This window comes from Chroicocephalus ridibundus, chromosome 7 (genome assembly GCF_963924245.1).
Source record: "Chroicocephalus ridibundus chromosome 7, bChrRid1.1, whole genome shotgun sequence".
Taxonomy (NCBI): Eukaryota; Metazoa; Chordata; class Aves; order Charadriiformes; family Laridae; genus Chroicocephalus; species Chroicocephalus ridibundus.
Window position 1 is genome coordinate 54,157,192 of NC_086290.1, and position 1,114,205 is coordinate 55,271,396.

The 1,114,205-nt window shown below is 49.9% G+C and overlaps 49 protein-coding genes, 1 long non-coding RNA gene and 2 other non-coding genes across 123 annotated transcripts in view; 32 read left to right on the top strand and 20 right to left on the bottom strand.

Moving 5' to 3' along the window:
* NCOR1 (nuclear receptor corepressor 1) overlaps nucleotides 1-57,631 on the top strand; it is a 72,359-nt gene extending 14,728 nt beyond the window's left edge. For 2 of the 5 annotated variants that reach the window (XM_063341400.1, XM_063341401.1), the window contains exons 3-47: nucleotides 2,308-2,447; nucleotides 4,626-4,821; nucleotides 6,593-6,775; nucleotides 8,731-8,844; nucleotides 11,260-11,316; nucleotides 11,799-11,851; nucleotides 13,708-13,774; nucleotides 14,650-14,822; nucleotides 16,653-16,743; nucleotides 17,290-17,468; nucleotides 17,941-17,995; nucleotides 18,800-18,901; nucleotides 25,242-25,372; nucleotides 25,891-26,108; nucleotides 27,761-27,823; nucleotides 28,485-28,624; nucleotides 29,359-29,485; nucleotides 30,946-31,501; nucleotides 33,489-33,618; nucleotides 33,929-34,124; nucleotides 36,422-36,595; nucleotides 37,503-37,663; nucleotides 38,059-38,179; nucleotides 38,282-38,383; nucleotides 38,888-38,985; nucleotides 39,814-39,982; nucleotides 40,551-40,691; nucleotides 42,066-42,149; nucleotides 42,679-42,935; nucleotides 43,284-43,644; nucleotides 44,170-44,394; nucleotides 45,125-45,334; nucleotides 45,835-45,984; nucleotides 46,528-46,701; nucleotides 47,145-47,310; nucleotides 47,573-48,069; nucleotides 48,524-48,652; nucleotides 49,221-49,378; nucleotides 49,629-49,852; nucleotides 50,272-50,409; nucleotides 52,378-52,520; nucleotides 53,784-53,837; nucleotides 54,932-55,153; nucleotides 55,723-55,905; nucleotides 56,133-57,631. In XM_063341400.1, coding sequence (XP_063197470.1) covers nucleotides 2,308-2,447; nucleotides 4,626-4,821; nucleotides 6,593-6,775; nucleotides 8,731-8,844; nucleotides 11,260-11,316; nucleotides 11,799-11,851; nucleotides 13,708-13,774; nucleotides 14,650-14,822; nucleotides 16,653-16,743; nucleotides 17,290-17,468; nucleotides 17,941-17,995; nucleotides 18,800-18,901; nucleotides 25,242-25,372; nucleotides 25,891-26,108; nucleotides 27,761-27,823; nucleotides 28,485-28,624; nucleotides 29,359-29,485; nucleotides 30,946-31,501; nucleotides 33,489-33,618; nucleotides 33,929-34,124; nucleotides 36,422-36,595; nucleotides 37,503-37,663; nucleotides 38,059-38,179; nucleotides 38,282-38,383; nucleotides 38,888-38,985; nucleotides 39,814-39,982; nucleotides 40,551-40,691; nucleotides 42,066-42,149; nucleotides 42,679-42,935; nucleotides 43,284-43,644; nucleotides 44,170-44,394; nucleotides 45,125-45,334; nucleotides 45,835-45,984; nucleotides 46,528-46,701; nucleotides 47,145-47,310; nucleotides 47,573-48,069; nucleotides 48,524-48,652; nucleotides 49,221-49,378; nucleotides 49,629-49,852; nucleotides 50,272-50,409; nucleotides 52,378-52,520; nucleotides 53,784-53,837; nucleotides 54,932-55,153; nucleotides 55,723-55,905; nucleotides 56,133-56,320 — 7,500 coding nt within the window. In that variant the 3' untranslated portion in view covers nucleotides 56,321-57,631. Of the gene's footprint in view, nucleotides 1-2,307; nucleotides 2,448-4,625; nucleotides 4,822-6,592; nucleotides 6,776-8,730; nucleotides 8,845-11,259; nucleotides 11,317-11,798; nucleotides 11,852-13,707; nucleotides 13,775-14,649; nucleotides 14,823-16,652; nucleotides 16,744-17,289; nucleotides 17,469-17,940; nucleotides 17,996-18,799; nucleotides 18,902-21,540; nucleotides 21,651-22,204; nucleotides 22,341-25,241; nucleotides 25,373-25,890; nucleotides 26,109-27,760; nucleotides 27,824-28,484; nucleotides 28,625-29,358; nucleotides 29,486-30,945; nucleotides 31,502-33,488; nucleotides 33,619-33,928; nucleotides 34,125-36,421; nucleotides 36,596-37,502; nucleotides 37,664-38,058; nucleotides 38,180-38,281; nucleotides 38,384-38,887; nucleotides 38,986-39,813; nucleotides 39,983-40,550; nucleotides 40,692-42,065; nucleotides 42,150-42,678; nucleotides 42,936-43,283; nucleotides 43,645-44,169; nucleotides 44,395-45,124; nucleotides 45,335-45,834; nucleotides 45,985-46,527; nucleotides 46,702-47,144; nucleotides 47,311-47,572; nucleotides 48,070-48,523; nucleotides 48,653-49,220; nucleotides 49,379-49,628; nucleotides 49,853-50,271; nucleotides 50,410-52,377; nucleotides 52,521-53,783; nucleotides 53,838-54,931; nucleotides 55,154-55,722; nucleotides 55,906-56,132 lie in introns of those variants that run through there. The other 3 variants (XR_010071981.1, XM_063341402.1, XM_063341403.1) reach the window with 3 other exon arrangements.
* Nucleotides 57,632-60,230: 2,599 nt separating this feature from the next.
* On the bottom strand, nucleotides 60,231-64,235 carry TTC19 (tetratricopeptide repeat domain 19). Of its 2 annotated transcripts, none has more exons than XM_063341410.1 (10): nucleotides 64,001-64,235; nucleotides 63,860-63,933; nucleotides 63,644-63,754; nucleotides 63,391-63,429; nucleotides 62,826-62,882; nucleotides 62,525-62,586; nucleotides 61,881-61,975; nucleotides 61,525-61,679; nucleotides 61,059-61,221; nucleotides 60,231-60,553 (listed from the first exon to the last, which is right to left on the bottom strand). In XM_063341410.1, exons 1-10 carry the CDS (start codon nucleotides 64,188-64,190, stop codon nucleotides 60,423-60,425), a joined length of 1,077 nt encoding a protein of 358 aa, XP_063197480.1. In that variant the 5' UTR covers nucleotides 64,191-64,235; the 3' UTR covers nucleotides 60,231-60,422. The 2 variants fall into 2 exon arrangements, with proteins under 2 accessions (XP_063197480.1, XP_063197478.1); XM_063341408.1 differs by having other exon boundaries at nucleotides 60,231-60,556; nucleotides 64,001-64,233.
* Nucleotides 63,436-77,060, top strand: ZSWIM7 (zinc finger SWIM-type containing 7). 3 transcript variants are annotated; one of them, XM_063341414.1, is made up of 6 exons: nucleotides 63,436-63,649; nucleotides 64,804-64,901; nucleotides 66,815-66,836; nucleotides 70,138-70,240; nucleotides 75,846-75,950; nucleotides 76,759-77,060. In XM_063341414.1, the coding sequence occupies exons 1-6, from the start codon at nucleotides 63,645-63,647 to the stop codon at nucleotides 76,873-76,875; spliced, it is 450 nt and encodes a 149-aa protein (XP_063197484.1). In that variant the 5' UTR covers nucleotides 63,436-63,644; the 3' UTR covers nucleotides 76,876-77,060. The 3 variants fall into 3 exon arrangements, with proteins under 3 accessions (XP_063197484.1, XP_063197486.1, XP_063197485.1); XM_063341416.1 differs by lacking the exon at nucleotides 63,436-63,649 and adding an exon at nucleotides 64,266-64,308; XM_063341415.1 differs by lacking the exon at nucleotides 63,436-63,649 and adding an exon at nucleotides 64,289-64,664.
* Nucleotides 77,061-77,382: 322 nt separating this feature from the next.
* ADORA2B (adenosine A2b receptor) lies at nucleotides 77,383-97,784 on the bottom strand. Its single transcript, XM_063341407.1, has 2 exons — nucleotides 97,076-97,784; nucleotides 77,383-81,559 (listed from the first exon to the last, which is right to left on the bottom strand). Exons 1-2 carry the CDS (start codon nucleotides 97,402-97,404, stop codon nucleotides 80,866-80,868), a joined length of 1,023 nt encoding a protein of 340 aa, XP_063197477.1. The 5' UTR covers nucleotides 97,405-97,784; the 3' UTR covers nucleotides 77,383-80,865.
* Nucleotides 97,785-109,095: 11,311 nt separating this feature from the next.
* Nucleotides 109,096-208,041, bottom strand: SPECC1 (sperm antigen with calponin homology and coiled-coil domains 1). Of its 5 annotated transcripts, none has more exons than XM_063340554.1 (15): nucleotides 207,974-208,041; nucleotides 185,807-185,983; nucleotides 183,452-183,587; nucleotides 151,801-153,368; nucleotides 149,724-149,931; nucleotides 148,976-149,049; nucleotides 148,264-148,442; nucleotides 139,195-139,340; nucleotides 138,881-138,981; nucleotides 137,553-137,634; nucleotides 133,851-134,001; nucleotides 132,795-132,897; nucleotides 115,873-115,989; nucleotides 114,979-115,038; nucleotides 109,096-114,206 (listed from the first exon to the last, which is right to left on the bottom strand). In XM_063340554.1, exons 2-15 carry the CDS (start codon nucleotides 185,951-185,953, stop codon nucleotides 114,117-114,119), a joined length of 3,162 nt encoding a protein of 1,053 aa, XP_063196624.1. In that variant the 5' UTR covers nucleotides 185,954-185,983; nucleotides 207,974-208,041; the 3' UTR covers nucleotides 109,096-114,116. The 5 variants fall into 5 exon arrangements, with proteins under 5 accessions (XP_063196624.1, XP_063196623.1, XP_063196625.1 ...); XM_063340553.1 differs by lacking the exon at nucleotides 207,974-208,041 and adding an exon at nucleotides 196,741-196,958; XM_063340555.1 differs by lacking the exon at nucleotides 207,974-208,041 and adding an exon at nucleotides 196,432-196,568.
* On the top strand, nucleotides 207,466-211,933 carry TIMM22 (translocase of inner mitochondrial membrane 22). The gene is made up of 5 exons (XM_063342087.1): nucleotides 207,466-207,513; nucleotides 207,916-208,531; nucleotides 208,918-209,114; nucleotides 210,150-210,222; nucleotides 211,319-211,933. The coding sequence occupies exons 1-5, from the start codon at nucleotides 207,466-207,468 to the stop codon at nucleotides 211,393-211,395; spliced, it is 1,011 nt and encodes a 336-aa protein (XP_063198157.1). The 3' UTR covers nucleotides 211,396-211,933.
* A 1,212-nt stretch (nucleotides 211,934-213,145) lies between these two features.
* Nucleotides 213,146-255,383, bottom strand: ABR (ABR activator of RhoGEF and GTPase). Of its 5 annotated transcripts, none has more exons than XM_063342583.1 (23): nucleotides 254,967-255,383; nucleotides 240,170-240,354; nucleotides 235,031-235,135; nucleotides 234,332-234,517; nucleotides 233,423-233,530; nucleotides 232,615-232,675; nucleotides 230,135-230,187; nucleotides 229,831-229,971; nucleotides 229,368-229,489; nucleotides 229,085-229,250; nucleotides 228,840-228,962; nucleotides 228,690-228,765; nucleotides 228,434-228,538; nucleotides 227,831-227,905; nucleotides 227,587-227,684; nucleotides 227,348-227,479; nucleotides 219,277-219,336; nucleotides 219,067-219,176; nucleotides 218,658-218,797; nucleotides 218,027-218,161; nucleotides 217,625-217,730; nucleotides 215,776-215,923; nucleotides 213,146-215,588 (listed from the first exon to the last, which is right to left on the bottom strand). In XM_063342583.1, the coding sequence occupies exons 1-23, from the start codon at nucleotides 255,304-255,306 to the stop codon at nucleotides 215,499-215,501; spliced, it is 2,865 nt and encodes a 954-aa protein (XP_063198653.1). In that variant the 5' UTR covers nucleotides 255,307-255,383; the 3' UTR covers nucleotides 213,146-215,498. The 5 variants fall into 5 exon arrangements, with proteins under 5 accessions (XP_063198653.1, XP_063198657.1, XP_063198654.1 ...); XM_063342587.1 differs by lacking the exon at nucleotides 254,967-255,383 and adding an exon at nucleotides 252,292-252,739; XM_063342584.1 differs by lacking the exon at nucleotides 254,967-255,383 and adding an exon at nucleotides 245,097-245,388.
* Nucleotides 255,384-259,282: 3,899 nt separating this feature from the next.
* On the top strand, nucleotides 259,283-260,035 carry BHLHA9 (basic helix-loop-helix family member a9). Its single transcript, XM_063340423.1, has one exon. It carries the CDS (start codon nucleotides 259,283-259,285, stop codon nucleotides 260,033-260,035), a length of 753 nt encoding a protein of 250 aa, XP_063196493.1.
* A 2,663-nt stretch (nucleotides 260,036-262,698) lies between these two features.
* On the top strand, nucleotides 262,699-272,944 carry TRARG1 (trafficking regulator of GLUT4 (SLC2A4) 1). The gene is made up of 3 exons (XM_063342557.1): nucleotides 262,699-263,168; nucleotides 269,997-270,129; nucleotides 270,890-272,944. Exons 1-3 carry the CDS (start codon nucleotides 262,770-262,772, stop codon nucleotides 270,895-270,897), a joined length of 540 nt encoding a protein of 179 aa, XP_063198627.1. The 5' UTR covers nucleotides 262,699-262,769; the 3' UTR covers nucleotides 270,898-272,944.
* An 11,038-nt stretch (nucleotides 272,945-283,982) lies between these two features.
* GOSR1 (golgi SNAP receptor complex member 1) lies at nucleotides 283,983-320,720 on the bottom strand. Of its 2 annotated transcripts, none has more exons than XM_063342556.1 (9): nucleotides 320,592-320,720; nucleotides 319,965-320,073; nucleotides 318,160-318,247; nucleotides 317,833-317,940; nucleotides 316,578-316,669; nucleotides 316,124-316,198; nucleotides 300,347-300,376; nucleotides 291,600-291,682; nucleotides 283,983-290,278 (listed from the first exon to the last, which is right to left on the bottom strand). In XM_063342556.1, exons 1-9 carry the CDS (start codon nucleotides 320,620-320,622, stop codon nucleotides 290,154-290,156), a joined length of 741 nt encoding a protein of 246 aa, XP_063198626.1. In that variant the 5' UTR covers nucleotides 320,623-320,720; the 3' UTR covers nucleotides 283,983-290,153. The 2 variants fall into 2 exon arrangements, with proteins under 2 accessions (XP_063198626.1, XP_063198625.1); XM_063342555.1 differs by having other exon boundaries at nucleotides 283,984-290,278; nucleotides 319,959-320,073.
* A 156-nt stretch (nucleotides 320,721-320,876) lies between these two features.
* Nucleotides 320,877-349,313, bottom strand: CPD (carboxypeptidase D). Its single transcript, XM_063340867.1, has 21 exons — nucleotides 348,587-349,313; nucleotides 345,628-345,875; nucleotides 337,317-337,459; nucleotides 336,424-336,593; nucleotides 335,436-335,803; nucleotides 334,836-335,027; nucleotides 333,764-333,931; nucleotides 332,058-332,167; nucleotides 331,534-331,636; nucleotides 330,916-331,058; nucleotides 330,135-330,304; nucleotides 329,227-329,538; nucleotides 327,819-328,014; nucleotides 327,414-327,549; nucleotides 326,485-326,634; nucleotides 325,963-326,058; nucleotides 325,804-325,868; nucleotides 325,523-325,654; nucleotides 324,978-325,163; nucleotides 324,571-324,670; nucleotides 320,877-323,901 (listed from the first exon to the last, which is right to left on the bottom strand). The coding sequence occupies exons 1-21, from the start codon at nucleotides 349,255-349,257 to the stop codon at nucleotides 323,675-323,677; spliced, it is 4,086 nt and encodes a 1,361-aa protein (XP_063196937.1). The 5' UTR covers nucleotides 349,258-349,313; the 3' UTR covers nucleotides 320,877-323,674.
* A 6,778-nt stretch (nucleotides 349,314-356,091) lies between these two features.
* Nucleotides 356,092-361,032, top strand: TMIGD1 (transmembrane and immunoglobulin domain containing 1). Of its 3 annotated transcripts, none has more exons than XM_063341383.1 (7): nucleotides 356,093-356,272; nucleotides 356,827-356,927; nucleotides 357,962-358,240; nucleotides 358,974-359,252; nucleotides 360,150-360,253; nucleotides 360,525-360,553; nucleotides 360,934-361,032. In XM_063341383.1, the coding sequence occupies exons 2-7, from the start codon at nucleotides 356,849-356,851 to the stop codon at nucleotides 360,935-360,937; spliced, it is 774 nt and encodes a 257-aa protein (XP_063197453.1). In that variant the 5' UTR covers nucleotides 356,093-356,272; nucleotides 356,827-356,848; the 3' UTR covers nucleotides 360,938-361,032. The 3 variants fall into 3 exon arrangements, with proteins under 3 accessions (XP_063197454.1, XP_063197453.1, XP_063197452.1); XM_063341382.1 differs by having other exon boundaries at nucleotides 356,094-356,554; XM_063341384.1 differs by lacking the exon at nucleotides 360,934-361,032 and having other exon boundaries at nucleotides 356,092-356,554; nucleotides 360,525-360,557.
* Nucleotides 361,033-362,307: 1,275 nt separating this feature from the next.
* BLMH (bleomycin hydrolase) lies at nucleotides 362,308-382,740 on the top strand. Its single transcript, XM_063341670.1, has 12 exons — nucleotides 362,308-362,442; nucleotides 363,032-363,229; nucleotides 363,634-363,743; nucleotides 364,383-364,524; nucleotides 365,777-365,865; nucleotides 367,189-367,281; nucleotides 370,962-371,117; nucleotides 371,630-371,788; nucleotides 371,887-371,954; nucleotides 372,376-372,493; nucleotides 374,902-374,971; nucleotides 381,718-382,740. Exons 1-12 carry the CDS (start codon nucleotides 362,430-362,432, stop codon nucleotides 381,867-381,869), a joined length of 1,368 nt encoding a protein of 455 aa, XP_063197740.1. The 5' UTR covers nucleotides 362,308-362,429; the 3' UTR covers nucleotides 381,870-382,740.
* A 6,287-nt stretch (nucleotides 382,741-389,027) lies between these two features.
* Nucleotides 389,028-413,075, top strand: SLC6A4 (solute carrier family 6 member 4). Of its 2 annotated transcripts, XM_063341870.1 has the most exons (15): nucleotides 389,028-389,331; nucleotides 394,770-394,863; nucleotides 396,910-397,516; nucleotides 398,247-398,381; nucleotides 399,222-399,441; nucleotides 399,869-400,007; nucleotides 400,384-400,518; nucleotides 402,169-402,272; nucleotides 403,053-403,180; nucleotides 403,530-403,642; nucleotides 404,433-404,564; nucleotides 405,653-405,752; nucleotides 406,123-406,223; nucleotides 408,167-408,334; nucleotides 409,065-413,075. In XM_063341870.1, the coding sequence occupies exons 3-15, from the start codon at nucleotides 397,054-397,056 to the stop codon at nucleotides 409,137-409,139; spliced, it is 2,013 nt and encodes a 670-aa protein (XP_063197940.1). In that variant the 5' UTR covers nucleotides 389,028-389,331; nucleotides 394,770-394,863; nucleotides 396,910-397,053; the 3' UTR covers nucleotides 409,140-413,075. The 2 variants fall into 2 exon arrangements, with proteins under 2 accessions (XP_063197940.1, XP_063197939.1); XM_063341869.1 differs by lacking the exon at nucleotides 394,770-394,863.
* Nucleotides 413,076-413,805: 730 nt separating this feature from the next.
* On the bottom strand, nucleotides 413,806-430,567 carry NSRP1 (nuclear speckle splicing regulatory protein 1). Its single transcript, XM_063342006.1, has 7 exons — nucleotides 430,453-430,567; nucleotides 429,182-429,269; nucleotides 419,921-419,977; nucleotides 419,668-419,799; nucleotides 418,547-418,754; nucleotides 417,853-417,961; nucleotides 413,806-415,446 (listed from the first exon to the last, which is right to left on the bottom strand). The coding sequence occupies exons 1-7, from the start codon at nucleotides 430,470-430,472 to the stop codon at nucleotides 414,408-414,410; spliced, it is 1,653 nt and encodes a 550-aa protein (XP_063198076.1). The 5' UTR covers nucleotides 430,473-430,567; the 3' UTR covers nucleotides 413,806-414,407.
* Nucleotides 430,568-430,920: 353 nt separating this feature from the next.
* EFCAB5 (EF-hand calcium binding domain 5) lies at nucleotides 430,921-474,902 on the bottom strand. The gene is made up of 23 exons (XM_063342563.1): nucleotides 474,768-474,902; nucleotides 468,027-468,112; nucleotides 467,612-467,916; nucleotides 464,152-464,727; nucleotides 459,727-459,883; nucleotides 458,997-459,060; nucleotides 457,113-457,183; nucleotides 453,333-453,488; nucleotides 448,216-448,315; nucleotides 446,608-447,495; nucleotides 445,378-445,446; nucleotides 445,103-445,195; nucleotides 444,491-444,705; nucleotides 443,118-443,274; nucleotides 439,529-439,818; nucleotides 438,466-438,638; nucleotides 437,508-437,736; nucleotides 436,631-436,783; nucleotides 435,326-435,429; nucleotides 434,271-434,524; nucleotides 433,481-433,710; nucleotides 433,185-433,281; nucleotides 430,921-431,697 (listed from the first exon to the last, which is right to left on the bottom strand). The coding sequence occupies exons 4-23, from the start codon at nucleotides 464,715-464,717 to the stop codon at nucleotides 431,489-431,491; spliced, it is 4,275 nt and encodes a 1,424-aa protein (XP_063198633.1). The 5' UTR covers nucleotides 464,718-464,727; nucleotides 467,612-467,916; nucleotides 468,027-468,112; nucleotides 474,768-474,902; the 3' UTR covers nucleotides 430,921-431,488.
* SSH2 (slingshot protein phosphatase 2) lies at nucleotides 474,580-578,180 on the top strand. Its single transcript, XM_063342562.1, is given in 17 exon segments — nucleotides 474,580-474,609; nucleotides 474,611-474,737; nucleotides 474,740-474,897; nucleotides 509,409-509,452; nucleotides 541,664-541,767; nucleotides 546,585-546,649; nucleotides 551,379-551,500; nucleotides 553,931-553,999; nucleotides 554,785-554,850; nucleotides 556,015-556,209; nucleotides 558,039-558,132; nucleotides 558,254-558,382; nucleotides 561,293-561,339; nucleotides 562,701-562,847; nucleotides 565,171-565,371; nucleotides 569,657-570,500; nucleotides 571,798-578,180. Coding segments are annotated over 17 exon segments (4,410 nt in total). The 5' UTR covers nucleotides 474,580-474,600; the 3' UTR covers nucleotides 573,787-578,180.
* A 1,838-nt stretch (nucleotides 578,181-580,018) lies between these two features.
* On the top strand, nucleotides 580,019-586,278 carry CORO6 (coronin 6). Of its 3 annotated transcripts, XM_063341489.1 has the most exons (12): nucleotides 580,019-580,167; nucleotides 582,261-582,460; nucleotides 583,084-583,206; nucleotides 583,686-583,815; nucleotides 583,918-584,099; nucleotides 584,235-584,354; nucleotides 584,570-584,689; nucleotides 585,109-585,213; nucleotides 585,319-585,464; nucleotides 585,556-585,613; nucleotides 585,715-585,939; nucleotides 586,073-586,278. In XM_063341489.1, exons 2-12 carry the CDS (start codon nucleotides 582,263-582,265, stop codon nucleotides 586,193-586,195), a joined length of 1,530 nt encoding a protein of 509 aa, XP_063197559.1. In that variant the 5' UTR covers nucleotides 580,019-580,167; nucleotides 582,261-582,262; the 3' UTR covers nucleotides 586,196-586,278. The 3 variants fall into 3 exon arrangements, with proteins under 3 accessions (XP_063197559.1, XP_063197561.1, XP_063197560.1); XM_063341491.1 differs by lacking the exon at nucleotides 584,570-584,689; XM_063341490.1 differs by lacking the exon at nucleotides 584,235-584,354.
* A 631-nt stretch (nucleotides 586,279-586,909) lies between these two features.
* Nucleotides 586,910-595,013, bottom strand: ANKRD13B (ankyrin repeat domain 13B). Of its 2 annotated transcripts, none has more exons than XM_063341487.1 (15): nucleotides 594,797-595,013; nucleotides 591,155-591,290; nucleotides 590,759-590,883; nucleotides 590,630-590,675; nucleotides 590,214-590,357; nucleotides 589,896-590,085; nucleotides 589,703-589,769; nucleotides 589,497-589,578; nucleotides 589,364-589,428; nucleotides 589,150-589,280; nucleotides 588,873-589,030; nucleotides 588,637-588,789; nucleotides 588,371-588,531; nucleotides 588,119-588,199; nucleotides 586,910-588,023 (listed from the first exon to the last, which is right to left on the bottom strand). In XM_063341487.1, the coding sequence occupies exons 1-15, from the start codon at nucleotides 594,905-594,907 to the stop codon at nucleotides 587,793-587,795; spliced, it is 1,881 nt and encodes a 626-aa protein (XP_063197557.1). In that variant the 5' UTR covers nucleotides 594,908-595,013; the 3' UTR covers nucleotides 586,910-587,792. The 2 variants fall into 2 exon arrangements, with proteins under 2 accessions (XP_063197557.1, XP_063197558.1); XM_063341488.1 differs by having other exon boundaries at nucleotides 588,123-588,199; nucleotides 594,797-595,012.
* A 2,141-nt stretch (nucleotides 595,014-597,154) lies between these two features.
* GIT1 (GIT ArfGAP 1) lies at nucleotides 597,155-605,835 on the top strand. 4 transcript variants are annotated; one of them, XM_063341831.1, is made up of 22 exons: nucleotides 597,155-597,295; nucleotides 600,495-600,628; nucleotides 600,728-600,840; nucleotides 600,937-601,042; nucleotides 601,134-601,220; nucleotides 601,341-601,471; nucleotides 601,568-601,662; nucleotides 601,743-601,785; nucleotides 601,987-602,013; nucleotides 602,324-602,372; nucleotides 602,477-602,549; nucleotides 603,228-603,325; nucleotides 603,423-603,534; nucleotides 603,618-603,745; nucleotides 603,824-603,976; nucleotides 604,066-604,293; nucleotides 604,409-604,462; nucleotides 604,743-604,829; nucleotides 604,936-605,009; nucleotides 605,118-605,300; nucleotides 605,442-605,505; nucleotides 605,603-605,835. In XM_063341831.1, the coding sequence occupies exons 1-22, from the start codon at nucleotides 597,244-597,246 to the stop codon at nucleotides 605,813-605,815; spliced, it is 2,304 nt and encodes a 767-aa protein (XP_063197901.1). In that variant the 5' UTR covers nucleotides 597,155-597,243; the 3' UTR covers nucleotides 605,816-605,835. The 4 variants fall into 4 exon arrangements, with proteins under 4 accessions (XP_063197901.1, XP_063197903.1, XP_063197902.1 ...); XM_063341833.1 differs by lacking the exon at nucleotides 604,409-604,462; XM_063341832.1 differs by lacking the exon at nucleotides 601,987-602,013.
* Nucleotides 605,836-605,982: 147 nt separating this feature from the next.
* ABHD15 (abhydrolase domain containing 15) lies at nucleotides 605,983-609,525 on the top strand. Of its 2 annotated transcripts, XM_063341837.1 has the most exons (3): nucleotides 605,983-606,845; nucleotides 607,101-607,474; nucleotides 608,661-609,525. In XM_063341837.1, exons 1-3 carry the CDS (start codon nucleotides 606,435-606,437, stop codon nucleotides 609,136-609,138), a joined length of 1,263 nt encoding a protein of 420 aa, XP_063197907.1. In that variant the 5' UTR covers nucleotides 605,983-606,434; the 3' UTR covers nucleotides 609,139-609,525. The 2 variants fall into 2 exon arrangements, with proteins under 2 accessions (XP_063197907.1, XP_063197905.1); XM_063341835.1 differs by having other exon boundaries at nucleotides 605,983-607,474.
* A 1,083-nt stretch (nucleotides 609,526-610,608) lies between these two features.
* TAOK1 (TAO kinase 1) lies at nucleotides 610,609-684,158 on the bottom strand. The gene is made up of 20 exons (XM_063341830.1): nucleotides 683,656-684,158; nucleotides 652,324-652,550; nucleotides 647,823-647,894; nucleotides 644,750-644,851; nucleotides 643,343-643,388; nucleotides 642,330-642,426; nucleotides 641,442-641,555; nucleotides 640,571-640,662; nucleotides 637,943-638,036; nucleotides 636,478-636,559; nucleotides 634,337-634,504; nucleotides 633,260-633,463; nucleotides 631,900-632,034; nucleotides 631,078-631,314; nucleotides 630,183-630,311; nucleotides 628,393-628,596; nucleotides 627,639-627,878; nucleotides 623,714-623,926; nucleotides 622,439-622,621; nucleotides 610,609-618,601 (listed from the first exon to the last, which is right to left on the bottom strand). Exons 2-20 carry the CDS (start codon nucleotides 652,453-652,455, stop codon nucleotides 618,140-618,142), a joined length of 3,006 nt encoding a protein of 1,001 aa, XP_063197900.1. The 5' UTR covers nucleotides 652,456-652,550; nucleotides 683,656-684,158; the 3' UTR covers nucleotides 610,609-618,139.
* Nucleotides 684,159-684,722: 564 nt separating this feature from the next.
* Nucleotides 684,723-703,766, top strand: LOC134518545 (uncharacterized). 5 transcript variants are annotated; one of them, XR_010071991.1, is made up of 4 exons: nucleotides 684,723-685,008; nucleotides 685,135-685,226; nucleotides 685,810-685,851; nucleotides 701,193-703,766. It is a non-coding gene; the product is annotated as an uncharacterized LOC134518545 (long non-coding RNA). The 5 variants fall into 5 exon arrangements; XR_010071989.1 differs by having other exon boundaries at nucleotides 684,726-684,830; XR_010071988.1 differs by having other exon boundaries at nucleotides 684,723-685,226.
* Nucleotides 703,767-704,468: 702 nt separating this feature from the next.
* On the top strand, nucleotides 704,469-744,145 carry NUFIP2 (nuclear FMR1 interacting protein 2). 4 transcript variants are annotated; one of them, XM_063340987.1, is made up of 5 exons: nucleotides 704,469-705,163; nucleotides 708,144-709,850; nucleotides 717,875-717,907; nucleotides 718,515-718,569; nucleotides 744,034-744,145. In XM_063340987.1, exons 1-4 carry the CDS (start codon nucleotides 704,980-704,982, stop codon nucleotides 718,565-718,567), a joined length of 1,977 nt encoding a protein of 658 aa, XP_063197057.1. In that variant the 5' UTR covers nucleotides 704,469-704,979; the 3' UTR covers nucleotides 718,568-718,569; nucleotides 744,034-744,145. The 4 variants fall into 4 exon arrangements, with proteins under 4 accessions (XP_063197057.1, XP_063197055.1, XP_063197053.1 ...); XM_063340985.1 differs by lacking the exon at nucleotides 744,034-744,145 and adding an exon at nucleotides 719,186-728,142; XM_063340983.1 differs by lacking the exon at nucleotides 744,034-744,145 and adding an exon at nucleotides 718,870-728,142 and having other exon boundaries at nucleotides 704,470-705,163.
* Nucleotides 728,622-738,868, bottom strand: CRYBA1 (crystallin beta A1). The gene is given in 8 exon segments (XM_063341585.1): nucleotides 728,622-728,913; nucleotides 729,059-729,201; nucleotides 729,748-729,889; nucleotides 731,514-731,632; nucleotides 732,583-732,647; nucleotides 733,411-733,423; nucleotides 733,425-733,601; nucleotides 738,725-738,868. Coding segments are annotated over 7 exon segments (648 nt in total). The 5' UTR covers nucleotides 733,443-733,601; nucleotides 738,725-738,868; the 3' UTR covers nucleotides 728,622-728,765.
* Nucleotides 744,113-778,075, top strand: MYO18A (myosin XVIIIA). 12 transcript variants are annotated; one of them, XM_063340976.1, is made up of 48 exons: nucleotides 745,002-745,126; nucleotides 749,883-749,948; nucleotides 750,875-750,933; nucleotides 751,614-752,261; nucleotides 752,473-752,535; nucleotides 752,791-752,868; nucleotides 753,279-753,419; nucleotides 753,924-753,980; nucleotides 754,561-754,648; nucleotides 754,791-754,900; nucleotides 754,977-755,153; nucleotides 755,273-755,483; nucleotides 755,762-755,904; nucleotides 756,462-756,562; nucleotides 756,651-756,714; nucleotides 756,833-756,977; nucleotides 759,095-759,271; nucleotides 759,350-759,440; nucleotides 759,527-759,719; nucleotides 760,245-760,331; nucleotides 761,001-761,142; nucleotides 761,218-761,377; nucleotides 761,457-761,643; nucleotides 761,733-761,970; nucleotides 762,834-762,943; nucleotides 763,042-763,107; nucleotides 763,388-763,516; nucleotides 763,969-764,112; nucleotides 765,101-765,190; nucleotides 765,286-765,405; nucleotides 765,485-765,596; nucleotides 765,729-765,856; nucleotides 766,012-766,166; nucleotides 767,358-767,481; nucleotides 767,560-767,760; nucleotides 768,054-768,164; nucleotides 768,482-768,586; nucleotides 768,698-768,844; nucleotides 768,935-769,048; nucleotides 769,228-769,344; nucleotides 769,447-769,530; nucleotides 769,774-769,911; nucleotides 770,593-770,778; nucleotides 770,861-771,000; nucleotides 771,720-771,764; nucleotides 773,350-773,472; nucleotides 774,454-775,629; nucleotides 776,763-776,898. In XM_063340976.1, exons 2-47 carry the CDS (start codon nucleotides 749,912-749,914, stop codon nucleotides 775,619-775,621), a joined length of 7,254 nt encoding a protein of 2,417 aa, XP_063197046.1. In that variant the 5' UTR covers nucleotides 745,002-745,126; nucleotides 749,883-749,911; the 3' UTR covers nucleotides 775,622-775,629; nucleotides 776,763-776,898. The 12 variants fall into 12 exon arrangements, with proteins under 12 accessions (XP_063197048.1, XP_063197047.1, XP_063197049.1 ...); XM_063340974.1 differs by lacking the exon at nucleotides 745,002-745,126 and adding an exon at nucleotides 748,734-748,986; XM_063340975.1 differs by lacking the exon at nucleotides 745,002-745,126 and adding an exon at nucleotides 748,734-748,981.
* A 63-nt stretch (nucleotides 778,076-778,138) lies between these two features.
* PIPOX (pipecolic acid and sarcosine oxidase) lies at nucleotides 778,139-782,212 on the bottom strand. Its single transcript, XM_063340988.1, has 8 exons — nucleotides 782,054-782,212; nucleotides 781,129-781,277; nucleotides 780,476-780,677; nucleotides 780,214-780,396; nucleotides 779,999-780,151; nucleotides 779,770-779,928; nucleotides 779,564-779,639; nucleotides 778,139-779,475 (listed from the first exon to the last, which is right to left on the bottom strand). The coding sequence occupies exons 1-8, from the start codon at nucleotides 782,201-782,203 to the stop codon at nucleotides 779,345-779,347; spliced, it is 1,203 nt and encodes a 400-aa protein (XP_063197058.1). The 5' UTR covers nucleotides 782,204-782,212; the 3' UTR covers nucleotides 778,139-779,344.
* Nucleotides 782,213-788,097: 5,885 nt separating this feature from the next.
* Nucleotides 788,098-803,618, top strand: SEZ6 (seizure related 6 homolog). Of its 2 annotated transcripts, none has more exons than XM_063341856.1 (17): nucleotides 788,098-788,298; nucleotides 796,193-796,768; nucleotides 796,841-796,974; nucleotides 797,646-797,838; nucleotides 798,119-798,304; nucleotides 798,379-798,547; nucleotides 798,901-799,067; nucleotides 799,149-799,343; nucleotides 799,831-799,969; nucleotides 800,047-800,243; nucleotides 800,320-800,514; nucleotides 800,598-800,789; nucleotides 800,869-801,066; nucleotides 801,152-801,190; nucleotides 801,295-801,415; nucleotides 801,498-801,600; nucleotides 802,901-803,618. In XM_063341856.1, the coding sequence occupies exons 1-17, from the start codon at nucleotides 788,232-788,234 to the stop codon at nucleotides 802,931-802,933; spliced, it is 2,904 nt and encodes a 967-aa protein (XP_063197926.1). In that variant the 5' UTR covers nucleotides 788,098-788,231; the 3' UTR covers nucleotides 802,934-803,618. The 2 variants fall into 2 exon arrangements, with proteins under 2 accessions (XP_063197926.1, XP_063197927.1); XM_063341857.1 differs by having other exon boundaries at nucleotides 802,917-803,617.
* A 678-nt stretch (nucleotides 803,619-804,296) lies between these two features.
* Nucleotides 804,297-836,804, top strand: PHF12 (PHD finger protein 12). 3 transcript variants are annotated; one of them, XM_063340870.1, is made up of 15 exons: nucleotides 804,297-804,775; nucleotides 805,106-805,287; nucleotides 819,306-819,378; nucleotides 820,950-821,337; nucleotides 821,916-822,036; nucleotides 823,177-823,309; nucleotides 824,009-824,173; nucleotides 824,807-824,968; nucleotides 826,065-826,881; nucleotides 828,759-828,881; nucleotides 830,238-830,381; nucleotides 832,392-832,490; nucleotides 833,071-833,153; nucleotides 834,869-835,007; nucleotides 835,659-836,804. In XM_063340870.1, exons 1-15 carry the CDS (start codon nucleotides 804,710-804,712, stop codon nucleotides 835,991-835,993), a joined length of 3,030 nt encoding a protein of 1,009 aa, XP_063196940.1. In that variant the 5' UTR covers nucleotides 804,297-804,709; the 3' UTR covers nucleotides 835,994-836,804. The 3 variants fall into 3 exon arrangements, with proteins under 3 accessions (XP_063196940.1, XP_063196941.1, XP_063196942.1); XM_063340871.1 differs by lacking the exon at nucleotides 804,297-804,775 and adding an exon at nucleotides 809,171-809,420 and having other exon boundaries at nucleotides 805,148-805,287; XM_063340872.1 differs by lacking the exon at nucleotides 804,297-804,775 and having other exon boundaries at nucleotides 805,226-805,287; nucleotides 821,215-821,337.
* A 1,165-nt stretch (nucleotides 836,805-837,969) lies between these two features.
* DHRS13 (dehydrogenase/reductase 13) lies at nucleotides 837,970-840,872 on the top strand. Its single transcript, XM_063341273.1, has 5 exons — nucleotides 837,970-838,157; nucleotides 838,237-838,355; nucleotides 839,186-839,309; nucleotides 839,387-839,698; nucleotides 840,535-840,872. Exons 1-5 carry the CDS (start codon nucleotides 838,028-838,030, stop codon nucleotides 840,837-840,839), a joined length of 990 nt encoding a protein of 329 aa, XP_063197343.1. The 5' UTR covers nucleotides 837,970-838,027; the 3' UTR covers nucleotides 840,840-840,872.
* Nucleotides 840,873-842,408: 1,536 nt separating this feature from the next.
* Nucleotides 842,409-863,405, top strand: FLOT2 (flotillin 2). Of its 15 annotated transcripts, XM_063340669.1 has the most exons (13): nucleotides 842,452-842,533; nucleotides 844,197-844,493; nucleotides 846,874-847,010; nucleotides 850,958-851,039; nucleotides 855,786-855,876; nucleotides 860,270-860,393; nucleotides 860,817-860,935; nucleotides 861,379-861,492; nucleotides 861,585-861,704; nucleotides 862,146-862,360; nucleotides 862,567-862,750; nucleotides 862,929-863,078; nucleotides 863,259-863,405. In XM_063340669.1, the coding sequence occupies exons 3-13, from the start codon at nucleotides 846,971-846,973 to the stop codon at nucleotides 863,295-863,297; spliced, it is 1,278 nt and encodes a 425-aa protein (XP_063196739.1). In that variant the 5' UTR covers nucleotides 842,452-842,533; nucleotides 844,197-844,493; nucleotides 846,874-846,970; the 3' UTR covers nucleotides 863,298-863,405. The 15 variants fall into 15 exon arrangements, with proteins under 15 accessions (XP_063196749.1, XP_063196737.1, XP_063196735.1 ...); XM_063340679.1 differs by lacking the exons at nucleotides 844,197-844,493; nucleotides 846,874-847,010 and adding an exon at nucleotides 853,858-853,926 and having other exon boundaries at nucleotides 842,409-842,533; XM_063340670.1 differs by lacking the exons at nucleotides 844,197-844,493; nucleotides 855,786-855,876 and adding an exon at nucleotides 853,858-853,948 and having other exon boundaries at nucleotides 842,435-842,533.
* An 8,238-nt stretch (nucleotides 863,406-871,643) lies between these two features.
* Nucleotides 871,644-876,614, top strand: ERAL1 (Era like 12S mitochondrial rRNA chaperone 1). Of its 2 annotated transcripts, none has more exons than XM_063341940.1 (11): nucleotides 871,644-871,803; nucleotides 872,118-872,270; nucleotides 872,372-872,499; nucleotides 872,584-872,661; nucleotides 872,819-872,865; nucleotides 873,220-873,281; nucleotides 873,752-873,864; nucleotides 874,370-874,762; nucleotides 875,459-875,608; nucleotides 875,888-875,968; nucleotides 876,296-876,614. In XM_063341940.1, exons 1-11 carry the CDS (start codon nucleotides 871,716-871,718, stop codon nucleotides 876,416-876,418), a joined length of 1,416 nt encoding a protein of 471 aa, XP_063198010.1. In that variant the 5' UTR covers nucleotides 871,644-871,715; the 3' UTR covers nucleotides 876,419-876,614. The 2 variants fall into 2 exon arrangements, with proteins under 2 accessions (XP_063198010.1, XP_063198011.1); XM_063341941.1 differs by lacking the exon at nucleotides 871,644-871,803 and adding an exon at nucleotides 871,908-872,026.
* Nucleotides 876,615-880,102: 3,488 nt separating this feature from the next.
* FAM222B (family with sequence similarity 222 member B) lies at nucleotides 880,103-916,763 on the top strand. 3 transcript variants are annotated; one of them, XM_063341461.1, is made up of 3 exons: nucleotides 880,104-880,249; nucleotides 906,815-906,942; nucleotides 912,502-916,763. In XM_063341461.1, exons 2-3 carry the CDS (start codon nucleotides 906,861-906,863, stop codon nucleotides 914,085-914,087), a joined length of 1,668 nt encoding a protein of 555 aa, XP_063197531.1. In that variant the 5' UTR covers nucleotides 880,104-880,249; nucleotides 906,815-906,860; the 3' UTR covers nucleotides 914,088-916,763. The 3 variants fall into 3 exon arrangements, with proteins under 3 accessions (XP_063197532.1, XP_063197531.1, XP_063197530.1); XM_063341462.1 differs by lacking the exon at nucleotides 906,815-906,942 and having other exon boundaries at nucleotides 880,103-880,249; XM_063341460.1 differs by lacking the exons at nucleotides 880,104-880,249; nucleotides 906,815-906,942 and adding an exon at nucleotides 888,964-889,318.
* LOC134518839 (uncharacterized) lies at nucleotides 916,521-919,666 on the top strand (the record flags this gene model as incomplete). Its single annotated transcript, XM_063342088.1, has 2 exons — nucleotides 916,521-916,693; nucleotides 916,834-919,666. Coding segments are annotated over 2 exons (636 nt in total), but the record flags the coding sequence as incomplete, so codon positions are not given.
* Nucleotides 919,667-923,497: 3,831 nt separating this feature from the next.
* On the bottom strand, nucleotides 923,498-934,303 carry TRAF4 (TNF receptor associated factor 4). 2 transcript variants are annotated; one of them, XM_063341458.1, is made up of 7 exons: nucleotides 934,163-934,303; nucleotides 926,879-926,930; nucleotides 926,421-926,525; nucleotides 926,167-926,328; nucleotides 925,273-925,434; nucleotides 925,044-925,199; nucleotides 923,498-924,533 (listed from the first exon to the last, which is right to left on the bottom strand). In XM_063341458.1, exons 1-7 carry the CDS (start codon nucleotides 934,219-934,221, stop codon nucleotides 923,901-923,903), a joined length of 1,329 nt encoding a protein of 442 aa, XP_063197528.1. In that variant the 5' UTR covers nucleotides 934,222-934,303; the 3' UTR covers nucleotides 923,498-923,900. The 2 variants fall into 2 exon arrangements, with proteins under 2 accessions (XP_063197528.1, XP_063197526.1); XM_063341456.1 differs by lacking the exon at nucleotides 934,163-934,303 and adding an exon at nucleotides 929,602-929,823 and having other exon boundaries at nucleotides 923,502-924,533.
* Nucleotides 934,304-935,304: 1,001 nt separating this feature from the next.
* On the bottom strand, nucleotides 935,305-948,040 carry NEK8 (NIMA related kinase 8). Of its 2 annotated transcripts, none has more exons than XM_063341455.1 (15): nucleotides 947,908-948,040; nucleotides 945,271-945,476; nucleotides 943,992-944,224; nucleotides 943,105-943,236; nucleotides 942,704-942,912; nucleotides 942,217-942,296; nucleotides 941,472-941,653; nucleotides 941,088-941,238; nucleotides 939,981-940,057; nucleotides 938,670-938,787; nucleotides 938,222-938,372; nucleotides 937,827-937,990; nucleotides 937,441-937,599; nucleotides 937,108-937,266; nucleotides 935,305-935,445 (listed from the first exon to the last, which is right to left on the bottom strand). In XM_063341455.1, the coding sequence occupies exons 2-15, from the start codon at nucleotides 945,404-945,406 to the stop codon at nucleotides 935,417-935,419; spliced, it is 1,980 nt and encodes a 659-aa protein (XP_063197525.1). In that variant the 5' UTR covers nucleotides 945,407-945,476; nucleotides 947,908-948,040; the 3' UTR covers nucleotides 935,305-935,416. The 2 variants fall into 2 exon arrangements, with proteins under 2 accessions (XP_063197525.1, XP_063197524.1); XM_063341454.1 differs by lacking the exon at nucleotides 947,908-948,040 and adding an exon at nucleotides 945,883-946,876.
* On the top strand, nucleotides 946,925-949,265 carry TLCD1 (TLC domain containing 1). The gene is made up of 4 exons (XM_063341459.1): nucleotides 946,925-947,440; nucleotides 947,582-947,664; nucleotides 947,968-948,050; nucleotides 948,516-949,265. Exons 1-4 carry the CDS (start codon nucleotides 947,244-947,246, stop codon nucleotides 948,909-948,911), a joined length of 759 nt encoding a protein of 252 aa, XP_063197529.1. The 5' UTR covers nucleotides 946,925-947,243; the 3' UTR covers nucleotides 948,912-949,265.
* A 3,402-nt stretch (nucleotides 949,266-952,667) lies between these two features.
* RPL23A (ribosomal protein L23a) lies at nucleotides 952,668-955,209 on the bottom strand. The gene is made up of 5 exons (XM_063342271.1): nucleotides 955,104-955,209; nucleotides 954,443-954,623; nucleotides 953,949-954,125; nucleotides 953,472-953,541; nucleotides 952,668-952,733 (listed from the first exon to the last, which is right to left on the bottom strand). The coding sequence occupies exons 1-5, from the start codon at nucleotides 955,126-955,128 to the stop codon at nucleotides 952,719-952,721; spliced, it is 468 nt and encodes a 155-aa protein (XP_063198341.1). The 5' UTR covers nucleotides 955,129-955,209; the 3' UTR covers nucleotides 952,668-952,718.
* LOC134519097 (small nucleolar RNA SNORD42) lies at nucleotides 953,616-953,683 on the bottom strand. Its single transcript, XR_010072147.1, has one exon. It is a non-coding gene; the product is annotated as a small nucleolar RNA SNORD42 (small nucleolar RNA).
* LOC134519079 (small nucleolar RNA Z17) lies at nucleotides 954,198-954,270 on the bottom strand. Its single transcript, XR_010072129.1, has one exon. It is a non-coding gene; the product is annotated as a small nucleolar RNA Z17 (small nucleolar RNA).
* Nucleotides 955,210-955,428: 219 nt separating the features above from the next.
* RAB34 (RAB34, member RAS oncogene family) lies at nucleotides 955,429-958,690 on the top strand. 3 transcript variants are annotated; one of them, XM_063341151.1, is made up of 11 exons: nucleotides 955,429-955,562; nucleotides 956,268-956,384; nucleotides 956,476-956,567; nucleotides 956,961-957,026; nucleotides 957,271-957,372; nucleotides 957,465-957,529; nucleotides 957,618-957,669; nucleotides 957,846-957,927; nucleotides 958,020-958,110; nucleotides 958,210-958,317; nucleotides 958,409-958,690. In XM_063341151.1, the coding sequence occupies exons 2-11, from the start codon at nucleotides 956,331-956,333 to the stop codon at nucleotides 958,474-958,476; spliced, it is 780 nt and encodes a 259-aa protein (XP_063197221.1). In that variant the 5' UTR covers nucleotides 955,429-955,562; nucleotides 956,268-956,330; the 3' UTR covers nucleotides 958,477-958,690. The 3 variants fall into 3 exon arrangements, with proteins under 3 accessions (XP_063197221.1, XP_063197220.1, XP_063197219.1); XM_063341150.1 differs by having other exon boundaries at nucleotides 955,497-955,569; XM_063341149.1 differs by lacking the exon at nucleotides 955,429-955,562 and having other exon boundaries at nucleotides 955,865-956,384.
* A 39-nt stretch (nucleotides 958,691-958,729) lies between these two features.
* On the bottom strand, nucleotides 958,730-960,585 carry LOC134518404 (adenine phosphoribosyltransferase-like). 2 transcript variants are annotated; one of them, XM_063341152.1, is made up of 6 exons: nucleotides 960,161-960,579; nucleotides 959,876-960,025; nucleotides 959,620-959,713; nucleotides 959,394-959,540; nucleotides 959,185-959,280; nucleotides 958,743-959,070 (listed from the first exon to the last, which is right to left on the bottom strand). In XM_063341152.1, exons 2-6 carry the CDS (start codon nucleotides 959,996-959,998, stop codon nucleotides 958,943-958,945), a joined length of 588 nt encoding a protein of 195 aa, XP_063197222.1. In that variant the 5' UTR covers nucleotides 959,999-960,025; nucleotides 960,161-960,579; the 3' UTR covers nucleotides 958,743-958,942. The 2 variants fall into 2 exon arrangements, with proteins under 2 accessions (XP_063197223.1, XP_063197222.1); XM_063341153.1 differs by lacking the exon at nucleotides 959,185-959,280 and having other exon boundaries at nucleotides 958,730-959,070; nucleotides 960,161-960,585.
* Nucleotides 960,586-961,847: 1,262 nt separating this feature from the next.
* PROCA1 (protein interacting with cyclin A1) lies at nucleotides 961,848-964,512 on the top strand. The gene is made up of 4 exons (XM_063341701.1): nucleotides 961,848-962,251; nucleotides 963,485-963,617; nucleotides 963,732-963,866; nucleotides 963,950-964,512. Exons 1-4 carry the CDS (start codon nucleotides 962,014-962,016, stop codon nucleotides 964,458-964,460), a joined length of 1,017 nt encoding a protein of 338 aa, XP_063197771.1. The 5' UTR covers nucleotides 961,848-962,013; the 3' UTR covers nucleotides 964,461-964,512.
* A 1,088-nt stretch (nucleotides 964,513-965,600) lies between these two features.
* On the bottom strand, nucleotides 965,601-995,927 carry SUPT6H (SPT6 homolog, histone chaperone and transcription elongation factor). 3 transcript variants are annotated; one of them, XM_063340830.1, is made up of 37 exons: nucleotides 995,846-995,927; nucleotides 989,458-989,599; nucleotides 988,818-988,976; nucleotides 988,558-988,628; nucleotides 987,705-987,900; nucleotides 986,940-987,024; nucleotides 986,272-986,545; nucleotides 984,953-985,054; nucleotides 984,334-984,450; nucleotides 983,703-983,792; nucleotides 982,959-983,101; nucleotides 982,548-982,699; nucleotides 981,936-982,034; nucleotides 981,637-981,766; nucleotides 981,380-981,530; nucleotides 980,827-980,981; nucleotides 980,031-980,226; nucleotides 979,577-979,716; nucleotides 979,381-979,498; nucleotides 978,666-978,742; nucleotides 978,354-978,489; nucleotides 977,802-977,939; nucleotides 977,307-977,474; nucleotides 976,648-976,775; nucleotides 975,345-975,552; nucleotides 974,739-974,886; nucleotides 974,339-974,481; nucleotides 973,426-973,566; nucleotides 972,164-972,359; nucleotides 971,790-972,028; nucleotides 971,389-971,502; nucleotides 970,768-970,892; nucleotides 970,163-970,275; nucleotides 969,671-969,748; nucleotides 969,416-969,582; nucleotides 967,852-968,039; nucleotides 965,601-967,670 (listed from the first exon to the last, which is right to left on the bottom strand). In XM_063340830.1, exons 2-37 carry the CDS (start codon nucleotides 989,564-989,566, stop codon nucleotides 967,484-967,486), a joined length of 5,181 nt encoding a protein of 1,726 aa, XP_063196900.1. In that variant the 5' UTR covers nucleotides 989,567-989,599; nucleotides 995,846-995,927; the 3' UTR covers nucleotides 965,601-967,483. The 3 variants fall into 3 exon arrangements, with proteins under 3 accessions (XP_063196900.1, XP_063196899.1, XP_063196902.1); XM_063340829.1 differs by lacking the exon at nucleotides 995,846-995,927 and adding an exon at nucleotides 995,777-995,799; XM_063340832.1 differs by lacking the exon at nucleotides 995,846-995,927 and adding an exon at nucleotides 995,144-995,287.
* A 34-nt stretch (nucleotides 995,928-995,961) lies between these two features.
* Nucleotides 995,962-998,323, top strand: SDF2 (stromal cell derived factor 2). The gene is made up of 3 exons (XM_063340833.1): nucleotides 995,962-996,129; nucleotides 996,211-996,407; nucleotides 997,353-998,323. The coding sequence occupies exons 1-3, from the start codon at nucleotides 995,970-995,972 to the stop codon at nucleotides 997,638-997,640; spliced, it is 645 nt and encodes a 214-aa protein (XP_063196903.1). The 5' UTR covers nucleotides 995,962-995,969; the 3' UTR covers nucleotides 997,641-998,323.
* A 230-nt stretch (nucleotides 998,324-998,553) lies between these two features.
* BLTP2 (bridge-like lipid transfer protein family member 2) lies at nucleotides 998,554-1,013,585 on the top strand. The gene is made up of 39 exons (XM_063341644.1): nucleotides 998,554-998,749; nucleotides 999,953-1,000,082; nucleotides 1,000,344-1,000,390; nucleotides 1,000,673-1,000,835; nucleotides 1,000,915-1,001,033; nucleotides 1,001,384-1,001,444; nucleotides 1,001,657-1,001,855; nucleotides 1,001,990-1,002,113; nucleotides 1,002,460-1,002,584; nucleotides 1,002,670-1,002,737; nucleotides 1,002,832-1,002,980; nucleotides 1,003,233-1,003,351; nucleotides 1,003,593-1,003,756; nucleotides 1,003,897-1,004,161; nucleotides 1,004,283-1,004,488; nucleotides 1,004,655-1,005,750; nucleotides 1,006,000-1,006,191; nucleotides 1,006,283-1,006,485; nucleotides 1,006,565-1,006,683; nucleotides 1,006,757-1,006,977; nucleotides 1,007,112-1,007,302; nucleotides 1,007,388-1,007,487; nucleotides 1,007,561-1,007,763; nucleotides 1,008,152-1,008,446; nucleotides 1,008,559-1,008,716; nucleotides 1,008,839-1,009,045; nucleotides 1,009,164-1,009,263; nucleotides 1,009,446-1,009,628; nucleotides 1,009,921-1,010,042; nucleotides 1,010,121-1,010,276; nucleotides 1,010,359-1,010,480; nucleotides 1,010,566-1,010,746; nucleotides 1,011,259-1,011,345; nucleotides 1,011,449-1,011,559; nucleotides 1,011,645-1,011,780; nucleotides 1,011,996-1,012,120; nucleotides 1,012,482-1,012,583; nucleotides 1,012,689-1,012,823; nucleotides 1,013,037-1,013,585. Exons 1-39 carry the CDS (start codon nucleotides 998,679-998,681, stop codon nucleotides 1,013,217-1,013,219), a joined length of 6,738 nt encoding a protein of 2,245 aa, XP_063197714.1. The 5' UTR covers nucleotides 998,554-998,678; the 3' UTR covers nucleotides 1,013,220-1,013,585.
* A 489-nt stretch (nucleotides 1,013,586-1,014,074) lies between these two features.
* RSKR (ribosomal protein S6 kinase related) lies at nucleotides 1,014,075-1,017,831 on the top strand. Its single transcript, XM_063342061.1, has 12 exons — nucleotides 1,014,075-1,014,237; nucleotides 1,014,328-1,014,525; nucleotides 1,015,185-1,015,268; nucleotides 1,015,355-1,015,423; nucleotides 1,015,596-1,015,665; nucleotides 1,016,408-1,016,515; nucleotides 1,016,689-1,016,729; nucleotides 1,016,829-1,016,856; nucleotides 1,016,962-1,017,051; nucleotides 1,017,123-1,017,211; nucleotides 1,017,284-1,017,394; nucleotides 1,017,488-1,017,831. Exons 1-12 carry the CDS (start codon nucleotides 1,014,169-1,014,171, stop codon nucleotides 1,017,707-1,017,709), a joined length of 1,179 nt encoding a protein of 392 aa, XP_063198131.1. The 5' UTR covers nucleotides 1,014,075-1,014,168; the 3' UTR covers nucleotides 1,017,710-1,017,831.
* A 371-nt stretch (nucleotides 1,017,832-1,018,202) lies between these two features.
* On the top strand, nucleotides 1,018,203-1,027,235 carry SPAG5 (sperm associated antigen 5). Its single transcript, XM_063342059.1, has 24 exons — nucleotides 1,018,203-1,018,361; nucleotides 1,018,687-1,018,788; nucleotides 1,019,031-1,020,691; nucleotides 1,020,780-1,020,972; nucleotides 1,021,293-1,021,412; nucleotides 1,021,544-1,021,636; nucleotides 1,021,761-1,021,895; nucleotides 1,022,191-1,022,310; nucleotides 1,022,566-1,022,658; nucleotides 1,022,864-1,022,998; nucleotides 1,023,140-1,023,233; nucleotides 1,023,311-1,023,404; nucleotides 1,023,507-1,023,588; nucleotides 1,024,035-1,024,168; nucleotides 1,024,473-1,024,638; nucleotides 1,024,806-1,024,977; nucleotides 1,025,288-1,025,359; nucleotides 1,025,513-1,025,636; nucleotides 1,025,902-1,026,013; nucleotides 1,026,243-1,026,323; nucleotides 1,026,412-1,026,555; nucleotides 1,026,703-1,026,777; nucleotides 1,026,886-1,026,966; nucleotides 1,027,044-1,027,235. Exons 1-24 carry the CDS (start codon nucleotides 1,018,338-1,018,340, stop codon nucleotides 1,027,155-1,027,157), a joined length of 4,221 nt encoding a protein of 1,406 aa, XP_063198129.1. The 5' UTR covers nucleotides 1,018,203-1,018,337; the 3' UTR covers nucleotides 1,027,158-1,027,235.
* A 1,759-nt stretch (nucleotides 1,027,236-1,028,994) lies between these two features.
* ALDOC (aldolase, fructose-bisphosphate C) lies at nucleotides 1,028,995-1,033,005 on the top strand. The gene is made up of 9 exons (XM_063341661.1): nucleotides 1,028,995-1,029,137; nucleotides 1,029,979-1,030,101; nucleotides 1,030,183-1,030,394; nucleotides 1,030,486-1,030,540; nucleotides 1,030,613-1,030,773; nucleotides 1,031,274-1,031,357; nucleotides 1,031,446-1,031,620; nucleotides 1,031,701-1,031,900; nucleotides 1,032,497-1,033,005. The coding sequence occupies exons 2-9, from the start codon at nucleotides 1,029,990-1,029,992 to the stop codon at nucleotides 1,032,590-1,032,592; spliced, it is 1,095 nt and encodes a 364-aa protein (XP_063197731.1). The 5' UTR covers nucleotides 1,028,995-1,029,137; nucleotides 1,029,979-1,029,989; the 3' UTR covers nucleotides 1,032,593-1,033,005.
* Nucleotides 1,033,006-1,033,459: 454 nt separating this feature from the next.
* Nucleotides 1,033,460-1,037,782, top strand: PIGS (phosphatidylinositol glycan anchor biosynthesis class S). Its single transcript, XM_063341660.1, has 12 exons — nucleotides 1,033,460-1,033,559; nucleotides 1,033,662-1,033,801; nucleotides 1,033,872-1,033,983; nucleotides 1,034,472-1,034,561; nucleotides 1,034,724-1,034,815; nucleotides 1,034,971-1,035,169; nucleotides 1,035,500-1,035,642; nucleotides 1,035,744-1,035,858; nucleotides 1,036,107-1,036,252; nucleotides 1,036,371-1,036,471; nucleotides 1,036,836-1,037,046; nucleotides 1,037,194-1,037,782. The coding sequence occupies exons 1-12, from the start codon at nucleotides 1,033,523-1,033,525 to the stop codon at nucleotides 1,037,467-1,037,469; spliced, it is 1,662 nt and encodes a 553-aa protein (XP_063197730.1). The 5' UTR covers nucleotides 1,033,460-1,033,522; the 3' UTR covers nucleotides 1,037,470-1,037,782.
* A 707-nt stretch (nucleotides 1,037,783-1,038,489) lies between these two features.
* On the top strand, nucleotides 1,038,490-1,055,053 carry UNC119 (unc-119 lipid binding chaperone). Its single transcript, XM_063342022.1, has 5 exons — nucleotides 1,038,490-1,038,653; nucleotides 1,049,954-1,050,067; nucleotides 1,051,233-1,051,335; nucleotides 1,053,121-1,053,293; nucleotides 1,054,310-1,055,053. The coding sequence occupies exons 1-5, from the start codon at nucleotides 1,038,503-1,038,505 to the stop codon at nucleotides 1,054,420-1,054,422; spliced, it is 654 nt and encodes a 217-aa protein (XP_063198092.1). The 5' UTR covers nucleotides 1,038,490-1,038,502; the 3' UTR covers nucleotides 1,054,423-1,055,053.
* A 15,890-nt stretch (nucleotides 1,055,054-1,070,943) lies between these two features.
* FOXN1 (forkhead box N1) lies at nucleotides 1,070,944-1,093,199 on the bottom strand. Its single transcript, XM_063342065.1, has 8 exons — nucleotides 1,093,080-1,093,199; nucleotides 1,090,792-1,091,295; nucleotides 1,088,166-1,088,276; nucleotides 1,082,263-1,082,390; nucleotides 1,081,320-1,081,416; nucleotides 1,075,015-1,075,222; nucleotides 1,073,900-1,074,415; nucleotides 1,070,944-1,071,206 (listed from the first exon to the last, which is right to left on the bottom strand). The coding sequence occupies exons 1-8, from the start codon at nucleotides 1,093,197-1,093,199 to the stop codon at nucleotides 1,070,944-1,070,946; spliced, it is 1,947 nt and encodes a 648-aa protein (XP_063198135.1).
* Nucleotides 1,093,200-1,114,205: the final 21,006 nt, after the last annotated feature.

Consider the following 1,114,205-nt stretch of genomic DNA (forward strand, 5'->3'; position numbering starts at 1 on the left):
TTTGCTGTGCCAAACGGGATTATTTGTTTTTAACCAATGTAATAGAAGTTGTTCATATTTGAAAACGGTAGAGTTGCAGGTGAATGCGCCCAGTTAAAAGTGACTGGGGAAATCTGTCTAACAATGTTTGTGCCTTTGGAGTTTGGCTCTTGCGTTATACTTACTCAAGTCTATTGTGCCTTTGAATGAGGGTCTGACTGCAGTGTAACTTCTGGGAAGTGTAATCTATAGCCATGTGCTGCTCCTTGGTTCCTTCAGAAGTGTTACCTTGAAAGGATATAATTAACTGTTGGAATTATGCCTTCCTGCAGTGCTGTAGCTGAAATTATTAAAATCCTTGACTACCATTGACTGCGGTTTTGGCTTTTTAAAGTTCTTGCCTGTGTGTTGGTGTTGTTTTTTTTTTTTCCTTTTTTGCGCCTTCTTTCTTTTTACATGACTAGCATTAAAAATATTCTATAAACTGTGAAGGTATCCTAAATAAAACCCTACAGCTTGTCAATATTTCCTGTTATTTAACATTTGTAAATCTACTCAAACTGGCAAAACGCTTTAAAAGTTTGCTTCTCTTAAAGGCTGTACAGTGAGAATGCTGCCTCCTCAGCAGGTTGAATCTTTTTGATTCTTACTTCCTCTGCTTTTTTATATTTGGTTTTTCATCATTTAATAGAAATGCTCAAAGTGGCAAAGGAAGTGTTTTGTCTGCTGAGGAGAACTGCTGCCAGTGTTGCTTAGGTAAATAGTTATGGGGTGGTTTGTTTTGCCCTCCCTTTTTTTTTTTTTTCTTTTTTTTCTTCTGAAAGCACTGCATTTTGCTTCTTCAAGATTATGTTTGTATCTGCTTTTTTACTTTTTTTTTTTTGACAGAAAAATGAGTTTTATAATTCTATATCTTTATCATTGGGAATGAATATAAACTTTCTGGTTTTATCATTGGTTTTGTGTAGTCTGAATAAATTCACTAGGGAATGTGTTCATAAACTTTTGTTGTAACTTTGCTTTAATTTGCTGATGTTTACTCATCATAATAAATTTGGCCAACTAAGTGTGTCTGAGCCCGTATGCATTGATAGCAATAATTTTCCAAGAGCATGCAAATAACCTGTCTCCAGTTAGTATGCGTCTAATATGAATGCAGTGCTCTGGGTGTAACAAATCCTTTGAGAGACTGGACTCTTGGGGCATTTATGGGTACAAATTTTCTCTTTTTTACCCCTTCTTAATTAATCTCCCATTAGGCCCAGGAGTGTAAGAAATGAACCCACAGTCATCTTTGCTCCTTCTCTGTAAGGAATAGTGGGCTCTATTCTCTACAAGCTAAATGTAGTTCTTGACAAAATCTCCATGCAAGGTGGAGAATGCGAGTCTGAAATGTGAAAACTTGTGTTACACTCTGAATTTTTTCTGAAGCAGTTGTACTGGTGCTTCCAGCTATCTGTGTCCTGAGCCAGAATTAGGGGAATGGATTTCTAAGAGTCTCCTGCTTGGTCATTTCTGTCGAGCATTTATTCTGCCATCCTGTGCTCTCTGTGGCACGGTCGGCTGCGGACGACGAGCTCTTGGCTTTAGAACAGTTCAGGTTTCCCTTGTTTTAATGAAATTCTCCTGCTGCTACAGATACTTTAGGTGTTTTGTTCTACTTACATGTTTGCAAAAGGAAATTCAAGAATTGGAGCTTTTTGGCTTGCTCTGTATTTATTTTTAGATAATTCGTAAAAGCTAAATCTTATGGGTAATGACCTATTGCGTGTCTTACGGAGCTTCTCTTTGGTTAGTGCTGCCTGCCATACCAGTGGTGGAAGACCCATGTATACAAATAAATTGTCTTGTACCTCACTTAATTATGAATTGTATCAGTCAGAAGATGCATATTGTCTGACTCTTAGTCCTAATTAATAGGGTCTGATATAAAAATGGTGAGGTGATAACAGAAGGAATTACCTCAGGGTTGCTAAAATATATTTTCAGTTCATCACTTTGTAGTTGGATGTGCAAAATTGATTTTTAAGGATTTTTTTTTTTTAAGGGATATTCTTCTGCAGCTGGCTCATTTATGTTTTATTAGAAGTTGTTGATAAGCTAGGTGGAGTTCTTAGCATAAGTATTTAGTCTCTTTAAAGTTAACTTATAACTTAGAAATGCCATTTACAAACTTTATTTTTTTTGAGTTGGAATAAAGCTTTGGTGATCTGGTCTTGGTCTGTATTTAATAACTTTGGAAACGATCATTCCGTGACACCAAAGGCTTTTTTGATCCTGTCTTTTGCACCGTTGTTCCTGTTAACATCATGAGTGTGTTTCATTTAGGAATTTGCAGTTCCCGATTACCGTTCGTCTCACCTGGAAGTCAGTCAGGCAACCCAGCTCTTGCAGCAGCAGCAGCAACAGCAGCAGCAGCTCCGGCGCAGGCCTTCCTTGCTTTCTGAATTTCACCCGGGCTCGGACAGGTGAGGATGCTCGTTTTGAAGTATGCGAACAGGAATCTTCTGTGTGTCCCCGCGCTTTCTGTAAAGTTAGTTTTGACTTTTGAATAGAGAGTTTTTTGAGTTTCACAGTTTTTTGCCTGACTACTGGACTTTATTAATTGGTGCTCTGTTGTTGTAACAGTGTCGGCCTCCTGCGTTTGAGGGTTGGAGCTGTTGTGTAATTCCTCAGTTCCTTTGGCTTAACTAATATTTCACAGACAGGAAGTGACAGTCTGCTTCGCTTTTCCCACACCTCTGCTAACAAAACCGTCAGTAAACTTTGAGAATCCAAGTGCATACTGCAAACTTTTTAATGCTGTTTAGGCTAAAAGTGTGCAAAGTTTGTAACTTTCGATAATTTAGTCCTGCCCAGTGGAAGCAACAATTGCAAGAATTGTTGCAATGTGAGTATTACCTGTCATGCTTCCTAGATTAGGTTTGCTTATTCAAGAAATGGTCTCTGTGTGGCTGGGCAAGTGAGAAACAATAGAGCTAATTGGGTATTTGGGTTGTAGGAACTGTAAAACACTGAAATGTGGCACAAAATGGACTAAATCAGAGTATGCTACTTCTGGTAAGACACTTGACAGCTTCATATCATTTGTTCTAAATACCCTTTTTGTCAGTCTCATAGGCCATTGCTGTCTCTGTGTAAATAGATGCCACTGATCTGGGATCCAGCAGGTTAACTGAGGACAAGTATAGTGGACAACTATAGTGAATTTTATGTTGTAATGTAGTTTCAGATTGGTAATATCCTACTTCTCAGTGAAATACGTTACATCACAGCGGATACTGATGAATGTTGAAATGTACATTAATACTACTGTGAGGTTAATAGGTTCAATGAAGTCTTCAGACCGTATTAAGCATTCATTTGACTATATACGTGAAGAATATTGGATGTACTTTGAAAACCAAATTTAAAAATTAAAAACCCACTACAGATCAGGCTAAGATTAACTGGATTGTAGTAAATTAGCAAGAACATGCATTGGTTTAGGGATGAGGTTACTATACACTTTATGCACCACAATTCTTTAGCATATTAGTATGCTGATATACAATTTTAAGCAAGAGTTATTGCTTGTAACAACATTTTTGTTTTGTGTTGTTTTTTTTTTCCTTGGGTTCTTAGTAAGTATATCTGCTAGGAGCAACTTTATATGCTGGGTTACTGCTAGCAGTTTATTTTGGCTATAACTGAGGTATCTGGTTCTGAACAAATACCAGTAATGAATGTTGTGTAAATACTGGTCTACCTTAAAGTCTCATTAGAATATTCCCAGAAATAACTTGATGATAGTGAAATCTGGGGCTTGCATATTGCCTTCATCTTGTGTCACCAAAACGTCAGTACGGCTCTGTTTTAGTGCTGAGAATCATAGTAGTTTTTAGAGATCTCAAAAATTCAATTTATAGCAGAAGTAAATTCCCCCTCTCCCCGCATAGTAAATTTGCAAAAACTTCTTCAGTAGTTCTGGCAAAATACAGGAAATTACTGTCATCTCTTCAGTGGCACTTCATAGGAAGATGTTGAAGCATATGAGGTTCTTTTATGGACATCCTGTGCATTGCACTGTAAAGAAGCTAGTGATACCTTCTTCTGCATTTTTCTGAGAAGGAGGAGTTTTTGAATGACTCATGGGTTGAATCAATGAATGTTTCTGTCACGTAGTAGCATTTTAATAGATATCAAGTTCCAAATAGGCTCATGGCTCATTTGAAGCATTCTGTGTATATTTGAAAATTATTTGACTGCAAAAATGAAATAACCGAGCTGTTGTGGCCATCTGTGTTCAGTGGAATATAGTACTATATTTATCTCATGGATTATTTTTTTTGTTCATAATTTGACTCAGAGCTCCAATTTCAAAAAATATTATTGTATCAGTGTTAAGTTTCTTTTTAAGGGTTTGTAACGATAGACATGCGTTTAAACAGTGTCCTTTAAGATTCAAGTTAATTTTCTCTTTTTCAATGGATTTTTAGCTGTTGTGTTTTTGAAGATCATACTTACAAGCACTTGTTTGCTTTGCTGTTTAGAAGGAACTTCACTAAATTGCATCTCCAGTATATTTGAAAAGGGTTGAGGAACGCCAAGTAGTTTTCTTGTATGGAAAATGTATATTTTAATAGTTTATCTCTTGTATATATTAGGCCTCAGGAAAGGAGAACTGGATATGAACAGCAATTTCATCCAGGTCCATCTCAGACAGATCATGATTCACTGGAATCTAAGCGACCACGTCTTGAACAAGTCTCTGATTCCCATTTTCAGCGTGTCAGTGCAGCTACTGTTTTGCCTTTAGTACATCCTCTGCAGGAAGGGTTGAGATCTGCAGATATTAAGAAGGTAAAACCATTTTCTGTTACGATGCTGAAGGTGTAACTTCCTATGTTGTGGTGATTTAATATTTTTATTTCTTTTTCTGTTAGGTAATTTTTAAAATTTCTTTAAGTTCATTCTTTTAACCCAAAAACTTAATTTTACACGTTATCGTGAACTGTGGTCTTGAGTCAGCGTTACTCTTTTATAAAAAGAACAATAAGATAAGTCTGCCTCAAACACAGTAAAAAGACTGGAGTTCTGAGTTGCCACTAAATGCTTAAGTCATTAAAAATCTCAGTTGCAAAATTATTATAGTATAGTACATGAAATATTTCTGCTTTTCAGTTGAAAGCTGCTGGCAAGTGCGTGCAAGTCCACTTTTTTTCTGTAATGAATGTTTGTACTGAATGGTCAAAGTACTCCCCTCCACCCCCTCTCCCTTTTAAGCGTTTGAAATGAGTCTGCTTATTTACGTAACAGTAATTATACTTGTCACTGTCTCATTTTGGGTAAATCTAGGGCAGTCTGGTTTGGCGTGGATATTTTCTATTGTAGATACTGAATATTGATTAGCGCAATTTGTGTAGAGCAGACAAATGTCTTTTAAATGAATATTTAATATCTTCTCTCGTGCGTGCACACAAGCACACTGACTCACACCCGAAAAGGTGGTACGTAGTGGGTGTGACTTTTGAAGGTGAGCACTCAAGTTTCTAAACTCAGAGCATTTAAAGAAAAATTTCACCATATGGATTCAAAAGGTAATAGGCACCAGATTTTTTAGAAATCGATTACTTGTCATGCCTTCTCTCTACCATTCCTTTTATGTGAATAAACTGTCTGTGAAATAAAGTAAAATTATGATGGCATGTGATTTCTTAGTAACTTGCTGTGTTGCATAGCAAAGATAAGATCAAAGGGGATTGGAGAAACCAAGCTAAGGCATGCAATGTTAACATGCTTGCATGTAACTGAATTTTTGTCCAGGCGCTACATAAAGATATCTACTGTCTCAGTGTAGAAATACAGCCTTGTATTATGTAGAGAAGAGGAATTCAGGCACATCGTCTTTCAGTCAGATTGGCTTGAATGAGGGATGTATAACTGAGCTGGCATTTGCCAGCTAGGTAGTCATGGAGCATGATGGTTTGAGGACAAAAACAAAGACAAGGTACAACAGTGCTTATGTTAGAACATCAAGCAAGTTGGAATATGTTGTTTAGAGATGGGCGAAAAAGAAAAGACAAAAAAATCAAAGCCAAGTGAATAGTGACCTATCGTCCCTTAAGTCATCACTTTTCTTAACTCATGTTAAGTTCAAGAGAACTTAACATTTATAACCACAACTAAATCCAGATGTACTTTATCAGGCTGGTCATGGTTATCTTCAAGAGTATCCTCATCAATATACGTGCAGAGTACTGAGGATTTGCTCTCAAGTAACCCTTCATTTAAATGTAAAAGATACTGTTGATGTTTATGAAGATATATTTTTAGAAGGGAGGTGTTTTGATCTTATTTTGGTTTCAAGGTGAATATTGAAGTTTGCTGTTATTTTTCAAGGTGGACTTTGAAATTATGCTATCATAAATGGGCTGTCAGTTAATTCTAAAATATTTAGAGCACTAATAAACTGAAATATTTAACTTATCTCCTCAACTGAGATACAGATAACTGGAAATTCTTTTTAATTCATGCATGCTAATTTGGTTACTGAACACACATTCACCTGTTATCAATAAGACTGATTTCTCTCAATCTCCCCCCCCCCCCCCCCATCCTGTCCCCATGAAAGGACCCAGCTTTTGGAGGAAAGCATGAGGGACCATCTTCTCCAATTTCTGGTCAGCCTTGTGGGGAGGACCAAAATGCTTCACCTTCAAAGCTGTCAAAGGAAGAATTGATACAGAGCATGGACCGTGTGGATCGCGAGATTGCGAAAGTTGAACAGCAAATCCTTAAACTGAAGAAAAAGCAAGTAAGCATAGCAGACACTACCATTGTTTTCTGCCAGTGAAAAAGGTGTGGAAATACTTCATTTGTTGGTGGTAGTGGTGAATTTTTGGTTACGTGAACCAAATGAACAAGTTAAAAAGGGAAGGTTACGTATACAATTTTGCTAGAATGTTTAAATAGATTGGATATAATGTAGTTTTAAACATTTTTGAAAATAGGAGAAAGCCACATAGAACACCAACAGTAGATGGCTTTATATTTTAAACTTTTGTTAGATGATTAGTGAAACAAGGGCACTGTGACTGTAATTTCAGCTTTAAAGATGACTGCTGGGTGAGGGGAGGCTGTCATCTTTCTTCTTTCACAGTCTGTGCAAGGGGAGAATCCTTTGCACGTGTCTCCAAAACCAGAGCTTGTACAGAAGTCCCTGGATCATCTGCTTTCACAAGGGCAAGAGATCCTATAACATCTGGAGCTCAGGTTAGCCTTGGGGGAAAGTGTAGTAGGAGGGGTGCGAGTGAACAGACAGAGAGCAGAGAAATAAAGGAGGAAATCTCTTTTAATCTTTTTTTTTTTTTTTTTTTTTTTTTTTTTTTTTTTTTTTAACTACGGTCCTTGCTATGCTTTGCATCAGAGAACTGCACTTCAGCCATTGGGAGCAAAGGAAATGTTTGCTGGCAGTAGCTGTTGCCTTCCCAGTAGCTCTTGTGGCCAACTAAACCCACCCTACAATCTAGGCATCTGTTACTCGTTGGCAAAAACAAAGTCCTTGTCTCCTTTTCCTTTATGACTTTCAAAGATCCAGATAGAAGTAGTGCCAGCTTTAAGGTTTTTTTGTTTGTTTGTTTTTTAATGGGAGCTCTGTAGGAAATGAGTTACGCTGTAGGATTTGTTAACTTGTAGGTCTGGGATAGCAATAGACAGTGATATGCTTTTATGGTCTGGAAGCATTTAATTACATCTGAATTTTAATGACCTGTAGAGTGACCTTCAGCAGAAAACCAAAAAAGGATGTCACCAAGTACCTGGCTGTGTGTTAGTGATACTTATCTTCTTGTTCGTTTGTTCACTTTTCCACAAAGTCAGCAAGTACTATGTGTATCTTCTGTGAAGGTTCATTTGTTTGTAGTATGATTTGCCCTTAAAAAAAAAATATTACAAAGTTGCTGTTGCCTGCAGTAATTGAGCCTGCTTATTATGGCATTCTGCAAAAATTTTAGATTTTGAATTCTCATGAATCAAAATAGCACATTCTAGCCGGTGTTGTAAGCAGGATGGAGCATCAGAAGTTTTTTTGTTGCGTGTTTGTGGCAGGCATGGATGAAGGATATTTACAGTTAAAAAATTAAGACGTCGCCGAATCAGATTTATTTGATGTGAAAACAAATCATAGCAGTGTGGTAGCTTGGAAAATATTACTCTCTTTTTGCTTATTTGGTATTGTAACAATCTTGGAACTTCAATACATGTGGAGTGGTTTATTTCTGCTGTGAAGTACATTTAGAATGATGTTCTCTGTGGATTGTTAGAAGGACTTTTGTACCTTTTTTTTCTTTTTTAAAAAAAGTAGTAGTAATGACACTCGAATATCTACAATGTAGAAAGGCATCTCTGTGGTTTCTTCCTCTGTGAGAACGCAGGTTTGGTGCAGCTGTTCTCCAAAGTTAATGTTTTTGTTTAAAGTTAAATAGGGATAAACTATAGTGCGACAGTGGCTTTAAATTTCAACCTGAAACAAGTCTGATTTAATGCAGGTGAGACTTGTAAACAGTTAATTTGGTTTACCAATAGTACAAAAAATAGTCTTGTTACTGTACCTGTTGGCATTAAAACTATTTCATTCATTCCTTGTCCGTTAAGAGGAGAAATGACAGGCGGTGCTAACTGTTGATCAGATGCATATTTTATCTCTGGTGACTAATTACTGGTAAGGGTAACATGGTGCGGATGGCTGATTTTCTTTCTTTCGTCTCTTAGCAACAACTTGAAGAAGAAGCTGCTAAGCCTCCAGAGCCAGAGAGGCCTGTCTCCCCTCCTCCAGTGGAACAGAAACACCGCAGTATCGTCCAAATTATTTACGATGAAAATCGGGTAAGCATGCTTTTCAGTTGACTGAGTGTAGCTGTAGGTCTGACCCAATGTGCTAAAATTCCTTGTGTCTTAATTAATTTCTGTGGGGCAATTTTTGCTTCTCCTCTATTAGTGATTTCCCTGCCCCTCTTTTTAATATTCATTTACTTCTTTAAATGAAAGACACTTGCATGACACTTCTATTCTTGATCACAGGATCCTCCTATCTTATAAGCAGTCTAGGGAAACACATCTATGGGTCTCATCCCTAGACCTCTGTGTTGAGATACATATCTATCTATGTATCTACGCACATGCATACATAATAGATAGGTATGTTTGTGTCTATATATAGGTATATATAAAAAAAGCTTCAGAAATTTATCTTGAAGTCTCTTTTCCTCACATAAATACTGGCAAGCTTGGCTGAAGACACAACATTTAAATTAGCTGAAGGGGAAAAACTGCATATGTTTTAAGATTCTGTGCCTTTTTTTTTAAACTCTGACTTCTCACGCTTAAGATTTGGGTAAATGACCAGATGTGAAGAAGTAGTATATAGGTGAATTGTGAGCTTGTGTTCCATAAGTGGTGATAAAAGCACAGGAGCTCAGTAATATCGCCACCATAGCAAAGTGCTTCCTGCTTTTTTTTCCTTGGTAGTTTGGGATTAGGGAGTTGAATATCTGCTGGTTTTGAAAGTATTATGATCTTTTGTGAGAGTGGTATATGTTTGTTTAATTTCCCAATTTTATTTTGTAGTTTAGAACAGCTAATTTCTCTTACAATAGACTGTTTTTGAAAATTTGAGATGGTAAAAATCTGCAACCCAATACTAGATTTTTTTTTGTACAGTAGAACTCTGTCCCAAGTGTTCCATGCAGCCTCTTCTCCCCCTCCCCAAGTTGTCTGTAAAATTTGATGTATTTACTTAATACAGGACGTTAGGATGATTAATATGTTACAAAAACTGATGTAACCAATTTAGAGCGATGTGTTTACTTCTGGTTACAAACCAGTTTTACTGTTTTTAAATCTCCTTCATGCTATAATGAAATTGAAAAGTATTAAAATCATTCGATCACCTTACAAGACTTCCTCAAGCTCAGTTGCATGTTGAGTAGTAGGCAAAACTGTGTGAATTTGAAGACAACATAGTTGGCTACTGTGCAACTCTGTCTGCTAACTGTGGTTATGGGTGGCTTTCACAATAGAATTTTGAAGGTGCTGTTGCATTCCCCGTGTTGTGTATGTGCAAGTAGATGGGGAAACCCGTTTTTATGTTGTCTGAGATGGAGTGACGTGCATCAGTGTATAGTCATTTATTAGCTGCTTCTGTCTGTGTAGCTCTTCATATAGTGTTATATATACAAGGGGAATTACCAAGTTTGATGCATTTGTGAATCCGTTTAGCACTTGGTTTGTGTTCTCATATCAGGAATTACATGTGATTACACGTACTGCAGAATGGCAATATTGATGGGGCTTTGTACAAGTAGCACGTGTCAGTACTCACTGCCTTATTTAAAAGATTATTAAAGATGTTATTAAGCCATTTCTGTACATAGCACTTGTTTGGTGTCTTTCCGTCTACAGTTGTACAAGAGAACAGTCCACTTGGCAACTTTCATCTTCAAACCATGCAGTTTAGGATAATTACTTTTAATATTCAACTACTGTTGGCTAAAATTTGGTTAAAGTAGTAGGGCAGGAATTCACCTTTAAATGTTTTGAGACCAGAAAAACTATTCTACCAGGGTAACACTATAATATTTCCTTGATATATAATTATTTTGTACAGCTGTGAGTTCCGAAGAATTTCTCAAGATTGCAATTACATGGAAAGAGGTTAGGACTTAGCAGAATGCTTTCTAATAATAACTGCTCTATGGATTAGTTTATCGTGTGTTTTTCTTTGCAGGTGTCTTAGCGCTAGCACATAAACTGTTGGGGAGAAAGAAGCAAATTTGAACTAGTCTGTTAGGTCATTACGGATAGTCTTGTCTGCTGACAAAGGGCTTTGGAAGATCATACAGGCTTGAAATGAATTTGTGAAAGCCAACTGTCTTATCCAGTGCTGCCTCCTTTAGGGTCAGAATTGTTTTGAGGTCTTTGCCTAGCGTGAGGGAAGGAGGACCTGTGACATACTACTCTCTGTGTGTAATATTTGCTATGTTATTTATTAAACTTATGCTCTTTTTGAACTGCTTTTATACTTTTGTCGGCTTCCAAAGATGGAGATCAGAGTAGTAACTGCGCAATTCAGGTTCAGGTTTCTTGATTTGCTGAGGCAACATTGCAGAAGTAGGTTAAGAAGGATGTAGCAGGATGACACAGGGGTTTAGCAGCTAGCTTAAGTGAAAGAGTTCAGGTGCACTTTTGATACTAACTTCAGCTGCTTTACTTAAACTATACAAAAAAATTCTTTATTTGCAGAAAAAAGCAGAAGAAGCTCACAAGATTTTTGAAGGTCTTGGTCCAAAAGTTGAACTGGTAAGTTGCATTTTTTTGGTTGGTGTTTTTCGTTTGTTGTTTTTTTTTTTTTTTTTCCTTCTATTTTCTGTGTTGCTAGTGTTGGTTTCATATCTGTAATTCTGTTGTGGTAAACAGATGTAGTTCTATGTTTGTGTATAAAAGAAGTATGTGTTTAAATACACTGGTGAATTGGGGCTTGAGTGAACTGATTTGCACGTAAGCGTAATCTTTTAAAATGGATTTGAATCTATTTGAGAGAACAGTTTTGAAATATGAAAAATTGAAATACTGTTATATACATAGGTATTTATAATGATTTAATTTTAAGTAATGAAATCTGTGCTTTGTGTTGAGCATTTTTTTTCTAGTCCCTTCAGATTACACTCAGAGATGTGGCACCATTGGCAAAATATTAAAATATTGTTTAATATATTGCATATACTTTTAGAATTACGTGCATTGAAAAGTACTAAGTGTACCTTTCTAATCCAAAATTGCAGCCTCTTTACAACCAACCATCAGACACAAAGGTCTACCATGAAAACATCAAAACGTAAGTGCTTTATTATCTTGTCATTGTGCCGTTTAAGGGGGTCTAGACTCAAACATTCACTCAGATTTTTTTTTTTATCTGCGATTTACAAATAGGATGCGTGTACTTCAACCATATTTAAAAGCTTCCAGTCTATGTAACTTTCCAATTTCTTTGTAGTAGAACAGTGCTATAAGAAATCAGTTATGTGTACTGAAGGTAAAGGGAAACAGTAACTTTTCATCATAATTTAAAGATAAAAATAAATCCTAAAATGTATTTTTTAAGTTGGTAACGCTTGCATTTTTCAAAGCCTAAATACCAGATTTGACCTAGATATGCCTGGTCAACTCTTCCTGACTGTACTGTTCAGAGAAGGGTTGCAAAAGTTCAGGCTGTCAATAAATGATTTTTTTGTTATTACCTATTTATTTATTGACTTAACCATGTACTCGTTTTCTGTCATGGGCTGCGAGCAGAGTTGTTGCATGCTACACTTCCTTGTTATTTAGGGCAAACCAAATTCAGTGATTTGAAGTAAACTGGTTGTCATCTTCTGGAAGAAACGTGGATTTTGAGAAAAACTAATTTTTTTGTTCCTTGTTAAATGTAGAACTTTTTTCTCAAATTTTTATGAGTTAACTTTTTTAGTTCTCTGAAGCAAATATCTTTTATTAATGGAAATGAAGTTTTAATAAATTAATTTTAAAATGTTTTAATTAAGCTTATTTGTACTCAAATTCAAATGTCCATTAAATTGCAACTGATTCCTTTGAGTGTCTCAGTTCTGCAGAGATAATGGTGGACTCATTTCTCTACAGAAAGCAATTCATATTGTAAAATAAGGTCTTATTTTTTAATGCGTCTGTGTCAAACCAATATTGATCTTACTCTGTAGCAGTGTGTTGAAATATCAAAATAGTGATCATTCTATGGCAGTAAAAATCAACTTATTTTCAAAATGTGCATTTCACTTTGGTGAAAATAATTGCTGAATTGTAGCTGCCGTAAAAGTGCATATTCCTTATAAATCCTCTTTGAGGAAATGCCACTCTATTGTTAACTGTGAAGACCAAGGCCTTTTCATAGCTTCTCTAGGATGGTAACTGGCAGGAAAATATTTATTTTCATGTCTCACTTTGAAACTGAAATATCAGTGTTTTTGAGGCAAACTTTACTGCTGTGGCATGATTATCCTGATTCAAGTTTGTTGAAGAACATTACTGTCTTCGTAAGGTTTTTTTTTTTATTCATTAACCAATTTCTATACTACCAGTTTTCCCAAAAGAACAAATAAATTGTCAGTTTCAGATGTGAAGAAATGCATAGTGAGTTACGTGCATATTACTAACAGCTGTAACTCTTAGTACCATTTCATAATATTTTATAAGTACAGGAAAAATCCTACAGATGGTTGTCCTTCAAAAACTTCTCTTAAAGTAAATCTTTCTCCAGTCCTTCAAATGTAGCTGTACAGCAGTTCCAAAATACTTAATTTTTTATTAATATATTGTAAAACTCTTAAGGATTGAATTGCGATGATAATAGTTTTCTAAATCATAATATCTTAAGCTAAATTTACTCATTTTGGCGTAATATCTCTCTTGTGGTGAAGGAGAGCACCTAGCTTGAAATTGGAAGCTTTTGTGTCTCAGTTGCTTGTTCCAGCCTTCTTCAGGAATCTTCTCTCTGATAGAATACAGTATTAGCTAGATGATTGTTTCATCAGGAGGAACTTTCCCTCTTTTTTTCTACTACGAAAAGTATTTCTTGTAATAATGATCTGGCATCTAGAATCCATACGGGCTTTGAGTAATTTTGAAGTGCTTGATTCTTATGTAGTTCATGTTTTATTTTTTTCCAATTTCACTTTCCAGAAACCAGGTGATGAGGAAAAAGCTAATACTATTCTTTAAAAGAAGAAATCATGCAAGAAAGCAACGGGTAATACTATCATGTTTTTGTAAAAAGGGCACATGGTTGGTTTTCTCTCTGGATCCTTGACTTGCATTCCCAAATTTGTCTTGTAAATCCCATTCATTAGAAAAATAAGATCTTAAGCTAAAATTATGTTGATTTATTGGAAAGTAAACGGCAGGTTTATAATTGTGGTTTGTTGATCATTTGACTGAAATCCATCTAAAGTACAATAAGGAAAAAGCTTTTTTTCTTTTGTTTTCTTTATGAATGGAAGAGACCCGGTGAAAATCTTTAACTGTTACACCTGGCCTCTCCCTGAACTTCTTTTCTTGTATAGCAGCTATAGTATCAAAAAGAAAATGGGGCAGATGGCCAAGTTTTTTTTTCAGTTGGACAGCATTTTTAATCAAATTTGTGTACATTGGATACCAGTATTAATTGACTTAATGCTTTCTCTTACATGCTGTGGTAGCGAGTAACATACAAAGTCAAAAGGCTGTTTTGAGTGGTGTTTGAAAGATCATTTTTATTATTAAGAATAGCGGAAGATTATACATCAGATTGGAAGATTCCCCCATGAAAATGTAATGAAGTATTTTTGTTCTTACAGTCTTAGTTTATTCATGTAGGAGCAGCCCTCTACATATTGCTGAGCTTGAGGATATACTGAAATGATTCCAGCCACATTCTGTTAATTAAAATTTTAAGATAAAATAAATGAAAACAAAAAAAAAAAACTATCCACTTCCTCACCTTCTCTCTGCTGAAAATTGGGTATATGTCATCTTCAAAATGGAAAGCCAATAGAGCAGGAAAAATACGGAGCTCAGCCACATTGTGGGTACTCATCACTAAGCGTGTTTGTGTTTAGTTCAAGGTTTACTTTTGGAATTTAACAGGAACAGAAAATCTGTCAACGCTACGATCAGCTGATGGAGGCATGGGAGAAGAAAGTTGACAGGATAGAAAATAATCCTCGCAGGAAAGCGAAGGAGAGCAAAACAAGAGAGTACTATGAAAAACAATTTCCAGAAATCCGCAAGCAAAGAGAACAGCAAGAACGATTCCAAAGGTATTACCATAGATTTGAAATATTCCTATAAAATACCTCTTAGGACTTAAGTTTTAAAACTATTTATAACAAAATTAGTTTAGCTTACTGTTAGTTTAGCTTACTGGTTAGATTTTACGTTCATCATTTTAGTCTTTAAGAAAAGACTATTAGTGTTATCATACAGTATGAAGTAAAATGTTCTTTCATTGCTTTAGGGATGTCCACATTGTTCCTTTCCTATCCCCCTCTTTTGATCTGCCATCAAACCCCATATTTTTCCAAAAGGATTGCAGAAGAAGGGCTAATTAGCAGAGGCTAGTTAGGTTGTGGTGCTTGGGGAGACTGTGTGAGTGAAGCTGTTCGGATGCACAGAGAGGTTTGTGCAGTTGGTCTTAAGATAATTGGAGCATCAGCTTCACGCAAGCCTATTCATTTTGGGCCTACGCCCTAATTTATACTTAGTATTTTTCTGTCACGGGGTGTCTGTGTTACTCCTTTGTTTGATGATCCCTATATACGTTAGCCTGCACACTCCAAAATCATTTGACTTTAATTAACAATTTGAGTGATCTTTTGTTGTACTTGAAGCATGCAAGAGCTACGACAATTAAGTCGCTATTACTTAATTTTAATCTATCAGACGTTTGCTAAATGGAAACTGTACAGAGTCTTAAAAGGCATGAAGTGCAATTCATTTGAGAGTTCACTTTATCTACGGTGCTGTTGGTAGTGCTTTAAATTAGAATTAGGTCAAGTTTGATTCAGATCTGTGTTCAAATCTGTTTATCTAATGTTTGAAATCGTTTTAATACACCTTGGAGAGTTCAAGCCCCGTAAAGATTTCATCTCATTATCTCTCCTAACCATCTGTCTAAATTCCCTTACTTCATAAAATATAGGAAAAGCAGATAGTTTGCAATATATCGTGAAGTCTGCAAGATCTGACTTTGTGGAATCAAGAAAAGAGGAAAAGAAAGTAAATTGTTAGAACAGAAACAGAACTCCTATCTGTAAGAAGGTTTTACATTCAGAATATATCACATCTTTGTAATTGCAAACTACTTGGGAAGGGGCCGTCTCTTTACGTTATATTTATGATCTCTAATGTAGTGGCATCTCTGTGGCTGTGCTTGTAATATTAATGCTGTGTAAATACTGAGGTTTTTTTGTCAGATTTTGTGCAAATTGATTAGTTCGGTAAGATCTTTGAGGAACCGAAGATGTTTTGTCTCTGTGACTGTCAGTCATGTTTATCTCTGAAATGCTTTTTGACCCACATGCCGTAATATACTATTATGGTGTTCTTAAGTGTAAAGATCACTAGCTGAAAAATTCTTTCAAATTACAGCACTCGCCATCAATTCAAAAGTTAAAAGTGTTCCTTTGTTGCAGTGAATCTCAGTGCTGTATTAGTAACTTCACCAAATTGATGAACGGCAATTTTAATGTGTTTTTTTTCTTTTTATTTTTTTTAAAAAAAGCTGTCTTTCACTAAGATGATGATTTCTGTGCCACTGGTGAATATTTCTCAGCAGAAGGCTGTTAGTGTATCTAAAGCCTCTACTTGCAATGGAATCGGTTGTAACGCTCCTTTTTTGATGTTGACTCAAGCGTGCCCTTGCTGAGCCTTGCAAATTCACCTGTAAAACCGAGCGGTTGTTTGAAATTGCAGCACATGAACAGAGTTTGTACTCTGATGCTACTTAAGAAAGAACAGCCCTAATTAATTTGGGAGACTGGTAACAGTATTTTAAAGACTTTTGAAGGTTGTCATTGTTGTGTACAAAATCTGAAAATACAGCTGCTTTCCACTTTATCCTTACTACTTCTGTTTTTCCCTAATTCTAGAGTTGGTCAGAGAGGGGCTGGACTCTCAGCCACTATTGCTAGAAGTGAACATGAGATTTCTGAAATCATTGATGGACTCTCTGAGCAGGAGGTGAGGCTCTTCTCCGTACTTTGCTGTAGCAACACGGCAAATGACTCCATATCCTTTAACTGGCAGTGAAAGGTCTCTTTCAGAGGGTTTGGGTTTTTGATAAGAGAAACCTTTTTGGGCTGGTTGGAGGAGTCTATGTGAAGTTTGGCTTGAAGCAGGTCTTACAAATACTTTTCTTTTAAGGGTTACGTTTCCTAATTGTATCTGTCCTAGATTTTTCTTATGTGTCCGTGTTCATTGCAGGCTTGCTACAAGCTAGTTTTTTACAGCTCTAACAAACACGTGAAAACTCTTCCTTTCTAAAACCCTGTGCCCCATTTTAGTTTTTCATCATTTGCGACACACTTCCCTTTAGCTGACTGTGTAAATGTTCATTGGGATAGTCACAACTTCTAGAAGAGTTAAAAAGCGGACAAAAAGAAGTTTCAAACTAACTGTGAACGTATACTGTGGTGGAGCTTTTAAAGAGTTGTGTAATTCGGTAACTGTGAACATTAGTAGCAACTTTGTGTATTCTTTACTTTTTCTTTTATTCTTTGCCTGTAGAATAATGAAAAACAAATGCGTCAGCTCTCTGTCATTCCTCCCATGATGTTTGATGCAGAACAAAGACGAGTGAAGTTTATTAATATGAATGGTCTGATGGAGGATCCCATGAAAGTTTATAAAGACAGACAGTTCATGAATGTCTGGACCGACCATGAGAAAGAGATTTTTAAGGAAAAGTAATGGGCTTTCTTATCTTTTATTTTTATTATGTTGCAAATGACAGTTAAATACCTAACCCCACAGTAAACATCAGTTCAATAGGGAATGCTGAAGCTTTTGCGCAATAATATTTGATGATGTTCTTAGTTGGATGAATGAATTGCAAAAGTTTTAGACTTCTCTACTTATTTTTCAAGTGAGTAGGCTCACATGCATTTAGTCCTTAGATAAGACATTCTCTTAAAAATACTTTAGTTCTGTGATAAGATTAAAATGAGAAAAGTAGGTATATGATCTCATTATATCAGCTAATAGCTAATTTTAGGTGCTTATTTCTAAATTTGCACAATTTGAAAACTGGGCTTTTTAGACTAATTTCAGTTGTGTAAATCAAAGGCTTGCTGATGGAAAAGATTGTTTGGAAGACTGCTTTGCGTATTTGATCGTGAATTATGGTGTTAAACTTAAATAATTTCTGATTTATAAAAGGTTTGTCCAACATCCCAAGAACTTTGGTCTAATTGCTTCCTACCTGGAACGAAAGGTAAGATCTTTTTTAATGTAAGTAGAGCCTAGGGTGGGATCCCTAACTTTCCAAATGTAAGTCATTTATCCCAGCATCGTTTTCTCTTCCTGGAAAAAATTTTAGGTCTAAAAAAAGTTACTGCTTTCACAGGATTTTGTAATAATTGATCAGTAGCATAATCAGTGCATGCAAACATCTGACAAAAAAGTTAGTGAAATGACACTATTGACAGCAATAAAAGAAAATGGCGCTGCTTTTGGGTTTGATTTATTTTCTTTTTGAAGCAGGTAAGCTTCTTTAGCTCTCTCACTGTTTAGATAAGGACATAATGGGCTCTGCTGAGCCACTCTGCTAACTCTAAGAAATCTTGCCACCCATTTTCCAGTCGGTGGGATCCTGCTGCTGGCTGAATTAGTCGTTAGAACTAATTCTAGTCGTTAGAACTGATTTGGCAGACCAGATGTAAGCAGTAATGGCGAGTTAGGATTTCTTAAGGCTTACAGCAGCATCTTGAATGTATACAGCTATTATGATAAATAAAAGCTTTCAAACTTGCAAATTGTCTAGTATAGATTAAATCATGCAGACGAGAGTAGCTGAGGGATATCATACATACATGGGACCTGTGTTTAACACTACGATTATGTGCATAGTTATATTGTTATATTTGTGTGTGAATTGGCTTCCCTGCTGAGCAAACAAATCTAATAGAGTTTTATTTCAGTCTAGGGACTGAAGTGTTGAGAGAAATTAAATACTAAAACCGTATTTTTTTTTTTTATACCAGTAAAACCTAATTATTTTTTTGCTTTTTCACTTTAGAATGTTCCCGACTGTGTATTATATTATTATTTGACCAAGAAAAATGAAAATTATAAAGCCCTTGTGCGAAGGAATTATGGTAAACGCAGAGGAAGAAACCAGGTATCTGAAATTTATTTGTCACTTGAATATTGTTATTTTATTGTTTCATATTTATAGCTGTCGTGCTATCAGATATAGCAAGTATGGGGAGGGGAAGGAAAAATAATTATTTTTATTTTACTACATTTTTGCCCTTTTTAAACTTAAGGAATTCTGACCTCAAGGGTGTTCTTGGTTAGTTTGCTTTTAATTCTGTGGAATATATTCTTCCTTTGCACGTTTGTGACTCTTTTTTCCTATACGAAAATTCATTTCATTTGAGGACCCTGCCATAGACATTGAAGTTAACATTAAATTCTATGTTGAAGCCAACAGGAATTATGTTTAGCGTGTGATTTGCAGTGGAAAATATATAATCACTTATTATGTCAATGTTTGTCAAAAAGCAGAAATTAATAGGGATCTTTATTTCGTGGTCAGGCTCAAAGTCAAACTGGAACTTAATAGCGAAAAGAAAGAGACGAATTTAATGCATGCAAATAAAAAAAATTCTGCTGATCCAGGAAGTTTTCTTCTGGAAGTTTTGGAAGTCTTTGGAGGGGAAAACAGCATATTATGTACAAAAAGCATATAAAAACAAAAATTAAGAAACAGGTATTCAGGAAGTACTGAAAATAGAATAAAAGCTATGTCAGTGACGAGGTTAGGAAAAAAGGTCATATATGAAATAAAGTACCTGAAGAGAGTATTAGATGTAACAACCAAGCCTGCAGGTATTTCGAGTTAGTATCCTTAAAATTAATCTAACAGCTGGAAACCTGTATGGATACGATGTGCTGAAGAAATACCCAGTGCTTTGTTGAAACTGAAGCTTGCTGAGGGTGGGAGGGGACAGTCTTCTCAAATTCAGGGTTTTAGAAATCTGCAGATATTAAAATCTGAAGAGCTGTGGGTTATTTGATTTAATCATATCTCAGCAGCGATACTAAAAATTGCTGAGAGTTCAAGGTATTGTGACTGCGCAAATGTGTATGGAACTGCAAAGCAGCAAATCAACTAAATATTACACTTCAGGATATGTGAACCCTGTTTTCTAATAACATAAGTTTTCTGAGAGTCCCAGCAATAGAAATATAAAAGAAACTTGCTGCAAACAGCTTCAGTTGATAAGATGATCCTGTTTGCTAGAAACAGTCGTCGTGGCGTGCTTCTGTGATGCTGTTGTACTTAAACCTTTTAAATTATAGTTTGGTGTTCTAAGAGAAGAGGTCAGGTCACAGAAGACTTACTTGTCTGTACCCCACAAATTATGGATTGCCTATGGATAAGGTCACTTTCATTCTGAACAGGATTTAGTTAGAGCTTCTGCTTTGACCAGTTGTGAACTGCTGTGATGGGTGAGAATACTGGAAGCATCCTGTATTTTGCCACAACTTCTGTTAGACTTTTTAAACCTAATAATGCTTTTTAGTAGAAGTGTATTATTGTGTGACTAGTGATCGTGAAAGATTCCAATGAAAGTATGGATGTATGGCAAATACAAAGAAGATGAGTTTTTGTCTAAAATGTAGACAATCACTGTGGACACTAAACACAGATAATGCTGCCATTTTAAGTGAATCAGTTTCATATTCCAGTATAAAATGAGATTGGTGTGGTCATAGTAAATATACATAGGTTGAGCAATATCTTTGCCATGTGCTGTTCTTCTGGAGCTCTTCTAAGAGTTGCGGAGCCAGAACTGGCTCAAGCTGTAATGCAATGTAACTGTAAGTTTTGAGATATTCCGAAGATCATAACCCTGTATTTAACTGTCTTTCAACATTGTTAAACTTGAGAGTATTGGAGGTGGTAGAATTCAAAATTTGAATGAATTTCTCAATCCATAAGTTGTTTGCTTTCCTTGGACAATGCATATAAACTTGAAAGATTTTAATTACAGCCTTGTACACAAGGGCATAGATGCATGAACTTAGCTCACTCTGGAAGGAAACCCAAGCTGCTCTGCCTGACTTTGGAGCTGCTCCTCTGAATACTGATTTATACTCAAATTACTAGCTCTTTTTGAATTTTAACAGAGTTGTAGGTCCTAGTTGCTGGTTGTTGGTCAGCATTAAGTACTACAGCAGATCACTAAACTTTGGGCAACTGCTAGAAGGTTCATGTGTTGGACTTCATAGCACTGAAGAATGCTGAGGTGTATTTGCAAGGAATACGCTAAACATTCTAAATGGGAAACTTTACCATTTATGGAAGTTTAAATTCAGAAGTATTGTGGTTAGTGTGTTTAATAAAGTAAGGAATTACATGGTACCAAAAATCTTATTTATATTTCTTAATTTTATTAATGATTAATTAGCAACATCTCTAACAGTTAGTAAAAAAGCACTTGAGAGTGTTGAAGTGCCTTGCTTGCCAGAATTTTTATCTTAGAGTTGCAGATTGCAGTTCATCCCCCCTTTCCCTCCCACACCCCAGCTTTGTGGGGAGCCGATATTTTTCATATCTCAGAGCAACAACGTGAAGCTTCTTTGCTGATGGGCAAACGCAAGTCCTGTGAGACTTGTGAAGTGCACCAAGATGTGCCTATGCCGATAACAGGTGCTTCAGCTTAAACTCTTAGTAGTTCATATATTTTTGTGAATTAGAAGGCAAGCAAATAGAATATTGTGGTGAAGAAGATACTAATGGTAATGATGGTGAAATCCTTCAGAGAATGTTGTGAGTACAACTTGACTCAAGTTTCAGCGTGGAGACTTTTACTTTAGAGAAGATGAATGCTGGATTAAAGCATGTCACGTTATGGGACGTAAGGTTTATTGAATTCTGATATGTTTTTCTCCTCAAATAGGCCTAGAAAGGCCTTATTATAAAATGCTAGCCAAACCGTTCCAGAACACTTAGAGGCAACTAAACAAGCGTGTCTTAAGCCAAATGTGACTTTTCAAACGGAGAGCAAGTTTCTAAAATAGTATTGGAAGAACGCATGGGTATGTGATGCTTTTGCATGGATTATAGAGAATTCCTTAAGTAACTGATGGAATGGAGGTTCTCTCCCAGTGAAGTTTTCCGTTGCAATCTGGTGGTGGTCGGTGAGGGGGGTGTTTCTGTGCCTGGCTGCCTGGGCAGCACAGGCAGCTGGCGGTGGCCGGAGCCGTCTCCCTTCGCAGCAGGTGGAAGGGCCCAGTGATGTGACTAGACAGAAATTCGCTGTATGTCTGTGACGGCCAATCAAGCCCGGCTCGGTGGGGATTGCCTCGGGTGACCCCGGTGAGATTAGAAGGTTGTATGTGAGATGGGCAACTCCGCCGTAGGCAGCTTAAGTGGCAGAATGACACAATTTCCTGGAATAAACACGTTGCTGGGTCAGGCGGCCTCTGCGAAAGAGCTGTGTGATGTCGGTGCTGGAGTGGGGTTTGTCCTTTTGAATTGTGCCCCGAGTTAAAGCCCGTCCCCTTGCCTGGATAGTAAAAGTTTTAATCAACAGATGAATGTGCAGGTACGTCGCTGACTGAGGCTTCAACTGTTTTAAGGTTTGTGTTTAACCTGCACTTGACCTATTGATTATGAATGTTAAGTAAATTAACTGTGAAATAGAGAACCCTGTTATTTACAAAGTGTGATGATGTTAAGTTAGCCAGGCAAAAAGAACAGGGTATTTTCAGCAACTGTTTTGTAAATAGATTATATGTAAAATACAGCTTTTTATTTTTTTAATTTTTTTTTTCTTCTGAAAATGCAATTTTAAACCCCTTGCCTTTGAGGCCAATCTATCTAGCACGATGGAAATAATTTATCTTAGCATGTCTCTGACATCTTGCTTGAAGGAAGTTTTTGCATGACCAAGTAGTGCCAGGGTCTTAAATGCTAATAATTTGCAGCAAGATGATAGTGGTTAATGTTTGGGTTTTCTGCTCCAGTTCACATTATTAAAAAGTCAAAAACAAGTCCTTTTTGTGACTGTTTCCAGCCTCAGTTTTGTTAGTGAAACAGTGACACCTGCTGCTACACTTAGAGGAGGGTTGGTTCCTCTGTGGAAGGGAAAAGCCTATTTTGAGGAATTTTTCAGTGGATTGTAAAATCTGAGTTAATGAAGTCCTAGAACCGCAGTCTTGTAGGTCTTTGTTCTTGTCTTTCCATGAATTGCCAAGTGTCCTTGGGTATTTATTTGAAAGGTAGCTTTTATATAAGTATTATATGTATTTTGCTTTTTTTAAAGTTGACTCAGAGTTTAATGCCGAGTAAGGAACAAGTGGGTTCTGCACACACGGAATTTTTGTGGAGAGCACCTGGGTATTGTGGTTCTGAATGGGTGACTGGGTTCTGAATGGGTGACTGGTCCGACAGAGGTGGTTTCTTTAACCCATTCAAGCCCCTTCAGTGTCAGCTCCAGTGTGTGGTTCCCTTGGTGTGGCCATATCTGACTTCCCACCCTCTCTTGCATTCCGTAGTTTCCTATGAAAATATATTTAAGGCAGAATTTAAACTGTGATCATGAGTTTTCAATAAACTTATATATTTTCAGAGAGGAGGAGGAGCACTCTTTCTTCCTCCTCCTTCTCCCCTCACCATTAACTGGAGTCGTGCCCGCTGTAACCTCACCTGCAGCCTTGGGCTTTCTTTTCTCTTTCTTCTTGTACAGTGCCTAGTACAGAAGGCTTGGATTTTTCTGGGGCACTCGGAAGATCACCTTGTTACAGATACTATTCTGGGTGCATGGGCAGTATGGATTAAGCTCTAGATGCTTGATGCGGGTTGCTGGCTTTTGAGGCCTGTCAGGAGAATTAATTTATTTACCACTTGCTTCGTGTAAGGGTTCTGGGAGTTTGGGGAGTGGGTTACATGGTTTATTTAGTAGCAGAAAACTACTGCTTGGTAATTTAAGCTGGAGAGGAAGGAGTTTGCAGCCGAGCTGTGGACAGAGATACTCGGCAGTGTTGGAAAGCAAGATGGTTTGACCGTTTGCAGATATATCATTGTGGGTGGCAAAAACAATGTTTAGACTCCTAAATACGTTTAGGGATGGTTACAACAGTAAAACTTAAGTAAATCTTTTCTATAGTTACATTTGACAGATCTTTCCTAATACTTGGGATTTTTTTTCTGTATGAGCAGTATCATTTTTTAATAATGCTTTCTTAAAACATCAGAGGATATTTGGCCTGTCTAATGTTAGGCCACTGCTAACAGCCAAGTCAGGCAGGGAATGCTGAGGCTATTTTATTTTTTTGTGTGATAAGGAATAGCAAAAACAATGCCACAATTTTTTCTTCTGTTTCTTAGTTTATTTTTTAATTATTTTTTTTTTTTAGCAGCTGAAAGGGGTCATGCTGGTAATTCTATGTGATCACATTCAATAACAGAAAGTTCTTCCATTAGTTCCTGTTTGAAGCAGATTGTATCTTCTGGAAAGTTTAAATCAAATTTATGTGCTTTCTGAAATGAGATACTTGCACGTGGTAGCCGTCTGGATTGCTATGAAAGATAAGAAGTGAGAGTCCCTTAATAGACAATGCGTAAATACTGTTTTGTGCAGTTTTCCTTAGTATAATTATGAGTAATGGTAATTCCTTTGTCATTTGTCAGTGCTTATGTGCTTGTAAAACTATCATTTCAATAAAGACTATAGTTCAATAAATAAATAAATAATTCTAGGCTAGAATTTTTCTTCCATAGATTCACTGGAAACATAAGTCTGAAATCCGTAATTCTGAAATTTTTTGAATTATATTTCTTAATTACTAATGACGGTTTTGAGAAGATGGCGTAGAATTGGTCATAATGTTCATGCTGCAAGATCTTCTGCTTCCAAGTTGTGAGCTCTCAGGTTTCACTATTTTAAAATGGACAACGTTAAAAATAAAATTTGAGAGGAGTGACACCATTACTACGCGAGGTGTTGGTCAGACCTCTCCAAGCACTTTTAAAACGTAGCTGTTCATTTTTAGTGACATACAACAGCACATGTATTTGTCAACACATGTACGTGTACATTATCGCCTCTGTGCTCACACTGCAGAAGAAGCCTGTGCCTCCATGGAATTTATAAGACAAAATACCGTATCTGAATGGGACAGCTGACCAGAAGAAACACAAGAGAAAACAAATGGAGAGGTTCTGAGGATATATACAGCTAATAGATAGAAACTGCACATTCTGTGGCAAAGGGGACTTCTGAAGTCTGGGAGATAATGCTTGGAGCATCACGTTCATTACGATTTCAGGGTGCAGATGGGTGTTACAGTTTTGGGCAGAGGCGTTTTACTGTTGTGTAGACCAGTGTGCAGTGACTGTAATTTAAAATATTATCCAGTGGGAGCATCAGTGTTTCTGCTGAGTACAAGTTGCTGCACTTAGTGCGATCAGGTTGTTATAATGTGTAAATCTCATTTCATTTCAGCAACAAATTGCTCGTCCTTCTCAAGAAGAAAAGGTAGAAGAAAAGGTAGAAGAGGAAAAAGCAGAAAAAGCAGAGAAAAAAGAGGAGGAAAAGAAAGATGAGGAGGAAAAGGACGAGAAGGAGGAATCTAAGTAAGTATATGTACTGAAAGTGCATTAATTCACGCTAGATTGCAGTTTTTTGCAAAGATCAGGCCAGGATTCGCATTAATCTGACAGTGAAATCTGGACTGAAAACTGTTCCTAGTTAGGGTAGGTTTTGTGTATAAAAATTTTTTTGGACATACCGATTTCTCTGCCTTGCTGAACTAATCAGACTGATGGAAGAAGCCATAGGATTACTTTTTTGCACATCTAATAATTTTCACACCTTGTTGGTTTGGGTTTTTTTCACATGTTCTATCCCAGTATTCATACTTTCTTTGAAGTTGATAATATCATGTATCTGTGTTGCTCTCTAGCAAGTCTAAATTGTGGGCAGTAAGTGAATTCTGTTTCACTTAAAGGCGTCTTTTGGGTTTGTGGAGTTTTGTTTGTGGTTTGGTTTGGGTTTGTTGTTGTTTTTTTGGGGTTTTTTACATCCATATTCAGGAATATCTGCCCATAACGGCTGTCTGACTGTGACTGAATTATATTTTAACTATTCCCAGAGAGAATACCAAAGAAAAGGACAAAACTGAAGTTGCACCAGAGGAAACAGAGGAAAGGGAGCAGGCCACTCCTAGGGGCCGAAAAACTGCCAATAGTCAAGGTCGTCGGAAGGGCAGAATCACCAGATCAATGACAAACGAAGCTGCACAAGCAAATGCTGCTGCAGCTGCAGCCACTGAAGAGCCACCACCGCCTCTTCCACCCCCACCAGAACCTTGTGAGTAGCTTTTATAAGACACTCGGGGACCCATCTGGTCGTCAGGCTCTTCACTGACATAAGGCTATTTTCTGTGCATGCAGTGCACTTTTTTTTTCTTTTAGTATTATGTCTTTATTCTTAGGCCTGCTTATAATTTTGTGTGATACAGTTAAACTTTACAAGTGTAACTTCATGAATAGCACATGTGTAATCAGATGACTCTGTTAGAACCACGTGGGGGGAAAAAAAGGCAGTTCAGCCTTTCTGTGGTAACTCCTTTTTTCCTCTTTGCAGGGTTAACGATGGATCTGTAGAGATCCAAATGCCTTTGACACAGATTGACTTACAGGCTGTAGCTCACAGAGGTTATTGTTAAATAAGTAAGCCTGATATTTGGGTACTTTAGGGAGTTTTATAATCTGAACTAGATCCTAGGTAAGAGCCTTCTTTGAAATAAAATGTCACTTTCTCGGCAGGTATGGTTGCAAAAGACTACGCTGTCTCTGGCTGCCTGTCTGAAAAGGCTGACATGATTTGTGGTGCAGAAATACTAGCAAACAGTATACCCCTTGTGCGTAGTAAATAATTATCCAGGGTGGTGGGGCAGTTTTGTTTTTTTCCTGCCGTGCTCTGCTGTGGCAGTTTGTTGCTCCCAGCTCTTCAACTGGGCAGTTACAAGCAGCTGCTATTTTAGAATTGCAAAAACTCTTCTGTTGTTTTTGCATGTTCCGCATGTCATAAAGAACAGAGTAAGTGGGCAAATTAGTTATCATTTAACTGTAAACATCAGATGGTGATAGGTATTCTTGCTCAGTTTGGTGTTTTTTTTTTTGGGTCAGCAAATAGAATAAGCAATAGTGGTCTTCGATTCTGTCTTTTTTTTTTTTAAACCATTTTTGCAGAGTTTTCTGGAAAATCCAAAATAGCTTTTCAGTGGATCAGATACCTCATAGTGTCCTACTTTTATGGTTTGTTAGTGGAAGCTGTTGAAGGGTCCGTGTTGCATGCTATGTGTAATGGCATATTGTATGAAAAGGAAATGGAGGCTGTTGCAGCTTAATGCCATTCAGAAATTTAAACAGAATGATATAAAATCCAGAGAAATTAATGAAAAGTATTTTGCATTGAATCATAGTTACTTTCCTGCTTGGTTTTACTTACTGGTTTTTTGTTTTCCTTTATTTTTCTCTGTCCGGTAGGAGACTCAGTGAATACAAGAATAGTAGATTTCTTGATACCCTCTAATCGATAAAAAACCATTTCAGTGCTTTCCTCAGCAGTCGGTGAAATAAGGTGGAACTAGCTTATATATAGCATGTTGCATTGCCGCTTTTAGTAGTTGATGGTAATCGTTGACAGTTTAAATACAATTTTAGTGGCAAATACATCTAAGTTACTTACAAGTCTTCCTTAATAATTAATAGACAGGTAATTAATCACAGTTCTGTAGGCAGAATAGTCTTGAATTGTGCTGCAGTTGTGGTGGTTCGTACTATATCTCTAACTTGGTTTAATGGAGACTGACTACTTCCCACTGAGAAGAGCAGCTTTCCCAAATGACTTGAACAAGCCTTAATGTAAATAGATTAATTGACTGTGGGATGCACGATTGGTGCCATAATAGCGAATCCTGGTCTCTTCTCTCATCAGTGTCTTTGTTTCTCTTTAAGCTTCTGCGGAGCCTGTGGAAACATCCCGCTGGACAGAAGAAGAAATGGAAGTTGCTAAGAAAGGTAAACCTTGTGAAGCTTTTGACTTACTTCTGAATACTTGTGTTTACAAAATTATCATATTTTTTTTTGCAGCACTACACTGAATGAATAATTTGAAATTTGCTGCTTTTGGTTTTTGTTTAAAAATAGCAAACGTCTTTAACAGGCAAAATCAGTTTTTTGAGACCCACATTGACTTTTCTCATATGGGCTGCTTAAAACTGTTTCCTGTTGTACTTGCTACACCGAAGTCTGCGAAACAGATGTGAAGGTGTTTGTCATATGTAAATTTTCCAAAGTAATGTGTTTATAAGTTACAAAAATTTCTTTTGTGTAAGACATTCTTTTCATGGAAAAGGTAATCCAGTTTATAACTTGTTTAGTCATTTGGCAGATACTATCACGTGCAAATCTTATGCATAAAATCAATATTTTAGCAGAGGTGTTACATACTAGCAACAGCAAAGAGTTAAATTTGAAGGCTTCATCGGCAGACATTCAGGTTGACACAGCTTTTTTTCACCTCATAAGTAATTACCAAATACATTGCCATAATGAGAGTTCTCTTAAGGACAGAAATACTTCTCTATCTTACCTTCCTGTAGACATTGTTTCATTTATTTGGGTTTGGATAGCTGAATCATTTATCATAGTAAATATTGGTTCTTATTTGTTTGAACAGGCCTAGTGGAGCATGGACGAAACTGGGCAGCAATTGCCAAAATGGTTGGGACAAAAAGTGAAGCTCAGTGTAAGAACTTCTATTTCAACTATAAACGGAGACACAATCTGGACAGCCTCCTCCAACAGCACAAGCAGAAGGTAAGTGCAGTGGACATTGCATATTTTGCAGGGCAAAACTTGGCATCTTTCTGAAGCCATTCACGGTTCACTAAGACTTTTGCAGTCACCACTTGTTTCCTTTTCCACTTGATTTTGTGTTGTGACATAAATCTAGAAAAGGCAGCTGATGCTCACTGACCTGTGATACTAATCAGTTCTTGCTTTAAAATGCAATAGAAAATTTTCTATCAGATAGAACACTCAAGCCTGAAGAATTCCTTAGTGCTCTGAAAACCACATTCCTTATCCGTAGACCAGCAACTGTAGAAGTTCAGGTCATTGCTGTAGAACAGTTACCTTGAAACACAATAAGCAGTAACCTTACGAAACAGAGCAAGAGAATTGGTAGAAGACCAAGAACTGAAAGATTTAGGGCATCTAAGGTAGAATCCTGAGTGTTAGAATCCTCTAAACTGTGGTGTTATCCTAGTCTTCTCTCAGTGAAGTGAGGACCATCAGTGTTTGTGTTTGCTGCAGTAGTTCTGTTGTTCCCCAGACATATCTTGGCACAGTGGTTTGTTCCCAAACTTATTTTTCATCAGAGCAGCAAAAGCTGGCCTGAAGTTGAAAGGGTGTGCCCGTGTGAATGATTCTGTGCTAAATAGATATTCTCTGCCTTTCATTTCAACTTCAGATTGATAAATGAGAATGCATGTAAAAGGAAGTAATACTTGCAAATTTTCGGTACAATGTAAATGCCATGTCTTTGTCAGTCTTCGCGAAGGCCCCGTGAGGAGCGAGATGTATCACAGTGTGAGAGTGTAGCTTCGACTGTGTCAGCTCAGGAGGATGAGGATATTGAAGCATCTAATGAAGAAGAGAATCCAGAAGACAGCGAAGGTAAATTTTTCTGGGAAGGAAACTTGTGCATGTACAGAAATGGACGTATGTTTTGTGCCAATTATATGCTCAGAAAGCTGTGTTCCACTCCATAATGTAGTGCTCAAATACTATGTTTCAGATGGATTTTAGCAACTGGAACTCACTTCACCGGTAGTACCTGGAGGGGGAAAAGCATTTTTAGTATAGAGCAACCTGAAGATGTTATTGCTTAGTATCTTGAGATACTGTGACTTTGCTATCTTCTAGAGGATAAACTGACAGCACCTGGTCAAAAAATTGTGTGTTGAAACAAGTTGAGTCAAAGATATGTAACCTTTCGTAGTTGATAGCAAAGCTTCAGGCAGGCAAATTTAAGCGTTGGGGTTTTTTAAATGTGTTGGTTGCAACTGCTAGTAATTATAGGCATTCAACATCAGTCAGTCTTGGCCAGCCAAGAAGCTATAAGCAATAGAATTTATGAACGATGAATCAGAGAATATGGCTGAGTCTTGAGGAGGTTTTTGGTTGCGTTTGTTTTGTTGTTTGGTTTTTTTTTAAGCTACAGTATGTGTGTGTAATCTGGCAAATTGTCCATTTCTACAATAAGTCAAAATTAATGACTTGTTTTACAGATGGGTGGGTTAAAATTGATGGATTCTTATTGCATCCGTTTGTTCAACAAACATTTTTAAAATACTGATGTAGTTCTAAGGAGCAAAGATTCTTATTGGAAGATAAGACTTGAATATAAATCTATGTTCTATATGTTGCCATAGCTTTTCATAAATGTTTTTATTTATCTAGAAGCTATTTATAATATAATGGAGTTCATGAACTAGGCTAAAAAGAGGAGGAAGGTTCTTTATGGCAAGAATCAATGCCCTTCTTTAACTGGTATTTAGCAGTTGATGCTGTTTACACCTTTCACAGAGCAAAGACAACATTTTCAAGAAAACAATGGCGATTCACAAAGGAAGTAAATTAGAACTGTTAACTTACAGCGAGAATTGCAAGTCTACCTGTGTGTCTGTGTGACAGACCAATGTGACTGATTTTGATGTAAAATCAGTGTTTTACCACTTCTGCCAGTGATGCCTCTGAAACATGTTAATTTAAATCATTAAATCTGTGCCTTAGATACTGTGAATGTTGACTCTAATCTTGTATGTATAGAAGTACCAAGTCTCTGACATACGCACAAGAGTTTACTTGGCTGGCTCTCTGTAAGATCAAAGATAGCTAAGTAGTCTTATTTCTGTAATTCCAGTCTCCCTCCTTAACCTGCATCTGTTGATTTTTGGTTACTCTCCCTTTGTGAGTCAGCTCTTCAGGGCAATTGTCTTGTTGTGTTTTGGGACAGCAGACATAAATTTGATCGAAATTCATCGAAGCCTAGTTAGATTTCATTAACGTTGAATCTTTACACCAAAACTCTTTTTTTTTTTTTTTTTTTTTTTTTTTTTTTTTTGTCCCCCCAGGTGCTGAAAATAGTTCTGATACAGAAAGTGCTCCATCTCCGACTCCGGCAGAACCTGCTAAACCAAGTGAAGAAACTCCATCCGAGAGTTCTGCTTCAAAGGTAACTACTGAGGCAACGGCAGAACAAGAATCTACTATCAAACCTGCAGCCAGCACGTCTCCCTCCTTAACAGCCCAAAGTGTATCAACAGCTGAAAGTCAGAACCCTGAACCACAGGTTAAGGAAGAAATAAATAATGAGGCAGAAGAGCCTATGGAAGTTGACAGTAGAAGCCATCCAGTTGAAGCTAAGCCTGTGATTACTCTTCCAGTGCATACCAAAGTAGAACCTGTAGAGACTGAAATGAGGCTGCCAGAGAATATTCAAGTGAAAATAGAGAGTGATACCAAAGAGAGAGATATGGAAAAACCCAAGGAAAAGTCAGAGCCAGAGGAAATGGACTATAGTTTGTCACAACAAGTTAATACAGCACGACAAGAATCCCATTCAGATAATGATTCGAGTGCCACCTGTAGTGCTGATGAGGAGGTTGATGGAGAACCTGACAGACAGGGGTGAGTTTAATTGTTTAGCGTTCAAATTTTGCCATCTTTAAGAAGTTGTTTAAAATTGTATTTTCTTAACAGTCATCCAAAAACTGTCGACGTTGTTATGAGTTTCTACTTAGGGAAAGAATTTCTAAAGAGTTTTTGCTAGAAGCGCGACAGAGGGAAATGTGGATTTAAAATGTTGATGAAAAGCCAAAAGAAGGGTCTTCTAAGGCAGGGGTAAAGCAAGATTCTATGGTGACAGGCTGACTAGGTAGGTAGCAAACTAGCACAACTACCTGGAAAGCTAGAGAATGAGGGAAATCAAGCCATCTGGGATCTGTTCAGAGGGTGGGAATTGTGTTAAACAATTACCTGGAAAGGACAGCAGCTTACTGAAACAATGAAGATTTGCCAAAGCAAGAAAAGAGATTCAGGATGCTTGTGGAGTGAGTTTCCATGATGAGTAGCTCTGTGGTACGTCTGGTGGGGAGGGGAAGATCTTGCCGCTGCAGGATTTTCTGATACACAGCTATTTAAAAATCGGTGACCAACTAAAAAATTTAAGTAGGTAATGTGGGGGATATTTGTAAATGCCCCCATCTATCCACTAAGAAGCTCAACACTGGTTGTGCAGCTGGATCGGTACTGAAGTTCTCTGGTTTGGTTTGGTTTTGTTAGTTTGTTGCTGTTACACAATACTTAAGAACAAATCTACACATTCAGATGTAGATTTGGAATAGTTTTATAGTGTGATTGGTTGGTGTGGGATAGTACGTGGGCTCTTCATTCTCTTTAATGAATATAGAGCCAAAAATCTGCAGATGGAGTTGTTTTAATTGATTCTTGCTCTCACAAACTCAGTTTAGTAGAATGCAACCAAAATGCCTTGAATTTGACAGAGGAAACAGACTGGATATATATTTTAGTAGGAGATGAAACTTGCTTTATAAAAGGGAAAATCTAGGGGCATAAAATATTGATATTTTAGTTACCTTTAAACACTTCACATCTATTTGCTCGTAAAACGTCTAGAGTCCTGTACCCATTACTGTCATTGAACCATATTATATCAATCAGTAGAACTGAAACTCCTGAAGGCTATTATTAATAAAGTAGTGGAAGTGTTTCTCACTCTTACCAGTCAGTGTCTGCAAATTAATGGGCAAGTGTCCTCAGAAATGGATGACCTCGTTCTCCAGAGCGTACGGTGTCTTCATGCAAATAATAGTTCCTGGGAACTTGGCCTTAAGCGCTGGATAACCCACGTGTCCGTTTTAAGCCCTGTATACTCAATGCTGCATGTCTTTGGAATCATTTTATTTTGGGAGGGATGGCTGGCACCACTGATGATTCATATTTGAAGTCTTTTTTACTGTTCTGCGGTGTAATTCCTATATAACCATAGCATAGCGTTGGAGACGATGCCCCCTCCCTCCCAGTGGTCTTAATATAAACGCAGTACCAAGGAGAGACGTTAAATGTCAAAAGTATCCAGTATCGTCGTTCTGCATGTGCTCTTTGGAAGAGTGCAGTTGATGGTGTTTCTTGCCTCTTCAGACACCATCTTTCCACTTCACAAATATATTAGCCCTCCATGTCAAAGCAGTCTGTTGTACACTACTGTTTGTTTATTTCTTGTGGACTAAATATATCTAATGTTTCCTATCTGTTTTTTTCAAAGCATTCTTTATAAAGAAGGTTGCGTTCTTGCAGTACTGTGCATATAGGAACAACATTATATAAACTTCTGGTTTTGGAGATTCTGAACACTTCTTTTGGAATTTCTGTATTATAAAAATACAGCAGCATCTGTTGCCTATTCTACCAGATGTGCTGTGGGGCAAAACACAACATGATTCTGATTTTTTTTTTTTCTGATATTTGTCCAGTGTGTTAAATTTGTTGGCTTTTTGAAGTGGAGACGCATACTTTTGCCTGTAAAATTTTTTGAGATGTTTAATTTCAGTCCTTTTTGGTGATATTTTTCCCTTCTTTCTATCTCTTTTTCCAGTATCTTCAGCAGGGAGTCAAAGCCTTCGCTGTTAAATCCCACTGGGTCAATACTGGTATCATCTACAATAAAGCAAGGGCAGATGGACCTGCAACAACTTCACCACCGAGCTGCTGTCATACCACCTATGGTATGGAGTGTTTTAAGTGATGTTTGAAGCAGTATCTGCTGTCCCTAAAACTAGTCGCAACACTGAAGTGGCAAAAATTGTGAAACAAATGAAGAAATGTATCATTTGCTTTGTTATCATAATATTTTTGAGGGGTTAAGTAAGTGAAGTACAAACAAATATGCAAGTAATAGCTTAAAAACAGGTGTGGACTGTTTGAAACACTCATACATAGACTACAGCCGCTGCAGTGGAGTCATTGAGCAAAATAGTTACTGTAGTAAGTACCTGTATTAATGTGCCTGATGTTAATACTTTCCCCTCCTCGTAGGTTTCCTGCAGTCCCTGTACTGTTCCTGTTGGAACACCAGTGAGTGGTTATGCGCTGTATCAACGGCACATTAAAGCAATGCATGAGTCAGCGCTGCTGGAGGAGCAACGCCAGAGGCAAGAGCAGCTGGATATGGAGTATCGAAGTGCTGTAAGCCCTTGTGGCACTTCCAAGAGCCCTAATGTTGAGTGGGAAGGTAGGCATTTTCACGTCTGTCATGGAAATAACCCTGCATTTTATGTCCGCCCGTTACATTGCTGCCTTGTTTAAGAGTGACAGTTCAGCATAACCATAATTAACCATTACTTTCTGATGGCATTTGATCGAAGGAACCTGTCTACTATACAGATCCTGCTGCAGTTAGCGTTGGGAGAGCTTGTACATTGTAGTCCACTTGGATAAGGCAGAAAAACTGGCTCCATTTATGTGAAATCCCCAAATGAATTGTTCCTACAGAGAGAGATTCAGAAAGATTAAGTGTGCAGGTGAGAGGACCCAGATCACCACGTCTTCTGGGGGAGCTCCTTTCAGGAGCTTAAGGTGAAGATGAGAGAGAATTACTAAAGGAGTACGAGCACAATTATGAGGAGAGTTTTACTGCACTGAGTTTGTACATGGACACTGAGTCCTGGAGCAGAGCACAGAAGTATGGTACAGCTGTCATGCTTTAGCCTCTCTGTTTGCAGAAGGGCTGTGTGAAAGGTTCCTTCTCTTGGGAATATGATGGTCGGTTGCTTTTGTATATACAGAGGATACTTGGAGGCAGGTTTTGGATTGAATTCTGAAATCTGGACCTGTGTTTCCTGAATGTGGCTCTTGGCGTGATTTTCATTCTTTGAACTGAAATGAATTCTATCAACAGCTTGGAAATTACAAACAGATTAGCAGAAGATTGCTTTTTTTTTTTTGTGCAAGAAAAGCATATCCCATGGGAGGCCCAGTTCTGTACTAAGCGTGTAACTTTAGCCTCAACTTTCTGTACTAGGAAAGGAATGGGTGCCCAAACTGTACATTGTAACAGGGAAATGAAATGAGTGAGATTGATGTGCTGAATGTTACAATGTTAGAGATATCATCACAGTTGCATAATTCTGAGTTTTTAGATTTTTATATTCTTGTGTGTTGTTTCTGCAGCATTAGCAACATAAAGTATCATGTTCTTGGAAACTTGAGTAGTCTGTATTTAATATGCATAATAATTTTAAATTATGTTATGAAAAATGCTTCACCTTATTTACTTTTACCTAAGTAAAATGAAAGAGACAACCTTTTTTTTTTTTTTTTTTTTTTGCCTGTTCAAATAGTGAGAAGGGAGCTTGTAGATTTGTGGAGGGAAGGGTAAGATTGTGGGTTTTGGAAGTTGCTTCTTTAGGTAGAAAGTCTGGGGTTACTTAAAAGTACTGTTTAACTGCAATACCACCTGAATAACTCTTGGCATTGGCAGTACGGTATTATGAAGTGTGGGAAAGTTCTGGGGTAAAGTCTCTGCCAGCAAAAATCAAGGTGGTTATTGAGGCAGACAGAGAGGGAGGGATAACATGGTTAATGTAAATGGATTCTACAAGCCTGGACGTCTTAATCTGAAAACTAGAAGAGGCTGAGTTGTCATCACATCATTATGGCAGCTGCTTCCTCAGACACACTGTGCAGATGAAGCTTGTCCACCCACTGCTGCGAGCAGCAGAGAGCCCACAGACTCTGCAAAAACCTTGCACTGCATAGGTCAGAACACTGCCTCTGTTGTGGCGTGTCTTGTCAGACTAAAGGGCCTGGTGTTGAATTGGCTTATGACAACCTACACAATACTTTACCATGAAATAAAATGGCAAGGATCCTTTAGAAAGCTATTATGGGATGACTAGTGCCATCTTTCTTTTGACTACAGAGGTTAAAGATGTAACTTCACTGGAATAGACTTGTTCTGGCTTGTCATTTCGAATACTTAAATTGTCCATTGCCAAGGGAGAGGAATTTGTGAAGTTCTGGTACTGGATTTTTAATTTCCTAAACTCAGTAAAAATATATTTTCCCTTTAAACACCATTGATGGGCAAGATTGGTGTTTGAAATTTGATTTGTAACTTCTCTGGGCAAGCAAACAAAGAAGGGAGGCTTTTTGTCCGGTGGGATTGGCATGTAGGTCTGGCTGAACTTTCACATAAACCTGGCCAATGCACAGGATTTGGAAAGGAACCTTCTTTAAACGAAACCTTTTTCAGTAGTAGAGCTTTCACTTAAAGGATCCAGATACTGTTTTTCACATATAGGAAGCATGAGAAAGTTTTTCAAAGCTTTGGATATAGAAGTATATACGTAAGAACATATTAAACTAAGCTGTACCTTAATACTACTTTTTAATTGAGACATTTGTACCTGATGAGTACATCTGACATTGGAGTAGACCCTTTGTTAAAATTGTGCTGTAAACTGGACCTTTTGACTTTAATTTCTAATCCCAGGGTTCTTTTCTTTCTGGTAACTTTAACCTTCACAGGAAAACCGGTGGCCTATATGCCTTATGCTGAGGTCAAGCGAGCAATAGAACAGGAAGCACAAGTGCAGAACACGGCAACAAGGTCGGCATCACCATACAGGCTGTCTCCAAGAGAAGTCAATAAAGCCTCTCCCCAGCCTGATATGAACGCAGCTCGCTATAGTGTCCCGCCAGGTAAATATTTTGTTACGTATCATAATGATATGTAGATACTGTGATATGACACAGTAGTCACAGAGTTTTGTGACTTGATGTAGTATCAAATTATTCTCTAAACACTTTGTGAATTAACAAAAGAAGAAAATAGATTATTTTTTTCTCTTTTCTCTGTGTCTGTGTAAATAGGTGCTTGGTATTTTTCTAGCTCCAGTGAGGTTGTATTTTTGGGTTTTGTTGCTGCATCAGCTGCATAACATGTATTTTATTAAGCAAATAGGATGATCTGAAAAGCGTTAGAACAGCGTAGGGACAAAGTCATCAAGAGTTTTTCAGCTTAATACAAGTACAGTCATATTCATGGGTGGCCTTTCTTATGAAGGGGGGAAGTTGAGGAAGAGAGAAAGCTGCTATCTTTGGCATTCGTTTCTGACTGTAGTTGCTTAATATTATAGTATGAATGTTTTACAAAATAGTGAAATAACAGACAGATCTTAATTGTGAAACTTGGATTATTGCTTTTTCCTCCAGAATATAATGTCATGCTAAGAAAAGACAAAATCAGGGAAGCTTAGATTATACTTGACACAGTTGCATTCTATTAAAAGAATAGGTACTTTTTTTTAAAAATAGGAAAACAGCACAAAACTTGCATCTACCCTGGGCTGTTACTTTTAAAAGCTTAGTTTTCAGAGCCTGCAATTCTACAGTGCAGCTTTTACTGTTTCTTTTTGAACTTTGCTGCAAGGTTAAATATTCGAGGTAATTAAATATGCAAGGTTGTAAATACAGCTAGATAGCTTTTGGGTATTGTGAGACAATTCCCATCAGAAATTGAGATGAAATGTGCTATTTCTGTTCCTGTCTGTAACAACTCGTAGAGCTGAAACAGACTGTAATATTTAATGTATGATTTTTCCCCAAGTTCTCCAGCCAGCACCCCATCAAGTAATAACCAATATACCTGAAGGAGTCCGCCTTCCAACAACCAGACCCACCAGACCACCACCTCCTCTCATTCCATCCTCCAAAACAAGTGTGCCATCAGAAAAACCTTCCTTCATCATGGGAGGCTCAATCTCACAAGTAAGAGAAGTATTATTGGAAAATCTGTGCTATGTCAATTTTTTGCCCTTTCACCAACCTTCAACATCTTGTATTCGTTTAGGTGTTCCACAGTATTAACACTTAAGACCTATACATGCCACCTCTAAAAGTCCAGGAATTGCAGATGCCTTAGAAAACAGAACGTATTGCAGTAATTTACATTTAGTAGCATGGTTGAGGATGTCCAGTTTAGGTGAACTGCATCTCCAAACAGTGACACTACACTCCTGATGTTCTGCACTTTGATACTTTGCAGTGAGGTACTGTAGGATTCTGAGATAGGATCATATTAGCATTTGCATTCTGCTTTAAACATAGATGTGAATCTTCCTTCCAGAAACAAGAATTAACACATAATATATTTGTTGTTTCAGGGAACACCTGGCACTTACTTAACATCCCATAGTCAAGCTTCCTACACCCAAGAAACAGCAAAGCCATCAGTGGGTTCCATCTCTCTTGGGCTGCCAAGGCAGCAGGAGTCAGCCAAATCTGGTAAGAAAAGAAAAGCTGATGTGTGGTTTATATAGACTGTTTAATGACTCATAATTAAAGAAAAAAACACAACAAACTTTTTATTTTTCTTCTTCTAAATAGCTTCCCTGCCCTATATCAAACAAGAAGAATTCTCTCCCAGAAGTCAGAATTCCCAGCCTGAGGGACTCCTGGTCAGGGCACAACATGAAAGTGTGGTTCGAGGTAAAGAAAGTCATACAGATTAAGAAAGTTTGTCAGAGCCTGAGAAAACTGAGAGAATTAACTTCTAGAGCTCAAACTGCTGAAGTGTTATTTTTAAGTATTATTTGATTAATCTGCTCCCTATTTTCCGAGGCATGTCATTTGTAGCTAGCTCCTCCTGTCTGCATGGCTCATTTAAAAACATTTGTTTCAAGGCATGCCAGTGTCAAAATGCAGTTGTTCACTAGAGCATGTGCAGAGCAACTATGTGAAATACCTAAATACATCAAAAGAAAAGAGACTAAATACCATGGGTTAGTGCTGTAAAAGACTTTTAGTCTGTAAAAGACTATGTTAAAAGAAGAGATAGTGTAACTGCCTCAGATGCATGCTGCTAAAATGAATTTTTCCCTGTATTTTAGTGTAAACTAACCGTTCTCACTAGGGTTTTTAATTATTTCAAATAGAGAAGCTACTTTTTTTTTATTCTTTTATTTATCAGAATGTCTTATTATTTCAAATCAGGTACCACAACGATACAGGAGGGAAGTATAACGCGAGGAACTCCAACCAATAAGGTTTCTGTTGAGACCATTCCTTCTTTGAGAGGCTCCATAACTCAGGTATTTTTCCCCTTACTCAGAAGGCTGTAACAAAACAGCATATTTAAACTATCACTTTGAATGTATTTGCATGTCTGAAAGAAATAAATATCACATTGTAAGAACTGCCTTGCAAAAAAGAAATTTTAATACAAGCAGATGGTCAAATCCCACTATTGCTGAAGTCAGCATTACCATGATTTTATCTTCATGTATATGAGTCTTTAAACTTTTTAAATAAAACCAGCAGAGCCTTTGGTGTACCTAACTGAAGGCTTATTAGCAACTTCCGTGAAAATAGCTTCACACCTGAGTTCAAATATTAAAATCAACTGTAACCAGTCTTGTGCGGATGCTATTTAAATCCAAAAAGGTAAATTAAGCCCTTTTGTCTCATCATTTTTGAAATGCTACTGTTTTGGTTGATTGAGATCTCCAGTTACACAGAGCAATAGTAATAATTCTCCACTGAGAAGGGGAGGTTTCATTACTTTGGATAGAAATAAAACCTAGTGGCATCATTAAGTATGTAGTATATGTTATCTTCCTCCAAAATAGTGTTATAGGACATGAAATACTTCTGTAATATTGTACTCCCTCTTCTTCTTTCTGTATTTCTTAACAAGGTAGCGAATTGCATACAAATCATCTCACTAATATTTAGGTTAAGTGCCCAATAATAGAGGCAGAAGTTTAAGCCATACTGCTTAATAAAGTAATTGGTTTTCTAGATCTAAAACGTGTCATGGGGTTTGGGTTTGTTGTTTGGGTTTTTTTCCCTTTCACTGCTCCCTATTCTCTTAAATAAATACACATGTTCTGAATTATTTTTGCTTGATTTAAATGCAGGGTACGCCAGCTCTGTCCCAGTCTGGCATAGCAGCTGATGCGTTGTTGAAGGGGACTATCACCCGGCTAGCTACAGAAGACAGCAGCCCAGAAAAGTGCCGAGAGGAAGCTTCAGCCAAAGGCCATGTTATTTATGAAGGCAAAAGTGGGCATATTTTATCTTATGATAGTGAGTATTTGTATATTCTACCTGATCAAAGTCAAGGCTGCAGCAGGTTCTGCTTTTATAATCCGTAGCTGAAGCATATCCGCTTCCGAGTGGATGGGTGTAAACCTGTCTCTGGGGTGTCGGAAGTATTGACCTGCATGTGGTTTTGAGGGCACGAGAACTAAAGCAATCCAGAAATTGTTCCTGTGTTCTGAAGAGTCTCCTGTACTATGTATTTAAAATATAGTTTAACTATTTAATTTCCGTGCTGTTTATTTCCAATTTGTCATGGAATATTTTTATTTTGGAAGGTTAAACATTAAAATGATCTGTTTTAAAATCAAAAGAAGTGTTATCATTTAACTTTGAACTTCAATTGAAATACTGATAAATGAGTAACTGTTTGAACAAATATATTTTTTACAAACGATAAAAGATCTTTTTAAGGTTGAGATTTAATGTTATGGTGTTATATTTAAGTTGTGTTGTTAAAGTATTAATGACCTGTGGTCTCATTAAACGTAGTGCTTGTGTGTCTTTTTTTTCTATTGTCCACATATCCTAACCACACTCTTGTAAATTTTTCTAGCTATTAAAAATGTTCGTGAAGGAACAAGGAGTCCAAGAACTGCTCATGAAATCAGTTTAAAGAGAAGCTATGATACAATGGAAGGAAATATAAAGCAAGGAATGTCAATGCGGGAGTCTCCAGTGTCCGCACCACTGGAAGGTAAAAACAGCTGCTTCCAAGGTGGTTTGTGTTTTATCCGAACCTTTTGCATTCATTTAAGAGTATTTAGAGTTATTTTGTGGAGCAGACTAAAAGAGAAATTGGATTTAAATCTTATACTTCTAACCAAATCTATGTAATAATCACTACAATTACAATGGGCTGGAAGTAAGACTGGGGTAGATACTAGTTTTCCTTTTTTGTTTTGCTCATGCGTTACCAAAACTGCAGGTAGTTCCGCTGGCACGTACGCCTCTCAGGAGATCTGACACACATAACTGACTCTTCCCAGTCCCAGCAGAGCTCAAACAACCCCAGGTCATACAGCGGGGACTCCATGGAGACACCCATTCATTTAAACCTTGGTCTCAGCCATGGCATAGTAACTTGGGAACGCGTTGGTGTGACCTTTTGCATTCCTGCAATAAACCTCTTAAATTCTATCAAGCAGAGGACTTGCACAGCTGCTGTATCCTGCTTCAGGGCATCTCTAGTATTATTTTGATTTAATAAACTGTAATCAAACTAAGCCTGCAAAGGTCAAGTCAGGCCATTATGTAACTGTTCTGATGGTTTTTAAAAAATACAAACAAAAGGAAATGTTTCATGCCTAAACTGTGGAGTCTCACTCCTTAAGTGCATTTTGTCCCATCTTTGGGTAGCCCTTAAAGGCTATTTTGTGTACATTTTCATCAGATGGAACAATATGAGTACGAGACTTCTGGGTGGTATGTAGAAATTCATCATTGTCTTTAAGTTGCTGATACATTTTGTTCACTGTTGGGCTCTTTCGGCATGCGAGGAGCTGCTCTGATACTTTATGCTGTATCTCATCACTCTGACACATTTTCTGTCCTCGAGGAGTGGAAAATTGAGTTCTCTGGGAGTTTGATTTAGATTCCTGCTATAGGAACAGTAAATTCAACTCTTCCCACATGATTCCATATGAACTTTGATTAATTTGGAGGTATATTTTGGGGTGTTTTTTTCTTTTTATCCCGCTTCCCATCATGAACGCCTTTCTGTACTAGGTAAGGTGACTGAAGTGGAGCGTAAAGAGAAGTAGTGACTGCTTTTGGGACAAGAGTTAAGCTTAATTATAAGAAATACCTTGTGTTTTCTAAATACGTTAAAACTTGCAACAATGTAATAGCATAAATACTTGAATCAAAGATATTTTTTTCGGGCAGGAAGGTGTTTGTAACGTGTTGATACAATGCCTGGCATAGTGAGGCTGGGCCCTCTGGGCACTACTGTGATGGAGATACTATCTGTAATGTATATAAGGAGGAGGAGGGTTTCTGTTCTTTGGGGGATTTTTTTTTTTTTTGATCACTTGTTTAATTCTCTAAATTATGTTCACTTTAATTTTAGGTTTAATATGCCGTGCACTGCCTAGGGGAAGCCCGCATGCTGAACTGAAAGAGAGAACAGTGTTGTCTGGCTCTATAATGCAAGGTAAAGTAGTGCAAGTTTTGAAGGCAAGCACTAATTACGTCTTCAAAAATCTGGATTTCTTAACCTTAAAACTGTTATTAACAATGGTAGCTGTGTTTAAGGTGGAGCTTATTTTATTAAACATTTTCAGAGCATAAATCAGCAGCTTTCTGATATGCTGCGTACAAAGCTAGTGTGTAAACATAGCATTTTATTTCTTTTTGGAAAACAGACTGTTTTTAATGTGAATACTTGGTAATTAGCACTTTTTTTTTTTTTAAATGAACACTGACAGTTCCCCCAAACCTCTGAAGCCGTATGCTATTTCCTTTATTTCAGCATCTGAAATAACATGGGATGCTTTCAGTAACAGATTGAATTTTTAAGTATTATTTTTGTGGTGATTTTTTTTTGTCTTCAGAATACGTTATCGTAGACTATAGCAAACCAAAATTCCTGTATTATGACATGTAGTTAGTTACTCTGTTTATGAAAAAAGAAACTTAGTAATTATTAATACCAGTAATGTGATTCTTTCTTTCTATAAAAGGCACGCCAAGAGCAACAGCTGAAAGTTTTGAAGAAGGCTTGAAATACCCTAAACAGATTAAGAGAGAGTCACCTCCCATAAGGACGTTTGAAGGAGCCATTACTAAGGGGAAACCATATGATGGAGTCACTACTATAAAAGAAATGGGTCGTTCCATCCATGAAATCCCAAGACAGGACCTATTAAGCCAGGAGAGTCGCAAGACTCCTGAAATGGTGCAGACGACCAGGCCAATCATAGAAGGCTCCATATCTCAGGTGAATACAAAAAGCACTACTAGATTTGTACAGTTGCTTACAGACTAAGTAGCAAATCAGTTCAGGATATTTGAGTACTGACAAGTGGGGGTGGTTGTTCTAAGAAAGCTACCAACTTACAAAGCTTAAAAATAGTTTCCGCGTATTAGAAAAATCCTGACACTTCACCTGTAGGGAAGACACTTGCAAGCAAGTATGAGAGAACTAACAAGTAACAATCCCTAAGATGCAGTTGTATTTTGTGCTGATGTGATAGAAGCAATGAACTACGGTGTCAGCAACGTGAGGTTTTTAGCACGACTGAAACATTGGCAGGATAACCTTACCTGATCTCTTCCTCCTTTTCAGGGCACACCCATAAAATATGAAAGCAACTCTGGCCAGTCTGCCATCAAACATAACGTAAAATCTTTAATCACTGGACCAAGCAAGCTACCCCGTGGAATGCCTCAGCTGGAAATGGTGCCAGAAAACGTGAAGGTGGTGGAGCGAGGAAAATATGAAGATGTGAAGACCGGGGATGCAGTACGTTCCCGTCACACATCTGTAGTCAGCTCTGGTCCCTCTGTTCTCAGGTCAACTCTTCATGAAACTCCCAAATCACAGCTGAGCCCTGGGATTTATGATGATACCAATGCTCGAAGGACACCTGTGAACTATCAGAGTCCAATGTCCAGGAGTTCACCTATGATGAATAGAGTTAGTGAGGGTATGTTTTTCTTATCCAGAGTAAACCACGAAGTTTTAATAATTTAATTTTAAACTTACTTTTAAACTGGTTTCTGTAATCCATTCTGCTTTTTTTTTTTTTTTTTAATTCTAATGGCTTCTCTCAATTTGGAGGGTGGCTGGAAGGAATTTTAGAAGGCTGTAAGCTGTTAATTGACATAAGAAAATGAGAATCTGCTGTATTGTAACACAGAGGTGGGAAGGCAATTCCATCTCAATTTGCATTTGATTATGGATCATATTGAAAGTGTTTTGAGGGCAGAAGCTATTCCTAAATTACAGAGGTATCTAGGTGAAGGAGGTAATATGGTGAAGTGCTACCAGTCTTAGTTTTAGGATTTAGATTTTTCACTAGAAAGAGTCTGATGTTAAATATTCTCTGTGATTTATTGTATCAGTTTGCAGGGTCCTCTAGAACATTCCTTGGGAGCCGGTATATACCTACAGCTGAATTTTCTGCTGGAAAATATGCATTTTATTAATTTGGGTTTTTCATTTGTTTTAGCTGGAATATCTTCTGGGAAGCCAGCAAATCATGAAAGGAAAAACACACTTACTCCAACACAGAGGGAGAGTGTGCCAGCAAAATCTCCAGTCCCAGGGGTCGATCCCGTGGTGACTCACAGTCCTTTTGACCCTCATCACCGAGGAGCAACTCCTGAAGTCTATAGGAGTCACCTCCCTCCTCATTTAGATCCTGCTATGCCATTTCACAGGGCTCTGGATCCTGGTAAATATGTTTGTCTTGTGTTTTTTAGTTTTAGAAATATTGTATGCTTTGATGCATAGAAAAGAGACTTTTAAAAAGCAATTCTCAATGGCCAGATATAATTTATAAAAGGATATATATACACACCGTTGTAGTTTGATTTCAGTTTAGCGGGGGGTTTAATATCTAACCAAGAAATTTATTAAAATATTATTGTATAGTACTGTAACTCTCTTTTAGAAGCTGCCAGATTGCTTCTGTTTTGTTAAAAAGTTCAGACAGTATTTTTAAATAATACTTGTGAAATATATTAAAAGCTTTCAGGAAAGCTATTTGAAGAAGGATATGGAAGATGCTATAAAATAAAAGTGTAATGAAGACCCCCTCTGTTCAGGACTGTGATTCATTCTTACTGAGGGATTATCGGGTTGTCCCTGGTGATATTAAATGCAGTAGACTTCCTTTTAACCTATCCATTAGTCCTCTGCTGTGAGGTATTCTAACCTTCTTTAGGTGTTTCAGCCCTTTACGTTTTGAGAATGTCTGGATTATTTATCTTTTTCTGTCCGCATACAGTGCATAATTTCAATAAAACATCAGTATTAAAATGTTATTTTAATTCATTTGGTAATGGCTAGAGAGAATTGGTAGCACTTCTCATTGAAGCTGCATAAACATCTGAAACTTTCATTATTTCGGTATCACCCATACTGCTTCCTAAACCTTCTTTTTTCTTCTCCTTCACCCTCAGCTGCTGCTGCTTACCTGTTCCAAAGGCAGCTCTCGCCCACCCCAGGCTACCCAAGTCAGTATCAGCTTTACGCAATGGAGAATACACGACAGACAATCCTAAATGACTACATTACCTCACAGCAGATGCAAGTCAATTTACGTCCTGATGTAACGAGAGGATTATCTCCTAGAGAGCAAACTTTAGCTCTCCCGTATGCAGGAGCAAGAGGTATGCCTGTGTTTTTCCTGATGTTCTTTAAAGTGTGTTTTGGGTATGCGGTGTGGTTTGTTTGGTTGGTTTGGTTGTTTTGTTGCTGCTTATAAACGTATGTGTTTGGATGGATGGGTGGGTGCATGCAGACAAGTGCATGTGTATAGATGTGCTTGCAAATGAGTTGTCATACATCTAACTGGCTTTTGTGGATATAAAGGAAAACTGTACATAATCAATATTGTTAAAGGGAAGGCTGTAAGGCTTATTAGTGTTGAAGATGTAATTAGAGGGAGTGCTAGAAATGCAAATTCTGACTTAGTTTGTTTCTAAATTGCTGATTGCCAGATTTAAGAGAGTATAACCAGCTGGAATATAGTTCTGCACTTGTCTTATTCTTATATTTTTTTTCCCACTAAACGTTCACTGCTGACTGTTATCAATGAACAGAATATATAATGAGTGGACCATCCGTCTGTCCTTGAATGGCCATTCTTATGTGTGTCATCCCTTAACAGGAATTATTGACCTGAACAATATGGCTCCCACTATCTTAGTGCCTCATCCCGGAGGAACAAGCACACCACCCATGGAGAGAATCACGTATATCCCTGGTACCCAGCTTACGTTCCCTCCCAGGCCTTACAATCCTGCTTCTCTGTCACCAGGTAAGAGCTCTTAGGATTTGGTGATGTCTCTAATCATCTGACGTGCTGAGATAATTGACCATCTTTATTTAACTTTCATTAAGGTTGAGTTCTGATATTTTCTCAGGCGAAGCTTTTTGCATGCACTTCTCACTGGGATAGCAAAGGTTTTCTTAATGATATCCTTTATAGTTACACTAGCAGCTGAAGGAGCGCTGACACTTTCAAAATTTGCCTCATTCTGTCAGGTCTTTATCTATAGTCATTTAATTATGATTTCACCAACCTCATATTACATGTGTTGAAAGGTGGAATTTGGGTCTATAAGCTGTCTAATTTCTAACTGTATAGAAACCACTTCAGTAAAAAGTTGTTGAGCCTTCCACTGTCATTGCAATGTTAAGCTTTTGTCTTCCTAAATAAGGAGATAGTCTTGAGTGGAATGAAAATGTATTTGAGAAATTTTGCTGTAAGTGGATGGCAGAATATATTGGCAAGTGTTTACGTCAAATTATGCTTGAGTATCTCTTTTCGCTACTTCATTTTATCTTGTGGACCTTCCAGGACACCCTACACACCTGGCAGCTTCTGCAGCTGCAAATGCTGAAAGGGAGCGGGAAAGGGAGAGGGAGAAGGAACGGGAAAGGGAGAGGGAACGTGAGCGAGAGCGGGAAAGAGAACGAGAACGAGAGAGGGAGAGAATAGCTTCAGTCCCCGCTGAACTTTATCTTCGGCCAGGTGAGTGCACATTACTACATTTGGATCGGTTGTCTCATAGGCTGTAACTGTTCATTTCCTATAGCTGCTGTTGGCAACACGCAGCTTAGTAATAACTTATTACACAGTTTGGTTTTAGTCTGCACTTACGGCAGGCTCCTATTACTTAGCAGTTCTGGTCGTAACTGCAACTTCAGCAAGTACCAGGCTTCTTGATCTTTCTCTCATAGCAACGCAGTACCTAGGGAATAAGGTGAACCCCAGTTATCACTAGCACAACTTGCATGTCATTTACAGTGCTGTAAACAGAATACTGCCATTTAAAGCTTTAATACATCTAAAGTGGTGAAGACAACTGGGAAAGGATGTGGAGGAGATGGCATTGATATATTTCTGCGTCGTTGTAAGAGTGATCTCTATTTTTTTTTTTTTTTATTTGTTCCCCTTTGCCCTATGTTCTGCAGGTACAGAGCAGCCTGGCAGACCTGGCAGTCATGGATATGTTCGGTCCCCATCTCCTTCAGTTAGAAGCCAGGAAAACATACTGCAGCAAAGGCCTAGTATTTTTCAAGGAACCAATGGGACAAGCGTAATCACACCTTTGGATCCTGCTGCTCAGCTACGTATCATGTATGTTTCTTAAGTTACTGTTGCAGAGATCTCTATTCTAATATTTGAGCTTATTGAAAGGTGCATTTAGCCCGAGGAAAATACTACCAAGACGAGGATAACCACTATCCTATTGCTCTTGAATTTATCAGAAATTAATTTTCACCCAGTCCAGTTTGGATAGAAATTTGTGTCACAAAAGCTTCGCTTTGTTGTATGTGTGGTATGACTCTAGTTCTTTTTTCATGTGATATAATTCAGAATATTCAATGTTTGCCAACAGGCAGCTCACCCCTGGAGCTCCCTCTATTACTCAAGGGTTGCCAGCGTCCCGTTACAATACTGCTGCTGATGCCCTTGCGGCGCTAGTAGATGCTGCAGCCTCTGCTCCTCAGATGGAAGTTGCCAAAGCAAAAGAAAATAAGCACGAAGGAACCAGGATAGAAGAGAATATGGGACGCCGGTCTGCTGTGGTTACTGAACAGCAGCAGATGGAACAGAAGACACTGGAGGTAGAAAAGAGGCCTGTCCAGTGCCCCTATACATCTCCAAATTTTTCTGGTGGCAAGTCCCAGGGACAGTCTTCATCAGTAGTCTATTCAGAGGCTGGTAAAGAGAAAGGACCTCCTCCTAAATCCAGGTACGAGGAAGAGCTGAGAACTCGAGGAAAGACTACAATTACTGCTGCTAACTTCATAGATGTGATCATCACTCGACAGATTGCTTCAGACAAGGATGCACGAGATAGGGGCTCTCAAAGTTCAGATTCTTCCAGTAGTTGTACGTATCTTAGTAACTATCTACTTCTTTGCTGTCTGTCTTAGCCTTTTAGGGAGATAATAAACTGTGACATTTTTCTAATGTTTAATGATAAAATATTCAGCTCTGCACAGTGGAGACACCTCATAAGCAAATACACTTTTTGCATATAGTGACTCGAGATTCTTGCAAACTCGGAGTTGTTTGCTTTGTTCAGATTCTGTGCTACAACATAAAATGCAGGATAATAAACTTACATTATCAGAAGTTAGGAAACAAAAATTATTTTGTTTGCATTGGAATACTGCTTTATGGAAATATTTGTTTCACCATAGTTATCATGAGAAAAAGAGAGTGTTTTGACTTTCATTTCACTGGTGTCATTTTAATGGAAGCACTACTGCTGCTATATATAGGCAACAAAAACCTTGTGTGATATTTACACCTTATTCCACAACCTTTGCTTGCTACTCAGTATCCTCCCACCGGTATGAAGCTCCTGGAGATGCCATTGAGGTGATCAGCCCTGCAAATTCCCCTGTACCTACACAAGAAAAACTACAGCCCTATCAACAGGAGACAACTAAACCAAGCCAGGCAGAGAGTAAGTTTATCTTCATGTGCCAATATTCTCACAATTATCTTGTTTATATTTACCGTGAAATCATAATAAAGCTAAAATATCTTAGGAGTCTCTAAGAGACTGCTTGCCACGCTTGTAACTTTTCAGAAACTTTTCTTGGAAGTATGTTGTTGCAGTGATCCGTGGAAAAACTAGAGGAAACATATTGGAACTGACAGTTGGCATTAAACAGAGCTCCTTTACATTAGTGTAGCTGATCTAATAAGAAATTTATTTTCAATATATTCTTTAAAATTACTGCGTGTTGGTGTTGATGCCCACAATTTTTTACCTATTAGTAAAGCTCAAACTATTACAGTACAGTTTGCAGGCGATAAATGAGCTGAAATTCACCTGCATTGTGGAATGAAGCTTTATTTATCTAAATTTTAGGGCCTATGTATGAATGGGGAAAAAGTGGTTATCACACAGGATACCTAAATTCCAATGCAGAAACACCACATCTTTCAAATTTGTAAGCACAGAACTTTCAAACCTTGAAGCTTCAGTAATGCTGTTTTAACAGACTGACCTTTTCTTCTTCAACTAGGTGACCCAAACAGGCAGTACGAGGGGCCGATTCACCGCTACAGGACACAGCAGGAACCCCCTTCACCCCAGCAACCTCCGCCTCCCTCTTCCCAAGCAGAAGGGATGGCACACGTGCCCAGGACACATCGACTTATCACCCTTGCTGATCACATCTGTGTAGGTTTATTTGCGGTCATCTTTTCAGATGTGAAAAGTTGTATTTTGATGATGAAAACATATGTTTTGGAACATAATCATTCTGTAATTATTAGTTTTACTTGTGGCTATTATACAATAATGTGTCTGAACTTATAATCATCTCATCTTTTTTGTTGCAATCTATCTCATATTCATCTAATTCATGAATATGTATGCTCTGGACAATGTCTGACCAAGATCTCTCTTCTATTTTTTTGGCCCCAATCAGCAAATTATTACACAAGACTTTGCTAGAAACCAAGCAGCTTCTCAGGCCTCTTTGCCACCTCCCACCACTACATTCCAGAATTCCACCCCTGCTCCAGCACCTGTTTCTACTCGAGCAAAGACATCGAATCGCTACAGCCCTGAGTCACAGTCGCCGTCTGTCCACCATCAACGGCCAAGTGCTAGAGTGTCACCTGAAAATCTGTCTGACAAGTCCAGGGGAAGGTAGTGCATGCATTCAGTTTAACTGCAAATCTTAATTCATGCCCAGATGTGGTATTTATGAAAAATCGCACAGTAATCTTAACGTAGCTCGGAACTAGAAGTATCTTTTGGTCTTATTTCAAGCAATGTGTCGCACTGGTTTTGACAATTGCTTAGCTCCATAACATAGCTTGTAACAGTTATCCCTTCACTTCTTATGCTTAATTTCCAGTCTTTAGAGGGGTGAAGATTTAATAACTTAAAATTTATCAGAATCATTACGGACAATTCAAAGTCATCTTTTTGAGATCACCAAGTGTAGTAAAGCATGTAACATATATAATTAGACCCAAGTAGTGATGTAACTACTGTAATTACATGTGTTAACTACTGCATTACATGATGAAGAGTACTTATCTCTCTTTGAATTATGGATGTAGACCTGGAAAATCTCCAGAGCGGAGTCATGTCTCTTCAGAGCCCTATGAGCCAATCTCGCCACCTCAGGTCCCGGTTGTACATGAGAAACAGGAAAGCGTTCTTTTGCTTTCCCAAAGAACTGAGCCTACTGAACAGAGGTATGTATAAACTTGAATTTTAAAACCATTCTTCTGGATTTTTGTGCTGCAAACAGTATCTTTATCAAAGAGCAGTTTAAGCGATCTTCCTCTGGTACCACAGGCAAGTTGTTAATCAGAGTTGATCCTTTTGTGCTGGCATTCAAAACTTGCTACTTGGGACGTGCTTTGGGAAGCCTGAGTGAAACTCATCTGGGCGTGTTCTCTCTTAAGTTTCTTGGTGCGAGCAGTGCGTTCTGTCATACCTGATAGAAAACAGTATAACAAAACTCCTCCTGGGTGCCAGTTCTATAAAACTGAAGTGATTTTCAGGAAAGGTCCATTTTCTACAAATTTTGTTAAATAATTCAGGCTTCTCCAGCCTGATCGGCTTCCTGGATATCGTCCTGGTGAAGGATGGAGGAACCCAGGTTTCCAACACGTGTGATTGTAGAGCACCTTATCCCATGAAATGTCACTAAGCTAAGGAGCTTAATTCCCAGGAGGTGCGAAGGTGGGGTGTCAGGAGGTCCATGCACCAGGCAGGATGTTTCCCAGGGCTGTTTGTCAGTCTGCCAGATCTGCAACATAAAACTGTGTGCGTTCCCTGGCAGACTGTGGCAGTGCTGGAGTCTTTGGACGTCTGGCAGGTGCACGTTGCAGTGGATGTTTCTGTCGTTTGCTTTGCTGCCTGCTGAAGGAGGAGTAGCTGCCAACGTGCTCACCGCTTATTTAAGGCTCATGCTGGTGAAATTGATTCTTTTTTTTCTTGTTATTTTCCCCCTCCGCTCTGCAGTTGCTGGCAGCGTTGTAGTCCATGATGGATGTTAGCTAGATGCAAAAGGATTTTCAGGGACACAGCAGGGAGGATCGCACTACTTAAAATTTTAAGGATCTTGGACTAGGAAACCTAGACTCTTTGGGTTTTTTGTTTTGTTTGTAGATTATTTTTAAAATTTAGGTATGGGGTGGATTTTCTTTTTAATTAAAGCTGATTTGCCAGATTGCTGCTGCGTAAACAAACTCAAATATCTTAAGCACCACAGTGAACATACAATTGATCGTTTTTATCCACTTTTGAAAACAGTGCAATTTGTTCGTGACCCTGGTATTAGCTTAGATTTTTCCCCTGAATTTCTTTGTGCTTTAGTTGTGTTGATTTTTTTCTTAAAACTCTAATTGGAACACTACTGCTTTTATCATCTTTGTAAACAGCCTAAAACTTGCATATTTTAAGATCTGAAGATAAAATGCACCTCTTGTCAGTTTGACATTTACTTCAGCAATTTTTTTTATGCTAATGTGACAAAAATTATGTACAGAAAGTGTGCCGGCTCCTGTGAATGTAAAAATCGATAAGGGGTATGAAATACAGGATGTGGATCCTGGTCTGAATTTGTGCCATAGAGCAAGGATGGCAGCTCTTGAGCCAGGCTCCAATCTGTAAGGTTATTTTACCTGGTTTCTAAGAAGGCCTGAAACAGCTTATTTGCTTGGGCCACGTGTGACAGGGTGGGTGAACAGAGTTGAAAAGAATTGCATCCTTCTTAGTGGCGTACTGGGGACAAGAGTGAGAAGACTGTAAATAGGAGGAGCAGCTAGGGATGAGTATTTGGGCTTCTACCTTAAACATTTCGTCACCTGCTCATTTGCAGTGCAAGCTGCAGCCAGCATACAGGCTGCAAGGCAGAAACGGGCATCCCTGAGATAATTTGTAAGAGTGTCATCTCTGTACCACTCTCCAGCACAGACCATGACATGGTCACTTCTGTGCGCTGTAGAATTTTAAACCCTGTTACCTGGATAAAGCAGGTGTCCTTGGAGAGTCACTGGACTTGTCAAGTCCCAAAAAAACCCCCTAAAAACAGGCTGAAGAAAGAATTCTAAAGCTCATATGAATGTTGGTGGTTTCTGCCTGACCACTTTTGGAAAGATTTGAATGTACATCTTGAAAAATGTTCTCTCTCTTTGACATGTTGATCTTGGCAGGACTGACTCTCGCTCTCCGGGTAGTATAAGCTACCTGCCTTCGTTTTTCACCAAACTTGAGAACACTTCACCAATGGTAAAATCCAAGAAACAGGAGATATTTCGAAAGCTGAACTCATCTGGTGGAGGTGACTCTGACATAGGTACGCAGGACTTGCCTTTTCACTGAATTTTTCCAGCTTAAGCTTTACATGACTGCCATCCACAGATGTTCTAGCCTAAATATGTTTCAAAAACCATATGAACGAATATGAATCTGTAAATACAAGACACATATATAATAATTTATGACCAAAGAACTGGAAGATGGTTAGGGTCTTTTATTATTATTTTTAATGCTGGTGTATGTATGTCTGTCACACTTAAGCTTTTTAACTTTTAATTTGAGAGATGGAAATGGTTTCTGTAAACTACAGAAAAAACACATAATTCATGAGTTGTTGAAACCTGACATTCTACTGAACTTTCTGTCTGTAGTTTGCTTCGTATCAACATTTAACTGTTTCGTCTTTGGAAAGATGTCTTACAAACTGAACGTTTTGTGTTTTCTTGGCCCTTATGATTATGGCTGTTAAAAAGAAATATTTAATATGGTTTCAGTAATGGATACTGACATGGTGGAATATGATACTAGAACCTATATCTTTGCTTTTCTCCTAGAAACCGTAGCAGAACTTGTATCAAAATTAGCAGTAGTAAGAGTTCAAGCTGTTTGTGAACTCAGTACCTAATAGAAAGTGTTCATTTGAAAGTGAATGCTCTTGCACTGAGCAGCAAACGAATCTCATTCTGCGAAGCAAGGCTGGGTCAGTAAGGGTTGCAGTGTTCTTTTTATTTGGTCTCCGTTGTGTGCACGGTAGATTTTGCTCTGTTGAAAATTCGGTGTGCATGCTTGGCGTACAAACACACTTTCCATTGCTGCCAATAATCTCTTCATTTATATGTTGAATTCAGCGTTGTGGTTGAAAATCTTTATTCTCAAATTGGACATAATATAGGTAATATGTGCAGGGGGACTGTTCAGCCAGCTTCGAAGTTATTGCCATTAATTTTTTTTAATACATACAAATACTCAGCCTGTTAGGTTCGTATGCTAAAATATGTATTTAGCGAATCAAATGCAGCTTTGCATTTTAAAGTACATAGATTGTGAAACTTCAAAAAGTCAGTCTGCTTCCTAAAGTAACATCTTTCAAAGAAGGCTAGCCATCACCATATAAGATACTTTTACCCTGTATAGATCATTTTCCTGAGAAGATGTAGATGCACATTCATCTGAGAAGATTGAGAAAGAAAAAGCAGAACACTGAAAATGGTTCAAAGTAATTATACATTGTGCATTGAGAGTAGTGGTGATCGCTTGTCGTGTAGTACCAGAAAACTCAAATGTTGTGCTTTAATTGCAGCAACTGCTCAGCCAGGGACTGAAATATTCAATTTGCCAGCAGTCACTACCTCAGGTAAGATTTTCAGTAAAAGAAACAATAGATGTTTCAGAAAAAGTAAACTAAGGTAATATCTTTCATTTATATGCTTTGGGGAGTCCAGTAAATGAGGAAGATAATGAAAATTTAAGAAGTAACATTGTACATGAAAATGTGTTTCCTGTATCTTTGGGAAAAGCAAAATGACCAAAGGAAGTTTCAGAAAATATTTTAAATGGGAACTTAGGCAAGAATGTTTCTTTGTGTGCTCTGCAAATCCTACACAGAGGTAGGAGTCATGAAATTGGTTAGCACCTCACTTATTTAAATACAGTGTAGTTCAACAAAACTTGAGCTTATTAGTTCATCAAATCTAGTTTACTTTATAAACTGCTGGATTTAAAATACTTATAATTTTTTTTAATATGATAAATAAATAATAACCCCCCCTAACTTTCTATGAGATGGGGAAATTAAATATTTTACTGTGCTAAAGAGGTGGGTGAGGCAGAGAATTGAACTGAAATGTGGGAGATAAGAATCGCCAAACCTGAATCTTGAGTTGCACTACTACACATTGACTTCATGTGATTTTGGCCAGTTGCTGCACCTTCTGGTACAGTGCTTCTGTCTTTTATATGGAGAAAGTGCTGATCTCCATCAATTTAGATGGAAGACAAGCTTTTGGAATAAACATTTGACACACATCACACTTCATAAGACAAATTAATATGGATAATTGAGAGAAGTATTTTTCTGGTCTCTTCTCTTACAACTGAATAATAGCTGCAGATTTTACTTAATATGCTATCACAATCAGCATGCTCAGCTTCCTTTGCTATTAAAAAATGAAAGTAAAATTTACCCTCTTGCGAACAGTTTGACATTTAGTAGCACTCATTTTGTAGCTCTTTGTTTTTTTGCTGGCACATCTAACATTGCCATTGTCAGCTGCTTTGGAGCATGTAGCTTTGCATTTTAAAAAAAATTCATTTTTTGTTCCCCCCCCGCCTCCCCCGGCCCTTCTGCCTCTCTCTAAATTTTTTTCCCATATCCCTTTATAATTTCTCTGAGATATGTTTTTTGCCTTCCCTCCCACCTTTTCCTGTGTGTTTTCTTTTATCTCCCAGGTGCAGTCAGTTCTAGGGGTCATTCCTTTGCAGATCCTGCCAGTAATCTGGGTCTGGAAGACATTATTAGGAAAGCATTGATGGGAAACTTTGATGACAAGAGTGAGGAACATGGAGTTGTAATGTCACAATCCATTGCGGTTGCACCTGGCAGTTCCAGTGCTGCAGTATCAGCAAGTAATGAGACACGTAGGGAAGAAGCTAATCCATCACCAAATTCAGGTGAGGTATTGCAGCTCCTAAATATTTCATGGTCTTAAAGAAAAAAAAAATAAATTAAGGGTTTGAATAAACTTGGTGTTACTGAAAATCACTGTCTTTCCGCTGGAAGTCATAGACGGTGTTTCCATTCCCTCTAGCAATCCTGGCTTTCAAAACGGTGCTGGTGACTTCAGGAGCATTAGCCAGTTATTTCTTGGGCAATGACAACACCGGTGAAACGGGGAAGAGATAACTAACAGAGTGTATTAGATACCGGAAGCTTCTCCGTGGTTTGAGAATGCATGTGTAGTACATCACCTGTGAAGAACACAGGACGGGTGGAACTAGCTTGAACTGAAAACTTCTCCCTTCCTAAAAATGGAAACGTAACTCCATTGTGATGTGAATAGGGATTTTCTAGCCATAATGTGTTAGACTGGCCTATACAGTCACTAATTGTAGTAACTCAGCGTGCCAGAAGGCAGCAGTGTGAAACTCCTGTTTGCTGTTAGGTGATAATTTTTATAGAAACAAATGTAGGCTAAAATGCAGTGTAACATTTTTGTAAAATCTGTCCCTACTGCTTCCAGGAGGGGGAGTCAGCAAGCAGAAGCTGATCGGCAAGTCAAATAACAGGAAGTCTAAGTCTCCGATTCCGGGACAGGGATATTTGGGAACCGAAAGACCTTCTTCTGTCTCATCTGTACATTCAGAAGGGGACTACCACAGACAGACTCCAGTGTGGGCCTGGGAAGATAGGCCTTCATCAACAGGTGAGAAATGGGTTTCTTTCAAACTTAACAAACCAGATGTGATATTTGTAGAAAGGTCAGATGTAGACATGCTGTAACACTGGTATATTGGTCAAAAGATTACAGCATGTAAGGATTTCCTGAGGCAGAATTTCTGCTAGTTGTCACGACCAAAACCAGGCTGTTTTTCAGATATGGATCTCAGAACAGCTCGTGGTTTTGACTTGGAGAACCTCTCTTTGATTCAGGTTCAACACAGTTTCCTTACAACCCGTTGACGATGAGGATGCTCAGCAGTACGCCGCCAACATCCATTGCGTGTGCCCCACCGTCCATGAGCCAAGCAACCACTCACCAACAGAACAGGATATGGGAGCGAGAGCCTGCGCCACTGCTTTCAGCACAATATGAGACTCTGTCTGACAGTGATGACTGAACTATGCAGACTTTTCTTTTTTTTAATTTGCGGGTCAAAAAAAGAAATCTATTTTTGACTTGTGCCCATAGAGACTTTCCAAGAGAGCAAGGGCCACACAATGAAGAATTGATGGAGAGTCCGTTAAATGCCTTCTGCACAGGCCGTGTGTTGGAGGATCGTGATCAAGAAGGTTGACTTACTAAAGATAAATATGTAAAGAGTTTTTAAAAATGTGGACTATTCCTGTTCTACATCTATTTGTAAAGAAAACCATAACGTCTTTAAATCATTCTTCTGTAAATAGAGAGTACTTTTTGCAGTGTTTTTTCCCTTGCTATAGTATCTGGTGTACTTATGTTCAAATCATTGCCTAAACTTTGGGGGTCATTTTGTAATTTTTTTTTTTAAGCATTTTCTCCAGTGTAGAGTACTCTTCATAACCCTAGCCTTCCTCCCAGCCTAGCCTAACCAGAACCCTGGCCTCCCAGCCGGCCTAGCATCATTGCCCATTAAATGCCGTGCCGCTTCTTGCAGGCATTGTGCTTTTATATATATTTTTTTTTTCCTCCCTAGACACACTTTCTCAGTGGTGTTCAAGCTCTTGTGAAAATGTTGATTTTTTTTTTTTAAGACTGACCCCTTAATAATTCTGTACATTAACATAGTCCAGTTCGCTGGAATAAGATGATATATTTCTTTGAATTTTAAATTCTGCCACATTGTAAATTTTTGGTGCAGTTGGTTTTATTTAGCAACACTGCAGAAATATTATTGCATGGGTATGTTATGGTTCATTTTTAAAAGGATAAAAATACGAAAAGAACAGCTTCTGGAGGCATACCTCACTGTTATGCACACTGGGAATTTTAACTGTGCCCCAAAAGCCTATCTTAATGTTTTCTGTTTCTGCATTGTATGCAGTGAAAACAGGCTACTAAACTTCACTGTCATATTTAACCACAGCAAATGGCTTATCTGAAGAGAGGCTCTGGGTGGGTTGATAAATCCTTTAAGAAGAAAAACCTCTACATCCCGAGTTTAAATAAAACAAAATGCTTTTATAGAATAATTGAGCAACACACGAGTCAACTACTTGGCTACTGTTACAACCAGTTTGAAATAGGTACTGTGATTTTTACCTTCCTCCAGTCTGATTTTAAAATCTTTATGTAATAATTATTCTAAAGTCTGCATCCCCATCCCAATCCCGAGCTCTATAAGCAAGCCTTTGGTGAGAGTCCTTACAAATGCTTGGCTTAACTCCTGAAGTGTGCAATACTTGTTAGGGTGATTTTTATTTTTATTTTTAAATTGTATATGGTACTAGGAGACTCTCCTTAATCATTCATCTATCAATGCCTGCTATGATATGGTTGTGGCTCACGTATACACACATCTGGTTAGTGGGTATCACAGGGTGTCCTGACATCCATCTTCAAAAGCATCTTATTTTTTGCTGCACTGACCTCAGGAAGTGAATTTAAATCTTCCGGGGTAGAAGGACTGATTTACAGATAGCACTGATTTTGGGGGGTGGCATGCTCTGTCAGATTCCAAACTGCTTTTGCATCTCACTGCGAAGAGTCTTTGCCTTGAAGTTATTTTCCAGTCAAGATATTTTTAATTTAACACTGTACTTGCGATACATTGTATGGAAGGTATAATGCAGCTCTGTAACCTTAAGCCATGTAAGCTCTGCATCTTACGGAAGGACAGCAACGGTCCAGTTACAAACAGGAAGAAGTATCAATAGCAAATTGATCAATTTCAATTATTATCAATAGCAAATTTGAGTACTTTAGAGGAAAGCCTTTTTGCTGTAAGAAAGAAAAAAATCCAAAGGAACTCATTTGGAAACTTGACACGGTGTTGCAAATACAGAATTATTTTGCTACTTGTTTTAAACACTGCATCAGAGTAGATGAGTTGGCGGTCTTAAATCTCCTTGCAGTCTTTCTCTAAGAAAGATTTTTCTCACTCTCCCATCCTTTACCCTTCTGGCTTAAAGTAGTGACGTTTTCATCCTGTTTGTAGACCTGCGCTCTTATTTTAACTTCTTTTTGTTCCCACAGCAACATATACTGGAAAACAAGTTGATCTGCCCTTTTTGTAGACTTAAATTTGGAGTGGAGGGTTCAGTTCCATTCTAAACTCGCTTGTTCTCACTTTTAGCGTAACAAATACAACGTGAAAGAGGCATGTACAGACAAATGTCTTTGCTAACTGTACAGTAAGTATAGCATGTTCATTGCAAAGCTTCATGTTATTGCTGCTGCAGCAGCAAGATATCCAAGGTAGGATAGTCACTTTCTCCTAAGATACAGCTTGAGTGGCATTTGCACATAAAATGTTGCTGCTTTTTTGTTTGTTATCCGAGTTCTAACTTCTCCAGTGTAAAAACCTCTCCAGAGCCTAAGTTAGGGTTTACCACAATTCCAGTAATCTTCAAGTATGGAATTACATCTGACCTGTTTCAAACAGGAAGGTGTTTGTAAATCATGTTTACAAAGTGTAGTTTACTACAGATTTTTGACTGATTTCTGATCAGCGCTTTCACAATGCTTTCATCTTGATATGTTTCGTGATTCTGATATGAAATCATTTAAGACTTGAAAAACCCATGCATCATACAACTCAACTCTTTTTTTTTTTTTTTTTCCACACAATGTCTTCAGTAGACAGTGACTTCTGGATTCAGACCAATCAATAAAGGGGATCAGTTCTCCATTTGCTTTTCCTGTGTCTCCCTCTTGTTTTGCAGCATCAAGCTATGTTCATGAGAACAGGCAAAACACTTCCCTTAGGGGGTGCTGCAGGGTTCCCGGTCAGCACTGCTGGAGTGTCTAAGGCCTGCCACTTAAAAACCAAAACGCAGAACCTTAAAGAAGAGTGGCTCTAATGTGTTAGAGCCTTTCTGTTAGTACAAGCGTGCCTGTAACAGCCATATTTTTACTTCCTAGCCTGCTGAGAACAAAGCCATATATGTGACTTAAGTTTTTTCCAGCTTCAATGAACATCTGCTCTAGAAAGCCTGCGTGCCTCTTCTTACCTCAGTTAAGCAGAGCTGAAGCTACTAATGCTACTGTAAGTAAACTAATAATGATGCCATTAACATTAAGGGTTGTATCAACCAGCTGAAGTTCTTTAAATGAGAGGTTAAAATAATGCTTGATTATTGAGGGAATTACATTTAGTTCTACTATCCTAGCTAAACAGGGATTTGATAACTTTGGGTTTAATTCTCCATTGTCTTTAGCATTAGGCTTCCCTGCAGGGCAGAACCAAAGAATTCTGTTGTATAAGCAGGCTGTTCATAGTGGATTCACATTAAGGCGTGTAGCTTACAAACATGATAGTTGAACATACCATCTTTTCCAACAGGAAGCCTCAGCATTCCAGCACTGACCTGTCCAAGAAAAGAGGACAGCTTTGGCACTTCGTGTGCTCTTGCCTGGGGTAAGGTAGCTGAGTGTTTTATTTCTGACAACAGCTCTGGTAACCGTCTGACCCCTCATCTGAGAGGGCACGTTCTATCTTTGGATGCTGAATGCTTTGAAGACAAACACTTGATCTTCAGGCAACCTGTTTGAAAAGGACACGGAGCTACAGCTCTGTCATAGTACAGGTATAGTCTGGGAAATGCTCTGTTGAAGTTAACAGATACTGAACTGTAGCACTGACACGCTGTGGTGCTAGCCAGCACGTAAAGAGTGAGACAATTCCTGCCTCTTCTCTTTTTCACGACTTAGCTTTAGTATAGCCTTGTTTTGAAAGCAAATACTTCTGTGAGCAGTCAGGAGTAGCAAATGACTACTCCTTGACTGAACTGCAAGTATTAATACTAGGCTGGACGTGCACTTTGCTGGCAGTCAAGACAAAGTTAACTCACTAGCACAGTAGGTCTCTCCAACCATAGACTACAGCACAATTTACATAGTTAAGATTCCACACCTTTATTTTGGGCGAAGTTGTTAAGCAATAGCAGCCCTTCTTGTTAAGCAGTCCTTAAAATCCTCATTGCTGTTCTCCTGGAGAATTGCACCAGACTGGTCCCAGGCTGCTTGTACTGACCAACCCTTGCTGCTGTCAGACACCTCAAGGTTGGACTCCGTGGCCAAACTTACTTGGAGCCCTTTCTCCTCTTGGCCAGCTCAGCTAGTTCTTCCTGGATATGCTGGACAGAAGCAACATCTCCCTTCTCTTGTGCCTGCTTGAGAGCTTCTTTGTACACTTGTTTTGCTTGCAGAAAGTCTTCTGTAGCAAGAGGAAAAAGTGGCATGGCTAGCAAACTACATTGCCCATTTTCAGAGTCCCCTCCTGAAGCAGGCCACATACAAGGGACAAGCAAGGACTACCTGGAACACACTAGGGAGGTTCAGAAAACATCCAGCATAGGGTGCCAACTATGAGAGCTAGGCAGCAATGATGATGGGACAAGGTGCATTAAGATCTCACAGAAACAAGTCTCAAGCCTATCTTCTGTCCTTCTGGAATGAGTTACTGTACATACAGGACAAGGGAAACAAGATTCCCTGGCAGCCTTTTGAGTCAGATGCACCAGTGCTACATTTATCTTGGACAGGATCCTTCAGCAGCTAAATTCAATTTCAACACAGGTGGCCTACACAAAGTCAGCAGACCTAGTGCTTAAGCTAAATATAGTAACACAAAAATAATGCTATAGTTGAATCCTACAATACAGGTAGTTGCAGTCACCACACGCACAGGGACAGAGGCTAGACATTTATTTCCCTACCTTTGTGCATCAGAATTGCTGCCAGGTTATTCAGCACCATGTGCTCCTCTGGGTGCTGAGTCTCCTTTGCCAGCTCAGCTGCCCTCTTCACACAGGAGTACGCCTCATCATAGTGCCCCTGCGCATCCAGTACAGTTGCCAAGTCATTCATAAGGACCACAGTCTGCACCAGGACAGAAAAGGAAGTCTCAGAGCAAGACTTGTGTAGAAGTCTGGGGCAGCAGAAGCGCCACATTCATACCCATCACACTAGTAAAAGCAGTATTTCCCAGAGAAGCTTTCAGTAAGAAAGTGTCTTATATTTATATACCAGCATGCCGCATGCTCATTCTTCCTGGCAGGAAAACAGAACCTAATTTAGTGCTGTGTATGTTTGATGCCAGCAAAGCTGCTCTTAAGGCTGCCTCATTCCCTAGGAGATTAGCCTGCCTTTCCCTAGTAGTCCAACTACCATTGTACACGTCACCTGTGGATGAGTCTCTCCCTGAACATCATTTGATATCTGCAGAGCCTTCTCGTACATTTTTTGGGCCACTGGGAGCTGGTTAATGCTTAGGAGATAGCGAGCATAGGAGTCTAGGCTCATCCCAAGCAAGAGACGGGTGTTGGCCTTTTCTTCAGCTGCAAATAGAGAGGAGTGGAAGTGATCACTTCTACAAGATCAAGCATGAGTCTCCATCCTACAAGAGCAGGAAACTCGTGCAGTGTGAAGACAATGGATTGACATGAAGATGGTGCTTAGGCAACACGGAAATCAACACTGAGGACAGGGAAATGGAGAAAAGATAATGAGAAGCCTTTAGCAGACAAGGTAAGTCTCACCCGGTAAGACATCCTCAGGCAAGTCCTTTTGCTTGGCAATCTTCTCCTCTAAGGTCAGGATGCAGAACTCGTAGCCAGCCAGGGCTAATTTGTGTCTGCAAAGTAAAACAACTCAGCAAAGCAAGGCTCCTTCCATCCCTGAATGGATAGATGTGAACACCTTCAATCCCTCATTCTAGACAGCCTGTAAGAGAACTTTTCCCCTTGGCCAGAAGGTTCTTGCCCTCAGCGCTCCCTTGATCGTGGCCTGGACCCTTCTCTTGACCCATGGGATCTAAGACGTAGAGAGGGCCCCCCTCCCCCCAGATAAGGCCAATAAGGCAACCCATGCTGATGCTCCACTGAAAAATGAAGCTACAAGTTACCAGCCACCAACAGCATTCAAAAGCCTTCTCTCCTGTGAGGTGTGGATTTAAGACTAAAGAGGGATGTCCTCTATGACTGCTTCTGCCCTAAGCTGGGCAATCTCTGAGCTACGTGACAGTGGGTAGGCAAATACCATGCCAGCTGGAACCTTTACATTGATGGTATCTTGGCACATCAAAGCTTCCTTGGGCACTCTATTCTTAGAGGAAAGAGCCTCTTTCTTCACTGCCACTGTGAAGTGAGATTAAAGCAAAAGATGCCCTTAGCAGGGAACTCACTGTTTCTGAGCAGCATAGATACTGGCCAGCTTGAGGGACATCTCAAGGATTGCATTGTCATCCTGCCAGGAGGACACACAATGCAGCTGTTATTCTTCTTGTATCTCCCCAGTAGAAACATTACTTTGCCAAAGAACAAATTTAGACCTTGAAACTGCCCATCCCCTTAAAGGAAGTTTTTGAGAAGCCGGCAACCTCATAGCTTGTATTGCCAGCTTCTAGTAGGAGGTACTACAGCACAAGAAATAGACCAAAGAATTGTTACTACTTCCCCCTGAAAGCCTTTATCAGAAGAACATACCTCCTTTGTCTCCCCTGCAAGCAAATAGCTCATACTTGCTTTGTAGAGCTTTTCTGCCTGAAAAGAGATTTTTGAAGAGAATACTGAGGAATAATGGCAGTTAAAACAAAAGATCTCTACCCTTTACAGAGGCAGACTACTGGGAGAAACCTGTCTCTCAATTTGTGGTGTTTAACATTATATGCCAAGGCCAGTCAGCAGTAAAGGGCTAACTGGAGCCCAATGGTACTGCCAACGAGCAGGTCCTTTCAGTTTCTAGAGCAGCCATGAGTTTACCACATCTTTGTGCAGTCGGGGCTTTCCCAGACTCTCCTTGGGACACTATCTAAATGCTTGACTGTGGCATTTGACAGTAAGAAGTATTCCTTCCCTTGCACCATACTGGAGCTCAATAGGTCCAATATGCAGTCCTAGGGCAAATTATTCTGTTTTTTACGTGGAGATCTCTGTCTCCCAACTCTCAATACTCAGCTTGTCACAATACGTTGCACCCTCGTGATCTCACACAAGATGTCAGCCTCGTAAAATTCAGAGGGGGGAAAAAAAAAAAAAAAAAGTTACTCACGTTGTCCAGCTCTCCCTGCATGAAGGCCACGTTTGCCATCTGGAAGAGACAGACCGTGCTGAAGCTCCACAGCGGCTGCAGGGACCAGCCTCCACGCAACAGCTTCTCCTGCTACCTCCAGCCCCAGCACAGGGGAATACACCCCCGCGAAGGGAACCGCAGCCCCACGGCGCCTTCCAGCATGGCCCAGACCCACAGGGGCCATCACGGAGCAGGAGGTACCACGCTGTGCCCACACACCACGAACACCCACCATGCTGTAAGTGTACACGATGGCCTTCCTGTTATCCGCCTGGTGCGACAGCCGCAGGGCTTGGTGCAGAAGCCGGTCGGCCTCCCCCAGCTCGCCCTTCATGACGCTGAGCTGCGGAGAGAGAGAGGGGGGAAGGCCGAGGGGCAGCTCGGCCGCCAGGCCCCGCGCTGAGGTAGCGCCAAGGCCGCCATGGCCCCGCAGGGGACGCCGCCTCACCTTGGCTCTCTTCAGCAGCTGGATAATGGCGTCCTCGCCGTCCTCCTCGGCGTCCCTGGGGAAGAGGGAGAGGGCTGCGGGGCGAGGGTGACGGCCGCCCGCGCCGCCATGCCCCGCACCCCCCGGACCGTCCCGTCTCACCTCCCAGGGAGCCCAGGGCACCCCCGACAGGCCGGGCCCACCACCGCCGCCGCCGCCCGGACCCCGCCCTGCCGCCGCCCTCCTCCCCGCGGGCCCCGCCGCGCCAAGCGATGCGGGGCGGCGGGAGCCCCGCGGGGCAGCGCCGGGCGCCCAAGCGGCACAGGGCCCGCGGCAGCCCCGCCGCCAGCATCCTCCCCCGCGGGCCCTTTAAGAGCGCGCCCTCGCCACGTGATGGGGGACTGTGCGTCACGCGGGGCAAAGGGCGCGTGTTGCTATGGAGACGCGCCCTCGCGGCAGCGCGGCCGCGGGTAGGCCCGGCCTGGGGTCGCAGTCCCGGGACCGGCGGCTTTTAGTAGCTCCGGCCCGGCTCTGCCGTGCCGGGGGAGCCCCTGGGGACCGCGGCGGGGAGCATCCGCCGGCCCTTCCCTCGGAGATCCCCCAGCGCGGGCCCCGGGGCTGCCAGGCCGCCCTGCCCCGGGGGCTCTGCGGCCTTCTCTTGTCCCGGCGCCGGGACGCTCCAGGCCGGAGCCTCCTCCTGTTGCCGGCTGTATCGCTCCCCCGTCCTTCCACGGGATCTCTTTATACGTAGGGATATCTGAAAGACACCCGCGTGTTTTTGAGAAACGCTTTGTTCCGAAAAAGTGTAAAAAACACAGTTCCAAAGGTGCTGAGGGTGCCCTTTGCTTGCCCTCCTTGCAGGGTTGAGATTGAGTTCAGCCCAGATGAACAGTCCCAATTTATAGTATCTGCAGTGACCTTAACGATTTCCCACTGTTTCCTCTTCTCTTCTGTCTTGCTTCCAGTCACGAGGCCAGTGCCAATGGGATGGACAGCACCTTGCCAGCAGTAGCAGAAGAGCTCTTGCGAGAGATCAAAAAGGCTTTTCAGGAGACCTCACAGGGTACGTAAAGAAAAACGGAACCATTCCAGCAGGCGGTGGGCCGGTAGTACAAGCGCCATCAAACCTTCAGGTAGCACTGAGGGTTGTCAGCCTCTCCTTGCTTGCGTCTTCTGCAGACTCTGTCACATAAGAGGTGGCCTTCACTTTCAGGAGTGGCAGAGTAAAATGTTGAGGCCACAGGCCTTTTTTTGCATGCTGTTAGAAATAGGATATTATAAAAGTAAGAATAATTTGGCTTCCATGCTTCTTTTCAATATGTGGTTCTGAATGTATATTTAATTCCTGTACTTGATACAACCTGTCTGGACACAAAGGGGTTTGAAACACAGGTAACGAGGAGCAGCCCCCTTCTAAAAGTCAGGCCCTCCTTTTTGAATGTGGGACCTAGGGCAATGCTGCTTGCTTAGAGCTTGTAGTGTGGGTGGTTACACTTCAGGGATGATCACTTATATACTTTTAGGTAGGCATTTTGTTGTGCCAACTGTTCTGCTGTTTTTATAGTCTTGCTAATTTCAAAACTAGAATTGAAAGGGAAGTCTTCATAAAACCAATCATGTTTCATGACTGACCAGCAGAGGGTGGGGTGTTAGTGATCCCAGGGCAAAGAACAACTTTCCTGTTGCTTGAATGAAGCAAGCATAAGCCAACAGTTAAATCTTGGCCAATTCTAACAGCTAGTTAAGAGCAATCACCTTCGTTGCACTCTGGATTACTAACGTAGTTCTGTAATCTGTGCTGAAAGAATATTACTGTTTGTGTTTACTCGATAAGTAGTGCAGAATGGTTCTTCCTAAGGAAATTGTCTATTTAAGGAATATTTTAACTACGCTAAAACCAGCTAAATAAACATTCAGAGAAGTCTGTTTGAGCACTACATTTGAGTGGGGAATGGGCAGAGACTTAATGTCTAAACTGTCAGAGTAACCACATTAACAGCTTTTTGGCATAGTTGCAGTATGGCTCCTGTCTGGTTAGAGTAGATCCAAAATCTACATGTGACCTTTTAAAAGAGCTTTATAAATCCTGTTGTAAACTAGAAAAAGAAAAAGAAAAGTCAACGTTCCTTTTAAGGTGTACTTCTCCGTAAAGCACCAAAATAGTACTAAGACATACACTGAGACATAACTGCAGAAACAAACTGGTAAATCACTTTGGATAATTAAATGAGACTAAAGTTGGAAAAGTCAAACCAACAGTGTTAAGTCATAGAAAATATTTTGAATTGTTGGAACAAAGGATTTTAAAGCCAAAAGTCCTTCTAGTGGAATACAAAGACATAGTACACTGTGTCCCATTAGTGATAACAGAAAGATCAGATTGGATGATCAGAGCGTAAGCTGTTAGCTACAATAAACAGACTAATTTTCCTAAATGTAATTTTCCGTCTTAACAAAAAATTCTAATAAGTGAAGACATCATGTTTCTTGGTGCTGTATTAAAAGCTATAAACTAGTGGCGCCCTGCAAGACCATGCTGGGAAAAGAATAACATTTTAAAAGTTTTGATGCCAGAGTTTTCAAGTCATGCCAAGACAGTTTCAGGGAAACCAATACATATATTTTTAACCAACTTCTTAAAGTGGCAGAGTAAGATGTTGAGGTTGCATGCCTTTTCTTACATGCTTTTAAAAGTAGGATATTATAAAAGTAAGTATATTTGGGCTTCCACATTTCTTTTTAAAATTAATCCCTGTGGTTCTGAATGTATATTTAATTTCTGTCCTTGATAAGTGCCTTAGCACTAACATAGCAGATCATTTTGCTGCTCCGTGTTGCTTTTTGGTGGCTAGAGAGGATGGCTAGAGCACTGCAGTCCTGTGTGGCCTCTGAGGGTACATTAGGGAGACACTAGCCTCCCCACACTCACAGTGAGGAAGTTCAGCAAAATGATGCTTTGTTTTCTTTTTGTTGCAGTCCCCGATGACCTGCTGCTGGGGTAAGTATCTTTTGCTTGAGTTCTTGTCCCAAGTGTCCTGCTAAAGGACAGCCGATAATCTGCTCTCATCATAGTACCGCTATTTTTTTCCTGTGTTTGACCAGTACATGTTTCTCATGCAGAATTGCTACGTGTTTTTGCTGGTAGTGGAAATGAAGGTCCAAAGAAACAATCTCAAGGGTTTTCCCAGGGATTCATTAAATTATCTCTGTATTGCTGAATCTCCTGTGATGACTTGCTTTAATTTGGGTGGATTAAGCATGCAGAAACCCAGAATGTTTAACCTGAACTCTGAGTCCACCCCCAGGTCTGGAATGAGTTTTCTGTGAGAGTGGACTGTGTTTCAGAGTGATTCATGCCGTTGGAGTGCTGCATCTCCACTGTGTTCGTATCATTGTGAGCACAGCAGCATCCTGTGATCCGTTCTTCCATTTGAGTCATGGGCACGTGTGATAGAAAGGAAAAAGTGAACATATCTCTCTGCATAAGGGAATTGTTAACTTGAAGATTACCCTGAGAGTTTTCTCCTGTTTAGAAGTGTCAGGTCAGCTTCATTGTCCTCGTGTTGATTGAAGCTTGTGAATATTTCAGCCATTGCCGAGCAGTCTCCTAAGAGATCCAAGTTCCACAATTTCTGCAGCCCTCGCTAATTGGTGTGGAAGGTAAAGACAGCATCACAGTGAGAAAGGCTTTTCAGATTCATCTTTAACTTTGTGTTCCTGCTGCCTGTAATTTAGCCAGGAGAGGAGATCACCAGGCACCTTCAGGCCTTAATATCTTTGGGTCTAAAGTTATCTAACCTAACGCTTGTGAAAGGCATGGATGCTGGCTCCCTTTTCTGGGACAATAATGGCCTTTGAAGGGTGGGATGATATTTGACAAGTCTCGTAACTTTTTGTTTCCTTCTTGCCAAAAAAGAAAAGAGGAGGAAAGAAATTCCCTTGTTAAGTTTAGTAACAGTTGGGTGGTAACTCTTGGCAGTCAGATTTCCATCAATTCTCTGTGACCAGCAACTCAGAAGTATTCTGATTTAATTTCTGAATCTCTTCCAGATCTCGGAAGTCCTTCAATTTCCTTTGGGCATTCCCCTTACTTATTTCCTGTTAGACTGATCGAATTATATACATGAAAAAAGAATTCCTCAAATTTGAAAGAGTTACTGAAACTCATTAAAGTCAGCCCCCTTATAGTCCCAAACCTAATCATTAAGGAATGTCTTACATTGAGTGTTCCCCCACCCACCTCCTCTCAGTCCTCAGATGAAGCCAATCCTTATTGCCTTGAGTTTGTGCAACTGAAGGTTTTGTCTTCCTGGAATAAGTCTGTCTTCTTGGCTTGTTATCAATGAGATTGACTCAGATGCATAGGTCAGCCGTGCTGCTGGGACGCCAGGGCTCTGCCTTGTCTCTTTGTGTCTTCACTGGAGCTGGAAATGTTCCTCTGCTTTCTCTTGTTCTCCCGCTCATGTTTTGTACTATCTTTTCATCACTGCTGATTTTCTTGTTGTTTACCCTTGTAAGTAACGTAGACTACACAGGTTTTTTTCAGCGCATAAAAGGTCTGTAAAGTTAATTGAGTTGCCCCTGAGCTCTTTGGAACACATTCAGAGCAGCTGGATATACAGGTCTAGAATAACTTCTAAGCCTATGAGCTGTCTGGACAATAGGCTAAAGGTACAGTTGTCCGTATTTGACATACAGCTTATCATATACCCTTGCACAGCATCACCAGAAGATAAAGTCCTCCTTGCAGGGATGTGCAGACAATGAGTATGTAGAGAGAAATTCCTGTGCCTTCAGGACTCACAGCTCTTTATTTTTCCACTTGCTGGTGTGGAATTTTACAGCACCGAGCACAGCAGCAGCCAGACACCAGCAAGTGCTTCCATGGTGCTGCCGCACTGCCTGATCCATAAATGCTGTGTAGTGGTGCATCTCTGCATGGTGATGTGTCCTGCTTGGAAGGAAAGGAAAGGGAAGGGAAAGGGAGGGTGGAGTGACATAAGGCGTGAGCTGTCCCTGGGTTTTTATCTGGAATAAATTTGCTGTGTCTGAGTGCTGCTGGTAGCTGGATTACAGATGTAAAACTACTGCTATCCACTGGCTCCATGTGTAGTGGAGTGTCTTAAGTATTTCTCTGATGGTCTTTAACTTCCTATTGATGCAGTTTGGTGGGTGGAGAAAGAATAATTTATACCTCAGTTGTGACTGCAGTAGAGGAGATGTGATCACTACAAAATGACTCATTCGTTCCCCAGGGTTTAAACCAGTTTCTCTGGGATGAGGAAAGAGCCCTTCTACTGCATTTCCTATTGCTCAAGGAGTGTGTATCATCATTGCTCTCTCATTGCTCCCAGGCATGATGTGTGGGCCATGGCTGGAGGTGGGAATCGAGACCAACTGATCAATAATCTGATCCAGGGCAACTCATCCAGGACAGCCTGTATGTACAATTAAGGTGTCCCTTAATTGCACGGTCCCTAGGCTGTGTGTATGACACTGCCTGTTGCCTGTAACCTCTGTTGGATCCCCAGCACTGTGCATCCCCCAGGATTTCCTTCCGGCATGTGCGGCATGTTCCTTTCCTTCTCTTTGCCAGCATGTCTTGCTTTAGCTGACAGAGGTGCACTTTCCCCTGAAGAAGACCTAGTATATTTAGGGTGCTGGGCAGAAGCAAAGTTTCCGGCTTTGGAGTCTAGATTCACTGTTTGATAAATTGGTTAAATGGCAGTGCTCTGGCACTAAAAAATCTCACTTCTGTGTGTCTCTGATGCAGTTTGTCTCATTTTAGTTCAGGACAGGAACCACTTCATGTCCTGTTTGTGCAGCAGGCAGCCAGAATAGTGTTTGGGTCATAGCACTGAAAAAGAAACACATAAACCGGAACGTCCTGTGCAAGGAAAATCTTTAAAATGCGTCGTAATTAAATGTGAGTGGGATTTTGCAAAGAAATGTGAGACAGCTTGGAAGTTTGGAAGTTCTCTTAAGAATATCAAAACCCAGCTCTGAATAGCTGACAGAGTAGAGACTGTCCTTAAGGATTGAGTCCTGGGATTCTCTCAGAGGGACAGGGCAGGGATTGGTGGTCACTTGGTGAAAGCCCGCAAAGCTGAGAATGACAAAGGCACTTCATTGCTTGATAGCGTAATTAATGGAGTTGTAACTGTTGGGATTTTGAGAGGCAGTGGGAGCCTTTGGCTACAGGCCTTCTGGACTCCATAGGGCTAAATCCCATGGATTAAGACTAAGCCAGGTGGTCCCCTTTTGTGGTGTGACCTAACTAGAGACATGTTCTTTTTCAGGCTGAAGTTCATATTCGGCCCATCTGCTGTCCCAGCTTTGGATTTGGTGGATCAGCGTTCTGTCACCCGAGTCACGTCCCCCAGTGGAAGGACTGCATACCAGGTACACACAGTTTTACTCCTTTCAGTCTTCCTTTCTAATGGTTTCCAGTTGACATGTGAGCCAGTATTTTCCTAACTTGCAGAATGTAGAAGGGCGCTTGGATAAACATGGAGAGAATATCAGTGTTTTACAAACTCCCAAAGTGATACTGGAGAGCAGTAGCCACGGACTAGAATTAGAACAGCATGGTTCACCACCATTTTCTTTGTGGCTTCCAGCTAGTCAGAGACAATTTCTTACAATGTTTGTGGGTATTATGGTCAGAAGGAAGTTTTCCATGGATTGCTAATTTTGCTTTGTTACTTTCATCCTATCCAGCAAAGGCAGTTCTTCCTCTTGACAAATGGTACGCAACTGAGTGTTATCTGCCATCACTGCATTTATTTCCCTGTTGCACTCCAAATCCTCTGTGTCCTGAACACTCTTGACCTCTGCTTGGCAATAGGATCCTCACTGCCTGGGAGGAAACAATGCAGGCCAAGTCTGTGCGTTTCATTCTAGTTCATTGTAGCCAAGCCTGTGAATCACAGAAACATCTTCATAAAATGACATTTTAGGGAGAAAAGCTCAACTTAGCCCTAAAGATCGAACTCCTCTTACAGCACGAGGGTCAGAGATGGAGCTGAGGCTCATTAGGTGAAGAAAGGAGCCACTGGCACTTCTTTCTGACTTTTCTGTGATATGGATAATTCCTTGCTTTACTGTGCCACAGCACCGGTGGCATCTCTGTTGGGGACAGTCTGTCTGTTCTGTGAGACGTTGACCAACTGCATCCAGCCCATGGGGTCAGAGTCAGAGAGACACTGTCTCTCTAGGGGACGTGTGCTGTCCCCTAGCTAAGGCTGTATAAGCAGTGGGACCCTATATCCGTAAGATTTTGGTGAAGAAGCACCCAATTCCTTCTACTTAGCTCTACTAACCCTCTCAGATGGTACAACCCTCTCCGTTGCTGAACCTGGTGCTGTGCTTTATCATGCACCAGCGGAGAGGGAATCTCTGGTCATTGTTGCAGCAGCCAAGAGGAACATTTCCAAATATCCTCCCTGCAAAGGCCCTTCTCTCCTTCACTGGAGGTGCTGAGATGCTTTGGGGTCATCTAGGGTAAGAGAAGAGCTGTGAAGCCAGACCTGGGTAATGACACAAACATTTTTCACTTGTTCAGAACTTACATTGCTTGATTTGCACAGAGTCTTTATCGCTTCTGGGGCCTTGGAGAGGACATCAGCCCCTCCAGAGAGGCATGATTCATAAACATACAGGACTCCAGAACACAAACTTTGATTTGAGTTGAGGGCTTGCCTGTGGATATTTGATAAAGCCTAAGAAGCTCTGCTTCCAGGACCCTTAGACAGCAGCTGCCTCAGTAATTGAACGCTTAAAGGCTTTTTCTTTTTTAATGTTGCTTGGCTGAATATGCCACTGGGCAGAGAATGGTCACATTGCCCTTGCAGAGCTTTGTTGGGCCATGCAGGCTGAGGCAGAGCTTTGCAGCCTGGGATGCACAGTCTTCACTTAGCACCCTTTTGTGTGAAGGGTGAGGGGGACTGCTTAGGGCCTCTGGTCTTCCCAGGGAGCCTAAATGTGTGCTCACACACTTAGATCTTTTCTGCAGCATGTCAGAGTTATCTGCATCTTAAGAGGCCTAATATTAATCTCTTAGATGCAGGAAACCTCATGAGACATGGAGGAGACTAGAGAAACATGGAGAGAGGGCTTTGATGTGCTGGGTGCTGCCCTGACACCCTGGTCTGGTCTGCGTTGTTGCTGAACAGTGCTGCCTCAAACTGCTGGAGCAAGGCAGGCACCCCTCCATGCTGCCCAGCCCTCTCCCCACTGAAGTGAGGGGACAAAAACGCCTGCTGGAGGCAATCCTGCAGTCACTGACTGGGAGCTGATTGATTAATAGCCACTGATGGCCACAACTGTTGACTCAACTGGTGCCTGTTGGAAAAGAGCAAGTGTCAGAACTGCTCTCCTCCTGCCGCTGCAGGTAGAGGGAGCCGCTGGTTCCCCTGTGGGGAAGGAACCCCTGGACAGGTAGGACACCCAGGGCTGGTCACCAGGAGTTAAGGTAGGACAAGCCCAACCTTCAGCATGCTTTGTAACTGATGGGTATGATGTGAGTGACCCCCCTGCATCACTCAGGGTCTGTGCCTGTGTCCTCCCGGCTGATGGGCAGCCTGCAGGAAACAGTCCCTGCCTTGCACGTGCACGTGCGCTTCTGAGAAGCATTCCTCTTCGGTGAAGCTTGATTGCTGATTAAGGCCATGCCGATGAGTTCATTAACAGAGGAATCTGAAGAGATGTTTTCTCTGGGGGCGTGAGGCTGATCCCGTTGTGAAATTCTTCCTCAGCACAGCTGTCTGAGATGCAGAAACAAAGAGCAGAGCCTCCCCTGAGGCTGCTGGCTGGAGCAGTGACAGGAACACAGAAACTGAAACACTGAGTGGGACACTGCACTTAGGAGTACCTGGGTAGCGTCGCTGGCTCTTCATTCGTGTGTGTGGTGTAGACACGTATGCCACTTATGGGCACTTCTCCCTCAGCAGAGAAGCATGCCCAGCATGGTGGGGAGAGGGGGAGCATCCGTGGCTGCCTGGACACGTGCACAGTCATCCTTTTCACTTATTCCCCAGAAAGTCAGCTCCGCTGTTTGCACCCAGATGTGGTTGAGCTGCGATGCGAGGTGGTGCTTTCACTTGCAGCTGGATCTGGAGAACTGTTCTCATTGAAGCCATGAGGCTGGTCCTGTTGTGAAACTCCAAAACTTTAGTCATCATAGCCAAATCTGAGATGTTGACACTTCACAGGCTAAAATGCTGTTTGCGTTCTATATCATCCAGCGCATCTGAGGTACTGCTTCAGGGGAAAATGGCTTTGCTCAGACAGGCCCTAGGACTGCAGACTGTAGTGTAGGCAGCTCTTGCCCTCAGGAACTGAGATGGGAGGAGTAAGAGCCCTCAAACGAGTGAAAACTATGATTTGTCTTTTAATGCCTGGGCATTAATACCCTTGCTACTTAATAGAGGAGTATCATCGATGGGGTATTCAGGGGCCGATGTTACTTCAGAGTTGTTAATCATCCCAGAAGAGCTTGTATAATACCTGCCTACGCTGCAGACTAAAGCCAACCCTTGTAACTCCAGGTCGGGGATAAGTAAGTCTTACCTGCTGCAGAGATGGTGGGTCCCGGCTGATGGCGGATTCGCTGGATTCGGTAGAAGTGTAAAATGGTGAGCAGGGGGCAGTTGTGGCACCTATTAGCTTTGCCTGAGTTGCAGAAATCCTGTGAGCTGTGGGAGTGAAGCCAGTTAGCAGGGGGAGAGGCAGTGCTTTAGCCCTCCTGCCAACTGTCACTTGCATTGCTCACATCCTGCACTTTTATTGGAGTCTTCTTTTTTATGTCTTTTAAAATTAATTTCCTAAAACTGTATGGCAGCCTGCCCCACCGTGAAGGATTTGAGCATCAAGTCCTGGCACAGACTGTGGTGCTGCCTAGCTGTGTGCTGGTGGCAGCAGTACCTGCCGTGGTGCCGCAGTTGGCCCTCCTGCATCCCCACGCACTGGCAGGGACACCACCCCCTGGTGATTCTTCCTCGCCGCATAGCCAGCAAGCACCTGGAGATGAGGGCAGCGGAAGGAAATCTCACAGCTTCTCAGGGCCAAGAGAGCACCCCAGTGCCAGGCTTGGCTGCAGCTGGCCAGAAACAGAGGCACTTTTTTCTCTTGGTCTTTGGATTTTAGATTCTGCCTTTTTAGGCAGAAGCTGCATTATTGCCATCTAGGTCAGCACGGGGGAACGCTGAACTCAGCCCAAATCTGTCAGTGTCTGTGTCTTCCCCCCCTCCTCAAAGGAAAACACTTCTGAAGGAAAGGCACCATCGGAATACTTCATCTTGGAAAAAACAATCAAAGGGGCTAGAGAAAAACAAACTTATCACAAGTGAAACAAACTCAGCCTGGAGAATAAGGAGGGCCCAGGGTAAAGGCCAGACTGAAGAAAGACTGGTTTACCCTGAAGTGGGAATTTGAGTCTTGTGTCCTGAATCGGCTGGGAGTAAGGGGGATTATGAGGCATAGGCACTTCTGTGGGACACCTTAAACTCGTGGACGTTACCTGTGAGGCAAGGGGTTGCAGAGAGAGGACCTCCAGGGAACAGGGGAAGGCTCCCCTTGCAAGTGCAGCTCCGGACCGGGAGGGATGATGCTCCTCTGGAGTGACTTAGGAGGGCCAGGGGCATCCTGGAGGGGAGCAGCACTCTGCAGAGCTCCACTGTCTTTTCACGTTTTTGGGTTTATCTTTGGATGTAGGTGGATTTGTGCCACAAACCCAACTGGAATCTAAAGCCTGGTACGGGGGAGGAATGTGGTGTGCCATCACAGCCCAGGGGCGTGTGTGCAGAGGAGGGCGCTGCTGGTGATTGCACCCGTGTAAATCCCCACTGTGCTCTGGAATACCCAGGAGGAGTTAGTGCCAGCTGTCGGGGCCACAGAGCTGACAGACAGCACTTGCTGTCACTGTGGCAGATATGAGACACATCGTAGCAAATTTTCTGTTGTAATTGTGTTTTGGCCATGGGGTGCACGCAGTTCAGGTCTCAGAGCATTAGGGAAGTCCGTGCTTTTGAGCACAGGTTTCTGCTTATGGTCTGCAAGTGTGTTCTGCTCCCACAGACTCTTCCCTTGCAATAGGAGAGGGCAGAGCAGTTGGCTCTTAAAGTAGCTTTCTAAACACTATTTCCCAGTCTTGAAGAAAGTAAAAGAGACATTTGTAGGTTGGCTTTTCTATACCATGCAGTCAGCTCCAGCAGCTCACAGTTTGCCTGTCACCTTCTCCGTGCTGGAAATGAATGCATCCCTCACCTGGCTGCCCGTGGTCCGAAGGGAATATGCTTCAGTGCCAGCCTTGCAGAGCAGCAGCATGTGGGGAAAGGAGGCAGTGCTGTTCCCAAACTAGAGATGGAGCAGGGAGGCTTCTTCTCGGGAGACTTCAGCTTTGTTTATTCAGACAAAACTGGATTCCAAGAGCTGCAGCTGGTTTTGGGAACAGAACAGCAAGGCAGCAGGCTTGCAGCCTTCAGCCACGGGAGCTGGTTAGAAGAGGCCTCACTGGGAGGGCTCACTGCTGCTCTTCTTCCATCCCCAGGTCTGTAGTGGCCCTGGATTCACAAATGGGCTTTCTGTGACAAGAGAATCTTTGTCATACTGGGGGGAGAGCTTGCCGGGGGGGCTTGGCAGCTCGCTCGGCTGCTGGCTTTGGGAGATCAGGGGAGGGGGCTTTGTGCTACTGCCATTTTCCCGATCTCTTAGCGGCAGACAAGTCGCTGGAGCTGAGGTCTGCTGCAAGCACGGGTGTACATACAGGAATGCTTCCTCGCCTGCAGGGAAAGAAGTGTGTAGAGACCGTGAGGAAGCTGAGGAGCTTCAAGCTTAGATGGGTCACTGCAGTGTTTGGAGATGCTTTTGTATTGTGACACCTGCTCGCCAGTTGCATGCAGTGAGTCATTGCGGGAAGGACATCGGGCCAGAAACAGGCTAAGAGTTAGAGAAATTAAAAGTGAATGCTGTCTCTGACTCCTGCTTCCTCCGACTGCCTTTGTTTCAGGTGCTTGGGAGCTCAGGCAAACTCTACACCTGCTACAGTTCCTGCCATTTCTGTACATGTCCCGCTTTTGGTTTTACTGTATTGCAGAAGAACGAGAGCCTTCTGGTAAGTTGTCTGCCTTACCTTGGGGCTGGGACAGGGACTGGGTGAGAAGGCTGTGCCCTGCTCCTTGGACCTGAGCAGCTTGAAGTTTCCAAGGAAGCAAGTGCATGAGTGTTGGCTTGGCCACGCAGGCTGTGCCTGACCCACTGCATAATCTGGCCTCTGGGAGTCACGGTATTAGGGTGGAGCTAGGCCTTACAAGGGCTAGGGAGGGCTTTTGTTCTTAATTGTGCGTTACTGTTCTGACTTCCAAGAGATGGTCTCTTGGAACAAGGGCTATTGCTGCTAATGGGACTGCCACATGGCGTCTGGCTGATGAAGCGGTGCAGTTCACCTGGTGCCAGTAAGGAAGGGCTCAGGGTAACTAACTGCTCTGCAAGTGTCCACCCCCCGTGCCAACCATCCCTCCCCCATGGGAAGCCCATCTGTTCCAAGAGCTCTGCAAACTGGGCCTAGTGCTCTTGGTTTTGAGAGCCGTGTGGGCTGACAGGCAGTACCAAGCCGAATCTTGTTCTTTATAGTCTGGATCTGCCTTCTCCTGCATGCCTGTGGGGAGGGCATCAGGAGCCAGTAACGCTTTGCTGTGCGCCAGATCTCTGTATCACAGTATCCTGAGGGCAGAACTGACCTGGGGCGACTGGAGCCCCAGCCTGTGCCAGGGCTTGGCATGCAAACAGGGAACCGTGTTCCCGGGAGGGGTGGGCGCTTCATTAGACCTGTTCTGGCCAGGATGGATTTTTGTGGCTTCCAGATAGAGCATGACATTCCTGCGTTGCTCCTGCTGTTAACTTGGCTGCGCTATTATTTGCAGTGCAAACATATACTTGCCGTCTACCTCAGCCAGGCCATGGGCGCTTGCCAGGAGCTAACTGTCTCTGAGGAGCAGCTCACGAGCATCTTACTGGCCGAGGAAGAGGATGAAGGATAAAGGATTCGGATCACATGTGGATGTACTTTCTGTGTAGCCTCCCAGCTGTGTAGCTGGCATTTTTTGTAGCTACAAGACTGTCAAATGTTCGTCATGGCTGATAGATGTCTTCCTGTGCTGCAGCCAAGTGTGACATTAATTAGCAGCCTTGCACTGATGGATTAATTAATAAATGTTAAAAAGCCTGTGTTGACTTAAGTTTCATTTAATTAGGCTATTCTTGGGATTGGTGAAGATGTCTGAACTAATCTGTAGTGTTGTGTGTTTGTGATGTGGGGATACAAACACTCCAGCTGGTCTCTTAGTGATCCGTTGAGCCTTGTTAACTCTGTGCTCTGACGAACCCCACCGCCCTTCCAGCACCCGCACGGCTTTGTGGAGTCGGCTTTTGACAGGGTGACGCTGCAGTGGCTCTTTGCAGCTGGCTGCTCAGAGCAGTTTCTGATTCCTCACTGGCAAACCTGTACCAGGGACTAGGGCAGGGACCCCTCAGCACCTCGAGACTGATGGCAGGTCTGCGCTTCTGCTGTGTTTACTGTAATATGGGGTCCTTGGAAGTGGAACCTGGCTGCTGTGCTTTTAAATTGACCCATTTCAAACAAGTCGACCAGCTCACGTTGGCAGGCAAGGCAAGGCAAGGCCGTCCGCATCAGACGCACACCACGCTGCAGAGCTGGGAACCGGCTCCTTCAGCTCTGTGACCCGCTGCCCCTGCTCTGCGATCGGGCTCCTCCTCCAGTACAGCGTGGCCTCGTATGACACACCGTGTGAACGCAACACCACAAGAAATAATGGGGCACAAGCTGAGCCAGGTTGTGTAGGTGGTAAATTAAGCATTCTGTATGTAAATAACAGTTACTGCAAATACAAAATCTGAGCAACGTGAGGAAAACACATCCATCCTATGTACATCAGAGCAGTAAGGAGTGGTAGCTGAATAGCTACAGCTGCACTCGCTACAGAAAGTTCCTCTGCCATTTTCACTTCACATTTTTATAGAAACCTTCAGAGCTTTTTTTTCCGGGGGGGTGAGAGAGGTGTCCTATTTTTATTTTGCCTTGAAATTACTTTGGCTCAGATCCACAAAGGCACTTAATGTGCCTAAAGACCACGGTGACCCGGGCCATAGTTAATAATGGCTAACAACCCGATGGCACAGTCATAGTAAGGAAATGCCACGTGTGTCTACAGGAATTCTGGCTCATGGGAGGGATACGAAAGGTAGCAGTAGTGGATGCCGAGCTGCAGTGCGAGCTGTCACAGGTGAGCAAGTGTTCTGGGACCGTCTCTCTCTCTGTATTGCAGCGCTGTGTGTTTCAGTCTGTCCATGCTGTCCAGAGTTTGGTTCATTTTCAGCCAGCAGGAGCCGGGAGGGGGCGGGGGGAAGCTTACATTCTTTGTTGTAGGGATAAATGTGGCTTGCAACCACTTTGCAACACTGCCAGACCTGCAGGTGAAACCCTAGACGTGATTAACAGAAGGAACACGGCCAAAGATAATACAGAAGGGAAAGAATGAAAGGAGGAGAGAGTCAAACCCTGCCCAAATGGCAGGAGGTGGCTACGTGTGCTGGCTGGACTATGACCAAGGCAGATGCAGCAGAGCTGAATGGGGCTGTTAAAGGAGAAACACGTGGGACAGGAACTTTAACTATTCAGATTCTTCAGTATCTGAGATACCGAGCTGTAGCTAAATTTGGACATTGCACAAACATGTACGAACCCGTTCAGCCTTTACTGGTGATTCACCAAGGTTCGGGGCTGGATCTTGTGGCTGAGCTGCTCCACACGTGGTCGCGAAATCCATCACTCCTAGTGAACCGCCCGCTGTCTGCGTGGTGAGCCCTAAGCCATACCTGCAGCTGCTGCCTGCAGGTCACAGCAGATGTTGCAGGAACAGGATTTCTTCAGCTTTTCAGCTGATTTTACGCGTTATTTGTCATATGCGCCAGAGAAATGAAACTTCTGGGGCCTTATAGTACCCCCCTTTTAGTGCAATGCAGTTAAAAAACCCCAGAAAGCTGATTTCTACGTGATTCAAGTACAATTTATCAGGGACAAACTGCTCCAGGCATCACAGTCTGTCCACTGGACCTGTTCTTCAGGAACTGGCTGTGTTCAAACTCCCCTCCCTGCTCCCTGGCTGGAAAAGGGCCGCTCCCTGTCTCTGCCTCCCTACGGGAGTCACTGTGGAAAACAATATTTAACACACATCCTGGCACCCCAGCCGCTCACCGATGGCGTGGTGATGCTGCTGGCCTTGGGTGCTGGGGGGAGAGCTGGTACCTCCTCCCCACGCAGGGGCCCTGGGGCGAGACTCCCGTTGGTGGGAGGGCCACGGGGCGATGGCGGGTCTGGGCTAGTCGGGACCAGCTGTGTCTGTACCACAACGGGCTTTTGGGCACCAAGCAGGGAGGCTGCCGGGCGCTGGTCTGGCTCCCCTCCTGGTTCCTCTCGGCTGTGGCACGGAGCTGCCCTGCAAAAACAAAGGACGTGCCCGAAACGCCGGGTTCGTTTGCAGCCGCGCGCGTGCCGTCACGCGAGACGTGGCGCTCGTACTTTAACGCGCCGGTCTCTCTACCTTTGTCTAGTTTTGCATATCACAGTCACTTATTAAATCAGGTGCGGTAATTACTGAGCTGTGGCTGCAGAGAGCTGTTAACTTGCAGTACCAATTAAGACGGCTCTGCTGATGAGTGGGCTTTGTCCTTACAAGGGGCCAGGCCTCCCGGCTGTCTGCAGCGGCCAGGCTGGGCCAGCCGCAGGGTGAACTTCTTCCCCAAAAACCTTGGCCAAAAATCAGGTCGCAAGTCAAGGCATTCTAGCTTCTCGAGCAAATTAGCTCCCTTCCAGTCTCTTTTGCTACTGATGCAGGTCAGGATTAAAAAAAAAAAAAAAAAAAATAATAACAATAAAAAAATAAAAATCACTATTAGAAAAAAAAGCCCTCCCAGCTTCTGGGGGTTACTGGGCTACAGAGGAACCCCAGCAAGACCAAGTTTTAGGAATCAGGCGAGCTGCAGCATCCAGCTATCAATCACAGCTAAACCCTGCACTTCTGGAAGCACTGCAAGGCTGTCAAGTTTTGACCTGGGAACAAAAACCTAATTGTAGAGCTCACGTCACCAAGGGAGCGTTCGCACAGACCGCGGCGACTCTGGCCCAGGCTAGCTGAGCCCATTAGGGCACTTCTGCCTTTTGCTTTTCGATAGCTGGAAACAGGTTTGAAATCAAACCCGAAGCATCGGTCTGCACAATCCTGTAGACCAAAGTGATTTAAAGGCAATGAAATGGCTGTTCTAAAACCTCAGTCAGCTCTTTTCTACAATTTTTCTCTTTCAGTAAGTAGCGCTTCCATATTGGGGCCAAAAATAGCCGGCCAGTTCTCATCTTGTTTTCCCATCAACACGGTCACGTCCCTCAGAGCCTGGAACGCAGATTCAGTTTCACACCAGCAACTGGGCTAAGTAAGACTTTTTCCCATCGGAGAATACGAGCTGCATCAAACAATTGATGGAATAATTAGGGTATTACCAAAGTGCTGTCAAGTATGGACTTAAAGAACAACCCCAAACTAGACACAAAATTATTACTTCTAAATGAATCAAAAGATTAAAAAATAATAATAATAATAATTAAAATAAAGATCCTAGGACTTGACATGAGCAGCACAATCGGGGAAACACCCCCAGCAGGTGGGTCTTCCACAGTCAGTGTCTGACCTGGAAAGGAAATACAATACGATCACCAGCACTCACACAACCTGGGTTTACAGTCGAGGGTGAGCCGCGCTGTCTCCCCGGTCAGGTTATTCCTCTAGGAGGCACTATGTTAATTACAAAAATAATAAAAAAAAAATATACAACTGCATAACTGCATAGTGGTCATCTCTGAGCACTCCTCCGGGAGCTGGCTGTAAGTGTTCACGTAGGCACGGGGAAGGGTAGTGTCGGGGGCAGACGGCGGAACCCTAGGAGCAGGACGTGCAAGGTCATATGGTCACGGAGGCTACCGGAGAGTTAATGTTGGAGACAGTCAGGTGCTGGTTGTTGTCAGTGGTGCACTTCGGGAAGTCGTCCGTCTTACAGAGGATCTTGGAAATGATCTTGCGGAAGGTGTAGCGGAAGTCCCTGATCCTGTAGGCATAGATGATGGGATTGATGACAGAGTTGGCGTGGGAGAGGATGATGGCCATGTACATCACCCATTCAGGCTTGGATTTGGAGAACTCCTCGTGGAAGTGAGTGATGCAGTTCAAGATATGCAGGGGCAGCCAACAGAAAGCAAAAAGTCCTACAATGATGGCCAGAGACTTGGCTGCGTGGACCTCCTTCTGCAGTGTGGTCCTGGAGTTGCCCATGAGTTCGATCTGATGCAACTGTTTGCAGGCGACCATGAATATCTTAATGTAGATTCCCAGCATGATAACGAGGGGAAGCAGCACGCAGCCAAAGAAGTTGAAGTACACCATGTAGCTCATCGTCACCACGTTCTCAAAGAGGCATGAGATGAAGCAGCCGTGGTGCTCTGTCCTGGTGTTAGCCCCCGTCTCATTGGTGGCGTTGGGACAACCGCTCATGGCTTTATTCCAGCCCATAAGTGGAGTCAGTCCAATGCCAAAGGACAGGAGCCACAGCACAGCGATGAGTCCTCTTGCCCGCTTGCCGGTCACCAGACTATTATACCTACGGCATCAAGAAAAAAACCCAAAATAGAGACATTAAGTAAATGAGCACTCGTGAGTTCCCCGCAGTTAAAGTCATCAGCGTTTTGGCCAGTGCCACAGAAGCCCCACCCACACCCACGCGGGAATCTCACCTCTGCGACCACCGGAGGGGTCAAAAATCTCACCTGTGCTCTACGCCTACGCAGAGTGATTGGGGGAGGTGAGTCACTTACTATTCCTGAGAGGTGCCAAGCGCCATCCCTGCCCACGAACATCCTTCAATAGCAGGTAAGGACTTGGAGTCTTAAAAAAGGCTTTATCATTGCAGGAGCCTAAACCACCAACTGCAAGGAGGGCAAAAGCAAGGGGAAGGCTCCTCCGTAACCACCAACTTACTCTCTTGCTCTAAGCAGCCATTATCAGGCACGCCAGGGCACGTTGCTGGGCTACATGAACTTCTGGGCTGACTTACTACCGCTGAGACAATGCTGGCTCTCGATTCTACACTGTAATGGGTAGCTAAGAAGGACTTAACCAGCATCACCACATGTGTACAGCCTTTATACCACAGCCAGCCCGCTGCAGCTTGGGCTGCTCTTACGCCCGCAGCCATGCTGGTTTTCACTGGTGTTAGCTGTCCGGTGATGTGATGTCCCTTCCCGTGGTACCTCATACGCTAAGGTGGGAAGCACACATGTGTGTGGAAACCAGGGATCCTACCAGTTTCCCAAACAGAGCAATTCCTGGCTTACACATCCCAGACTGCAGCCCACGCAAGTTTGTTGTGGCTGGATAACAAACAGCCTGGAAGGCTTTTCTGAGCCAGCATCTGAAAGCAACCGCTCGTGATGGATTGCTTAGGAGAGGTACAAGTTGGGGTTTGTGTCTCCATTCAGAGTCTCGCATCCAGGCGTGGAGCTGGCAGCCAGGGACGCCGGGCTCTTCTCCCCCCATTTCATGTCCCTGCTTTGTGCATCCTCCACCGGCGTTGGCCTCTGCTGCTCGTGTATGTGACGTGCCGAGTCTGCAGGACACGCACCATCGCGGGGCCCTGAAGCCAAACACTTGGACCTGCAGCTTCCGAAGCCGTCACTGAGATTAAACCACACGGCTGTGCGTAGCTGCTGCTGTCAAACGACGCCTGTGCTCTGCTGAGCCGCCAAAACTGCTTGTAAAGACTCAGATTTTTTAAACAAATGCTTTTCTTGGGCACCTGCTGCTCTCACAGGTTACAAAGCAGCTCCGCGGTGGCCCAGGGACGAGCTGGTCCAGTGCTGAGGGGTGCAGAGCCCCGCGCTGCCCTGCACCTTTCCTAACCCCACGTACTGGGTGCCTTCATGGCAGAGAAAAAAAAGGTGCCCCTCCAGCCCCCAGGGACACAAACAGAGCTGGAACCTAAAGCAGCAACAGTCGGGCTGGTTTGGGTGCAACCAGAGCAGATGCCAACATCAAAGCATCAGTCGGGTCGCTCTTTGGAGATACGAAGAACTCGGCGACTGCCAGAAAGACATGAAAAACCCATTACTGTCCTCTCCAGAGCCAGTTAGCGTCCCGTCCTTCCCACACCCTTCTCTCAGCGCTTGTTTACTCTGGCTTGGCTACCCCGCTCCTCCTTTCCGAAGAACGTTTGTTCCGATTTTCTTCCGGCCCGTGAGGCAGGGGAGGGTTTCATTCCCACAGACCCGCAGCTGCGCCTGTGAATCACACTGCGGGCGCCTCCCTGCGAGCCCTGCGTCCCTCTCCTCCTGCAGGCTACAAAGACGGGAGGGTAAATGGCGGGGGGGGGTCTGCCAGCACGAAGGGGCGGCACAGAGGGGCTGGGGAGGGGGGGCCCTCGGCTCCTTCTGGGCGGCCGCTGCGGCACGGGGCTTGCTTTGGGCACCGCCGGGGCTGCCCGAGGACGCGGGAGCAGCGGCCACATTCAGGCGATGCTGAACTGTGAAGACGTTCCACGGCATAGACAGCTAAAGGGCAGGCCCAGCCACCGAGGGGTTTCTCCTGCGCTTTTCTCTCGTTATTATTAACTCCCGCTGCGTCAGAAGATGAGAAGTTATCGGACAGGGCATCGTGGAGGCCAAGCCCATCGCTTGCAGCACCCCTGAAAACTTTAAGATTTGATTCCGAGCAAGTTCCCAGAAATGCGATCTCTTGGCAAAGTCTGAGTCTCCAGCTACGCCGTTGGCCAAGCTCAGTCGTTGCTGTAGGAGCGCCGGGAGCTGCTGCTGCCCTACAGCTCTGCACGTGGGAAGAGAAAAACGTGGCTCCTTGGCTTGTGCTATTCACTCTTAGTCGGTCACTTTAGTTGCTCCTCTGCTGCCTCGGTCACGTCACATCCCAAAACCTATTGTAGTAAGACTGGAAAATGCAAAAGGGACCCTTGTTCAGGAAGAGATACTGGAGGGTCAGGAGGTTTGTGTGTCTGAATCTGCGCAGGAGCACAAGGAAAAGCCATGGTGGCTCAGCTGAGCCCGGTGTCCCCCACTGGTGACATTCAGTGCTGCTTCTTGCTGAAAACACATGGCCCCAGACAAGGTTTCTTCCATCCGCTCCTCTCCTGAACTCTTCTGCAAAGATAAGGCTCGGCTTGAAGGTTTACTAGCCCAGTGAAGAAGTCACTTCGTTTTCCAGGGGCTGTGATGGTGGCACGTTTATTTTAGTGTTGCTCTTGCCCAGCGCATGCAGCAGAGCTGCAGCCAGCAGCACGGTTAAGCCGGGGACCCTTCCGCGAGGAGGAGGAGGAGATGGAAAAACGTGCTGCGCTCCGGGTCTGCGAGAGGCAGAGCTGAGCAATGGCGAGGGCTGCAGGCCCGTCCCGCAGGGACGAGATGGTGCTCGTTGGAGTGGAGATGGTTACTCACAGGGAACAACGCGCTCCTTAGATCAGCTCTTCATTTTGGCCGGGATGCGCTGCCGGTTCCTCCCAGCGTCTCTCCTTGCAGTGGGTCGATCCCAGGTAACGACGGTGGTCGCTGCTGGGACTACAGCGAAGGGTCACAGCTGGTCGCTGAGCTACCGGCCAGACGAGGCCACGGTGAAACTGGAGACAGTTCGATGCTCTAAAGTTGTTCATTAATTACCTTATTATTACCTTAATACACTTATTCGGTGGGACGCTGCCTTAAGTTAACGGAAGTTAAGCACGTCCTTAAAAATAAAGATGTGGACGACTATTACCAGGTCAAGGCACCAGCAGTCTCGTTAACGAGCCACTGCACACAACCGCACACAACCTCCTCATAAAGCAGCGGCCAGAGCAGCAGGCACGGGCTGTGAGACAGCCGAGACCCAGCTTTTTTCCTGAGCTCTATAAAACATGACCAGACAGTGAGGAACCAACAGATTTTTCACAGCTCTGAATGCTCCAGCAAACCCCTCCTTCATTCTCTTTTAGGCTTAATATTATTAGGCAAAAAAAACTATTAAAGTAAATTTACTCACCTGAGTCTGCTCAATTAATGTATAACAAATATTGAATCTCCTCTATGTTTCTGCCCAGAGGCATCAAATGTTACTTTAATGTAAACAACAGCTGAATATTTTAAAATGATTTATTGAGATTAAATAACCTGGCGATGCATTAGTCCCTTTTACACCGCCAGGCAAAGTCTCTTTACCGGTGTAATCACCAACGGGCAGCTAATTATCCCAGCTCCCACCCCGTGTCCCCGCAGTGGACACGCTGCAGACGCCCCGATGCCATCCCCGCTGTGCTGCCACCATGGAGCGACGCAGGTTTCTCTTCTTCTGCCGTACATAACTGTACGTTTGCCACCAGCGTCACACGGCCCGGGCCGCAGCAGGGCAAATACTTAAAGGACAGTTCAGCTGCTCTTATGACACGGCTCTGACCCACCGGAGTTGTCACGTACAGGTGCCAGGCTGCTGGGTCTGTGCCTGCTGTGCTGCCACCGAGAGGGACCAGCGGCAGAGCCCTCAGCCAGGGCACACCACGGCTCTGCCCAGCCACCGCTCTGCCGCTGAGGCTGGAGGAGGTGTCCCCTGCGCCGGTCCTTGGGCTAGAGATGGTGTCCTTCACCCAGCACACATCGCTCTCGCCTGTGGCCACTTCAGTGACAGGCTCAGCGAGGTCCACAGCTTTTACGGAAGAGCATCATGGCAACCACCAAAGCGACAGAGTTGTCCGTTAGCGCGGGCTGCTGGAAACCTCTCGGCACTCTCCAGGCGCCGTGCCTCCGGTTGGGAGGACAGGCAGGGTGGTTTGTTTCCTTTTTCCAAGAGATCTCATTGCATTTCTACTGCTATTTACTAGGGCTGGACATCAGCCAAGACACCCCGGCAGGTCCTGCTGAGCCCGGCGGGAGCAGAGCGGGACGCTGCCCGCCTGCAGCCAGCCCAGCCTCTCCCGGCATGGAGTTCGGCTCCCGACTGGAGGGAGCATCTCCCCACCAGCCCATCAGCGACCCCACGGAGATGACCCAAGCAGAGGCACCGCTGCCCCTGAGCTCCCATCTCACGAGGAGCCTACGGCGGCAGCCAAGGCGGAATTCAGCATTTCGGGAGATTAGACTTGGGGCAGGGACCAGCAACGGCCTGGAGGAAAGAGTCTGGAAGGGGACTATGAGTCCCACATTATGTATCCCCAAAGAGCAGGAAGTGGGGAGAATTCCCCACTGACCCCAGAAGGATCACAGAACCGTAGAATTGCCCAGGTTGGAAGGGACCTTTCAGATCATCGAGTCCAACCATCAACTGAACACTGACAAAACCCATCACTAAATCATGTCGCCAAGCACCACGTCTACCCGTCTTTTAAATCCCTCCAGGGATGGTGCCTCGACCCCTTCCCTGGGCAGCCTGTTCCCTTGCTTGGTAACCCTTTTCAGTGTAAAAATTTTTCCTAACATCTAATCTAAACCTCCCCTTGGCGCAACTTGAGGCCAGATGAATGGATCAAAATGCGGTGGTGCCACACACCTCCTCGCCTGGTGGGGGCCGGTGGGCCATGATGCTGGCCTGGGCCCTGGCTGATGAGTTACTGAGTAAATAAACCCGGGGTCAACAAAGAGCAGAGCCAACAGCAAAAAGTTTGTTTTGCCGAGCATTTGAGATGTTGTGCTGCTGAACGAAAGGGTGAGCTGCAAGCTGAGGAACTGCGCCAGCCGTTCCCACCGTGTGCTCTGTGGTGCAGGGTCCGCCCCGCGCTGGGCAGCCTTCCACCCCGCAGCCCGGGCCCTGCGCAGGGGCAGGCAGGCGGGAGGGGACCCCTTTGACCGTCGCCTGCGGGGCGGCACGACCCCTCTAACATCTCTTCCCCACGGCAGCCCTCTTCCCAAAGCCCTTCCCTACCTCCCCGCTACTGGGCCACCGCTGGAGACAGTGTCCCGTGCCCGGGGCTGCCGGGCGGCGAGCGGACGGGGAGTTCGCAGAACTCGCCCTACGCAGGTGCTCTGATACAAACAAGCAGTGATAATTTATAGGTTTCTATTTTAAGCGTGAAGGAAAATACACAGACACCTCCATTCACAAGTGGAGACAGCAGTTTGGCTGCCAGGCATTGTATCCTTCTCATCCACTCGCAGCTGTACTTTGCATATTGTGCCTCGGGTATTTTTTTTGTTTTGTTTTGTTTTTAATAGCATGAAATAAGCAGCATTGCTGCCGGTCTGTTTGCTCCACGCACAGCCATGGAATGGAGATCACATACCAGCTGAGACATCCTGGCAGGACATTCTAAATTAATCATAAATTGCACCTTGGGGAGGAGTGGGGGAGAGGGAGAAAAAAAAAAAAGAAAAAGCTGCGCTTTTTAGCCAGGAAGGAGTTGGCGATGAGAGTGAGAAATCTGATTAGCGGTTGCGGTATCAGCCGAGGAAGCGGGACATCTGCGCCTGTCCGTGTCCAGCTGCAGACAAATCGCTTCCTCCTGCATCTGTCCCTATTGTGCGCAGGGGACGGCAGCAGCGTCCCCCGCTCCCACCCCCGGCCTTCCTGCCGGGGACGCCGAGCTGGACGGGTTCCTGCGGACACGCCGGCACCCACCGCTCGCTCGGGTGGGCGCACGGGGCGGGGTTGCTTGGAGGGGGAGGAGGCGTCGCTCGGCACCCTCCGTTCCGGGAGCATCGTTCCCGCTGCCTTCATGGGAGACGCGGCAGCTCGGCCCCTGCGCCCCCACCCTCCAGGGGACAGAGATGTGGGGGGCTCTGGGCTCCCGCTGACAAAAGCACGCACCCAACGGGCAGCTCCCCCCACCCGCAGGGAGCACCCCCCCCCGCCAACGCTGGGCAAGCGTCCCTCGCTGTTGTGCAACCCTGGGTAATGACATGGAAGCGAGAAGAGCCGTCCCTCGTGCCCCGCAGAGCCCGGCCGCTGGTCAAGCCTTGCCTTCAAAAGGGTGGCCGGGCGGGGGGTGCTGCTCCGAGGCTTGCGCCTGGGCACTGGGGGACCCCACCTCGCCTTGGCTCCCACCGCACGGTGAGCGGGAACGGCCGCCCGCTCGCCTGCCGGGGCGCTTCGGTTTCCAGTCCTGCTCGAGGCAGCGAACCAGCAAGGTCACAGGTTGCAACGCTTTGTTTTTAGATTTTGGGGGCGGGGGGGGGGGTTCGCTAAAAGGCATTTAAATCACAGAATGGTTGGGGTTGGACGGGACCTGCGGAGATCAGGCAGTCCAACTCCTCTGCCGAAGCAGGGTCACCCGCAGCAGGCTGGACAGGAGCGCGTCCAGGCGGGTCTGGAGACCCTTCTCCTCCAGCGAAGGAGACTCCGCAGCCTCTCCAGTAAAGACCAGAAGGTGCCTCTCTGGTAAAGACCAGAAGGCCTTCACTTCCCCCAGGGCTTGCTTTGTTCATGCCATACGGCATTTTTCAGCCTTAGTCTGAAATAAAAGCTAAAATAGAAGATGCTTTTGAACTAGTAAGAGAAGCCGACAAGCGCAGTGTGTGATGGGAGGCTGTGAGGGGCTGGGGCTGCTCCAGCCCTGCCGTACTGCCTGCTGGCTCTCTGGGAAGCAATTCCACCCGGGAGCAGAGTCACAGAGAAGCAGACGGATGCGGGGCAGAGAAAGGCAGGACCAGCAGCACAGAGCCCAGGGCAAAGCGGTTCTGGCTGAGGATGAGCCCTCGGGCGGACGGTGGCCGTCTGCTGCCCCCAGAGGAAGGCAGGGATGGGGGGGGTGGCTGCCAGTCAGAAGCAAACCTGTTTGCAGCCCCAGGTTAACTGCTCCTCAGTTATGAAGACTCCAAATTACTCTTCCCAGGACAAAACCCACTTGTGCTTCACACTCGGCCATGGCGGTGCCTCTTGGGATGAGTTGGGCGTACGGAGGGGACCATTCCTACCCCTGGGTGCCCGCTTGTGCCGGTGTGCCCCAGCCCAGGCGACAACCACACCAGGTCCTGCAGCCTGTGAGCTCGAACTATCATAGGATCATAGAAAGTTTTGGCTTGGAAGGGACCGTAAAGCTCCTCCAGTGCCACCCCCTGCCCGGGGCAGGGACACCTCCCACCAGCCCAGGTTGCTCCAAGCCCCGTCCAACCTGGCCTTGAACCCCTCCAGGGATGGGGCAGCCACAGCTTCTCTGGGCAACCTGGGCCAGGGGCTCACCGCTCTCGGATTAAAGAGTTTATTCCTAATATCTAATCTAAATCTCTCCTCTTTCAGTTTAGAGGTATCCATAGCCATGTGCTTATCCCTCCTGTGAACTCCTCCTTCCCCGGGGTGAAGGCTCCGCTCTGCAGCCCCCAGCTCCTGCCTCACCCCGCTTTGTCCCCACACACCCTTCCACGGGTGGCACCTCACCCTGCCGCTGCCAGCGCTGGCCCAGGGCAGGGGAAGGGCGCCGCGTTTGCATGTGGGAAGGAGAAATGCGGACGAGCACAGGTTTCGGCCCAAAGCACCCTGCAAACGGCACGCATTTGGGTCGTCTGGGGGAACAAGAGAATTAGAAGGGAAATGGCATCCCGGGCTGCTGTGGGGCGGGGAGCGGTGGGAGGGGGCGGCCGCGGAGCTGTGCACGTGTTGAACACCGACGCTTGCGACGTGTGAATGTTTTTCTCACAAGTTTCTCAGCAGCCAGGCAGGACTTTTCCTTCGCCACCCTGGTTTGTGTCTGCAGGAGCCGGCCCCAGCCAGCTCTCGCCCCCGACGGGGGGTGAGAAAAGGTGACTGAAAACTGAACTGAGACGCCCGGGGCACAAGCGGGTGCAGGGCAAGCTGTGGGCTCGCTGCCTGCGCTGGGCAACCCCCGGCTGCCCACGCCTGATGCCGGGGCCGGGGGGGGGGGCACTGCCAGAGGCGCTCAGAGCCCCCGCGGCACAGGAAGGAAACGAGCCGAGCGCTCCCCACACACCACCTCTCACGGGCCAACAACCGGAGACATCAAAACACCGGCAGCCGCCTCAAAACGCCCATGTGCAGGCAGGGGTGTGCGACACCCACCCGCCCGCCGTGCCCCATGGGTGCTCCCGAGCCCTGCAGCACAAAACCCTGGTTCTCCCGACCCAAGACTGCAGGGCTGAGAATCTTACAAGCCCGCAGCCCTCCCGAGCTCTTCCTCGGCGCCACCCTCCCTCCAGGGCCCTCAAACCCCATGTTATCCCTGAGGGTGCCTGGGGCTGAGCATTTTTGTCATTCCAAAACCTCCCAGAACGGCCAGACCTCAGACGTGCAGCACTGGGGCAGCTGAGTTAAAGGTGGCTGGTGGAGGTGAGATACGATACGATTCACAGCGAGCTCTTTGGGTGCGATCCTGGCTATAGAGCCGTGGTTGGGACCGCTGCCCTCCCAGGCACCCGCTGCCCTGCGCTCACAGATGACACGCAGGGGTGGGGAGATGGCAGATCTCTGCCAGATCACTCTTTCTGCAGTGAAACGGGCGCTGAAGCCCTTCCCGAAGGCCCCAAACGGCCACTCCATCCACCAGCCCCAGGAAGCTGCAAGGTGCTCTCCCCACAGAGCCTCCAGCGACCTCCCCAAGGGCTGCTGGGTCTCGCGTGGTCAGCACCGAGCCCAGCACCGTCACCCCCCCGCGCCCCGTCCCAGTGTGCCCCATCCTGTCCTTGCTTCCCTGCCCGGGTGCAGCCGGGCTCGGACCAGCCGCCAACACCGTGTCCAGCCCCCGTGTGCCACCTGCGCCATTGCAGAACGACGGGCAAATGCCACGGAGGAGAATGACAGGCCTGAGCACGGGGGAGGGAGGATGTGGCCAACGGCCGCCCCTGCAGCACCGCAGTCCCTGGGACTGGGGAGGGAGTAGGATCCGGGATGCGGGGTGACGGGCACTGATGCACCACGACGGGGGTGCAGGCAGAACCCCAGCCGCGGTGTCACCCGTCCGTCTGCCCAGCTGCTCCTGCAGGGACCCTGCTCTGTCCCTTGTCCCCAGCGGGTCCAGCAGCTCTGGTCACGGAGCTCAGTGACGTGCCAGTGGCCCACATGGCACCGGAGGGTGAGCGAAAGGGCACGGACACACCCCCACCGATGTATGCGCAGGTTATTTGTGGCTCAAGCCCAGCCCGATGTCATCCGTCGGATTAGGAGGTAATCCGCTCTTTGGCACGTACAGATTCCCTCGGCCGCCGCCGGACTTCGCAAAGCCACCGGAGCCCACGGGGAGGGGAGAGGACCGACACATCTGTAGGCACAGCTGGCGTCACTGATTCCTGGCATCCTGGGGACCAAAGCCGTCTATAGCACAGGAGCAGCGGCCCCAACGCCCCCCGCGCAGCAACCGCCCGGCGCGGCCAAGGGCCGGGCCAGAACACGCCTCAAAGACTCAGTTTTGTGGTCTCTGCTCATTGCTACGACAAACAGCAAATTCGGAAAAACCCCAAGAACAAGCCCGTTAGTTAACAAAGCAAAAACTTTTAAATATAAAATAAAACAGCTCCCTGTCATAACATTTTGTTTTAATATATTTCTGGCAGAGAGGTCCGAAGGTCTTACTTCTGGAGCAAAATTCTGATCAATTTCAAAAGCTGGTTTTTTTCCCCCTAAAAATTAACCTGTATTTTTAACAGACTGAGATGACCAAAACTGAAAAAAAACGCTCCTAACCCCAAATCTCCAGGTCCTGGCTCAGCCCAAGGATCGGTGCCCTCAGCCGACAGCCTGGAAATGGGAATTCCAGCTGCTGCTCCTCAGCCATCCCTGCTGTCCCCCGCCTCCATGGCAGCCGTGTCGGGCCAGAGGCCTCGCAGAACTCTCAAATTCCCTTCCTGACGGGATTTTGCCTTTTGGAAGGGAAGTGACCCCTGAGGTGGGGGAAAAATTATAAAAATTAGGGACAGGCATTGTAAGGAAACCAGGCAGCGTGCAACTAAAAATAGCTGTGATTTTTCCCCCCTGGCTCCGGTTTGTGGCCGTGAGGCCACATGTGATTATTCCTGATTCTTTTTATTTGTGCTTCTATCTCTAGAGTCGGCTGCATCCGAAGCCCAGAGCGAGCGGCAGCCCTGGGGGGAACCCAGGGACAGGTAAATGGGGAATGCCGGCCCCCGACTGACTCCACAACCCCCCCCACGCTCTGCCTGAGCCGAGCTCGACTGTCCCCAACACCCTTAAAGAGGTGACAACGCCGCTGCTCCAGCCACCGCGCCAGCGCTCGGGCCAGGTTTGTTGCACATGAAGTTTATCGGCTGGTGGTAACCTTGGCCTGGCACAGCCATGGGATGGAGGTGGGAGGCGGAGCATCCACCCCCCTGGAATAGCGATGCCCTCCGTGCTGCCCCGGGTCTGAGGACGGGGCACCGCGCGTGTGAGCCACACACAAAGAGCAGAACCCGCCTGGGAGTTCAGATGAAGGGCAGCGCAAGGCTTTCCCTTTGGAAAGGAAATGAAGCAAGGGCAGAAGAAGGAAGAGCAGCTGCAATTCTGTGTCGCTGGTGGCACGCAGAAAATGGCAGGTGAAATCCAAGGCTCTGAAGAGGATTTTCTCCCCTCCCCAGGGGCTCCAGCCCTCCCGCCTGCCATAGATACCCACCAGTTTGCTTTGCTGAGGACCAGGCTGGGAGTTGAGAGGACTCCAGGAACAATTCTTTGCGGGAGAACAGGGAGCCCCCTCCTCTGCAGCAGCAGGGCCCAAGGGAGGGCAGGCAGCGGTAAAGCATCAGGCACCCCACCTCACGAAAGGGCACTGCACAGCTAAAAGGATCAGATAAGAGCAACAACAACCACCCAAACGGAATTTGTCAATTTGTCCCCATGAGGAGAGCAGAAAGGAGCTGGGCTGTTGCCTTCATCGTGTCAAAGACAAGAGGGGCAGCAGCTCCGGCGGGAGACAGGCGGCACCGGGAGCAGAGCGGTGCAGCACCATTGCCCGACGGTGATCCAAGCGTGGATCCCAGCGCGGATGCTCTGGCTGCAGCGGGGCAGCCAGGGCTCGGCGGGGTGCAGGAAGGGAGGGGACCTGGGCATGGACACCCTGCTCTGGTTCATGGCAGAGCTGCCTGGGAACACCAGTCCTGCACTTCTGCTAGGGAAAATGGGAGAGAACTAAGTCCAGGGGGGAAGAACAAGCACCAAATCAGTTCAAACTGCAGGGAGCTGGGGCTAATTCTCCCTCCGCGTCTCAGCTGGGGTCTTTGCCAGGGAGGCAGCAGCAGGACAACATCCACTGTCCTGCAGGAGATTACCAGCCGGACAAGGGCACACAGACCGTGATGTAGTACAGCGTTTCATTCTCCTTTTGCTCTCTAAATACAGATATTCTTCTCCCTCCCTAATTCCTGACACGTTTGTTCCAGGCTTCTATCCGTACCTACAATCATTAGCCACGCCAAAGGATTTTGGTTAATGCAAATAAAAGGGAAAGATTTTATTCCACCTACAAATCTTCCTTGGCTCGCAGCTATGGGGCCGTGGGGCGAACTCCAGCTCTGGAGAAAGCCAGAGAGCGAAAGCCTTAGCACCGCACTCGTGCCAAACACTCCGCGGGACGGATTTACTGCTGCTGAAAGATGCTCAATTGCCTGGCTTTGATGTTCTGCTTGGAGGAAGTGCTGCGGAGGAGCAAGATTTCGGGGCGGGGGGGGTTGGCAGATGAGAGCAGGGATGGTGCCGTGTACCCGGGGCATGGGACCGGCACAGGGACGGACGCAGGGACAGCAGCGGCTCTGCCCGGTCGGGAGCACTGGGCTGGGAGCACTGGGCTCCAGGAGGGATGCGGGCAGAAAGGCAGGGCTGGAGCGCGTTTGAAGACAAGACGCCGCGTCCAGGGGAGAAGGGACCCTGGAAAGGGCTCAGAGCCGCAGCTGCACGAACCGGGGAGCGCGGCGGGGGCTTCTCCATAAACAGTAAATTTGACAAAAACAAACAAACAAAATAAGGGTTTCAAGGGACAGAAAGAATTCGTGGCTTCAGGTCAAATTCGGCAAATATTTTTAGCCCGAAGAGGGAGGGTTCTAAAACCCCATTTTTAAATTTTGTGAGATTTTTGTTTTGCCATTGCCTAGAGGAGAATTTGTTAGTTCCTTTCCAGCGAGGGGGGGCTCCATTTCAAACAGCAGCACAGCAACGTCAAAAGGGTTAAGCAACTCAAACAAAATCCGCCAGGTTGCTCAGGATCACTTTGTTTCACTGAAGCCTCCCAGCATCTCTGGTTCAGTTTGACTGAAACAATTTTCCTCTTCCCCATGGGATTTTTTCTGTTCAGCCACAGAACTGAAAAATCCATTATTAGCCTGGCGGTAATGCAAACTTCGCACACCCCCAGCCCTCCGGCCTGCCCAGCCTCTCAGTGTGCTCAAACAGCCCTGAAATAGCAGCGAATAATGTGAAAAATGCTCAGTTCTCCATGTCCCTGCAGAGGTTTCCACGGGGAGCTGGTACACTGGATGCGACAGGGACACTCGTCTGCTCTGCAACAACTGATTATTTATTGTAATTGCTAGATAGGGCTGGGTACAAATCATTTTCTTAAACGTTTAATACTTCATGGCCTGTTACCAGCCTCTGCGCCGGTCTCCGGGATGAGAGTTTAGGTAAGAAAAACTTTTCCTAAGGTTGCCATTCCCCCAAACCCATGACCAGCTTTCCTTTTCCGCAGCACAAACCTCCTCCCAGAACCAGTGCGTGCCTCTGCCCAGAGCGGGAGGCTGGACAAGCTCCTGCCCCCTCGCCGCCGGCAGCACCATGGAGCATCCTGGGAATAACGACGCTGAGGAGGCAGCTCTAACTAAGCCTTGGTTGGAAAACCCTGCTGCAGCAGAGAAGCGTTTTGCCCGTGTCGTTTTATAACCTCCTCTACCCTCTTCTGGTCTTGGCCGTACAAATAAAACCAGCCTTTCAGTGCCGGTCCCTAAATCTCCTGTTGCCGAAGCAATGACCCGTCCATTGCCCTGCAGTCCCAGCGGTGAGAAACCGCCTCCTCCTTTTAAAGGGGTTTTACTCACTGGTCACCTCTGAGAGCAAGGAAACGGGCCACGATGCCAAGACCAAGTTTAATCCAAACTTCACACTTCAGACCAGACCAGAACGGGACCTCTGGATCTCCGCTTACAGCTGAAGGGGCTGTATGTGTCCTCCTAGGAAGCGCTTATAGGAATAAAGACATTCGTGCAAATGGAATAAAAGGTTTAGCCTAAGACGGGGTGAAAAAGCAATGCTGGGAAAGGATCCCAAAAGCAAGGCAAAACTGCCCTGGGATTTCATCCCACACAGGTGTAGGAGCTGACCTCTTGGAGAGTCGAGCGAACCTGCTAGAAACAGGGGCTGTGGGAAAAAAAAATAATAAGAGAGCGGAGGAAATAGCTGCTGTTTTATCAGTTCACGAAACCACTTCCCTTCTGCAAAGAAGTAAATGATCCCCTCAGAGCGTTTCTGACCTGCCGCTCTCGCCTCGCGTTCCAGCAGCGTCGAAAACGAGCTCGCAAGATTCAGCTTCCTCAGCCAAGTGCTGCAAAAATCACTTGTGGTCCAAAGGAAAAGGGTTACACTGAACAGCCCGGGCTCGAGCAGCCTGCTCGGCGGTGGTGCTGCGATTAAACTGAAACTTCAAAAATGGGACCTGCTTCTGTAGCTGCTGCTGTGCCACTAGCCCCCATCCCGAGAAATCCCCAAGGGAACGAATGGAAGAGGCACCAAAGCATTGTCTGGAGCTAGCACGGGTGGCTGGGAAGGCAAGGAGCCGGTTTCAGAGATGCTGGCAGCAATCGGGGCTACTCTGTGTCCGCTCCCTCCCGTACAGAGCTCGGCTCTCGCTTACGCTGCATCCCGTGGAATTTCCATGCGCCCAGCTCCGACGGCACACGCAGCCACTCAGCACACATGCATTTCCATCACCAGTTTTTATCACCTGCCCAGTGGCTAATTAATATTTGAACAATGTACGGGCATTCTCCGATGCAAGGTGCCAGAACAGGGCGAAGGGGTTTTTTTTAAGTCATTTTAGGGTGGATTCATCGCTCACGTGAGGGAGATACGAGAGACAAGCAGAACCTAGGAAAGCTACAGCTTACACAGCTCAGCTGAGGTCCCCACTCCAAATCTGTCCTGTTTCCCCACAGCCTCCACTTCTGAGAGCCCCCTGAGCAGTCCTGGACTCCCCAGCGGGGCTCCATACGAGTCTTTTTCTCGAGGAGGAACAACAGAGACATGAAGGAGACTGAGACTAAGGGATCAGGTCACTCGCAATGCAAAGCCGGGGGTTCGGTGCACTTAAGCCTACAGAAGCTGCTGCGCCAACTGCCTGGTGAAGCGCCTGTAAAACCCACTCAGTAAGATTTTGCCCCATGAATTAGAAGGGAAGCAATTTATGACCTTTATGACTTGGATGAAAGTCTAAACTATGAAATTCTGACACCTGACGTATGAATCCTTTCTGCTTCCTTCCTCCCTCTCCTTTCACAGCGTATGCACAGAGCTGACACCTTCTGACGTGTACTGATCTATACGCTCTCTTACCGTAAGCACGCAGAAGGAAAAGGTACGTACGCAAGCACCGAAATGCGGTTTCAGCATTTGTAGATGCAGTTTCAGTTCATTCACTATAGCCCTCTAAAAACTGGAAGACAGCCTGGTTAGACTCTAGTCCTAGCTGAAAATGAGAAGTATGTACAAAGTTGTATTAAGGTCTATTTAAGATGACTTTCAGCCTTTCTAAAAGTATTGTGACCTGAGCGCCTCAGGAAGAGACAGAACAGCCTACAGACCTGCTTTGCTTATAGGCTGGGAAGTAGCTGAAAGAGTGGTTGCTCCTATATTTAATTGCCTGGGAAGATGCCCAGACGCCACAATGATGGGGGCTGTATAAATACCTACATAGATTAGCTACAGCTATCCCAAGCACAAGCACACTACTACATCACTGCACAGCCCCCGCAAGAAGCCACTGACCCTCCCAAGACAAACGTCCTCAAGAAACTCAGCTCCCAGGTATATTTGGAAGCGAGAGGCAGGATACTGAAAACCTGATCCCGCTCCTGCAGCGAGTGCAGAATCTCTGTTCTTTTCATTGTCACCTGTGAGCAGCAAACCCCTTATGGTGACACTAGAGATTAGAAGTTCTGTGCTCTAAGGCAAGGGAGGTCACAGTCTGGGCTGTCACGGAATGTGGCTACTTGTGTGCACTCCAGTCTCTTACCTCAGTGGGATCTTAATAGCCAGGTACCTGTCGATGGCCACTGCCAGAAGGCTGAAAATGGAGCTTTGGGTCAGCACCAGCACGAAGCAGGCGAAGAAGAGGCAGCTGTGAAAATCCACCTGGAATCCGATGCTGATGGTGATGGCGAAAGGGATGGCTAGCAAACCCACCGCAATATCAGCCACTGCCAGGGACACCAGGAAATAGTTGGTCGCATTCTTCAAGGTACTGTTGATGGCCACGGCCCAGCAGACCAGGACGTTGCCGGCGATAGACAGCACCGCGATGATCAGTTCCAGCACGATGTAGGTGGTTTTCAGCGTGTCCATGGCGAGAGCCCAGGGCGAGGAGCTACAACCGTTCACGAGAAAAAGGTACTTTCCACCGGGCGCCCGTCCGCAGGTACCAACAGGCCACGGGGCAGCGCTTCCCGGCCAGAAACACCCATCCCCGGGCTCACCGCCGCCTCCCGCCCGGCCGCCGGGGCGTGGGGGGCCGGAGGGGCGCGGCGAGCCCCGGGCCGCAGCCCCCCGCTGCCCGCACCGCCCGGCCCCCGCCGGGCATCCGCGGCCGCGCTCCCGCGGGGCACCGCTCACCGCCCGCCCGCCGCCGCCGGGCCCGGCCGCTGCGCCCGCCGCCGGGCCATCCGCCGGCACCTCGGGGCGGGACGCGACGGGAAGGGACGGGACGGCCCCGCCGCCGCCGCTCCGCCCGGGGATGCTCCGCCGCCCGCCCGCTCCCCGCGGAAAGCGGCTGCCGGCCGCGGCGGGGCTATTTCTGCACATGGGGCGAGCGGGGCGGGGAGTGCGCGGCGCCCAGGCGATTGGCCGAGAACCGGCGGGCCCCGGGACGGCACCCCCGCACCGCCCGGACCCGACCCCCCGCACCGCATGGACTCGGGACGACACCCCCGCGCCGTCCGCCTCCGACACGGCACCCCCGCGCCGCCCGACCCCTGGCCCCCCGCACCGCCCGGACCCGGGACGGCACCCCTGCACCGCCCAGACCCGACCCCCCGCACCGCACGGACGGGGGACGGCACCCCCGCACCCCCCGACCCCGGCCCCTCGCACCGCACGGACCCGGGACGACGCCCCCGGACGCGACCCCCCACCATCACCCGGCTCCGACACGGCACCCCCGCCCCCGGGACGGCACCCCCGCACCCCACGGCCCCGACCCCCCGCACCAGACAGGCTCAGGACGGCACCCCCGCACCCAGGCCCCCGCACCACCCCATCCCCGCACCCTGCTGCTGCCCCCCCGGGCGCAGAGGCCGAGCCGGCGGGCTGGCTGCTGCTCTCCACGGGGGTTTTGGGGGCGCTGGGCTGCGGCCCTCCAAGGGTCGCTTTGCCAAACAAAAAAAGTGAAAAAGTGAAAAGTTTCCCCGCAAGGTTTCGGGCCACACTTTCCCCCCGCGCGACCGGGGCTCAGATGTTGCTACAGGCTGTTGGGACACCACCGGGGGTGTTGCCACACGGGGAAAATTCCCCACGAGCAGTGCACTGACCAAAAGTAAGCGATTTCACAAAAATCATGACAGCATCGAGTCCGTAGACAGTTATCACGCAACGTGACATTTCCTGATGTAAGAAAATGGCAAAATACCATGGATTAGCAAACGCTATTACTCACAGGGCTGAAGTAGTTAAGTTTAGACCTAAGGAGCTTGGAAAAAATTAAAATCTGATGCAATCAAGGGTTTGGTTGTCTGGTGGGTCTTAAAACCAGCAGTGTATAGGAAGATAAATATAATTTAATAACTACTTACCATTTCATTGCACCTTTCATGCTTTATGTTGTGTCCACCACCAAAACACAACCAGACCAGAGGCGGAACGTCACACCAGTTCTGTAGCATGCACCAGCACAAAATTAATCCAGGACAGAAACTAGAAAAAAACCCAAACAATTCAGAAAAATAAGCCTTCCCGTAGCAAACAGAAAGTAAAAGAAATTGCCATTGTTTTGGTTTGGGTTTTTTTTTTTTTTTTTTAAACAAATTTGGAAATGAAATCCCGTGGAAGGGAAAGCTTTGTGGGGATCCAAAGTTAAAGCAGAGCAAGAACAAATGGGGAGAAAAGGGATCAAAATGATTTCTATGGACATGGCGTAAATGGAAACACTCTGATTGACTAGCAAGGCTTTGGATCAGACAGATATGAAGCAGAACTCTTAATTTGTATTGAATGAAGCCATTTTTTTCAAGTCGGACATCTCAGGAGCAGAATGCTGAAGGATGACTCGGATGCTGGAGGGAAGCCGTGCCTGTGGTGTGTTTAATTCGATGGGGACGTACAACAGGGTCCCCTTCGCTCCGTTCAGACAAAAGGATCTGCGCTCCGGGAGCATTGCTGCCCCTTCCCTCCCGCCTGGCAGCTTTGCACTTCGCTGGCGCAAGGGAAGGACCGATTCCCACGACAGCACTGACAGGCGAGCGCGTAACTCCATCGGTTCAAACCTCGGTGTCCGCCCGGGACCGCGCTGAAAGGAAGGAGAGAGTTTTGAGAGGAACTTGGGGCTGCCGGAACGCAGCCCCCCCGTGCCAGGCTGCTCCATCTCTCTCAGCACTTGCTGGATCCTGAACTTGCCTACACTGGTTTGGTTTATTTATTATTTTGGGATGAGTGCAGCTTCCCTCGTGCAGAGCCTGTTATAATCATGTAAACGATGGTAAACTCTCATGGAAAAGCACTTTTCCCCCCAAAGCAATGGATTTACATCAGGGTTTTTACACATATTGTTTTCCTAGCGCTAAAACATGTGCCAACAGAAGCCTTCTGCTGCTTTATAGCACTTCAGTGAAATGAGCATTAACTTCTTGCAGTGGATACATTTTATTAGGAAAAGATCTGCTTTTGTGATTATGGAAGTGTTTTTTACAGGCCGATCCAAGGGAAAGTGTGGTTTATCAAGTCAGACACAGACAGAGAAACCATTATTTCAGGCTCCGATGAATAGGTTGTTCGGGACAAGGTCTCTGCGAGACAGGTAGTGAGGCGCTGCGAATGCCGTGGATTTTGCATTACGGGGAGATTCATGGCTCTCCAAAGCAGCGAAGCCTTTGCCAAGGTCCAGTGGTTTATTTTGGCGTTGCTTAACTGATGCAGCTGAACTTATTCCGAATACAACTTAGCTGCAAGCGGAGCCGAGGACAAGCGTGCTCAGCTCTTGCACCGACCACGGTTAAATCCTGCTGGCAGCAAGAGGGGCATGAGCCCATTCCCAGCCCGAGACACAGACCCTGCCCTCCAGCTGCATTCTTCAAGCCCTGCTTGAAAATATATGGCATCCTGCACCCTACCATTAAATACCAACCGAATGTGCTGGCCTTGTAAAGTAATCATCCGAGCAGGCGTTGTGAAACTCTGCAGCTCTTGGGGCTCCAAGGGTGATGAAGCCGTAGGTGATAATGTGCATTTTTATAGACTGGAGTCTGTAGAGGAGCAAGGAAGCCACACCACGAGCAAATAAATATAGCCCAAAGCTCGCAGCTCGTGGAACCCATTCAAGAACCGAAGCATAATAGTAACACGGCAACAGGTCACTGGAGCACCGTTGGATGCGAAGATGTCAGATAGAGAGACAAATGAATCATCGTTACTATTATTTTCCTGGATTCTATTTTACTCCAGGGATTTGCCTCTTCACACTCATGTAGGAAACAGCCCCAGCCCCATTCTGCTTCTTTCAAGTGTAAGAACTAATCTGGCGCTTTTGTTCCGAGGGAAACAGATTTAAACGGATCCCACGTTATGAATGGCGATGCGGTGGGAGACAGGAGCAGCACCCTGCCGTGGCCATGGCCCATGTCTCTGTGGCTTGGCAGAAGCCCACCAGCCTCGTACGTGCTGTTCCTTCTGTCGCTGCAGTCCCCGGGGGAGCAGAGCTGCCGCTTTGGAGGCAGCACGTTTCCTGCAGCCTTCTGTGATCTCTTTTGTGTGAGGCCTCTGCGCAGTCTCGGGCTTCACTGAGGACTTCCCCGGCAATCTCCGTCTTGACACCTTCAGTGCTCCTGGCCCAGCCACAAAGAACTAGCGAGGAGCCTTGCTGACACGCATCTCTCCGTACACACCGGACCGGGGACCCAGAGAGCCCTCAGGGCGATGTCCATCAACACAAAGAAAAGCCCCAAGTCAGCAAGAGCTGAGATGTTCTTGCTGGTCCTGCAGCCAGATTTGCCAGCTCAGTCGCCAAGCTCATGTTAAACAGAGGAGTAACAAGCACCGAAGTGACTCGGCTTCAAAGGGACACAGACGCATCTTCTGCATATCAAAAACAAGGGGGGAAAAAACAAACAAAAAAAAGAGATATGGATGCCAGACAAAAAGTTCAACTGTCTTTCTGCTACAGGCACATCCGTCGTATTGACTTTGGCAACCCTTCATCAACCTGCGAGAGCTGCGGTATTGAGTAGAACCGGCTCTTGGGTGGTAGAGGGCATTAGCCCTGCACCTGGTGGCTTCACAAGCAAAGCAGCTGCTAGCCGTCCCCTTCCCTGAAGAAGCAGCTCCATCCCAAAATTGCCCATGGAAGGGGGAGACTGGGAAAAGAGAGCAGCCAGAGGCAGTGCCCAGGGCTTTCAGAACGAGCCCTGTGTCAGAGCATGGGCTGTGGCACAGTCCCGTGCCGCGGCGTGTGCCCTTCTATGCCCATGGCGCCTCAGAGGTTCTCTCTTCCTCCAGACCCCACCAGTTCACCTCTGAACAAGCGTCCGCACACTTGTCCCCAGGAGACACCTGCATTTCTAAACTCTTTTCACCACTTGTCTCCTGTGCAAGGACCATCGGCGCAGGGAATGGGTAATGCCAGTAGCGATGGCAGGGATTTGCAAGGTGGACACGAGGAGCTGGACAAAGAACCAGTTTCCATCTGTCACGTGGCCGTGTCTCACCGCCAGGGCAATGGACCTCAACCATCGGAATCCCCGCTACCACTCAAGTCTTCACTAGTACTTCTGGGCTGTTTTGCAGGACAAGACACAGCTCGTCCTGACCCTGACTGCAGGAAAGGATTCCCAAGACACGATATAACCCATAAACCACGCAGCAGGTACAAAAGCCCTCTTCGAAGTGGCGCTGCCAATGACAGGCTGAGCTACACGCAGCGAGGTGAAGGCAACAGGATTTCCGAAGGCTACCTGGGTTTGCTGGCCCGTGAAACCAGTGCTCAGCTCTGCCTGAATATTTATTGCCCGCATTGCTGCGCTCAGCATTAGCATGTCAAAGATTCCGGATGAGCTCTGGAGTACACAACGATGGAGGTGAATGGCCAAAGGTGAGGTTTGCTGCTGTACCATAACGCTGTAGGCGTTTTTCTGGAAGAGACTGGGAAAGGAAAGCAGAGAGCGAAATTCCAGGGAAAACTATTTCCATACTGGAGGCTTCAGTCAGCCTGCAAAAGCCTTGGAAAACAGGACAGAAAAGTTACAGCAAGATCACAAACTGCAGATCAACAAACTTGGATTTTCCTAGTCCTCAGCGTCATTGCCAGATAATAAACGTGTATTATGCTGGAATTTAAAACTGGTGCTTAAATTATCTGCAAGAACTCATCTTGTAACAATGCAGGTGTGTGAATTCTTTATAAATTGTGGGTTATATCTTACGCCTTTCATTAGAAAACAAAAAAGTCACCACAGGACTGAAAAAAAAAAAATAAACTATAAACAACGGTGAAATTAAAAAGGAAAGATTTTGCCCGAGCAGAGGCAAGGGCAGGAGGATACCATTTTAAAGACATTTTTAATTTATCTCCGTGTTTGATTTTATTTACTAACCACCTTCTATGATGAAAAGCCAAGTACCTCTTCCAGCAGTATTCCGAAATGGAAGCTGCAGCTCCAGCCAAGGGCTAGGAAGCCCTACGGTGCCGAGCCCCGGCTGCAAGGTCTCACCTGCGCAGGGCTCCCGGCGGGTACTGGGTCCAGTCGTCTCGTGTACGTTGGTGCAGCTGGTACAGCCAATTTCCCCGGAGAAATCAATAGGGAGCGTTGTTATGTTTCCAGGCCAACGCGGGTAGTGGAAAGGCCAGGGTGAAGCTGGACAGGCAGCGATGCTGTTCGCCAGTCAAATGGCCTGCGATGGCTTCGGTGGCAGCCCGAGCTGCTTCCCGGGCACAACCTTCACCGCTTTGCGCCCCCGAGAACACGAGCTCGCTACGTGCCCGCTCCACAAGCTCAGAGCTTCGCTCCCAATCTCTTCACAGCAACGACACGGAGAAGTGATTCTGCTCCCGGCCCAACCCCGACGGCGCGGGGAAATGTGCTCTCAGCCCCAGCGGCTACAGCCACTCTGCTTTATGCAAAAATGTGACATTTGGAGCTCCAAGTGTATACAACCAGAAGACCTGAAGCGGTGCAACACAACGGCTCTGAATATAGAACTACGCTCAAATTCTAGAGAAAAGCTGGATTTAATTTAATTCAAACCCTGCAGCCTGTTTTCTCCGTGCAAGACGGAACCAAGGCTTGTAAATATCTATTATTACTATTATTACGATTATCTGCAACTGCCAGAGGCCAGCTATAGCACATGGAGAAGCCACGAACCTGTGGTGTCCTAGGTCCCAGCTAGAGCTCTGAAAAGCATCCTTAACTGCCAACAGCCACCCTCCCTTCGCAGGCAGGTCCGTGCAGGTCACTCGGGGATTAAAGGGCATCTCAGCTGTGGCAAAGGGAAAACTCCAGAACACACACACACAAAATTCAAACCAGGCAATGCAGAGGAAGGGACCAGCCTTCTGTCCCACTCCAGCTCCGCGCTCAGCTGCCAAAAAATACCGAATTTGACCTCGAACCCTGTTTGAAGCCCCATGTCATTATTACAGCCCCTATTGTATGGCTCCATCACAGAGAGATGAGATTTTCCTGTTTCGTCCAGTCTCCGTGAGTATTGGCAAAACTCCTACGCAAGCCTAGTGCTAAACGCTCTTCAAGCCCAAGAACTTGGTTAGTGCAGTTTCCACCCTTGCAAGATTTTATCAGAAACGCTCTTAGATTAGTCGCTACAGAAGCAATGTCTTAATCGCAGCTGAAGGGGAAGAACCTGGAATGTGGACCGCGCTATCCTGTGGCATGTTATTTATTATTAATCTTACTAGCCCCTTTGCAAGCTTCAGACTGAACTCTGCCTTCCCAGAATGGCTCTCCAGGGCCTCGGCAGTACAACTGCTCCCAAGGGCTGAGCTATGCATTTATTATTATTATTGCTACGCAATTCAGACACGTTGGGTTGTCTGAACTGAATACTGGTAACTGCATTACAAATAAGCAAGAGGCCACGCTCGCCGCTGTCACTGTAACCACCCTGGCTGTAGTTTTTATTTTGGCAAGGAAAATAACGGACATTTTATAACTGAGAAAGCCAAGCAGAGTCACGGCGGTGGCCTCACTTCCCAGGAGCTTGATCCTGTTGGGAGAATGCTGGGGATGTCCTGCTGAATCACTAACCTGAGGAGTTCGTTCGCTTCCTTATTAGAGGGTGGGAGTGGCTTATCGTGAGAGAGAAATGATGAGCTGCCTGAGAAGGCAAAAACTACAGCACGTCAAGGTGGAACGAGGGCTTGAACTGCTATATGCTCTGTCTTTTTTTAAGCCAAGAGAAGTGGTAAAACGGAGCTTTGCACAGAAGGTGTACAGCTGTCTGCGTGGAGCAGGTTAGAAAATGCACTTGCTCCCACGTTAATTCTCTTAATCTCGTTACTTTCTCTTTAACCAGCTTAAACTCATGATGTGTGGGTAAGGACAAAACCTCGGTCATTGCTATGTACTTAAGAAGGGACAGCAGTTCACATTCTAGATATGTGAATAATGTTTACCCACATTGGCATTTTACAGCTTGCATTTTCTTCCTGCTATGCTCAATAAAAACCACTGATTGCCCCCATAACCCGACTGCCATCTTTGCTGGGTGACGTTTACTTCAGGGTCCTGCTACCCACGGTCCGTGCCTGCACTTTTCCAGCATCGCATCCTGAAAAACTATACCTGTGAGACTTCAGCCACCTGGCTCTGACCTTTCCAGCCCATCAAGTCTCCATCTGGAAGACTTCTTATACTACTCCTACTGCTGATGCTTCTCTACCATCTATTACGGCTTATACCTTCCAAGCACACGGGTAACCAGGTCGGCTAATGCTCGTCTGCACTGATTCCTGTCCAAACTTCACTACAGGTATTGAAACCTAAAAAGAGGAGAGACAGAGTTGTTATTTTATATACACTGGCGACACAGGTAGTTGGACAGCCCGAGAAGATGGGGTAAGGTGCCTGGCTCTGGAAGCTGGTCAATATAGGGGTCAGAAAGGAACCGCTTCCTGCATACTGCAGCTCACATCCCGTTTCCTGAGCCACATGCTCTTTAAGAAGCCAAATTGAAAACACGGCACGAATTACAGCACTATGGCAACTTCTGCTCTTCCAGGAAAATTTCTGGTGGCGACAGTCTCTGGAAAGCATGATGTCTCGCAAGATTTTGAAGCCCAGTGTCTCTGGGAAGACCTGCTTGGAGCCAGAATGGCCACTCAGAGCTACCAAGAAGGGTAGTTCAGAAGTTAAAACAGAACAACGATCTGAGGTCCCACCCATTTAGGTATCAGGAGCCTGGGAATTTTGGGTAAAATAAACATTATTAATGACTAAGGAGTGACATGAAAGGATAGGCTGAGAGATGGGGGAGGGCTGACAAATATGTTAATAAGCTTTTCCTAAAAACAAGAGTTTCCTTTTCATCACTCCTCGTGGAATCACAAATGGGTTCACATCGGTTGAACCATGTTTGTGTCTGGCGCACCTGCCTCAGTTCCCATGGGAGATCTCTGACCGTTTTGGGAATGCGAGACTCCCACTGCTCGTTCTGGGCTTTAAACTTCAGACTACACTGTCTGCGCTGTCTTCAGCTTCAAACATGGGCCAGGTCACGGCACTTTGCTTTCACCTGTCTCTGCCAAGGGCTCCAATCTGAACACGAGCCTCAGAAGGCTGCAGTCCATGTTTGGAGCAGGTCTGTGTGTTCAGAGAGGTCTCAGTTAGTGATGGGGTCAGAGACACGCTGTGGTGATACAAATAAAAACCTCTCCGCCTCAAATAGAAGAATGTGCCCCAGTCAGGAAGGGAATCGTTCCTGCCACCCCAACTTGTGTTCTCTAAGCATTAGGAGACACTTGGCAACGAAAGCACACTAAGGAGCAAAGCAGTCCTGAGTCCTGTCATCTCACCCCATCTACAACCAGCCACAAATAATCCTGGGGTAATGGTGGCCTCAACTCTCACCTTCAGTCTCCTGCTGGACCACTCGCAAACACATCCACATACCTTACACACTGACAATCGCCACAGAGAATCCAGCTTTTCCCAACAAATAAATCGAAGCACCTGGAGTATATTGTGAAGCGAGTTGAGAGAGCACAGCCTGTGAGCACCTAACAGCTTACTTCGGTAATGGAAACGCCAAGTCCGGCAGTGAGAGACAGCAGGGCTTCGGAATCACTTGTTCCTAAGGAGAATCTATTTTCTGAAAGGTGACAAGGGAGTTCACAGACAATAACAGTTGCAAATGTCTGAACGCAGAAAATTCTGACAAAAATAAGAACTGTCTCATATCCTCTCCGACTGTAGGTCCTGACTGCTGGGCTGTTCATTTGTGCTGGCTCCCGGCGTTCGCTTCCCCTGGCAAAGGCACCGGCACAGCTCGGGTGACCCGCTGAAGTCAAGCAGCGGAGCAGAGCACCCATTTTAACAGACGTATTTTTTACGAGTGGCTGTTTGGCTGAAGCTTCGAGCCATAGTTTGGCATAGCATGGCTTTGGGTTTTGTAGCAATCACAGTTCACGCAAGGATTATGGGGACAGGTTTTTAAAGAGCCAACAGAGATACCTTGTTTGATCATTTGTTTAAAACCAAAACAAACATGAACTAAAGCAGCTGCAGTAACAGGTATCTTGGTACCCGCCGGGTATCTCCATAGCGCCCAAAGAACTGATTAACTCTGACAGCAAGGTCTCAGGAGATTCGTATCTCTTTATAGACAGAGGATGGGGCTGACGCTCCTCCCGTGCAATTTTTGCTCACCGGTCTGTAAGGCAGGAAGGGTCTTTGCCTTTCCACATCCCAGGATTTAAGAGTCTATATCCCCATCAAGAAATTGCTGGGTGCTACCAGATGTGAAGGGTAATGTCCCACAAGCACACCTGACATTTTGATCCACGGAAAACAAAACACCACCTAAGCCCCTCACTTACTGCAGTTACTACAACACACGGACAGAAACTACCAACTTCATTTCTCAGCCAGGATCTGGTTTGGTGACGGGAAGATGGCAATGAGGTAGTCAGTCCCACACAGCTTTGAACGCCAACCTGTAACCAGCTCCTGTTACGCGATAATTTCTATTTGTGTCACAAAGAGAGGTGGGGAGTCCGGAGAGATCACAGCTCCCCTGAGCAGGGCTAGACAACCAGGATTTCAGCCCTAGCCGGCACTACAGAACCAATCTGGTCCGATTGTTAATTAGTTCTATTATAATACTGTATATTACCTCTAGCTTGTGGTTGGAGGCTGTACAAACTCCTATCAAATACAGCTGTTGCCCCAAAGGGTTTTATAGCTAAAAAAGATGAGGCAAAAGGATAGAGAAAATAGATCAATGAAGGACTGGGAATTTGGATGGATAGACAGACATGAACTGCGTTACTCCAAGGTCACACAACCACCAAAGTTAAGTATTCAGAGTCCTGCTCTTTACACTTTAAGCGTAATGGAGCCTGCATTCCTGGTGATGGCGAGATGTCCAGAGAGCAAGACAGGGCTGGTTCCGGGAATTCCTTCGCAGAGGACAACCGAGGTGCAAATATTGAGTCTGGTGCTTTCTAAGTGAGCTACAGCAAACCCACGAAATAAAGTACAGTGGCGGCTTGAAAAAATTAGGAACTCTAGTTTGGCATTGCATGGGGTTATACTTTGTCCAGGAGCTAAAAGCTACCCAGAGCAAACAAATCATCAAACCAACATTGCCGTGCCCGTGACATTGCCACAAGGAAAGATCAGCCCAGCAGTAAATATCCAGGGCTGCAACACGATACTTAGGTGGGGAAAAGCAAAGTAGTTTGGATTACGCAAATGAGAACTTTTTCCCCATAAGGTTTCATCTACCCAGCTGGACACAAACATACCTGAGAGGCTTGAAGAGATTTAAATGGCCGTTTCTTTTATCTTCTTGTTTTCTTTGCTGACTCAGCGATTTTGATTGTTCTAGTGTTGCCACTTCCGTCCTGAGATAAAAGCAGCCTCTGTGAGAGTATTCCGGAATTTGATCTCAGCATCTTTGAAAGCTCTGTATGTAAATTGGATAGTGGCTGGAGCACAGCATCCACGGGGCTGAATCCCCCTGCAGTAAAGGCAGACCTCCACAGCCCTCTCTGGGCAGGCTAGAAAAATGAATGGTACCCAGGGATACAGTTTAGAATTTAGGAAGCCCTCCTCTACCACCGAGAGTGCTTATAATTAAATGTCACCGTGAGTGTCATTGCTTTGCATTCGGGTTTTGACAGGGAGTTACCATTTTTGCCCTCTTTTCCATAACTCAGCCCTGCCTGAAATTCCAACACAAACTTCATTTTCCCTAGCAGTGTCACTTGTCGGATGGTGACGTTGAGTCTCCTAACGAGCTCCTAATGCAGAGACATATTTGTTTCTTCTGTGTTCTTTCCTTGCCTTTGCACGGGGATGATTTCCTACTGTCTCTTCAATACTCTTTGTTTCTGGAACTGAGAGATCTCTTGCGCTCTTTTATCCCCAAGACAATCTTCTGAAAGGCATCCAAACGCATCTAAGTTACTTTAAAAAACAAAAAAGGAACTTGATGTATTTATGAAAAGAAGATTCTGACCAAATTTCCTTTGCTATCGGCGTAGGAGAATCAATGAACCATAGTATCTTTTTAAAAACCCCCCTAGGAGTCCTGCTTCCTAGCAGACTGCACAATCTGTTTAGGACGTAGATATTTGAAACATTACAACAAACATCAGAAACAGAAAAAGATTTATTAGAAATTATTACACAGATTTTTGCATCATACATTTTAATAATGTTAATCTTTAAATATTAGCATGTCCAAACCTGGCAATGCCTAGTATATACATTCTAATGTGCTCTTTGTATAAATTAGATTACGATGTAACACCTGTACCCAGTAGAGAAAGCTAAAAGTACTTCACTGTTAGAGGTGATTATTCCATATGACAAACTCCAGCCTGGACCAACAACCAATAAAAACATTGTGTCCAGCACTGCCCAGTGGAACTTGGCACACGTGTAAGTTAAAAACGTAGAGACCATCAGTTGAGAAAAATGTTAATTGCGGTTCAGTTATAAGCTTGATTCTACACCATACTGGTGAGCGAGTCTACATGGCACTGGAGTTGGTAAAAACCAATATAGCCTAGCGTAGCAGAAGTTATTGCTGGGTTTAAAAACGTCTTAATGCTCAGTGCCCTGAGTCTTTTTAGGCAAAAGCCCTCTTCTGACAGGAAAATGCATAATCTCATCCCATACAGACCCTGCCGTTCACGAGATACACCAGGCGCAGCTCCGCAAACAGCTGCCCCCCCAGACCCTTCCTGCTGGAAGAGCCGGTACCACGAGCACAGAAAGATGAGGGAGGTACCAAAAAACTAATGAGCCAACGCTCGAATTTTTGTTGCTAAGGGAGGGGGAAAGTCAGAGAAGCAAAAAGGTATATTTTGAAGAGTTCGAGGTCAGGACTCAAACAGGGAAGAACAAATCATTCTGCCAGCGTGCGCTTGGTTGGTTTGGACAGAAAACTTGCACGTAACTGGTTGTGCATACAAAGCAAGGAAAATCAGAGAGAAAACCTGTAAAAAACAACGTCAAATTACAAAAAGAAAACCTGCCAAAACTCAAAGGGAATGTGTTTCACTGAGAGGAAACTGGAGAACACGCGTAAGTCAAAAATCCCTCTGCTCAGAACAGCTGCCTTGCTGCAGCACAGGAAGAACCGGGAAATCTTTGTCCCCTTTGCGTTTCCTCGACTGTCGCAGGCACAGGAAGGGGAACCCGGCAAAGGCAGCAAGCTCTGCGCTCTCTTCCCTCCCCACATCCTGACGTCCCCCTCCAAGCTGCACTCTTAGGAGAAACGTCACTCAAGATGACAGTCAGCAAGGCCTCTCAAGCTGCCCACAAAGGCCCAGGTACGTATGTCCCATACATGCCCCTCTCCTCACACGCTGGACTTTTGCTCCATTCCGGCTCATTGCGTACCTTCAGAAACAGCTCAGCCGCCTTTCCAGAAAACCTCCTTAGAGGGCTGACTCTGGGCTGGCCTCTCAACGCCTCTGTACCTTCCACAGCCATGAAACCATTTGTACCTTCTACGACTCGCCAGAAATTCTGGGAGTCAGATTGTATACTTTTCACACTTCAATCTCCTTTCCTAACAGCCACACCATGCGATAACCCCTCCGTGGAACTTCACTGAAATCCCCATCCTAACCATTCTTCTCACGTGCTCATCCAAAATAAATCGGCTATTTGGTTTCTCGTAGCCCGACAGACTACCCGAGTACACACGCATGAGCATGTGCAGGTGTGTTTGAGAGTGACTGTATGTTCAGGGAGCAGATGGCGACACGGTGAAGAGATTGCATCTGCCCACACCAGGGAAAGATCCGTTGCTCCTAAGAGGCAAAGTCAGAAAGGGCTGAGGCAGTTCAGGCAAACTGTTATCGATACAACACATTACACCATCACGTGCTCCATCCCAGGGCATTTTCAGGGGATTCTCAGAACTCGTATGAAGACTATCCCTACACCCTCTAGCTTAGCTTAACTAACAAACTCTCTCATTTTAAAGGCAGCTAGAACTTTAATTTTGCAGTTGAAATTTGAGATGTCTTACAAGGGCCTGTAGGTTTTTCTGAAAATCAGGCTGCCCTGCAACATCTTGCGTGGGACAAGTTTGAATTAATATTCAAATTTTAAGGCAGCGTGAAAAAGCAACAGTAATTCCTAAAAATCCAGGTCTAGAAATGTAACTGTGCAAGGTTCAAAAGGAAGAAAAAATACACAATATCATAGCAGTTAAATGAACAAATAAACAATATTCTTGATCTCAGAAAATAACCTGGAAGAGCATCTCTCAATCTCAAAGTATCGTCATTTCAAAATGAGATGTTTTTTGGGTTTGAGGACTGAAAAGTAACATTGAGCAAATGGTGAAACTGAACATCATCTTCCCGACTGACAGACAGCTCCTTGTTCCAACTCCTAGATAAGTAAAAAAATTTTAAGAACATACCATTAGAATTAGGTAGAATTAGCGTTTGGTCTACGCTACTGGGGGGCATAGGAGAATACACTGCAAAGATAACGACAGAAACATTGGTTTGCAAAAATCATTTGGAAGAAAAAGCTGCTAGATTGGACAGAATGGTTTGTAAGGTTACAATAAGTCTTGGAGAAATGGATTAGAATAAACGTCAGAACAGTGCTTGAAGCAAGCGATCCTGACGCATCAGATAACATACATATGTAGCGTGCGTCTGACAGTCACACGGAACACACGCTTCCAGTGACCACAGGGTTAAGATTATCCTTCTCTTTTAGACCAAGTGGAGCCCTCTGACTTTGACATGTTTACCAGACGCTGGGAATTAAAACAGTTTTTCTCAGCCCTGCAAGTGCCCAGTCCAAAGCCCACTGAGGAATATGGAATTTTCTGTGTTGACTTCACTACGCTTTGAACTCCAGCCCGTTGGAGAGAATTGGGATCTCTGCCAACGGATACCTCAAGGGAAAAGAGCCTGCTGCATCCACAAGGCAACGGAGCTCAGCAGCGTGACTGCCTTCCGACACAAACTCTGCTAGCAGCTATTTTTCTCTTCCATCTTATCACATAACAGGAGACTGGTATCGGAGAACACTTAGAGCAACTCATCCCGCGCTCTCTAGGGACGGGCAGAGTTAATTCAATTTAGAAAGCGCTCACACTTGCAGAGAAATGACTCTGGCCAGCATCTGCAACTGCTTTCTCAGAGTATAGGATGACATAAAGAGTGCGTGGGCACTCTAAGTGCGTGCCACTGTCCTTTTTGATCACAGAGACTCTCAAAAGATTGAAATGAGACTTTCCTGGGGGTGACAGATTACAGTAAGTGTTCAGACTGAAACTAAGAGCAAGCGATGCTTTTCTCCTCCTGCAAAACAGCCATACACTGCATTCCTCCAACTTCCCTTCCGTTCAATCTACTCGCTGACCTTGGCCACCGTCATCTATCCCTTAGTCCTGTATTTTGCTGTGAGAAAACCAATGTCTGAAATAGGTTGTTTACTAATTAAATACTATTAAAAAACCCCCAAACAACAAAGCACTGTGGGGAAGCCCGAGGCTGAGGTCAGCCACCTGCAAAGCCCCAGAAAACCTGAAACCAAGTTTCTTCTGTGAAATCGCTTGTTTCTGTTTCACGAGCCTTTTTTTTCCAGGAGTGAAGAGCAGTGAGCACACACTATCATTCTTTGTAAGAGAGAAATTACCCCTAGCTCCTACGATTAACACTCACAAAGCTTCAAAGTCTGGTCACAGGGTTAAACATGCTCACTAAACAACAACTTTCTTCTACCAGCACAACCTACAGCAGCTAGGCAGCCTCCCGTGAGCTCCTGTACAAAGCATGCTCTCCAAGACCTGCTCCTAGAACAAATTAAGCAGCCTGTTTGATCCTGCTGCCCTCGGAGACAAACAGAAAATTGAACTTCGTGAAGTGAAATAAGAGAAATGGTATAATGGAAATTAAACAGTACCTTTCAGACATTTTACTAACAGTATTATTGAGCTGGAAAGTTATCCTCTGGCGCCTTAGAGATTTCCATGACACAGAGAGGAGTTCCAGTTACACTCTCTGTAACTTGTGGAGTGAAGCTGCAACTTCCACTGGTACTAATATTGCTGTGCTCCTTTACAGGGTAGCATCACTTCCAACCATCTAACAGTGCCCTGTGGACTACGTTTTATTGGAAAGGGCACAAGCTGTCTCCGGATTTGTGCCTCTGCGCAGCAACTACATATCTGTGCTGATTATACAGGATCAACACAGAAGCTGTTAACTCCACTCAATGCACAAAAATATGAATTACTGAGATGTCAGTGTATTGCTTAGAGAGTCATCACCTGATCACCGGCACCTTGCAGACTAAAGCTAGTAAATTGCATTTGCCATATTCCTATGGTAACTGTGCCTGCACAGTCAGCTGGGAAACCGGGCTCTGGCTTCCTGTAGTAATCAAGTAACGAAGTTGTAGTAATAAAGCTATTTTTTCCTCAAAGAGATTACTTCTGTTTGATCTGAAATGAAGTCCCAGCACTAAACAGGATCTTTTCGAGTTCTTTCACTAACTGGTGACGGAACAGAGTGTGGTTTCTAAGTTACAAATGATCCTGTTTATTATCCTGCTGGTTAAGCTATGACAAGCACACTAGGACAGTTACTGGGTCAGATGGTGAGGATAACTCAGGTTAAGGTTCTACACTTATGTGCATCTGTCACGATGTTTTATAAAATATGTGGAGGCAAGAAAACAACACGTATTTGGGATGAGTTAAGCACATTTTGGCAGGAAGAGCATTTTTGTGAGCTTTTGTATTAATCTCCCAGCCTCCCTTGAGTGCCAGCATAGTCCACATTGATTTAGAACTTCATTTTGTAGCAGATCTCCTGTTGGTGGAGTCTGGTTTGAGGCAAACATTGTTTAGTACAAGGGATCCTCTTCAGAAATTTCCCACACGTGTTCAAAAATGCTTTGCAATTTCCACCTGGGAATAAAATTACAGATGAACTTGGTTTGTATAGATGGACGATGGATACTTGGTTGCAGTCCCAGATGTAATTAAAAATCATGGAAGAGCTTTCTTTCAAACTAAGAGCTTAGGTTGGTTGTGGAAGAGGAGCAAGTGGATTTTTAAAGTGATCGAGTGCATCTGTAGCATTCTTTGTTCTCTTCCCCACTTCTGTCCACCTCTTGCTCTGCATCTCAGGTCTCAAAGTACTTGTAAATCTGGGCGACGTACTGCATCACGCTCTGCCAGTCTGGCCGGTCTGTGTACATCATCTCACTGAGCTCCTGCATAGGACAGACACATTGTCAAACCTCAGTCAAGCATCACCACTGGGACATCCCTGGGTCCTCTGGGCAGCTGTGGCTATTGAACACTACTGCTGCTTCCATTCCAGAGCTCCTTAAAGCCACGTACAGTATAAAAGTCCATGGGAATGATCTACTAGTCTAGCACGATTCTGAAACTCGTTAACATACTAGCTAAAGAGCCATACGCATGTTACATTCTGAAAAGATTTCTTCCACCTGCAATCAAAGATCAGTTCTCTATATGACTTCATTTAAATTGCTGCTTCTCTGCATGTCTTTGGTTCTATATTTAGCTCATGAACCCCTTAATATTTTTCCTTCATATTAAACTTATCCCTTCCTTGTCATCATATTGTTGATTTTAGAAAAGGCTTTTTAGACAGATTAACAAACAACTTATCCTTCTGTTTCTTAAAACACTAAACCAAAAGGAAAGAAAACGGTCTAACAGGGAAGTCTGTCCATGAAAACAGGAATCGTCTGGAATCAGCTTCCAAGAGGAGGACATAATCAATGCTCTCATTTCAATACTAGATGACCCTCCACAAGTTCCTTCAAATTATACTAATTCTAGGATTCTACAAATTCTTTCTGGAAGTTCTCCTAACACTGTGGACTTTCAGAGATGGTTGTGCAGCCTTCCCTATGTGAACATTTTCAGTGCAAGCGACCGACTGGCCAGATGGCAACAAAGGATTTGGAACCGTGTATGCAGCAAATCTTCCCTTGCCAAAAGAAGGTTACTCACCAGGCTGGGTTTGATGCCTACGCTTTCAGCAGCTTGAAACGCTAATAGCAGATTTCTCTTCTGTAACAAGAAAACAAAAGTTGGAAAGGATTATCATCAAAGTATGATTCCGGAACCCTACACCTTGCATCCGGTTAACCAGTAAGTTTAAATGAGCAGGTATATTTGAAAGCTGAAAAACATTAGATGCAATACTTTCACATAGACACTTTTTTGTATTAGTAAAGTATACTCACAAACAAGTTCTTTGTCTTTGAATAGCTCACCTATTTGTGCTCAAACTACAGCCCTCTGTTTTTGACAAATAAGTTATTGTGAAACTGATTGCAACTGGGCAAAAAAGCCCACTGAGGTTCTGTCTTTGTTGTGAGTGAAAGGTTTCTGAAGAGGTGTTAACTAATATAAGGCATTCCCGTACGCAGTATAATTCTTATTGTAATAGAGACTAGCTGTCTGAAGTAAATCCAGGTTCTTCCCCTTTGTGAGGGTCTTAATAACATATTTGGAATGCACTGACATGGTCTGACTTTTAGATACGTTGCTGTCCAAGTAGTTCCATGAATGATGGATCTGCCTCCTGATCCAGGGATGCTGTCTTCATGTTTACCCACAGCACTCACTGGATTCAGGCAACTTGTCACTAACTCTTCATCCGGTAGTCCCTGCATTTCTCTCTGGGAGATCACTGCTGGTTGCCTTCGCCTTTTCATCCAGCCTGTTTGCTTTGTAAATTCTCAGTGGACGCTTGTCTCTTACTGTTGCTCCCATCTACTTATTTTGTATCAATCAAAATCTTGCAACACCGTGCAAGTGTCTCCACTGCGTATCCACCAAAATGGATAACGTTCACTGTGAATTCTGCAAGCGGTGTAGGAGCAGGTCAACAAAACTTACTTTGTCCTGGCTGTTGAGCTCCTGGTAAGGAATATGTGCAGGCAAATACGTGTGCAGGAGAGCGCAGAAGGCAAGCCCATCACTCCAGCTGCTGCTGAAGTTGGTAATATCAATATTCTGTAAGAGAAAACATGAACCATCCCTGAACAAAAAAAATATCTACACAACAAAAAAAAATATCTCCAAACAATAGTTTTTTCATGCAGTCAATTAAACAAAAACCCAGAGTAGTAAAGGAACATAGGTTTACAATTTCCATTCTCCCCTTCTTTTTCATCTCAAGTAGAAAGATACCAAAGAGGATGGCAAGTTTCAAAGTCCTGGATAAGGGATCATTAAAGAGTTAAATGTTTTTCACGCCAGGCCCCAAGCAGGAAGAGTCACTCCAATGCTTTCTGGAACGTGAGAAATACAAATTGCTGCAGCTGCAATTTTCCTGGGCTGGCAAGAGGAAGGACTTTATCTGGTCCCTTTCAATTACAGAATGACAGAAATATGATTTCTCCAGCACCTACAACAGAATTCATCAATATTTCAAGACGGTGTTTTGTGATTGATTTCATGCTTCCTTGTCTCAGGATGTGCAACAGGGGGGATTTGTAGAACGATGAGGCAGTGCAATCAGTGTGTTTGACCACTGTTATCCTCCTGATATTACACAGCGGATACATGCTTTAACGAGAAGGTGTAATTAACAATTATGATTTGATTCAGCCCCTTATCCAAAGTGACATCAAACTGTTGAAATACCAACGCAGTCCTCCAGCCCTCAATAAAGAACGCGCTTACTTGAATGTGAGAGGGAGGCTCAAACTTGGCCAGAGCGACAGCCGAACGGGCAGCTTTCCAAGAGCCGGGCAGGTGTGCCCGCTTTGCAGTCATTTGCATGAACGCATGTCTGCATTCTCATATTCTTTATCAATGCAGCATCACAGAGCACTTAAAAAGGCAGATAAAGAATGGGAAGTCTGAGATACGGAATTTATCTACCCTAATTCACAAAATAAGTAGTTGAGGAGCGAACAGAGGTTTCCTGGTGCTCACTCTCCTACTACCGTAGTCACTGACAAATAAATGTGGCTGCGTCGCTGATAACAAGGACAGTACAAGATCCTTATAGGACAGAAACAAACAGAAACCTTTAAACCTTGTCTTCACGCATTTCCTAACATGACAACAAGGCTGCATTTGCTCGAGGAAGCAATGTTTAAGGGGGCACAGATATATTAATAAACACCCAACTGAAACCTAGAAAAAATCTCCGACTAGAAGAATCTCTTGACTTGTCTGTAGCAACCCCCACCACTGCCCGCTCCAGCAGGAGGGCAGTGAAAAGCAAACGTATTGAAAGAAACAGTCTAATACGGTTGCAAGTTTAAATGGTCAAAAAACATCTTCCTTCCTCTTGTTGCTAAACGGTGGGATGATTCTTTGCTAGTCACATAACTTATTACAAGAGCGCACCCAGGTGCACAGAAGCAGCCCGCTTTCCCTGGCGAAGTCCAGAACGTGCTACGTTCAACAGGTGGATTAGAGTGATTACAGAAACTGATATTTTAAAATCAGCCCGTCTGTAAAGCACTCATTTAAAATACAAAGATTACTGGGGCTACAGAGCACGCTCGGGGTTCTTCACAGGGATTCTCTCGCGAGGCACAGCTGGAGTGAAACATACGCTTGTGGCCCAGTTCCGATCCTGTGAACAAGGTGACCTTTCCAATGCTCTTGTTTGCGCGGACTGGCCATACCAGCACACGAAGGAATTCTCCTGGCTAAGTTTTGCTGCTGTAGTAGCAGCTGCAGTCCCAAATACCAGCTAAAAACAAAACAGTGAACTAAGTGACATCGCTTAGAAAAGCAACAGCTCCGGGACACGATGGTGCTGCACCATCTCTGCACCAGGGCAGGTGTGGAGCTACCCTCAAATCATCCTCCTGTGTGCTGAACTTCCACTCAGACTCTCTCCGCCACTTCATTTTCCTTATTTAGCTACTTTCCGGTTTCTTTCAAGATCCCCCAAAAGACAAAGCTTCTACTGCATCTCTCATACAAAAGCTAATGCAGACGCACTAAAACCCAGACGGGAAGTACTTTAGCATACGCTCTTCACTTACGATGCCTCACTGATTAGTTGTCCAACCTGGATTTTGTCCAGTCAGACAGGATTTCAGATTAGTAATAAACATCCATAACCAAACATGACTCAAATTGAAGCAGTACAGAATTCTTCAGGTTAAAACACTCCGGCTGTAATAAATCTACGAGTCTAATGGGCTCAGAAAGCAGGCCAGCAGCAGCAGACACTACCGCACCGCACCAGCCATCGCTGTATTGTATTTTGCTCTATTAACATCTGTCAACGGAGATAAAAGAAAAGCAACCAAGTGTCTGAATACCATCACGAGAAAAAAAAATAATATTTTGCTCTGAAAGCTGTTTGGCTTTGCCCAATGCATGAAGTTGCACCACGGATGTCTAACTTTGTGGTACGGAACAGGCTGAAGCTGGATTACTCTGCTGTCTTCACGTCTCAGATAAACAAGTTACGATTTATCAATCTGCAGTTAGAGGGAAAGGACTGACTGCCAAATTACAGAGGTATTCTTACTGAGGCCAATATATTGTATCAGCAAATAGCCTACCATCAAATGCCAATATTCTCATTTGATATGATAGAAATGGAAAATGGAGGTTGTCCCCCGTCCCCTCCCGCCCCGCTAAAGGCCATGGAAACAGGAACAAACAAGCCTTCATTAAGCAACAGGACCAGACAAAAAGGCAAGTCACGTTAGTGCATTCTATCCTAGGAACTTATATCCTATCGTCATTTTCATGATGCTATTACGAGAGACGTTGGAGATACAAAACTTCCTTTCACCAGCGCAGCATCAGTTTGATAATTTCACTTGTCTGTGTAGTTTTAACTAAACGTAAAAATCTTCTCCTCCTCCCATCTAACAATATCTAGACTTACAAGAAGTGCTAATGTCTACAACAAAATCAGCACTAGGTCCAAAAATCCTCAACTCTCCAACTGCATTGTCCAGCCAGTGATCTTCGGTAACTCTTGGATCCACGTCTTACGTACAAGCAAAAGTTCAAGGATGTGGTTCTGCTGACAATATTTAAACCACATATAAAATCTACCACAAAGTGGTATGTCATGATCAACAGAGGAAGTGAACTCAAATCCGAATTTTTGTCCTAAATGCAAACCCAAAATGAATGTTCAAAGGTTCAGCTCAACTGTTCAGTTAATAGTACAAGAACAAGCACTTAGACATACTCCAAACCACTTAGTTGCCATTTTCACATCTAACAAGCATCAGTGAATTGTGGGTTTTTTTCCCCTAAACAAATGCATTTCCATTTCATACGTGGTATAAACCTCTCTCTGGTATTTCATCTTGGATTCTGTGTTAACTACTTTTCAATTTGAGATATAAGGACATGGTAAATGAAAAGTGATCTTCTGTGTTTTGCTACACTGCAGCTTTACTTGTAACACCTCCCCCACCACACCACACCACGAGGAATTAAGTCAAAATAGAGGCACACGGATTTCTCGGAAGATCTCTGGCTCCACTGAAGCCAGGGGGAAAGAAAAGAAAAAAAAAAAAAAAGGAAAACAATTTAGGGAATGAACACCTTGGAAACTATTCACTTCTCTTGATTATTTTGGCAGTGGAACCCGTCTCAGTCTTTCTGCCACACCTCTCTGTTCCTCAACACACAGTGCATGAAGATGTGGGCGCTATTTGTGTGCGTGCTGGTTGTTACTGTGCGCTTCCAAAGCGCCGGATGGAGAGTTTGGTGATTTCTCTGTCTCCTGGTGCACCTACAGCAGAACCCCCACCCCAAGCTCTGAAAAACTGCATGTGGCTTCTCACGAGAGACCTAGAAGTTAAGCTATGCAGGATGGCACCCTTTACGAGGAAGATGCGCCATCAGAGCGCATGCAAAATGAATGGAGGGAGAAAGATGAAGACGAAATAGGGACACAGCAGATCAAACCAAGTTGTAGTGCTCATTAGGCAGGGTGAAAAAATTGCCATCTTACGGCCACAGTACGTCTCATGGTCACTAGTACCCCAATGTCTATCTTTAGCATGCCATCAGCGGATCCATGCCGCTAGAGACATCTGCACCGGAGATCAACCCCAGCCCATGGGTGAAGGTGTCCCGAGCAGCTTAGGCCTGCCGCACCCAGGGTTACCAGCTTCCTTTGGAGCAGACATGTCATATCCATATCATTCAACAACTTGACCTGGGTCTTCCATGGTGCTGCGAAGAAAATAACTGGGGAGATGGGGGTGGTGTGTTGAAAATCTCGAAAGAACATGAGAGTCAGGCCAAAAGAGGAGTGTTTTTATAGCATGATGACATAACCACCTTTACATACCCTGTGTGGAGCAGCAAAAAGCAGCATGGAAAGATGTGAGGGTACAAAGCCCGCTGGGATAGTGGTAGAGTACTGCGTAGAGCATCAAGGTGTTCAGACTAACCTTTTCCAGTGTAGTTCCCAGGCTTCTTGTCAGTGAAAATAGTTCATTCACTATACATGCACTGGGAATATTCAAGAGACTGGGATCTGGAACCACACCAGGGAGCTCAGTTATCTGAAGGTACCGTAGTACCCAGCATGGTTTGTTTCTATCAATTTTGAAGTACCTAACATTAAGTAAAAAAAAAAAAAAAAAAAAAGTATCCCGGCAATGTTATTTAGAGAGCAGATGTATTATCTATGATACTAGTGGCAGGCCAAGTCTAAAAGACAGTAAACACCTGCAAGTCATTAACCTTAGCCCCCACCCCAGGAACAGGACCTTTGCTTGCAGATAACAGAGCACTATGAGAGCCACGGTAAAGACACACAGGGAAATCTGTGTGATCTGTTCTCACTAAAAACAATTTCTTGTTTATCTGAAGAAAAAACAACCACCCCATTAGGTTTTGCTAGATCTTTGACTCCAGGTCTTCAGTAAAAAGCAACAATGACATCACACGCTCTGCATTACAGCCTGAGTACGTTAAAATACTGACACAAGATATTCCCGCTACGCAGATATTACTGTGCTCACAGCTCTCTGAGTCATAATTTTCTCTGTAAGACCCAGAATTATAAATTATAGACACGAATCAGCTTGAAGCTAGCCTGGAACTCCGTGGAAGAAAGCCTGCAATAAATATGACCTCAGCATCATTCCTCCCACCCTCCTCTCTCGGCATACAACAAACCCTCCTCTCTCGGCTTACAACAAACCCTCCTCTCTCGGCTTACAACAAACCCTCCTGCCTCTCAGAAGTCATTGGTACAGAATGGCACACCAGGAACATGCCAGAGTGGCTAATTATTGCCACATACAGAATATGTTGCCCATACAGAATACAAACTTAAATCCTGAAGTCAAAACTAGTTAAGGTAAATATACTGAATAAACCAAAGGGAACTGCCTTGTTTTTAATAGCAGCTCCCCCTTAACTGGCTCAGCTTTCTCAATCCTTCCTGCTTATCACTAACCGGAGACTCACATCTCCTCCACAGACCAAAAAGTCTTACAGCTCAGTGTTTTTACGTGGTTATATTTAAACACAGATATCTGAACAGGAACCTCCTTTTCATGAGACACATCTCCGCAAATCTGAACTCTGACCTTTCTAATTAACGTAAAAATCTGACCAAGGTACCTTGAAAGGCAACTTCCAAAGATTACCCACACCCACCCATCTTTAACAATAGCTGCATGAAACTGCAAATCTAATTTGGATTTATTACACCCTAATTGGTTGGGGACATGTTAGCGGGCTTCAGCCAAAGAGGTTCTATCAAAGGAAGCTTCAAGCTCTGGATAGGCAAGTTCTAAATACTTAAGAAGCAATAAAAGTGAAGAAAGGCTCCTTCTAGCATGACCTAACCTTCTGAGCAAACAGAACACTCCAGGCTCATCTAAAATGCTCCAGCAAAGATACGAAACATCTGGGCAATCTACTGGAAATAGGGGTGAATTGGAAGTGTGGTCAGGTCCAGTTAACACGGATGAATGGCATGAATGCCTAAAATTAAAGACTGCCTGGATTTTTCTGTAATTACAGGGTGCGCCCAGATGACTTGGACAATTGCACACAGCTATTTTCAATGGGTAGCTGCAAGTCTAAAGTGATTTGCATATTGCATTTAGTTAAGCTACTACCAGGAACCTTTCTGAATTCTCTTAGAAATCTTTTTCTCTTAAATGGAATACACAATAAAGTAACGCCTCTTGATTTAAAAAAAAAAAAATAAAATCCAGAATAACTTGTGGAACAGCAATACTGTTTATTGTATAGAGATTAAGTGGCCAGCCAAGATTGGGAAGGAAGCCAAATGACCTCCTATCCTCCAGGCTGTATTAATATCCCTAGTTCAAATGGTTCAGGCAGCTGCAGTCTCCATAAGAACTGTTTTAACCTTTCTTTGAAACTTTCTGTTTCTGTCCCCATCATTCGTATTCCTAATGCTTCTACCAGCCACGTCAGACAGGCATGCATCTTATTGCTGAGTACATCTGTATGAAACAACATAGCTCCCATAACATAAAGTGCTATGTGAAAATGCTGTTAAAGTATGTAATTACAGCACAGTGAAATGCTAAGGAAGTGGTGCCAGCTCTTTAAAGGTTATCCCATTTACTACATCCCTTTTTACAAAGGAACACCATTTCCCATCACATTGCTAGGTCCTGTTTGCTCCTTGCTCCACTGCTGCCACAGGTGTTGCCTTGGGTTTATCATTTATCATTTGCTTCCGTAAGTGTGAATTAATGAGCCTTCTTAGCATAGACAGGACATTGGAAAGAGAGTTTATGACCATATTTTTTTCGCAAAAGCATCAAACATCAGTTGACTACAGTAGTCTCACGGAGCAGGGACATTTAAAAAGAGAAAATTTAACACAAACTTATCGTCATACACCCTACACAAAGATTTTTTGGCTACCAACTGTTTTAGTCTCTCAAATGCCAGTGATCTGAGAAGATACCAAAAAGTCAGGCACGTCCAGTTTTCTTCATTACCTTTCCTAGTTGAGACTGGCAAGAATAGGTAGCATGATGCTCTCAAGCTCTGTGCTCAAAACAAGCTCATCTGACAGGAGATGTCTCAGAGACATCATTCAGAGTAAATTGTAAAGCCATTCTAAAACGGTCTGTGCACTTTTTAAGCTCAGCGCTTTCTTCATGAGGTATTGAGGAGATCAATGACCTGTAGAAGGCAGCTCAGTTCTGCTATTTTGATTACAAAGAAGACGTGGCGCTGCTATAGCTAAGGTTTTCGTAAGAATAAAAAAATGAAAGTAATACCAAAAGGGAGATATTTCAGGTAATATGTGATAAAGTAATTACTTGACCTCTCATTTCCTCTGCTTGCAAGGTGAAAACCCGTTACTACTGACACTGAAATCATCACTGTAACTAGACATATGAGTAACCTCCCTAACGAGCCAAATAGCATCCATTCGTGCCCATCAGATCTATTGCTCCCAGCGCTGTGTGGACTGGCAAACATTTCGCTATACTTTGTTCACATTTTTTAGCTTTTACTTCCATTTTAATATATAAAGACTGACTTTTAAAATGAAAACAAATGCTGGTAAACAAGGCTTGAGAGTAGTTGCTGGCACAGTGCGCCTAACACGCAGTGAATGCACTGAACCTTTCCTAGCAAATAATAGTTGTTTTGAACACAAATTACCCCACGACAACATTCTCATTCTTAAAAGTCACCTACTTCAAAGGCTCCACTAAAGGCTAGTAAAGTAACAAGGGTTTGTACATATTCCTTATTTTGGGTCTTAATTTATCACTTTGCACACCAGTTGCCACTTGAATGGGGAGGGGCGGGGGTGACATGTAATGCTGAGTTCACAGGGAGCTGATTTTTTTATTACACAAACATACAGGACCAAATGAGAGCTGGTATAAGCAGAAGCAATTTCATGGACATCTCTGGGCCATTTCAGAGATGAGATAATGGTGACAAAAGATATACATCAATTGCGACGGGTACTTCTGTAATTTACACCACTGTCCCATTCAGTGAGTGGGCAAAACAAGTATTAGTTGTACCTGGAGAGGCAGAGGCAGACTACACAGCAAGACCAGGAACTAACAAGTTCTCCTCATTGTAAGAATCCCATTAGATATTGATGAGTTCTTATTTTTGCTGTGCATCTCTTTTCTGCTCTTCAGGGTAAATGGTATTTGTTACACCCACCTGCTGACAGCCAGCTCCCCGTTTGCTACACAGCTAACACTCCCGTCCACCTCCTCACCCACTCGTATGAACGGCACCACTGCTGAATGCCACAGAGAGAAATGGCCCGGGCTGCGTTCTTTCATTCCCAAGGCTGCAGGAGCGAAGATGCAGCAGCGCAGCTCCAAGGACCACACAGATACTCTGGGGAAGGAGGGAGGGAGGCGGGGGGGGGAGGAACCAGCTCCCCTCTGTGTCCAAGGCAGCAGCACAGCTACTTCCTGCCTGGAGCCCTGCTGCAGAATTGCTAATGACCACGCTGGCTGCTCCCACAGCTATTTCTAATTATCCCTATTGAGAATTCCGAGATTAGCCATGTCCCGGAATTCCTGGGCGGTGGGGCAGGCTGCAGACTGCAGGAGGCTCACAGCAAAGGATGGAGACAAGGTGGGGAGAGGTCTCAACAGCAAAGGATGTTCATGGAACAGGCAGCAGGGCTCAGCGTTTTCCCAGTTAAACTCACAGTTTGGAGCTGCTCCAGCTGGTGGCAAATCAATTCAGTGTTTTCACTGATTGTCATTGCATCCAGGCAACACAAGGAAAGCGTCTTGGACTTTGGGATGGATAGAATGTAAATGCTATTTTTAAAATTACCCAGCAGGATAGAAAGTTACGCATGAGAGCCCTGCATGGGCGTTTATTTTATCCCTCCAATCAAGAGACTTGTATTTGTTTACAGGATAAAGCCCCCTATGTGAAAAAAGGTAGAGCTTGGCTCAAGTTATTTGGCTACACTGGAGAAGCACGTTTAAGCATTGGCATCGCTGTGAAGGGGCCTTGCACATTGGTAAATCAACCTGATTATTCCCAACACGCCATGATTTGGCTGCTGCATTTATTTTCCAGACCCGACCCTGGGTCCATAGAAACTGCATGTACACATTCAGCTATAAGTGTTTTTATTTAGAAAAAGAAAACATTTATTCTGGAAAAAAAATTGGGAATATCTTGAAGTTTTAAGCCCATATTTCACTACTTAAGAAGTCTGAACACTGCCCTTTTTATCAGAGCATCTTTCCAAATATTACTGAAATTCATCATCAGCCAATGATACGATATGATGATCTATATTTTAACAATTAAGGAAATTAAGGCAATGGTATTATGCAAGACTTGCCAAGGTCACCAAGATGGTCCAAAGCAGATTTGGGAGCACAATTCCTCACCAACTTATTGTCAATTTCCATTTAAACACAGGATAATCCCTCCTGCTTCAATAGCTATTACCAAGAATCCCCTCAACTTTTGCATAGACAGGAAAAGTCTCTCTGAAGTCAACATCCTCCTCTTTGGCAAAACTCGGAGAAAAATGAAGAGAGCCAGAAATGTCACCCGTTTCTCAGAAACTCACAGAAAATACTAATAACTTCCTGGAAAAACGCCATTGCACATAAATCTTACTTCTAAATGTCAAAATGCTACAAGTACTGTCGATGCAGAGCTCTTAGTAAGCATGTACACCCTCTTGTAACAAGGATACGCTAGCATATGGTACTTCAGGGTAAGTGTCACTGCTCGCCAGAGAAGAACTTTATTGCATCAACAGTATTGGTAAATATTAAGACAGAGAGCTTTTTCCTGCTTGCTCAGCAGGCTCTGGCCATCAGCCTCTAATCTCAGGCGCACACGTCGGTGCGGCAGAAGGGAAATCTTCCCAGTCCTCCCCAGAAGAGAGAGACTCTGCCATGAATGCTGCTCGGAATGAATGGATGGCTGCCATTTAAATCCGGAGGGGTTTTCTCCAGTGTTTTTCTTCACCCACATCACACAAACCGGGACTTAGGTTTGCTGATGATCTCCAGCACACGAGATCACAGCGCTGTGGGAATCCAGCCTTTCCTGACTCCACATAAACCATGGGTAACAGCAGATGGGATTTACCTCCTATCCTTGTTGCTTGACAGACCTCACTGGGAAAGGTGGCCGGAAAACGCGTGCATCCACTCCCCCGCATTACTGCTGAATTACAGAACACCGCCGCGTACCTAGTTCGCATGGCTAGTGAAATATTTAGATAGAAACCTGATTAATGTTGATATACCAAGAGAAAGACTGATACGATTTGGAAACATATTGAAACAGTTTTATGCTATTTGTTGACACAAACACAAGAAATATCCTAGAAAAGGCTAAAAGAATCACAGCCATACCCAGGCGCGGATCTTGCGATTAAGAAATAACTGGGTTATTTTCTGCATTTCTTTAGGACAGTGCACAGCTGTGCTGGGATTCTCGAGGCTTTAAAACTAAGCTCCATTGTATTAGTGTCAAAGGAAGCGTCTGACCCGTTGTTTCATGAGCCAAGTCCCAGGAATGGTATTCCGCCCAGGTTCAGAGGGTTGATCCCTGGTTTCTGTCCCAACCAGCTCTTTGATTCTCCACCAGCACTGCCAGCCTGAGCACCAGCCCCGAGGGCCGGGGCAGCATTCGCAGCGCAGTCTCTGCTCACGCTCTGCGGTCCAAGGCGGTGCATAACTGAAGCGTAAGTAAGGCGAAATGCTCAGTTGAGACTTAAAGATCGAGACAGTAGTCGCTTAAGCAGAAATATAATGTCAACTACCCATGCTGATGACGTACAAAGAAATAACAGACTTCTTATTTCTAAATATAACCCTTAGCTTCCAGAATAAGGAAGAAACGGTCAAACCCAGACATGCTAATGCACAACCGGCCATGAAGGAGCAGGTCCCCACAACCTGCAGCCCCAGGAATACACCACCCACTTGATGCATCGGCAGCCCAAAGCCAGTCATCCCGGCTGGCCGTGCTACAGCAGGGAGAGTCCACCTCCCTAAGGAGAATGCATTGGCCCCACGACCATTTGACCGACGGGAATACGTTATGCCCTCATCAGCCTATCTGCATTTGTACATCTTTGGGCCACGCTCAATCTGTGCTGGATCTCATCCAGCCAGAAAACGAGTAAAAAAAAAAAAAATATGAGAAAGCAGGGGATAGTGTCATGGAATAGAGCTCGAAAACAAAGAGGATATGGAGGAAATACCGTCTACTGCAAAAAGAAAAGGAATGCAAATTCCTGTGAGAAAAAGAAAGCCACAAATTCATAAACAAAAAAAGCTAGTATTAGTCTGAGTTTAAACCTAATACAAAAGGGTGAAAAGCTTTATATTGTATCCACTGCCAAACCACCAGTCGACCAGTCTCTTGCTATAATTACTTGACAAACAGCAAATACTGCAACAGCCTTTATTTTTCTCCCCAAGTTTTTGCATCTTTGCTACGTGAAGAACGCAGTACGATGCAGACACACCAGCTCTTACAGTCTGATGTACCAGTTTTATGCTTCTAGTAGTAAAAGCGTTCAGAATTACATTTAATGACTTTTAGGTTATGTTCGGAAGTAATTTGTTTCCAATTTCTGTCTCTCAAGGTTGGAATAGTCATAATAGTGGGAATACTTCAAGGTAGGCTTTTTTTTTCCTTTTTGAATAGCTGAGGCAGAATACAGGAAAGAAGCTTTTATTAATATATATTATTAGTATATACAGCAAAGTTGAAGTACTTAGACTCCTCTTAATGTCCATCTATATATCTGGAAACTATGCAGGCTGCAGTCTCCATCGGGATATTTCGTCAGAGCCCTAAATCTATTTGTGTTTTAAGAAAAGGAAGCTTCAAAAAACAATTCACAACTTTTGAGGCAAATATTCAGAGTGGTTGGGCATACAGATATTTGTATTTTGCTAATTTAGACTAAACAATACAATGTCAGGTAGTATCGCCCTAAAAATAGTTCCTACATACTCCTCAGCACGCGTTCTAAAACTGCACAGTGTTCTGGGACCTGCTGCAAAGTCAGACAACCCCAAATAAGGCATGGAAACAAATAAATCATTTTCTTCCAGCTTTGCTCACAGTTGCTAGCATGTTTTATGCAGAATAATTAAGAGGAATTCTTTTCTCCAGGAACTACTTGTACAACGTGAAAGCTACGTAAAGATTGCTGCGGTTAGTACTGTCTCCGTGCTGTTGAGATTCCTCCAGACAGTATGAAATCAGACCTGGGGCTGGTCCCGCAAATACCAGTAAGACCGATACCATTTTATCCGCCATCTCCTACTGGTGTCAGTGCTAACAGGGAGCACTGCCTCTTCTCCTGAAGACGCCCACTGCCTTTATCCATAAGCTGGCGTACTGACACTGTCATAGTCAGGGAGATGATATAAAGCAATGCTTTGAACGCACTGGTCGGGAATATATGAAATATAAAAATTTTCAGAGGTATAGCTGCCATTTTGCTTTGTCAGTTCTAGAACATTCCTCTTCTCCTCCTATTTAGCATTCCTCTACTTAAAACAACTGCACAGATAGCTTTACTGTAAAAGATGGTGGTTCTTCAACAAGTGGATCCCAAATGGGTCCTGCTAAACCAAACAGAAGTTTGATAAAAAGAATAACGGTGACTGTGCATGGGAGAAAAGAGTCTGTTCCAGATTCTCTTTTCCTCTGTGCCATAGGATGGATGTGTAGTGGTTGGAAAAATATGAAAACAGTTCTTTTAAGCGAGCCATATTCATTAACATGGTAGCAATTCCCTTCACTCTCTGGAGTGGGTATACGTGGCAGAAACAATAATCCTCAGTTCTAATGATCACGGGTTAAGTGCCTCTTGATGTTCCCTGTTTTCACAATACATCTGTGGATAGTAATAGACTTAATCTAGAGAGGTTTGGCCCCTTGACAAATGGTCTCCACAGAGAGCAAACAGAACCAGGGCACTTAAATAACACCACAGTCACTAATGATATGATTATGGAAGGTGATAATGGAACAAGAATGACTCTCAGCAGCTTCCAGGAGTTACAACTCATGGGAACAGAGCCTATTAGAAATGAGGCACCCAATTTCTACTTCACACTGGTGCTATGATGTACAATCTTTTTAAATAGATGAAAAACAACCCCACAAGACAACAGACAAAAAGCTATTTTAACATAAATAACTTACTCTCAGCAGGCTTTGTGGTTTAAAGGACTTGTGGTAATTGAGTTCCAGAGCTACAAAAGCAGTTCTCAAGTCTGGTCATCTCATCGCCCTACATTATACACCGTGATGTCAACAAATTCTGAGAGGCGGAAGGTACAGTCTGTGTATGTCTGGCGAAAGAGATCATGTGCCAGTGCACAATTCTTATAGGGAACCATATAATAGATAAGGTTGGTTTTCTTAAACTGGAGATTTTCCTCAAGGAAGTCTTGCACAAAGCCACTGAGCCCGAAGCCTTATTTCACTACAATTCTTTTTACTGCTGAGATTTTTTTTAGCACCTCCCCTGCATAGTTATTCAAAAATCGATGGCCAAAATGCCAGATTAACATTCATCCAGGCATTGAAATATGACAATTGAAATCATATGATCAATCACGCCACAGCTTATGCAATCCCTCTTGCATATTCTTTTCTCCTAGTTGTTAAACTGAACTTCCTCTTTATTTTCGTTCTAGTGATTATGTTTTCATGTTCTAAATAACTGCTCTTTCTCCTGAGCGTTCATATCTTTTTGGTATCAGATCACTGTTTAAATAGGGATCTTAGAAATGACATAGCAGACTAGAGAAACACAGATGCTTTTATGTTTCCCCTCAGTTACTGTAAACTCATGCAATTTCTTTTTTTCAAAAACAAACAAAACCCTCCAGGCCACTACTAATGGGGAGTCTCAACTCCCTCCAGTGTCCCTCTCTTGTTTTATGAGATTGCCTCCTGGGGAACACGCTGAAGTTCAAAGCCAGGGAATGTTCCCACTGTAGCCAATGCAAGGATACATCCCAGAAGCAGGATGTAAATTTCTATCTATAGTATAAGCCTTTTACGGATTAAAGCATTTAAAAGTGGAGACTTGTGTGCTGGTCCCTAGGTCTTATCCCCAGATACTCTCCTAGGTCACTAATCCAGCTTTTCCTCAGGGAATCTGGGACATGGGTAGTAGCTGCTACTGAGAGTATCAGTTATTCTAATCCATTTTGCTTGTACTGTTTAATGAAACCTGGCATCTTTATAATTTAAACAGAAAGGAATTTCCCTCTTCCTCACCAGCACAGATGAGGAACTGGTACTAGACCTTAAAGGCAGTACATTTCGACACTGAAAAGAGAAGTTAGGCAGCCAAGCAACAAGTCTTTTATTCTCTCATTCCGTTGCATCACAGAGCTGAAAACAGTTTGCATCCAAAGTTATCTGTGGTTCTGGACTTCATGTTAGAAAGAACATGACAGATTATACTGGGATTTGCACAGATGCCTCATAGACAGGGATATTATCTATGGAAAAGAAGTCATGCACGTCATCAGGGTTCTGCTCGGTGGAGTTCGTTACCTCATTCCCACCACTGCAGCGGCTAAGGCAGGAAGGAGGATGACGTTCTTTACTCCACTCCCGTTCTTTGTACTCAAGAATGATAAAAACTCCCTGTGGAGCTTAATATCAGCCTTATCGTAAGAGTGCAAGGGTCTGGGAAAAGCAAGTTCAAGAAGAGTGAGTGAACGGACCACAAAGAGCGCAACGGGAATGAGAATCTGAGGAAGAATGTCCAAGAGATAATGCCTCTAAATGAAGCAGTGAAGATAGAAAGGCCAGACTCTCACCATAAATCAATACCGTGTTTGTCCTTTGGTTCATCTGACTAATTTTTGCCCTGAGATCTGACACTCTGTGTAATAAGGTCTCCTACTGCATCACAGTCTGAGCTTCTCGGACTTTCCTGGATTGCGCAGTGTTTGACAGTGCTTTACCTGCTTGTTCTCAAAAACTGCTGAAATCTCCTTCTGCCGCTTTAGAAAGTGTAACGACAGAGGACAGCTGTGAACAGAACCAGAGCCTCACCAGAGGCAGGAACCAAAACGACAAAGCTTTTTTCTGAAACATCATGTGGACAGTCACGTAGCAACAACACTCCATCAGCCATATAGAAAGCAAAGACTTCCACTGTCCTCTGAAGCATGGACATACTTTCCTCCAGAGACTAATACTAAAAGGAAAAACAAATAGACCCGGATTGCCTTGCATACCTCCTGGGTGGCCTGCTATCCGATACGCAGTTAGCTCCACTACTTGGGTTCAGCACAGAAAAACAAAACTCCTTTTCTATTCTATCACAGAGGGAATACTCTTGGTGCCAATCTGGTACCTACAGAATCAGGACAAGCCTCTATATTTGCAAAGTCACATAATAATTTCAAAAAGCAATACGTTTAGTCCAACTTGGGTGTAAACAGAGAAAGAAAACTACAGAGGACACAAAGTGAACTCAGACTGTTTTGCTCACCGTATGTGCCTTTTGAAAGAAAAAAGGACAACACTGTCAGGAGAAAGCGTTACTCGAGAGATGGGTTTGCTGGCTTAACAGAGGTTAGACTTGCAAAAGTTGAATTCCATTAATCATTTTCTGAGGACTGGATTGCAACCTTCCCCCACACCTTCGAATTCAAGACCAGGAGAATTTTAATAGATGAGATATAAAATAAATCAAGACAGCACAGAGCATACAATTTCGGGGGACGGCACTGTAGCCTTTTAGGCAGTAGCACAGAACTGCAGGATAAACGCTAACCCCGACTTTATTCTAAGGTGTGTCTGAAGTCAAGAGCATTCTCTGATACCTGTCCTTCTGTAAAATTGGTGCAAGCCAGATGAATACACCACTGCTAAGAAATGACTCAAACTTTTATAGATCCCTTTACTTAAGGAGAAAGCTACTGTCTTTTCTTCCAAACTCCCGCACCCTGCAGCTAACGCTTCATAAAGAGCTGGTTGTGAAGAAAAAAAAATATTTTATTATTTACTTTAAAAGATGGACTCTGCTTTTATTAAAGACTTGCTCCAGGGTGCATATCATGTGGTGATAACTTCTTTTGTCTTCTGCTCTAAGTAACAAACAATATTATTCTTAAGAAAGACAAATCTCAACATTATATCAAACCAAGACCATCCTGCACACCCAGCATATATCACAGGATGAACTGTTGTCTATAATTGCCTTCTACAGCTCAGTTACGAGCAGAACCAAAGGCCTAACTCAACTGCACACAAACACTAACCAGAGCTTGATAAACACAGCAATGGCCATACGAGAACTGCACAAATCATTATATCTGTTTAACAGGTAAAATCACTCGGCGCAGTCAAACCTTGCTTTGAAAAATCCCATTAAACCACAGCAAATCAGAAAGACTGGGGTCCCAAGCCAAAAAATTCATTTAGTCAAGGCCACACAAAAAAACCCAATGATTTCTTTGATTTTACAGAAATGACCAATGGAAAAACTCTCACAACAGAACAGCACCCACAAAGGCCTACAGAAAAACTATTAATTAAAACGTAATTTCATAAATTGATGCCAAATTGGAGCTGCTGCACATACGCACTCTGTTTCTCACCATCAGCACCCTTTGATGCAGTAAATATTTTGGTGTTTGTATATGAATTACTTATGACAACGTAACATTGGGAGCTGCTGTGTTAAAGAAATCTGAAGGAAGAGGATGGAAACACCCAGTAGAAGTAAACATGCAAAAATAGACATATTTCTTTGAAGTGACATTGCTTACTGCACACCTATAGGAAAGGGATTAACTTCTCTCCGGAGAAAAGTAAAAATGTACCTATTCCCTTACCTGGTAACCTTCAGTCTTCTTTTGGCACCATTTCAGCAGAGCGTTCCTCTTCGAACCACCATACTCCCGAGCCAGCGCTGCCAGCGGGTCCTTCCTCTCCACACTAATCCAGGGACGCATAAGGGAGAAGATGATAAATATGCTGAAGTCTCTACGTTTTTACCAGTGTGTAAATACTATCTGTATGACAAAGCAGAATGGCAGCACAGAACCTACATGTAAACCAAACTGTAAGAGCTTTCAGAGCTTGCGTTCTATGTTTGCCTTGAGGTGAGACAAATTCAGTTGGTATTACCGCACACCTGAAAAAGACCTGAAAAAACAGCGGCCTATGGATAGTCGTGGGCATGTGTTAACTCAGCATTTCTGCTACTGTTTTCATCAGCTTTTCATATTAAATTTCCAAGTAACCTCTTTGCTTTACACACTGAAAGGCGGACTTAGGCGTACAATTGAAAGAAATTCTCTAAAGAATCTGTAACAGCGAATTCCCATCCAGTTGAGCTGCTGCAGAACGAATTCCTGAATAAGCTGGAAATTCTGGAAGCTGTATTGCAGTCGAGGCCTAGAAGCCAGTTAAAGGCCAACACTTGCACTGTCTCCACCCTACAGCATCTACAGTTGGACACAATGGTGGAAAATATGTATGTTTTTCTCAAGACAGAAGAAAATTAGGTATCCAACTTTCCCTTAGACCTTAAAGCTTTTAGTTTTTAACTCACCCTAACACGTGATTCCATGATTCTATGCAAAGCTAGAGTAAGACAATGAGCGTTGACCATTCGTACATCATGGAATTCTTGTATACAACTGAGTGCCTCCTGAAAACTTGCTATCCTCATTTTGTCATGATTGCTCATCTTACAGATGTTGTTGTTATAATCTGAATTTTGTTATTTAGACCTGACAAAGCCTGGTAATTCTGAATCAGACAGTTGAGCCAGCAGGGTTTCCACTGGAGATAGGGGTCCACCAGATTAAATCATTCATCTTGGTGACAGGAAATGCCGTCAATCTTTCCAGTGTGCTGTTGTTCCCACGAAACTGAGAGGGTACCTGAGCTTGCTTTGGGGTTTCAAGCTGCTGGGGGTAGAGGTAAGCATTCTGCTGCTGAAGGCCATAGGGGGTTTGCTCAGGGATTCCAGGGAGGGGCTTTTACGGAGGTAATGGTCTGGTTTCAGCTCTTCATTTCTCCCCTTCAGAAGGTCTGTGGGAATTAAAAAAAAAAAAAAAAAGCTGTCAGTTTGCAGTCTGAGGAATTTGATTAATCACTGTCCTGCCACCCAGCACACAATATGTAGTCTGTTGTTTTGATTCTAAACAAATGTACTCATTTGTTCATTAAACACACATGGGGCTAGGAAACCTTGAGCAGATTAGCGGTGATCATAACAAGGAATGGCTTTGATGATTTAAACAGTAAAGACTGCCTGGTTTCCTGTGATTGATGCTCCTGCTGGGGGGTAGGGGCCTCAGGTGAATGAGGGGAAATACCAAAATCTACAGTCTTAAAGGTTCAAAAGCTGATCGCCAGATATCTTCACCAGATGACTGACCAGCCCTAGCACAATAATTTCTTTTCTGTCACTAGCGGACTTGCAACAAGAAAGCCTCTAGTCTCCTGGATACAACCCAGCTCAAGGCAGCAGTACAAGGCACTTATTACAACACGATGCTTGGCATCCTACCTAACAGGACTTTGGGAAGCCTTAATAAATTCATAGCAGATGGATCTATATTTTTATTACACATATTACCTACTTCTATATAATATATTTTACTATACATATTTATATATGTGTACATATATATAAATCAAATAAAATCAACAAAATTAGTAGCCATAAAATCCAATGTTAATAGGTTTTTGAAGACAAGCCAAAGAGATCATAGAAATCAAATTATCTCGGTTACCTCCCTATGTTAATTCTCAATTAATGCCATATCACCTAGAGGTGTGAATTCCTTCTTATCTCACCTTCAGCAGAGGCTAGTACCACTAAATCAGTCCCAAAATTCTTTTCAGCAGTAAACCGGGTGTGCGTATCAGCAGTTGCCAGATAAACACATCCCTCCAACAAGCCTGCAGTTGCCTTTGCTTTGGCTCCTGAATTTCGTAAGACTAAATCAGCATTTGTAGCTGCCGAGAGCTATAGGCAACTCTGCACCTTCTTTCCACAGCATAAAAGGCTGCTAAGTTCCTTTCTATTAAGAACTCCAAATGGAAAAGGACAGAATCCAGTCCCAAGAGACTGTCTCCCTTCCAGCAACTTGGCTGTAGGCAGAGCTTTGTTGCATTCGATTGTATACACCTTGCTCAGTCAGGGTCATCCTTCCTTCCACTCATCTGTCCCTTCTTTGTGTGTGCCATGAATCCATAACAAACACGAAAGAGCCCACAGCACGCTTTCTAAAAGCCCTTTTGTTAGTTTTCCACCACATATTCCAAATGTGTATGCTTCTCCTAGATCCTCATTGGGTTGGATCTATGGGGAATTGCCTCAAATTTAAATAGCCACCCCAATCAGAGAGGCATCCAATGAATGATTCTTGGGACCATTGTATTATGCTTAGAGAAACGGATCTACCAAAAAAGGTATATCAATAAATAAAATCTGAACATCATGAAGAAGAATGGAGGTTTCACACTAGTTTATAAGGATAGCAAAAAACCCCACATTATTAAATCGCACTATTAAATTGTCATTAACATAATTGGACTGGCTAATGGCACGGTCCAATTAGGAAGTGCTGTGCATTCATGCACGGTACAGAAAAAAGGAAGGACAAGGAAAGATCCCAGATAGTAATAAAGGCTATTGGAAGCATTAGTTGGAAAGACAAGAGGGAGAAGATGAGGGTATATTAGGAGTAATTTGGAAAGAGAAACAGAGTCATAAATGTATGAAAAATATGCCAACATGATTAAGGAAAAATCCCATTCTGTTAGTACTATCTATTTGCACTTTTAAAAGAGACTTTGTGGTTACTGGCTTGAACTTTACAGCAGTGGCTGAAGTGGTGCACACTAACAATATCCAGTTTTGTACCCTGAGTCTCACTTGCATGAGTAATATACTTCCTTTGACTTATTTCTGGCTGCTAGAAACTCCAGGACAGAACCAGTAAACCTCTGATTCTAAATGAAAAGATCATAGCCAAAGATCAGCTCTCTCTGCGAAGTAATCCATTCTCCTCCCCAACGATGTAACATTTGGGTCACGTTAAGGACATCACAGAACCCTGCTGTGATACTGGTCAGATGGAATCAGCCAGAAGATTATTATGATGGAGACTACTTCACTCTGAATTTCCTTGGGGATATTTTTTAATTCAGTGTTGTTTGCACAGGGCTTGGATCAACTGCCTTCTAGGATTATTTAGATTGGAACCAGAGCTATTACAACTTTATAGTAAACCTTTGCTATGGATTACTGGAACTAAATTAAACCCAGGTACAAAGAGAAGCTGTAAATACAGGAACTTGTTAGATAAGCAACCATAAATTTTTACCATACAATGGCTAATAAAATATCTGTTGATATCAACAGATTTTCACAGAACAATTATCCATGTGTAATAGCAATTATCCGTGGCCCGAAGTGGGATATTTATTCTTCAGGACTATCATTATTTTACACAGTTGACACATTACTTTACTGTAAGCTGGTAAATACTAAAAAGGTCTTATTTTCCATTTAGGATCAGAGTACACTGTCATACAAGGCATTTTCTGGAAACCAACTGATACAAATAAGTAAACTCCGTCTGTTCCACTGGTAACTTCTGCTTGCTTAGCCTTTACTCCTGCAGGAGAAGCCAGTCGCACAGACAAGATGTTATTTGGTTATGCTGCCATCTACCCTATAACCTCTCTTGCTGTTCAGATCCACTATCTCTTCATCTTTGAATGACGGAAGGGGAATCTTAGCAGATTATCTGAAGAGTCTAAAAATGAAGACAGGCTCTAACTGCTCTCTCGTACTGGCAAACTGTTGCAGAAAAACCAGTCTACCAATGAACAAGTTGTGACTGATTTTTTTTGTCCCTCTCTGCAGTTTCACTGAGGTTTCACTAAAGGAATACAATATTTCATCTGTCCTTAAAAATCCAATAATCTGTTGTTACTAGCTTTGATTCCAATGCACCAACTACAGTCAGGACTAGATAATCAAAATAAAGGGCCCTAGAGAAAATGGGAAACAAACACTGGTAGAAAAGAATATTAAATGACAAGAGAACAAAAGCAAAGTGTGAAATAAAAACAAACGCATCTCTTGAGAACTCTCAAAACAAACTATTTCGAGCCCAAATATGACTGCTCCTAGAACAGTCACATCGATATCTGAAATGTTTGATGTATTTCAAATGAAGCTCAATTTAAAAACAAATAAGCCCTCAGAAGACAGTGCTTTGGACTTGTTCCAGATACATACATGTTGAACAAAATCCAATCCTCTCCAGTTCCACAGCATGGATTAGAGAGGTGCCATGGATACTTTGGAATAAAGAAGGCAAGTTTGTGTTGGCACATCATAATAAACCAGCTATTTTTTAGTTTTCTAAGGCTATGATCAAGATGTGAATGGAAACATGACAAAATTAATAAGCTCTCTCAAACAAAGACCCTGAAGACACTTTCTCATTTTTCCTTTGACCATACAAGAAGAGGAAAAATGGCTCAGGCATCGGCCAACAGTTAACGACAAGCTTTTGCTAGCAAAAAGAGGCAACGTTTGTACATTTACTGCAACTTACCTGCAAGAGGAAGGTCTGAAAGATCTGTGTGTCTGGCAACGCCTTTGCTGGCTGGCTTGGCATTATTATAAACAGAATGTCTCTGTGAAACAAATAAACATACAAAAGATAATTAAAAAAAATACTAGCCATCATGCTTAAATAGGCAAGCAGGAAGAAGAGATGTTTCTGCTATCTCAAGATCACAAATTAGGTGGAGGGATACGCAAACCTTTCAACAAGGTATCATCTGGATAAATGGTTGTGAGAAATAAAAGAACAATATTTTTAGCTGGTAATATACTGGTTCCATTTCTATTTGCACCATTTTTTCTCTTGCCAAACATAATCTAGTGTCACAAACCTGAAGTAAGAACGTCTGTTCCTAACCTTCCCTCTGTCCCCAACACCTCGAATCATAAGTCAGAAGGATTCTTGACTCTGCAGCCCCAGCACCAGTTTTTAGCATTAATATCCCCCCAGCCAGGCATTAATAAAAGGTTCCTAGACCTCTGTTTAATCCTGTTCTTTAAACTTCCTTTGCTGATTCTCTGAAGGAAATGCGCTCACACATTAGTCTTTCAAAAGCCATCCGATTCTTCAGAACACTCACCTAAACACCCCAGCCTCACAACTGTTTTTTACCCAGATCCAGAGGGGAATAACTTGTTGTAAGTCCAGTGACCACCCAAGTCAAAAAACATGCAATGACTTCTCCAGCCCAGACAGGTTAGCAGTCTGATGGTATGCCACCTTCAGCACATGTGGAAATTGGGAAGCACAGTACATTTGCTCCTCCATCGTTCACAAAAGCCGTATTGCCAATAACGTTGCACCACAGATTTGAAAATTGCTAACAGAAAGTTAAATAACTGGTGCAGTGACATACTAAGTACTTCATTCCAGAACAGTTATACTTCAGTAGGAAAAAAACCCCAAACTGTAAGAGTTCTTCATTCAGCACAGCATGAACTTAATGGATAACTGGGAGCACGCATCTTAGAAACTTATTATCCCATGTCTTTCAACTCACATGCCAGCTACCTAGTTTAGTTTGAGGTTTGCCAATAATTGAAACCTATTTTCTGGTCAACAGTGATTAAAGTTCAAAACTGTATTCCAAAGAGTTCACATCCGTCCACTGTGACCTCTAAGCTGAAGTTAAAGACAAACTCACTTTGATCCTTTTTGTTAGTACTACAGCATTTGATGTTTTGTGGCAAATAAACAGATGAGTTTCCCCTTCCCCTTGTCAACATATGCACGTTGGATGCTGAAGCTATGTCACGCTGTAGCAAACACTGCACCTACCCATTTTAAAACTACAGGATGGAAAGAGCTCCTTGTACCTGCATGGGGGAAACAGCAGCTGCTGGGGCTGTCCTCACTGGAATCCCACTCAGAGGGCTCCTGGGGACCTTGTGAACTGTGATATTTTGTCCAGTGCTACCTGTAAGGAAAAAACGTGGAAACATTTGTATTTCAAACCCAACTATCTCCATCTTGTCAGAGCAGGGAACCACTGATGTAGTGGCATTCCACAGACAGCATTTACGTACCAAGCACTGACAGAAAACATCCATTAAGAAGCAGCACAAAGTGGGAAAAACTACCTGCTTACTACTAGAATTTTTTTTTCCAACAAAATACAGTATTCAAATACCTGAGCATCCCAAGTCAAATGATTTGATCAGTGACTTCACAGTGGCTGCAGATTCTGACGGTGTGGGAGATGCTCTGCTAATGCAGACTCCCTGCCAGCGGTTGGTTGTATCTGCCTCTAGAGGTTCTACCTCTTCAGCTGTCAGCCTGCAAAGCAGAAACCCGATCAAAGTCAGGGGCAACAGGAAGTGCAAGCAGAGATTAAAGGTCTTTCTATGCCGTAAGGCAAATCCAACGATGCACATCTTTTACGGTAATGCCCAGAACACGGACCACTCATTAAAACGTTCATGTTCTTTTCTTGGAGTGCCTAGCAAACATTAAATCATTGAGTCTAACAAATTTTTCTGCATTGTTAGCCATATCATCCCCATTCCCCGTCCTCACACACGATGGAAGATTATCATAGAAAAAAGCTCTTTGATGAGACTTGTGAGTAATCATTGATAATTACCTGAAGATGGGCTTTCAATACAGCACAGGGGCCAAGGGGCTACTGTGGTCCTCAGTGTATAATGAGGAAAGTAACCAAAGAGAAAGATGTTATTTTACACTCTAAGTTTTTAATTGGTGTGACCACTGCTAGAGTCATTGTTACCAGTTAAAATGCCGTAACTGAAAATAAAATAAGTAATTGGACAGGGTTCCGATAAGAGCCATAAAAAATTAAATCAGAAAATATACTTCATAATGAAAAACTTTGGAAACTCAACTCTTACAGCTTATCAACAAGGACATCTGCTGAACAAGTAAACCCTCAATCACAATCCATAAGCAGCTATATGGGGAACAAAACTGTTAAGTGCTTCATCCTAGCAGACGCGAGAATACCAGAATTCTGGAATGAAGAAAAGCTCATATTGTAACAGGAAGGATCATTCAGTTACTCCCTTGTAAAGACATTTTGAAGTCAAGCTCAGGTGCTGCACTTACAGGAGTTAGTACAGGAAAGTCCACAGCTATGTTAAACAGCAAGTGTAACCATACAGTAGAACCGTTGCTTCTAGTCATGCATTTTACGGATCTGGCTGACGTTGCTTATCACCAACACCGTACTTACCCAGTAGCTCTCAGTTAGACTTTGAGTGTAATTACCTAGCTCTAGTTTAGGAAAGCTGGAATTAGATAACAAAGTCTAGTCACATCAAAAGAGCGTATTTGTGCATTACTTCCCTAATCTCCTAGCTGCTTAAGAAATGTGTGCTGATCTGCAGGTTCTGAGGTATCACTGTTTTTCCCTACTCCTAAGTACGGTAGGCACCAAGAGCACATGAACACAAACCCAGAAATTATTTCATAAGAAGGATGGAGGACTCCATCCAGAAAGTGCCTACAGGGTTGAATAACTTCTGTTGAGCTAAGAAGAGAAGTCAGAATCTTTTTCTTTCCCTTTTGGCATCACAGCCTACAAAATGCAAGGGGCTAAAGGGTGTCAATGAATAAAAGAATAAGAGTGACTCATGTTTCTATTTTTGTCGGACCTTAAGGAGGTGCTGTCTTTAAGCAGACATTGGCTATTTCTTTGCTAATTCATTCAAGCTCCTTGTGTGCCAGGGGAGCCGGCAGAGGCAGATGGCTAGAGAAAAAGCTATTTCAGTCCCATTCACCATTTAATCCAATAAGGAGGGAAGGCAGATTGGGTAAGATTCACTGAGCTCTGAGGGAGCCAGTGTTTTGCCAACTAACTTTAAGCTCTACCCTTCACTTTTTCCTGTGTGGCTTCATAAAGCATAAACAACAAATCAACAGCTGACGGCATCTGCACTTTAGTTATCTGAAAACACAAAAGCTAAAGGAGTCTTGCTTCTAGTAAAGTATGGAAGAAGGACAGATTTCTGCCTCAAGATACCAAACTACCCAATGTAATCCATTACACTTTCAAGAGTTGAGGTAACAAGGGTATATGCACAAGGTCTGTGGAGTGTTATCAGAGTAAGAAAGGAATAGTAAATGCCTGCAGGCCAACTGGCAAATCTTAAGAATAAAGCAAGCCGGAGGTGTGCTCTAGGCAGCCATCACTTCATTGGTTAGGATTTAACCCTGAGCACAGCTCAAACCTCACAGACTAGTCCTCCTCAGTCTAGCCTTTGATTACAAAAGGAAGCAAACATGCTAAATAAAGTTAGAGTAACTAGGTCAGCCCCTACGCCGTGCCACAGAAAAGTCAGCTGAGAAATCACGTGCCATTATTCTGTCATTATACAGAGTAATTATGAAGATTCAAGTGCTGGAGCTACTACCAGTTCCAATTTTGTTAGGATGCTTCCTGTAATCTTAAATCTGTATATTTCTAACAGGCTTCTAATGCACCCTGAACAACCTCCTAGATTAAACAATCACATCAGAAAATTGAGACCTCTCATGCTGCAAACCTTGGCATGAAAGGTAGGAAGAAGAGTACTTCAACTAAAACCACGCATGCCAGCCAACAAGCAATGGAGAGTTTAAAACTTGACAAGTACCTTCCTTTTTTAAAGAGAAAAATCTGCATGATAAGGGGATGCATGTATCTGTACATATATGGGTTTCTTAATAGAGAAGCAGAAGAGTAAGAGCTTAACTTGCAGTAGCAAGCTAATTCAGGACGACAGTGTAGGAGAACATGACTTAGAAAGATTAATGACAAGCCATAACTTCAAACCAAAAATGACTCCTTGGGCACAGAATTTATTCAGCTTGGTACAGCTTAGGCCATCCAAGCCGACTAAGCAAGCTCTGCTGCAAAAAGGATGGATTTGAACAAAGTGTCACCTACTGCTGTATGCTTTCCTTGAAACAAGAATGAATGGTTTACATAGATAGATGCTGCAAGTGCAGCTGGCTTAAGTGGAGCAGCTCCAGGAGGAAGCAGAGCACTTTAACCACAAAGGAATTAAAATGTACAGCCCTTTTCACAAAAACACTGCCTGGTTTCGTTCATTCATTGGTGAGAGAAGTAGGTGCAGTGAGCTTTTTCTCTAATGGCAAGAGTTAGTCTCCTTGTTTTCCAGGTTTGGAATACGTGGACAACAGACTGCCAAAGCGCAAGTCTTTTTGTGCTTAATGTATAGATTGTGGCAACAGCAGCCTTCATGTGGTTGTGAAATTTCAAAACTGCTCCGATGATGTCTTCGTTACAGGTGGCCTAGAACCAAAGAATCATATTTTCAGAAATAATCACTCTGCAATCTAGTCTTTGACACAGTTCCTGTCATTGTTGTGAATCCTCCTGAACTCTAAGGGACACAAAGAAGAGACACACAGCTACGGATGCACAGAACAGAAGAGAGGCCGAGGGCAGGCAGCAGACAATTCCAGACACTTAAACATTTATTTGGCTTTTCAGTATATATTTCTTAAACATAAAAACCAACATTCAACAGCTGCCAGCACAGAAAAGAAAGGCAACACAAGTGTGCATATATGCATACACTCCAGTAGCACGGCACAAAGGTGAAGGCCATGCCAAAGCCAGGACGTCCCGCAGAATTCTCAACTAGCTCAGCCTGCTCTGAGACCAGGCCCTTGCTAAGTCTTCACATCCAGGAGGAAAGGATGGGAATCCCACAGCCAAAACATGAAATTCCAGTCCTGGAATGAATCCCGATGATCTCCTGGTAGAGATGGTGACTTCTGAGTTTCTCCTTAGCATCCAAGTAAAGCTCTCTCCAGGCGTCTCCAGTTGCAAAAGCTGAACTTCAGCAAGATCTCCCTGATCATCATATACTTCACCTGAGTTAAGGGCATGAGGAAATCTCCTTTCTGAGAGGATATTTACTAGGGGCTTGATATATTCATTTCTTTTCCTTCTGATCTCTCCATCCACAACTCTGCAAGCCAGGACAAACCTCACAGGGGACACTGTCTGTGAAAGTCATAGCAGGACATGCTCCTTGGGCACCACCCCGCTTCCTAGCACACACCAAGTCAGACATGCCACCCAGTGGCGAGTGCCTTGTCAATACAACGTTAAAAATCTGAAACCATCAAAGCAGCTGATACCGAATAAATCACTTCACGTTTCTATTCAGTTTTCCTGCTGGATTTCAGTAAGCTATCCCTTGAGTTCGTGTGTGTACGCATACATACTGATCTGTACGCATACAGGTATTTAGACACACACAGAGATAGATCTACGAATATAATACTATATGGAGAACTCAAAATGTGTATGTGCATTAAGTTTTAGAAATTAAACACACACACTCACAGTTTTAATTTTTTGCTTAAGCTTAAAATGGCATGTTTGAATTTCTGTTTCAGGGCAAATTTTCCCATCCCTCCAAAAGAGCCCTCAGTTACTTCAGTTCCCCAAATCTCTGCGATTACTTCTTATGGCCTAGTTGGCTTCAGACTAATTCAGAACTTTTTCCGCCTCATGGAGTCTTCTGAAGAGAGAAGCCTTCTGAAACAAAAAAACAGGCTCTTGCCCATGGGGAGGATGTAGACCTGAGCAGCATTCACACTTTGCGATACACTTGACTTTTGCAGGGCAATAAAAAACTGGAGGTGCTTTCTTGAATTGAAACTTCCCTTTTTCAGCTGCAAGTTGAAGGTATGTCCTGAAGTGTCTCACAGGCCTGGCTATGCATCCGTTCAGGGCTGTGTTAGCTGGTAGAGATCAGGCACCTACGGAAATACAGACAACAATCGAGGAAGTTAGAAGAAGCAATACAATACCCATCCTGAGGTACAGCTTTCTAGTTGACAGTTAATCATTCCATCATCACTAAATAAAAGAGAGGGGAAAACGCTGATGGTGTTGCTTAATGCTCCACTAACTCAGCTTTGGGACATAATGAGCAAACAACAATACCAAAAATAATAAGTTGTTGCTCAGGAAGAAATTAAGTATTTAAAGCCAGGGAAAGTTTCAGAGGACGGGGACGGTGGTGTTCCTGGCTTTCCCCTCTAATCCTTCAGGACTGTTCATTCAAAATGGGAACGTGTACCCCTCCAAGCAACTAGAATTGCTCTACCTCATAAAGCTTCTGTTTCAGGGTCCTTACACCAAAGGGGATGGAATAATCTCCATCCAGTGTAAAAAAAAAAAAAAGAAAAAAAACAAACACCAAAAAACCCCCAAACCAACCCATCTCACACCCACACCCCCCAAACCAAACCAAAGCAAAGCACTACTCTGAGGAGTCACTAACTAGAGCAAACAAACAATGCTTCGAGGACCCTGCTCTAGTTTGCTTAACTGTTGGTGAGAGCAGAATGAACTACCGAACCTCTATACGACAGAACAGCTGCAAAACACAGGCACAAATGAGCAGCACATCAGCACATACAGACTGACAGCAGGGTTTAATACACACAGAGTACAAGCTTATTTCCAGGAGAAAAAGCATGTAACACTGCCATGCTGCGGCATTTGAGACTTTAGGAGGAAGAACAGAAGCAAATTAGTGGGATACATCACAATCTTCACTTTAGGCCTCCGTTTGAAGATTTGGTTAATTTTTTTTATTATTCTAAGAAGTCATTTAAATACAAATATAAATTCTGTTTTGTGAGTACTACTCCCAGCCCAACTGCCTTCCCTCCATGTTCTTGCTTCAAGGCACATAACATTACAGCGCCAAATCATTTTGAGAACTTGAAGGGAAAGAGTCAAAGCAAGACCTTGAACCTTTTACTGCTGCTAAGCAGTGGATTGCCAGAAAGGCTTGGAAATGGGTGTGTAATGAAGCCAAAAAGAGCCTTCTGTAATTTGGGTACTTTCAGCAATAACTTTCTTCCTTTGTTTTACAAACCCAATATAGCATTTTTTTTTCACCACTTAAATATTAGATCCTAAAACACTACAAAAATGATTTTTTTTTTCCATGGCGAGTGTTCTGAAAAGACAAAACTTGCTACAGGATCATAGGATAATTCGTGTTGGAAGGGACCTCAGGAATTCACCTAGTCTAACTCCCTGCTCAAAGGAGGATCAGCTGGGAGGTCTGACCAGGTTACTCAGGGTCTTATTCTGTCTGATCTTGAAAACCTCCAAGGATAGAAACTACACAATTTCAATTTCCACCACCTGTGAGGAGACAGTTTCAGAACACTGGACTGTAAGCTTTTGCTTTTTATTGTCGAGAAACAACACTAATTAGGATGTAAAATATCATAGAAGAGTGTCTGAAACATGGGCTAATCAATTCATAGGTTTCAATCAGTACTAACCTGGGACAAGTTAGCTCCTCTCTCCCTTACCCCATTTATTTGATGCTGGTCCAACCTCCCCCCAACACTTTTAGTCATCGACATTTAATCTGTGTTAAAGATGCCTTTGGGAGGCGCTTACCTTCATTCAGATGAACTCTGATGACCTCATCAGGACTTTTTCTGCAAGTTCTTTGGCTGTTCCTGAACCAAAAATGACTTTTTGTCTGATTAGAAGAATGTAACGGTGAAATCAAACTTGGAGGCAGGAACTCAGGCAGCCACAGGCAAACATTAAAATGGCAGGATGTTGTAGGAGATAAATTGGCTTCAAGATCAATTTATGAGGTGGAGTCTAATGACCCTCAAGAGATGGCTGAGATTTTGCCAAAAACCATTGAGTAGAAAGCTATTTGGAAGGTGGATTTTCCAATCAGAGCTTAAAAATCAGACAAGAAACTTTCACTAGGGACTGTCAGATATTCAGCTGAGCACACAGCTGCTCAGCATTAGCGAATGAGGAATACTTTATAGACTGTGTTAAGGTATCATGCTACAAACTGTTTTCCACCAGTGCTGGGCATGCATTAAAAGTCACCACAGGAACCAGAATCTACTGCTCATTCTGAGCAGTAGCATTTGTGAAAGCTGACTAAAAGCAACAGTATCACCAGAACCTTCTGGGTGAAAGAAGCTGAGGTGCTGGGGAAGACAGTGACCTCAGGAATGCAATGAGCTGGGAGTGTAGGACTGGCTCACAGCAGGAGCTTTGGCAACTTCAAGAATTTGTTTTATAGGTCAGTACAGTTTTAAAACTTCAGTGCTTAGCTGTTGATCGCCGGTTTGCTTAGACAATGATTTATGTAGGCTTCATTACCTTCTCCACACCACTCAGTACAGCAGTTTTGCACTCTCTGCATGGACACCGCGAGTCAAATAAGTTATACTTAAAATGACATGCAAAATTTGCTCTCAACACCTGTCTTTGAAAAAGAATAAATATTGCCCACCGCAGACAGTATATCTGACTCCACGACCAATGTAATACTCAAAGCAAGCTACACAGATCGTCAACATGACGCAAAGACGGACATATATCTATAAGTACGTGAAAAAGAGAGAGAGAGATAAACACCAAAACTGACTTAATTAAATACATGTCTGAATACCTCCTTCTGCAATCATGTATGCATGGATTCTGGGGATCTAATTTCAAAACCAGTATTTGCAGCTCAGGTTTCTTAGGCCAAAGAGCTGACAATGCAGCCATGCTCCTTATACATGGAAGATAAATATCTCAGTTTGCAAATTAGCAGGTCATCTTCTACTCAATTAAAGTATTATCAAACGCATCTTCAGATTAAAAACCAAAAGAATAAAGAGGGGAAACTGCAAATATATGATTCCTGCCCTTATATACGGACCCCGCTCTAAACAAGGGAAATTTCATTAAGAACAAATTAGGAATGGAAACAGAGCCCAGAACTTAAGTACTGTCTGGTAATCATTCTGTCTGAATACACAGTCTGTAATAGCTTTCCTTTGCCTCCACTGGGGACTCTGATAATGAAACTGCAGCTTAAACACATTCCTTTATTTTTCTGAAAAGAAGTATTTCTGTTCCGTCAACACAGGAATTCTGATCCATACACTTCTGCACAAAAGCCATCCCATCTTTTTACTTCCATCTACTGTGCAGCTGCTCTGGAAACTCCTGAATGGAAAACAGTCAGCAAATAAACATAAAGCTGGACTCCTACTCCACCTGTAAGAAATGACAGGATTTACCATGTTCCTATGGCTATTCTACCAGTGGCCATGAGTCTACTAGGAGAGAGACTAAATGGAAAAATGCAGAGGAGCAATTTAATTTGGTACACATTTTTGATAAACACTACCACTTCTTGTGTTATTTTGTCTTTCTTCATTCCCCCTGTACAAATTTTCATCATTGCAGCTCTGCTGGCTCTGCTTTCGTCAACGCAAAAGAAGAGCGGAGCACTGTCGTCTTTAGAAAGTTTGGTTCTTCCTTCTAATACATCTTTTGTTTTCCATCTCTTCTTATTTTGTACTTCAACTGCAGTATGATTTTTGGAATGAAAGGCGGTACATAAAAGGTCATGTACTGCATAAAAGCCACATTGTAAGGCATCTGTACTGGTTCCAGATTCAGTTGTAAAAGTCACTTTTGTTCTTACGTGCTGCCACAGAGGGAAGCCCCACACGTACAGCTTCCCATGCTGGGCTGTATCTCTGAATGGGTCACGATTACTGTTCCCCCTCCAACCACTGAGACTAAACCAATTGTTTTACAGGGGGGTCCACTGCGTGACAAAGTCACTTCTGGGCTAAGTGCTAACCTGGGCCACAGTCCAGCCCATTTAACACAGCTAATCACGTAATCAGTTTCAAATTAAGGACAGGAAAGGTGAGAGGAGGAATCCTAGTGCTTGCATTGATCACTCAGTCAACACGTGACTTGCAGAACAAAGAAGTCCAGCTACTCCTGGTTTCAATTTGAACATATACAGTCCTTGACTCCTCTCAGGTTAATGAGTTCTCTTCCGGATGTCCCACTGAATATATGTAGCCAACCAGTCTTTTCACAGATGGGTTAATACAGCTGCACAGAGTGTTATGAAGGCAATAAAACACAGTGAAATATCATATTGAGAACAAAGCTATAAGAGGATATTGGCAATTGTTGTTACTTAATATTTGCTGATTAAAACCTTCATGGCTTAGTTGACAGAACTAGATCGCCAAAAAGAAAAACAACAGAAACCTCTTAGAATAAAAGACAACAAAATCCGTCAGAAGAGTTAAAAACAGACAACATGCACATTCAAGCCAATGAATAGTTATTGACAAAGCACTGTTTGCACGCATGTTAGCAGTCACAGAGATCATATCTTGGCCTTTGTAGGTAACCAACCTGTTGCTGCCCTTCACTTCATCCAGCTCCTTCTGCAGTCTGGCAGTCTTCTCCTCTTCCTCCTGAAGCTTCCTCTTTACCACACGGAGCTCCTGCTGGGCTTCACACTTAATATCATTGGCTACAACCACTGCAGTCTGCAGATCAGCTTGAAAACGCCTCCACTCTTCTGTATCTTCCTAGAAAGAGCAATTAGAATCCCAAACTGTTTGATGTAAAAATGCACTTATTTGAGCTGAGCGTTTAGTTACGATCTCTCTTGCAGTCATCACAAGCGACCAGGATTTCACCGCAATTTCAAGATGATGCTGAGGTCAAACTAAACACTAGCCTCTCTACACAGTACCAACGGGATTGCCAAAGAAACTGATGCTAAGCTCTCCATTCCAATACAAAAAGTTCAGAGCTCCTCCTACAGCTATTGATCATTCAGATCTGTGATACCACTACAAGCACTGTTGCTGAAGAGCAGGAACAGCTGTTCCAAAGTAGCAGAAGTTCATAGGTAGAAAAAACAAAAGTAATTTGCAAAGGACATATTATATTTTTCCTTCACAGGCAAAGAAACAGCTAGAAATGAGTGAAGAGAATGGAGAATGAAAGGATGTAGAAAGAACTTTCTACAATGGTTCTAGGAAAACACAACGCTTCTCTCAAATCCAGAAATGCAATAAAAGCTCAGCTTAGCTTTGTCACGGAGTCTAAGCCTTACCTTCATTTGCTTAGTCAGAGCCTTCAGCTGCCTCTCTGTATCTTGTTTTTGTTCTTCCAGCTTCATTGCTTTACCTAGGAACAGTAAAAAAGGGAAAAGATTATTAAACACATAAGGGCAAGGGTGAAAAGCGAAAATGGGAGGGCAGAGCAGCCTATTTGGTTTTGCTTCTAGTAACGCCAGTAAATAGACTGAACTGGACCAAGATCCTCTCACAGTGGATAAGGAATGGAATCGAGAGTAAGATCTGTTGCTCAAACATCTCTGAAATAAATTATTATTTTGAGGCATTAAACCAGTCGTTTAAATTTACAGAATCACACAGCAGGATCACTTCGTACACACGCCCCTTGAGCACTCGAGGTAGCCCTGGTAAGGGACATGTGCCACTCATTCCACCAGGTGGCAGCTCCCCTTCCACAAGGCAACAGCAACCTCGACTTTACGCCTCTTACTACTGCTTTTGCCTAAAAACTCTTTAAAAGGCCAATAATTCCAGTTTCTAGAACAGGCAAAACATCCTTTGCTGCAAAGTAAGGTTTAGAGACTGTCTCTAATACTATTTCTACAGCACTAACTGTTAAAATAGTGACTTTTGTGCATGAACAGAAAGGATTGGCCCAAACTGGAATATTTCTAAAATGAGGCCCTTGTCACACATACGAAGACATGCTGCCTCCTCCCTGTTGTAGCCATAACTGAGCCCCCTGAATAAGTTCACTTAAATCCTTTTTTCAGCTCCACCTACTTTCTAGGTCACTGATGAGCTGGTTATTGTGAAGTTTTATAGCACGATGTTGTTCCACCTGGTCCTCCAACTCGAAAATGGTCTCTTTCAGGTTCTTTATATCCGCTTCGTTCTCTGATGTTTTTTCCTGCAGCTTCTGGCTGGTTCTGCTCAGCTGCTCAGCCTGCCGGTCACACACCTCCTTCAGCTGACCACACTCATTCTCAGCCTGGAAGGGAGGAAAGAAAGCTGTAAGTCCATATTTCTTAAGAGATACCACTCATTAGAGATTTTACTGGGCACCTCACGGACTTCAGAATTGAACCTGTCTTCTAAGTATTGTATAAACTGAGTTTCAACACGAATGAGACAGTTTCGGGAAACATAGATGAGCTATGAATGTCAGTTTTCTTTCCTGGTAATAAAGATAATAAAACAAGATGCTACAAAGGAAATTAAGTATATAATGACCATAATTCCAAACCAATCTCTGCAGGTAATGAACAGAGAAGAATTATATTCCTGGAAAGCTCCACATCTATTTATGTATTGCATTATGAGAGTGATATCACTCTCTTAAGGGGAAGACGATCAGTTCGTCCACGTTAACAATTTTGCTACTTTTACCATGAGCATTTTCAATGGATTGTGAAAACATACGTAGCAGAGCTAGTTACTGCAGATAAGTACATTTCTGGATATAGGACATCTGGAATCACTGAAGGGGAAATCTGCTGCACTTCAGTTTGTTGGCTCAGGCCCACAGATCAATGCTTCCAGGTTCGGGGGGAGATCTCCGAGTAAGAACAACCTATGGAAAAGCAAGGTGTAGGCTGCCAATTCAGCCAGCAGCACTGGCACAGCCCAACTGAAGGGCAGCCTTACAGAAGCCTGTGGTCTTGTTTGGGTGTCACAAATAGCCAATGATTCAAAACAGCTTAATTTGAGGGAAAGGAAGAGTAAAAAGGAGGAAATCTGTGGTTTCCAAACCAAGCAATAAAAGTTTGGTACAGAGTCTGAGCACTCAGCAGTTTTTCATTTATTCTTCATAAACTGCAGCCCCAGTAAGCACTTGGGAGCTTCCTCTACTAACTCCATTTGCTGTGGTCACCTATTTAAGCTGAAAGGCCATCTGGATTTTCTAAATCACTCAAATCATGGAGGTGCTTTTTGGCAACGCTCTCTTCCTCTGCAACTAGCCAATTTTACCGTTCTTCTCATGATCCCTTCCCCATACAGGAAAGGCTGCACACACTGTCGCTCTTTCTGCAGCGGTGGGACATAATCACTGGCTTGTGCTTTATTAACACTTGTTCTAGGCTGCCACACGTTGCAGCTCTCTTCTGAACGTCCGGGATCACACACAAAATACAAACAGGAACTGACTTAAGCTTGCTTGAAGCAAAGCTACAAACTACCAAATGAGGTAGAGAAAATTTGTTCTAAAACAAAGCAATTTTTTTTTCCATTACTTTACCTATCCCACAAGAGGATACCTCTCAGTTTTGTAAAAATATTTCAGTTTTATGAAAATAATCTCATCTGGAGCCTGACCACACTTCATTAGTCATGTTGCTGTAAGTGTCAGCTTCTCTGAGCATTAGCTCACATCCTTGTGTTCTCATGACCAACAACACCTATAGTTCACTACTAATTAATCATGATTAATTATTCAGAATGCAAAATTTGCTGCTAACTACTCATGTCTTTTTCTCCATATGGATTACCGAGTGATTTTCACTAATATTTGTCCACATAATATCAAAGTAATTTTTTTATTGACCTGTTCTTTGCTCCGATTTTGATAAACGCAATTCTATTTACTGAAATGGTAAATTCTGCAGAAGACATTAGGGGAAATTAGTTTTGAATTCTTGAACACGGCTATGCTAACAGTTATTCCTGGGAAAATATGCATCTAGCAGCAGAAACAGAGATAGTATGATACGATCCCAGCTTCCATTCCAAACTAATGTGTGCAACTTAAATCCCGGAAACTTAGAATCAATGGCTCAATAACAATCTAAAGACCAACAATTACCTGTTTGTGGAAGGACAGATAAACAACCATTATATTTTACAGCTGTTTCTGCTTTACCTTAGATAGCAGACCCTGAATGTGCTTCAGTTCACTGTTTGCCTTCAGCAGCTCTTGTTTAAGCTCAGTGCAAGTTGCTTCTAACTGATCCTTTTCTGCATGGGCTACTTTCAGCATCTCTTGCACCTCAGAGTTGTCAGTAGTACACCCCATCGCGTTGATTTCTGCGGCCTTTTGCTTCTCGCTCTCTAACTGAGTTTTGAGAGAGCCATTCTCAATTTTTAGACCTTCTAAGGCAATTTTACAGTCCTCCAGAGTTTTTGTCACTGTGCTGTTACTCTGCTGTTCCACTTCTAGAAGTTTAAGCAGTTTCTCATTTTCTTCTCTCAGGCTTTTAATCACCTGCTGGGCATCTTGATGCTCCCTTTCTAAGCTTCGTAGGCTGCTGGTTAACTGTTGCTGAATGTTGAGCAGTTTCTCTCTTTCAAATTGTGCTTTTTCAAGAACTTCTGCACATTTCTGTTCCAGTTCAAGGACCTTCCCCTCCTGAGCTCTGCTTTCTTCATTCTTGGATCGCTCTTGGAGGAGAGTCATTAGCTTCTCATTTTCTTGGCTCAGCTGTTCTGCTCTATCTCTATGTTGACGAAAGGAAGTCTCCAGGAGAGCTTTCTCTTCCACTAGCTTCTCATTTTCTGTTGTCAGCTCCTGCACCATTTGCTGTTGATCCGACAGCTCCTGCAAAGTGGCTTGTAACTCTTCTGCTGTGCTGTGGTGATTTTCCTCCATTTTTTGTATTCTCTCTGTAAGAGAGGCAACAGAAAGGTCACTAATATTGTTTGGGGAACTTCCTGTAGTGGAACATTTGGAACCTTTGAAGTGGTTGCTGTTGGAGGACGTTGGCCTGGAAGGTACATCTGCTATGTGCTCAAAATCAGACGCATCGGGTGACAAGGAAGCTTTAGTTACATCACTGCTGGAAGAACCCGAATTGCGCAGCGCACCCCCATTCACATGCTGCCTCTGCTCATCCATTTCAGCTCTTGACACATTTTTTGATGGGCTTCCAAAACTGGATTCTTGGGTAGTTGGGGTCGGGAGGCTGCTGTCACCTCCACTGCTTGTTGTTGTGTCTGAGAGGGGAGAGTTCTCTAGATAAAGCAATTTCTCTTTCAAAACACGATTTTCTTCTCCCAGGCTAGCAAGCTCTTTTTGAAAAGTCCTGTTTTTTTCTTGAAGGGTCCGTATTAATGGATCTATGTCAACAGGTGACACTGTTTCTGAGTTTTGGTTGGAAGCACCCATTCCTTCAGCATTAAGGGACCCTTTCTCTTTGCATTTCTTTAGTTCACAACGGAGTTTGGTAATTTCAGAATCTTTCGTTTTTGCTTCTGCCAGGAGTTCTTTAACCTGAGATTCCAGAACAGCCTTGTCACCAGTTTCATGCTCTTGCTTGGACTTGCTAGTGGGGCGCACGTGTTTGGTAGGAGTCGGTGTACCAGAAGAGGTGGGGCTGGGTTGTGTTTTCCTAGTATTGGCTTGGCCACGCAATACGGCTCGCTCTCTGGATACAGATGACGAGATCTCCCGGGGCGCAGGAATCCCTGTGCGCTTTGCAGCTGAAATTGTTCCTTGAAGAGAAAGGGGTGAGACAAATTGAGTCAGTTCAGGAAGAAAACAAGTCACACACCAACAATGCTAGAGCCCAGAGCAGTCTTGGAGAAAACACCTGAGTGCCTGAATAGGTTTAGTCATGACTGAGTGTGTGGATTCATGTTTCACAAAGGCTTGTATTATTTTGCATTTCTTCCTCTCCTACCCACCGCAAAGGAACATAGTCTCCTGAACTTTTTCACAGTGTAGTAATATAATACGTAGATGCTGCAATACGTGAACTGCAACCCCCAATACCGAGATGTTAACTATTTGGAAAAAAAAAAATATTCTTTATGCTACTTTGTGAAATGCTGAATTTAAACCTATTAATTTCCGGGGAAGAGTTCAGTTACTTAAGTAGACATTCCATCTTTGAAAAGAAACATATTTTTATCACACATGAAGCTAATGTATTTGTATTATGCTCCATTTATGCAGATCATCATAAAAAGGTCTGAAACACTTACGCTGACTGCATGTTCAGTGAAATACAAAACTCTCTCCTGACACTTCTAACACCAAGACAATTGTGTTGCTGAAGCTTCTTGCCAAGATGGACGAGAGATTTTTTTCATTTATAAATTCCCATCCTCTTACAGAAGAAGAGCAAAAGGAGGTTAGAAAGTTGATACTGTTCTGCTTAGGTTTGTGGGTTTTTTTCTCTGGGGATGGGGGGCTGTGTGTCCAACCAACTTAATGGCAAAGCATTATGTGATTAAAAGGGAAATAAAGTTTTCGAGTTGCTGATCTTCATCTTTCAAAGCTGTCCTTTGGAATAAGGGACAACAGGTACTGAAGAAACAATAAGCCATCCTAACAATAAATGTATTATTAAGCTGGTTAAAAAAAAGGCAGCTCATTCAAAGGGGAGGTATTATACGCTACTACAAGTGGCAACACTATGAATTTAAGAAATTCCTGTTTTCAGGACTTTACTCAGAAGGAAAACCCCTAAAGTACTGAGCCATAAAGTTTTGAATTATGGTAAAAAGAAGAGATATCGTCTGATGTAGCCACATAAACAGGATGCACAGGCCAGTTATGCAAACAGAAAGGGCTAGTGAGCCAGTGTTTGCAATAAAAACAAGTTCCAGGAGGACTCTGGGGGAAAATCCTAGAATCAATTACATCTCCCCACGTCTGGGAGGCTCTCTTTGCTGATACACACATGCAACATTCACAGACTATCAAAGGGCAGTTAAAACCAAAGGGGGAGCAGACTCTCTGCCTGACACAGCAACTTCATAACCCTCCCACAGCATTTGTCAGAGGAAACCCCGGTGCAGCGACGCACTGTCAGTAAAACTGGGCAGCGAAGGGTTAACATTAACACCACCCAGTTTGCTCAGCATCTCTTTTGAAGAATGCTCTAGGTTTATAAACCCCACACAAACAGGAGCCCCTCCTCCTCTCTCCCAAACAAACACACTCTGCTGCAGGCACAATAAACACCCGGGGACAAAGAGCAGCTGAAGAAAAGACCCCTGAACACAGAGGCCTGCGCTGGGAGGAGAGCACAGAAAGGGCTCTGTGATGGCAGGGGCACGATAAGGCCAGAGACAAAGGCTCCAGTGTTTATGGGAAGAGATAGCAGGGACAGTCTGGCCGGACAGCCAGCAGCCCACACAGCTTCACTTAGTCATCTACAGCTGGAGACGCCAACGTTAGCGAGGCAGCTCGGGGCTCCCCAGCGAAAAGCCCAACGCCAGCGGAGACGGGAGTCTTTCCCGCTGCAACTCAAATGGCGGCTGGTGCAACTCCTGACCCGACAACTCATTTCGCTTGTCAGAGCCGAGGGCCCCCGGCTCCCTCCTCATCCCATTTCTTAACCCAAGGGCTCCCAACTGCCCAGACCTGGCACCTGTAAGCCGCATTCACACTGGGCTCAGCAGACGAGCAAGGCTTTTGGTGGCAATGCAGCTAACACCAGGAGATGAAGGAGGAGAGGAAAACTGAATGGGCCGTGCCGTGATGCGCCGCTTCCAGCAGAGAAATACCAGCTCAGCACAGCTCCTTCTTGCTCAGAGCAAAGGTGCACGTGGGGTGAACCCCAGGTGTCCAGGTGAGAGCACAGAAAGCCTTGTTTGAATGCGTCTCTTGAACACACAGGAGGACAAGTGTCCGGGAGAGAGAAGCAGTACTCACACAAGCTGTAATCATGCTACAGATTTAAGATGTAAAATACGCATTACAAATGGCCACAGATGTCGTTTGATGGACCCACCAAGGGGTGGATTTAAAGCCTTCTGTTATGTCCTGGACTTCTATTCAATCTGAAGTGGTTTTCTACCGTTAAAATAAAATTTTATGACAAAGCAAGTGCCCTGGATACCTCATCTATTTTTATTTTTTTTTGGCAATGCCCAATGCAGTGCAATGACATGACTGTCATCTGGCCAGCACATGACTGGGTAGTGCTACGTAAGCAGTGGGTAGCGCTGACTGGACACTATTATGTACGTTACAAGAAATAATGATGCTGTTACACACTGGTACAAATTGCATGGCACTGAGAAAACCACCTTTTCCTAAGAGAAATGCAGGACTTCTGGTAGCAACGCCAGCATGCTTCTAATAGCCACCAGATGACAACTGCAACATGATCCTGAGCAATGGAAGGCGTATACACAAGGATAACAATTAAGGATATTTAACTGGGATTATCCATACTTCACCAGCTTGCCAACCAGTGCAGGCCCCGAGCTCACTCAACCTGTCCCAGGTGTTTTGTAAGACTTCATGCTCTGCTGACTTGTTCTGTCATAAATCACAAAGTATTTGCTATCCATCAATAACCATTAACCAACCTGGTTTTTTCATGGCGTAGAAGTGTTTATGTACTTTCCTCTCTCCACACTCCAAAACAGTACTATGGGATACTAAAGAGCCACACAGAGCCCAGAAAATAAACAGTTCTGAATGTATATGTATGTTGATTGCAAAGCACTAAAGCAAGTATAAACACTACTTTAAAGTCTATTTTATGAGCGACTCCCCCTCTGAATGACCTTGAAATTGAGCAATGTGGCAGTTATAAATGGAACCGCCAGCCCCACAGCCCGAGGCACCCACCATGCAGGAGCTGCACTGAGGGCTATACAAGTCACCCTGGTGACCCGATTAGCTCGGCACCCCACACTGGCTATGGGCGACTCCAGACAGACATATGCCTGCCAAGCTGCAGAACCCAATCCCGGGTTGATTTATGTTGCTGCTTAAAGTGGCTGGAATCATACAGAACTTCCCTTCCTAGAGAGTGCTGCTTGTTTTGAGCAGGGAAGAGAAAACACAATCAGCCCTGCATCTCAAAGGAGACATTCTGGGGGCGGGGGGGGGGAAAAAACCCCAAACCATTAAATACCTTTCTGTTTGCTCAAAATGGTACTATGGCACCTCATTCCTGTTCATCCACCCTGCCCAACCTGTTCGCTTACCTACTCTCTCGACAGCTTTGACACAAGCTCTTTCCCACTGTCCCACGTATCCAAGCTCCGGCTACCTCTGACCAACAGTATATTTCTCATTCCCTTTGCACCATACCCAACCTCCCAGTCTCACACCCGCTCTGCTAACAGGCTCAGCTTGCGTTCCCCCACTTCGGAGGAACTGGGAATTACTCCTGAATTACGCCACTGAGAGTTGTTGCCCGAAAACCTGTTTTGCTCAGACTGAAGTCACCTCATCATCATCATGTTCTTCACCTTGGTGCCCAGTGAGAACTAGGGAATTCTTAGATATATAATATCAACCATACTATTCAGGTGTGAGGGATTAACCTTAACATAGAGAGAGCGCGCTTATAATTTTCAAGCTGCTTCAAAATTAACAGCTATTTGACTGAAATCCTCTGAAAGACATAACTGTTAACTCTAGGATACAGGACAGGGAAGCAGAGAGAAATGAAATGCCTCAGCCAAGGTCACAGTAAGTCAGTACGGATTAGGACCCTGGCGCTCCTGGCTGGCGACCTGCTGTGCAGCTTTATTGTTTGCACCACTCTCTGCCAGGGAATACTCGCTGACTTTTCGCTGGTGTCAGAAACAAAGTGGGATGTTAATGAGATAAAAGGTGACCCCTTATGATGATCTTTAGCCATTTTAATCCCATTTTCAGCACAGCTACATGTTTTTCCACAGAAGGAAGAATCAGGATTACTCTTCGGTTTTTCCACATAATGATCTATTTTTGATCTAAGCTCTCAGCACCTGCCACATCAGCTCCCATAGGGGCGTCCACAACCAGAAGGAAATGGACTATGGAATGGAGAAAACCATTTCCCAATCCCCCAAGGCGGAACACGTAAGACTGCTGTTCCGAAGTGAAGTCCATGCAGTGCAGCTAACGTAATTACAGTGCTAGCAGGGTAAGGGTGAGTAGGTGACAAACATTTTGCCATAGTCACAGGGGACACACATGACATTTTGGGATGAAGATTCAGTAAGTTTATCTGCCTTCACACTCTGTGTGCTCTGAGACAGCACATTATCGCTGTCATCCCAGTAAAGTACTAGCCTTGAAGTTGCATTTATTTTACTTGACTCAAGCATAATTAACAGTTCAAATACCTACTCCTCCAATCCCAGAGCAGAGGAAGAAATCTCAGTAGAGACGTGACTTCATTGGACCACAGAACCACCTTTGGAAATGTTCTAATTTATGCCTTGGATCTATTTTCTGGAACTGAAGTCAATACAAGACTATTTGCCTCTGGCCTTTGTACCATTTGTGTCCTACAACCTGCCCTTTTCTTAATCCTTCCCTCCATCAACATATTAATAACCCAAAGGTTAATGCCATGGGCTTCTGCTGTTCCAGGGACTGAATTAACAGGGAATGTTCCATTTTATGCTTTCTTCCTAAATTTTAAGCCTGTCAACTCCTAAGGTAAGAACACAAAGCCACGTTTTCTTTAACATATTTAAAAATCCACATCAGCAATTCATTCTTCCATAGTTCAAGTAGGTACGAAGTCTCCTGCATGTAGAGTTCATCTATGTAATTTAAGCACGCTGATCACTGATTCATTTCAGAAAGCATTTCAGTCATGTAACACTAAAACATGAAGACAGATGCATCTTGGGTGTGATGTTTTTAAACAATGGATACCTTATTTGAATTGCAAGGGCAGGATAACAAGAAATAAAAGCAAGCTATTCATAGCACTCTGCAATGTCAAAGTCATACACTTCAGAAAGGCAAACTGTTGCCTGCAGACAAGTTTGTGCTCTCGTGATTGCCTGCTGCTCTAGGACAACTGTCACATCTCTCTCCTTCCAGCTCCTGCATTCTCAACAGACCACCTATTTCACTGTCTTGCGTCTCTTTGCCATCCCTCCCACCTCACAAAGGGATAGCGAAACAAAAGAGAGGAACAAGAAGTTACGGGCTAACTCACAGCCTTCCTGCCAACAGAAGATGGTGATTCTTCCGTTGTTCTGGAATTCTGTTCCCATGTGCTAAGATATTTTAATAGTTTTTGCCATCTGAACGGAACTCCCAAGCCTCAGGCAGAAAAGTGATTCCTGCGATACCTTGAGGGACGTGTTAGTATAAATCAAGTGGGCTGAAAGCATTTAGCAGAATGGCTAAGAAAGGAGAATACTATTAACAGGCCATACTTGTACAGCAAATGAAAAGAGTTATTAGCCTCCCATACAATCTTACTGTGCTCTATCACACGTGGGTTAGCTGAAACAGGTCCTTCTTATCAGTTTTGCGTTTTAGCTTATCCTCTGGCTGTGATTTCGGTAGATCCTGGACTCAGCATGACTGCACTTGCTCAGGCTTTGCCAAGATCTTGCTGAGGATCCACAGCAGCGTTGGTAACACACAGCAACAGACAGGTAACGCAGCCATGTACTCATGCGTGCTCAGTCTTGCCTGTGTGAGGTCCTATTGCTATTTTTAGCCAACTTGGAGTTTCTTATGCAAAACAAATCTGGGTCACAGATGTACCTTAATCCCACCTGGTTTATGACACCTAGTGTAGGAAGCCAAAATACAGATGTCTAGTGCCATTTCAGATGCCCTTTAGGCATATTCAGAATACGTTTACTGACGTGAAAAATTTGACAGTAGCTATGGGAGACGTGTCCTCTGCTTGAGAGGCAGACAGAGAGCAACTGGAATGTCTGAAGACATCTAGAGTGGCACTAGACATTGAACTGAACAGTCAGACTTTCACAACAGATTTACAAGCTGGTGTTACAAGGCAGGTAATAGCAGCTTTTATGTGCCATTTTCAAAATTACTCCAGTACCCAAGTACCACTTAGGTGATTTCCAGCCACACAATGAACAACTTAACACAACACATTAATATGAGACTTTATGACATAGTTGATCTGAATTTAGTCACAGACAAATCAGAAAAGGTGGTATTAGCTAGGAGCCGCTGCATTCTCTGTTGATTCTCTACAATAAAGAAGTATATGTTACAGGGAACCTACCCTTAATTTCCAGCTTCTTTTGTTAATCCAGAGTAAAGTTTTCAAAAACCTAGTTAACTTGGTGCTTAAAATCCATTTTCCAAAAGTGGCTAAACCACTAAGAGGTCAGAGCTTGACTGAAAGCCCAGGGGACTTGGCAGATCACTTGCACCCTGCTCCAGCATTGCTCCCGAGGCTGGTACTGAGGCGGATTGATTAAGAGTGAACTAGGAACGTCCTTTGTGAAACAATGACTATACAGCACAGATAAGGGATTGGTGTATGTTTGACTCTTTTCAAGCACTTTTTCATTAAAAGATTTCAGAGTTTTGCATGCACATCTACTTCATTGAAATGCCCTCTTTTCCCCTGCCCTTTTTTCTCTCTGCTTAAGCAAATGAAACAGTTAAAAACCAACATTCCTGCTAACCATAGATCTTATGACATCCTAATTAACAGGAAACACACTGACACTTTTCATGGTGGCATGAGAAAAAGCAAACATAACTGCTGAAAAGTAGGGCAGATTCAAGCAGTGCTGCTGTGCTCTTCCATACAGTAATCTACACACGCGCAGAATCCTTATACATATTCTGCCACATCGTTTAATGCTGCTATCCTTAAACCTCTGGCATGCTACCAGTAAGACAGCTTGATAACCAACAGTGAATGGATGCGCAGACTCAATCAACTCATGAAGAAGGTCTGAATCAGTTTTAAGTGCCTATTGGGGGTTAGACCAAGAGCAGGACTGGATGTAGACAGACAGATTCTCAGAGATGCAGGTGCCAAGAGATACATATCAGCACCTACTGTTATTTTCAGAACTACTTAAGCTGTTTAGAATTTCATATTTGAGAGCAAAATGTCTAAAACTTCGGGTCCACATCAGCTTAGGTAAAAGTCAGGATAACGAATGACACTATTATACTGTGACAAGTTAATACAGCTCAATCTGCTTGACACACAAAAGGAATGAGTCGAACAGGTTAGCTGTCAGCATTTTTCACTGACCAGTGTTGGATACTCCTTTGGACAATCCTCAACAACTCGGAAGAGCATACTTATTTTCCATTTCTTTTAGGGTTGTCCTGCAGAAAGACAATGCTACCTGGTCTTTATGCAATGGCGAACAAAGCAAACCTAGGCTTGGCCAGCAATGGTTCTCCTGAATTAGTCTGTTTGCAGAGTATTAGTCACAGAGCCAACACCTTTACAGGGCAGCAACTCTTTGGGAAGGTTCACTTGGACTCCACCTAGCTTTAAAAAAGACAAGGAGAGGGCTGAAGAACAAAGTTGGTTTTGATAATCTGACACTAATTATATAGAAGCATCTACATAGTCTCAAATAAGGCCTTCTGCTTAGCAAACGTTGAGACTAAAACGTAATTACAATGTGAACTCTTTTTTCTGAAGAATTTTAATGGCCCATTGGACTGTCTGGACTGCCTGATTACATTCCCAGCGTAACAGGCACAATATGCAAGAGGAAGAAAAAGCAAAAAGACTTAATGCAATGAGTTTGATGTATGTAATCATTGTGGACAGTCTAGGGAAGCAACTTGGGTACTGATATTTGACACAGAGGAAGAGAGTAAAAGACCAAAGAGAAATCAAAATTATATTACAAAGTGTTAGGGAGCAACACATACCTGTATTTCAAAAGTTACACTACCAGAAGTTCCAAAAAAAAAAAAAAAAAAAAAAGGCAGCAATAAGCATCTGGATCTTGCCAATTCCTAGTTCAAGACTACAGAGACCCCTGGCATGAGAGCTGAAGACTTTGTAAAGGTTGGCTTATTTTTTGTTTTAATTAGAAGATATGAGTCTGGAGATCCAGGGTGCAAGGAGCACACAAGAAAAAGCACTATTTTGCTAATTCAAAGACTACGTCATGACAAGATTACTTGTCAATTTAAATGTGTAGATGAACTATGGGTAGGACATTCTTTTGAAGCATGGCCGCTAGAAGAGACTCATGGTAGGAGACTCCCATGGTAGGAATGTAACCCAATAGGAGAGTCAACCTTATATTTGAAACATCTCCATTTGGTTCAAATTTTAGCATCTAAACCAAGCAAAATTGTACAATTGTACTGTCCAGTACTCTTAGAATCCACAAAAGGCCCTATTTACACTGTCTCCTGTCAGTTATATAGTGTTTTCAGAAAAGGTACCTAGGGAACATCTGCTGCATAATTAAGGAATTTCTTCAAGATCAGAAATATTTTATTTTCCGCTTGTTGGATTCACCTTGCTCAGTAACTCTCATTTTGTTCCTTCTTACATAGGAAGTCACATTTAACTCTTCCAAAGAAGTGTTAAAATGCAAATAGAAAACCAGCGCTTCTCAGCATCTGATGGTTCCAGGCTCTTAGCGCAGCCACCAGAACTGAAGCTCAAGCTCACATTGTCACCGCTCAGTGCCATTACAGTGGACACAAGGTTGCATTCAGAAGGTAAATGAGACAAGATCTGATCAAAATACTGTTCACAAAGTCTCATTGTGAATTTCAGCCAACTTTTTCCTCTTTATGGGCCTGTTGACGTACAATTCCTCTCTGAATAACAGGCGTAGTGAAAATCTCTTTACCCTGAGAGACATGCCAGTGTCTATACAAAAGAGTCTCTCTGAACATTTCTTACACTATTTACTTAGGCTTTCTGAAGGTTTGAAATAAAAATGGAATGAAAACTCAAGCTTGGATATGCCTGTCCTGAATATATACAGTTTTGTACCCAGTACGAAACCAGCGCCGGTTGTACTTTTGCTCAGAAGTCTAAGGACCAAAGATACATCCGTGAAGTACATTGGCAAAACCAACCAGAGGCAAGAATTGTGCTATGCATGCGTATCCTTAGGTAGCGTGCCCAGTCTTCGCTTTCACAAATACAAATTTCCCTTTCAAATCTGCTCAAGAGTCAAGAAGCATCTAAAGAGCTTCACTTGGTGCCATAAGCCTCTAGCACCAAGAGGCTCATGAGGGTACCACTGTGTTCATGTCTGAAACGAGCGATACAAAACCCCATGGAATAACCAAACAATGCACATCGTCTCTGCCAGCGCGGGGGCAGATTCCAAGTGCAATTGCAATCCACCACTGTGCTGCTTTGGATTTCTAGAGTACCCAGCAACCTGGCATAACAAACATTGAGACATCCAAAGCAAATGGTCTAACAAATGTTGAGAGAAACTCTATATCATACACTTACTGGAATGTCCCCCTGGTAAACTCAAGCCTACTTTTTTGGGAACCGTTAATACCAGTGGGCCTGCCAAAAACTTTAGTCGCCTGCTAACTATACCCCTTGCCTACCCCCCAAAAAGAATGATTAAGACTTTCTGTATGTAGCATTATCCCAAAATATCATCTGGTGGAATGTACAGAAATCCAGAATTATTTTTTTTTTTTTTAAGAATACCAGCATTGAGTGTTTTGAGAAGTAGAGGAAATTAAAAAGCAAACAAACAAAAAAATCAACCCTAAATCTAACCATGCAAATTCAGTTAACAGTGGTCCTCATGGAGCAGCAAGTAGATCCATTCCTCCACGTGCAGTGCGTATCCAACGGCTCTGTCACAACTGAACGTTACCAACTGATCTGTGGCTGCGAGTTAACGAAGAAGAGGTACCTAAAACCTCCTGATCCAGGAATCCAATAGCAAAGAAAAGCGCAAAGGACCCTGCTCCTTCCAGACAAGTCAGGTGCTGTGAATCACTCCTCTAAGCTACTAAAATCTACCTGAAATCACATCTGTAAGCACAAAGGGTAACCAAAAAGGAGTTTAAGTGGGGGAACACTTAATACCAGCATTTTCACAGTTAGAAGGCTAATTTATTCAACCTGTTTATTTAACTGTTCATGAGGCCTCCCTGTGAACTGAATCAGGGAACTGATTTGGCTATAAAAATATCTGCATGTTTTTCCCCTCCCTTTCGCTTTCTTTGTTAAAGGCAGGTCCTGATTTAATTCACTGTCCTTCCCATAAACACTTCAGCTTGTACCACTGAGGGAGCAGAGAGCCGCCACAGAGGAATGGAGCAGCAGAAAATGCCTTTACAAAGCACTCAACAGCAGTGTTGTGTATTAGGAAACCATGACCTGAACCCTCTGGTTCAGGAATGCTGCCCCACACTTGGCCAAAAGGCCAGGGCTCACGGAGCCAAGAGAACTTCTTTCCTCGTGAATTCTCAAACCCTGCTAATCCAGAAGAAGTAGGGAAAAAAAGGGATCACAAATGGAAACATGAAAGGATATTCCTCCTCCTCCCCTAAAACAGAGGGAAGAACTTAAAAGCTAGAGGCCTTTTTTTTTTTTTTAATTGTTTGCTTAATGCTTAATAACCAGTATGCATTGCATTGGTATTACAACTGCCTTTTGTTTACTCAAATGTGATGACCACATAATAAACCCAGTTTTATTGTTGTTTCCAGCCTGCTTCAGTGAGGGGGTGGGGAGAGGACTGCAATTGAGTTTCCACAGCTCACCCAGAGCTTTAACTCTGCCTAGCATAGCGATAAGGGATCCAGCTAGCGTTGTCCTGAATAGCTGACACTAGGAACTGGGCTGAAATCATTAAAACTATCACCACAGGATGAGACGCATCAAAAGAAATGAGGCAGAAGGGGAGAGAGGAAGAAGTCTCATAACATAATGAGATGTTTATCTATAAAAAGTTGCCCACTTCAAAGCAGGAAGAGCTTCAACTCCTTGGTAAAAAGAAGAGAGCTTTTAATTAAAAGATCAGTCAAAGATTTTCCACAGTCAAGCGGGCTCAAAGAAACTATGTGTGGAGGAGGCTGAGAGTAATTTCTAACATGATTAGTCCATTCTTCAAACTCAACGAGGCTTTATGAAAGCAGCATTTCTCAAGATCTAGAAGATAAGGATTGTGGAAATAGCCTCGGTCCCTCAGAGAGCACTGTCTCTTCCTTCTGATGCCTCCATCCTCACCAGCTTTTGCTCAGGAAAAGCCTGGAGAAATGCTATCAGAGCTCTGTGCCTCCCACCTCGGGGCAAGAGAGATCGCAAGCCTAGGACCAAGGGATAGTCAAATGGATATGCAGCTTCAGGTGGCACAAAGTTACTGCCATGTACTTTAGGAGGCCTGGAAACATAACATGAAATATTTCTGTACATTGCTTTAGCCAGCCGAAAAAGGCTGTCTTCTGCACACAACCTTCCATTATACAAAGGTTTAAAAACCTTTGAAGATTTAAATAAGTTGCACCACTTTTCTGGAGCTCTCTTTCCATTCAAGGAATGATATTTGCAGATGGGGATGGATATTACACCACTGCCTTATCCCTTTCCAGCATTAGAATATCAGCATTACGACTGACTTTATGTGCTCTTGGGAACAAGACTTAGACTGACTTCTGTTTGGTCAAATATTTTTTTTATGCTTTTATTATTGTTTTCTGAGGAAACAGAATTTTTACAATTCACCCTTGAACAAGTAAAATTATACTTTTTCTCTACAGGCTGCAATTTACCAACAATTTTAGCATGTCACAGATAGGCAAACACCGGGGCTGTTGCACTCGGCGAGCTGGTGCCGTGAGCTTTCTCCAAGCAAAGAATACTAATCCCTGCAATGACTGATATTCATGGAAACTCAATCTCATCCCCACTTACCATCTGTTAATTGTGACTAATGAACCTTACTGCTGAGCTGGTTCTGCTCTGCACAAGCATAGGGAAACCTCTGCTTTATTTCAGGAATCATAGGCGGTTTTGTCTGAGAGTATATATTCAGATTTACTTTTGAAGGTCCTTCTCTTCCCTGTCTTGCAGAAAACTAGGTTCCTGCCAACAAATTTATCATTATCCACACCCTTGTAGAAACAACTCCCACAAAAGTGATTATATGAGGCGTAATTATATGATATTATAAGGATTTCTACATCTTCAGTATAAATGCCACAATGTCAAAATGCAGAAGACCTTTAGGGTGTGAAAAATACAAAATAATATCCTCCAGATGCAAGGAAGAAACCACCTTTGCATTGTACTTTGTTCATGTTAATTAAAGCAGCTTCCTATCCTTAGTACAGGATTTCTCCAGTCAGTTGGACTGGTCAGAGACAGTTCAAACAGTGATGATCAGGAAGGAAATACGCTCAATTTCTTCCTTTTTCCCTATGGCATTTCAAAAGCATTACCTTGGTGTGTTCACATTTGAAACAGCCGTTAATTAAGATGCTTTTGCACAAACCTATCTAAAGGAAACCATTATGGTAAAAGGCAAAACTACCTTTACCTCTAAAAGGTAAACGGGTCAAAATTAAAAGGCCGTAAGAAAAAAAAATAATCATATGGCCTTATGGGTTTTTCTGCTGAATTCAAGAATCTTCCTGCAATGTTCTGGGGCAGAAGCTGTGTAGGAAGACAGTGTCCTCAAAGATTAAGTTTGCTCAATAACTACTTTGCCTTTTTTTGAAGTAGCCTTTATATTTTCAGATATCACCCTAGGTTAGAAATGGAACAGATCACTGAAAGCAACCACAACGTATCTAATGACCATTCATCAGATTATGCTGAATATCGGTCACCAGTTCACGGCAAAGACATGCAAAAGAAAGGTTACAATTCAGTAGGGGAAGAAAGAAGTGTCAGCCAACATAAGTACCATACGTCAAATGTCCCTAAGGCTCCTTTCCATACATCACTAAATAGGACTTCACTGAAGTAACTGGTAAAATTCTTACTGCTTCAGCAGTGTTCTACTTTCACTGATAATTTTTAACAGTTAGCACCAAGGCATCCATCAGGAACATAACTTTGCTCACAGGACATGGACATATTTACTTAGTCCCTAAAATTTTTCCCAACCAATTGAACAAATTCCAATCAAGATACAAAACCTACACAGTTCTTTCATCTTTGTAACAAACACACCCTACGCGTACTCAGAACTGGACCCTGCAAATTCAAGTTAGCCTTACATTTTCCCGAGGATATATTTTTCCAGTCATCAAAATCAAATTTGCTTTACATTTATATTTTGCTGTTGATAAAAATATAGAGCTTTTTAGTTGTGTGCTACACAGACTGATTAAAAGGGCAGAAAACTGCAGTACTGATGTAATTCTGTAGCCTGAGAGAACCGCCCGATGAGGACAGATCATACAAGGACAGAGTACTCTGCCTCAGAACATGCAATCCATATCTATTGATGCTTATGGAAAAACATTACTGCTCCATGAAGTATAATAGATGGAACATTTCAAAAGAGATCTGTGAACATGTCTACTTTAGATTATACGCAGAAAAAAGTTCATTCATGGAAATCAGAGATCAGCAGTTTTATATTATCTTAAATCGTTACGCTCAAACTGCATAGGAAAGTAGCCAAAAATAATGAAAAGTATCAAAGATTTGTCAACCTGCTAGTGGCAGTCTGTGACAATCACTGAAAAATCAAATTATGTCCTCTTGAAGCAATACAGTGTCAACTAAAATCAGGGAAGTACTTTGCTTCAGTTTTACAGTTTCGTGTTGTTCTGAAAGGTACATTCCCTGTGGAAGTCAGATTTTATGAAGAGTAAATAAGTAAAATAGAGGAGGAATTGAAAAGAGAAAAAATAAATTTTTCTGAAATACTAGTAGACGCTCCAAAATACAGGACTGCCATCTGAACAAACTCCAGAATACCTCCAGGGCTCTGGCAGGTTTCAGTGAGAAGACCAACGTGCAATCCTTACTCAAATTTCTTTGGCTAGCTTTATAACTTTAAGATCTCGAGAAGCCAAATATAACCCAAACAAAAAGAAGCAAGCTTTACTTTTTCCTCCAAGGCCAGCATTATTCCCTCCTCCTTTCACCCTTTCCCCTCCTTCGAGTCATTTAATACTGTGTCAGAACCAACACACAATCACAGCCATCCACCGGCTGTTCCCTTATCACTCTGCCACCGTCAAGTCAATTGCAGCACATTAACTAAACCAATAAAACAATCTTCAAGAAAATTAGCTTTTACATTACTATTACACTAGATCTACTGTTCATAGATCCTAAAACACCACTGGCACTAAGGCAAAAGCATAGTATGCAGAGTTCTAATCCTAGAACAAGCTCTTGCTGACCAGCTCATTCACTAAGATTCCCAGAAGCTCCCTGCCTTCATCCAAGAATGGCTTCAATTTTCATCAAGAAAACAATCTAACACAAAACAAAATGCACAAACCACATCCTGCTGCCTGCCATGCCCTAAAAGTTTTTCTTGTAAAAGTTTTGGTCCTGCCCACAGAGAAAGTATTCCCACTCAGCACATCCTCCCAGCCAATGCTGACAACTGTTGTAAAGGCCCTCTCCTACAAGTGTAGGAGAACTTACTGATCTCTTCCGTTAATTTAGCATTCGTTGGCCTCTCATCTTGAGATCAGGGGACCTCAGATTATCACTTAACTCTGTCTCAAACAGTTTCAGAGGCAGCAAGTTAGTCATGCTCGTGACTAAATTCCTCTGTGAGGCCAGTCCAAACTGTGACATCGTCTCTTGGATGTACTCATTGCACTGGCCTGCAGAGCAGAAAAGACTACTGCCATTTGACATATGTTTGTCGGTAATTCTGAAATGATTTAATAATGTCGGTCCAGTCAAGCCACATCACAAGACTAATCAACAGAGCTGGCCCTAACTGGCCTTGGAAGAGAAGTTTAAGTCAAGTAAAAATTACCCTCCAGGGGAAAATAAACTTCTTCAATACCAGTTTAACCAGCAGCACGTTACTACTCTGAAGAATGAGAGCATTTATAAAACCCCCATGCAAGAATGACTCGTGGGGGGAAGAGGTGACTAAGGAATTAAACTATCCACTGGAGAGCAAGCTGTGGTTTGTTGGCTCCACTGGGAACAAAAGTTCAACGGCTCGCTGCCCGAGCTGCAAGAGGACATGACTTGCTGTCGGTATTTCCATGAAAGCTGTTATGTGATTCATTAGCTTTGCTGGCCCCTCTCTCCTCCCTCCCTTCCCCCCACACCATCATTAAACTCATCTGTTCTCTTGAGCTCTTGCTTGGCAGAAATGGCGTGCTGACATATAACAGACTTAAAATGAATGGCTCCCACGTTTAGAAGAAAAGAGAAAGGAAGGGAAGCAGATGAGAGAAACTAAAGAGAGGACCCAGAAAAGATCTCACTACACACCCCAGAAAAAAAAAAACAGATATCACAAGAAATAATATATTTCTACAGTACCTTTTATCTTGAAAGTCTCTGTATATTTTACAAACTATATCCCCTACACTGAAGAATCCCTTCCTCAAACACAAAATGAAGCCAACCCTAGGCCAGGACAAAACAGACGTAAGAAAACAGATCAATACTGGCTTAGTGTGAGCACTGACATTGGATATTCTCATCCAAGCCATGTAAGCATGTTTCACAAATAAGCACAGTCCCAAAAAAAAGTCTAACCCTTGGATAACCCCACCCGTCACCTTGTTCCAACTAGAGAAGTTAACATTTCCCATTCAACTGCTTCTTTCAAGAAAGCTTTTGTATGTGTTGAGTCATTTTTTCCACGTCTTCCCAAAGATATTAATCATCACATCACCTGCAGATGTTTAGAGGATAAACAAAACCCCACCATCACCGTGTCAACCCATGTCAAAGAACCTTAGCACTCCTGTTCAGAAACACAGGCTGCCTCGCTGTTTCCAAGGCAAACTAATGTTTGAAAGGCTTCTTCTCTCAATAAATACCAGAGCACTGGACAACACTGTATTCTTCCACACAACTCCCATGAAATGTTCCCACTATTTCACAGGTGCTCTGGCCTGCGTTTGTATATACTGATGGTTCCTTTAGCCTGAGGCAGCCAGCCTCAGAAGCAGAAAAATAACTACTGACGAACTGCAGCAACATTCACTATTGTTTTACATCCTTTTTCTGCGCTACTCTATCAGTGTTTTCATTCTAAAACCTCCACATGCTTTATAAATATGAATATTGAGAGCACCCAGGTATAGCAGCAAAAGCCACCGCTTACCCACTTTGCAAGTAGGAGGGTTTTGGCAAACAAGTGACACAAACTTGTGTCACACACCACAAACATTCTTACAAATGATTGTAAATATGGTTTAAAACAAATTTTAAATTAGAAGTCAGGAAAAGCCTGTAGAATCTAACATTATTACAAGCAGTCTCCTCAACTGCTTTTTAGACGTTTTTACGCTCTTGGCAATATGTAGGTTAACTTAAAAAGAGATGATATTGAGCTGTTAGAGAGTCTTGTAAATCTGCTGTTCAAAACACAGCCAACTAGACACCAGCCGTGGATTACTTTGCAAGACAGACGCAATGTAGGATGTCTTCCCTTCCTGTCTTCACTTCGCAATCCCTTCCCTCAGCTAGCTACGTGTCTTTCAGATTCCCTTGTATTAACGTGTTATCTTCAAACTACTCAGTTTGGGAGCAATGATTTCCTCCCTGTTCCTTGGCAGCATTGATCAGCCCACCAAGAACTTTGGGTCATTATAGCCATACCTTTATATCCCAAAACTTGATTGTGAGCTGTAGGGTCAGGATCACTCACATGGGCACTGTCAGACTCCGGAAGCGTTGCTTCAGGGACCTATATTATTTTATTTAGTTTTGAGACTGAAATGTATCTTTGTCACAGAACTGTAGCCTCCTTAGCTTAAAGCTATGCATCCCCATTTGCACTCAACGGGAAAATCTGTTAAAGTATATCATGCCCTCTTAAGTATACGAAAATAAGTATTTTCCTCTAGGTTATGACCTTAGGAGCAGATTTTTAAAGACTTCAGTGTTTAGGTCAAGATTTGATTGTTTGTAGTTAAAGCTGGAACATAAACTAGATCAACAAAGAGGCCCATTTCTGGGTTTTGTTTTGGTTATTCCAAAAGGACCAAACATAGACTACCACAGCTATTCAAGTCACAGGTATTCCTGAATAAGAGTTGAATTAAGTTAATCCAAGCAGAAACAAAGCCCAATGCAGGCACTTCCCTATATCACATTCTAATGGGAAAAACAAGTTTTTGCATCCTAGTTGTCAAAAATCAACACAAACTCTGGTGCAGGTGTCTTTACATTATCCTCTGACTTCCAAAGCCAGAGTTCTCGCACTCAACAGGGAATATGTTGTCAGAATTTATTCTGTCAGCAGTGATGGTCCTGAAACCTTTTTCATGATTAAACAGACTTTTGAGCATGTAGTTTTCAGTCATATCCATAGCTTACGAACAGTGAGGACACATTAAAACAAGACTTAGTACAGCCTAACATTTAAAAACTGAGAAGAGTTTTAAAACTGTTCAGGTGTAACAGGAGCACAAGCAGCATAACCCTTTCCCCTCCAATAAAAAAAATAAAATAAATCACTGGACAAGAGAAAACAAAGGATGAAAGAGATTTTCAAAACCCACAGGGGGTCCGCACGCTCATTTATCATCTATGTTAATAGTAATAAGCTGTTCAAATCCCACCACTAGCCCTGCAAAAATCACAGCCAGTTTTCTCAAACCCTGATCAGAGGTTAGCAGTGTACCTCCCCGTGTCTTTATCCATCTCTCCCTTAGTTTATCATCAGTATTATCCCTCCTCAAAATGACAGTAACACGTTTAGTTCCAGCAAGACTTCTATAGCTGGCAGTGGAATGCTTCCAGGGCCTGGGGATGTAGGCAGCCATACTTTCCAGCCTAAAGTTTAACTTTCCCTTAGGGCAGCATTTCTTCTGGTGACTGGATACTGGCAGCTTTTGTGTTCTTCATTAGCCTGCTGATTAACATACTGCTAGAGAATTCTCCACTACACCTAACTGCTGTTCCAGCACTCACTGGCACATCTATTGTGAGAGATCCTAGGCAGCGTTGTCTGCCTCTTGCTTTTCTTCACAATACAAGAGATCAGGTACATATGTATTTGCTTTTAAAACAATAGCTACACATCTAACTGAAAGTTATAAAGAAACCCTGATCAAGCAATAACAACTTTAATGGAATTTTGTGAATGAAATTCCCATGGCAACAGTAAGAAACAGAGTGCCAGGAAATACAACCTACTCCAGTTTTCTGTATGGTAGAGGCTTCTAAGCTCGAACAAAAACCTAAGAAATAAATATCAGAAATCAGCAGGCCTACTGTTTTTTCCTCATTCGGCATTTGAGAAACAAGCTAAATCAATCAAAAGGCAACCAACACAGTACTATGGCATCAGGAACAATTTACTAGCCTTCCTAGTGTAGAGACGTTTGGCACAAAGGGAATTAGATCTACCTGATACTAGCTCTTGGCTTTCTCTAAAGTCTGCTACTGATTAACATGCAAAGCACTACATTTCTGAAAGGACAATGGTGGGAAGACCTTCCACAAAGCCATCATTTTAAATTCTAAGGCCTGGAAAATTTCAGGCCTCAGGCCACGAACAATGGTAAAGGCTAACAAACACAGCCAAGCTGCAAATCCTGACAAGTTGCGTGTACAGCACTAGATAAGCTTTGTAACTTTTTAGCTGCATCATGCAGACTATGTAAAATAATATGTCAGGCATTAAGGTCCCTCCCTTGTAGGCATTCTGTTCCAATCAAAGGATTTCTTTCAGAAAAGCTTCCCTAAGGACGGTGCTGCGATTTCAGGTACGGAGCAGCAGCAAATACCATTTAAAAGGCAGAAGGTAAACAGCAGCAATTCCTTTAGCAGGCTCGATGCCACCAGCATTAGCTGTGACAACAGCCTCTGCGTCCGCTCGGTGGGACACTGCGGTGAAACCCCCGGAGCACAAAACCCCATTCCCTGCAGGAACAGCCCCGAAAGCCGCAGGCAGCAGCCCCGACATTCCGCACGGTCCGTACAGACCTTGATCGTGCTCCTCCACTCGCCCGGGCTGGTTGCCCATCTTCGGTCACTCCCCCGGCTCTTCCCCGAGCTCCCCTAGAAGCCCGGCGCCCCGCTCATGCTCGGTGGCAGAGGCGGACCTGCCTCTATCTGCCTTTAACGTCTACGCTTCAGTCAACTTAAAAAGGCAAAAAAAAAAAAAAAGAAAAAAAAAGTCAGCTCCTTCCTAGTTCCTGGCACCAGGAACCGAGCCTGCTGCTCATGCTGAAGCAGCTGTGGCTCTCCCTCCTACCTCATTACAATATTATGCACTAGAAGGCCGGCCTGTGCAGTTAATTAGCTGCCTGACTGCTGGAATAAAAGGAGGGGGAGAAAGGGAGGCAGAGAAAGAGCCAGCGAGCTCTGGAGGAAGGAGGAGCGACTCCACGAGCGGTGCGGGCCACCCAGGGGCGGCCGGCGCACACTGCAGGCACCGCTTTCGCCAAGCGCCGCTGGAGCCACAACCGAGCTCCGCCACGGACAAGATCTTGGCTTGGAAACTCGAGCAGGGCTCCGGTGCCCCAACGCAGCCATGGCTGCAGAGGGGCGAGGGGGGCAGAGAGCTGTTTCTAGCCCATACACTAGGAAATTCCCAAGCGAAACACCGAAACGCAGCTGGGAGTGAAGAAGGGCAGAAGGACTCCCAGCGAAGACAAGAGCAGGCAAATGCCTCCAAAGCAAAGACAAAATTAGTTTTGCCCCCAGTTCACAACACTTGAAGCATGCTTACCGTGGAGCAAACGGACCCTGCCCGTAGGTCTAAGTACACTGCTGGGTAGAGATACACTTGGCCATCTGGTTAAGGACTTCCCTTAACTAAGCTGTCACGAGAATTAGGAGACCAAATTTCAGAAATGCTCAGCATCTTCTGAAAACTTACGATACCTAAAAGATACTGAAATGGAGACTGAACTCCTCTGAAATCCTGACCATGATTGTGAGCATAAGCCCTTTCCAAAATGTCCCATCAGATTTGTTCCGATATCCTCTGGGGATACTCCTGGCTAAGCTTGAGCATCCCCAGCTCTTCTTAGCCTCAACTGATACTAAGAATAGTCAGTACATTGCAGGTTCACGTCCATATTATAAAAATGGTGTACAGGATACACTGAATACTATTAAAACCTCATTCTCTTTGTTGAAGAAAGGACATGGTGGTTTATTATCCCTAACACACTACTACAGTGACTTCCAAAGTTCCCCTCATGGTAGTTCCTCGCAAACACTGAAAAGACCCCAAGAAAATCTGAAAGCCACTACTACATCTAGAAGCTGCAACCACAAATATGGTCTACATACCAGATCTGTATCATCAATATTTTTGACTATGACTTGTATGGCAAGAGCAGCTGCCCGAGGCAGGCCTATCCACAGAGGCTGGCCAAGAGCCAGGCTTTCAAAGCAAGAAATCAAGATACTTCTCACTAACGGACTCATGATGTACATGGGAAACAAGAATAGTGAATGGCTCCAGTGATCAGTTTCCATTACACAGGAAAGTAACAGAATCATCTTCTTATAGTCTTGGTTTCAACATAAGGGTTCAAAACAAATTCAGAAATAGTAAACTAATGTGTCCCAGGCTCAAATCAGATTGAATAGAAAACATACAGGAATTAATCTAGCTAGTTGTGAATCCGTTAGTTCAAATAAAAGAGTCTAGAGATCATTCAATATGATAGAAACAGATTTTTGCTAATATTTCAGTATAACAGGGCGAGTTAGGCATCAGTCTTAAATTTTTCATTGTTCTTGCTCTGACACTTTATGGATGAAGCTAAAAATTTTCATACAGCTCTCTGTATTTGCGTGACATTAAACAAAACTCCTGTCTACTTCTATCTTATGACATGCCAAGCATAAAATGCTTTGTTTAATGAATAAGTTCTATAAAAAAGTATCACTGAGAGCACATTTTTCTTCTAAAAGTCATCTTATGGTCTGTTAAGTCTTGTATCTTATTAGGATGGGTCCTCAGCTTGCCCTTCTCAAAGGTACAGATACAAGTGTTCTCAACTATTCAAACTGTTGAAACATGTCTCCAAGACAAAGAGATTTTTCTTCCATTATGGACTAAAGAGTGACTTCTGCTTTTCTTCATCAGGATTCACCAGAGGGATTGTATTAGCCAAGATAATCTCTTGGGTTGATAAATCCTGACACTGAGCATTTATTATTTCAACACCCGCTTTCTATTTCTGTAACACAAAAGGGAATAGTGTAACAGGGTCCCAGTACAGTATAGGGTGCAAGGGTGGAGTAATTATAAAATGTAATCACTGAGTCAGAGCAAACACAGCTGAAATCTGAGCACTGTGGAAGAGCCATGACTGGAAGAACCAATCTGTTATTTTTGACAGTGGCACGAAACATAAGTCAGACCATTCTAACACCATGATAGGGAGCATGATGTCAGGCAAAAGACTTCTAGCCCAAGTCCGCAGTGAGAAGTAAGGTATGAAATTTAAAATACAGCTATAGCCTGAGCAGAAGACATGGAGAAGGCATTACTGTTTATGGAGCTTGCAGCTCAAACTGAGGAAAAGGAAAAAGGAATAATGGCAAGCTTGATTATAGCGTGGTAACTAGGTAATAAATTATGACAGCACAGCTAAATCTTTAGGCGTGTATTTGTTATCTGAACATTTTACATTATTTTCCCTTCCTCCTCAGTAACAAAGGCACAAAAATTAATGGATGAATCTCTAAAACAGATTAGCCGATTTCTTCCTAGGCAAGAAGTTTGACTCATCCCTTTGCACTATCCACTTGTGGGACTGTCAGTAAAACCCCACAAACACCCCTTTTCTGTGTAGTTAGAATGGGAATGAATTAGTCAAGGTGCAACATATGTAATTCTTTCAACTCACTAGTCAAATGATTGGATTTACTTGCCAGGCATAACCTTTTCTCGCATGCTACTCTCACAACACAGCAAATGAATTAGCACAACTTCTGTTAAAATTATAATCCGTGCTCAAAAGTGTGAAGAAGCCACAGAATTACCTCAAATTTCCAGTGGCCAGATAGCTGACAGTTTCTTCAGAAGGCCAAGGTCTAAAGAAGTTACAGATGCTGAGCAGGACCTCCAGGCCAAGACTGAACTAAACTGAACGGGCCCTAAGGGTGGACACTGGCTATCAATACCACTGTCCACAGTATCATGCTCTACTTCCACTAATGCTAAAGATTTTGTGAGCACTAAGTACATACGTAGCAGGGAAAAGAAATCTGCAGAGCTGTGCATATCATGCACAGTAGTGGACCCCAAAGGATTAGGAATACAACATCTATGTTGAAACCCAGAAGAAAGAGCAAACGTATTTTTAACCATGCTAAAAACTGAATTTTTGTTGTGAGGATAATTGGTGAGGTCATAGTTAAGTTCATGGCACAGAACTGCAGCCTTCCAGGAACCCATCTGAGATGTAGCTGTCATTCCCTCCCTCTTACATTAGATTTTAATACTCTAAAGTAAGCCAAAAGCTGCTGGGAGAAAAAAAAAAAAAAAAACAGTGGAAAAAAATTATACAAGGAATGCCAAGCCCTTTCCTGATATGCATACTTGTCAGACCAGGCCAGCTTTGCGTTCCTTTCTTTCGCTCCCTCCCATTCTTCAAGTGCAAACACAATGGCATTCTGCCAAGGCATTTTGGCTGTGACACGTTTAGGCCTAGAGAATTTGTATTACGGATCATTTCTCTTCAAACCAGCTGAAGGAAAGCTGATAATTAACCTAGGGCAGGTAGTCAACACAAGGTTGTGTTGACTTTTCTGAACAACTTCACTAAAGAAGCCTGAAAAGAAAAGAAAACAAGCTGAGAGATCATAGATCTGTACTATTCCTGGACCATCTGCCCTTTCTGTTTATGTATCTCTAGCAAAGCTTTTGTGATCATCACAGTTTGCTTACAGCTGTAATGGATCTTCCCTATACACGTTCTCTTGAGCCAATTAACTGTCAACAATTTAATGAGTCAAGTCATTACAGTCTTTAAGATTTAGCATTTCAGTATCCCTACCACACACTGAATCCTCTTAACTGGCTCAGATCCCAGGGTGGTAAACACGTGCCAACAAAGTCATTCTCAGGGGAATATACAACAGAAAAGGGTCTCCCTTTCAGATCATTTTAGCAAGAAGTTGCGTGCAAAATCTTAGAACGTGTTAATACAGATTCAGTGCAGTAAATGTAGATTGTGCAGTAGATTAGGACAGCAAGAAAACTAAAAAAGGTACATGCTGCAGAGAGCGTTGTCAGCAGAAGTTAATTCTTACTTGTTTAATAATGCAAGATGACAGCAGACAGCCTGTGAATGCCTCTCAAAGAAGCTGCTCTCCTTAACACGATCAGGTATCGGAAATCGCAACAGACAGTCACTAAAACGCATTTCTCTCGCTTCATTCCCAGTTATGGAAGAAGGTTCATACCATACAGCCAACACCAGAACAAAAGAATAATTGTCTCTGTCAACCTTCACATGCCACCTTCAGAACAAGAAGAGAGCATCCGTCGATAGATCTCTCTAGTTCAAGGAATCATGGGACTGAGATCTCAAGTTTAATAAGGCCACTGCTATTTTTTCATTAAAGAGCTACTGAGCTCCTTCTGCCCTACTGGAATAAGCGCCTTTTCTGATTAAAATATCCTACCAGAGAAAAATATTTATTAAAGGGGAAAAAACCCCTGAAGAACAGTCCTGTGAAGCAGTGCCCATTCCAAGCCATTCTAAGATGTAGGACTATCCACAGGTTACAGAAAGAAAGAAAAAAGATTAGAGGAATGTGAGAATTTAACATGGCAAACGTTAACAAACATCATACAGGAACTTTTTCAGCAAAGGCACCAGAAGTGAACATATCCATTTAAGTGTGCAGGCTATCACACGAAAAAGTCATTCTAAGAAGAAATAAGAGAAACTTGACAAGTAGCTGCCATAAACTAAACCTGGAATGCCAAATTTCATCTACCTCAATTCTTCAGCTTTCACTTTGGAGGTTTGCGGCTGTAATCTTCTAAAATGGTGCTGAAAGTTAGTCTGATTACTCGATACCCGGGGAAATCCCAGCTAGAGGAAATATTTTGCTAAGTAATGTCAGAGAGGTTAAGGTTCAGATTCACATTTGCACTAATAGGTTCCAAACAACCATGCAGATATGTGTAAGTGTGTGTAGATCCAGCTACATGTAGAGCTATGGACGTAAATGTAGACATATATTTTCGCATTGTTTTACCTGTTAAATTCCTGCAGTACTTCTTGCCTATTTGAATGACATCTTGACAAAGCAATTTTTTTGACTCTTCCTTTCCTTTTTACATCAATTCCGGAGCTAGAACCTCTTTTTCTTGATAAGAATAATTATGCAAGAGCCGTGTCTTGTACTTGGGAAGGGGAGCAAAATGCAACTAGCTTTCCAGATGAAGCATATTTATTGTGCCTGGGAAACCCCAGATGAGATCAGTCATTTGGTTTCTCGTGAAGTCTTGTGGAACAGAACGCACCAATCTCGTTAGTGTCTCTCACACTTGTCTCTATCTTTCACAAGAAAAACGAGACAGTAACGAGTCTGAATGCAAAGTGCAGCAACCTTGCTACAAACCTATAGTAGTCCTTTGATGTGACAGATCACAAAAAGCAGGGCCTGTCAAAAACTGATGTATGGGAGAGTAAAAGGGCCCCAAGGTCAGAGAGCTGTCCTTCAAAAGAAATCACTTTCCTTTTTCCTGTTCTAATTGGGGTGCATTAGCGTCTTATGAAGAATTAAACTGTCAATTATGTTTTTTTCAAAGATTCTTTTAAAAAAAAAAAAAGCTTTTTTTAAGAAAAATACTTTTCTTGAATTTTCTGACCACATAGAGAAGGTTTCTGGTCTGGATTAGCGTCACATTAACCTAAATGGTTACACCCCATCAGAAAGCGACAAACACTCGCCAAGCAGAGACATTGTCAGAAAGAAGACAGTAAATTTGATCAATTCTGTATATTACTCTCAGATAGGAAACTTGAAGTGACAATTCTATAAACATACAGGGAGCTCTGAAATCTGTAGTCTGCCACATTTTCAATTTTGATGGGAAAGAAGCATATCTAACAAGTGTTACATGCAATAAAACCATAGACCAGTCTCCCCTCTAAAATCAACCACAGTTGAACTTGTTCAGGTTTCACAAATGACACCGATACTTCCCCGCACTAACACCAACGCTGGCAGGGGCCAGTTAGCCTCATTTAATTAAAGCCTCTCTTTTCTGAATATCATCACTATCAACATGGACAAGCTACAAGCAACTACGTTTCAGAGGGAAATCAAGGTTTTTCTTTTTACATAAACTACATGGCAAACAAACAGGCCAAATGGACTAATGGTACATGCTCTACTAGAACTAGGAAGGAACTGAAGATACGCAGGTATCATATTTTGTCATTGGGACGCTAACATTGGGGAGGAATGCAAGTGACAATTCATAGAAATCCTCATCAAAACGGAGACCCTCCTTATCGGAGCTGAACATTGTTCAATCCAAAGTGTTCCACAACAGAATATAATCTTCAGGTCCTTCTATAGCCTTCACTGATTACGCCAAATTTCTCAGTATTTTTATTTTATATTTAATTCACCAGGCTTTTTACAACAGCGTGCTTTGTACAGCTTCATTTCTAATGCTGGCAATGTTCCATTCTGGGATTAGTAGCTTTTGTCCGGGTAACCTGCAGAGTTCAGAGTCTCGACGCTAGATGCCTAGGAGATAATTGAAACTCTTAATATCTCTGAGTTTGCCTCCTCTATACTTCTGCACTGGCAATGTCTCCAACCATTGATGTTAATCAACTCAGCAGGCATGCACAGAAGGCAACGCGCTTTTATTGCTTTAGCTGAAAATGTGTGCCAATTATTGATTTTTCCCATTTTATGCATAAAAATAAATTGCGTTTTCTGATGGAGCACGGGATGACACCCTTACATTCCTGCTGGTGTCTTGGCTTTTTCTGACCTCCAGAGATATAACACATGCCATTACCATTGTGAGAAGGTACAGTACGTGTCTTCTAACATGGTTGGAGCTTTAGAAAGATCCTGAGCTTGTCAGTAAAATGTGCAGGATTTCTCCAAGTTACGTGATTATAACATTGTTATTGACAATTTCCTACTGTTTCTAAGGCAAATTCACTAGGTCTGTATAGATTTAGGCTTTACTTAGGAATAAATAAATAAGCTGATGAAGCAGCCTGAGAAAACAAGCACAGCTATCCATTACTTACGTTTCAAGGATACTTCATATAATAGCTGGCAGATCTTGATATAAAAATCAATATATTTGTGAGAAATGCCTGAAGCACGCTGAATACTTTTGAATTATGTGCTCACAGCTCAGCCCAGCCACACATCCTGGCTGTGTCTCTTTTCTAATGTCCAGCACAAGATTTTTTTCTTGTTCCTGTCAAACCTGACAGATAATAGCTTCTGGCACTGAAATAACAGCACGGAAGCACATGAACACGATTAAACCAGGCAGCCTTGAGGGAAATTTTCCGAAAGTGCTTGAGTAGGGAGTTTGCAGGGAGTGAGTGACAGGACCAAGAGCAAGGATTTCGAATTACTTCTAGGATCCACTGAGCAAGCAATCTCACCTGTCTGAACCCCAAATTTTCCATTTGCATACCAGTATACCATGCAATGGTCTTCATGAGAGGTATATGATCATATAACAGCTTTGAAATTCTCTGTGAAACAGTAGTATTTACAGTTATTTAGCTTGCAAGACTTAAAGGATTAGAATCTGAAAAATTACCTGTTTTTTTTTTTTTATAATCTTGAATCTTAAGGAGAAGAGAGTTCTAGTATTTAATGAAGATATAAATTTCTCTATTTAAACATTTTAAATTAATTCTTTTACTACAAGGCTTCACAAGTGCATGCATTAAAATAACCATTTTTCAAGATTAGTGACTTCTTCCTCCTTTTTTGCAATTTTTCCAGCTCTCTTCCATCTACTGAAACATTAAAAGCAATGCAAGAACTCTATACGTTTGGTTTTAACATAAAGCCAAATTGCTACTTCAGGACAGTACATGGAAATACATAACACTGTGGATAAGGAAGCTGAATCCAAGACATTTATTTCTCTCTGCGTGTTATTTCCCATTACTTGGGATTTCAAAACTGCCAAGCAGTTACAAAGCCAAACATCACAGCGCAGAACTTCCAGCCAGAACCTGTCTCCAGCTCCCTTTGCTCAACTCCACGTGCCAAGAATGGATACATGAGATTGGCCTCACCTCCCTTTAAGTTGCTTATGATTTACTGCATTAGCTTCCAACAAGGCAGACAGGGGTAGTTATGTCAGCAAAAGGCCAGAATGAATAACTTTTAACTCCACCAAGGGCAGCATACAAGCAAGCCTATTTAAGCAAGCAATCTTGATGTCAATTATTTATTATCTGCAGCATTTGGAACACGTGCTATTGCTCAAGGTCGACGCACAAATGTTGGACAGTTACACCCAAAGAAGAAAGAAACTTAAGCTTTGCTATTTCCATACCTTATTTCTTTCAATTTCTCTTATACAATGCTATAATACCAACTGAGTGCCACCAGAGTGTAGCTGGAACTAATATAATATCATTTCAGTGAAATAACTGAATTGCTCACTTGAATAATAGACAAAGCCTGATCTAAAAAGCACAAACAAGCCGGGGGAAAAGACATGATACCTGCAGTTAAGACATGAAAGGAAGATGCAGAACTGATTAAGGCAATCAAAGAAGCCAAAGAAAGTGGTTTCAGAACAAAATTTCAAGACTTGCACAGTTGGGGATGTACACAAACATCTGCATTCCCCAGCTACAGGACCTTTCTTATTTGGATTAGCTCCACAGTCAGTTAACATTGCAGTGTAGTCTTGATCATAAATCAGAGACTATTTGGGATGCTATTTCAATAAAGTAGCGTGTCCAAAAATGTTCTCTCCTTTTCTACTTAATGTTCCCAGGAACATGTTGTGCCCTCTGTCATAACTGATTTTTATTTTTCCTCTTAGCAACAATATACAGTATTAAAATATGCCTATTGATATTTTCTCATAGTGTGACAATCTAAAAGTAGCGTCCAGCTTTGTAACCCTGCTCACTAATATCTAGCACCTTCCAGTGGTCATGATAACAACACGTCTTCTCAGAATATAGCTAGATTTCCAAGCACCCTGTTGGACTGTAGAACCACTGTGAAAATTAAGATATGTAAGATACAGATCTTTTTGAATACATACCTACAATAGCCCCTGTAAGACCCAGGATAGTTCTTTCTAGGTTAAAGGAATTTTAGAGGGGTAGCACATATAATTCTTATTTATTTATACAATATACATAGCTCCACATTTGGTATCTTTTCTTTCCACTTAGCACTAATATTCCCATTCACATTTCTACAAATGCTGATGCAAAGCAATATATGAGATCAGATCTAATGATGTAATTTAAGTTGGCAAAACAATACCCAGGTGTAACTTGACGTCTAGAAACCATTTTACCCTTTGCATTTAAAGCAGTCATCATCATAAACCTTATCCTTCCTCCAATCCCAGTTATTATGCATGCATGCAGAAGGGGGCTCTCTATTCCAGTGCTAGTATTTTTGTATCTGACATACGTATTACATTCTGGGCTCCCTGCAGTGCTGTTTCCCTGGCTGCATTCCCAGGATGCTATGCTGCATCATCTGTACAGGTTTTCTTCTCCCCATGTTACTCCTCCCAAGCATCTTTTGCCAGCATCATGCCTCTTTATTGGCTGGTGAATCTCAAATGCCTTTGTATATGACTAGTCACTATTAAATTTGAGGATTTACACATCAATTAACTGCAGAACAGGATCTGTTTTTGGATTAGTGTGAAGCACTTGTGCTGTTACAAGATGCATCATTTTCTTTCAGGGTTGGGGGGGAAGCATACAGGGAAGAATATAAAGATTTTTTTTCTTTATTTCCCTCTCCCAGAAATCCCTTTCTGGTTAGTAATATTGTTCTGTTACACGGCCAAACCCTTCAGAGGCAAACAGGGAGGTCATGGTCAAATTTAATAAGATCTCACATTCCCTTGGAAATGCCACCAGGGAGCAGACAAAAGCAAGCGTTTGCTGAGCTCCTGGGGAAAAACAGAGCGTTTGCACAGAAGCCCTTGGTATGCAGATGGTGTCGCTGCCTTTCGAAACGGGCTTAGATTGAAACCAATAGGAACAAGCTGATGGGGGTAACGCCGAGGGGGCGAGGTGCCGCGCCGCAGCTCAGGGGCGCAGGCTGTACACGAAGATGCAAGGGCTGGCTCTTTGTTCTCGCCTCTCTGCTGTGTCCCAGGAACAGCAGGGTAAGCTCTCTGCCCATTCAGCGGAGGGAGAAGGGAGAACGCTATCGATATGCGGTGAAAATGTAAAACAAAAATCCAGCTTTCGAATGGATTTATGGTTCTGCGAGGCAGTGGGCCGTGCACCGCCGGGGCGCCGGCGCCCCCGCCTGGCCACAGCGGCCGGGCTCACCCCCCTCGACGGCTCCTGGAAACCCCCGGCTTCTCCCTTTTCTCTAGGGATGACGGACTCATGAGGCGTAGGGTGCGCTGAAAGGCCAGCCTGCAAGGCACTTTACATCTCGTCCTACACGCTGAATACTACAGCAGGTAAGTTATAGCTGTGCTACAAGGCAGGGGATGAGGCAAACTCAGCTAGCATCTCGGTAAACCAAGTGACACTCACAGCACATTCTGTACAGAGTCTTGTCCAGAATCTTTCTATCTACCTGTGCTGGGCTTCAGTCGACTCTCAGCAAGCTCAGAGATCGCTCCTGTCGTAATGGTCTTCTTCAGTCGAGAGACTCCAGAAGCTGCTGCCACCCCTGGTTTTGTCAGCATGTCATCGCTGCTTGCCCTCTTCAGCTGCAATACAGAGATTTTGTGAGCAACCAGAAGATTAAGATCTTGATTATTCCCATCAAGTAGTTCAAAAGGCAAGGTTCCTGGGAGAAAAGGAACACATGCTCTACAGAACATTTACGTCAAGTAATCCAATGGGAATATTGCTTTAATAACCATACCAAATAATTTTTTTATCAATTTTTGTATTTGTTTTGCATTTTAGATATTTGTGAAGTGGGTTAAGAGACACTGCTGTTTCAATAGCAAAGAATGAAAATGGGAGAGACCATTCAAATAAGAAAGAAATCATTGAAAGGCAGTGGGAAAGTAGTTTACAGGAGTAGACTACTGTCAACTCCGGCTTCTCAGATCTTACTCTGAACAGCATTCATTGTATTTCTTCAGTGGTTTACATTTAGTCAAGTATTTGGGCCTGTGCAGGTAAGTGCCAGTTGCAGAGCCGGACACACTGGGTAGGTGAAAGCAGCAAATAATCGGCCCTTAATCTGTCTGTCAAAAAAAGATCCTAAAGGACCTGCTGGCTCTTGTCCCTCCACTCAGGATCACGCAGTTTTGCCCCAACAGTGACCTTAGACCCTCTGAAGAGACTTCTGAGCGATCCCAATAGCAAGTAACTGCCAGTTCCTTCCTGTGTTTGTCAAACAGGAGTCACCAAACTTTGTGGCCTCATAAACTAGGTTATCTGACATGAACAAAGAACATGCTGGAGACCAAGCCAAAAATCTGGAAGTCATTTAGCTGAGAAGCTCAGGCTGCCACAATAAAACACAAGAGCAGCCAGTGCAAGATCTAAAGCAATTACCAACTGGAAATCCCTTATATTAAACATGACTTCAGTTATTTGCCCTCCTTGTTTATTGTAAAGCAGTGAGCAAAGATGGCAAGTTGTCTCATGGCAGGACCTAATACTATTTCACTGGGTAGTAGAAGCTGAAAAGCCTGTTCATAAGAAAACATTTTGTTCATGTGACCACCGAGGAAATCATTCACAGCACAAAAATGCATTGGTTTTCAGAATAGAATTCTGAAGTTTAATACGTATATGTTTCATAAGCTTGGAAGAAGCTAAACTATTTGCTTTACAGGGTATTTTATAGTATGTGGATTATTTAAACATATTAGTGGATATCACTATAATTTACTCAGCCTTATTGTACATGAGAAAGCAAGGGTAAAGCAAGCCTACTCTAAATGCGTACTCAAGAAATCCATGCAATACAAGCACAATGAACTTCAGATTCAAAGAGACACAGTGAAATTACATTGCTTCAGCAAGCAGAAGTAGAAATTTATCTCAGAACTTTTGTCAGCTGCTTTCACATTTGTGTACCTCTGTAAGGGCCCATGTACCTCTAATAACAGCCTCTAATTAATTTCAGGAAAAATGCTTTAAACATTTTAAAAGACCAAAGCTCTGGACAGTCTCCCTAGAGCAGTATTTTTTCTATCCTTTTCATTTTGTGGACACCTAAACTGTTTTCACAGATCAAAACTCACTTCCTTTGAAGTTGTCTGGTGACACTCAGGGGCTCCATGAACCACAGGCTGAAAACTACTGCTCTGGTTAAGTGAAATTAGAGCACACAACAAGCATTTCCCTATTTAGCAGTTCCTGAATGTAAAATCTTTAAACAAAATGAAGCCGCTCAGCTCCAATTCTTTCTCCCTTTCATCTCTTCCTCTGACTCAGAGTCTGTGGTTTCCTGGACCCTGCGAGCACATAAGTTTCAATAGCTGAAGTGTTGATCTGCTCCAGGATAACAAACAGCTCCAGGATACCAAACAGCTAACTTTTTGCCTTCTGGCAAGAGGTTTTGTCAGCTCACTTTTAGGAGCAGAATGGAACAATCTGCTTTCTGACCTTTAGAGACTTCTACAGTCTCTCTAAAGTAATTTCTTCAATGTGGCTTTTCTACAGCAGCAACTGTAAATTTGCTATTTATTTTTCTCCGTCTTCAAAGTTAAGGCAATTGCCTCACACAGACGGTGCAAGCAAACCCACTCATACCTTGTACAGATACAGTGTCTCCCCCCTCACACACAAAGTGCTTTCAGAAACGTGCATTAGTCTAACATACAGCACAATTATAATCTCACTAGGCTTAATACAGTGGTCAAGCCCACTCCGAGCCTCAGGGTATAGTAATGTTCCAGGACTAAACCAAAGCGTAAACCTGGAACAAGGCTGTAATGTTTGCACAGTCCCTGCTGGTTAGTACCTTGCTGAGCCGAGATTCAAAGGCAAGTGAAGTCGAGGACTTGGACGTCTTCATTCCTGTTGAGGTGGTGGAAAGCGGTTTTCCTCTGTCAACCCCATGACTCCCTTGCTTTGCCATTGCACTCCAAGGCCTGGCAGTGCTCTTCATTTTCTTCACAAACAGCTCAGTCTACAGAACCTAAAAAAAATAAATAATGTTTATATATATATATATATATATATATATACACACACACACACAGACACAATAATATAAATTGTCTATATATCATCTGGAAGAGAGCAACAGAGATATCTGGCATCAGTTTAAAGGGCTGAAAAGGCCATACTAAACTTTGTTCCCTCTCGTATACATATCAAAACTCAGCCTAGAGAAACCCTCAGAGCAGGTTGCAGCCACTTGTACTTTTCACACTGGCTGGTAACATGAAACACCACAGAAGGAACACTGACTTTTGTTGGGACTGTGTAAGTCAGAGACCTCTATCAGCCACAGGAGAACACCTGCCAATACCGAAGCACAATGAAAAGAGTAACTGAGAACACGGAAGTCCCCAGCAATTGAAGACAACCTTGGGATAAAAAGGAAACTACTTCTCTTACTGTTAGATCCAGCGTCTTCAACTGAAATAATACTCACTTTTAAAAACTCACATGAAAAGCAAGTTTCCTCAGTTGTACGGAAAATACGATATCTTAAGCTTATCAGACTCTTCTAGAGAAGCAGCAGTTGATGTTACCACAGTGATAAAAAGATATCTCACAATACCAAGATTTACAAAACATGGTAAAAAAAAAAAATCAACTTCCTGACAAACAAAAATCCAGATCCACTATTCCTCAGAGATAAGCTTATGCAAGAGACAAATCCTGCCAGGAATCAGCAAACAGACGTGAATTCCTTTTTTTGGATATAGCTGAACAAATTTAATCTGCCAGCAAGAACAACTAGTCTGTTTCTCTCAGTAGGTAGACAGCTGCCAATTAAATAGCAAGCTCAACACTTGTAGATTTAAAGCCATAAATTTTCCCCAGCTATTGCCCAATCCAAACTAGGAGCAGAATAACGGAATTAGCTGGATTTTTAAAAAAAAAAAAAAAAAAAAGTCCCACCAGTCTGAGTTGGGAGTGGGAGGGAGGGGAGATTGCCTGAGATGCCCTCCCCCACTTCGGTTTAAGCAACATTTTTCTTCTGCAGCTTCATTTTTTAAAATAGACACGGGCTGTAGCTGTGTATCAGTGTTGTGTAGGCAGAGGCTAACTTGCTTCTTGTCTGTTAAACAGGTAGCCAGGAGATGTACAAAGAAATCAGCCTAGCGTCTCAGCCAGGGGAATGTGCTCGCAGGGAGCACGTGCTGTTTACCACACCAGAGCCCAGCTGGGCCAGTGTGAACTTGGACAACGATCCTCTGACAGAGATGCCGAACCAATTTCTTCCTGACTGAGTCAGAAGGGCTTAGGGTCACATTTTATATCTCATAATTTGCTTTGTACTTTATTTCACATTCACAAAGAACACCACTCACTGAACTCATGGGAAACAAATCTGTTTGGGGCCAAGTTGTGTTTGACACTGACAGCACCTTCCAGGTGCTGCGATGGTCTATTTAAGGAGTGTTTTGCTGCACAGAGGCAGAAGGGAATGTCAAGTGCTCTCTGCTGTCTTGTGGAGAACAAAGCTAGCAAGTGACATTTCCTCTATTTATCCTTGGTGCCTCTTGCAGGGAGGGCTGTGTACTTTCTCCACAGCTCAACCTGTCAGCTCCTTAATAGAGAAATAAAAAAGTTAGTAGTTATTATTACTAAATATAGTCATTACTCTATTAAAATTCTTAACACATACAGCATGGAGCCATCAACTGATCTCATTAGGGGAGAAAGAGTAGTCTTTGTTGATGATTATGCTGATCACTTTGCTCCTTTTTTAAAGCACTGACAGACATGTAAGCTATATTACAATAGATAATAATGTTTAGCATTCCCACAGTTCATGATCTACCTTAGCAAGCTTTGGTGCTTTACATTATTCAATAAACTATTATTTTAATGGGCATACCATTCACTGTATTTATATGGATGAACAAGCAACTACACATGCAAATTACCTTCCTGATTAAGATCTTCAAATTATGCAGATTTTGGGTTTTGCAGATCCAGTGGTTGCACGTGTGTTTTCCTTTATTATACCCTCTGGATTTCTTCATAACTGTATCTCATACTTTCCTGCCTTAAGCTGTACAGATGCTTTCTTGATATCCAAAATAATTTAATTTTGAGTCATCCATAGCATTTTAAAGTTGCAGTGGAGTGATATGCTCATTAGTAAAAAGAAAAAGTACTTAAAACAGAAAAACAAAAAAGCCAAACCACAATTCAAGAAATCCAGCCAGTAGCCTGAGGCAAACCAGCTTTTTCATGTAATGATAGCTGAATTATGTGCCATGTGGATTTTATACTATTTTACTATGCCAAGCAGATGAAACTAAAATTGAGAAGAGTATATTTGGATTTATTAGTGTTTATTAGTTTTCCATGTATTTAATATGGGAATAGGATTTGTAAAAGGTGTAGGTAAAGCTTCTCATATATCTGGCTAACCTGAACCTGCCTTGTAGACAAAGATTTCAGCCTCTGAAGTGGGATCCCCATACTTTCCACAAGCCTCATTTGTACTTCAAAGTAAAAAGCCAGGTTGCGCACATCTTGAGTTGCTTTCGTTCCTAGATAGGTGACACACATTTGAGTTACTAGAAGTACTCTTCAGGAGAACTACTAATCAAAACTACTTCCAAAAAAAAAAAAATAAAAGGAACTCATGTTGGGTAGGTAGCAATGAACCGTCAACCAAAATGCTAACTTAGATATCTAAAATGGCTGCAGCCAGCTCGCATTCAGGAAACCTAACATTAGCAAAGAGGTTTCTTTAATCCTGGTGTAGAAACAGTTCATATAGGGACAACTTGTAATAGACTGTATCAAAAACATCATATACAGCTTTTATCTGCTTGTCTTAGACACACCATTTTTTTCCATAGATGAACAATTAAAAAACAATATAATTTTTAAATCTAGAAAAATAATTAAAAAAAACATTTTTGAAGATGCTTGTGTTAAAATACACCTAAAATTACTCTTCTAATCCAAATCTTACACTAGGCAGCAGCTTGTCAGAGCAGTGCAACGCCTAAATGGCAGCCTCTGCTTCCTCAATGTGCTTTTCAGGACAAGGCTGATAACAGTGGCTTGCAAAGACCGGCCTTCTGAGCCAGCAGAAATGACTTTGAAAGGAGCCAATCATTGTCATAAATTGCCCTTGAAGGAGGCACCACCACTAACTTACCACAGCTGAATGCATCTTGGAAGACTGTCCCTCTCACAAGTCAGGACAGAGGTAATACGTATGGATGTGTAGCGTAACTACTATAACAGAATGTTGTTCAACACCCATTTGCACACAACCTTCCAAGCCTTGTGTACCTGCCTTTCCGCATCTGTGAAGCTGACGCCTGGTAATGGCTCCCAGTAGCTTTAGAATATATGGATAGAAGTAAGCCTGATATACTTTAACTAAATATCAGCATTTCCTTCTGAAAGGACCCCAGAAAGATCATGACTCGATCTCTAGGCTACCCATAGAGAAATCTGAAAGAGAAGTAGCTTTCCACAAGAGATGCAACCAAGCTGCTTTTGCAAATACAACGACAAAAATCACTAGTTTTACACCCATTATGTCTCAATACGTTTCAGATGAGACATGCTTCTGCTCACTCTCCCAGAAGATGACTCACTTTGAGCAACGCCTGGAGCTCTATGATTTTATTTTTCTTTTTTTCCCCTTCACTTTTCACAGGGAGCTTTCCTTAGAAAGCAAACAGAATGCCGCCATCCTGAGATTCAAAGTCTCTCTTTCATTGGCACCAGCCACAGCAGTTCACTAGTGGGCCACAATTAAGTCCCTGTAGCATGCCCTGCTTGGAGCTGTACTCTGAAAACATGCAGAAACTGAAGATAAGAAGCAGATCCATGTTGAAGTAAATGAAGGCTCATGCCAACAATACGTTGCTTCAGAGCGGAAAAATCAGTTCTATTCTGTCCCTTCCAAACCGCAGGGATCGGGTTTTTTTTTTTTGTTTGTTCATTTTTAAAATCTTTTACACTCAGAAGTGCTGTAAGAAGCAGAGGGGTGTCTGTATACCCCTCTCCTCTGAAACAGGTGCTTCAAATGAGATAATCAGAGGGTTTACAAAAACAGAAAGCCAGTCCTGACAAAGCTTTTGCTCTCAGTAATGCTCAGAATTCCCTGCAGGCATCAGTCTTTACAAATTCAGGCCATGCTATATAGTTCATCCTTTCTCACTGGTATTTTTAAAGGGTGTTTGGAAGTTTTTGATGTAGACTATTTTGGCAGTTGGGAGAAGTTTTACTGTGGAAAGACAGTCTGTTTTACTTGAAATTTTACTGTTTTATTGAAGATTGAGAACCCAGACATTTCTTTATTAGTCAGTCCACATGCATGTATTAATAAAAGCCTTTAGAACCAGCCTAGAATTGTTCCCATTTTATGTCTAGAAAAACTGGATTAAGACTTTATCCTAACTCTCACAGGGAGTCAGCATCAGCAGAAACGACGCTAGGTCTCTTGGATCTTATGGCTTGGCTATCCATCAAAGGAGTAATTCACCAGTCCTGTAGAACAAACTTCTAGGAAACACATTCTGCTTACTATTAAAGGCTATTTCACTCTGAATAACTAAAAAGAATAGATAGGCTGATTGGAGTGGTGACAAGTAATATTATTTCGCATTCAAGAAGCTTAGCAGTTATGCAATTAAGAGAATGAAAAATAGCATATCTGCAGAAATGAAGTTACATAGGAAAACCCCTGCTGGGGGGCTAGAGATTCAAGTTATCTGTACCCCACAGACTTGACGCAACGTAGGTTTTGGTGCTCATGTCAGTGCTACTTGCTTACAGGACAGTCAAATTGAAGCAGAGTCATTCAAGTTTCTTTGGGAAAATGAATGAAATAAAGAATGATGAAAACTCATAACTAGATCTGGAGAGTAACGTACCAGATGGCAGGTTCATTGAGATTTGTGAATGCCCAGAGTTTCTGAAAAATGAGGTCAGGAGAACCAATTTTGCAGATAGGATCTCAAAGGACAGAAGTCTGAATTTGGTGGGTTAAAACCCACAGTTCCCAGTGCCATTTTGCTGTAATTCAATTACTTTTCATTACATTAAAAAGTCAGACTATTCTAGAACCTTTATTACACGTTCTCATGAAATCAAAGCACAGTTTTCTGGGGTTTTTTGTTTGTTTGTTTTTTTGGTTTGAGGGGGGTTTTTTTGCCTTTTTTTTTAGCATGTAAAATCTGCATCATGCTTATACTATTTTCCTTCCAACCTAATCAATCTCTGCTATTTTCAGACAAACTATCAACTGGAACATAGAAATATCTAACAAGTTCAGTAAACTGTAAAGCATTTTCTAGCAGCGTGTAGGAAGCTATATGGCAGGATAGCCAGCTGGGCTAAAATAGAATTCTTTTCTGCCTTTCACATCAATTCACTTTAAACAACAATTTTCAGCCTTGACAGATGCTTCCATATGACTCATCTTGATTTCTTAGCTGATATCAGGAATCAAGCCAGGGTCACAAACCTGGGAAGCTGATAGTCCAACACAGTAATGGGTAACTTGGAGATAGATAGCAAAGAAAAAAAAACAAACCTATTTGGAAATAAGACCAGGCTAACAATTAAAACCAAACTGTTTACTCTTTTGGTCATCTTTAGTAGCTTTCCTTAGGCATCTGCTCCTTTCCGCTCAGCGTGCAGTATTTCTGTACTTAACACATCCATCCTCTCCTTTCTCTGGTTTCTGTTACCTTGTTTTTAGTGTCTTTGAGGCTAACTCTGTGCAACCTTCCTCCATTACTCCTCCAAGTAGAGATACTTGCTGGATTTTTGCTGGTACAAAGCTTAGCATTCATTAGAATTGGATTAAAAAGCCCCCCCCCCCGCCAAAAAAAAAAAAATAATCACAAGCCAGACCGCTTTCTTCCCCTCAAACATAACCCAAAGGAACAGACAAGATATGCCCGTTTCCCAAACCCTCATCTCTAAGGGTCTTCTTGGTTTTGCTGGACAAAAAGAGAATTACTTATAAACCCGACCCCAAACACTAAGCATCAGTTTCCTCTGGTCTGCCTCAGTAGACTTGCTTTGTAGTCTCATTTGCAGCTGAATTTTCATGTTTTGCTAGTAAATTACCAGGAGACAAGACATCACTTGGAAGTTTTCACATCCAGACTGCATGCTACAGCAGGACAAATTCTGCTGGTTTTATGCATGCCTCAAGCAAAGGTGGTTGGTTGGGTTTTTTTTAAATGTTCAAGAGTGGAGAAAAGTATACTATAATAATAGAGCTAGGCACTTACAGAATACAGATGCTTTTGCAAGGAGTTAAAAGTGTTGGTAAATGTTAGGTTTCAAACAAATACACAGAAATTAGAGACACATACATGCCCAAAGTCACACAATTAATCATTGGGGAAATACAAAACAAAATACCATTCCCAGGATTTAACCATCAGTGGCTCTGATTAGCTTAAGAGTCATATCTTCCAAATCTTCATCGTGTTAAGGTCGCCCGAAGATTGTAGCCTCATCAAAATTACTCTTTTGGGTTTTGGTTTTCTTTGGTTTGTTTTAATTGCTTTTCTGTAGGACTCAAAAAAAAAAAAGCCTCCGAAGAGCACTTTCAATATGGCATCAGATGAGAGTTTTCTTTACAGGGCATATGGCTCCCTTCCTCTACAGCATAAGCAGCTCCTGCAGAGCCAGTTCTTTTCCCTTCATGGTATTAGACAGAACCACACAGACAACGGAAATTCCCTTGGATCTCCCAAAGACAAAGTTTCTTTACCTCTGGTTACAGTGATAAGAGGCTCATCTGACATTTTTGTGTTGTTTAAGGAGTTTCTTGCTTATTTCCTTAATGTGTTTTCCATAATTCTCTAAAATGGCTATTTATTAACTAGTATATAAACATACCAAAACGTTACAAGGATGTGTAAATTACATCAGAAGTGCCCTAGGTGAGGACAGTTCCAGCTAGCTACAAATGACAGGTTTCTGGCCATCAACTCAGCTTCTGAAACCATCCCAACAACTGCTAAACTCCATATCTCAACACAGCTCAAAAGAAAATCCTCTTCCCACAGCAACCATTAGGGTCATTGATGACTTTTCCAGGCACAGACAGAGAAGAACATTGCAAAACCTTCTGCCCACCCTCCTCCACAGAAGTTCTCCCTGGAGTTTTGGATTTGTCAATCTTTTATTCTTAGTTAGATCCCATTAAAAAAAAAAGATGAAATTAAAAAAAAAATCCTCATGTTTGCGTACGGACAAAGGATTTATTTAGCTGCATTTCTCTTGTCCTTGTTAATACAGATATCTGTGCTGCTTCTCTAGGTAAAATACCCAGAACTCTCATCCAGCACAGTGACTGATGCTGAAAAATCAAGCCAAAGCTGTACTTTGACATGTCTGGGAACATGCTCCTCCTGTAATTTAAATTACGTTGTTCGTACATGGATATTCAATCTCTTCCTCCCTCCCACTGATTGCCTAACCAGTCACCATTACACATCTCAGAAGAGAAACCATGCTACCTCCCTATGACCCCTGATCTTATAAACAAGATGGGGATAAGGAAACAAAAATTCCAACCTATCTGTAATTTTCTGCTCCTTAGCCCTCCAGAAGGACAGGGGCAGCTACCAGCTGGACAGTGTGATACTTGAAGAAACCATGAAGCACACCTGTACGCTGGCTATCAGCAAACAGCCCACCGTACTTCTCTGGTTTAAGTAGATGCGTTGTCTTGGTAAGGTTGAAAGGACAAAAGACTGCTATGATCTTTCACTAACTCCAGGACAGAGATGTAGACTTGTGGCAATTTGGAATCACGTTCATCACATTACTGGTGGATGCACACAAGGAAAAAACCAAATCAGAACGGTAGGGTGGCAACATGCATTTGCAGGAAGGCTGACAGGCAGGAGCAGCATATTCTCATACTGGGAGAGTGTACGTGAAAGCATGTAGTGGCAGAACACATACATAGAGGCTATGCAATAAATTTTATCAAGTCACATCAAAACTACATCTAGGAAGTGATTCCACACTACAGAATTTGGAGAATGCTTTTTCATAAGTTGTAGTTCCCTCATTACTTCAATGTATGGCAAGCAGGGGAAGTATATCAGTTTACTTTGTGCTAACATCTGCCATCTGCCCTGTGGAGACATAAGTCAAAGGAGAGACTCAGGAAGTGTAAAAATGATGCATTGATTCCACACTTCCTTTTTGAAGTCACAACCATGTTATAATTGCAAAGAATTAGGTCACTCTGGGCTTTCCCTGATATGAGTCCATCCTGAATAGATGGGCCTAATTTATGTTCAGTATATTGCAGGTTGAAAACAAAATGTTTTAGAACCATTTCAAGGTAGCTACTGGTCATTAATCCAGGTTCTTTGAACTACTGTCCCAGTGAATACAGCACAAAGCAAGTGACACATACTGTTAATACTTCATGTTTTGCCAACCCGCAAGAAAGAAGAAAAGAAGGTTTCGTTTTAGATAGAGCAAGAGCTATATAATTGCCAAAGAAATTAAGAATAATTACAAGTGGTTTGCCTAATAATTACCTGTCATTACATTTTTCTGTAGCATAGATGGTAGATACATCTACTAGAAAGAGAAGGAACGATCGTGTTTTTTGGAATGTCAGATAGAGATGCACAGCATGTGACTACACAGTAATCCTGACTGGTACATGCACACAGGCTGGAGGGTTCCCTGTCCCCTCAAAGCACGGAGGGACAACATCACAGTCAATGAGCTGGTTTGGGATTCCACCCAATTCTACCCTCAGCTCCAGCATAGATTTATTGCACTCCCTCAGCCACATAATCTTTCTTTGCCTTAGTTTTTCCATTTATAAAAATGGGATCATAATTGTTCAGTAAATAACATACTTATGAAGATATGCTCATTCACATGTCTTGGAGAGCAACCCCACAGAAAAAAAAAAAGTAAAGATGAGACAAATCAACATCTGTCACACAGCGTGCAAGTGAGCAACCCCACAGATTGCCACATGCTGGGATGTTTCCCTGACTCCCATTTTCCATCCATCACAATGCAGAGAAATAACTGAGATCTGGAAACTATCCCTTAAGGAGATATTTATCCTCCATTAAAGTGCAGAATAGACCACTTATTAAAGTTAATAAACTGAGAACTTCAAACATTTATAAGTGACAACATGAACTTCTAACACAAAGGGTTCTTTGCAACGATGAGGACATAACTCCAAAACTGCGGGAGAAACTAGAGGACTTCTGCATTTTAAAAATATTCATATTGAACAGGAACCAAACAGATTTAGGCAACAGTATTAACTGTTTACAACTGTTACTTAGGGGACCACTTATAGACTGAAAGACCCACCTTGGTGGGCTACGTAATGAAATTAAATTGTTTTAGAACTGAACTAGAAAGGGAAGGGTTAGTGCATACAGATGTGCACGTTAGGATGAGGTATTCTTGTGTTAGTTACCTGGCAAGTTGTGCAGACAAAGAAAACCGTATTTCAGCAAAATCAAACATCCTCTCTCCTGCTGAGGTTACAGGGGCAGAGAGCACTCTATAAGTTAGAAAGAATAGAAGAGGAATATGCAAAACAGTCCCTTTTGGAGGCGAGACAGAAGGGATTAGTAAGGGACATCTAGGAGAACTTAGACTGTGTACAAGAGGAAGGGGTAGAGAATCCCTGTTTTCAAACCAGTTCTACCAGTCATCTTTCACGCTACACATACAGGACTTAATTAACATCTCTACAACTTTGCCATATTACATGCTATATAAATGCTATTATTATTACTATTGTTATTATGATCAAGCTTCAGTCCACAGTACAATTTTAAGGACAACTGTTAAACTGCTCTAATTAAAGGGTCCTGCTGAGAATCTGAACAGCTCTTTGCTGTAGTGCTGTAAGAGGGTTCCCATCTGGCGTGCTCCCCAATGCTTTCACTGATCCCCTGCAGAGAAGCGAGCTGCCAAACCCACTTGCTTAGCAGCTTGTTCCTTTCTGCCCTTTCTTGACTGGACTACATGAACATGCAGTAGCAGAGGAAAGTCTGCTCACGCTCCTGCTTCGTTTAACTGTTGGAGCACAACCTTAAATTGCCAGAGAAGAAAGCAGAACCACGTGCAGACACAGCTTCAGCCCTTCTGTCATTAAAGCTATCTAGCTGAGCAGAAGAAAAATACAGTAGCCAGCTCACAGACTCACATGGTGTGATTTTTTGTTGTTGTTGCAATGGCTTTTAGACCACCCCCAGCCCATTTTCAGCTAATGCGTTATTGTTTGCACCGTACATTTTTTGTTTCGTGCAATTTAGTTTTAGAGTGAAATACTATGAGAAAAAGTGTTGTTGAGCAAAGCGGGTCCATTCACTCTAAGAATACATTACTGATCCTAGAACCCCTCTAGAGGTAATACGATTCCCACCTTAAAAAAATAAAAGATATTAAAATACTTACAGTAAAAACTTGTCCTCTTTTCTGCTTTAAAAAGAAAACTGTCTCCCACTAGCTTCTGTCAGCATGTGTAAGCCAGACTGAAAATTCAGGACTTGAGTGCTTCCTTGAGAGGAAAACCACATTGCAGCAAGACACAGAGAGCTGCTTGAGAAATGATTCACATACGGAAGCAAGCTGGCTTCACCAGCGCTTTGGCATTCAGCACTCACACGCACACACACATGCACACTTGCTTACTCAGGGGAATGAGAAATATTATATTTTCATCAAAGCAAGGAAGATTTATGCAAGAAAGCCATTTGTACCCACCTTCAAAACACTGCGATGCTTCAATCTGTAAAGCAGACGAAGAGTGTCTTTCAGTATTCCAACACCCCCGACAGTAGAACTGGACACCGGGCAGAGAGCATAAAACCCAGACTAGTCTGCATGATCCAATCAAGTAAAAACATGTGGTATATGCAATGTTGGAAGGGCAAGGAGGCGGCCATATAAAGAAGGCATTTTTCAGAGGAAACCGCAGAAGCAGCTTTCAGAAGTTTTTATGTTCCATGCTAATAATCTCACCCCCCGAGCGCCAACAATCACAGCCAGGACACCTTACAACATTTCCCTTGCCTCCGTCATTGCTGCAAAAAAGTGGAAGAGTGTGTGCATGCAGGGAGGGAAGATACATTAAGACAGAGGCTTTTACACAAGAAGTAACTAGAATCAGTCCTGAGTGACTTCTCTTGAGCTGCCCAAGAAATGTCAATCTGTTCTCTATTTAGAAGAGGGCAAGTAAGGGACGAGAGTGAGCAATGCTCAAGAATGTTCCCCTTTCTTAAGCTTTCTGAAGAGAATTTAGTGTCTGAAGACAGGAAGAAGAGGGCCAGAGGTCTTAACAGAGTTAAAGCAGGCAAAGATAGTATCAAGTTGGAGGAAACAAAGGGGATGCAAAGAGAAATCCAATCTGAGTTTCAAACACAGAAGCCTAGGGTGTTTAGAACTGGACTTTTAGTTCAACTCCGTCCAGAGAGGGGGCTGTTCACTCTCTGATGTCTCTGACCTAAGACATTCAGACTGTGACTACAGTCCTGAACTGCAGAGAGGGATCCTTTCCCAGCAGGGTGGACGTAGTATATATGCAATGTTAATGCTATGGTAGTAGTCTCATAATAGAGAGACAGGGAAGATTTACAAGATGAGCCTAAAAGAGTTGCTGCATCTGAATAGTTGAACCTTACTGCACCCTCTGGAACTCCGCACTCTAGATGCCAAAGAGGCTTAAAGGAAGGTACTGTTATACCAAGAGTAAATTTATGTTTTCAGTTCAGTGTTGGCACCTGTTATTGCCGAGTACTGTTATCACAGAGTAACCAAACCTTAAGACACAGGCTAAGTCCAAGCTGAATCCCTTCTGAAGGTTATGGACTTGGGATCCAAATTTCTCATGATATTCTTAACAGTGAGGAATTCTTACCTTCAGATCTTAAAACACCAGAACAAGAAAAAGACCACATTATGACTTATTTGGCAGTCTCAAGCATACATTATTAGTTGTAAGTCCCTAAACACTGAACCAATCATGCCAGGTACTATTCCAAGTTCACTGACACCCGCAGTACCAATCTTTGTAACCAGCCTACCTTGCCAGTTTCTTCAGTACCTGAGTACAGGCCGTATGATCACAGGTAGAACATGGATGTATAAAAACACATAATGGATAACATTTAGAGGTCTTGAGGTAATTCATAGCTCAGATAAGAAGGCAGTATTTTGTCACTCATACTAACAAAGTTCTTGTAGGTACTGTGATCTACATGAACTGTATTTCTCCTCCCTGAGGAAGTGACACTACACTGATACACGCATAGGCAGTGAGGTCACTTAGGTACCCAGTGGAGGGACTGCAAGTCACTCCCTCTGCTTTGACTATGGACTACCTTCAAAACTGAACATATACAGCTGAAAAATACTGACTCGGACGCAAATGACTGCAGATCCCTGGACCCAGAACTCATAAACGGGAGGGACATCAGTTGCATACACCTTGCAAAAAGCTTCTTTGTCTGAAGAAAACACACACACTTTTTGGACTGCAGCACCCTGTCTCTTTGCCGTTGCTGGTGAGTTCGTACAGGCTCAGTGAGGGAACAGCGTTGTCAGCTCCACAGGTTTTCCTATCCTTCAGCCAAGGGAAATAAAGAACTGAAGTGAGGGGAGTGGGGAGAGGAGATGAGCTACTATATTTCATTCGCAAAGATATTTTTAGCTTTGATAAATGTAACTTGACCAAAACCTAAAAATGAAAATGCTTGGATGCACAGAGACAGTCACAGCATTTACATGCTTCAGCTTTGGTAGACAGGCTGGAATAGTGGCGTATAATTTCCCCAAACCCAACAAGACCAGACAGTAGATTTGTTTATTTAGAGGTTTTCTGGTAGCACTTATTGCTATAATTATCTGATCTCTTTACTTAGACCAAAGAATTAAGCAGCACAAAACCTTCTGAATTGAAAAATCGCCTGTTTAATGAACAAAGCCCAGAAACAGACAGACAGCTAAAATGAGTTGGCCAGGCTCACAGAGAAAGCCTGTGGCCTGTCCAGGGCCTTAACCATAATTACTTTCACACAGCCAGGGTGAGAAAACAATTTCAATAAGTGATATAAACTTTTTTAAAGAATCTGCCAGGTTCTCACCCAGTTGGTAAATTCGGTTGACAGACCAAGTAACAGCATGTTGCTTGCATGCTGTTCAATCCACTAGCTCTACAACAAGGTACGTGAGAATAAGACCAAACCCCACTAACCAATACACCTTTAAAAATACTGTATTTCAGGAATTCAAACACTTTATGTTGCATCCTGCGTTGCCTGTGCCATTTTACAAGACTGAGTATAGATGAGACAAAACTTAACGAAATGGGCAAAGGGTAGAATTTCTAGTGGCATAGCTTGTTTGAGGAGCAAATGCACAGAAAGAGTGTGTCAAAAAAAAGGCTCACATGAGGAATAAGATTTAAAATATCTTTGCATTTACAGATATTTATGCTATATTTAACTGCTTTGGTGCATGCAACAATCTTAATTACAGAGAAGAGAAATTCCATAAACAAGGTTATTATGTCAATAACAATGTCTTTTTAAAGCAAGTCTCTAATTCAGTTATAAAGCTTGGAACATTACTGTCTGGAGTTATAAAACCAAAAGTAATTACAAAGGAAAGTCTGCATCAGACAGTGAGTATTAGTGGAGTCAGGCCATGGCTTTGGGACAGCATTTACTCCATGCTTTCTTCCTTTTTGTACATAACTGATACAAACTTCTTTATTTTCTCAGTTCCACTACAGATGTCAGGAAGTTCAAGCAGCTAGTGGGCATTTGCAGAATGAATCATGGGGCACCACTTTTCATTTTGACAAAAACAACTGCTGTTCAGTTAACAAGATGATGCTGATCAAATGGGTGGATAAAGAGAGTGAACTCCTACAACTGCTGCCAAAAAGGCTCTGCCAGCACGAGAAAGCTGTGTGTGCTGACTTGGGAAACTCAGATTTTATTTTTCTCCCCTGTTCTTAGGAGGCTATTATACAGCTTCATGCTCGCCCTCATACTTGAGGGTCTCAGCCTGTGGCGTGGCTACCAGCTTTGACCTGCAACTAGAGAAAATATTTGTTGCTGGAAGAGACTAGAATCGTTACATTTGGAATAAAGGCAGATATGTTTTATGGAACATGGAGTGCTACAGGAGATGAAAAACTGCTTCCTTTAGTGCTTTTTGCCAAAATTTCAGAAGACCAGACAACAACTTTAAAATTTCCAAGGGAACAGCCACTAAGTCAGTCAAAAATAGAATTAGGAAATTGCCTGTTTCAAAAGTAAGAGTCTGTAAGAGGCGCCAGCATTTTTCAGCACTTCTGTCATTTCCGAGTAGAACACTGAAGAGTTAACAAACATCTACCTACCAAAAAAAAAAAACCCAACCCACAGAAAAAGGCAAAATGAGGAAGGAAATCCATGTGGTGAAGGAATAGTCACTGTATTTCATATATTTAAAATAAAAGTCTCTGATCACTTTTGCACACATTTATCCAAAGTTTATTTTTCTCTGCAATTTTCAAATGTCTGCGCTTTCTTAGGCACCAGAGATACCACAACAAACCAAGGATAGCTTTACTGCAGTCACCCTTCTACTCAAAATGCAGATACAACTAAATATGTGAGAAAGGCAGTACTTAGTACTCTTCCCTGAAAGGGGAAAATAAGACTTTCATGGTTCTTTTGTACTTAACTGAAATTTTCTATTTCAATAACTAAATAAAAGACTTAGAAGAAAGGGAGTATCTCCATTCTTTATTATTCCTCACTGTTTTCTGATATATAGGTTATAATGTGGCATTTATTAACAATTCATAGAGAATTACCATATTCAAGTAGCACAGCAAGTTTTACTACCTATACAAGCAAAACACTGTGTAACCCCACTTGCTCCCTTTGCTTATTGTCCAAAAGGGATCACATGCTGGAAAAGCTTGCATTTTATCACCTAACGGGAAAGGAGTTACAACAGGTATCCATTAGAAACGCTAAGGGGCCTTGAACAGAAAACCGTTTCATTAAATTTTTGCTGATCACTGACAATGGAGAGCTGTGCAGGAAAATTAAGGGCTGGAGAAGATGTGTGCTGGAGGCTGCCTTAGAATTAAAAAACCCTGATGGGATGGTGGAGGAACGCCCCACTGCTTTGAACTTTTCGGTGCATTTCAGGGTGATGCAAATAAAGGACCTGAGTCGTCAGCTTTGTTTCAAAGGGACTTGCACTGGAACTGCTGACAGCCCCTGAATGGAAGCAGAACTGCGGGGTATGCCTAGATACACCGAGCACATCACAGGAAGCCCAGTAGCAACAAAAACTAGGACAAATTAACAGAGAAAAAAACTGATGAAGCACAAGGAGTTCAAGTCCCAGGAGATGAACAAAACCTCTAATGTAGATCAGGATTTCAGAAAAAAAGCCATTGGTGAGGTTTGATTCCCCATACAGCAGCGTCTTAGAGTTTCTGTCTTGTTCTTACTCTCTGCTTCTTTTACAAGTTACTTGAACAGAATCAGCTAATCACTGCAGTAGCTTAATAACTCATCTATTTTACAGGTAGAGAAACAAAGGCACCTCAATTACTGATAAAATGTCACAAGCTAGTAAGGATCGACAGTGCCCATTGATTTTAGCTGAATAAGTCAGAAGTTTTGCAAAGGACATGCATATTGTTATACATAGGCACCCACCATCAGAGTATAAAAGTTTGGCTTCGGTGACATAACCAAATCCAGAAAAAAAGGGAGAATCTAAATTAAAGATCAGCAATTCCTTGCTTCCAGGCAGCTTGTATGAACGAACATGTTTGCTGCTGCTTAAACTTTTAAATCAACTTAGCACACTTGAAAAATTTAACCATGCAGCTGAAATTTGAAGTACCCAAACACCGAGATCCTCCAAGTATAAACCGCAGTGTTACAAAATAACTATTAAGAAACATGCAATGATACAAATATCAGCACTTCATCAGCGCGAACTCATCCTCCAGACAGGCAGAACTCTTTTCGCCACAGAGGTGCACAGGACCACCCGCTCTGGCTCTGTCACCTCCGCTGTCCTCCCACACAGACATAGAAAGCGAACGCAAATTGCACCTTTCCTCAAGGTCCCTAAGCTCAGCCTCCCATTTTCTTCTACTGAAGAGCTACACCGAACAGCCTGTTACACGAAAGGAAGCCTCCCTTACCAAAAGGTAGAAGGTCCAAATGCCAAAAGCAGCAGGCACAGCTAAGGAAGTGGGAGAACAGCAGAAATAGGTGCTCAGCTTTCCAAGTTTCTATAGAAGAAAGGGATAATTTAAAGTTTCCAGCAGATACTAAAACAGGAGGGTAATGAAGCAAGAGAACAGATTGCATGAAAAGGAAGAAGTATCCTATGGAGTTTGCGACCTGTTTACCATTAAAAAAAAAGAAAGCAGAACAACCCCCTGAGGTGGCAGAGTTCGCATGAGGCACATTAGTGAAGCTGTCACATGGAGAAACCTACAGAAACAACTGTCATTACAGAGCAAAACAGGATTGATTGGCCAAGCAACAAGAACTTGGGAAAGAAAGCAGAGGTAAGACAAGGAGAGAGGAAGACTAGGAAATCTGGGACAGCAAGAAAGTCACTCTGGATACTGCCCAACTAACACTGCTAGCCTGGTACAGGGCAGCTGAAGGCCTGGAGCAAAGACCCAGCAGTTTGGGAACAAAAAGAAACAAGGAAAGAACACACAAGTCAGCTCAATTTTTTCCTACTTGACACTGAATCACTCAGCAACTCTGCCTGCTCCTGTGGCAAGTGGAATACCACGATTTTGCATCCTTCATTAGGAATAATTAGTTCACTTGTCGAGAGTATCAAAAGAAAGGCCAAGTGTTGGCTCAGCTGAGGAGAGTGACATTTTCCTCTTCCTGCAGGAGTCTGCTGGTAAAGGCATGCTCTCCACGGAAAGCTTGGTCTGTCCCTGCCCGTGTAACTGTCCTCTATTCTCTGAGCTGAGGACAGACTCCAAAAGCAATCTTATTCCTTTCCACTGTCATTAAAAATAAGAAATGCATTATTTTTATCTCTTTGCTATTGTGTGTGATCTCATTCAAACCATGAAAAAAACAGCCCTAGCATTTTGCCCTGTTGTATCTCGGGGAGCTGGAAACCTTCTACCAGCAAGAAACTCTTACAGCAGTTACCATGGTGACACTGCTAATAGATATTTAAAGACAGCTCACTCATAATCACATCTATTAGATACCAGAAGGCTTTAGTAAGAAAAACACAAAAAGCTAGAAACCAGGGAAACAACCAGGCTTAGCAATAGTGTAAGTGGACATGAAATTTTTGAAGAGAGATCTGCTTATACCACCACTTAGCTGGACACAAAGGACTCCAGCTCAAATCTGAAATGGCACTGAAGCTTGCAGAATAAACTATTTTTAGTTAGTCATTTAAAAATTGCTTCTGAAAGCCTCATTTCAATAGTGGTAGCTCTATAAATCCTTTCAGAGCAGTCATTGCCAGAAGCATAATAAAAAGCTGTGCTGCAGCTCATCCCATGTTAGAACCAGGCTGCTGGAAATTCCCTGGCCTGCCAACGTCACCTGGAGGGGGTTCCTTCCAGCAGAGGAACATCAGTAGTGGCTGCAGATAACGTTCCTCTCTGCACCAACCCCAGTGGCCTGACACCAGGGAACTGACAAGCCGTGTTCCTGCAACACGGCCACAAACTTGGCTCCAAGGGGACCTTGCCTCCCCTTCTGAAGGGTTGGGTAGCCCAAGGAATAGTGTCATACTGCTTTTTAGATGTTATTATGCAGGGAGGAAACTTGAATCTGGGTAAACATGAAGTTTACTGAGTTGAGGAGCTATCTTTGGTTATATAAGTGTTAAATAATTTATTTCTTTAGGTTCTAGTCTGTACTGTTCCAGTCCACTGGAATGTAACAAAGAGAATCTGCAGAATCAGATCTCTGGATATGATGCCACCTTACCAAGCTAGCTGAGCCTATGTAACAGTCATCAAATTGAGATTTCCTTTCTCTTTTTGCTGCATATTTCCATGACAACTTTCCCCCAGTATCAACTTCTTTATATTGGAAAGGTCTTTCAAAAGAGAATTTGGGCTTCTATAGCAACAGCTAAAATCCCTGGGAGATGACGATGTCTGAAACTTTATGCAGATCTTTTTTTAGACCATGACACACAAGTGCATTTCAAATTTCACAGGTAAAAACAAAAGTATGTGTAACATTAGGGAAATTGTGAAGAGGGGAAGGAATAACTTGCTGAAGTGGGACAAACACAAAGAAACCACCTTAATTTCAAAACGGATATGCGCTTTGAGATATAAAACGTTAAAGACAGCAGACAGGATCATATAGTCATCTTGAAAACCCACATCCTGCTCCTTCTCTCTGAGTTACAGAGCAGAGTCACAAGGAACAAGTCTGCTGATCCTAAAAGGAGATTTTATTGAAACATCTCCCTCTGCAGTCTATCTTAGATTGACCTAAAGAAAAAAAAAATAAATAGGTGAGTCAGGATGCCTTTTCAGTTTTAACTCCTATACACTTGCCATCTAGCTACAGTCCAACCTTTTTTCAGTACTTTATCTGTTTGCTGCGGTAGTGACAGTATTCTCCAACATGGAAAGCCTTGCTAGCTTAGAAGAGGAAAAAAACCAAAAAAACCAAACCGCACTCTCAAACAAATAAATTGGTTAAACTCATGTGAGCCAAGGGAAGTACAGAAGTTAAAGCAACCTTCCTTCACTGAATTTAGGTATAATACACAAAGCACTTCTCCGATGTCCTTTCAAACCTAAAATCTTTTAAACAACAAAAAGGATGCTACATTCACAACCTGGATGAGAAGTAGGAAAGCATCAGCCTTAATATACAGACGAGAAGACTACAGAATAGAAACATTAAACAGTGCTGCCAGAACCAGAGCCCAGCAGGCCGCGGCATACTTCGTTTTGTAGCCACTGGAAACCTCTTTACTGAAGAAGAGGGAAGGTTAGCAGTGTGACCAACTGCAAAGCAGCCATACTTTCTTCTACTTGTGGTGTGACGGAAAGCTTTTCCTTTTTTCATGAAAATATAAGTTAATTTATCCCCTCATCCTCTCATTCCCCTGGATCATTACAGTTCTGGTAAGCCAAAACAAAGGTGAACGCAGGTAGACGTGAGTGAAGAATGGATTTAATCTAATTATTGTTGACTTCCACCTTCAGCCACTTCCTGCACAGCTAAATAACTTCAGAAAAGATTGTAGAACTGGCAGTTTTACAAAATAAAGTTGAGGGCTATGAAAATTTATTTTTTAAAAATAGAAATGCCAAAAGTGACACACAACGCTTATTCAAAACCTGGGAACTCTACAACTACGAGCCGTATGCAAAAACAGAATTTCAGACAAACCCCCCATTATTTCCAAGGTTTATCCTGTCTGGAGAACACTGAAGCGTGGGAGAAAGACTGCGTCACTGTAAAGGTCAAGTGAAATGCAATTATTTAATATCCCCGTGTGCTGCCCTCTGCTGAAACAGACGCTGAGCACATTGGAGCATTGCGTCCATTGCAGGCTGTAGAAAAACTCATGATCATCTGCACCTAATGCTGTCATCACACAGGAAAGAGGCACTCTCGCACAAAATGAAAATGTTTCATATCTGGGACTAGGGAAGGTTAAAAATAACCAAAGCTCTTATACCGGACTTAACAGCTCCAAGATGAAAGGGTAATTTCAGGAACAGCATTCAGATAAGAGCCTGGCGAAGGAAGAGGATCAAATGCATTGGCTACACACATCTGCAATAATGAAGGTTCACAGGCTTATAAAAAAGAAACAGCTGAAAGTTTCATTTGAACAACTTATTTATCAAATATATGTTGACCTCTCAGATTCTCGCTCCGAGCCTTAATCCTCCGTCTGATTTCACTCACATGAAAAGTCTGTTCAGGCAGATGAAATTATTCAAGTACTCAAGCAGATGTATTTGCTCATATGTAGAGCACAGAACAGCATGAAAGAGAAAAGGAGAAAACTATTTAAACACCTAAGGGGGTGGAATATAACGTATATAGTTATATACACAAATATTTATAAATAAATATAATTATTTTACACAGTTATATTTACAAAACATTTATGTGTAAAAATATTATATTTACAAGCAAATAGTAACCCAGCATTTTCTCCAAAATGCGGGAATAGAGAAAAGACAGTCGAAACAATATCCCAGCTATACGTGTAAACTCTCAGTGCTCAGAGTCCAAATCTAACACACCTTTTTTCCCTTCGTAGCTTTGAAAAATAGGCTTTGCAGCGTGACCTCAAGATCAGCCCAACTAGGTTAGTTTGGATCAAGGAGAAGATTGAAATCTAAAGTTCAGAGCTCCTTAGGGAGATCATCCTGCCAGCAGCCTTCTCTACCTTGTAAAGATACTGGTTTAGTACATTTTCACAGCATGCTCTTCAAACGGTTTCTGACCTTAAAAAAAAAAAAAAGCCAACAAACAAACGAAAAAAAGGAATAAAAAAAGACTTGAAAGAGCGCTGGGCAGGTGGACGCTACTGGTCCAGCCAGTAGAGGGCAGTGGAATTTAAGAGGAAAGTTAATGAAAACGAACTTCATATCATGAAAGATTTGAAGTGATAAAACCATCAATTTAAACTGTTATTTGAACATACATATCCAGTCCTAAGCTAAGACATAAGCAAAAAAAAAAGTGCAAAGGATTAAAAAAAAAAATAAGAAAGAGAATTGATTACTTCGGGATCTCTGAAGAGTTGTATTTCAGGGTATCAGGAAGATTTCATACTTAATGCAGTGTTTAAAAATAATTATTAAATCTTTTAAATAATTTTAAGTTATTGACATACACTATTTTGACGTATCCTACTGAAAACATCACAGCTATTTCTCAGGGGTTTAAAAACTTGTGGGCAACTTTTAAAATTAAAATATTAAAAAAAAAAAGTCAAGAAAGCTATTTTTTTAAGGCATACCTGCCTTCATTTGTGCTGAGCTGAGCAGAAAACTGGTTTTTATCCACAAGAAAAAGAAACTAGAACAGGTTAAGCAAAACGCAACACAAGCAAAGCCCGCAGATTTTTAGTGTTCACGGCACCTCATTTACGAATGGTAAAAAGCACAAAAGCAACATTTCTCAAGTCATTATCAAACAGAACAAGCACCCAAGAACCAAGATTTCTATGTGATTTGACGCGAGCTAAGTTTGCGTTTTGTGACCGAAAGACAGATTTTGGTTATTCTCTAAGCCCTTTTGAGATATACAGGTCCTGCAGTAAAATTTGCCGCTTTACGCCAGAGGCGACCAGGGTTTCCCCTGAAAGGCAACAGGAGACAGCCTGAGACTCCAGCGTTTTCACCTGGCCTGTGGAAAACATGGAAGAGCAGAGATACCTTCTCTGAGCTCAGGCTAAGGGCTCGCGCGCTGAGGTGCCATGAGGGTCTTCAGCTCCCACCTCAGACAGCACCTGAAGGGTGTTGGGGTAAACCCCCGCCTGGCCCGGGCTCCAGCCTCCCCACACCTCAGGTGGGCCACAGGGACAAGGGTTGAGCCGGAGCTGGTCCCTGCACCGGCACCAGGGCTCGGCTCCTGCCCGGTCACCGCCGGGGTCCGCTGCCCTCACGCTCCCCTTTCGTCCCGGCCGCCCGAGGGGTGGCAGGGGGAGAAGCTACGCCCGCCCGTGCTGCGGGACCTGTTGCCCTCAGACCCCGGCGCAGCCACAAGTCAGTCAGGGGGGGAGGACGACCGGGGGAGGACAGGGGGACGGCGCCGACGCCGCGACACCTCAGGGCTTCCCGCCCCCTCCCCGCACCTCAGCCAGGGCAGAGAGACTCCGTCCCGCACTGCGGCACCTCAGCCCTCCCGCGACTGACCCCGGGCGAAGCCGCCGGCCTGCCCCGGCTGGAACCAGAGCCGGCTGACCGAGCCGGAGCCGCGCTCACCTGCTGCTGCCGCCGCCGCTCCGGAGGATGCTCCAGCAGCCGGAGCCCTCACCTCACCTGCAGCGGTCTTAACGGCCGCCAGGGGGCTGGCGCGCAGCACGCCGGGTAATGTAGTCCCCCTCCGCCCCCGGTGCCTGCCGGGAGTTGTAGTTCTCCGTGCCGGCGCTGCCGCGGAGCACGCTGGGATGTGTAGTCGCGGCGCGGCGCAGGGCGGCCGGCGCCTCCCCTCAGCAGAACTACAGCTCCCGCGAGCCCCCGCGGCTGCCGGGAGCCGCGTTACCGGCGCCTCGAGTGGGCCCGGACGCGGCGGCGGGCGTCCCAGGTCGGTCATGGCGGCAACGCCGCCGCCCTCCGCTCCGGGCGGTCCGGAGCCTCCCCCGACGCCGCTGCAGTACAGCCTGCTGCTGCAGCACCTGGTGGGGGAGAAGCGGCAGCCCCGCGCCTGGGACCCCGCCGCCCTCGGCGGCATCCCCAGCCCGCCGAAGAGCGAGGAGCAGAAGATGGTGGAACGGGCCATGGAGAGCTGCGCCTTCAAGGCGGCGCTGGCCTGCGTGGGAGGTGCGGCGGGGGCGGCTGGGGGAGACGGGGGAGGCTGGAGGGACGGGGTTGTGGTGGTGGTGTCCCCAGTGGCGTCGGTAAAGGGGTGGATGGGGAGGTGTCCCGTGGACACCTCCTCCAGTGTCTGTCCCGGGGAGGGATCTCTTGTCTGCCTGCCTCCCTTGCGAAGGACGAGGTGTGCACAGCCTTTCCTCAGCACAGCACGGGCTGGCAGCAAGGAGGGTGCCAGCAACAGTGTCTGTAGTATCAGGAGACAGGCCATTTGTGCTCTTGCCCTGCCCCTGTCACGCCGCAGCATTGGCAGGTCGTGGGAGCGGAGGTGCTCCGGTGCCTGCGGGGAACGTGCGGCTGGAGCCAAGGTTCATTTTATACTCTGTCTTTTACAGGATTTGTTCTAGGAGGCGCATTTGGTGTCTTCACAGCTGGCATCGACACTAACGTTGGGTTTGATCCCAAGGATCCATATCGCACGCCAACCGCAAAAGAGGTTCTCAAAGATATGGGACAGCGAGGCATATCCTACGCAAAGAACTTCGCCATTGTGGGCGCCATGTTCTCCTGCACTGAATGTGTGGTAGAATCTGTGAGTAATAACTTCTAAGCATTAAGAAATGTTTTCTTGTACACTTAATCTATTTTACTAGCTCCAAATAAGTATGTATATCCTCTTTGTAACAGGGGATTTTATTGTTCTGTTTCTTGGCCATCAAAGCTTTTCAGCTTTGAGATCTGTCTTCAGAACTGCTGTTCGCTGACAGAATGAGCAGAAAATCATGCAATAGCGAAGTCATTTTCATTTCAAGTCTTGAATGTATTGGCAAGCATAGGTGTTACTTTTTAAAACCCTAGCTACAAGTGCTTGCTGTTACTTTAAAACATCAAACTGTGAGTTGCAACATGGTAATTTGAGCCTCTAAAAATTCCATATGCAGAAAGGGATCCTTACATGAAAGTTCTTAGGTAACGGGCCTGTTTTCATCATGCCCCTACAGCAAGAAATGACCTTGTGCAGCTCAGTGGTAAATCCATCATCCGTTTTCTTAAATAGCAGAATTAGCCAGTTATGAATTTCGGTACTGCCTTTTAATTGAAAGACACAATTATTTCTTAACTCATCTAGAAGAAAAGTGTATCTGCTCGTCCAGTGGAGTGAGACAGAGAGATCTCTGCCCTGGTGAAAAACTAGTGTGCTCTGGCTGTGGAAATAGCACCTCTTTGTCAGCAGAGTGCTGTGACGCGCACCTGTGCTGAGACCCAGGCTGCACGGCCAGGCTTGGTGTTGCACCCATGTGGTTATAGTGCCTTTGAAATCTCTGAGCTGGTGCTAGTGCGGAGTGCTGTCTTCTGGGGGCCGTATCGGCTCACCTGAGAATCTTTGCCATAGCACTGCATTGCACCATACAGATTTGTCTTACCTCTCCCAGTGACCCATTCCTTCCTCTCCTGGCCCTGCAAGTCTTATGTTTGAGAGTGCAGGGGGCCATCTGCTGAGAATAGAGGGGAAAAACATCCTCGGCTGAGAAGGGGCTGGAAGGTCATTTAATCTTTCTTGGTATTAGTACAGACGCTGAGTGTTTATTCCGTATTTACTTCTTGACTCTGATTTTTAATTCCACAGTATCGTGGAAAGTCGGACTGGAAGAATAGTGTTATTAGCGGCTGCATCACAGGAGGAGCAATCGGCTTCAGAGGTTGGTAGTGCCTGCTATCAATATTTCTGTGATAAGGCTCCGATTTGGTTATGCAGCATGCAGTGTTTTTAGTGGAACACACACTACAAATCTCTTTGCACGAGGTTATGGTGATGTCAACCTGAGAGTGTACTTCAGACTGGCAGAAATGCTATCTCTATCCCTTTCCTGTCAGCTTGAAAGATACATGTGTAGGGAAGGCTTGGTTGTACAGGACAGTGAGATTGGAGGAGAATCAAGAGAAGTGACTTGAAAGAAAAAAATCAGGAAACTGTGTTAGCTATCCACACTCTTCTGTGGTGTCGCGAGGAGGGAGCCAAAAATACATACTGAGCAACTCTCGGAAGGTACAGCTCTTGTCTTAACAGAGCTCTACTTATATATACTATTTCACTGGCAGTAACTCTTAATTTGCACGGTTTGTAAAATGCTTTCCTCCTTTCTCATGTATCAATTCAATAAGACAATTCTATTTAGCTGTAAAAGAGCAGGAACACTGGGATTTTAGTCCAGCAGGCACTAGCGGGGACTTTGGGAAGCCTTGAGTGCTAGCAACATCTGGAGAAGAGCCCCAAGTAGGAAGAGAGCTGCTCTGCTCATCAGAAATATCAAACTTCTCTCACCTCTGCCTGAGAAAAAAACCTGTCCACAGAGCATAAAAGAAAAGAAAGTGCTTCTAATTGAGCTTGTTAAGTTGTGTCTATCCTGGACCTAATCCTCTTAGAGCTTTCAAAGCTGCAGCTGCTCTTCCTATCCATCCCTAGTTCAACAGCAAAGCCACTTGCAGTGCTCAGATCAGAGCACGCTGAAATCAGCAGTGACCACTGGCATTTTCTCTTCCAGCCCTTGGGGGAAGACAGCAACACAGCACCCAGCCAGCGTGCTGAGCTAGTCCAGCCGTGGTAGTTTAAGCCCCATGTGTGCCAGCTTCCCCCCCTCAGCTTGGGCAGTGGTAGTGCCAGTGTTTTCCTGGTAGAGGACCACCAAGTTCCTGCAGGTGTAAGCTCTTCAAACCAGCACAGCATAAGCTAGTTACTGGGAAGTAAAACAGCTTTCCTGTTTTGTCTCATTCTTTCCCACCCTTTTTGCATTGCAGCTGGATTGAAGGCAGGGGTTATCGGCTGTGGTGGATTTGCCGCTTTCTCCGCCGCAATTGATTACTATCTACGGTAACAGTGGGATCCCTTGGGAGCAAGTTTCCCTTTTGTTCCAGTGCTGCTGCTAAGAGCCTGCATCACGGCAGAAGAACCACCAGGCTTACCTTTCCGCTGCCTTTGGAGTCCTGATCAGTGCAAGCTGGATGGTGTTGGCTGCTTTTCCTGAATGACTAACAATACTCTGGCTCTGAGCCCTGGCGTGCTGCTTCGGGCAGACTTGCGGGAGTATGCAAGGATGGAGCCAGGCGCAGTGAGCAGTATCTCCAGGATGGATCAGCTGACTGTCAGTTTCCAGGAAACAAGCCTGGACTTTGAGCTTTTTCGATCCTTTGGGTCTGATTTTAATTAAGTCTGTTGCTAGCATCAAAAGAGGCAGGAGGACAATCTTCAAAAAAGAAATGCAGTGATTTAGGTTACCGTGTATCTGAACGTGCTGCAAGTGTTTAACAGTTACCGGTTTGCAGCTTGCTACTCTGTTGGGGAGAGGTAAGATCCTGTGGAGAAATAGTTTGTTCCAGGCTTTTCTTAAAATACCAGCTGAAGACAAACCACCATCTGTACAACTTGTCTTATTTCAAGTACAGAGATGAGAGCCAGATTTCTTTACCACGTCTTAAAGGGAAAAGCAAAAAGGAATCCTTAGCCTTAGAACCGTGTGGTTACTGGCAGATGAACAAAACCGTTTAAGGGGGGAAAAAAGAGGTTGTTGCAGAAGTATAATTCTCTGTAGCCACTTGGCTAGCCTGATTTAACCTCTCAGTGGGAGTACAAGTAATCTTGCTACTGCTTTAACTGCCTCAGGCTCACACCATTAGTTCCAGCAGTTTGCTGGTGACACCAGAAAGCAGAGTTGTGAGAATAAACCACTGTTAGACAGATAACTGGGCATTCACTTAGCACACAGTCTGTTTCCCATCACGTCCCTGTACCACCTTCGAGTGCCCCAGTGTTATGCTGGGGAAGGTGAAGTGTTATTTCTGCAGAACATTGGTACTGAAGTCAAAACATCTGTTCTTTAGCTCAAGGAGCTGCTCCCTTTTTGATTTACATTCATGTTAGCCCTCTTGTTCGTCTAACCAAGCCCAGTTCTCAGACCTCAGGGGGCAGTTTTTATACTCGGAATAGTTTAGGCTGCTTTTAATCTTTGTTGAGCTGCTCCGCAAGGACAAACACCCACCCTCATCTTTTTGAGGCAGCGGGATTTCAGATTCAGCGCGCACACCTGAAGAGGGTTCTCCCACCCCCTTCCCCTCCTTTGCATCCACAGTTTGACATCCCAGAATGGTGACAGCACTTGCGTACCTGGAAGAGCCAATACTAGCAGGGTGGTTTGGCTGATTACGGTGGTCAGTTTGGAGGCAGATCATCTCCCATTCCCACATGGGAAGAAGTGGAGAGGCAGCACCATGTGATCTATCAGATGAGGTTTCCAGATCGCCTGATGGCCCTTGCTGTGCCTGTTCAGTATCCTCAGGCCAGAAGCTGTGCAAGTCAGCTGAATTTTAAGCTTGAGTAATTAGGGGCTGATTAAACAGGCTGGCTCCAGACAGTCCAGTTTTTTTCTTCCAGAATGGACTGAAATGCAAGGATGTAGCCCAAACCATAAGATGCCTCTTAAAAGATTGCCTGGCGCAATGCCTGTGCTTATACCGCTGGCTTCAAGTGCAACTAGAAAGATTTCCACGATAGAAAAACGAAGAAGCTGTGATGCCAAGGTGAACAGTTAGTGCAAACAGCAACACCACGGGGCTCCTTTTGTGCAAATGTTGGGGCTTTGCATTTTTATTAACTTTTTTTTTCTCTCTCCTCACATGGTTTACAGCCATTTAAAGTTTATAATCTACAGAAATTGAAACAGAACACAAACAAAAATATATCCTTAACAACTTTTGAAAGTCAAATATTAATTATCAGTTCTATTCTACCTGTAGCTGCAAGAGTCCACCCCCCACCCGCCGCTCTTTTCCTTCCTGTAGGGACAAGCAAAAGCCAGTCACAGGGATGGCCGCAGCCTGTTGTGCCGGGGCTGTATGGACCAGGCCTCCAGCCACTGTCGCGGGGGTGGGGGGGAGATTTGGCTGTACAGAGTCTCCATCTGGAATGACAGTATCGCGGACAGAGACTTGGACACATGTAACATGTCAGACACACACAGGGATCCGTTGTGCAGTCAGATCTAAAACGCGGCCTCCTTTACTAGGTCCAGGGCCAAGACAGACGCCTGGTTATTTTCTGCAATGCTGTTTCCCTTCTGTTTAGCTGGTAGTCAAGAGGAGCAGGGTCTGGAGTGTGAGCCCTTTGGAGGGGGACTGAAAGACGTCCCCTCCTTTAGTCGCTTTGCTGGTGCGGGGCCGGCAGGTGCTGCCTTCCCTGGGGCAGTGGGCTTAGGACATACCTGGTGCATCGGTGGCAGGCGGCCGGGCTCTACCTGGAACAGTCTGTTAGTCGGGAGGGTAAAGGCAATGCCGCTGTCAGCGGGGATACGCTTGGTCACTTCTCATCCATCTCCATTTGGCACAGGAGAGCACGGGGCCAACGCAATTGGGGAGGGGGCTTTTCCCACGAGAACACGGACTCAGCTCACAGAGCGAAAGGTTTTGTGTCCCAACAGGTACCAGCACCTACCTGGGAGTGTGGGAGGGTGGGGGACACGCCAGGAGCCAGGCACTCGAGCAGACGGAGCACAGCCTGGCTGCGAGTGCAGGCATGCGGCTGTCCTACCTTGGGACGTGGTGTGACAACTCCAGCCACCAGCCTGGGGGTCAAGCACTGGAGCCACTAACTAAAACGGACCTGAGCTGGCCGGGCACGGCTAACCCAGCAGCAACTGCTTTGTGAGAAAGAGCAAATGAAGCACTTCTGCCTCTGTTAGCGAGGCCCACGAAGGCTTTTCTCCTCCTCCCATCCCCCTGTGCTGGTTGCCAGGCTGGGTGACCGTCCAGCTGCCGCACAGAGCACTCGCCTTGGGCAGCCTGGCTGGGCCGGGCACTGAGGCAGGGCCATGTGCTGCCATTTGCCCGGTGCCTGGAAACAAAAACTTCCCCGTTCTCGTGGCCACGGTAGGAATGCTGGTGCCCCGGCAGGCTCTGCCGCAGGGCGCAGCCAGCGTCAGCAAGCCTTGTGGCAGCGCTGTGCTGGTGCGAGGGTGCACACCTCGCCACGGCAGAGATACGGGCGTACGGAAAGGGCAGGGACCCTGCTCCCTGCCCTGACAGGGCTTGATGGGAAAATTGTGGGATCCACATGCCCTGATGGGACCCTGTCGGTGCCAGAGCACAGACCTGGGGTCAGCCTGTGGCGGAGGAAGCTGACCTGCCCGGCTGGCCGTCCCTCCAGCCTGCCGTGCACGGAGACCAGCACAGCACCTCTCGCTCCAGCCTTGTGTGATGGGTTATCCCAAAACGCTACTCGGAGGCGAGCTACAGCGAGGGAAGTAACCACCATGCTACACACACACAGGCAAAGCACAGGATTAGGGCTGTAGAGGGGACTGGCCTGAAAGCACCCAGAAGAGACGTGGCGAGGAGGAAGCAGCACCCTGCTCCTCTGCTCCCATGGTCGCAGGTTTGCTCGGGCCAGGGCAGGATCCAGGCACAGGGTCCAACGTTTGCGCAGGCAGCAAGCCAAAGCAGAGCCGGTCGTCACCGTCACCGGGGAGGGAAGCCCGTGAGCTCCCAGCCTCTGAAGCGAGCCGGTGCTGCACATGCAGGTGCGGGGCAGGGGAGCTGGGCAGCGAAACAGGCACTCGTGGGATGCTGCAGGCTTCGAGCTGGGCGAGACGAGGGGTGCCTGGTAGGGGTGAGCGGGCAGAAAGGAGTCCAGGAGAAAACTAGCCAAGGGGGATGCCTGTGTCCACAGCCCTTGTCAGTCACTACCTCTTCCGTTGAACAAATATACATAAAAACAATTCTTGAACACAAGAAGGGACATAAGACACGACTACTTTACAGAGAGGCACGGCGCCTGGGGTGGGACCGGGCCACTGGTACGCAATTGTGCAGGAGCTGCAGGCGGCACCGTCTTGGGTCCGGGCCGGTCTCCCTCGGGGGGCTGCGATCCAGTCCGTGTCCCCCAGCAGGGAGCTGGGAGTGTTTGCAGCTGGTGCCTTCTCCCTGCAGGCTACACGTCCGTGGAGAAGTAAAGCGTGTTGCGTTTCAGCTCAGTGAAGGAGATGGGAGGATGCTGCAGGTAGTAGAGAAGGACCTGGACCTGTAGCAAGCAAACGGGGGGTGTTAGACCAGAAAAGAGCAGAGCTGCCACCTCCCAGCTTGTCCCTGTGCAGCCACATCCAGCAAAGAGTGACAAATCTACACAGAGAGGCAGGTAAACCCCTCCGGTTGCCACCCCAGGGGTGCAGGTGTGGGCTGCTGCCCCACACTGCCAGCACAGCTCTTACCTGGGCCATCACATCGTGGGACCAGATGTCAGAGGCCAGGGTGAGGTGTGCCTTGCTCTCCCCCTCTGAGGGTCTCAGCAGTGTCGGCCCGAAGACCGTGGCCAGGTTGTGGAGAGACATTTTGTTGATGGGCTCCTTTTCAGCTACCCTGTGGGGTACGGAGGGAAAGGCAGCGTGAACCCCTAACGCTGTTCTCCTGGAGCGGGGGGCAGCCATGGCTGATGCGGGGCAGGGGGGTGAGTGCTGATTTCCCTTCTCCCAGCCCCAGTGGGACACCTCCTGCTTGCCATGGCCCTTCACGGCTCCCGGCAAACCCAGGTGCAGGGCAGGGAGCTCTGCCCCCTTCCCGGCCTCCGCCGGAGCCGCCGGGCCTGGCCGGGAGCCCTGGGTGTGATGTGGCAGCGACCAAGCCCTTGCTTATGTGCTGCGGAGCCTCCGCTCTCCTCGAGCCTCGGCAGGGTACGGGGAGCTCCGCACCAGTCCGTGCCTCCCCGCACCCACTCCCCCCCAAGGCTCCCTACCCCTCCGACCCCACGGGACGCCGGCCGGCCCGCACCGAGGGAACCAGGGCCACAACATTGCCATGTTAGGAGGCAGCTGTGTTCCCCGGCACAGGCTGCACGGTTGAGCCCCGGCCAGGGGAGCAGATGTGGGAACTGGCTGTGCCCGGTTCTCAGGATGGAAATGGATTTTTTCCTTCCCCACCCCCCAGCATCAATCACTTTTTCTGTTTGGTTTTAGCCAAACCAGAGGGGGAAAAAAAAAAACAAAAAACAAAAAAAACCACAACACCACTTCATGATGCAAGTAACATGAGCCGCGAGCCCTGGTCCCAAACTTGTGGCCAGCTCCGGCCGGGCTCTGCATGCTGTTCTCCCACCCTGCCCACAGCCCCGCGCCCTCCATGGGTTTCAGGTCCCCAGTGAGCCCCAGAACCATCCATCCCCAGGTTCAAATGGGCTTTATCTGGGCCAAGATAAAGCATGGCAAACCACACGTGGCTGCACTTGCCGTGGGACGAGTGACATGGGGCGTCACCTGCAGCTCTGGGACACGTCCGCAGAGCTATCTCTGGGTCTTGGCCACCCACTGCAGACAAGTTACAGGGATTATTGCACCTAGTTTTGCAGGGTCTGCTGCTGGACTGGTGGGAAGGGACGCAGCACTCAGTTTTCCCGCTCAGGGGGACACTGCACAGCTCCCAGTTGATTCCCTGTCCTGTGCCGAGGCCAGCTGCTCCCCGCGGACAGCCCGTCCAACCAGCTGCACACCAGCTGCGGCAGCCAAGAGCCGCATCTCGCCAGAGGACGTGTGCTCCCTGCAGAGCTGACCCTGCATCAGCGGCCGCGCGCTGCGCAGTCCCCGTTGGCACAGTGGCTGGTGGCCCTGGGTCGCCGGGGGCTGCTCTGTGGGGCAGAACGGCTCCAGAAGCCCTCCAGCACCCTCAGGGGCCCGCAGAGAGGAGCCATGCAAAGCCAACGCCGACATCAGCCAAAGGGACTCGGGGCATGCCGGGAACGCACCGGAGCTCAGGGACGGGGCAAGTGGGACAAACCTGGGGCTGCACCCTCTTGGAGGGGCTGGGAGGGGAAAAGGCCACTCTGCCACCTGCCCAGCACTGAGCCGCCGTTGCTGGCCCCGACTGCTGCCCGCAGCCCTGCTCTGCTCCAGCACAGCACCACCTGCCTCTGGTTTGGGATCAGCCCGCGGCCATGCAGGCACCACAGGAATCAGACGGGCTCTAACTCTGCTCATGTCCCATCCCCATGGCAAAGCGGTGAAACAGACCCGTCCTGCACCTCCCGCCCGCGCCGGGCATTCCCCCGGGAACCGCAAGCCGATCCATTACCTTTTCAAGTGCTCCAGCAGGAAGAGGAAGGTGATGAGGTTGGGGTCAGGCAGCGAGCGGAGAAGGTGCATCATGCAGTTCTCCTTGGCAGCAGGATCCGAGAGGGCTGGAGACAAGAAGGGAGAGGGCTCAGGGCAGGGGCTGGGGACACCTTGTGTGGCAGCGGGACCCACCACGGCCCCTTGCCTCCCTGCAGCCAGTGCACAAGCAGCCGGCCCCAGCCCGCGGGGCTCTGCCTGCGCCCTGGGGAGCAGCACCACAAGCCCCGGGCTGGCCCAGAGCCAGCAAGGACGGAGCGAGCTCAGCCGGGAAGGACCCTCGGGAATCTCCCATCCCACAGCAGGCAATGCCAAACAGAGCCACGCTTGGGCATCAACCCCTTCCCCATGCCCGATCCCTTACCGATCCCCTCCATGAAGGCGGGGTAGAGTCTGTCAGTGAGGAGGGGCTCAGGCAGCTCACGGAAGTACAGCTTCAGCGTGCCGGCGATGGCATTGATGTCCATGTCACTCAGCATGACCAGGATGTCCTTGTTATCTGTCCAGAGAGCACCCACATGTGACTCCTCCTTCCCCTCTGTGTCTCTATACCCCTGTGTCACCCCAGCTATCCGGGCAGGCTACCAGCCGGAGGACAGGGACAGCACTGCCGGGTCCACAATCCCGTTTAGCCAGGCTGGGGCTGGGAAGAGCCGAGCGCTTCCCGCCTGGCTGGGCAATGGGATGCGGAACAATTTACAAATCCATTTGCAACATTGCCCTGACTCAGTGTCTCCCAGGAGCCAGCCAGGCGCGGCGGCAGCTCAGAGGCACCAAGGCACAAACAAGGCTGGGACCTCTGGGCGTTTGCTTTCCCAGCTACACCCTCCTCCTCGCCCCCAGCCCCTTCCTGGGCACACCAGCACGTTTTGCCCACATGCTATGCAATAACCAGACCCTGGGCTTGCAGGGCAGGGGACCGGGGGGGTCTCAGTGCCTGTGAACCCTCCCAGGGGACCATGATGTGAAGGGTGGCCGTCCCCCAGGACACTCACTTGCATCGAAGACAGCTTTCAATGCTTGGATGTCAGTGGCGACACCAGAGATCCTGTAGATGCCGACCTCTTCGATGCCCCTCTTCTCCACCTCCTCGATGCACTGGCGCACGATGTAAGGCACCTTGGAGCGCTCGCGCCTGGCTCGGAAAGCGGAGGCGTGAGCAAAGATTCCCTGGGGACCCCGCGGTGGCCAGCCCAGCCCTGCAAACCCTGGGCCAGGGTCAGGACAGGTGGGAAGGAGGGGGCTAGTGAAGGAACGGGCAAGTACCAGGAGACAGCAAAAGCCGAGCTCTTTGGTATTGGTGGGAGCATGGGACATGGTGCAAGGATGGAGCAAGGGGACGTGGGGCAGCCCCACACCCACAGGGACCGGAGCAGATCAGCCCCCCCTCAGCCCCACACGTACTTCGTCACGACGCTGATTTTGACCCCGAAGACACCGGTCTGCTTTTTGGACGGGGTCCTCTTCAGGCTCATGTCTCTGCTCGTGAACTTCATGGAGAACTCCACCTTGATCTGCGGGAGACAGGGAGTGAGCCCCAGCAGCCTGGCCCTGGCCTGTCACCTCCGCGTCACATGAAGGCACGGCGCAGCCCCAGGGAAGGGTCCCGCTTACCCCGTTCATCTCAATCACATCCATGTGCCAGTTCTTCGTCTGCACAGCCTGTGGGTCCAGCTGTGGGGAGAGATGGTGTGTGAGCTCTCCAGGGATGCACCCCCATGCCAACCCCCTGCCAGTCCTGCTGCCGCGCCAGCCCAGTGGCCCCTAAAGCCCCCGACCCACAGACAGTGTCGGGCACAGGACACGCTCTTCCCTGGCAATGTGCTGCCCACGGCAGGAGGATGAAGAGAGGAAGGTCTGGGGTCCCTCTGGCCGTGCCCCAAAGCCGGGTGGGCTCAGCCTCCCCACCTGGTGTTCCCCTCCCCAAGCCCCTGCGAGGCAGCGCTTTAACCTACACCCGAACAGTAAGAAATTTCCAAGAAATCAGGACTATTTCTGGCAGCGGATTGATGAAACAGAACTAGGGCAGCATTTTCCATGCAGAAAAACAACGTCTCCCCATAGCCGAGGCTATTTATAACCCCTGGGAATGACGGGCTCCACTATTTCTGGCTTTGGGGCTAGCAGAGGACTCGGTGATGCTGCTCTGGCACCCGGCCGCTGCAGCGAGGTGCTGGTGTTCCCAAGGTCCCGGCACGTGCCGTGGTGGGCACCGGGCCCCAGGGCTGGGCAGAGGCGGGTGCAGTTGCCTTTTGGGGCTTTTCAGTCCCCAGCTGGTGGTATCGATCCGGCCCCATCGATCCCTGTAATGCACAGGGCAGGCAGCAGGGCAGAGCCCGGCACTAATGTCCCCTCGGGGAAGGGGATGGGATGCGGGAGCTGGCAGGGGCTGGTGGGGGCTCCCAGGGCTGCGTGCACGCAGCTGCCAGGCGAGGCTCGTGCCAAATGCGCGGGGTCACTCCTCAAGGACACAGGAGTTTCCTACAGCTGCTGGGTTGGGAGATGCTCCGGGCGAGCGCAAAGATGTCCAAAGCCGCTGCTCCGGCCACAGAGCTGCCGTTCCCCTGCCCCAGCCTCTGGCTGCCCGTGAAGCCACCGCACGTCATGATGGGGGCGACCATGGAGTCCCTCCTGTCCCTTCTTGTACACCGAGACGTCATGCTCCCAAAGACAGGCTTGAGCTGCCCTGGCTCTGGGCACAGGCCCAGTACCGTGGCTTCACCCCACGCCCAGCCTTGTGCCATGGTGAGCCCGAGCAGCTCCTCTGGTGGCCGTGGTGCCACGGAAAACACTGCGGTCTCCAGCACAGCCCAGGAATGGCTCCTTACGGGGAGCCCGCCCCAGCCCCGGCGCATGGCAGCACCACGTCACCTCCTCCCCGCCAGCCCTGCGGCTGCTGGGGAGGGCAGCAGGGGGAGCGGGAGGAAGAGGAGGAGGAGGAAGGCTGCAGCTGCCCTGGGCTCTTGTGAGGCCCTGCAGCAGGTCTGGACACCAGGATCACGAGGCTGCAGCCGAACTGTTGCCAACCCCAGCCCTGCTGCTTCAAGCCCTCATGTTCCCCCCACCCCAGTGCCGGATCTCCCGGTGGCACCCGAGACCAGACACGGCAGCACTGCCAAGCACCCACCACGGGCAAACGCCAACCCAATGCCACCCATCACAGGGCGCTTTCACCCCTTTTCCCCGCGCAGCCTGGTTCCACTCACGGCAGCATCCAACCCTGCGAGCCCCAGGCAGCGGCAGCAAAGCCCTTCGCCCCCCGGCCGCATCGAGAGCCGTGGGCCTCCCTGCTCTGCAGCGCGAGTTTAATTGCAACCACCACATATGCCTTCCCCATCCCCGTCCCCCGGGTCCCCCCGGCTCCGATGGCCCTGGCAGCTCACATCTGGAAGGGCTTTAGCAGGGTTCTGAAGAAAGGCTTAATAAAAGCCAGGTTGGCTGCCGCCATTGCCGCGGACCTTACCCCGAGCACGCCACCTCCCCACAGCCACTTGGGCAGAATCATCTCCATGGATGACATCATCCCCATGCAGCCGGCATGGCCCCGAATTTGGGCTAGTTCAGCTGGCGCCACCCACCCGGGCTCCCCTGCAGCTGGGGCAGGTCCCTGTGCACCCATGTGGCACCGGGTGTCACCTGGCCCCAGCTCTCCTCCGGCCCTGCCCGCGGGCACCCCATGCAGCAGGCAGCAGCACCACGCTGCCCGCTCCCCACGGGAAGCAAAGCTGCGGCCGATGCTTCGTCTCCAGGCGTGGGAGGACGGACGGGAGCATCCACCCACAGCGCCAGAGGCAGCTCCTGCCCACACAGCGCTGGCAAACACCCCATCTCAGCTACCACCACCATCTCCTTCTGCTCCAAAGCCTTGCTGGAGCTGCCTTGCTCCGGCACAGCGCAGGGATGTCCCGAGCTGGTGGGGAACTGCTGGACAGGGAGCCCCGGGGAACAGCCAGCACTGTGCAGGATGGCACAGGTGACATTCTGCTGTCCCAGGTGTCTCCTCTTCGGCAGCTCGGCGCTCAACCCGCTTCAAACGCCAGCCTGCACCCAGGGAAACGGCTCAGCCGGGTCACCGGTGCCTCTCCAGGCTGCTCCACACTGGGTCTCAGGGGACTCTCGGTGGCAGCATGGCATCCCTGCCCAAGCCAGCATCCGCTGCGGTGCCGCTCTCATCCACAGTGAGGTGAAACACCCCCTGGTCCTTGCTGCAGGCATGTGCCAACATCCTGATTTCCCAAATTATCCGAAGGTGCTTGCTTGCAGGACGAGGCCCCCAGCTGCAGAGGGAAAGGCAGCAGCGTGGCAGGCGACGGGCATCCCTGCAGAGCTCCGTGCATCCTGGGCAGGCTCCGATGGCAGAGTGACCCCCCCCAAGTCCTGCTGGCACTCGCCCCCTGCAGCCCCTGCCTGCTGCTTGCCCCGCACACGGGGCAACTCTGGACTGGAGGGGACGAGGCCACATCCTGGGATTTTTGTCCTCAAGGCACCTCCGGGCCATGCGCCGTGAATGCAGCTCCTGCGTGGGCAGCAGCAGCCGAGACAGACCCAGGCAGCGCCGGGTCCCCGCCGCTCTCAGGTGAGGAGCGGAGATGGCTCCAAACCCCCGTGGCAGCTCGCCAGGGCCCCGAGCAGGGCAGGGGCTGCCGGGCTGGGCACGTCCCTTCCTCGCGCCTCACACCCATGAGGTCACCCAACCTCCAGCCCCGAGTGAAGCCATCGGGAGCAAACCGGTGACTCAGCCGGTGAGGCCATCTCCGCCACAGCCCCGGGGAGCGGGATCCCAGGGGAGCTGCTACAACCGGGGTTGCTTCCCATCAGTGCGGCACCCATGGACACCCCAGCCTGGCCTCCCATGGCTGCCCCGGCTCCGGCGGGCAGATGCCCCCACCAGACTCCTGCACCGGCAGCTCCCTCCCCAGGGAACAGGGGCAGAACAGCCCCCACAGCAGCGAACGCTGTCGGTGGCAAAGCACAGCCCCCCCCAAAAAAGCGATCCGCAGCCCCGTCTGAGCGACCCGAGAAGCAGCAGACACCCACAGCGCACCGGGACCGTGCAGACCAGCGTCCTCCCCCTGCAGCCCCAGCGCTGCCAGTTGGGGAAGCCGCGGTGGGGACGCGTGGGGCTGGGAAACGCAACCCCCTCATGTTTTGACCCAGCAACAGCCGGCGGCCGCCGCCGGGCAGCTTTCTCGCGCAGCCCTCGCCACCCCTTAATCCCCGCTGTGGGAGCAGCGGCGGCGGCACAGAATCGAGGTTAATGCCGCTGCGTCACAGGCAGCCCCGCTGCCGCGCCAGCAGCCCCGACACTGAAACCTCGGCCCCGCTGCTGCCAAACCGAACCCCCACGTGCCCAGGCAGCTCCTGCCCGCGGTCGCAGCCGAGCCCCGAGCCAGCAGCTCCCCACGCAGGGAGACCCCGCGGAGGGAAACCCCCGGAGCCCCCCGGGAGATGGCGGGGGCTCTGGGACAGCCTGCGATGGCGCTATGCCCCCTCCCTTGTCACCTCTGTTGCCCACCCTTGCCCTCCATCCTCCCCCAAAGGTGGGCAGCACCAGCTGATGGGGGCTGCGACAGGGCTGCGAGCTGGGGGAAGCCTGGATGGACACGGGGTGGGTGAGTTGCAAACAAAGCAGCGCCCTAGAGAGAGGGGGTACGCAGGCACCGGGTGCTGCAGCACCCCAGGAGCCTGAGCTCGGCCAGGGCAGGGGAGCTCCCCCTACTCTGCAGGATGCCCCGAAACAAACGGTTCAGGCCCCCCAGTCCCACAGCGCACAGAGGGAGAGGGAAAGAGGGAAACGAGCACCCCGCAGGCTGCTAACTGCTTCAAAGAGCTCCCAAAGCACCCAAACGACCTCCTCGCTCCACGCACGGACCCCACAAACTTCGCTCCCCCCCCCCCCCCATATCAGAGTCCCCTGCACCCCACAAAGCCACCAGCCAAAAAGCTACAGCCACCACACACAGAAGAGCCCGGTGACATGGCGAAGCCATTGCACAGCCACCGTCCCCCCCAGCCGTCCCCCTCCCCGCACACCCTGAGAGTCACCTTCTGCCGGAGCAGCTTGCTGCGCACCCTGCCCCAGAGGCGGGCACCCGTGTTGGGGGGACGCTTCCCCTCGGGCTCCTCCACGCCGCGCTCCGGCCGCTCGCCCACGGGGCTGGGGCTGCCGTCCGGCTGCACCAGCACCTCCGTCATCGCGATGACCGCTTCGGCTCCGGGGAGGCGAGACGAGGGTGGCCGGAGGGCCCTGGGTGGAGGTGGCCGAGGGCTGATTTAGGACAGCACCAGCATCCCTTCTGCTCCGGGCGGGAGGTCAGCGGCGGTCGGGGTGGCGGGGGCCGGCGAGGGGAGCCCAGCCGGGGCGGCGGGGAGGCGAGCGGGCAGGGCTCATCTTCAGGGTGTGAGCCAGGCTGGCGAGAGGCTGCTCGGCAGCCCCAAAAGCCTCCCTCCCTCTGCGAGGAAGTGACTCAAAGGCAGCCCCCCCCTGGCGGCCCCCACGCGTTTAACTCTCGCCCTGCCACCCGCCGCCACTCGGCAAGGCTGGAGGGGCTGCCCGGCCTCCCCACCGCCCTTATCTGCCGTTATCCGTTATCCATCACTATCCATTACCCCTTCCCTGCGCCATCGGCGGCCACGGACCCAGGAGGCATCACCGCTGTCAGCCACAGCATCCCCGGCTCCGCGGAGGAGCCAGGCTGGCCCTCACGTTGTCGGCAAGGGGAACAGGGATGGGACTTCTGGGGTCTCCTGTCAGGGATAGGGACAGATGGGGAACCCCCGGGTCCCCCCCGGCCTGCCCTGGCCCTTGTCAGCCCCACTGCCAGGGGGTGGGGTGGTGGGACAGGGCTGCAGGGCAGGGGATGGGGTGCAGGCAGGGCTCTGCCCCGCACCCCAGCCCTGGAAGGGTCCCTGCCTGCCTGCCCGCCGCTTCTCCTGACAAGTGGGGACATGGTGAGGTGCATGATGTGGGGGGACTTGCACTGCCCCCGGATCAAGCCCTCAGCAGCCATCTGAGCCCACACGGGTCACCCTGTGGGTCCCTGCAGGTCCGGGGAGCCCCGACACCACAAATCTCCCCCTCCAGAGCCTCCGCCAGCCCAGCGAGGGGGACAGATGAACAGGCAGCCATTCCCTGTGGGTACGGCAGGCACGGTGCCCATGACAACACAGGCTCCACTTCAACAGCTGTACCTCCCCTGTGCACCAAATTGGGGCTGGGGTGTCTCCATCCTGCCCCATCACCCTGAGACCCCCTTCATGCACCCGCAGCCCGTCTCCTTGCCCGCCCCAGGGCACAGATCCAGCCTCTCCCCTCTTGCGATGTGGACACAAGCACTCGCAGCCTGCTCTGCCCACCCCCAGCATCTGTCTGCCACCCCGCCACAGCGCCGGGCACCCCTGCCAGCACCCACTGGACACAGCCCCGCACGAGGCAGCCCAGCTGCTGGGAGCGACTGGGACAGCTCAGAGCAGGGCTGAGCCCCGCAGCGCTGGGGACACAAGCCCCACACGGGGACACGAGCCCCTCACGGCACATTTACCCCAACCACAGCACGTCCCAGGCGTGGAAACTCCATGCAAAACGCGGTTAAAAACAACAAAACACGGTTAATGCCAACCAGGAGCTGCAGCGGAGCCATCCCAACCCAGAAGCACCTTCCCACAGAGCAGCCGGTGGTGTGGCTAGGCCCACGCGGCACAGGGTGCCCATCCTCTGCCAGCCATGGGGACGGGGCGTGGGGTAGGGGTCCAACGCTCGCCACGCCGCAGACCCCTCAGGGCTCGTTGCCAGGGTGCTTGAGAGGAGGCTGGTGCCAACCCCAGCCCCTCCATGGGCCCAGCCACGTCCTCTGTGCCGGCAGGACGCAACTCACACCGGTGGCACCTCCGCAGCCTCGGGAGCCCCACAGTGCTCCCTGCAGAGGGGCTGCGGTGTCCCCCTCGCACACTGACCCGGCTCCCGCTGGCCCAAGATGCCACTCAGCTGCTTTCATGGCCAACCCACGCGCCTGGGCTGTCAGATTGGAGCTGGGCAGCGGGCACAGCACCGGCTGCGGGCTGGGTTCAGCCATCCTGGCAGCCCCCAAACACGCACCACGGGCCTTTGCCGAGCTGCTGATGCCAGTGCTTCCAGTGTCTCCCGTTCCTGCTGCTAACTGAAATGAGCAGCAGCCCATGGTGAGCTCAGGGACCGGCTGGGCTAAGGACCATCTGGGCAGCATCTCTGCCCGAACAGCGCAGGACAGAGGGCAAGGGGGCAGCGCTGGAGCTCGGCCACGACCCACAGTCCCACGAGCAGCACTGCCCGTCCTGCCCATAGCCATGCTGCCCCATCCCTGCCCCGCCACCCTCCCCAGTCCCGGGGCCGGGGTCGAGCTGTGGCTCTGGGTGATGGCAGGACAGCCCCAACCCTGACACCGTCCAGCCAGGTCCTCCTTGGGATAAGCAGCCCCAGGGCCTCCTCTCTCTCCCTTTCTTCCCCCATCACTTTCGCACGGCGGGGACGAGCTGTGCTGTCCCCGTCCCAGCCCCTGCGTCTCCCAGCATGACTCATGTTTGTTGACCCAGGCTATTTCCGAGAGTGCAGCTGGGCTGATCCCTGCGGGGCGTCGAGCCCCTTCCCTGCCCCAGCCCTCCCACTTGGCCCAATGCCACCCCCACACCACCATTCCCAGGGGAGGGGGGCAACAGACGGCTGATTTCGGGTACAAACAAGCCACTGGCGAAGCCGAGCCCCTGTCCCCCATCCCATGCCCGCTGCGGTGCCGTCCCTGTACAGTGTCCCCTTCCCAGCAGCATTTCTGTGCTGCTCCCCGCTCCCCAGGGACCTGCCCTCAGCCGCTTTCCCACGGAGCAGGCGGCCGCACCGGGCCTTTTGAAGTGGCCTTGAATTGAGGGCTGTCCCCAAGGCGCGATGCTGTCCCCAGCACAGCGGGGCAGGCAGCCAGACTGGGGGTCCCCCCCAGGAAAACACAGGGGCGCCCCCATCCCGAACAGCCCCCGCTGCCCTGGGCCTCCCTGCAGCCCGGCCAAGGCGGGTGCTGGGGGGTGAGGGGTCTGGGGGCTGCCTGCCCCCCTCTCCATCTTCCCGGTCCTGCTCACCTGGGAACATCTCAGGGCAACCCAGGCCTCCATCCTCCCTGCCTGGCAACCACCAATCAGAGCTGGCTCCGCTGTTGCCCTGGAAACCCCCGTTGCCATAACAGCGGCTGATGGAGGCACAGGGGAGGCAGATGGTGGCAGAGGGGGACAGCCATGGCTGGCAGGGAGGGACAGGGGGCTGCACGCTCAGAGCCTTCCCTGGGGCCGGTGTTGACCCCCTCCCTGCAGCCCCCCCGGTGGAGGGCAGCCCGATGGAAACACTTCCAGCCCAGCCGGAGCTGGACGCACATCTGAGAGGTGGCCACCCGGCTTTGCCACCTCCACCTCTCACTTTGTCCCACCTTCTTCTGCAGCCACTCTGCCCCAGGACCATCACCAACATGCCTCATGCCCACCCACCTCACTGCCTTACACCCCGAGCTGCGATCCCTGTACCTGTACCCTGCTCCCAAAATCTGAGCTGCCTGCCCGTGCTGCCAGGCATCTCCCAGGCATCACCCCAAGGCAACCCCCCCAGCCCAGGCACCTGGCCCCAGGAGGTCCGACATCGGGTGAGAAGATGCCCAAAAGCTCCAGTGAGTACCTGGATCTGGCCCTTGCCCATGATCTTGTCCACGATTTCATTGTTGTCCTTGTTGAGCTTGGTCTTGTCATAGCACTTCTCGTAGCAGAGGATGCGTAGGGACTGGGAGCCCTCCAGCTCGATCTCAAACTCCTGGGGTGCAGACGGAGGGTGGCTCAGCCCCACAGCAGCGTCAAAGCTGGGGCTGGAAGGGCAAGGGGGGGGCACAGTCCCCTCCCTGCGTCCCACCCTCCTCTCACCTCATTCCACTGCGGTTCGGTGGTGTCCCGAAAAACCCTGGTCTTGGCTTTGCTGACAAAGTAGCCGAAGGAGTCCACCTCCAGCGTGCAGTAAAGGTCTGGGGGAGCAGACACCGCTCAGCGCATGAGGAACATCCCCACCGGCTCCCGGGGGACCCCTACGGGCAGAGTGGGGCCACATGCTGGACCCCAGCTCCCCCGCTGGCACCGGCCCCTCCGAGCAGGGGTGGGCACCCACACTTACTGGCAGACTGCTTGAAGCCCTTGGCGGAGTGGACGATGACGTGCAGGAACCCGTAGAGCCCGGGAGACTCGTCGTCTGTGTTGGGGAGAGCAGGGGCTGTGTCAGGGCTCAGCTGCCACCTCCCGCACCCCAGGGACAGCGAGCGGCCTGGCTGTCCCCAAGGCAGCCTTTGCCATAGTGAGTGCTATGTACTTGCGGTGACACTCCAATGTCCCCAACCTCCCCCGGAGGGCCATCCTTAAGGTCTGGAAGAGGACACATATCCCCTGCTGCCGATCATCCCTGATGGACATCCCGAGCTCTCCTGCTGCCAGACAGCCCTGGGGGAGGTTCCCAGTAGGACTGGCCGGGTCTCGCCCTGGGGACACCCTGGTCCTGCCCAGCCCATGGGGGTGCTGGAGAGACCCCAAAAAGCAGCTCCGTCTTGCAGCCGGGATTGCTCTGCCTGGGAGCCCGACTCCGCTCCGGCACTGCCACCTGGTGGGTAGCTCTCCCCCTGCACAGCCAGGGTCCCCGAGTAGGGGCCCTGCTCCAGCCGAGGGACCTCACAGCTGCTCCCTGGCATCATCCGGAGGGACGCGCCAGCCCAGCGGACACACTCACCGTCCTTATTGCTGGTGACCGGGATGTTGTGGACGGTGCGTAGCTTGAAGCAGGATCCTGTGAGTACCTGCAGCTCCACTGAGCTCAGGACGAAGGCCTGGAGGTCTGGGAGAGGACAGGAGAGGACCTTCAGAAGGACGCAGCCAGCACTGGCCATGGGGACCAGAGAGCAGCAGGCTGCAATCCTGTGGGACCTCCTTGTGGCCCCCGGCAGGGGGCAGGAGCCCCAAGATGGCCTCGTGAGCCCCAAACTTACCTTTTTTCTGCAGTTTCTGAATGGCCTCCCTCCACTCAGACCTCTCATAGTCGGACGACAGCAGGAAGAGGTAGCTCTGTAAGAGAGAGGGCGATGCGGCGGGCTGCGCGCAGGCAGGGCTGAGCTCGGTCCCCAGCCCACCCTCCTCACCTTCCCGTTGCGGTTGTGGATGCGGAAGGGGATGGCAGGCGAGTTGAGGAGCAGCCAGAATTCGTTCTCAAACATCTTCTTCTTGAGGCGCTCAATGGCTCGGCTCTGCCCCTTGTTGGCTTTCTGTAGGCGGAGAGGGGACAGGAGCTTTCAAAGGTCCCCCATGTCCCATTCCTGACTCAGAGGAAGGCACCCGCCCCTCAGCAGGTCCCACACCCTCCCAACCACCCGCACCCTCCTCTCACCTCCTTCTGCACCTCACTCTTGATGGCTGAGATCTTCATCTTCATGTCTTCCAGCTCGTGGTCGGGGATGACGTGGACCTGTGGGCAGTGCTCCGATTCCTCCGGCGAGGGGAACACCAGGTCAGCCAGGGGCACGTACCACTTGCAGTCGTACTGCTGGTGCTTCCTGTGGCCGGAGTGCGGGCGCTGAGTGACGCCTGACCCTCACCCCGGCACATCCCCCCGCCTGCTGAAGGACAGGGTGGTTGTGACGCCTTCCCCCCATGCCCAGCACCCTCCTTACCCCACCGCTGTCTTCTTCAGCTTGGCGCAGAGCAGCACGTCGGTGAAGAGGAAGACGTGCCGCAGCTTCCGTGAGCCCTCCGACAGCTCCACCAAGAAGCCATCCTTGACAAGCTGCCGGGTCTGCGGGGCAGCAGGGCTGGCGTGAGAGCGGGCAGGGAGCAAAGGCCAACAAACCGCAGGGGACAGATGCTCCTGTCCCCCTCAACGGCTCAGCCACCAGGAGCATGGGAAGGTCCATGTCCTCTGGGTGCGATTTTGAGTCCCATATGGTCAGTAGGGTGCCAGCAAGCAGGAAAGACCAGGTAGAGCCCTAACCTTGCACCCAGGACTGCGTCTAGAGGAAACCCACCATCTCCTGGCCAAGCACCATGAAGCTCCTCAGGGTGGAGACATCAGCTAGGGGCTGGCAGAGGGCTCAGCCCTCACCCTGTGCCCAGGCATTGCCCACCCCGCTGGCTCACCTCCCCCTTGGGGGTGGTGACCGCTGTCCTCCGGGGATCGATGTCCTCATTGATGCTGGAGAGGAAGTTCTGCGAGATGCGGAGGGCATCCTGGAGCAGCGGGTAGTCAGGGTGGTCGGCCGGGGTGTGCTTGAGGAGGTCCTGGAAGGGGACAGGCGCAGATGAGCAGCCCAAGGGCGCTGCCCTGCCTGCAGCACCCACCCTGGAGACCCCCCAGCAGCACGCCCCAGGGCTCTGGGTCCCCAGGAACAACAGGGGCACAGCACCCTGCCACCCCCTGCCCCGGGACTGGCGTCACACTCACGTGCAGGACGAGGGTGCTCCGCGTCACCCGGTCAATGGGTTTGTACAGGAGCGCTGCAGGGAGAAAGGGGGCATCAGCAGCCATCCACTGCTGGGGCCCTGGACCCTCTCCCACCCATGAGGAGCCAGCACCGCATCCCACAGGGACAAGGAGGGAGGACCAGATGCCCAGAGACCACCCCCAGGTCTGCGCAGAGCCCTGGGCAAGCACCCAGGGTCTGTTCCACACGGAGATGGCAATGGCTGGACCACCACGTTACTGCTCAGAGGTGCTCGAGGGGCTTCACCAGCAGCATGGGCACCCGTGGGGTCCCCACTGGGGTGACAAGCCCAGACAACTGCTGCATGGCACTTGCCACATGGCTATCCATTCCAGCCACGGCCCCATGCCAACAAGATCTGACCATGCCCCAAGACAGGGCACGATGGGGACACCAACCCAGCCACCACGTCCTCCTCCCCTCTGCTGCCACAGGTCACGGGTGGCAAAGCCAGAGGGGCCATCACAAACACCGCTCTGCCCCAGCTGCTGCCGGCTGCAGGACGTCCCCACCACGACCGTGCCAGCAAGTCCCCCTCCGAGGTGAAGGACCTCCCCGGGTGCGGTGGGGGCACCAGCACTGACAGCTTGCCGTGTGGTGGCTGTGAAGCGGAAGAGCCACTTGTCACCCCCGGCAGCCAGCAGTGTTTTCAGTTTCCCTTTTGGTTCAGCAGCGGGTCCCGTCCCTGCCCTCACCAGGCTCTGACACCTCATGGGACACCCCATATCCCCCCGCCCCGGCCAGCCCTGGGTGCAAGGGGAACCCAGGCTCCTCCAGCAGCAGGAAAACCCCCACCTACAGAGAACGCAGGGGCCAAGGCATCATCCCAACGCCGCTGCCCTGTGTTCCCTCCCCGCAGCCCCCCATGACTGCATGTGAGGCTCCGTCCAGGGCAGGGGGGCAGAGCTGCCCCACACACGGGGCACAGACGTCCCCTTTCTCCTACCGCGCACCCTCCCAGCAGGAAACCAGCCCCGGAGGCTCTTCAGAGGCACATTTCGCCCCAAGCAGCCAGACCCTCCTCCTTGGCTCTCTGGACAGGTGAAGACCCAGAGCACACCCACGGTGCTGCTCCCGGCACCTGGCTCCTCGTATGTCTCCCCGGGCTGCTTACAGCCAGGCTGATGCCTCTGGGTTTTCCCTTCGCTTTTTACCACTTCCCCAAACTGCCAGGGCCAAGTGGGGCTGGGCTTCAGGCTGGGGGGTTAGGGGGAGGGAAAGATGCTGCCCCCCCCCACCCTGCTCTATGAGCCACGAGGGGCTCCCATCCCCTTTTCCCCAGAGGGTGCTGCCTCGTGGCACCTGGTCCTGAGAGAGAGACCCCCATCCTGGCAAGCATCCTCGTCCCCATCCTCACCTCTCTGCTCGGGAGGCGAGGACACGGGGCTGGACCCTGAACCGGAGACTGCATCCCCGGTGCCAGCGGGGAAAATCAGAGCCCCGCTCCCCGCGGGAGCCAGCAACAGCCCCGCTCTGGGAAGGAGGGGGCAGGCAGGGTGTCCCCCACTTTCCCCTACCCCGGACCCACAAGGAGGACGGACCCTCATCGCTACAGGCACAGGCAAAGCACCAGAGAGCCCCCCGGAGGGGCTGTCCCGGCACAAGGGAGGAGCGCGGTGCTCCTCGCCGCGCAGTCCCGCCAGCCCGGGACCCACAGGCAGGCAGCACCGGGGCAGGCACAGCAAGCAGCGATGCCCGGTGCTTCTCCTCCCCAGCCACGGAGAGACGGGCGTTCCAGCCCCACGATGCTCACAGCCTCCGGCAAGCAAACGGGGACCCCTCCCTATCGCCATCCCCATGGCAGAGCCCAGGCAGAGGGGGTCCCGCTGCCTGTCCCGGCCCCTCACTGTCCTGCCGATGGCACGAGCCCTTGCCCGGTGGGGAACGCGAGCGCGTGGCCGCATGTACCAGAGCCAAGATGATTCAATAGAGCCTGGAACAAAGACGCTCCCAACTTCAGCCTGCAGAGCACGACGCAGCCTCCACCCCCTGGCAAGGACAGCCAGCCCCAGGCCAGCATCCCCACAGCATCGCTCCCCACCGTCACCCGAATTCGGAGCTGCACCCCCCCCCCCCACCTCACCGTAGGTGCAGTTACAGCAGAGACGGACGACGACGAGGATTTCCATGGCAGCCCCGTCTCCACGCAGCCATCTCTGCCACCCCGCGGCAGCTCAGCCCGGCTGCGGCACGGCATCGGCCCCTCAGCACGGCTCTTGGCGCAGCCGGCGGGTGGGGAGGAGGGGGTGGGCAGGGGGTGGGGGGCTGCTGCACGTCCCCAGCATCCTGAAGAGCTGCATACCCCCCCCCCTCCTTGTTGGCTCCACACATGGGAACACAAAGGGCTCCGCTCGCGGGAGACACACAGTAATTCATCCGCGCCGGTCCCGCGCGCAGACAAAAGGCTGCGTCCCCCTCCCCACGCCCGCGCCTGCCGTACCCTCCATGGTGACGGACGTGTGGCTCTCCTTCGAGTCCTTGGGGCCCTTCACCTTCAGCTCCTAGGGAGGGAAAGGCCCATCAGAACAGCCGTGGTGGGCTGGAGTTGGGGGTGAGTGGGGGGGGGGGAAGGTCATTGCTCAAGGTCATGGGGTCCCCCCCGACCCTTCCTGCACCCTGATAGGTGCACAGGAGGCCACAGACAGGTGCTGGGGTGGAGATGGGGACCGTACGGGGTGCTGCCTGGCCAGGAGCAATTCTGGCTGCACCCAGCAGCTGGGATGCGGTGGACCCGTGGTGCACCCTGTCGCAGGACACCCAGCCCCACAGCTGCCTGCGAGGGGCTGCTGGTCCCACCGGGCTGAACAGCCCTGCTCCAGAGGGGCTGGAGGGAGCGGGGAGCCGGGCTGCGGCCATGGAGGTCCCTGTTTCTATAGGGGAGCCAGGCACAGAGACGCAGCCAGCAGGACATGAGCCACAGGTGCCCAGCACCCACCCTCACTGGATGGGGCGAACGGGCACAGGCTGCCCCCGGCATCCCAGAAATGATGGCAGCGAGGGCTGAGCCCAACCTGAGCTTGCACAAAGCCAGGGGCAAACCCCCTCAAGACACAGAGACCGCGACCCTCCAGCACAGCCTCTGAGGATCCTGCTCCTGGGACAGTCCCTGAGAGACCCGGGGCAGGGAGAGCATCTCCATGGGGCACACACGGTCAGCTCGGCCACGGGGACGGCATTCTCCGTCCCGCACCGGGACAAGCCCAGCCATGGCAGCTCCGTCCCCTCGGCACAGCCCCGCTCCAGCTTACCTCTGAGATCTTCTGGAACTGGTAGTTGCTCTGGCTGCACTTCTCTGCCGTCTCCAGTGCGATTTTGTAGTTATCCACAAAGGCCTTGTAGACGCCCAGCTGGCTGGCCTGCGGGGAGCGGGGGTTAGCCGGGCACCCAGCGGAATGCTGAAGCCCCCCCACAGCTCGAGGGGCCAGGCAGCCACCAAGGGGACACTGCCCAGAGCTGTCCCCTCCCGACAGCGCACTGCCAGACCACAGCCAGCTGGGGAGCCACACGCTTGGCTCTGTAGGAACAGCCCTCGCCCAGGGCAGGATGGTGGGGCTCCAGCCCTGTGCCACCACAAACCTCCAAAATCCAGCAGAGAGGTAACGAGTGCCTGGACAGCAGAGGGTGAAGCTACAGCCGCTTCCCAGCACCCTTCAACCTGTCCTCTCCTCCTCCCCTCCCCAGCATGGCCGTGGCACCCACGGGCACAGCCACGGCTCCCATCACAAGTCCAAAGCAGCAGCAGGACCTGGAGTGTGACCCTGGGGAGCCACCGCCAGAGCACCCGCAGGTAGCGAAGAGGCAGCAACCCCCTGCCTCTCCCCAGAGGGCCACCCACACGCCTGGGCTCCTGCCAGTCCCATGGTAAAGCCACACCACGCACCCCCAGCCAAAACCCTGCCATGGTTGCACCCAGGATCTGCCAGCCTTGGGCATCCCCCCTGCGATGAGGGGCACGGAGGCTGCACTAACTCCCATCCTGGGACGGGAGGGCTCGGGCAGGCTGCAGGGAGGGATGCAACAAGTCCCATGGCCACCAGTGAGCACATGGCAAGGGGTGAGCTGACCCACGCCATGGGGCCAAACCCCATAGCATGGTGCTCCATCTCCCCATCCCTCCTCCTCTTCCAAGTGCAGCAAGCCCCAGGGAAGGTGCGTACCAGCTTCTGGAAGAGGTGGCCCATGGTGACGTTGCTGTCCCACTGCTGCACCTTCGGGCACAGGCTGTCATAGAACTCCTTGTGGATCTCATAGATGTCCTGGATCTTGTAGAAAATCGTCTCAATCTGCTGGAGGGTGAGGACAGGTTGCGACGTAGTGGCTGTGGCCTTCAGTGGCTTCATAGGCTGCCAAAGGAGGAGAAGGAAGAGCGTTTGAGACAAGGGCTGGGAGGGGAACGCTGGGGACAAGGGTGATCTGAGCTGGCGGTGAGGGCTGCCTGGGACGGGTCCTGGCCAGAGCTGGACCAAGGGACCGCTCACAGCTAGGGCATCCCCACAGACTTCCCCCTCCATGGTGGTGGTGACCCCCGTGTTGTGCAACCGCGTCTCCACCACGAGGGCCAGTGAGTCCGCAAGAGGAACTGGGGCTATAAATACCTCCCCGCCAGGCACGCTGGCAGCAGGGGGGAGGCGAGACGGGGACAGCCGGGCCAGAGCAAGGCTGGCTCCAGCACGGCTTCTGCTGCTTTGCTCCTGCCCAGGTAGCACCCGGGGAGGCTGTCCAGGAAGACACGACTTCATCCATCCATCCATCCATCCATCCATCCATCCATCCATCCATCCATCCACACAACTGTCCATCCACCTGTCCATCTACCCACCCATCCACCCCTACTGGGGGATGTCCCTGTTGCTCACCAACAAGAGGGCCTCCAGCTGGTTGATGTAGATCTCCTCGCTGGCCAGGAAACCAGAGAGCACCAGCTTCCGCATCTCCAGGCCTTTGCCAGCATCTCGCTCACCCTGTGCAACACAGCAAGGAGCCTGGCTGAGCCAGCAACCGGCATGACAGGAGACCCCTCATCCCACCAGGCCATCCCCGCGTGGGCATGTGTCCCCACCAGTGTTGGGGAAGCTCCGCAGCAAGGGCCGGGCACGTGCCCGTTGGTCGGCACAGCCAGGCTGGAACCAGCTGGGAAGCCATGGGCTGTGCTGGTTTCGCTCCCCTCCCTGCTCCCAGCTGGCCAGGAGCCCGGCGCCACTGGCAGCGCTCCATGGTGGCGTGCGGCACAGCGGGACTCTCCCAGGGCAGAGTCCAGAGACGCCCGGTGAAATCATGCCCGGCGGTGGATGGTGCTGCCACGTGATCCAGCACCACCCTTTTCCCCAGCTGAGGTTTTCCCAGGAAAGTGCCACCCCGGCGCTCACTGCCCGCTGGCACCAGGGCAGGTCCCAGGCTGCGCGGGGCCCCGCTGCCACTCGAGCCGTCGGTGGCTCTGCCCGCGCCCACGTCTGCTGCAGCATCGATGCTCCAGCGACACAGCCCTCACAGCAGGGAGGTGGGCAATGCTCAGACAGGCTGGGGGGCTCCGGAACCCCCAGCGAGGCTCTGCCAGCACCCAGGCACAGGTGCCCCAGCCCCTGGACTGCCTCAAGCGCCCCGTGTGCCCTCACCTCCCCTACAGCACTCTTTGTCCTAAAAATCACTCTCAGGAGACGGGCTTTGCCATCCAGACTGGGACCAAGCATAGCCATGGGGACATCAGCTGCTCCGAGCAATGAGCCATTCGGGACATTTTGGGGATATATTGGTCCTGTTTCGCCCCTGCCAGCCCTGGGCATTGTGCCTGGCAGCTACAAACACCCCGGGGTGCACGGCCATGGCATGGGCACAGCCACAGATCAGCGTCTCCCCATCCCACTGCAGCATCCACCATCTGGCCCTGGGGGCTGCTGCGCCAACTGAGGTGCCCACCCCGCGGCTCCCCGCTGGGCTGCGGCATCAAGGACAGGCCATGGTGACCGGTGTGGCAGGGGTGCCGGCGGGGGGGGGGGGGCAGTTTTGTGCGCTGGGAGCGCGCGGGCTCGTTGCCACCGATTAGTCACGGGCTCTTCCTGCTTCCCCCAGCCTGGGCCCTGCGCGGGAGCCGGGGAGATAAGGGGCCCGTCGGCATCCAGGGCCCGCAGTGTCCCGCAGGGATGATGCCAGCCGCCCCCCACGACCCAGAGGTGCAAGGTCCGGCAGCCGCCCTGTGCAGGAGACCCCAGAGAGAGCGGAGCCAGAGCCCTCCTCCAGCCCTGCGCTGGCACCCAGGCTCCCCCCAGCAGGGTGGGCGAGAGAAGGGTGCTGGGCTGCGCCTGCCAGCACAGGGGTCCCCCTGGGCCACCCCCCGGTACCACGGTTTGGAGCCATTTAGGGGTTGCCGCTGGCCGTGCGGTGGGGCAGTGTCACAGCGTGGTCCAGCCCCTTCCTGAGCATCCGGCGCCAGCTCTGCTGAGCCACGCAGCCCCCCCACAGTGGCACGTGTGGCCCCCGTTCCCCCATGGGAGGAAGGCCGGGTGCTCACCCCGCTCTGCGCAAGCACCCACCGAGCCCTTCGCACTCAACGCCTGGCGCAGCCATGTCCTGTGCCCCCGGCCACAGGCAGTGCCAGGGGGGCGGCGGGGCTGTGGTGATGCTCCTGTTGTCCCGCCAACTCTGCCCCCCACCAGCACCCGCCGTACCGACCCAGGAGCTGCCCCAGGACCTGGGCAGCACCAGCAAGACGCCCCTGGTCGCCCCCACCCGCCACCCAGCGCGGGAGCAGTGTACCCCCCGCCGCCCACCTTCTCGCCGGATGAGAACGGAGACCCGGGGCTCGTAGGGGTTCCTGGCTCAGAGTCATCTTCATCCTCCAGCACTTTATCCAGGTACCCTATGGCCTCCTCTTCCTCCTCCATGGCCGGCCAGGCAGCGGGGGGGGAAGGGAACCCCACAAGGCTCCAGGCGAGGGGCTCACACAGCCAAGCTGGCCCAGCCTGACTCAGCCCTGGACGTCGGCCACCGCCGTGGGATGAAAGGAGCCATTATAGGATTCCCGGTGCTCCCGCCTGCCCTCGGCCCCGGCGTCCCGGCCGCAGCGCCGAGCGCTCCCGGGTCAGCTGCACGACCACCTCCGAGCACCGGCGTCGGCGGCAACTCCAGGGTCACCAGCGTTGGGGACAAGGGGGACAGCCTGGCTCTCCCCTGGTCTCCGCTCAGCCCCGGGGGGGGCTGCAGGCGGTGGAGGGCCGCTGCCCGCCGCCCTGCGCCCCAGCCAGCCCTGCCGCTCCGCCCTGCACGCTCGCTACAGGAAATGCATCTCTTGGCTCTGGAGGTGGGGCTGCTCCACCGCCGGAGTGTGGTCAAGGCTGGGGAGCGCTGCAGACGCCTTCCCAGCACCGGCTCTCCCAATGCCGGCAGAGCTCGGCGTGCCCGGCAAGACCCACGGGGATGGGTCCCCTGACCCCTTCCAGGCCCCCCCGCTCCCTCGCCCCACAGAGCAGCCAGCAAGGGGAGAGCACCCGTCCCGCCTGCCGTGGGCCCCTGGTCCCCCCATGTCCCGCGGGCAGGCAGAGAACCGGACCGCAGGGATTGCCCCCAGCGCAAGTGACCTTGGAGGGCAGCTGCAGGACCAGGTCCTGTAAGGGGACCTGGCTCCGTGCCCCCAGAGGGGTCCCGGACCCCTCCCCGCCCCAGAGGGGTCCCACCAATTTCATGGGGCAACGCAGCCAAGACACAGCATCTGCCCCACATCCCACGAGGATCGGCAGTGACACCTCACCACTGCCCCAGCCTGACCACAACCCCGGGGCAGCCGGGGAACGGGGACACAAGCGGTGGCATGACGCCTACAAGGGACATCGTGGGCCCTGGCAAATGGGGCAATGGGCTGGAGGAGGGGACACTAACGCAAGAGCTGTTTCAGCAGTTTCCCCCCACTCCTCAGCAGCAAAAGGGGAACCAGCGGCTGCATGTGCTCTGCCCGCAGGAGCCGGCTCTTCTCCCCACGCCTGTCCAAGCCTGGAACAAACTCTGCTCTGAGAAGTGGGCAGGGACACAGACACAGGGACTTCCCAGAACCCGTGCCCAGCCCTGTGTCCACGCTGCAGCTCAGGCTTTGCCCAGCCTTTGCTAAGAGGGGTCTGTGCCAGGGCACCGGGACCCTGCCTGCTGCAGCCAGGTCCCCAGAGCGGGGAACACTCCGTGCCCAGGTGAAAGCCACCCATTGTGCCACCCCCAGCAGCACCCGAGCAGGGGCTGGGCCACCACCTCACACCATGACCGTGGCACTTGTGTTTTCCCAGGTGGGAGAGGGAGAGACAGGCTGCGCTTGCACCCAGCAGCCGGGGGCCCCAGATGCTGTCACAGCTGCCCCAGGAGCCTGCAAAAAGAGATGCCCCACCAGAAGCCTCCTCAAGCCCTCCAAAAGGCAGCAATACCAGTCCCCCCTCACCAGAGAAGAGTGATGGGGCAAGCCTGGCACCCCATGCCACTGGTCACAGCGGGACCCACACGCAAACCTGCACCCATCGCGAAGCTGGACACGCAGGATTAAACATGCCGGTATTCAGATGGTGCCCCACTTAGCCCTGTCACAAACAGCTCTAGAGACAAAGCGATGGAGGCAGAGCCCGCGCTGAGCTCCAACGCTTCCCAACCCTGTTAGTGCCAACCAAGCCGGCTTCGCTGCCTGCGTCCAGCCCCAGTATGCTCCACCAGCCCACCCAGGGCACCGCTTTGCCAGCCTCCCCCAGGGTCTCCCCCTAAACCTGCTTCCCTAGGGCCACCCTCTGCTATCCCTGCTGGCCCCCGGGGACGGAGCCCATCGCCCACAGCACATCCGTCCCCAAACCCCGGCACCGGGGTGTCAGGGCTGGCGCTCGCAGGGCGACAAAGGGCCCCGAGCGCGGGTGGTTTGGTCCCAGCCCCGGGACAGGGTCCTTTGCGCAGCAGGCTGGCAGGGGGCCGGCAGCCCCCCCCTCCGTCCCCGGGGAGCGCCGAGGGGCCGCGCTGGGTGCCGGGAGGAGGATGCTGCGCAGCAGCGGGCCCTGGGGAGGAAGCCACACCTCTCGCCTCCTCTGCCTCAGCATCCGGGTTAAGGGCTTAACTCTTTCCATGACCAAAAAAAAAAAAAAAAAAAAAAAAAAAAATACCCTTCACGTTTCCCAACCCAGTCTCCTGCCCCACGGCCAACCCCCAGCCCGCTGCGGGACCCCGGCAGCTCCCCTAGCCCGGGGCCAGGCGGGCTCTCCCCGCACTAGCCCTGTGCCCAGGGGCCGGAGGCGCCCGCCGACCTGCCAAGAGCCCACCGGGCCAGGGCACACACCGGGGACGGCAGTCCCCATGTCCCCGGGGATGGCGGCCCCACCGCCCCCGGGCTTTATGGAAACTTTTATTCTGGAAAAAAAAAAAAAAAACAACAACCAACAAACATTTTTGTCCTTTGGTTTCCCGTCCCGCAGCTCTCCAAGCATCCCTCTGTGAAACATCCTAGATAAACCCCAGGGGCTTCCCGAGGTCTCGGAAGAGCAGAGGGAGAGGAAGGGTTAAATCTAAGTTCCCCAGAAGAGGAGGGGGGGGACGCGGACAAGGTGTCCCTCCCCAGCTGGCGGCTCGTCCCCCAGTGCCGCTAGATGGAGCCGGCAGCCCGGCAGAGCGGCTGCGCCCTGTCCCCAAGGGCTCCCCGCAGCAGGGGACCCCGGGAACCCCCCGCTTCCGAGCCAGCCCGGGTGGGCTCCAGCACCCGGACCCTGCTCTCCGACCAGCCCGTGCCCTCCTGGCTCTGCCGCCGGCACGGCACGACGGGGCAGGGACGCAACGTGTCCCACAGACGTGCCCCCACCCTCACCACCAGCAGCAGAACAGGGTGCTCCTCCCTGGATCCCAGAGGGCCACAGCCAGCAGGGTTTGGGATGCCAGGGGACAGTCCCCCGGGTCGCAGAGCATCACTGACACTGCTGACACAACCAAGCCGGGCACCCGCAGCCCAGGCTTCAACCGCACCCGGTGCGGAGCTCCACGTCCTGAGCACCTACCCCTGTGCCGAGGCCATCCGTGGGTGTGGGTGAGACGCCGTCCCCGCTCTCCTGGCCGCGGGCGCTGAGCTGGGGGGACATGGTGGGCGATTCGTCGATGTAGGGCATGGTTTCCGAGCCCTCCGGCAGCGCCTTGGGCTCCTCGTTGCCCTCGGCGTCGTACTCGTCTGCACCATAGTTGAAGTCTGCCGGGGGAAGAGAGGGTGGTGGTGAGCATCCTGGCAGCGGCATGGCCGAGGGTCACCACACGGCGCACACAACCCCCACAGCCTGCAGTTACTTGCGGGCGACTGACCCCGTGTCCGATACCCGGGGCCATGCACAGACACGCGTGCCCACACCCGCAGCCCACCCTGGCCCCGCCGGCCTCGGTTGCCTGCTTTCTGCTTGCCCTGCCGAGCAGGCAGGGCATGACACAGAGCATCCTCATCCCCACAGGGGTCGAGTGTGTCCGCTCGACACACTTCCCTATATTTGCATAATTAAGAGCACCGAGAGGCCGCAGGCCTTCTCTGCGCAGAGACAGCTGCTCTGCCAGACGCCCCAGCCCCAGGCGAGTGACTCTGCCCTGCCGCCATCCCTGTGCCATCCCTGGGGAGAGATGGAGTTGGGCTGGCAGCCACGGCCACCGTCTTTCCTCGCTTCCCAGCACCCGTCTGCCTCGGAGCATGGGAACCGGTGCCAGGACGCCTGGGTCCGCAGCGGAGGACAGTGCCACCCCCTCTGGAAGAAGGGGGACGGTGGCAGCTCCATGGTGGGTGGGCAGCTCGGGCCATGCTGCGGGGGCAGAAGGGCTCTGCTTTCCCCAGCACAGGATAAGGCCACGCCAGGCAAGCACCCATTTTGGGATGCCACACAACTCCCCCATCGCCCATGGCCCAGGGGATGCTATTTTGGGGAGCCAGAGCCCCAAGTGGGGGGGGGGGGGTGTCTCCAGGGCCTGAAACGGTCCCCGGGGCACAGCGGGGGACCGGGGTACATCCTAACCTGTCACCATGGAAACGGCAGCGGCTCAGTGGCGGCGGGAAGAGGCGGCTGCAGCAGCCCCGAGATGCTGACAAAGGGGAGGGGGAAGGGAGCCCGGCTGCGGCAGGGGCGGCCGCGGGGTGCAGCCAGCACCCCCAGCCGAGGCCTGCAGCCAAGACCCCCTCGGCAGCTCCCAAAGCGGTGGTGGGCACAGGTCACCCAACCCGACCCCCTGCCAGCCCCTCGCTCCCCTCCTCACCAGCAGCCCCATGGCTGTCCCCACAGACTCCCTGGGCACAGACAGCCAGGAGACCTCGGCCAAGACCCTGGACAATACTCTGGCCAAAATGCAGCGCATGGGGGCTGGAGCACCCCTCCCTGACCAAACCCCACAGTGCTGCCACTTCATGTCCCCATGGTCCTACCACCCCAGCCGAGGACTCCCCAGACTCTCACCAACACTGCTCGGCACATTAATATTGCATTTGGCTTCATATTGAAAGTGAATAAATCTTAAAATCAAACAGCGCTGCGAAGCCCGCTCAGGCTGAGAGCCCTACCAGTGCTGGTGGGTCCCATCCTGCATCCGGGGGTGGGATGGATGAGAGCCTTGACATAACCCACATGCATCCCAGCTCCACCAGGACACCACAGTCCCTCTCAGGCTTTACTTTATTAGCAATTAGCAGCTAATAACCGTTCGTCAGAGGCTACCCTCACCTGGTCACTGCAGCCCTCATTCAACCCAGGAGCTACCTGGGAACGAACATGCTGGATGGGCAGAGATGGGGGAGCCTGTAGTTCCCTGTGGTCCTCAGCTTCCAGGGAAAGGGGATCCCCAGCTATAACCCGTCCTGCCTCCTCGTGGTGCATGTCCCTTGTCCCTCTTGCCTTTGATGGGTCCCAGCTGGGACATCTCCAGCACTGGCCAGAAGCAAGGCAGCGCAAGGTACTCCCATGATGGCCACCTCCCTGGCACATCCACCCCACACATCTCCCCTGATCCCACCCCAGCACTGTCCCTGTGCTGGGGATGCCACAGAGAAACCCAAACCGCTCGCCCAAGCGCCCATCCCCATCAGACGGGGTCTAAAGGGGAGCCAAGGCAGCAGAGAGGGGACAAAGCTGATGGTCCCCACCAGGCACACCAACCTGGAGGCTGTCAGGCTCCACCACCTCCCCTCCACCAAGGCCAAGGTCTGTAGCTCCAGGCTTAACCATGGGGCAGGCAACAGGGGCACCCAGAGCGGCACCAGCACTGTGAGAGACCTGGAAACCCAGGCTGGGGCGGCTCGGTGGCAAGGTAACGAGGAACACAGCTTTAATGAGGCAGCTGGGGACACGGGGAGGTGACACCTGCAGCAGTGCAGGGAAAAAGGCAGCATCGATGGCACAGAGAGGGAGAGACTGGCCTGCAGGGACACAGGAATGACCCATCTCTCGTGCAGCCATTGCTCCCAGTTGGAGCAGATCTGTGTCCCAGTCCCAGACCCAAGCTGGGGACAAGACCTACAGACAGTGCCCCAACAGGCACCCAGGGAGACGGACCCTGCGCTGCCCACAGGAGGGAGGACGGAGCCACGTCCCCATGGCTCCAGCTGTGCCTCCAGCTGTGCCACCCAAGGCCATGCAGTATTTACCGGGCTCTCACCTGGGGAGGCCGGGCAGAGGGACCTCCCCAGCACCCGCTACAGGGAGGGAACCAAGCACCACCAAACAGCCAGGACGGGTAAGGGGGACATTGCTGGGCGAGGGGACCACGGAGGGGCTGGCCCCTGCATCTCCCCGCCTGGTGGGCGCTCCTGCCACCCAACCAGCCCAAACCGAGCGCCTCCCTCCTTCCCCCGCAGCTGCATTGCCCCTGCAGCCTGTTCCTGTGCCTCTGCCAAAACCCAGCGCTATTTTTGCTCCCGTTTTTTAGCAGCAGCAGTGGAAATCCTCCTGCTCCACCCTAGGCATGGGGACTGAGGGGAGGGAGGCAGCCTAGCCCAGGGGAGCCACTCCGGGGGGAGAGGACACCCCGACCTGAAACAGCCTTGTAACCCTGGCTACCACACGCAGCCCTGTGGCCCGGAGCTGGATCCGGCCCAACGTCCCAAGGGCTGGTGGCCATGGGATGCTGGCACCCATCAGGGCAGGGGTCCTAGGGGCTGGCATGTGGACCCAGGAGGGTGACAGGGCCAGGAACACATCCCCGTGGATTATTTTTCCCAGGAAAAGAATGTTTCCGCTCCGCCATATCTTCCCAGGTCTGACCCAGGCTAATCCCAGCACAATGGTCCCCAAGAGGGAGCACAGCCACGGGCAGCAGCCGGCTCCTGCCCAGCCTGGGCACAGGCAGCACAGTCACTGCAGCTCAGGGTGGCATTTTCTTCGCTTTCCAGCCATGCACATGCTGTTCCCTGGCACCCCAGCAGTTCGCCGGCACACCCCAACGCTCGCCTGTCCTATCCCACTGCTGGGAGAAGCCCAACACCTGCACGGAGCCTGCGAGGTTTTGGGAAAACGCCGCGGTTTCCCTGTGCCTGGGTGAAAATTCACCATGACAACACGGATGCGTGAGCTGGCCTCGGACCTGCCTCCGCGGGCCTCCTCCAAAGGCTGGCTCAACACAAACAGCATCTCCTCCGCACCGTCACCGCCTTCCCTGGTGTGATGAAGGCCAGACGCTGCCCCGCATCCCCCAAAACATAGGCACACAGAGCAGCCTCCCCCATGCCTCTCCTCTCCACAGCGAGGGCGGCTGGAGCAGGATTTGGGATGGCAGAGCCATCGCTTTGCAGAGATGCTGTGGCTGGGAAGGAGGGCACGGAGGCTGGGGATGGATGGAGCCTCCAGGCTCCAGCCCAGCCGCCTGCACAAGCTGCACAGTTGCGCTGGACCCCGGGACTGCTGGCCTTTGGATGCAGCCTCTGGCTGCGGGTATCAGAGGCTTCGGGCTGGAAAACTTGGGGGACGGGGGCTCAGCCCTATGCAACGTGCCCCCCAGCAGGCCCTGCTCCCTCCAGGGCACAGCAGATGCCAGATCCGTGCAGGGGGCACCATGCCCCTTTCTCCGGAGCATCCCACCTTCCCGCACACCCATGCCAGACCTCACTGACACAGAAATGCCAGGCTCCAAGCTCAACACTGCACCCCGAAACCTATCCCTGGGGTGCCCACACAGCTCAACGCTCCCCCAGAATGAACAACGGGGAACCCGTGGCTGAGCCCCGCATCCCATAGACACGTCCCTGGCTCCCTTGTCTGCCACTGAGACAGCTGCCATGGGACTGGGACCAACACAGCTCTGGGGCTTGTTCCTCCCTCCTGCCCGTCTGTGGGATCGGAGGGAATTCGCACCCCCGGGCTGCTGCAGAAATGGGGGTACCCCCAGCCGACATCGCATTGCCACAGCATCCTTGGCACAGCGCCTCAGAGCTCGCTGTGAAAATCACGGCCACAGAGGGATGGGGATGGGACCAGAGGCAGAAAGCACCCACGTCCCCAAGGACCCCCGTGGGCAGCACCAGCTGTCAGGCTGCTCCAGCCCCAGTGAGCCCCTACCGCGCCGGGACCACCGTCACCCATCCTGCTCACGCAGCCCCCAGGAGCAGGCAGCGGGTCCCTGGAGCCTGGAGGATGCTGGCCCGACTCCGGCCAGCACCGCCTTGCCAGTGGGGTGTGCGGGATGCTCAGGGAGGGCAGCACAGCCCCCTGCCAGCGTTGCCTACCCCTTCCCCGGGCTCAGCTCGGCCCAGGAGACCCCTAGCACGGGGTGGCCGGCACAGCATCCCTCCCCGGCACAGCATCCTTCCCCGGCACAGCATCCTTCCCCGGCACAGCATCCCACCCTGGCTCAGCATCCCTCCCCAGCTCGACGCAGCGTTACACAACAGGTAGGAGGGGGACCCGCCACCCAAGCGCCCCCCCTCGCCGCCCTCCCGCCCCCCCCCCCCCCCCCCAATCCCAGGGCACGTACTGCTGTAGAGGGTGTCGATCCAGGAGAGCCGCGGCAGGCCGCGGTGGCTGAGCGGCTCCATGCTCGGGAGGGCTGCGCCGGCTCTCAGCCCCGCCAGCCGGCTCTCATCTCACAACAAAGGCGGCGGGCGAGGGCGGGAGGCGGGGGGCCGCGGGCCCGGGGGGGGGCTGGAGGGGAGAGCCGGGCACGGCCGGCTGCCCGGGCGCACGGCGGCTCTTCTGCCCGGGGGTGCCCGGGGAAGGAGGTGCCGCCTGGCGATGGCAGCGCGTCCCGCCTCCCGCCCCTGCCTTGCCGGGGGGAGCCGGGCTCAGCGTCCCCCCGCACGCAGCCACGCTGACCCTCCGCAGGGGTCTGGGGACCAGGGAGGAGGAGGAGGAGGAGGAGGAGGAGACGATGGTGGTGGTAGAGGGGCATGCGGCTGCCCCCCAGGCCACCCCAAGGAGAGGCGGGGGGAAAGGGGGAGCCCGGCTCCATCACCCTTTCCACCATGGTCTCCTCTCCTTCCTATGACCGAGGGATGCTGTGCCCCCTCCCCGGTAAAACCTCCCCAGCCCCTCAAACCGCTAGGGCTGAAGGAGGCAGGCTCCTCCTGGCCCTGCTCCCCCCCGGCCGGAGCCGTGGGAGGAACAAGGACCCCCAGGATCTGCCCTGCCCCACACCACCGGGGTTGGCAGAGCGGGGCACAGGCAGGCAGGGGTTAAACCGCCCTCCCCAGCTGCATGTAGCCAAAGGAAATATAAAGTGCCAGAGTCATCAACCCCAATATGTCAGGGCGCCAGCCAAGCGTTCAAGTGCAGAGGCTGCCCTCGTTCAGCCCGTGCCGGCACCGCTGCCCCGGTCCCGGCGGTGTGGGCAGCATCCCTGTGTGGGCAGCATCCCTCGCCGGTGCCCTCGGCCGCATCCTGCCCTCAGGCTTAGCCGTGCGAGGGAGGGCCTGGACCAGGCGCCGGGGCCAGATGGGTACCAGGCAGGAGGGATGACGCTCCGCCGGGCACAAGGGGAAGGTAGAGCCACCGGAGCATGAAGTGCCAGGACGCGGGTGGCATCAGCAACCACCCTGTCTGGGAAACCTGAGGGGACCCTGCCAATGCGCTGCCACCACCTGATCCCCACTCCCAGGGGTGTCCACCCCAGGCTCGGACACGGCCAATACATTTTGGGGGAGCACAGCAATGCCACGGCTGTGATTTGGCATGGCTGGGGTACATGGAGCTACCAGCACCTGGCATCCAGGGTGAGGGGCCACTGCTGCCCCTAGCACAGCCCTGCCTTCCTGGGGGGGCACATCCAGCCCCGGCATGGCAAGGACCCACAGCCCACAGCCCCCATGGGCTCTGAGTCACCGGGTGCTGAGTCAGTGGCAGCGGGTGCAGCCCCACAGCTGCCATTTCCCACCCCTCGCCTGCCCCGCTCCCGGGTATTTTGGGGAGTCGAGCGCATTCCTACCCAGCCACCCCATGGGATGCTGCTGGGCCCCAGCACCCCTGCACTGCCCAGTGCCAGCACTCCCCTTGTCCCCACGTTAGCATGGTCTGTGCCAGCCCTGCCCAAGGGTGGCCACGATGTGACAGTGTTTGCTGCTCTCTGTCCCCCACCAACTCCCCCGTTTGCTCCTGCCCAGTCTCTGGCTCGGTACCACGACCTGTCCCCACGCCATCCCTTAAAGGTTCTGATGGAGAGTCCCCTCCACCCTCCGCAGCCAAACCCCGCACCCCTGCAGCCCCCACAGCCCCCCGCAGCCCCCACAGCCCCCCGCAGCAAGATGCCCTGCCACCTGGCGCAGTGAGCTGCCAGGAAGGTGACAGTGGTTCATCTGAGCACATCGACCCCATCCACGGCAGGAAACTGCGCGCTGCTTGTGCCTGGGGAGCACCACACTGGCACCGGCACCAGCAGCACAAGATGCAGCTGCTGCACCTCCAGCACGGCGGCTGCAGAGCCATGGGGCCAGCAGGCAACCTGCAGCCCCCTGGGCCGGCCAGTTTTCCACGCACGGCTCTCTGCATGCATGCAGGGGGTTTTCAACGCGCTTCCACCATCCGGACACACTTCCTGGCCACTCCTGCCCATGCCACCAGGCTCTCCATGCCACTGTGCAAACCCCCTTAGCACTTTATCCAATACAAGGCACGAGCCGAGCACTTGGATGAGTCGCCCACAGGCCAGCAGACCCTCAGGAGCCCTCCACCAGCGGGTGTCACAGAAAGCCTCCCCATGCACCGAGATGCCCAAACCAGAGCCGCCCCTGACAGGCCTTATCTGGCTGCACACACCAAGCCAGGCAGGTGCCCTTGCACAGCCCGGACAAAACAGCCTCACCAAACCCTTGGGCTTTATTTTCACTTTGGTTTCCGTGCTCTTTTCACCTTTGCAAAAACAACAACAACAACAAAAAAACCTCAAAACCTGCAAAGCAGCTGAATCGCACTCCCTTCCCCGGAGCTGGGGGGAGCATCCACCCACGCGCAGGCACCCATCACCCTGCGGTGACACAGACCAGCCCTGGGTGAGGAGATGCTGCCAAGCACATTTTGAACCGCCCCCAGCACAGCTCCAGCTGGGAGCATCCCTGCGGCGAGAGCCGAAAGCCGAGTCCCATGGTTCCTCCCTGACAGCGGCCGGCTCCATACAGCCTGCCTGGTGTCTGTCTGTCTGCCTGGCATCTGCCCAGCCCCTGCCCACCAGCCCACGCATCGCTATTCCTGGCCTCTTGTGCAAGAGGCTCTTCCAGCCGTGGCCTCACGAGCCTCAGCGCTTGCCCAGGGCCAGGCTGGGGCTGGTGGTGGCCACCCAGGGCTGGCAGCAACCTGAGGGCAGCTCTGGAGCCACCTACACCTCCAACACTGGTGTGGGGCAAAGGGGGTGTTTTCCCGGGGTGGTTGGGCAGCACCATGCAAGTGGCAGCGTTAGACAAGGACTAAGAGAGCTGAGTCCTTTGTTTGGGAGAGGTGAAGCCTAGATGTCTTGGAGCCACGGCAGGGGCACAGCCAGGGCTACAGAGCCCAGAGCTGCGGTGGGAGACACCATCCGAGAGCCCAGCTTTCCGAGCTTCTCCAGTTCCCACCCTGCTGGGCTTTCCGGGAGCTCTGGGCTATCCCTCGCTGGTGCAGAGACCCTTACCAGAGGTTGCAGAGAGGTAAAAGGGGGATAAATTAAAATGTTCCCACCCTCTCCACCAAGGAGCAAAGCAGATCCTTCCTGCTGGGTGTCCTGAACATGCTGCTCCTTGGTCCAACTCAGCATTAAACTTCTCCCCCCGTATCACTTTCCTGCGGGACGGAAACCCCGAGGTATGCATTGCATCGGCCCCAAGCTCCGCTCACAGCCCCGGGGCATGGCTGAGAGGTGCCCGGAGCACAGAGCAGCCGCTCGGAGCCTCCTGCCCTTGGGGAGCCAAGCAGGGTGCCAGAGCTGTGCAGGTCCCCCCCAGAAGCGTGGGGAGGAGGGGAGAGACCCAGCCGCAGGAGCAGCGCCCTTGGCCTCTCAAAATACCAGACCGAAAAGGAAAGAAAGGTGGTGGCTGCTCACAGGAAAAAGACTCCAATATCAGATGAAGGCCCGGGCCAGCTATCGCATCGCATCTCTCTTCTGAGAGGGAGGAAATCGCGGCCATATCTGCCAGCGCTGCAGCCCCAGGCTGCTCCTCTCCCACCCAGCCCCGGTGCCAGCGCTGCCGGGACGGCTCGGCCAGGGCTGCTTCCCACCCCGGGACCCGCGAAGGAGAAGGAAGAGGTGTCGGTTCCAAATGAAAAGCACCCGTGGCAGAAAGCCCCGGGTCCCAGGCACAAAGGTCTCCCTATCTGCCAGATCTTCAAACAATCCCTGAACTTTGCAGCTGGGACTTATCTCGGGGCAGATCTGCAGGACGCCCTCCGCGATTCTGCTTAGGCTGGCCAGGCCCCGCTCAACTACAGCCAAGGCAGCCAAGAAACGTTGCTGCTGCTGATCTACATATGCAAATTATCCTGTTTAGCAAACACCGATAAAGTAACTGGGGGTGGGAAAGCCAAGTCTATTTGAAGATGTCTCCTGGGGATGCAGCGAGATCCGTACGCTCCCTCCAACCTCAGCAGGAGGATAAACCCAGCAATGCCATGAACCAGGGGCAGAGGTGGTGTTTTCCCGGGACAGACGCACACTTCAGTGAGCTGCCTGGGCTAAGCCAGGCTCCGCTCTCTAGCCCAAGGGAACGTTAATCCCCCACGTCTCCCTCCGTTCGCTGCTGCAGGGTTGGCTGCAGCAGACAGCATCCAGGGAAGACAGAGCAGAGCCTTCCACTGGGATCCCAACTGGCGGTATCGCTGGCCGCGCTGGGCAGGAGGGGAGGAGGAACCAGCGGAACAAAGAGCCCCGATGCACAGAAGTGTCTTTCCAGGGAAAAAAAAATCCACCCCAAACCAGATTTCAATAGACTTACAATGCAAATGTATTCAGGCCCCGCAGGGCACTTCTGGCTGTAGCCAGACACCTAATGAGGGTTTCTTGCGTGCCCGGCTGCTGCCGCTGCTCCTACCTGAGGGCCACCGCCGACCCCACAACCGGCCACCGCTGCACCAAGCCCAAGGGGACCAGGGGGCCATCTCCGAGCCCAAGCGGTCGCCCCCGCGGTGGGCAAAGCCAGTGGCACCGCTGGCACTGAAAGTGGAACAATGTCCCCTCCTTCCCTTCTGCAGGGCTCTGGGGCAGCACCGCTACCCACCATCTGAATGCTGCCGAGCTGGGGGAGCTCAGCACCACCTCTGCCCAAGTGCTGGGGGGGACAGAGAGACACCCCCCCCGCAGACGCCCAGCCATCAGGACGTGCTCAGCTGACGGCACACAGGGATGCACGGGGATGCTGCGGCCAGACCCACCTCCTGCAGGTGGGATGTCAGCATCCCTGGGCCGACGCCGTGCCGGGGGAGAGGAGGAAGCCATCCCGGGAATGCTCACACTGATTTGGAGGATCTGCTTTGGAGGAGGTGCATGTTCGTGATGCTGGGCAGCGGCCGGATTGCCACCGCTGCCATGCTCAGCTGATGGCAGAGGGGACAGCAAAGCCAGACCCAGCCACGACAGCTTGCCAGAAGCACAGACGTGCCCCCCGGGGTCCGCTCACCCACCGTCCCCCTGCCCGGTGAGAGGGACAGGGACCCCTGTCCCACCACACGTCCGTCCTGCTCAGCCTTCACAGGGTGATGGTGCCTGGAAGGGCCGTTTCTCCACGCAGCAGATCCTGGGGCCGCTGCTGGCTCTGCCCCGGCGCAGAGACCCCGGTGGTGGCCCTGGGCAGAGCCGGTCCCAGGTCTCCCCTTTGGTCTTCCAGCTCCTTTGCGAGCCTTCCACTATTTACCCATCACAGGGAAGTTATTCCGACAACCAGCACTTACTGCTCTCCTTTAAAAACCATGCTTTTAAACAGCAACTGTTCTACTCAAAGGCTTTTTAACCTCGTGAACTTTTGCATTTATCTATGATTTTTCGTTAACAGTGCAAACCTGCCCCAGCGTTAACCCCGCAGGCCCCGGCTCGGGCAGCACCGCTCTCCAGGGAGGCAGCCCCGCACCACGCAGGGGCTGTTGTCACGCTGCCATCGGGGTGGGGGGTGGGGGGGGTCGTGGAGAAATGCCACCTCCCAAAACGCCACCGGGCCCCAGAACAGATGGAGACAGTTCAAAGGTCCCCAGCAGGCGCGTGCACACACACACATGCACTGCGGTTTCGCCCTTGCCCAAGCAGTTAAAATTAAACACTGAGACTCTGCCTGGCCTCCCCCAGCCAGAAGAGGAACTCCCAGCATCTCTAGAGCCAAACTAGCACTTTCCAACGGTGGGGAGATAGGGTGAAGTAAAAATTTAAAAAAATATGTATGTGGACACAGAGGCGGTAGATGAGCTCTCAGGGAGGGACAACTCCCACCCACACACTTCCCCGCCTCGGCACCGGCTCCCAGATCCCCGCCTGGTGCTAAAGGAGGGGAAATGGATGCACAGACAAGGCGACACTTCACCTTCCTGGGCGCTGTGGGATCACCGCTCCTTCGCCTCTTGCATGCCACGACCTACCCCAGGCAGAAAGAGATGCACCGGGATCAACTCCGGACTTTGCTCACTCTTTTCCGTTCTCCTTTTGCTGGGGTTTTAGGGGATTTTCCAAGAAAGGGACAAGAAACCAGCAGGGTCCGAGGGCAGCTCAGGACAGCAGGACAGAGCCCTGCCCCATCACCTCCCTGGCTGCGGAGGAGGAGTTTCTCTGGGACAGAGAGAGATGCCACTTTTGCAGTATCGTGTATTTACCAGCAGCAGCACCAGCTGAAAGCAGGGATGGAGTCGCAAGAACAAGCCCTGCCTTTACCCAAACCGGGTGCCCCTAGCATGACACCCACGACAACCCAGTCGGGCACGCAGGGATGAGGCGGACGATGCCCCAGGGACCCCAGACGCCCCAGGGCCCCTTCCCCATCACAGCCCTTTGGTGCACGCACCGGCACCGCCGCCTTCCTGTGCTCACCCCCCCTTGCGAGGCAGGGACCCCGCTGCTGCCGGCAGCCTCCCTTCCCGTTTCCCAAGGTACTGGCGAAGGCGGTGTGGTGGGGCGAGCAGAAGAGCCCACGTGACTCCAGGATCTTTCCATGACAGAAACTGTAATTCCAGCTAAACAGAGGGCTGGGCATTTCATCTACTCGCAGCCGCAGCATCCTGCCGTAACCAGATCCGCCAGCCAACCCCATCATGGGCTATTCCAGCTATGCCAGCACTCCCCACCCCAGAGCTCACATTTATGGGGTGCAGGGCACTGCAGAGGGCAGGCCAGGGGCTCCCGAACCCAGCAGCCTTCCAGAGGAGCTTCAGGAGCTCCCGTAGCATCCCAGCTCCGTGCCAAAGCCAGTCTCTTTCTCCCCTTCCCAAGAGCAAAGTGGGAAAACCCAGCACCGAGTTTGTCCCACCTCCGTGTGCGCTACCCGGCTGCCGGGCACAAAGCATCTCCCGATGAGCATCACCGCGTTCCCTCCTCTCTCAGTCACCGGCACGGTCGCCTCCCACCCGCTCAGCTCACCCTCTCCTGGTGGGTACCGTCCCGCGGCACCGCACCCTTTGCCCCGCACTCGTGCGGTGGCAAAAGGGAGGTGATGGAGGCAGCAGCCAGCCGGAGCGCCGGCACACCCCGGCACACCCCGACCACCGCCCGGCACGGCCACGCGCGGCACCGCACATACTCAGCTGCGAGGCCAGCTGCGTGTTTAGCCACAGGGAACAGGTGATGGCCGAGATGAAGGGAATTTTAGTCCTTTCCACGCTTCGTTTTTAGCCATCTGCTCGCTGACGCTCAGATTTTGTTGGTCCCGGGTGAGCTGGCACAGGCGTTATCTCAGATGCCAGGATCGCGTATCTGGCTGTCACACGCGCTGCTCTCATGCAATAGCTGCAAACAGGGGCATCTTGCAGATTTCCTCGCTTTAAATCAGATTAAGCACAAGCTACTTAAAGGAAACCACTGTCTTTCCCTGGTAATTCCCATAAAGACGATATTCAACGCTCCTCCGCTTGCTGTCCAGATAGCGCTGCCGTAGGTTACAGTGAAACCGCCGGGGGCCAACCACATTCGGCCACAGCTGCAGCACCGTTAAGCTCCAAAATTCACATTAAAATACCGAGGGACCCAGGCAGAGCAGCGCTAACAGAGTTACACACCGCACGGACTGCTGGCAGGAGAAGCAAACAGCACCACGATCAGGCATTTTTAATTTTATCTGAAAAATAAAGAGAAGTGAGAAGAAAACGACGGGAGAACTAAGTTAACCAACTGCCCGGAGAAAGGGGGATCCGGGCAATGACCACACACTTTTTACTGTACTCTCAAATTCTGCTTTTAAATGTCAGCGCCGTCAGGGCACACAGGCGCCCTTATAACGTGTAACAAAGAAAAGTGCTGATGCCCGGAAAAGGCTCGGGACAAGGCTGGGGATTGCTCATGGCCGCCACCGTCACCCAATGCCCACACAGAGCCCGGCTGTGCCGTGGGGCAAGGAGCCGGGAGCTCGGCGGAGGGGATGCTGCCTCCTCGGACGAGTGCAGGAGCCAGGGACCATGATGGAGACCCATTTGGGGGAGGAAGGGGAGGAAGAGGAGGAAGAGGAAGAGGCCACATTTAATCACAGCAGAAGCAACCCCAGATTTCATGGTCTTGCCCAAAAGACTCACCCTGACCGGCTGCAAAGGTCTTGGCCCAGCTGCCACGAAGGGTGGTGTGGGGCTGGAGGACCCCTCTGGGTTACGAAGCCGGGACCCTCGGGGGCTCAGAGACCCGTTCCTTAGGCTGTGCTCCAGGGAAGTCCCTTTAATGACAGCCCCCAGGCCTGAGAGCAGCCTTGCACATCCCTGGGTGTTTGGGAACATTCAGGAACATTACCCAGATATAAATAAAACGCAGGATCCAAGTGTAAATCAGATGGATTTGCGCTTGGTCGCTCCGACGCACTCGAGTTCCCTCGGCCGCTGAGCAGCTCTCCAAAAGCTACAGCCACTGCCCGCTGACGGGGAGCTGGAGAAGGACTTGGGGTGGCCCATTGAAGGCGACGCATCGAATGCCCTTAGACCTTGCCATGGGGCTGGGAGCAGGCTCCCACATCCCCACTGATGGGGAGAGGCACAAACACACACGGGCCAGCCTGGCGCGGTACGGAGACAACACGGAGAGCAGCCATGTACTTTGGACATTCCACCTCCAGACAGCTCAGGAAGGTGAAGTGGAAACTGAGCTGTTCCCCAGCCCTGTAGACTAATGCAATAAATATAAATTACGCTAAATATTAAGCACAGTTCGACATCAGAGTGCTTGCGACCCAGACAATCTTAAACCAGCACAATACAGCCTTGGGGAAAAACCACCACCCCAAACAATCGAGCAAGAAGAAAATTAACTCAAGTCAGCTGGAGAATTAGCAACGTAAAGAGTGACATTCCTTAGCTGTCAGGACTGTGTTTGAACCGGGATTAAAGCTGATGCAATAACAACTTCCAGGCCGCTGGAAGTAGGACAGCGTGACGGGTGACAGCGCTGGCTGGCTGCGCCTTCAGCGCCACGAAACAGCCAGTCACTTGCAAAATAACATTGTTCTCAATCTGCCCAGCGAAACGCCCTGGGGACACCGCACCACCCCGGCATGCTTCTGCTTTAGTGGCCCCAGGGCTTCCCCACGGCAGATCACAGGGCGTCACCCAAGCAGAGGTGTCCCCGTGAGCCAGGTCACACCTGGAGGAAGTGACTCTCCCGCAGCATCCCAGCCCCAGAGGTGGCTCCTGGGCCAGTAGCACATCACCAAGAGCCAGCTGCAGGGGACTGGCCAGCCACCCTCTGTCCTTGCATGCCAAAGGATGAGGCCTTGGCATGGGATTCCCTCTGCAATGGGACAGGGACTTAGAGTGACCTTAGTGGTGGGATGGGGACAACACAAGGGCTGGGGGCGGCACAAGCTGCCTGACGGGGATGGCACAAGGGCTTGGGGCAGTCTCAGCCATGTGATGGCATGGGGTGCCCCTGGCTGCGTAGGGGGGACAGCCTGGGGAGAGCACCAGATCCTCTACCGTGCTGCAGCACAGGGTGCATCGACAGAGTGACAGGGACAGCACAAGGGCTCGAGATGGCCTTAGCAGCGGCACGGCACGGGGACATGGGGACAGAGTGGCACGGCGTGCCCTTGACTGCGCCATGGGTATGGCACAGGAGCTCAGGATGGACAGCACGAGAGCCGGGGATGCCCTTGACCACGCGACGGGGACGGCGCGGGGGCTGGGGACACCCTGCTGGGGGACGCCCTGGGACGCGGGGTTGGGGGGATGGTGCCCCCCCCTCTCGGCCGTGCCGCGGCCCGGGGCCCCCCGCGGCACCCACCTGCCGAGGAGGCGTCCTCCGCGTCCGAGCTGCCGCCGCTGCCTCCCTCCGGGGAGCTGCCCGCGGGGCCCGGCGGCGGCCGGGGGGCGGCGGGCAGCGGCGGCGGCGGCGGCGGGGGGGCTCGGGACAGCGCCGCCTCCAGGTAGCCCACCTTGAAGCGCTCCTCGGCCAGCGCCCGCTGCAGGCGGCGCAGGTGGCGGCGGCAGCGCTCCAGCTCCCGTTCCATGGCCCGTACCGAGCCCAGCTCCATGCGGGGCGCCGGTTCTCCCGGGAACTCCGCTTGCCAGTGCCGGGCGAAGTCCGCCCGGGCCGCCTCGCCCGCTTCCTCCACCGCCGCCATCCCCCCGCCCCGGCCCCAAGTTTCGGCCCCCCCCCTTTCCCCGCCGCCGCCGCCGCCTTCCGCCCCCCGCCGCCGCCGCGGGGCCTGACGTCGGTGCCCGCCCCCGGCCCGCCCCGCCTCGGCACGGCCCCGCCGGGGCGGGGAGCAGCGCTGCCACCGCCCCCCCCGGGCTCGGCTGCGGCTGCGAGCCCCGTGGAGGGAGCGGCCCGGTCACCTGCACCGGGCAGCTCCGCCTCTGCCGCCTCCTTCCACCGGGGAGCACCGCAAGCGCTCCCCGGGGTGCACCCGTGATGGAGCTGGGGAGCCCGAGTGGGATGCGGTGCTGTATTCCCGGCTGTTCCCACCTGCGGTACCTCCGTCTCCATCTCCGGGGCTCCCCCCGGGGGAGCTGCGGGACGTGGGCCGGGAGGATGCCGTGGGCCGGGAGGATGCCGTGGTCCGGCGTCGGCAGCGTCAGAGCAGTTAACGAAGCGACAGCTGATGGCACAAACAATCCCACGCGCTGCAAGAAATTGGTCCCCGAGCCAGGGACGGCTGAGCTTCAAAGGCACGGGGTGCTCCAGTGCCTCCCCTCCGCCTATGCGTGCCCCGGCCTTTGCTATGGAACTCTGCTCGCCTCCTGGCCACCCTGCGACATCCCCTCAGGATGGAGGGGCCATTCCCGCCAGACAGAGGGACAGGCACAAACTACCGTGGTGGGTGATGAAGGCCCACGTAAGGCTTTTTGCCCACTCTGTGCCATGGCGTGTGTGCCCGCTGCCTTTAAGCTGCCAGGGAAGTGCACACCCCCCGCCGCACTCCCACCCCACGGGATGGGGCTTTCCAACCCCACGGCCTGGACAGGGTGGGTGTTTCCCTTGTGTCATGCCAGGTGCTGGGACGTGGCACCTCGCGGGGTGCTGGGGGTAGAGGCAGGAGCCTCCAGGCAGCCGCGAGGACCTGCCTTCCCCTGCCTCCTCCCATGTACTGCATGATGGCTATGGATGACTCACAGGCCTGAGTCCCTTCTGCCACCTGGCTGAGCCCCAGCAGGAAAAAAGCGTCCTATTTTGTTTACCCACGGGGCCCAGGCAGTGTCGCAACAACCTCCTCCTCCTTCCCCTCCGTCACCACCTGAGAGCTGGGGGCATCTCCCTGCATGCAAGTCCCTGGCTCTTGCACCTCGGCAGCACAGCCTCCCTCCAGCACAGCCATGCCTCCCAGTGCAGCCTTCCCGAAGAGGGTGGATGGTGCTGGGATACTGCCAGGGGCCAGGCAGCCCCCCCAGCCCATGTCGGCTGCCCCCTCACCACCCCATCTGGGTTTCATCTCCGGGGAGGGCTGTGATCCCAGATGGTCCCGGCAGCTCTCATCTGGAAGCAGCAGCGGTTTTAGGGGGTGCTGGATGGATGTGGGTGAGGGCAGCCAGTCCTGGGCCCTTTACAGGAGCTGCAGCCCCTGCTCAGCATCAGTGTTAGGGGCGAAGACTCCCAAAAACATGCTTCTGGGCTGTGGGACCCACGAGAGCTGTGGCCATGCTGCCCAGGACGGGCAGGTGCCCAGCGCTCAGCAGTGCCCCAGGTTCAGTGTGGCACGTGCTGGAGAGGTGGGGTGTCCCCGGGGGTTGAACCCCTTCATGGAGGCTGGGAAGGGAGTGTGGAGGGGGGGTTGCTGTGAGTGGCCTGATTTATTCATGGCGACGGATAATTACAGCTCTTTCATCATCTGTCAGGCAGACGGGCCCGGCAGAGCCTCACAACACATTTCTGGTTCCTCATCTCAGCCCATAAATCTCTCCAGCGCACGGTGATAAATCAGCGGGGGCCGAGGGAGCAGGGCCTGGGTGGGCGTTCCTGCTGGCCTCCCACCCTGTAATGGGCACCTAGGTAGGAAGCATCCAGGACGAGGTGGGGACGGCCCAGCGGGATGCACTAATTACAGGCGGCAGGTGGCATCCGATGACCCGTGATTTACAGTCTGGCCTTGCCCGCTTCTGAGAGCTGGGGCTGGTTCCCTGCAGGTCCGGGGCTGCCCGCTGCTGAGATTTTTGGGATGGGAACCCCCGGCAGTGCTCCCCAGTGAGCTCCTGGGGGCTGCAGGCAGGACGGGGGCGGCGGGTTCTCCCCTGCCTGGTGGGCTGCTGCCTTCCCTCTGCCTCTGCCCAAGCATCGCCCCAGCTGGGCCGGGCTTTGTGCCCAGCTCAACCACCTCCCTGTCTGCTCTGTACCGCACCTCCCGACCTCCCACACCAGCAAAAGCATCCCCACGTCAGGGATCCATCCTGCTTAGCTGGGTTCTGGACAGACAGGTCTCTAAGTGCGCCCAGCATGCACATCCTGCTGGCTTTCAAGCATCCCAAAGAGTCCCTTGCTCCCAAGCTGAGCTCACCAGGTAAGTCAGTGGCTGGGGGACCATCCGCTTTTGAGGGCAGAGCAAGACTGGGAGGCCAGAAGGCCGCTGGCGAGAACGAGAGAGCCACGGCGAGCACAGGTGAGTGCTCAAAAATATTTGCAATCTTCACCTCCCTTTGAAGTCCTGCTGCCTGGTCCTCCCCTCTCCCCGAGGCCCCGGCTCCTGATTTATTGGGTTCCTGGAGCAGAGGCACTTAAATTAGCTTCAACTTCAAAGAGTCAAGAGAAGAGAAGGGCAATAGACAAATAGCCCCCTGCTAATTGTGGCTATTGATAAACGTGAGCTGGGACAATCAGATAGAAAGGGATGGATCAAGGGGGGACACGTTCTCCCGGGGCTCTGCTTTTGCGCCAGTTACCCCAACAATTTGTCAGACCCACTCCCGGGCCATTTTTCAACATGTTACCCCTCACACAGGAAGGCATTTAGCGATTGCTCGCTAATGAAATGATGGGCAAACACACGTGGCAGCCCCACGCTGCTCCGAGGATGGGGACCTGGCCCTCCCCATGGCCTCCGGACCTGCCGCACCTGGCAAGTCCCTCTGTCCTGACGGCCTGGGGATGCAGAGAACAAGGAGCTGCTTTCAGCATCGTCTTCCCCAGAGTCAGTGCCGGGGAGGCCTGGCAGCACCAGCCCAGACAGCTCTGCCCCCGGGGTCCCCGCTGCTGGGAAGGGACAGGAAGGCTCTGGAGGCAGGCAGCACTTTAGCTCTTTTATCACCTGCCCCAATTCCCCCTGCCACATTCCTGCTTCCTGCTCCGCAGGGCAGAGGCGTGCCAAGCCCCCACATTCCTCCCCTGGCTCCCCGGGGGGCTGCTCCTGTCCAGGCACCCACCCACCTCCGTGCCCACGGATGCTCCCGGCTTACCGGGGTGCCGCTGCGTGGAGCACCCCTAAGTTGCTGTCTCAAAGGCAGCTCAGTGCTCCGGCCCCGTTCCTGGGGCAGGAGTCATTTTGTCTCCTCCTGCACCCAGGCGCCAGACTCGCTGCTCTCCTCAGCAACACCATCACTCCGTGCCCCAGTTTCCCCGAGCCGTGAAATAAAAGAAATGTTGCAGCACGAGTGAGCGTGGGGGAGCAGAGCCCATCCCCGGTGCCAGGGTGGTGATGCCCCACGTCACGGTATAAAACCCAGGGATGACCTGGCCCAGGCACAGCCGCCAGCCTGCCCGGGGGAGGAGAGGGCAGAGCAGCACAGGGAACTCCTGCAGTGACCGAACTCTTAGCACAGACTAAAGCAACCACTGCGACGTGTGCTTGGTAGAGGGGTCTCACCCCCTTCCTCCCGGGGCCTGGGGGCATCCCACTGCAAACTCCGGGCACCCCGGCACCGGCGTCCCACACTCCAGCCTGGCAGGGTGCTCAGGAGCATCCCGGTGGGCAGAGGCCAGGCAGGGCTCGCCCTGTGCCTCTCCGCAAGGCAGCACACCTGCGGGCAGGTGAGGAGGGTCGGCGGGGAGCCACGTGACGAGCCCCGCCATGGGGTTTTTAGAGGCAGCTGCGTGTCCCTGGAGGAGTGTCTCCCACACCTTGCAGGAGGCAGGACCGCAGCAGCACCTCTCCCGCTCCCCCTCACTGCGGAATGTCCGGAGCAGCCATGGGGAAAAGCACAGCAGCCGAGCCCGACAGCTCGGAAGAGGAGCTGGAAGCGGGGGCTGCATCCCAGGCGTGCTACGGGCAAGGTCTGTGGGTCCCCCGGGGGAGGGAAGCAGCCGCCTGCCTGAGGGACACCGAAGGGATGAAGGTGAGGAAGAGGAGCAGGCCGGTGCGCTCCAAGGCCAGGAGGATGGCTGCCAATGTCAGAGAGCGCAAGAGGATCCTGGACTACAACCAAGCCTTCAATGCCCTGCGGCTGGCCCTCAAACATGACCTCGGTGGCAAAAGGCTTTCCAAAATCGCTACCCTCCGGCGAGCCATCAACAGGATCACAGCTCTGTCCCTGTCCCTGCACGGCGCCGGGCGCTGCTGGTCCTGCACCCACTCTGAGTGCTGTGGCCGGGCCGGGGTCCCTGCACGGGAGCCGGGGACGAAGGCCACCCACCCCCAGCTCCCCTGGGAGCCCGGTTATGGAGGCACCGCCGGCTTTCAGCGCTGCCCTCCGTCCCCTCTCTACACCATGTTTTCCCCTGAGAGGCAGCTCCAGAACTACGAGAACCCGAAGGAGGATCACGCCGTGCCCAGCCCTGCCTATTGCTCCGGCGGGACCCACCACCCGGGGCTGCGAGGCCAGCAGAGATACATGGACAGCCTGCGAGAGCCCCTGGCTGGGGCAGTCCCCTGGCAGCTGGGCTATTGCCAGAGCTGGGGACACCAGCAATGCCTCCCCATCCACTGACCTGCAGGGCTGGGGTGGCAAGACGGTGCTGGGAAGGTAACGCATCTGCGGGACAAATGGGGGGAGCAGGAAGGGACATTTGCATGAGAGAGAAGGGCTGTGGGATGGAGAGCTCGGCTGCAATGCTGGTGAGAGCTGTGAGCCACCGGAACGCCATACGGGACCCCAGTGCTGTCCGGCTGTGGGTCTCCGCTCTGCGGGAAGACTGGGGAAGGGGGAAAGTCCTCTGGAAGTGCCAGCTCTGTGTCTCTTGTGGCGAGGTGTCACTGTTGCCGATTGTCAGTGGTATTTATTGTCTCTTGCTTGCTCTGTGAGAAAACATGAATTACAAACCCAGCACCAGGGCACTGGCTGTTAATATGTGTGGGGTGGACAGATGGGCCGTGGGGATCACACTAAAGCCCTTGGCTGGCTGGTCGCTCTGGCTCCTGACGGAGAAGGAGGGGAGCAGGAGCAGGGAAAGGTTAGTGCCCTGGGACTTTGGATGCTAAGCTCATTTTTGCAGACATTCGTGCCCAGCAGATTTGAGAGGCCAGGCTGGGAGGGGAGACAGATGTCGGCTTTCAGAAAACCCACCCATCCGTTTGCGGCTTCCTCCCGATCGCAGCAAAGTGGCTCTGGTGGGACGGCCCAATAACGTGCTCCTGGCTGGTTCCAGTGGCGTGGAGGAAGGGGGAATTTAACTGGAATTTTACCCTCTGGCTCAGAGAGCTCAGACCAGCTGGGAGGGCTCCCTTCTGCCTGGGATTCAGCAAACTGGAATTACTGCAGGAATTAGGCAGGGGTTTACTGCCACACACATGACTAAACGGCAGGTTTTTGGACAGGGTAAATCGTGCTGCGTGATTCCCGCAGTGCTGAGCCCCCGCAGAACTCCTCCAGCCCTTCCACTCCCCCCGCAGTGCTCCCAGCCGAGCCCTGGCACTGGCAGTCAACACACCAAGGGCAGCCTGAGCTCTTTCCCTGCTGGAGGGACACACGCTGGAACAACCGTCTCAATCCTCTGCTGCAGTGTGCCGGTCCCTCCCCAGGGCCTCCTCCTCCCTTATTCCCCGGGTGGGACAAGGCAGCTGGGAAATGAGCAGAGGAAAGCTACCAGCAGCCAGGAGAGAGAGCTCTTCGCTCGGCAAAGGAGCCTCTTTAAAGTGCTGACGGTGTGAGGCATCTTGGCTTTAATCTCCAACAGATGTTCCCCCTGCCAGAAGAAGGCCTGCAGCAATGTCCGCTGAAGGAATCCTGCTTCTCCCAACAGCATCCCTGCGCTGAGTGGCTTCCCCTGCTCTGGCTCTCCCCGGAGCAGCGGCATGCCCCTGGTCTGCATCACAGGGGGAGTGAAAGCCAAGCGATAGCAGCATTCAAAGAAGGTTTAAGTGAAAGCCAGCCCTAACCCAGACACAAATCCCTTGCTCCACCCAAATTTGCATCTCCAGGTTTTACCCCCAGCTTGGGTGGCCAGTCAAGGCAAGACGGATGGAAGCAGATGGCCAGAGAGGCAGAAGCAGGGAGAAGGCATAATAACTCTGCAAGACCCACCCCCCCCCCGGGCAGGGTCACCCGACTGCTTTTGGGTTTACGTGTATGAAACACGGGTCCTCGTTCTGCCTGGAGGCTGTGGGATGGGACAAATCCCAGGGGGGCAGCAGCCTGGCAGGCTCTGGGTAGCGCTGGGCATCGCGGACGTAGCCCCAGGTAGCAGCAGGTTCCTTGGGCACCTCTGGGAAAGGCAGAAGGTGCTGGGTGTGCCCCATAGATGGCACTCACTGCCAGGGAAATCCCTGACAAATTTGGAACTGAAGCATAATACAGAATGGGTGGAAAACAACCATCTTTGCCAGGCCTCCAGGCTCTGGGCTTTTTTTTTCAGTCCTCCCTCCTGCCCCTTACCCCCCTGCTCCCAAGGATGCTGTTGTCTGCTGCACAGAACGTAACCCACCCCTGCACCAGCACCCGTTCTCCTTTGCAGGTCCTATGTAGGGACGCAGTATCTGTCACTCATCTGGTGTCCCTGTCCCCAGCTGCTGTGTCTCCAGGGTCACCCGTGGGCAGCGAGAGCAGGGTGAGCTCCGCACAGTGTGCCCAGGGACTCCTCTCCCCCTGTGCCTGGGGAGGATGCTTTCCCAGAGCGGCTGGAGTCAGGGCTACCGCCGGGCACCCACACCCCGCCCAGCGTCTGGTCTGTGCCGCATGTCCCCCACCTGCCTGGGGAAAGGCTTTCAGCCAGGGGGGACCCAGCGACAGCAGGGCTGTGTGTACCGGCACCCAGCACAGAGCTGCCCTCGTCATCCCCCTGCTCCTGCGGGGCCGGAGGCGGCCACCGAGCCCCGCTGGCACAAGCCGAGCCGGTTCAGGGCTGGGCTTTCACATACCGCTGCAGTGAAGCGGTGCCCGTGGGAGCCCCCGGGAAGAGCCGGGGGTCGGTGGGGCGGGACAGAGCCTCGGGCAGGGCTGGGCTGGAGGCGGCGGGGAACACCCCGGCGTTCCCACCGCTCCACCCCGCCGCACCCCCGCCAGCATCCCCGGGGGGCGGCGGCGCCGCCTGCACGGGGGGCTGAGCGCGGCCCGGGGGCGGGGGAAGGGGGGAACGGGGACATCCCGGGGGCGGTCCGCGGCCCCGATCCTGCCCCGGGGGCCGAACCGGGCTGGCCCCTCCTCCGGCACGGCCTCCCGCGGGGCGGCGAGCCCCCAGCGCAGAGCGGCGGCGGCGGGGCGCGCTCGGTGCCCGCTCCGCCGGGCCATGGCGAGCGGCGGCGGCGCCGCGCCCGGGGGCTCGGGCTCGGGCTCGGGGTCGGGCACGGCGCTGCCCACCCGCTTCCAGGAGACCGAAAAGCTGCTGGCGCCGACCGAAGGCCGGGAGGAAAAGGGCCTCCGCGGCTCCAAATCCTTCACGGCCGCGCTGCCCGGCGAGGCGGAGCGCAACGGGCACGGGCTCGCCTACAAGTCGGTGTCGGTCGGGCACCTGGAGGCGGCCCCGCTCTCGCCGTCCCGGCTCAGCCTGGGCAGAGCCTCCTCCACGGCCACCAGCACGGCGGCGCCGGAGCAGGGCCGCCCGCGGGACTACCTGGTGCTCGCCATCTTCTCCTGCTTCTGCCCCGTCTGGCCCATCAACGTCGTGGCCCTCGTCTTCTCCATCATGGTGAGTGCGGGACCCGCCGCGCCACCGGACCCGCCCGGTTCCCCCCCGGCGCTGCCGCCGCCGCCGCCGCCCCCGACGGTCGGGGCCGGAGCTGTCCGCGGTGCTGCACCGGCGGGGAGCGGGGGGCGCGGCGGGGAGCGGGGGGGGGTGAGTGGGCGCGGCGGGGAGCGGGGGGGGGAGACGCCTGCACAGCTCCCGCAGCTCCACCGGGCTGTGCCGCTGCTCGGCTCCCGCAGGACGCTGCCATCGGGGAAAGGGAGACGGGTGGAGGCGGGCAGGGGCTCTCTCCGATCCGGCGGGGACCCCCGGCAGAGCCGGCGACCGACGCCGGAACAGCTCGGGGGATGGAGAGGGGCTGCCCGGGATTCGGGGGTGGGATCCGGACGCTGCCTGGGCAGGGCTCCGGGAAGCCCGGTGGCTTCGGGAAGCTCGGTCCCTGCCGCCCCGGCAGCGGTCCAGAGCGGCTCGCCGGGTTTCCCCGGGAAGGAGCAGCGAGGCGAAGCAAGGACAAGGGATCTCCCTCCGCACCTCCTCACAGCCCAGCCCAGCCCTGCAGCACTGGGGAGACCCCGGCTGGGGGCCGGTTCCTGTCCTCAGACACTTCAAAGGGACGGGTTGCACCTGCAGCTCTTTTAGTTGCTGTGGAAAAGCAATTTTTTTCCATTAAACATCCCCCACACCTCAGCAAATACACCAACACCAGAGCAGGGGAGAAGAAAGCCAGCGGCCTCCCACCCATCTCAGGTGCAGGTGGCTCTGTCAGCACAGCCCTGCAAGCACGGCCACCCCCTTACCCATCGGGACACCCCACTGCCTTACAGCACCTCCCCAGGCACCTTTTATGCCCTCGATTTGCAACAGAGGCAAATCTTTTCTTTGAAAATCAGCTCAGGGAAAGCAATTACCTGCTTACTATGCAGAAATACACCGAGGGGCACCTGCAGCCAGCACTTCCCCCCAAAACCACCACCAACTCGAAGACAGACACCAGCAGTTGCCACAGAAAAGTCCTCTAGGGAGACCAGTTTCCATTTTGAGGAAGAATCATCATTTCTGCCAGTGCCAGCTGTCATCTGCGTAGTACGGTTGTGTGGCGGAGCCTGTTTAGGCAGCATACGGGGAAGCGGGCCAGCCTTGTTGGGCTTTGCGCTGCAACGAGAGGGTAAGCAGCTGGGTATTGCATATCCATGGTAATAAACAAGGGCTCTCACGGGGATTTTCCAACCACATTAGCCTTCATGCAAAATAGATTCTCACACTCTCCCTTGCAGGCGTTAGAGCCTCCGGCGCAGCGGGGATGTGCCTTGGGCCACATAAGCCCTGTGGAGTAGAAGAGTAAGCAGTGAAAAAAGAGCAGGAGCCAGTCAATAGTGCTAGACAGCGAGGTACCGGTGTGTGTTTATTGTCTTAAACACAAAGGGAGGAAGGACCAACAAGGCAGTAAGACTATTTGGTTGCCTTCTGCTCCCAAGGCCCTTGGCAGCGGTGCCCAGAGCCCACCCAGATCTGGCAAAGGGGATGCCCGACCCCAGCCCTCTGGGGTCGCCGAGGCAGAAGGTGCACTCGGAAGAGCTTGTTCTCCAGGATAAGCTTTTTAGTGCACACAGCTCATTAGTAGCCAGCGCACGTTCCCTGGCACCTTCACAGTCGCCCCTGCACTCCCTGTCCCCTGGGACACTTGATTTATCACGGCTCTTTCTACTCCTGGCCATGCCTAATACCATCACCCCCCCACCTGCCAGCCAGGGACCCCCGCACAGCATCAGCGGAGCAGGATGAGGAATGATCCTTGCTCTGTGCTGACCCTGGAGAGCCAGGAAACACCTGGCTGGGTCCTCCCGCCGGCAGGAACGGCTCTTGGAGCATCAGCTGATGTTTCACCTGCTTACACCAGGGAGGAATTTAGTTCCCAGTGACCCCTGAGGGTCCCACAGGCTTAGGTCTCCCCACAGAATAAAACCCAGGAGCACTTGATCATGTGCAAATCTGAGCAGGAACCAGGTTTTCGTGATTCCTGGCATCCGGAGGGGGGCAGGGGGACCTTTCCACAATTTGCTGACGTTCCTTTAGCTCTGCAATTGTATTTTTCTTTCCTAAGTCAATGCTTTTTGCACATGAAAGCTTTTTTTCTGGGTAATAAGGAGCAACCAGAGAGGAAAGCAAACGAATGCTTTTGGGTTCAGTGTCTCATAAATCATTTTTCAAAAGCTGCTCTCAGATCCCGGCAGGGCCTATGGCCAGAGGCGGCAGAAAAAAAAATACCGGCTGTAGCCCCCAGCCTGTTCCTGATAATGCTGGTCTTGTGGAAACGAGTTACCTGGAGGCTCCTCCGCTGACCCTTGGGTGCGTTTTCTTGACCAAGGGAGGCCCTGGCTGCACTAAGGGGTTTGGGTCCCTCCCCGAGCCGGAGAGCGGGGCTGATGGACACCAGGGCAGCGCAGCCCCGTGGGACCCGTCTCAGAGGAGGGCAGGGCAGGGACGGGTACCCCCCCACGCACACACTGTATTGCTGTTATCGAATCCCTTCTGCTTACCGAAGTGCAGCCACATCAGGGGAAGAAGCAGGGAGGTCACTTACCAGCGTACAAAACTCCGAACAAATGAAGAGAAGTAGAAAAAGAAAGGCAATTCCAGCCAGAACCAGCATAAAGTAACGCCAAGGGCAATTCTGCGCAGCACTTGGTGTCCAAAATAAGTACTGCCGTTCCTGAAAGATGTGGGAGAAGTCAAACTATCCTTACACATTTTAAAAGGCACAGTCATCTATCTAAGTCTGATGTTGACTTATACCTCTCTCAGAATGTTTTCTTCAACAAAACGCAAGTGTCGAGGATTAATGATTTATTCTGAGTAGCTGGTGGAAGGCAGCAGAGTGCATCCGAAGCTGGTTCATAAATTGGGAAAGAGGAGGTGACAATTCATCTTGTCCATCCCTGGGACTAGCACAGGAGAGTAATTGCCTTCATTTGCAACAAGACAACTTCGGTGATCTATTAGGGGAAAAAAACCCCAACCCTTCAGAACAGTAACTGGAACAGATAGTTTGAAAACAGGGAAGATGAATGACTCCTTTGAACCACCCAGGCTGACCTGGCTCCGGGGGTGCTGGGGTACAGCCCCGCTTCTGGGCTCCTTCAGATTTTCTCATGCTCCGCCGTAACGCGGAGTCCCTTGGCACACGCGCAGTGACTCACTCCCCCGTAGCCCTCAAGCCTTCCCCGAGATATTCTGCCTCGGCGAGTCTTGATTAATAAACAAGATGTTCGTGTTTTCATGGGGAAAGCAAAACAGAGGATTAGCGATAGTAGAGAGCTGTAATCAATCCGTGCCACGCCGATGAATAATCTGTGTACAGTAACAAACGCTTCCTAAACACCCCGTGCCAATGCTGATGTATTTTTCATAATTGTTCAGCATAAACGAGAAGCAAACACTTCTGTAGTGATAAATATACCAAATTCGTTAGCCTATATTTTTTCCCTAGGAGACAGCTAAAACTGCATATTTCACCGCAATCTAACCCACACCCTGCAAAAATATTACACTTGTTACAAAAAATCTGAGCCTAAAAAAAAAAAATAAATAAATCCCAACTGTTGGAAGCTGTCAGTGAGCAGGGCAGGGATCCTGTCAATCCCTGGGCTACTGCGTCCCCCCCAGCTCCCACCACCAGCCCATGAAGCTTCATTTTGTCACCTCCTGTTCTGTAATGAAAATAGGCTCTTGGCTGCATCCCATCAATTTTAGATATCGTCTGTCAAACGTGCTGTCGAGGCCAGAAGGAAGAAGGTCTTGAGCTCTCTTGGTGGCGGCGGTGGGGACGTTCTACACAGGGTGGCACGTGAGCGGAGTGGGACGTTTGCGGTGACGCGGTGGGAGCAGCCGCCTGTCTGAGGCCCCACTGCGTTACTGACGTGGCGATACGAACGAAAATGAGTACGTGGAAACCTTCAAAGCCGCATTTTACCTTCTGGAGCAGCAGCCAGCGCACAGCCTGGGCTGGGGGCCTTCTGGTCACGGTGCTGCCAAGGGGGGAGGTGGTATTAAAGCAGGATGAATGGGGGAAATGGGGTAGTAACGTCAAGTATTTATTCATTTAAATTCTCAGTGATATTTCATAGTTGGTGCTGGAGCTGTGCTAGGCCTCCTGACTCTTAATTTTCTTTCTTTTTTTTTTTTTTAATGACATTTGACAGGGGACCCTTTCCAGCGCAGTTGTTATTTCCGAGATACACATTTTTTGAAAGGAAAGTGGGATTGTTTTAATACACTCCCACCTTTAACTCTTTTGAACTAGCATTTTTTTTGTTTGTTTGTTTTTTTTTTTCAGTTCAAGAGTTTTCCCCCAGTTTTAGCAGCCACGCTCCAAAGGGAGGAGCCGGCAGATGGTACGGGGCTGCTGGGGGGAGCTGCCGGCCCCACAGCCTGCCCCAGATCTCCCCCTTCTCCTGAGACCCAGCGCAGCTCAGCAGCGCGGCTGGAGGTGGATGGGGCAGGGGAAGAAGCCTGTAACCCACGTAAAAACGTTAAATACTCAAAAGCATCTCTAAAGAAAGAGTAACCGCTTCAAGGCAGTTAAAGTATCTACAAAAGCCCCGTCCCCGGTGAGGTCAAGGGGAGTTTTGCCTGACGCCTCCAGCGGATCAAGGTGCTGGGCTCCTTACCTTGGTCTCTCCCCTTTCCCCCCACTCCAACCCTTCCCGACCAGGTGGATAACGTTACAGACGGACCTTAAAACTCCTTATCCAATTTCCCTCGCTCCAAAAGCCCTTCCTGATGGGTTTCACGGGAGGCAGAAGGGCTCTGCATGAATTCGGGAAGGCTTTTCGGTCCGGAGAGCCGTGCTAGTCTGCCTCTTGCCGAGCAGGGAGCTCCCGTCTTGCTGACGGAAGGGGCTCCAGCCTCTCCACCGCACACGCAGCGAATGCTGACGCACGGTGAGTAATTTCACCGTAATAACCTCGCCGGGGTACCGCGCGGCTGCCCTTCTGCTAAGTGCTAGGTCCTCCCTCGGCCGAGCGCAGGAAGCCCAGCGCCCTGGCTCCGGCAGGCTGGGGAGCGCTCTGGGCTCTTCTCTCAGCACTAATGCTTCTCCCCCACCTGGAACTCTTACTTTCGGTGTTTCTCACTTGGGAACCAAATGATTGCCAATTACAAGAGCTAGAAACAGGATCGTTTCTTATTTAATCGCTTTGGAAGTTTACCATGCATCTGCGTATTGTTATACTTTTTCTCATGAGCGGTGCTTGGTCCTCAGGGTGCGGTGTGTGGTCAGCTCAGGCGGTGGCTTCTCCCGCCCAGCAGCGCCGCTGAGCGCCGGGCAGCGAGAGAGCTGGCACTGAAGCTCAGAGGAGCCAGGCCACAGCATGGCCCTCACTGCCCCGTCAGGCACCAGGCAAGGTCTTGGTGAGCCCGTCGCCACCCATTCTCATGTCTGTCCTCGGTGGGTGTGAGCCCAAATCCTGCTCAACCCGCCCAGCCCCTTGCAGCTGCGGCCCTGGCAGCACTGCGGGGCAGACCCCGGGGGTGCTTCACTAACCCCCCCGGAGATGCCCCCAGGGGCTGGATCTCTGCCGAGCCCATCGGTGGCCGGCCCTGACTGAGCAAGGAAAAGCAAAGTGTCCAAGGGAAGCTCCAAGCCGTGCTCTCCATCCATCCTTGTTCCCAAAGACAAGGACCGCTGCAGTTTATCCCACCGAGAGCCTCCCGGTAAGACGCCAGCGCCCACCAACAGGCAAGTCTTGTTCTGGCTCCGACTCTTGGGGATCTCTCTTCATCCCTTAACGAGTCCACACACAATAATTTCCAGGCACCTACTAGCGCCTTCCCCCGCGCCGTTCCTCACCCCTGCCACAGCCAGCAAGCCCTTTCTTTTAGTGACAGGGCAGAGGAAAGCTTTCACTGAGCTGCTCGAATAAATCAATAGAGCAGCAGGGGAAATCACAACGGAACTAGAAGCAGAACGGAGAAGCTATATGGACTATGCCTTCCCTCCCTGCAGCACACACAGGAGCAGGAACTCACTGTAGGAGGACTGCGTTTAAAAACAGAGATGGCGAACACAACCCATCTACGTCGATGCAGAAATTCAGGGTAATGCAGAGGCACCAAAGCACATCCCATCGCAAGATGAAAGCCAGCAGTTACTGCCTGCTTTATCAAAGTCCTCTCGCACTCCCATTCAGCTCCAGCGGCCAGCAAAGAGGCCACCCGCCGCTTTGGAAATGTCACTGCTTTCTTTTTCCCCAGTTTGTCAGTGATAGTTAAACTGGCAATATACATAAATCTGCTTTATACACATAAATATATATATTTATGCATATAAATGGCTTTACACGTACATTTGCGGAAGACGATGGAGGCAGGATGCTTTTCCTGTATGTAAGCGGCAGAAGGGCAGGGGCATCCCTGGGGGATGCAGTCCCCGGCGCAGTCCTGGGGACTGAAGTCAGGAATTTCAGGGTTTTCCGTGAAAAGAGTCAGAGAGGGGCTGCTGCCGGCTGGGGCTGCGCTGTGCCTCCTGCCCCACGCTGGGGCTATTTCTTAGTCACGCCAATAAAACACAGACTTGAGCCAGCCCAGCCCCTACTGGGGCAAGCAGAGCAGCATCCCAGGTGGGCTGCTCCAGGCGCGTCGGTTCAGCAGGACCACAGGGTGTCAAAGCCGTGGGATCATGGAGGCACCGCGCGTGCCGTCCCGTGAGAGCCCAGGGTGGCAGGTCCAGCCCCCCGCTGAAGCAGCAGCTCTCATTTTGGGGACTACGGCCAGAGAGTCGCCCCAGAGCCGCAGCCGTTCTCAGACCCTCTTTCTGTGTTTCCCCCGCCTCAGTCGAGGAACAGCGGGCAGCAAGGGGACATGGACGGAGCCCGGCGACTCGGACGCATGGCCAGGCTGCTCAGCATCGTCTCCATCGTCCTGGGGACCATCATCATCGTGCTCTACATTTCACTCAGCTTCAGAGGTAACGTCTCCTTCTCTTTTCCCCAGCCCAGAACTTCACCTGGCTTCTGCCTCCAGTGTATAGGACACACCTGCCCACCGCCCACCACCACCCTAGGGCAGGTGGTGCTCCATTCCCACCCCAACTGTGGTGGGGCACTTAGCACCTGTACGGTCCAGGCTAGTTTGACCATCGCCAGCTGCACACACACACGTAAAACACCTTGGAGAACAGGCTCCTTGAAGGAGCGACACACACTCTTCAAATGACCAGAATGGAAAGTCCTCCCTGTGCTGTCCCATAGTGCAGAGGGGACCATACAAGGTCCCCCTGGTGAAAGGTCTTGCCCTGGCAAAGGCTGTGGTGGGTTTAGAAGATTGTAGCGTGGTAAAAACAAAGTGTTTCAGGACACAAATCAACCTGCCCAGAAATGCAATCCCAAAATGTTTGGGGAACCTCCCAAATGTCAACTCACCTGCCAAAGGTTGCCCAGAGAGGTGGCGGAGGCCCCATCCCTGGAGACATTCAAGGCCAGGCTGGATGAGGCTCTGAGCAACCTGATCTAGTTGAAGATGTCCCTGCTCACTGCGGGGGGGTTGGACTAGATGGCCTTTAGAGGTCCCTTCCCACCCAAAACATTCTGTGATTCTATGAAACCAGCATGACCAGCATGCAGCTCAGGCAAACGGGAACCTCAGAAACACACAGAGCCCCAACCGAGAGCATAAGGGAAATGTCTGTGACTACTGGAAGCTGCCCTAAGACTCTCTTTATTTTACAGTTTCCTAGAAGACATCTCAGCATGCAAATACCTCGAAGAGGAGGAAGACAACTTTCCTTTTGGGGTTTTTACTTTCAGCCTTGCAACAAAAAATTGTCACAGTGTAGGTGGGCAGCCCTAGACAGCCTGCTCTGGAGCGCCGTCGGAAGGAACGCATGCTTCTACTTCACCGCCTCTTGGAAATGAGTTTGTACAAGTGATGGGATAAAAAAAGATCGCAAGAAGGAATGGGAATGAACATCGGACACCAAGCGGAGAGGAGAAAGGGGAAATCCACTACCTCATTCCCCTCCAGCAGAACTCACGGAGTGGGGAGACCACTAAAGTACAAGCGGAGGAGAGAGTTTCAAGAACGAAGCTTATTTTAAAAGAAAAATTTAAGGCGAGAACAGGACATTTCGAAGAATCCTCCTAAGAATTTTGGCACAAGTCACTGAATTTTTGGGGGGTTGTTGGTTTTTAAATCGTCAAATTCTCTGTCTCTACAAAAAAACAAAAAACAAAAAACAAAACAACAAAACAACAAAGCTCAAACTGCCGTCAGGAGCTGAGAGCTGTTCCACGGAGGAGAAGGAGAGCAGAGCTGCAGCGGGACCACGGCTCTGCTCCGAACGAAACGCAGCCGCAAAAGCTGGAGGATGTGGTGGGTTCTTTTGTATTTTTGATGAAAAAAAAAAAAAAAAAAGAGACAATGACCATTTGCATGCCTTTGGGAATGTTCTCCATGTCTGTTCCTACGAGCTCTTTTATCACTTAGGGCAGATTCAGAGCTGGCAGAGCGGGATGTTGCTGCATGAGAACGCCAGGCTCCTCCTCGCCCGCATCCCATGGTGGGGTTTTTAATGGAAGGAAAAATAACGCTTTCTCTGTGAAACCACCCATTTCTCTCTCTGCGCACCCAAAGGGAGGTTAACACTCGTGGCGCTGAGAAAAGAGCCTGGTTAATCCGTAGCAGCAGTTCCAAGGCACGGAGAGCCCGTCCTACCCACTCACGCGTGTATGTCACGTCACGTCCATCACACAAAAGCTTCAGCATGATCCAGCCCCCGCCGCTGTCAGTCCTCCTCTCCCCGACCCTTTTGGGCATCAGCTTAGGGCTTTCCAGGAGATTTCCAGAGGCACTGAAGAGTTTAAGATCCCGGCTCCTGTCCCTGCACCCCTCACCTGCTCTTCTGCATCTCTGGAAATCTCCAGCATCCCCGGGGCTGGCTGGGGTCAGTTCCACCGGCAGTATTATTTTGTAAGGTTTTATATTTAACATAACAAGAAAATAGACTTTGCTCCTCCCGATCTGCGTATACGTACACCGCGCCTCGCCACGTCTTCCACAATACGCGGCTCCTCGTCCGTTCCCCCGCAGGATCCGATCCCAACGCGCTCCCTCCAACCCCATCGCTTCTTCTTCCCCCTCACCCTGTCCTTGCCGCGGGTTGTTACTGGGGTTGGTCCTCTCTCCGGCCACACCAGACTATGCAAAGTTTCATCGCCTGTTATTTTATTCAGGCTTCGTAGATGGCTTCTGGCCATATCCATTGGCTCCGTATTAGCTGAGCCTCCCTCTTTTATCAAAACTTTGCAGGCACAAGTGCGTGGCCAAGAGCTGCATTCCCCGGCCTTTCTGTTGTCTCCAGCTGGCAGCCTGGCACCTAGAAATACGGACCGCGCTGAGAAATAGGGTGTTTCAGGGCACTTCTGCTCCCCACCATCAATATCCTGGGGAAAAAAAAAAAAACAAACAAACCCAAACCTTAGACCAAATCTAATGCTTCCGAGGGTTTGTCTACGCGCAGAATCTATCGGGCACCGTAAAAAGCTTCACAAGGTGGTCACTGCTCGGCACTAACTTCTTCTTTGGGGCATGTGTGCGCACGTGGGGTTGGCACAGGGCAGGGGCCCACTGGAAATCCACGCGGTAGCGGATTTACTCACGGGCAAAGCTGTGAAAATTCTCTCGTCACCTGGTTGATCGCTCCCCTTTAAAAGGGTTCGCTTTTGCTAGGTGTTACTTGAATCCAGGGGGTAAGAAAGCCAAATCCCCTGGACACGCCGTTAACGTTTTTCTCTACATTAAAAGGGATTGCAGGGACTCAGAGCAATAGCGCACCGCTACAGCACTCTCTTGGGCTCCACTCCCACCCATCACCCCTTTGCCAGGGCTTTATTACAAACTATTGGCTTCTAAAATGGACCAAAATTGCAACCTTTCTTTTGCAATTCATTTTTTTTGTCGGCCTCAGCAAACGGGGGCCGCCGGGCGCTGCTGGGTTTGAGCTGCCACCTGCAGCCACTGCCAGGCTGCCCCCCGGCACCGGACCTCCTCTTCCGAGCCCCTCAGAAACCCTCCCCCCGCGATTCGAACCCTGAACTTCTGGCTGGCGAAATCCCCCCAAATCCCCCCAGATGTTTCCTTCTTTAACGCGCGAACCTGAAAGCTGCTTGCTGGGAAACACGCGGTTTTTTTGTTTGTTTTCTTTTTTTTTTTTTTCCCTGAGATCCGTAAGGGCAGTGCTGCCCGTCCGTGCATCTTCTGTCCTTCGCTCTTCGAGCTGCTGAAATTCAGCTTGTGGGAAGAGCCAAACAAGCTCCTCCTTGGGCAGGAAGAGCCGACATTCAGGGAATGCTGCCGCAGTGAGTTATAGCACTTGATAGCGCCAAGTATTTATTAAGTAAGAATTTAAATGCTCCGTTATCATTATGTAAAGCCTTTCATCTGAAGTGCTTTACCACATCTAAAGGATTAAACCTTGCCACCCCCCACGAGGTGAGTTAGCGTTCCGCTGCTCTAATTGCACGGATGGCAAAGTTGCTCAAAGCCACGTGCGTTGTACAGCTCCAAAAAGAAACCCATTTTTCTTTCTCCTCCTCCATAGAGCCCTGTGTGAATACAGATTTCCTTTGAATCGCATTTTTCCGAAGGCAAACACACACTACGCTTCAAAACAAACTGGGGTACCCGAAGTCATAGGAACGAGGGGGCTTCGCGAGGCAGCTGCGATGGTCCTTGCCAGGAGAAGGCCCAGGCTGGTGAAACACCGAGCACTAGAGGACCCGAATTCATCAGAATGCATTCATTCATCCCAAAAAAACCCCACGGGTGCATGCAGCCAAATGCGGCTTGTGCCTCCTGTCTTAGCCCGTAGCATCAGGCTGCTGAGGCGACTGCTTCTCAGCTCACTATTAAGTATAGCAAAAAAGAGAAACCAAGGCATAAATTCCTTTAATTTTTAATCTTCTTTCTGATTAGATACGATTGCATTGCTCTGCGCTCTTGAATACAGCTTTTTGGTTCTTATCCTGCGCTTAAATCCAGGTGAAAACCTCTACAGTTACTCCTGACGAAGTATCTTCTCTCCTGGTAGCCTGGCTCTCCAGTGCTGGAGAAATAAACTCCCCAGGGTGACCTGGGAAGTCCCTTCCTCCCCGCTCCCCCCGCTTTGCAAGGCCGTTGTTTCGCGAAGGTTTTGCCACGAGATCCTTGCTCCCCGCATCACGCAGGGTTTTACCCCAGCCCAGTTGCCAGTTCGGCTCTCTCGGGTGCACGAGCTCGCGTTCGCGAAGGAAGAAGGTGCTGAGCCCCCGACCCTGGACGCACACCTCACCTGCGACGGCGTCACGAGGAGCTAAATCATGGCAGGACCTCATCCCGAGGCCACCAGCAGGCACGGTTCCTCCTCTGGTCTACACCTGGGGAACGAGAGCGTCCCTCACGATTGTTTGCTGATTGAGTGTCCAGCTAAGCACAAGCACCTTGCTGTCCCCAGCCAGGCACAACCGCTCCTCTCCTTACCTCCGTTTGTAGCACACAGGAGGGCCGTCACGAAAAGCATGTCACGAGAAGACTTTTCCCTTCTCCGTCTCCACACACAAGCCCTATTACTTATGTCACGGCTCTTTGCCACCTGCTGCAGCCTCCTCTAAGCACGTCAAAACCAAGTTTTCTGTGTTTGCAACTATACCAGTCACGAAACCCTCGGGATTTGGACAAATTTTACCCCCTAGTGAAGCAGGCAATAAGGGGAGAGGCGAGAGATCCAAGCAATGCGGTGGGAAGCCAACCTTACCTGACAGAGAAGTTGAGCTGGTAGGAGGATAGCTTGCTGAAGAGATGGAGAAGGTGGGAAACGTCTCTAAATGTGAGCTGGAAGTAGGAGTTACGATCGACAAGTGTGAGGTCCTGGTGGGATATAAATACACAGTTTGCACTGCTCGGGAAGAGTCTCTGAGCAGAGTGTGTGGCTGATGGCACCTCACTGGCATCGGTGTCCCTGGGCTCTTCTCCCCAGGGTTTGGGGCACAGTCACAGAACCACAGAATGGCAGGGGCTGGAAGGGACCTCTGGAGATCACCCCGTCCAGCCCCCTGCCAGAGCAGGGTCACCCAGAGCAGGTGGCACAGGAATGTGTCCAGGTGGGTTTGGAATGTCTCCAGAGACGGAGACTCCACCACCCCTCTGGGCAGCCTGTGCCAGGGCTCTGCCACCCTCAAAGTCGAGAAGTTCCTCCTCACGTTGAGATGGAACTTCCTATGCTCCAGCTTGTGCCCGTTGCCCCCCATTTGGGCTCTGTGGGGCGGCACAGAAGAGCCCTTGCTGGGTACAGCAATGCTAGATTGAAGGTCCAAGCCGAACGAGTGGTTTGCGGAGCAGACGAGCTAGCGTGGTTTCATACCAGCTTCTCGTAGGACGCGACAACCGACGGTCAGGAAAGGTCTGGCACGAGTCAGTGGGTCACAGCAACGCGCTGGCTGGTCCTGCAGGGGAGACCAAAGGGACGTGAGCACAAAAGGGAGGAAAGCAAGCGACAAAAGATTTGATTTCAAAGCTTGCTGCGTTGAGGATGAGTTTTCTTTTTCTGGTCGGTATTTCACTCCGTTCCAGTTTACCCCTCTCTCCCCATCTTCGCGAGTTTAACGTGGTTTCCCCTCAGCACTTCTACCCCTAGAGCGATGCACGAGTCTCACGGGCTTTCCCCTCCCTCCCTCTGCCTTTCCTTTAATCCGGGACAGGTCTGGTTGGCAACGAGATGCCGTTGATGGTCTTCCCTGAGAGGCGTTACCGGCGGGTAGGGAATCCACTCCTCTCGGGCTCTGGCCTCCAGCACGTACCGCTGCCGTCGTTGCCCTGCCACACACAGACTTCTCCCTGTAGACAAGGGGAGTAGATCCCGCCTTTTAGGTAAAATTAAAATTCCGTTTCCATCGGGTTTGATTCCAGGGAGAGGCTGCAGAAACGCACCCACTGGGCTGGTCCCATGACGTTATTTCTTTTTTCCTGATACCCCCAGCCTTGCCGTATCACTGACCTGTCGGTTACCTGTCACAGAACCACAGCCAGGGCTGCACAGTCAAGCTGAAATAATTTCGGATTGAAGGTCGATTTTCTTTCAGCGTACACCCTTTAATTTTGGCAAAGACAGTTAGGTTTGGACTGAAGGCTCCCACGCTTGGGCACAAGCCAAGGGGGCGGTGGGGGGGGGTGGGGGTGGGGGAAAGCAGCCTTTTCAAAGTGGGAATATTTGTAAAGCGTTTGCTGACACCAGTAGGTAGCGGAATTCAAACCTATAAATACCCGTCCAAGATAGGAAACATCAGAAAGGGACCGTGCGCAGGATTCTCCAAGGCAACCCTGATACCCCTTGGGAGCAGGTGCCCCTGAGAGATGGTGCCCAGGAGCCCACCCTTGGCGTGGGAGCGCAGGCCCTCTCCCCCCCGACCGCCGTCACCGCCGTCCACGCACCGGCTCCTCCTGGTTTGAAGCCAAACGGGCAGAGCCGCGTCTCACACACAGCATGACCACGTCAGGAATTGCAGCCGGGCGCTTCTCTTTGCTGATAGATGTTTCTTTTTTTTTTTTTTTTTTTTTTTTTTCTGCAGGATGATATGGTATATCTTATATACTTTCTTTGTATTTCTTGGCATGAGAAAAAAAAAAAAATTAAAATGTAACATGCATGGTCAAAGCTGAACTGGTTTCTTCTGTCTAAATGAGAAAAAAAATAATCCAGACTACTCATTTAACTATTACTTCACACTCTAAGAGCAAGTAGATCAGTCGGTATTTTGGGTGCAGTGGGTTGCAAATAATATATATAAGCAAAAGGCAGAAGAAAACGGCCCAAGTCAGAGCAGAGAAAGGTCCAGATAGATGAGAGTTGTGCTGCAGAGACAGGCAGCGCTGAGCTCCTCGGGAGGTCTCCGGCCGGCCGTGCCACGGGACGCGCCAGCCCAGGGATGGGACGGGGATGGGGAGCAGCCACCGGGAACTGCTCCTCGTCGCTGGCCCGGCCGCTGCAGGTCAATAGAGTACGGTGCGCAACCAAGTACGAGAGAACACATTCCAAATCTGCTCGAAAAGCAAATTTATTGATCAAAACCATCTATTTCAAGAACGCGCAGCAATATTTGCTCTCCGCTCAAAAAGCCTAAACGCAAGGAGCTCCTAGGAAGCAAGTCCTTTTAAAGTTCCTTCAGCCAAGGCTTAAAACTTCAGCCGCTACCAAAAACATTGGCATTAGTCTTTTCCCGGGAGGAGCTTTTCCAACCAGTCCCGCTGGAAGGCTGCTGACTGTGTGTAACGCACACCTTGGGTCGCTACCCCTCCGTTTCTGCGTAGCGGCACACCAAGCGAGGCTACCGACCCCTGCTGAAGCTGCACGACGACTTCATTCACCCTCCTCTGGCTGCGCGTCTCCGGCATCCTCCGGGAACGGACGGCAACGTGGTTTCCAGTCCAGCTCAGCTTGGAGAGAAGACTTGCCAAGTCTGAGATGAATTAGTTGTCTTGCCAGCTCTCTCCTCTGTAGCAATGGGCCCCAGCTGCCCAGACTCCAGGGTAGGGCTCCCCGGAGGTAACACAGTCCTGCAGCTCCCCGAGGACGACTCCTTCCCTCTCCCAGCACCCACAGAGCACGCAGGCAGGAGGCAGGTGCCACCACCAGGGACCAAAAATAAGGCTTTATGGCCCCAGAGCAGGCATCAGACACAGCACTTCCACTTTCATCCGCGTCCACGATGGGGGAAAAAAAAAAAAAAAAAAAAAGAGATGTAAATTCTTTTGGCAGCCCGCAGCGTGACTCAGCAGCAAACGTACTTAATGGCCCTACCGGGGTGGGATTCCCTCCCAGGCAGGGGCAGGTCACCCCACCGAAGAGGCATGAAGGAGTGATGAGCTCCCAGCCCTCCCAGTCTGGGGCTCTGCTCCCCCCACTGGAGCCCACCGGGTAATAACTCAGCAGCAAACGGCGCAGTGAGAGCGATTCAGCTATTTGACTTGCCGTGGTCACCCTTAGGAAATGGTTTCGCCCGTGTTGGCGAGGCAGCGGGATGAGCAGCCTGTTCGAGACCACCTCTGTGGTCCAAACCCCAATCCCTTGGCCTCCGGTGTGACACAGTAAAGCTTCGGTCTGCCTTTCATTTTCATAGGCAATATTACGATACAGACCTCTTTTGCTTTCTTAAAGATGCAAGCTGAAGGGTTTTTTTTTCTGGAGAGGAAAAAAAATAAATAGGGAACCCGCCCAGGTACTCAAAGGCAGAGAGGATGCAGATTAAATGTTCATGAACTCATGAAAAACAGACCTGTTGTCCTCCTGTGCATCTCAGAAAGCAATAAAAGGACCAGTAATTAGTGCTTGTAGATCTGCCGCTGCCCGCAGCACAAAGCCCAGCCTCTGTAAGCCAGAGCTTGTCTCAATCATAGAATCACGGAATGGTTTGCGTTGGAAGGGACCTTAAAGCCCACCCAGTGCCCCCCCCTGCCCTGGGCAGGGACACCTCCCACCAGCCCAGGTTGCTCCAAGCCCCGTCCAACCTGGCCTTGAACCCCTCCAGGGACGGGGCTTCCGCCGCCTCTCCGGGCAACCTGTTCCAGCGTCTCACCACCTTCACGGTGAAGAACTTCAATGTTGGGTCCGTCCCCGGGGTTGGCGACGGTTGAGGCAGCACGGCCCCGGTGCATCACTGCCCAGCGAGACAGAGCCGCGCTGCAGCCCCCAACACCCCAGCAACGTGTTTATCCCTGTCCTGGTTTGAGGGCCAAAACCACGACAATCCCACAGCCCTTCCCTTACACCACCCACCCCCTGCCGGTCTCTGCAGCATGCTAATGCATTTTTAACCAATTAACCACGTTTCTTCAGTGTGTCCGTTCCCCACTGCTGTGACAACTGCCAATCTAACGCGATGCGCTGGTTCTTACTCCAAAAACACCCCCAACTCCTAACACCAGCCAAATCAGTGTTCCTGATGTTCAGCTTCCCCACGCTAGGGCGAGGGTATCAGCTGCTCGGGCCGTTCTCCAAGAGCCACCAGCCACGAACGCCGGCTCACAGCCACGCAGCTCCAAACTCACACCGCGCTCCAGCTGCTCCCATTTCGCACCGAGGTTGGCCATCGCACGGAGCCCGTGCTACTCGGCGGCGCCATCCCCTTGCTGCCTCTGCTCACCCAGAAGCGCAAAAGCCATCGCTGACCGTGCGAGGACGAGTGGGATTCCAGGGGAGGTCCAAAGAGCCGCCTTTATTCGTCCTGGTGGAGATAAAACAACGTCAACGCTAAGGAAATCCAGTGTGAATCACTTCCCACTATCCAGCAAAGGGGCTCGTGGTTGTGTTGGTGGTACCCCTGCACAACGAAAGGCTGGGACAGAGTGCTCCTGGTGGGGAGAGCTCTCCAGGAAGAGATGCAATTTGCATCCCGGCACACCGTGTCTGAGGTTGCTTTAAGCCATCTTTGGCCTTCTTTGTCTATCGCTTAAGGAATTCAGCAGGCGAGAAGGCCGGGCAGGAAAGAACAATGGTTTTGTCCGGGAGGAAGAGGATTTTACTCTCATGAAAAAAAAAAAAAAAAACAACCAAAAAAAAAAAAAAACCCCGCGCCATGGAGAGATTTCCCTTCAGTGTCGAGATTCCCCTCGGAGCATCCTGACCCTGTCACCGATGCAGCTGGGCAGATGCAAGCTCCAGGCTTCAAAGAGCGAAGCTGACGGCCTCTCCTCTGATGTTCCGCTAAAGAGATGGGAGTGCCAAGTGCTTTAGCCTCCTGTTTTATTAATATGCTGCTCTGATGGGCTCATGTATAATAGATACGCAAAGGAACAGCAAGAGGTTTACATCCAATTTCCATGTTGCATATGTTTCCTACTAAACACTATAGACGCCGTCCACCTCTTAATGTTTCTCTCCGCTAATGAATTTGCACGAGCTTTGGGGCTGAAGCAAAGGACAAAAAGTTGGGCACCGGTTCCTCAAATGGTTTCCATGACTTTGCTCCAGACCGGAGCAACGAATTAAAAGCACGGGGAAAATATTTCCATTTTCTCTCTCATTCCTGACACTGGCTGCTGTTGAAGAGCGAGAGGCTGAGGGTTTCCTCGGGCACCCTAAAGCTACACCCAGCCTCGTGGCAAGTCCTTTGTGAGGCGCCGGAGCCCCGCGCTGCCGTAGCCACGCAGGCGGCAGCATCGCGCAGCCGCGGCGGGAGAGCTGAGGGCTGCGGAACTGCGGCAGCGAGACCCGGTGAGGAGCCGCGCACCAACGCGCCCGGCTCCGGCACAGCTCGCTCCGCTCTGCGGAGGCACGAGGGGATGCGGAGCCCAACGCCGGGCCGAAAAACGAATAGATTGCACCCCGAAACTTCTCCCTGCTCGCAGAACAGTAGAGATTTGATTAAAAAAAAAAAAAAAAGAAAAAAAGGCAAAATTCAGGTGTATGGTGGATATCTCCTTCCAAATTTGAAGTTCACCAAACGCAATCTTGGTAGGCTCCAGTAAAAGAGCAGTGAAAAACTGAATTTTACTTTGTGAGGGTGATGAAAACCTCCGTCTTCCCATTTCCCCACCCAGAACCAGCCTTACCCTCTACAGACGAAGCCTTTTTTTGCAGCAGGGCTCTGCACGGTGCCTCCGGTTCGGCGCTGTCGCCGCTCCCCCGCGAACGCAGCCAGAGCGACGCAGCCACGGCTCCCGCAGCTACGGAGCGAGACGGGTCACCCCGAGGCTGGCCGATCCCACGCGGCACGAGGCAGACGCGTCTAGCGCATCTCAAACTCACTTTTTTTAAAAATCAGACAAGACATATTCGATAAACGTTATAGAAGGACCCGTAGTTCGGATTGGTAGAACTGGGAAGAGCCTGGTTTGCGCAGGGAGGGGTGAATTGCACCAGCGGATCCGGGCACTGCTCTACATGAGGACCTTTCCTTTATGGTGGTTGCTGCCGGATCCTTCAGAAGATGAAAACTCCCACCCTGCAACCTCTAGAATACCTAAAATAGAGCAAGGGGAATTTCTCCATGAGCTATGCTACCTAGCTTATGTGCAAGGAAAAAAAAAAAAAAAAAGGAAAAAAAAAAAAGGCAAGGAGACTGATGGCCCTCATTGTTTCCAGCGTAGCTGTAATGTTGGATGCTATTCTTGCCCAAGAGCCGCCCAACGCTTCTGAAGCTTGCAAAGTTGTTTGCTTTAATAGCACACAGCGTGAAACAAAGCGAAGACGGGAAGTCTTCCCAGCGAAATGCCTCCTTCTGCTGAGCTCGCTGTATCTCGCTGCCTCTTGGAAATGTTTAATTATAGGCTGCAGATTCTAAAGCATTTTCTCCCCGTTATTTGGTCTCAGGGCCAATTTCATAAACCCTGTATTTCATACCCCTTCCCAGCGAGGATCGATGCGAACGGATCACTTCTTCAATTCCAGCTGGGCGGGAAAACAAACCAGCCCCCCACCTGCCGCACCGTCATTCATCGCCAGCCTGGAACAGCTGGCCCAGGTACACCCCAAACCCTAATGAAATCAAAGGAATGTTGGTAAGACCTGGGACGTTTAACGCCCTAAAGCCATGCTCTGGTTTTCCCTTGGGTTTTACATTGCAAAGCATACGGCAGGTACAAGCTGAAGCGTCCCAAAAATCTGAGTTAACCGCTGTGGAACTGTCTTTTCTCCCCCCTGCCCAGGCGGTGGCTGGTCCCAGCCTCTCCCGGAGCTCGGCCAGGCCAGCACTCCCCTCCGAAGGGCACCGGTGGCACCACGCTTGCAGGAGGGACCCGGCTGCCGAGTTAAGGAAATCTCCTTTTGAGGAATCGCAGGAGACGTTCCTTCCCCCGGGACGCGGCTGTGCCTGTGGTCAGAGCCGAGGATGCCGCTGGCGGTGCAGAACGGCCAACGTCTGCCCGTCCGGCACCGCCAAGCGCTCAGCGATGCTCCGCCAGCGGAGACACGGCTGCTGCCAGCAGCCTCGGGGCTCCCACGGCCGAAAAGATACGTGTACCCGGACGAAGGGCTACAAAGATGCTGAGGGGACTGGAACACCTCTCTGACGGAGAAAGGCTGAGGGATTTGGGTCTCTTCAGTCTGGAAAAAAGACGGCTGAGGGGGGATCTTATCAACACTTATAAATACTGAAAGGGGGGGTGTCAGGAGGATGGGGCCAGGCTCTTTTCAGTGGTGCCCGGGGACAGGACAAGGGGTAACGGGCACAAACTTGACCATGGGAAGTTCCATCTCAACGTGAGGAGGAACTTCTTTACCCTGAGGGTGGCAGAGCCCTGGCACAGGCTGCCCAGAGAGGTGGGGGAGTCTCCGTCTCTGGAGACATTCCAAACCCGCCTGGACGCGTTCCTGTGCCGCCTGCTCTGGGTGACCCTGCTCTGGCAGGGGGTTGGATGGGATGATCTCCAGAGGGCCTTTCCAACCCTGTGGTTCTATGATTCTATGAATGAAAAAGACCCAAATTACTGAAATCCCCATGGCAGCATCCCTCACGTCCCTCCTCTTTCCCCCTTCCCAGAGGCACCGTGGCACAACTCCAGCTGAAGCGTCCCTGAAGTGTCACAGGAATTGAACATCCCCCAAATGTTTGTGGGTGGGTTTTTTTTTTTGGGTGGGGTTTTTGTTTGTTTGTTTTTAAAAAAACAAAACGAACCCTTAATCGAGGCTGGAAAATTATTTAAATTTCCTGAAACATACAGAAACACGGGAAGAGCAGGCCAGCAGATGCCTCAGTCCTGCTGTAAGGTACAGACACAGTGTGAAGGGGCATTTGCTGCCCGAATACAAAGCTCCGCTTCTTCGGAGAGGGCGGACGCGCCAGGAATGGCCTCTGCCGCAGGCTGAGCCCCCTCCCGCCTTCCGCCGCTCTCTAAGCTGCATTTCTTTACATAAGCAGTGCATGCTTTTATAGACCTGACTCACGAACCTCCCCACCTCAGTAATATTTTAAAGTAAATTTAGCGCTGGTGATACATGCCTGACCTAGAGGGAACTCCATTTATAGCACAGCAAGGAGATCTCCACGTATCCCCCCTCCTGCACCGGGCCTCTCTGCTCGGGTGTTTCTCCTGCATCAAGGAGACAAGGTGACCAAGTCCAAGTGTCGGTTCAGCCTCCCCCCAACACTGGAAGGTGGGGGACACTCCCGGGATGTCCCCACCATGACGCAGGCGCCCACCAGTCTCCAGCGGTGACAAGGTCCTTTTTCACATAATAAATGATCGTCTGTGTGTTAACAGCCGGAGCTGCCAGGGCCACCGGCTCAGCACTTTCACACGCTCACGATTTCATTTTACACCTGCAACGTTCCTGGAGCATCCTGCAGAGCCTTGAGAAAAAGTTCCCTTAAAAATTTGACGTTTCAGCAGCATTTCACCCGGAAAGAAGCCAGCTCAGCACAGGTCTGAAGTCAGAGGGATCTGCAGCAGATGACACACACGGGCGCGCGCACCAGCGAACGTCTTCGGAAAGTTTCCACGGCACAGCTAGCAGCTCGACGGGACTTCGCAACCTGCAGCGAGGAGCTTCTAGTTCTTCAGAAAGACGAAAGATGAAGAATATTGTCCCCACTTCCAAGAACCTCGCATCGGACGGATGGGCACGGGCAAGGAAGATAAGGAAAAACAAACCATGGGAAGGGACCACAGCCTCCCTGTTTACAGCGCTCGTGGAAGAGCACGCTGTGCACCAGTTAGCAGGGAATTTTCATGCTGGAGCTCTAGGTGTGGCTTTGATCGACAAGCTTGAAGCCACCCTGGGACAGCCTTTCTGGACTTCAAAGTAAGAAGAGATTTTATTTTTTTTTAAAAAAAGAAATGAAAATTATGAGATGAAAAATAAATTCACGTTTGAAATGTCTAGTTGAAGCCAAACGCCCAGGAAGCGAGGGAGGGGAATGCGACGGGCAGCGCGGCGAGCAGGCAAAGGTAAAGCAACACAAGATGCAAAACCTACGCAGACGCCATCGCACGCGTCTCAAAAACCACACCACCGACCGGCAGAGGATTCACAGGGCACGAAAGTCAAGACAGCCAGAAAATAACCCGCAATGAGAACACTGCGAACGCTGTTTCAAAGGCAGAGGGACTTTGATTATGGCCAGACTTCCCCTGCTGTCCTAGCGGTGCTCCCAAAACTGGGTTAGCAAAGCCTCGGGGTCCCATTAAGAACGAAGAGCAAGCGACAGGGGAAGATGAAGCGAGGGCTGAGCCGCGGCACACGGGCTCGTAACAGTCTCCAAGCGCCAGCAAAGAAGGGGGAAGATGAAGGCAACAGCAGGCTCTGAGTGTTTAATGAGCACAGCCCAGACGCTACGGCACAGGCACCGGCCGCACAGCTTTTAGACCCGGAGCCCCCTGCTTTGGATAAAGGGCTGGCATTCAGAAAATGTAAATACCTACTGTAAACACGGAGATTTGCTATTAAAACATTCCAAAAAAAAAAAAAAAAAAAAAAATCAAGTCCACGCAGCAGTGCATCTCCCACGCTCAGTGAAACGCATAAAACAAAGACGCTCCTGTCTCTCCCTATGAATTTCTAATGGAGCGCTCAGCTCCCCCCTTCAGCAGGAAATCTGCTCGTGGAATTGCACCAGGACTAAAGGAGCGGAGCACGGCTCATCCATAATGCAGGAACACCCACTGCACCCCGGCTCCTCAGGAAGGACAGCAGTTTGCAACAGGAACAAGAGTATTCTGGGAGGCGGATGGTTAAAAATATATATCTTACGCCTGTGCCACTATAAATTATTGACTGTACAGGGAGTTGGAAAAAAGGATTCAGCTCCATTAATAATTTAATTTCTAATCCAAAAGAAGATGGAATTTTATGCACCACTTATTACCACTGCCACAACTGGAAAAGCTAACTGCACTTCCCACCGTCTGAAACCAGAATTGCCTTTCCATTTTCGAAACAGTTTTTGAAGTTTCTTCTCCAGCTGGAAAGAGAAGAGTCAAAGCCTTCCCTTGAGAACGCATATGGTCATTCCTGAATATTCAGTAGGCACATTAAGGACACAGAAATCTCTCTTTACTATAAAGCAGCACTACAGGCACAGCACGACAGCTCTGAAATGAAGAGAACCGCCTCTCTTCACCCCGAGCCTTATGCAAGTAGACAGGTATCACACTGCCAGGCAGACCTTCTTGTTTGAGAAAACAAATATGAGCGGCGCGGAAAGGTCTAGCACCAACTGCAAAAACGCCAGGTACAGACGGGTCCTCCAGGCACGACGCTGCCCGGCTGGAACGCCGGAGGATAGAGGCGGTCCAGACCGCAGCATGGCTGGAAAACCACAGGGTACGACAGAAGCTCACAGAGTTTTTACAATTGCTTGTAACACGTTCAAAGTATCAGCTTATTTTTAGTGTTTGTGCTGCGATTGCAGAAGTGGGTGGGTGGGGGGGAAAAGGTACCAAACTACTGAGAAGTGCATTAAAAAAGGGGCGGAAGCACCTTATGCTGAGAAGGCTCTTCAAATCAACATCAATTTTGGCATGTGTTTGGGAATTAAATGTGTTACACTATGCATATACAGAATAGTCTTTAAAGCTTACCTGTAAAGAAAATCATCCTTGTTCTGTCTGTCAAAGAGCAGCAAGAAAAAAAGTCATGACTATATTCAGACCCTTCCAATGTGGACACCTGAAACAGAAGGGGAGAAGAGGAGCCCAGGTCTGCACACGCCGGCAGGAGGAACACATTCTGCCAAATGGAGCATTTTGGGTCAGAAAATGCTCCATCATATCTGATATTTGGTACCAAAATGGAGAACGCGCTAATTCGCATGTTCAGCGACGAGGCCAAACCGGAGAGATGAATCTTCTCTCAAGTTTAGGTAGGCAAAGATCATCATGGGGAAAGAACCAAGCACCCTGCTTAGAATTCTAATTTATTATTAAATTACATATCAAAGCTTTTTTAATACATACAGAGAATGCACAATAGGTGAGAACAAAAATAATTACAGTTACAATAAAATAACTTTCAAGAAGCTATATGAAAAGCAAAAAATCAGAAAGTGCAATCAGAAACTCGTTTGCAAGGGTCTGGACCGGGATATTTTCTGAGAAAGGGTTTTATTTTTTGTCTTGAGTGTTTATTTAAACTGCTTTCCTCGCTCAGGAGTAGACAGACCAACAGCCGCTCACATATTCAGAACTGAAAGCATCACCACTGGTTTCAGTATCCAGTTGACAGGACACAGGCTACAGGGCACCAAGAGGACCCGCGAATGTCACCTAGAATATGGCTCAGTTTTGTCTCGGTACGTCTTCCACTGCGGTCTCCTGCACTGCACACTGCTCAACGGGACCACTGCTCCGCAGGGTTTCATAACCCGATACTGTTCTAAGGAGTTTCGGAATTATTTCCTCCCTTCAGAAGCGATACAGCTGTTACCTCTCCTTCCTGTTTCAACTGAAAACTTTGAGGGGGTAGAAAAATAAAAAGAGAAGGTTATGCAACAAGTGATGTTGGGGAACAAGCTGCTAAGTTTAGAGAGTTAGAACAGTCCCGAACAAATGAGTTACAGGACGGAAGTGGGGGACCAGACTTGGCTCCCTGCGTGGCAGTTTTGGGGGAGCTTCAGAACACAGCTCTGGAGCACAAGCTCTCAACAGATTTATCTGAAACTTTCACATCACTTAAAAAAAAAAATTAAAAAAAAAAAATCTACTTTTGCTCTTTCGTTTTCAACATCCAGTGAGGAACTGACTCTTTCTTCTCACAGTAATCTTAAAACCGTCCAAAAGAAAGGACTTCTAAAACTACAAATGAAAAATTCTAGTTGATTATTCAGTGTAATGAATCCAGCAGGAATTTACACCACACTTCAATATCCAAAAGCTCCTGAAACCAATACTGGTTAATAATAATAAAAAAAAAGAAATAAAAAAAAACAGAAAAAAAGAAGTGTTGTGCCTTTCCAGGAAGGGCAAACTCTCACCAGAAGCACGGCACTGCTTGGTCCCGGGGACACAGAGGATGCGAAGCCCTGGCTCGGTCCCTGCTCATCAGCTACGGCCACACCGACACTCGCTACTGACTGAACACACAACACGGGGTGTTGCCCGAATGCCATTCCTCTGCTCTAGCCACCAGCGTTTGAAGATCACATAAACCCGTAAAAACAATAAGTCAAAAAAGTAAGGATAAAAACATTCATGTCTGTGTGAAGCATGGCACCAAAAGCTATCCATATCCCTTCCGTTCTGTAAGTCTATAAATTCCGTTCCAGTCTAAGGGGCTGTTGGACAGGTTCAAAGCAGGTGCTCGTGTACTGGCAAGAATAAAGCAGAAATCTGAAAAAAAATTGTGCGCGTGTGAAGTGTGCCCTGTAGAAATATTATGGATTTACTCGCTTCATTTTTATGGCTTAACAATAATTTTCTTGGCACAATTCTATTTGGTTGAGTTACGAAACGGCAGCTTTGCCAGGAATTGCAGAAACGAGACTTCTTTAACCACATTTTTTTTCCTTAGAGGAACCACACAATGAAAAACTCAGAGAACGTACGTAGCAACAGGAGACGTACCACCCTGTATTTCGGGGTTTGAGATTAAATACTGCAAAATCCACTCTTCTCATTTACAGTCCACTGCACTAACTACACGCCCATGGTATTAGAGCCGTTCAGGAGAATTAGCAAGTCTTCCCCCTCGGCCATACGCGAACACACCACTTCAGAGAGCAGAGCAGAACGCCTGCTCGCGTTGCTAGAGGACTACAAGAGGATGATGAAGGGGAAACTACAAGGTTAATTAAATGTATTCGTCAACACAAAACTCGGATTCAAAACCAATACAAATAAAACCGTGGAGGGGCTGCCAACACTGAAACCATTTCCAGTAAAGCTTTATCAGCGATAATTCAGCATATTCCTGTTTTTATACTAAAAATATATCAGTTCCTCCGCAACATTTTCGTAACATGAAAAATCAATTATGCTTACATATTTATTATAATCTACATAGTTTCCATAGCAGCTTTTTCACACAATAAGATTAAATATATGCACCAAATAATCAATTAAGTCCAGTAAAAAGACTGGTTATAAGATTAAATAAGTGAATTTATTTACGGTACTGCAGATCTCATATTGCCAACTATATAGCAACCAAATCCTACAAATCCTAAACAGAAGCACGACTGCTGATCAGGATCCCTTTGGGGGGGAGGGAATCGGAGAAAAAGCATGGAGAAGAGGTCTGATCTCCCAACACACAGATTCATTAATAAACCTCTTTTATCCATCGAGGTTTTTCATAAACCCCTTTAATAAACATTTCATTTCAAAGCAGGAACATTCCCAAATCAACCAAATAATCACCCTTTATTTAAAATACAAGCCCCGCAGTTTAACACATATTAATTCCAAATGCTTTCTAATCCCAACGACAAGACGACTGATCAGAAGTCGTCGTCGACTTTTTAGCGCAAAGTTGTCAGTCTGCAAACAAGCCTTCAAACCCATACAGACATTTTAGGCGCAACAGTGTGGTTTTGCACGCTACACAGGCACAAGTCTCTACTCCCTCCAACAGGTACTGCACAGACACTATAAAAAGCAGTAAAAAATTGCGTTTGTCCCACTAGAGTCTGTTCCAGAGGAGAACCTGGAGGCTACCTGACATTTGTGGGTAATGGCACACATGAAACCTGTTAGGAGCACTGTAAATTGATTGTGAAAAGAGTTAATCAAGTTCTTAGAAAGGTATTTCAGTGCCTCAGTTTGAATTTATTGGGTTATGATATGAGAGGTGGAAAAGAGCTGTTGAAAGAGCAGAAAAATCTGTAATTTGTCAATCTGCAATATCAAAGCCATTCCTGACGTCAGCTTTGTTTAGAGATGCAAACACAACAGGATTCATGTTGCATGTCTGGACAAAAAATATTCCCGCCCCCCCCCCCCAATGGTAAATAATACTTGTTTCACTATTCATACATTCAACTCTTTAATATGAGGAGTTATGTCCAAAACTTTTGCACGCAGATACATCTGCCTCAGGTGTAACCATCACAATTTTCATTTCCAATTGACAGTTTAGATTATATCCTACCTACAGTGTAAAAATATTAACGCTATTAGAATAACTTTATCTGAATTACAATATAGACTTTTCAAACTGCTTATCATGTCTTGATAAAGACCTTTATGATGCCAGCCAAAATCAAAGTATTTACACCCAAAAGACTTACTTTTAGGTGAACTCATGTTTGGTCACTTTTCAGATGACTGAACACTACAGTAAACAGCTGCGAGGACACTGTGCTCCCTTGTTACAAAGGGGGACTCCTTAGTCCCTTTAAAGCCACAAGAAACCTTAACAGACGTTCCTCAGAGGGAAGTTTATTCATATTCTGTGCAAAAAGTGAACTGAACAATCCTTCTTTTTGTTTTTTCTTTTTTTTTTTTCTCCTTTGAGGAATTTGTGTGAAGCACAGTTTTCACAGCACAAATTATGCAGAAATAACTAGTATCTCAACCATGAGTTAAAAAGAATTACAGAACACGTATTTAGTAGTAAAGCAACCCGACGGCTTAAAGCTGCAATATTCTTCTCACAGGGCAAAAGTGTTCAGTACTTGGCCTACAGGGGAAACTGGCTTCCTGCTGAGTTTCCACCCAAGGCCAACCTTTTTCCGCTTACCAGCCAACAACAGACCTCCCCAGCACCACTGAGCACAGAAACTCTTCTACCAGTCCTGGTAAGCATCCCATATTTACTTACCTTGCAGTGAGAAAGGGAATTAAAGACAAACAAATCCCACAAAATTTAACCAAAGGAAGATGTACGGCAGGGAAGGAGAAACACTGCAGCTTCAACCCCAAAACCAGTGTCGCAGTCTACCATGAGAAGCTCTAGACATCGTGCTGACACCCCCAGCCGTGACGAGCAGGCTGTTTGAAGTCTGGTGCTTCCCCCACTCACTTTTCCTCGACTGGGGGGAACAGGGATGGTGGTGATGAGTTTAGCAAGAGTCCAGGGGGAAACATCCATCAATGAAAAGCATACAGCAGCAGTAAGATGGTACAGACGCCAATAATGCCACCCAAGATGAGGGAATCTCGTCGTTTCCGAAGGTTGATCCTTTGGATCAGGCTGTTCACTGCTGGAAACCGATCTTTAAGGAGTCTGAGTCAAGGTCATATCAGCAAACAGTATCTTCACTAACAAGCCCCAAATTCTGTATGTGGAAATCCCAATGCTGCAAGAAACGGAGAACTGCTCCCAAGCTGGAGGAAGCAGATGCAGTAAAAAACACCTGATGGGTAGTTAGCGGGACTACAACTGTACTGCACTAATAACAGACCATCAGAGAGAAGAGAGAACAGAACAGCTTAGAGTTCACATTTACACAGAATTCATCACCTGATCACCTAAATTAACAGTGTTTGATATACTTTAACGTCCATTAAGAGAGGCTTAGTTACTTTTAATAATTGTTTTTAAGTGAGAATGAAAAAAATAAATGGGGCAGTTATATAAAACATCTGTGGAATTTATTTAATGGAATTCTGCTACTGGTGAAGGGAACAACCGAAGGCATTTGACTGAGAAAATCATACACTTTGCATGACTACACACTGTTCAAGTATAGCACATAAGGAAGAACTCCTCCTACTGTAAAATAATAAAGATGTAAATCTATCTTTTAATGTATAAAATACAATTGCCTACAAGGTAATAAGTTTCAAAGCTTCATGTCTTTGGAACCAAGAATCTTTTAAGGCCAAAGCTTATTGAATTTTTTTTGTTCTTGCCAGTTGTTAAGAACTGTAATGAAATTTATGGGTTACCCAGATACATCTCTTCAGGATGTAATCTGTCTAATCAAATGATGCTAATGTTGTTCTTTGGGCCCTTATGCCAGAAAGGAAGGAATAAGCGGGATAACGACAAACATGCATGACTTGACAATCCAGCACATTCTTCAGCCATGAGCACATAATATAAAGAGAAACCAATAAGCCAAAACCTTAACAAGACTGTGACAGACAGGAGGATACTCAGGTCATGAATACTCTTAGCTGTGAACTGTAACAAGCAGCAACGCATGCCTAGCTTCAGCTCTCGACAGTCTTGAAAGCACAAAAGCAAGAAGTAAAATGAAATTACACTGTTACAAAAACATACAGCAGGGAAGGCCATAAAATGTCATTGCAGATCTCTGCCTGAAAGATGAGGCTACATTGATTTTTATGTAGTATTCAAATTTGAGTAAAAACAACTTATTCACCACATTCATCATTCAGATGCTTCAGTGAGATTATCAAGTGAGAGTGATAAAAAAAAAATGGCCTGTTTGTCACTAATGACACCACCAGTACAGGTTATACAGCCACTGACATCGCAAAGCGTTTTGAGCCCCAAACGACAAGAGTGAAAAATTACACTATACCTCCTCTTCTGCACTGGCAGCACAAATTTTTAGGAAAGGATACTAGCCAAGGTATTCATCTTGCTTTGTATTGACTTCAACATCCCTCTCTGCGAAGTCATATTTTCTTTAGTTGCCATGGCAATGCTGTAGAAGAAAAGAAAAAAGAGTGGATCAAGTTGTTGGTGCTAAGAATAATCTACAGCTAAAACTAGAGGAAAGCAAGCAGGCAACGCTTCTTTGGAGAACAATGAATGAGGTGAAGCAATATGAATGAAACCACATTTTTTCCCCATTAATCTCTATCCTTTACACTTAAATGATTTCTCTTTTATAAAAAGCCATTAGCAATTGAAAACACTGTGATTTCTTGAAAACAGGCAGGGTTTTGGCATGTCTCCCCTAGCCTCAGCAAAAAAATGGTTCTACATTACAGGCAAACTTAAAGGCACTCTTCTGGCATAAGTTTTAAATTTAGAAGTTTGTTTAATCACAAAGCCCCATACTTACTTTCACTCTTGAGAGCATATGAAATTTCTTCCCTGCCATCGGGATATGATGGCTACAGAAGTATTAAGCAAGGAAGAGCTGACTCACAATTAAAAATCAATTTGCAAAGTGAATGTGCTGGTTGAGAGGAGACGTAAGTGCAGTTTGAGATCTGACACAGCTCACGGAGCTTCACACAGAAGGTTTCTGGATAATCAAGCCGGGACACAGAGTCACCGCGTGTTTGAAAACATTGAAACACAATGAAGCATTGGGATCTACTTGCTTTGGCTCAAGACTGACACTGTCCTCTGACTCCAGGTAAGCGGGCAAAGCCTGGATTCTCCTGCATTAAGGTCTCGTCCCAGCAAGCCCCATCTGACTGTTTTCCGTAAGCTGGAGTTGAGGGAGCTGGTGTATAATGAAATCATATCAAATGACGCTTCCATCGCAGTACAGATAAAATACATTTTTGAGCTTTGGTCCTAATTAAGGATATCATCCACGGGTATACAACTTTTCATAGTCTGTTTCTTTACTAATACGTGGTCCAGCTGTACGTACTTTATTCAAATACAAGAACACAATACAGGTGAATATAAACCAGAATCTCCTATTTCCAATTTAACACATTCTGGAAGCTGGAAAAAAGCAACTGTGCTTTTAAAAATAAGGCATTTAAATTAAGATTTTGAAGAACTACTCAGCTGACAAAAATTTTTCTCTACCTGAAGTTTCTCTTCAGCTCATAAAACAAGAGTTATAGGATGGAAAATGAAAGGGCAAGCTACTACTTGTAGCCCCAGGTAGCACTTCATGTAGCTACTTCGAATGCAATAGCTTTGTCAAGACAAACTGCACAGACTCATTTACATCTAGAGAAACAGTATATAAAAGTTTGGGCTCTGGAGATAAGGTGTCTAAGAAGGAAGAGTATGACAAATACTGCTCTCCTTGGCTGGCAAGCATTTCAAAAGCAAACAGAATAGGACATAAATACAACACGACTGGGTAACAACTCAGAAAACGCCACCTATATTGCTGTTGACTATATCTACATGAATACCAACAATTAAAACAAGTTCTTGGACAAGTTTGTGAGCCTTAAATATGGAGAGAAAGTGTTCTGGAAGAATAAAAGTTAAGTGGAACAACACAACAAAAAGACATAAATATGAGAAATGGGAACTAAAGCTGTAATTTCAGAGGAGGACAAACAGGAAAATACAAAATGCTTCTTTTACCCAATACAGACATCCAAATTTTCACGAGCATTTTGTGCTTGCTCACACTCAGTGCCTGTATACAAACACGATGCAAAAATCCCAGCTAACGTGAGCATTATTTCTAAGAAGGGGCAGGTACAAAGCTCCGAAACACACAGCGCAAGCCTAACATTATTCTCAAGTTCTGCAGTATAAACTGGACGTTACATTTTATATAAAGCCTTAAGATTTGCTAATTCACAAAGATTTGCTTAAGATTCTCGGAATGCACCTGCTTGATACATCTGGTCCTCGTGCACTGTTCTGTACTGAATTAATCTGGGTTTCAGGAGGTTATCTTTTATCTTTCTGTAATAGTTAAAATGTTGAAACATCATTTTTCCAGCTATTAGTACTAAAGTAGTTTGGTTGACCTGGCATTTGAGTACTGGAAGGCAATATAAAAAAAACCCACATTTATCCACTTTAGTGTATCTTTCCAGGTAAAGTCACACACACAAATTATATTTGTACACTTATTAAACATAGAACTCGCATTCCTGACATTTTTATAACAAAGACCATTTGATACATTTTATTTCAAGTTTCTCTCGGAACAAAACAATATTTGGAATGAGCAACAGTGGATCACCTACCAGGTCACTACAGTCAGTATCACAAGAACAGCTGGCAAAACCCAGCGGAGCCGAACCTAACAATCGTCCTTCAAGACTTACAGCGAAAGGTCAGCATCACAGTTCACAAACATCTTAAAGAAGAAAACAGCCTGGATCAATGATCCCTAAAGTATTTCTGGAGCAGTGAGTTCCTTTGGGCTCCCTTCCATTATAGCTGCCTACTCCAACTCAAGTAGCCCTTGATGCAGTATCTTCGGCCTTCCCATGATGTGCCAGGAAAACTTTAAAAAGAAGAAAAAAAGAAAGGGAAAAAAATCTGCTACCACCACTTCAGATGGAGGATGCCTTTTCCAGCTCTGGTTTTGCCCATAAAAACTAAGAGATCACCAAGCCAAAGCCCACGTGTTATAAGTGGTACGACCTGGGTTTTAGCAGTAGCAAAATGCCTTGGGAGGCAAGACGAGCTCATCACGCTGACATCGGTGAGACAGAGGTGACGGAAGGGCCAGCCTGCGCCTCTCACAGCTTTCGGGTCACGGAAGACTCTTCCAAAAGCTCTATACAGCAATTTCTTTTAAATAGAACAACATGCATTGACAGGGCAGATCAATATATTATTTTAAGGTTATATTAACATTCTGGTGAGCTTGGACATACATTTGGAAATAGGGAGTTTATCACTCATAAAGAGAATATAAACAGTTTGATAACATGTGGGCAAACCAATGACATTTTCAACCAGCAGCTCTATAGGAACAGATTTAACGTTTTAATACTAAGTTTTGAAGTATTAGACAACAAAAACCAAAAAAAAAACCAAAAAAAAAAGAGAAAAATGAAATTTCATAGCAGAACTAAGAAAAACCTTCAAGCATTTTTTCTTTTGTACTATTGAAATGCCAAATCGGCAGAAAGTGAAAATGAAACTCATAGTTAACTGGAAGCAACAGGGCTTGCAGTCGCCACCGCGGTGTCAATAAAGGGGTTGCCAGAATCCATTAACCAATGCTCTTTGGTTCTGCAAAAAGAAAAGAAAGTCCACAAAGCTTCTCTTCTTCGGCTGTGTAATACTGCCACACATCCTGTGTGCTTGTTCCTGTGGATATCCGAACTCACCTAAACCATAAATGCAACTGATTTATTGCATCACATGGGAGAGCCTTTTCAGGGTGAAAATTACAAGAAAAGAAAGTGAAAATTAGACTGGAGGATAAAGAAAGAATCGCACCATTGCCTATCCCAACAACGCATGAAAGCACCTAAGAGAAGGTGTTAACAGAAATTCTGAACACAGAATAAACAGCTGTATATCAACATAGAAAAAGCAGTTACCATCAAGGGCTGAAAAAGGGCCTATAAAATTAGAACAATAATAATAAAAAAAAAGATTCCCTAAGCTGTACACAGGAAAACTTACTCAGTAACCTGCAGCTTCTTATCTCACACCCCCACACTGACTTGATGCTTGCCCAGATGAAGTTTTAATCCAGCATTTCTCAAAGCACTCCTGAATTAAGCCACATGTTTTCATAAGATGCATCCAATGACTCATTAAGGCATCCATTAATTTACAGAAGTGAAAATACAAGACAACTGCCAGGATATAAAGTGTTCCCGAGACATCTCCAAAATGCCTTTGGAAATAATTCTTATAGATTATCATGGAACACGAGGTTCCTGCTTTAACATCTGAGGAGTGAAATTGTCCATTTCATATTAAAAAAACAGGTTACAAGATTGGAACCCTCTTCATTTCTTTTACCCGGTATTTTGAAAAATTTAGCTCAATGGGGTAGGTTCTACTGAGGAGCTCTGAAGAAAAAAAAAATAATTGTAGCGATTACCATTTTTAATATAATACAGTCTAGTAATGAAATGGAATTGTGATATCCATGAACAAGAATTTAATTGGACTGTAGCTACCATTAACAAGTCAAAATCCAAGTAAAAAGCACTGTTCTTCATATATAATTTGATGACTCAAAACACGAGCTGGTTTACCTGAGCCTTTGTATCTGTAAATGACACTATTAAATTTAAGGGCTACCAGAAAACACACAGCTCCTGGGGACTAGTCCATTGATTGGTCTTGTACAGTCTTAAGTATTGCAGCTTCCTCATATTCTTCATTAGGCAGGTTTTGGTTTCGTTCCCATCCCTAACATATGCTCATTGACTTACTGTTGCCATTTCTCCACCGACAAATGCATTTTTTAGAAAATTAATCATATTCTTCCCATTCACAATATCGGCCCCATTTAGTTACTCGTCACGATAATCTCCCCAGATCAAGAATGCCTTTTTCTTCTGTTTTGAAACTTCTACACAACATTTATGTTAAAAGATTAAATGCTTCTTACTGGAATCAAGATGACCCCGATTTAACATTTCGTTTGGAAACTAGCATGAGCTATTCTCGGGGCTGCACTGGCTTGAACTACTAGAGCTGGGTGTAAACCAAGTTTCTAAAACCAGATGGTATTCTGCTCTCTGTATTTAATATTAAAGCACTGCTGAAGCCCAACAATAAAAATTGCTGCACTACTGGAGAAATCTCTTCTAGGTAAGCCCAAGGTCACAGCCACAAAGAGCCCACCCACTTCTGCCACAAATCAGCAGGAATATCTCAAATTCCTGTGCTCGCAGACGGATTTCCTCAGCATTTCACTTACATTTCAAGCTTGAATGTTCAGTAGTGCTGTGGGTATGCAACCAAATTTCTCTTCAAAAGTAAAACTACTGATATTTGTAGAGTTGGCAGTTTTCATTGGCATGAAAAAGTACAGAGTAATAAATGCTTCCAGCCATTATCACAGTCAAACTAGTCTAAAAGCTATACTTTTAATGCTGCTTGACTTGGAAGTAAAGTGTTTTTACCCAGACAAATGTCTACGCTGTCGGGTATTTTCACCCCACCGAGCAGCCACATAGATACAGCGTATTAGCAAGTGAAATGTACCAAAAAGTCAATTCCTTGTTTCATCCACTGAGACAGCTCAGTCAAATCTACACTGATGAAGAACTAAAACAAAGCTCTAAAGGAACAAGACATGTAAAAAAAAAAAAAATATCAAATAATTCATGTATTACTGGAACTCCTGCTTCATTTTGTACTCCATGAATCATACTTGCTCATTTAAATTCATGACAATGTCTATGATTAAGGGAATGGACTCTGTGACTCTGCATAGAAATGCAAGATCTAGTTTTAAATTGGTAAAAATTCTGATTATATCACTTATTCTTTGCATATACATATGTACACATATATTCATATCTATAAATATACACGTGTGTGTGTATATATACATGCATACACACATACAATCTTTCAAATTACTTTAGAGATTATTGTGTCCTTCGATGAACATTAAGATGAAAACAAAAGGAACATTTCCCCAGAAATGCAAGTGATTTTACCTAGATACTTTGGCGAGGCTCTTCTGAAAAGAGCTGAGTCAAAATCTAATTCATGCGTTCATTACAGAATTCATTTTCCTTTCTGTAAATTCAAGATTTAATGCAAGTGAATTTTTCCCTTTTATTAAATCCTAATTATTACCTAAAGAAATACCCTAAATATATAGAGACACTTTTTTTTTTTTTTTTGATTAAATCTATGGCTTTGGTCTGTCTACAGAGTAGAAGAGTAGTCCAATCTGTTAATATAAAAATACAGACAAATCAGCCTGAATCAGGCCTCAGAAACAGTCTTACAATAAAAACCTAAGAACTTGTCACACTGTAGACGCAAAACTACCAAAAAATTCAAACCGAGCCAGCCTAAAAATACAAGTTGTTGGAAAACAAGAAATAAATCGTTTGCTATTTTGGAGAAGTGATAATGTTTGAAAATGAAAACCCGAGAACAGCAAACATATTAAGCAAAATCTATGCTTATATTTAAATCTGGCCAAGAGAAGTGAACACTGTTCCAAAAGAACTGCAGTACAAAGTATCACATCCCACTCGTTTCTGGAAAGAAATATGCTGCAGTAAGAACCCGTATCATGTAATTTGTTTTAAAATCGATAAAAAATTTAGTCCCAACAGAACATCTGGAATGACAGCCCTGCCCATGGCCTTAGTTACTGAACCATTTCAGCGTAGGTGCCCACATATTCTCTTGCAGCTATGGTTGTTCCCGTGGATGAACCACATGCAGATGAGTCGAGCTCTGCACTTCTTTGGTCTCTTCTCTACAGAAAGGCAGAGCAAGGGGTTCACAATTAGTGCCGGCTGCCAAGTCCAGGCAACGAGGTCACCAGCCTGCAGCTTCTCAACAAAAGCCTCTGCACCCACAGAAAAATGCTTTCCAGCGTTCAGAATCCCTGCCTAATAACAACCCCTCAAAAACTAAGAAGTGATGTCTTAACTTCCTGAATTACACCCAAATAATGAGTAATGAACTACAGCAGATGTAAACCTTGAAGACAGAGCAGTATTAGTAGCCAGAATAAGCTAATTACATCTCGCTTCACTCAAGGAATCTGCATTCAAGCAGCTTCCCCTGCACAGCTCCCTCTTTTACCTGGTTTACAATAAACAAAGCAATTGATAATCAGAAGTTGGGTAAATATATATCTGGTAAATTCACTCAAATGCGGCAGGGTTTACCACCACTTAATATCAAACCCGAATGCTTGCATTTACTGGGAATAACAAGAAAAAGAGTAAAACAAAAAATTCACTCTGGCTTCAACAGTGTCGAAATTGAATTAAGATGATATAAATGAAATTACATTTCCTGCTCAGTGTCATTACCAAAACAAACTCTTTTTCTACAAAAAGAAGTGTAGAACATTTTTGGCAACAACTACAAGGAGAGGTTCATTTACTACAGATAATAAATGGTGCAACGAGGAGTGCTGAAATCTAGCCTCTTAAAAAAAATAAAAATCAAAGTTCATTTATTAACAGAAGGAATGGTTTCAGTAAACAGCACCAAAGAGCTCTGAACCCGTCTGTGCGGTAGGGGTTACTGCGTGAGAAGCAGTCACTGCGGAGACAGCCGATTTGTAGTCAGCCATGGAACTGCAGCTCATCCATCCAAAGGAACCTCAAAGCAGTTTTAAACCAGCCAGGACACCTACTGATGCCACCATGGAGCTTCTGAGTAGGCTCAAAACTGAGGGAGGAACCTGGGTGAATATTCAGGTAGCTGCCCTGTCCTGAGCTCCAGTTTGCCATGGCTACGTTCCCTTGCACAGGTAAATCGACCGGGAGGTTCACTTATCACACATACACGCACTCTCAGCTTCTCTGATGACACATAATCAAGAGGCTAGGCAAAGAGCTCAGATGATAAAACACAAGTCATTTTGCAGGATATTAAGCTTAATAAATCACCATATGCTGTTTAATGCTCTAGTTACTGGAGCGGCTGGAAGTCAGAGATTCAACAAATGTTGAGCATTTTTAGGAGACGGAAAAGTAGGGCTACAAGTATGGCAATAAAGGAGAGGATTTTTAATCAGGAAAGGACTAGAACTCAAAGTAAAACAAATACTCACAGTAACTGTCCTAAACTTGGCAAATATCTTTCTGAGGCTGTGGTGAGATTATATCCACATTTTCAGACATTATTATACTGACGGATTTTGGTTCATCACTGCATATAAATGTGGTTTAACACATTCTTCCACAATGTTAATTATACTTAGCCCACTGTATGTACTTAAGCTAGCCAGCCCTTAATGGACGTAGAGCCTTGCTACCCCTCTAATTACTCTTCTTGATCACTTATGCCAGTACATGCATTATCTGAAAGTGTATCTTGATTTCTTTCTTCCCCCCCGCTTTTTTTTTTTTTTTTAAAGCAATAATCTAAAATTTAAAACCATTAAGTCAGCCACTCTGAATTATTGGTTTGCAAAATCCCAGAGTTCAATGGAAGATTGGTAAGGGCACTGATGATAAAAGTAATTTATGATGCTATGGTTCTAAGTTTCTAGACCAGTTAGAGAAGGTACCACTCAAGTATTCAAACAACATAAAAAAAACCAAGAGATAAATAACTACACAACAGCGATAACCTCTCAAGCCCTTGTGGGAAAAGCCCTTACCTGCATCAGCTGCACACTAGGGTGCTGAATACACTGAAGGATTACAGAAAATCATGCTGTAGAAGAGTGTCACTATGAGAAGCAGCAGCTTCTGGACTACTGGAATAGCCCTCAAAGGCTCACCCTGACATTCACTCTCCTCTATCATTCCCTTTGTTTTTGTAGGAGCTACTCACCTCTGAACAGAAACGCGCATTTTCTACACTAGGACGAATAAAATATTTAAGCAACACCATCATGTTGATATTGAATAGGGGAAAAAAACCAAACCCACCACCGTTTCATTGTAATACTGTCTTTGAGTTGTAAACAATGCAGTTATTGTATAAACAAAATGACTGATATCTTTGGACACAATTCAGTGTAAACACTGATTGTACAGAAAAGAATGAAAATTACTAACTTCATTCTTACCTTATTGTTTCTTCTATCAGTCGATCTGAGCTGAAAGCCAAAAGAAAAAAAATGAAATTAAAAAAGGAACAAGCATGAAGTGTTATTTTAGATTATTAAATCAAAAATCTCCATGACACAATCCTTCACAAATTTGCCTTTAGAATGTCTCGTTTTAGGATGCTAACAGTTTTTGCTACTACATAGATTTGGTATTCACAAATTTGCCCTTAGAATGTCTCATTTTAGGATGCTAACAGTTTTTGCTACTACATAGATTTGGTATATACGAGAGACTTTGGAGAAGATGCACATAGTGTCCTCTACAGCAGCATTTCCTAACTGTATGCAAGTGCAGATGCTCAGAACACATAAAATACCGAGAAGACAGAAAAAGGGGAATTAGGCTCCATGATTCACGGCTAATTAACGTTAACTGAGCCTGATATGTACCGGGAGCCCAGAAGAGTTTGGAAATGAGTATTAGAAAAGGAAGTACCTTTTTTTCTCCTCTTTGGCCCTGGTCATTCCTGCCCACCCCCTCAAAAAAAAGCAATTAACAATACAAGCTGAGGCTTGGTTCCAGGTAACAACATCTCCAAACACTGCTTCAGAGCTAGTTTTATGTGGTTAATGAGGCAAGTTCCTTCTATAGTAATACCAGTTGGATGAGAATTAAGTGATATGCTTATGGGAAACAGAATACACGCCATCCATGAGAGAAAGACCTTGGTAACAGGTGCCCCTTCCCCCTCGCTGCCACACATTAATCGAGTTTCTGTGTGGCGTCGCTGGGAAAAGGAAAGCCTAAAATACAGCACCACAGAGAGAACATTTCATTTAAAAACGGATGCGCGAGATTAAGATGCCAAACAAGCTCCTCAGAAGACTTGAGCAATTTCTCTTTTTACGTACTCAACTTGTTATAGACAGGTTTTTAATCACTGTTTTACAGGCAATTATGAAAGCCCTGGAAAACATATCTTGTTAAAGCAATCAGTATCTCAAATGTAACACGGACATAGGATAGGTGACTGCATCGCTGCTTCCCGTATTGCAGAAACAATGAAGCATCCCTACAGTTTTTCCGTCTATCCCACAGACCTGCACAAATTCTTTTATGATAACAACAAAAAAAATACGCGAGTTTGCAGTTTAAGAAGGAAATCAATCTGATGAAAAGTAGTTTGATGTTGTACTGGATATTGTTTCCAGTATTAAAGCAGACTTTACTGCTGCCAAACTAAAAGAATTAAAAGACGCTGAAAGGGCATGACCGCCTTCATCTTTCATCCTCCTTGTTCCAAGTGTTTTGCCATCTCGGGAGGGAAGGTATCAACAGCCTCCGGCACAGCACAGTTCTGCCTCTGACTCAGCCGGAGCTGCCCGATTTGGAACTTTTCTTCAGCCCACAGAAATTCTGGAGATCCCCCCACACCTCCAGCTGGAGCACGGCGAAGGAGCACGTTGCGCAGCGTGCGCGCGCGTGTGTAAACTGCTCGGGAGGGGGGAGGTGCTAACAGAACGTCCTTATTTGTCTGTGAAGAGGAGTGAAAACATGAAGGTTGCTATTTCAGTCTAGTCCACGGCTGGAAATATGGAGACAGCACACAGAGCACTAAAAATATTTTGCCCAATTTTAAGTTGAGAAGGACTCAACTGGGGCAGCAAACACCGGAACGTTTCTTTCTGCTCCCAAAACAAAGCCAGACTCCAAAGATTGGCATCAGCTGCAAGTACATCGGTTTAATCAAATAAAACCATTTTCATTCACTGTGTGGTATTTATTACCACTGGCACAGAGAAGTAAAACACCATAGTTATGCACACAAAATGATGTTAGCAGTCGCAAGTCTCACGGCATCTGATAATGTCCCCAAGGCAAGCAGAAGGGAAAAGTGATGCATTAAAGATTTCTGTAATTGCTGATTTTCAAAGATACAAAATTCAACTGAGAATGAGCCTTTCATGCACATATAGTCTCTAACAGACAAGTATATTATGTGGGCAGTGCATAATAAGATTAAACTGCAAAAACATCAGAAAACAGTCTGAAAAGCAAGAATGGTGCAAAAGAACGCACCATTTTTAAAAAGGTTGGGTTTTGTTTTGGTTTTGTGTTTTGGTTTTTTTTTTAAATTTATTAACAACAAAAAGACGTCAGGAGCCTCGCTGGAAATAAGTTACACTAATTCTGTGGAACAAAACATTGCTAGAACAGTCCTCTTTTAAAGAAACCTCTGCCCTGGAAAAATCATCACCAGCATTACCAGCTTTGTCCATTTAACTGATGAAATTATAGTATTTTCATGTTGATGAACTGAAGACGACAGGGAAGTTGAACACATTCAGAGACCTTAAGTGAACTAGGATGTTCTCCAAGGTTTTCAGAGCACAAAAAAATTAATCTTGCCCATTTGCAGCACAGACACTAACTGCTTTTTATGGTAGAGAACGGACTGCCTGTAGTTAGGCAGTTTTATTACTTAATCAGCGACATAAACACAAAAAGGATTTAAAAACTTCAGGTTCGATTATATTATACTGCGTTATTTTTTATATATGTATGTATATATACACACATATAAAAATAAACCCTGGAAACATAGCTATCTGTAATATAATGACATACAGAAGTTAATAAAAACACATAAAACCAGTCATAAAGAGTGCTCAATACCAACGCACACAGACATTAGATGTAAATGCCAACACAAGGCATTTAACAGGCATCTGAAGTCATAAGATCGATATTTTTCAATTTACGGGGAGGTCATCCCAACTATTTAAAAGGATGAGATGCATATGAATTTTCTTCAGAATGACTGATGTATAGGTAAGGGCAGACGGAACTCTTACAGTCTTAAATAAATAGCTGGGAAGCACACGGATTTACTGAACACAACTTCCAGTATGTTCTTCCCACCCGAAGAAGCAGCATCTTTTGACGGCCCTGAAAGGATTTCCAAAAACGTCTCTATTTGCAAACACTCAGCAGCTGCACAAACCCAAGCAGAAAATGGCAATGACATTCACTGAAATTTTGGTAAAGGCAGCGTGAGCAGGAACATTTTATGGTAAAAATCTGCGCATCAGAGAATTCGTCAGAGTTCTATCGACTCTAGCACTTCCTGCAAAAGTTCAGTTTAAGCAGATGCTAGAGGCTTCTCCTAAAGGCAATAACATGAACTCCTACAGCGTCTCCTAAACTCTTTCAAAGTTCTTGGCACATACAGATAGTAACATTCACTTACAATGATACCCAAACAGAAACAAGCAGTTGTTTCATCGTTTTACAGTTCATAACCATAGAAAATAAATCAGATTTAATGAAGATCAGGAACACAAAGTACAACAGGGTCCAGAGACCCAAGGGAAGTTTGCAGATCTCTGGCTATTAATAACTTGTTTTACACAAATAGAAGTTGTTCTTACAATTATGAATAATGTTCAACCGTTTGACATTGAAAGAGGTAATTTTGCTTAACTTACACATTCAAAACACTACAAAATGAGGCTCCTAAAAAAAAAAAAAATCTCTTAACTGTGTTCTTCTGCTTTCCAAGCAAGCACAACAAATCCAGTAGACATCTTATGAACATCCAAGCAAGCAAGCGATGGTTCTGGGCAATATTAATCTGATCTGCCATCTGTTTCAATAAGCTATGTATTTTCACCTGTCCAGACAGATGGCACTTTGACAAAACCATTTAAAAATACTATACAAAAGAAACGCTGAAAGATGCTGAGGCAACCACCTACCATAATAAATGGCACAAATCCAGCAGCAGCAGTCATGCATATGAAATAATCAGGCCTCTCTGCAATTGCTGTCTTCAGAAGAGATTGTGCAGTTTGTCATTTAAATATGCAGACGGGTAAATTAATCCAAAGGTAAAATTAAGTGAAATATGCCTCTAGGATAGAAAACAAGCCTGCCCATCACATCAAGCTTTTACAACTAAAGGAAGCATTTTGTGGTTTGGTTTTTTTTATGTTTTGTTTTTTAAAGCAAATCTCTACGCCAGTAGTTAAAATTCAGTAATATAGATGATTACTTAGGTGAGGACTGGGCTTCTCCCATATCCATAGACTTTGCTGCTGACTTAGAAGCTAGATACCCAATACAAGCGCTTGTGAGAGAAACAAGAGGCAGCAGTAAGAGTCACCGGCACGCAACTCATTTCAAAATGCACTTTAAACGCTTCACATGAAATTAAGGGCGGTATTATCACAAAGACTAATTTAAAAGGATTAGGGAAAACCCCTGTAAAATAAACTAATGTAGCACTTGATAACTATTTTCTTACTTTCATCAAGAATAATTACAGAAATAATAATTTTTGCTTTTTCTTTCTCTAACAATCACTAGTCGCAGCTCTCTCAAACTGCCTGCAATAAATCTTTTGTATTTTCACAGTCCTGGATCACCAGGCAACGTGGAGTTTCAGGGAACACAAATATTGCAAAACATACTTGATACTCTAATACAAACATACAATTATGATGAAGCAAATCAGACTTATACAGTCAGTATTTCCATCATAATAATCATTCCTAACTCACAAGTAAAAGAAACGCTGCGCGCACACACACAAACACGAGCTCCAACTCATTTTTTCTGCTTGCCATCAATGTAACTTATCATCTAAAAAACGCCAAAGAACATTAAGCTCTTAAAAAACTTAAGTAGAAGAATGTAAAGCAGAACACTGGGGTTTTTTTTCCTGTGATATCAAACAAGATATTCCAGATTTTATAAAACTTGTCTCAAGCTTGATTGAATTTAGTGTCAAAGAAAGAGCGAATTCCACTGGAGGTGCTTAGCTAGTCTGGACAGTCTCCTACAGTTGCTAATGAAGACAAAAATTGGTGTAGAAGCCTCCTCATTGACTGAGACTCAACACAAGCGCAGGGCGAGACAAACATACCTTGGGTATATGACACCTGAAGAGAGAAAAATTTTAACAGAGGACTGTGTAGACTGCACAAAATTCGCTCCTGTGTCTTTATCGAAGAGCAGAAGCAGCACCTGCTCGGAATGCACCGCGTGCAACAGCTCAGGCAGGAAAAGGAATATATTTGACTACGAAGCACCCATCTTACGTTTCCAGCATGAGAAGAGCCAGCTGGCCAAAAACAAAAACATGAGGTAAAACGGGCATTTTCAGGGATGAACAGTTTGCCCACAGAAACCATTCTGAAAGCAGAGAAAGGTTCAAATACTGACACAAACTGCTATGTTTTGTGGGTTCCCTTTATATGTTAATTAAAGCATAAATCTGGATGCTAAGGAGATGCAGTGTTTTCACGCTTTCTGTTGCGGTAGGCAAAATGAAATAAGAGCCTACAACAATCAAACGTAAAAACCAGCACAATCACGAGCATTAAGTCAACGCATAGATTTGCTCCAAAGGAACAGTATGTTATTAACAACATCACACCTACAAACTCTAAACACGTAAACTTATTTCTGCAGATCATTGTACTGGGGAGTCTGGCACTCACTAATCGCTTTCAATAAGAATGAGGAAGAATTGCAAAATTGGAAAAGAAAAAAAGCACAATAGCACAACATCCCATTGCTTTTAATCAATGCACGCAATTTGTTAAATCTCGAATGAAAGGCACTGGAACATAATCCACTGCTCCAGGCAGGCGTTAACCAATGTTATTTGGTATTGAATTTCTTTCCAGATGGATCACACGTACCTTGTATATGAGGAAAAACAAAACTAAAAACGCACAAAAGGGATACTTTTCACTGTAGGGAAGAATCTGCCAAGGGATTTCCAGGAACATAAACTGGTGGTTGTTGTTGGGGAAACTCATTCTCTCCAACCTGCAATCCTGTGACACAAAATTCACTGAAAATTGGACTACTAAGTCTATTTACTAAGTAAATATCTCGCCAGCTTATAAATTCCAACAATTTGGACTGAAGATAAGCTAACATAAGTACTTTCTTTGCAGCTGTCTAACATCTGTAAACACATCTACATATGCACAGCAACCAATGAAAAGATTAGTTTTTCCAACTCAGTTTAGAGAACAGTTTAATGGATGCAAGCGAATACCAAGGGATGCTCTCCCTTTGCGGGGAGATCCCTGAACACAGGGATCTACCTTCACAGGTCTGAGAACACCAACAGGCGGTTTCTCCTGGATTTCCAAAGGGTACAGTCTGCACCTCCACTGAACTCCATGGGAATTATCAACAGAGTTAAAGAAACGTTTCTGCAAAAAGCGGAGTTAGCCAAGAAAGCTCTTTGGCACATGGAAAGGCTACTGGGGAGAGTGCCTGATGTTTGAGAGTCCCAAGAGGGTGAGCAACAGCAATACTTCTTCCTTTAAAGCTCATCTATAAGGAAATAAGAGCCTTCTCAATAATCTGCAATATACGGTTTACTCAAAGAACGCAGTTAAAAACTGAAACTGAAAACAGCTCCTATCGTCTAAATGAAGCGCGGCAGCTGGTTGCCTATTAGTAAGCATAAAACCAATGCCAGGATGGCACCAACAGCCACATAATGAGGTTTCTAGAGGATCTCTGTTCATGGTTGTGAAAGTTCCTGGATAGATTGACCCTCCCATATAATTGCTCCATATTACCCATAGGAACAAAGTTAAATGAACTGAGAAGGGCAAGCCTTACTGTAAGTCATTATCAGTAACCACAACTGTCAGAACAATTCCAGTAACTTACTAATGGACTATATCGGCATTTCCTCAAATTTTACATGCTGCATGCAGAACTAGCACTCAGTAGGAGTGCTGTTTTCATTATTCTGTCTGGTTTAAAACATATAATTTAGATTATACCTTTAACTAAAAAGGAAAATAAAACAAACTCAAAACCAAGCAACACAGCCTTTGATATCCAACGCTGATCTGACAAAAAATGAACTTTATGAGGATAACCTGCCATTACTGATTTGGTGGGCACACACAGACTATACAGATGCAAAACTTACGAGAAACACAAGCTGTTTATCATCTCTACTGTAACAAAAAAGATTGTGCCAGTTTTCTAGCTCAGTGGCTTTTGATTAAAGCTAGACAAAGCTAAAAAAAATTGTTCGACTACTCACACACTCCTAAGTAACCAAAAGAGAACCAACGGGGAATGTCTTGCAGAAAAGCCCCATCATACAAACAACTTTGTAATTAATCTCTTTTTAATTTCCAGTGAAGCTAACACAGAAATGAAGTGAGAGTTATCCCTGGGACAACCACCCAATTTTAATTCAGTACAAAACCCTAAAATACACATTGATAGAAATGTATTCTGCTTCCTAACTGTATTTTCACCTGCTGTGGTTTTGAGGGTTTGGTTGGTAGATGTAGAAAGCTATATGGCTTTCATCCAGGACTTGGGCACAGTATCTAATGTTACAACTATCTACCTGCCTGTTTATTAAGTTTCCAAAAACGATTCTTAAAATTGCATAGTTAACTATATGATATAATGAACACCAGTGGTTCAAAATTTAAAGTGCACACTGCATTTAAGCCATCTACAATCCAAATTGAGGTTGCAATTCCTTAATGGATGAAAATCTCAATGTTTTTCTTCTGACCCAATTTCACTGCATTCTTAGGCTTTTCTTTTTATCTAAGACCGAACAAGCTGCATTCTTCCAGAAGTGTGACTATACTCCATATAAACAAGTCTCTCGAGCGAGAGAAAAGCACTCTGCATCTTTCACTTGACAACAAAACTAAGGTCCTTGAAAGGGTCTAAGCAAAATTGTATCACCAGGCTAAAACAGGCACGTTTTAGTGGGAATTTGGATCTAGTTCTGCTTACCAGCACGGATTTGATAGAAAGTATCCTCAGCAGATGGGAGTCAATGTCTTTTATCAAACCACTGGTAAAGTTAGTTATCTGCACAGCCTGCCACACAGCAGCCAAGAATGACGAGAACCTCATGCTGATGCATTAGTACTGAGGTTCAAATGAAATAAACTCAAGAATGACATTTACACAGTACTACGGTAACTTTCCAGAGGTGCACTCTGTATTTGAGAAAAACGGAAATAACCCCTATTTAACATACCCATGCACATCAAGTGAAATTCAACAGCTTGTTTGTACAGGAGGTTCCAATAGCAAATAATGAGCGAGCACTTCTGGCCTTAAAGAAGGGGGAAGTACACAGGCACGCTGACAAAAAAACCCGACATGTTGCATTAGAATAAGAACTGACTCTCAGATTCCAGCAGAGAAATTCTATAGAACCCCACAATTGTTGATTCTGTTCAAAAGATGCACCTACTTTTCAGAACCAACCCATGCAAGAGGGATTTCAGTACTTGTCAAAGTCCTAATTTCAATACAGACCTTGGGGGGGGGGGGGGGAAGCTGTCCTAGTTAAGAAACAGTGTTGAAAGGAAAGCTAAAAACAAATAAAACAGGCATCACTGACTTGTTTATTTCTGAAACCAGCAAGAAACTTCAGAAGCAAACACAGAGCTCTGAAGTTTGAAGTGTGGTTTTACATCTCTCCCTCTCTCCAAATCAAGGGCATAGTGCTATTTCTAGGGTAAAGCCCAGAACCAGAGCAGGTTTTTAGTCCCAACCACCTTTTTTCGGTGATATACTCAGGTGATCTTTCACACTGTTTTATGAGGGTTTGTTCTTTAGTTTCTGCACCTTCAAAAAGACCTAGGATAGTTTCTGTAGCCTCTTTCCTGGGGATACATGGAAGTTCATGCATAAACCTTCACATTTTCTACAGATGAAAAGCAAACAATGAGTTTGAGGTTCTTGATGCTAACACTTGTGTGACTGCATTCTTTGTCAACTGGATAATTCAATTTTGTACTGGAAGTTACACAGGCAGTCCCCAAAGTAGGTTATGCACGTGTGTGCGGTGGGTTCGTTGGTTTTGGTGTCCCCCCACCTCTTCAAATATCATCCATTTATAGACATATTAATAAAAAAATGATATTTTTATACCTAAATTAAATTAATTTTATTAATTATTGATTATGGTATTTAACGCAATCCAACTATAAGGAAGGCATGCAAATAAACCTTGTGGGACAAACATAATCTTTGGTTTAGTGTTTTGGCGTAGGTTTGGTTTTTTAAGTCCTAAATACAGCACAGGAAGATGAAAAGCACTAGTTGATTTTACTCTAATGAAGCCCAAGCTATTTTTAGAGGGAAAACCTCTTTTAAATCCTGAAGTGCTTGGCTGATTTTCACACTCTTTTATTAAGTTATTTATAAATAATAACGATACCCAGGAGAGCATCTTCCTTCATTGCCTGCAAGCTTTGAACCTCCCCAAATTCTCATTAAACTACTTCAATAACTTGTTCATACAGTCATATAATTACAGTCACATAATAAACAGTGAAGTTTCTCTTTTTCCAGAAGACACAAACCGTCTCCCTCATCGAGGATTATTTACGATTAAAATAAGGAAATCGGTAAATTGTGCTCAGTCTGGTGGTGTAGTTAAGTATATGATATGCCCGAGACTCGTATTCGACCTGGGACTGTTACAGGGGAAGCCAATCCAGCCACGTATGAAGTGGCCTTGTGACATTCTGCCACGAATGAAGTGGCCTTGTGACATTCTGCCACGACTCTTCAAGAGACAGAGGTTCTGCCAGTAGCCTTGGAAATAAAACCCATTCAGTTCCATGCAGATATAAGGCTAAAGAATCACTGATGCATAACTGCAATCGAGAAAACTCTGCAGTAGTAGGAAACAAAGCAGAAAGAGAAAACAATCCTATTTTGAAACAGGATTACAGTACAAGTGGTTATGCATCTTTAAGTAAGCTTTTGCAATACCAAAAATCCGCTTTTGTTCAAATCCTTCCCTTGAAAAACATTTTATTTGTGCTGCCACTCAGACAGAGCATATATCTCTACCCAAAAAGCCCGTGTCGTGGATATTCAAATGGTAAATCAGTAAGATAATTATCGTAGCCATTCGGCCTGGCTAGCTGAGGCACTAGCACACACTTTTAATGCAATAGTTTCCCAAACTTCCTTATTCCAGAAACAAAGAAAACAAGTCAATGGTACTTGAGAAAACTGTGAGACACCATTGCCAGAGATTTGCAATTAATGGCCAGCGGAGAAACATTTTAACCCAGATTCCTCAGTCTCTCCTTGCACTGTACCTTCCAGTTCAATAAACAAAGTGCTGCAGCCTTCGCTTACTACCGCACAGCAAGTCCACAGCCAAGTTACACCGTATTCAGTGCTTCTTGGCAAACGCTCCAAACCAAGGCCATACATAGCATGGACTGTCCTTTCATAGCAGATCTGCTTTGTTTTTTTCATAACTGTCATAAAGCAAGGAAAATTAATCATTACCAAGGGCTGCTTCAGTTAAAATCTGTATTAAAATTAAGAGAACCAAATGACGGGAACACCACATTCTGCTTTGACGCGAACAAGAAGTAAGTTTAATTTAGAAGCAAGTTTTGCAATTAAAAAAAACCACCTTATTGGGCCCAAGTAAAGCGGAGCTCAGCAGTTCTGAGGCTGCAGAGCAGGCAGCCAGCCGGCACCCAGGGAAGAGGCTCATCACACTCCTCCCTCCCTGCTGCTTCCCCAACTACCTTGGGAAGGAAAAAGGAATTGGTGAATTAGCTGTTTTTTCTACAGCCTCTTTCTTTCCAAGAGAAGATGAAGGAGATGCAGCGGTGAACCATGTATCAGCTGGAAAAGTAACTGCCCAGGCATCTGTGTCCCCCCCGGAATTGCAGGTAAGGGAGGGATGGAAGGGGAGACAACAGCAGTTCTCTGGTTTTAATCCAACACTGAAGGTCCACTGAAATTCACAGGAACCTGAGCAGCAACAGCACAGTGAATAGAGATCAAGGTGTGCAGAGCAGAGAACAGGGATAACAAAGAAAAGGAAATTAAATTAACATTGACAACTGGTACCTTTTTCCCAAAAGATCACCACGCCTGTAAACAAAAACCCTGTAAGGTGTGTCCGCATCTCATTAAGGTGACTTCTCTGTGCAAATCAGTACCAAAGTGAAAATTTGTAAGCAACATCAGTATTTAGAGGAAAAACGGTCAGTAAGTCACTCCCTTTAGTAAGATCCGGACTGTACTATGAACAAAGTTTGAAAGCAGTTTCCTGGTGATTATTCTCTACTGAATGTGGCTGTTTCTGCCCAAACAACAACAGGAAATTTGAAATAGTTCTGCTGAAAAATGAAATGCAATAATAATATAATAAAAATATTCAGTACTCCAGAGTACTCCACATATATGAAGTACTGCACAAACACAAATTTATCCTAATCATCTCCGTGAATCAGGTACGTGTTATTAATAGCACCATTACGCAACGGCTGCAGATTCCCGTTATTTCTTTTGCTCACTTCTCTTATTCCTCTTTTCCCTTTCACATGCAGAACTCATCTCTCCGATTTGTTTGCACTCCTCCTTTTCTCCTTCAAATTTCCTCACCCACCCGCTCTGGTACCCCTACCCTCTCTGTTCCCAGTGCCACACGCTTTAAGACTCACAGGGGTGTTTTGTGTCCTTAGCAAGCCTGAACACTTTGAGCAGGTTCATCTCATCTACCTGCATCACTTACACCTGAAACTCTTAAGCTGAATTTTATTTTTTTTTTACTGGATAAACTGATAACCTGCATAGCAACACTCACCAGAAACATGCAGTCATCTGACAACAATTAAAAACACTACTCATGATATCCGCACAGGCACCTGCTTCACCACCCGCCACTTCTTTTGGAGAAGGACCAATGTCTCATTTTCGAGTATTGGAGCTGAGTAATAAAGGAATACTCATACAGTGGCCCAGAACGCATCTACTACAGCAAATGCTGACGACCACTAAATGGTCTACTTTTCATCTAGTTTTACGAGGAATTTGTCATAGGTAATAAAATCTGTAGTTTCTATCTAAACCGTGGAAGCCTTCATCAATTTTTTACACAAATTCATCAGTATCACCTGATATGATATCATCCACATACAATGCAAGTACTAGCACAAGGGAAATTTTCACTCGCATACACATGCAATATTGCACATTCAAGCAAACACATTAGTCCCTTCTTTGCTGACTTAGGCTATAACTCATCAATAACTGCAGAATTTCTCAGGGCAAACACTTAAGTTGACAGGATTCTTTCCTCTGAGCTAGCACTTTTCAGAGCAGTTTTTAAAATGCTAAGCCAGATCTATTCATCAAAATTGTTTTCTTTAGATGGAAAACAGTATAATAAGAAAAAGGATGACTTGTTTACCTCCCCGGCCAAAAGCATACAAACAGAAAAGATGAGACAAACACCTTTAGTGAATGGCACAGACCCGAGAAAACAAGCATTCAAAAATCAACTGCAAACATGACCGTGTGAGATTGGGTATCTGCTTAAGCATCTGACATGCCAAAAGATCTGAGGTATTAGGTAAAAATATTAATAGGGCATCAATATTCGACAAGACCTGTCTTCCAGCCTCATTTCAACTAACAGGTGTTAAAACCTTTATTAAAAGATTTAGGCATTATTGTTTTTCTTTCCAGAGGTAGGTAAAACTATCCTTGAATAATCAGTATAGAAATTAAGGAGGGAACTGAGTGACTTAGAAACTTTACGCCTCCTTTCCACAGTCCGTAAAATTTCTAGACAAATCTCTTTTCCCAATAAAACTCAGGATCAGATGATTTATTAAATGAATTGAACCAGCAGCGAAGCTTTCAGTCGACGAGATGAACACGATACGCTTTCTCTAACCCTCCCAGAACTGGGGTACATCAACATGGAGACCCTCATGCCCCCAGCCCGAGGGCTGCCCCGGCACCACTGTGATCCTAACGAGAAAGTGCACAACACCCCCGTGCCAGCAGCGCTGACACAGCAGCCAGCCCCACCCAGGGAAAGTGAATCCAAACGGATCCACAATCCTCCTGGCTTAATGGATAGCAGGTTTATCTATTACAGGCATAGCAAGGGTTTGCATAGCGCTTCAGCTGGTGCAACTCCCTTGTTGCTTAATATATGGTCGATCCTTTTATTCATCAAAATTTTGTACTCGCAGATTATTTTTATTTTTTTTTAATTTCCCCTCCTTTTTTTACGATTACCTACATATGTAAAATTAACATGGACAGATTCTTCTTCATTCTTAGTTTTTCTAGAAGAGATGATGCTCAAAATGGGACAGAAAAATAAAAAGGCGGATTTAGGCAAAACGCAGGTCTCTCCAAAGTCCCTCCCAGAAAAGAGCTTTCTGGCTCTCCTCCCCTTACTCCCCAGTGAGATAGCACCACAAACAATACAGCCTGGGGCTGCCAGCATGCTTTTTAAAGAACATTCACAGAAAACACCGCCAAGAGTAAACTCAAGTTTCCGCTTCTCCTGCCTCACATGGTGGCGCATAAAGAAAAGAGGCTGACAGATGAGTCTGGTTCTCTGCAGTGGGGTGATAGCTCATTCTCCATTATCAGATCATGGAATAAATACGTAATAGGTTAAAGTACTTAATATCATAAATTAAGCAGGGTCAAGACCAAGTGAACGCTCCGGTATTTGATACAAATATATCATTCCTGTGGCATTATTTCATTACTCTGCAGCATATAATCATACACTTGCAAAGTTTATGTTCCCATCTCCATTCTTCAAGCTCTTTTCATAGGTTTCACAATTTCACTAAAAATACATTTGGATTTTTACTGTTGCGTCTTTGTGACAACGTATACGTATATTTATCATGTAGTTCTATCAATTAGTCTAGCACCACTATTTACTGCACTGCAAATATTCATCATCAAGACTCACACAAAGCTTCTCAGCTTATCCTAGGAGTATGTTTGGTCTAATCTGCCAGCTCCTGGTGATTTTTTGGGACCTTTTGCTAGCTTTTACAGCTTTTTGGCATTAATAGCTCATTAACTGCTTTCTCTGAAGACAAGTATGTTGAAACTCTCTAATAATTTCCTCTGCCAGTATCTATTTCTGAGCTTACTAATACTCAATTCAAGAGTTTTGAACATCTTGCAAGCTTTGATTTCTCGCCAAGGTTGCCTTCTGCTTCTACACCAGATTTCTTCATACACCTTACAGTTATCTCCACCTTGCAGAAGTATTCCGTGATTAGTTTTCACCCTGTTTTCCTAAAGATCCGCAAATTACACTTATTTCTTGGTTGTTTTTTTTCCTCAGCGTTGTGGGTTTTGGTTGTTTTTGTTTTGGTTTTTAAGTCTTGACATTTCCAAATAATCAACTAGAAGATGGTTCAGCTGTTTCTGAAACTGACTAATTTAATTCTATTTTTCATGCATTTTCATCCTAAAAACATACCTGAGAGTTTCATATGTTTAACAAGATCAAGGTAATTGACGCCTCAGTGAATGCTAGGCTCAAGTTCTGAAGAGATCTACAGGATAACGTTTACAAAATGTTTTAAGTTTTTCTCTCTCGTTTCAAATTTTCCAAAATAGTGAACTCAGAGGAATGTCAGTTTCTTGTAAGTGTATCTTACAACTCCAGAAATATTTTATTTGTAGCTTTCTTTAACAAAATGCCAAATGTGTAAAAGTATTTACTACCCCTCCGTTAAAAAAAACCCAAAGCAAAGCCAAAAGAATCCCCAAACACAACACCTAGAAAGAATCAGGTTTACTCAGATTAACTGACATTGACTCTTCAAAGTACCACATTTCAGCTACCATTTACCCCCAAAATATTAGGACTGTTTTTTTTTCCCTGCAATCTTTACATTTACTGATCATACATGTTTAACAATAAATTCAACCGATAAAAAAAAAAAACCTAATTCAAGTTTTAAATTAATTTCTAAGTATTAAAGAAAATTGAGGATACAGCGGTGGTAAGCCGCAATCGAAAAATTTGGGTTTAATTTCCTGTAAGAGCTTTTTGTGCAGTTCTGGCTAGAAGTTTGTTATCTTAAGAAAGCACATCTGAGAAAGCCACAGGTAATTTTTTATTTATTTATTTATTTATTTTAAATGAAAGCCTGCCCTCTGGTGTAGGATTGGAGTTTAACACAACAATCAAGAACACAGAGGCATGAAGATCAGTGCTACTTCTTGACTATCTAGAAAACATGAACCTTCCAGAGCTCTTCCTCTGGAGCATGATGCTTTTGCTGAACAGGGAACACACAGAGCAGTTACTCATAACCTAACGGCCCCCCAACAAGAACAAAAAGAAAGTGCTTCCTATTTTGCTTGTTATCTTGGCCAATAAGTTACAGTCAATTTGGAAATATTTAAGTGCACTGGTGATTTCAGAATTAGTGTCTTCCATCACTTTTTGTACATATTCAGTGGAGACAAAGGGAAAAAACGCTCTTTGCCTGACTCTGACAAATAAAGCAGAAGAAAGGGAAGAAAAGCTAAGTCACTGGGACTTTCTGTTTTGTTTTCTCACCCTTATCCCAGTTACTATACTGTAAAGGCATTTACTTTCTTAAGAGAGGAGGCCAAGCATGAACTCTGGGTCACAAGTGACTTGCGAAAGCTCACTGAAGACAATATATAAACGTCACTTAGTGCTGACAAGATCCTAAAGTCAAAATAACTGAAAACTATCGTGACTGCTACCTACCACATGCGTTTCACAGTCAGCATGAGCAATAAATGTTTATCCAGCTGCATAAGTAGCAGCGCTATCACAGAATACACCGTGCAAGACATTCATTGTGGACAATATCTATAAAAAGACAAAGCTTTCACCCGTACTTGAAATTAAGAATGTTCCATTCCCCAGAGAAGTTACACACCTCCAACACAAGGAAAAAACAAATAACACCTACTTTCGAAGGTGCTCATGTTCCTTCAGGAATAGTTCTGTTCTTCTGTTATTCACTCCAGACCCACTTTTATATGATCTAAAGTGTTAAAAGTAATAAGAGTTAAAACCCATTTTTTTCCAGAGGCTTTTCATTAGACAATATTAACTGATTTGCATACCTATCACGCTTTGTTATTCTGAGGTGACCAGACAGAAGAGTTCCAGACATTAACAATGTGATTTGGCACAGCATAATAGTTTTTACTTTAAAACATGAATTCCTTTTCAGTTAAGAAAAAACAAACCAAACCAGAATCTTAACACAACCTTAATAAAAGTCATCAATTCAAATAACTTCTTTGGCTTTGTTCAGAGCACAGATGAATAAGCTATGCCAAGTATTCTCCTACAGGAGAGCTGCCTTCTCCCTCCAAGGACAGTCCCATGCCACTGCTGTAACGCACAATATGACTTACTCGATATCTTTCCGTACTGATCCCAACAGATTCTCCCTTTCTCGTATTGCCAAGAAGTTCGCTTTGGTTTTGTGGAATTCGTGCGTATAATCCTGTAATGAAACAATTATTCCAAAATGTGGATCGTGAGATCAATTTAACAAAACAATATACTCCAGTAAGATCCAACCATCTTTTAAAGTGTTAACTGTTCTCTAATACAAAGTGCAAGACCAACTCACTAATGAAACACCAAAAAAACCTGGAAGCTCATGCAAAATATTTTTAAAATTCACTGCTCTTGCAGTATTTGCTAACTTTTTGTAGCTAGAGCTAAGACTATGGAGAGAAATCCACTGTAACTCCTTGTCCCAATTTCATATATCTTCACCTTTCTGATGAATTACCATTTTATGTTGGAATCTCCCATTACTGGTTGAATAAGAAGCCCAGTAAAATCTACTTATTTGGTGTGGTGAAGATGTTCTTCGGTTTATTTTGTTAAGTTACACCAGATGAAAAAAGAAGTCTTTTCAGAACAGTGAAGATAACTTTTTTCTTTTTTTTTTTTTTAAACGTTCAAGTTGCAATTTTACATTTGAAAACATTTCAGGCAGCTAATACTTCTTGAAAATCAATTTAACCGGCAATTGGCGTCCACCAAACCCATTGTTAACATTTGAAAGAATTTTTCACATAAATGCTATGGCTTTTACGAAACAGTATGCTTTTTACATTCTGTATTGCATATTAAAAAAAAAAAAACCAAACTGTATAAGACCAGACAATAAATAATAAACCCTGCATTTTTAATATTAATATGCCTTAAAAACGTCACCAGTTTGAAACATCGTTGATTTATAACACTAATTACTGGCTTTAGCCATCACATTTCCTTCAAGTCCCTTTAGATAGTTTTACAATCGTATTTTCTTGCCTTAAATGTGATATTCCCCCTTACATTGCTATATAACAGAACACACAGACAAGATAATTCATTACAGTGCCCTTCTCCTTTTGCTACATAAAAGACACCTACGTAAGATGGCATGTTTTACTGTTCTTAGCTAGGTGCTAGTCACCAACACGACATAAAAAACCGCCATTTTTTCAACTCAGAGTTCACTAATTGTAACACCTGGAGAGAAGTGAGATGAGATAGGCAGCACTTAAATCTTCTGACAAGACGTTCAAGCATGCTGTGATATCAGCACTACTAATAATTATTCCAAACAAAGCAAAAAAAAAAAAAGCAAGAAGGACACACGTTTGTTACCTGCAATATGTCTCTATGACGCTGTAACGTATGCATCAGTGCAGCATTCAGGGATGGGACTCCTGCGCTATTTGTGTATTCTGCCATTTTGTCATTTATTCCAGTAAGCTACAGGAAGAAAAAAAAAAACCCAACCCCAAAACATGAAATGGCTTATATTGCTAAGAAAGTTACAATGCATAAGTTGAAGGAGCTAGTTGTAACGACACATACCTTCAGAAACACTTTTTATCACTCACACTAGTATTTCCTAACATGCATCACAGAAACCTGTTCTGCAATATTTCCTAGATGCTACTGAAACAGAACCACAGTAAGTTGAGTTACCTTTCCCAGAAGCTGTTCAATCTCCACAGCCATGGTCTCAAACATTCTGTCCTGGCTTGAGCCATTTAAGAGAGGAGTTGTGTCAGAGCTAAGGAAAAAGAGGAGGAGCAGTTACTGAAAAGTAACTTCACCTTTTCACGAATGCAAGAAATAAGGAAACACTAGCGTTAGGCGTTGGCAAGCTCCACTACCCAGGTTTCCTAGAAAGATGAATTAAACTCAGAAAAAACTACATTTTCTTATCATACGCGCCATTAACTTTTATCTGAACTAATGACATAGTATCACTTGGGGAAAATATGGAAGATATGCCTGACACCAAACACTACCAGCACGTGTCTAGCACCAATGTCCTTCTCTGCTCAACTTTTAAGCTTGCTTTTTTTATTTATTGGCAGGAGGGAACACTGCACTATTAGCATGTTACACCAGCTACATAATTACACCTCAGTAACACAGTGCTAGGACAACCCACTGACCTATTAAGCAGTCAGGGTACTACACAGCAATACAAACCACACAATTAATCACAATCACAGTTTTATACACTACACCTTCCCTATGCTTTTTAAGGTAAACTAAAACCACAATGAGAAGTCATATCTAAGCGACAGAATACAAGCACAACACTTCCTATGCCAACTTGTAGAAACTGCTTTCTTTTACCTTTCAGAAACTGCTCTTTGCTTTGGTAAGCTACCATAACTAGAGTAAGAGAAGTAAGTTTTACACAGGACAGCAAAAATAACTAAAAAAATTAGATTACGTGGCAAGTAACAGCACAGAGCTAGAAATGAGAGAGACTAGGACTCTGATTCAAGAGAAACATGACCATTCTTGAGGCTCTCTCAGGCTTCCAGGATCAGACATTCATGGAAACAAACGTTCAAAATTGGTTCAATCATCAAAGAAAAATACCAACACGCATACATACAGTAGTCACATTCGCAACGCGTTTACATGATACGTAGCATTGGGGCCCACAGTTAATAAGCAAAGAATGACAGTTTATAAAGGTTGTACACAGTGACAGAGACGCTGATAATTAGTGCTGTGGAACTGTAGGGAAGACCTCAACTCTGGCCCATAAGCTAGGAAGACTTGAAAAGTTTTATCATACAAATTCTTCAGTCAAACATGAATCTGCATAAAGCAAACAGAAACTATTCATATACATACACACGTATACGTATGCATCTGGTTCATATATAAAACCATACATAGAGCTCTCACTATTATTACTCGTTTTAGGAGAAAGCCAGAAAGAAACAAACAGCTACCCCTCCTGAAGGGAGGGCTGGTCCTCTGTGCAACCTTGGACCACCCACAGCTGCTCAGCACTCCAGCTCCCTTATCATTAACACAGGGATTACAAATACCACACCACCTGAGATGCGTAAGGCTAAATTCCCCTAATACTGAAGTCCCTGAAAACCTCCTGCTAGCTTAACACAAGAAAAACTGGAAAATAAGGCAATGTAGTGAGCATTAAAAAGTCGTATCGTTAGTTCACACGCTAACGCCACAGTCACAGTCTGAAGTTTAAATTCAGCTTCCCGGAGTGACATGTAAGCTCTCACGATGCACTGCTGCAGCCCACACACCTTTCTGACTCACACGCCAGTATCGCTCAATACTGCATCAAGACCAACGCCAGCATCACAGCATGAAGAAGTGCTGAAATCAGCTGCTTAAGAAGCTAAGCATAAAAGCCACAGGTGGGACTAGCATTCAGCAAATTATAAAAATGAACCAAGTACCACAAGCAGCATTTAAAACATAAAGAAATGGGCTAGTACCTATACCTGTCGCGCCTTCCGTCTCGGGTGCTGCTGTAGCTGGTGCAGAGTTTGCTGAAGGAGACCAGCTTCAGGTCCAGCTCGTTCTCCAGCTGCCTCGCCTGCTTCCTGAGATCTGCACAGGGCGGCCGAGAGCGGCGGAAGAGTCACAAACCCGCACGGTGACACCACGAATTTTGGGGGGAGTGAGGTGGGAACGCGTTTTCACCAGGTGCTTTCAAGCAGAGCTGGCGCAGACCCCTCAGAGCCTCAGAGAGGGGAACCCCACAGAGAAAGGGGGACCAACAAAGGGGGGCCCTCGCAGATGGGGGACCTCCCCACGCTGGAAGAGGAGGGTTCCCAGCTGGACACCCACAGAACCTGTCTCCCACGACTGGGAGCGTTCGGCGCAGGGTGTTACCCCCCTCGCCGCGGCCTCCGGGGCCTCCCCGCCGGGCACCGACGCCTCATGGCTGAGGAGCCGACGGGGCCACCGCAGCCTCTGGGCTCGGGCGGCGCCAGCCCCCCTCCCAACCCCGGAGGCGGGCAGAGGGAACCGGCGGCGGTTCCACCGTGCCCGGGCCGAGCTGTGCCCCGGGAGGTCTCCGCGGACCCGCCGGCGCCCCGTCCCCACCGCCCTCAGGCCCCACTCGCCTTCCCAGTAGTTGCTGCTCCCCGCCGCCATCTTTGTTATCCAACGTCAGCCGCGGCCCGGCGAGACCGCGACGCCGACAAGGACGGGCCAGAGCGTCTTCCCGGAGGCGCGGCGCCTGACGGGACGGGCGGACCTCCCGCCGCAGCGCCCCCTAGCGGCTGGGCGGCGTCTCGCCCCGGCCCTCCCTGCGCAGCGCCGAGCACCGGGCGGGGGGCGCTGGCCCCGGTCCCCCTTCCAGCCCCGGGTCCCCCCAGCCCGTTGTAGGAAGAACGAGACAACCCAGGTGGACATCAAAATAGTTTTATACAGATTATTGGATCTCAGTATACAGGTAAAAAACAGAGGGCCCGGCTGAGGGCAGAGCCAGGCCTCGCCTCACGCCGCCCCGTCCCGCTTCCAGGAAAAGGCAATTCAAGTCCCTTTTAAAAATGTACATTTGAAGGCACAGTGCACGGACCGACACGCTCCAGGGACAGGCGCCCGCGGGGGACCGGCTCCTCGCCAGAAGCAGCACAGGCGCTCTCACAGATGGACGCACGGACGGACGGACAGCCCGAGGGTGAGGGGAGGCCGCTCCTGCCTTCCCAAAACTGGCGACAGGCCCCGCGCCCACTCGCGGCGGCTGCGATGGCGGATGGAGAGGCAGACACGTGGCCTGGTCCTGCTGCGTGAAGTCTCACACGTTTGCAAAACATCTCCAGTCCACTCCATGTGCACCTAACTCCACGCTAATTGCAAAACGCACTCTCAGAGACCTATTGCTAGTGGGATAAAGCAAGGCCAGCCCAGCCTGTTACCTGCTGCCAGGGCAAACAAAGCCCACAGAGAGCCCCATCAACTTTAATAGAAAACCCCAGCTGCGGCTCTTGTTAAAGCCCTCAGAAGCAGGAAAAGTTCAGAGAGGAGGCAGGGTTAACGCCGTTGCGTGCTGGTGTGGTGGAGCCCATTGCACATGGAAAACACCACCCTGTGCTCAGCCCGATGAGCTGGGAGCAGGCACAGGGATGCTGAGGGCTCCTGCTGAACAAAAGCAGCTCTTTCAACACCACAGCGATGCAGGACAGGAGCAGAGAACGCTCACCCTCAGCTCCCTGTTCCCCGCACACCTCCCCAGCCAGATCTTATCATGTGTTTCTTGTAATATAGTTCCCCGTGGAAGAGGGAAGAAGGTATAGTGGTGTCCCAGGGTTATCTTTGTCCCTCGAGATAGCTGCACAAAATCAGCTGAGACAATCAGCATGGCAGCGGCGTGGTTCTGGAATGGCATCTGCTGCAGGCAGAGGTGGGGAACAGCCCTGCCCCAGGCAACACGGCCCAACAGGCTCCCATGTGGAACCCCCTGTGCTGTTCCCCCAGAGAAAACCACATCAGAGCCCTGCAGCACAGACCCCGTCATACATTTGGGTGCAAACACCCCGCCATGGACACCACAGGCAGGTTTCACTAGTGGACAGCCCCAGGCTGCTGGAGAACAGATCAGCTCAGGGCACACTTGATGCCTAAGACGTTGCTGCACACCGGAGCTTGCGGCAGTGGGGCAAGAATTAAAAAAGAAAATGAGCAGCAAGAAAATAAGTGCCTATTCTAACCTCAGCCTCCTGCCCAGAAAGCACAGGGACATCAGAGATGCATAAAGGCTTTGGAAATCAAACATTTCAGTCATTCTTCCCTTCTGGGCATCCTTTCTATTCCCCACAAATGCAATGTGGCTCCTCTTTCCAGCTTCCTGCCAAGTGCTACAAAACAGAATTTGGCTGCTTTTCACCTTCTCTTTCAGCATGGCTGTTCAGCCCTTCCTCACGCCTTGCACCCCGGCCCCCGCAGCAGCAGACACAACTGCAGACACACAAGCAGGTGGAGCTCTTGCTACATACTTCAGGGACACTGTGGTAGCAGAGCAGAGCCAAGTTAGCAGGCTAATTTGATGCCTACCATCACCAGAGCTTGATGACAGGGTGTTTCCAAAGTGCTCTGATCACTAAATGGTATTAGGCGGACAACGGCAAATGGTGCGGCTTTTCTTCAAAATTTAAGACTCAAGTTGGGCCATGGATACTCCCATGACCTCTCCCTGCTGCTCCAATAATGCTCAAATACAAAGCAGTGGTCAGATTTCACCGTTTCCTCCTGAATAGTGGTGGACTTGAGCAAAACTGATCAGTGGAGTCAGTAACTGATTGCTTTTCTACAGTATCCACCACAACCAGTTTATCCATTTGCTGAGAACAACCTTCTGTTGCTCTTCCAGACACCATGCTGTTGTAACGCTAACATGAGACCCCAAAGGCCAAGTCTACTACACAAACAAGAAGCAACTGGGGGTGATGGGGAAAAAGTGTCTTTCTTCCCCAGAAGTCAGGACAGCAGTACTGCAGAGCTGGCAAGCAACTGAACTTTGTCAGAGTTCACTGAGGCTCCGACCTTTGCTCCTTTCTCCAGCTCACATCAAGAATGGATGTCATCTCCCCCAGCTTTCAGCATGCCAAGTCACTGCCTGGAACTAGAACACACTAGAGGTGCTCCACAACCACTGCAGATCATAGCAGGCCACAGCATCTCACGGTGGGGAAAAGCTCCAAGGGAGCTGCTGAGAACCAAATACAGTCTTTTTCCAAGGGCTGCTCTGCAGAATGTGGAGTCAAGTGAAGGATCTGCCTTCCCCCAAGTACAGAGTGGAAAATGTGAAATCAAAACAGGTAGAGAAACTGCTTTGGAGTGTTTTAACTACGACCCCATACAGGTCTTGGGGCACTTCCCCACCATCTGCTCACTGTGCTGAGATGCTGGGGAAGTGCTAGGAACTCTGCTGGCCACCCTGTTAAATTGCCTTTCAAACAACATCATGTGAACCTCCAGATCTTGACCCAAAAATGAAACAAACCGTGTCTTTAGCTCAAACACAGCCTCCAACACCCACTGATTTGCACACACATAGGAACAAACAGTAGAGGGAAGTTGGGAGCTGCCACCCACACCTCTGGAGGACACATCCTGCAAGCTAATGTTTCAAAACTGAACCACAGGGATCGCCCCCCACCACCAGGTCTGGTCCATGGGAACCTCCTTTCCTGCCCGGGAGGTGTCAGTGTTTGCTGGAGTACAATGTTTCTTCTTCAGTGTCTGTTTCATCCTGGAATTCATGGCTCAGGAGAGACTTCTTTGAGCCGGTGGACATCATGCGGATTTCGTCCTCGTAATCGTCGTGGTGCTGCCGGAGGCGGTGGAAGCCATCCTTGTGTCTGTTGGACTTGATAGAGCAGACACACCAGATGATACAGGCGGTGAGGACCAGAGCAGACATACTTGCACCTGCCAGACAGAAGACATTAAAATTAATGCCATGTTCCACCACTCCAGAAGCTCCTAGGCTTGCCACCCTCTCTCTTCCCTTCTACAGTCACAACCACTTTCCTCACTTCACTGGGACCCTGCTCCTTCCTCCCAGGCCACAGAAGACATGCCATGCAGGAGAGGTGCTTCCAGAGCAGCGCTGCACTAGCTTTACTTTCTGTGTTTGCAATCTAGGATAGCACCACTGAGCTGCTCCGCAGACCACTGGGTATAAACTCTAGCCTCCCCAACAGCTGCCACCTTGACCCAAAAAAAATAAAAATCTCTCTTATTGCTTACCTGGTGCCACATGACTCAAAGAAACCCTGGGGAAAAAGCAAGATCTCCTAGCTCCCAGCTCTACGCACGAACAGGCTCTCCCCATTCCAGGCATCTCAAAGTCCATTCTGGACCCTTCAGCCCCCTGCAACACTCTCTACTCCCTCCCTCCCATCTGCCAGCCCAACATCACCAGATGCAAGGGTTGTTGGACCAGTTTGCAAGGACAAGCACGTATTCAGAAGGGAAAGCAGGAGACGGCTTAAGTCTGCAGGCTGCTTTTCCAGTTCAGTGAAGAGAAGGGTCATTGTCAGCACAAACCAGCACAGAAAGCAAAGCTCAAAGCTTTGATCGAAAGTGTCACTTTACCTGCAACAGTTACAACCAGCTCCCTTGGCAGGCCAAATATCCTGTTTTCGGTGTCAAATACAATGAACACAGAGCTGGGTGCATCATGACGTACAAAGACCTGCAGGAAGATATGAGAGCTCAGACTGTCTCAAAGCTTGCACCTCCGTCAGGTGTCCAGCCACAAGAGGTACTTGCTGAACAAGGAAGGACCGGGTGGATGCCAAAGACGAGTGCAATGGAAAGAAAAGCTACTGCCCAAAACAAGCCTGCTGGGAAATTCTTCTCCATCCATTGTATCAAGGCAGAAAACAGCTACCCTGGGCACATAATCAGCAGCTAAACACAGCCAACGAGGCAGAACCCAAATAGGGGATGTCTTTATAGGAGCCGGGGCAGGAAGATCTCCGACACAGACATTCACATACCTTGACGTGTTTCTGCTGGTACCCATCGGCTATCGCATTGATGTTGTGCAAACCTGGAGCCAACAGTACATGGAAATAGCCACCTTCTTTAGTATACACCCTCAAACCTTCATTAAGAACAATGGTAGCTTTAGAAATTGCCTTGCCGCTCTTGTCTTGGACAAACCCATGGACTCCCTTATGAACCTGAAATAAAGCATTTCAAACACTTCACATTCAGATCCAAGCGTATGGCACATTTGTAACTAAAATAGGATCTAATCCTCCCCTCAAAATACAGCCCGGTCTCCATCCCTGAGCCTCATAATAAATAAAGCGCACAATTCTGCAAGGGCTGCTCAGCCCACCATGAGGCAGAACAGCACAGATGTTTAACTCTCATGTCAACACATTTCCTGGTCACTTGCTGCCTCTGTTCAACCCATTCCTCACGCAATCTAAATTGTGACCATCTGTAATCACATAGCAGCCATAAAAACACAAAGACTCTCTCTTCCCCTCCCTTCACTCCTTGACAGAATTTCCTCCCGCAGACGGGGGCTCACCTCCACCAGCATGCTAAGGAGAGATTTCTTGTGGTCTGCCCACAGGCTGGGGAGTTGTCCTGCGCTCGGGAAGTAACAGCAGCCGGTATAAACAGTGATCTCCGGGCAATGACCAAATGTAACGCTGAAATCCTGCAAAAACCAAAGCCACAGTTACAACAGAAGAGGTGGTATTCAAGAAGTGGAGCTGGAGATGGGCAAGTTTTACCCAGACATCAGAACAAATATGCTTTTGAATGCTTGTTCAGCAGAGATGGAAAGCCTCGTGCCATATGACGTACCTTCATACTTCCCAAGTGACTGTGCCATTCAGAGCCACGGATCACACCGCCAGGAATATTCTCATCTGTGAGAGCAAGATCACAGCTGTCAGGCAGATCTGCTCCAACGAGACTCTCGCACAGGCTGATGGGGGGGTTAAAGGCTTCAGCCAAACTTACCTGACTTATTTGGACAGCCTGGCTGGCCCAAATGCATCAGCGGATGGTTGTTTGCATACAGAGATGCCAAATGCTTCAGTGTTTCTTTGTTCTCCACTACAAAGAGAAAAGTGAGACTTTGAGAGTGCAACTCCAATTCATTAAGGAGGTGGGATAGATTCCCATCCTAACCCCGTGATCCTCTATTAAACAGTGACACGCTTTGTTTCAGGGGCATTCCAGATTTCCTCTAACACTGAGGGATGGTATGAAAAGCAGACTTAATACCGGCTTTGGCAGAGGAAAAGTTGAAATACAGTTGTAAGAACAGAAATGGTGAACGTTTTCACCCCTAGCTGGCTCCTGTGAGGTTTTATAGCTTTACTTCACAGACCGTCAACTCCAGATACGAAGGGCTGAACACAAACGGAGGCCACAGAGCATCAGCAGCACAAGAAGCTCTTACACCACGCGGCCACGGGAACTTCTGCAAAGACAGCCCAAGGGTAGGTGCACGCAAGGCCCTGGAGGAGTTAGTCATACCTGTCTGTGCTGGCCTGTCGTATGGGTAAGTGACAAGCAGAGATCCTCCATCCAGAGCAACAGAGAGGCTGAAATCCTGCTTCAATATCAAGTTCTCTATGATGGCTTTGGTCTCAGGCTCTCGTGTCCCTGAGTACCGGGAGTAATTGCCTGTAAATCAGAACAACAAATAGAAACGGGAATTGACAACAGTTTCCTTGCTATTTGAGAGGCCAGCAGAAGTACTTTCTTCGTTGATGTCTAAAATTCAGTCTGCTGCATGTATGAAAAGGTATTTGTTGGATCTCAGCAGATGCACCTGACTGATCAAGTCAAGCACCTAGTCCACACTACCCACGGCGGGAATTCATCTGCAAAGCTAAAACAAACGTGGCACACCACTATTTCCCCAAGCTATTTACTTTAGTCATGCACAGGGTATTTCGTATGTTTGCTCTCCTCAATGTCACTGAACTGACATTTGGGATGATCCCAGCCAAACCTTGTCAGGGAGAACACCTCGTCCCCAGGAAGGGTGGGCATAGCACTGATACACTGCTATGGATACAGCAGGCACTTACACGGAAACCAGAAAAGCATGAAAAAAAGAGACTGCTTCCAGGGAGCATGAACAGAGGTTATTTTTCAGAAATGGGGGTTTGAAAGAAATCAATTAACAGGAAAAAGACATAGGTGTTGCCCGACCTCTGGACTATTCCTAATCCTGGGAAATAAGGGACTCCAAATTACCATCTTCGGGGGATCCAAGCTTTAGAAGCTTCCCAGCAGCTGTGCTGCCTGGGCTCCATGGCAGGAGTGCTGCTCTCTTTACAGGTAGACCCTGTAACCCGATGACTACACCCAACCCTAGTGCAGCTAGCAGGAGCCTTCTACAGCTGCCTGCATTTCTAGAGGGACACTACACATCACTTTGCTTTAGTTTGCTTTACTTGTGAAGTCTGTGTCCAGATCTCTGCCATGAGCATTAGTCTGGCCTATCTTCGACGTGCAACCTTTCTCCTGCGCTATCTCACGTCCGTCTGGATTCAGGGAAGGCACAATCACAATCCGCGTTCGGTCAATCAGCTGAACAAAAGGAGGAGAAACAGTACATAAAATGCAATGAATAAGGTTAATTCTCAGTAAATCTCATTTGCCTGAATCTCATCCTAGGAACTGCTGCTTATAATGATATCAGCAGTCGGAGGTTCCCACTGTCCCCATGGATTTCACACCACCTCCCCATTATGTGTGGGATCTCTGCAACCCACAAGCCACTGTTAAAAAGACAAGTGTCTCCCAGTGAGCACTGTCCTCTCGGGATACAACTGGAGGGCTCCAAGATGGCTTCTCACCTTCGTAACAGCAGCGTTCTTCTTGTAGTTCATGCAAAGAAATTCTGCCAGTGCCAGGAGCAGCTCCGTACCAACGGGAGCGTTTCCATGAATACCAGCAACAAAGCGGATCTTTGGCTCCTCAGGCTCAGACTGGTTGGGCTTGTTGGAGATTTCGAGGGACCAAATCTGACGGAACTCAACGCTCTGACCCAAACTGCCAAGAGATGAGAAACCAGAGCATCAGCTCCGGAACAGAGCCACACCTCCACCCTGGCCTTACGGAGAAATCCTGGTGTGGAAAGGAGCTGCTGCCAACCTCCACAAGGATGACGCAAAGAGAAGTGACACACAAAACACCACCACATCATGAGAGATTTGCAGCAGCACTGAACCAAAGTCACTATGAACAGGAATTAAAAAACAAGCATCTGTGTAAGGATGTATCCAGGTCCAGATGTATGGGATGCCCACTGCTCCATGTATCCCTATATAACCTAGAACATCACCATAAACGTGGAACTGCCAAATGCCGCTGTGCTGCCAATGTTGTGGGTCGGGTTTTGTATTGTTGGGTTGTTTTTTTTCCTTCAGAGTGGGATACATCTGGACATCAAACTAATTTATAAAGCACCCGGTTTAAAAGGACAAAAGCAGGCCTATTTCCAGCACTGCAGAAGTTGTTGCTACAAGTCAAGCCATTAAGCTAGCAAAGCGAACGCAAGCAAAGCAGGGAACACAATCGGGGCTGATGCAACTGGACGGACAATAGAGGCTACAGATCAGAAAAGCAGCCTTGGCACCAGTGGGGACAGCGCATGAGCACGTTGTGCCTGGTAACAACAAGCAAACGAGGCCCTGGGACAAAGAGATTTGTGCTTTCTAAAGCTGACAGAGGGCAAGCGCTACAGGTCACAAAGGAAAGCAGAATACCGCAGCAGCTGGTCTCCCGCAGGAGGGCAGAGACCTTGGCTCAGGGCAAGTTAACTCAAACATGTCTCGCACTATTCAATTAAAACCTGAAGGCAGACAATCAAAAAAGGCCATTTGAGATTTCTAAGTCAAATTTGATGACTTTTGCTGGGGACTCTTTAGCAGGGTAGATGTCAGAAAGGATTTGGAAAAGGGAGGAAAATAGAGACCGTGGAACAGAAATACTTGCAGAAACCTGGGATATCAATGCTGGGAGTATCGCCAGTCCCTGGGAACTGAGAGCACCCCACATTTAAGTCAGTAAAATGACGTCTCAGGAAAAAGCACACAGATGCACCTGTGAGTCCCTGCAGCCAGTGCTCTGCCACCGTGCCCTTACACGTGGGGCTCCCTTGCCCCCTATCTCTGCACTGCGTTCTTGGCACAGCATTTCACTATTCCCTACCACAAGCTGCTGCTCAGGGAGGAGCTGAGCACCGCTGCTTTGAGTTTTCACCTGGTGAGATTTGTGATGTGCGGGTAGTTGAGGTAGAGCCCTCGGAGGAACTCAGAGAGGTCCTTGTAAGGGCGGTATCGGTAAGGAGAGACATCCCCTGAGGAGGTAAGCAGGAGGCGCTCCAGGCCATTCTCAGCAGACAGATCTTTAATCAGGGTCTCAAACTCCTTCTCGTTGGGGTCACTGGTGTCTGGGGTGTTCAGGACCGGCACCTTCCCCTCCTCCACTTTGATGTCTGTCCGTGAAAGAGTGAAGTTGACCTGCACGCCACCTTTGCTGCCAACTTCCACCGTCTTAGTGACTGGATCATACCTGCCCAGGGAAAAGAAGGCACAAAGAAACGTCAGGGGTTCAAGGCCACACACAACAAGCCACCCTCCCTCCTGACTAGACACTGACATGGGACTGCTACAGCTCCCCAGTCAAGAGTGAGAAGCACAACAATAAAAGCAACAACACTTCTAAAGGGACATGGGAATGGCAGGAGGACAGGGAGCAGCTCAAGGACCCACATGGCACCAAGCTGCTTTTGGCTCAGGTGTTGCAGTGTTACGTGCCAGACTGGCAGGACAACAAGTCAGGCTGCTTTAACCCAAAGGTTTTGGCAGTGGTTGAAGTGACGAAATAATTTCTGCGGGCAGCTGCCTGCAAGACAATTTCCCCTAGAGATACTAAGTTATCAACTCCTTCCCCACACCACCTCCAAACAAGGGGAGATCTGGAATGTACACGGGTGCCAGGTGAGCAGTCTTTGACATGAGGGTAGCATCACGTTGCTAACTCTGCCCAAGCCAGAGGGCAGGAGAAACACCCATGCCTACATCTGCTGCAGACAGAGGCGATGGGACTACTCTGCACTGGGAAGTCAGTCATGCGGCTGTTTGTTCCTTGTGCCATGGCTCACTCACCCTCGGGCAGATGCTGTGATTTTGTACGTCCCCTGGACCAGGAGGCGCCAGTAGTCTCCATCCTTGTAGGTGGTCACCGGGTGGTTGATGTCGGCAACGCTGATGGTGGCGTTGAGAATGCCTCTTCCATCCATGGCATCCAGCACAAATCCCCAGACACCGCGGTGAACCTGCGCACAGACCCGGAGCCCTGCTGAGTGCCAGCCCTTGCTCTGCCTCCCACCCCACACATCACCGTGGGAGCACCGACGCCCAGATCCCACCAGCTCCCAGCCCAGGAAGATCAGCATTCCCAGGGGAGTAACATGTTCCAAAAGGGTTTTGGTTAGACTCGCCAGCAGCTGGCTTGGACGAAGTTCACCTGATGAGTACAATGAGCAATTGTTTGGCTCAGGGTGCCACCAGAGCACTCTCTGCTCCACACCTTTGTTTGCACGTCCCAGGTGCACAGCGCTACCACCAGCCCCGACGCAGATCGGAACAGCGCATAAAGGCCACTCCAGCCCAGGGAAAACCAAGGTAGTGCTAAAGAAAAAGCCCATATTTGCACACATCTGCATCACCTGGCTGCTGGTTCCATACAGATTTTTGGTATGTTGAGAAGGAGGGGAGAGGAGGAGTCAAGCCATGTTCTGATGGGGATGATTTCTGCGGGGCAGGTGCCCAGTCTGGCCAGGAAGCAGCACTCGCTTCAGCCCGCAGATCACCCTGTTCATTCTGGCACATCTAACGCAAACCCCAGGGGCAGCTCACACAATCGCTTGGGGTCGAAGCGTCTCACCTGTTTCATGAACTGGAGGAGCGACCGGCGGTTCTGCTCCCAGTACTTGGGCAGCTCCTCAGCTTTTGGGTATTTCACACAGCCCAACTCAATGGTCACTTCAAAGCAGTTCGTATGCAAGTAATTCCAGTCTTGCATCCCACCTACAACAGGAATGTAAAAGAAGTTTTGATAAGGTCTGCTGAAGGCAATTGTACCACAGCTCAAAATAAAAAAATTTTTAAAAATCAGATAGTAGAGAAGACGAAGTACAAACTACAGCATGCATTTTATAGCCAAAGAGAGAAGGCTTTTACACAGGGCAAGATTCAAGCTTCAAAGGGATGCCAAAACAGCAGACAAATAACCATCCTTCTTGTAAATACCTTTCATGCTAATATACTGCTGTAAAATTTTATTAAACCGTTTTGCTAACAGCCAGAAAAACTACACTATAAATTCCTTCCCTCAGGAATAACTCTATCTGGTTACATTATTTAAAAGGTTATAAAAGAAACCTGAGTCCCAGTAATCTGGGCTGACCCATGCAGAGCTTACGACTGATCAGGCTAAATTCTTTAAGCTGCACATGCATTAACTTGGAGACAAACAGTGCAAGAGATTTAAGGTCCACTTCACCTGGAACGTTGTACCACTGAGCCCCATTAGTGATGCCGTGCGGGAAGTACTCGGTGGGGTACATATCCTTACAAGGGCTTCCCTGATACATCTTTTTATTTTCCTAAAAAACAAGACGCAACATGTGAAGCTGAGTCTCCGCGCTCTAAAGCCACCGGCACTTTTGTTCTAACGTTAGTCACACACTTGGGGTTACCAAACACAGAGGTTTGTGCAGGCATGTGTTTGTTCGGCTGCAGCACAAAGAGACTGCACCCACACCCAACCCATAGACATCCCCGCTCTCCTCCTGGCCCGCCTACAGCATCTTCTCCCACCCTTCAGCGTGTTGGCCCCCGTGCCTGCACAGAGCGCTCCTCCTGCAGACAGAACGTGCTGGACATGGAACAAGAGCCTCCCGCCGGGCCCTGCAACACCAGGCACCCACGGTACCTGCGCCCTCCTCTACCAGCCGCTCAGGAGCTTCCCGACAGCATCAGGAGTTAACCCAGCAGGATGTGCCCGTTCTCCCGTTAGAGCTTTACCTTGGAGTAGGAAAGCGCCAGCTGCTGAAACACAGCGTCGTCTGGGGATTTACTGTATATGGCTACTCCTTGTTCATCGTCATCAAAGGGGTAATTAACCACCAGAGAACCTGCAGGGGAAACAAGCTTTGACTCGTACTTGCATGCTTTCCAAGTGATCCCTCAGCCTAAGAGGGGAAGTTTTTCTTTTTCTCCAAGGAGTGCCAAGTCTTCTGTTTCTCAAGACTTGGCATTAAACAAAGCATTAAGCCCAGTTGCTAGAAGAGACAACAAGAGCACAGGAAGAGATAAGACGACACCCAGTTGGGAAGGTGAACCCAAGCCATGACACATCAAAGGTTTGGCTCCTACGTGCAGGCAGGATTGGCACAACCACGTAATAAGCACTTTCACAGAGGCGAGAAAGCAAGGGGCGGAATTTCCTAGAACATGCACGGTGCCCTTGGCCCAACTGCCGCAGTCTTTCAGCCTTCTGGAGTTTATTGCAAGCACTGACAGACTAGAACATCCTCGGCTTACTGAAGCTTCCCCTACGCAAGTTGTACTAATAGCGCCGTGGAACCCCAGGCACCACCACTGCTGGAGACCTGCCAGCTCCCCCGTACCCACACACGATACTTCTGCACCACCAAATTAAACACGCTAGCACAAAGCAACCACCTGCAAGTTACCACAGCTACAAGCCAGCAGACAAACCGTCTAGGGAATAAGCTGTAATACAGAGACTTAATTTAGATCACTCCAAAAAAAGATAATTAAATTACGGCAAATTTCATAGTTCCGCCTTGCAATTCAAGCCAGGGAACCCTCAGGATTACATCTCATTCCCTTCATTTTATAAATACTGCGAAGCCTCCAACGGCCACAGCGCTGTATCACATTCCCAGAGCCAGCTGCTGAGCAGCCGCTGACAAGAGCCCATTCCCACCTCCCGAAGGCAGTGAGCTGGCTACTCCCCAAAGGATGCGCTCCCTCCAGAGCAGCGGTTGCGATCCTCCCAGCAGCCTCTTCAACTCCCTACAAATGTGCTTGGGGACACGGTTTTCACCCTGTTTCCAGCTTCTGATCCATCTTCCAGCAGCACAAACAAAGGGTTTGTTTTACTGGAACACCTCTCTGATGGAGAAAGGCTGAGGGATTTGGGTCTTTTTAGTCTGGAAAAAAGACGGCTGAGGGGGGATCTTATCAATGCTTATAAATACTGAAAGGGTGGGCGTCAGGAGGATGGGGCCAGGATCTTTTCAGTGGTGCCCGGGGACAGGACAAGGGGTAACGGGCACAAACTTGAACATAGGAAGTTCCATCTCAACAGGAGGAGGAACTGCTTCACTGTGAGGGTGGCAGAGCCCTGGCAAAGGCTGCCCAGAGAGGTGGGGGAGTCTCCGTCTCTGGAGACATTCCAAACCCGCCTGGACGCGTTCCTGTGCCACCTGCTCTGGGTGACCCTGCTCTGGCAGGGGGTTGGATGGGATGATCTCCAGAGGGCCCTTCCAACCCCCATCATTCTGTGATTCTTTGGAAATAGCCTTACCCCTGTGGCAGGAACCTGGCTGCATTCACTCCTGCCATCTCATAGCAAAGCCAAAGGCAGGGGGCTCTCTGCCAGAGCTCCTCGGATCACACCTAGAACACTGCGGAGGTATCCCTGCAAACTCCCATCCCCCGAAGCTCAGTGCAGAGGAAGGAGCTCAGTTCAGCTGCCGTACCTCCATGCAGGTTTGCTGAGAGCACAAACGGGTATGTCTTCAACCAGGTCATGACAGCAAGAGTTTCTGGCTGCGGAGGGTCTGCCACATGGACAAACTGATCTGGGAAGTTCCGGTTCAGGTCGTAGTTGTTGCTGTTGTTTCTGCCAACAGTACCTCCTCTGTCTCCTGAAAATTAAACACAAATTCAAGCTTGTGCCCTACGCAAGTTCCCATTTCGGTGCAGAGGCTTCATCCCCTTAACTACAGCAATAACAACTATCAATTAATGGAAGACAGCAGAGAGCACAACAGCGCTGGCTTCCTACAGCCCAGAGCAAGGGGACACCCACATTCTCCTTCAGCAACAGGCCTGCTCTGTGCACAAAGGTGTCCGGGGCCCTTTCCGCGGGTGTTTGCACAGGCTCTCCGTGCCAGTCAGACCACAGCTAGCAGAAAGGCAGGGAACCATGAACAACCCCAGCAGCTGGATGTCACGACCGCAGAAACCTCAGAGCTCACCTTCGCAAACCAGCCGGACAAGTTCTTTGTTAAACCCAAGCAGAGCTCTGCTTCCAGAAAATCATTCCGGACAGACTTTGTTCTGCCAATCTGCAAGAGCCACGCAGTTTTAAGGACTTCCCTGAAGGATGTTTTTGCCAATTTCAACATCACGATAAAAGTCTATATTATCCTTGGACAAGTGCTCTGCAGACAGCCTGGCTTCAAAATCACGTCTTACTAAGAGCGTGGACCAAAGCACAGCAAGTATGAGCTGTGTCAAAGGAATGTCTTTTTTTTAAAATAAGCCTTGGGATAGCCACAAACCATAAGGGGACCCAAACAGGGGTAGCATATAGCACTGCTGAAGCAGAAGAGTTCTCTCCAACAGCTTCAAGCGTCAGTTGACCGCCCACGTCCTGCAGTGACCCACTCATCCCACAACACACTCCAAGGTCCTGCCCAGCCTCCCTGTGCAGAGAGCACTTCTGCTCCAGCAAGGCTTCCAGACTTCTCGGAGAGGTACCATGAACCCAAAGGCTCGTTCTCAGAGCTAGAAACCCCACGGATGTTTCAGCGCAGACAGCAATACCTTCCTGGGACTTCTCATAGCCATCAGGGTTCATGGATGGCATGATGTGGATCCGTGTGCTCTGGACCAGGTCAGTCACTTCGGGATCTGTGCCAAAGTTCTTGCAGAGGTACTCGATGAGGTTCAGGAGAAGCTCTCGCCCCACAACTTCATTCCCATGCATGTTACCGATGTACTTGAACTCTGGCTCACCTGCATACACATGGCCACAAGGAGACAATTATAATCACACTAAAGTTTGGAGACACATCACCACGCTGAGCATTGCTCTCTCAGGCCTTTCTGCAGGGCTTGAGTGCAATTACCTAAAACTTATCCTTCTGCTTCCACGACACCAAGAAGGACGAACATTGTTTCGGGGAAACAATGGTTTTTCTGTCCCCAGAGCTCTGTGACCAGTGTAGATGTTCCCAGCAACACTCTGTAACTCACACTAGTGCCACCCACTGCACCCGGTCTTTTTAGAAAGGACACTGCAAGAAGTAGCTCAGTCTCTCTTCAGACAGGTGCCAGCTCTACGCCCCTTTTTCCTCTGCCCACAGTCTCCCAAAGTAAAGGGTCTGTCACCAGGGCCCTGCTAAAAAGGACGTCCCACGTTACCTGCTTCATGGATGCCAGGGTTGTCAGAGATCTCCATTACATAGAGCTCCCGCAGCTCCACCGACTTGCCCACGGAGTAGAGTCGGGTTATGTTGGGGTACTCATTGGCGTACCGCCGCAGAAAGATCTCCATGTCTGGGAAGTGATGGTGGCGGAAGTCCACAGGTTGGACGGGTTGATGGAGAGAGGTTGGGCTTGGGGGCTCTGCCTGCACGGGGGTGGGGGTGACAGTAGAGACAGGAGCAGGCGTTGCTGTGAACTGCGTGACGTTAAGAACTGGTGGCATTACAGTTGGCTGCAAGGAGAAATCCACTTCTGTTGCAGCTCCCTCCTTCACCTCGATGTTCTCTCTGGTCACTGGTGCGTAACTGTGAAAAAAACCAGCTGGCTTCAGCAAGGACACTCTACAGAACAGAGGCCAAAACCCCCTGCAGGCTCCCCACCACTCCAGCCTACTCCTCCCAGCCTGAATGCGCTGGGAGATGCGAGAACAGCTACGTGAGAGATTCACCAGCGAACAAGCTGACAGGATTCATCCTGCTGCCACCAGACCCAACTACGCTGCTGTCCCTGCTGTGTCACAGAGGCACAAGTTCTTGTTTACGGACTCACTGGGGAAGAAGCCACGGGCATATCCCAGGGCTAGCCCAGGGGCAAGCTACGCATTCACACCCAGACTTGAGACAACACAAACTCGTACTGGGGTGACCCTGCTCCACTGTCTCCCTTTGCCCACAAAGTATGCTGCGGGTTGATACAAGCCATCGAGCAAAGGTGACAGAGACGCTGTGCACCCAACAGCACCCTGCCACAGCAGGGCACGGGGTGAACAAACACAGCTGCAGCTCTGAGCTGGAGTCCTTTACTGCTGCGGCTTCCAGACAAGCCCCTTAAATACACCAGATGCTTTGGGGGGGGGGGAAATAAAATCAAGTGAAGGAACACGAGCAGTTGGCAGCGTGGTCGCAGGCTGCCACAGAGACCTTACCCCATCACAACTGCGGTCACGTTGTAGGTCCCAGGCACAAGCAGTCGGTGGTAATCACCAAATTTGCCTGCTGTGATGTTATGAGCAATACCAGCAACAACAATGGTTGCGTTCTCCAGGCCAGCGCCAGTGACCGCATCCCTGACGAAGCCTTTCACACCAATGTGGACCTGAGGAAAACAATGCAAGAGCCTGGCTGAAGACAGGCAACATCAGGGGAACCATGTCTTTGCCCAGCAATACCCCCCTGCCCTTCCCCAAACGCAGCAGAGGACAGCTGCCAGGCAAAGACACACAAGGGCCCAGTGCTTGGCCAGATGGCAAGGACAGGAATTCCAGCATGCACTGGGAAGGCAGCAAGATCTCAGAACTGATCCTCCCTAACCAATTCCCTATTTTATTGACATGGGCACACAGCAGTATGAACACAGCAGGGTTACAGGCCATACCGTGGGACAAAGTGCAGCTGCCTCCCTTCCCAACCTAAACTGGGAACTAAACAACTCATACGTGGCGACAGCCTGGCAGAGGACTCTGCAAGCCAAGGTCCCAGCAGTGCTTTAGAACATCACTGGAGATTCATGGCACTGAGGTCATACGTTCTGCATTACTTGGCGAGATCTGCACTGATCAGTTCCTCTGTCTAACACTGAGCCCCATGAGGCCCCCCTGAGTGGAGCTCCGTTATCATGGAGGATGTGGGAACTGGGGCAGAACCACAGAGGTACTCAGCAGCTTTGTAGCCACCGACTTCTGCACAGCCAACTGCAGCAGTTGTGTTACCACACACAGCAAACAAAGCCACAAGGGCAACTGAACGCGGCGCTCTCAGCCCACCAGGAACACACGGGTTTCACAGCTGCTGCCCCCGTGCCCGTCCCAGCCTGCTCTACCTTCTCAATGAACACAAGGAGAGACTCCCGGTTGTTCTCCCACTCCTGCTGAAGCTCGGAGGTCGGCGGGTATTTGCAGCAGGACAGCTCCAACGTGATCTCAAAGCAGTCGGCCCACACGTAGTTGTAATCCTGCATCCCACCTGAGAAAACGAGGCAGAGATATGACCTGAGAGCAGTGTACGGACATCTCTCCACGGGATGTAGAGTTTTCCCTGTTCTTCAGCCCCCCATAGCATCTCACCATGATGCCACCCTAGCTCCAGGGCGAACAACCTAAGAAGAAAAGTCAGATGAGATCATGGTGAGCGCCTGTGCTGGTCGAGACTGAGCTCTGTTTCTCCCAGTAATCAGCACACTGGGCCATTCAAATCGGCCACAGACACCTCAAAGGTGACAGTCCCTTCGGTCTTACTGCTCTGCCAGCCGAACTCAGCAGCACAGCACTTGGACATTCGTACGGCTTCATTTCACTGTGAAGATGTTTTCCAGGCACTACAAACCCTGGCTGCCAGGGCAGGTACACCGGAGTTTGAACACTACCGCTGCTGAGTCCTTCGCTACGTGCTCCAAGCCACCTTTAGCTTTTGTGAGGTTTCTCCTGCACGAGGAGTTACTCCACCCAAAACGAGCTTCAGGCCCCGATACAAAAGAACGAACACACCAGACTGTCAGCTTGGGAGGTGGCAGCTCAAATCTGCACGGCGAAATCAGTTTCAAGGACCATGCAGCTCTTCTCCCAAAAAAAATCTTAGCAAACTCTAGACAAAACAAGAGCAGTGTTTCCCCTTCTCTGCTTCCTCAGCTGCTCTTTTCCTCAACTCCTTATCTGAAGGTCTCCATTTACTTGATACTTAGAGCAGTCCTAGCAGGAAGTCTGACAAGGTCTGACACGGTGACAGCACGCAGTGAACTGCGGCAAGTCCCCTTCAGGAAACTCTCCTCTTGATCTGGGAGGGCAGTGACACCTCCCTCTCCGCTGAGGACTCCTGTGACCCCACAACAGCCAGGTCCTGCAAGAGGAGAACAGGACACAGACTTGTCCTCCTGGGAAACTTGGCCTTTTCCCTGAACCCTGCAGCCAAGTCACCAGCCTCCTCCCACATTCCCTCTTTGAGGCAGCAGTCTCAATTAATTTAAGGATGTTGCATCACCTGGAGACAGCTTGCTAGCGTAGTGTTAAACCAGCCAAACCTCCACAAGCACCAGAAAACAGGAGCACACAGAACTGTTTCCCAGTATTAAGCTAATCTTGCTGTTCTTGCCCTTCAGAGAAACCACAAGCACTGCTACGAAACAAAAAGGTTGACCTTGTTCCAGCGAGCGTCCTGACCCCATTTGCTGAAGTTTACGTTCAACCCTCAGCAAGCAAACCTGTCTCTCAAGCAGGAATGAATCATGTACCAGCAGGACCACAGGGCTGCAGCTATTGACACGATCTGGAGCTCAGACTTCAGCATGCTGCTGAAGGCTGCAAATGTTCAGCCCTCTGAACGTTCATAGGAGTCTTCAGTAGCAAAAAAGGACATTCCAAAACCACCACAAGTCTGTGAAACAGGTTTCGGAGTCACCCAGACAAATCCCACTACATGACTGTAGCCAGATGTCATGGCCACATGAGAGGATTGTTCCCACCACCACAACAGGCAGTTATGTGTCAGGATGGAGTTTTACGCATACTGATGATATCTTCCGGGTTACACAACCTTCTACGGTTATAATCCAGAGAGACTGGCATGCCACGGCCTTGGCCACCACTGCTCAGATGGCTCCATCCCAACCCACACAGCAGCGCCTGGGACCACTCAGCCCAGAGACCTCCGGGCACCGACTGAAGAACTCCCACGGGGGCCAGCTGGACATGGGGGCCCAGGCAATGGGTCTCTTCTGGATGAATTGAGAAAGTCAAACGGGCTCTCAGAAGCCCATCTGCCATGGAACAGCTATACATTCACCCCGCAGGAGGCAGATGGAAACTCCAGGAGGAAGGAAAGCAGAAGATGGCCCGCGGCATGTGTGGTGGCACCAGCCTGCAGGACCCCAGCAGGCAAGTCTGTAAGAAACGTACACTTTGTACTCCCATCCTTTGCATTGCCCACTGAAGTGCTACATTAGCGCTACGCCAATAAACCTCACCTGCTTTGTCTGAGCAGTTTCCTAATCATTCATAAGCTCCTTTGCAAGCCAGGGACCCTCCATGGTGCCAGGCAATTAACGGGCCAGAATGGATCAACACCACGATGCAAATGCACTGCCTGGCATCTGCAGAGGCTGTGTTATTGCACGGACATGAAAAGCCATCGGCAGCGCTTTACCATGCGGAGGAGTCTTACAATAAATGCGATGGCTGTGAGCATTCGCTCTCCCAAAAGGTCAGGGACGGCTGCTCTGACTTCAACAGCCCCACCGCACTCCGGTAACCCAGAGGTGGGCTGACAGCACAAAGTCGGACTTAGAAGAACAGACCCCTGAGAAGATGCGCTGGATGGGACCAGATCAAAGATGTCCCAGTTCCTCTCGATTCTTCTGGGAGCCTGCTGCTCAGGGAACACGAAGCTTTTAATATAACAAATCAAAACGTCACTCGCCGTCAGAAAGAGAGCATTGCAGCTTCCGCACGGGCTGAGATCAAAACAGGAAAGAGACTTTTCTGTCCGGCACAAGAGGCCAAAAAAAGTTCTTGAGGACTTTGAAACTCTCGACCTCAGTTCAAGAGGATAGAGGAACAAGGCCTGCAAATCTGATACGTGCTCAGTTTTATTCGGCTCCTGTTACCAGGCTCAGAAAAGTAACCCACAGCAGGCTGCTCTCTCGCCAGTAAACACCACGCAGAGTGAAACAATTTGCCAGCCCATAACCATCTGTTCATAGCAGGACGCTAATGCATTTGAAAACATCCATACGTAAACCAGAGCCATCGTGAAGCATATTTAGTGCTTCATCTGCCATTCAAGCAAATTTAGGACAGATGCTCACCCATAATAGAGCAGCAACGGTCTAAATTAGAGCTTGCTACATCAATTTCAGTACAACTGTCTCTCTGAGAAAGTAGTCCGTTCTATGCTTGAAAATTTGGATTGTAGCCGCTGCACATATTTGCCCTCCACGGCCCCGTTGCAGAGCAGGACAGTTATTTTTACAGCATATGGAATTACGTATTTTTCCATATACCATCTGCACAGCCTCTCCCGGCCCTGCAGAAGATCTGGAGGTGTAAAGAGAGAGCTGCACGCAGCCCAGCATCAGCACAGCACTACCTTCAAAGATCAGACAGAAAAAGCACATCCAAGGCAGCGGACAGTCAGACTACAGAGCTTCTATTCTACTTACCTCTTTGGGTAATAGCTGGGATAACTTGCTGGATCAACTCCAGCATTTTTTAATCACAGGGTGCCTTTTAGCCCACACCGCGTAAAGCTTCAGCCTCCCAAGGAAGCATCGCACCTGCTTTACCAGTGAGTAAAGCAAAAGTGAGCAGCTTACAGTCACAGCAAATGACTCTCTTGCCGGCAGTAGGTCACAAAAATGCTCAGAACAAACCCCTCCCCTGCTCTGTCCCACTCCTCGAGCACCAGGGCTGCTGCACTTCAGGCAAGGATATCCCAGCCCTCTCGCAGCACAGAGTTCACTCCGGCACGCACGTCTCTGCTCCCTGCCAAGCTCCCCACCAGTCAGGCAAGCGGGAGAATGCAGCTCTCTAGAGTCAAGCCCGGGGACCCAGATACCATAAATACACCACGTGCCTGGAGAAGCCTTCCAGGCCAGCCAGGAAGGACTCTATTTTCAAACGGCGCTATGGAGAAATCGCTCTCATTTCAGCTCTCGCTAGAGCAGACGTTAGGAGATGAGAGACCCACAGCTGAGTCGAAGCAGAGAAACGGTCCTGCCTGCTCTGCACAGAGAGCAGATGGCACAGAGCAACCCAGAGACGTGATTAAATATGTGGCACCAATCGTTTACTCTGTGGACAGAACCGACTGCCTTGTAGCATGAGACCGGGCGAGCACCAGCAGCAGCACAAATGGGCAGAGGAATGTTTTGGTCCATTAATCTGAAATCATTAAAGCTCAGAGGAGGTGAGGTTTGAGCCCCCGGCTCCAGCAGCTGCATCGCACAGAGCGGCACAGCCCCGAGCCTCCCCAGGGCGCTCCCAACGAGAAGGGCAGAGTCTCCCCAGGAGCTGCACCACCAGCAGTCCACGTCACACGTGAAAAGAGGCATCAGACCCTCAAACCTTTTCAAACCTCAAACCCCCAATCCTTTTCTCAAGAAGAAAGAAAAATTTGCAATAAGTATTTTATGGAAACACGAACACATAAGGGCAGCTAATTGTGCGTATCCCAGAAAGACATGGCCGAGAACTTCTACCAGAGCTCACACTGCGCAACCGCCTTCTGCCATGCCCAGGAAACAGAGGCCACCACAGTGATGCCATGAGCACCCACTGTTCTCAGCACTCATTTTAATTTTATGAGTTTGACAGCACTAAAAGCTGTTCGGAAGCTCGGTGTGGCCAGTAACCACAGCCAAAACAACCCAGTAAGCACACACGTAACCTAAATCCACTTCCGACCAGAGAAGTCCCTTCTGATAGACACCAGAAACACCCCAAACACTTGGACATGAGACAGTCAAACCAGCAAGGAAAATAACTTCGGAAGGGACTGTAAAGGACAAGACCTTCCACAGCTGCCCACAAAATACCCTATTGAACACTACATTGAATTCAGTTTCTGAATTGGGCTCTTTACAAAATAAAGGCAAGCACCTCCTTCCCACTGATAAGACTTAAAACAGTTTCTTAACTGCTTTCCAAACATCACGCGGACCATACGCCGGCCCAGACTTGCGTGTATTTTCTTAATTTGAATCAGCCACTTGGTAGTTAAAACCCCAAGAGGTTAAAAAGGAAGGAAGAGTCAGAGCATGTACAACAGAGATAGCCTCTAAAAAGCGCCCCAGTCACAGACTTATCTATAGCAGCTGGAATGCAGAAGCCAAATTCAGCTGTCTGGCGGAAAGCCATCTTTCTCTGCGCACACTTGACCTTAACAATTACTCCGATGGTTTGTACTTGCCACCTCGGTTTGACACACAGAAGAGGCTGTTTGCAAATTCAAACGCAAGTTAATGGGGTCTGGCACCAGCATAAACCCGAACTGGTAACTCTGGGACAATGAACGCCACAGCAGTTGGCTTTCCAGCACGTTTGATTTCACATGATAAAACGTGGCAGGAAAATTTCCACCTGTTGAGACATTATGTTCTCATTTCTTTGTTTTTCCTGGCTTTAGCTCACTTGGAGCCCGCAGTCTCTCCTGGCACAACCTGATCCGAGGCCACACGCCGTGCCCCGCACCGTTCACAGAACCGTGGGCTCTGGTTATCTCTAGAGTTCAGCCCGGCTCCCGCAGGGTACTGGGATTTCCCCAGCCTCATTTTATCGCACATTTAAACTCTGCAGTCACTGGGAAAGGCCTCCTGGTCTGGGTACGCGCCTCAGCAGTCCTTGGCACAGAGGTGAGCACGGCAGATGACTCAACACAGCCACGGTGGTGGTTTTGCTGCTTCTGTCACACATGGCGTACGATTGACTCCCCTTTGCCTGCTCTTCATCTGCTACTAAAAATAAATTACAGAATCATTTTGGTTGGAAGAGACCTTTAAGACCATCAGGTCCAACCGTTACCCTAATGCTGCCAGGTTACCACTAACCCTTGTCTCTCAGCACCACGTCTACATGCCTTTTAAAGACCTCCAGGGATGGCGACTCAACCACTTCCCTGGGCTTGATAACCCTTTCAGTGAAGAAATTTCTCCTAACATCCAATCTAAGTCACAGAATGGTTTGGGTTGGAAGGGACCTTAAAGATCATCTCACTCCAACCCCCTGCCCTGGGCAGGGACACCTCCCACCAGCGCAGGTTGCTCCAAGCCCCGTCCAGCCTGGCCTTGAACCCCTCCAGGGATGGGGCAGCCACAGCTTCTCTGGGCAACCTGTTCCTAAAACCCCGAAGGGACACAGTAACTTCACACAACATCAAAATACACGTGTCCTGGCCTCTGCGGTACCGGTTAGTTTGCCCGTGCTCTTCCCTGGATCTCAGCTCCTGTGGGTTACACTTTACACGAACCACCCCCAGCCTGGGAGGTGCCCCAAGGGCGGCCATCACCCTTCGCGTGTGCATCTTCCACAGCAGCAAGACGTAAATTACCACTTCGGGGAGAAACCCCGCAGGTCTGTCAACTTCAGCAATGCCCCGTTCTGAGAGCCGGTGTCAGCGCACGCTCCCTGCAATCTCTGCCCGTGAATCGCCTACAGCCATCGGTGCTGAGCCCGAGGCTGCGCCTTGTCACAGCGAAAGGCTTTGTTTCCGCAGGGGCTGGGAGCTGGAGGATATTGGACATACTATAAACCACAGCGACGGCAGCACGGAGAAAACGGGTCTTCGGTTCACACCTTGTCATTTCCTGTGAAAGGGAAGTAGGTGAAACTGCTCGCTGCGAGGACAAAGGCACCAGTGCCACAGCCGCAAGCAAACCTTGCACGAGCCCGGCGTCTCGCGTCCTAGCAGCAGGATGAAGAAGTTAAGGCTACAGTGAAAAATGCTGCTCTCTGGGGGCAGGGGAACCCAGACCCGAAGCTCTGGAACCACCCTCCCTTCGGAGCACACCTATCCCACTTCATTACAAGGGCAGCAAGCTGCAGCTAACGAACCTCATGACGGAGATGTTTGCCAATAACAAGCGCCAGCAGAACAAGGCAGCAGAGATCATCCAGGATATCCTGTTCCCTCGTAAGCAAAATCACCAGATTACACAAACCTTCCTCCCGCTGGACTTTTCACAGCAGCGGAGCGAACCTTGAGCCAGCAAACACCAGGGCTGGTGTGCTTGGCAGGGTGGAGGGAAGGAGACACCTGCTAGAGAGGGAGGTAAAACCGCAACGTATTTGAACACGACATCCTATTTGACCAGTGAAATCCTGGGGAATGATTCAGCCACCGCTGAAATAACAGAGGTGATGTGTTCAGGCCCGATGCTGGATCCCTCTCCCTCCTTCCCAAGCAAGGTGGGTGCAGGGTTAAGACAGGACTCAGCTTTGGAAGCCCATGTTGTGGAAAGACACTGTCTTACTAGAATTTGTTAAGCTGTAAGCTCTAAGGAATAAATAATGCCCGATTTCACGGCTTGCTCAGCACTCCTGCCATCATCCCTCAGCCCTAGCAGGAGGGAAAGCAGAGCAGTCCGGGGGCAGCAAAGCAACGCAACTTCTCGGGATCATTTATGCAAGGTTTTTGTTGTGTCCTCACCACAGAGGTTCCTGCCGTGCCTGGTGGCACCACGGTTGTACAACATCCGCCGAGGAGCCACGGCAATGGCGTAACTTCTAATGACATGGCCAAGATTTCTCTTTCTGCCAGCCCACAGAGCCTTTTCCATAAGAGCATCTCATCACATAAACTGCCCTTTAAATCCCATTTTTGGCAAAACCGACGCACACAGAGCAGCTCACTGTGTGTCTGAGCCACCTCCACACAGGCAGAGTGGTGGCACCGGGAGGTAATTCGCTTATAGTCAGATCACCTCCACAGCAGCTGCCTAATGGAGGGAACAGGAGCTCTCCTGGAAGCCCCAGCAGACCGAATTTGCGATCCCTTCTAGATCCCACCGCACTGGTGGACAAGAACAGGCCGTACTGGGTATTGCCATCTGCACAGGTCTAACAGCAGAGTTCACAGAAAAGCTCCCTCCCCCACTTCCAGCGAGGGCAGCGGTTAGCTCAGACCACGCATTTAAATCATTATACATAGTTTTGCCGCAGGCTATTCTATAATCATTTACAAAATTACAAGTTGGGAGGTTAAAAAAAAACCCTCACAGAATATTAGCATTGGTTAAATACCTTTAACAATAGCTTTCTCTTTCCCGTATCAAAATTCAGCAACCATCTGGAGACCTAACGACATTCATTTGGCAAGTCAAGCCTCCGGCACGCAGGATAACTCTCCAGCATCTAACAGGGTCAGGAAGATCCCTCCCGTCTGCTGTGATCTCTTCCCTACAAACATCTCCCAAGCTGTGATTCATCAAGCCCTTACTGGTGTGCCCGTGATGCCGCTTCCCTTCAGTTCGAGCTGCCAGAACGCATTCGAAGTTAAAAATATCACTTCACCCACCGTCCTCTCGCCTGTGATCATCAGCTCTGGTTTGGATGTCAGCCCTCAATGGGAGCAAGAAACTATTTCTGGCAGACGCTGTTAGGTGAGCGAAACGAGCAGAGTTAGCGTGATGCTCCAGCACAGCTTACCTTCTACATCATACCACTGGGCGCCGTTTGTGATACCGTCTTGGAAGGTCTCCCCCTCCTCGTCGGGGCAATTGGGTTTGCCAGTTCTCATTATGGGGTGATGGGACGCATAAGCTTTTGCCAAATATTTGAACACTTCGTCATCAGCTGATTTACTGTAGACTCCTGTGGGCTTATGCGTGGGAGAGTCGTCATAGGGATAGCTTGCCACCACTGAGCCACCATGCAGATTGCCGGAGAGCAGAAACCTGGGGTTGGGAAGGAGAAGAGTCGTCATACTGGAACAACTTCAACAGGAAGCCGGCTACAGCCGCCCAACCAGTTATTCTGCTGCCTTCCCACCCAAAACGCATTCTCAGGAACCTCCAAATTCTATTTGGGATTAATGAGGCAAAATGCGCCTGCTGGACGAGCTGCCCAGCAGTAAGGCTACTTTGGAAGAGGAAGGGATCAGACCCTGCTCCGTCAGCCCTGTGCAGGGAGAACGTCCATGAAGCTGTAGCTACACCAAGGCTACGTTAACAGATATGCACTTGTCCGTCGGCTACTGTTGGACAAAAAGATATGCCGTCCTGGAAGACGTATCCCCTCGTATTAACAGCAACCTCCACCACAGCAAGTAGGACTGTCAGAGCATCTGAACAGCATCCAGGTGGGAGCACGGTGGAGAAATCAGCAGCTTTTTGCAACAAACCAACTCTCAGGACTGGTTTATTCACTCCCCAAACTGACATCTGGCATTACTGGAGATGAAACAAGTTTCTTGCTTCAGCCTAAGACAGAGCCCTCAAACCCGGTGACAGACGAGCAGCGCCCTGCGCATAAAGCGATATACACGGCTCTTCGTCAAGCTTTGAGCAAGGCCTGGTACGTACAACAGAACTGACTTGCGTAAGTAAAATCTGGACGTGTGACAGAGGCGTTAAAAACCCAAGTCAGAAAACACAGCACAGCGTGCCCTATATCACACTTCAATTTGAGCACAGGCAGCGTAAGCATTGCAATGATTCCCCAAAGGTAGTTGTCTCTGCTCCTTCTCTTTCCACCAAACAGAGCGTGGAGGGGGGAAAGAGCTCTCCTCCTCATCCGGTCAAATGGGATTTAGGTTCCGAGCAGAGGTAACGTGACCAATACCTTTGCCTTGCTTAAAATAGCGCACACGAATTGCGTTACACCCCCTCCGGTATATCTTTTTTTTTTTTTGATCAAACAGTTCTGTTTACTCCTTCATTTTTCTATCAGTGGTTATGTTAGTTTAACAACCGTACCAGCATTAACTGGTGCTGCCAGGCAGAGGGATGCACAAGGCACCCTGTTCCTCCTGCGTTTCACCTTGGCTTACCTGCAAATCCCACCTCCAACGCTTACCAAAAAATAAAAATAAGGTATTTTCAAAGTTATATTAAGAATGTGCATGAGTTTCCCTAGTAACTAATTTTGAGTTGAACCAAGTCTGGAGGGATTTTGATGCAGACCGCTGCATCAGAGCTGCCCTAAAGGATTTTTAGGACAAGCAATTACTGGTGCAGTTCACGCAATTCCTCTAGAGCAATAACCACCATCCACCAAGTTTCAACAAAGATAGTTTATCCAAGCAAATGTTGCTGCTTTATGTTGTGCGTGTTGGCTGGATCCAACCAAAGCCCTAGAGCCCACCGTGGCCATGGGCCATCCCCCCTCCATTCCTCTCTATCCCCATTTTGGGAAGAGGGCCACAGTTCATTTCAGTGCGTTGCTCGTATCCGATCAGACTTTGCATTTTGGCTTTCTCTGCACAACTTCACATGGTTGGGTGGGCTGACCTTAGTGGTCTGGACCTTCCGCAGCTCTCTAAAGAACACCCAGCAAATGAAGAGCCAGTGCCCAGCCTGGCCGCTGCACTTCCCAGGGCCCCTAACCAGAGCTGGGCTTCCCAGGCACCAGCTCCCCAGCTCCGGACACAGCAGCTTCCCACCATTCACCCCCTCAGCAGGCCAGAGCCCAATGGGCCAGCGTGGGCACTGAAGGCCCGGTCCTGCATGCTTCCACAGGAGGACAGATGGGGATGAGGGCTGCAGGAGCAGGGACTGCACTTGGAAACGCTGCTGCACAGAGCATTATTGCTAAATCCAAGGAATTTTCCATCAAACACGAAGATGGGGGAAGCCCTGCTCCACACAACTCTTCTGTTGACATATCTGTACCCCGAAGTTATGTACTTAACCCCAAATATTTTAAGCATCCCATAGCTCGTGGTGAAAGCATTATCGGCCCCAAGAGCAAGACCCACAGACAAGCTGAAGACGAAGCGGACAAGAGTTTCCAGCTGTGGGTTCCCAGAGAATGGAGACACACAGATGGCCACAGAGGCAGGGGCTGTACCCAGAGGGGCTAGGGTGGCTCCTCTGCAGGTGCATGGCAAACTGTGGCCACCGACCCGCTCAGCTGGCACCAGGGTTAGCCCAGCTGCAAAAACAGCCCAGCCCAGCACAGGAGGCAGGCTGGGGAGAAACTGGAAGGATGGGGAGAGACTCTTTGTCAGAGGGAGTGTAGCAAAAAGATGAGGGGGAATGGTTTTAAACTGGCAGAGAAGAGATTTAGATGAGATCTCAGGAAGAAATTCTTTGCTGTGAGGGTGCTGAGCCCCTGGCCCAGGTTGCCCAGAGAAGCTGTGGCTGCCCCATCCCTGGAGGGGTTCAAGGCCAGGCTGGACGGGGCTTGGAGCAACCTGGGCTGGTGGGAGGTGTCCCTGCCCAGGGCAGGGGGTGGCACTGGGTGGGCTTTAAGGTCCCTTCCAACCCAAACCGTTCTATGGTGGGAAGTGGCGTTTTTCCCCCCCAAGCCCTGCTGGGAAGGACCGGGAAGGGCCGAAAGCGAGCGGAGGCCGCCAGCAGCGGAGCCGAGGGTCCCCTCTCCCGGAGCGCGGTGCCGGCCGTGCCGGGCGCGGGGGTTGGAGGGGGCCGGTCCGGGCAGCACTCACTTGTTGCGGCGCATCCATGCGATGAGAGCTCGCACCTCGGGGACGGGCTCCAGGTCGGGCTCGGCGATGCCGAACTGGTCGGGGAAGCTGCGGTTGAGGTCGCGGCCGCGGCTGTTCTCCCGGCCGCCCTCCGCGCCGCCGCCGCCGCAATCGCCCTCCCGGGCGCGCTCGAAGCCGTCGGGGTTGAGGCTGGGCAGCAGGTAGAGGTCGGTGGTGTTGAGCAGGCGGACGATGCGCTCCTCGCCGCCGGCCCAGCCCCGCACCAGCTCCTGGGCCAGGCGGAGCAGCAGCGGCCGGGCCAGCGGCTCGTCCCCGTGCATGTTCCCCACCAGCTTCACCTGCGGCCGCCCGGGCAGGGCCGCGCCGCCGGGCTCCTCGCCGGCCCGCTCCGGCCCCAGCCCCGCCGTCAGGCGCAGCACCCACAGCGGCCTCCCCTCCACCGACTGGCCGATGCTGAAGAGCCGCGCCAGGCCCGGGGGGGCCGCGGCCGCCAGCGCCCGCAGCGCCTCGCCCAGCTCGGCCGAGTGCAGGTACCGCAGCGCCTCGCCGGGCGCCGCCGCCTCCGCCTTCTTGATGTGTGCGGCGCGGGCCGGGCCCAGCAGCAGCAGCGCGCAGAGAAGCGGGAGCAGCGGCCCCCGCCGCCGGCCGAGCCCCCGCGCCGCGCTCGCCATGGCCCCGCCGCACGCCCGGCCTCACCGCTCCGCCGAGCCGCCGGGCAGCGGGAGGAGGCGGTGAGAGCTGGCCCCGCCCAGGGGCGGGCGCTCCTTCCTCCGCCAGCCAATGAGCGACGGCCGGGAGAGGGGTGCCGCTAGGGCGAGGCGGCGAGGGACCAATGAGAGGAGGCGGGGAGCGCTGCGTCACGAGGAGGTGGGGCGTCGGGAGCGCTGCGGCGCCCCCTGCCGGCCGCGCCGCAGTGGTGGCCCGCGCTGCCCCCGGGGCGGCGGGCGCGGGGCCGGGCCGCCGGCGGCGGGGGGGGCGGCGGCGGCGACAACCGGCTGCGGTCCCCGAGGAGGTCACTGTAATTCCTCCCTCGGGACAAAGCGGCCTTCGGCGTCCCGCGCCCAGTGCCCCCCCTCCCGACAGCCCCCGCCGGGCCCCGCCACGGCGCTCACCGGTGCCGCAGACAGTAGTAATAACCCAAAACCGAGTTATTGCATACAGGGGGGCAAAGACCAGCGCACGGCGATGCTCCCCGTACCTCGGAGGGGTGTCACGGCACGCTGTTGCAGCAGAAGCCCCTCCGAAAGATAAATCATAGAATCACAGGATGGTTCGAGCTGGAAGGGACGTTAAAGCCCCCCCAGTGCCACCCCCTGCCCTGGGCGGGGACACCTCCCACCACACCAGGCTGCTCCAAGCCCCGTCCAACCTGGCCTTGAACCCCTCCAGGGATGGGGCAGCCACAGCTTCTCTGGGCAACCTGGGCCAGGGGCTCACCGCCCTCAGATTAAAGAATTTCTTCCTCAGATCTCACCTAAATCTACCCTCTGCCAGTTTGAAGCTATTACCCCTTGTCCTGTCACCACATGCCCTTGCAAACAGCCCCTCCCCAGCTTTCCTGTAGGCCCCTTCAGGTACTGGAAGGCCACTACAAGGTCTCCCCGGAGCCTTCTCCAGGATGAACAACCCCAGCTCTCTCAGTCTGTCCTCACAGGAGGGGGGCTCCAGCCCTCGGAGCATCTCTGTGGCCTCCTCTGGCTTCACTCCAACAGATCCATGTCCTTCTTGTGCTAAGAAAGCCTAAACATAATATAATATAATATAATATAATATAATATAATATAATATAATATAATATAATATAATACAACACAACACAACACAACACAACACAACACAACATAAATAACAATATAATATAATATATTAAAGCCTAAATGCAAACATGGCTGGAGCTGAAAGGAGCAGGGTGGCCTCTTGCCTTGGCACGGTGACAAGCTGCGGTTCCCGGGGGCCAAAGTGCGGCTCCCGATGCCCGTCTTCCTGGAGGGAAGCGCATGTGGCCTGTCCCGACTGCGCCACCAGCTCAGACCGGACCTCCAGGGGATTAAAGGCATTTTAACACCCTTTGATGTTTTGTGTGGCACGTTGCTGTACGGTGAGCTGCGGCAGAACGGGGTGCCTGAGAAGATATATAAATAGTACTGTGGGGCTCCCTCCATTCAGATCTTTGCTAATTCCTTTTCTGAGGCAGGCGAGATGATAAGGAATAACAGGCAGAAGTGCTGACTCTGCAAAACGCATCGCAGTCCATAAAACATTGAAAGTGGCCATCTCCGACAGCAGGTCGTGTCGATTCCTGTTTAACTTTTTGGTAGTATCTCATGTAGACATCTGCTTCCCAGCTCTGGCATTTCCTGTTGGAGACACACGCCCCGAGTCTCGCAAATAAAACTGACTTTCAGGGGAACCGTCAGTGGTATGACTCTTTCTTCTCGCTGCATTCCAGGATCCTTTGCGTGAGAGATCAGATGGTGCAAAGCTTTGTGGAAGCCAAGCGTGGTACAGCACCAAAAGGGCCCCAAGGAGAAGGAGAGTAAATTGGCTTCTCTTTCTTGGGGCTCCTCTGCGCTGCGCAGTCATTAGGAGAAGGACAAGCAGGGACCAGGGATTACCTGTCAGAAAGATGCCCCAGATCTAATTAAACTGGAAAAGCCAAAAGACCTTGGTCATCAGGACGTTCTTAAACCAAAAGGGAGAAGGAACGTCAAGAGGGAATTTGTCTGTCTCAAAAGTGATCACTGTTTCATCGGTTTAAGCCCTCAGTCTACAGATAAATTGCTCTGGATTTACACGGAGTAACTGAGCTCATTTCCCTTTTTCGCTGATAAAAGCCCAGTTGTCTGGAATTTCAACAAACCAATTGTAAAAGCAGCATGTGGCAGAAGACTGGTGACTCATCCACTCCTTTTCTCAGCGGCCAGTAACAACAAAACCTTCTCATTTCCTTGGGACAACCTAAGAGAGCTCTGTCTTCCGGATCCCTGGGTCAGCAAGACCGTAGATTAGGGACCAACCTGCAAGGAGCCGCCTCCTCCTCCTCCTCTTCCTCCTCAGCTCTTCCCTGTGCTCGTGCTTCATCCCCGCACTCCAGAAGGTGGTTCCTCAGGGGCTGTGGCTTTTCCCTTACAAAAGCCCCTGCAGTGGTTCTAGCCACAGAGGAGGAAGGAGGTTTCCTCCTGAAGGCTGGGCAGCACGTGGTTCCCCGTGAACTGGAAAGATGGAGCAGCTCGGTCTCTGCAGGTTCTTCGCACGAGGAAGGAGGGATGACGCCACAGCAGGGAAGTTAGAGCTGCTAATACAGTTTGGCAGCATTTCACTAGATCAAATCAGCACTTGGTTTTCCAGCACAGCACTTCCAAGAAATCCCACTGGTGATGAAAGTTCCTAGGTAGACAAAAATATCCGAGATCCAGGCTGGAGAGCAGCTACAGCAGAATATAGTCTTGAAAAAGCAGCAGATCTGGGAATACTGCTAGGGAATGTCCTGTGCTGGCCATCAAAGAACATCTAAAACAGGCAAGAAACAGGCACCCCGGCTTAGCATCATCCTCAGGCATTTTTGTTTCCCAGAGGAAAACAAAACCCCCCTGAAGTCCAGCCCATTGTGGCAGAGGCAGGTTTTCTGCCCAGAAAAAGAACAAAGTCATGGCAACCTGGCAGATGATCTCTGCTACGATACGGTCTTACCCTGTGCCTGAGGCGGGCGAGCGCCTTCAAATCGGTTCGATCAAGTAGAAAATGGAGTTTCACGAGTGGATGATGCAAAGCAAAGACTAATAGTATTAATCCCCCCGAGCGCTGCCAGGTGTGAACGCTGACAGCTGCTAACCAGGACTCCCTGGAGGGGAAACGACAAGGGCCAACATTTAAGTGGAATTTAATACAGATAAGTCACTTTTATCTCCTGCGGGGGACCTATATGGCTAATTTAATGCCAAGTTCTTTTCACATTTCCTTTTATTTGGGACCATATTTCTCAGAGCAGCTCGGAGAGAGGGGGACCGGTGCTGACTGCTGGGAAGGGCCAGCCGTGCCGCCTGCGCTGCAGCGATTTGCTGGGGCTTCCGTGCACAGTCCGAAGGGTTCCCACCGTCCCCGGCTGCTCTCTGCACCGCCCAGCAGACACCGGCAAGTGCCTCGATGCTCTTGATTAAAGGTTAGACTTCCCCTCCTGGAACATGGTTTTTCCATTTCTTGCACACACTTCGAAGAGGAAGAGTTTAAAAGACGTAGGAGCGATTGTTTAATGTGATGATTTTAGAGAGATGAGGTTCTCGAAGCCTAATTTACTCACGCTTCTGAAAGAGAAATACGAGTATAGCAGTATCAGTAAAAGCCCAGGATATGGTTCCTTGTTGCGTCACCAGGAGCACAGACTCCGCGGGGGACTTCCCACAACGCCGGTGGAAAAAAATAATCTCAGAAATGCATCCTCCTCCTCCTCCTCATGCTCATCTGAGCCCAAAGCTTTCGGCAGCCCTGTCCAGAAGTCCATGTCCGTGCCCATTGCTTTAGCTTCCCGCAGGATTTACTGTCTCTGAGCTTCTGCCGTGGTGATCACAGGGATCTCGTCCTGTTTCCAGGGCTGGGAGAAGGTGACTCCCCCCAGGACACTCTCCTGCAGGGCTGGCAGCGCCCAGGGGTGGGTATCCAGCAGATGGCATCCGCGTCCAACACTTGTGCTGGAGCTTCACCTTCCTGAGGGCTTCTCTTGGCTTTACTCAGAATCCGTTTCTTCATTAACGCCTACTTTTCATTTGAATGTTTAATGCCCTCTACGCAATTTGTTTTAAAATATCAAAATATTCACGGATTTGGTGCTCTTTTTGCTATTCTTGTTCCTTCCCGAGAATAAAAACCACTTATCATTCCTCTGCGTTCCATGTCACAATGTGGGACCTTTTCTAGAATGACCAGCAGAGAATAGAATTATTTACAAAATTATGAAAAAAACACTTGAGAACTGTCTATCCTTAACAGCGGGCGATATGGAGGGTATGGGCCAGGCGTCTGAGGAATCAGGGCACTTCGCATCTTCATGATCTTTATACTTGGGGGAAAAATGGGTTTTGTGGGAGGGAGCAGGAGCGTCGAGTAAGTTCAAGTCGCGTTCCCTGACAGCCGCGCTTTCCAGCCCAGCTATCTGGCAAGCAGAGGCAGTGGGTTTGGGTGTTACAGTCATTCCCCCAACAATGGAAGTGTTGCAAAATATGTAGCACCGCATATTAAAAAGGGATTAGGAGCAGGGAACCACAAGGAGCGGGGAGACAGGAGCAGCCTCTGAGCGGAGCCTCAGGCGCGGTTGCAGAAACGTGTTTTCTGGAGCGGGATTACAGCTGTGTTACAGGCGTTGTTTTGCCCGACAAAGCAACCCACAGATACGATCCCCAGCTTCCACACGTCTGTGCAGATCCTGCTATGCCCCGGGCTCCCAGAGCAACCTTCAGCCCTCACAAGGCTGCTGAATACAAAGGGAGTTCTCGCCTGCCCGGTGCAAGTGCCGGGGATTAGCGTTGTGCCCCCTGGCCCTGCAGGCGCTGGGGGTAACCGCGCGGTACCCAAACTGCCGTGAAGTTTGGAGTAGGAGACCCAGTGGAAAAGAGACTTCTTCCCAATCTCTATCATGTTCTAAATCTTCTCTTCTCGGGTTTCTAAAGCTTGGATTACACCCAGGAATAGGCTGGTGTTTATTAATGGATTCCTTTCGGGAGTGGTCAGTCTCATATTAAACATCCGTCTTATTCTGGGTTTGTCGGTCCACTGTTGCCAGCGGGATGAGAAGCAGGAACCGGGGTGGTGGATTGCTCTGGCTCCAGCCCACGGTGTGTCTAATCCAGCCCTGACGGTGCCCGATCCAAACTGCTCAAACGAGAGGGCTGGACCCTTTGCCGCGGAGAGTTCCGGAGTATCCGCCTCACCGAAGAGGTTCCTCCCAGTCTGAGTCATCTGTGGCTGCTCTACATTCTGGAACATGAGGTTTATGTCCCTCCTAAACGTAATGGAAAGGTGGATAACGCAACCCACAAAACCCTAGACCTCAGTAATTAGACACCCACGAGATAATTACGCCCCGTGTAAAAAGAAAAGTATAAAAAGCCATTGTGAAAGTAATTCTTATCAGTTTGAAAATGCTGCCTTTCGGTGCCTCTGGCCAAGTAACACCTTGCTTTTCTGGTCTCTCTTCTTCCAGCACATCTCGAAGCCCATTGCAAAACAGGATCCTGCCGTTGCCATTGTTGACAAAACGTCAACCGGGTGATCCTGAGCTCACCTTGCCGCCCGTCACACAGACCTGCCGCAAACCTGGGACACAATTCTTCCCAGGTCCCAGGCGATGCTGTGCCTCGCAACATGACAAACCCGCCACAGAACAGCTGTTCTCCGCCAGTCTTTTCCTTCACTCTCCTTTCCAGACAAAAAAAAAAGAAAAAAATACCCCAAAACTCCACGCGTCCATTCTCTACATCTTCCCTTACTCCAAACACCTCCTCCTTCTCCGGGAGCATCATCGCAGTGCCCAGGGGGAGCTCAGACCTCCCCGCACTCTCCCGCCTTTGGCTCACGCCTTGGCAGGAGCCCACGAGCCGATTCCCAGCCCGTTCCTCCCCCCGCTCCCCCCCGTCTCTATTTCACCCCAGCTTAATACCGAACCACAAAGATCACTTTACTCTTTGGAAGAGCATTTTGACTGAAGTTTGTACCGGACCGTACGCCAAGATTTAGCCGAATGCTTACAAGGACAGCATATATAACTTCCTAAAAATGGTGGAAGAAGCTAAATTTATTTCTTAGCATGTCTTAAATCAAGTTTGAAGGTAAAAAGTGAGTTAAAGGCTGGACACTAATTTCTAAACCAGCATTTTTCTAGAAGGTGAGTACTGTCTCTTTAAGGGACTTTTATACACATATATTTTTTAACAGAAAATGATTCCCTGTCAGTTTTAAAGGTAAAACAATAAACTCAGAAAAAGTTATATAAAGAAACACTCAAAGGTGACCCATGTTTGCAACAGACCCGCGAATAAATCGTGCTGCACGCTCCTGTGCTCTCCGCGCGCAGCCGGCCACGGAGCAGGAGCCCCGGCCGCCCACCGCTGCGCCCCTGAGCTGGGCCACCACGGCTGCGGGCGAAGGCAATGCCGAGGACGCGTCCCAGGCTCCTCCTGCTCGTGAAATGCACTTTATGGCTCTGCGGAGCCAGTTCTTGCTGAGCGACGTGCCCTTTGCCTGCGGGGACACTGACGGTGGGGAGGAAACGTTCCGGAGGCTGGGAGGACCCCATCCTTCCCAACCACGTCCCCGTCATCCTGCTGAACCATAAGCAGGCAATTTCAGACACCGATTTCCCCGTAGCCGAGTGCTTCAGCAGACAGGCAGCCCATCCACCCAGGCGTCCCAGCAGTGGGGGGACCCTCGCTCTTCCTCGGGGGGCACCCAGGGCTGAGCTAACCCCAGCAGCAGCCTGGGGACACACACCGGTGAGCAGCTCAATCCTCTGCCAACGCGCAGTTCAAAGTCTGAATCAGTCCGTTTTCTCATTTTTCAGTCAAAGGAGGACACAGCGACAGAGCTTTGGGCAGGAAGGGGCAAATCAGAGTCTACTCCCGCTCTAGGATAATCTAGGATAAACTTCCCACGGCTTGAAACAGTGTCGTGAACACCCAGAAAACTGAGAGGGAAAAGGTATTATTTTTGGCTGAAGGTCTTTATGGCTGATGCAGGAACTCTCTCATTAGTTACTCATTGCCTCGGCAAATCTCATAAAACGGAAAGCCCGGCAAATACTTTTCTTCAGTATTCTGGGAGCACAGAAATCCAGGGACTGAACGAGGCCTTGAACCCATTTTATGGACTCGCTTCTTACTGAGCTACCATAAAATATTAAAATTCAGACCTTATAAATAAGGAAGGGAAAGAGCTGTGCATTTCTTAGCAGAAACAGCCTCTCCAGGGACTCTCACCAAGGTAAGTTGGGTGTTACACGACCCAGAGCCGGGTTCCCCTGGCAGATGGGTGACTGGAGACAACAAACTCCTGCAACAGAGATTAGAGACGTAAACCCCCTTGATTCTGCTCCGAACTGGAAAAAGGTCCTGCGACGAATCGATTTAGTGTATTCCCTGGAGCCCCCGTCCCTGTCTGTAAGGGCTCTCCCCGGGGCGGCTGACGGCAGCGAGCGATTAACCCCCCGCGAGCCCCGAGCCCAGGCAGCAACGCCGTGACCTTGTCTCCAACAGACGCCAGCTGGGCTCCTCCGAGATGGCGCCGCGGAGCAGCCTCGCCGTCCCCTCTGAAGTGCCGGTCCTTGCCGTCTGCTTTTTGGCATGCGTAGCCACAGGTAAGCACCAGAAAAAAATCCGTGGTGGCTTTGTCCATCATGCCGACACGCGAAACTCTCCGGGGTTGGGCAGTGTCCGGGGTGACGTGCCACACCAGCATCCCCGCTTCCAGGTGTTCTGGAGGTCACCCCCGGGGGACTCTCTGAATACTGGCCTCTGATTCCGAGAGTAGCGGAGAAGGGAATGGGGAAGCTTCAGCCTTTGCCAACGTTATCGCCGCAGCTGCGCAAGGGTGAAGCTGTCGTCCCAAAGAGGGACAACAAAGAGGCCACCGTTTTCAAACCGGCTCCAAGAAGTGAAAAGCGTGATCGCTCTGGCCACCTGGGAAGAGACAGGGAGCTTCAGACTTTTTTATATTCAACGGATTATAGTGCCTTTATATTCTAAGTTATATTTTTAGTTCATTAATCTATGACAGGCTACAGGAGCGAATTTCAGCCCCTTACAAAATATTTATTTCCCACACTGGTCCTTCGTTTAATGTGTCCTGAGGTTTGTACAATGGACAAACTGCAGCTCTCCAACAGCGGGGCTCAGGCTGGCCGGCGGGCAGCTGAGGGGCTGATTAGCTGTTTTATGTTCTTTTATGTTCTTAAGCGCGTTCAGCTCCAACCCCAACACAGCGCATCAAACCACGAGCACAAAACCGGGGGCGCAGGTGCGTGCTGCAAGGGTGATCTGCAGCAAGAGGGTGAGCAAGACTGGCGGGATGGGGACGCTCTTTTGCTGCGTGTGTGTTCCACGGTCACTGCTGGTTTTCAGACGTTTTGTTATCACAGGTCAGGCCCCGGCGTTTTTGCCGTCACTTGCAAAAGCCTGACTTTGATTTTACGTAACTGTGGAGGGAGCTTTGTGATGAAGAAAACTTCTTGTCTCAAAAACTAAAGTCCCACCTACAACCAGCTGCTAGGCTGGTGCCGGGAACTCTCAGTCCCTCCTCCAAGGTGGAGAGCCTGGAGAAGCTCTCAGGGCGGCTTTTGCGGGGAGGGTACAGCCGAGGATGCTTAGTGCCCTCGTTCTCCTCCTTTTGCAGGTTTGGAACTGTCTGTAAATAACCACGTTGCTGATTTCTCCCTGTCTACAACGCTTGGCCCTCCCGTCTCCCTCTCCTGCCTCGTGCAGAACAGCAGCCAGGCCGAGGAGCTGCTCTGGTACCGAGGAGACGGGCAAGTGGATCTGAAAGATGGGAATAAAGTGAACGTCAGTAACATCTGCGTATCCCCAGTCACTGAGTCCGACAATGGAGTCACCTTCACGTGCAAGCTGGCACGGGACAAGTCTGTCCAGGTGTCTGTGCTGCTGGATGTCCAGTGTGAGTTGCGGTGGTGGATGACTGTGCAGAACGGCCGGGGCGGGAGGAAATCACGGGCTGAGCAGCTCGGTGTCCGGGCGCTAGCTGATGGCGGGCTGTTTTGCACCCTCGTACGCTGTCTTCACCAAGAAAAAATGCATTTAGGAGGAGATAACTCACCCGATAAGCCACTCCCTCTCCACAGCGGTGGTTATGGCCTGATCTAACGCCTGTTTTATGGGGAGTGGGTGGGCCCTTAAGTAAGATGTTCTGGATACGTCCCTGCCTCCACCTAGGATACAAGTCAGGGCAGAGGAGTCACGGGAGTGACTGTCTCTGCCACTGATTGCCCTGCTGATTGCCAGGGATCACGAAGGGCTGCACAACCGAACGGGCACAAACTTGAGCATAGGAAGTTCCATCTCAACAGGAGGAGGAACTGCTTCACTGTGAGGGTTCCAGAGCACTGGAACACGCTGCCCATAGAGGTGGGGGAGTCTCCGTCTCTGGAGACATTCCAACCCCGCCTGGACGCGTTCCTGTGCCACCTGCTCTGGGTGACCCTGCTCTGGCAGGGGTTGGACTGGGTGATCTCCAGAGGTCCCTTCCAGCCCCTGCCATTCTGTGGTTCTGTGAACTGTGATGTGTTACGCCACTGAACACGGTGCACAAGGGATGTGTGACGGGAACTTATTTTGTGTTAAATGGTGAGCAGCGTTATTAATGACCTATTGAACGGCATTACCGTGAACAGTTCCTCCCCAGCTCTCTGGAGAAGAGTCCCTCCGAACTGAAGAAGAGAAAGACGTCACTATGTCCTGCAACGCCAAATCCAACCCTCAGGCCCAAACAGCTTGGTATAAGAACAACAACTCCTTGACCCTAGAGCAAAACCGTTACCAGCTGTACCAGACCAGCGAGGTCTTTCAGCTCTCGATCATAAAAGTACAGAAGTCTGACAACGGCACCTACACCTGCGTGGTGAAATCTCCTCTGGGAGAGGGGAGAAAGGATTTCCACCTGATCGTTGAAGGTAACAAGGCTGCTGCCAAACCATAAGCTTTACAAATAACTCTCCATTCTCTTTTTTAATGATCGCAATCCATTTATATTAAAAAGTGTAAGTGGAATGTGGTAAATTCCCCACATTAACTTCTGAGGGCACAGCAACGGCGGGGAGCTCTCCTTGCACCCGTGCCTGGGACCACGGCACCAGGAAGGGCATTTCCAGCTCTACCTGTTATTCAAAGTCACTTGGCGAGTGTGACCTGAGGCGGGCTCATCCCACGGTCTCACTTCCCACGCTGACAGGGCACATCCAAGTGTGGTTTAAAGCACCTTAGGTCTTACTTGAAGCTTCTTAGTCCGGCCATAGTATTGTGTCATGCCGAAAGAGCCGCTTAAGGCAAGAGAGAGTAGTTGTCCTCCAGAAGTGACTACAACAGGGAGTGCCTACAAGTCACAGAGGTGACTACAAGTGGACAACAGGGAGGTGGAGACCTCGCAGGGGCGGGATGCTCAGGCCTCGGGCAGGTGACACGAAGTGAGGTGACCCACCAGGCACCCATTTCTCACGCAGCGTCCGGGCCCCTCGCATTTCTGTACTCTCAGGGAAGAAAGCATCGTTAGCCGTGTCAGTGATACGGCTGGACACCCTTACTCCCACGCATAAAAGTGCTGTGGGGATCTTCTTCTTCAGGGACTGACGTTCCAATTCTTCCTTCAATCCGCTCAAATACGGGCTCGGCACCCTCCTTTCCAGTGGACTAATCCACACAGTCAGTCTGCGGGCAGCAGGGAGAGCAACAGTTCAAATCAGCAGTGACAGCCACGGGAAAAGAAATGTGTCTTTCCGCAGTTCTGTGAAATGTTCTGTTTTATATGACTGCACCAATCTGTCGCATATTCAACCTCCTCTCCCTCTTGACAGATAAAAAACCCGTTTTTCCCATGGAGGCCGTTATTGCTGCTGTCGTGGTGGTTACGGTCACGGTACTTTTTGGAATTGTGGCTCGAAGAGATAAAATTTTTAAGGTATGGAAAGCTCTAGTTTCTTAGGAAAAAAAATGGTATTGATTTGCTGCAATGCCCTGGGTTTTTTTAATCTTTTCTATGCTACTTTGTAGTGTCGCTTTCCCCTGTTAGAGAACTGCTATGTACTACCTCCTGCTTTACAATTACCAGTAGATAAAGCAAATATGAGATATCTTACGGTGGACGGCGTTAAACACTTACAAGATATTAGTAAAAATATCCCTAGGGCCAGGAAATACAAAAGATAACCAGACTGTTTCTTTATTTTCAGTGCTTCAAAAAATCAAGTGAAACAGCGCTGTAAGTATTTGTCTGCTGATTCCTGCAGCTTCCAAACGAACCCCCTTATTTAAGCCTTGGCAGAACCTGGGGAACAAAAGAGCACTCAGTACGCCCCAGCCACCCTGAGTTTTCCTGCATCTCCTCTCCCAGCGGGGAGGCCCCAGTGGGCAGAGATGCCCGGGAATACAGCAGGACAGACGCAGATCCCGCCCCAGCCACGGCTCCTGCCCTTGCCCCGGCCATCCCAGGGTCCTGGCAGCGGGGAACAAACGTAACGGCGTATCCCCAGCCTGCTGCAAGCTTTCTGGAGCTGAATGCAGCCCAGGCGAATTCAACTCACTTGTTTTTTTTTTTCCAGAATAGGTCATTTTTAATTTCTTCTTTTCATTTTCCTGCAGGTAAAGACCACAAGGTTCCTGCGCATACCCAGAAAACGCCATTTCCACTGGTAGAACATAAGCCCTTGTGTGAGATTATGAGATAAAGCACTGAAACAAGTGTTTTGGGTCAAGTTTATACTGTCTTTTTGAAATATAAGTGGTTCTTTGCGTCTGCTTGTTCTAACCTTAGGGACCTTATACTTGTTCTAACGCTTAGAGCAGCGCCATGGAGGGTGGGCTGCCCGAGCTGCTGCCAGATCTTGCCCTCTACACTTATTCCTAAAAGGTACGCACGCGGCCAGGCATGCGGGTTGTCAATCGGTCTGTAGAGGAATCCATACCAGATCGTGACGTTGATGTACAAATAAAGTGAGGTGTTGAGCTGGCAGCCGCTTTCTTGGCCCTGTCCTACTGTGCCATTCCGTAGGGTGTTAGGGGTGGCGGCCACCCAACTGGCCACCCGCTGTTCCTGGTAATCCTATGGGCACCTTGGCTTCTGTCGGCCCCGGTGAAAGCTGCCTGGCACTTAGCACTGCCGCTGCACATCCCGTCTCCCTTGGCCGAGGGCAATGTAAATGACAGGACGAGGGGTAATGGTTCTAAACTGAAAGAGGGGCGATTTAGATGAGATATTAGGCAGAAATTCTTTGCTGTGAGGGTGGTGAGCCCCTGGCGCAGGTTGCCCAGAGAAGCTGTGGCTGCCCCATCCCTGGAGGGGTTCAAGGCCAGGTTGGACGGGGCTTGGAGCAACCTGGGCTGGTGGGAGGTGTCCCTGCCCAGGGCAGGGGGTGGCACGGGGTGGGCTTTAACGTCCCTTCCAGCTCGAACCATGCAACAAATGCTCCAGCACCACGATGGCAGGAAAACCTCTCCGTCCCTCCCCAAACATATATGCCACTCAAGCATTTTTCTCAAGGTCCTGGCAAGCTTTTAAGGCCTCATCGCGTCCCGGAATGGTACATTACTAATACTGTCAATAAACACCGCGTGCTGTAAATCAGTTCGGGCCCGCCACACGCAGAGACTCTCCCCAGCGGAGCAGGGCTGTTGCCTGACAGGAAGGCCCCGCAGCACGGCCTTGGCTGACGCTCCCCAGGGCTCGAGGAGGGCCGGCACAGGGCAATGTCGGTGCCAGCTCAGGCTCCCTGGCCCCCGGCCTCGACGCCGCCTGCAGGGGAGGCCGGTTCCGTGCCCTCCCGTTAGCGTGACATGGCGGGATGGGGATGCTCCTGCCGTGCCGCAGCGGCCCTGAGGGAAGATGTCTGCCCGGAGCGGCCGAGGAGGCCGCCGGGCGCTGCCGCCGAACGTTCTCGAACCGGAGCGTGAGGGGACGGAGCCCCCGCCCGGCCGCCACCGCCACGGCCGCAACCTTGTCCCTCGCGGCGCGCCGTCCGCCCCCCGCCCCCCCCCGCGCCGTGCGGGCCCCTCTTCCTGCTTCCGGTGCCGGGGCTATAAGAGCCGCTTCCGCCGTTAATCGGCGCTTTCCGTTCTGGGAGCTCGCGCCGCTCGGTGCCATGAACGCCCGCGGTGAGGGGCGGGGCCCCGCCGTTACCGGGGCAATGGGCCGGGGGGGCCTCGTCCATGAGGGGAGGCCTCGGCCGTGAAGGGGGGGGGAGGGGAGTTGGATTACCGGGGGGAGAAACGGTGTACCGTTAACTGAGCAATGAGCCGAGGGGGGGGGCGGCCACGTCGGTGAGGAGAGGCCGTGTCCGTGAGGGGGGCCCGGTGGGGCTACGAGGGGGCGGGTACCGTTACCTGAGCAATGGGTCGGGGGCGGGGGGGCAGGGACACGACACGACGGTTGCCGGCGTGACGGGCTGGGGGGAGGCCCTGTCCGTGAGAGGGGGCCGTGGGATTACCGGGGGGGGGCACACCGTTACCTGAACGATGGGTCGGGGGAGACCGTTACCGGGGTAACGGGCTGGGGGTGGGGGGGCGGCCCTCTCCGTGAGGAGGAGCCCTGTCCGTGAGGGGGGGCGGTGGGATTACCGGGAGAGGAGGGGACGCCGTTATCTGAGTAATGGGGGGGGGGGCGGTTACCGGGGTAACGGATGCTGAGGCAGGGGGTTACCGTTGAGGGGGGGGCTGGTGGTGATGGCTGCTCCTCGCCCCCCAGGGCTGAGCACGGAGAAGGCGGCCGCCTTCAGCCGGCGTCTGCGGGCCGAGCCCCAGTTCCTGCTGGCCCAGAATGTGGCGACCTGCAACGACCCGCTGGAGGTGTGCTTGCAGCGGCAGGTGGTGCAGGACACCGTGCAGGTCTTCCAGCATGCCGTGCCCGCCGAGGGCAAGCCCGTCACCAACCAGAAGAACTCCGGTAAGGGGCTCCGGTGAGGAGGGGTGATGGCGTTGGGGGAGCGAGTGATGTCATGCTGGCGGCGCTGCGGGAGCGATGGCCGCCTCTGGCCTCTCCTCAGGCTCTGAGCAGAACTGAATCCCTGCAGCATCCCCTTGAGTTAATAACTGCCCTTAAACTTGCAGCATTTGCCTGTTTTCCCTTCTCTATAGCATAAGATAAAATCAGTTGAGAGACCTGCATTTGCAATAAAAGACTTCTGAACTTATGAGCTTTTTGATATTTTACAATGCCAGCCAGAACCAAAGGCTTGAGGCAGAATGGTGTCATGGCTCTTGTGTTTTAAAAAAAAAAAAAAAAAGAATAAAAGTCCTTACGCAGCTCTTAAACATTCCAGTTTAATTCTTGTTCCTTTGATCTCTCAGGGAGATGTTGGATCTTTTCGTGTCTCAACGCAATGCGTCTTCCTTTCATGAAGAAATACAACATCGAAGAGTTTGAATTCAGCCAGTCGTATCTCTTTTTCTGGGATAAGGTACAGGTCGCAGGTTGTGCTAGAAAACCTCTGCAATCGAGTTTTAGTATTGGGACAGAATTTCTTTTAGGGTGGGCTATTTTAGCAATCGAGGTAGAAAACATACATGAGAAGAAACTTCAAAAGTTCTTTAAATACGTGTTTAAATGCAGGTCAAGCAAAGCGGGACTTTCAGCTTGAGAAGAAAGTTGTCAAGATGTTAATGTTTCGAAATAGTAGAAGTCTTCTTTCAAGTGTTGCGCATATTTCAGTGGAAACATGACTGTAACTTTCTGCTGGGGTTTCAGTTGTGTTTGTGATCTACTGGATCTGTGAGCTCTGTGCCTGCTTTTTTCCCCCGAGGAAAATGGAGAAAATCTAGTACTAGTTTAGGCCAGGCTTCATTGCATAACTTCAGTCTCACATTCACTGTTCCCCTACCCTCAAGCTCTGTGCAAACTCGCCCCTAAATATTTGGTCTGTGACAGAAATAAGTTTGTAGAATGAGCCCTGGAATGCTAGAGGGAAAATGAGAACCTCAGTAGATGAGCAGAAGGTAGCTTCATCTAGTTAGGACTTCAGAAGAACTTAATATTCAGGAATGAATTAATGCACAATGTCGCTCTTAAAATACCTATTTTTCCTCTCTGTCCATTCCAGGTTGAACGTTGTTACTACTTTTTAAATGCTTTTGTGGAAACAGCTCAGAAAAAGGAGCCTGTGGAAGGAAGACTGATACAGTTCCTGCTCTCCAACCCCACGAATGATGGTGGACAGTGGGATATGTTGGTTAACATTATTGGTAAGGGAACTGGTTGTTGGGAGCCCTTCGTGACATTGCGTGCTGGTTTGAGAGATGAGGAAGGAAATAGAAGAAGAAATGGAATCTGAGACCTGTTTGGTAGTTTGCTAAGAAACAGGATGCCATTAGCCACTACCTTTTTTTAATCAAAGACCTTTCTCATGCCAGTTTGTAAATACTAGGCTTAAATCTTGTCTGGGATCTTCACTCTTGCATATTGCTGATGATGGTAGAAGCTAAGATGACCAACAGAAGTAATTAGATATCCCAGACTTTCCATTTAGAAAAAAGGTTCAATATGTTTTTTATTTCAGTCATCAACTTGACATTGTTTATTTATATCCATGTATACAATTTTTGGGGCACATGGTAAGGGAAGAACCATGGCTAGACTAGGGTGTGTCTACAAGGCAGAAGCAAAACTACTTACAGAGCTGCAGCCTGGAGAAAGATGGTATAAAGATCAGCGAGAGGGAAATTACGTGGAATGTGGCCATGCTGGTCTTGCAAAGATCCAGCTTAAATGGCATCTTCCTTACGCTGATTAAGGAGATACTTCTCCGTGTCTGTATTATGCCAGCATTTGCTTTCATTAGTATTGTGAAACAATGCGACACCTTTGTAAATCAACAAGCCAATAATATAAGTTTAGAATCACAAAAGGAATTTGTTTCTTTGAAGCCTGGAGGTTACTTTTTTCCCCCATCCAGTTGTTATACATTAATCAGGGCAGAGAAGACTTTGGATGCTGCTATTACATCCAGAGCCTTGCACGGCGTGATCTTTGGTTGGTACCATAACGTAGGAAGCAATCGAGCTGTTGCTGAAGTTAGTCACTCAACCTTGTATAAAATACATGGAATAATTCAGAAGAGGCCCAGTTTCTTAGAAAATATTTCAGGAGCTTGACTTCCAAGTAATCAGTTGGTTGTTTTTTTCCCCGGTGAAAAATGATTCTTAAAAAGCACTAATTAGTTTAGAACTTGTCAAAGTGTTGAATTAAATGATACTGAGCCATTCATGGATTCCATGTTTTGGGATCCCTGTGGAATGCAGTTCAGAGGTCAAGATTCAGTCAGAAATTAAAATGTAAACTTTGCATACTTGTAACTGTTAAATAAGAGAATTTACCTTGCAGTCTCTGCACAGAACCCAACTGTATTTAGCTTTTATGTGGGTATAACGAGAACCACTGGCATCTGCTGTATCAAAAAGACAATTGTTAACCTGTAGTTTTATTACTTTATTTTAGAAAAGTATGGTGTTGTCCCCAAGAAATACTTCCCAGAGTCTCATACCACAGAGGCTACTAGAAGGATGAATGAGATCTTGAATCATAAGGTAAAATTGATTTAGATGATACAATTAAGGGAAGGGGATGGGAATGACCCTGCTCCAGGTGTTCCTACTTTCATTTCTCTTTGTTGACCAAAGTACTAAGTGCATCTCAGCAATTTAACTTGCTTTTATTCAAAAAGCAGCCTAAAATCTCAGCAATGTCTGATGTTAATCTTGAAATATGGAGCAGGAAAGCATTTATGGAAGATGGCCATTTCCAGGCTTCAGTAGCTTGAAAGTACCTGACATGGTTTTAGTAGTAACTGTTTGTAATCCTCACATTTCCAAAAATGTAATTCTTGGTGTGCAGCTGATGTCTGTTTTTGCAGAACTAGCACTTGGCATCTAGGTGACTTTTTTTCTGCCCCCTCAATATTTCATCCATCTACCAGTACGTTAAGGCTTCTAGACGTTACTACCAAATCTGATGGGAAAGATTAAAAAAAAAAGTATTTTCAAAACACTGGGTCTTAAAAATCAGCTTTTGGTATAGAAGTGTGCAGCTTTGTCTGCAGGAAGGTGTAAGCTTGCTCCCTGAAATACAGAAATGAATTCATCTGGGAAGATGCTAGTGTAGGTAGCTAGATGAAAAGGCAATTAAAGCTTTTTTGGTTTACAGTGGGCTTTGATTTTAATTTTTTTTTGCAGTTCATATGCTACGTGCTCAGGGAAAAATGCCTGCTGAAATCCACATTAAAAATGTAAAATATGTGGTGAAATGAGCTTAGACATAATGAATGGTGTTAATGTTATTCTAGTCTTGAACATTGCAAACCAGCTGGTCTTGAGGGAGCCCCACTCACCGTTCCTGGCCTTATGGATGGTGACAGTAATGGGAAGCATGTGCTCTTCTTACTGCACTTCTGCATGCAGTGGGGAAATGCTCCGTTCTTTTTATCAACCAAGAGATCAATTATGCATTAGAATTGCAAAATACATTTTACAGTATGAAGACAGCCTGTTCTCTGTGAGTCACAGGGGTGGTGATGCGTGTGGATGTTGCGGCATCCATTATGGAACCAAGGAACATCAAGCATTAAGAAGAGCTAATGGCTATAAGCTTCAAATCAATGGTTGGAAAATAGTAATTGAGTTGCAACTATTTGTTAATCTATGATTATTTTTTGTGATCTTTTTAAATCATTCAGTTATCTTGATATTTTTTTAAAGAATCAATATCCAACAAAGCCTTCTGAAAGGGATTTTCTTTTCATTTTGAAAATGTGTTATGAAGAGTAAAAATAGGTGCTTGAAACAACCAGACAGGAATTCCTGAAAGCTGGCACCTTTATACCCTTATAATAAAATGACTTTCTCTTTAAACAGATGAGAGAATACTGTTTGCGGCTAAGAAATATGGTGGAAAGTGGAACAAATAAAGGAGAACTTTGTGCTGCAATGGACATGATGATAGAAGAGGTAAATATACTTGTGTGATGTGAATCTTCTCGGAACATGAGGCTAGGATGGATGAGACTTCTTGCTTACTCTTATTAGATAGCTATTGGATCAGCCAAAACAAGTGCCTTTTGTTTGCGTATCTAGGCATGTTTTGTATGGCAGTGTGCTTGGAGGTATTCAAGTGAATTTTTTTGAAGTGGCTTGTCGCTTATCTCATTCTGAGCTTTTCTAATACTTCCAGACAAATATCTCGAATTTATAGATTCCAGAACTATGACATTTTACAGAGACATCTGCCCCTTTCTGCAGGAAAGCAGCATTTTGCATCTTAAGAGAGATCAAAATAGTGGCCTATCAGGCTTTTATAAATCATAGGAAAAAGGCAGGTTGAAAACTGCATTCTGATGGCTCTGAATGTAAAATCTACAGCACAAGCGTTGTTGCAGAAATTCCCCACAAGAGAGCAGGAAAGAACAACAAATGGGAGTTCTCTGCATTCTGGAAAAGATGTCAGTTGACCGCAGGGCTGAATCCAGCTGTGGTCTGATACCGGGGAGCAGCAGAGGAAGGAATTGCAGCATCTGCTTCTGGCTGCATCAGTTAACTCAAAATCAAATCCGTCAGCAAGTCTGTAGTACGCAGTGTGTGTGTAATGGCTTGCCCTCCATCTGTTCGCACTGACTATGACAGTGGCACATGTCACTTTTCTTATTCAGCAGTCCTCATACTTGATTCTGAACTACCCAAAAGCAATTTTAAAAGTTCAGGCTGTTGTAGTTTCACCAAGTGCATGCATTTTAAAAAAGTATATATTTCATTTGTTTCTCAAACACAATGCAAAGCAACCCAGTGGTTTTAACATCTGAATGTCTAAAAAGAAAACAGATTTGTTTTCCTTGGGTTATATCATTGAAACAAAAATGTTTATAAAGTGTATGCCTTAAGATCAACAGTGATTCTGTGCTTTGAGCCTACCCCAGTATGTTGCCAATCAGCACTTAGTTCCAAAGCGCGTTAATATAACTGAGATCCAGCGTGTGTGTCCAAAAGCCCTTGGAGGATTTTACAGCAGACATCAAGAGCTTCCTAGAGATGTTCATTTTTAGGGTAATGACACACAGTTCACTGCAAAATGTCTCTTCATTTGTTTAGAGCCTCTTGCCCTCTGACAAGGGATCCTGGAACCAGCATTGAAGGCTCATTAACTGATTGCAATTTGTTCTGTAAAAAGGTTGTGCTTAATTCTCTGAACTTAACACAGTATTTCCTCTTGCTGTGGTAATAGTGGTTTGCAACTTAAGTGGATTTACTTTCAATAAACATTGTAGTTGAAATGCGCAATTGCACCTGTCTTGTATACTTTAAAAACACTCAGCTTTAGAGGTTTGAGACCACTCTTTTATTTCATGTATTTATATGTATATAAGTGGCATTGCATCTATTTTGTACGCGGCAAAGCAGAACTTGGTTTTGTTCTGTGAGGTTTTATTTGCATAGCAAATCTTGGTTTGCTCATGCTGGGAGGCAGCGCTCTGGCTAAAATGGGGCAGTTGTACTGAACGCAAGACTAAATATTCACTCCAGTACTGTTTAAACATTCTTCTTATCAAACTGGTGCACAGCGGGTCAGAAGTTGCAATCACTGCAGTGCATATGATTTGAATTCTTCTTCCTTTACTGTTCTCCTTTGTAGACTCTTCCTTATCAGGAGTGTCCTCCTTTTCCCCTCCTTGTTCATTTTGTTTTTTAGCACAAGCCACTATATCTTTGCCTTATCTTGGTTCTAGTTGTCGCTATAGTGGTAGAAGTCGCCTTTTAGCTTAAATAGGTCTCCTTATTTTATTTATTGATAGAGGAAGCTTGTGAGATACTAAGAGATGGTTTATGATGGGCGTGGTGGCAAAACAATTGAGGGAGACCATTCCCAGGCTCCGCTGCCCCTGTTAACTTGAGAATTCTGTCTCCATCATTTTCCTTCCTCTGTCCAGAGCCCGTTTGCTCGTGGCTCCCCTTGTAGGCATTTTTCTCGCTTGTTCTGTTTTTGTAGCCTCACCTCTCACCACTTGAGGTTATTTGAGGTAATGTGGGTGTATCCACAGCAAATGATACCTTTTGTGCAGTCTGTGCAAAATTAAATATTTGTAGTAGTTTAGGGATTTACATTTGCTCTTTTACATATCTGTTGAGAAATAAATGTGTGAGTCAAAACATTAAGCCCACACCCTTGTTTCAACCCATAATTAATCTCTTCGCTTGTGTTCTTGAATTGCTTGGAGCAAGAATACCTTTATTTGTATTTTGTGCACAGACAAATAGTGTTACTTAGCATGAACACTGCACTCCTTTTGCCATCAGCACAAAGTGCACACGAGCACAAGCTAGTTCTTGTGGATCCTTAGGATCCATATCAATCAGCTCAAGTAGCTCCAGAAAGAGTAAGCAGCTTTGGGAAAGGTATTCTGTCTCCTCTCCTGTGAAAAGTCAGTGAGAGGAAAGTGTGAAGGCTGACAGCCTGGGAACGCTGGCGTAAACCACAGGCGTTGGCTCCTAGTGCAGAAAGTGCAGTTGAGATTTGACTCCCCCTTCTCTTATTTAAAATAACGTGTTGGTTCCTTGCAAGGAAAAGACTTCTCTTGTGCTCAAGACATGGACAGAGCTGAAGCAGACCATGTCAGCTGAAGTAAAACAGATTCAAATTTGTTTAAATATGATTGAATTCTCTGTCTTCATGGTACCTGTGGCAGGTCCTGCTAAATATCCCTAAAGAGAGTCATCTGGTTGCACTGCCTATGAGTTAGCACATTTTATGATAAGCCCTGTAAGAAACTACAGTAGTGATTCTTAAGTGCTATTCCATATTCTGATTTATAGGGAGGCTGATGACTTAATCTGGTCAACTATTTGTGCTAAAAACCAATAGAAAGCTGCCTGCTGCAAGGGATGTCACAGTCAGCAGGCAGGGATCTTGAATTAAATTGCATAAGCTGCCAGCTTAACCCTAAACTGAGACATTGTTAAATGTATTAAAACAGACGAGAAGATTATTCTAGGATTTTGAAAAGAAGCAAAGGCCCATCTTTGAAATCCAAATGAATATTACAGGAAAAAACGGATTAGTACAGGGGAAACACTGGGATAAAATTCTTTGTTGTATGCATGTTAGGAGGGCTGGTTTGTCTCCGTATGGGGCAGACCACCTGGTGGAACAGGTGATGCTGAATGCTTAAGCCTTTCTCGAATCAGTCTGGTAAAGTCTCTCTTACGCTGGGAAAGTGTCTTGTTGGAGGAGCTTCAGAATTGCTTATGAAATACTGGAATGAGACTGGGCAGCGTATTTGCTTTTACTTTTGGCTGCTGTATTCCTATCATAACCTGGAATTTACATGTTCAGACTTAAGCTTCTGTTTTGCCTGATGCTTTAGTTGAGAACATAGAGTGTGAGAATGGAGAGAGATTCTGTTGGCTTTCTGTGGCCTTTCAGGTTGGCTTTGAACTGTTGAAACTCCTAGGTTTCCAGAGCTGAATGCGAATAATTCATGTGTGTACATTTATTGATGTTCCTCAAAGGTGGCCGCTAAGATGCCATTTTTCCAGTTGGTTCTCATGTGGAGAAATCCATTCACCAGTGGCATTGCTGTGGTAGGAGAGGCAGACCTACATGTTTCAGCGAGTTCACAGCTGTTTGCTTCTCTGGGCAGGTATTCAGAATAGTGAGTACTTGCCTGGGCAGCCCTCCAGAGACCTTCTGCTGGGAGTTCCGGGATAAGGAGAAGAACTACCACAAATATGGCCCTGTGACACCAGTCCAGTTCTACAACGAGCATGTGAAGCCTTACTTCAACATGGAGGACAAGGTTGGAGATGCTGAAAGGCAGTGGCCTCCTCAAGGCCTTTTTTTGCTGTTAGGCCACTTACTTTCCACTGTTGCAAGCATACTGTCCGCCCCTGTAACTGCACCACATGGGATGGGAACCGCTCCCACAAGTCAGAGATGGCCCTATGTTTATTCTCTCCTGTTTGTGTTCTGCCCTTCAATTAGCTGTGATCTTGCATTGTGCTTCCATGATGATTTTGTAACGATAAGAATATGTAATGATCAGATCAGTCATAAAATGCCGTAAGATGGCCATTAGAGAGCAGGAATAACATGCAAAACTGCGATGCCACAATTATGAGGTGAACTTATGAAACAAAAACCAAATAAACAAAAAACCCTTCAACCTGGTATTTCAGCCAAGCGGCTTGTTTGCTAACGGACAGGCAGCTAGCCGGGACAAAAGCAGCTCTCTGAAATCCATCCAGACTCATTTCTCAAAGATTTCAGTTAAGTTGCACCTTAATTTATGACATCTTGGTCTTTTGGCAGATTTGTCTAGTGAACGATCCTCGACCTCAGAACCCGTACAACAGGCTGTACACGGTGGAGTACCTGGGCAACATGGTAGGAGGGAGGAAAACGCTCTATAACAACCAGCCTGTTGAAGTCTTGAAAAAATTAGCTGCAGCGTCTATTAAGGATGGCGAGGTTTGTTTGGTTTCTCTTTGTGGGTGACATGGTGCAACTCTTGTAATGTAAAACTCACTGGGATGTGGCCCGGACATGACTCTTCCTTCTATTTGTAGGCTGTGTGGTTTGGCTGCGATGTTGCAAAGCACTTCTATGGCAAGCTGGGAATCAATGACATGAATATGTAAGTAGAAAATCAAAACAGAAATCCATTTGGGATATTTGGCTAGGATGTAAACGGTGCTTTGGCTGCTTAAACTAATTTGTCTGTACTTTGGATTATGTACCTCAAAAGAGTATATTTCAGTAATTCAGCAGCAGCATAAATGTCTTTTTTTTTTTTTACTTGTTAGCTAAAATATTAATCCTTTAAAGATGCAGTACAAGTGATTGTTAAGTATTCTTACTCATTTGGATTCTCTAGTATCAGGTGAGAGAAACTCCTAAAGGCATCAAGTGTTTGCATTTATTCTGACACTAAAAATAGTTGAACTCTTACACCTGTGCAGTGGTTCCTGGGCCAGTGCAGACTGCTGATTAACTGGTTTAGCAGTGAGAATCCTCCCTGCATCCTCTCTGATATTGTTTATGTGGCTTTCTAATAGATTTAATCACGAGCTGGTGTTTGGTGTCTCAGTCAAGAACATGAACAAAGCAGAACGATTAATCTTTGGAGAGTCAATGATGACCCATGCCATGGTCCTGACGGCTGTCACCGAGAAGGTAGAGTCTCCCTCCAGAAGTTCTGATGCTGGCACAGATGTATTTGAATATTCTGCAGCTTGTTTGTGCTCTGGGCTCGCTCGCAGTGTGGCAGCTGTTGCGCTGCCGTTCAGCGTGTGTGCCACAACGCCCTGGTGCACAAGGCCTAGGTTGTCCGTTCTCCCTGTGTTGTTTGTGTCTGAGTGTTTAGAACTATAAATAGTTAACAAGGAGGGAAGAATTTTGGACAAGTCAAGGGCTTCCTTCATTCTGCCCACAAACTTCATTGGAGAAAGGGAAAAGAAAGTCAGCTTCTATTTTTAAGATACCAGAAAACCTATGTTAACTGTTTGTTTTTTTTAAATACAGATTCTGGTTTATCTTGCTGACCAAGAAATCTAGTATGACAGCAAGTATTTCCTACTCTATCCCATGGCCTGGGTTAGTCCAATGTGTTTTTCAGCAGGAAGCTCCTGTTACAATGCCCATAGGAGGCACTTTGACACAATGGTAACCTCCTGCAGCTCACTGGCATGTGACCTCTCTGACCTACTCGTAATTAGGGCAGGAAAATGGTGTCCAAAATAGCTCTGTGGCAGACAGAAGGCTGAGATGACTCCACAATTAAATCTGCTCCTGGCAGTATAACAAAGTACATATGAAGTAAAAAGAACCATGTGAAAATTTACGACTCAGGGTTATCTGCAATGTTGATGTTTTCCATTTATTTCCAGAAGTTGTCATTATTAAAGTTTCTTTGAAGTGATCTCTTCCTGTCCAGCATGACCTTGGCCTCAGAAATAACGGCTTGCTTATAACTGAAAAACTTTGCTGGAGCTCTGGAGTCTGGGGACTCCAGATGGGACTGGAAATGGGACTGCTGAGTCATAAGAATTTTTCTAAGTTATTTTTTTACAACTCAATATAATTTTTCCTGTTGTGTTCTGAGCTCTTAACACGTTGATTTTTGTGTATCAGATTGCATGAGCACATCTTTAAAAAAAAAATGTTTTTCAGTTAGATATTTAAAATTACTTTTCTAGTGTATAGTCTGTGGTCTGTATTTCTAAATTGATTCTTTTGCATGCCTAAGTGTATAGTTGTGTAAAATGTGGTCAAATGTGACACCTGATTTCTTAAAGAGAAGGATGTGTATGAGATCAGCATATGATGGACAGGCTCTCTAAAATCAAAAGGTAGTTTAAAAGAAATTATCCTAGAACAAGTTCAGCATTTAGAAGCTTTTCTGCATTCAAAGTAGACTAAGTTGTTTCTGTTCTTTCTTTGAACATGTTGTCTTATATTAAACCTTAACTTAAGCTAAAGGAGCTTTGATAAACTGAGTTGTAGAATGTAATACTTTGGATTTGCCTACTTTATAAAAAGGCTTTGAAGATTTAAAAAATCCTATTACAATTTTACAACATGAAAAATTGATGTGGATTAAATGCAGCTTTTGGTTAAAAACTTAACATACGAAACATGTTTATCCCAGTTTCTGTCTGATAGCATCAAGAGTTGACTTATCCTTAGTCTGGGAGCTCTGGAGTGTCTCACTTTAAGGACTGTCCGTATCTTAAAAGTGAGAATACAGCAATACAACAATATTCCATTGAATATTAAAAATGGATTTATGGGGTGTTTTGCAGGTTAGTTTTTTATATTAAAAATTATTTTAGTAGCAAAAAAATAACTGTTCTTTGGTTCCTCAAGGGACGTGCCATTTCCTCACGAGAGGCTGCTTGAAGGAAGCAACCCTTTGCTTTGTGGCACAGCAACCCTACGAAGCTGTTCTCAGTGTTTTTATGTACTTGGCAGATTTGAACGAGACTTCAGATGTGCACAATGCAGGCTACAGAATACTGCACGCTTCTGGACATGAAGTCAAATGTACTTCATGCTCGTTAGAAGCCTTGTATGTCTTTCAAAGCACCCGACTTGGAGCTGTATCCTTCAGCTAGATTCAAGTGTTTGCACTTGCTCTTACTAATACTGTTGGAAATTACGCCGTTGCTTCACTGCCCTTGTTCCTTTCCTCTGATCCCTCGTTCAAGCGAGTCGCGCATTCTGCATTTGAGACGGCCCCCATGCCCTGAGAGGTGATAGGGCATTAATTCTGTCTGTCAGTCAAGTCCAAACTTGAATTTAGTTCAATTTAAGGTTTCTAGTTGAAATAAATACTTATTGCAGGCCCTCTTCTTGACCACATTTCCTCATATTCTACGTAAGTGGGCAGACAGGTATTTTAGAAGACTACATTTCTCCAACCATTAGCAAGAAACCATTGCCTGAAACTTGCCAGTGCCCGTAGGCTTTTGGGAGTGGAGCTCTGTGGTTTGCTGGTGCTGGATTTAGCCTTGGAAGGGTTGGCTGCTGTGAACTCACGTGGTCCTTCGCTACTGAATAGCCATCGTCTTGTTTTGTCACAGGATGGGCAAGAAGAGGCATTTGAAAAATGGAGAGTGGAGAACTCCTGGGGCGAAGACCGTGGTAATAAAGGTAAAGTCACTTATAGTCATGGGAACAGAAAGCTGAACTTAGTCTTTGGAAATAAGGAGGTGGAAGGGCAGAAGGGGATGTGCTGTGTGTCCCGCACATGAGACGAGCCTGCAAACAGCATATGGGTCACGGAGTTATGGCACTGTAATTCTGGAAGACAAATATTCTTCACTTAAATGTGACTTACATCTAAGTAAACTGAACGTAAACATTGAATGGAGAAGCAGGAGATGTCACTGGATAAACTTGACACTGTGGTTGCAAGCTGAACTGTAGAGGCAATTGTGTTTTTTGGGAGATGGCCATAAGTGATTGTCACTGACCCTTGACAGACGGGGCATCTTGGTCCCAAGGGCAGGAGGACAGAGTTGACAGAAGCCCCTGGAGGCTGGAGCTGGAGCTCTGAATGTAGCTTAATGATACGGGGCATATATTGTCTTTACGCTACAGCCTTTCACAATCTAATAACCACACTGTTTATTTAGCACATGGAAGGTAATGGGAAGATACTGGTGGACTTCTGTCACCAGATCGGATGGATTCAGACTGCTAACCTTTATGCAATCTTGGCTAATAACGGTTACCTTCTCTCTTCCTCTGTGAGAGGTCGAGTGCCATCCTGGCAGGTCACATTATTATTAGTGTTTGCAGAGTGTACCGTGAAGGGTACAGGGCCTGTTGGGAATAGTAGTGGTTATCAAAGGAGTTCTAGAAAATGCGTCTGAAGTTCATATAATGAAGTATTTAAAGTACAAAGTTTGATAAAATCACTTTTTCAAGGTTGATTAGTTTATTGCTGTAAAGCCGCTTATTTTCCTAAGCATTGTATACCAGTTTGCTGTTGATCACAAGTAAATTGCCAGCTATTGTCCCTCTCAAAAAAAACCCAAAACCACAAACAAACAAAAAAAACCCCAAAACCCATCGGTTCTGGGAGTTAGAGAAGTGTGGCAGGGAGAGAGCAGAACCTTTGCTATTTTGTTGCTCATAATCCTTAGCTGCAGAATACAAGTCTGAAAAATCTGGTAGTATTAGTCTTAAAATATGGTAGTACTTGTGAAATACCAAGAATTGTAGTGGGCGTGTAAGCCAATCTTCTAATAACGGGACAATAGATAGGAAATGCTGTGCAGTATCAAATAAGATAGGATCGCTTCCAAGTGCACTGTATAGAAATGCTTTTTCCTTCTACTATGAAAGTAGAAATAAAGACTTCACTGTAATGTTTTTAAGTGGACTAAAGTTTTTGGTAACAGAACTAAGCTTAAATCTGTACGCTCCAGCTCTCTCATCTTTGGGACCTTGTGTTGGCTGTGGCTGATAGGACTTACGTAATCTTCCTGAGCCATGGGTGAAACCTAAGCGGTTTGTATATTGTTTTAAAGCACTGTTTACCAATCACTGCAAGCTTTTACTTGCTGATTTTTGTAAACGAGGAAACAAGGGTATGGCTGGTTCCAGCTTGTGCTGTGAACAGCTGCAATGTAAAGTGTTCTAGCTGTTCAAAAGTGTTGAAAACCTGCCTAAAAAAAAAAAAGTAATTCTGGTAGCCTTTCTGAAGCCGTGCTGAAAACATGACCTGCGGCATCCTTGTGGTGTTCCTCTTTGTCATGACAAGCATTAGTAACAACAAAATCCACAGCTGACGTGCAGTTCCGCTCATGCCAGGTTTTCTGCATGAACTTGCTTTCCCGTGGCTGACTGTCTCGGCCCGCGCTATTGTTCCTTCAGAAAGGATCTGTAAGTGCTGTGGGGCTGTAGCAGGGTGGAAGAGCCAGCCTGGCATGGCACAGGGCAGTGTGGACAGAGTGGTGAGTCACAGCCGAGCAGTTGTTTAGGAAACTACTTCTAGTTGCCTCCGTGCTCAGCCTGGGCGTGACGGGAGGATGCTTCTCTGCCTGGTCCTGGGGGATGGGGGGGCCAGCTCTGACCTCCCCTGGCCCTGGGTGGTGGGGCTGATGGTGTGAGAGCATTCCCCCTTTGCTCTGGCAAGGCCTCCTGTCAGTCAGTTTTTCCAAAATGACTGGCGTGGAGCGAGATCGCTGTGATATTTGTCACCTCCTATCTGAGACAGGCCGGATGTGGACTTGGCCATAGCACGATAAGCGGGCTCACTGCTGGGCACGCCGAGCCAGGCTTCAGTGTGTGCCGGGGCGTAACACCGTAGTCACTGCTGACCACATCTTTCTGTTGCGCATTAATCCCAAATGTTGTGCTTACAAGATTTGGTATGGCTGAAATTTCCCAGGATGTTTGGGGTTTCTTCTGGGAATAGGCTATTTCCGGAAACCTCTGTTTTAGGATGTGGTCTTTATGAATAAGCTTTTGATATCTTATACATGAACAACTAACTAAAATGCAAACATTCTTGGCACAGTGTCTTAATTTAAGTTCTGGCCCCTGGGTCTTGCAGTAGTGTCTGTTCCGAGTTAGCTGTATACATTCACAGCAAAGTATTCCAGTATAAATCTTTGGTCTTGACAAAACAATGAAACTATGTTGGTGTTCAGCCTTTGAGGCTCATCAATGTGACAGCAGTAAAATGTACTTTGGAATGTTGGATTAAGTAAAGATGCCAAATCAATACTAAAGAGGTAACATCAAAACTTTTCTTGTCTCCGAATACAAACTGATAACTATTTTTTTAAGCATCTTTGTATATAGTAGAGCGCGTAAAATATAAAAATGTCTGGTTAGTTGTGCTCTTTTTGTCAGAACAGTTTGTTTTGAGACACTCCAGATACTTGGTGTTTGATGTTAGATGCTACTACTGTTAGAGGAATGCTTCCAGGAAGGAAGTGCCTTACTCGGCTTGCTTTACGACCGCTCAGTGTGGACTTTGGTCAGTACTCCAAACGTTCTGGAGTTAATAGGCATATGTCAGCAACTTTGATTGTGCTGGCCATATACGCTCCTCGGCCAAGGTCCAGAGCTGTTCTTTATTAGAACTGGAGAAAGGCTGGGCTCAGTTTCAGGATATTGGTGGCTGTTCCCAAACCCCAGTGCGGTATGGCGAAGCCTGACACTGCTGTGAGGGTTGTACCTGTTGAGCTGTGGCCACAGCAGCAGTTCTGTGTCACTGTTGCTGGGCTGGAGCATCAGCGAACGCTCTGACGGAGCTGCGGGGGCTGTGGTTGATACGTATGGAGAGTGACTTGCGTTTTTGCTTTCTTCACTTTGAGCATGTAATCCAAAATCAAAAAAACCCCCAAACTCAACCAACTACAGCAACTAGAAACAAAGGAAGTATAGTGCCTCAGACTTTAAGTTAGAAACAACACTAAATTAACCCAGTTACCTAATATTCTCTGAGTATTACTTTGAACTTGTTTTAAGCTTACAAAGCTGGCACTTGCTACTTGGTTTGCAGTAATAGATTATCCTCCTTTAGACACTTTCTCTTTTCCAGTTATGGAACCACCTTTCAAGGGTAAGTTCTTCTAGAGGAGTTAGTTGTTCCTTTGAAATATCCTACAACCCCAGAGTGACTTGGATAGACCCTGTGCCCGTACCTTGTATGCGTGTATTGTATGCATGCCATCCATGTGACCTTTTCTGGGTGAGTCACTGTCACTTATCTGTTTTGTACTGGTAGAGACCACAGCCTCTGGAAAGTCTTGCTCACTGTCTGGATTTTGTTTTGGTTTGGGAGTTGCCTGGAAAAGCGCCTTGACAGAAAATCCCATCAGAACTAGGAAGCTTGATTCTATTTTGGTCTACTTTTTTCAGGGAGGTGAATCCCTGACTGATTTTCTTGGGTATGACCAAGCAACCCTCTGAGCTAAAGGCAGTTAGTCAAACCCTTCAGAGCTCATGCTCAAACATTACGAGAGGTGATTTGACAGGCTTTCCTGCCCCGATTTTTTCACTCTTCAACATCCAGTACGAGCTGGTGTAGGCGGGTGAGGATTTGTAGTCTGTCCTAGCTCTCTTGCTCTGCTACTGAGTCTGTCTGGCAGTGATTTTTTTTTTTTTATTTTTTATCTTATCTGCCCTGTTAAGGAATTGGGAAGCCGTGCTTGGATAAGTCCAGTGCAGAGAACCAGAATCCACATCAGTAAAGAGGCAGCCAAAAATGATGTTAAACTTGGCACAGCCCAGTTGAGGCCCAGTTGGGTGTGGGGGATACAAGTAAGCCCCAACTCCATTATTTCTTGGACAGGATGATAAAGGGTACAGCCCGCACCAAAACACCAGAGACTAGATTTTGAGTCATTAAAAACCAAACAAACAAATGACTTATAGCTGGTAGGAAATTGAAGTGTTTTTTCACGTGAGGTCCCTTTTGCTTTGCTCCGAGTTCAGTCCGAGTTGCCAGATGACACCTGTGTCCCCAGACTTGCACGGTGCAGGACTGGAAGGACCGTGACCCCTGGTTTGGGTACCATGGGATGAAGTTATTTCTAGGCTCCCTCTCCGCAGAGCGGGCAGCATGGAATTCTTGTGGTAGCGCTTCTTCTGGAGAAAGGGACGCCCTGGGAACAGCCTAGCCTCTCCTAAATATTTAGTGATTACATTTGTATCTGTTGTAAAAGTGTTTCTTAGAATCCCATCTGTTTTTCCTCAAGGAATAAATGCAGCTGCTGACAAACATTGCTTGTTTTTTGAGGTAAAAAAAGTCATTACCCAGTCAAATATTTCCTTTCTGTGTTTTACTGGCACTTTGACAGCCATACAGGCAAGTTTAATTATTGTGCTTACTCTTTTGTTCTGGAGACACAGTACATTATTACCTAACTTTGAACCCAGCTTATCCCATCGGATATCTTTTTTTAAAAGCAAGCGAGAGGGGAACACTAAATCACGTTATCACATTCATTTGATAGGAGTCCGTGTGTTTGCTTTGGCATGAGAAGAACTTTCTTGTGGTACATCTCCAGCTAGAAGTCAGCTCCCTTTTGACGCTTAATCTCTTGCACTGACTGGTGCGTACACACTCCAGTGTGTGAAGACATTTTAAGGATTTAACTGTAGACCCTTGGTGTCTGTATTGATATGTGTGTATGTATCATCCCATAAGTACACGATGACAGAAAGGCTCTGTTAACTTGCTCTCCCTGTAGAGGAGTAATGGCACAAGCCCAAAGTGGCTTGTGTTGAGGTCCCTTGGGGAATTTTGCAAGGGCTTTATTTTCAGGTGCCCAGATCCCAGCTTATGCAATAACTCACAGACCGTCTGTCCTCGCACGACCTCTCCCTGGCCAGCAGCTCCTCAGTTTTAAAGTGCTGAATGTTCAGGTTTTCCTTTGGGTCAGTTAGGGAACGTGGACCACTTCATGCGCAGAGGAGTACGCTTTCCTGGTCAGGTGCTGTGTTCTGTTACAAGAAGACGAGGTTGTTCCAAGTTCTCTTCCGTATTCTGGCCTTAACATACAAATAGTTTGAGCAGAAGCAATAAATTGCCTGCGGTAAAACTCCATGGTGTGCCCTGCCCAGAAATGCAATAAACTTTTCTGTTTCTTTTTCGCTTCTGCCTGTTACCTGGATGGGGTGCAGAGCTCAGGGTTGCCTCAGGCAGGCTCTGAAGTATATGTATTGCTGCGAATAAAGTACGTGTCTCCTTTTAATGAAGAAATTGATAATGGCTTTCATTGTGACACCAGGCGCAGGCCTTCTCAAAGAGCGACCTTACTTATTTGCATGTTCTGAAGTTCTGCTTGACGTTTCCTTCTTGTTCAGACACCGCGATCCTAATCAGCACTGTCAAGCTTTGAGATACGGGATGTCAGCAGCAGAGTTCATTATCCTCTCAGGGTGCAATTACTTGTTGGCTCTTGGGAGTGAGAGGTTTTTGTGTGTCCCAAGAACTCATATCCTGAAGAGAGAATAATCAAGGCAGCTCCCCTTGGCAGTGTTTCCAAAATGGCTTCTAGCTCGGATTACAATTGATAGGGGTTTTAATTTATGGCAATTATCTGATCTCTTGCTTTAGAAACAAGATGGTGTCGATAGATGCATTTATTGTCCATATTCTTTGGACGTTTTCTTGTTTCATTTGATTGTGCGATGATACTGTATAAGGACATGAGGAACTTTATTACATAAAGCCTTCTCATCTGTCTTATAAATGCTTTCTTTTCTCCGGCCACTCTTATTTTCAGTTCACCTTGAACAGTTTGTTTCCAATGGTAGCTTTCTGCTAAAACCTGTGATACTCTAAATGTGACTTCCCCCCCCCCCCCAGTTCAAAGGCCGTTCACTGAAATTCTCACAAAGAATTATATTAAGGGAGAAAATTAAGATTTAGTTCAGCCAAAGCGTGATTTAGATGGTTTTATGTTTGAGGAAAGCAAATGGCCCCCTCACTGCAAGAAGTAAAACAGCAAAGTTTTCTTAATCCAGAGATGGTTTGGGTATTAACCTGGAAAATTTCCCTTTTCTTAGCAAAATCCTGAAAAATTCTAAAGCCAGAATCTCAGATAATTTTATATTCTGCTTTAAATGCCTTTTTTTTCTTTTAAGGTGTCATAATTCACTTTAGTATTCTCAATGCCTATTTTAAGAATGGAAGTATAAATGATGAATATTCTGGGTCTTGTTTTTCCTAGCAGGCTTCTTGCCTGGTCTTTCAGTGCACATGAAGTACATCTGGTTAGCCTGTACATTAATTTTTTTGTGACTTTGTCTTGAGAGATACAGGGTATGCCTAAGTCCTGTTTGTAATGCATCATTCGTAGGTGAAACTTGTATATGTGACTGCTTCACTGTAATGGTTCTCCGTTGTAACAAACTGTTTTCATCTCCAGGTTACCTGATCATGACTGACGACTGGTTTTCTGAGTACGTGTACGAAGTTGTGGTGGATAAGAAGCACGTACCAGAAGACGTCTTGGCAGTGATGCAGCAGGAACCAATTGTTTTGCCAGCTTGGGACCCTATGGGGGCTCTAGCCAAGTGAACTACAGAATATTTGCCTCTTAACGGTCAACCAGAAGTAGATGCAATAGAGAATTCCAGTGGTCGGAAGCCATAGCCAAATGATAATGTGACCAAGCACTCAGCATGGTCCGTATTCTTGAGATGTAAGTTAAGGATCTTTGGGAAATAGCGCTTTACTGACTTGACTGAATAAAGCTCTCAGACAGGCTACTCCGCAAAACTAAAAAAGGAGGGGGGGGGTGGGACTCATAATGAAAACGTATTGCAAATGCTGTCAATGGCATTTTGATTTTACCTTAAATTTTTAATAAAAATCTGCATAGCAACTTAGAATTACCTTGATTAGTGTTTTCCCTAGAAAAGATGTCCATAAAAGGCCTTTAGAATTAACAGCTAGGTGATTGTTAGAACAAATACATCAAGATACTTATAAATTAACCATCCATGGTCTGACTTGTACCATAAAAGAATGCCCAAAATATTTTATATATTTACATTTTTAGTTTTGCTGAAGTCTTGGAGGGGACATAAGAATTGAAATGGCTAAAAATTACCTTTACAAAACTTTCTCTTCTGGTAGAATTTGGGGGGGGGGGGGGGGCGCGGGCGGGTGACAACTGTTTCCTTGAGGTTTCCAGTTTCACTTGGTTTTATTCTTCCATTCTTGGGCTAGGACTGGACAACCCGTGTCAAGGCCCAGTGCTATGTCTGTGTGCACAGGAGCGCTATTTTTCAGTTATATTAGCAAGAACAACCATAAGTATGTTCACAGGTGGAGTTAGTGTCATGCTCAACAGAAAAATGACATTTTAATTGCTGCATTTTATTTGGATGTTTTAAAAAAACAAGATGGTGCTATGAAGCTTTTGAATAAACACTTTCTAAAGTGACTGGTACAGTTCTGTTTTCTTTTTTTTTTTTAAATGAGCGTCATGTAACTAATGGAATGGAAAGATACTAGTGACCTACAAACAAATCTAAGTGAGCCAGAATGTGATCGTACCAGGAAAACATGCTGCTTTATGTTCTCAGTAGTTAAAGATGCTCCTCTCACTGAATACAAACATAGTATCTCATGCGCTACAGGCACTCAAATAGTTTGATGCTGAGCACAGAACTAAGCCTTCGATTTAAATCATGCCAAAATGGCAAGCTGTCTCCGTGTGTACCCTGACAGTCTGCCTGTTCTGCACTGGGACTAGTCATAGGCAAATAAGAGGGTAAGTAAGGATAAAGAACCACACTCAAACACACCTGCCAGATACCTTGGGTCGCAGATGGATGTTACTTACGGCAAGGGCAAGCGAAAAAAGGATGTTTGGTATAGTCATGGTACTCTACGATATGGTTTGACTTTTCTTCCATTTGGACAACAGAGGTAGAAAGTTATTAAATGATTATGAAAGTGTATCTTATGCTAGTTATACAAATATGTGTGTATATGTATGTACATATCTTAAAAATGCCAAGCTGAATCATGTCTGCATATTGCCTGCTAAACTAAATCCAGAGTAGGGCTTGTTTTAAGAGTCATCCAGGATGATTCAAGCTGCTGTGATGGCTGTTTCCTGAAGTGGGCTGGTTAAATAAGAGACTCGTGTGGAACAGCAGCAGGACACTGTTGTTACTGTCCTCGAATGTTGTGTTTTAAGAGTCTGTGTCTTTTGCAGTATTTTCTGCAAAGGTAACAAAGGTGTTCTGGAGCTGTATAGAATGTCTCTTGGCAGTACAGTGATACTGTAATTTGATTCCCTTCTAGCAAAATTCAGCTTGTGTTTTCCTGGGCTTGTGTCAAAAGGTTTTCTGACATCTCAAGACCTGTCGGGGTAGAGGAGGAAACGGCTATTGCTCTGTTTGCCTTTTCTAATAGTAACGGTCATGAGCAATAACATAAAGCTTTACCTTTGCAGTAGATTTTCCTAATCCAGAAGATTCCAAGCTCAATGCTCAGGTATTTTTCTGTGTCTCGGGACAGGTATCTGGCAGAAATGCACATCACATGCAGTTATCCAGGGAAGTCTGGGCATACCTTTTAATTATCAGGATATTGTTGAATAGTTCATTTGTCAAATATGTTTAATTATCAGGTTATTGTGAAGCATTTTGCCACCATTTCTGTGGCTGCCCCATCCCTGGAGGTGTTCAAGGCTGGTTTGGCCAGGGCTTTGAGCAACCTGGTCTGGTGGGAGGTGTCCCTGGGCAGGGTGGTTGGAATGAGACGATCTTTACAGTCCCTTCCAGCTCAAACCATTCTGTGATTCTATGCTTATCAAAACGTGATCTCTAACAAACCATGCAAACGTATATCGTGTAAGGAATGGCACCTAGCCGGGAGCAACTAGATATGCAAACAGAGCATGCAGAACCGGTGTGAGCTAAGGTTGAGTGGTGTGGAAAGAAAAATATAAAAATGTCATGGTTGATCATAGTCTTGGAGAAAAAAAGGAAGGTAATATTGGGGTGTATAAACAGAGAAATAGCCTCCACTATGTGTAAAGTTACCCAGCTCTGCCTAGGACTGCTGGGGAGTGAGGAGCTGGAGTGCGGGATCGAGTGCAGGGTACTGCGCCTCAGGGAAGATGCAGACCAGGATGAGCGGTATGGGTGATCAGAAGACTTGAAACAGTGACTAGTAAAAAAAGGCTGAAAGAACCATGGTGTTTAGTCAGAGAAAAGAGGAGACATAGTGTTCCTTTCACTTGTAAAAATTCAGTGCTTTAAAGGAGGGAGTTTTGTTGCCACTGCTCGTGATAAATTGATCAAAATGTCACGGGCTTTAACTGCAGCACGATTTGGCGAGATCAGGAAAAGCTTTCTGGTGATAAACATAGTGAAGAACTGGAATAGATTGTCTGAAGGTGTGTGATGCCTCCATTATTAGAGATCTTTAAGAACAGGTTACAGAAGAACGTGTCCGAAATGGCACTGGTAGGGTTGACCCTTCTTTTTGGCAAAGGGATGAACTGGATGATCTTTTGAAGTCCCCTTCTGGCTTTATGGGTCCGATGCGCGATCTCTGCCTCACGCTGTTACTCGCATCAGGGCGAGTAAACAGTCTTGTACTTGATGCTGAACCCTGGTGGCTCCGAAACAAAGCCAAATCTCTTGGGAAGCTGTATTATGCACAATATTTTGATTATGACTAATGCATGTGGTGTTTTGGGGGCTTTTTTTTACTTCCAAAAGGTCAGTATTTTAGTCTTTCAAAATCTTTCTGCTTATGACATTACACCAGTTCTTCTCTTTCCTTTGTGCTATCTATGAGAGAGGGAGAGCAGCCAGAGAGAGTTAACTTTTTCTCTGGAATTTAATTGACTAACATTTTTTTTGTTGCCCATGGCAGCACTGATGAGGATTGTTTGACAAATTAAAAAAGGCTTCCAAGCCAGTTTTTGTTAATTTGGGTATTTAAAAGTATTGTCCAGCATGTGCTTATCTCTGCAGCTCTGGCCCAGATATTTCCCTGTACAGCTTATACAATAGTATGTTTTTTTCCTTTCCTTCAAATAAGAAAATCCACATGGCTAAAACACGTTATAGGGAATGAAGCCAATCTGGCAGAAACCGTTTTGCCTTTATGCCCTGCAGTTTTATAAGTTCTTTTTAAGAAGGAACGGGGAAGAGGAGAGGAAATACATATGTCAAAGCGAGAGTTATGTTTCTTCTACTTTGAGGACTGTAAGGGCACTTGAACAAAGTGTTCCAGGGTTTGTGCTAATGGCACTCTCTAATTCAAGGCTGGTAGGATATTCTGGTTTGCTACCTTTGTGACAGTAGCCCAAAAAAACCAGTCCTGCATCTTTGGTAAGAATCAACGTGCTCTTGCTAAGTAGCCGTCTCCGTTATCTATAAATCAGACTCTCCTATCTTAGGGCAAGTGGGCTTGGTTTTAAACAGTAGTTTGCAACATGAATAAAATCAGTGTGTATAAAGTGATTTCCCCTTACAGCTCCTCCTGATGTGCCATTTACGGATCACTCCGCCCTTTTGTCCCAAAGGAAAAATCACTGATGTGATCAGCAGCCCTCAGCTGGGGGATTATAAATGGAGAGAGCTGAGCAGATGATGGAGAGGCCGCACGCTCCGCACGGAGGCTGAGGAAGTTCTGGGTTCCCGCAGAGCACCAGGCACGGCTGGATCCAGAACCTCAGCCTCTTCTCAGGTGCGTGGAAGTCAGGGTACAGCCCGGCGATGACAGAAGCAATTAGCCCAGCTCCTCTCCGGCAGGGCAGTATGGGAGCGTGTAAATGAGGAACAGGCTACGTAACTCCTGTCAGTTCAGAGATGATCAAAAATTAAACTCTTTCCAACTGATGGAATGGAAATAATGCTACAGGTTTAGTCTCTCAGCAAAGACAACTCTATGCCCTATGAACTGTAAACCCAGATTACAAAATTAAGATCCAACTGATAAAAAGATGCTTAGGCTAGAACAAAAACCCAAAACTAATGAATCCCCTCTGTGTTTCAGTGCTGTTTCTTCCCTTGGTTTGTATCCTTTGCAAATCCTTAAAAAGACTTGGATTGTTGAGGAACCGGCCCGCTAACAGATAGTTTCCTTTTCCAGTTTGCCAACAAACCCATGTAGTTTTCACGTGATCGTTCAAAGACAGTTCCTCTGACAGGTGGAAAATATTGACAGATAATGTTATAAAAGTTAAGTATTTCAGAGTCGATCAAGAGTCAGAAAATAATAACTGCCGCTAACTAAGACAAGGAAGAGCGGGGAGGAGAGGTTATGCGTAGGGGCAGTTTGTAGGTTTTCACAATCGGATTTCTCCACCCAAATTCTCTCTCAAAACAGTTGTAGTGGAAACAGCAAAACCTCTCCAAACCCATCTAACTCCCAGATGTACATCCCAGCACAGGCAGCTTGCAAAATAGCAGGGAAGGACAATCAGACTTTCTTTTATCCCAAAGCCAATCTTAATAGCTTCTAAATGTAGTCTGATTCCTAACTAAGCAAAAGACGGGAACAAATAAATATTTTAGTATTTGTTTGTTTTGTGTTATTTGGAAGATTGTCCCTGTCCTCTTACTGGCAGTGAATCAGAGACATGCTCACAGAATTATTATTAATCTCTTCTTAGTGCAGCTGGTACTACTGTTATTAGGTAATTTGACTGATGCATCCCAGTCCTGTGCTGGCATTGGTAACTGGAATCTACAGCTGCTTTGTCTGTGGAGAACGGCGGGAGCATTTAAGTTACGTCTTGTGTAAAGTCTGCTTTTTCCCCTCTTGTTTTTTCATACTTCTCTTAAATCATTAGGATTTTGCCCACTAATGCACTCAAGTTTTCCTGAAATTCTGGAACTGCCTCAGTACAGCACCTGAAAGTGTTTTCCACATCTGAAATAAGTAAGTGTCATAAAGTTGAGGGGTCTGCCTGAAATATCAAGTCTGTTATTTATATTATGCCCCAAAGGCTCCAGACTATTTGGCAAGAAATTAAAAAAAACCCCATGCTGCTGCAGAAGACATTAATGAAAAAAAAAACCAAAACAACGGAACAGAAAGGACAGGATAAGTCATGAAAGGTGGTTTTGTGTTCTTAATTTGTTGTTTTTCACATTACAGCTTTGTATGCCCCACAAAAATAACTAAATACTGACACTGGGTGCCGCTGATGTGAGCAGATGAAAGCGATTTAACTCTAAGTGCTGACCAAGATGAATGGTATGAAACAGTGTTTCAGAACTTGCTAAAAGAACCTACTCTAAGCAGAGACTAAGATGGAGAAAAACCTCAGACAAAGGTCATGATGTCTCTAAAACTTTAAAAAAATCTCATAGAATTACATGCAGAGCAGAGAGACCCAAAGTAGAGGGAATTTATTTCTTGGAAGAGGGTAGAAAAAGTGAGTTTGGAAAATCCCTTCCAGCCTCCCAGCAGCGGTGAGCTGGAAACCTGTATGAGAGTGCAGGGAGAGATTCCTCCTACCATCTGTCCTCCCCCCTCCCACAGAAGGAAAAGCCCCCTACCCAAAGGACAGGGTCCAACCCACCGATGGACGAATATGCATTCAAACACTGTACCTCCACCTTCCTAAAGGTTTAGCGAATGAGGTACGATGGTATCTGTCCTTGCAAACCCTTCGGAACAGGACAATGATTATAATATGCAAGGACACGGACTTGTGGGGGTTTTTTCCTGTCCGCAGTGAAGCGGAGATTAACATGACTACAACTGTTTATTTTGGAAAGAAGAGTACAGGAGGGGAATTCAGCACAGCGGAGAGAAATCGAATTAGAAACTGCTATTTTCACTAAAAAAACCCAATGAATGTCTAACACGACTGAAGGCAACCAACTTAATGGGACAAAACCTTTTTAATATACTGCCCCCAAGAATTAATAGGAAAGCAAAAATTACTTTAACGGATGTCTCCTTAACGTTTGCAATTGCAATACCTGAGCTGTCCTTGAGATGGTGCAAACGACACGCTGCTGGCGGAGGGCTGCTGTCATTAAGGGACCAGAAAAAGCGCTAATTATAACCCTATGCTTTTCAGTTTTCTGAGTTTATTTTCTTTTCAGTTGTTTGGAACAAGTCTCTGAAAACTGACACCCGCTTACAGCAAAACTGCTCTTGCTCTAACAATTAGCTATTCTTATTTGTCCCCATTCTGGTTTTCTACCTTCCTCCCCCTTCCGCCCCCCCCCAAATCCGACACCTAAACTATGGCACTATTTTGTTGACCTGTGATTTGTGACTTTTCATAAACCAATAGTAAAGTCTAGGAATGAAGACGTTCTGGATGAAAAAAGCTGGAGAAAAAGCATGTGTCAGAGGTTGAGTGAGATATTTTGAGGAGTAATAGGAAGAAAGGAAATTACTTGTTGAGCTTACTGAAGCAGCAAAACGCTTTTCAAAGAATTTGCGCTTAATGCTTTAAAACAAAACTAAATCTTGTTTCTTTATTAAAGTAATGTAAAAGTTCGGCGATAGAAATTATTCTTTCCAAGCCCTTTTATTGTAATAACATTCTGGTCCCTCCTATCTTTCCATAATCTACAGACCCACCTGCAAACTTGTAATTTACTGACTCCCCCAAAACTTCTGTCCCCTTTGTTGTCTGCTTCACCCTCACCATCCTGTTATTTCCAGCTGTAAGAACAGCCAGCAAAACTGTCCCTTACCAAAAAAGCTTCCCTCCTTCTCCCTCTGCCTTCATTGGATCCTGCTCTTTTGAACCGATCAGACAAATGTAGCCACCCACCTCTAGGAGGAAAACTGAGCTGCAGCCCTGGTGAAACATAAAGTTTATTTGACTAAAGTGACGCAAAAATTCTTAAAGAGCTCTTTGGCAGCAGATTATCTGGAAATCAGACCATGTGAGGGGGACCGGTGTACAAAAACCTCACCAAGATGCTGAGTTGCCCACAGGCTGAGCTCCCGAGGCTCTGAAGTAAATGTGGGTGAAGGTGACTCGAGCTTGGATAACTCCAAGGAAAGCGCTTCAAACCCAGCCCACAGACAGGTACTTTATAATTTTGTTTTTAACTGGCTGCTATAAGTACTTTACACTTTATGAAATTTAGGCAGACCCCTAGACGGCTGTCTTCAGATACGAGAGCTTCATTAACTTTTGCTCCTCATTGCCTCTCTCAGCTTGTGTTATAAAACCTGAAACGCTAATGACAGTCTGAACTGTGTATAATATATTTTGTTTCATTTTAAATTAACTTTCAAGCTCTTATAGTAATTTCTAAAGCACTGGGAAAACGTACCTCTAACGAAGCTTTGGGGGGAAAAAAGATACACTAACTTTTGCTGAAAGTTTGCTTTGATTTTTTTTAAAACTTTAAATGCTTTTTCTTGCCTTTCTGATGTTACATGCTCTCCTCTGTCTTGTTCAGGCACTTGTCCAGCAACTATGAATGTTGGGAGTCAAATGCCTGTAGCAGAATGTGTAATGACAATCTGAAATTAGAGTTTTGGCAGTCCACATAATTGCATTATGAACATTAACATTTATTTAAATTTTTAAAAAACTGTTAGGAAAAATGAAGGAAAGGAGCAGAATCTGAAGAAAAAAAAAAATCAGTGCAAACTGTTATTTATTTTAAAAAGGTAAAGTAAGCTTACTAACCATAATAAGTTATATTTTAAAAGGTAAACTGTTCCAGCACAGTAAATTATCTGGCTCAATGGGACAGATTTATTATAAGTAATAAATCTGAAGAGTATGTCGTATATATATTTATAGTCAATCATGTTTACTGCTGAAACCAACTGGCTTGCTGGCTTAGTTTGCTAAGAAATATGGAAGTTTAAGTGAGGAATGCAATATAACTGAATTGTGTAAGTAGTCGTGGAAAACATGTTTTGATGTGTTAAGAAAGCCTGGGGAGAAAAGGATCGTGCATTTAATGGGTTTGGATTCTTGGGAATGTTGTGGAATGTTTTTAATGTGTGTTGTTAGCTGTCAGGCATTTTACAGGGGAAGGTCTCACACACTTAGGCTGCATCTTCTGGGGCTTCTGATGAGTGAATTGACCATAATTTTCTTGGAGAGCAGTTTGTAAACTTGGCGTATAGCAAATGACTGTTGTGGGTCCATTTTCTAATTGGACAGGGTGTGATGCGTTTCAAATGGCTATACAAATTAAGAAAAACTGCCCCAAACCTGGAATTTAATAAAACCCCTAAACTATTCCCACACATGGAAATGTGCAGTGCATTTAAGCTCTTTCCTGTTTTCCTCCACGGAAATTAAAGCACCGAGTTTTCGTTAGGAACAGTATTGAGAGCCTAAAGAAATGCTCGTTCTGTATCCTGCTGTCCTTTGTGACGCTGATGTTTTAACTCTTTTCCAAAACTGTATATTTGCAGCTCTGTTGATCTGCCAATCCGTATCTTATAGAACTTACACAACATAATGAAGCCCGTCTGTGGGATAAGTGTTTCATAAAGAACTTAAGTAGAACTTGGAGCCTGAATAAAGGGGCTGTAATATGGAGGTAGCCGTTAACAAGTCTCCTTCAAAGAAGCATCGTCTGTAAACAACGGTGACTGTTCCTTTACTTTTTGGGGATAAAAGCATTGCAAACATAAGGATGTGCCTGCTGGCATGTATGTGCAGCCAGTCTTTGACTTGAGCCCGCACACGGGTCTTTGACTTGAAACACTGTGCCCATTAATTTGCCTGTGCAGAGTCGTATTACGGAACAGTGCTCTATTTATTTGGTGATATATGCTGTGTTATGACTCTTCCTTCAAGTTTATATAAATAATTTGAGGAAGAATACAAAAATAATGTCATTCCCTCTAAGCTTATCTGCTTCCTTGCACTGCATATGGACACTCTCAAGCCATAAAATGCATTTTCTCCCCCGCCCCTTCCCCGTTCTTTAAAATGACTGTCGTCAATTCGGCAGCATTCCCACTGCAATACAGTGTCTGTCTTCTCAACCAATTTTTAAAGGTAAAAATCTCTCTTTCCTGCTGACTTTTTAATTTTGGACTGAAACATGGACAAGATTATGACATAAAACTCAGGAGTCCAGGTTTATATTCCCCCAATACTGTTGCTTTCAGAAGCACTATTTTCACATCGTATTAGCCTTATCTGGGAGCACAGGAGTTAACTGGAGACAGCTCCCTACTTATGCCATTCTCACTTTGGTAAGTAGCCTTTTATTCTCCCAGAAGGGTCATTGTCTCAGGGGAACTACTTGTTGAGTACAGTTCTGCTCTGTTTTAGCAAGATTGTGAGCAAGCCCTTGGAGAACTGCAAATATTCATATCCAGGACCCATTTGGTCATCTACATACTGCAAGTTTCTTATAAAACACGCGCATATTACAGTGATGTGCAGAAGTACCCAATCCAGTTATGTTTAAAATCACTGGCACTGGCATCAGACCTGCTACGTATGGAAATAATTCACTGGACCCGTTAATTTCAGTGGGTTTTGATCACTCTTTATCAAAGGTCAGTTTTGATTCTCTTAAAATAGACTACAGAAGCATTGCTAAAAAAAAAAAAACCCTGAAGAAATCAATTTTCAGTTGTTGAGGGGTGGTGTAGGCAGCAGCTTCGTATCTGCTTTGCACCCAATACCTCGGATTCTGTGGTTACCAACAGCCCGACCAAAGCCGGGACTCGGTATCGTCTTACTGCGTGTTCATGAATATCAGTTTTTGAAATCTGAAATACGATCTGTCACACTTGCTATCAGCTCGCCAAATGGAAACAAGCTAATAGAAAAGGATATTCGAGGTGCTCATTTTTTAATGAAATCAGTATATGTGAACGCATTCAAAAGCGAAAGGCATTAATGTTTTGAGTTACGAACTCTAAATTTGACTCATCTATGACAAACAGCAGGTAAAATTCATCATAATGTAGTGCAATCTAGTTTCAAGATCTAACTGGAGGAAATTTCTATCAAGTCCTCGCAGTATGGGAGCATCTGAGCTACCCTGTAATAATTTTGATTAAAGGGTTGCTTGTGCAAAATCAGAGGGGAAAAATATGAAGCCTCTACTCCTTCACACCATGCATGCAGCTAAACAGGGACTCGCTAGCCCTCAAAAGCATGTCAAAGGGAAAAAACTTCATGAGGTTCTCGCTGTCACCCTCCCCTCCTGTGCAAAAAGACAGCCTGGGACTGTGTCAGGAGACGTGGGTGAAGAGCAGAAATGTTCACTGCTATATTTATCAGAGTCCAGCACCTGGAAATACCTAGGTACGTGGCTGTCGGTGTCATGGTTAATATTGCGGCTCAGAGGTGAGAACGCTACCTACAGATAAACAACACAGCCTTTTCTGGTGCGGGCTACGTGATTTCTACCTTGTCATACAAACTTCTTGCTTAATTTTCTAGATAAAAGTAATTTCCTTGGACTCTTTCCATTTACACGCAAGTGCCTGTGCGACCTATATCTTCATTGCAAGGCACAGTAACGCAGTCAAGCAGCCAGGTCATTCTAACAGTCTTAAATACTGTGTGATAGAAGTCAGATTTAGGTCAAGTTAACAGAAATCACCTTAATGTTTGATTCCGTTTGCCGACAGCATAGGTTGAGAATTTGTCTTAGAGTTAGAAGTACTTAAATTCTTTGCAAGTGCTAGCATGTAAAACGGAGAGGAGTAAGGCGGCTGGAGGAGCGGCGTGAGCGATAGCGGTAACGTGAGTTTTGCTACAGGAATGCAGCTGGAATCCAGTGAGTGGCTGGTGCTCCAGCAGGAGTTGCTTTATAAAATCAGCACATGGAAAAAGAGCGTAAGTTAGTTGTATGAAGTGAAATATATACAAATATACAGATTTTTGCAACTGTGCAAGTTAAAATGTATTTGATCATTTGGAGACGAGTAATGACTTCTGTAGTCACGTACAGGGAGGCTGAACGAGCCCCTGTGCCGAGGGATTCAGGAAATCGGTGCTGCTCCACCTCAAATAACGTATTCTCCAGGTGACTTGAGGCATTAAGATTTGCCTCACTTGAAGCATTTTGTATTTGCTGCACCTCAACCTAATTGTTTTAATCTCCTAAACACAGTAAAAATCAATTTTCTCCTTTAAAAAGTACAGAGAATGGGAAAATAATTTTGTTTTCAAGTGCTGTAAAGCTTTCTTTTACTACATGGCAGAGCATTAAAGGAAAGGGGCTCCCGCACTGCCACGAGAGGTCACTGCCTGCCTCAAGAACCAAACAGGGCGATGACACGTCGGTGGTGCAGCTCCCTGCTCGGGAAGGAACCCGACCTCAGCACGGGGATGCTCTGTGAGGGTTGCTTTGACAGAGGCAAAGGAGTTGGTTTTGTGCATCAAGGGACGTTCAGGGCTTTTGCAGTGCTGGTTCAAGTTTAGCTCTGTGTGGGAGTAACCAAAAATTATAATTTAATTAATATTTGGCCTATGTGAACTGCGTTGGTGGCTTCAGCCAAGCTCCAGAAACACATGTCTTCAATTATCCGTCCCCGTGTTTCCAACAAACAAGCAAAGCAGGGGATAGTTGTGGAGGACACGCTGCTCGTTTGCGAAAGGACGAGTGCCATTTACGGGGCTGGCGGCGTGGCACCTTCCACGTGCTCATGGACAACACAGCGCTGCCGAGATGAAAACTGCCCTTTAGAATAACCTCTGTCCAGAGCTACTGGCGAGAGAAAAGGCCCAGACGCTTAAAGCCTCTCAAAGGAGCAAAGTCACGTCTACAAAACACAGATAAAACAAAATGAAGGCACAGCTCTCTCTCGCGTGCTCTCTCTCTCTTTTTTTTCTTCTGTAGCTAATTATGTTGGTGATAAGAAACCAATGTGTATTTATGTAAAAGCAACCTTTGCAACAGTTCAAATTGAAAATAGGTAATAAACTGCCGTTTCTTCTATCATTCACTATTGTCATTCTAGCACCCCGTAACTCCTGAGAGATCGGTGCACAGAGATGAGGTGGGCAAAATCCTTCACTTTTAGGGTAATTTTCCCCTGGATACCCTCCCTAGTGATCCTAGCATCCTTCCTCAACCCCAAGAGCTCCAGTTCTGCAGCTGTTTACCCTGTGGTGGTTACAATTCCTTCAGGTATTTTTTTTTTCTTGAATTGTAACAAGGCGGGGGGGGGGAGAGTACATTCTCCCAGAGTTTTTTTTATGGCATAATGAAATCTGATTCTGTAGCTGTTATGTTTTCATGTGCCAACTCAGCCGGTGTGAACACCACTGCAGGGCTGTAGAGTCCCTTACTCCAGAGATTTCCCAGGGTAGCTGACGAGCTGGAATTCTCTTTCAGAAAGGAATAGTTCAAATTCAGTCTGAAGCCCTTGAAAGTTCACAAGTTATTTTGCATATTTGAGGCTCAAACTACTGAAAATCTAAAAAAAATATTTCAAACAATGTGATATTTCTTTCCTGTGGTCTGCAGAAGACCAGAAGGAGCTTAGATGTGCGTAAGACAACTATCTTGATTGTCACAGGTCCGGAAAATCAACAATACGTTCAACGACCTCTCCTCTGTAAGGAGAGTGCCAAGAAGTATCCATGTGCAGGAATAAAGTGTTTTACAAATACGTAAGTGTTTAAGTCTCAGGTATGGAAAATTTAGTCTCACGAGATAATGCAGTTAAATCAACATCCTTTACTGCTTTCCCATTTCTGAGTAAGAGGTGTAAAGTCCAGAAGGGCTCAGGTTACTTTTCCATGTTCCTACCTTATATTTAACATGCTCTATACGAGGCGGAGGATTGGCTGTGGCCTTTCCTAGGATTTTTATGTTGCCACCAGTGGTGGTAGGACTGTTCTCATCTACATAAGCTCTTTTGGGACATTTGGAAGGTTTCGGACTCCAAAGACCACTCAGTTTTTATAGTCTTGCAGGTAAAACAGAAACTCCTGTTCTTTGCCATAGTATATTTCTATGAAACTATGAAGAATGTTTTGGTCTTTGTGGATGATTAACTAATGGTAGCAAAGTACTGCTCTTGTAAGATTTCAGCATTAATGATGCACTGCTTGCCATGTGATGAAAAGAACATTATCTGGGTAAAGGCAGATTGTAAACCTGAGGAACTAGAGATTTCTCAAAGTTATAAACACCACCTTCAAGAGACTTTTATCTCAAGAACATCCTTCTGTTTGCTCTGCAGCTCGATAACTTTCCTTTTCTTTCTGCTTGCACTGATAAATGCTTAGGAAGAGGTTTAACAAACTGTCTTTGCGCAATGCTAGAAGATGGGAAAAACTTGAGTTTTAATAGCTCTGGCAAGGAACAAATTCTAGCAATGAGCAAATAACATCCCCTCTCTGCTTTAGTTTTTCCCACAGTTAAAAGTGAAATAATGCTTATTCTTCTGCTAGGATGTGACGATGATATTTACTGTGGTAAGACGCTTTGAAAAGGAAAAATTCGATGTAACTATAATAATGTAATCTGTGGTGACATCATGTAGGTTGTGTAACACTTTACTAGCTATAAAGCAAGGTTAATACCCCAGGGAATTTACAGCACGGAGGATCAGCTCCTATTTCAAGATTTAGTTGAGTAAAGGCAGCTGGGCATTTACATTACATGAACAAGCGAGCAGAAGACATGACCCATTGAATCACAATTCTTTTTCTATTCTTTTTCTTTTGAAGGAAAAGTTAATGGTTTTATATTTTTTCTTTACTTTGGGATGGTTTATTTCCTCTGGATTATGCTTCCAACACGTATGAAGAGGGCAGGTAAAGCCAGGGATTCTTCCAGTGCCTGTTTTTTTGCTGGCGGTGGACAGTAGCACAGGAGTTTTTCCCACTGCCCTTCCCAGGGCTGGAACCACAGCGTTGGCAGATCCAAACAGAATGCAAGATGCTTTTATTTCTCCAAGGAGTTAAATAAGACTGTGGACAAGATCCATTAGACCCACGTGTTAGTTCTTACTCAAAACAATCAAGCTGAAGTTTCCTGATCTTTTTTTTCCTTGGTATTAGTGTTGACTGAGCCTCAAAAGTTAGTTGATGAAAAAACAGTGAGACTTAAATACTTTTCTAAGCTTTCGTTTAAGGCTTCTAGGTCTGCTGCTAAACATAGCAGACGCTGCAGGATTTCTGAAGAAAGGTTGTCATGAAACGGAATTTGTATATCCCTTGTTATCTCATATTTGTTTAATTAATTTGCTTCCCTTCATACTGGCTGAATCTAGAAATTGCCAGTAAAAGTCACAGGATGAACGTATGAAAACGAAAATACAAGCCACACTAAACTCTGCCCTTGTTTTTGCAACCCGGGAGTCCCACAACCTCCCTGGGTGTGAAAACAGCGTTCAGAGGGAGACCATGGTAGGAGAAGACAGCAGGACTGTGACTGCCTGTGAGTTGTCCAACAATGCACAAAGTCCAGCAAATCTGCCTGGAAGGTTCTAAGCCAGATACACCGACTTCTGCTGTAGAAGAGGATGATTGCTTCCTTCCTTTTTACAAAATCCTGAATGGATTGTCTGCAAAATGATTCCCATTGCATGCTGTGATGGTTAATTACTTCCAAAAGTATTTTAATCATGGAATCTGTCAGTTGTGACTTGAAAGTGACCAGCATCAGTAAGCCCTGTAATGGATTTTAAACTATTTTTCATTTCTTAGATGGTGTTTGTGCCTTCAATCTGATGGATTTAAACATGGAAGAAGAATTCTAAAAGAGCTGGGAATAAAAGCAGGGGAAAACAAGCCACAAGGGGACTCTGTGCTGCTCTCCGTCTGCAAGTGATCAGAACAAATCTCGGAAAAATGGAAAAAAAGGCAACAAGCAATGAGACTGAGCCACTGACTTCCAAGAAAGATGTCTCAGACTGTAACGAAGGAGAAGATTGTAAAGAGAACGGACTTCTGGTCAGGAACCCTAAATCTGCCCTACGGCTAGTGGAAGATGGCAATAAAGTCCACCCCAGCCAGGGAGAAAAAGGGGAGGCAGCTCAGATCTCAAATGGTTATTCAGGGGTTCAGAGCTCTGTTCCCTGCAATGGAATGGGAGAGGTGGAAGATGCCCAGTGCACTGCCCCAGCAGCCACAACCACCACTACAACCACGACTTCCACCACCTGCGGGGCAGAAGGCCAGCAGCAGCTGATGGAGCTGGAAGACAGAGAGACCTGGAGTAAAAAAATTGACTTTCTACTCTCTGTCATCGGATATGCAGTGGATCTGGGAAATGTGTGGAGATTTCCTTATATATGCTATCAAAACGGAGGAGGTCAGTGACTAGTTCTGTATGCTGTTCCTTAATGCTGAACTTCCTTGCTTATAAATGGGTGATTTAGTGGCTTATATTAATATCATATATAAGAAATGACCAAGGGGTAATTACTTTTCAGGCAGACTGGAAAACCTAAATACTGGGATAGGATAACTAGACATATTACAATGGAAGAAGAACTATTTATCTAAAAAAATCAGTAGAAGTTGAGAGCCAGTTAGGTGCAGAACCACCTTCCAAGAGAAAGACTCGATCCCTGTCCCAAGGAATATTTTAAAATCAGATAAACCAACATGTCAAAACCAACTCATTGAGAATGCAAAGGCTTACGCTCACTGACTCACTCAGCAAAAATATAAATCTAATCAAGGAGATCCTGGAAAGGACTTTTGTCTCCCTGATGTAACGAAGACATTTTACTGAAGAAATTAATTATTTTATCTGTAACCCATCTCACAGTTGTATTCATTGTAGCCCGTACAGTCTTGGTGAATCCTACGTATACTTCTTACAGAAACGTGGGAAGTTCGGCCTGAGTGTTGCTTCTTATTCGCGCTGTTGAGTAGTTGCTCTTAGGAGAAATCCCATGGTAATCCAGTGTGGCACATTGACTAGGGAGGGGATATGCATTTTCCCCGTGGGATAAAAGGAACTGTTGTTCATGGAGTGCTAGTGTTGGAAGAGAAGCCCCATGAAGAGTTACAATTATCTGCTTGCTTTCTTGCAGGAGCATTCCTCATCCCTTACACAATTATGGCCATCTTTGGAGGGATTCCTCTCTTCTATATGGAACTAGCACTAGGACAGTACCACCGGAATGGCTGTATTTCAATTTGGAGAAAAATATGTCCTATATTCAAAGGTAACGAAGGGAAATGGAAAATTACTAGGAACTTTCTGAATAACTGGAAAATTTTCCTATAAAGGTGACATTTCTGAAAAAAATATTAAAATCTCATAAAACAAAGTAAGGCTTGTTCTACATAAGATTTTGGCTTTACAAAGAGAGCTTTCATAAAACTTTATGTACACCTGCAAATGTGTGTGTGTACTCTTGTACACACATGGGATATACATTTGTGAGTATGACGTGCAACTCCCAAATTGATTAGATAGAGGCCAGCCCACTTTCTCTGACCCAAGCCTGAAAATATAAAAAAAAAATTAAACAAAAAAATGTAACTAATAAAGTAAGTACAACATTACTGAATCCAAGGCAAAATTAAAACCAGGGAAGATCTACTGTTTTTATTACAAAGATATTACAAAGAAATGATTCCCCATCTTCAGCCTGGTCTGTCAACCGCTACCCTACCACAGAGTCTTCCAGAGGAGAAGGACCTGCTCTATACGCTTGTTTACTCTTGCTCCCAGTGTTATAGCTTGGCGTTGTCTTTTTTATTTACTGAGGGTGCAAGATGCCTATTTCTAAATTCCAGGAATTTAGGAACAGATAGAAAAAAAAAAAACCAAACAAAAAAAAGCGTGTTCTGTCATGATTAAAGATGCTTTTTTGGAATCAGAGCCTGAGTGTTTCCGAAGCCACAAGAAATTCCAGTGTTGTAAACACTTGAGAGAGTATGTGTGCCTCCTGCAGAGCTGCCTTAGTTACTAATTGTAGTTGACGTTATAACCAATTCCTTCCTTTTTTTTCGGCCTACAACTTATACTCCCTTCATGTAATTATTTCCTGCCTTACCAGGAATTGGCTTTGCCATCTGTATAATAGATCTTTACGTAGCCTCCTACTACAACACCATTATGGCTTGGGCCTTTTACTACCTCGTATCCTCCTTCACGGCGGAGCTGCCGTGGACCAGCTGCACAAATGCTTGGAATACAGGCAACTGCACCAACTACTTCAGCAAGGACAACGTCAGCTGGTCCCCGCACTCCATCTCTCCCGCAGAAGAATTTTATACGTAAGTGCATGTAAGTGAGGACAGTAATATTAGACAGAATGGTGGAACATGTAGCAAGCTGTTCTTTGGAGGGGGAGCAGGGCTGTTTATTAATGTTACCCTTTTCTGAACTATTCAAATAACTGAATGTTTGTAGGTGTATGTAAGCTTAGGGTGTATGGGAGGGTACTCTATATTTTAGATCAGAGGTTCCCAACCACTGTCAGCTATCGTCACTTATCTTTTATCACTACTGATGTGCCATTAATACCAAGCTTTTAATTAAAAAAAAAATAAAAATCCAAAATAACATGATTCTGAAGGCTACTTATGAAAGACTCAGGACTACCTGTAGTGCTCAGACCACAGTACGGGACTGATCAAAGCATACTTAACATAAGTATTTATTTTAAAAATATCTATACTGTGTTTTTCTTTCCTCTTTCAGCCGCCAAGTTCTACAGGTGCACAGGTCCAATGGGCTGGATGACCTGGGGGGCATTAGCTGGCAATTGACCCTCTGTTTATTGTTAATCTTCACCATTGTATACTTCAGCATCTGGAAAGGGGTCAAAACATCTGGCAAGGTGAATGCAAAAGCAAGACAAATCAACTTGGTACAGTATAGTCCAGCGGCAGTTCTAAAGGAGCCAATTAACTTGACAGAGAATTATTTCTGACTGCCTTCATGACGGGGATTATAGGCTCATGTATTTGGGAGGCACTTACTGCAGAGTGACTGCTACTGTTATCCAAGTAATATATAACAACAGTAAGTTATGCCACTGTTCTCCAGACAAGAACAACCCTGCCAAGGAAGGCATGCAAACTGCCTGTTTACAGACCTTCTGAGAAGTTCACATGAAGATGTCACAAATGCTAAGAGTTATCATTTGCTTAACTCATTGTCACTTGTTAACTTTCGACCCATGGCAAATGCTATCTTACTCTTTTCCCTCACAGGTGGTCTGGGTGACTGCCACATTCCCTTACATCATACTCTTCATCCTGCTGGTGAGAGGTGCAACTCTGCCTGGCGCCTGGAGAGGTGTCCTCTACTACTTGAAACCTGACTGGCAGAAACTCCTGGCCACCGAGGTAAAAAGAATTATAAAAGGGTAGAGCTTCACTTTTAGCCTATCAGCATGTGTATCAACATGTATATACTTCAATGTCTATTTTCAGCAGAGCATGATTAAACAGATGTCTTAGCTTGGACTTAAAAGCCTGACTTCATGCTCTTGTTTAAACAGGCATGCTATTCTTTTCATAATTACAAACTTTTTTTTTAAAGATTAAAATCCACCATCAATTTAGCTTGAACTAATAGTAGGGTTCCCATACAGTGGTTGAATAGAATCAGTGGTACTATTAGAAAGAAAACGAGTGAACAATTTTTTTGCCAGGAAAATGGTGAACAGTCTGATGTTATCACAGAACCACAGAATGTGTTGGGTTGGAAGGGACCTTTAAAGGTCACCTGAGTGAGAAGCTACGACTGCTGCTACGCCGCAACAAAATTCTTTACCTATGACAGTCACGCTGAGCAAACTAAATTTACTAAGCCTTAACAACTGGTTTAGCTGCAGGTTTTTTGGCTGCGAGGGGATCATTACACACTTGGACAGGTTTTTTCACAGCCCAATAGTGTCTACAGTTACCCATATTTAAATAGCGCAGATCACTCGAGTTGAAACTTCAGATCTCCATCCTGTGACAAGCTTTGGCACATAAGCCCAAGGAGAGTCTCTGTAGCCACCAACAAAAACATGACACAGGAATGTATGCAAGTGCATGTGGAGATGGAATAAGTCAGTTAGTTCTGCATACACCAGGAGGATTTGAAAAGAAAGGAGGAACGAGGACAAGACTGAGCTAACCAACAAACCCCAATGGTTCAGCTTTGAACCCTGTGGACGACAAGTTGTCCATCAGGCTCAAGGCTGCACCTTACTGCCTGTGAAAGTGTCTAGTGAGGAGGGTGATGGAAAAACCCCAAAGCAATAAATACTACAAATACAAAGATTAAAAATTCTAATGTTTGCAAGCCTGATGCTGCCCAGCTGATATGGAGAGTTTTGAATTAAGAGGAAATGAAAAGACACCGGTCTCTGATAAAGCAGCATCTCCAATAAGGGACCACATCTTCTGAAAAAGCAATAAAGGGCATTGATATTGTATTGGATGTATCTGAAGTGAGGACAGCAGATTGCAATCTGCGTGCTGGACGATGACAGAGCTCTGTCTGTGGATGATACAGGATGGCCTCACACGATGGAAGAGAATATTAGAAATGAGTTGCAATGAACTCCGTGTTTCAATCAAAAGAGGATAAATGAATAAGGACTTTCACCTCAGAAAGAGAACTGATACTGTACTTTAGGAATACTACTCATTAAGGCTGTGGCCACTTTTCAAGTATAACAGGCTTTTCATAACAAGATCATCACACTTGCATCTGTCATGGCTACAACAAGGCTGAATTGAGTCCTAAGGACTAGAACTGTCATGGATTTCCATTAAGTCTAGAAAAAATCTGAGCAGCGATCATCTACTACTTAGCCAGGAGGACACATAAGCAAACACAGGACTATTCTACAGCACACACAGTTTGGAGGAAGATGGGCCAAGCCCACTGCAAAATCATGGATAGAATGCTCCCTATACATAACCAAAGTTATTATGAATATGCCAAACTCATTCGATCTGTTTCATGCAATTTTTTTTGTGTTCTTCAATATTTTTCAGGTTTGGGTGGATGCAGCAGCTCAGATCTTTTTCTCCCTTGGTCCAGGTTTTGGGGTCCTATTGGCTTATGCCAGCTACAACAAATTCCACAACAACTGCTACCAGTGAGTTCTACCTTATTCTATACGTTGAGTTTAAAAAAAGTAACTGTGGGTATTTACAAAAAAGGAACACAGTGCTGGTGAAAGGCACTGAACTGTCAGACCCACGTACATGCAAGACAGAAGTGTAACAAGATAAGAACAAAAGTCCTTATCGAAAGAACCTGCAATCTAAAACATTTCTTCTCTGTTGTGCCTACCCTAAAGAGAGAGATTCTCTACCAGTTACAGCACGGAGTCTAAGATGTAGAAACCTGCCACAACAAAATGGACTAAACCCCTGCCAAACAATCACATTATAATTATTTAATCTCAGCAGTCAGTTAGGAAATGACTTTAAAGTCTTGAACTGAGAGGTGATTTATAGTTGTTTCCTTGTTATGTTAAAAAATTCTATTTATAACTTGTAAAATAACATTCTACATTATGTACTATTCGTATATTAGTTATCTTAACAAAAAAATCTATTTATAACTTGTAAAATAAAATTCTTAATTCTTTACTATTCCTATAGTAATTCCTATTTTTTTAAGAACACCGGTATACATCCAGTATTCAACCCAGTGTCAGATTAATGTTACAGCATCTGTTTGAAGTTGAAGAAAAAAAAGTAGTCGTGGGGTTTTTTTTTTCTTTCTTTCAAATCTGCTGTTTGTTCTTTTCATTGCGTTACCCTAGTTTTTGTAGGAATCTATCCAGATCAGTAACTCACTCCCTCTGGTAGTAAACTATCCTTTCTAGCAGAGGCCGATTTCCTGATGTGAGTTAGGTCTTCTGTTGCAGAGATGCTCTGGTTACCAGTACCGTGAACTGCGTCACTAGTTTCGTGTCTGGATTCGTCATTTTCACTGTGCTGGGATACATGGCTGAGATGAGGAATGAAGATGTATCAGAGGTTGCCAAAGATACTGGTAAGTTAACTTTTTGTGCACATCCCTCAAACTGCTTCTGAGATAGAATATATTTGTATATTATCTTCTGGATTGAGAACAGCCCAAATTAGGCAAAATATTTATTATACATTTCAGGATACTGACTTACTTTATGATGTACAGTACAGCTACAAAATTATTCCATAAAGACAGCATACAGAAGTCATACTGCATGCAGCTTCACATAGGGGGTGGTAACTGCACCCCGCAAAATAGCCTGGGGGGGAGTTGTTTTCCCCTGGAAGAAAACATGGAAGAAACAGCCTGTCCTCCTCCCGGCAGCAGTACTGCGCTAACAATTATCCCTAATTCTCCATTCTAATGTCAGGACCCAGCCTTCTCTTCATCACGTACGCCGAGGCCATTGCAAACATGCCTGCTTCCACTTTCTTTGCCATCATCTTTTTCCTGATGTTACTCACGCTGGGATTAGACAGCACGGTGAGTCGACAGTGTGCGAGAGGGTGGCCCTCTCAGGTATTTGGTGTGTGGCCTTACTCCCGCAAACATCAGAAGGGACAGAGCTACAAATATTGCAACATCACTAAAGGGTTTAAAGCAGGACTGGCATCTCCATGTGCCTTCTGTAAGACAGCAACTATTATTCCAATTTTGACCTAAATAGGCCTAAATAAAATTAAATGATTTGTCCGTGTCACGCTGCCACAATTAATAACAGACCTGGAAACACAACCGAAGCACTTGATTCTTTAACTCCTGGTTGAATACAGCCTTCCGGGCTCCTTCTTTCTTGCACTTGTAAACTTACAAAGCTATTATTAAATCCTGTATTTTTTTTACACTAATTGGATTTAAAAGGTGAGAACCAGAGGTGGCCTTCTCGACAGCACTGCGAAAAGGAGATGTTCTAAAAACTTGCTGTGTGAGCCTGTTTTTACAGATTGAGAGTCAGCTCCTTCCAGGAAGGCTAAACTCAGCTGACTTCACAATCTTGGTTCTACTGAGCCACCAACCACATATCGGCACCCTGCTGCCTGTCATATAGTACTTCCACGCAACAGGCACTTCCTACAGATACATGAAGACTAAATCCCCACCTTAAAAAATTTAAAAGCTCTGAAGAAAGAGTGTAAACAACAGTCACACCAACTCTACAGGCAGAATAAAGCACCAGTGTTCAATGCTCTAAAGCTCCTGTAAGCAATGAAACACAACCTCAAAGCAGGTAAAACTGCCCTCTATTTTCCAGTGATTTTTCCATCCCTTTCAGTTTGCAGGACTAGAGGGAGTGATTACTGGAGTACTGGATGAATTCCCCCATGTCTGGAGCAAACGCAGGGAATTGTTTGTCCTTGGTCTGATCATCGTTTGCTTTCTGGGGTCATTAGCAACCCTGACATTTGTAAGTATTTTACCCATTCCTCAGCTTTCCTTACTGGCAGTTTCCTGCAAATGACATCTTGGAGAGGGTAGTATTTTTCCAAAGAATTCCAAGAAATCAGATTAAATCTCCAGCCTGTTTTCTTTATGCATTAGAAATCTATATTTGGAATTGGTGGGAACAGTATCTCTCACTAGGAAACGTGTTGCAAAATGATCCTATTGCAATTCATATAAACTCTAACGTGCTACGCATCATAAATGATGGAGCCATTGCTCCAGATGCTGAATCAGTAAGCAACTTTCCACATTTTATACATGGCTTACTTGTTCTCAAAAGCTCCATGTTTAAAAATAATATGAATTTTTATTTTAATTTTCCCAATGTTTGAAGTGTATTTTGAATTTAAAAAAGAATGACCAAAAAATTATCTGCTAGAAAATGCTGTAACTGACTGTTGCTGCTCTCCAAAAATTTCTAGCAATGAATTTCCTGGATCTTCCTCATCAAATCAGGCCAGAAATCATGATCAGTCACGCCAAATAGTCCCTGTGGGGCTTGTGGGATTTCATTTTCACAACAAGCAATATTTTGAATAATGAGCGTACTGATCATAAGGGACAATTAAAAACACTTGGCTTTCCTGTCACATTTCACTCCACTTGCTCATTTATGTGCAACTTCCTCCTTATTTAAAGCATTTGCTATAAAAGGAGACTTAGTTCCTCTCCGAGATGCAACGGTCTCTTCCGTCATCTGATTCTAGATCCCAAATGGAAAGAAAGAAGAACACCCTGTTTGTTTCCTGCTCAGTAACTATGACTCGGGTTGGAGAAAGAAGATGCCACCACAGAGGGCACGCAAAAAGCCATCCCATCAAACCCCACCAGATCTCATTTGTTCGTTAAAATCCAGCCAGAATTACCAGCAGATTCAGTTTTAGCTTTTCCGCATGGCAGCCCCACTGGTGAAACGTGTTCCCAGAAGCAACAGATCGGACTGAATGACCCATCTGTGAATGGGCCAGATGAAGGCAATAACAAACAACAGTATGACAGGATTTCCGTCATTGGATCTTTGATTCGCTGATAATTTGATCTCCTTTCTAGGGAGGCGCATATGTGGTAAAGCTGTTTGAAGAATACGCCACTGGTCCAGCTGTCCTAACCGTCGTCTTCCTGGAAGCAGTTGCTGTGGCCTGGTTCTACGGTACGTCTACTGCAACGTTGACAACCAACGCTAACCCAAACTCCCGAGCTTCTGCAGCGTGGCATTTCCTCTGTTTCTGCAGACAGGATCACTGATGTCTCCAGAAAAAGTTCACAAAACCTTTTTACAGACTCACTGATTACCAAATCCGTGAGAATAACTATTAATTGTTCTCTGACCGAAGTACAGTGACCTCTGACAGTAAAAAGAGCTACAACTCAGAATAATTAATATATTTAAGAGTTATAGGAACAAAACAGTCTTTCATGATGGATTCTGAATTTATTTGCTGTGCAAACAAAATGCTGTGCACCTACTTGCAAAAAACTTGTATCTGCTGTCACCGCTGTCCTCCCACTTGTCTCCACAGGCATCACCCAGTTTTGCAATGATGTGAAAGAAATGCTTGGCTTTACCCCAGGCTGGTACTGGCGAGTTTGCTGGGTGGCAATTAGTCCCATCTTCCTTCTGGTGAGTTTTCTTTACAGCTTTCTCTTTCCAGCACAAGGAAATTACCACTGAACAATGCAGTTCCTTAGACTTCTGAAAGCTTAATTACAGAATTTTCTTGCGAAGTTCTTCTGTAACAATTCTTGTTAAACCAAAAAGGCTCAATTAGTGAAAAATCCAATACGATGCTGCAAGGTCTTGTTACTAAATCACTATTTTGAAGATCTTTGTGGATGAGCTAGATAAAGAAGACTGGGTTCTGAATAACTCCTCTCCTTCCCTCTGCTGAACAAAGTTATTTTGTTTTGTTGCTTTATATTTACCTTGGCAAAATAAAGCAATAAAAGATGATGAAACACGCTGTCAGGGGCGGAAAACCAAGTCAGTATACTGTCTCAGTGACCACTGACTGACAACTTTAGAACATTCCACTTAAAATTTACAGCAGTTAATTGCAACCTTTATAAATGTATAATTCAGAATTGGAAATACTGTCCCAATGTTTGACTTGGCAGTATTATCGATAACATTTTAACGTAAAGTGTTCATTTCCTGATACAAAATTACTTCACGCTATCTACTATTGTTAGTAGCCTCAGTGGGAGCAGGGCAGGTCAAGATGGAGTTCACGAAGCACAAAATGTAGATTTAAGACCGACAGTGTGCATTCAAAACACTTGTAATGATCAATGTGTAATTAACAGATTTTCATTTTATTACCCCAACAAAAAGAAGGGAAGAAAAGGCTATAAATAAAGGCGTGACACCAAAAATTACTTTTATACTACTGTCCTCTTTGTGATCCTAAAACGGTGAAATAAACAGCGAGGAATACAATATAGCGAGCTATTTGTATTCTCTGTGGAAACTAAACTAAAATAAGGAAATCCCAGAGGTAGTACGTTATTTCTGTGCGGAAATTTTGATGGTAATCCTGATCTTCTGACGATACCCTGGGAAAAACAGATTCAGAGATCCTTCCAAGGATAGTCACAAATATTATTCCTGTAATATTCAACTAAAATAAATTTTTCAGTCATGAAGGATATGCACAGGAAAATGGTCTAACAGCATTAATCAAGCTGATGCCAGAATACTATATCCAATCTAGTAATAACATTTGTAAAAGCTACCAAAGAACTGAAACTTCTGGAAAAGTATCACAGAAAAGATAAAATGTGTAGAAAATAAGTAACAGTGAAAAAAATAGAATCTGTATAGCTTATCCCAGAGAAAACTGAAAGCTGATGTGATTCCCGCAGGTAAGTTCTTTAGGAGTATTAAAAGGGTCTACAACCCAATAAAGACCAGCATAAAAGACGACGGCAGTGGCTGCAAGTTAAATTCAGACAAAGCAGAATTGACACTGATCATGATTAAATATGGGACAAGCAGCTAAGGGAAACTGCACTCCCCATTTCTGGTGGCTTAAGATTAAGATGATGCCTTTCTGGGAGGGATGCTTTAGCTGGAATCGAGTTACAGGGCTCAGTACAAGGGTAACTGAATGAAGTTCTGCACACTGGTATCAATCAATCTGATTTTGTCCATCTACCATCTTTTTTTTTCCTTTAAACGTACACGTGTTGTCCTGAATTTTCTCTCTAATGCTGCTTAGGCAAGAAACACCACCATGTGTATTTATGGAATAAGCAACCCATAGGAGAATTTTTACCTAGTTCCTTTCAGTTACTGGTTGGGCTATACCCTAAAGCTCTTTTGAACTTCCTAAAGGATATACAAAAGTGGGTTTGGGGGTTCTTTGGTTTTGGGGGTTTTTGTTTCTTTCTTTTTTAAATCCACACTAATTTAGGATCTTTTCAGTGTCGACATATGTTTAATCCCTCATTTTTTTTACCCTTTTTTTTTTTTTAGTTCAATGCTACGCTGGGACACAGAGTTCCCTAAAGTAAGTGTGTGCCATCAAAATCCATGTATTCATATTTTCCTCTTTTCTTTTCCAGTTCGTCACTTGCAGCTTTCTGTCCAACCCTCCTGAGCTACGGCTTTTTGAATATAATTATCCCTACTGGACCACGGTAGTGGGTTATTGCATAGGAACCTCTTCTGTCATCTGTATTCCAATCTACATGGTTTATCGGTTGATTATCACTCCAGGAACACTTAAGGAGGTATCCACGATGCTCTGTTGCTTCTGTTTGACTGTTAGGAAGGAGGTGATTCCTAGAAACATTACACATGTATTTTTCTAGGGTCTGATGACCTGGGACTTCAGGATTTTTGTTCTGTTCCTAGTCAGCTGATAGCTAATTGTCTTCTGCCCATTCTGAGTGATTCACAAATCATTATACACTGACGTATTCACATAAAATATTAAATCAAGTACATTTTTTTAAGCTCTGGTGAACTGGAGCCTTTTCCTAGAAATCACACAAGAGACGGTATCACATGAATGACGCAGTGAAAGATCGGTTCCCTTGAGTGTATCTGTAAGAACAAGTTTCTTTTTCTATCCCACCCTTAAGATTTCTCTGTCATAAATCTGTGGCAGCCTGTGGTGACACCTTGGGGATTTTTGGGATACCGCTTCAGAAAGAATATGTTCAGTTGGCTCAGGGTATCCAAGTAAACTGCAAAGTCCTAAAGCATTAATATGACATCCGTCAAACTTTGATTCAAATTCTATGTTACAATTAAAAAATAACGCTGTGCACTTCTGTAGCACCTTACATCTTCACAGTGCTGAGATAACAGAAGCCTTGAAACATCCTTGTGTTGTAGTTCAAGGTGTAACTCAAACTGAAGTTGTATTTTTGTTATAAATCTTCTTCCAAGTGGCTGTCATGTTACGTATTACCTCTTAAAATGAATCAATTCCTAATAGAGATTTCTTTCCAACAGCGTATTCTGAAAAGCATTACTCCAGAAACAGCTACAGAAATTCCTTTTGGAGACATCCGCATGAACGCAGTATAAGCTAACCTGTTTTCTGCGGGGAGAGAGGCAGAGCATAAAATGTAACTTTCCCCATACTTTCCCCCACCAAAGCATTACGTTTCCAGCTGAGACCCCAAACAGGAGTTTTCTCTGGAGGTTGCATCACTGACAACGGGCATTTGGGAACATGATGCCTCCAGCACATTTATCCAAGCAATTCAATGAAATCTACTGTGCACTTCTAACCAGACTGACCTGACTGAGAACTCATTCTGGAAACACGAGGATGTCTGTGTGCACGAGAACACCCCTACTCCACGCGTGGGCAGAAGGGCAGTCTGAAAGCGTGCGTGACTGCATAACCCACTGTAGGACGAGTATCGGCGGGTAGGATTAGGTGTAGAATCCCGAGTCTGTGGCAGTACTCCTGTATCTTCCTCAATGTGATCGTTCGTACTGGGCAATGTCGTATTCGCTTCTAAGGTTCTAATTGCTTAAACTACATTGAAAAATACAAAAATATTTCTGATAGCCATACACTACTCAAGTAACACAGGGTTTTATAAGCTAGAAAAGAAGATAGTAAATTCTTCAATCCCTAGGTCTGTAGTGGAGTAGACAGAAGAAGAGGAAACAATCCTGAGCAGCACTATATACAGCTTTGCATTCACTAGCACACACGTTTGGTAGCGTTATCGTTTTCATTTCCTGCATTTTTTAGATGGTAACAGTTTCTATTAATTGTTTCTTGCATAACAGATATTACAAAGCCATTTTTTGTAATGTTCTAGGCTTCACTTTCCTTTAGACCCAATCAAGCCACAAAAACTTATCATGGGTTACTTGACAAGTACGTAAGTTGCTAGCACTTACTATATTATTTTCATAACTAAGCTAGATATTCACAAGATCATTGTCCTGACAGACCTGTCACTTATACCCAAAGAAACTAGAGACCAAGAATGAATTTTTTTGAGTTCCGATGCCAAAAAGCGTAATCTTAAAGATCTGCTTCTCTGCTTTGTTTTGTTTGTTTATTTTTTTAGTTCAATTTCACACCTAAAATTTGCTGGAGCCTGTGGCTTTTTCTATTCTTTCCTAGAACAGAATTGAAGTTTAGAATAATCCTTTTGGCTGGCTGACAACAGTACATTTAACAAACTATACAAACCGACTTTGAAGATATATTAGCTCAAATTCTAATGTGAACACATTAGAAGACATGGAGGGGAATTTTGTTTTTAACAAGAACCTGAGCAGAGTTCAGCAGGATTGATTTTCAGCAGAACTACGTATATTAAATTTCGAGGCACTGATATACAAATTAACTTCCACGCACATACTAACCTCTTTACACTTTATGCGTACACACCCTCTCCAAATGTAACTGCCCTTTGGACTGACTGCAGTTGCCAAGTCAGTTGGAGGACAGGAGTTTTGCTGCAATTACATGGAAGTTTAGATGAACCTAAGTAGTTGTCATTTATGTAAAAACTTACATTGTATTTTTACTCTACCACATAGATTATAACAAAAGTAAAATAAAATAGAGGATAAAAGTCTCTTTTGTATCTCACGGTCTACTTAGCTAACGTACTGCTAAAATTAACAAGGTCATATATGCATTCATAGCAGCAGGCATTAAGAAGCCTATTGAAGAGTTTACATCGGTACGAAGAACTTGCCTTACTAGCGGAAAGCAGTGATGGTGTGTTTGCCTTTTGAAAACATTTTCATCACTTCTGCCCAGGTTTTTCACCCTGGGGTGTGCAGACACCTCCTGGAGGAAGGCCTCTTCCACTTCAGCTATTGGCTTGAGCTCATTTAACTTTAGGTCTCAAACCCAACTTCCAATAAGGAAATAACTTTGAGGGACAAGGATTGGTCTTTTGGAACTACAAACAGAAGACTCCTAAGCTATTTTTAAAAAGGGAATATGTTCTTTCATTGCCACCAGAAAAAACGTAATAGATCTGTCTTACTAGACAGTTACTCCTAAGAGATAGTTTTGTAGCTTAGCCCTTAAGTATATTTGAAAACTACTTCCAAAATTGGCTTAATTGTGAGGAAAAGCGGAACAGTCTGGGAATTGTGAGGAAAAGCGGAACAGTCTGGGAAAAAGCCATTGGAAAACCAATTTGGCCGTTGGAAAGCCATTTAGTTATTAAGTTACCAATCAGAAAATTACTGATTATTTAAAAAATAAAATTTTATATTATGAACTCATTAATCAAAAAAACACAAATGAAATGTCAAAGTAAGATGAATGAGGTACTCATACGTATCTAGTATAAAGTGTGGGAAATAAAGCAGAAAACCCTACCCAGCTTCTCCATTCTGCAGACTGGTGTTCAATTAACGCTGGGTATTTTTCCTCCTAAATGGGTAAGTATTTAATTAGATAAACCTTACATAGGAAATGTCTTTCCAGACTTGATAGTGTTTCATGCTAGGCTCATTGAAAAAAAAAAAACAAACCAAACCAAAAAACTGACCCTTCCCCAAAATAACCGAAAACTTACAATTCCAATTTTTGGTCATTTATGTATAACCACTTGCAAAAGTGTCTTTAACAGAAATTCTGCTGCCTTTTATTAGGAAGGATGAAGGTGGGGACAGAAACGGTTGAGTTAAATTATCAGCATTATCTGTATCAAAGCCAAAATTTCTCTTTCAGTCCTTGCAAACAAACTGAAACTGGGAACATTACTTCCAGTGGAATAATTTACAGAATAATAATTGCAGGAATCACTGCTATTTAGTGTGCAATACTACTGATGTTAATCTTTTATAACAGCGTTTGAAATAGCAAAAGATGCATCTTTTAATTTGTATTTTTTAGAACACTAATACACAACAGATATTGTCTCTCTGGATGGTTTCAGCACAGAAGGCTGAGCAACTTCCCAAGAAATGCCATTGTTTTCTAGTGGATTAAAAGTCAGCCAAGAAGTCCCGGTATGAATACAAGCCCTGCAACACTCACAGTGTAAAACGGAGCAGGTGTCCCAGCTTGAATTTCTCAGTTGAGAAATGAGAATAATGCACTCTGAGTACAGATGTACCCAGAGAGGTGGAAGTCTTTAAAATCACTTGAAGATACAAAAAGCAACGTAGACATGCAAAGTCACAGGAAAAATATTTTTAGAAATGGGCAGTCCGGAAGATCATTAGTGATGTCAGATCTTTGCTCTTTTTTCACCAGGACAATCCAGCCTGAGGTCTTTATGGGAACAGGGGGCAAAGAAGCCCTCCAGAAGTGGATTAAAAAGGCTTTTCTTTTCCTGAATAACACAAAGATAAAACACATCCATGTTTTCATTCCAGAAAAGCTGAACTTGCAAGGGAGTTTAGTTCCCATTTTATTTATTTAACTTTTTTGTTATATGGCATACTGGTTTTGAAGTTTTATAAATATTCCAATAAGGTAGTTTTCTTAGTATCTATATTTAGCTAAATATTGAAATACTAAGAAATTTATTTCATTTCTTTTTATCCTTGATTCCTTTTTCTTCTTTTTACATATCCATTTGGAAACATTTAGAGAAACCCGTATTTATTAGGTAGCTCAACAAGTAGCCACAGATTAAACATTGTTTTTGTACAAAAACTAGTTATATTGATACCAAATGGGCTGCACTGCAATTAAAAGTGTTTTCAGGCAAACAAATCCCTTCTCTTCAGCTCACCTTCCGCTTATCTATCACACGAGTATATCCTACCTTCTATTGCGAATGGTGAAAGGGAATTTATGAAACTGTAAATTAGGACCATGTTTGCCTTTTAAGCAAAGAGAAAAAACGGAGTTTTAGCTGTACAGAACTACGTATTCCCCCCAACTTGTACATGATGCACTTGTATTAATTTATGCAGCTGTTTAGTTACAAGTGTTGCAAGCTGATTGTAAGTCATCAGTATGTGCCTTGTACTGTAAACTGTTATTGTAATAAATTTAATATTCATAATCCATCTCTAGACGTCTCTTGTGCCTCTCTCTTATGGGAAGAGCAAAGATAAAACTCAGTTCCAAGAGAAAGCAGAGTATCTAGTCCAGGTTACTATACCAAGAAGACCTCTTTGACAAAAAGCAGAGGATTTCCTTTAGTGTTTGAAGCTTGGCTCGCTGCTAAATACTCTTTCATTCTATTTCAACAAAAGAGCCAACGCACATTACATTTGTTTAGACAGAACAGCAAACACAAACTGATCCACATTTGGAGTAAGTGCTCAGCTACTCAATTAGTTTACATATAAAACTCATTCAATTTCAAGTCTTTGTAAACTGGGAGGCTTAGTATTTAACTTTACTCACATTTTGTCTCATTACAAAGTCTGCTGAACAAAATATTGGAGAAACATCAACCTTAACATCTTTTTTTTTTCCCTTACATAAATTCACCTTACTGTAGCATAAAAGTGATAAATTTACTACAAAACAAAGTGAAAGAAACCATTGTGAAAAGTGTTGAAAATGTATTCTAAGAACTGACCACTGTCAGATATCCTACTCACCAAGCTATAGTTTGGAGATAAGTTTATTCTTGATTACGAACCTTTGAACAGACAGACTGACAAATCTAAAATATGACCTCCAGCAGAAAAAACAGGTATGACTGTAATACATGAAAAAAGACTCATACCTTATTTCACACAAAAAAGATGCAGAAAAACAACACAAGCATTAAAAAAACCACCACGCATCAGATCCAGTACGTATCCTACACTTTATTTGTTTCTGTACATAGGTCCCCAAAACCAAAGCCCACACATAAATACAAAATTCACACGTCAATATGCATTTAGCTTACAAAATGCCATACTAAGTACAGAAATCTCCTAGATCATTATTCAGGCTGTTTTTCTTGCCTTTTCACCACTTTTATAGATCTGCTTCTCATTTTTGAGAGCATCAGTGGGCAACAATGACTCCTGCTAAGGATGAGAACACCTTTGTTTCAGCTGGTGAAAGAAGTAGGGGCTGCCAGGGGGAAGTATTCTCACCTTCTGTTATTTAGCACTCCTACGTATGTCCCAGAATCTTTAAGTACCAAGGATGGGGTACTGAAGGCCAGGGTGGACAGAGTAAGCCAAATGTAATATTTCAACTGTATAAACAGACTAAGGGTGTGTATCAACTGATCCATTAATCCATTTCTAAAGTTATTCTTCTATTATGGCACGCACAATTTCTTGTGAAAGCCAGGAATAAATAGCTAGGATACACTCTTACTTCTGTACAAGAGTCCATGCAGCAGTAGCTCTTCCTCTTGGTTGACAGCCCAAGTGTTTTTGTCCACCACAGGGACATTAATCTTCTTCCTTCTCAATGTAAGATTTAGTACTGACACGTGCCATTTGCCTTGCCAAATAGCGGTCCCTTGCTGACATCACTGTCTCTTCATTGCTCCGTTTGGCAAATTTGCTCAAGCTCTCAGATGGCTTCTGTGCTTGTTCTTTCTCCTCTTTCTCCCCTTCTTCCCCAGCTTTACGTTTCTGCTCAGACAAAATTACAGAGCTGGATCTTCCCTTCTCATCCACCTCTCTCTCTTTTCCCTTTCTCTCTTTTTCCAGATCGTTCTCTCCATCTTTTTTTAAAGATGTAGGAGAACTCTCCCTCCTCTCTCTGTATCTCTTTTCATCACTACCATATTTCTCTTTCCTCTCCTTCACATGATCTTCCTTTTCTCTGTATTTCTCTCCTCTTTCCTTCTCCCTGTCATTATATCTATCTTTACCATTTCTTATTCTTTCTTTCTCTCGTTCCTTTTCTGAGCCCTTCTCTTCTCTCTCCTTTGCCTTCCTCCATTCTCTCCCATGTCCCTCCCTCTCTTTTCTTTCCTTCCCCCTTTGTTTATCATCTTGCTCTTCCCTCCTTCTGTAGTTATCTTTAGAACTGTGATCCCCGTATCTATGTCGCTCTTCCTTTTCCCTTTGGTGATCCTTTTCGTGAGTCCGACTTCTCTCATAATCTTTTTCCCTGTATTGTTCATCATTTCCCCTTCTGCTTGGTCTGCTCTCTCCCCTCTTTGTAAGGTGATTTGTTTGGGCTTTTGTGCGCAGTTCTTCCTCCACACTGGATGAGCTTGGTGACCTGGAATGCCTCTGGCTCTTCTGAACTTTAGCCTCCTCTTCACTGCTTACAGAGCTTGCTCGCCTTTTTTTCTTTTTCAAATTTACTTCACTACTTTTGTGTCTCTTATCATCATCACTACTATCAGTTCCTAAGTCAGTATCAGCGTCTGGATTATTCTCTTTCTTAACAGAGGGCTTCGGTTTTTGTTTTTCATATGGGCATTTGTTCCTCTGGTTGGATTCATCGTAACTGTCAGGTTTTTCTTCCTTTATCCTACAGTTTTTATGTTAAAAAAGAAAAAACAACATTACACAGCCCGAAATCTCAGAATTTTCTATAAACTGACTTCTGGTCAGGACTTAAGCAAAAGATGCTGCTGAGAAGTCTAAGAAAACAAATCTATCTGTGGCTCGGGTTCCAGGAATCCTGCGCAACGGATTTCTATCAAGTATCTGTATCTGGTTCATTGGTGAATGCGAGCTGATGAATTTATTGAAAAGAATGACTACGGTTAAGTATCTGTAGCCTCCATCTAAGGAAGAAGATGTAGATTTGTATTCTTGTGTAAGCTTTTTGGCAAGCTACACATTTTTTCCTTTGTGTTTATTCCTCTATTCACGTCAAATAATTATCCAGAGAAGAAGCACGTTGTATGTTTTGCTGACAGAGGTTAAGAACATGGCTTCCATTAGCAGTAGTAGATTTTTTTTTTAATCCAGTATTTCTGAAGATCTCACTGTTGTGGCTAGATAGAAATTAGTATCTTTTAACAGCTCAGATTCCTAAATATGAAAAGACGATCCGTGGAGGATCAATTTGGGCAGCAGAGAGGAAGTTTATGCTTTTTCATTTTTTTCTGACTGATAAAGAAATACATGTTCACTCACACAAGCCACATGTCCCTTCTTTTTAATCATACAGCTACAGTAACAGTCTGTGGTAAATTCTTATGAATCAGCACACCATCTAGTTAGACTGAATGTCTGATGCATGCTTGAAAGCACAGTTAGTCTATGAAAAATGAGTAAAAATCATGCTGAAAAGTTTGATAATTTATTTAGTAATTCCATGAATTACAATGACAAGTCAAAGGTGGGTCACTTCAGGGGAAAGTGATGCAAATTCTGACATTTAAAAATTGAGCTGTTTTCTCTGTATATCCTATTGCACCACCGTAAGAAAAATAAAATTAAAATATACATCTGAGCTTACTTGAAAGCCTTACTGGGAGCACCATCTACAGTACTTCTTGTTCTCCTCTGAACTGATTTTATATACAACTCACAAAAGAAACATTTCCTTAATTTGCAAGACTAAGAAACCATCATTTCAAATGATCTAGATACAGTACAACAGTAAATATTCCTGAAGATGCTCTGAAAGAAGAACTATTAAAGGAAATGGACAACCAAGTGGGCTGGCCAACGCTGCTACTGTTTTTACAAAGAGATGCAAGTGAATAACTTAGATTTTATCAATAAAAAGAAGAAACCACAAAATGCAGAATTCATTTCACCACCTCAGTAGCCGTCTTTGTGCATCACTGAACCCATGCAGGTATCTCTCTTTGGTGAAAGTCTGAGGCAGGATGTTTTTCCACACACATAGGTATGCTAATACTTTAGGTCTCAAATTACAAAACTGTGGTCTCAAATTTCCCATTTTCTGCTTAAATTCAGGAAGCTGTTCTGCTTTTCTTCCAGTCAGTAATTCTTATTTCCTGGGTTTTTTTTATACTACCTTTCCCTATTTATTTCTAATAAGGCGGTACATCCTTATACTAACGATATTATCGAGAATTCCCTTATTTCAGATAGCCGAATAACTTCACTGTGATCACTTTCTTCATTTAAACTAAGAATCCACTTTCTAATAATCCAGTCTCAGATCTAGAAGAGCTCTTGATGAAAGCTGCAGTTTCTTTGTGATGGCAAGCACTTAACCAGTGACATCCAGGTTTAAGACCTACCTCAAGTGAGGCTTAACCTGAATTAATTGTTTCAAAAGATCAGTTGTTGCATATAAGAAACATATGCCCTTCACTGTATTTATCCACAGGGCAGAGTTTCACCATCTCAACTACATAAATAATTCGGCCTTATCTCATTACTTTGCTTTGGAATGTGCATATATTAAGATTTTAAAATATTCCCACTGGATTTCCTACATGTTTGATTAATTTCCTTATACCACAGCATCAACACTCGATTAATTTCTTTTTTATGAACCTGTAAACGGGGAGTAAGCACAAAGTTCACGACTCACATTCTTTTACAGAAATTCATATCACATCATTTCCCATGACTTACCTCTGTGCTCATTATTTTACCTTTTGTCTCCCTCATGATTCAAAATATATAACTTAATGCCGATTGCCAAATATTATGTAAACCAAAGTAAATACAGGTTAGAATACAAAGCAGCATTACAAGTATGGCTGTCCTCTTGATACTTTTTAAACAGCATCCCTCTCTTGCTTTCTTGTCTTATAGTATATACTACTAATGATCATTAGATATTTTCCAAATAATTCAGTTCATCATCTGTATAAAGTAATCAACTTACCCTACCAGTGTTTTAGTACTCTCTGTTTAATTCTTACAGTGTTGCAGTGTGTCTGGAATCACAAACAGCCAGAAGCTGGTTTATATCTGAAAGCGTTCTGGAATCACATCCTACCTGGCTTCACGGAAGCTGCATTTGGGCATCTCTTCTTCCCCTACCCTCTGGTTTAAAAGATGTCTGTAAAATCCACTGAGATCCTTCTGTTTCGTCACATCCAGGTACGCTAAGAGAAAGAAAGTAAGGTTGGATTTACTGTGCCACAAATACTCATCAGATACAACTCACAACTGGCAGACAACACCAAGACTGTAATCTCCACCCTGGAGGTTTTCAAGCCCAGAGGGGAAAAAGCTCAGAGCAACCTGATTTGACCTCACAGCAGACCACGCTTTGAGCAGGAGACTGGAATAGATGACTTTCAGAGGTCCACTCCTACCTGATTTATCTTATGACCGTATATCCTATTCTTAACACCTATTCCTGGGTCATAGTACAGGATGTCTGACGTTAGGAGTGCAAGCACCATTGTATCCCAGGCTTATGAGTCTTCCTTCAAAAACTGGCACTTCCTCAAAAATTAAAAGTAGCAACCCAAATGGTACTGACACACAGAGGAGCTTCCTCTGTTCCTTTAGTGACATGTACAAAGGAAAATGACAGACAAGTGGGATCTGATTCAGTATCTGTTATCTGGTCTTTTTTGATTTCAATTATCCTAAGCCTTACAGAGAGACCAGATGACAACGTTGTAAATCATGTACAAGACCATATTTCTTTCTAAGGGGAATTATTTCAGTGTGAATCTCACCCTCGATAGCTGCCTCTCTTCTTTCTCTTTCCTCCTCCTCAGCCCTTTCTTGCAGCTTCTTCTTGTAGGCTGAAGTCACAAAGGCCTCTTTGTGAGCAAACTCTCCTCCTTCCATTTCACGTTCTTTCTGAATTTTTCTTTCCATTCTTTTCTCTTGCTCCTTCTTTCTTATCTCAGCTGCTTTGAGGATATTTTGGATGTATCTGGGCTAAAATAAGGGGGAAGAAAGGCGTAATGTTGAGAGATAATGAAGGTGGTTGAGAAAACACAAACTGGGATTGCTGGAGATGTTGAAGAAAGTTGGTAATGCAAGAAAATTGACCGAAGCTAGTCTAACTTGTTCTCACACTGTTTGATAGCTATCGGAAATAACTTGTCATTCCCTTTTAGATCACTACCGTGGCATGTTTCCCAATAACAAAAGAGGTTGCCGTACTCAGTCAAAACACTCAGCCCATCTCTGACTAGGATGATTTTTGCTCTCAGTGAAATTAAATGTTTTTTCATTTCTCACCCCTCTGTCTCCTGTCTCGTAACAGCCTTGCCTTTCTATTGCTGTAAAGGAGTGGGAAGCTTCCTTTTATACTCACATAACCTGACAAGAGCTGTCAAATGAAACAGAGTGACAATGAAAATATCACTTGTCAGGATAATTCAGCAATGGTTTAAAACAAGGCATTGGGCTGTGGAAATTGGCTCACATTTCACCAACGGAAGTTAATTACTTCAGTCTTCTCACAGTCCTCCGGTAAGGACACTAGTGAGTGAGGAGGGACAATTTACGTTGGCTTAATAATGAAAGAATCTTTATTATCAGAAGTAGTAATGTTGCAGGGCCCATTGCCTCTAATTCTATTATCCCATTGTAACGTTCTCCTCAGAAATACATGGAAAGATAGACTATATGTACATCATAAATTGGGTGGCAAAGTTGTGGTCTGGAGCCCACAAAACTAACAGTTTTGCCAAAATTCTTGCAAATTACTACCCTATGTGATAGGACTTAAGCACAATACCTGTATGCCCCATGAGAAAATGCATTTGGCAAAGCTTAGAAGTTAAGCAGAGTTATTCCAAGCATACAGAGATAAGACAGACAGCATACATTTTCAGGTATCGACCTTTTTGTCATCTTTTCCGGATAACATTTTGGCATTACTTTCTTTCTTCTTCTGCTGCATTTCATCATAAATACTGTCATATTCGTACACTGTAGCATCTTCTTCCAAAGCCTTCTGAATTTCCAATTTAGTCTAAAAGAAAAAAAGGGAGGAGAAGATACCAAAAAATGAAGCATGAATTATTTTACTGTTTTCAAACATTTTATTCCTGTATTGTAATTTAAACTGATCTATAGTATAAACCACATTTTACCTGTTTCATTGCTTGTTTTTTCAATGCTTCTTTCTGAAGACTTTCACCAACGGATGGCTATAAGAAGGAAACATTGCAGACATAAAATTAATTACATTGACACAGCTCATATTATTTTTCTACCATTCTAACAAACAACTATATAATAGTCCCATTACTCAAGTCAGTCTTTCATTTCAATGGTATTTTTCTGTAAGCAAGAAAAACTGTAAGTTCATTCACAAACATACAATGAATCAGCCTTTTTATTGAGCAAAGTATTGCAGTACCTCACCAAATACATGTATATTTTTTAAATGAAAATGGTGATGCGTTTAAGAACGCTACTTCAATGAGGTTAGTACCTCAAAAGCTGCATAGAATTTCATGCCATTTCACAAAACAAGTAATCTCTGTCCAAGAAATGCTCAGAGACATAGGAGGTCTGTGAAAACTGTTTAGTTGCAAATCGTTCCTCCAACCACTGCCAAAAATCTAGTAGAAAAGACAGATCCCTCCACTATGGCAAGGGTCAGTCTGTTGGTGCAAGAAGCGAGCACATCAGCAGGTAAAACACCTAGCAAAGGACAGCTAAAGTCAGTAGTAAAACACATCCCTAAGAAATGGATGCTTGTAATACATCTACTCACTCCCAAACACCGCAATTACTTCAGGTTTTGCCATTAAAAAAAGAAAAAAAGGAAAAGACACAAAACAACCCCCCCCAAATCATCAGAAATTGGAATTATATCCTCCTACCAATTTATATATCAAAAACTTTTTAATGTTCTTGGCAATTATATGTTTGTGAATAAAGAAGGATAAATGTTCTCAATGATTTTTTAAATTATACTTCTAATAGTCTGTGAAATAGGTAAGTGCTATTCAGAACATACATAGTCCTCTTCCAGATGTAAATGTCATCAGAGATGTAGCAGTTGTGAGCAGACATTCTTACTAACAATCACAATTTACTATTCATAGTAAAAAACAAGTATCCAAAAGGATTTGGTAAGTTTGATCTGTATCATTAGTTCCATATTTTTAGAAATAAGAATATTGCCGATTTGAACAGCATGTGTTTCAAACGTTAATGTTTAATTTCCCAAGATTAGTATGATAGAAAACAGCAATACTGATCTTCCCTAAGAAAAGATATATCTACTACTGAAAACATGTTTTCTAATCATGCTGTCTTCTCAAAAAAAAGCTTTGCATTTTATTGAGTTTTTTCTTTTAATTAGTGTTGAACTAAACTGCATTATCTTTTCTCAACCAATAGATAATACTGTTTATTAAACAAATTCACTATAAATGACAGGACTCGTATCCTTGTTTATGTAATTAAATATCTCTTCATCTTAAAAAGCAGAAATAGGAAGGAAAAATCCTTTTGCATTTTGGCAGCTTCCCAAGTTTTGCAACTTTGACTAATACATGCTCTATATCACATTTAAAAAAAAAACAAAGAGGTTGTGTAATCAGCTTTTAATAAAAAATGGAAACCAACTAGGAGGGAGCCTGGCAGCAGGGACTACAATCTTCTGAAATCAAACAGAATTAGCACCATGTAAATTCAAACAGTTACCCTGAACAAGGCGGCTTTTGATTTCATTTGATGTTTAAAATAAAATAATAACATGTCGTGACCCTTCTTTCTTACCCTATTAAAATTTTAACAGATGTGTCAACAAGGAAGAAAACCAAGTGCTTTTCCACAATTTTCTACATGACAGACTGTAAACAATCCAAATATTTTTTCACTGGTTAATTTCAGAAACAAGGAACAAGTCATGCCATGAGCATCAGAATTAATGGAGTTTCATTATATGTGACTTTGTGCCCTCTGTCTCTTTACTTCGCCTATCATCTCCTCAGACACCCTGCCTGCTTGAATTGGCAGCTGGGCAAGACTGTGTGTGACCAAAAGCTAGCCCTGTGCCGAGCCGTCAGTCAACGGTTCCCCCTCAACACAGAGAAAGATTAAACTCACAAATTCTCGTCCATGTCTGTCCCTTTACCCAGCTGCCAGTTTCCCTACAGACCACAGAACAGAGTACCTTTGGGACCTCTGGCACCCAGCAAGGACAGTTAAGACTGTTAGCGAGTTCTCAAGTCATACGGGACTAACTAACAGGTACACACAGTGATCACCTGTAAGGGCTTTTTATCTGCTATGCAAAGCATAAATAATAAAAAGGATTGCAGGCTTCTGTGTAGCTTTTTCATTTAAAAAAAAAAAAAAGCTAGAAAGGTAGCGTCTCAGAGGAGTACCAACTCTAAGGCAACCAACTAAGGCAACACTGTCAATATTTGGAGAATTACATACAGTATCACACAACAGCATTCAGAATTGTAGGTAGTCAGACCTTTGCTCACTCCCCAAAAACATACTAGGACTTACTTTCATAAACATATTACAATCAGAAAAATGGAGATGCAGAATATTCAAAATATTGCTTCCTAGCCCACCCCAAGTGAGGGTCCTAGAGACAAGTAAAAATGGGAATTTGAAAGGGCACACATTCCAACTTTTTCCAGTGCTTTAATTGCTACATGCAGGCTTAGACAAAATCCATCCCTGCTTTCAAAATGTTAGACCCTGTGGTTAAATTACAGTACACAGAGAGAAAGCATGACGTGCACTCTCATGGAAGAAAAACCCTGCACTGCCTCAGTTGTGCCCCCCTCTCTTACCCAGCGCAGATAACCGGGTAAGGAAGCAGACCACGCTTTAGGAAGCTGAGCCTGGCAGACATTAGCAACACACTCACAAAGAGTCCACTGTGGTACCGGGGACTACACCCTGTATACTGCAGCTTGCTGATTATTTGGACTAGAATTGGATATAGTCTCTTATTTATTTATGTAGCTGGTTGGCTGGTGGACTGGGGGAAGTGGATAGCGGATTATTTAGTTTAAAACAATCTGCAAGAATCTTGGCTTCATTCATCTAGTATTTACCTCTGGCTTACAAGACTGAAGACCTGATGTTGAGGAATATTTAAAATACTGTACTTAATTTTTATGCTGTATGATTTCTTCTAAAAAAATGCTATAAAGGAGTCCATATAAACTTCTTAATATAAACAACTATTTTAAGTTGGGAGTGGAACACACACCAGCATTACACAGAAGACCTAGACTTCTTCCTGGCTCTTGGGGAAGAAGATGGTTCTCTGCTTGTCAAATTAAGGGTCATCAGTGAAGGCTTCCTTTATCAGACACTCTTACACTGGTTTTACAGAAAGGTACCTAGAGAGTAAGGAATCTCCCCTGCATTACTCCAGAAAGCAAGAGCTCAGTAAAAGACAAAACAGATGCTGCAGGTATATTTACAGAATAAGCTTTATTCCACCCAAATATTTGAAACACTGCTTAGAATGTTTTCCTTGTCTGCCTACACGGAATAAAGGTGTTGATCTACAAAGATTACATAAACACAAAAGTAATATATAATCCTCTTTATTGTACATATAATTGTAAAGAAGTCCACCTGTGATTCGTTTGTCTATAGTGGCTGTAAGTTTACAAAAAACAAACACCTTCCCTAATGGTTTATGGTTGACAATTTCCTGTTGTGCTATGAGCTCTGATAGATGAGAACTTCCCGTTCTTTTGTATTGTTTTTACTTATCAACTGCCCATTTATTAAAGGCCCTATAAACTCAGTAATCTGTCTCATGCTTTCTCTTTCCCTGCAGTCAAGCTATTCTTCTGAAGCACAAAGCTTATAGTTTAATATTTTCTGCAAGGAGAAAATGCTTTAACCCTATCCTGGAAAACTACATAGAATTCATGCAAATCAAGGAACTCTTAGAAATGAGACTCCACAGTCTAGCAGCCCTACAAGACCATGGAATATAGCTTGTACACAATGGAAGTTTAAAAAAAAAAAAAGAAAATAGAAGGAGTAACAAAAGAAATTGCTCTAATCTACTAACATTTCTCACTGTTCTCTCCCATTTTTTATCTCCTTCAGGTATCTATAAACTTCTTTCAGGTTCTGAAGTGCTTGAGCTACCTCCTTATTTTTATCCTGCAGGTAAGCACCTCTTGTAAGTTACTTCTTAAAAGGGCATCTTTATATTGCTCCTACGCAATCAAAGAAGAACAGACATTCGAACTACTGACCAATGTTGTTGGGTTTGTCTCAGCTATGCTCAAATAATGACAGCATGGAAACAATTTACAGCTTTATACAAAAAGCTCAATTCAAAGTTCAAAAGCAAACTCCTAAAAAGGCAATTCCACAAATGAGACAACTAAAACAAGTCTTAGTCTGTGACTAGTATCATTTTCAGTGTTGAAGCTGGTTTCCTAGGAAGTTACGATCTTAAATCCGAGGCTGAGAATGTCTTGTAAAAGATGTAAAAAATCTTTACATTGTAAAAAATGTCACAACTTTTAACAGATGCTCTCAAAGTATATGTGAGATGCCTGACTTGTTTTTCCCAACATACAAGAACTATGAGACCAACAAATTCTGACAGAATAGCTATTATTAATGGAGTATCCCATATTAGCTGCATAGCCTGCCCCTGCCTCCTCAGGAAAAGCATCTGTGCTCCTAACAAAACCTCAGGCACGTCACTTACTGATAGGCCACGTAAGACATCCCTCCATTCCTTTTTTAAAACCAAAAGATGCTTCTGCTCTAATCTAACCTGTTATGAAAGACCCATGAAGGGGCTTTGCCCTTTAACACTGCCCTTTTGAATCCTCTACATGCTGCTTTGCAGTAGACACATAAAATAAATTACCTTTGTTTCAAGTGAAATACATTTTAAAGGGAAATGAAATGCTTCAATGACGTCAGGCAGATTACATGTAGTTTGATTTTAATCCCTCACTACAACCACCTATTTTTAACTGGATGTACAGAAAAAAATGGACCGAAGAGCAACAACAGGATAATTTGGACTCTATTTGATCAGCAAGTGAAAGAAGCACAGACAGTCAGGCAGTTCACAAAATGCAAAGCTTACATTTATACTGAGCTAGCCAGTCCGAGAGCACTTTATTGTGAAAGAGTGAGAAACAGACACTTTCAGAGCAAAATTCATCTCACTTTAGAACGAGACAAGTTGTGCCCCAGAGGCACCTGTATCTCTGCTGACTGCAGAGGGAGCTCAGGAAGCTCAAGTGCAGATACCTGCAAGGGTTTCTATGCATCTTGCCCAAGTTTGTGGCCCTACATGAGTAAGTCTCAGAAGGGCTGAGATGTGACTCTGCTCACTTCATTCTCCTCACATCAGATAAGAAATCTCATACTGTGAGATATTTGTATTCGTGACACTTTGGTATGAAAACATCTTAAAATGCACTACTTACACTCTCATGTATATGTATTTAGCAGTGCTTCATTAAGGCCTGCCCTCACAGAGACCTATATCATCCAACTACAGCCTGCACGTGGATGATCACTAAATGTACACGCGACTCAAGCCTTCATGGCGGGGGGGGAAGAAAAATCAAGCGAGGCAACAGATTCATCTCAATTCGTACACTATATGAGTGATGGCTACTAGCAAAAGATTAAGAACATGGAAAAACAAGTCACCTACAGAATTAGCTTTCCTTGGCATTCCCTTCTGGCTTCCAGAAATCAGGAGTTTAGGGACTTCCTGAACTGGAGGATGCACCTGGACCATTGTTTGACACCAAGAGCATCCCTTAATTTGACTAATCCATTTCTGAATTCATTTATATTTTTGGCCATGCCACAATGAGTTTCACAACTTAATTATACATTGTGTGGAGAAAAATCCCCAACTTCCTTTTGTTTAGATTTAACCAGTTCCTTGGTAATTCCACAATATGCCCTACTGCTTATATTATGAGAAATGAAAAAATCACTTTACTTTCTCTGAATTGTTCTTGATTTTACATATATCCTCTTGAGTTATTCCTCTCCACTTCCTTCTCCTCAGTGATCTGCTTTCTAAGAGCCCCTTTAGCCTACTTAGCCTTACTTTGCATGAAAACGGTTGCAGAAACTCTGGTCATCATCAATACTCATTAGTCTGCCAATCTTTTTTTTTAGTCATACTGTATCCTTTGCTAAGTTGCAAAGTGAATGGAAGGATCTATAACCAAAACCAAAAATCTGAGACTACAACAGGATATAGTTTTCTGCTTGTTTTCAGCTTCTTCCTTTGTGCCTGCTTAAACACTCCATTTATCTTTTAGATGGTCACTGAAAAAAAAAACACCGTCTCAAGCTGATACATTCACAGAACCATCCACACTGACTTCACAATTTCTCTCCTGAATTTAGCACCGATTGTGGTCTATGTACAGTTATTTTTTCAGCTACACTTTATATCCTGTAGCAAGAAATCAATTCTGAAAGGCTGGTAAGGTACAGGTATGTATGTTTGTTAATTCTGATACAATCAAGAAACAGAAATTCTATCTGCTGTACCAGAGAGATATTTTCAACTCAATTCGAAAGATAAAATGGAAGAGCGCGCTGGGAATACTGACAAGCCACCTCTGAAAACACAATGCATGAATAAGGGAAAAATGGTTTTGGAGAAAATGGATATATCACAAATAACAGTAAGCTAGAATGGGAACATATTTCTAACATATCATAGTTTGCTGCTGTAACATCTGCTCTCTACAACAGGCTTTCCTAGGTGTAACAACCTTTCCCCCAGCTTTTAAAGATAGCAACAGCTCCCCATTACGAAGGCAAATAATTCAGAACTACATTGTCTAGAAGTAACTGTAATCGCCTGGTTTACTTTTTCCCAGTCAACATTGATTTCAAGAAAATTTCCACCCCAGATGTTCTGTTTCTTATGAACTAAACCAAAGACCATCTTCATCAGCAACTAATAGCCACTAATTTACTTGGCCACCGCAAAAAAAACCTTTCAAATTCCTTCAGCAGGGTACAGGAAAAATCTTAAAAGAAATATGCATAGTAACATATAAAAAAAAAAAGGGGGGGGAGCAAAAGTTTGGTATCTAATATATAATCACGGACCAAGTCAGGTGTGCAGATTTCCCAGCACAAACTTTATTAGAGTTCAGTTAAAAATACATAATCTTCAGACATTTGAGATGTAGTTCTGACTGATAAGGTAGCAGACAGGAAATGAAACCCCTCCCAAATGCTGCTCCTTATCTTGAAAAGCTCTGAAATTATTATTGAACTAATAAAGTAATTTTGCTTTTTTTAAAAATGATCTTCTTTGATAAAAGCAGCTATGAGATTATTACTTTTTGCTGGGCATGTACCATACTGATGAGCATGACAACTTTTAAGAGTCTTTAAAGCAGACTCTGGTAGTGAATCTGTCAGCCTTTCTGAAAGGGAGGATACCTGATCTGTTAAGCTAAAAGTCAGTAGAGAGCATCATACATTATTATTATTATTAGACTTATTAACACTCATTATTTTGCTTTAATGTTTAGATATTAAAAGAAAACAAGAAGTGAAAAAATACAAGATAGCCCCATACTCACGAAGGTTCACAGTCCTACCATGTAATGTTTAATGACAGAAGATTAATTCAAGCTCATCCTTGGGATCTGGAAAATGTGGGATCAGTCCCTTCATGTAGAGAAAGACAGCAAATCCCAAACTGTCAAGGAAAGCGCTCCTGCCATTGAGGACAGTGAATCCACTGTCATCTCCGTTAGCCGTATCTAAAGGAAAACATCTCCTTAGAGATACTGTGCCAGCTATGGGCTCAAGTGGAGGGATGCACCTCCTGAGATGAGTGAGGACAGTAGCTAAGTGAGGAAAGAGATGGGATTTATAACATATTCCTGTCCTCTGTGTTTCCTGTAAGTCCTATACGCTGCAGTGAGGCAGATTCATGCTGAGGGCTGAGCGGGTATCACTAGGAAGGCCCTCAGCCCTTTCATGCCTTCTATAAAGGGAGCTCAGACACCTTCAACAGCAGCATTCTGGATTCTGTAATGGAACCAGGCACAGACACTGGGAATTGCTAGATTCAGGCTTTCTATGACATAAAAATAACAACTGCTAGTTCATTAAAAAAAAAATTTAAAAAAACCAACCAGTTTTGCTAATAGGAAACAGAAGCTGACAAAGATTATTTGATGCTTTATTAGCACTGGGTTCTTTTCAGCCACACGAAAGAAAGAGAACTGAGTGAAGCTCTAGAGAAGTCAGAACATTTTTGTAAATGTCCTGTCTGCAAATTTCAACTGATTCTAAATTTCTACTTCTTAAATGTTAAAATTCTAGAATATGGGTATATGTAGAGTTTATTTTCTGGATTTTGTGGAAAAAAGTTAAATATGCACATAATGACATCATGATGAAATTATCACAATTCCAGATCGATAAAAGTCAGTAAATTGTAACATCATGTCCAGAAAGCTCCATCCATGTGGAGAGTTCATCTCCGTAATTCTGAATTTCCATTCTTTACCTGTAAACTATCGAGCTGCTGGCTTTAAATCTTTCAAAAATCCTGGTTCTGAAGTCAGGTTTCTGTAAGGTACCCAAACCAGCCTATGTATCACACCGGTTCTTGGATGCCCCCCATACTCATAGCAGTATAGATAGAAGTGTAATTTTTATAGTGTACAGCACCCTCTACTGGGGCAGGTAGAAAGTTAATATTTTGAAGGTAATACTTAAGAAAAAAAATAAAATTAAAGGACACTGTAGAAAAGAACACCATCAACATCATGCAATGTATTTATACATCACAGAGTATCAATAAACTCTGTGATCACAGAAAACCTGTGTATTGTTCAATATAACATGACAAGTTTTGTGAGTACTTCCAGAACTACAAGCAATTCTCATTACTTGCCTTTTTTTTTTTTTTTTTTGCTTTAGAATTTCTGGTTTGTACACCTTTGCTTTTGTTTACAGTGAGTCTGAATATCATACATCAGTTATATGAAATTTGGGTTGAATGAGCTAAAGGATAAAATACACTTAGCAACTTTAAAGTCAGTACCTGAGAATACTGTCTTTCTATAAATAGAAATATTTACCAGCGGTAGCCAACAAATTTCTTTACAAGCTAGATACTGTTCGTGCTTGCAAACAGGTTTCCACACGTGATGAACTTTTGGAAGAGGTGACAGAAAGTAACTAACAATCAAGTCACCGCTTCCATGTAACTTGCACTAAAGAAAACACAGATCATACTTCACCCCCAAATCCAAAATGATGATACGTATCTTGGTGACACTATCATAAGCTGATGCAGGCATTAAGAGTGGTAAACAAATAACTTGCAGAATATGGGGCAAATTTCAGAAGAAAACTGTTAAACTGACCTCTTCATCAGAGTCATCTGCAAAAACTGAGAGCTTCTTCGAAACAAGATTTTTCTGTGGCAATTTTTTGGGCATAATGAGCCCATATCTAGAGAAAAAAAAAATTACCGTTAACATTACTTGCAAAAAAACACACAGCATTTCCAAAACAAAAATCTACCATTCACAACTTTAGAAACAAAAGATCAGCATCAACGTGATGTATCAAGTATAGCTCTGAGCAGCAGCTGCGCACTCAGCCTTGCCAGCTCCTCCCATAGCTATTGCTGTCTTTTTACATGCAAAGTTTCTGGATACATCGATCCTTCCTAAACTGTGCCATGAATTCCTCTTGTCTAGAGTTCTCAAAGTGATTTATTTTTTTTTCTCCCTCGGAGAAGTAAGAAAGTACTAATGTTTAACCTGCAGAGATTTGGTCTTAGCCTACACTAGACACTATTCTGTAACTATGTTTGCTGGGGCAATGAATTCACCTATTTTGTGTGGTAATGTAAACCACTAACTCACAGATATAGCTGCAGCAAAAGACAAGATTTAGTCAGCTTATGTCACGCAGAGACTGATTAACCACACACACAGAACCCTTCTGCTGACACCACCCATCTCTCTGCTCAGAAACACTTCCCATGGTTTTGGTAACGACCTCTAAATCAGGAATTTCTGCCCTACCTGCCCTTCTCCGAGTCCATCCCTGAGTAAATAGCTTGTCACAGCCCGCAGCGCTGAGCTGGACAACCCCACGATGCCATCGGCACTACATCCTCATTGTGACGAACTATTCGCCCCCGTCTGCTCCGAACGCGTTCCCCAACAGCTCCGGTTGCGGTGAGCCGAGAGGCCACCGCCGCCCCCCGGCCCTGCCAGGCCCCTGTTCGGAGGGGTGATGGTGGCAGGCCGTGTGGGAATCCTGAGGAGATTCTACTTCCTAAGAGTCAAAACCACCCCCACCCCCACCACCCCGCAACACCGCAGCAGCCTCCGATGCCTTCCCAATGCTTCGAGTTCTGTTTGTTTTTAATAACCTCCAGGCACACGGCTGACATACACCGGCCGGGAGGAGCGAGCCCCATCCTGCGGCCCGGCCCGGCGGGGGGTTCTGTCAGAGCTCACCCCGGCCCGAGGCAAGGCCCCGCCTGCGCCCGCCCTCAGTGGCGGCGCCAAGGCCCCCCCAGCCGCTGCCCCGCGGAGCGGGACTCGGCCCGACCCTCCGCCCCGAGGAGCCCGGCGGCGGCGCGGCAGAGCCCCGCAGCCCCAGCGCCACCGTCACTCACTGCTTGCTCAACGCCGCCATCTTGTCCCGGCCGCTGCCGTCGCCGCCGCCAGGTAGAGCCGCCTGCCGTTCCGCGGCCGCAGATTCCTCACGGCTCAGACGCCCCCCAACCCTTTCCCCGCCCACCCCGGCGGCTCCCGCCGCACCGCGCCGCGGTCCCGCTCCGGAAGGGAAGCGGAGAGCGGGCAGAGAGGGACGGAAGCGGGCGACGAGGTTTTTTAGCAGTCCATTGGCGAGTGGCGAAAGTGCCGACGGAGGAAGGGCTGCTGCGGGTGGCCCGCGACGCCCTGAGGGGAGCCGAGCCGGGCCGAAAGGAGCCGAAAGGAGCCGAAAGGAGCCGAGCCGAGCCGAAAATAGCCGAAAGGAGCCGAGGCCCCGCCTGGGCCCGGGGGCGAGCAAGGCCCGAGGCGGGCTACCACCCCGCGGCCGCTGGTTGCCCGGGGCAGGGGGGTGAGAAGCCACCCTGCCCCCGCCAGCCGTCACCTACCTGCAGTCGTCGCTTGTTGGCGACTGAAGAAAGAAAGAAAGAGGAGTTTTAATTTCCCAAAATTTTATTAAAAAAGTGATTCCGCCAAAAGAAACATTATTGGAAAGATGAAATCTTGCTGCCGACGGTGCAGTTGGCTCCAGTTTCAAGCTTTATCCCAATAAGAAAGCTTTATTTGCTATATTAAAAGTGTAGAGCTTTTCCACAACATGTTAAGAAAAACTTGACAGAACGCTGATTAACAACCTCAAGATAAAATTATTCCTAAGAAGTAATTTAAGGAGACTGAATCTTGAAAATTTTTGCTGCATCATTTGCGTTGTAGCTTGGCAGTCATAAACTCATCCCTGCCTCCCTCTCATCAGAATTAATTAAAAAATCTTTAGTTGAGCTATTAATGTTCAGTAGATATACTAGCAAAATTGTTTCCTTCAATGTTTTTACGGCATTTTCTTAATAATCCCTAGCAAACATCCTGCCATCTTAACAACCAATACTTAGTAGCTATGCATACAGAATAAAAAAACAAGAGTTAATTTAATAAAAGATGTCAAACACCAGAATCACTAAGGTTAGATGAGGAATTAAGAGATTTAACAGGAGGCACAGCAGAACTGGACGCCAAAAGGGGCTGAAGACAGAGGTTTTTACCGTGTTGGCTCCTCGTGCCCTGGGCTAGCGCCAGGCAGGTGTGGACCCAGTGGTCCAGGAGCTGGGCTGGCTCCCAGCCCCGCTGCCTCGCCGCCGCTCTGCGCGCCCCTGAAACAAAGGAGAAAAGAGGGAAGTCCCAAAGCCAAGTCAAACCTGTGAGCAGTGTTACCACCAGGCTGAACAGAGAAGATCATCCCGTCAGCGGAGCTCTCCTCGAGTCCAGTAATTCCACCCTGGAAAATGGTGATGCTTTGAAAAGCGGACAGTATTGTTGTGACAGCGAATGGTCGAGCGCAGGACTTATAATTTCTTTTGTATTGTGGTACACTGTGGTACCCTGTTGTACAAAGTGCTCTGCTACATTGTAATGCTAAACATTTGGTAATTAAAAATGTAAAGAGAAAAGTGCTTTTTTCCCAAGCTCAGATTTGATTTAAGAGTAATTATCCTTCAAAGCTCTTTTACTAAACGCTATTAAAGGTCACCACAGAATCATACAGGTTTCTCTGTCAATAGAGTGTAGGTTGTTTTGTGCTCTGTTCTATGTTACAGCACACGTATATGGAACATATGGGCATTACCTGATGTTCATTTTACGGAAATTCCTCTAATTGTGACTTATACCTGTATTCACACCACTGAGCTGACGCTACTCTCTCAGAATAAGTTCCACCCTGGAAAACCAACCTTTTGTAGCATACCATTGCCAAAGCTATATTCTTTCTAGTTACATCTGTGTCCCTAACCGGAGGAAGACTGGATGCTCTAGGCCTGCTTCGTTCTTTTTAGTGAATTAGTTTAATATATATGAGAACACACAAGAAGGAGCTATGACTGCATTAAGGGTTCAGTGTTCATCAGTAGGCAGGGCACTGTTGATAAATATCCCCAGCTAAATTAACAAGTCTTGTCCACGTTTTATTTTTAACTGGCCTCTCAGACTGGCATTAGATCACCAAGGGAGAGATCTCAACAAGAACAAGTCATTTATTTTGCGGAGATATTGCAAATAACAATAGCCTCTTGACTGCTCCGGCACCAAAAAAGCCCACATTCATTAAAGGAGAGCAAGACAGACTGAAACCCAGCTCCCGTGTATGGCCAGTGAGTATATTAAGTACCTGGCAGATGGTGTTTACAAAGAGGAGGGCTCACTCTGTCCGCCCACAATCGTGTTGCTGTTTGGAGCTGGGTCAGTCCCTCGGGGGGCAGGGCAGGGTGGTCTGAGGAAGATTTACTTGCCAAAAGGACCATCATTCTTAATATGTCTTTACAGATTACTTGCCAAAAGGACCATCATTCTTAATAAGTTTATTTGGGGGTTTAGAATGAGCTCACTTGTTCTGGTAGGTTTCAAAGCTGATCTGCTCCCCTTTCCTTGAGGCAGTGAATTTTGATTCTGAATTTAAGACATTGACTTTTATTGACCAAAACTGACTGCAGATGTTTAGGAATCCTTATCTGTTGTTTAATCTATTGTGAAATCAAAGTTAATTTCTGAAGTAAGGACCTTAAAAGCACTCAGCTAAAGGTTGCCACTGACACTGTTTGATTGCTGAGCCGTGTCTGGTAATCTCACAGTTTATGATATTTACCAGTGATGCAGTCCAGCAGGAGCTCTGCTTGAACTTGCACAGATGCAGCAGTTGGATCGAAGCAATAAATCTCCTGAATCAAATTGTCATCAAGTTTCTGCAATGCAGAGAACAAAAAGAGTCAGGTGGCAAGAACTCAAGAGAGGGGCTACAGATTTAAAGATGACCAAGTCAAGCATATAGGAAATCTGTAGGTAATGAATTATGTCACTGCCAATTCACCCTTGGCAAATTCCAGTACATCTTCTTGGGGGAGGAAGAACGGAAACCCAAGTCTCAACATTTTGAAGTCTCACCAGTTTACACTGGCTCCAGTTCTCTGTCTCCTCTGAGCCCTTCCAGTTTGGATGGAGAAGCAACAGCGCAGCCTTCACTATGTTGTGTACCGCAGCTGGAGGTTCTGCATAGCTCTTTATTTCAGCAAAGCTCTCAGCATCGAGTTTCTGGACACACTCGCGCAGGTCCTGCAGCATGAACTGGTGGAACAGAATCCCTGCATGCCTCAAATTTGCCGTATGTTCTGCCTCTGAAATCAAAAGCAAACTTTTCAAGAAGTTTCTCAGAAACATCTGCTACTCAAGACTTATGTTATCGACTGAAAAGCTCTGCCCTCTTTAGGATTAACTCTTTGGCTCCTTGACTGAGTGGTTGGTTTGTATACAGCCCAAGCATCCTATGAAACTTCTAAAAATGGGTATGTGCTTGAGAAGGAGACAAAACTTGCCCCAGGGGCAAGCAGAGGTCCATGAAGGGTTCAGGCATGCAGGTAATTCCGGAACTGTGACATTCACGTTCTTTTGATCTTAGTTGGGGCAGGTCTGAGGAAGACATTCTAGATCCCTGAAGGCAATAAAGCACCTTGCTTAACACCTTTGATTTCAATGGGACTTGGGCGCAAAAATCCTGTGAACTAGAGCCAAAATCTAGATATTCTGTTTAATTTAGGCTTGCCGAGGAGTAGTTTACGTGTACCAACAGGTCGTATTTGTCTTTCCGTATTTGTAGGAATTATATTTTAGATGTGGTTTTACTGAGATTCCTAATTTCACCCCTAGAAAATCTATTTTGGCTCTGTATGCACAATACCGAGTACGTCGGTTGGTTCTGTTTCCTCTGAAGACATCTCCAGTATCTCAGAGCAGGCAGCTTGGGCTATCTTTAGCATTTTCTGCAGGTCTTTGTGTTCATGAGGGGGTAATTTCTGGTGGCGGCCAACGCTGATATCAAATATCCCAAAAGCTTGTCCTGAGAGGTCACGGAGAGGTACTGCAATGTGATGTTCTCCACAGACAGACGTGCGAATGGCCTCTGAACTGTCTACGCACTTAAATAGGTAATCTCTGAAATGAGAAGGAAAGAGAGGAAAATGTACTAGACTCTAGCATTCCAGTTTCTTTTGGTAATTTATTTAGCATATTTTAGTAAGATGCTGTTCATCTCTTGTTGTTAAAACAAAGGTATTACATTTCTAAATCATTATTTATTTCCTTGAACTGAAATATGCACAGCTTTAAGTATCATTCAAGCCATATAAAAAAAGGAGAAAATAGCATTGTGAAACACAACATTGCTTAGCCAAGCCAATTGCTGAAAATCATGAGAGTTTAACAAACCTTGCTATAAGTTTCCTTTTTATAACCATGTTGATGTTTGTTCTATAGAGTTTTATAAAAAGTAAAAGCATCTGCTGGAACAGCAAAGGGCTGTTCAGCCAACTTTGACAGGGATGACATGCTTAAACGACAAGTCTGTGAGGATCTTGGCAGTGGAAGGAAACAGATAGTTGAAGGAAACGAGACTAATATGGCCAGGAAAAAAGACAGATTATTCTAAAGAGCAAAATGGTGCAGTGTAGGCTCTAATCCTGCAAACCTTTCAGAGCAGACGTGGAGCTTGCTTGGCAGCTCAGCTGATAAGCATTAAGTTGAAAGTTAAGTTTTTGCAGGCCTAAACTCAAAGAGAAAATACTCCTCACTCCTTCATAATTCGGTATCACATGTATATGCACCAGAAGCCTCGATAGCGAGAAAGCTACGAACACTCTTGCAGGGCTGCATTGCCGTGGGCTTTGTGTAACGCGGATCATGCCTGATGCAGACTAGAGTCTAGGCCCAGAGGTGACTAGAGGTGCTAGAGCCTACCTTGAGAGGTTTTCTTTTCTGAGGAGAAGAACGGGAGAACTATGAATTTCTTTCTGTCCTGTATTATCTGTAGTAATCATCTTTCGCAAAGCGTAGTCACATGTCTGCCAGAGAGAAATGGGAGGTTGAGCTGCATCCAAGAAAGGAATAGCTATTTTGAAGCTTGGAAAGGGAGGAAAACACTGCTTAAAGGAAAATCCCGTGTACGTTCAAGTACAATGGTATGGTTTAAAGACATCTCCCTACAATGCTTGGTTTTATTCCCAGAGTGTATTGCTCAAAGTGCATGAAGAATGTGCCCTGGACCTCCCTCAGACAGACTATTTAATCCACCCTGAGGCTCCACACTGAGGAACCCACAGGCCAAGAAGAGGTTTCCCGTCTTTTTCCCATCCCCTCACAGTCCTCTTTCTCATGCCATGTTTGTGTCAGTGTGCCTTGACATGTGAAAAGCTCAGAGGGGAGCAAATGACCTGGCTATCAGGCAGCTAACAAGGGAACAGTGCAGAGCCAGGAATGACAACAGAAAGCTGCCAACATAAACCATGCTTATCAGAGGAAGCAGCTGAATTATGGCTACAGCAGATGTCATACGGTCTTCGTGATGACACAGGATCAGTCCTAAATATTGCATACACTTTTCATCTTCTTAACTCGCTTGTCCATGAACTGACAAGCTTCCCAGGGCCCGAGTGCCTGCTGAACAACTGGAATATGATCTGCAGGGTGGGGGGCTGCCTTTACGAGCTGGCTGATTGGTAGCAGCAACTTCCTGAGTTGTATTTATGTCTTGGCTGCTGATATTAGCTCAGAATAAAGAGCTAATACATTAGCTAAGGCATTCTTTTTTTTTTCATATAAAATAGCATAATTCTGACATGCGCAGAATCTCCACAAAGCAGCAAAGCTTTAGCTGGGAATTGCAGTGCTGGCTACCCTACAGACGGATGGATGGATGGGTGGGTGAATGGATGGTTGGGCGGGCGGATGGATTGCTCTATTGGTTCTATGTAGCTGTGAGCATTGAAGTAGGATAATAGTCCCTTTTCCTGTGGCAAAGGGGCTACACTAGCAGTGCTGTTGAATTGTTGTACATGGGAGGATGAAAAGAATGAAGAGTGGGAACCTTCCCTTTCTACCTTTGTAGACCTTTCATTGCACAGGCACAAGAATCTCAGGCAGGCTTCAATTTTTATGGTAAAACCACTGGGAAATCGCAGGCAACTAGAAACGGCAGGTCCTCCCTGAAGTAGCCTTGTCAGCCCCTGACTATTACAGGCCTTTTCACTGCAGTATCCTGCGTACCTTGTCCTTGCCAGGCTCCACCAGGTACGTAACAACGGTGTGGATGCTGGGTGCCCTGGGATACAACCAGTCCAGAGCAGTAACAGTCATTTGTAGAACATTTTCCAGCATACAAATATGGTGGTAGGCTTTGCTGAAGGCATGAGAAACTCCCTGTGAAAGCAGAATGCTCCAAATGAGCCAGACAGTTCTATATGATTTGGGGAAATGTTCATGCAGCAAAATGAAGCAGAATGGTTTTAACAAGTTACTTTAATCAGAACTTGTAAAGCTGAAAAGTGACTGTGAAATGTCCCTTATCAAATAATGCTCAAAAACTCCAGAGTCCCCAGGTCACAGCCGAGTCCTAAACCAGACAACGTTGTTGTTTAGTGGAGATAGCCAAATTCACTGGTAATGTTGGCTTACTGCGCTCCCTGCTGCCCAGATGCTGCAGACACAATGAGGCCGGCTCTAAAGAGCATCCCAAAGAAATCCGGACTGCTGTTGCTTATAATTAGTCCATCATGGAAAAAGTAAGGTTTTGTGACGCTTTATGGAAACAAACACAAGTGTGAGGTTCAGAGCTTCAGGAAATTAAAGCTACTATCTTCGGGCTTTGCACAAAAGTGCAATTGATTTACTATTCAGGAGAAGCTTAAATTAATTATTGATGAAGTGATACCTGGTAATCAATTACAGATAACATTCTAATCAGTATGATACTGATAAAGTGTTCTGCTCACACCACTTTCACCATATACCGTAAAAAGGGGTACACATTTATTTTCTTAGTTGTACATCTTAGGTTTACTCAGAACGAACATGTAAAATTCAGGTGGTCCCTACACAGCTTTTTGAAGAATGATCTAACAGACTGCTTTCTGGTGGTGCCCACCTGGTAGAATCTGATCTCATGGGTCAGAAAGATGGTTTTCTCACACTGGTCCCGAAGAGTGTCAACTCCTAGAATGCCAAAGGCTCTCCAGCAAGCGTCATGCAATGGCAGTACCAGGAGTGAACCTTTTCTCTCCTCCACTGGGCGGTCATAGTTCCAGAAGTGGATATTTCCATGGAGCTGAACTCTTGGAACATGGATTGGCTTTCCCTCTTCAACAGCTGCGAAGCTGAACAACAAATTTATGACCAGGTTTGTTCAGAGTAGCAGAAAACCTTTAGCAAAGCAATAAATAATGCAGCTTTGATCTCTCCCGGCTTTTTGGCATCAGAGAAGGAAGGTGTTAGCTCCATGCTCCAACCACACCCAGAAATACCACATTTACCACTTGCATCCCAAAGACAACAGTGATAAATAAGGCTCTTTTCATCCTCAGGACATTTTAAAAACATCAACAAATGAATGTAATGATAGGGAATACAGAAGTGAGCAGCAGTTACATTTAATAGGTTAGAAGAAGCAATATTTAAAGAAAGAGACAAATATGTCTAGCTTCTGGAAACGAGAAGTAAAGAGGCATGAAAGTTGTTTATAGTGTAAACACTAGGGAAGGAAAGGCATTGTTCTCAAAAAATATCCTGTGGATGTAAACTGCTGTAAGGGAATTAATTTTTAAAGAAGAAAGGCCCAATATAATAGATTTTTCCTAAAGGGTGAGATTTATTAGACTATGAGCTAATCTCCCCAAGGAAAGGAGTGAAATCCCAAACAGAGCAGTTCTAAGTAGACCATGCAAAGTATAAGGGCACGTGTATGATAATCAATCATCCCACAACTGTCCCTGAGGAGATTTCCTCTCTGGAGTGCTCTGTTTCCAGTGCTCCCCAAACACTGGCTGGTACCCCTACATTCTAAATATTTTTAAGAAAATGAAACCGTTATTTACATCTTTTCTTACCTTACTCCTTTCATGTCTCTGTAAAGTATCTTGTTAAGAACATACGGAGCATCATCTGCAGTACATGCCACATAGCGTAGGAGAAAGTGTCCCCGCTCTGGTGAGGGCTGGTTCTCTTCCAAAAGGGCAATATATGCGCTGATCTTCTTGTTATCCCCATGGGCTTCTGCATCCTAGCAACCAAACGTTTCCCATTACATTATGTACGTTAGCCATTGGCCATTGCACTTATTTCATCTACTTAGCGCTTGTCTCATTTTTGCTGAGATGTTGTTCTGGGTCACAGATTTTGTATGTCATGCACCAACTGCATGACATGTGTGTGTCTGTGCTGTGATCGTGTCTGACCGGTACGCTCTGTCGCAAGCGAAAACACTTCGTATTTTGATTGGCAAGGAAAATGGGTTTCTTTTCTTCCTGCTGCTAATGGGGAGCAGTTCATATAAAAATAATCCCAATTATAACCTGTGTCTAAGCAAAACTCCTTCTCTGATAGGACGTTCCTTTGGAACAATCAGACAAACAAGTGCCAGGGTTGCTATCACACACCTAGGCAATATTGCAAGAGCACTTCAGCTACCATGAGAGAAGTTTTGCTTTGAGGGGGCTTTAACAATCGAAACAATCTAACAATCTAAAGTTGCAGCTGCAATTTAAAAATGAAACTATCTATCTCCAGTACAAATTAATGATCTTTGTCCCGCGCCGAGTCTGGCGTGTTTCATTTCAGAAGCTCTAAAACTAGAACTAAAACTAAATCTAAAACTAGATTTCCGGATTTGATCTGAGTCAGCCCTTCAAAAAGTGAGACATATTATCCAGGAGATGCACCCTTTATTGGCAAAGCATGGTCAAGAATTCTTGTATTGCAGATCTGACCTGTGACTTTTTCTGTGCGTAACCATGTTCTCTTCCCAGCACCAGCTAAGTGCAGAAGGCACAAGGAGACCAGCCTCAGACCAGCTTCCCATGCTACCCGCGAGTCCCACTCAAATGCATGGGGGTTTGCAGTCAGTGTCACAATCCCAACACAAACGATTCTTGTGCTCCCTGGGATGCCTACCTGGGAGAGGGCCTTAAACACCGCTTTGTAAACCACTTCCATGCTCGCTCCACTGGTCTCAGCTGCTTGCTGGATATCACGCAGCCATTTCCTCCTGGTTAAGCTTTGCAAATACTCTGTGTGACTTCGTTCCACACTTGCGGTCAGAAATTCCACCAAGTTATCAGTAGCTTCATCCCCATCGCCAGTGAACTCGGAAGCAACTAACTCAAGGAAAGTCTGGAATGCCCTTGGGGATAGCTTCCCCACTCTGCTGAGCTGTGGGTAACGGGAGCAAAGGTGTTGCTTTGCTAGTAGAAGAAAAAGCAAATAAGACAGGGACAGTCTATTTGAATAAAATGTTTTACTTTTCTTGTGCAAAGTATGAATCAAGCGCTAAACTGACTTTGGGTGGAGTGCTCCAGTCCATCATTCTGGGTTTCTTCCAGCTACCCTCTAAATGTAAGTTGTCACCCTGACAGGTAATCTGCAGCTTCAAGACTGAATGCACCTTTTCCTCGAGATGCCTACTTTCTCACCTACTCAGAAAGAAACCTGCACAGCATTGCTCCTGTGCCCCTTTCGTACCTCTGCAGCATACCTAAACAATAAAGGTCAATGGAAAATAGGAAAGCTGCTTGGAGTTATCAAAAATCAAAGGTATCTTCACGTCAGAACCAAATATTATGGACACTTGAGGGGCTGGTGGGACTGGGCTGCTGGTAGGCATTCTGCATACGGTAATAGTAGTTGGGACTTCACAGAAAAACTATTCATCAATCCCATTAAAAATGTGAAGGCCAGAGTCTACAGATAATTTCACAGATCACTCATATTCCTGGATTTGCCATTATATATATACTTGCAGACGTTATATTTTTCTCTTGAGGCCTTCCAAAGTAACTATCTTTCTTAATTACCCTTCTTTAGATGCCTTTGATGAATTATTGAAGTAACATTTGTATTGTGCTAAATCTCATAAACAAATAGCAAAGAAAACAGAAGCTCTATTTAAGTCACACAGAGGTTGGGACAGCGCTCTGGAATCACCTGTACTGCACCAAGGGATGTAGATGTGGAGCAGAAGGAGCAAGAGCACGTTTAGAAGAATAAATTAGTATGAAAAGCACCTAAAACAATTAAGTGCTGCCTGTTGGCTTCCAGGGGAGTGAAGGAATAAAGATGACCGCACAGAGGCTGCTCCTTCCCATCTTGCACAAGGCCGGGAGTGGAGTCATGCCTCGGTCCCCTTTTTCATGTCCCAGAGATTGCAGCTGGGCTGGCCCACCTACGGGCAAATAAGCTGCAGTAGAAAGGTCTGGCAGAGTTTCCGTTTGCTTGGAGGATGGAGGGATGAGGAATGCCACAAGGCTCAAATTATGATTCCCAAGAATCGCTTTCCCCTATCCACTCATTCTAGTTCACAAACTTCCAATTTGCTCAGAGGTCCTGAAGACAAACGGGATTCACCTGAGACTTGTGATCCTAACAGACTGAGCGTGAAAATGTAAATTTACCCCATCGGTTTCTGTCCAGATGTTACTGAAACCAGCAGCCAGCCTGACAGAGCAGCTCACCCCCCCCCGCGCCAGCTCTCACCGAGGTTCTGGCTCACGGGGGTGCTCTTGCACAGCCCGTGGAACCGCCGGCAGCGCCTGGCCCTGCGGAGCGGGGCTCGCCCGGGGGCCGTGCCCGAGCGCAGCCCGCCTGGCCGCGCTCCTGCCTGCGCCTCCCCGCAGCGCTCCCACGACTCACGCTTTCAGCATTTCTTTTTCTGCATCCTGATTTCAAATCCTGTTGGACTCGAAGAAGTAAAGGAAAGGAAAGAGAGCTATATGTCAAGCTGCTTCCGACTAGCAAAGATAATATAGGTAGAAGCGCAACTTCGCCGTTAAGCAGGGAGTATTTTGTGATCAATACGTACAGTGGTCTATAAGGAATAGTGTAATAGGAAATGCTTTGATTAATGATGCACCGGAACGGGCAGGGATCTGCCCTGGTTGCCTCCCAGCGCACTCAAGACACGGATGTTTATGGGAGCTGAGAGCCTTGTCCTTCTCCCCCAGAAGTGAGGGGGCATTTTATCACCGATTTTAGCTATATGAGTGGCAAGTACTAACTGGCCCCAACCACGGTGGAGCTGACTGTTAATGCTGTCTTATCCTGCCCATCATCTAAAAACATTCAGTGTTTTTTAATTTAATTTCGGATTTTCTGACAGAACTAGGATGGGGAATTTTTTTATGGTATAAAAATGTTTGGATTTTTGCCTCCACTTTCTCCTCTCTTTGAAGAAAGAGATAAAGAAAGAAATACACGTGAAGTTGAACATGGCCTGATGAATGCCTTCATTACTGAGCCACAGCATAATGAATTATTTTACCCATTATATCTGTAATGTTACGCTTTTCACTTACAAGAAAAATCAAATAATTCTACCCACTTTCCACTCTGTGTTTTCATCCAGGAGGAGCGCAATGTCTGTGAACCCTTCCCCAAACCTGCAACGTCTTTGAGAGATTAGGTTGAAGCTGCTAGAAATAGTTTTATGTTGCTGTAGGTGGTATTGATTTTGCTATGCTATCTTTCTATTTATTTGTCCTTTAGTTTATGAGCCCTTCATGGAAGGGACTATGTCCTTCTGTATTTCTGTGGTGTGTTCTGGCATGCTTTCAATACAAGAGAGCTGTAAATCGCCAGTTTCTCCTGTGGCGGTGCAGCCGGGAGACAATTAACCGTAGCATGCCGATTCGCTCCCCACCCCACCAGCTGCCTCAAGCGAGCTAAAGGATAAAGAGATTTCAGTTGTTGCCAAAATGAGCCATTCTCAGTAATATGGGGCAGAACAAGCAACATGAAGATACGTGTGGAGATGAATAAACTGGTCCTCTCCACCCAAGCACACATGCAGACATGTTCTTAATTGCTAATACAGTATTTCAAAGCACCTAATGCCCACATGTTAACATGTATGAGGCTGTCAGACAAGTCCAGGTGAACCTGCAGCACTTCTGTCTGACCCAAGTCTACTCTGTCAAGGACCAAATTTGCTAAGTTTATTCAGAGAAACGAGCCAACAAAGTGAGACTCAAAGTTGCTGCCTAGTTCATGAGAGTTGTACAACAGTGTGGATTACTAAAGGCTATTTGAGACCCATAAGGAAAGCTCCTATGAGATATGTTCCTGCAGATAGCACAGTAAAAATGTGGCTATTAAAAATAGCTGGATAACACAGACAGGCTAGACTAAAAGTGCAAAGCGTGTCCTCAGGCTTTATGTGTGTTTTTCACTGCCATATCACAGCTATATATTACATGTTACAGCTGAAACAATTTTTCAACACAGCACAAAGTCATGAAAGCATTGGGCTACCTCTGACTGGCAATCTGTCGCAGAGGAGTCTCGCGCAGGAGAGGATGGAGCTATGCATTAACAATTAGGTTTGGATAGCTGTTCCTTTTCATTTTATACATCATACCTTGTATGCTTATGACTGCTTGCAAAACCAAAAACTACCGGTGCTTGCCAACAACTTCATTAGCACTGTCGTTGAATGGTTCAAGGCCTACTGTGTTGACATTGTTCTCCCAGAGCAGAGCTGTTTCCTTACCCTTCCTCAAGGCCTCTTTGTCCATCCCTTCCTTGAATGTGCTTAGAACAGCATCCACCTCTTCCAGGTCCAGAAACCCGGATGCATTGTTATCCCACTTTTCAAAAAGTGCTTCCAGAATCAATTTCCGTTGGGCCAAGCGAGACATGTGGTGAACCTACATCAGAGAAACAGCCAGTCTTTAGTAATTCCTGGACACTGATGCTCAGCGTCTACACAAATATGGAAAATACAGTATTTCCTGTGGGTCAGGCCAAATCTGTAAATACACAGCTTAGACCTGGGGATAAATCATTAAACCTGGGAGATATTTAGAAACACTAAAAACAGCCAACAGTTGAGTTTTACCAGGTAGAATCAGCACCGCAGGGGGTTATTTCCCAGTGAACAAATGGAACCCGTGCTGGATCTAAGGTGAGATCAACTCGGGTAAGTGCAAGTTTCCCAGAATACAAATGTCTTCCCAGCAAGAACTAACCACAGCCTTGTTAGTAACACCCAAAGATGTGACAGTTTGTATTTCCATACATTATTATTTTGCTGGTGCTGCCCTGAAGTGCGTGGGCTCCAAGCAAACGCATGTACAATTTGTCCTTTAAACACAGTCTTTGCCCAGCATACAGTGATAAATGGCTGGAGTGGAATTCTCTCAAAGGACAAAATACTGGCAGTGTGTGTTGTGTTCAGCGTGAGGACAGTAGAGCCGTCAGATCCAATATCTCATCCAAATTAGGTCAGCAGCACAGAGGGAAACTAGGAAGAGGGCTAAGGAAAATGCAGCTAGAGAGGCCACTACGGATAGACCCACCACAAAATATATCTGTACTCTGAAGTGATATGGGCACCCTGGTGCTGTGAGTGAGAGTATTGCTGAAGTGGAATATGCTTTTTCAACACATGGCAAGAGCACCTTGTAACTTAAACACAAAGAAGCATGTGCACATTCACATACAGCCATGCGCATAGCAAAACCTAACACACTTGGTTTAGAATCCTCCCCAAAACATCCCCAACCTCATACGTACATGCCAGTGCAGTAGGTCAGAGATCAGGTTCTTGGCTATTATAAAGGTGAATAAGCAGAATGGAATGTTTTGAGCTCTTTCGCAATTAACTATCAACCTGCTGTCTCACTGAGTCCAGAACAGAGAGACAACAGGATGAGTCTGTCATCACTTCTAGAGCTAAGGGCTAGGGAGGGAGGATCCACATGAAAACAAAGGGCTAAAAGGTCTCTTGAAGAAACAGAGAATGCAAGGCTGCACGTGAATAGCTCTGCCAGCATGACATTAGAAGTTGACTTTGTCAGTGTCTGTAGGCATTTGCTTGGGCTTTGTTTGGACATGAGATCAGCAAAACTTATCAATATTTACTTTTTCTAGCTGTTCCATTTTTTCCTCTTCTGTCTGTTTGTATTCTTCTTTGATAAATGCAATAAGCCTCTTCACAGTAGGCAGAGAAATATCTTCACCAACAAATGTCTCCAGGAGCTGTACAAACTGTGGCAGGTTGAGGCAGTTTTTATCAAAGGCACTTCTAGGACGAGAAGCCCAACGGTTCTGAATCTCTGCCATGATGGGATGTAAGTCTGAAAGGCAGAAAGCACAGTGTGTTGCAGGAAGCCAAACGCTGCCCTAAAGCCGGCCACGTGGCAGATATCAACACAGTCCCGAATCCTGCACTTCCTATCCAGTGATAAAATGGCTGGATACGGACTCATGCCATGATGACTCCAGGCCTTAATCTGCCTATACTTTTCTAACAGTATCTCTTCAGAGTTTTGCTCCAGTCTAGCATGGATGCCATCATACAACCAGGCCAAATCACTGAACACAGGTGAGCTGAAATTCTTTTCTTGAAGTCAGCTTTGGGAAATAGTGTTTGTATTTTCACCCAAACTTTCAGCTCACAGCAGTACTGGCACGTCTGCAGACACTGCCAGACGCTATGCGCCCCAGTGAACACACAACTCGGTGACCAAATACCTGGAAATCTAGTGTTTGCAGACTTCCAGTCCTCTGGAATTCTCTCTCCATAGCTGCTATACCTGCAACTTAGGTCAGAAGTCAGAAGGTCACCTGGTGAAAGATAAAATGTACCTTGTAATGATACAAGATTTTAAAAAAGACACAAGATACAGCTTTTCTAAAAGACTTGATTTCTAAATATTCTAAATTTCTAAAGATTTCTAAAAAAATAAATACATATATCCAAGCTCTAGTTTGTGAAGCAGATGAAGAGAGCTGACACGAGCAGTCACCTGACCACGGCACTTCAAACTCCTGGCTAGCTTCAGCTGGAGAATCCTGTCTGTCTGAGTGTGCTGGACCTGCAATTTCAAAAATAAATCTTCCATGAACCAGAGCTCACTAGTCTGAGCACCCTGCTGACTAATGTGTAAAACCTACCTCTGTGTCTCTGGAGTTACTGTTGTTATCAGTAGCTATTTATTTTTACTATCTGGAAATACTGCTTCCTGAAATTCACCTGGTGAATGGTACATTTCTTAAGCCCAGCTAAAAATATCCATTTTAGCAAGAGTAAATAAGATAAATTCTTTTCTGAGATAGGTTCAAAATTATATTTAGACTTCTTGTTTCCATCCACCTTTCTCTCAAAGAGCATCGTACCATCACACCACCATTTCTGCAAGAACAGGGTGGGAATCTGCTCTGAAGATGGAAGCACTGCATGTCCCAGACAATGCACAGCCAGGGACTGTCTGAATGACAGGTGAGTGCTCTGTACTGGGAGTTAACCACAAAAAGCTGTAGGTACCAGCGGGCTGTACTACCAGCTTTACAGCCCTTTCTCTAATAAGTGTCACTAGGCTGCTCTGGCAACGTAGACCCAGCTCTTGTAGTGTTTTAAACTGTGAGACACGAGAGCGTATTCGCAGAGTGCTAGTAAGGAGGTTGGTCCTTCAATACCTCTTAGGAGATACACGGTTGCCCGACCACATCCTTCCTAAACAAGGGCCTTTTCACACAATTAAGGAGTATGGTAGTCCTTTGGAAACACAGTGAGACATTAAAATAAAAGGTTCCTGCTATATGATCTCATAATATATCTCCCTATGGGCCATCACAGTCTAAAAATTATTAAAAGTCATTTCTATATATAATGTGCTCAGTCTCCTGTCTTGCTATACTAATATTACAGAGTGAAACAGAACATGAAGTTTCTCCTTATTATAAAAATGCTGCTGCCTCAGAAAGTCCCTGCTTGAATTAAAGTGTCTGCTCAGTGCCTTGAATACCGATCAGCAGCAAAGTGACTCACCTGCCGTCCTGTGAGAGGAGCACACTCCGAAACCTTGGCAGAAAACACCATGCTGAGAAGACATCAAAGCTATCCTTGTGTGTTCAGAAATCACTCACATTTTTTCAATGGTTTTGAAATGGATTAAAAATACACCTGTAGTTAAATTGGTCCAAATGTATGTGTTGGAAAAGATTAAGGTCTGCCAGAATAAAGGAGAATGCCTTACCTTCACCCTGGTCTTCTACAAGGTCCTCATCCTTCATTCTTGTCTCTGAGCTTGTCTGTTGGTCAAACTGTCTGCCATGCTGCCTAGAAAAACTCTCTTTTCTTCCAGGAGTTTCTTTCACAACCTCTGCAACTGCAGCATCCTGTTCTGAAGCAATGATGTCCATGACTGTCACAGCTCTGTCTTCTGAGGTCACGGTTACAGCTTCAGGTGCAGGTCCTGAAAATGTGTTGGTTGCCTCTGCAATCAAATTGTCCTCCTCCTGACTAACTTGCCCTTCTGATCTAGGTTCTCTGTCCAAGATATGATAATCTTCTTCCCTATTTGTTTCTGTATCAGGCTCTCCACCCAGGCTAAATTCCTCTTCCTCCACCTGTTTTTCAGATCCAGGTTCTCCATATCTACCAAGACCATACTCAGTAGAGGCTGACCCTGGGAAATCTTCCTCCCGTCTGTCTGCGCTTGCAGATTCAGTTTGCCTCTCAGTTTTGATGTCTTCCTGGAAACTGGATTTCTCACTATGTATTGTATCTCCATCCAAATCACTAGCTTCAAAATCAGTGCTTTTCACTGCTGACGCAGCATCCTCACCTTCCTTTCTCAACTCAGCATCACTTGATTCTGCCGCTTGGTTTTCTTCCTTAGAAATTCCTCCAGTCTCAGCTTCACTCATGCCCATTTGTTCAAAAAGACCTTCTCCGACACCAGTTCTCATTCTATATGTGCCTTGTCCATTATCATCTACAGGCTGATACGCTAAAATCTCTCCCTCAGAAATTCCTGATTGAGACAGGACTAACTTTTCACCGAGTTCCTCACAAACTTCCTGGTCATCAGGGGCTCCCCATAAATCTGCAAGCTCAATCTCTTGCAGCTCAATTATTGGCCCTAAAATAAAAAAAAAAATTATTGATAAGTTGATAGTTTGCATTCATTTTATGTTCTCTATTATTGCATAAGGAAATTTTTTTTAAAAAGGAAAAAGGTATTCCCTAACAAATACAAACTATCAGAAAGTACGTTCTGCAAACGTGCATCTCAGAAACACAAACCTTCAGAATAATGTCTTTGCCTGCAGAGATCTGCACTTGTTGTGGATTACACCATATTCATTTTGAAATTTATATCATGTTTCATAGTTCTCCATACTAAGAAGGAAAGCTGTAATTTGCCTTGCATTTAATCCTAGCAATTAATTAATGGCCAATATCTCAAAAATATTTTACTTTCTTGTAGATGATTCTATGTGGTTTTCCTTTATCCTTCTATGTTCCTGGAGAAATTTTAGTGTAAACACGAAATTAACTTCTAATATTGCCCAGTAAGAAACAACGATTGTTTCAGGAAAAGTAGTCTTTCTTTAATCCTACTTCCAAAAAGTACTTCAGAATTTTGTAGGAAGGAAAAGTTTTGGATGCTGAAGCATTTCTGAACATTGCATCACAGTTTGCAAAACGTGTTTGCAAATTATGGTGTGTAGCTCACAGCATTCATTCGTCCTACGGGCTCTGTTCATTTCTGGTAACATTCATAAAATATATATTAACTATACAACCTCATGTGACCTCTAAATGTTTCAGCCCCAGTTGAAACATCCCATATACTTACACTGTCTTGGGTTACAGAATCCCCTCTTAGTAGCCACCGGGCTTCTGTCATAGAAGTCTACCAGCAGGGCAAGTATTTTTTGTCTATCTAAGAGCCCAACCTAGACAAAAAGATTACAATTATTGCTTTTTTTCCTGTGGTTCTTGGGACTTACATCAACATTTGCAGCATTACAAAGGCACCATTAGCTGAGAATTACCTGTGACTGAAAATTATCCATTACCAGAACATCAGTACCAATTTCAAAGAAGTGAATTTATTTCATAGAGGCAAAAATTTCTTCTCTGGGCTTAGCTGGAACCCCTCATGCATATTCCTTTGCAGGCACATCCTCTTGCATATTCTTGACAAATTACAGTTGGATGATTGTAGCCACTTCTGCCAAAGGAGTTCTTCATGTAAAGATCAAAGCTTCAACATTTCACACTTTCAAGACAGATATTGATTGCCTGACAGTACTGCGGAAGAATTTTCACATATTATGGGCCGTGCCGTGTGATGTTAGTGACTGCATAGCGTAGTTTGGTTTTGTGCCCCACCATTTCCTTTGAAGCATGATGTATTGGCAACTGCCTGGGAAAATAATTAGTCCAAAAATCTGAGCTACTGTGACACCCTCCCTAATTTCCTTTAAAAATTCGAACACATTTGACCACAGAGGCGAGAGAGGTATCAGTAGCTCCAGTGCAGAGGAACATGCAGAGTTTATTAAGTCCTTGTTACTTGGGGTGAGTGTATGCAGACAATAAACCCAGGAAAAGACAACGAAATGGATCATTTCCAATCAGGAAATTGTAAGTTTAAAGAGCAAAGCAAATCTAAACGATTTCAAGTTTTCCATTTTATGATGAATTCCTGTTGTCATTATTTCAGTCCTGCCACCTTTGTAATCTCCTTCTCATTAGCGAAATACAGTAGTTAATTAGAGAACGGATTTACTTAAGTTCATTATTTGTAGCAAGTCGCTTTCCAACTGAATTATTGATTTCCTTTTCACATTTTGTTTTTAGATGAAAAACTGCAAAACGTAAAATTCGCCAAGCTTTTAATTCCTTGTGAACTTTTCCTGCCCTTAGACTGAAGAAATACAGGAAGAAGTTTGCTGCTCTTTTCTGGAAATGAGCTCAAGGTGACTGCGTTATTTATAATCTAAAACCATAATTAATGGCATCAGTGTAAGGAAGAGAGGATTTGAAAACAACTGAGAGATACCCTTCTGGATCTGCTGGTGAAGTGCCTCCCGAGGAAGCTAATACTGAAAACTAAGTGAATACATCACGTTTTCTCCAACACCTTTCCTCTACAGGGAACTGAAAGCCTTTTGCAAATTCTGAGGAAAGGATCAGAACTGAAATGTAAGCAGCCATCCAGTCCAGACTTAGTGTTTCAGACTCCTGTAACTTAATTCCTGCTGGTAAAAAAATGAGGCAAATTACAGTTGAATTTCAGCCATGTGTGGGTTTGGAACAACAAATGTCACCACATAATTCTGTCCCTAAACTTACAAGATGTAGGCCCTGATTCCCGGTGTCTTCATCTTCTTGACATTAATATACAAATATCTTGCACGCTCCCACGCAAATATTTCTTGATGCTGTTTGGTTTTCAGTTGAATATATCAGATCAGATTCTGCATCCATTTAGTAGATACGCAGAACATTTCTGAAGATGTTACCAGATCACTGCGTAATATTTGGATTCTCCATTCAGTATTTCCATTACACACGCTTAAGTTTCCCTTTACGTTTCCTCAGCTGTTGCTTGTCACAATCATCTGCTGGCTGCCTTGAAGTTGGCAGCACTAATGCAAAGCTTTATGTTATTAAAAAGGTAAATTCAATGAATAAAGTATTATTAAAATAAAAATGTTGGTTTGGGATTCAGATACATTGTTGTCATTTTAAAATAAAATACTTGGAGGATTTAGAGAACTCATATTCTAGAAGATTTTTGTGATTTAGATTAAATAGTTTTATTTTTACATTAAAAATAGTAAATTCCTTGTAAGAAATTACAGAATATGAATTAGGGGTGTATTTCCCACCTTGTTTTAACATTTACAATTTGTACAGATTTGCCATTCTGCCAGAGGTCCCAGACACTTTTCCTTACAACTTATTTTGGGAGGGATACGTCACAGTAAAGTTATCTATAGAGAAGAGGAGCATTACAACAGGAACACCAGTTCCAGGGTCCTATACCCAGCTACGCTATCGTTTGGTGTTCCTACTTTTTACTAGAAAAGGTCATGCTTCTTTGTACTTCGTGTGTGACTGGGGAGGCTGGTGAAAGATTCCTGCCCATCCGCGTTTCGTTCTGAGTCTTGTCGTCGGGACAGGTACAGCAGCCACTATAAATAACAGCAGGCCATCTGTGTTTGTACAACCGCCCAAAACTTGTCTCCACTTTTAACGAGTGCCAACTTTCGTGGCTGGAGAGTTAAAACACGTTGACCCAATTTTCTTGTCACCTCGATATTGGCAGGTGATGATTCTCAGTTGTTTTCAGCAACGCTCTGTGATCTCTGAGTAATTCCTTTAGCAATGCAGACTAAACCAGACTTGCCATTTAATCAGTGATAGGTCAGTGTTTAACCTCTTGATTGTTTTTTTGGAAATGTGATGCGTGTATCCCGAACACCACAATATGCTTGTTAGCGAGCTAGATGGGAAGAACAGACACGCAGAAAAGGTCATGAGAAAGCAGACTCTCTTGTTGCTGTACTGCAAGAAAGGTAATCAGGAGTGTCTCGAACTTCATTAGTTTGAAAAATAATCTCTGACTGAATTCAGTTACATTTAAAGATCCTGGGCTTAAAACATCCCTGAAAATTAATGCAGATTCTGTTATAATGTATAAAAGAAACTAGACCTGATACATAGAATCATAGAATCATTCTGGTTGGAAAAGACCCTTGGGATCATCGAGTCCAACCATCAACCCCACTCTACAACGTTCTCCCCTACACCATATCCCCCAACACCCCATCTAAACGACTCTTAAACACATTCAGGGCTGGTGACTCCACCACCTCCCTGGGCAGCCTATTCCAGTGTCTGACCACTCTTTCTGTGAAGAATTTTTTCCTAATGTCCAGCCTAAACCTACCCTGTTGCAGCTTGAAGCCACGTGAGCACAGAGAGGGAATAAGCTTAAAATTTACCGAACTGTTGCCTTTTTGGGCATTAGCGCAGTTCTGCTGTGTTCTGGTATTGTCTTGGAAAGTTTCTGCTTCACTGTATAGTCCGGGCTGTTCTTGCTGAGCTGCCATCCTTCTGGATGCATGCATTTGAAATCATAATAATGATCATGTGGATACCTTCTAATTTGACTGTAATTTAAACTCTGCTTTCTCAGCTCCCTGGCCTTAATTGCAACTCACTGAGGCAGCCAGCCACGCTCACCATGCAGACTGGAATAACTGCCTGCTGCCAAAGAAATGTAAATGAGGAACTGAAACAACTGCTTCGCTGTGCTTTGCAGAATGACTACTACAGGTAATGGATCACATTCAAGTTGTAGAAGTCCTTGGGTTAGTTTGCATCTTTTATCTTCCCTGTGGGTACAGTATGGCAGGACTTATTAGAGCTATACAAAAGAAACCAGGTCAGGTTTAAAAGAACTGCACGGTCCACACTACAGTTTAGTGAACTCAGTTTGCAGAGCAAGGCTACCACGGAGGCTAGAAACAGCCACCATGTTTGTGCTCGAATCGTTTTTTTTCTGGGCAGTGACGGCGTCTGTGCTGATAGCTGCTCGCTCTTGTTATGTTGTGCTAGCGTTTTTGGCTCTTTGCCTCTGAGATTCCACTGGGATTAGTAGCATGGAGATGGTGATTACTGCAGCAGAAATAATAGGAAGAAAGTCACGTTAAAACATGAAAGGGAAAGAAGGGATCCTTTCAAAATGCGTGGCAAAGATAGGATTCAGCTTTGTATATTACTCTACCCAGGAGGATCCGTCATAGTCTTTCTGACAGAGCAAAAGGAAAATGAAATGTCTTCTAACTGAGAAGCAGACACATTTCTCTCCTCATCCCTGAAACAGCAACTTGCCTGCTGTTCTCTAAAACACACTATTGGTGTTGAAACATGCTGTGTAATTCTATTCTCTTAGAGGTAATGACATTATTAGCATGACATTGTAGAGCACAGCTCATTCTGGGTAGGCATGCTGTAAACATCACCAGGGGAGTGCTGGACGGAATATATAATTTATGTAGGGGAGAAAACTGTAAGATTATGGCAACCATTTGCTGTGTAGTAGCCGGCAACTGGCTAGGTTGGGCTACTCATAACAAGCACCATACTTTTTGGATGAAGCCCAAGTTTTTAAGAATAGCTTATGCCATTGATTCTTCAGCTCCTACTATTTACTGTTTCTATAAAAAAATCTAGCTTTTTTTTTTTTTTTTTTTTTTTTTTTTTTAATGGGGATGCAGGTGTATTCAGAGGATGATAGATAGAGTTTAGAGCTGCTGAAAACCAAATTATGGCTTTTGAGTTCCAGTTCCGGCTCTGTAACTGACTCATTGTATTTTAATTTCCTGCCCATAAACTGTGGCTGAAGTTCACAGTACTTTTCTCAGAGCTGTTGTAAAGATAGATTATTTTGCATTGTAAATTTAAACTATTATGAGATTTATTGATAGAAGCCCTAAAGGTGTATAAATTAATGCAACATAATTAACGCAATATATGTTACTATTGTAGTAACATGCACATTTGTTAAGGTCAATCTACATTAGGTGATCTTTTCTGAAGTACAGCTGAATAGACAAATCAGCACCCAAACATTCTGAACGCGCTGTGGGAGCAAGTAATGACCAGAAGTAGTGAAGTTTCTAGTTAATTTCTTCTCCAGAAAAATTGAACTTCAGCCCCAAGTCATCACCTTAGGGCAATCAGTTTCTAATTAGCCATCAGCTTATAGGCTATTGGCTATTTCTGTGTCTGAGACCGATGAATTTGAAGACAACGCAGCTTCTAAAATAATGCTGAGTAAGCACAAAGAGAGTATCTAGAGTCATGAAGAATAAAAAGAAGGCAGTGACACAGAGAAATACCAACCTGGTAGCATCACCATGTTAAAATTAAGTTGAGAGCTGCTTTGCCTACCTTTCCATAATCACAATCTAGGAAGAGGTCAGTAAACATCTGCCTCCACGTATCATGTCTTCTTGCTTCTTGGAAGTCATCAGCACGCTGACAGAGATGCTTCAGGATTTCTTGGAACGTGTCATTTGAAAAATGTTCAGTGTAGGAATGGACATACTATGGAGAGAAAGCAGCGGTGTAAATGGTTAGCTTTCTTCAAGTATTTTCAGCTTTATTTGAACTCTTAAATATCTATTGCATGCAATGAAATATATAGGAATTTGTTGTTCAATCTGCTAACGCAATGCAGGCTTGGTGCATGGATGCTACACTGGCCTACTTCGTTTTTTCTCTCAGAAGCAGCAATATTCTCCAAAAAAGCCTGCGACACCGCAGCGCTAGGCACTGCTCAAATGCATATTGAACAATTCCTCTCCTGGCCCAGAGGTTGCTTATCACGTTCGGTAGGTCAGGGATGCTGGATCAGAATCCTTCCTGTGAAACGCCTTTCCTTAAGCAGGGGTATCTCAGGGAGGATATAAGTTCTCCATGGTTTCCTGCAGCATTTAGTATTCTTGACTTTACACCCAAGGAGACATTTTGAGCCATTAGTTTTTGCAGACCTGACAGTCACTCAACTCTCTAATGCCACAAAATGACCATTGCCTACAACTTCAGTGTTTAGAGAACCAGTCTGGATACAATAAAAAAAGGAAAGAACCTTTTGAAAACGAGCCTGCTGTCACCTAAGTCTTCTGACACTGGGAATACTACTGACTCCAGATTTATTTTAAGTTCTAGCCTTGGAGACACTTTAACACTTTGGATTTATAGCCATGTGGTTTTTATGAGCAAAAGCAATATGGTTCTAAAAATGTGGTGTGCATGACATAAATAATAATGGCCATCAGAACAAACCACAATCCCAAAGCCTGTGCTGAGTTATTATAGCGGGTTTCTGGAGCCAGCCACGGTAACAGGGAGCCTATACAGTTAAAAAGAGGAATTTGCAAACACGGAATGTTTCCCATTATCCCATTTTTAGAGTATGGATACCTGACACAACTGCTAGAACTTCTTGGACTTGTTGAAATACTGCACAGGCATTAACAAACTGAAATATTGAAGTATTATTATTCATGTCTTTATTGCATAATTTCCAAGTATATGGGACAAGTGGAGAGGAAGAGCAGAAAAGCAGCAACCAAAGGCCTGAGGGGTGGCTGGCGGGAAAGAAGAACTCCTAACGCAATGTGTGGTTTTTCTGCATTTCAGCATAAAAAGAGCGAATGTAGGTGGGTTGGACAGAAGGCGGCAGATCTGGGGCTACATGTATCTTAGTAGCTTTTCGGAGCTATTACAACCTGGAGCCCTGCGAGAGATGAACCTTAGAGATGACAGCAGTTGGGAGGAGGCAGGTTGGACAAGCAGGTTGTTATTTTGTATGTCATCTTGATGACACATCCAAAGGCTTGTGTATTAATGCTGCTGTCTAACAGCTCCACAGAAAATATTTTAGAAGCGTATGTTCAGCTATGTGGGCAGGAGGAACTATCGTAGAGTCATAAGCTTTTCTTAGCTGATGTGTGTAAAGCACTCTTCTGTGTAAAGAACTGTACGCATAATAAGCATACATTTATTTATTACTAACCTAGAGATTTTGACAGCCACCAGAAGAAAGCTGGCACACCTCCTTCTTGCTACCCAGTGTGAGACCTGATGTGTTCGCGAGCACATTATCACCAATAACAATGGACCTTTGCCTTTTGTTCCTGCTGATCTCAAGAGAAACCGAGGAAGCCACATGCAAAGATGGAAAATAATCTCACCTTAAAGCCCAATTCTGACCCTACAAAGGCAATGGGAGTATTTCCCTCGGTGTCAATAGCTTTGCGTCAGACCGCTGGGGGTTCTGCATGTTAGAGTACAAAGCCTGCGAAATAAACTATTAAGGACTGGTTTCTGGGATTTAAACACTTTTAATATGAATGACCCCGTGAGTTTGTCACGAAGGATGTAAAAATACAACAGCCACTGTTCTGCATGTCTGAAAAAAAACCCAAAACCCAACAACAACGTGTGAGGTCTCTCTACTGAGTGTCTAACAGCCTTTAAGTAACCCAAAGTTGCAATGAATTCAAGGAAGAAGAAAAAAATTGCCATTTAATTTTAAGGTCCATTAAAAAGCAATGCTTTCCACATGTGAAAGGGCCTGGACCAGCGTGCAGAAAGATCATCTCTCTTTCTGGTTTTGGTGGATGATGCAGACTGATGAACAAAGGTAAATTGTGGCTGAGGATTAGAAGCAGCCCTGTCCTGAGAGCAAGGTCTGTGATTATGGAACAGTTCCCAAGGGAAGTGATGAAAGCCTCGTCATTTGATTCAATTAAAGCCGGACTGGAAAAAGCATCAGAGAATATATTCTGAGAAGAACGATGCGCTGACTGGTAAATCGGGCAGCTTGACAGTCCCTGTCTTTTGTACTTCTGATCTCTGTTGTCATATCTTTAATTGAGTTAAAATAAAGAGTACACAAAATATATTTTAAAACATTTTTCTAATGCTAATGGAGCATGAATTCATTCAGTGCTTATACATGTACCATAGGGGTTATAGATTGATGCTTCATTTCACTGACAAAAGCAATTCTCTGGGCTCACATTATCCACAATAGTTTTCTTAATTAAATGCAGTTATTCTGAGGTTAAATTTAAAAATACCTCATTTCAAGCTTAAAAAAGCCTTCAACAAGTTATCATAAAAATGCATCTCTCTGCAAAATACCGAACATGTGAGTCTCCTGAGGGCGAAGAAGGAACAAAAATCACACATGGTTGCTTGAAATTAGTCTCTGCACAGCTGCGTTATACTCTGTTTTTAATTATTGTAACAGCACCCATTAGCACTGCTGCAATTGAGGGTCTGTCCTTATTTCTATTCTAAACATCCTTTTTCACAGGTTTAATTACTAAGCCATAAAATTTAGCTCTGTCGTAGGTAGAAATGGCTGGCAAAGTCTTGGCCTGGAGAGTTTTTCAAGTAAATTTAGTTTGAACTGATTTGGTCATTTTCAAATTGATGAAGAGCAGAGTAAAGGGGTGAAACTTCTTACTACATTTCTTGATTTTGGTGAGTTAAAACCACACTTCTGACATCTCTCAATAACAGCGTTTGATTTTAAAACTGCATATTTTTCAGCCTGGTTTCAGCTTCACATACATTTTTGACATTTGTTGCAGTTTGGCTGTGGTTTAGGCCAGAAATAGTTCAGGGCAGAAAATGGTAGAGCTTCTCATCCCAGTTAATTACTTGTTAGGTTTTTCTATGGTTAATAGGATTTCATCAGAAATAACAATAGCTGGGGGACGGTATTAATTACCTCAGGCTAATGGTTATATGTGGCCACTGAACCTCCCTTGAACAGCCAATGCAAAATCTGAATTCCCAAGTGATTCCAGGTTTGTCTCTTTGCAACGTATTGGTGACAGAGGGCTTTGGCATTCTAGAAAGGGCCTGAGAGGGATGTCCTAAAAACCACTGCTTCCAGAGTGACTTCTCAGAGAGCGGCACAGGCTGCAGCTCCAAGGAAGGCAAAATACTTCCCCCTTGCTGGCCAGAATGGAAGCGTTGTGACAGCAGAGGACAGATATGGAGATGGAACATGAAATGTCCTGATACAACCAGTTGCCTGGGATGCTGGAGAAGTGAAGCCCTTCACTTACTCAGCTGTCCACAAGGAAATGCTACTACTTTGTGGTAAACATCATATTCTGAATCAGGTGCTCTTATTTCATCTCTCACCTCTGTGAATTCACCTATGTTGACTTTTTTTGCCAATGTGTCGACAATTTCCAGCTTCCTGTCATAGATTGCTAGTAAAAAACAAAGAGATATTGGTTTAGAAAGCAAACTGTTGTGGTTTTGGATATTGTACATATTTTTTTGCATAATGTATGTTACATTAACTTTTTCCTCATGTTGGATTACATTTATTTGAGGCTATCCTACATAGCAGCTGAAGCATCCGACTGTATAGAAGCTATCTAAATGTGATTCTTACATGTTTCTCTTGCTGCGAATCTGCACTTACCAGAACTGTATAGTCATTTTTATTCTTGACATACGTTGGTGCAAATTGCAATGATTTGAATGGTACTTACAACAACAAATGTGAGGTAAGAAACTATTTTGGATTTAACAAACATAAAACTGCCTTAAAATTCTGGGGACGTGGCTTCTGCTTTGCAAGAGTGGAACCTGAAAATCCTAGTAATTTTCCCAAGAAGCTCTTTGGGAATATTTTTACTGATGATGACACTCAAAACTATCTTTTGGTCATCTTCTGGGCTGCTGTAATGGAAGTGAGAAGGTGCGTCAAATGTTTACATAGATTTCTGCATGAGATCTTTGAGCGCAGGCACACTATTTCTGTTGGGATTATTTTTCTGTTCTTTCTTCTACAATATGTCAAGAATGATGAGAAAATCCACCATAAAATGCATTTATCTCTCATTGGTTAAGACATTCCTAAACTGTACATTATTAAACTATAAAACAAAGCTTAATGTTCTGTTAATGTATATTGGATGCTATTGAATTAAATACACTAAGAAACGGAGTTGCACTACTAGTGAAATATGACATAAAACACCTCAGGCACCTGTAGAGCAAGGATCTGGACAGAAACTTCCTTCTCAATCTCACGTCCCAGTATCTGTTCGCACTGGAGAACCACAGCCACCACAGCAGGAGCACGAGGGCTGTGTTTGGCATTTGCACAATGTACTACCAATATAGAACGATTACTCGGAGGCACAATTTTGTAATATAGAAAGGGCTGAGCAAGGGCAAGCTCTAGACAGAGGTGACTCCATCAGCCAGCAGAAATGCTCTCTGGAGGTTCCCTGCTTATCATCCCATCTTCCAGCAAAGGCAGATTTGTTATTATTGATGATCATTACAGCTATCAATGTAAAGGGCTGGCAGGAGGCTGTATGTTGCCACTTCAATGTTCCTGGCTCTATCTATTCAATTATCATTATTCAGGGAGGTCAACTGTATGCTATGTAAAATGGGCAGGAGTTATGCAAGTCTTTCTGTGCTGAGTGCTCTGATACAGAGGTCCTTGTGCCGTGTCACTGCCATGCTTGGGACTGGCAAAGGGAACAGCTAGACAAGATGTGGGATTTGGTGGAGCGTCAGGTAAGCTTCAGCATTTTCCCTGAAACCATAAAAGGTTTGACATTGTCAGACTTTAATTTTTTCGATCCTACCTTTCCTCCATACCTTCCAGTATGCCAAGCTGTCCATGGGATTTCCAAGACCACCATGTGATAGGGCAGGTGAAGTAGGAGGTTGTTACAGTGCTTCTTAAAAATAGTGATAAGCAGATGGCAATGTCTGGCTAATGTAGGATGTAAGTGGAAAAGGCCTGCATCTGATATTATTATCTCTCTGAAAGATTTTTTAAACTTACCTCTGTACTTTTTAAGATCCTATTAATGAACCACATGGTGGTTCAGTCTCTTTCCAATCTGTCTGAAGATTTGTGGTGAATATCCTAGCTGGTGTAACTATCCTTATAGATTCTTTCTCTATTATCAAATCCATTTGCTGTTTGCTCATGGTTTGCGTCAGAATTCAGACCACAGAAATAAAACTAAAGGAGACACGTCAAAAAATTACCTTGTCTCACATCTATGGGAGTAGAAGCAATGACATCCAGAAAAGACCTCAGGGCACTCTGAACCTACAAATCAAGGTAATAGTCAAAGGCCTGTTTCATGCAGACAACAGTAGGCAATTACTAAAATAAATCACCCGCAATAATTAGTTGTATGGGCCAGCCATTCTTCTTACCACACATAGGTGGGCCCTGTTAAGTGTAGACCTTGTCTTTGTTGTCCTGTGTGTAACCACAGGACAATTTCCCAGGAAAGATGCCTGTACCAAGAGATGTATTACAATTACTGCAAATCTCACATTTTATGAGCTGCAGTATCAATTTGTACGAGTTACAGGGGTAGAAAGAAGATTTAACGGAGGACAAGAGTTGCTGCCCCAGATGTTTTTAAGGGGATTCTGAGGGATAATCAGCTGCAGAGAAGGACGTCCAGGGATGAGGTATGTATCCAACAGCCTCAGGAGTGTCTGAGCACCTCACAGGCCATTTAGCTTCCCAGGACGTCTGTGGAAAACGCATTGCAATCCTTCCATGTGCTCGTGAGGAATCGGGGCTTGGGGAGGCTAAGTGGTAGACAGCGACCTGCACCCTGACCCTAAGGGATGTCAGAGCCATTACCCATCCTTGTGCTCCGTGCTGCCATGCCAGGGCAGACTGCACTATCACAATCTTCCCTTTCGTCCCGTCTGGAACAATCACAGCAGTGTCTTAATAAGGATCATCCCTAGTTACCAGTGCAACCGGTACTCTGCCACTGACATCCACTGTCCGCTCTTTGAACTGAGCTGCCAGCGCCTCCTTTCTCATCTCTTTCACCTGAAACTTCGTATTTTCCACCTGCTCCTTTTCTTTACGTTTGTTCTTTGCCTCAGACTTCATCCTGGCCAGCCTGTAGGACATGGGAATATGGTTTAGAAAGATACCGTCATAAACACATTTATGCTAGATTAAGACTACACTGAAGAACAAAAGGAAAGGAAATAACTTCTTACTGAAATTCTTGTCCTTTTAGTACAAGCAGACTTTTCTCCAAAGAAATACTTGATGTTTGGGGCATAAAATTACTAGTGTGGCTATTGGGCTAGATATTAGTAATCTGTGTTTTCAGAGGGCAGCTCCAAGGACGTGAGAGTATTTATGTTCTGACATGTATCATCTCCTGAAATCTAGTGTAACTATGAATCTGCAGAAATAACCTCTGAGTGTCAGATACATGCATGTAGAGAGAGCCTCTTGTAGAGTATACGGTAGATATTTAAGGGAAAATCATCTGTACAGCTCTCTTAGTTTGTCGAGTTTCAACAGTGATAATTTTTACCTTCACATTTATAATGGCATTAATCATTTCTTTTGTAGACATCCTTCAGTTTCCTTTCAATTTCAGCAGGAACAGACGTGCCTAATTTTGATACACTTGATTTACCAACAAAATTGCATCAGTATACATTTGTCTCAAAGCCTGAGTACCATTTCACATGAGCACTTCACTGTCAAAGAACAACATTCAATGGAATTTCTGAAGCAGTCCCACACAATGAAGTCCTTACTGCCTTAAGACAGGGATAATACACCAACCTCTCCGTCATTTTGAACACATAGAGTTTGCAAGCGTGGACTAAATGTACCTCCTTTCGTCTTCCATCTTCTTTGCTTCTCTAATCACCCAGCCATGTTTTTCCCAATCCTCCATTTCGCGCATCAAAAGAACTGAATAAAATTGATCCCACTGAACTCATCTGTTTTGGTTTTTACTTTGTTCATTCATGCAATGTTAAAAAAAAGCTTTTAGGAAGTTCAAAATGCTTAAAGCCAAGGGATCAGTTCATATGGGGAGCACAGTTCGTGCTCACGGAGGCTGCTGGACTCTCTGCATTGAGGCAGCTGCTCTCCCGTACACCCTTAGAGCTGGTCAGAGTAAGGGGAATTGCTCCTCTTTTGTACCTGAGAAAACACTAATCCAGAAACTATATTTTTACTAACGATTTCTGCTCCCTTCCCCTCCCTGTGTTTCACATATTGTGAAGATGGGCTGATCCTGTCCCTGCTCTCTTCTTTTGCTACGGGGCCATCCTAGTAATTATAAAACAATGATATTTTCATTAATGAATAGAAAGGCCTGTTTAACACGTTACAGCAATACACTTTGATCACAGTCAGTTTTATCATAGGTATTTGTTCTTCATGGACACTTATCACAGATGTTTCTTAATGAATAATTGGGTTCCTTAATCAATTGTGCGCATGGCACAAGTGCCTGCTGAGGCAGTTCAGCCTCCGGCACTTTGATCGCAGGGGAAGGGTAAAATAATTTCCTGTCTTCTGACTCCTTCAGACACGGCAAAGAGGAGATATGGAGCAGGTACCAAGCTAAACGGACTAGCAGATTTTTCTCAAACGTAAGCTACAGACAGAAAATCAGAGCATTTCTAACTGCAGCTCCTCCTGAAAGCTGAATGCAGAGCTAAGGCCATGATTAATTTGGGCAGTGCCCAGCACAAGTTCCATCGCGTGCTGCACTGTGCTGCAGTTTCGCATTTATTTCTAGGGTCCTAAACCACCAGGCAGCTGCATCCTCTGCTTGGTGTCCCTGGCTTGGGACAAAATGTTTTCCCCCGAGACGATAAAGGCACAACAGGCTCTAACAGCGCTGGGCGCCCGTTTCAAAGCGAGCTCATTTCAGTATTAGACATTTCCAGAAAAGATGAGATGGCAGCGAGGGTGACTTCTCCCTGCAGAATGAAACATGTTTCTTCAGGAAGACAGCCGCCTAACTCCCACACAAGGACGGGTGACTCAGACTGAAGGACTACCATCCCTGGACCAATACCGTCTCTGTTTCAGGTACCAATCCATTTGGATAAGGAATTTCTCCCATCTGTTCTCCTGCATGTTTTGACTCCCAGTCAGACAGCAGTTAAGGAGAGACTGGCGGAAGCCTGAGAGAGCTGACTGAGGGTGGGTAAGCTTTAGAGAAGAACCTGGGGTGAAATCCAGCCTTTCCTGAAGGTAATGTCAAGGTTTCCGGGAGCTTCATTTGGGCCAGAATTTCATTCCTCATTTTCTGGTGCTTATGTGAGACATTTTGAGCACAAACTGGCATTTCTCTTGTAAAGTTCTTTTCCTGTTTAGAAAGCTAGTGACTCAAATTACGAGTCTCAGTGCTACATGGTGTTGGTAAAATCCTGTGCTGCTGTGATTTAAGAATCCTATGCAAATCCCACAATACAGCCATCACAAATATGTAAATCCGGAGCTGCTGAGAATGCAAATCCCATGATACTACTACCAGCAGATATGCAAAACCTGCTACAGCTATGGCTGCATAAATCCCCGTGGCAGTGCTGTCTACGGAGAGATTGATTTCCACAAGTCTTGATAGTCACTTCTTTTGCATCAGCTTTGATAGTTACAAATTGAGAACCTGTCTCCAAACGTAAACATGGGCTTAACAGCCAAGGCCAAGATAACATGTCACTGGTAGCCAACACTTTGCATTCTACAGGAAAATCTGACCTCTCCAGAAATAAGCTCTGATTCACAATGAAAGCTAAGAGTGTTTTAGCAGGAAAAAAAACCCCAACAACAAAACTCCCAAAACCTAACAAAAAAAACCCAACCCAAAACCCAGGGAAATTTTATGTGCTTTAATTCAATTTCTTTTGCAAAATAAAAATAAGATATGGTTCGGAACTTTGTACATCCAGGCGTCACTCTGTGAAGCAATATGAACGGTGAAACAGTCCCCAAAACAAAGGTGTGGCAAGGCTGGCATCCTAAGCATCCCCCCAGAACAGCCTGTGCTGGAGTGAAAGCTCACTGAAAAAGATGTTTCCCTGGATCATTTGTTTCAGTGGACCAGCATTTTAAAAGAATTTTTAAAAAAATCTAAAATCTTTTAGCAGCTCTGGCTGTACTACTGTGTGTCTGCTCATGAAGAAAAGCCAAAAAACTGAGCTCTTACACATTGGCGATGATCAGTCAGTTGTTAGAATCATTCTTATCTGGGGGGAAAAAGGAGGTAAGCGACTGTATGAAATTCACTTATCACACTGCTTTAGTTGTATTCACACAAGGCATGTTCCTATGAACTGTAACAGTATGCGGACTAGAAATGTAGAGAGACAGAAATTCAGAGCGGTAGAGAGAGATTTAACATATTCTTTTATTCATTATAATACTGGGAACTTCAATTATCTTCATTTAGAGTTTATGAATAAGACATCTCAGCATTTTACTTCCCTCATTCCTGACACTGAAACCCTGAAACCAATTTTCAAGCTGTATGTACTATTTATGCAAATAGAAGAGACTGCCATTCAAATAGAAGTCATCATTCTACAAACACAGATATAGAATAAAGTGATCTAGTAGTGAATAATTTTGACATGATTCACAATCACCTCTGGGTCATCTATAAACACAAATGTTCACTTCTGTATTTTTCTGAATAAAGCAATTAAAATGAAAGCAGTATTGTTCACCTCATGCACTCACATTCTAATCTTAGCATATTGTAAGATGGCATGGAACCCCCTTCCAATATTCATTAAATATTATACTAAAGTAAGCAGCCTAGAATATACCCCAGAAATAAGCAACACAAAATACAAAACAGTTTCTACTTTAAAGGGAAAAAAGAATCTGAAAGGCTAAAGGAAAAATCCCAGGAGGAGTTTCTATGATGTGCCAGGACAATATCGTTGGTTTGGTCAAGAGAAGTAATCCTGAAGGAGGAAAAGAGGTTATCTTTTTATTAAGTTTGGAAGACTGTAGAAGAAAGGATCTGAAGAGTCCATAGTCCTTTCATACTAACACCTGTCCTTAAGAACTGCTGTCACTTACTTAGACCGGTTTGAAAGCAGTTTGCATTCCATATATTTAATTAAGATAGAGTCTAAAGAGGAATTATATACTTGTGAAGGGCAGAATATTGCCTTAAACAGGAATAACTAGTGTTTCATTTTGTGTGACATGTTCTGGCATTTATCCTGCATCTCAAGTTTTTATGAGAGACAACTACTGCCTCTGACACTGTACTCCACAAGGTTCATTTTGGTTGACACTTTGCCAGCCAGGCTGCAGTCACACCATTCCTTTTGTAAAAGAGACCAAGACACCAGCTCTGGTCTTGTGACCAACCACACTTTCAACTCTCACCTCTCTGATGTTGTACCTGGCATCTCAGTTTTTAGCTCCTCCGTGACCATCTTCATTCCTCTCACGTACGGCCCTGATCTTGTAGAAATACCATACTGAGGGTGATGTCTCATCAGATATTCTCCAAGAAAATTAATGGGGTTAAATTTGGTTGGTTCTTTGTCTGGTGCAAGCACATTCTTTCTTTCCACTTCCATTAACAGTTTTTCCACTCCTGGTATTAATGTAGGTAAGAGTTTGTCAAGCAAATAGATGCGGGTATCTAGTGACTCTTTGTCTTCACTGAACCACTCTTTGGACAGCCAGTCACAGGGTTCCCTCTTTTTTACCTTTTCTTCTTTTGCCTTTTCTGCATGAATCATCTTTGCCTTTGTCTCCTGCAGACTCAGACACCTCTGCTGGACCTTTTCATAAAAACAGTCTTTCCACGGAGCATGATTACTAAGACATGGCAGCTCATCATTCCCCGTCATTCTCTTCATTTCTGTGGCAGTCATACTCTTACCTCCAGGTTTGGGATGTTTTAGACCTGCAGTTTGTGCTGCTTCTTCTGGCTGAGCAGCCATACTTCAATCACTGTGACACAGAACAAAAGCAGCGCGTTACATAGTGACAAAAGACGCAGCAGCGTCCTAGCAGGTGACATGGGAAGAAAGTCTATTGTTAGGAATTAACTCATATTCTTTTTCTGCGTTCATTTTTTTATTGTTGCTGCTGCTTTGTACTCTTAAATAAATACAGCCCCTTTACTTCAAAGATCAGTAAATGATTTATAAAGATTAATTATGTATCACAACAGCCCTTGGAGACACAGCAACTAAATAAGTGTGTTCCTTTCTTATGAGTGAAGAAATTGAGACACAGAAGAGAAGTGATTAATTCCAGGTCACTTAGAGACTCAGAAACCAAGTGGTGAACAGTGCTCAGAAGTCTTGTCCCCCAGTTCTAACCAGCTTATTCCTCTTACCCCTACCATCATTATTTCTGTTTAGGTCCCATTCCATGCCTCCAGGAAATCCAGTGGATATGAAACAAAGGAAGCAAGTAACGGAAAAGACCAGATGCCTAGCAGCAAGATTTCTCTATCCACATGCTGCCTTCTGCTTCATCTTTTCCGTAGCTGTGAAAACCAGTGAGGAAGCTTGTCCCATAGACTATTTAATTTCAGCTTTGGCAACTGTTTTTTCCTCTGGCCATTTTATTAAGATAACAAGGACATAGGTGTAGGGGTCAGCAGAGCTTCTACAGAAAAGGAAATTCTATACCATATACTCTGTAATTAAGCTGTTCACAAGCACCTAATCTTGTAGATTATTCTGTAAAAGACAGACCTACAGAGAGTTGCAGGTATTTCCCTTTACAATTTCCCAAACTCCAGTTTTCTTCTCAAAATGTTCATTCTGTGAAATATCAGGAAGAAACTGAGTTGCTCACAAGGTACAGTTTGAAAACTATTTCTATCTCTCCACGCATAACTGTCTGCATCTGTAATGGGACTTACACATACAGAATGAAGCAGAATGTTGCCTAACTGCTTGATTCAAAGCATGAGAAACCAGCAGCGTGCTGCAAACCCCCCAGCTCAGTGTTAAACAACAGCAAGGGAAGGGTGATATTAATAGAGAGAGCCTAACGCCTTTCCAAACTAAAGATGAAACTCCACTCTGAACTTGCTGCCACACTATCCTTTTCAAGCTCTTTTTTAAAAGTGCTTTTCACTAAGGCCTTTCAGTATCCATAGCAATACCACTGCTTTTGAGATGTTTTGCTCTTCATATTTAAGCATTTGTAGCTGTTCTGAAGAGAGTTCAGCCTTCCAGGAAATGCATAAATGTGATCTACAGCCCTCCTGGCACACAAATGTAATTACTAATATGCTGACCTTCTGGTTATAACCATTGTCTGAGTCCAAATATTGCTTGGATAGGTAGGACACTTCACAGCAGTAAATTTCTATGTCTGCTTTCTCGATGGGCTTGTTGGCATCTTCCGGTAATTTGTTCTCAAAGATGATTACCTGCTGGGGAGTGAGATGGATTTATGGATCGAGCTGCCTGCCTGACCAACACAGAGGGTTTTAAGATGGTAGCTGGTTTTGCCACCGAAGGACACGAGCTGTAAAGGAGACCAGATTTATAATAGTAGAAAGGGAAACCTATCAACCCTGTCAAATTGTTCCTTGCTTAGGTGAGTTTCTTTCAATAAGCTGTAAAACCAGACTGTTTCTGGTTCAAAGCAGGGTGTTAACCAAATGTTCTGGTCACAGGCCAAATCAGCTGGTTTTGTTGTGCCAAAATAAACTGTTCTTGCAGTTTCAAATACTTACGTTATTTTTTAACATCCTTTATGAAACCACTCTGCAGTTTCTGTGCAATGTTAAAGTGACAACTGCACCCTGCGTTATGAGCTGGCCAATTCTGAATAATGATGAATATATTTTCTACACTGCTCTCAACCATGTGTTAGGATGATTTTGAGGATTGGTAAATGTTTATAAAGTACCTCTAGGTCTCTGAACAAAACAAAACAAAACAAAAAACAACTGAGTGTGACTGTTCTATTTCAATTCCATGGCATTTGCATAGCTCCAAGAATGGAAGCAAGGCATAGAGGACTATGCCCACTGCTTTAATGCGGGACAGATAAAAGGAGACTAAGAGGGTATGGAAGAACATACAAACAGCACATAATTGTTAAAATAAACAACAAAGGAGTGCTAGATTCAGGCCCTGAAACTTGGAATTTGTGGAGGATTACAGGGACACACCTCCAGTTTGTATAAGACACCATTGGCTCATGAACTTCAGTGCTGAGTTACGTTAGTTGAGAATTTGTCCCATAATATATAGAGCTCTCAAGGCCTATGACATTACCAAGTGGAGGCTTGATTGTCCAAATAATAGTAAGCACAGTGCACAGAGACAAGGTTTAGAAACACCCAGGAAATTTTAAATGTGATATAAAGTTTCCTGTAAGCCTTTGTTCAAGCTGAAGGCAAGATAAGCTTTTCATTATTTAGTAGGATGCCACTTTCCTGGCTCCTTTTCTGTGAGAGAAATGTTCTTGCTGGAATCCCTGCAGGTACAAAAAGATTATCTCTCCGTTTTCTGTGCAGAACCTGTATCTGCTCATAAATAAGATTTTTATGATTTCATTGTTATTCTGTTAGGGAATTTTGAAGGGTGGGACAGGGACAGGAAAGACTAAAGTTTGTCTAGGTAAACATTTTGGAGATGTTTGAGTTAACAAAAGTCTTTTCAAAAACAGAGTGCAATCTCGTTGACACTCTGTCACTCAGAAATAGTTCTGCCTTTCCCTAACGTGCTTCATAGAGCATGTCTATCTCCACAATCACAGAGCCCAATACCCTTTTCATACATGATCTTCTTTTCAATACAATTAAAATGTAAAAAGACTTTCTCTTTTGCTTTCTGAAGCTTTGAAGAACTGTTTTTCTTACCTTTGGAGCAGGTATCAAAATAGATCTTTCCTCCTGCTTTCAAAGCGGCTTTGCAAATGAACGGGAATTTAATATATGCCCATCTGTTCTCAACCATTAAAAATCTTGAAGTGAATTAGGGATTTCTCAGACCTGCTGTGGAGCCAGGCTGTGAGTTTTACTCCTCTGTGTGTTTGCAGTTGCTAAGCAATAATCCCAAAGGTTGCTATGTCTCTTCCACGACTCAGAATCGCTGTAGGTTCTCTTTTAGCTTTGGCAGCCCAACAGGCTCTTCTGTACTGAACTTAGATCATTGCATCACATGACTGAAAATAAAATAAAATAAATAAAAAAGACTATGAATAGCAGCAGACAACATTGAGGGCACAAACAGTCAGAGAGAGAATCCACAGGTGCCCAGTGACAGGAGGTTTACCTTCAGAGTCAAGGTTCACAAAGTCCAGAACTGTCCTGAGTCCATTACAAGCTGAACTGAGAACTGTATTAACCAGATGTGAGCACCTGAGAGATAAAAAGAAATTAATTACCAACTCAATTTATATGTTTTCAGGCTCTCTTTTTTGTAAAGAACTGTGTCGCTTTGAAGCAGTCTTGTAGGAAAGGCACACACAGCACTACTAAGGGGGGAGTTTATAGTGCCATTTTGTTAGACTGCCTTTAAACCTGAATCTAAAGGAATTTGATGACTCACCTTTAATAATTTGTCCTATATTCTTGAAGAATATGCAACACAGAGAAAGGAGAAGGGAAAAGACAAAAACATCTACGACAGCCATTCTGCATTCATTTATACTGATGTAAATCAGGAGCCTGTTCAGTGATTTCCTTGGTGTTATGCAGGACTTCCAACTGAGAAATTTATGGCAATTTCTGCCAGGAAACAAGGTTTATCTAAGGCTGTTTCTTTCTTTGTATTTTGCACTGTAAGAGGCATGATCGTTGGATTGTCTACCTGCATGAAAATTCAACTGTGACTTTATCTATGATATTTGTCATTGGAACAGCTGCATGATATCCTGCCCTCTAGCAGAGTATTAGTCTCCATTTTATGGGCCAGATGAGCTTGTGACAAAATTGAAATAGAGGAGGTTTAATACAAATAACAGAGTTTCTCCAAAATTTGGTGCAGAGATGTCAAACTCACATTTGTTCTCTAGTTTAGGAACTCTGGAGTTTTAATTGCAGACTCAAAAATGTCATTCTTTGTCGTCTTCATCAAGTCACTCGTTATTTATTACAGCAGCCGCAACACCAAGGTAAATATCAATTAATTGATAAAACTCTGGAACTGGAAATAGCTCTAAGTGACACACACCCAGAGTCCCAACATCAACCCAGTACAACATTTATGCTGCCTGTAAAAAACAGGTTTAGTTTTGTTCCTAAGACCTGTCATAGAAGTCAGAAAGTGTGCATGCTGTGTACAGGTTTTTTACAGGGAGGAAATTTGCTCAGAAATTACAATAACAATTGTACTTTAGTGGACAGTCAAAAGCCTCAATTTTTATTTTATTTTTATACTGTCATTTCTGGAAAGGAGGACATTATAGAAATTCCTGGTGCCCGTACCCGGTAACATTTATTTTCCTCTATGTACTCCTCTACGTATTTCAGAAAAATTAGATGGTTGCAATTTCTATAGATGCTTTTGGCCATCTGTGCTAAGCGTCTCTCTGAAAAAAAATCTTTCTTCTGGACACTTTGAAATACCACTGGAATGCCAAGCTTACCAGTGTAGTAATATGCCATAGACACTACAACACTGACTTCATTTTAGAAATCAGTATTTGCTTGCAGAGAAGAAAGAGCACAAAAAACCCCACAAAAACAGTCAACTTTCATGTGAAAAATATGCTGTAATAAATTGTCGCTTCTTTGCCATTTGTTTGAAAAAACATGTATCAGAAGGAAATACGCTCATTGCAGTGTATTTCCAAGATGTGTTGAAGTATAGCATCAATTATGTCAATAAAATGAAGCAGAAAATTAGCGCACAGGAATAATTTAAAATGAGGCTTTAAACTGGATTGTGTTCTTTTTTCCTCAAAGCAGTTTGCACATGATTAATTCCTGTTATCTCTTCTCCCAGGTGGGCTTGATTTTTTTCCTTTGCAATTCAGATTTGTGTTGCTATTATGATTAACTTACAAAACTTTTTCTTTTTTTCAGTATGAAACATAAATTAAAAAAAAAATACTCTCCCTTTTCTTAAAATGATTTTTTAACCCCCAAACAAGAGCAAATAGAACTTGGAAGGAGGGATCAAAACAGCTCTATTTTTATTTTTCTGGAAGTGGAATCCCGTGGGTTAAGCAAACCTTTAATCGCCCCCTATTTAACTTGGCTGTTATCCCTTAATGTTTTTGCTAAGCAAAGTGTATCCTTTTATTATGCCATCAAATACTTGCACTGTTGACAAAATAATGGGCTGAATATGTCATCACAGATGTTTTGCTGGAATTGCCTCTTCTATCTTTTTCTGGTTTTCTGTGTAAGATAGATACATTTTGGGAGCACTCAGTTGCCTTTTGCAGCTGATGCCAAGATTATGCATTAAAAGCCCTGACATGTAGTAATAATAAGTTGTGTTAGCCAGAGAAATGTTTGCAGTGTATTAAAGAAAGAAAACAGTCAGTTTTGGAAATGCATACAAAACCAGCTCATGTATAGCTTCACATCCTTTAAATGATATATTGGGCTAAAGCTGCAGGTGCTGACCACAGTGCTTTCAGCATGGGGAAGAATAAGGCCACAGGCTTCCAGTCTCTTTTTTGTATCAACCATGATGCTGTGACCACAGGCTGCCCTCTAATTGCTCTTTTCAATCAGAACACATCTGCCTTATAGCTTCCTCCTTCACATTTAAATTCTGCTGTTAAAAAACATTGCACATGTAAATTATACCTTTCTAATGGCTCAGAGAACCATTGCAATCTGTGATTATTGTAGTTAATAACTGATATGTTGGACCTTTAGCTAACTGTAGATAGCAACTCCATTATTCACTTGTGGTAAATGTTTTTTAAAAATGTTTGCCGTTCAAATAGCTGGAAGAGCTATCGGATATATGAAAATTACACAAAAGCCTATTTTGGAAGCTGGTTTGAATAATCATTTCTTCATAGTAATCCCTGCATGACTGTTGCTCAAAATCCAGAATGAAACACCAGTCCCAGGTGAGGGAACTGCTACAATACTCTGGGAACTTGTGGTCTTCCACCTCTCCTCCACATCAGCACAGACATATCTGAACAGAAGCTACATGCCTTGAAGCAGCCCTATATTTACAGGAATCCATTGGTGTGAAACAATACAATAATCCAGATATTATGCTTTAGAGAAAGGCGAAAAGCATTAAGATTCTTGTCATATGCCAGAGAAGAAAAAACTTTCCCATCCTCAAATGTGACTCCTGCTTCCACTGAAAATCATGTCAAAAACCTTAAAGCAGGATGGCCTCGTATCTGGCTACCACCTCAACACGGTGGCTGGTAGCCACAAAGAATCTCTCTGCTAAGCTTCACCATGCTTTGTATATGCCAAGCACTTGAGTCCCTGCTTCTTATGTTCCCAAAACCTTCTCCAAGAGACTACTAAGTGAGGCAGGATCATTTTTACCTGAAAGAAAGAAACGCTTTGCCAGGAGACAAAGCACTTTTTCAGTTTCACAGAAAAAAAGTAGTTAGGAGAACAAACGCCACATTTGAGTAAAATATAACGAAGACCATCTACAATGAATGTAGCAGCAAACCTACATAATCTTTAAAATTATTGAAAAGAAAAGGTTCCCATGGGCTCCATTTTGTTGTTGATCCCTGACGTTTTTAGTTAACGTTTTAATTCTGTTCTTTCCTGAGCTGGGTATGAACAAAATAAAAAGTTGAATAATATGGCCTGAAAAACATATGTTATGCAGTTTAGTTACATAGCTGGAATACACAGCAAATACCGATAGGCAAGAAGTTCTGTTGGAAGGCAGAGTTTATTTCTGTAGCCATACCTAACAGCCTTACTGGCCTAGCTATGTCATTTGAAAGTGTGAAAGGATCACACACGCATTCATCAGGTATGTGGCGACTCACAAGCACAGAGCAGACCTCCTTCTCCCAACGCTCGCAGCTTGCTATATCTATAATGGCAAAAGGATGTCTGTGTTTGGAATAGTCTTTGCCAATCTATATCTGCCATACAGATACACCAAAACCACATCTGTATTGCAGATTTGCCCACAGAAAAGATAAGGCATTTACTAAATAAATGTGAGGGAGGGACTGGACAAGAGGCTGCTCAGAAAAAGATACTGTTTTATTGGGAAGTTGTGGAATATTCAGAACTTGGGGAATACTAATTTAAAAGGGGTCTGGAAGGCATTTTCTTGACCTCTGTGCCATAAACCAGAGCGCGCTGCTAGCACACTTTCCATAAATATTGTGTTTCAAAATAACAACGTGATGGCGGTAAAGGGCAGGACAATGACTCTTTGTTTACCTATGTGTTTTGCTTATTCTCCCCATGTGCTCGGATCCCACTGGGGGCTCTTTTGGACTCGTTCATGTTCAAAATCCTGGTTTGCTGTAAGCTCAGCTTTAGCCCAGTTTAGGGAGCACGTCCTTCATCCTCTCCTGTCCGCTAGGAGGCAAAATGCCTCATTAGGGAGCCTGGCTTCTTCATTGCAGTGAAGCCCAGCTGCCAGAGCCGCCCTGCTCATTATTTTGAACTGCAGGGCAGTGGAGAATGGCCTAAAGGGCTCCCGTGTGGCTTCTCTGGTGCTTAGATTTACAGGGGCAAAAGAGTCTCGTACAGTCCTGTCAGTCTGCGGAGCAGATGAAAGCAATATGGACCAAGTGCTTAAAAGGAATCAATGGGTTAATACACGCTCTTGACAAAGAAGTTTGCTCTATTTAATATTTAGACTGGCTTCTGTTTGTCATGTGTAGCGTCGTCATTAGATGCCCAAGACAATTCTCGATCCCAGTTACCTCCTTGCCAACATTCCCACAAATTTGATAGCACCAGGCTGAAACCGCAAAACAAATGAAGCTTAATAGTATTTGTCCCTTTGTCCCAGAACCCAAACTGTCAAGCATTATTGCATTCTGGCGATGTTTGAATGCTTTAAATGCAGACTTTCAGTACTTAAAGGGGGTGTCGTGATTTCAGTTGGGATAGAGTTAACTTATTTACTAGCAGCTGGTGTAGTGCTATGGTTTTGATTTGGGATGAGAAATACTTTTGATAGCACATGGATGAGTTTAGTTGTTGCTGAGCATTCAAGGCCTTTTCTGCTTCTCGCACCACCCTGCCAACGAGGGCTGGGAGGGCACAAGAAGTTGGGAGGGGACACAGCCGGGACAGCTGACCCCAACTAACTAAAGGGATGTTCCATGTCATGGGATGTCATGCTCAGTATATAAAGCTGGGAGAAGATGAAGGAAGGGAGAATGTTCGAAGTGATGGCGTTTGTCTTCCCAAGTAACCGTTAAGCGTGATGGAGCCCTGCTTTCCTGGAGATGCTGAACACCCGCCTGCCCATGGGAAGCAGGGAATTAATTCCTTGTTTTGCTTTGCTTGCATGTGAGGCTTTTGCTCTACCTATTAAACTGTCTTTATCTCAACCCATGAGTTTTTCCTTATTTTACTCTTCTGATTCTCTTCCCCATGCCAGCCGGGGAAGTGAGTGAGCAGCTGCGTGGTCCTAGTTGCTGGATGGGGTTAAACCACAACAGGGAGCTTATAAGAAAGATGGGGACAAACTTTTTAGCAGGGACTGTTGCGGTAGGAGAAGGGGTAATGGTTTTAAACTAGAAGAGGGGAGATTCAGACTAGATATAAGAAAGAATTTTTTTACTATGTGGGTGGTGAAACACTGGCCCAGGTTGCCCAGAGAGGTGGTAGATGCCCCGACCTTGGAAACAATCCAGGTCAGCTTGTACAGGGCTCCGAGCATCTAGTTGGAGATGTCCCTGCGCATTGCAGGGGGGTTGGACTAGATAAGCTTTAAATGTCCCTTCCAAACGAAACTTTTTTATGATTCTATACTAGTTAGACTAGTTTTTTGGTGTTCGGGCTTGTGCATTGATGTATAAATAGGTGTTATATGCTGTTTTCATTACCAAAGAGTTACTTTTGCTCCCTAATCCAAGGGAAAGCTACATTATGTGAACGTTAAGGCCAATTTAGACCAAGTAGGGTGCCATACACATTGTCACAGCTCCCAGCAGGATGGGCTTCCAAAAAAAAAACCAAACCCCACCCCACATTCTGGGAGGCCGCAGGCCAAGCTGTCACCTATTCCTAAATTGAGAGGCTGGAATGGGAAGGATAAGACACCCCCCTACACACACACGTGCGCGCGCACACACACACCCAGAGGCACATACACACTCTCCCCACACACACGCTCTTCACAGACACTTTACACACACACACACACTCTCTCCACACACACACTCTCCCCACGCACACACTTCCCACACTTTCCACACACACACACTCTCCCCACACCCCCCCTCTCCCTCTCCACACACATGCACGCTCTTCACACACACACACACTTTCCACACACCGTCTCCAGGGTGCACGCACACTCTCCACACACACACGCTCTCCTTCTCTCCACACGCACGCACACTCTGCACGCACACACACACTCTCCATACACACACTTTCTCTCCACACACACACACACACACTCCACACACATGCTGCAGCCCGCACACACACACATTCCCCACACTCTCCACACACACACACTCCACACACATGCTGCAGGCCGCACACACACACACATTCCCCACACATTCCCCACACCCTCCACACACACACACACACACACTCTCCCCACACACACACTCTCCCCACACACACACTCTCCCCACACACACACTCTCCCCACACACACACTCTCCAGGCCGTGGGCCGGCGCGGCAGGGGTTAACCCGGCCGTTGGCGGGGGGGGGGGAAGGCGGTGCCGCGCTGACAGCTGGCGCATGCGCCCTGGCGCCTTATTGTGCCCGGCCGGCCCAGCCCCAGCGCGCCTCAGTCGGCGAGAGGCCGTTGGCGCGCGTGGAGCTGCTGCCCCCTGCGGCCGGCGCCGCGCCACCTCCGCTTCCCCCCCGCCCTCCCGGTGCCCGCCATGGAGTAAAGGCCCCCTCACCGGCCCGCCACGGGGGTCGGGGGGGGAAAACCCCGCTGCTGCTGCTGCTTCCACCGCCGCCTCCTCGATGGCTTTGGTCACGGTACAACGTTCGCCTACCCCCAGCGCCACCTCCAGCCCTTGCGCCTCGGTGAGTCCGCCCGCCAACCGCCGGCCCGGCGCTGAGGGGAGAGCGGCGGTTGGTGGCCGTTAGGGTCCGGCGCGCGGCGGCGCGCATGCGTGCCCCCCCGCCCCTTCTTCCCGCCGGGCCCTGACAGCTCCGTGTGGGCAGCGGCGGGCGGGCCGGGGGCGCTGAGGCGGGTGGGCGGCCGCCCGCCTCAGCGCCCCCGGCCCGCCCGCCGCTGCCCCCCGGTCCCTTCAGAGGGGGTCAGACACCCCTACGGGGGCCCTCGCGTCGCTGTGGCCTGGTGACAAGCGAAGGGAGAGGCGAGGATCCCGGCTGCCCCCTCAGCAGGCCCAGGGATGGGGTGTGTGGGGAGGGAGCCCGTGGGGGTTCCGAGCCCTCAGGCGCCGCAAGGCCGGGTGGTTCCTTCAGGGTCTGAGCCCTCCCTTGAGCCTCAGCTCCCCTGTGTGAAGGTGCCGCTGCCCCAACCGCAGCGGGGAACTAAATAAATAAAGCAGCCTCGTTTAATTTTCGTTGGGTTTTTTTTTTTTATTATTTTTTTATTGTATGTGGTGGGAGAGAGGCGGGAAGTGCGCGTGGAAGCAAACTGACATTGTTTGAGCTGCATTTCAAGATGATTTAATCTGACAGTACCCTCTGGGTATCTCCAGTACGTGGCCCTTCCTTTGCAAAGACCTAAGATTATTATTTTTTTTGAATGTTGCATATAATCTTCAAAAGACAGCCAAGCCCAAGACAGATACGGGAAGGCCAGATTTTAAATCTCTGGGCGAGATGTGCAGAAGGAGCAGATGTTCTCATCCCTACTCTGAATCAGGAAGAGCAGGCGGCTAGAAAGACTTCTTGCTTTCTGTGCTCTTTAGACTTGGGACAGGCTGTTGTTTCAGTATTTCTGTGTTGTAAAATCTTGTATGTTAACCCGTTAAGCTGCTACCTACCGATTATGTGGCTTCCTTCTACTATAACTTGAGAATGAAAACTGTGATCTGCTGCTTACTTTCTTTCTCTATGCTTAGTTCTCAGCTTTTTTTCCTTAAAAAATCTCACGCTTTATGACACTGGTGTTATGTCTGGTTTACAAGGGTTTGGGGGGGAGAAGAGTTGGAATCCCAGTTGCTTCCGTCATGGGGGGGGGATGAAAAAGCCAACTGCTCTGAAGATGTTTCTTCTTGTGTTAGGTAACCTCTTCTGAAACTAGATCAGCTACTTGACAGGTCCTGCCTGCCCCGACAGCATTTTAGCTGTCAGAACACTTCCTTTTTTTTTTTTTTCTTCCCCTCTTTCATTCCTGTGTCTCTCCTAAGTTATGTTTATTTATCAACACAGATTAATTTCACTTATATTTCTCTGCTATAAATATTCATGTGGTGCATTACTTCTGAGGTTGCTTCCCCCTTTTGACTTCTTTGCCCTTTCCGCTATTCCTTTTCCCATACACTTCTTGCACTTAAGACATCTTGTTGTGAGAATAGGTAGGTCTCTCTTGGCGTCTTCCTTCTCTCTCCCACTTGGATGCATAACCCTTTCCTTTGTTAAATATTTGATGTATACAAACAATTAGTTGCATTCTGTCAGGCTTTCCCATCTGCAACAGCCAGTCTGTTTCCCAACCAATTAAATTAAATTGAAACTGTACTGATTTTTGAGCAGTACTTGGTTTTTAAATATATAAACAACTCCCTTCAGAGCCTGATAAATCCAGAGAACTCAGCTTTTGGTGTATTTATCTATATTCTCTTTTTTCAGTCTCCTAGTACTGAGGTGTAATCTGTACCAGTGGTCTTTGTAAATCCTTGGTACCCTGTGAAAAATAAGTGCGTGACTGTTTCCTTGCCTGGTTTTGCTTCTCATAATTACTTCTACTTTCTCAGACTTTTCTTGCAATCTTAAGTGGAAACAATATTCATCGTATTCTGCCCTCAACTGCTATTGTTTGAGTACTTCTGCATTTCCTGTTAAAACTTCCTAACCACACTTTAGGGTTTTGACTGCCCTTTTAGCCTCTTGTTAGATAGCTGGGGTTGGTTGTTTTCTATCCTTCTTTCAGAATTTTCTTGAGCTTGTGTGTGTTCCTGTTCTGTTTCTTAATCAAAACTTTTGGTATCATTTCAAATGACGATCCTTCCTAGGCTGCTAAGGGCTTGTGAACTGGGCAGCCACCTTTTTAGTCCTTAGGAAGGCTTTGGTCCTGTGAGCCTGCTACACTTGCCGTTCTTACGGGTCCTAGTTGACTTCTGTAGGAGAACTTGATTCTTTCAGTTTTAAGTGAAATTGTTTTGACCAATCTATTGTAAACTGATGGTAGTTTCCTTCTACACGGACTGATAACTCTTATCTCCATGTTACCTCTTTAAAAGAAAGTTCATCTTGCTAAATAATTTTTGTGAGTAGTATAAGGGTGCAACTTGCTGCGTGAAACACTGCTGTTCCTGAGCAAAGATTGTCTGGTAACTGCTGGAACTTTGCTGTTCCAGCTTGTGGGCAAGGAAGGAGCATGTCAGGGTGCAGGCATGTGGCTATGTCTAATTCTGTTTCCAGGTCACTAAGAATTTTAAGGACAGAAATGGATTCTCTTTTAAATTGCTTGATGAAATTGCTTGATGTCTCTCTGCTTTAGAGATAAACTTCTCAGGGAAGGAGAAAGGGTGAAACTGATGTCCTCAAACTGAATTTTTGCATTAAGTATGCCCTATAAACAGTTATAATTGGCTCTTACGGATTCAGGGGAATAGCTGATCTGAATCACTCTGAAATTGGATGGCTTTTATTTATAGGTTTTTATCTTGTTCTCATTGCCATAGAGCATCTCATGAGCATTCATTTCAGGGCAGTTCATGCAAAGTGTTGATTATACATTTACAGCCCTCTGGTCACTTGATGACTTGTAAAATTCCCTTAATTGTCTGTCCAGACTTCTGCTGTTTGTTTTGGCCTTTGGTTATGCAGCCACTTTTCAGAAATAAGACTGCAATCCTTACTTCAATACAGGAGAACAGTTGTCTTCTGACGTGCCATGTTAGCAGAAAATGGTAGAAGGCAGGACTGTACTACAGTAAAACGTAAAGATACCATGAACTGGAGAGGGGCTACTTGTTGCTGATCAAGGCCTTTGTTTATCTTGTAACCCAAAATAGAATTTCCTTTTTTTTTTTTTTTTTTTTATTCCTCCTGTGTGTGTTTGGGGGGAGTTGAGGGGACTGGGTGTTCTCCCTCTCATCCCTCCAAGAAGGTTATTTTGGGAGGAGGAGGACTTGAGTCAAAGTGAGAGAAGGGCCCTGGTAGTGTGTATCTGCGTTATAGCAGGTGGGCACAGTAGTCCCATCATGAACAAAAACAATGAAATGAAAACACCATGTTCACAACTGCTACTTGGACGTGCAGTCCGATCTCTGCTAGGGCGATTTGAAAAATCTAGCGTGTTGCTTTTTCTCTCTGTACCCCAGATTCTTTGACCCTACTTCCCAATACTTGTGCCATATTTCCTGTTTTGCAGGACAGTATCTTGTCAAGTGGTAGGGCCTTCCCATCCTTCCCTTCTAGCATCTTCATTTCAGTGGAAAAAAATGAAATCATATTTTCTTTGGGTTCTTTCTTGACAACTGGAAGATAGTGAACAGAAAGAAATCTGGATGAATTTAACTTGCTATATCCTTTGCTTTTGGGGTTTATTTAAAAAAAAATAAATTGTTCACCATTGTTAACCAAAATATAACATTTTAAAATGTGTAAGTTACTTTGCTTGGGCTGTCAGTGTGTGTGCATTGTTGTTTAAGGCAGTTCTTAGTACTGTCCTTGTTTACATACCAGTTTTATGTCACTTTTGCTGTTTGTATCTTTAAGCAGTGGACCGTCCCTCAATCTCCTGTTGCTGTTAAGCCGAAGTTGTTTTACGCTGTCTGACAAACATGGAATATATCTATTGCTCGCTCTTTAGCAAAGTGTGGGTGCAGCAGCCACACTGTTAGGTCTGGGGACAATCTGCAAGAAAGAATTCTCGCTAAAGCAGAGAAGAGCTAGTAAAAGGTGCCTGCCTCAAAATCCTTTGTGAGCCTCATTATCTAAGGCACTGGAAGTTGTCGGGTAACTTCAGTCACCAGACTAGCATCAAATCTGTGTCATCGTGATGATGGGAGTAGTGGAAAATGGCTCTAATACTCTTCATAGCTTTTCAAAAGACTTTTGATAATTGGGAAATTGAAACTTGCCCTTTTAAATTATTTTTATGCACAGTTCTACCAAAAAAAAAATCTGTAATTTATTTTAAGTACTGTTTTTCCTTTTGTCTGTTACATCTCTTCCCTGAGAGGTGAAGAAGCTGGGCAGGCAATCTGGCTCTGACCGCTCTCGCAGTTCACTTGTCTTCCCTACCCTCAGGGAGACAATATGCTTTTATTGGAAGTGAAGGACTGACCCAGAAAGAGAGGGTATGATGCATATATTGTTCTAAAATGCACAGTTAAAAAAAAAAAAAAGGTTTAAAGCAGATGAAAACCTAAGGCATTTGACTTCCCCTCCTTAATCCCAGGAGAACAGCTTGAGCAGGAAGCAGAGTCCTGCAAATGTGTTGGGGAGTCTCTGTCGTGTTTTGCTTGAGAGCTCCACGCTGGTGGAGCATACAGGAAATATTTTCCCATTTATTTATGGGGCAGCTAAATATAATAGCAACTGCAGGACCAGGGGTAGAGAAATATTAAACAGTGTGGTAATTGTGAATTTACTTAATCGTTGATAAGTCCAGTCTACAGTCTATCTCACATAGAACTCTTTTCTTTTTTTTTTTTTTTTTTAATTAAGAACTTGATAGCTATAATCTCTTATTTCTTGGTTTTCCTCAACTGATGTTTTTCAGGTATAGCCATAGCTCATTTTGAAAACTGAAGTATTCATTGGCAGTGGACCAGAAGAATGAATGTGTTGATTCCTGCTTTAGGCAAACTTCTCATAGTGCCTTACAGATACCTCAATTTCCTGTGTTGCCAACTGTCACTATTTGAGAGATAAAACAGTATCAGTGAGATGATTTGTAACTTCCTCCCTATCATTGAAACTTCTGTTGAAATCTCTGCGAGGAAAATGGGAGGTGTCTACCTCTCATTGGGTGTGATGCTCTGTTGTTAAAAGATGAAGGTTTCTATCCAGCCGCACAGGACCAGGCTCTTGGGTCGCAGACAAATTCTGTATGTGTAATTGCATTCATTTGTGGTGACACTCTCCTCTTCCTAAAGCAGCTTGATGGTTAAGCTGACGCTGCTTGGTGACAAAAGACCAGTCCTTCTCTTGAGGATTTGCTGTCTATTGTCTACACGCATACCAGGCTCTTCTAGAGATCTGCATGAAATGAAATGTCCTTTTTGAGGTTGAGAACAGTATTTGGAGCTGAGGAGGAGGATAATGACAGTTGAATTGGAACCTCACTGTGCATCATATAGAAACATTCTGAAAACTTGCAGAGTACACAAAAGTATTTTTTTAATATATATTTTTTTAAGGCATCTAACTGCCCTTTTGTGGGATATCTCGATGATAGTTTAGTTTTTATTTTTTTTATTTGTTCCTGAAATAGCCAACCTTTTATTCATATTTCCAAGACATGTTTCTAGTTTTTCTGAGCATTCATACCTTACAGCCATACTGATGATGAATAGGTTTGGTTTGTGTAGTGGAGTGGTTTAATTTTTCTGGCTTTTTTTAAAATCTGATTTGTGAGATGAGTGTAAATTTGTACCTGGCTATGACCGACTTTGACTATCATTTCTAATATGCTGTTGCTATTTGTTATTGTGCTTATTGAGCTAAAGGATGTACTGAATATAGTTTTGGAGTATTTGTGTCTTGACCAGTGAAGTCCAGCCAAAAGAAGCTACGGTAGCTGGCCTAGAAGCTGCAGCTTGGGGAAAGTCAGGCTTCTTGTAGTATTTTGTGAGTGTTGACCTAAAATCGCCATTTTTAGGCTAAGAGGGAAATTCTGGTTTTGTACTTAGTTCACTTTATTTATTTATTCCACTGAATATGATGCTATTTGTGGCATTTTAGATAAAACAACTATACTGCTCAGTTGCATCTTTCAAAATACGAAGATGCATATGAATATATTGAAACAAACTGAGTGAAATACACACTGAAGTTGTCACTTCTTGAATTCTGGCGGTACATAAATTCTTGTGTTTTGAAAAGGAGCTTGTAATTTGAAACGTAAATAGCCTGTGATGCTGTAATAAGTCATTATCTGACCAATATTGATTTTTGCTGTTTAAGCAATGAAAGAAGGCTGAAAAGGGCAGGGTTCTGTAATATCTACAGTTATTCTGAGAGTCAATGACACGTTTATTTAAGTGGAGAATGCTGTTTTGAATGGAGACTGCCATTCAAAAAGCAGTCTGCTGGAAGTATTTTAGTGCGAGAGGGCTGTCTGCATGTGGGGGTAATGCCTCAGGATTTCCAGTTACTGGAAAAAAAATCCTGAAAGATCTATAGCTGCAACTATTCTGTCTTGGGAAATGGAGGGGGGCTGTGAAGAAAATAGCCTTTGGGCAGCTTAGCTCAGTGTAGCTGCTCCCTGATCACAGCCTGCAGCTCAAGGTTTCATTCTTCAGTCACAGCAAACCACATCCTCCCAGTACCACTGCACAGCTTCACTCTGCTGAAGTGAGAAGGCTGTTTTGCAGACTGGCTCTCAGGAACATCTGTATGCTGGAAACTCTTGCTGTCCTTGCAAGAATGCACTGGACGGGAAGACTTCAAAAATGCTTTTGTACTTTTAGAGTTCAACTGACTGAAGCTTTTTTTTTTTTTGAAGTATGTACTAAGCTGCTGGTCTTCTGTGACTGATACTCGCTTTATATAAACTGTCCCTGCAACATGAGAGCACTACGCTTGTCAGCTGCCTGCTACTGCTCTTTGAGTTGTTTAGTTCAGCCTGTGAATTTAAGAAGAGTCTCCTCTCTGTTCCATTGATTGCCTGATCATCCTTCTAATTTGTTTATTAGATAGTGACAGTGAAGCTCATACCTTTTGTATAAATGTTGGGGGAATCTTGGAAACGAGAGAAGACACAGGTGATACCTATTGGAAGTAGTCAGTGATTTCAACAAGGCAGACAGGGTTTCTTGCCTTTTGGCTGTAAGCTGTTCCTCCAGAGCACTCTGTTTAAAGGCATAAAAAGTTATGAAAGCTAAAAACCATTTTTGCATTTCTGAGTTGGGCTGTAAAATTGATTAGATCGCTGTGAACCATCTGCAAAATATCTTATTGTAATAGTATAATGTTGCAGTGTATGTTATATGTTTTAGCGTTTGGGCAGCCTTCTGTATCTGCAGTTTTGAATATGCCAATAGCTTTTCGTCCAAATAGAATTGCTCTGAATATGCATCTTATCAGTGTTGCTCATTGCAGGCTGATCTCCTCTCAGAAGGCATAAAACGTTGCTCTAAGATGAGTCACGCAGTTAAACAGCTTGTTGCTTCCATGGTGAGACGCACCCTTACTGTGTATGCCAGCAATCATGAAACTGGCATAATAAAAATAATAAATAATAATAAATAATAATAATAATAAAATAAATAAATAATTTATTTTAATAAATAATAATAATAAATTATAATAATTTATAATTAAATAAATTTATTTTATAATAATTTATAATTAAATAAAAAAAACATAATAATAAAACTCCTGGCAAATACCCTGTGACGTGAACTTCTCATGGCCTTGGTAAATGAAGCGCCTGTGGCACTCGCTGAAATGTGTTTTGCTTGTGGTTGCTCGCCCCTTTTGGGTTTACTAGTCCTCCTTCTCCCAAGGAACTCTTCAACTGAGGCTTCATGGAAATTATGAAGTTACTGCATCGGTGTGGACTGCTGTTTCAAGGTGAAATTGGTGGGGCACTTAAGGCCACAGTGTAGACTTCTTGTATTGAAGTAATCAAAGACATTAGAATATTTAATCTGACCTATTTTGAAATTACAGTTTTATCACAGGTCATACCGTCCCTGTGCTAGGCTCATACCAGAGCTCAGGAGGTGGCTTGGATGCTTGAGCTTTCAACTGCTCTCCAAGTAGAACAGTGCAGGAGATCTCTAGGAGTGAATTCCAGAGACGTCATCTCAGGAGTTGTGCGGGGTGAGGTGAGCCACAAACAAGTCTAAGGTGAGATAAGGCAGGATCTGAAAGGCCGTAACCTGACTCCTGTGTACTGTGAGTCCACAGAGTCATACATTTTCTTTATTTAGTAGACTTTAACACACTTGCTGTAGCAGCTGGTATATGATACTGTCTCCTTAGGAGACAATCTACAGGCTGCTTCTGTTAGTTTGCCTGTAACTGGCTTTGCTGTTGTACGAGTGGGCATGCCCCAAAGGGAATTCGGAGCAGTTTCCAAATCCAAGAGTTTGTTCTCCCTCTTAGAATGAGATGAGAAGCGATAGGAAGTGGTTGGGGAAGAATAGCACTGTCAGGCTTTTGTTGAGGGATACTGCATTCATCTGTTGAGTCTCAAGGCCTCCTTAGCAAAAAGGCAAAAGCTGCAGAGCTAAGCACGTTTGTCTTCAACTTTTAACTGGATTAAATATCTGAGAAATGGATTTTAATGTGGAAAGCTGGTCTTGTGACAGGGGACTGTGGTTGTCCTATTACTCTCACTGGCTGCTACCACGTCCCTTCTGTTTTGATGAACAGAATTATCACATTTAAAATTGCAGCAAGAACTTTTAAGACTTGTTCAACTGGCTTGGTTTAGCTTCAGCGGCTAACATCTGAGAAATGTGTATATTAAGATTCTTAAGGAAAAAAACAAAACACTTTAAGCTTTTCATCTCTCTACGTTTTAGTGTTACGATGAGAGGGAGGGCTGGGGCATATGCCTTGCATGTGTAAAATGCTTTGCTTTCTGAAGGAGAGATTTCTTGGTACTTAGAGGTAGTCTGAGTTTTCTGTGTGATACAGGACCAAGCCTTTGGCTTAATCCACCTGAAGCTGGAGTTTCCCACGAGTCTCTGAAGCTGCTGAATGCTGTTAAGAGTCCCGAGTGCCATGTTTCAGGCGTTTAAAAACAAAAGCCCCTAACTTTCACTTGCATGTGGAAAACCTGCTGTCCTTCTGTCTGGAAAAAAATTTGCAAGGTCTTGCTCAGCTAGGAAAGGGCCAGCCCTTAGCAAACTGTAATTAAAAAACCAGAACTTCTTCTGTATGTGAATGTCGATGCGTAGGAGCAGAGGGTCAGCAGTTGTCTGTAAGATGGCCCATTTCTTGTACGGTAGCGGGTATCCCTTTGAGTCGTCTGTTTCTGTGCAGTAGTCCTGAGTTCTGGAGCATCTTCTGTAGGAAACAGGATGTCATGCTGAAAATGTAGCTCATGAGTAGCTGCGGGGCAAGCAGGAAAGTGAGTCAGCTCCCTGACCTACAGACAGGAGCTAAACCTAGCTGTAAGAGGAAATGCTAGGTGCCAAGATAAAGGTGTTTCTGGGATAAGGATTTATTCTTTTTTGTTGTTGTTGCCTTTTTGTTTTTGTTTCCACAGTCGTCCTCAATGGTTTGAAATAGTTTAAGGACAAACAGCTCTGGGTGTGTTCTTCAGATGATGCTCTAACCACTGTATTTAAAAGCAGTGCTGCAAAATGTGGTATTAAACAGTTAACTAGCTGCCATATTATGTCGTCTTCCTTCGTGAAGTGTAAACCTCAAAATGACAGCTGCCTTTGCCTTTTAAAATTGCAGAATGGTTGACAAAGACGTAATTCACTTTCTGAACAAGTGTTTTTCTTATGTAATGTATAGTGAGTTTTGTTACTGGGAGTTTCCTCTGTTTTTGTTTTCGGCTGAGTTGTGTTTATGTAGGGTAGCGAGCTTGTGACTTCAAAGAGTGAAGTGAAACAGGGCAGCCTAGCGTGTTTTGTTCTTACTGGCATTTCCTCCTTCTTGGTGGTATTTTGGTTGTGTAGCAGTTAATAGAATGTGGAAGCCTGAATTTCAAGACTTAAATGAATCTCCAGACAGCTGCTGCCCTGGTAGTGTGGGTCAATTCTAATATTGCATAAACTTGCCAGTGTGGTTGCACATGGAATTCAAATATTAATATGTTATCTCTTGCTTTTTTTGTCAGTCTGGCACTGCGTCCCGCATCACTTTTGCTGTGTGGTGGCTGGGGGTGACTGCCTCAGGGATGGCCTGTGGGTGAATTGTCCTACTGTGCAGCTTCTGCTCTGCTCCCAGATCTTAAAAGAGATTATCAGGGCAAACCAATATGAACATAATGTATTTTCAAATGCCTTCCCAAAAGTTGGGCATAGTTATATAAACTCTAAGGCAAGGGAGACAAGACATTATCAGTTAACATTTATAGTATGACTGGAATAGAGTTTGCACAGTCTCAGTGGGTGAAATGAATATTTTTCACATATACTTTACAGATCCCCAAACTCAACTTGTGCTTGATACTGCAAAGATAACAACTGTGCCACAGGCTTCTGGAACCCACACTTCTGGTCTTTGAAGTGGAATTTTTCTCTTTTTACACATGTACCAGAAACTGCTCTTGTCTGGAGGAAGCTCTATTTAACTTAGATCTGTTCATGTTGACTGTAGATGGCGGAGACGGTTATTTTGGGGTAGTTTCTGTCTGGCTCTCTTATGAGTGAGGAAGTTCAAACTTGACTTTCCCTTGAGGAGAAGGGCGAAGTTTTACATCTTTTTAGTATTTGGGGAGAAGATGGCCTGAGCCAAAATAAATTTTTAAGCTTAAGTAATTGCTCACATCTTGATTTTAAACTTGATGTGCTTGATTTAAAAAACAAAACAAAACCCACCCCAAAACAAAAACAACAAACCCAAAACGAAACACAACCCCCAAAAAGCCAAAACCAACCCCAAAACAAAACCCAAACCAAAACTACTTGGCTTGTTTAAACTTGCAAGTTTAGTTTTAGGGCAGATGAGCACAGAATGCCTTGAGTGAAAGTGGGTATGTGCAAAGATAGCTTGAGGGGAGAAGCAATCTGTATTTGTCAGAAATTCTTTTGCTTGCTATGAAGTAGGACATCCTGGACATACTTCACTCTTTTTAAACTTTGCTTTGATGGTGAATGTTTCTTTGCACATGCTGTGGGAAAGACTGAAGAACCCTGAAGTGGTTGAGAGATAGCAACAGGGCATTTTCTGTGGGCACAGGGTGGGAAGTGACTTGCCAGCTGACTTCTGACAGCAGTTGGTTTTGCCGACGCGTAGCATCACTCTCCTTGGCTTGGCTTGGTTCCAGTGCCTCTGCGTGGTGTGGAAGCGCACTGTGTAAAACGTGAGAACGTCCCGCTGTGATAAGGAACCAGCAGCTCTTCCAGCAGGTGCAGCCTTTAACTGCAGACCCGAAGGTGTTACAGAAGTTGTTTGCGGCCGTGGGCCTTCAGTATTGTCAATCCCAAACTCAGTAGCTTACTCATGAAGTGGGACAGGCCTGAGCCTGGCCTGAACCAGTGAAGAAGACAGAGCTTTGTTTTCTGTGTTGGGCTGCTACGATAAGAGAATTAGGAGGGGAAGCCGTGTTCAAGAATCTAATCCATGATGGTGGCTCTGACTGAAATGGAATAATCTTATTTAATGGGTGCTCTAAAGCTTTATAAATATTAATTTTATTCTTTTGTTTCCTAATAAAAGGCTTTTATTCATGAAATCACTATTTATTTATTAAACTGACAAACTAATAGCAAGCTCTCTTCTTTCAGTGTATGCATATGCCATATCACAATTCTGCTTGTCACCGTACATAAGAACTTCATTCATCTTCTTTAAAATGTCATTGATAACAACCTGGCAGTGGCCCAGCTTGGAGCAAGTTAACTACAAAAGGCTGCATTGTAAACCTTTCTGAGAGTACATGCTACATTAAGTCTAAAATTAAAAAAAAAAAAAAGAGAGAAAATTGTGCAGGCTGGTCCGGGCTGCATACAACTGCCAAATAGTTTCAAACATCTGAAAAAATGGAACTCTGTATAGAGGAGTTCTGGCTGAAAATGGAATAGTTTGGAATTAAGGGTGCATTTTGCTCACTTTAAAAACTTTGAGGTACACTGAATTTTTACGCCTCATCTTAAAATGAGAGGGGATGTCTTACTGAACCACAAGCAGCTGAAGAAGAACTTGTACATGTAAGGATCTTGTTATTTCCTTTAGTCTCTCCTTTCTTTGACTGAATGCCCAGGCTAAAAACTAGAGTCTGAAAATAAGTCATAGGCCTCTGGGAGTTAAATACTAGTAATAGTGTGAGGTAGTTTGTCTTGTTTATAATAACCTTCCCCGACCCCAGCTGCAGTGTGTGCACCAAATGTGTTTATCCACCTGTAGGGTCACGCAGCGCAAGCAGGGGGGTCTGTCACACACACTGAAGTTCAAGTGCCTGGTCCTTCCACCAGCTCCTCTGAAGGTGCCCGAGCTGCTCACTGCTCTGGCAGCCCTGTATGTGGGGCTCCACATTCATGGCAGTTTAGTGCTGCTTGCCTTTGGCTCTCCTGTTCTTGAGACTATTACAAATGAAACTTGCAGCCTGGATGAGGTTGAACTGAATTGCCCTCGAAACACATGCAGAGCTTGTAAACTTCTTTGTGAGAAGCTCCCAGGGATCTCTAAAACGGGCCGTACCCTGTGCTACACGTGAGGGCTGTGCGTTTCCATACAGCCCCTGACTAAACTAGCTAGTCTCACTGAACAATTTAAGAGTCGAGCAGAACATGAAGCTTCAAGGCATCTTCATCCAAGGTCTTCTGGGAGCAATGTAAGCATGCAGTAAATTACCGTTGTTCTCATCCTACGCTCTAGAGATGCGAGAGGCTCAGGCAGCGTAGTGAAGGGCTTGCTCAGAACTGATGGGTGTATACTCTGATTTCTTAACTGGAATGGGGACTGCAAGAGTCTTCAAAAAAAAAAAACAAACCGCTATAATTTCCTGCTGCTTCACTTCTGTGGTTTTTTTTTGTTTTGTCTCTTTCTTAAGTATAGTGTATGGACAGCGCCACGGGTTAGGGAACACTTCAACTTCATCTTCAGAGACTTTTCATATGTAGCCTTCTACTGAAGTCAATGGGCGTGGAGGTAAGCGGTGCTGAGCGCTTTCTGACAACAACACTGCCACCCACTCTGTAGCCTGATGCACACAACACTCCTTGTATTTGAGCATTGTTTTTCTCTGAAAAAGTCGCATGCAGTTGCACAATGAAGACACTGCTTACTTGTGTAATGCAAAAATCTATTCCTGCTTGTTGGTACAAAGTGCAAGCAGTGAGCATCAACGTGTGGGGGACTTCACAGATACTGCATGAACGCTTGCCACTGGACTTCGGTGACATCTCTGTGTTATGTCAGGATAAAATGTGACTTCACAGTTGGTCTGTGAGTGAACGGGATTTGAACGTAGGGTTGAACGTTACTGCCTGAAGTGTTTGTGCTACTAATGCTCAACACCTTGTGTGTGTGTTTGTTTATTTTTATAACTGATGAGTTTAGTCTCCCAATGGTTAATCATTTTATCATGAGCCAGTCAGAGTCAGTGAGAGTTTCCTGTTTCCTTGTCTTTCTGTTGATTTCCTTTTCTGTTGAAACACAACTTTCTCTGTTGAAACAACTTAGTTGCTGCACTCTTCAGTTTCCATCTAGTGGCTTAAAGCAGAGGGAGGGGGAACTGTCTGAAATAGCCTGATATTCTCACAGAGAAATTGACAGCTGGGTCCGGTGACTAAATTGTTATGATAAAACACAAATTCATTAGTTGATGCTGTTGAAATCCGCTGACTTTTCTGCACTTCTCATAGAAGGCTTTCAAATACCCAGCTGCAGACTGATCCTCTCCAAGCATGTGACACTGACATCAGTCGTAGAAGTGAGGCATTGAACTGCCTCCAAAAATGAGCTCATTGGCTGATATTCAATGCACTGATTTAGCAAAATATTAGCTAATTCAATTACATGGTCACCTGTACATACTGTTTGAGAGATGGGAATTCATTCCAATTTTAGCTGCTGTCAAATATCAGTGTTACCATCCTATGGTCCTTTTGATAGTGTGTTGTGCTCCCACTGTCTGTTGTGAGCTGGGCTTGGCAAAGCCCATCTCTAATTGCCACTAATTTGCTCCAAGACTTGCCAGTTTCTTTGCTTTTCTTCTCCTTGTACCCCTCCCAATAAGCTATAGGGAACAAGAGTTTGGGATTCTGTTACTAAGCCATCCCTTTAAAGCTACTCGTAAAACTTGCTTAATTTTCTTATGGCGCTCTTGCCTTGTTTAAATGGCCGCATAAAAACACAGCTATGCCGTTTCCCAGGAGTCTGGGTAGTGGTTCATCTTCAGCCTGACCTGCCATCCAAAGCAGAGTGACTAGTCATGACTGAAATAAAATTAAACCCTGGCAGAACCATCCTGGAGGCCAGCAGCTGGGTGCATCCAGCTTCCTCCCTTCCTGAAGCTGGAGGTCAGCAGTAACCGCATACTTCCTCTTAAAATTCACTCAAAGAGCGTGCATTTGGGCAGCACATCAGAGAGACGGTGACCCCGAATAAACATAATTGCCCATTATTTTGTAGGCTTGAAGAAATTCTGTGTTAACCTGTAATTACAGTAGGAATATGTTCTAGATGCTAGCATCGGAGCAGCTCAACATATGCCTGATTATTTATTTATTTGAAACATGGGCATAAGAGAAACTGCATATTAGAAGGGTTCATGTGAATTTGTGCAGAAACATTGTTGTCTCCCGCCCCCCACCTAGTATTTTCTGCCTGTTATTGCACATTACAGGATTGTTTGTTTTGGATGCGGTTTCCTGCTGAATAGAAGTCTTTATTGAGCTGGCCATAATGTTGCTCTTTTCTTTCAAGAAATGCTGCTGCTAACTTAAGACTGAGGAAGATGCTGTATCTTATAGGGCTGTGACAATATTGCCTGAAATGTGATGTGTAATGCAGCTAAAGAATTATACCGTAAAAAACAGAATGGAAAAACTGCTGATGTTGTATACACAAAGCTGAGATGAGAAGCTCTTCAAAGCCCTATGTCTAGAGCAAGAAAAGAAGCTAGGTTTGAAGAGCAAGCAGTAGAAAGTTAAAAGGGAAGAACTCTGCTCCTGCAAGAGTTAAATGATCCCTTAGAGTAGCCCAGGAGGCTGGTTGGTGTTAACTCTGCGCAAAGTTCAGCGGAGAATATGCTCTGATGTCCCGCATGATACTGTCTCTTCCTACTTCTTGTTTACGAGAAGCTGGCGTGTTTTCAGAATAAGCTTCTGAAACATCCTTGGTAGGGAGGAGGATTGGGATGACAAAATACTTATTTGCATCTAGAAAGTAAGCTGCAGCAGTAACTATTCAAGTTGGCTTAGTGGCTGCTGCCTGGTTTTGGTTAACTTCAGGAATTGCGCTGGTGAGAAGCGAGGTCTCGGGGCAGGACTGCGCAGTCCCTGTTGTGCCTCAGCACATGCATTCTGCAGCAGCACTTCAGTCGCATACTTCAGATGCTGCCTCTGCAAAATGATGAAGTGAACTTCCGCTTTTCCCAGTAAAATGCCTGTGGTACGTGGGCTGCTTAGTTGTTTTAGTTCATCTTTGTTTAACAGTAGCGAGAGCTGTGCAGAATACGTGTAGGGCATGGAAATGGAGAACTGAGCCCCATCTACCCTCTGCTGTTGGAGGGCAGGAGGAGGTGGGGAGAGAGGGGAAGGAGGAAACCAGCTTCACCCATGCCTGGTTTGATGCTGAACAGCTATTTCCACTGATTTGAGAAGGGCGTGGGGAGAGAACCAGATGCTCTTAGGAAGTTCATACCATTGTTAATAATGTAATTCACAGATGGTGGTGAAGGCCTTGAAGAGGCTTTCATGCAGTACTTATGCTCTGTAATAGACAGATCATCACATAAGGGCTCACAAATAGAGATGACTTAATCCCGAGGACGAGTCTACAGTGATGTATTTGATAGTGGCCCTGCAGATCATTGTAACCTTTTTAAACAGTGAAAAGCCTTCAGGATCCCTGAATGTTGAGCACTACTCCAGGATTGGACTAATCCCTAATTAAATTGTCAGGATAAAATGTTAGTACAGCTTTGAGACTTTTCCAATAAAAAGTGGCTTTTGTGAAATAAAAACCCAAGTTCCTTTGTCCTGGTACAGAAATCAATACAGATAGCAGAAGTGTGAAAATCAGGTTGTACAGTGCCATCTTGTTAAGAGGCAGTTTAGCTTTTACTTCCATTTATCTGGTTGGTCTCAGAAGCAGACCTTGTGTATGTTTTCTTCTGAATAGCTGTTGGTACTTCTTGACAGCTAAGAAGAGCCATTGTGGGTTGCGTGTCCTCTTGCTTTTTAAAAGAGAAGTCGCTCTTACCCATAAGCTTTACAGCAAATGAACAGGCTGCTGCTTTCAAACATGCAGAATCCGAGAAGTTTTAGCTCAAGTCTGTGCAATTAAATTCAAATATTTCTATGTTTGTGAAAGACTTATTGATAAGGTCTTCACTGACTACTGGTCAACTTTTTTATTTGCTGTAAGCTATGTAACTAAAACTGTATATTAGAGACTTTAAATAATACTGGCTAGTATGGTAGCACTGGCAATCAGAAGTTTCAGATAACACGAGGGCTGATCTTTGCTTTGTTGTTTGCTGCTGTCTTTTTCAAGTGTAGCTCCTCCCTTCCGAAGAAATATTTCCATAATGATTTTCATTATTATTCTGAACTTCTTCAAGTTTAAAATGTGTTCAGTAAATTGGCTGCTTGTGATGTTTGTCATGTGATGGTTCATGAGCCCTCAAGAATGTGCTCCTGTGACTTCGGCCATGTATTTGCCCGTACCAATGCGGGCTGTATCATGTGTTCTTGTTGGTCTTGCATTTTAAGCTAAGTAGTGAAGGGGGTGGCGGGTAGTAAAAAGGAAGACTATTTCAGAACTAAGCTACCAGAAATTCTCAGACTACTTAATTTGTGACCTTGTTCACTAGTTAAATGCGATCCAGGATATTCTACCTCTTCAGTGTTTTCACAGAAATGTTTTCTGGGATAGAAGCTGGGTTTTTTTTTTCTTACTATACTCTTTAAAAAAAAAAAGCTGGGGGGGAAATATGCTTTGGTAAAAGAAGTATCTGGAAAACTTGGGAGAAGAGATTTTTTTTTTTAACTATTTTTTTTTAAATACCTCAGTGAGGGGTATGTGCTTTAACCCAGAAAGTTGGAAATTATCTACTCTGTTCCACATCTTTGCATATATCGACTGTGGCATCTGTAAAGCAATATCTTTATTACTGCAGTAAAATGAACAAAGTTGAACTGGCTGTATCTGTGCCATGAGTTTACTGTTTCTCCACAATGGCCAAAGTTTTTGAGCACTAAAAGTGCAGTTAGTGAACCTGTGTACAGCTTCTGATCCCACTGCCAATGTGTGATGTCTGTGTCCATGCCACCTCTGCACGGTGGAAGCTGGGCCCTCCGAGGGCTGAAGACTGACAAGGTCAGACTCCATATTAGGTTTGGTGGAAGCAGTGCTTTCAAGCATTTGGGCATCCTTCTATTTAGCTTTAATTTCCTTCCTTGACACCATGTAATAGTGTTTTTCAAATACATATGTGTACTGGTACTGCCGTCCAGTCCTCTGTGTTCTCCCCTCATCCCCCTTTGATACAGCAGACGCCGTTGGGTATAAATCAGTGTTCTTAACTCTTTGAGATCAAGGCTTTACAGGAGAGATGACTGTCAGCTAAAGTTGTTCAGTGCCCTGAAGTCTCTGCATGTGGATGGCCTGACAGTAAAGCTGTCCATCTTTAGTAGCTTTCATTTTTCAGCAGATGGGCTGTGCTCTAGAGTTCACATACTGTTGGACTTTTTTGTACTTTTTATGTCTGCGTGGGCTAATGCATTTCTTTAGATTTGAATCCAACATCAAAGTAATATTGGTTTAAAGCAGTGTTTTCTGTATCACCTTTTATCCTCCAAGTTGGATTTTATTTTCAGCTCTGACCCTAGTATTTGTTGTTTCATAATTTGGGGCTTTTTGCTTGCTCTTCAGATTGTTTTAAAAAAAAACAAAACAAAACCCAACCCATGCACAAAACTCTCTTTTGCTTAGCTCATACAGTATTTCCACTTGGCTCAGAAGATGTGGATTTGTGAGCTAGGGAATCCTCATTTGGCTGGTCACCCGAGCTTTCTGCAAGAGCATTAGAAGGATCTACAGCTTAAGTTCATCAGAGGGATGACCAGCTCTAGTTTTAATGAGATTTATTATATATGTACCTTTTGGATTCTATGGCTTTGGTCTTCAAAACAGTCTGTATAAACCTGTTAGTAAAAGCAAAACTGTTGACAGAAAACTGACTCTTTACACTGAATCTGCCCTGTGTTGAGATTATTGATTTTTGAAATTAAAATAATATCCCTTGTGCCATTGGTGTGCAGCTTATCTGTGTTGTTTGGCTAAGTGCTTGTATTCGTGCTTCCCTTAGCTCCTCCAAAACTCCTTCTCAGGAAACCACGTTGATCAAACCCTGATATCGCAGCTCAGGCTTGGAAGAAACAAAAGAAAAAACAAATCTTGATGTTGCATTTGATGGGTGATTGTGTGTGAATTTTATGGATACAGCTGCAATCCTAATAGGAGAGATTGGAGGGTGCAGGGGTAGGTCTTGGCCAAACGCAAGTGTGTATTTTCCCCTAAAGTTGCCTTTGGCTTTCATAAAAACTAGTCAGCATTTAATAATTTGAGCTTTGTTAACTTGAGAAACCTGGGAATTCTTGACTTGCTCCAAAACCAGTTCCTGTGAACTTTCAGCTTGTCAAATAACTGTAGGACTCCAAGGCCTTGAAGGGGATGCGGCGGTACTGGAGGGATATAGATGTGCACTGGTTATCGCTGAGTGAAGGCAGCGCTGGAGAGCATGGGCAACACGAGCAGGGAAACTGGTGTCTGGAACAAGAGTATCTGGGTCAGTCTCCTCCAGAGCTGCAGGACATGTGAGACGCTGCCGTAGTCTGGTTTACCTTCTCTCAGTTCGATGACTTCTGTGCCTGTGTTAAATCCCTGTGAAGATGCAGGTTGACAGGCCTATAGCAGAGGTGGCCGGTGAACACAGTGATTTGACTTGTTCCCTCAAGATTCGTCAAGACTAATAACTAGGTGATCGCCGGAGCTGGGAAGAAGAATGTGGCTTGTCAATGACAGAATTCATTAGCTTTCCTCTGCTTGTGCTGGGTGTTTGTACATGCAGCAGTCGGGTCCACTGAGGCAAATGCATCGCTGGGTGTAACGCCTTTCCTTTTTTTTTTTTTTTTTTTTCTTCATAAGTGTACCTATTAATGGAAGCAGAGTGCATAATGTAATCTTAAAATAGCTACTCCATGAATGCAGAAACATTCCACTTCTGACTAATCGGCCATTCAGAATGAGCATTTAAATATGCACCAGAGACTGAGCGGCGGCTTTCCATATCTGTGTGAATGGAGCTAGAAATGTATTGCAGCTCAGAGCCGTGCAGGCATCTTGCTCCTTGTTTTCTCTTCTTACACTGAGATAAGCAGGTGTGGGGTAACTGGTTCTAGCCTGGGAAGCAGAACGCGTATTCTACTGGCTCTCTCTTTGGTTAGGCAAGCAAGCTGGTGGGGTTGTTCATCCTCACCCCCCTGAGCGAGCATCTCGGAAGGACTAGGCTGATAAACAGTCCTCAAAACCAGATTTCTCTTTCTCTTGGTTGTGAATGACCAGGAACACAAAGAGCTTATGGTCCGAGTCCTGGCTCTAGTGCATTGCTTGAAGAGCTTGGCAAGCGCCAAGGCGCCCGTGTGCGGCGTTTTTTCTCTGACAGGCTGCTCTGCAGCAATGCGTGCTGCTCCAGAGCCTCTGGCCCAGCTTCACAGTGAGAATAAGACACACAGATACGTCTGGGGCTGTGGGGTCAGGAACCGTGTGGTCTGTCAGGTCTCTGACCTCAAGCCTGTCCCAGCTTAAGGATTTCTTTTGCAGCTGCTTGCTGCCTGCCCCGAGGAATCATAGAATGGTTAGAGTTGGAAGGGACTGTAAAGATCATCTCGCTCCAGGTGGGGTCTCCCCAGAGCAGCGCAGAGGGACAGAATCCCCTCCCTCGCCCTGCTGGCCACGCTGCTGGGGATGCAGCCCAGGCTGCTGGGGGTTTCTGGGCTGTGAGCACACATTGCCGGCTCGCATTGAGTTTCTCATCAACCAACACCCCCAAGTCCTTCTCCTCAGGGCTGTTCCCAATCCGTTCTCTGCCCAGCCTGTATTTGTGCTTGGGATGGTGCCAGGTTACACAGTGCTCCCTTCCAGGGGACAAGTGCTATTGGAAGTGGGTATGGCCTGACCTGTCAGAAAGGGACATGCTTTCATACAGCCACTTTTTCTCACTTTCTCTCTGCTGTAGCAGGGTATGGGGGCGAGACTCTTCGTGGGATTCCTTTGCATCTTCACTGAGTGTGTTTTGGGGTGGTTGTTTTTTGGATTAGATATGCATCTTCACTGGATTGAACTGTTGATGCTTGGTGTGTAAGGAGACAGCCCTCATGGTCTGCGTGTGCCAGGCTGTACATTGCACCGGTCTCTCCTGGCAGGCTGAGCACTGAGGATTCAGCGCCAAGGGAGCTGCCTGGGTCAGGTCAGCCAGGCAAAATCTGAAGAAGTGATTTTCTTTTGCTGACCAGTGTTGCTTTTCCAAATACTGCATGGCCTCTGGGACTATAATTTTATAGCCATCTTATTTAGAGCTGACCTCAAAGGCAAGTTCTCCTCTCCTCCCAAAACGCAGGATTTTCAGAGAAGGGCTTACACTGGTTTAAGGCTGCTTTATCTTAGTATAGCATAAACCTGTTTCTAGTTATCTTAAGGCAGAAAGTGACTGGGGGATTTGGATCGGATTGGCTGATTGATTCCTCCTGATTTAAACAATCCATAAGGAGTGCCTTTTGCCCTTACCTAGCTAATCTTGGTTTCCTTTTCTGGCATAGGCAGTAAGTACTTACTCTGCACTGTCTCTTGCAGCAGGACAAAGTTCTGGGAAGTGCCGTACTCTTAGCGTTGACTTCTGCAGCTCTGCTCTTCAGGTGGTTATTTATGCAAGGCACCAGCCAAAGGGAAGGGAGAGTTTTAACTGGATTAACCCCAAGAAGAGAGGGTGGGGATTTAGAGATTAAGGAACCAAAGGCAGCCAGCAATCACTGACTTAAAACCAGCTGTAAGAGAGCCACTCTCTACAGACTGGAAATACAGTCCTTCCTTACCTGCACAGTGTTGAGATTGGCAGTGTTTTAACCTTTCAGGTATTAGAGAAGATGGTCTTAGGGATGCAGGGTCTTAAGGATGTACGGTCTTTTCCCTTAAGACTTGTGTATTGATGGGAAACTGTTCATAACTGGCACCTCTTTAAGGAAAAAAAAACTATTGAAGCACTGAGTGCTCAGATGAGATCTTAAACCTGGCACTCAGAAGGTGTGTTGGTGGCTTGCTGCGACACAATGAGAACATCTGGTTTCAATAGACTTGTAGCTCTTCTAACTTCACACACTCCCTTTTTACACCTTCTACCCTTGCCCTAAAGTGTCTCAGTCGTCCCATATATTTTTTTCCACTGATGCTGTTATGCATCCCCTGCAGGGAAAATCCTAGTAGATTACAGGATTGATAGAAAGATTGGGAGGCATGGGAGAGATCAACAAAAACCGGTTACTAAGGAGACATGAATTTTAGCATTGTGTCTCTAATGGCCAGTCTGCCGAAGGGGAAACAGATGGTACAAAGGAGGCTGGGATTATATAGACAAGTACTGCAGGGCCACAAATCTGATACATCTATTGAACCAGGGGTCAGGCACATCCAGTCTTGTGCCAAGACTAATGGGGTTCCTTTGCCTTTGGCACAGTATTTCTGTCCTTCTGCTGTTAAAGGCTGTTTTGGACAGTGGGCTTCTGCACGAGCCATTCCTGCTCCTGGGAATAGCCAGGTTTGGCATGGAGAGAGTGAGGGCAAGTGGCTATATGGAAGCGTGTCCCCTTCTGACAGGTGAGACTGTACCCACTGCCACTTGCATCCTGAGAGGGGAAAATAACCAAACATTAACGCTGCATTCTGGTTTAGTACAGCTTTTCTCCTGTTACTGATGTACACGTGTAGGAACGTGACTTCTTTTCTACTCTGGGAGAATGGGAGGACAGGTGGTGGCCACAGTCACTCCTGGCTTTTGACACAGCCTGGCCTTTATTGCAATATAATGTTTCGCAGAGGCTTAAATTTCAGGAGTGATGCTCCTAGCTGTGTGCTGCTCGCCAGGCGCCTGCTTCCCCTGCGGCTGCCTGCTCTCCAGAGAGAGACATGAAACGACACTGCTGTTCTGGACTGAGCAGTGGGTAAATAAGCAAAGGCAGAATTCATCCTGGCCAAGGAGAAACAGCGCTGGAGTTGCTTTTTGCAAGAGGCTAATTAAAATCTCTTTTTCTTGTATTTAAACTTTCAGGCTCTAGAGAGTGTTTGCAGTAAACAGGACACTGTTTCATTAATAGATGGAGAGTGCTAGATGACTACAGTACTAGAATTAATAGCTTGACAGCATTTCCGTTTTTCCTCTTCTCTCCTCCTACAGCAATTTGGACTGATACCCAAATAAACAATAACAAATAGATTTTTGGAGGAGCTGTTTGGGAGAAATAACAAAAGTCAAGGGGCACTCGTTACGCAACTCTGTTCTCCTTGTATTTGACTCATCCAGAAAACTCTGTTCTTCTCCTCAGCTTCATTTTCCATTCTCTTTTTTTTTTTTCCTTTTTTCTTCAGCCTCTGTTGGAGGAGCTGTCATTGTATTTGCTGCCTTCTTTTGGGTCCCTCGGAAACTGCTTAGACCCTTAAATCTCCAGTTGTCTGTAGACGTGCAGTGCTGAAAGAGTGCAGGCAGAGCTCTACTGTGGAGAAACAGTCTACAAGAGCCTATAAACCATCTTGTATCAGGCAATAAAATGGCTCAGCACGCTGGCTTAAAATTCCAACAGCATGAGACTAATACCTGGGTGTATTTTTTTTAAGCAGTGAGTGATTCTGGGTGGTTTATAACCGTTACGTTCTAGTTCTAGTAGCAGTGGTCCCCTGCCAGAAGTGGGGCAGCTGGGAGGCTGTTCTGCGTCCTGGGGATGCAGGATGCGAACAAGGAGTACACTTTGTACCTTGTGATTCTCTCTGCAGTGTCTTGCCAGGGAATATCTTCAGGCGTTCCTTTCCCTCTGCTCTCCAAAGACTCAGCTTTGTGTCCTGCATGTACAGAAAGCTGTCCCAGCAATTCCTTTTGAAGTTTTGCCTGAAACACTTGGGTTTTTCTCCTTCCCCAAACGGAGACTAGAGGTGAGGAGACTTTCCTGCCAACTCCTCTTCTGATATAGTCTAAATTCCTGCTGTTAAGCCTCTACCAGCTGCTTCTGTTCTAGATGTGTCACTGCCATAGAGCAGAGACTCCCCGGCTGTGCTCTCCCTTGAATCCAGAGTTACGCAATAGCAGCCTGCGAGTGCCAACGCAGACGCGGCTGCATCCAGACACGCTGTACAGCGTAGTTGCTTGGATACCTCCTTTTCTTGTTTTTCTCACAAATGCTAGGTAACAATTTGCAACGTATAATTGTACCATTGAGCGCAGATTCAGGTTAAGCAATGTTAAGAATTTGAAATATTAATGACTTCCTCTCCATATTGCTTTTTAGAGGTTGAGTATCGTGGGATTTGAGATGATTGAGTGTTGCTCTGCTTCCTTCTCAGAGCATTTATTTAAATAATTTCCCACCTTGAGACATTTTTTTCATCCAGAAAATTATCCTTTAATTACGGATGCAGTAGGCCAAGGGCCCTAAGCAGCCTGGCTGCTGGTTCTGATAGTTCAGGTAGGTCATGAAGATTTCTGCGTTGCTCCTAATTCATCCTCTGTGTCGTACGTTCGTTACGTCAAGGAGAGATTTGACAGGAGCTTGCAGGGATTGGATCTCGGGGAAGCTGAGTGGGTGAGAGTCTCTTCTACATGCTGGCAGGGAGCAAGACGCTTGCGCATTATGGCCAGCTGCTTGGCTTTGAAGCGTACTGCCGAGCTGGTATGGGGTGAAGATACAACTTAAATGTGTCTCATCTACATGGCCACATGTGCTTTCCTCTGTGTAGTTCAAGGCAAGCTGTCAAAGTGAAAAGCCTGTGCCTGGTTTTGCTGCTGCTGACCAGGAATTAGAGTTTTAACAAGGATGATGTGCTGGCACAGCTTCGTTCAGTGGACGCAGCTGTGACATAAATAGGAATGGTATCCAGATAGCTCTATTCTTGTCCTGTTATGGGAATAATAGATTTCATATATGATGCAGGTCAGTCTGCATTGTTTTAGTGACCCTACTACATGTTCTGGGAAAAATCAAAGCTCTGGAGTTGTAATTTGAACCGTGTCTGCACAGAGCCCTACAATAACTCCATGGTTTTTAATGGAAATAACTGTAGCAGGGATACAAATGAGGCTGCTGTGAGTGTGCACCAAGGTAAACTAGATGCTAACAGGAAGATGGCTGATTGCAAGACAAAGACCCTTCCCTTTGCAGTGTACCTCCCTTCCTTCCACCCTCCTCCTCCTAAAATAGCCCTTCAGCATGAGCAGTGAAAACCAAATATTTCCCTTTTTTAAAAGCACATGTAATATTTGTTCATTTCAATGGGAAACTGACTTAGTGACTTAAACCAGAAGCTGGTGGTGTGCATCTGCTACACCTGCTCTATGTCCTTATTCCTTGTAATGTGTAATAGTATTGCTCATGAATGATAAAAGATTATCAGCTGCAGTTCCGGGTGTCCAGCTTCTCTGTGTATGGCTCTTTATTAGCCAGTTTGCTTTTCAGGCTCCTTCAACCTTGTTTAGTTCTAGCTGTCTTTTTTTTTTTTTTTTTATGAATGCAGCAGTTCAGGAGACTCTCTGTCCCCGTTGGAAACGGGCCCAGCTTCTAAGGTGAAGATGTCGGCCCTTTGGGTGAGGAGGCGCACATGGCTGTGCTGCTTCTGAAAGCTCTTGGGTGCATTGTAAGGATGAACAAGGTCTGTGTTTGTAGTGACAGGTAGTGCCTGGAGAGGGTCTAAGGTGTGAGTGTCCATCCTTCATAATTGCATAGGGACAATTTCATGCATGTAAATGTGTCACCCTGCATGAGTGGCTAATGAACGGCTGCTCGCTGTGGTAACCTGCGGAGCTGGGATTTCATTTTAATCACAGACTGTTCGCTGTGTAGAAGCCCTGCCCAGAGATTCGCCAGTGTACACATACGTATCTTTGACTTGGGGTTTGTCAAACTACACCCTTGACATCAGCAGCCGTTCCCAGTATGAAAACTGGAGTTATAGTGCCTGTGCTTATACAGCAAGTGAATTTTCTCACACTTGTCCCATCACCATTTGTTATTGTTGTGGGGAAACAAATGCTTCTAGGTTTTAAGATTTCCAGTGGACAACTTCATTAGCTTTGCCTAAAAGGAGCCTCAGCAGGTATCTTCGAGGTTCTGGGAGGCATTAAATCTAGCAAAGCATCATAATTATGTTTAATATCTGTCTTTTCTGTCGTACTTGCACAGCATTGAAAGGCTTTCTGAAAGTTAGAGGGAGGGTCTACTCCGGCAGATAATAGATTTTGCTTCTTAGTGTCTGTAAATGTCTAGAGATGGTGACAACTGATAGGCTACGACACAGTTTTAGAGAGATGTATAATACTCCTCTGGTGTAGGGATATTTAATGGGAATATGTCTCTACAATGTTTGTATTCTTTTTTTTTCCCTTGGGTGTGTCTCTGTGATTAAGGCAAAAGCTGTTGTACTCCCCATCAGGCAAGCTTATTTCACTGCAGAAATTCAATTGACGGTAATCTCCTTTTTAATCTGTTGTTGTGGTGTAGTGTAGCAGGCTGTGTCACACTGTATTTTTCATCCTGACTCTTGTTGTACCAGTTGGAGGCTTCTAATTTTTGTCTTCAAGTGTTTGAGTTTTATTTCTGCAGTTTTTAGTAAGGCCTCATCTAAACAAGGTTTGCATAAATCTCTTAGCTCCAGCAGGAAGATGAAAGCTTTGATAAGGAACTTGTTTTTTTTCTCCCTCTATAGAGCAGGAGCGCAATGTCTTTGACCTAAATATACCAATTACTGACACAGCAAAGTGATACAGAAAACAATCCGGAAGGAATGCCAACCTCTGAATGAAAACTTGGCTGCAGAAAGCTATTGCTTATGTGGAACCTCAAACGCAGAAGAAATGTGAGGAGGAAAACAGTGTTCATTCAAAACATTTCATGCAAATAGTGATGGGTGAGGGAGAAACGGCTGGAGAAAGCTGCTTGTTTACCCCTTATCCCTATAGCTTTGGAGAGGTAAAAGCATTATGCAAAACACAGCACCGTTCTCCCCCTTCCCCTTTGTGGCCTAGTTTGCTCAGTTTAGCTTTTTAAAGAACTTTTATGTCAAACTTAAAGGCTTCCTGGTAGCAGCTTCTATTTTTAAAACGAGTTTGATGGCAAATGTAAGTGTTTCAAAAGGTGGTTATGAGCTAGCTCTCTAGAACACGGTAGGTGACTTTATTAATTAGTTTCTTAATTTTTAATAATGGTTAAGGTTAACCATCCCCAGAGACCGAGGGATTCTGAAGTGAACTGGTTTTCAGTTCAGCTTTGAGACCTATTCTCTATACGTGAGTTACTTGCACATCGCTGCCAATGAGATGGTTTCCATAATATACCAAATAAATCGTTTCACACAAACTGCTGCGGATTTTTGGTTGTCTTTGTTCTCCATGTTGCAGCTGTGGAACTTGCAAACTCAGGATGCCCATTTTTTTTGTGGTCAAATCACTCTTTTTAATACCAAACTGCTACTAGAAACAGTCAGGCTGGAAATGGTACCAGGTACAGTTCAGCATCCCCCTTCCAGCCGCGAAAGCTCTAGCTGGTGAATTTGTGTGTAGTCTTGGGCTTCTTGCAAGAAAAAAGGGAACCTTTCATCAACCCAGGTTTTCAAGTCAGCCCTTGTTTCTTTTTACCAGCCGGAGTGTTGTTGCTGGCACTTCAGCTTTACTGCAAATGCAGTATGTGTGGGCTTTTTGCTAACGCGGTTTATTTAAGAGATTGATACAACTCAGACTACTGTATGAAAGTCTCTCTGCTACAGAAATGTGTAATAGATATTTGGCAGTCTGACTCATGCATTTGTCTTACTTTGTTCCAGCAGTGGATGATTTGAGATTATTGCTAGGACCAGCCTTGTGCAGGGCCTGCTGTTGAATAGGCATCTGTCAAATACTTCATCTTGGAAGGTGCTGAGCTTCGGTTCTATGTGATGTCCATGCACAGATCCTGGTCCCTTGGCCTTCAAGGGCCTTTTATTCAGTTGCTTCTTTGGGCATCTAACGCCAGTCCAGTGCAGATGTCAGATACCCCATACCCCAGGGCACGTCACCGTGTGTCTGTGTCAAGAGTTGAGTTGAGCCCTAAGGAATCTGAATGTGCAGTGGGTGCTCTTATCTCGAGGTGACTTATGTTGCGTTAGGGGAAAGGCTGTGGCTGCAGTAATGGCACCCTCTCTGCAATACTCAACCAGCCTGGGTTATCCATGTGTTGGGCAATAGTTGAGGGTGGGTGGTTTTTGTACTGACTTGCTTAATACTTGCTGACACACAAGCAGAGCTCCTGTATGGAGGAGCTTGCAACGCACTGTACAGCTGTATCCCAAACAACGATACACTGGGAAATTGGTGGATGCTATGAAGAGTAGCATTTGCATGGTTTAACAACTGGATTGATGCCTGGATGCACAGCCTCTGATTTCACTGAAGCAGCTGCCTTCTTCCCAGCAAAGGTCACAGTCGGCTCAGAGGCTCTTAGCGTGTATTTGAACAACTGGATGGGATCTAGCCAAGGAAGGGTGGGCAGAGAACTGGAAGACTGCTCATTTAATTACAAGCCTTTTCTTTGTAGTACCTCCTTTGAGACTGGGTCCAGAGTTGTTCAGATGATGGTGGCTTGACAATGTCAAGTTAAAAGCCTCGTTGATGGCGTGGCTACATCCGAATGTTGCTGCGGGTTTGGGGGGATCTATATTAACTGTGTTTCTGTTGTATAGATAAGAAGCTGCCAGTTGCACTTCTCTAGGAGAGCTGAAAAGGCTTCAAGTTCTTTGTCTCATGTAGCTTCTCACAAAATAGCTTCTGCATTCCAACTCTTGCACAAGGCCCCTCTGCCCCTCTTAATAAGGATCTTTTTAAAAAAAGAACACTATTGACTTTGAAAATTAACAGCTTCAGGAAATGAGCGTGGTTTCACATCTACCTCTTGGTTCTGCCTTCCTGTGAGGAATTCAGGATTGCTCGCTGCTGGTGTTTGTTGCTGTGCAGAGGATTCCTGTAAAAGGGGAAAGCATACCGAATAATGAAATTGCCCATCCAAAACCCAACACTTAGCCAAGATTTAGAAAATGGAGAAGGGAGAGAGAAGTTCTGTAATGTCTCAGGTGTGCGCGTCACAGCTTAGGAGCAAAATGGGGTGAAATCTGGAATCCTTGTCCTGTCTTTTAGTCAGTGCTCTCTTGATATGGGTGGCTGTGGCCACTCACACTCCTGGTAAAAACGCTCCCCAGGCATTGTCTATACAGTCAGGTACTTTGGCACAAAATCTTATGTAGCAAGCAGTTATTAAATTGGAATCTCTTTTAAGGCTTGAAAGATGTATTTTTAGGGTGTAGTCTCTGTGAAATGTTCCTTAGTTAATAGAAATACAGTGAATGTTAGATGCATGACTTATGCTAATAATCATATCTCTTAGAGTAAAAGAACTTGCTGTGATGTTCCTGATGTTAAATACAGGCAGGCAGCTCCAGTCCTTCTATGTAAGAATGCAGATTGAATCTTGTTTATCATTACATCAGTCTGCAAAAGGAGATTTATAAGAGCAGAATTGTTTGCGTGACATGGAGTGACTCCCATTGTATAGAACAGAATAGCACTCAAAAATTTCTCTCCTCTCCCTTGCCCTTTTGATGACAGATAGTTGGCAGTGGATCAAAGCACAAACAGGATTAATGTTTTGCATATTCTGTCCTACATGGCCTGAAAGGAGCAGAGATGGAATTTTTCATCTTTCACTTTAAACTGCATTTAATATCGTGGCCTAGTTTAGAGCTATGCGACTCATTCCTTCCATTTCCCCCGAGGCTTCTGTTTCTGGTCAAGGAAAGCAGGGCATGACTCCCTCTGGAGCTCATCAGTGCTGCTCAGCTTCCTCCTCGTTGCAGGCTGGTGGAAGAGGCTGGTTTGAGGCTGGAGCAATCCGGCATCGGGAATCTCCCAAGTAGCGTTTGTGGAAGCTGCTGTCTCTTGCACCCATTGCTGTGGGTACAGCAGGGGTGCTCCGGGGCACGGGGAACCCGGGGCTGGGGCAAGATCCGAGGTTCTCCGACCGCCTGTGCGAAGGCAGCTTTAAAAGCTGAAGTGGGTCACTGCCACGGGCCACAAATGGCTGGTTTCAGTGTCCCCAGATGCTGTCCAGGCATGTTCCTTCTCAAAGTGCAAACTGCCTTCTCAAAGATGTCCTCAGAAAGGAATGTTTACAGATTCTGATCCACGTTTTGGCAGATGAATTGTTGCGTTGGCAGCAGTACTTTCTCCTCTTGGGAAATAAACTGAAAATGGCAAGAAAATTTGAAGGTGCTTGTTCTAGTAGTCATGTCAGTACTGGAGTCATTTCCTTCACTGAAGCTTGCACTTGACCATGCATTGGGCACGTCTTCTCTGTCCTGCCCTCCCCTCTAGTGGGGTGACTTGTCATTGCAGCTTGGTTTTGGCTGACAGTTACTAAGGAGGTTTTGGGGCTGTTGTGCAGTTGCAGAGTTACGCAGTGACCAGAGCTGTGGGACGGGTATGGTGTACACGGGATGGTAGCACAGACTTGTGGAAGAGAAGAAATAGTAGTGGTGGGAGATGTGAAATATGGGAGCATTGGCTTTAGCTCCTTTCGTACTGAATGCCCTCAGTCCATGAGAAGGTATGGATGCATTTGCAAAGGAGATAGTTGATGGGGTGAGAATGATTCAGATATCTGAATCTGACCACTCTATAAATACCAGGGGAAGGAGCAGGCTGCAGGCTGGTCAAGAGTTGCTCGTGAGAAGAGGAGGAGGTTAGTGAAGGTTAGTTTTGTTCCAGAGAGCATCCTGGGTACTGGCGATGGATCTCTCGCTCAGATTGCACTTGTCTGCTGTTCTGTTTCTGTAGACAGTCAGCTCTATTCTGGACAGGTGTGCTTCTCACACAAAACTGCTACCTTTATGTGTAATATTAAAGAGATCTTGTAAGAGCTTCAGCAGAGACAGATGGTAAATTGATTGGGCCATGTCTAGCCTCCTCCACACAGAGCTCTTGAGGGCTGAATTTTGAGTAGAGCTAAGATAATGATCTCTGTATTTCAGGATCTGCTCCTGTCATTTGTGGGACTTTCGGCGTACCAGGCTTGCCAGTTGCTGTGATGAGGATTTTTTTGGCATGTGGAAATGGCCATTCATTATAATACTAAAAATGTTTGCATAGCTTGGGTTCCTGAACAGCGCAGTAGAGATTTCAAGTGCTCTTTCAGTTGTTTTACCTTACTGTGGGTTTGAGGAACTTGTTCTCTAGCCAAATGTATGCTTTTGAGCCGTTTTGGCTTATTCAAAAACCCCATCATGTCTTTAGCTGTCCTGCCTGTAATGAAACCTCTTCCTCTCCCCTCTGACCTCTTCCTCTTGCTCCCCCCCCAAGTCAACTTTTTTTATCAACCCACAGAACTCATGGTCTGTCAGGATCTGAGAGGTTCCAGCAATAACACCCACACCAACTAATGGTGTTTTCAACAGGACTTGAGATAAATAATACATTTGTTCGAAGGAATCTAACTGCACAGCTGATGCTGGCTTCCAGTTTCTTGTCTTGCAGATCTTGTTTAGGACATTTAGCATGTCACCAAGTCCTTAAGGTGATGCAGCATCCTGGATGAAAGGCATGGGGTTCTAGAATCTTACGCTTGAGTTTTTTCCATTCCCATCTAACACCACCATCCTAACGCTGTGAGGCCATTACATCAGGTCGTGCAACCCAAAGTAGTGGGATGGAGCTGGGGATTGGGCAAAGCCAGATTGGTGGTACCTGTAGTGCCAGTGTCTTTCTCGGTTTAATGGGGCTCTGATGATGGTGGTACTTGAGTGACTGACCCTTCAGAGAACTCAATCCTCATCCTGCACATCTTGTGTGCGTGTTATATTTGTGTTTCCTTTTTAACTTCTGCTACGAGAACTTCTAATGTGTGGCTCTGTTGAGGAGAACCCATTGAGCTGTGTAAATTCTTAGAAGATTTGTCCATTGCACATAGCAACTGGTAGTGTAAAGGGTGTGCCACATTCGTCTTTTCTGCAGGCAGATCTCTAGAAGCTAGTGCAGAGTCTGCTCAGGATAACCCAGAGGGACCCATGCTCTCAAACCCAGGGGCAATAGACAGCTGTCCATACTGGCACAGCCCGAGGAGAGTTTAACTCTGCATGCTGTACCTGTTTGCCATAGCCGGTGTGTGGCACTGAGGAGGTGGCCCGTGTGGCTTCTGTGGTGACATTGGCTGCCTGGCTAAGAGAGGCACTGTGTCATCTCAAGGATCAGAGCGATCCGTTTCACCATAGTATTTTCCACTCCAACCTACTGGGAATTGCCTGTGCTTTTCAGCACTGGGGTGAGAAATGAATAGACACTCTCCTGGGAAGTGCTAGTAATTAGGATTACAAATTTAGTGCAAGAGGAGCAAGGCAAGCAGGTCTCAGTATTTAGGACTGAAGCAGACTTTGTTGTCTTGCTCTAGAAATGCAGGTACTTAACTGCTTTCATGCACGCAAGATAGTTAAGCACTTGCCAGCTGCTTGGAAGTACTTGATGCCTTACTTTTGCAAATTTAAAATGCTGGTGTTATTGCCTGTCAAGCCAAACTGCAGAGTGGTCCATTGGATAGCCACTGCCCCTGAGGTGTTAAGCAACACAGTTGAAATGTGCGGAGACTTTGGCTGCGCGAGGAGTGTGGATGGCCAGGACAGCTGGCCAGTCTCTGGAGCTGTGGACAGCAAACAGTCTGGCTCAGATAGGTCCTGGGCCAGTGCGGTTATTGCAAAAGCTTGAATAATGGAAAGTGACTCTATGCCATTGGATTTTTCTTTAGCAAGGCCAGTCTTGGGTCTGTATCCCAGAGAGTATTCTGGAGTGTCCTGCCAGCCAGGGAATGCAGCTGAAGCTTCATCTCGGGAACAAGGGCTTGGCTCCCTGGTCTGAAAGAGGCTGCTCATGTGATGGCTTCTCTTCATCTGTGTACTTGCACCCTTTTGAATGACGCCACAGCTTGTTTTCTATCGACTGTGGAATTCATCGGTGTTTTCATTTTGAAGGGGTCAGGAATGCCAGCTTCCTTATCGAGTTGCTGAGCTAATTGGAAGGTATGATGAGTAGAAGGTATTTCTGCCAGCTCTTGCTTGTTGTAGATGCTCTGCAGGTTTTAGCTTGAATTTGTGGTCGCAGGTGGCTCTAAGTGAACTACTTCATGATGGTGTTCTAGTTCTGTTCTTAGAAATAGAAGACTAGTAGCAAGCAAGCATTTTCTAGTTTCTTATATCTCACAGGTTCGGATAATTTAAATAACAGAAACAGAATATCCAGCAGGAGTATCTGCATTTAACTCTGCATTAAAAAATCAAGTGAATATGAGCTTTGCATGCAATAACTCTCCTGTTGCTTCCCTTCCTCTCCTGCCCTGGGTGGCAGGTAGGCACGTGTACTCTTTGGTGGGGCTGAACCAGAGGCCCGAGGGCACGCAGTTCCTCGTTTCCTTTTTTCCACCGACTCCCTTTGGAATTGACATTTATCTCATTCCCCAGCCTTCCCCATGCCCATGAAATCCGCTACACACCTTCTCTTAGTTTCCATCTGTGTGCTGTGGTGTGTAAAACAGAAAGCAGAGCATGCATGATAGAACATCTTACAAATGGCTCTCCTGAAGCAAGCTGAAGAGGAAGAAAAGGGTAGTTTCCCTTCTCAGAAGAGCTGTACAGTCTCCCCTGGGATGATTCATGGGAGAACGTTATGGGAGCCTATCACAGAGGTGTTCGGGCAGGGGCAAGTGCTGGGGAGGAGAGCACGGTGATGGCACTGGTATACATCACCTCTAAGTTCATCCTTGTGTGAAACGCCATCACTTTCTGCTAGTTTGGCTTCAGAGTTTCAGCTCTTCTGCAGGTGTTTGCAGAAGAGCAACTCTGGACTTTCTTCATCCCTGCTTTCCTGTTTCAGAAGTGCAGTAGAAGTGCATCACTTTGTGTTTAGAAAGTGACCCTTGAGTCCAGGAGTAACAGAGGCTACAGAACATGACAGTTCACTCTACTATTGCTATGATATAACTCGTGCCAACGCCTTTGCTCATGAGAGGATGTGTTCATCTTAAAGGATGATGGGATGAATGATAGAAGAAGGAGAAAAATGGAATAACTGTGCTGGAGCTTGGTTAAGGTTCGATAGAAAAGAACTCTGTAACCAGTTAAAAAAACCTGAACACTTCAGAGAATTAAGTGCCTACCACATGGCATCATTAGTAAAATGTTAAACACCCCTGCTGTCTCAGTGGCAGAGGTCTCTTGCAACCACCTACTTGCTGGTTGGTGTCTTGAAAAATCACCAAAATACATGGCACCATACTGAGGTCTTGCTCTTTACTGTGGGTCAATTCTGTGACGCCCCTGCCCCGGCCAAATGCTTGGTGTGTTTTAAAACGTGTTTGCTCCTGCGACCTACATGACCGTAATAAGCTTTCACTGATCAAACAGATCTTATACCCCATCTCTAGCCAGTGCCTGGCAGTGCATATGTAAATGTACTGTGAAGCAGAATTAATTGCTGAGATCTCTCTACTGAGGTATTGCTTTGGGCTTTAGTAGGTAGGCCTAGTAAAATTCCATAGCACGTTAGAGATTGTGCATATTAATTTTGCATCTAAAGCAGCATAGTATGTCAAATTTCCACTTTTGAGTCTTATCTGCGCTCACCCAGCCCTATTTGGCAGGTTTATTACTGGCCGTTTTTTTGTATTCTTACACTTGATTGCTGACACTGGCCTATGAATTAATATGATCTACATAAAGGTAATAAAAACCCCTTAGTTTTTTTACCCAGATGTAAAATGTGTGTTTGGCTTTTGGCCTGCCTTCTTTGGTAGGGGTCATTGGGAGTCCATGCAAAGGCATGCTCAATCCTGCAGCGACAAAAATTCTTGTAACATTGAGTTTTTAAGAGGGTTTTGAGAGAACATGAAGCGACAGCTGAGCAAGAAGTGAGTTCCTTTGTAGTGACAGCTACGTGAAGCAGCAGTGAGAATTTCCTTTGCCTTCTACAATCAAACCAGTGAAATGCAAGTCTTTGGATTCTGCATATATTAAAGCATATTAACTTTTTTTCTCCTTTCCTATGTATGCAGGAGGCAGACAGTGGGGAAGAAGAATGCCGGTCCCAGCCCAGAAGGTAAGATTGTCACTTGAGGCTTGCAAGAGTCCTCGAGGTTACCTTTCTCTCTGAAATGTTCCACAGGGGTTTTGTTGTTGTTCTGGCACGTTCTGCAAACAGGCATCATTTTCTGCCTGTTGTTAATGTTGCACAGCTGTCTTAATGTGTACTTTACTGAAAAATATATTTAACTATGGCCTAAACGATGCTCCCGGTAAAGGGTTTGCTGCAGCAGGAAACAGGAAAAGTCAGATCACACTGAAAATATTTATGGGGAACAGTTCACAAAGATGTCAGTGAATATATTCTCCAAACTGCTGTTTGCATCCAGGAAGCGGTGTCTTGCCTGCAGGCACGTTCTGAATAAGGTGGTGATGCACCACTTCTCTTTGTATGTGGAGACTTTGCTCATATCTTAGAACAAATCCTGGTTGTGTTATTCCTTAGCTCCCTCCAGTTTCATGTGTTGTTTCTCAGGATTTGGTCCATCATCAGAATATTCCGAGAGGAATAACCATATTAATAAACTTGTTTGCTGGTTAAAAAGTTTCTGTTGCCATCAAGAGCTGAATTGGATTGTTCTAGTTAGCAGGAGTATCACAGGAGAGACTTCAGCAGTGAGAGTCATCCTCTCATTGTGTTTCTTCATCTCCTGATTTATGCCCTTGTGTACATCTTTGGGATTTGTGAAAAGTTCTATTTCTAGAACCTGAAGTACAGGGTGATCCTGTGCCATAAGGGCACCTGCTGCTTAAAACAAGATGTTCAATGGATGTGTAGATATTTGCTACTGATGCAGGTAGTCAAATATCTACTCCAAAGCTAGGAGAACACTGAGAATTTACAGGACTCTATTTTTTTTTTTAATTGGGATTGTTTTGGGTGGAGGTGTTCACTTTTGTAAATGCCAGTTTCCATTGCTTCAAGAAGAACCTTTTTTGATAAATGCTTATCTCTGAAAACCAAACAAACATTGAAACTTGGCTGATTGAGGGGTGACAAGTATTAATGGCTGTTTTATAATGTAGTCATAGTCTTAAGGGTAGATTTGTTGAAGTCTTGTAAGATTTATCTCCTATCCTCTAAGCCATCAAAGGAATTATTTCAGCTAAACTTAATAAAAGCAAAACCTGTATGTACTAGGTAACTTCTCCAGCAGCAGGAGCACTTTCTTGTCTTAAAATGTTGTAGTCAAATTCTATGAAAGGTGTAAGATTCCCTCCAGAGGGAGTAAAGGGGAAGTGAAGGTGAAGTAGTTCTCACTTTATGAGCTCTTTGGCTGTTACAGTTCTTTGCTTAATGTTGTTTGTGTGAGCAGGTAACAACGAAAGCCATAATTTCTAGTATTTAAAAGGCTTGAACAAGATTTGGCCTTTGGGTTTGGGGCCAACTTGGATCAATCTGCAGAAGAAAAAGCTGTCGTGATTGTGCATTCCTGTGATTTCAGTGGAGTCCTGCAGTTATGTGGCCTGGAGAAGGTGGCTGGTCTGTTTCCTTCAGTCCTCTACCCTTAAGTGACGATTTAAGAATTGCTGTTTCTTCATTTTACAACTTTCATGACTGAGAGGAAAGCTGGAAAGCACGATTCCCAAAGGCTTAAACTGAACTCAGCTAAACTCTGATTTTTAATTTCACTCTTAGCCTTCCAGCAGTCACAAGATCAACTTATGACTTGATCTCAGTATACATAATGTATTGGAGGGGGTGGGAGGTATTTAATTGTTGTGGGCACGTAGCAACAATTGTAGGTTATGTTTCAAACAAGCCTTTTTTAATGTATTTTAAATAACTTCCTGGGGTAGGAAATGACAACCTGCTGTTGATGTGGTGATCTGAACTCCGTGACTCCTGTTGCTGGGGTCAGAGAGCTAACTGAAACCAAGATGCTTCTTAGGGAAAACAAGGGGGTGGGTGTTAAATGTGTTTGATTACAGCAGGATAAAAATAATAGCCAAATGTGGATAAGTTGTCAACCTGGAGTCCTGCTGTGGGGAAGCAAAAGATGTCTATAAACAGCTTTTGAGTGTATCTAACTCCCAGTTTTCAAGGGAGCATACCAAGTAGCAGCTATTAAAAATGCAGACAGTAAAAAGGCAATGGACTGAGTTTGGCTTTGAAAGCAAAGGTGTTGGCTGCAGTGTCACCAAAGTAGTGCTCTGCAGCAGCCTGACATTCCGAACTGCCTGCCTGGGCAAGGCCGGGCTGGGGAAGTTCTCCTGAGGCGTAATTTGGATGACCTGGCTGTAGCTACCGTCAGTGTTTAGGGGATTTTTGCTGTTTGTAAAATTCTTCTGATGAGGAGTCCTTTTGTCTCCTGCACTCATGTAAAACTTGTTTAAACAACACTACCTCAGGGTAGCATGGTTGGCATCAAGCGTGCCCAAACTCATCAACTGGACATTGCATGCGAGAGCACTACTGTGGCTAAAAGCATGTTTGGGTTAATAAAGTAACGTTTCAATTTTTATTAAATAGGATGTCAGTGCATAAAGATGTTGTGGTGCTCGCAAGGGAATTAGCTTAAGACCTAAGCATAAGCACATAGACATGTCAGAAGATTTTTGCAGTGATCAGTCTTGAAGATCATTGAGCGCAGGTTTGTTTCCATCCTCCTGAGTCCCCATGTCTCTGCATAGTCTATGGATTGCTATCTCAAATGAGACAAATGTTCCACTTAAATCCAGCTCAGCAGCATTGCTAGTCCTGTGGCTAGCAATTTCTAGATGATAGCTTCTTGGTTTAGGTTTCTGCTGTTTATCCTTTCTCACTGATGATATAAGACTGGTAGTATGACAGTAGGAGTGACTACTGCTTGTTGAGCAGAGGCTATGAAGAGCAACCAGTCTAAAATGTCCTCCAGAGAAGCAGAGAAATTAGTTTCACACAGGAGCTTCAACTTGTAGGTAGGTACATCAAGATCCTCGTACCTAAACCCAGTAACCTACCTGGGTGCTGACCTGTTTGTGCTTTTTAAGATCGAACACCACAGAGGACTGGGATTGCATGGACTCGAGTCTCGCAGACAAGGGAGAAATAGTGCGTTGTTTAAACTGAAACCTGCTCTACAGAGCAGTCGAATGGGATGGCAAGCCTGCGCTTGCCTCTTTGTTGGAGTTTGCCTGCGTGAAGAGGGAGCACCGGCACAAGCTCAGTCAATCCTCTTCCCTGGTGTTGCCTGCCCTTGGCTTCTGCTCTCTCAGAAGGGCTGGCCCTTCCTATAACACTTCACGCTCTAATGCTAATGCTCTTAAGACCGTTTCTGCCAGCACCATCACAGAACGAGGAGTTTTCTGCTTTGTGAATTAGCAGAATCCACTTAGAAGCTTTTTTCCAAAAGATGGAAAGAGCTATTAGATGTGCAGAGAGTTGATGCACGCTCTGCAATTACCCTTGGAAGGTGCTTGAAACAGTATTTTCTGGCAAGCTCTTTTGTACTGATGCGGAGAGGAATGGTTTGTTTTCCTACTTGAGGAAAGTACTTGGGTATAGTGAACACGGACCTAATTTTTGTAATACTTCTATCCGTTACTAAAAACCACAGCAAATTAATACTGCAAATACCTGAAGCTGAGCAAATAGGTGAAAACCAGCTTGGTTTCTGGAATATATTTTTTCTCAGGCCCAAGGCCTGCTCTGGGGCAAGCCCAGGAGGGTCTCTGTACCCTGCCGCAGCTCTGACCCTTCTTGCAGTCTATGGGTGAGATCCCCAAACCCCTGACGGGGGTCCAAGTTCTTGCTCTGGAGTCCCCCATCGAGCCAGTCCTCGTCACCTGTCTAACTCTTGGCTAATGGGACTAAAACACAGTACTGCACAAGCAGATGTCCTGAACAATATATTTGTTACGTTTATTACCTTCATAGCTACATTCCAGACATTTTTATTAGGCTATCTGGAGGCTGTACAGCCAGCTGGCCCACGCATCTCTCCTCCTGTCCCCAGACATGCTGCTGCCACGCTGAATGCACTCTCAATGGGCATCTGTGTTAACAATCTCTGCATGGTCCTGATGTTGATAAAACTTACCTAAAATGCATGTGTATTGAGCTTGGAGTTGTGTTTACACCAACTGATACATTGACGTTCAGGTTTAGTGTGCTCCGTGCCAAGGTTGCAAGGATTCAGCATCTTTGTTTTGCTGACAAATGACATCTCCGGGGCCCGGGGCAGCAGCGGTGCCGCAGTCCGCATTGGATTTGCTGTCAGGATCTGCTGGTTGCTTTTTTGGGTTTATGTTGGAAACGGTGCCTCCGTTTCCACACTGTCTGTGAACTTACCAGCTCTGCCTGCCTCGAAACAGCTCTGTTTGCCGAAATGCAGCATTTGAGGCTGCACAGTAACTGCTGCATATAAAATTGAGTAAGCTGTATTGCTTAGCGAGGCTGCTGGGGACTTCACAGCAATTCTTTGATCTTTTATGGCCTGGCGCTTGGTCAGACTAAAGTCCGTTTGCTTAGGTCCAGCTGAGGAGCCTGCCATTCCCTTCAAGTGCCGTAGAAAGTGATTAGGCCCTACTCGAAAACTGGGGTTTGTTACCTGAAAATATCCTCAAAAAGTGCTTGTCGTCCACGCTTCAGGTGGGGGTGAGAGAGTGGTGTCAAGAAAGAAAAGAAAAAAACCCCAAACCATCACCTTTTGCAGCCAAAGTATGCTTGCCTTCTGGTTTGTTTTTTTTTTTAGTCAAAGTAGTTCCTTCCAGGAGTGAACTGGGAAGGAAAGCAAATCAGATTATTGCCATGATAACAGTTGGATGTGCCAGGATGCCTCAAGGTTTCAAGCTGTGAGTAAATACCTTTGTTTTAGGAGCGGAAGACCACAGCCTGATGCAGGAGCTTATGGTTTGTAACAGTATAAAAGTTGTTTTTCAAATAGTAAGTGGAATTGGTGCATGTGTTTCCTTGTATAGGGCAAGAGCTCAATAAATTGTAAGCCAACCTGTTTGATGGTTAAACTGAGACCCACTGTAAGCTTCTCTCTCCCTGAGGGTTATGGGAGATGTGTGCTGTTCCCCAGGGGAGAGGGGAGTGAGTCTGTGATACCGAAATGACTGCACTTCAGAAAGCTTGTTTACAGTCTGCATCAAGATGTGCAAATCTTCAGCATCCTGTGTCTGCTGTGACTTTTGGAGATGTGTATCATCTTGTCACCACTTGGAGCTCCTGTGGCAGGCTCCTGACACTTCAGGTTATCCTTAAAGCATATCTTGTGTTAGAAGAGAGACTTCCCAAACCCATGTGCTGTGAGTTCTAGCAACTAAACCTTCCTTGTGCTGCCTTTGCTTGCTGATGCATCTGCCAAACATTTATTTTGTTGTTACTTAAACAGTAGCTGGATCTTGTAATGGGCGTGTGAGGCAATTTAACTCCAGATCTTCAGTAAGAGGGGACTGTGTGTGTGGTGTACAGGAAAGCTTGTGTTTATCCATGCTGGAGATTACTAAGCTCTTGTAGTATGAACCTTATCTTCAGAATGTGTTTCCTGAATCCATCTTTCTGTCTTTCCTGTCAGTGACAGCTTAGTCTCTCTGTGGCATTTACTACAGCTGCTTGTGGAGAACAGAACCGTTCTTTATCTCGGGATGACATTCATCTGCCAGCTCTGCTGACCACCAGAGAAAGTTCTGTGGGCCACACATCCCGATTCATTAAAGTTGGTCTGTGGTCTTCGTTTTCGAATACCAGCTGTTTTAGCACCAAACTGTGAGCACATGTAGTAAAATTGGGGTTTATTAGATTAGTAACAGGTATCTGCAGGGTTAGTTCACTGCGAGGTCTATGTCTGTGGTTGCAACATGTTCAGTCCAGTCTGATTACATACCTGTGGATCGCAATAATGTCTAAGATGACTTCAGGTGTGATCTTCAGGCTGAAGGATCAAGCAGACTAATATTGTTGCATTACCAAATTACCAGGTAAATACATGGTGCCGTAGCAGGGAGCTCACTCAAAATATGAATGCTTATGAAAAGCTTGTTAATGTGTCATTCTAAGCGTGTGAACAGAGGAGAATGAGGAACAAGGCAAAGACAAACTGGGAAGTAAAAGGAATGAAGATGGGTCAGATCCTTCAGCTACCAAAAGGGTCTGCTCGGCATGGAGCAAGCCCAGAACATCTGCCCCCATCCACTTGTGCTCCTTCTGCAGAGGAGGGGCTGAGCAGGAGGTGCCGTAAAGATTCCATACGTGCTTGTGTCTCCTGCTGAGCATGAACCAGGTGCTCTACACTAGAGGAATCTAAAGTCAAGGAAAGATTCCTGTTGTAAATAGAAAGGGAAACTCCAAAATAGCTGTTCTGGTCGCTTTCCTGGTAGGGCACCTTGGCAAGGCTTCAAAGTTAAACGTGAATCCTCAGAGTTTTCAGCTCTGCGTGGATTTCAGGCACTGAAATGTATTTTGAGAATCTGGGCCAGGGTTTCTGGACTTGGTGCGATTCAGCTCTTTGATATCTTTGCATCAAAAACATTCCTTTATGAAATCAGGGGTGTGTTTTTGACTGTTCAGAGGATGTAGATATTTCTTTTCCATGGGTCACTGAAATAACACGTTACCTATTTTACGACATCAGATGTGTCATTCAGGCATTTTTCTTCCTTGATGGACTTAGAGCAGTGCCGTAACAGTTTGCAAAGGTATGGATTAACTTTTTAGTAGCAATGTAGGTGTTTACATGGAGAGCAGTTTGCTGTGCATTGTAGCTTTTGCATCTAAAGAACTGGTTTCTTTAAAGTTCCTCTTGAATTACTTGAATGCATGTGGAAGGCAGCTCTCCAGAAAGCAGCAGGAGAAAGTGGCTGTGGGAGAAGATGTTTCTGCAAAAGTTGTGTCTTGGTGTGTTATCCCTCTCCAACATGAGTGGTGCTTGTTGAGAGCAGAGTGACAGATGTTGCTGCTTGTGTCCCTTCTCCTGCCCCTGCTGCCTGGTGGCACTGCTCGGGTCCCTTCAGTCTTCTGTGCTTCTGCCTCTGTAAAACAGGTGTAATTGAGCATTGACCTCTTTGTGTCAGACCCTCTAAGATTTAATGATAAGTAAACTATACAACGATTGGGCGTGGGGTTTGTGAGGGAAGGGTTTAATGAAGTGATAATATTGCAAAATAGGTGTTGAGTTCTCAACTAAGAAGCCTAATCATCGATCATGATAGGCAACTGACCAAAGGGGCAGGCTTTAAAAGCAGGGTTTTGTTCTTTCTGTGATGTTTATCACCCTACCCCTGCGCCTGTCTGATTTCTTTGCTCAAGAACTGGAAACAGAAATAGTCTTTGACAGCTTAAATAACCAAATTTAGAATGTGGCTTCCTGTTCTGACTGGTTCTTCAGGATTCAAGTATAGTTTTGCGTGCTTTCCCTGTTCCTGCCTCCCCCCTCTTTCTTTTCTTTTTTTTTTTTTTTTAACTAGATATGGGCTTTATAATTACTTTGTTATATTTCCCTTACCGTGTGTAATAAAGCTGGTGTATGTAAGTGCTGCCTTGGTGGGTGGCATGCCTCTTACTCACAGGGAAAGCTTTGTTTCTTTACTATACTCTGTCTCATTCTGCCCTGCATGCATTGGCTTGTTTGTGATCACTGCTACTGAACTGGCTTCATGTTTTCCCAATAAATTGGACTACATAATGCAGTGGGCTTTGTCTCCCATGCTAAAAATGGCCAGAAGGCTTTTAACAGACCAGCTTCTCCCTCTGAAGTGGGGAGGCAGCAGTAAGAGACGAGTGCAGGAGGTGCTGCTCTCGAGGGATCGATCTCTACCTGTTTACAGGTTTGCCCCACTAATTAACAGATACGTCATCTGTTTGGGCTCATAATCCACGCAGACTCATCTGTAGACTCTGTTCATTGACGAAAGCCGCAGCAAGGGGATGAATTAGCTGACCTCCACCAGAAAATCAGGGGCATCGGATCCTTTGACGCTCAAACAGCTGGAGTGTGGCACCATTTTCTTCAAAGCTACTTCTTTGGACCCTTTTTCCCCATCAGACCTGGCGAGGAGACAGCTGCCTTTGTGGGGACAGATTGAGTTTGGCTGCCGGTGAGAAAAACAAAGCGCTCGGCCCCACCTCAGCACACGGAAATGAACTTGCTACCTCTGCTCTCCGCAGCGGTGCCTGTGCAAGACTCCGGTGCTCGGCTGTAGGCAGCGACATGTTGTTTTCAAAATTCTGTAACTTTTCATAAACGACTCCGGAAACAGCTGCCCAGCGGTAAAGAACAAACTTTCCATACGCGCAGTAGATGTGGCTGAGCAGGCACTGCTGTGGCTCATCGCTCTGTGGGGAGAGGATGTGATGGTGGTGAGGGGGGAGGTTTGTTTGCCTAAAACAGCAGCTTCACAAGATTTTTTTTATAATCCTCTGAAAACATGGGTCCAGGCATTGCCATATGTGTTACACTGATGCTAATAGATTGAGGACAAATTCTCTCGCCTGACAACATCCCTCTGTTCCCTTTACCCTGAAGATGACTAAGGTTACAGCTGTAGTACCTTCCACAGGTTTACCCTGCTGTGTTGAAGGAAGAGAAGAACATTCCTTGCTTGTGCAGAGAGCACCGGGACTTGAGTCTAAACGGACTTAAAATAATACCCAACCCTTCATACCCACTGGAGTAAGTTTCTAGAGAGACTATGGCAATATATCATTATTAGGGCTCTTCAAAAGGAGAGAACTGAGAGGACCAGAGAAAGTCTTGCTGGCAGACATATTCTGAAATGAAACAAGGTCACCGGGCCCCAGCGTATGCTAAGAATTTTACAAGCCTAATAAGACAATCCATGCTCCAGATTTAATCATCTTGGCATGTGAGCAGACACCCAGCAAACCCCTGTGGGATAGGAGTGGGTGGAATACGGTGACACCCACACCTTTGTGTGGTCTGACAAGAAGCAGCAATTCAGCCTTAAGCTGTTGATCTCGGATGGAGGCATTGACTTGATTAATGCCCTCTTTGCATGTGGACTATGTGCACTGACAGGACTCCACGTCCAGCTGTAAGCATGCTTTCTGCAAGTGTCAAATCTCTGTATGGTAATGCATGCTAAGACTCCCTGGCTGGAGTGCTTCATGCATTTTTACTGGTGACCTGTCTACCGAGGACTCTGTACAAGGAGAATCTCATTTGCAAGCTGCTGGCCCCGTGCAGGACACAGAATTACTCTATTACATCATTGCAAGATCAAAATGTGTTAAAAAGCACAAGGAAAGGAAGGCAGCTGAAGTTATTGGTGCAAGCTACTGTATCTGTACAGCTTTGAGATACAGACACTGGGGGAGATGATGATGGTATGAATAAATTATATATTTTTAGCCTTGTTGTCTGCCAGATAGAACACTATAAGTCAATACAAGAGATTTGTTCTTCCTCCACCCCCTTAAACTTCTCTCCAGAGGCAGCTCTGCTGGGCATTCCCTGTTCCCTCCTCCTGAAGTGCCTGTCCATGTGTCCTCAGCACTCCTCATCGTAGGTTTTTTCCGTGATTCTTCCATAGCTGGTTCTAGCTGCTGGAGTGGCTGGCATAGCTAGCTTTGCAATGGTTTTGGGATGGGTTGTTTTTTTTTCGCAGTGTGTGTCTTGCGGGATGTATGTACCTGTAGTTTATTAGTCTCTGCGGTGTTCAAAGGTTAAATGAAATCCTCTCGCCCAACAAGGGCCGTGCAGTAGTGGGTGCAGACGCGGTGGTGTTTACTGCGGCCGGTGGCATGGCCCTGCTGATCCTGTGACCTCCTGGGGAGCGTGAAATGCCGACGGAAAACTCAGACAGGCAGTGCCCTTTTCCCCACTGCAGCAAAGGGTAATTCCGTGCACTGGGCTGGGAAGCACTCGAGACCCCAGACAGACTTATTTACATCTTGTCATACCGTGATTAATGGCCGTGCTCACATGCTCTATTGCAGCACGGTGGTGATTTAGACTGTTACCTGTCATCACTGCAATTTCGTGCACTTTAAATTCTTTATGTATTTGTCCCAGCAGAGTGCACCTGCTTCCAGCAAGGAGCAGTTTCTTGGCTGTCTTGTGGCCCGCTGCTTTCAACTCCCGTCTTGTTGTGCAACCCCTCGAAGCCCCTTCTTTCCGCCTGCTCCTTGCCCCCGCGTGCAGAGAGATCAGGTTATTGGCTCAATACTTCTGCTCGGGTCTAAATGGAGGACGCAGCTTTGACAAAGAAATAGGGTTGTTCCTTAAGTCTGATTTTAAAAAGCAGAATATGAAAAATGGAGAGTGGGAACTGAAATGCTACTCTCAATAACGTGTAGCCTGAAGGCAGTGTCAGCCTCAGGCTGGTATTTCAGTCTTTATGGCAACAAAACCAGGTTCAAATACCTTTTATTAATGCAGATTTCAATATACAAACTTATTTGAAGATTTCCTATTCCTGTTTTGTAAAGGTTCAAAAGGAAAAACACTGGGAAAAACACTTTCTATCATCGTTTGCTCTCCTAGCATATGGAGATGCAGTACACAATTGTATTAATCCAGGACTAATTAATTTACAAATCTATTATCCATATGTTATGAGTAGCTGCTTTAAGAGCATTGCTGTAGTTAATCACTGCACTTGTTTTTAGCAGTTTTTAAGGGCTTGCCTTTGTCGTGTTAGTTGCATGTAAGAAATCTAACATCTGTCTAGACAGTATCTAAGTGCATTTTGTCTTCTACAATGTTTGAATAAAGCCCTTAAGTTATTAATTAGAATAGAACAGAAGTTCTGGGTTTGTTTTTCAGTCTATGAATGTGTGGTATGTGTTACTACTGAATATGAAGTTCTTGCCAGTCTCTTGACCTCTGGAAGGATTGAGTTACCCTCCATGTCTCTAATGTCCTGATTTTTCCATTGCTTCTTGCAACTGACTTCATTTCTGCCGAACAAAAATGATTTTTTTTGGCACTGCAGCAAGCTGGCACTGCGTTTTCTTCGCAGCTGTGAGGAGCCGTTACCAGAGATGTGCTCTTGGCTATACAAGATGACATTGCTTAAATTAATGCAACCAAACCATATTCTAGCAAACTTGCAGAATCACAAATTCTGCCGCTTTGTCCTTTTCTCAGTGAGCCCCCAAAGTGGGGATGGTCGAGACCTTCCAGACGAGTGTCTGTCTTGCTCCTGTGAAGTCTCAGACCTGAAGCCGTGTTATTTTTTTTTTTTTTGAACCCCTCTCTTCTTCTCCGAAAGTTTTAGCTAATAGTTGGAAATAAGCCCTAGGTGAAGCTTTCTTTTGGCTTCTGTCTGACCACAGGGGCAGTTCTGCACTGACGCCCCAGCAGTATCTTTTTCGCTATTAATTAAGTATCGTTAAGAAGTTTCTGACTTTAAACTTCCATCTTCTACTGCCAGCTCACTTCTGCCTCGTTACTGGGTCTGAGCATGTGCCACCCGCGCCAGACAACTTAAGAATAGTATCTTATTTGTGTCCATCTGTGCTGGGATGTCCATCATTCCTATGGGAAGCAGAAAATGGAGCTCGCTTCCAGGGTTTCTTGGTTGTTTTCCCACACTCCCACTTAAACCGCTTGGAGGGGTGGAGGGCTGGAGAACCCAGATCTGGGATGGGGGGTTTGTGCCGTGGGGCTGCCGTGGGTGCAGCGCTGGATTGAGCAACCTGTCCCCCCCCTCTCCCTGCTGCAAAACCAGATTAATTTTCCCTTGCGCTGTAACAGCTGAATTCCCAGCAGCCAGAGGACAAGATTTTTGTTCTTAATGAACTTCCTTTCTTCCTTTTCTCTTGAGGGGCGATGGAGCTAAAGATTAAATAGCATTGAAAGGCAGCTGCTTCTCTTCTCCTTTGGCAGAAAACGAGTCATGGAGTCTCTGCATATGAAAGTTATTGCCAAGAACTATTTCCCCCGTCTCCTGCAGGAGAGAAATTAAGGTCGTTTGCTAAGCACCCGCCTTGTCACTGCCTGCCTTTTGGAAAAAAAAAAATAAAAAAAAAATCTTTTGATGTGCTGGTTCAAGCCTAGTTTCAAAGTTTGCAGCCTTCCCCGGCTTTTTTAGCCTAGATTTAGGGGAAAAGAGGAAGTTGGGGGGGGATATACAGGCACTTCCCCTCCGGTCCCCTCCCTTGGCGCTCTCTCGCCCGCCGGGGGGAACGAGAGGTCAGATTCGGGACCCCCGAGCGAAGGGGAGCGGGATTTGTGTATTTATATATATATATATATATATTTATATTATATATGTGTGCCGTGCGCCGGGCCCGCAGCCCCGCGCCGCCACGTGCGGGAGGGGGGCGGAGCCTGCGCTGACCCCGCCCCCGGCCTGCCCCAGGCCCCGCCCCCGCCATCCCCGCCCCGCCCCGCCGCCGGGGCCGCTCCTGCGCACTCTGCGGGCGGGGGGCGGCGGGTCCCCATGCCGCGGGGCAGGGCGGCCGCCTCCGCGGGCAGCCGCGATGATCCCCTACTTCTCCGACAACGCCGTGATCTCTCAGGGCGCCATCGCCCAGCTGTGAGTACCTGGAGAAACCGGCAACCGACCGGTGCGAACCTCCCCGGGTGCCGCTCCGACCGCGCTGCCTCCCAACGGGTCCCCCCTTCCCCCTCCGGTGCTGGGCGGCCGCCCGGGCTGCGCTTTCCTCGCTCTCGGTCGTCGGTTCCGGCGTAGGTTGCCTTCGGGCAAACTTTTCCCCTGGCCGCGGAGCCGGCACCGCGCCGGGAGGCGGCCGGCGAGAGCGGGGCTGCGGAGGGGCACCGGTACCCCGGGGCTGGTTTGCCTTTATTTTTCCCTGCAAAAACTTTGGGTCCCGGATAAGGGCTTCCGTAAGTGTTAGACTGTGACTCCCCGGGGGAAGCTCTGCTCTGCGCGTTCTCTCGTCGGAGCCGCCGGCTCTCCCCGTGCGGTGCCCGGGGCGGTGCGGGGTCGGGCTGTGCCTCCATAGCGAGCTACAAGCTCCCGGTGACCGTGTACCTTGGCCCTCTCTTGGGCTCAAAGCAGAGGTTAGCCCCTCTATTTGATCTCTTGTTTGGGCTTATCGGGAGGTGGCAGAGAGGGGTTGCGGGTTTGGGGCTGGGTTTTTCTGAGGTCGGTGCAATGGGAGCAGGACTGAGACCTTACGTTCAGGACCTGCAGGTCGTGAGGCAGAGACGTGACCCCATGCCAATTTCTAAGTACTGTTAGTCTTGGGCAGCTGTAAAGTGCAGACCGAGCATCTCCCTGCCCCTTACTAAGCCGCTTGAAAAAATCAGTCTCTCCAGCTGCACACCCCCCCCTTTGAAATGCAGATACAAAATAATCATTTAACTTGTAGATAATTAACAGTGACTGGCTGGGTAGTGGGGTTTGGCTGGCAGGATTAAGGAGGGAAATGGCTGCTATGGGGCGGTAGATAAGGCTTTTAGAGAATAGTCGTCGTGGTCTAGTTGTGCTTGATATTTAAAGACGCCAACGGCTGTTTTATCTCTTGGAAACATCGCGAAAGGCTTAAAGATAGTAGGATAAAATGCTGGGTCCCACCTGGAACTGTGTTCTTCTTGTTGCAAGAAGCTCCTGCTAGAAATTAAGCTGCCTTGCACTTAACGGGGTCTTTAGTAGAGGTCCATGCATGTGCTAGATATGGAAATAACTCCCCGGACTCTGTGGCCTCTTTCTTGAGCATTAGCAATCACTGCTGTAGTTGGCAATCAGTTTAGTTAAGTCTCTCTGAGCTGTTCATACTCTACCCAAAATGCTTGTAATTAGTCATTTTTCTTTCCCACTCGCAGTGTTGCCTGTAAACAGGATGGCTTTCCCTGTGGTTGCCGATAACATAGGTTTAACGGTGATAAACTGTTCTGTATAAGCAGGGATGCAAATTGGTTATGCCCCGGGCTTTGGGAAGTAGCAATAATTCTGGAATTGTGGAAAAAAAACCCAACCTACTATAGGCTGAAGCATTTCCTTACAGCTCAAGGTGATTTACCAAGCTATGTTAGGTAGCTAGGTAACAATTTTAAGTGCTTTTAAGATGTTTGCTTTATACACTGCTCAAACACTTAACCCACAGTTTGAGACTGTACGGAAAGGGATCAAAAGAAAGAGGAAATACAGCTCGTCTCCACTCCCTCGGTTGCTGGTAGCCCTGCGGTCTTGTATCTAGTAGTAGTTTAAGTTGCCACTTAGTTGGAAGAACCACCCTTTCCTTTTCTGGAGAGAGAGATAACGGAGTTATCAGAGGAGCTTACGCTGTCCTGTGCCTCCTGGAAGGAAAGATTAATAAGCATGAGAATGACAGAGCTTTTGGCCCACGCATAAATGTTCGCACAAGGCTGAGCGCTGGATTAATATTTTGATAGCATTCCTGATCAGGACGGTGCTTTGGCTTTCAGGCTGGCATAATAAAGACCTGTTTTAAAGTTTATACTCCTAATTAAAATTTCACAAAGGCTGATTAATACTGGATGTCCTTATTTCATTGTGGGCAAGACCTAAAAAATCCAGATTTTGTTGTTTTGCTGAGCTAAAAATAAGTTCTCCGTGGAATGGGAAGGGCAGTAGTGACCCAACCATTATCAGAAACTTCTATTTCAGTGTATTCTTTAGTAGATGTATTTGGCTAATCAGCTCTGACTTTCAGAGATCAGCAGAAATTACTTTTGTGTTGACGCTTTTAGTCAGTAATGTAGTCAGCTGGTCTGGGTCTAATTCATTTCAGGTTCACAAGGATTCAAATCAGTGTCCAAGAGACTTGTGTTTATCAAAATGCTCAGGATTTATAGTTGTAACTCATTCCAGAAAGTCTTGCTACTCTCATTGAACCTAGTGGGAATTCTGCTGATTTACTAGTTTATTTGTGTGCAGGATTCGAAATTTACTTTGGTCTACTAAAACTCTAAGGCAGCTGATGAAAAGATAGAAAGAAAAAAGCAAAACTTCAGACAGTCTGCAAATACTAAAGAATTTTTTAACAGAAGAAACCTGGATAAATTGCCATAGGTCCGTTCTTCCTGCCTGCAGTCGCTTCCTCTGCCTCTGGCCAAGTTTTAGGTATCTCATTCATTGTCGTGCCCCTGAAGTGTTTTTTCCGTGTCCCTGTGATAATGCCAGATTCCTCTGTTGCTCAGTTTTCCTCTTTATCTCGGTAGCAAAGCAGGATTATCCAGTGATCCGGGTGTGCACTTGGGATTTGGGAAGACCCAGCTCTTGCTCCCTGCTGTGGCACATCCTTCCTGTGCCACCGTGGCCAAGTCCCACCAGGCTGATGTTTAGCAAGGGAGTGGGACCTGAAGATGCAGATGGATGCTTGGCCTTTCTTTTGAACCTGAGAATTAACCACCTAGCTTCGGTGCCTGCACCCTCCTGGCATTTTGATCCATTTTTGAAGTTTTTAAATGCTTTTGTTTCTGTCTTGACCTCCTTTCCGCAAAGCATCAGTGAGAGCCCTCCCTGGGCTCCCGTTGGGCACGTGCTAAAGTGCTCCCATACTGTTTACTACTTCATCCTACAACACTTTGGGTGCCAGATGGATCTAAAAACATGAATATGCTTGCTACTTTCCATGCTTCTCGTACTTGCTTCATACTAGTCTGTTTTCTATTATAAGATGGTAACTGATAGCTTTTATAAGTATTTTAAACTTTGGCGGGGGGGAAGAAGGAGCTGGAATAGATGGTTTCTTTGCAGTGTTGTGGGTATATCTTGGAGCTCTTATAAAAAGGGAAAAAAGAAAAAGACAGAAGTAAAACCTGCAAGTTAAACAGAATTATTTTCAGTTAAAGGTAGCCACAAAACGTTCCTGCAGACTTGGCTTAGCAGCCTGTTGCTCTCTCACCTTATCAGTTTTCTCGTAAGTGACAACCCTTCTTCAGCGCAGTGTGAAGAAACAACACTTTACAACGTAAGAGGAAGTTACAGGCTGTGTAGGTAATTACAAACTGTATGCTAAATTACACCACCAGGTAATTCGGGCTTATTGTATTGCCTCCTCCTTGCTGCAACCTGTCTCTGTGCCCAGCCTTGGCCCTTGTCCTCCCCCACCCCTTTCGTTTGCCTTCGTCATGCAGCCGTGGCCTTTATGGGAGGAAATTTCATGACCATCTAATTTTAAATTATGCCAAATGCCAAGTCAGGAGCTTAGGTAGGTGTGCAGCCGCTGTTGCCATTGTTTGGAGAGCTGCTTATTTATTTATTTATTGTATGGGAAGCCTTACAACCTTTTTATCTGCTCACAATGTTATTGCTGCCAAAAACCTTGACCGTCCAGCAATTAGACCTCAATCCTTCAAGCAGCGTGTTACGGGAAATCTTTAATTGCCTCTCTGCCATTGTGAGCGCTGTACCCTTGTTGAGCGTTTTGCCATTGTGCTGAGAGTCGATGGTATTTAAGAGCTGAGGAGGAGAAGCTTGGAAACAGCTGCTCAAAAGACTGGAAGATCAGCAGAGTGATTCTAGTCGTGGCTATTGGCTCGAAGTTGAAGTTGCCTCGTGAGCTGAGGGTCGCTCTGGTTGGAGGTGCTTGAAATATGGAAACAAGCTGATGAGCTCTTCATCTCCCGTAGAGGCTGGAAGGCTCAGTACGGACGGTAGCAGCCCTGCTTTCCAGTTACGTGTGTATTGTGTGCTCAGGCTTTGTGTGACTGCAGAAGACGGCCGTCGCCGCTGCCTCCTCCTCCATCTCCATCACAGTGGGGATGTGGAGGCAGGAGGACCTGACCCCGTACCCTTCCTGCCCACCCCTCCGTGCGGCGCAGCCCCCCCAGCACCGTGGATGGGCTTCCTGTTGACTGAGCAGAGTCATCGGGGATTTCTCATCTTTTTTTTTCTTTTTTTTTTTTTATTTCTTTGCTGATTGCGATAACACAAAAGCAATGCATAAAAGGCCTCTTACTACCCACCGATTATTAAAAACTGTATGCAAATAAGTTGTGGTAATTGGGTAAGAGTAGTATGCTGTGTGCTCCGAAGTTGATCATTAACTAAGCCGGGGCTGCATTGTTCATAACTACTTTTCCTGTTTGGCTTTTCCTTTTATTCCCCTGGAAGCTATGGGTATTTGTCTCACCGATCCTTCCTGGTAGGGGGTTGGAAAAGAGACAGAGATGGTTATCGGACGTAAAATCAAAACTCCAGCGGCAAACCAGTGTTTCAAGGACAACTCCCCCACACCACCACCCGTTTTTAAGCAATATGTTTTAGTTAGGAAGCCCACGCTGCTGGGCTGCCAAGTTCATGTTTTAAAAGGCTGTGAGTGGTGGACTTGCCTCTCAGATTCTGTGTTTTCTTGAAACTTCTGCAGATGTTCCTGCCTCTGGAAATGCTTGGGATTTTTCTAAAGCCTACAAAGCAGAAGGACCCAAGTGAGATTATCAGCAGAAAAGGACCTTTTGGGGCCCGTGAATAGGCTGGCTGGGATTTTTTTGCAGGACTGTGCTTCCTTGTACCTTTACCACAGAGCCCCTGGCTAAAATATTACTTCATTGTTTTTTAAACAACTTCGGGCTAGCTTTCTTGAAATGTTGCTTCTAACTAGTGTTTGTGGGGTCAGAGGAAGTTTAAAATTCTGCATCCTGCTCTGCGATAGGCTCTGAAGAGTTACTGTCTCCTCTGCATCGGTCTGACAAACAGCATTTAAATTATCAGCCCGTATGGGCTTAAAACTAGTTCAGCAAATATTTTTTCTCCAATGTAATGGATGTAATGTGTGCAGAGCAAATCTGCAACTGGAGTTTCCAGCCATGGTGTTTCACAGCAGCTGGCTGAAGACTCTTGTTTCCACAAACGCATGGAGTAAAATTCACTTCTGTCGTTAATTCTGGATGCTTGTGCTCTTCCTGAAGCATTCAGAAGACACCCCTTTGCTTTGCGTATGTCGCTGGGCCGGAGCTTTAATTCAGCAGCTTGGGAAGTAGCTGGAGGCTGACAATAGTTGTTGTGCAGCCACCTATTGCTGTGTTGTGTAGGATGAACCAAGTGTTTTGTGATGGAGAGAAGCCTTCTGGTTCAAGGACATGAGCCCACAGATGAGGGAGGCTGGGGAAAAGAAAAACATGTAGGGATGAATGATAAAATTAAGCCGTGCCCCAGCGTTGGTGAAGGCTGGGGGTAATCCAGGAATCCAGCCCGTGAGATCTCCTTGTAGGGTCGGTACTTCATGGCATTGGCAGCTTTTCAAATTTGGGCATTTCTAGGTATATTAAGGCCACGAGCTCCTCGTTCAGTGCATTTTCCTGTTTATCCAGTACTTATCTGGCCCTCATCAACATTGTATTCAGCCCTTTGGGGTCTCTGGGTTTATTTGTTATAAGCCATTTAAGAAGTATGCTTTTTCTCAAAACACCTTTGTTACAAGTAGGCTAAATCCACAGACTGCTGAACCATAAATGATTTAGTGCTTTCTTTTAAACAAATGATCTTTGTCACTTAGTAGTGAAGTCCTTAGTTTGTTCACACACTTCTCACAACGGCTTAATGAGGTCCATATTGTCCCACCAGCCCGGGCTTTCTCCTGCCTGTGATCACCTAGGGACCTCCATGGTTCTGGGTTTGGTTCACACTCTGTTAAACTTCCAGCTTCTCCAATGAAGAGCACAGATTTGTTACATCTGAATTTTGCTGTATGGCTCTTGGGGAGGCACAGAGGTGAATTGGAGTAAGTTCGTCCCTTGGTCCAGCGCCGTCTCTGTTGAGACCCCTGCAGAGGACTGTTGAGATGAGTCGAGCGTAGACTGAACTGGGTGTACACCAGTGTTACGGCGTATAACAAACCATGCTGTATTTCCTCTCCATGTGCTTTGTTCGCCAGCATGTAGAGAACAAATTTGCTCCTCTGAGGCTCTTGTTGCCCTGCAGCCTCTGTTCTTACAGCATCCCAACGGGGGCTCTGCAGTGGGCTGGTCCCTGCGGGCTCAGCCACCTCTGGCTCGTGGTGGCCGACAGAGGGACAACCACGTTCCGGGTGTATTGCTGATGTTTCGTGAGAGACTCCAAACGGCAGGTGGGACTGGAGGAGGGTCATTTTGATTAGCAAGTGATAGATTTACCTTTGTCAGGCCATAATTTAAGGGGAAACCTCATTTGCACAAAAGGTACAGATGGGAAAAGTTATCATTAGTCTTACTTTTGTCCTCTAAAACTTGGTCTGTTAGTTAGTCTTCTGCTCGCTTTCTGGAACTCAGTGGTGGATTAAAATGAATCCAGAATTGTTTTCTCCCTTTTTTTTTTTTTTTTTTTTTTTAAGGCTCATTCTATGAAGAGTTTGTCATTGGCGCTTTTGTTGTTGTTGTTATTGTTAGGGCTGGGCTTTCTTTTCCTTTATTTGCTTTGAAAAAGAGATGGAGAAATCAAAAAACAAATGCAAAGTGGAACAGCTGCATTCCTCTGCTTGCAAAGACTGAAAGCCAGTTAGTCTAAATAAAAACAAACAATTTGTCAGCACCCTTTCTAGCCCTCCTCCTGTTGGTTTGCCAGGATGAGAAAGTTGTAAGAAAGCAAATGGAGGAATATTCGTGTGCCTTATTAAGAAGCAAGGGTGAGGAGCGCAGAACAAACGCCCGTCCGAGAGTTACGTGATGATCCATTCAGCGGGTTGCGAAGCCGTCCCTCCAGGTGCTGGGGTGGGTACACCAGCGGGGAGCTCAGGTTTGGGCGCAGTGTCTGCTCGGCAGGACATCGAGGAGACGGGGCAGGACATCGCCGGGTTCCCAGCACAGTCACCAGAGCAAAACCTCAGCACTGTTGTCATGCTGCTGACTTTTTTGTCCTTCGTTCCTTCAAGTACATCATGAAATGTTTTATGAGAGGCTCTCTAGCTTGAAATTAAGCAAATAACTGTTCTAGAGCCTTTTTAAAAAGCCGCTTAAGAGCCTTTTCCCTAAAGTACACTCTGTTCTTGTTAGAGACTTCTCTGGGTCTGTGATACTCAGCAGTCTTTAGTATTCCATTGATCTTTCTGCTTTAATGTGTGGTTTTTAAAGGGGTTTACGTGCTTTTAGGAAATACGAAGACCTGAGTTAACCACTGAAAACTGGCTGCCAAACTGCCTAAAGTGCTAATTCTGATGAAATTTAGCACCTGACTTTTGCAGGGATAAACACATCTGGAATATCTACTCTTCGGAGTTCAAGCTCTTGTAAATGAAAACTTTATTTAATGTGTTTCCAGTCTGACTCTTGGTCAGCAAAACTTTGCAAGGTTTTTCTGTTGAGTTAAAAACTCCTTGAAGTGCGTTTTGAAGTTAAGCACTGACATCTCCTTTAGCTGAAAGTCACGTGAAGGTGCTAAAAGGGCAGGTTAATTTGCAGCTCTACTGGGGAATTACAAATGCAAAACTGCAGCGTGATGCTTTGCAGCGTGGTGCTTCAAAATGATGCACGTTGCTGTGTTTCCTTTTATTTACTTCTTTTGTGGGCAGATATCATGAAGAGTGGGTGGTTCAAATGGTACTGCTTCCTTGCTTTTATTTATAAAATAAATAAAAACATCGTAACTGTGTATAACTGTATAAAAACGTTGCAATACTTGGGAACAGTTTGAAGAAGTTCACTTGTCTGCTGCTTGGAAATCTCCCAGTTCCTTTCGCCTCCTGGGCTGCCCTTCGTTTGAGCCCTTATTTAAGTTGGGAGATGCTGCGGTGGGGTTACACATCTCACAGTCTGTCAGCTTCGGTTTAAAGTGGTGTACGGTGAGTGATTAATGGAAATTATTTCAGGAATAAAGGACTCCTGGTAAGCTGACCCCTATTCAGAGAGCCAAAAGAAAAAGCAGAGTCACAAGGGATGTCGTCTCCAGGAAGAACGTGCTCCATCCGCGGGGGGAAGAGTTGGACTGGAAAGCGATGCTGAGGCTGCGTTTTGAAATGCATCATAATTATATCTCATGGTCCGATTTGGAGAGCTTTTCCTGATGGCTCTGGAGACTGATTGTCACTTACACCAGCAAAATGCTGGAGTGCTTTTCATGGCTTCTTGCCGGGGTGTCTGTGCTGTACGGGGAGGGCTGTGTGCCCTGAGCACCCGGGGACGAGGCAGCGTGTCCCCTCTCTGCTGAGGAGCAGACTGTCCTTAAAGGCTGAGTTACCCCGTTCCCTGCAGCGCTGGGTCAGTTAACCCAAGGCGATGCTGTATTTCTTCTTTGGTTTGCAGCTTTAAATCGAATCTGAGGTTTGTATTAACCTTGCTTATGCTAAGGACCGTCCTTTTAAGCCTTGGATTGAAGACACAGAATCCACAAAACTATTCCAGTTATAAAATGCTTCTGATCCTTTTTCTTTGATGTTTTTCTCACTACTAACTGATTAAAATTTCAAGTCATTATGTACAGCCACAATAAAGTTTGTATTCCCTTAATTGTGGCTTTGCTATTCCATAAAACGAAGTCACTGGTGTGTTTGCAAGGGTGAGCAGATCAGTAGCCTGGTTACGGGCCGTATCAGCACAACAGGTAAAGCTCCCTGTGACTTCCAATTTCAAATCAAAACCTATTGATGGAAATCTGGCACGTGGCCATTCCCTCTGAAACAGTTCACAAACCATCTCACATTGCTGGTTACTGCTGACTGTCCGCCTTCCTAAGCTAAAGGGACAGTCAGTCCTAAACTGATTTTACTGTTCCTGATGGAAACTGTCATTTAGGGATAAAGTCGCCCTCGTGCTTGGGGAGGATGCAGTAAGAATGAGAGAAAATTGAAAGTGCTGAGTGCTGCAGAAGTTAAAATACTGAACAAATAACTTCCTTCTATTTTTTTTTACGAGTCAAATCCAACAGCCTCTTGATGATTTTTGATGCTTTTGGTAAACAAGCATCTGCTTCTTTTTAGCACAGAGGAAAAGGCTTATTATTCAGCATTGATTTCTTTGTGTGGAGACAGAGTGGTCCTTGTTTTGGTGCTCTATTTACAGGGGTCCATTAATGTATTTACTGAGGGCAGGCAAGGAGGCCGCGATGCGAGCCAGGCTGCTTTCACCAGCGTAATTCCTCCATCCCGTGCCCTGCTCCAGGCGTCGGGGCGGTTGCAGAGCCAAATCCTGGCACGGTGCCGCTTCAGAAGGCGGCAGGATCACTGCTCCCCAGCCGGCCGCGCTCGGCGCTGCCCACCTCCACCAGAACCGGCAGCAAGAGCGATGGAGCGATGTCCTCCTCCACCTGCCTGCACCCAGACTGCGGCTGCCCCGCTCTTTGCCAGTCTGCAAGGCTGGGCTTGTGCCCTGAGGGTGTCGGGGGGGGTGTGAGGCTGTGTTGGGTGCACAGGGTGCCCTGCTTTGAGCTGGTGCCAGGGCGCTTGCCAGCTCCTGCTCAGACTGTCCCCAACCCGGGGAGCCGGCCAGCACTGGCAATGATTCAGGCAAGTAAGTCAGTGGTTGTCTTCCATCTTTAAAGTGCTGGGCATACTTTGGCTAAATATAGGTGCCCCTGGACTTGGCTGCTGCGGTGGGGGGGACAGTCGGTTGACCTTAGGATGTCTCATTTGACTTGTGTTACAGTCGTATTTAAAGCAGAGGGGTCCTTCTTGCGGGGTGCCGGCAGTCAGGCCAAACATGGTCAGGCCTGTGACAGTGATGAATCATTCACCTGCACATGCAGGGAGATCGGAGTGAAAATTAGTCATAAAATATCCTGTCTTAAACATAAATGTAGCAGGGAGAGGCCTTTCAGGCTTGCTAGTTGTTAACCAACTGCTTGAGGATGTGTCAGCTACAGTTCAAGGTTTAAAAAGAAACGTGGGGTGAATGAAAGCAACACTTTCAAACTCTGGTGGCAGAGGCGATCATTGTGTGGTTTAAAGATGATCAACTTGGACTGTGTTAATTCTGAGAGAAAAAGAAGGTGAGTACGTGTCAATCAGAGGCGTGCTCTTTCTGAAGATAGCTTATCAAAAAGCTTCTTTTTTTTTTTCTTTCATCCTTGATATGATAAATTCTTCTTATGAAGTTTTCTCCTGTTGATTTAAAGTGTCTTTAAGAATATATTTCAGGCAGCATTTTGTTCATACCACAGCAGCTGGCTCATTTTGGACAGGCTGAGCTGGTAGGAGCGCGGCACGTGGTGGTAAAACATTGCGGAGCGTTCCCTTGGGTGTAACTGTCCTGCTCCATGAACCCAATGGTATGCATTAAAATCCATGGATGTTTAAACAGTATATAGCACAAGAAGAATGTCGTGTAGGGCTTTAATCTGGGAATGTCTTGACTTGGAGACCTGGAAGCCTTTGGGGACTATCATGTAAAACAAATTCCTTTCACGATCTTGTTTCCGGTCTGGGTCTCTTGCCTAAAAAAGTGCATAGAATCAAATTTCTTCTGTAAATACCAAGTGACCAGATTTCTTAATAAGCATCCTAATTGTGTTAGCTGCCTCCTTTCTAGTACGTGGACTGTATCTTGGTTCTAGAAAAAATTATTTTGTGCCTCTCCAGTCCCAAATTCCAGAGGACGTCAGGGCTTTGTTTGTACAACTTGTTTTGCTGCTGATTTTTGGAATGTTTTTCTGTAGTGGTGGATTCTCTGAAGCCGGGTTGGAGGCTGGCTATGGGCCACCCAGCATGGGGCTCGCTGGGATTCCCTTAGTGTTGTGCAGCAAGGTAGACAGTAAAGTTTTCTGCTATTTGTTGCTGCGTGGGAATGAGTACGTTTCGGTGTGTGATAGCTTGCAATCCATCCTCGCGTGTTTCCGTTCTTCATTGCTGTGGTGAATCACGCAGTCTGTGCCCAAGTTCGTATTCCTTGAAATAAATCATTACCTGGTGATATGTGCTGCAGCGGGATTTCCCGGCCCATGCTGCGTTTCGGTGGCCACAGCAGGGATGTGATTCAGCGTGTCTCGTCTCGCTCGCCCGTACGCTGCCCGCCCTCGGTACCAGGACGTTCACTCGCGTTCTCAGCCCCTGCGCTGAGAAGAGGGGGTGAGCGGCGAGGTGGCCCGGGGAGGGCTGTGTGCGCCTTAACCGTGTGAGCAGGCGTTCGGCACCAGCCCCATGAAGCGCACCGCGGAGCTGCCGGCAGCAGACACTGGGTGTGCAGCTTGGGGGGATGCAGCGCTGAGCTCGCGGCGTTCCCTCTGCCGGGCGGGATGCTGGGGAGGCGGGCGATGCCCGAGCGAGGGATCTGCCCGCTTTGCCTTTGATTTCGGGGTTTGCGTGTCATTGAGCTGGTTCGTTCATAGGCCAGGGGTACATGAGGGGAACAGGAAAACCACATGGACTTTGACTTCTATCAGAAATGATAAAATCTTCTTCTGGAGTCCAGCGTAAAACAAAACCCAGTCTGCTTTGCTGCGCCTGTAACAAATAAATCCCCACCCTGCCTACGGGGGAATACATTTGATAGGAGTCCGAAGGTCAGCTCGCCCCTGCGGAGTGGGCCTCGGGGCACCGGGAGGCAGAGGAATTGCTGCGGGAGGTTGTGGCTTGTCTCCGGCACAGCGCAGACCTGTTGCAGCTGCGTGGGCTGAAAACTTTGACTGCAAACAGCAGCTCTCATCGCTCCCCTTGCTGGCAGCGAGGCAGCTCTGGCAGGGATGAGTTTCTCAGCGCAGAGCTGTCGTCCTCTGTGCCGTCCCCAAAGGATGCCACCGCTCTCGCCAGCGTACCCAGGCTGCCCGAGCTGCTTTCACTCTGAAGTTTGCAAAACGGTTTCTGGAGCTCAAGTCAAATGATCCTGGTGGCAAAGGAGCACCGATGGCGTGTGTGTGTGATGGCTTTTTCCAGTAGTGGGCTTGACTTGTGGATCATTACCTCGGTGTGGTATTGAGTGGGCATCAACGCTCCCTATAGCCTTGTGGGATGACCTGGGGCTGGTTAGATCCCACCTCTGAAACTGTGTCTGTGTGGGGTTGTTCCATGCATCTGAAGTGGTTGCTCTTCATTTGCAGACACAACCATGCTCATCAGTGCCCCTCTGTTTTGCAAGTTGTACCCTCTCTGTATTGACCATAAACTCTTTCCTCACTCGGAGCAAACAAAGGGAATGCCTTTAGAGTTCAGATTCATACCCATCATCCTCACCTTTGGTTATCTTCTAGCCAACTGTCAGTTGTTCTTGTTGTCTTAGCACAGCTTCAGCAGATGTCCATATCAGAGACCAAAGGCAAGGGACAAGATGACTATGGTGAGACGGGATCAGCAGATAAGTTAGTGTGAATCAGTTACCGTTGGCACCGCAGATCTCTGTGATTATGTCTGTCTGTGTCGTTGCAGCTGAATTATCTCTCTAGGGAGCCCCACCTTGGAGCAGAGGAAGTGCCTGTAAGACAGTTCCTTTTAAAAAAAAAAAAAAAAGGCACAAATGCAGATGTTGCTAAAAATGCAGTTTGCGTCAAACAGCTGAGATGGAGTGGGTTCCCACGCTTTGTTTGTTTTTCTCCTTCTGCTGTTTCTTAAGTTGCAAAAGTGCTGAGTGGCAAGAGACGGCCTTCGCCGGAGAACCACTTCCCCTTTCTCTCCCTGCCCTCAGTGTTGTCACCTCTGTTGATAGTGTCACAGAGCCCTTTTCGGTAAGTCATGGCCCGTGTTTTGCTCTGCACTGGGTTCGTTCCTGTTTCGAATATCAGAGGGGCCTGGACTTGGCTGTGTGTGCTGCCAGCTGACCCCGTTAATACAGATGGTCAGTGCAGAGCAACCCTGAGTTATCCTTGCCTTTTCCATTGCCCTGCTGTTGTGGTGGGTTTTTGTTTACCGGGGTTGGGGATTTTTTTATTAGTGACTGGTACTACTTTGCTCTACACAGCCCTGAGATCTGGCCTCTGTGTGAAGAGAAACGGGTGCTTTCATCAACTTGCCTAGGAGCAAAGGTTTAAACTGGAAGCCAAATGTTGCTCTCCTCTATATAACTCATTAATAGTGTTGGCAGTTATTAAACCAGGTGCTTTAAAAAGCAAGCAAGGGAAATAGGGATGTTGTTTATTGAAAAACAAACTGCAGTGAAGGTGAAAGAGTTGGGTGCTTCTCCGGGGAGGGATGCTGGAGGTGTGTGATCCGCTCGTCCAGTGGTTTGATGGAGAAATGCCCTTGGCTGCCAGGCTGCACACACTTCAGCTGCGTGCCCAGCCACCCTTGCAGCCTTGGCTGGGGAACGATGCTTTATTAACCAGGACTTTTTCTTGTGGCCGGGTGAAGTGAGTGGGAGGCTGGCGGTGAGAGCTGGTCCCGGAGCAGGAGTGATGCTGTGCCCCCGGCCTGCCTGGAGGAAGGGAAGCAGCCAGTTTGGGAAGGGGAGCGGGAAGGAGGAGGGAAATGGCTTGAGGTGCTGAGAAAAACAGCAAGCTGCTGGGCCTGCCCTCCTGTAATTTTTTCCACACCAGGCACAGCAAGCTGCCATTGGAGTTGCTGCTCTTGCAGGGTGAGTCCTGGCGTGCTACAAGAGCTTGCTCTTGTGTCCCCGGCTGCCCTCCCTCCATGCCTGGCTCCACGGCCTCGGGAATGAGCTAAGTACTGACGCCTGCTACGCCGCTCCTGCCAGCCTCTGAATTTTGTTCTCTTTCTTGGTTTTTTTGTTTTGCAACCTATGGATTAAAGGAGGACAGTAGAGCTGAGCTGGCAGCAGATGAGATGTGCAGTGCAGAGATGTGCAGTCCCCCCCCAGCATGCTCCGGCTGCTCATGGTACAGCAAAGTATTGGGGGGCTCTTGAGGGGACAGACTGGCTTAAAAACAAGGAAAAACAGCTGTGCACGTGAGATTTTTTTTTTTTCAGTTCCTAGTGGACACCCTTCTGCAAGGGGTCTGTTCCCCATCCTACACCTGTTTAGCTGCTGGCTCTTCAGATGAGGGCTGCCTTTCGCCGCACACATGAGCAGCGTTTGGCTCCCAGCTGAAATCCCCAGCCCTTTGGTACCGATGTCTGCACTGATACTTCCCATTTTCAGGGCTTGGGCTGCCGAGCACTTCCAGTTAGTCAACACCAGGGTTAACTCATGTCATTCATACTGTCAGGCTTGCCTGCAGCTTCCAGTCAGTGTTTCTGCTTCTCTTTTGTTTGCCTTTGCTCTAAGGAGGAGAAGCGTACGTCCTGCAGATGGGCTGGAAACTCAAAGCCCTTCCTGGTGGAGCGCGGTCCTGCCAAGCAGCTTGCTGTGGTATCCCCCGGCTTCCAAAGCTTCTGCCGGCTGGTGGTTGTGTCCCAAGAGATGCCCTTTAGGAAGACCTCCTTTTGCTCAGGAGTTGGAAGCCTCCCTGGTTGCTGCACAATGCTCTTGTCATGGGGAGCTACACCTGGAGCCAGGCTTGGCTTAGAAATCCCAGCGCCCTCCTGGTGCTGAGCCGTAGCTCGCTAACGCCATTAGGATGCTGCTTCAGAGCGCTTTCCTGCAGGGTTCTGGTTAATTAAAACCTGAGGCTGTCAGAGAAATTATGTTTGTATTTCTGTAAATAATACAGGTAGCGGACTTTTATTCAAATGCCAAGTATCTTGAAATCTTCATTTCCCCTATTCCGTTGCTTTTTAATCCCTTTATTCTAAGGGCAAAGGGGGAACGGGACAGGAGGATGCGACCTCCCTGCAGTGCCTATGTTGCTGCCTGTGGGTGCCGCGGGCATGGCTGGCGCGGAGGTGACAGCGCGAGGAAGTGACCGCAGGAGGAGGTTCGCTCCTGGCCGCGTTGCCCTGTTCCTCTGCGCTGTGCAGGGGGACGTGGTGGGAGGACTTCTCCTGCTGCACCTTTCAGGGGATGGTGCCAGCTCTGTCGGCTGTGCTACTTGGCAAGCGCCCAGTTCAGGGCTGGGCTGGACAGGACAGAGCCTGCTGTGAAGGAGCTGCTCGGATGAGTAAGTAGAGCCGACTGGAAAGTCATCCTCAGGCTCGCAATAACTTAATTAAGCATTTATTAGGATAAAACATTGCCAGAAGCTGTTCAGGTGCCTCTTTGCTTTCCTTTCTGTGCTTCTAAACAGGTTTTCTCTCCTTTGTTTATGAAATAGATTCTAAGGAAAACTACAAGGTTCCTCTCTGAGTATTTTACGTTGAGGACTGAGAATTTTTCATTGAAGACTGGTGGGTGGCGCAGGTTCACCTGCCTCCTGGCTGGTGGTGCGGCTCCCCGTCCGAACAGCCCCTTAGGTGGAGGGCATCGTACGGGGGGGTCGTGGCAACGTGTCAGACGATTCATGTTACCACATTGCTTTGGCATAGTCCATAAACCAGTAACGTTTTCTCTTTTGTATCTTCAAAATAGTTTATTTGGTGTTTCCGCTTGCAATTAAGAAACAGCTGTGCAGGGGAGCAGCTGGGAAGGCATTCACTATTTGTTTGCCGTCTGTAAGTTTTACGTGGTTCCCCAATTCTGTAGCATAATGAGGGTTTGGTATGAACCGTGCAGTGTTTTCCGCGAGGAGCTGAGCCACTGGGCAGCGAGTCGGGGAGCAGGGGAAGCCTTGTACAATTTCTACGTAGTCTTTTCTGCTTGGGAGAAAAATCGGTACAAGCAGTAGTTTCTGTAGGAGTAGCTTAAGTCTTCCGCTTATGTTGGTTCTCTTCCCAGTGAGCAGTGAATCACAAATAGCACATCACTGGTGGCCTCAAGGTTGCCACTTCACTCCAGAGGCGAAGGGGCTAAATGTGGAACAGAAGCTTTCTTTCCCTACAGCTGTAGTGCGGAGGGGTTGCTCATAGCTTTAATAACTCTTCCACAGCTAAGTCCCAAGTAAGCCTTCTCCAGAAGAAAGCCACTCTGTAGTACAGGGGACCGATGATGAGCCTGGTGTGTGGGCAAAATACAACTCAGCTTTGTTACCTCTGCCAAGTTGGCTCCTTGTCTTCTGCTCTCCTGGGCTCAACTTCTCCCCAAACCACATTTAGTGTCTTTTAATACCCAGTCTGTTTCCAGGAGATCATTTCAAAGAGCATTGAAGCTCCAGTAGGCTCTGGCAAACCAGATTTTATGAAGTATTTCAAAGCCCAGGTTATGCTTGGGAGCCACTTTGCAGGGTAAAAGCAGTAGTAGATGGTGTCATGACCCCGCTGTTACGGTGAGCACCGTTGTTTTGAGCCTCTGATTGCTCTTTTCATACATGTCTTTTCTATCTTCGGTGTTTCTGAAGCATCTCAGAGTGGAGCCTTCTGTTAGCGTCTTACAGGAGGAATCCTCTCCCCTTCTTACGTTTTGGGGCAGTATCCAAAGGTGATCTTGCCCCGAAATGTGACGCTTTTGGGAAGGATGATGGCTGGGGCTATCCAGGCAGGATGGACCCAAACGGAGCAGCCAGCTGTGGGTGGTAGAGGGGACATCAGGCCAGCGATTGCTTAATTTTGTCACTATAGTGCATCACAGGCACCAAAATCAGCATCTCCAGAAAGGACGGTGTTAAGCTTCCCTGGTAGTTATTACTACAGCTATTTGGACTTTCCTGTAAACTTCTTGCCTTTACTCCCAAGATTTTCTTCGCTGCTTGAGTTTTCAGAGCAAGGGCTTGTTTGTGCGTTTGTGTATTAGGGGTTTTCTTGCGAAGGTGCTGTGTCGTGTGCCTGCTGCTAGGAACTCGTGGCAGGTGCCAAGAGTGCCAATAGCGTGCCGTGCCCTTGTCTGCACAGCGAATGTCCCCAGAGCTGTAACTGGCGGAAGGACGAGCTGCTCTTTTCCCAGGGGTGCCGATGGCCACCTCCTGTGCATGCTCCTGCCCTGCCTGCCTGACCTCCCCGCTCAACAAGAATGATCTGCTTTGCCGCATTCTTCAGCTGTTCCGACCCTTCATATGGGAAATTACGTTCCCTTTCCTTAACCTTACCTGCTTGTGGTTAATGGCCCAAAACAAGGCTCTCTGTGGCTTTAGGAGAGAAGGTGACCTCCTGGAAGGATGCGTCTGATGGGAATCTCTTTAGTTGTGCCCATGTTTCCTTTCCAGGCAGGTGGCTGACAGCGGGGCGCTGGTGATAAGGGAAAGTGATGGAAGTAAGAAGATTTTTAACCTCCCAGCCCTCTAGTTACATGCTGCTTTATCCACTAAAAATAGTCGCTAATTCAACCTTCTGGGGAAACCTCAGGCACAGGCTAAAGGATTGCTAATATTAGTCGTTGGCATTGCTGATAAAATTAACTATGTGAAAACTGGCTGTGACTGCCGAATTCTTTCTCCTCCTGTGCAGCTTGAAATTCATTTGCCTCTGTGGTGAGATTGTAAAGGGAGGAGGAGGAGGAGGAGGAGAAGAGAATGTCTTCTGGCTCCTCATCGTCTTCTGGCTCCTCATCGCCTCCTGAAGAGGCTCAGCTAAGCACGGCGTGCTCTCTTGTCCCGCTCCCATTGCGGATGCTAGTCTGAAAGCAGAAGTCTACTTCTTCAGGACATCGGGGCACTGCTGAATCAAACCATGTTCGAGCTAAGTGAGGGAGAAAGATTTATTCTTTTTTTTTTTAATTATTGTCTATTTTTTAAAAGATAGTACCTTCAGGATAACTCAGTGTTTCTCTAGTTTAGGCTTTAAGAAACCATGTAGCCTTGAGGGCTTTCAGAGGATCTATTTGTTACCAAAAGCTAAAAAGGCTCAGTCAATTTTTTTTACATGAGGAGGGTCTGAGGAAACATCTGTGCTCAGTGTGCCCAGTGAATTGAATTTTAATTTTTGTTTTGTTTTAAACTTTAGCATAGGTAAAGATCTCTGATCCATTTTAATTTGTGACAAGTGATTTTTTTTTTCTTTTTTAAAATTCTCGTTTTATTGAAACATACAGTGCAGGTTTGACATCTGGTTTAATTTTAGAAAATAGTCCTGGGAGAGCCTTTGTCGGCAAGGAGGAGTGCTGAGGTTATGACAGACAGTGCATAACAGTGGGATGTGCTACAGGCTTAAAAACAGTCTTTCTGAGTGTGTGCGTTTGCTTTGCTGGAGCTCAGAAACTTTGATTTTTTTGATATCCCCACCAGGAAAATGGAGAGGTGCCCAAAAATGTGCTTGAGGTTAGGGGGAAATCCAGCTTTAACACAAGCTCTTGTAATTCTTGCAGCTATAAAAAACGTAGTCGGTGAAGCCTGTTGTTAAAGCGGTCAACCTCAAATCATGAAACTAGAAGATCACAGGCTCATGCCATGCTGTGGCGCAGTTCTTGGTCACGTTTGACGTCTCTGTGATGCTGTTGCCTTCAGTCGTGCTTAGGTGTGCGCCTGCCTTTGAGTAGCCCCTGAAACGTGTCCCTGGAGCCGGGGTGGTGGGCAGCAGAAGGCTGCGCTTCTGCAGAGCAGAGGTGGCCCTGAAAGGGGTGACTTGGGGTGTTCTAGCGTTCACCTGCATTTTGTAACATGGCATTTCTTCGAATATATGGCGGGGTTTTTTACTCTCTTGTTATTTCCTGCTCCTCATCTCTTAAAGGAAGGGAGTAAATAATTAGGTTTGGTATTTGTTTAAGCAGAGAAAGGAACTGAGAAGTCCCTAGTCTCTTCTTCGTTTGAAGAGAACAAGCCAATGTCTTTTTCAAGGCATGGAGCTGCTGGGTTGCACGATGCCAGGGACTCTCCCATCCTGTCTTATCGTACTCATCAACCATCCTGTTGACTGTAGAATTGTTTCTGGCATTCTTCAAAGCATGTATGACTATCTTATCAATTCTGAGAAAAGCAGGAACCCTTAACTATGGAACAGGATGGCTTAATTGCAAATCCTGTAGTGAGTCTTGCTTTTTCCGTGAGCCACGATATCTCTAAGAAAACTACTGGAAGATGTGCTTAAAATACCAGCTGTTCCACAGAACTTGAGAACTCTTTATTGCCCCTTTCCAGAAACCTCTCTCTTCATGTGACTTCAGAAAGGGCAAAATCAAGGCAGTGAGTGATGTCGGAATTCCACAGAATTACAGTTTAACTTTTAATTTATAAGCCTTTGAGAGGTAATTATCATACGACTCATAGACAGTAGTTTCATGATTTCTTAATCTGTTATGTACACTAATTTTCTTTTGGCTAACTGCTGAAGGGAGACATTTGTTTCTGCAGGGCATCAGCTGTGATGAACCACAAAGCATAGGGTTAACAGAATCCGTAATTATAGAGATGCGTGGGCTTGCGGTATTAATCGGCGTTTAGAAATGTGGATCTCTCACCTTGACTTGCGCATCCAAAATATAGCCATAGGTTAATCCCCTCTGCCTGCTCAGGTCCTACCTCTGCAGGCAGAATGGCACCAGGCACATATTCTACTTTCAGTGTTTCTCTGTTTGTGTTCTCAGTTGAGCTTTGAACGTTTGCGGGACTTACCTGGGGTGGAAATTGTTTACCAACAAAACAGTTCAGTCTAAATCGCTTCCTTGCAAAAGAACAGAGCATGCATTCAGTGCCTTGAACCTCTCTTGTTCCATTGCTCTTCTCCTTTTAAAGACAATACAGAGTTTTCCTTACGCGCTGTTGGTCTCTTCCCTTGCAGCATCAGCGAAAGCTTCCTCACTGTGAAAGGTGCCGCTCTCTTCCTGCCGCGAGGAAATGGGTCGTCTACTCCCAGGATCAGTCACAGGCGCAACAAGCATGCAGGTAACGTGTTGCGTCCAACCACTGGCGCTTCTCTTGTTTCCCAGTCCACCTTTCTTGAGTTCAGTCTCACCCGATGACGCGCATTTCTGTTTACACCAGGCGTGTATTAAAGCGAGACCTGCCAGTCTCAAGACTGCCATATTTAATGCTGGTAGAAAAAAAGGTTTCAGTACTCTCTTGTTTAACCTGCAAAATCAAACAATTGAGTAACATCAGGGCAGCAATCATGACATCAGGAAGAATTGAGAACAACAGTCCCCCAAAATATCATCCTGTAATTTTTGTATCAGAGAAAAGCTGGAGGACTGCCATCAAAACCTTCATGCATTGCACCGGGAAACTGGAGGTTATGATACGGGATGAGTAATTGAACTTCCTGATCTGAAAGCAACTGGTTATGATGGAAGAAAGGGAGGAGACTTACTTTACGTGGTGGTGGAGAAACCTCTGAGCAAAGGCAGTGTGACTTTTGAGACGTGTGAGCAGAGTGAATAATATGAGTCAGTCATAATTCCGCCCCCTTTATCTGCTGAAAGTTTGATTTGTGTTTTTGCTTTGACTCTGTTTGAAAAGTCAGTCTGAATAATGAAACGCAAACATTTCAGGGTAGGTTGTTTTTCACAGTGTATATGGTGCTATTCACTGGTGGTGTTTTACAGGGATCAGATAGTGTGGGGTTTTTCCCTTCCATTAAACAATCAGCAGGAAAAAAACAACATTCAGACCTTCAGGCTTTCGTGTATGGGACAGAGACAGAATAGAGGCTGGAGGCAACTTTCTTTGCCAAAAAGTGCCCACCGAAAGGTGATTTGGTTTGGTTCCAGGTGTAGATTTCTTTGTTCTTTGATACCATCAGGCCGTCATCCAGCTCTACATCCGTCAGAGTTACCTACCTGATGACTGGTCCACCTCAAAATCTGTTTACAAACATCTTGATAGAAGGAGCTTAGGTCAAAAGGCAGTTAATTATATACTTCCACTCAGACGTGCTACAAGCAGTACCCAAATTGCTTTGAATGAGATGCATTAATTACCACTTATCAAAAGAAAATAAATTGTTCTGAAAGTTAATTTAAAGCCGGCCTTTCTGGTTGAGACTGAAGTGAAATGGTCTTCAGCATGAAAGTAGAGTCTGCACTCTTTGAAAAGTTTATCTTATCTTGACCGATCTTGGGTTTTATCCTCTCCAAAGTCCTCTGCACGACTGAAGCCCAGGTCAATTGCTGTCTTGGCTTTGCCTTGCAGAGGGACCCTCTGGATGGGGGTTTCCTTGTGAACCCGTGCAAGGCAGCGCAGACACCTCCGCGTCTCTCTTGCTGCCTCATCTGCTTGCCCACAGCTGACTTCCATGAGTTCTGGAGGCCTTGGTGGAAAACAGTGGCTTGTCTAATCAGCCCAGAGCTTTGAGAAGCCAGGTTGCCAAGAAAGAAAATCTGGTGTGTTGTAATTGCTTACAGAAAGATGTTTGTATTTAACAGGCTGGTGTGCCTAAGGGATGGCATTTTTGTCCTTAGAAGATGCTTTTTATTCCTGTCTCTTCAGCTTATGGGGTGAGATTTAATGGGGCATCAGGACTTGTCCTTTCCTCAGGTTCCCTGCTGAGGTGTGAATGGCGTAGTATATTTTTATGGTGCTTGGAGATTTCACTGAAAAGAGACCTTTGTATGAGTGTGCACCATCTTTTCTGTGAACTTTTCTAAAGTACAGTATATACCAGCGCACCGGACACCATGGGATCTATGTGTCACCTTCCTGAGCAAAACATCTGTGCCACCAAAATTAAAACAGTGATGTAGAGAGTGTGGCTCTGAGGGGTGAGCCGGTCATTGGCAGAGCGTGTGGCAAAGAAAACGGTCTCCTTTCTTGGACTGTGATAATCCGTGCTCAACTTTCATTCCCCTGTGTGTGTCGTGACTTATCTCTGGCACACAAAATTAGAAGGGGGGTGGAGAGCGGACATAACTTTCCAGTATGAAGTTGCTGCCTATGGATGCAATAGTGTTTCAAGTGGCTACGAGAGCATTTTCTAGGAAGGTTGACTAACCTTTCTGACCTGCCTTTCTAATTCACCAGAAGTGCTAGAATCCAGCATAAAGAGTAAATGCGTAACAGGAAATAATTAATGCCCACACCCGTTTCTTTAATCGTATCATCTTCAGCAATGGAAATCAACTAGCTGGCAGATCGACTAGATAAGGTACCAGCTGTCCACACTCTCTCTCTCGCTGGGCGGTCCTGCACCCTGTGCCACCTGGCAGACGGGCTTTGTTCCGTGGGCTGGTGGGCTTGCTTTTGCACTCCAACAACGCTGGAGGCCAGAAAAGGATGCAGCTTTCCTGGGGCTTTTGCCATCTCTGGAATACTGTAAATCACTTTTAAGATCCCGCCCTAGCTGATGCTTTGCACCTCCCCTGCCAGCTCCAAGGAAACAAAAGCATCTGCTGGTTGCTGGACAATGTGATAGGAAGCAGCAGTCGTGCCACGAATGCCAGCGAAGCCAACAGCTCTACATAGGACAGGATGTGATATCTTTGTGCTGATTCTGGCATGCTAAAACCTTTCCTTTGCTTTTTCTTAATCCAGGAAGCTTACAAAAATGCCTTGTGTGTTTGGGTCTGGAAATGCTGCAAGTCAATTAAAGCTGGCCAAGGAAGCAATACTTTACTTTGCAGTTCTGGAGCTCCCGAGGCTGGCAGGGCAGGCTGGGGAACAGGGAGGAGTGCAATAAACTTTCTGAGGATGAGGGATAGTGGAGCTCCTTGCCTGAGCCTTGCAGAAAGGGTTGTCTTAGAAACTTCCTCCCTTTTTTAAGTATTGAGATAACCCAGTAGTCCTGGTGGCGGGTTTTTTTTTAAACTCTGGAAGCTGCACCTCTTGAACTGGTTCCTCGTGTTGAATTACTGGCATCAATAGATGGGAACTGTTGCTCTTTGGGGAGGGAAGAACTGAGATGAAGCATCTTTCGTTTCAAGCTAAGACATATGAATGCCTCGTGAGTCAAATACTTGCCGGGCTCTTCCAGGCTGCGGGCAGGAGGTGCCACCTGAGGCAGAGGGACCTTTGCCTGTTGAGTCCAGTTCTCGGTGATTCCCACCACGCTAGCAGCTGAAACTTGCTGGAACTGAGCAGCATTGCCTGGATTTTGCACTGGCGTTGACGTGGGGAAATCCTGTCTCCCACAGCACCCCTGGGAGGACAAGCATCTGTTGGATGAGCTGACCTTTCCTGTGTTGCCTATCTCCCTGTAGGGAGGCACGTGCCAGCCACTCCAGCGCTGGGAACAATGTCCTTGGGCAGGAAGCAGCCTCAGGTGCTTGTCACCGCTGGTACTTTGTATGTGACTTCCCTAGCGCACTGCAGAATGCCTCAGTTTTTCCCACCCCCAGTTAAAAATGCAGTCCCGGAGCATTGACTCACTCTCCATATGCTGAAATGTGTTTTGAGGAGGAAGAAAGAGGAGAGCAGGGAATGCAGTGTGTCCTGCACAGCCTGCTCCACACAAGCTTGCCTCTGTCCCACCAGGAGACAGGCAGCCCTTCAGCCCTGCTCCTCACCAGCTGTAAAAATCATTTGGAAACTGGGTACCAAGCTCTCGCTGGGCAGCGTTTCCTTTCTTCGCCTTCCCTTACGTGGTACTTCTGCATGCTGCTCCAGGCCCAAGGTTCCCTTATTTTTGAAAGTCCATGAAATAGCACGGATTCTAGCACCTCCGATGAATTAGAAAGGGAGATCAGGAAGGTTAGTCCACCTTCCTAGAAAATGCTCTCGTAGCCACTTGTGCTGAATACTTGCTCCAGCATTCGTGCCCTTCCCTGCAGTGTTGCCTAAACTGAGCTTCCCGTCTGTGGGGGAGTGGGAGAGGGTGGAAGGCAAAGGCTCTTCTTCTTCCCGTTCTGTGCCACCCACCTGGCAGCCTTGCTCTCTCCTTCCTGGCAATGCAGATTAACTTTCCAGGTAGTGATTGAAAAAACAGCCCGTTGCTGGAGGTGTTTAGTGCTTGCTGACGCTCAGAAGGTAACGTGCTTGCTTAGCAGAGGAGCTCTTGGCTCTCCCTGGGCCAGGGAGTAGCGCTGAGAAGTCAATGTGGCAGTACCAGCAGGACGGCATCTCACTTGTCTTTCAAATGCTTGATGCTTTAGGAACCTGGAACGCTCAGTTCTTTTTAAGAAGACTTTAAAGTTACTGCGTGACTGTGCATTTATTTTTTTTTTTTCCTCTCCGTTTTCCTCAGCCTCGCAGTTAAAGTGTAGCAAGCGTTTTCTAGGAAAAATTGTAGGTGCTTGATTTTTTTAGGAGGCAATTCTTAGCTGCTTTTGGGTGGGGTTGGTACATCAGTGAACACAGGCATGTGCTGCTCTAACACGAGACTAAATCTCACTTTAAAGGGGATACACTTTTATCTAGGTAGTCGTTCTGCACTAAGTAATAAGTTGGTGTGAAAAAAAAAAAAAGGCAGATTCCTGATTTGAAGCACATGGTAGAATGAGATGTTGAACCATGGGGTGGGGTCCATTTCTACCTAGTTTGCCTTGTCTTTTAAAGGAACAGAGAGTACTGAAATACTTTTTATTCCTATTGAAAAGATAATAGGATTTAGCAAGAGAGAGTATGGTGAGGTGGGAACAGGTGAGCACAGGGAGCAAAGAGCAGCTGACTCCAAAGGGATGGAGTTTTGTCACCTCTGAGTGGGCGGAAGTGACAATGCTCACGGTGACGTGTCAGGTGTCTCCGTGGACGTTTGCTCTGGCTGGTCACCCTGGAACTTGCATGTGATTTAAAGCTATTTTTGTGCATTCACCTTTCCCTTTTGCCTACAGGGGATCTCCAGCAGCACCTGCAGGCCATGTTCATACTGCTCCGCCCAGAAGACAACATCAGGCTGGTAGGCTGGCTTTTTGCTTATCTGCTGTTAACGAATATAAAGGTTAAGTTCCACTTGACAAATACACCTGTGTAACTCATGAAAGCAGTGGTGTGTGTATGTTTGAGTGGTTTCATCAGCGGGTTTGGGGAGTCGTCTTTGCAACCACAAAGATAGAAAAGCAGCTAATTATGAAAGGCCTGCTTATTTGGTTGTTCAGTGAGACAATTTGTATGGCTAGAAGACTGCTTTGAACCGAGTACTGAGTACTTAGGCTCTTAAAAAGTACTGTAACTGTTGCCAGAGAGGCTGGGTAAATTAGCTTTGTGTCCTGTTTAAATCAACAGTCTGACCAGCGTGAGCACCTGCCCTTCCATGTTAGTTCATTTGCATTTCTCACTCTGCTCTCCTAACTCGTTGCATCGCAAAAGGCCATGGCTCATCAGGAAGGAGCATGTAGGATCCCCATGTAGATATGCGCCTCTATTGAACCTCGTCCTTCTGCTCTTCTGGATTGTTACCTCCTATGGTGATGTGATGAAAGTTAGGCATTGCTGTTTAAAGCATTTACATGCTGTTCTAAAGACCTCCAGAAGCCAAAGAAGAGCAGTGAGGAATTTGTCTAGGACATATTGAAGTGCTCTACAAGGTCAGGCATGACTGAGTATATCTGCATCTCTCTTCACTCAGTAGCCTGAAGTTTCTTTCCTGTTTTGTCTTGGTGCTTCTTAGCAACGTATGCCCAGCGTCAGAAGTGTTATTCTGGCACCTCTGGCTTGCTGAATCCTCCTGAGCTGTGCTGGAGCCAGGCTGATCTTATGAGTATAGCTAGGAAACAGCCAAGATTACTATGGAATGCTCTAACTTTAAAAGTGACCACCAAAAATAATTTGCCATATGCAAACTGAAGGACCTACTCCTAATCTTTGTCAGGCACACCTTGCTGTCACTGAAATTTCAGTAAAAGTGATGGGAATGGGGGTTCTCAATGCTTTTCAGAATCTGAGCCAGGGTTAGAACATTGGAAGCTATTGAACAAGTCATTGTTCAGCAATATCACTGGCTACATTGTGTGATTTGGGACAAATTAGCCTTAACAGCTGAATAAGGACTTTGTGGGCTGAGACATAAACCCTTTTGTTCTGAGCTACATTTGGAATGCTGAAATCTTGCATGAGGTTAAGTTCAATAGTCTACTTGAATTTAATTGATTCTTGACGAACGATGGGTGTGCAGAGCTGCAATAGAGTCTCTCATAAAATAGTAAATACAAATGAGATTTGAAATATAAACAGTACTGAGCGAAATGCATTCTCTTCTTGTGTTGGCTGCTGTCATTTGGAGGGCAGACTTCACAGCTCAGAGGGCAGCAGAGGAATCTAATCCTCTATAAACCTACACTTAAAATTTGGAACAACTCTTGCTTCTGTTGGAGCTATTGGCAGAGTTTTTTAGCCTTCCATGAAAGCAGGATTAGAGCAATGGTACCAGTGTAAGATCAGTAGGAAGGAGAGGAAAATGAGTTAAAAGCGTGCAAACTGATTGACCGTATTCCTGTAGCTTAACAGAGCGAGGACTTGTTCACTTACATGTGTTCAATAGAAAAGACTTCAGAAAGTTGGGCGCTTTTTTTGTCTTCAAATCAAATATCCCAATGAGAAATGTGTTCTTGTATGAGACACCTGCTGTCGTGTAGCATGAAAAAGATGAAAGGTCAGCATGAACTTACCTCTTGGAACGTGCTGTTCATAAGGGCTGGTAAGATAACCACATCACACTTCTGACGAAATGGGAATGCAGCAGAAGATAAAGTTGGCTTGTGTTTAGGTGAGCCTAAAACTAAGAAAAGTGTTGCTGGTCCTGAAAGGACTACAGAGATCTTCTTGTTCATGAACAGACTGTAAATAACCTCCACAAACTGAGGAGAAAGGTAGCTCTATGTAGATGAGCTGTTGAAAAAGAACCTTCCCTCTCATCACAGTCCCTGAAGTTAGGCCATTCTCCCTCAATTGGGTGGGATTTCAAATACCTTCATTTAAAAGGCATCAGACCACTTCTCCTGTTGGGTGAGCATATGAACTAGAGCTTAATGAAAAGGTTAGAGACCCAATTTGTGATTTGATGGGCATGTTGGAGCACTAGTAGTAACTTTGGAGGCTGGCTGGTTTAGAATGTCAAATTTGCTGTTTTATTATTCTAGTAAATTTACCAAAACACATTATCTGCTCCAGTCATGGTTCTTTGTGGTAAGCGTCTAAGTGTTGGATCTAGAGAGCCACGATAAGCCCATGCCCTGTTTCTCTTAATTGGTCTTCTGGAAATCCCACCCCGGTGACTTGAAGCTAGGTGACCTTTGCCCGCTGTTTGTCTAGCCATGTTCTAAAGGGTCTTGAATTAAGACCATGCTTTCCATTACCGCTAACCAAATTGGTTTAGCAAAGTAAGTTAGATTATCTTAATCCTCTTGCTGCTGGACTGTCCTCAAGAGAAGCAGAACAGAGCTCATGTGTGGATGTCCCAGACACAGGGCAGCTGTTGTCCGCCTGCTCCTGTTTCAGGCAAGTCTTTGTGTCTGTTTGAGGTTTGGTTCCTAAAGTAGATAATGACTTTAACCACCAAGACCTTGGTGATTGCTTGCTCTTCTAGGTTGAAGAGCACTCTTTCTGTTCTGCTACAAGTGGTTAGTTGTAGAAACAGCCGTCTTTGGCAGAATTCACACCTTGAAGGCCTGACCACTTTGATCCTCCGTGTTTCCAAAGGAATCCCAGTGACTCAAGGAGCAAGAAGGAAAATAAGGCTGGTTTTAGCATGACTTATCCTAAAGAGATGGGGTGGGGCACAGTCTCTTGCTGTATGGAGCACGTCTGTCTGCTGGCATCAGCATTCGGGTAGTTTCTGTTAGTCTTCGGTCCCATTGGACAAGTCTAGAAGACGCAGTCAACACCGTCTCCTGCCTGCACTTGCTATTCCGCCCCCATCACTAGAGCTGCTGCTCCTGCAACGCCACTGGGAAGCTTTTCCTGCCGCTCAGCATAGTTTCCTGCGATAGGGCACTCCGGTGAAATAGTGAGCTGTGTTTTAGCTGCCGTGCGCTGTTTTAACCTTTGTTGTAGACTCTGCCACATCTTGTGGCCGAGACTTACTGGCTAGTGGACAAGTGAGGTGTGAAGAGTTCAGAGGGGGCTTCCTCTGAGCAAAGAGGTGCCATTCTGGCCTCAAGACCAAGTTAGAAAGAACTAAAGGAGCATATTGGGAAAAGCAGCCTACTCCTGAGAGATCCCACACAATAGTTATTTTGTGAGGCTTTTTTAAGGATGAAATGACTGTTTAAACCGGACTCTGTGAGGCCACCAAGAAGTGTCTACCAAGCAGTGGCTCCGGAAGGCTGCTGGTGTTTGAGGAGTTCAGGTTCAGCTTCTGAAGGATGTCAAACATCACTTTGAGCCTTGCTGGGTCACAAGGAATTCTGCAACTGGGTGCTGTCGCAGCACAGGGCAAGGCTGGGCTGTGATGGCTCCTTCTTGCCCACGTTTGCTCTCTGTAGGCCCTGCTCAAAGTTCAAGTATAACAATAAGGTAAACATTGAAGCCAGACAGCATCTTGGGGTTGGATTGGGCTGTCCAAAGTTTAGATTCAGTATACATAATTAAGATTAAGACACTTCCTTTCTAGGGATGTCCTAGTTTCTCTAGTTGGGATCCTGTGACTAAAATAACTACTAATGGCCTGGAACAGAGTCCAGAAAGCGTTGCAAGTAAAGGCTGCCTACTGCGGATGTTCATAGGCAAAACCTAAAATGCTGGACTCCCTTCCCTGGGCTCCTCGCTAGCCTGTCTGTAGGGTGATTTGCTGGAGTCACTTCAGTTCTCGCTTCCTCACGGCTTCTGGAGGAGCATTACACTCCATTGTAGCCTTTCAGGAGCTTCAGTGTTGGTCTGACATTCACAACTTAGCTGCACAGCTGCTTTCTGAATGCTGTCGGTAGTATCTGATTTGGGGGAGCTTGGCGTGAAGTTCAGGCATCCTGCAGTCCTGCTAGATCTCTCTTTTGGTACTGGGATACATGTGGTTATGGTAGGAGTAATGAGGCACAGTGACTTTCACCTTTTCTGGGCAATCTGAATCCAGCCATGAGTACAGCTTATTTATAGGGAAATCTTTCCTGCCAGGTGTAAGGCATTAAGGTTGCGTCGCCACTGGGCAAGTTGCTAGAAGGATTCAAAGGACCGTCAGGAAACCACATGTGAATTAGATCCTAGTTGTCTGTCCAGCCGCCTAGGAAGGTGGTGGAGAGTCTTGTTGGAGCTGTTGTAGCACGCAGTAGTTTAAAGGAAAGCCCTAGCTTTTTGGACAAAGTCCTTTGAGAGGTGAAGAGCGTGTTCAATGCCCATCTGTCTTGCTGAACACATAATGCTCCGTGAAGCTCACCAGGCTGGGACCAGTCAGAGGACTATGGCTGCCAGCCTTGTAGGCTGCTGCTTAAACACAGCCTTGGTGGGACAGAGCAGGCCTGCAGCAAGGTGTGCAAAAGGCACCAGGAACATCCCACCTGCTGAGGAAAGCATTGTGTGAGAGTAAGTCGCTTCTCCCTCTTCTGCTGGTTACCCAGCTGAGAAGTGCGGGCCATCCGTACTATTGCGAACTGCATCACTGCTTCTGCGCCTGTCACTCAGCATGAAAAGGTGTCTTGTAAAGGTATAGTGTGTATTTTGCTGGCTGCACTGCTGATCTCTCCTCTTCCTTCCCTTAGGCTGTAAGACTGGAAAGTACCTACCAGAACCGCACTAGATACATGGTGGTAGTGTCCACCAACGGCAGACAAGACACCGAAGAGAGCATTGTCCTAGGAATGGATTTCTCCTCCAATGACAGGTACTCACAGCGTCCAGGTGGGAAAAGTCTTTGTGTTCAGCCATGTGTTGAGTAAAGTGTAGAAACTGTTCTCTAGTGTTCATGCTTTATGGGGATAGACGGCTTCAGATTTCCCATCTTTCCTTTTCCTTTCCCATCCCCTTTCTTGAGACGCAGAATTCCCCTTTTATTTCTTGAAAGGAGATGAAAAATGGAAGGCAACAGCACAGCTCCGAGCCTCAGGCTTGTGTGAGGATGTGAAGTGCCCTTAAGTGTCTCTGAATGGTGAGGTCCCTAAGCCCTGCATCTGCACAGCAGAGACAGGGACACGCAATGAAAATAAAAACTGCGATTAGAGAAGCTGGACATCAGGGTTCAGGTGAGCAGCTAATAAGAAAGCGACTGTCAGGCAGCCCCTTGCCAAGGTCATGGCACAAAGGACCTGACGGGAATGTCGGGGTTGCTGATAGCAGATCTCACACAACGTGTACTCTCCTCAGACATCAGCATGTCATCAGGGTTTAGTGTTTTTGCTTCATTCATTTAAATTGCTGCTGGCCTCTCCAAAAGGCTGCAGAATGTGGCTAGGAAGCAGCTTTTGCTGCTGCAGTGACTGTAAGCCAGGAGGCAGTAGCCCCAGCAGCTTCACGGGCAGAAGCTTCAAGTTTAGAAAAGGACACTGGGAACTTTGGAGAGGGCATGGAGGCACGTGGCTCTTTTAAAGGGTTGTAAGTAAGTCTTGGCCTCTGCAGGGAAAGAAAAACCTGGATATTCAAACCATTTTGGAAGGTTTCATGCACATGCTTAGTTCTAGCACAACTGCTACGGGAATGAGTCTTGTTACTGACCCTAGTCAGTAGAAATTACTTTCAGGTAGTTAGCGGGGTCACTAGAAAATTTTTTTGAACTGTTAGGTTAAGAAATGGCCTTCCAAACAGCCTGCTGATCACGACGACCACCATGCTTAATTTCAAGTGGCTTGATTTGGGTGCTGAAGTGATGCCTGCTAAAAAGGGAGACCAGCTTGATGCTGCCACTGGCTCCTGTCTCCCTTCCTGTGCGTGTGTGCACAGCTGTAGCTCAAAGATGCTCTTGCAGTAGGGTAAGAATAACTTGTCCTTGCACAGGTTGCTGTGAGCTCGGAGCTTGCTATTGGCTGTGATACACCAGCACAACCACCTTTGATAACTGAGAGCTCGCTGGTATTCAGTCTCTAATAACATAGCAGGGTCATTTTAGCTTTCTGCTAGGGTTACTTAGGTTCTGGATGGTCAGTCTGATACACCCTCCCCTAGCCCACTTGGTATTTATAACTCAATGTAGACTTGTTGCTATGGTCTCTGATAAGCGCTTGCTGAACAGTGTCACTAAAAATACCCCGGCCACCTTGGGAAGCCTTTTAAAAACACATCTTTCCATGAGCTCATCTCATGTTGTCAACAGAAATAGCTGCGTGCCACAGTGTCTCCTTGTGCTGGGCACCAGTCGCTCCGAGGCATGTGCATTTACAGGGCTTCGTGTCTGTTGACCTTCTGAAGCCTTCAATCTTGCCCTCTTTCCCCACTTTTCATGAGCTGCGGAGACTGACAGGGGTGTTAGTGCTTGTGGAAATTTGAGAGCAGTTAGTGCAAAGCATAAAGCAGGAGGCGATTGCATCCAATTCGTCAAGGTGCTGCTTTGATTATGGACCAGTTTTACAGCTTTATGAGATTCAGCTTTTTTGTTTGACAACCTGGTGCAGGTCGTGTTGGGGTTCCCCCGCCCCTGCTTTTTATTCCATCGCTTGACTTCTGCTTTTAACTTGGCTTTTTGCTTGGCTTACAGAAAGCAGGTGACTGTGAGGGCAAAGAGGTCAAAGCAGCTGAGAGAGGAGTGGGTTTGCCAAGAGGTGTCTGGCTCAGCTGGCTGTCGTGCTCATCCTCGAGGTGTGGGAGGGCGAAGAAGGGGCAGGAGTCAACAAAGGGGCGATAGCCTGCGATTGCAAACCTACCGTGCTGCCAGTCACCCTGCTATTACACTAGTCTGTTCCCAGTTCCCAGCAGTTGTGGCTGAGGGACAAACAAGAAAACAAAGCTGTGGATTGCAAAATCAGAGCTAGAACCAAACCACTTGAGCCTGAGAGGGACTAATCTGTAAAGAAAGCCTTGAGCTGCCTGATGACTGTGAGCCCCTTCTGACCTTCCGCAAAAAGCTTGCTGCTTCTGAATCCTGTTTGCTCTTCTCCTGGGTGTACGTTAGCCCTTTAAGCTTACTTGAAAGAGTACCCTCTATGTGGTTAATGATCCTTGCCGGACACCTGTAGAACAACACTGGCTCTGATTGTCCCTGAAGCAGCAGTGGGATCTTTTCATTTTGTTTCTAATGAGTGCAAACATCTGCAGCCATTGCTGTGAAACTAAATAATAGCGTGGTGCTGTAGGAGGTGGGCTGACCTTCTCTTTCTTACTACAGTAGCACTTGTACGATGGGCTTGGTGCTGCCTCTGTGGAGTGACACCTTGATCCACCTGGATGGGGACGGGTGAGTTGTTTTTCGTATGTTCTAGGTCAATAGCAGAGGGTCTCCGTGTGTTAGTTTACAGCACGGTGTATGGAGAAGGATTCAAGTGACTGCAGAGCCCTAATGGGTCCAGCAGACCTCCTGCTGTTCACCTGTATTGGGTTAGTCAACTCAAAGGTCCGAAATCACAGTGGTTGTGTCAGGGAACACCAGTAATTGACTTATCTGTGAATAAACACGCACTGAGACAGTGGCTCGTGTGTGTGTTTAAGCTGGAGTAAAGGAGCTTTTACTGGTGAGTGGGTGTGTAGTGAAAGCTCCTTAAAGGGATCCTATTATGTGTTCCTCCATCACGCTCGCAGCAGGCAGCGTTCGGCTGAACATAGAATAAGAATGATGTTTCTCTGCCAAATAGACACCTGACTTGCAGACTCCTGTTTGTGCCAGTTACAAAGGCTCTCCAGTACAGTGCGTGGAATGACTTTTCTTTCCTTGGTAGCTGCCCCAGGATCACTTTAGCTGGACTCTGTTGCTCCCAGCTGTGGCACTGAATTTGTGTTGCCAAGGTAAACAGCACAGCCCAGCACTGTCCCACTGTCTTAGTTTCGTTCCCAAACAGCAGCTGCTTTAAAAAGTTATCTTTAGAGCTTTTAGCGCGCTATTTTGATCTGTTTGCTAGCTGAACTCAGCAGTGTATGCATAGGGCTACTCCTTCCCTGTTCTAACGTGCTACAAACTATCAGTTATTAACTGAAAAGTTGCTTTTGGGACGCATTTTTACTGGGCTTTTTTTTTCCTCTCTCCAGAGGGTTCAGCGTATCGACAGATAACAGGGTTCATATATTCAAGCCAGTGTCCGTACAGGCGATGTGGTAAGTACTTACCATAATCTGCCCCGGTGATCCCTTTTCCAAGGTGTTTTGGCTGCTTGAGCTTTTAAAAAGCAGGTGCTTCTTTGCATTATTGGTATCTTGAGACCTGCTTGAGCAGCCAGAAGTCTCCTTCAGAGACTGGGAAGGAAGTTTGATACCCAAGAAAAAAAACATGCAAGTGCTGGTATACAGCAGTGAGTTTATAATACTGCTGCAGCCGCACCTTCGTCTCAGCGGGGGGCAGGAAGGAATAGGGTAATTTTCCTTGCAAAGGGCTGCTGCTTTGAATCTCTCCGAAGCAGAATGGCTTTGAGCCTATGTGTGAAATAAATTTATTTTTTTTATTTGTCATAAATAAGGAAATACGCGCTGTGCATATTTTAGGAGTCTCTGTCTCCAGTGAGACATGTTCATTGTGATAGCGCGAAGGAAAGAGAAGCTGCCTGCATTTTTCTTTCCTTTTAGGGTGGCTCATGTAAGAATGTAGTGGCCATGAAAGTATTTCTGGCGCAAGCTTCTTTGCATTGCAGAAATACATTGCCTGTCAGGGTGTCATGCTACTGTGTCACCCCAGTGATTTTGACCTGGATCCTTCTGATCCCAGGCAAAGATTTAAAACAAGCTAAAAATAGGAGAGGGGGATTTGTTTCCCAGCAGCAGCTGAAGAAACTTCTGACATCCCTCGTGCAGTGAGAGAGGCCAGACACCTAAACACCTCCGTAAAGTCAAGTCCTAAGCCCTTGGTTGTACAGCTCTCCATGTCTCATTCCTGGGTGTCCCTGCCCTGCACACAAGGGAGCTGATGGTGCAGTAGGAGCTGTCAGAGCACCCTGTCTTGGACACAAACTCTGTGCGTCTTATTTATGGCTTAGGTCGGAGCCATAGTTTGTTGGAGCAGTTTTTGGAGCCAGAGACACGGGTGCCTCTGATTTATGGGTACCTTCACTGCTACCCAGCCTTGTCTTGGCATACTTGAGTGAAGACATGCTTATCCTCATCCTTGCAGGACAGCCTCCTGCTCGGTGCTGGGTGCTGATGCATATAGCACTGGGGTTTGTACCAACTGATGGGACATAAGCAGCATCCTGGATTTGGCTGCTGCTTTGTGCTCGGTACCAGCCCGTTGAAGAAATTATAATCTGGAAAGTATTTTTCCCTTTCTAGGTCTGCTTTACAGAGTTTACATAAGGCTTGTGAGGTGGCACGGAGCAACAATTACTACCCAGGGAGCCTCTTCCTCACGTGGGTCAGTTACTATGAGAGCCATATCAACTCCGACCAGTCGTCAGTCAATGAGTGGAATGCCATGCAAGATGTCCAGTCCCACCGGCCCGACTCGCCCGCCCTCTTCACAGATGTGTAAGTTGGTCTGGCTCTGCTGAGCCAAGGTGTTTGACTGTCAAGCATTACAGTTTCCACAAGAGTTTACTCTTAATTAGGTATTAATGAGGAAGGGTTTCCTGTTCCAAGTAATAAGTGGACCCCTGGTTAGATAAACGTCAGCACTGGAAGCCCCCTGTGGCTCCCTTGCATCTCCTTCAGCCTCTGTTTTCAGTCTAGTTTCTTATCGTGGGCTTTAGGCTCGCAGATCTTTGCTTCTGCAAGGTAAGTCCCATGTTACTAATGAGAAAGAGATGGGGTGTATTGTAGGACCTAGGCCTTCCTCTTTGCTGGTTTTGTCTTCTGATTTCCAGGCCTAGTCTCTCCTGCAAGGAGCAGGTTTCTCTGGACTTTGCTCTTACGCTGGCGCGTGTCTGAGCACATGTTTAGAGTAACGTGGTCTTTTTTTCCTTACTCAGTTAACTTTGCTGTGAAGTGAGATGTTTATATATGGACTTCTGAGTCTGTGAGCTCACAAGCATCCTCGTAGGCATTTATCTGATAACACCTAAGAATGGGGACAAAGAGCAATGCAGTTTTCCATGATTCTGAGGAGCTCTGCAAGGGTGGAGCAGGACAGTATATAGGTCCCAAGCTGTCTCCAGCTAAATGCTTGGATGTCTGGGATATATGGTCCAGAACAGTGGCTGAGGTAGGTAGGTAGACAGTTTGGAAAGGCAAAATTTATGGGCTGCATCAACATTCAAAGTTTACAAGCCTTGTAATTAATAATTGCTGATGGTACTGATACCATACAACCTCAAAGGTAGTCCACGTCCAGATATGATGCCAAGCGTGAGGGCTTAGTTGCCCGGTTTGTAGTAGGAGAAATGACTTCTCTAGCCCCAGCTGCTTTCCCAGTATAACAGTGCCATCGGTTGATTTATGCTCTTGGATATTTCCTGTTGTTTGAGTTCAGTGAGTGAATAATAATGCTCAGCAGTTGTTCAGCTGTGAACAAGTCTTCACACTTGATCGTGTTTTAATGTACAAGGAGGGTGGCTGAAAAGTTTTGGCGGGCTGTCAGATTAATTTTCTCTTCTAGCTTTTCGTATATAAATTTTATGTAACCCACCCTTGCCCTGGTGGCAGGAGTTGAATGATTTCCTGGGGACACCTAGACAGCATTCTCTTAATTGAGTCCTGAAATAATGCATGAAGTTAAAAGGACCAGGAATTTTTGTTATTTTTTTTTTTGCCAGCCACCACTTGGACACTTGTAAAGCAGAGAAGTGTCTGTGCAGGCACCATCCTGGCCGATGTCCAGAGAAATGGAAAGGTGGTGCGAGATGTTACTGCTGGGTCCCTTCTAAAGATGATGGGGGAGACAGCTCTGTGCTGCTGCTCTGTTGCAACTTCCCCTGGTGTTAGCCAGGCTATTTTTGCAGCTGGTGATAAGGCCCCTGGCAGCAGAGGCTGGAGGAATGCACAGAGGCTTAGCTGCCCTCGTCTCTCCATGTAAGGAGCTTTGGAGCTGTTACCTTTCCAAGAAAGGTAGGGGGAGGCTGCGATATTGCTCCAGAGAGTATAATGCAGCCTTCCCAATTTAAATTTTACCAAATACCAGAGGTTCTCTGGATGACTGCAATGGATTAGGAGCATTCAGTTGGTCTCTTTCATATATGACTGGGAATCTAAGCTGGGCTTTACAGTCACCTGAATTCCCTCCGGCTGAGGACGTGCTCGGGGGAAGTAGTGTGAGCATCTAGAACTCTGCAGAGTATCCAGTCTATACAATACCTGTTTAAAAAGTGCCGTGAGTCCTGTTTGTTTCCCCTCCCAGTGACTCTGTTGCTTTCTTCTGATAGCCCAACTGAGCGAGAACGTACGGAACGGCTAATTAAGACCAAGTTAAGGGAGATCATGATGCAGAAAGATTTGGAGAACATCACGTCAAAAGAGGTACGTGGTGAGGGAGCAGCAGTGCTGTTGTGCAGACCAGAGAGCTCTGCACTTTATGCCGTGAAGAAAGGCCAGAACAAAATCTTCTCATGGCTTCCTTGTGTTCCTCCTCCCCACCCAGATACGCACAGAGCTGGAGATGCAGATGGTGTGTAACCTGCGGGAGTTCAAAGAGTTCATTGACAATGAAATGATAGTGATCCTTGGGCAGATGGACAGCCCCACGCAGATATTTGATCATGTCTTTTTGGTAAGTCTAACTGCGAATTCAAGTGGAAACATGCCTAACACTTCTCACTATGCCTTGGTTGACACAGGGGCCTCTGGACCAACTGATAGCAACTCTGAAGGAGAGATTGGTTGATCTGGGGTCACATACTCTTAAGCAAGACACAAGACACTAGTGCTATTGAATAAGAGCAGCCTGGCTTCTTGGCTGTATTAAACTTTGCCATACACCACCAACCATGCTGTAGACCTTGTCACTAGAGGATGGAAGGGAAAAAGTCTTAATTCTAACTGCTTTTCAGGGCTGTTTCCATTGATGGAAACCAGATTTGTAGCTTTAACTGTCCAGGGTACCCACACACCAAGTTCTTGGAGTATACCTGTGTTTGGGAAGGGCATAACTACAGCAAAGAGGGAAGGGAGCCCTTGGGGAGAGCTGTGCAACGTTCAGGTGGAATGACACTCTTGCAACGTGGAAAGCTCCGAGTTCATTTGATCCAGGAGGAACAGAGGAGCTTAACAAAGAATCCTGGAGATAAGTCACTTAAGGAAACATAAACATTTCACCTTTTAATGTTTTGCTTGCTTAGTTGCCTTTCGTTGCTGCTGGGGCCTGTCTTAATTACTGCAGCTCCTTCTGGTGAGTCAGCACTGCGCTGGATTTCCCAGCCCTGAAGCAACGGACGCAGGTTTGGTTGGGCTGTCTAGCCTATGAGGTTGGCTCAACTTTAAACAAAGCCATTCCTCTTGGACCAGCTGGTCTTTCCAAATGGAGAGGGCCTCTCCCAGTCTCCTGAAGCTTAGTGCTGTGGCTTGGAAAGGATGGTGTATGTTAATGTGAGCACTCCCAAGAAATTGTGATGGGATAGAGCCAGGAAACTTAAAAGTACCTACAATGTAATAGATTTTTTTTTTTTTTTTTCCAGACTGTGTGTTCTCTGGAGAGGGAGACCAGTTACAGGCTTACAGTGCTAGTCAAAAGTAGTACAGGCAGTTCAGTCTGCTGCAGGGCTTGGAGTCTTGGCTCTGAGTGCGTTTAATGGGAGCAAGACCTTTAAAACAAGGCTTGCAGGCAGCAGCAAGGAGAAGAGCTGTGGCTAATGTGTGGAATAGAAGTATTTGCAAAGCAGCTCTCTGCGGTGAGGAGCAGTGCTGCTGGGTCTGGGCACCGGCTTAATTCAGGAGCATGTATACTGCAAGGCAAAGTCGTACAGTGACGTCTCTGGAAGGCATGGAGCTGTTTCCTTCCAGGTGGAGGCAAGAGTCCTGTGGGATCCCACTTAGGGAATGCTAAAATAACTAAGCAGGAAATAAGGGACCTGATGATGTTGGTGATTGTGGATCAAAGGAGAGGAGAAACGGCTTTCACCACTGCAGCATTGTTCTCCATACCTGTGGAAACTGGTGGTTCCCAGGCCTGAATTAAATTACTCTTCCTTGGCCAGAAAGAGATGACATGAAGCTTAACTAAGTCTGGCTGGCTAGGGTAAACACGGCAGGGATCAAAATATGTTTGTTGGCATATACTGAATAGCAAGACACTCGTAGTCCTTCTTCAGATCATGCACAGCTCTGGACTTTGCTGGGCTTGACCTGATCTGTGTCTGAAGGCAATGGATTCTCTTGAAATCTGGACGGCCACGGCATGTAACATTTGCCCCTTTATTCTGCTCAAAATTCAGCGTCCCATCGTGCTGAACCCTTGAACAGTGTCCTCGTTATGATGATTTCTCTTAGGAAGTAGTTCAGTTTGGGAAGAAACAAATGCTTTTTGTTTGTTGTATTCCCGAAGTGTCAAGACGAGACAACAGACTTGTCCCCATTAGCTACCAGAATAGTAATGGGGCCCGTTCCTCTGTGTGCGCATCTAGACATGAGCTGTGAGCGCTTAGCACTTCTGCAAGTGCTGTCATGGGCGCAAGCACGTGTCTGTGAGTCAGAGCTCTTGGAGCTCCCCCATCTCAGAGACGGGGTGCCGATGCACGCTTTCTGGGGCAAGCAGCAACCCATCCTCTGGGTGGACACCGCTGCTTCTGCGAGGCTGGGAGGTTCTCGCTCTCAGGATGACGGGGGTGTTGCGGGCAGGCGGTGGGTATGCTCCAAGGGCTGGCTCGCCCTGGCTACGTGGCTCCTGGCCCTGGGGCGGTGTGGAAGCCTGTGCCGTGGGAGCAGCCATGGGCAGTGCTGTTCTGCTGGCGATGGTAGTGCTGCCTGGGTCCTTCTTGCTTACTCCTTCACCTGAACCATCTTTCTGTTTAGGAGCTATTTTGGGGCAGGGAAGCAGATTTGTGCGCCTTAAATTTAGGAGGAAGGCTTTGTCTGAGTGGTTTTGTCCTCAGTCAGGGTTTATGTGTTTGAGCAGAAAGCAAGCAGCTCGGAGGCCCTGTGTGTGCTGCAGAGAAGAGAGTTAGCTGGCTGGGGTTAAATGTGTTTATTTCTCTGCACACACAGGCTTTGAACGTGGGGAGAAGAGGTGTAACCCAACTGAGCTTATGGTGTTGCTGCCTTTGATGTGTGAGATGGGTGTTTCGTGTATAAACAGCACCTGGATGGTTTTTAAATGCAGGCAGTCTCTCTTCTGTGGGGTAGAGCTGGCAGCGGCCTCCAGGGAAAGGGTGGAGTGGTCTCGTCTTCGCTGAGGTTGATTTGTCAGCGGTTTGCAGGAAGTGCCAGCATATGGTGCTGGGCTCCTGCTTTGCAGAGCTGCTTGTTGCTTCCGAATAGATCTGGTTCATGGGGAGAGATAAGGTGCCGAACATCAGCCCTGTTGCCACTCTTGTGTACCCCTTTACTCAAAAGACCCCCCCCACTCTCCAACAGTTGGCTGGTCAGCTTCATCCTCCAGTTCACTGGTGACGGTCCCTCCCTTCATCACCAGTTTGGCCATGCCTTCCTTCTGGCTGATGTGTCCCTTTGCATGTTTTCCCTGCAGGGCTCCGAATGGAACGCCTCCAATTTGGAAGACTTGCAGAACAGAGGGTGAGTAGCTTCAGGCCGTCAGCTTAAAAGCAAGAGTCTGGCCTCAACACTTGTCTATGCAACAAACTCTGTTCTGTACCTGCTGTGTAACCTGAGTCTTATTAAAGGGTTTGCAGATCTGAACAAGCTCTTGCTTCCTCCAAACTCTGTGTCCCACAAACAGGCACCCTAAAGTAAAAGAATCTCATTCCCTGACCTCAGCTGACGTCCCCTTGGCGAATCAAGGAAGCCAGTAATCTCATAGCTACAAGTAGCAAAAAGCTGCAATTACTGAACTGGATGCTGTGTAGTTGGCTCTGTGCCCTCCGCTCCAGCCCGTTGTTCTGGACCTCCAGACTGCGGCAGAAAGGAAAACGTGTAAAAGAGCATTTGTTGCTTTGAGTGGGGCCCAGTAGGAAGTAAAGTCCTGTAGCTCTCAGACGTAGCACTTATGGGTTCCTGTCTCCTGCTCTTTCTACCTTTCAGGCTTAAGCTTAGAGTGTCCTTTCTCTAGGCCAGGTGGATCTAAGCACCAAGATTTTGCAATTAAATCATTATTTACGGGTTTGGCTTATTTATGTCAATCCAGTGTAAAAACCTAATCGCAGTGCTGAATTGAACTGATAGCATACTTCTGTACCTCAGCGAATCAGTCTGGCAAAATTGTCTCCCCTCGTTCAGCACAGGTCCTGCCTGACTGCCAGCGGTCTCGTACTCGCTAGGGAAAAGGGATGTCACTCCCTCGCGGTGCTCTTTTTCTGTCTTATATCCCACCATGAGTGCAGTTCGTAAGCATCTTAGGAGTAACCTTCAGGGCTAAAAATACAGGATGTAGTGCATATAAATACCTTATGCTTTCTCTAGCAGTTTCCTCTCCAGAAAATTTAGGGATAAGAAATAAATCCTCCCCAGTGGCTCATTGTCTACTACATCTCTCTCGAGTTATTTTATGCCTCTGTTTAACCATAGTGTTGCTCACGAGCTTATGTCTTCAGTCCTCCTGTGTTGTTGGCGCAGCAGGAGGAGAGGTTCGCAAAGGGGCAAGTGTTCCAAACACTTCGAAAGGAGATGGTGGGCAAGGAGTGTAACCTGGCATACTGTAGAGGAATGAGGAATTTTTTATCCAGTACGGATGGAAGCCCTCTGATCAGAGGCTAGGCTCCAAATTGCTCAGCAAAACCTTTTGTCTGTGTTAGCCGCTGCTTCCTTGCATTAAGTCCTGGTTTCCAAGGAGGTGTGTTACATTCAAGACTGCAACTTCAAATGCTTTGAGTTTTGCACTCGCAAGCCAAGGCAAGGCTGTTATGTAGCAGCTGTCGTATCTCCGAACTTGCTGTGTTCTGCACGCTCTGCATTTTTATCTGCTGTCTGTTTCCATGCAGGGTGCGGTATATTTTGAATGTGACTCGAGAAATAGATAACTTCTTCCCTGGGCTCTTCGAATACCATAACATTCGGGTATATGACGAAGAAGCAACAGATCTTCTGGCTTATTGGAATGACACCTACAAATTCATCTCCAAGGCAAAGTAAGTCTTTTCAGAACAAAACAAACACATTTAGAAGATGTATACTAAGCATTTTGTATTTTCCTACTGATTTTCTTAACTACTTTTCCTCCTTGCTTACCTAGGATCAAAGCGTTTTCATTTTGTAGTTTCTGTCTAAGTGTTAGAGTTGTCTTCCACAAATTTTCATTTTTGCAGGTGCTCGTACAGGGAGCAGGTAGGACTAGTGAGGGGTTTCTGCCCGGCTGCAGTCCAGGAAAGCAGTGGAGGAGATCGTTCCTGTGCTAGAGAGCCAAGAGTTTGCCTGCTGCTTAGGAAATGCAATGGGCCTGCAGAGATGCTGGTAGGAGGGAGGAAAGCAGTAACAAATCGAGCAGGGTTTAACAAAAGTAAGAAGAAAAGCCTTATAAGCCCAACGCAAACATAAGCTGTTCCCTGCATTGCGAGGTGGTACAATGAAGCCCAGGGTCTGGAAGTGATTTCTTGTAATGCTCCGGAGCAAACTCTTCCCTTTAACAGGAGTAAATGCCTGTGTAGGTCTCTGAGCGGTCAGTTACAGTGAGTAATCTGACAGCAGATGCTGAAAGTAGGGCCTTTTTACTGCAGAGAACTGCATCCCAGTTATATGAGCTGCCTCCAGTTAATTCAGCAGCCTTTTTAAGGGAAAACTGGTCAGAACGCATATTGGCATATGTTGCCTTTAAAGTATTTTTTTTCCATTATAGAAGTTTGTCGTCTCTTCTCATAGCCTTTAAAAGCTGACTTGTTTGAGTATGGCTCAAGGCTTATTTTCTTTAAGATGTTTTCTTTAAAAGACATCATTGTGTTCCCTTGAGTATTGATTTTGAAGTGTTGTCATCCTCAGATGTATTCTCCTCCCCAGAATATTTTGCATTTGGGTTTAAATGGTTGGGCCTCAGTACTGTGTACAAGGCGATATAAGTGAATAATCTTCCAAATTGGGCCAGATTTGTCCCGTCTGCTTGCTGTGTTTGGGGTCGTTTTTTTAATCATCAAAAGCATTGCAATGTTTTGACTAATTTGATTTGCAAAGTTGAGAAAGTGTTAGAGCAACCGAAAAGCTGCTGTAGCCCAGTATACCCCGAAGAGCGCAGACATCTCGGAGCGAGGAGTGTGGATGCAGGCGCAGGCTCAGACGGCTGCGAGCGGCTGAGGTCTGAGCTTGTTGAGGCACGTGACTGTGTGCGCGCTGTGGCCTCCTGGTTTGTCCTGTGGGAGCTTCACGTGGCTGGCAATCCACAAAACCTAGCGCTTAAAGGAGGAAAAGAAAGGTGCCAAACGCAAGTTCTCTCAGCCTGTTCCGTGCCAATACTGCCCAGCGCACGGAGTTCACAGCGAAGGGCCATAGCCTTCCTCCTCCTATTTCATGGCAGACAAATGTTTTTTAATTCCTTGGAGCAAAGTGCTGGCTGCCCTTTCGGGCCCTGGCTGTACCAGCCTCACCAAGCAGAGTAGCTGCTTGTTGCACTCAAAGGTACTGTTTGCATTGCCTTCAATAAGAAAAAAATGGATGACAGCCGAAGATCTTCCATCTGATTGCAGCAGGGTGCTGCACTGCAGCCGTCATTTGAGGTCTCTTGCCTCCAGCCGTGGGGACTTCCACCTTTTCCATTCACTTGCCATGCGGACAGGTAGCAAGGTGAAGGACTGTTTTTCTAGCTATAGACAGTCCTAAGAAATGGTGGGATCAAGAAATATCTGCCAGGTTGGTCCATGGGGCTTTTGGCTGGATTTGCACCTACTGATGTCTCAAGAGATGCGGATGGGAGCTAGGCAGGGTTTCAAACACCTAAAGCAAGGTTGGTCTTGTTCAGCCGATTGCCAAACCCAATAATATGCGGTCAGAAGTTTGCAGTAGAACGGCAGCTCTGTGCTAGAGGCTGCCCTGAACTGCTCGGTATCTTCCAGGGATGTGTTTCTAAACTGTGAAACCACGTTTGTGTGATAGATGCCCTTTTTATTTGGAACGGTGCTTGATGCCAGTGGGCCATTTGGGCTCAGTTCAAGGGTGCCGTATTAGTCTTTAGCAGTCTTCATGAGTCTCTAAAAATAACTGATGTTTGTCCACTTTGCAATAAAAGCTTCAAAAGAGACGTTTTAACAAAATCTGTTAAGAATATTAAGACCTTGTTCTTCGCTTTCTTTGTGTGTCTTGCTCCAGTTTGTAAATTGGATTATCAGATCACATCCCAGGCTTCAGCTGTGGCCACAGTGTTGAAAGTGTGTTCAATAATACTCTGGTAAAGAAGTTGCTATTTTCTTAAGCTTCTCAGAGGCCGTGTTTTCTATTTAATGATCCTCTTTTGTCTTTCTCCTGCTTCAGGAAAAATGGTTCTAAGTGCCTGGTGCACTGCAAGATGGGAGTGAGCCGCTCGGCATCCACGGTGATCGCCTACGCCATGAAGGAGTACGGCTGGAATCTGGACAGGGCTTACGACTACGTGAAGGAACGGCGCACCGTCACCAAGCCCAACCCCAGCTTTATGCGGCAGCTGGAGGAATACCAAGGGATCCTGCTAGCCAGGTGAGTGGAAGGAATGACCCGGATTACCCATGTTAAGGCATATAACACTTAAATGATCGACTCCATTATTTTAATTAGAACTCCCATCACTGCATTATGTAAGGTTGTGATTGTCTTGGGAAACATAGTGCTCTATTTTCATGGGTTATCTCAGCTGAGCCTGGTAAAACGGGCATAATAAAGAGCTTTTAGGAGGCTGTTTGGCTTCTAGGATGGCTGATTTTTGGAGAGTAGCATCCCGTGAACTGCCATCTGAGTGCAGCATTCAGAGCTGTGCAGACTCCAGCAGAGATAAATGATGTTCCTGTTGCTTGTAACATCACTTGGCAGGGAACTCGCTTTGTCTCCATCTCAGCCTTACAGTTCCCTGTTGAACATGCCCCTCCTCAGCAGCTGGTCTGGTTTTATTTAGATCCCTTCGGTAAGTGTTGGTGTTAGGGGAGGGGACAGGATGTTCTGTGCATTGCAACAGCGGTGTGTTTATTCCTGCGTGGAGTCCTGAAGCTGGTCTGGAGCTGGGCCTGGGCAAGTGTGTTGTAATCCCAAGCCTATCTCCTGATTAGCAAAAAGACACAAATATTGCACGTTTCTGAGAAATGCACTTGTAAGCTGTGTGAAGCAATGTCTTCACGTGATCAGCTGGAAGGAGGTAGTGGTACTCTGCATTTCGCCAGATTATGGTATTTTGTTTAGGATCCTGGTGTGCTTTGCCAGGGAGCAGATCTGAAGCAAGCAGAATTACCCAAGCTGAGCCTCCTGTCACAGGAGATGGCCTTTAGGATGTTTTGACCAAAGTAATTGTTTCATAGCTTCATGGAGCTGTTGAAAGGTGCCTGCCTTATGCTGTTCTTACGCAGCTCGGGCACTCATGTGCTCTCTGTAGGGCACAACTGCTGACCTCTGTCCTCTGCTTGGTTTTGTCCCTTTGGGTCTCTCCTATCCACTTGCCAAGACCTCCCTTCCCTTCATCTGTGCTAACGACTGACCTTCCCTTCTTTGCTCTCCACCTGCTCCCAGCAGTCTGGTTTTCTCTGCCGCTGGGCTGGGTCTGGATTCCCAATTTTGACACCAAAGCCCTGGTGTAAGCTCCTCTTGTCACTGCAGTGTGCTCCCCCTTTCCCTCCCTGCGCAGATTATCAACCTGAGGACTCCTCACAGTTTATTCCCTGATCAGGTGCACCGACAGGATCTTTGTCCTCCACCTCTTCCCACATCTGCCTTCCTCCCCACCTGCTCCCCAAACATTGCCCTCTTTCTCTCTGCAAAAAGCCAAGTAGTATCCAGTCTCAGGATAGATGACAGTGGAACAGATATTTTAAGAAATTGTGCTCTTCTGGACTGAAACCCTTTGAGATAGACACCACACCTGCCTTTGGTGCCTCGTGTGACACAAACATGCTGCTGGCAACCAGTTAGTAAAGGTCAGTGCTTAACTCTGAGCTAGAGGTGACCTGAGCAGTGTGGTGTGCTGTGTAGCATTGAGCAGACCGGGAAAATAGATCTCACTGGGGTAGACTGGATGGAGGAAAAGAAGCTTTTCAGACGTGAAAAACATGCCAGCATCCTTTGCAACAGGTTGGTGAACACCTGTGAGGAGCCCTGGGCTGGTAGCAGCTGGTATATCACATCTCCAAGCCCTCAGCTCCACAGTTAGTTCAGGTAATCTGTCAGTCTGGTAGTTGGTGGCACACCTGCAAAGCCACCCTGTACAGACATTTTGGTTAAGAATAATTTTTCTTTTTTCCCCCGTCTTCAGTAATTTATTTTTCAGGAGGTAAATCTTTCTTGCTGCCATCATTTATATGGTGTGTGGTTCCCTTACCGCTGAAGCTCACCGCTGCTGCTGGCCTACTCTGTGAGTCCCCATACAATGGCATGAACAGGATTACTCGTGAGGCTTTAAAAAATGCCACAGCAGTGCATCACATCTGTGTGTGTAGGACTAAAAAGCCTGCAGTAAATGAAGCTTCACTGAAGCAAGGAATGGCCTCTCTGTGCTGCAGAAATGGTCCCTCTTTATGTGGTTCCTTTCTCAGCTCCAAGCTGCTTTTTTTTTTTTTTCCTCTCTTTCTTCTCTGTGTTATTTAGCTTTGCCTTCTGGCCTCTAGCTGCCTTGTTTATTGCTGCAGTATTCCGGGACAGGTAAAAAAAAAAGACAAAAAACCAACAGATTCACGCTCATGTGACTGCTCCGGTTTCAGAGGGAAGGTATGCGAGGGCAGCCATGTGCTCGCACTATCTAGTTACGGTTTTGTGTTGAGGTTATAGCAACTGGGATATGTTTTCCAGCTGTAAAATGGAAAACCCCTGCCTGCTTTCAGTCACAACAACAAGCGTGTTTTGCTCTTTGGGACCGTCATTTTTCCTGGGGTTAGCTAAACTGTCCCCTCCCTCTGGTGATAGGCACAGGAAGGCTGAACCAGCCCCGTTTCTTTCATTAGTTATGGATAAGTTACAGGAAAACAGTGTTTGGGATCCCCTATGCCTTGTGTAACTTGTGAATCAACAGCAATATTTTTATACGGGAGCGTGGAGAGCTGCAGCAGCGTGGTGGGAGGTGTGGCGGGCTCCCGGTCCAAGGCCGGTGTGGACACGGGCTGGTCAGCCCTGGTGCTGCCCCCAGACCTTGTGCTGTCCCTGGCACACCGAACGCCTGGGCTGCCATGGGCTCTTCTCCCCGGCGCTGGAAACGGTGCCCAGGAGGGTCAAGAGGTGGCTGTGGGCTCTAGGAAGGGCCGTGGGCCCCTGTTCTCTGACCCTGCTTTTAGCACCTCTTGCAGGTTGTAAGACTGGAGGAAGTGTGGGATTAAAAGTTAATAGAATACACCTCTCCCAGCGGTTGTTGACATCTGTTTTGATTCTCAGATCAAGGCTGTGCTAGGCAAGTTTGGTTTGTTCATGCGCAAGGGTGATTTTGACTTCGGGAATCACATGCACAGCAGAATGCTGGATTTGAGCACTGAAGCACCAGGGCCGAAAGTGCCCTTAGAACGCAACAACTTCTCCCCAGGTTACGTGAGCAGAGACAGGGTAGATCTTTGGCATTCCATACAGAGCCTCAGCAACAACCTGCCTCATGGACAAGCCTGGGTCTGCTGCCAGTGTCAAACTTTGCTCCAAAACCCATTAGAGACAGAGCACGTGCACCCCAGAGCAATGCCTTCGGCCTCTAGTCTTGACCCTCCTCTCCTCTGAAAGGACCAGATTCTGCCCTGTGTCATACGTGAAGGTTGTAGCTGACCATGGGGTTAGAAAGCTAAATCTGTGATGGATTATTTCCCTTAGCTGTTGGGCACCCACAATTAAACTGGTACATTGTAATTAGTTCAATAGCATCCGTTAACTAACTTACAGCCAATGCATGTGTCTGGGAGCTCCTGCTCACAGTAGCGAGGGACTGGAGAGGTTTTGCAAGGTCTCCTGCGGACCTTTCTGTGGTATCTGCTCTCCTCCTAGGGGCAAATGGTGGAAGCACAGCCCTGTGGCCGTGGTCACTCAGCAAAGCCCTTGCAGACATGGCTACCTGGTGTGGTTTCACTGCGAGAAGTTGCCTCCTTTGCTCTCCATAAGCCCGGGGGCACGGGCTGGGGTTTTTATTTCAAGTAGAGATAAGGAAGGCGGTGCAATGCCGGCAGTTGCTTGGCCTTGTGACTGCTCAGACCTTCCTAAAGAGGCTTTCCAAGAGCTGGAGAACTCCTGAGCTTCCTTCCTGTGGAAGGCAGGTGGTATTTTGGGCTGCTTGTTGACTGTTGAGGATGTCGTCTGGGTTTTACCCACACCCACTCGCCCCACCCTACCCCCGTGATTACCAGAGCCCTGTTATTGATCACTGAAGCCATTCAAAGAAGGAGCCACAAGGAAAATGGGATTTTATTCAGTGTCCACCACCCAGTCACATCCAGGACTAGGGACTCTGACTCTTCTGCCCATTGCTCACTTGCTAGCAAACGGAAAAGTACTTGCTGGCTGAGAAAGGGCGAAATTCTGTAGTCAATTAAACGTTGCATTTGTTGAGTAGACTGATAAAATACTGCTGCGGAATACATGTATGTGGAGCAGGACAGTGGAGAGGGATTTAACTACTGGAAAGTGGCTTGTTATTGAATCAACTCCTCCAGCAGCAGGTTTGCCCCTACACTGTTTAGGTGAAGCTGCAGTCGTGGTCAACGACTCTAGTATTTGGCACGGTTTTTTGTGTATGTTGCATCCTCTTACAACAAGGTGGGTCTGGCTCTGGTATGTGAAAATACTACTCAGTGTTTTCAATTGCCTTTCTTCCCTGCAGCAAACAGCGGCATAATAAACTGTGGCGCTCACACTCGGACAGTGACCTCTCAGACCATCACGAGCCCATCTGCAAGTCTGGGCTGGAGCTGAACAAGAAGGAAATCACCACCTCGGCCGACCAGATCTCAGAGGCGAAGGCCAACGACAACCAGCAGCCGATGTCTCCCATCTACTCAGCTGAGCTAGACAGGGAGCAGCAGCTCCCAGAGGATGCAAACATGATCGAGGAGCTGTGTGTGAAGGAGAGAAGGATCCACCTAGAGTTTACGTGTCGAGACTTCCACGCTGAGCAGATGGAGGACAAGCTGAACCTGAACAATATCAATGGCTGTACGGCAGGATGTTGCGTAGACTCTGTCCCCCCTGATAACTGCCATGCTTCTGAGGCCTTAATGCAACTCCAGCATCCCTTGGAAATAACAGAGTTTCCTGATTTGACAGTAGACGACCTAGAAAAAGATGCCCTTAAGCCCGATATGAACGTGCACTTGGTTCCCATGGAAGAATTCACTTCGTGCTTAAAAGACTTTCCCCAATCCCCAAACCAAAATTCCCCGAGTCTCCAACAGAATCCCCAGCCCGAAGTGACAGACCTCAGTACAGACAGGATTGATTTCTTCAGCGCCTTGGAGAAATTTGTGGAGCTTTCCCAGGAGAGCCGGTCGCGCACCTGCTCCCATTCCAGGACGGAGGAGCAAGGGAGTGGAAGGAACGGTGTCTCCAGGGTGCCCGTGCTGGAAGTGCCACCTGCTGCGGACGGGGGTGCAGATGCTCGAAGGAACAGTTCTGGAAACTCTCCTCAGGCATCGGATGACTCTTCCACAGATGAAGAACAACAAAAGGTTAAAATCATTTGCTTGGGTTTTTTTAGGAACTGCTGCTTGAACCTCTCTGTGGGTAGTGAGATTGCTGCAGAGAGGGGATTTTCTAGCCCTGGCTTTCACTGGACAGGGTAGCCGTTTGGGGAGGGATTGTTAGATGCTTCCCCTCTTCTTCACTTTTAGATACTTGCCCTTTTCTGCACTTTTTCCTTAAACATCTGTTTGCCGGCAGTGGCAGGGCACTGGCTGAGTCGGCCTTGACCCGACCTGCTGTGCTGTTCTCGTGAGAAACTTATTTTTGAATTTTGCATCAGGAGAGCAGATAGGTGGGACTTGACCCGCTAATGCAGCTGAAGCCCGAACAGCGGAGGCCAGCCAGCACCCCGAACCTGCGCAAATACTTGTCTGATTGGAGAAATCCACCAAAGAAAGGATGAAACTGGCACCTTTCCCTGGTTGGGAAGCACCAGCATTGGGATAGTAAATCAAGGCAGATGTAGAGCTTCCACTGCTGGAGGAAGAGAATGAGCCTGTCCAGGCCTGGGGTGATGGGATCGGGCACGTCACGGCTCACTTCTCTCCTGGGTAGAAAGATGTTCCTGACAAAATTTAGTAACCTCTGAGTTGAGGTACCTTTCTCCTATAATTGCTTTCCACCCTCCAGGGCTCTTACAGGGATTGATGATGTCCGGGGCCATCATTTTTCTGGGAGCCTCTCTTATTTAAATTCCACGCTGCATTGCTTGAACCTTTTCCATCTCCATGTGAGGCAATAAGGCTCTTCCAAATATAATAGGCCGACGCTCTCTCCGGTGATTTGGCAGAAGGAGCGTCTGTGCGGATGGGGGAGCCTCCCTGGCCATTTTCCTCCGGGAAACCAGAGCATTTCAGCACTCGGTCATTCTTTATGTTGTACTTCTGTTTGCTCTCATACGTGAGCAGAATCTTTCACGTATTCAGTTCAAAACTGCACTTTTAGCAGCATTAGGATTTTTTTTTTTGTTAGCTGGACTTCTAATTATTAAAAAAAAAAAAAGAAAAAAGACTAAATTTCCCTTGGAATTTGTGGCAATTAAATAAAAGTTCGTAAATCTCAGTCTAGGTGAAAATCCAGCCTTGAATATGTTAAATGCGGTCCCAGAGAAAATAGTGCTTCTATGTTAGTGATCACGGCAGTTGTAATCTATCCCCAGACACTGGCACGTGCACTTTTTGTTCCTCTGGGGATGTGCACCCCCATTTCCTTTAAACTGCTGCCATTTGCTCTTGTGTCAGCACAGCTGATCCACTTTGTAATTCTCCCGTTTCTGTGTTGCAGGAGGTCCCTGAGCTGCCTAGCGCGGGCCATCTCACGAGATCCCACTCGGAAAATGCCATTTCTGTGAAGGAAATTATCACGGAGATAGAGTCAATCAACCAGGCAGCGGGACCTGCCCAGCAGAAAGAGGGTTCAGCCAACCTCACCCAGACACCAAAGAGGAACACGGTGCACGACCTGCCAGTGGAGGCAATTTGGGCATCGGAAAGGGTGGAACAGAGCGAAGGAGCCTGTGCTGGACACCAGGAAAAGGAGAAGGAACCTCTGCAGGCTGAGCAAGAAGCTGCCCCTTCCCTGCAGCCACCTTCTGGTAAATCAGACCTGGAGGAAAGCAGCCCTGGTGGGGAGCAGCAAGAGCCTCGCGGCTCCGTCAACCCTGAACCCAAGTGGTGCCCAGGCTCTGTCCGGCGAGCCACCCTGGAGTTTGAGGAGCGCTTGAGACAAGAGCAGGAGCACCAGCACACGGCTCCGGTCTGCATCTTACCGACCCGCAAGAACTCCAGGAATGACTCTCCCGCTGCCGAGCTCCTGCCGCGGGGGAAGAGCGAGGAGCCACCCCCGGAGCTGGCTCCGGAGGGTGACAAGGCACAGGGTCCAGGCGCTGAGGAGCTGCTGCTGCCTCCCGGGGCACAGCTGGCTGCAGGCAGACACGGGCCCACACCCCTGGCTTCCTCGCTGCCGGAGTCCCTGCCTGCAGAGCCCGGCATGGGGCAGGAGGGAACGGCACAGGAACGCAGGACAGTGGTCTCTTTTGATGGGTCGGAGGAGCCATCCCTGCCCTCCCTCCTCCCAAAGAGAATTGAAATCATCGAATACACTCCCACGGTCAAGTCTGCAGAGCGCCCCGACGCAAGCTGTGAGCAGGGCGGGCTGGCCACTGCCGTCCCGCCTTTAGATGAAAACTTGAACCCTTCTTTGTGCTTGGAGAAGGCACCGGCCTGTCCCAGAGCTCTGACGCTGGTGAATCTCTCGCTGCCGGAGCACGCGGTACACAAGCAGGCCACCTTCACTGTGGGCAGCCCCAGCGAGGAGGGTGGTGGGTTATCTGTTCACCTCGGTGCTGCTTCCCCCTCTGCACAGGTGGCTTCTACACCTTTGGCCAGCCTCGATCGCTCTCCTCACCCCTACGTAATTCACCTGGAAGGTGTCACTGAGCAGAGCACAGGGACAGACGATGAGCCGGTCACGCCGTGTGGCGTTGAGGGAGATGCGACTCTCCCATTCAGGGACAGACCCAAGCCTCTCTGCAGGGGGGGTGCCGGCACCTCGAGGCAGCTGAGCGGCGAGGACTTCACCAGCCAACGCGCCGAAAACATGGACCTTCTGGACATCTCTTTCCTGTGTTACAGGCTTCCCCACAGCTCCAGCAGCCACAGCGTGGAGGAGCGCAGCAACAGCCCGGGGCTGGTCAAGCAGCGAGCGAAGGAAATAGAGGCTCGGATCCGGCACGCGGGGCTCACCACACCCTCCCACATGAAACGCTCGGCATCCTTGGCCAAACTGGACTGCCTGGACCTCTCCAAGGATGACCTATCTGAGAGGGAGTCGGCCTCTTCCGATGCCAACCCGGTGCTTCTCACCTGCGTTGCCCTCAGTCAGGGCTTTCGTGGAGGGAGGTTGGAGAGGGGCTCGGAAAGTGCGTGTGGAAAGCATTGCCTTTCCTCCCCAGAGCCCGCTAGGCATTTTGTGGAACAGCTCAGAACAGCCGAGTGCATTGCCCAGAGCAAGCCGGTGGAGAGGCCGCTAGCTCAGTACGCCAAAGAGTGCGGCACCAGCCAGCAGAGTTTGTTTTCCAGCGTGGATCCAACGTGGACTAGCTCCGAGGAGGGTCCTCCGCTACTCCAGGTGCAGGTCCTGGACTCCTCGTCTGCGGCTCAAGGTCTGGCTGTCGCACCCCGGCAGCAGCACGGGAGAACTCACCCTCTGAGGAGGCTCAAAAAGACCAATGATAAAAAGCGGACAACCAATCCCCTCTACAATACTATGTGATCCTGAGCCCCGGGCTGTGATTTCTTACCGAGAACCCGTGGTATTGCGTTCACGCAAGGGGCAGGTGTAATATAAGGAACATGCACTTTATTGGTTAATTTTATATATATTGTCATTTTACTGTTCCTGGCGCATGTAGGTGTGGGTTGGTTCTTCTGTGTGTGACTTTGACTGCAGGACTGTTTGGGTTTTTTTTACGTTTTTTAACTCAGATAACCTCAAATGTTCTTTTTTGTTGTTGTTGTTAGTTTGTTTTAAAAGAACACCTTTATCACGCAAAAATGGATGTTGGCTTGCTTCGGCAAGGTGGAGGTTTGCTTAGAACCAGATCCTAGTTCCTAACTTGAACTTTCCCCACACCTTGAAATGGTGCTGGGCAGTCGTTGGGGTGAGAGTCCCCGTAAATGTGAAGGCTGTGCCAAGGTCCCTTTGTTTGGCCTTTCTTTTACTTCTGCAAACTGGAACTCCACGATGCTGGCAGATCACGCGCAAAGCTGCTTCAGGACAAACCCCCTGGGCTCGGTTCGGCTGGTGCATCCCCAAAAGGAGCACACAGGGGTAAATCCTCCCAACGGATGGGCTCAGAAAACCCCGGCCATCCTGGCACGGAGATCAGCGCTCACCTCCTGCTCTGTGGGTCATGCAGAGCCCCCCGTTTTGTGGTGAGGTGGAGCAGAGCTCCTCCACCAGCTGCCAAGCTCACCTCTCCTCGGCTGCCCCAGTGGGTGAGAGGAGGGGAGCCCCCCAAAACCAGAGTGTTCTTTTAAAACAAACGCTTCGTTAGGGTTTTAACCCTCCCATTACTTGAATACTGCTGTGGGCCTTCCAAGTTCATGGCCATATCATCTGTCCTCTGCCCTCCTGCTGCCTCCCCTCCGCCCGAGAGCTGTGGGTATCTCGTGCTGCCTCAGTTTCCCTCTCCCCGCTGCCACGCTCGCAGGCGCTTCTGGTCTCTCCCAAACCTGGAGGCTGTTCTCGTTGTTACACGACGTATTGCCCCTACTGAATGCAAAGCTTTGTCCTTTCTGCTGTCACTCCTACCACTCGACCTGGAGGGAAGATCTTTTCTGGAAGTTTTTTTCCTTTTTTGCCTAAATTGTATATATGGTATTTATAGAGATTTTTTTTTTTTTTTTGGTCATTTCTATGTTGGGGGTTATTTTCGTTGTTTTTGTTTTTTTGTTTTTTTGTTTTTTTTTAAAAAGGGCAAGACTGCATTCTGTAAACTGGAAAACAAACCCACTTTACTCAAACTCAATGCTGTTCATTGTCATCTGCACAGAAATGGGAGTGGATTTGACATGGTAAGCTGTCTTCCCTTTCCAAAAGTGAGCCTCGATGCCAGCCTTTGCCAAACGTGTCCCTTTTCCTCCAGTCCTGCGTGAACTCCCGTTACCCCACTGCGGGAGGACGACTGCATATCTACCCGTCTCCCTCCGGCTTGAAGCTGGGCTTCAGAAGTGCCAGTCAGACGTGGAAAGCCATTGGCCGCTCTGAGCCATTCTGCAGGTTCTTGCTTCCCAGGAGAACCTGCTTTTGAAGGATCTGCTCCAAATTTCAGCAAATTATTGTACGGTTGCCGAGCAGTTTGGCTAAATCAAAGCTCCTCATTTCCAGCCCTGCGTATCTGCAAATTGTATGTGTGCTGTAGGAGCAGAGAGAAAGGCTTTTGGCGGTGGCAGGAGAGCTCTGGGTCCTGTCTGCAGTCCCGTGGCAGGTCTGTGGCAGAAGAGCGTGTCTGAGCTGGTGCTTGGCTCTGGCCCAGACCTGCCCTCTGGGGAGGAGCGAAGCAGAGAGAAGATGCAGAATGGCTCCAGCTGCTGAAAGCCCAGCATGGAGAGGATGCGGTGTGGGAGGAGCGGCAAAGGCCGTGCCTAGAAAGCAGCCCTGAGGCTGCAGAGCCTTGCGCGTTCTCATGGTCCAAGCTTGTCTTGAGCTGGAGAGGAGCACCAGAGCGCTGTGGAGTATTGGGAAGCAGCGTGTGTCTGCCCTGGGGACAGGGTGTCCGTAAGCCCCCAGCTTGCCCACAGCCATCAGCAGAGGATAGCTAGCCTAGCGTTTTGCAAGGTAATTCCACTTCATTGCCCTCCTGTAGGATCCTCCTGCACTGTCTTACAGACCCTTCGTGTCCCCAGCCCGGGCACGGGGCCGTGAGCATGTCTGTCCTCCTCCAGCAGGAACGTGCACTTCATCCCTCCCCTTCTGAGGAGCTTGAGCTCTGCTGGGTGGGCTGTCACCTGTGCTAGCCACAGGCTGGAGCGCAGCCCACAGTAGCCCAACAGAGTCCTGTCTTGGGACAAATAGCATGTCATCCCAGGCCACTTCAGTCGCTAGAAGTCACCCAAGTGCCTGACCCGGGAGGCCAGATACTTCTTTGGGACGCTGAAAGACATTTGGCTTCTCCTAGCCAGCTCCAGCTGGCTTGGGAGCTGGGCTGACAGTGTGGAAAGGCCAAGTGGCTCGTGTCATCTTGTGAAGGACAATTTTAGTCCTTGCCTCCCCCGGAAACCTCACCAGACCCTGCTGCCCACCATTCCTGACCCAAGGACATGTCTACCTGGGGACAGGCTGCCATGAAGCCTGCCCTGCGTTGGAGGGAGCATGCTTGGCCGGCAGCATGTCCTGGTGACAAGGATCTGCTTGGGAGGGGAAAGCCCTGTGTGTAATTTGTTCCCTTGAGAAGGGAGGAGGAGGAGGATCGGGTTTCTTTGCCCACCTTGATCTCAGGAGAAATGCTCTGTAGGAAGGTTCTGCCACGCAGACTAGAAACGCTGCTTCTTTCCAATACTCTGCTGCTGTTGGGGTGCTTCAGCTGGGGAGGGCAGCGAAGGGGCAAAGGCCCTCGCAGGGAGGTGCTTTGCTGTCCCCTTGTCCTCGGCTCTGGCCTGGCACAGCTGTGGTTTTTTCTCTGGGAAGCCTGTGGACAGGTGGAGGGAGTCAGGGAAGGTGGTTCTCTTGCAGAGTTATGAAGGCCTTGGAGGTCTGGAGGCTCTGACCTGGGCGGCAGGAAGGGGAACGGGCTGGAGGGGCATGTCAGAGGCAGCTCTCTGGGAGCCCTGAGTCCTCCTTGGCCAGTGTCTGGGCAATGAAGGCACCAAGCCCCTGGCATCAGAGCGCTCTGCCTGGGGACGGTTGTCCCTTCTCTGTGTTGGTGGCTCACGAGTGGGTGGTGGCTCGCTCCTGGTTCTGGTGGTTGCCCCATGAGAGCTTCATGTGACCTGCTGAGCACCTCCAGGGTGCTCAGCAGCTGACAAGCCTCGCTGACAGAGGGGTTTTAGGAGAAACGTGTTGTTTTAAGGGCATTTTTGTACAAAGCAACTGTTCTTTTGGTCTCTTGCAAAGCCCTCTTGGAGGACGCTTTATTGTTTACATTGACTCCTGTACAATATCTCAGCCATCGCCTCCCCCCTCGCCCGCCCCGTCTCCGGCTGTACTGTAACGTGTGAGCCTTGCACAAACGGATAGCGTGTGCGTGAAACTGGTTTTTACACTGCGTTCTGTTGCACTCGATGGTATGTGTGTGCGTGTGTGCGTGTGTCCGGTCTGCTTGAGAAGTTGTGACATGTACAAATCTCTCCCCTTTCGGCCCTTTCCTGGGGGGCACGGTCCCAGCGGGTGGCAGGAGGGTCAGGAGGTGACGCCGCTTCAGGCTCACTCGGATGTTAGACGGGGCAGGGATTAGCTCCGTGTCCCTCTGCCAGCAAAGGCCTGGTGGAACGTATCCCACCCCAGCTCCGGCTGCTGCCGGGGGCCTCCTGGGAGGAGTGAGCTGTTGGGAATGGGAACGGGCACTGGGGCGCTGCGTCTGCCTGGGGGCTCCGAGAGCCCCACAGCTCTCCCAGCCCGGCAGCAGGAGGAAGCCATACCTGCCACAGGTCCCCTGCTCCCGTCGCAGCGTGTCCTGCCTTAATCCAGTCCGAGCTCCACGCAACCCCCCACGCTTCTCCCTTCTCCCAAGGGCCCTTGCTGGCGTGGGGCAGAGGCAGGTGCTGGAGGGGTCCGGGCTGGGCAGAGGGCTCTGGGTCGCCCTCCGGCAGCGCTAACAGCCCGCCCGCCCTGCAGACATCTCTTGGCACAGAAGAAGGTGCCAGTGCCTTTTATTTTTCTTTTATGGAGATGTGACGTCCATGCGCTGGTTTGTAGGGATCATCGCCCTGGGGCCGGGCAGCCCAAGCATGAGCCCTCGGGGACGGCTGGCGGCGGAGTGGCAAACCGGGCAGGGGAGCGCTTCTGTCTGCCCCTCCTGGATCTTCCTTGGTGGCTGGGATCGTCCCCTTTCCCCCTAAAGACTTTATGACCGATGTGCTCAGCTGTTTTTAAATGTGAACTTGTGCACTGATGTGCAGATTCAATGTTCTTGTTACCGAATGAGTAAAGTTTTATTTTGAAGATGACACGGGTGTGCTGCCTCCTGTTTGGGGTCGGGGCTGGGGGCGATGAGTGATCTGGGCAGCAGCGGGGGTCTGGGGAGCCAGAGCGGGGTTGTTCACTCGTGTCCGCTGCCGGAAGCGTAGATGGACCCCCCCTGTCCCAAGTGACCTCCTGTGCAGGGGCAGAGAGCAGATGCTCGCCCAGCTCCTGCCGCGGTTGCGGGGAAGATAACGGGGGTTGTGTACGTAAAACTGTCGGGATGCTGCGGGTGCCCTCGCTGCACGGCTGCAGGCGGAGGAGCTGTGGGAGTCCTGGGGTTTAAGCTCCAAGGAGGATCCGAGGTTTTAGCCAGACCCTGGACCAGACCCACCATGGCCCGCCCAGGAGCTGAGCCAAATCCAAGCGCCGAACAACCGCAGCGCGAGTGGATCTCTGCGCTGGGAAACGGCCCATCTCGGGTGAGTTGGTTTTGCTCCATCCTGTCCCCTGTCGTGGCAGGAAAGCGTGGCGCAAAGGTCTCTGCGGGCTCCCTCTGGCAGCGGGTCTGCGAGCAAGGGGGTACGGAGAGAGCCAAATCCCCCGGAGCTCAGCCTCACCCTCCCTGCGTGAAGCTTCCGCTCGGCCAGGGCTGAGCGGGCACCAGGGTGCGGGGCCAGGGGTGCAGGGCCATCACTGGGGGGGTGGCAGTGTCCCTGGGGTGCCCCGTCCTTCCCCACCCTCCCGCACTGGCAGGGAAAAGGCTTCCCAGGGCCTTTTCTCCATTCACTGGGGCTGTGGCTTGGAGATGGGGACAAGGGACACGGGGCTTGCTGCACCCCCGAGCTCCAAGGGCAGAGCAAGCCAGGGCCATGGTGGGATGCGGTAGGCGGGGGGGGCTCTGCAGCCCCCGCTCTCCCTCTCTGACACCCCTTTGGTGGGGTGAGCAAGGATGTCACCTTTTCCCTGCCTTTTTGCCAGCTGCCCCCTCCTGCCCGGCTCAGCCAATGCTCGTCCGGCTCCGCTCGGTGGCCTTGTAGGGTCCAGGGCTTTGCTGCCTTTCCAGGAACCGTGGCTCCCCTCCCACGGGTCCCCGAGCCCCAGAATCCCTTAATCCCCTTGGGCCAGGGCATCCCTGCGGGGCTGGGCTCTGCTAAATCCCAAATCTGGCTTCTGGATGTGCCTGTAACCACCCCGCTATGCAAGGCTGGGGCTGATGTGGGCTCACCCCCGGGGGGGTTGTAGCCCCCTTGCCCCTGTTGGGGGGGGGAGGTGGTGAGCCCACGGCGTGCGGTGGGTGTCGGGAGCCCCCGGGCCAGCCCATGGCGAGGGTCTCTGTGGGGCTGGGCTGGCCCCAGGGTGTGGGGGGACCCATCCCTGTGGGATGCCCAGCAGCCCTGTGTCCCGCTTGAGCCCTGGGCAGAGGTGACCCGGGGGGGGGCGGGGGGTGACAACAGCCTGGGGGTGTCAAGGGCTGACCCTCCCCTTGCTTTCCCCCCGTGCTTTAGGAAGACGCTGCCTGGCAGGAGGGGGCAGAGGGGCTTCCGCCCCCCCGCCCCAGCCCCCCGCAGCGCTGGGCCATGGGGCTCCCATGCACCGTGCCGGGGGGGGGGGGGGGAGCTGCGGGCACCCCTAAGCCCACCCCCTCTTTTGGGGAGGGAGCGAGTGCTGGCTGTGCCAGGGCTGCCCCCATCCCTGCGGGCAGAGCCGGGGGGGGCAGGCAGGGGGCTGGGGGCCGGGCAGGGTGCGGGGGCAGGCGGGGCCGGGCCGGGCCCCCCCCCCTTCTCCCGGTGCCCGCCGCGGGGGGGCTGTACCGGCCCCGGCGCCCGGCTGGGCTCAGCTGTTCTCTGCGGCAGCGGCACTGCGCGGTGCCGAGCCCAGCCGCGCCGGGCGGAGCGGAGCGGGGCCGGGCCGGGCTCGGCTTTGGGTGGGGGGTGGGGGGGGGAAGCGGAGAGGGACCGGGGAACCGGGGGCCGGAGCCGGGCGGAGCCGAGCGGGACGCAGCGCCGGGCGCGGAGGAGCCGCGGAGCGCAGGTGGGAGCCGGGGCGCGGGCGGGGGCCGGGACGGGCGGCGGGCGCCGGGAGGGAGGGAAGGGGCGGCGGGGCGCCGGGCTGCGGCCCCCCGGGCCCCCCGGCCCCTCGCCCGCCCGCCGCCCGGCAGGAGATGGCTATATTTGGAAAGTGACCTCTGGTCGTTCCCGAGCAGCCGCTGCGGATTCAATTGTGGCAACGTAATGGCACGGCCGGGGAGCGGGGAGCGGGGAGCGGGGCCGTCCTGCCTGCATCGTGCCTTGCACCTTGCCTGCACCCCGCCTGTGTCACACCCGTGCCCTGCCTGCACCCTGCCTGCACCCTGCCTGCTCCCTCCAAGCACCCCATCCGACCCCACCTACGCGCTGCCCGCACCCTGCTAACACCCTGCTTGCACCCCGTTCAGCCCTGCCTGCACCCTGCCTGCAGACCGCTAGCGCCCTGCCTGCACCCCACCTGCACCCCGTCCAGCTGTCATGCCTGCGCCCTGCCTGAACTCTGCCTGCACCCCATTCAGCCCGGCCTGCAGACCGCTAGCACCCTGCCTGCACCCTCTCCGTACCCTGCTGGCACCCTCCCTAAACTCTGCCTGCACCCCATTCAGCCCTGCCTGCAGACCGCTAGCACCCTGCCTGCGCCCTGCCTCTACCCTGCCTGAACTCTGCCTGCACCCCATGCAGCCCTGCCTGCGCCCTGCCCAACTCCGCTCGCACCCCGCCGGCACCCTGCCCAACCCAGCCTGCACCCCGCACCCTGCCTGCACCCTGCCTGCACCCTGCCCACCCGGCCAGGCCATCGCCCCCTCCCCTCCATGCCCACACCCCGAGCTCTGCTCCCCCCAGCAATGGATGAGGTGCTGTAAAACACCCGGAGGGCGTCCCCGCGGAGCCCACTCACTCCTCCCCAGGGCTGGGGACCGTGCCCAGGGCCATGGGGGTGACACCAGCGGTGCCAGTGTCCAGCCCCCCTCGGTAGCAGGGCTCCAGGTCCCTCAGCGCCCATCTCTGACCCGCACCCACTTTGCCAGGCCAGGGGCGATGCTGAAGGGCCATGGGGATCGCTGGGGACACCCAGGGACCGGGCAGATGTGGCTTGGCTTGGCGCTGCACGTGCCCTGGCCAAAAGCCACCGGCCGGGACGCGAAGGAGCGGATCTGCTCCTACCTCTGCCCGCCCCGGCCCCACAGGCTGTGGGCAGCGCTGCCCGGCCCTCTGGGACGTGGTTTGGTGGCTGGATGTGGCCCCTGGCAATGGCTGAGGCCCCAAAAGAGCGTAGGGGAGCCCCCGGGGTGGTCAGTGGCTTATGGGTGCTGCAGAGCACCGGGGGTTTTTGGGGTCCTGAGGGGCTCAGTGCCCCCAGGCAGGTCCCAGGAGCAGCGCAGGCTGGGGATGGAGATGGGTGGTTGCGGGCAGCATGCCCGGCTCTGGCCGAGGGCTGGAGACCCCCCTGGAGCCATGCTGAGCACGGGGGGCTCCTCCGCACCCCGGCGTGCCCGTGGGGCTGCATGGCTGTGCTGGGTCCAGCCCTCCCCCGGGCGAGTGGGTTGGGGGCGCAGAGTGGGTGTCACACGCGGGAGCGGGGGTGCCATGGGGGGAGGCGTGGGGTGGGCAACGCTGGAGGCACAGCCTCCCTCCAGGGTGCTGGGTTGAGCCAGGCGACCTCGGGCCACCAAGGCTGGATGGGACAAGAGGGGATAAGCTGTGACCTGGTGCACGGCACCTCCGTGTCCGCCCCAAACTCCCCTCAGCCCAACTTCTCCACTGCAGCTGCTCGTGTGCCAAGCCCAGTGCCAGCCATGGGGCATGGCCGTGTCCCTGCCCGGCCGTCAAGTGCCTCCGGCTGCGGGATGCCCGTCCCCAGCACTTGCAGCACCCACACCCCCCCGCTGCCCCTGGTCCCTGCCGCGGGATCGGGGCCACATCATGCACCATCCGGCATCCTCATCCCTGCCACCTCCGTGTCCCCAGGCACCCCCCCTGTGCCCAGGGTAGGGGGGGGATCTCTCGGAGCGCGAGGCCTGAGGGGGCCAAAACCCCTCCACGCTGTGCTTGGGGTGTGTGGGGGGGGGTGTCATGGCCTGACCCTGCGCCCCCCAGCCATGAGCCGCCGCGTGGTGCGCCAGAGCAAGTTCCGGCACGTCTTCGGGCAGCCGGTGAAGGCCGACCAGATGTACGAGGACATCCGCGTCTCCAAGGTGACGTGGGACAGCTCCTTCTGCGCCGTCAACCCCAAGTTTGTGGCCATCATCGTGGAGTCCGGCGGCGGGGGGGCCTTCATGGTCCTGCCCCTCGCCAAGGTGAGCGGGGAGGCCGACGGGGTCTGGTACCCCCCCGGGAGGTATTGTGGGGGGCGTGCTGATGGGCTCTGCTTTTGGGGGGCTGCTGTGGCCACGCGGCCCCCCGGGTTTGCCCCAATATCCCTGTCCTCACACGGGGGCTTGGGGCAGAGGCAGCCTGGGGTGGTCGCTGGCACCTGCGATGGGTGACGTCCCGGGGGCGACTGAGGTGATGGGGGAAACCCCTGTCTGCTTTCTCCCCAGCCCAAATTCCTCGGGGACACACGATGCCCGGGGAGCATCCCAGTGGGGAGGGGGTCTGCCCTGCCCACCCTGGCAGAGGGGCTCAGAAGGGGTCCCCAGCCCCTCCTCGCCATCACAGGGGACACAAAACAACCTCTCCCGAGGCATGTCGTTCCCCTCCACCTCCCTACGGGGCCTCATGCTCAGTGAGCCCCATTCTGTGCCTCAGTTTCCCCCTTCGAGACGGGTGCAAAGCTCTGGCCATTGCCGGGGCCCCCTGCCTGTCCCCGCTTGTGCCACGGCCCCACGTGGTGGCCGGGCTGGGGCTTGAGGGCCACCTGGCAGGAATTCCCCCCTCCCCGGCCGCTGGGGAGACTCATCCCGGCACCTCGGCCTTGCAGACGGGACGGGTGGACAAGAACCACCCGCTGGTGACGGGGCACACGGCGCCCGTGCTGGACATCGACTGGTGTCCCCACAACGACAACGTCATCGCCAGCGCCTCGGAGGACACCACCGTCATGGTGAGGGGCCGGAACCCGGGCGGTAGAGGGGGAGCAGGGGAGGGCGGCGGGTGCCGGGGAAGCGGCACGGAGCATCCCCCCCCCCCGCTTCTCCGCCGCCTGCGAAGTGTCACTGGCCTATTTTTAGCCCCGGTGCCATGCGTTCGCGCTGGCGGCGGCTGCTCTCTCCATGATGCAGCAGTTTGTGCTAAATATACCCGCCCCGGCGACTCAGCACCCAGGAATAGCTTGGGGGGGGTGCGCCCCGGCTGTGCCCCCCTCCCTGTGCCCACCAGCCCCCCGAGTGCTGGGGACGCACCCCGGCCTGCAAGCGCTGCTGCCATCCCCTCGCCACCCTCCCCGCAGCCTGAGCCGGGATTAACGATGAGGTTAATTGGCTCCGAGGCCCTCAGCCGCTTAGCGCTCGCCCGCGGGGTGATCCCTGCTGCCCCACAACCCGCTCTCCGTGTCCCGTCCCCGTCCCTCCCCGCCCCCCCCAGGTGTGGCAGATCCCCGATTACGTCCCCGTGCGCAACATCACGGAGCCGGTGGTGACGCTGGAGGGACACTCCAAGCGGGTGGGCATCATCTCGTGGCACCCCACCGCCCGCAACGTCCTGCTCAGCGCAGGTAAGGGGGTCCCGGGTCACACACACACCTCCCCCCGCCCCCCCACCGGGGTCGGTGGGGGATCGGCGGGGCGAGGGCATCCACTCCGTTGGTCCCCCGCAGGCTGTGACAACCTGGTGATCCTCTGGAACGTGGGCACGGGGGAGATGCTGCTGGTGCTGGAGGACATGCACACCGACCTCATCTACAACGTGGGCTGGAACCGCAACGGCAGCCTCCTCGTCACCACCTGCAAGGACAAGAAGGTCCGGGTCATCGACCCCCGCAAGCAGCAGGTCGTGGCGGTGAGTGCCCCCGCTGTGTCCCCCCCACCGTCCCGCCGCGGGGTGTCCCCCCCTCCCCGTGCCCGCCTGACCCTACTAACCGCCCGCACCCGCGCGTCTCTGTCTTTGGTTTTAACCCGCTAACGGCCGGCGCAGGAGAAAGCCAAACCGCACGACGGCGCCCGCCCCATCCGCGCCATCTTCATGGCCGATGGCAAGATCTTCACCACCGGCTTCAGCAAGATGAGCGAGCGGCAGCTGGGCCTCTGGGACCTGGTACGAGACGGCGGCTCCCGGCCCGGCCAGCGCCGCCCCGGGGACACACCGAGTGACGGGGGTGCTCCCCAACCGCACGTGCACCCCTGGAGCCACATGCACTCCCCAGGAGCAGGACTCAGCGGCTGTTTTTGGGGGACAGATCCGGACCCCCCACACACACCCATTTTCCCTCCTTCCCCTGCCCCCTGCTGACTCTCTCCCCCTCCCCCCAGGAGAGGTTTGCCCCCCACGAAGGGCTGAGGCCCGTGCGGGCCATCTTCACGCGGGAAGGACACATCTTTACCACGGGCTTTACCAGAATGAGCCAGCGGGAGCTGGGCTTGTGGGACCCGGTAACGAGCCCGCATGGAGTGCTGCCCTGGGAACTTGGCCCCGGCCCCCCCGCCCCGCCTCGACCCCCCTGAATCCCCGGGATGGGGTGCCTGCTGCATCCCCAGCTCCCCCAAAAGATGTCAAGTTCCCAAGTGTGCTGTGCTGTGCCGTGCGTGGGGAGGGGGCTGGCGGGGGGCAGGGAGGGCTCGGGGTGGGGGAAGGCAGGCTGGGGTGCAGCCAGTCGTGCAGGTAAGCAGGAGTGGGGCAGGGGGTGCCGGGAGGGGGGGCATGCCAAACTGCTTGCCGGAGGGCTTGCGTACCCTGGAGTCGGGGGACAAGCCCCGTCCCCACAGTGTGCCGTGGCTAATGAGTGTGACTAACCGGGATGGGGGTTTCGGGGCCACCGCTCACCCCCCCCTCCACTGCTCTGGGCCCCCAGAAAAACTTTGAGGAGCCCATCGCCCTGCAGGAGATGGACACGAGCAACGGGGTCCTGCTGCCCTTCTACGACCCCGACTCCAGCATCGTCTACCTCTGCGGGAAGGTAACCCCCCCCCGCCCCACCCCGGGGCGCACCCAGCCTGTGCCACCCCGTCCCTGGGGGTCTGGGGGTGCCGGGGCCGGCTGACACCTGTCCCCACGCCCGCAGGGTGACAGCAGCATCCGGTACTTCGAGATCACGGACGAGGCGCCCTACGTGCACTACCTGAACACCTACAGCAGCAAGGAGCCCCAGCGGGGCATGGGCTTCATGCCCAAGCGCGGGCTGGACGTCAGCAAGTGCGAGATCGCCCGGTGAGAGCCGGGGGGGGGGGGGGGGGGGACTGGGGGGAGGCGGAGGGGTCGGGGGGAGCGGCCGGACCCTGACCACCTCTGCCCCACGCAGGTTCTTCAAGCTGCACGAACGCAAGTGCGAGCCCATCGTCATGACGGTGCCGCGCAAGGTGAGCCCTGGCGGGGGGGGGGGGTCCCAGGGGACGTGGAGGGGGTCTGGGGGGGGGGGGACACACACCACGCCTCACCGCCGTCTCCCTCACCCCCGCAGTCAGACCTCTTCCAGGACGACCTGTACCCCGACACGCCGGGCCCCGAGCCGGCCCTGGAGGCGGACGAGTGGCTGTCGGGGAAGGACGCGGAGCCCATCCTCATCTCGCTGCGGGACGGCTACGTCCCCGTCAAGAACCGGGAGCTGAAAGTGGTCAAGAAGAACATCCTGGACAGCAAGCCCCCCCCGGGCCCCCGCCGCAGCCACTCCACCTGCGAACCCGACGTGAGTGTCCTGGGGACGGGGGCTTCACGGTGGGGTTGTCCCCCTGCCTGGGGTGAGGTTTTGGGGGGACAACCCCGGAGGGGGCTCCCCGGTGACCCTGCGTGTGTGTGCGTGTGTGTGTCCCCCGCAACAGCGGCCAGCCTTGGAGGAGGTGCTGGAGGAGATCCGTGCCCTGAAGGAGACGGTCCAAGCGCAGGAGAAGCGCATCTCCGACCTGGAGAACAAACTCTGCCAGTTCACCAATGGCACGGACTAGCGCGGCGGCCGCGGCCGCGGGCCAGGCGAGGACTGCCCCGGCCCCCCCCGGGGATTAAAGCCAAGTCCCCGCAGAGGGCAGGAGCCCAGAGCCGTGTTCTTTCCCCAGGAGCCAAGGCTGCAGGGAGGGGGTCAGACCCTGACAACCCCCCCCACAACAGGCATCGGCCGCATCTTGCTCCCGGGGCGCACGCCGACACCCCGCTGCAGTGCCTGGGGGGGGTCCCGTTTCGGTGCCTGCAGGCTGGGGCTGCTGAGCATCCCTCCTCGGGGACCTGCGAGCCGGGCACCGGCATCCTCCCAGGATGGGGGCTGCAGGGCCCCCCTGCCCAGGATGCACTTGGGCACGGTGCTAACCGCCCCCCCCCCCGCCATCACCCCCCTCGGCGGGTGCTCCCAACCAACCCTTTGCTCCTGGGTCCCCCTTTAATAAAGGCCTTGGCCAACCCGTGGCCGCGCGGCCAGTACCAGGCATGTGGGACCACCACGCCGGGGGGGCCCTGCCTGCACACCCCCCACACGCCCCCCCAGTGCAGGCAGAGAGAGGCCGAGAGAGACAAACATTAAAGAGCATTTATTGGTGTTGGCCGCGGTCGGAGCTGCTCGGGCTCCCCCGGCACTGGCCCAGACGTTGCTTGTGGGGTGCATGGAGGTGGTGGGGGGGGCGGCACCGGCTACGAAAAGTCCCAGGGGAGCGAGAATGGCCCCCCCCTCCCCCCTCCCCCCCCATGGCCCCCGGCCCCCCGTGTGCAAAGAGGAGCAGCCCGGGGCGGGGGGCCCGGGGTTAGCACCATTTGACGTAAGGTTTCTCTCGGGGGGGCAGTGCCCGGGACGAGGGGGTGCAGTGCTGCCAAGGGGGGGGGTGTGGGGGGGCATCCGAGCAGGGGAGGGGGTGCGAGCAAGGGACAAGATGGAGGGGGGGGGATGACACTGGGTGACCTTTCACAGGCACCCCCTCTGCTGCCCCAGCGGACCCCCACGCCGGGGCGGGGCGGGGGGGGGGTGGCTCTGCAGCCCCACGCTGGCTGTGGGGTGCAATGGGGCTGACACCCCCTCCCCACCCCACCCCCGCCCCCATTGGCAGGCAGAGCAGCTCCCGGGTAAGTGCACTTGGTAGCGCCTGGGCAGGGGGGCCGAGGGGGCTGGGAAGAGCCCCCCAGCTCTGGGGGCACCCCGGGACCGCACGCAGCTGGCAGCCCCCCAATCTGGGGTAGGATGTGCCCCCTACCGCCTTTCTAGGCTGAGGGGCCAAGCAGCACACCATAGGGTGGTTGTGGGGGGGCTAGGGCTGTCCCGGGGGCGGCATACAGTCTGTGGGTTGCCCCCCCCCGGGTCCCTGCCACCCCAGCTGCGGGCTGTCACTCCCCCCAACCCTGTGCTGCTGTGGGGTGTCCCCCGTCCCCCCCCCACCCCTGTACCACCCCAGCTATGGGGACAATCTCCCCCCAGCCAGGGCCAAATCCTGCACCCCCCCTCCCTGTTTGCCCTCCACAGTGCTTGCGCTGGCTCCCCCCACCCCGCTCCCCCTCTGTGCCCCCCCCACGGCTCCGGCCGCGTCCCCATCCCCATCAGGGTGGCTGGGGGGGGGGGGGGATGTGTCAGCGGGGGCGCGGGGTCACTTCTCCGTCAGTGAGAGCTGCAGGATCCGCTGCAGCTCTTCTTCCTCCTGGCGCGTCCGGCGCTCGGCTTCCTCCTGCTCCCGCGCCGACAGCGCCATGGCCAGCCGCAGCTGCTCCGCGTAGCTGGGGAACAGGGCGCTGGGCCCCCCGCTGCCCCCCCCCGGGGCCGGGCTGACGGGGGGACGGGGGGACGGCGTGTGCTGGGGAGTCCTGGGGTGGAGGGGTCGGGGGCAGGCTCTCAGCGGGGGTCCCTACGGGGCCAGCACCCACTCCCGCTCCCCCCGGGGGGGCTGGCCGGACCTTACCAACCTGTCTCCCCGGCGGCCCTCGTGCGACATAGGGTGGGTGCCCGGTTTGCTGTTGGTCAGTGCTTCCCAAATGGTCACCTGTGTCCGGCGGCAAAGGACCCCAAAACCCAGCCCCCCGGCGTGAGCTCTGACCCGCCGCCGTGGGATGCAGGGATGGGGAGAGCATCCCAGGGCAGCATCAGGACAGGGTGGGCAGCGGGGTCCCCCCGCCGGGGTTGGGGGCCGGGAGGGAGGGGTGGCGGTGCCCACCTGGTCGTACTCGCTGCCCGCTTCCAGCAGGCTCTGCTGGATGGCGAACTGCAGCAGGTCATCCTCGTCCTCCCGCAGGGCGTCCTGGTGGGTACCCACCACGCTGTACCCCCGCGGCACCTCAAAGAGCGCCGGGTCCATCTCGCACGCCCGGCACGAGGCTGCGGGGAGACAGGCGCTGGCATGGCTGGGCACCCCGTTATGTCTGTGTGTGTGTCCCCCTGCACCAGCCGTGTCGTCCCCCCCCCGCCCCCGGCCCCGCGTACTCAGGGAGCTGGAGCTGCTGACGGAGGAGGAGTCGCTGCTGGGCGAGGGCGCCTCGCTGCTGGGGCTGTGCCGCAGGGAGCTGACGGGCTCGTCGCACCCGTTGAGGTTCCCGAAGGTGATGCGGGCGTTGAGGATGTGGAAGATGGGGATTTCTGCGGGAAACAAAGGGGAAAAACAGCAGGGAGGGAAGCCGGCTGCGCCACCCACGCCAGCGACAAAGCTCCCCCCCCCGTACCGATCTTGACGGGGAAGCCGGGCGGGAGGCGCAGGGTGATGAAGTCCCGCAGTTTGGCGAAGAGCGCGTTGCTTATTGCCATGAGGTCGATGATGGGGGCAACCTGCTCACAGAGGGACAGCGGGTGGTCCTCGCACAGCCACAGCTTGGCCTTGAACCTGCCGGGGACAGGCGCCAGGCTGGGGACCCCTGACTGCCCACCCCCCCCACCCCGGGGGGCTCTGCAGCGGTCGGGGGGGGACCGAGGGCGTCCCCAATCCGCTCCTTCCCCCCTCACTTCTGCGTCTTGGTGGTGAGCTCCATGGGCCGCCCCATGTCCCGGTTTCCCAGCTCGAAGTTGGGGTTGAAGTACTCCTCGGGGGTGATGGCGGTGGGGTTGGCGTGGCTCAGCGTCTGCGTGATCAGCGTCTGCGGGACAGCCCAGCAGGGTAACGGGGGCTTTTGGCGGGGGGGGGCCACCCACCCATGAGGACACCCCCTGGCAGACTCACCCCGTTGTTGGGCCCCACGTGCTGCTCGGCGATGCCCAGGAAGGACTGCAGGGGGGTCTTACTGCCTGCGGGAGAGGGGGTGAGGGCCGGAGCCGGCGCAGCGCCCTGCCCGCCCAGCCCCCACCGCCTCCACCTTTGCTCTTGCCCTTGTGCTGGTCCGAGAGGTGCTCGGTCCGCGTCCGTGTGATCAGCTCCACGTTGGACGCGCCGTAGACCTGCCCGAGGAGGGGAAACACCAGAGATGGATAACCCCCACCCCCCCCCCCCGAAAAAAATTGGCGATACACCCCACCCCCCCAACCCCCACCCCCAGGAGGCTAAAATCCCCCTGCCCCTCACCTTGGCCTCGTACCCATTCACCATTTCCGTCTTCTCGCTCCTCCAGCCCAGGATGCCGGACTTGTTCCTGGGGGTGACACAGGGCACCGTGAGCGATGGATGGTCTTGCTCAGACAGCCCAGAGTGCAGACACCCCGGCGGGCTGTGCATCCCTGGGCCGGGGGGGGGGAACTCGGTGCTGCCCCCAGCCCACCTCTCGAAGGCGATGTTCTTGGTGTCGAGCTGGGTGGTGACGACGGGGGCCGTCAGCCGCCCCATCACCTGCTCCTCGGTGGGCTGCACAGCAGCCAGCAGCACCTCCTGGTCGTGGCTGGCCAGGGCCAGCGTCTCCGAGTAGACCACCCGCCGGTCGTGGTCGATCTCCATCACCACCGCGCTGGTGTCTAGGGTCGGGGAGGGCAGGGTATGTGGGGACAACCACGGTCCCCACCACGTCACCCAGCCCTGCCGCAGCACCAAGGGGCTCTGCCGGTGCTCCCCGGCGAGGGGGGACACCCCAGTGACGGCTCACCTTGTCCCCGAAAGACGAAGCTGCGGTTGCCCCGCTGCCAGGTCATATGGTCGAAGCCCAGCAGCGTGGTGTCCACCCGCAGGTTCTGGCCGCTCTTCCACACTTTGTAGGTGTCGCTGGGGCAGATCTTGGACACCAGCGGCACTGGGGAGAGACGGCGATAGCCCAGCCAGGGGTGGGGCCACCCCGCACCCCCAGGTGGGCTGCCAGCGCTAAGCTGGAGGGGAGATGTGCCCGGGAACCCAACACCTGGGTGGAATTGGGGTCTGCAAGCTTGGAGTGTAGGGGGGCAAGAGGACAGGTGTCCCCCGTCCTGGGGCTGGGGGCGGATGTTGGGGCTGGGGGCAGCGCCAGAGATGGGGGAGGCCCTGCTGGGAAACTCCTGCTCCCCCCGCCACGCTCTGCCCCGAGCTTACCCCAGCTGGTGAACTCCCACTTCATCTCCACGTAGAAGTCCTGGGCCTGCAGAGAGCACAGCGGGGTCAGGAGGAGCCCGTGGCCGGCATCCCCCTCCCCACCATGGCGCCCCCGCCGGAGGGAGGTACCTTGCGCAGCTTCTCCAGCAGGATGGGGATCCCGGCAAGACGTTTGATGGCTCTCTGGTAGTCGCGGTAGCGCAGGACCAGCTGCACCAGCTCCAGGTCACGGGTGCTCACGGCCTCCTGCAGGACTGCAGGGCAGAGAGGGGCAGTGCCCAGGCTGGGTGGCACGGCACGGCACGGCATGACACGGTGCGGCACGGCACGGCGCGGCAGAGCCGGCCACTGCACAGGAGCCACATGCACCGCGTGAGCTGCCCCTTGGGGAGCTGCAGCACCAGGCTGAGCACGCCGTGTCCGTGCCTGTGCCCATGCCCGTGTCCGCGGCCATGCCCCTATCCGTGCCCATGCCCATGCCCAGGCAGCTTGGCAGGGGACCGAGGCAGCCAGCCCCCCGCTCACCTGTCCAGCCGCTGCGGTTCTCCTTGCCCACGTCGGCGCCATGCTTCAGCAGCACCCTGGCGCACTCGAGGTGGCCCAGCGTGGTGGCCAGGTGCAGCGGGGTGCGTCCTCGGGGGTCCAGCTGCTCAATGTCAGCCTGCCGGGAGGTTGCGGGGCTCAGGGGACACCGGGACAGCCAGACCTCAGCCCCCCCCCCCAGTGCCCTCTTGCAGATGGGAGGGAGCAGCCAGGGAAAGAAGCCGACATTTGCCAGTATCTCGGCGAGCATCCCCATCCCTGAGCTCCCCCAAGAGATGCACATGCACTGCACCCCAAAAGGCTCTCCACTGCCAGCCCCATGGGGAAGGTGGGGAGAGCGCGGCGGTGGCTGCCAGCACCCAGCATGGATCCACACGGTCAAGGCTGGGCTGCACGGATGCCCCCCGGCGCGGCGGATGGAGCTCTGCACGGCTTGATGCAGCCGCAAACCTGGGAAAAGCCCCCACCACTGGGATTTGGAGTGGGAGTAGGGGGGGCTGCTGCCCAGTTGCCAGGCAGCAGCTGCCGGCAGCCCCCCTCCGCCGGGGCCGGGAGCACGGCGGGCGACGTGGGCTGCGGCGGCGGGCGCACGTGTTCCCCTGCCTGAGCCGGGGGCGGGCGGCTGCGTGAGCGGAGCGGCTGCTCGGAGGATCCCCGGGCCCTGGGGAGCTGGCGCGTTGGGGCTGCGATTGTTTGTGCCAAACCCGGAGCCTGGCGCCCAGCCAGCCCCGAGGAATCCCTCACCCGCCGGCAGCGGCGGTGGGCGCCCATCGAGCACCCACGGGCCCCTGCTCCACCCCCACCCCCCCTGCAAGGTGCAGCATCGCACCCGCGCCCGGGACTGGGGCCGCTGCTTGGGGCTTTATGGAGCAGCACTGGGGGTGGGGGTCATTCTCTGCCCCCCCAGCACCCAACTGGGGCAGAAGCCTCGTGCCCAGAAAGGGGTGGTCAGATGCTGCTGGAGCAGGAGGCAGTGGGGATGAACCCCAAAACAGGGCATGGGTTTTGGGGGGGAACACTCCTGGGAGCACCAACCTGGGGTGCAGCACCCAAAGGTGCTGGCTGGGACCAGGCACCCCAGTTTGGGGCTGGGCAGGGCTGGGGTGTGGGGTCTCCAAACCCCGTCCTTGTCCCTGTCTTGCTCTTGGGCATGTCCTGCTGTCCCTCTGCCCTGGGGATGTCCCCATCCCTGTCCAGGCTGTGGGCATCCTCCTCCCCCTCATCCCCAGGGGCTCACCGGGCAGGGGGACCCCCCCAGGCTGCCCAAACTGCCAGAGCGAAACAGCCCCCCAGTTCCCCGGGAACCAGTGCGCTGCTCGAACGGTCTCCAGGCGACTGCTGCTTCTTAATTGCGCTAATGAAATGACTCTAATTAAAGCAATCGCCCCCCAGCCGGGGGACGGGTGCTGCAGGCTCAGCAGGGCTCCCCAGCCGCAGCCCTGCCCCAGCGCCGGGTGGGACGAGGGTCCCCGCTGCGGGGACGCAGCGCTGGAGCCAACCCCGGGGGACACGGCGTGACCCAGTTTTCGCTGATGAGAGCTCGGTCCCGGGCCCTGGCGCTGGGACGACTCCGTCTCGGGGGCTGTGGCACAGACCTCCAAGTGCTGCCCATCCTGGGGCTGTGACACCCACCAGGGATGGGGACAGGGACGGGAATGGCTTCGGGATGGCAGCGGTGCGGCGCAGGACCGCAGCTCGGCTGCTCCTCCTCCTGTGCCAGCCAGGCGCATGGCACAGCGCAGCCCCTCTGCTGGGGTTGTCCCCAGGGTGGGGGACCTCAGCGTGGGCACAGAACCCGGCGCCTGCTCCCCGGTGGCACAGGGGGACACGGGCCAGTGCCGGGAGACGGTGCCAGGCGCTGCTGTCCCTGTGCAGCCTCAGGTCCCTGCCATGTGTGATGGGGCAGGCTGTGATGTGGGGTGTCCTGGCACAATGGGCTCCGTGTCACTGCCTGCCGCGTCCTCGTGCTGTCCCTGCCACGGGGACTCGCTGTCCCTCTCTCCCCAGGTGGAGGCAAGCGTGGATGGGGGCTCATGGTGACAATTCAAGGGTGACCCACACAGGGCCCTTATGGGGACACGGAGAGGAGCAACGCTGCCAGCTGCCCCAGCGCCTCCCAACCCCAAACACCTGCACATGGCAGGGAGGGGGGGGGCTGTGTGGTGTCACTGCCCTGTCTGGGTCCCCGGGGTGGCAGGAGGGCAGAGCCCCCGGGCAGGGGGACACCCAGCCCCCAGCATCACCCCCGGCACCAGCCCCGACCCACTTACGCGGGGGATGCTCCAGCAGGGACGAGGGCTGCGCCGTGTCCCCGGATGCCCTGGATGAAGGTGGGGGGCTCAGCCTGGGCTGTCCCCCACCTCCTTCCCCCAGACGCCCACCTGCTCTGGGGTCTGGCCTGATGCACCCATGGGCCCCCCCTCCGCGCACCCCTGGGGTGCACGCAGGGCTGGATTTGCTCCCGACCTACAAATGGTGGCGGGGGCAGTGGGGGCCATGGCAGAGCCCCTCCACTTGGGGGGCTGGCTTAGAAATCCTCTCTGCAGGCGAGCGGGGCCGGAGCCGCCCTCGCAGCCCCTGCACCGCCCCGCGCCCGCCGAGCTGCTGCCGCCTGCGCCCGGCTTTGATCTCCGCTGCACCGAGCTCCTGGGAAAAATGACCCCGAATTACCACGGAAATAAAAACGCCGGCGTCGGGGTGGGGGACCGGGGCGATGCCGGTGCAGCCCCCCGGCCGGCCCCACAATGGAAGCGGGTGTGGCGGGAGCCGTCGCCTGCATCCCGGCGGGAGCATCACGGCACGGTGGTCCCCCCCCCGTTTCGTGCATCTCCGGGGTCCATGCGGTGCGGCCCTCAGCACCCCGGGGTGCCGGGAGCTGGGCTGGGGGAGCAGGGATGCTCGGCACAACCTCGCCGCCGGCCTCCCTCCAGCGCCTGCGGTTTCCTGCGTCTTCGGGGCTGGGTTTTAATTACCTGAATTGCAACGCCACGGGGGAGAGGGAGGCTGGGAACCCGCCTGGGGACGCGCCCGCGGCCCCGCTGTCACCGGCCGGCTGGGGGGTTCCCGAGCTGGGGGGCATGGTGGGTCCCCCCCACCCTGAGAAGAACCCGCCTGGCCTCCGTGGGCTGGGGGGCTGAGCCCTGGCAGCATCAGGGCCTTGTGTCTCCCCCCTCAAGAAGGGCTCAGCCTGAGGGTGGGGAGCTGGGGGCTGCGCCCCCAGCGGGGCTGGCAGCACCCTGAGAAATGGGGTGCGTGTCGGGGTGCCGGGGGCCCGCAGAGGCCTAGCAGGGAGCCGGGGACACGTGGGGAGGGACAAGCGGGGCTGCGTGCGCCGGGGGATGCAGGGGACCCGCGGGTGGTACCCACCGCTCCATGCCATCCCCGGGGGGCAGCTGGCAGGGTCCCGGGCTGCAGGGGGACACACGACACCCCCAGATCTCTGCCAACCCCGGGATGGACCCCATCCCCATCATCATCATCATCTCCATCCTCATCCCAGCCCCGAGCAGGAGCCCCGGCTGCATTGCATCAGCCCGAGCCGAACCGGGCCGTTACCGGCGGCGCATCCCCCCCGTGTGTCGTGTGTCGTGTCGTCCCCCCCCGGCCCTGCGCCGCCACCCCCACCTGCTTGGCGCTGAGCTCCCGGTCCAGGTCGCGGGCTCGGTTGTGCCAGACGAGGTAGTGCAGCGGGTACCTGCCCTCCGGCCCCTTCCTGCCTGAGCAAGACGCGAGCATCCTCCGTGCATGCTGGAGCGGCGGCGGCGGGCGCGGCGCGGGGCGGAGCGGGGCGCGGGGGGGCGCGGGGCGGGGCGGCCACGGCACCTCCCGCCCGGTGCTTCCCCCGCCGTCCCGTTCCCCCCCCCACCCGCCCCCCCCGCTCCTCCTCCTCCTCCTCCCTCCAGCATCGCCCGGCCTCATGGGACTTGTAGTCGCCCTGCCCGGCATCGCCCCCTTCCTCCTCCTCGCCCCCCTCTCCCCGCCCCCCCCCCCCCCCCCCAGCACTGCTCAGCCCATCACCGCGGCCCCCGACCCCGCAAGGGTGGATGCAAAGGGTCACCCCGCTGGCACTCAGACCCCCCTCCCCAATCCCCCCCCCGCCCCCGCCGAGGCTGATTCCCCCCTCCCGGCTGACCCCTGCTCCCCCCATGGGTCAGGGCGCCCGGGCACATGGTGGGGTAGGGTGAAGGCGGGGGACAGGGGCCGTGTGGGGGCCGTGCGGGGGGGGTGGTCCAAGCCCCCCCACCTCGGGCAGCGGCAGGCGCAGGCCCCCGGCCCCGTTTCCTTTTCCGCCTGCGTTTCTCCGGGGCGGGCGTCGTGTTTTCCGGCTGCTGCCCGAGAACAATGCGAGGCTGGGCCTCCGCCGGCCGCCTCGGCCTCCCGCCGGCGCCACGCTCCCGGCCCCCCACCCCGCTGCCCCCCACCCTGCCGGGGGGCCGCTGCCGAGGGGCGAACCCCCCTCGTTACTATTCTCCGCTCGGCCATGGCGGTGGTCGCATCCCCCTGCCCCGGTTCCCGCACAGCATCCCCCAACTCCCCGCCAGCCCTGCTGCCCCATGACGTCATGCGCCATCTCCCCGGCAACCAGCGGTGAGGTCACCCGCGGCGCAGGGCGTACGGCCTGGCCTGTGGTGGGGGGGGGCAGGATCGGGCCCCGCTCCAGTGGCTGCTGCCTGGGGTGGCTGCGCCACAGGGGTCCAGCCCACACAGCTGCCCCTGGGGCCGCCATGGTGACACTGGGGTGCCCCCCCCCCCCGCTCCCATAAATGATCCCAGAGGGGGGGAACAGACCTCAAATGGACCTCAGTCCCGCCCCCCCACCAAATCCCCTGCCGAACGCCCCAGGGGGGCCATAGCCCACCCCGCGCACCCCCAGTGCAGCGTCCTGCCTGCACTGCTGGGGCAGGCGGGGGACCCCAATGTCCTGGGATCCCCAGAGGCTGCCCGAGCTGCACCCCGTGGTGCACCTGGGATGGGGCCGGGGTGGGGAGCTGGGGGGGTGCACAGGAGTGGGGTGCACAGTGCCAGAGCTGGCACTGGGAACAGGGGGCTGGAGGGTGCCCAGCGCCGGGGCTGAATCCAGGACGAGTGCCCAGAGCCGGTGCTGGGATGCCCAGAGCAGGACTGGGACAAGCCAGGACTGGGGTGTGCAGGACCCGGGATGGGATCAGGACCAGGATCAGAACCAGGACCTGGAGGGAGGGATGAACAGGACCAGGGCAGTGCCCTGGACTGAGAATGGGACCAGGAGGGCACTGAGGACTGGGACTGGGCTCAGGACTAGGAGATGCCAGGAGGAGGTCCAGAGCCAGGGAGATGCCCAGGAGCAGGATCAGGAATAGGACCAGGGGATGCCCAGGAGTGGGACCAAGAGCAGGACCTGGGCGAGGGGATACTCAGGAGCAAGAACAGGACCAGGGGACAACCAGAAGCAGGACCAGGACCAGCGTATGCCAAGGAGCAGGAGCAGGACCAGGGAGACGTCCGGGAGCAGAACCATGATCAGGACCAGGGGATACTCAGCACCAGGACCGGGACATGCCCAGGAGCAGGAGCAGGACCAGGGGGCTGCCCAGGAGCAGGCAGGCGGGGGGGTGCTCAGGACTGGAACCCGAACCGGGGCGGGGGGTGATGCCCAGAACCTGGGGTGGGATACCCAGAACCGGGACCGGGACCAGGAGCGGCACCGGGAGGCGGAGCGGGCTGTGCCGGGTGCGGGTGCGGATGCAGGTGTTGGTGCGGGAGCGGGGGCGGGGGGTGGGTGCGGTGCGGTTGCGGGTGCGGGGCGGTGCCGGTGCCGGTGCGGGGCGGTCGCGGCGGCGCTGCCGGTGGCGGGGCGGGGGCGGCGCGGCCCCTCCTCCGCCGGGGCCGGGCCTGCGCCGCTTCCTGCGGAGCCGCCGGGCGCTGGGAGCAGCCGGCAGCCCCCGGCGCGCCGCGGCCCCGGGCCCCCGCCGCCCCCGCCCCGCCCCGCCCCGCCGCCCGGCCTCCCCCCCGGCGGGCCCGGGGGGCGCCGCCGCCGCCCCCCCCCCACGCTGGCGCAGAGGCCCGGGCCCGGGCCCGCCTCGCCGCTGAGGATGTCCCGGAAGGCGCCGCGGGCGGAGGTGTGCGCCGACTGCAGCGCCCCAGGTAAGGGCCGCCCCCCCCCCCGCCCCCGGTACCGGCACCGAACCCCCCCGCTACGGCCCCGGTACGCCCCATGCCCCCGCCAGCCTCCCGCCCCCCCCCCCCCCCGCCCCCGGTGGGGCCCTTCGCACCTCGTGCTGTCCCGTCCCCCCCCCCTCCCCAACCCCGGAGCCTGGCCGGGAGCCTGCCCTGCGCCCCCCGGTACGGCCCCAGGAGCGCCCCCTGAGCCCCCGCCGCACCGCGTCATGCCCCCCCCCCGGCACATCCCCAGCACCCCTGTGAGCCCCCTCTGCACCCCGTGGTGACCCCCCCGGCACCCCCGTGAGCCATGCCCGCCCCCCTGGTGCCCCCCAGCGCATCCCCGGTGACCCCTGGTACATCCCCCGCGCCCCCGTGAGCCCCCTCTGGGCTGCATCCCCCAGTACGCTCCCAGGGAGCCCTTTTGCATTTCCTTCTACACCCCACAGCGAGGCCCCTTTGCACCCCGCTGGGTGCCCCCAGGACCCCCCCCAGTGAGTCCCCACTGCACCCCGTGGTGCGCACCCTAGGGACCCCAGCTGAGTCCCCTGCTCTGCCCCCCAGGAACCCTCTGATGTGCCCCCAGTGCAATGCGCTGGTGAGGCCCCTGGGCTCCCTCGGTGCACCCCCTTTCCCCACCTCAGGAATCTCCCAGTACAGCCCGTAACCCCCCGTGCCCTCCTCAGCGCTGCCGTGGTGCGCCCGGTGTACCCACCACCCCCGTGTACCACCCACAGCCTCCGCACCCCTCGGCGTGGGGGCTGCTGGCGCAGGCTGGGGACGTGCCGGTCGGTGCCAGCAGCACCGAGGACCCTGCAAATGGCCAGATGGGGGGTGATACCATCCTGCGCCCCCCAGCACCCCACTGCCAGCATCCATGCTGGCCAAATCTGGGCTTGGTGGTGCAGGCGGACTGAGCTGGGCCAGCAGCGGCCGCGCTGCAAGCCAGAGCCTGAGCCTGGGCAAGATGATTCGTGTCCCCGGCCGTGCCAGTGCCCGCAGCTGCCATGCTGGGCATGAGGCCGTGGGTGGCACGGCGGGACTGGGACCCCCAAATCCTGCCCATGGCCGGCACGGGTGGCCCCACGGCGATGAATGAACGGGGCCGAGCGTCGAGGCTTGCTGTGAGCCGGCCCCGGAAAGCTGCCTGCGGGCCAAGGCTGTGCCGAAATTATTTCATCCACGTGCCAATGGCCGGATCCTGCCAGGAGAGCTGGCGGCACGCGTGGGCATGGGGCTGCCCTGCCTCCAGGCGCGTCCCCATGCCAGTGGGCAAACAGGGGTGCAGGGGTGCCCGGGGCGGTGCTGAGGCTCCCTGCCGGGGCGGGGGGAAATGGAAACCAGTTTCTTCCAATCTCTTATCGCCCGGCAGCCATGTGAGGAAATGAGTTATAAAGTCCAGAGGCCGTTTCCTACTGCACCGGGAGCACCCGCCACCGCTGCCGGGGATGCGCTGCCCGGCCCTGTGTGGTGGGGTGCCCGCGGGGTGCCCTGCTCCCTCTGTCCCGGCTTCCCTGGCTGAATCCCGCTCCGCTGGCCCTGTGCGGGGATCCTGGCTAGCCCCAGCCCTCCCCTCACCACTGCCGGGCTGAGTGCTGGGGGTCCCGGCGTCCCCCCGTGTCCCGGTGCCGGGACGGAGGTGCTGGGAGCTCCCTTGGGCTCAAGGATCCTCGCGGGGTTCGGGGTGTCCTCCCCAAGCCGCCGCCATGCCCACCCGCATCCCACCGCATCCCGGCTGCCTGCTGTGGCGGGAGGGGGTGCCGTCCCAGGGGTACCCCGAATCTGCCCGGTTGCGGGGCCGCAGGCAGCCTCCCCCCGCGCGGAGCGTCCTGTTCCCAGCAGCGCCCCGTGGGCAGCGGGCGCGAAGGCACAGATGCCGCCGCGCTGGCTGCCAAGGCGCTGCCATCTGTGTGCGCGGGGCTGCCAGGCTGGGGGGGGGCCACCGCTCCCCCCCGGCCACCCCACCTCGGCCCCGGGGCACTGCAGTGCTGCAGGGATGGGTGACCCCCAAAAACGGGTCCCCAGGGCTCGGGGGGCGGGGGGGAGGGAGGGGGCTGGGGCCATGCAGGGAGGAAGGAAGCGGGGGAGGCCCGGACACCTTCCTCTGCGGGGTCGCGGGGCCACCATCACCCCCTCGGGGCTATCGGGGCTGGCCAGTGCTGCCATCCCCCGTAGAGCCTGTACCCCGCCGTGCTTGGGGGTCCCCCCTCCCGTGGGGCAGTGCTGTGTTTGTGTAGGCCCTACAGAAACAAGGGGTGGCGGGGCTGGGCAGAGGCTGGCAGGGCTCCCCCCGGCAGTGCCCGGCGGAGGGGCCACCCGGGGACAGTTCGGCATCATCGTCACCCTGTGTCATGGTGGGAGGGGGGTGGCTGTGACTCAGCGGGGGGGGGGGGATGGTCCCCAAATCCTGCTCTCGGTGCTGCTGGGGGGCAGCTACAGCCCCACAGACCACCCCCCGTGGGGCCGGACCCCACCCCGGGCCAGCCTTGGGACCCAATTTTGGGGTGCAGGCGTGGAGAGCTGCTGCCCGGCCAGCAGCGGGGCCCCCGCGGGTGCCGGGGACGGTGCCAGCGCGGCCGCTCAAACGGCCCTTTGTTCCCAGCGGGGACACAAAGGGCTCCAGTCCGGCCGGGCTGGGGCTGGGGGGGGTATGGCAGTGGAGGGGGGGGCTGTGGCACCTGCCCCGAGAGCTGGGGTGCCCTGTGGGGCTGGCTGGGGATGGGGTGCCGAGGCTGCGGAGCCGGTGACCACCGTACGTGGGAGCCCATGGGCTGGGAGTGCCCACCCATGAGGGGGCACACTGCCCCCGCGCAGGACCCCCCCAAACGTCCAGCCAGGGGCTCGGGGGGTGTGTGGCCTCGCTGGGTGCTGCGGCTGGTCAGGGTGGCCCTGCTTGGGATGCGCTGCCACGGGGCCGGCATCGTCCCTGCCATCGGATGCCCTCCCAATGGGGGAGGCCAAATCCTGTCCCCCCGCGCCCCCGCCCTTTGGCTGGTGCCTGGTTGCTACGGGAAACCCGTGGGTTTCCCCTGGTGATGGGCTGAGCCCCTCGCCGTCGCCAGGGAAACGGTCGCCGTGGCAACGCATCCCCCCACCCCCAGCGGGATGGATGGGGAAGGGACCGCATGGGGAGGGGACCACAGTGGCGGGGACACTCGGTGACACCCCCCGTGCCACCCCGCAGACCCCGGCTGGGCCTCCATCAACCGCGGGGTGCTCATCTGCGACGAGTGCTGCAGCGTGCACCGCAGCCTGGGCCGCCACATCTCCATCGTCAAGCACCTGCGCCACAGCCCCTGGCCCGCCACCCTGCTCCAGGTGGGTGCCGGCCCCGCGGGGACATGGCGGGGGGGGGGATGCACAGGGACCCCCCCCCCCCCCCCCCGGCACCCACCGGGCCCTGCCTCTCCCCCGCAGATGGTGCACACCTTGGCGAGCAACGGGGCCAACTCCATCTGGGAGCACTCGCTGCTGGATCCGGCGCAGGTGCAGAGCGGGCGCCGGAAGGCAAACCCCCAGGACAAAGTGCAGTAAGTGCCCCCCACGCCCCGGGGAGGGGGTCTGTGCTGGCCGGGCACCTGCCCCCCCGCCCCGCTTCACCCCACAACCTGCCGTCCCCCCCCCAGCCCCACCAAGTCAGAGTTCATCCGCGCCAAGTACCAGATGCTGGCCTTCGTCCACAAGCTGCCCTGCCGGGACGATGACGGCGTCACCGCCAAGGACCTCAGCAAGGTGGGTCGCAGGGTGGGAGTGCGGGGATACCCCCCCCCCCAAACTTGGCGGTGGGGACACATCCCCCTCTTACCGTGTCTCTCCTCCGCAGCAATTGCACTCGAGCGTGCGGACGGGCAACCTGGAGACCTGCCTGCGCCTGCTCTCGCTGGGCGCCCAGGCCAACTTCTTCCACCCGGTGAGCACCGGTGGGGGTCGGGGTCCCCGGGGACGGTGCTGTGCTTGAGGGGGGGGGGGTGTGGTCCCGGAGCCCCGTCCCGCGGGCAGGCTGCGGGGCTGAGGCTGCCCGTGCCCGCAGGAGAAGGGCACGACGCCATTGCACGTGGCCGCCAAGGCCGGGCAGATCCTGCAGGCAGAGCTGCTGGTGGTCTACGGCGCCGACCCCGGGGCGCCCGACGTGAACGGCCGGACCCCCATCGACTACGCCAGGTGAGAGCAGGGAAAGAGGCGGGGGGGGGGGGGGGTCACCCCTGCCTGCACCCCCTCCTCCTTAGGGTGGGCATCACCCTGCCCGTGCTCTCACAGGCAGGCAGCCCAGCACGAGCTGGCGGAGCGGCTGGTGGAGTGCCAGTACGAGCTGACCGACCGGCTGGCCTTTTACCTCTGCGGCAGGAAGCCGGGTGAGTGTGGGGGTCCCGGGGGGGGCTCAACCCCAGGGTGGGCTGCAGGGCGTCCGCTCACCACCCCTCTCTTTGCGCAGACCACAAGAACGGGCACTACATCATCCCGCAGATGGCTGACAGGTGAGTGCCCGGTGCCCGCGGCCCTGTCCCATGTCCCCCCCCCCCGTGTCCCCGCTGGGGCGAGGTGGGGGGGACCTCGGTCACCTCCTTGTGACTGGCGCTGGAGCATCCCTGGGGAGGGCGAGGGGGGGTCCGCGTGCCCGCGCGTTTAACGTCCGCCTTTATCCTGTTCTTCCCTCCGCTGCCTTCTCCGGAGCGCAGGGTGCGCCCAAAGTGCATGGCACAGAGGTATTGTCCGCTCGGCTCTTGGCTCCGGGGGGCCCCCCCCGTGCCACCGGCGCGGGCCCCCCCTGCGGCCCCAGCTGCTCAATCCAGCCTGGCACCCGGGGGGCACCCGGGGAGGGGGGTCCCATTCACCCCCTGCCACCTCGTCACCCCGTGCCTGCCTGCCAGCCCCGCTCGGCGAAGCCCCCTGTGCCCGGCGGGTGGGGGGGGGGTCCCTGTCATGGTGGGGTACAGCTGGGGACCGTTTCGGTGGGGACAGGCCTGGAATAACCCCCGCTTTGTGTCTCTCCCCTCACTCTCCGCACCCCCCTAGCCTGGACCTCTCCGAGCTGGCCAAGGCAGCCAAGAAGAAGCTGCAGGCGGTGAGTGGGGGCCGGGGCAGGGCTGGGGGCCGGGGGGGTGGGGGGGGGGGGTGTCCCATTCACTCCCCCCACCCCGCCTGACACCGTCCCCTGTCCCGCTGCAGCTCAGCAACCGCCTCTTCGAGGAGCTGGCCATGGACGTGTACGACGAGGTGGACCGCCGGGAGAACGACGCGGGTGAGCGGGGCGGGGGGTGGGGGGGGCGCAGGGTGCAGAGCGGGGGGTGCAGGGTGCAGCTCCCCCCCCTTCCCTGGGCCGGGACTGGGGCGGGCGTCCCAGCGCGGGGAGGAGCAGCCGGCAGAGCCCCGCGCTCCCCCCGATCTGGATGCGTCCGCCGGGACCGCAGCCCCTCCTTCCTCATTCCTCCGGCCGGGGAGGTTTGCTTGGATTGAGGGGCCGCCGCTGGGTGCCGGGGCTGGGGTGCTGCTGGAGGTGGGTGCCGGGACCCCCCCGGGGACGGGGGGCTCAGCCTTGGAGGGGTGCCCTTGGGCTGGGGGGATGGCATAGAAATGGGGTGCCATGGCGCGGTGGGCACCGACAGGCACTCCGAGCCCTTTCCCTGCCGGCTGGGGGGGTGCGGAGCTGGTGCCCCAAAGGGTGAGGAGTGAGGGGTCCTTGCTGGGGGGGCGCCGGGGGGGACCCCAACCCTGTGGGGTGGCTGGGGGAGGCGATTCCCGTCAGCCCGGCCGGGCTCCGCTCCCAGCCCCGGCAGGCTGGCCCCGTGCCCGCGCCTGCGTCCTGCCGGCTCCGCCGCCAGCCCCGGGCCCTGCCGCCCGCTCGCTCCCGGGGGGGTGGGTCTGGCCCCCCGCAGCTCCCCCCACCCCTGGGGTCTGACACCGGGTGCCTGCCCCGCAGTCTGGCTGACAACCCAGAACCACAGCACGCTGGTGACAGAGCGCAGCGCCGTCCCCTTCCTCCCTGTCAACCCCGAGTACTCGGCCACGCGCAACCAGGTGAGACAACCCCCCCCCCCGCCCCCATCTCCAGGCCCTGCCCCCCCTCCCTTTGCACCCAGACCCCCCCTCTCACCCCCTTTCCTACCCCCCCCAGGGTCGGCAGAAGCTGGCCAGGTTCAACGCCAGGGAGTTTGCCACCTTGCTCATCGACATCCTCGGGGAAGCCAAGCGCCGGCAGCAAGGGAAGAGTCTGCTGAGCCCCACAGGTGAGGGACGGGGGGCAGCGAGGCGGGGGGGTTGAGCATCCCCCCCCACCTCCCATGCTCAGCACCCCCCTGCCCTCCCCCAGACGCCCTCGACTACTCTCTGCGGAGCCAGAGCGACCTGGACGACCAGCACGACTACGACAGCGTCGCCTCCGACGAGGACACGGACCAGGAGCTGCTGCGCAACGCCTCCCGCAACAACCGCGCCAGGGTGAGCCCCGCACCCCCCTCCCGCACCCCCCCCCCGCCCCAGCTCCGGGATGCTGGCGCTGAGCCCCTCTCCCCGCAGAGCATGGACTCCTCCGACCTCTCGGACGGCCCCATCACGCTGCAGGAGTACCTGGAGGTGAAGAAGGCTCTGGCCGCCTCCGAGGCCAAGGTGCAGCAGCTGATGAAGGTGAACAACAGCCTGAGCGACGAGCTGCGCCGGCTGCAGCGCGAGGTGGGTGCAGGGCCCCTGGGACCCCCCCCCCCCCCGGCCTTGGCAAACCCCTCTCCTCGCTGATGCCTTTTCCCCCAACTCCGCTGCAGATCCACAAGCTGCAGGCAGAGAACACGCAGATCCGGCAGCAGACGGGCCCCGCGCACCCAACCCCGGCCCCCAGCGAGCGGCCGGAGCACGGGCACCCCCCGGGCACAGCCCCCCCCCACCGCCGGGACCGCCAGGCCTTCTCCATGTACGAGCCGGGCTCGGCGCTGAAACCCTTCGGGCAGCCGGTGGAGGAGCTGGTGACGCGGCTGCAGCCCTTCGGCGCCGGCGTGAGTGTGCTGGGGCGGGCGGGTGGGTTTTGGGGTGCAGTGGTCCCCCATTGCCCCCCCCGACAGGGCGCTGGGTCCCGTCCCCGCGGGGCTGTAACCTTTCATGTGTCGCCAGGAGGTGGAGGACGAGGCTCTGTACTCCATGCACATCCCGGCCAGCGTGTACCGGGTAAGGGGGCCGCGGCGGGGGCGGCTCCTGCATGGGACATGGTGGCTGTCGCCCTCCTGGGACGTGGCCTCTGTGCCATCTTGGGTTGTCCCATTTCCCCGCCTCCCTGCACCCCCTGGGTCAGGCCGGGGACCTCCCCGGGGGATGGTGGCCACGGGACGTTCCTGCATGCAGGGCGGCGGTGTCCCCTGTGCTCATCCTCCCCTGCACGTCACCGGGATCGGCTCCAGCCCCTTCTGCACCCCCTTCAACACCGGCTTCCCCTCTCTTCCCAATCCAGATCCGGAAAGGTCCGTCTGCCTCCTCGGTGCCCTTTCCCCCGTCCTCCCCGCTGCTCTCCTGCCCGCCCGACAGTGCCCGGCACATGGTGACGTACCTGGGGCGGGGGGGGCAGCTCCTGGGGTGGGGAGACCCCCCAGCCCTGTGTGGGGCTGGCGCTGGGCAGGGCTTGACACTGCTCCTCTCCCCTCCAGAGCAAGCTGGACCGGCACGGCAGCGGCACTGACAGCGACTACGACAACACGCAGGCGGGTGAGGTCCTGATCAGGTGAGTGCTGGGGCTGGGGGCTGCACCCGCAGCCCCCTCAGGGTCGTGGGGACAGAGGGGCATGGGGCCGGCACTGACCCCGGGGGGGGGGTCGGTCGGTCCCCGCAGCATGGAAGGGAAGCGGTTCGTGGAGCTGAGCAAGGACGAGGACTTCCCCCACGAGCTGGACCCGCTGGACGGGGAGCTGGACCCCGGGCTGCCCAGCACGGAGGACGTCATCCTCAAAACCGAGCAGGTCACCAAGAACATCCAGGAGCTGCTGCGGGCAGCGCAGGAGTCCAAGCACGACAGGTAGGGCTGGGACACGGCCACGGGGTCCCTCCGGACCCCCCTGGTCCCAGGGGCTGTATTCACATGGGACCATCCCTGCTACATCCGTGGTCGGGAGCCGTCATCCGCCTCCCCAGCGCTCACCCCTCTGCTCGCCCCCAGCTTTGTGCCCTGCTCGGAGAAGATCCACTCGGCTGTGACGGAGATGGCATCGCTCTTCCCCAAGGTAGGAGGGGCGGCGGGTCCCCGGGGTGGGGAGGACCCCTCCCAGGCACTGTGTCCCCCCCAACCCTGACGTGGGTCCTGACTCTGCCCCGCTGCAGAAGCCGGCGCTGGAGACGGTGCGGAGCTCCCTGCGGCTGCTCAATGCCAGCGCCTACCGGCTGCAGAGCGAGTGCCGCAAAACCGTGCCGCCCGAGCCGGGGGCCGCCGTGGACTACCAGCTCCTGACCCAGCAGGTCATCCAGTGTGCCTATGACATCGCCAAGGCCGCCAAGCAGCTGGTCACCATCACCACCCGCGAGAAGAAGCAGTGAGCGCCGGCCCGCACCCCCCCGGCACCCCCCCAGCCCCCCCGCGCCCTCCGTCTCTCCCTCCCCTCCGGCAGCAGCCGGCACCTGGGGCGAGCGTGGCTGCGAGTGGCCTTTAGCCCAGGGGGAGCCGTGACGTGGGGCGAGCCCCACCATCGCCCCCCCAGCCCCCCGCACTGCCGAGGAGCTGGCGCTCATCCTGCGGGGTAGGTGCCTGCGTCCCCCCTGTACAGACCCCTGCCCGCCCCCCCCGCAGCCCGCCCCGCGCCTAACTTATCCTGTACATAGCCTGCGTAGCTGTCTGTGGCGGCGGTGGCCATGTACCCCCCCCTCACCCTGCCCCCCCCCCCCCCAAAAGCCCTTCGCCGGGCGGCCGGTACCCCTGGGGCCGCCCGCAGCGTTACACTGGACCGGGGGGCCCGTGGGCCCCCCCCTCCCCGGGCATCCTGCCCCCACCGGCCCCGGGGCCCCGCTCCCTACTGTAAGATGTGTCCTTGTACATTTGTATCAATAAAGGTGTGAGCATTGCACGGGCCCCCGGCCCCCGCCTCCTGCGGCGCTGGGGGGTCCTGTCCCCCGCCCCCAAGGCGTGCGGCTGCAGGGGATTCACCCCCCCCCCGGCGCCATGCAGGGCTCGGCCACGTGTCCCTCCCGTTTCACCCAGTCCCCTTGGCCCCGGCTGGCGGCCGGTCACGCCATCCCCGGCACAGCCCCACGGCCTCGCCGCTCGCCCAGCCCCGGGGCAGGGCCTTCCCGACACGGCCCCGCCATCGCTCTGGGAATGCGCCGGGCACCGGGGCTGCCGGCCGGGGCTCCTGCCGCCCCCATGGTGTCCCCCGAGGGTTTGGTGGCCGCAGCCGCAGCGCTCGCTGGCCTGGGTCTCCTGGCCCGGCGCCTTTGGGCAGGGAGGCTGGAGGTGCCTGGAGACCGGGATGAGGAAGAGGAGGAGGAAGAGGAGGGGATCCCCTTCATGGCCGAGGACGGCTCGGGGTGCTGCCGGCTGCTGTGCAAGCCCTCGGCGCTGGCCCAGCACCTGGTGCGGAGCTTGGGGCGGTCGGCGGGGCTGTGGGGGGGACATTGGCTGTGGCCGCGTTGGCCCCGGCTCCAGATGTTGCGGCAGCTCCTGAAGCCCCCCGAGCCGGAGCCGGCGGTGGCCCGGGAGCTCCTGCAGATGCCCGACAGCGGGCTGGTGGCCCTAGACTGGTTGGTGGGGCCGTGGGGGGGGGCTGCAGGTGGCGGTGGGGGGGGCCCCAGCCCTGTGCTGCTGCTCATCCCTAATGCCGCCGGGCAGGTGACGGGGGGACTGCTGCAGCTGGGGCTGCGGGCGCTGGAGAGGGGCTTCCTCCCCGTCATCTTCAACCGCCGGGGCCACAACGGCTGCCCCCTCACCACCCCCCGGCTCCAGCCCTTCGGGGACCCCGGGGACCTGCGGGAAGCGGTGACCTACCTGCGCTGCCGGCACCCCGCCGCCCCGCTGCTGGCCGTCAGCGAGGGCTCGGGCTCGGGGCTGCTGCTGGCCTACCTGGGGGAGAGCGGCTCCTCCAGCCACCTGGCCGCCGCCGCCTGCGTCTCCCCCATCTTCCGCGGCCGGGACTGGTTCGAAGCTGGGATGCCCTGGCTCTACGAATGGCCGCTGCTCCTGCACCTCAAGAGGGGACTCAGCAGGTCAGTGGGGTCCCTCGGGGCGGGGGGGTTTGGGGAAGGGGTGCCCTGGGAGCCCCTCGGCCAGCCCCTGGAGGGGGGGTGTGTGTGTGTGCCACGGGTGCCGCTGCGGCAGCGGGAGCCCCAGCGCGGGGGCAGAGGTGCTGAGAGCAGCAAAACGCGCTGGTTAATGAACACCAGCCTGGGGCCGGCTGCTGCAGGGCCAGCTTGGCCACCACACGCTCCCCGGCCCTGCTGGGGCTGCGGCAGAATCTCGGGGGGGTGTGTGTGTGTGTGTGTGTGTGTCCCCTGGGTGACAGCGGTGGCACCCGTCGCAGCAGCACCGGGTGGGTTGGCAAACCTTCCCCAACTTGCACTGGCCCCCGGGGGCCGAGTGGGGTTGGCCACCACCCCTGCGCTGCTGCTTGCCCCCAGTGCCTGACCCCATGTGTCTGCCCTGTGGGATTCCGGGGGGGGGCACGACCACCAACCCACAGCGGGCAGGGGGCTGTGACAGCTGCCCCTCCCCAGCTTTTCCCACGACTCTGGGTCCCTGTTGCCCAACATGGCTGCAATGGGGCCGGGGTGGGGGGGCAAGTGCTGGGCTGGAAGACAAACTGTCCCATGCCAAGGCCTTGAGCAAGCGGCATCTCCCCGGGCGGTGCGGAGACCTCATGGCGGGGTGTGGGGGGGACACAAAGGGGCAAATGAGGGCCAAAAAAACCCCAACCAACAAGTAGAAGCCAAAACTTTGGGGCAAGCAGGTGCCAGGTTGGGCTTCAGCAGAGCCGGGGTGGGCGCAGCCAGGCACGGTGGCTACTGCAGTGACGGGGTGCGGGGGGGTGGGGGAGTGTGCTGGGTGGGTTTCTGTTGGCCAGAGGGTGGGGGGGTGGGCAGCAGGGTGTCTCCCCCCCCCCGTTTCCCAATACCCCTTGCAAATGCTGCTGTCACGGCAACGGAGCAGAGCGCTGGCTGCCTCCCGTTGCCATGGCGCCCGGGCTGCCGCCAGCTGTGCTGCGGGAACCCCCCCAGCATCCCCAGCCAGGGGCTGGGATGGGACCCCCAGACCAGCTCCGGGCGGTGGTGGGGGGGGGGGGGCTGGAGGTCACCCCCAGTCCCCGTGTGGGGCCATGGCTGGAGCGCAGCCCCCAGCCCCTAGGGCAGGTGTCCCGACAGCCCCCAGCCCACGGTGGCCGCCCCGTCCCCGCAGGTACGCGGGGTCCCTGGCCCAGGCGGTGGACGTGGACGGGCTGCTGGGCAGCCGCTCGCTGCGGGAGCTGGAGGAAGCCCTCTTCTGCCGGACCAAGAGCCGTCCCACCAGCTGGGAGGCCTACTGGGAACGCAACGAGCCCCTGCGGGACGCCGACGAGGCAGCCGTGCCGGTGCTGTGCCTCTGCAGCGCCGACGACCCCGTCCGCGGCCCCCCAGCCCGTAGCCTGCCCCTGGAGCTCTTCCGCAGCAGCCCCTACTTCTTCCTGCTGCTGACCCCCCGGGGGGGACACTGCGGCTTCCCCCGGCGGGGACCGGGGCACTGCTGGGGCCACGAGGCCGTGCTGGAGTTCTTCAGGGCCATGGCCGAGTTCCTGGGGGCTGAGGAGCGGAGGAAGGGGCTGCCGTGGCCCCGCAGGTGGGGGGGTCCTGCCGTCGAGCCCCCCGTCTTCACCTGGCAGAGGTCCTACACCCGATAGCCCCCGGGCAGGGTCCCATGTGCCGGCGGGGGGGGGGGGCTCAGAAAGGCAGGCAGACACTCCGTGTACTAAAATTACTTTATTACAGTTGATTTTTTTTTTTTTTAACATTTCCTTTGCTATGATACAAAGGATACTTACAAACAAAATATTACATATGACCTTATTTTTTTTTTTTTTCTCTTCTCTTATTTTCTGACAACTTGGTAACAGCTTTAAATGCACAATCTATACAATTAATACAGGTTATATATGAGCTATAATGTATGTTGAACCAGAAGAATACCAGAATACTGACAATATACTGTACATTAAGCCTTACCAGTTAGTGCTCGTGGCATTTTCTACAAGAAGGAAAACGCACACCTGTAGATTCACTCATACCAGCTGGTGCTACCAGACACGGAAGCGGGAAGGAGTTTAATTCCCCTAGTTAAATCCTTCGTGGCCCATCACCGTGGTGCTGGGCCTGGAAACCTCAGACCAGTGTTCATAGTAAAACAGCAGATATGTGTGTGGGTTTTTTTTTTGTCTAACTAAACGCTCCGCGGCACAAAACCCCACAGCCCGGGCACCTTCTCCCCGGCACCGCGGCAGCCGGGCTTCGCTATACCTGGATGACCCCCCTGGAGCAGACGGCCACGGCGCCGGGGGGGCCGAGCGCTGGGCGAGCTCTTGTTGGTGAGCTGGACCTCCTTCGGGAGGGGGAGAGGAGGAAGAGGAGGAGGAGGAGGAGAGGAAAAGCAGCAACAGCTTTGCTGTCATCAAGTAGGCAGCTCTTGGGTTCGCGCACATCAACGGGCAGGCGCCGAGGGGGTAAAAGCAAGCCCAAGGCACGTGGCCCCCCCCCCCGGGCACGGCTCGGCCAAAGCGCGGGGCTAGTGGCCGGCCGCACACGGGGCTCATGCCCGGCCGAACCTCGGCGGGGCTGGGAGCTGCTTCGCCGTCGCCTGCTCGCCAGGAAAGGTTTGCTTTTGTTTCGCAGCCAAAGCTATAGAGTTGTGCGGCTACAGGTGTGCACTTCCCCTCCTCCCGCCATGGTCTACGTCCGACTGATAAGGTTACATTTTTGTTTTATTTTAATATTATTATTTTTTGTTTTTGTAAAGCAACCAGCAAGTGAAGCGTTTTTAGTCGGCTGGCAGAAGACCTGGCATTTGCACAGAAGCTGCAAATGGAAAATGGCCATCCCCTCCTCCCACCCGCTGCATCCCAGCCCAGAAAAATCCCAATCTGTTGGCGGAAGAAAGGAAAAAAAAAAAAAACAACAACAACCCCAGGGGTGGCGGAGAGGAAGGGGAGGGGGGAACAGGTTGGAAAATACCAGGTTTGAGTTAACATTTCCTTGACTTCACACAATGCTTGTGCAAAAAGAACCAAAACAAAACCCCCAAACAAACAAAAACCAAAACCAGAAACATGCTGGAAATAATGAAAACGAATGGAAAGTAATATATAAAATTAAAAATATAAATAGGATGTCTGGCTGACTGGTAGAAGAATGGGTCATTTCGGTTACAAAAAGGAATATACATTCAAGAGGCTCTGAACCCAGTGGGGTAACTGATGTTAAACTTGTGTTAATAGTTAGGCTAGAATTCTCAAGTTTGTCTTTTAAAATCTTCACAATACAAGCAAGCTATTTTTTTTTTTTTAAAATATACACTATACACACCTCACACAGCTTCTCCTATCCGTATTACACACGTTACGCTACCCTCCCGTCCGCTAAACCCGGGGAGGGGGGGGGAAATCCCACGGCTCAGGCACGCAGGGTGGGCACGCAGGGTGTCCCCGTCCCCCGCCCCCCCCCCACCACCGCCACCCCCAATTCCCGACCCGCTGTCCCCGAGGTGTGGGTGGGACAGCGATGGCCGCAGAGCCCCAGGCAGGTCGCTTGGCCCTCCACGTCTCACCGCAAACCTTCTCGAGCATTTACAAGTCACCAAAGGGCTGTAGCCTTTTATGTTATACACACTTCACTTTCGTTAACGTTAATTATTTACATCAGGGCTGCCCCTGCCCCCCACCCCCATCCCCCCCCCCCCCATCTCCCCATCTTTTAGCTGTTTCTAGGCAGGTAAAAAAAAAAAACAACCAAACGTTCCTGTTCCAAGCAAGCAGGGGGAAGAGCTGCGGGGGGGTTAGGAGGGAAGAAAAGCTGAAGAAAGAAGGGGGTGGTTTGCTTGCCAGAAGCCAAACCCGTACGCGCGTGTATGACTCTCCTGCTCTGCTGCCACCTCAATCCTTACAAGCTCCCGTCCCCTACGACCTCCAGGACAACCAGCCCTGGAAATCACGGCCTCACCGGCGCTCAAACTCCTCTAGCGCAGCCGCCTGGGACGCTCGGCAAAGCCGTTCTCCGCTTGCGGACTCGCCTCTGCCACGAGACAGGGAGCGCGGGGTCCCCACGTCGTCCCCGGGTCGCGCGGGGGGAGCCCACCCCGCACTCGGCGGCGGGTCGCGCCGGGCAGAACCGCCGCGGTCGGGGCAGGGACACCCCGGCACACGCAAGCGACAGCATCCCACCCACAAATTCGCCCTTGGCGGCTGCCGTCGGGCTCTGCCGGAGCCGCGGAAAAGCAGCGGCAACGTACTTCAGCTCCTTAACAACCCTGTGCCGATTTCTAAACTCTGCTTGAGCTGAGTTGCCATAGAAATGCGTGATCCTGGCACTAGAAGCAGGCAACAATCTTAAATGAAAGTCTTTTTTTTTTCTTTCTTTTTTTTTTCTTTTTCTTTTTTTTTTTTTTTCTTTCCTCCAGTAGGTTTAGATGATCTCGGGTTTAAGACAAAAGCAGTCAGAAGGGGGAAAACAGATCATTTCTAGATTGAAAAAAAATACAGTAATAAGCCGGTATTAAACTGCAGCAAAGAACCTGAACTCCGGTTCCCGTCGAGTTCAGCTCCAGAGAAAGCTCGAAGCCACCGCTCCGTCCCTCGCACTGCCCCACCGTACAGCACACGACGCCGAAGGGAAGAAGGTTACACGCAGCGAACGCGGAAAAACCCGGCCGGAGGCTCGAAGGCGAAAGCGGCCGCCGGCCCCCCCGGCCCGCTGCGCCGCCCCAGCTCCCAGGAATTAAGCACGATTCCTTTACAGCATCACTTCGACAAGTCTCGGGGATTAGATGCATGCTGAACTACGACTGGCGATTACAGTAGCTTTTTGCTAGCTGGCACATACTGTATCTATAAATTTTAGTACAAAAACTTAAAAAATACAGAAACTAGGTCAATTTGTTAACTACATATTTACAGATAATTACAATTCTTTTCACTCACAATAATTAAACTAATTGCCAGTGAAAAGTCAAACTGTGCATGTTCTGAGGTACCCGTACTCAGGGGTGGGGAGCGGGGCAGGGGACCGGGGGGGGGAAGATCCTCCACCCCCCAGGTTTGTTCACATCCGCGGGGGCAACGCTCGCCCCTCCTGGTTCCTGGACTCAGTGTGTGCACTCAGAGAAAGCGAGGAGAGAGGGAACCGATGTCGGGGGTGGTTGTTTTTTCCCTAGGACATGGCTTTCAGGGGTTTTGAGGACACCAGACGGGTGCAAAGCCAACGGTCAGGTACCAAACTGCCTTCCTCCCCCCCCTGCCCAGAGGAGCCTTCAGGTGAAGTGCAAGTATCGAGACCCACAGCTCGGTGGTTAAGGTGCTTGTTTGCCGGCAAATCCGATTTACTAAGTCCCTCTTCTAGCTGACAAAGGCCTTTCCTTCCCCAGCACAGGGCAGGGATGGAGCAGGCAGCGTCACAGCCCCAGCTGGCTGAACCTCATTGTGCAACAGGAACCAGGGTTATCTCCTGCCATCGTTCCCTGGTGGGGTGACGTTTACTACGATCACTAGATCTACCAGCTTTGTTTTTTTGGCTGTAAACAGCTACCCACAACCCTCCAAAGCGCCTCACGCGTATACTTCTCAACAGACTCCGGTTCAATCGACTCATAAAAAGTGCAAACTGAAACAAACACAGCAGAGGGACACCCATCGGCGTCCCTGTCTGGGCGTCCACCACTCCTCCGTCCTTGGCACGCGGCTCCGGGCTCGCTGCCGGCCAGCGCCGCGGGTGGGAAAGTCCCACAGGCAGGAGCACAGCTAAAGACAAGACTACTCTTTGTGAAAGGGTAAGGGTGTCCCAACCACAACCAAGCCTCACCGAAAAAGCTCGCAAGAGACCTTCCAAAAGGGACAGGGAGGAAAATTGCCTCCAAATTCTCTGGTAGCACAAAGAAGAGAGCCCGTGGTTGGCATGCTGCTGAGCTGGCTGGGCTTCCCTGGGGGAGGTAAATATCGCAGCTGGACGAACAGTTGTGACTTGACACATGCGAGAACCATTTATCCCCCAAACTGCCAGATGTCTCCCTAAGATGGGGTCTGTAGAGGACAAAGGAGAAGGTTAGAAGGGTCTTCACAGCCTGAGGAGCTCGTGGTGTCCAGCATGGCACTCACCCCTCTGCTGGGAGAAAGACCAGGGCAAGGTTTACTAGAAATGCAGAGCAAGCCCCCAGGAGAACAAGGCTGTCCTCTGCTTACTGGGCTCGAGTAACAGAACACACACGGCTAAGCAGAATAAAGAATGGACCGAAAGCGTCTGTGTGTGTACGTATATGTATGCACACACCGTACACATATATATCTTTTAAATCTTCCCATTTGGCTTCTCTTTTGATCCTCCACAATAACCTGCTCTAGTCATTAGACGCACACAAAGGCGGACAGTGTTCAGAGTTAGCGGCGGCTTGAACTCAGGAATGCCAAAAGTTAGTTAGTGCCGGTGCAGCGTGCCAAGACCGTGCCGGGCTTCTGATCTTTGGTGGCAAGGCGCAGCTGGGGGCTCGGAGCTCAGCCCGCTGAGCACTTCACCGGCCCCCTCACCGCCCCCATACATTGCCTCCACTGCTCCCCTATCGCTAAACCGTCTTGTTTTCTTCTCTGCTGTCTTCTGACTTTCTGGCACCCTCTGGGAGCTCTCTCCTTCGCAGCACACCCATAGCAGCTTATCCTACCCTCCCGCGCCCCAGAAAAAGAAAGCTACAATTAGCAGGGCAGTATTTAAGGGAGGGCTTTTGATGTACTTGCCCTCGCCCTAGAGAGCCGTGCCGCAGGGGTTGCTTTTGCTCGTGAACAGGAGTGCTAAGGAACAGCAGAACTGAAGTGCCCTGACAGAAATGCACAGCATGAGGGGGGTGTGTGCACGTATACCCACACACACACGCACATACAGAGTATATAAATATATACAAAGGAGATACCATATATATATATCCAGAGAGATGTGCGTAGTCAACAGAGTAATGGTAGACAGTGGTACAATACAATTTATTGCCTCTCAAGAAATGGCACGTAAGCGGGGTCAAGGGGGCAGGGCAGCCTTTTCCCTGGGCGGGGGGAGCGGGGTGGGGGCGGTGTTAATAAACAGCATCACCCCGGGATGGAGCAGGGTGCACCCCGTGCAGGTTACAGCTAGCGTGCCACGCACCTTCGTCTGGAGTGGGAAGGGCTGGGTGGGACAAGAGAGCGATGCCAGCCTGGCCCCCAGCCAGGCGAGGAACGGCCGCAGGGAATTTTCTGTGGAAAGCTTGGTTATCGTACCACATTTCTTTCTTCAACCCCTTTGAAGCTCAGAGGGCTCGGAGCGAACACGGGTGAAACAGAGCCGTGGCCTCCATTTCAGCGCCGCATCCGAGGAAGAAAGCACGTAACGTTCAACATGGAAGGGAGAGGTGGCTGCTGACTCCCCGGGACCATGGAGAACAAGACAAACGTGGTCCCTTTCACCGATTTTTATTAAATAAAATCAAAAGAAATTCCAATCAGAAAGAGGTGAAAACGCTGGCTCCTCTGTTGGTTTTGTTTTTTTCAATCTCTGGGCTAAACTACATCAGAACTTCAGGTCTTTGCAAAAAGGGGGGAGAAAAATAACCACAGAATGAGAGATTTCAGGGGTCAAGCTGGTGATTTGACAATACTGCAATAAAGGTTGCAAAGTAGTCCACACAGAAGAGTTTCCCCAGTGTTAAATACGAACATAAAAGACGTAAGAGAACATCTTTGCTGAGGTACTGGAGTAGTTTCCACAATTTACAGATTACAGTAATTTTAAAACCAAAGTTAGGGCATGACTGCAAGGGGTGCGATAGGGAGTAACTGGTCTTTAACTTTATAAAAATAGAGTTTGCAAACTGATTCAGAGAGTGTTTGCGTCTCTCTAGTGTATAGCTGTTTGTGTATCTCGGAAATATACCCGAGATACATTAAAATTCTCAACACCGGGGGCCTCCTCATACACCTCCAAGGCAGAGCCTGACCCCGAGTCCCTCTGGCTACAGCTGCGTAACGGGGCGCTTTCTCTCGAGATCAGGCTTGTTTGGGACAGCTTTCCTTCCCCCACATACACACAGGGACACACACATTTAGACCAGTTGATCTGAATCAGTTTTTGCAAACTATTTTAATTAAAATATTAACTTGTTGGAATTGTCCAGGTCTGCACATGATATACATGTAAAAATGGTTACTACACAACTCTTTTTGAATACAAAAAAGCCAATATGGGATTAGCCATCATTTGGATTCAGCATTCAGTCATGCTTGACATTACACAAAGAGATGGGTTGAGAGAATTCTGTTGAAGTAGCTCAATTTAAGCCAGAGACTTTGACCAAATTCAAACCAGAACAGAAGCAAAAGAATGAACCCACTGAACTTGCAGGTATAGCCTGTCCCTGCGGTCGCTGCTGCTGTTTGTGATAGAGGAGCTGAACTTCAAAACGCTGTGTTAGCACCATGCTCTGGGCACACCTTCCACACAGGGAATCCCAATGCAATTTTGGCCTTTCATTTCATTTTTGTCTTTCTTCCTAACCCCAGGAAAACACAGGTACCTTTCCTAAATCAGTTTCGCTGCATTTCAACAACACTGCAATGCAAAAGAATGACCCCAAAACATCCAATTCCACATAAAAACATAGCAGAGGAAAGGACAGGACAATTCACGGTCACCACCTGCCCCAGGGGGCAACCAGAGTCGCCTCCATGAGACCCCCGCCTCATCCCAGGCTTCTGTCAACTGTTAGTACTACAGAGCTCCTTACTAAGGGGCTGCTCAAACATATTTTGGTAGAGTTTCCATCTTCGATTAGAGTGATATGCTACGTCAAGATCCTAGAAATCCCAGCTGGATTCACCAGACACTGGCAGAGAGTTAAGGATTGGGAGTGGATGTTAATTTAGCTAACGAAAGAACTTCGCCCTGTTGAGAGTACTGAACAGCAGCGAGACACTAGAGTATTTACTATATAAATATGTCACATGGACAAACACATTCGGAAAACCTTGCTTTTGAGCCCTATAAACATATTAAAGGCAAATCCTAGAGTTAGCAGCTAGTGTTTTCTTCAAGATGATTAGTGTGCAAGGAAAAACATTTACAAAGAACCCTGGCTGGTCAGTCCCCCAGACGGAAATCTTTGCCTCAAGCCAAACTTCATCTACCTGCTCTTCCCCTACCCGCCCAGCGCTGGCTGACCCAGACCGCCCTGGCACTGGCACAGGAGTACGGGGCACCTCCGGTTCCCAGCACTAAGGGACGACACGATGCCACAAAGTCATTCGGTTAACGAGACTGCCTGACCCCTTTTATCACCGTCTGGATTTCACAACCTCCTTTGCTTCCTTTCAGTAGTACACAGCTCCAACGAGCCTCTGGAAGTAGTGCCTTCTCGCATGGTGTGATACGCTGCCAAAATATCACAGCATCTCAAGGGACTGTAAAAGTTGTGAAGTATTGCAGCAACGAAAATAATAAAAAGGAGCCTCACATGCAGCAAGATCTACAGTGGTGATGTGGGTTAGTCATCAGCTGGGAGAGTCATTGGCTCAGCTCCTCCTGGTACACTGTGGCAACTAAACGTTTAAACAGTTGGCTACACTCTACATGTAAACAGGAAATTGCAACAAGCCAAAAAGGTAATAAATTGGTGGATGTAGTGTAATAATGAAAAACCCAATCAATGGCATTTTGTGACTATGGCATCCTTCAAAATACCTCTGGCATTTGAGACTGATTGGCTGAAAGTCTAAACATTTCTGAATGGAGCAAAAAGGACTACGCTGGGCTCCAAGCATTATTCTGATGCTTAGCTAAAATGAGATGTCACAGTATTAGCTGTACAAGTGCATTACTTACGCTCCTCCGCCCAACCTCGTCTGAGCTACCAGCAGCACAGTCAGGGAGTGTCAAAGCAGGAATACAATTTTGGACATTTCTAGCCTGTTCCCTCCCGACAGGTTTACCTACGTGCTTCTCGGGAAGCTGACCAGTGCCTTCTGAGAGAACGTCACTTCTTACACAACACAGAGCGGGCACTTGGGTAGAAGGGCCCTGCTGAGCCCTGGTGTCTCTTGGCCTCTCTTCTCACCCTTCTTCCTCACCTACGAGTCTTTGAAAAAGCCTCTTGGCAGAGGCAAGACCCTAGAAATGTATCCAATTTAATGACAAATAAAAACGGAACAGAAGATCCAGCTGTTCCTCCCGTGGATGTTGGGTTTAAAGGCAGCTCGCCTGGTTTTTGCAGGGTGGCAGTTCGAAATTTATGGACATGGGAGGAGGTCTCCATTCTCCCTCAAACTTCCTACGGATCGCGTGATGAGGGCAGCCTGAGGCCCTTCTGTCCTGTCAGTGTGATGACCACCAGCCAACTCTTCTGACTAATTGCATATATTTCTCAGACGCCCTCCCAAGACCCCTCCAAAAAGTAAAAAACAACAACAAAGAAACCAAAAAACCACCCCCCCCAACCCTGCAGCCAAATACTATGACATCCCAGTTAGTAAACACAAAACGTAATGCTTTACAAAATGAATACAATATTCCATGTGCACCCAGCTTCCACACGTCAGCACCGCACTGAGGAGGCTGCTGGGCTGGTGTCTGTAGGCAGTTTCTGTTGGCAGACAGCTCCAGTGGAATTGCCACCCTCAGTTATTGTTTAAGTTATGTATAAGACATGTGTGAACCATTGGATATTTGTGAAGTAACACTTGTGCTCCTGCTCATGCCCTGTTCCGTCCGTCCCCCAGAAGCTGTCCGCCTCAGAGCCTGGGGGCTGTTGCGGACCCCTATAGCACTACTTCGAGGTACCCCCTGCATGGGCCCCGAGGGGTGACCCCATGGCTGGGGTCCACCTTGCATTGGATGGCCCCAAGCTTGTGGTGGGCCACCCATGGGATGACCCCAGTGAGGTCCTGCACCCCCAGTAGGATTGTGGGACCAGCCAGAAGCTCCCGGGTAGCTGTGGCTGAACGCCTCGGGGGAGAGATTAGAAAGAACCATATTACTAAAACCTAGCCTCATGCTTTCTGAGTCAAAGGCTTCGATCTCGCGAGCTTGACGCTCCAGCAGGCTTCGTATCCGTTCGGTACGCTCGTTCTGCAACGCCAGCATCTCCTCCTCAATCTAGGAAGGAAAAAAGAAGAGACAGTCTGTAGCAGCAGGACTCCTTTACAGGCACGGCCTCAACTCTCTGACGAACTTGTAACAGCAAGCTAACGAGGAGCCTTCTCCCCACGTTTCTACATGAGACTGGATCTAGATCAGATGTCCACTGACACACAATCTGTTCTGAACGCAAAAGGGTAAGTCCCATAGACCTGCACAGGCCAAAGCACAGTGAACACCAGTTGGAGGGCCTCGGCCCCTGTTCCCAGGTGAATACATAAGTTTTAGGGGTGCAAAGCCAAAGTCTGCAGTGACACTAACAGCCTGACATAGGTTAATCTTTTAAGATGCCGCAAAGTCTACAGCTTCCATAAAAGCCTACTGGCAAAACACCTTCAGACACAGCCAAGCACGGTGCCTATACAGTCAAATACCTGCCAAGGCAGCTTAATGTGACCTTCACTGTTGGTAGCTGAATCTGATGATGACGACTGCTATTTTCTCCAGGATTCAATGTACGAGCCCACATTCAGTTTCCTTTCCTATGTTTGCTGGCCAGATTTTCTTAGCTCATGTATGTCACCTCCTATCTACCCTTTTCCTAACCCTGATACTTTCTCCAGGATGTGTGGCTGAAGATAGCAGGCAGTGATGTTTGAATAGTGTGGCAGATTATTAGCTAGATGATATGCAAGCTGGCAACTCCAATTTCTTGCCCCTAACACTGTTCCAAATCGGTTTCCAACGGTACTTTGGTAGGGGCAATGGGATCAGCTCTCTAAGCATAAAAAACACGGGGCTACGGCCTCCTGACACCCATCAGACAGGGATGAAAGCCCGTCTTATTGAAAGCTTTGCAGTCAGGTGGAGAACCAAAGAATCACTCCATTATCTTCTTGCCAGCACTGAAAAAGCTACTTTTGGCCTCGATGAAAAAGACCAAATGGATAAAAAGCAGCAGCCAAGACTTTTAGCATAGCTCACTGGCATCTCCCCTGCTGTCAGCAGTGACGCGGCCAAGAGGTGTTATCTTGGTCTGTGCTGAAGGTACTGGGCAGAGCTTGTACTTGTAAGCGCTCGCTTGCCTTAGTCAGGGAATATGCAAAATGATTTCATCTGGAATTTAGGAAACAATCTGCTCCAGCGTGAGTCATCTCCTGAGCCATTTGGGGCTTTCAGAAACTGCCTGATCCACTCGCCTGTTTCTCAGCGCTAGGTGAGTGACACCGACTCTCCATAGAGTGGCCTTGCTCCCTCCTGAAAGCCACGAAGCGGTCAGCTGCCTCGGAAAAGGCAGGAGAGGAAGAAAGTGCCTTCTCTAATGTTAGCTCTTTAAAACACTCCACTTGTTTTTTCCAGTCCTGCTATCTAAGCAGAATCCTCCTCTTCCTTTTTCAAAACTACAGTGTCTTCAGCATCTCAATTTTCAGGCCGTGTGACAGCATCACACACAGGGCTTCGTGCAACTGAACTTCACAGAAAGGCAAGCCTAACACACCGCATTAAAATGACATCACTTAGAAACAACCTCAGGATGCAGGACTCCGAAGATGAGGTGTCTGAGGCACGTGGGAAGGAAACGAGTAAATCTGAAGTCTTTTAAAGACACTCTTGGGACATGCTCATTACTGGTGCAACACAAACAACATCGCATCGGGTATAGCTCGTACAACGCCTCGGCCACTGGCACCGAAAGGCTGCGTATCGACAGGGTTGGCTACTCCCTCCTTAGCCTAAGTCAGACGTGTATGCTCTGGTGAGTTACTATGGTGATGGGCACCATCAAAAATAAAGAGCACTGTGCTGAGAAGGAAGCGGAGTCCTATGCACACCCTAACTTCTGGAAGCTGGTTTATTATTGAACATCAGGGACTGACTTTGCCACAGGCTACGTATATATTTGTGTATATAAAGTCAGGCACTCGTCTTGCGCACATACCTGCCCTTTCTCTGGCTGCCAGTTTCAGTTAGCGCAGGCAGGCAAATACTGGGTGACATCGCCGAGCGACCGCACCAGAATACTCGCAACAAAATTCTCACAAAAATAGAGCAACACTCCTTCCCTCAAAGAATAGGGGGACTCATCTAGCTTTGCACCCATATGTTTTCCCTTGAGCTGCCGCTAAGTGACTGTAACACCAGCAAGAAAGAGAGCCTCATCGTTGGTCCATGGCTTTGTGACTTGCCACGCGCTAGCACTGCATGTATCGCTAAATAAAGGCTCCCACCTACGGAAATTAAGGACCATCCAATCTAATGCAGTAGTCACACAGGGACACATAGGGCACGCAAACACACAGAGAGAAAAATCATGTTATGTCTTAATTTTATCATATTTTTTCTATGATGTACCATTGCTAAGCATCCTATCACCATTACTAATGCCAAATGCTTTGCAGGGGCTTTCGATGTGCAGAGACTTCAATCCTGGTCCACAGCGAATTACTTATACAACATTATTATTGGTTGGTGTGTGTTTCCTTAAGTCACTGGCCTCACTTCAACTTTTAAGGTAACACTACACGCAACGCAATACGTGCTGCTCCCACAGACCAGGAGCAATGCCCAGCAGCAGGCTCGCTGTGGCACACTTCTTTCCAGAGCTCTCCTCAGATCATGCCGCCAGAGGGCAACGCACGCCCAGCGTAAATATAGACTCAAAGGCAGGGCTGTGACGGGACCTGTGCTCTTCCGGACAGGAGCAAAGGAATTAGCAATGGGGTCTAAAGACAGCTATTACACATGTGAGGGCCTCACGGGAACTCTTTGCACAAATTCTATTACTTCCAGAGATTCACGTCTACTTGCAGGAGACCAAAGCACAACAGGACTGTGCTGGCTTCTCGGAGACGCTTCCTCGGCTGACCGTGAGGTGGAGCAGCTTTATTCCAACGAGGGCCCTCTATCAGCCCAGCATCCCTCCCTTAGCCTCTGGGAAAAGTTAAGCATGAAGAACCTCTAGGCCACAGAGTAATTGCCCTAATTTAATAATCGCCGATCGGCGAAGCTGGGAACTGCTGTGTGAACTGAGATGGCTGGCACCCACAAGGCAAATCTAAAGGGAAAAAAATTTGCAGGAGGAAGGCTGACTGTTTATTTCCTTTCACTGGCTGGTGCATTTCCCTTCCCCTGGTTTGCGTAGGCCACTCACACACATTTCTAGATGCACCACGTGTCTGGCACTGCATAGAAAAGCACACTTCAATGAGGAGCACCTTAATACACATAGCCCATTACAAGGTGAAATCTAGGGAGCAGCAGGTCACCCACACCTGTGGGTCTGGCTACTTCCGTTTGCTTAGGGAAATGCTGCACACAGCAGCAGTTCCATCCCAAACGTCATTTCATAGGGAAACTACAGCTTGGTCTTCACAGACTGACAAATGGAGCAGAGCTGCAGTAAAATAGCATTACCAAAAAACACAGGGTCTCAAATATATTTTACCTCCTCCCTCCCTCCCTCCCCAAAGAAACCTACTGCTGATACCACGCAAACTTCAAAAAAATCTCCTGGCTTTAGGTTGTTATTGTCTGCCCTCTAATGAGCTGGGGAAGCTAATCTGCAGCTCAGAGACAGAAAGAACAGTTTCCCTTCTGCCCAGAGAGACGTGGCTCCCTCTGGCACGCTTCAAGCAGCTCTATCCCAGCCGGAAGCTGCTCACCCGGGACAGCTGAGCTGGCAGAAAGTTTGGCCTCTGTGCCACTGAGCTATTATCCCAGCGAGGCAACTTCCCAAATGATCTGTGTTACTATATACAGCAAGGTAAAAGCAATTTCTCTCTCTATTGATAAGTGCAGTGCAATTTAACATCCGAAATATGGAGCGCGCTAGTGATGCTCGCCTGCCTGTTTTACCTTCTGCTCAAGGAGGGCCCGACGGAGGGATACCCTCTGCTCAAGATCACGCAGCTCCCGATCATGCTGGGCTTCTGCCTGCATCTTGATTTTACTCTGATATGCATTCAGCAGCTCCAATTCTTGCTGCAGCTGCATCTTCAAAACCTGGCACTCTGCTTCCTGTGCTTCATCCAAACGCAGCTGGGAAAGACAGACAATAGAGACGTTTCACTATGGGGTAACCACTCATGACACTCCAGGGGAGGACTGCGAGGAGGGGGAGAGAATGGGATGGGGCTTTGTTTTCTTAGCAATACAATTGGTCTCTATTGTACTTCGTTTCACTGAACAGAGGACCTATAGTGACAAAGACCGGTGACAGTGAGCCCACAGCGCTGAGGCGAGTGATGCTGATGAGCAGTGGCGCCTCAGGAACCACGATCCATACTGCAGCGACCAGACTGCTGGAGGTGCTAACATCCACAGCTCTCCTTTTGCTAGAGGCAAAGAGAAGATCTCTGGCTCTGTTCAGCTGGATTGACCAATTACCTGTACGCAGGAGACTTAAGTCTGTATCCCTGCCAATGTAGGACTTCGGGCAAAAGAATATAATGACATAAACCTAAAAGCAATATGATACCGAACTTTTAACCTTCCCATACATAAATTAAGCCAAATACCCTGCCTCACAGCGTCAAATTTGTACAGAGTGATGTGAGCAGGACACGATATGCAAGAAGTGCAAAGAAAACTGCACATTCAGTTGTAGCAAGGACTCAAAGCATTGCTCATATGGTCATTCCTTCGAGGAGGAATCTCTTCAAGGAGGAATCACAGAACTTTCACACTTCTGACATTATTTCAGATTTACAGCAAAACCTCTGGACTCCTCCATGACTCAATGAGCATTTTCCACCAGCGTGACATGCTTTGCTTGGTATCATTGACAAATCAAAATCTAAATGACTTAAGACAGCAAGCTGCACGTTATTTAATGATGCTCCGACAGGGACATTTATGTTGTCAGACTTCATGCAAAAGCAGTCCTCTGGCCACACAGACGCATCATTTTGCATCTCTGCAACAGCATCTTCCACTTCAACCTGCCTGAAGGGAGTAATACCTCCTTCCTCTGTGTTTGAATGCTGCTTTTTAAACACACAGAGGGATGACTGTGCTGGGTATGGCGCGTGTAGCAAGGAAGCAGATAGCCTGCTGTCAGGATACAGACTGGTTAAAATGCAAACATCCCTATTTGGCTGAGGAACCCTGGGTCCCTCGGAGGCGACTCACAGCTTGTGTAGAGAGCATTTCATTAATGCTGTGATCATACTGCTCAGCCAGGATAGCCAGCTTCCGGGTCTGCTCCTCCTTGAGCCGTTTGAGGACAGCTTTATGTTCACTCTTTGGCGTGGTCTCCAGCAGATGGTTTCTCAGTGCTTTGTACTGTCTGGTTTGGATCTTGCATGTATCCTGAAACTGCTTCTTTATCTGTAGTTCTTTTGACTGGAAAGATGGAGGGGACACAAACAAAGAAAAAAACAGCATGTTTCAAATGGGAGAAATATCCATTTGAATGGATATTTAGGATTACATTAAGGATATGAGTTCAAGAATCCACAAATGTATATTAACATCTACAGTGCAAGGAGGGAAGCAAAATGCACAAGAGGCAATGACTATTGCTGCAGCTGCTTTGACACTGCTACTGTGCGGAACAATTACAATACAGAGACTTTTAGAACAAAGCTCCAGCCTAAATACAGCTGTCTGCACAAAGAGCCTCGCATTTGTCACTGGACTGGATCCAGTCCTGGGTGTCGCTTTTCAAGAAAAGTTCTTGAGGGACAGGACTAATATTTATTAGCACCAAAAGCCATACTTACACATGACTGTGCTTGTATGGCACATATATACGAACAGCACTTAATATTACGAAAAGAAGCAGATTGGTGCATGGGAATGGACAGGGAAAAAGAGGAATACTTTTTCCATCGAGGATTTGATGAAGATAAGATGTATTCTTAACCCTTGATATTAAAAGCCTGGTTTTCATAAAGAAACTCAGAAGTGGCTGGGTGAGATCAGACACTTAAAGACGTATGCCACAAGCAACGTCAGCATTGTGCTAGTCTAGCAAACAAAACAATTCCCCGGTCCCAATGGAAGCTTGAGTGGAAGACTGAATTTTCCCTTTGCACTTTGCTAGCATCTCTGTATTGTTTAGAGACAGAACTTTTGCGACTGCACACAGGGCTGGAATCCTGGAAAAGGTATCTGGATCTAATTTAGCTGTACGACCTTGAGGAAATTAATTATTTTTTTCTTTCACCCGCCTTACCTGCCTCCAGAGCAGCTTGTGAGGGTTAACTTCTACTAAGTGTTTTAAGACCCTGAGAAGGAAGGTGTTCTGGAGTTCCCTGCATCTTTCTAGAGGAGGGCTGGCAGGGATGCTTCAAACTAAGCGAAACCCAGAAGTGATGAGTGACGGTGGTTAACTGAGAGACAAGAAAAACTAACTGCCACGGTAAGAAAAAACAAACCAACCAACCCCTCTAAACCCACGCATCAGAGCAGTCAGTATACAATCTGGGTCATTCCCACTGTCAGCCACCGTGGTCAAATCCTGAAGCACTGGCAGCAGGAACTCAGCATAGAAATAGATTCCTGTCCCTCGAATAAGTTGGAAGAGCTCTGGGATCTGAACCAGCAAAGCAGATATATGTGCATATCTCCCGTCAGCTCCTCCACTGACTGCTCCTGGCACTAGCTCAAGGCTCAGCAGGGTAGGTGATAAGCGCAGCACTTGTAGCTACCTAGAAAGATGCAGTGGGATCAGACAATATATCCAGCCCAATTTAGACATCAGCACGCTTTGCTGCATAAACCAACAATTCCACTTTGCTACTCCCATGCAAAAAACAGGACAAAGATAGGTTTCATTCAAACCAAAACACAGCACGGAGAGGAAGGAATACATCGCTTTTACTCTTTCTAAATTCATAGGAAGTTATTTCCCTCCAGGAAACCTTTAAGGTTGTTTCTCCCTGCCCTTAAGGGAAGTGACAGCAGGTTACACATTCCCGTCAGGGACCTGGTCACAGCAAAACACCAGCAATCTATTTTGTCCTCACTTTCTGTGAGGTTTCGCTTGGACGCCAGACTCTGTTTACGGGCTTCCAATCCAAAGGTTTGAACAACAGGAAACAGAAGGGAGGGGTAAGATTTCCAGTCAGACTTCTGACAAGATCATTTTGACCTAGTATTGTGAAATACCAGCAAGAGGGTATTTGCATCACAATTAACACACTGGATATAATAGCAGAGCAGTTTTCACTGAAGGGTGAATTCTAGTTATGGGGTCCTTCTGGTGCTGTAACAGCGGCAACAGACACTGACCGTTAAAAGTCTGCTTTCGGGACAAAAGGCCTCACTAAATAACAAAGGGAAAGCCTGAAACATGTGCCCTCAAGGGAAAACGCTGCTGGAGAGAGAAACTGAACAAATAGTCAAATTATCTATTCAATTAGGAATACTCGCCTGCATTAGTCAGAAACAAGAGAAGGAGTTAATAGCAGGGAACAGCCTCGATAAATAGGGGATTGTACTACAAACCGAAGGGTTGTCCAGCAGGCTGCGTTATTAGCACTGCGTGTACGCAAAGGTGCTGGATTGACAGCTCAAGCCTGAAATCCCTCACTAATCGCAGAACAGCCACGCAAAGCAAAGCGCAAGCTTTCCATGCTCCCCACAGAACGTTCCAGCCCTGTCCTCACTGGAAAAGGGACGGGGTTGAAGAGTCTGCAGAGGCGCGAGGGCAGCCGAGCCTCTGCAGGCCAGAGAGACCACCGGTCCCACCGTCCCGACTGCTGGCCAGGGAACGAGAACGGACACGCTGCCCACTCGTGTTTGCACCGCATCACCTTGGGGAGGCAGAACTCATTCATGCTAATCTCAGAAGGATCAACCTAATACAGCTGCTTCAGTTTTATTCAGCTCAGAGTGCAGCGCAGCTTCCCCGTGAAGTCATCAGCTATTTATACACTATATCCTTGGAGATTCTCAACAGCGATCAGATGGTCCCTTGTTCTCACAAGCTAGATTTTCACTATTTAATATTACTCTAATAGTAACAAATCAGGTATTTATTTTTTTTTCTTGATGAAGTTCTATTTTCAAGTTGGTTATTTTCTCTGTAAGAAGATAACTTGCAGGTGGTAAAAACTAAGTCAGATGGGAAATATCATGAAGAGGAAAGACCTAGAACAACAAAGAAAGCCCATGCTCAGTATGCCATACACTCATTTTGTTACTGGCACAGCCGAACACTGGGTGGAGAGAAGAAGTCTGCCTCCTCGAAGGAAATGTACCAGGCAGCTCTGTGAAAGGCCTTATACTCCCTTCTCAGACACTTCAGAATAAACCACTGGACTTCTTTGGATGAAGCGAAGGCTTACAATGAAAACACTAAGAGCCTCAATTACAGAGGCCCTATAGTTCTGGTCAGCCACCACAGTTACAAGGGCAGCGCGAGAAACCCATGAGAGCACAACACAGCAAAGGTCAGTGCCAGGAGCTTCCCGAGGATGCTGCAGTTGGCTGGTACCTCTCTCTCTCCCCCCCGGGTTTGCTAGCACACTAGCCTTAATATAAAAAAACAATAACAAGGTGAGCTAGCCAAGACTGATGTTTGTTCTGATGCACACAGCAACACAAAGATTTTCTTTTTTTTTAAATGACACTGCTTCATTACAGAAAAACAGGTTTTATTCTTGTACATGGGGGGAGAAGAGGATCAGAAAACAGTGTAGGAGGAAGAAGGGCGGGGGGGGGGGAGAAAGGGCACTGCAAAGATGAAATGCATTTTAAACTACCACAGAAAGGAAGGCACGTTGCCGAGAACAAGAGCTTTTCAAATGAAATGAGGGAGCAGCGCCGCTATGGCCTGCCTACAATACACTGCAACCCCCATCACCATCGCTATGGTTCATATGTATGGTGCTTGTAGGGCTGCGGTTGCTCCCTGGCAGTTACACGACTTGACAAATATGACGCTTTTTAAAAAAGGTACTCATTACAGAATGAGACACGTCTTCAAATTAACGAGCTTCAAAATACCTTGGACCTGCATACACTGCAAAGGAGAACTGAGCTGTCATGCACCACTTTTCCACCACCACCAGCAGCTCGCACCCAGTGCCCCTATACCAGTTAGTACCTTCAGGCTCTTGGGCTGCTGCCGGACCTCCATGACGTGCTTACGCCTCAGCTCCCGCTCCCGGCGCTTGTTGTATTCCAGCTGGTTGGTGAGCTCAGTCTGGTGCTGGAGTCGGATCAGCTCACAGCGCATCTTCTGGATGGTACTGAGATGGCGGAACTCCAGCTCCTGCATGGACTCGTGCTGACGCAGCAGCATGGCGTGCTCCAGGTCCTTCTGTGTCTGCCTTTTGTTTAACTCCTAACAGGAGGACAGAGGGAATTATTACATTCTTTGTGCTTACTTGGATTTCTGTTCACAATGTGACATTTCACTTTGTTCACAAGGGCATTTCTCCCTTTCCAAGACATTTGAGGACAGAGCACCGTTTCTACATCTTATCAGAAGCAGACAGCAGTGCCACCAGTAATTTTTCCTTCCTCATTTCACTTTTCTTCTTCCTGTTCTGGTTGCCCAACAGGATTCACAGTAAGCATTTTCTGGAAAGGACTGTAACTGTTGTGTCTGTTGACTTTTTGGATCTAACAATTCTCCGACAACAGGGCGCTAATCTGAACATTTGATCCCACGGGACCCCCTAAATGCCACAGGGATTACCAAATAGTGTTGCAAAACATACCGAACCATTGTTTTACCGAAAGACTACAGATGCGGTAATTAACACTTCAGTGAGACTGGAGTTGGATGGCAGGCACTCCTGTGAGATACATTTCATGCAGGTGGTTCCAGGTCTCATCTCTGCCCACGATCTTACCTCCCGAACCAGGTCCTGCTCCAGATTATGGCGGCCAAGGAGCATCCGTCTCTTAAAGCGTCGACACTCCAGCTCCAAGTACTGTCTCTGACGCCTCAGTAAGTTGGCTTCTTCCTCTGCCTGGAAATGCTGGATGTTCTCCTTCTGCTTGGAGAGCCACTCTTGCTTCTCCTTCTTTGGAGTGCTCTGGTTTTCATTCAGCTCCTGATAAAAGGGAGGCAATTAATTGTGGAATAGTCACATTAAGCTCCTCGGCCTTGAACAACTGGACGGACCTGCCTAATAAACTACATTTCAAAGCTGTTCCACCTGGTCTTCTCATGGCTGGTACCACCCCAGCCTCTGCAAAATGCGTCACATCACATATCTAAGGGAACACCAGGAGACAATTGACAGCGGAGCAAATTTAACTACAACTGGGTTTTTTTGCAGTGGCCATTTTAACTGGCAAAAATGCTGGTTCGTGTCCACAGGTTTCCAGACATATATATTAGCTCAAAACGCAAAAATGATGGTTTGCCACTGAAAACAAAAGTCACTTGGAGGTCCTGCCATACTGCCTGACAAATGTTTTTACAGGCTCTCAAAGGACTGAGAGAAAGAAAGCGTTGTCATCCTGTTGTTCAAACAAAACTCCAGCCACATGAAGCACACTAGAAATTTTTTGTCTTGCTTGATCAGAACACATACATTTTAGAAGGAACTCAAAGGCGGAGGCGCTCACTGAGATGCCGTAACTTGCAAAAACAATATGAAGACGTTCACAGGTGAAACTTAAGGCCGCAGCTTCCGCATTTGTATTAAATTCAATATATAGCTTGAAGCGTATCTTTGGCAAAAGACTCTCTGCTTGCCTCCGCTGCATACTAGAGATGCCCATACAGTAACCGGACTTGTGATACATTGCAGCTTAAGTATGAGACAGAACCCCTCTGTATTTCATCGGTGTTTCTTGTGCTCTGTGATCTACTGCCCACTTAGAAAAAGATTCTATGTTATTATAAAGAGCCCACGCTACTATATTTTTTGTTAGATCTTTCTTGGCTCTGCTGCTCTTTAGCCTTTTTTTTCTCCTGGGAAATGTCTATGTTTGGGAATATTCCCCTTTGGAGCAAGTTCCAAAGTTGCGTCACACAAGTTGATGGTTGAGAACTAAATGGTTCTTTCAAAAAAAAAATTATTTATAGTGCTTACGGTTTCAGCCACTCCACAAAAAGAATCAGGAAGCTTGATTCTACCGTTTCCCTGCATTTCACAGAGGTCATGATTTTCACTACAATACAGTGATTATTAAACTACTACACAGCTTTCTCCATTAAAATTAAATAATGTTTTACAGGTATTTTCCTATAAAAAAAGGGTTATCTTTACTGCTGCTACAGAAATATCACTTAAGTGGTAAGAAACTTCACTAACTGCTGCAGTGCATGGTCAATACCTGCAGCAACAAGGTATGAGAAAAATGCTCGTGACCTTTCTTAACTACCTTTTTTTCATTCCTTAGGACTGCCTAATTTGCATGTTTCTGGCTAAAAAGTAATATTAAACAAGGGAGCAGTTTGTACTTTCACAAGATAAACATATAGGTGCCAATATATAAATAAACCCTCTTACTTTAGGGTCAAAGATACGAAACAAATACAGTATGTACAGGACTCTGCTCATGAAACGCAGAACCTGCTGCAATCCAGTGAAAGTTCTCTTGCGCACAGTGGCGCTTTTATTTCTGAATGTTCACACTGTTATCGTACGCTGTACTATATTCACATTTCTCATTACAGATGAGTTACCTCTTTCAGCTGCTCTTTACGGAGTTTATATTCTCTCTTCTGGGACTCCAGGAAACTGTTCAATTCTTTTTTCTGTTGGGCCTGAATATGCTGTTGAAACTTCTTTTCTTCATTGGCCATCACTTTAGCCTACAGCAAATCCAGCAGCAAATCAGTTTGAGTCCCAACGGATTACAGCTCATGTTCCACTTCAGCCCCATGACCCAGAACTCATGGTACAGTCACCAACGATACTCACCATGACTCTGAACAAGCCGGAATCTCAGGAGCTTGCCCTCACCCTCTTCTCATTCCACCCCCCACCAACGCACCCAGCAGAGTCCTTTTGCAGTGCCTCATTTCCTCAGCCCTACTGTTCAGTTAGTCTTGCCTAACAAAGTCAACACCTTATGAGAAACTGTATCCTTAGCCCTCCACCGAGAGATCCAAGACGAACAAAGAATCAATAATAATCGCTGGAGGCGGCACCACTTCATTATCAATTATTTAAACGCATAAAAAACCCCACATCCATAAGCAACTAGACGGTGAACATCTAAGCGTAGCTGGCATGTCTCTCTGCAGGCTCATCAGCCTCCACAACACTTGATGGCAGTCAGTTATTGACAGCATTTACATGGCACAAGAGAGGAAAACCCTTACAGTATTTTTTCTGGGGTCAGCACACTAACATTTAGTATAACGCACTGTGATGAAGGACATACCTTTCCTCTAGTTACATAAACCCCTTAGTGTAAGGAGGTGATGTATTAGCCTTTTCTAATTAGCAATTTGCTTGGCTCCTGAAAACAGACATGTAAGAGACTACAATGTCATCTCTTCATCAGTGAGGGGAAGTGGACAATTCAATGCAATTAACAGATATAGACTGGTCTGCTAAACGGTAATCTCCTACCTCTTTTTCCATGGCCGCTTGGTGCTTTTTAATTAGCTTTTCCATTTCTGCCGCAAAATTGTTACGCTGTGTTTCGAGATCTTTGTCCAACCTGAGGCGATGCTCATCCATCTCTGCCTTCAGTTTATTCTCCAATGCCATCAGCTGCTTCTGGTGTTGCCGTCTCATACGCTTATAGCCAGACATCTGCTCTCGGAGTTCAGAGTCTTGTTCGTGTTCCTGCATTTGCCTTGTCACCTAGGAAGGTAACCACATCCGGCCAAAGTAAGTTAATGCTTCTTAATCTGCTTTTTGGCAGTCTTCAAACCACAAAAGAAAACTATTCAGTAAAGAAATATGATTTTGTTGTAAAGAAAAGCACACATCCTAACGGCAGCAGAGCAGATTAAAAATTGAATTCTGCTGTAGAAGATAAGCTTACATGGGCTCCAGCAGAAAAACTGTACAATTGTTATAAATCTGGTACTAAATAACGTCTTTTTAGCCCACTGCAATGAGTTCGCGTATCTAGACACATAACACACAGAAATATACATAATATGCATATGAAAATAAAAGCCAGCCTATTATTATAAACAGTTTCCTGCATTCTGCTAGGCACATTGGTTTTGCAAATATCTAATATACACAAATTACATTTGCCCAGGTGTCACATTTAAGCTTTTATTAACTTCCATTATGCTGTTTCAGTGATGATATCTCAGTCAACGAGGACAGCTCGTATTCTGATGAAATCCTAACAGCTCTAAGTAGTTTCATAGCCCTGTGTTCAAAGGCCTCCCCGCCCTATACAACTTCATCAAAATAAAAACCTGAACATACCAGCGATGCTGTGCGTATAGTAGCAAAGTGCTCTCGGTTGCGATAATGAGACTTGTGGCGAGATACTTGGGGAGGAGACTGGGGTTCCGACGCCCTTGTTCGAGGATCTGATTCCTCTCTGTAGTTTTCTTCCTCCTTATCAGCAAATATTAACGTGAGAAAATAACGAGAAGCTGTTACTGAAGATTTTTATTTTGGTCTGGTTCGAAAGACATTTAAAAGGAAGAAAACCCATTGTACATTCAGCAGCCCTGAAAGATGCTCCTGCCCATAAGCCGGACGAAGGAACGTACTGCAACAAGAGCTCTGATGTAGGATCCTTGCTTTTGGAAATTTCATTGCGCATTTTTATTACTAGGAGGAAAATTACTAATTAAAGCTGAAAATGAGAAAAATAAATGGAAAACTGAAAACTGAGTTAAACAGTTTACTTCAACAAAACATAAAAGCGATAAAGTAGATTATATCAAGTCAAAAAGAAAAAAAACAACGTCTTTGTAACCCTGAAAGACAGAGGAAGATTTTCATTACAGCCACTACAGAAATACCTCAAAGCAAATTTTAAAATTTGTCATGGTGTATTCCACATTCTTATTTTGAGTTTGTCATTCATCGCAGAGCGATTAGCAGTTAGATATGATATACTAATTAACTCCCCGAGGAAATACCTGTGTCTTTGTTGCATATCTGGGCAAAGAACAAAACATTCTAACCACATCTATCATTAGCTAGGGAAACGTTACTGGTTTGAGACGGGGTGTGATAACCCCTCCGCAGCACGAGCAGCACGGTTCGGAGGGCTGCTCCCCAGTTTATCCTTCCTTGCGCAAAAGTAAAGCTGGGAAAGTGGTTTCACAGCTTGCCATGGCCAGAGGGCTGCATTTCTTTTTCTGTGTATTTTCATTCATTAATCAAATATTTGAATCAATTGCTAGGACGCTGGGTGCTTCAGGAACAGATTTCAATCACTACTGAGGGTCCTATATTTAAGAATTCGCTAAGTAGGACATAAAAAAGGGGAACTCTCACATCCTTTTGTCCCATGAAGCAGTGCTCTCCCAGTTAAGGACATCCACTAAACAAACCTATTCACATACTGCCACTCTGGCTCCTCACGGTAAAGCAAATTGTTTTTGAAACAATGCAACTTGTAGAATAATTTTTAGGGTATCAACAGAAATAAATTATTTTTACAGCAACCTTCCGAAGTTTCCAGCACACATTAATGTATTGGGACACAAAATTTAAACCTGCAGATAACGATTTAGGGCAGGAAACACTCGACTTTTTGTCATTGTACCAACCAAATCCACTCCCATTTTACACCTTCAAAGTCATCCAGTAAAAACCCAATGCTTACCGGCTTTAAATGAATGACAGAGCTATTTGACATCACGGTGTGGTCCCCCTCCATCATATCCAGCTCGCTCTTATCATCCGAGGCATCTGGAAGACTGTTAACACTACTGCTTTGGCTACTGGCACTGATAGACATACTAGGAATGGACTGATTACTTCCGACACTATTCACTGTTCCTGTCCTGCCGACACCATGATCTTGCTCCTAGGAGAAAGGAATTATTATGAAAATCCAAATCCATAACAGTTGTATCTGTGGACATTACCAAGTGAAACGTTCATTCCATTCCTTTCTAAAGGCATCTACCTGCCATGTCACGGCAGTTTCCACCCTCCAGGCATTGCCACGAAACATTTCTCTTGTGGGATGCTGGGGAGAGAAAGAATCAACCTTGTCAAGATTAACTGGCTGATGTCAGATTCTTTTCAACAGCGAGCCTGTTAACAAGCTGAACTCTATCATGTATCAGCAGCAGCGTGTCACCAGAAACTGTTCTGACACCTGCATCATCTGAGCGCTCAGCTGGGACCCTGCACCTCGCACGGGTCCTTTCTGTACATGAGAGAACTGCAATTCAGCGTCTCAATTTCTGCATGGTGATTGCAGCATGCAACCCAAAAAAGACAAATTAATTTCCCTGATGACTTTTTTTTTTTAAAAAAAAAAAATCAAGTACAAATTTCTCTATCTTATACTCCGCACAACATTCTCCAGACAAAACTAGAAGACTGTCAAGCGCCTTGTACATATGGTCAGAATAGAGATTAACTGCAGTTGCTGAAAGCGTCCTCATGAAGCCTCATAAATAGGCAAAGAAAGCCAGGATTTACAGAACTGGAAGCTAACTGTTCAAGCACGAACACACGGCACAGCTTCTTGCCATGTGCCACTAGGCATCTACCCGGTTTGTCCCTGTTTGTGCCTTGAGGTAGCGTTATTCCCAGCACAGAGAGGAAGACGGTGTTTACAACCAGGTGTGTAAAGAGCCTCCATTCGTTTTAGCAATATCTGAGCTGTGGTTATTTAAATGACAACATCGTTTTCTGGTTCAGTGATGACATCCAAAGTTTCTCTCACCTCCTCCTCCTCCTGTGTTTCGACTGCAGGGCCATTGTGCGCCTCCTGGAAGAGGAGCTTCTTCATTTTACGATACTGCAGGTTGTCCAGTTCTCTCACTGCATCCTTTGTTCTCTGAATCAAGTCTATTAACACTGTTTCGGGCCGCTCCCGAAGAACAAACATGTGCTGTAGAACACACAAATAGGTGAGTGACTTCTTATGCCTCCAGTGCAGATGCTCTGAGCGTGAAATTATGAGCTCTAGTTGGGTTTGTCAGCCCTCTTCCCTGCACACAGGAGGAGAATACCATCACAGCTTACATTGGAACTATTTTTAGACTTCACGATCCAGATAGATTTCAGAATGATTGCTTTCTGATGGGAGACACCCACCAAAAAGTAACGATGTAAAAAACCCATAAATGGTATTTCGTGTACCATGAAAACAGGCTCAGTTTAAACCTAGACTTCTTTGGAAGTTGGGGTATTTAGAGACATTATCTACTTGTGGTTTAGAGAGGGAAGAGCAACAAATACCATATAAATAATAAAGGTGCTATACTGGTTAAGTATCTCTAACCAAATGTTAATTAACTCATGAGCTAACTCTCACTATAAAACCCTTTTCCATGTTTAGAAAAGCTCGAGAATCAAATATTCGGCATACAGCTCTGAGCCATAAAATAGGCTGTGAACCTTCAAGCCTGGTCCCAGAGCAGTTAGCCATGTTATGCTCTTTTTTTTTTTCTTTCTTTTTTTTTTTTTTTTTTTTTTTTTTGGAGATATTCGCTGCATTCCACTGCAAAAGTGAAATCTTGCCTATGGATGTCAGAAGCAGCTTTTGCAGTCTCCAGATGCAATGTGCTGTGCAAGCATGAGTCATTATTAACACCACCGCTAGTTTCATTTTGTTCCTTAGGAGAACTGCACTGCCATTTCCAACGTGTCACATTCTCTACCTGTCCCTGTAAAGTGGCATGCAGCTGTTTCAGACTATAGATATGGAAGGAATACATTCACAAACGTTTAATTTCCATCAATGTTCTCTTTAATTGCAGCGCATTGCTCAAAATAAAACCAATCTGCAGAATTCTGAAATGGCAGGACTACACACCCACACCAAAACCTTTACTGGATAATTGCATTTACTTTCTGAATGCAGTTTTAGAAGAGGCAAAAGTCCTCAGAGACACATGCAAAAAGGTGATGGTAAAATCTTCATAAATACCACCCATTTCCCAGTAACGCAAAATTTTGGGAAAAATCGCTGTTTAGCACAAACACGGCCAGGATAAAAATCCCCAAAAATAATGTCACGAGCACTGTCAAGAGAATGACAAGTTAGCAAAATTCTGAATGCCACCTGATGCCACAAAGGAAATCCATCAAAGTCACTCTTAAAATAAAGCAACCGTACACCTAACACCTAACTTATACGTGAGTTGCATTCACTTAGGAACACGTCACCTTTTTGCAAGAACCTACCACATCGGCTTTGTTTCCAGGCAAGAGCAAGGAAAATCAAGTATCTGCAGCATACAGGGGCACCAATGAAGAAAAAAAAAAAAAGGCTAAGAAATAAAGCAGGAGAAAATCTGCAGATGGATGAGGCTTACTCATGCCAAGGAAAAGTATGGGGAAGAAAAACTGCTTTCCTCTGCCCCCTTTCCCCCAGGGATACTATTAGAACAGCGATTTTCAGTTCTACGGGTAAAGTTCCCAGGTGATGGGAGAGGATAAAATGCCTTTAGGGGTATATATAGCATAGAATAAAGAGGGAAGTAACGAAAGGTATTTGTTAACTAATGCATGACAGCTCTGTCAGGATTAATTAAAATCACTGGAAGGATAGACCGAGCTTAAGAAACTGAAACTCTCAACAAGTTGATGGTCATCCAGTGTCACTTGCCAAGGTGTCCTTTTATGATGACACAAGGCTGGCTTGGAAGAGTCACCTGGGGAGCTGCCCGAGACACTGCAAAGGAGCCAGCACTACCATCTCGGCACACCCCACAGCACCCTCAGCTCAAAGGTGTGAGGGATAACGGGCAGAGAACATCGTTAACCGTAACCTAGTACAGTAGGTGAGAAAGAAGAACATCACAGAGCATGGCCCCTTTTTAATACCATGTGGAAAAGAAAGAGGACAAGCAAGCCAACCTTCAGAAGCTCCTCCGATGTAGGCCTGTCTTGAGGAATTTTCTGGAGGCAAGAATCTACGAAGTTGCGAAAATAATCAGACCTGTGGCAAGGAAAGTGAAAAAAACCCCAAACATCTGAGTTAACCACCCAGTTTTGTTTTCAAAGTTCACTAAAGAATCAAGACATTCACATTTAGTGATAGTAGAGCCAGGAGAAACCACACAGACCCAGAACTTCACGTTACAGCCTCTGACACCCCTAGTAAAGCCAAAGCCCACCACTACTACTAGGCAGATCCCTTTAACCTCAGCTTCCAAACAAAATGTTTCATCATAAGAATGCAAAAATATGGGCCAACTCAAGAGGAAGGCAAGTTCGGTGTAAAGGCAGACACCCACATATCTCAGTGCGAGCATCAACCCTGTCAAATTCTGTATTGCACAAACTCTCCAAGGTCTAATCAGAGCCCCTGCCCCGTTCCACCTCTATGCGCAGATGTTTCATCCCCAAACACACAATTCCTGAAATGCCTCCGGCCCCTCAGACACAACTTCCACTCTCTTGTGCAGTCTGTCACAAGGAAGACTTGAGGTCATGTTTTTTTTCAGTAACTTCTCTCCTTCTGTAAGCTAAAATTCTGTATTTCGCCCTGTCTTTCTCTGAACACAATTTTCAGAAGGGCAGATTTATAACCTGCAAACTGCAGCCCATCAGTTCTACAGGTTTTATTTCTTTCCTCCCCTTCCCACCATGTAATGGGGGGAGTTTGCTACTGCAATTTTTCAGTAAATTAAATTATTACATTTTTTGGTCAGAAAAATGCATAAAATGAATTGCATGTTTTGTCAAGCACCAGGGTGTGAAACGGCCTAACCAGAAAAATCTCAGAAGTAGAAAAAAAATTCCAAAAGTAAGGTACAATGCATTATGTCAGAGGCCTAGGACTACGGCTCAGAAAAATATAATTAGGAAGTTTTTAACTTTTGGAGTTAGTTTACTGTGTTTGCTGTTTCAAAAGACAGTTGTTGGGCTGGGAGGCACAAAACGTTACTACTGTGCTTTTTTCTTCTGAAGTTTCTGTCACAAACACTTGCCACACACAAGCGGTGTCTTCACCTTGCGAAGAAATACTTCAACAAAACAAGATTTCGGAATTGACAGCATGCTGTGTGATTAAAAACCGCTAAACTCCACATTTTTGACCAGCCTGGGAGCTTCAAGAGTTTACTGACCCATGAAATGAATTTTTTACAGGATCTTATATGTTCTTCCAGCAGCATGTCCTGTTTCTACTACATTTTAGAGTCTAAAATGCATATTTAGTAATCGGTCAATTTTGTATATAAAATGTATAGCAAACCTAATAAGAACCTTCCAGCTCACATCCTCCCGACAGGAATCCAGCCATTTCAAGAACTCGGCATGACAAAGCACTCCATTTACAGCAATTCCCTACAACATTCCTCCCCCCCGTAATACTCACCATTCATTAGACTGTAGTGTAGGGGATTCATTCTGCGCTATGTGGTATAAGGCACTCATTGCGTTCATATTAAACAAAGGAGGCTTCCTTTCCGCTACACACAAAAGAAAACAATTTTAATATAGGGAGACAGTCTCGTGTTTTTGCTCTTTTTTCAGTTTACATGCCTTTAAAAAGAAAACCGCATCAGCAGAATCACTACTGCCTGAACACGGAACCCCAGACCAACCCTGCAATCAGACAGATATGTTGGCGTATGTCCTATACCATTGCAGAAGATGAAAGCACTTTGAAGATCAAATGTCTTGTCCTCTCAAGCTTTTAAATTACGTGGTTTATCATAGTGGAGTTCTCTGACTCATTTTAATGTACTAAAATAAGAGCAAGTTAACAGTAAGCTCTATACTCCGTGTTTAGTTACTAAACATTCTTAGTTTCATACCCCCCCCCCTTTTCTTTTTTAAATGACAGTTGCTAAAAAGCAAACAAATATTGAATTCTAACAGGACAGCAGTGATGAAGAAAAAGCCGGTTACAAGAACCATCAAATCACACTTAACTGACTAAGCACAAGGGCAGGAAGTCAGTAACAGGCCAACTCTTTATACTATTTTAAGAGTTGCATTCTCTTTGGCTCTTCTCTCTCTCTTTCAAGCTTGTGTTACTCTTATAGACTGACACAGCATGAAAGCTTAATGAGGAAGGAGATGATCTCACTGTAACAACAAAATTGAAGCTTCATCAGAATGTTTATGGGATAAACCTATAAAGCTCAGCCTTGCCATAAACATTCCAGACAAGCTGGTCAGGCCACGAGGACGTTCCTGCACTAGTGAAAATTGCAACAGAAGAACTTTCCTTCCTGAAAAAAAACAAACAAGGAAAAAATAATGCCAGCTCTCTTATTCTGCTTTTCAATTTTGAGTCGAATACTAGCAGTAAGTGATGTATCAGAGATCACGGTTCACTCATCGCTACCACAGGACGGACTAAGCCCTACGAATTCCTCAGAACCGGTAAATTGCGGAGTTAAGCCTTTCCTCAAATGTAGCACTTTACCTTCTCTAATCTGTCAGATAACCAGTTGCTGCTATTGAGGATCAGACTGATTATCCATTAAACTATTTTAACTGACCCCTTAAAGTATTTTAACTGATCATCCTCCCTAGCTTTTTCCCCTCGTAACTCACCTGAGTAAAATAGAAATCTTCAGGAAACGCTGAGACTGAGCCCTCAATGAGTCTCTTTCTAAGTCTATTTGAGAAGACTACCAGACGTCTCATTTTTCTGCTTTCTTCCCAGGCTTATTCAAACCAAAGCGACTGAGATAACCGCACCGACCCAGCCTACCAACACTCCACCGCCCTGACCTAGGCTCACCTCCCAGCACGCCAGAAGCCGTAGACGAAGCCTAACGCTTCGTATTGCAAAAACGCAGCATGCAGGAAGGCACCGGGGGGTGTGGTGGCCATGAGCTCACTGCATTCCTGGAGCCCTGCAGCCGGCCAAGTCTCCTTAACTCCATTCGGAGCAGGATTCTGTCATGACAGTCACACCCCTTCAACTCGCTTTATATTGGCAACCAAAAAAATCTCTGCTCTGAAGAAAGAATCTATTTCATGTCCTGGAAGAAAATGAAGTTGACAGTTTGGAATGCCAGACAGCATTTTTAGCTAAACTGTGCAGTTCACATGGATTAGCGTGTTCCCGAGAGCTCTCGCTGCCCGGCTGGGCTGCTCCTCCACTGAGGCCGGTTTGGAGTACGAGCGATGAGAAGTGACAAGGATGGTAGGACAGCCTCAGGTGCCACGAGCAGCACTGAACCTCACCATCCTGAGAAAAACTTACGGCTAGGTGCTTCCAGAGAGCTGGATCCTGACTAAAATCTGAGTGGTGCTGTGCACGGTGTTGTGCTTCAGCAAGTGTATTTTTGTCCCAAGAAAACACTACACGTTAAATTTAAATAGAATGCCATACAAACACAGTCCTCCTAAACTGACGTCCTGCTTAAAGGAGTCTTTGTAATGGCAGTGCTTTCATTTCTTTGGGGTTTGATTTATAGGTTACCACTTCAAAACTGCATTATTTCATATCTTTTTCTTTTTTTTTTTAATTAGACTTTCCAGCCAAGTCTATTCACAAATGACAACATACACTGAATATAACTTTGAAGCTCTCCACTTACCCCAAACGTCATTACTGCAGGACTTGTTAATATACCTTCAGTTTTCATGCAAACAATATCAACTTATACCACTAAATATATTTTCACACTGGCACTTTCAATGGTTTGTTTCTAGAGCTGTTCAGCAAATAGACTGGTTTTCAGTTCACAAGTCAACTGCCTCTCCCACAGAACGCAAACGCCTTTAGTGATGCAGCTTGGCTATTTTCTTTGTCTGGATAACCCTTTTTCGCTGGGTAATGCAAACACCAGTTCAATAAACATCAAATTGGAGACTCGGTCTTGAATTCTAGACAGCACATTTAGCTCTTTTCTCTAAAATTCAAGTCCCAGAGAAATGAGCACAGGGAAGGAAGCGTAGATCTTCCACACTGTAACTCAGCTGACCAAGTCCTAGGCATTAAATAACTCCATTTTATATTTTTTCAAAGAAAATAACTTACCTAACTCAATACAGGTAATTCCAAGAGACCAAACATCTACTTTGCCATCATACTGCCCTTCATCCATGGCTAAAATCACTTCTGGGGCCATCCTAAAATAGGAAATCAGTGCTGAGAATTCCGGGCAATGGAACACATTATCATCATCGGTATCTCAATGAAACAGGCTGTTTCGCTGATTTCAGCTACCATAAATAAATCATTCCCCAAGATATCAGGCACGAGCATGGGATACTGGGAACAAAGACCAGGCACCCACACTAGCAGGAGCCTATAGAGAGGCTGCGCGATGTTCTCCTGTGCTTTGCCCAGCTCTCCATTTATGAGTATCACCACCTTCTCGCCCTCCCATATTTCCAATAGTTTGGCCAACTCTGGTGAAATAATTATAGCATGCAGTTGTGTAAACACCACACACTAGGTGTAAGAGATCAAAAGCATACAAGGGATCTGCAAAGGGTTTTGTTCAATGAACCTGGCTTTTCCTATGAAAGAAAAAACACTTCAGTTATTTCAACAACCAGACGCGGTGAGAACATACGAATTGTTAAAACCACTGGGGGGAGTGATTAAAATATATTACAGATGATTCAATCCCACCTCTACCACTTAAAGTCAGGGTAAGTAGAACAACAAAATATTTTTACTACTTTTTGTGAACTACGACGAGTACAAGGATTCATAGTTTCTCAAAGTCAGAGCCTAATTACTATTTAATCTTTTTTTGCAAAGTACATTTTATAGTACATTTTACTACTACCACAACCGGAAGATTACAAAGCTAGCTCCAATAAAGCCCAAGTATATTAAATACCCAATAAATTATTCTTTTATTTCACAAAGCCAGAAATGCGTAAAACTCTTGGCTTACCAATATGGCGTCCCCACAAATGAGTTGGCAGGAGATGCTATGGAAGCAGACCCAAAGTCAGCAAGTTTCACCTGTCCTGGCTCTGTCAGCAGGATGTTTCCTGCCTTGATATCTCTGGTTATAGAATACAAATGTCAGTGTTATTCCTCTCCAAAAACGAAAACCTTCCATAGGACTGACTACAAAACACGCCAGTATTGACACGTTCAAGCTGCAGAATACCCTCATTTTCTCCAAATACAAACTCTTTAAACGTTAACAGCTTAACGTGGCCCTTGATCTTAGAATCTAGTTTGTCTTAAAAATCAACTTAAAATGGCACACCTGCATAAGCTTCACGTACAGTTCAGAAAAACCTTGTGAACCAACTATGTCCTTGATAAACGTTTTTCAGAAAATCCTAATAATGTAACTATTGAAATCCTTCATCCTATTAAAACGCAGCAGGTACTTCAAACACAAAGAACATTTGCATCCCATACTTACTGTGTGCTTCTCAACATGTGTGTTCGCGTAAAAATAATTTTTTCAAGTATTAGCGCTTCCCCCCGCCCCAGCAATCTTTGCCTTGCTCAAAGCTATTTAGGTGAACTCAGCCTGCCTTACTATTCGCTGCTGCAAGGGAACGATCAGCATCGTCTCAATAGTGAAAAGCTTAGCAAATTCAAAGCAATTCTGCAGAAACGAACACCAGCTGTAAGAGACGGCGCGGAGAGAGATGCACATCTTGCTAGTATCCGACTACTATAAATCACTAGTTTGGGAGCATACGGACACGGCAAAAAAACCCCCCTCTGCTTACAAATATTAAATTTGGGATGAAGGGGATACAATCAACAAAGTAAATTACCTGTAAGCGTGTGAGACAGCAAAAGTATAACCACTTACCTATGGATCATATTGTGAGAATGCAAGTATGCTAATCCCTGGAGAGCACCATGGGTAATTGCTGCTATTTCCACTTCTTGCAATGGCTTTTTATGAACTTAGGGAAAGAATTTATTTGAAATTCAATATTAAAGAAAACAATGCAGTTTGCAGCATGCAAGTGAGTACTGTAAACAATGTAAACAGAGAGAAAACACCAAAACTTCCCTTTTACTAGGTTCAGCACGAGAAGCAAATGTAAAAATAGTTCACAGCGCAGAGCACATTCTATAATCAGATGTAATCTTCTAACTGTAAAATGCCAGCTATTTACTACCAAAAAGAGACTACTTTGCAACCATAGGCTACATTTCTCTCAGTTCTGTGACCATTCTCCCAAATACCTATTTGAGACTCAATATTCAATTTTCCATTAGTGACGCTAAATCCCAAACCCTAGAACTTTACGACAATTCACACATGAATAAATAAACTGTAGCAATACAGATGACTCTCCAGCAGCTCAGCCTTTTGTCCTGAAAGGCTTCTGGCAAGGAAAGGAGACGAACAACTTACTGGCCACACATACATCTTCAAAGAAAGTTCACTTCAAGAAGCCTGATAGAAAAACGACCATTTAACAAAAGACCTCATCAAGCAAAACCCTAATACTGCTGCAGTGCTATTTTAGTCAACAGGCCTCCAGTTGTTAGTAAGCATTAGCATCAACAGCAAGGGTTTTCAGAAATAAATCTTGAAGTGCCGTGACAGGAGAACCTAAAACTCAGAAGAAAATAAATAGCTGACTGACAACTTTAAAATAACATGAACCAAGGAGAAACCAGGCACCTAGGAAAGCCGATATTCTACAGAAAAACCATTAGAGCTATGCAAGAATTTGAAAAACTGCAACTGTTCACACACACTCTGCCCTCAACTAAAACTATATACTCCAGGACAATTCTGTGATACTGTAACTTCCTACTTCAATACTATATTTCTGACTTTCAATCAAATAAACATGCGTGACATACCTTCTAGTAAGTCTGATGCTGATCCTAAACAATATTCCATAACAAGCTGTATGGGAAGAAATCCAAATAGTTGTTAGAAAATCTCTAATAGCAAATGGAAGTTTTCTAGGTATCTATGGAGAAAGCTAGAATTTCTATGGCAAAATCTATAAATAATCCCTGGTGCGTACAATACAGACTGCCAAAACAAAACAAGTATTGCTTGGAACGTAAGGGCCACTGACCCCCCCACAAGGACAGCTCTAACTGGAATTAGCATAACCTTCCTGTGTAAGATACCAAGCAACAAAACTTGTAAGGAAGGCAAAAGCATATTCACAATCAGTTATGTATTGTATTACATATCTTATTTTACAGGCATGTACTTAACAGGAACGTTAAATTGTACTTAACAAGCTTATCAGAGTATTAAAGGGCTATTTAGGGATTTACTTAAGATTTTGTCGCAGTCAGATTTCAAAAAAAGAAACTAAAACTTTGTCCTACAGATTTACTGATGCTAACACGAGCGGTACTTACAATTTAAGCTATTAGTTCAAAAATATGATTTCTTTAGTATATCACACTACATAAACTTTGTCAATGAGAGGTGCTACATCACATTTTTCATTTGACAAAATGCTTCCGCTGCATGGCCAATCACATCTATTCCTACACACGCATTTTTAGGCACGCCAAGTCAAATAAACCAAATTTAGTTTGGCAGGTTTGGGTTTTTTTGTTTGTTTAAATCGAATGTTTGAAATTAACGAGGAAATGACAGCCAGAGATAAAATCAGCTAGTTGGTTTTGTCACCTGAACACACACACAAAAACGACAGCAGAAGTAAACAATAGACAGCAGAAGAACTTAGCGAAATCAAAGAAATACTAATGACTCAAAATATACTTTAATTACAATTATCAGCAGCATTTCTAACCTATTCCTTTAAAGTACAACTGAACTGAACTTCTGGAACATATTCAGTCATCCTGTAAGGTACTGCACCATTAACACTCAGTGGCACACCAAACGCATGAAGTGACCCGCAAGTATCTAATAAAGCTGCCATTCTTGCCTCCCAGGCGGTACAAGTGAAACTCTCACCTTTCCTTACAGCAAGAAAAGGGTTGGATACATTTGTTGAGCCCCCCACCTCCTCCATTATTATTTATTTCAAACACTGCATCAAGCTAAATGCACCAGAACAGCACAATCGCCTTACTCCGCAAGGGAAAGGGAAAATTTCCCTAAATCTTGTTTCCAAAAACTACGTTCCGTTTTGCTGAGCATCTGTGAAGTCCTTGGCTATTCTCATCAGAGTTTGTGCAATGCAAGTGTTCAGGTGCCTCTCAAAAGCCAGCTGGAGATATTTTAAAGCGCCCCTAAGCAAGGCAAGAGACGCACAGAGCGCAGCAGATGCTTACCCATGCTGTATGCTCCCGCAAATAGCAGCCTTTGTATTCTATACTGTTAGGGTGTTTTATTCTTTGGAGGAACTTGACTTCCTTAATAATATCCTGCCATTTCTGTAAAAAATAAAAGGAAAAGAAAGACTTTACAACACTGTTACCCTTTTTTCGGTTGTTGTTAAGTTAGTATGTCAGTTAATTATTTTAAGAGGCAAAACCATCACAAGGTTCCAAATCAAAATAAACTTTCATCAACGCCATGATGTTCACTGCTTAACGCCTCAAGAGATCTAAAAATAAGAACTTGATCGATTAGGCTGTATGGGAAGGCTCTAAGGATCTCTCATCAACGTAATACTATATATTTATATATATGCATAGGATGTATCGGTAAACAGTTAATATCTGAGCAAGTCCTCATAAAAGAAGCAATCCTTTTTTAAGGGACATAATTTCTGTTGTCAAATCAAACATGCATCCCAACCTGAGAGAGATGTGGACAGTAAGTGTCCTTCAGCAGGATCAGTTGTCTCTCACTTAACTCTTGTAGGTATAAAGACCTATCCCTTCTAATAACTACATTACACCGGATGAGACTCCATTTATCAAACGCCATATATCTGACTACCTTCTTGATAATGTTTCTCCGCAACTAGTTTAGTTTTTACAAGGACAGATTTAAAATGAGTTACCTAATAGATAAGGGAAAGGTTCTGCAGGAGGAAAAGAATAAACAGATAAAACAAAATCCAAGTTTATAACACGGGAACCTCTGTCAGTGCAACTTTAAAGTACAGAAGAGGCCAAAACGTCATGTTCCACTGTGTGCCTAGACACTGCCATTACTCCCCTCGGAGGAAATCGCCAAGTCCTCCCATTTGCTGCACATCCACAGCTCCTCAGGCAAGGGAGGCAAAAGCTTGTAAGCGCAACAGGGTAACTACAACTACCGGAAAAACTCTTCAAAAACAAATGCAGTAGCTGAAACCATTGAAGTATGCAGACATCAACACGACAGTGTTGACACTGAAAATGTTTTTGAGAAAGCATATCAGTTCTCAAGTGAATCAGAGGGAGAGAAACCTCACCCAACACCAAAAGGTTCAAAAGCTGTTTTTCAGGTCCTGTTAATCTCCCAGCACACGCTTCTCCAGGTGCATGTACGTGGCCAGAGGGACAGAGGTCCCATATACCCAAATGCTTTGGAAAACATGTACAACAACCAAATCCTCCTCAATAAAAAATTTAGGGTTATTGAATCAAGCGAAACCAGGGAACACAGTAGCCACAACCGGGGCAGCTTATTGACTAAGCATTTCTCAACGCCAGAAACTTCATGAGAATGACACTAGTGCTGCTATACGAACATAAACTCTCTCACTCACATCCTGGTTCCAGTTCAAGAATGACTTCAATGCCTTTTACCTTTAGCTTCAAAGGCTTTGAGGTACTAAGCTATAAAAACCAAACCAAGAAACCATCACGCTAAACGTCTATATTGGGAAGAGAGAGGTGATACATTAGTCAAGGCGTATTCATGATTTCCTGTGTAAAAAAAAAAAGCTTCAAGATCACATTAAGAGCACAGCGCTACATATTTCAAAGGTTTTTAATGTATTTTTAAAATAGAATATGTCCTTATTTTAGAAAATGATTGTTCCCACCAATGATAAAATCTTGTTATGAAACCAAAGTAAATATAAATGATAAAAGAATGCCCTTAATCAGTTTTCTTTCCATCGGCTAGATCATTAACTCTAGCAAACTTCTGAACAAAACAAGTAAATATAGAAGTAAAATAGAAAGTGTTTTAATCCTGGTCTTATTACTTTCTTCAAAATAAAGAAACATATGCATTGAAGACAAACAAAAGCTATTTCTGAAGCATGCACAGTTTGTTTCATTCATGTGAATAGAGTATTTATAGCTCACAGTAATTAAAACAGTAGGACAAATAGTAAGTACAAATTATTCTTTCATCAGTACACAGTTAAACAAGTCACCGCAGTGACAAAATAGAAACACACATAGCAAATTTAACTATGAAGCTGGAATTTAGGACTGCTGGAGAGACACCGCCACCTCTACCTCCTACACAGACACATACACGCAGGAAGGAATAGCTCAGCTCCTTGGAGCGCAGAAGATCAATACATAAAAGGCAGGCATAGAGAGCAACGAGTTGTTAGTCAAACTCATCGGAGCAAGACCGCTTCCGAGACGGGAATATAGAGAATGGAGGGAGGGAACCATAAATGCCTTGAACAACACGGTTACAATAAATACTTCTATTGAAAAGTCACACCATGATTTGATAGATGTCGTTTAGCAGAAATAATACCAAATCAGCTGCTCGTGTCATGTTGGGTTTTTCAAGATTCTGTATTAGCACTTAAACATTTCAAGTATAAAATCAATTATCTCTGTTAAGCATCCTACGGAAAAAGCACACATCTGGGGTGGCCATGAAAACACTTAACGTTTAAATCTCAGAGGCCTACTTTTACAGTCCTCTCTGCAAAGACTGCCTTAATCCCCAGCTCTGGCAGTTCTTCCCTAATTATGCTGCTGTTCGGATTTTCACACTCATTCATTCACTGCTGTTTTGCTTTTGTTTTAGCTCCTCATCAGCACAGTCATTCCAGGGAAGGATGCATTCTGCCTTACTACTCTGTATAAGCAAGATTCCCTCTGAATCTTTCACTACTGCATCCACTGCTACTATTGCTTTGTCCAGAAGCAACACGGTTATTTTAAAAGGGACTTAAAATGGAACATTTAAGGGCAACAAGACATACTAACAGACAAAACTACTCGTTTTCATTTTCTTTTTTGCTTTCTAGAGATTTATGTAGTTCCATAAGAGCCCCTTCTGTCTGGAAGCAGTTTTATCCACCTTCTCCAGGAGCAGATTAGGCAGAAATACACTGTGAACAGTAAACTAATTTGTTTTGTTTACACAGTACCCTCATTCACCTTTACAGTTATAGGAAGGATCTCTCTTGTTGTAACCCAAGCTAATTAAAATCATCCCACATAATAAGTATTTGCAATGGTCAATATTTAATAAGCAACATGTTCTACATACCTCATTGGACTGCTTCCCACTATATGACATTTTCTTGATGGCCACCACTTCATTGGTGCGCACATCACGTGCCTGTAACATGAAAACATGATGCATCAGTTTCTTCAGATCATGATTCCCCATAAGACATAAATCAAACACACTCATAAAAAAAAATAATCTTTAACCATTAGTTAGCTTTTGCAGAGAGTTAAACTAAAATATCTTTCAAAGGGTCTGACTGCTGCATCTATTAGAAATGTCCTTCTGAAGTTAAAGATCACCCTCCTCTCTGTGAGACAAGGTACGACATTTTTCCATGCTCAGCATCCAGCAAGTCTCTGCAGGAGTCGAGTACCGTCACTTCTAAACTAAAAATCACAGCTTATAAAAGTGGCCCTGATTCAAGTAGAAAGGATTTTCCCTCTATCAACTTCTCTCCCTGCCCAGGTCCGTTCCCGACAAAACAGAAGCCAGGCTCAGCCCCCTCCTTCCATTCCAAACATAAGCAAAGATGTCACAGGACACGCAGGAGATACCCGCTCCAGACACCGGCGGCTTTCTCCCCAGTGCTCCCACAAATTACCTATTGTGTCTTAAAGGCAGGCGGATGATATAGAGAGAGACGGCAGCGACCTCAGAGACCCATCTTCAGATTCCTATTCAGACTTTCACTTTCTCAACCCAATAATGTTATTATTTCCACTGCACAATAAATGCCCGTGGTTTTTCACACTTCAGAGGCAGACTTCCTGCCTTCAGACAGCAACAATCCAAGATAAGACTAGACAAGAAGTTGTGTTTAATTTAGCACCAAAGCAACGGCTCATTCACCCTGGCAGGAGAAGAGGCGGCGTTGCTCCCCCTCGCAGGCAGGATGGCTCCAGACCAGACCCCAGGATTTCAGCAGCAGGGGACGGTGCTGGAGGAAAAGACCCCCGAGTCCCTCTGATAAGAATAATCAACTTGGATATGGAGCCAAATGAGATAAATCAAAATAACGTGCACCACAGCATTCACTGATGAAAATGATGATTTTACATATATTTGTGCTATGAAGCACAGCCTCTCAAAACATGGATTAATGAAGTACTGGGACTCTGCCTTTTACATAAAGGTTTTTCAGTCATGTTTTAATTCTGCCGTTCATTAAAGAGATTCCCAGAATTCCCTGTCAATCTTTATTTCAACCAGTTATAAGCTTGAACCCATACTATTTTTAGTTTTCTTTCAGTTTGAGAGGATCTTTCCTATTGCTCGCTGATATTACAGTACATCTAAGGTTGGGGAGGGACGTGAATATTTTTGGTTTTGAGACAAGAAAGGAAGAATAAAATTCTGTCTCCTAGATCTTGACTAATTAGAGACAATGTCTGAAACATTCCAATCAGTGAAGAACTGCAATAAAACAGGCAAGCAAAATACTAGAGTAGAGCAGAAGGAACACAGCTCTAACAAAAGAGTGGGTTATTCTTCTGCTCCATCTGCAGCGTTCCAGTGTAGTAGGCTTCCTGTGTCAAGCGAAAGCTATTATTACACTGCAGAGCAGGGAGTAGGGTAAGGATAACACCAAACTGATTCAGAGGTGCCAGACTTGCAGTTTCTAAGAAACTAAAACCATGAGGTGAACCAGCAAAATTCATGTCAATTATGAAAGGAAAGGAAAAAAAAAAAAAAAAAGATATTTTCTGCCACTGCAGGATGTAACAGAAACAAAGAAACAGACAAGAGTGAACACACTTAGGCAGTTATCATGCAAGATAAATATGTCACATCTTCTCAGGACCAGTGCTAAAAGGAAGGAAAGGTAGGTACAACCAACAACAAAAGACTAAATTGCATTTTAAAAAAAAGGTAGGGGAAAATTTCAGAATTATATGGATTTTCCTACTTGTTAATTACTCCCACATCTATTTATCATCAACATTTTTGGCCCAGGCTGCATGCAATGAAAGCAGACTCGGGGGGGGGGGGGGGGGGGGGGGGGGGCTATGTATTGGAAAACCCAAGCAAATAACCCTTGATTGCGTTTGCCTAACGCCTGCGGTCCCTCATCGCGAGAGACACAGAGCCACCACAGCTGACACCCCTTGAATGGTACAACCATGGAGTTTCATTCGCTTTTTTTATAGTTTCCCTGTGATCTTGAATAATTGAAAAAAGACAGCTCCCAGACAAGAGCCACGAGGGTGTTACAAGGCCGGCTAACTCAAACAATCCAAATGAACGAAGCTCGTTTTATGGCAGACATTGATGCGCGTGTATCCTGCTTTCCTCCGAAAACTCCATACGAAGGATCAACATCTGGTGACCAGAGTAATTTCAGCAGTGACACAAGCAAAGCATGAGCAAAGGAAAGGTGGAGTATGTCATCGGCTTTGGTAATATGCTTTTAAGCAGTTATTAACTATAATCCAATATTACTTTGATTGGAGAAAGTTTAATTGTTTGCATTAGCAAAAATCAAAATCTTGTTAAAGAAACATAAGTGAAGTTTTTTCCTTAGCTTTATAGAGGAGTAAAGGACCCAAGACATACGCTCCTCTACCTTAATTCTTTATGTTTATTTAATTTGCACTGAAATTCTCCCTCCATGTTGTCTTCCCCATCTTTTGGATTTATGTTTGAGTTATGGAGTATTACAGATTCAACATCTTAGACCTGCTGCTAGTAAAAAAAGATACCATAATATAACTCAAAACTTAACAGGTTTAAACTTTGTAACACAGAAATAGCAACAGCGCATCTTCTTTGTTGGAAACTTTCTCTCTAGTTGTCAAAGCCCCCAAAAGGCTGTAGCGCAGGGCACTGCTTATGCTTGTCCTTTTGCAAGCCCCAAATTAGATGTACTTTCTGTCAAAGAAGCACAATCCAAACACTATCAAGTAATCACACTCCTTAGTGAATAAATACCAACCTATAATGAATTGGTAGTCTAAAATGGTGGGGGGGGGGAAGAGAAAGAAAGGCCTAGAAATTAATGACCTCTTAACTTTTGATCTTGCAGAAGGAGCTGGTAATGGGCAATCAGCCCTTACAACTCCAAGCAGTCTACAAACGCTTCTGGATCATAGAATCATAGAATCTTCATGGTTGGAAAGGACCTTTAAGATCATCGAGTCCAACCAAACACCCTACAATCTCTGCCACTAGAGCATGCCCTGAAGTGCCACATCTAGACGTTTCTTAAAACACCTCTAGGGATGGTGACTCCACCACCTCCCTGGGCAGGCTGTTCCAGTGCCTGACCACTCTTTCAGTAAAGTAATTCCTCCTAATATCTAACCTAAACCCCCCCATGTTTGGGGATGTTTCGGATGATGTTTGGATCCCCACGTTTGGGGATGTTTCGGATGATGTTTGGCATGCTGTTAACCCACAGCTCACAGGATACCTTAGCTGTATGCTGGTTTTCCATACCCGTGTGGTCCAGGCACACCTCTAGAAGGTACATCATTCCTGAAAAACTTCAGTGCTATTTCCACACAGCAGTAAGACGGATTTGTCAGTTCCCTCCTTTTATATCCGCTCTTTAAGCAAAGGGAGTAAATGACACGAAGCAAGGGCCGCAGGTGAGTATGGTTTCGTTAGAAAACACTTCCTCCCCCAGATCTGTTCCCAGACAGTGGCAGCTCATAGTTTTAAGCAGGGAACAAAATTAAGAAGCTTTTCCTAATTAGTTCATCTGTGCTGCATTAAATTTGTGCTGGAAGGTTCCCAACGTGGTCTGCTGCAATTATTAACAATGAATAGGCATCTCATAAAATACTGACACAAATGGCTTTCTGAAGGAAAACTGGCAGGTTTGGCCACACCTCCTATAATTATAAATGTGAAAAGGTTGTCTGAGGAAAATGTTTTTTTAATGAAGGTCTCGCAGTACGCACTTTGGTTACCATACAGCAACCTGCAAATGAGGTTACCATGAGACATCCCACCTCCAGTTGAGCTATACAAGCAGTCTGGGAAAAATTCTGCTGTCCAGACGTTCCTGTCAAATAAGTTTTATGCAGATGAATACTGGGATTTCTTGCCTGCAGTAGGGAAGGATGTGATAGGACAAATGACAACAAAAGCACCAACATTCAGGTGTCAAACACAAAGAATGGCTTTAAGGGAGCCTGAGGGTACGCAGGAGGGGAGAGAGAACTCAATTTCTCTCAAGGGACAAGAGATGATAAGGAGACAATCAGACCAAGAGAACTGCATTGCCAGTCAGAATCAATGGAGCAGAAGTCCACGTTTTAATTTGCAGATAAATCCCACGATGCATCTAAAAGCACCAGTCAAGGGACACACTTCCAGTTTTTCTTTTCAGTTTGTACGCAAACACCTTACAGATACTGTGAGCCTGTGAATGGACCGAGACTGTACAGGCACAAGAAAACATCTCTGCCCCAAACAGCATATAAAAAGATTCACAGTGGTTTCTTTTCCTCGATATGTACAAAAGAAGTCTACGTTCACAGCTTACAGGTAAAAAGAGATACAGCTAAAATTCACAAGTCACGGAGATACTTACAAAATAAACTGCTCCAAAGCTTCCATGGCCAATCTCTCGGAGGTCTGTGAAGAGCTTTTCTGGATCTTCTTTGAAGAAGAGCTCTGCGATTTCTGGGTCCTTCAGGCTGCCCGCTCGGCTGGTTGATGGCATCCTGCTGGGCAGTTAGCCGACCGACTATCTGGGTTTAAAGTGCTGCCTCAACCCTTGGTTCATCTGTATGAATGGAGCCTCTTCAGCATGGATTACTGCAAGAAAAAGATTGCAATCCTTCATTGATTATCCTCTTCGCAAAGAGCCAGAAACAAAGCTACAGCAGAGCAGGGTCCACTTCTTCCAGAGCGAGCATCCCTGTTGCCTGAAGCAACGCAATCTGTCTGCTGGTATAATGTCACAGGCCCACTGTGACCCCAGTCAAACATTTCTATGGAACACAAACCAAAACACAAAGTGAGACACATTCCTTGCTCCAGCATCTGCTCAGTCACCTATAGAGCAGCCAAGAGAATCTCTCTGACCCACAGCAGTCACCAGGTTGTCACTAGCGAGCCCGTATTACCTTGACACCCTCCCCCTGAGGAGTTACACACACTATGTCTTCAAGTAGTGTTTAAACTTTGTGCAGCGGATGACACAATTGCATATATATATATGTGTGTGTGTGTGTATATATATATATGATCTTTGCAAGACAAGATATACGGTACAAGTATGATGCGTACAAACCACCACTGCCATTTATTAATCTGTATTTACATTTTTTAAATTCAGCTCAGTATTTTTTTCCTTCTGCAATTGTCCTCCAGTTAAGAAGGTGCTGGTGACCAATTTTTACTCGTTTCAGCACGCACATGGAGACTCCTCTAAAGCTTCTCCTTCCACAACTAAATCAGCCATGGTCTCTTCTGTTTTTTTTCTCTTATCTAAATTCATTATTTTTATCTTAAAGTGCCCATTCTTCAGGGCCTTATTCACAACCCTCTTCTTTAGAAGAACAGCATCCAGAACAGGAGACACCCACTTCCACACACGACGCATGTCTTCTACTCTGCTAAAGCAGATGCAACCACACACTTTAATCGTGATATCACACGATACAGTCTTCTACAATAGCCCACTGGCAAACTCCTCCTTCAGAGGAACTTGCAACTTCAGGTGCCATTGGGAAAGTAAGCAGCCTTTTCTGCTTGCATGTGCATTTGCTTTCATTTACTCAAAGTGTCTTGGAATCTACCCAGAATAAAAGTATACTGTCTAGTTGTGCTAAAAATCTTACCGTATCTCTACAACAGGTGAAGCCAAACAACCATTACAAATAAAATGCCTTTTTTTTTTCCCCCCATGTCTCCTCTCAATTCCCTGTAAATGGTCACCAATAAAAATAATTCCGTATCACAGGCAAACAGCTAATCACACAGCTCACTTCTTCCCCCAAATCCCTGTCTGCTCAAGACTTCTGCTTTTTTTAATTCATTTTTCTTGTCAAATTTGTTTTCAAAAGAAGTTTTACGTCTTCATAATGGAAAAAAAGACAATAAACCCGAGTTTAACCAGTGTATCAGAAGGCCCTATCCCTGTCCATTTTCCCTCCTTTTCTGGACATTATAACACCACCTTTCTCCAAACCTCAGGATCATCAATGAATCATTTGTTTTCCCCTCCCTGAGGAGCAATTCCTACCAGGATGGAAAAAGACATACTCCTGTAAGTTTACGCTCAGTGGTACTCTTCTCTAGACAGTTGCACCATGTGAAAGTGCCACAGACTGCCGGCTCCTTGTTAGTTCAACAAACTGCCAGCATCGCTACGAGGAGAGCAGGATTGCGCGAGAGACAGCCAGGACATACCTACTTGTAAAGTCTTCAAGAGTCTCCAGTTTTTGCAATGAAGACATGCGTGGGAGAGAGAACGCAGGGAAGGGAAGCAAAATCCAGCATTTTCATAGCTTTCCTCCAAGCAGTCAGCATTCAGAAAGACTTATAACCCAAAACATATTTCCCCTCTCAGGGGCTAAGGAAAAACTGACACACACACACACAAACACATATACACAGAAAATATTCATCTGTTCACCGCTCTGCTATACTGCACGAGTGAGCGCGCACACACACATTTTGTATTGATGCAGGATCACTACAGCAGCCTTCGAAGCAGGCGGCATCAGCACAGGAGATACCCAGCTGCCGATGAAGCCGAGCGAGATGCACAGGAACGGGACTGCGATATCTCCACCTTCCGTTGCATAACGCGGTAACGAATACCGTGTGGGAAGGGAAATAATTAGCTTCAATTCAGCTCATACCTGAAGCATGCTACATTTATGAAGACTGGAAGAAGAGTTGGGTTTTTTGTTATTTTTCTTTCAAATAAGCCAACAATATTCCACTTGATTCCAGCTCTAACAAGCACATAACACTGAAAGACAACTGTTTCACATTTACAGCCCCCGACGAAACAATAGACAAAAAGCATCAGTCAGAAAAGCGAGAGAAAGGAGCTGGGGGAAGGGAGCTGATAACCAGAGCACACTCAGTATTATTGAAGGAATGTTTCTTGGATCGACGGTAATGATGTCATGTTCCATCTTTTAAGAAGCATCAGATTCTTACAAAAAGGACATTGTTGTTCAAAAGCAACTGCTGCAATCCCAGAATGCCCTTTTCCCTACATCTGTTAGTCAGAGGGGCTAGGCTTGGATAAACCTGCTAATATGGCCAAAAGTCACATGTCCCCGTGAGCGAGCGTGCGTGTGAGACCGGAGCCAGGAGAAAAGCCCTGCGCACACACAGCTGAGATGGATTACGGCCTTTTCCCCCTCCCCACCTACCCCCATGCCAAACCAGCCACTAGACTCCTTCTTGGCATCCTTTCTGAGCATGCCTCTGAAATGTCATCAACAGGCAACACTTTTTACTGCTGCTAAAACTCTTCCCAGGCTCACTGACGATACAGGCAGGAGTGGTACGGGGCTGGGCTACCACGCTGACGGAATTCCTATGGCACATTGGAGCAGAACTCCTCATCTACCGTGATACACCTTAAAATACAGCTTCCCCCCACCTTAATACTGAGAGCACAGAGACAAAATTAATTGTCTTTATTCTTGGAAATAATTGCTGCCTTGAAATGCATGAGAATAAAAACATTAAGTATTGAAACCTATTTAACAGAACAGTCACAAAAGTGTATGTGACGCTACACTTATCATTTGATCTGCTTAGATGGAACAATAAAATGCATTAATGTAAATTCCATCCATAAGAAAGCTTTACAGTGTCTCACTTACTAAAGTGCTCCCATTTTTTTTATGGATGCTACAATATTAAATTCCTTCAGTCTTTTTTTTTTACCCAGACAACACGTGCTGCCTGCCAAAGCCCGATAGTGCCAGCAGCCGAGATGCTCTGCCTCCTGCCTTGCAATAATGACACCTGAGCACTTTGGGGAAATGAAAGTGAAGTCAGGAGAAGTGGCATGCAACGTGGTTATTGCATTATTTTAAATGTATTAAAAATACAGATGAGCCTTAGGATCAAAAAAACCCCTGCAACTAAACTGCACTGAAAATTAAATCATATACCAGCAGACAGCTGGTTTTCTAAATTACGGTCAAGTTGCACTTACATATTTTACCTTCTTCCACCGATGCACTCTCTTTATTACAGATTTTTGGATCAGTGCAGCTATACTGTTAAACACAACTGCTCCCAGTGGATGGGACCAATCATCTCACCTTAACAGCTCAGATCAGGTGGCCGGATCCTGGTTGTGGCCAAGAGATGGGCACTGCAAACGGGATATGGCACCCTCTGACTGTGCCCGTGTCTGACAGCTGAAGAGGAAGTCTACCTAGAAGCCACCTTGCAGGCTGCTAAAATTAGACAAAATAAATTCCATGTTTTTTTCCTAGTTGTCACTCATACAAAGAGAGAATATTGCATTGCATAAACAGAACTACTGGTACTTAGATCAATTCCACTCATAACCGACAAGGTGACGTAGAAATACGAGAAAGATTCAAAATAAGCCAGGGAATGATCAAAGCACAAGACTGGACCAACTCTATTTCCATCTAGTAGGCTGAACTAACTATGTTTAGTTAGTGGTTACCATTACCAGTGTAAATGACACTGACTACAGGCCGAAATGTTTTATCAAATTACTTTCATCTGAATAACTAACAGTTAACAGAAACTGCACGCACAGACGCACCAAAGTCTATGAAATCAATAAGACGTTGGATCCTTTGTAATTACAGCTATATTAAATGTACATACACACCTCGAACCACTGACACAAGGAAGCTGAAGACGAGGACAGGGTAAGACCTGTTCTCTGCTGTGTTTTCTGCCTCCCTGCCATGTCATCTCAAGCTGAAGTAAGACCCACCCCTGTGACTAACATCCCCTGGGATCCTGCAGAGCAGAACAAGCAAAGCTCTAAATGGTCAGTTGCCATATTTAAAGTGCATAGTTAAGCCTTGTGCTGCAGAGACCTCAGAGAAATTAACATCTCTCCTCAGTAAAATATCTGACGGCTGTCAGTGTCATAGATAACTGTTTTCATGTAATAAACCAGCCTACTAAGAAGAGAACGTACTTAGCCTTCCCTGCAAAGGAGAAGGGAACCCACTCACCGAGACCTCCATCATCTTATTTTCCAAGCTCACATCCAGACCCACTCAGTGAGAGTGACGGTGACCAGAAGGTATTAGGTTACACTAAACATGAGCGCATCAAAGCACCTCTAGTTCCTCAAGACGGTTCAAAAGTTTGTAGGAATGAAAATGTGACAATTAGCATATAGGCTTGCTTGTAGATCATTAGCATTAAAAAGCACCGCACTTTGTCCACACAAATGAAGTTTCAAGGAATCAACATATTCAACATCCTTCAGCTTCTACACATAAGAATATTATAACCAGAGTTAAGCAAATACCGTGTGAGCACAACATGGAAACAACGAACAGATTTACGCACCCATCATCCTGTGTTTCTCTCCATTTCACTGGGTACCAAGAGACATGCTACACGGACTCCTACGATGGCTAACGAGGCCAACAGGAATGCTGTCCTCCATTATTAAGTTATAAACAAAGAATGATTTGCAATTTGAGGCAAAAATCTTGTTTTATATAAATGCCATCTGCTATACAATACACTTAGCACAGTAAAAACTGTAAAAACTCATCTTTAGTATCAAAGGTAGCTACACTATGTATTTTTCCCCAATAGAATATACCCGACGCTTTAAAAATAAACAAAGCAGGAGATGATTTACAGCACCTCTGATCTTTAGAGCCGCGTGCTGTAAGAGCAAAGATGATAAAATGAATATGCAATACAGAAAACTAACGGCCCTTCAAAGTTCTTCTTACCCAAAATCATAGGGGATAGAAAAAAAACAGCCAAAAACCTTCTCCACCAAGAAAACACCACCAAGAAACAACAGCCCACCATAACATAACTTCATTTGGAAACTGACACTTAGATTATTACTTTTTTTAAAGCATCTGAATTGCATGTAGTGCAAACAGTTGCTAAATTTTACTGTAATTTCCTCTGGCAGGATCTAATGCAAGAGCATCAAGTAGATGGGCAATGAGTGTCATCATGCAACTATTGAAAAAGGGAAAAAGGATTTTCTCTTACTTGCATATGGGTCAGAGCTGGGGAGTGTATGAAGCAGAGATTAAATTATTCTTTTGACACGCTATTAAAAATCTCCTGAATGGCTTCCAGTTGACACTGAAAATTTCCACCACTATCATAAATATGGTAAGGTGGATCTATTCAAAGAACTGACTTTCAATTTTTCTTTTATTTTACTTACAATTTTGCCTGAAGTGAGAGATGGATGGTAAGAATGCTTAAAGAATGATTAGATGATAAGAATGCTTAAAATACTGACTTTTAAAAATTTCTGTATAGCATTGAATGCTTGAAAGTACGTTTTGGGAAGTAGCAGACAAATCACTCCCCATTTTTGCTAGACTGAATAAAAGCCTGTAAGATAAAAAAAGTAAGCTAAATTATAGAATGCAAGTTGCTGCTTGTACGCAAAATGTGAAGTAGTCACTATTCCATGCGTTTTCAGAAAAAAAAAAAATCTTAAAACAAGTTTTCTAGCATACAAACCAAAAATATCTGCATGTTTGAGCTCTTTGGTTATAAACCACGCAGAGGAAACCGCGGCTGGACTTTCGGTATCATATAACATTGTCTGTCGGGTAGAGGAAGCTTCTTCTCCGACATATATCTGAGATGCCAAAGAGACTGTCCCAGCACAAGGTACCCAGGCGCATCCTCCCTCAACCAGGACCACACAGGAGCCTGAGCTCTGCCCTTATGTGACTAAAATACCCCATCTACAACACTGCAAAACACGGCCACAATGTACGGAAAGAGAAAACAATGTGATGAAGGGCACAAGTATCACCTGAGTAGAAAGAAAAAAATTATTAATTTTACTCTGAAATGCACTCTCAAGGCAAAACTGTTATTTTGCAACACCAGTGTATTCTCTTCAGGCAACAACGGTATGTTGCACCACTCACGCCTCAAAGCCGTGGGGATGCAAGAGCGATGATTTGACACTGATTTGGTACCAGAAGCGGAAGGGCTGTACACTTGGTGGGGGCATATCAAAAAAGAGGATGAAGGTCCAGCATCACAAGGAGCAAACTCTCGTCACACCAGGCCATGCCGATACATGTGACTTTAGGAACAATGCTACTACTCTTGACCTATTTTGCCATCTGCATATAAATCAGCCTTTACAATTTCAGCCAGATGAGTTCTATGCATGGAGTTACCTTATCCAGAAAGATAAAGGGCAGCCAGAGATACATCCCATCACTTCATTTGCTGTTCATCAAAAGCCAGGTGCTACCAGCCTGCTGTGGTGGGTCCTTTCTCTACGGGCACAGACCGAAGAACTTCTGTTGGCTTATCTGAAATTTAGGGCACCTGCCATCAGTGCAATACTGACAGATTCAGGATCATCTTCTATCCATCCTTCTGCACCTCTCAGCAAATGCAGGGACACATGTTCATCAGGTTCTTCATGATCACTGGGAAAAGTACATTCTTGATCACTGCGCCCAATTTCTCCTTCCAGCAAGCTTGTACAAACTATATACCATGGTTTTTATTGCTTTCTAATTAAAAAAAAGAAAACACCCACTGGTCCACCCAGTTGACTCTTTTTTGCTGTTCTAACAGAAGCAGAGCAACTCTAAAGTGCCTTAACGTGCCTCGCACACATAGGAGATGAGTGACTGAAGGTGGCTGTTTTCTTCAACAGCTAAAAATCAGCTTCCCGTCCATGCTCAATTACACCACGGCAGATGGTACTGAGACAGTTGTATTCTAGGTGATTATCACAACGGAAAGTCTATTAGCATCTCCAAGCCTCTCAAAACGGACAGCAGTTTTAGTTACTTGATTCATGTGAAACCACAGACCACAGACGACTTGCGTACTTGGGTAAACCTCTCCCACCCAAGCTAACAACAAGTTACTTCTCCTAGTTCTGCAATTTGGAAATCTTCCTAGAGTGGTAATTAAGGGGGAAAAAAAAGATATCCCAGAAACGAAATAAGAAAAACCAGGAGATGCGGCAAGTGGCATTCAGCTTCTCCCATGCCCCGCAAAAGGACAAAAGGCACTCGGGAACATTTCCCTCGGGATCCTGCTAACTTTCTTTTGCCACTTAGTAGTGAGCTGCAGCTCAGATGAAAAAATTCTGACAGAGTCATGAACTTGCCTTTCTCTTAATTATCTTAAAACCATTCTTTTTGGTACACTTCTCCATGGTGCATCCATGAGGACTATCTGTCATTAAGGAAAAGAGAGGTGCAGATGAATGGCATTCTACAAGAGACTGTTAGAAAAATGTTTAATATTCAGAAAAAAAATCTGAAATGCTGTCACAAAACTGATTTAAAAAAGGAACCATCCCGAAATAGTGCCAACTACAAGCAGAATAAAGGCACCTGGAATGGTCTGAAAAAACTAAGTTGTAAAAGGTAACTATGGATGGAAAGCCCCACCGAGATGTTGCTCTTTTCTAGACTGCTTTTCAGTCTCTAGCTTATGTATGCAAGATGCTCCCCTGCTTTCTACCAGTCCCTAAGGGAAGGGAAAAGACAGCAGTGCCCTGTCTCCGATTCAGGAGCCCCTTCTGCTGCCAAAGACTGAAGCGGGTGAGATCTTACAGCCATTATGACAGTGAGGAGCACCTTCACGTGGTCTACAACCCCACACATGCCTGTGTAACTGCACTGAGATCCCCTACAGAGCAGGAGAATGGTCATCAAATGCTGCCCTCTTTATATCTTCCACGTTCCCTCATCTATGTATTTCTAGACGGACTAGATTATAAAGGTTAAGATGAATCTGCACCGGGATATTGTGATGAATTCTGGGAGCTTTTTGTCTGCGTGAGCACCTATGTTTTGGTTATGGGGAACCTTTTCTTCCCCAACACGGTAAATTTTTCTTCATCTGACAAAGAGCAAGCCTAACATTCCAGAAAGATTCCTTTTAAAAAGATTTTTGAGCAATGGTTCTATCCTGGAAAAGCCTCTTTGCAGATTTTTTTTTCTTTCTTTCTCTGCTTCTCTACCTATATCTTTTCTTGTATTATACTTCTTCACAGAACAGCCTCAGGAAGACACTTTTATGTTAGAGAACTGCTTGCATTTCTCTTATACATGCACTTGCAGACTCTGTGGCTTACTTTGATTTCCTCTCAAAATTCTGACACTAAAATGTCCATCATCAACTCCCTGAATTACTTACCCCAGCACACCTTCTGATCCCGCTGAGCTCTTCTGCTTGGATGTTTACTTTCCAGGAATGTCACTAGCAAAAGGGCCAGAGAGTGAAGTTTCCCAAACCTCCGCTGACAAACCCAGCAGCAGAGCAAAAAGTGCAACAATTATCCTGTGCCTTCCATTTAAATCAAAATGGAAAGAGTTTTCTGTATTTCTGATTATTTCTACAATCTTTCAAGATTTCTAAGCGGCAGAAAAGATAACTCTAACTGGGTAAACCTGTTCCTGTGTTAAAGACAGATATTCTGAACCAACTAGATCTATTTTGACAAGTTACATATGCCGGTTATAAACAAACAGGAATATATCTAACACTACAGTACTCCTGAAAACGCCAGTTTTATTAACTGGCAGTTCTGCAATGCCACTCACCCGAGAAATACCAAATCTACCACTGACCCTCCCACTTAATGCAAATAAAAGACAATGCTGAGGCAGTTGAAAGAAAAATTAATGCCAAAAAGCATCCTGTATTTTTTCTCCTATTTAAAGCAAAACTTCCCATGGGATCAAAAGTTAGACCTACAGAATAGCTGAAGAACAGCCAGCGTTCACTTCTCAAAGACCAATGTCATCAAAGTTCAAGAAGTGCTAACCATACCCTGACATATTCAACACGAACATCTCCTGAATGTCTTTGCTTGTGATAGTTCTGGTACATTTATTAAGAAGGTCAGCTCTAAATTTAGCAATTCCTTAGGCTAGCAAAGCTATGAGGAAGGCAACTGGAAAAAATGCAATCTTCTGTCCCCCTTCTTTTGCAATTCATTAAGTTCACAGTTGTTGCCAACTATTTTCCTTTACTACATAAAGCATCACATTAACACACACTCTGTGACTGCATCACCTACAGATAACTCTCTGTGGCCACCTCTCTCGGACTAAAGAGTATGCATTACAACAGCTCCAGTGCAGGACATGCTGTGCTGGCAGCATACTGGCCAGGAAGAGGTTAGCAAGCGGCCAGCTGATGAGAGTGAATTAAGTCTAGCAGCAAAAATACTGGGAAACTCCAGCTGTCCATAAAAAAAAAAAAAAAAAAAAAATTAGTCAGATATCCTAATGGGACTTGGGTTTAAAGAAACCTTTTCTTGACCCCTAAGCAATTTTGCCCCAGAACAATAAATAATGTAAACGTAAGCAAATTAGCTATTTTGGATTCAGCATAAATAACTCAGAAATAAGCTACTAAAGCTCACAATATAGATAATTACCCATGAGAAAAGAAGTAATTAAGAAGTAGTAGTATCACACACAGTTTTAGGAAGGAGGCCTGAAAGGAAGCAATTTAAAGTCTTCCGACCAATAAGTAAAAAAATGAGAACGGTGAAATTGAGCTTGCAATTAAATTCACCAGAGTGCAGAAGAACGTCAGGACACATGTCCACCCGGCCAGAGGCTACGTCCAACCCCCCAGTCCACAGGTCAGACTCTTATTTGAGGAAGTACGAACCTAGCGAAACCAAAGCCAGCAGGAATGACCTAACATAGAAAATAAAGTCAAATACTAACAGAAAAATCCAAGAGAAAACTGGAAGATTCTGCAGGGATAATCTTAAAACCCAAGCTGTGACAGCAAGAAGCCTCAGGCAGTCACGCAGCCTGCTCCACGACCAGGCTGGAGAAAAGCCACACAGGAGAGCAAGGGTACAGGAAAGAAGGAAAATTTTCTGCACAAAGAAGATGACTAGGTCTAAGGCATGGTGCTGTCACAGACCATACATCAGGAAAGCTGGTCCTTCAATAAACTCGTAAATTAAACATTACTGACCTACAGGATGAGTAAGTAGCTGCCCTAGAAGACTGATGTACCTCCGGGGTGACGTATACTTTTGTCACAACTGCTGTCCCCTTCCAACAGCTGCTGCTCCAGAGAAGCTGCCCACAACGGCTGCAGCCAAACCGAACAGAAGAATTAACTGAACTAATAATTAGTGGAAGTAACATGCTAATCACTTGGTGACTGTGATAGACTAAGAACTAACAAGCCAAACGTGTATGCACTAGACTATATGTCATTAAAATGACAGAACAACTCAGAAGGATATTCAAAAAGAAGTGGGCGGTCTTGTACACAAAATTATTATGAGTATTAATTAGTCATAGATGGGAGAACAGAAACACCACCTCTGAACCAAGAGCTGAAATACTGATACAAGTCACAGAAAAAAAGCAAGAGGTCAGATATATAATTACATGTTTTGAACCAGGGAAAAGGCCCTCGCAACCAGAATGACCACAGATACTGTGCAGATCCTGCATAATATTTGCATTTAAGATTTGGAATGGGAGGGGAAGGAACATGACAAGTTTTATTTAGGGCAGTTGACAGGACCAGAAAGTACACAGGAACCTAAAAAACCAACGTGAATGAGCAACAAGACAGGAGATGAAAGCTCAAAAAGTAAAGAACAGTCAAGCACATATCTACTGTTGAACTAAACACAACTCAGGAGCTGAGCTTTGTGCAGACAGCTCAATGAAAATAATTGCACCATTATGCAAAGACAACATCAGACTTGTTTTTTAATAAACAACACAAAGAATTAATTAGGAAAATACAGAATTTCTGACAATACATTAAGGAAGTCTCTGCCATGCTCTGCTCCTGGCTATTATTCTTCACTCACATCTAGCAATAAATGAAAGTACGGTACAAAAAGGCCTCAGAAATAGAAAGTCATAGATGTCCAAGGAAACAAACTAAGTTTGAAGAGAAAAGCTGCAGGAGTTAAAAATCATACATAAGAAGGCCATGTCAAGTGCTCAGACTTCAAGAACAAGTCCATAAGTCCACAAAATGTAAGAGTAGCATATTTATAACAGAGTGAAGGAATTCAACCAATCAAGCCATAAAGGGCAAAATTAACCTGCAGAAATTACTGCAAGGTACTGAGTGCAAGACACATAAACATTGCTTTTTAAACTAGACATTTACATGGGTAAGAACATCCACAGGTCAGGTAAGGTATTCCTGAGTGCTCCTGGCACCTCTTCCAAAGCATCCAGTCGTTACCACTGCCAGAAACAGAAGACAGGACCAGACAGGTGACGCATTAGATACTGGATGACAATTTTTCTATTGCTATTCTTCTAGGGTCAAACAAACATCATCAAAACGCACGTTGTAAATTTTGTTTCACAGGAGTTTATAAAATATACCGTTACCATAAACAAACAAACAAACACGGTTTATTTAAAGGTTGCACAGAAATAATGAGAAAGTACCTTACTAGATTCTAGTAAGGTGCACGTATGTGATGGACCTTCATCATGGGACAAATGCAGAAGAGGCATTTCGGAACAGATCACCAGTGAAAGGCTATTCTACTCTTCAGGAGTGACCAACCTAACGGAGCCCACAGAAAGAGCCATCAGAAGTTCAGCAAAGGTATATGGCTGCTTCCACAAGTTTGTAACTTAAAGCAGGGTCAAAAAGGGGTTCAAACATATTTCAGCATCAAAAGAGTTTAAAACCTTCTATAACCATTAAATCTCTTCACCAGATTACCTGTGCCCATAAATGCCTTTACTGAGCAATTATTTCACACATTTCTAGAGCCCAAGAGCAGCTCCATTCCTACTGGAATTCCCCAAAATCATGGCAATTTGTCCCATTTTACTCCAGCTCAGACTGAGTATTTATTTTTCCTGTCTCCACAAGACCAAGCAGAACAATTTTTTGAACGGCACACAGCAAGGGGATGAGTCAAATAACCAAAAGCAAACAATTACAAATCAAGGAACACCTTTTTCACTATTTTACCTACTTGAAGAAACGCTTCTCCAGTGGGTTCTGCAAGGCCTACATTACTTGTCTTTATGCCTTTCACTTAAAATAAAAAGTAGTTTTCAGGATATATTAAGATAACAAGCACACCCTTTTAATTTGATGAGTTTTATCTGCTTTCATGGGGAAAACGCTCATTTCAACTAATATACAATACAATTTAGGTAGCAGTGGTTCAGATACAGAATATGTCTCGATTGGAAAGCTAAGATCATAGGACTGAATGTCCTATTAAGTCCTGTTCCTGCTATTTTGAGCAACTATATAATAGAATCCAATCATCAAATAATAACCAACTCCTGAGAACTTCTCAAAGCCACTACTCTGATTATAAGGCTGCTCCAGAAACCCACTCCTATTTTGATTAGGAACCAATTTAAGATTAAGAACTGATTATGACTGATTTACAGTTTGTATTTACTATTTGTCAGTTTACACTGACTTACTCTTTTTCCCATACTGTCCTTAAAGTTTAAACAGTTTTCTTCCCTTTTCAATGTTGAGGGATAAGCATAAGTACAGAGATATAATATGTGTCCCCTTGGCCTGTTAGCTGAAAAAAGCAAACGAGATTTGCCTCCCTTTACGACACAGGAGAGAGAACTGGCTTCCCAGACCATCCTAACAGCCCTTCCTCACATCCGTCCCAAACTAAGGCTTTTTTTTTTTTTTAAAAAAAATCCCTGACCAGAATTGTCCACATCTGCTTATTTCCTGGACACATAGCATTGAAGTTTTAAAATCACCATGGTATCGATGGATATACTCAAGTCTTTCACATCTTTCCATTTCTAACTGATAAACCACATTTTTATATTTCATATATTTATATGTATATTAGATATATATTATTATATCTTTTTAATATAGTATATTTGTTGTTACTGCATGACCACATACTTTGTGCTATCCTATTTATGTCTCTATTACTGCAAACCACCCAGCTCATTCAGCCCTGCCAAGCGAGGCTCCAGTCCTCTGGATTGACGATGCTCCCAACTTTGCCCCAGCCGATTTTATTAATGCAGTCCTTTCATGGCACATCAAGACCAAAACACCATTTAAAATTTGCCTGAAGATTGATCCTTGAAAACTATCAGCAGCTTCCCTCTAGCCCCCACTTTCTCCTTCAACAGGATTAACTCACCTTCCTGCAGCCAGCCCCTAAACCATTACACCATACCCTGCTTTAAGAAATCTCCAACGTGGTGCTGTGTCCTATGCTGTACTGATATTCACCTACGTGAGGTGAACTGGACTTGCAGTGCTCCGCCATCCCAGCCACTGTCCTGCTCCATCAGCTCTCCAGCAACCCTCTCCTGGCAAGGACGGTCACTCCCTCACAACCCTTCCATCCCCACACATGGGAAACATGGCACGGGTAGTTTTTACATCAGAAGGTGTGGTTGGGCACACAAAACATGTCCTTGGTGCAGATGAGGAAGCGGAGGGATGGGACAAGAAGTGTGTGAGAACCATTGTCCTTTCCATTCCTGGGCCAACAGCTGCCACACATTTCCTCCTGGTGCTCCCCAGGATGCTCTTGCTCCCCATCACCTTCCTCAACTGTGTCACTGTGACCAAGCTGCTGGAATGAAAGCAATGGCTTCTGGCAAAGACTTAAATCTAGGTATCAGCTGCACTTCCCAAAATCCAGCTAGACAGGGTACCAGCAGCAAGGAGGGGGAAACTTGTGGCACAACTCGGGGAACAAGCCACCCACCCACAGCTCAGCCAGCAGCAGCTCCCATCCCACACGCTCATGGTCTGGCTGGTCAACGCTGGTCCTGCACTTCCAGAGGCCAGGTGGGAACACAGAGACATCGCCATCCTGGCACGGAAGGCAGGTACGTGGTCCGTTTACCCAGGAATTTTGGGCACGTCTACTGACATTCCATAAACCCCAAAGATTTATTGTAGAAGCTCTGACATCACTTTCAGACAGGAACAGACATCCTGGCAGTGAGAGAGGAGACTGAAGTAGGAGAAGTTCCTAACGACCTGCTTCCCAAATGCAGGCAGTCACAGGTTTGTGTGCTACATTACAGTTGTTCCGTTTGCTGACATCTTCTCTCTTATGTACTTATATACCCATTACCATAGTAACCAAATTCCTCAGAACATATAATATAATTTTTGTATCTAGCATATTAGAACAAAATTATTAAGGTTACAAAGGCAAGTGCTCCAAATTTAGAAAGTGTCAGAATTCAGACTGCCATCTCCCTTGCCAACAATCCATCTTCGCTTGCTGCCTCCCTCCCCATCTCCCAGGCTCCCAAGTCACCTCTCCTGCAAACCTCCAGCTCCATTTCTCCACCAGCTGTAGCTCCTTCCTCTCCCATCCCTCTGCAGTCCCGGTCTCACTATACTTCTGTCCTGACGTATTCTTATCTCCCCTCTCTCATCTGACTTTTATACCTCCTGCATTCACACCAGGCATTTTCCTCCTCCACACTGCCTGGGTGCTCTCCAGGAATGATTCACTGAACACAGGACAGAGATTCCCCACAGTCTAGGAACTGGAAACAAGAGAAGTCTCTCTTGCAGGAAAAAGTCCTTCTGATCTCCTGTAGCCCAGGGCTGGAGCATCTTCAGCTGCTGTCTGAGAATAACTGCCTGCTCAGCACCAGGCTGCAAATGCCTAAGCAATGCACATTACAGCATAAGAGCAACCCGTGGGTCCTGCTAAGGGATAAGCCCCTGTTCCAGGTGTTTTGCAAATACAAAGAGGGTCTCCACCCTGATGAACTTTTATAAAACAAATTAACCTTTATGCTTTACCTGCCTACATCATTATTATATATGTATCACTAGGAAGACACATCCATGGAGTGCTCAAGAGCCATGGTTTCTCTCAACACCAGCACCTGCAAGCAGTGTAGAAGTGAAGAGTGGCATCTGTTGCGGTGGAATATCCCCAGTAAATTCAGCAGATCTCTCCTTACAGAAGGTTTACTAAAAAGTCCATCAAATCACGGACTTAGGCATCCTGTTGCTTGACTGCCTCTCCACTAGAAAGACAGGTTAATCGACACATCATTGTGCACATACAGAAGGTAAATGACTACATCTTTTCTCCAAAAACCTGCTTTCGAAAAATTATCTCTCTCTTTTCTGGTTTTGGCGGTACTACTAATTGTCCTGAATAAGAGGGATGAAAGAGGTAGGTCAGCATCTGCACCTGAAGCAAATACTTGGAACAACAATTCAGAAACAAGGCCCACAAAGCAAGTTTTAATGCCCAAGGTCCATCCTACCCAAGTTAACTCTTACTGGGAGTATTTAATTTTTTTTTTCTCCTGTACACCAACTCTTCAACTCCCAAGGAAAAAATACAGCACTTTCTCCTGGCCTGAAGAGAGGAGGAAAGTACTTAAGTTGCTTGAATGTACCTAGTAAGCATTAAAGTATTTTAAGGCTGAAAAGGCAATTTCAGCTCAAGTAGGAACACATCCATCCTAAATTTGACAGAAAGCTGTAATCAGAAATTGGTCTGTTCCAACAGCACAGATCCAAACACCTTTATATTTCATGGGTTCTTTGTGTGCTCGCACACAAAGCCGCTTAATCCAGCTGTTCTCAGCAACCATTCACAAAAGCAAATGAATGAAAAAGAAATAATCAGCAACCATCTCCACTCCTACCCTTTAGTTCAGGTGAACAATAATTTGATTGCTTCAGTCGACGGACAAAACTATTTCCTGTGCCTTTAAATAAAAGGTTAATTGAGATATGGCAGAACCTGCTCTCACACTTGGGCTTTCTGAAAAACAAGGCTGTCCTGCCTGTTTCAAGGACTCTGGCCTCAGCTTTTGCATGAGGTGAGGCAGGGAGCTGCCAACAGGCGACTTTTCCAAGACTGACCCGATCTTTGAGAGAGGCAGTAAAGGAATAGCATTGCAAAGAAAAAAGCCAATTAAAATAATCTTAGACTTCTCCTCAGGCATTCGCTGCTGGCAGGGATGGAGCTCGAAGGCCTTTGTCTCAGCCAGCGCAGCGGCCTGCGCCTTGCTGGGCAGCAGTGGTGGCTGTTGCGAGGAGTCTCTGATCTGAAGGCAATCAGCGATTTGGTCAAAGATAAACCATACTCGGAGGCCCACAATCGTGCCATCTAATGAAGGATGGTAACTGGAGATGAAAAAAGCTATAGCCACACGGCACAGCTGGAGTGGGATTAAGCTGTACGGTTTGAAGGGTTTCCTTAAGATGGTCTGCAAATATGCAACACAGGGTTCTGGCTCTATCAAGATATGGAAGAAGTAAAGCAGCGGGGGACAAGGACAGCCATGAGAACAGTCCCGAGAGAGTAGTGGGACAGACCTTCCTGGGAGGACATTAGAAATTTTCAAAAATAAATTACCTGCTTGTTTGTTTTGGTGTTATTTTTTTTCCCCAGAAAACAGGAAAGCCCCAGAAATAGGGCTTGGTATTCTTTCTTCATTTTCATTACATGACACCTCATAGAGACCCTCCTATTTTCCTGGAGAGTTTGTCAAACATTTTTAGACAAAACAAGAGATGTTGTCTGCATTAGAGTTTCAATACTGTCACCATATCTGTCCAGGTTCCCTTAAAATGCCCCTCTCTTCCTTACAGTATTTAAGAATCTACCTTACACAGAGGTACAGTGGACTAGATCTTATCCTGAAGCAGAAAAATCTGCAGCATTTTTCACTTACATTTTAATTAATGATAGCTATGCATGTTTAGATTTTATCATGACATGGATTATTTTATACTGAGAAACTGTATTAGAAATTTCGTCCTGGTTAGCAGAAGCAGCTTTTGCAAAGAGCTTTTCCTTTTGGGACAGAAGTGATGGTTTGCACCGGGGCTGGCGGTATTTAATCGTTGGCAAAAAGCAAAATAAAATCGTGTCTCTGAAATAAAGACCATTCATTCTGAAGCTGAAATATTATTTGCAGTATTCAAAGGTATTGTCCACACAGACAGAAGAAAGCAGATCGCAGCTCAGGCCGATGGTTTCAGGTCTGCAGAGCGAGGAGGCCAGCTCTGCATGACTAACATCGGCCAACTGCGTTAACAGGACGGAGAGGACCACACCTGCGATGTCTCCATTCACAGGTTCTACACTGGGTCTGGAAAAGCATGGAAAGACCAAAGCACTGGTAACTCAAGATTGCTCCATCTCCCATTTTTTTCATTTTCACTACTTTCTCCTAAGAGGATATTATCCAATTGCCAAAACTCACAATGCCACATCTGACCTACACTTTCAGTAGACGCTTAAAAAGTACCTAGTATTTGACGAGCACTTAGTAGAGTTGCAGTAAACATTCTTACCTTACAAACATGTAAACAAAGCGACTAAGAGGTGACCTGTCCAAGACCACACAAGTTCACAGCAAGAACAGAAAGGTCCGACATCCCCCTTCTTATGCCAACCATTAAATACATACGGTCTGTGTTTCTTTTCCAAGTTTCAGCCAGTGCCCAGCCTATTAAAATAGGGAGCAGTATTATTTATCTGAATTTATAATCTTCTATCTCAATATGACTTACATTTATCACAAGACAGAGTGTAAAAACCTCTGCAGAAGAACAGCTAAGTCAGTGAATAACAGAGTTATGACCACTATCACCTTTTGACTCGAGAGTACCAGCCTGCACACAACCAGAGAACATGGGGACTGAAGGCTGCCTCTGCTCCGGTGGCTGTTTGGAGGTAGATATTATCAAATTCCTTTCACATCTGTTTGGATTTCAGGAGACAAGCAACCACATCACACACACAAAAAAAACCCACCCTCACATCCCTTTGGCAGCCAACGATTTGAAGGAGGCACAGAGCTTTCTCTCCAAAGAGCTCCTCGCCCCTAGAGGCTGCCCGGGAAGGGTACTCGTTGGGTGTTAACAGCGGAATAATACAGCAAATTTTTGCACTATTGCAGTCTGCACTGCACCTACTGTAGGGATAAATAAAATTCCAATCTCCACAATCTCCAAGGCTGTCAATCTGACACCTTTTGTGAATACTAAATTCACACATACAAAGAACTTTCTCCTTTGTAGGTTTTGAAACATCTCACACGCTGTTTCCTACTGGTAACTGAACAAGCAGCATAATTTCATACCTGGCAATTTGAAGTCTCTTTTTCAGCAGTTTGGAATAATGGATTATGCCTTTTGTTTGTCAGTAGGAAGAGACAAATAAGAGGAAAAAAAACCCAGTAAAGTTTCAAGCAACATTTCCTTTATTAAAAGAAGATCTATTTGCTGACTGCTCCTGTTGGCTAATAAACAAAGGGAAAGTCAGGTGTCCATTTTACAAATTCTAAGGATCTTGGATTTTTGAGCTGGGAAAAGTAGGACAACCTCCTGATACCTTGGGCAGATACACCCCTAACAACCGACCAGCAAAAAGCAAGAACTGCTCCCTCATCATGCATGCAGATCACCCATGCAGCCCAGCTGGACAGGGAGCTACTGAGAACTCAACACACCATGCCAGAAAACAGTATTTACTTTTTGGACACAAGCTATAAAGAACAACCAAGAAGTAATTAAGGTTCCTGAACGCAATGGGGGAAAGAATATCAGCTCCAGTGCTGCTCACTGCCCAGAAGTTCTTACTACATCTGGACAGCTTCTGAGACCACCAGCCTACCCTCTAACAACCAATACTCAAAGCTTATAGCCTCCAAATACCTAAAAACACCCCTCTGCAAATTATTTTGCAAAGTCATTTCGAGCTCTAGCCTGAAAAAGAATAAACCGATTCAAATTTACATGAAGACTAATACTCAGTATAGCTAACGAGCTGCATGAAAGCCACAAAAGGGTTCCCATAAAGAAGGAAGATCTTGGATACGCTCTTATATTAAATTTCACAGCCTTGAACAAAAATCAGCCTGGTTCTATGAGTCCTGCAGTTGCTTTTGGCTGCTCCCCTGACCACGGCCGGGGCCCAAGAGTAATCCTAGTGGAAGGCTGCTGTTAGTACTACCATGATATTTATACAAACATCTGAAGCAATATGGGACAGTTCTCTGATAGAAACCAACACAAACACGACAAGAAGCCACTGTGCACTGTTCATTTAAATATCTCCAAAACAGTAAAAAAGAGAAAGGTGACATTAAAGAAAAAAAGATCCCTGAAGCAAGGAGGACATGGGTATTTATAAAATGCCTATATATTTGCATCTGGCACATAATATACATCACATCCTCCAGCAAGGCAGGAAGAAGTTATTTTTGAGAACTTGATAATAAAAACTGAAAAGAAATAACTGTGCTTCTCTTGCTCTCTTTTTTCTATTAAGCTAATTCCTGTTGTATAAAGTCAGCTTGAAAGCTCCTTTCAATGAAAAAGGGGGAGGGAGGAGAGGAAGAATCAGATCTGCTTGTTTTTTTACATTTGACATTCAGGTCTCGTCCCCCTGTTTTGTTTTCCTGGAGGACGCGGCGGCGCAGACCTCGCAGAATGATGACATCACACCGACCAAAAAAAAAAAAAAAAAAAAAAAAGCAAAACCCAAACAGGAGGGAAGCAGCTCTCCCTCAAAGCAGAGCTCAGAACGACAGCTCTGCTCCTGGCTCTCACCTCCTGGCCAATTGAAAACTCAACGTCTCCAGGGGTAAAATAATTTTCCCTTCAGACCCCCGGCCCACGAGAGCAGCCCATCAAAATGGGGGAAGGCAACAGTCCCGATGCTTTCCAAGCCAGGCAGGATCAAGTTAAAAGGTGTTTAGTTACTGTTTGCCTATAAAGATATCTTGAACAGTACATTATTTTATGCTTGTTTATGCCTGTGTTGTTATTTTTTTTTGAGTTACACAAACAAGTGGCTTTCATCGTGACGAAACAAAGCAAAGCACAGCTTGTTCAAGTCACTGTAAATTGGAAACTGCTCTTACTTATAGGCTTTATAAAATTATTTCTTCCATATGAGGTAAGCATTCTAAGAAGCATCTTTCCTGCAGAGCAAGCACACATGCTCCACCAGAGACAGAGGAACTGCTAGATGTGTATCCATGCAGAAGGTAGCACCTGCAGAGGGAAAAAACAGAAAAAAACATGCCTCTTGCAGTGAAGAGATATTCATACCTTGTCTGTAGTTATTAAAACTCGGGAGAGGCCCCCGCTAGAACATGTGCACTGACTGCTCCACGTCACACGGAGATTTATCCGTCATGTAATACCTGAACTCAACAGACTGACACGACTGGCAAGCTCAGAAGTTACAGGTTTTAAGTAAGAAATATCTGTAAAATCTTGGGAGCAAATCTTCAAGACGCTTCTTGGAGATTCAAGACACCAAACTAGATGGTACACGACTGTTTTCCTTGCTCCTAAAATTTATGACTTAATTTTAAACAGCAACACCAAAAAAAACAGCAAAGGGAAAAAAATAGGAGAATTATAGAAGGAGAAGATATTAAATACCCAGCAGTCACATGGTTCCACCAATAGCTACTGAACCGCACAATGGTGACAAATCATTCGATAGCTCTTTGCTGCGATTTTTTGGTAATTAAATATGAAATTAAGGAGATTGCCATCTCCACCTTATGCACAAGCTAATCAGTATTAACAGCCTGCTCAATTCAGACAAAATTGTAATAATTTCTCAAAGCAGCAAAACAAACATAACTTCGCTATTAACTTAGGGACAACGCTCCAACAATAACATCAACTAACCAGGCATCATTCTCAAACTTTGTCCAGAAAAACTGTTTTTAAAAGACGCCATCATACAGGATCTCTCACACCTCCCCAGAACTTATAAGTTCTGTTATTACTATTCTGTTATTACTATTATCATCTACCTTGAGAAATTCTGGCATAAAAATGGTTGATTTCAGATAAAATGCAATTACAGATTTCTGTGAAGCAGCTGAAGTTTTCGATAGAGTTTGACTTCAAGACTTTAAGCAGTAAAATGGGAAGACACTGGAATACACTATCTAAATATCTCAATCTCCTGCCCCAGTGATTAAAAAGAAAGAAAATGAGACAAGCAACTGCCATTAAGGAAGCGCCAAAAGGAGGTGGTAACCCCACTCAGAGAAGGCATTTTACTCCTAAGTTTGAAGTCCAAGATGTGTTATATCGGATGGCCCCAATGAAGCGTGCCGAGTCCTGCCAGGTTACCTCTGGAGACCAGTCAGGACAGACGGACAATGACCATCTCTGTAATTTTCTGTTTACATATTTACCGAACGTATTTTAGTGGTGAGACCGTATGTGTCATGTCCTTAGAAATGCTAATCACAGGCATGAAATCACATATAGAAAACCCCTAAATCAGCAGGTGCTCGATGCCTCCAAACCAGAAAATAAGCAGACAAGTAGAATCACAACTCACACCACACTCTCCTTCCACTCATGCTGCTCCCTACCACTCATGCTAGCCTGTATCATCCTTGTTTCCCCAACACCTATGTAAATAGGTAGGTAGATTTTGCAATGCACACGATAAACAGGTACAATCTACTTCAAACCAGCATTAGTTCAAAGCTGAAAGCAGATCTTGGAGAAAACTTGCTGAATTTCATACTCTGTGGCTGCGACAGCTTTGAACAAAAATCCCTCAGAAAACCAAGGTCCCAAAATATTGAGAATTCCCACACAGGTACTCAAATGTCAAGGTTTTTATGCTTCTTGGGTTATTCTAGTTTAAAAATAACACGACTGACGCAACAAAAACCCTTAGTTTTATTATTTCCAAATAAGCCCCAGCAATTTTACTGCATAGATATGCTTTAAATGAATATCAACACTGTAAACCTCTCTGCAGAGACAGTTCAAGTAGAATCTAGAACACATGAAAGTTACTTGTGATGATGAGCCAAGCAACGGCTCGCTCAGCAATGCTTACAGATTGCTGACAGGTACAGGGGCTCGAAGCTCTTCCTTCCCAGTGCATCAGGTGGGAACGCTTTCAGCCTTTTACAAAGAACAGCAGCATGCATTTGCGTTACACAATCACTAGACCCTTCGGAAGATGTGAATGTGAGATTCAGCTGTAGTAGGAACTGCACAAACAGGGTAAGAGGATACACTCTGCCTCCACAGATCCCCATAAAGATGTCCAGACAATCCCCAAGTCTTACAACTATATATGCACAATAATAGGTTTTTTTATTTAGGTGAGTTGTCCGCAGTTATCCCTGTGTGTGTCTGACTCCCAAAATGAAAAGACTTAGTTTGTTGTTTGTTAAGTTCAGGGACTGATTTACAATGCATTAAAGGTCCCTTTCATATTTATTTTAAAAATAATAATTACTTCTTTTGTGTGTGTTTGCAAAGGCAACACATAGTAGCATACCATGTTACAAATGTCAAGATTTACCAGCTCATTCATGAACAAATTAAATTGCCATTATGATAGGAAAAAACCTACATAGTGCTTATACAATGAAACAAAAACCCCAATCCCCTGCATTATTAGCAGGTCAGCCAGACTTTCGGGAAGAGATCTGGGACGGTGGTGCTGCTGAACTTTGAGGTCTGTGCTGTTCCACCACAGCCCACAGACAACGCAGCATCGCATATGCTTCTGCTTCTACCTCACAACCCAGGAGGTACTGGTGTCCTGCTGGTCAGATATTAATTGGAGACTAAGGAGACAAATTCTTCTACCTCTGTCACCAGCTCCACTGGGCAAATCACTCACTCCTCTACCCGTACTTCAGGATCCCCACCTTGTAAATGTGAAAAATAAATATGCATTCATCATTCGTTTAAAATACCTTGAGATTTATGGATGAAATTAAGAACTGGGAATTACTATTATTATCCTGCCAACTCAGAGAAAAGTATAAAAACATCACATACGTAAGCTAATCTTTCTGTGTTATAGCTTACTTAAAATTCTATTTATGTATTAATATTTCATTTCTCATCATATTAATATTAATGATAGCTATTTCTATTTAAACATAAAAATATTTGTAATACCTACAAAAAGCATAGTGATTATATCAATTTATAGTCACTACAGTAATTAATTTTCAATACCAGAACGTGCAAATGGGAAGACTACTCAAATAAGGATCACACACAATGGTGCTGGACCAGCCACTGTGGAAAGACTCCAGAGCCCCATGTGACGGCCCGCCTGCACAGTCGCCCACAATTACCAATTCCTGCAACAGGGGAAACTACAAGATACTTAAAATAATGTGTGAAGTAATATTTTCAAGAGATAGGAGCTATTTAAGAAAAAGCACCTACCATTAAAGTATTTTAGAAAACGTAGGGATGTTTCCAAAATATTTTAAAAAACAGTATGCATCAAAACCTGCATGTCAAATCTTTTTCAATAAACTAGCAACTGATTCTTTAAACGCTCTTTATGTTTTCCCAACTAATTATGAGGTACTGAACGTAACTCATGTTCTTTATAAGTAAACTATTTCCATGTTAGTCTAGTATCCAAGGTGCTCTGCTTGTTATTGTCAAATCAGGAACAAATCTTTTGCCCAGTCTTGTTTTCGAAAATAAATTCATTGCATCAGTATTGCAATGAAATCAAAAGTAGCAGTGAGGATGAGAACTCGCTTCTTTCATAGTGTTTTATTTTGGATAAAAAGCATGCATCATCACCTCTTCTTAAGTACAGGTTATTTTAGCATTTGGGACCCTGTGCTCTGTCTTCCCAGTCAGCAAGAGCAAAATTTTGAAGATCCTGGCCAGTTCAGGATTGCTACGTAGGCTGGTCTGGGAAGAACGTGGTCAACTTCTGAGCCAGCAGCTCACAGCAACATCTTCTGATAGTGGGAGAAGGAAGTATCTCCAGTGATTGTCATGCAAACAACTGAGCTTAGACCGAGTATCCTCCCTCACCTCCATGGGCACCAACAAAGGGCTCTGGGCACTTGACGTGGCTTTTGGAATGGAGATGCTCTAGGATTCCTTTGCCCATATGTTGTGTCAAATGAAGGAAAAATAATCTTCCATCCTCCACAAAGGACAGATGATCAGCATTCAGATGGGTTCGCCCGCATTCTTGCTGCAAAACGGGCAGGTCCCAGCAAGAATTAACAGGAGGTTCTACCACACACCTCCAGCCAGAGACTAACCTAGTTTAAAATACTTCAAAGCATGGTTTAGAGGGGGTTTTGTGTGGAAAGGGAAGAAGGAAAATGAAGCCAAAATCCCAGGTAAGAGTTCAGTGTTTGCCTATATGGCAATTAACCTACAACAAAAAAGGAGCTTGGCATTCTTAGCAAGGCACTGCCTCTGAAACATATCATTATTTCCTTCCAAACTTTGATACGCACTTCTAGAAGCCAGCGTGAAATTTTGTCAAGGTTACCCTCTTTTTTAAGTAAAGCTGCAAACCTTCATAAAAACCTCAGTCTAGGAGCCTGCCTGCATACTAGGATGTACTGAGCATGTATAAAGTGGGGTTTGTACCAGTTCAGCTGATGCCAGGGAAAATCATATCACTGCAACACAGTTTGTCTTTATGGGTGGTGAAACCACATTACTACAGTTAGCCCGGTACATAATTCTCAAGACAAGACTTCGATATGCAAAGAGTAATAAAAAAAAAAAAGAGGAGATACAGGAGGGTGGTGGATTTTAAGGCAGAAGATCCTGTGCTCTGTTTGACCCTTGAAGAGGTGCTTGAAGAGAGCTTACCTAGGGGCACAGGGCCAAATCACACATAAATAGATTTCAAAACTAGGGTTTAACTAGTTTGCTATCTAGGCCAAGAAACAATTCTGGAACATATTTAACACAGTTTAATCGCATCAAATCATGGCTGGCCCAGAACTGATTTTAACAACTGTCAACTGCTTTTTGGAACAGGCAAAGCCAAAAAAGCAAAGATCACAGTGTACGGTTTACGAAGAACACGGAGACAACCCAAACATTCAGAGCAGCAGCAGAAAAGCAAGGCACATTCAAATCCCATGATCTTTATTCAGATTGGGTTACAAGGAAGTGGGAACTGGGAGGAGCCAGTGCTGGTGACAACTGCAAGCCAGAACTAAAGAAGAAACATGTTGCACTGCCACCGGGACGCAGCTTGAGAAATCCTAATAACTGACGGTTTCCCATGGAGAAAGTTACTGCACTACTTACTGTATACCCGTGGCCTATTTGAGAAACAGCGTTAGCAAAAATAACCTCTCTTCTCATCTCCTCAACTGGGGGAGGGAGTGACAGTCACCAATTAAAAGGGGACTGAGGCGGGAAATAAGAATTGCATATTAAGAAGGGGAAGGAAGGCAAAAATAACAAACATGTGCTATACCACATGCGATTCTTTCCAAGAAATCCCAATACAACTGTTCTCTGGGAAGGGGCCCATGGGTCTGTTATTGCCTTAGAGTAGCAGTATGTCAGGGAAGAGGAAGGACTGCTGGATGCTTGTAAAACAGACTTAACACACGGACGAGGAACAAGCCAAAAACTGTTATAAGAAATGTTCCTTACCCTTTTAACATACTTGAATTCACATATTCCACTTTCCCATGCTCCTAGATCGCATGGCTTTCCCCAGGTTAGAAATCAGACAGACCAGAATGAACTGAAGCTGAACCAGCAATGCAAAGAGAGGGACTGATCCTACAGGATCTAACCCCTCAAAAACTGTGTCTACTGATGCTCGGTCAATGGCAGCAGAGTAAAGGGAAGAAAAATGGGGTTTGAAGTTTAGCTGAACTAAGTAAGAGACTGAAAACAACTTTATTTGCATTTTAAGAATTCAGGTATAATACACATTGGTTTTCAGTCTAAAAGCTGTAAGAATCTCTGACATTAACATGAAACATCAACATTTACTTTTTAGATATGGCTTGACATCACGGACACGCAGCAAAAGCTTCCAGCTACATTCACAGGCACCACTCACCTACATTCTGATAGACGGCCGCCCCGTAAACATGCTACACTTGATGAGCACAGGAGAAAACTGTTTTTATAAAATTACATCTCACTCTAAAGAAAATATTTGCATGGCTGTAGCCAGGACTCTAATAAGGGTCAGTGGAAGATCACAGGCACCGAAAACTGCAGAGCCTGCCAGCTTTAGAGTTCTGTGATTTTGACTTCTTTCCTCAAGATCTAAGTTTCCCCCAAAACAAAACATTTCTAGCCTTTTCCACTCTAAGGACAATATTCAATATGTAAATCTCATGCTGTCACCCCATCCTGACCCCCAGAGAAAAATCAAAACTGCTTCCAGCCAAGCAATACAACAGGCAAAACTATTAGCTACTGTCCACTCGTATTAAGAAGCCATCATCACTGTAACTCGGAATGCCTGTTGGGCTGTCCTCACCATGTCCCTAAGAGAAGGAAAACCTCATTTCTAAGCTGCAGTGTAGGTGCGTAACTAACTCTGCATAGCTGGGCTCAGCAAGCTCCGATTAAACTGGAGAAACTTTTCTGTTTAGACAAAACTTATTGCTGCTTTGGCAATTTCATGCTATGTTTACAGTGGCTACCTTGCCTTTTCTTCTGGCAAAGAAATCCAGATTTAGCAGGATGTTAAAAAAAAAAAAAAAAAAGTAATTGTCAGGCTTAACAATGCACTAATTTCTGACAAAGTATTAAGAGTTCTCAATGGCTTCCCTTTGGTAATTAAAAAAATACTGTCATTCCAACGATCACCAATATATTTGTTTCAAAACTGCTTTAAGAAACCATGTTTGGAGCACCCATTGTGCTGTCTAATGTCCATTGTGTTTCTAAGGACCTTCAGAAAGTATTCCTTCCTCCATGTTTTGTACTGCAAATGAGCACTTAGACAAGGAGGAGGGAATACAGTGTCTAAAAGCCGACTGTGCTTTTAAATAGCTCTCCATCCTTTCCTCCTGTTTTGTGCACGCTTTTTCCACCTCAGACACTTTGCACTTCACCTCTGATTTCACGTTTTTACATTTTAAGTTCTGCTTTCCCAGGAAGGACTCTGCTTTGCAGCTCTGCACAGCTGAGCTCCCTCTGGAACTTCACATGAGGGGATTAGTGGTTTTCTGACCCTTTATCCATTGGATTTTTTCCAGTCTCTTCTCCACACAGAAATCAATGTATGACAAGCAACTCCTCAGCATGCTAAAGAACAATGAAAACAAAGAATCCTGAAACTAGTACAACGTTAGGAAAAGGTGCCACCAACCATCTCTGTCTCCAAACATTTCTCTTTGATCAAGCGGTGGTTCCATGGCAGCACAAACTGATCTAATTGCTGGCTGTCGCGGTGCAGCCCAGTCCCTTGGGTTGTCTCTTGCATCTCCTATCTGTGCACTGAGCCATTTCAGATCACCAAGCTGGCACAAAACTCTGCGTTTTTCCTTAGGTTAGCTTTCTGCTGGTGTGGCTCAGGGCAGGAGCAAAGACCAGTGCCAACGGAATGACACACACGGAAAAGCATGTGGAGGACAGGACCACGCACCTAAATCAATTTCTAGTGTAACAGGAACTCACCAGTGAGCACAAGACCGCACAGACCGTGGTTTCATCCTGCATCGCGTTGGTCAGGAATGAGCAGTTTGTAAGAGTAAGACACATTCAGGAGTTGTAACAGAAAGGACAACCATCAGTCTTGGAAGGTACTGAATCATCTCTCTCTGTACTGTTATAGGCAAGCTGGTCTCAAACATGGTTAACCAAGGGAGGACATCTGTGTTACCCCTAACCGAAACCCCGCTGTCAGACCCACGATAACTTTCTAATGCAGACATGACTCTGGTCCAGAGTTGAACTTAAGCTCTTCCTTTTGTCCAGGTTCACATAAGGAAATACAACTAAAAACCTTGAACAGAAAAAAATGTAATGGCCAGCCATAAACACCGTAATTCAGAAGACAAGAGCCTGGGTTACCACTGGTAATACCAAAGATTTTTGTAGTTTCTAATGTGCACTTCAACAGAACAATATGTTGTTTACATGATTTTAATATGAAGAGAAACACAAGAGAAAATGCTTCTAAGATAGGATCTTAGTGATTATACAAGTGTTCTCCAAAATACATTGAGAATGGAGTAAGACAAATGATATTTATCATAGCTTCCTTACCACTTCTGGAAAACAAAGAGAACCATATCAACCCTAAACATTTTCTTATTTGACAAAACATCTGTACTGTCAAATAAACTTATATGAGGCATATTTTGCAAATGACTGTAGCACCTATTAAGTTAGAGCAGAAGTATACCCTTGCAGAAGAGACAGACAAGAGAGACAACAGTAGTAGTACATCCAGTCTGTCTTTGCTAGAAAGAGAATTAGCACCTGAAAACGAAGTACCTGGAAACCACCTAATGCTCCTGTTGAGCATGCATCAGTCTGTCAAAGTGGAACTCGCTACTACAAAGTCCGCTACCTACAACATCTTTAAAACAAATCTCTGAATTCGTTGCCATATCTATTGTTCTCTACAAAAACATCCTCATTACAGGAAATCCACTACTAGGATACATCTGAAGATCTAATTATTAGTGTGATATTTGCTTCTCTTCTAATGTATCTCACCAAACATAAAAACTGAGGCTGTCTTACAACTCATTAAAAATATGGTATTCTAGTGACAAAAAAATGATGAATTATAATGGATAGGTGAAGATGAAAGCTGCACAAATGGAAATGTTACTTAGATGGAAGTAAACATTTAAAATTCTCCAGCTTAGCTTACACCAGAATTTAACAGAAGGACATACGATAGATAACTTTTTCCAATAGTCTAACTTGAGGCCTACGTCACCTTATCTGTACGTAATTTTAATGCCAACATCTGGTCCTCTACATGCAGCACTTAATTTCAGCCTAGTTAAAAAGAAAAAAAAAAAAAAATCAAACTATCCAAGGTGTTTTTACCTCAGGCAACAGGATTAAATTTAATTTAAGCTGTTCTAGCAGAATCACTTTCTCTTCAATGAGAAATTCTTAACAGAGGAGAAAAACATTCTCTCAAGTTCAAAGGACAAATTAAGGTTCAAGTTTATCAATGTAATTCAGTCTTCAGATAAAAGGAAGAGGAGTCCTAAAAATGACAAACATACCAGTCAGAACTAGGCCAGTGTTGTGGAGAATCTAATATGAAGGCTCAAACCAATCCTTGATTAGGTTTGCCCTTGGACATAAGTAGCAAAAACTATGACATGCTCACTATGAACAGGCACAAAGGCAAGGAAAATGTAGGCTCAAAGTAGTTTCAAGAAACATGTATCTAAAATCAGATTTATTGCAACAGAAGATGTTATTCTGTAATCCTGGAATATGAAAACAAACCTTCACTAGTGCCAAAATATATCACTGTTTTTCACCATGTTTTCACTACTGTGATGTGGTATCTACTAAAGGTGTTTTTCAGACACTAAAGATGTGAACTACACTGTTCAACAACATATATATATATATGTTGTATAAAAATATATATAATATTAGGGTTGACATTTTGAGAACATTTCATTTGAAGCATTCCAAGCTGATAACCTTTATCCAAATACATAAACCAAGAGCCATGTCAGATGCACTATAAATAGCATTAATAGTAAGGAATCAATAACATTCAAACCTTTAGGTAACATCTTATTAATCCGTCCTTGGCATGCATGGACACACTGCTGGAAGGGCTCTCAAACAGCCAAAGGTGAAGGACACAATTTGTTCAACTAGTTAATGCAACTGCTATTTAACCAACTCAGCCACTAAAATGCCACCTAATGAAGTACTCCATACCGTGATAAGCAGGAGACAAGCACGATAAACACGAAGCGTTTTTCTCAGAAAATAAATGAAAGTCCTCCAGCTTAATACCATTCTGTCATTTCTTCTAAGACAGGGAAAGATCTACATTTGACAACAACCATTTTAATCCCTGGTTCTCTTCTTCTCCCCCCCCCCCCCCCCATTTCTTGTACCGCGCCCAACACAATGGTACAACTGCATGTTACAGGTATCGCCTTTATATTTATTTCTGCTTTCACAGTGACAAAGGTGAACTCTTAATGCTCCAAAGATGCTTGCAGCAAAGCAGGCTGAAGGCTATTTCTAAAGACATCCCCACACGCGGGTTGCAGAAATCTAGCCTCCATGAGACGTTTTAATCTGACAAATTAAAATGGTTGGGAAACGCTATTTGGCTAACGGAATCGTCCGCCACATGCAATGCTGAGGGGAAGCGATAAAAGGTCTTTAAAATAGGTCACTTTCCTCCAAATCCCGTATCGGCACCGAACAAAATGGTATTTACACTGAGAACTCACCACTTGGGGAGGAGCGAGGGGTAGGGAAGGGGGGGGGGGGGGGGGGGAAGGGAAAAAGGTGGGGGGGGAAAAAGGGGGCAGGAATCCGCGCCGGTCTCTGAGGGACACCCAGCCCCCCCGGGGGGATCCGGGCTCGGCCGACGGAGCCCAGCGGAGCCGCGCAGACAAAAAGGCCGGAGGCGTCGGGCACGCCTGGCCGGTGGTGCCGGCAGCCCGGCCCCAGCCCTAGGCCTCTGCCGGCCCCTGACAGCGGCGGCCGCGGGGAACACCCCGCCGGCGGCGGCCGCCCCTCTGAGGGGAAGCGCCATTTCGCCTCCCGCTCCCCCGCCGCCGCTCCGCGCCCGCCGCCGGGGCCGAGGCGGCAGCCCCGAGTCCTGCGGCACTGCCGCAGAGCGCGGCGGGGGAGGCGCCGGCCCCACCGGGCCCCCCCCCCTCCCTTCTCCTCCTCCGCCTTCTCCTCCCTCACCCCTCCCGGGGGCGCCCCCGCCGCCGACCCGCCCCGGCCGAGCCCCCCGTCACGGTGCCCGCCTTACCCTCCGCCGCAGCCGGGCTGGGAGCGCCGGTCGGCCCCCCGCGGAGGAGGAGGAGGAGGAGGAGGAGGAGGAGGAGGAGGAGGAGGAGCGGGGCAAGGGGCGGCGGCCCCGCGGGGGGAGGCGCCCCCGGAGGGGCGTCGGGCCCGGCCCCCGCGGGTGCCCGGGCGCGGCGGGCACAAAGGCGGCGGGGCACGGCACCTAAGATGGCAGGGCAGGCGCGGCGGAGCGCCCAGCCGCCGCCGTCTCCACCACCACGGCCGCCGCCGCCTGGGCCCCGCTCGCCGAGCCGCGGCCAGGCCGCGCCGCGCCGCGGGGGCACAGCGTGCGGGCAGGGCGGGCGGCGGCGCCGGCCGTGCCTGCCGCGGCGGAGCGGGTCCCTCGGCCGGGCCGCGCCGCGCCGGGATGGCCGCCTGCCTCCCTGCCTGCCGCCTCCCCTCAGCGCCGCCCGGGCTCCGGCTGCTCCGTCGCCGCCGCTCCGCGCTGCCCGCAGCCAACGGCCCCCGCCCGCCCCTCTCGCGAGACTTCGCCGCCCTCTCCCCCCCCCCCCGCCTTTCGCCGCGGGAGGGGCGGGGCTGTGTGAGGAGGGGGCGAGGGAGGCGGTTTGCCGGGGGGGGGGAACCGGGGCGATGAGGGGGGCCGTTATGGCGAGGGGGTGCTGAGGGAGAGGAGAGAGCCGGGGTGGGGGGTAGAATGTGAGGGGTGTGGGGTGCTAGAAGAGGGGGAGAGGGAGAAAGAGGGGTTGGAGGAGGCCCGTGTGGGGACCGGGAGGACTGTGAGGGGAGAGGGGCCTGAGGGAGAAGATGGCGGGGGGGGGTGTGTGCTGATGAGGCCCTGAGGGCTCGGCGGGGTGGAAGGCTCGAAGGGGGAGTTCAGCGGGGGCGGTGGGAAAGGCTTGAAGGAGAATGGGGAAACTGAGGAAAGACATGGGGAAGCTTCGATGGGGGCTCCGGGAGGAGCGGAGAGAAGGAGGGCATGGGGATGTGGCGTGTGGGGCCTGGGGGATGAAGAAGGAGGGCAGGGGAGAGGCCTGGAGGCAGGTGGGAGTTGTGGGGGGCAGGTGTGGCTGGGGAGGGTGGGTTTGGGGCAGGACAGCCGGGGTGAGGGTATGGCTGAGTGGATGGAGCAGCCTTAGTCGCCGGGAGCGGCTCAGCTACAGGCGATAACCCCAGGAGGTGGTAGGTGTCTGCTTGTGCTAGCTCTTGTGCAACTGGCCTGGCCAAATGGGTGCGTTTCAGGCTGTCTGCTCTTGGCCAAACTGTATCTGGTTTATGGCCAAGGGAGGAAAACAAAACAAAACAAAAATCTCATGGACCAAGCACATGGCCTCCCAAGCTGTGGTGGGTTTTGAACTTGGTAGGTTGTTGAGCCTTTGTGTGCTTTGGTATCTCCATCTATGAACTCGAGATAACAGTTGGCTTCATGCAGGGATTAATTATCGCGTCTTGTAGTCACGTATTTGTTTATTTGTTTTTACTGTAGATTACAGCTGGAGGAATTCTAAACAGTCCACCTCTCCTTGTCATGGTGTTTAAGCGCATTGTGCTGCTGTCTGAACAGAGGAAATCACTGAGGTCAGTCTCCCTTGTGTTTATAGTTGCTTTCCCTTTCAGAAGTATAGGGGCAAGGAATCATCAAAATAACAATTTGTACTGACATCCTGATAATAAATTAATAGAAACAGTTATATCAGACACAAAGTTTGTAGAAGGTGTGTTTGTAGGGATTGCTTCCAGTTTTAAATTCAGGATAATATCTGAAGGGACGGTGTTCTCAGTTATAAAGTACCCTGCAAATATTCACAATTTTGAGGTGTCCTCCGTATGAAATAGTAAAATTCTGTAAATCCAGCAATACTGCTGAAATAAAACAAGCAAATCAAAATTCCTTCCTATTTTCCCGTAAACTAACAGGTGTTTTGTACCATAAGGAGGCTTTGTATCCAGCAGGCATTGAGGAGGATGCTGGATACTATTTGTCTAAACTTTGCGTTTACATTTAGCCAAGCAGAGCTACTGGGGACATGGAATGGGGGAAACCTGAGAAAAGTTGAGAGCAGAGGTTGGCTGCAATAATTGTGGACGATTATTTGTGAACAAACGTTCTGCAGACTTGTCATGCGGTGGTCTGATACTTTGCCTTTTCAAATCCCAATAGGAAAAGTAAGACAAATGTGGATCGCTTCAAGCATATGTTGTTGTAAGTATTGGGAGAGGCAAACTAAAGGTTTATCTGATTATCTCAACCTTGAAGTTGGCAGCTATGACAGGAAACTTGGTTTCATTCATCTGCCAAAGATATTTGTAGCATATCGTTTGACAAGTTAAAAGGCATTTTTGTAATGGCACAAAAATAAAACCATCCACTTTCTGAAACTACAGTTTCTGTCTTCTAAAATAATATGGGTTTGGAAGCATGCTGCTGGGGAAATTAAGGACATTCTTGAAAGGTAAATATTTGTATTTTCAAATGTTAAAACAATGGTGTTTTAACGTGAATCTGCTCGGTATGGCCTATCAGTATAAATCTGTTCTTGTACTTGTTTTGTCAAATTAGTGGGTATCATTTGCTTTTGCCGATGGGAGAACTAAGTGGAGCAGTGAGAGGGAGTGGTCTGCCCGTGGGGTCATAAGGTGGAATTGAGAATCAGGTTCTTCTGAATCTCAATCTTCTACTTCTTCCTGCAGACAAATTGCCTTTAAAATTCATGAATTATGAGAGTAAAAGCTTCAGTTAGTGAGGTCCATGGAGCTAACCCAGCAAACGCCAGCAGAGAGTCTGGGCCTCAGCTCTTTGTGTTACGCATACGAAAAGATAATGATAGCTCTAGGTAAAAATCCTTAGAGTCTCTAATGGTGGCTGCAGAAAAACGTGAATAATGCTTTATCATCAACTATTAAGTGTTTTGCGTAAAATACCAGTTAAACATTGGATGCATATTCAGTGACTGCTTTGAAAATAAGCAGTATCATCCTTGGATGACCAGTTTAGAAAAAGTCCTCTGACATTCTGAAGGAACAGGCAGTATTAAAACTATGATTTTATTGTTGCTAGCTAAATAGGCACATTTAGCATGGTTTTCTATCCCTCTGCTACTAGGCGTGCTCTTGCTGTCTTTTCAGATGATTATAGTAGGCATCTAGAATGCTAAGTGAGTTTAGCTTAGCTTGCTAATTTCCTGATGCAAATTTAGTTCATTTAAAGAAGAACTGAACAGGTTTACCTATGTCTGCATCTGGGATTTGCACCAGTTTATCTATCAGATAGCTATACCCAAAGCTAATTCCATCTGAAGGAGGTGCCAGAACATCAATAAATAAAAATTACAAATTGCCTAGCGGTTCAGCTGACAGGCAGAACTGGTTCCAACACATTGTTCCCAATGTTCTGCCGTGGAGCTGGTCCTGGGGTAGACCCGTACAACATTCCAGTGTAGACAGGACCTTTAAGAGCATGCATCAGCACTCCATAATATTGTAGGAAAGGAAGTAGAGAACAATGCTGTGTCCAACGGAAACAGTGGCAAGAATTTATTCAAGGCATACTGTAATTACTCAAGCTGGGAATTTGGCCAGGACATTGGGGTTAACACCCCTACTTCTAAAGAAGTGTCATAGTTTATTTTTTTTTTAATGACTTCAAGTGATGAGAAGCTTGGCCTTCAGTCTCAGCAGAATGACAGCACCTCTAGCAGTATAAACTTTTTACAGCAACACGAAGGTGCTGGTTCAGAACTAACTCAGAGCAGTGATGGGGCCTAGTATGATAATCATTGCTTTATAAATACTTCCAGTAGATAAGAAAGATAAGAGTGTGATTAGGGCAGAGTTTCAGCTGCTGTAATCACACTCATACCTTCCTCAGCCTGCCGTCCACATGCTGCTTTAATCTGACCTTTTTTTAAGTGAACAATTTTAAATTTTAGAATAAATTGTAAAACTTGAGCCAATGAAATTTGGTTATTAATTATGATAGCAGTTATGAACTGCACTTGTCAATGCTTTTGTTTTAGGAGATTTGTCATTATACAAGCAGAATGCAATTTAGCCAAATTATAGAGGTTTTTTTATTCTTTCATGGCATTGAGATTTTTTAGATTGTGTTCTTTGTATGTATTATGTACCGATTGAGAAACTAACTTTCAGCTTGTTCTCTGATCGCGAAGATAAGCATTTATGTGTTTTAGTGCGTGACTAGTTGTGAAACACACGAGTGAGGAATTGTTTTGCTTTTACTAGCTCATGAAACCTGCCTTCATTTCTACAGTGTAGTTTGGGCCATTATTATGGGTTACAAGGTTATACAGGAAAAACATGTTCTAGAGAAAGGCTGGTCAAAATAAAGGAGGTAGAGTCTTCCAGATTGTTGTAATCTGGTTTTGTATCAATGAGGTAAATGCTTCAGTACATTTGCTGGGATGAAGATACCATGTCAGACAGTATCCCTCTGACAGCTTGTTATGTCGTAACGACAAAAATGAAGCAATACCGATGTTATTACATAACCACTTTTGTATTATATGACAACAATAATAATGCTTCACTCTTCTCCCTTACTTTTTATTAGATAAACAAACGTGTTCCTTGCTGTGCATCTATGATTGTCCCATGAGTCAAGGGGGTGGTTTTATCTCTTAAGAAGTGGGGAAACAGTGGCACAAGAAGAAGTAGTACTTACCAAGGTCTTATGGGAAATCAGTGACAGAGGCATAAACAGAATCGCAGCCTTCTGACTGTCCCACTCTACCCTCTGGGCAACCAGACAAAAGTGGAAAAGTGGCTTGCAGCGTGACTCAACAGCTTTTCCTTCCTCAGCAACTGCCATGCTGGGCAATTACAAATAAATGCCAGTAGGTCATTTCAACCTGAGTCAAACAGGTTTCCAGGGGACTCTAAGGTAGGCATGTCTTCTGCCAGAGAGGGCTCCTCAATGTATCTTTGCAGTGATTTTGCTTTGAAATATTTTCAGAACTTGAAAAAAAATTTCTCGTTTTGCAAGATCTACATTTCCTCTGATTACTTTCAGGGTTTTTTGTAATACATGTTGCCCAGGGACACCTAGGAATTCTTTTTACCCTTCTCTGCAATGGAATAACAATAAGCTGATAAAGCCGTCATTTTTCAGGTGCTCTCTTTTTATACATAGCTTATAACATTCATGCCAAATGAACTGATGCTAGTAAGTAGTTCCAGAAAATATCAGTATAACATATTGTGATGGATACATCACAACAAGATGCATTGCACTTTGATCTATCAGATCAGATGCTTAAAGACAAGTGGGGTGTTGGGGTGTCTCTTAAACACAGTTGTCGTTAACAATGTTTTTAACTCCCTATTAACTGCAAAATCAACATGTATTGGTCCAAAAACTAACTGGTTTTCCAGGCCATGACAACTGAGTATAAGGAAGGTCTGTTCAGATATCTCAGATCTTTTCCCAACAGCAGGGGTGAAGAGGGTTTTACTCTGGAGTCGATTCAAAATGGCTGGAATGCAAGGATCAGTATTGTGGAGGCCTTGACCTTGACGAGTGACTGATGGAAAGAAGCAGCACAGGAAAGGCTTGTGTCTTGGCTCTGGTCCTTGGATGGATGTATAAGAAAAGGCCTTTGGCAGAGAAGGGTGAAAGGTGACTAATAATGTGAAACTGGGAGGAAACTCATTATAGTTATGCAATCTCCAGGTGGTTTTCTTTCTCTGTGAGAAGACATCTTTTGTTAGTTGTCCCACTGGCATTTGCTGCTCACGCTTTCTTCTGAATAGAAGTCTTAAACAATTATTTTTCTGCTTGACTTAGGAAGATTAATTTAGCTTTGTGACAATGAAAATACAACAGCACCTCATTTCTTTGTTCTCCCTCTACAGAATTTCTTTTAGGTTTACTTTGCCTCTTCCCTTTCTTATTTGTTCTTTTTCTGACTGTCCAGTATTTGAGCCAAAACGAAGAAACTTTTTCCGCTGTTATGCACTCAGACCCCATATCTCACTTGTTCTGTGGTTTTCTATGTCCCTGTTGACGCACTTCCAAAGCTTTCATGGGCAAGCTCCACTGAATTTTGCTGTGGTGGTTCAGGATGTTGCTGTTGTCTGGCCTCGTCCTTCTCCACAGGTTTCCCTCCCCACCCCATAGCAGAGCCAGCAGAAGAGAGTTTTGTTCTGTGCCTGACACTGCTGGGTTATGGTTAGATGTCTTAGCTCAAACCCAAACCTAACGATGCTGTTACTAAACTGGCCTTTGTGCTAGATTGGCTGGTGTACAGATGTGTATTTACACCTGCTGACCCTGGTACAGGGATGTAGCCTCTGGAAGAGCAGCCTGCTGGAGATGATGATTTAAACTGCTGGAGCAAGAGTTGGTGGAACTCTTCTGAGAACTGTTAGATTTCTTATCAGCATGGTGGCTTTTCCAGTGATCTGCAATGCACAGCTCTGCTGTTGACCCCATCTGGATCTTGATCTTCCATTTTATAGGTAAAATGACCCATTTTGCATTGTTGTAAACATACTCCCAGGAACTGATTCTTATTATAATCTGTAAAACAGTTGTGAATATGTGGCCTTGCTCTTCAGCAATTCTGCAGTCACCTATCTCTGAGGCATTGCGTTCCACTCTTGAATAAGATTCTAGACCAGCAAAAGAGTTAGACTGCATACAGATTAACAAATCTGTTGCTAGTATCTCTGGCTACTGCAGCATGACTCACCCATCAGTGCTTGTCAGAGTCTGGTGTGACCTCATTGAAAGCTTCAACATCTCATATGTGAAGGCAGGTTGTAAACCAGTGTGGGAATCCTAAATAGGTGGAGAATGAAGTTCTGAGACTGTGATAATGCATACATCATTAAACATTTCCCCCTAGAAATCAGATGTATCCTTCCAGAAATATTCTTACAGATTTCTGAGGATCTCTTAATGTTAAGTCTGCCTTTCCCACACTTCTATTAAAAAGCACCTGTAACTGTTCAAGACAGGAATAGAAATTGATGCTGGTGGGAAAATTTAAGAGTGGATGGGACAGGTCAGGGAGGAGATGCTTTGTTATTTGCAAGGGAGGATTTTTATTTATCACAGCTTCTAGAAGCTTTCCCCCCCCCCATGTTAGTACATAGGGCTACTGGTATGCTAGTTGAGGGAGACAGGTGAGAAAACAGCAAGAGGGGCTATAATAAAGGGAGTGGATGAGTGAATTAGCTTGTGGTACCTTACATGTGTAGCTTAGATATGTAGTGTGATGATGAGACAAAAAGTGGGAGGCAACAGGAGTTTAAAAATCAGATGGTTCTCTTCAGCTGGTGCTTGCTGAGTAAACATGAAGCTTGTGCTCAGTGCCTCTACCTCCTTCCCATGGGCTGTTAAACACTAACAGATACTAGCAACGCTGCTAGGTCTGAACTGAGCCAGCTGCTGACATTTTAACTGCAGAATCCACATCTTGTAACAGACAGCAGAAACTATTGTCCTCTCATCTGCTACAGAGGGAACTTTTAGTCTCTAAAAAGCACAAGGCTGGCACTGCCCCACAGGTATCTGCTGCCACTTGAACACCTTGCTAAAGGTGAAATCCCTGGCCACTCTTCCAGTTCCTGTCCTTAGGATACAGGAATGTCTGTTCCTGCTTTGCTGTAGGTGATTTCTGTAGGTGGCAAAGTTGTCTGTGCCAGCCTGGCAGCTTTATCCATAAGCAGCAATGGTTGCTGTCTCTTGGCTTCTAGAACTTGCTGTCCTCAAAGCTGCTGCTCCTGACTGACTCCAATGAGGAACCTGGAGCCTGGCACCCTGTGAGAGAGCAAGAATCTTGCAAAAGATATCTGCTTCAGTGTATCACTATGCAATCCCTAGTTATTGTGACAGCAACTTCTTGTGTAGCACTTAGAAAAGTAAAGAATGTCTGATATGGCAGGACAGAAAGACACCCTGCTTCTAAAGGTGTGCTGTCCTGGCAACACTAAGGGAGACCATCCTTAGGAAATGCAATAGAGCTGCTTTGTTACAAAGCAGTAAATAACTTTGCAGAAGTCACTGTGTCCTCTGCTGTGGGATGGAGCCTGGCACCTGTCTGAATGCAGTTATGTCCCTGCTGCAGACCTGCTCTTCCTATCCAGACCTGGCAAGTTCGTTCTCCTTCCCTTTGCCTCAGGTGGATGGTATTATGGTATTCTGATTTCTGCATTCCTTCCCCCACCACCACCCCCAGCCCTTGAGACTGGGAACATGGATCTTACTTTTTTGGGGTAGACATCCTGTTCTGAGCAGATTCATTTTATGTTCTGGTGCTTCTTTAAGGAAGGCATAGAAGGTCATAGAGTTGAGGCATGCATGCGATTTGTAAGGAGGAAATAGGCAACCTTATGCCTTTTCATCCATGATTCCTTACCATGAAGATCAGCCAGATACTATCTGCTTAGCTGTTTTGTGAATCCAGGGTGAAAAAAATTGATGGTTCTGCTGAGTTTCTGGTACAGAGATGTGCACATACACACAAAATACAGCTAGTTCTAGAAATGAATGTCTCTGCTGTTCTTTGCACAGAGGCCAAGGCCTAAATGATGTTTTGAAACTGAGCGTGCTTTCCTGGATGATCTGATGAATATGAAGCATGATATACTAGTGGGCAAGACATAGAAGCCCCATAGCAGTGCTGCCCACACTGCATTCAACTGCAGATGTGTTGGGTTAAATGATTGATCTAGTATTTGAAGTCCTATTGCTTGATTTACACCTTATTTTTTTTTAGTATCTTGGCAGACTTCCATTTCATATGCTAAAGCATACCTCGGGTTCTAGTGGAATCCTGTTCTTACATCAGTCTCAAACCTCATTGTTGCTCCTTGTGTTCAGTTGAAAATGGACTGACACCATTTGTGACTGCCTGAATGTCCTGAGTCACCGATTACCAGCTGGCGTGTGTGCTGCAGTTTTCATTTCTTCCTTTACGACTGCACTCCCTAGAGGAGGCTTGGAACAATTGCAGTTGTCAGCTAAAGCATATTATATGCACTTGTCTGGATCCACACAATTGGTGGATGACCTCTGACTACGTCTATGGGGTGAGCTGCCTGTGATTTGTTACTGTGTGCCTGGTGTTTCCATACCAGGAAATAGAACAGGTGCAGGAATATTTAAAACTGCATTTTCTTTATATTTGCTAGTGAAATATTTGCCTTGTGGAGATGGTGATAGGATGTCTTCATTAAATAATTGGTGGAGACGAGTGATGATTCCAGTAATGCTCTCACAGTAAAATAAATTGTGTGAAAATGGATGAAATAGAAGGATCTAGACAGCTGATGGAAAAATAAAATAGTAACTCCCTGCACTGGGAAAGCTCTGCTAGCAGGAGCATGGGTCCACCATGCAGGAGCTGACAGGTTATCTGTTCTGTCCGTTCTGACAGTCACTCTTGTTCTGCTGTGTTTGTTACCCTGCTTGTGCAGTGTCCCAAAGCAAGGCTGCTGAAGCTCATCAGGGAAAAAAAATGCAACACGTTGCTATGTTATTTCATCCCACCAAAATGTTTTCACTATGTAACGCTTACTGCTAGTCTTGTGCATAGCTCTGAGGGAAGCTGAAACACAAAACACTTCATTGAGCTTTTTGACCCAACAGGTCTTGACCTATTGCAGCTGGACGCATCTCTGTTTGTGATCTGAACTGCAGCAGTTCCATTCTATCCTGCTACAATAACAACATATTAAACAATATTATTCTGTCTGTGCCATTTCCACCTATTGACTAAAAAGTTAAATTCTTACTAAGCTAGTTCTAATTTATATGTCACAAAATTAGTTAATGGTCAGCTAATTTCACTGGCATGAAGATTGTAACCTGTATAACACAGACAGATTGACGCTTGCTTGGGACCAAATGAGTTAAAACAGCTCCTTCTGCTGAAATACCCAGTGAAATACAGTGATGCTCTGTAAATCAAATCTGTTTGCAACAGGTTGCCATTGTTTGCCTGGGACGGTCCATCCTGTGAGCAGGTGGTGATCCTGCTGTGGAGATGTGGGTTTTGCTGACTCATGAAAACAGGTGCTGGTTGCATCAGTAGAGTAAGGAGTGGCTTACCTTAGGAGCAGGATGTAAGTTTTGGCATGAAAACTCTCTTAAAGAAGAATCTCTAGAAGAAAGCTTGGGGGGGAAATACATAAGATGGACTTTGAAATGTGACTTCATGGTTTCTTTTGTGGCATGAGAGGCTTGGCCCAAATAGGTGCATGACTATTAATACCACTACACCATCTGAAGTGTCTTAGGAAAACATGCACTGTAGCTGAAGACAGGAGTAGTCCAAAAAGGCATTTTCAGTCCTAAGAGGAGTTTTTTGGGGAGGGATGGCTGACAGCTGTTCAAAAACTTGCATATACAGTTACTCCCTTGTTCCTCCTTTATAGACCTGACTCATCCATCCCTGTCCTAAACACACCACTTCCAGTATTTTCTTTTCTTCTCATATTTCCTATCCTTCAAGCTTCCTTTTGTATCTATGGGTTTAATTCTATTAAATCCAGTTGCTTTGGCTTCTACTCTGCCTCTGCTTTGCACCTGCTACGTAGCCCCAGCAAACTTGGCAACCAACCCTTGGGCACTCTAGAGAAAACAACTGTCTAGACCAGGCACCTTCTGCCCGATGCCCTGGATGTACCCGAGCTTCCAGGCATTAGTCTGTATTCAGAACAACATGTTGCTATGCAAATGGTTCCTTTCTGCTCTTCCTTCTACCTCCATAGACTTACATGCACCCAACTTCTCAGCAGACACTAGCCTAATGATTATTCATCTTTTGCAAAGGTCTGATGCAAAGGAAGATTGATAAAATCTTGTCCAGTGTCTTTGTGGACTCATAATTACACCTGTCTCCTCCTAGTGAGTGAGGCAAATGGGAGTGAGGGAGCCCACAAAATAAATACCACCTTCTGCAGGCCTAGAAACAAGGAAGGCTAGAAGACAACAATGCAAAGGCCCTACAGAGCCGCTGGTATCCCAGCAGAATTCAGGAAGATGTGTTGCTCTCTTCTAAAATGATGAGAAATCAAACCTTGGTGTAAGGTCTTATGGCACAGGAAGGGCAGAGAAGCCTTAGTGCAAAGTCACAAGCTGTTCTCATTCACAGTTAAAGCCCCTGTTGCCCTGGGCAAACAGAACCTGTCAGCGTCCTGCAGCTTACAATACAGAGATGTGACCAAAATAGCTCCACAACTTTACAATGTGGCTAAAAATAGCTTGCAGGTCAGCTTTTTTTCTTAAAGGTAGTAGTGGCATCAGTGGGAGAGCACTTTTGTTGCTGCTCAGTGCAGGTAGAACTGGGTAAACAAAGGGGGAACAGCAGCAGTTTAATTAGCTAATCAGCCTTGAGGAAAGAGAGATGCTTAAGGGGTGGGAAAGGACTAAGGAGGTGCAGCAAGAGAGATGGACAAAAGCATCAGAGGCCTGGGCGGACCCTCTGACACGACCAAGTTGGTGTGCTTATACACAGATGAATTCTCATGGGGTTTTATTTCCATGATGTTTAAGGAGCATCAGTCTGACCATTTCTGTCTCATTGTGGCCCGTGTCAGGATGTGTCACTGGACTGGCCGGCCAGCCACCAGCAGGGTGTTTCTTGCTTCTCATTTCCAGACAGTGAACGCAGCCCGTGACATCACCTCTGGCCAGTGGCAGATCAGAGGCTATGGCCTTGGCAATGTCAGGTGTGTTTTGCTGTAGCCATTCGACTAGAGATCTGATCTTCTTTTATAGTGCAGTTGCATGTGGAGAAATCTGGATGGCCCTTAGTTCTAAGGGGATTTCAATATTTATCCTTGGGCCAAAAAAAAAAAAAAAAAAGGCTGTTTTTATGGGGTTGAACTGTCTGTTGCTCTAAAGCATTACATTTTACCAAAGGAGCAAAGCTGCTTGCCATGATCCTCAGAGCTTTAGTCTCTGTTGTGTACACTAAGTCTGGCCATGGAGAGAAGTCTCAGCCAAGTTTGGAAGTTAAGTGCCTGATTTGAAATGTTAGGGGAATCTAATGTAGGTTATGAGAGGTTTGCCATGCCTGCAGTCGCCTGTGCTGCTGAGGGAAGCGTACTGCAGCAGGCTGTGCTAGCAAGAATTTCCTTTGTGCTGCAGGTTTCATGCCTAGTGATTTTATGGTGCTGAAAGAGAGGAAGGAGGTGACAAAATTGTGAAAAATTAAGGCCAGGTCATTACTGTCAGATGAGGACAGAGTCCTGTAGCCAGTCAGATGTGATGGAATGCACTTGCTGATGCTGCTACCAGGAAGCTTGAGAGAAATGTGACTGAATGATAGCAGTGCGCATGTGCCTTTGGAGAAAGGAGGCTATCTGTAAGCTCTTGCAATGCTTTTCTCTGCCCAGCAACATCATTGCTGCCTTTCCTTGCGTTCTGCTTAAGCAGCTGTTCTGTGTTCATGATCCGATCTATTCTTCACGTAGGGCCATCTTCACACTGAGCCATCTTCATTGTAACAGCAGTTATCTGAGGTGAAGGACTGATAGGACCTCAGGTTTGCTTTTAGTAAGGACTATAAATAGAGCAAAAGCACTATAGTTACTGTTCGCTTAGTGTGAGAGCGTTGCAGGACCAGCCCCAGTCTCCATCTATACAACATTGTTCCTGTTGCCTTGAAAGAGGGAAGACTTCAGCCAAATGCACCTCCAAATTGACAAGTATAGAGAGAATTATGCGCAAGATCAGCTCGCTAAGGATTTCATATGATGCACAGCTAAGCTGAGATGAAAGCTGCCAATGAAAAAGGAAGCTCCACATCCCTGGTTGTGTGCTTCTAGTGCATTTTGAAGATACAGGCTGTGCTGATTGCAGACTGTATTTAGAATAGGTTATAGGTAAAATCAACTCAATACCCCTCCCATGACCATTTAGCAGTCATTTCTGAGCACTGCAATACAGCTCTCACCACAGCCTGCTCCTTCCATTCAGTGAGAGTTGCTCCCTGGCCTGCCCTGCCCAGCTTGCAAATGTAGCTCATCAGCCTCTGCTTCCTTGCAAATGAGTTGCGTAGGTAATGGGAGGAGGAGGCAGCTCAGCAACCTGCCCATCCCAGCCAGGCATAAAGGCTCCGTGCTTCTTGGGCGTCCTGGAGTTATTTGCCACGTGAATCGTGCGGGTGTAAAACTTTGTTTCCTTAAACGCTCTGCCTTTTGCAACAGGAGGTCAATTCCCAGGGGGGGAAACAGGCAGTTGATGTGGTGGGCAGTTAGCTTGTCATTTGGATAAAATCCCGAGCCGATTAGTTTGGGCGCAGCGGTGTGCTAACACAGGCAGAATGCACCCAGACTGGCTCCCATCTAGATAGCGCAGATCTCCCCACACTGCTCTCCGTCCCCGCAGTCCAGCGCAAGCACAGGTCCCTCTCCTTGCCTGTGCTAGCATGCCCGCAGCAAACCATAATTTGCACCCAGTGCTGTTTGCCTGTGTCTCGATTGGTGGCAAACCCTCTCAAAGCAAATAGTGATTTGCCTGTCTGCACTGACTCAGCTATGCTGAAGGCAGGAATCGGAGCTAAATCCGGTTCAGTGAAGTCTATAGGTAAAGAATAACTTTCCATCACATACTCTGAGGCATTTTAAAGGAACTTGACTATGTCCCAAGAAGTGCAGTGAAGTGAACGATGCTGCAAGAGAGCCTACCCAGGAGCCATTAATCTCTCAACATCTCTAGCCCTGTAGCTGTAAGCACTGGGGGTTTTCTCCCCCTGCCTGCAATTACTAGCTAGCAACTGTGAAGTCAAAGGAATCTGGGCTATCTTTAGGAAGCAAGTACCTACTCTTTGCCTCCTCTCAGGAAGCAAGGTCCTTCATTACAGCCTGTCATGGCAAGGGGCTCACAGATAAGGAGAAAGGGCAGGAAACTTGCCGGGCTTCACTTCTTTAGCAATTCTAAATATTTTCCATAGTCCTAGCACTGTGAGTCAGTATTTCTAGAGCCTCGACTTGTTTACAGCAGCAATCAGTGAGATGGTACGAGGTAGGTGGGGTGTCTAAAATGAGAAACCCTTTGACCAGGCGCAAGTGGGGAAGTTATCAACTGTCTTTCCAAAACAGGACTAAGGAAGGGCAAAGGACTGGATACCCTGAACGGTAACTGCAGTGGAGCCATTTGCAGGGTAAGGAGTTTCCTACTGTAAAGGAATCAGAACTTCACAAAGCTTTATGTATTGTGTTGTCTTAGTTTACTTAATAATTAAAAAAGGACTCTGCAAATATTTGGGATTATCAGTATAGTGGGATAAAGGTAACACTTCCTGCCCCAAGTGGTTATGGATTCATTTTGCATTGGCATGGCCAGACTGGCTGTGTGGTAGAAAGGCTCCCAAAATTGTACAGGTAGCAGACCAAACACTGAGGTTTCTATTGAGAGCCCATACCTGTGCTGGGATAAGGAACACGAGCCATTGGATATCTTATATCACCGCATGCAGGCTTTTTGCCTATGCCTGGCTGGTCAGCCCGGATGGATCTCGTGGCAAAGGGACGTAACATCGAAAGCAGTTTGGATTATTTTAGATCTGCAGCCTCAGTTCTGCAAAGGTATTTATTTTGAAAATTCTAGTTTCCATAGCAATGTAGTGCTGTTCTCTCTCATCTCTCTCCTATTACTCCAGTCTTAGCAGCCATTAGATAAATTATCAGTGAGGCAAACCTTAGCATTTTTTTATCTTGAGCAATTTTATATATGTTGGTTCCTTAGTGAATCAGAGCCAGTTAGTCAAGGATTGACTCATATCCTTTCCTGGGGCCAACATGAGGTCTGTTGCAGTGTAAAGATGATAATGAAGAATGAACATTATTAATTGGACTTGGTGTATGCATTCCTAGGCTACTTTCCAGTAGAGTGGGGGTCTTATATCTAGAATTCTGGTTCAATTCTAGATGAGTTCTTTATGATGTGTCTTTAGATTTCACTTGTGTTTCACTATGGCTTTATTAGGACATGATATCCTTGTTCCCTAGATGTAGTAAATAAACTCTTTTGTAAGAGTTGCTGTGTACTGCTATTCAGCTGCTCTTCTCTATCCCAGAGGTGACTTCTGGACTCAGTGCCCTTCCCATTGTTAACCAAGATAGTGCTTATGGCTCACTCATTCATTCTTCTCTTTCACTATGTACAAAAAAAGAAGCAGTTTGTTAAGAAAACAAAACAAGCTCTTTTTTTTTTTTTTCCTGCCACCCCCCCCCCTTCTTTTGTGGTGGTTTTTTGTTTGTTTCCTGGTCTATCTTGTCTTCCTGGTCAAGGAACTACTAGTCTTGCCAGAAGAGTTATGCGGGTTGGAATGTAAAAATCCCAAACTTAACCCTGCAGCAATGATGGCATGCAAAAAGCAAAGAGGTAGAGATGATTTATTCTGGTAGTGCAATTTGCCTTTTAAGGAGATGGTTTAGTGAGTTCTTTTGCCTATATGAACTGTATCTCCACCTGGGGAGCTGTGCCAGAATAGCTGTTCCACAAACCCTTTGCTGCGAACAATAGCCTTTGTCCTGTAATTCAGTCGTCATGAGTAGGTAAGCAGTGAAGCAAAGAAACTGCGTGGGAGAACAAGAGTGGCACTGTGGACCAGATTCCAAGATAAGGAAGTAGGGCTAAAGATGAGGCGCGAGTTAGCCTTTGTCTGTCTTCTGCAGACTTGTCACTAAGTAACTAAAATACCTGAATTGTATAAATTGGAGCATAGATCCTTTAAGTTGAGGATGCAAGAACCCCTCTGTGGAATCTAGATATTAACAGGCATCTGCTATGCAGTGGCCATTGTTTGCCTTGTCAGTCATTAAAGGTCTCTGGTGCCTTCCTTTTTCCTCTCTGTCTAGCTTACAGCCATCAGCTGTCTTGTTTATATTCAGTTCATGAGTGCTTTGGAGTAGAAGGTTTTATGATGACTAAATTCTGCCCCCCACTTCTATTTGAGTTCTCCAGGTGCTGCATACCTAGCAGAAATCTCCTCTTAAATCTTAAGGCGTAGAAGCTCATTTGTGCCCTGAAGAATGATAGATAATAATCCTTCTAAAACCTCTATTTTAGATGTTAAATATTTACTTTTAGCTGAATTAATGCCCATCCTTTGAGAATACTAACAATGCCTTGCTCTTCACAATGTTGCATGTCAGTGAATTCCATATATATTTTATGCAAAACATTAGAAGGTGGTTGCTTATCTTTTAATTAACTCTTTTTTTTCCCTTCATGTTCTTGTGTTCCTACGTTTTGAAATAAGGTGAATAAAAGTCCTCAAACTGCTATCTCTAGGCTATGCATTCTGTAATACCTTCACCGTGGACTTTTCTATTCGCTCCCTTGGAGGAGAATGGTCCCGGTCTTTTTAATTTTCCTTCAGACAAGGGCTCATCTCGATCCCTAATCTTGTACTCAACTGTCATTGCCCTGTGTCACATAATGAAACAGCCATCGTAGTAATAATAACTCTTCCAGAGTCGATGTTCTGCCAGTGCCGGGCATTGTTAGGTTGGGGACCCTGAGTGCAAACACAAATATTTAAGTCCCCACGTGCCAGATGCAGACATACCCAATGCATATTTGAAAAATAATAATTAAAAAAAAAAATCGCTGTTTCAAAATAATGCATGCTTGGTATGCAAATGCAATGAGAATGAAATGTAAGTGACTAGCGACCTTGTGACTGTTGTGTTGTATAACGAGATAAAAAGTGCTTGGGATTTGTGGATTGAGCTTTTTCTCATTTGTCTTCCAGAGGTCAAAGTCTACTGCAAGCAGTGACTGATACAGTCCCCCGTGTAGTCAGGCTAGACTGCCTGTGCCGTAGGTCTGTTAGGCAGGGCAGTTTTTGCAAGAGCACCTTGGAAGGTGTTTGTGCAGATTTCTCTGTGGTGCCTGTGATGATCCCAGGAAGCAGGAGGAGATCCAGAACTGTCTGAAAGCCCAGAGCCGGGATTCTTTGAAATCCCGAACAAGGAACGATGAGAGACTTGGCCGAGGCTGACCTGCTAGCCTGCCTCCTGTGCTGCTTCTTATATGTGTCCAAGAAGCTGCCTCCAGTTTATGTGATTGCACTCTAGTAAACAATTTTTCATGCAGATATGGGCAGCAGATGTTACTCATGCCTGTGTGAGCACTTCAATGTGTTTACAACAGGGGACGTTCCTCAGATCTAGTCCTATTAAACAATGGATGTAGCCACCAGAAGGAAGTCCCACTGGTTACAGCCGTTCCGTTATAGCTTCTCAAAACACTTTGAAGGGTGGTCACGCCATGCCTCTTTGGGCACTCGAGGGGATTGACTCACAAATATGAGCAAAATAAAATTAGATGGCTTAAGTGGATGCAACCCCAGCTGTGTCCCCACTGCCCGATTCCCAGAAGGGGTCATCCCTGCCGCAGGGTTGGCTGTAGAAGGCAACTCTTGAGTCACTGTAGTTACAGCAACTTTAAGGGCATTAATATTTGTCTGGTTCCTCAGTGAAACAGTTCAGGAAGCTTAACCAGAATAAAAATGTGCACTTTTTCATCTGAAGAATTGCCTTGCGGTTTCATTTCTCAAACAGGCTCAGAGAAGCGCCAGTGGTGCTGCGAGGGCAGGGCAGAGGCGAGCAGGCAGAGGCAGAGAGATGACCTTCCCTTTCGGGAGCGGCTAGCCCTTACGTCAGGTTTGCTGCCTCACAAAACTCTGACCTACGGTTATTTTTGATGCTGGGCTGCCTTAATTTTCTGGAGACTGAATGAAGGATTAAAGTAGTGTGCTTATGGCATTTGGAAATTAAGTTTTTAGGGGGAAAAAAAAAAAAGAAATCTTAATTCAGCGTGTGCTATTAGATGGAAATGCTTAAATTGTTAGGGATGGGACAGATACGTGTCCACGGTATTCATTCCTACAATTCAGTTAGGGGTTAAATCCTTTTTTCTTTTTATTATTTTTCTGCTTTTTAAGACCTCTAACCCAAAGTCTACTATCTAAAGTCTCTAGAGAGAGAAGTCTTCAAAGACACGGGCTTTGTAGCTATAAATAATGTACACAGCAGAGTACAAAAATGGAGTCAAGGAGAAGCTCCACCTTACCTGAGCGTAATTGCGAAGGCCGGTATTGAGAGCCGCGGGAGGATAGCTGTACCCCGGTCGCGCAAAAGGCTGCAAGGAGCGCTGTCACCCCTGTCATCCATCTTGACTAAACACCTTCTGAGATCTGAGTCTTCCTCCAACGCTTGGATATCAACTGGTAAATCATGACTGCATTGTACTGAAATACGTTGGATTTCAGGGGCCAAATGTGGCGAGGTTTTGAATAGCGTGGCTATAGACGTACCTGGAACTAAACATCTGCTTGAGCGCTTTGTTAGGTTGGATGTGTTAGAATATAGAGAAGTTTGCAAGTCTGAACCCTTGCTATGAATGAAAACACTGTGGTAAAAAAATGTAAATAAATGCCGCACATACTTTGTGTAAGAGCCCTTCGCAATATCTATAAATATGGTAATTTTGCTGTTTCCCAATGTTGAGCTTTAAATAGGAGACAGACACAAGAAATATTACAAAGCCAGCATTTTTCTTTTCATGTATTAATTTCATAGTTTCGGTTTTAACTTGCCTGAAAACACTTAATGGAAATTAGTGTCTTAAAGAAGATTGCCTTTGAAAGGAAATTATTTGTTCTTAAAAAAAAAAAAAAAAAAATCATTGGAATAGCTTCCTGGTTTAACTGAATTTTCATATGAATTCAAAACTCATCTCGGGTCAGACTCTCCAGGAAAACTTTCCCGTGTGTTCTGTAGCAGTCGATTCATTCCTCGCCACCTTCATTTTGCAGCTTTAAATGGCAGGTTCTCTGAAAAGCCATCTACTTCAAAGCTTTATAAAATAAAGCTTTGGATAAATTACTGAGCTAGAAATTATGCTGGCTGTACCCAGCTCTGTGCCTGGATGTGGGAATACTTGGCACTGGGTGTGGAATTCCAAGGAAAATTACCTCTTTCCTTTCCATGAGACCCTGTTGGCTTGGCAAACTCCGAGAGCAGCAACAATGAAAACCGCTGCAGATGAGCAGGCACGGAAGACTCCGGTTCCCCTTTTCCACAGCTCCGGAAAACACATCCCGAACAACTGTTGAATATTAATACGCGGCGTAACTGGTGCAACAATGTGCTAAAGATGGGATTAATACGCAGCCTGGCTTCTGAAGACTACACGTCCCAGCGTGGCAGGTAGGAGACACCAGGCCACGGAGCAGCACTGCATGCTGGAACTTGTAGTACCTCTAAAATGCATCCTCGCACGACGCGGGGTGTGCGGGCAGTTACCCGCCTCACGACGTGGGGTGCCTGGGCTTCGGGTGTCCTACTGACGGTGATGGGCCCCAGGCTGTATTATTTTGGACTTTTTAAAATCTGTTTTTGCAAGCTTTAGATGATACAATACTGACAACAGGACACTCCTAAGCAGCAAAATCGTTGCTTTGTCTCTCACGAAGAGACAACCCACTGCCCTCTGTATTTAGATTTCTGGTCTAACGTGTCTGCGGAGCTGATTTGTCCGTAATTGTTTGTTTTCTTCAGAGTCTTTTTGAAGTTTATGTCTCCGAGCCAATTCCTTATATTAAAAATAAATTCTTCCAAGCCACCTATAAAATGTCAACTGTGATTAAAGCCTGACTCCTCATTTCAAGACTTGTCTCCGAAGCCATGTGAGGTCACTCTATGAGTCAGCATTTGAGAGGACCGTTATTCCTGAGAGCATGGGTAAAGCCCAAAGTTCAGATTTGCTTGCTTAAATGGTTTCACTGCATTTTAAACTGCTTTGCATCGTGCTGAAAGAAATGTAAACTGCAGGGTCAGTTTGGCACAGAACTCGTGATAGTTCGGGCACCTCAAATCTTGGAAAAAAAATCCTTTATATTATTGTAGAAGTTGGATTTCTGTTAGGAAAAGTTTTACCTCCTATGTACTGAAGAGGAGGGTGGAGTGGGAAGCTGTGCTTAAGGCATAAACTTTCAAACTATCTTCTGTTGAAATAAAACTTGGGGAACTGTAAAAATCTCCAGGCAAGGGCTTTGTCTTTTGTACAGTGCCCAGCAGAACAGAGCCGAAGTCTGATAGAGCTTTCTGGACACGGGAACTTTATTGTTTTCTTTATTAAAATACTAAAAAAAAATAAAAAATAGAAGGGCTTGCACTTGCAGCTTTAATGCCCAGAGAAGCGAGGAAATACTATTTCTAAGATTGTCTATGCGGCCTGTTTATTCTTTTTGTGCACATTAATTATAGCAGTCTTTAATTACATGATCACTTTTTCTTTTGTCACTCTTCCTCCGTGTTTGATGCGGTGCATGCTGAGTATTGGGAGGTAATTAATCACACCGGAGCAGCGAGGAACCCTGAGCCAGGACTCTGACTCCAGCCTCCGCGTGTCAGTCTGGGCTCTCTCCATCCCTCTCTCTGCCCTTTTCCTACCCTCCCAATTAACTCCTGCCTCGGTTCCTCGCTCCTCTGCATTCAAATAAAGCAGTTTTGTCACCTGGGTGTCGGTGGGGTCTGTTTGTGCTGTGCAAGGAGGGGGACACTGAGGTGATCTTTGGGGAAGGCCTGGCTGGCCTTCTCCTGCTGTGGCACAGTGGCTGGAGCGGGGGTTATTTCCCTGCCAAACACCCCCGAACACGCTCCAGGGGGGATGACCAGTGCATATGAAACACGTTACAAATTTTGACAAGTTTCAAGTTGTGCCCCCCCCCCCCCCCCCTTCCGCCCTCAGGCTTTCCAACAACCTGACTCTTGACTTTTTTTTTTTTTTTTTTTTTTGTTAAGCACGGTTCAAAATCTCCAGCGTTTCTGTCAGCAGCATTTAGTGGAACCTGTTTTTCTCTCTCCGGAGCCGGTGCTGGGAGGGGGAGGGACAGCGGGGACCGTCCCGGGCTGCGCTGCTGCCGGGCGGGCTGCGGGGGGAGCCCGGGAGCAGCGCGGGGCTCCGGCTGCTCCGGGAGGGAAGGAAGGAAGGAACCTCCGCAGCTCCCCCCGGCGCCGCCGCTCCCGACTTCCCCGCGGCTGGAGCCCGGGCAGCGCTCCCGCTCCACCTCTCCGGGCCGGGAGGGGGGCTGCCGGCCCAGTTCTTCCCCACCTTCTCCTCGCTTCTCCTCTCCGCCGGGCGCTTCCCTTTCCGCCGGGCGGGGCGGGGCGGGGCGGGGCGGGGCGGGGGGCGGTCGCGGCGGCGCGGCTCGCTGATCGCAGGGCGGGCGCTGCCAGTCCGCCGCCTCCCCCGCGCCAGCCGCCTCCCAGCGCCGGAGCCGCACGGCCCCAGCCAGCGAGCGCCCAGCCCGGCCCCGGCCCGGCCACCCGCCAGCCGCCCCCCATGGAGGAGCAGCCCCACCACCACCATCACCACCATTACTACTACTACGGCCACCACCACCACCACCACCCGCAGAGCGCCTACCTGCCGCCGCCCGACGGCCGAGCCCAGCCCAAGCCGCCGCTCCGACACGACCACAAGCACAGCGGCCCGCAGCACCAGGAGGGACCGAAGCGGAGAGCAGGTCGGGGGCGGGCGGGCCGGGCCGGGGCCTGTGACCTTCGCGGGGCGGCGGCGGCGGGGCCCTCCTCCTCCTCCTCCTCCTCCGCCTCCTCCTCCCCCGGCCCGGCTGGAAGCTTCTCCGCCGCGCTGGGGCCGCTTCCTGTCCGCCATGTTGGGGCCGGCGCGGCTGCGGGAGCCGCCGGGGCCCGCCGGCACCGCCGCCGCCCGCCGGGCACGTGGGGCCGGGCCGGGCCGCGCCGAGTCGGGGGGGGACGGAACGGGCCGGGCCGGGGAGGGGGGTGAGGCGCTGGTTAAAAATTGATGAGCGTAAAAAAATCAATGAGTCAGATAAGGCGGAGGGGCCCGGCCCGGCGGCGGGAGCGAGGAGGCGGCCCTGGGGCCTCCGGCCGCCGCCCGTAGCCGTGGAGGGCGGGGGGGCGCCGGGGCCGGCCTGGAGAGGGGATGTGGCGGGGCCGGCAGCGCCGCAGAGGCGGGGGCCCGGCAGCCCCGGCTGGGGGGGAGCCCCCATCGCCCTCCGGGGGGTCTGCTCGGCTGCTGCCTCTTCAAAAAAATACCATTTTGGGGGGGGGGGGGGGGGGGGTTGTGGGGGTTCCAAGCAAGAGCCAGAATGCCATGTACATTTTTTTTTTATTTTTTTTTTTCCTTGAAATGTCCATTTACATAAGCGGGGGGGGTGGGCAGGGGCCTGGCTCGCATGGCGGGGGGGTGTCGGTGGTGCCCCCATGTGCAGCCCCCGGAGGGCGCAGGGAGGGACCTGGTCAGGCCCACGCTAAAATAAGTTACTGGGCAAAAATAAGTTGAGTAGTCATTTCACTGTTTGCAGCGTGACCGGGGTTTTAATATGCACTTAACTCGGACACCCCTCCCTTCCCAGCTGCGAAACGACGTGTGGGGTTGCCAAACGCTCCTCACCTGCTCGTTGTGGCGCCTCTTTTTTTTTTTTTTTTTTTTTTTTTTTTTAATTTCCCCTAAATTTTGGTTGCTGCACCCTCTGTGCCCAGGCCAGAGCCAGCTGTGCCAAATGTTGATTTGGAGAAAACTCGGGCAGCCGAGTTGTGAATACTTGAAAATTGGAACTAGAAACTGCTGACACACTGACTTACTGAAGTGGATTTTGTTCTTCATTTTATTCTTTCGCTCCTCATCTGCAGTGGTCTTATGACCACCGTTATTGTTTTGTTTCATTAACAAGTGGTGTCAGAAGTCTTGAGTCATACAAGGTCAGCTGTAACACGTTACTCGTGAGCAGGCTTCCTCTCCACGTTACTCTGAAATACTTAATTTTTAGTCCTTGCCCCAACTGAGAATCTCGTCCTATCTGTTTTCTCTGGGATGAAGCATTCATGGTTAATATTCCTAACGGCGTATTTGAAAGTTATAGTGGAAGTTGTGGTGGTTACAGATACTTGCGTGTAGTAAAAATCCTTTTTGATCCCTCTCGGCAAACTCAGTTGTGGAATTTCTATAAAGATTCCTACAAGGATTCTTGTGTTCCCGGCTTGCACAGAACTTGAGCAGTTACATCTGCCAGACATCTGAGGCTACAGGATGTGAGAATAACAATGATTTTTAGTGGAGCAGTTAATTTCAACAACATCGGCAGCAACAAAAACACTCTTTTTCGAGCTGGAGCTCTGCCCACCCTCGTTCTTGGGGGGGGGGGGGGGGGGGGACTCCATGTGCTGCGCTGACTTTGCGCCGCTGTGGCTGCAGACGAAGCCTTAGGTGGGTCAGGAGTTGCAGGAGATGGAAGGTTTCCCACCCCTGGGAAGGAGGACGGATGAGTCAGAGGAGGAGCGAGGAGAAGGCTCTTCCCGCAGGAGCGGGTGCAGTCGGAGGGAGTCCCTCTGCTCGGGCCACAGCTGGAGTGGGTTTGTTGAGCCGGGTACAGCTCTCCCCATCTCTCCGTGGGGCTTCAAGGCTTCTCCTGGGGCTTTGTAGCTGGGGTCCTCAAAAGCAATAGGTTTCTGGACAGGGATTTTAAAGAGGAAGGTGGGGTGGTTCAGCCTGGGTTGTCCTGGGCTTCTGTCTCCCCTTGGGTTGCACTCTCAAGACTCACCTCGGAACCATAAGGCCTAGAAATGAACTTGAGAAGCAGAAAGAAAAGCTGAGCGTACAGCGTAATCTCATGGCTTGAGGAGTTGGAGCCCTCAGCAAGTACTTTATTTCTTGGGTCTCAAGAAATAAAGTCTCCCAGGGACCCTGAAATGCCAGATTCCTCAGTGGGCAGGAGACCAATTCCTGGTGGTGGTGGAAGGGAGGCATTTCTTCACAGTCTTTATCACCTTTTCAATGCACGTGTGGGGAGGTGTTGGTTGCCATCTTGAAACAAAGTGAGGAGATGTGGTCACCCTTTCTTCCCTCCACCTTGCAACTGGATGAGCGCATGTCTTTATGGAACGCTGCTTTTTTTCTTTTTCTCCCCCGCCCCCCCCACCCCTTTACTGGAGATGGGGTTTGGGAGGAGGGTGGGAGGGGGAGGGCTGGGTGCTGCAGGCCTGGGGGCTGATGGAGGTGATAGGAGTTGGCCCTTGTTCACCCTACGGATTCTGAGCCTCAACAAATCTTGTAGCAAAGGCAGCGGGTCCCTCTGTCTCGAAGCATCCTTTTTTCCTCTGTGTGACCTGGAAATAGCAGCTGATGAAATAGCTCTCCAGCTTGCCAGTGATATGTGCACTGAGTACAGTATATTTTCCTTACTTACCTACTTATCTGTATGTTCTTTTGCTTTGTTATGTTATCCGTACGTCACCCTGTTGTATGGGAGAGTCAGTAACTGCTGGTACTTTCTCCTTAACCCTTCTTGCCGTGGTTTCCAGCAAATAAGTATGTGCTTTCGCACATCAGAGATGTTTTCCTATTTTAAAATGTCTGCTGGAGGAAACTGGATACGTTTGGGGCTGATTACAGCTTTCTGCGATCAGAAGTTTAACGTTTCACATTCTAATTCTTGCCTTTTGTTGTTTTTGGCTTTCTTCTAGGCTACGGAGAGCTAAATGGTAACGCAGGAGAAAGAGAAGTGTCGTTAAAGGGCCTGTGCTCTGATGAAACCGCCACCCCGGGGTCCAGGGTCCCCAATGGCAGCCAGCAGCTTGTAGACACTAATGTGACCCCGAAGCAGACCGTGAAGGCCGGTGCTTTGGGGAAAGCTGGAATCAAAACCAAGAACTTCATTCAGAAAAATAGCATGGACAAAAAGAATGAGAAGTCCTACGAAAATAAACTTAGAGAAAGCCAGGCCTCAGACAAGCCGGAGGGAGTGTCTATTCCAAACGGTGTGGTTAATTCTAGTTATATCACGAATGGCTACGTAGGCAAAGGGGCCGACAACGATGGTAGCGGCTCCGAGAGTGGATATACTACGCCTAAAAAACGGAAAGGCAGGCGCAACAGTGCCAAGGGTTGTGAGAATCTGAATCTAGTACAGGACAAAATAATGCAACAGGAGGTCAGCGCACCAACCCTGAAACAGGAACTTGAGAGTTTCAAGCCTGATTATAGTGAGCAAAAGGGGAACCGAATTGAAAATACTAAGCCTGTTTGGAAATACGAGGCTGGGGCTGGTGGAGCAGGCCGGGGAAAGCCTGGGCTTGGGGATGTACAGCGAAAAAACTCTGATGCCAAACCTGGGATTAGCAGCAAGAAGTTTGATGACCGGCCCAAAGGGAAACATGCGTCGTCGGCTACGTCTAAAGAGGACTCATGGACCTTATTTAAACCACCCCCGGTTTTTCCAGTGGACAATAGCAGTGCTAAAATTGTTCCCAAAATAAGTTATGCAAGTAAAGTTAAAGAAAACCTCAACAAAGCAGCTCAAACCCCATCCACGTCGTCTTCGTCGTCTTCGTCATCTGCCGGGGAAACTCAGGCCCAAACATCAAGTCGACTGTCCCAAGTCCCCATGTCTGCTATGAAATCTGTTACTTCTGCTAGCTTCTCGAACGGCCCCATCCTCGCAGGGACTGATGGAAGTGTCTATTCTCCAGGGACCCAGCCACTGCTCTCGACTGCTGCTAGTACTGTACCGTCAGCCTCCTCCGAGTCAGCGCCCCAGGACATGAGTGCAGCTTCAACAGCTCTCGAACAAAAGAAATCTAGCCTTTTTATCTACCCTTCAAATATGCAAACTGTGCTCCTGGGTACGGCGGCGCAAGTCGATTTCCCCTCGCAGGCGAATCAGCAGAACCTGGGAGATATCTTCCAGAATCAGTGGGGCTTGTCATTCATAAACGAGCCCAGCGCTGGACCCGAAACTGTTGTGGGGAAATCCGCGGATAATCAGTTAATGGAAGTGACATTTCAAGGGGAATATCCTGCCGCTTTGGTTTCACAGTGTGCTGAAATCATTCCCTCAGGAACTGAACAACCTGTGTTTCCTAAGGCTTACGAGCTGGATAAACGGACTAGCCCTCAAATTCTTAGTGCTATTCTTAAGCCTGGGACTGCTGTTGAGGGTGGTGTCTTAGCCTTGGAGTCGCATCACACAGGTGACCTACAAAAGGCAGACACCGGTAGCCAAGGTGCTTTAGTGTTTCTTTCAAAAGACTATGAAATAGAGAATCCTCTGGCCTCTCCTACGAACAATTTGCTAGCCTCCGCCAAAGAACAGAGGTACCAGAGAGGCCTAGAAAGGAAAGATAGCTGGGGTTCTTTTGACCTGAGGGCTGCTATTATATATCACACTAAAGGTAATGGCTTAACTTGCTGCCTGAGGGCACTTTCTTCTCTTTCTTTGATTGTTTTTTTTTTTTTTTTCAGTGCAATATTCTAACATGATACCTTCCTTACAGCAGTTCTGATTGGTTTCAAAATGAGCTTTTTGCTTGCGTATCTCTAATGGCAATAACAGTTTGGGAAAGTTACTCGAACGGTTGTTTAATTAACGCTAAGAGGTATTTGTTTCCCTGTTCCCCGTGGACAAGCGCGAGTGATGTTGATAGGGGTGATCCTTGGCTAGTGTGTTTTACATTTTAATTCCTATGGAAGAGCGGGTCCTAAGCTTCTCAGCACTGGAAGGAGTTAAATGTGTAGGTTCATCTGCTCTGTTCCAGCTTTACCAGGTGATCTTCTGTCACTGAAAAGGCTTCATAGTCCCTGCTCACACCTCTAACACCAAAGTGTTGCAGCATCTCCCTTGGGCAGATCAGGCCGTGAAATCGTGGCTTTGAAGGGAGGAAAAAAAAAAAAATCATTCCTATGGCTTTTCATGGTGTGGGTTTTTTTTTATTTTTATTATTTTTTGAAGTGAACCCCACACACACTGCCTGTCTTGAGTGTTATGGCAATGGCAGCAGCGAGACAAATCTTTGCTTATCAACCCTTCTGTAGGCTGCAGATGGAATTCTCTCGTTGTCTTTGTAGGCCCAATCTTTCAGATGATTTTATTGCTTTCATGGAGTCCTTTGTAGTCCGGCTCCTTTTTTTCTCCTGTCTTTTTTGAGACCGAAATGACTCAAAACACGATACAGACGCTTTAAACCGGGAACAGGGGGGGAAGCCTGTGGGATGGCTTGCTTTCGGCTTCAGCCCCAGAAGCTCTGAGAGCTTGTGGCGGTTCTTGGCTTTTGCTCCTGGCTCGGTGTTCGCAGGAGCCCGGTTGCGTGTTCCCTTTTGGCAGGGTGTTACTTACCTACCCTTGAAGAACACCGGGGCAGATCCTCTTTTATTCCCCCTGCCCTTCCCTCTCCCTGCATTCCCCTGCCCTGAAGAGAAAAAGGCGATCATCCATTTTTTGTTTACTGCTCCCCACACACGTACGTGGGTAATGTCTTGCTCCCCCCTGCAGAGGGGTTGGTGTTTGGTTGGCGTTGGCAAATTTGCTGTGATTTGACCCACTGCGAAGTTCTTAAATTACCCGTTCGCCAACTCTTTGTATAGCACACAGAAACTTTGATGCCTGCCTTTAGCAACAGCAGGCCCGGCCATTTAAAAATAATAACTCCACGTATTTTTTTTCCAGGTCATCTCGCTCTCACGATGTTAGCATCTTAAGCTCTAGTATTCTTGAGAACGATATTCAGCAATTGATTTTTATCTGGGTCCTCTACGCGGTCTGTTCAGTATTAAAGCAAGCTTTCTGTTCTCATTTCGTCTATCTGCCTGCAGCCTAATTCTCAGTTTCCCATCAGAAAATGGGGGTACCGGAAAACATAGCGTGGTGTAGAAGGGAAGTCCTAGGCAATCCTTTTCTTAAGTTTGCAAACTTTCCCAACGCTTCAGTTTGTCTCTTTTTGGTTTTGTCAGCCTGAACTCGTCGCCTGTAGAAAAGCGACTCTGTAGAGCAGCAAGCGAGACTCATCAGCTCTCCCTCCCTCACTAGCAGCGTGAAAGACAGACCCCAGTAAAACAATAGTAACAACAGGAAAATAAAGAACACTCCCTTCCCATGTCCTCTTAAGGAGGTGTTAACTTCAAAGTCTGGCTGGGTTTAGTTCTTCTGAACAGAGGAGTTAATTGCGTTCTGTGGCAAGAATGGACACCTAAAGCACTCTGTAAAATACTGTTTTCTGCTCTTTCCATGCTTCTGCATGTGAATGTGCTTGCTTTGAGCATCCAGAGCAAGCACCCTTGTGATGCCTTGGGGACACGAGTTCCTGCCCCACCACTCCTCTGTGCCCATTTGCTTTTCAAGCTTTATCTGTGCCACCTTCAAGGTGTTAGTTAGGGGTAAAAAGTGATGGATGTTTCTAATCAATATTGTCGTTAATGCAGTGATGGGGTGCTCCAAACAGCTTGAGCTTATCTTTCTCCTACTTAGCCTTCAGATGCTATTGCTGGTTTACAAAGCAGGAGATGAGTCTGGGTCTTCTGTGATGATGTTGGGTGTTGCTGTGTGTGTTCGAGTCCATCAGGGTGAGTTGGGTTAAGGGGTATCGGGAGGAACAGAGCCTTCCTCTGCCCCACGCAGGTGGAAAGCACTGTCCCCTCTTCATGGCCACGGTCCTGCGCATCCCAAGCCCAGTGGGTGAGCTCCTGTGGCACAGCGTGCGGCAAAACGTCTAGAAAGCAGAGCAGCCAGAGATTGTTTGCAGGACAGCAGTGCAGTGGTTAATTCCCACAACATTCTCTCCATTTATCTTGGGTTGCTTTCCTGAGGTCCTACTCCTGGCCAACCAGTTCCTCTGCAATAGGAAAGCAACGATTTCACTCACTTATTTTTCACAAGCTGCCTTCCCCTCCTCCCCGCTCGGGAGAGGTTTGCCTGGGCCGGTGTTAGGGTGTCCCGGGCAGCTGGATCCTCAGATTGTTTGGTTTTGATTTCGAGAGGAGGGTGAACTTCTCCCTCTTCAGATTGATCTGTTTGCTTCTGGGCAAAGTCTCGATAGTTTGATCTTCAAACCTGCCCTGCCTCTGGGGTTATGGACACAAAGAGAAACGGTTGCGGGGCACGGGCAGGGGTGAGCGTGGAGCGCTGGTAGGGTCCCTGCGCTGAGCTCCTCCGTCTTCAGTGCAAACTCCTCGTGGTGCAAGGATGAAGCTGTGGGTGTCGCGGTGAGGAATGGGCTCTAGCATGAGCAGCTGCAGTCCTTTGACCTGTCTGTATCAAGCTTCCACCCTGGTTTGCACCGTTCGTGTCTGTAGCTGCGATCAGGTTATGTGGATCCTCATCTTGGACCGTAGATAGGCCACGGGAAAGCCTCCAGCTCACTCAGGAGCCTTGTTCCAGCAAACCAGGCTTTCCTGTGCGCAGTGTGCCCGGTGACTGCAAGGGTTGTTAGAGGTTGTAATTGCTTCACGGCTTCCCTGGGAAAGGATGGATGGATGGATGGATGGAGGAGGTAGGGCACAGCAATCCTGTTTAAACCACCGCAGCACCCTGCGTGGTGGCAAGGCTGTGCTGGGCTGTAAGGCTGGGGGGCTGCAGAGCAGAGCGAGGTCCTGGTGGAGGAACCTGTGCTCGATTGAGTGGGCCCAGGTTGCTTTTTTCCCCCAAAAAAAGGTCAGGGCACTGGGAATGTGCTGGCAAGGCTGATGATGTGCCCTCTTGTTCTTGGATGCTTTTTGTGCCGGTTTCTGCTGTGCCCCTGCTCCCTGCCTTGCTTTTTATTTTTTTTCCTTTTAAAGGGCAGAAGGACTCCCGTGATCATCTGATCTGCTTGACTGTAAAACACGATCCTTCAACGTGGCTGCCTTCATTGACAGGCCGTGCCGCTCAGTGTTTGTGATGGTGCCTTGAAACACTCGCGGGTGACATACCTCATTTAGCGAGGTAGATCTGATGTAGTTGAGCGCTGGTGGGCCCTCTGTGTGGTTGGAGGCAGGGATGGTAGCTCAGTATGGGAGATTGGAAGGACCTGGAAGGAGTGATGCTTTTGCTTGGGGACATTGTCCCTATCTAGGTTAGAACTGAACCTCTGCCTCGGTGTGGCATTGCCGAAATCCTCGTCTTTTGGAGGTAAAACTGGTCCTCGCAGGTCTTTTGGGTCCTTTGAAAGAGGACAGTGGGTGTATCTCTGCTTTACTTCTGTTGAAGTCAGTACCTTCTTACTGCTTTAGTCTTCCTTTTAAAGACGGCTGGATGAAACGTTTCGTATCAGAATAACTGTCAATGCTTTGCAGAATTTCATCGTGTTTGGGCTGTTGCAGTCTTCCAGGCCAGGCTGTCGCTAACACCGGGCTCCCTACGTCAACCCTTGTGGTGGCAAGCTCAGTAGTCTGCTTGTCCTTAGCTAAAAAGCAAATAACCGAGGTCTCCAGTTCAGCTGCGCAGTACCAAAGACCACATAGGTGGAGGAGAGGAAACTGCAGTGTTTCCCTCTTCTGTCGTGCCCCCAGGTTTCTGCCTGTGCCGCCGCTTTGTTCCTTCGCGGCGTCTCGGTTGCGCCAGCGTCTCTGCTCGCATGAAGAAGCAGAAGAGCAGCATGGAAAATAGAGCAAGGCAGCGTGGGCCAGCCAGGAGTGGCGTTCACCGGAATGGTGAACTGGGTCAGAAGAAATAGCAGAGCTGTGAATTCAGCAATTTTCATCCTTTACATCAGGAGAGGGGAAAAGGAAAAAAAGAAAAAAAAGCCTTGGTTTCCCATCCCCATTGGTGGGAAGGGGTTAGATCTCAGTCTGTTGCTTATGGTCCTGTGGGGCCTGAGCTGTGGGGCAAAAGCTGATTTAATTCTCCTTCACGTCTCTGTTTTTGCCAGTTGTCAGGATGAGTCCAGTGTATTCGGTACAGCGGTGAGGCTCCACAGCATTGCGTTTTCAGTCTTTGCTTTGTTTCCAGGGCAATCCCCTAACTTAATCGACGGGTCCTGCAGAAAGAAACAGGAAAAATCAGACAAGGAAGGTCCATCTTTTGTTATTTTTTTTCAGCTCTTCATTTTAGGGACAGTTGTCAGTTTATATGTTAGATTTATACGAAGAAGGAACTAGTACCATGCCTTGTGCAGGCACTTCTGTTTGCGGGGGCAGCCTTCCTAGCAAGGAAAAGGTGTGTAAAAGTGCCTGTCTTAACAAGTTATCACAGAAAGACTTCTTTCCCCTCCAAGGTTATGTACCAGTCCCGCTATAAAGTTTATTGACCTATGAAGAATCTCACCGCAATTCACGAGTGTGCCTTCGTCTGTTCCTGACATCAAAGCCTTCCTCCACCAACGCTTTGTTTCGGTGATAGACCCCAGGAAAAGCCGCTCCTCTCCCTGGAGCTCGTTAGGTGGATGTGGCTGGGGCTGCCTGCCCCGGGCAGTTCCTCAGCAGACTGCGAGCTAGAGGGCTATGGAGAGGCCGGCTAATTCTAAAAAATCCTGGAAAACATGAGGCTGGAAGGGGCACGGGAGGTGACCTAGTTCTGCCCCTGGCTCGGAGCAGGGCTGGCTTTGACACCAGGTTGCGCAAGGGTTTGTTGATGGCATTTTCTCCAGCTGGGTCCACTGCGAAGGAAGTGTGCCGTGTCCCCGGACACGTGCCCTTGTTTTGGGAATAGTGGCCCCTGTCCATTGGTCAGGTCTTGGCCACCTTTAGCTGTGGAAAGCGTCAGTACCAGGTTTTGGGTCAGTATCTGAGAGGTGGACTCAGACTCACGGTGAAGATACCCCTTTTCCCATGCAGGGGTGAGCGATGGTAACAGTCCTTCTGTGAACTCGCCCTGGGAGCTTTATCCAGGGAAAGCAGGCTCCAGAAAAGAGCTCCCTGAGCCCAAGGAAGGAGATTTGGGTCCTCTTACATGAGCAGCTCATGGGGACTGCCTTTTCCTCCACCATCCATCCCCATGCTTGCTGCTCTGGTTAGCTGGGGCCAGGGCTTGCGCAGCGGGGGCTCTGCTGGTCTGCTGGGTCGGTCGCTGAGCTCCGTCCAACCACTGTCACCCATCACAGCATCTCGGGATCATCGTCGGTGCCCACAGCCTGTAACTGATCCAGAACCAGGAGGAAAACTCACTCTAATGTGTTACTAAGTAAAGCAGAATGAATCATAAATTCCACCTTAAGATTGAAGGAAAACCCTTTTTTTCCTTGGTTTTAGTGTTTCAGTTAGCCCCGAGACTTAATTTTTCTCTTCTGTGAAGTTGTTTCAGTTGGTAAATGTGTTTAACCCATGCCGTCCCGTATCCTGCTGGCCAGGTAGAGGGGAGGACCTTGCTCTTCCTCTCCCAATGGCAGATGATATTCGGTAACGGTTGATAGCGCAGCCAGTTTGCTGATGGTTTTTGCTTTTGTACCTCCGTCGGGCTGAGCCTCTGCCAGCCAACGCGTCCGGGTGTTTGGGGCTTACAGGACACTTTACACCATCCTCTCTCCTACTCTCTCTCTCTGAAGAAGCAGGAGAAGGAAGATTGAAGTCTGAAAAGGTTGGGGGGTTCAGGCGTTGGTTTGTTAACGGGTGTTTTGAAATAGAATTTTGACAGCTTGAAAGTTTTTTGGTTTTTTTTTTTTTTTCGGTGTGTTTTTGAGAGTATCTCACTGTCAGTCTTATTGTCAGGCACATCTTAACACAAGCGGTTCACGTTCTCCCGTTGTCCGATGAAGTTAGAACCAAATGGAAGCGCAAAAGAAAGCGCGGCTTTTTGCGGGGAGATGCAGGAGCAGGCAGCGCTTCAGCCTCTGCCGTGTGTTTTGTGCTCTTGAACGTTGCTCTAATGTGGAGGAACCAACAACTTGAGAGTAGTTTTCTGTCCCCGGCCTTTGGGGAAAGCTGTTGAAATAGGTGATGTTCTTTGGCCGTTAGGAAATGATGCATCTCGCTTCACTTGAATGGAAAACGAGCTCTGCTGGAGGTAATTTTAGTAGCTGGTTCATTTTACTTCTGGGGAATCTGCATCTGGCAGACGAGGGAGGTGTAGTCCCTTGCTCGGTTGCTTGTGTCCCGTGGGGTGTTAGAGGCTGGTTACTATTCCCAAAGCACTTAAGGCTCCCCCGGTGCAAAAGTACTGAAAGTGCAAAGTATCGCTGCTGTTATCGTGGCACAAAAATAGCAGACCTCGTAAAATTTTTGTCAGGGCCTTCCTCACAAAAGACTTAATTGTGCGGAGAGGGCTGGCAATATTTATTTGCATGCAATTTCCTGCCCCGGGGAAGCTCGAGGTTGTAGCGGACAAAGGACAGATGAAGGGTTGGAGAAGGGACGCGGATATACAAGCGGTTGATGGAGGTGACACTTGGCACGCGTCGTGCTGAGGCCCTGAGTTCTGTAGGCTTTTTTTCTTCTTCCTTTCCCGTGCCGGTTAGTTTACTTAGTGCCTTGTTTTGTGCTTTACTACACATACCATGTAGCTTCGTAATCCGTTCTTCATTCCTAGCCCCTACCAAGGTCCTGTCACCCTCCCTTCTGGCAGAAGGGACACTTGAAAGATGCGTCTTGCAGGTTGCGTTCCTACTAAATGCTCCTTTTCTATTATTTTATCTCTCAGACTCAGGCGCAGGGTACAGGTAGTGTCTCTGTAGTTATTCTAGCGCGCAAAATTCCAACTCGATAATGGCTAAAAGTAGTTATTTTGAATAGGTCTCAAAAGATGGGACTTAATTTTGGGGATACTTTAAAGGGAGGAGCCTTCTTTTTTTTTTTTTTAATGTGAATGAGAAGAGCATTTAACTTTGCTGTTATTTCTTCGCTAGACGAAAGCCATGTGCTCTTTCAGCGAGGACCGGGAGGGGGGTTGGTTTGTCTTTAGCCCGCAAGCGCATTGCAGAGGCAAAGTGGGGGAAAGAGCTGCACGCCGAGCAGGCAGCCGGGTGTCGGGAGCGTCGCGCCTTCCTCCCAGGAAATGGGTTGGCAGCAGTTCCGCAGGGACGTTAGCCATCTCCGCGAGGTGCGCTTCAGCAGCTGCGTGCTGTGAACCACGAGAACCTGGCTTTGTCCAGCGGTTCGGATTTCACACGCGCGAAGCGTGTTTAAAAAAAAAAAAAATCATCTCTTCCCCAGGCTACTTGTCAAGGCTGGAACGTGTGAAGCAGGAATAGGAAAGCCCAGAGTTTGAGTGAGATTTGTAGGAGCGGAGAGTGGCAATGATGTTTCTGGTGTTCAGTTTGGCCGTCTGACCCTTAAGACCACGTTACGGCCATCCCCCTGCCTCTTATTCCTGCATCGTTCCCGTCAAATCCGTGCAATCCCGCGGGCACTGGGCTGGAGGGGGTTGGCTTTGTCCGAAAGGCTTGGCACAACTGCAGCGGTGTCGTGCCACGCTCAGGAAAATTAAAGCGTTATTTGGAGTTGTCTCTAATGGCAGCATAAATCCACATCGTAATAATAATAATAACAACGGTCTTCTCGTTTTTTGCCTCCACAGAAATGGAATCGGTTTGGAATTTGCAGAAGCAAGGTAAGGATATTGGAAAGAATAAATAAACAAATTGCTCTTGTCTGTCGGGACGGGTGTTGAGAGCAGGCTGTCTCGGTGTCCAGGGATGCCCGAGTTCAGTTCTTCAGTGCCTGCTGTTTGGAGTCGGGGTTTATCTGTGTTTTGGGTCGCCAAGTCAGGACAGCAAGCTTTACCGTCACAGCAAGGGGTTCAGAGAGAAGCAGAGTCTCTAAAAGAGCAATAAAACCGGTGGCAAATTAAATTTAATGACTCTTCTTGCTGCGTATACAATAATTGCTTTCTGTTTCCGTTGCTGGGTGTCGCACCCCAGAATAAGTTTTCAATCCTGGTGTATCCCCGCGCTCTGCCCGTGCCGATGCTCTGGGTTATCCTTTGGGGAGAGCAGTCAGTGCGAGTGCCACGGTGCTGCCAGCGGGTGACGTGGGGACCCGTCACCACGCTTTTCGGCTCGCCCGGGGCTCCGGAGCCCATCTGCAGGAGCTGGTGACGCTGGGGGTCCTCGGGAAAAGTTTCTTAACGGCCCAGTACTTTACAGATCTCTCCTGAATACCTTCAGCCACGGGTCCTGGGAACTTGTTGAAAACTGAGGATTTCGCTTTCTTTCCAGATCCCAAAAGGATAATCACTTACGATGAAGCCATGGATCGCCCGGATCAATGAAGGTAGCAAGACGAGACTGCCTGTTATAACCTTTCTGCAGCATTTGTGCTGTTCGTGGGGGACAAAAGGCTTTTATGCTCCTTCTAAATCTTCAGTGCAGCAGAGGAACCATAACTAGAATCACAGGATAATATATACAAATATATATATAGTTATTTAAAAATGGCAACTGAAAGTAATTAGACTTCTTAAGGAATCTGAAAATTTATTTCAACGAGACTACACACGTGATTATTTAATCTCCGGTACTGAATAGATTTTTTTTTTCTTTTTTTTTTTTTTTGTTTTGTTTTTGTTTAAAGAGTGAATGCAAGTGATTAACGAATACAGACTCAATTTACAAGCCCGGTTCTAAAGTTCCTGCTGTCGTCTACACGGGCAACAGCAACCCACTGGAGAGGCATTTCCACTTGACGAGGTTTCTGTTTCTTGTTCTGTGACTGTAGTGACACACTAATCACAGGGAAATCAGGATGATTCACCATCCTTCATCTCCCCTTTCCCTTCCACCTCCCCTTTTTGGGTTTGGGTTTTTGGTTTTTTCCCCTGTTTTCCATTGAACGCTGGAGAGAAACGCCTTGAAGTTTGCAGAGCTTCTATTTTGTATTTTTTTTCCAGAGAATTATAATCCGCATGTTTTTGCCAGGAGTAAAGCAGCCGATCCTGTGCTGGGGGATATTGTCTTAAAGCATCATTCTTCTGGGGGAAAAGATGGTAATACTGCAGTTCTAGGATGCATGGTGAAGTCACACAGTTGACCTGGCTCCGGTTACACGTCGGACTATTGCAACTGAAGAGTTCTTTCATTTTAAAAGACAACGTGCAAAAATAAGCAATCTGTTTAGGCATTTAATATGGATTAAAAAAAAAAAATCAACAAAAAACCCACTGTTCCCACAGTTTAATGCCATTGTATTTCTGGGAGCAAAAAAAAAAAAAAAAAAAAACTTCTGCTTTCGACTGTAGGTGCTTCATATTTGCTCTGTCTGTCTCCTAACACTAAATGTGCCGGATTTTTTTCCCATTTTTGTTGGAAAAACTGAAGAGGAATTGAGTTCTGCTAACTTTCACCCTTCTTGAATTATTTTTTTCTCTTTAAAAAAAAAAAAAAGAAAATTCAAAAGGAAAAAAAAAAGAAAAACAAAAAAAAAAAAAGAAAAAAATAGAAAAATGGGAATTTGAATCCTTTTCAATTTGTCCATAGAATGCCAATGGCTGGGCTTCCCGCACCTGCCCGTTGGAAATGCTCTTTTATATTTTAATGCAGTCTGTGTATTTCCGGGCTCTGCTTCTAATTATCTCTTAATAAAAAAAAAAAAAATATATATATATATATTTTATTACAAAAATGGAGGACTTAGGAATGAAAAAAAAAAATAATTTAAAAATTCAAAAAAAAAAATAAAAATCCCAAGGAAAGGAAAGCTTCCTCGCAGTGGTAGAGAAGGCTGAGCAGACTGCAGGCTCCAGCTGTGTAACCCGCTCTGTCCCATTGCAGCTTGTGTAGCGTGTCCAGATCATTTTGGGGTAGTTTTTCTGGGTTTTGGGGTTTTTTTGTTTGTTCGTTGTTGGGTTTTGTTTTGGTTTTTGTTTTGGGTTTGTTTGTTTTTTTTTTTTTTTTTAAGAAGGTGGAAAGTTCACATGGTCCAGTGCAAGAGCGAGCGATGAATGAAGCAAAAATGGGTTTTCTGATCTGCCCAAGCCCCACGGGTACCCAATGCTCATCGTGGGTGTTCGTGGCTGAATATTGGCCAACGTGTGTCTGGGCATCGAGGTCGGCAGCAGTTGGTGTCTCCCAAAATTAGGCGGGACCCTATGGGGCATTACAGGAAGCAGATAAGCCCAAAACTTTTGCCTGCTCCTTGTGCTTAGATTTATCCACTTTTCTTTTTTTTTTTTTTTTTTTTTTATGGTTAACTAGGAGTACGGAGCATGTGTGGCGGTTTGTTTTTTTGTTTGTTTGTTTGGTTTTTTTTTATTCTTTTAATAAGATCGTTCCTGAATGAGGCGCTTAGGTTCACGGTGGGACAATGAAACTTTAATCCTGTACCTTTTGTAAGATTGCTAGCTTTCTGCCACGCTTCCTTTTAAAAGTTAGACTATGGATTGCCTACTCCATTTTATGTATAAAATACTATATAGTATAATACCGTAGTGTAATACTATATAGTAACGGTGTGTCTGTATCAGTCCGGGTTCGGAAATGTGTGGTTGGCCAGTCGCGAATAGTTCTGTTTCACCTATAAACTGTCCCACCTTCAGGGGGGTGTGTAACTTTCAGATGTATAACATGTTTACAGATGTGCCCGACATTCTAGTCCTCCGACCTCCCTCTTTTTAATTCCTGTTGAGTCTCCCAACTGCTTGCCAAAAGTCGGAATCGCCTCCAGCTCCGCTGCGGAAGAGCTGGGGGCATTCCTGAGCTTTAAAGTGTTGAACAAACTGGACGGTGGGACTGGGAAAATTAAGGTGGAAGAAATGGTTTTTTTTCTTTGTTTTGTTTTTTTTTTTTATATATATATTATTATTTTCAAAAAGTTGAAGGCTAATAGCAAAGTTTCCAGTTTGTTTTACTGGCTTTAAGGCTCTGCTGTGTATTTATTTGCCTTGTGTAGTCACTTGTCGCCTTAAGGGCTGGGTTCCGTTTAAAAAAAAAAAAAAAAAAAAAAAAAAGACAAAAAAAAAAAATACAAAACCAAACCCTGTTTTGCTTACCTGGGGACTGTGCTGTCCTTGTCGTCCCCCCGCCAGCCCCCAGAGCCGCTCTGGGGGCTGGCGCGACGCGGCAGTAACCCACGCTCCATCTGACCCTTGGCGTTTAGAAAGATCCCAGTCCTGCCGAATGCCTGAGGACGCTCCTCTTGGCCCCATCCAGGCCCTCTTCTAAATAGCGGAAAGAAATGCTGAACGCAACACGGTTCGAGTGGTGGGTTGGGTTGGTTTTTCCTTCCCCGTCCTCTCCCCCCCTGCCCCGCGATGTTTGTCCCTGCTGCTTTTCCTCGCTGCCGGCGGTGCCCATCCAGACCCCCCCACCTGCAGCTTCTCTGCTGTGTTTCCGACCATCTCCCTCTCGTCAAATGTCTGTCTGTCTGTCTCCACGAGCTCCGCGGCGTGTGCTCGGCGCTAAGCAGTTAGGAAAATCCTCTCTCTGAGCTCCCGTGGCTCCGGCTGGCTGCTGCCGGCGCGGTTTCTGGGATAGACTATAGCCTAGAGCCAGGCAGGACCGTGGAAGAAACTTCCTCGTGCCGTCGTGTAACTCGCCCTGTCGCTATCTGCAGTCCTCCCCAAGTCCTCACACAATTCTTTACTGAGCACTTATTAAAAAATATCTTAAGATTTAATCTGTTTTCTGATTATTTTTGTGTAAACTTATAAAAAAAAAAAAAAAAAGAAAAAAAAAAACACAACCCCACAACCCTGAAATTGAGCTGTGACTAATTTAGCACATTTAAATAATGCTAAGGTGTTACTGATGAGTCTCATGTTTTGGTTTTTTGTTTTTGTTTTTGTTTGACTCAGAGTATTAGTACTGTAGCATAAACCAAATACAGCCCGGGAAGGGGGGCAGCAGCCGCCTTCCCCCCGGTCTGCGCCCCGGGGTGTCCGTGTGTCCCGCGGGGGCGAGGAGCTGGCGGCTCCCGTGCCAGCGTCCTACTCGCCCGAGGGGAGCGAGCGTCTATTTATTTGTGCCATTGTTTTCATTACACTGAGTAAAGTTTTAAAACAAACAAACAAAAAACCTTAAATAACGCGTAGTATGGGAAAGTGGCACTAAGGGTGGAATCGTGACCTATTTTTTTATTAGCTATGAAGATACTAATTCAGGTTAAGGCTTTTCTCCTCTTTCTGTTCCCGGTGCGGATGCGATGAGTCCCTTTTTGCCGGTTCCCAGAGTTTGTATTTGTCGGAGGGAGGATTCCTGCAGGGGCTGTCTCCTTCCTCCTCTGGTCTTTCCCCGCGGCGGCTCCTCTGCCGGCAGCTCCCGTCGGGTGTCTCTCGTCCAGGCTGGAATGCGTTCCACCATCCGGATCCAGCACGGTCTGCCTTCCCTTCGGTGGGTCAGGGAGTGTTTCCTCCACTCCAAGAGATGATTTAAAAGCTGCTCCGTGCTCCCGGTGACGGTGGTTTGGGAACCTTCAGCCTCTCTGCTCCCTCCCTCTCCACCTGGCCGCTGGATCGGCAAGGCGATGGCTTCCCGTCTTTGCTTGGAGTTCGGTTTTGGTTTAAACCCACCTCAGTTGTCCGTGAAACCCGGTTTTGATGTTAGAATATCTCTCATCTCTCTGACAACGTGGGTATAGCTCCAGGGCATGGTTTCTGTCGCTGACCCGCTTCAAACCATCGTCCTTTCTGAACCGCAGATCCCACTGTTTGCCTCTCGTACCTGCTGTGAGCTTCTCTGAAATGTGGGAAAAATACCCAGTTCTCATTAGATCGCGAGTGTGCCGGCTGTTTGGCGGCTGGGAGCGGGCGGTGGGGTGAATTGGCCGGCTGAATCGAACAGAAAATTGCTTTCTGCTTGGGAAAAAAAGAAAAAAAGAGAGATAGAAGTTGTCCTCTCGGTTGCGTGTGTAATTAGTGTTTTTCACCTTCAAGAAAGCGTTACGGTAGCACGATGGCATCCTTTCCAGAAGTGGCCAGTGGGTGACTTCAGGGACATCTGGGAGCGATGGCGTTCACAGGCGTCTCTCTGGATTGCCGGTGGTTTTCCTCTGCGTTCAGTTTTTACTCTTGGTTCAGCGTTTTCAGTACGTGGCTATGGTGTCCGAAGCTTTCAGCAGTCTTGTCCCTAGAAGATTTTTCTGTCTACGTCTGTAGTGATTTGTTTTCCTTGCGGAGGCTGTTTACAAGGGAGATGGTCGAGGTCAGGAGGGGGGAGATCAAGGCTACGCCTAATTTAAAGCTGCTACACATTTTCGCGCCGGTGCGTAAGGCAGGAGGAGGGCGAGGGCTGGAGGAACGCGAGCGTGGTGGGGTAATTTCAGCTTTGGCCACCGCGAGAGCGTTTTTTTCCATGCGAAAAAGCCCTAGCGCCAGCAGTTGGGAAGCGGGAACCTGGTGGGAAGGAGCAGGAGATCCGGGTCCGCGCTGCCGGAGGCGCTGCCTGCCAGAGATTACAGAGCTTTAGACATTTGCACAATCCGCGTTACGCCACAGGGTAAGGCTGGCTGCCTCGCGTCCTGCTCGAGACCCTCAAAAGCGGCGAGACCCCGGAGGAGCGGACGCCTGGGGAGGCACAAGAGAGCTCCACGGCGGCCTTGCGCTGGGGGCCGGAGACCCTCGGAGCGGTGTCGGGCTGCTCGCCGTCCTGGGACGGGAGCAAAAGTCATACTTGTGCTTTCGCCGGGGGATGCTGAGCTGTATTTATCTTGACTGTTAATCAGAAAGCTTCGTCTGACGTGTCCAGAGCTCTAAAGCCATTTTGTAAGATAGCAGTATCCCTTTTCTACAGCCTTATTAACGAGTAGAGTATCTTTAAAAAGAAGAAAAGGAGAAAAAAAAAAAAAAAAGAAAAAAAAAAAGAAAATAGTTCGTTTCTTTCTGTGGTATGAAACTTGTGTACTGCGAACATATGAACGTTTAGCGAAAACACAACTTACAGTTTTCTTAAAAAACAAATGGAAAAAAAAAAAACACAACAAAAAAATAACAAAAAACCAACCTGTCTGCTTTCCATACGGTCTTTCCTCAGGTGCTAAATAAGGGTTCCAAAAATGGATACTGCTTTAGGAGTTTCTGCTTTATTCTTAAAATACATATTTTTTTGCTTAGGTGTTGTAAAGATATTTTAACAAGAATGTTTTTTTAATGTAAATAAGATTGTGTCTTTTAATTTTTGTTTTATCTCCTCTTTTTTTTTTTTTGTCTGTATCGAATAGTCTAATTTCCATGTTTATCCTTTTGAGAAGGACCCTCTTATGACCTTCCTCGAAGACATTTCATTGAGTGTTGCTGCATTTAAGAATGAATCTACAACTGTTCATTGTCTTGGATTAATGCTGCTGCTGCTATAAGTAACCCTGAAAATCAAGAATGTGTGATGCACTTTTTTTTTTGGGGGGGGGGGCTTTGTTTTGTTCTAGTTTTTTTTTTTTATTACATGACCATATAATTCCTCTGCGGATCGTCGAACCCTCCTGTAACAGCCACTAACTCTGCGGGTCGCGTCGGGCCTGGGGGGAGCCGGGGGCGTAGGAGAGGGCTGTACCTGAATTTGGTGCTGACCTACGGGAATTTCTATGCAAACGCAAAGCAAAGGAGAACTCTTTTAACTTGAGAGAACACTGTGCATTTTTATTTTTAGTATTTGATTCTTTTTTTCCTCCCCCCCCCCCTTCCTTTTTCTCAAGCTGCTATTGGAAGGGTAGTGCAAATCCCTGAGGTTTTCAGCTTCTCCTTCCTCGACGGCTGGTGGTGCGGGAAAGATGCCTGAGTATAACTTGTAAGGTAGAAAAATCTCAACCGACTGTTGTCTCGTCTCCGGTTTTAATATTTTTGTTTTCTGTTTGAACCTTATCTTTGGAAGGAAATCGCTCATCTCTGCGAAAAAGATCTTTTTAACGCTTTATCTCAATGTGAAGTTAACCAGCAGTATTAATGATCGCGCGGACTCCTTCCTGCCCCTGGGGAGCACTCGGTGCCCGGAGTGGGATGTTTTCCGAGGAGGAAAAAAGGAAAAAAAAAAAAAAAAAAGCGATGCCAGGCCATCTACCCAGCCGAAACCTGGCGGCCGAGGCGTGAGAATGGTGGAGGGAGGTCCCGCTGCATCGAGGTGCTGCCGCGGGGCACCGGCAGGTCCAGGGCCTCTTGTCTTCATGGGTCGCAGCTGGACCACCGCGGGGGGGACGCGCTCCGTGAAGGAGGAGTTTACTGGAGGGGGGGGAAAAGGGAATTTACTTGACTACTTATAGAAGATCCTTTAGGAAAACAAAGTACCTCTGTAAAGTGAGGGAAGAGTAAGGAAAGTCTAAAAGTCGTGTAGGAAAAACGCTTGGGGATTACACCTGCCTGGAAAATAGTATATAAATACCGTAGGCCAGAACTCTGCCTGTTTAATTAGTTTATTCGGCATCATATTATTTTTTTTTAGCCAGCGTTTGCTCTTTTACACACCTGCGTGTGTGTCCATCCGACTAAATGTGCCTTGCGTTGCGTGCGTAGTCTTGCTGAGGAGCGTTTGTGGCGGTGGGTGAGCTGCTGGCAGGTGGCATGGGACGGCCGGGCTCGGGGGCCGGCACCGCGATGGCCGTGCCCCATCTACAGTCCAGGCTCCGTCACTGTCCCGGACACCCGTCGGATGGGAACGAGAACCTGGACTCGGGCCCACGGAGCGGCCGTCTTAGAGTTTGGGGACGACATCCCGTGGGGTGGCACCTTTCCTTTCCTAACACGAGCCGTTTTCTGTGACTTTGGAGGGTTTCTTTTGGGGGGGAGAGAAAGAGAAGCTGCTTTGCTGTTCTCCTGCGGACAAAAACCCAGCGTTGCCGTGCTTTGCCCGCAAAGCCAAAGCGCGTGGAGCTCTGGAACCGGCTTTGCTCTGGAGTTAGGGCTCTCTGCGGCACCGGGGACCTCATTACCCGGGGGGTTTATTCCCCTTCCAGGTTGTGGTTCTTGTTACTGTGGGTTTTTTCAGTTTTGGGTTTTTTTTGTTTTTTTTTTTTTTCATAAAGGAGAAGTAAACACGCCTTGCTGAAAGTTAACGAAATAGAAGTGCTTATGTTTGCAGTCAGTGGCTCAGAAAACGAAGCTGTGCAATTCTTGTTTCTTCATCTCTCTCCCGACTCGCTCGCCCCCGAAGCGTGATTTCTGTCCGAGTCTTTCCGTACTTCTGCCACTGTAAATGTGAACGCTTGCTTGCATTGTTTTTTTAGAAATGCATTTTGCACACTCGGGTTTCGCTGAAGCTCCGTGAAAAGGTTAGTTTGAAGCAGATGAATAAAGCTATGCACATGTTTTGAAAGTTTTAATTTGTGTCTCATTACCAGAAGTGACTTATCTGCCCTCTTTTTGCATTCCTGTGCTGTCATTGCCTGCATTCTCTTCCCCGTCTCGGAGGGTTTGATGTAAGGTGACAGTTCTTTGCTGACAGCCGTAGCAGAAAACTGGCGCTTCTTGATTTTTTTAGTAGCCTATCTCTCTCCTTTGCTTTCTCCGTATCTCTCTGTATAGCTATATAAATATATATATTATTTTTTTATTTTCAAAGAGCCTACTTTAGTAATTGAATTGGAAGGGAGCGGGGGTGTGCTGGCTTGTGTTTCAGAGACACTTCGTACCGTGGGATGAACGAGTGCCCTTTTTTCCCTCCGGTGGGGAGCGGGGCGGTAGTACCTGCCGGCATCCCGCCGCCACAGCTTCCAGGAGGGGATGGAGACGGGTCGGCCGCGCCGCAGCCTGGTGGCGAGGGCAAACGCGAACCTTCTAATTGACAAAATGACCCGAAGAGAGAAACCCTACTGTCGCGTGTTCCCACTGTGAGGCGGGAGGGACAGGCTCTCCCCGCCACGGGGGCTGTGGTCCGCAGCCCGCTGGAGCGGAGGGTGGGCTCCCGCCGGTCCGCGGGGCGAGAGCTTTATTTTGGTGGCGTTTTCACGAGTTGGGTTGCGGGTGCCGCCTTTGGAAACTTGTTGCTTAGCCCAGAGAGTCGGGATTTCATGATGGGAGAAGGACCCTCACAGCTTTCTCCTCATGTTCCCTTCGCCATGGCAGAAATTTGTACTAACTTGACAGCTTTTTTTCATACAGAACAGGGCTGCTTTTCTATCTACCATCACACGTGTACTTACACACCTTCAGCGGCTCGCGAGCCTCTGAAGGTCCTCAACTTGTTTACTGGGGGGGGACGGATGCCCCTCTCTCCCCCCTTCCCTGAATATTTCAGTGTTAAGGGCGGTGCGAAACACAACCGCGCGCTTCGACTCCGAGCTGGGGCTGGAGCCGTCTCCTCTCCTGTCCCCTGTCCCCCCACCCCGGCCCCCAGCCCCGTCGATAAGTTCTCATTTCGTTCGGTTTCCCGGTGTGTATTAAAGTGGCTGCGAGGGGTTGTGCTCTTACCTGCTCAGGAGCTGAATTACCTCTGACCCGCGGAGAGGGGCAGCCCCTCTTTGTTGTCCATGTTGTAGCGTGCGACCACACGGATCGGTAAAGGTAGTCTTTTGTTTTCTTCTCCCCCTCCCCGGTATTTCCAATTAGGTTAATGCACTCTGTGTGCGCCCAGCTGGAAAAAGCGTCGGCGTTTTCCCGGTCGTGAGAGGGTGGCTGGAAGAGTTAGTGTAATACCTGCTGTAGCTGTGTCCGGCGCAGGCCCTTGCGCTGGTGTGGGTGATGTCACGGACTATAAGGATAGGTAATGTCCATGAGCTGTAATGGCATGATGTATCTTTACCAATGATGTCATACTTCACACTAAATGTTTAAAAAAAAAAAAAAAAAAAAGTTACCCGAAATTTTGTTTATTCTGCACCAACAGGTCTTCAAAATTTATCCAAATTTTATTATTTTATCAGGAAAAAAAAAAAAAAGAAATTTGTGTAGATCGAATACGTTAAGACAGACAATAAGTGATGTAAATTGTTGAATAAAAATTTTAAAGTTTGTGGGTGTCAGTGTGACTTTCTTTTTTTTTTGCGTTCTCGGGGAGCATCCCTTGGCCCTGGGGATGCTGCCGTGGCTGATGGCTCGACTTTGGGTCCCTCTGGCCTGGCGGCGCTGGCCACAAAGGCTACAGCAGCGCGGCACACGCGGCTGTGGGTGCCCGGTGCTGGCGTGGGGCCGGGAGCACGGTGTCCTTCACCTTGAGTGGGGAAGGGGAGGGCAGGGAGGAAAGGAAGCCGCAGAGCTGCAGTGACCGAGGATTTATGCGTGCAAGACAGTCGGGGGGTGAACTTGCCTTGGCGTGAGCCCCACCGGCCTTCGGTCCTGCTTGAACTGGGCAGGGAAGCGCCTGGTCCCCGCTACCGGGGTGGGGATGCGCGACTTCAATCCCAAACACACAACAGCAAACAACAACCAAGCCGGTTTATCTTTTTCTTTCAGTCACATTTATTGGCAATTGTGGCGGTTGGTACCGTTCGGGAGTGTTGTCCCATAAGCAGTTGCAGTACAAGAAGGGGTGGTTATTTTGGGAGGGGAGTATTAGCACCAAAAGGGAGCCGGTGAGCTTTGGAAACCTTGCAGAGATGTACTGGAAAGTGGGGAGCTACTGCTGGACACGCCTGATGGATTGGATCTGGGAGGTCTGGGCGTGTGAACCCCACTCTCTCCAGTGCTTGTAGTCTCCTCCGTGGTGGTCAGCCTCCAGGACATACTGGTAGCCACGGTACCCGGGATACTGGTAGCAAACCCAGCTGGAAGAAAAGGAGTCGTCAGGCGGCCGTAAGGGGGACAAGAGGTAAGCCAAGGGGGTTGCGGGGTGTCCCCCCTCCAGCTGTGGTAGCACAGCAATGGCAGCGGCTTGTCCCTGCTGCCCGTGGCCCTTTGCCCATCACTTACGCGCCGCACTGGATCTTCATGGAGCCCACTTCGTTGTTGGCCCAGCCCATGGCCTGCAGCGAGGGGTAGTCATCGCCTATCTCCCACTGGCGGCCGATGAAGTTGTCTTTCTCAAAGACGGTGATCTTGGATTCCTTGTGATTCTTGGGGGGGAAGAGCAGGGGGTGAGGGGGAGGTGGTGCTCCCTCCCCAGCGTGGATGGGGATGGTGGGGCAATGGCTGTCCCTCCCTATGGCATGTCTCGGAGGGTTTCCTGGGATTTGTGTGCACAGCCCGAAGGAGGGAGGGGTCCAGAGCCTGGGCTGGTTTTTGCGGGGGAGGCTGGTTTTCCCAAAGCTGAGATGTGTGGGGGTGCTCAGCAGGGTGATGCTGGGGCAGGGGTTGGCCTGGGAGGTGTCAGTGTAGCCACAGCTACCATCTCAGGCTGGCTGTCCCCGAGGTCTGGAAATGTACAGCTGGACCAAAAGTTCCCTTAATACAAGTTTTAGGAAAACAGGAGAGCAACGGCAAATCCTGCTGGGCACGCGGAGGAAGAGCTGAGCCCAGCCCGAGGAGCCTCTGCTACCTGCAGAGCCCCTGCCTGGCTGTGTTTGCCTTTCCTAACCTCGCTCCCTTGGCCTGGTGCTACCGCTTGGGACATTTTAAAGGGATCAGAGACGTGAGAGCTCCGAGGGAGCCGGGACACTCACAGCGGAGCAGACGGGGCGGAAGGACATCAGACGCTCGATGTGGTAGGCATTGCTGCCGCTCCAGGCGTCCCAGCGCGGGTACTCTCCCCTCTCCAGGATGAACTGCTGCCCGCAGAAGCCGGTGTGCTCGTAACCGACCCAGCTGCAAAAACAGAGCGAGGGCTGCCAGGGCTTCCTGCGGCGGCTCTGGGCCTCCTGCTCGGGGCTGGCACCGGGGCACGGATGTAGGTGCAAGGAGGAGGTTGGGATCTGGCCTCTGCCCGCAAGTCCGGGAGGAAAGGAAGCGGTGCTGGATGTGGGCAGAGCAGCCGGGGAGTGTGTAACCGTGTCTGGTGCCTGGGAGGCTGCCTGCACGGCAGCACCGGCATCCCCCGGCTGCAGCGGGCGATGGGGACCCTTCCTCACGGGGCCCAGCCTGCGAGGGTGCCTCGCTTTCTCCTAACACTCTGGTTATTGATGCAGATCAGCATCACATTAAGATGCCACAGGACACCCCTGGCTGCCCTTCCCTCCCAAAGGCCTCATTTCTTACTTGTTTCCCAATTACAACCTGGCACAGCTGGAAAGACCTGAATTCCTAATGCCCAAACCAGGCAGAACCCATCTGGCTGCGGGCAGGGCAGGGAGCTGTTGCCTTTCCCCTTTTTGGGTCCCCATCTTTGTTGGAAACAAACACGGAGAGGTGAGAGCGATGCCTACGCCCCAGAGGACACATTTTTCAAGCCCTGGTGCTGCCCACACAAGAGGCTGCCTGTCCCCAGCGTGGGGACCTTCCTGGGCACGTCCCCTTACAGGGACGAGGGATGGGACAGCCGCAGCCGAGTGGAGCGGGGAGGCAGAGGCTGGGCTGGAAGGAGTATGGCACAGGCTGTGCAGCCCGCAGGCCCCCCGCTTATGGGGTACGTGGGGTGCTGAGGGGCACGCTGAGCTGGGGGGGTTGAGAGCCTCTTGCCACTGACCCAAACTGAGCCCCAATCCAGTGTCCCGCAGTCGGCTTCCCTCTGTGCAAGGTGACCAGCCTGATTAGGAACACGTCAACTGGAGCAGCGAGCTGATTACGGCGTGAGCACGCATGCCGCTGTAATCCCATTAGCATTACAAATCCTAAATATAGCAGCGCAAATCTATCTTGTCTGCTTCCCCGGCCCCAGCGGGATGCTTGCCGTGGGGACCGCTCCTTACACACAGCGTCTCGGAGCAGCTCCGGAGATGCCTCGCCTGTGCCAGGGAAGATGTCCGGGTGCAGGGAGAAGCCTGGCTCTGCTCCCTACCCCTGTCAGCGACTGGGGCAGCCCGGCGCAGGCTGCAGGAAGGCGCTGCTCTGACCTTGAGGAGCTGGAAGGTGCAGGGAGAGCACGGGGCAGAGCAGGGCTGGGCCCTGGAGCAAGGAAAGTGGTTCTTCCCAGGGATACATAGGCAGATGGGGACCAAGCTGAGCTCAAGAGTCACTTGCTGAGTGCCGATCCTTGGGCAGCAACCCTGCAGAGCACCAGGGAGCTCCAAACCTGGCTGCTCCCAGACGGCGGAAGGCAGTTTTGGATGATGCCAAAGGTGTTGCCGCCGCCCTCTGGCCCTCCATCTGTGTCGGTACTGCCCCGAGCTGGCGGCTCTACCCTGGCAGGGTGGGATCCCCCATGCCTGGCTTCCCCCAGCTGCGGTGCTTGGCTCCAGCCGAGCGGAGCGAGGACAGCCGGCCCCGCTCTGCACTCAGGCACCCTTTGCTCTGCCAACCCGCCTGGGAAAGCATCCCTGCCGCTGGTACTCACGCGCCGCACTCCACCTTCAGGGAGCGGATGTTGTCAAAGCCGCACTCCATGATGTTTGGACAGGCCGAAGTGAACTCCATCCTCTTGCCCTGGAAGTTTTCTTGGTCGTACACGGTGATCTGGAATGGAGAGCGAGCTGCCGAGTTGGGAACCGCTCGGCAGTGGCCCCAGACGATTCAGCATCTCTTCGAGACGGAGGGTCACGCTCCGTCTGGGAAAGAGCCGGCGGAGGCTGCACTGGGTACCCCTCTGGGCTGGGATGCAGCCCCACACGCCTCTGCGCGTCCCTGCACTGCTGGCCCCGCGGTGCCCTGCCTTGGTGTCGGGGGAGCCGCACACCAGCCCCTGCTCCGCTCTCCTGCTCACCCCTGCGGAGATCAGTTCCCGGGGCAGCGGTGCCGTCCGGAGAGAGGAGCGGAGCCGTTCTGGGACGGGCGGGTGGCAGGGCTGTGGCTGGCGGTTCTCCCGGCCTCTGCTCCGAACGCTCTAGGGCAAAGAGGATTAACTGGGGAAAGGGCGAGGGGGAACTCCCTGGGGGCTGCAGCTGACACTCTCCTCTCCCTTGACAGCTCCAGGCTTTGACGGGGTGCGCCCAGGTTACGCATGTGCTTCTCTTGGCCCCCTCCTCAAAATGTATCCCCGCAGATGTTGCCAGACCCCTCGGGGCTGCTCCCCACCTCGCTCCGCCGTGCCCACCACCCCCTTTGCAGCCCTGGTGCCTGCCCCTGCCCGCCCTGCCAGCCTGCCTGCACCAACAGGGGAGGGCAAATAACAGCCCGTGGCTTTTGGGGACCGCTGTAACCACCGGGCACAGGACAACTGGTAAGAGCAGGGCATGGCTGGGCCAGGGTGCTGCAAAGAAGCTTATGAAAAACATCTGGGAGGCTTTTGAGCAGGTGGGAGGCGAGTTCCCATGGGCAGAGGACACGGGTGCCTTGCTTCGGGTGCTCCCCCCTGCCTCACTGCCTGCTGTGCAGCTTTTCTGGCCCTGGAGGACTGGCTTTGTCCCTCTCCCTGTCCCCCACCTGCACACCGGGAAAGGCAAGATACAAGGAGTTCGAGGACATACCTTCCATGGGCCCATGGGGACAGGCAGAGGGTTTGTCTGAGCCATCTTTGCTGCTGGAACGGTGTCTGGAGAAGGAAGGAAAAGCCGTTTGTACTGCAGTGTGCCCCCGTGCATCCCTGCTGCCCGCTCGTGGGGCTGGGCGAGGGCTCAGTGCCCACTGCCCACCGCGCCTGTTTGAAGGCAGCTGCCCTGCTGCTGGGGACAAGCCACGCCAGTTGCAGTGAGACCCTCTTGCCAGCCACAGGATGGGGTGGGGGACAGAGCTGGGGGCTCTGGGACACATCCAAAGCGGGGTGCTCCCTTCTCACTGCCGCGATGCCCCTTCCCTCTTCCCAGCCATGGCATGGAGCCTGCTTGCCCGCCGGGGCACAGTGCCCAGCTCCCCCTTCTCTTTTCCCGAGGCCAGGCCATCGCTAGGAAAAACACCCCTGAGCCGGAGTGAGGAGCTGCAGTGGCGGGCACAGGCTGCCCGGTACCTGGCGGTGTCCAACAGACCCGCCTGCCCCCCTCTCCCTGCCCCGGAGCCCCGGCTGTGCCTCCCTTGGGAGGCACGGTGGGCTCCCATGGATGGCCCCGGCTAATGAGCGATGCCAGCCGGGGTGCCATGCAAGGGGCCGGGGCCGTGCAGGTGCCAGGAATAGGGTGCCCCATGGTGGAAGGGCTCTCAGCCACCCCGTCTGCCAGCGGGGATGTGTGAGCCTATCTTTTGCCACGGGGATGGTCCCTCTGGGTGTCTTTTGCCACCGGGCAGGAGGAAAGGTGTCTGCCCGGCTGGCTGGCGGGAGCGGGGGCGAGGTGGGAGAGGTACGGATCGGTCCCAGGACTCACCTAGCTCAGGCGGTTACTGCTGCTTCGCCCATGTAATGTTTGCCTACTTCAGCGGCTCAGCTTTTATAGGGTGCTGCTGGCTGGGAGCCGGTGCCAGCGTTTGCAGAGCCGTCAGCACAATGCTTGCTCTGGCATTGTCCCGCTGATCCCCGGAGATTTCAGCTGCTCATCCCCCTGGTCTGAGCCACATTCTTAGGGAAAAAGAAAAAAAGAAAAAAAAAAAAATTTGATAATAAAAAAAAAAATAATCGGGACGGTTGTTTGCACAGATAATCTTGGGCACAAATGACTCAACGGTTTGACTGCTCTGGCATTTTCCAGGGGCAATGCACCGCGCCGTCACGGGGCGAGCGCAGGGGCCGGCCCGGCCCTGGCGCCGGTTGGCACGGTGGGGATGGTGCGACACCCTCCCGGCGAGACCCCCGCGGGCGGCGGGCTCGGCTGGGTGCTCGCCGGGCACCACGGTTGCCTTGCTCCACCAGCCATGGCGGGGCCCTGCCTCCACGTCGGTGTGGACGCCCTCCTCCCACCGCGGCGCCATGGCGGGGCGAGGGGGGCTGCGAGGCTGCTCCTCCCCGCTCGGAGGGACCTGGTGTGGGGCCTCCCATTCACCGGCCCGGCAGCCATGGCCCTATAGCCACGCTGGACCCTGGTGGTAGCCCACCAGCTCCACACAGCGCTGCCACCACCTTGGCCCCGTGCCCCGGGGGGAGCCACCATGGGCATGTGAGGCCTCAGTCCTGCGGTAACCATGGCAACGAAGCACCCCTAGGGCTCAGGCCTCGCCGTAACCATGGCAACCATGTCCCGCTCGCCCTTCCCCACAGCATGGCTCCCTCAGGGAGGGCTGCAGGCCCCAGGGTGCCATGGCGGGCACAGGCCCGGGCCCTTGGGGGGTATCACGAGGCGAGCGTGGTGGGGCGGGCTGCTGCCTCAGCGCATGGCTGCCGCCACAATGCGCCGCCCGCGTCTGACTGCCCCTTTTGTCTCCCCGCCGGGCGGCCAGCACAAAACAAAGCGCCCCGTCAGCGCTGCCCGCGGCAAGGCCTGGCGCCCGGCCCGGGGGGGACCCTGCTGGGGCCGCGCTGCAGGGACGGCACCCACCCAGCCCAGCCCCAGGGGACCCAGCGGGGTCCTGAGGGACCCCTCCTGCGGGCAGGGCTCCGCCATGGCTGGGGGAAGCTGGGGCTCGTGGGGGGGATGCCTTTCCCCTCGCTGGCTGCTGCCACACGCTGCACCGGGAGCCTGGGTGCTGTGGGTGGATGGGGATGGGGATGGTGTGGGTGAAGCCAGAGGGGGTCACTGGGAGGCAGAGCTGGGAGCTGCACCCCTAAAGCCTGCCACCAGCTCCTGGCTGAACACGTCCCAGCAAATGTGGGGTCAGGGAAAGGGAGGAGCAGGGCCACCTGCCCCCTGCGGGGCTGCAAAAACGTGGGGCTGGTGGCGGGAATGCTCCTGCAAAGCCCCCGGGCGCCCTCCCTGTGCAGCCCACCATGGGCACCCCTGCCTGCGAGGGGGAGGCCAGGCTGAAGCTTGTCCCCCCACCGGCTCCATCCAGACCCTGGGACATGCCCTGGCCGTGGCTTCGGCCGCCCCGGCGGTGCGAAGGCTTTGCCAGGAGCCCGGTGCCACTAGAGGGAGAGCTCAGCCCGAGCAGGCCGCGCCGCAGCCGGCGCATGCGGGTGTACAGCGTGTGCAGGGGTGTACGGCACCGCGCACCCCGTTACACCCCGCTACACCCCACACGGGCACCCGGCTCCCCTGGCCAAGGGAAAACACTGGATCTGGCTGCAGATAGTCCCAGGGCAAAGCCCGGAGCTGGCAGCAACGCCGAGGTGGGGGGGAAAGCCCCTCCCTGCACACCCCACATCGGGCATGGCTGGGGACAGGTCACTCGGCAGAGAGCAGCACCCCGGGGTCTGGCTTGGGGTGCGGTGGGCTACCCAAATGCTCACCCACCTCATCTGCCGTGGCGGTCCCCCCCCCCCCAAGGACATGGGGGGCCAGCGGCGAGTGCCTGGGGAGCCACCGCTGTGACGATGCTGGCGGGTCCACGGGTTGTCTGGAACAACTGGTTTTTCTAGATCCCAGAGACTATAAAAAAGCGGTGACCTATTTAGGAAACCCCGCGGCGGTGCGAAACAGATGCTTCCCCTCCCAGCCCGGCTCCGGGCCCTCGCCGCTCCGGCCAGCCGTCTGTGCCTGCTGGGAGCACCGCAAAACGCCACTGGCACCGGGGCTCTGTCCCGCTTCTCCCTAGACAGCCGTGGGCAACGCAGAGACTTTCCTTGGGCAAGTGGTTTGCTGGTGCCCATGAAACCCCGTGCCAGGGGAGAGCTGCTCATGGCAGCCTGTCCCTGGGAGAGTGATGGATCAGTCTGGATCCCTGGATGTGATCTTCTGCCTTGCTGGGAAGCATGGAGGTGTTTAGCCCTGGGGAGGTGGCAGAAGGCTGGCCCTGCTGGCTGGCTGCTGGTGGCGGGGCTGCGTGAGCCACCTGGGACCCTGCGCTGTCCCACGGCTCGGCGGTTTCAACCGGCATCAGCCCCGCTGCCGCCTGCCCGGCGCGATAAGGAAGCAGGAGCTGCCGCAGGCTGTAAGCGGCTGTCCACACGCCTGTGCCGGCGTGGCAGGGCAGAGGTACAGTCACACAATGTGTCCCCTTGCCACCGCAGCCGGAAAACCCTCCTGGCAGCTGCGCTGGGGCTCTGCCTCCCCTCCAGCTCACTCGTCCTTATCCCTGCTCTCCGGACAGCTGCGGCTCCCCGTGCTGGGCGCCACGTGCCTGGGACAAAGGAAAGTGTGACAAAAGCAGGCGGCTGCGCTCACTGCCGCCGTCCTCTGCCGCTGCAAGGGCTGCATCTCCTCCACCGCCAGGTTTCTCATCTCAGGGCACAGCACCAGGCCCCTTGCACGGCTGCCAGCTTGCTCTCGCCGCGCTCCCGCACACCCGTGCTGCTCTGCTGCATCGCCGGGGCTGTGTCCTGTGGGCTGATATCACACCCAGCCTTACCGCTGCGAGGGAACAGAGGCTTGTGACACCCGGGCAAGCATGTCCCGAGAAAGGGGTGAATCCAGTGCGATTCTCAGAGCTCATGGAGGAGAATCCCACTGCTGCAGAGCTGCTGAGGGCTGGATATCGGAGGCCTTTCTCCCAGGCATGGCAAGGCTCAGCCTCCGGCTAGTGCGCAACCCGGCACTGCCATGCGGCAAGGCAGGGTAGCACAGCCATAGACGCAGGGGAGACCAGAGTCCCCCTTACCCGTCACACTCACAGCCCAACTGCATGAGAGCCAGGACCACACTTGTCCTGGCTCAGCCTCCGATGGACAGTGGCAGGCTTTTGGGATGAATGTTCCGGGGCACCCCAGGGCAGGGTGGGGAGCTGTGGGAGGTGGCAGGGATGGTGCTGGGGGCAGACCCCTGTCCCCATAGGTCCCTCTGTCCATCCTGGTCTTTCCAGCAGAGACGAAGCACTCCCTGAAAAGCGCTTTTGGAAAGAGCTCATGGATGCCTGTCTCTGGGGTCCCTGTTCCCCAAGCCCTGCTCCAGCTTCCCCGGGCTGCTGTGCCACCCATGTCCCACAAAGGGCCCAGAGGTGTCCCAGCTGCTCCCACATTCGATGGCAAGGGAGGATGTCCCAGCACAGAGACTGTGGGCCTTGTCCTAAAATCATCTGTCCCAGGGCAGCCACCGCCAGCCTTCACACTGTGCGCAGCTGGCGTTGTCCTGCAGGATTTTGGCTGTATTCGACTGACCCTGATGCGATGTCCCAAAGCTGGAAGGGGCATAACAAAGGCTTTGCAGCTCTCGCTGCCGGCCTCGCTGAGAGATGCTCATCGTTAATCACGTGCTATCTCCAGGCCAAGGCAGCCAGGCACCATCCTGAACGGCCTGGTTTCCACAGGCTGACAGCCCTCCCTGGGGACAGGCGGTGTGGGGAGAAGCACCCGCCCCAAAACGGCTCTGCAGGCAGCTCCGCCATGTCCTGCTTCGTATTCCCCAGACTCGGCTCCTGCAGCCGCCTGCGGTGACCGGCCACCCTGCTCTGGCAGCCTGAAGCCTTCCCCGTGCTGGATCAGGTGCTGCTCCTGATCAGATCCTTCCCAAAAGGAGAAACCCAGGAGTGTGTGTGCGCGCGCTGGTGCGATGCACGGGGCTGTGTGTGCACCGGGCTGTGTGTGCGTTCTGTTGAAGGGTGAGGACTGGTGTGTGTTGTGTTGCAGTGGTGTGTTGGAGGGACTGTGCGTTGCTGTGTGATTACGGGGGGGTGTGAGCCCTCTGCGTGTGCACGCACCAGCTGGACAAAAGTGGCTGTGCACGCGTTCCAATGCGTGCTGCGGGCTGCGCGTGTGTGTGTGCACACTCCGGTTTAAGAGCAGGTACGCATGTTGCAGGGTGGGCACCAGGGGTGTCTCACAGCCCGTGCACCGGGGGCTGTGCACCCGCACTCTGTGTAAGCAGGGGGTGCCGCAGGAACACCCCCAGTGCGGGCTGTGGCAGCGGGCGGGTGCGTGGGGCTTATCGCAGCGCCTGAATGGTCAGACTACGGTGCCGTTCCGTACCGGGCTACTTTATGCCGTTCCATACCGGGTCATTTCATGCCATTATATTCTGTGCCGTTCCGCACCGGGTCTCTTTATGCTGTTCCATGCTGTTCCATTCCATGCCATTCCATACTGGGCTGTTTCATGCCGTTCTGTGCCATTTCATGCCATGCTGTTCCTTTCCATGCCCTTCCATTCTGTGCTGTTCCGCACTGGGCCGTTTTGTGCCGTTCCATACTGGATCTTTTTATGCCGTTCCATACTGGGTCTTTTTATGCCATTCCATGCTGTTCCATTCCGTGCCGTTACATACCAGGCCAAAATACCAATTTTATGCCATTCCATTCTGTTTCATGCCATTCCATGCCATTCTGTACAGTTCCGTTCCGTACCGGGCCATTTTATGCCATTCCATACTGGGTCTCTTTATGCCGTTCCATGCTGTTCCATTCCGTGCCATTCTGTACCGGGCCATTTTATGCCGTTCCATTCTGTTTCATGCTGTTCCATGCTGTTCCGTACCGGGCCGTTCCATGCCGTTCTGTTCTGTGCCGTGCCGTTCCATACCTCTCCGTTCCATTCCATACCGTTTCGGACCAGGTCGTTCCATGCCATTCCGTGCCGTGCCGTGCCGTTCCGTACCGGGTCCTACCATGCCATTCCATACCGTTCCGGACCAGGTCGTTCCATGCCATTCCGTGCCGTGCCGTGCCGTTCCGTACCGGGTCCTACCATGCCATTCCATACCGTTCCGTTCCGTTCCGTACCTCTCCGTTCCGTACCGGGCCCTACCATGCCGTTCCGTTCCGTACCTCTCCGTGCCGTGCCGTTCCGTTCCGTACCTCTCCGTTCCGTTCCGTGCCGAGCGGAGCCGCGCCCGGCGCGGCGGGCGGCGCGCGCAGAGCCGGCAGTGCCCGCCCCGGTGCGGCCCCGCCCCGCCCCGCCCCGCCCCGCCCCGCGCCGCCGCCGGGGCCCGGCACCGCCGCCGCCAGCACCGGGCCCCGTTCCGCCGCCGCCGCCGGGTGAGTAACCCGCCGCTCCCCCACCGCCGCCGCCGCTACCGGGGCACGCACCGCCCGCCGCGGGGCGGGGCGAGTCTGCATCGCCCTCCCGGGAGCGGGGGGGGGGGGCCGTGTCCGTCTGTGTGTGCGCGCGCGCCCGTGTGCCCCCCGCCGTTGCACAACCGGGTGTGTGTGTGTGTGTGCGTGCGTGTGCGCGCCCCCCCCCCCCCCGCTTCCCCCCGGTGCCGCTGCGGGGTGTGTGCGTGTGCGCGCATGGCCCGCTGTTGTCTTGCGGCGCCTGTGCATCCCCCGGTGCCTTGCGGTGTGTGCGTGCATGTGTGTGCGCGCATTCATGTGTGTGCACACACGCGTGTGCCAGCCCCCTTTGTGTCACCTTGGGCATGCCCCCCGTGGCGCCGCGGGGGGTGTTTGTGCGTGTGTCCTGTGTCCCCCCCCCCCCCCCCCGCCTCTCCCCGCATTGCACTGCAGCACCTGTGTGTTTACCGCGCCCGCTGCGGGGTGCTGGGGGTGTGCGCGCCCCGCCGGGGGCAGCTGGGGGTGCTGTGGGGAGCAGCCAGGGTGGGCGTGCGCCCTCTGCAAGGGAGGGGGACAGCCAGCCTGTCCCTGCAGGGTGCCCCATGTTGGGTGCCCCAGCCCTGGGTGCCCCGGCACCCGCAGCAGCGCTTCCAGGGAGAAGCTGCCGGCCTGGGCCTTTCCCAGGGGAATTGCGTCCGAAGCCATTAGCCTGGCTGACCATTAACCACGTCGCCGCTGGGGCTGCTGGCACTGGCACCTGGGTCCCGTTTTGGGGTGACACAAGGGAGGTGGCCTTGCAGCAAGCTGCTGTGCTGGGGGGTGGCGGGGGCTCGCGGGGCCTGTGGCCGCGGCGGCGCCTGCCTGCACGTTAATTTGCCCGGGGAGGAATATATAGAGCGGCGGGTGAGGGCTGGGACGCACGTCCCGAAATAGTGTGGTTTCCAGCCGGCCTGTGAGATGCAAATCGTCTGGTCAACGAGAGCCGGAGCTAAACTTAGGGCAATTATAGAAAACTGTGGGCCCGTGGCAAGTGCGCAAGGGCACGCAGCAACCCGGGTTCCCGCACCCCAGGCTGGCCCTGGCACCCCGGCACTGGGGGACCCCCACTCGGCAGCACCCATTGCCCTGTCCCCGGTCGGGAGCCGAGTGTTCCCACAGCGCCTGCGCCAGCACTGAACTTTGCCCGCTGACGAGCCACAGCTCAGCCCTTCACCTTTGCCGTGGGCTGGGCTGTGGGGGGGGGTTCAGGCTGCAAATTTGGGGCCAGAAATGGGTGGTGGGGAAGGCGTGTGCCCAATGGCAACAACCCACCTGTCCTCCCCTCAGCTGGTGACTAAACCCCCTTCCCGCTTTCGGTCCTACCCAGCAGAGCCTGGCAGCGATCGCTGCCCTGTCACCTCTGTTTTGTAAGGACTCTCGGGCTGTTTTATTGCCCGGATTTGGGGCGAGGCGGGTGCCTGCACCCCACGCACGCACCCTGTGCACCCTTCTCACCTCCGCTGCCGACCCAGGGTGACGCTTTGAAGCCAGGCTGGGTCCTTTACTGCTGGACACGGGGTTCCCGCAGCAGGAGGACCCGAAATCCCGCTTTGGAGACAGCCTGGCGGCACATCCCAGCTGTGACTCGGGTAAATCCGGAATTGTTTTCCTCCTGACGCATCCCAGCGTTGTCCATAAGGGCCGGCATTGCAGAGGGATTTGGAAACCCCCTAAATTTCCTTGTTCTCTGGAAAACTTGTGTCCGGCAAGGAGGCGAGGAGCCATCGCACAGGTCAGTCCCCTTTGCCCTGTGTGGGAGCTGGGCTGACCGCTCGGCATCGCTGCCGGCAGCACCCACTCCCTGACGTGGCATCGTCCCCGCCTGGCCGGGTACAGCCGGGGCGTGGGGTGGCCCAACATGGTGTGCCCAAGGAGGTGACAGCCGCCAGCTTCTGTGCCAAAGCGGTGGGCGAGCGCGGCCCTACGGCCGGCACCGCGGCGGGGAGCAGAGCTGGGAGGGCAGGCTACCGGGAAACTTGCGCTGCAGGTCCCTGCGCAGGGAGCGTGTCGGACGAGATTGCGTCTCGGGGAGGGAAGGAGTGGCCCGGAGTTTCAGTGAACGCCTTCCTCCTCGCCTGAAACTCCCTGGCGCCCTGGCGGGGACACGGGGGCTCATGGCCGTGGTGAGGGGATGAGTTGCATTCCCCCTGGCTTCCCCTTGGGTGGCCCAGGGAGGGCTTTTGGGTTTGGGGTCCTTGAGTTGGGTCTCCCTTTCTGTCACCTGGTCCTTCCAGGGTGACATCCACTGTCCCCCGCCACCCCAGGTGTCACCGCAGCATCCTTGCGTGCGATCCCGGGGTGCAGCCGGCGCCTGTGGGCGCCTCTCCCTCCCCTGTCATGGCTCATGCACGCCACTGCCCTGAACATGCCTGGCCATGGGTAATCCCGGAGCGAGCCCGGGCTGAGTCAGGGAAGGCGCGTTGGGTCTGATTCAGGAGCAAGGAGACGCTCAGCAGCCGCCTCACGCTCGCGGCATCAGGCTGCGCCCATCCGGCATCCCCGGTGCGTGCCGGAGCCTCCAGCGGGAGCCTCCCCTGGGAAAAGGGAGAAAACCACAATGGCATCCTACATGTGGCGGGGATGCTGGGGTGTCTTTGCCCCAGGTCACGAAGCTCCTGTCCCTCGTGCCCTCCTCCTGCCAGTGCTGGCCTTGCGTGGGGCACATGTAGCTGGGCCGCTGGCTGCTGGCGCTGCCTGATTAGCGATGCAGATGGTAACGCTTGTTCCCCCTTTTTGTTGAGCGTACAAAGGCCGGGAGGGAGCGTGTGTGTGGGGGAGAGAAACCACCGAGGACAAAGAGCGCGTCGGCCGCCTGCCTCCCAGCGCCTCCACTCTAACCAGCACCTGGCCAGTGAGCGGCTCTGCTCCTCAGGGTTGTCCCCCCAGACCCGGGAAGGGGTCCCGACAGCCCCCTCCCTGCCATGGGGTGAGCGTGGGGTGCTCCTGGGGGTGCAGCCCTTTCTGCATCCCCCTGGCAGCACTGCTTCGGGGATGCCCAGGCAGCTGGGCGTACCGATGTCACGGCGGGGGAATGGGGATGGGTGCAGGTGGTTCCCTTCCTGCCATTGTCTGTGCTGAGACCCCAGCACCACCGCGGAGGAGCCAGTGGAGAGCAGCCCCCACGACGGTGTGGCCACGGGGCGTTTTGCCAGCAGCACCTGCTGCAGATAATGGGAAGGAGCTGCACCATCCCCAGGCTCAGGTCAGCAGTCACCCTGCAGCCGGTGTTTCTGGGAGAGGAAAAAGGAGCTGGCTCATTTTCCTGCGATTTTGGGGTCCTGCCCAGCCCAGGTCCTGGCTGTGGGTGTAAGAAAAGCCTCGAGTGCTGCAGGGGAGGGCAGACCAGACAGAGCTCGGGACCGAGCAGTGTGGGCAGAGCCTTGGCAGCCCCTCTGGCCATGGGCAGGAGGCTCAGAGCTGGCAAACGCAGCCACCTGGCCGTGCTGTGTGCCTGACCTTGTCCCCCCGACTGCTTCCCCTCACCGCCTTGGCTGTGTCGCGTGTCTGGGGCCGGCACTGTGCCGTGGCTTGTAGAGCCCTGCCCTTGCCTGCCCTGCGGCCCGGCCTCTCCCGGGCACGTGTGCTCCTGCCCGGGCCCCGAGGGGCGATGGCGTTTGGGCAGTCCCCTGCCATCCCCTGACCCTCTGTGGCTTTGCCAAGGGGAGGCTGGGTTCCCCGTGTCCCACTGGGTGCATTCAGGGACGGCAGGGACAAAGTACGTGCAGCGAGGTGGCCCAGGCAGTGGTGGTGATGCAGCCCCCATGCTGCGCTGGAACGAAGGTGCAGCTTGGCACAGGACGGCATGGCATCCGTGTACCCCAGCGTGCCGGCAGAGCCCGCACTGCCAGCATGGGGCAGCGCTGCCTGTCCCCGTGGATTGCCCAAACCTCGTCCCCGCTCTTGTCGGAGAGCTCTAAAGCAGATGCTTCGAACGCGGGGAGTTTTCCTGTTGTCCTTTGTGCCGAGGTTAAGTTCCTGCGCGGCTTCCTGCCCCGTTATATATAGCTGTCAGCCCGTCCTGTGCGGCGCTGCCAGCCGGCTGCTCCAGTCTGGAGTTGTTTATCCACAGCCCGAGCACTCCATGGAAGCCGAGGGGGGCTGCTGGGCACCCGTTGCCCCAGCAGCAGATGGGTCCCATAGCAACCCCACGCAGGGTGAGGCTGTGGGTGCCCCCGGGTGCTGGGTGCACGTGGGGTTTTCCACCGTGGGAGGGGGGGCTGGGGTTTCTGCTGGGCTGCGGTTTTGCCACCGGCTGGGTGTTCCCCCCCTGCAAGGGATGCTGGAATGAAAGAGCGACTGTTCCTGGAGGTCGCTGGCAGCGTTGTCACGAGTTTCTACGTTGTCCAAGCTAAAATTAGACACTTATCAGTGTTTAGGAGGGATGTGATTTTACAGGTTCCTGTTTATTATGACAGCCTTCGCTTAGGGCTGTTTCCAGCTCTCTCCCTGGTGGGGACGCTGCCCATGGCTGTCCCGCGCGGCTTTGCGGTTTGCCGGGGCTGGGATGAGTGGCAGAGGCGCCTCTGTTTCTTCGACAAGGGGCTTTTGAACCAGCGGGAGAGACGCCTGTGGTGCCACAGCCGGTGGGGATGGGCAGTTTTGCCCGGGGAGCATCCATTCTGGCAGTAATCGATGCAAATATAGCCGGGATGCCTTCCTCCCCTGCCCGCCTGTGCTGCTCTGAAACTGCTCCCGAGCTGCTGGAGATGCTGGGGGTCTTGCCCGCTGTCAGCCCTGGTGCTGGCATGGGGATGCTCAGGGGTGCCCAGGCTCCTTGGCTTCTTTCAGGGCATCCCTGGGGCTTGGTGCCCAGCCAGGGCAGGGACACGATGCCCGGGGCAGTCTCACAGCCCCACAGTGCTGCTGTCCTTGGGGAGGGTGGGGACGCTGTGATGTGGCTTGGGGCTGGGGACGACCCGTACGGTGGAGTGGGGGGTGGTGGGGTTGGTGTTGGCCATGCCACTGTCTGATGGTGCCTTTGTCCATCTGTCCTTCCTCAGGCAGGCGGCCGTGCCGTGACCAGCGCCCCGACCCAGCACCCTGCCACGGGGGCGAGCACGCCCCAAGCCCCCGTCCACCATGTTCAACCTGATGAAGAAGGATAAAGAGAAGGATGGGGCCCGAAAGGAGAAGAAGGAAAAGAAGGAGAAGAAGGAGAGGATGTCGGCGGCCGAGCTCAAGAGCCTAGAGGAGATGAGCATGCGCCGGGGCTTCTTCAACCTCAACCGTGCCTCCAAGCGGGACTCCAAGACCCGCCTGGAGATCTCCAACCCCATCCCCATCAAGGTGGCCAGTGGCTCGGACCTGCATCTCACAGACATTGACTCCGACAGCAACCGAGGTAGCGTCATCTTGGACTCGGGCCACCTGAGCACGGCCAGCTCCAGCGATGACCTCAAGGTGGACGATGCCAACTTCAAGGGCTCGGTGCTGCAGCGGGCGGCCAAGTTCGGCTCCTTGGCCAAGCAGAACTCCCAAATGATCGTCAAACGCTTCTCCTTCTCCCAGAAGAGCCGGGATGAGAGCACCTCGGAGACGTCCACCCCCTCCGAGCACTCAGCAGCCCCCTCTCCGCAGGTGGAGGTGCGCATGCTGGAGACCCAGCTCGCCAAGCAAGGGGTCCCCCTGGGACACCCCCGCACCTCTCCCACTGCCTCCCTGCGTGCCAGGGTGCCGGAGCTCGTTGGCAAGACTTTCCCTGCCGAGCTGCGGCTGCCCGCCGTGGTTCCCCCGCAGCCCCCTGCCCCACGGCAGCTGGAGCTGCAGAGACGCAACACAGGTGATTTCGGCTTCTCCCTACGCCGTACCACCATGCTGGACCGGGCGCCCGATGGGCAAGTGTACCGGCGTGTCGTGCACTTTGCCGAACCCGGAGCCGGCACCAAAGACTTGGCATTGGGGTTGGTGCCGGGTGACCGGCTGGTGGAGATCAACGGGCGAAACGTGGAGAACAAATCCCGGGATGAGATTGTGGAGATGATCCGTCAGTCGGGGGAGACGGTGCAGCTGAAGGTGCAGCCCATCCTGGAGCTGAGCGAGCTGAGCCGCTGCTGGCTGCGGGGCGGCCAGGGGACGCGCCGTGCTGCCTGGGATGTGAGTAACACTGTTTGCGCCATGGGGCTGGTGCCCTGGGTTTCTGCTGGCCGCCAGCGTCCTCACAGTGGGTGTCTGGGTTGGCAGAGGCCATGGGAATCAGCGGGTGCTGGGGCTGCTCTGACCGGGAGCGATGCACAGGGAGGAGCAGGAGGCTGTGACGGGGATGCAGGGGCGATGCCTGCCCGTGCCCAGGGCAGCAGAGCGGCTGCAAGGGTGGGTTTGCATCAGGGCTTGCAAACTGGCACCGGTGGGTTTTGCCCCCTGAAATGCCCATCGCGCTGTTGGGTTTGGTCTTCCTTCTGCAGGAGGGGCTCCGGGAGAGCCCAGCTCTGCCTTGGCTGGGGGAAGTCTGTCCCTGTCCCGTCACTGAGGCAGCACGGTCCGGCAGAAAACGGAGCTTTGCTCCTCACTGCAGGGAAATCCCTAACGCTGCTTTGCAGGAGGGGCCCTGCCTGCCCCACTGCCTGCCCCGCTGCCCACATCAGCCTCCCCACGCTGGGATCCCTCCCTGGGGACCCAGGAGGGCAGTGCAGCGTGCGGGGGGACGGGAGCTGCCGACAGCGTGTGCAGCCCTGTGTGCGCGGCTGGTGCTGTATAAATAGAAACTTAATGGCTGGGTGACCCACATCTCGCGTGTGAGTCGCCCGGCTCCGCTGACCCTGCCGCGGGCTAACCAGCATCCTAGCCGGCCGGCATCCCAGCGGAGGCCCCCAAATGCAGACAGCCTGCAGGGCTGGACCCCCTCCATGGTGGCAGGGGGGTGCAGCAGCACGGCGTTGGTTTACCTTATAACTGGCCTCGTTTAGTGTATTTTTAAGCTTTGCCTAGAGACAGGAGGGTGCCTGTGCCCGCGGAGCAGGTTGTCTGTGGCGAGGAGAGCCGTGCTGAGCGTGGCGGGGCCCTGTCCCTGTGGGGCGGTGGCCGGGATGAAACAAGGGTGGCCGTGGTGCAGGGATGCCATGGCAGTGGCCGTGGGGCTCCATGTGCTCCCCGAGCAGGCGCCGGCACCGCGGGGTGGAGTCTGCGCCAAGCTGAAGCGGTGGCTTTCCGGCACCTCCTCCCCGGAGCCCGGCAGGCGTCACCGGGCAATGCTGGCCGTGCCGCTGGGATAACGCCAGGCCGGATAACTCCGTGGGGCTGAGGGGCCGTGGGGCTGGGGGGCGCGTCTGCCACCCTTGCTGCAGCGCGCCGGCGTGGGAGCAAGTGCCCATTCGATGCCAGCGTGCGGGGGCCAGCGAGGTGCTTGTGCCCACCAAGAACGCGCTGCTGCGGCTGAGAACGGGGAAGAGGGGACGCTGGTGCCCTTGGGGCTGCGGGGGAGAGGCTGCAGCGTCCGGCCTCACGCCGCCGGGTCCTGTTGCGGTTTGATAGCATCAGCCGGAGGAAAGCAGCCAGAGGGGTGGCAATGACCATGTTTGTGGTATCTTTGGGTGCCACCACAGCACGGGCACCTCCCGGTGCAGGATGCTGTCCTCCTCCCGTGTGGTGCAGGGCTGCACCGGCGGGATGTGCCGTGGCTTTGCCGGTGCTCGGGAGCTGAGGCTGCAGTGCAGGGTACGGCCAGGGCTCCCTCACCCACACCACGCAAGGTGCCGGCGCACAGGGAGGCCCGGCTCTCCCCCAGGCCCCGCTAAGCTCCCTGGAATGTTTCTGGTCCTAATTTAAATAAAAATGATCCTTTTTGAAACAGGAAATTATAGACATATTTTGGGCTGTTGCTCTGGAAGCCCCTCCCTGGCTGGAGCAGGACGGTGCCGGGCTCCCTCCGTACCGCAGGGGGTTTAACCCCCTCGGCAGGGACCGACTGCAGGGACCACCCTCATCCCCGCAGACCCAGGCTGCGGCCAGGCAGGGCAGGACCCGTCGTGTCTGGGGGGGTGTCTTGGTGCTTTGGGGTGCACGGGGGGGCTGGCTGGTGGCACAATGTGGCCAGGCATCAGGGACTGAGTGGAACCACCATCCCCCCCCGTCCCGTGTCCCAGCTTTCCTCCCGACACAGGGTAGCCGGACTGGCTCAGCTCTGCGCTTGTATTTATTTATTTACCGGCGAAATTCCTCTGGCAGGGCCCAGGCGTGTGCCGGCCGGGCAGAAATATTCCAGAAACGCATCTGACTGCTCCAGCGCTTCGATGGGACCACAGGCATTCGGTGGCTGTGCTGGCAGACCCCACGTGCCATGCTCACCCGCCAGCCATGGGCATCCTGGTCCCTGGAGGTCTCTGTCCCCATGGCGCAAGGCCACCGTGGCACGTGTGGCTGGGTGCCGGCTCTTTGCTGTCCCACCAGGGGACTCCATGGGGAGGTGAGGGGACTTGAGGGTCTGTGAGACTCCCATTGTGCTGGAGGCGCTTTCTCCTTTTGTCCGCGCTTCCTCCAGGGGGAAGCTCTTGGGTTGGCTTTTCCTCTGCCCTCACCATAGGGATGGTGCTGCTGGGGTGTCCCTGATGTGAGGGTCCCCGAAGGGCCCTGGGCAGGCGGCTTGTGTCCCGTCAGGCTCCTCCGCAGGGTTGGTGCATCTCCGCTGAAGTTCCTGGTGGAGGAATGAGAGGAATCTGCTGGTCAGGCAGAATCACTGCTGTGGCTGCATGGCTGCGCTGGGCGTCCCGGTGGAGGTGGCCCATGGGAGCCGGGCTCCTCGCCGATGGGTGGCTCTGTGCCCTGCCACGGGGATGCTCGGGACCCCCTGTCAAGGCAGGACCATGTTGGATTTCCCGGGTCTGCGTGGGTTTGGCTTGACGTGGAGGGGGCTGCAGCAGTTCTGCTTGCCAGGGCTGCCCTCGCCAAAGCCTTCAACCTGCTGTCAGAGGATGTGACTGCGACAGGCTGCAAAACCTGGCGTTAACGTGGGCCAGGAAGGATGTGTCCCAGTGTTGGCAGCCCTGGCCCGGGGATTTCCAGCCCACCATCAGCACAGCCCTCCAGGTCAAGCCGGGACCGCCTGCTCCCCCCAGGAGTGCTTTTTGGCTCGGGGCAAATCTGCGTCCCTGGGGTCAGGCAGGGACCTGCACAGGCAGCAGCTGGGGACCCCACCGTCCCTGGGCGGTCACCACTTCTCCTCCACGCCGCCAGCGCGCCTGGCTCCCTGCCATCGGCCTCCTCCCGGCAGCCCCCGCGCCGGGAGGCCCCCGGCCCCTCGCCCGCCGCCCCGCTCCCGCTGTTTCCAGGGAGACCTTGGACCTCCGGAGGCAGCTTTGCCACAAAAGCGGCTTTACTGTGGGCTACCACGCCGTGCTGGGGGGCTGCTGGGCTGGCACACTTCCGTGGTACTGGCCGTCGCCTCGGGATGGGGGGGCTGTCCATCCCCGGGGGTGTTTTGTGGGGCTGTTGTGTTCATGGGAACGCAAAGAGAGGAGCAAGCGGTGTTGGGGCTGCAACGCCCAGCACGATGCCGGACACCCCGCTCCGACACCACCACCCCGCAGCGAGACCCCGGGGCGCAGGAGCGTGCAGCCCCGTCCCTCGTGGCACAGGACCCTCCCTGGCTCCCCCCAGCCCCGCGGCTGCGCTCGGCGTGGGGGCGTCTTTCCCCGCTCCCCCCAGGGCGGGCGGTGGGACGGAGGCCAGGCAGTTCCCCCCGCGGCGCCGGGCTGCCGCCAGCCCACATCACTTCCTCCGGCGGCGGCGGTGGTGGTGGTGGTGGCAAGGCCCTGCTGCCCGTGTGTCCCCCCCCGGCGCTCCCTCCGGCTGCTGCGCGCGCCGGCGAGGCCCTCGCATTCCTTGGCTATTTTTAGGGTGGCCCTATCAGCCCAGCTGTCCCCGCGCCGTTGGCTGCCGCCCCGCGCGCCTCTCCCACCGCGCTGCGCCGCGCTCGCCCCGGCAGAAACCCCGCTCCCGGCTCGCCCCGACCCTGCGGTAAGGTAGGGACTCCCAGCGTGACCAGCGTGGCACGGGGGAACATGAGGGGGGCACGTGGGGGCCAGTCCTGGCATTGGGGTCGGGGGCTGCGAGGCTGCTCCCACCCCTGGGGTGCTTTGGTGGCCGGGGGCTGTTTACTGCAGCTCCCCGGGGACCCCGACACCGGTGCTCTGCGGGGACTTTTGGGGCACTGCCAGGCTGCGTGGAGGTGGGAGCGCCATGGGCAGAGGGTTTGGGGGCTCTGACCCATGGGCAACTTTGTCTCCAGACCCCCGTGCCCAGCCCGTACTCTGGGTGCTGGCGTTTCACGCTATGGTGACGGGGGGGACAGGGAACCCCTCCGGGACGAGGTGACATGGCCCTCGACAGGCAGGTTGGTTTGGTGGCTGGGTGCTCCTCCGTGCCATGCCTGGCCCTGGGAGGGGGGGTTCTCCCTGACCACCCTCTGGGTTTCGGAGCGCGGCGCCAGCCGGGGCAGTGGGTCCTGCTGGGGCTGCCCGGCCGCTGGCACAGGGTCAGGCTCAGAATAAACCCCGGCTGTCAGGGCGAGCAGGGCACCGGGGGCAGAAAATATCCCTTCCCTCACCCTGGCATTTGCTTACTGCATTGGGCTGGCCCGCCCCGCGGGGAAACTGGGGCACAGTCCTGCAGCCTGACTAAAGGGGCTTTTTTTGCACAATGAGTTTTGTTGGGTCTCAGCCTGGCCACCTGCCTGTACCCACAGCCCTTCTTGTAGGCACTGCCTGTTCGTACGTTGAGCAGGGGCAGGGGGGCTCAGACCCCCATTCTTGAGGGTCCTGGGCTCTCCGGGGCTGGCAGGGAAGGGCACGTGCTCGTACACGGTGCCATGTTTCAGCGTCCCAGCCCTGGCCCGTCTCACCTCTCCCTCTCTTCCCAGCCAGGGCTGCGGCTCCATGAGACATCGCCATGGCGTTTTCATCCCGGTTTGCATTCTGGGAGCAGAAGGGAAGTCTCTCGCATGTTTGCCCACACCCCACATTCGGGTCACTCTGCCGCACGCTGCCAACCAGCTCCCCCAGTTTGCCCAGCGCCACGTTCGGAACGGTGCTCCCAGCCTCTCGCTGCGCTGCCACGCCAGGGGCTGCGCTGAGCAAACGGGGAGCTGCCCCACATCCCACCGCAGCACGGCTGCGGTCACCGACGCGGCCACGCATGCAATTACTAACACCATGACTAACAACGACCGCTTTGTGGGTGGCTGGTGCAGCCCCTAACACGGTGTGAGCCACCTCGGTGCCGTCGGCCGTGCCCGAGTGCTTGCAGGAGCTGTGCAATGGCGAGTCGGGGAGTGTCACCCATGGGGTGCAGGACTTGCTGCTGCCGCGGTGCCACGGCCCAGCCCTGGAGCTCAGAGGCACGGCCTAGGGCAGGGGAGGGCTTGGCTGCCCACCCCCCCAGAGATCCCTGGTTGCCCCGCTCAGCAGGGAGCTGGCCCGTCCCACGGTGCGGCTGCCACAGAGATTAGCTGGTGACACTTAAAACGTGCTGTGACACCCGGCGGGGTGACGTGCAGAAAGGCAGAGCCCCCGCGGGGAGCGGTGACGGGGCTCTACGTACCAGCTCACTCACTGGCTGCAGGCGAGGAGGGGGCCCGGGCCAGGTGGGCAGAGCGCTTTCCCCCTTCGGGGTTTGCCATAACTGGGGTGCATTTCTGTGCTTTCCCCCACTTTTTTTGGCCTCTGGGAAGCCTGGAAGGACACATGTCCCTGTGGCTGCAACAGGCTGCAAATTGTGGCTGTTTCATGCAGCAGCCTCCTGCCCCCCGGCATGGAGTGATGGTCCCGGTGGCTTTTCCCACTACCTATGGCTTTTCCAGCAGCAAGGCCCGGCGGCAGGCTGAAACGTGCTCCTCTTGTTTGTCTGACCCTCAGGTCAAGGACGAGGACAAATCCTTAGCTGTGAAAAGACCCGGGAAGGAGGATGGGGCTGTAAGTGTCGCAGGGCACGGGCAGGGTGGAGCTGTGTCGGGGATGGGGCTCGCCCTTTGTGGGGACAGACCCCGTGCCAGAGCTTGGGGACATCACAGAGGGTCGGGGGCTCAGGATGCCCCCTGGCCCCAGTCCCTGGGGAGTGCTGGTGGCCGCTGCAGGGCAGCGCATGGAGGGTGGTGGGTGTTTTTGGCAGGGATGCCCAACTGTCGGCGCACAGCGATCTCCCCCACTCCGCCTCCCCGGGGTCTGTCCCTGCCCTGCACACCCCGGCAGGACAACGGGTCGGTGCCCACCCCACCGTTACAGCGCCGGCTCCCACGCTGCCCGCCAAAGGTGTTGGTGGAGGAAATCTTGCAGCTGGCATTGTGCATTGCAGAGAGGCTGCTGGTACCCTGAGCACTGAGTTTTACCCCCATCCTGGCAGCCCGAGGGTCGATGGGTGTGGGGCCGGGGAGGGCACCATCGCTCCCAGTCCTGGGGTCTGGTGGGGGGCTGTAGGTTGGCTGGGGAAGGGGACTGGATGCTGCGTCCCTCGGTGCTGAGGTCTGGCCGGGAGCTGTGCTCCTGCAGCAGGGCACGAAGCCCCAGGCATCACCGTGTCCCAAGCAGAGGGTGCTTGCGGTGGCAGGCGCTGCTCCGCCAGACCTGCGCTCACACTGGTGTCGTTGTGGCTGCAGTCAGAGAGCCCGAAGGATGCGGCGTCTGCACCCCCGAATCCCGAACCCACAAATCCTGAGCCCCCGAAGAGCCCTGAGCCTCCCCCCGGGAGAGGGAAGAGCCCGGAACCAGTGCTGAACGGGGCGGCCGTGAACGGGCTGGAGGGTCCGGCCACCGAGGCGCAGGGGGACGATGGCCAGGGGCTGTCCCGCCGCAGGGTGGTCCGGGTGGTGCGCAAGGTGGTCCGCAAAGTCCTGCCGGGGGAGGACGCTGGCAGCGCCAAGGAGCCGGGGCGAGATGCCAAGTCTCCCGAGCCAGTGCCACCCCCCAGGAAGGAGGAGACGGGCCGTCCTGCTGTCCCGGCTCCCCCGGCCCCGCCGCCTCCCCCCACCATGCCCGCAGCCCCCACCAAGCCGGAGCCCAAGGATGAGATCTCAGCAGGGCTCAAAACCCTCATGGCAAAGGGCAAAACCAAAGAGCACCGGCCACGGCTCCGGCCGGGGGACAAGCGGGAGGAGAAGTCCCCCGAGCCGGCTGGGGGGGACGCGAAGCCGTCCCTGTCCCCAGGCACTGAAGCCAAGCCGGAGCCACCGGTGCAGCCTTCGGGAGGGAAAGCGGAGCCAGCAAAGGCACCCGCTCCGAAACCCACCGCCCTGGAGAGGCACAAGGTACCGGTGTGTGCACGGCGGGGGATGCTTTAACACAGCGGTGGGGTTGTGCCACCCGGCGCGGCATGGTGTGAGCTCACCCGCATGGTTTGCAGTGGTTTTTGGGGTGTGCAGTGCTGGGTGGGGGGCTCACTTTTCGGGACAGTTGTATGTTCTGCGGCCACCCCATCATGCTGCACCTTATCTCGCCCCCCCGGCTCGTGCGGAGAAGAAGCTGCAGCCCGTCGAGAAGCGGCCGACCCCTGCGAAAACTGCCCCGGCACCCCCCCAGCAGGTGTGTGGGAGTGGGGGCGCGGGTCCCTGGGCAGTACGGGGAACCCACTGGTACCCCGGCTGTGCCAGCCTCAGTGCTCGCAGGTCTGTGCCAGCCTTTGCCCCGGTACCTGCCCCGAGTGCCGGCGGGCTGCAGGGCTGGGAAAGCCTCTGCGATAGCCCCTCTGCCGCCTGCGAGCGCAGGGCTGGTGGGGGCTGCGGTGCCAGCGGGGGCTGTGGGGCGGCCGGCCCGGTGCTAATGGTGCTCTGCCTCCAGGCTGCCCCCGGCCTCGCGTCCCAGCTGAGCCCGTCGGAGGAGGCACAGCGCCGGCTGGAGAGGATCTTCACCGCTTCTGTAATTCCAGGGGTGTTGGTGCTCACGTGCCGCCCAAACAGGCACAGGGACGTATGGGCAGCGCATGGCTGCCCTGGCCGTGCCGCGTGCTCTGCACGGGGTGATTGTACCCCTGTGCCTGGCCACCAGCCCCAGGGTCCCTCTCTGGGTGGCACTGGCAGCGGGGGATGGGTGACTGGGGCTGCCGGTGGGTTTGGGATTGCTGCCCAAACCAGCAATGCCCAGCAGCCCCCGCTGGCAGCATCCCCGTGGCAGCTTGGGCACGGCTGCCCGTGGCTGAGGGGGTGCCCAGGCAGTGCCGTGGGGGTTGTGGTCGTGCCGGGGCCCCGTGGCGCGTCACGGTGTTGCTGCTGCTCTCTGCCTCTCACCCCTCTCTTCTCCTTTCTTTCCTCCTTCCTCACTGCCATTAGCTGGACCCCGCCGCCTCCGCTTCGGCACCCAGCCAGGTACCGTACCCCTGTCCTCAGGAGCCCTCTGCCTCCGCCAGCGACCCCCCGCCATCCTCTGTCTGCCGCTGGGCTGGCGTCTGCGCCCGCGCCTCGTGCTGGAGCGTAAGGCTTTCCCCGTCCCGCACTGCTCCGTGGGCTGCCACGTCACCCACGGGGCCGGAGGGCGCCGGGGCGGCCGGGGCTGGGTGCCTGTCCCCAGCGGGGCGTCCCGGGAGGGTGCTCTCGGTGGAGGTGGCACGGCTGGGGCGGGCAGGGGTGCGGAGCAGGACAGAAAGGGGCAGAGCACCCGTCACAGCAGAACGCATGGCTCGTGCCGGAGCAGCCATGGCATGGAGTGGTGGCCAGGCTTGCAGCGGGTCGGCACGGTGGTCCCCAACCACGGGGGCTTAGGCAGCGGGGTCTCGTGGCCGGTGTCCTTCTGGGCTCCGTGCGTCCCCAGCGTCGCGATGGACATGCCATCCAGTGGTGGCCCTCACCAGGAACGCCCACGGGGTTTGGCACAGCGGCACTTCGCTCCCGCTTGCTTCCCCCCGCCGCTTTCTGTGCTGTCTGCGGGGCAGAGATTAACTCTTCTCGCCTTCACACTCCGTCTCTCGGCCTTGCCAGGGTCAAGCGGACGATGCCCCGGCAGCCCCCTTTGGCCCCGTCCCTGCTGCAGCTCAGGTTTGGCTTTGGAGCTCACCCTGCTCCTGGGTGACAGGGACATCCCCGCTTGCTGGCCATGCCAGCCCGGCATTTCCCATGCCGCGGTACTCTGCCATCACTGTGCCGTGTCCTGTGTCCCTCCATTATGTCCCTGAAGTGTATCATGTGTCCCTACAGCATGTCCCTGCAGCATGTCCCATGTCCCCACCGCATACCCAGTGTCCCTGCATCCCAGCACGTGGCTGGCATGGATGCCCACTCTCTGGGCTGTGGTTTGGGAGCTCAGCCCCTCCAGGCTTGCCCAAGGTGGCCGTGGTGAATGTGCTCGTGGGCCACTGTGGCTTCGTGTCTGCCCCGAGCTGTGGCAAGGGCCCTGGTGGTCTCTGCAGCCCCGAGCCCCCTGGGGTCCCTGGGGGGGCAGCGGGCAAACTGGGAACACGTGCCGGGAGGGCTTGGGGCTTGTGGAAGGTGGCTGTGGCTGCCCGGCATGTGGCCCTGTGGCCAGGCAGCTCTGTTCCCTCCAGCCCCAGGGATGTGGGGAGGGGACGAGATGGGGGGCAGATGACCACAACCACCCCATTGTCCCCCGGTGTCACAGGCCAAGACGGAGGAGCAGATAGCAGCTGAGGAAGCCTGGTATGAGACCGAGAAGGTGTGGCTGGTGCACAGGGATGGCTTCTCCTTGGGTGAGTCAGGGGTCAGCCTGGTGCCACCAGGACACAGGGTGCCCTGTCCTCCCCATGGCACAGCAGGCCCCCCGTGACCTGGCTACAGTGTCCCCAGGGGGCTACTGGCCCAGCCCCGCTGAGTGCCCTGTGCCCCTCGCAGGCAGCCAGCTGCGGCCAGAGGAGGGCAACCCCCTGCCCGAGGGCAAGGTGAAGGTGAAGCTGGACCACGATGGAACCGTCCTGGAGGTGGAGGAGGACGATGTGGAGAAGGTAGGGCCTCAGGGTGGGGGACGGTGGGGCAGACCCCCGTTCCCCGCCTGACGCCCCCCCCCCTCCTCGCTGCCAGGCGAACCCCCCCTCCTGTGACCGTGCGGAGGACCTCGCCAGCCTCCTCTACCTCAACGAGTCCAGCGTGCTGCACACGCTGCGGCAGCGCTACGGCGGCAACCTCCTGCACACCTACGCCGGCCCCACCATGGTCATCATCAATCCGCTGAGCTCCCCCTCCATGTACTCCGAGAAGGTGACCCTGCTGTTGGGGGGGACTGGAAGGGACCGGTGGCTGGGGGCTGTGCCACCGCGCAGAGGGAGCCAGTGATGGTGGCAGGGTGCTGACCCTCGCCCGCTTCCCCTTCTCCCCAGGTCATGCACATGTTCAAAGGGTGCCGCAGGGAGGACACGTCCCCGCACATTTATGCGGTGGCCCAGGCCGCCTACCGCAGCATGCTGATGAGCCGCCAGGACCAGGCGGTCGTGCTGCTGGGTGCCAGCGGCAGTGGCAAAACGACCAACTGCCAGCACCTCGTCCAGTACCTCGCCACCATCGCTGGCAGCACCGGCAAGGTCTTCTCTGGTGAGTCCCTGGCGGGGCGCGGGGTCCCTGTGCCACCTGCGCACGCGCCTTGCTTTGCGGTCACAGCCCCCAGCAGCCTCCAGCACCCGGCGGTGGCCGGACACACGCCACATGGCACGCGTTCACCTTCTCACGCCGGTCCCTTTACCGCGCTCTCGAGGGCTGCCGCGGTGCAGAGCACGGCACAGCAGCAGCAGCGCTTGCCCTGGCAGCGGTGCCGACTCCGGCCGCCTGCCGCACAGCCCCTGCACCCCACCGCTCCGCTTCTCTTCCCGCAGCGGAGAAGTGGCAGGCTCTCTACACCATCCTGGAGGCTTTTGGCAACAGCAGCACCGGCATGAACGGCAACGCCACCCGCTTCTCCCAGATCATCTCTCTGGACTTTGACCAGGCTGGGCAGGTGGCATCTGCCTCCGTACAGGTGAGGTGGCCGGGGTGGCTCCCCTGAGGCACAGGAGCCAGTCTGTCCTCACTGGGGTGGCCCCCCTTGGCACGAGAGCTGGTCCATCCTCACCAGGACATTTCTTCCTGGCCACACACTAGCCCGTGAGCTCTGCCGCAGACCCCTGCCAGCTGCCCGGCCGTGCTCACAGCGCTTAGCAGCCAGGCACCCCACTCTCATAACTTGTTCGCACCCAGATGTGCACAGATCAGACCGACTCCCCATCCTTGCTTGAATTAGCCCCGATATCAGGGTGTCTTTCTCCCAGACGCCGCCCTGGTGTGATAACAGCAGAGCCCTTACAATTCAAGAGGGCTGCTTCATGCCCCTGTAGTAGCATCTCCCAGGAGAGAAGATGCTCAGAGATTGCTTGGATGATGTTTGCATTCTTATGATGCCCTGCGGCGGGTGGGAGACCCTCATGTCTCCGTGAGGACCCTGGGCTGGCAGCAAGGATGAGACTGGGGTGGGCTGGGGGCCGTCTTGGTGAGAGTGGGGCCTTCGGGGATGGTTCCCAACTCTCCCATCTCTGCCAGACGCTGCTGCTGGAGAAGCTGCGTGTCGCCAAGCGCCCGGCCAACGAGGCCACCTTCAACGTCTTCTACTACCTGCTGGCCTGCTCCGACAGCGCCCTGCGGTGAGCGGCGGGGCGAGGGCATGGCCTCTGGCCTGGGGACTCGGCGGGGTCTCCCACACGGGGCCAATCTCGGTGTTTATCCCTGCAGGACCGAGCTTCACTTCAACCACCTGGCAGAGAACAACGTCTTCGGCATTGCGCCCCTCTCCAAGGTCACTGCCATGGGGCTGTGGGGGGTGTTGTGGGGGGGACAGGGTTCCCTGGCCCCTTCGGGTGCTGGGGGAGGCAGAGTTGGGCTCCCACACCGATGGCTCCCATTGCTCTCTGCAGCCGGAGGAAAAGCAGAAGGCGACCCAGCAGTTCAACAAGCTCCAGGCTGCCATGAAGGTCATGGGCATCTCCGGCGATGAGCAGAAAGCCTTCTGGCTCATCCTGGGGGCCATTTATCATCTGGGGGCTGCAGGGGCCACAAAAGGTAACGGAGCTGCTCAGGGCTGGGAAGCGTTAACGAGCCGAGGCTCGGGGCTGATGGCTGCATGGGGTCCCGGAGTGATCGCCAGCACCTTGGCACCTTGCAAACGGCCCCCCTGGTGTGGCCAAGCCCTGGGGGGGGTGTTTGCGGCTATGTCAGCTGAGGGACAGTGACCTTCCACCCCGGGTGCTCTGGGGCACCCAGCTTTGCCCCCTTGGTGTTGGGGTGGTCCTGCTGGCTGGTGGGAATCAAACATCCTCAGACCCTGGGCTGGCCCCTGCCGAGGTGGGGGCCTGGGGACCTGGCTGGGGCTGAGGGAGTCGAGGGGTGCGTGTGTCCCCTGTCCCCAGAGTAACACCTCTCCCCCCTGCCCTCCCCGCAGAGCCGCTGGAGGACAGAGCTGGTAATCAGAGCCGTGGGGGGCTCTGCTCCTGGTGGTGTCGCGCGGTGCTGGTTTTGGGGCTGAAATGGGGGCTTGGGATGCTGCTGGTGTGCCGGGACCGACCCTGACCCCCAACTGGGTCCTGGCCGCCCCAAATTTGCCTGCTGCCTGTGAGGACCCCCCCCGTCCTGGTCCTCTTGGCACCATTGGTGGTGTGGGGCAGGGCTGCCCTGGCACCCAGAGCTCCCTGTGGGCCACAGGGCTTGCTCTGACAGGCACCGGCTTTGCTCTCCATGCCTGGGGGGGGTGAATTTGGCCTCGTGGGGCTGCTTTTCTCCCCCTGGGGCTTTCACCTTCCCTCCACGGTGCTGGGAGCCCCCGCTGTGTTGCACGCTGGTGAGGGGGCTTGGGCACGGCACACCCGAAATGGGCACCTGGAGCTGGCGGCTGCATCCAGGGAATTTGCAGTCCCGGGGAAAAAGATGAGTTTGGGCTGGGGAGGGAGAAGACCGGAGGGGTGTCGGGGTTGCAGCGGGGTGCAATGCTGGTCCATGGGGTGCTTCGAGGCACTAGAGGGCAGCAGGGCCCCGCTGCAGCCACCGCGGCGGGATGCTCCGGCTGCTCCGGAGCCTCTTCATGGGGGCCTGTGGGGGGGGAAACCCAGATCCTGCTTGGGGGGAGCATTCCTGCATCCTGCTCGAGGGGAGCATCCCAGCCCCAGCTCTGCTGCTCCTGGAGCATCTGGTGGGCACTGGGGATGCTCGGACCCAGCTCAGCCACGCCAGCCCCCGTTTCTTTGGCCCCTTGATGTTTGTACCGGGCTGGATCTGGCAGTGGCTCCCCATGCTCGGAGCGGAGCTGAGCTGCTCTCCACCAGCTGGGGCTCACAGGGGAAGGGTCCCCACGCTGGGTCACAGCGTCTCACTGTGGCGTTGCCGTGGGGGAGAGCAGGCTTGGCATGTGCGTGGCGTGGCGGTGCCTGTGCGTGGCATGTTTCGGCAGGAGGGCGTCCCCGAGCTGCGTGTCCGCGCTGTCGCGTGCCGTTGTTTCTAACCCCTGTCTCTGTTCGCATGGTGCATGCTGCCCTTTTGCAATGCAGACGCCGATGAAGGTAAAGTCCTGTTCTCCGCGCGTGTCTGGCTTCCCCCTCCCACCGCCTTCCCACTGTCGTGTCCCTGCGTGTCACCATTAACCTGCTCCCACCTCCCTTCCCCTCCCCCGGCATCCGTGTGCTTGTGTCCGGTCTGTTCTGAGCAATGTGATCTAGTGGGAGGTGTCCCTGCCCATGGCAGGGCGGTTGGAACTAGATGATCTTTAAGGTCTTCCAACCCCTTCCAACCCTGACAATTCTATGACTCTGCCGTGTCGCGGCAGGGCTGCTCGGTGCATGTGGCCGAGCAGAGACATGTCCCTGCGCTGGGGTGGCTCAGAGCCCCGCACCGTCGCAATCCCCAGGGGTCCCCCGGCAGTGGTGATGAGGGGTGACCCCCACTTCCCGCCCCACGGCGTGGCTCTGGGTTCAGCCCTGCAGAGGCACAAAGCCGTTCACACCCCGTCTCCTCTAATCAGACCCCAAAACACACTTCCTGGCCCTCCAGCGCCAGCCACGTGCTCCCACAGTGCGCAGCATCCCCAGCTTACTCTGGGGGACCCTGAGACAGTCCCAGGTCTGGCTGGAAATGCCCCCCATTTGAGGGGACGTCCCGGCCAGCACTAAGCTCCCTTCTCCACCCTCCAGCCGGGAGGAAGCAGTTTGCACGGCACGAGTGGGCTCAGAAAGCCGCCTACCTGCTGGGCTGCAGCCTGGAGGAGCTCTCCTCCTCCATCTTCAAGCACCAGCCCAAGGGCACCCTGCAGCGATCCACCTCCTTCCGGCAGGGCCCCGACGAGCCCCCCCTGGGCGACGGCGGCACAGGTAGGGTGAGGAACGGTGGGGACAGCGGGTGGCCCTGGGGTACACCGGGCTGGGGACACTCAGCATTGCCTTGGCCAGGTCCCAAGCTGACGGCGCTGGAGTGCCTGGAGGGCATGGCGGCCGGCTTGTACTCCGAGCTCTTCACCCTCCTCATCTCCCTCCTCAACAGGTAGATGCTGGGGGGCTGGGGGGAGAGCCGGGGGCAGGGGCCTGGCAGCACCCGCTCACCCCGCCATGTCTCTTTTTCCCCCACAGGGCGCTGAAGTCGAGCCAGCACTCGGTGTGCTCGGTGACGGTGGTGGACACCCCCGGGGCGCAAAACCCTGAGCTGGCAGGGCAGAGCCGGGGGGCCACCTTCGAGGAGCTCTGCCACAACTACGCCCAGGAGCGCCTGCAGCTCCTCTTCCACCAGCGCACCTTCGCCCGCGAGCTGGAGCGCTACAAGGAGGTATGGGGGACACCCGGGGCTGCCATGGCCTCCCTGCCCTCCTGCCCTCCCTTCCCCTCTCTGCGCGAGCATCCCCTATGATGTCCCCCCAGTTTCTTACCCCACAGTCACTCTGGACCGTGTCCAACCGAAGCCGCTCTGACACGATGCTCGACGAGGCAGGGTTTCCCCAGGGCTCCCACCGCTGGCGGCGCCTTTGCCGGCAGCTCTGGCTCCGGCCAGGAGTTTTGCTGGCAAACATGCCAGGTTGGGAGGTGATGGGGTGGCTGTGGGTGGTGGTGGTGGGAAACATCACTGCTGCTGCTCCATCTCGGCACCGATAGCCCAGGGGGACCCCTCCACGTGTCCTGGTATTCCCTCGGCACCTGGCATCGCTCTGTGCCACGCAGTGGGATGGTGGGACACTAGGAAAGCCCTGCCTCCTGCCTAGACCCCATTGAGACCAACACCCTGACCAGCTGCCGGTCGCTATCGCTGCTTCCCCGCCGAGCAGGCACTAACTGTGCTTCTGTCCCCCCCTCACAGGAGAACATAGAGCTTGCCCTGGCTGATGCCGAGCCCGGATCCTCTGACTCTGTAGCCGCTGTAGACCAGTCCTCGCACCAGGCACTGGTAAGCACCCACCGTACTTCCTCGCGGCTGCATCACAGCAGTTTGTAGCATGAAGCAGCGGCCGGGCGGCTTTCCTGGCCCTTTGGCAGTAGTTAGTGAGGGCAAGGAGAGGGGCTTTCCTTGGCATAAGAGTGCGGCTGCAAGCGTGTGTGCAGCCCACATCCCTGGCACATCCCCTGGTACGGTGTCCCTCTGCCTCCCTGTGAGCTGCCCATGCCGTGGGAAGGAGGGCGAGGAACTCTTGGGTGAAGCCTCAGGGTGCACCAGTCCCCGGGGTGCTCTCGTCCTTGAGGTGTTCAGGTCTCCAGGGTGCACGGGTCCCCAGGGTGCATAGGTGCACCAGTCCCCGGGGTGCTCCTGTCCCTGCTGGGGGAGGCTGCAGAGGCCGAGGGGGGCTGTAGTGCCAGCCCTGTGCTGGGTTTCATCACACCCGAGCACAGCATTTTCCACCCCAACAAGCATCTCGCTGCCCGGAGTATCACGCACTGACTCTTTTCCTGCTGGGTCTCCATTAAGCAGGGGCCCTGTTGCGTGGTGCTGCTTTGCCTTGCTGCGTCAGCAGCCGAGGTTGCATGCTCCCCGGGTGGCCCAGGTCCCCTGTGTCCTCCCACCCCTGTCCTGGGGGACACCGGTGTGCCAGGACAGGTGCGAGCGCAGTGTTGCCCACAGGTCCGGTCGCTGGCCCGCACGGACGAGGCGCGGGGGCTGCTGTGGCTGCTGGAGGAGGAGGCACTGCAGCCAGGCGGCAACGAGGACACCTTGCTGGAGCGGCTCTTCTCCTACTACGGCCCCCAGGAAGGGGTCAAGAAAGGTCAGGGGGGGCCTGGCACCGCGTGCGTTGGTGAAGCGCAGGTCCCATGCCCATCGGTGCTGTGTCTCCCCGCAGGGCACAACCCACTGCTCCCCAGTGACAAGCCCCGACACTTCCTCCTGGGTCACAGCTCGGGGACCAACTGGGTGGAGTACGATGCCACAGGCTGGCTCAACCACGTCAAGCACAACCCGGCCTCCCAGAATGCCTCCGTCCTGCTGCAAGAGTCGCAGAAGTGAGTGGCATCCTGGGGTGGGGGCATGGCAGGGGGGAGAGGTGATTTTGGGGGGTGACGTCCCCTCTGTGCCCTGCAGGAAGGTCATCAGCAGCCTGTTTGCCGGCCGCGGTGGATCGGCGCTGGTGCTGTCGGGGTCGGTGGCGGGGCTGGAGGGGGGCTCCCAGCTGGCCCTGCGCCGGGCCACCAGCATGCGCAAGACCTTCACGACCGGCGTGGCCGCCGTCAAGAAGAAGTCCCTCTGCATCCAGATCAAGCTGCAAGTGGTGAGTGAGGGGGTGCCGAGGTGGGGTCCCCGGGTCTGGCTGGGTCACCGCTGCGTGTCACCGCTCACCCCGCTCTCCCGGCCCCGCAGGACGCCCTCATTGACAGCATCAAGAAGTCCAAGCTCCACTTTGTGCACTGCTTCCTGCCCAAGGCGGCGGGGGGCGGCGGGGACCCCCGGGCTCTGCCGTGCCGGCGGGTGAGCGGCAGCGAGCTGGAGCTGCCGGCGGAGCACTGCGAGGCCGGGCTCATGCAGCTGGACGTGCCTCTCCTGCGTGCCCAGCTCCGCGGCTCCCGATTGCTCGACGCCCTCCGCATGTACCGCCAAGGTGAGCCGTGCCGCCGGCACCCAGGGAGGGGGAATGCCGGGGCTGCGGTGCGCGTCCCGCTGCAGGGATGGATTTCCCGGGGAGTCCCAGCTGCGTCTCCTCCCTGGGGAGTCAGAGCCTCCCGGGGAACCTCGTCGGCATGTGCCTTTGCTCCGAGCCCCGCAGCTGCCAGCCATCCCCCCCAGGGCAGTCCTGTCCCCGTCCCCCCTCCCCTGCGGCGCCCTTATCTGTGCCAGGGACAGGCATGGCCTTAATTGGGTGTCTCCGCTGGTGCCGCCGGCTCCTGGCAGCTCTCCCGCTGGCAACCAGCCCCTGTCCCGCTGGGGCGAGGGACTCCGGGTCGTGCTGAGCAAAGCATTTATCAATACGTGCAGCCGAGGTTTTATTGCCTGGAGGCCGGACCCTTCCTGCTGCGATTGGAAATCGATGCCGCCCGCACACCTCCCGGATCGATGGCCACGGCCAGCCGGCTGTGCCGGGGTCAGCGTCCCCGTCAATATCCCGTCATTAATTAAGATGTGGAGTCTCAGCGCTATAAGCCTGACGCAGAAGTTGGCTGCGGCTCAGAGCGGAGCCGGAGTGGGGCCTGTTTGCTTACAAAAAGTGACACATGTGTCCCTGCACTCCCCCTGAGGCGGGATCTGGCCGCTTTCTCCCCAGATCCCGGCCAAAATTACTGGAGAACACGGCCAAGGAAAACCTCCCGGGGAGGGTCAGGGCACTCCGGCCGTGCCTGGCCCCATGGGGAGCTTGCCATGTGGGGTAACCCCATCAGCTCTCCCAAAAGATGGGCCCCAGCGAGTCAGGGCATGTGGGGGTGTCCCGGCTGCCCCCGCAGCCCCACTCTCCTTTGCTCCCCCCAGGGTACCCCGACCACATGGTGTTTGCGGAGTTCAGGCGGCGCTTTGACGTCCTGGCCCCGCACCTGACCAAGAAGCACGGGCGCAACTACATTGTGGTGGACGAGAAGCGGGTACGTGCCCCGCGCTGGGGCTGGTGCTGCGGTCCGAGGGTCCCCTGCACCCTGAGGTGCTGCCAGCCCAGCCCTGATGCCCTTCCCTCTGCCCACAGGCGGTGGAGGAGCTCCTGGAGTCGCTGGACCTGGAGAAGAGCAGCTACCACATGGGCTTGAGTCGGGTATGATGCTGGAGGCTGGCTGCGGGTGCCGGCGGCGGCACGGGGCCGGGGTGGGCGGCACGGCTCGGCACAGCGCGGCGGGGCAGCACAAGGGCAGCACTGTTCGCTCCCACCTACGGCATTCCTCGTGCTTGGGGAATAAAACCCCACAGTGGGACAGGACCAGTGGCTGCAGAGGGGAAAGCCAGGTCCCCGTCGGCCGGCGTGGCGGGAGGGTGGCACAGCGTGGCCGGAGGGATGCCGGCACCCATCAGCATCTCATCCCGCTCCCCTCCCGCAGGTGTTTTTCCGGGCCGGGTCACTGGCCAGGCTGGAAGAGCAGCGGGACGCGCAGACCAGCAGGAACATCACCCTCTTCCAGGCAGCGTGCAGGGGCTTCCTGGCACGGCAGCAGTTCAAGAAGAGGAAGGTTCGTCCCAGCGGCTCTCCCCTCCCCGCTCCGCTGCACAATTTCGCCTAAAATGGGCAGCGCAGCCTTTCTGCCGCCGCCTGGGCCAGCGCCTCCTCCTCCCGCCTCCCCCTGCGCCCGCCCAGCCGTGGGGGGCTGGGGGGAACTGGGGGGCCGAGGGGGAACCGGCAGGGAGGGTGCTGGGCATCGCCGCGGTGGGATGAAGCGACGTATCGACTCCTACTTTTATTATTAAAGAGGGCGGAAAATAGGCATCTCAGCAGCACCTCCGCCTTCCGCAAGATTAGCGTTTGGAGGGGCTGGAGAGAATCAAACAGCAGATAAGCTGGGTGCAATTAGCCCAAATGCTAATGAAGGGGAGCATGCCAGGGTGCCAACAAGGGTGCTGAGCACCCGCCTGCCCAGCTTTGCCCCGCCGGCGGCACCCCGTGTTGACACCGTACCCTGTGCAGATCCAGGATTTGGCCATCCGGTGCGTGCAGAAGAACATCAAGAAGAACAAGGGGGTGAAGGGCTGGCCCTGGTGGAAGCTCTTCACCACCGTGCGGCCCCTCATCGAGGTGCAGCTCACTGAGGACCAGATCCGTGGCAAAGACGTGAGTATCTCTCTGCTGGGGGACACTGGATGGGGCAGGGAGGGGCTCAGGGGAGTGTTGGTCCCGGGCAGGACCCCACGGTGGGATGGGATGCAGGACCCTGTGGCAGGATGGGATGCAGGAGCCCCGAGTGGGGTGGGATTCAGGATCCCGCGGTGGGTTGGGATGCAGGACCCTGTGGTAGGGTGGGATCCAGGAGCCCACGATGGGGGGAGATGCAGGACCGCGGCTGCCCCGTGCCCCCGTCAGCGCCAGGCTCGAATTGCTCCCTAATTTGCGAATCAGCATGTCATTAGCATCCCGAGAGCCGGCTGTTGCATGAGCCCAATTACAAGGCGTGGAGAATGGAAATGAAACCGTGTGCCGAGAGGCATATGCGGGGGCTCCGCGCCATGCTGGCAACCAGACACTCGTGCCCCTGCCGAGCCCGCCTGCCACGGAGCTGCTGCCTGGCTCATCTTTCACCCTGACCCGCTGAGAACGGGCGCCCAGGGTGGGGGCACCTGGGCCCCCTCCTGCCCCCCCCAGCTTGTGCTGGGACCAGAGGAGGGGAGGGAAAGACGTGCTTGAAGCTGGCAGCTGGGCACGCCTCCCTGGTGCTGGCTGCTGGTCCTTGGGCATGCCGGTGGGCCCCCTCCCTCTCCACCTGGGCTGGGTGCACCCAAAACCTTCGGGGAGCTGCCGATGGGTGGGTTTGCTCCCACCCCCTCTCCCGAGGGGCGTGGGGACCCCTCTCCGATTTTGCCGGGGCTGCCTGGTGTTCCGACACCATTTATGGGGTTGGAGTCAGCACGGCGGCGGAGCAGGATGGGGAAAGTCCCTGCCCAGCCCTTGGCAGGGCAGAGCGGCCCTCGCCTCTGGGGAGCCCCCACCCTGCCCACCCAGCACTGGGGGGGGACTGGGGGGGATGCGGAGACCTGCCAGGCTCCTGCCTGCCAACCTCTTCCCCTTGCGCCTGCCCCCTCCCTCCCCGCCCGCTCTGTTGCAGGAAGAGATCCAGCAGCTGAAGAGCAAACTCGAGAAGGTGGAGAAGGAGCGTAACGAGCTCCGGCTCAACAGCGACCGCCTGGAGAGCAGGGTAGGTCTTTGCCAGCACCGGGAGGGGGTGCGGTGCCGTGCTGGCCTGCTCCGGTGCCTGCCCCCACCCACGGTCCCACTCCCCCCCCTGCCCAGATCACAGAGCTGACGTCGGAGCTGACAGACGAGCGAAACACCGGCGAGTCGGCCTCCCAGCTGCTGGACGCTGAGACGGCCGAGAGGCTGCGGGCCGAGAAGGAGATGAAGGACCTGCAGGTACATGCCCCTCTCCCCGGCCTCACGGCGTCTCCCACCCCCCATCCCCGGCACTCACCACGGCCGTGTCCCCTCCCAGGCCAAGTATGATGCTCTGAAGAAGCAGATGGAGTCAATGGAGATGGAAGTGATGGAGGCTCGGCTCATCCGGGCGGCCGAGCTCAATGGGGAGCTCGACGATGATGATTCAGGTACCGTCCTGCCTCCAGTGCTCGCTGCCGGCACACCCTGGGCGCCCCGTGGTCTCAGCACCACGCCCCCCTCTCCACGGTGGCCCCATACCACCCCACGCAGCCCCTCGGTGACCCCGTTTCCCCGCGCAGGCGGCGAATGGCGGCTGAAATACGAGCGGGCAGTGCGGGAGATCGACTTCACCAAGAAACGGCTGCAGCAGGAGCTGGAGGACAAGCTGGAGGTGGAGCAGCAGGGCAAGAGGCAGCTGGAGCGGAGGGTGAGTGGGGGGCTCTGGCGACCCCTCGGTCCCCCTGGCGTGGGGATGGACAGTCACTGCCTGCTTGAAGCTACACATGGGGAGCACGTGGCCGGGGCAGCAGGGACGTGGTGGCTTCCCGGAGCCCTCATTGCCCTGCCTGCTCCTGCCCGCAGTTGACGGACCTGCAGGCAGACAGCGAGGAGAGCCAGCGGGCACTGCAGCAGCTGAAGAAGAAGTGCCAGCGCCTGGCCGCGGAGCTGCAGGACACCAAGCTGCACCTCGAGGGCCAGCAAGGACGTAACCACGACCTGGAGAAGAAGCAGCGGAGGTGGGGACCGCGCGCTGGCGGCGGGGGGGATGCGGAGGGGATGGCATCCTCGCCGCGCGGCGAGCCTCTTGCGAAGTGGCATTACCATTTTAGCAAGGAACTGGGCACTTCACCAGCTCCCGCTTGGCCGAGCTGTCTCCAGCGGGATGGGGCTGCCCGGCTCGGATGTGTTCCTTGGAGGGGGGACCCCGATGCCCTTTTGGGGGTCCCAGAGCTGAGTGATCCCCCCCTGTGGGGCCGTGCCCCATGGTGGGGGCTGCTCGTGCCTTGCTGCTCTGCTCCGTGCTCGCTCTCATCCCGTCCCCTCTCCCAGCCCCAAAGTTTGCTAACGTTATTAAGCAGCAGGGACGCTTTCATCTCATTATGGTAATGATCACACACACAAATACAGCGAGAGAATCCAATCTAATTAATTTCAATTTCCGCGGATTGGAGTCTGTGCTAATGCAGCTGTTTATTACCCAGCGCGAGGAAAAATGGGGATTAGCTGCCGAGGTGTTTAACGCAGGTCACAAACTCAAGCGCAGGGTTGTTTTCCAAGCCCCAAAGGCAGCGATTTCAGAGCAAACCCAGCTGATCCCATCCCGGGGGTACTGGGAGAGGCTGCCCTGATGCTGCCTGGCTCCAGGCTGTGCTGAGCCCCGCCGGGGGCTCCTGTCCCCTCCAGGGCTGGGACCGGTGCCATCTCACGCGGGACCATGGCACTGAGCTGCGGCTGGGGGAGCTGAGCTGCCACAGAGCCCGTCTCTGCTGGAGCTCCCCCCGTGTCCTGTAGCCCCTCCATGTCTTGCAGCCCCTCCGTGTCCTCCTCGGAGGCTGCGGTGTCCCCGGCTGCCTCCGCGTGGCCAAGCCCCCATGGTTAGCAGCCACAGTCCCCGCTGGCACATGCCATCCCCGCAGGGTGGCTGATGGGGCTGCTGGGGTCTGCGCTGCGGGCTCTGCGCTCTCCATTAGCTGCTGAGCGAAGGCGTCGGAAGGAGTTATTCCAAGTGGCTCCGCACCACCGTGCTGGCAATTAAAATCTCATCAACAGCATGTTTTGAACGAGCACCCGGCAGCACGCTGCCCTTCCCGGTGCCTGCTGCCGTGGGATGGGGATGCTTGGCGTGATGCTGGTGGCACAGGGCTGGGGACTCAGTCCCCGGTGCCCGTCACGGGGTGCTGAGCACCTGCCCCGCTCTCCCCGCGCAGGTTCGACAGCGAGCTCTCGCAGGCGCACGAGGAGGCACAGCGGGAGAGGCTGCAGCGGGAGAAGCTGAGCCGTGAGAAGGACGTGCTGGTGGCCGAGGTCTTTGGCCTCAAGCAGCTGCTGGAGGTGAGTGGCTCCCGGTCCTGCGCCCAATCCCCCGACCGGCGGGTGCCCCAGGCTGACGGTGACCCCCTCTCTCGGCAGGACAAGGACTCGGACATCGCGGGGCTGACACAGAAGGCAGAGGCGCTGGAGGCCGAGCTGCAGGACATCTCCTCCCAGGAGTCGAAGGACGAGGCCTCCTTGGCCAAGGTGAAGAAGCAGCTAAGGGACCTGGAGGCGAAGGTCAAAGACCAGGAGGAGGAACTGGACGAGCAGGCTGGGACCATCCAGATGCTGGAGCAGGTACGGCGGGGAGGGGCGAGGTTTCTGGGTGGGGTGGTTTCGTGCAGGGCTGTTATTACCTGGGCCGGGCTTGCCGGGGAAGAGGAGGCGGTCGCCCTCAGCCCGGCGTCGGGCCAGGCATCACGGCTGCCGACGCGGCTCCTGGCCCTCCGTGCCATGGCCCGGCAGGTCACTGTGGGGCGGGCAGCCCGGCCGGCCTCAGACCAGGAGGTCTTCTGGGTGAGTGGCCCAGGGAGTGGCATGGGGTGGTCCCCATGTCCCCTTTGCTCTGACCATGTCTCCCCCATTTGCAGGCCAAGCTGCGGCTGGAGATGGAGATGGAGCGGCTGCGGCAGACCCACGCCAAGGAGGTGGAGAGCCGTGACGAGGAGGTGGAGGAGATTCGGCAGTCATGCCAGAAGAAGGTAGGGCTCAGCTGCGGCCCCTCTGCCTGGAGGAGACCAGGACGTGTCCCCGTGCCCCGGACAGGTGCCGGGAGCTGCCAGCCGGGCACCATCACGCAGCGCCCGGCTCCCACGCGGCCACGGCCCGGCTCCACTGGCCCGGCAGGTCCGACCGGTCCCTCTGCCACTTGGGCCAGCGCATGCCAGGCTTTGCACCTCTGGTTGCGCAAACACCCAGCCGGTGGGGTCACCCGGTGTCCCCGGGATGTGGGGACACAGGAGGAGGGGGTCCCGGCCCCTTCCTGCCACCCTGACCAGCTGCCCGGGCTGTCCCCCAGCTGAAGCAGATGGAGGTGCAGCTGGAGGAGGAGTACGAGGACAAGCAGAAGGTGCTGAGAGAGAAACGGGAGCTGGAGAGCAAGTTGTCCGCTGTCAGCGAGCAGGTATGGCACGGGGCAGCCAGGCACGTGCCTCACTTTGGGGACCCTGGGGTGGCCATGGCAGGGTGGGTGCCCTGCCAGCACGGTGCCCTGGCATGGTCCTCCCTGCCACAGGCCAACCAGCGGGACTTCGAGACGGAAAAGCGCCTGCGCCGGGACCTGAAGAGGACAAAAGCGCTGCTGGCCGACGCGCAGATCATGCTGGACCACCTGAAGAACAACGCGCCCAGCAAGAGGGAGATCGCCCAGCTCAAGAACCAGGTGTGCATCCAGACCCCCTCAAAACCGCAGCCCTTGAGGGACACGGGGTGTCCCTGTCCCCCGGCTGGGCGCTGAGCCGTGTCCCCACAGCTGGAGGAGTCGGAGTTCACCTGTGCAGCCGCCGTCAAGGCCCGCAAGTCGATGGAGGTGGAGATTGAAGACCTCCACCTGCAGATCGATGACCTTGCCAAGGCCAAGGCAGCGGTAAGTCTTTTTGGTGTGCGACGCACTGTGATGGGACCATGCCCCACCTGCAGCCACGGGGAGACCCCCAGCGGCGTGGTGCACACTGGCTGGGTGACCCCACACCTTCTGGGGTGGTTTTGGGGGCCGGATGCCCCATCTCCTGGGGTGCAGCGGGAGACAGAGGTGGCTCCCCACAGCTGGAGGAGCAGCTGAGCCGGCTGCAGCGGGAGAAGAATGAAGTGCAGAGTCGGCTGGAGGAGGACCAGGAGGACATGAATGAGCTGATGAAGAAGCACAAGGCGGCCGTGGCCCAGGTAAGGAGGGAACAGCAACTGTGGCACCCCTGGCCCCCCATAACACCCCTCGCAGAGCCAGTGCCGTGGGATCCTCGCTGACGGCCCCGGTGTGTCCCACAGGCATCCCGGGACCTGGCGCAGATGAATGACCTCCAGGCGCAGCTGGAGGAGGTCAGCAAGGAGAAACAGGAGCTGCAGGAGAAGGTGGGGAGCAGCGACATCGGGCATGGGCATGCACCCCGAGTGAAGCCAGGGGAACAGGGGGGCACCGAGAGACCCGCTGCCCACACTATGGGGGGGCCCTCTGCACTCTGGAGGGTGCAGAGCAGTCCCATGGGAAGCTCTCCATTGGGATGGGAGCAGCGTGGCTGGCAGCTCTGCTCCGGGGCGGCGTGGCGGGGGGCCAGGGAGGTTGTGGTCAAGGCTGAGGCTGTTCTCCCCCTGCAGCTGCAAGGTCTGCAGAGCCAGCTGGAGTTCCTGGAGCAATCCATGGTGGACAAGTCGCTGGTGAGCCGGCAAGAGGCCAAGATCCGCGAGCTGGAGAGCAGGCTGGAGTTCGAGCGGACACAAGTCAAGCGCCTGGAGGTAGGCGCTGGGCAATCCCTCCGCTCCAGCTGGGACCGGGCTGCAGCGGGACCATCATGAGAAGCTGCCCGGGGGGTTGGCCGAGGGCATCCCCGATATCCCCTCCCCGAGACCCCCCACACCGCAGCCCTCCGCTGCCGGCAGCCCGGCCCCGACCCTGCAGGGAAAGCTCCCTGCAAGCGCCGATAACAGTAATCCACCACCCAGCCCGGCAAAGTGCTGCTATTTCCCCGCATTGACTATGGGAAATTATAGACTCTCCCGGCCCCGCTAAACGCCGCCTGCTTTATATTCTGCCGTTGCAGCTCTGCCGGGGGAGCGGAGCAGCTTAGCTCTCCTCTTAATATCTTCCTAGCTGTTATTTCCCTTCCCCGCTCTCTCTGCCGGGGCCATAAATATGCAGCGGCTGGCTCAGCGGCTGGGGGAGAATGGGAGCTATTTTTTCCCTACGTTACACGCTGTAATTACTTCACACACAGTTAAATCTATTTTTCCAACTCGGCAAAGCTTCCGCGGGTTATTCTGCCCCTTTCCTGGCCCTGGGCGAGGGGTTCTCCTTCGTCTCCTTGTGTAAATTCGTGGCGATGGGATGTGTCCTCGCGTGAGCCCTTGGTCGGTGTTGCTGCAGGGTGCGGGGGTCTACGGGGGGCTCTGGGGTGACCCTGCCCCGCTGCTCTGCAGAGCCTGGCCACACGGCTGAAGGAGAACATGGAGAAGCTGACGGAGGAGCGGGATCAGCGCGCGGCTGCCGAGAACCGGGAGAAGGAGCAGAACAAGCGGCTGCAGCGGCAGCTCCGCGACGTCAAGGAGGAGATGGGCGAGCTGGCCAAGAAGGAGGCGGAGGCCAGCCGCAAGAAGCACGAGCTGGTGAGGCACCCATGACAGGACTGGGCAGGGGGATGGGGGGGTTTCCGTGGGGTACCCGGCTCACCCTGCTCCCTCCCTGCAGGAGATGGACCTGGAGAGCCTGGAAGCTGCCAACCAGAGCCTGCAGTCGGACCTGAAGCTGGCCTTCAAGCGCATCGGGGACCTGCAGGCAGCCATCGAGGATGAGATGGAGAGCGACAGCAACGAGGACCTCATCAACAGGTGAGAGCGCCTGGGCCTGGCTCCCGCGCGAGGCACGTCACTGGGGCTCACCGCTTCTCCTCGCCACTTCTGAAATGCCGCGGGGACCCCTGGGCTCTTGCCTGGCCCTGGCAGGATGCCGTCTGTCCATCTGTCCATCCATGCATCGTGCACACGTGCATCCGTCCATCCATGCATCGGGCACACATGCATCTGTCCGTCCGTGCATCGGGCACACGTGCATCAGTCCGTGCATTTGTGCATCCCTCCCCCCACACACAGCCCCCGGGCAGCTTCACCTGCTTGTGGAGGTACCTGAAATGCAGCCAGGGCCGTGCTGGCTGGCTGGAAAAAACCCAGGGATCCCAAGAGCCAGGGCAGCACAGGCTGGTAGGACGTCTGGGATGCTGGGATCCAGCCCAGCCGAGGACACTGGGGTCCAGCCCGACCCAGGATGCTGGGATCCAGCCCAACCCAGGATGCTGGGGTCCAGCCTGACCCAGGATGCTGGGGTCCAGCCCAGGATGCTGGGACCCAGCTGGGTGCAGCCCCACAGCAGGGGTGCAGAGCAGCCCCATCTCCCTCCCCTGGCCCTTCCCCATCATTTTATTTGCCCCCCGTTTATTCCCCACCCACTTGGTCTTTTTTTTTTTTTTTTTCATTTTCCTTTCATTTGATTTCCTTTCTGTTGTGTTTCTCCCCATCCATCCCCATCCCCCCCGCCCCCAAACCCCTCCCAGTTTGCAGGACATGGTGGCAAAGTATCAGAAAAGAAAGAGTAAACTGTGAGGAGCTCCTCTTTCCTTCCCCCCCTCCCCTAACCCCCACCTCACCCCCGCGGGCCGGGGCCCCGCATGCCGCTGGCCCACCTCCGCATGCCCTAACAGCACCCACGGCACTGCACGGCACATAACCGCATCCCACGCGGAGCTGGGGGAGACAGGGGACGAGCCCCCGGGCCAGGGTGGGGGGTGATGCTCTGCCACGGCTAATGATGAGCGTATCGGCGGGGAGGTGACGCAGCCCCGCTGCCACGCACGATTAATACCCCCCGTCATGGTCGCTCCCTCGTGACTTGAGTCGCGCTTAACTAATGGCACGCTCGCCCGGACATAAATTGCGTTTGACACGGAGTTTAATTCCGCCGGTTATAAAACCTCAGCTGCCCCCGGAGTTTGTTTACGGGGCTCGTCGGTGGGGTTTTTTTGTTGTCATTCTGTGTTTTTTTGTTGTGTTTGGTTTGGTTGTTTTTTTTTCCAAGCCCAGCGTTGCCTGGATGTGTTGCAGGGGAGGGAGACGCACGTGATGGAGTGCGGCTTCTTGCTTTGAATTTAACGAGGAGGATTCATGTGCAGGGTCTATCCCAGCCCGTCCCCCGAGCCGGCTGCCACCGTCCCCAGGCAGGGAATAAGCCCAAAGCCGGGTGGATAAAACGTCCGTTTGAGATCATATGATATATCCCTTCCCCGGCAGTGGCTCCGTGGGACACCTCGCCTCTCGCTGGCCGGCAGCGGGGGCAGAGAGGGGGCCATGCCTCTTCGATTTCCTTATAGACCCCGCCGGTACTGCCATAACCCTAATGAAAGCAGTAAGCAGTTAGGTATTAAGGGAGATTTATGCAGGGATGCTTTTAACGTGGAGGAATGGATTTTGCAATGCATACGGCACCTTCTTTCTAAAGGCAATCAATATGGTTACGAACAGCCGTTATAAATTAGATGGTTTAAGCCAGATAGGGCTTTTTTTACGCCGGGACGTAAATCAGGGGCTCTCCGGCACGGCAGGGCTGTAAATCTGCCCGCCGCGCTCCTGCGCCCGCCTTGCCGGAGTCGTTTCTGTTCTGCCTGCTAAACTCCTGTTTACCCAGGGCCATCAACATCGCTCTTCCTCGCTGTAATTTTGCACTTGACGGTGGCCTATAAAATGAACCCACTTAATTTCTTCCCAGACCCAGAGCTGGAAATCTCCCGTGTTTCTGGAGCCGTGCCCTGCCTGCTGCCCCTCGCTGCCCCGGTGCCATCCCTGATGTCTTATCTTTCCAGTCCCGGAGCTGTGCAGTGGCAGGGGGGGACTTTGGGCAGAGGGTGCAGGAGCCCCTTGGCCAGGCAGGGGGGGTTTGGGGGGTGCGTGGCACGGCTGTGCTTCGGGGAGCCCCCAGCATGCAGGCTGAGCCGTATGCATGCAGGTTGCGCCTTGGGAGATGGAGCAGGACCGTGGGACCGGGTTTAGCCCATGCCAGGGTGCACAGGCGGTGGGTGCTTGGGGGGAGTTTGGCACCCGCCGGCGCAATTTCACCTCCCCAGCACCCAAAATGTCACTGCCTGATGCTCACCTCTTGTTTTCTCCTGCCCCAACCTGCTCCTCCGGCAGCGACGGCGACTCGGACGTGGACTCGGAGCTGGAGGAGCGTGTGGACGGGGTGAAGTCCTGGCTCTCCAAGAGCAAAGGCTCCTCCAAAGCGCTCTCGGATGACGGCAGCCTGAAGGGCAGCAGGTGGGTGCAGGGCTGGCTGGCAGAGGATGGGGTGGGCTGTGCCGGGGGACGGCCGGGGTGCGGGGTGGGCACCCGTGGGACGTGGCGCTCTGGGTGTTTGTGTGGCTGGCCAGGGAAGGGTTAATGCTGGTGAGTGGCTCGGTCTCCATTGGGGACATGTGTCCCCCCACCCAAGGGGACCTCCCTGGTCCCCCTCCACAGCATCCCACCCCCTATGGCACTGGGACCCACCCTGGAGGTGCACGGGCATCCGCAGCCCCCGCCCCATCTGCCTCGCCAGGGGGTGACGGTGGTGGGCTCCAGCCCTGCGCATCGTCCCCCTCCTCTGGCGCTCGATCTTCCATCCATCCATCCATCCTCCCCTCGGTTGCAGCTCCACCGCATCCCTCCCCGCACCTCTCGGCTGCCCACGCAGCCCCCGGCAGCCCCAGCAGAGTGGGGGGGACATGCCCGGGTGCCCCCACAGCGCAGGGCCGGCGTGGGGCTGGGGTACGCAGCCCTGCTCCTGCTCCTTGGGGAAGGCGCTTGCCTGCTGAGCGCAGATCGCTTTTATCCAAACCCAATTTCCTAGCAGGGCTCTGGGAGTCCCGGGGGGGCTCCCCCCTCCCTCTGCCAAGCAGGGGGGGAAAGATCTGAGCTGTTTTTTCTTAATTGGTTTAATTTATTCAGCGGTGCAGATGTAAAACATTTTGTTATTGGAGATAATTCCACCTTTTCTGAAGTCAGGAATCAAACGCAGCGGCTCCAGGTAGCCGACAATGAAATAAATTGAACGCAACACTTTAAAGGGGAATCAAAGTGGCGGGCTAGAACAATTCCCCCATTTACATGGCATTTTTCCACGACGCTATTTCCCGCTGACGCAAATTACCGCGGCTGCCTCGCCGCCGCGCTGTGTCCCCCCCCCTCCCTCGCCCGCTCATCTCCGTCTCTCTCTTGTCTCCCCGGTGGGTGCGTGGGGCCGCGGTGCCGCCGGCACAGGTCAGCCCCGCCGGAGGGTCCCGAGGCCGAGGAGCGGCCGGTGTCGGTGTTGAGCTCCCTCAGCTATAGGAAGCGGCCGGGCCTGAAGGACTCCATAGGCGGCCGCGGGGACGAGCAGACGCTCTTCAGCGCGCTCAGCGAGCGACCGCCTTCCCCCGAGCGCGCTGCACGGAGGGTGGCCCGGGGTGGCGAGCCTGAGGACCGGGCGGCCGTCATCGCCCGCGCCTTCGCCGATGCCAGCGACCGCGCTCGGCAAGGGTTGGGCAAGCGTTGGTCGCTCTCGGCCGCCGATGGCGAGAAAGCCTCCATCGCCTCCGCCCCGGTGAGCCGGGCCTCCTCCGCCTCCTGGAGGCTGGAGGACGGGGACGAGGGGGATGAGGGGTGCTCGGTGCTGAGCTTCGCCCTCTCCAGCCCCGGGAGCTTACGGAGCCGGCGTGGGGGGCCTGAGGGTCGCCCCGAGTCGCGGCTCTCCCTGGCTCGCAGCCGCCTGGAGGAGGCGGACGAGGGGTCCCGCGGGCAGCCCGCCCTGGGGCGCAGCTTCTCCGTGCCCCCCCGGCCCCGCAGTGCCGCCTCCGAGGACGGGGGTCCCGGGGACGCCCGCCCCGTGGGGCACCGCTCCTACCTCGACCCTGACCTGGAAGCCGCCATCCAGGAGGTGCTGAGTTACCGCCCGCCGCGGGCCGGGGGCTGCTCCAGCCCCGAGGCCGACTCAGGGGATGACAGACGGAGCGTACGGAGCGTGCGGAGCGCGGCCCCCCTGGGCGCCGCCGACCGCCCCCCCGGCAGCATCCGTCGCTCCGCATCCGCCCTCGACTTCACCCGGCGCGCCGGCCGGCACCGCAGCAGCTCAGGCTCCTCTGAGGAAGAGGAGGAGCGGAAGAAGAAGAGTGCCAAGAAGCACTCCAAGAAGGCCAAGAAGAAATCCAAGAAGAAGAAGAAGAAGCAGCAGTCATCATCCGACTCGGGTTCCTCCTCCGATTCATCCTCTGATTCCTCCTCCGGCTCCACTGGCTCCTACCGCAGCACCTCCAGCGTCAAGAAGGGCCCGCGGGCGGCGGGGGGCGAGGAGCCGGGACGCCCCGGCCGGGGCAAGAAGGAGGAGAAACAGCGGAAGAAGCAGGTTGACAGCCTGATGATGAAGTACCTGTACCGGCCCGAGAGCGACTGAGGCAGGAGGTGGGAGCGGTGTGTGCCGTGCAGCATGAACCTCCCCGTGTGCCACTAACCACTCACCCTAACCCTCGCCCGGCTCCGGGGACGGAGACCACCTCTGCCAGGCACCCCGGGACGGGGCACCCCGCTGCGCCCGCAGCCAGCCCTGCTTTTTGGGGTGCTGCAGGGCATCCCCAATGCATCTCCGGCTGCGGGGAGCATCCCCGGGATGGTCACAGCGGGACCGGCAGCTGCCCGTGCTGCCAGGACGCAGCCTGTTTGGAATTAGCGGCTACGGGACACTGGGAAGCACTAATCCCTTCCCGGTTCCCCGGCCACCGGCCAGGACGCAGCTGAATTTATTCCTTCAGGAAATGTAAGAGTTTTCCGGGATGTCAGCAGGTCCCGAAGGCTGCGGGGAGGAGCGGAATGGGTACTAACACGCACCCGTTGCAGTGTGTGAACCCGGTGGGGGGTGTTTGGGGCCGGGAGGTGTTTCTCAGGGCGGCCGCATCCTGCTGCCCTGCGCCATGTGCGATGCCCGTGGCAGGGAATCGGGGTCACCCCCCCCGGTCTGGGGGCTCTGTACCCTGTTTGATGTGGCAGAGGGTGTGCCGGGGCTCGCCGGCGGCGATTTCGGAGCAGGTTTGATCCTTTTGTGACAGCTTGAATAGGAGAAGGGAGGGAGGAGGGGGAAAAAAGCCTTTGGGAAACGTGGCGGCGGTTGGGCTGCCTGTCCCGGGACCAGGGAAGGCACCACAGGGTGGCAGGGGGGAGGAACACCCCCAGCACCCAGCTGTGGGTTCCAGCGTGACCAGGACCTCGAGTGGTGACGCCCGTGAGCACCAGCGTTTGCATCCACGGCCACGTGCCTTTTTCCGAGCGCGTGGTGCCGGGGGCCCAGGGGCTGCAACCCCCTGGGCAGGCTGGGCTCGGCTCAGCCCCGTGAGGAGTCGCCCGTGGTGGAGCGTGCCCCAAATATCTCGAAAATAATAAAAAAGGTGGCGATCGAGGTTCCATCCATCCGGCTGCCAGCGTGCCGGCTCTCCGCGGCTCCCGGTGCAGCCAGAGCGTGCTCTGCTGCGGCACTGCAGCGTGCTGGGGCATGCAGCCCCCCCTGTCCCCCCCTCTGCTAACCCTGCTCTCTCCTTTCGCAGCCCCCCAGGCTCCCGGCACCACTTCGCCTACGACAGATGGGACGAGGAGCAGGACACCGGGGAAAGCACACGCCGCTCCTCCCGCAGCTCCCCCAGCGCCAGCGAGGCGGAGAGCCGGGCCGCCGAGACCCCCGCCTAGCCCCCCCCCACCACACACACATACCCTTTCCCATCGCCCCAAAAACACTCAGCTCCTTTGCGGGGCCACCTCGGGCAGCCGGTATTTCTTCTGCACCGGTGAGAGGGGGGACAACACACAGCCACCCCTCAGGCCCTGGCCGCGGGGGGAGCAGCCCGGCCGGCTCGCTGGCTGCAGCCCCCATGCCACCCCCACCTTCCCACCCCCCCACCCCCCGTCCTCGGCGGCGGAGCCGGCAGCTCCAGCACCCCGGGTTTATTCCTCAGTGCCTGCTGGCTCCTTATTTTATAACTTAAAACACCCCCTCGTCCTCTGAAGACCCTTTTAGTTGAGCCAAAGACGTCTCTCGCTGGCCGGGCCCTGGGGAGCAGCCGCCCCGCAACCGGGAAGGGGACATGGGGACAGGGTCCCATGCACCCGCCCCCCCCCCCCCAGGTTGTCGTCACACTCCCCGGCCCCCCACCCCTGCCTGGTTGTTTTGCACTAGCCCAGCTGTGCGTGTCCCGTCCCCCCCCCCGCCCCCCTTTACTTTCAGTATGAAAATAAACGTCATTTCTGGCTGGTGACGCCGGCTGCCGCCTGCTCCGCGTGCAAGGGGGGGGTGTCACCCCGTTTCGGGGGGGTGTTTGCGTGGCGGTGGGGGCTGGTGGGACGGATCCAGCCCCGGCGAGGATCCAGGGCTGCACAGAGAGGCTGAGCCTGGCACCTTCCCCGAGCCCACTGCACCCACGGGTGACGGGGAGGGGAAGGGGGAGACAGCCCTCGTGGGTGCCGGCACTGAATCATTTATCAATCTTCATAAATATGCAGATGAGCAGTGGGGATGGGAGCCCTCTGCCTGCCGGCGTTAATTATTTAACGTGGAGGAGACGATGATGCGCATCGCCGGCCGCCTGCGTGGCACGTGGCTCGGCCTTGGCTCCGGCACCCGCCGGCCCGTGTCGGGTGCTGCCCCCTGCCCCCCCCCCCAACCCCAGGGACCTCCGGGACCCCCCCTCACCCCCGGGACCCCGGCAAACCGGGGACGTTTGATCCCTTTCCCCACCATCTCTTGGAAACAAATGGGCCGAGCTCAGCGCTCGCTGCCATAAAGCCACGCTGCGCTAATGCGCTTTCATTAAGTGGGAGCGATCTAATGATAATAAAATGGCACATTTAACATTAAAACATTTAACTTGACTCCTAAGCGAGTGTGTCTCTCCGCGCTGTTCCAGCTCCATCTTCATGAGGCTGACAAAGCTCCTTAATTTGTTTCCGGGGAGCGGGTGCTTGGCAGAGACGGCTTGGCACCGCGCGGCATGGGGGATGCTGGGATGCAGGGATATGGGGATGCTGGGATGTGGGGAGGCAGAGTACGAGGAGGCTGGGATGTGGGGATGGAGAGATGCGGGGATGCTGGGATGTGGGGAGGCAGAGTACCAGGAGGCTGGGATGTGGGGATGGAGAGATGCGGGGCTGCTGGGATTTGGGGATGGAGGCGTGCTGGGATGCAGGTAGCAGGGAGGCAGGGGTACGGGGATGCTGGGATCTGGGGATGTGGGGATGGAGGCGTGCTGGGATGCAGGTAGCAGGGAGGCAGGGGTATGGGGATGCTGGGATCTGGGGATGTGGGGATGGAGGCGTGCTGGGATGCAGGTAGCAGGGAGGCAGAGGTATGGGGATGCTGGGATCTGGGGATGTGGGGATGGAGGCGTGCTGGGATGCAGGTAGCAGGGAGGCAGGGGTATGGGGATGCCGGGATGCTGGGATGTGGGGAGACAGGGTACCGGGAAGCAGGGATTTGGGGATGCTGGGATGTGGGGATGGAGGGGTACTGGGATGCAAGTAGCAGGGAGGCAGGGGTACTGGGATGCCGGGATGCCGGGATGTGGGGAGACAGGGTACCGGGAAGCAGGGATTTGGGGATGCTGGGATGTGGGGATGGAGAGATGCAGGGGTGCTGGGATGTGGGGATGGAGGGGTACTGGGATGCAGGTAGCCAGGAGGCAGGGGTATGGGGATGGAGGGGTGCTGGGATGTGGGGAGACAGGGTACCAGGATGCTGGGATGTGGGGATGGAGAGATGCAGGGCTGTTGGGATGTGGGGATGTTGGGTTGTCAGGGTGCAGGCTGCAGGAGTGCAGGGGTGCTGGGATGTGGGAAGTGGGGATGGAGGGGTGCTGGGATGCAGGTAGCAGGGGTGCAGGAGTATGGGGGTGCTGGGGGGCACAGATGGAGGGCTGCTGGGATGGAGGGGTGCCAGAATGCCGGGTGCTGGGACAGTGGAGTAGAGAGACATGGGGACGGATGGAGCATATTGGGACACCAGGATGCGGGAAGATGGAGATACGTGGGGCTGCAGGGGTGGGGGGATGCCGGCACAGTGGGATGTAAGGACAGTGGGGTGCAGTGACACAGCTGCAGGCCAGTGCGATGCCGTCGGGGCGCAGACGGGATCCCGCACCTACAGCGCAGCCCGGAGCACGCCGGGGAAGCGGGTGATGGCAAAGGGGGCCGTGCTGTGGGACGGCTCCTCGCCCAGGCTCAGCTCGCACAGCAGCTTCCCCACCACTGGCGCCAGCTTGAACCCGTGGCCTGCGGGAAGGAGAGGGAGGGCGTATGGCGGGGCACAGTCACCCTCACGGCCCCGGCCAGCTCTGGGGTGCCGAATCCCCTTGCCTACCGGAGAAGCCGGCCCCGATGATGATGTTGTTGAACTTGGGGTGCCGGTCTAGGATGAAGTCTCCATCTGGGGTGTTCTGGGGGAGCCATGGGGTGAGGGTGTGGGGTCCAGGGTCCTCTCCTGGACCCAAGGTTGGGGGAAGGGGTGGCAAAAGGGGAGGGTATGGGACCCTGGATGCCTGGGTCCCATTCCTGAGGGGGTCTCACCGTGTAGAGGCAGGTCTCCACCACGGCCGGCCGGGGCTCCAGCCCGGGCAGGTAACTGCTGATGAAGCTGCTCAGGATGGCAACATCGGGGCGAGGGGTGCCCGGGGGCACCCGGTCCCGTTCCTCGGGGTCGACGGGGCTACCGTGGTGGTAGCACACCTGGGGGGCAGGCGGTGAGGGGTGGGGGCTAGCCAAGGGATTCCCCCCCCCACCACCGTGCCCCACTCACCTTCACCAGCCGCGGGTACTCGAGGGCGGGCAGCCCATAGACGCCATGGGGGGCTTGGTTCAGCCCCACGGCCATGAAGCAGGGACCCACTCTGCCTGCGCTGGAGCTCCCCGGCTCCTTCTCCCTCCAGTAGCAGACGTCGATGCGCAGGGGCTGTGGTCACTGTATTAGCCCTGGCCACAGGCAGGCTGCCCCGCCGTGCCACTGACCCTTACCTGCAGCGGCAGGCGGAGACCCAGGGGTGCCACGATGGCACCGGTCCAGGCTCCGGCGGCAATGATGAGCCGGGGGGCTCGGTACACCCCGGTGGTGGTAGTGATGGTGATCACAGCCCCGGGTTCAATGCGCAGCACCTTCTCCCCATCCCGCAGGGTGCCCCCGTGCCGGCGAAAGACGTCCTGGGTGAGAATGGTGACGGGAAGTGGCTGCGGGGACGGAGCCGGGGGACCCCCATGACGTCCCCTCGGCAGCACCCACCTGCACCGCCCGCAGGGCCCGGTCAGCAAAGAGCACCCCGCCGGTACCGTCCCACATGGCCACCTCACCGGCGTGGAGCCGGAGGCCCGGGAAGCGCTGGGCCAGTGCCGTGGCGTCGAGGACGTGGTCGGCACCCAGGCTGTGCCGGCATCCCTCCAGCTCCGGGTCCCCCGCCGGCCCCAGCACCACCAGCCCCGTCTGCCTGCGCCCCACCAGCCCCGTCAGCTCGCCCCTCGCCCCCTCCCCGCGCAGAACCCCCCTTGCTTTGCCCGTGGGGCCAACCGAGGCGCAGTGGCACCGGTGATGCTCAGGGTGTGCTGCGTCCCGGAGGGATGCTGGGCAAGGGTGCGTGCGGTGATGTGTGGGGTGATGCGCGGGGAGGGTCTGGATGCCGGCATCACACTCGCCCCCGCCAAATCCAGCAAGCGCCATCAGCCCTGACCCCAGCAGCGGGGGATCGTTTAGATGCTCATTTCCTTAATGGCAGCTTCTTGACGGAGCCCCATAAATTACCCAGCGCCAGCGGCTGCCTCCCCGCTGCGAGGACTGGGGTGGCCTCATCCTGCCCTGATGCTGCAGCAGCTGCAGCCCCCAGCCCAGCCCCACGAGGAGGGGACGGTGCCCGGCGGGGGCCACGTCCCCAACCCCGTCACCTGTAGAGGCTGGTGCTGGCCTCGGCCTCCAGCCGCTGCCAGAGGCGGAAGCTGTCGGGCATCATGCGGGCGTAGAGCATCCAGGCGTAGGCGCTGCGGGTGATGCGGCTCTGCCCGTGCGAGCTGCCCCGCGAGTGGGGCAGGATGAACTGCGGGGCAAGGGGGACATGGGGGTGGCCCCGGCCACCGGCACACCCCGACCCCACCATCCCCACATGCCCCAGCGCTGTGCCACAGCGGGCACCTGGGGACACAGCCCACCCTGCCAGCCGTGGTGCTGGGAAATGGCAGGACACAGGAGTGCTGGCACTGGGGACATGGGGGTCCTGGTGTTGGGGACATGAGAGTGCTGGCACTGGGGACACGGGGTTCCTGGTGCTGGTGGCATGGGAGTGCTGGCACAGGGGACACGGGGATCCTGGCACAGGGGACATGGGGGTCCTGGCGCTGAGGACACAGGGGTCCTGGTGTTGGGGACATGGGAGTGCTGGCACAGGGCACACGGGGATCCTGGCACTGGGGACACGGGGGTCCTGGCATTATGAACATGGGAGTGCTGGCACTGGGGACACAGGGTTCCTGGCACTTGGGGACACGGGGGTCCTGGCGCTATGAACATGGGAGTGCTGGCACTGGGGACATGGGGGTCCTGGCACTAGAGACACAAGGTTCCCGGCACTGGGGTCACAGGGGTGCTGGCACTGGGGACATGGGAGTGCTGGCACTGGGGACATGGGAGTGCTGGCACTGGGGTCACCGTGGAGCTGGCACCACGGACCAGGGGTGCTGGCAGTGTCTCTGCTCCGTGCTGTGGCAGGGGACAGCCAGGTCTGCAGGCGCCCACCCCAGCGCGTCAGGGCTGGGGACACAGTGGGACGGGGACGCGGCAGGGCGGGGGACACGGCAGGGCTGGGGACACCAATACCTGTTCCAGCAGGAGGGTGTCCCTGTGGCGCTGGGCCAGGTGGTAGGCGGCGAAGGAGCCCTGGATGCCAGCCCCGATGACGATGGCGTCATAGGTGGCCTGCTGGGGCTGGCTGGGGGCAGCCATGTCCGTCCTCGTCCCCGTCCCCATCCCTGTGGGCGGCCAGGAGCTGAGCCAAGGGGAGGGACGGGGCAGAGTCCGGCCGAGCCGAGCGGGTGGCGGAGCCTTGGCCGCCCTCCAGCCTCTGCGTGGATGGTGGGAGCACGGGGGTGGTGGTGGGGGGCCTCATCCTTCCCACCCCTTGGGGGTGGCCGGGCAGGAGCATCCCCATCCTCTGCCAACCGGTGCCTGATCCCGCCGGGGAGGGCAGCTTGTCCGCCAGCGATGGCAGAGCCAGCAGCACCCGGGGCCGGGGGGGGGGATGTTCAGCCACCCCCACACCGCTGCCAACGGGAATTTTTATCCCTTCATGGCACATGGCACCCTCCGCTCGCCCTGGCCCCAGCACCGGGACCACCAGGACCAGCCCCCCCCCAACCCCACACCCCACGGGACCACTGGGCACCGCGCACCCCCCATCACCTTCACCCCCAGTGGGATCAAAGCGTGTGGGTGGGATAAATATGATGGAAAATGGTTTCCAACGACCCCCCCCTTTCCCTCCCCACCAGTCACTGCTGGCTCCAGCTGCGGCGGGACGAGGGGCTGCGTAACGCTCCCATTTGTGTGCCGATGGGAAACCCCCCCCCAACTTGCTTCAAGGCAAACCGTGGTGGTTTGTTTTTTTTTTTTTCCCCCTCAGGCACAATTTATTACACCCATAAAACATTTTGCTGCCATCTTTTGTCGTTGTTATTACTTTTTTTTTTTTTTTTAACCGGAGATAGGCGTGATTTAGGGCTCACTCGAGCAGCCGGGACGCGGCGCGGAGCACCGTGTCCCACCGGCTGCAGCGGATTTTGCGAGCCGGCAAAATTTTGGGGTGTGATTTGGGGACGTCGTGGCGGGGGGGGGATGGATAATGCAGGCGGGGGCTGCTGGCTTTGCCCGCCGCTGCCCCGTGCTGCCTGACAGCTAATTAGGGGAATTAATTCACTCTGGCTTTCGTGGTGTAAAAGGCATTATTTACTGGTTAATTGTCGTTATTATGAAATGTTAAATATCATTATTTATTTTGCCGCTCGCCTCTGGTGACGGATGAAGCATCGGGGAGTGCAGGAGGCCCATGCCAGGCCAGGGGGGAGGGAGATTTCCAGCACACACGACCTCCCCCCCCCAAACCGTGGTGCCCGGCTGCGTCACGGGGACACCCCGGCGTCGTGCAAAGGCAGAACCGGCAGCTCACAGCCATGGGGAGGTGAGAGAAAGCGGATGGGGAGCGCAGACAAAAGCCAGGCTACCCCCTCCCGCCGGCCCCCTCATCCACGCTGCTGCTGAGGACCACTAATGCAATGAGTGCATGCCGGTCTCAGCATCCCCGCGATGCCCAGGGCTCTGCATCGTGCGGTGCCCCATTAAATCAGCACATCCTCCCTCGCCTTTGATGTTACGAATAATTCACCAATTTCCCCAGGTTTCATCTTGCTTCTTCATTTATTTTTTTTTTGTCGCTTTGAACAGTCCCTCTACCTGCTCTTCCTTTTTTTTGCTGGGAAGACGAAGAATAATTAATTATCCGTGAAACCTTAAATGGCAAAAATGAACTCCTCGCCCGTTAACGGCGTGTTAATAGATCGGGATAGAAAAGCCTCGCTCGTGCTGCTATGAAGCCAGGGAGGCTGTCGGTGCGGGGCGGGATGGTCACCGGCACTGGAGGGGACCATTCCCAGGTCTCAGTGGGACCCCACAAGCCACCACTTCCATTGCACGGATGACCCCAACCAGGGCTGACCCCAGGCATCAGGGGAGGTCTGCACCCCCAGACCCCAAAAAGCAGCTGCATGGGCTCATCTTGCCTTGGGATGAGGTGGGGTTTTTTTAGGGGGGGGTCCCTCCCAGCCCTGTGCCTGGTCTCCGGCATCCCTGCCGTCATCCTCTTGCCCTAGGTTTAAATTAACTGGAGGCAATGCTCGTGGCAGGAAGAAATTCGTTTCCTAAAGCAGCCGGCGCAGGTCAGAAGAGCTGCGCCGAGAGCACAGTAAAAATGAAATATTCCCTGTGTGGGCTGGGAGGATGGATGGAAAAGCTCGGGGCTGGCACCGGCACGGAGGTGGGGTGCGATGGGGGTTTGGGGAATAGCTTGGGGCAGGCTGCGAGAGCTGCCCCGGCTCAGATCCGTGTTGGGGCTGGAGAAATTGGGAACGAGGAGATTTGGCCAAGGCCAGGTGGGGCTTGGCAGTGGCTTGCTGCCTGAGAGTTCTGCGCCTGCTGCACCCACTGCATTCATTGCACCCACTGCATTCATTGCACCCTCTGCACCCACTGCATTCACTGCACCCACTGCACTCACTGCACTCACTGCACCCACTGCATTCGTTGCACCCACTGCATTCATTGCACCCTCTGCACCCACTGCACCCACTGCATTCATTGCACCCACTGCATTCATTGCACCCTCTGCACCCACTGCATTCACTGCACCCACTGCACTCACTGCACCCACTGCATTCACTGCACCCACTGCATTCATTGCACCCTCTACACCCACTGCATTCACTGCACCCACTGCACTCACTGCACCCACTGCCTTTGTTGCACCCACTGCATTCATTGCACCCTCTGCACCCACTGCATTCACTGCACCCACTGCACCCACTGCATTCATTGCACCCACTGCATTCGTTTCACCCACTGCATTCATTGCACCCTCTGCACCCACTGCATTCATTGCACCCACTGCATTCATTGCACCCTCTGCACCCACTGCATTCACTGCACCCACTGCACCCACTGCACTCACTGCACCCACTGCATTCGTTGCACCCACTGCATTCATTGCACCCTCTGCACCCACTGCACCCACTGCATTCATTGCACCCACTGCATTCGTTTCACCCACTGCATTCATTGCACCCTCTGCACCCACTGCATTCATTGCACCCACTGCATTCATTGCACCCTCTGCACCCACTGCATTCACTGCACCCACTGCACCCACTGCACTCACTGCACCCACTGCATTCGTTGCACCCACTGCATTCATTGCACCCTCTGCACCCACTGCACCCACTGCATTCATTGCACCCACTGCATTCGTTTCACCCACTGCATTCATTGCACCCTCTGCACCCACTGCATTCATTGCACCCACTGCATTCATTGCACCCTCTGCACCCACTGCATTCACTGCACCCACTGTACCCACTGCACTCACTGCACCCACTGCATTCGTTGCACCCACTGCATTCATTGCACCCTCTGCACCCACTGCACCCACTGCATTCATTGCACCCACTGCATTCATTGCACCCTCTGCACCCACTGCACCCACTGCATTCATTGCACCCACTGCATTCATTGCACCCTCTGCACCCACTGCATTCACTGCACCCACTGCACTCACTGCACCCACTGCATTCACTGCACCCACTGCATTCATTGCACCCTCTACACCCACTGCATTCACTGCACCCACTGCACTCACTGCACCCACTGCCTTTGTTGCACCCACTGCATTCATTGCACCCTCTGCACCCACTGCATTCACTGCACCCACTGCACCCACTGCATTCATTGCACCCACTGCATTCGTTTCACCCACTGCATTCATTGCACCCTCTGCACCCACTGCATTCATTGCACCCACTGCATTCATTGCACCCTCTGCACCCACTGCATTCACTGCACCCACTGCACCCACTGCACTCACTGCACCCACTGCATTCGTTGCACCCACTGCATTCATTGCACCCTCTGCACCCACTGCACCCACTGCATTCATTGCACCCACTGCATTCGTTTCACCCACTGCATTCATTGCACCCTCTGCACCCACTGCATTCATTGCACCCACTGCATTCATTGCACCCTCTGCACCCACTGCATTCACTGCACCCACTGTACCCACTGCACTCACTGCACCCACTGCATTCGTTGCACCCACTGCATTCATTGCACCCTCTGCACCCACTGCACCCACTGCATTCATTGCACCCACTGCATTCATTGCACCCTCTGCACCCACTGCATTCACTGCACCCTCTGCACCCACTGCATTCATTGCACCCTCTGCACACATTGCACCCACTGCACCCACTGCACCCTCTGCACCCACTGCACTCTCTGCACCCTCTGCACTCTCTGCACTCTCTGCACCCGCTGCACTCTCTGCACTCTCTGAACGCGCCACACACTTGGATGGCGGCCGAAGTTCCCCGAAAGCCCATCCTCACCCGCAGCAGTGCTGCCTGCTGGGCTGTGCCATCCTCACCCTCCAGCAAGTGCAAACCAGCACTTAAAAAAATCCCGGGGAGCCAAGGCCGCATCGCTGCGGGGAGCGCGGCGTCCTCCCTGCCCAGCCATGGCCGGCTCCGGCTGCGCTCGCCCCTGTTTACCTCCCCATCCCCGACGCTTTGAAGGCATCTGCAAAGGGCTTGTTTGCTTTGTGGCAAAACCAACAGCCGCCGAAGGCAGCCCCTCATTAGCAGTCCAGGTACGTGCCTGGGGGAAGCGTCAGGCGGATTAAAATTATTTGAATATCATAATATTAGAAACTTCAATTTGGCCTCAAAACGCTCATCTTCCGAGCCCTACCAGGGCTTCGCTGCATTAAACATTGATGGAGCTACCCGCAGATCAAAGTTTGGGGTTTAACGCTGAAAGTGCTTTGCGGGAGTGCTGGCTGCCCCCCGCCTGCACTGCAGCCCCCCCCCAGGATGAGAAGGGCCACGGCATCGCTGCGTGCCCCGCTCCCAGCCGTGGGGCTGGCGGTGCAGAGCCCGTGCCGTGGGGCTGGCCGCTGCTCCATCCTCCCCGCGCCGAGCCGTGCAGCGTGGGGTTTGCCATTCTCCGTGGCAAAAGCAGCACGTGGCGGCAAAGCAGGGCCTGCAATTAAAAATAAACCCCCACCGGTGACGGTTGCGTGGGCCACGTTTGCAGCCGGGGCTGCGGGGGATCCGTGCCGCGCACGGCGTCAGCGCAGAGAGGCGAAGCCATCTGGGCTTTCACAGAGACAGGGAAGGGGGGGGGGTTATTAAACAAAGAGCCGGGTTTTGTGTGGTGTTTTTTTTTGTTATTTTTAACACACGCGAGAGCCGTCCGGCAGCCAGCGCGGAGCAGCTCGGCGCTGGTGCCAACGCCATCTGCCTGCTGCGGGGCTGGATACCCCCCCGGCACTCCTGGGCGAGTGGCACCCCGAGCCAGGGGGCTGGGGAGCAGGTTTCGGCCCCTCACCACAAGGAATAAGGCCCCCCCCACCTCCGTGGGGTGCCCAGATGCGAGGGCTGCCCCCAGCCCAGGTTTCCCTGTTTAGGGGATGATGAGCCCAGCCCCAACTGGGGCTATTTAGGGATGGGGAAGGGCAGCTAGGGCTGGAGGTGTCCCTGGGGTGAGTGTGGGGAAGGGGAAGGGGAAGGGGAAGGGGAAGGGGAAGGGGAAGGGGAAGGGGAAGGGGAAGGGGAAGGGGAAGGGGAAGGGGAAGGGGAAGGGGAAGGGGAAGGGGAAGGGGAAGGGGAAGGGGAAGGGGAAGGGGAAGGGGAAGGGGAAGGGGAAGGGGAAGGGGAAGGGGAAGGGGAAGGGGGCCTTTCCCACAGCGGCTCCCCAACTCGGGGGGGTCGCTGGTGTTGGCGGGGGGGGGAGGAGAAGATCGCCCTCCCCCATCCTTCAGCTCCCGGTGTTTGCAGGCGCCGCACACGGAGCGTTACGGCGGGGGGGGGGGGGGGGCAGATAGCAGGGAGGAGCCACCCCCCCCCTCGCTTCCCAGCCGTCGGGATTGGCGGGCGCCGCACTCAGAGCGTTACGGCGTTGGCGGGGGGGGGGGCGGGGGGAACAGGCCCCCGTCCCCGGGATTGGCGTGCGCCGCGCTCGGAGCATTACGGCGAAGGAGGGGGGGGCGCAGGCCCCCCCCCCCCCGTCCCCGGGATTGGCGTGCGCCGCGCTCGGAGCATTACGGCGAAGGAGGGTGGGGCGCAGGCCCCCCCCCCCGTCCCCGGGATTGGCGGGCGCCGCGCTCGGAGCGTTACGGCGCGGCGCGGCCGTGCCCGCAGCGCGGAGCTGTCCGCGGTGCTGACCGCCGCCGGCCATGGGCTCGCCGCCGCCCGCCCTGCTCCTGCCGCTCCTGGCCGCGCTGCTCCGCGCACCGGCACACGGTAAGGACGACCACCGACACCCGCCTCCCAACGCCCCCCTGCCCCTCCCCCCCCCCCCCCCCCCCCATTCGGATCACCCCCCCCCCCACCATGCACACCAACCACCCCCCGGTACCGGTGGCCGCAGCCCCCGCTCCGTCGCCGCCAAACTTTGCCAACTTGCGCTTGCCCCCGGTGCGGCGGGGACGCTCCCCCTTCGTTCCCCCACCTCCGTGAAGCGAGAATTCCTCACCCTCCCGCCCCGCCACCACCCCGTTATCCCCCCCCACCCTCCCCCCCCCCCCCCCCGGACACGGTGGCGCGGGGAACGGGAGCCGCCGGGGGCGCGCAGAGCGGTTTGTAGTCGGGCTGGTGCAACGCCGCCCGCGGCGGGCTCCGGCGACGGCCCCTCCGCCGGTATTACCGGCGGTGTTGGGGCGGGGGGGGAATGGGGGCACCGCTGCACCGGTGGCTGGGCAAGCACGGCACGGCACCGCCCGGCAGGACCTGCTCCCCCGGCTGCCGAGCCCTTCAAGCCACCCCCCGGTGGGCTGCCACCCAGTCCGTCCGTGCAGTCCCCACCGTGGGGCTTGGGGGCATTGGGAACCGAGGCCCTTCCCCCCCCACTGCCTTGCTTGGGGTGGCCCCTCTGGCTCCAGGGAGGGTGTTGGGGAGATGCAGGGATGGCGGGTGTTGGCTCTTTCCAAGGAGAACAGCCAACACCCAGCTCAGCTCGTTGGCTTGCCACCCATGGGGCACCCATCGACACCTTGTGGCTTCGGTGCCCCAAAAAACAGGATTGGGGACCTGCCAGGGTCTTGAGATGCACCAGTGGTCATGCCGACGGTGGACAGCATGCACAGGGCAAGGAGCAGGTGGGGGTCCGGTGGGATGCGGGCGGTGGGACGCAGGCTGCCGGCACGGCTCAGCCGAGCTGCGGGCAACAGCCATGCCGGGAGTTACATAAACTCCCCATCTGGCAGCCGAGCCCAGCCGGGGAACGGCACCATGGCCCTGTGCCCGCTGCTATTCCCGTCTCGTTCTGCCACCTGGGGCTGCTGCTACAGCCCTCTTGCTTGGGGGGGGAGTATGGGGACCCTCCACAGGGCAGTAAGTGGGGTAAGACCATGGTACCTCCATCTCCTGCCCTGCTGGGGAGGGCAATGAAGCTGGAGGGGGGGTGTGTGTGTGTCCCTGGCTCTGTCCTGGGAGCAGAGCCCTGGGCAGGGCAGGCTTCCCCCGAGGGAGGCTGGTGCTTACCCTGTCAGTTTAATGATTTCTAATGAGCAATTACCTCTAGTCAGTCCCCTAATTTCTGAATATCAATAAAGTTAATTAAACTCTGCATGTGCATTTCCCAGAGTGTTAGAGGTAGGGATGCCCTGGGAGGTGTTGAGATCTTCCCAGGGCTGGGAACTGTGGGGTCTTGTCCACCCTGTGCCCCACTGTGTGCTGAAAGCTGCCTGTGGGCATCACCCACCCACTCCCTGTCCCCCGTCAGGCAGGGCTCCCAGCCCAGCACCCCAGTTGCTGTGCACCACCACCACATTCAGTGTCACTGTGGCCTTGATTTGGTATCGGCTTGGCCTGGTGCATGGTGGGGATGTGCCATGGGTCTGAGGGACATGGGGATGGGGGTCTCAGACCCCTCACCTAGGCCAGGGGGGATTGGAGATGCCTCCTGGGTGGTGGCAATGCAGGTGGCCTCTCTCCTGCCAGCCTGTGCCATGCCTGCAGGCCTGTCCCAGCCGTGGGGCACCTCCATTCCCAGTCTCCACAGGGGTTTGCCCCAGCAGAAAGTGGGATCTGGGCCACACAGCGCTTCTGCAACCAGGGAGCACAGTGCCAGGCATGGATCCATCCACTGTGCCCCGCTACACCTCTTTCTTCCCGGCTCTCCAAAGCCGTGGCAGGCCTGTTTTTTGCTGGGGGTGTGTGTGTGTGTGTCATCTTCACCACGCTGCAAGGAGCTCCTTGTAATTTAGGGTACTGGCAGCATGGCATAATGGGAAGCAGCGTGGGTCATGGCAGGGGGCACGTGGCCTGGCTGTGTCCCTTGAGCTGTGCCGTGCCATCCCAGTGTCAGCTGGATGTACCACGCCCACGGGGACGATGCGTCTGGGGGACATGATGTCCCTGGGGATGTGGGTGCTGGTCGGGGTCTCGGTGCGCAGAGGGGGCTGGGGAAGGAAGCAGACGTCTGCTACGGTAATTAACAGCGTGTGTGCTCGTCCCCTGCGTGCCTCGGAGGAGTTCATCACCGCCACGCTGCTGTGCCGCCAGGCCAGGATTATCTGGATAATGCTCTTAAGCCAGAGGGCGGGAGGGCAGGGCTGCCCCATGGGATGCAGGGTGCAGGCTGAGCCAGCCGCCTCCCCCGTCCCCTGTGGAGCCTGGTCGCCTACAGGGCCGGCTGCGGGATAGTGCTGGCAGGGACGGATTCGGCACATGGTGCTGTGCCGAGCAGGGCTGCCAGCCCCAGGCGTCGTGTAGCCACCACGCAGAGCTGAGCGATGGGAATATGGGGGGAAATGGGGTGCAAAGGAGCCTGGGCAAGGGCACCCCCAGGTGTGGAGCAGTGGAGGGACCCACCCTGTGCCACCCGGGGGACCCCAGGACTGGCGGGGGGCTGAGCAGGACTGTGTCTCCTGGGGTGGAGGCTGGGGCTGACCCCGGGCTGCCGGGGCCCCCCGTGAGCATGGGCAGGCCCCGGGGGAGGCGGATGAAGTTGTGTCTCCGGCGGCTCCGGCGGGAGAGGATAATTTCACCTCCAATCAATTCTTTAAATGCGCACAATTGAAAGATTGCCTTTGAAAGCTGCCTATAACCAGGGAGGTAATGGATTCCCTCCAGTCGCAGGCAGCAGCTCGGGAGCGGTGGCATCCTTTCCTCCAGCTGCCAGGGAGATGGGGCAAGCCGGGGATCCTTGGATGCCACAGGCATCCTCGGGTGGGTGAAGGGGCTGCCTGGACCCATTGGAAGCAGCTGGGGATGTCTCCATCTGCCTGGTTCCCTGCCAGCGTGTCCAGTGCTGAGACCTGGCACCGCTTGCCGCATCCTCCGGGGCATTGGAGGGTCCCGTTGGCTGGGGTTGGGAATGCGCTCAGTCCCCCGCCTGCGGAAGAGGCGGCAGGAGCTGGCCTGCACCCTCGTCGTGCCAGCGGGGGTTATTACATATATAATTTAAATTCAGTAACGAGCTGTGCTGAAGGGATCAAATATTAATCAGCCACGAGAGCGCTGCTGTGACCCTGCGAAAATGCAGAGAGGTGCTTGAAATGCCAGATCATCTGGCTCTGGGCAATATGTGGGGGCGATGCTGGGGCAGGGTGGGCTCTGGTGGTCCCCAGCTGCCCTGGGATGGGGGGGTTGGGGGGGTGAGATGGGAAGAACGTGGCCGTAGCATCAGCCCTTGGTGGCTTACAGAACCGGATGGTTCATCCCGCACGAAAAGCGGTGTTGGGGCAAGGTGCGGGGTCCGCTGGCAAGGGGATGTTCATGTTGAATTCCCGGGGGGCTGGGAGCAGCCGGGATGCCGGCTCCAATGGAAGCAGGCGGTGATGCTCCGTGCTTCCCACCCGCTGGGAGGGAATGGTGTCTGCGGGGAGGATGACATGGCTGAGCAGCCCAACGTGGAGCCCGACAAGCAGCTCTCGCTCCCCTCCCGCAACCAGATTTGAATTACCGAGGCTGGCAGAGGGAAGGGGAGCCAGGGGGGCAGCATGGCTCCGCTCTCCCCGCCTGCCTGCGCCAGGCAGGCACCCCCAGCACCCAGGGGTGCCCTGCGGGCTGGGTGCTCCCTCTGCCACCCTGGATGCCCCGTGGTGGTGAACAATACGGGGTCCTAGGGGAGCCTGGAGCTGGCGCAGCGCCCTGTGGGGAGGTGGCACCCATGCTGTGGGTGGCACGTGGTGGGTGCTGGCCGGCGGTGAGGGCTCCATCGCAGGGGATCCTGATGCAGGGCTCGGGGGGCTGGTTTGGGTGCTGCTGCCGGTGCGGGGAGGGGGAACGTGGCAGCGCACGTCTCCAGCGCTCGGGTCCGAAATAGCAGCAGACATGCAATTTATCACCGCCGCCGCTCAGGGAAATTGCTGTACAAACGCATTAGCTCCGCAGGGCGAGCGGGGGAAGCGGGATTACACGGGCCGTGGGTGGTGAGGAGGGGACGGGGGCACTGCTGGCACCCACCGGGTGGGGAGGGAGGAAAGCCCTGGGGATGGGCACCCTGGTGCCCGCCAGGCTCTGCCCTCGCGCCTGCCCGGTGTCGGTGATGCTCGGGGCTCGGCGTTTGGTATGTCAGCCGGCGCTCGGCCGCCGCCGCCACGATGCTCCAGGGAACCGGTTGCGGCGACATGTGACATGTGTCAGCGGGTAAATGACTGTTCAATTCAAGGAGAATCGCAAAACATACAAGGTCAAACGCTTCCCCGCCAGCGCCGCCATGAATATTAAAGCCAGGCTCCTCCGGCAGCCGCCGGGGCTGGCAGCCGCGCTCACCGGTGGTGTCCCTTCCCCCTCGGCTGCTCTGCCAGCCCCGGCTTGGCCGTGGGCATCTGGGCCAGGGTGGAGGAGGCCACGGGGCAGCAGGACCTGGGTGCCCGCTGGTGCCAATGGGGTGCCCAGCTTGCCTTGCCGGGTGCCAGTGGGCTGCGCCGGCGGGTTGACCGGGTGGCATGGTGAGCAGGGATCTGGCTGCGCAGCCCTGCCCGCGCCCTCACGCTGCCTGCGTGCGCCTGCCTGCGCTCACCCACCCACTCCTGCTCGCACCCATCTGCCTGCACCCACCCCCCACCCCCCCCACCCGCGCTCTCACACCACCCACCCGCACCTGCCTGCACTCGCACGCTGCCTACACCTGCCCACCCACCCCGGTCCCTGCCTGCTCCTGCCCACGGGGTCTTCCCACCTGGAGGCAGGCAGGTCCCCCATCCCTCTTGGGGGTCCCCATCCCCAGGGCCACCGGGGCAGGGGACAGAGATGGGGATCTGGCATCAACCGGGCACGTCCCCCCCCTGTCCTGTGCCCGTTGGGGGGGGGGGCTGGGGGTGTGGGAGCAGGAGTGTGGAGCCAGCTGCCTGACAGCTCATTCATCACGGCTGCCGGCCCTGGCCGCAGGGGCAAAGCCAGATTGGATTTTAAATTGGAAAATAAACCTGGACTCCTGCGAGCCCCAAGCCCTGCCCTCCCCCTGTGCCAGAGACCCCTGCCTGCCCAGGCTGCCGGCCCCCTCCTACAAATGGGGAAACTGAGGCACAGAGCACCAGCGTGCCACGGGGTTGTGATGCTCCTGGGGCAGCTGAGGGCCCTGCCCTGTCCCCTCCGCTGAGCCGGGTGCTGCGTTATTGCTTTCTTGGCGGGCGGCATCGATCGGTGCTCCCCAGGCGGCCACATGCTGCCTTATTTATTTATTTGCGACAGCAGGCGGCATTGATTCCTGCCGGGGGGGGTGGCCACCCGCCGCAGCCGGATTAGTCTCCGGCCTCTTCCCAGCTCCGGGCTGCCACTAATAGAGTCCTGCCCGGCAAAGCCGATGGGAGGGATTAGGACCCTGGCCCGGCTGCGGGCACGGGCATGTGCCACGTATGCTGAGGGGTGCCGGTGGGTACCTGGCTGGTGGGGACTTGACGGTCCCTTTGCAAGGGTCGGTGCCCACCCTGAGCCCTGGAGGGTCCCTGCTGGGTGCCAGGGCCCGGAGAGGTGGGTGCTGGGTAGCGGGGTCCCATGTTACAAGCTCCTGGTCACCTTGGGGACACAGGAGGGACACAGCTGTGGCACGGTCACTGGGAATAAGCTGCTTAGAGACAGCTGTGGAGGTGGAGGCCCTAATCCTGTGGTGCTCGAGGGGCATGGGTGGCAACATCTGGGAACCTGCTGCCTTCCCATGGTGCCCCGAGCATCCTGCATCCCCCAAGGACCAAGAGCATCCCTGGTTCTGAGAATCCCCCGATGCCAGGAGCATCCTGTGGTACCCAGAGCATCCCCTGGTGCCAGGAGCATCCTATGGTACCCCAAGCACCACGCAGAGCCCAGGACAGTGCCCGGTGCCCAGGCACTGCCCAGCCCAGGGTGCCACACACCCAGATGGGACCTGCTGTAGGAGTCTTGCCACGGTGTCCGGCCTCACCCGGCAGCCCCGATGGGAACCACCCTGCTTCCCAGCACTCCGGGGAAGCTGGGACCACGGGCTCGGGGGTGCAGAGTGCCGGGGTGGGCATCTCTGCCCCAGCCTTTGCTGCGCGGGGTGGCCATGGTGGCTTGCAAGCAGCATAGGGACCGGCCCCGAGTACTTATCTGTTATTAAAGCCTACAAGAGATTTTGGCGCCCTTCAGTATAAACTCATTAACTTTTATGTTCTTATAAATGGATCCTATTAAAAAATAATTCTGGCCTTGCTGGGGGGCGAGTGAACCTTTCGGAGCCGGTGCGGCTGGGTGCTCACCCCCCTGCCGCGCTGCCGTGCCCAGGGCATGGTCACCATCCCGGGGCGGTGAGGACACAGGGTGGGTGGCAGGGTGGTGGGGATGCCTGGCAGCACCAAGCAGCTCTCCCTACACCACTCAGCCAAGCTAATGTCTCTTAATAGTCCCTTAAAAGTGGCAGTCGCAAAGTAATTAATCTTCGAGGGGCCCTGCCCTGCTACGGATCGGTATAATTACCCGGTAATTGGCAGTATCGTGTCATCAGCGCCTGTGCACAGCGGCGAGACGTGCCCACGCGCTATCCCGGCCTCACGCCCTGCACTGGGCGACGAAGGGATGCTGAGTGCCACTGTGGCATCCCCGTCGCGGTGGCATCCCCCCCACCATGGCACGGTGGGGCTGGGGAGCCGAGACCCTGGGAGAGGGGACCGTGCGATGCCACATATGGCAGGGAGAGGTGCTGGCTGGCTCATTAGCGCTGATTAAATTTTTTTTTTTTTTTTTTTTTGGGTATAAAGGCCGTAAATGGCTGGGCTGGGCACGCCGGGGATTTGCTCAGAGCCAGGGGGCCGTGGTGGGGGGCGTCCCCTGGGCTGCAGGTGGGAGGTGGGGAACGCCGGAGGGGAGGGGGACCCCAGCAGATTGACATTGCCTGGGGACAGCCTGGCTGGCAGGTGGATGGAGAGAAGCTGAGCTCTCGCAGACTCGTTGCACTGGTGGCCTGGAGCTGGGTCCCAGCATTCAGTGGCATCCCCGGTGCAGCCGGTCACAGCAGCCGTGGCAATCACCCGCATGTCCACCCCACAGGGATGTGGGGTCCTGGGGGACTCTCGGCACAGGATGGCCACCTCCATGGAGATGGGACAAACTGTGACCAGCGACACACAGCCCCAGGGCTGTCCCCACCAGGGCTGGGTCACGGGAGGGGTGGGCACCCTTAACGTGGCACAAGCTGCAGCTGTGCATTAATTAGCCAGGGCTTAATTGCCAGGGCTGCCCCAGTGAAGGGTATGCTGGGGTGAGGCATGGCAGGGTCCCACTGCACGTGGTCGATGGGCTTGTTTGCCGTCCTGGTTTTGGTGCAGTGCTGGTGTGCAGGGAAACGTTAGTCCTTGGGTGGCCCGTGGGGAAGTGGTGACCCATGGGGAAGCACTGGTCTCCAGAGCAGCATCGGTCCCCAGTGCGGCACAGGTCTGTGGCACGGCACCAGCATCGCTCCGCAGTGCAGTATTGGTGCTGCATCCATCCCTGGCGTAGCACCAGTCCATGTCAAGGGTCGGTCCTGGGTGCCACATCGGGCACAGCATTGGTCCGTGATGAAGCATCAGTCCCTGGTGCAGCACCGGTCCCCAGTGCCGCACCGGTCCATGATGCAGCATCTGTCCCTGGGGCATCACTGGTCCGGAACAAAGCGTCAGTCCCAGGTGCAGCACCATCCCATGGTGCAGCATCAGTTCATGGGTCCCAAGCACCTTATGCTCTCTCTTCCCCCAAGGCTTCAATGGGCTGGCCAGGAAAGCTGGGGAGAGCGCTGAGGCCGAAGGGGAGCCGACGGCGCTGCCCACGCCGGCGGAGCGGGAGGCAGAGGCTCGCTTCGTGAGCACGGCGCCCACGCTGAAGATCCTCAACCACCACCCGCTGCTGGAGGACCTGCTGCACGAAGCCTTCCTGAAGAAGGACTACCTGGGCCAGGCTCCGTTCCTGCCCGCCGGTCCTGGTCCCCTCCTGCCTCTCGATGCCCTCCAGCCAGCCCCCGGCCCCCCGGCCCCCGAGCCACCCCCGCGCACCCCCGCCCTGCCCAGGGCCGCCTTCCCCACTGACCCACTGACCACGCCGGCGGGGCGGCCAGGGCCATGGGGGGAGGCATGGGGGGCCGTGCCGGCTGCCGACACCTCGTGGTCCCCCGCCGGGGTGCCAGAGTCGAGCCCCGTGTCACCCAGCCAGGCACCCGTCACCCCCAGCACATCCTTGGGACCCCCCACCGGGGCCACCATGGTCCCTGGGGATGAGGAGGAGACCACCACCACCTCCACCATCACCACCACCACCGTCACCACGCTGCAGGGGCCAGGTGAGCAGCGGGGAGGGAGGTGGGGGGAGTCGGAATGAAGCAGGGCTGAGTCGGGGTCTCCTCTGTCACCAGCCCCCTGCAACCGGACGCTGGCGGGCCCCGAGGGCTGGTTGGTGTCCCCAGAGCCGGCTGGTGTCCCCTATGATGGCAGCCTGGACTGCACCTACACCATCTCCGTCTACCCTGGCTATGGTGTGGAGCTCAAGGTGAGCTGGGGTCTGCGGGTGGGATGGGGTACCAAGTGCCCACAGGCAAGTGTGGCACGTCCCCTGCTCCAGGGGCTGCGCGGCCACGTAGGGATGCAGCAAACACGTGGTCCTGCCTGTCCTTGTTCCTGTCCCCATGTCCCTGAGCCAGGAGAAATGGCTCAGGGCATCGCCCACCCTCGGTCTCGAGGGCAGGGATGTGGATGCACGGGCTGGTGGGATGCCCCAGGATGTCCCGTGCCCACCGTCTGCAGCGGGGCAGCACCGTGGCTCGCCAAAAGCCAGCGGCGAGCAGGAGGCAGCAGCTCCACGGTCAACCCCTGCTCCTCCTCCTCATGCAGCAGCGCTCGCCAGTGCCGCTGCTCATCACCACGCAGCACCGCTTAATTAACGTCATTAATAGCAAATTGCTCCAGAGCACTGGAGCGCACGCCTGGCTGTCGGCGGGGCTGTCGGTGTGGGCCCGTCTGTGCCGTGGCGCTCCGGTGGAGCCACCGGCTGGGCCCTGCCGCTCTTTGCGCGGCGGGATGATTTACGGCGCTGCTAAGCGTGTTTGAAAAGCGCAGACAAGCTCCAGCACACTATCGACCGTGGGCAAGCTGCCCGAGGACTGGTTCCGAGCCGGGTGCCGGGGCCATGCCAGGGTGGTGACACCTAGCCGTCCCCCGTAGGTGCACAACATCAGCCTGGCGGAGGGGGAGACGCTGACGGTGGAGAGCGCGGGGGGCCTGGAGCCCACCCTCCTGGCCAACGAGTCCTTCCTGCTGCGGGGCCAGGTCATCCGCAGCCCCGCCAACCTCCTCACCCTCCGCTTCCAGAGCCCCCGGCCACCCAGCCCCGGCTCCTACCAATTCCACTACCAAGGTACGGGGCAGCGCCCGCCGCCGGCACCCCCGGGGGGTTCCCCCACCGGCACGATGCTAATTCGGAGCATGGCGATGCACGGCGGAGTTAAGCGGGCACAGAACATTAATGGAGAGCTAATTGGCGTGAGCAATCATGGGCTCATTTAGCATCATTACCGGCAGTGATAGGCACCCTGTCACCCAGGCCTCCAGCACCCAGGCGCTTGGGAGGCGGGTGCTGGGTGCGGGGGTCCCAGGGAGTCTGTCCCCCTGCCGGTAACTCCGCCGCCTGTCCCCAGCCTACCTGCTGAGCTGCCCCTTCCCGGCACGGCCGGCTTTCGGGGAGGTCTCGGTCAGCAGCCTGCACCCCGGCGGGGACGCCCGCTTCCGCTGCGCCACCGGTTACCAGCTACAGGGTGCCCAGCGTCTGGTCTGCCGCAATGCCACCCGTCCCTTCTGGAGCACCCGCGAGCCCCTCTGCCTTGGTAAGCACTGGCACCAGGGGGACGTGGCACGGCTGGTGTGGCACAGGTGGCCGCTGATGGTCCCTCTCCCACAGCGGCATGTGGTGGGGTGGTCCGGAACGCCACAGTGGGATGCATCATCTCGCCCGGCTTCCCCGGGAACTACAGCAACAACCTGACGTGCCACTGGCTGCTGGAGGCACCCACTGGTCACCGCCTGCACCTCCACTTCGAGAAGGTCTCGCTGGCAGAGGATGATGACAGGTTTGGCCCCGGGGCAAGGGGAAGTTGGGGGAGCGGGGGCACCGTGGGGCAGCCCCGCATTGGGCACAAGGCCATATTCAAGGATGGGTGCCATTGGCCGAATTCAAGGATGGGCGTTGCTGGCCATATCCAAGTATAGATGCTGTTGGTCATGTTCCAGGATGGGTGTCGTTGGCCATGCTCAAGTGTGGGCACTGTTGGCCATTGGCCACGGTCAAGGATAGGTGCTGTTGGCCATGTTCAATGAAGATACTCTTAGCCATGCCCAAGGGTGGGTGCCATTTGTCATGCCCAAGGGTGGGTGCTGCTGGCCATGGCCGGTGCAGCACCCTGCCCCGGCCATGCTTTGGCAGACTCATCATCCGCAATGGCAACAACGTGGAGGCGCCACCGGTGTACGACTCCTACGAGGTGGAGTACCTGCCCATCGAGGGGCTGCTCAGCACCGGGCGCCACTTCTTCGTGGAGCTCACCACCGACAGCAGCGGGGCCGCTGCGGGCATGGCGCTGCACTATGAGGGTATGACACTGGGGCGTAGGGGGGCACCTAGCCATCCCTGTGCCCACCTGGCCCTCACAGACCTTCACCCTGTGCCCGCAGCCTTCGAGCAAGGGCATTGCTACGAGCCCTTCGTCAAGTATGGGAACTTCACGGCCAGCGACCCCCGGTACCCTGTGGGCACCACGGTGGAGTTCAGCTGCGACCCCGGCTACACACTGGAGCAGGGCTCCACCATCATCGAGTGTGTCGACCCCAATGACCCACAGTGGAACGAGACGGAGCCGGCGTGCCGTGGTGGGCACCGGAGACGAGGGGCCAGGGAGGCTGGAGATGGGGGTTCTGTGGGTGCTGGAGCTGGGGGTTGCTGCAGATGCTGGAGGCAGGGATGGGCCACGATGGATGCTGGAGCCACCATGCTGTGGTGGGTGCTGGAGCTGAGGGACATGGTGGGAGATGGTGGGTGCTGGAGCCGTGCCTGGTGGATGCTGGAGCCAACAGGGATGGTGGATGCTGGAGCTGAGGTGCTTAAGTGGGTGCTGGAGCTGGGGATGGGCTACAATGGGTGCTGGAGCCACCACACTGGGGTGGGTGCTGGAGCCGGAGCCAACAGGGGTGGTGGGTGCTGGAGCTGGGATGCTGAAATGGGTGCTGGAGCTGGAGGGCTTTGGTTGGTGCTGGAGCTGGGGGGGCTGCAGTTGGTGATGGACACTGGGTGGTGGGTGCTGGTGGGTGCTGTGGCGAGTGCCCCCGTGGCAGTGCCAAGCCCGGCGTGCCCCTGCAGCGGTGTGCAGTGGGGAGCTGACGGACGCGGCCGGCGTGGTGCTGTCACCCAACTGGCCGGAGGCGTACGGCAAGGGCCAGGACTGCATCTGGGGGCTGCACGTGGAGGAGGACAAGCGCGTCATGCTGGACGTCCGCGTGTGAGTGCGGGGGCAACTGGGGACGGGGGGACAGGGGGGTCCGTGCACCCCACGCCCTCATGGCCCTGCCACCCCAGGCTGCGGCTGGGCACAGGGGACGTGCTGACCTTCTACGACGGGGATGACCTGACGGCGCGCATCCTGGGCCAGTACACGGGCGCCCGTGGCCGCTTCAAGCTCTACGCCTCCACCGCCGATGTCACCGTCCAGTTCCAGTCCGACCCTGGCGCCGGCGCCTTCGCCTATCGGCAAGGCTTTGTCATCCACTTCTCCGGTGAGCCCTGTGGTGGGATGGCAACCCCGGTGTCCCTGGCGTCCCCGCCACCCTGCTCACCCCACTGTCCCCGCAGAGGTCCCCCGTAACGACACCTGCCCCGAGCTGCCAGACATTGCCAACGGCTGGAAGACGTCCTCGCAGCCGGAGCTGCTCCACGGCACCGTGGTCACCTACCATTGCTACCCCGGCTTCCAGCTGACCGGCACCGATCTCCTGATGTGCCACTGGGACCTGACGTGGAGTGGCGACCTCCCCTCCTGCGAGCGCGGTGAGCGGCACCCACCAGTGTCCCCCTTGCCCCACGGTGTGTCCCCAGCAGCCACTGTCACTGCCGGTCCCTCCCGCCCGCAGTGACCTCCTGCCGGGACCCCGGGGATGCCGAGCACAGCCGCAGGGTGGTCTCCAGCCCTAAATTCCCAGTGGGATCCACCGTGCAGTACGTCTGTGACAAGGGCTACGTCCTGGCGGGCGCCGGGACCCTCACCTGCCACGACCGCGTCGCAGGGGGACCAAAGTGGAGCGACCGTCTCCCCAAGTGCATCCGTGAGTCGGGTACCCCCTCCCTGGGCACATCTCCCAAACCGGCGGCGGGGGCTGACGCCATCGTGCCCCTGCCCCGCAGCGGAGACGTACGAGCCTTGCCACAATCCCGGCGTGCCGGCCGGCGGGCGGCAGAGCCCCGAGCGGCGGCTGTACCCGGCGGGAGCCACCTTACGCTTCTCCTGCACCGCTGGCCGGGCGCTGCTGGGCGAGGGCAGCCTGCGCTGCCTGCCCGGGCACCCCTCGCGCTGGAGCGGCTCGCCTCCCATCTGCAAGGAGGGTGAGAGCACCCCCCACCCCAGCGCCCCCCAGCACCCCTCGCCACGCCGCTTCTCACCACTAACGCTGACTTCTTTCTTCTCCAGCCTCCTACAATGAGTTTTACAGCAACCGCAACCTGGACGGTAAGGGTAAGGGTTTGCCAGGGCAGCCCGGGGTGCTCATGGGCACCCAGGGGTGCAGCCGATGTGGGGTGCCCCCTTGGTGAGCCCCCAACTCTCCCGGATAGCCGTGGCCAAGGCCGTGCCCTCAGGGATGGCACTGGAGGGCACCAACGTCGCCATCGCTGTCTTCCTGCCCGTGCTGGTGGTGGCCCTGCTCATCGGGGGCATTTACCTCTACTTCTCCAAGTGAGTGGCCGAGTGGCCTCCGTCACCCCAGGGGGTCCCCACGGCCCCCCCGCTGCCCACCCCAGCTGCCCTCTCCCCACAGGCTCCAGGGGAAGCCGGCCCTGCAGCTGCCCCTCGCTGGCTCCCACCCCTACGACCACATCACCGTGGAGTCGGCTTTTGACAACCCCACCTATGAGACAGGAGTAAGTACTGGTCCCCCCAGCCCCCCCAGCCGGGGCTGGGCACCCCAGGGACCCTGCATCGCACGGCCCATGTGTGCCAGGGGCTGAACATGGGGTGGGACAGACACGGGATGGGGTCGTGCACTCCAGGGACCGTGCATGGGATAGGACATCCCTCCAGGGGCCACACAGGGGATGGCGTATCAATCCAGGGACCACACATGGCATGAGATATCCATCCAGGGACTATGCACAGGATAGACATCCAACCAGGGGCCATGCATCAGACGGGACATCCATCCAGGGACCACATCATCATCTGAGACATCCATCCAGGGACCACGCATGGGATGGGACATGCACCCCCAGGCCCATCCGTGGTCTGGGATGTTATGGGACATCCATCCAGGGCCCAAGCATAGGATGAGACATCCATCCAGGGACCATTCATGGGATGGACATCCATCCAGAGACCATGCAGGGGATAGGACATCCATTCAGGGACCGCACATAGGATGGGACATTCATTCAAGGACCACACATAGGATGGGACATCCATCCAGGGACTATGCACAGGATGGACATCCAACCAGGCACCATGCATGGGATAGGATATCCAACTAGGGACTGCACATTATCTGGGACATCCATCCAGGGACCATACATGGGGTGGGACATCCATCCAGGGACTGCACATCATCTGGGACATCCATCCAGGGACCATACATGGGATGGGACATCCATCCAGGGACTGCACATCATCTGGGACATCCATCCAGGGACCATACATGGGGTGGGACATCCATCCAGGGACTGCACATCATCTGGGACATCCATCCAGGGACCATACACGGGGTGGGACATCCATCCAGCGACTGCACATCATCTGGGACATCCATCCAGGGACCATACATGGGGTGGGACATCCATCAAGGGACCATACATGGGGTGGGACATCCATCCAGGGACTGCACATCATCTGGGACATCCATCCAGGGACCATACATGGGGTGGGACATCCATCCAGGGACTGCACATCATCTGGGACATCCATCCAGGGACCATACACGGGGTGGGACATCCATCCAGCGACTGCACATCATCTGGGACATCCATCCAGGGACCATACATGGGGTGGGACATCCATCCAGGGACTGCACATCATCTGGGACATCCATCCAGGGACTACGCATGGGATGGGACATGCACCCCCAGGCCCATCTGTGGTCTGGGATGTGCCACCAGGGCCCCACGGGGTGGGTGATGCCCCGTCCCTGTCCCAGGCACCCTGTCGCACCACCGAGTGTCCAACCCCTCGCAGTCTGTTTTCTTTGCAGGAGACGAGGGAGTATGAGGTGTCCATCTAGGTGGGGGCAGCGTGGAGCTGGGCGCCGCAGCCACCCCTCCCGGGCCCCCCCCGCGCCCGCCGGCCCCCGGCTCGGGCTGGAGACACCTCTCCCAAGGGGACTCAAGCCGAGTGCTCGATGGGGGCCACCCGGGCGCCGGCCACCCCCTTGTCACCCCCAACCCACCCGGACCCCCGTGGGGTCTGCCTGAGCCCCGTTGTCACCCACCCCCCCGCCCCGGGCTCACGGGGTGCTGAGCCAGCGGGGGTCCCCCAGCCCCATCCTGCCGCCCCCAGGGGCACAGCAGCTTCCCCCCCCCCCGGTGGAGGAGGGACCCGGGCAGGGGCAGCGGGGACCCCCCCAGGTAAGGACAGTGCTGCAGTGGGGAGAGAGCAGCGGGACGCCCCGGGGAAGCGGGGGGGGGCAAGGGGCCTGGGTGGCCATGCGGGTGTCCCCCCCACCCCTCGCCCGCCCCCAACACAGGGTTTACCCCCCCCCGCACCCCCGTGTGTCCCCCCCATCGCCACGCAGGGACGTGTCATGTCCCCCCCCCGTGCCCCCAGCATGCGGCGTCCCCACCCCCGCCCCCCCCGCTTGCTTCGCCCCCCCTCCTCGCCCCCACCCCGGGGCGTCCCCTGCGCCCCCGGCGTGTCCCCCCCCTCCCCTCCCCGCACGTCCCGGCACCCCAGCGGGGCCCGATCCGGGGGGACGGGGCCGGGGGGGCAAGGGGGGGACGGCGGGCATGGCTGTGCCCCCCCTCACCCGCCGCGGCCCGCCCGGGCTGGTGGTCTCGGCCCCGGCCCCCCCCGCCGTGCCCCCTCCCTCCCCCTGCTCTGGAGAGGATTCCCCCCCCCCGCCCCCATCTTTTGGTTGTTTCATTAATAAAAAAATGGTGTTTTAGAAGAAGCGCTGGCGTCTTCCTCAGCCCGGGATGGGGGGGCACCCCCCACTCCCACCCCGCCCCGCCCCGCCCCGGGGTGCCCCCCCCGCCCCGTGTCACCCCCCCGCCTCCTCCTCCCACACGCTACGCTGGGGGTGGGGTGGGGGAATGGTGGTGCGCGCTGCCCCTTTAAGGGGCGTGGCTCCCGCCGGAATGACGTCACGCGCAGGACACCGCCCCGCTCCCCGCCGTCCGTGCCGCGCGCCCCCTGCCGGCGGGCGTGTCCCGCCGTCCCGCCCCGCCCTGCGTCGTGACGTCACCCACGGCCACGCTCCCCCCTCCCCCCTCCCCCCCCCCGCGCTCCGTTCCCGGGAACGTGCCGGCAGCCACGCGCCTGCGCGGGAAGGGAGAGGGGGGCGTCACCGGCGTCGCGCGACTCGGCGGGAGGTGGCGGGAGGTGGGAAGCGGGGGGAGGGGCGGCGGCGCGGGGCCGCGCCTGCGCGCTGGGCGCGGTCTGCGCGTGCGCCGTGTGCGCGGCGGCGGCGGCGGGGCCCGGAGCGTCGGCGCCGCCTCTGTGTGTGTCTGTGTGTGTGTGTGTGTGCGCGCGGCGGCGGGCGAGGGGCCGCGCCGCCCCTTCCCCTCCTTTCCCCTCCCTTCCCGGCATGGCAGCGGGCGCGGGGCCCCCCGCAGCCGCCCCCGGGCCCGGCTGGAGGAGGAGGAGGACGACGGCTAAGCCGCAGCGGCCCGTGGGCTAGGCCCAGCCGCCCGCCCCCTCCTCGACGCGGAGCCGCCGCCGCCGCCGCTGAGGGGGCCGCCTCCCCGCCCCCCCCCCCCCCCCCCCATCTCCCCGCTTCGCTCCCTCTCGTCGTGGGGGGGCTCTCGGGGCCGCTCCCGGGCTGGATGAATGTGGGAGAAGATGGAGACCAAGACGATCGTCTACGACCTAGACACCTCCGGGGGGCTGATGGAGGTGAGGGCCGGGCCGCGGAGCGGGGAGTGGGGGTGGGGGTGTGGAAGGCCCGAGCGGGGAGGCTGCAAAATGGTGAGGGACACCCCCACACACCCTATCCCCCCCTCCTTCCCCGGGGCCCGGTGGCCATAGAAGGAAGTGCGGAGGGACGGAGGAGGCCCGAGCGGACACGGGGCCGGCGGGCGGGGCGGGCCCGGAGCAGGCCCTGTCCCTGTGTCGTCGTCGTCCCCCCCCCGGGCCGCTCTCCCCCGGCGGGCAGGCGGGAGCAGGGCGCTTGGGCTCAGGGTCCGTCCCAGCCCCTCAGAGCCCCTTCTGTGTGTCCATGTGCAGCAAATCCAAGCCCTCCTGGCTCCCCCCAAGAGCGAAGATGGGGAGAAGAAGAGCAGGAGGCCCGAGAAGGAGCCCAGGCGAAGCGGCAGGGCCACTAACCACGATAGCTGCGATAGCTGCAAGGAAGGAGGGGACCTGCTGTGCTGCGATCACTGCCCCGCCGCGTTCCATCTCCAGTGCTGGTAAGGCTCGGCCCCGGCTCCCTCCGGATCCGGCCGCCCCGGCTCCCGCTTCCCGTTAGGTCCCTGCCTTGCCCGGGGATGGGGAGGGGGGGACGCGGGGCCGGGCGTAGCAAGCAGGAACAAAAAGGAGGTGCAACCCTCCCGCCGCCCCCTTCGGGTTAACACCACCCCCCCCCCCCCCCCAAGACTAAATCCACAGCGACCGAGGTGAAAAAACCCCTTCGCTGCTTTCTCTGGGGTGGGGTGGGGGGGGAAGGTGGGGGCCCACCACCCTCCTTTCTTCTTGAGCGGCGAGGAGGAGCGAGGCCGCTGGCTGCGCGGCCTGGCTGCTTCGGTGCTGCCCCTGCCCGGCCTTCCACACCAACCCCCCCCCCGCCACACACACACACACACACACACCCCCCCCGAGCCCATCACTTCCCCTCCTCACCCCTCTCTGGGGGTGCCGTGCCTGGGGCGGGGGGTTGCTGCGGAGGGTCCTGGCCGGAGGGCGGGAAGCGGCGGTGGCGTCTCCGCGCCAGGCCTTGACGTTCCCAGCGCTTCCGTGCTGCTGCAGCTGCTGGGAATAATGGAGGTTGCTGTCTCTGTGTCTCCCTGCCTCACTGTTTACAATATGGCGACCTTCCTTTAAATTATATTTTTATTCTCAGCGCCATTTTGGCTGCATATATGACTCCCAAACCCTCGCTGCGCTCCCCCGGTATCTCAAACGTGAAAATACCTTCCCTGCTGAAATCCAGGCCTCCAGACTTTAAAATTGGCCGGGTTTATTCCTTTCCCTCCTTTTTTTCCTCCCTCATGACTCTTCGGACCTGCTTGTCTCATCTGTGGGAGTGACTGCCGGGAACTGGGGGGCAGTTGGTTCTTCTCGCTGGGAGTTGCGTGGCTTTGTTGATAAAAGGCAGATCTTTCTGCATGCAAATCTGGGTGTCCTGTGGGAGTCGAGGTGCGTGTGGAGGCGGTGGCGAAGCTCTAGTTGGTGAAGGCTGCAGCAGGGAAGGACTCTCGCTGCCTTCCCTCGCAGCTTCCTAAGCTCTCGGCACAAAGCAACCCGCCAAAAGCACCTGAACTTTCCGCCCCAAAGTTTTTTTCCTTCCTGCACTGGGAGCCCAGTAGCATCTGAGGCTGCTTTACCCCAATCTCCCCTTCAACAGTTGACGCAGGCGGGCAGTTTGTGTTAAATTAGCGCAGCCAGAGTGGATAATGGAGTGGAGGAGGGAGCGGGGCAAGTCAAACAGCTGGAGCTCGGGCGTACAGAGTATTCTTCCTTAGGGGAGATTTTTTAACCACATTCCTTTCTCTCTTTCATGCTTTGGAGCTTTGTTTGCCACCCTGTTACAGCTGTCTCCTCTTTGCTTTTTTTTTTTTTTTTTTCCCTTGTTGTGTTTTTTTTTTTTTTTCTTCTTTTGCTCCGTGGTTATACTGCCTTTATATGCTAATTGCAGGTCTCTGAACACATATTAAACTGATTGCTGATACCAGGAAAACTGACTGTGCGGTCACAGTTCTGTAGGGAGTGTCCCGTTAGCAGCGTGTAGCCAGATGAACCCGACAATGCTGTAGCGTTCAGCCATGACATCATCCCTCCTACCCTGAGGAAGTGCTACTGGTGGTGGTGCAGATCCTCTAATATTTACTAGGAGGACACTAATTAGTTTAATTTTATTTGTCGAGCCGCCTTGGTGAGCTTTAATTTAAGGGTTGGTTGTTTTTTTTTTTTTTCTTCGATCAGTCGTAGTTGCTTAAAACTCGATGCCTGCTTTCAGATGCTGCTGAAGACATCCTGAGCCTTCTCTTAGTGAGGCTGGAGCAACGGCTAAAGCTTCACGTTTTGAGGTGGAAGAGCTGTGACTAATGCTGTAGAGTTTCCTGGTTGGCTCTGAATCCTAACTGTCCTTAGTCCTAACTGTAGATGAGGCCACCTTGTGCATGGCCAAATCTGCCTAAATTTCATGACTTAGTTTGGCAAGTTTCTTGTAGTAGTGAGTGGGAAACGGCCACGTAAATCAGGTATCTGTAGAGCTTTGGCAGGACTTGAGTTTGTTGCGTTATAATTATAGTAGGGCTATAATAGGGCTAACTAGTCACCCTTCAGAACAGAAATGGAAGGGGCAATTCTGGTTACGCTTTCTCACTGTGTTTGTTGCCTTTCCTGGGGTATCTCTCAGGCAATCGTTTTGACAGTAGCCCAGACCCTGCTGCGGGAGGTGGCACGGTCTGGAGTGGCACAGGAGGCCAGCTGCGTGCTGCTGGACCAGCTTCGCCTGAAGGCCTCCCGCTCGGCCCCCGTTCTGCCCCCCCAGCTCGTGGACCTCTGTCCATCGCTTGGCCGAGGCCTTCAAGTGAACCAGGTTGTCCAAAGGGATGCTCAGGTTTTGTTTTTGTGTTTTCTTCCCTTTACCTCCTACATATTGCTTAAAGTAAACTGCCGTTGTGGATGTAAACTTAGGCATAAAGGCAGCACTTGCAACTTCCTTTCTGCCTCCTTTTTTTTATTTAAAGAACAGCAGCTGTAATGCAATGCTCGTTTCAAGTCATTTGAATAGCAGTTTAAATATACTGCTGGGGCATACTAGCCGAATTGTCTTAACAGCTTACCTGTTCTTTAAATATTTATTGTAAGCTTTAGTACCAGATTGCATTTATTTTCAAAATAGGAAAAATAAAAAAAGTGAAAAGGAGCTCTTAATTGGTCTAGGATTTGTAATCAGTCCATCAAAGCTGGGTAGGAGAGGCCATATTATAAAAGAAAATGAATGACAAGGGTGTGATCAGCCCGAGTCACGCAGTAAGCTGGAGACAAACTCAGGAGTTAACCCAGCTCAGTGGCCCGTAAACTAGTTTTGTTTTTTCCTGTGTAGAGAAGGTTCTTCTGTATCGTGTTGTTTAAACCTGTAGCGAGCAAGTTGGCTTCTTTGGTAAGAGTGCAGTTCTCAAACTTCCAGCAGTTTGCCTTGACTTCAGTTTGGTACCTAAACCTGTTGTCTTCTGCAGAAAACAGAAGGCGCTCAGCCAAAACCCCCAAAACTTTCCGAGTCTGATAGTATTACACGTCTCTGATGGTAAATAACAAGTTTTGTTGCTACGCTGTGGGAACGACTGCTCTCCTGAATTACTGTGGGTGGAAGCGGCTTCCCGATTCATCTGTCAGGGTCTCGGCTCTTCTCATAACTCCGTTTCAGAATCGTTAGTTCAGTGTAAAACTCCTACAGGTACCGTAAGAGTCCATGGAGCCGGGAGGGTTACCAGCCTGGCTGCAGATAAACTGGCTTGGTGGGAGGGATACAGGGAAGTGTAAAATCCCTTCCAGATACTTAGTTTCAACATACTTGGATTAATATCATAGTCAGGTGACTGTCTTCAGGTTTGAACTTACAGAGAGGGTTTTCTTCCGTCCCTCGTATTTCTTGAAAACAGAACGTAGGATTTTTAGCTCTTAAGTCTGGTTTTGGTTATGCCGTTTTGCCCGTAACCTGCTGCTTTGGGTAATGGTGCACCATTGCCTTTTCATTCTGATGTTCTTCCATGACCCAGGCCCCTGGGAATGGTGTTCGCTCCTTCTTTACATGATTGAAAACCAATTTTCCAGTACTTCAGCTATTCTTCCCCATTTATATCCTCCTCCTGGCTATGTGATTGTTAGAATTCCCTGTATTTTCTTGAGCTCGTGGTAAATTTGATTCCCATTGAAGTCGTTTTGCAAAGTGACTGCTGTTGCAAATTCATTACAGCTTCGCTGAAGGATTAGAAAGATCCCTGGGAGAGGAAAAGTTTAGTTAACAAGCTGGGGGAGGGGAGTGACAACAGGAGGGAGAACTAACACAGAACAGTTTTGTGTTTGTTTTTTCTCTTCTTTTCTTTTTTTTTTTTTTTTTTTTTAAAGTCTCACTGCCTGAGTTTCTGCTTGGAGGAGCCCAAAATCGCTAAACTCGCTGAAGGCTGCTGTTCGAGCCCCTCTTATAAATCGCATGCTGTTGGCTGCGGAGCACTGCTAGCATGGCAAAGTGACCCGAGTTGCCTAAAGCTGACCAGCTGCCCGTTACGGTAAACAGAGACAGTACCAGTTTTGTGGCGTTGCCCAGCAAAAAGGCTTGCCTTGGCTGCTGGGTCGCACCACGGCTGTGCTGGAAGAGGTACGCTGCATCCATACTGGGGCCTGCTAGCACCATCAAACTTTCTGCAACGCTTGCCTCTTCATGTTTATATTTGGAGCGTTTGGCTCCATTTCCCCTCTGATTTGGCGGTCTTTGCCAAAGTGCTTTTGTCGAAGAACTGGAGTAACAGAGCTACAAAGAGAAGTAGACTGGAGCTAAACCAGCCTGAGTTTTGCATATTTTCTATGAGTCACTTCGGTTAAGTGCTTTGCACAAAGAATGGAAAAAAAGTTGTGTTTGACTGGTAGGGCATCAATAACTTTTTCCCCACCTTATTCAGGTTTAAAATGTCCTGCCTTATCTTGGCATTTGGTCTAGCTTTGGGGTTTTTTACATAAATACCCATTCTGTGTGAGTGGAGGGAAACATGAGCCTGTCTATTGTCTTAGCTAATCCTGCCCTTAATGGGCATCTTCGGCTGCCTCGGGGGTTTCAGGTCTGAAGCATCAGGGAGTAAACTGTTCTGTTCCAAACTGTACCTATCTTAACTAATAGGTTGTTAAAACAATATATTATTTTTTTAAGCAACAACTTTTATTTTTATGTATGTTTTGTTTTGATATTTTGGTAGCGTTGGGGCCAGCGTAGGCTAGATCCTAAACCAGAAGGAAGCAATTGCACTGGCTTGGTTTCTCGGCGCGGAGGGTCACTGCGCATGTGTCTGCAGATGTGGTAACGTGATCGGTCTTGGCAGTTCTGTTCAGCAAAGTTGAACCAATGAGATCTTTCGCTCTCCTTATTTTGCCCTAAATCTCTATGCAAAGGCAGATAAGGTCAGCCTAAATCTACGAACTTCAGCTGAGGCCACCAGAAAACCATTCACAGTAAGAATTTGATGTACTAATCTAATTTTGGGACTTGCAAACCGCCGTTCTCACCTGTGTGTGCATGTGTGTTGCTCCTGTTAAACGGAGCGTGAGCAGATTTTGCAGTGTGGGCAAGAGTTGGGCATTCAGATCGAGCTATGGGTCGCTGCTGCCGTTCTCAACATCAGCATAAAGTGGTAGGAGCGAGGAATTAGGGTTCTGTCAAAGTCAACATTTAACTGCTTAACTTGCGCTTTGTCTTCGGACATGGCTGCTGTATGGACTAGCATTATGTCAGACATCTGTAATGATCTGAAGCTGTTTAAAAAGGCACAGTACGAGACTGTTAATAAGGAAAGTTCTCCGCTGTTTTGTCCCTTGGCTTGGGAAAGTGCCAGTTTTATGTTGATTGGGAGTTGTGAAACTGAGAAGTCCTTTTTTTCTTTTTTTTTGGTGCTGCTGCGGGGTCCATTTTTGAGTTGACTCCTCAAATTCAGTAGGATGCAGCGGCTTGCTGCAAGGTGGGGTTCACAGCTTTGTTCCTGCTGCTCCTCCGGAGCTGGTCTTTCCTGGTTTTTCAGACCCGCAGGCATGACTCACGGGAGCCTTTCAAAACCTGGGAAGGTCTTCCCAGAGGAATTCCAGCTCCTCCAGGCATTTGCAAAGGAAATTCTTAATTGGATTAGATTCATAATACTAATCTGCTAATGACTGTTTGTTATGGAGATCTTAGCACTATCTTGTAAATATATGCACCTTCATTTAGCTTGCCTTCTGTCTTTTTATCACGTACAAGCTCAGCTGTTAAGGTTCTACAGCCACCTGCAGATCTTAGAGTTGGGAATGGGAGGACTACTGTGTTTATTACAGAAAATAGTATAATGCTTTCATAATTCTCGCCTCTCTCTCCATTTCTCAGTGTTGCTTTGGGTGGGGGCAGTAAGTGGGAAGCAGTCATGATCAGCGCGTCTAACATCCTGCTGGACTTCTCTTGCAGCGGGTGTGAAGGGCGTCTGGAATGGGGAGTGCCCCCCACACTGTCCTCAGCTACCGAACTGTGTATTTATAGTAAAAGTCACGATGAAAAATGCATTTTTTCCCACCGAAACGGATGTAGGTGGTGGTGTGATGGGGTGAAGAACACCTGCGTGGCGGGCAGGGCTCCTGGCTGTTGTCTGCCTGTGTAGGACAGACTGAGTCAATTCGAGATTTCAGTTGTAGCGTCGATACTGAAACAGCTTTTCTACATAGTAAAGGCTCTAACATCAATTCTTCTGTTTATTGACCCACATGAGTGGATGTTAAGCTGTTTTTATTGCTGGACTGACTCATTGGTACATGTCAGGTTCTCAAGTTTTTGCTGCGGCTCTTGGAGCCCTTATTAATCCTTGAGTCAGTAGTAAATAGCAGGAATCTGCTGTGAAGAGAGGGAGTTTCTTCCGGAGTAGGAAAGAGGTGTATCTTCCTGAAAGCGAGCGTTATAAAGCCTGAATATTTAGGGAGTGCTGCCTGGTGCAATATGAATCACATGTGAGAAGGATGTACCTGGTTTTTTTGTTTGTTTTTGTTTTTTTTTTTTAACCAGTCAGGAAGTAAGCTTTGACTTGTGAAAATGCTAATGTATCTGAGAGTATAATATGGCTTTGTTACAGGGGTATGAAATACTGGATTTGAAAGAAGTGAGTGTAAGCAAAAAGCATCTTGCCACGTCAGGTTACTGGCTAAACTTGTGATTTTGTGACACAGTCAGATTGTCAGAGCTGGCTTTTTTTCTTCTTACAGTAGTTGATTTAGGCTGCCTCCAACTCCACCGCTCGCTAGATGTCTGCCCAGCTTCCTCGAAGGAATGCTGCAGTATCCAGTAACTCTGTAAGCCGAGTAAAAATAGTGTCGTACCTTCCCTTTAATAAGGAGGTTGACAGACATCAGTTGTAATGCAACGACATACCTTTTTAGGGTATGGAGTAAATGCTCCCTATAGCCAAAAATGAAGAAGAAAAAATTCTATAAACGATTCTTCCAATTGGCGCATCAGATCTTGAGTACAAAAGGCAAAGAGCATCTCAGCCAGCTGGGGGAAATGTAGCACCTGAACCCGACTCTAACCTATTTCTGCTGACGTCTGCTCTGCACGAGTCACTTGAAGCAAACTAGATGGAGCTGGAGATTACCGACTTTGAACCCTGCAGAAAGCAGTGGCCTAAGGATGCAATTTAGCAGGCTGAAAACCCCATGCTGAATTTCTGGCAAGCGCTAGTGATTGGTGTGAAACACCTGCCTGTACAGCCTCTGACTTTGGGCAAGGCATCATGTGAACTTCCCAGTGATCTCCGTCTAGAATACCAACGGGAGCAGGATATGAAGGTGATCCGCAAAAGGCAGAAAAGAATTTATACCCTGCTTTTAAGGGTTGTTTTGGTGGATGTTTCTATTGCTGCTCTTTTCCCTCTCCTCCCCAGTGTTCTTGGGAAAGCCTAGTCTGCATGTAGATGTCAGAATTAAACTTCACTTGTGCCTGCGTGAAGACAAATTCATGCTTTTGCTTTTATGGGTCTATCCTTCATCCTCTTGTGATGTGCTCCTTTCCTTTTTTTTTCTACCTTATTGCTTCTGTCCTTTCACCCCGATCTCCTTTGAACACATACAGTATGGCTAGGGCTGAATGTGTTCACTTCTCAGAAACCTCTCAGACCTGTGTTTTGATTATTTTTTTTTTTCCCCACCAGAGATGTCTCTTCATTTATTGTTCTTTAAAGACAAAATCGGATGAAGCGATTCTCGCTAGGGCTGTGGTGTTCCTCAGCCCTCTTTCTTTTCCCCGATGCTGCCCTATGTGTCATCCTGCTTTGAGAAGATGACTTCTAATCTGTTAAGAACATGTTCAGATCTTTACAGCACCACTTAATAATGAATCTGGACATTGAATTCAGGCTATTGTTACTATTGTCTGCCGTACAGGCACGAGCGATGCATGGGACAGAAGCAGGAGTTGGGGTGCGCGCCGTGCCTGAATTTCTGGGTCTGACCCAAATTTTCCAAAGTCAACAAGTCTTCCTATTGACTTCCATGATTTCTGCTTATAAATACAAAGCTGGATGGTTCCCTAGCAGATACGTTTCAAATATCAGAGCTCATAACCAACGAAACTAATTTTTAAAAAAATCAAAAACCTCAGTGTGATACAGGTAGTTTTATACACTGTTTTGTGCATATTTGTTTGCATAGATACATACTTGGGTTTTTTATCTATGTGGAAATTTAATATTTTAACAAACAATACTTTAATTTTTTTTTGGTCAGCTGTTAATGAGGGTAATAACTAATGGGTTGTCTAGGGAATGGTCTCCATGGGCCAGGTTCCTCCTATAAATAGAAGTAACTAATTACATCAGGTGATCACATGTTTACATGCAGTTTATCCAGTTTATCGGACTCCCCTGCTTGTCACGTCTGAGACAAAAAAGTTCTACTTCATCACGTCGGAGGGGACTTTTCTGATTCCCCGCGGGTGTGCAAGGGGAGGAGGCTGGATCCCTGGTGACAAGCGCAGTGTTGAACGCCGGCTGTTTTAGAAGGTAGAAATAAGCACACAGCGAATAAACTTTTGGAATACGGCATATTACCGGCAATATTACTCTTTTAAACTCATAAAAATTCAAGTCTTCCTCTGCTCTTGTGATGGCATGTGGACAGATTATGTTAGCGTATCTTTATTTTTTCCTTGCACGCATCTTGTTTCTCACTGTCTGACCGTATAACGGTGTTTTAATCCTGCTTCTGTTCTCTGTCTGTTGCTGAAGCCTTATTTCCAACTCTGGCCATGCTGTTGGAAAGATGCATGCTAAGCAGATGCAGTGTTCCAGATGACGGGATAATTGGTGACCTGTGAAACGGTCATTTCAGTTCCCTTCCTTGCGTAGTGGCAGCCAAAATAATCATGTACTGACCTGTCCAGTGATGTCCAGGTCTCCTTGCTGGATGTTACTAGTTCAGAACTTTTTACATGCATGCCCAAGACTTTCACTTCAATGCACACAAAGTTATGCTGGCTGCTATCAAGCTTTTCACTAGTTCCCTCAGAAGAAGTTGCAGATGCTCTGTAGTTAATGTGAATTGCACTACTGGCTTCAAAGTAGGTATAACCTATAAAATATATGAGCCTAATTGAGGCCGAAAAGTTATTCCATTAGTTAGTTTCAATGTCATCAAGTTGTGCCTGGCTTATCTGAAGTTTGGTGGTCTCTGCTTTGGTGCTTGAGAAATCTTTGGCTTCATCAGGAAAATAATTTCTTTTACTCCGGAGCATCACAACTTTATCCATGTTAAGGAGCAGATGAAGTTTGAAGAACTTGTAGACCCTTCACTGCGTAGTTTGTGCTGAGGAATAATCCTGAGACTGCTGGAGTAGAGGGGAGAGCTGACAGTATTCCTGGTAACCATCTTTAAGGTAATGGAGTCTGACTTCTGTCTTCAGAAAATAGTAAACTCTCTGTTGATCCAAGTGTTGCGGTTGGAAGGTAAGAGTTGCAAAGGGGAGGAACTTGAAACAGGCTGCAGCTGTTAGCTGGTTTTATGTGGTTTTGTTATGTGTAAGGTAGAGGCTCCTGGCGCTGGGTTCCAGGTGTCCTGCTCCTGTGGGGTTTTGGAGCAGCTGTCAGCCAAAGTGTGTAAATTGGGCAGAGTAAGACTGTTTCAAAGAACTGAATTTGTAAATGATGCAACTTTCTGTGTTTCTCAATGGGGCGCTTGTGATGCACTAACAGCGGGGTTGGTTTCCTGGTTTGTTTTAGTTACGGCTGCCATTGAGGCCCTGCTGTAGGAAGCCAGGGAACGCTTCTTTATGAAGCTTCTTTATGAAACTGGTAGAACAGCTGTAGCTCTATCCATCATTGGGATAAATAGGAGCCTGGTAGAAGAGCCGAAAGCCTTCTTCCTTTATGTAACTGGCAAACATAACCAGCATCCTTCATTAGAAGCCCATCATTGGGTCGTGATAAGTTAATTAGAAGATTTCTGAGAAGGAAAAATGTTCTTGCCTGTGTTTTTTTTCTTGGAGGTTACTATTTTCCCCTGCAGAGAGAAAAATATCTTAAGTCTGATATTTAAAAACAACTGACATCAAAGACAAGTTGTCCAAGAAAGCTTTGCCAGACTCCAGTTTGTTTCCCTGCCACCGTTACCCCAGCCTGGTGGCTGGCTGTAGCCCACTGGGTCCAGAGCCTGCTCTCAGCAGTGTCAACGTGCCTTTGACGCAAGATGGCCACCAGGAATGCCGTGTGTAAATACCTTCAGGTTTGCTTATAACTGGTTCCTTGGAGAGCTATGGCCCAGTTCGTATTGAAGAAGGTGCCATTCCTTTGAGCGTTTGTTTACTTATTTATTGAGGTCAGCAAAGTGAAGAGTAATTACGGGATTTAGACTAACAACAGGCATCTGACGCGTGAGAGCTCCAGAGTGTGAAATTGAAAAGCTAAGTGGCTTCATGCTATTGTTTGCTTGGTAAAAACTCCTACTATATGGATAACTCTTGAAGATTTTTTTTTTTTTTTATTTCATCCTAGCCACTTATGCTTTATTTAAGGGTCACTTTGCATAATGTTCTGACCACGGGAGCTAGTCCAAAAGTTTACAAGAGCAAGTCTTGACAACACAAATCTGCTATGAATATCAGGAGATGCTACTTAACTTTTTTAGAGAAAGCCGTGAGACTAGTATTATGGCAAGTGACTTCGTATCAGTGTGGTGTCTTTTGAACGGGCGGTGATAAACATCTCCTTCAATTTTCAGGGGCTTTGTACAAGTTGGTCTTCCAGATGTTCGTATAGATATTAACCTTGAAAGTCAGACTTGCTTTCTCAGAGCTGTCTTTTTCTTAAATTCAGAAATGTGTGGGTTCTGCTGAGCAGATTTGATTCGAGTCACACGTAACCTGCCAGGTGAAATAGCGCTGGCCACCACTCTTGCCTGCGATGACAAAAGGGGAAGCTTTCTGAAAACGAAGGTTCAGCAGAATTGTACGGAACGGTACAACTGATTGGTGTGTAGTCGAAAGGAGATGTGTTGTAACTGAAGATAAAGTTGGTGCTGTGCAATTCCAGGTCCTGTTGGCAGCAAACGCTAACGGCTGGAGATCTGCATGCTAATGAACCTATGACAGATAGGGAGAAAGCGGCCGTGGTGCTCCTGCCAAAGTGCTAATTCTTACCTTGGTTATGAAGATCAAGTGTCTTGTTCAGATTTAAAAATCAGTTTCTCTTATGCTTACAGTAAAAGGTTGAAGAATGTGGTCATAACTAGTCAATTAAAATGGCATTCTTTAGTGCTTCCCTGGCTTTATGCTAAGACCCAGGAAATGCTCTCTGCTTGCAGAGAGGCCAGCAGTGCAGGAACAGCATTCATCAGTCTTTGTTAGTGCAGCGAGCTGCCTTGATGAACAGTTCATTAACCAGGAGAAGCGGAATCAGTCTTTTAATACACTCGCTATAGCAGTTAGGCCCTGACAGCGAGCAAAAAAAACTCGGGAGGCTAGTCTGAGAGCTAAAACCTTGCTGCTGGTCTGAAACTAATCTTTTCCCCCTCCTTCCAAAGCCTTTGGGTAGCAGCATTCGTTAAAATCCTTCTCTAAGCTGTCATTTAAGAGCGTCGTGTATGTAGGATCTCATGGTCGTTGAGCAGATAGTTCCAACATAACAAGTGGGACAATAACGTACAGACTTAAGAAGAAACCTGTTCGAACTCTTCTAGGCGTCTCTCAAGATTCACCGTCATATTAATTGTTTCATTGTCAAATGCGTGAGTTTGAGGTAACAGTTAAAACAAATAACCGGAGGCATCTGGCAGCGCGTGGATCCCTGGCACGCCGCGCCTGCGTTGGAATGGGGCAGACGTGTTTCCAGCAGTTCAGGCACGTTCGTCGGTAGCTTCAGAGGGCTAAAATTCACTATGAACAAATCAAAGTCTGTGGGGTTTTTTTCCCCTGAGGCGCTGGGAGCGGGGGGGAATGGGCCGGATGAATCCGTACTGGCTGTAGCTGCAGATCTAAGAGCTCGGTTTCCAGCAGGAGTAAAACCTGAGCTATTGCAGGATCCACCTCAGGACTCGGAACGGATTTACTCTGCAGCAAGCACACGGGGATCGTTTGTTACTCTCCTCCTTCCACCCCCTTTCCCTGCTTCTATTAGCAAAAGATTCGTCTGGGGCAGGGGGGGTGTTGCCGCTTCAGCCAAGCATTTGAGGCTTCGTGTAAAGCAGCCAGTAGTTGAGGCTTTGGTGCTCTCGTCTAGAGCCTGATCTCTTGTTCATCCAAGTCCTCCAGGAAATGAGAAACATAAGCTGCAGGTATGTTTGTGCGTATACGCAGAGCGCTGCGTTTCTGGAGTGCCTGGAACACGGAGGCCTCTGAAACCCTGCACTCCTCCTCAAAATGGCTGCCAGATGTGTTGGCTCTACTGAATTCCCCGGAGCCTGACACCAGAAATGCTGAGGTTATTACCAGTTTGGTTCTTGCTGTGTTCTTCCTTCAGTCTTCTAGGCACAGTGTTGCAAGAGCGAGTGTGACCCTGGATGGCTGCGGTACCTGCGGAGGTTTTCTGTTGGCACGCTGGCGTGCTCGGGGCAAGGCTCGCCGGGACTCTGTTTAAACAAAGGAAGCGCGTTTGTTTTTACAGCACAAGCTTGGGAGCCTGGGCTGGGATCCTGTGCCATTTCCCCGTGCTAGGAGCAAGATTCTCGAGGAAGACAGCCTCTCCCTTTGCTGCAAAGCACGGCTCTCGCTGGCCAGCAAATACGCATCTTATCCTCTCTGGCTTGTCACTGCTGGAGACTTCTTAAAGCTTAACTTGGATTTGCTTTGATATTTGTCTGTAGGCACAATAAATAGTACAGACACTCCTGAAGTGAACCGCAGTTTGGCTGCCCGTGCTCCTGTAGCTCCTTGGGCCGGGCTTGTAAGCTCCTTGCTAGCGTGGCCACGCTTCTGCTTGATCACCGCGTAACCCAGTCAGTCCCAGCTGCGTCCCCAGTCAGTGGGAAACGGAGCTTCCAGGTCCTGCGATAGCGCATCTATCCGCTGAGCGTTCAGCACGAGAGAGCAGACTTGCTCTGCAGCTGTCTCTAGCATCGGTAGGCAGAACTTTTAAAAGTATGTCTTAGAGCCACGCAGCATGGGAACTGGCTGTTTTTCTGACAGCATGTCCACTTTTCCTGCAACAGTCAGCAGTTTGCTGAAATAACAAATCTCAATGATAAAGAGGTGTTGGAAAGTACTTGAGCTAGTAGTAGGATTTATAAGGAAAGCGTATCATCTAACATATGCTGCTCTGCCTTTAACTGAGGAAAAGTGTTTCTCAAAATAGTCCTCCTTACTCCTTCATCTAATTTGCTTTGGTTTATTTCTAGACTCAAAATGAGAATGTCATTTCGATGTGATACAGCTTTTATAGTAAGTGCAGATCCACATGAGTAGGATGTAACTTGTGCTTCATAGCCAAGGCAAGCTGTATACGGTGACACTTTTAAGAGTATTTGGGTTGTCTTAAGATAGAAAGTGGTTTCCACCATTAAGTAAGTGTGCCCAGGGATGGAGTAGATGGGAAGCAGTGGGTAGACTTCGTGGCAGCTTGTTCAGTTGGACTCGCACTGCAAATTCAAGGGATGGAAATGCCTAGATATATGACTGCGTTTGCTGAACAGGAATCTGTGTGCTCTAACATGGAGTAATCAAGTTATCGAAGGAGGCATTGGTGTTGGGGCGGAGGTGTGTGTGTTGCGCACAGGTGAATCTTCCATTACCTTTGCTATTCGATTCTACGACTGTCTTCTGAAACCGTGGAGCATGCTGCGTCGTGGAGATGGGATGGGTGTCATGGAACACTAGCTTCTTAGAGGTGTTTTGCTCAGCGGCTGTATGGGGGAGCGAAACCGGGGAGCATCGCCGTAAAGAAAAGGAGGAAGTCCCTGGGAGCGGAACCTGCGGAGCTACCCTGACTCGGGCTGCGTGTACGTGAGAGGAGGCGTTCCACAAATAACAGTAAAGCATTGCTTTGTATTTCTCTTGTAGCAACCCTCCGCTCAGTGAGGAAATGCTGCCTCCGGGGGAGTGGATGTGTCACCGCTGCACTGTCCGCCGCAAGGTAAAGCCTCATAACAGTCACGATCCCTGCCCTTCTGACTGTCCATTTAAATTATACCTTCCTCTCCCCTTAATGTGTGTGTATATATATACCACCAGAGTTGTTCTTTGTGCTCACAGTTGTGAAGTGCTTCGTTAGGAACAGGCTTAAAAAACTAAGGGGTCTTGATGAGACCCTCCTGGTATTTTTAACTTCTCTGGTAGGAACCACAAAACTGAAGTGCCTGATATGTTCTTGTCAAGCTTGTGCCTTTTAAATTGTTTTCTTTCCCCCGGCTTCTGGAAAGGAGGGAGAGCTGAGGCACAGAGGGTACCCACGCTCGAGGAGATGAGCTGTCTGCAGGCGAAAGAGGAGTCATGTTAATGCAGCTTTGGCATTGGGTTGTGATTCTGGTTAGTGTGTGTTTTTTAGAAGCGTGACCTCACAGCAGTTGCACATCAGCAGAGGGTGAAATCACAGTGAGTTATGATTTCCTGGGCTGTTGAACAGGATGGGGAGGAGATGGTTGGGCAAGATTGTGGCTTGTCTTTTTTTTTTTTTTTTTTTTTTTCCCCCCCCCCTTGATGCTTTTTCTCCAGGAAGCTGTCTTGCACAATGTAAACATCTTATTGCTGTGACTACGTAAGACTGCGTAGCAGAGGGTTAGAAACTGCACCAAACTATCTAGCAACTGTTCCCTTGAAGTGACACCCAAAGCAGATTGGAAGAAAACTGTGTACTCAGCCTTTTGTTACTGAAGCGATTGCCTTGTTATGTTTCCAGGGTACTGTTCAGCCATCTGCGGCCTCAATTTTAAAAAATTATAATAAAATAAACAAAAAAGAGAGAAAAGAAAAAAAAAAACCAACCCAACTTTTCTGTATTAAAAATTGCCTGATAACACTCTGCTCCTTTTACGGTCCATTTTAGTGATGGAGTAGATTGGTTCTTCCTTATTGGTGATGCCGGCGGGCACTGGGGCAGTGCACGTTGCCCGTACAAGGCCATGCAGCGTCCCCTCCTGTTGCAAAATGGATCTCGCGGTGGCCGCAATGTATTGTTTTCCTCTGCTGCAATTCTCCCTGCCCACCTTGTTCAAGATTCCCGTCATCAAGAGATAGCAGAGTGTCGTTTGTATATTGTGCTTATATTCTCAAGCTGACCTTCTCGTTCCGTAATGGGTTTGGATGCGCTGCCAGGGTTAATTGACTGCCTCGACGATGAATGGTCTACCGTGGAGTTTCGCAGTGTTGGCTAGCAAAGTAAACAGAGTTGTCTGATTTGTCAAGTATTTAGGACTAGATGCTGTGAAACGTTGTCCTGATCTGGACCCAAATATGGCTATCCTGAAAGGAGAGAGACGTGCTAATTTTCTGCCCCGTGCTTGGTTCCCTTCAGCTGTTTTGTCATCTGTACGTTAGCTGCAATCAAATTGTTTTTGCTAGGTCAAGGCTTTAATGACTTCACGGGGGAAGTTGTAGTAAGTGGCTCAAGCCTTTTCAGATGCTGTTTGTCTTCGATTGCATATTTGTCAAGGTTGATGTGCTTTGTTTGTGGCCTCCATGATAAGCCTGCCTATTCATGTCGTGCAGAAGCGAGAACAGAAGAAAGAGCTGGGGCAGGTAAATGGATTGGTGGACAAATCTGGGAAAAGGACCACCTCCCCCACCAGTGACGCAGACCTGTTGGACAGGTCTAGCAGCAGCATCAGGGCTAATGCGCATGCCAGGATCTTGGAAAGGAGAGCAAGCCGGCCTGGCACTCCCACATCCAATGCCAGCACGGAGACCCCCAACTCAGAACAGAATGATGTCGATGAGGACATAATTGACGTGGATGATGACTCTGCCATTGCAGAAATGGACTGTGGGCAGCCCCAGCTGAAGCGACCCTTTGAGCTTCTTATTGCTGCTGCCATGGAAAGGAACCCAACGCAGTTCCAGTTGCCGAATGAACTGACCTGCACCACAGCACTTCCAGGTGAGCGATGGCTTGTCTAGTGTTGGTGAAGGTGTCTGCGGTTGCATCCTGCTGCCATCTTGCCTGTCTTCCCTCTTGACTCCTTGGTGGTTGTGGCTCTGGTGATGCTCACTGGTGAAAGCAGAGGGTACAGAAGTACCGCTGGGCCACCTCCAGCTGTCCCAACAGCAGATGGCCTTTCAGATGTGAGCTGTGGGGACACTGCTACTGCACACTACACACCTCTGTCAGTACCTGTGATAGAGGCTTGCTGTTGTCACCATAGTCTAGATCTCCAATCTGAAGAGAAAAAAAAAATCCAGTTGACAAAAGACTTGATTTTGATTTACGATATGATAATCTCGTAACAAAGCAATGACTTCATGTATAGAATGTCATTGAAATGATTAAGTGTAAAAGATACCTGCCTTTAAAGACAGTCTTTGTCACTTAAGGCTAGATTCAGTGGTTGATAAGGGTTCCCTAAGCAGCATTTTTGCCTTTTCTGTTTGCCTCTGCCTGAGATGATTGTGTGTATCTACTAGAAAGCAAATCTCTGCTATGTGGGTAACCCAAAGCCTTTTAAAATTTACTTTCAGGTACTAGTAAGAGGAGGAGAAAGGAAGAAACCACAGGAAAGAATGTCAAGAAAGCACAACACGAGTTAGACCACAATGGTTTGGTTCCCTTGCCGGTGAAAGTCTGCTTCACGTGCAACAGGTACTTGGCTCTTCCAGGGAAGCTGTTCGGTGTAGCTGCACCCTTCACAGGAGCAAAGTTCTTGCTGAAAAAAGTAGATGACCTGTTCCCTTTCCCATTCTCTTTCATTACTTGCTTACAAGCCCCTAAACAAATGGGGGAATAATCATCTTTGCTAAATAGCAGATGTTTAACCGTGGCGAGTGTAGGTGTGGCTTCTGTAGCCCTGCTTGGCTGTAAAGGCTTTTAAAATGTGGCCTGAAGAGAATGAGCCAACTTGTCTTCAGTATTTGTCTACTAAGAAAAATTCTAAAGTGATGGTGATTTAGAAAATGGAGATGGTCCTTTGTTGATGGTTCGTGAAGGAAGTATGTGAGGAGGTGACCTTTAGGAAGTAGAAATCTACTGAGAGATGTAAGCCCGAGGCAAATAGGAATATTGTGCTGAAATAGTAAATCTGAAAACTACTACGAAACACTGCTGTTTCTCATAACTGCATAAAAAATGCACAGATGAATCCCAATTCAAAATGTCAGTGAAAACAAAAAACTTTATTTCAGGAACCCAGCCAGAGTGAGTTTCTGGACGTGGGCTGGAGACTCAGGTGGGCTTTTGGGGAGAAGAGCTGGTGACTTTGTCATAGATTGAAGACTTCTTTAAAGCCTGGGGAATTGGATGTAGTGGCTTTCTGGAGTTCAAGACTTGTTCTGAGAACATCCTGTTGAAGTAGATGTGCCAACTTCACACAAGACTCATCTGAGGAAAATTATAAGAACCTAAATCTGAGATTACCTTTTGATCTCTGAATTTTGCTGTAAACGAAGACACTCAGAACTAATGCACAAGGTCAACTTGAAAAATGGCTTACACGAATCTGACAGGTGCTTACAGCTTTCCAGCAGCGGCATCTCTTCCTGTGAGAGGACCTGTTTTGCACTGAGGAACCCTCGTGTGCATGGGCAAGTCCTTTTGCCTTGAGTTTGGTCTCGCAGAAGGTCCATACAGATCGGGTTACAAATCTGAAGCCTAATTTTAGATGCGAGTAATGTAGTGTAGGGGAATTGGAAAAGATAAGCTGAAGTGGTTAGCCGAGCTTGCCTGCGTCTTTGGTTTATACCCTGTATTCTGTGTGGGAAATAAGATATGGCGCTCTCTTTGCAGGAGCTGCAGAGTGGCACCTCTAATCCAGTGTGATTATTGCCCGCTCCTGTTCCACATGGATTGTCTGGAGCCACCGCTTACTGCCATGCCGCTGGGTAGATGGATGTGCCCAAATCACATAGAACACGTGGTGGTAAGCAGGACTATGATTGCAGTATGGTAACCGGATGCTGGAGTGGAACCTGGCAGGTCCATTAAAGGACAAAGTACAACAAATGTAAAACAGCTTCTGAGCTCTTATTGCTCCGTGTAACGCTTGTAAAGCTCCTGCTGCAAGCAACGCGCTCTCCAAAGGAATATGATGCTGCTGTCTGCAATAAAATATAAAGATGGGAGAACTCCTTGCTGTAACTGAAGCTGACAGCTCAGACTGTGGCTCCCTCACAGCGTGTCTAGTTTTCGGACTGGACTCCTTAAGATCTAGATGAGCTTCCAGAACTGTGATACAAAGCAGCACAGTGCTACAAATAGGGGAAGTGATTCTTTGCATGCTTAACCCAAAAAACTTTCATTCCAAGAGGGAGTTTTCATTTGTGGAAAAGCAGTGTGCTTGAGACTTAAATACTCGGGAAACAGGGGGCTGAAACAAAGGGCCTGTCCCCAGACAAACTGCTTCTGAGAGCATTGATGCTGCTTAGCTGGCCTCTAAATGCTTTTGTATTCATCTCCAGCAATGTGCCCTTTAACAGAAATGGTTAGTGCTGCAGGAAACAAATAGTCTAAAGCTGAGCTGATGCTGTACTGCCAGTGCTACGAGGCGTTATGAAAGTCTTAGGGTACATTAGAGTGACCTGCAGATCCCTAACTCCTGTGGCATTATCTGATCACCCAGCTGAACCAGAAGAACTTGACCCTGAGTAATCGGTGCCGAGTATTTGACCGGTTCCAGGACACCATATCTCAGCACGTTGTCAAAGTGGATTTCTTAAACCGAATCCATAAGAAACATCCTCCGAATCGCAGAGTTCTTCAATCAGTAAAGAGAAAAGGTTTGAAGGTATGTGTCAACAAGTAGGTGTCGGTGAAACTTCGCTTATGTATTCTAGTTTGGAAGGGAAACCACCACGGCCCGTAGGCATAGCCTCTTGGGGCAGGAGGAAAAGGGTGGGGTCTGAATGAATGTGTTGGTGAGAGGTCTGGGAGTCAGCAGTTACTTTTCACTATTTAAGAAGCTCTTTTTCCACCAATCATAAGGCTCAGCTATTACAAGTAAGCCTTTAAATCTAGCACACGCGTAGAAAATACAACACAAAACCTCCTGAAGGTTGGCCCTGCGGACAGAACTGGGGCTGCTGCATGTTCTGTGTTAAACCCCAAAGAGTATTTGCTGGCAGAATGCCTGAAAAATGCCAAACAGGTTTCCCACTTGGCCTTTTGTGCATGACTTCTTTTATGCTTTAGCCGCCACGTTGTACTGAAGTCATGCCTGACCTAAGGGAATAAAACCTATTAATTTCAGCCTAGCTGCATCAATTTAAAGTACTCGGTCCTTGAAACTTTTAATGTATTGTCTGCAGGGTTCCTTTGGGTCAGAAAGCAGCAAACACGAAGCGTAGTGCTGGTTAGGCACTTTAACTAGTCATTCTTGAGTAATTTTTCTCATGTGTGATCTTCTTTCTCTACAATGTAGGTTCCTGATGCTATAAAGTCCCAATACCGGCTTCCACCCCCGTTACTTGCGCCTGCGGCTATTAGAGATGGCGAGCTGATCTGTAACGGGATCCCTGAGGAACCCTTGCAGAAGCACCTTTTGAACACTGAGCACTTAGCCAGCCAGACAGAACAACAGGAGGTAAATGAAGTCAAATGCTTGGACTCTGTGTCTGTAGTTGCTTTGGTACAAAGATCCTCTTCCATTTCAGTCATGATCAGAGCAGTTGTCTAGGAAACCAGTCTCAAAATCATGTCTGAAGGTGATAGCTTGTCTTGTCTTTGACACCCTTGCCCATTAAAACTTCATTTTGGCTTTCCAGGTGAAACGTAAAACTCTTCATTTGACGCTTTGAGGAAGTGGTGAAATACTCTTCTGGCCTTAAGAGTGGCATCGAGGGCTTTCTGTGTAGATGTCATTTTTATTTCCTGGCTGAGGGAAAATACTTTGCACTTTGATTATGTAAGGCTGCTCTCTGACACGCTTATTTCTGTGTTAACGTCACATTTCTGGGCTGCTTGGACTTTTAGAATTGGACTTTAAAAATCAAGGTCAAATGAGCGTTTAAATCTTTTATGAAACTTCTTGCCAGATTCCACAACGTGAGGTCATGTTGCTTTGCAATCAGTGGTGGAGTCTTTCTGTTAGCTCAGGTGGGGTTTTTCTACGTGTCAGGTGCACGTTCACCATGGAGCTTAAACCTTTGAATAAATCTTTTGGTAATCCTCTACCTTGTGTAAAAGGAAAAAGTGCTCCACCCCAGCTTTGGCAAGTGACTCCCTATAGCTTCAGGTAGATCAGCATGTCTTCCCAGCGTGCTACACAGTAAGCTGGAGGATTGTGTTTGGGGAGAAGCCCGTATCGGTGAAAAATGTGTTTGTAACTAGCTGGAGAGTTGCAACACTTAGCAGGTGAAGAGAAGGAAAAGTTTGAGGGTGAGGAAATGCATCTGCTGCCTTCTCCTTCCTTTAATCTCAGCTCCTCTGTGTACTGTCCCCAGCACAGAGATAAACAGTACCTCATTTTGGTTGTGCTTTTGTGCTTTTTGGACAAGGTTTTCTCCTGATTCTAGATGAGCATCAGAGCAGACGCTGTAGTTCCAGGCTGCATCTGAGCGGTCAGCAGCACGGTGAGGCAGCTGCATTTCTTCCAGCTGGGTGGTAACGATGGAGTAACTGTTGAGGTTTGGAGCACTGTCTGTCTGCGGAGCTAACCTGCACCTTTTTCTTCCTCCCAGTGGCTCTGTAGTGTTGTTGCGCTCCAGTGCAGCATATTGAAACATTTATCTGCTAAGCAGATGACTTCGCTTTGGGACTCTGAACAAACAGAGAAGGCTGATATTAAGCCTGTTATTGTGGCAGACGGCTCACTCACCAACCCTTACCAGGCAGCTGACAAGGCACCCACACCTTCCCTCTATTCCATGTCATCCTGCACCTCAGGGATTACCACCCAGAATTCCTTGAGCTCCTCGCAATCCCAGCAGACGTTGTCACAGGAAGATGTCAACTGCAGCTCTTGTATAGATAAATCCAAGAAGGTGTCTTCTTGCGGGACTTCGAATGGGCCAACAGCCTCTGACATTAAAGTAAATGGTCCTCATTTCTATGGCGTTTCGTCCGAATCTTCAGCACAGTTGACTGACTCCCAGAGGCTAATCGCATCTGGTAACACAATACCTGTTTTGTCTCATCGGCAAACGTGGCCTCGGCCCCTCACGCCCCCAGCGACTTGTGGACTTCTGAATCACACCATTGGAACCATTGTCAAAACGGAGAACGTAGCAGGACCCGTTTCTTGTGCACAAAGGGGATCTGTGCCGGTCACAAGTATGCCTACGTCCATATCGAGCTCCTGTGCCAGCCTGGAGACCACCAGCACTTTGCAAAGAAAGAATGTGCAGACACAGATAGGACCGCCGCTGACGGCAGACCTGCGATCGATGGGCTCCCCTCTGACGGCCACGAGGGCTCTCACCCCTCCGCAGGCTGCAGGAGATGGGATCTCTGCTGTCGGGTCCACCAACAGATTCTGTTCACCAGCACCACCTTCAGGTACGTGCCGAACAGCTGATCTTGGCCCCGGGGCTGAGAAAGTCATCGGTCTAAATGTTATTCTGAACCTCAGGGCTGCAGCAATGTGTCCTCCTTTAACTGGGGCTTGGGTTCTCTGTGGAGAGCCGGGAGAATTTTCTCAAGCCTTCTCTGTCTTAGGTCCCTTCATGGGAGCCACGGGATGTGTTTTTGCTGGCTGCGTATACCCGAGAGGGGAGCTCTGTCCTGAGAAGCAGGATTGTAGATCAGTTTATTTCTGGAAAGCAACAGTAGTTTTACATTAGAAGTCTTCAGCTGTGCGGCCTTGATGTTGGAGAAACGTGGACTTGGGAAGCTGTGGTCCGTTTAGTATCTGCTACTCTATAATACAGGGTAGTTAGGGATCAGATGTACCATCTCCGTCCTGAGTTGTCCACAGAAACCTGGCTGTTGAAGTGCACGTACCCATGCTTCAGTATAAAAACCTCCAGGCAAAGATCTTGATAGCTGAAAGGCAGAGTTATTGCCCGTAACTCAAATTTGGCTGGAGTAAGCTTTCACTTAAAGCGGTCTCTTTCCCTTCCCTTTCCCCACACTGGCTCAACACTCAAACTAGTAAAAACCCTTTGCACAGGTTGGGTTTGAAGCAGTCGCCGAAGAGCGTGCGGCAGAGCTGTCTGTCGCTTCTGCAGTTCCTAGCTGCTCAGTGGCAGGCTTGCGTGGAGCGGCCGGGAGCTGGTGATTGCAAGCAACAGAAGCAATCTCTTCTTATTATTCTTTAAAATTCCTTAATGAGTATCTTCTGAGCTTTACCTCGCATTCGGAAGCAGTGCCCGGAGTACTTGGCCTCCTTTTTTATTGCTGAACAAACTTGGTTACTCTGAGCCTGCTGTTTTGACTGTGCCCTGCTTAGAAACGCAAGGCTGGGAGAAGTTTTGGTAGAGGAAATGAGACCGTACTATAGAAAACTTCTTGCTTGTGGTTTGAAGAGCGCTGCAAACCCTACAGAATTTTGCAGTTACTTCAGATGTTAAGTAATTGCTTCTGGTGCAAAGCTTGCTTTCTACAAAACGCAGATTAAAACGTCATTTTGGTGCAGTGTCTCTTAGGAAAGGCGTAAATATTTAGATTTTCCATATAACACGATGCATATATATATTTATAACAAATCTTAAATTATGGTGTGCAGATTTTATTGCTGAATACAAAAATACAAATCATTCCTGATCTCTTTATGCCATAAATTTCAGGCTTAGAGTAGTTCTAAGCAAAGCAACTCAAGAAGAGCTCGTATCACCAACGATTAAAGGGATTTTGTTTCCTGCCATTTGCCGTTGCTTCTTTCCGCTGCACGGTCGCTGCCGAAGCAGTAGGATTTTATTTTGTAAATAATAAAATCTGGTTATGACTGTCACATTCTTACTAGACAGTGAAGCACACTCCAGACTTGATAGTTGTGCAGAAATAAAAATTGTACTTTTTGTGCGTGTTCAGACCTAGACAAGCTACTTGGGAAACGTCTCAAGGTTTAGTGAGATTTTCAAGCTTCTGGGGACTTGGTGCTCATCTTCCCAGTCTCTGCAGGACGTGGCTTAAACTCTGTCATTGCTGCTGCTTCAGACAGGGAGTAGGAGCTTAAATGTACAGGTCCAGAATTCCTCCCACAAGTGGAGGTGAGAGGGGGAAGCTGGCAGTTGGCTCTGTGTTGGAGGCACACACTAGTCCTTCTGTGAGGAGAAAAAAGCTAATGGCCTCTAATTCAGGCCTTTTTCAAAGCATGACTATGAGCAAAATTAGTCATTCCGAGCAGCTTGGAAGCGAAGTGCAGCCGGAGGGCTGGGTGCATGGCTCGCGAACGTCACAGTGACATATCTTCTCTGCACCATCTTTCTCTGTAGATGGTAAGGTCAGTCCCAGCACCTTATCCATAGGAAGCGCTTTAACTCTACCCTCATCACTCACTTCAAACTCCACAGCTATGTTGGACCTCACCAGTTCCCTGAAAGCATTTATGGATGGCGGTGAGTATTTAGTTCGTTATCCGTCTCTCCTAGCCCTGTGTGTTTGCTTCCCTAGGGCATTCGGTCTCTGCTTGAGGAAATGTTCCAGAGATAAAGAAGGGTTGCAGTCAGGTGAGGGCGGGGTTGGGTATATATTACCTTAAATATGTCACATGCTTCCCTACTGGTAGTGTTGCCAAGGCAGCAAGGCCGATGAAGTGCTTCTGCCTGAAGCTTTTCTGGGGAATGATCACAAAGCTGTTGCACGGGCTGCTTTCCAGGTGGAATTCACATGCAGAAACATGCAGCCCTGCCATGTTGTGGTGCTAGCTGCAATCCAGAGCTGCTCCCGACGGGCATAAAATCCCGCAACCATAGATCTTGCAGTCGAGCAGTCACCTGAGTGGTGATGCTCTAATGGGTCAGTTTATTTTCTGATTTATTCCTGCTTCTGTCAGTCTTCTCCTAGACTGGCCCGTTTTTTATTTTCCTTTTGTTGCACTTGGCAAAAAAATGCCAAACCTTGGCGGAGTGGCTTCAGGAGGAGGAGATTACTGAACAGCAACCATCGCTAGCATAGCGAGGCTGTTGCCAGAGACTACTTCTACGTCTGAAGAACAGCCTTTCTGGCGTTGCCAGTGTGACCCCTCTTCCCTTAGGCGAACCCCGGCTGCTCAGCCTACCGCTCTGCTATCGGGAAGGGCCGTTATAAGCTCTGCTTCTTCTGCTTGCTGTTTTAACTGTCGTTGGTGTGGAGAAAGCTCTTGGAAGAAGAGGTTAGCCAGCCTGCTTGCTGCCAGAAGGCAGACCTCTGTAGGGCTTTACAGATATAAATACTTCAGAGCTATCAGCAACGGATCTGCTTTAAAGCTGGTTAATAATATTGTCTGAAATGCCCTGTTTGGTTTAATTGACCCTGCTACGAAAGCGCGCGACTCAAGAATGAACCTGTATCAGCTTCAAAGGTGGTTGCAGCTTTCCTCTGTGAAGTAGGGCTAGGCTTTCTAACTAGATAATGGAGCTTCACAAGAAGGACCCAACCCGCTGCCCAGAGGGGCGCGACATCCACCTCCGCAAACCTGTTTATTCTGAACCAAAACAGATTTTCAACTTTTATCGGTCCTTGTTCCCCTAAATTTCTGCTTCCTGCCTCAGCCGTAGCTCTCTGGCCATCGCTGGCACTCTCCTCGCGCACTGCTCACGGGAGATAAGAAGTAATAGATCACCTACATGTAAGAGTCTTGGCATTACAAAACTTGTCAAGTCTTCGCTGTTGAAGCAAATGGCAAGTTTGAAAGTGGGACAGTTAAATCCACTGCAGCTCAGATTGCACCCTTTCCATGAATAACTTACTAATTGCTTTTTGTTTATTAACAGAGATTGAGATAAATATGCTGGATGAGCAGCTGATCAAGTTTCTGGCCTTGCAGAGAATACATCAGCTCTTTCCTTCCAAAGCTCAGTCTCTAGCGAGCAGTGTCAGTTCCCATCAGCCATCTCCTGTGGGAAACCACATTGAAGGTAAGAGCAGCCCTAGAATAGTTGGTTTGTGTTGAGCTTTTTGGCACTCCCTTGCCTATTCATTGAAGGAGATCTCCCTCTTCTTCTGGTATCTGTCTGATGCTGCCTTTCACGTTTCTTTCCTCTCATCCCCTGCTCTGGATATCCACTGGCCAGAAACTCCTTCAGGTCCCTCTGCTTAATTATTTACAAATTACGGCAATGAAAACACCTTCAGTAACTTCTGATTTTTCTGCTGGAAATCTTTAGTGAAGTTGTGTTTTATTCATCTTAGAAATTAGCAAGAGATGGGAAGGTTCAGCTGCTGTTGTTTTTTCCCCTCACCTTTGAGATGGGCAAGAGAAATACGTGAATTCCTGCTCTGTCTTTCTGGAGAAGTTGCTTGTGAGACGAACAGGAGGAGCTGGGGCACAGAATTTGTGTGTGGCATTGTCATTGCCCTCTCAGAACAATGTCACTGTCGAGCTGAAACACTAAATGCAAATAATGGAAAACCACTTGCGCTTCTGTTGGAAATCTCCAGATTCCCGAGTTCAGCATTGGCTTTGTTTATGGTCACTGATACTGGCATGCTAACACCTAAAGCTGCAGGGGGAACGTGGCTTCGTGATCCTCTGCGTGCGGCCAGTCCATTTAACCTGCTTTCAAGCACTGACTGGGCAACCTTGTTGTGAGAGCAGTTGTCTGCTCCCCCTCTGCTAGGCCTGGGGGTAAATATCCATGATAAGATCTTTGGAAGTCTGCTAGCAGTCAGTAACCTTCCTCTGAAGCTCTGTGCTTGCCTGCTCGCTTGCTGCTGTAGCATCGCAGCATTCTCTAAATGCTTTGTCAATCTTCTTTTGAACCCTGCTGTAGGACACAGCACCAGGCCATGATACGAGCCGCGTTCCTGTGCTGCTCGTAACAGACGAGTTCTGGAAATTCTTCAGCAGCCTGCCTTTCAAAAGGCAGATAGATGCTGTCTTAACCCATCACCCTTTTTGGGCAGAAACGATGCATCAGGCTGACTGTTTAGCATTGCTGGTGAAATATTAGATCCAAAACCTTCGGTGAGCCCTGTTGAGCCAGCAGAGCCAGACAGCTGAAAGGGCTTGTGCTGGGCGGAGGTGGGAACTTGCACGTTTCAGTGCTGCACGTCCAGTGGTGACACTCAATGTGGCCAATGTTCTTGACATAGGTGACTCTGCAAACAGTCTCTTGTAATCTCACGTTCTGTTCTTCAATTTCACACTGTCGGTGTAAAAAACTGTCATGCGGATGTAGTTCCAGGAGGGGCCTAAACTCTGCTTGTAAGGGGCTTATCTCCAAAAGACAGCTGCTGAAATCCTGGCTAGGTTGCGTGGTCCGGCGTTTGATATCTGTTCCGCAGGAGATGGTTTTCTGTCCAGTTCATGTGGGCGTGTGAGACTGTGATTTGAACTCGGCTGCCAGGGAGCTGCCCTGGAGGCTCAGCCCCCGACCGGCCCTTGTCGAGCGTGCCAGGGACCGACCTGAGGGTAATGGAGTCCACCCGGTAAATCAGCCTGTCCTGGACACTGGGCTGGTCCCTGGACGAGCCCCGTCTGTTCAACCCGTGTGTTTTTCCTCCAGTTTCACTACAAGTGAAATCGTAGCTGTTAATTTGGTGACATTCACCAGCACCAAATTTTTTTTTTTTAAGTGGCACTTTGACAGCAAGACTCAGCTCTTTGATTACCCAAAGTGGAAGAGATTAAGAAAGAAGCTAGTGGTAGGAGGCTTGCGTTTTCCTCAGTGTGGCTCCATTGTGCACGCTCGGTATTAACGTTCCCCCAATTGCATGGCTTCTGTGGGTTACTAGAGAGAGCAATTTTCCCTGATGACTGGCAAAAAGATGTTTAATGCACAAACGTCCTAGAGGGTTGGGAATTGGAGTTTAGGCCAAAGCTGACTGGATCTGTGCTTTCTGGAGAGTCCAGCGCTGGGAACACTGGGGTCAAGCAGCCTTCACAGCTGATAACATTGTTCAAGTAATTTCTCTTTATCTTGCAGCGCAAAGAAAGGAAGTGCAAGCCCGGGCGGTGTTCTATCCTCTGATGGGCTTAGGGGGTGCAGTCAATATGTGCTATCGAACCCTCTACATCGGGACAGGTGAGTAGCATTTTCCTGCCCTGACCTTTCAGAATCAGGGTGGTTCTCCCTGACCTTCCCTGAGTGTTTGCCAAGTGGCTGTTGAAGAAAACAGACCCACTGCGGCCGCTTGTGCTGGGGTTCTTCACTACGGAGAAACGTGGGAATTCCCCGTCCACTTGAATCTTTGTGGGGTTGCGCTTTTGGAATCTGGTTGGTGTCCAAATTAGTAGTGGAATGGCTCTCCTGGAGATTAACGCCTGACTGGTGGAGAGAAGACTTAGGGTTTGCTTGCAGGTTTTGTCTCTTTCTGCTTAGATTCTTCTGGATAGACCCAGTAACTGTGAAATGCTCTTCAGCCTTCGTGGAGCTGCTAGCCTTCCCTTCCCCCACTGGAACTTTGTTCGGTGGCTTATCGCAGCATTATTCATGCAGTCCTGGGAGCTCGGACAAAGGCAGTTGCTCCCCTGTTGTTTTGCTAATTGAAGTTTAATTCTGTCTGTTGTTCTTTGCTGCCTGACAGGGGTGGTTTTTTGTTGTTGTTTTTTGGGGTTTTTTTTTCTGAAACGAACTGAGCCTGTTTTGTCCTCCCGATTGACAGGAGCTGATATGGATGTGTGCCTTACAAGCTATGGTCACTGTAACTACGTGTCTGGCAAACACGCCTGCATATTCTACGATGAGGTGAGTGCCTGAGTCGTTTGGGTTTGGGTTTTTTTTCATTTTTATTTTTATTATTTGGCACGCATGGCAGTGGGAGCTGGAGATGCAGGCAGCAGGTTGTCTTTGTGTGGTGCTCCTTTGTGGACTACAAAGTAAGAGCCAGGGCTGTGAATGGTTTCACTCCAGTGAAGGCTGCGTCAGCGATTTCTGTCATAGCCCTTTCTGAAGCACAGAGCTCTGCCAGCGTGATTTCTCTGAGCTAACTGCCTGTGCACAAAGACTGACCACAAGTAAGCACCGTCACTGCTGGTGTCTGGGGAAAGAAAAAGTCATAGGAACAGTTTGATACTTTCTGATCCAGCTGCGTTCTTAATAAAAGCTAAACTTTACGTGTCTACATGGAACCTCAGCTGGAATCAAACCAGGCAACTGCTCTGAGTCTCTTGCTTTCAGGTGTGATGGTGATGCAAAGTGTTCGTGCCCATCAGCAGTACACCGTATAAATTATTTATTTAACTAAAATTTCCGTTAAGCTCTCAGCATAAACAGAGGTCTGCAGTTGCTTCTTAACTATAGTCCAGAGATTAGTTTGTTCTTGAAGTAAATAGACTGCCGGGTCTGGTAATAAAAGCACCGCTGGAGATGTCTCTTAGCATGGAAACAGTCTTTGAAGCAAGGTAGTCTTTTATATCACCATTTGTCAACCAGCTACCGAGCAGGATCCAGGATTAACCCACAGCCGGCGTTAGCCATTCCACCAGTGCACGACAAGCTACAGAACACAGTCGGTAATGGGATCCAGACCTTAAATCTGTGTTGAAGCATCTCCTCACAGTGGTCAGTCCTAAATCAGGCTCTAGGCACTGAACTTCTTCCGTACTCCACAAGGCCTCCTACGGCTGTGGTCGCTCTAGAGGAAGAATTCCCCCTCCTTAGCTCTGTCTGCCGTTTTCTGCTTCTGGCCGTTGGCAGCTCACGCCAGGCCTTGGCCTCTGCAGTTTACCAGGTTACTGGAAAACTCACTCCTCTCTGCATGGGGAGTTCTTATAACTTGATTAAAGCTCTCTAGTCCCTGGGGGACAAGGTCTTCAGCCCTCAGATGGTTCCTGTGAGCTAACCTGAAATCTCCTCCACTCTGTCAACATCCTCTGCAAAGCTCAGTTAAGCGTGATGCTGCTTGTGTAATGCTGTAATGTCACGGTAACGTCTCCTGGCATTTCAGCGTCTGCAAAAGGCCTGTAAATCCCAGACTGTCTCTATCTTGCGGCTGCTGCAGCACGCTGGCATCCCTCTTGCTGTCTTGCGGCTGCTTTCTAAAGCACGTCTCTTCCCTGCTAGGCACAGGTCTCTGGGCCAAGTTTGCATCTATTGTGCCTGTGAAAATGGTGTGGTCGCTTTGTGAGAATCGGCTTGAATCCCTGTTTCCATAAGATCTGTTGGTCCAAGTGCAGTAGGTAAAAAACCACTTCTCCTCAGAGCTGCTTTGGCCCTCTTTCCCTGGCGGGAAGCATTCTGGGAAGCAGCGCTTGCTGGAAAGCCGGCTGTTCTGTGAGCGTGAGCCATGCACGAGGTTCAGGTTGGTGGTCTCTCAAGCTGGAGGATATTTTAACTGTTCTTATTTAACCATCAACAGCGGTGGGAGAGAGAGGCATTGTGTTTCAGTGCTCCGAAGGGGTATATCAGCACAAGCCTTTCTGGCTTTGATGTCTCAGTTCCCTCCTCTTCCCTTTTTTCAGAATACGAAACATTACGAGCTGTTGAACTACAGTGAGCATGGGACGACCGTGGACAACGTTCTGTATTCGTGTGACTTCTCGGAGAAGATGACGCCCACTCCTCCCAGCAGTATTGTTGCCAAAGTGCAGAGTGTGATAAGTGAGTGTTGAGACAGCGCCAGCCCCGCGTACCACCACAGGGAGCTATTAGAGGGGGACAGGAGCGGGTGCAAATCGATTCCTTGTTGGTGCCCCTTGTTCTGCAGCGGCTGGTGCACCTCTTGCAAAAAGGGGGAGCCTCTCTGCAGGCCCCAGCCTGGGTTACGCAAGATGTTCCTCCACGGAGTGCTCCGCTGTGAACCCCACTCCTGCCTCCGGCACTGGAGTTAACCAAGCTCCAGGTCCCTGCCTGACATCGGTTCTGGCAAGCCGCTGGTTGGGAGCTGGACCGAGGGCTTTCCTCATGCGTGTCCTCCTCTCCCGGGCTGCGAGTACAGGATCTGGGCTGTGCTACGGGCACCATCCCATCCCCGCATGGCTTATTCCTGCTCTCCACCTGACTGGCTTCCTCTTTTTTTTTTTTTCTTTTTTTTTTTTTTGGGCTGCCAAAATAGATATGTAAATAAACGCCTCTACCTCTCCGGGGCTGCGGGGAGATTCCAGTTTCCCTTTTATCAGCCGCTCACTGCAGACAACTGAAATGCCTTGTGGCTGGAGGATCTTACCCCTGAGGCACCTCAGCGGTAGCCCTTCTTGATGAAAACAAGTTGCCGCTGGCCTGCCTGAATCTTACATGTCTTTTCTTTTCCAGAACGACATAAAAGCAGAAAACAGGAAGAGGAGCCGCATGAAGAAGCCGCTGTGATGAATTCGCAGGCACAAGGGCAGCATCGGAAGCCCTGTAACTGCAAAGCCAGCAGCTCCAGCTTAATCGGGGGCAGCGGGGCTGGCTGGGAGGGGACAGCCCTGCTCCACCACGGCAGTTACATCAAGCTGGGCTGCCTGCAGTTTGTTTTCAGCATTACCGAATTTGCGACCAAACAGCCCAAGGGGGACACTGCCTTAGTACAAGACATGGACTTGGAGGAGAAGCTTTCTCTGAAACCCCACCAGGTGCCCGTGCTGCGGTCCAACTCCGTTCCCTAGGAATTTTAGGAAGAGAACTTTGGAGTAAGGAAAACGCCCTCAGACTCTTGCAATGCAAAAATGTACAAACCGAGGTGGGATTTTCTATGTCGGCCCAGAGACTGTTCACACGCCGTTTGCATGAAATGAAGAACGTTTAACTTTTTTTAATTTTTCTTTTTTGCTCAAGTTTTAGGGGCATTTGCACATATATTTGTACTATACATTTCATTTTAAAAGGAAAACTGCAGTGAGAGCAAGACGCGTCAGAGCGAGGGGCGACCGCTGTCTGACTCGAGGACTCTCTCTGACAGATAGTTCCCATGCAGTTGTAAAATAATCAGAAACTTGTTCTATTTTGTGCCAGTGACAATAGTTTTATATTAAAAGAGAAATACAGTTTTCATACAGCAAATCTATACAATATCATTGTTTTATTTAATGTAAAGAAGCGCTCTTCTTCCCACAGTTATTTTTCCCATCCCTCCCTGCTATGGTTGCACTACAAGTAGCTACTGTGTATTATGGGCAGTGAGAAATGAGTTCTTTTCCTGGTGTCCATCCTATTTTTATTTCAAATAAGGAAAAGTGTTGGATTCTGTGTAAATACATCAGTGATGGCATTTTTCAATGTTTTAAAGCTGTGTACAGTGCTACATGTGGTATGACGTTCCTCAAATTGTCTATTGTAGCAGATCGTTTGTCGTAACCTGTCTGTCTCTTTTGTTTATATGCCACCTCCCCGCAGCAGAACAGCTAGTTCCACTGTACATAGTAATTGTAACGTTTTAGACTTTACAGAAACTTTCCTGTATTCTGTATATAAAAAAAAAATACTTCACATTCTGTTTTCTGACTGTCTGTCTCAACTCTTGTCACCACAACCTGGAGATTCCCCAGCATGTCTGACCTGCACAAGAGGAGCCCGAGCTGTGGGAAGGGGCTGTGCCTGTTTGGAGGGATGGCGGGAGGATGCCGGTGGTCCGGGATCACGGAATCGTCAAGGTTGGGAGGGACCTTTAAGATCACTGAGTCCAACCATCAGCCTGACACTGTCAAGTCCACCACTAAACCACATCCCTCAGCACCACGTCTGCCTGTCTTTTAAATACCTCCATGCGTGGTGATTCCACCACTTCCCTGGGCAGCCTGTTCCAATGCTTGACAACCCTTTCGGTGTAGAAATTTTTCCTAATATCCATCCTAAACCTCCCCTGGTGCTACTTGAGGCCATTTCCTCTTGTCGTCTTGCTTGTTACATGGGAGAAGAGAGCGAGATCCCCCTTGCTACGCCCTCTTTTCAGGTAGTTGTAGAAAGGGATAAGGTCCCCCCTCAGCCCCCTTTTCTCCAGGCTGAACACCCCCAGCTCCCTCAGACGCTCCTCACCAGGCTTGTGCTCGACCCCTCACCAGCTCCGTTGCCCTTCTCTGGACCCACTCCAGCCCCTCAATGTCTTTCTTGTCGTGAGGGACCCAGAACTGAACACAAGGGACTGGAAGGTCATAGAATGGGTTGGAAGGGACCTTTGGAGGCCATCTGGTCCAACCTCCCTGCGATGAGCAGGGCCATCTTCAACTCGGATCAGGACCAACCTGACCTTGAGTGTTTCCAAGGATGGGGCATCTACAAGAGAGGTGGGGTCTGGGTCCAGGGGTCACAGTGTGCACCCCTCGCCCTCTCCCTGGGGGCATCGTGCTGTGCGTCAGCCACCTCTCTGGGTGCCCGGGGCTTGCCGCACGGGAGGCAGGTCGCGGTGTGGAGACAGGGGGCTGCGCTGACCGACGCCGCCTCCTCTCCCCGTCTCTCCTCCCGCTCCGGGGCCCCGAATCCATCATGTCGGCGGACAAAGCCCTTTGCCAACCGCTGCCCTCCGCCACCCGCCGCGCTCAGTGCCGATGACCCCACGCTTCGCTCTCGAAACGAGCGGCACTTTGACCTCCCCCCCCCCCGCAAATCCCCGCTCCGGCTCCCCGCCCCCGCTCCTTCCTCCCAGCCCGGGTAGGCGGGGGGCGGGCAGCCGGGGCGGGCCACGCCGGTGCCGGTAGGGCGGCGGGATGGGGTGGGCGCTGCTGGGTGCGGGGCTGCTGCTGGCCCTCTACACGCTGCTTCGCCACGGGCTGCGCCCCGCCGTCCCCCCGCCCCGCTCCCCCGCCGCGCTCCGCGGCCGCACCGCCATCGTCACCGGTGAGCGCCGGGAACGGCCTCCGGGAACGGCCCCGCCGCGGCCCCGGCCCCGCGCTCACCGCTCCTCTCCGTTCCGCAGGGGGAAGCGGCGGCATCGGGGCGGCCACGGCGCTGGAGCTGGCCCGCGGCGGGGCCCGCGTCGTGCTGGCGGCCCGCGACGCCCTGCGGGGGGAGGCCGCCGCCCGCCGCATCCGCACGGTGAGCGCCGCCGCACCCCCCGGGACGCCCCCCCGGGACACCCCCAAGGACATCCCGGGGCACCTCTGGGGACCCCAGGGGCGCCCCCAAAACACCCCCATGGGACATCCCTGGCCATCGTATGGCCACCCCCAGGACAACCCCATGGGTATCCCCATGAGCCCCCCCCTGGGCACCCCCAGGGCACTCCCATGGGACATGCCTGGATATCGCATGGGCATCCCCATGACACCCTCAGGAGACCCCCATGGCGCATCCCAGGGCACTTCCCAGGACATCCCCGTGGGCATCCCCAGGAAACCCCCACGGCACACACAGGGATACCTCAAGTCCCATGGGTGCTATGGGACATCCCTGGGCATGACATGGGTGACCCCAGGACACCCCCCATGAGCACCTCTGGGAGACCCCCCCCATGGCGCAGCCCTGGGCACCCCCAGGACATCCCTGGATATTGCATGGGGACCCCCCAGGACATCCCTCCCTCCCCATGGGTACCCTCAGGGGACTCGCAGGACACCCCTGGGCACCCCTGGGAGACCCACATGGCACACAGCGGGGACAACCCCCAGAATACCCCTACGGGACATCCCCAAGCACCCTGAGGCACAGGCACCCTGCACCGTGGGGGCTGCATGGACACCCCTAGCCCAGGCATGGGGCTCCCCCCCACCAACATGTTGCAACCCCAGGGCACCCTGCAGCCCCCCTCACCCTGGATTAGATCCAGCCCCCAGAGCATCCCCCCCTGCCCCTGGATGGATTCAGCCCCCACCCTGGGCAGGGTGCCCCCCACCCGGGCCCTGTCCCAGGCTGTGCTGTGCCTGCAGGAGACGGGGAACCCGGAGGTGCGGTTCATGCAGCTGGACCTGGCCAGCCTACGCTCGGTACGAGCCTTTGCCAGCGCCTTCCTGCGCCAGGAGCCCCACCTGCACCTCCTCATCAACAACGCGGGTGAGCCCTGAGACCCTCCTGGTACCCCCCTGCACCCCTCGGGCACCCATGGTGGGCTGCCATTGCCTCTTTTGCAGGGGTGAGCGCCGGGGGCATGACAGAGGATGGCTTCAGCCTCTCCTTCCAGGTGAACCACCTGGGCCACTTCTTGCTCACCCAGCTGCTGCTGGAGCGGCTGCAGAGCTGCGCGCCCAGCCGCGTGGTCATCGTCGCTTCCCGCGCCCACTGCGCCGGCCGCCTGCACCCCGACACCCTGGGCCGCCCACCCCCTGGGCCGCTGTCAGCCTTCCAGGACTACTGCGACAGCAAGCTGGCCAACATGCTGCACGCCCGCGAGCTGGCCACGCGCCTGCAGGGCACCCAGGTGACGTGCTACGCCGTGCACCCAGGTAGGGACCCGGATCTGGGGAGGGTGGGATGGGGTGGGCTCACCCTCGGCGTGCGCGTGGGGTGTTCTCTGCATGGGGTGTCCCTTTGTGCGCGTGGGGTGTCCTCTGCACGGCACGTGGTCTGCAGGGAGCAGCCCTGCGCACGGCGCGGTTTTTGCACGGTGCAGCCTTTGCACAGAGAATTCCTGCTCAGAGAATCCCAGCGTGGGTCAGAGCATCCTGTATGGATGCTCCGTACATGGAGCATCCCCTCTCATGGAGCGTCCTTTACGTGGTGTCTCCCTTCGCATGGAGCATCCCTTTGCACAGCGTCCCCTTGCACGATGCACATTTTGCACAGAAAAAAGCGCATGAAACATGCCTTGTGCACAGCGTGTCTCTTTGCAGGAGCATCCCTTTGCACAGCGTCCCTGTGCCCAGTGTGTCCCTTTGCATGATATGTCCTTGTGCACAGCGTCCTTGTGCACGGTGTGTCCCTTTGCATGATGCGTCCCTTTGCACAGTGTCCCTGTGCATGGCATGTCCCTGTGCACGATGTGTCCCTTTGCACAGTGTCCCTTTGCATGATGTGTCCCTTTGCACAGCGTCCCTGTGCACGATGTGTCCCTGTGCACAGTGCACCTTGCGCAGAGCCTACATTTTGCACGGAGCACCCTGCACCGTGCAGCCACACACCACTGGCCACGCTGCAAGCCCAGGTGGGGCGCAGGCAGCGCCCATGCAAAGGCCACCCTGGCACCGCCACTTCCATGTCTTGCACTAGAGCAAGCGGCTCCTGCGTGGGCCCTTCCCCGCTGGCAGCCGGGGTGTGACATGGCCACTTCCCTTCGCCCCAGGGTTCGTCAACACGGAGCTCTTCCGCCACACGCCACTCTGGCTGAAGCCGTTCTTCCTGCCGCTGGTCTGGCTCTTCTTCCGCGAGGCGGCCGAAGGCGCCCAGACCTCCCTGCACTGCGCCACGCAGGAGGGCCTCGAGTGCTTCAGCGGCCGCTACTTCGCCGACTGTCGCCTGCAGGAGCCGTGGCCACTGGCCCGCGACGACCGGCTTGCCCGGGCGCTCTGGGAGGCCAGCGAGAGGCTGGTGGGGCTGGTTGGGGCTGGGGAGAGCCCTTCGCCAGCCCCTGCTGCTGTCAGGCAATAAAAGTGGTGGTGGTGAACGGGAGGGAGCCGGCCGTCAGTGCCTGCCTGTGCTGGGTTGGGTGGGAAACAGAGCCGGAGGAGGCAGAGCAGCCTTGCACACCCACACACGTGCTGCAGTGCGCACACCCCGCCTTGCACAGAATCACGGAATGGCGGGGGTTGGAAGGGACCTCTGGAGATCATCTAGTCCAACCCCCTGCCAGAGCAGGGTCACCCAGAGCAGGTGGCACAGGAACGCGTCCAGGCGGGTTTGGAATGTCTCCAGAGACGGAGACTCCACCACTTCTCTGGGCAGCATGTGCCAGTGCTCTGGAACCCTCAAAGTGAAAGTTCCTCCTTGTGTTGAGATGGAATTTCCTGTGTTCCCGTTTGTGCCCATTGCCCTTTGTCCTGTCGCTGGGCACCACTGAGAAGAGTCTGGCTCCATCCTCCTGACACCCACCCTGTAGATATTGCTGAGCATTGATGAGATCCCCTCTCAGTCTGCTCTTCTCCAGGCTGAACAGACACAGGTCTCTCAGCCTTTCCTCATAAGAGAGAAGCTCCAGATCATCTTGTTCAGCCTGGTGAAGGCTCCAGGGAGACCTTAGAGCCCCTTCCAGTCCCTGAAGGGGGCCTACAGGAAAGCTGGGGAGGGGCTGTTTGCGAGGGCATGTAGCCATAGGACAAGGGGCAACGGTTTTAAACGAGAGCAGGGTGGGTTTAGATGAGACATTAGGAAGAAGTTCTGTCCACTGAGGGTGGTGAGACACTGGCCCAGGTTGCCCAGAGAGGTGGTGGAGGCCCCGTCCCTGGAGACATGCAAGGCCAGGCTGGATGAGGCTCTGAGCAACCTGATCTAGTTGAAGATGTCCCTGCTCACTGCGGGGGGGTTGGACTAGATGGCCTTTAGAGGTCCCTTCCCACCCAACACATTCTGTGATTCTCTCTTTGTAGCCCTCCACTGGACTCTCTCCAGCGGTTCCCCTTCTTTCTTGAGCTGGGGAGCCCAGCCCTGGACACAGCACTCCAGAGCAGAAGGGGAGGATAACCTCTCTCGACCTGCTGGCCACGCTCTTTTTAATGCACTCAAGGATACCATTGGCCTTCTTGGCCACAAGGGCACATTGCCAGTTTGTGGGCAACTCATCGCCCACCAGGACTCCCAGGTCCCTCTCCACAGAGCTGCCCTCCAGCGGGCCAACCCCTAACCTGTAGCGGTGCCTGGGGTTATTCCTCCCTCAGTGCGGGGCCCTACACTTGCCCTTGTTGAACTTCATGAGTCTGGCCGACTCTCTGGCCTGTCCAGCCTCGCTAATGGCGGCCCAGCCCTCCGCTGCCTCCCCCCGCTCCTCGCAGCCTGCTGCCATCGCGCCCACACAACCGCCTCTCAACATGGCGGCTCCCGCCAGACGCTCAGCCCCGTCTCCGGGGTGCGGCGCGGCGGAGCGCCGACCTTCCCAACATGGCGGCGCCCACGGGACGCTCGCCCCCCCCCCCCCCCCGGGGTGCGGCGCGGCTTAGCGCCGACCTTCCCAACATGGCGGCGCCCGCGTGTCGCGCCCGCGACGTGCGCCGCGCGGGGGCGTGGCGTGGCGGCGCGGGGGGTTGTGGGAGCGGGCGGCGAGGAGGAGGAGGCGGCGGCGGCGGGTGGTGTTGTGGGCACCATGGGCAACTGCCACACGGTGGGGCCCAACGAGGCGCTGGTGGTGTCAGGTACGGCCCGAGCCTCGTAGGGGCTGGAGGGGTGTCCCTGCCGTGGTGGGGAGAGGGGCCTGAGGGGCTTGTCACGGGGGGAGAGGGGCCTGAGAGGTCCCTGTCGTGGGGGAGAGGGGCCTGAAGCGGAAGAGGGGCCTGAGAGGCTGGGGGTGCCTGTCATGGGGGAATAAGGGCCTGAGGGGTGCCTGTCATGGGGGGAGAGGGGCCTGAGGGGTGCCTGTCATGGGGGGACCATGAGGGAATTAGGGGGGGTGTCTCTGTAATGGGGTCTGCTAGAAGAGGACCCCAGTTGGAACTGGGGGGTCCTGGCTGTGAGGGGAGTCTCAGGGGTTCGAGGGGTCCCTGTCATGGGGTCTAGTGTTGCAGGGTCCCTGTCCTGAAGGGGCTTTGGGGCACTGAGGGGGGACCCTGTGATGGGAGGGGCTCTGGGAGGTGCTCTGGGGCGGGTGTTCCTGTCATAGAGGGGTTCTGGGGAGGGTCCCTGCTGTGGGGGGACCCTGGGAGGTGGTGGCAAATGGGAGGCCCTCCTTGGGGGTGTTGGGGGTGGGATCTGGGGTGTGGGTTTGGGGGTGCCTGCTGCAGGGAGCCCCGTGAATTGGGGTGGGGTGGGGGAGTCCCCGGAAGGAGCACTGGGATGTTGTGGGGCAGGCCCTTCCTGGAGGGGGTACTGCAGGGGTCCCTGTCATGAGGGGACCTTGCAGCGTTGTTCAGGGGGTGTTCTGATGGGGGTGTCCCTGCCAAGGAGGTGCCCTGGGGCGGTGGGCTCTGATGTGGGGTCCTGCAGTGCAGAGCGCGGTGGGCCAGGTTGTGGTGCCAGCGGCACACCCTGGTGCTGCTGCTCTCGGATGATGTCAGGCAGTGGCACCAGCATGGCTGCTGGGCTCTGGGCCACTGCCAACAGCCTTTGGCTTGGATTACCAAGAAGCCGTCCTGTTCCTTGGGGTCTGGTTGGCTTTCCTGGGGAGGGGGAGCCGGGTGTGAGCATTCCCCTGGGGCAGAGAGGGCAGCTTGGGGCAGAGCAACATGGGCCTGTCCCTGGGGTTCCCTTCTCATCCGTCGTATCCTCCTGCTGCTTCATTACTAGCATGTCACCTGGCCTCTCGGTGGTGCTGACACTGGATGCAATTGATGCCCATCAGATTTGTGTAATTTTATCATCAAGTGAGCTGGTTGCTTAGGTTGGTGTTAAATAAACCAGCAGTGAAGTCCCCTGTGTGATTCAATCTGTAGCTACTCCAATACTCTGCCGAAGCTCCAGAGTGCACTTTGGCATAGAGCAGGCTGCGTGCAGACAGGACTTAATTACCGTTAGGTGATGTAACGGCTTGCTGTAAGGGCTGGATACTTCACTGTGTGTGACAGGCTGGGGCCAAGTGCAAGGCAATAAGCAGGTTAGATACCGATGGTTCTCACTTCACGTACCCTCAATCATGTTGCATCCTTTCTGTCAACGCTGGACTAGTTTTGTGGCAAGCGCTGCAATGCTCAGACCTAAACTCAGCTGGGAGAAAATGTCTGTGAATGTCAAGGATGTGCTGCGATCGCAGCTCTGCTGTGCATGTCAAACTATGTTGTTATGTTTTGGGAGCCAAAGCCTCCAGCAGGCTGTGGCACTTGCTTCTGGCTGACCTGTTACCAGTTTATCTCTCTTGGATAACAGACCTGTTACGGGAATTATTGAGGAGATGACAGAAGCAGGCTGCAGTTTTGGAAATAAATATGCCTGCTGTGGCGGCTGCTTCTAAGGAGTTACAAACCGCACCCACCAGCTGCCTGGAGCAGCAGTATTTCTTGCAGCTTTCCTGGTCTTCTGTGAGCAGCTGCTGCACGTCTCTGCAGTTCCCAGCTGGGATCTAGAACTGATGCTGCACTTTCCTCCGAAGGGACCCTTGTCAAAATCAGCGCTGCTTGGTGAAATGCCACGTCCAGCGGGAGGAATCTCGAAGCTCTGCTCCAGGTGTGCTGGGATGCCATTCAGTCTTAAAAACTTGGTTTCACCTCTGTTCATCTCTGAAGTTTACAAAATACGGCTTGCAGGATGAGCCAGCAGGAATTTGTGGCATCTGCTTGCAGTTCCAAGTGTTATGCTTTCCCGCAGCCGGGAGCAGCGAGCTGAGGACACTCCTTGATGTACAGCCTTGTTCTGGGAAGGGAGCACAAATCACGCCAGGCTCTGCGAGTCAGAATTGGGTTCGGTGCTGCTACTAGACGTGTCTTTCCTCTGTCACTGCCCAATGTGGTCTGCAAACACTTGCTGTCTCCCAAGAGCACCATCCCTGAGCTTCAGGGGCAGCCTGAGAGGTTGTGGGAGCCTGCAGAGCTCAGCAGCCCTGCAAGCTCCTCATGCTTACGTACAGAGTGAATGCCAGGGCGTTAGTGGGAGGCGTGTAACTACAAGCAGTTGTAGTTCCAGGAACTTGAGCCATATCTCTCCTGGGAAAAGCAGAGAGGACTTTGGGGGCCAGCATTTATTTGCGTGGTATTAGGTTGGATTTGGGGAGAGAGGGGGAAGGGAAGAAAACACCAACAGCAAATAATAGCAGGCTTTTGGCCTGCAGTCTTGAATTGTCATACAGTTGTTATTTGAAAGACTTTACTTTGTGGGAAAGCACCTCCAAATCATGAAGCTGATTGGAAAGTTTTCTTTATTGTAAATTCAGCCTGTGCCTCTTGAAGGAAGCTTGGTCATGTGCCTCCCCTGGCATGTGGGTTTTTTTCTGAGGAGTGGTGTTCTTTCTTTTCACTCTCTTGCGAGACACTTAAGTTCTTCCAGTGCTCAAGGAGCAGCTGGCCGTGCCTTGGGAACATCTGTGTGTGCAGGAGCTTCGTAGCCTTATTTGGTACGGGTCAGCATTCCCGCTGGCACCTGCGTCCTTCCTCTGTTGAGCACCACTGATTTCCTTCTAAGAAATTGCACTTGGTTAGCCAATCCATCTGTGAAATGTAGAGCCCAGGCTTTGTAAGAGTGTTCCACAAAGCACTACAGAGGCGATGATGGTCTCATCATGAATGAGAACGTGGGTCTGCCTTTGCTGGCACCGTAGTGGTGCTGGGAGCCTCCCAGTGAGGTTTGGTGCAAACTCCGAGGGGGCTTTGACAGGCGCCTGGCCCATCACTGCATCTTCTCCAAGCGCAGCTGGAGCTGGTCGATTTTTCAGGGAGATACCCAAAGTACCTGTTCATCCTTACATCCGAATGTTCCCACCAGCTAAATAGGCTGTCTCAGATGCATAATGCTGGTTTTGGGTTGCAGTCCGGTTGACTGCAGCTTTCGCGGCTAAGGATCGATCTGCTAATTTTGAAATACAGTGCTATAATATTTCTGCAGAGTCCCATAATAAGGAGCTGTAATTTATAATAGCCATGTTCATCTTACAGTTAAGTAAATAGTGGTGCCCGGATCTCTACGGTAGTGGCATTTTCCTTCTGGCTGATGAGGGCTGTAGGGTGGCACCATGCAGCAATGGCCCAGTAGCCAGAGAAGCTTCGAGATGAGTACCTGGGGATGCGTAACAAGGGAGGGTTGGCACAGCCCACCACGTTTCTGGGTCAGAACAAACTGCAAAAGTTCAGGGTGTGAAAGGAGGGGGGGGAAAAAGTGAGGGGAATTGCAGCCCAGTCAACCTAGCTTTATTTCTTAGGAGAATACTGAAATAAATATATTGCTTGTAAACACCTAGAAGAAAACAACTGCACGTATTTGCTGAGTATGAGCTGTGCTCAGTTAATCTGACTTCTCTCTCAGGTGAGTTAGCACTCTTGGGAACGAGGAGTAGCAGCAATATTGTACGCCTTGCCTTTACTAAGGCTTGTTATACTCTTAGCATTTCTCAGAAGTCAGCTTGAGAAATATGGTCCAGCCCAGTTTCTCAAACTTTACTTTAGTCATTGCCCTTTGAAGCTCCTTGATCTCTTTCACAGTAAAAGAAGAGCTAGCGGTTAATTCCAGTTTTATGTAAACATTTCCTGCCGCACCCCAGCAGTCAGGGGTAGTTAACCCTTCCGGAGCTGCTCTAAGCTCTCGCATCCTGTTACTGCATCCTTTTTATTCCTGCAAGAGGAACTGGTCATCATTTTGAGACAGTGTGACTGTGCTGTTTTTATGGTACTTCTCTAAGAAATAAAGTCTCTGCAAGCCTTCCCTCCAAGAGGCCTACAGTCCACAGCGCGAGGAGGAACTGGTTTCTCAGATACTGTAAAATTAATGTGAAACTGCCTGGAAAACCATTGCCAGGGAACTTGACAGTGGCACACTGTTCAGCTGAAAGAATTTGTCAAGTAAGTTCCTTGTTTTGGCTTGGATAATGGAATTGAGAATGTGCTTATTGAATTTGCAGACGGTACTGAGCTGGGAATGGATTCGAGAGCTTTGAAGAGACGGATTAGAATCAAAATGAACTTGACAGATTGACCAAATGGTCTGAAAGAAATACGATGAAGTTCAATAAGGAGAAATGCAGAGAGCTACACTTAGGTGAGAACAGCTGATTGCATGAAAATGGAATGGGAGATGGTCCCGGCCGTGTCCTGCGGAAAGACATGGTGAGCAGCAAGAGCCATCTGAGACCTAACGCTCGTGGTGGGGCTGATGGCATCGGGGTTGTCCCTCCACTTCTAGCTACAGGCCTATGAGAGCTCAAGATTTCCCTTGTCAGGTGCTTGTTAAATCTCCAAGACTTGCAAATTACTCCTCAGAAAGCTTAGCAGGAAAAGGAGATGGACAGAGTAGCCTTGGGGCTTTCCTTTTGTATTCCAGGAGGAATTTTGGGGTAGTATCTCTGTGGTTTTTTTGTGTAACTTCACTGTGGTTTGTCTTCTCTGGGTTTGTGTTTACAACATGAGTTAAACTAAACCTGTGTTTTTTAAACTTGCTATGTAGTATTGATGCTCAGCTTAAAACAAGTAATTTTGATATAATTACGTCCAAAACAAGCTAGCCAGCATAATCTGCTGTAGTGACCATCAAAGGATTTTATGGATTCAACTCAGAACCCTGCATCATTTTAAATTAATTTTTGTTAACCTTGTGCCATTTCTGCATGTGGACAAAGCCTAATTTATATGCACAGCAGGGCCTAAGAACCAGACAGCGATTTTAGTCTAGACCCCGCTTTTATTACGTGATTTTCTTTATGTATGCCTTTGCCTTCTTCTCTTCTCTCTGTCTTTTGTCAGTAACTGTTTTCAATTATCAATTTTTATCTTGTCTTTCTGCACTCGCTTGCACCCCATGACATTTCCCAGCACAGGGCTGTTTCTCTAACGAATCCGGCTTCTCTCTGACTGGACCAAGCTGTTTATTCCTGCCTTGGGCAGGAGACTCCAGCACCGGATTGCCCTGAACTGAGGCATGGAGGTGGCAGCTCTCTCTGTGCAGGTGAAGGCGGCGGTGTCTGCTCTGTTCTTGTGTTCAGTCTCTGGGAAGGAATATAGTTATCGAGTTATCGTAGCAGCCTCTTTACCACAACCTGATTTCTCACTTACCGCTTCCTGCCAGAATACGAGTTCATCGCCTCAAGTTACTTTGGGAGAGCAAACAACATAGAGCTTGTTTGCAACCTCAAATTGTCCCAGCTTTGATGTTTTGAGCCCTGTGTCCTCATAAATGTTGGGGCTCCTGTTCTTTCTGGCATGCCATCCATCAGGGCAGCAGCTTCCTGCATCTGCTGAGAGCTCCATTTATCTACAAACTCCCAAGCAATTAATCTTATTTCATTAAAAAAAAAACCCACCCCAAAACAAACAGACAACGTGCTTTCTACTGGCTCTGGGAATTCTTGCTTGAGCATGGGACCCCTTCGTTTGGGAAGAGGCCAAACTGGATGGCAGCTTCCCGGCTATGAATCCTCCGTTTGTAGCGTGCCTGGCCGCCGTACACTGCCCCGGAAGAGGCACGGTGGATGTTTGTGGAAGCGATGGCCAAGTGGCTGTGAGACCCGGGCTGCTAGAACAGTGGGCGTATTATAGCTGGAAAAGGCAATTTCTCTGCCAAATCTCATTGTGCAAGAGGGTTTATTCTTTAGCCGTGCAAAGATTTTGCTTTGTTGGTTCCCTTTTCACTTGCTCTCTGAGACTTGGGAAAGCGGCTGCGGGACTGCAATGGAAAATGAGCGTTCAGCTCATCTGACTTGCGTTACCAGGACGGAGCTCTGCTGCGCTCAGACGTCCGGCTTGCATGAAAGCAACCAGCTGGCATCCGGCTCCTGTTTAATGTTTGTTTTCCCTGGTTTTTTTTTTTCTTCCTTGAACATTTTTTGACATATAATCTAGCTTATTAAACTGTGCTGTGCAGCAATGCTGTGTAGCACTGGGGAGCAAACACGTGGCCCGCTTTGGGTGTAATACTAAATAAGGTATTTCCTTGCATTTCCTGCGGAAGAAAAGAAACATCTGTGTGGAGAGGCACATTTTTGTAACAATGGTGGGTTTAGGGTGCAGAGTTTTCTCAGACCATTATTATGAAATGATCACCCGAAGTTCGGTAAAGATCACATAGACCGTGTGAAATAAAATACCTTTCCATGTGGAGCTGCTTTTCCCGGCTGCCAGGAACACCTCCCTTCCTGTTCTTGGAAAACAAGGGCCTGGCTAAAAAGCTGAGCTAACCAGGCTGACGTCCTCCAAGAAATGTTAAAAGGCATTGCGGTTAATATGCTGCAGGATATTGTGTCATCAGCTTCTGTAACTCCTTGCCTGGCTGAAAGAGTCTTCCAGCTACAGGAAGAAGCTCTCCAGAGGCTGTCTCAGAGGTGATGGGAGAACATTCCTCTAGGCTGTGGAGTACGAGAGACCTGGAAAAGTGTGTAAATCTCTTTCCCATTTGCGTTTACTTCCTACTGAAATCGGAGGGTGAAGAATTGTAGGTGGGGCTGATCTGCAGGTTTAGTGAAAGCTGTTGGAGCAGGCGGTGCCTTTAGCTGGTAGTGAAAGTGGACGAACACTTGAGGATGGGGAGAAGGCGGAGGAGGATGGGGAGGAGAGAGTCCCCTCCTGTGGCCCGGAGGGCCCTGCCAGCACACTGGTCTGCATGTGTGCTGCCTTTGCTTCTTCATTTTGACCAATTGCAATGAACCTTAATAAAATGTCTCTCTTGAAAGAGCTGTCTTCTGTGGCCGCCGTCTGCTGGCTTCATAGTTCTCCCTTTCCCTTCCCACAGTGGGGAGCTCCCTCAGCACTGCAGCCACACTGTTTTCCCTCAATGCCTGCCCTTCCTCTGCGCTGGCTCTGTCTTCCCTGCGTAGATATGTCCCGCAGGGCTCAAACTGTCTGTTGTTCTGTTAGTACAGTGCTTGCCTTGCTGAGGCCCTCAGGCGTTGCTGTAATAAGTGTGATTATGGATAACAGACCGGGGAGGGACTGCTGGCTTGATCTGCTGAGAGATGGCAGTTCGCAGCCCTGGTCCGAGCCGGGGAACTGCAGAGCTCCTCCCTTGCCAGGCATGAAACCTAGGGCCGGTTGCTCTCAGGGTGCTTTCTTGGAATGTAGCAGAGGTCTTATTCCTTGAATCGAAGATGTGAAAATCCAGACAGCATCTTCTGGCTTCACTGGTCAAATCTTAAATGTGTCAGAGGAGGTCTACAGGCTGCCTGAACTCTGGGCGCAGCCAGCTCTGTGATGGACCGTCAAAGCCTCAGGCACTGTAGTACTTGCACAAGCCAGAACTAGGAGAATTTTTTGAGAACTCAAGGATTCTCCCCTCCTCCAGCTCTGACCTGCTAGCTTTTTGGTGGGTTTAAGGGTGGCTTGCAGTGTGGGTGAGGGAAAGGAGATGGATTTCTTACGTGGCTTTCCATAACAGAGCTGGTGCATCACAGTTAAAGATACTGAAGCATGTGCTTACAATGGTTCTTGTTGCTAAAAGTGCTTAAACTGCTTAACAAAACTAAAATAAAATCCTGGTTTGAAATACAGTCGTTTTGTCTGTGTTACTGTTTATCATACTGAATTATTACAAATACTATTTTCCAATTTTATAAGACAGTTCTAAAAAACAGTTGCCTTTGGAAAATTGCCATGTGAAGCCCATGGAGGTGAGGAGAGCAGTGGGTTCCCTGGTGGCCAGCTGTGTTATGGCTGATCAAAGGGTGTTCCAGGCCTGCTGTGGATCTTGGAAAGAGCTTTCTGCATTCATTATTTATCAGACGCTACAAGAATGCTTGGATTCTTCTGGGTCATGTTACAGAGCTTGGCTTGGTAGCACCCGTTGCTGTAATGCGGCTGAGCTGAGGTGCTTCCCCTGCTCTTGAGGGGCTGGGGGAATGGATTACCCCCCAGGGTGCTCTTTCCTCAGCACCCAGAGGCTGGGCAGGCTTGTTGGGAAGTTGTTCTGCTCGTGACTTGGTCTGGGTGCGGGTTTTTCCCTGACAGAGCAACGTGCATATGTGTAATCCCTGCATCTCTGTGCTTTGTGCTGTGCTGCAGGTGGCTGCTGTGGCTCTGATGTAAAGCAGTATGTGTACGGAGGCTGGGCCTGGGCTTGGTGGTGCATTACTGACACCCAAAGGTAAGGAGACCCCTGTTATTTGTGGGTTTTGGAGTACGAGTTAGGCAAAGCCATCCCAGTGGGGCTCTCAGCAGTATCTTTAGGAACATGGGACTGGGCACTGCATGTGAAACCATGGATGAGCATCAGCCCAGCCTACTGCCTGTGGCTGTGACCAGCCCCTGCTCCTTTGAAGGAAGCCTGCCTGCGTACAGCAGTGTAAGTAGCTGGAAAGGCCAGTATGTGCCCTGTGTAGTGCCTTGAAGCGTGAGGAATGTAGAGTCACTCACAACCGCGCAGCTTCCTTCTGGACATCCACTGCTTTGAGTGGTGGGGGCTGAGGTTGTCCCCTGCAGGCGGTAATCCTGTCATTTCAGGCTTACCTGACAGTAAATGATGATGTGCAAAATAAAATCACAGGATGGGGGAGTTCTGTGTTGACCGTTTGCGTGAGGACAGCTGGGTATCAGAGTGCAACAGACAAAAAAGAAAAGAAATCCCATGCTTTCAGCTGACATAGTTTTCAACTGGCGCCTCTCATCAAACCCAAGGCAAAGGCAATCAGATTCTTTTTTTTTTTTTTTTTCCTTTTTGGTTGTTTTTTATTTACATAAAACCCACCAAGCCGAGAGGACTGTAGCCTGGCTGGTCAGGGTGTTTCTTCCTGTGCTGGTGCGGTGAGTGCTGAGGAAGGCAAGAGCCCTGCTCTCCTCTGCTGCTGCCCTTGCAGCGCTACGCAGCTACGGGGCTCTCCCAAAGGCGCTGGGCAGCGAGGCCACCGGGCTGGCTCATCCATGAGTTCACAAGAGGAACTGGCCCCGTACGGCCCAAACCCTCATCCAGTAACAAACACGTTCGTGGCATGCAGTGGGCCAGTGCACCCTCCTGCTCTTCAAGTCTCTTCTAAAGATGTGCTGACTGCTGTCACCTTGGGAGCAGACTGTGTTCCTATTTCAAACCACAGGATTTCCTTTCTCTCCCTTCCCTCAGTCGTGGATTTTGCTTGCTGCTTCTTACCACGCTGGTCTCTGAACTAACGTGCTGTGATGGTGCTGCTGTCCTGCTAATGTAGCTCTTCATCTTTAGGATCTGTGGGAATGTTACTCTGTCCTAACACCTCCCTCATGCTCACCGGAGCAGATTTCCTCCGTCTGTGTAAAAAATAATAGGGAAAAAGGATAAAGACATGACTTTTGGGTTTTTGCACTGAGTGATGGCCAAGTTCCATCAGTTAGCCCTTAGTGCCTGATCTTGCACCTCTTTTCCCTGTTCATGTGTTGCCACCAGCAGACAAAGTGAGCATGTTGCTGCCCTCGCTCTGCAGATGATACACTACCGTAGCTGCTCGTCACCTGGGGGTCAGGCAGCTTGCCTTGTTCGAAGGTTTCTGGCTGCTGCTGGCAACTGACTCACGACAGCTCTCAGGTCCTCTCCCAGGCAGCTGGTACTCGGGATTGCTACAAGAGCCTACCGTAGTGCTCCGGCTGCATGAAGATGTCTCAGCTAACACCTCCTGCTTTAGCCCGGGCTCTCCAGTGGTGCTCGTATGAGGTGGGAGGGGACAAAAAGGCCCAGCTTGAGAGCTCAATGCTTAACAACTGCATTTGATCTGGACAAACCTCATTCCCGAATTTTTGTGAGGCACCTCGCTGGGAGAACTGTTGATTTGAACAAATGGTTTCTGCTCCTCCTCTCGTCGTGTGAGAAGCCCAGAGAACAGCACGGGACCTTGACCTGCCGTGTGCAGGAGATAACAGATGTATTCGGGAGGCTGACTTAATAAGTTAAGCAAAGGCTGAGTTCAGGGCCAAGAACTGCTTGCCAGGAACGAGTTGTCATATGACAGAGGTCTGTGCGTTATTTAGCAAACGGGGCTCTTGGCAGGAATGCCAGCACCCAAACAAATATTTTACTTTAAGATCTATACCGTTGGTTCATCCTATGGTATATGGGGCTTAATTCTCCTTTTGGGAACAGAGCCGTTCCTGAATACCGTAAGCCGTGCCACAGATGGAGCCTGCTGTATTAACATGAAGAGTGAGGCAGATTTCCTCCTCCGAAATTAGGACATCTTTTCTGGAACTACCAGTGCTGAAAGCACGAGAGACAGCAGCAATTGTGTTGCTGTCAGCGGCATCCCGCCAGGTAGCACTAACCTGGGAACAAAAGGAACAGTTAGAGCAGGCAGGGTGCTGGGCTCTTATCCTGCTACAACCTTGAGGACTGGAAAAAAAAATAAATACAATCCTGTCCCTGTTTAAGGGTCAGAAATAAAAGCAGTGAGAGAGGCAGCGCGGTCTTAACATGCCTCTGGGGGAACCAAATGGTGTTATTCAGCTTCTTAGGACAGCACTTGGAAGCACCTTCTCTCATCAATGCCTTTGCCAAGGGGTTGGTAGCCAGGTCCCTGGCATTTTTATTTTTCTGGCCCCTCTTAAATATTGGCATAGAAGCATCTAAATTATTACAAAAAGGAATTTTCTGTGTGTGAAGGTTACGCCAACAGAGAATTCCAGCTGACTCCAGGATGGCAATCCAGGTGGGATACATGGTTCAGTTTCATCTGCGGTGACTTAACGGGACGCAGGGTGGAGACGAGCCCCCAGCCCATTTATCCTCATTTAAAGAAGCACCTGGATGCCGTAAACTCCCTACTGCGATGAGGGAAGCTGGTCTGGCCCAGTGTTATGGAGCCCTGGGTGTGGAGAGTGGGAGAAAGGCAAACTGAACAGGGAAAAGCTGAAACCTGAAAGTCTTGTCTGTCCTTTGCAATGAGTGTCTTACTCTCTGTTAACTGCTTTATATATTTGCTGTCCTACCCTTATTCCTCGCTGCTCAGACTGTCTTTGGAGGTTATGACCATCCTCTGTCGCTGTGAGAATATTGAGACGTCGGAGGGGGTCCCACTGTACGTAACAGGGGTTGCACAGGTAATAATCCACCAGCTTCCTAACATCATGTCTAACTGTTTATCCCTCTGGTTTGAGCAGCAGCAGCAGCAGCAGCAGGATAACATAAAAACTAATGGTTTTCTAATGGGACAGTCGAAATCTCAGTACCCTCCTCTCCTTCCCCTTCTCTGGTGCTTACCCTGGTGCGCACTCCACAGTTTATAGGTAATGCAGACAGATGCATACTTGGCAAATTCCAAATTCAGCATCAATGTGCTGGCTCCTTCTGATAACGCTACAGACATTTGCTCCAGCCATAACCCTTTTCTCGACAGCACTGTTTCCATTTGTGTGCCTGGTGGAGAGCAGAAGGGCATCTGCTTTTGTGTGGAGCCACAGCCAGGCCAGATCGGGTTCTGTGTAGGATCTGCGGCTGGTGGAAAGGCAGGTTTTGTCCATTTCGAAGTCAAACCTGTGCCTTTGTGGGGGAATTGCAATTGTACCTGGGTCTGCAGTTTTGGATATGGGTTTCCACTCAGCCCTTCTTCCTCCACATGGAGACAGTGCCTGTTCTGGATGTTGTCACGTTTGGAAGTACAGCATAGAGACCTTGGATGTTTCAACATAGAGGACTAGCGTTTGCGCTGTAAGCAGCAGTTAGGAAACAGTGCAACAGTAATTACCAAACGTCCCTGTGACTTGCCGGCTAAGAAGCAGCACAGTATTGAAATTAAATTCAAAGTATAGATTAGGTCTCCAGAAGGCTAAAATCCTGTGCTAGCCGATTACAGCTGTGAATGCATGTGGCAGAAAATGCCTGTGCGCATCCTGGACGGTGGGATCTGTTTTATCAGCTCCCAGCTTGTGTGCCAGTTTAATTAGGACAGTGGCCAAGGCAGGCATGAACTTGCAGAGATACGTTCGAGCACCTCCAGCCAATCCCGGAGCAACTCGGCACGAACACAGCAGCCCAGCACAGCCCCTTCATGGTTCAAACGTTTGACCTAATGCCCACTGACACGACTCCCTGTCCTGTGGCTCCCTGTCCTGACTCCCAACGCCTTCCCGGCTTGTTATGGCTGACACTAGAGCCAGGCTTTGCTTCCTGAAGCAGAACCTGCCACGGCCACGCATGTCTTCTGTTTTACCAAGTCATGACCTGCAAATTGCCAGGTCTGGCGAAAGTATCTCCAGCCCACCTTGGGCGACTGAGAAAGCTCAGGTTCTGTTCCTGGGTGCCTGATATGACACAGGCATGGCCCTAAAGAGCTGGAGGCTCATTTCAAGCTGCCTTTGGGTCACAGGAAAAATAGAAGGAGAGGTGAACCAGATCAGGGGGCAGGTCTGTGTTAATACTAACCCAGTGGGGGCAAAGGCAGGGTTACTTCTTGCAGCATCAGGGTCAGATTTTTGCCAAGTACCAGAGCTCCTGTGGGGGTGGCAATGTGAGACGGGCAGGAGCATCCCAGGTCCCTGCTGTGCTTTTAAACCAGTGACACCAGCCAGCGAGAGGACGCGCTGCCCCAGCGTTGGGCAGTGTGGCACAGTGAGCCTCTGACAGAGGGCCGTTTGGGGTCCCAAAGCTGCTAGCTTCTGGCCACCTTGCTAGCCCAGCAAAAGGGAAGGGGTCACGGTATCATTTCCAGTCTGGCTCCCAGCCTTTCTCTGCTGATAAATTGCCTTTAAGCGTTATCTGAAAATCTGTTTCTGGGCCAAAGTCTGTCTCTGGTCACAGATGTAGTCCCTCAACTGCATTCTGCGCCTGTCTTACATTACCAGCGATGAGTGCGGCAGGTAGCCCGGGGCAGGAGATAAAAAGGGAAGAGCTGAGTGTGTGTTACCTGGAAACGTGCAAATATTTTACGTTTTTTGGCAGGATTTCCCTAGAGATAATGACGTTACAGCCCAGGTGTGAGGACGTAGAGACGGCGGAGGGGGTAGCTTTAACTGTCACAGGTGTGGCACAGGTACAGTAACTCCAAAACATCATTTCAGGAATGCATGTTTCTAACTTACATCTGGTTTTCCCCCTTAAGAGGTTACTGTTGTCCAGGAACAGAAGCCAACATGCTCTGAAACAAATTCTTGTACAAAACCACACTGTCCTCATTGGTTCGACCACACTACAGCATGTCCTGTGTTGTGAAGGGGGTTGTGACCTCTCCTCCTCTCCCCAAAATCATTCCTCTTTTTCTGGTGTCTCATTTGTCCACGTGGCAAATGAGGTGTGTGGGGGTGACTTGATCTGTTTGTGAAACGCTGATGTACCGCGGTGCCCTTGAAAAGCTGTGTGTGACCCCACAGGACTGACCCATTCACTCCTGAGATGGTATTGAGCATTATGTTGCTTTGGATTGTTATTATTATTAGCACACGGACCTTGCAATTCTTCACGGCGAGTTAAAGCTTAAAGAAAGAACTTAGTCCCTCCAGGCACTAAAATTTGTGTGTAAAATTTCTGCCTTGAATTGAATTTTGATGCTCTCAAGCCTTCTTCATATGTGAAAACCAGCTCTTGCTGCTTGTGATAGTACAGTTAAATACCTGCATTTCTTAGACTCCGAGGTCTGCTGCCCTGATACAGAGTTTGTCCTTGTGACCAGGTTCTGCCTTGGGGAAGATGCTGGGAAGAAAATGCTGTTAGCTTTTGACCGAATTTGACTCCTCAAATAGGCAGCTGGATGCTTTGATTGAAAATTGCTCCTGACAACTCATTCTGGGTGCATAAAAACCAAGACAGCGATTCTCGGAGTGCGCACAAGGCTGTGGCCACCATGTGTCCGAGGCATGTCCAGGTCTGTGGTTGCAGGAGAGGTGACTGCCACGTTCCCTGCGCTGAGCAGTGGAGCCGAGGGGAGCTGCTGAGTGACGCAGTGATGTGACCAAAATCCCACATGCGTCAAAAAGGCTCCCCCAGGGAAGAGCACTGTGGCTGTTGCAGCTCTTTTAAGACCAAGCGCTTGATAGATTTCACCCAGTGCTTTCCAGAGCAGCAGATTCCTCCCTAGGTTCGTTGATTTGCTCTGAACTGACGTTGCAGAGGAGCTGCGTGCTGTGTCTGCGCGTAACTCAGGATATGAATTCAGCCAGGAGCGGTTTCTGGATTGTCACACGTGGCAGAAGGGCCGGGCACAACGCTGACTCAACAGCGCATAATCCATCGCCCTGCTGCTGTTGGGGAATGGGGCGACGTGCAAGAGCACCAGCACGGGAGCCAGCGTCTTGGGCTCGTCCTGGCTCTAACGGTGTGAACCAGCATCCTTGATTTCACATTTTCCGTTCTTTATATCTATTTAGCTGCTAATGTGTCACATAACCACGGTGGTCTTTTCATGGTTGGCAAAATGCATGCACCCGTGTCTCTCCTCACACACGTTTCATAAATCTGTAGGCTTTTCCTTCTGTATTTGGACAAGGTATTTCTGTGAAGCCAGAATTCCTTTTTGGCCTGGTTTTGGGACATCCTCCCATTCCCTGCAAAATGGTCCAGGCTGAGTGGCGTGTGCTAGCAGAAGGATGAACCACCAAGTGCCTGGATTTAAAAATGCAACTCCCAATTCATCTCACTTATGTTATTCTCTCTTGTCACTGTTCATTTTTTTCACTGTCCATTAATTTTAAAGGTTTAGGCTTGTGAGATGCAAGGAATTACCATGAAGAAAGCCAGCTCGAGGCAGCTGGGGGACGTGCGTGGCAGAGGTTACCTTAATTTTGCAGAAGTGCTTTTGAGGCAAACATTTTTCTTCTAAGGGCTTGTGCAAAAAAGCAAACAAATTGTTACTGGAGGAACCCCTTTTAAAACGTTTTCCATAATAAGAGAAGTGCTTGATGTGCATAAGGATGCCATTCTTTTTTTTGAGGAGGGATGTAATGAGTTCTCCCCAGTAGCCTCCTTCCTGTGTTGGCTGGGTGCTTGGGGTGCGCTGGGACGCTGCTGGCTTAGGCCACGCTGGGCTTTGTATCCTTCCATGTAATTTTTTCTGGGCTTCAAGCTAATTGGATTGTCTCTGCTCGCCCCTCGCTGTGATTGCGGCTGGCTGGAGCTGGGTGTGGCGGTATTGATCCTCTAGATGGGATTGTTTTATGGAGGCTCTCTGATTTCCTGCCAGCTAAACTCTCTCTCTGATGGGAATGACATTTGAGGACGCACCAAGTGTCGCGGTGCCCTGCGTGAAATACTGGAAACAAGCTGAGCGCAAATTGCGCAACTCTCCTTTGTTTTGTGCAACCTTTGCTTTATAGGTTGACATCCGTGTTCAGCGGATAGCCAGGCTTGTTCGGGCTGTCCAGGGCTTACCGGCTGCTGGCTGGCTTTATTCACGGAGGCTGAATCGTTCCTTGCTCCTGTGAAGTACCGCAGGGACTCTCTTAACGAACATCCCACTCTTAATGAACATGCTCTGACTGTCCTCTCCATAGCTCCCGAAGGGTGGGGATTGTTTAGAGAGGTGGAATTGCTAGCAGATGCACACCGTAAATGTTGCTGCGGAGTCTAATTGGTTTTGGTATTTGCAAAAAAAACCTCCCGAGCCTTGTGCGAGGCCCACGCTCCCTGGTGCAGCTGCGTGAGCAGCTCTCCCAACTCCCCCTTGTGTAGAAAGTGGACACTGCTGGCCCGGGGTGCAGGGACAAGGAACTGCTGTGGCCTGGCCTCGTCAGGAGCCCAGAGAAGGCAGAAAGAGGATCGCCACACTTGCCAGGGATTCAATTTGGCATTTTGACTGGGAAACCCAGCCTGAGAAGCGAAGGTATAGGAAATAGGCTCAGCCCAGGTTGGTGTTTCTTCACGTTACTGGAGGTAGAGTTGTGGCAGCTGAGTCTTGGTCAGCTCAAAGCATCTAATGCAGTCGGTGTCCGGTCCATTTGGAGGATTGTAGCTGGTCCCAGTTGTCCCACTCTCTGGCAGTGCCAAGGGCCAGGTGCTGCTGTTTGGCTCTGGAGGTTAGGCTGTGGGATCGTCTCGTGGGCTATCAGACCAGGCTTTCTCAGGAAATAGTTGTGTTGCTTTTGCCAGCAGTTCAGCCCTGGAAAGCTGGCTTGTAGGTGGCAGGATGAGGTCTGTAGGCTGTGAACTCATCGAGAGGAGGGTCTGAAGCTTCGGAGGTCTCTGAACCAGGAGCGTGCTGGCATCGCAGGTAGCAGCAGGTCTGGCCAGAGCCCCTGGGACGGGACGCAGGGTGCTACCCCGCATCTCATGGGACAGGAGGCACTGCCCAGCCCAGATGTCTCCATGAGAGGGTGCTGTGGGACCCGCTCGGCGCCCAGAGGCACTGTTACGGCCCTGCTTCCTTCTCCACTGCTGCCAGACGCACAGCCGTCCCTGTCTCTAGACTTTTTCTGAGCCCTCAGACTGGACATGGCCACCAGGAGCTGTCACCTTGGTGGGTTGGAGCTCCTCATAGCGGGCTCCTATAGAGCTCCACGAGCACACATCTCCACTGCCTAACGTACCCCAGAGGGATTTTTAACCCACTTTGCCTTTAAAAAGCAGCCCCGTGACCAACAGGGCCATCTTAAGACCCTGGCTTGTTGGGACCTGGGGGTGCTTTTACATCTGGCCCTGACTGTGGGAGGTGAAAGCGGCGCTGGAGTGGCTGTGTCCCATCTCTGGGGGTCATTACCAGACTGACACTATGGAGCAGGACAGCCGGGTCCTGGCCATGGCACACTGGGGTCACCGCAAAGGGTGGCTGGAAGCTCCCAGCCACGAGCAGGACAAACCAGTGTGGTGTGGCCATTTCCTCTCATCTTTCCTTGCAGGGAACGCTGAATGGAGCCCCTGCTCCCAAGCTGCTCCTTGGGCATTTGAGGGTCTTCCTTGTTCTCTGTCTTTCCTATGTGAGAAAAAATTAATTCTAGTGAAGGAGGAGGAAGAGGAAGGTAACAAAATGGCTTTTGGCCAGGAGTAGTAATAGAAACCCCTCTCTCCTAGGTCTGGTGTTGGTACAGTGGCTGAACTGGTAGTTCAGGGCTCTTTGGTAGAGTTTTCATCAGGTGGGACTTGTAGGGCCAGGCTCTGTCTCCATGTCATGTGGTGGCCACTGCTGTGGGAGCCGCAGGGAGCACCTCTCCATGATGAGGTGCCGTCAGGGTTTGGAGAGGTGTCTGCCCCAGATGCTGGTGCTGCTGCGTGTGCCTGCAGCGGGGCTGTCCCCAGCACCAGCAAGTGGCGGCTTCCAGCCTGGTCTGGTGGCCTGGCTCAGTGTGGTGACAGCTCAGCATGGTTCCTTGGAGCATCGGTAGCACAGGGGCCTGGCAGCCTGGTGGTGGTACTGCTGCTTCTGCTGCTGCTGCTGTTGGATGCCTGTCCCTCTTCGGATAGGCGCCTTCAGTCCCTTTGGTTTTGTCTCCTGTCTCTAGGTGAAGATAATGACCGAGAAGGAGCTCCTGGCTGTGGCCTGTGAGCAGTTCTTGGGGAAGAATGTGCAGGATGTGAAGAATGTGGTCCTTCAGACACTGGAGGGGCATCTGCGCTCCATTCTAGGTGAGGAGGAGCTCACACTCTTGAAGGCATCTTGAGTAGCTTTCTCCCTTCTCTGCTGGCTGGTCCCAGCAGTGTTGCTGCCACCCCAGCAGCCACAATGGGTGCTTCCTCTGCTGACTGCAGAGGTGGCACCTTAGATTATTCCTCCCCTTCAGCAGCTCCTGCCGTGTTGCTGGGTGTTGTGATAAGTGAGTTTTCAGTGCCTGCGCTAAGAGATGTCTGAGTCCCTGTGGGTTACAGGTGTGTGGGGTGGTTGCGCTTGACTGAGATGTCGGTCTGCCCTGCAGGGTCTGGGCAGAGGATTACGCCCTTGTGCCCAGACCTGAAGAGATTAGGGGTAACGAGAATGTTGCTGAGTTTAGGTTCACACCGTTGTGTGTTACTTGTTCCGAATAAAGCGCTTTGCCTTCCATCCCTCTGCAGGTACCCTGACAGTGGAGCAGATCTACCAAGACAGGGATCAGTTTGCCAAGCTGGTGCGGGAGGTGGCAGCTCCCGATGTGGGTCGCATGGGTATCGAGATCCTGAGCTTCACCATCAAGGTACACCCAAGACACAGGGCGCTGTGCTACGGGGCACCTGGCAGTGCTGTAGAAGCAGCACAACAGAGCCTGGCCCTGGCTTCTCTGCTGCAGCTGGCTCGGGCTGACAGCCTGCCCCAGCCCCCCGGGAGTTTCCATGACAGCCGCTGCAGCATGTCCTGTATCCAGGCAGCTGGGCAAAGAGCACCCAGTTAGCTGCCTCTGTAAACACGGCTCAGCTCGTGGAGAGAGCTCGCTGATAACTGAGCCTTCAGGGAGCCAGAGGGAAGATGTCGGGAGAGCTCGCCTCTCCCTGTCACGCCTGTTTCTGTTTGGCAGCAGGCTGACATGGCTCTTTCTGACCTGAGTCTAACCGCACAAACAGTTGCTCTGAGCTTCAGCGGGAAGAGAGCAAGGTGGAGTTGCTCGTTTGAAGTGGTTGTGACTTATCTTCCCCTCTCCAGGATGTCTATGATAAAGTGGATTACCTGAGCTCCCTGGGAAAGACTCAGACTGCGGCTGTCCGAAGGGATGCAGACATCGGTGTGGCAGAAGCTGAGCGAGATGCTGGCATTCGGGTGAGTCCAGAGATGTGCTAGGCTTTCCCAAAGCAGCCTGTTTTGCTCCAGCTGCACACCCTGGAGCTCTGCTCTCTGTTTCCTCTCTGCAGGAGGCAGAGTGCAAGAAAGAAATGCTGGATGTCAAGTTCATGGCAGATACCAAAATAGCAGATTCCAGACGGGCTTTTGAATTGCAGAAAGCAGCCTTCAGTGAGGAGGTCAACATTAAGGTGAGAGGCATCCAACAGCCCGCTGCTGTTCCCTGGCTGGTTCACGATGCTGATGGCAGCTCTGGGACTTGCCAGCTTCCTCCTCCTGCATGTGTTAGGAGAGCTGGAGGTGAGGAACCCAGGTTTCTGTGTCACAGTGTGAGCTTCTCCCAGCAGAATTCCTCTCCTACTCTGTTTGCAACAGTTAGGTGGACTAGGAGGAGAGGAAAAGATGGGGAGGGTCATCCCAGCTGAACTCGGAGATGGCTGAGCTCAAGTGCTGTGGGAAGAACTCCCAGGAAAGGCCAGCAAGTGCCACTCTGAGGATAGAGATGTCACCTCTGGGTGGAGGTTTGGTCCAGAGCAGGAGGCACGTCTGTTTTCAGGGCCTGACAAGGGTCATTATGTCTGGGCACAGGAGATCATGGCCAAGACACCTCTTCTCATCTCTCCTCTGTGCAGACTGCGGAGGCCCAGCTGGCCTACGAGCTCCAGAGCGCCCGGGAGCAGCAGAAGATCCGCCAGGAGGAAATTGAAATCGAGGTGGTGCAGCGCAAGAAGCAGATCGATGTTGAAGAGAAAGAGATCATCCGGATGGAGAAGGAGCTGATAGCCACTGTGAAGCGGCCAGCCGAGGCCGAAGCCTACCGTATCCAGCAGATCGCCGAGGGTGAGAAGTGAGTGAGCCCGTGACCTGATCCAGCTCTGAGCCCGGCTGCGTGCTGGGCTGGGGTGAGGTGGAAGCAAAGTGCAGCGGGTGCTGTGCTGAGACCCAGCTCGTGGGCTCTCTGCAGGGCAGGCACGTTGCTGGCGGAGGGAGGGAAGCGGTGCCGTGTACGCTGCAGGGATCTGGGCAGCTGGAGTGTTGGGTTTCCCTTTCCAGGGTGAAGCAAGTCCTCCTTGCTCAGGCGGAGGCAGAAAAGATCCGCAAGATCGGAGAAGCGGAGGCCTTTGTGATTGAGGCCATCGGGATGGCGGAGGCTGAGAGGATGAAGCTGAAGGCTGAAGCGCTCCAGCAGTACGGAGATGCTGCCCAGCTGGCTCTAGTGCTGGATGCGCTGCCTGAGGTGAGGAGGGAGCAGCTTTCCCCCGCTGTGGGCAAGTGGTGGGGAGTTCCCAGGCTGGACCAGGCCTCCTGGGGACACAGAGAGGCCCCATGTGGCGTGTGGGGACTTTACCCAACAAGGCTCATGGGCAGCTCCTTGACTCGCTGCTCATCCCACCTTCCTTCCCTGCCTCCCCCAGATCGCTGCCAAAGTGGCTGCTCCCCTCTCCAAAGTGGACGAGATCGTTATTCTCAGCGGAGAGAACAGCAACACGACGTCCGAGGTGAACCGTCTGCTGGCCGAGGTCCCTGCCTCCGTGCGCGCCATCACTGGTGTGGATCTCACAAAGGTGAGCTGGGCACCGGCAGCTGGCAGTTCCTGCGGCTCTGAGGGCGCGGGGGACTTGCCTGAAAACTTTCAGACTCCTTGGTGAGCCTCTCCTTCCCCAGCCCTGCCCAGCCGCAGAGTGCAGGCAGCTCCCTGCCTCCCCCTCTTCCATCCTAACAGCTTCTCTCTTCCTCTCCTACAGATTCCCCTGATCCAGAAAGTCACTGGGGCCCAGGCATGAGACTGGTCAACCCAAAGCTAGTGAAGATCACTCCCTGTTATGCACTCAGACGTCAACTGCCTTCAACACGTGGGAATTCCTTTTATATCAAAGACAATTGGAGTTTCATTTTTGAGCTCTGGTGCCTTATTTTGTAGGGCCAGAAAGATGCATGTCCAATCAAGCCGCTCTTTTTATTACAAAGGATGGGAGGGGATTTATTTTTTAACTAACTGTATATTGTATCGGGCCGGGGTTTGGATCCGATCCCCCATTATGACTGGCAGCTTGTCTGGTGTTGCAGTCCCCGGTGCCTTGCTGTTCTCTGTCCTCGGGTGGCTGCCCAGGGTTCCGAGCAGAGGCTCGGTGGGACGCGGAGCATGGAGCGTGGAGCTGTGGGAAGAGAACAGCCAGGACCCACCTCTCCTGGGCTCCCTGCCCTCCCGCAGCCACCCTCCTGGGCATTGCCCAACCCCTGCCCCTGCCCACAAGCTGTTTTTGTCTGGCTTTCCCTGTCTGAGTGTCTCGCCAATAGGGCCCCCGTGCCACTAGCAGTCCTGCCAGGCTGGGCTCCCTGGAGGTGACAGTCACAGCCCTGGGAGGGTGACAATCAGGCACTGCCGGTGGGTGCTCCAGTTGGTGGCCCCCTCCCATGCTGCCTTCCCTCGGGCGAGGTCCCACCACCAGGAATGCCAAAAAATAGTGTTGTACCAAAGCTACCCCATCATCCGAGAGGGAGGTGAGGCCACTGAGGCTGCTGTCCCCGAGTGCCGTGGTACATCTTGACCCCCCTAATAACTACTAAAGCCATGGACGAGGGCACGGGGGGCTGGGCAGGGTGCTGCAGTGGGGACAGGCTCCCCCAGCGCCATGGCCTGTACAGCTGGCCAGGGACCAGTGCTCCTGGGGCTGGTGCTGTGGCCGCGAGGCTGTGACAAGCAGCCGTGGTGGCCGGGGGATGCCCCAACAGGCAGTGCAGAAGCCCCTGCCTCGCTCAGTCCCCCTGCCTCTTACGGCCAGTGGTTTTGCTGCCCTAAGTGACGGTGTGAAAGAGGTTGTCCCCTGTGTGTGTCCCATACTCCCCACAGTGCCACCAGGGCCTCGTGCTGGCCCCTGCCCCCTCCCCGCCTGTCTTGTCGCCTGTGCTCAGTGTGGCTGTAGCAGCCAAACCCACGCGTGAAGTCGGCCCGGCGCTGCTGTGGGGTGCTGGGGGTCCCTCCGCTGGCTCCTTCACCCGCAGCTCGGTGCCACCCTCCCCATTGCTGTAGGGTGGGCGCAGGGACCCGGGTCCCCCTCCCCACTCCTGGACGTTCCCCCGGTACTGGCCAGTCCCTTTGCCAGGAGACCCTTTGCTGTGGGGCTGATGGGTGCCGTGGGGCCGCTGGCACCCCATCCACCTCCTTGCTGCCGGGGGGGAGGGAGGACTGGCCTTATCAGCCCGTGGCTTGTGCTCGCCCCGTGGGGCCGCTGGCCCAGATCTGGCGCTTGCCGGCGGGTGTGCCGGGCGAGGCGCCCTATCTGCATGAGCGTGTGCATGCCTGCGTCCCTGCCACCGTCACTGCTGTACGATAATAAAGCCTTGTCACCACCTGCCTTGGCTCTCGTCTTGTGCCTCCTGCACCCATCTTCCCCGCCGCAGCACCCCTGGGCCCGGGGTGGTGCCAGAGCCGGTGCTTGACCAGCCGTGGCTTGGGCTGGCCCAAGGGCTGCTGGCCCTGGAGCGGGCAAGTGTTCCCTCTGGGATGGAGGATGTATGGAAGTGAGGTCCCAGCTCACGCTGCTCCTACAAAGCTCCTGGGAGCTTGTGGTGTCACCGTGTCCCTGTGGGCTCCTTGTCCTATCCCCAGGGCAGCTGCTGGCCGGCCCTAGGTGGGCTGAAGCCTTGTTCTGCTGCCACACGTGTGAGGATGGAGCTGCGGATGGAGACAGGAGCCCCCGAAGGTGGCTGGTGAGCCCCAGCTGCATCACCCTCGTTAACCCGGGCAGCTGATCGCTACGGGGGCACCCCAGCCACTGGCACCCCAGGGTTCGTTGCAGGGCTGGCGTGGCCTGAAGGCTCGTGTCTGTCCCAGCAGCCAGGCTGGTGGCACCAGCTCGTGATGCCACCATCTCCCCCTGCGCCGTGCCCTTGCCCTGCTGACAGAGCCCCCTGTGACCTGTGGGGACCAGGCAGCACCCATGTCCTGTGGCACCCTGTGAGCCCTGTACCGTCCCCGTGCACCCTTCCCTGCGCGGGGGGACAGCAGGGTGGCTCTGGGGGTACCTGTCCTTCTTGGGGTCAGCCTGCGAGCGGGCGCAGAATGTGAATGGGGATAACCTGGGGGGCTTTGCTGCATTGCCCCCCTGCAGGGCAAAGGCAGCTCCCTCGTGCCCTCAAGACCCTCCGTGTCCCCTCCGGGGCTGGGCAGGGGCAGGAGTAGGACAAAGGGCCCTGTCCCGAATGCCCCACGGCAGGGTGGCCCTGCAGATAGGCTGGGTGGGGACAGCTCGGCAGCCCCCGGCGGCTCTTTATCTGCAGCCAGATAATGCTGCCCCACCGCTGTGGCACCCGGGGGTCCCTGCACCAGCTCCGCAGTGCTGGCCTGGGGGACGCTTGGGGTCCCTCTGCCCCCCTGGGGTGCAGGGCCATGGGGCAGGGCTGCCCTCGCGCGCTGTGGGTGCTGAGCAGGCGCGGGGGCCAGCCCGGAAGGGGATAGTCCCATGGGGGTCACCTGGGGCTGGCCAGGCTTGGGGGACTCTTGGGGACACTTTGCCTGTGTCACTGCTCTCAGTGCTGGGGTGCCTTTGCCACAGTTTGGGGAGCACTACAGCCGCCCCCAGGACACCTCTGGGTGACAGCAGAAGCTGAAGACAGGAGGTGACTGTCCCTTGCAGTCACCGAGTCCTGGTGTCCTCTTGCCCAGGGGTGGGCTCATGCCAGGGCTTGTCCTTGTGCCACCTCCTGCCAGGGTCTGGCCAGGCCGGGGGGTGTGTGGGTGATGCTGCCCCTGTTCCTGTCACGCAGAGGGGACAGTGGGTCTGGGGACACCTCGCATGGCAGGGCAGGGTCCCCTGATAGCCGGACGCTGCTGCTTATCGGGGTCCCCACGCAGACGGTCCCGGCGGGGGATTATCACCTCCCTGCAGGCGGCTTCCAGGAACATCCCTGCAAACAACCGGGCGCGATGGCAGGGCTCGCTGCGGGATGTGGCCCTGTGGGGACAGACAGGGCTGGGGACACGCATGGCTGGGGGACGCGTATGACCAGGGTCATGCACAGGCAGGTGACACACGTAGCCAGGGGCTGCAGCCATTTGGGGACGCAGGTGGCCAGTGGACATCTAAGACCAGCGCCAAGCGCTATGAGGTGACACAGCCCTCTTGGGGACACACATGGCCAGGGGGGCATGTCCTTTGGGGACACACAGCTGGGGGATACGTCTCTCCAGAGGACACTTTTCCCTGAGGGGGGGACACATGCAGGCAGGGGACGTGTGATCCCAGGAGACATGTCCCTCCAGGGGGACAAATCCTTTTCGGGGTGGGATGGACACATCGCCAGGGGACACGTCCCTCAGGGGAGCACGTATCTTCGGGGGACACAGCGCTTTGGTGGCCACCCACCCTGGGAGGGGGACACAAGCTCCCTGCACACGTGTGCCTCATCTGGGGGTCCCTGCGCAGGGTGACCCCTGCACGCACATGTCCCCTCCCCCCACCACCACCCCAGCCCCCGTCCCTATGGGGCTGCCACCCTACCACATCCAAACCCCCCCGTCCAGCAACTGGGAGCCGGTTTGCTCCCAGTTTGGGGACCCCCACCTATGGGGAGGCACCATCTTGGTGACCACAGGGGTCAAGGCGGGGGGACGGGGGGGTTGCGGGGGGCCACCCCCCCGTGCGAACGCACGGGGGGGTGGCCCCCCGCAACCCCCCCGTCCCCAAGAGGCTGGGAGGAGCTCTTTGGGGCTGGGCCCCCCCCCCCGTCCAGCTGTGCAGTGCAGATGTGAGATATGCAGATGAGGCAGAGCAGGTTTTATAAGGCGGGTGCGGACCCAGCACCCCGCAAAGTCCCGGTGCCACCCCCGGAGGTAAGTGCCACCTCCTGGGGAGCTCCTGTCCTGCTCTGAGGTGGTGGGACTTAAGGGGGGGACACAAGGAGAGGGTAGGGGGGATGTTGGGGTCAGGGGGCTACTGGGAACCTCAGTTCTGCTCTGGGGTGGTGGGATGGGGGGGATAAGGAGGGGTTAGGGGGGTGCTGGGGTGGGGAGGCTGTTGGGAGCCTTCATGCCACTCTGGGACAACAGGACCGAGGGGACAGGGGGGACAAGGAGGGGGTAGGGGGGATGTTGAGGTCAGGGGGCTATTGGGAGCCTCCATCCTGCTCCGGGGTGGTGGGACGGGGGGGACAAGGAGGGGGTAGGGGGGATGCTGGGATGGAGAAGCCACCGAGAGCCTCTGTCCTGCTCCGGGGTGGTGCGACGCGGGGGGGGGGATAAAGAGAGGGTAGGAGGGTTGCGGGTGTGGGAAAGCCATTGGAAGCCTCCATCCTGCTCTGGGGCAGCGGGATCCGGGGGGGACAGGGATGGGGTAGGGGGGCGCTGGGATGGGGAGTCCGTCAAGAGCCTCTGTCCTGCTCTGGGGCCGTGGGACCAGGGGGATAAGGATGGGGAAGGGGGGATGTTCGGGGAGGGGGGGGGAGGTGGTGGCCCTGGTTCTGTGCTCCCTAACGGTGCTTTCCCCCCGTGCAGGCGCTGCTCTGCGTCCATCCCCCCCGCCCCGGCACGCTGCCGGCTGCCCCGGGCAGGATATCATCGTATACTGTAAGTTGGCTATGAGACACTACAGTATAGATGATGTACTCCTCCGAGCGGCACCCCCCGACGCCACGTGGGACCACGACGACGCGGGACCGGGGGACACGGGGCTGGGACGTGGGAGGCGGGAGCGGAGGGACAGGCTCGGGGGTGTATGGGGTGGGGAGGTTGGGGGGCACGGGGGCACCCCAAGGTGCGGGCGGCTCCGGGCACAGCCAGGGACACGCAGCCGGCGGGGAAACCGTTACCATTACTGAGTTTAGTAATGGTAATGGTTCTGCCGACGGTTGGGCACGCGGCATGGCACGGCACGGCACGGCACGGCACGGACACGGCGATGGATCCCGGGGATCGGGCACAGGACAATAAAGGGGGTTACGGCACAGCGTCTCGGTCTCTCCTTCCTCGCACCCCGTGGGGGCTCCGGGCCCAGGCGGGGCTGGGTCACTGGGTGTACTGGGGGGCTCAGGGGTATACTGGGGGGCTCAGGGGTGCACTGGGCGCAGGAGACAGGGAACCCGGGGGTGCATTTGGGTGCAGGGGGGCACAGAGGTCCCTTGGGGTCCACCCCAGGGGGTGGAGGGGGCATTGGGGTGGATTGCAGGGGGTACTGCGGTGAACTGGGAGGCACTGGGGTGAACTGGGAGGCACTGGGGTGTGTTGTGGGGGGACAGGGGAGACTTGGGGAGCATCGGGGTGCATTGCAGGGGGTACTGGGGAGGACTGGGAGGCACTGGGGTGAACTGGGAGGCACTGGGGTGTGTTGTGGGGGAACAGAGGACATTTGGGGTGTATTGCAGGGGGTACTGGGGTGAACTGGGAGGCACTGGGGTGTGTTGTGGGGGGACAGGGGAGACTTGGGGAGCATCGGGGTGCGTTGCAGGGGGAACACGGGGATGCACAGGGTGGCATCGAAGGAGGGGAACTGGGAGCACTGGGGCTTGCTGGGGAGCACAGAAGAGGAGCCAGATGCATGGGGTGGGTTGTGGGGGCCACTGGGCAGACTGGGGTGCACTGGGCTGGACTGGGGAGTGTTGTAGAGGACACTGGGCACACTGGGGTGTGTGACAGGGGGCACTGGGACACACTGGGCTGTGGGAGCACTGGGCTGTGTGTCAGGCACACTGGGAGCACTGGGAGCATTGGGAGCACTGGGCTGCGTGGTGGGGCACTGGGAGCACTGGGAGCATTGGGAGCATTGGGACAACTGGGAGTGCTGGGGTGCGTGTCAGGGCACTGGGAGCACTGGGAGCATTGGGAGCACCGGGACAACTGGGAGTGCTGGGGTGTGTGGCGGGGCACTGGGAGCACTGGGAGCACTGGGCTGTGTGGTGGAGCATTGGGAGCACCAGGGTGTGTGGCAGGGCACTGGGAGCATTGGGAGCACTGGGAGCACTGGAAGCTCTGGGGTGCATTGTGGGGCACTGGGAGCATTGGGAGCACTGGAAGCTCTGGGGTGCATTGTGGGCCACTGGGAGCATTGGGAGCACTGGGAGCTCTGGGGTGCATTGTGGGGCACTGGGAGCATTGGGAGCACTGGGAGCACTGGAAGCTCTGGGGTGCATTGTGGGGCACTGGGAGCATTGGGAGCACTGGAAGCTCTGGGGTGCATTGTGGGGCACTGGGAGCATTGGGAGCACTGGAAGCTCTGGGGTGCATTGTGGGGCACTGGGAGCACTGGAAGCTCTGGGGTGCATTGTGGGGCACTGGGAGCATTGGGAGCACTGGGAGAACTGGAAGCTCTGGGGTGCATTGTGGGGCACTGGGAGCATTGGGAGCACTGGGAGCTCTGGGGTGCATTGTGGGGCACTGGGAGCATTGGGAGCACTGGGAGAACTGGAAGCTCTGGGGTGCATTGTGGGGCACTGGGAGCATTGGGAACACTGGGAGCTCTGGGGTGCATTGTGGGGCACTGGGAGCATTGGGAGCACTGGAAGCTCTGGGGTGCATTGTGGGGCACTGGGAGCATTGGGAACACTGGGAGCTCTGGGGTGCATTGTGGGGCACTGGGAGCATTGGGAGAACTGGAAGCTCTGGGGTGCATTGTGGGGCACTGGGAGCATTGGGAACACTGGGAGCTCTGGGGTGCATTGTGGGGCACTGGGAGCATTGGGAGCACTGGAAGCTCTGGGGTGCATTGTGGGGCACTGGGAGCATTGGGAGCACTGGGAGCTCTGGGGTGCATTGTGGGGCACTGGGAGCATTGGGAGCACTGGGAGCACTGGAAGCTCTGGGGTGCATTGTGGGGCACTGGGAGCATTGGGAGCACTGGAAGCTCTGGGGTGCATTGTGGGGCACTGGGAGCACTGGAAGCTCTGGGGTGCATTGTGGGGCACTGGGAGCATTGGGAGCACTGGGAGAACTGGAAGCTCTGGGGTGCATTGTGGGGCACTGGGAGCATTGGGAGCACTGGGAGCTCTGGGGTGCATTGTGGGGCACTGGGAGCATTGGGAGCACTGGGAGAACTGGAAGCTCTGGGGTGCATTGTGGGGCACTGGGAGCATTGGGAGCACTGGGAGCTCTGGGGTGCATTGTGGGGCACTGGGAGCATTGGGAGCACTGGGAGCTCTGGGGTGCATTGTGGGGCACTGGGAGCATTGGGAGCACTGGGAGAACTGGAAGCTCTGGGGTGCATTGTGGGGCACTGGGAGCATTGGGAGCACTGGGAGCTCTGGGGTGCATTGTGGGGCACTGGGAGCATTGGGAGCACTGGGAGAACTGGAAGCTCTGGGGTGCATTGTGGGGCACTGGGAGCATTGGGAACACTGGGAGCTGTGGGGTGCATTGTGGGGCACTGGGAGCATTGGGAGCACTGGAAGCTCTGGGGTGCATTGTGGGGCACTGGGAGCATTGGGAGAACTGGAAGCTCTGGGGTGCATTGTGGGGCACTGGGAGCATTGGGAACACTGGGAGCTCTGGGGTGCATTGTGGGGCACTGGGAGCATTGGGAGCACTGGAAGCTCTGGGGTGCATTGTGGGGCACTGGGAGCATTGGGAGCACTGGGAGCTCTGGGGTGCATTGTGGGGCACTGGGAGCATTGGGAGCACTGGGAGCACTGGAAGCTCTGGGGTGCATTGTGGGGCACTGGGAGCATTGGGAGCACTGGAAGCTCTGGGGTGCATTGTGGGGCACTGGGAGCACTGGAAGCTCTGGGGTGCATTGTGGGGCACTGGGAGCATTGGGAGCACTGGGAGAACTGGAAGCTCTGGGGTGCATTGTGGGGCACTGGGAGCATTGGGAGCACTGGGAGCTCTGGGGTGCATTGTGGGGCACTGGGAGCATTGGGAGCACTGGGAGAACTGGAAGCTCTGGGGTGCATTGTGGGGCACTGGGAGCATTGGGAGCACTGGGAGCTCTGGGGTGCATTGTGGGGCACTGGGAGCATTGGGAGCACTGGGAGCTCTGGGGTACGTTGCAGGGCACTGGGATCACTGGGAGCGCTGCTGTGCCTGGCGGAGCCGGCAGGGGGCGCTCCCACTCCCCCGCCCGGCCCCGCCCCAGCCCCGTCCGCTTCCTCCCCACAACCCCCTGCGGCGGGGCGCGGCGCGCTGCTCCCGCCCGCCCCCTCTCTATGCTCCCCCGCTTTGCGCCAATGAGGGCGGGCGCCGCTCGCGCTCCCGGCCTGCCCCGCGGCGGGGCAACATGGCGGCGCCCGGCGGCCTGGCGGCGGCTCGGGCCGTGCGCTGGGCCCTGAGGGCCGCCGCGGCGGGGCCGCTCTTGCCGGGCTCAGGTGAGGCGGGCGCGGCTGGGGCCGCGGCCTTGCTCCGGGGGCGGTCGGGGTTGTTCGGCGGCGGGAGTGAGGTCGGAGCCGCGGCGGGGCGCGTTTCCGAGGCGAGCCTGTGTGCGACGCCGCTGCGGAGCGGGAGCGTGAGGCCGGGGCGGGCCGAGGTCGGTGCTCCGGGGCCGGTCCAGAAACCTTGGGTGAGGGGGGAGCGCTGCCCGGATGCTGCAGGGTAGGGAGAAGAGGGACGAAACGATTTTGGGGCGTTTTCGGTACGTGCGGTTATTCAATATCTGCAGCGTTTGCTGCTGCTGTCCTTCCAGCGCGTCTCCTGGAGAGCTGCATCCCGCGGGCCACCGTGCTCCCTGCCCGCTGGAGCGGGAGCAGCTCGGCACTAGGCAGCATCCTGGGCATCCCCGCCGAGAAGCCGAGTGACGCCCTGGGCCAGCACCCGCCGCCTGTTGCCACCAGCAAAAGTGAGTGGTACCAGCTGCTACCCAGGTCCTGGTGCTGGGACCGGCGCTTCTGACCCCCTGTGGGATTTAGCAACGTTCAAGCTCCTTATTTCCCCCGGCAGAGGAGCAAGACCGCCTGTTACAGAATCAGCCTGACCAGCCCCAGAACCCCAAGGTTTTAAGAATTGCCATCATCGGAGCACCCAATGCTGGGAAGTCCACGCTCTCTAATCAGCTCTTGGGCAGAAAGGTAAAGCTGGGGTGGGACAAGTTCAGGCTGCTAAATAGCTTATTTGACATATTCTGGCCGTGTAACAAGTTTGATTTCTTACAGGTTTTCCCTGTCTCTCGAAAAGTGCACACAACCCGATGCAAAGCCCAAGGTGTTGTCACGTATGAGGACACACAGCTGGTAAGCTTCCAGACCTGCCCCTGCCTGGGACAGTGAGGAGTGTTAGCCAGAAAGTGCAGGACTTTCTCATTTTTGTTTTGTGTGGTCACTTCTAATTGCACAAATGCAAGTTTTAGCTTGGTCGGTATCTTACAAGATCTGTATTTTCTCTTTCTAGATCATTCTGGACACACCTGGCCTCACTAGTCCCCTTAAAGCCAAAAGGTATCACTGCCGTTGTGGGAAGAGCAGGGGGGGATCCTGTCCATCAAAATTTGATAAAACTGGAGGGTGATTTTCACTGTGCAAAGTTTGTAAAACAGGAGTGGACTTTTTTTAGTCTTAAGAAATTAAGTATTTTAGTATATTTTTAGTCTTATTTTGGTCTCTGAACGTTTTTATTGTTGCAATTTCAGTAACACACAGAGCCTGTGGGAATCCCTTGGGGGATGTCACAGCCCATAAAACAGCTTTGTGTCTTTGGAATGATGGAAAACACTGTTTTCTCCCCTTTGGAGGAGAAGGAAGACGATTGTGATTTGAGTGTGTATGGCTTACCCATTTGCATTTGTCTTTCAGACATAAATTAGATGAAGCCATGCTGACAGACCCATGGGACAGCATGAAACATGCGGATTTAGGTGGGTACTCAACTCTTCTTGGATCAAGCCAAACCCTTTATCTGCCACATAAGTTTACAGCCCTATGGCTGTGGTATCTGGATGTTTACTGGGCGGCAAAGGCAGTTCTGGGAGCGTGAACTAGGAGGAAGAAGAGAAAAGCAGTGAAAATATTTGAAATATTGAGCCAAGGAGGGGATAAGAATTGCCTGGTGCCAAGCGGGGAGGCAGCTTGGGTTAATAGTTGGGCTTGGATGTTGAGTTTTACTATGTGTGATGTTATTAGGATGGCAGGTATAAACTGCATTTTATTGTTTTATCAAATAAAACACTCTTTTTTTTTGGTTCCATCTGCACGCTGTGCTGTAGAAGAGAGAGAAGCAGCAGCAGGAGGGAAGCGATTCAACCGTAGGCTGTAGAGAATCTGAAAAAAAACCCCAACTATTTAGAACATGCAGATTCATCATATTTCCCTCCCTCTTTTCTGGCAGTTCTGGTTTTAGTGGATGTGTCAGATCACTGGACACGAAACTGTCTTAGCAAGGAGGTGCTGCAGTGTCTTTCTGAGTTTCCTGAGATCCCCAGTGTCCTGGTTCTGAACAAGGTAAGTGAGGAGCTTGTTCTTTCTGCCTTCTACAGTCCGTTACACCAGTGTTTTCAGATAGTACCTGGCATCAGCAGCAATGTGTTTTCAGGTCACTGAGTCTGAAAAAGTTAAAAAACACCGGTTTCCCTCTCTGCTCCAGGATATTTAAGTGTGTATGTATGTATACATGTTACATGCCCACATATCTCTGAAGCTACGTGCTGCAGTCTGGCGTTTAAATCAGCCTGGGAAGAGGAGCTGACACCGCGGTGGGGTTGGCCGACAAGAATCTCAGCAGAGCTGACAGAGGAGGTGTTGCCGTCAAGTTAACAGTGTTTGGACAAACTGTACTGTAACTGCTGATGCACTCTGGTTTGGTTTCTGGTCAGCAAACTGTCTGGACAAGAAGCCTTATCCTGCAGCAGCTGCCTCCCCTGGGTGGTTTCTTCTGTCTCCTTTGGATCCAGGGTCCAGCTGCCAACCTCATTTCAGACAAATTCCTGACATTTCTCTCTCATATTAGGTGGATCTGCTGAAGAAGAAGTACATCCTGCTGGAACTAGTAACTGAGCTAACAGAGGGAATTGTAAATGGAAGGAAACTGGAAGTGAGATCTGCGTTTGAACATAATTCCAGTTCTTCAGCAAAGCCTCCTCTTCAGATCACTCAGGCTTCTCCACCTGAGAACAGGGCCCGTGAGCCTCACTGTCTGCAGGAAACAGGTCAAGCCCAAGAAGGCTGTAGCTTGGACAACAGTGGTGATACGAGGGCTTCTGAGTCCAGTCTTGTCGCAGAAGCAGCACAAGGGCCAAACCGCTATGGACCCAGAGATCTAAAAAATATGAAAGGCTGGCCGTGCTTCCAGGAGATTTTCATGCTGGCAGCTCTCCGTGGGGAGGAGGTGGATACACTCAAGGTAACTGCAGTCTGAACTTCTTTTACGCTTTGAGGCTATCGTGCTCTTACCCTTGTGGGACCTTGGTGCTTCATACTGAGCTTCAGCTCCTGTGAGGAAGTAGCAGAGCTGCTGATCTTGGCCTGGGGTGTGAGGGGAAGTGTCACCTGTCGACGTGGAGTATGTCTGTAATGTATCTCCAGAATTTTCTGTAGGGGACTCTTATTTGAGGCTCTCCAAATGGCATCCTGTTCATAATGTTGAAGCCACCCAACACATTATCTTTCATAGAATCATAGAATCATAGGGTTGGAAGGGACCTCTGGAGATCATCTAGTCCAACCCCCCTGCCAGAGCAGGGTCACCTAGAGCAGGTTACACAGGAACATGTCCAGGTGGGTTTTGAATGTCTCCAGAGATGGAGACTCCACCACCTCTCTGGGCAGCCTGTTCCAGTGCTCTGCCACCCTCAGGGTAAAGAAGTTGCAAGTGACGCTATGGGCTTTTATAACTCATACAAATGGCTCTAGGGAGTTGTGACCTTTTGGCAGGGTTTGAGTTTCAGAAGCTTCCCTTTCTCCTACCGAACTACTGCCCTGATGCCTGACTAGCAGCAGCATCCACATAGTGACATGCTGTAAGATGAGGGCGGGGGTTGGTGGCACCGCGAGTGGTACGTGACAGCTGATGGGTGTGATGTGTATTTTGTGCCCGCAGCGGTACCTCCTGATGCAAGCCAAGCCAGGCCCTTGGGAGTTTCACAGCGAGGTCTTGACCAGCCAGTCACCTCAAGAGATCTGCAATAATATCATCCGCGAGAAGGTACTGGAGTACCTGCCACTGGAAGTGCCCTATGGCGTGACTCAGGTGGGAAGCACACACAAGCACGCTTACCTTTGAGCTATTTTAATGGAAATATCAGACTACGTGATGAGAATCCCTTTGTTTGAACTTGAAACTCTTTGCAGGCCGCATGGGGTGGCTTGGGACTTGCATGTCAGGTGCTGTGAGACCCTTTGTGTGTCTGAAGGGGGGGCCACCCTTGTGTGCTCGTGTCAGGGAGCTGCGGAGGTGTCTCTGAGGGAGTGGCGTTTGCTGTTCCTGAGGCGCTTTGCAGAACTGCTGAGTGTGTGCTTGCTGTTACAGGTGACTGAGATATGGGAGGAAGGACCGAGCGGGGAGCTCCTTATCGTGCAGAACCTCTTGGTCCCAAGGAAGTCTCATATGGTGAGTAACAGAAGAGAGATGGGGCTCTGGGGAGCGTGAAAGGAGGTTCCCTAGGTCCATGTGCATCCTTGCTGTGATCCCCTCTCCCTCAGTTGTGGGGTCTCTGATGGGGAAGAGCCAGGTGCCCGATGCAGTCACAGGCTGTTCAGTAACAGCTTCTGCCTTTCTAAAGAGACCGCTTGCCCATGGTTTGATCTTGGGATTTCCCTAACTGCTGTATCCCCTTTGATTGCTTCTCTGGCTGCACTGTTTTCTTGCGTGATTCCTCCCCACTGTTAAGCGATGTAAGGATGAGTATGATGATCTTCTCTCTGGGTTTTGATACAGGTGATGTTGATCGGAAGAGGAGGTAAGGTTATCAGTAGGATTGCTCAGGAGGCTGGCCGGGACCTGATGAACGTTTTCCTGTGTGATGTCCGCTTGAAGCTCAAGGTGGATGTGAAGAGTTGAGCTCTTTGTGTATGTTTTAACAGCCCATGAGCTCTTCGGTCATGCAGAGAAACCAGTCCCATTTTTCCCTGTGGATATCTCGGCACCTTTATTCAATTCAGAAACAGAGGATAATGGAATCAATATAGCGGGCTGAAGTAGAATGTATTATTCGTTGGGGGAATGGCCCAAACTGAAATAAAGTCTTCAGACCTTCTATGGCACCTTGTCTTGTGGAAGCTGGGGATGGACATCGGAGAAGGAGCTGCACGTAAGACTCTAGTACTGCGTTTACAGCGCTGTCATCCACTTCTCTGGGGCTCTGTCCTGCGTCCTTGCTGTCAAGTGTTTGTGCCTGGAAGTGCAGGAGCATCTCCTGTCTTTTAGCGGACAAAGGGTTGCAGTGAAGAATTACCAGCACACAGTTTATCATCTCCTCTGAAGGCTGAATGACTCTAGTGGTGGTCGTGCAGGAGGAAGAGGCTACCCCCACCCGCACGGTGGTCTCACGACGGCTTTGCTCCCTGTCCCGGTGAAGTTCATGGTGTGAATGTATGACCGTGTAGGGAGTCCGTGTTGCCCAGGCGGCCTGAGTTGGAGGGGTTTGCTGGCTAACAGAAATGACTGGGTGTGACAGAAGGAGCTCTTAAGCTCTCTGTAGATCGTAAAGGCCAGTGGTTTCCAACTCCTGTGTGGGAGCCCTGCCCACAGGCTCGCATGCACCATCCTCTTAGACGACTGCCAGCTGCTGCTTTCATTTTGACCTCTTCTGTGCATTAATTTGTAAAAACGCTCGTTTCTTCTCTTTCCCCTGTCATCCTTTCCTCCAACTTGCTCAGCGGTTCACTGCTCCTGGCATGTAATACTTGCTCCAGAGGGATGGGTCTGATCATAAACTCTTCTGAGTGGATTTCTGGAGAAGCAGAGAAGTGGAACCGTGATCAGTTCTTGGTGTGTGTATGGGCTGCTTTTCTGACCAACAGTGAGAGGAGCAGGGAGGTCGGAGAATGGGCTTGTGAGCGTTTGCTGGAGCATATTAATCGGAAAGGGAAATAGAGCAGGGAATAGGTGTCTTTCTGCCTTTCCACATCTTGTTTCTGGTGCCCGGTGGGGTTCTGTGCCTGTCCACCCCTCTGGATGTTTGGCTAATGAATGAATGTTGGGTGGTTTGGTCTGAAGATGCCGCTAGCAGCATCTCATAGATGCTTACCTCTTCAAAAGAACTTGTTCGTCATGCAAAGCCAGAGTGGACGCCCTTTCTTAGGAAGTTGAATAGTTTATTGCACCAACGTTATTGTAAAGTCATTGCACCAGCATTGCAGATACAAACGTAGAGGCTGTCGCAGCTGAAGAAAAGCCCAAAGTGGGAAGAGCAGTTGGATGTGGGAGCTTGAGTTCTGTCTCTGTACACTGCTGTGCTCAGGTGTTTGGAGCACTGGGCAGCTTCCTGCCAGAAAGGCAGGTAAATCCCATGTGCTGTTACAAATTAAGATCCCTGAGCGAGGAGAACACAGGCTGCTGGTCCGACAGTTAAATGAGGAGATCTGGTAGGGTCTGCTGGGGACCCTTCTCCTGCCTGGAACCCAAACTTGTTGAGCCCCGTCAAGAAGATGCTTTACCGGCACTGGCAAAAGCCTGTGTCTGGGCTGCTGGAGGATTCTGCCGTCAGGAACGCAGGATCACCTGAAAGCCGGGTTGGGAAGCCTCCAGAGCGTGGCCTTGCTGCCCCTGAGCAGGGGACACTGTGGTCCCTTGAATGTTTCTATGCGACTTTTGTAATTTCCTTGCAATAAAATGAGGTCCCAGCACAAGCAATTGTTCTCCTCTCCTTTCTTCTTCCCTGTCAGCCAGACCTCGCAGCCACCACCTTCCATCTGTTTTATTCCAGCTAAAACCAGGATGCTTTTATGTCTTTCCTCCTTTCTTCCCAGCCAAGCTTAGATCCCGTTTCCCAGCCCGTGGCTTCTGAAGGTTACACCTTGGAAGAAAGCTTGGGTAAGCATGCTTTGAGGGGTCGGAGGTGTTTCATCGGGTGGAGGAGGTACAAGGGGGGGCCTCTATGCAGGCAGAGGTCGGGATCGTAGAATGGTTTGGGTTGGAAGGGACCTTGAAGGCCACCCAGTGCCACCCCCTGCCCTGGGCAGGGACACCTCCCACCAGCCCAGGTTGCTCCAAGCCCCGTCCAACCTGGCCTTGAACCCCTCCAGGGATGGGGCAGCCACAGCTTCTCTGGGCAACCTGGGCCAGGGGCTCACCGCCCTCACAGCAAAGAATCTCTCCCTAATATCTCATCTAAATCTACCCTTTTTCGGTTTAAAACTGTTACCCTTCATCCTATCACTACATGCCCACGTTAAGAAGTCCCTCCCCATCTTTCTTGTAGGCCCCCTTCTGCAGAGCCTCGTACCAGGCTCCTTCCCAAAGGGATGGAGCTGAGTGCCTGGTGCCGTGGCTGGTGTTGGGGGCGATGGAAGCGCTCCAGGTGTGGGAAGGAGTGAAGTCATAGAACTATGGAATGGTTTGTGTTGGAAAGAACCTTAAACATCATCCAGTTCTAATGCCCCTGCCATGGGCAGGGACACCTCCCACGGGGCCAGGTTGCTCAAGAAATCTCTTGCCTTCTCCCATTAATAATGAAGTTTGGAAGTCTCTCCTGTTAATGAGGTTTGATAATTAGGTTAATTAACACATGGCAAGCTGATCGCGTTGCTGGAAACCCACTTTCCTCCGGCTGGGGTGGGTGTGTGTGTGTTTTAATTGACTTGAGGGACAATCGTTTGTCAGGATAATCCTTGTTATCAATACAGGCTGGAGGATGATGTGATAGAGCAGCCCTGCGGAAAAGGACTTGGGGGTCCTGGTGGGTGAGAAGTTGGACATGAGCCAACAATGTGCGCTCGCAGCCCAGAAGGCCAGTCGCATCCTGGGCTGCATCAAAAGAACCGTGGCCAGCAGACCCAGAGAGGGGACTCTGCCCCTCTGCTCTCATGAGACCCCACCTGGAGCACCGTGTCCAGCTCTGGAGCCCTCAGCACAAGCAGGGCCTGGACCTGTCGGAGCGGGGCCAGAGGAGGCCACGAAGATGATCCGAGGGCTGGAGCCCCTCTGCTGTGAGGACAGGCTGAGAGAGCTGGGGGGGTTCAGCCTGGAGAAGAGAAGGCTCCGGAGAGACCTTCCAGCCCCTTCCAGTCCCTGAAGGGGGCCTGCAGGAAAGCTGGGGAGGGGCAACGGTTTTAAACGAGAGCAGGGTGGGTTTAGATGAGCCATTAGGAAGAAGTTCTGTCCACTGAGGGTGGTGAGACACTGGCCCAGGTTGCCCAGAGAGGTGGCGGAGGCCCCGTCCCTGGAGACATGCAAGGCCAGCCTGGATGAGGCTCTGAGCAACCTGATCTAGTTGAAGATGTCCCTGCTCACTGCGGGGGGGTTGGACTAGCTGGCCTTTAGAGGTCCCTGTGATTCGGGAAGGCGGGGGGAGGGTGGTCGTCGAAGCTTTCTTGGTCTGGGTATCACGGGGGCTGGGGCTGAACCCCCCCCGCCCTCCATCGCCCGGTGCTCGGCGCTGTACGTTCCTAGGGGGCGCCACCAGGGGGCGCCGCGGCGCGGCGCTCCCCGCGTTGGGGCCCGGGGGGGGGGGGGGACGACGAAGCCGCGCACGCGCAGCGGGCGGTGGGGCGGCGGGGCGGTTGGCGCGCGTGCGCGGGAGCGGCTGGCGCAGCCACCACGGCGAGAGCGGGCGGGCGGCGGCGGCGGCGGCGGAGGTGGTGGCGGCGGCGGCTGAGGAGAAGAAGAACGGCGGGGCCGGTACGGGCACAGCGGCGGCGGCGCCATGAGGCCCGGGCAGGGGCACCGAGAGTAAGTACTGAGTGGGCCGGACAGCCGCCTACGCGGGGTGGCCCGGCCGGTGCGGCCCACCCCCCCCCACCCCCCCCCGCCTCATTGTCCTTCCCGGGTGTCCCCTCCCCCCATCCTCTGAGGCGGCGTGAGGTAACCCCGCTGTCGCGACCCTCCGTCAGTCACGACAGCGCTGCGTGGCCGCTCCCGGGAGGCGACTGAGGGACGGGACGCGGCGACGGCAGAGCCGTCGCCGCGTCCCGTCCCTCAGTCGCCTCCCGGGAGCGGCCCCGGCCCACCCGCCTCGTCCTTGTGAGGAGATGAGGGGGGGAGCCGCCAGCCCCCCATAGCCCCTCTGCCACTCGGAGCCTTCAGTCCCCTTCCCTCACCTATCAAAGAGGCAGCGGGAATCGCGATAGTACGCCAGGCGTCGCGACAGAGAAATGCCTTCAGGGGGGAAAAGGCGTGTTTGGAGGGGAGGTGGGGTTGGGGGGTGGGGTGGGGGGATTGCCATCGCGATGTGTGCAAAATCCTTTGTGTAATTCCCAAGAAAAGTGTCCTTTTTTTTTTTTTCCCAAGAGGTGTCGTTAATAAATTTCTGGTATTTCTGATTTCCCAACCATTTTTTTTCCGAGCATCTTAACACAGGCGTGAAGAGAACGGCAGAGCTTGACTTATCTCTTTTTCGGTCCACTCGTGCAAGCCAAAGTACTTAAATGCTTTTGGTTATGCAGCATATGATCTTCCCAGAGCAGCACCTGCGAGGGCTTACGGATGCATTTTATCCTTCTCTTGGTATCTCCTCTAATCACTTGGGTACAACTTTTAGGATAAATTGCAGATGCAGGTTAGTTAGCTCAGTAATAATTCATCGCACTCAGTCCTTGCCACAGTCCTTAATTTTTCTTTCTTTAATCACGTCTAACACCTCGAAAGAAAACATAAAGTTTATTTGGAAAACTTTTTGCAACAATACTTTTACCTCTTTACTGCCCAAACCCAGCTCTTTGTTGCGCTGGTCGCTGCAGGAGAGCACGCTCTCGGTGGATGAGGTTGGGTTCCCGAGTGATGTCATTTGTGCTGGAGCAACGGTGATGACTTTGTGATTGAATAAATCCTACTGGACGTGTTGGGCTTCGTGATTTTGTGTGCGCGCGCTGTAGAAACTTCGTCTGATTCAGCAGCCGGCTGAGAAAATTCTGTGATCGGTGCTACGTAGGCAGTAAGGGAATATAGTGATGATAGCTGCTTTTTCCTTTTCAGCGCGTGTATTTCTGTATTTTTTCCACCTAAAGAATTTGAACTTGTTAGAGTAAATACATAAAGCAGTGGGGAAAACTGCCGTTGAAGCATATTACAGATACTAGAGGTGGATAGAGCAGGGTCTCACAGGCAGCAGCCTGGGGAGTGGAGGATGCACGGAGAGAGAGTAGAGGTGGGTCTGGTGTCCTATAAAGCCAGTCCAGAGGGTCTGAAAACTCGGGGGGGGGAAAGCAGCAACAACAGAAATCAAGCAGCGGCAAATGAAGTGATTGGTGCTTTTTAGTAGGGGAAGGTCTGGATCAAAAGCAAGGAAGAGTCGGAGCAAACAGTGGGTAAGATTTGCAATAAATACAGGATCTACAGCTTTGCTTCAAATATTTTTCAATATTTCTTAACTATTTTAAGAAGCCATATTGAGTTCAAGCCCAACCAGCCTGATAGTGGAGAGAGAGAAAGGATGTGTATTGCTGGAACAAGAATTAAGTAAAAATAGATAAATCTGACATAATGGATGACAAGGGAAAGATGACTGCTGAAAGATGCTGGCATGCTCTCTGTTCCTTCATGCCTGGCGTATATTTTGTTGTGTTACATGGCTTTTGAAGTGTAAAAAAAAATAAATAAATAAAATCTTGTTTTGTGCTGAGATAAAAGAAAAGGCAGGTGCTTAAATTCTGTTGAGGGTCAGCTTTGATACTGACGTTAAGTAGTGACCTTACTTGCAGTTACCCCTCTGTCATTTTGTGAATTTCTCAAGAGAATAAATAATGCGCTTAGCATCAAATAAATACCATTTAATAAGATGGTATTTTTGATCACCCTTTCACTTCACATTGCAAACAAATTCACACTTTTTCTGCTTGAGCACAGCCTGGGGTGCTATTTCTGTTAATAACATTAAAAAATATGTTGGAGAATATCCACATCGTATTGTTTCTTCTCCAAATGTAGAATTAAGGAACCCTTATGTTCTCTGTGACTTGGATCTTTGCCTTCATTTAAGTCTTATTTGTATTTGTTTCAAGTTGTCCTCTGATAGATAAGCTTTTATATCTACGTTTGCTTCTGGGAACTGTTAGCAGATGAAGAGGCGAAGTAAGGATTTTGTTGAGGACTGAAGTATCTGTATTTCCCAGAAGCGCTGCCTGCTGTACCATGTACAGGAGCTTTATCTTGTATCTCCACCTGCACTCACTGAAATGCCTGGACGAGGGATGGAATCTTCTACAGGTGTTTCCTCCCTAGAGCAGTCCTTTTCTTTTTCACCTTGGTTTGTCCGTTCATCAATATTCTTCTTGTGTTTTGCCCTGTTTGCCCCCATCCCAAAGCCTCCATGGCTGAAACATTTTGCATCCTGAATACTGCTGGCACGCTCATTTTCAGCGAGGTAGTAGTGAGGGGAGTCAGTGATTTATGAAGATGGGAGATGAAGTAATGTCCATTCTGTAATTCTCTAAAGCTCAGTAATTTCCATGATTCTGGGATTTATGGAATTACTAAATACACCAGCGAGAACATAGCCATAGCCTGACTGACTTGATTTATTTAACAGATGATCACAATTTTGAAATAATGGCTTTAAGAACATGTAGTTCACTGAAATACTACACCCAACAGTTGAGTAACAGGTCACTCCGTCGCATTGTAGGCTGTAACCGGGGCCTGCTGACTCCTCTAAGGCTGTTTATGGGGTAAAATGCTCCTGAAGATGAGTAAAGGTTTCACGGTTTTCTGCGTCTGTAATAAAGTGTCTCACCCCACCACTTTCAATTTTCAGCATTTAAATGTTTTCAAACCGGGAAGTTAAGTGAATAATTTAAATTTTGATTCCTTGTGTGGTATGCCGTATTCCCGTTTTCTCATTGTATTTTGTGACTCGTATTAAAATCTTAACCGTAATGGCCTTTGAGCAATTTTTCTTTTAATTGCGGATCGTTAGTTTGAATATGAATGCTAAAATGAGTTTGTCACACTGTTCATCTTTTTTCTTTCTAAAAAAAAAAATTGCTTTCCAAGTACTGATTCAGCTGCCGAGGAGCAGAGCTCCTGAAAAGGCATTTTGCTGACTGGCATCCAGAAAAGTTGTTTTTAACTTTGCCCAAAGATATTTTTCCAGTGGGTTGTATTCCTCAAAAGCTAAGTTTACTATCCCAAATAGGCATAGTTTGGCCTTGGTCCTGCCTATACCTGGAGCTGACAGAGGCCAGCATGTTCATCAGCTGCTGGTTTCAGTGTTTTTAGTAATCTGATTTAAATGGGCACTAATAAAACCAACGACGACTATATTCCGTGGCTGAATCTCGCTTTATGTAGACTCTAGACCCCTTTTCCTTAATTCGGTATGTTCTGTCTGGATGTTTCTTCATGCCTCCCTGCTCATTCTGTATTTGGTATGTTGTTGCTATAATTATTCTCCCGTTGTGCTCAGGAATTAAGCATAGTTTACGTATTCCCATTGCTTAACTTGTTTATACTGCGTTTGAAGATTAGTCCAAGTTTCCAGGGTCTGCGAAGAAAATGGTGATATTTCGTTATTGGAATAATTTCACAAGAACGTAGTTTGGCTGCAGTCTGGCTGTGGTACAGAATAGTGGGGGTGTAGTACTTGGGGTGTGCTGGGATGAAAACTGGGAGAGGTTTTTAATGTAAATTTTCAAGTCCCGTGCAGCGTTGCTGAGTCTGCGGATGGTGGTGTGCTTGGAATGCGTGGAGCAATCGAGTTGAACGTCTGGATTATTGATGTATTTAGAGATAACTGAACTGCTCCAGGCTTTTAAATAGCATTGATGGGTATGCTATAGGGAAATGTGTTAGAAAACAGGTTTTCTGTAAACGCAACGCATCCGAGGCAAACCTTTAAGTAAAATTCTGTTGAATCAGGTGACAGATCCTGCCTCCAGCAGGAGCGAGCTCTGTAGCATCTTTGGTGTGCAATGGGTGAGACGATTCTTAATTTCTTACGATGTCTGTAGTAATGTGATGCAGAAAAGGTGAACCATGAAAGTGAAGCTATTCTTAGTATTTAAAAAAAAAAAAAAAAATCAGTAAAAAAATGATCTACCAAGTGATACGTTGCTGACGTCTGTAGTGCAGCCAACCCAATTAAGGTGCCGTATATTGTTTCCAGCAGGATTCTGATTGTTTCTAATTTGGGAACCACGTGAGAGCAAGTGGAAATAGGTGAAACGACAGGCTTTGCTATTCAGAGTGGATCTAGCATCCAATTGTTTTCTGTAATTCCACGTCTCCTACTTGGGGGTAATCTCCCCGTCCTGTGCTTCGCAGCTAAGATGGTAGCTACACGCAGCCTCCTCCAGGTGATTTCTTCCTCTATGGTGAGTCTGGGGTTTCTGGCAGAGAAAAAATTATTTCCTGATACAGGGAGAGCGCAGGGCAGTGGAAGAGGGGGGAAAGGAAAGGAAAGGAAAAAAAAAAAAAAAAAGGTATGTTTTTTTTTACTTGGTAAAATATCGCATAAGTCAGTGTTCAGTGCTGTGGATTTTTTTTTTCTGTTTCCTGACTCCAGCGTGTCCTTTGCTGTATCCTGCTCTCCCTCGTCTTGCCTTCATGTTGTTAAACTTCGAGTGTGCATTTTAGAGGACTTGCATATCGCAGTCCTGCCCTTTCCTGTGGCTGTTGCCTTGCCACTCATTTTCTTCCTCTCCGTAGGCAGTTTCTGCACGCAGAACTCTTTGAAAAATGTCGTACGATTACTGTCTTGAGCCAATACCATGTATATATATAGTTTAAATTCTGTTGGATGGAAATAGCATTGTATGAGCCTTTTAAAAAAAAAATGACACAGATGCTCCCACTCTCCGAAGTAAACTTCCTCCTCTGCTAATCTTTTTTTAAATCTGGAATGGAAAATGCATACATTTTTAACATCTGGAAAGGGGAGCCCTTCATGCCTACTTTATTATTCTTCTATCCAGCACTGTTCTTCATTCATCCTTCTGTTCTGTCACTGTTTTTCTTAGTTTTTGGTCTTCTGAGCTAGAGGAACATCGGGTGCTTTGGCTTCATTGTGGACAGGCAAAGTTGGGTATTTGCTCGCCCTTCTCTTCCAGCTCATCAGTCTTCTGATTCTGCCTTGGGTTTGTTTTTTTTTTCATCAGCTACAGAAAAGCCCTCAGCTTTTGCTTAGAATGGGTAATGTGTTCCTAGAACTGGTAATGCATGCATCCTTTGACTTTAAATTGTTCACAACTATGCTAAGCATTTGTGAATGAGCGTGGAGGAAAATCAATATGTGAAAAGGCCAGAGCAGGCAAGGGAAAACAACTCTTCCAGCGCCTTTTTCTTGGTCACACCATTGCCCGATTTTCAGTTTTCCTGTCTGTGGGCTCTTTAGTGTTTAAATTTAGAAATGGCTTGTTTTGGAACAAGTCACTTTTAAGATCGTTTCCAGAAGATTTGTGTGTAATTTAATCCCATTCAGGTTTGCTGCTCTGATCCGTGTTTAGCTTGTTCTGCGAGACTTCAGGTTGCTCTTTCTCCCTATGCCTCTCCCAGTATTTTCTAGAAATTCGCCCTTTTTTTCCAGTCAAAACTGCAACAGGATTTATGCAGCCTTTTCTATTATGAATACCTTTTCTATTCCCTGTTTCTATTCATAGACAAGGTGGTGTTTTTAGAATTGTTACTATGTTAAAATAGCCTGAATGTTTAGGAAATGTAACTTCAATTTCTCTGAAGGATCTCATTAGTGATTATTATTTAAATACTCTAGAAATGGAATGCATGGACTATAGAAATTAGTATGAATAATATATGTACTATTTCTGAGGTATATTCTCTCATATTTACTATTCTTTTCCAACACACCTTCCTTTAATATTTCAGGGCATCTTCTTACTTACAGATGATCAGTGAGTGAAGCTGCAGATGAAGAACCAAAAAAAGGCTTCTCAAAATGTGACAGTACGATATAACATTTCAACCACTTAAATTTAAGTCAAGGCAGGGAAGAATTAAGATTTTACATACTTCCATCTAGCGTGCGTGAGGGAAATTGCATCTGTGGTTAAAATCCCAGCCATTCTCCTAGCAGTTCCAGTTGGGCAAGGATCATCTCATCTGTTGGTCTTTGTTAAGCAGTCCCTGCTGATAAACTGTGCAGCATCCCAGGGCTGACGCATTTCAGCTCTAAGTATTTATGTGGCAGTAGCTTTGCAATGTCCATAAAATGGCGACGCGCGAAGTTTAAGAAAAATCACCTTTCACCGTGTGGTGTTCATACTCTCGTTCAGTGTGTTCTGCTCTATTTACTTGTCATTCTGTGCTAGAATTTCAGCTGCTTGATTTATGAATTATTGCCATTGAAATAAAATTAAAGTGGCTGTTCAGTTATTTAAGAGCCAATTAAATCTGATTTGATTCTGATGTAACATTTCCAATGAAACTGCATAAAATGCAGTCTGTGGAGGAAAGTTAGATCTAAAAATGTTTAGTGTTTATTTTTTATAATCTGTGCTTTAGACAGCTTGACTTGCCAAATAAAATCCATTGCAATCTCACAACCAGTGAGTTCAGATATTAAAAGTTACTCTATATAAGAAAATAAAACAAGTTTTGGTGTTTTCAGTCATCCTGTATGAACCTTTAGCCACAGCTGCTGGTTGGAGAATGTATTCATCCAGGAGAAATGAATTTCTCTTGTTTGCAGTGCTTCTGGAGAATACAACGTGCTAGCCTTTGGTGACTTTCCAAGGTAGAAACAATGGGTCTTCTGGGACTAATGTTTCTCAAATCATGGGCTATACTGTCTTGAGGGATCAGCGTTTATATTAGTTGAGTTTCCAGTATCAGAATGCGCTAATTACTGTGGGGTCCCCCGTTCACGAGGGATGCGCAGGAGGAGATGCTTTGGGAAGTGCAGCCCAAGAACCTCAAGCAGTTCATGCAGGATGGACAGAGATGCGTCGTTTGTTGCGTGATGCTGGGGAGCCGAGTTCACTCTTAATGGTCTGGTGGGGTGCAGACATGCTGAAAAGCTAATGGTACCGGAAAATACCGTGCTCAGCCTTATAGTCCTGAATTTTGTTAGCAATAAATACAGCAAGTGGAGAAGGAGCGGGTAGTTTTCATTATGTGTGGCAATTAAAATCTATCCCTTGATTGTAGCATTTCTTATTAGGGGAAATGACAACGCCAATCCCAGCTTTATTTGACAATTTAACACCGTATATTATGTCTTCTGTGGGCTATGAGGGTGTAGGCTGAGACTATTTCAATATTAAGGGTCTGGTTTGCCTTATTTTTTAATGAAAAATAAATCATATTGATGCAGATATAATTTTATTTCTAACTAGACAAGTCTGCACTAGTCAGCTCTCAGGTTTGTGGTGTCTGTCTCCGACAAGATCACAGATATGGAGAAAATGATTTATTTTAGTTTCCAACGCTTAGATAAAACTCTGGTTTTGCGCAGATGGCACTGAAAGGATAACAGATAGCTCAGACAAATTTGTATAAAGCACCGTATATTTGTACCAGAATCCAAATCTTCGGTGCATCAGTAATATTGAGATTTATACTACTATCGTACGAGCCTGTTTTTTTTTTTTCAGTAGACAGGAATTAATTGCCACGTGTAGAGGTCGGCGGGGTGGGTGTATTCCAGTCTGGCTGTTCCACGCATCTTGGTGGTGTGCTTCCAGCTGCCCAGCCTGGCACCCCAAGGAGCTGTTGGGATTGTCTGGTTGGTATTGGAGAATGCTCTGGGGGTTTTGAGTGGAAAACGTTCAGAGCGGTGCAGAGCAGGAGCGTGAGGGTGCTTGGCTTTTTGGAGAGGGTTCGAGACCATACAGGCGTTTGGGGGGGTACCTGCTCCTCCATCAAAACCTTTCATAAAACGCTTTAGTAGAGCGTGATAAAGAACATTCTGATAGTTGCACTAATTCTAGATAAATGTTTACTAAACAACATTAATGGATTTAAGATGTTTTTAGGAATAGTTATTAGGCCTTCAGTCTCGTATGGTGAAGGGAGTCTTGTCTCGATGGGGGGCTGCCATTTTAATGCTTCCTGGCAGGAGGCCTATTTTGATCATGCAAATTAGGTTGGAAAAAGTAGGCTAAGCCATTAAAAAGTAGGAGAGAGTGTGAAAATTTAGATTTTTAAGGTGACTGTTTTATTAACTATTAACGTTTTTGTTATCATCAATAACGTACATCACTTTATTTTCCTTAATTCTCACATCCTCATCCCTTTACACTGACAGCCTCAGTGCTGGTTGCTCTTGGATCCACTGCTCAAAATGGGAGCCGTAGTCCGTTGGCTATTTTATCCCCAGCAAGGTGCTTGGAAATATTGCCACGTGGTGTGTTTTGTAGTATAATTAGAAATGCAGATGCAGACTTTTTTGTTCCACCGTGGTTAATTTTTTCTATTCTGTTAACATTAATAGGGACTGAAGGTTAAACTTGGCTTATGTAAACTCTGGGTATTTGCAGGATGCTTATTGGCGAGGGGGATTAATTCCGGCAGTGAGAAAGGGGCACGCGTGCAAACGGGCGAGGATCAGAGCCAGTGCCCAGAAGACCAGATCTCCAGTGAGAAGGTGCTGGTGTTTTCGCTGGGATGATCTCTTCATGGGCTCCACCTTCCCCATCAGTTCCTGGCCAGGGGGACGAGCTGCTGGCCAGCAGAGTGGCATGGCACTGATGGAACACGGGGTCCCTCTGGGGAGGTGGGGAAGAGCCCCCCGCATCCCTCCTGGCCGGCACGTGGATCCCGCAGCCACCATCCTGCACAAACACTGCAGCCCATCCTTCCCATCCCGCTCCTCCGGACAACGAGAGCGTCAGCAAAATAACTGTCTTGGTGCCTGCCAGCTCGCAAGCTTCATTTAATCCTATTAATTTTTAATAGAAAATTAATATTAAGCTAGCATACGTCTAACATGACTTTGCCTGTGCGCAGAAAGACCCCCGGTTTGTGTTTGCTTTGGAGGAGTAGAGTGTTGGATCCAGCAGGAGCCTGACCCTCCCGGTGGAGCCAGCAGCCAGAGCAGCGCGGGGCTTTGAGCTGGGGGATGCGTCTTTGTAGGGCTGTCGCCTTCAGCAAATACAGTACTAGTGCCCTGTTCTGCCTCACTGATCACAAATGGTGGTTGGATTTCAAATATGTATCTCTAAAAGTAGCGCTCTGCGGTGGGGTGTTGTTTGTATGTCGCGCTGCTTGGATAAACTGAGGGGAACAGGAGATTTCCAGCTAAATGTGTGCAACAAGTGTATCGTGTGTCAGTTAGCATGGAACTGGCTGGCGTCTAGTGAAAAATGCCAAGAGTTGAATACCAATTTTATGAGGACTTCAGTAAATATTAATTTAGGAGATTTAAGGTTTCTATTGATGAAAGTAAAGCATATTTTTAATTGCTGTTTTCACTAGGAGCTAGTAAAGGAGAGTTGTGCTGGAGATGGAGAGTTTGTACCCAGCCACCCAACTGTGGCTTTGCTACAGTAGATGTTCTGTAGCCTCCAAAACAGTATATTGGAAACAGGAAGGTCTGCTCTGTGAGTTGATGGTATCTTTCTTGTAAAGATAGATTCTTAAGTAAGCTGCATTCCTTAGCTCTTGCAAACCTTTTTAATTGTTTTTTCTCACAACCTTAGCCTGATCTTATCATGTAAGTAATTGTTGCATCATATTTGCTTTATTCTCTCTACTGGGAAGTCAGATAATTGCTTTATACCTTTTAATGGGAAGTGTTTGGGAAGCCTGTTACCTCCGAGATGGAGATGAGCAGTGCGGCAGCTATTGCAACATTTGCGTTTCTCCCAGCTTTTCTGGAGCTCGAAGGACAGCGAGCAGGAGAAGAGAGGCACGGATGGCTGGCACCTTCTCTTGGATTGAGTAGCAGCCATAAAGTTACTCGGTGTTTTAGACTCCATCATAAAAGTAAAGCTACCAGCTCTGATGTGCCTTGTATTTAGGTATATCTCATCTGCGGGAATATTCAGCCAGACTTTCCTTACAAAGTAGTATTATAGGGCATTAATTATTCATAGTCAGTTTAATTCTTCTTTCTTGCATATTTAATTGTAATAGCATGCTGTATGTCACAGTAATTTCCCAGAAGAACTGAACACCAAAGGAAAACCATTCAGGTATATAGTCTTAAATATGTCCATGCTAATCTTTGTTGTTTAATTTTGGAGCAGAATGGGATATTATCAGGTGTTTCTTGCGGGGAAAAAATTATGCAAAATCATGATTTCGCTTAATCTTTTCAGCTAAATTCTTCAAGCTGGAATAGCTGGTTTGATTTTCACTGGTGGCGTTTACGTTGTCTTGCTTATTTTATGAGGAAAAAATGCTTAATGGGAGGGAGGACGTGACTTTTGTTTTCTTCTCTGAAGGGTGGAACCTTTATCAAAGACTTTGGAAGTGCTAATCGATTCCTTCCAGAAGATGAAGGAAGGGAATAAGATTTTTATTGAGTTTTTTTCAGTGATCGGAATAGCAATGCCAAATGCTTGCATGATTAAGGTTGGGGTTTTTTTAACGACCAGGACGGGCTCTTAGTGCTTGACGTGAGAAAATATTGGAGGCACGGGAGCTGCAAATGCGTTCACAATTTGATTTGCATTACCCTCCTTCTAGAGCTGTTCCATGCTTGTAAGGCGCTTGGTGAAACTGAATCCCTCGTGTTTGGAGAGCAGGATTGTTCTCTGAGATTTACCGTAGGAGTTTAAACTTCTGAAAAATCTGTTTACAATGTGTCTGAACTGGAGGACAGAGGACACAGTAGAGACTGTTATCTGTTTACTGCTCAGATAAGGAGGTGGAATAGATTGCTGGCCTGTTTCTGAACTCTGCTTAATGAATGGTTGCTAGGCAAATTGCATCTCAATCAGCTTAATCCTCAAGATGTCATTTACAGGTCTGCTCTTTGTGAGGGCCAGAACCGTGTGCTTTCAAACTGTACAGGCCAGAAATTGCTAGCAAAGCAGCTTAGACTAGCTTGTTCAAAAATTCAGCATACATGTGTTGCTGAGCTGCCCAATTTAAAGTGCCTGTTGTCGCAGGGCCATCATGGCATGGCTAGGTTAGGTGGTTGGTGATAGACAGGAGGCAGCAGCAGCATTAGCACCGTTTCTGGATCAGCACAGCATACCTCATACATAACGTTTTGCCACTGGATTAACGTGAAAGATAACGTTTCTAAATGGGAACTGCACTGCTGGTGTGATCAAAGGTGTTTCTGTTTTGACTGAGTTAGCTCAGAGCCCGGTGTGATTTTTGGGGTGTATAGGTGGGACATGATTAATTTTGACAAAGAGTTGGAAGTGGGGGGTGGTGCTCGCTGGCCCAGGGCAGGGAGCTGGGGCTGGCCTTAGTGGGAGATCTATAATCAGGAGAGGACATGGGCTGGTCGTACGAAGGCTTCAACCTCCCTCTGAAAGGGTGGACTTTCTCCCGCAGCATCAGGAGAGAGCCAATTAATTGCATACGCTGGTGTGTGTTACCCACATACATTAGGCTCATGATTTAGTCCAAAGGAAAAAGTTTCCTAACGTAGTTAAGCTTTAACAGTCTCTTTGTAAAGAAAGATAACAAGGTACCTGTTTTTATTGGTTTCCCGTGACAGCAATGAATCTTGTTGCAGGCAAAGCATTGTTCTTTGCATGGCTACACCTTCCTTTCCTTTGAAATATAGCCTTTGTGAGCGCTATGTGTCATGACACCAAACACTGTAAATGCAAACTGGAAAAGACTGGACTTGTTGAATGCCAAAGACATTTTAGGACTGTTTATGGTCACCGTGTGCTGATGTGAAACGTCCTTCACGTGCCACGGTTATTAAAATTGCAGGTGAAAGCGTAGTGTGTGAACTTTGCGGTGCTTGCATAGTTTCCATGTGTGCAGCTTTTGTGTCACTCAAAAATACTGCTACATTTTTAGGAAAAGGTTGTATTAAAACATGGAGAGCCTCTCCAAGTAAAGCATCAATAAAATATTCCACCTCAGTCACCAGCAAAATGACGGTGGTGCTTGCATCTTTACACTGTAGATGGGAGGAGGACTGTCGAACAGAAGACTTTGTGATCAGAGTGTGCTTTTCATGCAAATGAAGATTTTATTACATGCTGCTGAATCAGGGGCTTGTGTAGCAAGAACAGCACAGAAGTGATAAGATCACTTTGTCATAGCTTGAAATTTTGCCCAGCGTGTCTTTCAGATCGCTGAAACAGGCAAGAAACACTCTTGTTAAGGGCACAGCAGTAACTGATATGATATTTTGGGGGTAGGGCTTTTTCTTCATGGTACGGTCTGTCTGCAGTGATCTGCCACATGTCCGCAGCCCTGATTTCAAAGCAATGAGGAACCGCAACGTGCAGGTGACCCTGCGTATAAAAGCTCCTGTTCCTGACGGGATCCCGGTTCTGCTGTTGCCCAGATGGGTACAGAATCTCCTCTTTGCTGCAAGCTAGGAGCCATCAGGTTTGTCGGAGCAGAGTTGTCCATCCTTTTGGCTGGGATAACCTGTGTTGCCGGTTCCCGAGTCATGCAGGGGCTCTGCAAACGCCACAGGGCTGGCTTTTCCTGCAAAGGGCATTCATCCAGGACTGCCTCTGTTGGCTTCCCTTTTGTATTTGTTAGCTAATATCGTCTTCCCGATGTCCTTCCTTCGTGGTTAGAACTGGTTTGGTTTAATGAGGACTGTTGTTGCCAACAAGTGAATGGATATATGTAGTGGAACAGGTATCTAAATCTTCCCCTGCAGATGGGTAGTGTTCAGCATCCTGATGTGACCTTGGTGAAAGTTCTCTGGCATGTTACTTTCTCTCTTTATTTATCTCTCTTGCTGTGTAGCAGCTTGCCTTGCAGAGAAGCATCTGAGCTATTGGAAATCTGTCCTCTCTTCTCTTCCTCTCTCCAGAGACACTGTCAGCATAACACCCAAGCTATTTAGATTGATGCCTGAATATTCGGCTTTTGCACAATCAGGAGGCATTCAGTGAAGTAGCAAGATGAGAAGTTGTTCAAGGTTTAGGACTGACATTTTTAGACACTTTTCAATCCATAATTTTGAATAGTCTTGGTGAGGTCAAAGGCTTCTTCCTTCACGTGGGATGCCCCTGTACGTGTGTGGTGAGAATCCATCAAAGTGTATAGCACAGAGGAGAAAAGTGTTTAACAGCCGTCAGATTGTGGCATAGGGCTGTTTGTATTTCAAATTCTCATCTGAAGAGTCTAGGAACAAAATCTAACCCTGCACGTTCCTGGAGAGTTTCAGAGCGGCAGGATGGAACCTTTTTTCCCCTTTTTTTTCTAATGCAAATTGTGATAAGGATTATTCAGAGTTTAAAATCTCGTTTATGCTGGCTTCTGAATTTCATTTAAAATAAACATCTGGAGAGCTTTTTGATCTCCTGTGCAAAACTGTTGTCTGCCTCACTAGTTAAAATGACTTCTGCTTAATTTTTAGTGAAAGGCAAAGAACCTAGATCATTTCAGCCCAGAGGCGATCTAAATGGTTCACCTTCTGCAGTTAGAAATTTCCATGAGCACACAGCCTATCCGGCAGATATTTAAAATCCTTTCCATTAGGGAGCATGGCAGCTAGAGGTATCTGTTTCCTCTATGCTGCTGTTTGGGACCTGCGAGACTGCTACCTGTAGTGTGATTTGTACTTCTGCAAAGCCTGGTTCTCCTGGTACTCCATTCAAGGAGAATTATGGTCTCGTCCCTTTACAGCTTGCAGTACAAAGCCCTCCTCCAGAAGATTGTGACGGTTTGCTGGTATCCCACAGTCACATCGGTGGAGCAGCGTCACACAGGGAGTAATCGGTTATTTATTGAAATAGCCATTACATTTGGAGTATGTTTTCTCTGATCTGACAGGAGTTCACTCCTCTACTCTTCACTGGAGGCTGAAAATGTGTGCCCACGGCAAGAGTGCTGGGTATGTGCTTCCTCTGTCTTTCTGGCTTTGAAATGGGTTCCTGTTGCTCTTTGGCAGACCCTGAAGCAGCGATCTGTGGAAGCAGGGTATTCAGATCGAGAGTGACTTTACTTCTTTGTTTTCTCTCTTTATTTATGTCTGTATGGGATCAGCTGGTCCCACATTATGTGTGAAGTAGTTAAATTTTAGCCCGCATCTGTAGGATGTGATTTCTCCCCCTCCCCTCCAGTCGCTTTGATCAAATCAACTAAAAACGCAGCGCTTTCATTTCTAGTTTTGTAGTTTCAAAGACAATCTCTTGACATGCTCTAGCAGTCTGGACCCGAGTCCTTTTTTTTTTCCTTAGTCCAAAGGCGCACTGTGTCTTGCGCCTTTCTCTGTATCAGCAGTTGCAATCTGCATTGGCTTTTATCTGCATCAAAAGACAAATGGAAGAGAGCAAGACACTGCAGGAATGGGAAACAGACTTACATATGCAATGGAAATATGTAATCCTTACGTTCAGTCTGCCACATGGAGTACAGACCAATTTCTATATTGGAAATCTGTAGCCTCTACTCCCAGAAATGTGAGTTTAGATTTTAGACTTTGAAGGTTGGTTAATCCCCCCCAGCGGTTAATACCAACATTAAATTTTCTGTGATGTCAAGCCTTTCCTCCGAAATGCCTTTTTTTCCTTTTGCATATGTCAAGTATACAAAGCAACACTCAGTTTGAGAAATTAACATTCAAACACTCCGTAAGCACTTTATTTTTGTCTGCTTTGTGAGCAACTGAACACATGTCCAGGCTGAAATATGCTGAGCTGCTGCTGGTTCCTGGTGAGCGTGCCAGTGCCGCTTGGCATGAGGAACGGTGAGGAGGCTCCCGGCTGCGCAGACGCAGGATAATTTGGAACTTTGTCCGGTGTCCTGAAAAGGCACTCCTGACCTCCGTCCTGGAAAAGCACATCTGCAGATCTTCTGCTCAACAGCGTCCCAGGGGAGGGGATGCCAACTAAGCCATACTAAATCGTACACAGTTTCTCAGCACTCTGGTCGCTGTCATCCCCATCAAAATCTGAACCGTGTCTGATGGCATTCGTAATGTTGTGGTACACATTTCTCGTTCGGAGTAGTAGTGCTTAAAGCAAAGTGTGTTTCTCTCTGCATCAAGGAGTCAGATTCGGCTATTCAAAGCAAGTTGATAAATTGCTTTTCATTAAGTGTCTGAGCGCCAAGGGGTTCAGTATGTGTTCCAAGGAAAAAATACATTAATTACAGCTTCTGTAGAGCATTTATCAATCACAGAGTTATAAACATTACTAATGCAGTTAATTGAAGGTAGAAAAATTTACCTTTTGAATTTGTTGACTGTAGCAGTTCTGTGGTTGGAAAGACAAATTGTCTGGAAATTAAAATCAAGCGATGCTTTAGGGATTCCCTGAGTCACTGTCTCGAGTACACACTTGACCAGGCTCTCGCACGGTGGTTTGGCGGGGCGGGGGTGTGCTGCCTTTCAGCGCCAGATGCACCGTGGAGGTCAGGGCTGCCATGGCTGTTACGGGCTGCAATAGCAGTATTTGTTCTCTTCTCGCCCACGCAGCCAGGTTGTGTTTACCATGCAAAAGGATGTCTCTCTCACTGTAGTACAGTTACAACTCCTTCTGTGTCCTGTCCACACAATTTATTTATTGCTTGGGGGGGGGGGGTTCTTTTACAAGAAAAAGGCAAGTGCAGAGGAGGAAGGACACACAAAAGCAAACAAAAATCTGCTCACCTGTAGTCAGTAAAACTTACCATGAAAAAAAGAAATCTTTTGTGAGTGTAAACTTTGGATAAAGGCAATGTGTTGGCAGCTGTTAAAGGAATCTGGTCAGATCACACTGAAGTGTTTTATCAGGCCTGCAGACAAAAATCACTGATGCTTGTAGTGTGCAGAGGTTTTGAAAACATCTTGCACGCTTGTGGTGCTTTCCCCGTGGCTGTTTTGAACAGCCAGCCGTGCAACTGGACGGTTTTCATGCTTCTTGGGAAAGCACAGAATAACAAAGACTTTTTACAGTTGCTTGCAAGTAATGTATTTCTTGCCCCTTTTTCTGTTGAGTTGCTATAAGATGGCCTTTGAGTTTCTTGAAAGACTGATAAGGACATTAGGTCTGTGTCAGGACAAGCCAGCGGGACACCAGCGCCTCATTCTGAAAGTTGATGGGAAAACGCCTTCCCAGTGTCTGGTCCAGGTCTTTGCTATTCGCCTGGTGGCTTGTATTTTCTGCTGGCGAGTGGTTTGTACTTGTGTTGCAGCTTCTGTTTGAGGTTCTTAGAAAGCTTTTCATCTTTACAGTAGGGTGCACAATATCTCCAGCTACAGAAGAAGGTCTTATCTTGCCCTTACAAATGGTAAAATGTGTATCTAAGAGCTGATGCGTTCATGGTCTGGCAGGAAGCTCCGGCACTGTGCACAATTAGACAGAGATCTCCCATTTCGTATCTTAAATAAAAATCTGCCATATATTTCTCCACTTGCTTTGTAAATAGGCTGTTAAAATGTCACCATAGGTGAGACCTTAATTTAGTATCCAGAGCTAAATGCTAAACCAAACAACTGTCAGTGACATTGTACAGGTCAAAATGGTACACATGCATAACCAATGCAAACTGAAATCCACCCCCCCGGTAAGCCTGCCCGCCTGTGTTCACACACCACTGGCACACCTGGTCCGCAAGTGAGTCACTTTTTAATTTTTTTTCTTAATATGTGAGCTCAGTTTTTTGTTTTATATGAAGTCTAATTCATTCTGCCTCATCTTATTTGCAAATAGTTCTTGTTTTCAAGTGAATCTATTTTTAAAACAGGACTCGAAGCATATTTTTCAATATCTAACAAATGTCTAGTTTGTTGTTTGTGTGTTGCATAGAGGTAAAATTTGTTCAAAGTTAGCTCTGAAAAAATGTTTTTTGAAATAATCAGCTTGTAATAAACAGGGGAAGATAGCTACTTTCCTACTCAGGGGACTGTCATAATCTGTAACTTCTAATGATATTTTAGAAGGAAAAACTGTCGTCCTTCTGTCAGGTGCAGCCACAAGGATTTCTGTAAGTCATGATTAAGACTTTAATTCTGGGCTTTTATAGAGTAAGTGTGGAATGAGAGAAGATAATGATAATGGTGATCTGTGCGAAGCAGCCACTGGAGAGGGAGCTATTTCATGTTTTCTTTCCCCTTCGCCTACGTAACTGTTTGCTATACATAAGAAAAGCTTCCTTTTCAGATCTGGGAAGGCAAGAAAGTTGAGAAGGAGGAATTCTGGTTGAGAGCCGCATGAGGAAGCTCACAGCTCTTGCATGTCCTTTGTGGTAAAGTAAAGCCCAGAATTACAACCTCATGCTTCTCCCAGACATCAAACACGTAGAAAAGCTGCACATAACACTGTGAGGCAGTGCGCGTTCTTGCTGATGATGTTGAGGTTATAACTGCAGACTCTCCGCCATGGGAAAGGGGTCGATGTGTATTTTGGTTTCTTATCACTTGAAGGCAGAAGGAAGTTAGTTGCATGGGAGGATGGAGAACGTCTGTTGGTGGGAACGCGTGGTGCCTCCATTGGGGTGCGTGTTGGCGGCATCCTGTAGTTTGGTAGTTTGTAGAACTGGGCTATTCTGGGTTTGCTTTGGATGGAAGTCATCTCAGCTAACCTTGGTACCGTCACATTCACATGAAAACTTGCACACTCCTATCTGTAAGTCTGCTCTGTATTTTATAGTAGCTGCTGTGATGTTATAGGTGCCGCTCGAGCATGTAGGAAGAAGGTGGGTTTAGTTTGCCCCAAGGATAATGGATGCTTTGGAGGAAGGAATGTTCATTTGCACCTCTCCGTATCATGTTGAAGAAAATGATATCATCTGTGAATGTTACAGTGACCAGCAGGGAGTCTGTTTTGCATTTTGAAAATACAAATGTAAGCCTAAAGTCCTGGGCAAATTAGGATTTTGATGGCAATGCTGTATTTTCCTGACCTCTGCTCTGAACTGCCACAGTTCCAACTGTAGCATCCTTTGCTCCCTCTCCTAAATGACTGTGTAGATTTATGCACTGTGAAACGTAACTAACATCCCAGACTGTTTCTTCATCCTTGTTTCCCACCAGCCCAGCATTAAAAACTTGGAAGTTACCATATAAAAGGAGAAAGAAAATTAATTAAACGTCGAGTGCTTTAGCGTAGTGAAAATTCAGAGGAAGCAGATACAAAGCTATTCAAATCCCTTTTGACTTCAGGCAGGTCAATTTTCCTATTTCTTGCATATGTTCCCATGGTAAAAGTAGTATCTCATCTGTCTCATAACTGACCACTAGTGTATGTGTTTCAAGCACAGCCAGAAATAGTCCTTTGAAGCTTTGGCCAGGCCCTACAATAGTCCCGACTTGTCTTTTCTCCATCTTTCCTTTGCCTTAGAAGCGGCCTGCAACGCCTGGCAAGACCTACTTATGCCTGTGTTGTCTGTCAGCTCCTACCACGCTGCAGAATACAGAGTTAAATCTAAAAATAGGCTTAAAAAGAGGTGAGGGCTTTGAGCAAAGTAAAATAAGCCACTGATTTGGGTCATGAAAGGGAATTGATGTCACTGGTTCTCCGTTGCAGCTTTCTTGAGCTAAGAAGTTCTGTTCTGAGCCGCAGAAATGCGGAGGTGAGCGGTGGTGAGCAAATGGCGCTCAGGAGAGGGAAGCGTGGTCTGCTTCCAGTTCTCCCCATGAGGCTGCCTAGACCGTGACCTTGTGAGCCTGACACGAGAAGTCAAGGTGGTATTGAATGCTCTGCAGTTTCATTTGTCTTCACGGTCCTCTTCAGTGGTAGAAAACTGTCACCCACTGCTGTCCTTTTAACAAGGAGCAACCACGGCATCGGGTGATTAAATGCTTCATCCAAAATTACATCAGGAACCTGTGGTGAGCCAGATACTTCCCTCTCAATCTCTTCTGTCGTAGGCTAGTCCATAGTGAGGAGACCACTGTTCTAACACATACCTGGTCAAAAAACCTTAATCCTCTGTAAAAGGAGTTGTGTGCAATTTTTGCCCATTTCGGAGTGGTTACGTGGCTTCAGTAATGTTTGTTAAGTGCTTTGATATGCTTTGGTGAAGGGCAGAGTGTTAATAATTAAAATTGGAAGGAAGTTCTAAAGTAGTATGGGGGATGACGACCGCTTTCTGGTCTGTTAGTTAACAAAAATGCAAAATATAAATGGACGAATCAGCAGGAATTTAGTTTAACGCTCCCTTCCCCCAGCCACCTGCACAGGCTGAGCACAGAAAGCAGCTAATTGTCTGCTCCGCTGGGGAGATGAAAGAAGCTGGTCCTGCAACAGGAAAGGCTATTGAACTGCATGAAGGTGGTGAATTATCAGTACTGAAAACCTTTTGAGTTGGTATCTTTATGTCCTCAAAAAGTACATGATTTATACTGGTATTTACAGCGTTCAGGGTCTGATGAAACCAGCATCTCGTGACATCAATCTTAGGTTTCAGTCTGTATAATTAAGAGGTCAGTAAAACTGAAACTTGTTTTTGAAACTCTACGCCTTCGTGGTGCTTGGGTATTGTTGAAGGGTGTGTTTGGTGAGGATGGGCTCTTCTTAATGGTTTTATCTTGGCCCAGCTAACGAGCTGTTTGCAGAATTGCGCTGTGATTTGCAGTGGGACAGACTAAGAGCAGCCTTGTGTTTGTCCATTTTACTGCTCGTGGTTTCATTTGCAAAGTGCAAGCAGGAGCAGGCTTCTTGCCAGCAACAGCTTCATTCAGATTAGGGCTTTAGTTCAATTATGTCCAATTAACTTTTATTGCAGATAGCAGTGATAATTACTTGCAAGTCAATTTTTTGGCTGTGGTTATCCCAAGGCTAAAGTCTGAGCTTGATGGATTTTAATAACTGAAGTGACGTATAGCTTTTCCTCTTTTTTTCTTCTTTAGGCCTCAATTAGATGAAAGGTCAGAAGCTATGTAAAAAATCCATCTTACAATTAAAGCCAACTGTTCTACTCTTCAGCAGATGCGTAGTACTGTGTTTTAAAATAATCTCTCGGGACCGACCTAAAAAAAGGCTTTTTAGACTCTAAGATCATAACCTTGAGCTTGCTGCTGCTTTATCCGAAGACTGAATTTGACAGAGCTGATGTCACATGTGGCAGTACCTGCCCCCCTGGAGCCCAGAGCTGCCGCCTTGGCTTTTTTTACTGCACTACGTCCTGTTCAAAATTGCTCACCTGGAAGCCTTTAGTGGTAGCCCTTGGGCATGAGGAGTGTGATATGAACAATATTCCATTTAAGTGCTGTTACCCCAAAGCTTCTTCATTTTCTTCCGTGTTGAGTGTTGCCATCCCAGCTCGGGGAGAGGAGCCGAGCTGTGCTGCAGCAGGTGCCTCCTCTTTCCTGAAGCACCCCACCTACATTTAAATTTTTTCTGCCTTCCCCTCCAAACTATTTAATTTTGTTGCCTGAGTAACAATATAAATGGAGGTCAGCCTAAAAGGTGAAATGGTTCACAAGCAAAATCGTAGTTAATTAAACTCCAAGAAGCAAAAATTGATTTTGATGGAAACTGTTGCAGGGCTCTACAAAAGGTCCACCTGAATGCAGAAAGCCAAAAGGTCCTGTGCCGGCAGATGCTGACGGTGCACTCCACGTGTTACAAAAGGCGACTTTCTATTGTTCAGTCTTCCTATTTATTTATCCCCAAGTACACTCGATGCTATTGTGATTTATTGCCATTTCAAAAGACTACCTCTCTGCGCATTATTTTGCAGTTTTCCATTTATAAAACATTAAGAGGATGTGATACCGGCCGGCGATGAATACAGTGCTAGCTTGGTAATTTTGTTCCAGGAAACGGTAAGATTTATCTCTGGCTCTTCAGCAGTCCCAGGAAAGGGCCATTCTGGTAAGTGCCCAAGAATAAAGGGAGGTTTTGGAGCTGGAGAAAAGCAGGAAGCCTGCAGAATCAGCGTAGACACTGCCAGGTGAGGCATGGCTGACTGGTAGGAATCGTATTGAACACTGAGGTTGGTGAGGGGCTCAGCATCTGCAGTTGACGCGAACAAATTTTTGAAACCCCCAGATTTTAGGTTACTTCTGCGAGAGGGAAAAGGGATGAATCTCATTTGGTCTTGAGCAGCCTGTCAGGGGGTAAATGAGACACTGAGTTTCCCTTGGAGCATGAAAATTGGCTCGGATTCAATTATGTTTCCTGGCAAGCTCTTACAGACATTTGTACCAAAAAAACTTCACAACCCGAGTTAGTTTTTGTTTTTGTTTGCATCATTTATATATGCTGAACTTGGAATGTGCCGCATGCGCTTGGGGGTTGCCGTGAATCCTGCCAGCGGTTATGGAATTTCATGGGGCTACCTTGTGAATAACGAGGAGAAACGAAGCGTATCAGTCAGCCGCAAGCGCTTAACAACCCTCGCACAGCTTACAGGACCCCAGGGTGCTGGAAACTTGGAATAGTTTGGAGCTTTTCTTTTGTGTGTGGGTAGATGCTTCTGCTTCCTCCCAGCCCCGAGCTTTGTGAACAAGCCCGCAGTTAATCGTGGAATTTCAAACATGCGTGTTTACTTTCAGGAACCTAACTTTAAACTTCACCAGCTCGCTTTCGTCTAAACCAGCTCAGTTTCCCATATTTCACTGGCTGGGGATGGTTTGTGGGGAGTGTTTCCTTTGTGTGCTTACCCTGTAAGGCCTCTTGGGAGCTTCGGAGACTGGCGTATTTAAAAAAAACTTGGCAATAACTCTACATATGTGGTCTGTTTATATAATGATAAAGCTGTGTTAGAGTATTGAAAATTTCCTAGTAGTACTGAGTTGCTTTACACCTAAGTTTTTACTCTTGCTTGTAAAAGTCTCCCCAGGCCTGAGGAGTGATGGGTCTGGCAGAGGCAATATTAATCTTTGGATATCAGACAGAAAATACTACGTATTTTTAGTCCAGAAAGGCAATATCATGGTAAATTTTACTGGAACTGATTCTTAGCTCTATAGGGAGGGTGTCCCTGGGCAATGGGTGGAGGTGAGTTGTTCTGTCTTACCCCATGAGCCTTGGTGGCGACAGGATTTACTCTGAAAAATCAGTGCAGGGGACACTGCTGCCTGGACCAGAAAACGCCCTGATGTGCAGGTAAGTCTGAACGTAACAGTCATTGTGGAAGTGACAATTACCCCCAAATCCCAAGCACTGCAAATCCCTCTTAAGCTTAACATGCTTTGATTTAATTATTAATAAATCTTAGCAGAAAAAAAAAACGATCACGTGTCAAAACCTGCTAGCTATTTCATGGAGCGTCCTGCAGTACGTGCACTGTTAAGATTATATCCTACAGACAGATTAGATTAAAATCACTTCAAAGAGGGTATTTATTTATTTATTCCGATCTAATTATTGTTTTCCTCTAGAAATGTACTCTATCTTTTTGTACATATTTTCAAGACAGAGCTTGTTACGCTGTGTTTGGCAGCGTACAGAATCAGTTTAAAAGACAATTTAAAAATTTTAAAGGTCAAGGGTTTACAGCTGCCCTCCATTGCTGGGTGCCAAAGCCGACTGGTCAGCTTGCTCTCTGTTTTGCAGCTGACTGGTTTAGATGACAGTGTTACTGAGCCTGGTACCGTGCAAAACCACCCCTCGGTTCCAGTCTCGCTGTGTCCCTTCCAATTCCCCCAGTAACACACTGCCCGTCCTCGGAGGGGCTGGGGCAGCAGCCCTGCGGGGAGCTTTGCAGGTGCTGGTGCCCACACAAGTTGCCGCTGTGGAGCCAAGTCTGCTGGTGAGAAGTCTTGACGTGCCAAGTTCAGTTTATCTCCTGCTCTGGACTAATTAGAAGCAATAAAGCCAAGCACAGGAGGGGATGATGGGCGCAGCTGCCTTTGTGTCAGGACCCTGTGCTGCCAACCTGAGATTTGGGTAACAACAGTTTGAGACAGCCACTGATGCTCACCTCGATCCCAAATACAGTGCACGCGGGGGATTTCAGTTTGTTTTAGCTGGGTGGTGTGTTGGAGTTGTCTGCGCTAGCTTGTGTTGGAGATAAGTCGGGACAGAAAGAAGCAGGCAGGTGCTGAGTGTCTCAAAGGGAAGAGAACGGGCTTGTTGGTAAAGGTATTTCAAATGCATTTGTTTTCGAATACTGAGATCTCGATTTTGAAAAATTGTTAATTTCATAGAGAACAAAAATGGGAGGAGGATTTTAATTATAATATGGAATTCAGCGATGGAGTTATGGTCAGCACTTCTATATAAGTCTGAATTGCTGTTTTTTAATGCTCAGCAGTGACCTAGATGGCATCAATTTGGTTATTGCAAATCAAGCTAAAAGAATGATTTTGTGCTTCTACTTAAAATGATTTTTGTAAGTCCAGTAATTCCTTGAAAATTATTATTGCCACCCCAGTCTTTTATGAACCTTTGGCATTGCCTAAAATGATTATCCGCCTGCGGGAACAACTTGCCTTTATAGCCCTCTCTGTAACATTCCTCTCTGTATTGGAGCTAAAGCTTCTGTAAATACATGTTTTGACCTTCAAGGAAATACTGCTGTCTTATCAGAAGCCTGGCTATTCTGAATTGAATGCTGTGACCACTCTTAATCACTTGTTCTCTCTCCTAATGTGCCATTATCCTGTTTATTGCTGCGTGCGTGGCGCTGAGCCTCTCCGTGGCACTTCAGTGAGTGGCTTACTCAAAGAGTCACAGTGTTCAGGCTATAATGAGCGTTAATGATGGAGCAGGTGAGCAAAGCCTCCGCATATCTTGCTGTTGGAAATGCTGCTTGTTCAGTGGGAGAGCATGTTGAGTGCAGTGCTGCGCTGCAGAGCCCTTTTCTCTCTGCCGGGGCTGCACACAAACTTGCCATCGGTTAAGTAATGTGTTAGACAGCGAGCTCCTTTGGCCGTGCAGGGTTGGGAAGTAACCCTGGGCTAGCGTCAGACACTGCTGGAGTAAAAGGTAGATGCTTAGGTGGAGATGGGAATGGTGTGATCTGATGGTTTTCTGACGACAGTGAAGGCTCTTAATTTTGTTTGTCTGCTTTTCCCTGAGAAATAGGTCTTGTTTTTGCCAGTCTTCTGAAGTTGATGAAATGAGGAAAAAAGGAAAATACAATTACTGTTTTTTTTTCTTGCTGACTGTGAGTGTTTCTGTTGCTTACTCAGGTGAAGCTCTGGCAACTCACAGTGGTTTTGTCTTCTGATTAAAAGGAGGTGGATTCTTGGTTGGTCTCTTTGGTCTTGCTGGGCATGATTTGGGGCAAAAAAACTGCTGCCCACAGGTTGTTGACAAAGCTTCACTGCACGTTGCATACTTGTAGTCATGAATGAATCTCATCTATAAAGGTCGAGCAACTTTTCAGTTCCTAAAGCAATTCCTTTAAGCTGTGGATGTGACAGGTCTTCCGTCATCGTTTCTGAACATCTTCTGAAAGACTCTTGAGAGCTCCACCTGCTACAGAGGGTGAGAAGAAAATCCAGGTTTTGACCTTTTTTACAACTACAGATCTTGAATTTATAGTAGCGTGGATCATTACTATGTCCTAGGGATGAAATGGAGAATGAATGCACACTGGTTCTCTTGGTGGATGCGCTGTCGTCCCTGCAGCTTGGTGCGGTCGTGTGTTGTTTCTCATGGCACTGAGTCGCGGTTACTTTGAGTGGGTGAGGTGAATGGGCAATAGCATGGAGTTGTCAAGCTGACATTCCGTGTCCAAAATTATTTTTAATTGTTAGTCACACTGGCACCCAACAGGCTCAGTCAGCAATTCTCAGTCAGCTTTTGAGAGCGATCGCACAGTGAAGATGCAGAAGTTTTCATAAATGAGTATTTCCAGAAGATTTCTTGGCCGTTGGTTTGATCAGGTTTTGCATGTTGAACCGAGAAGATGCATATGAACGTGGAGCTAATGAATTACACACAGTGAGTAATTGCTGTGCTATGGGTAAGCTTTAAGTCCACGCTGTTCTCTGTATTGGTGCAGGTGCTCCTTGGGCGGTCTGACTTGTGACGGTGGTCTGAGGTTGGGTTTCAAATTAAAGTCATTAAAATGTCCCTACAGAGAAATTGGCTTTTGGAGCTTTCTGGAGCATGAAGGCGGTGGTGCTATCCAGGACACAGCATTGACGCTGCTGTGTTGGGTGTCATCCACAGGTTTCGTTCACATTGCTTAAGCAGTCCTCAACAGTGAGACACTTTCAGAAGTGGCCTCTGTGGGGTTTCTGCAGCCATGGCATCTTGTGCCGGTCTTGAGCTTTCTGCTTCACACGTCTTGATCCTTGGATGCCTCCCCAGTGGTTTTAATTGGGGGTTTGAAACAACGACTGAGATTAAACCAGCCTATAACTTTTGAAGCTTTCGACTCTGTCCGTGTTTTGGGGGCCATATAACAAACCCCAAGTCCTTTCAAGCTGCTTCTTCGGTGTTTTGGCAAAAGCACTCTCTGTATAGTGGCGCTGATGCTTGTGGAGATCTGGGCAAAGCTTTTTGAAGTGCTCATGGCTGGCTGTGGCTTGACCCCAGCAGCCGTGGCAGGGGGGATTTGAGGCAGGGCTTGGACCAGGTGGTCCTTTAGAGACCTTGTTCCAACTCAGATTTCTCTCCGTAACCCTAGTAACATTGGGAGACTTTGAGCCTGAGTTAGCTTTCTTGCTGGAAACCCCCCGTGTATGTGGATGATGGGATTTGAGGGTAACAGTGCAGTGTCTATATACAAAAAAGCTTTAGTGCTCCGTGTGTTCATTTCAAGGTTTGATTTCATAAATGCCGAACCTCTGCAGTAGAGGATGGTGGCACCTCTGCAGCTCCTTTGTGCAGGAGGCACGTCTTTCTGTTTGTCTAACCCAGAGCCGTGCAGGTTAGCGAGTCTCCTATGAAATGAAGGAAGTTGTAGCCATTCATCTTTCAGCCTAATGGACCACAGAAATTACAAGCTGTAGCATGCAGCTTAATCTTGCCACAAGGCAGAGTGCTGCATACTTTGCCTTCAATTTATGCATGCCAGGCCTTTTTATTAAATGTAAAAGAGCAGTTGACAGGATTTCTCCAGAGGACTTGCTTCGGCTATACCTGGTAGATAGCCAGCGCATTTCAATATATAGTAAAATGAGTGATGGTGGTTTCTTTACCATTCCTAACAACTGCCTTTGAAATTTGAGGACAGAGTTATGGACTGCACTCTATGTGTCAAGCAGCAGAGGAGAGCGAGATGGCTATTTTAGTTTTAACCCTGTAGATGACCCGCTTCTTGAAGTATTTCTGTTGCCGTTACGAGATGGGCCAGAGCGGTGGTTGCGCATTTGTGCTTGGTCAGGCCTTCACCCCGAGATGGCTCTTTGCCGCTTTCTTTTCTGTGTTCCTCCTTGTATTATAACTTTGAATTGTCTCTCTGTTGTTGCAGTGTGCAGAGGAGTGAATGCCCCATGTTGTGTTAGTGCCTGTCTGCCATGCTGGCCTGTCTGCCAGGACCAGGTGACCTCTCCTTTCAGCTTCTTTCTTACACGCAGATGAACACTGGACTTCAGAAATGTGAGTGACGTTTTGTCTGCAGGATGTGGTTAACTGTTAAATCTGGCTCTGGTACAGCTATGACATAAACATTTAGGATACAGTGGAAAAACTATTTAATGTTAGACTCTTTCTTTTGCTATGCCTTCAAGGCATCCATCAATAAAGGCTCTGAGAAATAGCTGTGGAGGTTCACGTGTGTGCAGCGAGCTCTCCCCCCTTCCTGGCTTTATAAAGGTTAATTTTAACCACAGCAAGATGAAATGCAAGTGAGGTTTCTGTGAGATTCGTGCCTCTTTGCAGAAAGCATTTTGTGCTAAAAGTGTCTCAGCTGACTTGCGTCTTAACGCAACTTTTTCCTGACTCTTCTTCACTTCCATTCGTTTAATTACTCGTAGACACCAATAAAAGTTGGATCAGGCTAATGCAAACCTTTTGAGGTCAGGAGCTCTGTTGTTCTACATACCTGGGGCATATACTGCAAATATTAGTGATCTAGCCCAAATTACTAAAATTCAAAGTTTCCGTCTTCTTTCTGATGTCTCTTTGGTGCCTCTGAAAATATGTCTGCAGAGTACTCTGATAATTCTTTTTTGATAACTTCAGTCATTTTTGTGATAGTTGTACTAGCATTTTTAAGAGGAACTTAAGCTTGAGAATGTAAGTTTACTGGCTAGACATTTTTTTAAATCTTACTCTCTCTCTCCTCTTTATCGCTGAAGTTGCACATTGATTGTTCAGCTGAAATTTCAGGAATGCCAAGGCTTCTACATAAGATGTGTGCAACTTGGTTCTTAGGGCTGTGACCTGCCTCTTGTATTTGAAATGTGCACTGGGAGATCTCTGTACCCTCACTTTGCTGATGGACCTGTTGCTCTTTAAAACCAAGTAATTTACCCTCCAGTTATAGCTAAAATGGTTATTATGTTAAGACTGGTGGTGCTAATGAATATAGGTAAGATCATTTTCCAATTAAGGGTGACATGCTTAAGTCCTGCCAGAGGTGAATGACACTGTTCACGTACACACCTGTGCTCCCCCGCAGCACTTGCATAGCATTTTTGCCGACTCCATGGGCTTGGTAATTGTAACGATGATTTCAGCAATAGTAAAAATCTTTACTCACGACAGGACTTCCTTAGATGGTATGAAACTGGACGTTCCCCTCCTTTCTCTTTTCCATTTCCAGTTTGAGGTTTGCTGACAGAAACGTGCTTTTTCCAAAGGTAGGCTGCTGTGGTGAGAACGTGACTGGGCCCTTGCATTACGCGAAGTTTCTTTGGTGAATCGGAAAGCTTAGTTCTGAAAGCAAATTGTTGAGCTTCGTGTGAGGGTAGCTGTGCACAAATCAGGTATTTGCTAATTACACATTTACGAGGCAGCGCGCTGCTATGTGGGCAGTTACTTAACCTGATGGTACCTGATGCTGTTTGTGAGAACTGCTTATCCCTGTGCTGAAAGCATTGCTGCATCCTGCTTAGTGAAGAGCTTCTGGTACTGCATTTACAAGAATTTAGGACATAAAGTAGCTGGCAGGCACTGGCTGGCAGCGGTAATGCTCAGCTGTTCCAGTTTGTTCTGATTTATATGGAAAATGAAACTGCTCGTGCAGACCTTGCTCCTCACCCCTGCCGCAGATGTGTGTAAGATTAATTGGTGCATTTCTCTCCATACTGTATATGCACAAGTAGTCTAGCCCCTGGCCAAAGGAAAGACGAGTTAATGAGCATTTTTAATGAATGGTGACTTGTGACTTTTGATGGGGGGGTTGGAAGTAGGCTTTAATAATAGCGCTATTGCTTTTAGAAAAGGCACAGAACTCCACATGGTAGCCTTTATTCAGACTTACAGTGTTTGTATTAATAATTTTTTAAGTGTAGTTTTCTGGATCAGACTTTTTATTAACACTTAAAAATCCACATTAGCTCACTTTTTTTCTTACTCACTTTCAACTAAGAGGCATTTTTCTTAAAGATGGTCTGTGCAGTAGGAGTTTTGTGGATTAATATGCACATATTTTTTTCCCTTAGAAAAAGATCACTGCAGGACTTCCAATTTCAGTATTTTCTTTGAATTTCAATCGGCATCACAGGAAAGGCTAACCCTGAAATTCATCAGAGGATTTCTCACTGACTCCGTGTTGGTATTCTCTCCTTCCTCCCAGCGACTCCAGTATAAATTTGAGCAGTCAATTGCGATCTGTGTGGCAAGAAGTCAAGGTGAAAAGTGGTTCTTGGAGAGCTTTGTGGGAGGGACAAAAGAGGGAAGAGCAGGTTGGGACTGAATATGGGGTCATCAGCTAAAATCGAGTCCTTTCTAGGGATGAGGGCCCTTTCTTTAAAATCTGTAGAGAAACTGCTGCACTTGAGATTTTTATGCAGAAGACAGGCACAGCTGTTTTTCACTTGTCCCAACGCAGATGCTCTCATTAGGGTAGAATCCTGAAGGCCTGTTTGTATTTTGTGTAATGTTAATGAAAATTTAACCATAGGCAGTTCTAAAAGCAGTGGGTTTTAAAGCCTTGATGTGAAATGCTCTTAAAAGATGTTACATTAGTGCTGAGGTGAGGCAGAGAAATATATCTCATTTCATGATAAAAATAGCTCCAGCGGAGAGACGCGCACAGGAATGTGACCAGATGAATTGGTTGCCACGGGATTTAGCAGGAGTGTGAACTTGCAGCTCACCAATTTATTGGAGTAATTGCTCATCTGCACACTTCACCTTATAGTAAACATGAAATAGTTACTTTGCAACAAAAGTAATCTGCCTTGCATTTACCATTAGGTAACTTGTAGAGCTCATCCTGTTGCTTTCTTGATGTATCTTGTTCGTCTGCCGTCCTCCTCACCATTTTACGGCCTGATCCAGAATTCTTGCACTTGTAGTATTTTAATATCAGCATTTTCTTTCGGTCTATTCTAGATGGTTTGTCATTCACTTAGTAACTAGGCCTAATTGTTCTTTACTGGTTTGTAGGGTATTTGTATGTGATATGTAGACTCTTGGTCACTCCGTAATGCCTTTCTCCTAATTTTTTGCTACCTTAATTATTCCAGTCATCAAATCTTGCCTGTGGAACTGCTAACAAAGTGCATTTTAAGGAGCACCTTGGGGCACTCAGAAATACATCACCTTGGTCAGGCCGAAGTAGAACGGCTGAGTTAGTCCGTAGTAAAAGGGGAGTAATCTTAGCTGTACGCAGAACGGGCTCTGTTTGAAATGGCGGTTGGTTTCAGAAGATCCTGTCCAAGGGATTTAAAATATGGTTTGCTATTTGGTAGGATGCTAAACCTGATGTTGGTGCATCATTTAAGTTTAACTGAGGGGTTATTTTCGCTCGTCAGAGGAAGGAGTTGTGCCACATTTGGGATTATAGATGTGTTGTAACCGATAGCTGCAGCCTGTTCGCACATTGATGTTTTAGCTGCTTTCTAAAAGCTTCCATCGCGGTTCCCGTGTAACAGAAAAATAGATACTTGGGTAAAAAAATATTTAGTCTATCTGTTCAGTGTTTATATTTATCACCTAATTTGCTAATATGCCTATAGAAATGTAAACCAGGCTGGGAAATTTTGATGGTAAAGGTGTCTTAAAGTATCAACTTTTCTTTTATTTGAAAATACAAGCTTTATGTGACAACAGCCATAACTGTAACGTAAACCATAATACACACACGAGTGGATTCCTTTGTCTGTTATTGATGGTTCTCTGATTCATGGTGAGTTGGGGAAGAAACAGAATTTGATGAGTGTGGGCAATGCTAAAAATAAAGGTTGAGAGTTGATGAAGGCCTTGGCTGTTGAGGCGAGGTAGGACTGGCAGACTCCATCCAGAGGCTCTTCTCTGTGTTAGGAGCATAGCAGCTCGCTCAAAAGGACAGACAGAAACCGCCTGCCTGCAGCAGCAGGTACGGGGATCTTCCGGTTAATATCAAATGAGCGTTGCCTTTGATTAAGGGGAAGGGTGGTACGTGCCAGTGTTTGGACAGCACGGAGAGTAAGACTATAACCGGGGCTGTGGCACGTGCTGTGCTAGAGATGCAAGACATCCTGCTTGCAAAGCTTCTTGCTTCACAAAAGATATTTTTATTATTTCTGTAATTATCCTTTCTTTTGATATCCATCCTATTTTCCATTTTTCTGGCCCTTACTTTCTGAAAGTGTGTGCTCGTAGAGCAGTGCTGCTCTCCTTCACCTGTGATGACTGGAAGCTGCAGGATGCAACGAGAGAGAGATGGGTGGTACTCGGTCTTAAGGTGTATTCAGGAGCCTTTTGCAGGCAATTTGCTTAGAAGAATCAGAGGTGGATTTTCAAGAGGAAGGGCTGTTTGCCTGGGAGCATCGAGCTCTTTACTGGAGCATTAGATTTCCTTGGGTCAGGGGGCCAGATGTGGGGCTGGGGTGCTCCTGGGCTCTGGAGGAGCTGGCTGCCACGTTTCCCATTCTCTCAGCACAGCAGCAGATGGCATGGGGATGCTGAAAATTTTCACAAAAAGGATGGGTGGTTTTTTTTCCAGTCAACTGTTTGTAAGGTGGTGGTGGGGAAATCAAGCAAAAGCAAAATCGGATTGTCAAAGCTGCAAGCCATTATTTGAAGATTATAAAATCACTTCTAAAGCAGTAGTCCCATAGGAGTTAAGCAGCAGAGCTGTGGTAGGGGAACGGCTGTACTCTCCGCTTGGAATGCGATTATAGCCAGAGAGGCACAAGCGTTTCCCTAGATTTCTGAAGCTGCTGAAGCAGTTCAAGCTTGTGGGCAAGGTAGGTATCTGGTAAATTGGAGTAAGTGAAACCACAACTCCTGTCTCCAGAAGTCTTTTGTCTGTGTCTGGGGAGTGGCATGTTTTTAATCTTGTGGGGTAATCGTGTAATTCTGCTGTGTGGTATGAGGATGCTGTCCCAAGCAAGGTGCCACACTGAAAATTCAGCTGAAGAAATGATTGCAAGCCATAAAATAATGCAAGTGTAGCGTCCTTCCATTTGCTGAACTTGGACTGACAAGGGTTTCCTAATGGACGAAAAGACACTCAAAGTGCTTTCAGATGTCAGCGTCTAGAAAAGAACTCAGATGTAAATGGAGGCTTGAGCTGAAGTGCTTCGTATGGTTCCCACCTCAGCATTACACGGGTTTAATGTTTAATTCATAACTTTCTGATTTCTGAATTACACGGTAAAGATACTGAGAATGGCTTGAAGAGCCATGGGGAGGCAGCCTTAAATTAAGAGAATAGAAACTAACCCACCACCGCAAACCGTAAGAAATATTTCAAGCTGGAGACAATACGATGTTCATAGCACGTTACCTGCTTTCGTCCAACTGTAAACGTACTCTGATCAAAACACCGGTTTTGTTTTGCTCCCCTGGGCAGGTCTCGCCTTAAGCTGAACTGGGGGTTGTGTTGGTCACCAGGTAATAAAGGGAATGAGGTACCTGGTACTCAGTCTGCTGGTCTGGGAAGATGAAGTTCTTGCCTCTTGATTCCTTGGAGATTTTCTACCCTTGTTGTGCAATTTTCTTGCCCTGGGGTTGATCCCTTGCTTACCAGAATCGGTATTGACAAATTTCCTTTCTCCACAGGGGACACTACACAGAAAATGAGATCTGCACAGTATCCTACCCCAGCAGAATTGGATGCTTATGCTAAGAAGGTCGCCAACAATCCACTGACTATAAAAATTTTTCCAAACAGTGTCAAGGTTCCCCAGAGGAAACACATACGCCGTACTGTGAACGGACTTGATACTTCGGGGCAGAGGTACAGTCCTTACCCATCTCAGGCCACCACGAAAACAGGCCTGCTGGCGATAGTCAAATCTCCAGCGAAAGGAATTATCAAAGACTTTGACGGGACACGCACGCGTCTGCTGCCGGAAGCGATGATGAACCCCCCTTCCACACCATACGTTGCACCTAGCACTTTAACCCACCCCCAGGCGCTTGCTCGCCAGCAGGCTCTCCAGCATGCACAGACTTTGCCGCACCCCCAGAGCATACCGCAGCCACAGACTTTGCAGCACCCTCAGGGTATACCACAGCCACAAAGCTTACCGCACCCTCAGGGGATACCGCAGCCGCAGACGCTGCCGCACCCTCAGAATATGCAGCAGCCGCAGGGCTTGCAGCATCCTCAGACCATGGCACACCAGACTCTGCAGCACCCCCCGAATCCTTTGCTGCAGCCAGGTTTACATGGAAGCAGAAAGATGCCGGATGCAGATGCGCCGCCGAATGTGACCGTGTCTACCTCAACCATTCCCCTCTCTATGGCTGCCACCCTGCAGCAGAACCAGCCACCGGACCTGAGCAGCATTGTGCACCAGATTAACCAGTTCTGCCAGGCCAGAGCTGGCATTAGCACTACCTCAGTATGTGAGGGACAGATTGCAAACCCCAGCCCTATAAGTCGCAACCTGCTTATCAATGCAAGTACCAGGGTATCTACTCACAATGTCCCTACACCCATGCCTTCCTGTGTAGTAAACCCTGTAGATCATGCTGCTGCTGCTATTCCTCCTGCCTCTGTTAATGTGCCCATGGTGAATATTAACAGGGTGCCGCCTGCGTACCAGAACGAAATCAAATCGGTTGCGTGGAACCAGCACCAGCTTGCGCATCTGCAGCAAATGTGTGGGGATGCTGCTGGGCCTGCTGGACTCGCAGGGAAGCACCCTCAGAGGGAGATCGCAGGGCAGAGTTTTCCTGGCAAAACTTCAAACTACCCTCAAGAACTGTGCATGGGCCAGTCGTTCACCTTGAAGCCCCCCATCGAGAAGCCTACGCCTTCTCCACCTGTGAATGGGTTGCAGGGACCCTTGCCATATACCAATGGGCACTATTTCCAGCCCATCTGGAATAACATTCTGCCCACACCCAACAGTGACAGCTCTGGGTCCCAGGACCTCGCCATGCCTTTCCACGGGGGACAGCCAGCAGGAGCGCCGCTAGATTGTGCAGGAGGAACTCATTACAGAGCTGGAGCTGGCCCATCCAGCCAGAATAATGTGATGCAGACCATGGATTACCTAAGCGGGGACTTCCAGCAGTCCTGCTTCAGAGATCAGAGCATGGCCGTGCTGGGAAAAGTCCATCGGCCTCCCATGAACCGAGCACCTGAACCAACCGATAGTCGAAATCTTCATATTCAACACCCAGGGTATAGATAGGCTGCAGTCACTTTCACAGACAAAATTATAGGTTTAGTCTTAATTTTAATTAATAAGCAAGGCATTTTTAACTTGCAAACTTGTGTGATCATTATAGTAACCATTGGAAGAAGACATACTGTATATTTAAAAGCTTTGCTTACGTGTTATCTCTCTCCTTTATGCATCAAATATTTAACATGCCTTTTGTTTCAAAGAATTTCATTACACTACTTCACGCCACAGCTGTTTCCTCGCCGCAGAATCCCCTTTGTGCAGCTTTTGCCTTCTGCTTAGTAGCTACTCGCTGGACTGATGTTGAGTTGCTGCAGGGTTTCGCAGTTGCATCTGTTCGCCAGCTCCGTCAAGAGCGAGGTAGCGTAGCTGCTTAAATTTCCATCTCAATTTCCTCTGAAGATTAAGAGCAACAGAATTTGTCAGGAAGCAGGGCTTATTTTCAACTCCAAAGCCCATTTCATTAATGCATTAAACATTGACCATTTGCACTGTCTAGAGGCCTATTTAATTGAAAAAGAAGCCTACGTTTGAAAAGAGCTAGTAGGGTATGTATTTAGGCATTAATATAGGAAGAAGCTTTTCAGCTGTTTCTTGACGAGACACCTGCATTTATCGTTTAGACTTTGTCCAAAGTCAAAAGTCTCTGGCAGATTTTTCTGACACTTTTTTTTTTTTTTTTTTTTGTGGACAGGGTATGGAGGAGGGGGGAATGGTGGTTTTCGGACATAGGCAGCATAGCTGCTGTAGGTAGCTGCCTTTTTTCTGCATCTTATTTCCCTTCCCCGCTCCCCTTTCGCCAGCGTAAGAGCTGACTCTGTACGAACCCCTCGCTGCTAGGAGTCTGGCCGTCCTGACGTGAAGGGAATCCAGACCCATGGACAACTCCAAAAAGGGTTCAGTCACTTCTCCGGTAGCTAGAATTAATTTTCAGGGCGAGGAGACGTAACTCGAGCTCGTCTCCGGTGCAATGAGCGGGCGCACGGGGCATCGTGCGTTGGCATGGTGGCATGGTCCCGTTGCAGCAGCGGCACCGACGGGACGGGAGGAGGTTGATCGGGAGCGAAGCTCCGCTCATGAGCCGCTGTGGGACCCACAGTCCCCTATTCCTCTCCATCAAAGCGCCACAGCAGATTTAATGGAACAATTCTCTCTGGGAATTAGCGAAGCTATTTATAACATCCCTTTTTCCCAGGGTCTCGGTGCCTAATTCTTTCTGTTCCTTTCCCACGTTGCTTCCAGCAGCTAGTGGAGTCGGTGACCGTAGGACACTAACTATTGGGTAACCTCAGCGTCTTGTTCTCCTCAGTGTACCCAAACATACCTTTCCTTTCTAACAGCCGAATTTGTTGTAAGTAGAAAATTCCTCATCTCTGTTAATGAGACTAATACTTGAACATAATGATCACAATCAAGTTTGGAAATTAAAAAAAAAAAAAAAAAGGGAAAAAAAAAAGAAAAAAATTAAAAAAAAAAAACAAATGCATTGATTCTTTCTATGTACACTGGCTAAAAATATTGCTCTACACTGTAACTTTTAAGTGTAATATTTCTGTATGAATGTCGCCTGGTAGTGTGGGTTTGAGTAGCATTGTGTATGGGTGAACCCACTGGCCTCTGCCATCCACTGGCCTCCCTCACAGCCCTTTGAAAAACAAAGCCTTAAGTATTTGCTCCTTGAACTTTCCTTAACGAGCATGGTTTAAAAAAAAAAAAAAATCTTAAGACATCATACAAAATTTAAAAAAGAAAAAAAAAAAACAAAAAAAAAAAACAAGTTTTGAAGTGACGTCTTAGTTGGCTAGAGATTCTTAAAAGTTTTTCGTAAATGGAAAAATTAGAAAACATTTATTTGTATTTTTTTAATTTAGACGTGTAGTCCTGGGCTGTAACAAATATTTAGGTTTCAAAGCTTAGCAGAGTACGTTTTCTGACTCCTTGCGTAAGTTAGTACACTTATATCATGTCATTATTTAAATTCTTTCAAGTGTACTATAAACCGTTCTTTAGTGGTAACTCTTTAGCAAAGTTAAGCAATTTGACTAAAGAAGGATTAAATTATGTGTTGGCTTGTGTTGCCTTATATTTAAAAAGGAAAAATTGCCTGATTGTGTTATGCCAAATGATAGCAACATGAAGTCCTAATTTATTGTTTATAATCGTATTCCTGCAGTCTTTGTGAAAACTGGTAAATATACATCTATGAAAGAACTAAAAATCCTGAGGCTTTTCATGCAATATTTTTCTGAATACACTCTATTGGAAGCCAAGGTTCGAGTCTGAAGCTGCTTCCCTTCCACTCTCCCCCTCGTCTTCCCCCTCCCGCTCCCCCCAAATTGATCTAGGGCTGTGCTATGACTTTAACCTTTCCTGCCGAGTTAGTTACTGTAAGGTGTTCTGCTACCTGAATACATACCTTTTTACTAAATAAAACATTGGCATCTCCTCTGTTCAGTAGCCTGCTGCAACTCTCAACCCAGACTGTTATTAAAAGCTAATTTTTTTATTTTTTTTTTCCTCCTGCTCTTCCCCCGGGGTGAGTGGAGTCCCGTGTTGGGGTGTCTGTGGTGGCGGTTCCCGTATCGGGGAGGTGTTTGCGTTATCAGCACGCGGTGACACGGGCGGACGCAGGTAGAGCCACGTCCTCTCAGACTTTGCCCCAGTACAGCAGGTTCATCCAGGTGGGACATTGCTTAAAAAATAGGAATTGTTTTACTATTAAAATACACTGGAATACTTCCTTTTGTTCTAGGAGTGAGATTTTTCTTGAAACCACCCGTTTTCACTTCTGCAGCAGCCTGTGGCTGGTGGGCTCTCCTTCCTGCTCCTTCCCCGCTATGTCTTCTCTAAAGAGAGACGCAAACCCCGACCTGCCCCGTCCCCAGTTGAGAGCCAACGCCGAATACGCTGCCTGGCGCGGCGATCCAGACGGGGCCCTGTCCCTCACCGAGGTGACAAAGGGACGAGCAGCCGAGGTGCGAGCCTGGTGGTCCGGTGTGTGGCAGGAGGTGTCCTCTCCTGGAAGCGTTGGTCCACGCGCAGTTTTAGTTCCTGCTCTGCCTGGTGCAGAAATAAGAGTGACCCAAAGGCCAGGGACACACCTTCCCTCTCCCGGGGACCCCGGTGGCCACCTGCCTTTGGGCTCCTGTCCCAGCGCTCGGCTTGCCTTTCTGCCTGTCTTTTCGTCTGTGGGTCGGTGCCTTCCTGACCTCTGACTCCGGCACAAGGTCCCCTGATGGATCCTGGGCACTTGCAGGTGCCGGTTCTGCTCCTTGAGGATAAACTAAGATATTTCCAGATGATTTCCTGAACTATTTGCGCTGCATATCAGCACTGAAATCTCTTCCCTTTACCGTACCACACCGATTTAGCAGAATGTCGTTATTCTAATGGTTCCTGCCATCTCCTCTGCCAGCCGGAGGTGGACATTGGATAGATCCTAGGAGGGATAAACCCAAAAGTGCTGTAAACCCTTCCAGGAGGAAGCTTCCATCTCTGGCGTGTCTTGTCTTTCCAGCAGAAGCTTTGAAGCTGTTAAATCGCAAGCCCAGTTTGTTACAGCCCAAAGTTAACATTTTTATGAAGACGCTTGTGAATTTTCTGTAAGCTTTCGATGTGAAAGATGCCTCTGCGGGACGCGGCCTCTCCCGTGGAAACCGAACAGAAATGTTTGCTGGGCCTCACTGGGGAGAGACCTGGGAATTGCTGCTGTATTTCATTAAACCACAGACTGATTATAAACGCTGCTGCTTATGTGCTACGGGTATGAACTAGAATTTTTTTTTTTATTTTATTTTATTTTGTCTGCAGGAAAAATAAAAAGCAAAAAAAAAAAAAAAAAAAGAGAGAGAGAAGGAGAGACCCTTCTGCTGGTTCGACGGAGCGCGAGCGCCTGGGGCGTGCGTGGCCCTGGGCAGCAGCACGGGGTGGGCGCTTGTCCCAGAGGGAATTTGGGGAAGGGTCTCCCTGGGTTCCCGGGGTACGACTGCGTCGGGCGCAGCCTGGCTGCCCTTCTCCGATAAGAGCATCCAGAAGGTTTGGGAAAACAGAAGATACAAAATCTCCGCATTGGAAAGGTGATGAAATAATTAATAAAAAGAGGAGGAGGAGGAGGGGAGGATTTAAGTCCCATCGAGGTGAACTCAAGAGGGATTTTTATGACGTCTGCGAGGGTTAGGGCTGTCCCTAAAGCTCCGCTTTCCCTGTCCGGGAGAGAAACCTCTTGAGGAGACAGGGCTGCTCCAAAAGCTGGACCTGGAAGCTGCTGCCCCTTCAAAGTGCTGACCTAATAGTGCGTGCGATTAACTCGGAGTTTTCCTTATTAATATAATACTAAAAACAAAATTTTAAAGGGGATTCGTAACATTTCTGGACCCCTCCTGGAAGAGAGGAGCCGTGAGGGATTTCTCCCCTTTACAGTGATCGTAATTTAATCTGCTTTCATCTCTGAGAACGACACAACAGCTCAAACCCCGTCTCCTCTGCGCTTGCTGCAACCATCCGAGCGTCAAAATCCCTCTGATGATTCCCAAACTAATACCTTTCATACTGTTCCCGGTGTTCCCCAGATACTAAGAAACATATTCAGTTCTCGCATGCTTTTCCAGGGATTTGGGCTAAAGCGGGCAGCTTAGCCCCGCAGAGCTCAGCTGGAAGAGCTCTGTTTGCCCTCCGGCACTGCCGCATCCCGGCTCCAGCATCCAGAAACACCATCCCGAGAGCAGCCGCTCCGTCCACCTTCCCCGGGGAGCCGGAGCTGCGGGATCCTCCTCTCCTTTCATCGCTGGAGCTCCCTCGGTATCTGGTGTCTTCATCTGTCCCTGTCCCCCTCCCAACAGAAGGAATCCCTTCCGCAAAGCTTCTTCGGGAGACTTTTCCATCGTCTTCGCAGCGAGTTAGACCTGTTTATCGGAGCGAAGATCCGGAGCGATAATGAGCCAGCGGGGACTTCGGCGTGAGCAGCTGCTGCCTCCGCCAAGGAGTTCCTGCAGCCGCAACCAAGCTGAAGGCTTCTGGCAGATGGCAGAGTAAGATCCAGCCTTTTAAAACTTCTCCTTTAGGGCCAAATAGGGTTTTTCTTCCAAAGATTTAATTGCTGTGGTTGGTCTTGCCCCGCTACGCTGAGCTCACCGTACCCGGGGAGGTGGTAGGAGGACGCCAAGGTTGAGTTTGACCCAAGGTAGGCGGCGCGCCCAGATGTTCTCTGCCGAAAACCGTCGTCTCGTGGTGGAGGCCCCTTGGAGAGGAGAAACGGCTGCAAAAAATCGGCGATGAAGAAAGTCCCGCTCGATGCCGGGGGGGTCCTGGAGGGTCCCACGGGGGTGGAGGAGCCAAAGGAAAGGGGCAGGTTGGAGTCGGGTTGGGGACTCGTGTTGGACATCCTCCAACAACAGCCGCCTTTCGCATGCTCTTCCAATGCTCAACAAGCCCAAATTGCGATAAAATTACTGGAGTGTTTTCTCTCATTAATTTTCAGTTAATTTCAAGGCAATCGGGTACCAGCCGTTAATTCAGCGGGGATGGCCGCTCGCCTGAGGGCTGCCCGGGAAACGGCGTGGGGAAAAAGGGCACCGAGATTTAAACGGTCCCACTGTAAAACCCTCCCCTTCGCCCCCCTCCTCAAACCCTTCGCTCCCGGGGAGGCAAAGGGCTGGGGGGGGTTGGGGGGGGGAGCCCGGACAGGGTTTTAATAAAGGCCGTGAAGAGCAAATTTGTCGTGCGTTTTTTTTTTTTTCTCCTGATGACTTTTCCTCGATTTAGGGGGCATTTAAAGGGCATTTAATGACACTTTCTGTCCCGGAGCATCCTGTGCCACACCGGGGCGGTGGCTCCATGGAGCCGGGATCGAGCTGGCAGGTTCTGGCCTTTCAGAATAAATCCTCAAACCAACAAGTTTCCAGGAAGTTTTATTTTTAAACTTGAGATTTGAGGCTAAATTTAGCAGCGCATCGATTTTTGGTGGGTTGTTTTTTTTTTTTTTTTTTGGTTTGTGGTTTTTTTGTTGTTTTTTTTTCCCTCCCTCTCCTCCATGAATATTAAGAGCATCACCTCCCGCTTCACGGCCCGGCTCGTGTGTGTGTGTGTGTGTGTGTCGGGGGGGGGGGGGTGTGGCATTTATTTTTTCCCACCCTGATTTTACGCAAACGCGGGAAAGTCAAGAGGTGCTTGAAGCTCCTGTGACATTTCCAACCCCGGCACCGCGGGGAGAGAAGGTCGGGGGGGGTGGAAAATAAACCCGGGGAGCCGAGGAGGGTGACCCTGCGGTGTCACTGTCCCGGCTCCCCAGGTTTATTCCCCCCCCCCCCGGCTTCTCGTGGTGGGTTTTTCAACGAGCACGGACAGGAGACGCCGCGCAGGCCTTCGCCACAGTAGCTGAAGCTTTTAGCTCATAAATAATATAGAGTTTTGTTTTGTGTTTTTTTTTTTTTAAGGTAATTTTTTTTGGGGGGGGGGCAACAAGAGGCTGCCAACACCCTGCTGTATGGGCTGGCCGTGGGACCAGGCCAGGGCCTGTACAGCGGCTGTGTGTATGTGCCCGCGCGTTAACGGCTAACTAACATGGAGATAATAAATACACGCTACAGAATATATGTAAAATATATATAAAAATATATATAATCAAATATAGACCATATAAAAAAATTATATAAATATCTAATCATAAATATAGTATATAATGAATAGAACATGTAGATATGTTTTAAAAAAAAAACTACATATAAATCTCTTTTATATATATGTGTGTGTGTGTGAGTGTATATATACACACACATATATATACACACACACACACACACATATATATATATATATATATATATATATAAAAAATCTATGCAGGTCAGGCGTTGGCTGATGCTTTACCCTTATCGTAGCTCAGCTCCCATCAGCCTTAACCAGGCAAAAAAAGAGCTGAAAAGAGGGAAATGTGCTGTAGAGCAGCCGGGTTTGGCGGCAGCGGGTGCCCCCGGGGTGTGTGGGGGGGCTGGGTGTCACAGAGCCATGGCAGGGGCTGGGCCCTGCCCGGGGTGATGACCCCCCCCCGCCCGCCGTCCTCCTCCCCGGCGCGGGGCGGGAGCGGCCCCGCAAACACCGCGCGGCGGCGCCGCAGAGCCGAGCCCAGCACCGGCGGCGGGAGCGCTCCGGGACGGCAGCGCGGGCCGGGAACGGGCATCAGTATGGGCTGGCACTGGGCATCAACAGGGGCTGGCATTCGGCACCAGTATGGGCTGGCACTGGGCACCAGTATGGGCTGGCACTCGGCACCAGTATAGGCTGGCACTGGGCATAACAGGGGCTGGCACTCGGCACCAGTACGGGCTGGCACTGGGCACCAGTATGGGCTGGCACTCGGCACCAGTATAGGCTGGCACTGGGCATAACAGGGGCTGGCACTCGGCACCAGTATGGGCTGGCACTGAGCACCAGTATGGGCTGGCACTCAGCACCAGTATAGGCTGGCACTGGGCATAACAGGGGCTGGCATTCGGCACCAGTATGGGCTGGCACTGGGCACCAGTATGGGCAAGGTCTGGGCATCAGTGGGGCGGGCACTGGGCATCAACCGGGGCTGGCATTCGGCACCAGTACGGGTTGGCACTGGGCACCAGTATGGACTTGCATTTTGCTCCAGGGTAGGGCTGGCAGCAAGGAAGAGTATGGGCTTACACTGGGCACCAGTATGGGCAAGAACTGGGCGTCAGTAGGGGCTGGCACTGGGCACCGGTATAAGGCTGATACTGGGCACCAGTACAGGTTGGTGTGGGGCATCAGAACAGGCTGGCACTGGGCACCAGTTTGGAGGGCACGGGGCACCAGTATGGGCTTGCATTCGGCTCCAGTGTAGGACTGGCAATGGGCACCAGTATGGGCTGGCGCTGAGCACCAGTACAGGCTGGCAACGGGCTATACTGGGCACCAGTATAGGGATGGCACTGGGCACCAGTACAGGCTGGTAACGGGCTATACTGGGCACCAGTATAGGGACGGCACTGGGCACCAGTACAGGCTGGCAACGGGCTATACTGGGCACCAGTATAGGGATGGCACTGAGCACCAGTATAGGCTGGCAACGGGCTATACTGGGCACCAGTATAGGGCTGGCACTGAGCACCAGTACAGGCTGGCAACGGGATATACTGGGCACCAGTATAGGGATAGCACTGAGCACCAGTACAGGCTGGCAACGGGCTATACTGGGCACCAGTATAGGGATGGCACTGAGCACCAGTACAGGCTGGCAACGGGCTATACTGGGCACCAGTATAGGGATGGCACTGAGCACCAGTACAGGCTGGCAACGGGCTATACTGGGCACCAGTATAGGGATGGCACTGAGCACCAGTACAGGCTGGCAACGGGCTATACTGGGCACCAGTATAGGGCTGGCACTGGGCACCAGTACAGGCTCATGCTGGGCACCAGTTTGGTCTGGCACCAGGCTCCAGTTTGGGCTGGCACTGGGCACCAGTATGGGCTGGCATTTGGTTCCAGTGTAGGAATGGCGCTGGGCACTGGTATGGGCTTACACTGGGCACCAGTACGGGCAAGGACTGGGCACCAGTAGAGGCTGGCACTGGGCACCTGGGGTGGTGGGGACACAGGGACCCCTGGTCGAGATGGCATGGGGACACTTGGGTGGCAAAGGAGGCTCGCCCCATGGTGCCCCCCCAGCCCAGGGGACGTGCCACCACCCCGGGCACCACCAGCCTCCCCCCTTCCCCCCAGTTGGGCTGGAACCCACCGGGGGGGGGGACATTCCTGGGGCAGGGGGGGGACACACACCCCGGCCCCACTGTCCCCCCCTCCGGGGCTTGCTGTGGCCGCAGGGTGCAGCTAATTAGGGGCTAATTGTGTTAAGCCGAGTCGGCGCTAATGCAATTGTGGGATTAGTGCAGAGACAGCGACACCCCCCCCCCCCACACACACACACACACCCCCCCCACTGCCAGGGTGATTTTTGGGGGGGGACACACACACCTGGGGCCTGATTCAGCCGGGCCCACCCCAAACTACCCCACTGTCCCCCGCCATTGCCTCGTCTGCTCCGCAGCCCTGCCTCCCCCCGCGGCTCTAATTACCCCAGAGCTAACGAGGGGCTGGGGGGGGGCACGGATGCTGCAGGACAACAGCACCCCAGGGCTGGTGACACCCCCCCCACCCCCTCCCCGACACCGGCGATTACCGAATTAACCGTCTCCATCTGAGCCCGTCTGCTGCGGGATGTGGGTCAGGGATTACCCCCCCTCCGCGCCCCCCCCAGCCCCCCCCGAGGTGCTGGGGACAGGGGTCCCCCCCGTCCCATCCCCGGCCGGGGGAAGGAAGGAGGTTCAGGCGGCCGTAATAAATACAAGAAAAGTTTATTGAAAAAGAAAAAAACCAAAAAAAAAACCAAAAACCAAAAGAAGAGGCGGGGAGGGGGCAGCGGGCCCCGGCCCGGAGTAATAAATAACAACCGTGCTCCCGGCGGGGGGGGGGGACCAGCTTACAAAATATGGCTCTGGGGTCCCTAGCGAGGATGGCGGGGGCTGCCGGCCCCTCCTCGGTGAGGGGCTTGGGGGGCCCAGCCCCCCGGCACCCCCGGGCACCTGAGAAGGGGCTGCAGGGGGTCCCGGCCCCGGGGGGTGGGGGGGGGGGACGGGGGGGAGCAGCCCCAGCCCCTGCCTACCTGAGAGCCGCTGGCTGCGGCCGCCGCGGCGTCCCCAGAGCAGGGCCACCGGCTGCGGGCAGGGGCTCAGCACCATGTGGGGCGCCCCCCCGGGGCGGGTGCCCGGTTCACGTCCTGTCCCCCCCCCAGCCCCGTCCCCGGGACAGCGGGGCTCAGGCCAGGATCTTCTGCGGGATCTCCACGGAGGCTTTGATGAAGATGGCGTTGTCCCGCACGTAGTTCCGCTTCTTGATGTCCTCGTGGGAGATGAACTTGGGGTAGCCGAAGCCCAGGGTGCTCTCGTCCAGGGAGCTGCGGGAGACTCCCGGCTTCTGGAAGTTTTTCCAGTTGGGATCGGGGTGGAAGGTCTCGGTGATGTGCTGGGGCTTGGAGAGCGAAGGGTCGCTCTGGTCCAGCAAGGAGAAGGTGACGCGGTAGGAGAAGGGCCACTCCAGCAGGTTGTCGTACTCGCCCGGCAGCACGCGGATGTAGACGGAGAGGTGGCTGCTCTCCCCGCTCCCGTTCCCGTTGAGGAAAGCCGAGACCTGGAGCTTGTAGCCGTACTTGTGGGTGTAGAAAGGGGGGCTGAAGAACTCGTAGTTGCTGCGGGCTTTGGCCTCCTGCAGCTTGCGGGCGTAGTCGGCGATCTTCCAGATGAGGGTCCCGTCGCTGCTCACCGACAGCTCCTCCACGTCCCGCCGCAGCTCCAGGATCTCCTGCCGCTGCCGGCTCACCAGGGCGCACACCATGCCCAGGTGCGCCTTGGTGCTCTCCTCCAGGTGCCGGCCCATGGCCAGCTTGGGGCACTGCGGGGACAACGGCACCGTCAGCCAGCACAGGACAGCGTGGGGACACAGGGTGGGACAGGACAGGAGAAAGACGCCACGGGGATGTCACGGAGATGGCGTTGGGGCATGGGGGTACCGGAGCAGGATGGCACGGGGATGCCCTGGGGACACAGGGAGGCCTGGTTGAGATGGCATGAGGACACCTGGATGAGATGGCATGAGGACACAGGGATGCCATGGGGACAGCGGGACACCTGGTCGAGATGGCATGGGGACACAGGGACACCTGGTCGAGATGGCATGGGGACACTTGGGTGGCAAAGCCACACGGGGGTGAGGCGGGACAAGGACGGGGACACCACGGCGCTACATGGATGGGACAGAGAACAGGGGCACCACCGGGGATGGGTCAGATGTCAGGGCAGAGGTGTGGGGATGCTGCGGGGCACAGGCATGCCATGGTGGGGATGGCACAAGGATGCCATGGTGGGGATGGGGACACTGGCACAGGGACGGGGACGCACTCACCCGGTGCTTGCAGCCAGCTTCCTTGAAGGGACACAGCAGCATGGCCGTGTTGCAGCTCTCCTTGAGGTGGGTGGGCACGTCCTCCCGGGCGATGCTGGGCGTCCCGCACTGGTTGGGGCAGGGCACGGGGTACCGGGGACACTGGTACTGGTGGTTCTGGGGACGGAGAGCGGCCGTCAGATGGGGCCGGGAGCCGGTGGGACGAGAGTCCCCGTGGGCCCCGTCTCACCTGGATGGTGTCGAAGACGAACTCCTTGGCGCAGTAGGTGCAGGGCTGGGTGCGCTTGGGGCACTCGGCCAGGGCGTGCTGGGACAGCAGGCGCCGCATCATGCGGGCCCCGCACTTGTTCTCGCAGTACACGCTCTCCTGGGGACACGTGCCCTGGTGGCCCTGGGGACCGCGGCAGCATCGTCACCCTCCGGCTGCCCGCACGGGCCAGCCCTGCCAGGGATGGGACCATGCGGTGCCCCCCCATAGTGTCCACCACCCAGGCTCTCTCCCCAGGTTGGGCTCCCCCCCATAGTGTCATGCGCTGTCCCCACGGCTAGGCTGTGTCCCCCATGGTGTCCCCCACCCAAGCTGTCCCCATGGCCAGGCTGTGTCCCCCCATGGTGTCCCCCATTCAGGCTTTGTGCCCACGGCCAGGCTGTGTCACCCAACGCGTCCCCCATCCAGCCTCTGTCCCCATGGCCAGGTTGTGTCCCTCACGGTATCCTCCATTCAAGCTGCCCCCATTGCCAAGCTGTGTCCCCCATGGTGCCCCCCATCCAGCCTCTGTCCCCATGGCCAGGCTGTGCCCCCGAAGGCATCCCCCATCTGGGCTCTGTCCCACGACCAGGTTGTGTCCCCATAGTGTCCCCTATCCAGGCCCTGTTCCCATGGCCAAGCTGTGTCCCCATGGTGTCCCCCATCCAGGTTGTCCCCATGGCCAGGCTGTGTCCCCACGGTGCCCTGCAGCCCATCTAGGTCCCCACGTTGCACCCCCAGCCTGGCTACACCCCCCATGATGCCCGCAGCCAGCCCACGTCCCCCATCACACCCCTGCCAGCTGTGTCCCCCGCAGTGTCCCCACCACGGCCATGAACGCTGGCATGGTGGCTCCCCCCGGCTCCAGTTGCCTACCTCGAAGGCCTCCCCGGTGAAGTCGCTGGCGCAGAACTCGCACTTGACCCGGCGCTTGGGGCAGCCGTGCTGGACGTGCTCGGGCAGGTCGCGGCGGCTCAGCTTGGCGCTGCACCGGTTGGGGCAGGGGATGACGTTGAAGCCGCAGGTGCCCAGATGGGCCTGGGGGAGGGGGGCATAGAGAGGGTGAGGGGGCAGCCGTGGGGTGCACCCTTGGCCCCTCCCCAACACCACACCATCCTGCCGGACCCTACCTGGAGGTGCTTGATGAGCCCGGTCCAGCGGCAGCCCTCCTCGCTGTGGATGCAGCGGATGGCCAGGCTCAGCACCTGCGCCTCCAGCTCCGGGTCGGGGTAGATCTGGGGAAGCGGCACCGGAGGATCAGCATCCCGCACCGGGTCGCAGGGGGGCACGAGGACCCCCCCCCCACCCCACCCCAAGCCCAGCAGCCTGGCCGGCGGCCGCAGGCACGCTGCCCGGGGGCCGGATCCCCCCCACCGGCACACGAACAAGCGTCCTTTGTTGGGGGTGGGTTTCCGTTCCCCGGCCCCGCGGCACAAAGGGCTCTTGCTTCCGCGCGGGCGCCCGTGCCAGGCCGGCGCGGCTGTGCCAGGCGGGTGTGCGGAGCCCGGGGACAGCCCCTTGGTGGGGGACACAGGTGACGGGGACGTCCCCTTGGAGCGGGAGTACCCCGTCCACGTGCCAGGCTCACCTTGGCATAGTCCAGGGGCAGCTGGTCCTCCGGGCACTTGAAAACGCCTTCACTGCAAGACACAGAGAGGGGTCAGGATCACGCAGGGCTGGGGGACGCAGAGTCACCGGTGCCATGATGTCCCACGGGGTCCCCCGCCATCCCGCCAGAGGACATCGGTGCTGCCCCTCTGCCGCCAAGCGCTCGCCCCGCACCAAATCCAGCCGTGGCCCTCGGGGAGCCGCAGCCCTAATCCCGCTCCATCTGTCTGAGCTGGGAAATGCCCCCGCCAGACAACCCCCGGGGCAGACCCCCCCTGCCCGAGCTGGGTACGGCGGCCGCGGTCCCTGGGGGCCTGGGCCAGCCGCCATGAGCGTGGCACCATCTGGAGCCCCGGCAGCCCCCTCGCCCACCCCGGCCCCCCCAGGATTAAGGCAGGGTGCCGGCAGCTGGCTGGGAGCGGTGCCGGCAGGGGACACAGGCACCCACAGCCCCAGGTGCTGGGGCCCAAGCGGGGGTGGGGGGGACACAACAGCTGGGCGCCAGATGTGCAGCCCGGATGCACAGCCCCCGGGGCTCCCGCTCCACAGGAAATGGCCCCACCAGCCACTGCGGTGAGCCGGGACAGGGGACAGGCAGCCATCCCAGAGGGGTCCCCATCCTGCTGGGCCCCCAGGATGGGGTGCTCTACTCGAGAGCCGTCCCCAGGCTGGGAATGGTCCCATTAAACCCTGACCTCTGGAGGGATGAGGACAGAGCTGTGACGTGGCTGGCCAGGAGCCACCATCACTCCAGCCCCCACGACACCGTGCCTGGGGACAGACACGGGTGGCACCCCATACGCCACCCCTGATGCACATTGGGGTGGGAGGCCATGGGTGCTGCCCACAGGGACACACAGCAGGGACCCCAGGGCTCTGGCGTCCCCAAGGTGGCTCCGGACGAGGCCGCCAGGTCACCCTGCCCGCACGCAGCCCCTGCACTTCTAATCACCGCGCGCCCTTGGCAGGCGCCGGCGCAGCCTCCACCAGGGCTGCCAAAGGGATGCGAGACGGCGCGACGGAGCCAGCAGTGCCACCCGGCACGTGCTGGCCTGGGATGGCCGGGCACGGCACAGCGACACCCCCTGTGGCCACCAGCCCTGTGACGGCGTGCCAAGGGACCCCCAGGAAAAACCACCCCAGTGCTGCGGGGTGCCAGCCCCACGGGGCACGGCCACATCCAGCCCTGCCACGTGCCCAATCCGGGTGTTTCCATGGGAGTCACCGGGTACCCACTGAGATAAGGTGCTCACGGACGGGGCCGGGCACCCAGCCCTTTCCGGGGAGCCCATGGCTGCCGTTGCCCCACGGCTGGCATCGTCCCAGGGCTGGCATCACCCTGCCGCCTTTCCAGGGGCCGCGGGCCCTGCCTGCGCCCCGCGCGCGGTGTCGGGGTGCCGGAGCTGGCAGGGGGAAGCGGGAGGGTGACCCGAAGCCAGCGCCTAATCCCCGACAAAGCCTCCCCATTCCTCACGCTCGGCCGGGCAGGGAATGTGCTGAGGCAGCGCCCGGGGGGGGACCGTCCTTGCCTCTGACCTTCGCGGCGTGTCGGGGCGCAGCGAGGTGACGGGGCAGGGGACCCCCTGGCACACACACACCACCCCCCCGTACCCCCCCCCCCGCCCCCAGCGGGACTGGAGGGCTCAGCCCAGGAGATCCACAAACCTGATCCGCTGCAAACGTCCCCGGGGAGGGGTGTCTCGGTGCGGGGGACCCCGGTGTCCGGCCGCCCCGGTAGAGCCGGGGGTGCCCGCGGGGCGGGTGCGGGAGGGGAGCGGAGGCGCTGCCTGGCACCGGCCCCGGGGAACGCCCGGTTTCGTAGAAACCAGCCAGTGGCGACCGTGCCCGCGGGGCCCCCCGGCCCGGGCAAAGGTCTCCTCGGCGGGGCGAGGCGCAGCCGGAGGCGGTGGCGGAAACCGGGGCCCGGGGTGACGCTTGGCACCGCCGCACACCCGCCCCGGGGGAGGGCACGGACACCCCCTCGCCGTGCTGCTGCGGAACCTTCGTCCCCGCACCGGGCACGGTGGCCAAAAATCAGCCCCGGTGGTCAAAAAACAGCCCCGGTGGTCAAAAAAACAGCCCCGGTGGTCAAAAAAACAGCCCCGGTTTGGCAGCCCCGGTTGGCTACCGGTACCTGGGCCGGGGCTGCCAAACCGCGGGGGGGCGGAAAGGGCCCCGTCCCCTCGCTCCCAGCGAGCACCCACGGCCGGGTCGCGCTCACCCGTGTCCGGACCCCCCTTCCCCCCCTCCCCGGTCTCTTCCTCCGGCGGGGCCGGGGCAGGAAGGGGTTAAGCACAAATCTTTGTAAACGCTCGAAACTCGCCGCTCCGGGCTCCAGCCGGCCCTCCTCTTCCTCCTCCTCCTCCTCCTCCTCCTCACCGAGAGGGGCCACGGGCCGCTGCACCCCGCGGTGCGGCTGTCACGGCCCCGGGCGCGCCCCCTCCCCGGCCCGGGGCACCCCCGGGGAACCCCGCGCTCCCCGGCCCGGGGCTCCCCGCACCCCCGGGCACCCCGCAGCCCTCCCCGGGGCACCCGGGTCCGACGGGGTGGGAGGGTCGGGGGAGAAGAATCACCTACTGCCCCCCGGTGTGCGGACCCCCGGATCGGGGGGTGACTCTCAGGGGGAGGGGGGGGGGGGGCGGGGGAAGGGGTGCGCGACATGACGCCATGTCGGGGCGGCCGTGGCGTCCCGTCGGGGCTCACCTGAGGAACTCCTGCAGGCAGGTGTCGCAGAAGCGGTGGCCGCAGGTGGAGACGCGGACGGGCTCCCGCATGGGCTTCCCGCAGAGCGGGCACAGCACCCGCCGCCGCGGCCGCTCCAGCAGCTTGTAGTCGTAGCCCGGCATCCCGCCGCCCCGCTCGCCTCCGCCGCTCCCCGCTCGCCTCCGCCGCGCTCCCTCGCCCGGCTCCGCCCGGGGGCCGGACGGGGCGGTGGAACCGGCCTGACACCGCCCCGCGCCCGGGGCCGGGGCCGGGGGCCGGGCACCGGCACCGCCTCCCTCCCGGCTCCGCCTCCCCGCCCCGCCGCCACCGGGATGGAGCGGCCCCGACACCCCCGGGGCTCGGGGGGCAGCGCCTCGGGCAAGGCACGTCCGGCGGGGGTTGGGACCCACCGCACCGGGGACAGGCACCCTGGAGGGTTTGGGACCCCCCCCGTACGGGGGACAGCCACCCCGGGGGGTCTAGGGAGCATCACACCGGGCACAGCCACCCGGGGGGAGTTTGGGACCCACCGTACTGGGGACAGCCACCCCGGGGGGTTTTGGGACCCACTGCAGCGGGCACAGCCCCTCCGGGGGGGGGTTGGGACCCACCGTACTGGGGACAGCCACCTCGGGGGGTTTTGGGACCCACTGCAGCGGGCACAGCCCCTCGGGGGGGGGTTGGGACCCACCGTACTGGGGAAAGCCACCCCGGGGGGTTTTGGGATCCACCGCACCAGGGATAGCCCCCCTGAGGGTTTGGGGAGCATCACATCGGGCACAGCCAGCCGGGGGGGGTTTGAGACCCACTGCAGTGGGCACAGCCCCTCCGGGGGGGGTTTAGGACCCACCACAGCAGGTAAAGCCCCCCCGGGGGTTTGGGGAGCATCGCATCAGACACAGCCACCCCAGGAGCTTGTGCACAACCTGCAGAGCCCCCCTTGCCCGGCCACAGCCTCCCCTGGCCCAGGGCCGGGCTCTGGCCCCCGGGGTGGGGGCACACACCATGCTGTCCTCACTGACCCCGTGTCCCCTCCTCGGCAGCGGGGTGCCCCGGGGGTACCACACTCCCGCACACAGCCCCTGGGGGGGACGGTTCCCGCCCTCTCCTCCTGCAGACAGTGCCCCATGTCCCAGCCGGCACCCACGGCAGGGTCTGGGCTGGGAAACGAGGCAGCAGGACATGGAGGGTCTGCCCTGACCCCCCCCATATGGCGCAGGGACAAGGGGGACTGCACACTCCCATGGCTTCGTCTTGCTCTGAGCTCGCACCCCAGGGCTGCAAGGCAAGAGCATCCCTCCGGCCCGCAGTCTCTAACCTCTGAGCAGGGGCTTGGAAAAGGGAGAATAAAAGAAAAAAAAAAAAAAATCCTGTCTGGCTCCAGCCCCCACTTCACTCTTTCAGAAACCGGAGCAGCATATGGGAGTATTTGCCCCTTTCCCTAGAGATGGAGAGGAGCAGATGACAGGCTGCGAGCATGTGTTAGTCCCACCAACGCGCGCTCCAGCCAGCTTCCCATTAAGGGCGGCAGTTGCTCCAGACCCAAATGTTAGCAGTTTTCAATTAGCAAATGGCAGAGGAGAGGGATTCCTGGGGGACACGCTAAGCAAGTCAAGCTCTATCACTTGTCACTCAAGGAGCTCACGTTACTCTTCTCCCCGAGAGGCTCTGCTTAAAATAAAATCCTCCAGCAGCCCGGGGGCGGGGGGGGAGAAAGGCGGGCAGCCTGCCCGCTCTCGCTGCCGGAGCCGCCAACAAGGGGACGGGTGGCTGATTTCGGGGGTTACCCCGAGGGATAACAGGTTACCCTGCCACAGCCTGAGCCGCAAACAGCTCCTGACACCCAAATAGCGGGGAAGCTTGTACCGGAGTATGTCGAGCATGAACAGCCACCGCGGGGGTCTTTTCCGAGGGAGGCGACTTAGCCGTCAGCCCGCTCGGATGGGGGGAGAGCAGCGAGCTAAACTTTAACCAGCTCCCAGAGAACCTGGAAACCCAACGCGTGAAAACAAACGACGGTGGGCAACGTTCAGAGAGCAGCGGGGTGCACCTCCGGGCTGCCGTGGGGGTGACAGCCTGGGGTGGCGATGCTCTTGGCTCGGTTTGCTCAGAGCTGTGACCCACCCCCCCACCCCAGGGCAGGATCTATATTCAGCCCCGCTGTCCATCTGGTTCTGCCACTAAGTCACCGCAACGCCCCGGAGCCAGGCTCCCCTCCCAACAGGAGAAAGGCGCTGCCCCAGACACCCGCCCCGACACGCTGTGACCCGGCCCTGTCTAAAAACCGTCCCTGGACACCGCTACGGGACCGGGTTCCAGCCAAAAGGACGAGCCCTCGGACCCGTGTGTCATTGTCCCGGGGGGCCGGGGGGGACTCCCCAGGGCTCCCCCGCAGAAGGCATAGGACGCAGCACTCCTGCCTGCTCAGAAAGCCTGCGTCTCCAATGACAGGCACGAAACAGCCGAGTTTTATCACTATTTACTGCTTCTCTTTGATGTTTTAAAAATTTTTCTTCCCTAACCCTCACTAAAGAGCACCTCCGCTAATTAGCCAGGAGCTGACAAAGCCATCAGAAGGCGCTGGCAGTGCCGGCAGGACGGCTGGGAGGTGTCAGACCCTGCAAACAAAGATCCCCTCCTTTTCCCCTTCTCCCTAACACCCTCCTCGCACTCAACATCACAGCCAGGCGTTTGTCTCACACAAAGGCGACGCACAACCTCCGGGCAGGGCAATTCCCTTTGTACAGGCGATATGTTCCCCGTCCCCCCCATGACAGGTCAGTCCTTGAATCCAGCTGGGCTCGGGGAGGCCTCCTGCCTTCTCCCCCCAGCCTCTCCCTGCCCTGCGCCCCTGCTCTATCCGTCTGCCTCGTGTTTAAACCGGAGGGAGAGAAAACCAGCGCTCCGGCTTCTAAAGAAGTGAAGGTGGAGCATTTCGCCCCGGGGAAAGGAGCGGGGAGAGTCTTCTCCCTGCTTCTGGGGACTCGTGGCCAGGGAAGGCGGGGGGGGTAAGGGCAGCGGGGCGGCTGGACAGACGGACGGCAGCCGCACCTTCTGCCAAGCCTCGTGGGAACGGGGATACGACCACGACAGAGGTGCCGGAATCAAATCAAAACAGCTCCGGCATCAGCAGGCGGTTTGGGCTGTTTCCTGCTGACAGCGGTGGTCCCAGCTCAGCAGGACGTTACGGAGCACGGGAACGGGGATGGGCTTTCCCTGGGTGACAATGACCAGAGGGGACCCGCACCCGTTGCGATGCACAAGAGCAGGCAGCCTCGTCCGCACATCGCCTCCCCTGCTCACTCCCTTCCTTAGCAGGAAGAGCCACGGCGATGCGGCTCATCCACCACCGCCTCGGCGGGACGCGGGAACAAAACCAGGATAAAGGGAGAAGCCCTGAGACCTGCAGTTTTCACCGGGAGCTTCTGCAGGGAAACAAAGCAGCAGACGTGAGGAATGCAACTGGCCTATTTGCCCGGGCTGCTTTCTGCCTCCGGCAGCGCGGACATGCCTCGGCTTGTCGTTTCAAGAGCTATTGTTGCTCGGGGCTGGGGGCCTCTTTGTTTCCTTTACCCTTTCGCCAGGCTTGGTCACAGCCCGGTATTAAATTATTCAAATCATCTTCGCTGGGCTTCACAGCTGAAATCCTGCACCGAGCGCACAGGCTGCAAAATCCCGAGGGCTCTCCAGCCCTCGCCATGAGCCCCCAACCCAGCACAAAGCACGCTGGTCCATACTGGTTCCCCCTGCCCGGCGCGAAGGGTCCCGATAACATGAGCTTGCGACGCCTCCAGCCCCAGCGCTGCCGTGCAAAGGCATCATGAAGCCATAAAACAACCCACCTAACGCCAGCGGGCTCACCCCTGGATTTGGCAGCCCAGCTGGAGAAGGGGGAGCCCAGCTCTTGGGGCTGCACGTGGCCCTTGGAGCGGTGGCGTTTTTGGTGCCACCATTGGCAAGGTGAAGGGTGGCAGAGCCCTCTGTCCTGCCTGTCCCGAGCTGCCCCTCGGCCCTGGCGAGGCTGTAGCAGGAAAACCAGCCCCTTCTTATGGGCTGTAGAGTGAGGGGAGCCCCGAAAGCCGAGCACGACACCGCCAAGGGAAATCTGGTGCTGCGGGAGCTGGTGCTGCCAGCTCAGCGCAGGGAGGAGAGGCAGCGGCCCAGAGGGGCTTCGAGGCAATTTAACCCAGCCCTGCAATTATTCTGGTGCCCAGGTTGTTCTGGGAGAGGAGAACACCTTCCCCTCCACCAAGGCCGGGCTGCCGGAGCCGTCCCTGTAACCTGCAGCACAAAGCCAGTGCCAAGGGACTGGCAGAGCCTTTGAATGCAAGTCGGCTTCCTGGGATAGCAGGGTGTAACCGCCTGCAAAGGCAGCTCCACAAGAAACAAAAACGGCAGGGAAAAACCCATGCACCCACCCCGCCAGGAGCCAAAGAGGGAGGCCGCGTCTGCAGTCAGGGCTGCACCCGCCTCTCCCGGCTGGACGGGACCTGCTCCCTTCCCCAGCCGGAGCCCGGGAGGCGAGGGAGGAAAGAGCATGAGACCTGCAGAAATTCATTACCTTTCACATGACAGAGGGATCAGTCGGCTTCTACCAGAGCCCGTCGAGGTTTCCCTCATTGAAAACAGGAAAGAATCACAAAAATAATTAGAGAGATTTCATCTCAGCCAGCTTATGAAAGCACTGACTTTATACACAACAGATTGGCAACAGCACAAAGATGGATGTGAAAGGCAAGAGCATTTGCAATGTCAGACAGATCAGAGACAGAAGCTCATCAAAAAATGGCCCAGGGCAGATGTAAGTTAAAAAAAGAAAAGAGGAGGAGAAAAAAAGGAAAGGAAACGACCCTTCTGGAGATAAAAACCATAACTCCTGCCTGTGACATGGTGATATGCCCCCTCCCGCCTGCAGAAAGGATCCCTGGTGAAAACTCATCATCTCCCTGGAGAGATCTGGGTTAAAAAACTTCAATTAGTGACAGTCGCTGGCTGTGTTTTGCTGCCTTCCACTAGCTCAGCTGGGAGCCAGTGAGCTGGTCAGCAACAGGATTTAGGGGCCTGAGGACAAACGTCAGCTGGAGGATCCTCCGATGAGCTCCGGGGGCCAGGGGAGGCTGTAATTGGAAAGCGCCAGGCAGCATTTCGGGAGAGCGAGCCGGGCTGCGCCGCACGGAGATGCTGCTCGTGCCGGGTTCAGCCAGCCGTGCAGGCCAGGACCCCCAAAAGCGTGATGAAGAGCTCAACAAACGGGCGAAACGTTTTAAGGGGGGGGGGGGGTGGTGGGAAAGGACAGACTTCTCTAATTAGAAAAGAGGTTTGCACTTAGTCACCCAGCATAACGCCTGGGGCCCTAACTCCAGACGCTGCTGTGCAAAGGCTGACAGCTCTCTCAGACACCGAGCTGTCAGCCTGGGCTTTGTAACCAGAGACAGTTTCCACGGGGGAAAACAACCTCTGTGCTCCTCACCCTTCCACACAGGCACTTCTAGCGGGGAGGGGCAGAGCCCCAGCGTGACCCCCTGAACACAGCCCCCCGAGCTCCGGGGACGTCTGCCCCACGGCAGCAGCTCTCGGGCACTGGAGGTTCACAGTGACCCGCGTTGATTCGGTAAGTGAGACCGGCTCCGGTTCCGTGGGAACCATCGTTAGGAGCTCCCTGTTTCCAGACCGCAGCGGAGGAGCTCCCGTGTTCGCGGACGCGGGTCCGAGCCAGGCCGCAGCGGGCAGCAGCGAGAGGACAGGCATGCCGGGCAGCCAGAGGTGCTTCCACATCTGCACGACGAGGCTGGATACGGCCCCTCTCAACTCAAACTCACTGGGCAGGCGACTCTTCCACGGCAGCTGAAACACAAAGGGCAAGGACCAAGAATAAGCTGGAAGCCACCATTTCGATGAAGCTACAGCGAGGAATGCCCTGCCCCACACAGGCCAGATACCGGACAGATGGGCACCGCAATACCTATCCCGCTACCCTAGGAAGCATCTGCAAGGCCTCGGGAAGAGGCAATGCCCAGCACACAGAGCCCAAGCAGGAGGAAATGCAATCTTTTGACGCTCGTGCCCTCCTCCTCCTCTCCAGCACGCCTGGCTTCTCCCAGTTATTCCTGTGTTTGCAGTGAGGTTGAGAGAAGGGCGCAGCAGCAGCCTCACGATAAAGTGGGCAGAAGCCCAAGCCAGTCAAAACCAGCATTGGCTGCACGGGAGGAAACCGCAGAGCGGTGGAGAACTGCTGCCCCAAAAGGTGAAGCACCGCTCGCCTGTGCCAGCACCCTCTCCGGGCCAGATCACAGCCAGAGCTGACAGCTGCAATGACATCAAATGTGTCACCGGCTCTTGTGTTCTCTTTGGAGAAGTTTCTAGGCAAACCGAGCTGTGCGAAAGCCCAAAATCAGATCTCAGCTTTTTACAGAGCTCTGGATGCGCTCCGGTTACTGAGGAACGCTGGAGCAGGCGAGGCTGCTGCCCCGACGCCACTGCTGCTGAGTTTGTACTCCCGGTACCGGCGAGTTGAGGTTTTGGACTGGGCAGTGCAGAGGGACAGCAGTGGGGCTACAGTGGGGGCTACGCGCTCAGTCTCTGCTCTTACACTGCTGCAGGTGGGAGCCCAGAAACCAGCTGCCACGGAGCGCGGGGTGACTCCGGCAGCGGAAGGGGAGAGCAGCCTGCAGCCTTCCTGCAGAAACAAACCCCTTTTACTCCCGTGACAAATGCCCTACTTGTTCCCGAGCCCGGGGACTCAGCCATTCCCTCTCCCCTTCACATGGCAGCGCGCATCACGTGAGAGCTCGGCGCTCACAGGGGAGGAACGGGAGCCACGGCTGATTCCGCTGCGCTGGGGCAGTCAGCCGGGCCTCCTCCCCTCCGGGGTGTAATTAGCCTCCTTGAAGTGGGCTGGGACTGGAATCCCTCAGCCCAGCGCTGAGGCCATAATCAGCCCGGCAGAGGAGGAAGAAAGGCCCCTCCAGCAGTCTGGGCCAGGCTCCCATCATACATCCAGGCAACGGAAGGGCAGGTCACCCCATGGGCACGTTTTAACCACGCAACGATGCCGCCTTTGGCCCAAGCAGAGAAGAACCACAAAACCATCGCTATCTTTTCCAAACCACAATGGAAAGCCAGCAGCCAAAATGACGCCTCAAATCTCAGCTTCTATTTCAGCAGCACCAATTAGAAAGCTGCTCTTTTAGGATACTCGGTGGACTGTCCGCATACCAGCTCCCCACCGCCCACAGCTTGGCCACTCCACTTGTCTGGGAGTGCACAAGACCATTTCTGCTGTCCCTCTGCTCTCACAGCCCAGTGGAAGTGGCAGTTTCACAGTGCTGCATAGCAGAAAGGGAATTTTTATGGGTTTTGAGTTATTTCTGTTCATCTACAGCTCGAGAGAGAGTAGAATAACACAGAGCTTATGTGCCAGGGTGACTTGGTACAGCTCCGGTCACAAGGCATTGTGTCTGGCTGGGCCCTCATGACAGAAATAAGAGTAACAAAGCCTCTACTCACGCTTTACTGCCAGCAGCGTGTTCCCGTGGCAGCAGGCTACGGAGGTCACCAGGTATGGATGCGTCTCCTCCAGCTGCACTGGCCTTGGGGCTCCCGTTTCCTCGTCCTTCCTGCCCAAGCGTCCCCTGGCTCCTTTCCCCCACGTGCACACCTCGCCGTCTGCAGGAGGATATATACCCCTTGCTGCACACAGAGCTCACCAGCAAACCAGCCTCCCATCTCCCCAGTACCGCCCTGGGCTATCTCCGAGGCTTGCCTTGGCCACAGCATGGACTGTAGGCAGAGGAAAGCCAGGGTGTGCTGCAGACCAGGATACAGGGGCTTCAGCCTCACCTGCTCCGATGGCCACGGTGAAGGCATCCCCACAAGCCACCACGGTGACCTTCATCGCCTGGAGCCCCACAACCAGGTGGGGTACTCGGCTGTTGCGGCAGGAGTTGGTGCCCAGCTGCCCGTGCTGGTTGCTCCCAAAGGTGTAACACTGACCAGAAGCTGAGAAGAGACAAGAGAAACAACTAATGCAACAACAGATGATGCACTGAAGCCCCTGAAGCTCTTTGCTGTCTACCATGCCGAACCTCCTGCTCCACAGAGCTCCAACACGGGGAGCAGGGTGCCTCATAAGCCTCTCTGAAGCCTCTGCCCATGGGAAATGGAGCCAGGAGGAGGACAGTGAAAACGCAGGTCCCCCCTCAGGGATTTGGACACACACTCCTCACCTGTGACTGCAGCCGAGTGCGCTGTACCGATGTCAGCACACACAATTGGCTCATGGTTCAAGGGGGCTGACTGGGCACAGGTGAACATGGTGGCTTCTTCCACCTGGTCCTCTGGGGAAGGCTCTTCTGCTGAGCTGATCCGATCTAGGCCCAGCTTGTTACACCTGCACAGAGAAAAGCACAGTTCAGCGCTGGACAAATGCAGCCTGGCACAGATCCCGCAGAGACAAAGCCTGCCCTAGGATAACCGCACCACCGGCAGCAAGATGCTGGGGAGCAGGATCACACAGAGATGTCTTCTAGAGCCCCTTGCTCCCTCTTCCTGGGCTGGACACAGATGGACAGTCCCAGGAGGCTGTAGGCAAGCTCCGGAGCACAGACCCTCACCCCTTTACCTGTTGCTCCCACAAGCAAGAATCTGGTTCTTCACTGTGAGGACCATGGAGGAATCGATGCCGCAGATGACCCTCTGAGCCTCATGCTCCAGCGGGACTGTGACCTGCTGGGGAGAGTTGTGGCACTCCAGGGTACCCAGCCCAAGCCGACCTGGCAGGAGGAACAAAGCAGGACGCAACTGATGGCAACACACAAACTGAGCAAACCCCATTAGCAATAGCATCAACATAGCTGCCGCAAGATCCCAGCCTGGGACCTATTGCCATAGAAGGCAGCGAAACCCAAAGCAGGGGGGCCCTGGTATGCGGTGAAGCAGCTGCAACTCTTCCACACCCACCTAGCCTGGCACATCTGGAGAGGACTGTGGGCAAGCGGGGCCAGCGAGGGGAGTGGGAACAGGCAATGGAAAGCACAAGCCCTCTGTTTTGCAAAGCAGACATCTCTTACCATTATCCCCCCTGCCCCAGGCAAACACTTCCCGTTCATTGGAAACCGCCAGGACGTGAGACGCGCCACAGGCCACCTGCACCATCTCGTAGCCCAGCAGGGCCTCCACGATCTTGGGCTGGCAGGGGAAGAGCAGCAGCCGTCAGCCGAGACCTCCCACCCTGCCCGGCTGCTCCCATCCCTCCCACCCGGCCCCCCCAGTCTCAACACAACGCTGGCAGCATCCCAGTTTTCATCCAACACAAACACCAGAGAATATCTTTTTTTTTTTTTTTTTTGTTCCAAACAGTCTTCAAAGGGTTTAGAGACTACGTGCACATAGCACAGAAGATAATGCAAACATCTCTGGGGCGGAAGAAAGCGAGAAAGCAGCCAGCACAACGGTTTGGAGAGGGAATAGGTTCAGCCGAAGGGTTGGGATTCGCCCCCCTGCCCATGTGGGGAGTGCCAGGGGCTGTTAACGCACGCTCTGAGCAGGCAGGGGCTTGGTGCAGGATGCGTTGGCTGAAAGGCTCTTGTGCAGAGGAGCTGCGAGCTATCGGCTACATATTCGTTAGGGTGTGGAGGGACCGGGATCTCCACATTTCGCCCAGCCCCTGCTGTGACCTGCTGTTAGATCTGACACCCCGCCATAGCGAGTCTCATTCTCATTATCTTCTTCAATGAAAAGCACCATTTGTTGAGACCTGGCTGCTGCTCCCAATTGGTCTCCCCCCGCCTCCCCCCCAGGCAATAAGCACCGAGCAGCTCAGCTCCAGACCGAGCAGGAATGAAGGAGCAAGCTGACCACAGTGACAAATGGCAACCAGTCCCCAGGCTCGGCTGGAAGCCATCGGCTGCTGCCACATCCGAGGGCAGGCAAGGAAGAAGCTGGAAGGGAGCGACTGGGCCCTCAGCCCCAGTGCTCCGAGCCAATCGGAAACGCACAGCTCTTCTTTAAATACTGGCTCTTTTGAAAAATAACTTTTCTCAGTGAACCCTGGCAGCTGCAGGCCAAGAGTGAAGCAGGCAGGTGTGTGATTGGAGGCAGCCTCCAAGCTGGGTGCCTGCCAACAGCAACCACAAGGCAGCTCTTGACTTCCCCCACGCTCAAAGGGATCATTGTGTAGGGGGGGGAAGAGAGAAAGAGAGAGGCAGGTTGGGTCTTTTAAAACCCGCAGTGACAGGGGGAGGAGGGGGAGGGCGTCGGATGCCGGAGCACGCCTGGGATGCACATCCCTGGAGCTAGGATGAGCCTTCTCACATGGTGCAGAAGGCACGATCCATCCTCTACCTTGGGGGAACAAGGCGCCCAGCACCCTCACGACAAACCTGGCTTACGTCCGTGAAGTTTCCGTGCCCCAAACAGCCATTGCTGCCGCTGCCGAAAGTCATGATTATCCCCCTGTCTGGAAAAGCAGAAAGAAGTCATGTTACTGGCACACGTGAGGCCCTGCAAGGCACGCACAGCCCGTGGCTCCCAGGACAGCGGCTCTGCTTGGACCCACTCTGACTCATAACTTGCTGGGGGGGGCTAGAGGCCTTCAGCGAGCTTCCAGAGAGCGGCAGCTTCAATGCACGGTGACAACTCACCAAAGGAACAGCAGATGATAGGAGAGCGCTGAGATAACATTATTGCAGCTGTGTGCGCAGGAGCTGCTAACTCCACGGTCTGTCGAGGTGTTAAAATACACGGAGGCACTCACTGAGCAGCCGCCCAGCACAGGGGTGGCAGGAAACGCCACGGAGAGGTAGGAAAAACACATGCCTACAAAGTTTGCCAGTTGCATATCTGTCATTTGCTGCCCTGATCCCCAGCAGAAGTTCAAACAGGGCTCGGCTCCCAGAGGACCACTGGGAGGACTTTGCTCCGCAAACACGGCCTCGGGCTGGTGCGCATGCTCCACTCCCAGCCAAAACGCCTCCTGACCCACTCTAAGGGGGCTTCAGACCCTGCCTTCCTGCAGCTGAGGACAACCGGCCACGCAGGAGCTCATGCTGACTCCTCACTGCAACGCCAGTCACCGCTGGTCACTGCTGGTGTCTGTGTCACACTCACAGAGTATGTGACAGAGAAACCCTGAACTTCCCAGACACTCCTCACACTGCAGTCCCCACTGTACAGGCCAGTTGTGGCTTCAGGTGACCAGTGCAGCCAGGACAACAAACAGGGGTGATCTGCGACCCTCCCCACACCACACAGACCTCTGGGACCAAGCTGACCAGTGTGGCATCATAAGAGGACCATGCCTGCCATTTCTGACCCCCACCCGATGTTACGTGAGAGGCCACAGAGGCCTTTGTGTCACGCCAGCTCAGTGCATCTCTTGGGTTCCTCTCTGAGCAGGCTCCCCAGGCAGTCATGCTGCATTTGCAGGCCAGCTGCCATGCAGAGGCGTCTGGGACTCAGCCGAGCGAAGGCAGGAGGCAGCAGCTCACCTGTGAGGCAGGCTGTGAAGAGATCACCGCAGGACACGTGCTTGATGGTCACGCCAGACTGGCCCTCCAGAAAGCGAGACACAAACTGAGGCTGGAGCTGCTCGGTGGCTCCTGGGAGAGAAGGGCCTCCCGCAGCACCCATCGGAGGAGCCTGGCGGAGAGAAGCCACGTCAGCTGCTGCACCTCTGTGCAGCAAGAGCTGGGTTGGAGAACTCAGATGCGCCCCTTCCCACAGGCTGAGGAGTGTTACCCGCACTCTGGACTGGACCGTGGTCCTGGGGGACGCAGCACCAGGGCCTACGCACTGAGCAGAAATATCTCCTCAGAAATCTCATATCTGAGCCTTTCACGGCCACTACCTGCCCCAGTTACCTCATCACTCACCTCCCACATGATGAGCCGCCCTGATTTGGTGACCCCAGCCTTCTGCGTCCTGCCAGCAGAGACCTGCACCACTTCGGTGTTAAGCATGGGCAGGCGCAGGGGGGTGGTGATCCCGCTCCCCCAGGTGTAGATGGACGACAGCGGAGGAGGGATTCCTGTCCTGGCTGAACCACCTCGAACACCTGTGGGTCAAAGAGAAATTGTGAACACAGAGCTCTGACTCTCTTCCCACAGGAGGAGAAATGACAGCAGCCACCCAGTCTGGGTGCCAGCAGAGCTGCCTGCCAGCCAGCAGAGCCAGACCAGCACCGGTCCAAGGCTGGCAAGGGGCTGCTGGGGAGCTCCCAGCCAGGGCTGAGAGAAGCACATGGGAACGGCTCTTTGTATTTTATCCCAGAATTGGGGGAAGTGGCACCACAACAGATCTAGCTAATTGTTACCAGTGCCAGCTGCACTGCCCAGCGCTGCCACATCCCCCCTCAGCACCCCCAGCTGGTTCTCAGCCTTTGCTGGGAACAGCAGAGACTTGATTCAAGGGTTCAAAAACCTAGAAGAGGCAGCTGGAGAAAGAGCGCTGCTTGGTCCCCAGAGCCAAGGTGCCCATGGGCTCCTCCAGGGCTCAAGGAAGTTGAAGTCTCTTAACTTCCTCTCTCCAGATGCTCGGGTGCCTCTCTGATCCCCTGACATCCAAGGGAAAGGGTCCTTCCAAATGGAGCTGTGTTGAACACACCGTGCCAGGACTCACCCCTGGGCCTGGCACTGCTCACTCGTCCCCCCGTCCGGCTATGGGTCACTGTCGGCACTGGAGCCAAGGGCTTTTCAGGCCTGCCAAAACAAAATTCAGTCCTTAATGTCAGCTCGACCCCAGAGGTCCTGCAGAGCCCTCAGTCACAGTCTGGGCAGAGCTACAGCATAAGCCATGGCTGAATAGCTCACAGAATTGCCTCGGTAGGTGCTTTAAACCACCTGAGAGAGGGGAGTTGGCATCAGTTTGCTTCCCCCTGAGCTCACAACTCTATTCGCTGTTACTGTAATGACAAGCCCACACCTGCCGTGGCCCCGAGCCACTGGGCCAGGCTCGGCCCGCAGCAGCTGCACATTGGGTAACGCAGGAGAGCTGCATGGGGACGACGCTCTCTTCAGAGCTCCTAACAGAGCCAGTCAGCCGGTCAGACACGTTGTGGGCTGTGGCAGCTCCTCCCAAGGGACACTTAGGTGGCAGAATCACTTGCCTTCTCATTTTGACACTGCCTACATCGGTGTAGAGGTTCAGAAGGGGCCGAATGCAGATGGCCTGGGCCATGATCTCATTCAGCTGGGGCCGCTTGGAAGGATCCAGGTTCAGCATGCTGAGGATGAGCTGGCGCAGGTCAGGGCTGTATCTATCCGATATTGGGGCAAACGTCCCGCTCATGATCTTCAATACTAAGGCAGGAAGATTCTGGAGAGAGAACGAGCGAGAGACAAACAGTGGCTGGGCAGTCAGAGGTGAGGCCAAGGAGCAAGAAGTTCTCAGCACTGCCCTCTGCCTTCACACCTCCAGGCTCGGTGAGAAGAGTGATCCAAGCATACATTTTCACCTCTGTAAGAGGCCACGGCTCCCTGTGCTACATGTAAACCCTCTCCCTCTTACCGCAGCTTCGAAAGCCCTCTTGAGGCTGGCGAGTTCGTACAGCACGCAGCCCAAAGCCCAGATATCACTCTTCTGGTTGTAAGGCTTCCCTTCACAGAGCTCTGGGGAGATGTAGCACGGAGTTCCCACAACCTAGAAGAGACAAAGAAATTTACCGTGATGCTGTGAAACTGGGGCAGCGAGGTGGAAAGAGAAAGGCTCAATTTAGAGCCCAGTGCGCAGGCTGGCTAGAGCACCACCAACCAAAGCTTAGCAGAGCTGAGCTTTTGTTCTCTGGTGTCAACATCTGCCTGACAATCTCAGTAAAAAACATGCAGATTTGCTTTTCTGGTGACCTCCCTTCCACATACAGAGATCACCTCTAATTTGGCTCCTATCCACTTGAGAGAATCAGAGCCCAGAGCAACGAGCGTGATATAAACGTCTAGTCAGATTAGACCAGGTGGCAAATGATACCCAAGTCTCAAGCAGAGAGAGGAGATTAAGACAAGGCAGAATGGCGGGGCACGGGCAGGAATTCAGTTGCCAAGTACGTGTCAGACGATCCTGCAAACATCACCCCTCCCACTGTGACAGTGGGAGGAACTCTATCTACCCTCACCAGTGGGTCCAGACACCTAGGCTCTCCCAGGCATGGGCAGGCACATCTTTCTCACGTTTTTGCAGCCCACAGAGCTGCAACAAACTTGGGCGTGAAGACAATCAGCCTGTATAAACTTCAAGAAGCAAAGCAGCACTGTGGCACGTGGATGTGGCCTGCTGCAAGCATGCTATATCCAACCTCGCTGCCTACAGCAGCTTCCAAGAGACTACTGTGAGCCAAGTCCTGAGTTTCCAGCCTGCTGCCATGGTGGTAAGTAGCTCCCCTGCAAAGCCAGGCCACCCACCGTGTAGGCTTTACTCTTGCTGCTCAAGATTTTGGAGATGCCAAAGTCTCCGATCTTGACAATCATGCGATGTTTGTCCAAGAGGATGTTCTGAGTCTTCAGGTCGCGGTGCAGGATCTGCTTGGTGTGCACGTGGTGAAGAGCCAGGAGGATCTGCACGAAGAAGTGCAGGATGGTGTCCTCATCCAGCAAGGAGTTACAGCGCTTATGAATAAACTCCGCTAGCGTACCCCCTGCAAAGAACAACAAAGAGCTATCGGCAAGGGTGGCTGCACAGGGCAGCGCAAACCCAGCCTAAAAGCCCAGGGGATTTAGCCACGGCATCTTAACAAGCCAAGCGCATGGGAAAAAGCACATCCTGGTGGGACACGCAGTGCGTTCTCCAACGCTCCCGAGACGTTGCGGAGAACAATGGCAGCACAGTTGGTGGGACGAAGAAACAGCGAGAGAGAAGTTATTGTTGACATATTGTCAAAGGCAGCAGGAAAAGAAACGCTAAAATTACAGCTCTTGGAGGAGAACATAAACCTCGATGGCAGAACAAGATAAGCCTGTTCTGCAAAAGAGAATTCTTGCAGTCCGAGAGGCCACGTGGCACGGAGAGGCCCCTATCAAGAAGGGGAGGTCCAGATTCAGGGCTCCCGTACAACTTTTAACAAACCTTCATGCAAATGTTGATTTAATCTTAAACTTCACAGCAAATTTCGTTAGAAATCACACCTTCCCACACAGAGCTGTGGGACCAACAGCGTGGCCGAGAGCTGACACAGGGAAACGTATGTGAAACCTCAGCCACGGGCAGATGGTAGCGCATTTATCAGGGGTGTTAGAAATCTCTTTGTTTTGGATATGATTAGAAGGCATAAGGCATACAACCACAGAATTACAGAATGGTTGAGCTTGGAAGGCACCTTGGGAGGTCCTCTGGTCCAACGCCCTGCTCAAGCAGGGCCACCAATAGCAGGTTGCCCAGGACTATGACCTATCTTTTGAGTATCTCCAAGGATATCTCCACAGCCTCTCTGGGCAACCTATGCCAATGCTCAGTCATGTGGCTCATGGTCAACTTGGTGTCCACCAGGACCCCCAGATGCTTTTCTGCAAAAATATCTGTTCAAGAGAGATGTGTTTGGATTCTCTAGGGGTCCAAAGCACAGGATCTTTACTAAAGAGCACAACACGGGGCCACAGCAGCCTGACCCAAGGAGAGCTGAGGGCTTGGCATCCCCCGGACCTGCCAAGAAACCAGCCACAGGGGCTGGGGGAGACCGGGGCCCACCTGGGGCATACTCCATGGCGATCATGAGTGCCTTGTCCTCCAGGAAGTTCTCGTAGTACTCGATGACGTTGGGGTGGCTGAGCAGCTTGAGGACCTGGCACTCGTTCTGTGCTGCCAGCCGCTCATCCTTGCTCATCTGCTCCACCGGGATCTGCTTCAGGATCACCAGCTTCTGGTCGGCCTTGCGCAGGCACAGGTGCACGATGCTGCGGGACGGGGACAGGGCCTCAGCGGGGGGTGTGTGTGGGAAGGGCCTGGCCACCATCCTGGGGTGACACATGGCCCCTGTCCCCCCCGTTGCCATAGTAACAGTGCCTGCAATCCCCCCCCCGCCGGGTGTCACACACCCAGTACCGTGTCACCCCATCGCCATGGCAACAGCCAGGGCCTATCCTCCCCCCCCCCACCAGGGTGCCACATGCCGGCTGACCCCCACGTTACCATGGCGACAGGGCCCGTGCACCTTGTTGCCATGGTAACCCGGCCTGCGGTCCCCCACCCCACCCCGCCGTGCCATAGGCCCGGCACCCCCCATTCCCACGCGTTGCCACCCTAAAAAGGCATGGAGACCCCCTTTCCCCCCGCCCGGTGCCCCCCCGGCGCCGCCCTCACCCGAAGGCCCCTCTCCCCACCACCCGGATCCGCTCGTATTTCTCCATCACTGCCCCGGCCGGGCCTGGGCTCCTCCCGTCTCCATGGAGACACTTCCGGGAGCCGCTACGGCGGCCGCGGGCGGACGAAACACCGCGGGCCGCGCCCGTTCCGCCCCCCCGCCATGTGTGTAGGGCCTGCGCGGGGCGCGGCGGGAGAGAGGGTAATGGCACCCCGAGGCGGCCTGGATGAGCCCCCCCGCTTGAGTGGGCCCCCCGGTGCCACGGGAAGCCGGGACGCCTGTGGCAACACCGCGGGAGAGGTGTTTGGGATGCCCCGAGCCTGCCCCCCCGCGCCGGCTGGGGGGTCCCCGCAGGACACCCCGCACGGCCAGAAAGCGGCGGTGCCCGCAGCAGCCTCCTGCCCCACAGCCCCGAGTCTGGGGGAGCACCCATCCCGGGGTGGCTGTGCTGCTGAACGGACAGGGACAAGGGAGCTGGATCCCCTCCTTGCCCCCCCCAGCCCCGCTATAGACCCCCCAGGACCACCAGCAGCCCCGCTGGGGCCGGCCATGGTGGCGTGGAAAGGGGGGGCCGTGCCCTACACCCAGGGCTGGCTGCCCCTGTCGCGGCGCGGGGTACAGGGACGGCGGTGGCAGTGCCACCGAGGCCATGCCACGTGGCCATGCTGCCATCTAGCGACACCGACTCACCGACGGGGGCGGGTAGGGACCACCCCCCCCCCCCCCGCCAGCCAGCGCCCAGTGTCCTGCACTGGGGCGGTGGGGGGCAGCGACGGGGCAGGACACCCCCACACGCAGGAACCCGCACGCACCCGTGTCGCGGTGCCCACAGCGCCGCCCTCACCCCGCCCAATATTGCGGAGGAGCCCCCAACATTCCCGGGGACCCCCGCCATGTCTTCGCGGGGGCTGTTTGCGGGTGCCCCCGCCAGTTTGGCGCCAATTTTTTTCCCGGGAACAGCGGTTTTCCCGCCACCCCCGGCGCTACAACACCCCCCCTCCCCACTCCCACCACCCCCCGGGGCGGGCAGCCACGCGGTGCCCGGCACACGCACACGGTGGCCCGGACAGATGTGCGGGGCCCGGGCCAGCTGTGCAGCGCTGGGGCAGATGTGCGGGGCCCCGCAAGCCGACGGGGGGGCGTGGTCAGATGGAGGCGTGTACCACGGAGGCGTGGTCAGGGAGGAGGCGTGGCTAGGGAGGGTCCATGTCCAATAGGGAGGCGTGGCCCGGGAGGGGGCGTGGTTAAGGACTGGGCAGTCCAATGGAGAGGCGTGGTCCGATAAGGGGGCGTGGTCAGTAAAGAGGCGTGGTCACCATAGCCCCCGCCCCTCGGCCCCGGTCGGCCGGAGCTGGCCGCGATGGGCCCGGGCTGGCGGACGGCCTCGGCGGCGCTGGTGGGCGGCAGCGTGGCGATCTTCGGGGGGCTGCGACGAGCCGCGCTGGCCCTGCCCCGGCCCGACGCCGTGCGGAGCCGCCCCAGCCGCGTCTGGCGTTGGCGGAACCTCCTGGTCTCTTTCGCACACTCTGTGCTGGCTGGGCTATGGGCCCTCTTCAGGTACCGGGGCCGGGGGGGAGGCGGGCAGGGGCACGGTGCAGAGCGGGGGCTCCTCTTCCCTGGGGAGGCGGCACTGGTGGTCCCCGTGTCCCCTGTCCCAGGCTGACCCCCCTTCCCGCCTCTCCTCTCCTCTCCCCTCAGCCTCTGGCACTCCCCGGAGCTGCTCTCCGACATCCAGGACGGCTACAGCGTCTCAGGGCACCTGCTGGTCTGCTTCTCTTCAGGTAAGGAGCCAGGCAGGGCGATGGCTGCGGCCACCTCCATGGGTTCTGCCCGCTCCTTCCTCAGCCTCACCCGGGATGAACGCCTGGAGACTCCCCGTGCCTCCTGCCTTAATCACAAACAAGCATGGAGCCCGCAGGCTGCCAGCCCCCCGGGGCTCAGCCCTCTCCCCATGCTCAGCCAGGGCGGAGGCGTTTCTGACACCTAGAGCACAGTCACGCCACCCTGCCCCCCCCCCCCCTTACCTCAGCGGGTGACGGTGCACAAGCTGGACCCCACCTCAACACTCTCCCCTCGTCCCGCAGGCTACTTCATCCACGACAGCCTTGACATCATCTTCAACCACCAGTCCCGCTCATCCTGGGAGTACCTGGTGCACCACACCATGGTGAGTAGGGCCCTGGGGAGGCGAGGGGCCAGCACAGGGGGGGCTACCATGCACCCTGGGGCTCAGCCCATGCAGGTTTCGCGTGCTACGGCGGGGCAAGCCAGAGCCCTTCCCTCTGCCTCGCCCTGGCTGCCAGGTAGGTTGAGCATCAACAAGATGAGGGCGCCCGGGGGGGCAGGACATCTGCCAGCGTCGGCTCCAAGCACCAGGAGCCAGGCAGGCTGCCACGCCAGGCAAGGGAAGAGCCAGAGGCTGGTCCCAGCTCCCCACGAAGGGAGATGTGACTGGACCTGGGGGAACTGGCTCTCCGGACTGGTTTTCCCTTGGCCCAGGTGCCTGGGGGGGCTGCTGGGATCTCTGGGTGGGGGGGGAACAGCGCTGCGTACGCCCAAACCTGGACGGGGAAGGACTCGCCTTTCCCATGGCAAGGAGAGCTGACCCTTGCTGTGTCTCCACCACTCCCAGGCCATCTCTGCCTTCGTCTCGCTCATCATCACGGGTCGTTTCCTGGTGGCGGCGATGCTGCTGCTGCTGGTGGAGGTGAGCAACATCTTCCTCACCGTCCGCATGCTGCTGAAGATGAGCAATGTGCCTTCCCCGGCGCTCTACGAGGCCAACAAGTACGTCAACCTGGTGATGTACTTCGTCTTCCGCCTGGCGCCTCAGTCTTACCTCACCTGGTACTTCCTCCGCTACGTGGAGGTGCAGGGCCAGGGTGCCTTCCTCACTGCCAACCTCCTGCTGCTCGACGCCATGATCCTCATGTACTTCTCCCGCCTCCTCCGCTCTGATTTCTTCCCCTCTCTGCGCAAGGGCTCTGCGGGGAGAGACGTGGATGGTGAGAAGTTTCTGATAGACTGAGACGTGCGTGCCGAGGGGGGACCCGGGCTCCAGCTCCTGGAGGTCTTGGGCTCTCCAAACCTGCTCTGATGTGCCTTAGGGCTTGCTCCCTGGCCCCGGGGCCTGCCTTCACCCGCTCTGCTGCCTAAAAGCGCTTCCCTGCTGGACCAGCCCGACAGCCTCGCCAAGCCGCGGGGACACCGCCGAAGCCAGGGGCATGGCCGATGGAGAAGCAGCCCAAGCCGGCTTCCGCGCAGGCAGCTGGAGGGCCAGGGGTGGTTGCGTTTCGCAGCTGATGGCCTGAGAGGGTTGCAAGGGAAAGGGACGAGTCCCTCCCGTGGTGATGTTGGGTGTTATGTGCATTAAAATCGGTCTGTTTACTGCTGCCGCAGCACGCCTGGGCTGGCTTTCCTGTGGGGCAGAGCAGAGTTGGGGGGAGGATGGTGAGGGGGACAGGGGCATGGGAAAGGCTGTGCCGCCATTCCCGGCAAAGGGCTGGCGGTCCTCAGGGAGGGAGGGCACATTTCTGCCACTTGCTATTTCTAGGGACCCTCTGGGGATGCCCTCAAGCCTGCTGGGTCCTACCAGCCCAGCTGCATCATGCTGAGCCTTGAATAGCCAGACCCTGTCCCTCCCCATGGATGGCTCGCGCTCTGCTCCTTCCTCCTCACTCATCGGCTCTTCCAGAGACCCAGGGCTGTGCAGGGAGCAGGGGAAGGGAGCCAGGAGAGGTATGGAGCCTTGCTTCAGTCCCTGACCTGCCTGTCTCCGGCCTGGCGGCGAGGTGGCTGGCAGGGCTGCGTGACTCACCCGGCAGCCACGTGAAGTGGAGCTGGCATGGGAAAACCGTTTGAGGCCACGGGCTTTTCCTGGAAGACTGCTGCATGTTCGCATCCCCCCCGGAGCGACCTCCACCGGCACAGCGCAGCTCCAGCCCCCTGCGAAAGTGCTGGACCCTCTCCTGCAGCGGCAGGACCAAGCTGCCCCCAGCAGCCCCCCCAGAGAGGTGGGAGGAGAGAGGGGGGTTCAGTTCCCCCCGGGGGAGCGGGGCTAGAACCGGCCCAGCCGGTCCTGCAGAGCACCAGAGCATTGGGAAGGCAAATCCTGCTCCGGGATCATACCAGACTGGCAGAGAGCAGTGGGGTTTAGAGGGACTCCTGCCCAGCCCCTGCTCCGGGGCAGGATCCATCCTACCAACCCTACCGCCAGCCCAGCTCAGGCAGAGACAGGCGCTGCAGTTGAAATAAACTGGTGATTAAGTGGAAGCGGTGGGGGGAGATCTCCCTCCCTCCCTCCAGAGAGCCGGGAAACACCCCAAGGAGCTGGGATCCTGCCAGTGCTCCCCGGCACACACCGCCGCCACCGTGACGGGCGCAAGGGGTGCGTGCCGGGAACAGCCTGGCAGCCAGAGCGGAGATGTGATACTCAGGACGCTGCGTGGGCAGGGAACTGCGCCAGCTTCAAACCCGCTGCCTCGCCCTGTCCTCGCTCAAAGCGGAGCTCAGTCCCGGCAGGGCACAGCCTTACCCTCAGCAGCACATCTCGAGGGCTACGCATCTTCCCAGCCACGGCTTAAACCCCGTTGCCTCTGTGCACCGACTCCATCTGCAAATAGCCCACACAATCAGCCCAAATCTTAGTTTCTTCTCACCCAGATCGCCATGCTTTTCCCCTTCTTGCCTGCATGGAGCAGACACGGCTCTGCCCCAGCAGGCCGCAGGCTCGGGGGTACCAGCCCACGCTCCAACGGCCCTTCCAGCAGCGTGGAAGGGTCAGGCATGACAAAGCTTCCCAAAACAAGGAGCCTAACTCCTGCCCTGGCTTCCAGCTGGAGCATCTCCCAGCAGCGCTGGCTGGGATGGGGCAGCTGTGGGTCGGGCTGGCTGCCAGCCCCGGAGCGAGAGGTAAGCGTGGGGAAGTGAAGTGCCAGAAGGCAGCAGCCGCTGAGCTAAGTTGAGGCAGGGTCAGGGCAGACTGCAAGTCATGCTGATGTGAAAACCCTCCCCAGCCTCCACGCTGCGGCACGTACCTGCACACAGAGCCCCGCCTGCAGCGGCTCATCCCCTTCCCCAGCTGCGCTCAGGCCAAGGGCAAGAGTTGGGTTGATGCCCTCAGATGATGCCAGCAGAACATCAGGCCCAACCCCGGGAGGGAGCCAGGCTGTCCCAGGTCTTCCCACCACCCATCTCCCAGCAGGAAAAGCTGCCTGTTTTTCAGCCTCATCTGTCCCCGCACAACTTGCCAACAGCCCTGGCTCTCTGAGTTTCAAGCCCCTGACCCGGGCTTGGACAGGGCGAGGGGTGAGAGCCCAGGTTCTGGCCTGTGCCCAGGGTGCAACAGAGCTCTGCGCAGCACGCACGATCAGGAGGGACCAGCACCCAGGGAAGCAGCAGTTTCTCACCCCTTGCAGCAGGCAGGCAGCATCTCCTGCCTCCCCTCCCAGCCCAGCATCCCACAGGGCCCAGAAAGAAAGGGGGTGCTTCCAGGCAGCCCCCACATCCAACCCCAGTTTCAGAAGCAGGCTGGCAGCCCCTAAGGCGAGCACATGAACTGCGATGCCCAGAGCCTCTGTCCTCGGAGAGGGCAAGGGTGCGATGGCAGCTGGCCTCTCCGCACCACCACCACAGCCCCTGGTCCTCCCACACGTACAGCCTGCCCGGTGCCTCCGCATCACCCTCCCATCGCAGGCAGCTTGCCATGTACCTGGCAGATCCAGACGGACTTCACCACCTGTGAGCCACAGGCAAAGAGTCTCAAGCCAAGGGCCACACGACCCAGCACAGATCTCCACCCCACAGCCCCCAAGAGCAGCAGCAATCAGGACAACTCCTCCTTTCTATCATCACCTTCACAAACCACCACCCCAGGAACCCACCACCCTCTTCAAGAGGCTCGAAGGAACCGTGTCCCACCGCCCAAGAGCTCAATTACCCCAATCAACATTTGGTCACAGCTTTTACCATCTCAGTTAGGTGTAACTACATACTTAAGATCAAGTACCCCCGAAGGCTTATCTGTACTTCGCCTCCATTCCCTGCCCACCCAGCACTCCACACTCTTGTGACTCTCCAAGCGCTCTGAAAAGCTGGTTTAATCTACAAATTTGAGGAAGCAACACACTGCTGAGGCAGCAACAGCAGCTAGTTTGGGAACAGCCCTGCTGAGGGTTGTGAACCCCGTGAGGTTACAGGCAACACAACCAGGAACAGCGTCAGGGAACTCAGGCTGCGATTCGCATGCTGCAGCGTTGAGGAGTAGGGATGGTGTCAGAAAAAAACCACAAAGCCCCTGCGACAGCATTAGCTTGAGGACCTTGTCAAGTGAAGCTTTGCAGCGTCAGCAAACAGCTGATACGCTGGGAAAAATGGTGCGACACTCAGCTTGTGCCAGATGTGAACCATAAACAGGTTTTTGTTGTGGTTCCTACCTACCTCCTGGGCACTCATCAGCCTGTGGTATGCTCCAGAAGGAAACTATGTAGGACACGAAGAACACTGATCACAAACACATGCTAATTACAGGGGGCAACAAAATGCAGGATACCAGAGGTCTCGGGTAAGCAGAAATATTTGAGATTTGGGGCAGTGTCACCTCATGTTTACTGACAACCAGGGGAGGGACCCTCGCGGAGCAGTCGGCTCTGCCCGCCTAGTACCAGGCTACAGTAGGCAGGAAGGATGGAGGGAGGAAGCCCTTTACTGAAAGGAAGCCCCAGAAGTTTCCTGGGCACTCTCTTTCACACAGGCCATGCTGTCACAAACCACAAGAGCCCCTCAGTGGTGTCACAGGGTTTATTATCCTGTCTGTACAGTCCTCAGTAGACGCAGTTTAGATGATTCCAATCTGGAAGGAAGCAAAGCATGTTAAAACAGATGTTACGGTGGCAGAAAGGCACAACCTCCACCACAAGCCACCACTGCCGGGGCTGCATCTCCCCAGGATTCCTGTCCTCCAAGGCGCCTTCCTCCCAGACCTGCCCGAGTACCTTACACAACCGCTTCAAACATTTACTCCTTGGTGGCCCCTGTGCTAGTCCACAGCCACATTCCCCTGCTCCAATACGTACCACCGCTGCCTCCTGTCTGCCTCAGCCCCATCGAGGACTGAACTGCCTGCTGCTTCCAGCCACCTGTACAGCACAAGGCCCTCCTTCACCCAGGCCGGAAGCACAGCAATGCCCCAGAATAATTTCCCCCATTAAATGAGCTGCCAACAGCACTAGCCAAGAACACCATTAGGACAAACGCTGCGTCAACCCAGAAGCTGCAGGGCAGTTTCTGCATCCTCCCCAATAATGCTCTGGAGCTCCTGTAGTCCTGTGGAATGGAGCCCCTCCCTGGTGGGGTTGAAGAACAGCAGCAACTCTCTCTCTAACTTTTCCCACCTAACTTCATGATCTCCCAGGCAGAATTGTGTTTTGCTAGACAACGCAGCCTTGTTTCTGAACACTTGGATCCTGTCTTAACTACAAGGACACTCCACAGTGCTTGAAGCACAAGTACCTCACCTGTACTCCAGGAAGAGCAGACGGCACAGGAGATAGAAGACAAAGGGAGCTGCAAAGTTTCAAAGATTTCTCACCTTGTTGGCTACATCCAGCGCATCGTAATCTGGAGCCAGTCGGACATAAGCCTTCTTCTCCCCATCAGGCCTAGAGAGGAACAGGAGACATCAGTACAGAGGCAACAACTTCTCCCACCTGCTCCACTCTCCTTTTATAGCAGTGTGCATCAGTGGTTCCTTTGGAAACATCACTTTACTCAGTGGTAAAAAAATGTTCACATCATTTGCACAAGACTCCCTGGGTTTAGAAGAGCTCGCCGATGAAGCCGACCCTCCGGTCTGCCAACATTTACCACTTCCCCTAAGATGTGCTCAGTCACAAGCTGCATTTCTCAAAACTTTAACACTGAAAGCGCTTCAGAGTTTAATCCCACACCTCCTGAGAGTACCCACAACTGCTGAAACTCACACGTGTTCCCATGTTCTGCCAAAAGCCACTCCGGGCTCTTGAAGCATCTCACACCCACCAGTGACATATTTTTCCCCTCTTCTCACCTAATCAATGTGTTGACCTTGGCCACATCGATATCATACAGCTTCTTGACAGCCTGTTTGATCTGGTGCTTGTTTGCCTTGACATCGACGATGAAAACCAGAGTATTGTTATCCTCTATCTTCTTCATTGCTGACTCTGTGGTCAAAGGGAACTTGATAATGGCATAATGGTCCAGCCTGCAGGAGAGAGACCCTGTGGTTAACAGGAGGCTGGCAGAAGCCGTCCCTGCACTCAGAGGCTTTCTTTGGGGTGCATCAGTTGGAATAAAAGTTCTAATCATGAACTCTCAGGCTTTGGTCGCATGAAATCATCACCTGCACCCCCAACACCCACCACTCTGCCACCGTGTGGGCTCAGCTCCCAAGGCAGCACACTGGCAAGGTGTCACCCTGGGACCTGCAGTGAGACACAGGTACCCACAGGAGCCCACACATGGGGTTGCCTCCACCCCACAAGCCTTGCAGCAGGGCAGAGCCCAACACCCCACACGTACTTGTTTCTCCGTGGGGCGCTTTTACGGGGGTACTTGGGCTGCCGGTGCAGTCGCAGGGTCTTGGGCCTGCGGAAGGTGGGCGATGTGCGGATCTTCTTCTTCTTGTGACTGTGTACCCCCTTCAGGACGGCCTTCTTGGCCTTCAGCGCCTTAGCCTTCGCCTCTGTCTTCGGAGGCACAGCTATAACGACAGCTCAGTCAGCACAAGTAGGTTCTGCAGGACCAGTATGCTCCCCTGCCCGCCCCAACGGGCCACGGCTTCTCCTGCCACGCAACTCAAGGAACACCACCTCCCCAAGCGGTCCATGGTCTCATCCAGCCAAGACCAACCCCATAATGCCCAATGCGCTTGAAGCTTCCCCCTCCCCGCCTCTAAACAAACCTCGCGCCTCACCAGCGAGGGAACTCGTTTCCTCCCCACCCCCCTCACTCCCCCCAGAGTCCGAGTGGGGCCCACCCTCCCTCAGACAACCGGGCTGGGCCCGCCGCCGCAGGCCTCCCCACGTGCCCGCGGCCGAGCATCGGGCTCCAAACCTCCCTCTCCCCCGACACCGCTCAGCCCGCACCCCCCCCCCCGGCCTACACCCGCACCCCGGGGGACACCACAGCACGATATTCCCCCGCTCCGGCCCACACAGACCCCGCCGCCCCCAACCCTCACCCTCCTTCTTCGCCTTGGGCGCCATCTTGGCCAGGCGGAAGCCGAAAGGGGCTTCCCGCCCCGCACCGCAGGGCCTTATAGCCCTAAATCTCGCGAGACATCTCCGCTCCAACTCTCGCGATACCTCGGGGAACGCCGGGAATGGTAGTACCCCCTAACAGCCTCCCCTGCGCATGCGCAGATGCGCCACCATCGCCCCGCAAGGCCTCATGGGAGTTGTAGTCCTGAGCGCCGCGGGCCCCCCCACCCGCCCCGACGGCGGGGGATCGGGATGAGCCCCGGTGTTTGGGGAGATTATCGGGGTCCCGTCGGGTGGGAAGCAACGCAGTGGCCCAGCCCCGGAGGAACCGGCGTCCTGGCCCCTCCCCCGTCCCCGAAGGGGGGACGGGGGAGGGGCCAGGACGCCGGTTCCTCCGGGGCTGGGCGTGCAGCGCCGAGCACCGCTACCGGAGCCGGGAGGTTCGCGGTAACACACACCCCACCTCCCACCCCCCCCCCATATTCCCCCGCGGAGGGGACTTGGCCGTGGACCGGGATGCAGTGGGGGGGACGTGCTTTTGGGGGGGCGGTGGGGGACAGGCACACGGGGGGGGGGAGCGGTAGGACACGGGGAGGGTGGGAGACGGGGACAAGCACGGGAGGGGACGTGGGGAGCCGTGAGACACGGGGACAGCCGTGGGGATGGGCGGGACACCGATACGGGCACGCTCGGGGAGACGGGGACGGAGGTGGGGGACATGGGGAGAGCCACGCTCGGGGATGTGGGGGACCGGTGGGACATGGGGACAGCCGTGCGCTGGGATGCTACACCCGGGACGTGGGGACATGGGGACAGCGGTACCCGGGGGTGCAGGGACGTGGCGATGGATGGGGACAGCCATACCCTGGGGATGCCACGGTCGGGATGTGGGGACGGCTGGGACAAGGGGACAGGCGTGCACAGGGATGTAGGGATGACTGGGACACGGGGACGGCTGGGACACGTGGACAGCTGCACCCCAGGGTGTGGGGACAGCCACATTTGGGGACCTCGGGGTGACTGGGACACGGGGACAGCCATGCTTGGGGACACCGGGACAGCCGTGTTCCGGGATGCTGTGCATGGGGACGTGGGGACAACTGGGACACGGGGACATCGCCACTCCCTGCTCCCTCTGTCCCCAGGCTTTGCGGTGGCTCTCGTCCAGTCCCCGCTCACCCCGGCCACCCAGGCGGCCCCGCGGGACGATGAACGTGCTGGCTCCGGTCCGCAGGGACAGGGTCATCGCCGACCTGCCCCCGGTGAGCAGGCAGGGGGGACACACACCGGTCCGGGGGTGGCCTCGCCGAGCCCCGTGCTCACACCGGTGTCCCCTCTTTGTCCCCCCACCAGTGTTTTCGGAAGGAGGCCGCCCTGCACGCCCGCCCTGCCTTCCACCCCACGGTGGCCAGCGCTTGCCAGGAGCAGCGGACGGGCACCGTGGGGTGAGTCCGGGCGGTGATTTGGGGACCTCAGGGTTGGGGGGATGAAGGTGACGAGGGTCCCACGGCCCCACCGGCCCCGGGTGGGGGTCCCCCGGCGCGGGCGCCGCGTGGCTGCCGGCGCTGCCCGTGTGCCGAGCCCTGCGTCACGGCGCAGGAATGCAGCGCGGGGGGAAGGCGGGGGTCCGGGCTGCGGCTGGCGGTGGGGTGGGAGAGACGGGCTGCAGGGCGCTGCTGGACACGGGGTGGTGGGTGGGCGGGGGGGGCTGCGGGGTGACAGCCCCACACACCGCCACCCCACGAACCCCCCTGCCCGTGGGGCTGGCCGGGGGAGGGGGGCAGACGGGGAGCCCCCCCCAGCCCCGTTGAGCGGCCGTGCGTCCCCCTGCCCTGCAGGTTCAAGATCTCCAAGATCATCGTGGTGGGGGACCTCTCGGTGGGGAAGACCTGCCTGATCAACCGGTAACAGGAACACCCCCCCCCCCGGAGAGATTCTTGGGGGCGGGTGGGGGGCAAGGGAAGAGACACTCCCCCCCCCCCCCCAAAAAGGGCAGCAGCACCTTGGGCTGAGCTGGGCTCCAGCTGGACTCTGGTGCTGGGCATCTCCCCATCTCCTGGCGTGGGGGGCGCTGAGCCCCCAGGGGTGGGGTCTGGGGGGGGGGGGCAGTCTGGGGGCTGCTGACACCCATCTGTTCCCCCCCCCCAGCTTTTGCAAAGACACCTTCGATAAGAACTACAAGGCGACCATCGGGGTGGATTTCGAGATGGAGCGGTTCGAGGTGCTGGGGGTGCCCTTCAGCCTGCAGCTGTGAGTAGGTGACAGTGTCCCCCCCGCTGCCCCCTGCGCACCCCTGCGGCCCCCCCGCCTCACCTCCCGTACCCCCCCCCCCCTCCTTCAAGGTGGGACACGGCCGGCCAGGAGCGCTTCAAGTGCATCGCCTCCACCTACTACCGGGGAGCGCAAGGTGAGGTCCCCACCATGTCCCACCACACCGCGGGGACACACCGTCTGTCCCCGTCCCCATCTCACTCCTCCTTTCCCCCCCTCCCCAGCCATCGTCATCGTCTTCGACGTCAACGACGTGGCATCCCTGGAGCACACGCGGTAGGTGACACGTGGCCAAGGGCCTCGGGTGGGACTGGGGACAAGGGCGGGGGGGGTGGTGGGGCTGGATGGAGAGGTGGGAGCCGGGCAGGAGGACACGTGGCTGCTGGCGACGCTGCGGTGCGCGAGCAAGAGGGCAGCGCTCGGCCACCGGCCGGTGACAGTGGCCCCCGCAGGCAGTGGCTGGCTGATGCCCTGAAGGAGAACGACCCATCCAACGTCATCCTCTTCTTGGTGGGCTCCAAGAAGGACCTGAGCGTGAGTGTGTCCCCCCTTCCCATGGGCTCCCTGTGCCCCGGTTGGGGGGGGTCGTCCCCGCCACCCGCCCACCCCCCCGGCTCGGTTGGCAGACGCCGGCGCAGTACAGCCTGATGGAGAAGGATGCTCTGAAGGTGGCCCAGGAGATGCAGGCGGAGTATTGGGCTGTCTCCTCGCTCACCGGTGGGTCCCTGGCCGGGTGGGGGGGCGGGGGGAGGAATGCGGACCCCCACTGTCCGTCTGGCTGAGGGGACGCTGAGGGGGTGTCGTCCCGCGGGGCAGGGGAGAACGTGCGGGATTTCTTCTTCCGCGTGGCGGCACTGACCTTCGAGAGCAGCGTGCTGGCCGAGCTGGAGCGCAGCAGCGCCCGCAAGATCGGCGACACCGTGCGTGAGTACCCCCGGCCGGCCCCGCGCGGGTGCCCCCCAACCTTACCCCCCGCCTCTACCCTCCCCCCCCTCCCACCCCTCTGTCCCCCCAGGCATCAGCAGCAACGAGAGCGACCTGTACCTGTCGGCACCCCGCAAGAAACCCAAGTGCTGCCAGTGAGGCCCCCCCCGGCTGCGCTCACACCTCTGGACCAAAGAGGGGTGGCCCCGGCCGGCCCCGAGGAGCTGCCCCCGGCCCCCCCGGCCCCCCCACCTGCCCAGGCACCCACAGCCGGGGCGGGCAGGAGCGCCCGTGCGGCTGCCTTAGCTATGCAAACCCAGGTACCGCTTGCAGGGGGAGATGCCCCCGGGCTCCCGTTTTTCTTAATAAAACTTTTTTTATGCTTTTTAAGAAAAGCGTGAGGCTGGGGGGTCAGGGATGGCTGCGGCTCCCCCTGCCCCCCAAGCAGCCCCCCAGGCTTGCGGGCCGGCAGGAGGATGGAGCCATGGGAGGGGTGAGCGTCTTGGCTAGGGTGAAAGCCAAACTGGGTGGGGGATGCCCCGGGGCATCCCTGCCCCGAAGAGCTGGCAGCCCTGCGCCCCGCGGGGGGGACACGGTGTGTGTGTGGGGGGGTGGCAGCCCCATGTCAGTCCCAGCCGAACTGGTGGCGGTCGAAGCGGGGCTGCAGGATGGGGGGGACGCAGTGGGCACACTTGTAGCGCTCCCGGATCCACCGCCCGCCCTCGCTGTCCTCGATGCAGATGGCGGCAACACCTGCGGGACAAGGCCGGGGGGACGCTCAGCGACCAACCGCCGCGGGGTACGGGGACAACGCTCCCACTGCAGCCACGGGTGCACCCCGGGGTGCCCCTGTACCCCCCCTCCTACCTGCCACGACCCCCCCCAGCCGCTCCACCAGCTGGATGGCCGCTCGCATGGTGCCCCCGGTTTCCACCCACTGGTCCACCAGGAGGATGCGCAGACCTGGGAGGGGGCAGAGGCTGCGGCTGAGTGCCCGCTGCCCGCGGTGGCAGCGCACCCCCCACCCCCCCACCCCCCACCCCCCCCCCGTTAATGGGGGCACCCCGCTGTCTCACCCGGCGAGATGGCATCAGTGCGGACCTCCATCACCTTCTCTCGGCCCGAGTAGTCGGTGTAGGGCTGCGCCAGCGTCTGCACGCAGAGGTGCCCGGCTTTGCGGATGGCCAGGAAGCCTTTCTGCAGCACGGCGGCGGCGGCAGCGCCTGGAGGCGGGCACGGCACCGTCAGGTCCCCCGGGGGATGAGGGATGGCTACCCTGGGCTCACCCACATCCCCGCTCACCCAGGATGAAGCCCATGGCGTCGATACCGGCCACCATGTCGATGGGGTCTCCCTGGAAGGGCTGCAGCAGGTCGCCCACGCAGTCCTGCAGGCCCTGGGGAGAGAGCGGAGGTGCTGGGTGCCTGCAGCCCATCGTGGCCACCTGCAGCCCGTGGGCCGGTGCCCGTGGGCACGGTCGGGTGCCCTGAGGGCCCCGCAGAGCTGCAGCCCACCCGGCCACCCCTGCGGGTGCCCTCCAGCCCCGGGCGCTGTGTACTTGCGGGTGGCAGTAGAGCCGGGAGGGGTCCAGCCAGGCGTAGTTGCGACCCTTGACGTTGGGGGCCATCAGCGCCAGGTACCAGCCCTTCTCTCGGGTGGTGGGGACATGGCACAGGTCCATGCGCGGGGACCACCGGCGCTGCGAGCACTGAGCATGTAACTGGGGTGAGATTCCCCACCTGCAGGGCTCCCCGCGGCTCGATGCCCCCCCACCTTCCCCATCCGCCCCCCACTCCCGAGGTGGGCACCCTGGGATCCCAGCGCGCCCGGGTCGGCTCCGTACCTGGGTGCCGGCGGCGAGGCTGAGCCGAGCGGGACCGTCACGGGGAGCGTCACAGACAGCAACAGCTGAGAGGGGGCAGCCACCGCGGCGCTGGGCCCCCGCCAGCACCCTCGGCCAGCCGGGACCTGGGCTGGTGCCAGGCGGGGACGGCAATGTGTCCCCACCAGGCTCTGCTGTCCCAGCCAAGCGGTTGCGTGGTGGGGAGCACCGGGGCTGGGGCGTCCCCAGCACCCAGCCGCCTGCACCAGCGGTGCCTGGGAGCGGTGCGGGCGGCACGGTGCCCTTGGCACCCTGTGGATGGAAGGGTCAGCAAGGCAGGGTGATGCTCAGGGGGCAACCCCGTGGTCTTTGGGGTCTTGGGCAGCGCAAAGGAACTTCTGAAGCCACGCATGTCCCCGTTGGAGTGTCCAGGCACTGTCCTGCCCTGCTGAGTGCTGGCTCCTTGGCCACCCAGTGTACCGGAGCCGTGTCCAGATTGCCAATGGGCTTCGTGGCCGGGGAGCCAGCCAAGGGGGCGAGCCCTGGCAGCCGCGCTGGGAGCTGCCAGGCGCCTGTGGGCTGCCAGCCCCGGCTGGGCACGGAGCACTGGGGCTGCCCCTGTGAAAGGCACCGCGGGGCATCCATGGAAAGGGGACATGGGGCCACAGCAGTGGGAGAGGGATATGGGGCCAGAGCCATGGTATGGGGACATAAGGCCACAGGGAGCATCCATGGGATGGGGCACGAGGCCACAGGCAGCATCTCTAGGATGGGACATGGGGCTGCAGGCAGCATCTGTGGGATGGGGACACATGATGGGCAGGGAGCGTCCGTGGGAAGGGAGAGGGGGCTGCAGGGAGCACCCGTGGGATGGGACATGGGGCTGCAGAGAGCACCCGTGGGATGGGGACATGGGGCAGCAGGGAGCATCCATGGGATGGGGGCACGGGGCAGCAGGGAGCATCCATAGGATAGGGCACGGGGCTGTAGGGAGCATCCATGGGATGGGGACACGGGGCTGCAGGGAGCATCCATGGGCCGGGATGTGGGGCTGCAGGGAGCATCCATGGGATGGGGACACGGGGCTGCAGGGAGCATCTATGGGCCGGGATGTGGGGCTGCAGGGAGCATCCATGGGATGGGACACGGGGCTGCAGGGAGCATCCATGGGCCGGGATGTGGGGCTGCAGGGAGCATCCATGGGATGGGACACGGGGCTGCAGGGAGCATCCATGGGCCGGGATGTGGGGCTGCAGGGAGCATCCATGGGATGGGACACGGGGCTGCAGGGAGCATCCATGGGCCGGGATGTGGGGCTGCAGGGAGCATCCATGCGATGGGACACGGGGCTGTAGGGAGCATCCATGGGATGGGACACAGGGCTGTAGGGAGCATCCATGGGATGGGACATGGGGCTGCAGGGAGCATCCATGGGATGGGACACGGGGCTGCAGGGAGCATCCATGGGCCGGGATGTGGGGCTGCAGGGAGCATCCATGGGATGGGACACGGGGCTGCAGGGAGCATCCATGGGCCGGGATGTGGGGCTGCAGGGAGCATCCATGGGACGGGGACACGGGGCTGCAGGGAGCATCCTTGTCCCGTCGGGGTCCGCTCGGGGCCGGGGCCGGGGCCGTGGGGGGGCCGGCGCGTCACGGGGCGGGCGCGTTGGTGCCGGCTCGTTACCGGCCCCGGCACATCACCCCACCGGCTGCCACAGCAACGGGGCCCGGCCCCACCGGGAGGGGTAACCCCTTCCCCGCGGGCTGCGGGGCCCGGGGGGAGCGGCGGCGGCTGCGGGGAGCGGCTCCAGCAGCCCGGGCTCGGCGGGACCCTCCGCACGGGGCCGTGCCGAGCCCCCCCGCCGGGGCGGGATGCGCGGGGCTATAAGGCGGCCTCACGGCGGCGGGTTGCGCGGTGCCATGTGCGCCCCGGGGCTGCTCTGCCGCCTCCTTCTCCTCCTCCTCCTCCTCCTGCTGGCAGCCGCCCCCGGAGCGGCCCCTGGCACCGGAGCGGCCCCGCCGGGACGACCCCGTGCCCGCCGTGGGCTCACCTACCCCGGGACGCTGTGGTGCGGTGCGGGCAGCAATGCGGATGCCTACGAGCAGCTGGGTAAGGGCGGCCGGGCCGCTGCTACCTGTACCCCCTTCCCATCCCTTCCCTTCCTTTCCCAACCCATCCTATCCTTTCCTAACCCTTCCCATCCCATCCTTTCCCACCCCATCCTTTCCTATCCCTTCCCTTCCCATCCCATCCTTTCCCATCCTACCCTTTCCCATCACTTCCCTTCCCATCCCATATCCTTTCCTATCCCTTCCCTTCCCATCCCATCCTTTCCCATCCTACCCTTTCCCATCACTTCCCTTCCCATCCCATATCCTTTCCTATCCCTTCCCTTCCCAACCCATCCTTTCCCACCCCATCCTTTCCTATCCCTTCCCAACCCATCCTTTCCCATCCCATCCTTTCCCATTCTATCCCTTCCTATCCCTTCCCTTCCCAACCCATCCTTTCCCATCCTATCCAATTCTTTCCTATCCCTTCCCTTCCCATCCTTTCTCATCCCTTCCTTTTCTATCCCATCCCATCTTTCCTTTCCCTTCCCTCCCCTTCCCATCCCATCCCCAGTCCTGTGCTGCTTCACCCTGTCCCAGTCCCCATCCCAGTGCTGAGTCAATCCCCATCAATCCTAGTCCAGTCCCATCCCAGTGCTGGTCCACTCCTGTCCCCGTCCCCGTGGCTAGTTCAGTCGCTGTTGGTCCCAGTCCAGACCCCACCCCAGTGCTGGTCCAGCCCCAGCCCACCGGTTCACCTCTGTCTAGTGCCCATCGCAGGGCTGGTCCACCCTGGTCCCCACACTGGTCCCCTCATTGTCCCCACCCTGGTGCTGGTCCAGTCCTGATTCACTCTGTCCCCAGCCTGGTCCCTGGCCCATCCTGCTCCCATTCTGCTCCCCATCGCGGTGCTGGTCCAACCTAGTGCACTATCCTGATCCCACTCCCTGTCCTGATCCCATCCTAGTCCCTCTCTTGGTCCTGGTCCAACCTAGTGCGCTATCCTGATCCCAGTCCCTGTCCTGATCCCATCCTAGTCCCTCTCTTGGTCCTGGTCCCCATCCTGATCCCAGTCTCATCCCCACTGGTGCAGCCCCAGTCCCCATCCCAGTGCCAGCCTTGTCCAAGTGCCGCTCCAGTCCCAGCCCCTGCCCATCCCAGCCTGATCCCGGTCCTGTATCAGTCCGATCTAGTTCGGATCCCAGTCCTAGCCCAGTTCAGCCCTGACCCCAACCCCATCTAGCCCCAGCGGAGCCCGCAGCCCTGCCTGCATCCCGTCCCTTCCCTGCAGGGGAACACCGGGACACGGACCGGTGCTGCCGGGACCATGACCACTGCCAGCATGTCATCCACCCCTTCACCGCCCGCTACGGGTACCGCAACCTGCGCTGGCACACCATCAGCCACTGCGACTGCGACCGCCGGTGAGCAGCCCTGTGCCCAGCCGTGCCCCACAGCATCCCTCCATGCCGGGGCGGGGGGCAGGATTTCCCTGGCCCCTCCGTCCCCCCTCACCCCCCGGCTGTGCCCCGTGGCAGGTTGAAGGAGTGCCTGCGGCGGGTGAACGACACGGCCTCGCGGGTGGTGGGACAGGCCTTCTTCAACGTCATCCAGGTGCCCTGCTTCGAGTTCGCCTACAAGGAGGAGTGCGTGGAGCCCTACCTCTACGTCTGGTGAGTGTCCCCCCCACCGCGGGGACTGTCACCCTCCCACCCAGGGCTCGCCTCAACCCCCCCCGCCTCCTCGCTCTCTGCAGGTGCAAGGCATACAACACGGTGGCCATCGCGGTGCCCAGGGAGCCGGTGCTGTATGAATTCGGTGGGGAGCTGATCGACCGGGCAGCGAGGCCCGGGGGGGTCCCTCTGAGCCCCCCGTGGAGCAGCACGGGCGGAGGAGCCGTCCCCGCAGACCATCGCGCCCGGCCCAAGGCAGCCAAGAAAGAGAGGAAGGGGAAGAAGAAAGACAAGAAAAAGAAGGGGAAAGGTCTGAAAAAGAAAGACCCTTCCGAAAATGGGGAGCTCAGCCATCCCGCAGCCGCTCTCTCCGTGGGGCAGGACCCACGGGCCCCACTGCCGGACTTGGGCGAAACGGCCAACGCCGTCCTGAGCGACGCCCTGGCGCGGGAGAGCTTGGGTGGGGAGCCATCCCTGGCCCCCCCATCCCCGGTCCCCACCGCCAGCGGGAAGAGGAGGAGGAAGGAGAGGAACAGAAAGAAGAGGCGGAAAAGCCAAGCTGAGGCCGAGCCTGGACGAGAGCTGCGGCCATGACTCCCCCCCGCACGGGTCTCGGCTGCGTAATAAAGTTGGTGGCTGGAGCAGATGGCGCAGCCTCAGCCCCGTCTCTCTCTGTGGGGAGGAGGGATCGCACCGGGGGGGGGGGGGGGGGAGGAGGGGGGGCAGCTTCCAGGAGAAATCCCAGGGATGATCCCACTTGCAGGGCTGCGGGAGGGGAACACCTGGAGGCGGGTGGGTATCGAGCGGGTCTGAGCTGTTCCTCACCGCTCCCACCGTCTCGTGTCACCTTCCTGGGCACGGGGGACAGCGAGCCGCTGCTCTGGCCGGGGACACAACCCCCGTCCCCACACCGGCGCAGGGCAGAGCCCTGGTTTTAGCTCCCCCTAAAAGATGGTTGCCACAGACGGCTGAGCTCCAGGCTCCCCAGGGGTGTATTTCTCTGGAGGACCAGCTAACGGATTGCACCATCCCGGCTCCCTCCTCTGCTTAACCCGCCGCCTTTCCCCAGGCTGGGAGAAGCAGGCTGCTGCCACGCCGGCACCCACTCCTTCTCCAGCCCCCAGCAATGGCAGCGGGGCCTGCTCCGGGAGGAGCGGGGACCTCGTCCCTCCCCGGAGGCTCCTCAAAAGCCACACAAGAGCTCTCTGGAGTGGGACAATAGCAGCTTTCTCAGCCCTGGGACAAAGGCAGATGCTGCCGTGTCCCTGCCTGGCGATCGCAGCCCGACTCGCTGATTAACGGGGCTCCTGTGGTGAAGAGCTGGAGGGCAGCGCCCAGAGACAGGGCACGGCCCCCAGCTCCCAAGCAAAGAGGGTGGCTTGGCACGGCATGCCCTCTCCTAACTGGTGAGGCCGGTAGAAAGATCTTCCCCCACCAGCACCAAATTCCATAATTAGAAAAAGCTGGAGCGATAGGAGCCGAGCGCTGTCTCCTGTTTTGCCATGACACAGCCTTGGGAGACCAGAGAGCACCAAAGAGCAGAGCTGCCCCGTGCAAGCCCCACCATTCCCGGAGAAGCGTGTGGTGCAATCCCAAATCCCTGAAATAAGCGGACCACGAGAGCCCAGGGGGGAAATACCAAGGTCGTAACCAGGCATCTGCACCCTCCGGAGCACTGCTAATGGGTGCAAAGTCCTTGCGACAATCACAGCGTCACCGCGGGAAGCACAGACATGTGGCATGCGGGCAGCTTCCCAAAAGTAGAATTTTTATTGACAGTAAGGGAAAACTAAAAACAAAGACAGCCAAAAAAGGAGCCGACAACGCACAACTCGCTCCTCCCCGTAGGGGCCTGACACATCCCTGGTAGAGGAGCTGCTCCCAGTCAAATTCCCGTCATACAGAGGTTCATAAAATAAAAAAATAGCGTAATGTTAGTACACCTGCAACCTATGGCAGCCGTGGGCCCCAGAGCACGGTCCGTCCTGTCCCGTGCAGTTGCAGGGGAGGAACAGGACTGTGTCAGCCCCCCCAGTACTGCCCAGGAGATGAGGAGATGGCTTCACAGAGGCATTTCTCTGTGGAAAGAGCTTTGCTTTGCTTTGTCTCCCGGGTTGCTGCCATTCTTCAGGAGCATTTACATGCAAAAAAAGAGCTTTGTTTCTTAAGATCTGCTGTTCTTGCTCATTTCCTAGCGGGAGGAGGCTAACCAGGAGCACTTGGAAGGAACAAAGACTCTGCTTCCATAGAAAATCCCTACTAACAAAGCCGGAGAGAGGAAAGTGTGTGCAGCGGGAACTTTCCAGTTCAGAAATGGCTCTCAGCGCTGGCAGCGGCTCTGCAATACTGCAGCGGGCTGTTTCTGACATGACCGAAGTTATCTACACTGTCTGCCCCCGCTCCCAGGCCCCCCAGTACCTCTCCCAGCCAGTGAGAGACGCAGGTCTCCAGGAGGTGCCCAGGATGTCACCGTGATGTCTCTATATGATGCATTCAAAACAAAACATTATTCTTTATCAGCTCAACAGCAATCAGCTTCTCTGTGAAAGTTTCAGCACACAGAGGGCAACTCCAAGCACCAAAGGAAGAAGGAGCATCGACTTTCGCCACTGAACTCGGTTTCTAAGTGAATCCATTGCTAAGAGGGCAGGCAGGCAGCGCACAACGCAGGCAGGAAACCTCTCAACTAGCGTTCGGTAGAAACACTGGTATTTATTTACCCCTCTTGGTTATAACTGGGCAGGGTTAAGCGGATACGGAGGAGGATGCCATGCGCTCCCGGCCGCTTTGCATTCCCCACCATAGGAGCGGCTGCTCTCACATCGTTTTTAGCCCACGTATCTGTCCCGTGCTCGGGAAAGCTGCCGTTGGCTGGCGTTTTGTTTCGCAGTCTGATTAAAAAAAAAAAAATAAAATCAAAACTAAATAAATATTGTTCCAAAAGAAGCCAGAGGAAAGAGCAAGCCTTTGGTACCAACAGCTGCCTTTCTCTCCGGCAGGACCCCGAGCCCCAGAGCTGCTGTGCCAGAGCCCTGTGAACACAGCTGGGGGTCAGCACAGACTCCCCAGAGCCTGTTACACATGAAAACACAGAGCAAAAGACAACAGAAACTTTCTGAGAACTCTGGTTTGCTTGTCACAACCCCCATGACTTTGCTTTATGCTCTCAGGATAAGGAGAGGTGACGGTCAGGGGCTGGGAGAATCCAAATGGAAGAGGCTCGCTCCAGGCTGATGGTCTGCGCTTTCAGCTACGCTTGCTTCCTAGTCTTCGCGGTGAAAGCAGACTGCTGTGCATGTACAAGGACAGACTCGTTTGACCTCATAATTACTTTGCCGAACTTCCGAAGTGGTGAACCAGGGCCTGGAACGCAGAGGCCACTGCAGCGTCCCTTCCTATGATATATTTATATATATATAGTATGTATATTTAGACCAGCCCTGTCAAGTCTATTAATTTGCTCAGGTGCATGTCACCAAGAGTCATTTCCCACCATCTCACGACGTATAATAACAGGAGTTATGTGGCTGAGGGAAGGGAAGTTGTTCTCAACTGTTCACTCTCCCTTCCCCTTCCTAGAGAAGGGAGCGGAGGGTAGGGGTCAGGTCCAGCACGGCCTATCGATCCATCTCATCCAGCAGTGGCGTGGCGTCCCCAGCGATGGACATGGGCGTGCTCTCGATCATGGGGCTAGGAGACGGGCGAGGAGTCAACCTTTGCTTCTGTTTCCTCCGTTCAGCCTCCTTCTCCTGGAGCCACTGCTCGGCCATCTTCCCCCAGTCGATCGCAGCGTGACTGTTGGTCCTGCAACGACACGGGCAGAAAGTGAGTCCCGCTAGCGGGACACCTTCCCTGCCCTCCCTCCGCGAGAATCCCATTTGGGAAGGTGCGAGGCAACCCCACCACGCTGATTCCACAAAAATCAACAAAAGCAATCAAGACGGGACACAGACGGATACATGCACCCGGCGCCAGAGTCACTCACTTTGGCTGCTGCCTCTGCCTGGAGCTGGACGATGGCTGTGACTGCGTCTGGGACTGGGTGGACTGGGGTGTGGTGTTGGCCTGGAGCTGGTACTGGGGTGTTGTAATCGGCTGGCTGGGGGTAGTGTAGGAGTAACTGGGGGTCATCAGAGGGGTGGCCACCGGTTGCTGTGCTGGAGTCGTGAAGACCTGTAGAGAACAGATACTGTTAGGGGACAGAGGGCAAACCCTGCTGGGCTGGGTCTGGCATGCTCTCGTTGCCCTACTTGCCCGGGAGGCTGGTGCCCACCCTTGCTGCACACTCCCAGCCTCCTGCTGGAGCCCCTCATCTGGGCAAGGAGAGGTTTGCGGTGACCGTTGCCCAGGGAATGGGGGGCTGCGCAGCGAGAGGAGCGAGACCCTGCTGAGCACAGACATTTGGTGCCCTGAAAGCCCCCGATCGCCCACCCAACCCGGGCCAGCACAGCCTGCCCGCCTTGTTCACCCCACGCAGGGTACAAGGGGAGATCCTTAAACCAAGCAAAGGTAAGGGCCACAAAAGATGGGCACAAGAGACACTTGGGGCAAGCTAGCAGCAATGACGTCCTGCAGTGGGGATGAAGAACAGATGAATTCTTCCCCTGTGGGCTGCAGAGATGGTGCAGCAGCTCCCGAGACGGCTCCCTCCCACACCCCAAGCTGGCTGGCTCACTGTTTGTCCAATGGAGCACTTAGTCTGTTTGCCTCCCGCTGTTCACCTCCTTTTTCCTTCAGATTGTCTTGACAATTAATACATTGGGTTATCCAGAATCCCTGCCTATCCCCAGCTCAGCATTACTGTGCCAAACTCCGTGAAAGCCTCCCAAGGCACTCTAAAAGAGGATCACTCTTCTCTGCAAGCCTTGTCTTGCAGCACCTCTTCATTAGGTGTCTCTAACAGCTGGGTGCGTTTTTTGTAGCCAGGCACCTCAGTCCTGCAGCTGGATTTAGCCTCGGGATCAGATGGGGAGCTAGGAGCAGGGGCTGGGAGGAGGTACACACCAGCACACACGAGGAAAAGCTTCAGCGTGAGCCGAAACTGTCCAATTCCATCTTACTCCCTGCAAAGCCTCTGGGTGTTCGGTCAGGCTGAGGTGTTCGCCTGCCGGTGCTGCTTGGAGATTAGCACGCTGATCTGAAAAGCCCTGCAAACTCAGCGCATAGTTTCACAGCTAATCTCTTCCACTGGCAGCTCACGTTGCCAATTCAGAGACACAATCAGAAGGTTGTGCGCCCTCACCGCTGGATCCCACCTCTCCACCCTGCCACATTCCTTGGGGGGCAGACCGATTTGCTACTTTCTTCAACCCTCCCCAGAGCAGGGCTGTGTTACGTGCCTCATTTCCTCAGCCACAGGAGGTAAGAAGAAACCCGGTCCAAGAATCCAGCCAGGCTCCCCTGTGCAGCACCACAGGTACACAACGAGGACTGGATGATCCCAGGCAACGAGAAACTCTTAGGCTCCCAGTGGAGCCCCCACAAGATGGTTTCTAGCAGCAAGGAGAAGCCACGCAGCACCAGCTCTCAGAAATTTAAGTGACTCTTACGTGGTACGCGCTGCTGCCGCCTCCGCTGCCTCCATAGCCATACTGACTGGTTGCCCACTGTGCAGGGGTGGCATTTGGGTTCTGTCCCTGGCCTGTCACAGCAGCGATGGCACTGAACATCTGGGAGGTCATGTTCTGCGGTAGAGCGTTCACTGCACGGGTCAGGTCTGCAAGAAAGACCCATTGCGTTAGACAAAGCAGAGTCCGGAAAAGGAGCTCCCATCCCGATTCCAACCAGGAAAGGCCTGCACTGACCTGCCAGGTTAATGTTAGCTGGAGTAGCATTAATGGAGGCTGGAGTCCTGGTCCGACTGCTACTGCTGGGGGTAATACCTACATAAAACATAAACCAAGAGGGATAGATTAGTTCTCCCAGAAGAGCAGCTATTGACCTGAAACTCAGAATTTGAAAAAAAAATAATTCAGGCAACGCTTGTCCGGGCAAGATGCTATTTTAGCATCGACTCATGTATGAGGGTTGTATGGTGGGGAAGGCTAAGGGAGCGGAAAGGGACAAGCCCAGCCTTTGCCTCATGGCCCGCTTGGCTGAAAGATTAACTCTCAGGGAGCTCTCAATGGGTCTGTGGAAGCCAAGCACTTGGGCATTGCTTTGAAACTTCCCACTTGTAGAAAATCCTAGGACATATTTCAGGGATAAAGAACATGTAGTTGTCCTTTACTAACAGCCCCTACAGCGTGACACTTACGAAACAAACAGTTGAGGTACTCAGGTTTTGGGGCGCTCACCTGGAACAGGGTCCTGATAATGATCCTTAAACCATCGGAAGAGCCCGTTAACAGTAGGGAAGACCTGGCCCCGGTAGCGGAATCCTTCTGGTGTCACCGTCACATACTCTATCCTGTGAGGAGCAGTGAATACAGGAGAGCACAAGAGATGAGAGGCTGCTTCAGAGCCATACCTGCCACTGTACGGCACCCTCACACCAACAGGCCACAGTCAGAACAGGTAAGACCTACACACTCAGGCGATGGCCGTGGTGATACTGAACAGATAGACCTACCCAAGCCACATTATTTTTTTTTTCCAAATAAATGCTCCCAAATACCATGCCTTTCCATGCAAATTCTGTTAATCATTGCCTATAACCCAGTGATACCCCCAGCACAGGGCAGTACCGCTTGTGGCAGCCAGCTGGTTAGAAAGACGGGAGTCTCCTGGCTGAGATTTACTCCTAGACATGGGTCCTCTACTGTCAAGGGGCCAAACCCTGCTAAGGGGAGGCATGACTTACGGGGATACTGACAGAGACACAAGAAAAACTGGCAGCAATAAGCTGAGGTGTGGTACTGGCAGTATTCAGCTGCAGCTGCCGGGCTTGCCTCTCACTTACCTTGGTTTGCCTCGAGGCTGGTATCCCAAGAGGAATTTGCCAGGTAGATCTTTACAGGCACTGATAAAGTAGGGAATAAACGTTGGCTTCTCTTTCTTGGTCTTTATCAGCAGCTCTTCCAGCTTCTAATTACAGAGAGGAAGGCGGGGGGGAAGAGAAATGCTCAAGGAGAGCCTGCATTTTTAGCAACACACAGAGCCTACAGATATCTCCCTCCGTGCTGCAGACAGCCCTTTTTTCCCCACAGCCCTGATGCCAGCGATCCAACAAGGACCAATATTTCTGCATAGTGTTGGTGCACAAATGTCACCAGGTCACAGAAAGCCAATACTCTCCTGTCAGTGACATTTGCTGGCAGGGCAACCCTCTGCTGCTCTGGCACACCGCTGTAGCACACCACACTCCCATGTCCTAACTCCACTGCTCCCAGACAGAATCCCCCTGAGATCTACAGCTGGAAAGTGACTGCCAAGCCCCAAGCAACAAGAGAAAGATCTGAGAGCTCAGTCCAGCAGCAGCTCATGCCAGACTCAAAGAGTTTAAGACTATCCTGAGACAAAGAAACTTACACTACGCTCCTTTATCTCCCACACAAGCTACCGCAGCCTGGGACAGGCTCACCTTCTTGTCTCCACCGTTGCAGTCCTGGTAGTATTTGTGATTCAACAGGTCTCTGGCAAAAGAAGCCATTGGTTGGACATAGCGAGCAACAATTTCATCCAGGTCTTCAAACTCCTTTGAACAAACACATTTAAAGAGGTATTTATGGTGCATGATAGGGAACTCTGATTCTAGCATACAGCTCTCAGTCATACATTCTGCACAGCAAGGCTGGATGCTTTATGAAGAGAAAAATTAAAAAAAAAAAAAAAAAAAAAGAGTCGAGTATTGTCTAAGAATCCGGGATCTGCAGTATAAGTTACTCTCCAACAACCTGAAAGCAGCTGTGCCAACCTGTCTCTGCCAAATAAGTACTTCTTACCCACCAACTCCTTGGCAGGCATGCTCTGCAAGGCTCTTACCTCTGTGTTAATCCAAAGTGTGGAGCCAAGGCTGAAGGCATTCTCCTTGCCCTCTTCTCGGACATCCACATGCTGGTAAATGCCATCGTTCACCTTCCAGGTGACAGTCAGGTGGTTCTCCCCTTTGCTACTTGGCCGAATAATCACATCCCCTTGGTCCATGGTCTCCATCATCTTCTCAGCTTGCTTGAAGCTAATGTTGTGGAATGATGGGTGAGCAATTACTCTCTTGATGTACGCTAGAGGACAAAGAGGAGTGTTTAGGCTTCCAAGAGGAACTGCTTTATTCCAATTCCATGTCTAATTGTGCTTATTCTCCTGAAGCACTCTGGGAAGGCCGGCATTACGAGGGAGAGAAAAAACGAGAGACTCACTTGTCCGCTGCTGCTTCCTCTTCAGGTCTTCTTCCTGTTTGTGATCTGCTGCCTCAGAATCAAAGTCGTAGTAAGTGTCTTTAGGCAGCTTCCACTCATTGTTCTTATCCATCAGGTCTGAGGTCCTGCAGGTCAGGTCTGCACTGAACTTCTCAATGTCGATCTTCATAATCCTGCAGTGAACGGTCATTCCCACCTACAGGAGAGGGGCAGGCAAAGCCGATCAGCAGGTTTGGCTGATACACCAGCCCCCCTGCGCTACGGGTCAATCTGTGCGGGGTCACACTGCCGGTAAGGAGGTACAAATTACCTCACCTACTTCAGAATGATACAACCTTTGAAAGTGATCCCCAAGATGACTACAATCAAGAGAGATTAAAGGAAAAATGGGCAGTTCTCCAGTGCATCTAGTACCTATGCCCCATACCACACAGCAAACTGCATGTCTGGAGGCTGAAGACAATTAAGTTTGCTATTTCACATATCTCTAACAATGTGAGCAGCAAATCTGGACTTCACAATGTGCAAGAAAGCAGTTAAGTCCGTTCAGAAACAGAGTGGAAGTCACCCAAAGGACTGCTCTAATTAAATGGGAAACAGAAAATACCGCCACAAAAACGGCAATGTCCTACTCCAGTTAACCATGCTGAAGTTAATGACACTCCAATGAAATGCTGAGAGACCTCTGAGCTTACAGGATTATCCATCACCTGCATGGCCTGTCAGGGGGACCCCAAAAGACAGCAAAGATGTTAAATCTCTATTGTAACATGTGATAAAAATATGATCCTCTTTCTTTCGGAACCCCCAATCCCTGTCCTGAGCAAGAGCAGTAACCCCGATGACCTCCGCAAATGAATTGAGGCAGAAGAAAAAAAGCTATGAGAGAAGGAAAAGTGACCCTTGCGTATCTAACAGCAGTTCCGTGAACTCTTTAGAAAGCCAGAAACAAAGGGCAGCTCTGCATTAGAATGCCTTCTGGTCTCCTAAACCCAGACTTTAGCCAGACTATAATAAATCCTCCCGCAGTGCAACATGTTAACTGATTAACATGGTTTCCACCAGCTGCCAAGAGATTTGCACTGTGGGAAAAGGACACTAACCAGTACCTGACCTCGCTGCTGATTTAAAGTCCTTAAATGAATATAAGGTTTGAAAAGTCATTTAGGGAACAGTGTTATTAACCAAATTCTGGATCTCTGGTATTGCCTCCAGGCTCTTCCAGTTCTTGCTGGATATGTGAAAATCCACTGCTTTCATACCTTCACTCTTTCTTCTGGTCGCTTGACCACCTTATCACTAAGAAATTTCGTTGGGATGAAGCCAGCGACGCCATTATCCAGACGTGTCTTCACTCCAATGGCCTGACCCGGGCAGGAACCGCTGTCAAAATGGTTCCAGACCTTGAATAAGGCAAAAGTAAAAGTCATTCAGCATGGAAACAAAATAGCCCCGGCAGCTCACACTCAAACAAGTCTAAAAGCTGTGTCAGCAAATTGGTGCAGCCAGCAGAGACGTGTGGAAGGGCAGGGGACAGAGGACTTCAATGAATGCTACCCAGTAATGCAATCTTCCTACTTCGGTTCTGCTCAGCTTATGGGGCTTTGCAACCAGGAAGGTCAGAACATTTTTAGACCCTGAACACAAGCCTGCAGCTAGGGCTGGTTTCTAATGAACGCTATAGGGTTTTAAAGTCATGGATTATCAAGGCTGGAATTCAGCAATGTTTAGAAGAGACCTAAAGTACAGCTGCCTTAAGCAGCAGGGAGGCCAGATAAGTTCTTAAAATTGAGCAGGTGGCAGAACAAGCTTCTGTTCTCAGGTGTCACGGGCAGCTTCTCTGCATAAAACACAATCCTAGACCACAAACAAGCCTGCTTTATGTATTTGCAAAGAACTGGACAGCTTAGCCCCAGGTCCGTGTCACTCCTAGCCCAGTTTGCTAAAATCCATAATGTAGCCATAAAGGATGTGTCAAAACTACACTGAAACAATTAGTCAAAAGTGGAACAAATTACATTTGTGGTCAAAGGTCACATTCAGGTTGGGATCCTGGGGCACTGCAGACGCAATCTTGGCTCTGATACCTTGTCTCCCAAGAACCCTACAAAACGCTCAAGCCTGCCGACAGCAGACTCCTGACAAAGGCAGACCCATTAGGAGAAGCCTCCCCACCTCGCTGAGCTCTGGAAAGTTATCCTGCTGACAGAAAGGACACTGCCAAAGGCCAGTTTCATCATTCCGTATTGCCTGGTCGTAGCTTTCTCCTTGTGGCCGCCTGTGGGCTATGCCAGTCACATTGCAGATGATCATTTTACCTGTGGTGTGATGGGAGAGGAGAAGGAGAGAATGAAAAACTGAAAGCTAACAACAGGGCTGGGCAGTTCCCTCAATCCCTCAAGGCAGTTGTACTTGACGGTGTAAGGAGCCTACCCAAGTACTTTAAAAGCTGCTTCGCACACATGCAAACATTGCACCATCTCAACACGACTCTCACCAAGATCCCTCTCCCCACATTTACACATCCTAAGTCAACTTAGGATGACAGAAACCAAGGACGTAAATAGGGATGTACCTATGTAAAAAGTCTCTGGAGTTTCTTTGGTCAGCATATTGAAGACCTCTTCTGTGTTTGGAGAACGGTACGGGGTTCTCAGGTCCTTGTACCTGCAGCTTAATTCAGCTCGAATGTCATATAAAGTGATATGCTTGTCGCCGTAGCCCTGTGTGGTATTCAAAGGTTATAAAGCCATGAGTAGCAGGAAGGAGGTGAACACAAAATCCAGTGTAAGTTATTAAAGAGCTCAAGGAACTTATCAAACAGCAAATTTAAAAGAAGAGGAATGCACAAGGTACTACCAAACTGTGGAACTCAGTTACAGGATGCTGAGGTCATCAAAAGTACTGATATGTTCAGGAAAAAGTTAGATCAGTTCAGGGAGGACAGCTTAAACGGTCTAATTACTGTCTCCTGCCTCCTTCCTCCCTCTGCCCCAAGCATTTACCACATGCCATTGTCAGACACTGAATACTCATCATGGCTGTTTATACATTTTACAACAGCAACAGCTAAATGCTCAGCTCCTAAAAAGGAGAAGGGCAACCAGCTATAAAACTTAAGACTCTGAGCTGGACAGTAGAGCTTCCCCTCTGTTTCTCAGCACCAGGAACCTCAGTGCACCTGTCTTTCCAGTTCTTCAGCAAAGGCATCGAGATCCAGGTCTTTCAGACGCTCGGGGTTTTCTAAGATCTCCTCTAGAGCTCCTGCGGGATTAGCGTCCTCTGCCGACTCATCATATTCTAAGGCATCCACTGCCATTTTTCTTGCCCATTCGTAGGTTTCAGGATGGACCCTAGACCCATCCAGGACTTCGATGTAGGAATCAGTACTGAAATAAAATCAAAGCAATGTTCAGACAGGGTTCTGCAGAGTTCCAGCATCACCTCCTTCAGCTCAATAATAAATCAGGCTCTTGAGCACCACTACTGACCGTGTGGCTGCTTTGCCACCGCTGCCCTCAGTGGAACAAACTACTCTAAAAATTACACAATGAATTCTTCACTGTTACATCAAAAAGAGCCAAGGCAAGACATGACAAATTCCAGTCTGCAGCTCCTACACGGCAAAGATACAGCCAGGCATTTTGGATGCTATCTAGATTTGATCGCTCTGCATGCTATAGCTGCTCTATGAACACAGAGCTTTTTACAGTTTCTCTCCTCACACAAATTAAGCGTTGCCAACTGGCAGTGCAGCCATCTGCATCCAGCTGTTTGGAGGAATTTACACTTTGCCCCCTGCACGTCTGGCATTTGTATCCTGCAAGAAGCAGGCACCTAGCGGGGCTGGATCACTCAGCGTAAAGATTCAGCCAGGTGTCCTTTCTCAGTCTGCTTTTCACAGGCAAAAAGGATGACGTGTGAGCGCTAGCAAAAGCACGTTTCCAACAGGCGACCCTTTTGTGCAAAGCAGGCAGCTAGAGACTCAGAAACTAGGTTACCGCCGTCCTCCAAACACACATCTCTCGTTTAGTTACCAGTAACCTAAGGCTCTACAAACCTCCCAGTATTGCCACTGGTTTAAGAGGAAGCTAAATTGCCAAGTTACGCCTCAAGTTCGAAACTTTAGAAAAAGAAAAACACAGATGCTGGGACTAGGCAGAAACTAAGCAAAAGCGCACGACAGACACGCATGATGACTGTGTTAGGGAACAACTGTTTTTAGTTTAGTTCATGTTAACCACAAAGGGCCTTTCAAACCATAGCAAGTTATATAATGAAGGTTCTGCAGCTCACATTGCTGCGCAAGTTTAGCTGCCCATAAGAACCAGATTAATAACCAGCAATACCTAAACTTGGCCAGGGATCAGAGAGGCCACACAGAAGCTCTTGGGAACATGGACTCCACGGAACCAGATTGCTTCAGCCTGCTGCTCACGCGAACTCCATACCCCATACGGCATGGAACACAACCCAATACCCACCTATCGCCCAGCGACGCGGTGTCAATTTTGATGAAGCCAGCGCAGTTGATAAACACCTTGGGTCCCATGTGGCACATCGTAACCAGCTGGGTCCTGTTCTCCAGGCGCGTGTTGTTTTGTTTTAAGATCTGGAGAAAGAGGTAACGGTATAAACCCTGCTATTCAAACACAGGGGTTTTCCAGGAAAAGCAGAGGACTCACACCAGACACCGCAGTGTTCAAAGCACCTGACATAATGGAGCCCATCACAACCCATAAATTGTTGCCCACTGCCTGTGTCTCAACATTGTGTGAAAGGAGACAACTCCGCATGGAACAGCTCCAACTCTCAGGAAAAGTGTTGGCTTTTTGCCTTGTGTTTTCTACAGCACGGAGGCGTCTTGATACTGTAACAGCGCATCCGTTCCCGTGGGCTCAGGAGCTAGCTAGGATTGACAGATCTGCTGAGTTGCTTGGGTCTCTCAAGGATGTTAAGTCCACGTACAGCTTCAGGGTTAGGCGCAGTGAGATAACACATACTAAAATACACGTCAATGGAGCCGTCAGCTGCATCTGGCACACGGGACCCTGACTCATCTCGTAACAGCACTGCCATCAGGGCAACTCACACATTGTTGGTGATGCACTGTTTTTTTGGGCAGGGACAGAAGTCTCCTTACCTTTAGCAGATGAGTGCCTTTGCGTGGTCCCAGGCCACACACATACTGCAACAAAGCCTGGCTGTGAGGGTGAGCAATCGCCCGATTGACATCCACTCCCACCTCGTTCACACGGTTTATGAATTCGCAGTAGAGGGCATTCAGCAGTTCCTCCTTCACCACGTGCTCCTGACAAGAAAGGAGAGGCGTTAGCCTCCCAAGGAGATGTGTGCAACACTTTGCCGTAAGGAAGCTGAGCCAAACACAACAGACTGGCTCTCAGGAGCTGTGCTGCACCTCAGAGTTACCCCTGAGAACAGCCTAAAGGAGGAGGCAGATGGGGTAAAGGATACAAAAACAAAACAACAAAAAAGAGGTTCTGTGTAGCCTGAATACGGCATAGAAAAGGCAGAACTTGCACCAGTTCAACTTGGAATACTTTTCTTTGACAGCGAGCTGTCCCAGGCCTCCCAGGCCACTTTCTCTTGCAGAGAAGGATTGCCATGGAAAAGTTACCTGCAGAGGGTGGAGTTTTAGGCAGAGAATATCCTCATCGGAGCTGCAGACCTGGGCAAACTCTATGAGGGGGTCCTGAATGCGGCGTGCAAGGGAGACGGCTTGACGCAGCAGAGGTGGGTAATCCCGGAACTCATTCTGCAAGAGGCCAGAGAATCAGGGAAAACCCTGATGGTGTTTTCACACTTCGTAGCACAAGGAGCAAAGACACATCAGGCAGGGACTGGAACAAGGGAAGTATTTGGTGCTCAGGGCAAAGGAGAGGTGAGGTCAAAGGCTCCCAGGACCTTTGCTGCAACTAGGAATGAAACAACTCCATCCATTCAGCTAGGCAAAATTCATTTCAGACTACATCAATATCTACTTTGTACATCTGCTGGTGCTGATCTCCTCAGGGAAGTCTAAGTAAAACCCAAAGATCAGTACATCAGTGACCAGATGGATTACATGAGGCAGCAGATGACAGAAGGCAGGGCCAGTGCAACAAATGGAGGACGAGACAGCACAAATGAGTGACAGACCAAGGGATAGCTGGAATAACAGAAGGTTCACCTCAGACTTCTTGCTGTTCATGTAGAGGATGGCCAGTTCATTGTCCACCAGCTCCACCCCAATAGAGGACAGCTGCTGCCCTTGATCCAGCTCATGAACAATTCTCTTCACATCCTCCATCAGCATCTGAGCATCCCTAGGGAGAGACGGCCAAGGGGATTGAGGGGACAGTGCAAAGCTGGGTCCTGGAATCACTTTGGGAAATAACCGCAATGCGTTACCTCACACCACAGGCAGAAACAGTGAAATGTGGACAGGCATGAGGAACGGACTGCAAAGAGACTGGGAAGCGGAAGGGACACAAAGACTGACCTGTTCTCGCCTGCAATTGTCACCACGTGAGGCTTCTTGTTCAGGAGGAATTTTTTCAAGGTTTCAATATCCTGGGCCTAGAAAGGAAATTGTCAAGAGTAGAAAAGCTAGAGGGTTTCTGTACCGAGCTAGCTACCAGTCCTGAGTTCCTGTTTCGCAGGGCAAATCCTCCCCCATTGCCATCCTGATCTGCCACCATGACATGAGCATGGCTAAAAGCCTTCTCTACAGGCTTGCAGCTCCTGACTACTGTAAGGACAAACAGGAAGGCTCTGCAGAGAGAAGACTGACGGCCTCACGGTCTGGTGTTACAGGAAATCAGTGCAGGTAGGGAATGGAAGTCAAAAGCCTGCCCCAAGCTCCAGGATGTCCCACAGTCTCTTGCTATTACAATGTGATCAGGGAAAGGGGGGAAAGTTTCTGTAGCTGGGACCACAGAAGCTTACAAAAATCCTAACACCAACAAAACTCAGGGATGGCAAGGCCCCGCCATTCCCCGTAAGAGGAGCAGAAGAGATGAACCGGAAGTTAACGGGAAGCAACTGTTCTGCCAAAATAATTACAGGGTGGGAAAAAGGTATTATTCTTGCGTGCAAGAGTGACAAGGCCTGAGCTGTCTTCAGACTGACTGTTCCACTCCAGCCCCCAGTGGATTGCACAGTACCAAAAGCAATGCTCAGACCTTCATCTCAGCAATAGCTGCACGAAGGCTCACCTTCTTTTCCCTCTCTTCCTCACGCCAGGCGTTCCTTCTCTTTGTGAAATGCGGCAATCGGAGGAAGTCTGTAACCTCACCCTCTCCATTAACAAGGGCGCAAAACACGGGGTGGTCCCTGCGAAACAGAGATCACTCAGACATGGAGGACTGCTAAAGCTGAACATGGATCCAACGGCAATTCCTTTCCTCCTACCTGGCTGAGGAAAATGCAATGCCTAGCACCCGAATCCCCTTCCCTTGGTTTTCATCCATGAAATCATCATCTTCCTCCACTTGTTGATCAGGACGGTATGAAGCTACTTTTAGCCAGTTGTACAGCTTCCGGCTACAAGCCTGGTAGAACAGAGAAGGGGAGAGAGGAGCAAGACAATGAACTGCAGGTTCTTTGTCATAGCCCTTCTCCGGGGGTAAAGTCATGGACTGCTCAAGGCAGCAAGACAGTATATTCTGCCAGGTTTGGGACCAGCTCTCCAGAACCATGGCGCTCGTCTTCCCTGCCAATGAGGTATCTGCTCTTCTCTCCATCCTTGGGAAAGAACCAGACTCAGACTCCTGCCTGCCTCCTTCTCCTCCTCCTCCTCCTCAAATGCCTATGTACAGACTGTCAGTACTCTTCCCAGCATGCTGCAGGACTGTTAGCATCTCACCTTGAGGACATACTCCTTGGCCTCCACCAAGAGCTTGTTCTTCAACTCTTTAGCCATCTGCACGTAGAGGAACTGGTTGAGAGACCGCTCAATGGCCATCGTACGCTGCCGATTCCACTCCTGCACCTGGTGGCTGAACTCATCTCGGTAATAGAACTGTTTGATTTCCTCAAAGTACGTCTGGTCGCTACCATAACTGCAACAAATGAGAGGAAGAGATACAGAAGGGCTCCAAACACCTGCACTGGCACCACCACTGGCAGATTCCTGCACAAGGATGTGACAGCAGCACCTTAGATTCAGTGAGTTGCCTGGAAAATTTAGAGAAGAGCGAATCCTCCCATCAAAAATGCCTTTAGCTGCAAAAGCTATACTGCTAGACAGACCGCAGCTGAACACCATGCTGGCAGCACAGAGAGGCCTGATCAATACAACACCGGGCAGCCCACAGCCGCTCCAGCACACTCATATCACACAGCGTGGCTACTCAGATGTGCAGGGAAGGAACCAAAGAGCCACACTGTGAGGATGGTTGGGAAACAAGCATCATCTTTCACAGAAATCCTAAAGGCTTTAAACTTTGCCTTCAAACAAATAAACCGAATGTCTTCTACCGTATTCATTAAAATGAATAAAAAAGCAAGACCCCGAGAGGGTGCCTTGGTTTAAGGTGCAGGAAACCACCAGGCCATGACTTCCAGGAGCAGTTTGGGTTACAGAGGGGTTCTAACAGCATAGCAGCACTGGATGAATGAGCTCTGCCAAGGCACGGATGGCATGGCCAGTAAGGACTCACCCCTCCACTCCTTTCATGTCAATGCTGATATCTATAGTGAGCAGCGCCTCCTCCTCTGCCAGGCTCATTTTCAGGAACTGGTCATCTCGCAGCTCCTTCACAGGCTTGTTCTTCAAGTATTTAAAGGAATAGGCATAGTGGGCTTCATCAATATCCTGGGAGAGAGGAAAGACAGTCAGCATGCATGCAGCGCATTCATGAAGAAAGACCCTTCTGTATACCGCGGCAGACAATGGCTTTTATTCAATACCCCCTCACCCCTATGCCTGCCAGTCTGCATTTCCTTCCCCAGCAGGACACAGCGGAATTCGTTCCCAGTCCCAGAGAAACAGAGACTGTTCCAATAACTGAAGGCAATATCTCAACAGCAAGACTAAAAATGCAGCATGCTGCTGAGCTGGCCTCTGCAACAGCCTAGCTCACACGCTGCTCTAAGATTTATTCAGAGTCGCCACTGAGATGGGAGAAGTTTTCAGATGCAAAAACAAGCATTTGTATGTTATTTGGATCCTTCCCTGAGTTGACCCCACAGAGTCAGAGCTCCCTTCCTTACCTTCTTCCCCTTTTTGGTTGGTGAAATGTTGATTTTAGCTCTTTCTTGGAAAGTCTGTCTCAGGACCTGCCTGACCAAAGGCTCCCTGGCTATCTGCAAAGCCACCATGTATCGGGCTCCTTCCAGCACAGCTTCAGGGCTTGGGAATTGACTAAAAACAAAAAGGCAACATGAAGGCTTAGGACTTGAGGATGCCCCTGGATCCCCTCCCCTGTGTCACGTCCGCAAGACCTCCACGAAGATCCCCCCACACTGACCTACACACATAATCCTTGGCCAGCTCCAGGGGCTCTGCAGGGAACTGCTCTGTCTCGTGACGCTGGTAACTGTCTCGGAGATTCTCTCCAAACTGCTCAGGTGTCAGACCAAACTTCTTAGCCAGGCCATCTGGGGAAAAAAAAAAAAAAAACAAACCCAAAAATGAGGAGCATAAGGGTACTGTAGCTTATACTGAGCAACACTACCACTCCTCCTTCCACAGGTCAGCCACAACACCCAGAGGAGCACGTGGGCTAGGCCACTGCAAGCTCAGCGTGACGCAGAGCACAGCCCTTACCCAGCCCAGCTGTTTGGCAGATGGTGTACATATCCCGACGGGAAGCCTGCTTCAGCTCAGGTCCTTTCTGCTCATCATCTTCTGCATCCTCCCCTTCACCTATGGGAAGGATATGTTTAGCAAGGCCTCCTTACAGAGGCATCCAGACAGCTGCAGGGTGTCAGAAGCACAGCGAAGGGATCAAACACAATCTACATCGTGCAACAGAGTCCCTAGATTCCACAAACACATCTCAAAGGTTACAGTAGCCTTAAAATTATTCAGGGTTAGAAAAACACCCCGAAAATCTTCTCTTCAGTTTCACTCTTTTGCAGCTTTAATAGCAGCATCTCTGTGTTGCACATTAAAACACGCATCGAGGTGATTGATCCTTGCTTTGGCCCCTACCACGAGGGGTGGTAGTCAGTCCCTTGGAAAAGCAGCACCTTGTGTGGCAAACTTTAAGCATTTTCAGAGACGCCTAGAAGACCTGGGACTAACTTGAGATGGAAGCAAACAGCAGAGATGCTCTGTGCAAACAAATGGGCTTTTCAACAAACTTTCTAACTACTCTTTTAAACCAGGATTTTCAAACGGCCCACAATTAGGAGACTATCAAGTTTGGGGACAAACCTTCCTCCTCTTCACCATCCTCTCGGATACGCTTTTGCTTCTTTCGAGCAGCCTTGGCAGCATTCTGCATCTTGGGGATGTCTCGCCCATAGTACAGCAGGAAGTGATTATACACGTCCTTCAGCTCGTCCATGGACTGCACGTCCTTCAGCCTATGGCATGCAAAGCCAGCACGTTACACCCTGCTTGCAGCTGAGCCATGGTCAGAGCACTCAAGGAACATGCTCTGGTACACATCAGGCAGAGCTTGGGCTCATCTTCCAAAAGAGTTTCAAATATTTCTCATTACTGTCTTTGTGGGGAGGCTAAAGTCAATGCACTGCAGTGGCCAGAGAGCCTGTGCTGTTTGGGCAAGTTAACACAATTTTTAAATCATTTTGGAACGAATATAAGAAAGTCATGGCACCATACCTCTCCATGTCAGTAGTATCCAGAGCCCTTATTCCATCTGCCAAGGGCTTGTCTGGGTCAGCAGAGATTTGTTCGTACTGATAGGCCTGCATCTTCTCAAAAAGACGTGTCAGGTTCTGCTTGCGGATCTTCAGCTGGGTCCACTAATATGAGAGCAAAGATTTCCAGTGAAATGCACCATAGTTGTGTGTCACATCTGACTCCTCCCTTCCCAAACATGGGCTCCCAAGACCTCGGGATATTTGTCATATAAAAATAATCATCAAAATCTTCATCCACAGCCAAGCCCAGATGTGACACATGTGGCAGGTCTCATCTCAGAGATGGATTATACTGACAGAAAAACAAAATAATCAAGGTTTGGATCTACCTGATAGTAGAGAAGGAACCTGCACTCCTTGCAAGAAAGGTCACTATACAAAAGGAATTTGGTGAAGGGAAAGGACTATTTTGAACCCTCTTTTTGTCAGATAACCCTTTACCACCACGTGATAGCAGAAAACATGCAGAAAAAAGCACACAAGGTCTCCACCGCCAAAACAAAATCTGCTGTATCAGGCTAGGTGGGAAGACACGTGTCGTAGTTTCAGCTGGGATGGAGTTAACTTTTTTGCTAGGAGCTGTTGTAGTGCTATGTTTTGGATTTGGGATGAGAAATAGCGTTGATAGCACACTGGTGGTTTTAATTGTTGCTAAGCACTCAAGGCTTGTTAACGGCTAACAAGCAGTGAGAACACTCCTCACCTTCTCATCCCACTGCCAGACCCTCCACAGGTCATTGATGTGCAGTTCTGGCTCCACATACTCCTTTCTGTAGAAGGCGATGAATGGGACCTGGGTAAGAAATAAGACTCATCACCACCATGTAGGTGACTGTTCCTGGCAGCCAGGTGTCCAGAGAGTGCTTCTATTCCACGCGGGAGAACAAGCTAATAGGGCAGCAGCGTGGGAGATCTAACAAGTCACGTCCCAGCTCTTGAGACCATTCCACCAAAGAATACACCACATATACCAAAGAGCTGCTGCAACATCAGGCACACCTCAGAGAATAGGTTGAACAGACCCAGCAAGGCTCGGGATACTCTGAAATTCCTCTACCTCATTTAGCATCAATTTGTCCAGGATCAGGGAAATACAAGGACGGCAGGCCCACCAAACAGGCTTTAAAAACCTGCGTTGCCACAGCTCACGTAAGACGAGCTGAGCTTTCCAATGAAGCATCACTTTGTCACAGGAGAGGCAATCAGGTATGGCATCTCAGCCCCTTCTAGTTTGCCACCCTAAATACTTGCAGCAGCCCCTCTGCTAATCTTGTCAGGATAAAGAGACAGCAACTCAGATCTTATCTTGGCAATGAAGCCAAGTTGTGAATTACCTCAAAATGTTGATTTCTCATGAAATTCAGGGCTTCTTTTATCTTCTGGATAGTGCTGGGCCCCTTGCGGCTGAAGCTGCTGCTGGCTTGTCCACGGTCAAGGTAATCAGAACTTTCCTAAAAGGAAAAAAACATCGCGTTGACCGTATTCCTGAGTTGACCCCCAAAAGAGCAGCCCAGGCTAAGGCTGGAAAACGGTGGTCCTTTCGTTAGCTGGGAATGAAGGCTTAGGTACACGCTCCGATTTTAGACCACAGAAAAGCATCCTAGTCCTGACAGGCTTAAGGAAAATGGAGAAGGAGCATCTGGCCACGGTAACTGATGGTTAAAATCAGATCATGGCTAACACTAGTTTAGCCCTAAGAGCACAGCAGCTCAGAGATCTTTCAATCATTCTTAACAATTATCCTTGCTACTTCTCTGGGTTCCTTTTTATCCTGTTTTATGGATGCGAAAATGAAGATAATGTGCATGTTAAATGACATGCTCAAAACCAGAAAGGTAGGTGTACTGGGCACCACATTCCTCTGAGCAGACTCCTGGAACAATGTCTCCAGGCTGGAAATCTGTAGCACCTTCCAGTCCTCTTAGCACAGAAGTCCCGGGCATAATCCTTTACCTGCAAGGAGATGGTGGGTGTCGCAAACGCGTTCCTGTAAATCCAGTCAGCTTCTTCCTCCAGCTCATCATCTTCAGCACTCTTCACCGGGATGGATCGCAACTGTGAAAAGACAACAGGATGAGCAGAGGCATGTGCAACATCAGGGCTTGTGCTACCATGTCTTCAAGAAGCCTGGAAATTACTGTTTTCTGGAAATTATTATATTCTGAGCACACAGGAAACCTGCATCAGCTTTACGCTAGGTAAAGGCAGAAACAATTCTGTCAAAGGCTTGTGGAAAAGGCCTGCAATGGTGCAAAATCTCCCATGATGACCAAGTCAGGGTACCCAGGCTTCCTACCAGACTCCCAAACCCTCCTCTGTTCCAATCTATCTGTGCCTGTTCTAGCCTGGGTATCACTTTTCTTGGTGCAGCCATAGAATAACAGAACATAAAGCAGCTCCAAACCCTCTCCGAGTGTTTAGTCCCAGCCAATTCTTTTTCAGAAGGCCTGTTCTAATCATCACTGACATCCGTGAAGACGACAAAATGTCTGAACAGGCCACATACGGCCAGAAGACATTACACACAGCGTTCCCTTGTGCTGTGCACACTGGCATGGGAAGAAAGGTCCTTCTGAAAAGCTGGCAGCTTCAGATGTCCCACTTTACGAAACAGGGTAACAAGCCTCTGCACAGAATTACATTAACATACACTTAAGAGAGACCGAAGAACACGGACTGTTCAGGGAAAACCTGATTACAGGGTAAAATTAAGACAAAAATATGAAATACTAGAATGATTCCTAGCAGCACAAATGGGACTCCACAACGAGAGCCGCATAAGTCCCAATAGCTTGGATTAAAGTGCATTACAGAAACACCTTGTACGGAAGAGTTACGCGTTGGCTGGCACACAAGTAGGCTAAAAAAAACCTAGCAAACCTTCTCCAGTACTGTAGCTTCACTCTTGCTGTCCGCAGATAGAACTCATGGGATTACTAACAGCATCCAGCATAGAGGAGGTCTCAGCAGAGCACAAGCCCTTGCAGCACTCCCAGGAGTGCAACACTGGCACCCAGTGGCCAAAGAGAAACTACGACCAGTGCTAAAATAGCGCTTGCACAGCTACAACAGCTCACAATGTCACTGAAATGATTGAATGCAGAGTTTTAGCCTATACATTTGACAGGTGGGATCTTCAAAAGAGGAAAAAAAGAGATGCTAAAATCCAGCCAGCAGCCAGGCGAGAAAAACAGCCCGCAGGTCCCAGGCCTGCTGCACACAGTGGGAGACGAAACGCTTTCTGCCTGCACACGGGCACCCTCTTCCCTCACCTGGAACCTCTCGGGCATGTCTGTCATGCGGATCTCGTTGTCCTGGTCCGTCAGGTGACTGCTCTCCAGCTCACTGGGCTCGTACATCTCAAAGATGCTACGCCGACTGACGCGCTTCTTGGCAGTCTTTTTGGGTCGTACACGGGTCTCCCCTTCGGTTTCTTCATCCTCATACTCATATTCCTCCTCCATCTCCTCATCGTACTCGTTGTACTTCTCAAACTCATCATAGTCAAAGTCCACACCAAAGATTTCCTGGGCTTCCTGCAAAGCACTGGAAGGCAAAAACTAGCGTTCAGCCCTACGGTGCAGTTCACAGAACATCTTTTTAGCCACACAGAGGTGGCCAGAGCACCCAAGTCTAAGCTTTAATTTTGCACCTAGCCTAAAAACTTATGGATAGACAGACAACTCTTTGAGCTTTACATGCAAATAGTTCTCTGAAGAGACTGGTTTTGGTACCCCTGTAGAAAATCCAGGGGAGAAAGGAAGGAATCAGACATTTAAGAAATCACAGGGTAAAAGCCCTGTGTTTAAATTTACCAGGTTCCTTTGGGGCAAGAGACCAGCGGTATCCAACCACAAGCTGAATCACTCTGCAGTTGCAAGAATCAAGCAAGCTGAGCGCTGTTTTCGAGGCTCCAGGCCAACTTCCAATCAATACTTACGCATCTGTGTATCCAGGGAGCTTCTTTCGCCATTTTGGCTTCTTCAGAGGTTGTCCATCGTCATCCACAATGAAGTCATCAATGTCTGGACATTGGGAAGCAATTTAATAGTCAGGACACTCGCGTGTTCAACTGGTACCTCTCACAAAGCTCAGCTCAGCCAGTGCAACTATGAGCCTCCACCACAGACTTAGGCTGCCACGGGCTGTCAGCCTGCTCAGCTGCCCACAGCATCTCCTACACCAACCTCAGACATTCCAGGAGTCTGAACCACAATAACAAGCCAGAAGAAACTTCCAAACACAGGCAAAGCCATCTGGCAACTATCTGCAGCTCAGTGCACGGAAAATCCAGTCAGAAAAGGCCTTGCTGCTTTGGACAGTAGACAGAAAGAATTCTTGAAACTCTTTCAGTATGGTACTAGCGGTGGTGACGGGCTGATGCTGAAGAGAAGGCGTGTGCTGTGCTACTGGCACTAAACAGTGCCTTCACTTCCTTCCTTTGAAGCATTTCCATTTTGAAGGCAGCTTAGAGGGGACATTCAACACCTCAGCCTATGTAATGTGCTTCTGGACAAAGCGGTTTAGACAGAAAAACTAAACCTGCCACCCAGAAACGTTTCATTCTAAAGATTGTGCTCATCAGACCAGCAAGAGCTTGACAACAGCATGGTTTGGTTATTTATAGATCAGAGAAAGTCCTAAATTGGTTCCTGTGCTTTAATCTCAGGACAAACTTTGGATGTAATTGACCATCCATACTCACCAGATTCATCTTCCTCCTCCTCCTCTTCCTCTTCTGGTGGAGCAACAGGAGCTTCAACAGCTTCCCCTCCCTCCTCGCCTTCACCATCCTGAAAGATTTCTTCAGCAATAGCTTCCTTCTCATGTTCTTCTTTCCCATAGTCTTCCTCTTCGTCATCCTCATCATCGGACATTTTTCGCACACGCCTGAATTTTTGCTGCAAGCAAAAAGGTTTGTTAGTGCATGTAATTCCTGGCACAGACACTCAAGCTCGGTGTGCTCTCTGCCAGGCCAGAACTGCACTTCTGCTCCCCAGGTGGCACCCGAGAGGGAGCAGGATGGAGCCCAGCACAGGCACACAGGGGAGAAAAGCCATCCCCTCAGGAGCTGCGCTGCAGATCCTCATTGGGCACAGCAACGTGCACAACGTAACTGAGCCTGCTGAGGACTGTGCCATGTCCAGGCCTGTGTCACCAGCATGCTGTCATCACCAGTGTTAGCTTGGCTTGATGTGCCTCTATCGAGTGTGACAGAAGGAGCTTTAGAGCCCATAATAGCCTGTGCTGACTTTGAGGTTAGCACCATGCAGGAGAAAGTTATTGGAAGATGGGCTCCTCTGAGACCGTCTTGCAGAGGTGGGAGGGGAGGAGTACACCAGACTTCAGGAACCAGAAGAAAGTGTCTTGCAAACTCTAGGAAGCCAGTTCCCAGTTGCCCTGGGCAGGGAGAGATCCTGCTTCAAGCACTCAGCTCTCCCTGTCCAAGAGGGCAGGAGCAGACAGGAGGCACCACTTGTGCACTCCAGGCAGGAGCTCACCCTCCTTCATGCTAAGATGTATCACACCGTTAACAGCAGCATGGGAACACAACTCACTCTTTTGACTTTAACGCCCAAGTTCTCTTCAATGAGGTCAAAATCATCATCCTCCAGGCGGTCATCAAAAGCTAAGAGAAGAAAGCAGAGACAAGTTACGCTCTCCCTTTACTAATGTGGGAATGGACCAACCAGTGGGAGGGGTACAGCTTATCCAGCCCATGCAGGCACCCCAGGCAGAGAGAGCGCTCTGCTCTCTGACAGGGCAGTGTGAGAGCATTACGCTGTGGCCCGCTATGAACAATCATCATAAAACTTACTGCGCTTTCTCTTTTTGTGGCCAACATCGTCCTCAGAGTCTCCGGAGTCACTGGCTTCTTCCTCCTCTTCCTCTTCCTCATCATCGTCATCATTAATGAATCCTTTCAGGTTCCCCTGTTCATCTTGATCATCAAGGTTCTCCTCCTCCTCTTCCTCATCTGTTGGAGAGCAGCAAGCATTAGACATTTACTCATTGGTTATCTGCCGAGACTCCTTCTCAGCTCTATGCAAATGGCATCTTCCTTCACACTATCCATGCAGAGTTTTAACTGAACGCTTTTACTGACACAGAACCCAGAGAGCTGCTCGTGCCAGAACCCCACTTCTTGTCTCATGCTCGCTCTGCGGAGGGAACAGGTGGAGTGGCCACACTGGGAAAATTCCTCTGCTTTTACTGTTTACTATCAAATTGTGAGACTGCAAGTCCTACGGGGATCAGGCAGTGTATTTTCTATTGCCAAATATAAAAACCACCTAAGCACTTTGAGAAAGGGAAGCACTTAAACAGCTGAGATTATCGACTACAGATGGCCATACTATTATACCACAGTTATTGCTCCATCTGCAGAGTCATGGGATGTAAAATAGAGCAGCGAGGCACACAGACTCAGCAAACTCAGAACAGACAGGCAGACTCACCATCCTCATCTTCCTCTACAAACTTCTTGGTTACTCTGGGCACAACCTCCCCTTCTTGGTTGTACTCCTCCTCCGACTCCTCTGCTTCACTTTCTACGAAGTCAGACATGACTGCAGCGTCTCACGCACGGCTTCACAGGAACTGTGGAAAAAGGAGACATCCATCGCATGAGCCAAGCGAGCGAAACGCAAGCACTTCCCCCTACCGGGTTTTGAAGAGAAGACACTTAAGGCAAGAGGGTTTAAAATTATCTATCGAGGCCCTGAATTACCCTGTGTTCACCTTGCCTGGACATCGCTGTCACCAGAGATTAGGCAAGCAGAGCCAGCAGCCAAGTGCTGCTAGCTCCTGTCAACCCGTGTCCCAGCAAGCAAGACAGGACCTGTCACAGCAGCATTTGTTACACAGCTGAGCTCCCGGCTGCGGCTGAAATAGCACACGCAGCCCAAGCCCTTCATCCTGTCCATACCCTCCCACGCAGCCAGGAAAGCAACTCCATGCTGCCACTGATGCTGCACCATGTTAGGCACACAGTTCAACCAATTAGGTTCTTAATATGATTAATCCTTACACAGTTAATGACGCCAGGGCAACCCTGAAAAGGGCCTTGACTGAGTTGCAATTGCAGGGTGTTAGCAAGGCTCTGCAGACCCCCATGGAGCAAACAGGAGAGAGACCTGGGGGCTGCCAACTGCCCAACTCCACCGCCCTGCACGGCCGGAGCCACAGCCGGGATGTTCCAGGCCAGGGGCATCTGTCCAGAGCTTAGGAATTAACAAGAGACTACTGAAATGGTTCTATATCCAGAATGTTTTATGGTTTTCCCCAACTGGGGTTTCTGGAAGCAGTATAAATCAAGCTTGGCACAAAGGAATGTGTGTGTCCGTAAAGACGTGGCTCAAGTTCTGCCTCTCTGAGCCTTTCACTTCTTGTGGTTACAAAACTTGCTGTCGTTTTTAAAATTTTCAAAGGATTTTTTTTTTTAGTTCCTTTTTATATACACCAAAACAACAGAAGCTTACAAAAGTGAGCTACAAGAAAAACCAAATCAATTTCTCAAATGGCTGTGAAGATGAAAACGCCAGTCCAGGAAGAAGAACCAGCCTTTGGGAAGGTACAAAAAGAAGTTCAGAGGAGGTGTCAGATCAAAAGCCAGAACCTCCATGTTAAATTACATCTGATGTAATTTAACATAAAAAAAGAGGAAAAAGATGAGAAAAGAATGCCATATGCCAGGGAACGATATCTAAACTAACATTCTTCAAAATGTTCCCATAATCATTTCCCCACTGCAAAGAAACAGCTGAAGGAAATTAGTCCCATATGGGACAACCTGATCAAGGCTTTGCCATGACACTTCTCGTGTGTGAGACTTCTTGTTCTGCCCTGAGACCCACACATCTGGTACACAAACACAATAACTTAGAGAAAACCAGGGACTTACTTCTCAGTTAAAGAAAAAAAAAAAAAAGCAAAGAAAAAAAAAAAAGGGCAAGGCCAATCTTGGATAATCTTTTAAGTCTTAAAATACTAATAGCTCCAAAGAAATGTGTCGGCCGTATCTCATTAAAGAAAACCCACAACAAAGACAACCTCTCCCAGATTTCAGACACGAGCAGCTAGCAGCTCATTCTCCTTGGCTGGTGATTACATGGCTGTGGCCAACATCTATCTACAATGCTCCAGACAGGCCGAAATCGTGGCAGGCCAAGGCTGCTGCTCTGCACCCAGACCGGACATCGCTGCCCTGGCTGGGTGCGTGGGCATGGGGTGACCCCCGTCCCCGAGAGGACACCGTAGAAGTCACACACACGTGTTTAAGCATCCCTCTCAGAAATAAACAAATTTGTTCCTGAAACAAATGCTGCTGCTATACCGTCTAACTACATACAGTAAAGGAACAGGAATCGTTATGTTTACCAGCCTGTGTACGAACATTATGTCAACTTCACAATTTCTCAACAATTCTTCTTCACTTATCCATCAGGGTGTATTAACATACACAAAAGTGCAGGCTAAGTGGCTTTTCCTAGAGCATTTCCATTTCTAAGTCTGATAACCTCATCTCTCTCCCGTCCATGATCAACACACAAATCCAGCAAGAAAGAAAACCCCTTGTCATAGCACCACATGCAATTTTACTATGCACTGCCAGCGAAGCGTTTCACTCGCAATTCCAACTTTGTTCCTCATCACTTGTTCTACCATTTCCTGGCAACTTCAGTTCACGTCAAATCAAATTTGTCTGGACACAGGGAACAGCTATGACTTAGGAAACCCATCTCATTTAATGATCCAGCCGAGCAGGTTCCGCACAAGCCATCCACCCACAAAACCAGGTGCTTTCAGCTCCAGTAAAATCCACCTCAGGACAGCGGGGATGTCACTTCGCAGGACAAACAGAAGCAAGGGTAGCTATTACCAAGGAGATGTTGAATCAGATACGGACTAAAGGTGCCTCTCCCACCCTCCATGCCAGGAAGGTCTTCATTTGAAATAAAACAGTTCAGGGAGGCAGGCAGGGACTGCAGCCAGTGGGGGCGGAGGGGCAGAGGCAGAGCTCAGACCAGCACTGCCGCCCGCCCGGGGGGAGTCCCCCGAGCAGTCAGTCCCACGGGAAGAGTGCTGCTCAAGCAGTGCTGCTCGTCTGGCTTGGGTAGGGTTTAAGAGTCTCCAGACTGAGGACTGCCGGGCCAGCCCAGCTGTATCATGCTACAGGCCCTTCCTTCGAGCAGCACAGCAGCATCCCTGTCTCCTGTAACGCTCCGAGGAGAGGGTCAGAGATTGCTGCGGGACGGGAGCAAGTACTAAATTGCACTAGAACACCAAAAAGACAGGGAGACTGCACCTAATCCTGCACGCTTACCTGTACTGAAGCAGAAAGGCTCCTATCGGTGATACATAAACAGCTTTACCCCAAAGATACCCTACGGCTACTAGACAACGGCAATGCAGCAAGCAGTGCTGCAATGGCACCTGAAGGAAGCACGGGTGCCTCCGTGCCGAGCCAGGCACCTCAAGCACGGCCTCTCCCGCCCGACAGCGACACTGGAGCAGCTCAGGGCTGAGCAATTACACGACCTCTGCTTTCGACCAGGGGCATCCGCACTTTGCTCAGCTCAAGGGCACAACAGCAATTGTCCAGAGTCCACAGCTCCTTTTAACTGGGATGACCCTGAGCAGGTATCTCCCTTCGCTGTCAATACTGAGACTGTAGATCTCCGATCAGGTCAGCAGGACCGGGCTGGACATCGGCTGCAGGCACTAACTCCCTGGTTAGGCGAGGCAGCGCCTTTAGAACAAGTGCTGCTTTGTAGTGGACCTGAGAATTCTGGAAATCAGGCATTCAAATACTTGTAAAGACTGGGCCACGCATCCAGATACCTGCTGGCTGCTCAGGACTGCAAAACATCACGGCGCTGGAGGCAGATGCAGCTTTGTACATCGCACACCAGTAAAATTTAACTCGTCAGGTTTAGAAACGGAAACATCAGAATACGTTACAGGAAAAGCTCCTGCACCTTGCCAGTTAAGGTGGCACTCTGGCAAGGCAGGGAGACAACAGCGTGCAGGACGGCATTGGGAATGGCAGGAGCTTCACAGCATGAGCAGGTGTGGGCTGAGGGAAACCAGAAGCATCTCACGCTATCCAGACACAGGGATGACAATTAAGGCAAGAAACCCCAGTGGTGCTCCAGAATAACTAAGGAGTGTCCTCACAGTGAGGTACATTTATTATTCAGCAATCAGTCCCAGGATATCAGTGACAATGCACAACACAGCAAAAACAAGTGCTAATCTAGGCTTACTACAGCATGGGGGATGAAGAGAAGCAAGTCCTGACTTCTCCCCACCCTTCGTGGGAGAAACTACATCAAGGCCCTGACCCATGCTAATAATGGTTTTGTGGATTTTTTTTTTTTGGAGGGGGGAAAGGGTTTGGACAGGGATTGCTTTAACGTCTGCCATTTCATTGTTCAACTCACAGTCCAGTTAAAATCACATAGGTCCACGGAACCACGTTAGCAAAGCCACCACTGAAGAGTTTTGCTCAGTTCTCATGTCTACACTTCAAAGAGAAAAGTTAAATTGCAGAGGATTCAGCAAGCTCTGTGAGAATAAGAAAGCTGGGAAGGCAATTAAAACATAGAGCCTAAGGAAGCCCAATCTATTCATTTTGTCAACGAAAGACTCAGGAAATTAACTTCAGCACGGCCCAAGTATGTCCACTGGTGTAAAAGACTGTGGCAATAAATGGCTCATCAGGAAAATGCAAACAAACTACAAAGGTAACACCACCGTTCCACTCCCTGAAGCTCTCAAAATGAAAACAATTTTGGTTTTCTTAAAAAAAAAAAAAAAAAAAAAAAAAAAAAAAAAAAAAAAAGAAAAGCCACAGTTGAGCCAGAATGTGTGGATTTGTGGATTTAACACTAATCACTAAGCAGTGGTCTCCAGGCTGCATCCCACCACAGAGTTCAGACAAGATCATATTGGCATCTTTTAATTTGAAGCTTATGAGAATAATAAAAACATCCCTGTGAAGCACTGTAAGGCACCACAACAAACTATCCTCACGGGCACCTCGTCAGCGCTGAGCTCGTCCTCAGAGCCACTCCTTGGTGCAGGCAGGGACATCTGTAGGGCCAATCTCTGCTGGGGTCTGCCAGCCCTGATACGGCATCAGCAACATGTAGTTTTGTATTTAGCTTTCACAGCTGTTTTACCAGTTTCTGAAGTCAGGACCTAAACCAGATACTCCCACTCTTCTCGGTGGTAGGTGTGCGAAGGAGCACAGGGGCGAAACGATGACTGGAGACGAACTATGCTGCGACAGGGAAAGTCCAGGCAGCCAGCCACTGCAGCTCAGGAACTTCCACTACCTCCTTCATTAGTTTTAATGCTCCCTGACAGTCCCACCACCCCTGATGCTATCGGGCGGTGGAACATCCCGTGGCGGTGTGCCACAGTTTAATAGCATGTTGTGTGAAAAAGCACTTCCGCCTGTTTATTTTAGACCTGCTGCATCATAATTTCCTGTAAGAAACAGAAAATTGATGTTCCCTCCTTGCGTTCTCTGACCTGCCCATGACTTCATGCACCTGCATCGTATCTCCTGACAGCAAGCTTCTCCCCTGAGGTGAGGAAACGAAGGCTTTGCTTGCCCAGAAACCTGCTCGTCTGCGCTGCTCCCTGCCTTTTCCAGTGCTCCCCTTTTGAGAGGGGCTAACCAGAACTGCCAGCAATCATCAGGGCACAAACTGACAACGATTTACGCAGCAGTAATGATGTTTTCTGCTTTGTTCTCTGTTCCTTTAAAGTAAGTCCAAAATATCCTTTTTAGGCTATGGCGGGGTGTTGAAGCGATGTTTTAAAAGAACAATTGCTGAGACACCAACAGTTCTTTCCTGAATAGTAAAAGCTGATGTAGAGTCAACTGCTGCGGTGTTTGTTACCTTCATTACACCCGTTACTGTTGTATCTCATATACCACACTAGCACTCAGCCAGTCAATATTATCTGGTCTCTGCAGCTTCCCACAGTCTAGTTCAGCTATCCTCAATGACTTAGGATTAAATTTTCCTTCTCCACATCACCATATTCATGAAAAAAAAGGCAGCAGAGATGACTATGAAACTCCACAATAACCTCACTCCGCCATGAGCACCAACCATCCATCCTTACCCTGTCCTTGCCACCCTTTAGTCAGTGATTAATCCCCAAAAGGGCCTTCCCAGGCCGCTGTCCTTTGGCTTTTCATGGAAAACCTTGTCAGAAGCTTACAAAACCACAGGCGGTGCTCCAGGAATCACACCTGCGGAGCGGGGTGGGCCACCAGCGTACCTGAGAAACAAAGGTCAGAACCTTCCCCCCCCCGCCCCGGGAGAAAAGCAGGCCGACGCTCTCCACGTCCATCACAGCTTTTCCCACCATACCGGTGATGTTCCGCAGCCCCGAGGCCGCTCCGGTGGGTGGGTGAAACTGGCACCCTCCCATCCCCAGGGGAGCAGCCCCCTACCCCGGTCACAGGCCCCCTGCCTACCGTCGAGCCTTCCCCCCCCACCGCCCAAGCCCGGCACCGTCCCCAACCGGGGTCTCCGCCCCGGGAGGCTCCAGCCGCCGCCAGCCTCCTCCGCGGCCGGTACCGGGGTTCGCGGCCCAGCCCCACACCAAGCACCGGGACGCCCTTACCGGGGCCCAGGTCCGCCGGGGCCGCCCAGCCCAGAAGGCCTCGGAGCCGCCCCAGGCCCTGCGCGGCCCGCGGTTCCCCTGGCAACGCCCCCCCGCAGCGCCTACCGGGGTGACACGGAGCCTTACCGACCGGAGGGCCGCTGCTCGTCCCCACCCGACCCGTCACAGCCCCCGTCCCGCCCGTCGCGGCCTTACCCGAGGCGCCGAGGGAAAATGGAGGCCTCCGCAGCGGCGGCGGCGAGCGAGGGGGGGCGGAGCAGACGAGCGGCGACCTCCGGGCGGGCGGAGCGGCGCCACTTCCGCTTCCGGCGGCGGCGGGATGGGGCCGGTGGCGGCGGTGGGGAGGCTGGTGCCGGTGTTGGTGCTGGTGGCGGCGGTGCGAGCCGGCCCCGGGCCCGTCACCTGCGGCTCGGTGGTGAAGCTGCTCAACGTGCGGCACAATGTCCGCCTGCACTCCCACGACGTGCGCTACGGCTCCGGTAACGGGACATCCCCCCTACCCCCGCCCTTCCTTCCCCGGTACCGGCACCGGGCCTGAGCGCGGTTCTCCCCCTCGGCAGGCAGCGGGCAGCAGTCGGTGACCGGGGTGGCGGCGGCGGATGACGGGAACAGCTACTGGCGGGTGCGGGGCAGGACGGCGGCCGTCTGCGAGCGGGGCACGCCGGTGCGCTGCGGGCAGGCCATCCGCCTCACCCACCTGGGCACCGGCCGCAACCTCCACAGCCACCACTTCGCCTCCCCGCTCTCCGGAAACCAGGTACCCCCGGGGACCACCCCCCTTTTCCCCCAGGACCGCACCTTGTCTCCCAAACCCAGCCCCTTTCCCCAGGTACAACGCCCCCTCCCCCGGGTCACCCCGGCCAGGCCGCAGCCCCTGAGTCCCGACTGGGTTCTCCCTGTCCCAACCAGGTCCTCCGTGTCCCAGCCCTGCTTTGTTCCCCAGTCCCGGCTCACTCATGTCCCTCCCAAGCCCGCCTTGTTCCCCAGTCCCTGCCAGGTTCTTCCTGTCCCTATCAGTCCCTTCCAGATCCACCTCGTCCTCCATGTCCCTACTGGGTTCTCCCTGGCCCTACAAGTCCCGACCAGGTCCCCCTTGTCCCCCGTGTCCCACCCCTGCCTTGTTCCCTAGTCACAACCGGGTCCCCCAGGTCCCTACCAGTCCCACCTTGTCCCCTGTGTCCCTACTGGGTTCTTCCTGTCCCTACCAGTCCCGACTGGGTCCCGCTTGTCATCCATGTCCCTGTCAGTGCTACCTTGTTCCCTGGTCCCAACTGGGTCACCCATATCCCTGCCAGCTCCACCTTGTTCCATAGTCCCTACCAGGTTCTCCCCATCCCTATCAGTCCCACCTTGTCCCCCATGTCTCTACTGGGTTCTCCCTGTCCCTACAAGTCCCGACCGAGTCCCCCTTGTCACCCATGTCCCTACCAGCCCTGCCTTGTTCCCTGGTCCCAACTGGGTCCCTACCAGTCCCACTTTGTTCCTTGGTCCCTACCAGCTCCCCCTTCCCCTCCCAGGCCCCCAGTCCCAACCAGACCCTCCGACTCCCAGCAGAGCCCCAGTCCCAACCACGTCCCCCACCTTGTCCCCTAGACCCAGCCCTTTCCTCTGCCCTCCCCTTGCCCTCTGAGCCCAACTCAACACCCCTGAGCGCCCCTCTCTCTTCATCCCAGCCCCAAAATGAGCTCTTTTTCACCCACAGGAGGTGAGCGCGTTTGGGGAGGCTGGTGAGGGCGACTACCTGGATGACTGGACGGTGGTGTGCAGTGGGACTTACTGGTCGCGGGACAGCGAGGTGCGCTTCCAGCACACCTCCACCGATGTCTTCCTCTCGGTGACGGGGGAACAGTACGGGCGGCCCATCCACGGGCAGAAGGAGGTGCATGGCATGGCCGCCTCCAGCCAGAATAACTACTGGAAGGTGATGGAGGGCATCTTCATGCAACCCAGCGAGGTCTTCAAATCGGAGCAGTACCACGCTGAGTTGTGATGGACAGACAGACTGCTGCCGAGCCTCTGGGCGCTGCCCTGCAGTGTTTGTGGCTGCTTGGTCCCAGGGATGGCCCCTGTCCCCATGTGGGTCTGACGCACGCCAGGATACAGAGCCCCAAATCCAACCTGAAGCAGATCCCAATGTCCTGAACGTGAAGCGGAGCAGATACCGCTGTCCCAAATCCAACACAAAGCAGATCCCAACATCCTGAATTTGATACGGAGCAGATCCTGCTGTCCCAAACCTGACCCAAAGCAGAGCCCAGCATCTAAGATCCGACATGAAGCAGGTCCCCATGTCCTAAATCCAACACAAAGCAGATCCTTGTGTCCAGACTGGACCCAATGTCTCAGATCCAACATGAAGCAGGTCCCCACATCCTAAATCCAACCCAAAGCAGATCCTTGTGTCCAGACCTGACCTAAAGCAGACCCCAATGTCCAAGATCCAGCACAAAGAAGGTCCCCGTGTCCCGAATCCAGCAGAAAGCTGAGCCCCACGTCCAGACCCGACCCAGAGCAGATTCCAGAACTCCCCAACTCCCTTGTAGCTTCGTCCCCACCCTGGTCCCCTCCAGCTCAGGACCCTCCAAAGGGCCACTGTGCCCCGGTAACCCCCCCCACCCCTCGCTGTACCCCAAACTGCGCCCGGCGGGGTCCTGGGGCCATAAAAGAATTGAATCCTCCCCTGTTGTGCGGCTGTTTGTGCGGGGGGTGGCGGGGCGGAGCGGACCCGGTGACATTCCCCCAACCCCCCCCCCCCCGCCCCGCCATGCATCCACGTCCCTATCCCGGTGCCGGCCCCGGCGGGGCGCTGCCGCTGCCTCTCAACTCCGGGAAAGTCGCCGCTCGGCCCCGCCGCCGCCGGCCCGGCCCCGCCCCGCCCAACCGCCACTCCGGGTGCGCGGGCGGTTGGCCCCGGGGTGGCGGCGGCGGCGGTACCGGGGCTGAGGGGGGGACACACGCACACACGGACGCGCGCGCGCACACACACACGGGCACGGACACCCCCCCCCCCCCGGGGCCGGGGGCCGCCATGCCGCCGCCGCTGCCCGCCGTGCTGCTCGGCCTCGTCGTCGTCGCGCTGCTCGCCGGGCTGCTGGCGCGGTCAGGGCCTGGAGCGGGGGGGGGGGGGGTCCGCGGGGGTTCGGGAGGTGATGGAGCTGGGGGGGGGGTGGCTGGCAGTGGGGTGACAGGGCCGTAGGGGAGGCCGCAGGGGCTTGGGGGGGGTAACAGAGCTGGAGGGGGGGCGCAGAGGTTGGGGGGCACGCGGGGCTGGCGGTGGGGTGTCAGGGGGTTGGGGGGGGCTCTGCTGGGGGGGGAGGAGCTCGCAAGAGTGAAGGGGGGGTCCTATGGGGCTGGCAGTGGGGTGTCAGGTGTTTTTGGGGGCCTGCAGGCGTTTGGGGGGGGGGCTCGCAAGGGTGAAGGAGGGGCCCACGGGGCTGGCTGTGGGGTGTCGTGGGGTCTTGGGGGCCCACAGGCATTTGGGGGGGCTCACAAGGGTGAAGGTAGGGGCATGGGGCTAGCAGTGGGGTGTCAGGGGGGTTTGGGGGGCCTGCAGGTGTTTGGGTGGGGGGCTCTACTGGGGTGGGGGGGGCTCACAAGGGTGAAGGGGGGGCCCATGGGGCTGGCAATGGGGCGTCGGGGAGATCTCAGGATGCGTAGGGGTTTTAAGGGGGTGACTGGTCTGGCTGGGGTATTTTCAGGGGTGGAAGAGGCCCACAGGAGTCATGGGGGGGACCACAGGGCTGTGGGGAGGCTGCCAGGGCGTGGGGGGACCCACACGGCTGAGGGTGAGGTGTCGGGGGTTTGGGGTGGGGGGGGCAGCAGGGGTTAAGGGGGACAACGAGGATTTGAGGGAGCATCAGGAGTTTGGGGGGGCTCACAGGGCTGGGGGAGAGGTGTCAGGGTGTGGGGGGGAGCCTGCAGGTGTTTGGGGGGGTCCTAGGGCTGTGGGGAGCAAGTGTAGGGCATGGGGGGCCCGTGGGGGTTTGGGAGGGCCCATGGGGCTGGGTGGGGGGGGTGTCAGGGGCTTGGGGGCTTCCAGGAGTCCAGGGCATGGTGTGGGCATAGGGTGTCAGGGTGGTGTGGGGATCAAAGGGGGCTCTCGGGGCTGGGGGGGTGGGTGTCAGGGCTTGTGGGGGGGTGACTCTGCAGGGTCTCTGCCCCAATTTGGGGCACCCATGGTGGCAGGACCGGGCCCTGGGAGCTCCCATCCAGCTGTGGGTGCTGGAGCTGGCGCTCGAAGGGCAAAGAGGGTCCCCAGCCCCAGCGGGGAGGCTGACCCTGGCCGTCCGCCTGTCCCCGCAGGTGGCTGGCGTGTCGCCTGGCCGTCACCTGGTGCCGGCAGAAGCTTCATGCGGAGCTTAAGATCGGCTCCTTCGGCTTCTTCTGGGCCCAGAACGTCAGCCTCAAGTTCCAGCAGGAGCAGCAGACTGTGGTGGGTACCCAGGCGAGGGGCGGTCGCTGGCGGACAGGGCGGCTGCGGTCACTTCCAGGCTGGCAGCAAGTCCCTGCAGCCAAGCTCCTGTCGTGCAGCCCCAGAGCTGGTGCCAGGCCCTTCCTCCCATGGCCAAACTTGGGGTTTTTGGCTGCTCCCTGCATGACGACAGGCATTGGGAGAGGAGCAGGAGCGGTGGGATGAGCCTCACAGGGCAGAGGCAGGTTGTTTCTTCTCTGACCTACTTGTGCATCCTTGCAGGAGATCGACAACGTCTGGATCTCCAGTAAACTGAGCCGGGAGCTGCCGTACGTACCCCCACCCCAGCTTCCTCCCCGCTCGCTTGGGGGGTCTGGCTCATCCCTGGCCCTGCTGACTGGTTCTGCTGCCTTTGCACCTTTCTCCAGTCCCTATTTCCCCATGGTCTGCTCTGTGTGGGAGTGAATCACTCTTTTTTTGAGGTGGCAGTGTCTTGTATGTGCCCTTATGCTGGTCCTGCCTGTCCCCAAGGAGGGGAGCATCCCTGGTGATGGGGCCGGGTGTGCCATGTGCGAGCTCTTGTAGAAGTTGCCCTTGCTGTTCTCCTACAGGCGCTACTTTGAGCTGTGTTTTGGCGAGGTGCGAATCCGCACAGATCTCCAGAAGGGCCCTGGGTTCCAGCCGTCCATCCCGGAGGCTCCCAAAGAAGATGATGGAAACGAAAGCAGAGCAGACCTGACTCTGAAACCCTCCCTGCTGAGGCTTCTTAGCCAGGTGAGGCACTAGCTTGGTGAGAGGCTGTTGTGGGCTGCGCTGCTCTCGGACATTCTTCATGGTAGCGCCTTCCCCCCAGCTCTTTTCCATCCACATGGACTCCATTAACATCATGGTTCTGCACGTGGCCACCTCAGAGTCTCTCTGGCACATCCAGGCCAGCAAGACCCGTCTTCTCCTGAATGGCGATGGGAAGAGGTAACGCTGTGCTCGTGCCCTGCTCTGCTTATGCAGCCCGGCCCTGAGTCCCAGGGAACAGGGAGGCTCCTCTGACCCCAACCTGGTGTCTCACCTTTCTCCATCTTGCTCAGCAGCATCCCATGTCACCTGTGATGTGACACATTAACCTCCTGGTGCCTTTTCCCTTCACGGGAAGCTCGAGTTTTTTGTTCTCCAAATTATGTGTTGCTGCGCTGTGCATGGAGTTAGGGTGCGCTCTGCTTTTGGGAGGACTTGGGGTCCCTGTGTCCCACAGAAAAGAGAGGGCAGGGGGCTTGGTTTGGAGGCAGCAGGGCCCGCAGCCCCTATCTGTTCTCCGCTCTCCCCAGCCTGACCTGCGAGGTGAGCCTGACGAAGGTGAACAGCAAAGTGCTCCGCAGCAGCCAGCTGGTGAGTGCTGGGGAAGGGGGAAATTCAACGCCGTGGGCCTGGGCACTGGGACATCCCAAGGACCTGTTCCAGCACATCCCCAAATCTGGGCGATGCTGCAAGGCTCCTGCAAGGCTCTGTGCTCCGTGCTGTGCCCAGCGCTTCACCTGCAGCATCCGCCGGCAGGGAGTTGGGTCACTCCCTGTGCACTCCTTGCCCGTGTCCCCGTACAGGATGACACCTGCCTGGCAGAGCTGGCCCTGGCGCTCTCCCTCTCGCTGGAGATCAGCAGCAAGCGGCGGCTGGCGGGTGTCAGGCTGCGTGTCCGGACCCTGCAGGCAGAGCTGCATGAAGGGCTTTTCTGCAGCCCGCTGCTGCGCCGTGTCACTGCCGGAGCCCAGCGCAGCAGTGTGGGAAAACAGGCCAGCGCAGGTGAGGGATGGGGACAGGGACTGGCATACTTGCCCTGGAGCCAGAGGGATTTGGCTGTGCTGCCACTGCCACCCACTGCAAGGTGTGGGGGTCTGGGCAAGAGCCTTCCTGTGACTCTGTGTGTCCCTCTCCAGGATCGGGAGACCCCCTGAAGTCTCTGTCTCTGCTGAGCAGGGACACGCTGCAGCTCATCCCCAGGAGGGTGGAGGTGAAGCTGGAGAACACCAGCGTGGTGCTGTCTATGAACAGCCAGAAGAGGTGAGGAGGAGGCTGTCTTAGCCCCAGTCAGCGCTGGGGACAGGGACCTGGGGACAGCTGTGCCAATTCCCTGCCCACCCCCTGCTCTGCCAGAGGGAAGGACTGAGCTTGGCCTGGGGCCGGGCTCTTGGGGAAGGAGGAAGGCGCGTGAGCTTGTTCTGCAGTAGGACAGCCTGATGGGATCCTCTGCTGATGGGATGAGAGCACTGGGCTGGGCTGCAGCTGGGTGCTGGCTGGTGTCTCTGTCTGCGCCAGCCTGCTGGTCAGCTGGGGATGAGAGACGGGGAGACGGAGGACATGATGATGCAGTTCCTTTCTGGCAGCGATTCCCTCCTCCTCCTTACAGGCACCTCACCTGGAGCCTGAAGCTGCTGCAGTTTCTATATCAGCGTGAAGAGGAGCAGATCCCGCTGCGCAACTTCACGCCCACCTCAGACCTGGACCAAATGAGTGTAGACCTCCATCTGGAGGGCAAGTAGCCAGGAGGGCGCCCATGGGACAGGGCTGCCATCACTGCCCTCCGCCACCCCTCACTTTTGCTCCTCTCTTTCCCCAGATGGCCTTCTCCTGTCCCAGAGCCGCCAGCGCATCGTGTGCCTCAACTCCCTGAAGACCAGCGTGCAGGTGAGCGAGCGCTGGGCACGCTCCTGTCCCCCGGGGGTGGCTGGTTTGGCTCCTGGCATGAGCTTTTTGCCACCCAGCTCTCTCCCTGCTCTAGGTCACAGCCATTGACCTTTCGGCTGCTGTGCTGCTCAATACCTGCATCATCCACTACCGCCACCAAGAGTTTTCGCACTGGCTGGGCCTGTTGGCACAGGAATACAGGTGCCAGGCAGTGCCTGTCCCCAGCCAAGGGCACAAGGGAAGGTAAACTCGGCCTCAGCGCGGCTGCTGTTATTGCAGCTTGTTTCCTCTCGCCTGCCATGCTCTGGCAGGGTGCCTGGGCACCCAGCACCTTCTCTACCCTCTGCGCAGCCCATGGGATGGGGAGGCTGATACAGAGGGTGGTGAGCGTTTTGGGGACCGCTGTGAAAAGGGCATCCCTCTGAGCCTGCTCCCTGGCAGTTCCCCAGTAACACAGTGCCCCAGTGACAGCCCGTCCCTCCTTGTCCCACGCAGGAGTTATCCCCAAATCATAGCGCCCATCATCCTGAGTGCCTCGCTGTCCAACGTCAACGTGTCAGTGCAGCTGGGGGACACGCCACCCTTCGCCTTGGGCTTCAACTCCATCTCTGCAGGTACGGGCTGGCAGCTGGCACCAGGGTGGCTGCTGGGCTCTTCTTGGGGGTTGGTGGCTCTGCCAGAGGGGCGCCAGGATGGGAATGGGGAGGGCTGTGCCGCCACTGTGCTTGCCCACATCTGTGTCTGGCCGGGGGCTGTGGACCCCTGCGTGGTTGTGTGTGGGTTGTTCTGTTTGGGGGCAGCAGAGCAGGCGGCAGCAAGCCCTCTCTGCACTCCCCTGCTTCTCTTTGCCCACAGACTACCAGCACCTGCGGCCGCAGAGCGTGCACCAGCGAGCGGTGCTAGCCGTGGATCATCTCTGCTGGCGTGTGGGCAATGACTCGCACATCCAGCGTGCCCCGCATCCTCCCAACATGCACGTGTGGGGAGAAGCCCTCATCCTCGACTCCTTCAACCTGCAGGTGAAGGGCGAGCTGAGGGGGTGAGGGGTGGCTCTCAGGGGGGAGCTAGCTGTCCACAGCTCTGTGTGGATGGCACCTGGATGTGTGGTGGTATGGGGACATCCTGCAACCTGAGAGTGATCGTCTTGTTTGTCCTGCAGGGCAGTTACAACCAGCCTCTGGGCATGTCCAGTGCCCAGTCGGACACGCTCTTCCTGGACTGCACCATCCGGGGGTTGCAAGTGGAGTCATCGGACACCTGCACCGAGTGCCTGGCCAGGGTCCTGCCCCTGTTCTGCCTGCGGCCCAGCGGAGCTGAGCTTGCCAAGCAGCCACCCTCTGCCTCAAGCGAGCCCTGGGGGCTGCTCTGGAAGGTGGATCTGAAGGTGGAGGATGTGAACCTTTTCACACTTTCGGCCCTGGTGGGTAAGTAGCATCCAGGCTCATCCCAGATGGCTGTCCTGGAAGAGCCCCTGCGGTCAGAGGAACCTGGCATGTCTTGGCGTGTCTCCTCCGTGGCTGCAGCACTGACGTGCCGTCTCTCTAGGCGCCCTGGAGCTGCGGCTGGACACGCTGACCGTCTTGGGGAGTGCCGAGAGCTGCACGGTCAGCGTCCAGGGCATGGTGCTGGCCTTGGTGAAGAGCATCACGGAGAAGATGCAGCCCTGCTGCAAAGCTCCTGCCATCCCCAACCCGGTGGCCAACCTCTCCATGCTCTCTGTCACCTACCACAGCAGCATCCGCTCCCTGGAGGTTGGTGTGGGTCTTGGGTCTCTGCTTTATCCTGTACTGGTGGGAACTGGGATGGCTGGGGCAGGGGGAGGATTGGTTGGCACTGAAAGGTGATGGGGAGGAGAATGGGGCCGTGCTCTTCTGGACCTGGCAGTGACTTGGTGCCTGCTCACTCTCTCTGCTGTAGGTGCAGTGCGGCGAGGGGCTGGCGGTGCTGTGGAGCCCGCCCGACCACATGCACTTGTACCATCACACCCTGGCAACCCTGCAGTGCCATGAAGCCTTGCGGAGCGCTCTTGGCCACGGGACACCTCCCTCCCTGCCCCCAGAGAGCCCAGTGTCCCACCCGGCCACCCCTGCTGAAACATCGGGAGCCCCACAATCAGATGGGACCCCCCCCAAAAGACTCCTGTCCCTGTCCCTGGAGCTGAGCTCTGCCAAGCTCACAGCCTTTGTCTCCGAGGCCAACTACATCAGCCTGGCTGCCGAAAGGACCTCTGTGAGCTGGCACGGCGGTGCCCTGCACAGCTACTGCCCCGAGCTGGCCGCCGGCTTTGATGGGCACAGCATCTTCAGCTTCAAGGAGGTGGAGGTGAAGCTGCTGCCAGAGCTGGAGGAGGTCATCTTGCACCGCTGCGCCTTCCCCACCCTCCGCACCCTCCGTAACCGCGGCTGGGCCTTCTCCTTTGCCAGCGTGACCATTGAGTTCCCCTACCAGTACGATTTCTCCCGCACGCTGGACGCTGCCGTGGGTGTGCAAAAGTGGCTTAAAGGCCTGCACCGGCGTGGCCACCCTGCCAGCAAGGCGCTGCCCCCCGACCTCCTGCTCAAAGTGACACACTTCTCCTGGGTCTTCCTGGATGACGTCTTCGAGGTCAAGTTACGAGACAACTACGAGCTGATGAAGGACGAGAGCAAGGAGAGCGCCAAGCGTCTGCAGCTGCTGGACGCCAAGGTGGCTGCGCTGCGCAAGCAGCACGGCGAGCTGCTGCCTGCCCGCAAGATCGAGGAGCTCTATGCCTCGCTGGAGAAGAAGAACATCGAGATCTACATCCAGCGCTCACGGCGCCTCTATGCCAACACACCAATGCGGAGGGCCCTCCTCACCTGGACCGTGGCCCACTTGGAGCTGGTGGCCATGGCCGATGAGTCCTTCCATGGCACGGAGCATGTGTTGGAGCAGATGAGGGACCTGGACAGTGTCAGCCCCTTCCCCCCCGAGGGTCTGGAGATGGTGACCCAGTGGTGCCGCATGATGAAGGGCAGAGTTGGCAGCTTCTTTGGTGAGTTGCTTCGTGTGAGGGTGCCTGTGAAGGACAGCACTGTGGCTGTGTAGCCTGGGCTTCCAGGACAGGGACATGCTGGCATCGCAAGATGTGTAACCGAGCAGAGGAAATGGTTTATGGAGGTTTGAGGGAGCGAGAAGGAAGCAGAGAGGTGACAGGACAGTGACTCCTGCCATGGCCCAGAGTGGGGGAGTGGTGCAGTGTCCCTTTGCTGCCCCATGTCTCAGGCCTTTCTCTGCCCCACAGTGCGGATCCGTGACTACCCTCGCTACCTCTTTGAGATCCGGAACTGGCAGCTCTCGGGCCGGCTGATCGGAGCTGAGCAGTGCGGCCAGGCCTGCTCCCGGCGCCGCCAGGTCCTGAAGCTGGGGCTGCCCTGGGGGGATGCGACGGTGGAGAGAAACATGCCACCCTTGAAGTTCTACCACGACTTCCACTGTAAGAGCTGGAGGGGCAGGGGGACTCTGTGCTGGGGTGGGGAAGGCATTGCTTGGGACATGCAAAGGGCTGAGCCAACCTCTGTCCCCAGCGGAGATCTCCCAGTACACCATCGTGTGGGGGCCCTGCTGGGACCCAGCCTGGACCCTGATCGGCCAGTGCGTGGATCTCCTCACCAAGCCCTCAGAGGACCCCAGCGCCCCATTGCCCTGGTGGGACAAGAGCCGCCTTCTCTTCCACGGGGACTGGCACATGGACATCGAACAGGCCAACCTGCACCAGTTGGCCACCGAGGTGGGTGCCGCCGAGGTAGGGAGCAGAGCATGGCGTGGGGCTGGTTCACACCTGCCTCTCCTTTCACTTGTCCTTACAGGACCCCTACAACACCACGGAGAACATGCACTGGGAGTGGAGCCACCTCTCCTTCCACTGGAAGCCTGGGCAGTTCGTCTTCAAGGGCAACTTGGACATCAACGTCCGGACAGCCTCCAAGTGAGTGTGGGCCCTGGAGCATGGGGGTTGACACCAGTGCTGTGGGGCAACCGGGGATGCTTTCCCTGTTCAGGTATGATGACTGCTGCTTCCTGCACCTCCCCGACCTGTGCATGACCCTGGACCTTCAGTGGCTGTGCCACGGGAACCCCCATGACCACCACGGCGTGGTGCTGCGCTCCCCTGAGTTCCTACCCGAGGTGCCAGTGGGGCAACAATACGATTCCTACCGTGCCTTCCGCTCCGAGAACCTCAACCTCTCCATCCGGATGGACCTGACGCGTCCCAGTGAGGGTGGGTGACAGCGCCCCGGGGATCCCTTGGGGCCAGGGCAGGGCTTGCTGGTTTTGGTGATCCTTATCGGTCCTGGGTTGGGTGCTGCCGTGTTCCTGTCCCGCAGCGCTGGCTGACGGCGAGTATATTCTCAGAGCACTCCCAGCCCCGGATCCTGCTCTACAGCAGCACCCTCCGCTGGATGCAGAACTTCTGGGCCACCTGGACCAGCGTGACGCGCCCCATCTGCCGCGGGAAGCTCTTCAACAACATGAAACCCAGTAAGAAGAAGCTGGGGCAGCATTACAAGCAGCTCTCTTACACTGCGCTCTTCCCCCGGCTGCAGGCAAGTCCTGGGGGTGGGGGTGCAGTTTTACCTCCCCGTTCCGGCTGTGCTGGGCTCTCAACCTCTGCTCTCTGCTCCCTCGCAGGTGCATTACTGGGCCTCCTTTGCCCAGCAGCGGGGGATCCAGGTGGAGTGCTGCCAGGGGCACATCTTCACTCGCGGCACCCAGCGGCTTATCCCACAAGGTGAGCGGGGACCCTGCTGCCACCTCTTCCACGCAGGGCAGGGCCCTGGCTGACCCCTCTCCCTGTCCCCCAGCCGGCACAGTGATGCGACGCCTCATTTCGGAGTGGAGCATCACGCAGATGGTGAGCGACCTGAGCCAGGTCACTGTGCACCTCATGGCCTCCACTTGCGATGAGAATGCTGACCACCGGCTCGACACCCTGGTGAAGAAAACCCATCTGCTGAGCCTGTCCTCCCTCACCTACCAGCGGCACAGCAACCGCACGGCTGAGGAGGTACCACTGCAAACACGTAGGGCATGGCAGCCTGCGCTGCCTGACGGCATCCCCCTGGGACAAGGGGACCTCGGTCTTGGCCTGATGGCATCCCCCTGGGACAAGGGGACCTCGGTCTTTGGGTGCAACGTGGGAGGGATTTGGCTGGAGAGGAGACAGATCTGCAGGGCCTCTGGTCTCCCAAGTGCCTGGCCAAAAGGATGTCCTGTTCCAGCCACAGTGTCCCTGGAATGGGTCCCTGCTGAGGGCGCTGGGGTTGTCCCCCAGGCTCTGGTTCCCATACCCTGCCTGCAGGGACTGGCAGGGCTCCCAGCCCTTGTGTGTGAGGCCCGTGGGCAGGGGCAGGGGGTGGCTTTGCCGTGCTGAGGCTCTGACCCTCTGTGCCCAGGAGCTGCCCCTGCGGGATGGGGACGATGGTTTCCACACGCACCAGCTGCACTTGGTGGACCTGCGAGCGTCCTGGACCACCACCAACCGGGACATCGCCTTCGGCCTCTACGACGGCTACAAGAAAGCGGCTGTGCTCAAGCGCAACCTGTCCACCGAGGCCCTGAAGGGGCTGAAGATCGACACGCAGCTGCAAGCCAAAAAGCTGAAGCGGGGCCCGCTCTCTGCTCACTCCGTCCCTGCCAGAGTGACCGCTCCCGTCACCAGCGGCCGTCCTGAGAGAGCCTCCTCGGGGGGTGAGCACAGCAAGGAGGGGGACAACGGGAAACCCAAAGCCATGCCTGCCTTCACCCTGTCACCCCCAGCCAGCCCCCCACAGCCTCGCGCTGACCCTTTCTCCTTCCTCAGGGGCCTACATGCTGCAGAAGCTCATTGAGGAGACGGACAAGTTCGTGGTCTTCACGGAGGAGGAGTCGGGGGCTAGCGAGCAGCTGTGCGGCATCGCCGCCTGCCAGACCGACGACATCTACAACCGCAACTGCCTCATCGAGCTGGTCAACTGCCAGGTACCTGCCCTCGGCCACCCTGCCTGTCCCCACGCTCTCCGCTCCCCACGGCTTTGCGGCGAGGGGGGGCTGTGCCTGCCCGACAAGGGCTGGTCTGACCCCCAGGGTCTCTCCCCTCGCAGATGGTGCTGCGCGGTGCGGAGACGGAGGGCTGCGTGATTGTGTCCGCTGCGAAGGCTCAGCTGCTCCAGTGCCAGCACCACCCTGCCTGGTACGGTGACACGCTGAAGCAGAAGACGTCCTGGACCTGCTTGCTGGATGGCATGCAGTACTTCGCCACGACGGAGAGCGGCCCCACCGAGAGGGAGCACGGGCAGCTCTGGCTGGAGGTGAGCGGCTGGGGGGGCTGTGATGGGTGAGCTCTGTTGGGGGACAGGCAGCACTGCCAGTGCCCTGGCCAGGGCAGGGAGAGCAGGGACAGCCAGCAGTGCCTCTTTGTGTACCCAGGTGAAAAATATTGAGGAGCATCGGCAACGGAGCCTGGACTCGGTGCAGGAGCTGATGGAGAGCGGGCAGGCGGTGGGGGGCATGGTCAGCACCACCACAGGTACTGCCCGCAGAGCTGGCTGCTTTGCCTACCCCAAACCCGCTCGCGTGTGCCCCCAAGCTGAGAGCATCCCTGCCCCTGGATGGCTCCAGAAGCTGGCTGATGCTCTGAGCCCTGTGCCGTGGGGTCCCTAAAGTGCCAGAACATGGTACTCTGACCATGGCCCCCCTGCCTGTCCCCAGACTGGAACCAGCCCTCAGAAGCCCAGCAGACCCAGCAGGTGCAGAGGATCATCTCTCGCTGCAGCTGCCGCATGTACTATATCAGCTACAGCCATGACATCGACCCCGAGCTGGCCACGCAGATAAAGCCCCCCGAGACTCCTGCCAACCAGGAGAAGGAGGATCTGCTGAAGAAGCAGGAGGGTGAGTACCTCCAGGCAGTGTGTTGCAGGGGGTAGAGCTCTGGGCTGACCCACGGGTGCCAGCTGAATCCAGGGATGGTCTGTCTTGGCCCTGCTGAGATCAGAGGGGTGCATACAGTAGGGGTCCACAGACACGTGGTGGTGCACCAGATGATGCTGGACATGCTGTGCCTGCTGGAGCCACCAGAGCCACCTTGGCTCGTTCCCCGTTCCTCTCCATCTCTGGCTGGACCCCACATGTGTCTGTTTCTGGCCATGCTGAGGCCCTACTTGCCCCTTGTGCGTCCCCACAGGAGCAGTGGATACGTTCACGTTGATCCACCATGACCTGGAGATCTCCACCAACCCCGCGCAGTATGCCATGATCCTTGACATAGTCAACAACCTGCTGCTGCACGTGGAACCCAAACGCAAGGTACCCGTGAGGCTTCAGGTCACTGTGTCACTTACTGCACGCAGGGCAGTTCTAACCTTCCCCTATCCCTGTGTCCAGGAGCACAGTGAGAAGAAACAACGGGTGCGCTTCCAGCTGGAAATTTCCAGCAACCCTGAGGAGCAGCGTAGCAGTATCCTACACTTGCAAGAAGCCGTGAGGCAGCACGTGGCCCAGATCCGGCAGCTGGAGAAGCAGATGTACTCCAACGTGAAGGTGAGCCTGCATCCAGGCGGGACCTGGCTCCGCAGGATCCCTGCTCCGGGGCAGAAGTTGCTGAGGCTTGTCTGTCCTTCAGTCCCTGCAGGACGACAGCAAAAACGAGAGCCTGCTCGACCTCAACCACAGGCTGCAGCAGCAACTGAGCCAGGAGAAAGCTGACCTGCAGCTGGAGAGCGAGGAGCTGAACATACTGATCAGGTAGGGGCCATGTCTGGCTTCCCCAGCCTTGTGTCCCCCTTATTCCAGGGGTCCCACATCCCAGCGCTCCCCTCTCTGCTTGCAGGTGCTTCAAGGACTTCCAGCTGCAGCGAGCCAACAAGATGGAGCTGCGAAAGCAGCCGGAGGATGTGAGCGTGGCACGGCGGACTGAGTTCTACTTCGCCCAGGCACGCTGGCGCCTGACCGAGGAGGATGGGCAGCTGGGCATAGCCGAGCTGGAGCTCCAGCGCTTCCTCTACAGCAAGGTACCGAGCCGGCTGGTGGCACCCACAGCTCCTGAGCTGGGGCCTGGGATGTGCAGGGTCTGGAACATGTCCAGAGAAGGGCAACGGAGCTGGTGAGGGGTCTGGAGCACAAGTCTTGTGAGGAGCGGCTGAGGGAGCTGGGGGTGTTCAGCCTGGAGGAGACTTTCTCGCTCTCTACAGCTCCCTGAAAGGAGGGGTTAGCCGGGGGGGTTGGTCTCTTCTCCCAAGGAACTAGTGTCAGGACAAGAGGCAACGGCATCAAGTTGTGCCAGGGGAGGTTTAAGATGGATATTAGGAAAAATTTCTTCACCGAAAGGGTTATCAAACACTGGAACAGGCTGCCCAGGAAGGTGGTGGAGTCACCATTCCTTGGAGGTATTTAAAAGATGGGCAGACGTGGTGCTGAGGGACGTGGGTTAGTGGTGATTTTGGCAGAGTCAGGTTGATGGTTGGACTCGATGATCTTAAAGGTCCCTTCCAACCTCAACAGTTCTATTGCTCTGTGCGCGCAGGTCAACAAATCTGACGACACGGCGGAGCATCTGCTGGAACTGGGCTGGGTCACGATGAACAACCTCCTGCCCAACGCTGTGTACAAGGCAAGTGGCAGCCTGAGGGAGCAGCCCTGCACCCTGGGGACCTCTGGGTGGCCTGGCCAAGGTGGCCTGTCCTCACCCCAGCCACCCAACCTCTTCCCTGCAGGTGGTGCTACGTCCCCAGAGCTCCTGCCAGTCTGGCCGGCAGCTGGCATTGAGGATCTTCAGCAAAGTCCGGCCGCCCGTGGGAGGCATCTCCATCAAGGAGCACTTTGAGGTGTCAGGGCCACGCCGGGAGGTGGCAGAGTCCCCATGGGGTGTGGGCAGCGTGTGCCCAGCTCTGACACACCTCTCTCCCGCAGGTGAACGTGGTACCCCTCACCATTCAGCTCACCCACCAGTTCTTCCACAGGATGATGGGTTTCTTCTTCCCCGGCCGCAATGTGGAGGAGGAGGAGGTGGGGGATGAGGAAGACAAGTCCAAGCTGGTGACAACAGGTGAGAGACTTGTGGTCACCCTCCTACCTGGCACCTGAGGGATGTCTCCAGGCGGTTCTGGCTGCCTGTCCAGGATCTGTGGGCAGCTGCTGGCAGGCCACGTGTTGAGGAACTTGTAGTCTCCCCTGGGGTCAGGGAGACGTTGTGGGGGGATCTGGGTCATGGCTGACCCCCAGCTGGACACCAGCCACCACCTCCCGCCCTGTTTGTCCCAGGGATCCCCGTGGTGAAGCCGCGGCAGCTGATCGTGGCCGATGACTCGCTGGGCCCAGGGAAGGGAGTCACTCAGGGACTGAATCGGACGTCAGGGGTCAGAAGATCATTCCGAAAAGCGCCCGAGGTACCTGCTGCTGCCTTGAGGGGGGAATGCGGGAGATCCCTGCTGTGGAGCCCGTCTGTTTTCCCTCAGCTTAAGGGCTGGGCAACCATGTCCTCCCCCACTTGCCTGTCTGTTTCTCCTGCTCCCTCCCACCATGAGGATTTGCATCCTTTACAACCAAGCACCTGCACGCTTGATGTGATCCCTGCAGCATCTCATGATCCCTGCAGCATCTCATTTTCCTTACACCGTGCCAGAGCAGCTCTCACCTCTCCCCGGTGAAGCAATGCCATGGCCTAGTGCCCGGCTGTCCCTTCCCCGCTGGTTCCTGGCTGTGTCCCCTCTCCTTCCCTTCTGCTCATGGCTCCTGCTCTGTCCCCAGCATCCTGTGGATGACATCGACAAGATGAAGGAGCGCGCGGCCATGAACAACTCCTTCATCTACATCAAGATCCCGCAGGTGCCACTCTGTGTCAGCTACAAGGTGTGGGGCCGGTGGGTCGGGGTGTGCTGGGGACGGGGCACAGCCCCTCTGGCTGGGGGTGGCCTGGGGCATCGTCCCACGCTGCCTGACACCCCTCTCATGCAGGGCGAGAAGAACAGCGTGGACTGGGGCGACCTGAACCTGGTGCTGCCGTGCCTGGAATACCACAACAACACGTGGACGTGGCTGGACTTCGCCATGGCGGTGAAGAGGGACAGCCGCAAAGCCTTGGTGGCACAGGTAGGTGGGACCCCATCCCGTGGTGCCTCCTTCCGGCTCGCGGGGAGGCTCCCAGAGCTGCTCTGCCCAGGATGGAGGTGGTAACCCCACGGGGGGGTGGCAAATTCTCCAGCGCAGGAAGCAGCCACACTGGCTTAGCAGCTCAGGCTCTCACCCACGCTGAGGGGGCTGGGTGCTGCCATGGGGTGCTGAGCCCCCTAAATTCCGGGGCAGGTGATCAAAGAGAAGCTACGCCTGAAGCCAGCGGCAGGCGCGGAAGCCCGGGGGAAGCTGGAGAACAAATCGGACGGGACCATCCAGCAGCAGGAGGAGGATGAGAAGGCGCGTCTGCTCATCGGGCTGAGCGTGGGCGAGAAGAATCCCAGCAAGAAATCGATCTTCGGCAGGCGTAAATGAGGGCAGCACCCGGCAGGCCGGGAAGGGACTGGGATGCCCCGTGCTCCCCGCTCCGGAGGGGCCACCCCTATGGCGGCGGGGGGGCCACGCTGCTCGGCGTGGCGATGCCCAAGGCAGGGGTTAGCCGCCCGCAGGCCCTCGGCAGCCCTGTCGCTGTGGAGCAGGGGTGCAGCAGCACGGGGATGTGGGGTGCAGCGTGCTCTGGGGGCCGCTTCATGGGGCGCAGACCCCCGTGCCAAGGGCTCCCGTGAGCTTCCCCTCTCCCTGCTGTGCTGATGCTGGGCTCGGCGCAGCAGCAGGATCGCTCCAGGCTGGGAGAAAGGGGAACAAGAGAGAGTTTAAATAAAGAGTTTTTAATTTGGAACAGCTTTGGGTCAGTGGCTCGTTACTTGCCTCCCCATTCACGCCGCGGTGCCGGACTCGGTGCTGTCCCCCCTCTCGGCTCGGCAGCACCCCAAACCCTGCGACTGCACCCCCTGCCCTTCCCCGGGGACACCCGCTTCGGGGGCTCCCTGGTGGCATCCTCCGTGTCCCCAGGCCCAGCCCTTGTGCTCGTCCTTCTCGAGCCCGTCGGGGCCCGGGGCTGCCCCGGGACTCAGCGGGGGCTGCCGGTATCGCAGAGCCGGGGTCCAGCAAGTGGGATGCAAAGGGACGACGGGTGGTTGAAGGGGGAAACCCCAAGGTGTGCAAGGGGGGTCCCGGGGCGTGTGCCCTGCTCGGAAATCGGGGAGGGGGTGTCAGTCACGGGTGGGGTGTCCCGGGGTGCAAGGACGAGCTCCGGTGCAGGGGGGTTGCGCGGGGTGGGGGTGGGGCGGCCCCGGTGCCCGGCCCCGGGGCTGGGGGTGGTCGCAGGCGGGCGGGGCGGGGCGGGGCGGGGCGGGGCGGCGGGGTTATGTAAAGCGGCGGATTACCGGGGACCGGGCTCGGGGCGCGGCCGGGCGGCGCCGCGATGGGAGCAACGAGCAGCGGCCCCGGCCCGGCCCCGGCCCCGGCCCCGGCTCCGGTGCGGCCCCCCCAGGTGCGTGCGGCGGCGGCTCCGGGGATCCTCACCGCCCCGGGGTCCCGTCCCCCCGCCGCCGCCCCGCTGACGCTGCCCCCGGTTCCGCAGGGCCGCGCCGTGGGGTCGTGGGTGCGGGCGCTGCTGGGCCGCGCCGGGTCGGTACCGGTACCGGGGTCGGGGCTCGCCCTGGCCCCGCGGGGCCCCGCCGAGGAGCCGCCGCTGCCCGGTTGGCCGCTGCCGCAGCTCGTCTCGCTTTTCCTGCCGGAGTTCCCCGTCCGCCCCTCCGCCCGCCAGCAGCAGCTCAAGGTGCCGTCCCGGCCCCCCTCCCCCTAATGTCTCACCCTCCTAACGGGGTCCCCAACCATCCTACCGGAGCGCCGATTCATCCCGCCCCGGCAGCTCCGAGAGCCCTAACGGGTGGCCTCACACCCCGTAGCGGGGTCCCCGCACGTCCTACCGGGGTCCCCCAGCGCCCCGCACATCCTCCCGCGCCGTCCGTGCATCCCCTGCCGCCGTCCCGGGACTACCGACCGTCTTACCGGCTCTCCCCGCACGCTGTGTCGGGTCCCTGCGCATCCTACCGGCGTCTCCGGCCGTCCCACCGGGTCCCCTTCTACCCCCGCCGGGTCCCCGCGCCCCGTGTCGAGTCTCTGTGCGTTCCACCGGGGTCCCTCTGTACCCTACCGGAGTCCCCGTGCGCCCTACCGCGGTCCCGCTGCATCCTGCCGGCATCCACAGCCGCCGTGCTGGGGTCCCCATGTCCCTGTCCCCCGTCCCCACGTGCCCCATACTGGGTCCCCCTGCATCCCACTGGGGTCCCTATTGCGTCCTCCTGGTCCCCGTGTGTCCCCACCGCCTGCCTCGGGTGCCCTGTGCCGCCCCACGCAGGACCCCGCACCCTGTCCCACCCTGAGCACCCCCATCCGTGGGGTGCTCAGACCCTGCTCCCCCCTCCCCGCCCCTAGATCCTGGGTTTCGTGGCCAAAGGCTCCTTCGGGACCATCCTCAAAGTGCTGGACTGTGGACGGGAGAAGGTCTGCGCCGTCAAGGTGGGTGCTGTACCCTAGGGTCCAGGGGTGCGTCCCGCCCGCCTCTGGTCCCATTGATGGCCCCTCGCCCCCCCCACCCCCCCCAGGTCGTGCCCAAAGTGGAGGTGCTGCGCCGTGACACCCTCAAGCAGTGCAAGGAAGAAGTCAGCATCCAGGTCAGGGGGGGTCCAAGGGGGACCCCAGCCCATGGGGAGGGGTTCAGGGTGGTTATGGGGGTGGCAGGAGGCTGCTGGGGATGAGGAGGGAGGGTGGCAGGAGTGGGATCCCCGGTTCCCCCTGCTCCCTCCACCCCAGGGGCCGCTCACCCTCTCTGCTTTGTGTCCCCAGAGACAGGTCAGGCACCCGTTTGTCCACGGCCTGGGGGACAGCTGGCAGGGCCAGCGCCACCTCTTCATCAGTGAGTGACCATCTGCCCGTGGGCTCGCCCTGCCTTCCCCCCCCTCCTTGCTCAAGCACGTGTCCTCGCCGCCCGCACACGTGTCCCCGCACACGCGCACGCTCCCCCCGCGCTGCCTGCTGCCCCGCGGGGATCCAGGCACTCAGCTGCTGGCTCCCACCGCGGGGACGGAGGGGACAGGGATGGGGATGAGCCATAGTGGGGCGGGCACCAGTGTGGGGGTGAATGAGGTGCCCCAGCCCCAGTGCCTGCCTGGCCCTGGTGGCCCTGATGGCCGTGCCACCTAGGTGCCCACATAGCTTGTGCCTGTGTGACCCCGGGGACTGCGTCACTTTGGTACCTGCGTGGCCACGATGCCTGTGCCACCTTGGAGCTCACGTGGCCCTGATGCTTGTGTGTTCCCAGTATTCACATGGCTCTGGTGCCCATGTCACCATGGTACATGTCCCGGGTACTCGCATGCTCCCACGCTGCTTTAGTCATGCCCATGTCACCTTAGTACGTGGTCCTGGTGCCCATGTTGAATCTTGTGCCATCTCGGTGTGAGTGTGGTCCTGGTGCTTGTGCCACCTTGCTGGCCTTATGGCCCCGGTGTTTGCATCCCCTTGGTACATGGCCCTGGTGCCCATGTCACCTTGGTGCATGGCTCCAGGGACCCACCTGGCCCCTCGTGCCTGTGCCGCCCCGGTGCCCGTGCCCCTTGTGCCAGCCCATGGGTAAAGCACGTCGACCATCCCGGCAGTGTGCACCTACTGCAGCACCGGAGACCTGCATGCCCTGTGGCGCGCCATCGGGCGCTTCGCCGAGGCCACCATCCGCCTGTTCGCTGCCGAGCTGGTGCTGGTGCTGGGTGAGTGGCCCACCATGCTGGGGACAGCCACCCCTGTCCCCACCAATGGGGACCCACAGGCAGGGTCAGCCATCCCCAGGGGTGGGCAGCTGCCTGCTGGGTGCCGGGGGGGTGGCAGTGGGCATCGTGCAGGGAGGGGACCCATTGCTCTGACCACTCCATCTTCTCCCCAGTGTATCTCCACGACCTGGGCATCGTGCACAGAGATGTGAAGGTGGGTGGCAGCGGGGCTGGGGGGCTGTAGGATGGGGTGGGGGGGGTCTCCAAACCCCCCTGGCATGGAGAGGCCACACTAGTCCCTGTCTCATTTCAGATGGAGAACATCCTCCTGGATGAGAGAGGTAAGAGTCTGGTGACACTGGTGTGGGGACATCCCATCCGTGGGGATGCCCGGTCCACAGGGACGCCCCCTCCATGGGGCCCCCACGCAGTGTCTCACCCCACAGGACACCTCAAACTCACTGACTTCGGCCTCTCCCGGCACCTGCAGTGGGGGGAGCGAGCCCACACCATCTGCGGCACCCTGCAGTACATGGGTAAGGGGGCAGCGGGGGGCTGCGGTGGGGGGCACGGCCCCCCCAGGCAACTCACCCGCTCATCCCCACAGCCCCGGAGGTGCTGAGCGGGGGGCCCTACAGCCACGCAGCTGACTGGTGGTCCCTAGGAGTCCTGCTCTTCGCCCTGGCCAGCGGGGAGGTGAGGACCGGGGGGACAAGGGGGAATAGGGGCACCTCATGGAGCCCCTAAATTCAATCCCTGCCCCCCCAGTTCCCCGTGGCACCGGCAGGGGACCATGTGGCCATGCTGGAGCGTGTCAAGCAGAGCAGCTACGAGAGCCCACCCACGGTCAGCCCCGCGCTGGCCCGGCTGCTCGCCGAGGTAACCCTCGGGCTGGGATGTTGGGGTCCCCACTGGCCCCCCCAGGCTGGATGTCGGAGTTCCCACCTCTCACTGTCCTCCCTCTGTCCCCAGCTGCTGTGCCACAACCCCCTGTACCGCCTGCGCTACCTCCACCACTTCCAGGGCCACCCCTTCTTCCGCGGGGTGGCCTTCGACGCCGACCTGCTGCAGAAGGACCCGGTGGCGGTGGCCGTGTCCCCCCGTCCCCCCGAGCAGCCCCCACCCGACCCCGCCACCTTCGCCGACTTCGACTGCGACCTCGCCGCCCCCCCGGGCCGGCCCTGGCCTGGCTGAGCCGCCGCGGCCGGGAACCCCGGCATCGCTCAGGGACATGCCCCCCCCCCCCCCCCAAAACCCGGCAGCGGGTCGGACCCTGCTGGGCCGGGTCCCCCCCCACCCCAACGCTGTACCTCTCCCCGCGGGAGCAATAAACCCCAGAGCCGCGGGCACCGTTGCGGGGGCTGCCCTGACCCCTGCGGGACCCCCGGGGAGGGGAGCGGGACCCGGGGGGGGGTGGGAAATACGACCCCCGGGGGGGGGTGTGTGCGGGGCTGGCGTTTCCCCCCCCCCCCCCTTGGGTCTGGGCGGGCGCGGGGGGCTGGTTCCCTCGGTACCGGCGCGGGGGAGCCCCCGGTGTGCGGGGGGAGCTGGGCCCTTCCCCGTTATCCCCCCCCCGCCCCGCGGTGCTCGGCGCTGCACAGCGCCGTTGGGGCGGGGCCGCGTGTGAGGCCCCGCCCACACTCTCCCGCCCACCAATCGGCCGCGGCCCCGCCTCTAACCACCGCCCCCGTGGGGGGTGACGCGTGCCGCTGAGCAGCCAATCGCAGCGGCGCCTGGTTTTCAAACGGGCGGTGGCGGCAGCGCGCGGGGAAGGGCGGGGCCAGACCGGGACCGGAGCCGAGAGTGGGACCGGGCCCGGGCCATGCGGGCCGCACGGACCCCGGCCGTGAGTGCAGCCCGGCGCCGGGGGGGCTCGGCACGGGGTGGGCGGGGGCGGGAGTGGGAGTGGACGGGCGGAAGGACCGACGGACCGACGGACGGACACCGGTTTGCGCGTCCCGGTGGGGCGGCTCGAAGAGCCCCGTGGGTCGCGGGGGGGGGGGGGGTCCCAGCGGGGCGGCCCCGGGTGTGTCGGGGTGGCTGTGGGGGCGGCGGGCTGGAGCGCTCCTGGTACGTGTGGATGTGTTTGCGGGGGGGGGGTGTGTGCCGCCGCCGGTGGTGCCGTCGGTGACCCCCGGTGCTTCCCCCCCAACACACACCTCGCCCCCCAGGCGCAGCAGCGGCCCCGGCGCACCCCCCTGCAGGAGCTGCGGCTGCAGCCGGGCGCCGAGCGCACAAGCCTCACCCCCCTGCTCCGCCGCCTGCGGCTCAAGGTCGGTGTGGGGATGGGGGGACGGGGGGGGGGGAGTTGTACGTGGAGTAATAGGAAGGGATGCTGGGGTGTACCGGAACTGGGTATACTGGGAGGCGGGGGGGTGGTTCCAGGGCAGTGGGGGGACAGGTGTAGGCACTGGGGTGGGGGAAGTGGGGAGGCTGGGGGAAACGGCTATGGGGTGCTGGGGGGGCAGGGCAAGGGCAGTCCTGACCCTCCCACCCCCCCCTAAATGTCCCGTAGGACCATGACTGTGCCACCCCAGTGTCCTGCGCCCGGGGGCCCCCCAGCAGCACCATCCCGTGGCCCCCCAGGACTACAACCTGGGGGCCCAGCGCCTCCGAGACCCCCACGACTCCCACCCTGAAACCTGGTGCCCCCGAGCCCCTCGGCAATCCCAGTTTGGTGCCCGGTGCCCTGCAGCCCCCCAGCAGCACCAGCCTGGAGCCCCCTGGTAGTTCCACTCCAAGGTCCAGCCCCCCAGAGCCCCCTGGCAGCGCTGTGCCGGCCCCCCTGTGCACCCCCAGCCCAGGACCTGGCACCCCAGAGCCCCCCAGCAACGTTGTGCCAGCCCCTATATGTAGCTCTGTCCCGGGGCCGTACACACCAGAGGCCCCCAGCAACACCGTGCCAGCCCCCCTGTGCAGCCCCACCCTGGAGCCCCCCGGCAGCACCGTGCCAGCCCCACTGTGCAGCCCCCTTCCAGGGCCCAGCCCCTCAGAGCCCCCTGGCAGCACCATACCAGCCCCCATGTGCAGCCCCAGCCCCCCAGAGCCCCCTAGCAGCACCCTGCCAGCCCCTATATGTAGCTCTGTCCTGGAGCCATGCACCCCAGAGCCCCCCAGCAACAGCGTGCCAGCCCCCCTGTGCAGCCCCATCGTGGGGTCCAGCTCCCCAGAGCCCCCCGGCAGCACCGTGCCAGCCCCCCTGTGCAGTCCCGTCCTGGGGTCCAGCAGCCTGGAGCCCCCCAGCAGCCCTGTGCCAGCCCCCATGTGTAGCTCTATCCCAGGACCGCGCACACCAGAGCCCCCCAGCAATACCATGCCGGCTCCCCTGTGCAACCCCATCCCGGGGCCCAGCCCCCCGGAGCCCCCCGGCAGCACCGTGCCAGCCCTGATGTGTAGCTCCATCCTGGGGCCGTGCACCCCCGAGCCCCCCGGCAGCGCCTCCCCCGTCCCCCCTGGCATCATCAGCTCAGTGCCTTGCACCCCAAACTCCCTGGGCAGCACCACTCTAGCACCCTGCACCCCTGGGACCCCTGTCAGTGCCAGCCCGGCCTCCTGCACCCCAGGCCCCCCCGGCACCAGCTCCACCCCACAGGAAGCTCCCTTCCACGGCTGGCGCATGGTGCCCACCGACCTCTCCTGCAGCCCCGTGGCTACCGAGCCCTCGGCTGGAGATGGGAGTTCGGGTCCCTCACCTTGCCAGGACACCCCTGAGGGTACCCAGTCCCCAGCCTCCGCCCCCCCAGAGCAGGACCCCCCCGGGCCCCCTCCCACGGAGGCAGATAGGTCTGAGCATGATGGATTGGAGGCAACGGCCACCCCCGTCCCCTCGCCCGAGGTGGCCCCGGGTGCTGTGTCCTGGGTGTTGCCGCTGGTGTGGCTGGAGAAGAGCCTCAATGCCTCGTCCCTGCTGGAGTCCCTGCGGCACAGCCTGCCCCTGCCCGCCCCGCGGCGGGACGCCGGCACCAGCGTCACCCCGGTGTCCACCGCGGTGGCCGGCACCAGCGTCACCCCAGTGTCCACCGCGGTGGCCGGCACCAGCGTCACCCCCATGCCCACTGCGGTCGCCGGCACCTTCATGACCCCCCGGGACCTGCGGGAGAGGAGCACGAACACATCTGTGGGCGGCCCCCCCTGCGCCAAGGACAGCGCTGCCGAAACGGACTCCCTGCTCTGGCAGTAAGTGTGGGGACATGCCCCCCCTGGATGAGGCTGTGGCACCCACGGGCCGTCCCTTCCCCAAGCCCCCCCCTCTCTCTGTCCCCAGCTGTCCCCGTGAGCAGCTGAAGTCCCTGCCGCGGGCAGAGCTGGAGGGGCGGCTGGAGAGCACCCTCATCATCATGGAAGCCCTCTCCCTCCGGCTGCGCGACTGGCAGGAGAGCCAGCGCCCGCTGCCCGGCGTGGGACCGGCTGAGCAGAGGGATGCGCTCACGCAGACGGATGTCACCCACCCCAAAGCGGTAAGAGTCCTCACCGGGGCGATGCCACCCAGTTCTGTGTGGCCTCGGTGCTGTGACAGTGCCCACGTGCTGCCGGCAGGACGGTGGCTCCGGCTGCAGCGCAGCCCGGCGGAGCAGAAGTAAAGCAGGGCTGCTGGGGCATCACATCCCCAGCTTAACCCGCTATTTTTGCTGGATTTGAACCCTTTGCGCGGGGAAACAGCCCTGGCACACATGGGTAGGGGTGGATGGGAGGTGTCACAGCCAAATGGCTCTCGCTGGACCCCAGGGTGGAGCCGGGCTGGTGCGAAGCCCCCTCTGCTCTGCCCGGATGCCCTTAGGAGGAGGAGATCTACCGCAACCTCTACCTCGAGCTGTGGAAGAAAACGGAGGCTCTGCGGCGGCAGCAGGGAGCGGAGCAGGACCTGCGGCGAGAGCTGGAGCTGGCCGCCACGGGGATGGTGCGTCTCAGCCGGCTGGCATGCGATGAGTGTGCCGGGTCTCAGCCAGGCAGGGCACACATGTGCCCGACGTTGCCTGTGCCGGCTCCGGGAGCACTGCCTGAGCGCCGGTGCCCTTGTCCCTTCCCCAGAGCGCCTGGAGCAGGCAGAGCCTCCTGTTTCGGAGCCTCGCGGATGACGCCTTTCAGAGGTTGCAGGATGAGCAGGGAGCCCTCTCCCAGCAGGTGAGACCCCGTGCAGCCAGGCTGGCCCTCCTCTCCCGCAGTTTTCAGGCGATGCTGGCACTGCCGGCACACACGGCAGCTGTCGGCTATACCCGGTGCCTCCCGGCACTGTCTCCCCTTGCAGCGGGAGGCGGTGAGGACTCTGGTGTCGCGGTGCTGGGCTGTACTGGAGAGCGTGCCCGGCAAGCTGCGGAGCTGCCTGGAGGAGCGGGATGCCATGAGGCTGCGAGCGGACGAAGCCATCCGAGCCAAGGAGGAGGTAGGGGGGCAGCCAGTGGGGGCGGTTGGGGCAGGCTCTGCTGTCCCCATGCCTTTGGTGGGGCATCCTGCGTCTGCCCATCTCCAGGGCATGAAGATCTCTCTGGCATCCCAGGGGAAAAGCCCGATGTGGTCCTGGAAGTGCTTGTGGCTGCCTGGGGCGGCTGGAGCTCTGGGGATGGGATTTTGGCTCGGGCTGTGTCCCGCTGGGAGCGGGAGCAGCAGCGTGTGGGGATGGCTCCTGGGATTGCCCCTCTTGTGACACCACGCCTGGAGCATCATCCTTCCCTCGGCAGGGAGATCGCTTCCTGGAGGCCTTCCGTGCCCATGCCAGCGCCCAGATCAGCGCCCGCGACCAGAGCCTGGCCTCCCAGCGAGAGCTGGGCACGCTGCTGGCAGACGCCATCGACGCGCAGGTACTGAGCGGGTGGGCACCTCCAGCTGCCTCCCACCTGGGTCTTTGGGGGGCTGGAAGGGACCTCCCCACATCCTGAGCTTGGGTGATGCTCTGAGCAGTGGTCTGCCATGGGCTCGGGTCCACCAGAGGTTTCTTGGCGCTGCTGGGAAGCTGCCACAAATCCGGCCTCGGGGCTGGCGCTCGCTTCCCTCCGCAGCCATGGAATGCGGTTTTTCCACCGTGGCAGCGCTGACCCGTCTCTCCTGCCCCACAGGCATCCCTGGCTGCCGAGGCTCGGTCTTTCCGGGAATTCATAGATATCACCTTTGAAAACATGGAGAAGGAAAGGAGAGCCCTGGACGCGGAGGTGAGGGGCGTCCCGCTGGGGGCTGGCGGTGGGCTCAGCCCCTCGCCCTCCCTTCCCCCTGCCCCGCAGCCCTTCGTGCCCTGGGTGCCGCGGGCAGCCTGGCTGCCAGCCCCGTCCCTGGCCACGCAACGGGGCAGTGCCACCACCAGCCGTCACGGCTGCGCTGCCCTGGCCCGGAGGCTGACCGTGCCGTGTCCCCTCGCAGCGGGAGGCGGTGAGGACCCTGGTGTCACGGTGCCGGGCTGTGCTGGAGAACGTGCCCGGCAAGCTGCAGGGCTGCCTAGAGGAGCGGGATGCCATGAGGCAACAAGCGGAGGAAGCTCTTCAAGCCAAGGAGGAGGTAGGGGGGTGCCTTGTGCTGAGCAGTGCCTGGGGGTGGCCGGGGTGCTCTCCTGCGGCCCGGCTGACCCCAGGCGTGGGGGTCCCCTTGGTGTGGGAACGCCCCATGGGGAAGAGCACGGTGGGCACGGTGTCTCTGCAGGCATCCGGCCAGCTGGAGGAGAACGCGGTGGCCCTGCGGGATGCAGAGGCTCAACTGGAGCAGCTGACGGTGGCCAACTCGCGCCTCAGCACAGGTAGGGGTGGGTGACATGGGGGCTGGACCTGCCCCTGTCCTGTCCCCCTCCGACGCTGATGGCTCTGCCCCTCGCAGACCTGAGCTCCGTGATGACAAAACTGGCCAGCGCGGAGCAGGAGCGGGATACGCTGCAGCAGGAGAACGAGAAGCAGTGGGAGGAGGTGGCCCGGTGGGTCTGAGCCCTTGGGGCAGGGCATTGGCCCCCCCTCTCTTCCCCATAGCCACCTCCTGCCACCCCGCGGCACCCCCTGACCCCGTCCCGTCCCGGCAGGCTGGCGCAGCAGAGGGACGCCCTGCAGCAGGAGTGCAACGGGCTCTTCCAGGAGCTGCGGGAGGCGACCGAGTGCCGGGAGGTAGGAGCTGCCTGACCCTGCCCGCGCCGTCACGCGCTGCCGGTCCCCGTCACGGCCTGGCGGCATCGCTGGCGGCCGGCCAGGAGCGGGATTAGCCCTCCCGCGGTGGGGGATGAGCGCGGTGGGGGCGGTTGACAATCCTGCACGTAAGCGCTGCTCTCCATCCTGCCCGGCAGGGATTCCTGGGTCGGAGGGGGGGTGTGGGGCGGGGATAACAGCTCTCTGGGATAATTCCTCCGGCTGCAGCCATGGTGCTGTCCCCAAGCCTGTCCGGTGTCCCTGGTAAACCACTCTTCTCCAGGGGTTGGCCTGTTAGGGGCAAAGCTGTCCCTTATTGGAAACAGCACCCCGAGGTGTGGGAGGGACCATGTTGGGGGTCCCAATGGGCCCCCTTGGGTCTCTGGCCGCTCATGACTGTGTCAACCCCCTCCTCCTGACTCTTGCAGTTCCTCGACCAGGAGAACCGCATGTCCCGCACGCAGCTGCTGGAGCTGGAGGCCAGGCAGAAGTCCTCGCTGGCCGCCCTGCAGGAGTGCAGCCTGCAGTACGAGGAGCTGATGGGCTCCCACCAGCGCCTGCGGTACCGACCCTGCTCACCATCTCCGCTTGAAACCCTCTATTTTGGGAAATTGAGCTCCTCCTGGGGGGGTGGGGGACACACAGTGGGGACGGGGCTCCAGTGGCTGCTGCCCAGCCCAGCGTGGTTGCCCAGGCAGGTGGAAGGGGCTATGGGGAAGCCCAGCAGACCCCATCTTGGGTGAAGGTGCCTAAATCTCTGAGGTTTGCACCCGCCCTGTGTCACAGTGGGAGGCAAGCATGTGAAATGTCCCCATGCCATGCCGAGGAGGGGGAAGGCTCCCACTGAGGCTGATGCCATCCCACAGGGAAGAGGAGGCTGCCCTCAGCCAGGAGCTGGAGAGCACCAAGGCCAAGCTCCACGACTTGCAACTCAAGAGGGACAAAGTCTCCTGGTGCTCCACAGACATCATAGAGAGCAAGATGCGGCTGCAGGAGCTCGCCGACTGCCTCAAGGCCGCTCTGCAAGAGGAGGTAGGAGCCCTGCCCCAGGGTCAATAACAAGAAGGTGGCCCGGGGCGGGGGAACCAGACCCCTGTGACTCTCCATGGTGTGCCTTTGAGACCCCCCCAACTTGCTGGGGCAGTGCAGAACTGTTGCAAGCCGCGCTCCGGTGCTGTGCTCTCCCTCCCCTCCTGAAGGATGAAGATGCCCCATCAAGAAGCAGAGCCTGGACCCCGGCTCCACGGACACCGAGCTGGCAGACACCCCGCCGTGCCTGGACCCCGGCGTGCCGCACGCCGGCGTGCCGTACCCCGTACCACGCCGGGGACTCCTTCGTGGGCAGCGTCCTGAAAGCGGTGTCGTGGAAAGGTGAGGAGGCACCTGCTGGCTGGGTGCTGGGGGGAGTCCCTGTGTGAGGATGGGGATTGCTCCTTCCCACGCTGGGGATGTGCATCGGAGCTGGAGAGGAGGAGATCCCAGTGCCATTCCCATGCCCTTCCCTGTGGATTCCCCAGTTGTTCCCGTGTGGCAGCCGTGGGCTGGGTCGCGGGTCCTGTGAGCAGCTGGGGTCTTATCTCTGAGCTCCCCGGGGCGGACGGGTGCGTGGGTGAGCTCTGGTCGTGTTCCCTGGGGCATGCAGGGCTGGGCACAGCGGGGCCTCTGCCCTCTCATCTTGCAGATGTTGATGAAGCCGCTGGAGGTGGGAGTGCATTTACCAAGGACAAACCTGCCTCTACGCCAAAACCAATAGGTACTGGGGCTGTCACCCTGCCCTGGAGCCTGCTCTGAAGCTGCAGGGCTGCCCGCACCAGGGGACGAGCAGCCATGCCTTCCTGCTTGGCTCTGCGTCCCCTGGGGTTGACGTTCCCTCCGTGCCGCTCACGAGCCCCTGCCCTGCCTGCAGAGCCCGAGGAAGGTCTGCTGGAGAGCGTCAAGGAGCTGAGAGCCGTGGTCTCCAACCTCGCCATGCTGAGTTCCCGCATCCAGGAGCTGGAGCAGAGCGAGTTCAAGGCGCTGCAGAGAGAGATGTGAGTTCAGCAGGGGCTTGTGTCGAGGGCTGGGCATGGGCACCACTCTCCCGGGCATGGTATCTCCTGCGGGCAACCTGTCTGGGATCTGCCTCTTGTCCCAGCTCTGGGTTAGACCTCTCCTGCCATGGCTAGAAGGGCTTTTTCCAGCTGGTGGGGCTGGTGGGTTGGCCTCTCCTACCACAGGGCTGGTGGGATGCCCAGGATGGGGTTTGGTGCTGGGCACCATGTTCCCCACCGGCTCAGCCCCACTGTGCTCTCCCAGCTCCAACCTGCAGCTCCAGTTGGAGACGGTGACAGCCGAGAGCCAGGAGAAGATGGATGCCCAGGCTGCCACCATCGCCAAGCTGAACAAGGCGCTGAGGGGCAAGCTAGAGGTGAGCCGGTGCCAGAAGTGGGCCAGCACTCACCCCAGGGCGGAGCCGAACTGGGACAGGCGCTGATCTAGGACACGGAGGAATCTGGGTGACCGGCTCCCGTGATGCCCCATGGGTGCTCCTGGCTCGTCTGACCTTCTCAAACATGAGAAAACCTGCTCCACCCTGAGGTCCTGGGGGTAGCCAGGGCCGGGCGCTGTCTGACACCACTTCTTACCCCCCCCTGCAGAACGAGAAGGAGCTGCAGGACGTGGTGAAACAGCAGGAAGAGAAGATGCTGCAACTCATCGATAAGAGTGGGGAAGTCACGGTGTGTGATGGGGGCCTGGCCGGGCTGTGTGCCTGGGGGGTGCCAGCCATGGGACCCCTCTCAGCATCTCCTTTCTCCCCTCCCCCAGCGGCTGAAGGGAGAGGTCTCCCAGCTGAAGCGCTCGCTCCAGCGCGCGGAGACGGAGGCCAAGGTGCTGTGGGAGGAGATGCGGGGGCAGGAGCCCAAGGTGGACGCTACCTACGTCCAGGAGCGAGTCCTGCTGCGGCAGGAGGTGAGGCGGGGGGGGCTGCCAGGGCTGCGGGCTCCTCGTATCACCACCCCTCTGTGGACAGGGGACCTCTCGAGACCTTGCTCCTTGAGCTTAACCAGCGGGATGGCAGGGGAGAGCCTCCTACCCCAAGGCTCGCTCTTTTTGCAGGTGGACAAACTGCGGCTGCTGCTCTTGGAGAAAGAGGATGAGAACCTGCTGCTCTCTGACAAGTACCAGGAGCAGGTACGGGGAGCCCCGAGGACCTACCCTGGCTCTAGTCCCCCCCACCACTCTCAGACACCTCCCTGCCCAATTTTGGGGCAGGTTCCTGACAGACATCTCCCACCGCAGGTCCGAGGGCTGGAGCTGAGGCTCCAGCAGGCTCAGAAAATGCTGAGGACCCACGAGGAGATGCAGGAGAAAATGAAAGAGGTGAGGTTTGTGGTTCATCGCTCCCACCCCTTGCTGTGACTGTGTAGCCCTGGCACTAACGCTGCTCTCGTCCCCAGGTCCTGTCGGCTGTCCCTGAGGTGGCAGCGGGCTGCCAGGAGCTCCCCAGCCTGCTGCGGTACTTGGGCCTGAAGCTGGGCAGCGGCAGCAAGGAAGCGGCCGAGCCGCTATAGCCTGAAACCTTCCTGTTCTTAATGCTGTAATTATGTATTGAATAAAGTTTTGTTGGCATCTCACCCTGCCAGGTGCCTGCACGGAGGAAGCTTCTGGTGCCCTGGGTGGGGACAACTTCTCCAGCCTGCGCCGCCTCCACAGCTCCCTGCCACCCTCAGGCCTCTCCTCCTTGGCGGGGGGGGGACACGCATACCACCCCCCCCCACCCTGCTTGCTCTCAATAAGGCGCCTCGTTCCCCAGGCTCCCACCCTGCGGCCCTGGCAGCACCCGGGGCTGACCTAGCTTCCCTCCCCGGGCCCCCCCGCTCCTCCTCCTGCCCTAGATTCCCTCCTGCGGAGGGTATCGGAGGCTAGATCCTGCCCCCCGTCCCCCCCCCCATCACGGGGCTGCGGGCCACACGCCTGTTGCGTGGGGATGGTTCCCCTCCCAGCGCGGATCCGGCATCCAGCATCCCCTGGGTCGCGGCGAGCTCTGTCTGCCAGGCACCGGGAGCTCCGCCAGCTCCTGCTCCCAACCCCCCCTTGGCACCCGCTGCTGCATCGGGGATGGGGGGGGGGGGGCTCCCTCAGGGCCACCCCTGTTCCCAGCACAGCTCCAGACTTACCTCCCTCCTTCCCCGCTAGGGCATCTCCTGCGGGATCCCCCTCCCGGCGTTCCCCACCCCAAGGATGCTCCCTGCTGTCATGGGGGCCATGCGGCACCTCCCTCCCCCAGCATGGCCCAAAATAGCAGCGTTCAAACAAGTGCTCTGGTTTTTAATGGCCTGTTTCTTCTGCTGGGGGGTGGGGGGTGTGTGTAAATCACCTTCCCCTGCCCTCTGCCCCAGCATCGCCACCCTGTGTGGGGCGGGTGCTGTGACACCCAGGGTGCTGGCACCTTTATTTACCCCCGCACCCAGGAAATGGAGGTGTTTGGGATTGCGCCTCTATTTACCGGGTGCGTGGGTGGCTCGTGGGGAAGCAGCCCTTGCTGCTCCCTGGCATCGCTTCTCTCCCTGCTGTGGCTGTCACCCTGCTGGCAGGGGGTCAGATGTGGCCCCCCGAGACGAGGGGCTGGCAGTGGGGGCCCCCAGGCTGTGCCCGGCTCTGGGATGCGGGGGGGGATGCGTTCCCCTCCCTGGATTGGGGCCATGCGGGGCGGCTGAGCCCTCCTTTTACGGCGGGGATTCATCGGAGCACGGCCCTGGCAGCCGGCCCCGTGGGGTGAACGGGGACACCGCTATTGTCCCTGCGCCGGCTCAGGGCGGCTTTTTGAGGGGGGGATCGGTCTCCTGCGGGAGCCCCCACCCTGTCCCAAGAGTCTGGAGCTCTGCGCTGCTGGGGCTTGGTCCTTGGAAGCAGAGGTGACGCGGCTGGGGACCCCGGCGCAGCAAGTGGTGGGGTGGCGTGGTGGGGTCCCCAGGCTGAGGGTGGCACAGGGGGGTCCCTGGCCCAGAGTTGGTGAGGGGAAGGTCCCTGTCTAGTTTGCAGCAGCAACAGGGTGGCACAGCGGGGTCCCCAGCAGCGGCAAGGGGGTGGCAGGGGGTGTCCCTACCCACAGCCAGGGACGGCACAGCAGGGTCCATGGCACAGAGGGGTCTCCAGCAGCACCAGGGGATGGCACTGGGGTGGCACAGAGGGGTGCCTGGGTGGCACGGGGGTCCCTGCCCACGATGGGGGGGTGACTCAGTTGAGCCCTTGGCCGGGGTTGTGGGGGGCACAGAGGGGTCCCCACCATCAGTAGGGGGGTTGCAAAGGGGCGGCACAGCGGGGTCCCAGGTCGTCACCCTGTGGTCCCCACTAGCGGCAGGGGTTGCCGCCGGGGGGGGTGGGGGGGGGGTGTCAGGCGGTGCGTGCGGCGGCGGCGGGGGGGGCGGAGCGGGCCGGGGGGGCCGGTCTTACCGGGTGCCGCCCCGCCGGTCACGTAGCTCTGCGGCACCGCAGCCCCATTTACCGCGGGACCGGAGCTCGCAGCCCGCAGTCCGCGCCCGCCCTGCACGGTAAGGGGGAGCCGGGAGCCGGGGGAGCCGGGGGGGTCGGGGGGGGACGCGGTTGGGCCGGCCGGGGGTGCAACCGATGGACCCCGGCAACGGGAGCCAGCATCCCCGCCGGGGCTCCGGCGTGTCTCCGTGCGGCGCCGCCGGCATGCCGGGGGTCGGGCAGGGCTGGGGGGCTCCGGGGCAGAGGGAGCCCCGGGCATGGGGGTGCCGGGGGGGTGGGGAAGCCTGGAGAACCCCCCCTGCGCTGGCGCAGCCCGAGCCCAGGCGGTGCCGGCGGGGGGATCGCCGCCCGGGGGCGAGCACGGGCTCCCCGGGGCATCCGCGGCGGCGCCGGCCCCGCGGTACCTCCGCCCCCGGGTACCCCCAGCCCCGGTTGTGCCGCCGCGGGGGTCTCTCCCTCCCCAGGTAGCGCCATTCCCGGGGTATTTCTACCCCCCCCAGTATCCCCATCCCCGGGCGATCGCCATCCCCCGCCTGTCTCCCACCCGGGCTGTCCCCGGCCGCGGGGTATCTCCATCCCCGGTCCCCCCCCCCCCGGACCCCGTTCCCTGCCCCGTCCCCCCGCGGAGCTGCGCTCCCTCAAGATGGCTGGGCTGGGGGCGGGCGAGCAGGCAGCAAAATGGCTGGGAGCTCCCCGGCATCCTCCACGAGGCCCTGCCTGTCCCGGGGTGAGGGCAGCTGCCTGCTTATGGACCACCCCCCACCCCCTTCCCCGGCCCCGGTGACCGGCAGGGCCGGGATCCCAGCCCCGTGGGGGTCCCCGGTCCCCGCAGGATACGGGCGCGTGGCGGATGGGGGGGCCACCCCGCCGGCGCGTGACTCAGCCCCCGTCTGCTCGCAGCCACCGCCACCATGACGCACCAATACCCCGCGCTGACGGCCGAGCAGAAGAAGGAGCTGTCGGACATCGCGCTGCGTATCGTGGCCCCGGGCAAGGGCATCTTGGCCGCCGATGAGTCTGTAGGTCAGTGTGGGGGAGAATCTGTCCCGCCACCCTTTTTCCCCCACCCCGGCTGAGGCTGATGAGGGTGCTGGGTGCCCGCAGGGAGCATGGCGAAGCGCCTCAACCAGATTGGGGTGGAGAACACGGAGGAGAACCGCCGGCTGTACCGCCAGATCCTCTTCAGCGCCGACAGCCGGGTGAAGAAATGCATCGGGGGCGTCATTTTCTTCCACGAGACCATGTACCAGAAGGCTGATGACGGCACCCCCTTCGTCCAGATGATCAAGGACAAGGGCATCGTTGTGGGCATCAAGGTGTGAGGGGTGTCTGGCGGGTTTGTGGGGTGCTGAGGGTGCTTGGAGAGTGCTGGTGGGGCTCAGCGCCGCCTTCCCCTTCTCTCCGCAGGTGGACAAGGGTGTTGTGCCGCTGGCCGGGACAGATGGGGAGACCACCACGCAGGGTAGGTGGAGCAGGCAGAGGGATGGGGGGCTGCGGGGTTCGGGGCTGCAGGGCTGACGCCCTGCCCCGGCAGGTCTGGATGGGCTGTCGGAGCGCTGTGCCCAGTACAAGAAGGATGGAGCCGACTTCGCCAAGTGGCGCTGCGTGCTGAAGATCAGCGACAACACCCCCTCCGCGCTCGCTATCATGGAGAACGCCAACGTCCTGGCCCGCTATGCCAGCATCTGCCAGCAGGTATGTTCCTGTGGCCAGGCGTCACCCCACGGGATGGGCATTGACCCATACGATGGGTGTTGACTTAAGGGGCTTGCCCCACAGGGATGGGCACAGATCCATGGAGCTCAGCATTGACCCTGTGCCTGGGTATCACCCCATGGGGCTGGGCATCAACCCAAGGGCTAGGTGACATGTCACGTGGATGATCATTGACCCCCAGGACCAGGCATTGCCCCATAGGGTGGGCATCAACCATAGGGCCATTGCTACGTGGGGCTGGGCATCACCCTGCAAACATGGGCATTGCTCTGTGGGGCCAAGAACGGACCTTCCTAGGTTGGGCATCACCCCATGGGGCCAGGCATCACCCCGCTGGAATGGGCATCACCAGCAAGGGTGGACACTGGACCTCGGGCCTGAGCATCGCCCCCCAGGTCCAGGCATTGGCCCCACATTGCCATGGGGCCAGGGGGATGTCCAGGGACGTCCCCGTGATGGCATCTGCCTGGTGTTTGCAGAACGGTATTGTGCCCATCGTGGAGCCAGAGATCCTGCCCGATGGTGACCATGACCTCAAGCGGTGCCAGTACGTGACTGAGAAGGTGAGCAGTGGAGCGGGCAGCAGGGCGGGCACCGTGCCACGCTGAACCATGCTGTGCCGGGGGACTCCACGCTGCCCGTCCTCCCCAGGTGCTGGCAGCTGTCTACAAGGCACTGAGCGACCACCACGTCTACCTGGAGGGGACCCTGCTGAAACCCAACATGGTGACCCCCGGGCACTCCTGCCCCACCAAGTACAGCCCTGAGGAGATCGCCATGGCCACTGTTACCGCCCTGCGCCGCACCGTGCCCCCAGCCGTGCCAGGTACTGGCACCAGGACGTGGTGGGGACCAGGAGGAGAACGCCCTGTGGCCCCCCTGGTGCCATAACCCCGCTCTCTGCAGGTGTCACCTTCCTCTCTGGGGGTCAGAGTGAGGAGGAGGCTTCCATCAACCTCAACGCCATCAACACGTGCCCGCTGATGCGGCCATGGGCCCTCACCTTCTCCTACGGGCGGGCGCTGCAGGCGTCAGCGCTCAGCGCCTGGCGCGGGCAGCAGGACAATGCCACCGCCGCCACCGAGGAGTTCGTCAAGCGCGCAGAGGTGATGGGGATGGCCCCCGTGAGAGAGGGGTGCCGGGGGCTGTGTCCCATGGGGGACACCGAGGGCTGTGTCCCAGTGGGGATGATGGGGACACCAAGGACTGTGTCCCCATGGGAGGGGATACACCGATAGGGGTAGGGGATGTTGAGGCCCATGTCCCACGGGGTGACAGGAGACACCAAGGGATGCCAAGGACCATGGTCCCCATGGAGGGGACACGGTACTGTCTCCATGGGAGACAGCTGGGGCTACGTCCCCACGGGGCAGGGAGGGGCTCAGGGCCAAGTTCCTGTGGGATGGGTCCCCTAGGGTGACATGGGACATCGAGGGCTCTGTCCCTGTGGGAAGAGGGATGCCAAAGGCCACGTCCCGTGGGGTGATGGGGGACACCAAGGGTTGTGCCCAGCGAGGTGGGAAACATGGAAGGCTCTGTCTCCATGGGAGGGGGATGCCAAGGGCTGTGTTGTTGCAAGGACACCGAGGACCGTGACCTCATGGGCTGGGGGACCCTGAAGGCCATGTCCCCAGGGACTGGGGGACGCCAATGGCCGTATCCCACGGGGGCTGGGGGCCGCTGACGTTTCCTTTCCCTGCAGGTGAACGGGCTGGCGGCGCTGGGCAAGTACGAGGGCAGCGGGGACGACTCGGGGGCCGCCGGGCAGTCCCTCTACGTGGCCAACCATGCGTACTGAGCCCCGGCCGGGCGCCCCACCGGCCCCGGCCCCCGCCCCGGCCCCCTTCCCGCCACTGCTCACACCCCGCTTCCACCCCAGCCACCCAGGGGAGCCGCCACGCGGGGAGGGGAAGGGGAGCGCGCCCCGCGGGCCGGCCCCACGCCGCCACCTCTGCAGATGAAATGGGGGGCCTGGGTTACCCAGCCCCCGCAGGAAGCCACCCGGCTGCCCCTTTGGCGGGGGGCTCCGGCCAGAGCATTTTGGGGGGGAGCCCTGGCCACGTGGGGGGCAGGAGGGGAGGCCTGGGGGTGCCCCTGCCCTGCCGTAGCTTCGCAGTCCCGGTCGCTGCCGCCCTTGGGGCGCCTGTGTTGTGTTTGCCGTGTGCACCCCGTGTACCAAATAGCCTAACAACGAATAAACGGTAGAGACAGCGCTGTGCCGCCTCCTCCCTCGCCGCTGGGCACCCTGGGGACTGTGCACTGACCCATGCCGGGCTGCCCCGTCCCACCGCCGGGTCTGGGCACCTCCCGCAGCCTGTTGTGCTCACCCATGCAATGAGCTGCGCCTGGTCTCAGCCCACCCACACCCATCGTGGGGTGCTGGGAGCCCGGAGGGGTGGCTGGGCTCTCCCTATGGGCCATATGTCGGGTGAGGAGCCCGTGAGGGGCCTCCGTTCTCCCTCTCGCCCCCCGTTTCCAGCCCCCTTTCCCGGCCTTGGTGCTCGGCGCTGCACAGGCACCGCCTGTCCCTCCGCGGCGCTCGTAGAGGCCATGCGGCCAAAGCCCGCCTCCTCAGGGCGGGTACCGCGCTCTGATTGGTGCTGCTCCCCGCCCGTCTGCGCCGTCGCCCTCCGGCCTCCACGCCTATTGGCTGTCGTGAGGACGGAGAGCTCTGACTGGTTGGGCTGGGCGCAGGCCCCGCCCTCCCCGGCTGGTGCGGGAAGTGAAGATGGCGGCGGCGGCGGCGATAGCGGCGGATGAAGCAGGTACCGGCGGTGCCCGGGGGTCGGTCCCCTTCCCTCCCCAGCCCCTGTCGCCGGGTGCCCGGTCCCGGTGGGCCGGTCCGGTGCTGAGCGCTGTCCCCGCAGAGCGGGCGCGGGGCCGGCGGGCCGCCCTGTCCTTCGCCGCCATCGCCGTGGTGCTGGGGCTGCCGCTGTGGTGGAGGACGACCGAGACCTATCGCGCCGCCCTGCCCTACGGGGACATCGAGGGGCTGGGACAGCTGCCGGTGAGCGCCGGGAAGGGGCCGGGGCGGCGGGTCCCCGGGCTCGGGTGCCCGGGCTGACGCCTTTGCTCAGTTCCAGCTGGCCGTGCCCGTCGCCGTGGTCTTCGCCCCGGGGTCGGTGCCCGGGGACCTGCCGAGGCCGCTGCCCTTCAGGGACGTGCAGGAGATGGAGATTCCCGTGAACCGTGAGAGACCTCGCCGGCTGCCCCCAACCCGTGTGTTCCTCCCGGGTCGCCTCGTCCTTCCCCAGGGTGTCCCTGCGTGCCCGCGGCTTCTGTCCACGGGAGGCTAGCGCTGGCCATCAGCTCGGAGCTCCCTGCACCCGTGGTCCGCCAGCGTCATCCCGTCCTGAGCTGGCAGAACAGGGGAGCAGTGGGGACAGCAAGGTCCCCAGGGTGCCACAGGGAAGAGACTGGCTCCTCTCCCTGGGGACAGGGCTGATGGCAGCCCTTGGAGGGTGGGATGTGCCCTGGCTGGCGTGGGGCTGTCCTGCTTGCCAGCACGGACCAGCTGCGGCCACGTGTTGCGGTGGGTCAGTCAGCTGAGATTAGAGGTGGCACCCAAAGGATCTTGTGCCATGTGTCCCCCTGGGGCTGTGCCTTGTCCCTCTTAGCACCTGGCTCCTACGAAGGGCTGGGATTTGTGGCTTCACTCAGGCTTTCTCCCCCGGCAGTGAGAACCACCGTCACGACCCGTTACGAGACGATCTATCGCAGCACCACGGCTCAGGAGCAGGCAGCGCTGGAGGTGGCTACTGCCCGAGGTACCGAGAGGAGGGATCGCGGTGGCTGGCGGAGCTCTGTGGGGCAGCAGGCCCTTCTTTCTGAGGCTGGTTGAGCCGAGGACTTGGCTTTGCAGTGTCTCAGGGCAGGTCGGGGACTGGAGTGAAACTCCCAACCCTGCTAATGCCTCCATCTTTCCCCAGAGGCTGATGCTGCTCTGCACCCGCTGCAGGACGCCTCGTTGGGCTCTCTGACCTTGTATGTGGTCCCTGAAACCTCCTCTCTCTTGCCTCAGGTAAGGAGCAGCACCCTGCGGTGCCAGCCTCGGCATACTTCACCCCTCAGAGGTGCCCTGGGGGGAGGCCTCTGTCCCCAGGCTGTCACAGGTGCCACCGTGCTGTTCTCGGGTGTGTTGGTGGGAACCGGCGCTCACCCCTGCCCCTTCCCCAGCGCATCAGCGTCTACGTGGGGAAGCACCGCAGCGCCCTGGTGAGGGCTGGGGGGGGCCTGGCCGCCCTCCGCGCCCGCCTCCAGCAGCTCACGCAGGTGATGTCATTCACGGTCAGCTCTATCACCGCTGCCCTCTCGGACCGCGTGCCCGACGGCCAGCTCGGCCCTGACGCCCGGCGGCACTTGAAATCCAGTCTGGGTACGGACGTGTGTGCCAGCCCTGTTCCCTGACCTGGGGAAGACTCTGGGGGAGACGCTGTTCCCGCTGTAGCTGGAGCATCCCTGGGTGTCTTCTGGGGTCACAGACCCCAGGGTCTTGCCTTTGCCCTCGGTCATTGCTTTGGGCTGGGATCCATGCTGCGATCGCTGCGTGATGGGGCACTGATGCACGACCCCACGTCGGGGAGGGTCAGGGAGGAGGGGGTCACGTCATGCTGCTCTTGAGAGCTCTGTCATCGCCACATGCCCGACCTCGGCATCAACAGGCAGTGGCCGTGCCAGCGCCTCACAGGCTGTGGGTCCTCGGCAGGGTACGAGATCACCTTCAGCCTGCTGAACCCCGACCCCAAGTCCCACACCGTGGACTGGGACATTGAGGATGCCGTGAACCGCTACGTGCAGCCTGTCCTGGACAAACTGAGCTTGGTGGCCAACTTCTCTGTTGACTCGCAGGTGAGGGCTGGGAGAGGCGATGGGGAGAGCCCAGCCCTGGCCATCCCGGGTGCTCCGGGACGTGCTTCTCTGCCAGCAACGTCTTTGTTGTGTACCTGCAGATCCTGTACTACGCTGTCCTAGGAGTGACACCACGCTTTGACAAGGAGTCCTCTAGCTTTCTCCTGAGCGCCCACAGCCTCCCGCACGTCATCAACCCTGTGGAGGCCCGGCTGGGTGAGCGCTGTGCTCCTGACCTGGCTCCCATGGGACCAGGCTCTGCGGAGGGAGTGGGGACAGCCGTGCCTATGGCCGTGCCCTGGATGGGACTGAGGGTGACTGAGACCTGCTGGGCTGGCAGTTCCGCTCAGAACTCGCTGTGGAAGGAGGAGCAGGGCTGGGCTCTGCCCTAGGGCTGCGTGTGGGCGGTCTGCTCTCGCTGTCCCTGCCAGGCAGGGGTCTTCTCTGACTCTGTCCTGCTGCAGGCTCCAGCGCTGCCTCGCTCTACCCTGTGCTGAACTTCCTGCTGTACGTGCCAGAGCGTTCCCACTCTCCTCTCTACATCCAGGACAAGGACGGAGCCCCAGTGAGCACCAACGCCTTCCACAGCCCTCGCTGGGGCGGCATCATGGTACGGAGCCGTGAGGGTGCTGGCAGAGCTCAGACAAGGCAGTGGCTCCACATCCCTAGCGAGTGCTGGTGGCCTTGCCAGCCCCAGGGCTCTGTGCCTCACCGATGCTCTCCTGCAGGTTTACAACGTTGAAGCCCCTGCTTCCCCCCAAGCCTCCCTCCCGCTGCACGTGGAGGTGGACATGGTGCGAGTGATGGAGGTTTTCCTGGCCCAGCTCCGGTGAGGATGTGGCTCTTCCCTCCCTGGGCCTCCGTGTGCTCTCCTGGTGCACGTGGAAATTGATGGGGTCAGAGCAGGCCCTATCCGTGCAACTTACTCAGTCCTCCGTGGGCTCCGGGAAGCTGAACGTGGCTTTTTGTGGTCTTCAAGGTGCTGATCGCCAGCCAGCAGTGCTCTCTGGCCAGGGTTGCTGGTGCATCTCCTGGGGTGGGAGGCTTGTCGTGTCCTGCCTGTTATGCAGGAGGCCATCAGGCGTGGGTTGACCCCTGCCAAGACTGAACGCAGCAGGGAAGGGGGGGAGTGGGGAGCAGACGTGGGACCGCAGGCTTGTGGTGTGGGCTGGGACCTTCCCCTCTACTCCCAGGTTACTGTTTGGGTTATCTCGGGAGGAGCTGCCCCCCGAGTTCCTGCTGGAGAGCCCAGGGAACGAGGGGCTGGCTGACTGGGAGCTGGACCGCCTGCTCTGGGCGCACACCGTGGAGAACATTGCCACTGTGTCCACCACCTTGACCTCGCTGGCCCAGCTCCTGGACAAGATTGGGAACATTGTCATCAAAGATGACGTTGCTTCTGAGGTAGGGCTGTGGTGTTGCTGTCTCTGTGCAGACCGTGAGCTCTCGCTGGTGTGGTGTTGCCCAGGCCTGGTTGTGAGCGAGGCCCCCAGGCTTGTTCCTGTGGTCCTCCCTGGCCAGGGACTGACCCTCGGTGTTGTTCCCACGCAGGTGTACCGAGCAGTGGCCTCAGCACAGAGCGCTGTGGCCGAGCTGGCCGTGGGCCACCTGCACTCAGCTTTCCAGGCCAGCAAGGAGGCAGTCACCTCCTCGGAGCGGGCCTTCTTTGACCCATCTCTCCTCCATCTCCTCTACTTCCCTGATGACCAGAAATTTGCCATCTACATCCCGCTCTTCCTGCCCATGGCCGTCCCCATTCTCCTCTCCTTGGCCAAGATCGTCCGGGAGACCAGGCAGCGTAAGAAGGAGCCCACCAAGGTGGACTGAGCCCAGCGTGATGGTGGCCTGTCTTGGGACTATCTCCACCTTGTGCAGCGTGTTGTCATGGACCCATGGCCCAAGAAGGTCCTCCAGGACTGTGTCAGGGCCGTGCCCGGCCTGGGTCTGCCGTGGCCAAAGACACAGGAGTGGGAAGAGAGGCTGCTTTGAGCGGGGGAGATGTTCTCAATCTGGGTCCTGAGCCCTCCGAGAGGGCTGAGATCCGAGAGGAGGGAGGGGGCTCCCCCGGCCCTGCACTGTGTTCAGAACAAGCTGCTCTATGAATAAAGAAAAACCTCCCGTTGTGCGGGGGCCTGGTGTGGGGCTGTGTGACCCTCCTCTTCATTAGCCCTCTGTGGGTGCCTGTTGCCTTCGTCTCGCCTGGCTTCCCTGCCCCTGCATCTCCCCTCCCATTGCTTTATGTCCCATGTGTATTTAGCCCAAAGCACTTGGGGAATTTAACACAATTTATGCTATTTGGCTGCGGGGGGGCTTGAGGGGCTCCGTCTCTTATTGGTGGGTAGTGGGGCAGAGTCTCCTGGGGGGGCGGTTCCACCTTAATGGGGTCCAGCTCATCCATTCAGTGTATTAGCCTGAGGTTCTTGGGGGGGTGGCGAGTTATGGGGACCCCCGATCCCATTATAGGTGTCGCCCCCCCCCTCCCTGATGCCTTTGGGGGGGCAGTTATGGGGACCCTACCCCGGTGCTTTCAGGGGCAGCTATAGCGACCCCCACACCCCCTTTGGTTCTGGCGGGGGGGGGGCTCCTGGGGATACCCCCAGGGTCTGTCCCCACAACCCCTGCGGTTCTGGGGGGGCTCCTGGGGACACCCCTGGGCTCAGCCCCCCATGATGGGGATGCTGGAGCAGCCAAGGTCGGGGGAAGCTGTACCCCCCCCCACCCCCAGCCTTCCCCGGTGCTGGGCCGGGCGGGGGGCGGGCCGCGGGGCGGGCGGGGCGGCGATGCCCCTCCCGGTGCGGCGGGGCCGGCGGCGGCGCGCAGCGGGGCCGGGGCCGCTCACACCGGCGGCGGCGGCGGGGCCATGAAGGTGAAGAAGAGCGGCGGGGCCGGGGCCGGAGCCGGGGCCGGGGCGACGGCGGCGGCGGCGGCGGCGGCCCGTACCGAGGAGGAGCTGGGCCGCAAAGCGCTCATCGGGCCCGACGACGTGCTGGGGCTGCAGCGGGTCACCAGCGGTGGGTACCGGGGACCGGGCTGCTCCGATGGCGGCGGGGCGGGGGGGGGTGTGTGTGGAATGCGGGATGGGGAGGTCCAGCGCCGACCCGGGGGTGCAGGGTGATGGGGATGATGGGGACCGCGTCCCCTTTGGGGCTGGAGAAGGGGACAACCGCCGGGGGGGGGGGGGGGGGAAGGGGAAGGGGAGGCGGTCCCCCCTCCCCGGGGCATGAGGAGTGGGGATGCGGTACCGCGGGGGAGAGGGTCCGCCCCGGGGATGCGGCGCCCCCGGGGATCGGGTACCACCTAAGGACCGTCCCCCAGGGGATGCCCGGCTCTGAGGCTCCGTGCTGGGGATGTACCCCCCCTGCTCCATCCCCCGGGGATGCGCAGGGAGTAGACACCCCCCCCCCCCCCCCCCCCAGGGTCGAAGGTCAGCGGTGAGATGCTCCCCGGTGCTCTCCCCATCGCCCCCCTCCTGTGTCTCTGCCTCCAGCCTGTGCCCACAGCGACGGGGCTGGTGGGGGGACAGGCTGGATCTATGGCTGCGGTGTGCGTGGGGGCTTTGCTATCGACTCATCCTGCAGTCCTCGTCCCCCCCCCCCCCGCCCCTAGTTTCCCCTTCCCCAATATAGCACTGCTGGTCATCAGAGCATCCTCGGGGCCGGCGGGAGCGTGCGGGCTGGAGGGTTTGTTGTGCTCGGCAGAGCAGCTCGGTTGGGACCAGGTGGCCACGTTGGACCTGCTGGGGTTGCAGCGCGCCGGGCTGGGAGAAGGCATGTGCCTCGGGCCAACCTGGCCGCAGGGCTGGCCTCCCCCGCTGCCCCCAGAAAGGCCTTTTGGGGACCTTTGGGTCACCTCTCTGCGAGGAGGGGGCTGGCAGGGAGGAAGGGGCTGGCCAGGGTGTCCGGCCACGCTCCTCGTTGCCTCGCAGCGCCCTGCGATGTGGCGTTAGAGCAGGTTTCGTGTGGCAGGCCAGGGCTGTGCGGCATGACGAGCCCCGGAGGAGAAGAAAGGCTGCGGCTGCCAGCGTCGGGGCGTGCAGGCCCGTGGGGCTGCCTGTGGGGAGCAGGGCAGGAGGAAAACCCTGCTGGCACTCGGTGTTTGCCCTCAGGAGGCTCCACTGAAGGAGGGTCTGCAGATGCTGGGGGGGTCCTTGGGTCCCCTTCTCCGAGCTGAGACACTCCGATGGGCTGCAGCGCTGTGATTCACTGCCCAGGCCCAGAAATCCTCTGCCTGTAGCAGGAAGAGCTGCGCGGCAGGCGCTGAAGGGTGCTGCCCGGCGTGCTCGGAGGACCAGCGGTTCGACGGAGAATCCAAGCGACGGCCCCGTTCAGCGCTTTGCGGCCTCGCTTTACAGCAGCCCGCGTGTCCCTGCCTTCGGCGGTGCTGGCTGGAGGGGCTGCAGGCTCATGGCCACCATGCACCCTCGCTCCTGGGGCGTGCAGACCTCACGTGGCATCTCTCTGACCATCTCTCTTGCTAAACACCGGCCTGCCCAGGGCACAGGGAAGGCTGGGCTGGTCACCCTGGCTTCAGAGCCAGGAGCTGGTAGTCGCCTGTCTCTCCCAACCATGGGGCAGCACGCTCTGGAGCACAGGGAAGACGTGAAATGCGTGGAAGTGGTTTGTTCCTCTCCTGCTATGGGATTTGCTGGTACAAGGGGTAGTGCAGGGGGTGCGGATGGGTCACGCCAGGCATTGCAGTGAGCCCCGGGTAATGCCTTCCCATGGGAAGTGCTTGTCTGTCCTAGTGGGTACTCAGGGGCCAGCAAATGCTCTCTGCACCTAAAATCCTCAGTACGTGCTTGGGGATACAGGCATACGATACCTCCACAGTGAGAATATCTTGTTTTGCTATCTAGCAATATTTCGCAGCACCCCTTCTCAAGCTCAGTTTTCCACCTGGTGGGTTTAACACAGCAAGCAAAGGTACACGAATATTGTCCCGATCCTTAACATGTAATGGTCATTTGGGGCATTCTGCGGCCTTTTCTCATTTCCACGTGTCACAGCCGGCTCTTAAAAGCAGGTTGCCAAAAATACCAACAGGAAACCGTTTCAGCCTTCTGCTCCGAGCGGAGGGTGCCGCAGGGAGCGGGAAGGACCAGGCTATGGGAGAGACGTTCATGGTTACCCCAGCCCCAGCCTCTCCCTTGGAGGTGCTGAGCTGGGGCAGACGTGACGCCCTATTTCAGCGATTCTCGCTGTGATGCCTAAAGCTGTGGCGCTCCAGACAGCTTGAAGGTGAAGCGGGAGTTGGTTGGTGGGGTTGTAGCAGAAACGTCCTGGTGCCTTGGACATCCCTCGTGGTTCCAGATGGGGTATAATTCATCTCCGTACAAACTCATGGGCCAGCAAGATGGTGGCTGGCGCTGTCGAGGGACTGCGGGTAAGCTGCGTGCTGCTCACGGACCCGGCGTGGTCCGGCCACGTTTTCGCATTGCTTCAGCAAACAAAGCCCAGGGTAAACCACGTTAGAGGCGGGCTTGGTGCTGCAGGAACGTGTGGTTTAGAAATGTTTACACCACGAGCAGCCCGTGTGTTTCTCAATGGCCTTCCAGCTTGTGAATCCCAGCCGCTCTATGGGGTACGGCATGGATGCAGTTACAAAAGGGACTCCCTGGCATGGCAGCAGGGCACCCTGCTCATACCCAGGAGGGTCCTTCCACCCTTGCACGTGCCCGAGCTGTCCTGATCTTGCAGCTGCTCTTTTTAGAGCCAGGCTTGGCCGTCTCCTGCTCGCTCTGCCTGCTGCGGAGCTCCTCCATGCTTCCTGGGCACATCTTCTCGCCCTCCAGCCCTGGAGGAGCCGGGTCTCTCTGGAGCCAAACTGATGCTCCTGGTTGGTACCCGTTGCCCAGGCAGCCCACGGGCAGGCTTTTAGCCCCGCTCTGGCATTCTGTGATTCTACGCTTCTATGATTTGGGTCTAGGGGAAACGCTTGTTTTTTGCAGCAGAAAGCACAGCGGGGGTTTCCTCTTCCCGTAGGTACAGCTGAGAAGTGACGGAAGGTTAAATGTCTCGGGCTGGGAGGGTGGAGGCACAGGATGCGGCTCGGTGGCAAACGCGCTTACTGCTAACCCAGAGAACCCCCTCCGTACCCAGCCGGGAGGGCCAGCTGGGCTCTGCTCTTAATGGGCTTCTAATAAGCTTAAAGGTGGTGGTGGTGGGGGGGTGGGGGTGGGTTTGCAAACCGTCTTGCATATGCCGCGTCCTCTCAATGTTAAATTCTTCAGCGGATCCAGGGCCATAACGTTTCCGGGCACGCTAAAGTCCAGCCTGACAGATCCGAGGTGCTGCCCCGGAATATCTGGGTATTTTGGCTGGGCTGGCGCTGGCCCTGCTCCAGCCGGATTAAGTGTAAGGGGGATGAACCGTTTCCTGTGCAGTTAGCAAGATTTGTTACTTGCTCACACAACTGCGGTTACAAAAAGAGGAAAAAAAACCTTACTACGTGATTAGCAAAGGAGCTAATCATGTAGTAGGGGGCAGAGCTCAGTTCAAATTGCAATTAATTACCGAGGCAGCCAGAGGATCAGAGGAGGCTGCAGTCATTGGGATGTCGGTGCCTGTGGATGCCGTGTCCTGCCTCCTGGAGCCAGCTGAGGAGCTGGGACGCGTCGTCCCCGAGGGACTGTCCCTCGTGTCTGTCACCGTGCTGCATCTCGCAGCTTTGCTGGGTCACGCTGTGCTACTCCCACGTTAGCTGCAGGGCAAGGGTAATTCAAGCAGAACTTTAATTTCTTCCTCCATCTTTGGGCTTAGAGGCGTCGGTGGCCACCAGAAAGATGATATTCCAGCCCCCGTAATGCCGTCCCCTTGTGCCAGGGTGCGATAGCGCCAGGCTTCAAACGTAATGAGGTACGTAACGAGGTGAGCTTCAGCCTCTGAGACCACCCTGCTTATCGTGGCTTGGGGCACCTGTACGGTTTGTCGGCAGATTAAAGCTTTAGTCTAAAGCTTAGTTTGATTTTTAGCGAACCAAAGGGTTAAAGCATTGATTACATAGTTGGAGACAATTACAAAACCAAACCTAAAAATAAGGAACGCGCACTTAATCGTCGCTGAAACTAATCTCTTCCCCGAGCTGTCGTTTCGGATTTCTCTGAGACGTCTCTTAGCAGCTTTAGCTCAAGGCCGGCTTGGCAGAGGGCTGCCCCGAGGGGTCGCTCAGGGCAGACCCTTCCTGGGTGACTTTCCTACCCGTTTCCCCGTAGCGTTGAGGGGAAGCTGCCGTGCGCAAATCAATCTTCGGAGCTGCTCCCGGACCGTGACTTTTTCTTTCCTTCCCCAATTAATTGGGAAAATTTATCGTATTAGGAGCTCTGATTAGCAGGGGGTGTTTGCGAGGAGGTTAATGAATCGCTGTTCCGAGTTGTCCGGGGCTGTGATATGTATAAAAGCGTTTTGATATGCTGGTTTCTTGGGGCGGAGCGATGTCCCAGAGCTGCTCTCGCCGCGACCCCTTTCCTCGCCGTCCCCACACGCGTTATCAGCCTTTTCAAGGCTTTGTGATAACGTGTTGTGGAGACGAAGGGGGATTTTTTTGGTAGTCTCGCAGTACAATATGGCCTGCGAAGATTTCCAGGGGCAGCACATACGGCGCGTGCGTAGCAACGGGGCGCCGGGCTGGCGTCTGAGCCGGTTCCTTCTCCCGTGTTGTGGGTTTGGGCCATCCTTGGTGGAAATGGGGAAGGTTAGAGGAAAGCTGGGGGGAATCAGCCTGGGCTTAGCCCCGTCTAAGTGCGAAGCGAGTGGATTTCATTAATGTCACGCACGTGGTTTCAGCCGTCGGGTGCGATCAGCGCCAACAAGGGGGCAGGAAAGAGCGTTTGGAGGCCACGGGGATGGGGGGAGAGCAGCTCCGTCCTTCCCTAACAGGGTTTGGAGGGCTGTGATCAAATTAATTTGTGGGAGGGTGGAGCACGGAAAGCTCTAGGTAAAAAAAAAAAATTAAAAAAAAAAAAAAAAAAAAAAAAAGAGGTGAGCAGGCTGCCCAAAAAAAGGCGTGCTGCCAGGTGGGTACATCTCATGAGCAATGGGGGATCTTTGTAAATGCGCCGGCTCGGAGCCTGCTGGCATGCCCCCCTCTGCCTTATGCCCGGCATCGGTCAGGAAATGTGCTGCTGCAGGAAAAAAACTCCCGTGGGATTCTCCTGGAGCACGATTTTTTTTTTTTTTTTTTCCCTCTGGCGCATTCCCAGCAGCCTAATTCCTGAGCCAGGCCGGGGCTGGCGGGGGGGGCTGCAGGGGCCTCCCTCCCCATTTCTCTTCGCTCCCCCGACACCCCCGGCTTTAGAGACGGAGGGGATCCTGCCCGGTTTATCTTGCCCTTCTCTTTACGGAAGGTGAACTGCTGAGGCAGAGGGCAGAGAAAACGGTTTAAGTTTTGCTTTTTTTTTTTCTTTTTGCTTTTTTTTTTTCTTTTTGCCTTTTTTTTTTCTTTTTGCTTTTTTTTTTTCTTTTTGCCTTTTTTTTTCTTTTTGCCTTTTTTTTTTCTTTTTGCTTTTTTTTTTGCTTTTTCTTTTTGCTTTTTTTTTCTTTTTGCTTTTTTTTTCTTTTTGCTTTTTTTTTCTTTTTGCTTTTTTTTTCTTTTTGCTTTTTTTTTCTTTTTGCCATTTTTTTTTCTTTTTGCTTTTTTTTTCTTTTTGCCTTTTTTTTTGCTTTTTGCTTTTTTTTTTAATTTAATTGAACTCCGGTTGTCTAAGCAGGCGTGCCGACACGGCTCGGAGCTTGCCCTGCCTTCCCCTCCAGGTCCTGCACTCTGTCCTGCGTCACCGCTCCGCGTCCCCGCCGGGCCCCGTGCTATTTTCCGTTCGCTTCCTCTTGAGACTCTTCAATCTGATAATCTCCTAATCTCCAGCTCCCGGCGATCCCTCGGCGGTTGTCTTTGCTTGATACCTGCTTTATGTCTTGGGAGTAGCCTTCAGAAATAGCTCCTGACCTTGTTGGCTAATAAATGTTAGGAAATAGGCCCGCGTCGCTACAGGAGCCCTCTCATCCCCCAAATCCGTGTTATTGCCTGTGCTGGGGCGAGACGTCCCTGTTACAAGTCACTGCTGATGCGTCACCCTTCTTGTACAGCATCCTCCTGATTTACGCCCGTTTTCACGACCAGATTTGTCAGTCCTTTCTTACCCCGGGTGCCCTCTACTTTCCTTTGTGGGCTGTTAAAGCCCTGAAATAAGAGCTGCCCGATCTGAGCTCAGAGGCTCTGATGGGCACGGCAGAAGTAGCCGTCGCGTCCGTGAGAGGGGACACGTGCGTTCTCCTGGTGGCAGGGACGGAGAAGGGATCCTGAAAGCGGCGCGACGAGGAGCGCTAACCCCCTTGATGAACTCCTCTTGACAAAAGGGGATGGGTGGGCTGGTTGCAAAGGAAAATCTGAAAATACGTCATCAGTTTTTAGCTTTCTCTGAGGAGGATCAAACACATAATCTCATCCATTGGATAACCGAAGTAACAGGGAGAGGGCAGGAGGAGAAAGTCGCTTCGTTAGCTTTCTTCTCGCGTTACCTAGCGTTGTGTTATCCCTCACCTTTTGTGCTCCTCGCTGACACCCGCTTGCTAAAGTACACGGCTGGGAATACGCACCGGGGTTCACAGCTCACCGGAGAATAGGCAGTGCCCGCTGTCATTGTCTGGGCGGTTTTGCCGGTTTCTTTTGCAATCATCTCGGTTGTTGTTGGGAGGGGAGGAAGGTTTCCTGGCTGACAAACCGGCTCTTCGCTGGACTGGACAGCAGAGGTTCCACCTCAGAACTGTAAACAGGGAATGAGCATCCACGGTTTCTGATAACAAAGCTGGAGACCTCTTAACGAATGCCTTGCTACAGATCTACAGATTACTGTTTGGGGTTGGTGTGGTTTTTTTTGGTTTTTTTTTTTTTTTTTGGAAGCGCTTTTTCATAGAATCACAGAATTGGCCAGGTTGGAAGGGATCTTTCAGGTCATCGAGTCCAACCATCAACCTAACACTGACAAAAACCATCGCTAACCCACATCTCTAAGCACTACGTCTACCCGTCTTCTAAATCCCTCCAGGGATGGTGCCTCAACCGCTTCCCTGGGCAGCCTGTTCCAATGCTTAATAACCCTTTCAGTGTAAAAATGTGTCCTAATAGCCATCCTAAACCTCCCCTGGTGCAACTTGAGGCTGTTTCTTCTTGTCCCATCACCTGTACCCTGGGAGAAGAGCCCGACCCCCCCCGGCTACCCCCTCCTTTCAGGGAGCTGCAGGAGCGAGAAGGTCCCCCCTCAGCCTCCTCTTCTCCAGGCTGAACGCCCCCAGCTCCCTCAGCCGCCCCTCACAAGACTCGTGCTCCAGACCCCTCACCAGGGAAAACAAAATCACCCAAAGGGAACAGGAGAATTAATTGAGGAATCCATTATCTGGCTCGGGAAGGCCACCGCCTCTGCTGCTTCCCGAGACCACCCCAGGGTTGCTAGTTGTGCTTCCAGGCTCTTCAGCCCCATGGTAGGTCTTAAGGTAGGAAATATCTCTAGCAGGGGGGAGCTGCGGGTCTTTGGGCATGGTACGGAGATTATGGGAAGGAAGCTGCGGAGGCTCCGGCAGGAAGAGTGATGCGCGAGAAGCAGCTGCTAATGCCAGGCTTGGGCCAGTTGCAGGAGTTTTCTCTTTGCTTTGGGAACAATTTCAACCCAGTTGGCGAATTCTTTCCAGGAGGAGTTTGGGTCTGGGCGTCTGGGATATGGCAGTTCACGGGGCTTTAGGAAGGAATAGGAAATGCTCCTCTTTCGTGACCTGTTTTTCTCTGCTTAATGTGGGTGCTTAGGACAAAAGCCAGTCCGTTGGGTTTCCTAAGATGGTGCTGATGTGTCCGTCCCTCCATCACTTGTTTGGAGCTCTCTGTCAGCCCTGAACCAGGCCAGAACTGCGGGCTTGTTCAGAGATTTATTGTGATTATTTGGTTAATGACGGGAAATAATGCAACCTGCTTCAGGGGAAGTGGAAGAAACCAGAAGACGTTCTGTCCTGAGAGTCCAACACTCCCTTTCTTGTAATGATCCACTTCACTCGACGGAGGTTTGAGCCGCCTTACGTCTAACTAAAATAGCCGTGGATGCGTCCTCCATTCCCCAAACTGTGGTGACGGTGAATTCGGATAATGAAAGCAGATGATACATTGAAGTGCGTCACGGAAGTGTGGGCAACTGGGCCCGACAGTAATTTAAAAATAAGTATGTATGGGATGAGATTAGCAAATTTGACAGTGCTCAGCTCAGCAGAAGTATCTGCCAATTGCAAGCAGCTCGTTCCCAATCAGACCTGCCAGGGTAGCCCTGGGCTTCTCTTATTTATGGGGGGCAAAACCAGCACGTGGCTACTTTGATTGATTTTTTTTTGAACAGGAATCGCAGCAAGCAAATTTAATACAGACCGAGAGATAGATAGATTATATATATAGATATATTTATATATATATACACACACTTCTTTTTTCTTCCTTTTTCCTCTTTTCCTTTCCTTTTTTCCTTTTTTCCTTTTTTCCTTTTTCCTTTTTTCCTTTTTTCCTTTTTTCCTTTTTTCCTTTTTTCCTTTTTTCCTTTTTTTCCTTTTTTCCTTTTTTCCTTTTTTCCTTTTTTCCTTTTTTCCTTTTTTCCTTCCTTTTTCCTTTTTCCTTTTTCCTTTTTCCTTTTTTCCTTTTTTCCTTTTTTCCTTTTTCCTTTTTCCTTTTTCCTTTTTCCTTTTTCCTTTTTTCCCTTTTTCCCTTTTTCCCTTTTTCCCTTTTTCCCTTTTTCCCTTTTTCCCTTCCTTTTATTTTTTTTTCTTTTCCCTCTTTCTTTTTTCTTCTTTTTTTTTTTTTCCCCCTGCTAGGAGACTGGGCACTGCCAGAGAAGGGAAAAAACCCGCTTGACTGCAGTACTCTGGCAGCTAATCTTCCCAGATGTCATCCAGTTAGATACTGGCACGTTGATTTTTTTGTTGTTGCTGTTGTTTTAAAAAAAAAAAAGGGTTTAAAAATATTTTCCCAGTGAAAAGAGTTGGAAAATATAGTGGAGGGGTGCAAACGTCGATGAGCAGAAGCCTGGTGGGGATTCTGCCGCGGGTTTTACTCCCCTTGGGTGGCTCTGCTTGGCTCTCCTCTGCTCCAGATGAGTCATGGACACTGTTACTGCAGCAACGCTGCTGCCAAGGAGGGGGATAAAGCTGTTGCCATGGTGCTGGATGGGCAGGAATTCTGCAGGAGGAAAAAACACTTAATAATTAACTCGCAGACAAATGCGGCTTCAGACTTTGCCAGCGTGCTCTGGGGAAGGTGTCCTGGGCTCCCAGGCGACCGCCAGCCCGTCCCGGTACAGCCCTTGCCATCGTGGAGAGCCGCTGGCCCAAATGTGGCCCTGGGGGGCAAAGCTGGGACCGCGGGGAGCTGAGCCGGCTCCTGTCAGTTTGTGGTTTGGTTTTGGAGCGGGGAGGTTGTGGGACGGGTTAAGGATTCGGGGCTGGCTGATGTGGTAGAACCAAAAATCACCGTGTGATTGCGGGACGTCTACCTGAGGACCGACTGTGAAGCGCTGGGGCTTAGGGCAAGGGCTTGATTTAAATTTCTCTCCCGTTTCTGTTAAAGACAGAAAAGAAGGTTTTGTGCAGTTCTTGGGCTATTTTGTCTAACAGCAGCTTGCGTTTTTCTCACAGTAATAAAAAGGTTGAGCTTTTATCTTGTTCTTCCCGATGGTGTGGGTATTGGTCTTTGTTTTCCTTTGTGCTGCGTTGGCAGGAAAGGGAAAACCTCCCTGCCAAATGCCAGAGATGCTTCGAACACAGTCCTCTCCCTTCAAGCCCATTCCTTTGAGCGTTTGCTTCACGGTGGTGACGATGGAGAGTGGTAAAACTCGTGCGGAGAGTACGTTTAACGCCTCAGTTCCTTCTACCAGCGAGCACAGTTCTCCGCGTTAAGGAGACTTAGAAAGAATGAAAGGTTTCCAGGAAAGCAGAGGTGCTAGGTGTGGGGTTCGTGCTCCGCAGCGCCTGGGAGCAATCATCTTCCCCACCTACCTTTGTCCCTCGCTACGGAGCGACCTGATTTCTCTTAATTACGGATCCCAGCGCGGGAGCCGCGCTGTCTGGGAGTCTGGGATTTCTCCGGCGTTTGGGATGTTCTCTTACTGCGCCGCGGCAATCTTTTAGTAACTCCCGATCGGCGGGTTGTGCCAACCACTGCCCATCAACCGTACACACACACACACACCCCCCCGCGCCCCCAGCCGTCGTGTAGGCCCCCGATTTGTTACACCTGCGCTGAAGTAGGGGTTGTCACGGGCAGGTCCGGTCTCCGAGGACGCTGTAACTTGTTTTCGTACAGTCAATGGATAAGCCGTCGGTGGATGGATCTATTTGAATTTTATGAATAGGAAAGCAGGCAGCAATAAGTGATTAACTCAGACTAACACCAGGAATTAGTAGCTGAGAAAGGGCTTAGAATTAGAATGTTAAAGTATTACTTTCCCCTTAGAACCTCCAAAACAAGCCTCCTGCGACATGCAGACGCCCAGTTGTTCAAAAGGCAACCCGGCGACATTTATTTAGATTTGTCAGGATAAAGTAAATTATTGGAGCCGCTTTTATGTGGGGCGAAAATGAAATATTGCTGCCCTTTCCCCAGAGAGGAGGCTGATACCCAGGCTGGGAAGCTCTCTCAGGGCACAGCAAGGGTGGTGACGGAAACAAGGACTTTCTCCCCAAAATACCGCCTCTGGTGGAAGCCGGGAAGGGCTCTGTTCCCAGACTGGTTTCTTAATGCAAGGAAAGGCTTCGACGCCGTTTTCAGTGCTGAGGAAAAAAGAGGTCCTTGCATGGGACGAGCGTCGGTGGAGAGGAGACGCCACCCTTTGTCTGCAGAGGGCTGGAGACAGGGGAGGTGGCACAGGAGAGGACACTCCTGTCCCAGTTAAGTGCAGGCTTAGCGCTCGCAAAGCTGCTTAGCACTCGCGTTCTGCCCAGCGGGCAGTTTTTAAAACAGGCAAAGCCTCTTACGCTGGAAAGGCTGGGATTTGATGGAGGTGCTGACTATTCTCAATACCCCGAGGGGCGATGGATGCAGAAGATGCCGGCACGGGGTTGGGAAAAGGTGATGACCCAGTGCTGGGGGAGAGAAGGTTTTTCCCTGCCCTGTCCGAGCAGGGCGGCGTGGGCATTCACAACTGGGACTGTCTTTCTCGGCATCGGTTTTGGATCAAACAAAACAGTAGTAGGTAGCGGAGATGCCTTTGGGCTGCCCTCGCTGCTGGTTGTGACCTCCAAAGAGTAATACCTGGTAATTCCCGGCAGCCTTCATTTAGATTTGCTTTCCTCTGCAGATTATTTGTGCACTCCAGAGGAAAATGTTTACAAGATAGACTTCACCAGGTTCAAAATCCGGGACATGGAATCTGGCACGGTCTTGTTTGAAATCACCAAACCGGCAGCTTCAGGTGAGTGCGCACACAAAACGCTGTTTTCAGGCGCAAACAAATGCTAGTGTCTGCTTCCTTTTGCCTTTTCCCACTCCTTTTACTCAATACATTTCCCAAAACCAGGAGACGCTCTCGACTGCTGGAGCAGGGTCCCAGCGTGCAGCAAAAATACTATTCAGGTGTCCCCCTGTACCGACACAGTGAACAGAACTCGCTGCTGCTGTGTCTTGCGATTGCCATCTGTGATGAGAAAGGACAGATGGGTGTCGTAAACAGAAGCAGAGGAGGAGGAGGAGGAGGTCACTTGTGTGTTCCTTTCCTGGCTGTTCATCAGCTAGAGTCCCCCTGCACACAGTTTAACTCTAACATCGTTCACTCAGGAGTCAGGAAAACGGTGTTTCCAAAAGGGAGAAACTTTGTCAATCGTGCAAATTAGGCAAACTGAAAATCCGTGGGTTTTTTTCTTTTCATAATTTTTAGGTGTTACTTCTAACCACCAAGGTGTTACCTGTTGCCAGTGGTAATAAAAACCCAGGGCGACTGTTCTTTTCCCGATCAAGCACTCTTTTCAATCTTCCCCATCTCCCTGCAGGGGGGAGGGAGTTTTCTGTAGCCCAGAGGTAGCAAAGCTCAGGTGAAACGGCTTGTTCGGCGTCACGCCGCCACGCTGAAACGCGGGTGGGAGCAGTAAGTCACTTCAGAAGGCAGGACGAGGGGTAACAGTTTTAAACTGAAAGAAGGGAGATGGAGATGAGATCCCAGGAAGAAATTCTTTAATCTGAGGGTGGTGAGCCCCTGGCCCAGGTTGCCCAGAGAAGCTGTGGCTGCCCCATCCCTGGAGGGGTTCAAGGCCAGGTTGGACGGGGCTTGGAGTAACCTGGGCTGGTGGGAGGTGTCCCTGCCCAGGGCAGGGGGTGGCACGGGGTGGCCTTCAATGTCCCTTCCAACAAAACCGTTCCATGATTCTATACGAAGAGCATTAAACCACAGGGCCCTCCTGCAACACTCTGAGTGGCCAGCAGCGGATGCCTTGGAGAGGACAGGACGAAGGTAAGCACATCATCAGGCTTTCTCAGAATAGTTTCCCGGCTTACATGACTCCATAATGTATGTCCGCAAGTATTTTCACTGGGTTTCTGTTTCTCAGACGACTGTGACGGGGCTTTGCTTTGCGTTTTTCCAGAACGTGAGCACAATGACAAGAAGGACATCGACCCCAACGCTGGACGGTTTGTACGCTATCAGTTTACCCCGGCTTTTCTTAGACTTCGGCAAGTGGGAGCCACGTAAGTAATGGCTCCCGGGCTCCTTTTTCTAGTGCAGGAAACGACTGAAATCTTAGAAAAAGTGGGTCTTGCTTGTTGATCCTGTCAGGAAGGTGATTTAATGGGATTCTTTTGTTATTTTATGGATCTTCAAACATCTTTGCTGGATGCCTTCCTTTCTCCACCCCTTTAGTTTGTTTATGTCCCTCAGGAATAGGCATGGCGTTGAAGAGATTAATGCTAAAAGGGGCAAAACAATATGGACAGACCACCCAGGTATTCCAGCTCTATTCTGCACACTATTGTTCGTTTGTCAGGGGCTCTGCCAGCTTCGCAAGGTGTTTCTGCATCCTTCCACATTGCATTCCCCCCCCCCCCAAAAAAAAAACCCAAAACCATTAACCCATGGATGCATGCGGAATGGTGAAGTCACGTTTGATGCTTTACGTGCCAGAATGATCTTTGACGTGTCTGGCAGCACCGCGCGCGTCCATCCCTGAACCACACCAAACCGTGACACCTGAAGTATCTTTCTGTAAAGCTTTAGGCCCAAGTGATTGCTCCTGTGATACAGGTGTATTGTGTCTTTGGTAAAAGTTAGTAGTATTTTCTACTAACTCACTGTTACTACTAACTTACTACTGACGGCACATTGATCTGCAGTTGGAGATGCAATTTTCTGGCCCTCCAAAGCGCCGGCTGATGGGCTGCTGTGTCTTTACTGGAGGTTTTAGAAGGATGTTGGGCCACAGTGTGGCAGGTCCTGTGTTATCTTTTTTTTTTTTTCCCCAATCGAGAGCTTTATGCCCGTTGCTATTCTGTCATTAAGCCCATAATACTATAATCGAGCGTCAGTTACCGTTTCCAGCACAAACCTTTGTTTCACGTGTGTATAAATCATTAGTTTGGATGGGCGTTGGAGTGCCGTTTGATGGATCCCTTCAGCAGCAAACGTGTATTTCACAGGAACTGATGTACAGTAGCCTTGCTTCAAACAAACAAACAAACAAACAAGTGGCTTTGAGAGCTTGATTGCAATTCAGTATTTGGTTATGATGCAAAAGAATTAAACTTTGCTGTCGAGAATATATTTAGAGCGAGGTTGCACATTCCCACTTCCTGCTGATCTTACGTGTACCATTTAGGTTTTGCTTTGGGAGAAAAATTGAAGTTACGTCTCAATTAGCATCTCTTTGGCCGCCGTCTGGTTAAAATGGTGAATGCGCAGCTTTTGATTTGTGCCAAACTAGTAACAGCGTCTTCCTGGCTTATTCGCAGCGTATCCCGTGTAACTCACACCCACCTTTCTCCCAAGAGGCCACGCTTCTTGGTAAGAGAAACTTGAGTATAGCGCTGCTCAAACTTGTCCCCCTTTACCACTTACAAGTCAGGAGTAGAAGAAAGACCTTCTTCTGTAGATCTGGCTTTTTTTTTGGTACTCAGCAGGAGGATTAAAATAACTCGTATAAAAATCCAATGCAATAAGGAACGTCTAGGGAAGTGTCTATCCAGGATAGTTGGAGGGATCTTTTCTTCACTGAAGATGAGTTTAAGATTGTAAAATTGTCTTGTGTGTCCTTCTGTTTTTTTTTTCTTTTTGTGTAAAAAGAATCAAAATATAGTATAATCTCTGATTAATAATGCTACGTTGTGTCCCTGTAGGAAAAGAGGGGACGATAATTTGGTTAGTATCCTTGCTTTACATTTTGGGCTTTTTTTAGAGGAGCTCTCTTCCACCGTTCAGGAACGGTTGAAAAATCTTACGTGAGGAAGAAAACTCACTTCAATCTTGTCCTTCTTTTTCAGGGTGGAATTCACCGTAGGGGACAAACCCATTAATAACTTCCGCATGATTGAGAGGCACTACTTCCGCGATCAATTGCTCAAGAGTTTTGATTTTGAATTTGGGTTCTGCATCCCCAGCAGCAAAAATACTTGTGAGCACATCTATGAATTCCCCCAGCTCTCTGAGGATCTCAGTAAGCGCCCTTTTAATTGCTGGGTTATCACGCCGTGAGGTTTAATCTAAGGTGTTTTGAAGAAGCCCTTTCTTAAGAGCTGTCTGTCGCAAGTGGGCTGGGTACAATACTTCCAGGTAGTTTTATATCGGTGTTAATACAGACTTTGGTTTCTAGTAGCATGTATCTTGTCACTCACCAGACGATTGCCCCCTTTTTTTTTTTTTTAAAAATTCATACGAGGGAAGTTTGGTGTCAGGGGGAAAAAAGATAATCGTGTCATAAACCAACGCAAAAACTAGGATTAAAAAGACATCCAATAAATGGATGACTTAAACGTTACGTTCTGTTTGATGTGCTGTCTTGATGGCTTGGGAGGTTTTAGTTTTAGTATGAACATAACTTTTATTTTCCCTCCTCTCTCCCAAGATACAATAGCAGGAGTACTAAATCTGTGCGATATTATGTTCTTTACAACCCCTAATCATGTATGTCGGCGCTAATATTACAGTCTCTGGAAAATACAGTGATGCGCTGCCTCTTACTTACTGTCACACCACAACAAATTTCATAGAATCAGAGAATTGTTCGGGTTGGAAGGGACCTTAAAGACCATCTAGTTCCACCCCCCTGCCCTGGGCAGGGACACCTCCCACTAGACCCATCCAACCTGGTCTTGGCTCTTTGGCTTTCCGATTTTCTTTGGGGTTTGCTGGTTTATCACCTTTTTTTTAAACAAAACAAAACAAAGGCACCAAACTCTAGTGATATATTTTCTTGAGGTTAGGTAGGACACTTATATTTTGTATGGTGTCTTAACATATTTGGATTTTGTTGGAGTTCTTTAAAAGATGCTGTCAATGAATGGTTTGGGTGCCTGGTTTTGGCACCCAATGGAGTGGTTTTGGTTTCTCACTTGAGAGTTCGCTGCCGTCTGAGCGATGCTATTAAACGTAACTGCAACCCAGTGCAGAGCATCGCAGTGTAGGGTTTCTGCATAATACAATTAATTTTTTTTTTTTTTCCTTTTTTTGCAGTTCGAGAGATGATCCTTCATCCATATGAGACACAGTCGGACAGTTTCTACTTTGTAGACAACAAGCTGGTGATGCACAACAAGGCAGATTATTCGTACAGTGGAGGACCTTGAGCGCAGGCTGGACAGCCCACCTGCGCTGGCCTTCCCCTTCCCATCAAAGTCGTCAGGGATACCAACACCTTCGGTTCAGTTGCCTCCAGCGTCAACTGGACAAGGATCCACAAACCAAGGACTCTTTGCCACAGTAGGAGTTTCATGACTAAATTTGCCAGTCTCCTCTCTTCTCGAGCTTTGAAGCAGACCCGGTTCTTCAGAACTTTAAGCGGTTCTACAATGGTGAACGGTCTTTGGATGTCACTTCCCGAAGTTCTTTGTCTGCTTTGAAAATGGCCTTGTGGGACCTTGGGAGATTTTGCCCTAATTCTGCGGATTCGTGCACTTGCCCTCAAGTATCTCTTAGGACGCGATTGCTTTCTCAAAGAATGTAATCTGAGAAACCACGGGAGCGGATTGGATGCAAATGCGGAGTTTTTGTTTATTCGTTTCTCTTTGCGGATGCTTCAAAGGCATGGCCAATTTAACCTGTACATCCGGTTGAAAATGTCGAGCATAACAATTTACAAAAGCAAGTTTCATCTTTAGATTAGTTGTCTAAAGAAGTATCTCGTCCTTTAGTTTCGTTCCTTCTATGTAACGCTCTGTTTAATCTTGGAAACACTGAAACTCGCAATGAGGACAGTAATTCTGTGACTGAGCTGTTTTTAATTGGGTACCGTCCTTTTACATTTCACATGAAGGCAAAATAGCATCGAGGGTCTATGAGCCTCCATAAACCTTTTCCATTAATTTCGGGTTTTGCAAACTGATTGCAGAGTAATCAGGAAAAATGGAAGGATTTTAGCTTTATTTAATACTTTTACGTAGCTAACATTCAGCATATTCATGCTATATGTTTTCCGTGGCTATTTTCTTTCATCTCTGCCTAGTACTGAGATAAGGGCTTCAGCAGCGCGTGTTAGAGCAACGCTTTCGTTTGTCTAGGCCAGTTGGAGAGCGTGGAATTTCCAGTTTTCCATTTGTATCTGAATTTGAGGACTCGTTAATGACAGCGTTTTCCCTTTGTCAGAAGCGTTTCGCGTCGGGTGTTGATACAGGTGGAAGAGTAAGTCTAGTAAGGCGGCGGGACTTGAAGGTGCAGCAAAAATTTAGCAAAAGCTCTCTCTTCAGACCCTGTAAGAAGCTTAAGACCAATTTTGCCCGCGTTTCTCGGCATGTGCTGCTTAGAAAGGTAGACGGGCAAAGAAGCAGCAAGACCAAAAGAGCAAAAACTAGTGTGTGCAAAACAAAGCCTGAGAGGGGGCGGCCTGTTGTCATGAAACCCTTACTCTAAAGGTCAGTTCGCTGATACTTTAAAAGAAATAAAAGGCAGTTGTGGTTTGTAGATATTTCTATAAATACTCGATGTCTCCATGTCTAATTCTGTGAGTTTAAGTGGAACATTCTATGTTAGCCTCAGATAGGTGTGGTTGTAATAATTTTTATAAAATCCCACGTCCCGGCGTGATTAACATCTTTCTAGTCGCAGCCGAAGTCAAACAGACCTACGAATGGTTCGAAACGTAGCCATCTGCCTAAGAACAGGGAGGGTTTTGTGCTTTTATTGGGGCTTGTGATCACTATTAAATGTGTTACCATTTGTATTTGGCTTGGCTTGCTTTACTGCTGAAAGAGGATTCGGTTTTCTAAGGAAGACGCAGTGAGTTTAGGTTACAGCACAGGAGTTTTTTGATGAAGATTGATAGCTAAGGAAGTACCTAAAGTTCACTGATTTTACACAACTAGTATCTTGTAGTAATTATTATCACAACGAGACTTGTATTTATCGCTGTTTTTTGTCTCTAGCGCATTAAATCATACAATTAGCCTATGGCTGACTTAATCTGCTTGAGAGTTACAAAGAACTTCCTCGTTATTTGTCCAATGCTTTGAGCTACTGATCACGAAGTTTTATAGCACGATAATTACTAAAGGTGGAAATAGTTTCAAAAAGTCTAGGTCTGGCCTTTCCCCTCTTCTTTTTTTTTTCTATTTTTTTTCTTTTTTTTTGTTTTTGCATCAGGGCAGTTAAAGTGTATCTATCTCCAATGGCATTTTGCAAGTTTAAGTATTTATGACTTTTATTGCAACTCTTGAAGGAGAAAATACACCGATTTGAAGACAGAGGGTGTGTGTTTATAACTAGCACCCGTTACGGGGTTTTTTTGGGGGGTATCTTTCAACTCTCACCTGCTGTTCATAATAATCACTTCTGTGCGTAAGATTTTTTTTTTAAAAGAATTCTAGCCATGGTTTTGCCCAGGATTGCCAGTCATACATTTCAAACAAAAATACGCATCGGGGTATATTTTGGTGGAAGCGGCTGTACTTTGGTCCAGACTTTTGTCCGTCTTGGGTTGTGGGACTGAGTTTCCTCTCCGCATTGACCGCTGAGCTCAAATAGTCAAAAACCGAAAGCGTTTCCATAAAAGTATGGCTGTAATCCACTCAAATCGAGTGGTAGAGATGCCCCGTTGAAAGAGAACCTTGAGAAAGTGACCTTGTTTCCCTACGGCGCGGCGTGTCGGCGAGTGGGCTTTCTGACGCTCTGCATTTCATGGTAGTTTTGAGGTTAGGCATAAGAGGGTGAACTATCCCCCGCCGACCTGAATTCTGCCAACTGCCCTGACCGTTCAGATTCTGTGGGTAATCACTTCAGGCTAACAGAAAACTTGGCGTGAATCATACAGGAGACAGTTTATTGGGTGAATTTGTCGTCTTCTGTTATTAGGAATACCTCAAATACTTCACAGGAATACGTCAAAGTATTCCTGTACTTTAAATACTTCTGAAGAAAGAAAAACCGGATGTTTCCAATGAAATCAATATAAAGATATTTTAGCTTTAGCTTTTCAGTTTGAGGAATTTTTACTTTTTTTTTTTTTTTTTTTTTGAAGTCCCCGCAGTTGGCCACAAATAACAAGTTCTAATTCTTAACCCAAGGCAAAAAAAACCCCCAACTTTCTGTGGGGAGTGTAACAAAGGTGCTTTTTTCCCCCCCCGTATCCCAGTTAAGGCTGTTAATTCGCTGTTTCACTTGGAAACACTTTGTTAGCCTTTCCTGAGGGTCATCTACATCCACGATGTTTATGACCGCCTGGGAATCGCTGCCTGAGGGAGAAGTTCGGCTCCTTTTCTCCCTGTTCTTGCACCGGTATCATGCGTAGCGTTGACACGAGACTTCATACTGGTGCACATAAACCAAAAAACTGTTTCTTCCAAAACTTTTGCGGTACAGTTGCTGTTCTAATGCCACTTCCAGCCTCTTTTTTTTTTTTTTTTTTTTTTTTTTTTTGTGTTAAAACTATGTGGAAAACTGAATGTTAAAAGGCCACGCTTTGTACAGCACCGAACAACTTCAGCCTTCACCTGAAAGGGAGCTGAGGGCTCCCGGGTCAGTTGTAAAATGAAAGTCATGTTTTTACCCCCCCTAAATTGGCAGGCGATTCTGATTACACAGCAGTTGAAAGTCAAACGTGAGCAGTATTGTTCGCAGAAGAATTTGTTTGTCTCCGTTTTGACTAGTTATTATTTTGTATTTTAAGATTAATCTTTACTGGGTTTTCTTTGGAAGTTCATCTACGAAATCCTCAAATACTGGCGCTGGAAAAATAATCCCTGTATTTTGTTCTTTGGTCTCATGTTAAAACAAATTATTTCAATTAGCACTACAGCTCTGCTTTGATGAGCCAGTCTGGAAAGTCGCGATCTGCCTTTCTGAAAGTGAAAGAAAACATCTAAAAGCTAACCAAGATATTATCTGCTAATAATGACTAGCTGTTTGCCGTCATAAGACAGGGTTAGACGTGTACTTTACAGGGTGAATTAATCTTGGAAAAAGAAACTAAGGCCCTGTGAGCGCTAATAGTGACATCGCTTTTCTGAGAGACAAGGAAATTATAACTCAGCCCATTCTTTCACTTTCTCAGGCTCGGATTCCTTTAAACTTCAGGTTCTTTAAAGAAAAGCAGCAGTAAAGAAATTGGGGTTAACTGCCAGGCTGCGCGGCCTAAGAATTCGCAGCCTTTAGTGGCAGAAAGAGAATAATTTATTATTAAAATTAACATATCAGGTGTAAGCATGGTTTAAATTCGAGAAACTTTGTTCTCGGCTGAGTAACAAAAGCCAGAATTGTTTCTGTGGATGTGTCCTTTGTGTGGCGACATTTATGAAATAACCGAATAATCCACTTGCTCTGACTCAGATGAATTTTTTTTTTCTTTTTAATAGTTTTTTTTTTTTTTTTTTTTAACGTAGGAAGTCAGCAGAAGGTTTAAAAGCAATGTGTTGGGGTTCAGTTCTTGCTCATCATCTCGCTCTACGCCTGGTTTTTGAGCAGGTCGGGAAGGCAGCTCTGGTCGCCCCCGCCGTCCCCCGCTTGAGGTTCATTTAAAAAAACTCGTGGAAGGTGTCGCAGTGGCGGCTGCCCGTTCCCAAACTCCTTCCTTTTGAGCAAAACGGACTGTTAAACTATATGGAGAAATAGCGCTCCGTGCATAACCCGTAAACGCTCAATTCCAACCTTCACGACAAAAATTAAAGGGAACTCCTGTCCGTGCAAAGATTATCTGGGGGCTATTTGAGGTAAGAAAATGCTGATAGCCAACTCTTGTACTTAGTTAAGTGTTATAAAAATGTTCTATTAATTATTCATAACCTGGAATGAATGTGGTTATCAATCAGCTCAATTTTAATTAGATCCGGTTAGGAATGAAACTACAGAGGTTATGGCTATCCCTTACAGGGGAGGGTGTGCGGGGGAGCAGCTGGAATATCGCACCGCAGCAAAAAGGTTTACAGGCAGTGACTGCAGTGGGAAAAGTTATCTATCTTGGGGGGAAAAAAGGAGGGAGAAGGACTAGGACAGGAAAAGAGTTAATTTCAGCTAATTGGAACCAAGAGCTTTAAGGGTAAATGCTTTTTCTTTTGCGTTTGAGGTAGCTGGCGCCTTCTGTTAGCAGCTCCTTTCTAACCCCCCCCCAGCACGAGCGCTACCTAAGCTTGTGTAAACCTTTCAGTATTAATGGGATGTTGAATCTCAGCGACAGCTCGTACCGTGTTCCCAACCTGGAAGTGTATTAGAAGAGCGCGATGCAGCTCAGCCGGTCCCTAACCCGCATGGGGGGCTGCACGGGGGGATGAGGGTGGGTGTCCGTGTCCCTGTCCCCAGGCTGTGGCTGATGGTGGGTGTCCCTGTCCCTGTCCCCGGGCTGTGGCTGACGCCTCCCTGGGGTCACTCTTGACACCTGCTGCCATCTCTGCTTGTGTCTTAACGCGGTGCTGAGAAAACCTGTTTGAATGTGACATTGACTTTTTTTTTTTTTTTTTTTTGCATAGAATCAGAATTGTCTGTATTAAAATGTATTTATAAAAAAAAATATATATATATTTTTTGCGGAAGGAAATTAGGATCCTAGTTAATATACCGCTGGGGAAACGCTAGAGACGTTTTTACCGAGTTCATTTCTAATTCTTCGTATCTTGTTAGCGACCTGTTTTCTTTCCTCTAAGAACATCCACTGTGGCCCATTTGGTGGCAAGGCGATGCACTGTCATGCAGAGAATCTGGTTTTCCGAAAACTGGGAGTCTTTTCTTTCCTTTTGGGACAGTAGGAAACCGAGTAGGATGCCAGGAGGAAGAAGAACCTTGGCACCGGACCCACTTCGGTGGCTTTGGCTTCAGCTGTTGGACGTGTCTGCGGCGAGATAAGTAGCGAGAGCAAAGATTGAGACTTCAGGATAAAGAAAATTAGATGCTACAATTTAGTCTTCCTGTAGGAGAAGGAGAGTACTAAAATTAATTCATACAGGGATTAAATAGGGAGGACACTTGCTTAAAACTATTTAATATTGGCAGCTTAGTCCTAAGTGTGCGTAGTAGGGAATACGCTTAACTTTTTCCATTACCTCGGAAAACGGTTAAAAGAAAACATGTCACTTTCATTAGCAAGTGTTTCTTCTCCTGTAACAAACTGCAAAATGTAAAAAAAAAAAAAAAAAACAAAACCAAAAACAAACCAAACAAAACCTAAATAAATTATTGATCCTAGAAATGAGGGTGGTTGTCTATTTTATTGAAGTATTTATATCAGCACGTGGCAAGCATTTGTTCAAACTGTCATTTCAGATGTCTCCCATCAATACTCGAACTCCGGTTTTGTGCAAATTCATGTAAGTAGCTCCACTTTCTGATGGTTATAAGCCCCGCAGTGGTTTGCGTAGTTACGTGAGCAAAACGCTTATATTAAAAGTGTTTAAATGGGATTTGGCTTTCTGACTGCTGTAAACGTCTGGAGGCATAATTAAAATCAGCGATTTTCGAAGTAGATGAAGAGAACTTCGGAGTTCCGCAGATCGCAGTTAGGCACCAGGTTCTGCTTTTGAAAAATCCGCCGGCGGCCCGGTGGAAAATCAATTTTTTGAAATGAATGAGCCGCCTGCACTCGCCGCCTCGGCCTTGTTGACTGAAGGGAAACATCTGCTCGGGCTGAAGGGAGTTGTGTTGGGGTAATTCCATCTTGATGCTTTTGCTCTTTTAGTCACAAATTCCGGGGAATATCTCCGAGTTCCTCTGCGAAGCGGAACAGCGTAGAATGTTTTTGTTTTATTTCAAAAACTCACTTTGATTCCTCAGACTTACTGGGGACGCCTGGGCGACACAGCACGGCAACTGCTGCGTACTGGAACGGGCTGAAAAGTTCTTATTAATACAAGTCTTAAGTATTCTTATTAATTCAAGGCTTTAATTTTTGGACTGTTACCTGGAGCTGGATGAAATACCTGCAGTGAAGGCGGTGGCGACCTGAGCACAGGTTTGTACCCAGACTGTCGTTGGCTCGTGGGGAATCTGCAGCGAAGATAAACTCAATATTTGCCATCGGTTCCCTTAACGGGCTCTTCTAAATCAGGGGATGGTTTCTTCTTTGGCTGTGCAGGTTCTCTGTGGTTAGACGCTCTCTCCCAATTAAATCTGCCTCTCGGAATTACCCGAACGCCTGGAAGCATCGGGTTTATTTTCTTAGAATTCTTGGAAGGAGTAAATGCTGATTTCACTGAATGCCTAAACAGAAGAGATAGGAAAATCAGCACGAATAACTCTAATAAGGCGGGTTAAACAGTCTCTCTGATGCTGATGCTCAAATGTAATTACCTGCACTGGTTGAAAAAGTGCTGATGTTGAAGAGAACCTTTTAAAAAAAAAAACACCAAAAACCCTCCTAATTTTATTACAGAGAAAATTTCCCGGAGTTAAATGTCTGCCAAAAATATACCGCATTACCAATGCTTTTTCATTTTATTTTTTTCCCCCGTAGCTCGTATGTCAGTCTCGTTTATTAATCAATAAGCTTAATCATCCTGGAGATGTTCCGTACCTCTCCTCAGATTCTTAGTTCTTACGGCATTTGTCAGCTGCTTAACTGTTGTGGCAGCTCTTCCGTCTTCGCACCTTGCTTCTGAGTCCTTTGTCATCGTTCAAGGGCGTTCACCTCTCTGTGACTTGCATTCCCTTGAGGTTTCTTAACTGTAGTAAGAACAATTCTCCGGGATGTACTATTCCAAGTTTCCCAAAGTATACCTTTAAGACAATGTATCTTATTTTTAAAGAAAATTTTCGAGATTGCAGAAATCTCTGATTGCGTAGGATAAGCCAGAGGTGTTTATTCTGCTGATTTAAGTCCACAAAAAGGAGTAGTCGCTTTACAGAGATTCCCCCCACCCCCCCCACCTTAACCAATGCTGTACAAGAACTTAAAAATAGGAGGTGAAATCATGCTGGGTAATGCATTTTAATTAAAACTACAAAGAGACTTTAGGTAGGTAGAGCGTAATTGCAGTTGGATGATTCCCAGCCATTATTTTGAAAACTGACATGGGACCTTAAATAACAAAGGCCTGTTTTATTGAATAATAATTTAATTATTCTAGTAGAGGGCGTAAGCCGTGGTAATGAAGCTTGCCGATGAAAGCAATTTGTAGCAAGAAATAAAAACAGGCAGGGAAGTTACAAAGAGCAATAATATAGAAAACACATAATGAAATTTACTCGACGAGGGGAAGTGAACGCAGAGGGGAGAGGAGAGGCCCGAGCGCTTTCGGTTCCTCCTGTGCCAGTGAAAGGCGGGACGAGCCAGAAGAGGGGAATAGCGAAGGGGGTGGTTTATAATCCTTACAGTTTGGCCATAAAGAGTTAAAAAAAAAAATAAAATAATTATTCCAGATGATGAATTATCGGAATGCGCTGGTTTTACCGTATTTACGGGAGCAGTTATGCAGACAGTCGTGCTTCTTGTGCTGTACAAGTGCGGTTTTGTAGCTTTGGTTTTTTTCAAGAAAGGCAAGGCAAAAGCTGGGGTAGCAAAGCTTGGGCAAAGGGGAAACATCAGCCAGTTATAGGTAAAGCTTCCAGTAAAACGTCGAACCGTTCCATTTATATATCCCTCGCCGGCCCTGCGTACGCTGGCACGTGTATTTCCTCACTCACGCAGCCAAAGAGGTCGTAAAATTTCTCAAATCCTTTGAGCACGGGTAGGCAGGACCCTGTTGCAGCTACGAAAGGGGCTGCGTGCCCCAGACCTTTAAGCTAGAAACATCTAGAATCGCTTTTATTAAAAATAACAAGCCCCAAACTTACCGAAAGTCCAAGCCAAACCACTTACGGGTGATGATGTGAAAGGGACGGCGCACCACAGTTAGGCGAATGTTACTCTGTTCGCTGGCATTCAACTAGTTTGGAAAATCATGTTTTTATTTCCCAAATGCATACCTTACCGCCCTTATATATATAAATATATCTATAATTAAGTGTCTAATTAAACCTGCTGGCTGCTTTGATGTCTGCAGGGTTTCATAAGTCAGGAGAACAGCGGGGACACTGTGTCCCCTGCAATTAAAGCGTGCACGGAGGCCTGATTATAAGTTGAGAGGAAATAAAGCTTTCTGCCCCAGACGCGCCAGGTCTCTTCAGCACCGAGATGTCGTGTCCCTTTGAAAGACGTTCCCCCCACGGGGGTTCGTCCGCTGGCATTTGTCATCAACTACGTTTGAAATAACAGTCCAGAAGTGGTGTTTGCGGCCGAGGAATCGATGGCTACGCTTCCCGGGGCTGTCTGGCAGGAGACGCCGGCAGGAAACGCAGGCACAAGTGTCCCCGCTTAGATAACTCTTAAAGCCTATTATTTCAGCTCCCATTTAAATTTCTTTGAGACACGTTAAAATGAGAAAAGTAATTTCCAGCCCGAGCAAAAGCTTGCACTAAAGCATTGCAGTTTATCTCAGATTAACTGGGTATTTGGTGCAAAATATTTTCTGTAGGTTTGGAGTTTGGTTTGGGTATTTTTTTTTTTTTTTAATTTTTTTTTTTTTTGATGTTCTAAAGTCACGGAGTTAAAGGTAAGTTTAATAAATGCCTGAAGCAATCATGGAAGCCTGGTGCCTCAGACAGGCACAAACACGCTGGGCTTATTCATGTGGTTGAAATTAAAATTCCTCAGTAGCTGCCTGATGAGTGAGATCTCGAATCCTTTGCTCATCCAGATGGTGTAAACTCCCTCCTCTGGTGGGGTTTTTTTTTTTTGTTGTTGTTACTGGTTCCCTTCGACCCAAGAGCTCGGTGCGTGGCCACTCGCTTGAAGAGCACAAATCTGGAGAGGAGACCAAAGCCTGGAGAAGACCCAGAGCCACACCTGCCTTTTTTTTTTAAGCTTTATTACTCATCCCGAGCCCTTCATCTTGACTTTCAGCACCCGAAACGCGCCTTTCCTGGCACAGCGAGATGGCTTTACTCACCTCGTCTGTGCCCAGGTCCAAAAATGGATAGACTCAGAATAAGAAGTCTTCAATTCACCTAAGCAGCCCAACATCTCGGCGCTTTGTTAATCCGGGTGGCCAAAATACGGAGGTTTGATGGCCACGCAGCCTGCTCGTCGGCATTTATTGGCCTCAAGGCGCGTCCCAGGCTTTCCGTGCGTAAAAACAATTTGTGGCCAAGTCAGTGTGAAGTCGGTAGTCCTTGGAAATGAATTCCAGCACTTGGTGGCATCTCGTGGCCCTTCGTGATCCGGGGAGATTCATCCCAGAAAAGGCCGCTAGGTTGTCTGGCTTCTACTTATTTCCCTGTCCCTCATATATTGAGCCCAAATTTACTTAGAAAATCCGTAACTAAAAGGTACCAGAAAGGTATCTTGATACCTTGAAGGGTACCATCAAGGTATCTTGATGTGGAGATGACAAGAGGTAAAAAAATCATTATTACGAAATGCCAAATATCACTGCCCACCAGCTGCCCGCCAGGGAGGGCTCGTCGCTGGTGACGGTTTCACATCGGTGCCTGTTTGCTGAAATCCATCCGGTCGTAACCCGTTCAGAGTTCGTTGTGTTGATATCCAGGGTCTGAGATTTTTCGCCAGTGTGCAAAAAGCTGGCCGAGAAGCAGCCAGGGGGAATAAATCCGGTGTGCGTTAACGGTGTCCCTACTGCTGTTTATTTTCGGTATTTTCAGCGCAAAGTGTCGTTTGCGCGTGTTTGTTTCTTTGCCCGGCCAACCAAAAAAAAATTGCCGTTTCCCGCTTCTCGGAAGGACTGGATTTAAATTTTATTTTATGGACTAACTCCATCGGTCGTTCAAGAACAAATCTGTAGTTCTCAAGTAAATTTTTGCAACGGGCATATGCAGGAAATGCTACTTTAAAGCTTCCATTTACGTGAGGGCAGCGAGGGGGCGCGTGGCGAACCGTGTTGTCCTTGCTCTGCTGGCGAACGTTTTGGTTTTGTTCGACTAGAAACGGGTGAAGAGGCCAGAAAAAGCTTCTGTGAAAGTGTTTGCCTTTTTCGATATTTAGTAGTCTAAACACAAACAGTTACACGCAGATCTGGAAGCCGGATTGAAATATAAAAGCGGAGCATCGGCATTGATTAACTGATTTCTAGAATCCAAATATTGGTTTCAGCCAGTAGTTTAAAGGTATTTGAAAGTGCCAATAAATCAGTTGCACTTTTCAAGCTTTTGTGGACAAAGTTAGAGACATAAAGTAACACCGACGTGCTATTTAATGCTTTACCTGTTCCATAATGCCTGTTAATCGCTGTCGTTTTGAATTAGCTCAGTGCTGTGGCAGGGTTTTGAAAGATTGCGCAAAGATACGGATCTGGAAAGAGCTGCATCAACAAAAGCAAACGAATCTTCAGGGACGATGGTTTTATACCAAGAAGAGGAAAACATGAGGGAGGCAGCCCACTTCAGGCAGAAGTCTTGTCACGGTAACTCTGGGCTCGTGTCAAGGCAAAAAGAGCTGGAAACCGTAGTTCCAATTATGATTTGAATTTTCGGAAACATACAAGAAAAAAAAAAAAAGATTAAACTAAGAAATCCTAAACTTCAGAATGCAAATTTTTCCTGATCGTACGTTGGAGAGGGCAACAGCGAGCGCTTTCTTCTGTTTGGTAATAAGATATCTTTATGGTAATTCCACTTACGATTATTTTTTTTTCCTAGACAGAAATAGCTGTTTGCATAATGTGTTTGGCTTAGGCTGACTGAGCAAACATCGTTAGCCGGGGACTGGGAAAACTTCATTCTTTTCCTCCTTTCTCCCCCTCTTTTCAGAGTACTACTTAACATGATCTTGAATGCAAATGTGTCTTAAATAGATTTGCAATGGGTGCGAAATACGTATTTTATGGTAGGTACAAAGTAAGGTGCCGCCAGCTCTCCAAGTCCTAAGGAAGTGTTTTACTGTGCTATAAACCGTGTCAAAAAATGGCTTACAAGTACTTGCGCAAGATAAGGATATCTATATATACCCTAGAAAAACTTCTATGTAAACTTAAATAAAAGTAGTGAAATAAATATAGCTTTTTTACTTTAAAAAAACCCAAGCAATTGTTCCAGAATTGCAATTTATAGTAGGACTTTTTCCTCACGCGCCCATATTTCAATGGGGTTTTTTTCGTGTGTGCCGGAATCACTGATGCTAAACTGAAGCAAGACAATAAAACTCTAGATGTAAGAGCCTGAAGGAGGGGAAGCGAAACCCAGACAATTTCTATTAGTTAATAACTTGCAGTTTTGTTTTTTTTTTTTTTAAAAAAATAACGTGACCCTTTTTTAATATAAGAAAAATCATATAACGACTTCTAACTTCTGTGAAATGTCCAACCATGATAAATATGGAACGCATCGGAGAAAATACTTTAAGGTGCTTAGAATAAATAACTTCATGTAGGGAGGACAAACCTCTCGTGTAGTAGATAGAGTGGATCAAGGAAATCAAGCAAAACACAAGAAAAACGTGTTAGAGCGTTGTTTTCCTCTCTGTTCTGTATGCCCGATTGTTCTTCAAAGACTTATTACCAAAAAAAAAAAATGCAGACTACAGTACGACACTTAGATTTCTCCCTCTATTTCTTCCTCCCCTTCCTCCTCGCGATCACCTGTGGTCCCAAGCGTGGAATATATCGGTGCGTCTGAGAGAATGCCCCAGCCTGCATAACACAGAGCACAGCGTCTGCAAACCACACCTGAATTTACAAATCCTGAACGCATTGGTATGCCCGTAAATTAGAAGTCTGTAGTGTAGGAAAAGAATCTTGGTTCTCCTGCATTCAAAACCCGTGAATTTGGGGGTTCTGTAGCAGATGTTTAGCTCACCTTGGTAAAGTCTTGTCCAGCATCACACTGTTGATTTTAATGGCTTTTTCATGTGCCATGAATTTGCTTTAATTGCAAATATTTCGTTACAATTTTGCTCTGTTTTTAGAGTGATGGCCCTTCCTGATGCCCTCCATCTGCTGTGTTCTCATGCGTGTTTTTTTGTCATCGCCTCCCTCTGCCAAACATAAAATATTGGGAAGATGGTTAATGCCGTAGGGTAATGTCTTGCAAAGGTCTGTGTCATTCTGTATAATGGCCATATAATGCCGTATGTAATAGTGGTTCACCCTGTGCTTCTCAGTGGGTATCATAATAAGGATTTTAAAAAGGGCTAACAAGAATTTGATGCAAAAGGTGATCGAAAGTACCTGAGAACTGAGAGTCTCACTCCCTTCAGCCTCTGAAAATTAGGATCTGCCTGCCAGCTCCTCGGTGTTTGCGGCGGAGGACTTGGAAACAGGGAGAATCTTATCCTGAAAAGTCCTTCAGGATCAGGGCAGCTGTAGGCGGGTGTCCTGCCGAGGTTGGTGGGGCTGTTGGTGAAGTTACGGGTGTTTGAGGTAGGTGAAGGTCATAGAATGATAGAATGTGTTGGGTGGGAAGGGACCTCTAAAGGCCATCTAGTCCAACCCCCCCCGCAGTGAGCAGGGACATCTTCAACTAGATCAGGTTGCTCAGAGCCTCATCCAGCCTGGCCTTGCATGTCTCCAGGGACGGGGCCTCCGCCACCTCTCTGGGCAACCTGGGCCAGTGTCTCACCACCCTCAGTGGACAGAACTTCTTCCTAATGGCTCATCTAAACCCACCCTGCTCTCGTTTAAAACCATTGCTCCTCGTCCCATGGCTACATGCCCTCGCAAACAGCCCCTCCCCAGCTTTCCTGGAGCCCCTTCAGGGACTGGAAGGGGCTGGAAGGTCTCTCTGGAGCCTTCTCCTCTCCAGGCTGAACCCCCCCAGCTCTCTCAGCCTGTCCTCACAGCAGAGGGGCTCCAGCCCTCGGATCATCTTCGTGGCCTCCTCTGGCCCCGTTCCAACAGGTCCATGCCCTGCTTGTGCCGAGGGCTCCAGAGCTGGACACGGTGCTCCAGATGAAGGTGGATGATGAAGGCAGGTGTTTGTGAGGAGCTGGGGAGGGTCTGGGCAGCTGGTCCCACCCGGCGGGGGGCGGCACAGAAGCCAGAGAGCGCACAGAAATGCACAGAGCTGAGGAGACCCATCTCTCAGCACAAGCCAGATCTGCTGTAAAACAGTCTAATATCTGCACGTGACACGATTTACCAAATATTGTTATTATTTTTCAAGGCCAGGCTTGATGAGGCTCTGGGCAATCTCATCTAGTTAAAGATGTCCCTGCGTACTGTGGGGGGGGGGGTGGACTAGACGGCCTTTAAAGGTCCCTTCCAACCCAACACATTCTATGATTCTATGATTTTTGGCTTAAGAGTGATGTGGGCGTATTTTAATGAACATATTTTTCCCAAAACAGCAGGTACAAACCCCCCTCCCTGAGGGCAGGGCTGGGGGGATCCACTTGGTTTTGCTTTTCCTCAATGCACAGTTATATTAGGATATATTTATTTGATTGATTTTTTTTTTTCCCCCCTCAAAAAAGGTACCTAGGATAATATTATTGCTCTTAAAGTTTGTACTTGGTTGGTATTTCTTCGTAACTTGGGAATTCTGAAATAATACTGAATATGTTTAGAAACTTTATGATGTGTAGGAACTATAATGTTTAGAAACTTTATGATGTTTAGAAACTACGATGTTTAGAAACTTTATACTGATATGCTCTAGCCTTATCATTTAATACACAAAAAAGGCATTTAGGATGATATTGTTGCTCGTGAAGTTTGTACTTAGTTGGTATTCATTTGTAGCTTGGTAACTTTGAAATCATACTGAATATGATGTTTAGAAGCTTTGTAACTTAAATGCTTTAGGCTCGTCATTTAATATGCACGCTTCTAGTGATGCGGAATACTTAATTTTTTTCATTATTTCTGTATCTAAATGTTAGGATGGTCAAGAATTGACCTAGGTCTAGTGTGTTTGTGTAACTCTTCCTGCTGGTTTTCTGCTTGGAAAAGGGACGTGGCATACTGAATTTTTTTCCTCATTTCTTTATCTAAACGTTAGGATGGTGAAGAACCGATTCACCTGGCTCTACCATGTTTGCGTAACTCTTCCCGCTGGTTTTCTGCCCCCGGTAAATCTGGCTGCGTTTCTCACTCGGCGTCTCACCCGTCTGCGGGAAGGCAGAGGAAGAGGGGCCGGAGTCAAGCCAGGACTTCTCGGTGGCTGCGTAAGGGATTGCGGAGTTGCATCACCCGTGTCCTTCCTAAGTCCTCTCCATCCCTCTGCCCCTAAGCTGATTGTGCCCTAAGCCTGGGCTGAGGCTCGGCGGAGGCTGCGGGTCTGAACCTGGGGGTGGCTTCGGTGAGAAACCAACGCCGCTAATCAAACCTGCCGGCATTTCTTTTAGCAATTCTACCGCCGTTCTACCCGCCCTGTGCTTTCCTTTGTCATTCCTTGCTGCCTTTTCACAGTGTAAGCGACCCAATCTGACTCCAATTTTAACCTCCTTAATTTCTCCCGAATTTCCTCAATGCCCCAATCGAGGTGTCATCCAACACGCTTTGATTTTTTTTTTTTTTTTTTTTTTTTTGGTTTGTAGACTATTTTCCTTAGCGTTAAAGGTTCCTGCTCCACGTGACTTTGGTTTCAGATTGCTTCACTTGAAATAAAGCACCGTCCTGCCGTGTCACAAGCAGCGCCTTTGTGGTAAATCAGAGAGAGACGCGTGCTCCTGGGAAACCGGCTACCGGGATGCCTCGGCCGAGTTCCAGTTCAGCATCCCAATAGACCCTGCTGGATGTTATCGGATGTCAGCTGGGTGTTAAAACAGAGATGCTCTCTGCATTGGGCTAACTGCAACGATTAGAACGATTAGTGTTCTCTCTCTCTCTCTCTCTCTTTTTTTTTTTTAATTAGCGTTTTTCAAAATCTTGATTTAAGGGTTGAATAATTCGTCTTGTTGTTCAACTTATGTGGGCAAAAACAAAGGAAGGAATGTGAATAATTTCCAGCCAAGTAAAAATTCTACTAAATTGTTTTGTTCTTTTTTATTAAAAAAGCAGAGTTGTTTTTTTTTTTTTAAATTTCTTTTTAAACACAGTAAAACATAGATTTTTTTTCACTAGAGTATGTTTCTTGCTTTGGTGTTCAGTTTGTCAGCAGCTAGTCCTTTATCTTCTAATACTTGCAGAATTTTCAGTTTACGTTCTTGTTTCTCAAAACCCAGAACTTCTTTCAAGGGGACTATAGAAGTTCAAATATGCGGATTTTTAGTTTATTTCTTTTTTTTTTTTTTAGTGGTCTCTGGCAGATGATGTTGACATCAACGGCTCCAGGAAATAAGTTAGATTATTGTTTGCTTTGACTTCCATGTTCGTTTGCAAGCAGCTTTCGTTTAAGAAAAAAACAAACAAACAAAAAAACCCCAAAAAAACAAACAAAAAAGGAAAAAAATAAGTCAATCATTTGGTTTCCTCTTGTAGTCATTGGTTTCTGGAAGATGCAGAGGATGAGTGGCTTGATAAAATGGTGTTGACCAGTTCAGCCGTTAACAATATTATATTTAAATAGTTTTTAATTTTTATTTTGGTTTTTTTTTTTTTTTTTTTTGGCAGTATCTGTCTGTAGAAAATTATCGTGGTGAAGCTACATATCCTGCGGGCGAGTTCTGGAAAAAAGAGTATTCTTATTCCGGCGGGGGAATGCGGTTTCAGCTGACGGGAATCGGACGGGTAAGTGCGCGTGTGACGGTCAGGACTGTACTTAGACGAAAGGAATAATACTAAGAATAAATTCGGTGGGCGCGTGGTTCACATCAGTGCGATGGGTTTGGACCCAGGGTTACTTAGGTAGGCGGGAGAGACGGTGTCCAGCTCCATGAAGGCGGAGTAGAGGGTGGTGAGCTGTAGGTCGGGCAGGCTGCCGTGGGGGGCCGCGCTGGGGGGGCTGCCCTTGGGGCTGCTCCCCGGCTGGCAGTGGGACGGGAAACACGGGGAAGACGTTGGGGAGGACGAAATGAGAACCAGGGGGTCCACGGCTAGGCTGTCGTCTTTCAGCTCCTCCCAAAGGTTTCCTGTAACAAACCAAAAATGGGTTGACTCGACTTGCCTTTTTTTTTCTTTTTTTTTTTTTTTAAACGTTGTTCTACAGGAGAAAGTCCGTAATTACACAGTTGCGTGCGCTGTGCGCGTAGCTACTCTTAATGGCTTGTGACGGAGAAAGAAATAACATTTCTTAGATAGTTATTATATGTCCGTCTCCCTAATAAATTGAAACCTGGGAGAAAGCAGCATCAATTTAAGAAAATCACCTCGCTTGATAATTGGCAAGACCCTGATGCAAAAGTATCCTGGTGAAGCGTAACTTCTATTTGAAAAAAAAAAAAACCAAACCCACACTAATTTTGAAAAAGAAAATCGCCTCTTTATAAGATACGGAAGAGCTCATGGCACTTTGTGGGACAAAGCGGCAAATAATATGACTTTACAACTGGCCGCCTCCTGTTTGTACTGAATTGCAAACCGAATTGCCGGACGTGTGATCGACCCGACGGATCGAAACACCCGAAAGGTTACTCTTTTTTTTTTTTTTTTTTTTTTTCTTCCTTAACGTGTCCCAAAAAGTTTCTCGTCTTTCCGCCCAACGGTGCCTGTTGCAGTGAAAGCATTCAATGAGTTACTGCAGGAGGGCTGTATTTTTCGCATGCGTCATGGAAGAGCTCTTCGGGGGGTGGTGGCAGGGAGATTGTTGCTCCGGAGCCGTACCCACCATCTGCAGACTGTCAAATGGGATAATAATTCGCCCTTTTGCTAGAAGAAGTTTGATTTGGGTTTTTTTTATATATATATATTTTTTTTTTTTTTAATATGTGTGTGTGTATAATGTGTTTGCTCCAAGCGTGCAGGCCCGGTCTTAAGTTCCGGGAAGCTCTAAATTGAGATTCGATAATTTTGTCTAGAAAGAAAGTGAAAAGCTTAGATTAGGTTAAATTATTTAAAGGCAAAGGGCAAGGAGAGAGGGGAGCTGGAATTGCGCCACGTCGGTGAATATTCCCGGCACGAACGAGCGTGCTCCAGATTAACTGAGGAAAATGGAAAGAGAAAGGAGTGGAAGGGGAAGAAGCTGAGGATTCCAAAAAAAAACCCAAAACAGCTCCACAACCCTGTGCTGTTAATCTCGGCAAAGCAATCTGGGCATGGCAGGATTGCGGAATGTTTGTGACAGTACAATGGCACGGCAGCTGCCTTCGCTGAGTCACGGAGGTTATTAAGGCTGAGGGTTTTTTACTCCGTCTTTTCGTCGCTCTGCGTTCCATTTTTGGTCTGTGCAGGAGGGCAAATCTTGCGTGTTATTTGCTGCAGCAAGAGCTTTATCATTTGGAACCTCCATATATATATATATATATATATACACACATAAAAAAATACCTATACACACACATAAACTTGGTGGTCTTTTTTCTTCTTTCTTATTTTTGCACGGGAAGCGACGTTCTTAGGGTTCAAAACCCCGTCCGTTCCAGAGGATTCGATTATTTAATATAAAAAACTTTACTGCTTTTTTTTAATATTTGTATATTTAATATAAAAAACTTTTAATATAAAAATACTTTCGTAACTAAGTATTTAAGAACGCACCTCCGAAAATACAATTGTTCGGGGCGTAGATCGTGTGAATGGCTCGTGAAGGGAGCGAATAGCATTCTTCGGAGCAGAGAGGTGGGAGGCGTTTGAATAAACAGCGATAAAGAAAAATGCTAACGTGTTATTTCAGGCGAAATTATTTCTCTTTGTGCCCCTCACGTGACAACGCTCTGGATACGCACGAATTAGTTGTGCATGTTTTCAGTGGAAAATGCGTCTGAATTTAAAAAATACCTTCTAAATACTGGATGGCAGCGCTTGATATCAGCAGTTGTGCTCAAGAGTAAGCAGGGTGGGTTTTTTTTTTGCTTTTTTAAACTCTAGATGTAAATCTGTAGCTTTCCTGGGAAACTTTTTAAAGCTATAGTGCAAAATTCGATGTTGTGCAAAACAATGTGATTGAGTAAGGTGGTCTTTGTAGCAGCGGCAAGGACAAGTAACTAAAAAAGACGGATATAAATGTGTTTTCCTGGGCTGCGTCCCCAGCAGTGTGTCCAGCAGGGCGAGGGGGGGGATTCTGCCCCTCTGCTCCGCTCGGGGGAGACCCCCCTGCAGTGCTGCCTCCAGCGCTGGGGCCACCAACAGCAGAAGGACACGGAGCTGCTGGAGCGGGGCCAGAGGAGGCCACGGAGATGCTGGGAGGGCTGGAGCCCCTCTGCTGTGGGGACAGGCTGAGAGAGCTGGGGGGGTTCAGCCTGGAGAAGAGAAGGCTCCGGGGAGACCTTCCAGCCCCTTCCAGCCCCGAAAGGGTCTCCAGGAAAGCTGGGGAGGGACTCTGGAGCAGGGAGGGGAGCCATAGGATGAGGGGGAACGGTTTTAAATTGAAAAAGGGAAGGTTTAGATGAGATAACGGGAAGAAATTTTTGACTCTGAGGGTGGTGAGCCCCTGGCCCAGGTTGCCCAGAGAAGCTGTGGCTGCCCCATCCCTGGAGGGGTTCAAGGCCAGGTTGGACGGGGCTTGGAGCAAGCTGGGCTGGTGGGAGGTGTCCCTGCCCAGGGCAGGGGGTGGCACTGGGTGGGCTTCAAGGTCCCTTCCAACCCAATCCATACTGGGATCTTACACAGACTGGGATGTGGTGTAACAAGCCTGACTCCACAGAATAGAAATTCCTTGGATACCTACCTTGGAGATCAAAATCAGTCAGGGACGGATTAAGAGCATCGATGTCGTTGCTGAGCTCCCCCTCCTGCAGGAGTGTGCCCGGCGCTGTGTGGGCTGGGGACCCCCTTGCCCCACAGCTGGGGGGCGTCTGCGCCGGCAGCGGGGAGTCCTGGGGGGCGCAGGGCTGAGTTCCGAGCTCTCCTTGAGCCTCTCCAGAAGAAAAGAGGGTCTGAGGGTCAGGTGGCTGTTGCATCAGCGGAGCGGAGATGTGAGGAAAACCCTGGGGTGATGGATAGCAGGCGTTTTGCTGCCCCCCGAGTAAATTTGGTAGTGGGGTCTTGACATGTAGAGGTCCCGAGGCGGGGATGCTGTGTAAGGGCTGGGGGATGCCGGAGGAAAGAGATGGCTCCACCAAGGAATGGGCCTGGACTGCCATCTGCCTGGAGAGGGAGGCACTTGCAACCCCCGTCGGGCTGCAGGACATGATGGAAGATCTCAGCTTTTCACTTTTGTCGCCGATCAGCGTGTCGAGTTCTTCTACAAAACAAGGGAAAAGAAGGGGAGAAGAAAAGAAAAAAAAAAAAAAAAAAAAGTCGGTGACTTGCTTATTCCGAACAGAGCCTTAATTTTCAGAGCCTGCAGCTGGAATTTTAGTGCTCCTCAGGAAATGCGTCAGTGGAATGGCAAACAAAAATGCTCACCCAGATACAAGAAGAACTGCAAAAGCCTGAAATGTTTTTCTAAATTATCATTGCCAAGTGAGTATGTGATAAATTGCATTTTTGTCCTTAAGGTTTGGCTACTTCTCAGTTAATTTCAAAATTTTATTCTTTAGTACTTATTTCAGGGTTAGTTTTATCTTAAAGTGTAGTGAGATGTCAAGAGAGAATGTTATCTCGGTGACGCTTCTTTGGAAGCAATCCCGCAAGCCCAATTCTGCTTTTTAATTTAATTTTTAATTCTGCTTTTTGATTTTTTTTTTCCCTTGTTTTTGCCAATCCCTTTATAACCAGGCAAAATTCTTAAATGCTTCCCTAGATCATGTGCTCTGCTTCCCTTCTACAGCTTGGTGCCCGTTGCAAAGAAAATTTCTGGGGACCAGAGTCTGAGAACGAATACAGTGTCATGTCACTGACCTGGCTTTGCCATACTCTTCCTTACAGCAACCGGGTCTTTCCTCTTCCATTTCTGAAGCTCCTCCTGCATCTTATCAATTTTGGCTGGATTCAGAGCCCACAAACAGCCTTTCCGAGAGGAATTGCCCGACTTGTTTTCAACTTTCTCAAAGCATTTGTTCAAAGACAAGTTGTGGCGCACGGAATTCTTCCAGCCATCTGGAGCTGTCTGGAAAAACAAATCCGATCTAAGAATGGAACTTCAAGGAAAAAAAACACCCAACCAAATGTATGTCCGTTTTGACGGGTGAGATCATAAGGAACGCTGTTTAGATTATACTTTTTACAATACGAAACTTGTACATTAGAAGGAAGCCACAAAAACGTTAAGAGTCATGTTGTGCGGGAAGAGAGGGATCGGATAAACCAGTAACTGATCTTCTAAGCAAGAAGGTTGGCCTTGTCAGAGGGGCTGCGGGCTTTTGAAGAGGGGATTGGGACATCACAAGAATTACGTGTGTAACGAATTCTATTCTAGAACTGCGAACTAACAGGAAATCTATCTTAATCTATTTTGGAACACCTAGTAAAATTTCCGAGGCTTAATTGAAGGATTTACCTGCTACTCGGGCTCAAATTAAGTGTCCAGGCAGACTTCAAAAGGATGTTAGCATGCTGCTGTAGGTGTAACTCTGTATGCTAGCCGATTCCATAGCCCAATGGTTTAATCACAAGCCCTACAGATGAGGTACGGGTTTCTACAGCTGATCGCTGCATCCCTTTGCTTTGCGTTTATTTTTAACTCGGTAGTGGAAGCTGGGAAGTTTTTTAAACTGAACAATAGATCTAAGCTTCGTTAAAATGACTCCTCTATTTTTATTCTACTTCTATTCTGTTCTACTTCTAGTCTACTCTACGAGTGATCAACGAGGGAAATGAAATTCCCTCCTTCCCCTGAGGACAGTTTTGCATTTAACTGAAAAAATGGAAAGAAAAGGAAACGTAGTGCAAACCCTCTGCTGATGCAATTTAATTTTTATAATTTTTTTTTTTCCCCCTGATTGTAAAAGAACTTTGAAAATGATATTGGGGAAATGATATTGGGGAAAATACCCAGCAAAACGGCCCCACTCGGATTCTGATGGGAAATGCCCGTTTGCTTGCTAGGCTGAACTGCTGATCTTGAAGAAACGGCACCGTATCCTTTTAGTGCACGTGGGTTTTCCTGGCGTTGGTTTATTTGATTTCCCTCATTTTCTGCTTACTTAGCCATGCGGCCAGAAGATGCTGCCCATCACGTTAAGGCTTTGTAAATGAGGATGCGCGTTCATCTCGGGAGATTCCTATAGAAAATTCCTGACGTGTCACTTCTTTGCTTTTCTTTTGGTAGGTGTTGTACAACGCGGTTTGTTGCATACCTGCGTAGAGGTGTCTTAGCTCCTTGCCGCTGCGCTATAATCTTAAAAAACCAACGTAAATAAGGGAGCAGGAAAAATGACTTGCTACATAATGGTAGGAATCGACCTGAGAACCCCAACTTCGTTGCAATAGATGCAACTGTTAGTCCAGCTACACTTGCCCTGTCATTGTAAAAGAAAAAAAAGAAAAGAAATTGTAGCTTTTCCTCTGTCAGTCAAATTATTTTCTTTCCAAAAGGTCTGCATTTGCAGAGATGGGAGAAGAAATCTCAAGAGAGAGAGACTTTAGAGCTCATCGTATTACAAAGAATGATCTTCAGTATTAGCGTACGTGAGGCCGTTTTTCTTCTTCTTTTTTTTTTTTTTTTAAATCAATTTTGGATACTTTCTCTTTTCTTGTTTCCAAACCATCCTCATCTGTGCGTCACAAGAATCAAAAGAAATTAAACAACTCTCTGAAAGGTGGGTGAAGTTGCCTCTGTGCCACTATTGCTTCATAAGGGATGCTGCATATTTGTTGTCATAATTGTCCATATCAACCACACAGAATTACTGAACAGGGAGCACAAGAAATAAATATGATTTTCCATAGTCTTCTGAAAGAGGTTAAATATTAAAATTTCCCTTTTATGCGCATTGAGTTTCCTTTCCATTCTTATACTTTACGAATAGGGATCCGTCTCTCATAGAAAGACGGATTTTTGATAGTTTCTCTAATCGTCGCCTAGTGTAACAGCTCTTTTATAAACGGGCCTGGGTGCGTTTTTGCTTTCACATGATACACCAGGAATTTTTGAACATACTTCGCCAGAAATTCGACTTTCATCGGGGATGTAAAATCGGTTCTTTCCTAGCTTCTTGTGAAGGACTGTCTTGTGGGTTAAAGGCCTTAAAAGCCTCGCCGAGGAATCCGAGGGTCAGCTTTAATGCTTGCCGCCTTCATCGAAAAAAATCTAATTGGTTGCGGAAGTTAAAGACGTGTTGTTTACTGAAAATGACATTGTTTTCCCTCCACGGCAGCACGGTTTCTACCCTTTTGGCCCACCTGATGTCAGCATTTCACTATTCTGTTAGCCAGGCCCATAGGTGAGAAAATGTGCATTTCTATTAAAAAAACCAACACAAACACACAAAAACCCCAACCAAAAAAAAAAAAAAAAAAAACCAACGAAAAAAACCCCTCTTTAAAACTCTTTCTGCCATAGGGTAATACTAAAGGTGCTGAATCAGTTTTTCTCCCTGGCGGATGATCTGCAAGTCGCTCTCTGGCAGTTCCAAAAGTAAATGCAACTGTTCCTCCTGGTTGAGACGTGCGCGCCGCTGCCGCGTGAGCTGACCTGAAAGAATATTCATGTTTCTTGCCCTGCGCATGAGGCCACATCCACCCCTGCCTGTGCCCAGACGGGATAATTAGTGTTTCTGCTAAGCACCGGAGAAGATGGGAGTGGCGGGTGTTTCTCAGAGGTTTTTCAGAAGGTGTGGGGGTGTCAACTATGAGATGGTTTTAGGAACGTTAAGAGCGAAAAAGCACAGGGATTTATGCCGGTGAGCGCTGCCAGCAGCCCAACAGGTTCTTGCGTTAAAGGTGGTTTTGCTGAGCAGAGAGTCGTCCACCGAGGTGGGGCCTGAAGGGACACGCCGGTCACAGCCCTGTCACCAGATTTTTAAGTTAACGTTTGATTGCCTGCTAACGAAGGGAGCTTTGGCTCTCATAGGGTCGGGATCCCCTTGCCACGAAGGGAGCTTTGGCTCTCATAGAGTCAGGATCCCCTTGCCACGGCTCCTTTGTGCCACTCGGCGTGGGGCGGACGGAGCTGCGGGGAGAGAACACTCGCTGCTTGGAAGTTCCACCAGACCACAGACCTCTCTAACCTCTTGGACCATTGGCAATAACTCCAATTACCAAGATTAAAGCTTTCTGTTAGACTCACTAATCGCTACAAAGGGAAAAAAGAAAGAAAAAAAAAAAAAAAAAAGGATGACAAGCGAAAAAAATATTATTGTGCAGACCCATTGATCCTGCCCGCCTCTTGAAGTTTAAAGAGTTCAGTGATCTTGCAAAACCCTTTCTCTTTAAATCTAGGTCTCAAGAGAAGGGAGAGGTACATCAAAGAGTAATTCAACTTTAGCTGTGTAGATGGTTTTTTGTTGTGTTTTTTTTTTTTTTTTTTTTTTCTTTTAGGACGTAGGAGTTGGATTGCTCTGTTTCAACTAGAAATGAGATCGTTGCATCATAGAAACTAAATTTGCTGCGGCAGCGAATACAAGTTAATTGGACTAGGCTTGTATCATCTCATGTCTCCCAGCAAGGCTCTGCGCGCGCTTGCACTCTGCTTCTCTCCAGCTTAAATTGCTTCCCCTCCCCCTGTTGCGTCCTGCTATTTAGTGCGTCCTGGGAGCAACAACAAAATGTTCTCTGCTGTTTTTTATATTACTTTGTCTTGCTGAAGGCTCTCCGAAAAAGGGAGGGTAGAGGACATGAGCTTTTGCCATCTATCGACAGTTCCGTGGGCTGCTGCAAAGACCAGAGATAGACGGGGCTCAGTGCCTGCAAGCGTATTTGCTTGCTTATTCTCCCCTGCTTATTTTAAGGATGTTTGGCATGGAACTATTCAATGATTTGACCGTATTAGTAAGTAAAACACAAAAATAAAGCCATCAAAAAATTGTGAATATTCCAATAATACCCCCTGCATCACTATTTTCCTATAATGCACATGGCAGGAGTAACCCCCTTCTCATCAAGCTTTAAAGGAATTAAGAAAAATACACAAGGATCTGAAAAGAAAAAAAAAAATAATAAAATCCACCAAACCCCTGTGGAACAGGCCAGTTTTGATAAGAAGGGAAAAGTTTAGATTAGGTGTAAAACAGTTATTTAAAGCTGTGGTAGAAATACACCTGCTGTAGGGATGAGCATCCGCACACACACGTCTCTATGGACACACACAGACGTATGAACACACATTGACGCGCAAAATATCACAACGCGCAGTATTGACACACAATATATAGTCGAGGAAAGGATTCAGATCCCCCCGTGTCGGAGTAACGTTAAGTTCAGGCCCGGGAAGGTGACGCCGGCAGAGCCACCGCCTCGTGGCTGGGGAACCGCTGCGCGCGTCGGCAGCACCAGCGTCTCGTTTGCCAGCTGCTGCTGAGCTTTGTAATCGATGGTGGTGTAAGACAAAGGAGAAGTCATTTCAGTTTGGCCTGGCGAACAAACGTGGACGTGCCTGTAAAAAACTACTTTTTAATATTCCCGCCTCTCTGCTTGAAACTCAGCCTGTTTTTCTAGAGAAGAGCGATCGGATAAGAACGCGTTTCCCAGAAAGGGCGCGTGAAGCCAAGAAGCGCAGTTCTGCCAAACATCAGTTGCGAGATATGGTGGCCCAGGACCTTTTCCACAATCCTCAAACTATTTCCTTTTGCCTTACTAATTTTTCTTGCAACCAGTGGTGAACGCGTGGAAAAATAGAGTTGATAATCTCGGGGACAAAATCCAAACCTTTGCAATTTATTCTTCTTTTAAAAATGAAAGAAAAAAAAAAAAAGTACAGCTACCGTGTTCTTGTCGCGTGCCGTCCTGCCTTTCCTTTCCCTCTTTAGATTATTGTCGTTACTTAATTTCATGTGTTTTGCCTAAAAATCGGTTGTGTCCCTGTGACTTCACAAAGTTCGAGCGCTTCGGATTTGTTTCAGTGGGTTACGACCAGTCGCGACGCGATGTGATACTTCTTGAATTATCGTGGCAGGTTCCTTTAGTTTTTTTTCTCCCTTCCCTTGCTGGTAACAAATAACAGAGCCGCTAGTGATTCCTTTGGGAGGAGATCTGGGAATACAGGTGGGGAACGGATCCTAACAGTTCTTCCTTCATGATAATGTGGATTATTTTTCTCTGATTATCGGCATGTTTAAATTTTTTTTTCCCCCAGGCATTATTTATCCTCACTTAGTGTCCAAAACCATTGCAAAATTGTATCCAAATGTTTATTTTTAGTAATTCTTAGCGTTCTTGTCTTAATATAGATGTTTGAATTGCCTTTCTGTAGTTAATTTAAATTTATTTGAATTGCTGCATGTTTATTTGCGGTAGGCAACGGGGCGGACTCGTGTTGCTTTATTTTCGGTTTTGGGCCTTGCCGACAGTCGCGGGGCACCTGGCGCGGACTTTCGGGGAGAGGTTTTTGAAGCATCAGCAACGCGTTGGGCATCAGTCGGCGGTTCTATTACAGCTCGTTTTAAAACCTTAACTGTAATCCTCCCGCTCTCGGATCGTGCGCTGACTCATCTCTTCCCACTGGCGTTCCAAGGGCAGGAAACCATTCTCTTCTAGCAGGGATTTAAATTTCAACAGTATCTGCTGCAAACTGTACAGCCTTCCCTTCACCGCCATCGCTGTGTAATTATGAGCTTAGTACCATTTATTACGTCCTGCACTTTCCTTTGTGCAGTGCATGCCGGTGATGGAGTTGCCTCAGACCGACATCCCAGCTCCGGAGCAAGATGACCTTGACCCTCTGCTTCCCCACCAGCCTGGAGCTGCGACCGACGGCAGAGGAACCCACAAGACCAGCCCTGCCTGCATTTGAGAGCCAAGAGGAAGGAACGGCTGGGGTTTTAAAAAATAGTTCTTCTTTTTACAAGTTGTTAGGGAGGAATGGCCGCTGTCACCGGCACAAACTCAACGTTGGGACGGTTCTTAATAACTTTTTGTGTTAAATAATACTGCATGTCATGTTCAACCAGCCTAAAATGTTGGGTAGTTTGCGTTTAGGAAGGGTTATAGCGTGAGTTCCCGTTAACGTACTGAGAAATTATCCCTTTTCGTAGCTTGAATCCCCTCCCCTATTCCCTCTGCTGCCTGGCAAGCTTGGGAGAGATTCCCCCTCTCCCTCTGGAACTCACCTTAAAGTAAGGAAAGTGTTCCGTCATGAAATTGTAAATCTCGCTGACCGGCAAGCTCCCTGTCTTGCTGTTTTTGAGTGCCATGAAGATCAGGATGCTTTAGGGAGAGAAAGAAAAGTATTTTAGCCTGGTCTGCTTGACTCCTCAGAGGCAGAAACACCCCCCCTCCCTGTTTTTCAGTGTGTGTAATTACTCCGGCTTTCACTGGCATAGCAGGAATACCTGAATGCTTAAAGTTTCCACCCGGTTGTTTATAAGCAATGTCCTTACACCGCGTAACTTCTAAAAGTAATTCTCGAAGCGCATAGAGAAGGTCCAACCTGGGTTGAAAGTAAACTAAGAGAAAGTGGAATGAAGCCCACGGCCTTCGAATCCTGCGAGCGCGCGTTTACTGAAGGTTGTGTTTGAGTGCTTAAACTGATAAAGGCCCCGAAGTGAACACCAGGCTGACGGGGACAGAAGGTACAATTAAAATTTAATTGTCTGATCTGCTTTGCTAGACTGCTACGTGGGGGCTAAACCTGTGCGGTGACTGGCACAGCTGATACGTTTTCTAGGCATTTCCTTGCCCTGGTAACCAGAGTTAAAAAATAAAGTAGTTTTAATAGAGGCCCTGGAAAAGGCAATCAAGTGTGATTAGTCTCGTGCCGATGGAATTTGCAACACCTGAGCTTTCCTTTTAGAGAAAGATCTAGCATTTGGGGGGGGGTGGTGATTGGGACCGTTCAGATGCTTTACAACATCTCCTTTCCCTCCGCCTTGGCCCCAGAGCCTGGAACATCTTGGGATTCACACGAAGAGGACAGAGCACGCCGGGAACCAGACACATACCAGTAAGCACGTTATTGCAAATTATGCTGGAAACGGGCCATGGGTAAACAGTGTATTTCCTGTCACATGAGGACTCGGGGCGGGGGGGGGGATAAAATAAATATTTTATTACCTGTAGGAGTAGATGGGTTTGGGAAATAGAGGCTGCTGGGATTCTTGACCGCTTTGAGGAGCGATTCTTTGGTAAGGGTAGTGTGAAGAAGTAATGTAAGTCACAGGGTAGCTGCCTCCCGAGGGATACTGGGGATACAAGAAAAGAGACGTTACCTGGCTCAGCAACAAGCTCTCGAAAAATATTTCTTTCTTAATTAACAGTATGAAACTCCTTAGTTCTGAGGATATTGTCCTCTGCCCACGTTTAATAGCTGTTGTGCCAAGTCAGACGTAAAGCCTTTCTAGCATGGCATCGGGAAACACTAATGTTACCAGCTAACGCTCAACAAGTAGAAGAAACAGGGCATGTACAACATTACACTATGTAGGTAAGTAAATGAATGGTATGATTTTATTTATATAAATAAAAAAGAAACAGAATAAAGTACTTCAAACAATATGCACCGTAGGAAAAATAAGCCTATTAAGTAAAGCCTCTAAAAATATAGGAAGAAACAGGGGAGTTTTGACTGAGCCTTGTTTGGTTTTGTGTGCTGGGGTTTTTTGTTTTTTGTTTTTTTTTTTTTTTTTTAGGTGGAAGGGGATACAAGAAGGCAAAAATTCAAAGTGTAGAAAACCTACTTCCAAGAGAACAGCAGCCCAAAGCATGTGTTCAATTTGCTGTTATCGGGCAAGGGAGGAAAAAAACCCCAATGATGACACCAAAAGCTTTAGTGGATGGCAGCGGAATATATATATATATATATATATACACACACACACACACAAAGGGAATGTATTATTATAGAATAAGTTAGTAATGTCATTCTGGGGGTAAGGAGAGTGGCATATGAGACATTTCTCATGGGTGGTTTTCATATTGCCCAACTTGTGCCAAAGCTGTGAGGTTCTCTCATAGTCAATGACAAGAGCCGGGGAGTTCAAGCGCTGTTGACCGCCACCTCGAGCAGCTTCTTTCCCCCCCCCCGCCCCCGTTTTCTATACTGCAAAGCTAAAAAGAATAGTCAGGATGCCTAAAACCAGACAGCGTTCATGCTACCCTAGCCCTAGGGACAAGCTGTGGATGCTCCCTGAGACCGAAATGCCGAGTTGTCTCTTGCGGAGAGCCCTGAACCTCCCAGCACACACCGAGGAACTGCGATCCCCGGGAGAGAAATATGTCCGGAAAAAAAAAAAAATAGTTGAAAGAGGTAACGCACATACACAGCCTTGATTGCATCAGCGTTTCTGCAGGTTTACTCTCAATTTTTTAGCGCAGCAGTTGGTCACATAGTCTTTTTTTTTTTTTTTTCTTCCCTTTTTTTTTTTTTCCCCCTCCAAATTAGAGTTCAAACCTGCTGGCAGGCAACTTTCGAGAACAAAGGAACACTACCCGGCGCAGGTAAGATACCATCAGTTGGCTCCCCGTGAACTCGCAGCTCAGTGCGAGAGGAATTTCTGCCTCTCGCAGACGGATCTTTCCAGATGCCAGGGCCAGGGCACGGCCAAAATTAGGGAGTCGTGTCGTAGGCTATTAAAAAAGCCCTACCTGCGTGCCTTCCCTGGGACTGCGGGGTTGCTGAGCCCTGCTCTAGTGTTTTACTGCTTACCTCCAGCAGTCCTGTGGCAGGAGGTTTTTATGGTTCCTCTGAAAGATTATTATGTAGCTTTCCGGCCTTGTTGGGAAAAATTTCTTTGGCAATTAATTTATACATCTGAAGTTTCTTACTCTCAGTCCTATTTTCCAATAGTTTCCGTTGCTCTGGGTCTTTGGCCCCTTGAAACCCCTGTGAGAGGTTATCACGTGCTCGCAAAATCCTCGTGGTTTATTTATTTAGCCTGGGTTCCTAATGACTTATTTCAGTTCCTCTGTAATTTTATTGTTGTTGCCGCCGGAGTTTTTTTGCCTGGTTGCTTTTATCTTTCTAACGTTGAACTGCCTGAAACGGGATGGGGGGGAACAAACCCCAACACACGGAATACACTCATTCGTTTGCAGGGTGGAAGAAATGAGATGTACGTAATTAATCAGGTCCTGCCTCGTTAAACTAAATACTGGGCAAAACTGCAGTTTCCAGAGCAAGCTGCAAACTGGTTTCCGTGTGCGTTCGTTGCTTTGCTGCATTGGGGGAGTAGAAAACTGGGCAATTCGTACAATAATTTGGGTTTTATTGGTGTTAGTGGCCCTTTGAAGGGAATACTGAGACGGGACTGGTTGTGGTGTCACATCACCAAAGGCAAGAACTGGGCGTTTTAAGGATTATTTCTGTTTTATTGGTTTCGTTACTGCTTTTTGAGGGAGCAGAGCCTGGGGAATGGTCTGGTAGGACAGGCTGGAGCTGGTTTTGCTGTCGCCCAACTGGCATGAAAGGTGTCCGTCTTTTATGGTGGGTGGGTGAGCGACTTCTGTAAGTGTCTGCTGTTTCTTTCAGGTCAGTAAGAAGTAATTTTTTCTTATGAGTCATCATCGGTGTTGTGCCCAGCAAAGGGGAAGGTGAGGCCATTTTATCATTTGGACAACATTAACGACGGAGTTGATGTCTCTCATCCCTCTAATGAAAAGTGAGGCGTGGTTCGACCGTCCTTCAGCGTGGGCCGAAGGGCCCGTTCTCTCCAGCGTAAACTTCCTAGCGATTCAAATAGCTCCAAAACTGCTCCGTTCGCATTTGAAATGTAAAGTATTGAAATTCTGGAGCTGCTTCATGCAAAAAGGTGGTATTCCCCGTCGTCTTGGTCTTGTACCGCGTGTTTTTTCATTTCCCGGGAGCTGTTTATGGCACAGGGACAACAATTCTACATTGCTCTGCCTTTGGCTGCTTATGCCTATAGGTCCTTTCCGCCGAGGAGTAGAACACCTTGCCATATCTTTACTATAGTAATGTGAAAAAACACAAATATTGAATAGTCTAAGAGAAACCTGCTGCCTGTAGGAGCTCTGTCACAGTGCCAGCCTGCAGGTGGATGGAAGCCTTTCCTCTAAGTGCTTGTCGTGTCTTGCCTCGCAGCTCCCAGAAGGTGTATTTCAGCTTTAATTTTGTAGGTTTTTTTTTTTTTTCAATGTGGTTAATGCCGATGCGCAGTAATAGCGCTGGTATCAAATCGGCAGTGGCAGGGGAAGGCTGCCTGCTTCGGGATGAATAAAGAAATTAAAAAATATTCAAATGAATTAACAAGCTAACTGGAGCTTTCTGCTAGAGCAAGACACAAACCCGACGTTTATACTGCGTGTGAGATGGAGTCCCGGTGGGGAACTGGTATATTGGCAGCTCCCCAGCGGGGAGCTCTATATGGGCAGCAGAGCTTTTGTGGCAAGTTAATCCTTCATCTGGGGCCCTCTTCTTCTAAAACAGCAGTAATAAAACCAATTAGTAAGATGGGATGGTGGTGTAATATCATCTTCCTTTTTATCCTGTTAAGTTTATTATTACCTTTTCTCGCTTTGATTTGAGTTTTAGGCTAACAAGAAAAAACAAGTAAATTATCATGGCGTTGGTAAGAACGTAAAAGATAGTTGTCTTTTTACCACAATATAGGGAAAAGGAGAGGGGAAAAAAAAAAGTTTCAGTAAATTTTAGCTAGTGGAATGCCAGAGCGATAGGTTAAAGAAAGAGGCAGGAGTGAGATTATTCTCTGGCCGTTATTTCCTGACTCGTTGCAGAGGAACTGCTTCTTTCTGTGCCTTCTCACATCTCTTTAGCATCCGTACACTTCTCAAGCTGAGGACAGCGGGTACGAAAAGCCCTTTATGTCGAAACTATTTGAACTTCGGTAGTCGGCGGACGCCCTGAGCAAATGGGTCTGCCCTTGTGCGACACCTCCTCGGAGAAGAACCTCTGTGCCCCCGCGTCCCTGAGCTGGGTTAAATACAAAGTCCAGATGGCGGTGAGGGACCGGCCACCGCTGAGGGAGCGGGAGGAGAAAGGTGACGGTAAATAGGAACCTGGTTTTGGAAGTTTACTTCATGCAAGCATCCGTGCCTCGCCACAACATCGCTTAACTCTTCCAGGCACTGGAAGTTCAGAAAAGCTGTAGAAGTCCCTGAAGGTCTCCAAGTGGTTGGTAAAGTTACGCCCTATTCTATTCCCCTCTGTGTCTGAGGGGTTACATACTGTAATAATGAGACACCTTCCGTTAAGTTTCAGTAAGCAGGGCGGGGAATTTGTAAGTATAAGAAATACACACTTAAAAATATGAAAATCCACCACTTTCCCTCTTCCTTAGTAACGTTTTACAAAACTCTAACAAATGAAATTCCTAAAAAGTCGCCCGTGACAGATGACTCAATTTTATCGACGATCATAAAATTCCTACGTGTGTCTATGCTTGTTCTTTATGGTCATTCAGCATCTCTTTTCAAAAGTTACCTAAATTTCCCCTTACAGAAAATCACGCCAAAAATAACCTTTCTTTTTCCTCACGAGGGACTAAATCCTGACGATGAATGGTCTAATTACTATTTCAGTGACTCAGAGTAGTAGCACCGTAGGAATTAACAATCCCAAAGAAATACCATACAGTAACCTGACTTGTGTTTTCTTTGCACGGTTTTAAATCACTGCTCTGTCAGTCATATTTCTTATACTTCTTGAGCAAGTTGCATGAGACGGTACAGTTGATTCCGCGACGTCAGTCATCAGTCAGCGAGATCAAAGGAGTCGTAACTCAAGTGTGAGCTTTTATGTTCAAATACTTTCTATATATATATGAATTTCCTGTAAGCTTAATTTAATTCAGTTCTAATGGTTGGGAGTTTTGGTGGTTGTGCTGTTTTTGCAGGTGGATTTCTGCCTATGTATCTGGAAAATCCTTGTTGCCTTAATTTCACCTTAAATAAGGTTGGGGTTTTTTTTGTTGTTTTGTTTTTTTTTAAAGTAGGGTGTTTCAAGCATATTTTTATCTCCTCAAACACCTTTTTTTTTTTTTTTTTTTGCTAAAAATTTTGTACGTTGCGGATAACTGAGCGTAAAAGAGGAAAATGTCAATGCACTGAAGAGCACCACCGTTTTATATCTATGGGGAATTGTTTAAAGATATTTCCTGGTCGTGAAAATTACTGTCTGTAATAGACACCCTCCTTCTACACCAAGGTTTCAAAGCTCAGTAGACCGCGCTCGCTAACCTCTCAAAATCCGTGCTAGGATCGCGTGTAAGGTTAAGGTAAATACGTGTGATTTTTACAAAGATGCTGTGCGCATCCTGCTTTGAAACTAGGCACCGCCACGTATTCAAAAGACACCCAAACACGCTCAAGAAAAACAAGGTGTCAGTTACTCCTGTGCCTTTTTAGCATGAATAATCTAGTCACATTACGGAAGAACAACCTTAATATCGTGCGCGCTCATGCATCATCAGCATTATTGTCAATTAGGCTTCAGCTGAATAATCTTTCACTGGGGATGATGTAAGAGTGAAAAGGTTGCACAAGAGGTGCGTGTGCCATCAAGCACAAAGAAAGGGTGCATCATCTTGCTGCTAAAATTTTGCTTTAGTGGTGGTTTTTCTATGTTTGATCCGAATTTTAAGTATACAGTCACCCATACTTAATTTTTCACTCTGAAGTTAAAGCACAGTCAATTCCCTTGGATCCCAAAAGGCCAACAATTATGTTAATAATTTATCTGGTTTCACAGCCAAGTTTCTTGAGTGTAATGGTGAAAATACGAATAAGTACCAAGATTCCATTTTTTACGAGGTGGGTTTTTTCTTTTTCTTTTTTTTCTGGATGACCATTTAAAAAATGCATTTAGATCCAGCTCTTCTAAGGTCTTATTGTCATAAACAAAATGTATGTATACAAACATGGTCCCGCGAACACAAAACTGGCGGGTATTTTTTCACCTGTCTTTTTGTGTTATTACCATAACTCCCGTACCATTACAGTGCTAGAAATAGAGGGGATTTTGGTCTATATATTGTACTGACCTGGTGGAAAGGATGCGAGGGGCAATACATCTGCTGCACGGGAGGCTGGTAGCAATAGAGACCGGGCTGCCCTTCCAGCGGGGATGTCCTAAGCTTCATGTCTGAGTCCTGCTAGGAAATATTTAAGGGAAGAGTGATCAGAGAAGAACGGTTTAAAATAGAATAATTGTATTAGTTACTGTTCTGATTTGTCTTTCATTATACACATTACTTTTTTGGACTTGATTCTATGTGACGCAGAATTTGTTTTGTTTTTTTAGTGGTACGTGGTCTCCTATGAGGACAGGCTGAGAGAGTTGGGGGGGGTTCAGCCTGGAGAAGAGAAGGCTCCAGGGAGACCTTCCAGTCCCTAAAGGGGCTCCAGGAAAGCTGGGGAGGGACTCTAGAGCAGGGAGGGGAGCTGTGGGACGAGGGAAGGTTTAGATGAGACATTAGGGAGAAATTCTTTGCTGCGAGGGCGGTGAGCCCCTGGCCCAGGTTGCCCAGAGAAGCTGTGGCTGCCCCATCCCTGGAGGGGTTCAAGGCCAGGTTGGACGGGGCTTGGAGCAACCTGGGCTGGTGGGAGGTGTCCCTGCCCAGGGCAGGGGGTGGCACGGGGTGGGCTTCAAGGTCTCTTCCAACCCAACCCATTCTGATTCTATGATAAGAAGAAACATTGTTTCCTGCGTTTAGATAATTACTACTTTAAGAAAGGAAATCCTGGTCCAAATTCCATGCAAAGAGCAATTCGGAAAATGTCGGTTTCTGTTTATCTTTTTCCCCTCCAGACACCGGCTGCGTACTCCAGCTTCATTCCTGAGCCTGCGCACGTGCCCCTCTCTCTTTTTCACGCTCCTGGTCAGTGCCTCAAGCTGGAGTTCTGTCGTTAGGTGGAGGGTGAGTTCTTAATGCACAGGAAAGAGGTGGCGGAGAAGAATCAAACTAGGCTGACGACTCAATTTGAGCAAGATATAGGAAATACAGTAAGAACGTGATTTATTTCTGCGACTCTGGAAATAAACATAGAGAAGTTGGTCAAGTCTCAACTTCTCGGAGCTCTGCCCATCTCCTGTCCCGGGTTCTACGTTGGGCTCGGTTCTGCCAAGGGCTCGGGCTCCTGGATGTTAAATTTTGCTGCCTTTTAGTGCTGAGTGCGGCATGTGGGTGTGTGGTAACACCGGCTGCTTTAGCAGAGAAATTCAAACAAGGCTCTTGGTAGAGCTCTGGTGGGTCACGAACAGCACGGGGAGGGATGTGTCCTTATCCCCGCGTCTGCGACCGACTGCGGGTTCCTTCCCCCACTTAACATCCACAGCCAGGAATTCCCTTCTGAGAGCTGATGTCATAAACATCGTATTATTTCGAGGAACTAGTAACATTTATCCTTTTGTTTTAAAGCAGGGCCATAACGACCATCTCTTATGGTATAGACTAGTGTGGGTGTACGTATTAGACTTGATTTGATAGTAGGCACCCAGCAAATGCCAGATCCAGCATTAATGAGCGTCCATGCTATTTTGGTGGCGATAAGATGAAGTTTTTCAGAAGCGTCAGCTTGCCAGCAGCGTGTAAGCTATTTCAGAGCCTCGATGTTCTGCGCTGGCTGAAGAACGCGGCCTTTCTTTTCCAAGCAGTCACCTGTACTCGGTAAAAAGCTGCTGCAGGGCCAGCTTTACGTTCTCTACCTCTTGCAGCCCAGGGATTTGGGAAGGCAATGGGAATTTTTTTTTCATCAGCTGCTTACAGGTTTTGCATTAAACTCATCTGACCTAGATGAGTATTTATCCAGGAAATAAGAGATTTAGATCAATTTCCTCCTTAACCTGGATGGCTTCAATCCCCAGGTATGTACCCTGACAACATCCTTCCATTCCCTGGTAAATTGTCTTAATCCAATTAAGATTTTTTTTTTTTTTTGCCCCCTCTTTCTTTTGGTAACCCTCGAATTCTTTGCCTCACAGCCATTTAGAACCAGTGGCTAGGGCCCTCTCCTGGCAGATGGAGTCATTGTTTTTGTCCGATGATGATGACGAAAACACGCTTTACACTTTGGATCCCAGCAGAGATACCTTGCGGAGATCCCGGAGGGTAATTTACCTGGCTTTTCAGGGATCTCTGCGCTGCCCTAAATACGCAGTCGCCTCTATCCAGTGTGTGAATTAGCCCAGGTGCCTTTACGTTGCACGTGCCATAAACACATATTTAATTTTAAATAGTGCTGATGTCTTAGAGTTTCTCTTCGATTTGCATCGAGAAAAACGCAGGTCAGCTGAAGTGTTATAACAAATCTGGTACACATGCCCTCGTGCTTGAAAAGTATTGCCTTGTTAACGTTTGTCCCTTGAAAATACCAGTTGATGACAACTGCCCGTTGTCCGGAAGAATTTGGATATTTAGGATTTGTGTATTGTGTCTAGTGGAAAATCATTTGTCCTTGTGCACCTTTCTGAGGGCTGTTTTTCAGTAGAGAAAGGCCATAAAATAGAGAACTCTGACAAATAAATATGGGTGTCTATCCTGAGCTCTAGCCTGCAACTTGACAGGAGACTAAATGTCCATGTATTCACATTAAGAGATAAGAAAATAATTCCAAAAGTATATTTTTGCCATCGAAAACAGGAAAAAAAAAATTAGAAAAAATACTGACCATGACTTGTGAACCATGATCTTGACCCGCGGTGCTGTACTGGAGGCTGTTACACCATGGTTGTTCGGTGGAGATGTTCGGAATGTGTGTAGGAAATGACTCCGACTCGTCAGGACCTGTAGATGCCGGTAGACCCTCAAAACCATCGATGCTTCTAGCGTTTTTGAAGGGTGAACCTTCTGGTGGGAGGGCTTGGTGTGCTTCCTGGAAGACATCTTCGCTGATCTGCCTCTTGTAAGGGTGGAAGGGGTTTCTGCTGCTCTTGAGAAACCTGTCATAATTTCCTACAGTACTTTCCTCGTAACTGTACCGCCTGAACTTCTCCGTACTGAAAGACGCTTTAAATTTGTTCTTGCCGCAGTGAATTCCTTGGCTTGTAGGGTATCTCCCATGAATTTGATCCTGGGCCGGAGAAGCAGGGCTGGGGCTGTGAGAAGACTCTGAACTCTTCCTTTCTGTCCTGCCGTCTGACTCATATGGTTGGCAGTTATAACTGGGATTATCCTGCAATGAATTATTGGCATTTACTTAGGATTAGTATGAGCAAACATTTTATTATTTTCATTATTTACCAAAAAAAAAAAGTTACATTACAAATATATTATTCATGAGAAGTATAAAGTTCCTAGTCGTAGCCGCCTTCACGCAGAGAAGCCCTAAAAAATCTAAAGGGTTTTCTGGTTACTTGGTATCCAAAACGGTTCAAACCCAAATTATTAAAAGCGTTGAGAAGACCGAACTACCTCGGGAAAAACAGGGTGTCTTAGGTGACTATCGACTAGTCGGTCTGACAGTTCCAGGCAAAAGATGGTGTATGATCAAGTGATGATGGATTAAATGACAGGAATACGATAAGTGCGAGACTTGTCACACACGAGTTTAGTCAAATAAGCTTGATCTTATTCCCTGCTGGTGTTACAAGCTGCCAGATACGTCGCTCGTTACATCACTTCCTTTCATTAACTCCGGGAGATGGGTAGGCTCTGGGCAGACATTTTGACCTTCTTCCTGGCTCATCTCCTCCCTTCCCTTTTGCACAAAAAGAAAATAACAGCTACTAAAGTGCTCTTTGATCTAGAAGAGAAAGGCTTGACGAGAGCCAGTGTCTGGATCCTGAAGCCGGACACATTCCGGTTAGAAATTATGCGTATTTTCCCTGACATCAAGGGTGAATAACAACTTGGATGCCCTTTGAGAAGACACGCTTAAGCCCAAGAGCAGGCTCTGGGGTTTGGCGAAGGGGAAAATGTGATGTTCTGTGTTACACACAAAGTCGGACCAGGTGATCGCGTGGTCCCTCTCCTCCTTCCCCCTCCAAATCCATGTTGGTCTTACAGTATTTTAGGAGAATGGGTAAAGGAATGGAGTTTGTTCTTCTTTGCGGAAGAACGGGATTTCAGGAAGCCCCAAAGGGACGTTAGCACAGAAGCCAGCGCTTTCTGCGGAGCGGGGCATGGCACAGCTCTTTCATTCACCTGCACGTGCGTCTGTGTGACAAAGTTATAATGTTCTGTTCCGTCCCGGATTCCCGCAAAAAAGCGAATCCGACCCCATGACGCTTTGGGGCTTCTCACGTGAAAACGAAATTGCTCGGTTTGTAACTTCCTAATTCTTACTTCCTCGCTCTCCTCTGTAGTCCTAATACACGTGTTTATGGCATCTTTCGCTAAATGAGAATTTCAACACCCCCCCCATATTTAGTTACAGAAAGCCGTATGAACGGCAGCGCTGCCACCTCCCCGCCTCCAACTCGCAGCGTAAAAGTAGGACGATGGTGATTTTGCTGTTGCCCGATGGAAACCCCTATTCTCAGTCCTACTTTTGTTATGAAAGGGGAACGTGATGAATATACAGGCAACTGGAGAGAGATCCTTTTATTCCCAAAAAAAAAAAAAAGTCCCAAGGAGTTCTGACGTGCTGGGAGGTATCCTCTACCGGCAGGGAGTAGACAAAAAGGTTCTGATGTGTCTCTGTCTGCTTTTTATTTATTTATTTTAGAAACAGGATGAGAATTAGTTTAAGTGTAGCATTTTTACTGGATTAGTAGCTAGGGGGATTGCCGGTTTTGTTTTTAAAATAATAGGATTTTTAAGCAATTGAATAGGAAATTTAGCGTGGAGTTTAAGATTAGCTCAGAATAACACCTCAGGTTCCTACTCTTAATGAATGAAACTTTCAATGTTTACTTTTTTTTTACCATTTAAGTACGATGAGATTTGGTACAGTAATCGCTGAACATTGAATTTGACCTCTGGAGAAAGAGAACAGAACTGGTCCATCTCACTCACAGTTTGCTGAACTGGGGATCCTGACCCCCCCTGTGCCTTCATGAAGTCTTGTTGGTCCCTTTCCAGAGTGTCCGAAGAAGAAAATTTAATATTAGATTGATCTTGGAGCAGTGAAACCATTACCAAATCCACGTCAGATGGAAATCCTGTGATGGGGAGAAAAAAAAATAAAAATCAAACGACAATAAATATTTTCTAAAACTGTAAAGAAACCACCGTTGCATGTACAGATGACTGGGCGGTGTTAGATCTGCAGCTGGACGATAACCCGCTGTGATGAATTCCTAACGCAGTTGAATTTCTTATTTTTATTTTTTTTTTTTTTAGCCCTTAAAGAAATGTTCTGTTGGCGCAATTACAATGAAGATGCGATACCGAGTTTAGATGGATTTCCCGCACAGGTTTTATAGCAATAAGTTATTACTTTGCTTTCTGTAGGTTCATGACTGAATGACAACGTATGGCTTTGGGGTTACGCAAATTTAGCAATCTTGCTTTAGTGAGAGATTGTTAGATAAATGCACCCCAATTGCTTTCAGTGGGACTGTATAAAATGAAGGGTTTTTTTGCTGTCGTTACTTAGACTAATGGTTACTACAGACTTATATTTTTGCTTTTGATTTTTTTTTTCTTTTTTTTAGTACCAGTCCCTGCAGCCTTTTCATTCTGTTTCGCATGAGTAGATGTATCTGCGATAGGGAAATAACTTCATCCTTCCATACCTATTTCTATTAGTTGTATCTCCTCTCAAATTCCCAATCTTTGATCTCGGGATATATGAGATGTTATCTGATGGTGTCCTTTGGATTAAGAGGAAGGCATCGAATGTTCCGGTATTTTGTTTTCTACCCTGTTTTTTCCCCAGTCCTTGTTCGCTGTAACCATACAGCAAAACCGCAACATAAGAACTTGTATCGTCGTCTTATGCTCTTAACGCTGCACCAAGCGTGGACCTTTGTAAAGATATCTCATGTTCATAGTTTAGATTTCAGTTGTGCAAGTGGGGGGGGGGGGAAGCCCTTGCGAGTTAATTCGCAAGGTCTTTGCCACGTGTTTAAATGGCTGTTAGGTAAATAACTAAGGGGTTTATTAGGGCTGCTTAACAAAGATATATCACCTGAAAATGTGGAAAACCTCTTTTGCCCTTATAGTTCAAAGAGAAATCCGTATTTATGATGAGTAAGACTGCACTGCCCGAGGGGGGGAAAGCACAACGCGCCTTGGAAATCAAGTATGAGGCCTGCAGGAGTAGATCAGGAAAAAATGATGGCAGATAAAAGCTCAGAAACGGCTCAGGCGCCAGCTCTTCTCCCAGTAGCTTAACTGGAGGCTGACGGGGAGATACACTTCCAACTGATGCTCCTCGCGAAAGCAGCGGGTGGGAAAAGCGACAATTGGGAAATAGATGTGTGTGTGTCGTGTATTTGTAAGCGTTCCACGCTGCCTGCCCTCTTCGTGCTGGTTTCTCCGCTCATCTTCAGGTTGTACGAAGCTGCGTCTGACCTCCCTTTTCTACCGCTGTTTTTCAACCCAGCCGCCCAATTTGTGGCCGTAAGCGTTAGAATTGTGTTAAAAGCTTCTGTACGGTCACGAATCTTGCCTGACGACTGCTAGCAGGGCGAGAGGCGTTTGACGAATGGTCGCGAAGAAAGAAAGAAAGAGGAGGAGCTTGATTTCAAGAAAATCTGATTCATGAAAACAAGTAAATTGGTAAGTCGAAAAGCTCTGGTTGCAGAATATAATAATGCCTGAAGCTTTTCTGTTCTCGCTCTGTTTACCATTAGGGTCTGTGGCAGGACCAGACGAAAAGAAGCATTATCCTAAAGGGTTAATTCAACAGGCCAGAAAGGTCTGGCTCTGCTGACTGAAGGCAATCAGACTTGCGTTCCGAAAACAAAGTGGACATTTCATGGTTATTCGGACAGTCAATACAAAAGGTCCAGGAAACCCAAATTATTTTTGTCCCTCCCCTCCAAGACTTTCGCCAGGTTCTGTTTCTGAAGTTCATTTTGCTGGAAAGGAGGAGTCTTCCTGCCCTTTTAATACTATAAAAATTCCCCTCCCCGCCGCGCAGAGAAAGTGTTTTACTGAATGTCACACGAGGCGCAGCCTTGTACTAAAACAGTGTCGAGCTGATAGTCCACATTTACTGGGTGTTATTTAATGCCTTTGTTGAGAATCCATTTCAGAGGGATCTCCCACATGGGGAAAAATCCCAAGTCTGCGATCACAGTGCGGTTTTCGGTTTTCACGTTAAGATCGGCACCGCTCCTCAGCAGCTCCGTACTAACTGCATCTCCGTTATCCTTATCCTAGCAATGGCACGCCGCGGGTACGTCCTGCTGTGGGAGAAAAACCTCTGGCCACGTACTTCTGACTTCCTCGTTTTATTCTTGGAATCCAAATTTCTCGCTCCAAAAGCCATTTGCAACTTTACTTTCATTGATACGTGTCGCAGCAGGCTAGGAATACGGCCAAGTAGAAACTGCCCAATTAACGCACCGAAAAATCTTTGCTGTCACTGTTCTTTGAATGTCTCATTTTGTTTTTAAAATGTCCCTTAGAGGCACTAACTTTATTTTGTATAGAGGATATATAACAACCAAACAAAGAACCCCAAAACAAACCAAACCCGCTTTGCATTGCTAATGCGGATTTTCGCAAAGGGAAATCGGGCCGCTTACTGACAAATCTCCTCTAAGAGAGAAGAAGTTACGGCCAGCGGGGGTTGTCAATAATCAAGATTACAATAAATTGTTTACGATAACAGAGAGACGGAGAGCTTAAGGAAACAGTGGGTTGCCTGGATGTGGGACGTGTTGAAGAAAACAATGATGCTTTGCTGTGGAAAAAGAGGTATCTGATTATCCCAGATGTAGCTGGAACCATTTCTCCCCAGCCCGTGTCATTTCGACTTTTGCAAATGTTGCGTGACAATCCTAGGCTCCCGTGATAAGATAACTATCTTTCGAAAAAGAAAAGAGTGAGAAACTGTAACCTCAGCTGAGCGTTTGGATAAGCAAAGTATCAGCGGCCGCTCTATTAGCTCTGCATGACTGGCGTCCCGTGGCAGCCATCCATCCTTCAAACAATTCTCCGTTTTGTGTCTTTTCTGGCGATTGGAGGGCGTTTTGCCGGCGATACACTCCAGCAGAGCTGGGCACGGGGCCGTCCGCGCAATCCGAACTGCTCCAAACCCCTGTATGTTACTGTAAATGCCCTCTCCGTCCCTCGGGGCCGAGATCAGTTTTCGCCAGAGGAAGGTGTGTTTGGATGCTCCCCAGTTCCTAACCCATTCCGCATGCGTGCCGGAGGCAACTCCCTCATCCTCGCTTGGCACCGGCTTCTGTGACCTGCTCCCTTCTCTGCCCCCTCCCCAAAGCACTAAATCATCTTTTTCCTCTCCAAATCACATTGGTGTTTTCCAAGAAGTAACTATTCGGGATATTTTCCCCCCCTCTCCCTGAGTCTTTTATGAGGAAGGAGCCAGAGAGGCCATGAGGTTTTAGAATTTTTCAGTTTACAGTTAAAAGTCTGCCCCCCCGATAATGTCAAGTTCCAAATGTTGTAAAGTGACCAAAATTTTGTGACTAACGCTTGCCAGCTATACCGGAATATTTCTACGTGTAATTATTTATGTGGGAAGCTTTCAGGAAAAAAAAAAAAAACCACCCAAATTTATTATTGAGAATCAGAAATTGTTGTGGCTTACGACGAATGCAACCCCTTCTTTCTAAGTTTATTCCTGACGGATTGACACCGAAGGTTGTGCTGGATGATGGTTGGTGGTAGCTATGATTGCTTTCTTGATCTCTACCACGCGTGTCACTGAGGCTTGCCCTATTTTTGGGAGACGTTTTCAGGAGCAGGATTTCAATCTGCGCCAGCACAGCACTAAATTCGGGTTTAGCCACATCCATTTCCTACTGCTTTCTTGCTTCTCTTTATAGTATGTGTTGGACCTTGATTATAGGATACCCAAATAGCTTTTACAGGGCTTCTAACGATGGTAGTTTCTTCTCTTCTGAATTTAGATCTGTTTGTGAGTCTTTGTTTAATGTAACTATGCTATTTTTGCTTTCTTATTCAAGGGCCCTGAGCTCAGTTCTCTCATGGTTAGCTGGTGGTAACTGCCCACATTTAGCTATTTCTGGAAATAACTTTTGCGTATTTCGTGGGAGCATGTGGAAAATAAGCTTAATTCATCAGGGCCGGAGCAGTGATAATCTCAAGCGAGAACCCTTTCTACATCATCTCACATGGGATGTGTTTGGTACCCTCTAAAAAGTACCTGTCGAGGAGGAAGGAGGTTTGGCTACGGCTGCGTTCCAACTTTCCTGTTGTAACATCTCTCCAGGCGAATAAATTCCTATGGAATAGTTGCTCTAAGAGTGATATAAATAACCCGAATGATACAACACGGGATGAATTGGCATGTAGGTAGTTGGGTTTCAGAGCTCCGCAGAAGCGTAGATTCTACTCAAGTAGATCTGGTTGTGGAATAAGTCCACATCAGTTTGGGTTTGAGACTTGTTGCGTGAACTGATGCTTGACTAGAATAACGATGAACTTAATTTAATAAATCTAAACAGAGCAAGTTGTCTGGTGGGGTATTTCAGGGTTTAGGATTAACTCTAATGTCATTTATTATTTTTATTAGAGATTTGAGAGAAAGTAAATTGATTGATGACATCCACACGTGGTAGTAAATTAAGCTTGTGCGTTAAGGCAAATATTCCCCTTGAAGGGAATTGGGTGCTCAAAACACGGTGGCATTATGAAATAGCAAAAGATGTAATGACAAATGGAAAAATAATGACGAAGAAGCCTGGATCTAGCAATTTTCTGAGAAATTTAAGAGCGATAGACAGCATAGTGGTCTGCAGTACCACAGGTTTTAAGAAGTCTACCAAAATTTTGGGTCACCTACATCAAGGTACTGAACTCAAGTAAGAGAAGGATGCCATATTTCTATGAGATCATTCCTGAATTATCAGAATGTATTTCTTTTCATTGAGGGCTACTGGTAGGCAAGGCTGGATCCCAAGGGATCACTGTGGGCTACATGGAGACTTTAGGGTAATTGCCACCACGTCCAGGCGTGCTCTCAAGCAGGAGTGGAGTGGGGAGGAGCTCCAAAGCATCCAGGTGCTTCCTGGTAGGTGGGGAGAAAAGCGGAGTGTTTGCAGCAGGTGTTGAATCTGCTGTAGGAACACATCTATGAAATACTACGACTAAATGTATAAACAAACTTTTACCCAAAAAAAAAAAAAAAAGGCATTTGTCCTAAATCTATTGTAGGGAATGAAACATTTTAGAGAAGCAGGTCCAGGACATCTGAACATGGTAAAATATACAGGCAATGTTACTATCCCTGTGGTCTTTAGTCCAGTTTCCCATCCTTACATCAACATTTTAGCTTTTCTTTTTCGTTTATATTTTATCCTGCATCTGCTACTTTTGGACGCCAGCTGTGAGGAAGGAGGAACACGTCTGTCCCTGCAGAGGACTTCGTGTTTGTGATTTATGACGTTTTTGCTATATTTTCCTCTTTTCCGGGTTGAAACTTACTTAGTCGTTTCTCATTGCGAAGCCGTTCCAGACCTTCGGTTATACCCGCAGCCCTTCCTTGAACCAACTTCTGGTTCTGCTCACGCCTTTCTGGGACGGGAGGACCAACACGACACGTGGCGTTGAAGGTGTGGGCACACCACGGTGTTTACACAGCAGATGTTCTCCAAGGACACAGCGATTCACTCAAAATAGAGGAAAGCAGATCATAGGGTTTCTCCCCAGCTGCACTGCGTACCCTCTTCATTTTGGGTATGTATTTTATCACTGATGTTAAAGTATTGATTTATGCACAACTGGAAAACATGGCAGGAATTCACGTAGCGTGGCTGAGGTAGCAACCATAAGAACTTCTGCATTTCTTGTAGACTGGGCAGACCCATCGTTTGGGAAGCCCTTGACAGAGAAAAGTCCCTCACAGGCTAATTAGCTCAGCAGAAAGGGAACTCGGCGCTGAACAGAAACCAACCGCGGAAATATTTAGCCGAGAAGGTGAATGAACTTGTCACTTGGACTTGGTTTTCCCCGCGCCTTTTTCCTCACCGTAGTAAACACTAATACGTCTTTCCGACTACAGCAGTTAACCTGATAAAAAAAGATGTTAGCTCTCCCTGCCAGCTTTGCAACTCTGACGGTATTTTCAAAACCCTGTCCTTTGCGTACTCTGTCCTGTTTTCTGGATGAACGATCGTGCTGTTTCCTGAATGCGGAGTATGAAATTTCCCTGCTTTATTTCTACCAGACGTCTAAGCCTGAAGTCAGCCACGGTTCCAAGAGCTGAAGTAGTTAATACGACACAGAAACTGTGCGATTCTTTCACGAATAACCGACTCGGTTGGCAGGTCAGACCAGCACAGGAGATAACGGCGTAGCGTGTTCATGGGCTGATCACAGCACGTATATAACTGAATTCTTTGCGCCGGATTCAGAGCAAAGTTTTACTCTGCAGCGGGTCTGGGGAATGGCAATGCAGAGATGCATCGGATGTGGTAGAGCTCTCAGTACAACCATGCAACTTATAAAAAAAAAATCATAGGAAGAAGCAAAGATACAGCAGCTATAGCCATTAAATTGAACGGTAAAGAGATACGTTCTTTGGCTCAAAAATTCATGAACTGCAGACTGCAGAAAGCTAGGAGAATATATTAAAGTCCTGGTTTGAGGTAGGGAATTATCACTTCGCTCTTCTCCAGGTATCCCTCACATCTGTGCTCCTCTCTTACCTTTTTTATAGCCCTGTTTCATATCATCTTTTGTTCCCTTCAGCCCCCCTTTCTCCTATCATGTAGATTGTCTCCTCCTAAGTATTGTTTTATCCATCCTCTTTCCTTTCCTCTCCCTGCAACGAAAGTCCACGTCACTTTACTTTCTTCTATCACGTTATTAGTTCTTTTGATATATTCCAATGTATCCCCTTCCCTTCTACTACGGCTGTTCTAGTCCTGGTTTCCAAAGTGCTCTACAGGCTGCCCACGATATTTTCTGTAGGATCTCTCTCTTTATAGAGTTCACCATTAAATTTTAATTGAAAGGAAGGCAAATGTCGGTTGGTTTTGAAGGCAAATGTCGGTTGGTTTTAAAGACAAATGCTAAGAGATGAGGTTGGTTAACGTTTCAAAAAAAAAAAAAAAGGGAGAACCACTGCATGATATAATAAGTAACATGGGGCAGGAATTGCCAGCTCTGCACCCAACACGTAACATGTCGTTGGCCTTGTTCCTTCCTTCTTATGGGCTAGTGTAATAAACGTGATTAATAGCTGTTCTCTTGAATTGCCTATTGATAGCTCAAGGGCTGCATGCAATGCGGCGTACCCTAGTAATCCCTTTTGGGGAACATCACGTAGGGGGAACGCGGGGGACACGGGGCGCAGGGATCCTTCAGCAGCCTCATCACCTGCTTGACGTTCCTCTTCTCTCTCCGTGAGTCACGCTCATCTCCCTGTGACTTGCGAGTTCATCTTGGGATCTCATGCCATCTTTCTGCCTTTATGAGAAGGTGTGTATGATGATCCACCCTAATGGTTTCTGTTGCCGGCTGTGGCAGCATGTTTTACGATGGGTGTGGTACATTCCCATTTTCTCTGTTGTGCCTGTGCAGGATTCACCTCGCAGCCCCACCCGTGGCCACTCCCACCCTCCCACTGGGAATCGCCCACAGTAAGCTCTGTAATTACCTTTATTTGATCTGAGGAATGGATTTGGGAATCTTATTTGCACCGTCGTAAGCTGAGTATGTTAAAACAACAAAAAAAAAAATAATAAAAAAAAGAATAACCCCACACAACGCAACCAACCAAGAAAACCTTTGAATGACTGATTCACCCAGCAGTGATGCGTGAAGCAGAGACGCAGATAGCCAAGTTCGGGGCTATTAGAGTGAAGTGGTTTTGGAGTTTTTGCTTTGGAAATGCCTGGCTAAATACACGTGTATAAAGGGGAATTTCACCTGTTATCACCTGTTTTGCGTTCTTAAGGTTAGCAGGCGAAGCTGCTGGGAGTGACAGTTTTTGTTGGAGCAGTTTCTGTTAGTTTAACGTTGAATTAAACTGAATCGGCGCAAACTACAGTTGGTGCTCGTTTTCCGCGTTTAGTCGGGGTTACGCGGTCTGTAGCCTATGCAGCCTCTAAGACCCTCAGCGAAGAAAAGAAATTGCACGCAGTCAGAAGCAACGCAGCACCAGCCCAAGCGTTTGGTTTCTGGAGAAACCTTTGAAAAGAAAAAAAAAAAAAAGGGGCGAAAAACAACAAAAAAATCCACCCCAAGACTCAAGCCTCCTCCTTTGGCTTCTCAAGATCAAAGGTCTTTCAGCATCCACCTAGCAAGTAGTAACTAATTCAGCTAGCTCATGGCAGCACAGCTGATGGGGAGTGATGTATTCTGCTGACACCTATTCCTAGGCATGCATGAAAAATGTTGCATGTAAAGTAGGAAAGATGGAGAAACAGGTAATGGAGACTGGTATTTATTTCTCCGGAGGGAACCCCCCCACACGCACACACGCTCCAGTCCTAGCGATAGCCTTTCTGTCCGCTAAACCTCGGCCTTTCTACGTGTGCAGCCGTCAATGCTGGTTAGCGCGGCGAAGGGTTTCAAACAGCTCTACTGGGGAAAGTGGGCAGATAATTCGGTTACCAGCAAGAGCTTTTGACGAGATGCTTCGTCACAAGGTTTTTAAAGGAACTAAATAGCCACTGAAATCCTGAATCGCCACAGAAAATGTCTTTGCATGGATAAATAGTTGTTTAAAAGATGGAAAATCAAAGGTAAAGTAAGCGTTCGGCTCTCGAAGGGAAGGAGGTCACCGGTGCTGGGGGTGATCTTTAGGGGTCTGCTGAGACTTTGTGTCGCTTAATGTATTAAAAAAAACAAACACCTAAACATGAGAGGTGAAAAGCGCCGTGGCAAAATTCGCAGCTGATACTGTTATTCTGAAGAGTTATGGTGAAGGTTAGGTGGGAGGAACAGCAAAAAGACATGATGAGATTCAGAGATGGGGCGTTAAATCGTAGAGGTGAACCTAAAGAGGAGCACAAAAACGTTGTTCACTAGAAGCAATCCTAATTTCTTTTCTTTTTGTTTTTCCTTAAAAAAAAAAAAAAGGGCATTTAGCTGACTATTAAAACTCAGGAAAGAGTAATGACGGATGGTTCCATGAAAGCGTCAGCTCAATGACAATAGCAATCCCAAAAGTAAAGGCAAACGTTAAGAATTGTTGAGGGGAAAACCAGAACAAACAGCTGTTTTTTTTTTTTTTTTTTCCCCACAGTATAAACCCAGGATGCGTTGCCGTCTTGAACAGCGTGCCGTTCTGGTGCTCCCTATCTGGGAAAGGAGACGGTGGTAGGGGCTAGGCTGAGGAGAGGGCTGCGAGTCCACGCCTGGGCCGGCTTCCAGGTGAGGAGTGAGTAAGTGGGCTTTGGCCTGGGGAAAAAAGGTGACGGTGAAAGAATGAACGAGGTGGATTAAACCCCCGGTGGGGTGGAGAGAGCGAGCAGGGAGGGCAGGCTCCTAACCCAACAGCGGCAGAGCATCAAGTGAGCCCCGTAGGAAGGAGATTCCGGGGTGGTTCGCTGCAGAGCGCGTAGCAGAGCTGTGCCAGCCCCTGCCACGGGGTGATGGAGACGCAAAAACTCACGTAGGTTCAAGGGACGGCTGGGCAAGTTCATGGAAAGGAATGTGGCTTATTAAATAGACGGACACCAGCTCCGATTTAAGAGGCCCGTGACTGGCGAACTCTGTTTGCTGTTTCTGTGCTTTTCCCCAGGCATTTAGTCTTGTCCCTTGCTGGAAATGGGGTACTGGGCTAGACGTGCCTTTGGTTTCACCCAGGAGGGATGTTTTTCAGTCTCATGTGCGCCGCATTGCACACTGTTTTATAAAACCGGAGAACGTTTCGTGTTTCAATGCCAGGAATTCTCTGCGGTGTAAAAGACAACATCTTTCCAGAGAGGCACAGCTACCTACCTGCAGAGACCTACCTCTCGTTGGGGAAAAGGGAGAGAGAGACAAAAATATAGGCGGAGAAATAAAAAGGCAAATGCCTGATCATCCCACCACTTCTCTCTCCCTGCCCCCACAATTACAAAGCCATTCACGCCCCAGCATCAAGTTGAGAACGGAGTTTTGTAATTTAAAGCATCGTCTTTGGCATACCAGGAGGAGCAAGAGCCAGACAGACTGAAGAATAAATGAGGGACGGTCGGGAGATTAAAGAACCTTATGAGAAAATATGGCCTGACGTTGTTTTGCAAAATGAATAACGCACAAATACGCTAATCCTTTAGGAAGGAATAACTGCCGAGAACAGGATGAGAGATACGAGTGACTTGAAATCAGGACGACTAAGAGAAGGAGGGAGGGGGAAGGAGACGCAAATCCCACGCGGTGAACAAAACAAGAAGTCGTGCATGAAGGCATTAGATTTCTATAAATTTATATAAAAATCAAAAAAATTCCAGGAAGGATTATGCTCATTCTTTGTAAGCCTTGGAAAACATCAAGTCAACTGTTAATATAAGCACAAAGGAAGTTCCCGGGGAAAAAGAGAATCTGAAAATGAGGGAGGTTATGAGAGAATAGGCACCACTAGAACCAGCCCTAGTTACACTTACGAGACACGAGACCAGCAAAAAAGTCTCTAAAACCTGTACAATATGGCCGTGTCTGACTTCCTAAGTTGCACCAAAGTTCATTCACCCAATTAACCGTCTCTCCGCTTCGCCAGTGATTGTTCTTCCCCTTTGCCCTCCCCACTGTCCAGGTTCTCATTCCCCTGCTACACCCACCTGTTTTCCCGATGCCTAATTTATTCCTAGAGTCTCTTTCTGTTTCACAAACGCTGCTTCCTTACTCTTAAAAGCAAAAGCAGCAAGAGCAGCTATTTAATTTTTAAGTTCATTTTATTTAATCCTTCATCTTGCGCTATTTTAACTCTTCCGGGAAAGTCCTTCAAGCTTTGTGAAAACTGTTTCTTCGAAAAGAAGAGCGAAACAAAGCTAGGCTTCTTTCCCCGGGTCCCTTCGTTCCTGGTTGTTTAAAAGCATGTTGTTCAAGGGAAAGTTTGTCAAAATAACGCGATTGGTTCATCTAGGATGAACTTCTCAGCCGGATCCATCTGCCTTGTGAAACGTTGAGGTACTTTAATATTAAACTTTTTTATTTGGCCGCCATCTGGCTGGACAGGAGAGCAGTGCTGAGTAATTAATGGTCGCTGCGCTCAGCAAAAAAGATTGAAACTAAAACGCACACCTTTGTGACACACGCATCCCTCTGCAGGGCTTAAATCTCAAAAGCGTTCTACCAAGTATCTAAGAAACGGAGACCGTGATAGTAGCCTTCGCCATGCTTAAATATTTTGACTTTTTTATGAGTATCTAAAGCAATGGAGAATCTCCTTCAAGAGCTATATGTGCATTCAAAATATCGTGTCTGCTTTCCGCTGTTTCTGAACAAATTCCGAATTCTCTCTGCTTGTGTGTCTGTCCATCTGCAGAGGACCCCGTTAAGGTAAGCGTGTCGACTGTATCGATAACTGAGATGACACATACGCTTTTAATTCTTTCTGTCCCAAATTATCGTTAATTAAAATATCTTATGGCAAAGTATTTTTTTTTTTTTAAATTAAAACTAGATTAAACAAACCACAAAAAACCCAAGAAAATGTGAATTGTGCAGCTATTTTAGGAGAAATTCAGTTCCGTTACGCAATAGGTAGCCTTCCCCACCTCCCACTTACAGGAAGGCCCCGGGGACTTTAGAAAATAGAGATTCAATTTGCCACAAAACAAGAGGTGATAACGCCCTTGAAATAAAGGAAAGGAATTTCACGGAGACAGCAAACATCCCAAAACCCTGCGTGCAGAAACAGTTTTGCGATAAACAGTCTGAATAAACCGTCTCTGTTTCATTGAGGAAGCATCGTTTGAGCAAGCGCCTTGAACTGCACGCGCATACTTGATGCTCTGACAAAATTCTTAATTGAGAGGAAAATTAGAAAGAAGGGAAAAATGCTAAAATTAAACAGGAGTCCTGCATTTTTCCTCCATACTCACGTTGCATTCGACACACGTTTATCATCATGCGTCTCATGAAGAGATTATCCTGGGGAGACTCGTGTCCCCTCTAACAGGGATTTTGTCCATTCTCCTCCTTTAGTGTGAAAAATTAAATCCCTGATTGAAACAGGACCTTGCATTTTGGGGAGCAACTAAATAGAAAGAGGCTGAAACTAGGCTCATTTTTTCTCTTAAAATATTAAATTTCAGTGCTACATAAAACGTATTTAACTGATCCAAGGGGACTACCACATTAAAGCAAGAGATGTAAAACTCAACATATTACAAAAACCATTCCGTTTTCTTACACGTAAAAAATCATGCAAATTAAACTTTTTATAGGTGTTTGTTTCCAACTCTTAAAGCACAGCATGTTCATTAAGAAACTAGTACAGCTTTATATTCTTGCTAACTCTGTCCTCAGAATAGTAATTCCAGGAGAAAAAAGAGAATTGATATATGAAAAAATACTTGTGTTTTATAAAACCCCCACAAATCTGTATCAACATCGGCAAGAGAAACAGCTCAATATTTCCTTCCTCTTAATGACCTCTGCGAGTAATACGGTTTTTCACATGTTTCTAGTGTTTTAGCTTTTTTGGATTGACTGAACAAGTACGGGACTAAATTTATAATATTAGAGAATTCTGGGGGACTGTAACGCAAGAGCAGAACTTAACGTCACAAATTCAGCAGAATGAAAAAGATACCGGCCAGGGGAAATAGGGTCCTGAGCGAAGAGCGTGCTGCTTGGAGACTTTTTAGATATTTATTCATAAAGTAATATCTTGAGATTAATTAACATGATTTATTTTAGACTTTCTTTGTTTGCATTCACTTATTTATGCCTCTGATTTAGCATTTTTCTCCAGCTGAACCCAGAATTTTATATTACGGTAGCTACCAGTTATGAAGCGCGGAATGTGTTTTATAGCCAAGGAGAAGATTTGCGTTTGGGATTAGCTTTATCTGAGGCTGTGTGAAATTAATTTCTATATGAGAAGCTTTTGTCAGCTTTAGTTATTCTTTGCTGGTGAAGAGCCCAGTCAGGTGCTGGAAGCAACCTCATGCTTTGCTTTCTTTGTCAACCGGTTTTGTGGTGACAGTAGCTTCCCATGGCAGATCCCATCGAAGACCATTCTTGGCTGCGTTTGGGAGTGTGTAGAGCAGAGCTATAAGGTGGCTGTTTTTCACAGCTGTTGTTTGTAATTCCTAACTTATTCTTTCATAACAAGATCGATTTAGCAGAAATACCGTTGGAAAGATTCACAGAGTCCCAGGAAAGCTGAGGCTGGAAGGGACCTCAGGAGATCACCTAGTCCAGCTCTCCCTGCTCAATGCAGGGCCAGCTGGGTTAACGTGGAGGGAAGAGTATCAGCAGGAAAACAGCGAAAACATAAGCAGCACATCCCTAGTTTCTTCCGTCAGGGAAATCTAGGGCCTATGTCTGCTACAAAAAGCATGCACGTTTGTTTGGACATTAAACATCACTAACGAACACATCATCAAACTTGACTTGGGCGAAGGAATTCTTCGTATGGGTTCTCTTTTATTTGATTTTCTGTAAAGTATTCCTTTCCTTCTCTCTTTCCAAGTTAAATATTGTCAGTTGTCACTTTTCTTATTGTAATTCTTGGCATATCTTACGTTTTTTTGAGAAACTCAGTGCTGCTGGCAGAGCGAGCATACAAGAATCGCAATTTTTATTTTGTCAAGATTGCGTACTTTTGCACTGGTAGTTTTGAAAAACAGGTGGACACTTGATTCTTACGGTGTTTAAAACTTTAAGCAAGTACCATAGATGCATCATATGCTATTTTTTCAGAATTCCATGATGGTAAAATTTGACTATTCATATTGTTAAGGAGTTCACTCTTGGTACATGCTACCTTCAGTTTCATGCGTATTTCCAGTTTCCGCATTTTCATCCTCTCTTAAATTTTACTTTGTCATTCTTTCTCAAATAGTTTAGCGTAACGGTGTCTTTGTATGTGGCAAAATCTTCTATTTGTGTATACCTGATCTTTTCCTAATTTTGTTGTCTACCTTTTTAAAAATTACTTTTTCAGTGGAGACTTTTCAACGCTAAGGAACACTGTCACTTCCAGCCAAATCTTGCAGTTCCCTTTTGCATTCCTTGGGAGCCACTCTGCACATGGATTGAAAACCGTTCCCCGTTGTATTTTTATGGGGTCAGGGAGGGAAAAAAAGAACAGGTACGACATGAATTAAGCTGTGCTCTATTTGTTTTCTGGCTGTTACGTTCGTCTGCTGAAAACTACTGCTTGCCGGTGCGTGTCAAATGAGGCTGCAGGGTACTTTCACCTGTGTGAGAGCGGACAGAAATCGAGGAAGCCATTGCTAGATTTCTACTGAGTCTTAACCATTGAGCGAATATTTTGCGAGGCAAAGAGTTTTTCCACACGAGTACAGGTATTTTATGCCGTGTACCAAACTGATATATACCTATGGACAGTGAATTTCCATAGATTTAAATAAGTGGTATCATTGCTCAATGCCTCCGAAGACGATGCGCCGACTATCCCAAGCAGAATACCTTGCATTAATGACCAGTCTTGAAAAAGTTGGTCCTAGCATCTAATTTTTCAGTGCTTTGAAAGGTTCTTATAAAAGGTGTTAGACAATAGTGTTTCTTGTGTGTTGCCAAAACAGAATTCAGATATCACAAAGCTGACCCCAAACCCACACGGCGGGTCAGGTGCTCTCTAGACACTCTGCATTTCAAAGAAAAAAAAAAAACAAAAAACAAACCAAAACCCAGCCCAAATCTATTTCTGGGTAGAAAAGTAGGGCATACATTAATTAATGACCTTAAAGCACAATGGAAAACTAACGGGGCAATGCCAAGTCAGAGTATGAGAAATTCTGGAATATTAATGCTGTTTGCCTCTGATCTCATGCACTGAAGAATACGTGTGTTCTCACCTCCCAGAGGACAGGGCTGGGGCTTTTTGACGTCTTCAGGTTCAGTGGCCCCAATTAATTTCATTCTAGTGAATTTAGAGAAGCAGCTGAAATTGCTGCAGAGCTGCAGGTGTCTGAGAATTCGCTGAGTGTGAGTATGGGAGGACTGAAAGGAGGCAAATGGAGTGCCTGTCTCGACACTGGAAAGTACGAGGGAACTACAGGCGGCAGATTTAACTTTAATTCCCAGAAAAGTACAAAATTAAAAAAAAAATCACCAACACAACAAACTAAGGGGAAAAAAAAAAAAAAGGCAAATGTAAAAGCCATTATGAATTTTCTAAGAAGAAAACGTCGTACCAGTGTCGCTTCCCTGTGCACTGGCCTTGCAAGAGGAGGAGAAGGCGTACGGGTAACACAGCCTGACGTTAGGAGGCTTCTACGCTGTCTCCTGTGATGTTCTCATAAGCCAGCTAAGAATATTTATTTTAGATGAATCTCTAGTGGAGAGGAGTTGGGTGGAATAGAGCATTACGAGTAGTTACTGGCTGCTTGTTGTCACAATGAAAGGGTATTTTGAGTGGATTTCTCGAAGAGCCTGATACTACTTGGTATTTTCACTAACGACTTGCGTGATAAGACTGGAGAGGAACGCTAATCAAATTCGGAGACGGCATGAAGATGGAAAGCTTTGCATATGTATGTAGAGATGGGATTAATATCCAAAAGGAGTTAGGAAAAATGATCTGATGAAAGTAAAGTGTCGTTGAAGAGTAACTAAGCTCAACGTCTAGGCAGGAATAATAAACCCTGCAGATAGTGAATGAGGAGAAGCGGCTGGGTAGCAGTTCTGCATAAAAAGGTCTTGAGGTTTTAATGGGTTATGAGATGAACCTAAATCAGCCGCATGATGCCGTAATGGAAAAGGCCAGACCATGCGAGCAGGTAGAAGGTGCTTACAGAAGTATATTCTGTGAGACTTGGGAAGTTACCTCCTCTCGGCATTGGCAAAGTATCAGCTGAAGGTTCGTGTCCAGTTTCGGTCACTGCATTTTGAACCAATGGACTCCGATTAGGAGTCCATCGGAGAGGAGTGAGAAAGGTCGGGGGCCTAGAAAACGCGGCTTAGGAGGAAAGATTTACAGAATGCAGGTTGTTTAGTCTGGAAGAGAATTTGCATTGAAGGACATCCCAGCTCTTTTTATCCCTCTCGTTTGTTCTTCTTTTCTGCAGCTTGGGAGGACAGTGCCCTAGCTGTTTAATTATTCCAGCTGGGAAAATAGTAAATTATTTCCTTCTATGAATTACTTACATTCCTGGGAGAACAGGTTCCTGTCTAATATTTCTGGCATCCTACCATTTGCCCACAGAGGGGAATGTTGCAGGGACCTGTCCTGGCAGGTCTGTTGAACCAGCAGTTAAGAGTTTGCAGGGCAGGGATACCTACCCATTCCAGGGAGTAAAGTACGGGCTAGGTGTGGAAGTTGGAAGCTGACACCAGATGAGCTCCTTTGAGAGGCTCTAACAAACTGGTGAGGCAGCAGTACAGAGGGAAACAAATTGGGTTAAAATGACAGCATGTTTAGCTTCATTACATGACTCTGATGGAACCTCACCCTGTATGCTTCATTCATTTCTGAGCACTTCACCAACAGAAAGATAATAATGCTCTGGATTGCAGTAGCCCTGTCTCATCCAAACCTCTTAAAGCGATTTTACATACATTTACTGAGCCTCAAAAGACACTGCTGAGATTTGTAAAGGCTACACAGGGATCACTGTACTAACCACAGGTTTAGCAGCTCCCTTCGGTACTCGTCAACATTTAACAGGGCACAAAGAACGCAGGTTTCATTTGAAAATGTCAGGGAATTCAGGTAAAATACATATAATAATCTCATGCATTGTTATTTTGTTTATATAATGCAAAAGGTAACGTTGTTCTGCGGACGGTTCTAAAGGTCTTGCATCCCACACATAAAATGACGGATAATCTATTCTATCGCAGTGGTTTGGGATAGGTGGCTCTTTGAAGCGTGGATTTGGAGGAAGAATGGTGACATATAGGCCCCTTGGGAAGGGGGTGTCTGCAGGAGGGCAGCAAGCACGGCCTAGCGGGGTATCGTGGGGGGTCTGAGCTTTCTCGGCATTGTGGAAGAACCCACTGGTAGCATCTCCTCTAGGAGCAGGAAGACCTAGTTGCGCACGAGGGGTGCAAGAAATGGGCTGTGTTGTTCAGGACTTAATTGATTTAAAAGAAAACAAGAAAACCCCCAGGATGTTTGTGCACGGGGTGAGGAGCCATCTAGGGCAGGAGCAAGCGGGTGGCTGTGATTGCGAGGGCACGACTTGAATTTAGCTGCGGAACGTGGCGAAAGGGTTAATGGTTTCCCTAATCTTACGAAAAGTGGCAGAGTGTCTTTGGTAAATGGAATCGGCCAAGGTTTCGCTTTTCGTCTTTAATATGAGAGCAGCATCCTGTCGTTAGCACCACGCTGGGGCATCGATTCCATAGCGACTGGGAAGAAGGAGCAGCACCTCCCAGCTCCGCTTCCTAAGGCAGCCAGAAGGATGCCATTCTGCGGCCATTCATTAGTGGGCTCCTGCTCGGGGTGTTCCAGCCTCTTCCAACCCTACGTAGCTCTGGAGAACCACCACCTTGCTTTCAAATCCTACCTAGACGAAGAATTGCCTTGGAAAGAGGTGGGACTGGCCGTGCTCCCAGATGTACGAAGGGAGGATTTTTGTTTGCACCTCTCGCTTAATCTGCGCTATCTCCATAATTAATCTCTTTGTATTTCGAGCTAATAATTTTTGGAGGTGCGAGAGAGCAGAGAGGTGCGTTCGACGCGAATCACAAAGCTCAGGCTTTCTGTGTAACAATCGAGGACGTGGCCGCAAATGGCGAATCCCACCTGCTTGGAAGTTATCTCCATTTATTATTTCTATGGCTTCTAGACTGACCTACCAAACACTTTTTCGCTTACGCCACATCCAAAACAACGTTTTTCCTTACTTTCCGACGGGCCCAGTCAGAAAGAGCCAACTTCGAAAGTTTTCTGCTTGAGCGAGGCGAGAGCTGCTAGAATGTTTTGCATCTGTGATGGTTTGGTTTATAACCAGGACAGAGTAGTACGTCAAAAAAAATTCTTCATTATACACTCCTCACTGCTTCGAGTCCCTACCTTTTAAAGGGGAAATACATGGTTTTTTGGGTTTTGTTTTGTTGCTTTTTTTTTTTCCCCAACTTTATGCCTTTTAAATGTTACTGCATGTATTACTGCAGAACTTCTGGCTTCAGATCTAGCCGTGGTCACTCTGCGCCGTAATCAAAGGCTCCTTCTGGTTCCAATGTGAATCAATTATCAGCGTTTTCTGCAGGGCTTGGACGTTGCTGTTGCAGTTTTCTTGCCTCCCTGTCCCATGTCGTTTGGCAGCCTGCGGAGCTAGCTTATGGGAGTGAGTTCATGACAGAAAGCAGCTCTGCGTGGCACCGCTTCGTGTGTTAAACTTCTGGAGTTGGTGGCCAAAAAGATCAGAATGTTGTTATTGTGGTTAATGTTTAGTTTCCAGGGATCCTAAACAATTATGTTTTCTTTTTACTTCTGTTTTTACAAAATGGATGCTCTAAGAGGACATAGTGCGTTCTCTTGGGTTTTTTTGTTTGTTTTTTTTTGTCTTTCTCATCATCCCCTTCAAAAAAACTATTTGAGCAGCAAAAAGCCTGCTGTTAGAAGGAGTGGATGGGAAAGACACCGCTTCGTGTAGAAAACGCTTTCCTCTTTCGGCTCAGTGTTTTGCAGCCATGGCCAATGTCTTCGCGTCTTCCTGGCGGGTTCCTCTACGACCCCTCTGACAGTGGCACGCGGATATTTCCATTTACTCCCCGGAGTACTCCACTGACTCCTATCTCAGTAACTAACACGTGGCTCCAGTTATATCCAGGAATACGGCAATATTAGCCAAGTGTCCGTGCTCAGGTACAAGGTAGTACTTTCTCGCACTGTATTTAAACATGTGGGGTGAGTGTAGATGCTCAAATTACCAGGATTGTAGTCCCTTATTTCATTTACCTTAATACTACTTCTACCCATGTTTATCTCCCCTCACCGCGATGTAGGGTAAACAATGTGCTTTAGTTGTATATTTTCTTGGCTGCATATATAATACAGGTATATAATACATATATACATATATATATAACAGGTATCACCTGGCTGAAAACGAGCTACACAATCCCTTACTCCTTCAGAAATATCCACTCTAGCTAGTTAATATTTTTTGTTCTCCTACGCTCATAACTAGTTACGAACAAAACACGTACATTTCAGCCTAAAACCCACCCAGCTCAACCTAGCTCATATCAGTATTCAAGTTAGAAACATATGATTCAGAGAAACCAAAGGGAAACGTTTATAGAATAAAGTCTAATTCCCCAAGATTTAATCAGGTGTCCGGTAACTTTGCAGAAGGGCCAAGAGTGAATGACGGCCAGTTGTTATTTATAGGTTTGATAATTATTGTGTTTGTAACACAAACAGTTCCTTTCTTGCTGGAAATCTAACAGTCTGAAACCAAGACGCGAAAAGAAAGCGATAACATTCCCCGTGCGCAGAAAGAAACAAGAAACAAGTGTCCGTTCGCGGTACCCAAATTCAGTCATTCGCTCCAGTCACCTTTCAATATAGGAGTGGGTCTAAAACAAGTTTCCATCTACTACTGCAAAACACGCGAGCCAGAAGTAACAGATTTGAAACGGAAGCCGTAGTAAAAGCCAGCTTGATTTAAAAACACATAACTTCCCACATTTTTGATTCGCCGTCGGAAAAGTTTGAAATAAATCTATTATGAATCTGTGAGAAATGAGACTTCTCCCCCCGCCTCCCCCCCCGCCCGTCTTTTTTTTTTTAAATACTTTTCTTGGTTTGTCTTTTTGTTATTTAATTCATTATTTTTTTTTTTTTCACCAGGTAATGGTAAACCCTTCCAGTTTAGTATTAAGTAGCTTAGATTAAGCTGGTGTACACCCGCGACAAGAAAAGCTATTTTTTTTTTTCCCTTTGGGAAATCACCGACGGTCTTAATTTCTCCCGGTACCAGGACACGGATCTGTTAACTTACCTGCTGTTTTCTTCACTCCTTCTCTCGCTACGCTTACACTCGCGGCTGATAAATACCTATAGGAGTTGCCGAGGAACGGGATGTAGGTGCTGACCTTCCCCTTCCCTCAGCTTGAAGTTCTTCAAAGTCAGCCCCAGGGACTTCAGATTAAATAGATGAGCCAAGGCAAAAGAGTTCTGCTCCCCCTTCCGTTTGGCTTTCACGGCTGAATTCTAAAAGGCTACATGAAGTTGTCAGAGGTTTCCTCTTACCTTTTTACTGAAGCAAAACGGCGTGCTGCTGCTCCAGGACAGGATTAGGTCATTCAAACAGCCCTGCAGAGAGAGCGGAGGCTCAGCGGTACAGAGTCTCCAAAGGCTGGAAAGATCTGATCTTACATCAGGTGAGAGAAGGCAGCTGGCTAGGCAAGCCAATAATTATGATATCAGCTCTTGTTCGCCTCAGGCAGTCCTGCATTTAATAAGAATACAAATATGACTAAGCTGCAGGTTTTTTTTTTTTTTTTTCCTTGTTCTCTTGGTAATTCTTCAGAGAAGTTGGGCAGGTATCGAGCTCTAACTGTCTGGAGAGAGAGTCCTCCCTCTCAACCTCTCTGTTTTTCTTTTAATTCAAAATACCCGTCTGTTACCGTGTTTTGCAAACCTATTATCCACCTGCGGTTGTTAAAAAAAAAAACAAACCCACTCTTGCCTGGCGTGGATTTTGCCACGCTATCGGAAAGCATCCAGCTGCCAGAAGCGGGGTGCCCGTCTTAACATTTGTACAGTCTCAGCTCTCGCCGTGGAAAGGCACTGTGGCTCCACCACGGAGCGTCGAAACACGTTGCACCCTTTGAATGTCAGAAGAACGCTTACAGGACCGGGGTACTCGAGGCAACGCGCCTTCCCCAAAACGGGGTGCCTTAGCACAGCTAAAAATAGAACTAGATTGGAGCCTCTGCATTTGTGTGGGC

Bases quoted from the DNA above. Each gene is read 5' to 3' on its own strand.
- ZSWIM7 (XM_063341414.1), top strand. The intron at 66,837-70,137 runs GTAAGTATCTTT...GTTCTTTTTCAG, and splicing joins CCCGATGACCTGCTGCTGGG to GCTGAAGTTCATATTCGGCC. The intron at 75,951-76,758 runs GTAAGTTGTCTG...TATTATTTGCAG, and splicing joins AGAAGAACGAGAGCCTTCTG to TGCAAACATATACTTGCCGT.
- TTC19 (XM_063341408.1), bottom strand. From the start codon at position 64,190: ATGCTGGCGGCGGGGCTGCCGCGGGCCCTGTGCCGCTTGGGCGCCCGG. The intron at 63,755-63,859 runs GTGAGGCGGCGT...CTCTCTCCGCAG, and splicing joins AGCTGCTGAAGAGAGCCAAG to CTCAGCGTCATGAAGGGCGA. The intron at 63,430-63,643 runs GTGGGTGTTCGT...TGTCTCTTCCAG, and splicing joins TCGTGTACACTTACAGCATG to ATGGCAAACGTGGCCTTCAT.
- ADORA2B (XM_063341407.1), bottom strand. From the start codon at position 97,404: ATGGACACGCTGAAAACCACCTACATCGTGCTGGAACTGATCATCGCG. The intron at 81,560-97,075 runs GTAAGAGACTGG...TTGATGCCGTAG, and splicing joins GCTATTAAGATCCCACTGAG to GTATAATAGTCTGGTGACCG.
- SPECC1 (XM_063340554.1), bottom strand. From the start codon at position 185,953: ATGAAGAGCACTGCCAGGCCTTGGAGTGCAATGGCAAAGCAAGGGAGT. The intron at 138,982-139,194 runs GTATTTGAATAC...TTTTCCTTACAG, and splicing joins ATTTGACTTGGGATGCTCAG to GTAGCACTGGACAAAATATC. The intron at 114,207-114,978 runs GTGAGTAACCTT...TGTCCTATGCAG, and splicing joins TAGGCATCAAACCCAGCCTG to GAGCTCAGTGAGATGATGTA.
- TIMM22 (XM_063342087.1), top strand. From the start codon at position 207,466: ATGAGGGTCTTCAGCTCCCACCTCAGACAGCACCTGAAGGGTGTTGGG. The intron at 207,514-207,915 runs GTAAACCCCCGC...CCCCGGGCGAAG, and splicing joins AGCACCTGAAGGGTGTTGGG to CCGCCGGCCTGCCCCGGCTG. The intron at 208,532-208,917 runs GTGCGGCGGGGG...TGTCTTTTACAG, and splicing joins GGCGCTGGCCTGCGTGGGAG to GATTTGTTCTAGGAGGCGCA.
- ABR (XM_063342583.1), bottom strand. From the start codon at position 255,306: ATGGCGGCGGTGGAGGAAGCGGGCGAGGCGGCCCGGGCGGACTTCGCC. The intron at 219,337-227,347 runs GTACTCACTGGA...CTCTCCCCACAG, and splicing joins TGGGCAAGGGCCAGATCCAG to CTGGACCCACAGGCTGTGCA. The intron at 215,924-217,624 runs GTAATGGATCGG...CGTACCCCACAG, and splicing joins CTGCTGGAGCACTTGAAAAG to GGTAGCTGAAAAGGAGCCCA.
- BHLHA9 (XM_063340423.1), top strand. From the start codon at position 259,283: ATGTCCGGAGCAGCCATGGGGAAAAGCACAGCAGCCGAGCCCGACAGC.
- TRARG1 (XM_063342557.1), top strand. From the start codon at position 262,770: ATGGCGAGCGGCGGCGGCGCCGCGCCCGGGGGCTCGGGCTCGGGCTCG. The intron at 263,169-269,996 runs GTGAGTGCGGGA...CCCCCGCCTCAG, and splicing joins CCCTCGTCTTCTCCATCATG to TCGAGGAACAGCGGGCAGCA.
- GOSR1 (XM_063342555.1), bottom strand. From the start codon at position 320,622: ATGGCGGCGGGGAGCAGCAACTACTGGGAAG. The intron at 317,941-318,159 runs GTAACTCAACTT...TTCTTCCTGTAG, and splicing joins TTGAACAGCTTCTGGGAAAG to CTTACTGGAATAAATGACAA. The intron at 316,670-317,832 runs GTAACAAACGTG...GTTTCATTACAG, and splicing joins GTCATAGAGACATATTGCAG to GATTATACGCACGAATTCCA.
- CPD (XM_063340867.1), bottom strand. From the start codon at position 349,257: ATGGCGAGCGCGGCGCGGGGGCTCGGCCGGCGGCGGGGGCCGCTGCTC. The intron at 333,932-334,835 runs GTATTGCTGTCT...TTTAATTTTCAG, and splicing joins CTATGAGAAGTCCCAGGAAG to GAGACAGAGGAGGTACTGTT. The intron at 332,168-333,763 runs GTACGGCAGCTG...TTTCCCCTGCAG, and splicing joins CTCAGCAAACCTGCATGGAG to GTTCTCTGGTGGTTAATTAC.
- TMIGD1 (XM_063341384.1), top strand. From the start codon at position 356,849: ATGGCGCCGCGGAGCAGCCTCGCCGTCCCCTCTGAAGTGCCGGTCCTT. The intron at 356,928-357,961 runs GTAAGCACCAGA...CTCCTTTTGCAG, and splicing joins TTTGGCATGCGTAGCCACAG to GTTTGGAACTGTCTGTAAAT. The intron at 359,253-360,149 runs GTAACAAGGCTG...CCCTCTTGACAG, and splicing joins TTTCCACCTGATCGTTGAAG to ATAAAAAACCCGTTTTTCCC.
- BLMH (XM_063341670.1), top strand. The intron at 363,230-363,633 runs GTAAGGGGCTCC...TTGATCTCTCAG, and splicing joins CACCAACCAGAAGAACTCCG to GGAGATGTTGGATCTTTTCG. The intron at 371,789-371,886 runs GTTTGTTTGGTT...TTCTATTTGTAG, and splicing joins CGTCTATTAAGGATGGCGAG to GCTGTGTGGTTTGGCTGCGA.
- SLC6A4 (XM_063341870.1), top strand. From the start codon at position 397,054: ATGGAAAAAAAGGCAACAAGCAATGAGACTGAGCCACTGACTTCCAAG. The intron at 403,643-404,432 runs GTGAGTCGACAG...CATCCCTTTCAG, and splicing joins CGCTGGGATTAGACAGCACG to TTTGCAGGACTAGAGGGAGT. The intron at 406,224-408,166 runs GTGAGTTTTCTT...TTTCTTTTCCAG, and splicing joins TTAGTCCCATCTTCCTTCTG to TTCGTCACTTGCAGCTTTCT.
- NSRP1 (XM_063342006.1), bottom strand. From the start codon at position 430,472: ATGGCGGCGTTGAGCAAGCA. The intron at 418,755-419,667 runs GTCGATACCTGA...CCCTTATTTTAG, and splicing joins CCGGAAAAGATGACAAAAAG to CCCAGATACATCCAAAATAT. The intron at 415,447-417,852 runs GTAGGATGTGAT...TAAAAACTGTAG, and splicing joins TGCAGCTTCCGTGAAGCCAG to GATAAAGGAAGAAAAACCTG.
- EFCAB5 (XM_063342563.1), bottom strand. From the start codon at position 464,717: ATGGCTGCTCAGCCAGAAGAAGCAGCACAAACTGCAGGTCTAAAACAT. The intron at 445,447-446,607 runs GTAAGGCATTCT...TTGAAATTGCAG, and splicing joins TGTAGAAGACCAGGGTGAAG to GTCCAGCACACTCAGACAGA. The intron at 433,711-434,270 runs GTATTGTGCATA...TTTTGATTTCAG, and splicing joins AGAACCAACCGACGTACTCG to AGGCAGAACATACGGCAAAT.
- CORO6 (XM_063341489.1), top strand. From the start codon at position 582,263: ATGAGCCGCCGCGTGGTGCGCCAGAGCAAGTTCCGGCACGTCTTCGGG. The intron at 583,207-583,685 runs GTGAGGGGCCGG...CGCCCCCCCCAG, and splicing joins CGGAGGACACCACCGTCATG to GTGTGGCAGATCCCCGATTA. The intron at 584,100-584,234 runs GTGAGTGCCCCC...CGGCCGGCGCAG, and splicing joins GCAAGCAGCAGGTCGTGGCG to GAGAAAGCCAAACCGCACGA.
- ANKRD13B (XM_063341487.1), bottom strand. From the start codon at position 594,907: ATGCTCGCGTCTTGCTCAGGCAGGAAGGGGCCGGAGGGCAGGTACCCG. The intron at 589,770-589,895 runs GTGGGCTGGGGG...TGTCACCCCCAG, and splicing joins AAGAACATCGCCTTCGAGAG to GAACAAGTCCGGCATCCTGG. The intron at 589,281-589,363 runs GTGAGTCTGCCA...GCTGTCCCGCAG, and splicing joins ACGTGGGGCCCAACAACGGG to ACGCTGATCACGCAGACGCT.
- GIT1 (XM_063341831.1), top strand. From the start codon at position 597,244: ATGTCCCGGAAGGCGCCGCGGGCGGAGGTGTGCGCCGACTGCAGCGCC. The intron at 601,663-601,742 runs GTGAGTGTGGGG...CTCTTTGCGCAG, and splicing joins CCTCTGCGGCAGGAAGCCGG to ACCACAAGAACGGGCACTAC. The intron at 601,786-601,986 runs GTGAGTGCCCGG...TCCGGAGCGCAG, and splicing joins ATCCCGCAGATGGCTGACAG to GGTGCGCCCAAAGTGCATGG.
- ABHD15 (XM_063341835.1), top strand. From the start codon at position 606,435: ATGCAGGGCTCGGCCACGTGTCCCTCCCGTTTCACCCAGTCCCCTTGG. The intron at 607,475-608,660 runs GTCAGTGGGGTC...CCGTCCCCGCAG, and splicing joins CTCAAGAGGGGACTCAGCAG to GTACGCGGGGTCCCTGGCCC.
- TAOK1 (XM_063341830.1), bottom strand. From the start codon at position 652,455: ATGCCATCAACCAGCCGAGCGGGCAGCCTGAAGGACCCAGAAATCGCA. The intron at 638,037-640,570 runs GTAAGTTATTTT...TTTTGTGTGTAG, and splicing joins AATTACCTGTATTGAGTTAG to CGGAAAGGAAGCCTCCTTTG. The intron at 631,315-631,899 runs GTATGTTCAGGT...TTACCTTCCTAG, and splicing joins CTATACGCACAGCATCGCTG to GTGACAAGGCAAATGCAGGA.
- NUFIP2 (XM_063340987.1), top strand. From the start codon at position 704,980: ATGGAGGAGCAGCCCCACCACCACCATCACCACCATTACTACTACTAC. The intron at 709,851-717,874 runs GTAATGGCTTAA...TTGCCTCCACAG, and splicing joins TATTATATATCACACTAAAG to AAATGGAATCGGTTTGGAAT. The intron at 717,908-718,514 runs GTAAGGATATTG...CTTTCTTTCCAG, and splicing joins TTGGAATTTGCAGAAGCAAG to ATCCCAAAAGGATAATCACT.
- MYO18A (XM_063340970.1), top strand. From the start codon at position 750,706: ATGTCCCTGTGGCTGCAACAGGCTGCAAATTGTGGCTGTTTCATGCAG. The intron at 761,378-761,456 runs GTGAGTGGCATC...TGTGCCCTGCAG, and splicing joins CTGCTGCAAGAGTCGCAGAA to GAAGGTCATCAGCAGCCTGT. The intron at 764,113-765,100 runs GTGAGTATCTCT...GCTCTGTTGCAG, and splicing joins ACCAGATCCGTGGCAAAGAC to GAAGAGATCCAGCAGCTGAA.
- PIPOX (XM_063340988.1), bottom strand. From the start codon at position 782,203: ATGGGGACGGGGACGAGGACGGACATGGCTGCCCCCAGCCAGCCCCAG. The intron at 780,152-780,213 runs GTAAGGGTCAGT...CAGTGACCACAG, and splicing joins GTCTCCGCCTGCCGCTGCAG to CCCCTGCGCATCGACGTCTG. The intron at 779,476-779,563 runs GTAGGCAAGGGG...TCCTTCCCGCAG, and splicing joins CATCGGGGCCGGCTTCTCCG to GCCACGGGTTCAAGCTGGCG.
- SEZ6 (XM_063341856.1), top strand. From the start codon at position 788,232: ATGGGCTCGCCGCCGCCCGCCCTGCTCCTGCCGCTCCTGGCCGCGCTG. The intron at 796,975-797,645 runs GTGAGCTGGGGT...CGTCCCCCGTAG, and splicing joins GCTATGGTGTGGAGCTCAAG to GTGCACAACATCAGCCTGGC. The intron at 801,416-801,497 runs GTGAGTGGCCGA...CTCTCCCCACAG, and splicing joins ATTTACCTCTACTTCTCCAA to GCTCCAGGGGAAGCCGGCCC.
- PHF12 (XM_063340870.1), top strand. From the start codon at position 804,710: ATGTGGGAGAAGATGGAGACCAAGACGATCGTCTACGACCTAGACACC. The intron at 819,379-820,949 runs GTAAAGCCTCAT...CATGTCGTGCAG, and splicing joins GCTGCACTGTCCGCCGCAAG to AAGCGAGAACAGAAGAAAGA. The intron at 826,882-828,758 runs GTACGTGCCGAA...CTTTCTCTGTAG, and splicing joins TTCACCAGCACCACCTTCAG to ATGGTAAGGTCAGTCCCAGC.
- DHRS13 (XM_063341273.1), top strand. From the start codon at position 838,028: ATGGGGTGGGCGCTGCTGGGTGCGGGGCTGCTGCTGGCCCTCTACACG. The intron at 838,158-838,236 runs GTGAGCGCCGGG...TCCGTTCCGCAG, and splicing joins CCGCACCGCCATCGTCACCG to GGGGAAGCGGCGGCATCGGG. The intron at 838,356-839,185 runs GTGAGCGCCGCC...CTGTGCCTGCAG, and splicing joins CCGCCCGCCGCATCCGCACG to GAGACGGGGAACCCGGAGGT.
- FLOT2 (XM_063340679.1), top strand. From the start codon at position 842,485: ATGGGCAACTGCCACACGGTGGGGCCCAACGAGGCGCTGGTGGTGTCA. The intron at 853,927-855,785 runs GTACGTAACAGG...GTTTTTTGGCAG, and splicing joins ACGTCGGAGGGGGTCCCACT to GATTTCCCTAGAGATAATGA. The intron at 861,493-861,584 runs GTGAGTCCAGAG...TCCTCTCTGCAG, and splicing joins AGCGAGATGCTGGCATTCGG to GAGGCAGAGTGCAAGAAAGA.
- ERAL1 (XM_063341940.1), top strand. From the start codon at position 871,716: ATGGCGGCGCCCGGCGGCCTGGCGGCGGCTCGGGCCGTGCGCTGGGCC. The intron at 871,804-872,117 runs GTGAGGCGGGCG...CTGTCCTTCCAG, and splicing joins GCCGCTCTTGCCGGGCTCAG to CGCGTCTCCTGGAGAGCTGC. The intron at 872,500-872,583 runs GTAAAGCTGGGG...GATTTCTTACAG, and splicing joins ATCAGCTCTTGGGCAGAAAG to GTTTTCCCTGTCTCTCGAAA.
- FAM222B (XM_063341460.1), top strand. From the start codon at position 889,087: ATGGGCTCCACCTTCCCCATCAGTTCCTGGCCAGGGGGACGAGCTGCT. The intron at 889,319-912,501 runs GTGCCTGCCAGC...CTTTCTCCACAG, and splicing joins TCAGCAAAATAACTGTCTTG to GGGACACTACACAGAAAATG.
- TRAF4 (XM_063341456.1), bottom strand. From the start codon at position 929,744: ATGCCGGGCTACGACTACAAGCTGCTGGAGCGGCCGCGGCGGCGGGTG. The intron at 926,526-926,878 runs GTGAGCCTGGCA...CCGCTTCCCCAG, and splicing joins TGCCCCTGGACTATGCCAAG to ATCTACCCCGACCCGGAGCT. The intron at 925,200-925,272 runs GTGAGACGGGGC...CTCCGTCCCCAG, and splicing joins TCGTCTTCGACACCATCCAG to AACCACCAGTACCAGTGTCC.
- NEK8 (XM_063341454.1), bottom strand. From the start codon at position 946,316: ATGGGTGCTCCCCCAGACTCGGGGCTGTGGGGCAGGAGGCTGCTGCGG. The intron at 945,477-945,882 runs GTGAGGGCGGCG...CCCGTCCCGCAG, and splicing joins GTGGGGAGAGGGGCCTTCGG to CATCGTGCACCTGTGCCTGC. The intron at 942,913-943,104 runs GTAAGAGGGAGA...TTCTCTCTCCAG, and splicing joins AGAGGGCTTTCGAAGCTGCG to AATCTTCCTGCCTTAGTATT.
- TLCD1 (XM_063341459.1), top strand. From the start codon at position 947,244: ATGGGCCCGGGCTGGCGGACGGCCTCGGCGGCGCTGGTGGGCGGCAGC. The intron at 947,441-947,581 runs GTACCGGGGCCG...CTCTCCCCTCAG, and splicing joins GGGCTATGGGCCCTCTTCAG to CCTCTGGCACTCCCCGGAGC. The intron at 947,665-947,967 runs GTAAGGAGCCAG...CTCGTCCCGCAG, and splicing joins GCTGGTCTGCTTCTCTTCAG to GCTACTTCATCCACGACAGC.
- RPL23A (XM_063342271.1), bottom strand. From the start codon at position 955,128: ATGGCGCCCAAGGCGAAGAAGGAGG. The intron at 954,624-955,103 runs GTGAGGGTTGGG...CTGTCGTTATAG, and splicing joins GCCCAAGGCGAAGAAGGAGG to CTGTGCCTCCGAAGACAGAG. The intron at 954,126-954,442 runs GTACGTGTGGGG...TCTCTCCTGCAG, and splicing joins AGCGCCCCACGGAGAAACAA to GCTGGACCATTATGCCATTA.
- RAB34 (XM_063341149.1), top strand. From the start codon at position 956,196: ATGCTGTGCATGGGGACGTGGGGACAACTGGGACACGGGGACATCGCC. The intron at 958,111-958,209 runs GTGGGTCCCTGG...CCCGCGGGGCAG, and splicing joins GGCTGTCTCCTCGCTCACCG to GGGAGAACGTGCGGGATTTC. The intron at 958,318-958,408 runs GTGAGTACCCCC...CTGTCCCCCCAG, and splicing joins CAAGATCGGCGACACCGTGC to GCATCAGCAGCAACGAGAGC.
- LOC134518404 (XM_063341152.1), bottom strand. From the start codon at position 959,998: ATGGACCTGTGCCATGTCCCCACCACCCGAGAGAAGGGCTGGTACCTG. The intron at 959,541-959,619 runs GTGAGCGGGGAT...GCCCGCCTCCAG, and splicing joins CGCCATGGGCTTCATCCTGG to GCGCTGCCGCCGCCGCCGTG. The intron at 959,071-959,184 runs GTAGGAGGGGGG...CTTGTCCCGCAG, and splicing joins GCTGGGGGGGGTCGTGGCAG to GTGTTGCCGCCATCTGCATC.
- PROCA1 (XM_063341701.1), top strand. From the start codon at position 962,014: ATGCGCGGGGCTATAAGGCGGCCTCACGGCGGCGGGTTGCGCGGTGCC. The intron at 962,252-963,484 runs GTAAGGGCGGCC...CCTTCCCTGCAG, and splicing joins GGATGCCTACGAGCAGCTGG to GGGAACACCGGGACACGGAC. The intron at 963,867-963,949 runs GTGAGTGTCCCC...CGCTCTCTGCAG, and splicing joins GAGCCCTACCTCTACGTCTG to GTGCAAGGCATACAACACGG.
- SUPT6H (XM_063340830.1), bottom strand. From the start codon at position 989,566: ATGTCTGACTTCGTAGAAAGTGAAGCAGAGGAGTCGGAGGAGGAGTAC. The intron at 979,499-979,576 runs GTAGGAGGAAAG...TCTGTTTCGCAG, and splicing joins ATTGCATTTTCCTCAGCCAG to GGACCACCCCGTGTTTTGCG. The intron at 970,276-970,767 runs GTAAGTGAGAGG...TGCTCCTCACAG, and splicing joins CAGCCTCGAGGCAAACCAAG to GATAGAGTATGTGACGGTGA.
- SDF2 (XM_063340833.1), top strand. From the start codon at position 995,970: ATGGGGCCGGTGGCGGCGGTGGGGAGGCTGGTGCCGGTGTTGGTGCTG. The intron at 996,130-996,210 runs GTAACGGGACAT...CCCCCTCGGCAG, and splicing joins CGACGTGCGCTACGGCTCCG to GCAGCGGGCAGCAGTCGGTG. The intron at 996,408-997,352 runs GTACCCCCGGGG...TTTCACCCACAG, and splicing joins CCCCGCTCTCCGGAAACCAG to GAGGTGAGCGCGTTTGGGGA.
- BLTP2 (XM_063341644.1), top strand. From the start codon at position 998,679: ATGCCGCCGCCGCTGCCCGCCGTGCTGCTCGGCCTCGTCGTCGTCGCG. The intron at 1,007,303-1,007,387 runs GCAAGTCCTGGG...GCTCCCTCGCAG, and splicing joins CGCTCTTCCCCCGGCTGCAG to GTGCATTACTGGGCCTCCTT. The intron at 1,010,747-1,011,258 runs GTACCGAGCCGG...CTGTGCGCGCAG, and splicing joins AGCGCTTCCTCTACAGCAAG to GTCAACAAATCTGACGACAC.
- RSKR (XM_063342061.1), top strand. From the start codon at position 1,014,169: ATGGGAGCAACGAGCAGCGGCCCCGGCCCGGCCCCGGCCCCGGCCCCG. The intron at 1,015,269-1,015,354 runs GTGGGTGCTGTA...CACCCCCCCCAG, and splicing joins AGAAGGTCTGCGCCGTCAAG to GTCGTGCCCAAAGTGGAGGT. The intron at 1,017,052-1,017,122 runs GTAAGGGGGCAG...TCATCCCCACAG, and splicing joins CGGCACCCTGCAGTACATGG to CCCCGGAGGTGCTGAGCGGG.
- SPAG5 (XM_063342059.1), top strand. From the start codon at position 1,018,338: ATGCGGGCCGCACGGACCCCGGCC. The intron at 1,024,639-1,024,805 runs GTAGGAGCCCTG...CCCCTCCTGAAG, and splicing joins AGGCCGCTCTGCAAGAGGAG to GATGAAGATGCCCCATCAAG. The intron at 1,026,967-1,027,043 runs GTGAGGTTTGTG...TCTCGTCCCCAG, and splicing joins TGCAGGAGAAAATGAAAGAG to GTCCTGTCGGCTGTCCCTGA.
- ALDOC (XM_063341661.1), top strand. From the start codon at position 1,029,990: ATGACGCACCAATACCCCGCGCTGACGGCCGAGCAGAAGAAGGAGCTG. The intron at 1,030,395-1,030,485 runs GTGTGAGGGGTG...TTCTCTCCGCAG, and splicing joins GCATCGTTGTGGGCATCAAG to GTGGACAAGGGTGTTGTGCC. The intron at 1,030,541-1,030,612 runs GTAGGTGGAGCA...CTGCCCCGGCAG, and splicing joins TGGGGAGACCACCACGCAGG to GTCTGGATGGGCTGTCGGAG.
- PIGS (XM_063341660.1), top strand. From the start codon at position 1,033,523: ATGGCGGCGGCGGCGGCGATAGCGGCGGATGAAGCAG. The intron at 1,033,984-1,034,471 runs GTGAGAGACCTC...CTCCCCCGGCAG, and splicing joins GATGGAGATTCCCGTGAACC to TGAGAACCACCGTCACGACC. The intron at 1,037,047-1,037,193 runs GTAGGGCTGTGG...GTTCCCACGCAG, and splicing joins AAGATGACGTTGCTTCTGAG to GTGTACCGAGCAGTGGCCTC.
- UNC119 (XM_063342022.1), top strand. From the start codon at position 1,038,503: ATGAAGGTGAAGAAGAGCGGCGGGGCCGGGGCCGGAGCCGGGGCCGGG. The intron at 1,051,336-1,053,120 runs GTAAGTAATGGC...CTTCTTTTTCAG, and splicing joins CTTCGGCAAGTGGGAGCCAC to GGTGGAATTCACCGTAGGGG. The intron at 1,053,294-1,054,309 runs GTAAGCGCCCTT...CTTTTTTTGCAG, and splicing joins CCAGCTCTCTGAGGATCTCA to TTCGAGAGATGATCCTTCAT.
- FOXN1 (XM_063342065.1), bottom strand. From the start codon at position 1,093,199: ATGGTTTCACTGCTCCAAGATCAATCTAATATTAAATTTTCTTCTTCG. The intron at 1,091,296-1,093,079 runs GTGAGTGAGATG...AATTCATTGCAG, and splicing joins GATCCCCAGTTCAGCAAACT to GATAATCCCAGTTATAACTG. The intron at 1,071,207-1,073,899 runs GTAGGTATCCAA...GGTTTGTTACAG, and splicing joins GACTGATTTTGATCTCCAAG to GAAACCTTTGGGAGGAGCTG.